This window comes from Lutra lutra, chromosome 11, assembly GCF_902655055.1.
Source record: "Lutra lutra chromosome 11, mLutLut1.2, whole genome shotgun sequence".
Classification (NCBI taxonomy): domain Eukaryota; kingdom Metazoa; phylum Chordata; class Mammalia; order Carnivora; family Mustelidae; genus Lutra; species Lutra lutra.
The window spans coordinates 12,743,351-13,895,961 of NC_062288.1; the positions used below are offsets into that span (position 1 = coordinate 12,743,351).

General features: G+C 39.5%; 3 protein-coding genes and 1 pseudogene across 14 annotated transcripts; 1 reads left to right on the plus strand and 3 right to left on the minus strand.

Moving 5' to 3' along the window:
- Window positions 1-149,403: 149,403 nt before the first annotated feature.
- On the minus strand, window positions 149,404-951,735 carry SUGCT (succinyl-CoA:glutarate-CoA transferase). Of its 11 annotated transcripts, XR_007121423.1 has the most exons (15): window positions 951,550-951,734; window positions 924,732-924,783; window positions 923,474-923,547; window positions 916,036-916,121; window positions 915,460-915,510; window positions 909,016-909,136; window positions 836,958-837,049; window positions 797,904-798,047; window positions 744,528-744,623; window positions 613,575-613,646; window positions 607,036-607,133; window positions 552,562-552,664; window positions 267,791-267,854; window positions 262,038-262,103; window positions 150,750-150,831 (listed from the first exon to the last, which is right to left on the minus strand). XR_007121423.1 is itself a non-coding variant. In XM_047694501.1 (14 exons), the coding sequence occupies exons 1-14, from the start codon at window positions 951,647-951,649 to the stop codon at window positions 150,668-150,670; spliced, it is 1,317 nt and encodes a 438-aa protein (XP_047550457.1). In that variant the 5' UTR covers window positions 951,650-951,734; the 3' UTR covers window positions 149,404-150,667. The 11 variants fall into 11 exon arrangements, 10 of the variants coding, with proteins under 10 accessions (XP_047550457.1, XP_047550460.1, XP_047550458.1 ...); XM_047694501.1 differs by lacking the exon at window positions 262,038-262,103 and having other exon boundaries at window positions 149,404-150,831; XM_047694504.1 differs by lacking the exons at window positions 262,038-262,103; window positions 797,904-798,047 and having other exon boundaries at window positions 149,404-150,831; window positions 951,550-951,735.
- LOC125081251 (E3 ubiquitin-protein ligase RNF13-like) lies at window positions 693,287-693,904 on the minus strand (annotated as a pseudogene).
- A 117-nt stretch (window positions 951,736-951,852) lies between the features above and the next one.
- MPLKIP (M-phase specific PLK1 interacting protein) lies at window positions 951,853-953,970 on the plus strand. The gene is made up of 2 exons (XM_047694511.1): window positions 951,853-952,486; window positions 953,449-953,970. The coding sequence occupies exons 1-2, from the start codon at window positions 952,148-952,150 to the stop codon at window positions 953,647-953,649; spliced, it is 540 nt and encodes a 179-aa protein (XP_047550467.1). The 5' UTR covers window positions 951,853-952,147; the 3' UTR covers window positions 953,650-953,970.
- A 36,138-nt stretch (window positions 953,971-990,108) lies between these two features.
- On the minus strand, window positions 990,109-1,114,090 carry CDK13 (cyclin dependent kinase 13). Of its 2 annotated transcripts, none has more exons than XM_047695534.1 (14): window positions 1,112,877-1,114,090; window positions 1,085,405-1,086,046; window positions 1,078,142-1,078,312; window positions 1,076,586-1,076,725; window positions 1,074,950-1,075,120; window positions 1,036,154-1,036,343; window positions 1,034,891-1,034,947; window positions 1,013,466-1,013,567; window positions 1,013,295-1,013,372; window positions 1,003,533-1,003,649; window positions 1,002,839-1,002,970; window positions 996,328-996,533; window positions 993,798-994,070; window positions 990,109-993,164 (listed from the first exon to the last, which is right to left on the minus strand). In XM_047695534.1, exons 1-14 carry the CDS (start codon window positions 1,114,088-1,114,090, stop codon window positions 992,314-992,316), a joined length of 4,344 nt encoding a protein of 1,447 aa, XP_047551490.1. In that variant the 3' UTR covers window positions 990,109-992,313. The 2 variants fall into 2 exon arrangements, with proteins under 2 accessions (XP_047551490.1, XP_047551489.1); XM_047695533.1 differs by having other exon boundaries at window positions 993,798-994,250.
- Between the last annotated feature and the right edge of the window lie 38,521 nt (window positions 1,114,091-1,152,611).

The window sequence follows — 1,152,611 nt, forward strand, 5'->3', positions numbered from 1 at the left end:
TAGCTGGCACTATAAATCTGATTGTCACTCTGTGCGTGTGACAGGCTGGAGACTTGCTTCTTTTTCTACTCTTTACTGAGCCCTGGCTAGAGCAAGCTTCTTGCTGCTTGCCAGGTTGGTCCCGGTGGTTTTCCTAGGAAAGTGTTTTCACAGAGGGAGTAAGCAGCCTCAATTCAAGCACCAGGCCTTGTGGAGTCAAAGTCCAGGCTTTCTGTCCACATGTGAGTGTTAGTACTTCAGCCCATCAACCGTAAGACACTTATCTAAGTCTGAATCACCCCGCTATCCTATCAGGCTGCTGCTAAGTTAGCCGTGCGCTGACCAGGAGTTCACTCTTCATTCCTGACAACTGGAGATTCCTTCTATTTACTTTTCCCCTCAGATATGTTTTATAGACTGCTGCATTGGTATAACTCATCCAGAATTTCTATGTTGTGGCAAGAGGTCCAATAGTTCAGGGCTCCACATTGCTGGAACCACTCAGAGCTTTACTTTCTGTGCAAGAAATCACCACTCAGGGAAAAATATCACCAATCTATAATTACTTTTATGGAAGTTTATTAAAATACTGAATTTCCTCAATGAATAAAACTCGGAAATATGTATATAAATGTATTAGAATGGTATCTACTCCTCCAAGTAAGAAAACTGCTTTCCATCACATCAGTCAGTGTTTACCTTCTGTGTCTCGGTCATGGCCGCATTGTTCTAAATCTGTGTTTTAATAATGAAACTTTTCAAAATTAACATATGGAACTGCATTTTTGTTAAACTATTTACTTCTCATTTCTTGTTTGCAGGTTTCATTTAATATTATCCTTCATTGCAGCTACCATACTTTGTAGAAAATGCGTTCTCTTCCAGAGCCAAGGAAATGTAAAACAAAAATGACACACACACATGTCCCAAAAGTATCCATCTGTTCACTCACCCTTCTGGAATTTAGGAATTTTTTCATATACTAGTATGGAGACTTTTCCCCTTTAAGGCTTTATATCTGATATTTTGTGGGACCTGGTAAATCCATAACATAGCATGAGATAAGTTCCAGGGAGTAAGATAACATTTGTTATTTACAATTCATTCAATCCCCTTGACAATTGAGTGTTATTTTCACTTTAAGAGAAATGGTAAAATGAATGGGAATGAAAATTAAGTGCTGGGAGTTGGCAAAATAGGACCTTTATGTTGGTGAATATTGAACACAGGGAAAATGACAAGTGACAGCCAGCTAGGAATTATATTTCATGGGAAGGTACTTCATAGCCAAATATAGACAGAGGGGATTACTGCTCTTGAAATACTGTTTTGGGATATTTCTTAAGATTTTTTTTTTTTCAAATTGTTTGTTTTCCCTATAGCCAAAGCCCCAGAAAACCCATAGTAGTCCTGCTCCTTGCACCGTTCAAGACTGGAGCTCTTGTGGAGAACACCCCTCATACCCACCCAGGAGGAAGTTGTATTTACTGAATCAACTAATTACAGCTTTTGCTGAGGTTGGGAGGTCAGGAGAAGCATGAATGCAACATTCTCAGAACAAAAGCATGAGGTTGGAAAATTTGATCTGCTGAATATGTTTTCCCAACCCAAATATAAGTAGGCAGTCTATCTAAGGCTAATATAAATAATTGTGCCTTTGGTGTATCTTCTATCTCCTAATCATAAAAACTATGAAAACAATACAAAAGCAGGTACTAATACATGAACAGGACCGGAATAGGAATGAAGTGAAGCACCATCTTGAGAACTGGAAAATAATTTTGTCCTTTGAGAGTTACATTAGAAATCGACCCACAGGGGATCAGGATCAGGAGAACAAAGCCACTTTAATATAGTAGAACTGATGGTTCTGATATATCTATGGCAAGGGCATGCATGGTTGACATGTAAGTTGATGTAAATTTGGCAATTCATTGCTAAAGCTTGAAGCATGGATCTAAACCTTGATCCAGCCAAAAGACATATCTAAGGATATATGAAGTAATCTTATCAGTATTGTCTATATGGAAAAATTTTTTAAAATAACCCAAGTTCAATGAGGTTGGTTAAATAATTGTCAGTAATTGTTAATAATTATTTATAACTGTTAATAATTGCAAAGCAATTTACAGAATAGTTCACACAACACAGGAAATGCATCAGTTAGCCTTTACTTTCGTCTACCACTGCTTCTCCAGACTTTATCAGGTAGATGGAATTCCTCTAGAAACAGGGATCCATATATTTTGTTTCATTTTTTAAAATCATTCTTAGCATGTAATTCTCCAAACTTAGAACTTGTTTTTAGGAGAAAACATCTCTATTTATCTAACTTGGGCCTTCTGGAGGTAGATGGTCTAGAAGGGCTGGTGGTTCCTTATGCCTCCCTCCTGCCATGCTCAATTTCCTCACCTTTCCCCCATTTTCCTATTTTATGAACTGTGGCTCTAACTTTTTCAGGGTTTCAGTGGGGGAGGAGAGAGGTAAGAGAGGTAAAAGTTTTTTGAATGGTTCTTTAATGGAAGGGACCATGCTCTTGGGGTCTGGCTGGAGGTTGAAGCTTTCTTTCTTTGCTGGGCCCTTCACTGAACTTCTGGGAGCTCTCCACTGGATTCATTTGACTGCATTTTCCATGACTTTGCACGTGTTCCTTAAAATTAGTCACCATCCTCATAGCAGCCCACCAGACAAAGAGTCTGTAAGTCCCAGGATGTTCAGGAAATCCTCTTGGGCTGCACTGAAGATGGCGCCACCAGTTCTTGCTGTCTGTGAGGCCACATCTGGCCCATGGGAAGCACCCACCTACCTTTCCCCCTGAAGGCAGGCAGACCCAGCCTAGTTCAAGTAGCTCATCTCAGCTTTTAAGTTTTCTAAGCAGAAGTTGGTCATCGATCTACTAGGTCTCCGCAACTAAGGAGAACACATATCAAATCAATTATGAGTGGTCCTTGAAGCTTCTCTCTCCTTTTTTTTTTTTTTTTGTTTAAGATTTTATTTATTTATTTGTGAGAAAAAGAAAGCACAAGCAGGGGGAGTGGAGACAGAAGAAGAAGTAGGACTCAGTCCCAGGACTCTGGGATCACGACCTGAGCCAAAGGCAGACACCTAACCAACTGAGCCACCCCGGTGTCCCAAAGCTTCTCTATTTTAAACAACAACTGGAGGTGAAGTGGAAAGCATCCTACTCCCCATCTCCTAGTTGGAATGGGGGTTCTTACATCCCACTAACTGCTCTATTCAGTGAAATCTTTCTAAAACCTTTCCTAATCTCTATTTCTGCTTTTATATCCTTGATGTGAGGGAGAGTCCTAAGAACCAGGAAACGAATCTTTTAACATCTCCTTTGAAATTCCTACCACGTGGGATATATTGTTTTCAACTTCCTTTGTCTTTGCCACGTATTGCATCTCTATATCTTCATGGAAACTACATGCCACGTAGGGGGACATGAATGGCCTTTATCCAGTAACTCCCTAATTTTTGATCAAGACAGTGTCAAAGCTTTGGAGGAGACTTTGTGTATAGAAAGGGAATTCCTGAAGTTAAATTTGTGGGCAAGGTCTTATACATCTGAATTCCTGTGCCAGAAAAAAATAAAAAAGTGAAGGATACGATTCCTCCTTGCAAGAGGGAAAAAGCAAAAACACAAGGATAAGGGGGGAGAAAGTGCATGGCTAAGTAACATGGCTTCAAAAAAATTCATAGAAAAAGGATGTCTACTATTTAAATGTAATAGTCTTTATATCCTGAAGTGAAGAGGGCTACACATCAAAAAATCCTCATATGGATGATTTGTTGTTACTGTCGAGTCAAAGAAAGAACCTGATTTCCACATTTGGGTCTATGGCCAGAACAAAATAAAGCAACAGCTGTAGGCTGAACAGTAGAGAATGGAATTTAGAAGAAACAGGAAGTCGGAGTCACAGGTGATCATTAGAATGTGAGATTCTGGGAAGTTGCCAGAATCCTGAGAAGAGCAATGAAATGAAGGACCAAGGCATCTTATCTAGATAATAAGGAGAAGAGAGACCCATTTGACATCTGGCTTATACATATGAGTATACATATTAAAATGTCTGGAAGATGTTAACTGTGGTTATTGCTAGATGGTGGGATTACAAGAAATCATTATTTTCTTTCTTTCTTTTTTTTTTTTTTGCTAATATGTGTTTCTTAGGTTTTATACCATGTTTTTGTAATTAGAAAAAAAGCAAATACAAGTTTAACGGAAAAGCAAAAGAAAAAAATATGAATCCAAATCAGGTGAGTTAAAGAGACAGAAATCTACAGGCTGTACCTTGGCAAGTTCATCCTAGCTATAATGTGCTATCCTGCTAGGTATTATATTCTAAAATGTAAAACAATAGATTTCTATTTTGTTTTATATGTGTTTCAGTCTCCAAAATTAATTAATATGTGTTTACTCTGAATGTGCTTACCAAAAAATAAAAATAAACAATAAATTTCCACCCCTCCACGTTGATCAGAAATACAGGCCTTGGAGGGGATGTGCTAGTGCCCTATCTCCTCCTGGAAAAGGACTTGGGTCAGGAAAGTGTATTTCCCCAGAAGGGGTAGGGGGAGAACAATAAAAAGCTTTCACCTCTTCACTCTGGTTTTTAAAAAATCAAAGATGATACCCAGGTAATATAGTAGTAAGAGGTTGGGCTCTGGAATCTGCCTGCCTGGATTAGAATCGTGGCATTGCCACTTACTAACCAGGAACATGTTTCCTAACCAGTCTCATTTATAAAATGAGGGTCATTAGAGGACCTTCCTCATGGGTTACTATGAACATTAGGTATGCTAATATGTGCAAAGCACTTGCCACAGTGCTCAGAACATACTGATGATCACTCAATGTCAGCTCTAAGGACTGGTACTAAGTCGTGTAGCTCTGCTGTCATATAAATCCCCATCTGGCATCCCACTCCCTCCTAACTTGTTTCCTTTGTGGGACCTCACTTGTTGACCACTGGGAACCAGTTTTACTCCTTCTTGTCCAAGATGGGGGTTCTTGATTTATTGAAAGTCTTTAGGGTCAGCCTTTGGAGTCAAGACTGAGCTGCCAGGTCACCCAGATATCTTGCACTATTTTGCAGTATTTCTGCAGAGGTAACCCCCTGTTGTGGACTATAAAATTCCTGATATGGGACCTTTGATGGACTGTTTGGCTTGGAAGAGATCAGGGATGAAGGAGAGGATCTTAGGCATTCTTAAAATCCAAGAAAGCTAGGTTCTTTGAGAGCTGCTTCTGAGATGCCTGCATGTATTTCAATCTCTTCTGTCACCAAAAGTGTGCCTCTGAATGCATATGTAGATATTGTTTACTGTTGATAACCTGTTTTTTTTCTACATACTCTGCATTTTGTTTAAATAATAAAGTCCATGGAGGACAAGGGGAGATGGAGAGGAGAAGGGAGTTGAGGGAAATTGGAAGGGGAGGTGAACCATGAGAGACTATGGACTCTGAAAAACGATCTGAGAATTTTGAAGGGGTGGGGGGTGGGAGGTTGGGGGCACCAGGTGGTGGGTATTGTAGAGGGCACGGATTGCATGGCGCACTGGGTGTGGTGCAAAAATAATGAATACTGTTATGCTGAAAAAAATAAAAAAAAAATTAAAAAAAAAAATAATAATAAAGTCCAAAGTCAAATAAATTAAAAAAAATTTTTTTTTCCTAGCCTGGCCACAGAGAGGACTACATAGATAGGCTAAATTTGTCATTAACTCTGCTGGACAAATTCCCCAAGTGGGAATTTTTATTGGCCCATTTTAATGTGGAAGTTCAAGTTCAGATAAAATAACTTACCTGAAAGAACTAGGAAAAAGGGCTACTTTTTCCCTCTAACTTCAAGATATTTTTTTAAATATCTTTTTATAATTTTTTAAAATAAGGCTGGAAAAATACACTTTCTTCCTCACCTCTTCTCTGTGAATGGGGGGAAGAAACCAAAAAATATTTAATTTAGCACCTTTGAGTGTTACATTATCTAGAATATGTCTGAAGACTCATTAGCTCCACATGAGGTTAATGGCTGGGAGGCAAGAAAGGAAAAAAGAAAAATGAAAACAAAAGAAAATAAGGATTCAGGTCAAGGAAGTTTGGGAAATGTTGGATTAAACCAAATGAGATAAATTTATTTACTGTAGGAGTTCTCAGACTCTTCTACATTCCTATGTAGGTCTCCAGAATTGTCTTATGGAGTACTATATTTCTCAGAGTAATCTGGAAGAGTTCTACTCTATTCCCATTTGGTGGAAACTTTCAAGTATATTTGATAGACTGTACAAAACATTTTGGAATGACACGGGAAGGGAGCAAAAATATAATGGCAGTGAGTTTTCAAAGAAGCTGTTGATGTTAATAATAGAGTTAGTGTTATGAAAAGTCTGAAAGTGGTGATCCAGTGAAAACCGGGTGAGAAGCTTCCTGGATCTTGTGTGTGTGTGTGTGTGTGTGTGTGTGTGTGTGTGTGTGTGTGTGTGCATGTATATCTAAGGATGTACATGTCTATTTTTAACACAAGAACATAATAGCTTTTCGTTTTTTCATTGTTTATCATCATGTTTTGACTCATGTTCTTAGAAGAGCTTGCAGCATGTTATTAAAAAGGTGACAGAAGCTGGTTCTTGAGGAAAGATCCCTGTGAGATGAGGCAAGATAGAAGCAGCAGATACAAGGGGGAAAAAAGAGTGTAAGCGAAAGTAGTGACTTCTCAGTAGACAAAGTTTTTTTGTCTTGTTTTGTTTTGTTTTTCCTCATGGCTGTTGTGGGAAAACAGGAGTAGTAGAGGTTTTTTGGCACACGCTTAAAAAAAACTTAAAAGTTTTTATTTTAAAAAATATTTTAGATTTATAGAGAAGTTTTGAAGAAAATACAGAACATTTCCATGTGCCCCAGACCCAGTTTCCACTATTATTAGCATCTTATACTAATATGGTACATTTGTCACAATTAATCAACAAATATCCATATCTGTGCATTATTATTAATGGGAGTCCATACTATAGTCATATTTCCTTGGTTTTCATTTACTGTCCTTTTTCTGTTCTGGGATCCCAGCCAGGATAGCACATTACATTTACTTATCCTATCTCCTTGGGTTCCTTCCTCTTGGCTATGGTAGTTCCTCAGACTTTTCTTGTTTTTTGATGATTTTGACAGTTTTGAGGAGTACTTATTAGGCATTCTGTAGAATATTCTTCAACTGGGGTTTGTGTGGTGTTTTCTCATGATTAGATGGGGCTTATGGGTTTGAGGAGGTAAACCGCAGAGATAAAAGTGCCATTCTCCTCACATCTTTAAAGCTGCCAAGTAGATAATGGCAAACTGTGGAAATCACTATATGTTCACCAAAACCTATTTCTGTCTTTGCCTAAGCACATAGTTACATAGTTATATTTCTTAGCCTCCCTTAAAGTTAGTGAGGCCATGAAGCTGGTTTCTGGATAACAGAATTCTTAAGCTTTGCTCACAACAAACCCCATGGATTTTCCACATTATTTTTTCATTCTTCACCCTCTGGTCAAAGGCAAAGACTCCAGTGGAGAAACTGAGACCCTAGGAAATGGTAGAGGTGCCAAGGACAGGTCCTGGCTCCCTGAATGACCCTGTGGAGCACAGCCCTAAGTGGCCTACAGTGCACTGTGATATGAATGATAAATTAACTTTGTTATGTGAAACCACTGAGGTTTAGAGATTCAAAGTGAATCCTTCCCTGAGTAACACAGAGGTGATCAGGATGAAACTCTCAGCCAGTCACAAATGGTGAAGAATCGGTCTACAAGGGAGACTGCCTATCCCTTTGACAATCTGGCCAGTTAGGGTGTTTTCAAAGAGAGCCAATCTTATGAGTATCTCTTCCTTTCAGCAATTCCTTCCAGGCCAGAGACCTCCCAGAAACACTAGACCTTCAACACCATTTGTGAGGTGATGTTCCAACTGAAAGCAGAAACCATGCTGATAAGGGGTCGTTCCTGAGCTTGTCCCTCTTGGCAGACCCCCACCCCTACTTCCACACACATGCAGTGCCTGGCCTAGGGACATTTTGTGTCGTGAATGTTGGCATTCAAAAGAGAAAGCAGGAAAAGTGTTTGGGGGACAATATGACACCGGATTTTGGGGTTAAAGCAGACAAATCTAGAAATAAATTCACTCCAAATGTGCTTTTTCCATATTGTGTTCACTCTTGAGTCTGCCATGTCTCAGCGAGTTCATTGTCTGAAAGGCTCCGCCTGCCCCCGCCCCCACCCCGACAGTCTTGTTACCTCAGTGCAGTTGAACAGAAATGACCTGGTGCCAGTGTCACCTGAAGGATGGGACACTGAAACACCCATTTATTTCTACATAGCCCAAATCTGGGTGATAGTAAGAGTCATCTGGGGAGCATTGAAAAATATGGAAATGGCAGGGAGGGTGCCTGGATGGCAGATTCGGTTAAGTGCCTGCCTCTTGATTTTGGTTCAGGTTGTGACCACAGGATCACAGTCCTACATTGGGGTCTGCACTCAGCAGACTCTGCCTCATATTCTCTTCCCTCTCCCTCTGCCCCTCCCGCTCATGCTCTCTCTTTCAAAGATTCTGACTCACAGGTCTAAAATGAAGCCTGAGAATCTCTATTTTTTTCAATGTTTCAGGAGGTAATGATCAGCCAAGTTTGAAAACCTCTGTTCACAACCACTTTCAGTAATAGTCTGACACACTAATTAGTAATACACTAATTTATTTCACTGAATCAATTGCTTAAAATTAAGCAATTTAATGTGTGTGTACATATACACACACCATCAAATCAATGCGAGGTAAAAAGTCTGTTCACTCCACTATTAATCCATCTTTCTCTCTCTCTTTTTTTTTAACTTATGAGAGCCTCTTGTCTGAGCAACACCTCTGTTCCACTGTCCCTTCTCTCACCCCTGACTCCTTCAATGACCATCAGACTACCGGGAAGAAAAAGTCTTCTCAAGGATAATGGTTCACATCAATATCTCCTGCCTACAATTTTATTTAATTTCTCTTTTAATTTAAAAAAAGCTCAGGCTACAGCAATGCTTCTCTTTTTGTTTTTGAAACATCACAATTCTAAATACTTCATTGAGAAACAAATGGATTACCAGCATCCATTATACATGGAATAATTGTCCGCGATAAACTTTCATTTGATCGTCTTCAGTTTCTCCAACCTGCTCCTACAGATGCTGTAGACGCATTTCTCTAATGTATTCTATCTGGAATTCAGAAAGTTTAGTTTTCTTAGGGGTTCTGTGTTGCTATACAACTCTCCCTAGTTTCATTTTTCCTTGTTTAAATAACCACCTCTTTAGTAATGAGTTCAAACTGATTGCTAGGATTAATGTCAAGTTTGGTACTTTCCCCTTCAGTGATTATCAGCTCCAGCCTGGCAAACCCCTACGTCCTCTCAGTTCCCCAAAAGAAACTGGAATTTGCTAGGAGAGGTTGGGGTTCTTTTACAGTTTTCAGATCCCTCTTATCATTATTTATTAGGGTTTTTCGATATGGAAATTATTGCTAAGTGACTGAAAAGGTGAAAATAAAAGATCCCTTCTCACTTATTAAATATGATGTGAGACTAGGGGAAGGATGTATGAGTGTATTAATAAAAATACCTAAATTTGATGTTTATTTAAAAAAGAGAGAGAGAGAGAGTAATATATGTAATGATCAAACTTTTATTAAGGAGTCCCTGGAAGTTTTATCAGAATATTTGTCATACCAAATAACTCCATTTCCCAGTCACATACACATACATACACACATGTACTCAAATAGGCCACTTTAAAGAAATTTTTGCAATAATTAGATTCACACAAAATTGCAAAGACCATATAGGTAGGGTCGCACATACCCTTCATCCAGTTCGCTCCAATGGTTTTGTCTTCTGTAACTATAGTACAGTATTAAGACTGGGATATAGACCTAGTACATATAATATGTTACACACATTTTGAAAAATATGAATGAATGAATGAAAATAAAAAATCTTATCTGCTTATCCACAGAAAGCTTCCTTCTCAGAAGCCAAACTGACTCACTGACTTTCACTGAATCAGCATCAAGTCACAACTGCTTTGTTGTGTCAACCCAAGTTGATAGATTCAGTCAAGTGTTTTGGTTTGTCTTTGAATTGAATTGGGTTATAGTTACCCAAAGAAAAAAAAAAACCCTGAATGGAAAAAATGATTCAGAAAACAAGAAAAAAGAGGGGTGCCTGGGTCACTCAGTTGGTTAAGTGTCCAACTCTTGATTTTGGCTCAGGTCATGATCACAGGGTCGTGAGAAAGAGTTCCACCCTGGGCGTGGAGCCTGCTTAAGATTCTCTCTTTTTCCCCCTCACTCTTTGCCCCTCCCCTCCAAGAAAAAAGGAAAAATTATCAAGCTAATTTCAGATAAAGTATGTTTCAGTTATCTGTGCTATGAAATAAACTCAGAATGTAGTAACTTTAAAAAAAAATCCTTTTTATTTTGCTCACCAATCTACAATTTGGGCAGGGTTTAGTTAGTAGAGACAGTTTCTCTCTGCTCCACTGTATCACTCCATATCAGCTGGGAAGGCTCAAAGGCCAGCAGTTTCCTGTGGCCTCTACTTGGCTGGAAGGCTTAGGGCAGAGTGGGGGGGGTGGTCTTGGATATCTGAACGCCCCTTCAGCCACAACTGTATTTCCCTACTCTGCAGGAAAAACTCGTAGAGCTGGGAGTTGGGACACTTGGCTTCTCAGGCCTCTGTGTCACTCGGAGATGTGCTCTCTCCCCAGGATGCCTCCAACAGACAGCTTTAGGGAAGCTGGACTTCTTATATGTCAGCTCAGGGCTCCCAGAGAGAGAAACTGAGGGAGACAGAGAGAGCGCACAGCTATATATGCTTTATGGCCTAGCCTTGGAAGTCGTGCAGCCTCACATCCGCAATATTTTATTCATTGCAGCCAGTCACAAAGGCCTACGCAATTTCATGGAGAGGGTATTTAGACCTACCTTTTGGTGGAAAAAGAGTGTTTTAGAAGAGCATGGAAAACCAGAAATATTGTTATGAGAGATCAGGAATATAAATTAGTGAAAACAATCTAAAATTAATGTTTTCCCTTTTTAAGCAGCTAAATATGCCATGATCAAAATGTTATCAAGTTAGCTACTTGAAATTCTGTTAGAATATTTGCCCTCCTAAATTGGCTCAACACTGCACACACACATACACACACACACGCATACACATCATATACACATATAATACCTATACATACACACGCACATACAAATATATACACATACATGATTTTTTATTATCCTTTTATCTATGTCCTCAGCCAAAGCTTCTTTCTCAGAAGTCTGAACTGACTCACTGGCTATCAATGAATCCAACATCAAGACACAACAGTCCCCAATGTGGATGCAGGCTGGTGGGTTCAGCCAAATTGTTTTTCATTCGTCTATGAACTGGGTTATGGGTCCCAAGAGAAGGAACTGAAATCATCAAACTAATTTCACTTGATGTACTAAGAAGAACACAGTACCACATGAAAGAGCTTAGTGATTAGTTTACCAAGCCATCTCGCTCTATGTAAATGACCTGTGATAAATGACTGGTCAGCCAAAGGAGCAGAAATCGTGTATTATTTCCGCAGTTTGAAGTGAAATGCCATTTGCATTTATCATTGTTCTGAAACAGCACAGTAGATTGTGTGGGACAAAACTTTCTGCACACATAAGTAACTCTTCGAAAAAAAAAAAGTAATGTAAGCTTTTATCAGAGGTTCTTCACTTGGATTATCAGTGGTAACTTACAGGTGGTGCCATTGTGCAGGCAACTGTGTACCGAACACAGAAATTTACAAGAATTCTCAATGTGGAAATACTTAAATAAGGTCAAGCTCTCTTGCCTTTCATTTAGAATTTTTATTATAGATCCTGAGAGTCAAAAACTACACCCTCAGCTCTAGTTTGATATGTCTCCTTTGATATGATATGTTTTGCATTCTTTTGGTTTATTTTTCATTTTTCTTTTAGTTTCTCTGGATATAAGATTAGTGTAATTGAATGAATAGGTGGCAGTCTCCTCACCTAAAACTTACATGAATCTTAGGGCAACCCTGTCCAGAGAGAATGGAAGTAACTACAACATAAATGAGGCCATTCAATATGATATTTCTTACAAATCAATATTACCTAGTGAATTCACCATTGAGGGCCTCAGATAACTGTTATTTATCATTTTTTGAGCACTTGCTATGTGCAGGTGGCGTGCTGACAACTTTGGTAATATCGTCTTTCTGATAATGACAAATTTCTGTGCAGCTGCTGTTGTTATTCCTGTATTACAGGTAAAGAGACCAACACTCCTGGAAACTGAGTAACTTGACCAGGATCACAGAGTAGTGGAGTTAAGTTGAACCTAGATCCATCAGACATGAATGCTCCCCTAAGCCATTATAGTGCACCGCCCTTTACAGAGACTAAAAAACTCCAACAAGAAAGAAAGAAAGAGAGAGAGAGAGGAAGGAAGGAAAGAAAAACGCAGTAAGGAGTTTGAAAGGTGAAAAGTGACTAGAAGAAGCAGAGTAGAATGTGAGCTAATTAAGTCTGGAACCTCATGAGGGGTATAAGTAAATACTTCAGAGTGAGAGAAAGTTCATTGGGGGCTAATGAGGGAGGGTCCCTGGTCCCTGGAAAGAGTCTGGTTCCTGGAAATTTCCACACTTGAGAAACTGCCAACCGAATGGTGAATGATTATGATTCACACACACTCGATTGGGCTTCCTCAGTTATTGGTTGACCTGGGGCTGCACTCAAGAAAGATACGAGAGTGGAACTGAAGTGAAACAGGGAAAAGAACATAAAATATAATTTATGAAAGGAACTGGGTGTAATTCGGAGGAAAGACAGTGGTTTCAGAGTTACACTGTAAAGGAAAAAAATGAGCTGGTTTGGGGTTGGAACAGCAGAAGTGCTCCCACTAATGTCTTCCCGGCGCCTCCTGTGTGTACACAAATGTGCATCTGTGAGTTTGTCTTCCGGGTGGGCTATATGTGGGTGGGTCTACCCTGTCCAGGTTCAGCTGGCAAGGTGGGGGACTACTTACATTGTTTCTGTCCCGTGGGATTAGGATTCTCTCACTTTATTATTTATTATTTTTTATTTATTTATTATTTATTTATTATTTTATTATTTATTATTTATTATTTATTATTTATTCACCTCATTTTATCTTATCTGGTTTGCTTTAAACCCTCTGACACCATGCTTTGCAAACTTTAATGTGCTTATGAATCACTTGGGAAATAGTGTTAAAGTGCAGATTCTTCTCTAGTAAGTCTGGGTTGAGGCCTGAGTTTCTGTACTTCTAACAAGCCCCTAGCAGCTGTGGGTGCCCTAGTTGGGGAACAACACTTTGAGTCAAGGGGTTCTAAAAAATAATATCCTCCCAGCATGAGAGAATGAGGATGATTTCTTTCTCCCAAGAAAACACTTCTGCTTTGTCACTACACTTCATTTTCTGTATGTTCTAACTTGTGGCTAAGGCTGAGGACAGGATGGACAGCAGGTGCCACACCAAATCCCAGGCCTGTTCCCAGGCCTGTTTCTCCCCATCCCCTCCTCCCTTTGCCTGACTCCATCTGGATGGCTGGCTTTCCTTCCTCTCCAGAGGGAATTCTACTGAAACAGCTGCTTCCTCCTCATGTGTATCCACCAGTGTTCTTATAGAACGCTTAGAATCTAGAGCTTGGAATGGAGCATGAGAAATCAGCTGCTCTAGGCTTCCACCCTCAGTAAGTAGATCTCTAAACCATTCAGAAGGAGAGAGGGGCCCATTTTCCTCACCTGACCCACCATCCTTTCTTTTGTATTTTTTTCACTGTTCAAATTTTCAAGCATCAGCATGGGCCTGGTTCAGTTCGAGACTCAGTCACCAAGACCATTTTTGGATTAATTTGGTTCCAGGTCAAACATTCCAATTTCACACATTTATCCCATGATTTCCTAATGCTATCAAATGACACATCGTTTTATTTTTTTTTCCTTTTGTTTTTCTCTTTCAACTAATTTATTTAATGGGTCCAAAATGGGTGATTAGACCATAAAAACATGTGGTATCCTAATTGGATTTTGAAAATGTGTAAACATGGCCCTCCAGTGGCTTCCTATTACCATCTGGACGAAATAGAAACTTCTGACCATTGATTCCAACTCTCCTCTGCCTACCCCACCCTGGTGCCCCTCTCATTTGTTACTTCTCTTCTCTCTGGTCTCTCTGCTCCAATGTGTCTGGGCTTGGTCTTTTTCAGAACCCTTTCCTTAAGGTCTGCATTAAGGCTTCTGCCTGAACTGGTCTACAGACGAGAAACAAGATCTCGCTGTTCATTTTCTACACATTTCAGAAGGGTTTACAGATGGGAGTTCAAGATCTATTCCTTTAGGAATATTTTCAAAATTAACCCCATCCATTCTTTGGTACACTGTGGTCCTTCGTTTACTTCAGTGCCTTCCAGTTATTTTGGAAAAGCATTGTGTTTTCCTTATGTATTCTTATGTGGCTCACTGAGTCATTAAGGGACAGTGACGGCGTGTTTCTTTTGGGTTGGGTACTAATCTGGGTACTGCAGAGCACAGTGAATAAGCAGGCAAGGTTCTTAATAGCAAAAGAGTTTACGTACAGGTTTGGGAAGGTGGATAGTGAGCAGTAAACAAATAAAGGAACCATAATTTCAGATGGTGAGGAAGTACTTACTACTGGATGTTCTGAGACTACAGAGCAGGGAGTCTGCTTCCTTTTGGTCTGAACTCTCTCTCTGAATCCATAGATGTGCACATCAAAGTTTGCATGTGGACGAAACATGTTGAGCACATCTCAAGGGAAAGATCTTCTTGAGATGGGTTATGTCTGAGAAAATATCACTGAGGAGACTGGTGATCAATTTCATTGGTGAGAAGGTGTCTCTCTTTAGTCTTTAGCGTAGCCAAGTTTTAGAAACTTCAATGTCTCATTAGTTTCTCAAACTTAATTGGACTCATCTGGGGCACTTGTTTCAGATGTAGACCCAGATGTTCCAGTGCAATTGACCCTTGGACTGTATAATAAAACACTGCAACACTTGAAGTGATAATCAGAACACTGAGATGGATGGATGAATGAATGGATGGGAGATAGGGAGGAAGAGTGGCCAGAAGGAAGGATGGATACATGAATGGACCCAAAGATTTTTAGGCTATAAATTAGTAGCCAGATTCACAAGAGGATTTTAAGCAAGTGGGCATATAATACAACATAGGTCTATGACTCTAACTGTGTGCTGTGGCCCTGAGACTATGCTTTGAGAAGATAAGCTCGGTTCCATCTCCTTCCTCTAATTTTCATGAAGCAAATGCTTATTCTTTGAGCTCTAGGTATAAAAATCATTTTGAGAATGAATAATTAAAATAGACTGTGTTAAATGTAATCTTTCATTCAATTGTCCACCAAAATAGTTACATTTTTAGAATCACGTATTTCCTGAATAAGTCACTTTTACCAATTTTGCTGTCAGAACAAGATATTTAATACCACTGGAGATAAAGATAGCCCTCAGGAAGCCTCAAGATCCTCAAGAAACCATACTGCACTGGGACCAGACACTACTACCCCTCAGGGTGGCTGAGAGGCAATAGGACAGTCCCACTTTTGCTAGGAACCATCATACCAGGCTCTCCATAGCCTGGAAAAGATGTCAGGAGAGGTGAGGTGCTTAGCACGGGCCTTGTGGGAATTGCAATGCATGTTCTAACCCCCTAACTGAGAAGCAGGGGAAAGTGTGTTTCCCCTTTTGAAATGAATTGAGGAGGTTCTTAGAGAGTCATTCATAATGACTGAGGCATCCACCATAAGGAGAAACTGACCTCATATTCTCTACCTGGAGGCTTCCAGAGCTTCCAAAGTTGGCAGACCCTCCTGCAACATGTCTCCATGGAGGAATAGGTGCCAGAATTCTGGGGGGAGCCCAATGTGTGCCCCTGAGATATGGCACAGGCATACAGAATTATGCAATCTGTGACCCTCTTGTAGCCTAGAAATTTCTGAAGACATTAGAACTTGGAAGGACTGCTGCAAAAATGCCTGAGAAGGTCAGGGTGATCTCCAAACCACCTAGCTGTTTGTTTTTTTGTTTGTTTGTTTTTTCCCCATCCATGGGTGATGTGAAAAGGGGCCCCAGCCTTTCATTGGCTCCAACTAAAGAAGTTCAAACATTAGTGGAGGAGCTGGAGCCATGATTTTCCTCTAGTAGCCACCAAGTAAAGAGCTGGAATGGCCACACAGGACTGATGGCGGACAAGGCTGCTTTGGGGAGAGTGGGACCAGCTCAAAAACACACATATGCCACCTATGTGACACCAGTAGTAGTAGACAGAACCAGGAAGAATGACAACAATGTCCGAAGGTTCCTCCCTCCCGAGGGCAAGTGGACATTTGAGGAGGGATTTCTCTGGGCCCCTAGCCCTCCTTCAGGCTGCCTGAGGAGCTGGGTCTAGAGGAGGGAGGGGACAGTATTGATCCAGAGCCAGATCTTGCCCCCCACCCTCTTTGTAAGCAGCCAGAGTCACAGATCTAGCTGTAAATTGGATATGCAATTAAGGGTTTAAATTAAGCCACACTAAGTTTTAATTACCAAATGTGACCAGGAAGTTATGGAATACGCCCAAGATTTTGTTAAAGGAAAAGAAAATAGTGGATTCTACAGAGCACAATTGAACACAGAAACTTTAAAAAACACATACAACTATTTCATTTTTCTTTGGATTTCAGTTGCAATTCCTTCAAGATCCCATTGTCATAAAAGTCTTTACTTCAAGTAATTTTTGTTCTCTCATGGTCAAATAATCCAAGAATGTTAATTTCCCATTTTATTTTCTTACTTTTTGCATATTTCCAGGGTTACATAATGTAGTTTCACCCATTGATCACCCCACATTAAATCTTTCATCAAAAGTTCAAAGTCAAGTATTTGGTTATTTGCAAGAGAATCTATCTGGCATTGAAGACTAGGTCTCCAGAGTGAGGGGATTAGATGATGTGCCAAAGCATTGCATCCGGTTCCCTGGGTGATCTCCTAAGGCATGCACACAGCAGGAACAATACTCCAGCCAGACTCAGAGAGGAGCACATGAGTTCCCATTCGGAACACATGCTTGAGACTACCCTTGTTTGTATTTAGCCTCTCTTGTATATACATAGCTTTACTCTGGATTAAGGGGGCCTTGACTTAATGTAAAAATGCCTTTGGAAAAGCCTGTTCCACAGAGGCAATCTCAACAGATCAAACAGGATTGTGCAGCCTGATCAGTGCAGTAACAGTAAGTCAAGTTAGTGTACAAGTCAAGGAAGGAGACCCATTATTTTGATATCATGACTCTTGAGCCCAAACCTTTGTTTTCTTGTTACCAAAGCTAAAACAAAGAAAATGCATTTTAAAATAAAATAGCATTTATGTTTCTGCTCTTTAATTTTAAAAATAAATTATGAATCTCTAAGCCTAGTATTTTTCCTTATCAAAATGAAAAATTCTTTCTGGAGCCTCCCTCAGGCCCCTCTCCTTCAAATTTATATCAGTACATAACTAATAAAGATGTATGTTATAATAGATCACTTCAGTGGATATTTATGTAGCTTTCAGAAATCACTTCACAATCTTAAAATAGTTATTCTTCAATCAGCCAAGGTATTCATTCAATCAATAAATGCCATTCCATGTGATCATTGCTGTGACTGCCAAACTATGCAATCTTAAAATGTGGGGCGGGGGGGGGGGGAGGGTTAAAGAACAAGAGGGGTGAATATCCAGGACAGGACTAAGTATTTTATGGCAGGAAGCCTTTCAGGTAGACTGGCCAGATTCCACATAAGTCCATTCATATCTGGAAGTCTTTATCATTGTCTCAAGCCTGGAAATCAATGGCCATCATCCCTGGAGAGTCTGAAACCTGAAACAACCATATTTCTTTAAGCACCTTTGCAAAAGTGCTTAATTTTCCATGAGAACTCACCGTTTTGACCTGGCTCCTTGAATTCAAGGAAAGGGTGGAAAGTCGAGTCCAATAAACGGATAACATTCAGGAACTTCAAACTTCATTATTTCTGATGGCAACCCAAAGCTTTTTCCATTGTAAAAAAAGGGGAAAAAAAGGTGAGGTATTTTGCGTTCAAGTAGCTCTTTCAAAGAGGGGAATGAGAGCACGCAGCCTTCTTTACCCTGGTGAGAGCCTCATATTCTATATCTTGTGTCTTTGTTTTGAGTCCAGCCTCTGGTTGAGGGTCAGCTAAGGAAAGACAGAATGAGGTTCAAATTCTTTAATTAGTTTTGTCAGTGATTCTCTATGGTTGGCAATAAAAGAAATACTTTCTGGGAGATCAGGTTCTCCTCCTGGAACTTTGGATAGGATAAAGCCCTTGAAAGGCCAAGATCATTTTCAGCCCATTGTTCTAGCCTGTCTCTGAACTGAGCTTTTTGCTAAAGAGCTTTAGAGCCAAAATTTTTATGTCATCTCCACAATCATGGCCCAGGGCACTGACAAGAATGTCTCTTCCAGATACTAACGCAGAGATCTGCCTGCCATTTTAGAAGGGCTTCATAAAACAGTGTACTCTGTGAGCCAGCCAATTAGGAGAAAAAGATTTTTTGTTTGAGAATATTGTGAATGAACACTGCAGTCTGGGATACACATTTCCTGGAATGCTCAGAAGCCGAGTCCTCCAAAGATAAAGTACTTATGAAAGGATGAAGGCAGCTCATGAAGGATGCTGAAACTTGTTTAGAAATCAATATTGGAGGGGAGGGGAGAAAAAAAAAAAACAACTTTCATAGATTCATCTTTGAGATGGCCATACCCTTTCACACGAGCAAGTTCTATTCTCTAGTCTCTACACAGGATTATTTTGGGCTGAGCACGTCGCAGTAACCTTAAAAATAAGTTACTGCGGGGCACCTGGGTGGCTCAGTTGTGAAGTGTCTGCCTTTGGCTCAGGTCATGATCCCAGAGTCCTGCGATCTAGCCCCCCATCCGGTTCCCTGCTGGGCAGGAAGCCTGCTTTTCCCTCTCCTGCTCCCCCTGCTTGTGTCCCTCTCTCACTGTGTCTCTTTCTGTCAAATAAATAAATAAAAATAAAATCTTTAAAAAAAAATGTTACTGCATTGATATGGTCATGTGCCAAAACAGAAATTCTTCATATGAAATAGGATAAAAATATGATTTCAGCTCCATCTCAGAAACAGGACAGTGCAAACTCAGGCAGAATCCACAAAGGAGAAGTGACCATGTCTTTCCAGCTTATGGAGCAGCTGGAGCATGTCTAAAAGGGACCACACCCGCTGCCTCCTCAGTGAGTCATCACCCTCCTCCTTCCTTGGGGAATACCAGCCTTAACTTCCTGACAGAGGACAGGGTTTTCTATGGAGGCACCTTTTTTCTCCCCTCTGTGTAAGGTCATAAAGGAGGGAGAAGATATCAAATCTTAAACACTGATATATAAATTCACAAATGTTTCTCATGGGTAATCTCATTTTCCTCTATAGGTCTATATATCTAACCCAGATCACATATCAGTTCAGAAAGAAACATTTGCTTTGTGAAGTTACCAAATTTCCTCCTTCGAACTTGACTGTCAGGGAAAAAAATAATAATAATAATAATTCCTTGTGAGTATCACTTATTTCAGATGCCAGATAACTCTCAAAACCATCTTGCATCCTTATCATGTTCATCAAATAAGAAACTCAAACATCATGACAGAAAAAAGACCAAAGAGAGAACATAGAAAGTAGCTATTTGTTTGCCACTTTTTGAGCAAATGCTCATCTATATCTGTTTCCTCCAGTGAAGATACACATTTTGTACTAAAATTCAGGGCCATGTCCACTGATGTCATCCAATAGCACCACCATATTTCGGAAGCTTTCTTCCCAGTACAAGGAAGCAGCCACTTGCCTTAATGGGAAGAATATTAAGATATAAATGATTTATTTTCACGTTACACACATAGTCTGTAGAATACTCGACTATATGGTGACTTTTCCATACTATCATCTGGCTCTCAATTCAACAACAGGGCAAATGTTCCCAGAGAGCAGTGAGGATGGGAGTTGCCCCTCATCGATGGCGCCTGATGGCTGTCCTCCTCCACACCCTGCCTGTGGGCAACTTGTTATATCTGACCCAGTGGCATTTGTGACTTTGCCCACAATGTCACCAGTGGCTGATGTTTGCACCTCAGACTGACCAGTTGGCTCCCAACACCCCAGTTCTTCAGCAGAGTTTGAAGTTTCTGTGCTGGGTCTTTAAATTATTTCTCCTGCCCGTCCTGCTTAGGATTGCTTGAAAAATAGCAAATAAAAACAATAAGCCTGTCTTAACTTTGCCAAAAAAAAAAAAAAAATTGCCTGGGACTTTTCAGAAGCCACATTCAATTTGTGAATAAATGAAACGGATCTTCTGGACCAACCATGACAATAAGCACTGGCCTGCATGTTCAGGGCCTTCAAGAAGTTGAGGCAATGGGCCTAATGAGAAGCAGTTGGCGAATCTAATGAGAATCAGACAGAAGGCCTAATGAGACATTTAACATGCTCTGCCTCTCCCTTCTTTTTTGTTCCGTTTTCATGGGAATCTGTGTTTGGGGAGCTCAGTTGCACTGGCTACAAGCACATACATATGGCCTTAGTGGGGCAATCCAGGAAACAATACCAAGACTTGAACATGGCCGGGGTTAGGAAGGGTGGAACTCAGAAAATGTACCCAAGGGCCATGATAATGTGGTGAGGTGGGTTTTTAGTTTACTTACATTTTCATTGCATCTGTGCCCTTTTCAGAATATTATGTAGTCATAGAGCTATTGCTGATGATACAATAGACAGACAGAGATTTCCATCGCATTACATCACTGCTCTGAGGGAAACAAAGATAAGGAAAGTATGCTGTGCTGTTCTGTGGCTGACTGCTGCCATTCAAAAAGAAACGACTGGAATGCAGGTGCTGCCCCAACGAGGATACCTGGCATAGTCTCCTTCTGAGGCAACATTCCTTGAACACTAGGTGTTTTCATTTGTTGTCCTTGGATGGAGCCGCCCACGAGAGAGATAGCTATCAAATTATAGGCTGGGCTGGGTGGAAGCTGGGGGCAGGAACACAGACCTTACTTAGTTACAGCACTGCATCTCAATTACCTGTGCAGGAGGTACTAAAAGGAAAGATGTGTATGTCCGTGCCCACTCTATGAGATTCCGTCTGACCTATGGATTTAACAGTCTTGGAGCATAGCCTGATTTAGAGAAAGTAGGCAAGATTCCTGTCTTATTTAGCATGCAAGCATAAGAAATTTGCATTGGCTTTTGTTGCTGGCCTATCAATAACAGTTTCTTTGGATATACATACTCTTTGTTTTATTTGCTTGCCCAGATGGATGCTTTAAATGCAGCTCTCCCTGTCTCTGTCCATTTATTTATTTATTTATGACAACTCTTCGTTTTGGTTGTCAAGGTCCAGCTTCTGCTTGCGCACCTGTATCAGAATTAAAGACCCAAAGGTGAATGAAACAGGCTTGCTCTTTAGTGGCGCCACCTAGTGGTTTCCCTTGGCAACACAGCTCTTGGCCATCAAATCTGATCCGATTACCTGTAGGTTGGTGGGGGAAGGATAGGGCAGGAGTGCACCAACATTTTAAGTTCCGGGTGCTAGTCTCAGAATTCACACATGTCAGCTTTTTTACACCTTACAAAATTTCTCTGGAGTAAATTTCTAAATGCTGTTATTCATATTAGCTAAAATTTACTGAATGATTCCGTTAGGCAGAACACTGCTAGATGCTTTGTACACCGTTGGCTTGTTTTTCCTAGTAATAATGCTACGAGGTGCAAAGTATGTGGTCCTTTGAGCCTAACTGCTAGGATCTGTAATGTGCTCTAGCCACTGCTTACTGTGTGACCTTGAACAAACTACTTAATCTGTCTGTGCTTCAGTTTCCTTACTTATGATAGCACATACATCATAAAGTAGGCACTTGTGAAGTGCTTTAAAAAGTATCTGACACATCTGTATCTTTGGGGTAAATACCCAGTAGTGCAATTGCAGGGTCATAGGGAAGCTCTATTTTTAATTTCTTGAGGAATCTCCACATTGTTCTCCAAAGTGGCTGCACCAACTTGCATTCCCACCAACAGTGTAAGAGGGTTCCCCTTTCTCCACATCCTCTCCAACACATGTTGTTTCCTGTCTTGCTAATTTTGGCCATTCTAACTGGTGTAAGATGGTATCTCAATGTGGTTTTGATTTGAATCTCCCTGATGGCTAGTGATGATGAACATTTTTTCATGTGTCTGATAGCCATTTGTATGTCTTCATTGGAGAAGTGTCTGTTCATATCTTCTGCCCATTTTTTGATATGATTATCTGTTTTGTGTGTGTTGAGTTTGAGGAGTTCTTTTTTTTTTTTTAGATTTTTATTTATTTATTTGATAGAGAGAGATCACAAGTAGGCAGAGAGCAGGCAGAGAAAGAGGGGGAAGCAGGCTCCCTCCTGAGCGGAGAACTTGATGTTGAGCTCAATCCCAGGACCCTGAGATCATGACCTGAGCCAAAGGCAGAAGTTTAACCCACTGAACCACCCAAGTGCCCCTGAGGAGTTCTTTATAGATCCTGGATATCAACCTTTTGTCTGTACTGTCATTTGCAAATATCTTCTCCCATTCCGTGGGTTGCCTCTTTGTTTTGTTGACTGTTTCCTTTGCTGTGCAGAAGCTTTTGATCTTGATGAAGTCCCAAAAGTTCATTTTCGCTTTTGTTTCCTTTGCCTTTGGAGATATATCTTGAAAGAAGTTGCTGTGGCTGATATCGAAGAGGTTACTGCCTATGTTCTCCTCTAGGATTCTGATGGACTCCTGTCTCACATTAAGGTCTTTTATCCATTTCGAGTTTATCTTTGTGTACAGTATAAGAGAATGGTCGAGTTTCATTCTTCTACATATAGCTGTCCAGTTTTCCCAGCATCATTTATTGAAGAGACTGTCTTTTTTCCACTGTATATTTTTTCTTGTTCTGTCGAAGATTATTTGACCATAGAGTTGAGGATCCATATGTTTATAGCAGCAATGGCCACGGTCGCCAAATTGTGGAAAGAACCAAGATGCCCTTCAACGGACAAATGGATAAGGAAGATGTGGTCCATATACACTATGGAGTATTATGCCTCTATCAGAAAGGATGAATACCCAACCTTTGTAGCAACATGGACGCGACTGGAAGAGATTATGCTAAGTGAAATAAGTCAAGCAGAGAGAGTCAATTATCATATGGTTTCACTTATTTGTGGAGCATAACAAATAACCTGGAGGACATAGGGAGATGGAGAGGAGAAGGGAGTGGAGGGACATTGGAAGGGGAGGTGAACCATGAGAGACTATGGACTCTGAAAAACAACCTGAGGGTCTTGAAGGGGCGGGGGGTGGGAGGTCGGGGGAACAAGGTGGTGGGTATTAGGGAGGGCATGTATTGCATGGAGCACTGGGTGTGGTACAAAAACAATGAATACTGTTACGCTGAAAAGAAATTTAAAAAATGACTATTAAAAGTTATTTTAAAAAAGAAAGGAGGAGTTATAATAATTTTATTGGAAATAAGTAAATATCTTCACTTTGAACTGCTAATCTTGATCATTTGATAATAAAGAATGAAGTAATGTTTAAAAAAAGTATCTGACACAAAGTAAGCATTCAATATATGCTAGCTAGTATTATTAATAATAATAGAAGCCTTGGGTCCTGTCCCATTGCAGCTAAACACTGGTGGACCAAAAACCCCATTATACAGACTGGTCTCAAATTTCATGTCCGAAATCTGAAATAGACACCCAATAGTACCAGGCAGCTCTATAAATATCTCCCTTTCATGTTCACTTTTAAACTCCCCAAACAACTATTTTCTACCTGTTTATCTTCATATTTTCTACACCAAGGCTACTCTTACCCTCAGCTGTTACCTCATTATTGAGGTAACAATTATTGAGAAAACACGCAAGTAGGTAGGAGATTTTCATCTCTCCTCCACCATATTTGCTGACCACCAGTTCTCTGCCCTCTGCCTTTTGCTAAGGGATGAAGTTCCCATTCTCATCAAATGGTAAGTGTTCCAATTACACACCTGGATCTCAAGCCCTCTTGTCTTTTCAAAGACTTGGCTCCAGTCTTTGCTAACTCATCACATTCTCCCTTTCTTCTGGATCACTACCATCAGCATCCAAATAGGCAACCTTAAAATAATCCCACTTTGAGGCTACACTCCCTCCAATTAATATCCCTTTCTCTGTTTCCCATTGTTCTAAGTAGAATGAAGAAAATCATATCCCAATAAGTCCTCTATTTCTACCACTGTGTCTGTCTTTGTGAAAGTCACCCATGACCTCTATGCCACCACCAAATCTATTGGCAGCCTCTCTCTGCTCTCTTTACTTCTCAGCAAGGTTTAATTCATCTTTTCTGAGTTGCTGTGACACCACACTCTCGTGCTTTCCCTCTTCCCTCACTTGTCTCCTCTTGTTGACCTTTAAAGTGCCCACTCAAATGTGCCATCCTACCCCTCTTTTGTTCTGTGTGTCTTTAATTCAGAAAATTCATCTACCCCCCACCACTTTAAGTTTACCTATATAAAAATTAAAAAGAGATATCCCTTAGCCCTGGCCTTTTCCTGAAACTCCAGACTCCGATACCTACTCCTGACTTAGCATTTCCATGTGGATATATAATAGGCACCTCAAACTGCCACAACAATAATTTTGATGACATACTCAAACATATTTCTATTTCATTTTTTTTCTTCTTAGTATGTAACATGACTCTTCACCTCGTTGGTCCTGTCAGAAGTCCTAGAGCCTCTGATGAGGAGCCTTTGATACTTCTTTCCATTCCCTAAACTTAAAAATATATTTAACCTCTATCCATTACTCTCCATGTGGATATTTCCCACCAGCAAGAGCCCCATCATTTCTCCCCTGGCTGAAATGTGTCTCCTAACTGACTATCCTGATCCTATCTCCCACATCTACAATCCATTAGCCACACAGCAGCTAGAGCCATTACCTGAAAATATAAATCACATCACACTACGTCTGTTCCTTAAATCCACTGATGGTTTCCTTTTTCGTTGTAATTAAATCCAAATTTCTCACCTTAACAAAACACAATATAGTGTAGTGTCTTGAAGAAAAATAATCATGAAGCTTTTCCTTAATTCTGAGTGTTCTCCACTATCTTTCCAACGAATTCATTTTTTTAACCTAAGCTAGCAGAGTCTAACTTAGTTATTTACAGTAGAAGATCTGTCATTATATAACCTAAGAAAATTATTCTGTTTAATGTCAGGCTTTTTGCAAGAAAATGTTTGGGAAATGGATAGATTATGGACATATCAACCTGACTGCAAACTCCTTCCATCCCAAACCAATAGGTTGTGTGTGTGTGTGTGTGTGTGTGTGTGTGTGAAGTATAATTAGAAATACATATGTACCCACAAACATAGTGACTTAATAAGAACTTGTTGAGTTGCTTTAAATTGACTTATAATTTTTCTGTGAACTCTGCCTGCTCCCAAATCTCAGAGACAAAACAAAGCACTCCTAAATTATTCTGGAAAGGAAAAGAACTGGCAAAGTAAAACCCTTTGTTATAAGACTATTAGGAAGGAATCAATGAAGATAAAAGTTCTAGAAATGCATACCTGAATGTCCTACTATTGCCCTGATCCTGGAAGATTTGCTCCCTAGAGTAAATTTGGGGAAGGAACTTCAGGAAGCAAAAATAGCAGCTTTCTACTATTTGTATTTGTTTTCGTTTAACAAGCACTTATAAATGACTAACTGGGTGCAAGGCACCACTCTAATTGCTTTATAATCACTGTCATATAACCTACAGTCTCCTCAATGAATATGAAGTATCAAATACTTTTGCTAACCTCTGCTACCCTACCTTCTCAAGGTGGATGCTCTTCAAAGACCAAAAGAAATGTGAGCACAGAATTTTTGAATTTGTAACTCCAATGTAGCAGGTATGAAATACCTGAAAAATGAAAAAAAAAATAAAACTTAAGTTATATTGCCAAGGGTTGATATACTATTTAATCTTCTCAATGGTGGTTGGTCTTCCTTCAGGAAAACATGAGGAATACTTTAAAAAGAAAAATAAATGAAAACTGAGCAACAGGAGAGCTTGTCTTTCAGGCAGCCCCTTCACCCTGAAAGATATTGCTGGGGAGGAAAAAAACTTTTCTCCACTATTTAATAATCTTCTGGCTGATCTGAGACTTAAATTGACATGAGACAGATTAACAGAAGAGAACCAGATGTAATTACATATGTAAAGGGAATCCATGTATATATGAGAGATTCCAAAGATAGTCAGGCAAAATGAGGTATATCTGTCATTCTGCACCAATGAGAAGGGGGTAGGGGTCCTGGGCTTCACAGAGAGGGGAGACAATTCATGGGAGGAATGGAAAGAATAAATGTTCAGTAAACAAATATTTGCTGAGCCACTCAGAAACATAGGACTTTTTATCAAACTGGCTTTGCTAGTTTCTTCCCTGTCTCCCATACCTCATTCATATTAATACTCTAGTTATCTGTGGTGATAACTCCCTTCCTGGAATAGGTCTTCTATCTAAATTCTTTTTTTTTTAAGATTTTATTTATTTATTTGACAGACAGAGATCACAAGTAGGCAGAGAGGCAGGCAGAGAGAGAGGGGGAAGCAGGCTCACCGCTGAGCAGAGAGCCTGACTTGTTCTCAATCCCAGGACCCTGGGATCATGACCTGAGCTGAAGGTAGAGGCTTTAACCCACTGAGCCACCCAGGTGCCCCTAAATTCTTTTTTTGTTTGTTTGTTTTTGTTTTTGTTTTAATTTAATTTAATTTTTTTCCGGTGTTCCAAAATTCATTGTTTATGCACCACATCCAGTGCTCCCTTCTTTTAGTCAGTTACCAGGGCAGGTAAAAACAAAAGCTTCTTAAGTCTTCTGGGTTTTGTTTGTTTGTTTGTTGTTTTTGTTTTTCAGAATAATCAGCCTGAAATAATCCACATGTCAAAGAGACACATTTTGGGATGGCAAATTCTGCTTCCCTGTAATGTTTTCCCACCTAGGTTTATGAAGGCCAATCTACAGACTTTTTCCAAATAAAGTTAAAAGTATGTTATTTCAGCAGGTCACAGCACAGGAATGCCTGTCCTCCCACATTCTGTTTATACACAAGATATGTTACATTTGCATTGGGTATATATTTATATATGCAAGTGCCTAGCAAAGCTTAAATTAGCTGTTAGAAAAACATAAATGTGATCCTTTTGTAGTTCTTATTTTTCTCACAAATGGCTCTTATAGTGAAATTCCAGGTTGAAGTATCATTTGAAGCTGTGCTAAAGAGAGATCACCTAAGCTTTTGCGAAATCCACTATCATTAGGAACACAATGGACAAGACTCACTCTGACCTGGAAGAAGCTAATGGAGAGAAAATTGTTGGAAGACTTTCTAGAAGATGCCAATACTCAAGCTGTACCTGGATCGAATAAATAATCAGAATCTCTGGGATTGTACCTGGCTATCAGCTTTTCTGAAAGTTTCTAGGTGATGCTAATATGCAGCCAGAATTCATAAAAGAAACATTACTAAGGATACTAGGTCTACCTACATCTCCAAATAAGATGACCAGGCCTTTGTGTCTGTAGGATGCTATACAGTTGTTATCTCTTCCAGATAATCTTATTCCTCTCTGACTTTATTCTGAGACAATTTTTTTAATTTCACAGTAATCATGTACTCAACTCACCAAACCTAATTTCAAAGTCATTGAGGAATCAAATCTTCATTGAAAAAGCTTCTTAGAACTGTAAAAAGGCCACTGAGAGTTCCCAAGACTGGATCCTGAGCTCCTCTGAGAGATGCTCTCACAGTACTGGTCCTATCTAGAAGTAGTGGTCCTACTTCACCAAGACAACAGAGCAGCATCACTAGAGGAAGGACAGTCTAAACCATTGCCAAGACAAGAAATAAAACCAGGTCAAGGGGATCAATGGCAAGAGCTGATTTGAGGAGAAAGTGAAGCTAAATTGTGAAGCTAAGTGAAGCTAATCTCAAACTGATTTGAGGAGAAAGTGAAGTTAATAATTTCCATTGAACAAAGACATCTTGAGTACCTATTGTGTTCCAAGTATTGGACCAGGCATTGTAGGTACAATCCTACCTTGTGGGATCTGAGAATTTAAAGAAGATATGTCATCAAATAATTTAAAAATTACATGGAAAGTTATGAGCAGAGTGAGAAAGGACATTTGTCCCAAACTGGTGTATTTGAGAAGATTTCTAAAACATAACCTTACAAGTCTTGAGAAGTAAATGTTAGTGAAGCAAGTTAGGAATGACTGGGAAGTGGGTAAGCAAGGGCGAAGGCACAAGCACCTTTGACACAGCAGAGGTGTGTGTGGAAGGTGGTGTTGGGTGGTTTATAAACAGTCTGGTATGACCAAAGATGAGAATGTGAGGCAGGAAAGAGCAAGGTCAGATTCATATGGTAGGTTCATGGTGTTGCCTGCAGTGTGGAGAATGGGTTTGAGAGTGGGTTTGAGGTAGAGAATATGGCTGAGGAGGGTGAGCCAAAGATGACTGCAGTGGTCTAGGTGAGTGATGGTAGGGCCAGCGCCAGGGCAGTAGCAGTAGAGGTGGATTTGAATGGGCAGGAAGTAAAATCAGCAGGACTCAAGACTGATTGGATGTGTGGGATGAGGGAGAGAGAGAGCTGACTATAAACAAAGAAAGTCGGACATTGTGAGAATGTTACCCTCAGGACATAGAGTTTGAAATAGGTGGGGACAGACAGTTTAAGATAGAGTTCATGAACCTCATGAGGATTTGGAGTGCCAGCTTTTAATAGAATATAAGCTGTGTGGTTCAGGTACGGCACAGCCTTGAGTTATTAAATTGGATTGCACATCTGTAGAAAGTGCTACAGAAATACCTTGTCTGTCTTCTCCACCTTCATTCTGTATTTTACTTATCACATTGACAGTTGGGATTAGTACTTTCCTAATTCAATTGTTTTTGTAAATCCCCATTCATTTGATGATTGATTACAGGTGTCTATAAACTGAGAAATGACAGAGTAAGCTTGGCCTCCCTTTGCTCCTTCCCTCAGTAACCAGAGGCCTGGAAAGTCTTGGGGCTGCCTCGGGAACAGTGACACACGCTAAATGAGGAGCTGAAGGAAGGTGGAACATTTAAATTAACCTTCAGTGGAAACCCCAACCCACTTGTTATGGTCATTCTTGGCATAAAAGGCCTCTCATGTTGGCTAAAATCCAGAAACACAAAAATGGTAAAATAGCAGGACAGAAAGTTGGCATAGACCCTGTAGTGATTTCCCTGTCCCACTGACTCCCCTGCCTTGGAATTCTGTCTAGACTTGGCTTCAAGGCACATTCTTTCAGACTTTGGTAGGCAGAGGTGTCCGAGTTTTGCAATGTATACATGATTTAAAAAGAACTAAGAACAGGCTCTCAACAAACCACTGCTTTCTAAAGGTCAAATCTCACTGCTCCAAGTGTGACCGGGAAACACAAATATATTCCAGATCACTCAACCCACAGGTGCAGAGGCTTGCTGCAAATTTCATGTGCAGACTTGCGGGGCCCTTTCTCTGAGTCTCCAGATGCACATGGAATGTTTTATGTACAGGAAGACAGAGGCTACACAGGGACAGCTGGGTTTTGGAGAAAAAAGTATGGACATGTAGTTAATTCTACCACAAATCCCCATATTCAAGCCACCAACATAGGAAGGAGAAAGGAAGCATCCAGGGGGATTTCATCCACATACTCATTCCAAAAATTTTGAGTGCTTACTATATGTCAAACATTTTCCAATGATATTTTCCTGCCTGTGACAAAATTTCTCACACTAGAGAAATATGTTTCTTGCCACTCAGAAATCACAGTGCCATTCAGGGAGTTAGAATATTTGCATACCATTTGCCCTGATTTATGGTATCACTAGGAAAGTGATCTGATGACTTTTCTTTTATCTTACTATCCTAGTCGCTTTTCATAAATGCCCTGGGGAGAAAGATACCTTGAGAAGTGCTTTTCACAAAGGAAGCCATCTGCCTGAAGGAGACTGAGAAATGTTTGACTTGAAATGAAATTGTTGGTCCCTCTTGTGCTCAATGGTTATATTGCCAGGAGGGTGTTGCCTTGGAGAGCCATAGGTTTTCAAATTCTCCACAAATAGAAATACAGAAAAATTTATCCGATGAGCATAGTGATGATGATTAAAGTAGGCTAATAAAAATATTGAAGGAGATAAGAAGAATGGGGGGGAAGCATAAGAATAATCTAAAACTGTAAGGGAAGGGTTCAGAGACATTGATATCACAATGTCATTCTTTCAGAGATATTTATTGAGCACCTATTATTTTCAGACTGTGCTACATGCTGAGTATACAATAGTAAACAAAGAAAATAGTAAACAAAGAAATAGCAAACAAAGAAACTATATGGTAGTTTCATGAAACTACCATATAGTGTCGAAGAGAGATAACTGAAAAAAAATATAGGTATATAGGATGCCAAGTGCTGAGATAAACAAGGAAGGAAGAGAGATGCAATGTGTATATATGCATTGGGTGGGTATTAATTTTCTTAATAGGTGTCAGAGGAAGACACACCTAGAAGAAAACATTTGAGCAGAATCTAATGGCAAAATGGAAGAGTGATTCTTTGGACAGAGTTGATTCTTTGACTTGCTCATCTTTTCTATTCCAGCCCCGTATCCTCAGTTTCATTACCTATCAGAATCATATTGTTCATGAAGTCTAAAACAACATCTTCTGATTATTAGACCATGCAAACTAAGACACAAGAGTTTATAACCAGTCTATTTTCTGTGCTTTCCTCTGGCCAGGTCCCAGATCCTCTGCTATGTATGCCAGGTAGTTTCTGAGTTATTCATGCTTCTTCCAAAAACATCAAGAAACCAATCCAGAGCATGTGCTCCAATCTCTTCAGCATAAGAGTATAGGATTTGTTAATTCAGATCAAGGAGTTAGAAAAGAATATTCGGGAGTTGGAAGCCTTCCAGAATGTATATAACTGTTTGGTGGAGGAGAAGTATGGATACTTTCTCTGTTCTTTTCCCTCCTTACATTGGATTCTTGGGGTATTCTCATTCTACTATCAACAACATGGAAGAAACTAACTCCATCCTCTTATTCAAATGTGCTTTATTAAAGCAGTAAGAGCTCTTTAGCTTCAAGCTAAATGCACACTACACACCTTCAAGGGGCCACCTAGTCCATCATTTGGAGTCTTGCTTTGGCTGGCTCTGTCCTGACCTTGGAGGCAAGGATGACCAGCCATGTACCAGCATGGTACATGATAGATTTCCTGAGCAGCTTGTGCACCTTTCTCTATGTTTTGCCCCTTCCTTGGGTATATTTAGGTCCCACCTAATGGGTTTTTAAAGTCTTAGCCATAATTTTACAGTTGGACAATTGGGTAGCTAAGTTGCCTTAGAACTCATGTCCCTATAATTATTCACAACTATATAAAGTTCTATTTGTTTTTCAAAGTTCTTCCATCTATTTTCTTACTTGTTCCTCATGATAAGGTTGTTAGAAAGCTTGTGCTATTTGATACCTCCATTTTACGGGTGAAAAATATGAGTCTCAGGGAGATTGAGTAGCTTGTCCAAGAATCTAAGCAGGTAACTTCAGAGCTCTGAAGGCAGTTAGTTCTTCTGAGTCTGAATCTATTGCTCTTCAATTACATCTCAAGTGTGCAGAACCCTGATACTGGATTCTGGCCACATGTAAAATTCTTGCCGATGGGATGCAAGTCCCCTTCTTACCTACCTTCTACCCAAAGTGTAATTTGATCTCCCTGTACTCATGAAGGAAACTGCAGATGAAGCTGTTTCCTGTGCTGTGAGATGTGAACATCCAACAATGGTGAGAATTGATGACACTGAGAACCTTTCATTTCCTACCTTCCCTCCCTAGAAGCCCTCCACCCAGGCTTTGGCCGTGATTCTATGAGTGCTTTCTGACTTATGAGCTCAGCTCCATTTGTAAAGGAGTTTCCAATTAAGCTACACAGGATAAACAGAGGTTATGGGACATCCCCTTTGCCTGCCATAATAAAGCCTTTTCCTCTATGTAGTAACAAACAGAGCACACAGAACATTGAACACATCCAGAACTGACATTGAATGGATAGGAGAGAGGGCTTCTAGGGAATGTAAGTAAGGATAATGAGGTCCATCCTAATTTGTGTTCTAGAACTTTGCTTCCCAAGTTGTCTGCAAACCAACTGATCAGTATCACCAAGAGGAGGGGGCTAGTTAGAAACACAGAAACTCAGGCCTCATCTTAGTCCTTTCAATGGATAGTCTTCATTTGAACAAGATCCCCAGGGCCAGACTTCTAGTCACATCCCCTCTGTCTCCCTGTCTCGCTTTCTCCCCACTCCTCTGTATTGTTGTGTCTGGTGTTTCACAACACCCCAATCTCACGATACTCATGTTCTTCAATATATTCCTTAAATTCTCACCAGTTGTAGTTATGGTTTTCCCTCCACCATACTGGCACTGAAACTGAGGTTCAGAGAGTAAGACTGCCACTAAGTATCGCTGCATCTTATTATGACCAGAACTATTCTATACAAGTCCTCTGTGGCCCACTCTTTTGGGGGAAGGCTTTCCAGAACAGGGGAAAGGCAATTCTAACCCATCCTGGAGGCTCACAGAAGGGAGACTTCCTTGGGCAGTTCTGGGCTTCCCTCTATGGTCACAAAATGGCTATGGGGACTTCAAGCTTCACAATCCAAACACCATCCAGAAGAGAAGAAGGCTCTTCCGATCGGTCTATTTGTCCTGGCATCTGTTATTGGTCCAAGTTGTTTCATTCCCATTCTTCTACTGATCACAGGGGCTGAAGGTAGAAACTCTGGCAAAGTTAAACCAATTTGGGTATACTTCTAGAGCTGTGAGTGGGGTATTTCCACCCAATCACATGGCTAAACAGGAGGAAGTAAATTATCTTCCCCCGCCCTCTGTACCCCACCCCACAATATCCAGGATACAAGAGGTGAAATGAGAAAGTATAGCTCAGAGGAAACAAACCTTTACACCACTACAAAAGTTAAGACTGTGCTTAACTTAAATGTAAGAAATACAGCTATGGACAAGATCCTACATCAACTGGGAAAAAAATCAAGTCACAAAACAAAATTAGCATTTTCTATGTCTTTTTAAAAAATTATTTCTCTGTAATAGGGTACATAAAAGAATGCTAAAAAATAATAGGCTATGAGAGAATTTTATTCTTTTTTTTTTTAAGATTTTATTTATTTATTTATTTATCTATCTATTTGACAGAGAGAGACATAGCGAGAGAGGAAACACAAGTAGGGGGAATGGGAAAGGGAGAACAGGCTTTCCAAGGACAGGGAGCCCAATGCAGGGCTCAATCCCAGGACCCTGGGATCAAGACCTGACCTGAAGGCACATGCTTAATGACTGAGCCATCCAGGTGGCCGGAGAGTTTTACTCTTGATGCTTTTCTCAATATTTTGGTTTATCTCTTCAACAAACATATATTACATAGACTACATATTTAAAACATAGTTTTAAACATACACTTTTTTCTTTTAGCATCATTATTATCCTAAATGTCAATATTCAGATTTTAAGATCTATTCAGTTCTACAGCATTAAGATGAATTTTGTTGAAACACCTCTTAATGGTATTATTATTTCAGTAGCTCATGCCATTCTATAAGAGATCCCCTCTAGAAAAGTAGGTCTTCCCTAAGAAAAGCAAAACCCAGGGGGTGTGGGGGGGGCTCAGTTGGTTGCGTGTGAGAATCTCGATTTCATCTCAGGTCGTGATCTTAGGGTCTAGGGATCAGGCTCCATGCTGCGAGGGTAACACCTCAAGTTTCTCTCTCTGCCCCTCCCCCCTACTCATATATGAACACCCTGTCTCTCAAAGAATGAATGAACGAATGAACAAATGAATGAATAAGAAAAGTGAAACACAGAACTTAGTAGCACTAAAAGGAGAATCTTCTCATGGGAAGGGGTCATGAGGCAATAAGCCCACTATCCTTTTCCTGGGGGTTGCCTTACCCACCATTCTGTGGCCTTTAATACTTCTGCACACATTCAAAATAAATATTTTCACCTTTGCATACCTGCAAAACATGTTGGACTTTTTACAAATAAAATTTAAAAAATTACTAATGAATGAGGAATTACACAAAATGAATAAACTTAAAGTACAATGATTCTATTGCAAATGCCATGGTCTTTGAGGAATATAGATGGGAGCTCACACAAATGAAACCATCTAGAAACAAGAGGACTGCATCCTACCTCCTAGATCCATCTCCACTTTCTCCAAGATTCCTTTTCTCCTTTTTTAATTGAAATATTATTGACATACATTTGTTTCATGTGTATAGCATAGTGATTCAACAGTTGTGTACATTGCAGACTAATCACCACAATAAATCTAGTAACCGTCATCATACAAAGTTAATGCAATGCTGCTGATTGTAATTCCCATGATGTCTGTTACATCCCCAAGACTTAATTATTTTATAAATGGAAGTTTGTACTCCTTGATCCCCTTCACCCATTTCACACACCCCAACCCCCCTCCTTTTTGGAAAGCCTGGTTTTTATTTGTTTTGTTTCTTATATTCCATTTATAAGTGAAATTATGTGATATTTATTTTTCTCTGTCTGATTTATTTCACTTAGCATAATACCAGTGGATATAGCTTGACTTTTATAGAAAGAGATCTATCTATGTTTTTCAAATTAGTGTTTTTGTTTTCTGTGGATAGGTCTCCAGAAATAAAATTGCTGGATCATGAGGTAATTCTATTTTTAATTTTTTTTTGAGAAGCCTCCATAATGTTTTCCATACAGGTTGCACCAATTTACATTCCTATAAAAGTGCACAGGTTTCCCTTTTTTCTACATCCACACCAACAATTTTCTTATCTTTTTTATATTAGCCATTCTGACAGGTGTTAGGTGATCTCTCATTGTGGTTTTGATTTGTGTTTCCTTGATACTAATGACGTTGAGCATCTTTTCATATGCCTGTTGGCCATCTGTGTGTCTTCTTGGGGAAACTCCCTGACTGTGTCCATTTTTAAATCAGATTTTTTTTTCATTGAGTCATATGAGTTCTTTATATATTTTGGATATTGACCCTTTATCTGATATATGATATGCAAATATCTTCTTCCATTCAGTATCTTGCCTTTTTATTTTGTTGGTGGTTTCCTTCACTATGGAGAACTTTTTAGTTTGATGTAGTCCCATGTGTTTATTTTGCCCTTTTGTTTGCTTTGTGGATCTTAGCTTTGGAGTCAGAGAAAAGAAAACAATTATAATGCTGATGTCAAGGAATTTACTACCTATGTCTTTTAGGAGTTTTATGATTTCATGTCTTACATTCAAGTCTTTAATTCTTTTTGAGTTAATTTTTGTATATGTAGTTTTTATTACATACATGACATATGGACCAGTTTCATTCTTCTTTTGCATGTGGCTGTCAAGTTCTTCAAACACCATTTATTTAAGAAACTGTCTTTTCCCCATTGTATATTCTTGCCTGCTTTGTCAAATATTAATTGATCAAATAAGCACGGGTTTATTTCTGGGCTCTCTGTTGTGTTCCATTAATCTATGTGTTTATTTTTGTACCAGTACCATACTGTTTTGATCACTATAGCTTTGTAATATATCTTGAAATCTGTGATTGTGATACCTCCAACTTTGTTCTCTCTCAAGATTGCTTTCGGTATTTGGGGTCTTTGTGGTTCTAAACAAATTTTTGGATTATTTGTTCTAGTTCTGTGATAAATATTATTGGTATTTTCATAGGGATTGTGTTAAATCTTTAGAATGATTTAAGCAGTATGGACATTTCAACTTCATTAATTCTTCCAACCGATGAGCCTGGTACATCTGTTCATTTGTTTGTGTCCTCTTCAGTTTCTTTCATCAGTGTTTTATAGTTTTCAGGATACAGGTCTTTCACCTCCCTAGTTAAGTTTATTCCTAAGTATTTTATTCTTTTTGGCGCAATTGTAAATGGCATTGTTTTCTTAATTTTTCCGTCTGCTGCTGCATTATTAATGTATAGAAATGCAACAGATTTCTGTATATTAACTTTGTATGCTGCAACTTTACTGGATTCATTTATTACTTCTAATAGTTTTTTGGTGGACTCTTTAGGGTTTTCTATGCATAGTATCATGTCCTCGGAAAATTCTGAGAGTTTTACTTCTTCCTTACTACTTTGGATGTCTTTTATTTCTTTTTCTTGTCTGATTGTTGTGGCTAAGACTTCTAGTACTATGCTGAGTGACAGTGTCAAGAATGGACATCTTTGTCTTGTTTCTGATCTTAGAGGAAGTGTGGTCAGTTTTTCACCATTGAGTATGATTACCTACAAATTTATCATATATATCCTTTATTATGTTGAAGTATGTTGCCTCTAAAGCCACTTTGTTGAGAGTTTTCATCATTAATGGATGACAAATTCTGTCAAATGTTTTTTCTCCATCTTACTGAGATGATCATATAATTTCTATCCCATCACATTGATTTGTGGTGTTGAACCATACTTGCATCCCTGGAATAAATTCCACTTGATCTTGGTGAATGACCCTTTTAATGTACTGTTGAATGCTGTTTGCTAATATTTTGATGAGGATTTTTGCATCAGGGATATCGGCCTGTAGTTCATCAGGGATATTGGCCTGTAGTTTTCTTTTTTGTCATATCTTTGTCTTGTTTAGGTATCAGGGTATTGCTGGCCTTGTAGAATGTGTTTGGCAGCTTTCTTTTCTCTCATATTTTTTGGAATAGTTTGAGAAAAATTAGTATTAACTCTTTTCTAAATGTTTCGTAGAATTCACCTATGAATCTCTCTGATTCTGAACTTTTATTTCTTGGAGGTTTTTTTGTTTACTAATTCAATTTCATCACTAGTAATTAGTCAGTTCAGTTTTTAAATTTTATCTTGATTTGGTTTTAGAAGATGGTATGTTTCTAGGAATTTATCCACTTTTTTCCTTTTTTCTTTTTCTTTTTCTTTTTTTTTTATTTTTCCCGCGTTCCAAGATTCACTGTTTATGCACCACACCCAGTGCTCCATGCAGTACGTGCCCTCCTTAATACCCACCACCAGGCTCACCTAACACCCACTCCCCTCCCCTCCAAAACCCTCAGTTTGTTTCTCAGAGTGCATAGCCTCTCATGGTTCGTCTCCTCCTCCAATTTTCCTATTCCATTTTTTTTCTAAATTGTCCATAAGCATATCGTAGTTTGTAGTAGTGTCTTATGATCCTTGGTTCTGTGGTGTTATTACTTCTCCTCTCTCATTTCTAATTTTATTTATTAGGTTTCTCTCTTTTTCTTAATGAGTCTGGCAAAAGTTTTATCAGTTTTGTTTATCTTTTCAAAAAAAAAACAGCTCTTGGGACGCCTGGGTGATGGTTGATAGTCCAACTCTCTTTTTTTTTTTTTTAAGATTTTATTTATTTGACCAAGAGAGAGAGCACAAGCAGGTGAAGTAGCAGGCAGACGGAGAGAAGAAGCAGGCTCTCTGCTGAGCAAGAAACCCAGTGTGGTACTCAATCCCAGGGACCCTGGGACCATGACCTGAGCCAAAGGCAGGCACTTAACTGACCAAACCATCCAGGCGCCCCAACTGTCCAACTCATAATTTTAGCTCAGGTCATGATCTCAGGGTTGTAAGATTGAGCCCCATGCTGGGCTCCACACACAGTGGGGAGTGTACTTGGAATTCTCTCTCTCCCTCTCCCCCTCCCCACTGTGCTCTCTCTCTCTCTCTCTCTCTCTCACACTCTCTCAAATAAATAAATCTTTAAAAAAAAAAAAAGCCAGCTCTTGGTTTTATTGATCTTTTCTACTATTTTATCAGTCTCTATTTTTTGCTCTGATCTTTATTTTCTTCCTTCTACTAACTTTAGGCTTTGTTTTTTTGTTTTTTACTTCTTTTTCTAGATTCTTCAGGGATAGGGTTAGATTGTTTGAGATTTTTCTTACTTCTTGAGTCCTATACTGCTATAAATTTCCTTTTTAGAACTGCTTTGTCTGTATCTCAAAAATTTTGGACTGTGGTGTTTCTATTTTCATTTGCCTTAATGTATTTTTTTTTAATTTACTCTTTGATTTCTTCATTGATCCATTGGTTGTTTAATAGCATGTTGTTTAGCCTTCATGTCTTTGTGGTTTTTTTTTTTTTTTTTTCAGGTTTTCTTGTAATTGACTTCTAGTTTCATACCCTTATGGTTGGAAAAGATATTTGATATTATTTCAATCTTCTTAAATTTATTGAGACTCATTTTGTGGCATGATATGTGACTTATCCTGGAGAATGTTCCATGCATACTTGGAAAGAATGTGTATTCTGTTGTTTTCAGATGGAATGTTCTGTGTGTGTCTAAGTTCATCCAGTCTAATGTGTTGTTCAAAGACACTGTTTCCATGTTGATTTTCTGCCTGGATGCCTCTATATATTGAGACAAGTAGGGAGTTATATTCTCCTACTATTATTGTATTAGTGTCAACTCCTTTGTAACAGATATTAAACATCTGTTAATATTTCTTTTATGGATTTAGGTGCTGCAATCTTAGGTGCATAGGTATTTATAATTTTTATATCCTTTTGTTGGATTGATATCTTTATCATTATGTAATGCCCTTCTGTGTCTCTATAACTATCTTTGTTTTAAAGTCTGTTTTGTCTGAAATAAGTATTGCTACCCCAACTTTATTTTCATTTCCTTTTGCATGGAATATTTTTTTTCCATTCTTTTACTTTAAGTCTGCATGTATATTTAGGTTTAAGATGAGGGTCTTCAGACAATATATAGATGGGTCTATTTTTTGTTTCCACTCTATCACCCCATTTTTTTTTCTCCCAAAGATTTTTATTTATTTATTTATTTATTTGACAGACAGAGATTTCAAGTACGTGAAGAGGCAGGCAGAGAGAGAGAGAGAGGAGGAAGCAGGCTTCCCGCTGAGCAGAGAGCCTGATGTGGGGCTCGATTCCAGGACCCTGGGACCATGACCTGAGCCAAAGGCAGAGGCTTTAACCCACTGAGCCACCCAGGTGCACCATCACCCCATTTTTTTGGATTAAAACATTTAGACTGTTTACATTTAAGATAATTATTGATAGGTATGTACTTATTGCCACTTTGTTAATTGTTTTCTGGTTGTTTTTTGTTTCTTCTCTGTTCCTTTCTTCTCCTTTCTCTTTGCTTATGATTGATAACTTTCTTTATTATAGGTTTCTGGTTTGTGGTTACCATGACATTTATATATAACATCCTAAATATACAGCAGTGTATATTAAGTTAATGACACTTAAATTTGAACATATTTTAAAAGAACTTCATTTGAACTCCCCCCTTCATGTTTTATATATATGTATGTTTTCATATTTTATATCTCTTTATTTTGGAGTCCCTTTAATTTTTTATATATGATTGATTTTACTATTTTTGTCTTTTAACCTTTATACTAGTTGTATAAGTATTTGCTCTACTGCATTTATCATATGCTTGCTTTACTCATAAAATTGTTTCCTTTCAAAATTTCTTGCTGCTAATTTCGTCCTTGTCCATTAAAAGAAATTCCTTTGAATTTTTTTGTAAGACTAGTTTAGTAGTGATGAATTCCTTTAACCTTTGTTTGTCTGGGAAACTCTTTATCTCTCCTTTAATTCTGAATGACACCTTACTGGGCAGAGTATTCTTAGTTGGAAATTTTTTTCTTTTAGTACATTGGGTATGTTATGCCACTTTCTTCTGGCCTGCAGTTTCTGGTTGAAAAATCCACAGACCGCACTATGGTGCTGCCCTTGTATATAATAATTTTGTTTCCCTCTCTCTCTCTTTCTTCCTCCTTTTAAGAATCTCTCTTTATCATTAACTTATGACATTTTAATAATAATGTGCCTTGGTGTGGGTCTCTGGATTTCCTGGACCTGGATTTCTGTTTCCTTCCCCTGATTAATGAAGTTTTCAGTCAATATTTTTTCAGATAAGTTTCCTGCACATTTCTCACTCTTCTGGGATCCCTATCATGGGAATGTTATCCTACTTGATGTTGTCCTATAGGTATTTTAAGGTATTTTCTTTAAATTTTATCTTCGTTTTCTTCTTTGTCTGGATGAGTTCCATTGCTTCATCTTCCAGCTCACTGAGTTGTTCTTCTGTTTCTTCCAATTTGCTGGTGAACCCTTCTAGTAAATTTTTCAGTTCAGATATTATATTCTTCAGCTCTGTCAGTTCTGTTTTTTACTTTCTTATATTTTCTATCTCTTTGTTAAAATTCTCACTATGTTCATGCATTCTCCTCCCTAGTTTGATGAGCATCTTTTTGACCATTACTTTGAAGTCTTTTGGTAGATTACTTATCTCCATATCATTAGAGTCTTTTTCTGAGGCTTTGTTGGTCTTTTGTTTGGAACATATTCCTCTGTGTTCTCTATTTGCGTGATTCTGTGTTTGTTTCTATGTATTATGTGAAAAAGCTGTCTCTCCCAATATTGAAGGAATGGCCTTATATAAGAGATGACCCATGGGGCCCAGGATCACAATCCTTATAGTCACCAGAGCCAGATGCTCCAGGGATGTCCCCTGTGTGGACTGCATGTGCTAGCCAGCTTTGGCAGGGCTGTGGCTTTAGGTGTGGGGGTGGGCCGGGGCACTTGCCCAGCTGTGGCACAGCCATAGCACCAAGGAGGAAGGGTGGGGTCCTTGCCCAGCCAGTTGTGGTGCAGCTGAGCTGTAGAGGGCTGAGGCTAACCCACCCATGCTAACAGGTTAGAGGAAGATTGCTAAAATGTCATCTTTTAATACTGGGATTGGCAAGATGTAGTGGAATTGCAAAAAACAGTGCTCACCAGTTCTTCCATCCCTGGAGAGAATCCCAACAGGTCCGTGACTCTCTAGCCATCATTTTAAGATTAGTAAGTAGGTCTATTTCACATGTACTCTAGATCATTTTCAAATAGCTTGTTTGGCACTGTTCTCCGGGTGAGTCTCTGTAACCCTTTATGGGTAGGTTCTACATTCCCTACAGTTCTATGTTTCTCTTGAACATAATTCCTGTTTGTTTTATGTTTAGGGGGATTTTTTTCTCCGTTGCAGGACTTAAGAGTTGGAGAGCTATCTTTAAAAAAAGGTGGGGGGCGGGGCACCTGGGTGGCTCAGTGGGTTAAAGTCTCTGCCTTTGGCTCTGGTCATGATCCCAGGGTCCTGGGATTGAGCCCCACCTCGGTCTCTCTACTCAGCAGGGAACCTGCTTCCTCCTCTCTCTCTCTCTCTCTGCCTGCCTCTCTGCCTGCCTCTCTGCCTACTTGTGATCTCTGTCTGTCAAATAAATAAATAAAATCTTTAAAAAAAAAAGAAAAAAAGAGTTGGAGTCAGGCCTGCAGTGCCTGGATGGCTCAATAAGTTAAGTAGCCAACTCTTGGTTTCTGCTCAGGTAATGATTTTGGGGTCTTGAGATCAAGCCCCATGTTGGGCTCTGCACTCAGAGTCTGCTTGTCCCTTTCCCTCCCCCTCTGCTCCTCTCCCCATGCATGCTTTCTCTCTCTCTCTCAAATCAATAAATAAAATCTTTAAAAAAAAAAACGATTTGGGGGTCCTGATGTGGGAAATAATCCCTCACTCCTCATGGAACAGTTCCATATTTTTGACATTTCTCCCAATAGTTGTTGCCACACCTGGGGTAGGGTTTTTGGTGAGAGTGCTTCTTTGACTCTCCTATCTCAATCTGGTCCTTTTATTCTTTATTATGGATATGCTGGTCATTTAGTTTTCAGGACTTTTTAGAGGTAAGTATTCCCTATGTATCTGTAGATTTGTTTTGTCTGTGGGAGAAGGTGAGTTCAGGAACTCCCCACAGGGCCTTCTTCAATCACCCTCTTCCTATTATGATTTTGAGATATAGATAAATAGAGAGAGAGAGAGAGCTTTTACAATGTATTAATCAATCTCTTGATTATAAGAATGGCCTCTACGTAGACCCCGGATTGTCAACCAAAGTATTTATTTTATTTATACTGGCTTCTCTTTGGGAATAATAAATAAAAAGTAAAATCATGATTCCAGTTCTAAGAAGCTTACCTTTTCTAGTGGGAATACCCAACAAATGCCTGGAATTCATGTTAGAAAACCAAGAAAGAAATGTGCAAAAGCTCTCCATTTATCATTTGGCTCATGGTTGGATGGTCTACCTTCTTTACCACTGCTTCCTCAAATCATAGGTGACCCTTATAAGCCAGCTGTAATGGGTGTCTCTTCCAAGAATCCTTCTCTGATCCCCTCTCCAATATCCTAAAATTCCTTTTCTTCTCATCTCCCCAGCATATACTCTGTTTCCCCTGGGGAACATTTCACAATTTAATACAATGATTCTTCACTGGGTTAAATAATTCTTAACTGGGCTATGCTTCCCTCCAAGAAGCATAAAATAATACCAACAAAATAATACATATCCTTCATTGAGAATTTATAAGCTGGACATTATAATACATCCTTTCATAGTAATTCATTTAGTGATAGTAATTATGAGTTTCAAAATGATTATGTAATTAATCAAAATCACACAAGTAGTAGAAGTCCTCACATTTTAACCCATGTGTTTTATTTCATAGGCCCTGCTTTGAATTACTGATGACTTTTAATAATTTTCAAACTATTTCCCATAACCTCCCCTCCTCCCATTCCAAAGAAGTTACATACTTCCCAGATGCCAAGGTGAAATAATATTGAGAACCACTTTTTGATCCTATTTATCTGCCTCATCTCTCCTACTGGATTTGTTACTCCCATAAGAAAGAAACTATATTTTCTTTATCTATCTGCTGTCTCCCCCATATAACATCAGTATGGGTCTTAGAACAGTGTCTTGCTTCTATCATTTCTTTTTTTTTTTAATTTTTTAAATTTATTTTCAGCGTAACAGTATTCATTGTTTTTGCACCACACCCAGTGCTCCATGCAATCCGAGCCCTCTCTAATACCCACCACCTGGTTCCCCCAACCTCCCACCCCCTGCCCCTTCAAACCCCTCAGACTGTTTTTCAGAGTCCATAGTCTCTCATGGTTCACCTCCCCTTCCAATTTCCCTCAACTCCCTTCTCCTCTCCATCTCCCCTTGTCCTCCATGCTATTTGTTATGTTCCACAAATAAGTGAAACCATATGATAATTGACTCTCTCTGCTTGACTTATTTCACTCAGCATAATCTCTTCCAGTCCCATCCATGTTGCTACAAAAGTTGGGTATTCATCCTTTCTGATGGAGGCATAATACTCCATAGTGTATATGGACCACATCTTCCTTATCCATTCGTCCGTTGAAGGGCGGTATTTTTCAAAGATCTGGAGCAAATAATCCAAAAATTTGTATGGAATCAGAAGAGACCCCGAATCGCTAAGGAAATGTTGAAAAACAAAAATAAAACTGGGGGTATCATGTTACCTGATTTTAAGCTTTACTACAAAGCTGTGATCACCAAGACAGCATGGTACTGGCATAAAAACAGACACATAGACCAGTGGAACAGAGTAGAGAGCCCAGATATGGACCCTCAACTCTATGGTCAATTAATCTTCAACAAAACAGGAAAAAATATACAGTGGAAAAAAGACAGTCTCTTCAATAAATGGTGCCTGGAAAACTGGACAGCTATATGTAGAAGAATGAAACTTGACCATTCTCTTACACCATACACAAAGATAAACTCGAAATGGATAAAAGACCTCAACGTGAGACAGGAATCCATCAGAATCCTAGAGGAGAACATAGGCAGTAACCTCTTCGATATCAGCCACAGCAACTTCTTTCAAGATATGTCTCCAAAGGCAAAGGAAACAAAAGCAAAAATGAACTTTTGGGACTTCATCAAAATCAAAAGCTTCTGCACAGCAAAGTAAACAGTCAACAAAACAAAGAGGAAACCCACGGAATGGGAGAAGATATTTGCTTCTATCATTTCTTTATGAATATTTAAATAACATTTTTTTAAAGATTTTATTTATTTATTTGACAGACAGAGATCACAAGTAGGCAGAGAGGCAGGCAGAGAGAGAAGAGGAAGCAGGCTCCCTACTGAGCAGAGAGCCCAATGCGGGGCTCGATCCGAAGACCCTGGGATCATGACCTGAGCCGAAGGCAGAGGCTTTAACCCACTGGGCCACCCAGGTGCCCCTAAATAACATTTTTGAATAAAAAATACAAAATAAACAGATTATGTAAGTGAAAATAATATAAGATACAAGTGATGACATTTTTAGGTGAAGGGGTTTCCTGGAGGAGGTGACATTTTTCATTTCTTTTGTCTGTGAGGACCTTGTGTTAGCAGAGGTGAAGGTGAAAGACAGTCTAGTTTAGGAGAATTGTATAATGGTCTGAAGTAAAACATTCCTTGATGCTGATGAGAAATGACAATGTTGATAGATTATCTACAACCATGGAACAGATGAGCAAGAAAGTTTAATTCTGGGAATTTCTGTTTTCCATCCCAGGGATGGTTCCTTGGGCCATTATCACTTCAGTGGATGAAGGTACTTGCTACTTGCTAAAAATAAGCTACTAATGTTTTCCTTAGAATTACAGCACACGTCAGAAGAGACTAATAGCCCAATGCTGTACTGTTTTCTTTTCATTTCAGTTGGCCTCAAACAAATAAACCTGATAAATATTATCAGAGTCACATATGCTCATTAAGGGTTATAGTCAGTGGCTATGTTTGTTTTACTGTGTAATAGATGATGAAACCATGGTGATGAGTGGACTAAGCTGGGATGGTTTTCGTATTTTCCCATCTTAGCACTGGAGACTTGCTCATTGTTTTGTTTTGTTTTTTTTTCACTGCCTGGTCTTAGAAATAGAACAGCTTACTAAAACACTTACTCATTTTGACATGTCTTAAAGCAGTGCACATTCACATCTTCTGATTTAGTTCAATGGTACATGGTAGATGTTCAAAAGTCGTTCTTAAGTACAACATGGAATGTTAAGCAAGCACTTTTAGTGGCTAAACAACTAGTGGGAAAGCTTTCAAATAAGAAAGAGTATTGTTTAATAACTTATTAACTCACTGTAATTGAAGATTTTGTTGGTAATTATCTTATGAATTAGTGAACAAAATTTGATGCTCTATAAAACTTACAAAAGTCAAGGTACACTGTGCTGGCCTACTGCCTTTTTTTTTTTTTTTTTTTCTTTTAAGGCTTTAGGCCAGTAAAAGAAAATAAGCACTGTAATTATTTCCTAATGAAAATACTACACATTTTCATATCAGATCTTCATGGCTTTCATATTTTCAAAAGACTATGAAAAAATAATGAATCTACCCACATTTCTGTAAATTCCTATCAAAACAGTAAAATTTTACCTGTTATTTGACTATCTGTAAGGGCTCATTTGCCTTTCTTGCTCTAATCCATCCCTCTGTCAACAGAGAGAATACAATCTGGTCACATCACCTTCCATGTAAAAACCTTCGGTGGTACCCTATTAACATGATCCAAACACCTTCACCTGATATATATGACTGTTCACATCATGGCCTATTTCAGCTCCTTTTTAAATTCTTCTTTCACTCAGCTATTACTCCCCTCTTATGCAACTCTCAATCACCCAAACTTCCTATGACCTGACACTTGCAGGCTTTTCTTTCAAGTCTTCAAATACCCTCCCCCTTATCTTCTGGGTAAAATTGTTTTCATTATGACTCCACTCAAATATAACTTCTTCTGAGATTTTTCTTCCAACTTACCCCCTAACATCTAGTAATTCCCTTTTCCGTGCTCCGACAGTACATTCTCCAGGCATTCATAACGTGACATTTCCATCACCCTGCATGTTCATTATTTGATTTAATGTCTACCTCCTCTTGTGCTGAGAATGTTGTTTTTTGGGGGTTTTTTGGGTTTTTTTGCAGGTAAAATCTCAACACTGATACAATATTTACCCCAAGCAGGTGCTTCATAAATGTCCATTTATAACACAACTGAAAAAATGAATTGCAAGCCGCTCCTCCAGAAGAAGGAACACACCCAGAGCTCATGATTTTTAATACCCTCTTGCTAGCTGCAGTTTCAGACAGGAGTTGCAGACTGAAGCCAGTGATATGGCTCTGCAAAAGTGTCCAAGTAGCTTTTAGTTTCTCGTTAAAACCACATATACCCAAGGGAATATCAGGAGTGATTACTTGAACCACCCCTCACTTTGTCCGCATAAAAATGGTGAACATAAATGCTTTCTCCTTTGAAAGTTTCTTTGAGTCTGCTGAGATGTGTTCATTTAGAAGAACAAAGGGTGATTAGCCTGTCACCAGCCAGACAGCAGGAATTGTATGTTTGACAGCCACTTCCACAGGGATACAGGCCTGCGTTTAGTTTCCAAACAGATTTCAGGGAACTGACTTGGCAGGGGAAGTACAGTCTTTCAGGGAAAGCTGCACAAGACCAAAGAAAACAGCCTTACACCTGATAGCAATAATGGTTCCACCAACATCTTCTAAATCTGCTCTGTAGTTATATACTTAATGTCATTTTAAAATGGTAGCCATGAGTATAGTTATTGAAATACAGAGTGATACAGATGCAAGGAGCCTTAGAGGTTGTTTTGTTAATACCCTTTCTTATGCAGATGTGGATGTAAGGGCTAAAAAACAAGTCCTATTGGTGTAACCTATTTGGGATACAGGGAACATTTTTAAGATAATGCATAGAGGTGGTGTTGTGATAGAGTGGACAGGACATCAGTTCTAGATCAGATAAGTCCTGGGTTATAGCTTATTACCTCTATGGCCACAGGGAAGTTACTTAACCTCTTCAACTGTTTCTTCAACTGCAAAAAAAAAAAAAAAAAAAAATAGACTTCTATCTTTGTTAGAGGTTGTGATAAGGATTAGAGATTCTACATATGGAACATCTAGCCCAGTGCCTGAAAAAATAGAAGTCCTCAAAAACTGTTGGGTATTATTATTGTAGTGGGAAGCATGTTTGAGGTAGACTTGTCATTTGAGGATACAATTTCCAAATGTTCTTAATATTTGGAAAGAAGCCTGGGAGGAGTAAGGCTCACCTTCCACTACAGCAGGAGAGTACACACCTGGTTAAGCTCAGCCAATCAGAACTTCTTGCCTGGGGCTCTGAATCTGAAACTGACTGCTACACTGATACCACACCCTTCCCAGTCTCTTGCTCTGCCTGCATTCTGCCAGAGGATTAGAGTGATAGTCTCCCTTAGTTCATATATGTGCTCTGAGCCTTGCATTTCAGGGAGCTCTCTGATATCCTCCAGCAAATTTCTTATTTGTTTAGGTTTAATAAACTTGATTTCTACTATTTCTGAGTAGTTAAGATGCTCATTATGTAATTCTAATAGAGACAGAGAAATCCTTTCCGATGTACTCACAGTCCATTGTTAACACACTTTGCACTATATCACTTCCTCAGTAAGAACCACAGCTTAATTTCCTATGCTCATGGTGAAAGAGTAGTCTATAGAGATCATGAATTGTGGATGAACCACAAAGTTTAATTCACAAGATTAAGCAAATATATACACAAACCTGGGCTTGAGAGGCATTTCTATCTACTGTGAGTTTAGGGACCTGAACTAAATGGCAGCAAAGTACTGCCAGAGAGTAGAAGCCCAGAAAATTCAGGCTCACCAAGTTAACATCAGTTACAAAAGAAATGGTCATCAAGGGCAACATGATTTTGTATTCAGTAACCAGTGACTTTTTGATGTTTTTATGTTAGAGGGAAATATATGACAAATGTGTTGGCTCTAGAATGAATAAAGGTGCTTGGGGGCCTCAGTCGTTAAGTGTCTGCCGTCAGCTCAGGTCATGATCCAGGGTCCTGGGATCGAGTCCCACATCAGACTCCCCGCTTGGTGGGAAACCTACTTCTCCCTCTCCCACTCCCCCTGCTGTGTTCCCTCTCTGTTTCTCTCTTTGTCAAATAAATAAATAATATCTTAAAAAAAATAAAAATAAAAACAGCTCCTTAAGTCATCAAGAGGGTGAGGGAAGAGAAGGTACTACAGTACAGAATTAAGTCAGAAGCAAGTAGGCAGTACTGTTATGTTTGAGGGTAGCAAGGGGATCATGAGCTTAGCAACAATCAACAAGGTGGGGGTGAGGACGTGTTGGACAACAAGCATCAATCAAAGCAGAAAACTGCCCTTAACCTCCTTCTAAAGGAATACAATATACAACTAGTGGAATATAAGAGGGATAAAATGCTAACAGAAGCTCAAATCGTGCAATAACATTAAAGCACATTCACATAAATTTAATAAAACAAGAAAAAAGGAAATAGTGAATCAGTTGCTTGTGCAGAGTTCTGTCATGGTGGTAGTTCTTAACATTTTGTGTACATTATCTGTGGCTCTTGTTAAAAAATACAGATCCTTGGACCTCTTGCCCAATAGGTGCTACTATAATGCTTGAAATACAAAATGCTTGAAATGCCAGAGATGTGTATATTTAACTGGTTTGAAGGTGTTTCTAACATAGGTAACTTTACTCAGTATATTAAAAGAGTCCACTAAGGTTTTTTAGTTTTAATAGGTGTAATGCCAGGTTATGTTGTCCTAGAACAATAGACTTGAGACTAAGACATTTGACATTACAGTATTATGAATAATCAGGAGTGAACTGAACTCATTTATGAAAATTCTAACTTCCTAGGTAGACTTGTCACCTGATGATGTAGACAACCGAGTGATAAGAATAGCCATCATGCACTGAGCCCTCACTGTAGGCCAGATGCTGCTAAGTGCTCTAGATACATTAAATAGTCTACTCTTTAAAGTGATTCTATGAGGTTGATTTTATTACCATCCCCATTTTATGGATAAGAAACTGATCAACAGAAAGAATGAGAATCTTGGGTATGACTTGGCCATGAGGCATCCAGACATTTGGTTAATGGTTATTCTGGGTGTGTCTGGATGAAATGAACCTTGGGGCGCCTGGGTGGCTCAGTGGGTTAAAGCCTCTGCCTTCTGCTCAGGTCATGATCTCAGGGTCCTGGGATGGAGCCCTGCATTGGGCTCTCTGCTCAGCAGGGAGCCTGCTTCCTCCTCTCTCTCTGCCTGCCTCTCTGCCTACTTGTGATCTCTATCTGACAAATAAATAAAATCTTTAAAAAAAAAAAGAAATGAACCTTTAAATTAGTAGACAGGGTGATGCAGATTACCTTTTTGAATGTGGGTGGACCTCATCCAATCAATTGATGTGAATACAACAAAAAAAGTTAGTAAGAGAGAATTTTGCCTACCTGACTGCTTGAGCTAAGATATTGACTTTTCCTGGCCTTGGACTGGAACTTGCAACCTTGGCTTGCTTGGTTCTCAGGTCATTGGAGTCAGATTTGACCTTCCACCATCAAGCCTCATTTCCTGGGTTGCCAGCTTGCTGAGTGCTGATCTTGGGACCCCAGACTCCAGAACTGTGAGAAAATTAAATTTCTGTTGTTTAAGCTACTATGGCATTTTGTTATGGCAACCTCATAGACTAAGCAAGATAGATTTTGGTACTGAGAAGTAGATGCTGCTGTAATAAATCCCTAATATGTGGAAGTGGTTTTGGAACTGAATGATGGGTAGAGGCTGAAAGAGTTTTGAGGTACATGCTAGACATGTGGACATTAAGGGCATTTCTGGTGAGGTCACAGACAGAAATGAAGAACATGTTATTGGAAACTGAAAGAAAAATGATCCTTATTGTAAAGTGGCAAAGCGCTTGACCAAACTGTGTTTGTTTTCACGTTTTGTGGAAGGTAGAACTTGCAAGTGATGAAATTATTTACTGAGGAGATTTCTAAGCAAAGTGTTGGAGTGGTTTATTTCCTTCTGACCTCTCAAAGTAAAAAGAGAGAGTAAATTGAAGAAACAATTCTAAGCACCAAGGAACCAGAACTTGAAAGTTTGGAGAATTCTCAGTCTTACTGGAAAAAAAAAAATGAGAAAGCTTCTTTTGAAGAGAACACTAAGAGTGTGGCTGAACAACCATTTGATAGGAGATTCTGAATTCTACTTAAACTTATCTACTACCTCAATGGAAAGAATAAAGATGAGATTATATCAGCTGCCAGTTTGAGTTAAGCGGGGGCAGAAAAGATGGGACAGAAAGAAGGAACACTGTTGGATTTGGAGTTTTACAAAATGGGACACTGCCCTGTCTTTCAAGCAATGGGAAGAGGTACTCCAAAGGTAATTCAGAGATTGTTATAACTGCCTCTCCCACTCCCACCATAGGCCTGGGAGATAAGGCTGAGCCCGGAGGTATGATATTGCCACCTCAGTGGGCCTGGAGGGCAAAGCATCAAATCAAAGAGGCTTATTCTCAAGATTTACAATTTAATGGAACTGGCCTTGTTAGATTTTAACTTGCTTGGGACCCATCACCCCTCCCTTTTTTTCTGATTCCTCCCTTTTGGAATAGGAATTATCTATTTTCTGCTTGTCCCAAAATTGTATTTTGGTAGCACATAACTTGTCTGGTTTCACCCATTCACACTGAGAAGAATTTTGCCTCAAGATGAATCATACCTAGAGTCTCATCCATATCTGATATAGATGATATTTAGATGAGACTTTGGACTTTAGAGTTGGAACAAGTTGACTTTGGGGGATTTGGGGGTGGAGTGAATGTAGTTTGCACATGAGAAAAATATTATCTTGAGAGTCCAGGGGCAGAATCCTATGGACTAAATGTGTCCCTCCAAAATTCCTGTGTTAAACATAAACCCCAGTGTTATGGTAATCAGAGACAAGGACTTTGGGAGAGAATTAGGGTTAGATAAATTCATGAGGGAGGGGACTTCATTTTGAGATTAGTACACTTATCAGAAGAGATATCTGACTATACTTTGGGTGATCACACTTCCGGCTCTCTCTCGCCCTCTCTCTTCCATGTGAGGACACACAGAGAATGCAGTCAGCTATTTCAGAAGGAAAAACCTCTCCAGAACCCAGTCATGCTGGCACCCTGATTGCACACTTCCAGCCTCCACAACTATAAGAAGTAAGTTTCTGTTGTTTACCGTATATTGTTGGCCAGTCTATGGTATTTTAATATGACAGCCCAAGCAGACGGACACATAACTAGGAAATAGTAATGTTGGGATTTGAACCCATAAGTCTAATTTGAGGACTTTCCCCACGACTCTATTACACTTTCAATAAAATGTTTGTCCCTAAAAGATCTCTAGACAGTTAGCTTTATCCTTAAAATATGTTTCAGTCTTTCACAATCCCCTGACACCAATGGGATAGATAAAAATAGGACTTGACTGAAGTTTCCAGGTGCTTGGATTTATTCTTCATTCTTAAAATGTCTTTGAGCGGAGGGACAGAAATTTCTCCATTCCTCCCTTCATGAAGATGTTTAGACAGGCCACCAAGGGAAGGAGCAACTGAATCTCTCATTTCTACATGACTTGACCATATCATCAATACCAATGTTGAAGTTTCACCAGATGCAGCCTGGCCCCTGAAGGGCTTCACAGCCACAGCATCTCCTGAGGGCCCATTAATGACCCACACTCCAAGCAGCTCATTAGACCACTGTGTGCTGACCTTCTGTGGTCTGGTAAAAATGGAGCACTTGATAAAAACACAAACATATTTTTAGTACCGACATAGGTACTAAAGGTAAATGCAACAGCATTTCTGGTCTTTAGCTTGACACATACAATGTATCAAGTTCACAGGTAGTTGAGATCAGGTTTGATTCTTGGTAAAGAGTTACTGATTGGTTATAGAGTAGAGTGACACGAATCACGCTTTTTTCACATGAGTGGGAGGAAGGGTCCCAAGGATGTTTGCTTATGGATATCTTAGAGCTTGATTATGGGAAATGCTAATGGTGGATAGTTGGAAGAAAGGCTGGCAGGGACAAGGGACCCCACCCTAAGAGGAAACCACCCTTAAGAGGATTTTACACCACCCTGGAAGGAGCTCTCCACCCTTTCCCACATGTGATAGATGACAAAACTTGATTGGATGACAGGAGCATAGAAGGTTAATCATATTAAAACAGTCCACCCACAAGCCCATAAAAACCCCTAGACTTAGAACTCCAGTTTGGCAAACCTCTCAGGTCCCCAACCTCTTTGGGAGCTTTGTACTCTAATCTTACTATAGCTCAATAAACTTTGCTGACTACTGCTCTATCTCTTCATTCTTTGAAGAAGCATGACCAAGGACATGCAGAGACTCGAGGAACAATTCCTATAACACTAAGAGGGAAACCCAAGCTAAGAAGCTCCCCTTGTAGATGTGGGGTTTAGTATTTTGTGGAAACATAGGCAGAGGGCCATGATGAATAAAGCATGGGGACAAGAGACCCTTAATGTGTGGAGTCCACTACACGTACACTTATCCCCAGTCAAGGAGGTTCATCATAGAGCTACACAAGACAGATAACACAACATACTACAACTAGAGCTATCAACCGTGCAATCTTCATGAATCCCAAACCAAAGCATGACATCATTGTCCTGCTTAAAGCCTTTCAATACCTCCCACTACATGAAGAAAACATTGAAAAACCCTGACCTGACCTGCAGTGATTGTCTTGTGCACATTCCATTACCCTAATCTAATGCCTTCTCTTCTTTTCTAGCTTCTTTCCCTCATACCAGTCTCCCCTTGGTTCCTGGATTATGTCTGTCATTTTTTGCCCTGTAGCCTTGACATGGGAAGGGCTTCTTTCAGACAATACTGCTCATCCTCTTGACCTTGGCTTAGTCTTACCCTTCTTGGTATTATTACTTCTCCAACCCAAGTCTCACTCCCTGGTTTGATGTTGTTTTTGCTCTCATAACTTCCTTAGAACTCATACTTATGAAATTGCTTTGTCTGTCATCCACCTAGACGAGGCCCATGAGAACTGGGACCATGTCTGTGTTCCACCACCTTATATGTGCCTAGAATTTGGGAGGTATTTATTAAGTATTTGTTGAATGAATGAATGAGTTTCAAGTCTTTGTGACAAGTGCTGAGCTGTCCCTGTCCATGCCAAGATGTTGCAGTTGCCTAATGCAGAAGTCAAAGGATCCTGGAGAACTAGCACTGCCTGACTTGCCCTGTGGCCAACCTCTTTGTGACACTTTGGCAAAGATAAAGATGAAGGGTATTGCCACCAAGGCCATAGCATGTATCTCTGTGAGGGTAGAGGGGGTGCACCTAGAGGCTGATTACAAGCCTGCACTTCACATGTACCCCCCCTCAGCTGCTTCAGTCCACAGAAGGATGCTTTCTGGTTGGTCTGCCAAGAGCAGGGAGCCTTGGATAATTCACACAAAGATGCAGTAGGGGCTATCCAGGACCCTGTAAATAATTCAATAGAGTACAGACCTCCAAGCCGGTGATGACCAGAAAGAATTTGAGTCTCAGGCCTTACACATCATGTAAACCTGAGCCAACCCATTGGACCTCTGAGGCAGCCTTTGGATCATAGAAGGGAATTAGCCATAGCCAACGCTACAGCCTCCCTCAAGAACAGGAATCAGTGGCACTTAGACAATATCTGCCTAAGAAGGGATGTACTGGTCACTTTAATGCAGTTTGACTTTAATTTGGAGGGAAAAGCAAACACCAGGGGAACCAGAAAAATAAGGCAAAGCAGAATAACCTTGTCCCTTTTCTTTATCAAAACCAGCATTCCCATGGGAAAGAGTGGCTTCCATTTCTGGTCAGAGCAGCAGCTTTATAAGTTTATGTCCACTTCCTTCCCTGTTAGTCCCATGCAGACTGTCACCAAAGAATCCCTTGAGAAATGCTGAAGCCCTAATTCTTTCATTCTCCTTTTCCCACGAAATGCAGATAGACCTGAGTAAAATGAGATAGCACATGCAAGTTGTTTTATGAATTTGTAGACTCATGACAGACTTTAAGTAATCTGCCCTAAGGGAAAACTAAGTGGATGGAGAAATTGAAGACGATATTGCCATTCTCTTTAGTAGAAGGATCCCTGTCCTGTCCCTTTAATTTTATAGCTAGCATACTGTGGAAGTCAGATCAGTAGCTCCCTATTACAGATGGTCTATTGCATTTGCTATTGACATTACAACCTGTTCCCTTTTCTCTCCCTTCCAGCAGCAGCCAGAACATTGACCAAACGCTCTTGGAAGAAGAAACACATTCAATGCCATTAGTCTGTGGTCGCATGTGTGTTCAGGCCTCCAACTCGCACACACTCTATCCTGACAAGTACAGAAGGTGAAAACATTGCTAGACAGTCTGTTTCTAAGAGGTATCAACCTGTTGCTGAAAGATTTATCATCAGGGAACTGTGAGGTAGGAGAAAGCCTTTACTTGAACCAAAATTGGTCATTCAGAGTTCATACTGTAACTTGATCATTTATTTATATTTTATGCACCTTCCATCAAGGAGAAGAGAGGATGCATGTGGGACCATTACCTCACTGAATGTGATGTGGTCAAGTGACTATCTCATTGGACAGTGTTATAGAGACTCCATTGTGCAACTCATGTGAATATTTCTTTTAACCCTTTGGGTTCTGTGTGATCTCCAGTGAGCAGGGCAAAGTGAGGTTTTGTCTTCTCTATTCACCATCCACTCCAGATGGGATCATGGAATATGGCTACTGCTCCCAGCAGACACGTATCCCATACACATACTTATCTCCCACTACCCACTCATGAAAAAGAATATGGCTGGGGATAGGTGACAAGAGGCCTGGAAAAATCTAAGAGTGGACTATAGCAAAGAAGACTCTTGTAAATATTAATTGCCTGTGTTCATGAGATGTTCAGTGATATGACACATATCAATGACCAGAAAAAGAAGTGATATCTTGGCACTGTTCTAAAAATCAAAGTAACACCTATGTACACAAGGCTTTACCCCTGCCAGAAAGTGCTTATTCAATTTACTCACTTAATCTATAATTTATCTATTCTTCACAGATAAAGTAATGGAAGTCTAAGGGATGATTTGCCCAAAATCTTAGCCCAGGACTGGGATTCAAAACCACCTCCTTAGACCAGAGGTCTATTCTCCAAGGTCTCCAAAACCACTTCTAAAGATCAGATATATGAACCAACATTTGAACTACCCGACCCTTACCCTCAGCCAGCAGACCCATAGTCATGATTGGTTCACATATGAAGGGGCACCTGATGATCTTGGGTTGGCCATTCAGACTGGAACAAGGTAACACAGACATGAGCCTCTATGGAGCTAAGTTAAGTAGAGACATAAGAGGAAAGCCCATAACCTCTTGTTGCTGAACTCATAGAATTTACTTTTCTTTCTACCTCTCTAAGACTTATTTGGGGTTCTCAAAATCTTCCCTTTCTTACTTAAGATAATATGGAAGATATGTGATGTTGGTTCATTCAACACACATTCTCAGTCAAGTTCTTCCTTGCCTTTCTCTTGTCTTTGCATGTAAGGGTGGCTATACAATACATTTCTGGCCAAGGAGACAAAGGCACAATTCTTGGGCTTGATTATGGGCTCAAAAATAAAAAAGGAGAGATGTGCCTTTCCCATTTCTTGCTGACTGGAAAGCAGATGTTATGCCTGAAAGGGCAGAAGCCATCTGGAAAACACTTTTTTAAAAAAGGCCAAAAAACTACAGAGCTAAAAGATCACTGAATTGGGCTATCAGCCCTGAACAGTCTACCTCTAGACTTTGTAACATATATAAAAAGAAAGTACAGCTATTGGTTTAAGCCTCTGTGAGTTGAGTATTCTGATATTTCCAAACAGAAGATGCAGCTTCTTAAGCTTAGAACTAGTAGAATATTGCACTTCTTTGAGGGATATGAAATTGATTTAAATGATAATATCTCATCTGTGATGGGGGAACCTAAGAAAGCCATCTATACAGAGAGATCCAGAGGACTACACTGTACATGTAAGAAGGACAGTCCTTGATATGCCCACTTCTAAAGCTTACATCCTTTACAGATTGGAACTGGATGAAGGTATCCTGGTCAGGCTTTTTTAGGTTATTTGAAGGAAAATGTATAGGAAACCTTGGGTAAAGATGGTTATTGCAAAGATAGAAGAAATGTGGAATAATCTGGAATATTGACCGGACACCATAGTAGTTCAGGTTCCATTTATTACTAATCATCCACTTACTAATTATGCAACAGATGTTTATGGACCCCAATAATAATGCCAAGTACACATATTCCATGGTAAATATGATTTATCTGCTTTCAGAAAACTGTAATATGGATCTCAAGGCACATGATTCAGTAAGCATTTCTATAAAGTTGATGAACGTCTGGATAATTGTGCATTGCATAAGTTTCACAGAAAAATGAAAAGTAGCTCAGCATAACTAAGAACAAATAATAATAATATTCTGCCCTGTTGTTGTTCACCTAGCATTTATGCTTTCCCAAGAAAAGATCTGAGAGGACTGGGCTGAGATACTGCTCTTGGACACATTTGACAGGTCATCTCAAAAGGTGATTGGATTTCCTCCTGCCCAGTCATAGTGGCTGTTGCTGGAGTGTTTTTATGACTGTGTTACTCTGCTTAGGCTGCAATGACAAAATACCACAGACCATGTGGCTTCCACAACAGAAATGTATTTTCTCACAGTTTTGAAGTCTAGAAGTCCCAGGTCAGGGTCTGGCATGGTTGGTTGCTGGTGAGAACTCCCTTTCTGGATTGCAGACAGCTGCCTCCTTGCTATATTTTCACACAGTGGAAAGAGAAAGCTTGGATGACTTTCTTCTTTTAAAGGTACCAGTCCTATCAGATTCAGGCCCCAAATTTAGGACCTCATTTAACATTCATCACCTCCTCTCAGGCCCCATCTCCAAATGCAGTCACACTGGGGGTGAAGGGTTGCAATATATGAATTTTGGAGAGGGGAGGGACACAAACTTCTATCCATAAGAATGCCTGATTCTGCCTGCCTGGAGAATACTCTTTATGAGCCCTACCACATGATCAAGAAGAAAATCAGGGACATTTTCTTTCTAACTTAGCTCTTTAAACACTGTGGATTTTCCATTAAACATTCTAGTAGAATGGGATGTGCTTCCCTGGCATGGGGACAAAAATAGTACACCTGGGAGGTATAGTAGTCAGGATCTCCCTCTGCAGAAGCCCAGCTCATTCACTTCAAGGAGACACTGTATCTGGCCAACAGGTAATCCATTTCAACTGATCAGTTTCCAGTGCCAGGAAACCCATGGGGGAACCAAGGAGAGCCACTACTGGGGGATAAAAGATGGGGTTAGGTGGGATATAAAATAGGTGGGATATAAAATGCTGCTTGGGATCTTTACTTGGGTCTCAACACACATAAGTAAAAACAGGGATTTTTTGGGTGACTCTCATATTGAGGTCAGGGTCAGATATTTGCATTCTCATTTAACAGAAAAAGAGAATACACCAAAGTCATAGGAAGAGCTTATGATAAAACAGAGTTTTCCCTGCCTAAAACCACTGGACCCAGCCACTGTCAAGATCCATGCATGGCAGTCCTGTCCTATGGGAGACCTTGATCTAAGGACAAATCTTTCCTATTTTTTTTAACCCTCTGATGGTTCAGTCTTACTTCTAACAGTGTTAGCTACTGCTCAAGGGTCCTCTCCCAAAGTTTTCCTATGTCTTAAAGACAACATACCTGAAAAAAAGAGGCTGAAACTTTCAACATCAAAATTCAGATTGGCATAAGCCAAGAGCCCCCAGGGAAGGATATTAAAAAAGTCAGAATTGCATGTTTCCACATCTGTTTTCAATGAAACTTATGTCAAATAATTGTATCCTTTGACAAAAGAAATCCAAAGAATTACTTAGTTTTTTCAGAATGTGTTAAAATGTCATTAAAATTCACCTACTAACACACAGATACAACATTCCACCTGTCCGTAGTGTTAGATCAAATAAGAAGATGGGGCCTGGGCCTCCTGAATAGGAAGAGACTTGACTTGCAGCAGAAGGGGAGAGACGATGCTATGCTTACTAGCATTTCTGTTTCCCACCAACCTGGGTCATGTGATCTGTTTTTAGCTGGACACCAAACAGAAAATGGCTCTGCTACAATACCCTAGATGTTAATGCAAAAGAGACATATCCCTGGAAAAGAACACCAACATGGGTCTGAGTCCTCAAATGAGAGAAGTCATTCCTGCTAGCAAGTCAACAATAGTCATTTTACAGAACACAATTGAGAAAGCAAACGTACAAGAGTAAGTTTCTAAAAGATGATTTGTTAACATGTATGGAAAGTCTGTAACAGTGCAAACACTTTGGTTAAGTGATTTCAGTCCTTGGAATTTACCCAAAGGTTATTTAAACATGTATAGGCAAAATATGTATTCTTAGGAGAGAGCCCTTCCGGGTTCTCTTGTGTTCCTACACATCTTGCTGTGTATGCCAAGAAGGCAACATCTATACCATTCTACCCAGGGCATTTCTCAGGCTTATGCTTAAGTCAGGTGACCTTAAAGAATAAGGTCACATCTCCTGGGGCAAAAGGCAGGCTTTCTTACTGCTTACAGAGAAGCAAATTCCCTAAACTTGATGTGTGTAGAGTTTCCATCTGGGCCCATGGAATCGCTGCTGCGACTTTTGGGGGCCAGGAGAACCAGTGCACAAGCTGATGCCCAGAAATTTTGTGTTTGTGCCAGCATCTATAACATAGTACTTGGCTTGTTTCTGAGCTGGCAAGTAGGACAAAGTCAATCCCAAACCTGAAACTTAAAGCAGCACTGTTTAGTAAAAATAATGACACTAAATGGCCTCTAAAGAGAATTGATTAATTATAGTATAAACATGCAAAAAATATGGTCCAGACATTTAAAACTACTTCAGTTTGTATCTTTGTTGACATGGAGATAATATAACAGTATATTTTTGAGTAAAGAAAAGTGGGTAACTAAGAAATATGCATAGAAGATCCACCTTTATATAAAGCATAGAAGATCCACCTTTATATAAACATATATTTCAGGGGCGCCTGGGTGGCTCAGTGGGTTAAGCCACTGCCTTCGGCTCAGGTCATGATCCCAGGTCCTGGGTTCAAGCCCCACATCGGGCTTTCTGCTCAGCAGGGAGCCTGATTCCTCCTCTCTCTCTGCCTGCCTCTCTGCCTACTTGTGATTTCTCTCTGTCAAATAAATAAATAAAATCTTTAAAAAAAAAATAAACATATATTTCAGTCATGCATAAAATTTCTGGATGATTCCATACAAAAATTTCTCTAGATGATAGACTTAATGAGTTTTATTTTCTCATCTGTATGGTGTATTTCCTGTTGTGAACATGAGTTATTTGTGTAACAAAATAATATTAATTGAAAGAAAAGAATTGCTAGACAAAAAATGTGATAAAATATTTGTTCTTTTTTTTTTTTAATATGTGGGGTTTTTTTATATTTTTATTTATTTATTTGACAGAGAGAGAGAGATCACAAGTAGGCAGAGAGGCAGGCAGGGAGAGAAAGGAGGAAGCAGGCTCCCTGCTGAGCAGAGAGCCCGATGCGGGACTCGATCCCAGGACCCTGAGATCATGACCTGAGCCGAAGGCAGAGGATTAACCCACTGAGCCACCCAGGCGCCCAAAATATTTGTTCTTGAAACAGACTATGAACAAGTAATATGCAAATACAGAGGAAAAATGCATATAGAAATAAAGCTCAACTTCTCAAACTCAGCACGCAAAGAAACAAATAATCCAGTGAAGAAATGGGCAGAAGACATGAACAGGCACTGCAACAAAAAAGACCTACAAATGGCCATGACAAACACATGAAAAAGTGTTCCACATCACTTGCCATCAGGGAAATACAAATCAAAACCATAATGAGACACTACTTTACACCAGTCAGAATGGCTAAAATTAACAAGAGAGGGAACAACAAATGTTAGTGAGGATGTGGAAAAAGGGGAACCATCTTACACTGTTGGTGGAAACGCAAGCTGGTACAGCCACTCTGGAAAATAGCATGGAGGTTCCTCAGGATGTTAAAAACAGAGCTACCCTACTAGGGCAATTCCCAACTAGTGCACTACCCTACTAGTGCAAAAATAGTGCAACCCAGCAATTGCACTACATGTATTTACCCCAAAGATACAGATGTAGTGAAAAGGAGTATATGCATCCCAATGTTCATAGCAGCAATGTCCACAGTAACCAAACTGTGGAAGGAGCCAGGATATCCTTCAAAGGATGAATGGGTAAAGATGTGGTTCATATATACAACAGAATATTATGTAGCTGTCAGAAAGGATGAATATCTACCATTTACACTGACATGGTTGGAACTGGAGGGTATTATGATAAATGAAATAAGTCAATCATGAGAAACACAGTTATCATATGCTTTCACTCATATGTGGAGTATAAGGAATAGTGCAGGGGACCCAAGGGTAGGGAGGGAAAACTGAATAGGAAGAAATCAGAGAGGAATACAAACCATAGGAGAGACTTAACTCTAGTAAACAAACTGAGGTTTGTGGAAAGGGAGGTGGGTGGGGTGATGGGGTAAGTGGGTGATGGTTATTAAAGAGGGCACGTGATATACTCAACTAATAAATCATTGACCATTATATCAAAAACTAATGATGATACCTTAGCTAATTAAATTTAAATTAAAAAAAGAAGACTGTGTGAACCAAAAAAAAAAAAAAAAAAAAGGAAATAAGGCATAAGGCTCCTGATAGGACATAGCTCTTCATGTGGTACAGATAATAAACCACAGAGCCTGAAAGAGGAGGAGAAATAATGGAAAAGTCCCTTATTAGACACTATCCACTTAGAACATCAGAGATGATGTTTTTTAAATATTTTTAAAAAATATTTTAAAAATCTACCTAAGTATGCTTAATGTTTTAATGGATATTGAGACAATCCATCTTAGCTATTGTGAGTAATATTGCAATCAACATGGGATTGGAGACATCTTGTCAATATCCTGTTTTCATTTCCTTTGGCTAAATCCCCAGAAGTAGGGTTGCTCAGTCATATGGTAGTTCTTATTTTAATTTTTGGAGGAAACTCCATACTGTTTTCCATGGTGGTTTTACCAATTTATGTTCCTTCCAGCAGTGCATGAGGGTTATCTTTTTTCCACATCCTCACCAACACCTGTTATCTCTTATATTTTTGATAACCATTCTAAAAAGTGTGAGGTGATATCTCATTATGGTTTTGATTTGCATTTCCCTGATGATTAGTGATTTGAGCACCTTTTCATGTACCTGTTGATTGTCAGTCTTCTTTGGAAAAATGTCTATTCAGTTCCTCTGCCCATTTTTAATTTGGATTATTTAGGGTTTTTCTCTCAAGTTGTATGTGTTCTTATAGCTTTTGATAATATTTTGGATATTAACCCCTTATCAGATAATGTGATTTGCAAATATTCTCTCCCATTCTGGCGGTTGCCTTTTCATTTTGTTGACAATTTCCTTTGTTGTACAGAGGCTTTGATGCTTATGGCCTCATTATTTACAATAACTAAGATATGGAAAGAAACTGAGTGTCTATCAGTGGATAAATGGATAAAGAAGATGTAGTATAGGTATACAATGGAGTATTATTCAACAGTGTGAAAGGAAATCCTGCTAGTTGAGACAACATGGATAGACTTTGAGGGCATCATACGAAGTAAAATAAACCAGACAGAGAAAGACAGATACTTCATGGTATCAATCACATATGGAATCTTGAAAAAAAAAAAAAAAAAGAGGGAAGAAAAGAAAAAAAGTTAAAAGAAACAGAGATTAGAGAGTAAAAAAGTTGTTGCCAGGGGCTTAGGGTGAGGGTGGGGGAAATATGGGGAGGTTGGTAAAAGAGCACAGATATTTAGCTGTAAGATGAATAAGGTCTAAGGATTAATGTAAAATGATGAATACAGTTGATAACTCTGTATTGTATAATTGAAAATATCTTACACTTTTATATATTGATTACACCTCAACAAAGCTAAAATTTCACAAAAAGACAATTTGTCATATCTATGAGTTATACCATAATTTATACCAGAAGTCTGAGGCTGGCCTTCAATCTCACTGTTTCATCTCTACATATATGCTTTTCGAATCTCTTAGGTCCCTCCCTTCCAGTTCATCTCACTGCTCTGGCCTGAATCTCGGTCTTCTCCATCATTTTCCTGGATATCTCCATAATCTTTGAACTGGTTTGTCTCTATTTCACATCTCTCTGGACTATCTGTAACTACTGACATGTGATTAAAACAACACATCCTTTGCCTCAAAGGCTTCCATGCCTCCCAAATACCAATAAAATGGTCTGGCAGGCCAGGCCCACAGTAATTAGCACCAGCTGTCTCACCACACTTCCTTCTTATCCTCTGTGCCCAGCTCTCCAGACTCATTTTTTGGGGTAAGAAGCCCCTTCCTTACAGAATGCCTCACTCCAACCCTGTCAGGCAAATGCTTGTTTCAGGATTCTGCTTTTGCAGGAATTGTGTCATAACCACATCCCCAAGTTGAATTCCCTCCTTGGAGTCTCAAATAGATCACATGCAAATTAATCAAAGTGTTTACCATCCTTTGCCTTTATTTTTTCATGCCATTCTTTCCCATTGACTTGTGAGCTCTTTGAGGGAAGGAGTAGATCTTAATTATTTAATTAAGATCTTAATTAATTTAATTAACTTAACTTAATTATCAACATCTAGGCCTATTCTTGACACAAAAGAGAGTATCTATGCATAAACTTAAAAATGCAGTTAAAACGTAAGAGTCTGAGTTCGGTCATACCCAGAAAACCTTTATTCTGAAAGATCCAAGTTAAGAACCCCTACTGACAGACTCTGAATGCGTTGCTATCAATACTTTGTTGCCCCAAAAGGAATAAAATGGATGATTCTCACTTGCAAAGAATGTTGCTTTGGAAACAGGTGTTTCTGTCTGCCACAGGGCGGCCCCTCTGCTGCCATTGGAGAGAGAACACCTTGGGAATGTCCACATCCCTGGAAGGAGAGCCAGTAGGAAGAACTTACACTGTAATAGCATATGCTGTGTGCTTTATAAGATAGTCATAGGGAACTGAATGTCCTAAATACTCTAAGCTTTTTCCCTATAATTTATTAAGAAAAACATTCAAGAACAGAAACAAATATGAACTTGGGAAAATCAAAGCAGTTGTAGAAAAAGCAAATAAAATCCTTAGACATGACTGATCTCATAGGATGCGGAACTGAATCTTGATATCAGGTTTCTATATTCCATTTATTTGCTTTTAAAGATTTTATTTATTCATTTGTAAGAAAGAGAGAGAGATCATGAACAGGGGTAGGGGCAGAAGGAGAAGCAGGCTCCCTGCTTAGTAGGGAGCCTGATGTGGGGCTGGATCCCAGGACTCCAGGATCATGACCTGAGCCGAAGGCAGATGCTTAACCAACTGAGGCACCCAGGCACTCTCTGTATCCCACTTAAAATGTCTCACTTGGAATAGGACTCTAAAAGATAGATCAAATGTAAACTCAGAATTTTCTGTACTTCTGTATGATCCTTATGTTAAGCAGGGCATAATTAAGTTTTTCCCACAAGGTCAAAATGTCGAGACAGACGCTGTAACATGATAGGATTTGATAAGCCATTTCTAATATGAAGATTTTTGCCAAGAAATGCTCTGGAACAATCAGTGACAGTGGAGTTTACAGCTATCTTTTAAATTGCAAGCAGGACAAGCCATCCTGTCATTAAAGCTTCTTTCTTCTCCCTCCCAATACTTGGCACCCTGAGTTGGCCTCACTCAGTTGGCTAGAGAAGGAGCTAGAATAAAAGCATAACTTAGGGTCTTCTGGAAGGTACTGGGTCTTGGGAGCTCACCCAGCATCCACATAGCTAGAAGCAGGACTTCTGGACACTTCATATCACAGGGGCTCAAGAGGAAGGCTCTGAACTGGGCTAAGCCTATAGGTAAGAGCAGCCAACACTCAGAACAAGAGTCACCATGTATCCTGCAGTAAGTCTACCCCAGACCTCCACAAATGTAGCAACAGTTTTCTTGTTGCTTGAGGCTTTGCTTCAGAGAATTCTTTTGCTCCTCTTGTTTTTTTTTTCTTTTTTTTTTTCAACAATTTATACATTACTCAGTGCTCATCAAGATAAGTATACTCTCTTTACCTATTTCACCAATCCCCCCACCCCACCTCCCCTCTAGCAACCACCAGTTTGTTCTCTGTATTTGAGAGTCTGGTTCCTTTGTTCGGCTCTTTTCCTTTATTTTATTGTTGTTGTTCTTTTGTTTCTTAAATTTCACATATGATTAAAATCATATGGTATTTGTCTTTCTCTGACTTAGTTCGCTTATCATTATACCCTCTAGCTTCTTCGATATTGCTGCAGATGGCAAGATCTCATTCTTTCTTATGGCTGGGTAATGTTTCTTTTTATTTTTTAAAATAATTTATTTATTTACTTATGAGAGAGAGAGAGAGAATGAGTGGTGGGGAACACCAAAGGGAGAGAGGGAGAAGCAGACTTCTTGCTGAACAGGGAGCCTGATGTGGGACTCTATCCCAGGACCCTGGGATCACAACCTGAGCCAAAGGCAGATCCTTAACCAACTGAGCCACCCAGGGGCACCTTATATATTATATATTATATATTTATATATTATATATTTCATTATATATATAATATATGTGTTATATATATTTTATATATAATGTTATATATATATTATATATAATATATATATATATATCTCACATCTTCTTTATCCATTTAACCATTTACTTTATCCATTTAACCAAAGATTAACCAAATTTAATCTTTATCCATTTAATTTAAATGGATAACTTCTTTATCCATTTAACTTTATCGTAACATCTTTATCCATTTAACTATCTGTGGACACTTGGGATTCTTCCATATCCTGTACACGGTAAACAATAGTGTAATAAACATAAAGGTATATATATCTTTTTGCAATTCATGGTTTCATTTTCTTTGGACAAATACCCAGTAGTGGGTTTACTGGATCATATGATATTTTCATTTTTAATTTTTTGAGGAAACTCCGTACTGTTTTCCACAGTGAGTGGCCAAACCAATTTTTATTCCCAACAAGAGTGCATGAGGGTTAATTTTTCTCTACATCCTTGCCAACACTTTTTATTTCTTGTATTTTTTTTATTTAGCCATTCTGAAAGATGTAAGATGGTATCTTATTGTAGTTTTGATTTGCATTTCCCTGATGATTAGTGATGTTGAGCATCTTTTCATGTATCTGTTGGCCATAAGTATGTCCTCTTTAGAAAAATGTCTATGCAGGTCCTCTGTCCATTTTTTAGTCAGATTATTTGGGGACTTTTGGTGTTGAGTTACAAAAGTTCTTTACATATTTTGGATATTAACCCCTTATTGAATATAAAATTTACAGGTATCTCTCCCATTCATAGGTTTCTTTTGATTATTCCTTCTTGGCTATTTAATCATTAAGCCCTATGTCATCTTCATACCCTTAGGCAACCCAGACTTTTTGTCTTGTGATCAGTATTACTTCTTTCCTGACAGTCCCAAGAGAAATTTGTTGTCTTATATGATGTCTCTTCTGGCACCAGAAGCTGACTTCCACCTCTGAACTGGTTGGATCAAGGTTGGAAACTAATGTGTGGACACCACACTACATAAGTTATTCTGTTCCCCAGAGCTAGAACCATCCACCAAATTATATATACATTGGAAGCATAATCAACTGATCATGATTTACTGTGCCCAACCCAGGTCTAAGTTTAACCCTGATAATAAGATGAGGCTATCTTAAAACAGTTCTCACAGCTGACTAAGCAAATACAGTTCTATTATTTGAAGTCTTGGATAATGGTTCAGTTTGTGACTTAGTCTATGGGTATTGTAAATGATTTGTTGGAAGAAAAAAGGGGGGTTATTTCATAAATATTTCAGAGATGTCTAGATGCCTCATTTCATTCTTTCTGGTTTTACAGAAGTATATAAATAAGATTTAAATATATGGACAAAGGAAGGAATTTATAGAATGGTAGAATGAGTATGCTTTTCATTTGGAAATTTCCTTAGGTTCATGAAAGAAGAAAAGAAAAATGGGTGGGTTACATAGAAGCTCATTAAATATCATCTGTTATTAAAATTATGCCCTACAGGGGTACCTGGGTGGCTCAGTCATTAAGCGTCTGCCTTTGGCTCAGGTCATGATCCCAGCGTCCTGGGATCAGGCCCCGCATCAGGCTCCCCGCTTGGTGCAAAACCTGCTTCTTCCTCTCCCATTCCCCCTGCCTGTGTTCTGTGTGTGTGTGTGTGTCTGTGTGTTGGTGTCTGTGTGTGTGTGTCTGCCAAATAAATAAAATCTTTAAAAATAAATAAATAAATAGGGGGAGGAGTCAAGATGGCGGAGAAGTAGCAGGCTGAGACTACTTCGGGTAGCGGGAGATCAGCTGAATAGCTTATCTAAAGATTGCAAACACCTACAAATCCAACGGGAGATTGAAGAGAAGAAGAACAGCAATTCTAGAAACAGAAAATCAACCACTATCTGAAAGGTAGGACTGGCAGAAAAGTGAATCCAAAGCGACGGGAAGATAGACTGTGGGGGGAGGGGCCGGCTCCCTGCGAGCGGCGGAGCAACGGAGCAAAATCAGGACTTTTAAAAGTCTGTTCCGCTGAGGGACATCGCTCCAGAGGCTTAACTGGGGTGAAGCCCAGGCGGGGTCAGCGCGGCCTAAGGTCCCGCAGGGTCGCAGAAGGATCGGGGGTGTCTGAGTGTCGCAGAGCTTACCGGTATTAGAACGGGGAAGCCGGCTACAGAGACAGAGCCGAGGAGTGACTCTCAGCTCGGGGTTGCCTTGAACCGGTCGCAGGCGCGGTCAGCTCGGAGCGCGGCCAGAGGCCAGGGTGACGGGAGTCATTGGGCGCTGTTCTCTGAGGGCGCACTGAGGAGTGGGGCCCCGGGCTCTCGGCTCCTCCGGGCCGGAGACTGGGAGGCCGCCATCTTCATTCCCGTCCTCCGGAACTCTACGGAAAGCGCTCAGGGAACAAAAGCTCCCGAAAGCAAACCCGAGCGGATGACTCAGCGCGGCCCGGGTAAGGGCGGTGCAACTCCGCCTGGGGCAAAGACGCTTGAGAATAACTACAACAGGTCCCTCCCCCAGAAGATCAACGGGAAACCCAGCAAGGACTAAGTTCACCTACCAAGGAGTGCAGTTTCAATACCAAGGAGAGCGGCAGAATTCCAGAGGAGAAGAAAGCAAAGCACGGAACTCATGGCTTTCTCCCCATGATTTTTTAGCCTTGCAGTTAATTTAATTTTTTTTTCTTTTTCAATTTTTTTTTCTTTTTCTCTTCTTCTGCTAAATTTTTTTAAATTTTACCGTTTTCTTTTTAAACGTTTTTTTAAATAGTTTTTCTAATATATATATATTTTTTTCCTCTTTTTATATTTTTTCTTTATCGGCTTTCTTTTTTTAAATAGTTTCTTTTTTTTTTTTCTTTTTGAACCCCTTTTTATCCCCTTTCTCCCCCCTCACGATTTGGAATCTCTTCTGATTTGGCTAAAGCATATTTTCCTGGGGTTGTTGCCACCCTTTTAGTATTTTACTTGCTCCTTCATAAACTCTTATCTGGACAAAATGACAAGGCGGAAAAATTCACAACAAAAAAAAGAACAAGAGGCAGTACCAAAGGCTAGGGACCTAATCAATACAGACATTGGTAATATGTCAGATATAGAGTTCAGAATGACGATTCTCAAGGTTCTAGCCGGGCTCGAAAAAGGCATGGAAGATATTAAAGCAACCCTCTCGGGAGATATAAAAGCCCTTTCTGGAGAAATAAAAGAACTAAAATCTAACCAAGTTGAAATCAAAAAAGCTATTAATGAGGTGCAATCAAAAATGGAGGCTCTCACTGCTAGGATAAATGAGGCAGAAGAAAGAATTAGCGATATAGAAGACCAAATGACAGAGAATAAAGAAGCTGAGCAAAAGAGGGACAAACAGCTACTGGACCACGAGGGGAGAATTCGAGAGATAAGTGACACCATAAGACGAAACAACATTAGAATAATTGGGATTCAGGAAGAAGAGGAAACAGAGAGGGGAGCAGAAGGTATATTGGAGAGAATTATTGGAGAGAATTTCCCCAATATGGCAAAGGGAACAAGCATCAAAATTCAAGAGGTTCAGAGAACCCCCCTCAAAATCAATAAGAATAGGTCCACACCCCGTCACTTAATAGTAAAATTTACAAGTCTTAGTGACAAAGAAAAGATCCTGAAAGCAGCCCGGGAAAAGAAGTCTGTAACGTACAATGGTAAAAATATTAGATTGGCAACAGACTTATCCACAGAGACCTGGCAGGCCAGAAAGAGCTGGCATGATATATTCAGAGTACTAAATGAGAAAAACATGCAGCCAAGAATACTATATCCAGCTAGGCTATCATTGAAAATAGGAGGAGAGATTAAAAGCTTCCAGGACAAACAAAAACTGAAAGAATTTGCAAATACCAAACCAGCTCTACAGGAAATATTGAAAGGGGTCCTCTAAGCAAAGAGAGACCGTAAAAGTAGTAGATCAGAAAGAAACAGAGACAATATACAATAACAGTCACCTTACAGGCAATACAATGGCACTAAATTCATATCTCTCAATACTTACCCTGAATGTTAATGGGCTAAATGCCCCAATCAAAAGACACAGGGTATCAGAATGGATAAAAAAACAAAATCCATCTATATGTTGCCTACAAGAAACTCATCTTAAACCCGAAGACATCTCCAGGTTTAAAGTGAGGGGGTGGAAAAGAATTTACCATGCTAATGGACATCAGAAGAAAGCAGGAGTGGCAATCCTTATATCAGATCAATTAGATTTTAAGCCAAAGACTATAATAAGAGATGAGGAAAGACACTATATCATACTCAAAGGAACTGTCCAACAAGAAGATCTAACAATTTTAAATATCTATGCCCCTAACGTGGGAGCAGCCAACTATATAAACCAATTAATAACAAAATCAAAGAAACACATCGACAAGAATACAATAATAGTAGGGGATTTTAACACTCCCCTCACTGAAATGGACAGATCATCCAAGCAAAAGATCAACAAGGAAATCAAGGCCTTAAATGACACACTGGACCAGATGGACATCACAGATATATTCAGAACATTTCATCCCAAAGCAACAGAATACACATTCTTCTCTAGTGCACATGGAACATTCTCCAGAATAGATCACATTCTTGGTCCTAAGTCAAGTCTCAACCGGTATCAAAAGATTGGGATCATTCCCTGCATATTTTCAGACCACAATGCTCTAAAGCTAGAACTCAATAACAAGAGGAAATTTGGAAAGAACCCAAATACATGGAGACTAAACAGCATCCTTCTAAAGAATGAATGGGTAAACCAGGAAATTAAAGAAGAATTGAAAAAATTCATGGAAACAAATGATAATGAAAACACAACGGTTCAGAATCTGTGGGACACAACAAAGGCAGTCCTGAGAGGAAAATATGTAGCAGTACAAGCCTTTCTCAAGAAACAAGAAAGGTCTCAGGTACACAACCTAACCCTACACCTAAAGGAGCTGGAGAAAGAACAAGAAAGAAACCCTAAACCCAGCAGGAGAAGAGAAATCATAAAGATTAGAGCAGAAATCAATGAAATAGAAACCAAAAAAACAATAGAACAAATCAACGAAACTAGGAGCTGGTTCTTTGAAAGAATTAATATGATTGATAAACCCCTGGCCAGACTTATCAAAAAGAAAAGAGAAAGGACCCAAATAAATAAAATCATGAATGAAAGAGGAGAGATCACAACGACCACCAAAGAAATACAGACAATTATAAGAACATACTATGAGCAACTCTACGCCAACAAATTTGACAATCTGGAAGAAATGGATGCATTCCTAGAGACATATAAACTACCACAACTGAACCAGGAAGAAATAGAAAGCCTGAACAGACCCATAACCAGTAAGGAGTATGAAACAGTCATCAAAAATCTCCAAACAAACAAAAGCCCAGGGCCAGATGGCTTCCCGGGGGAATTCTACCAAACATTTAAAGAAGAACTAATTCCTATTCTCCTGAAACTGTTCCAAAAAATAGAAATAGAAGGAAAACTTCCAAACTCATTTTATGAGGCCAGCATCACCTTGATCCCAAAACCAGACAAGGATCCCAACAAAAAAGAGAACTACAGACCAATATCCTTGATGAACACAGATGCAAAAATTCTCGCCAAAATACTAGCCAATAGGATTCAACAGTACATTAAAAGGATTATTCACCACGACCAAGTGGGATTTATTCCAGGGCTGCGAGGTTGGTTCAACATCCGCAAATCAATCAATGTGATACAACACATTAATAAAAGAAAGAACAAGAACCATATGATACTCTCCATAGATGCTGAAAAAGCATTTGACAAAGTACAGCATCCCTTCCTGATCAAAACTCTCCAAAGTGTAGGGATAGACGGCTCATACCTCAATATCATCAAAGCCATCTATGAAAAACCCACCGCAAATATCATTCTCAATGGAGAAAAACTGAAAGCTTTTCCGCTAAGGTCAGGAACACGGCAGGGATGTCCGTTATCACCACTGCTATTCAACATAGTACTAGAAGTCCTAGCCTCAGCAATCAGACAACAAAAGGAAATTAAAGGCATCCAAATCGGCAAAGAAGTAGTCAAACTATCACTCTTCGCAGATGATATGATACTATATGTGGAAAACCCAAAAGACTCCACTCCAAAACTGCTAGAACTTGTACAGGAATTCAGTAAAGGGTCAGGATATAAAATCAATGCACAGAAATCAGTTGCATTTCTCTACACCAACAACAAGACAGAAGAAAGAGAAATTAAGGAGTCCATCCCATTTACAATTGCACCCAAAACTATAAGATACCTAGGAATAAACCTAACCAAAGAGACTAAGAATCTATACACAGAAAAGTATAAAGTACTCATGAAAGAAATTGAGGAAGACACAAAGAAATGGAAAAATGTTCCATGCTCCTGGATTGGAAGAACAAATATTGTGAAAATGTCTATGCTACCTAACGCAATCTACACATTTAATGCAATTCCTATCAAAGTACCATCCATTTTTTTCAAAGAAATGGAACAAATAATCCTAAAATTTATATGGAACCAGAAAAGACCTCGAATAGCCAAAGGAATATTGAAAAAGAAAGCCAAAGTTGGTGGCATCACAATTCCGGACTTCAAGCTCTATTACAAAGCTGTCATCATTAAGACAGCATGGTACTGGCACAAAAACAGACACATAGATCAATGGAACAGAATAGAGAGCCCAGAAATGGACCATCAACTCTATGGTCAACTCATCTTCGACAAAGCAGGAAAGAATGTCCAATGGAAAAAAGACAGCCTCTTCAATAAATGGTGTTGGGAAAATTGGACAGCCACATGCAGAAAAATGAAATTGGATCATTTCCTTACACCACACACGAAAATAGACTCAAAATGGATGAAGGATCTCAATGTGAGAAAGGAATCCATCAAAATCCTCGAGGAGAACACAGGCAGCAACCTCTTCGACATCAGCAGCAGCAACATCTTCCTAGGAACATCACCAAAGGCAAGGGAAGCAAGGGCAAAAATGAACTTTTGGGATTTTATCAAGATCAAAAGCTTTTGCACAGCAAAGGAAACAGTGAACAAAACCAAAAGACAACTGACGGAATGGGAGAAGATATTTGCAAATGACATATCAGATAAAGGGCTAGTGTCCAAAATCTATAAAGAACTTAGCAAACTCAACACCCAAAGAACAAATAATCCAATCAAGAAATGGGCAGAGGACATGAACAGACATTTCTGCAAAGAAGACATCCAGATGGCCAACAGACACATGAAAAAGTGCTCCATATCACTCGGCATCAGGGAAATACAAATCAAAACCACCATGAGATATCACCTCACACCAGTCAGAATGGCTAAAATTAACAAGTCAGGAAATGACTGATGCTGTCGAGGATGTGGAGAAAGGGGAACCCTCCTACACTGTTGGTGGGAATGCAAGCTGGTGCAACCACTCTGGAAAACAGCATGGAGGTTCCTCAAAATGTTGAAAATAGAACTACCCTATGACCCTGCAATTGCACTGCTGGGTATTTACCCTAAAGATACAAACGTAGTGATCCGAAGGGGCACGTGCACCCGAATGTTTATAGCAGCAATGTCTACAATAGCCAAACTATGGAAAGAACCTAGATGTCCATCTACAGACGAATGGATAAAGAAGATGTGGTATATATACACAATGGAATACTATGCAGCCATCAAAAGAAATGAAATCTTGCCATTTGCGACAACGTGGATGGAACTAGAGGGCATCATGCTTAGCGAAATAAGTCAATCAGAGAAAGACAACTATCATATGATCTCCCTGATATGAGGGAGAGGAGATGCAACATGGGGGGTTGAGGGGGTAGGAGAAGAGTAAATGAAACAAGATGGGATTGGGAGGGAGACAAACCATAAGTGACTCTTAATCTCACAAAACAAACTGAGGGTCGATGGGGTAGGGGGTTGGGAGAGGGGTGTGGGGTTATGGATATTGGGGAGGGTATGTGCTATGGTGAGTGCTGTGAAGTGTGTAAACCTGGCAATTCGCAGACCTGTACCCCTGGGGATAAAAATATATGTTTATAAAGCTGTAAAAAAAAAAAAAAAAAGAAAGGATGAATACCCAAGTTTTTTAGCAACATGGACGGGACTGGAAGAGATTATGCTGAGTGAAATAAGTCAAGCAGAGAGAGTCAATTATCATATGGTTTTACTTATTTGTGGAGCATAACAAATAGCATGGAGGACAAGGGGAGATGGAGAGGAGAAGGGAGTTGAGGGAAATTGGAAGGGGAGGTGAACCATGAGAGACTATGGACTCTGAAAAACGATCTGAGAATTTTGAAGGGGTGGGGGGTGGGAGGTTGGGGGAACCAGGTGGTGGGTATTGTAGAGGGCACGGATTGCATGGAGCACTGGGTGTGGTGCAAAAATAATGAATACTGTTATGCTGAAAAAATAAAAAAACTAAAATAAATAAATAAATATATAAATAAAATTTGCCCTACAGATTGTAAATATTCATCATGTTTAGTTTTTCTTCATTGTTTTCAGTATTAGGCTCTATATTAGGGAAGAAATAGTGAAAGAGTGACTTTTTGTGGTTATTGTATGCATTTCTATATGAGAAATCACTGTTTTATTTCCAGAAATTCCCAAAATTTGAAAAAGGACATTCAAAGCTACATAGTCAGAATTTAAACAAGTACCTCATCAACATCATTTTGATTGAGGGTGGGAGTGTGTGAGATTGGGAAATGGGAAGGAGGTTATTTTATTTTAATTACTTGGGTGTGGGAGGATCTGGTTATCAGTTTCCTATGAAATGCACTCTGTGCTGAGGGGTTCTGTGCTCGTCTCAGTCATTAAATGACTGAGATTCTGTGATTCTCTCATAACTTACACATGAACTTAGTGACTTACAATAACACTTCATGATCCAATCTCAACTTGCTCTTTTCCAGCTGTAACAAGGATAACATCCCTGCCCCCAGGAGCCTAGCAGCACCTTTCCCACGCCAGTGAGATTGTAGACTGGCCCATTCAGAAGCAGCAGCTATTGGGCAGTACAGGATTCTGTAGTAATGGGAGAGAAAGCACAGGGCATGTTAGTTCTCACCCCATCTGGGCAACAAAAGGGATCTTCTGAGTAATTCCTAGGTTGTGCTTTGTAGATACTGAATCCAGAGAAGGATGTATTTGGTCATGGCCAGGGTCATGTGCTGATAATCATCAAATTTACAAAAGATGGAAGAAGTGTGGTGGATGCACATGTATATCTCTCCGAGTAGGGGACAGGGAGCTAACTTAAACATCTCTGGCCTGGTGAAACAAACTCTGGGACAGTCACATGCTTCCTCTCCAAGTTCTTTCAACCAAACTATGTGTCTTTTCCAACATGGCAAACTACTGCTCTATGTTAAGGCAAGATTTTAAACACCCCTCAATAGAGTGTTAACTTCTGAAGAGGCAAAAGACGACAATCCATAACCAGAAAGGAAATATTGCTATCATAGGATCACTAATATATGTTTAGAGGATGATGCAAAACAGGTTTGTTTATTAGTTTTCGATTCTCCCATTATTGTAGAATCTTTCCCTTGAGTCCTCTCTTTCCTGGCCTCTCTTCATAGTATTTATGTCCTGCTTCCCTCCACCCAGAACCCTGGTTCCCAACCAGTTGTCCCATTTAGCTTCACCACCTCTGGAAACTATGTCGAATCTATAGAGTCTTATTTATCCTTAGAAGTAGCTTTAGGTTCTCCATAATTAAAATACACATGGCAAAACTTTGATAATATTATTCACTTCTTATTGCATAGCCTTGATCTTCTGTGCAAAAACAACCTGATCTCCATTCTTTGATTAATCTAAAAAGGAAAGATACTGACTGAGAGATGGATGGAGAAAAAAAAGAAAAGAGTTGTGGGGGAAAGACAACAGGTCTTTGTCTTGTGGTATTTGGAATCAGACCATTACCATGACTAAATTCTCACAATGTTTTGGATTTTCAACCAACTGTCTTGTTTCAGTCAATAGTATCTACAAATTAGTGAAGTTCAGCTAATGTAAATAACTTTCGTTTTTATTTGCCATTACCCATTTTTTTTTTAAGATTTTATTTATTTGTCAGAAAGAGAGAGAGAGAAAGCACACAAGCAGGCAGAGAGGCAGGCAGAGGTGGAGAGAGAGGCAGGCTCCCTGCTGAGCAAGGAGCCCGACGCAGGATTCGATCCCAGGACCCTGGGATCATGACCCGAGCTGAAGGCAGCGGCTTAACCCACTGAGCCACCCAGGCGTCCCTCCATTACCCATTTTTAAATGAAGGATTCGATCTCTGGTAGTAGCTGTGTAGGTTGATTATCAGTTTTTTCCAAAGGGGGCTCAAATATCTTTCAGAAATAGAATTGACAAATTCTTGGAACTTCAGAAATAGAATTGACAAATTCTTGGAACTGAAACTAACAAAAACACAAAAGTATTTATTTTGTTCATTTGTTTTAGTGTGAATATATAATACTTTAAAAGAAACACCATATGCAACCCAATTAATATGATTCATAGAGTTGTCGTTAGAAATTAGCCAATAATCATGCTGAAGTGAAACAATTTTTATTTTAAAAATTACCAAATGTTGTTCTTTTTTCCTGTTATTATTTACTCTCTGCCTCTTTTCTCAGATTAATTGATGGTGGTAGAACTAAAACAAATGAATTAAAGAAGCAAGAAAAGAAAAAGAAAAGAAGGGAGGATGATAAAAGAGTGTAAATACACAGGCTATATAAGGTTACACAGTTGAAAACATCATTAAATTTGGTTCTAAGGCCTCTGGCAGCCAAAGCAAAACAAGGGAGATATGGACCATTACACTGTTCTTATTATTAGATAAGAAGAAACACACGAGTTCCTCAGAAAAGCAAATATATTTTTCTTGTATTAATTTCTCAAGGAAATCACACTGATGGGACCTCATACAGGAAACACTGAGTGATGTCACACACAATATTCAACTGGAGTTCTTCAGGCAAGTACCCCACACAGAGCACCCCTTAAAAATCAAGGGCACAAAATTAAAATGCAAATTTAGGCAAATTTTAAGTCCAAATATGAAACTTTCTGTGAGTCCAGCTCGACTGGCAGCATGAATGGAGTACTTAACTTTTAGACAACTCTTTGGTGGAGGCTGGTAAAAGACAGTTTCAATGTTGCCTTTAAGCCATGCAAGGCCAGTGGTGTGATGAAATGGTTGAATGCAGATCAATTATTCCCAGCCAGAGAGACTCAGCCACAACACAAGGATGTATCACAACCAAGCTACAGCTTAGCAGTGGTTACATTCTTTTTTTTTTATTTTTATTTTTTATAAACATATATTTTTATCCCCAGGGGTACAGGTCTGCGAATCGCCAGGTTTACACACTTCACAGCACTCACCATAACACATACCTCCCCAATATCCATAACCCCACCCCCCCTCTCCCAACCCCCCTCCCCCCATCAACCCTCAAGTTTGTTTTGTGAGATTAAGAGTCACTTATGGTTTGTCTCCCTCCCAATCCCATCTTGTTTCATTTATTCTTCTCCTACCCCCTTAACCCCCCATGTTGCATCTCCTCTCCCTCATATCAGGGAGATCATATGATAGTTGTCTTTCTCCGATTGACTTATTTCGCTAAGCATGATAAGCAGTGGTTACGTTCTTCATTGATGGCTCTCCCTCCTCCCCTCAGACCTGTTTGCTTCTTTTTTTTTTTTTAATTTTTAATTTTATTTTTTATTTTTACCTGGAGGTAAATACAGGCACAAATTCTAACAAAAAGTTATTTAGCATATAAAGAATTGAAAATACATCTTCTGCAAACAAAGAAGACTATACACTTGGGGGGGGCCTACGCAGCTGGGATCATTCCCATGGAGTTGCACAGACTGAGACTGGAGCAGCTCTAGGGGACAAAGCATCCTCACTCAGTGCTGCAAACAATTGACTGTTTCCATAATGTGAGTTTTGTGATGTGGTGTGACTAGGTCCCATCCAGAGGAAGCCAAGTGCCAATGGCATTTGAGGCCCTTTCTTAGACTGTGCTTTCCTGAACTCTTCTCCAGAATCTGGGTCTCAGAACCAGCCCTCTTCCTGATCAGCACAGTCAACATAGATGTCCCTACAAAGATTGAATGTACTTCTGTTTTCAGGATATAATGTAACATTTAAAATTAAGTTTAAATTGTAGCAAGTTCCTTTCTGTTTCCTCTCATATACTGTCCTTTTTACGTCAATGGGGTTCTCTTTCTACACAGAAAGACCCTCCTGACCAGGAACTAGATGGACAAGGTTCATGGTTATTCAAACACAGAGAGACAAATCTTTTTCAATTTATAAATGATTCATTGGAAGGAAATACAGATGTCCTTCTTGAGAGGAGGTTAATAAGACATTTTAATATCAGGACACCTGGGTGGCTCAGTTAGTTAAGTATCTGCCTTCAGCTTAGGTCATGATCCCAGGATCTTGGGATCGAGTCCCATGTTGGGCTCCTTGCTCAAGAGGGAGCCTGCTTGTCCCTCTGCCTACTGTTCCCCCTGCTTGTGCTCTCTCTCTCTCTCTCTCTCATAAATAAGTAAATAAACAAATAAAATCTTTAAAAAAAAACCATTTCGGTACCTTCAAAGCTACAAAGAATACTGTAAAGAAAACTTTTCCGAAAACTCCTAATACCATTTGTTCAATTCAGTATTCAGTGGGCTGAGAGACATCACTTCAAGAATTAAAGTGAAGGAAAAACAGTTGTTCTTGACAAGTCCAAGATAGCCTTCCTGATGATGGTCCTAATCAGGCTAGATGAATAAGTCAGCCTCATGCAAATGCATAATCTAAATTTGCATTTGACATCTTTTCAAAGGATCAAAATATGGAATAATATAAAATGTTGCTATGTTTGACCTATTTTTAACATATCTTGATGATTTGGAACTGTTTCTAGATCATCTAGATGTGTAAGCCCTGCCAGAATGAAAAGAATAAGTACACGCTGATAGTTGCATGTAACAAAGTGAATAGGATATAAATGTATGTAATTATAACTGAAGTACTGATTATGTAGGTAATATTTCTCCATATTTATCCCATAGAGGGCCACTTAACATTATTAAATTTTGAATGCAAATAAGTTTGGAAAGAAGTATTTCATTTCATTTAACATAGCTCTTCTTAAGAAGAACAATGTGAAAATATTCTTCCTAGTACAAATTGGCTCCAGGTAAGGCATGAAAACATATCCTGCTGTTCAGGTTTCTGGAGAAAATTATTTTCATTCCTAAAAGCAGAAACAAAATTGATGTTAAAAAGCTATCTAACTGGAGTCTAATATCCAAGCAGACAATGCATTAGTTGCATTGGGAAGAGTAAAAATCAGCGAACATCTTTATCTCTTTGGAAAGCGGATTTGGGGTAGGATATGTTCTTGTCCAGTGAGCTGAGGAGCTTGGTGACAGTCTCCACTTGGGCAGCCAACAATACTTTTACATCTGCCAAAAATACTCTCTTACTTCTGGGTACAAAAACCAAAATATTTGAAAATAAAATAAACATCATACATGCATGTGGGAATAATTCACATAATATTTAGGTAAATTTTGAAATGGTATAACTCAGAAGAGAAAACTTATTAAAGCACAGGCTGGAGCTGTACTGCTTCCTTATTAACTGAAATTCTCAGGAAAGGTACAGTCGATGCTTAAAATATAGTCTTTTTGGTTTGGTCAGCTTCTTTGCCCTTATCCTAAGGGCAAGGTACTAGAAAAACACTCATCTCCAGATGATACACCTGGAAACCAGCCTAAAAGAGAGATACATAGATTTGAAAATAAACAGACTGAGGCTGATTAGGATAGAAAAGTTTCCAGAAACTGATCCACCACACTCCTATCTAACAAGCATATTGAATTCTGCTGTATTCCTTATCAAAAGTCAACCTAGAGCCATTGTGTGATCAGTCCAGGAAAGGCCAAATAACCCACCTATTTCCCATTGAATTGCATACTATTTTCATGACATTGATGAGGACTTTTCAACTTAGAATTCTTTACTAGTACTGCCAGTGTGCTGCCTGTCTAGCCAAAACTGACTATTTTATTGAGTTCATTGTTGTTATTACTGTTGTGTATGACTTATCTTTAAAGGGATCCCTTTAGTAGGAGTTGGGAATCTTGGGGAGCAGTCTATTGAACTATTGATATCGCTCAATCTGAAACATATAGAGACACAGATTGTCCAGTTGAGGAAGAGGGGCAACAACCACCCTACCTCTGTTCTATCTTGGGTTTTTATTGCATTTGAAATAATTACAGAAAAACTGTGTTTTTCTGAGTTCTTCCCTCCCTCTTCAGCAATAAGAGGTGGAAGATAAAGTCCAACCTAGCAGAAGTCAAGGCCAGGGAGTGGAGTGACTGATAACAAAGAAGAAAAGAAACAGGTTGAGAGTTCTGGAAGCATCACAGAGTTTTCAAATATGGAGTCTTTGGTTATACTCCCTCATCCTTTTTGGAGGGCTGAGTCGGTTTTGTGTGTGAACCCATCTGCCTCAGAGCTTTCACTCAGAGAGTGCCAATATGCATATAGGAAGTTCAACCTTCAAAAGACAATTAACTTGGACTTGGTAAACTTTACTGCAGTTTGAAACCATTCAAGGTTATTCAAGTCTTTCTAAATGTATTGAATTCACTATATAATTTAAAGGGACCTGCTATGGGTGGGGAAGGGGAGAATTCACATCCAGTTACTGTCAACCATGATAGTGGCTCATAATCTCATCTGTGTTACACAACATTTTCCCCCTTCTTAAGAGAGTATCCTAATTTTTTAAGAATAAACATTTGACTTCAAAAGTCCTTATGGTAATACTTTTCAGATATGTCTGTTCAGATAAGTTGTCATATCACCAGTAATATGTGGAGTTGCTGTTGAACACTCACTGCAACACACACACACACACACACACACACACACACACATATATGTTTGTGGACTGATGCATTGAAGTTCTGGAAGAGAAGTAATATGCTGGTGTGCTAGGCTATATTACAAGAAATATAAAATGACATGTGATACCAAATATTTTATTTTGAAAAAAAAAAAAGAATATCTGAGGCATGAGAAAATTTGGAAGAAGAACAAGTGAAAAAAGACACTTCAAACTTTACCAAATTGATGTGTAATATATGTGTAATATTTCTCTTTAAAAGTATATTTTTAGTGCCACTAAGGTGCATGTGTCTAAATTTCCAACATCTTTTAGATTCATGGGACATTTGAAAGTTTTTACAGTATTTGGAATACTTATATATTGTGCAAAACCTACTCTGGTTTCAAATGTTCTTGTCTGGACTTGGAAGCAAAATGGAGGATCCTTCTAATGGCACTAATGGGACTCTCTTTACAAATACTGTTGTCATTTATGTTCAACGACTGCTGCAAGAATAAACCTGTGTGGGAATGAAAGACTTGACATGAACATAAGATCTATATTTGTCAAATCTCAGCTTCCAAAGTAATTGCAGAGACCACTATGAGAAACAACTTTGAAGCCCAGAGTTCAAACGATGTGCTATGCCCTTTTGTGGGTAGTTGTTTTTTTCCACTTCACAAGGGGCTCAGAATCTAACAGTCATCATTGGCAGTTGGACAATGCAGCATCAAAGGTTTCTGAGGAGCAGGGTTATTGCCAGATTTGACACTAAATCTGGTTGTGGGTTACATTCCAGTGCAAGTGACATGAATCATGGAATGATGGAGAAAGTCATCTATTAAATGTTGTTTTAGTGATCTGTCTTGCAGCCATTTTGGAATACAATCATGGGTGGCAAATTTTTTTTAAAAAAAGATAGCTGTGCTGGTATTTTCCATTTGGCATTCAGCTACTTGTGCAATAGCAATAACACAGTACATGAGAACCTCCAAGACATCCATGAAGTTTCTTTGTAGAAGCAAACCAGCCTAAGCGTATGTCTTGTGTTTTCCAAACACATAATGAAAGAGCATTAGTCATTTATTTGCTGTCTTCAAAATGGCAATGGGGGCTTTACTAGCTAAATGAGAGATGCAGTCATGTTGCATGGTGAATAGAATAAAGGCTCAAGCATTCTTGCTGATACTCTATGATTTCACCAAGAAACTGCTGACTTAGTTTGAGGCTCTGAACAAGCAATAAGTGAAGGCTAAGGCAGAGTTGTAAACTGCCTACTTGGGCATTGACAACATCCCTCAAGACATACAGAGAGGTCTTTGGCAAAAAGTGGTAAGCAGCCATTTAAGAAAGTCTTTCCGGTAATTAGTGGACCATTAAGCTAATTCAACAGAAAATTCAATGTCCACACATGACAAAGAATACAGGCTTTATATAATTAGTTTAGGAAAGTCATTAACAACATCAGAAACAATAACCAAAAAATAGCAACAATAACAAATTCTGTGGAGGGGGTAGAATTTGATTTCCAGGGTTGCTGCATTATATTATTTAAAAAGTCTAATTTTCAACAAAAAATATGAGACATGCAAAGAAATAAAGTATGGCTCATCCACAGGAATAGAAGTAGTCAATGGATCTTGTGAGGAAGCCCAGACATTGAACTTACTAGAAAAAGTCTTTATTATTTTTTTAATTTTATTTATTTTTTTTAATTTCTTTTCAGTGTTCCAGAATTCATTATTTAGGCACCACATCCAGTGCTCCATTGTGCCCTCCACAATACCCATCACCAGGCTCACCCAACCTCCCAACTCCCTCCCTTCCAAAACCCTCAGTTAGTTCCTCAGAGTCCACAGTTTCTCATGGTTCTTCTCCCCTTCCAATTTCCCCCAACTCCCTTCTCTTCTCCATCTCCCCATGTCCTCTGTGTTATTCCCTATGCTCCACAAATAAGCAAAACCATATGATAATTGACTCTCTCTGCTTGACTTATTTCACTCAGCATAATCTCTTCCAGTCCCGTCCATGTTGATACAAAAGTTGGGTATTCATCTTTTCTGATGGAAGCATAGTACTCCATAGTATATATGGACCAGATCTTCTTTATCCATTCATCTGTTGAAGGGCATCTTGGTTCTTTCCACAGTTTGGCAACTGTGGCCATTGCTGCTATGAATACTGGGGTACCGATCATCCTTCTTTTCACTACATCTGTATCTTTGGGGTAAATACCCAGTAGTGCAATTGCAGGATCATAGGGAAGCTCTATTTTTAATTTCTTAAGGAATCTCCACACTGTTTTCCAAAGTGGCTGCACCCACTTGCATTCCCACCAACAGTGTAAGAGGACTCCCCTTTCTCCAAATCCTCTCCAACACATGTTGTTTACTGTCTTGTTAATATTGGCCATTCTAACTGGGGTAAGGTGATAGATATCTCAATATGGTTTTGATTTAAATCTCCCTGATGGCTAGAAAAAGGCTTTAAATAAGATAATTTAAACATGCCCTTAAACTAAAGGAAACCATGACTAAAAAAATAAAAGTACGAGAATATAATATATATATATATATATATATATATATATATATATATATATAAAATCAATTGTAGAATATCAATGAAGATAGAAATTATAAAAATAACCAAATAGAAATTCTGGAATTGAAAAGTACAGTAATTGAGAGATACCTGGGTGACTCAGTGGGTTAAAGTCTCTGCCTTCAGCTCAGGTCATGATCCTAGGGTCCTGGGATCAAGCCCTGCATCAGGTTATCTGTTCAGTAGGGAGCCTGCTTACCCCTCTCTCTGTCTCTGTCTGCCTCTCTGTCTACTTGTGATCTCTGTCTGTCAAATAAATAAATAAAATCTTAAAAAAAAAGAGAAGTAATTGAAAGGAAAAAATTACTAGAAGGGAGCAGCAGCAATTTGAGCCAGTAACAGGAAGAATTAGCAAGCTTGAAGATAGTCTAGCTGAGATATCAAATCTGAAGGACAGAAAGAAGAAAAAATGAAGAGTCTATGGGATACCATCAAGAATACAAACATATGTATAAGGGGAGTCTCAGAAGGAGAGAAGTGTAAGAATGGGACAGAAAGAATGTTTGAAGATATAACGTATGAAAACTTTCCAAATTTGATGCAAAATATTAATCTACTTATCCAAGAAATTACAAGTAGGATAAATTCAGATATCCTCATCAAAACACACCATAATCAAACTGATGAAAGACAAAGACAAAAAGGGGATCTTGAAAGCAGCAAGAGAGAAGCAATTAAACTTATACTAGGAATAATCATCAATAATATTAATACTAATTTCTCTTAAAAAGCATGAAGACCAGAAGATATTCTGATAACATTCACAAAGTACAGAAAAAAATGAGAATTCTATATCTAGCAGATTGTTCTTAAAAATAAGATTAAAGAAGAAATGAAGACATTTCCAGATAAACTAAGCTGAGAGAATGTGTCACAAGCAAAGCTGTCCTACAAGAGCTATTAAATAGAACTCTTTAGGTTGAAATAAAAGGGCACTACAGAATAAGTCAAATCCCCATGAAGAAATAAAGAATGCTAATAAGGGTAAGCACATAGGTGAATATAAAAGATAACACAAATGTATTTTTTATTTATAACACTTTTTTTTGTTCTTTCTGATTTAGGAGAAAATTACATAAAAAATCATAAGTATTTATGGTCATATGATATGTATAGATTTAATTTTATGAAAATAATAAAATGATGGGGGAAGAAGGAAAGTTTCGTATATTACTTGAATTCACAGGTATTTATCCAAATGAGACTGTTAAAAATTAAAATGCTGGGGCGCCTGGGTGGCTCAGTGGGTTAAGCCGCTGCCTTCGGCTCAGGTCATGATCTCAGGGTCCTGGGATCGAGTCCCGCATCGGGCTCTCTGCTCAGCAGGGAGCCTGCTCCCTCCTCTCTCTCCACCTGCCTCTCTCTCTACTTGTGATCTCTCTGTCAAATAAATAAATAAAATCTTTAAAAAAAAAAAATTAAAATGCTAATTGTAATCCCCAGGGCAACTACTGAGACAATAACTAAAATAAATAGTAAAAGAAATGACAAGGGAATTAAAGTGATATATAAGATAATGTTTAATAAAAAAGAAGGAATTAATGAAGGAATAGAGAAACAAAAAAGATATTAGATGTATAAAAACAATAAGCAAAACAGCAGATGCAACTTATTGGCAATTATATTAAATGTAAAATGATTAATCCAGTCAAATAGCAAATATTTGGGGGAAAAAAGTCCAGCTAAATGCTATAACAAAAACTTTAGTTTTATGACACAAATTGAATGAAAGGAAAAGGGTAGAAAAAAGATATACTAACCAAACAATAATCACAGGAGAGCTATAATAGATATCCTAATAACAGAAAAAAATAAACTCTAAGAAAAAAATTGCTAGTAGAAACAAAGAATGAAATTTTATAATAATAAAAGGGTTAATTTATGAAGAAGGCATAACAATTATAAACATATGTTTACCTAATGTCAGAGATCTGACATATGAAGGAAAAAGTGACAGAAATGACAGGAAAAATATACAATTCAACACTAATGATTGGAGATTTTAACAGCTCTTTCAATGATGGATAGAACAACTACAAAGAATAATGAGAAAATAGAAGATTTTGCAACCCTATAAACTGACTAGATCAACAGACATCCATACACCCCACCTAATAACAGACTACTCCTAATATGCACCTAATAAGAATGCATATTATTCTCAAGTGTACATAAAGAATTCTCCAAGATAGATGATTTTAAGCCGTAAAAGTAGTATCAAAAATGTAAAATAATTGAAATTGTACAAAAGTTTAATGTTCCAAAAATGATATGAAATTAGAAATCAATAACAATTTGGAAAATGTATAAATACATGGAAATCAAACTTAAGTGATCAATAGGTCAAAAAAGAAATCACAAAGGGAATTAGAAAATACTTTGAGATGAATGGGGGCACGTGGGTAGCTCACTTAAGTGTCTCACTTTTGATTTCAGTTCAGGTCATGATCTCAGGGTCATGAAATAGAGTCCCACTTGGACTGGGTGTGGAGCCTGCTCAAGATTATCACTCTCTGACTCTCCCTGTCCCCTCCTGCTCCTGCACACACACGCTCTCTCTAAAAAATAACAAAAACAGAAACAAACAAACAAAAAAAGGAAAGAATTTGAGATGAATGAAACCAAAATATAGTCTTCCAGTTTTGGAATGAATAAATCACAAGAATAAAAGGCACAGCATACGGAATACAGTCAATGATATTGTAACAGTGTTGAATGGTGACAGATGGTAGCTACACTTGCGGTGAGCATAACATAACATATAGAGAAACTGAATCACTCTGTTATATACCTGAAACTAATGTAGAACTGTGTCAATTATACTCAAATCTTTTAAATACATGTCAAATTATATGAGGTGCAGCTAAAGCAGTATAGAAGGGAAATTTATGGCTCAAATACATATATTGAAAAGAAAGAAAGTCTCACATTAATAACCTGAGGTTTTATCTTAAGAAACTAGGAAAAGAAGAGCAAACTAAGCTAAAGCAGGAAGGAGAAAAAATAATGAAGTTTAGTAACTAAATAAATGAAATAGAGAACAGAAGAACATTACAGCAAACCAACAAAACCAAAAGTTGGTTCTTTGAAAAAGATCAGCAATTATGATAAACCTTTAGCTAGAGCTCAAATTATTTAAATCAGGAGTGAAGGAAGGCACATTAATACTGACCTTAGAGAAATAAAAAAGGATTTTAAGGGAACACTATAAACAATTGTATGCTAACATTTAAGATAGCCTACATGAAATGAACAAATTCCTAAAAAGATACAAACTATCAAAACTGAGTCAAGAAGAAGGAAAATCTGACTATACCTACAGAAAATTAGGAGATTGAAAAGTTAATAAAAATTTACCACAAAGAAAAGCTCAGACACAAATTACTTTGGTGGTGAATTCTATCAATCAATCAATCAATATTAGCAATACTTCACAAACTCTTTGAAAAAAATAGAAAACAAGAAAACATTTAACAACTTAGTCTATGAAGCCAGCATTCCTGTTTCCAAATTCACGCAGACATCACAAGAAAGGAAAGTGACACACAAGTAGTGTCCCTTATAAAAGTAGATATAAAAATCTCAAACATGTCTTGAAAGAAATCCTGTGGCCGATGTTGAAGAGGTTACTGCCTAGGTTCTCCTCTAGGATTTTGATAGGTTCCTGCCTCATGTTGAGGTCTTTTATCCATGTCGAGTTTATCTTTGGGTATGGTGTAAGAAAATGGTTGAGATTCACTCTTCTACACATAACTGTCCAATTTTCCCAGCACTGTTTATTGAAGAGACTGTCCTTTTTCCACTATATATTTTTTCCTGCTTTTGTCAAAGATTATTTGACCATAGATTTGTGGGTCCATATCAGGACTCTCTACTCTGTTCCACTGGTCTATGTGTCTGTTTTTGTGCCAGTACCATGCTGTCTTGATCATCACAGCTTTGTAGGAAAGCTTGAAATCAGGCAACATGATACCCCCAGTTCTGTTTTTCTTGTTCAACATTTCCTTAGCAATTCGGGGTCTCTTCTGGTGCCATACAAATTTTAGGATTGTTTCAGCACTTTGAAAAATGACAGTAGAATTTTGATCGGGATGGCACTGAAAGTATAGATGGCTCTAGGCAGTATAGACATTTTAACAATGTTTATTCTTCCGATCCATGAGCATGGCATTCTTTTCATCTTTTCGTGTCTTCTTCAATTTCTTTTATGAGTGTTCTGTAGTTCCTCAAGTACAGATCCTCTTTGGTTAGGTTTATTCCCAGGTATCTTATGGTTCTTTGTGCTATAGTAAATGGAATTGATTCTCTAATTTCCCTTTCTATGTTTTCATTGTTAGTGTATAAGAAAGCAACTGATTTCTGTGCATTGATTTTGTATCCTGCCACATTACTGAATTGCTGTACAAGTTCTAGTAGTTTGGGGGTGGAGTCTTTTGGATTTTCCATATAAATTATCAGGTCATCTGCAAAGAGAGAGAGTTTGACTTCTTCTTTGCCAATTTGAATACCTTTTGTGGAGCGTAAGGAATGATATGGAGGACATTAGGAGAAGGAAAGGAAAAGTGAATTGGGGGAAATTGGAAGGGGAGATGAACCATGAGAGACTGTGGACTCTGAGAAACAAACAGGGTTTTGGAGGGAAGGGTGTGGGGGGTTCAATGAGCCTGGTGGTGGGTATTATGGAGGGCATGTACTGCATGGAGCACTGGGTGTGGTGCATAAACAATGAATCTTGGAACACCAAAATAAAATTAAATTAAAAAAATCTCAAACAAAATATCAGTAACCCCATTGCAGCAACATGTAGAATTAATCATACATCGTGACCAAGTAGAATTTATCCCAAGAATATAAGGTTGGTTAAACATACAGAATTTAATCCATGTACTATATCATCTGAATAAAATAAAGGACAAAAAAATATGATCACTTCAATAGTAAAAGCATTTGACAAAATCCAGTATCTTCTATGATACTTCTATCTTTTCTATGAAAAAAATCACAAGACTGGAAGCTTTCCTGATAATTTTAGGATTAAGAAAGTGTGTCTGCTTTTACCCCTTCTATTCTACATTGTACTGGAGATTCTAGAGAAGGAAGTTAGGGATGCAAAATAAATAAAAGGCAGCTAGGTTGTAAAGGTAGAAGCAAAACTATTTCTATTTGCTATTTTTTGTCTATTTTTTGTCTATTTTGTCTATGTCTATTTTGCATAGACATCCTGTGGAATCCACACATACAAAAAATGGACTAGTGCTAATAAGCAAGTGCAGCAAGTTTGCAGGACACAAGATCATATGCAAAATTAATTGTATTTCTGTACATTATTTTCCCGTCACAAAACATGTTTCTCACATAGAGTCTGCACAAGATCTTTTCATCCACAAAGCCTAAACAATTACACTTTCAGGCACTGTAGTGTACACTCAAGTAGGCAAGAGTCCCAGAAGCTCTATTAAAATTAATCAGTCTTCACTACTTGACATTGAGCTCAAACCAATATTTGTTTTTGATGGAAAGAAAAACAAACAAAACCAAACCAGAGTGAATTAACCTGTTCGGGCTGCCGTAACAAAATATCATAGACCGTGCACCTTAAACTAAGCAATTTCCCACGCTTCTAAATGCTGCAAAATTCATGATCAAGGTGCCAGCTGATTCATTTCCCGGAGAGAGCTCTCTTCCTGGCTTATAGGTGGTCACCTTCTCACTGTGTCTTCACACAGTAGAGAAAACCATTATGCTTTCTTGGGTCTATTCTTTTAAGAGCACTAATCTCATCATGAGGGCTCTACCCTCTGACCTCATCTAACTCTATCTCCCACATGCCCCCTCTCCAAATGTCATCAGGGCCCCAATACATGAATCTGGGGGTGGGGTCACTAACATTCAGTCCTCAACACAGAAAAAAGGACTTCAATCTAGAAAATGTCTGATTACCTTTACCCAAAGTTTTCATTTTTTTTTTTTCTTTATCACCCTTCAGGTTTCCATCAGCATTTTCAGGAAATCACCTGATCTAGTATTCACGAAGAGCCCATTTCTCCTTGAGGGAAGGAATTTTGTGCATGTTTGGTTAAGTAACCCCAAACAAACAGTCCAAGACAAAGGCAATATTACTCAGTTCTGAAGAGCTCTTTTCTATGTTTCCCATTATAAACTAAGAAATAAAAGGCTCAGGATTCTGTCATTGAAGTATTGAGTAATATGCATCGCCCTGTTTGGAAAATATCAAACTGTATTTGATAGTATTTACTCAGCATCAGTAGTATTCAATTAACAGAATGAGCAGTGGAGTGAAAAATTTCAAGCAACATTTCGTCAAATGTTCATTTTATTAGGCTTGACTGTTAGGCTCCTTGAATTTTGTACATCAAGTAAAATACCAAAGTTGCCCTGTAAAGATGCTGTTTTAGAGGTGATAAGAAACAGTCCACTTTCCTTATCTTGACCTCTGGTTTGGCTACTTCCTCCTCTCTACTCTGAACTGGAGGTTCTCAAGTCTTTTGGAAAGTACAAGCCCAGAAGAACTGTCCTTTGCTAAGAAGTGAATCTGGGAACTCTGAGGGGCTTTGCAGAATAGAGACTGGTAATGGTTAGCATAAATGGTGCTAAGATCACAAAAAGTTGGAAACATGCTATGGTTTGTCACGATAATTATCCCTGGGAAGTAATATATGTGCAGATTAGTGAGGGAGACTAATGCACTCCGATTGCATTCTACTGTGCATACTAAAGACCAAGTCAGAGAAGACTCATTCCTTTCCCTGAAAGGACTCAAATTGAAGGTGTCATGCAGAAACCAGTCTTTACATGTAGGGAATGCCATGCAGGTTCATGCTATGGGAAGCCATTCTCAATGTGAATGTTGGCATTCAGTTATTATCAGAAAGCTTTAAAAAGTCCAAAAAGAGTAAAAAGTCAAGATTCACTCAAGAAAAAGTAGAATTATTCTTTTTTTTTTTTTAAGATTTTATTTATTTGTCAGAGAGAGAGGGAGAGAGAGCAAGCACAGGCAGACAGAATGGCAGGCAGAGGCAGAGGGAGAAGCAGGCTCCTGCTGAGCAAGGAGCCCGATGCGGGACTCAATCCCAGGACGCTGGAATCATGACCTGAGCCGAAGGCAGCTGCTTAACCAACTGAGCCACCCAGGCGTCCCAAAAGTAGAATTATTCTAAGAGAAAAATCAAGGGCTCTCGTTTATATCCCAGAGACATGCTAAGCTTTGGGAACTGTGGCCTGCTACAGTTCTCTTCCTTCTGAAACACAGACCACAAAGAATTCTGGGCATAGACATTAAACTTAGTGAAACTTACACCAGGAGCCATGTACACGAATCTTCATACCAGTGTGATATCCGTGTGACTGGACAATGGATAAATAAAGCATGACATTACAGTAGCACACTATATTTTGATAAAAATAATTGTATTATAGTTGTACACAAGAACTTGAAAGCATCTTAAAATGTGAGTGAAGAAAAAAGTTCACCTTTACTGGAGTATTGATGATACAAAATTAATAATTAACAGGCACCACCCTCTATGTTTCCTTCCTCGGTTCTCACCATCTAAATCGATTGTTCATTTCTTAGGCATGTGGACTGTTTTATGCAAGGCCTTATATTCGAGCTCTGTTGAAGTGTGCCCTGTAATGGGTACCTAGATAAAGCAGAGAGCTGAGGTCCTTCGACCCCTGGCTAATCCTGGTTAATCCTCCTGTTTACTGGGCAACCATCTTATACAGTTTAAACACAGAAAACTTAAAGAACTAAGCTACCTTAGTTAAAGGCCAAACAAGAAAGTTCATTCCCAACAGGGAAAAATCTCCATTCATGGTTCAGAGGAATCAAAGACTGTGGCCTCAAGAATGACTCACCTGACATTGAAGGCATGAAGTATGGTAGAGAGACAAGGACTCACTTAGAGGAAGTAACTCAGAATGGGGTCTGCAACACCATGGATGCAGGCAATGATGGGCTGGAGAAAACTGCAGATTTAGAGAACAGATGGGTCCTCCTGGAGAACTTGGACCAACCAATCCTTGTATCTTGGAGGAGGGCAGATTGAAGGACCTGTATATTTTTAACCAAACTAGAAATTATGGCAACTATTTTCTACCCCTTTAAAATAAAAATGCCAGCTTCATTTGTACTAATGATTATCATATAATTATTGCATGATAACTCTCTGGCTAAGGGTAAATGTGTAAATGTGCTCTGAATGAATGAATGGTACAAAAATGCAGTTAGTTATTATTAATGACCAAACTAATATCATAATTTGAGCTAGACTTCTTATGACCTTGATTTTCTGATCCTCAAAGGGCATTTTTTCCCACCAAATATCACATGTAATATCTTCAACATACAGAGCAGACAATTCTGTGATATCCTCTGGTAGTCACTTTTTGCCAAGCAAGTATGGTTTTTAAAACCAGGTAAGGGTCTGGGTTATGAGTTCCTAGATGAAAACCCCACAGGATGCACACTTTGAATGGAACATTATTTATCTCTTTCCTCTCCTTTTTCTCACTTAGAGGCTAAGGGATCTCCTGAAACTCCTATCATAGAGACTCCAACTGAATCTTGAATGTGTTTGCCATTACGTCTACCTCCTGACCCTAGCTCAGCTTTCTAACCTTCTCAGAAACACATATGCAATGTCCTTGCACCAGAGGGCCCACTCTGGTTCTGTCTGATCGACAAGAGCTGGGCACTTTCAAGACAGCTCAGGGGCCAAATATCCCACTGGTAATTATTCATGTTGTGCCTGCTTATGTAATGCAGCCAAAGAGCAGTAAATACCACTAGGCACAGAGGGGGAAAGTAGAGGCCCATAAAGAAACTTGTTTGGGGCAAGTCAATTACTTGTGACATTTACTGCAAGGTAAATTCCAATTACCATTATTATGAAGTTGCTAACTCCAATTTGAGGTAAGAGCCAAGGGCACCTATTTATTAACTCAAAGCTCACTAGGCATGTCCTTGAATACTGTTCATTTTTAGATGAAATGAAATATACTGGTGGTTTTTTTCCCAGAGAAAAGATAGCCATGGTGAACCTACATACTCAGTGAGGAGAGCCAGTGTTTTGTTGCTTCCTTTCAAGCATGCTTGTGATTTTAGTTTTGCCTGCTGTCTTGGACTCCTTGGCAGGGACCAAGAGCCCTGCCCCGTGACTCAGGTTCTGACTGCTGAGGCATGAACTCTAAGATGGGTTGAAAGAGCCACCTGATGGAGAACAAAGGTGGGTTTTTTTGTGGTGTGTTTTTGTTTTTGTTTTTGTTTTTGTTTTCCCCAGAGGTGCCCAAGTCTTAGCAGGCACAATCAAAGGGACAAAGGGTTTACCCACCACTCTTCCTAACAATGTCTTCTTTTGTGAATCAGGGCTGGGCTCTCGTGCTCCTCCCCCAGGGAAACCAGGTGGGATGTCTTCTCCCCTGGTCAGTTCTACAGAAACACTGGAGTATGTGGCAATCATTTCACTAAGTCCAAAAGGGGTCCCTGGGAGTTCAATTCACAGTCCAATTCAGAGAAACACTTAGACCTTTATCGTCCATGAGCCTTTCACCCCTTAAAATCCTGACCAAAACTTCAAGTGTCTCCCTTCACAGGTATGGGTAACCCTGAGGAAACAGTTCCAATGTTCCAAGAAAAAAGATTTTTTTCTTCTTAACTTATCTGAGCTAATATAGGAATACCTTGAATCTTCTTTGAATCTGCATATTAACTGACTCTAATATGATTTATATTAATATTTTGGATATATGTAACTTTTCCAAATGGGAATGAAAAAGATGATAATATCCTGTTGTGATGTTCTGAATAAGTGTCTGGGCCTGCCACCTCCTTATTGTGGCATCGTCCTTTTCTGCAGAGAGTCTTCCCTCGCATAATAATCGCCCACACAGGCGCGCACACACACACAATCCTTCAAAGCACAATGGACAACCTCACTTTGCAGCTGGAACCCCTGAGACACAGGAGAATACAACTACCACTCCCAGAAGATTGTCATTTTGGAAGCAGCAAATGCCTCCGCAGCTGTCTGGGAAGTGTGAAGGCATTTGCTGGTGCCACTCCTGACTGGGCCCTTCTCCACTGGGTATGGTGGCCATTGTTGGTGAAAGGTTGCTGCCCACACGAAACCTGGTCTCTCAAACCCCCCAGCCTCTCCTTGAGACCTTAAACCTGAGCCCTGTCAAGCCTCAGAACAACTGTTCACCCCAGCTAAAGGCTCCACCTACCTTTGCCTCTCTTTAGCTCCACCGATATTCTGTTTCAGAAACCTTGTAAATCCCCTTCACCAGGACTTTTCTACCCAGACAATTTTCAACAACTTGGAACTTCAAAAACCCAGATTCAGGGACCTGAGTCTCCGCGCTTTTAGGAGGTCCCTGTAGTCCATGTGCAAATTTACCCACCACTCTTCCTAACATCTTCTTTTGTGAAAAATAAATAAATATTTCACCTTGCCAACATTGTTAAAGGGAGTCTTACAACATTACTATTTTCTGTATATGTTAGCACATTTCCATCTATCTCTCTAGAGAACTGGCAAATGCGAAGGTGTCAGTAATGCCCAACCTGCATGGGATACATGGACACAGAGGCTGGATCCAAGGTCACTCAACCCAGGGCCATTACCCTGGGGGTCAACACCAACCTATCTACTTCTAGCCTGGGTTTTTTGCTCAAGGGGGGGCTCGGGATAAGGGTGCAACAGGACTACAATTCAGTAACCATGCAAATAAACGTGCTTTGCATTTCTTTTTTTTTTTTTTTTTTACATTTATTTACTTACTTACTTACTTATTTATGAGAGAGAATGAGAGAGCACAAGCAGGGGGGAATGGCAGACAGAGGGAGAGAGAAAAACAGACTCCCCACTGAGCAGGGAGCCCGACCTAGGGCTGGAGCCCAACCTGCGTCTTGATCCCAGGACTCTGGAATCATGACCTGAACCAAAGGCAGCCACTTAAGAGACTGAGCCACCCAGGGCCCCCCCTCTTTTTTTAATTGTCTTTCAAGGCTTTCAGATAACAAAGGTACTAAGTACTTAGGTCTTAAAGCCACTCAACTTTCATTTACCTTGGCCACATCCTCTCACATGACTTCTCCATTTGTCTCTGATAACATCTAAAAAGAAATTATCCTTTCTCTTTCATCTGGGAATCCAGGGACATCCTGAAACCAAATAAGATTTGCCAATTAATAATCTGAGGTGATATTTTCTTGCAATGCAAGAATGGTAGAGGAGAAAGAAAAAACCAAACCAACCAACCAACCAACCAGCTAATTAAGAACAAGAAAAGGAAAACACAGTTCATATTTAAGGATCTGACAGAAGCACCTGCAAACAGGAAGTTGCTGCCAGGTGGGCTGAGAGTGTGACCTTCCAGTCATTCCTAGAGGAAAAGTCCTATCCTCTCCTTCAGCCCTTTCTGTTTGGCAATATCAGCAGGTACAGGGCAGGAGTCAATAAATGTGGAACTTTCCAAGGCTTTTCATGACATTCTGGTTAACTTCATTCATAGTTACCATTTGTCCTGCACATGGAGTATTTTTCTCACAGATAATGCCAAATCAAAGAAAGAAATATTTGTCATGGCATGCTATATGCCAGATATGGGCACTTAGGAAATAAGAATGACCAACACACCATTACTTCTCCAGAGAAAATAACTGCTAGACATATAAATATTTTCAATACTAGGTCACAGTGGATGAATTCTAGAATGTATAGGAGACTGAGCATACACAGGGAACTTTAACCCAGCAGAAGAGGTGGAAGAAGGTAGTCAAGAAGACTTCCTAGAGAAGGTGCTCCTAGGATGAGTTATGAAGAACAAAGAGGGGATTCTGGAAGAAAAACTATGGATGAAGAGCAGGAGTGAAATAATTGAAATAAGTGTTCTGGGAATTAGAGGTGATGCTAGAACAATAGGTCCAAAGGAACAAATAATGGGAGATGAACTCAGAAAGTCAGGGGAAACCAGGTTATGGAGGGCCTGAATTCATGCATAGGTGTAGGACTTTGTGAGGTACACAACAGGGAGTCACTGAAAAGTTTTGCACAAGGGAGTGAGGAACCATCTAGCAATAATCTGAAAAATGAATTTGGGGGAATGGATGGCATAGAAGGAAAAAACTGGGACAAGAAGACATGCCAATCAGTTATTAAAATATTTATGGCTAAGAGATCATAAAAATTGAATTAAAACCCTCTCGGGATGAGGTTATTTGTGAGGTAAAATTTATAGGACTTTCTGAGCGATTAAATGGAAAATGGGAGACATAGGATTCAAAAGTAACTTCCAGGTATCTGACTGGAGTGATTCAGTTGGCAACTGCACTGATAAATAACATGGAGGATACAGGAGGAAGGTTACTTGGAGAAAAATAGGAGTGTTAGGTGGGTTGAGTTTGAAGTGGCTATGAGGCATCCAGGTGGGGATATCTAGTAGGCGTTGGGTGGGCATATGAGTATGGAGCTTGAAGAGAGGTCATGGTTACAGAAATAAACGTGTGAGTCATCTATACCTAAAAGGTGGCTAAACGTATGTGATTCAATGAGCTCATTCAGGAATGAGGAGAGAGGAAAGACAAAACTCTGGAAAATCCCAACAGTTAAAATGGGTGGCTCTTCATTCCTATGAAGTAAATCAGAATGTTTAGGATAACCTTTTTCCCATCACCGCTTTGGAGGGGATTTTTTTACTTGTTCAGAGTCCCCTGAGGCACCAGATCTTTTGGCCAATGACAAACACTGGAATCAAACAATAGCATAAGAACTTAAGCATTACCTATCCTTGTGAATTTTAGACTCTAAGGGATTCTGGCTGCTTCAGTGTTTCAATACCAAGAAAAGAACCACTAAGAATGAAATTTCAGGCATAAACAAAGATTTTTGAAGCCAGGTTGGACCTCATGGAGTTCATTCTTCTTTTGTCCATTCCCGTCCCATCTTTTTATTCCAATCATCTTCACCCAGGATTCTGGTCTCAGTGGGTACTACTCATTTCACCCTGCAGATTAGCTAGAATAAGATTAGCCCGAATAAGTGAAAATGAATAAGTAAAAATGTCTCTAAAACAAGTAAATCATCCCCATGCTAATTTGGGCCTTGTGGTTTTGGTAGGTTAATAGAGTTTCCATACTTTCCCCTTTCTCACTAAAGATTTCAGGGGACAGGGTATGTGGCAAAGACTTTTTCCCCACCAGTTTCATTCTCCTTTCTTCAGCTCATGGCTAGACATTTCCCACTTCCCCTTACAACCATTGCCTGACTAATTTCTCTCCAATGGAAAGAATTTCTGTTTCTCAGTAATAGGATAAGTGCTCTCTACATCCCTGAAATCCTTCCTTTAGTGGCTGTCATCTTTGTAGTACCCAGAGCAATATGAAATAATGGTTGTGGTTAAAAAAAAACATTTGCCACTCAGGCAGCAACCATGTGTGCCCCATGTGGGTAATCATTCTCTTTGTCATGTAGGAAACCTAACAAGAGGTGCTTGGCTGTGATATGAAAGTAAGTTTGCTCCATATTCTAGTATCTTCTGATATGATTCCTACCTTCTTGATTTGGTTTGCATTAAGTTTGATTGGTAGAGAATAAACTTTTCCAACCCTGAAAATATCAGATCACCTAATGCACAACATTTTTTTAAATTTAATTTAATTTTTTCAGTGTTTCAAGATTCATTGTTTATGCACCACACCCAGGACTCCATGCAGTACATGCCCTCCTTGCTTATTCTACAGTTTTCATGTAAAAGGGCAACTTTCAACAAAATTGTAGTTTTCTTCCTCTGATTTCAAATATGCCAACTTTAACATATGCTTATTTAATTCTGCTGGGACTTTTATTATCTCCTTTAAGAGTCCACAAAAAGTGGTTCACGTGTTCCAATATCGTGAATTTCTCCTACCAAATTCCCTGCTGTAGCAGCGTTTGCAGGCATGTGGTCTAAGGTCTAACATATAGCAGTTTGGGACATGACTACACTGATGAGTAAATTGACTCACTGAGTTCTAAGCTGTAAATAGGAGTTCTCAATGCCTTCCTCTCTATTCCCTCAGCTTAGCATTTTCATAATTTAGGGTTAATGACTGTACACACTCCTGGTAATGATTTGTGCATAAGTCAAGATCCTATCTGTGCTTGATTTCCTAAATATGAGGTATCAAGCACAGATGCTAATTGACTCACAAAACTTGAGAGCCCAGTAGAAGACCTGATTTTGCATGTGACTTTAAAAAACAAAATGAGAGTCCTTGTCCCAGTAGTTAGAAGCCTTGTCCAATGATGATGTTAATCACTGTGGCAAAGGGGAAGCAACTTGCTCTTTGGGTCAAGTACTACACTCTTGGGATGAGAATGGAACCCCACACAGACATCCATGACTGAAAGAGGAAGAGAGGAGAATCCTTAGAGAAAAATTAGATATGTAGGAAAAACAATGTTGCCTGAGCAAACTCAAGCAAAACCAACACCAACAACAAAACACTGAAAAAAGAAATCTCTCTTGAACAGATCTTTTAGTCTGTTTTTCAAATGCCATATTTTTGTACGAGTGTGGATTATTATTAAGCAAATATTTATTTCTTCCTCTTTCCTCCATGAGTGAAGTTTGTCTTCCTGACCTACTCACTGGTGCTGTTTAGCCATATGATTGTCTATGGCCGATGGAATGTTAGTGGACATGACATGAGGAGGCCTTACATGTGTTTGTGTGTTTTGACTTGGCTCTTGTGCCTTGAATCTGCCATAGGAAGCGCATGCTGCAGTTAGAGCTGCCCCATCAGCCTGCATCCCAGAACGGACACACATACAGCAGATCTGAATCCAGTCCACAACCTCGAGCTAGGCCATTCTAGATGATGATTCTAGATGAGTCCGTTCTAGATGAACTGCAGGCACACTGCATAACTATAAAAGAAGAAATGCTTGTGTCGTAAGCTCCTGAGCTTTGAGATTGTCATGCAGCATTATTTTGGCAAGTTATCAAGACATTTTTTTGCCATAGATGCTCCAGAATTTCCTTCTTAAAGCAGAATTTCTTTCTAAATGCAGGAATACAGAACAAAGGAAATTATCTTTAGGTTGCATTTCCAGAGCAAGGACATTGTTTTTATTCAGAAAGTAGGTTTACTTTGGGTGAGCTAATATAGATCTGGGGGATGGTGGGATGTCGTCAGTTCTAAGAAGTCCCCTTTTCCACTCTAACATTTCTGTCCCAGCATGTGTTATTAAATCAATCGTTGGTGGATGGTCGTTTCTCCATTTCCTCGTCCTGCTCCCCCCCAGGTCACGTGTCCTTTAAAGACCAACTAAGTGGGTCTCACAGTCCAGCCATTCAGAAGTCCAGAGGCACACGCAGGGTTTGGCCGGACTGGAGCTGATGATGGTTGTGCTCACTGACTGGTGTGTTAAGTGTCTAAACAGCATTAGTAAACATAGAGAGAGTATGAATTAACTGAGTGAAGCAAAGCAGTATTCGGTTGGGAAAACGAAACAGAATTCCATGCTGCGGTACCGGTGAAGTCAGCTTTTTTTTGGATATGCCTAATTGCCTGAATGCATAGTTTTTCAGAACCCAGATTACTGTATCATGCAGTAACGAAGCAATTATTTTTTATTTGGAAATTGTTCAAAACAGTTATCAAATGACCATCTTGACAGTTTAAAAAAAAAAAAAAACACAACTGCAAGCATGGTCCCATCCAGCATGGGAAACCACACAACATAAAACGATGATGAAAAAAAACAAAAACAAAAAAAAAAAAACAAAAAAACTTAGTTGTTGCCTTGTGAGTGCTGGCAATTGTCAACCAAAACAAAAGTTTAGCTTCAGTTTATCAGATATTAAGCTGCTCTGTCTGATTGCAGTTAGTCAACAGTTTCAGCTGCTGAGGTTTTCCCACGGAACGATATTATAATTGGTTGGATAATTGGGGGTTGTGTTCCTGACCAAGGACTCAGCAAGAAATAAATCATAGATATAACACAACAATGTGTCATGCAAGCAAGATACAACAACCATAAACCTCCCAAATCATTTGAATTAGTAAAATTATGATCCCAGTGCCATAAAATGGGCAAGAATTCACCAATAATACATAAAATACAAGCCTAATGCATCATAAATTTAGCCAATCTAAAACTAATAGAAAAATAGCTATTGTAAACATTGAGTTAAGACTTTTGTAGGATGATGTGTATGGCCCTAAGTCTTCAAGAAAAGAAAAGCAAGCTGTCACAGTAAATTTAACTGATGCATTCTTTATTTCTCAATAAATTTCAGTGCTGTAAATATGTCAAATAAAAGCCAATATTGTTTCTTGAAATGCAAGACCTTGGGGAAGGATGTTTAGGACAAAACACCACTAGCTCTTAAATTCAAATTGTCGACATTTCCATCTATCTCCATATATAATTAGCTGGCACCTGTGTGAACACGCACACATACACCCATACCCGCCCTCCTGGATGAGTCATAAAATAATTCCTCCAGTGTCCATCCCTGAACATAAGGATGTGAGAAGCAACACCAAGAGGACTCTTTTTCATGGTCCCTTCAGGCTGGTGGTTCTTAACTAAACCTAGTTTTTCTTGACATTTGGGACACCAAACACTGGATAGTAGAGACCAAGGATGCTGAGTCCTACCATGCACAGGAGAGCCCCCTACAAGAAGTTATCTAGCTGTAAATGTCAATAGTGCTGAAGTTGAAAGTACTTTACACAAAAATTTGTACTATAGAAGAAAAGATATGGATTCAGCCATTCAGCTTACCTGGATAATTCTTGATCGATCGTCTATTTTATTGCTCAACAAAAAGTGCTTCTTATCAGCAGCCCTACCGGAGTTAATCTGCAAGGAAAGCAAGAGATTTGATTGTTTTGTTCATCACTGTGATCTCAGTCTACTGCCTGGCACATTTGTGTGCTTTGGTGAATATTTGTTAAATAAATGAATAAGTGGACGGAAAGAGGAAGAAAGAAAGAAGGAGAGGAGGCAGGAAGGAAGTGGATGGTGCTAGAGCTAAAGTTTGCTTGATTTCAGTGAACTTGCTTTCCTTTCATTTACTGTCTTCCAGAAAAACAATAGACATGGGTTCAGCTAATATTTACTATTTACCAAATACTATTATTAATAACTTCTTATATTGAATGTATCATATTAATGGTAATTAGAGGACTCAGAGTATTAGTAACAATCACTATGCAATTGTTTTCGTAGTGGCTCACAAGTAGAAGATTGCAAAATAGTGTCGTTGACTTTCAGTGTTGATGGCACTCAGTTTGGAAGATGATTTTCAAAAAAGGAATGACAACATCTAAATAACCTAGGACTTCGTTAAAGGTTTCAGTGGGCTGTATTGTTTGTTTGGGCATTTGTATCATTTTACTTTGTCTATTGTTTATTTTCTTTGGTCTCCTGGCCTTTTCCCACCCCTAAGCAATATCCTGAGATGAAAGAGTCACCAGTGGCTACTTTGAGGGAAGTGTTCAGGAGGAATGGAAAGTCATGCCTGCTGACCGTGGTCCCAGGGAAGAGGTTGGGAGGAGGAGGGGCCACAAACATATATATGAATAAAGCCCAGACTTACTTTTAGCAGTCTGTTATCAGAGTCCATAAATCTCCTGTCTTTCCTTAAATCACAATCCAGTGTCAGCAAGGTCTGTTTCACAAACAAACAAACAAACAAAACCCTGATTTTTCCTAGAGCCTATTATAATTTCTACATGTCAAAGTTAATCATTAAATAAATGCAAATTAATAAATGTAGTTGACATCTATCATGCACTATGGACTCTACTGGGTGTTTGGACATAGATAAAGTATGCTTTTTGCTCTCCAAGAAAGGAAACATGGGATTAACATCAATATTAAGCCCCACTCAATAGGTGGCAGAGTAGATGAGGAAATAGGAAGCCAAATGCAGCAGAGGCTGACTGAATTTGCCAAATTCACCAAAACTGGCTTCAGTTGGATAGGGCAGTAAAACCCTTGGTTGGCATTAGGCACACAGACAGCCATCCTTGCTTCTCATCACTTCTAAATGTCATTATGTCACCTCTAGGTTTGCACTCCAACCACACTATAAACACAGATCAACTGTCAAGTTTACATCTCATTATAAAAATGGCCCACATTCTTCTAGGCATCTATAGACCGGCATCTCAATGTCTCATAAACCCTACATATGATAGGTTAATCATTTTCCACAGATAACAAACACCAACTTAAGTTTATAATTCTGGCTATTCTCCATTAAATGTTAATTTTCTCAGGCTGGGCATTTGGGCATATTTATTGTATTTTGACCTAACATTCATCATCCTTGGTCTTAATCACCTTCCTACAGCTTGATACACATTTCTTAAGCCTATGATCGCTTCATGTCTCAAAGCTTTGTCTACTCAATGGGCTCTTCACAGAATTTTCCCTTGAGGGCAATAGGACTTGGAGAAGCACTTTCCCTGTGGAGCATGAAAAACAAACAACAAAGCAAACAAAACAGAACTGAAAAAATCCCACCTCCATTCAACTTAATAATGCATTGGATTGGATTGCAATTTTCCAACTCTGGATGCGCTCCCTCTTGTCACCAGCTTCTAACAAGGAAAATGAAAAGTGAGTTCACCTGTCGGACCCTGACTCAAGGAGTCAGCTGGTAATGTGAGCACATCCCTGGAAGATCCTCTGGGAGGACCGCTGTCTAACCAAGTTGCTGTTTTTAGACTCAGACATGCTGGCTCTAAAAGCGACCACTCTGTAGGTATTTCATAAAAACAAACTTAGTCTTCAGAAAAACCATCCTGATAAAGCCACTAGATGAGTCAAAACTCCCTCATAACCTTGGAGCCAGCCTGTCTGGAAAGTGCCAGAATAACCAGAGAAGTGGTCTCATTGATCTCTCGTGATATATCTGGAAGCAGATCTGGAAGCAAGTAGGGATGAGAAAACAGAATTCCAGATGAAGTTCTACCGAAAGAAAAAGCCAAGCAAAGGCAACCATTAGCAAAGACCTTTTTAAGGATACCTTTCCCTCTTATGCTTTCCCCCCTGTGACATCACAAGGAAGACAGCAGCCCACACCTCGGTGACCAGCTCTAACTGTCATAAAATAAACCAACACTCAGCCAGAAAGCCCTGGCTGGTGACCCACAAGCAGGAGCTGAGTGACCCTGGATGACGTGTCCCCCCCGCCTCCCCGTGGTGCGGGATTGTAAGTCAATGTAGGCACATGCTGTACGAGCCACACTCAAAAACCCAACCAGTGCTGTGGGATTGTTCCCAAGTGATCTACTGCTTTCAAGCCCTCGGCCTGCCTTGGAGGAGCTCCGGCCCAGGTGACCTGAGCAGGAAATGTTGACTTTGGAAATGGCTGGGGCTGTATTTCTGCCACAACAGATGATTAGGTCGGCACTCTCTTGTACTTAATAAAATTTTATTGCAGTGCTTGCTGTATATGTTCATTTTAGCAAAAGAAATGGGACTAAAGGAGAGAAAACCAAGAATGACCACCCAGAGAGAGTTCTGTGGGCATTTTAAAGTATCCCATTCCAAAGATTTTCTTCTGGATATGAGGTATCCTTGCATATTCTTCAAAAATGGAACCATAGTATCAATATTTAATTTTAAAAACATAAATATAATATATATCCAGAAAAATGCACATATAAATGTCCAACTCATAAACATCCCTATTATGTTGTAAATTCTTCTTTCTTTAATAATTCACTGTGACCATCTAAAGCTACAAATAGTCCGCTTTGTTTTAATAGCTACTTGATATTTAATTGTAGGGATCTTCTAAAATTAACTTAGCTGATCCCTTTATTACACATCACAATGAAAATTTTGGTAGCTATACTGCTACTAAGTATTTTTTAATGTTTTTTTTAATTTTTATTTTTTAATTTCTTTTCAGTGTTCCAGCATTCATTGTTTAGGCACAGTGCTCCATGCAATACGTGCCCTCTACAATACCCATCACCAGGCTCACCCAACCTCCCACTCCCCCTCCCCTCCAAAACCCTCAGTTAGTTCCTCAGAGTCCACAGTCTCTCATGATTCATCTCCCCCTCCAATTTCCCCCAACGCACTTCTCTCCATCTCCCAGTGTCCTCTGTGTTATTCCTTATGCTCCACAAATAAGTGAAACCATATGATAATTGACTCTCTCTGCTTGACTTATTTCACTCAGCATAATCTTCTTGTCCTGTCCATGTTGATTCAAAAGTTGGGTATTCATCCTTTCTGATGGAGGCATCATACTTCATAGTATGTATGGACCACATCTTTATCCATTTGTCCGTTGAAGGGCGTCTTGGTTCTTTCCACAGTTTGGCAACTGTGGCCATTGCTGCTATGAACATTGTTCTTTAAATTAAGCTGTAGGAGTTTCTAGAGGAAGAGAAAAAAAGTGCTGTGTCAAAAGAAGTCAGGTTTTGATACCATTGGGCAAAATGGTCTCCAAGTTAGCTCTAATGTCTTTCTTTCCTCATACTATGTCCAACATTATGAAGTATTTCTGTAAGAATCGATGCTAATTTGATAGAACAAAGTGTTATTTTATTAATGTTTTAATTTGTAATTCTTTGAAACTTATGTGTTAAGTGAGTTTCGTGGTGATGCCTTTCCCATTTTCCTAGTTGGTTGAGTGTGAGTTTTTTTCTTACTGATTTGTACAAATATGTAATTTTAAAAATAGAGTAGTTACTTTTGAACATTTTGAAAATATAAAGTAATGGAACTAGCTCTCTATTTACTGGAGTTAGGAATGAAAATGTAAAGATCAACCCTCCCTCATAAGATAAATAATTAACAAACTTCTCTTGTTTTACTATTTCAATTTTGGTGAGGATGATGTCAGACTTTTATCTTAGATTATAGCTGTAAAAGGCAGTGTGTCTCATGCATTGTCAACACACTCTCCTTATCCCTACACACTTCAGAGTCAGAGATCCCATCCATAAATAACATGGTGGTGAAGTGACTGGGCTGTGATGAGAATCAAATCTGGATCCCAGTTCTCTCTGCGACCTACTGGCCATGTGCCATTGGGCAATATAATACAGACTTCATCTCAGTTTCAGTTTTTTCAGCTGTGAAATGGGAAAAGCAATAACGCCTACTTCATAGGGTCTTTTGTGAGCATTAGATGAAGCAACACATATAAAAATAATAAGAGCTACATGTTCACTACATTTAGGCACTGCTTTACGAGCATAATGCCTGACATAGAATGATCGCTTAATAAGTGTTGGCTCTATTAAACTATTATTATTACACCTGTTCTTCATGGACTCTAACAATTAGAATGAGGAATTCAGAGCCCAGGGAGGTACAAGCCAGATTAGGCACCACCCCTTATGGTGAGGTTGATTTCTGTCTGGGAATGCAACGTATAACACGATAGTAGGGTAGGCTAAGTTGGGATGCAGACACTGCACTTCTGAGCTGAGACAGTGTTTAATCATAATTGTGTTCACGAGAACTGCATGAAGCCAGGAAACTCATGATCATGAGTCAGAAAGCAAGCCCCCACCCTCACAAGTCTATACATACATGTGTACCCTCACGTACTCCAACCTCCACTCCTGCCCCACACTCATACTCAGGACAGATATTTCTCCTAAGGAATAGATCCTTACTTCTAGTTTTCTACCCAGATCTCAAGCTTGTCCTATAATAAGAACAAAGAAACAGCCAGATAAGCCCATAGCTCCTGGCACCAGCACCTCCATGATGGAAGAAAGAGAACCATCATGAGTCTATAAGAGACTACTGATGCTTGAAGGCATAGTTCTCTCTCTGGGAATATTTTGTTACTTGGTCTGTCAACTCTAAATTATATAGCAGCTTTTAAATTTGACTTCCACCTATTTCTTAGGTAGCAATCCATGTGCTTCTTTTATTCTCTCCCCTTTTCCTCCTTCCAGATTTTTAGATGTGTCATTATACTTTGTCAGAATAATAAAAATTATGCTATTTTTCTATCTTTGTCTCACATTAATTTTAGACTTAGATCTACAATTAATATATCCAAGGCTCACTGCTAGTCCTTCTGCCAAAGCTTCCCCAGACCCCTCTGATTTAAAGGAAGCTTCTCTCTTTGCGCAGCCCTCAGGAAGGGCTTGGAGTCCAGGAGGGCATGAGTTGTACATATTCAAAGCTGGTGAAGGATAGCTTGGCTGGTATAATGCTTCGATCACATTCTTGAATTTCTTGAAATTGTTCTCCACTAAGATTTTGTTTATTATTGAGGAGTTTGATGTAAAACCTAATTCCTTAATTTGCCTTAATGGCCAGAGGACTTTTAAATTTACCTTTACAGTATAACAGTTTCATTGGTATATGTCTCAGAGTTCACTGTTTCATAATTTCTCAGACATATGGTAGGCTCTTCCAACCTATGGATTCAGGCCTTTATTTTTTTTTTTTTTTCAAGAAAGTTTCCTTGAATTAGAATTTTCTTTTTAGGTCTTATTCACTGTTATTGTTTTTATTTTGTTTTTGTTTTTACCTCCCCTGGGACTTCAACTAGGTAATGCTAACTCTTCTTTACTGGTCTTCTTTATTTGTCACATGTTTCTGATTCTTTTTACTTGCTTTTTTAAATTGTGTTTTCATTCCCTTGGCTCTTTTCCCTTCCTCTGTTTAATGCCCCTTATTATATTTTTAGTCAAATCTATTTTCCTTGGGGTGCCTTGAAAAAAAAATTTTTTTTGGAGTTATTATTCTTTTCTTAAGTTTCTTTCCTGAGCTTGATTTCTTTGCATTTCACATTGTCCTGATTTTTATTCCTTTTTGTTCTGAGTTTTTAAATTTCAGTTTCAAGGAGTTCTTCATATCTACAAATGCTCATTTACAGATGTTTAATTCAGGTTGGGGTATTAACCATTCCCTTTGGCTTTGTGATTTTATTTTGGAGCAAAAAAGGCTTCCTCATGAGCTGAAATGTTTTATTTCTTTTTAGGTTTACTTCTTATAGTAACTGTGTTCAGGTGTTGCCTGTCATTTTCTATTAGTTTTAAAATGTCTTGGTTTCCTATCAGCAGTAATAGACTCTGTGCAGGCAGGAATGGCTTGTTAGGTTCCTTAATTTGAGAGGCCCCTCTTAGGGTGATGGTGTGAAGTGCAGTTTCTTCGATAGGTGACATTTTGGAGGTTGCAAGAGGGGTTCCTCTGACTGCTGACATGGTGGTTCACTTTTATTTCTGTAATGCCTTTACTTTTCACCTTTTACTACTCAACCTCTAAAGCCTCCTTCTGCTCCCAAATTGCCCATTTCTCCTGGAAGTGGGGCTTTCCTAAGGTGGCCATGTCTGCCCCCTACAGTTCTCACACCACCTTCCTTCCTTAATTTCTTCAAACACAAGTAGACTCACTTACCAGATCTCAGACCTGGTCTCAATATTTCCTCACTCAGGGTGCACCCCCCCCCTTTCTGAGTGTTGTTCTGTATCCATGTAAGACTGTATCTGGTTGAATAATGTCTCCTCCAAATTCATGTCCATTCAGATCCCATCAGTGGGGCCATATTTAGAAATAGGGTCTTTGCAGATGTAATCTAGTTAAGATGGAGTTATGCCTGATTAGAGTGGGACCTAACTACAATGGCCTGGTGTTCTTATAATGAGAGGGAGATTTGGAGGAGAGACACAGACACACACAGAAAGAAGCAGCTCATAAAAACACATGGAGAAAACGGCCAACCATGTGACCATAGAGCCAGGGATTGGAGTGGTGAGGTTACTAGCCATGGAATGCCAAGGACTGCTGGCAAACACCAGAACAGGAGAGAAAGACATTGAACAGATTCTCTCTTAGAATCTCCAGAAGGAATTAAATCAGTTTGATTTTAGACTTCTAGTCTCTAGAACTATGAGAGAACAAATTTATGTTGCTTTGAGCCACCTAGATTGTGGTAATTTGTTACAGACGCCCTAGGAAACTAACACAGCCACCAACACTAGCCATCACTGCCCTCCCCTTTTTGCCTGTGTAGCATTCACCTAAGGCTCGATGTCAGTATTGGCTCCAGAGCCAACTCCTCTAGTTTGGGTGCTTCTTTCCCTCTTACACACAAACTGAAATCTGTAGTGATCTCACTCTCTCAGTATACTATTAAGTGTGGGCTATGAATGATTTTATTTATATTCCTTTTTCTTTTTTCTTTTTTTTTTTTTTTTGACAGAGAGATCACAAGCAGGCAGAGAGGCAGGCAGAGAGAGAGGAGGAAGCAGGCTCCCCGAGAGATCAGAGAGCCCGATGCGGGGCTCGATCCCAGGACTCCGAGATCATGACCTGAGCCGAAGGCAGCGGCTTAACCCACTGAGCCACCCAGGCGCCCCTATATTCCTTTTTAACCTGCATGTTTTTGGAGGATGTGTGGAGAAATTCAGATCTAGGAATCTGCTATCCTACAGGCAATGTGACTTACCTTTAACCAAATCAGGTGAGAGATGGATGTCCTGGTATATAGTGAGGACCCTGGTTCTCAAACTGAACACAACATCAGAATTATCTTAGATTCTTGAACACTATTTCCCAAAATTTCTATTCTGTAATTCCAGGCCAGGAACCAGGATCTTCCCTGAAATAATCTTCCCTAATATTTCCAATGTAGTTGATACCTGTGGGTTATCATATATGAGCAATGTAAGACAGGATTTTTTCCATTTGTGGAATCTGAGTTTTGAAGAAAGCAAAGAAATAAATAAGAAATTTAGAGAAATGTACTCAGTGAATCATAAATGACACATGTGCTCAAATAAGCATTAATGACACATAGATTCAGATAGTTACATTAAGCTAATTTCTTTAATTTCTGTATTTCATACAAGATGTAATCCATACTCTCAAGATGTTAACTAATCAAAAAGTTCCCTGCCTTGGACTCATGTACTGATCAACCAGCTTTTTGTTCCCACAAGAGCCAAGAAACGTCATCCTCCTGGTGGAGTATATTTTTTTTCCATTCAAAGCCACTCCTTGCCAGGCTCCTTGCAACTCCAACTCTCTCATTCAGAGGGCATATCTTAAAGTTCATTCTCTCAGCAAACATATTCTCCCTTCAGGGTACTGGTAGTGAGAATTAGATCAATTTCCTGTCCTCTTTGGAGAATAACAGCAGCACTTCATAGAGTAATGCTTAGATGGGTTGGCTGAATGGGTTTGACATGGACATGATCTGAGACCTTTCTGAAAATGAAACTAAATGATAAAAAAGCTTGAAAATGAAAGAATTGAGTAGAAAGCATTCCATAGAAGCCTTTCAAAAATGTTCATTTTCATCAATCTGATCCACCATGTCTCATTAATTTTTAATCCTTTCCAGAAGTAATGCCCTATTTGTTGGTCACGTTAAGGACAAATTATGCAGAAACCTAAGTATAAGGGCTATATAAATATAGCCCTATGTAAATATAAAACTTTTAAAAGAGGGGCACCTGGGTGGCTCAGTGGGTTAAAGCCTCTGCCTTCAGCTCAGGTCATGATCTCAGGGTCCTGGGATCGAGCCCCACATCATGCTCTCTGCCTGGTGGGGAGCCTGCTTCCTCCTCTCTCTCTGCCTGCCTCTCTGCCTACTTGTGATCTCTGTCTGTCAAATAAATAGATAAAATCTTAAAATAATTTTTTTGAAAAAAAAACTGTTAAAAGAAAATATAGGAGAAAAGGTCCACAGCATGGAAGATGGCAATAATTTCTTGGGTATGACATCAAAATTATAGGCCACAAAAGAAAAAAAAATAGATAAATTGGATTTAATCAAAATTAAAAACTTGTGAACCATGAGAGACTATGGACTCTGAAAAACAATCTGAGGAGTTTGAAGGGGCGGGGGTGGGAGGTTGGGGGAACCAGGTGGTGGGTATTAGAGAGGGCACGGATTGCATGGAGCACTGGGTGTGGTGCAAAAACAATGAATACTGTTATGCTGACAATAAATTAAAAAAAAAAAACTTGTGCACCAAAGGACACCCCCAACAGAGTGAAAAAATAACCCATGTTATGGAAGAAAGTATTTGCAAATGACATTCTGATAAACGATTAGTATCCAGATTATAGAAAGAACCTCTACAACTCAACCATAAAAACACAAACAACCTGATTTTAAAAATGAGCAAAAGACTTAAATAGACATTTTCCCAAAGAAGACATACAGATGGCCAACAGGTACATGAAAAAAAAAAAAAGTTGTAATTACATAAGGTGATGAGTGTGTTAACTAAACTTATTGTGGTAATCATTTTGCAATATATGTCTGGATCAAATCAACATGTTGCACATCTTAAACTTACACAGTGTTATATGTCAATTATATCTCAATAAAGCCAGAAAAAAACTCTAACTGATACAGATCTAAACTTATCTCTGCCCTTTTTCATTCCCCTCAATCATGTGTGGAGAAATTCCGATCTAGGCACCTGCTAATATCCTACAAGCAATGTGATTCATTTTTAACCAAAACGAGTGAATGATAGAGCTTTGTTTTTGGTGCACAGTAGGAATTTTTATTATTTTCTTTAGAAATTGTATAGCTGTTCATAAATAGCAATTCATGGGCAGAAAGGACCCATTTAAGAAAATCAAAGTCCCATTTTTGCTTTCGGATGAGCAAACATAGACTGAAACATATCTCTTTCTTGCTGAAAGCCAGAAAAGTAGACAACAAACCACAATATTTAAATATCTAGCTGAGTCCTAAGATGAAATATATGGTAGTTTGTCTGACTCTGGACTGCTATATGCAAAAGAATAACAGTTCTTACCTGAGTATTGTGTAATTGTCACTTGCATTAATATCTCCAACTAGTCTATGACACCCAAGCACCCGTTTTGTTCTTGACTCTGTGTTTTTAGAGTTAAGAGAAGTCCATTTCAAACTTCCTATGCCAAATGAAAATGCATCAGGTTATATAACTAAGAAGTCTGGTCCAGATGTTCCACCACTCCCTTCTCCTTGTTTTTCTTCTTGTCTCTCTCTCTCTCTCTTTTTCTTCACCTTTCATTTAAACCTATTCATGTCTCCCTCTCTTCTGCATGTATTATTACTCTCTTCTGCTTCATATAGTCTTTTCTCACATGCTGGGGAAATATCTACAAGCTCCCTTCTGCCGTGTGCAGTGACATGTTCTCATATTCCAGGGGTAAGGATGTGGACTTCTTTGGGAGGCCCTTATGTGGCCTCCCACAAATGGGTGTAAGTGTCTCATTGAAAAGATTTGGAGACTGACAGACGAATAGGTTTGCGGGGTCGAAATAAAGAGTTCATTCTGGGCGATGCTACATTCAGAATGGCAATGAATCATTCAAATGGAGGTGTCAGGGAGGGAAATACCTCTCAGTCTGAAGTTTATTGGAGATTTATACAGTTATCAGTGTGAGAGTTACCATAAAGAAAGGCTCTCATCTTTTTAATGTCCTCAATTTTTTCGTATCTGTTCTTTCTGTTTAATTTTCAACATTTGGGGGAGGAGTACAGCATATATACTGCATATAATATATCATAATATATAATATGTACATGCTTAAAATTTTAATGTTAATATTTTGATATTTTTCAAATCCAGTTGTCCAAGATAATTCATATTACATGATCTTTTACATTTTAAATTGTCTATATTTATGGTTAAGATATTTAGTCCTTCTAAATATGTATATTTTTGTCTTTAACCTTTGCTTTTTGGATTAGGCTTGCTGAAAGAAAATGTTAAATAAAATCATACATGCTTCAATCCAATGATTCTACCTTTATCCCTTTTTTTAAAGTGATGATATCTTCATCAGTCATTTAATATTGCCTGGCTCTACTTTAATTACATTTGTTTAATTACAAATTTTAAAACATATAAATTTAAAAATTTTAAGTTCAAGTTTAGATACAGTTATTAATATCTTTGTTTAGTAATCAAGATGATGAAAGGCTGTAAAGAAAAATAAAAATAAATAAAATAAAAATACCATAATCTACTGGCTGAAGTGATAAAGCTAAAATGTTTTAATCATCTTATATTAACCCTAGACATTGTTATTACCAAAGAGGAGAAGATGAAGTTAAACATGTGCTTCAAGAAAGGGATTCATAAACCCCAATCCTCTACCTGAAGACAAGAGTGTATGTCTTCAACTTCCAAAAATTTTTGTATTGTGGCACAATATACATAACATAATACCTACCATAAATAATGAATCTTGGAACACTGAAAAAAAATAAAATAATATATTTTTTTTAAGATTTTATTTATTAATTTGACAGGCAGAGATCACAAGTAGGCAGAGAGGCAGGCAGAGAGAGAGGAGGAAGCAGGCTCCCCGCTGAGCAGAGAGCCCGATGCGGGGCTCAATCCCAGGACCCTGGGATCATGACCTGAGCTGAAGGCAGAGGCTTTAACCCACTGAGCCACCCAGGCGCCCCTAAAATAATTTTTTTTTAAATGAGGAATGAATATAAAACTTTAATATTTAAAAAAACTACCATTTTTAACCATTTTTAAGTGGATAGTTCAGTGCATTTTCATTATTGTGCAACCATCACCACCATCCATCTTCAGAATTTTTATCTTCCCAAACTAGAACTCTGTACCCCTTAAAGAGTAACTCCCCTTTTACCCTTTTCTCCAACCCTTGGCTACTACCATCCTACTTTCTGTCTCTGAATTGGACTATTCTATATATCTCATATAAGTAGAATATCATGCAATAGCAAATAATTTTTTTAATTGCAAGGTAATTATTCTAATTTTAGTATTGTTAACCAAGCAAATTATATCCCCCAAACTATAGGATTAATCCATTATAGGTATATACAAAGACCTCATGGTTTTGCAATGGAATCAAAGTCTTGGTCTGATGGAGAGTTGCCGCCATCAGACAAATACAAAGCCCCCTTATTTATCCTATTTAGCTGAACCCTAAAAGTCTCACTGGCATTATGGGTCCTGCCTATATATTTTGTGTGTTTCTGATGGTGCAAACTCAGTCATAAAAATATCTACAGTACTTGCTTTAAAAGTACTTGCTGCCACTTAACTGTAAACAGACTTGTAATTTGGCTGTAAAAATTCATGACTTGCTGAAAGGGGCTGTAATAAAGTCATAATGATCTCTGGCACAAACACCGTCGGGGAGGCCAAGGATGGTTGGCTGGCCACAAAAGATGGTATGTATGATGTAAGCTGGGCGAAGCTTGGGCCATGGCCATCCGGTGTTGCCTCCAGAGAGGTTCATCTTTCCTGTGATCTTCAGTGTCCAACTATGTTAAATGCTGATGGGTTTATGGTTTATTAACCAAGTGATCCAACATCAATCTCAGCTTTGTTGGGGGTATAGAGATACCCTTCAAGATACTCAAGTCCTGAACAATAGTAATCTTTGTTTTGGCAGAAAAATATGGGATAATATTTGTAAATGAAGGCTAGAGATAGAGACCATTTCATGCTTAAAACAATTCTCATTGAGAGTCTAGTGTCCCATCTTTTACACTGCATGTGACAAAAGTTCTCCTTTCGCCAGGAATTGCTGGAGGAAGGTTTAGCCAAGTGAGGAAGAGGTTGTTTTTATTCATTCTGAGGTGGGGGATGTATAATCAAAAGGGGGACCCCTCAGGACCAGAAGTGTCTGCTATCACTAGGCTTGTTTTCTGCGGAAGGGTTTTCCAAAGGTGACCCTATAAGCTCAGTATTGATCCTTTGACTCAACAGACCAGAGTCTGAGCAAAGCTATGATCTCACAGAGCCCACCACGCCCTCTGCATTGAGAACTATCACTCAGTGACACTAATTCTGGCTGAAGCTCACTTCAATTTGCCTCTCATTCCAGACCCTAAGCTGCCCTTCACAGGAGGAGAATTTGACTAAACAAAATGGCTACCCCACCTTGGCATTGCCACAGAACAGGCCCCAGGGTAATGGAAAGTACTTTGATTGGAGTCAGGAGACCTCTACTTGGGGAAAGAATTTTATCTTAGTGGCTTGCATCCTCCTTTATAATATGATTTAACTCATTTTCTGAGGTTTTTTTTCTAGCTTTAACAGTTCTGATTTTTGTGAGGGAGCATATCTCTTGGAGCCCTTAGTTCTCTACCCATTCACAAAGACAAGGCCAGAGAGGGACTGGATACAAGAGTACCTTTCTTTCAGTCAGGGCCTTTGCTTAGACTTGGAGAGGAAGAGAGAACCTAGAGGCCTACATGAAAATGTCATTTAATTTGAGATTTTATTAAAATTAAATCATTCTAAAAAATACAAGGAGCTGACTTAAAACATGCTCTTTTATTAATCTTCTGTGGTTTTGTCTTTTTTTTTTTTGAAAAAGAGAAAGTATATTAAATGTAAACATATCATTCTGACCACAAGTTTGTCTATAATGTCTAGATTCACAAGAAATCCTGGCCCAAACACTGATCTCATGAAAAGAAAACACATTCTTATTTCCTTGCAAAACCACCCCTGCACAGTAAATGCTGGCTGTTGGAGTTGAAGGTGACTCTGTGCCTTGGTATGTGCTACAGAGTCTGGGGCCCATGTGAGAACATGAATAAATCTTGATGGGGTAGGATGATGACACTTCACTGTATGCCAGGCCCTCCTCACTTCCCCACTCATCTGCCTGAATTAGGCTTGATGTATTTTACCTTAGCCCTTATACCACTCTACAAAATGACCAGTGAAGAGATGCCTGGGTGGCTTAGTCGGTTATGGCTGCCTTCAGCTCAGGTCATGATCCCAGGACCCTAGGATTGAGTCCCACATCTGGCTCCCTGTTCTGTAGGGATTCTGCTTCTCCATCTCCCTCTGCCTGCAACTCTGCCTACTTGTGCTCTCTCTTTGTCAAATAAATAAATAAAATCCTAAAAAATAATAATAATAACCAGTGAATCCCTACTACGTTATGAAACTGATTCTGTGACTCTATAATTTTAAAAATATCCAGAACTTTGCTCGTAAGTGCCAAGACTTGTAAGAAACCAAGGCATCTTCCTTCAGAAGGTAAATGCACGTATAAACTGTCATACAACCAGACAAGGGAATATTATTTGGTGCTAAAAAGAAATGAGGTATAGAGCCATGAAAGGACATGGAGGAAACTTAAATGAATATTACTAAGTGAAAAGAGCCAATCTGAAAAGCTACGTAGTGTGTGATTTATAACTATATAACATTCTGGGAAAGGCAAAATTATGGAGACAGGGAAAAAACATCGGAGGCTGCCAAGATTTGGGGTGTGGGGGAGAGATGAATAGGTGGAACGCAGAAGATTTTCAGGGTATTGAAAATCCTTGGTGTGATACCATAATGATGGAGCTATATCATTACACGGGTGTCCAAACCTATAGAATGGACACCACCAAGAGTGAACCATAATGTGAACTAGGACTTTGGGTGATAGATGTGTCACTGTAGGCTCATCAATGGTAAAAATGTACCCCTCTGGTGCAAGATATTGATATTGGCAGGGACTTTGCATGTGTGGGAGCAGGGGTATATGGAAACTTGCTGTGTCTTCTCCTCAATTTCACTGTGAACTTAAAACTGCTTTAAAAGGTGATCTTAATAAAATTTTTAAAAATCCAACAACCTTTCACCTTTAGCATTTCTGCACTATTTTAAGTGATTTTTAAGGCTGTAACCTAACTTATTCCCATCAGAATCAGATTTCTTTTGCTCCTCCCTGTACTTATTTTTCAATTCTGTTTCCTGATTCATGGCCCGGCATCCCTGCTTTGATACCTATGTGCCAAGAAAACCCTGTGGTTAATGTGGATGTGGAGAATATACTTTAATCTTCTGTTCGAAGATGACCATAAATCAAGGCAGAATGCAAACCCTGTCCAGCAGGACCTGAGCTACCAAAACACCTCGGGGTGACCCTGTAAATGGAGGCACACCAACTGCACGATCTAGAACTCTGAGGCAATGGTTGCTGAACAACCTGTCTTATGGAGATTTGTGGAATTAAGTTATCCTCATGAAAAGGAGACTGCGGGCCAGGCTCCTGGACAATTACTGGTAAGCTGAAACAAACAGCATAAAGAGCTTTGCCTGGCCAAAGACGTAGCCAAAGGATCTTGTTGAGGAAGCAGGAGACTTAGGACAAACTGGAGAGTGTTAACCTTCTTCCTCACTAGCCCTCTCCCTGAGTCACTTTTTCATTGTCCCCTCTGTGGTCATTAGTCTCTAAGGAACATGGGTGACTCTCCTAAACCTGAGTAACCAAGTTCTGCTTAGAGCTGGAAGTTGTCTGGAATATTTACTCTGCAATGGACTTAAAGCCAAGTAGGTAGGAATCACAAGATGAAGCACCAAAAGAGTCTGCTCAGACAAGACACCCTCCCGCATCCCCACTCCTCCCACACACACACACCCACACACCCATCCTAACTTTACTTCTTTATGCTTAATGGGCCTGGACTTACTATTATATTATATTATATTATATTATATTATATTATATTATATTCTTTTTTTCTATTTATCTGTCTTTGCTCTTATTTATCTTACATTTTGAATTACATGTGCTTTCCAAAAATCACCTAGAATCCTTTGAGAAAAAATAATGTACAGATCAATCACTTCATAAATGAAAAACTAATGAGGAGTTATTTTTCTCCCTCACTCCAGCCAGAGGTTCTCACTCCAGTCTGTCCCTAAAGTTCCCTGTGGAAACATGGCTTCTCTGCTGTCTTATGGTTTCTTTCTTTCTTTCTTTCTTTCTTTCTTTCTTTCTTTCTTTCTTTTTTTTTTAAGATTTTTACTTATTTATTAAACACAGAGAGAGAGAGAGAGAGCATACAAGCAGGGAGAACAATAGGTAGAGGGAGAGGGAGAGGCAGACCTTCCACCAAGCAGCGTGGCCTGACACGGGGCTCAATCCCAGGACCCCGGGATCACGACCTGAGCCAAAGGCAGAAGCTTAACTGACTGAGACACCCAGGCATCCCTGTCTTGTGGTTTCTTAAACACAGGTAGCTTCCTGAGAGTGTTTGTGCTTCTTGTGGACAAGGACCCTCCTGCTTTCAGCACACTTCTCAGTGTCCATTGGCACCCACCCAGCCAAGGCCTGGACCTGGAACATACCATCAATAACCAAACAAGCACTACTGTTTCAGCCAGCCAAATTTGTGGAATGACCTCTGGAGATCACTAGGGGTGAAAACTAGTGTTCTTTCTACATCTACTATGCCCACAGAGTGTAAGTAATAGTTGTTGAGTGACTGAGTGAAGGTCTTTGAGGAAAGTGGTAGTGAATGAGAGACACCAGCACAAGGTCACTTTCCCTGGAGAACGCTGGTGTTCCTGGGGGTTCTCTGGATCACTGCGGGGCTGGTTAAGTGTGGGATTCCTGAGCCCCATGAGGCCTGATGCAGAAACCCCTGGGCTGAGTTCAGAGTCTGCAGGTTTAACAAGCTGTCTAGCTAATTCTGAGCCAGGTTTTCCCAGCAACGCTAGTGAAGGATAAAGAGCAGCCTGGAGGGCATGGCCCTCCTTGGAAAAAGCCACATCCACCCCTAAGCTTGATGCCCTCAGGGCCTGGCAGGAGGCAGGGAGTGACAGCAACACCACAGCCAACGCCCAGTGTGAGCTTGGATCAGTCACTTCCTCTTCACAGTTGTAAGATGAGCAAAACAACTGTGCACATTAACCTAACACAGAACATATAAGGCAGGACATGTAGAAAAATTTAGTAAAGATTTTATTCATGAAAACCAAATTTTTCCTTTGCTATGAAAACATATTAGTGAACCCTAGGAACAAAGTAGAATTATAGACTCTAATTTCAGTTATGAGAGTACACTCATCAGTGGTCTTCACCACCTGATGTTTGCACAGATCCAAATTCTTAGTCTTGGAATCAATGAGAGGCTGAGTTCTTAAGACAGAGGGCCTGAGATGTCCCAGCTCCACCTGTCCCTTGCTTCAGGAGCCTCTGCAAGCTAGTACATCTCTCAGGGACTTCAGTTTTTGGGCCTACAAATGGAGGCGAGAAACTCAACCCTTCTGGAAAGAGAGGGAGAGGCAAATACAGTATAAGGAACAGAGGTGACTGTGGCATAGAAGAAAAGCAAGTAAGTGATCAGCCTCCTCAAGAGGCTGTGAGTCCCTCCAGATGGAGTCCTCGCCTGGCCCCCTAGGGCCTACAAAATGTGGGAACCAAGTAGGAGCTCAGGCAGATTTAACTGGCTGCAATTGATAGGCAATAGGCCAGTGTTTCCTAGGCACAATCTCACTTAATCCACATGGCTAGTTCACCTACAGACAAGGAAACGTGAAGAGCTTTGTAATCAGTCCAGTGTCGCAGAATGTCACCCTGAACTCAGACTTCCAGCCACAAGCTCATGGGGTGCATAGAGGGCCCAGAGGAAGAAAAGCTGGGGCTTGGAGATGCCTTCATGGAGCCCAGGGTCTTTGCTGGGCCTGGAAGGACAGCAATGTTCCAGACTAGCAGAGACGGGAGGGTACTGAAGAAGAAGCGGGAGCCAGCATTCCAGAGCTGCAAATCACAGGCTGTCCTGTGCAGGCTCCTTCCACTGCTTTGTGGTGGAGGCTTGGCGACAGCCCCACACCCAAGGTGGCCGTGGTGCCTGTGCAACAGAGATTTTCTGCCTGGGGGTAACCTCGGCTTGCCCACTGCTGTGGAAGTGCTCCACCCCTACCCTAGGGCTGGGCGCCCTGCATCTTCAGACCAGCTGAATCTCTCCCAGGGCCCCAGCGCTGTGTGATGATGCAGTGCGCGGTGCATCAGGACCCGGTGGCTACTTAGAGACTCAATTTCCTGACCTTTCAGCTTTACGTCACCCTCCTTAATGACATTTCAATGTTGAGGGGGTTTCTGGGATTTTTTTCCCCCTCTTTAAATTAAATATACAGTATGTGTTTTGTGTTTAATTTCCTTAAGAAAAAAAGTATATTATAAAAGTGAAATGGTAAAAGGAAAAAAAAAAAAAAAAAAAAAAAAAGGAGAGAGAGAGAGAGAGAAGGGAGTCATGGCAGTTTATAAAAACTATATTGTGTGCTCCAGGGACTGGGGTGCCTTACTGGAGCCTCTTCCTTCTCCTGGGAATACTCATAATGTGGGCTTATGAATTGTGCTTGTTGCTGTGTTTTTCCTTACAATCTTTTCTCTCCTTTTCAGCGTGCGCTGTGGTACCTCCTGAGTCGTTTGTCTTTTTATGTGTTTCTCAGAGGTGTGTTGCTGACACAATAGCCTCGAGCCAGCAGGCTCTGGAGCCACTGCTGTTCCCTGGCGTAATTACCTCCACAGGGTGTATTTATAGCAACAGTGGTGCCACGGGGTGGGGGAGGGTGGGGAATGAAGGGTCCAGCCTCCCACGGGTACACCTGGTGGCCTCCACAGAAAACCTCTGTTGCCAAGGTGGTGAAGGGTGGTGGGAGGCTGGTCTGTTAGCAGACAGCAGCCTGCACCATACGCCTGTCAGCATGATAAGGACACCAGGTGTTCTAACCCCCTCTCCTCCCACATCAGGAGTGCCCAGCCCCAGGGTGGGGGCTGCAAGCAGAGGCCACTGTGGAGTCCCATGGATCATGGGGCAGTACTTAGCTTTGGGCCACTTCCCCAGCCACTCCACTTTTAGGCAATTCCTTGTGGAAGTTCTGATGTGGTTTTATTTGAAGTTTGTCCCTGATTGGAGCAACTCCCCACTCCCATCAAAGGAACCATCTCACGGACCCATGAGAGCTCAGTTTATCCCCCTGCACATGCACACCCTCCCAATTCACTCTCCTCCTTCCACCTCTCAAAATCCTCAGGCCATGCTGGAAGCCCTCGCCTCACTGACAGCTCCTGGGGTCCAACTGCAATGGTCCCCCAGGGGGGATCTCTGCTTCTGGGAGACACAACCCACTCTTGCCAGCCATCAGAGTGGTCATTCTGCAGCACAACTTTGCTCCTATCCCTGGTTAGAGCACTTTTGTGGTTCTTCCACCTCCTAGGAGATTAAAAAAATATATATACGTTAACACACCACTCAAGGGCCTGCACACTCTGAACCTTATTTACATTCCAGCTGCTCCCCTGCTCCTCTATTATCTGCCATGTAGCAGCCACATGGACCTTTTATTCATTCAGAGACTGATTAAGTATTTATTGAGCAACTATTAGGTGCCAGGAACGCTGTCAATGCTGAATGAGAGATGAAAAATAACTACCCCATGAAACTTGCATTCTGCAGGAGAAAAGGGGCATAAGAGCAAACACAAAAATCCTATGGCCACTTGGGGTTCACAGGGCTGTTTTGTATGGGGTGTGGGGCCAGTACTCTGGGCTGGTGACCTTTGAGCAGAGGCCTGACAGGTAAGCACCTGGGACAGGATCCAAGGAAGTAGCATCCATGCAGGGCCGAGAAGTAGATGTGGGCAGGGAAGCTGGCATGGTCAGAGCTGGGGTGGGAGTGTTCAGATTTCTTCTCCTCATTGTGGAAAGCTATGGAAGGGTTGGAAGCAAGTGGATTATAATGTCCTCTTCATGAATTCCTTTTATTATTATTAAATGAACTTCTTTGTTCCTGGTAATACTCTTTCACAAATTCACTTTGATTTATATTAATATAGCCGCTGTGACTTCCTTCAGTTTGTGTTACACAGTTTATTTTTTCATCCTTTTACTTTTCACCTGTCTGTATCTTTATAATTAAAGTGGATTTCTTGGAGGTTGCCTACAGTTGGTCTTTTTTTTGTTTGGTCAGATAATCTGTCTTTTAAATGGGGTGTTTGGGCTATTTACATCTAATGTGGTTATTGGTATAATTTGATGTAAATTTACCATCTTGCTTATTGTTTGTTTTTTCTTTGTCTCCATCTGTTCTTTGCTTTTTCCCCCTTTCTCTGTGTCTTCTTTCCAATGAGTATTTTTTGTTGTTCCATTTTTGTCTCCTTGTTGGCTTATTAGTAATAAATCTTTGCTGTGTTTTTTTCCAGTTTTATTGAGGAATAATTGACATATATCACTGTATAAATTTAATACATACAACATGATGGTCTGATTTACAAATACTATGAAATGATTGCCGCAATAGTTTCAACTAATATCCATCTTCTCAGGTAGATACAATTTAAAAAAAAGGAAAAAAATGTGATGAGAACTATCAGGATGACTCACTTATAAGCTTTCCTGTTTATCACACCGCAGTGCTAGCTAGATTATGTCTCTGGTGCTCGTGTCCCTCGTGGTGGGCAGTTCGCACCTTCATTCACCTTCCTCCAGCCCTCCGCCCCCACCTGCAGCCTCAGGTAACAACCAGTCTGTTCCCTTGCTCCAAATTTGGGGGTTTCGTTTGTTTTGTTTTGTTTAGATCCTTTGTCTTTTTCTGTCTGATTTGTTGTACTTAGCATCATGACTTCAAGACCCATCCTTGTTGTGGCAAATGATAGGATTTCCTGGTTTTCCATGGCTGAATCCTATTCCGTTGTATGGATATACCAAAACTTTTCTCTCCATTGACCTCTCAATCAACAGTTAGGCTGTTTGAAGTTCACCTTTTTTGCTTAGCGACAACAGGGTGATGGCAGAATCGACTTCGTGTGCATGCGGATTTCACAAGGGGTGGTGAAGGGGGCTGGGGTGGGAGGGCCTGACCTTGTGTTGTGTTTCCCATTTTGAAGATAGGGAAGGTGTGTGGTTAGCCAGAACAAAGGCCTCCAGGAGCCTCTTTAGTCGGGATTCAGGAGGTGAGAGGTGAAGCATGAGCTTCCCAGGGTCCTTCTCCAAGTCCACCTCGAGGTTAGCACTGCTCCAAGGCCCCTCTCCTCCCATTGAAGAGGTGGCCCCACAAAGTGCATGGTGCTCAAGTTTTGAAAGTAGCTGTCCCCCAGGGAGCCCTGCAGGCCACATACTTCCAGACTGCTCAGCTTAGCTAGAAGCCCCAGATGGATGCCCCCCTACTTCCTAGATGTCTCCCTGGAGCCACGGTGGCCAGCCAACCCACCAGTCTTCCAGAGCCCCATTCCCACTGCCACCGCCGGGATCCATCCTGCCAGTCTGGCCCATGGAGCTGCCTCAGGGCACAGCTTAACTCCTGGATCCCCTGCTTCATCCATCAGCGTCATGCTCCAGCACGCTGGCATTTTCCTGCAGCCTTTGTGTCAAAATAAAATCAGTCAAATAAAACATAATCATGCAGCATCAGGCCACAGGCTGTTTGTCTCAGCCTAACTGATTCTGACAGCTCAGTGAGGAGATCTGCCGAGCCGCCCAGTAAGCCATGGCTGGGGCCAGGGTTCCTGAAATGGAAGTGGACACTGCCGCGCCCTAGCTGCATTCGAGCACTCCAACCCACACGGGGGCCGGGCACCTGGGCTCTGTCCAGCCTTCCTGCTTGGCACCTCTCCCCAGCCCTCTCCAGCTGCAGCTGAGGCAGGGAGCAGTGTCTGTCTGCCAGTTTCTAAGCTCTCCACACCAAGGTGAGAATGCCCAAGGGCACCCAACCCACCTAAGGGTTCCTGCTTAGCTGTCTGTGTTAGAGATCCTGTGACACAGCTTCCACAAAACCAACATCCCTGCTCTAAAGCACGAAGCTAAGAATGGAATTCCTTGTTGCTTCCTATGCAAAGCAAACTTGCTGGGATTCTCTACTCTGACACCCACAGGTTGAGTGTATCTCTACTCTCCTGGTTCCACCTCTGTGGAGAGCCATTTCCAAATATTCCCAGAGTCTCTCAACCCATGTTGTGGGCAGAGGAGGAGACAGAGGCTGCTGTGGGTGAAGAGAAGCCCTGGGTTGCAGCCCCACAGGAGTCCCTGCTGACCCGTGTGGCTGCCTCGTCCCGATGCTCAGTTCTTCAACTGCAGAATAGGGGTGCAGATGTGTAAGGAGCACCGTGAGGCAGAAGGGGCATCTACTTTGGAACCAGACAGGCCTGGTTTTCAACTCCCCACTCTGTCACTTGGGGATCAGATAAGGTGCTGTGTGGACACTGCTTAGCACCTGTCTGTCCATGCAGTCCTGGGGGGGACCAGGCCCTACTGAGCAGGGCCTCCTTGTTTCCAAGTGTCCCATGTCTCCATGTCTTCATGCCATAGTCCCAGCTCGAGCACTGCTTCTTTCCATGTCCTCTGCTGACTCCACCTCCTCCTGCCCAACACCAAAGCTTCAGGGAATCATGAGTGAGCCCCAGAACCCCATCCTTTTCCTCTCCCTCAGGCATCTCAACCCCCTCTTCTTGAGTCTCCAGCCTCACCCATCCTGGAAGGCCAGCAGGGCATTCCTGAGAAATAAACACCCCCTTGAGACTCTGTTCGCGTTTCTCTGAAACAGAACTCCTAATTCTCCCTGCCAAAGAGGTTCCTCATCCCCAAATATTTCATTTCCCCTGATAGTTCCACTCTTTCCCTGAGGACTCAAGCCAGAGACTGAAGACGTTCTCAATTCTACCCTTCCTGTCTTCATGACTCCGACTCTTCTAAGTGGTTCTTGAACTCCACGGTCCTATATCTAAACCAAACTCGAATGGAGACTTGTGTCTGTGACCCCAAACCCCTCTTAACAATCCAGATCACTACCACCTTCTGCTCCCAGAGCTTCCTCGCTGGCTGCCAGCTTCCAGTCCTGCTCCTCACCCCCCCACCAAATACACTCTTCAAGTAAGTGTGCTCTTTCTCACTCACAAATCGGATCAGGTCCCTCAGTGCCTTAATCCCCCCCCCCAATAAATGCCCATTATACATAGAATTAAATTCAAACCCTTCTCCAGGACTCGGGATGTTCTTTACCATCCGGCCAGCTTTGCCCAGCACTTCATCCCACGCCACTGTCCCTACCGCCACTGAGTATGTCCGAGTCACACAGGGACATTGGTCCTCTTTCCCTCCTCGAGGTCCTTGCAGGAACAATTCCTTTGGCCTAGAACTTTCTCCCATTTTCTGTTTATAGGGCTTTTATCCAACATAGGTCTCTGGCATGAGGAACGGAAGTAAGGGATCTCACGGGTATAGCTCAAAGCTGTCAGTTGGTCTGGATTCCTGAGGTGGAAACAGACCTGAAATATGCTGGGATGTCTATGGCATATCACAACGGGTATCTCTAAATTCCCTTGCCTCTTGGAGTTCATAATTTTGGGATTTGCCTACTTAGCAGGGTTGGAGAATGGACCACCAAGGAGTCATCCCACTATGGACAAGCTTCTTAGTATGTTGGTCAAGCCTGCCAACATGTCCACCCATCTCAGTTTTCCATTCATTACTTCACCCCCCACACCTCACATTTGGATCCATGATGCCCCCATTGCCTGAAGAATCTACCTTCCCCAGCTCTCTGTTCATTTTCTAGCCATACCACTTCTTCAGCCACTATGGGTGGCACCTTTTCCTTGGAGGCCCAGATGGAATGCTGGCTTGGGAGAATCTGAAACCCAGGTGGTCCTTCCAACTGGAACGTAGCATTGCTCCTTGGGGCTCCACGGTGCGGAATTTACCTCCCACTGATGGTGCCTCGCACATCCTGTCGTGGACTGAGTATCAGCCTGTCAGGCACAGTGCTAAGCAATTTATAAGCCTCATCTAACATTTCTAGCATGGGATCTATGAGGGAGGTACCACGAATTTCCCCATCTTACCCAAGGGGATGCTGAGGCTCAGAAAATGAATTGGCACCCTCTCTGTCACCATTCAAGCCCACTTCTGTCCAGCTGCATCAGGCATTGTCTCAGGTGTGGCACTATTTCACCTTATTTCCAAGCATGCTTGTCTCTCCATGGCCTTTGAGAGTCGTCTTCATATGCTGTTGATCTCCACAGCATATGAGACACTGATACATTCTGGAAAATGCACTGTTAATAGGGTGGTTTCTCATTCTGCTTCCGTAAGGTCTCCTAAAGGGGGGGAAAAAAAGGTGAGGGTCTTTCTACATTAGCCTTAGCATTCTGTTATAATGAGAAAAAGTCAGGAAATTGATATCTAAATGTTCCCAACACCAACATTAGCTTAAATTCTCATCCACACCCTTGGTCTAGGAGGGCCACACCAAGACAAGTCAGCCTGCCCTTTGGAGCTCACTCATTAGAAAAGGGAAGTGTTTATGTGGCCTCAGCTCTGGGATGATATAATGATTGCCTTTCCTCCCAGCAGGTCTCACCCTGTCTCAGGAAGACGTCAGGGGTCAGCACAAGGCCAGACTCTGAGTTGATGAGTCACTCTGGGAGAAGGCCAATCACAGGATGAAGGTTGGCTCCAGGGGACTGGCAAAAGGAAATGGTACCTTTCCCTTGGAGGAATGAGGTTGAATCTGACCTCAGTCTGATGCATGAAAAAACACCTGGCCTGTCTGGTTGGGAATCCAGGAGTCGAGGACGGAGTCCCCAGAGAGGAATACTCAAAGGTCAGTCTCTACCCAGAGTTTTTAGGAAATGCTCATTGCCAGATCTCTGAGGGGCTCAGGTAAGGCAGGTATCAGGAATATGGACCCTTTTATTTGTCAGTCTAGTTCCATTAAATGTAGGCAGAGTGGTGGGAACATGTACTTGAGAGAAAGAAATAGAGGGGTGAGGCCCTAAAAGGGGTGAGACCAATAAACCTTGGCTCCTCTCCAAGCTAGCATATCTGCTGTGGCACCCGTGGAGGACCACTGAATCCTGTGGTGAAAAGCTGGAGACTACATGTGTTACTGCCCCCTCTTTACCACATTTCACCACGAGTGTTACCACCATTGCCGCCTCTCTCCACAGCCTTCACCTCCTCTGTCCCCAATCACCTCCACTAGCTACCCTCTAATGTCATAGCATTACTTGGAAGGTACCATTCTAGGAGCTTGGTGTTTCCTTTTCATTTCAATTTTTTAAAGATTTTATTTACTTATTTGACAGAGGGAGGCACAGTGAGAGGGGGAACCCATGAAGGGGGAGTGGGAAGGGAAGAAGCAGGCTTCCTGCTGAGCAGGGAGCCCAATGCTGGGCTTGATCCCAGGATCTGATGCTTAACAACTGAGCTACCCAGGTGTCCCTACAGGAGCTGTTTTCTTTCTTTTTTTTTTTTTTTTAAGATTTTTATTTATTTATTTGACACAGAGAGAGAGAGAGATCACAAGTAGGCAGAGAGAGAGAGAGGAGGAAGCAGACTCCCCGCCAAGCAGAGAGCCCGATGCGGGGCTCGATCCCAGGACCCTGAGACCATGACCTGAGCCGAAGGCAGAGGCTTTAACCCACTGAGCCACCCAGGCGCCCCCAGGAGCTGTTTTCTCTAGTAATGAGGAAACCAAGGTTTAGAGAGATCAGGCAATCTGACCAAGATACATGTCTTATAAGTGGCAAAGTTGGAATGGTCACCCAGCAAGTTTAACACCAAGACTGTACTCTTGACCACTGTGCCAGATGGAAGATTCCTTTTGGGGAAGAACAGAAGAGTTCAGATGAACAAACAAATAATAAAGCAAAGACCAATCCTATTCCATTCCCTGACAGCCCCTTCTCTCTCTGTCTGCTCATGCAGGTGTTCAATGACACCATGGTACTCTCTAGAATCATGGGATGATTATATACTTTTTCTCCCTTGGGGCCATGGCTTTCTTTTTCATTTCTACCAAAAAATAGGTGGCTGCCATGTCTCTTCTATTCTAAATCATCATGGCCATTCTTGCCTTCCCAGCAGGTCACTGTGACCTCTGCTTGAAAATTTCTTTCTTTTCCAAAATCTCCCTAGCATCTATCACAGCAGGAGATGCAGGCCAAATCTTAACATGTGAGGACTGAACCAAACCCAGGACCAACTGCCAGCCTCACAGCACCCTGAGATCAGGACACGCAGTCCAGGGAAGGTCCATCCCTCGAAGAATCCCAGGCATGTGTTCCCTCACCAGAAGGTTGGAGGCAAGGGCAACACAGGTGAGTCGGGTAAGTCAAGGAGCCTAGAATGTCACCTTCAGTTATGAACTATAAAGAGTTAAGGCCCAAGCAGACCCATCAGGGAGCTAAACATCTGTTGAAGGTTCTGGAGTCTTTTCTCCATCTGTGCCAACAACTAAGGAGTGGATCATCCAGGTAGCCATCTCCTGTTGCTGGGTTGGAAAATTTTCCAGGGGATGCTTCAAACCTAAGCATCTTGGAATGAGCCAGTCGCAGTAAAAGAACCAAATGTCAGAAAAGCTGAACATAAATCTTGCCTAGAATAGGGATTTCTTGATGGTCAGGGGTTTTTTGTTGTTTTTGTTTTTGTTTTTGTTTTTGTTTTGTTTTGTGTTTTTTTGTTTTGTTTTGTTTTGTTTGTTTTTTGGGTTTTTTTTTTGTTTGTTTTGTTTTGTTTTGTTTTGTTTTGTTTTGTTTGCATTAGGCTTACAAAACAGGGAATGTGAAAGGAAAGCCCAGCCTGATTTTATGAGCCATGATCATAGCACTTCTCTTTCTGGAACAAATGTGCAGTTGCAGAGTTTTTCTGTTATTTAAGCTCCTGGAAACTGAATTGACTAGAGACCCTGTCTGTGGCTGCAGGTCCAGGGGTGTTAAACCACACTCCATGTTACAGGATCCATTCAAGGCATTTGCATTTTGCAATACAGGTAAGTACATCCTGGGAGGCCCCACGCTTAACTTCCCCGAAGGCTAATCTTATACTGGTTATAACAACTGTAACAGCTAACTTTTAGGGAGACCTTTCTCTTCCTTAAGCATTTTACATGCATAATCTCACTAATCCTCAGGATGATCCTAGGAGATAAATATTATCCTTATTTTATAGATAAAACTGACCCAGAATTGTTTTGAAGCTTTCCTGAATTCACACAGAATGTATGTCAGGACAAAGATGTGACCTTAAGGCTGCTGGGCTCTAGAGCCCTTACCACTAACTTCTGTGTAATGATACCTATGGGTCCAAGAAAATGCACTGAGTCCCAGTGGAATTGCTGCTTCCACAACCTCTAACCCTCAAGGTCTTCAAAGTCAACATGAACTTGACTACAGGAATGAATTGTAGCCAGGATACTGGGGCCAATTCACCAAATTATCAGAAGCAGGCTGCTTTTATGGGACTATATACCTGGGAAAATATACAGGGGAAAGGTCTCCACCTTGTGCAGCTCATGAGCTGGACTGATACATAATGAACAAGCCTGGATTATTAAAAAGAAAGCATAGTGAGGCCTGGTGAACTGACCACAACAGTGTAAGTCAGGAGCACCGAGTTCCGTTTGCCTCAGTGGAATCTCTTGCTTTCAAATAGGCAGGACGACTGAGCCATGAAGAGGAGAATCTGAGTGAACTGTGAAGATAATTCTTTACCAAACCCTGGGCATTCTGTTGCCAGAACCAAGGGCTAAGGCAGCAAAAGAGCTCTATGAGAAAAGAAGAAGTAAATCAAACTGATCCATGTATTCTAGAAGTGTAAACAAGGGAAAGGTAGACGTGGGTCCAATTTTTTGAGTCCCCACCTCACACCAAATCATTCTAAGAAATGCCAAGGACAAATGACTGATTCTAGAATACATGAAATAAGATGAACACCATTCTGATCACCCTTTTTTCTTGTTTTTAAAACTGGACTGAGGAATCAATGACCTACTCTATTGTTCTGTTTAAGCAACTAAATTTATACACTTTCTAAAAGACCTATGTTTACCCACAGCATCTTTATTATTTTAAGTCAATTTTAACCCAAATTCAATGGGAAGCAAACTTCACAAGCGCTTAATGCGAGCATCACTCTAAAGGCCTTTGTTGTTGTTCTAACACTGAGCACATCTATGCTTTTCTTCTGTTAGTGACATGGGGCATCCAGAGAACTTACATGCACACACATGCCCTTGATGTGTGCTACTAATAGTACAAATTCTACAGTGATCATTGGGTATTGCCTTCCACAGGGGAAAAGAGGATAAATTTGTACCAGCAGCTAAGTGGTGACGATGGTCCTCTCTGTAACCTGACTGTAAAGAAATCCAATCAGCTGATAATAGACACCATAATAGACACGGCCCCATGCATCACAGAACAACTGGGTCATTTTGACTGCTTCCAAATAGCAGTAAATAGAGCTTTATGTAAAATTGTTTATACCGGCCAGACTTCAAGAACTTAAACTGTAGTGTTTAATATGTCATAACCTTCATAAATTAAAGAATTTTCCCTCTATAATTTTCAGCCTGATGGGTCATCATCTGATGCCTAGAGGGTAACAGGAGACCTTCTTGCTTGTGGCAGGATTAGTGAGTTGCTTTCATGTCTACAAGAACATTTCAGAACTTCCAAGACCATCCAAAAGGAAACTTGGAAAAAAGCAAAGGTGTGAGAACAGGACACTTTCTCAGGGATTTAGACAATTAGAGCTGATGTTGATTTACTTAGCAAACCAAGTGACCCTCTTTGTCTGCTGGCTTTTAAAAATACATTTTTTTCTACACTGGTCTTAATGTTACCCTAGATTAGGCTGCTTCCCCCAGGCTTCCCATTCAGTTTTTCCTGCTGCTCCTTCTGCAGTTGGCTTTCCCTGAGGAGGGAGTGAGGACCTCAGAATAAACACAATTCTTCTATCAGCAAGGTTTCCTCTTGACTTTCTACAGGACCACCCTATGCGGTAGAAGCCAGTGTCAACATCCAGATGGGGAAGGATGTCACCGCACTTGAGGTCTGAGGTAATCTCCCATCCTGCTGCTTTACTTGGCATAACTAGTCACTTCATCCCTCATGTTAAGAAAAGGCCCAACAATGTCCTCATTTATATCAGGACATGGGGCCACCTGCATGTCCTAGCTGAAGCAAGAGAAGGAGCATTTGATATGTGATAACCAAGTGGCTGTCATTCAGATGATCCACACTCCTAAGTCCCATAAACTTGTGCCTGAGTCACAAGAGAAGAAGCAGTGGGTTCAACTTTAGAGGCTGTTTCAATAAAATCTCTGGAAATCATTGCGTGCCCAAGAGCATTGTTTTTCTGTTCATGTGATGAAATGAAACATAAATATGGAGAGGAATTCTCCCTACTTCAAAGAAATTCAGAGAATATAGCAAAGATGTGTACTTCAGTAGTGGCAGGTTATGGTTTCAAAGCAGCCAAGTCTTTGGGTGATGGGTCATGAGAAGAGGTTAGTGATGGATGTCTCCATGTTTCTGAGAACAGGGAGCACATGTTATCCCATAAAACATGGGGATAGTTCCAGGTACTTTAGAGGATACAAAAGGTCCTATAGTGAAGGATGGGGAGAAGATAAGGATCAAGGTTATGTTTTTTATGCCCTTTTTTTTGCAATTCTTTTTTTTTATGTTATGTTATTCACCATACAGTACCTCTTTAGTTTTTGATGTAGTGTTCCATGATTCATTGTTTGCATATAACACCCAGTGCTCTATGCAGTATGTGCCCTCCTTAATATCCATCACCAGGCTCACCCATCCCCCACCCTCCTCCCTTCTAAACCCCTCAGTTTGTTTCCCAGAGCCCATAGTCTCTCGTGGTTTTTCTCCCCCTCCAATTTCCCCCACCCCTTCATTTTTCCCTTCCTTCTAATGTCCTCCATGCTATTCCTTATGTTCCACAAATAATTGAAACCATATTATAATTGACTTTCTCTGCTTCACTTAGCATAATCCCCTCCAGTCCCAACCACATTGATGCAAAAGTTGGGTATTCATCCTTTGGTGCCTGAGTAATATTCAATTGTATATATGGACCACACCTTCTTTATCCATTCGTCTGTTGAAGATCTTGGCTCTTTCTATAGTTTGGCTATTGAGGCCATTGCTGCTATGAACATTACAGTGCACATGGCCCTTCTTTTCACTACATCTATATCTTTGGGGTAAATACCCATAGTGCAATTTCCAGTTCATAGGATAGCTGGATTTTTTTAAATTTTTTGAGGGACCTCCACACTATTTTCCAAAGTGGCTGTACCAACTTGCATTCCCCCCAACAGTGCAAGAGGGTTCCCCTTTCTCTGCAACCTCTCCAACATTTGTTGTTTCTTGCCTTGTCAATTTTTGCCATTCTAACTTGTATAAGGGGGTATCTCAATGTGGTTTAGATTTGAATTTCCCTGATGGCTAATGATGATGAACATTTTTTCATGTGTCTGTTAACCATTTGTATGTCTTCTTTTAAGAAGTGTCTGTTCATGTCTTCTGCCCATTTTTTTTACTTGATTATTTGTGTTTTGGGTGTTGAGTTTGAGAAGTTCTTTATAGATCTTGGATACTAGCCCTTTTCTGTAGTGTCATTTGAAAATATCTTCTTCCGGGACGCCTGGGTGGCTCAGTTGGTTAAGCAGCTGCCTTCGGCTCAGGTCATGATCCCAGCGTCCTGGGATCAAGTCCCACATTGGGCTTCTTGCTCGGCAGGGAGCCTGCTTCTCCCTCTGCCTCTGTCTGCCAGTGCTCACTCGCTCTTGCTCCCTCTCTCACTCTGACAAATAAATAAATAAAATCTTTAAAAAAAAAAAACCATAAAGAAAATATCTTCTTCCATTCCATGGGTTGCCTCTTTGTTTTATTATTTTATTGCTGTGAAGAGGTTTTATCTTGATGAAGCCCCAAAAGTTCATTTTCACTTTTGTTTCCCTTGCCTTTGGAGACATGTCTTGAAAGAAGTTGCTGTGGCTGATGTCAAAGAGGTTGCTGTCTATGTTCTCCTCTAGGATTTTGTTGGATTCTTGTTTCACATTGAGGTCTTTCATCCATTTTGAGTTTATCTTTGTGTATGGTATAAGAGAATGGTCAAGTGTCATTCTTCTGTATATAGCTGTCCAATTTTCCCAGCACTATTTATTGAAGATACTTTTTTCCATTGGATATTTTTTCTTGCTTTGTTGAAGATTATTTGACCATAGAGTTAAGAATCCATCTGGGCTCTCTATTCTGTTACACTGGTCTATGTGTCTGTTTTTGTGCCAGTACCATGATGTCTTGGTGATCACAGCTTTGTAATATAACTTGAAATCAGACAACATGATGCCCCTGGCTTTGTTTTTCTTTTTCAACATTTCCTTGGTGATTTGGGGTCTTTCTGATTCCATACAAATTTTAGGATTGTTTGTTCCAACACTTTGAAAAATGCCATTGGTATTTTGATTAGGATGGCATTGAAAGTATAGATTGCACTGGGCAGCATAGACATTTTGACAATGTTTATTTTTTTTATCACAACTTTATATCAAATATTGGTATGAGGAACATATACATGTACAACTTGGCATAATAATAATTTGGTATGGCTTCTAAGGACTGAAGGCTTGATGGTCATTCTCCCTCTACCTTACAAGAAGTTGTTTCTCAGAGGGCATGGCCTCATCGTAATCCACCTTCTTTGAGGCCAGAGGGAGAATTTAACTGGTTACCTTTGCACACTCCCAAAAGAACTTCCGCCAGCTGTCCTTCTTTGTCCTGTCTTGAAACATGGGTTCAGCACAGGTCACTGAATCATAAACTATTAAAGCTAAAAGGTACCCAAGAGATCCTCTGGCTCAGTGATTTCTGAACTGTCTTAAATAAAATTTTTTTCAAATAAAATTTTATTCAGGCCCCAAAATAGAAAATAAATTTGGTAGCTATGATTCAATATGACAGTTTCATCAGAACTTTTTATTATTCTTACCTAATAAATAAAGATGGATTGAATTAGGGAAAAATTCATCATTTTGCAGTCACTAATGAGACAATGGGTCCAGGCAATAATCATGAATGAAGGCTGGAACCCTAAGATGAAAGGTTGATAGGAGATTTTTAAAATCTTTAATGGAAGGATCCGGCTGATACCGACTGAGCTTATTTACCAAATAGCATTAGTGAAAATGGGTTAATCAACTGTTGTATGGCTTCAGAGGTGCAACAGGAAGTACCTATGAAAAGTACTTAAGAGACCTTGAGACCTTAAAAAATATCAAACTCGTATCCGTTCAATATTCTACGTTTCAATACCAGTGTCCAGGACATAAAAGAACAAATCAAACAATACCATGAGGAAGCAATCAGCCATATTCAGAACATGGAACTGTCTACAGAACAAATGGCCTAGTTTCTCTAATTGATCAAAGGCAGGGGCAGTGGATTTTATTGTTGCCCAATTATTCATTCCCCCTTCCTGCAAGAGGAAGGATTATTCATTTGTAATGGATCATACATTTGTGCCTACTGCCTTTTGGATGGCCATTCTCCCAGTGGAACTGTGTACACTCCTGTCCCATTGATACCAGTTGGGCTTCATGACTTTGCCTCATGGTGAGTAAGTGAGACTGGGCCACATCTAAGAAAGCTTTGCCGACCATCCTGTCACTGGCTTTGTTGCCCTTTTACGTCTGTGGCAAGAACATCCTGACACAAATTGCCGGGTCCCAGCAAAAAAGACACGTGGAAAGGAACTGAACCACTGCCAAACTTCAGACAATGTGCAACAGGAGCCAGAAATAAGAACTTTTATTAACATTTTTTAATACCACTGAGATTTGGGCGTCATCTGTTACCCCAGCAAAACTGGCAAATTTAATATAAACCTCCTCCCATCCCAAAACACACACACACACACACACACACACACACACACACACATAAGAACTGTTACAAAAGAAAAGAAACTTAAGCAATGTGATTTTTGAAGACATGCCGTGGACCATGATAATGAATCACAGTTCAAACAATTCAAACTTAAAATGTCACTTTTGAGATAATTGAAACAATTTGGATAATGTCTGTGTATTATGTTATATGAAGGAGGTATTGTCAGTTTTGTCAGGTGTAAGCATGCTCATATACACATACTTTCTCAGAGATGTAATGTGAGTTATGTATGGGTCAAATGAGAGGATGCCTGAATTTTTTTCTGAATATTCCAACAAAAGAGAATAAAAGGGTGGATAAGGGTCATAAAATATTGATAACTGTTGAAGCTGGACTTTAAGCATGGGGAGGTTGGCTATACTATTATCTCTAAATTTATGTATGTTTTTAAATCTTCCTTATAAATAATCTATAAATTATAGCAAATAAACTAAAAGGCATTAACAAACAATGACAAACAGGAAAAAATGGGAGTCACCAGCAGACAAGAAAATCCCAAAATTTCTGGAAGGTGCAGTGTTTGGATGAAGGGTAATTTAGAAAGTAAGATTGAGAAAGCTTCATTCTTGTGTGTTTGTGTGTGTGTGTGTGTGTGTGTGTGTGGTGTGTGTGTATGTATGTGTGTTGGGGGTCTGCAGGGAGGACAGTGTCCTTAAGAAGAGTGTTAACTGCCCTGTAGAACACAGCACAGAACTGACAACAATGGGTTTAAGTGAAAGTCTGTATAACCAGCCGTTGACGTTATGACATCCTCCATCCACCCATCTACACACAGAAGATGCCCAATAAAGTGTTTGCTATCCAGGAAAAAAATGGAAAACTTCTTTTCTTTTTTTAAAATAAAACAAAACAATATCTGTCTGGGAAAACTAGGACAGCTGATATGCACATTGACACTCAAAAGCAAAGCACTCCCCAAACTGGCATTTTAATGCAATGGTCAGCTCCCCACATGTTCACCTTGAAGGGACTCTTACCTGACAATCAGCCCCACCCACAGAGGAACACCACCCAGGTACCCATTGCTCCATTGCTGAATGTGCATGCACTTCTAAGGACATCTGCAGCATGACAGAGCAGAGTAGAGGAAAAATAACACTAGAGAAAACAGAAATAATTAGGAAACAGAGGATAATATTTTAGAGAAGGGGAAAACTTTTAATTAATATTCTCAGAGGGATTTGAAACAAGATGGCATCCAGAAAACCAGAATAGGATTCTACAAAAAAAGGAAAAGGAAAAATCAAAGCTAAAGTACTGATAGGAATTAAAATTAGGTCCCAGCCTCCACTATGTCCCACCCAAATAAAGAAGAAAAGATAAAAGACAATTCAGGCCCTACCAGAAGAGAAGAACCTGAGATAATTTCCATCCCTGGGAAGGTGAGGCAGGGATTAGGGGCACACAGAAGAGGAGTGAACGGATTAGGCAAGGGGAGGGGCAGTGCATACCAGAGCTTTGTTTCAACTGTCAGTTTTCCAACATGCCTGATTTGGCCATCATGCATTTCCAGAATATATGACCCTCACATGTGCAGAAACAATTTGATGTGATGAGAATGTTTTAGAAATGTAAAACCAAAGATGATTTAGCATCCTAAGAGGCAAATCCTCAAGTATCTAATAACTCACTCGGGCTTTTATTTCCAGAACCAAAAATCTCAAAGTTTAGCCTCTATACTGTCAGCACTTGGTGTGCAAAGGTTAAGGTTCCAAGAACAAACAAACAAACAAAACACCGAATTTCTCTCATAGTAAAGACAATTCCCTAGAAAAGTTCCTGTCATTTTAATTCCAAAAGTTTGTGAGTTTTGGATGAGTGTTATGTTTGAAGTTTTTGTAGAAAGAAAAGCTTTGCATATTAAGAACTTTAACTCACACACATGCTCTACTCACTGAGTATACATCAGTGCCTCCAAGTACATTATTGAAAATCCACAAAATATCTCAAAATCACCTTTGCACAGTCTATGTCTAAAAATGCTTATCAAAGCATGTAGAATCCATATGGTAATGATTTAGAGGAAGCTATCCACTGATGAACGTGATTTCTAGTAAACATACATAGACATAGACATATATTTGGTTAAAACATAAGAGATATTTTTAGGAGGCTCTTGTGAAATTGTTTATTACATTTTATCTAAAGACCATTTAAAGTTTTGATGGGGCCTGGGTGGCTCAGTTGGTTAAGTGTCCAGCTCTGGATTTTGGCTCAGGTCATGATCTCAAGGCCCTGGGATTGAGCCCCACATTGGGCTCCCCATTCAGGATGGAGTCTTCTTGTCATTCTCCCTCTGCCCACTCTGCCCCCTCTCCCCCACCTCACCTCCCCTGCTTGCTCATGTATACACACTCTTTCGCTGAAATAAATAAATAAATCTTTTTCTTAAAAAGATCACTTAAAGTTTTGATTACAAGCCATAATCCAAGAGAAACTTTGTCTGAAAACATCCTTTGGCAAAAGGAGGCTTCAAGTGGGTTAAAGTGATCAATACACAAAAGGAAGATATTTCTTCAAAAAGTCCTAAGTAAATTTCAACATTAAATGCTTTTGAACTTCATCCAGGTTCTCAGTAAAAAAGCAAGGACATCCATGTATATATTGAAGAAGAGAAAAGTTATTATGAATTCTGGGGAAGGGCATTGTCCCTTCTGGGGAAGGGAAGGAAGAAAAGAAAAGAAAAAAAGAAAAGAGAAAGAAAGAAAGAAAAAAAGAAAGAAAGAAAGAAAGAAAGAAAGAAAGAAAGAAAGAAAGAAAGAAAGAAAGAAAGAAAGAATGGATGGATGGGAGAAAGGGTGGGAGGGAGGAAGGGAGGAAGGAATAAATGGCTAATCCCAGGGAAAATTCAAACCCTGATAATGTGGAAGCCTGGAATGGCTCCAGGTGACACATGCTCCCCCAGGAGCAGCAGTGGCATAGTGTCTGTTCACAGTGAGAACTGTGATGCTGAGAAGCATTTGTTAAGTTGGACAGCTCTAGAAAGGACACACACACACACACATACTCATTCAGCACAATGACTCGCCAACCCACCCCAGAGGGCCTTACCATCCCAGAGTACCAACTCTACCTTCCACGAGCCTGAGACAATGCATGTGGAGTTAGGAGAGGAACCTCTGATTTATGGTAGTGAAGCTTCCCTTCCTTCTGAAATGCAGCTCTGACCCACTAGAGGGAAAGAAGCCAAATTAAACACTTTCTGAACATAGACTTCTAAATTAAGGGGGCCATTAGCTCTTTAGTCATGTCTTCAACTTGGTAAAGACACATAATCCCCTTTCCTCTAATATGTTAGAAAAGACTTTCTAGAAACTTCAACATGCCCTGTACGTTTCCTAGAATTATCCTGCTTGGTTTCTTCCCCATGGAGTAAGTTGACAGACAGCTTGACGCCAGCATACTGTTTAAGAGTGTGGGGTCCAAGAGCTCCTGCGTGGCTCAGTGGCTCGAGGCCTCTGCCTTCAGCTCAGGTCACGATCTCAGGGTCCTGGAATCGAGCCCCACATCAGGCTCTCTGCTCAGCAGGGAGGCTGCTTCCCTTCCTCTCTGCCTGCCTCTCTGCCTGCTTGTGATCTCTCTCTGTCAAATAAATAAATAAGGTATTAAAAAAAAAAAAAGAGTGTGGGCTCCTGAGTACAAATAACAGCTCCAATGCCTAAGTGTCCCATGCCCTTAGGAAAGTCACTTAACACAATCTAATCCTTACTGTCCTTCCCTAAGAAATAGAGATGAAAATGGTGTCAACCCTACAGAGCTACTATGAGGATTAATTGAAATAATCCCTGTAAAGTTGATATTCCCCTACCCAGAGGTATTGTGGCTGCAAACAACAAAATCACCAACTCAAACTGGCTAAAACAATAAGTAAATGTGTGTTACATATGAGCTGAAATCGAGAAGAGCACACTTCCTGTACAAAATGATTGACAACTTGATGTACTGTCCAAAACCTAGGTTCTTTCCCTCTCTCATAGTCTACTCCTGGCATGGGTTTATCTCAAAGCTGTGTCTTCTCTTGGTCACCTTGTGGCTTCCTGTGGCAACTAGGACTACATTATTTCTCATTTATGTTCAATAAGAAAGGGCAAGGCAAATTTTCCAGAAGCTTTCCAGTAGACTTCTCTCATCCCATTGACCAGAATTGGGTCACAAGCCCATTCTAAAATTATCACTGCAGGTAGAATAGGATCACCAGGACTGGCATAGACTCACTTGTGGAGGAGAAATGGACATAAGGGAAGATCGTTAAAATACCCAGTAAGGATGACCTCTTACTAACATTATTGTCCATACTATGTTACCCTTTATAGTCTTATAGGAAGTTTTCCCAAAGATGCAACCAGCTAGAGCTTCAACAACCTTGAAATTGCAAATGGATTTTTTTTTTTCTTGTGCCACTTCAGATTTCTTTCTAGTGTCTGTCCAGAGGAGTACTTAAGAAGAATTCCAGGGTTCCATTTATGGAAGGGAAAGGTAAAATCACCAGTTGTAGGAATTAACCATAGGTGCAAGGTGCAAGGTATGTCTTCTTCAATGCCATGGGTAGAACTGAACAATTAGATTCTCTTTCTCTCTGCCACTTTTTAAACCTTAGGCCACACAGAACTATCTTGAGCATCCCTTTAAGCCTTCCAGACTAAAACCAAGGGTGCATTTTCATCACTGAACAATGAGTTTGACAGAATAATTGGTCTTCCAGATTTCTGAGAACATGAGCTTTCTCAACAGACCAATTCAACAACCATTTACTGAGCACATTCTCATTTTCCTCTTTTGTGTCAGGTGCTTAGCAGAATATAAGGGGAATGTAAGACATCAACTCTATCCTTAAGAAACTTCCAATCTATCTCTGAAAATAAAGCATGTGGGTAGTAAAGGGTTAAATAGTAGACCAAGACAACCTAGAATTCATGGCCTGAGAAAATTGCTACAGCCATTTTAATTGGCCATGACTAAAGTGACCAACGAGAATCCCCTAATTAGCGGCAACACTGGCATGTGGGCTCAGCGCAAATCTGTAATAAGGACAGATACTTTCCATGGAGCAGGCAGACAGGTGGCCTCACTGGTTTTCATACCTAGCATCAGTTTCTCCTATGTGTTAGCTCTCACCATGAGCATGACCTTGTATAGACACATCTTCTTCCTGAGGGGGATCAGTCTTAAAGCCTGAAGAGATGGTAGGTTGCTAGGGCTCCCAAAGTGTGGAATGGCTTCCCAAGGCTCCATCTTCCAACTACCCTGAGGGCTCACATGCAAACATGATTGACTGGATCTAAGTGGTTCTGTACCCTTGGCCTTAAAGAAGATATTATGTAGAGAATATATTGTTTGTTACCAACATTTACATGATTGCCATACCAAAGCTGTGTGTTTATAACTCGTGTGGAGCTGCTAAGCCTGATAAAAATGTATAGAGTAATAATAATAATACCTTTGACTCGCCACCAGACACTTAATCCCTAGCACTGTGTAGGCAGGAAGGAACATGCTATGAAACTAGGAGGAAATGTTCTTGGTTTATACGGTATTTATAATCTGGGTAAACTAATACAAAATAGATACGTGGAACAAAATGTATAATGCAACATTCAAGACTCTGATCTCTGGTCCAGGTTCTCACTGACTCACAGTCAGATTGCCGCAGTCAGTCCCCTTGTCTCCAGTTCCTGGATTGCCTCGTGCTCTGTCATCGCTACCAGGGCTACCTTCCCAATGTTTAGCATTGGGCAAGTCCCTGCCTTGTTGGAAAATCTACAATGGCTTCCCAGCACCTATAGAAAAACCGGCCTCTTGACTTTCAAGGCCTCCAATATACTCTAAAATCTGCTCTTCTCCAGTCTTCCAATGCACTGCCAAAAGAAAAGGCTTCTTTACTGTTTTCTCTTTCCAAATGAGAGGTGACCTCCCTGCCTCCATGGCCTGCTCACCTGTGCATACAACACTCTTCCTGCCTCCAGTTATTTAAATATCACTTTTGTTTGAAGATTAAAATTTATTTCCTACATAATTACTTTCTTTTTTTTTTTAAGATTTTTTTTTTATTTATTTATTTGACAGAGAGAGATCACAAGTAGATGGAGAGGCAGGCAGAGAGAAAGAGAGGGAAGCAGGATATCCGCTGAGCAGAGAACCCGATGTGGGACTCGATCCCAGGACCCCGAGATCATGACCTGAGCCGAAGGCAGCGGCTTAACCCACTGAGCCACCCAGGCGCCCACATAATTACTTTCTTAAACACACCAGATTACAGAGATCATTCTCTCCTCAGAACTCCTATAGCACTGGCATTCATATGTAGGACCACGAGTTACTCTGCATCAAGTTTATATACATGTCCTGTCTTCCCAGTTCAATTTCCAGTTCCTTGATGTCAAACACCTTGTTCCCACCCTCTCTACTTGCCCAAAGCTTCACATACACAACCTTCAATGATGCTGCAGAGAGCAAAATAAAACTAGGCATAAGCATTGAGGAGACTAAAAGAGTAATCAGTTATCATCTAGAATGGACTAAAATGAATTTTAAAAGGCTTCATAGACAGGGGACCTTTTTTTAAAGATTTTATTTATTTATTTGACAGACAGAGATCACAAGCAGGCAGAGAGGCAGGCGGGGGTGAGGGGGTTGTGGGGAGCAGCCTCACCGCTGAGCAGAGAACCTGATGCGGGGCTCAATCCCAGGACCCTGGGATCATGACCTGAGCCGAAGGCAGAGGCTTTAACCCACTGAGCCACCCAGGTGCCCCAACAGGGGATTTTTTAAACTGGAATTGGAAGAAAGGACAAAAATGACAGAAATGTCAAGAAAGAGAGGAAGCAAGATGGATGAGGGTTAAAATGGTGACTGTGGATATGGAAAGGAATGGGTGGATCCGGGAGCCTGGCCATGTTCTGATAGTTGAGTAAAATCAACAAACTGGTACAAAAGTCTGGATGCCAGATGCCCTTCCCTTTGCATATCTTCTAGGTGCAACTTGCGTAGCTCTATAGAGTTGACAAGTAGGGCCAAGAAAAAGTCGTCATCTAGGCTTAAGTTCTATCTTATGACCTTTAAATGTTCTTCTTCCATTCAATTCTTTGAAATATCATTTCCTTTGGCGAAGTAACTTTTTCCAGTGGGAGCTTGTCAGTGAGTTTTTTGGTCCTTACTTTAACCTTGTCAGAACAATTGGACAGAATTGCAAGTGTAGGTTAATGCTTTATACACGTGCTTATTCGCCTCATGTCCTCAAAAGTTCAATGTTATAGGGAAGACCCTATCACATCCAGACCTGCAGGATTTCAGAGATGTGGGGGGAATTACTGGGCATGTACTAATCAGGGGCTCAGCTGGGTTCTGCTGAAGTTATGACTGAGATCTGATCCACTAGCCCTGCCCTGAGACCCTCAATGCTCCTCCAGAGAGATATCCATAGAGTGCATATGTCAAAGAGACAGGAGGATGTGCCAAAGATTGTGTGGATATTTCCCCTTCCTATTTGTTAACTTTGTAAACATTCTACTTCCCTATCATTCTGGATTACCAGCTACCCAATAGGGGCACTCCTAATTCCTCATTTAAATTGCCTTTCTCCTTTAAATAGTATTGTTCAAACCTGTCTATCACTTTGTCGATACTATGTACATCCCCAGAATGACCCTAAATGAAAGAAGCATAGAATGGAAGAATTTAAAACAGGGATCTCAGTAATTATCTCATCAAAGTCCCTAACTCTACAGAGTAAATTACAACCCAGAAGGGGAATGTGGCCTGGCCACTGTCACTTGGGCATGTTATAGTTCTTTGATTATATTAAGGACTAAAACTGTTCTGACAATTTGATTTATGTCTTTAATGTAACCATAGCTATGAAAAACAACTAACAAGTTCCCACCATTAACTAGAATATTTTGCTCTGCCCCCTTTAAAAACACACTTATGACAGGAAGTCAAAATAGATTTTGCATTTCCATAGAAAAATTGTAGGCTTCATCTGGGGATTATATGATGCTTCAATAAACCCACCTCCCTTCTCCCTTAAACTTATGTAATGTAGGAGGAAAGGACATAGAGGTGACAATCAGGCACCTGCTCTTCTGTCTCAGGGACCAGCTTCCTCTAGAATAGGATTTTTTGTACTAGCACTGTTGACATTTTAGGCTGAATAATTCTTTGTTGTGGGGGGTATCCTGTGTATACCTCATGTTTCTCGGCATCTCTGGCCTCTACTTACTAGATGCCAGTAGCAAACTTTTCTCCCTGCTGCTCCAGTTATGAAAACCAAAACATTTCTAGACACTGTCAGATGTCCCATGGGAGATAAATGGCTCCCTCTCCTTTAGAACCACTGGGTCTAAACACACTGTGGATATGGTTATTCTGAGGAGTCCTGTCAGAGATTTCTTACCAGTGGTTGTATTCCATTCCCCTACTCCACCAACTCTACCATTACTGCTGTAATTTCCACCTCGGAGGCCAACACTGTCCCTTATTGTTCATAATTGCCCTACCCCAACAAAACAGCACAGGTGTATCACACTTAGCAAAGAGTGGATATAACTGATTAAAAAAATACAACATTAAGGGTCAAAACTGAAAGTTGTATATAAAAATAACTTTTTGTCATAATCCAATGGAGAACTATATTATTTATCTAATGCTGTGTAACAAATTGCCCCAAATTGAAGCTAACTTCATCTATTAAAAATAAAGCTATGAACCATGAGAGACTGTGGACTCTGAGAAACAAACTGAGGGTTTTGGAGGGGACAGGGGTGGGAGATTGGGTGAGCCTGGTGGTGGGTATTATGGAGGGCACATATTGCATGGAGTACTGGGTGTGGTGCATAAACAATGAATTCTGGAACAATGAAAAGAAATTTTTAAAAAAAAAGTAAATTCTGCAGTTAAAAAAAAAAAGCTAAAACAACAGCTACCTATTATTTCACACAGTTTCTGAGGGGCAGGAATCTGGGAGTAGCTCTGCTGCATGGCTCTTAGATATCAATAAGCTGCTGACTGGGACTACAGACATTAGGCTATATTGAGGCTGGACAATCTGCTTCCATGTTACTCATGTGGCTCTGAGCAGACCCCAGCTTCTCAATGGCTTTTGGCCAGAGGCTTCAGTTCCTAGTTCTGTGAGCCTCTGCACAGAGCTGCTCATTCCATGGCAACTGGCTTCCCCCAGAGTGAGGGGTGAGATGGAAAGACAGAGGAAGAAGGAGAAAGGGAGAACAGAAGCTTCCTTTTCACCTCTTCTATATGCCATTGTTTCCACAGACCAGCCTTGGTACAATGTGAGAAGGGCCAGCACAAAGGTCTGAAGCAGGGTGAGGCCCATTGGGGGCCATCTTAGAAGCTGCCTACCATGGAAATCCCCCAATAACCTAAAACTGTCCTAAGTTTAACCTCTTCCCAGATCAGAAACATGACAATTTCTGACATATGTGTCCTCAGTTTCACCTGAAGATGGGAAGGGATTTGTATCTTGTCAGAACAATGACCCCAAGGCACTACATAATCAAAGTAATTCAAACTACTTCATTCCTCAAGTGACAATAGTAAGCCTATTCGGGTGAGAAGAACTTTCAACAAAAGCAGATTTTCGATTGCCCTCTTTCAATAGATAAAGTAATTAATAACGCATAACATATTACTTTCTATTTCAGTTAGCCAAAATTCCATGAAAACTATTCATCAGCCTCTCTTTATCAAATATGTATTAAGATCCTTCCCTGAGTTAGACATTTACTTATGTATTGCTATATAACAAACCACCTCAAAAGAGTGGATTAAAACAACATCAATTTATAGGATCAGAAATTGGGGTAAGGTTCAGCTGGGCAGTTCTGCTCCGTGTGGCACTGGATGGGGTTGCTTACCCAGTGTATTCATGTGGTTGCAGAGGTGGGTAGGAGGTCCACAGAAGTTTCACTCCTGTGCCTGGTGTCTTTGTGCTCCCTCAAGTTCCCACCACCACCACCCCCCTTTCGGAAGATAATGGCCATAAGCTTCCACAGGGGATAATGGTAAGACTTCATTCATGGTGGTTGATTTCTAAGAGCAAAAGATGAAGATGCTACACCTTTTCAAGGCTTCACCTAGAAATGGCATAGTGTCATTCCCACCTCATTTAATTGGTCAAAGTGAGTCACTTTTGGAAAATATAGCCTTTTGGGAAGTTCTCTCATGTCTTCAAATCTTTGGTCTAATGCCTTTGACCTCTAGACCTAGATTCAAAGGATTTATATGATTAGGTCAGGCCCACCTAGGTAATCTTTCTATCCTCAGGTCAACTGATTTGGGGCCTTAATTATAGCTGCAAAACCTTTCCATAGTGGCACTTAGATTAGTATTTGAATGAATAACTGGGAGAGAGTGTTTACAACAGGGACTACAAATCCTTGGGACCCTTTTAGAATTCTCCCTGCCAAAATGAGATAGCTGGAAAAATTTGAGCATTTGTAGATTAATTAATAGTACCATATCAGTGCTAATTTTCTGCCCTAGATATTGTACACTGGTTATATAAAATGTTAACATTAGCAGAAACTGGGTAAACAGTATGTGGGAACTCGATGTATTATTTTTGGAAGTTTTTGTAAATCTAAAATTATTTAAAATAAAAAAGTTTAACAACAACAACAACAAAAAAAGCAAGTCACCAGACTAGCCCAGATTCCAGGAAAAGGGAAATAAAGTGTATCTCTTCATAGGAACAGAGGCATGTGCATATAGGAAAGGAGTAATTGATGATGAACATCTTTGCAGATCACCTATTATAAGCACCATGAGTAATGAAAATAATGAATATGACCAGTTCCTTTCTCAGAGAACATGTAATCTGGTGGGTGAGAGAATGTCTATCCAACAGATATTTACTGTGGATCCCCTACAGAGTAATCATTGTGATAATCCCTGTAGATACAATAGTGATGAAGGTACCCACATGGATATCATAGTTTAATGGGAGAGAGCAATCAGTGACCAGTAATTATAACTCAGAGGTGATAACTGTTATGGTCAGGTAAATACAGAGGACTGAGATGGCAAACAAGATGCACAGATCACTTCCAGCTGCAGAGATCAGAAGAAGTTTCATTCACGGTTCGAGAGACAAACATCGAGCTGTATTTCCCTTTCCCCTCTACTCTTATGCACTGAAAATGCTCCAAAACAAAAGAAGTTATCTTCATGGTTCACTGCTGTATCTTCTCAGTTGGGGCAATGAATTTTTCATGGAATTTACTGACTGAGTAGTTTTTTACACAATTGAATATTTTCCTACTAATATAACTTTTAACTCCTGCTAGGGTCATCACTATCATCCTAGAATCTCTCCTACTTCCTTTTTTCTTTTTTTTTTTTTTTTTTTTTTTTTTTGTCCCAGAAGACTCTGAAATGGAACTGGAAATGGGTGTCACTCAGTTTCCAATCACCACTGATAAGCCAAGGCTTATTTACACTGGAATTTCTCTTTGGGTTTCAACAGTCTGCTGGCTAGCCTGAGCGATGCTCCTTTAAAATCCAAGAGCTCTACCTTCTCTCATTGTTCTCAGCAGTGGTCTTTGGGAAAGCTGCTTTGACCTACCTCATCAGCCAACTTTATGACTCCACTTCACCTTTCAAAAGAACAAAAAATAGAAGCTTGTATCTGTAAATTTACACCCAGAAAAAGTTGCTGGGGTGAGGAAAACATCTTAAGGTCCTATTTTGTAGAAGTATATCTTCTCAGGATTTGTAACACATGAGAAACTATAGTAATCTCCCTTAGGTGGCAACCTGAGAAGACTTTTGTCAGGGTTTTGTTGACAGTGTCTGAACTCAGCTGATTCTCTTAGGATCCTTGTTAGTTTTAGATCATTTGCAAAGGTTGAAAAGATTTGGACTAGGGTCATTTTGCTTCTGATGTGTTTGTCCTTCACCCCTTTGGAGATTATAAAAGTTCAGGGCCCATAGCTTTAGGGACCTGATTCCAGGGTAGTATCATGGTAATAACAGTAGGTATCACTCAGTCCCACTGAATATGGTAGATTAGAGGATATGTTCTTCAGGAGCACCTGTCAGGCCCTCCCAGGCATGTTTTTTAAGTGAGTTGGTACATATAAGTCTCCTACCTAGAACATGCTTACTAAATGTTACTAGCATCATATTTAACCCCAGTCACAGAGCTCATGAACAGATCTGCCAGCATTTCTAAACAATTGCTGGTACATATCCTAAGATATAAAAAAGAATGCAATAAGAGTTCTTATTTTACAGGGATGAATAGAATAACTGTTTCCATTTTGTACAGAAAATTAAAGATAAATCTGACTAGTGGCTGAGTCTTCTTCCTTCATCAACTGGGCCTATTCTAGATCTGAGTGCTCATGCTGTTGAGTTAATAAACCTTCCCCCAGAAGTGCACTATGCAGATACCCACCATACTCACCTCATGTTACTGGGGTCACAAGAGAGTAGCTGTACAAAGCATTGTGCTTCCATTCCTGTCATCTCTCCATGGGTTTGTCACTGAGTTCAGCTAATTGAGCACTGCCTTGGCTTGCACACTGAGCCCATATCCCTTCACTTAAGTTGTCCCAGAAAGTAAAGTTGGAGAACCAGACACCATGTTTGAGATTCAGAAGATGGGAAACATGGACCCAGAAGTGGAACCCCCAGTGATTGGGTATTTCCAACTCTGTCATGTTTTTAAGAATGGGACACTAGTTTGCTCTTATCTCAGAACTTTGCACTGTTTAGCAAATCAAACTGAGAAGATTCTAATCATTGGGCACTGTTTCCAGAGGTGACCTGTGGGGGTCATTGAATTTCTCTTCTGCCCTCTAGTCTATGTGGATGCTACTGCAAGCATGTTTGGCTGTATATATGAGCAATACTAGCTGGGGAAATATATCTCTTTCTTCTACCCCCAGAAATAGTGATTCTTTAACAGTCTCCCCAAAATGAATGCTACAAATTTCTTGACCCTCTCCAAAGGAAGAACACAATAATGTTCATTAATAGTATATTTCAAAGCTTCTGTCAAGAACAGCCAGGGAGTTCTCTGCAAAAATCTGAAAACATAAATCCAAGACCCTCAGGGTGAATGTGTGTTACACATGTTGCCATGTCTCATACCAAGAGAGGCTATGGAAATCTGAGTTTTTCCTTGGGAATCATAAAGGGGTAAAGGGGCAGAAAGACAGATATTTTCCAATGGCAGTTTCACGTTATTTTCTTTTACCATCTCAGTTGTGTATTCTGAAGCCCGGTGTCTTGATTCATGGTGAGCACGTGTGCAGCTCTGGGCAGGAGGAAAGGGTGCAGGTAATGGGATGAGGAGCAGGAAAACATTGTTGTTCTCATCTGTGTGGTCAGAAGCCAAAGAAACCAATTTGAGTTGAACAGACTGTCATGTGGTTAATTTGCAAAGAAAAAGAAAGGGCAAGGGAGGTGGGGGGAGGGGGGAGGAGAGGTATGTCAAAGTGTTCTTCATCCTATTGAAAGAAGAAAGCAAAGTTTGCTGTGAGGATCCACTCACTCTGTTTAACAGATGGCAAAACCAAGGTAAGGAAGAAGGCAGCATTCCCTTGGACTAAAATGCCAAGGTACAAACTACTCATCACCAACCGAGGACTGAGCAAGCCCATTGTTTCTAGAAAGAGCAAGAAACTAAGGCTAAAGCCTAGTTGCTAGAACAGAATCACTGACTGTCATGCCCTCCCTCCCCTTCCTCTGCTGAAGGCTCAATAACTACAACAGTAGGATTCTGACTAACACAAAGGCTGAACTCTGCTCTGTATTATATTTTATTTATTTTAGTTTTTTCTCAGGACTGAGGACATGGGACAGAGGGTTAGTAAGCCTGAGGGCTTGCTCACAGCCCAGAGTAGCATTTGGATTTCTCTTTCATTTCCTTCCTTAGTTTCAGGGAAAAAAAGGGAGCAGCCAGTTATTTGAGAGCCGCCCCCACCAGAGATTAATTCAGAATTGCTATTGGAGGTAAAGTCACAGTCAGAATTATCACAAGTTTACCTTCCAAATCACTGAGCTAGTCCTATTTTTCTGAAGGTCTGTTGCAGGTTTGAGGATATAGGCTTGTGTAACAGGGATCTAGAACTCAGCAGAAAGAGGGAGAAAGGATATTATTACTGGTGGGGAAAAAAGGAAGGACTGGAGCTTCAAATAATGAGAAAAAAGAAAGGTAGGAAAGGTGGGGGGGAGAAAGAAAAAAAATAGAGTTACAAGGTATCAATTGATCACTTTGAAAGTAGTAATTTTTCTGTCACTTTGGACACTCAAATAAAGACAGAACAGCCTCTGTACTAGTTTCCTACTGGTGCTATAACAAAATATCACACATTTAGTGGCTTCAAATGACACAAATGTATTGCCTTGTGGTTCTAGAGATCAGAAGTCCAACATGAGTCAAAAACCAGTCTCACTGGACTAAGGATCAAGTAGGGATGTGTTCCTCCTGGAAGCTCGAAGGGAAAGTCCCTTTTTCTTGCCCTTTTTCATCTTCTAGAATATCCCTACACTCCTTCATTAATTTCCATTTCAAATCCAGCAACAGTTTTTGAAGTCTTTCTTACATCACATCTCTCTGACATTACCTCTTTTCCACATTTGAAGGACCCCTGTGATTACACAGAGCCCGCCAGGATAATCTAAGATAAGCTCCCCATTTCAAGGTCAGTTGATTAACAACCTTTATTCTCTCTTGCCTGGGACAGTGATATACTCACGGGTTCTGGGAATTAGGAAGCAGGTATCTTTGGTGGGCCATTATACTACCTACCACAGCCTCTCATTAAGAATGTTGCAAAGAGACAGGAGACTGGGCAGGCCCTTTAATGTAAAGCTCTTAAGGAATAGGGGAAAAGAGCTATTTCTTGAGAAAAATTTTAAGGTGGATGAAATCTGTTTCCCAGGTAGTGTTTGAGCTCCTTCTAGAGCTCACCTTCCCTCTTGGCATCTACAGGTCAGGCTGGGTTCAGACTGCTATGGGTTCACCAGGGTCTCTAAAACAAATGCAACCTTGGGTTTGTCTGACCTGGGCATGCTTTCTCTTTTCATTTTCTGCTAATCCAATTTTCATATTCCAACTTTCATTTTTTTTCAAAACTCTCCCTTTTTTGTGCTTCCCTCCCCAATATATGGAATAAATATGAGTGTGATGTATTTGCGTTCATTTGTCTATAATGCTTCTAGAGTGATGCTGGAAGACTTGTTTTTGGGTGTTGGGGTATATGTGTCTTTTGGAGTTGCTTATAGCCCACTAACCCCACCACATAAATGTGTCCTGCACACAGACAGCCTGGTTTAAAAGTTCAGGGTCATTTGTGTTCAGAAGATAGCTTGGTATGTCTATATAGAGAAACTATTTAAGTATCTTATGAGAGTAACAATTTATAAAACATTCAACTCTGGTGTTGCTATACTAGAATTGCAAGAAGGAACACAACTTTGTCCTGATATCTGGGAAAACTTCTACACACCAATAGGAGAGCCTCTTGTGATGTGGTTTTTTTGTTTGTTTGTTTGTTTTGTTTTGTTTTTCTTAACTGCTGTTTGGAATGGAAGTATGTATTTTTTTTAACTTTTTCATCTTCCCTATCAAATGATGACTATACCTGTCCTAGTACCTCAAAATAAAGAAGGAAAAGATGTGAGCTTGGTATTTTGGCCTCATAAGGATCATTGATACTACAGTGTTCAAGGTGAACAACAATTTTTTTAAGACCCACTACATCTTAAGAACTCATCAATTATAAGGGCTGACTATAGCAGATAGTTTCCCATAAATAGAGGCAAATGTAAGAAGAATCTCATAATCTCAGGAACAAGCTTGAATATGAACAGCCCAGGGTCAGGGTATAGAGGGTGAGTCATGTGCCTTTTTTCCCACTCATCTCGTTTTCCAGTTGAGAATCTATGGTGAGCAGTCAGAGGAGAGGTAGATCTAGAGAGTCTGTCCATCTCCAGGCTGGCATTCTTTCTCAGAGTCCTGAGGATGAAGGCAGCACTAAGCCATATGGGAAAGTGATAGGCAAGACATACATTTACAAAACTTTTCAAGCAGACATGTTACTGTCATGGGATGAAAGAGATAGAGGTGAAATATCAAATTTAGGTGACCCAGAAGTAGAGTGAATTTCCCTGAAAAAGGCTGAAAACAGGGGTCACGAAGTCTTCATGCAAAACTCCCCAGTATGGGGCTACATGGGTAAGGTAGCCTAATGACCTCATATGAAATAGCCCATGAGACCTGCTGTTCTTTTAAAATCAAGATTGGGGCGCCTGGGTGGCTTAGTGGGTTAAGCCGCTGCCTTCGGCTCAGGTCATGATCTCAGGGTCCTGGGATCGAGTCCCGCATCAGGCTCTCTGCTCGGCAAGAAGCCTGCTTCCCTCTTTCTCTCTCTCTGCCTGCCTCTCCGTCTACTTGTGATCTCTCTCTGTCAAATAAATAATAATAAAAATAAAATCTTTAAAAAAAAATCAAGATTGTACTTCCAACTCCTAGTAGATGGATCAAAGACATAGGACTAGTTCACGTAGCTGGACTAGTCACACACTAGTCACACATACTTGGTCGATGTTCATTTCTCTTCTTCTAGAGAAGCGTTCAGAATATCAGAGTGCATGCTGGAAAATGCCATTTCCAGCATTTAACCAGATTAACCAGAAAATCATGGCAGCAAAAAGTTTAAGGACAAAATCAAGAGAAGGAAGACTAGTTGCTTATGGACACACCCTCAGTTGCATAATGATTAACCCACTAAGTTTCGAAGAATTTTCTAAGTCAACCTCAGACACAAACCTGCCAGAAGGCAGGCCCTGACACACACTGAACTTGAGCATATGGTCTCTTAGTGGTGTGCTCAGCTGTGGGAATGTGTAAGAAAAAAGGCCCTGATAATTAAAACAGCACATTTGTTTATAAGCATAACTTGATCTGGACATATTGCTAGCAATTTTAGCCAGCGCATTGTTTCTTTCAGGACTAATTATCGATCTGAACGTGAAATACATTCTAAATTATTTCTTTCACTAAGTCAGGAGAGTAAATGCTTTCTGTTGGGTGATGAATAGGTTCAAAGTTTTCTTGGGTCATTCTGAATTGTGTAGGTGGAAATCTGGATACAGGATGACACTGGAGACAGTCACCAGTGGTAACTCTTTTTCAGTCTTGAAGGATTTCAAGGTTTTAAAGGTATTTTGTGACCCTGAATGATCAGTATCATCCCACACAAGGCTACCCAGATATTTAGGGTGATTGCTCACTAATCAAGTAATCTGCATTTCAAGATATCTACTTGGACCCATAGGAGGAATGATGAATCTGGTTTTCAAGATCATGTGACTTTGCCAATTCTGTCATCTCGCCTTTTGCCATTTTCATCCCTGATTGTATAGACATGGAGGAATTTCATTTAGATGCCTGACCTGAAGCGAATGTCTCCAAATATGTATCTAGCCTTTGGGGGAAAAGCACTGCAGAAGGCTTTACCCTTGTGGGATGAAAGTCTAACTTGTGGAATCACAGCAGGAGTGCTTCAGAATTAAATGTCCCCAAAGAGCAAAGCAGGGGGAAAATAGCTCTTCCAAGAATTAGTAGGCATTCTTCTAAAAAGTCCCATGAGACCTTGTGAGAAGACACATTTCCTATTTATTGGCAATCCTTGATTCTAGAAATATATGGGGCTCACGGCATGGACAAATGGCTCAAATCATCCTCATCAAAAAAGAACACTAAAGGAAAACCAGCTCTAAATCACAGTTTGAAAGATAAACACCTCTAACTTAAGTTTCAATTGCCACGTGGTAGGACATGAGACAGCTGCAAACTGTGTGACTAATGGTTATGACTTCAGATCATGTTGGGATATTGATCAGGAGGTCACGTGATGCCTTGGTCTATACCTGGGCTTGGGGGACTGGCAGCCTGAGTGACAGTTTATCCTGGAACATAGAGTCAAAACAGTTGCCACCTTCTGGACAGAAAACGTTTTCTAGGCTTTAAGTTCTCTGATGAATACCTTAATATTTAAATGCAAATACTTAATACTAAGGCATGATATATTCTTCTCCAGTGAGTGCTCAGATTACAAGGGAATGGTTTCCCTTCATTCCCCTATTATTTAAACATTATTCAATACATTTGACACTCATTTAAAAACCTATTGCATTTGTACTTGGCTCAAATTAAGGTGCTGATTAAAGAGCCGCTCTTTACCCCCTAATGCAGATAGATCCATGCACCTCAACATACAACGATGGAAATTGATTTTCTGCCACATATCATAAAATAATCAGGGAAATACAACATAAAGCAAATATTTACCCCCATGGGGAAAACGAAGCCCAGTTTTCCTAATGGACATCAGCAAAATCCACGGTTTAAATTACAGATTAACAAAGGACTCATGAGCTCAAAATTAAGTTATTCTGTTTAAAATCAATCACTGAAACTGTCATTCTGCTTATTGCTTTGACTTCCTAACAAAGGTTTAAATGAAGACTTTATGTGCAAGTAGAGAACGTCAAGAGATCTGCTCTTTTTCAGACCTGCGTGGGCTGGAGGAGCAAACGTTTAGGCTATTAATGTAATTAGAATGAGGAATGTATTTTTCCAGGAAAAAAAAAATCTTTCCAAAAAAAAAAAAATCCACAAATCCACAATTAATCTATTATCTGCAGTGGGGGAGAGAACAGTAAGGAGTAGAAGGTGGGGTACAAAAGCCCTAGATGCACTGATACCAGAGCCATTCTGGGAGCGCCAGGCAGGAAATCTGGAATTACTCTAACTTTTCTTTGCAGAGGCAGTGACCAGAACTGGAGAAAAGGGTCCAGAAAGACGACTGGCTTCTCTAGTGAAGTATATTCTGATTGTGGTGTTAAGAGCATTTTCGGTCATTCGGCTTCATGTTGGGTCACCACTCCAGCACCGAGCAGCTCCCCAATGGCCCTGTCGTCGTATCCAAGGACCTCCTTCAGGATGTGTGTGGTGTGCTGCCCAAGCAGGGGGGGCGGCCTGGCCTCTGACATCTGGAACTTACTGTATCGCACAGCTGGGCCTGTCAAAAAGAGAGGAAATCAGGAAGCCTGTTAATGACTAACCCTAGGAAAATCATTACCCAAGCAGCCTGGGGTGTTTTCAATGAATGCCAAAAATATCACTGCCAGTTTCAAAATGGTGGCACATTTTGGAAAGAAATCTATTTCTACATGAAGTTCTCTTGACTCGGACTCATCCAGCTGTGCAGTGGTCACCTGACCTGCCCATGTGGGAATGGGGGATGGGGGACATGTATGTGCCTGGTGTATGCCAGTCCCACGCATAAGTGGCCAGTACTGTCACCAAGACTCTCAGAGGTTGCTCACTCAACTGGGTTGACTCTCTGCATCCAAAATAACAAGGACCACAGGTACACGTTGTCTCTCTCCGAATCTGGAAATCTGACCCCAGGTGAAGGTAATCCAGACATTTATTATTCAGTGTCTCCTATATAGACTGTAAGGTTTACTTCAGCAGGCTGCAGATCAACTAAACCACCACCAGGCCCTGTTGAAGCCTTTTGGTGGCAGAAGAGGTATTGGGTGCAAGTTTCCCTGTCAGAGATCTGGGTTTGCAGGTGCCGTGCAAGGAGGAGGGGATATTTATTGGCAGCTGTTGGCAGAGCACTGAGCCACTGTACATGGAGTAACTCAGACAGGACTCTCAACAACTACTGGAAATGGATTTTATGATCCTGATTTTTCACCGTATGGACGCGAAAGCCCCAAAAGCTCAAGTTCTGCTCAAGGTCACATGGCAAATAGCTACTGGCACCGGGACTCCAGTCCACATTCATTGGCACAGTCTGGCACTGAGGGCCATGAACTATGTGTAAGCTCAGGGGCCTGCTCTTCCTTTCCCACTCTTCCACAGAGAAGCTGGCCAGACACTGGGAAGGACAGTGTTTCAGTAGATTTTTACCTTTGCTGCCTCACTCAATAAATGGTATTTATGTTGGCTGTTCTTCACCTCTCATTTGATTAGGCTTCGGGAAAACAAATTATATAGTCACCAGAAGACTACAAAACAGTGCATTTTATGTCATAAAAATGCTTCCAGCCTGCTCTTGATTTGGGGTGCAAAGCGCATGTGGGTAACACAAGGTCAGTGAGGAGAGCAGCAAATGTGCTTCAAGCTCTTCAGAGAATCCCATTAATAAAAGGGTACTGTGGTTGAAGCCACTGTTGGTGATAGAGAGAGAGGACACAGACCTCCCCAGACCATCAAGCCACACTTTTGCGTGACACACACCATCCAGTACAGACAAATGGCAACTTTCAACAGATGGCCAAATGTTTGCTTCTTTCTTCTCCTTGCCCTTTTTATTACTGTCTTTTTAAATCATTTTTATTTATTTTTTTTCAGTGTTCCACAATTCATTGTTTAGGCACCACACCCAGTGCTCCATGCAATACATGCCCTCCATAATACCCACCACCAGGTTCACCCAACCTCCCATCCCCCAACCCTCCAAAACCCTCAGATTGTTTTTCAGAGTTCACAGTCTCTCATGGTTTGTCTCCCCCTCCAAATTCCCCCTACTCCCTTCTCCTCTCCATCTCCCCATGTCCTCCATGTTATTCGTTATGTTCCAGAAATAAGTGAAACCATATGATAATTGACTCTCTCTGCTTGACTTATTTCACTCAGCATAATCTCTTCCATTCCTGTCCATGTTGATACAAAAGTTGGGTATTCATCCTTTCTGATGGAGGCATATTACTCCATAGTATATATGGACCACATCTTCTTTATCCATTCATCCATTGAAGGGCATCTTGGTTCTTTCCAGTTTGGCAACTATGGCCATTGCTGCTATGAACATTGGGATACAGATGGTCCTTCTTTTCACTACATCTGTATCTTTGGGGTAAATACCCAGTAGTGCAATTGCAGGATCACAAGGAAGCTCTATTTTCAATTTCTTAAGGAATCTCCACACTGTCTTCCAAAGTGGCTGCACCAACTTGCATTCCCACCAACAGTGTAAGAGGGTTCCCCTTTCTCCAAATCCTCTCCAACACATGTTGTTTCCTGTCTTATTGATTTTGGCCATTCTAACTGGTGTAAGGTGTTATCTCAATGTGGTTTTGATTTCAATCTCCCTAATGGCTAGTGATTATGAACATTTTTTCATGTGTCTATTAGCCATTTGTATATCTTCATTGGAGAAGTGTCTGTTCCTGCCTTCTGCCCATTTCTTGACATGATTATCTGTTTTGTGTGTGTGGAGTTTGAGGAGTTCTTTATAGATCTTGGATATCAGCCCTTTGTCTGTATTGTCATTTGTGAATATCTTCTCCCATTCCATGGGTTGCCTATTTGTTTTGTTGGCTGTTTCCTTTGCTGTGCAGAAGCTTTCGATCTTGACGAAGTCCCCAAAATTCATTTTCACTTTTGTTTCCTTTGCCTTTGGAGACATATTTTGAAAGAAGTTGCAGTGGCCGATGTCGAAGAGGTTACTGCCTATGTTCTCCTCTAGGATTCTGATGGATTCCTGTCTCACGTTGAGGTCTTTTACCCATTTCGAGTTTATCTTTGTGTATGGTGTAAGAAAATGGTCAAGTTTCATTCTTCTACACATAGCTGTCCAATTTTCCCAGCACTCTTTATTGAAGAGACTGTCTTTTTTCCACTGTATATTTTTTCCTGCTTTGTCAAAGATTATTTTATCATAGTTGAGGGTCCATATCTGGCTCTCTACTCTGTTCCATTGATCTATGTGTTTGTTTTTATGCCAGTACCATGCTGTCTTGGTACTGCTTTTTAGTAAAGCTTTGAAATCAGGCAATGTGATGCCCCCAGTTTTGTTTTTCTTTTTCAACATTTCCTTAGCAATTCGGGGTCTCTTCTGATTCCATACAAATTTTAGGATTGTTTGCTCCAGCTCTTTGAAAAATGCCAGTGTCTTAAATTGTACTTTTTACTGAAGTAGAGTTGACACATGATATTACATTAGGTTCAGGCATACAACACAGTGATTTAACTAGTTTACCCATTATGCTGTGCTTGCCAAAAGTGTAGCCAACATCTGCCACCACACACACATGGTACCACTGACTACATTTCCAATACCCCCTGACTCGTTCACTCCATAACCAGAAGCCCATACAACCCACTGCCCTTCACCCATCTTGCCCATCCTCCCCCTTCCCTCTGGCAACCACCAGTCTGTTCTCGGTATTTATGAGTCTGTCTCTGCTTTTTGTTTGTTTATTCATTTGTTTCATTTTAGAATCTACATGGAAGCTCACACTTTCTTCTAAAGGCTCCAGTGTAAACTGTTTCCTCACAGGTCGGTCTCTTTTCAGTCAAGGGTCAAGGGGAGGCAGGATCCACTACGTTCATGAAGAGGCTGATAATGTTTGTTTTTTTTTTTTTGTTTTGTTTTGTTTTTTAATTTTTTTATTTTTTTCAGCATAACAGTATTCATTATTTTTGCACCACACCCAGTGCTCCATGCAATCCGTGCCCTCTACAATACCCACCACCTGGTGCCCCCAACCTCCCACCCCCCACCCCTTCAAAATTCTCAGATCGTTTTTCAGAGTCCATAGTCTCTCATGGTTCACCTCCCCTTCCAATTGCCCTCAACTCCCTTCTCCTCTCCATCTCCCCTTGTCCTCCATGCTATTTGTTATGCTCCACAAATAAGTGAAACCATATGATAATTGACTCTCTCTGCTTGACTTATTTCACTCAGCATAATCTCTTCCAGTCCCGTCCATGTTGCTACAAAACTTGGGGATTCATCCTTTCTTTCTTTTTTTTTTTTTTTTTTTACAGCTTTATAAACATATATTTTTATCCCCAGGGGTACAGGTCTGCGAATCGCCAGGTTTACACACTTCACAACACTCACCATAGCACATACCCTCCCTGATATCCATAACCCCATCCCCTCTCCCAACCCCCTCCCCCCATCAACCCTCAGTTTCTTTTGTGAGATTAAGAGTCACTTATGGTTTGTCTCCCTCCCAATCCCATCTTGTTTCATTTACTCTTCTCCTACCCCCTCGACCCCCCATGTTGCATCTCCTCTCCCTCATATCAGGGAGATCATATGATAGTTGTCTTTCTCCGATTGACTTATTTCACTAAGCATGATACCCTCTAGTTCCATTCACGTCGTCGCAAATGGCAAGATTTCATTTCTTTTGATGGCTGTATAGTATTCCATTGTGTATATATACCACATCTTCTTTATCCATTCGTCTGTAGATGGACATCTAGGTTCTTTCCATAGTTTGGCTATTGTAGACATTGCTGCTATAAACATTCGGGTGCACGTGCCCCTTCGGATCACTATGTTTGTATCTTTAGGGTAAATACCCAGCAGTGCAATTGCTGGGTCATAAGGTAGTTCTATTTTCAACATTTTGAGGAACCTCCATGCTGTTTTCCAGAGTGGTTGCACCAGCTTGCATTCCCACCAACAGTGTAGGAGGGTTCCCCTTTCTCCGCATCCTCGCCAGCATCTGTCATTTCCTGACTTGTTCATTTTAGCCATTCTGACTGGTGTGAGGTGATATCTCATGGTGGTTTTGATTTGTATTTCCCTGATGCCGAGTGATATGGAGCACTTTTTCATGTGTCTGTTGGCCATCTGGATGTCTTCTTTGCAGAAATGTCTGTTCATGTCCTCTGCCCATTTCTTGATTGGATTCTTTGTTCTTTGGGTGTTGAGTTTGCTAAGTTCTTTATAGATTTTGGACACTAGCCCTTTATCTGATATGTCATTTGCAAATATCTTCTCCCATTCTGTCAGTTGTCTTTTGGTTTTGTTCACTGTTTCCTTTGCTGTGCAAAAGCTTTTGATCTTGATAAAATCCCAATAGTTCATTTTTGCCCTTGCTTCCCTTGCCTTTGGTGATGTTCCTAGGAAGATGTTGCTGCGGCTGAGGTCGAAGAGGTTGCTGCCTGTGTTCTCCTCAGGGATTTTGATGGATTCCTTTCTCACATTGAGATCCTTCATCCATTTTGAGTCTATTTTCGTGTGTGGTGTAAGGAAATGATCCAATTTCATTTTTCTGCATGTGGCTGTCCAATTTTCCCAACACCATTTATTGAAGAGGCTGTCTTTGTTCCATTGGACATTCTTTCCTGCTTTGTCGAAGATGAGTTGACCATAGAGTTGAGGGTCCATTTCTGGGCTCTCTATTCTGTTCCATTGATCTATGTGTCTGTTTTTGTGCCAGTACCATGCTGTCTTGATGATGACAGCTTTGTAATAGAGCTTGAAGTCCGGAATTGTGATGCCACCAACTTTGGCTTTCTTTTTCGATATTCCTTTGGCTATTCGAGGTCTTTTCTGGTTCCATATGAATTTTAGGATTATTTGTTCCATTTCTTTGAAAAAAATGGATGGTACTTTGATAGGAATTGCATTAAATGTGTAGATTACTTTAGGTAGCATAGACATTTTCACAATATTTATTCTTCCAATCCAGGAGCATGGAACATTTTTCCATTTCTTTGTGTCTTCCTCAATTTCTTTCATGAGTACTTTATAGTTTTCTGAGTATAGATACTTAGTCTCTTTGGTTAGGTTTATTCCTAGGTATCTTATAGTTTTGGGTGCAATTGTAAATGGGATGGACTCCTTAATTTCTCTTTCTTCTGTCTTGTTGTTGGTGTAGAGAAATGCAACTGATTTCTGTGCATTGATTTTATATCCTGACACTTTACTGAATTCCTGTACAAGTTCTAGCAGTTTTGGAGTGGAGTCTTTTGGGTTTTCCACATAGAGTATCATATCATCTGCAAAGAGTGATAGTTTGACTTCTTCTTTGCCAATTTGGATGCCTTTAATTTCCTTTTGTTGTCTGATTGCTGAGGCTAGGACTTCTAGTACTATGTTGAATAGCAGTGGTGATAACGGACATCCCTGCCGTGTTCCTGACCTTAGCGGAAAAGCTTTCAGTTTTTCTCCATTGAGAATGATATTTGCGGTGGGTTTTTCATAGATGGCTTTGATGATATTGAGGTATGTGCCGTCTATCCCTACACTTTGGAGAGTTTTGATCAGGAAGGGATGCTGTACTTTGTCAAATGCTTTTTCAGCATCTATGGAGAGTATCATATGGTTCTTGTTCTTTCTTTTATTAATGTGTTGTATCACATTGATTGATTTGCGGATGTTGAACCAACCTTGCAGCCCTGGAATAAATCCCACTTGGTCGTGGTGAATAATCCTTTTAATGTACTGTTGAATCCTATTGGCTAGTATTTTGGCGAGAATTTTTGCATCTGTGTTCATCAAGGATATTGGTCTGTAGTTCTCTTTTTTGTTGGGATCCTTGTCTGGTTTTGGGATCAAGGTGATGCTGGCCTCATAAAATGAGTTTGGAAGTTTCCTTCTATTGCTATTTTTTGGAACAGTTTCAGGAGAATAGGAATTAGTTCTTCTTTAAATGTTTGGTAGAATTCCCTCGGGAAGCCGTCTGGCCCTGGGCTTTTGTTTGTTTGGAGATTTTTGATGACTGTTTCAATCTCCTTACTGGTTATGGGTCTGTTCAGGCTTTCTATTTCTTCCTGGTTCAGTTGTGGTAGTTTATATGTCTCTAGGAATGCATCCATTTCTTCCAGATTGTCAAATTTGTTGGCGTAGAGTTGCTCATAGTATGTTCTTATAATTGTCTGTATTTCTTTGGTGTTCGTTGTGATCTCTCCTCTTTCATTCATGATTTTATTTATTTGGGTCCTCTCTCTTTTCTTTTTGATAAGTCTGGCCAGGGGTTTATCAATCTTATTAATTCTTTCAAAGAACCAGCTCCTCGTTTCATTGATTTGTTCTATTGTTTTTTTGGTTTCTATTTCATTGATTTCTGCTCTGATCTTTATGATTTCTCTTCTTCTGCTGGGTTTAGGGTTTCTTTCTTGTTCTTTCTCCAGCTCCTTTAGGTGTAGGGTTAGGCTGTGTACCTGAGACCTTTCTTGTTTCTTGAGAAAGGCTTGTACCGCTATATATTTTCCTCTCAGGACTGCCTTTGTTGTGTCCCACATATTCTGAACTGTTGTGTTTTCATTATCATTTGTTTCCATAAATTTTTTCAATTCTTCTTTGATTTCCTGGTTGACCCATTCATTCTTTAGAAGGATGCTGTTTAGTCTCCATGTATTTGGGTTCTTTCCAAATTTCCTCTTGTTATTGAGTTCTAGCTTTAGAGCATTGTGGTCTGAAAATATGCAGGGAATGATCCCAATCTTTTGATACCGGTTGAGACTTGATTTAGGACCAAGAATGTGATCTATTCTGGAGAATGTTCCATGTGCACAAGAGAAGAATGTGTATTCTGTTGCTTTGGGATGAAATGTTCTGAATATATCTGTGATGTCCATCTGGTCCAGTGTGTCATTTAAGGCCTTGATTTCCTTGTTGATCTTTTGCTTGGATGATCTGTCCATTTCAGTGAGGGGAGTGTTAAAATCCCCTACTATTATTGTATTCTTGTCGATGTGTTTCTTTGATTTTGTTATTAATTGGTTTATATAGTTGGCTGCTCCCACGTTAGGGGCATAGATATTTAAAATTGTTAGATCTTCTTGTTGGACAGTTCCTTTGAGTATGATAGAGTGTCCTTCCTCATCTCTTATTATAGTCTTTGGCTTAAAATCTAATTGATCTGATATAAGGATTGCCACTCCTGCTTTCTTCTGATGTCCATTAGCATGGTAAATTCTTTTCCACCCCCTCACTTTAAACCTGGAGGTGTCTTTGGGTGTAAGATGAGTTTCTTGTAGGCAACATATAGATGGTTTTTGTTTTTTTATCCATTCTGATACCCTGTGTCTTTTGATTGGGGCATTTAGCCCATTAACATTCAGGGTAAGTATTGAGAGATATGAATTTAGTGCCATTGTATTGCCTGTAAGGTGACTGTTATTGTTTATTGTCTCTGTTTCTTTCTGATCTACTACTTTTAGGGTCTCTCTTTGCTTAGAGGACCCCTTTCAATATTTCCTGTAGAGCTGGTTTGGTATTTGCAAATTCTTTCAGTTTTTGTTTGTCCTGGAAGCTTTTAATCTCTCCGTCTATTTTCAATGATAGCCTAGCTGGATATAGTATTTTTGGCTGCATGTTTTTCTCATTTAGTACTCTGAATATATCATGCCAGCTCTTTCTGGCCTGCCAGGTCTCTGTGGATAAGTCTGCTGCCAATCTAATAATTTTACCATTTTACGTTACAGACTTCTTTTCCCGGGCTGCTTTCAGGATCTTTTCTTTGTCACTAAGACTTGTCAATTTTACTATTAGGTGACGGGGTGTAGACCTATTCTTATTGATTTTGAGGGGGGTTCTCTGAACCTCCTGGATTTTGATGCTTGTTCCCTTTGCCATATTGGGGAAATTCTCTCCAATAATTCTCTCCAATATACCTTCTGCTCCCCTCTCTGTTTCCTCTTCTTCTGGAATCCCAATTATTCTAATGTTGTTTCGTCTTATGGTGTCATTTATCTCTTGAATTCTCCCCTCGTGGTCCAGTAGCTGTTTGTCCCTCTTTTGCTCAGCTTCTTTATTCTCTGTCATTTGGTCTTCTATATCGCTAATTCTTTCTTCTGCCTCATTTATCCTAGCAGTGAGAGCCTCCATTTTTGATTGCACCTCATTAATAGCTTTTTTGATTTCAACTTGGTTAGATTTTAGTTCTTTTATTTCTCCAGAAAGGGCTTTTATATCTCCCGAGAGGGTTGCTTTAATATCTTCCATGCCTTTTTCGAGCCCGGCTAGAACCTTGAGAATCATCATTCTGAACTCTATATCTGACATATTACCAATGTCTGTATTGATTAGGTCCTTAGCCTTTGGTATTGCCTCTTGTTCTTTTTTTTGTTGTGAATTTTTCCGCCTTGTCATTTTGTCCAGATAAGAGTTTATGAAGGAGCAAGTAAAATACTAAAAGGGTGGCAACAACCCCAGGAAAATATGCTTTAGCCAAATCAGAAGAGATCCTGAATTGTGAGGGGGGAGAAAGGGGATAAAAAGGGGTTCAGAAAGAAAGAAAAAAAAAACTATTAAAAAAAAGAAAGCCGATAAAGAAAAAATATAAAAAGAGGAAAAAATATATATATATTAGATAAACTATTTAAAAAACGTTAAAAAAAGAAAACGGTAAAAGTTAAAAAAAATTTAGCAGAAGAAGAGAAAAAGAAAAAAAAAATTGAAAAAGAAAAAAAAATTAAATTAACTGCAAGGCTAAAAAATCATGGGGAGAAAGCCATGAGTTCCGTGCTTTGCTTTCTACTCCTCTGGAATTCCGCCGTTCTCCTTGGTAGGTGAACTAGGTCCTGGCTGGGTTTCCCGTAGATCTTCTGGGGGAGGGGCCCGTTGTAGTGATTCTCAAGCGTCTTTGCCCCAGGCGGAGTTGCACCGCCCTTACCCGGGGCCAGGCTGAGTAATCCGCTCGGGTTCGCTTTTGGGAGCTTTTGTTCCCTGAGTGCTTTCCGTAGAGTCCGGAGGACGGGAATAAAGATGGCGGCCTCCCGGTGTCCGGCCCGGAGGAGCCGAGAGCCCGGGGCCCCACTCCTCAGTGCGCCCTCAGAGAACAGCGCCAAATGACTCCCGTCACCCTGGCCTCCGGCCGCGCTCCGAGCTGACTGAGCCTGCGACCGGTTCAGGGCAACCCTGAGCTGAGAGTCACTCCTCGGCTCTGTCTCTGCAGCCGGCTTCCCCGTTCTAATACCGGTAAGCTCTGCGACACTCAGACACCCCCGATCCTTCTGCGACCCTGCGGGACCTGAGCCCGCGCTTACCCCGCCTGGGCTTCACCCCAGTTAAGCCTCTGGAGCGATGTCCCTCAGCGGAACAGACTTTTAAAAGTCCTGATTTTGCTCCGTTGCTCCGCCGCTCGCCGGGAGCCGGCCCCTCCCCCCGCGGTCTATCTTCCCGTCGCTTTGGATTCACTTCTCCGCCAGTCCTACCTTGCAGAAAGTGGTTGATTTTCTGTTTCTGGAATTGCTGTTCTTCTTCTCTTCAATCTCCCGTTGGATTTGTAGGTGTTTGCAATCTTTAGATAAGCTATTTAGCTGATCTCCCGCTACCCGAAGTAGTCTCAGCCTGCTACTTCTCCGCCATCTTGACTCCTCCACCGAGGCTGATAATGTTTTGGGGATGTGATCCTTATTCACTGTTCTCCAAGTCTGTTCCAATTTTGACATTAATTAAAACAGTTTTAACCTAAAACGTTTTTCAAAAGAAGGATGCTGCTGAATGAATCAATGTCATGTGACTTCTTCCTACCTGAATCACCTGGAGTGAGACTCCCAGGTGCAAAGAGTCACTTGACTACACCAAGAATCTGGGCTGGACAATGCAGCTGGGATAATGCGGGTGGTCCCAGCATGGCAGCTGCCATTTTGTCAGAACTTAGGATGTGCCAGCCAGTGAATCATCATGTCTGAGAAACCCTCACAACCGACCTGGACTGACACTGGAGGTCACGGAGGCTTCGGGTACAAGGGTTAGAGTGAAGGTTCAGGTTAGGGAATGAGAATAACCTGCCCAACATCACACAGTAGGAAGTAAGAATTAGTTCCCAAGTTTGTTGGGTGCAAGAACGTAGGTTTTTTAAACAAATAATAATTTTTGAGATGAAGTTCACATGACAGAAAATGAACCATTTAAAAGAGAACAGGGGCACCTGGGTGGTTCAGTGGGTTAAAGCCTCTGCCTTCGGCTCAGGTCAGGATCTCAGGGTCCTGGAATTGAGCCCCACATCGGGCTGTCTGCTCGGCAGTTATCCTGCTTCCCCGCGCGCCTCTCTGCCTGCCTCTCTGCCTACTTGGGATCTCTGTCTGTCAAATAAATAAATAAAATCTTTAAAAGTGAGCAATTCAGTGGCATTTCATAGTCTCTGTGCTGTGCAATGACCACCTCTTTGTAAGAGTTGGGAGACATTTCCATCACTCCAAAGTCAGACTCTCTATCCCTCTATCAGTCTCCCTCAACTCGGCCCTCCCGTGAACCATTGGCAACAACCACGAACTTCCTTTCTGTCTCTGGAGTCATCTATTCTGGATCATTTATATGACTGCATATAAATGGAATCATACTTATGTGACCTTCTGTGTCTGGCTTCTTTCACATAGCATAATGTTTGAGATCCATCCACCTAGCAGCATGGATCAGTACTAAGAACCTGGACTTTGAGCCTCCATGCAGTGAGGGTAAGAGGGAATCTTCGGGTATAACCACACTACTTGTGTTACTCCCACTAAACACTATATTTTCATAGTACCTTCTAGATCTACCCCAAAGACTCTGCTACCAGTCCAGATGAGAGGGATTTAACATTCTGTGCAAAAAATTCCCATTTTTTCATAAAGATTTCATTTATTCACTTGTCAGAGAAAGAGAAAGAGCATAAGCAGGGGGAATGATAGACAGAGGGACAAGCAATCTCCCTAAAGATCAGGGAGCCCGATGAAAGACTCAGTCCCAGGACTCCAGGATCATGACCTGAGCCAAAGGTAGACCCTTAACTGACTGAGTCACCTAGGTGTCTCACAAAAAAGTCTTAATTCAGAATGGTATTACTAACTACCATTGACGAGAATGGTATTATTAAAGAACTAGGATGGTATTGTTTGTTTTTTAGACTTGTTAGCATTAAGGCACTTGGGAAAATACTGTATATTTGGAAAGTTTATGTTTCTTTAAACAATTGTATGTTATTAAGGAAGCCATATCACAGTTTAATAAATTGTATATAATAAATTGTATATATTTATTATACATTAATATATATAATTTAATAAATTGTATATATGCTTTCCCATAAACCCCTTTAGAAACCAGGTATTTTGCATATGGTTGAGTTCAGAAAGATTCTGAAGTTGGGGTTCATTCATGTAATTTAAGATCAAAGTATGGAGTATATACATGTACTGTACTTGAAATTTTCAAATTGTAATTTTTATACATTTTTAAAATATTATTTTGCCATGTGGGTTATTAACCCCCAAAATAAAATAAATGTAAATTTATAGTTAAAATAAACAAAATTTATAGTCTCTTATATATATGCATGCAATGGGACAAATAAAGGTGATATCCAAATCCCAGAGAAAGCTAAGTTCTCATGAGTCCATAGAAATCTCCTGTTCTTGCAGTCCTGTGCAATAATCCTATGTACCAGGGACATCCCTCCCAGTGTAGGCTTTGCACACAAGGAATAAAGGCCTTTAAAATGCATTTGTCTCAAGAAGTACAAAACGTTTGTTCATGTTCAAAATGTTGTTCTATGTTCACATATGCTTTCAAACACTTGCAAGCTGTGTGATCTTGAGAATTCTTAAAGTCCCTGAGCCTCAGTCTATACATTTCTAAGACAAGGTTGACAATACATACCAAGGTTGGTTTGAGCATCTGAGTAATATAATATGGATGATATTCAATATCAGCAATAATCAAAGAAATACATGTGAAGATAATAATAAGGTAAAATTTTGTTTATAAAATTATCAAATCTTGTGGCTATTTTGGTTTGTTTTTAAGAGGTCAGTGACTGGTAGGAGTGCAAGTTGGTACTGTCCTCCTGGCAGGAATTTTGTCAACTAAATATGAAGAGTTTTAAAAGTGTTCCCACACTTGAATGGAGAAATTCTGTTTTAAAAATGTTCTTCAATGGCTTTAATCAGGATGTTCACAAATTCCATAGTCCAGGATCTATACAAATTTCAAAATATGCTCAATACTCTTAATACCTATCTGCTTCCCACACAGTTTTCTAACTTCTAGGTTGTAAGGGTTCTTTGTGTGTTATTCTGTACATTAAAAAAATAAAACAAACTTTAAGTTCCCGAAATTACTTTGTTAGGAATAGTGTTTACCAACACATTCCTTCATATACTGTGCCCATAGGTCTATCTCCTGCCCCTACCTTCCAGATGAAAAGGTCACATAGCTGTCATATTGAAAATATATTTGGAAAATATGTCCAACACTTAAGCACTGGTTATATAAATTACAGTGCATTTAAATGAAGGCAACCTGTATGTACAGTAATTTCAAGCTGTATTTTGGGTGGCTTTGAACACAAACCATTCTTTCCTGAAATGCCACAGACATAAAAACTTAGAAACTAACACATATAAAACTTTATGAGTGAAGAGAATGGGTGGTAACATCACTAATAAATGAGATATTTCAACAAATTTAAGAATGACATGGACAGGATAATGCCAATATGTTAAAAGAGGTAGAGGAAGATGAAGCCCAGTATATTCTACAAGGTGACTGAGAGGAAGGGGGTGTTAATAGTCCATTTCACTCCCAAGAGGTTCTAATCTTAAAATCAGTGATTATGAGAGGAACAGGTCTTAGAAGAGAAGTAGGACAGAAAGCAGAGAGATTGTGTCAGTTTAGAATAACTTACTAGTTTGTACTAGCAACTAGAAGAAAAATGAAGCTTGCTTTCAATTTTCTTTATGAAAATGGTATTAAGCCTACAATTGCATATCCACACAAATGATTAATCAAATATGAAGACATGTTCAAACTTTCAAAGATTAAGTAAGTTTACCAAGTAAGTTACTTGATGTTAAATCCAGTAAAACATGGGAGTAAATAATAGAAAAATAAAATTTTGGTACACGGTGGGAACCAACCAGGGAGTGCAGGGAAGGAAGACCTCAAGATCATAACTCAGAACTGGACAGTCAATAAGGTAGAAATGGAAAAGGAATGGAAACTCTAGAAAAAAAAAAAAAAGAAAATCTGTGTAAAAAAATGAAGATCCAAATATGAGGCAATTTATAGCATGGCAAGATCTTAAGTGGCTGATGGAATATAAACAAAAAAACTCCAGTTGATTTGATGCCCAGATCATTCGAGTAGGGCATATTACTTGTTCATCTTCTATAACAGAACTAAGCATGGTGTATTACATCATCTTTTTAGTTGTCTGTATCTCCTATGAGGGCAGGAAAATGGCAATTGTGTTTGCTCATGTGCCCTCTATGCTTTTCACTGTGTTACAAAATGAAGATAATGGTAACCATCCTTTCTTAAAGATCTATGATTAGTGTAGATTGTGTTTTTTATTTGCATTATCTCATTGGACTTTTCAACTTATAAGATAGAGACCATTGTAACTCTCCCCCCCCCTCTTTTTTTTAAAGAGAGAGAGAGAGCACACATGGGTGAGGTGGATTGGGGGAGGAGAGGTAGTGGGAGAGAAAATGTTTTTTTTTTTAATCATTTTTTTAATTTATTTTCAACATAACAGTATTCATTGTTTTTGTACCACACCCAGTGCTCCATGCAATCCATGCCCTCTCTAATACCCACCACCTGGTTCCCCCAACCTCCCACCCCCCAACCTCTTCAAACCCTTCAGATTGTTTTTCAGAGTCCATAGTCTCTCATTGTTCACCTCCCCTTCCAATTTCCCCCAACTCCCTTCTCCTAACTCCCCATGTCCTCCATGCTATTTGTTATATTCCACAAATAAGTGAACCATATGATAATTGACTCTCTCTGCTTGACTTATTTCACTCAGCATAATCTCTTCCAGTCCCGTCCATGTTGCTACAAAAGTTGGGTATTCATCCTTTCTGATGGAGGCATAATACTCCATAGTGTACATGGACCACATCTTCCTTATCCATTCGTCTGTTGAAGGGCATCTTGGTTCTTTCCACAGTTTGGCAACCGTGGCCATTACTGCTATAAACATTGGGGTACAGATGGCCCTTCTTTTCACTACATCTTTATCTTTGGGGTAAATACCCAGTAGTGCAATTGCAGGGTCATAGGGAAGTTCTATTTTTAATTTCTTGAGGAATCTCCACACTGTTCTCCAAAGAGGCTACACCAACTTGCATTCCCACCAACAGTGTAAGAGGGTTCCCCTTTCTCCACATCCCCTCCAACACATGTTGTTTCCTGTCTTGCTAATTTTGGCCATTCTAACTGGTGTAAGGTGTTATCTCAATGTGGTTTTAATTTGAATCTCCCTGATGGCTAGTGATGATGAACATTTTTTCATGTGTCTGATAGCCATTTGTATGTCTTCATTGGAGAAGTGTCTGTTCATATCTTTTGCCCATTTTTTGATATGATTATCTGTTTTGTGTGTGTTGAGTTTGAGGAGTTCTTTATAGATCCTGGATATTAATCTTTTGTCTGTACTGTCATTTGCAAATATCTTCTCCCATTCCGTGGGTTGCCTCTTTGTTTTGTTGACTGTTTCCTTTGGTCTTGGATCGGAAGAATAAACATTGTTAAAATGTCTATACTGCCTAGAGCAATCTATACTTTATATGCCATTCCAATCAAAATTCCACCAGTATTCTTCAAAGAGCTGGAGCAAATAATCCAAAATTTGTATGGAACCAGAAGAGACCCCGAATCACTAAGGAAATGTTGAAAAACAACAATGAAACTGGGGGCATCACGTTACCTGATTTCAAGCTTTACTACAAAGCTGTGATCACCAAGACAGCATGGTACTGGCATAAAAACAGACACATAGACCAGTGGAACAGAGTAGAGAGCCCAGATATGGACCCTCAACTATGATCAAATAATCTTTGACAAAGCAGGAAAAAATATACAGTGGAAAAAAGACAGTCTCTTCAATAAATGGTGCTGGGAAAATTGGGCAGCTCTATGTAGAAGAATGAAACTCGACCATTCTCTTACACCATACACAAAGATAAACTCAAAATGGATAAAAGACCTCAACGTGAGACAGGAATCCATCAGAATCCTAGAGGAGAACATAGGCAGTAATCTCTTCGATATCAGCCACAGCAACTTCTTTGAAGATATGTCTCCAAAGGCAAAGGAAACAAAAGCCAAAATAAACTTTTGGGACTTCATCAAAATCAAAAGCTTCTGCACAGCAAGGGAGAGAAAATCTTAATCTGGCTCCACACCCAGCATAGAGCCCAATGTGGGGCCTGATCTACAACTCTGAAATCATGACCTGAGCTAAAATCAAGAGTGGGAGGCTTAACTGACTGAGCCACCCAGCCTCCCCCACAAAGCATAATAACTCTCATTTTTATGGATCAGAAAACTGAGGTCCTCTAATTTTTTTATTCCCTCCCCCACAATTACTTTTTCATTCAAAGGTAAAAACAAAGAATAAAATAAGTTTTAAATTTAAAAAAAAATCTGTAGGTCACAGGTGAACTCTTTACTTGTAAGGGATGATTCACTAAGGTGTTTAAGAGATTCCAAATACTTGTGTTAGTTATCATAGCAGGTTCTGAAGGGGAGGCCTCCGTGGTTATCTAGTTCACTGCAATCCCCTAAGATAAGAAAGAGGCAGGAGAACTGAGGTGCTAGAATGTCTCTCCAGCTAACTGCCCCCTCAAAGGAGGGGGCCCATTCCACAAATGAGCTAGTTACTGACAAAAACACACTATCCTTAAAGTAGGTTAAAACAAGTCTGAGCATTGAGTATGAGAATAGAGCTGTTTAAAAATTTGATATATTTTAAAGATAATAGACTTTACTGCCCAGCAATTACAAGTATCCAAACAGGTATTTTTCTATGCAACTTATTGTGAGGTGATCAGTGTTAAATATCCATTTTCATCATGTCTCCATTCATGTCTTCTTGACCTTCTTCATTTTTCCTTCCAACTGCATGCTTTGAGGTAAGAAAAAAGTTTAACAATTATAGTTATGGACTTGAATATTCATCTGCATCTACCTATACTCTTTTTATCACAGCCACCCTCTGAGAAGTTTCTGGAAAACATCAGAACGACCTTCATTCATCTTCACCTCAAAGGCTCTGTTGCACCTGGAAGAGCCCAGCAACTGGCCCGCGGGTGCAGCCGCCGGGAGGGCTTGGCCGATGGTGCTTCATGCAGCCTCCTCCTTCGGCGGCCGCGTTGAAAAGAAAGCACAGCTTCTTCCACTAGGCATTTTAACTGAGGTCCTTTAAAGGGTTAGTTGGTTTGTTTAAGGTTATCCAGCTAAAAAAATACTTGCACTAGGACAAGATCTCCTGTACATCAGGTTCCAAGGTCCATGGTCCATGCTCTGTCATTTCACATAAATTTGTTGAACTAAAGATAGCTAACAGTTAAAGATTGTTGAATATATATCATTTATGTCATTTTAATTAATTAATTTAGCCTCTAATTAACTCAACATATAATTTTCTAACATCTATTCTTGCTCCAGGATCTTGGCTCTATGACCTAGATATGTATTAGCCAACATACCTGGTCCCTACTCTGGTAGAATTTATATTTTGATTTGGGAGACAGACCATAAACAAGTCAACGCATAAATAGTTAAAAATTTTATAGAAATTATAAAATTATTTAAAATCTAGCTGGAAAGAGGAGAACATCATAGGCAGAGTGGGGAGAAGCCAGGGTGCCAGGAAAGGACTGTTCTAGACAGCATGCGTTATAAGGCCAAACTGATTAGATGATTCCTAGGCTGAGTTCTAAACTGATCTATCCGTACCACTAGTGGAGGAAAGAAGATTGCAGGCAGCATGAACAGGTTTGTTGTTCAAGAAACTCAAAAAAGACCCAATGTGGCTAGAACAGAATTTAGTAGAAGTGAGGTTCTAAATGCAGTTGGAGGGAGAGACAGAGTAGAGCATGCACAGGAATTTAGAAGTTATGGTAGTGATGGGGCACCTGGGTGGCTGAGCTGTTTAAGGGTATTATTCCCGGTTTCAGCTCACGTCATCTCAGGGTGGTGAGGTCAGCTTCTCATCCAGGCCCTCCACACAGCATGGGGTCTACTTGAAATTTTCTCTATTTCTCTTGCTCTCCTTCTGTCACCCCCCAACTTGGGCTCGCTCGCTCTCTCTCTCTCTTTCTCAAATAAATAAGTAAAATCTTTTTTTTAAAGTTACAGTAGTGAAGTTGGATCTTATTCTGGGTTCCATGGAGTTTTGAGAGCAGTAACAGCACACTCCCGTTGCTAGGCAGAGAATGAAGCTGTTCAAGGCTGCTGTGGGTAGATCAAAAAAGGTGGTGGTGGCCCAGACTAGGATTGGTGCCTGGAGAGTTTGAGAAAAGTGGATATGTTTGAGAGCTATGCCGGTGATAGAATGACAGGATTTGTTGATGGATTACATGGACCAGGGTAGCTGTGAAAGGAAAGAAATGGATCAAAGGAGAAACCTGTGTTTCTGGGTTGAAAACTGGTGGGGCCATTTGCCACATAGGAAGACTGAATGAATTGTATATGGACAGGTTTTGGTGAAAGCAGAAGTCAAATTCTCTTTTGGACATGCTGTTTGAGGTTCCTATGAAACACCAAGGGCAGAGGACATGTGAGCCTTTAGCTACGCAAGTCTGGAATTCAGGGACAATTTTGGGCCAGGACATATAAATGTAGAAGTCACTTACCATCTGAACATCCATATTCCTAAACACTATATTTTCATGGCAACTGTATTTATTCCAACATCCTTGATGCAGAAGATTTTCTTTTAAATATTGTATTCATTTATTTGAGAGAGAACAAAAATGAAAAAGAGCATGAGATGGGGTGGGGGGCAAAGGGAGAGGGAGAAGCAGACTCCCTGCTAAGCAGGGAGCCCCATTTGGGGCTCAATCCCAGGACCCTGAGATCATGACCTGAGTGGATGGCAGACGCTTAACCAAATGAGCTACCCAGATGCCCTGATGCTGAGGATTTAAATCAGTTGTTTAGGCAGTCTTCTCTCTACTATCTAAGCTCTATATCAATATCTACTGTGTCAAAATGTTTTGTATCCACAAGAAGCAAAATAAATGAATAAGAAGTTGATCTCCATAGCTGGTAATTTTGGAGAGAAATGCATTCCTTTAAAAGAGAGTCCATATTCTTGGCCTTAAACAGACAAATTCCCATTGACTTGACAGCTGAAAATAGGGCATTTTTTATTTTATTTAAAAATTTTTTTAAAGATTTTATTTATTCATTTGTCAGAGAGAGAAAGCACAAGCAGGCAGCAGGGAGGAGAAGCAGGCTTCCCACTGAGCAGGGAGCCCGATGCGAGACTCCATCACAGGACTCTGGGATCATAACCTGAGCTGAAGGCAGAAGCAAATGACTGAGCCATCTAGGCACCCTGGACATTTTTATTTTGGAAAAAACCATGAACATTGTGCCCACAGAAAGGGGCACAGGGAGGGAAACTGAGTCATAGCCACTAAGGGATAAACTAAGGTGGGGAAGTCTTTCTTCTGCTTTAATAAAGTCAATCAAACTAGAAAACACTGAAACACGTGCCCACTGCAGCAATTCACTTGTTACCAAATCCAGAACTGCAGGCGCTGTCCTTTTGAAAAAAAACCACCTAGTCTAACAACTAGAGGTCAAGGCCCTATCCTCAAGTATCCTCATGCCCCTCACCACGAAGGGTGCGGGTGGCATAGCTTCTAGGCTTGCCCACCTCTAACTGAAGACCGTGCGTGAAATGCCCAGGGAATCCCCTGGTTCCCTCAGGGATGGATAGTCTATAGGATTCTAGAAAAATTCTAGGATTCTTGTACTTCAACTTCTGTGTATGCCCATTCCTGAGAGGCAGAATTGATAAACTGCATAAAAATCGAGAGTTCAAGAGCTGGTGGGCCATCACAATGCAAAGGCAGGTAAGAAGGAGTCCTATCACAGTCTGTAACTCATACATGGGAACATCTGAAATCAGGACTTAGTGAGTCCTTGCTGTAAACCAGGCCTGGGGCTGAGTGCTTTCTGGTTGTTCCCTAATTCAGTCCTCACAATGACCTTAGGCACTTTTAAAATATTCATTAATGCATTTTATTCCATTATCACAGAAGAGCAGCATGGAACTCCAAGAGGTTATGAAATGTGTGTAAGGACATACAACAGATGTCCACATAGATGTGTTGACTTTGTAGCTACTGGATTTGAGAAACAATACATCAAGGTAATTAAGAGTGTGGGTTCTGGAACCAGAGCATGTGGCTTCCCATCCCAGCTCTACCTCCTTGAGTCTTCGACAAATCTACCAGAGCCTCAGTCTCTTTCTCTGTAAAATAGGAATGATAATGGCATCTACCCTATCAGGTTGTGAGGACTTAGGAGAAAATTCTTAGAAAAGTACCAAGTACACAGTGAGCCCTTAATACATGCTAGCTGCCACCATTTTCTTTCCCTTCTGCTGTGGTGCTTGCCTTTGCAACCTAGATTCCTCAGCAGAGCCTGAGGCACCTGCCAATTTCAGACATGGGCCTCCCGGGACCCTAACAGCTTAGCTATGTTTCAGATTCATGACAGCAAGTGGGGGATCAAAGTTTTAACTTTTATTTTATTATATTTTATTTACTAATTTGAGAGAGAGAGCAACAGAGAGAGAGCACAAGCAAGGGGAGAGGCAGAGCGAGAGGTGGGGAAGCAGACTCCCCACTGAGTTGGGAACCCAACATGGGGCTTGATTCCAGGACCTGGGATCGTGACCTGAACTGAAGGCAGATCCTTAACCATCTGAGCCACCCAGGTGCCCCCAAAGTTTTAACTTATAAAAATCCCTCACAGTCAAGGATATAAGTATTTAAAAGAAAAGGAAGAAAGGAATCAACCATTTCTTAAGCACATATTACATAATGAGCACTTTCCAAATGTTTATTTAGTTCATTCCCTAATACAACCCTTGGAAATAGGTATTTTCCCCTCTTCCTACAAATAGCAAAAGGCAGGCTAAGGGAGGTTAGATTACCCACGTCACACATCTGATAAGTATACACTTACTGGTTGTTGTTTTTTTTTTTTTAAGATTTTATATATTTATTTGACAGACAGAGATCACAAGTAGGCAGAGAGGCAGGCAGAGAGAGAGGAGGAAGCAGGCTCCTCGCTGAGCAGAGAGCACAATGCAGGGCTCGATCATAGTCTGAGCCAAAGGCAGAGGCTTAACCCACTGAGTCACCCAGGCGCCCCTACAATTACTGTTTTCAAAAGCATCAGAACCTACACCAGAGATCAATTTTATACTCCCTTAGATTTTAACGAGTTTGAAAACATGGACCTTATTTTAGTTATTTAACAAATACTATGTGCTAGGCACTATTTTATGGGATTTAGACATTTGATTCTTTCAGCTCTTAAGATAATGCCAGAATCTACAATTATCATTACTGTTTTATAAATGGGGAAACTGAGAGGCATAGAAGGGAAGTCACTTGCTCAGGGTCACAGAGTTAGTAAGAAGAGCCAGGATTCATACACAGTCTCACTCCAAAGCCCCAGTCTTTGCCAATGGGCTAAACTGTTTCCCAGGGGAAAAGGAAAGAGCAAAAGAAGAGGGGATTTTTTTTTTCTTAAGATTTTATTTATTTATTTGAGAGAGAGAGGGAGCCCAAGAGCACAAGCAAGAGGGAGGGGGCAGAGGCAGAGGGAGAAACAGACTCCCCTCTGGGCAGGGAGCCTGATGCAGGGCTCGATTCCAGGACCCCAGGATCATGACCTGAGCAGAAGGCAGAAGCTTACCCAACTGAGCCACAGAAACGCCCAAGTAGAGGAGATTGTCTAAGTTTGAAACCAAACTCAGAGGTCTTGGAGTAGAACATGCCAAGAACAACTTTACAGAGGAGGAGTCAAGATGGTGGAGAAGTAGCAGCTGAGACTACTTCAGGTAGCGGGAGATCAGCTAAATAGCTTATCTAAAGATTGCAAACACCTACAAATCCAACGGGAGATTGAAGAGAAGAAGAACAGCAATTCTAGAAACAGAAAATCAACCACTATCTGAAAGGTAGGACTGGCGGAGAAGTGAATCCAAAGCGACGGGAAGATAGATCGCGGGGGGGAGGGGCCAGCTCCCGGTGAGCGGAGGAGCAACGGAGCACAAAATCAGGACTTTTATTTTTTTTTAAAGATTTTATTTATTTATTTGACAGACAGAGATCACAGGTAGACAGAGAGGCAGGCAGAGAGAGAGAGGGAAGCAGGCTCCCTGCTGAGCAGAGAGCCCGATGTGGGACTCGATCCCAGGACCCTGAGATCATGACCTGAGCCGAAGGCAGCGGCTTAACCCACTGAGCCACCCAGGCGCCCCAAAATCAGGACTTTTAAAAGTCTGTTCCACTGAGGGACATCCTCCAGAGGCTTAACTGGGGTGAAGCCCAGGCGGGGTCAGTGCAGCCTCAGGTCCCGCAGGGTCACAGAAGGATCGGGGGTGTCTGAGTGTCGCAGAGCTTACCGGTATTAGAATGGGGAAGCCGGCTACAGAGACAGAGCCGAGGAGTGACTCTCAGCTAGGGGTTGCCTTGAACCGGTCGCAGGCTCGGTCAGCTCGGAGCGCGGCCAGAGGCCAGGGTGACAGGAGTCATTGGGCGCTGTTCTCTGAGGGCACACTGAGGAGTGGGGCCCCAGGCTCTCGGCTCCTCCGGGCCAGAGACCGGGAGGCCGCCATCTTCATTCCCGCCCTCCGGAACTCTACGGAAAGCGCTCAGGGAACAAAAGCTCCCGAAAGCAAACCCGAGCGGATTACTCAGCCCGGCCCGGGTAAGGGCAGTGCAACTCCGCCTGGGGCAAAGACGCTTGAGAATCACTACAACAGGCTCCTCCCCCAGAAGATCAAAGAGAAACCCAGCCAGGACCAAGTTCACCTACCAAGGAATGCAGTTTTAATACCAAGGAGAGTGGCGGAATTCCAGAGGAGAAGAAAGCAAAGCATGGAACTCATGGCTTTCTCCCCATGATTTTTTAGCCTTGCAGTTAATTTAATTTTTTTTCTTTTTTAATTTTTTTTTCTTTTTCTCTTCTTCTGCTAATTTTTTTAACTTTTACCGTTTTATTTTTTAACGTTTTTTAAATAGTTTATCTAATATATATATATATTTTTTTTTCCTCTTTTTATATTTTTTCTTTATCAGCTTTCTTTTTTTAATAGTTTCTTTCTTTTTTTTTTTTTTTCTTTCTGAACCCCTTTTTATCCCCTTTCTCCCCGCTCACAATTTGGGATCTCTTCTGATTTGGCTAAAGCATATTTTCCTGGGGTTGTTGCCACCCTTTTAGTATTTTACTTGCTCCTTCATATACTCTTATCTGGACAAAATGACAAGGCGGAAAAATTCACAACAAAAAAAAGAACAAGAAGCAGTATCAAAGGCTAGGGACCTAATCAATACAGACATTGGTAATATGTCAGATATAGAGTTCAGAATGACGATTCTCAAGGTTCTAGCCGGGCTCGAAAAAGGCATGTAAGATATTAAAGCAACCCTCTCGGGAGATATAAAAGCCCTTTCTGGAGAAATAAAAGAACTAAAATCTAACCAAGTTGAAATCAAAAAAGCTATTAATGAGGTGCAATCAAAAATGGAGGCTCTCACTGCTTGGATAAATGAGGCAGAAGAAAGAATTAGCGATATAGAAGACCAAATGACAGAGAATAAAGAAGCTGAGCAAAAGAGGGACAAACAGCTACTGGACCACGAGGGGAGAATTCGAGAGATAAATGACACCATAAGACGAAACAACATTAGAATAATTGGGATTCCAGAAGAAGAGGAAACAGAGAGGGGAGCAGAAGGTATATTGGAGAGAATTATTGGAGAGAATTTCCCCAATATGGCAAAGGGAACAAGCATCAAAATTCAGGAGGTTCAGAGAACCCCCCTCAAAATCAATAAGAATAGGTCCACACCCTGTCACCTAATAGTAAAATTGACAAGTCTTAGTGACAAAGAAAAGATCCTGAAAGCAGCCCAGGAAAAGAAGTCTGTAATGTACAATGGTAAAAATATTAGATTGGCAGCAGACTTATCCACAGAGACCTGGCAGGCCAGAAAGAGCTGGCATGATATATTCAGAGTACTAAATGAGAAAAACATGCAGCCAAGAATACTATATCCAGCTAGGCTATCATTGAAAATAGAAGGAGAGATTAAAAGCTTCCAGGACAAACAAAAACTGAAAGAATTTGCAAACACCAAACCAGCTCTACAGGAAATATTGAAAGGGGTCCTCTAAGCAAAGAGAGACCCTAAAAGTAGTAGATCAGAAAGAAACAGAGACAATATACAATAACAGTCACCTTACAGGCAATACAATGGCACTAAATTCATATCTCTCAATACTTACCCTGAATGTTAATGGGCTAAATGCCCCAATCAAGAGACACAGGGTATCAGAATGGATAAAAAAACAAAACCCATCTATATGTTGCCTACAAGAAACTCATCTTAAACCCGAAGACACCTCCAGGTTTAAAGTGAGGGGGTGGAAAAGAATTTACCATGCTAATGGACATCAGAAGAAAGCAGGAGTGGCAATCCTTATATCAGATCAATTAGATTTTAAGCCAAAGACTATAATAAGAGATGAGGAAGGACACTATATCATACTCAAAGGAACTGTCCAACAAGAAGATCTAACAATTTTAAATATCTATGCCCCTAACGTGGGAGCAGCCAACTATATAAACCAATTAATAACAAAATCAAAGAAACACATCGACAAGAATACAATAATAGTAGGGGATTTTAACACTCCCCTCACTGAAATGGACAGATCATCCAAGCAAAAGATCAACAAGGAAATCAAGGCCTTAAATGACACACTGGACCAGATGGACATCACAGATATATTCAGAACATTTCATCCCAAAGCAACAGAATACACATTCTTCTCTTGTGCACATGGAACATTCTCCAGAATAGATCACATTCTTGGTCCTAAATCAAGTCTCAACCGGTATCAAAAGATTGGGATCATTCCCTGCATATTTTCAGACCACAATGCTCTAAAGCTAGAACTCAATAACAAGAGGAAATTTGGAAAGAACCCAAATACATGGAGACTAAACAGCATCCTTCTAAAGAATGAATGGGTCAACCAGGAAATTAAAGAAGAATTGAAAAAATTTATGGAAACAAATGATAATGAAAACACAACGGTTCAGAATCTGTGGGACACAACAAAGGCAGTCCTGAGAGGAAAATATATAGCGGTACAAGCCTTTCTCAAGAAACAAGAAAGGTCTCAGGTACACAACCTAACCCTACACCTAAAGAAGCTGGAGAAAGAACAAGAAAGAAACCCTAAACCCAGCAGGAGAAGAGAAATCATAAAGATCAGAGCAGAAATCAATGAAGTAGAAACCAAAAAAACAATAGAACAAATCAACGAAACGAGGAGCTGGTTCTTTGAAAGAATTAATAAGATTGATAAACCCCTGGCCAGACTTATCAAAAAGAAAAGAGAAAGGACCCAAATAAATAAAATCATGAATGAAAGAGGAGAGATCACAACGAACACCAAAGAAATACAGACAATTATAAGAACATACTATGAGCAACTCTACGCCAACAAATTTGACAATCTGGAAGAAATGGATGCATTCCTAGAGACATATAAACTACCACAACTGAACCAGGAAGAAATGGAAAGCCTGAACAGACCCATAACCAGTAAGGAGATTGAAACAGTCATCAAAATCTCCAAACAAACAAAAGCCCAGGGCCAGACGGCTTCCCGGGGGAATTCTACCAAACATTTAAAGAAGAACTAATTCCTATTCTCCTGAAACTGTTCCAAAAAATAGCAATAGAAGGAAAACTTCCAAACTCATTTTATGAGGCCAGCATCACCTTGATCCCAAAACCAGACAAGGATCCCAACAAAAAAGAGAACTACAGACCAATATCCTTGATGAACACAGATGCAAAAATTCTCGCCAAAATACTAGCCAATAGGATTCAACAGTACATTAAAAGGATTATTCACCACGACCAAGTGGGATTTATTCCAGGGCTGCAAGGTTGGTTCAACATCCGCAAATCAATCAATGTGATACAACACATTAATAAAAGAAAGAACAAGAACCATATGATACTCTCCATAGATGCTGAAAAAGCATTTGACAAAGTACAGCATTCCTTCCTGATCAAAACTCTCCAAAGTGTAGGGATAGATGGCACATACCTCAATATTATCAAAGCCATCTATGAAAAACCCACCACAAATATCATTCTCAATGGAGAAAAACTGAAAGCTTTTCCGCTAAGGTCAGGAACACGGCAGGGATGTCCGTTATCACCACTGCTATTCAACATAGTACTAGAAGTCCTAGCCTCAGCAATCAGACAACAAAAGGAAATTAAAGGCATCCAAATTGGCAAAGAAGAAGTCAAACTATCACTCTTTGCAGATGATATGATACTATATGTGGAAAACCCAAAAGACTCCACTCCAAAACTGCTAGAACTTGTACAGGAATTCAGTAAAGTGTCAGGATATAAAATCAATGCACAGAAATCAGTTGCATTTCTCTACATCAACAACAAGACAGAAGAAAGAGAAATTAAGGAGTCCATCCCATTTATAATTGCACCCAAAACTATAAGATACCTAGGAATAAACCTAACCAAAGAGACTAAGAATCTATACTCAGAAAACTATAAAGTACTCAGGAAAGAAATTGAGGAAGACACAAAGAAATGGAAAAATGTTCCATGCTCCTGGATTGGAAGAATAAATATTGTGAAAATGTCTATGCTACCTAAAGCAATCTACACATTTAATGCAATTCCTATCAAAGTACCATCCATTTTTTTCAAAGAAATGGAACAAATCATCCTAAAATTTATATGGAACCAGAAAAGACCTCGAATAGCCAAAGGAATATTGAAAAAGAAAGCCAAAGTTGGTGGCATCACAATTCCGGACTTGAAGCTCTATTACAAAGCTGTCATCATCAAGACTGCATGGTACTGGCACAAAAACAGACACATAGATCAATGGAACAGAATAGAGAGCCCAGAAATAGACCCTCAACTCTATGGTCAACTCATCTTCGACAAAGCAGGAAAGAATGTCCACTGGAAAAAAGACAGCCTCTTCAATAAATGGTGTTGGGAAAATTGGACAGCCACATGCAGAAAAATGAAATTGGATCATTTCCTTACACCACACACGAAAATAGACTCAAAATGGATGAAGGATCTCAATGTGAGAAAGGAATCCATCAAAATCCCTGAGGAGAACACAGGCAGCAACCTCTTCGACCTCAGCCGCAGCAACATCTTCCTAGGAACATCACCAAAGGCAAGGGAAGCAAGGGCAAAAATGAACTATTGGGATTTATCAAGATCAAAAGCTTTTGCACAGCAAAGGAAACAGTGAACAAAACCAAAAGACAACTGACAGAATGGGAGAAGATATTTGCAAATGACATATCAGATAAAGGGCTAGTGTCCAAAATCTATAAAGAACTTAGCAAACTCAACACCCAAAGAACAAAGAATCCAATCAAGAAATGGGCAGAGGACATGAACAGACATTTCTGCAAAGAAGACATCCAGATGGCCAACAGACACATGAAAAAGTGCTCCATATCACTCGGCATCAGGGAAATACAAATCAAAACCACCATGAGATATCACCTCACACCAGTCAGAATGGCTAAAATGAACAAGTCAGGAAATGACAGATGCTGGCGAGGATGCGGAGAAAGGGGAACCCTCCTACACTGTTGGTGGGAATGCAAGCTGGTGCAACCACTCTGGAAAACAGCATGGAGGTTCCTCAAAATGTTGAAAATAGAACTACCCTATGACCCAGCAATTGCACTGTTGGGTATTTACCCTAAAGATACAAACGTAGTGATCCGAAGGGGCACGTGCACCCGAATGTTTATAGCAGCAATGTCTACAATAGCCAAACTATGGAAAGAACCTAGATGTCCATCTACAGATGAATGGATAAAGAAGATGTGATATATATACACAATCGAATACTATGCAGCCATCAAAAGAAATGAAATCTTGCCATTTGCGACGACGTGGATGGAACTAGAGGGTATCATGCTTAGTGAAATAAGTCAATCGGAGAAAGACAACTATCATATGATCTCCCTGATATGAGGGAGAGGAGATGCAACATGGGGGGTTGAGGGGGTAGGAGAAGAGTAAATGAAACAAGATGGGATTGGGAGGGAGACAAACCATAAGTGACTCTTAATCTCACAAAACAAACTGAGGGTTGATGGGGGGAGGGGGATTGGGGGGGGTGGGGTTATGGATATTGGGGAGGGTATGTGCTATGGTGAGTGCTGTGAAGTGTGTAAACCTGGCAATTCACAGACCTGTACCCCTGGGGATAAAAATATATGTTTATAGATTAAAAAAAAAAATTCTAAATAAAACACTAACCCCCCCCCCAAAAAATAAAAAAAAAATAATAAAATATAAATAAATAAATAAGTAGATAGATGATAGATAGATAGATAGATAGATAGATAAAATCTTTAGGAAAAAAAAAAAGAACAACTTTACATTTCATCTTCTGACCAGTCTGTTGTCTCCGTCTTTCTAGATTATAGTCCTACCAGATAACTTATGCAATATGTATTCATTACTGCTTCATCTTTTTAAATCCATTTGTTATATGGCACTTATTTCCTTGTAGGAATCCCTGGGATCACAGCAGCATCAGTACATTCCCAATTTCCCAGGTTCCTGAGTCAGGCAATGTACTCCAAAGCTTTTCCCTCTACCCACCCCAAAAGGAACGAAGCCTTCCCTGTGCTCCCTGTGGAAAGTTATCTGGTTCAAGGCACTGGGAGGGCCAGTTCCTGGTGTGCCAGAGAATTCCTCAGACAAGCCCTGTAGTGTTTTCCATCTGTGGTTTGAGGCCCTTCAGTAACAAGACCCTGACTATTTTGTCTCATCTCCTTTTAGAAAACTTCCATGATTCTCTCAGGCTAAAAAGGGAATCTACCCAATCTATGCAAACATCCCAAGCTCTTCTAACTATATACAGCATTCAAGCTACATTTCTATAATCCAGACCAACTTAATAATGTAAACAGTTGCAGGAAACAGAGGTAGCCAAAAACATGTGGGAAACCATAATGAATATTCAAGTAATGGGAACATAATATCACATCATCATGAGGGAAGGGACCTAAACAGTCCTTTTTTCCAGAACTCCATGCACCTCCCGTCTTGATGATGCATTTCTAAAGCCATGAGACAATCCATTGCTCAACCTCACAGCAAACTGGCCAATGATCAACACTAAGGGTTAAATTAATTAACACAGCTGGCCCATCTGATCAGAATGGGAGCAAGAATGAAGAAAATTAAAACTAAGTGTGTGGATCTTTTCTTTTCTTGTCTCAATGCCTGATACGGGTGTCAACTTTTAAAAATACCAAGAATACTTAAAAGCAAACATCTGTTTTATAATATATGAAATGCTATATCAAACATTTTTATTTTGACTTCTTTGGCCCATTACTAAGATACATGCTGTAGATACCATTTAATCTTCAAGGCTTAGTAGTGTAATAAGAAGCCAAACTTCATTTTGCTGAAAATAATGATAGCTCCAGTACCAAGTTATTTCACAATTTCCCCTCCAGTGCTTGAACTCATCATCATAACAATAACAATATTTTTTATATGGCGCCTCTCAGCCATAGCATCCAAGCGCCAAATGGAGCCACACAGTTAGAACACATTAAGCCCATTAGATGTGAGATAAAAACAGATAAAGCCATTTAAACTTGCATGGGCAGTGGGAAAAAGCCACAGAGAGTCAAAAATGGCTTTGGACCTCTTTAATAGAAGAACTCAATCTGGCTCTCTGCTTTTGTGGTCAGGCATCCCAGAAACTCAAGGCAAACATGTGGTATATACCACCAGCGTGGAAGGATCACCCTGGTCTCTTCCAGAATTTACAGGCACCATTTGTCATTACTGCTGCAACACATTTTAATTCATTATTCTGTGACTCAATAAAGAAGTCCTTAAGAGCCATTACCTGGAAGGTGAAAGTATATTTTCAATAATGTCTATGGCCCTGTGGTAGTCATCAGTGCGGTCCCTTCGATCTCCAGGTCTCACCGTCCCAGAGCACACTGATGTTAGATGAGGTCACCTAACTGTGAACAGAAGGACTGGTTTGCCACCTCCAGGCCAGAACACTCAATCGCTGATTTAAGACCCTCTATGTCTCTCTGATGGAGTGACCTGGCAGTGTGAGATGGTGACCGCTCCATGAGGCCGGGGCCCCTCAACCCATGATGCAGACTTCCGTGAGCAAAAGATACATTTGTGTGGTCACGTGCTGATGTTATTTGGGGATTGTTTGTTACTACGGCATAACCTAGCCTATGAAGGCCAATTACATGCCTCAACGTTAATACAGAGATCTGCTTGCTGGGGCCAAAGGAGGGACTCTTTCACCCAGCCCCTCAGCACCCCTTTAAAAAGCATTCAGTTTGGAGAGTCCAAACACTTTGAAGCTCTCATCTTGGTGCAGAGCCAATTATGACCACTGGAATGATGATAACAGCTATTATATATTGAGTACTTACATGTGTAGGGCATTTGGTGGAATGCTTTCTATATATTACCTTGTTTGATAGACTAAATGACTTTAAAAAGTCAGATTATTATTACACCCTTTTATCAACAAGGGAAGTGGGGTTAAGTAATGTTATCAAAATTACACAGCCAGTCAACTAAGGAATTTCGTTACTACTTAGGCTGGTTAAATACAAAGTGCATGCTCGTTAACACTAGGATGTATTTCCTCCCTGCATAATGTGGAAGAAAATCTGTTCTCATATCAGTGGATGAATAAATACCATTCTTTGGCAGATGGTGTTATAAAGCAGTACTGTATTATAAATACTTATATATTTCATGATTGCTAATCCATTAAGGCATTTGTCTTTCATTTGAAAAAGAAACAGGGCAACTTGTTTTTGATTTATCTATCGTGTTCCAACCCACTGAAATGTCATAGTAGATTATCCATTTCCTGCTGGAAAAATATATGGCCCATAAGGAAATGCTATTCATATTCATTAGCAAACATGCCATCTCTCCTCAGAGCGCACTACCCAAACTTGAGGCTGAGGTCTCTGAAAAATGCTGGACTGGAGGAAGGGCTCCCCTGAACGCTTCTTTCTAACATTTGGGTTTGCTTCTAATTATTTTCAACACTTCTGAAAATGCTGAAAAGGGTGAAGAAACACCTTGCTGACAATGTACTCTTTGCCAGAATAATCAATTCTCCCACTTCTTTGCCTTCTAAAATTCAAGTATCCAATACAAGCTCCTTGGGTGCATTCCCAGGATTTTGTTTGGTTAGACTTCACCATGGAAAACAAAATTGGTTCAGCTGAAATCTGTAGCCAGAACATTTTCAGCTTCATAGACCTTCAAAGTAGTGACCTTCTCCTCACCTCCTCTGCCTCTGTGCTCCATTAAGGAAAATACCGGAAGAAGTTTCCAGTCAGAGAAGCCAGATTGCATTTCGATTCAGTTTTGAGGGGAGGAACTGAGCAGAGCTGGAGCAGGTGGTTATTTGTGGCTCTTGCTACAGATGAGCTTTGAAAAGCTCTTCTGGAAGCCTCTGAAGGTCTTTTAAAATTTAATAAAATTTTTCTGTGCTTCTTAACCTCTGTCTTAAAGGAATCAGCCTTCTATTTGCCATCTTCTTCCTGGCTTTCCCAAGAGTGCCTGAGATCACATAAACCACAGTCATAGCCCAAGAAAATAGACGATCAAGAAAAACAGGTCCCCAAACTTGCCACTGGGAAAATGTGTTAACTAACTTAGTTTTTCCCTTTCACTTCACGTCTGAGGTCCAGAGGGAAATATTTTAGAAAACATTTCCCCTCTATGCCCCTATTTCTGTTTCAGCGGGATCATCCTCTCAATGACAGAGCCTTCATCCCCAGCCTTGCCTTTGAACTTGCTATTCCAGTGGCGTTACCTCTGAAATGTCTCTCGCACATTCCCACACTTCTCATCTTTCGGGCCACCTCCTTGGGCCAAAGCATTCTGAAATAGGAGGACATCTTGCTTAATCTTTATTCCCAGCTGCTCTATCCAGCTAAACTGCATTCATTCTCGCCTGGACCGGACACTGTGCCGGTCCCTTTGCTGACCCGGAATGCATCCCAGCATGGCAGTCCTCAAGCCCATGTTATTCTGCAAGCTCTGCTCAAGCTAACATGAGTCAAGTCATCCTTTCTACTCGGGGTTCAAAGAAACCTCTCTTGTCTGATATCCTATAACATTTGATCTGCTTTACCTCAATGGTATATCTTGGTCTCTAATTGTATTGCCTCTTGAGATCATTCTTGAGACCAGAATTAATGTTCTGCTCATCTTGTATCCCTCATAGCACCTACCACATGGTAAGTGTTCAGTAAATAACTGAAGGATTAGACAAAAAAAAAGCCACCTAACTAGAATCTTAGATTAGGAAACAAGACCGCTAGAAATCTATGATATATAGAAGTAAAGAAACATTAGGGCTTGTTCATATGGTGTATAAATGGAGTCATCCTGATTCTTCTTTCTCTTACACTCCATATCCAACTCATCAGCAAATCCTATTGGCTCTACTTCCGGACATATACAGAATCCAACTTCTTTTTTACAAATATCCTGGTCTTAGCCACCATCACCTCTTGCCTGGATTTCTGTGGGAGCTTCCTATCACGACTCCCTGCCTGCCTGCTTCCCCCACAATATAGTCTCACTAAGGCAGCTGGAGTTACCTTTTAAAAACCTAAGTCACATCTCATCACTCCTCTGCTCAAAATTCTGCAAAGCTTCCCTAGTTTCACTCTTGACAATGGGCTTTGGGGTTCTACATAATCCACCTGCCTCCCCACTAAGCTACCCTTGACTTCCCTTCCTGCCCTCTGCACCCCTACTCACCTCGCAAGTGGCTTCCTGCTCTTCACCAAGACTGCTCACCCTTAGGGGGTTTGTTCCAGCTGACCTCCCTTTTGGAACATTTTTCTTTCTAATATTTACACTAATTGTTCCCTTAAATCCTTTACTTCTTTGCTCCATGAGTTCTGCCCTAACTACTACATTTAACATTTCCACCTGTCATTCTGACCCTACCACTTCCAATCTCCTTTCCTCTTTTACTTTCTCTTTTTTCCATTGTACTTTTCACGTATGTCTACAACATGTTTTTCATGTTGTTTGTCTCCCTCTGCTAGAACGTAAACTTCTCAATGGCAGGGAGCACTGTATGTTTTCCTCAAAAGGTATTTGCTGAAAGTGAGTGAATGATTTCATTCAACTAAGCTTTGAATTCAGTTCTCAGACTTCTTAAACAATGAAACTCAAAATGTTCGTTGCCTCAGACCTCAAGATTCTGGCAAAATAAATCTTGCCGAACAGACTCTAAAGCAAGGTAAAAAACCCTGTTGTTGGCTATGAGCTAAAATAGCTACACACGAACAGAAAATTGTTAAATGCAATGAGTTTGTCCTTACCACATCTGGCTTATCCAACTGTATAACTTAAACTTACACTACCCATGAGGACAGACACCTGTAACATTCCAAAGACGCAACATTCCAACAGCTGTGCAGAATCGTGGGGTATCAAGATTCATTTCATAGATTGGATAAAAACAAGTGTTCAGGAGGATTTTTAAGCTCCACGAGGGCAGGAATCATATCTGTTTTGTTTGCACTGTATGTCCAGAAGCCAATAAATTGGGATGCTCAACACGTATTTGTTGAATGAATGTATGCGTGAAGAAAAAGGACCCCTATATTTTCAGAAATAAACAAGGCAGTGAAAGGTAATTTTGCTGTTCATGCAATGAAAGGTTTTACCATCTGGATGTTGGTACAATGATATCAAATTTTACCTTAATTTAATTTACTTAGAAGTTAATTTTTTATTTTGACAATAATATGTAGAACTCTATGAACAATGTAAAATAGCTCACGAAAACATTGTCAGACTTAAAAAATGTTTATTCCTTCTTGGAAGAACATAAGGTCTTTGGATTTTTAATGACTATTTGTTTCTCTATTTGGAAAACATAAGTCTCAGTTTTATTTATATGAGACTATAATTTTTACAATTGCACATTAATTTAATTTTGTTTCCCATGTTTCTTTGCTAGTGGGTGTTGTAAATCTCACATAATAATAATGCACGCCTGTTGTGATATACAAACATTTTCCTACTTATTGATTCTTCCCTTTTCCCACATTCTCCTTGTTAGGTATATAGATTTGTGCTTACAAAATGCCCTGCTGACTCTCTTGCACATTAATTCTGTGGTTATGCTTTCCTAGTACCTTTTGAATTATTTAAATGTATTTAACACATAAGATTAAAAAGGCTATTAAATATCTGAAGTGTTGTTTTCATTTTCACAGTTACATTGTAAATTGGAAGATGGTCATTTACTTTTTTCATATGTTAGTTAAATGCATGGGTAATATTCTCTTCCCATATAAAGCTCTTTGCACAGCTTATAAGAACACAAACTTGGTTCTCATCTTCCGCTAAGGGTAGAGTTGGCTGTTGTCTCTGAAATGCGTGAGGATATCCTCAATCCATGCTGAGTGGACATTCTTTCCACATTGGAATTTCATTAATTTTGCCTGAGTAATAATCCAGCTTAAGCAAATGAAAAATACGAAACATCATTTCTTACAAATAAATAAAACTAGACCAGAGATGTCTTGTAAATCCATAAGAAAACTTAACAATATACAGAAGTGGATTTTAAATAGTAAATCAGTTCTTTGCCTACAAAGGGTACTCTTTCTGTCTTTCAGCATGCTTATTTTTAGGAACATTTGAAACATTTCCTGTGTAATCATAATTAAGACAATAATTTGTTCAAGGATTTGTCTTTAACAAGATAGCACAAAGATAAACCTCAAAATGACCATATAAACATTTAAATGATCATACAGCCAAAGTTAATGAAAACCAAATTTAAAATGTTACTATTCTTAAATCTCTAAATTCACAAGGTCCATAAAACAAAAGACCTGGTCCCCAATTATAGATTATCCCAAGTTAGAAAGTTTTTGATGAACAGTGATTCAGGGATAATTTGTCAAATGTAAATTTCTTAACAAAAATAAGTAAATAAGAAGAACTTTAAGTAGAAGTTTCTACATGACATTTTGAATCATGTAAAAGAAAAAGGGTATGTATTATAACAATAATGTGTTGTAAATTAAGAGTCCTCTCTGGATAAAACTTTCTCTGAAAGTTTTTGTACCTTAAAATTACATGACAATGTATAAAACAGTTTATGTGAGGAAAGTGACTATTTTTGTACACTATAAAAGGATCTGGTAGTTGGCACACTATAAAAAGAGTGTTATAAAGTCAAAAACATCCAAACACATGATATATATTTTAAGGATAACCACAATTTTGTTTCCTATGAAACAGAACATTTAAGAAACATCCAAGTGACCACTCTGGAGTGAGTCCGGTTGCCCCGCCCAGTGGTATGATAGTGAATGTGCAGTAAACCCCATAGAGCATATTAGAAAATCTTGGACATCTTCTTGGGCAAAACCCAGAGAGGAGCATTCCCAAATTCTTGTATTCTTTAAAAAAGACAATTTGCTTTTTTTTTCTTCACCCTTTATTGGTGAGAGCCATCTTACTAAAGATGAAGCAAATGCCTTAGATGTTTGTCAAAGTGTGACTAAAGGGCTTTCTACCTCAGTTTTCTAGCCTGACAAGTCAATGTTATGTCTTGCTAGGCCTGGCCTTACACTCACCAAATCAGGACCTTTGGTAGTAGGGCTAGTCATCTGCATTTGAGTATGAACATCAGAAGTTTTTTGAATCACTAAGTTGGAAAAGTCCTGCCACTCCCAAGCTATGTGGATTTGTTGTCAAATATTTTAGACTCTTTTAGCCTCAGAGGCTTCATTTAGAACATAAGGGTGATAACCATATCCAGTTCATACACTACTTTGGAAAATTAAATTTAAAAATGCCTGCCAAGTACTTAACCAAGAACCCAGCATGTATTAAGCACTTGAGAATTGTTAATTCTTCTCGTTCTTCTTATTATAATTAACTGTAGGATTTTAGGGGTAAGAGCTAATAGAATTGAATTCCAGCTTCATGATAATCAACAGTGATTCAAACTCATGCGTAGGATCTAGTCTGAACTTTGTGCACAGAGACTCTGAAATGAGGCTATTTATTTTACCATTAGAAAATATGAAAGCTTAATAAAGCATTACATAAAAAAAATACCTTGGACTTCCAGTTCTGGCCAAGATGAAGTAACCCTATTTCTCTCAAGTTATCCCTGTTCCAACTAAAAAACTTTGGACATGAGGCAGCAAAAATCATAGGAAAATTCTGAGAAGTTGAAACAAAAAGATGACTGCCAAGGGATCTTGGAACTTGAGGAATTCCACTGAGGAGAGTTTTCTGGGTTTCCTTGTTACCTCCTATACATCCTAGATAGGGCACAACAGAAGCCTCTCCAACCTGAGACAAAATAAATGGCAAGAAAAGCTTGTTCCTCCAAGCCAAAGAACCAGGAAAGGGTGGCCTAACTGAACCATAAACCTTTCTGTCAATTTCTGCCATACTCTGGGCAAACACCAATGCAAGACCTCTCTACCACTATTGCCTGGTGGTTTCCGTGTAGCCAAGCCAAGAGCTGGTCTTCTAGCCTATCACTCCAACCCCACCCTCACGGAAGCAGGCAGTGGCACTCTGATTTTCCAGCCCTGGGGAGTCAGCAGGACCAAAACAGAGAGCAAATACTTCATTCCCCATTCAACAGAAAAGTTGTATTCCAATTACCCTGTCAAGATAGTGTCATTGAGGTCGGGGTGCCTGGGTGGCTCAGTGGGTTAAGCTGCTGCCTTTGGCTCAGGTCATGATCTCAGGGTCCTGGGATCAAGTCCCGCATCGGGCTCTCTGCTCAGCAGGGAGCCTGCTTCCCTCTCTCTCTCTCTCTCTCTCTCTCTCTGTCTGCCTCTCTGTCTACTTGTGATTTCTCTCTGTCAAATAAATAAATACAATATTAAAAAAAAAAAAAGATAGTGTCATGGTCACCTAACAGTGAGCTGAGTGTGTTTGGGGAGCCCAGTAGGAAGCGGAACATAAAGACCACCTAGCCTTCATGCTCCACTCTAAGAGGAGGGTTGTTTGCTTTAAAAAAAAAAAGGGGGGGAGAGAGAGAGTGATAGAGATGGAAAAGGATGCAGAGACTCATAACATAATATCCAAAATGCCCTGCATACAATGGAAATTCATCCATCATAGCAATAACCAGGAAAATAACAACCTGAATGAGAAAAGACAATCAACAGATGCCAATCTCAAGATAAATCAGTTGTTGAAATTATCTGACAGGATTATAAAGCAGACACACAAATGCTTCATAAATAAAACAAATGAAAAATATAAAATCTTAGCATAAAATAGAAGAAATAGAAATTATTAAAAAGAAACAAATGGGAATTATACAACTGAAAAGCATAATAACTAAAATTTTAATTAACTGATGTGTTCAACAGCACAGTAGAGATGACAAAGTCGATGAACATGAGGACCAATCAATAGAATTTAGCAGTCTAACAACAGAGAGAAAGTAGACTGAAAAAAATAGTTGTGCAGAGAATTAGGACAATAACAAAAGAGGTAACATTTCTATCACTGGAGTCTCAGATGAAGAAAGGGAAAAAGTGGGACTTTCTGAAAAAATATTCGAAAAAGTAATGGCCCAAAACTTCAGAAAATTTTGTGGAAGACATAAATATACTGGTGTAAGAATTTTAACAAACTCCAAATAGAATGAGCCCATGGAAATTTATGCCAAGACACATCATAATTAAACTTCTGAAAACAAAACACAAAGAAAAAATCTTGAAAGCAGTCAGAGAAAAACATCAGCTTACTTATGAGGGACAACAGTACAAATGATAAGAGATTTCCTGTCAGAAACCATGTAGGGCAGAAGGAAGTGGAACTTTTTAAAAATTACTGAACTGACTGCACCTCCCAGGCGCCCCTTCAAAGATTTTATTTATTTGTCAGAGAAAGAGAGAGAGAGAATGGCAGACAGAGGGAGAAGCAGGAATCACCAAACTGTGGAAAGAGCCAAAATGCCCTTCAAGAGATTAGTGGATAAAGATGTGGTCCATATATACCATGGAATATTACTCAGTCATCAAAAGGGATGAGTACCCAACTTCTGTATCAACATGGATGGGACCAGAGGAGATTATGCTGAGTGAAATAAGTCAAGCAGAGAAAGTCAATTATCATATGCTTTCACTTACTTGTGGAACATGAAGAATAACACGGAGGACATTAGGAGAAGGAAAGGAAAGGTGAATTGGAGGAGGTAGGAGGGAGAGACAAACTATGAGAGACCACAGACTGTAAGAAACAAACAGGGTTGTGGAGGGGAGGGGGTGGGGGGATGCGTGAGCCTGATGGTGGGTTTTAAAGAGGGCACCTATTACATAGAACACGGGTGCAGTACCTAAACAATGAATCATGGAACATCGAAAAAATAAAATAAAATTTAAAAATAAATAAAATAAATAAATAAATAAATGAAATTACTGAAAGGAAAGAATGGTCAGTTCTGAATTCTATATCTGGCAAAAATATCCTTCAGGAATGAAGAAGAAATCAAGATATTTCAGACAAAGGAAGACTAAAAGAATTTCTTGATACCAAACCTACCCTCATAAACAGAAAATTCTCTAAACAGAAAAGAAATTGTAAAACAAGAAAATTCTGAGCTTCAGAAAGAAAAGAACATAATAAAGGGTGAAAATAAAGTTAAATATAATAGGCTATCCTTCTTGTGAGTTTTAAAATCATATTTGATGATTGAAGGAAAAATTATAATACCATCTGATGATGTGCTCAATGTATGTTAGAGGAAGGCAGTTCAAGATGGTTGCACAGGAAGATCCTGAATTCTCCTCTTACTATGGACAAAACAAACTTACCACATATGGAATAATTTCCTAGGAAAAAGTCCTGAAAACTAAATGAACAGCACATCCACAACAAATGCTAGAAAAGCCTCTCTCACCCTTGGTAGAGACATTCCACCAAAAATCCTATTCCAGGCATGTCAACACACAATCAGCAGGGATTTCAAAAATATGGAAGTTTTCCTTGAGGAACAAGGGGCTTGTCCTCCATATAAGGCACCCCGATTCCTGGGTCCTCCACTGAAGAGATGAGCCCCCAAAATGTTTGGCTTTTTAAAACACTGGGAAGTGCATCCATGAGAACCATATAATTGTAGGGAGTGGAGAATCTGCTCCTCTAGAATTCACAAAAGACCCCCTCACTTTGGGACCCAGCGCAAAGGAAGTAATTTCAAAAATGTCTATGTATATGTAAAGACCTACTTAATGATTTTAAACTGATTGCTGAAGAGACAGGAACCTGTTAGGACTCTCACTGGGGACTCTCACCATTTCTGCTACCTTATTCTATCTTGCTAATTTGGGCACAGGCAAATGTATTGGCAAGATCCCTCTAACCTGTTAGCAGTGCTTGACATGCCTCACCCCCCACTCTGTAGCCACACACCAACAGCCAGGCAAGCACCTCAGCCTTCCAACCCATGCCACAGCCACACCAGAGCCAGCCAGGTGAGCACCCTGCCCACCACCCTTGCTGTAGCTGCAGACCTGTCATGGCCAGTGGACAATGTGCAGCCTATACAAGGATGTACACCTTGAGTGTTTGGCTCTAGTGCCAAGGGACGATTGCATTTGTGGCTCCCACAGGTCATCTCCTACACAAGGCCACTCCCCCAAAAAGTAAAAAAAAAAAAAAAAAAAAAGCACTGGAAGAAGTACCTCTTTAATCTCATACATAGAAATAAACACGGAAAATCAGGAAAAATGAGGAGACAGAGAAATATTTTCCTAATGAAAAAAAAATAAGACAAACCTTTAGAAAAAGCCATTAGGGAAATAGAGAGAGTTAACCAACCTGATAAAAACTTTCACATAACAGTTATAAAAATGATCCCCGGGGATTGCCTGGGTGACTCAGTCGGTTGGGTCTCCAGCTTTTGGTTTTGGTTTATGTCATGATCTCATGGGTCTTGAGATCGAGCTCTGTGTTGGGCTCCACACTCTGCAGGGAATCTGCCTGGGGATTATCTCTGTCCCTCTGTCTCTGCCCCTCCCACTCCACTCTCTCTCAAATAAGTAAGTCTTTTTTAAAAAATGCTCACTGAACTTAGGAGAAAAATGGTTAAACATAGTGATAATTACAACAAAGAGATAGAATCACACAGAGCTGAAAAACAACAACTGAACTGAAAAATACACTTGAGGGGTTACACAGCAGACTGGATGAAGCAGAAGAATGAAATAGTGAGCTGGAGGACAAAGTAATGGAACTCACCCAGACAGAGTAGCAAAAAGAAAAAAAGAACTTTTAAAAGTGAAGATAACTTGAGGACTTATAAGACAACAGTGAGCAGAATAATATCCACATTATAGGAGTCCTAGAAGAAGAGAGAGAAAGAAAGGGGCAGAAAACTTTTTAAAATAAATAATGGCTGACAACTTCCCTAACCTGGGAAAGGAAACAGACATCCAGATCCAAGAAGCCCAGAGGGTTTCAAACAAGAAGAATCCAGAGTTCCACACCAGGATGCATTATAATTAAAATGTCAAAAGTTAAAGATAAAGAAAGAGTCATAAAAGCAGCAAGAGAAGAACAACTTTTTATGTACAGGGGAAAACCAATAGGCTACAGCAAAATTTTTGGCAGAAAATTTTCAGGCCAGAAGAGAGTGGCATGACATATTCAAAGTGCTGAAAGGAAAAAACGCCAAAAAAACTCCAAACCTAGGTTATCATTCAGAATAGAAGAAATGATACAGTTTTTAAGATGAGCAAAAGCTAAAGGAGTTCATCACCAACAAACTGACCTTTGAGAATGTTAAAGGGACTTTTTTAAGTTAAAAAGAATGGCACTAACTAATAGCAAGAAACATATGAAAGTAAAAATCTCACTAGAAAAAAATATATAATAAAAGTAGGGATTAATCACTTATACACCAAGTACAAGAATCAAAAAACAAAAGTAGTAAAATTAACTAAAAATTCAATAATTAGTTAAAGGATACATAAAATAAAAAGATGTAAGATGTGACATCAAAAACATAAAATGGGGGGAGTAGTAAAAATGTATAGTTTTTGAATGTGTTGAAATTTAAGTTCCTACCAATTTAAAAGAGACTTTTATATGTAATTTATCTGAATCTCACAGTAACCACAAAGTAAAAACTTAACTTACAGTAAATACACACAAAAAGAGAAAGAAATCTAAGCATAACAGTAAAGAAAATTATCAAATCAGAAGGAAAGAGAGAAAGAAAAGAAGGAACAAAGAGAAACTACAAAAACAATAAAAAACAATTAATAAAATAGTAATAAATACATAAATATCAATAATTACTTTAAATATAAATGGACTAAATTCTCCAAATGACTGAATGGAGTAAAAAAAGACTATATGTTCATATATACGCTCTCTATAAGATTCATTTGAGAAGTAAGTAGACACAGAATTAAAATGAAATGATAAAAAAAGATATTCCATGAAATGGAAATGAAAAGAAAGCTGGTGAAGCTGTCCTCATCTGATACAAAGTAGATTTCATAACAAAATCTGTAATACAGGACAATATGTAAAGAAATGGAGTCAATCCAGCAAGAAGATATAACATTTATCAATATATATTATATATACAAACAGACTTAAAGGAAAAAGTTGGTGACAATACACTAATAATAGGGGACTATAATACCCCCCACCTTGCATCAATGGATAGATTATCCAGACAGAATATCAATAAGGGAACATCAGGGGGGGCCTAGATGGCTCAGTCAGTTAAGCATTCGACTCTTGATTTAGGCATAGGATCATGAGATTGAGCCCCACCTCAGACTCCACAGTGGGGGGTGGAGCCTGCTTAAGATTCTCTCCCTCTCTCACTGATCTTCCTTTTTCCCTCTCTAAAAATGTTAAAAATAAAAAAAGTATGGAGACATCAAGCCTTCAACAATATATTAGACCAGATGAACTTATGAATATATACAGAACACTGCACTTCAAAGCAGCAGAATATACCCTTCTCAAGTACGCATAGAACATTCTCCAGAGGAGATCACACTTAGGCCACTAAACAAGTCTCAATAAATTCGAGAAGATTAAAATCACATCAAGCATCTTTTCTAAATATAATGGTATGAAACTAGGAATTAATTTTGTAAGAAAACTGAAAAAAAATGTGGAGATTAAACAATATGCTACTGAACAACCAATGGGTCATTGAAGAAATCAAAGTGGAAATTAAAAATGTGGAAATAAATGGAAATGGAAATATGACATATCAAAATCTATGGGATGCAGCAAAAGTGATTACTACAGGCCTACCTCAAGAAACAAGAAAATCTCAAACAATCTGAGTTTACAGTTATAGGAACTAGAAAAAGGAGAAGAAATGAAACTCAAAGTTAATAAAGGGAAGGAAATAATAAAGATCAGAACAGAATTAAGTGAAATAGTAAAATGACAATAGAAAAGATCAATGAAATTCAGAGCTATTTCTTTGAAAAGATAAACAAAATTGATATAACTTAAGCTAGGTTCACCAAGAGTGAAAAAGAGAAGACTCAAATAAATAAAATAAGAAATGAAAGAGAAGTTAACAACTAATACCACAAAAATACAAAGGACATAAGAGACTATTATGAACAATTCTATGTCAACAAATTGGACAACCTAGAAGTGGATAAATTCCCAGAAATATACAATCTTCCAAGACTGAATCCTGAAGAAATAGAAAATTGATTGATTACTAGTAAGGAGACTGAATCACTAATCAAAAAGCTCCAAACAAATAAAAGTCCAGGACCAGATGGCTTCACAGGTGAATTTCATGAAACATTTAAAGAGTTAAGGCCTATTCTTCTCAAACTCTTCCAAAATATTAAAGAGGAGTGAATGCTTCCAAACTCACTTATAAGGCTAACATTACCCTGATGTCAAAAGCAGATGGAGGAAAGTACAAGAAAAGAAAAGTACAGGTCAATATTCCTGATGAACACTGATGCAAAAATCCTCAACAAAATACTAGCAAAATTTAACAATACCTTAAAAGGATCGGAGATAAATCCCACCTGGTCATGAAGGATAATCATTTTAATATACTGTTGGATCCTATTAGCTACGATCTTGTTGAGAATTTTGGCATCATCAGGGATTTGGTCGGTGATTCTCCTTCTTGATGGGGTCTTCACTTGGTTTTGGGATCAAGGTAATGCTGGCCTCATAGAAGGAGTTTGGAAGTTTTCCTTATGTTTCTGTTTCTTGAAACAGCTTCAGGAGAATAGGTATTATTTCTTCTTTGGATGTTTGGTAGAATTCCCCAGGGAATCCATCAGGCCCTGGACTCTTGTTTTTTTGGATAAAACTCATCCATTCTCTTACACCATACACAAAGATAAACTCAAAATGGATGAAAGACCTCAATATGAGACAGGAATCCATCAAAATCCTAGAGGAGAACATAGGCAGCAACCTTTTCAACATCAGCCACAGCAATTTCTTTCAAAAGCCATCTCCAAAGACAAGGGAAACAAAAGTGAAAATGAACTTTTGGGACTTCAGCAAGATAAAAATCTTCTGCACAGCAAAGGAAATAGTCAACAAAACAAAAAAATAACCCATGGAATGGGAGAAGATATTTGCAAATGACACTACAGATAAAAGGGCTGGTATCCAAGATCTTTAAAGAACTTCCCAAAGTCAACACCCAAAAAACAAATGATCAAGTCAAAAAATGGACAGAAGACACAAACAGACACGTCTCAAAAGAATGCCTACACATGAAAAAATGTTCATCAGCATCAGCCATTAGGGAAATTAAAATCAAAACCACATTGAGATACCACCCTACACCAGTTAGAATGGCAAAAATTGACAAGACAAGAAGCAACAAGTGTTGGAGAGGTTGTGGAGAAAGGAGAACCCTCTTACATTGTTGGTGGGAATGCAAGTCATTATAGCCACTTTGGAAAACAAAGTGTGGAGTTTCCTCAAAAAGTTAAAAATAGAGCTATACTATGACCCAGCAATTGCACTATGGGTATTTACCCCAAAGATACAGATGGAGTGAAAAGAAGGGCCACATGCACCCCAATGTCCATAGCAACAATGTCCACAATAGCCAAATTGTGGAAAGAGCTTAGATGTCCTTCAATAGATAAAGGGATAAAGAAGACGTGGTCCATATATAACAATGGAATATCACTCAGCCATCAGAAAGGATGAATACCCAAATTTTGCATCAACTTTGATGAGACCGGAGGAGATTATGCCAAGTGAAATAAGAGAATCAAACAGAGAAAGTTAATTATCAAATGGTTTCACTTATTTGTGGAACATAAGGAATAGCATGGAGGACATTAGAAGAAAGGCAAAAATGAAGGGGGGAGAATCGGAGGGGGAGATGAACCATGAGCGACTATGGACTCTGGGAAATAAATTGAGGGTTTAAGTGGGTAGGGGGCTGGAGGGTTGGATGAGCCTAGTGATGAGTATTGAGGAGGGCACATATTGCATGGAGCACTGGGTATTATGTGCAAACAATGAATCATGGAACACTACCTCAAAAGGTAATGATGTACTATATGATGACTAACATAACATAATAAAAAATTATTTAAAAAATTAAAAAAATTGAAAGGATCATACACCATGATCAAGTGGGATTTACTCCACAGATGCAAGAACGGATCTATGCCTGCAAGTTAATCACTGTGATACACTACATAAACAAAATGAGGGACAAAAAATCATATGATCATTTCAATAGATATAGAAAAATCCATATGGTTTCACTGGAGAATTTTACCATTTAAAGAATTAACTCAAAGTTTACACAATCATTTCCAGAATATAGAAAATTAAGGTATATATCTAAACTCACTTTATGAGATTAGTATTATTCTGAGTTCAAAACTAGACAAAGACAGTACATAGAAGGAAAACTAGAGATTAATGTCTCATGAATTTTAATCAAAAAGATTCCCAACATATTAGCAAACTAAATGTGTAAAAAAAAAAAGTATACTCCATGACCAAGTAGGATCTAGTTCATTTATGCAAGAACTGGTTTGACATTTGAAAATTAATTAATTCAATCTGCCATATCAGTAGGCTGAAAAAGAAAAATCGTGATCATATCAATTGATGTAGAAAAATAACTAGTCAAAATCCAACATCTATTGTGAAAAATATTCTCAGCAAATCAGGAATAAAAGGTACTTCCTTAACTTAATAAAAAGCATTTACAAAACCAATAGTTGCCATCATACCTAATGGCAAAAGATTGACCACTTTTCTTTAAGATTAGGAACAAGGCAAGGATGTCTACTCTTACCATTCTTACTCAGCAATAAGTACAGTAAGCTCTAGCCCCTATAATAAGACAAGAAAAAGAAATGAAAGGCATATGAGTTAGAAAGAAATTAACATTTCCCTCTGCAGATGACATAAATATGTGAAAAAAATCCCAAATAATCTACAAACAAAATAACAAACACCTTTTGGTAAGGTTGACTTGCTAGAAGTGACTTCAGCATGGTTGTGGAGTACAAGTTAAAAATACAAAAAGTAATCATATTTCTAGATACTAACAAGGAAAATGTGGAAACTGATTACAAACAACACTATTTCTAATTCCTGTAAAGAAAATGAACAAATGTTATACAAAATAAGTATTCTGAAAATGACAAAATGCTAATGAAAGAACTCATCGAAGAACTAAGTAAACAGAGATATACTGTGTTAATGATTGGAAGAGTCAGTGTGTTTGGCAAAGGTGAAAATCAGTTAAACAGAGTAAAGAGCTTTTCAACAAGGGGTGCGGCACAAATTGACTACCCCTAGGTAATCTAACCTCATGCTATGTTGCACACCCTATAAAAAACTTATTCAAAAGGGATCATATAAATAAGTGTAAAATGTAAAACTATACAACTCAGAATAAAAACTTGGAGAAAAATTTTGGGGGCTGAGGATCCATAAAAGGAAAAATGGATAAATTGGGTTTTATTAAAATTAAAGACATTTTTTTAAAGATTTTATTTATTTATTTGACAGAGAGAGATCACAAGTAGGCAGAGAGGCAGGCAGAGAGAGAGAGGGAAGCAGACTCCCTGCTGAGCAGAGAGCCCGATGCGGGGCTCGATCCCAGGACTCTGAGATCATGACCTGAGCCGAAGGCAGCGGCTTAACCCACTGAGCCACCCAGGCGCCCCATAAAGACATTTTTTCAGTGAAAGACCGTGTTAAAATAATTTTTTAAAGATTTTATTTATTTATTTGTCAGAGAGAGACAGACAGAGAGCACAAGCAGGGGGAGCGGCAGGTAGAGGGAGAAGCAGCTTCCCCACTGACCAAAGAGCCTAATGCAGGACCGTATTATAATTATACAAGGTATTATCATCGGGGAACTGGGTGAAGGAATTATTTCTTATGATTGCATATAAATCTGTAGCTATCTCAAAATAAAAAGTTTTGAAAAACCCGTAAAAAGACCAAAAGAAACAAAAGCAATACCTTCCATTTGATTAAATTTTTTTCACTACAAATCATTCCATAATGAACAACTCATCTCAAGAAAATGGACGACATTAATAATTTCTTTTTTTTTTTAAGATTTTATTTATTTATTTGACAGAGAGAGATCACAAGTAGACAAGAGAGGCAGGCAGAGAGAGAGAGAGGGAAGCAGGCTCCCTGCTGAGCAGAGAGCCCGATGCGGGACTCGATCCCAGGACCCTGAGATCATGACCTGAGCCGAAGGCAGCGGCTTAACCCACTGAGCCACCCAGGCGCCCAATAATTTCCTCCAAATAGAAGTACTGAGTATTTTCCTAAATTAACTGGATGGATCCTTGAAATTGGGGTATTGTTTTAGGGAAGGGATTTTCCTGGAGGGCTTAATAATGGGTTAAGAAGATTTGCATCAAACCAAAAATAAACTTTGCCTCAACTCCAAAATGATGTTTGTATTTTTTAAAGTTTTGAAACCAAATGAGAAAATACAATACAACCATCAAATATGTTCTGCCAAATTGTTGGCAAACCTTGGGGGACTGCCTACCATGTCACTCAAATCAGTTTACAGTGAGCTGAGTGTAGCAAATCCTAGTCCTTTTGAAGAACACCGTTTCTGGAGAACTTGGAAGAGATCATGAGTGCTGCCAAAACGAAGGCTCTGGAAGAACTTAATTTCTGCAATCAGTATTTCAACATGAAAGGAATGGGTGGAAGGTGCTCTGAAGCAGATATCACTTGATAAGAAAAACTTAAAGAATCTGGATATGGAACGTAGGAAATAGCTGGAAAGGATTTTAAAAAGAAAGAGTTCACATTTAGTAATCTGGATATTAGATTTTAATCCTTTTACTCATTTTCTTTTAAGTGTTTAGGTGAATCTGGAAGGGGCAAAAAACCAAATACCAAAGCTGTTAGCAAGGTGAAATGGAAAAGAAAGGCAATACGTTGACCTACACTGCCCAGGACCATAACCACCAGTCCCATGTGGGCATTTAAATTAAAATTAAAGTTGACTAAAATTAAAATCCAGCTCCTCAGCTGGAGTAGCAAATTTCCAGTTCTCATTAACTCTATGCAGCCAGCGACTATCATTCTGGACCGTACAGAAAACATTTCCATTATCTCAATAAAGTATTGAGTAGCTGCAATCCAGACGATTAAGGAAAATTCTACAAAGTTTCAGAACTTTTTTTTTTTAATTTAAAAAAGACACACTTTTATAATTTGGCAGCTCCATAGAAGTGTTCCCATGGCAGCCTTAAAGGGTGGGGTTGGAAAGGGTCCTAACATCATCACGTCAAAACAGTGGTCACCTGCTTGAATCTTTCTGGTGGTCCAAGTCTGTGTTTGAACACATCCTTTCCTGTGGCAAGTAATGATTATTTCCTTAATTCTTTTTTAGGGCAAAATAAATATTCCTATACTTTGAAACTGTTTTATGACTTTAGGTCTTTCATTATTCTCACAGTTCACTCCTGGATACAATTCTGTATTCCAATGTACCCAGCTCTCTAATCAAATAGCTGTGCATGTTAAGATGCTCAAGACATAAAAGTGCCAAACTTAAAAGTGCATGTTTCAGGTGCTCAGAGTATAAAAGATTTATCTTTTCCTTTGTTCTAGACATTATGTCTCTATTTCTACCAACTGAAATTACAAGGTGTCTTTTTAGTAACCCCACCAATCAATTTATTTGTAATGAGTCCTCAGTCAAATAAAACCTTGATTAACGTGTCCCACAGCTGCAACTAATGGACATATTTTGTGTCTTATTTCTACTAACTTGTCCATGAAGTGGATCACCAATATCCTTTTCAGTATTTCAGGTGGCAAATTCATTAACACTGTTTGTTTTGTGTTGGATGCAAATGCATGACCTTCTACATCTTTCCCAGTATAAGTATTAAAATATTGACAAGAGAAATCAAGGATGTTTTCCAAGTCCTTGGAAAATTCTCATGACCATTTACCTCCAGCCCAATAATCGTGAAAGTGTGGATAACACCATTCTCAAGTCAGTCCAGCCATAATAATATTCAGCACATGCTTCTCCGTTTTACCTACAAAGACATACCTGGTCATCTAGATTTTATTGAATTTCCTACAACATATTTCATATTCCCTAGAAGACTAAAAGCAGATACTGAAATCTTCAAGTTTAAGATGATGGAGGAAGGCTTTTACAATACAAAGAAGAAGAAGGAGGAGGAGGAGGAGGAGGAGAAGGAAAAGAAAGAAAGGAAGGAAGGAAGGAAGGAAGGAAGGAAGGAAGGAAGGAAGAAAGGAAGAAAGAAAGAAAAAGAAAAAAAAGAAAAAGAAAAAGAAAAACTAATTCATCAGCCCCGGAGAACTAAAGATGCACTTAGTCTCTTGTCATGGCCAAATGGGCAACTCGAGAATTTTATATTAAAGCAGTGCTGAGGTCCTTTCTAATGATTCTGATTTTCGTACAATAATAAAGGTGCTGAATTCTAATGAGTTTGATATTTCCCACAGACCTATACCTCTGGTACAGAACTATTGGAACTAGCTTTGGGAGAGAAGCACTCAGCATTCTAAATGCTGCCTATACCACTGTCCAGCTGGGATGTTTTAGAACCAAATCTTACACTGAGTCATCAGTCCAGAGACAAATAGAGGAAAACTTGCAGTGTCTGTTCTCAAAGCAGGTGGCTATACAGTAATGATGTAGCAGGTGCCAGGATCCTGAAAGGCAAGGTTCTAGAGAAACACTGTAGGACATAATTGTTTTTAATGTCTCTCCAACTTGAAAATGGTTTGTGTCCATGGCTTCTGTTTTCAAATGTGCAATATGGTCTGGGACCTTAAAACAGAGAATCTGACATATTAACTAGTAAGTTTATGAACACGTGTTGAAATGGCAAAGCACTAAACAGGTTGACTTCCCCTGCAGAAAACAGACATTTAAAAGGAGTCAGTCAAGTCAATGCTTCCTCTCCACATAGGAACGTAATGTCCCAGACTGGGGAGAAATAATTCAGCAAGTAAGGGAAAAAAATGTTTTCCAAATAGAGACCTCTCCTTGGGTTGTTAATGTCCCCTCGTCACACGCAGGGTGCTGGAATATAGCCCATCTCATCTCAAAGTCCTACATGTGGGGTTTGGATAAAGATTTTGTTTTTCCCTCCAGAAATCTACATCTAAAAGGTGATCAATTTTGATTAGGCTTTAAAAAAGAATTATTGATTAGATTCTCTCCCAGAAGGACAACAAGAGAAAGAAAGGGGCTCCTTTAAATTCTTCTGAAGGGAGAACACGAAGCCACACAGAGTGCTAAGTTGCATGGTTTGAGGGGATAGAGGTGAACAGACATGGAGTACGAGGGGGAGGCAGTTCTCAGCCTGGAACAAAATGGGTGTCTGGGTTGAAATCTCCATCTTTAGATAATTCTCAGTTGCCAGAGGTGTTTAAAAAAATAAACAAACAACAGTGGATAGATGCAAGTTTTTTAATATGTCCCTCTCTCAGTGGTTTTGTACCAAACAATATTAATTTTTGGAGAGCACTTGGCCTATTATGTAATGCTAAGCTTAATACTAATATAGCATGGAATGGGCTATAGAAGCGTTTTCCTAATTATATCCTCATAGATGGTCATTGTGATCCTGAGATGGGATTTTTCCCACTTAGCATGAAAGGAAAATAAGGCTCTGAGATATCACATGTTGCCTAGAGTTCTCAGTTAAGGAAGCAAGTACTGGGGCCTCCTGGTTCCTGTTCTGGGTAATTTCACGACTGGGCGTGGCCACCGGCTCATCCATATTCTCCAAAGACGTCAGGATGCACAGGGGGAGCAGCCACACATCTGCACTTGCTGCCCCTTCTGAATGGTGACTGCCTCGCTGTTGCTAATGTCTTGTTGTTACTCTGCTTCCTCTGATCCCTGTACTACATCACAGAAGACTCTCCCACATGCACGGGGCCTGGAAACTGGTGCCACTCCTACCTCCAGGTTCTAAGCACAGGTTCCTGCCAAAGGATCTCCTGCTCTAGGAGCCCTCTTTCGCTCTTTCCTCCTTCAGATGCCCAGCACCTTCTACTACCTGAGGCCAACAACCATCCCTGTAGACTTTCAGCTGCAGTGGGGCACACGGCAAGGAGACTCTCACACAGAGACAGGAGCATGAGATGAATAATGGGAGCAGAAGTGTTCTTGGTGTCCCCAGTTGGAACTCAAATCCCATTTTTCCACAGAATCCATGTGACTGATGTTGACTGGCTAGTGAGCTTCAATAATTTTTGGAATACCTAGTAATGACTTGATTAGACACTGACATTATTCAGGGCTTCATGGAGGACCCCGAGACCCTATTCATCATCGATAATATTGTTTCCACGGGAAAATGTGTTTCAGGTTGCCTACGACAGTCCTCCAAAGAAATTCGAGCAAACAAACCCATTTGCGAGTTGGGCACCATCTGCCTTCTAGCACTGGATGTTCTCCCACTCGCTCTCTTCGACCTAACCTGTTTTCTCATGGCCAACTTCTGGGTGGCCAGTGAGAACGATTGCTCCTCTGAGACCACAGCCGGCGTAAGCAATGAGAAGGGGGTGAAAGTTCTAGGGAAATAGGGAGGGAGTGAGAAGAAGGAAGGAGACAGAGTTGGAATCATTCATGAGAAGGCAGGGATCAGGAAGCCTGTGCCGTGGACAGGCTCCAGGGAAGGAAGCCTTTTAAGGGAATTAAAATGGAACTTGGAGGCAAACAGGATGGCTCTCTTTAAGAGAGCACAAGCTGGAGAAAAGGCAGAGCTGGGCACATTCTGTCACCGAGGCAAAGTGGCAATTTTAAGCTAAGTATTTAAACTCTCAGAAAGTTCAGTTTCCTGATCTCTAGAATGGAGATATTGTTGACTTTGGAGGGTGTTTGTGAAGGTGAAACTTATTCTTCTCATGTGATCCACACCATCCCCGGCAGCACAGACCACACTGTTGAATGTCGTTCCTCCTGGCTCTTCTCCTTTGAGAGCCTCAGTTTGGTATGGGGGAAAGACCGGAGCAAAGAGGTAGGGGTTTGAGTTCCAGCCTAGAATCGGCACGAGTGAGAGCCTGTGCACATTCTCCAAGGGTCGATTGCCTGGGCTGTTCAGATGGGACCTCCTCAGAGAGCTTTGGTGGGTACTAAATGAGTTAATGTGTGTGTGAATGCTGGGACCAGCTGATGCTCGAGAGGTATTATTAATTTAGGATTTCAGCAGGTGTGTGTTGAGTGCCCACTATGGGTCAGGCTGTGTTCTAGAAGAATGAATCCAGGCAAGGAGAAGGAAAGCGATAGGGCTGTTATGTTCACTAGGGTGACGAGATCTGACCAGAGACCTGAGTGACAAGAAGAAGGCAGAGAGCCATGAAACTAGCTAGGTAAAGAGGGCTCCAGGCACAGGTAAGAGCAGGATTAAAAGCCAGGCTATTGGAGCTTGTCTGAGCCTCACTGAGAACCTGGAAGAAGGCCCTTGATGGTCTTTGTGACTGTGGTGGAGGGAGCAGAGACAGGATGGCACGGGAGGGACAGGTGGCGCACAATGTGTACTCCACAGACCACAGAGAGGCCTTTCTATGGAGTCCTAGTGCCCTGGAAAGGTTTTATAGAATCCATACGGAAAAGGGACTGTGGTGCATGGATCACGGAAGGTGAAGGGGGCAAGCGAGGGTGGCTCCTTGATCAGTGGTACAGGACCCATGGCGCTGGGGCCAGGGTGGGAGTGGTGAGGCTGAGATGCATCCTGAGGGAAGGTGCATTTTGAAATTAGAGCCAGTAAGACTTGCTTATGTGTGGGCTGTGGAGAGCAACAGAAAGAAGGGAGCTGAGAACAAATCAGTGTGGCTGTTTTTACTCCAAAGGAGACTGAAATTCACTGTGGGAGAAATAGTCTTGGGGAGTCGGGTTCACCTTGGAGCAGGTTGGGTTGGATGTGCCCTTGGGAGTCTGTGTGACATAAGGTAGGTCCTGGGGTGCAGAAGGACATGGGCCTGGGATACATGCTATGGAGGCCTCAGCAGGCATGCTTCTTACAGGACGGACTAAGGAGTTACTTGCAAGACGCATCTGTGACTGAGAGGTGGGACCAGATGCAGCATCTGGGGAGTGAGAGTAGAGAAGCACGAAACCTCCACCCAACCGGGGCAGCACTGTGAAGGTCGGCGGGGACATGCTCTGAGAGTGGAGGCTGAGAGGGCATGTCCTTAGGCAGAAGAGGTGCTTTCTAACCCAAAGTCTGCATGTTTCCCTTCATTATGGCTTCTGCGTCCTTCTAAGTAATTAGGAAATGTTTCAAACGCACTGAATACTGAAACGAAAATAACGTGCACTCCACCCAACTTTGTGATTTGTGACATTTTGCCACTTTGCTATATTCATTTTAAATACAACTGAAGTCTCACCCCACCCCCCTTCCTTCCCTCCCAGCAGCTTTAGTGAGCTAATGAGAACAGCACCCAGCAAATGCAACGCTCTCAATGAAGCCAGGCACTGTGGTCGTGGTGGATGTGGCTGTTATTGTTATCATGCTGACACATATCCTCATGCATTTTCTAGCTTGTATTACATAAGTGGATCTTCATGACGGTGAACAGTACAGTTTTCTACCTTTTTAAAAAAATTAACATAGATGGCTAATTGTCATACTGTATTTTCCTGGACCTGGCTTTTTTCACTCAACATTTGTGTTTTCAAAATGTCGTATTTTTTCTCTTTCGAGTCTGACACAGCATGGAAAGTAAGAGTAATGGGGGAGCAAAGAGACTCTCTTTTCTCTGCAAAAAGAGAAAGGTGGGGGTGCTTGGAAGTCCCGGCATACACACCTGCTCTCCAGCCCCCTCTCTATCCCATCCCCCTTTAGCCTGGCTGCTTGCCTGTGCCGCTAGGGCAAAGGAAGGCCGGGATCACTCAGTGTTGTAGCAATATTAAACGCTAGCTTCGCAGACCATCTGGTCTGATAGCCCCCAGCTCGTTCCACTGCATGGGCTCCAACAAGGAGCTGAAAGTGGGTGACAAGTCCTCACCCTCAAGGAGTTTAGAACTCCGGGCAGCCTCATTTTATTAATGAACTGACAGACACATTCACTTCTATGACCAAAGTCAAAAGTCAACATAGACGCGATACTTGCTGGTAACTGTTATTTTCCTGCTCTCTTGTAGCCCAACTACCTATTTTATTTTTATTTCAGAGCCTTAACAGAAGAGGCAATGTTTGGATTTAAGCTCCAAAGAGATGAAAGAGGGTAGACAGAGGGCACATTCCACATAAGGATCCAGGCGTGAATTTCAAAGTGGCAATTTGACCAATGTCCTCATGGAGCTTAACTGGGAGGACAGGACTGGTTTTCAAAACCCGGCTGCCAGGGGATGGCAGAATGGCAATCTCTGGGCTTGAGGTATCGAAGAAGGCCACCATGAGACCAGCTGGCCTATGTGGTGGGTGGCTTTCCATGGGCTGTGGGGTGGGAAGTGTTGTTACAGCTCTTGTGAAGCTTAAGTTCTGTGGCTTTTTCCCTTCTGCCAGCCTTGCTCAGGACCCAAAGAGAGATGGTTGGTGCCCAGCATGGGCAAAACCTTGCATCTCAAGTCCCTTGGCCACGGCCATGGCGAGGAAGGGACATCAGGCCCGAAGCTTCGGACCTGAACCCGCTCTGGAGGGGGAATGGCCCTTGAGGTGAGTAAAAGAGCCAAGGTCTCTGCCTAATCTTTCCCTGGAATGAAGCACTTTTCACATTTCAGGTGGTTTTAGAAGAGCCCGGGCTGGGGGGTAGGGGGCGGTCCCACGTGAGAATCAGCTTGAAGCTAGGAAGCAGATAAGTGACACTTTGGCCTCGAAGTCGAGGCAACCTCTTTGCTCCCGCACCACCCCCTCCCCCAACGCACCACTTCAGGCTTCTCTCCCCAGAGCTGATGCTCTGAACTTGAAGCAGCAGGTGCCTGAGTCCTGAGGAATTTCTCCACCTAGGAATGTCTCTCCGAGCAGGACAGCACCTTCCACCCACACACCCTGTCACCTCTGATCCTTTGCCATTTGCATTTGTGGGTTTCCACTGGACCCTGTGCTCAGGTTCACTCCAGAATCTGCTTTTGTGTCTTTCTTTCCTGTGCTTCCCTTTCCCCACCCAACTGTCCTTTCTTCTAAGGCCCCAGCTCCCAGAGCATCTTCCTTCATGTGTATGGAGGAGGGAAGATTCCTTTTCATTCATCTGGATTTTTTTTTAACCATGCATGACACAAAGATTTGAGGTAAAAGGAGCCCAAGAAAAATAAGATAGGAAAATCTAGTGGGTTTGGAGGCGAAGGAGAGCAAACTTGCATCCCGCTTTCCCTAACCTCAGACATGCTTCGTTTCTTGGCCAGGTTCTCCGTTGCTTGCCACAATGCTCTTATTTTGTGCTCTAAGGGACAGGCGAAGGCTCTTTCCTGCTCAGCAGATGGTTAATACTTAAAAGAAATACCCTTCCTTTGTCTAGCAATGCACTTGTGGAAAGACAGGGCTTCCGGAGGGCCAAGCACTGGAAACCCAGGGCCAGTTTTTCCAAAGACTAATGCCTCAAGAGCGGTTCCAAAACAACCTAAGTCAGAAACAAACAAACAAACACACAAACACACAAACACACACAGGGTGGCTCTTTGGCTTGAGTTGTGTACTTTCTGAAAACTGTTTCTCTAGCCTACAGCAAGCCTGGGCTTTGCGGGTGAGGCCCAGAGGTGTAGCTTCTTCACCCAATGCTTGCAAAATGTTTATAGTGAACTCAAATACCTTCCACAGATCATGCTGATTCTCCATCTGATTTCTCCACCAGCTGTTCTCTGCCTGATGCATTGTGCAGATTTCTTTCTGGTGTAGTGGATATTCCCTAGTTACCCACCATAATGCTCGGTCTTACAGGTGTATGGCATGTTTGTAATGCTTGTTCATACACTCCCACGGAAAAAAATCATAAAATACAATCTGATGTGTAATTTTCCTGAATACTAAATACTTTGCCCTAAACTTTTAAGATAGTGTATCAGTTGAAGGATGCCAGGAATTACTTCACCTCTTATATATGTACCTGTTATAGATTATGTTCACTTTCAAATTAATTTCAAAGCCAGCTGTGATTTTTGCTAAAAGTAAACCTTGATGGTATTGGTTTAGCAACTACCCTTTAAAAGTTAAAGAGACAATTAGTTGTATCATCTGAGGAATTTAAAATACAGTGTTTGGATTGTTTATTATGGTTTTACATTTTGAGCTTAAATCTCCTTAATCACATTGTCTATAATGTTTAATAAAGTCTTAGGGGGAAAGGAATATACTGCTGGAACTTTTGAGTGTTTATTTTTTCCTTACTTTCCTACTGTAATCATTTAGTTATCTCTACAACGATGTTGAACTAGAAAGGTAGGTTCCCATGCCACAGGGACTTACAGGAAGTTCAAGCTGGGAATGACAGGACCTATGTAATCCAAATCCCAGAAGACAGCCCCGTTAGCTGCCACAGTTGTCTATTTTGACCCATCAGACCGTGGGATGGATGGGGCACCTGCTAGCTACCTAATGAGGTGAGTCAACTCTGACCGAGCTGGGAAGAAGTCTCTCCTTCAGAGTGAACACTTCTGAGGCCACACTCCATTTTCCCTTCCTCATGTGGAGAGTTAGTACTTTAAAAGAGGGATTTTTCTTTTTCTCTTTTCCCTTTCTTGCATGTAATTGACACAGTAATTCATATAAAAGAGAGATGGAGAGGAAGGAAGGATGGAAGGAAGGAAGGAAGGAAGGAGAAGAAAGAAAGAAAGAAAGAAAGAAAGAAAGAAAGAAAGAAAGAAAGAAAGGAAGGAAGGAAGGAGAGAGAAAGAAAGAAAAAAGAGAGAAAGAAAGAAAGAGAGAAATAATGGAAAGGAAGGAAGGAGAGAAAAGAACAGAAAAGAGAAGAAGGAAGGCAGGGAGGGAGGGAGGCAGGCATCTTCTTTAGCCTATGACATACACTTCAAGTTAGGTTTCCTCAGAAAATCTGAAACCTCAGAAATGAGAGAGATGTAAATAATAAGTACACAGATTCAAAGTCTTCTAAGTAATGCTGAAAACAAGGCAGCCAGTGTTCCAACAAGGGCAAGACCTCACTTGTTGTATGCTTTTTAGGATTCTTATCACTGTCAATTTTAATTTGATGAAAGTACTACCACATGTCAGAGACAATGCCATATGTTCACCAAAAAACAATTTATTTTCCTTCTGGGCATACAGGAAGACTACATTTCCCAGTTTCTTTTGCAATTAGTTTTGGGCCGTGAGTCCTGGATTCCATCCAGTGAGATGCAAGCAACGTTTCGTATGCCACCTCCAGGCCTGGCTGCAGCCTCTCTCCTCCTACCCAATCTGCAACACCTCTCTGCCCCTTATTCCATATCCCTGGGACCACAGAATGGTGGCATCACAGCAGAAAGCTTGTGCGTGCCTGAAGACTGTGTGAGATGATGTCCCCTTCCCTGCGACCCTATTGTACTGTGACAGGGGCAAACAAGAATTAATTATTTGAGATTCAGGGGCTGCTTGTTATAGTGGCTAGCATTACTGACTCCCACTAATCTGCACCATATTAAATCACAGCTGCTCTCTCTTGATTACTTCCTGCCTCACCCAGAGGTTGTAAGGTTCCTAATATTATAAGGTAAACATTAAGAAAATATTTCATCTACACAAGTGCTCCTTCTGTCTCCTGACGTGCTGTTTCACCCCTTCATCCCTGCTTCCCCAACACACACACACACACACACACACACACACACACACACACACCTTTCCCTTTACCAGCCCCTTTTTTGGTTTTGAAATGGCAAGCAGGCCTGTCAGTGAAGACCCCTTGGGCTTTAAGGACATCAATCAGCTTCATAGCTACACGTAAAGTTCTTTCCTTCGGGAACATTTTTTGAGCATGGAATATATTTTGTTCTCTCCAGTCACAGAGTGAAGTCAAGGATATAGCTAGCTGCTTGTCATAAGCCTAAATGAATAAAAAGGAGAAATTTTATACCCACTGCTGTCTGTCACTTTCTCTTTTGAGCATCCACTCCACCTCAATTGGGGCATTAATCTAGCAACTACCTGGTGGTCACCACTAACGCATGAAATTTTAGGAAAGGGACTCACGCTTATTTCCTTTCTATCCTGAGTATTTGGCACCTACTAGGTGCTCAAAAAACGTTGGCTATTGCTTAGTGATAAGATTATAAACCAGGAAACGAATCGGCTTTGACTCTATCAAGAGGAATTAGGGCAATTTCATGGGACAGGGACAGCAGTCTGGCCTCTCTCTTCATCCATGGTTATTTGAATCCCAGATATGATACTTAAAGGAAATGAAATGTTAAATAGAAATACCACCTTTGAATCCACCGTCACATAACTTATTTTTTCCCTTGTCTCAAACGAAGAAGGAGGAAGAGAAGAGAGAGGTAAAAGAAAAGGAAAGCTTGTTGGGAGAGCCATTTTCCTTTCAAAGCAGAAAAAAGAGGTCTCAAATGCTTACAAAATCTGCCCCTTACAACTCTTATTTATAGTAAGCAGTGTAGCAGAGTTTGGTGGAGGAAATGGAAAAAGTACCAGAGCAAAACTTGCATTTGCTAAGTACAAATGTAAAACTACAGTTTCCACCTTCATTTTCCAGTGTTAATTTTTGAAATCCCCATAGTAGGAAATCCACTTGAAATATGTTTGCCTTTGGATCTATTTTTAAATGAACACATCTTAGTGCTTCTGGTATATGTATGTACTAGAGACAGTCTTAACCTAAGACATTAAGAGAGGAGCCTGGGGGCAATTTATCAATGACAGAGCCCAACACCAGAAGAGAAATTGTAATGGCTTTTTAACAAAGGTTCTATTTTTAAGACCTAATTGGCTTATCCACTGGGATTATTTCTGGTATTAAAATTTTTTTAAAGGGATTGTTCCAAGAAATTCAGACAGGATGTATGGTAAAAATCACCACTAAGGTGATACAATAGCAGTAAATATTTATTAATGCAAAATAAAAAGCCCTAGATATCTGGGGACTTGCCTGCTATGGTAGTGACTTAGAGAGACATCACAAACAAGGCCTGCTTTTGTCTTTCTAATTGCAGCCAGAGAAATAAATGCAACCTCTAGACTTATCAGAACATCTAATAGGACCCATAACGTGTCCCTTAGGGATTTGGTCAAACTCTTGTCTACTGATTCTTTACTTTCTTTGACCTTCCCACTCTTCTTTTCTTATTCTGTTGGTCTTTCTCGCTGCTCACGCATGGTATTCCTTCATTTTCTTCATGTTCTCACTGTCATTTTAGTCCTTCTCCATCTCTCTCTCAGAATTTCTCCACACCCACAATATCAGAAACCCAATGACAAGTGTAGATATGGATAAACTGAATGATGGTGCTCTGCCAGATTCCTTCCAGCTCTTTAGAGACTCCAACCTATCAGACTTCCTCTCCTGTGCATATATACCCTATGTTTTTCTCTCTTTCTTCTATTACTATGTATATGTAGGTAGAAGTATCTTCTATCTTATAAGACAATCATGTCTTGGAAGCAAAGGTCCTATTAGCTCTGGTACTATACCTCTTAATCTACCTTCCCTCAAAGACTCATCTGAATTCACTGTCTGTACTAGCTTGCCTTCCATTTATCCTCAAACTACTAAAATTCAAATCCTGGCTTCCATCTCCACCACTCCATTGAAACTGCTCTTCCTGGGATGCCAAGATTTCCACATTATCCATGTCCATGGTCATAAAGAATAAGCTTTAAAGCAGGAAGCATCTTTCAGGACTACTTGTGGGGGAAAGAAGTCCTTGGTGGTTCCTTATGAAGACGTAATCATGGTTTGGGTGCCATATTGCCTTGCCTCCCTGACTACAGCTGATTGCATCCAGAGGTTAGGAACATATAAGTAACCCAAGACTTTCACACTCTATAGACTATGAGGTCTTTCTCCATTTATAAAAATGGGGATGAATTAGACCAGTTGGATTTTCTCCTTGAAAGGCCAGTAGAGATAGTACATGGTTGTGGAGCCAAAGCATGCAGACCTCCATAGACAAACAGAGAGTTAGGGCTGATGGCAGGAAGACTGAAGAAGGATCATGGTGCCTCCTCTGTGTTCTTGTAGTACCTTCAGGAGGCAACAAGTTATCCTGATTTGCAAGAGTTGTGTTATATCCTGAACAAACTTCTGCTTTCTAAACTGTATTGGAAAACTCTACAGGAATACAGTTCCTCTTCTCCACAAACCTGGATGCATGAATAGGGTTCTTATGTCCTTCATTTTCTGTGTGTACTTGCCATAAAGCCACTGTTGCTTAAGAAACCTTGAATGAACATATGCTTTGCTAGCAAAAAGCCTACATGAGCACTAGAGACACCTAACAATCATCTTATTTTTGTGCTTAGGTGATAGAAGTCTTCTTGGTATTCCTCCTATTTATGTGGCTATCTCTTTTCTTTCTTTCTCACCATCTCTGTGTGCTTCTGCACACAATGGGGTTGCTGAAGAATGCCCTTAACAACCTCCTCAGCTTTAAAACTGCTGTTTGTATGAGCCATTGACTCAAACGGAAGGATCTGTATAAGAACTTGAGGAACCAAATGTTGGTATTTGATTGAGCTTATCCTTTAATTGAGCATATCATAGGTTCTGCTGATGAGATGAAACCCAGTTATTTTTTTTTTGTTTCATGTGTGTGTGTGTGTGTGTGTGTGTGTAAGAGAGAGAGGGAGAGAGAAAGAGAATACATGTGCACATACAAATGTGTGTGTTTATATATATATAAAATATAGTGTCACCATTGCTCATTTTAATTTGCTCAAACTAAGGGAAAAAAATATTAGCATATATGGTAGAAAATAATAGATTTATGTAAATTTTACACTCAGAAGGAAAATTAGAGATGGAAAAAATAATATGAGCTAAAATTTATTTAGCACTCAAAATACTCAGGCACTAGTAAGCACTTTATCAACACTATCTTTTAAAGATCTTTATAACAACCTTGTTGGTAGGTAAGAAAACTGAGGCTCTGAGGTAGTTTAGTCACCATGGCAGGTGACAGAACCAGGATTTAAAATCAGGTATATTCATTTTCAAAATCATTTAATAGTAATAATATTGCCTATCAAATTTACTTCACAAAGTTCAACATGCTCAGTTTCCAAATAAGAATACTGAGTCCCAGAGGTGTGAAACAGCTTTTCCAAGGACACATAGTTGGTCAGGAATAGAGTTAGGACTAGGCAGGAATTACCATGGAGCATCGTCACTTGTCATTGAAATATATGACTCCTAAAGACAGATATCAGTGAATAAGAAAGACAGGTCTAGGAGGTGAGCAAAGTCAAGTCATATGCTTTCCTCTTTGCTTGGCTTTGGGATGGCCTGCATTCTGTTTCTTATAAAAGCTCCAAGAGACAACAATTACATTATGGGAAGGAAAACAGTCTGTTTGAATGACACATAGAAGAGATATTTTTGCATAAAAGCAAGGAATTGGGCCACTTATAGCCTCTTAAAGATCAAAAGGCCCTTGCAGGAATGTTATTCCTCACCACCAGTTTCTTATCCCAACCCACAGCTGACTGACTTCCTTATTAGGTTGGACAATGGAAGGGCAAAGAATTTGAATCAAAGAGGCTTTGTGAAACTGCAGAAGAGTAAGGTTTAGGGAATGGAGTCAATGTCCTCAGGGAGCATGGCTGGAAGTAGACCACGGTCTGGAAGTAGACCTTGGGCAGTGAGGGAGGAGATGTGTCCAAGCACAGAGATGCCTCTGTGCAGATAATCCAGACTTGGCTGAACACAGTTTTTACAAATCGAAGTCTTCTTAGTTTTCCAGATGGCCATTCCCACTTGTTCAGACTGTCTGGGCCCCTGGGGCTGGATATCTGATGTCCTCTATCAGCTGGTGATGTCCGAGGCCAGTCTTCAGATGCACCTGGGAATCAACCAGCTCTCTCAGGCCTGGAATTCCTCTGTGATTTGAGCCCCAGTGCTGCCTTCACCTACTCCAGTGCATCTCTTGCTGACAAACACGGTTTGCTGAGACAAATTAGTTTGCAGTTGCTAGGGACATGTAGTCAGACAGCTCTTCCATCACAATTCAAACTACCCCCAAGTAAGACTCATCAGACTACTGAGTTTCTGTCTGGCTGTCCAACTTCTTCCTATAGACTCTTCCTCAAGGGCCCATAGTCCTTTCCTAATTTTCACCTTATTGACTGTTTTAGTTACATGGCCTGGTCCTTGAGCAATTTGCTTGTTTCTGCTAAGTGGAGTAATGTCCTCCAGACTCTACCTGCCTTGGCAACCTGACCTCCCCTTCCTCAATAATCATGGTTTATTGAAGATCTATCACGTAAGGCCTAACATCAAGATCTCTGATTCTATAGCATTATGCATCAAATCATATCCTTATTCTTTGGAGATGAATATAGGATTGGCCTATGGCTTGTCAATGATCTTCTCCAACTCATGAGCTTATACAGAAGTGAAGTTACCATAATAGCAGATAAGCTACTGCTGTTTCTATTGTCAACATTACTGATGAGCATCTTCTGGGTGATGGGCATTGCGCTAAATGCTTCACATATATGAACACACTTAATCTTTACAACTGTAAGAGATGGGTAGTAGATATCTTTCTTACTTCCTTTCTCTAGATGAAGAAATTGACATATACAGAATCAAAGCCAGAGATTGCTGACTGCTGGGCCATGGCACCACATGGTGAATAGGTTATGAGTAATCTAATAATCTCACTCCTTAAGGCACCTGCACCAGTCTGTCCCCTGCCTCAAGTGGCCCCATTTATTTACTCCAGGGTTCTTAACTCAGCATTTGTACAAATATTATCACTTTTCACTGATTCCGTGACATTAAAAATGGTTTGGTTAAGTGGTGGAGCCACTCTGAGTTCAAATCTGTGGAAATCAGAACCTGATCTCAAGGTAAATGTTCATAATGATGTTTTCCCTAACAAAACCAATAAAAGGGGAGGGAGCAACAAAACCAAGCTACAATTCTCCAAGGGTGGGCATTAAAAAGCAACATTAATGAGAGCCACCAGAGTTTCTCTAATTTTATAAAGTTTAGAAAACAGAGTAACAGCGATGAGCAAAGAGGAAAATCAGGTTGAAGAGTGAAGTTACAGTGATGATGGTTTAGAAGAGAAGGCTGTGGCTGTCTTGAATGGAATCTCAAGTCTTCAAAGAAGTCCCCAGGAGGAAATTACTCTGAACGTTCATACAAGTATGGACAGGATAAAGTAGATTTAAAGCAGGATGGATTTGGGGTTGAACATCTGCAACTTTTGACCATAAGTTTGATGAAATGTACTGGCTACTCAGGACCACCTGGAACCCTTTGAGAACAAAACTTCAGCAGTGTGGAAGGGTTCAGACACCCCCCTTCTTAAAAGCTGGAATTTGGTTTAAAATATCTAGTTGTAGGTACTTGTAAACTTGAAAAATTTTTAACCTTTTAGTTTTCTTTTACAGACAAAAGATCTTATTAAACTTAATGATTTTCACTTGGATGCTTGATATTTGAGGGTCTGGAAGTATATCTATCCATTGCTTCTAGGAGTTTCCCCAAGTGCTTTCCAAGATGCATGCACTACTTAAGGAGCCTTTTCTTCTCACTGCTGTATTTGTGGTGTTTGTCTCTGAGGCTTCTTAGATGACGTGTCACACACGCATAATGATCTTAGACTGAGGCAAAATAACACCCTCATTTCAAGCTCCTCCAATAGCTTGATAACACACGTGGAATCATTTAATATGTCCAAAAGCAAAGCACTAACATTTTTATATTAAGAAGTAGCCCAAAGGAGTATGTACTCTTTTCACAAGGACATAAAACAAACGACAACTGCCATTAAATCAACTATTCAGAAGAAATATTGATTTCTGACCCTGGAGGCATTAACAATTTCCTAGGATGGGTTCACATTTGGATGGTACCAAAGTGATGGCACCCCAAATGGTTTGCAAGAACTTGAACTTTGGAGGAAAGCTTTGAGAAGGCTCAAGGCCATCTTTGAGTCTTTTCTATACCCTCATGGCCATACAGCTTGCACACACACCCCTCTCCACATGAAAGCAAGTCATCCTGCTTTGAGGTGTTGTCAGCTCATGGGTTGTCAGCTTGGCTTGAAGTGGAGAACCCCAAACACATTTGGGCTTCCAGGCAGTGAATCAGCAAATGATTTTGTTTCTAACGAAACTGAAGGAAGAAAACTGTTCATGTCTGGTTTGGTGAATGAGTTATTCAGAAGCAGTGAGTTCACCACTTTTGGCATCCAGGAATTGATGAAGGCCCATATAAATAGTAAACAATGCTTTTTTGGCTTTACACCCCAACTCAAACAGTATGTTACATGCAGCCAGCCAGACTCTGTCCTTGGACACACCCAGATGACTCCCACTGTAGTCAATGAAAACTATGAGAGAATTTCAGGGGAGTAAAGCAGGATGTGGGGGGGGGGGGGTCTCTGCATGAAGGTCTGATGACAGCATTTGAGCCCAGAGTCTGGCTCAATGAGTTGGATTCATATGCCTTTAAATACCATGCCTTCTTTCTCTGCACTATGTGAACTAGCAGGCATGGGAAAACTGATCCAGGAGCCAGTGAGTCCGAAAACTGTTCAACTGTCTGAAGTCATACTATAAAAAGACACAGTCATTTTACTTCTGATGTGTGCTTTCGTGTAGACATATCAAGCTGACCACAAATAAAAGTGAAAACAGATCCAGAATAAGTACAGCAAACAATGGAAAACAAATGGATCCTGGAGTTCAGATGAAAAAGACTGGTTTTGCATGCGCCCATGTTCTGCTGCTTTTTCCCCCTAAAAATGTTTTCTGAACATTTCTAGCATTATTAGTGGAATTAAATTATTCCACATGGGTGCAAAATCCATCCCATGGTGCCAACATTTGTTTTCTGTGCTCAAAAGCTGGGAGAGACACAGTGAACTTCTACAGCAATGGCACTGATCTTTTATTATGGCAATTTGGACTCACTGTTCACCCATGGGAAGGTGGGCAGCATTCAGAACATATAAATAACAAGGACTCTGTCCTTGAGAGCCTTCTCATGTTTTCTAACAGATGCCTATACTTAAGATATCCAGTCCCTGAATCACCTGCTATATTGCTTACACTGAATAAATGTTTCTTGTCGAGAAGAGCGAATGGCCTAGACAGTGATAATCCTAAAAGGAAAGTGGACATCAGGGATGTAGAAATGGATGCAGGGAGAGGTGCAGCATCTCCTCGATTCCTTCTGTTAAAGCTCACATTATCTAAGATGTCCTTATTAAGCATCTAGTATGTGCCAAGTACTTTTCTAGGTGCTACAGAGATAGCAGTTGATAAGAATGCCAACTCTCTGCTCTCATGCTGCTGGTGTTCTATCTGGAGTGAAGAAAATCAGTACACCAATATTTCCCTGTTCATTTATGCACTTGCTTAAATTGTTGTTAAGCACCTGCTCTCTAGTTTTATGTCCAATGTTATATTTACGCACAAGGTGTATGATGCTGCCAATATTCGTAAGCGTTGGGAAGACAGGAAGAAGTCTCCTCGCTTTTCTCTCTGGGGCAGTGATCAGTTCCTAGGTGATTATGATCAGCATATTGGAAACAATGAAAAAAACACCACTGACTCACAATCCCATGCTCCATTCTGTCACCCTACTCTGATGGACTGCTTTTCATGTGGAAAGTGAATGAACTTTGTATTGCGTAGCTGATCTTTCTGGATGATGGATTTAAAAAGTAATATAAATCACTCTTTTCCTCTTCTTCCAAAAGCAAACGTAATTCAGTGTACCACCCTTCCCACTATGGATTGTAACAATATGTTTTCTACTCTTGAATAAAAATAGCATTTGAATATATACTAAATACAATAGCTCAAATGTGCTAGAAATGGTTTTTAATTTTCTATATGATTTTCTTCAGAACCACTATTTGATTTCTTTAGCTTATCCAAATAATCCATCCCTAGTTGCATGATCATTTGTGTAACTCTCTTTATAGTTGTCAAAATCAGTAACAAGAGTGTATACTATTTTTAATGGTTCAAAAATATTTTATTTTGGAAGATGGACTCTTGTTTCCTTCTGGAGGATGGAATAAGAAGCCACAGTGTGGGGGAAGGGAGGACCACAGCAAATACAATGATTTTCTTAAGATTTAAATGGTACTACATCAAAAACTAATGATGTACCATACAGTGACTAACATAAAATAATAAAATTTTAAAAGTTTTTTAAAAAGATTGAAATGACAATGTTTTTTTGAGGTTTAAAGGCAGATAGTTAAGGACACGGTCTTTGGGGTCAGAAAAAAAACAAAACTGGCTTGACTCCTGCTACACACTAATTGTATGATTTTAAACATAGGTGAGACTCTCTAAGATCAATCTTTCCATCAGTAAAATGGGAACATTTTACTTATAAAGCTGTTGTGACAATAAAATGGAACAATAGCTATAAATGCTTTAATGCAAGATCTGGCATAGCTGTGAGTACTCTATAAATGGTCATTTTTTTTATTATTACTATCATTGTAATTGTATTTTACTGTGACATGTCATGAAGCCACATGGAGAATCTTGCTTGATCTTGACCATGAGCAGCAAGGAGAAGAAGAAAAGGAATGAATTATAATTTTAAAAAGTTTTGTTTTCCAAAACAAATTATGATGAAAATAAAAGTCCGTATTTTATTCTATTTCATTATTGTTAGCTAGTTGGAATAGGTAAATATAGATTTTTTTTGAAGAAACATGTAAACAATTCCCAATTTCTCATAATCAGGGAATAAAAGCATAATGGAATCATAAGTACTCTTTAAATTTCAATCAAATTTCTTATTGTATTTAACACAAAGTAGAACAAAAAGGTAAATAAAATCCAGTCATTTATATATATCTTCTGGTGCAAGACAGGCTAAATTCTAAAGAATAGGAAGGGGGGTGGTTATGCTTAATATCCCCACTTTCAGTTCCAAATGTGCAAGAGGTTGGCTCTCCCATGTTGTGATTTCTACCAGCTATCCATGAAAAGTGTTGTTACTCAAGGGACAGAAGAAATGGGCGGTGGTTTTCTGGTTGGGTACATTACATGAGCCTGGTTAAGTGCATGGCTTCTGTACATCCCCATTTGATGGGAATTGAGTGATCCTTTCTGCTCCCCATCAAGCTCACTGCTCACGACTTGCAATCACCAGGACTCACCAGGAAAGGTGTTTACAAGGCTTTAAAGATGACAAAGGGAAACTTGTAAGGATTTTATAGTCTGAACGGAAAACCTCATCCATAATGAAGGAAAAGAGGGATCAGAATAGATAGTAAATACAGCCCCAGCAATAGAAGGAGACTTTTGACGTTTTAAAATGTTGTTTTGGTGATGATCAAATTGAAAAGGCAGAAAGGAAACCATATGAAAGTAAGCAACTGTGTGTGTGTGTGTGTGTATGTGTGTGTGTGTGTGTGTGTGTGTGTGTGAGAGAGAGAGAGAGAGAGAGAACGCCAGCTGACACCACTGAGGAAATTTCCATAGGGGATAGAAAAAAATCCCTTCATCCATTCTCTATAACCCTGCCTCTCACAGCATATCTTCAAGTCATTTGTCTGGTCTAGTTTGAAATGACTAAGTGATGCGGCTTCCAAAATGTTCCCAGCGAGACCATTCCACAGTCTACAAAATTTCACTGTTTCCTCTTATTTAGCTTAATTTTATTCCACTTCAATTCACTGTTTCTATCCAATGGGGGTGGGGGAGTTTGTCTGTTCTTTAAATTCATGTCATAGGAAACAGTTTCTGTTTTCTTTTCACTTTAATGATTGGGTTGAATCATCTGTAGCTGTGCCTAACATTGGCTTGAAGGGATACAAGACGATATGCAGATTGTTTTCTTCTTCAAGAGAGCTAGATGGGCTGGTTAGTGGGGACAAACACTCATCCAGTAAAATTGCAAGTGTATTTTTAGTTGTATCAACCCTGGCCCACGGGGGCCTTAAGCACATCTGATGAGCCACAGATGACCTTTAGGGTTGTTTTTTTTTTTTTTTCTCCCATTCTTATGTCCAATGCCTATAGGCAGGAGTTCAAAGTTCAGCCCTATTTGAAATGTCCCATAAGCTTTTATTTCTAAATTGACTTCCTCAGAGGAGTACACTGCCATCTGCTGTACCTTCCAGAAGAAGGGGCATCATCTTAAAAAAAATCAAGTCTTCATGTTCATGGTTAAGAGCTTTAAGATCATGGTCTATCTCACTATTGCCAGCGTCTCCAAAGCCCTCCTTCATTCCCCGGGCGAAACCTGGCCATGAAGGTGAACTTGAGTCCTGCAGAGCTCCTTACATGGCACACATCCATAAGATAGGAGAGATGTTCAGGCTAAAATTTTAGTATCTTTCTATCCTCTTTGAAATAATCCCAAGACTGTGGGAACAGGGCACAAATCTCTCACAAATCTGAAATATTTCTCAGACACCCTCAAGATGCTTTGAATTATTTGGGAGTGCTTACATTCATGTAGCTCCAAGGCTTGATGGATCAGAAATTTCTGTAGGTGAGGGCAAAATTAATAAATGCCTCAGGTGATTTGCATGCATGATAAAGAGTATGAAAGGTTTTGATCATTGGGGCTCTATCCAAGAGAGGGTTCACAGATTTTTACTATGCTTCCCCTTCCTCTTATACATTGTCTTCCCCTTTCAGCTATCTGTACTTAGAATGGAAAGTCACTCCATATAAACGAGCTGATCTGGCTCACATGAACCAGACTGTCTACCACCACCGTGTTGACTGCTCTTGATCAGGTTAACAAGGTGTTCCAACCTGAAGCCAGCCACCACTTACTGGGGTTTGTGACCCCACCCAAGCCCCCTGTCTCGGTTTCTTCAAACCTCAAACAGTAGTAATCCTAGCACCTCCCCCACCCCCGGGCTCCATAATTGTGGACAGTGGACATTTAGGACCCTGTAGCTCCAACTTCAGGGCACAATCTAGAAGCTTCTGTATATCCTGTCCACCTTCCTGGGTAGAAAAAAAAAAATGAAGGAAGTAGAGAAACTTGGATCTATGGTTAGCACCAGAGAAAAAAAATAGAAAAATAGAAAAATTGGTCTCTGTGGTATTCATCATGATCAGCAAAGACCTCAAAAGGCCACAGTACAACTCCTCTGCCTATCTGTGCCCCAGGTTATACGCACTCTCATCGCCCAGGGCAGGGACGGTCAGCGAGAGGACCCCAGAGCCCCGTGGCACCCATCCTTCTTTGAAGAGAATGGAGTAAGTCCTGTCTTTTGGCTGGCTGGGCAAGTATGAATCTGGACATTCATGACAATGAATCTTGAATGTCAGAAATGAAAACAAACGTCTGCCCAGAGCACAATGTCATTTTCCAGGCCCGTGGTTCCTGGAGCCACCACAGTACTTGTACTACAAAAGGATTTTCCTTTGCACAAAAAGATTCTGCATAAAACCTTGCTGATTCTCAGGAAGGTAGCCCTTCCAAAATTTGTTACCTGGCTCTGTCAGTGACAGGTTTGTTACGGTAATGACTTTCTCGCGGCAGGTACTCAGCATTGTGCTTGTTTCACTAATTCCCCTCACCGCATTTTCCAGCCTAGTGCCAACCGGAAGACTTCTCCATGCCAGGTTTTCTGAAGATTAATAAGTTGACCGCCATAATCCTTACTGCTTCAACTGACAAATTTACTAAGTGACAGGCTGCGAAGCCCGGGTTCCCTAATGGAATTGCTTTTTGTTTTGTTCTGCTTTTATTTGTTTGTTCATTAGTTTTTTGTCTTCAACAAGTTGTACAGAGTAGCACTTCTGAGACATGGTCAAGTGCTATAAACCTAATCCTTAACAATTTCCCCCTCTGCCCAAATAACTTCAATATTTTTTGAATGGTAAAGTGTTTCACATGTCAAGCATCAACCAACCAACACTTGTCTACCCCTTGCTCTGTCTTTTCTTCTGGTTGTTTGGGTAATTTTCTTAAAAACAAACAAACAAACAAAAACTTCTGTCAATTTTTCCAAGAAAATATACAGGATGCTTTTAGTATGCTTTCTTTAGAAGATTTCAAATGTAGTATGTTATTCCTAACCAAAACTATCAATATTTTTCAATAACCTTGATGTTAGTGCTTTTTTTTTAAAGGTTTGATTTGAACATTTAGATAAATAAGAGGACCAGTTCTAGGGGATCTAAAAGGCCTCATGGTACACAAGAGGGTTGGCTCAAGATGCCCTTCATGGGAAAGGCAGCTCTGGTAGACTTTTAAATGTGTTTAAAGATGTGTGTGCATTATATGATAATAAAAAAAAATTAAAAATTTATATTAAAAAAAAGATAAAAAAAGATGTGTGGGGGACACCTGGGTGGCTCTGTGGGTTAAGCTTCTGCCTTCGGCTCAGGTCAGGATCCTAGGGTCCTGGGAGCGAGCCCCATATTGGGCTCTCTGCTCAGCAGAGTGCATGCTTGCCCCACCCCCCCACCTATCTCTCTGCCTATTTGTGATCTCTCTCTCTGTCAAATAAATAAATAAAAATCTTTTCAAAAATAAAAAAAAAAAAAAGAAAAGAAAGATGTGTGAGGGCCCAGGACCTACTCTGCCTTGAAGGAATCCCTATGCCCAGAGGGGCTGTGGGTTTCCTCAGCCCAGAGTATTTGGCCTCTACCAAAGCAAAGAAATCCATCCATGGAGTCTACTGCTATCTTCCTATGATCCTATGATCTATAAGGATTTATAATGGTACAACGTACTGTAACTCATAATTAGGAACGACGAGTTATTATGTATTTGTGAACCTAACATTCTGGGGTAGAGCCCATCTAACAAAAATGACTTTAAAAAAACAAAAAATAAAGAAATCAACATTTATTTGTTAAATGGTAATTATGTCGGCCAGTATTTGGGGATCTTAGGTATTTTACTTCCTTGGATCATTGTGATAATTATGCAAGCTAGGTATCATTTCCTGTGCTTTAAGGTAAGGATTATGTTGTTCAGAAAATTTAAGTAGCATGCACAAGGCATAAAGAACACAGAGAAAATAAGTGGTGGCATTTGAAACTTAAAACATTAAAGAAAACATGATATTTTTATTTAAAATCCAAGATACCAACATACTTTGAAATACTAGCCACTAGCAAGAGGCTATATTATATGCTAAAACTGGTTAAAACTTCACCTCTTATTTTGATTAAAGCTATGTCAGCAAGCAATGACTCCTGACTTTATCTCTTATTACTGTTAACAACCATTTCCTATGTCTTTTCTATATCTTGATGTTCTAACTCAGCAATCCTAAACAGATCTTTTTATTTTACTTATATTGAATCAGGTATACAGTTCTCGAAGTATCTTACAAAAAGGAGTACACCACTTTTTTTAAAAATACAACAGAATTTATCAAAGGGGCCAGGATAATTTCTTTGTCATAATTAATTGATTTTACACAATCATTCATTGAACATATACATTTATGGACCCAGGTCTCAAGAAAGGGGCTGGGGATAAAAGATAAGTAAAATATGGGTCTACACTCAAGAAGGTCCCTGGGTAAAGGGGGAGACATAGTAGAAATTATTATAACACATTTTGATAGATCCTAGAAAATGTACCTGCATAGAGGTGTAAATTGGTTTGGAGAACGTGCGTGGCTGGAGATTCCATCAGAGTTGCTGATGCCTGAATTCTGAAGGAGGAATTAGGGATGTCTTGGTGAACATGATGGGGGTGCACACATCGAGCTCAGGAGCGTAATGTAGCAATATGTCTAAGTGGCTTACACATATGGTGTGAGTTTGGGAGTGGACCAAGGCAACGAAGATGGATGGGGTCCCAGTTGTGAGGTCTTCATAGTCCAGGAATTTAAGTTCTGACCTCAATACAAATCCCACGCATGGTACAGATTTAATACTGAGAAGCTCAGAACCCTAAAAATACCCACCCCTCACATTATCCCTTCTAAGCAAAGCAGTCCCTGGTCATTCTTTCTGGATTCCATGCCTTTTATCATGTGACCCCACAAGCTTGACAATGATAAGCCAGGCTGAGAATCAGTGTCTTACCCAAATATTGGACATGAGAAGGTCTACTGGCCCATAAGGTAGATAGGATAGGGAATTTAGGAATGGAGAAGAAGCAATACATATAAAAGTGGGTAAGAGCATATATGACTTAGAATGGAGGGCTCTGTTGACTGAACAGATGTGAATGAGGGAGAAGAATCACCTTAGAGAGGACTGCTAAGTTTCCAGCTATAATGACTGATAGGGCTGACAATTCAGGGAGTAAACACAAGAGAGGAAGAGATTTCAGAAGATAGACAGAGAGACCTTGAGTTAGGAAATTGAAATAAAAGAGCTATGTATTGTGAAGAGAGTAGTCATGTTTTCTAAATGAAAATTTGATTTCTAATTGCTCAATAGGCAGTATTTTTGTGGGAAAATGAGGCAGGTATCCCAACTTGTGTTATCACTACAACTATGAAGCGCTGTGTTCTTAAGTTAAATACTGAGGTCAAAGGTCAGTTTTATGGTGAAAAGATCAATTCCTGGTATGCTACTTCATAAATATTAACCTAAAATGCATGGTATTAAACCTTATATCACCTACTCTTCTCTCCATCCTATTAGACATGTAAAAAGTCATCATAAGACTTAAAAGAGCTCCTCTGGATACCCTAGAGAACACAAATTGAGGAAAGTTGGCCATGCCCAATAGAAAACGCTTTTTCAGAAATGTCCTAATCCTCTTACTATTTTGTGCATATCCCAATTAACCCTGACTCTACCCTGCCTTGTTCCTTGGACATTCAGCTTCCAGGCTGCCCTTGGCTTGTCTCCAGGGACCAGCCTCTGGCTCATCTATTGCTGACATCCTCTCACTGCCACCCTTGGGTTGTGCCCAAACTACTGGGGTGACCAGTTGGCTCCAGACTTCAAGTGATTTAGATTCACTGCATAAAGTCAAACCCTTTCTCTAAAATGGTGAAGATATAAAAAAGAATATAATCTTAGTGATATGGTGACAGATAGTGACCATACTTAAAGGTGTGAGCATTGAATAATGTGTAGAATTGACAAATCATGATGTTGTACACCAGAAACTAATATAACATTGTGTGTTAACTATGCTTCAATAATAACAATTTTTTTTTTAAAGATATGACCTATAGCTATACCTGCTGTAGGAGGCGCTATAGCTTAGCAATTAAGGCCAGGGGTATGGTGTCAGAAACAAAACAAAACAAAACAAAACAAAACAAAACAACTGGGTTCAAATTCCTGATCTGCCATTTCTAATGTAAGATCTTGAACAGATTACGTTAGTTTGTTCCTTCCCTAAGCCTCACTTGTAACAAGGATGATAACAGACTCTCCCTCCTAGCTTTGAGGGACAAATAAAATACAGTATGTGCACAGTAATGAACTTGGTATCTGACAGAGGGTAAAAGCTCCATGTTACTTCTTCTCTTTCTCTTCCACTTTCTTTATTATGAATTCTCCATAATATTATTTTTGCTAGTGCAAATGCTGTCAATTTGCCATCTTATAAAGCATCATCTCAGAAATGCTTAGCTCACAGCTTAGCCTTCAATTAGAAGTTCTTGCCTTAAAGTATCTATATAAAGTTCTTGCCTATAAAATATCTATAATGTTCTCATCCTCTTTGAATACCTTTGTATATCCACTTGTTTTCAGGGATTTATGACTAAATGGGACACCAACACTTGGATTCCAAACCCAGTATTCACCCTTGCTGTCCTATTTCAATGTTAGTAGATGTCATGAACTGACTCTTTAGAGGACTCAAGGCACTGGTTGTTTTTTTTTTTTTTTTTTTCCCTCTGAAAGGTATTTGTTGTACACAGAAAGAGAAAAGGAAATTCTAAAGGAAAAGAACTTTGAGGTCTAGGATCCAAAGGGGTTTGTTATAAACAACTGAGAGTGTTAAAAAAAAAAAAAGAAAAGAAAAGAAGAAGAAGAAACATCTAGAAGAGGTCAAAAAAGTACCTCGACAGAACCCTTTTCATTTATATTGTTTCAAGTAAAATATCACATATTCAAAATGTTCCTATTAATTTTCATATGCTGCCCTCACTCAGTGTGTTTGACTATTTCCCTTCATAATGTTTTGGCACAAAAATGTAAATAACATTGTGCTTCACCTTCCCAAGTCCTCACAGTCCATTTTCTGGGCAATAGTGGGAAGAATACACTAACAGTCAGAAACTGTGCACATTCTGCTGGTTGAAATCCAAAAGTAGTTTTTTAAAAAGTTTTCTGTCACAACTTGTTCTTGGGAGTTTGTTCCCTGCCAACTAAAAACTATGATTTTTTTCGGGAGAGTACAAACCCTCTTAAATATCAGACAAGATGACTATGTCACTGCATTGATTTGGATGGAAGCCCCATGAAAACGCTGATTTTCTATGTCAGGTCAAGATCTGGAACCTTTGCTTTTCTACTTCAGATTTTATTTTCCTTGAAGAACTTCTGGAGCTTTCCTATTTAACTGCTTTTGGGAGAGAAGCCAACTTTCCTTTCATTTAGTGAAAGAAGACCGGCTCCAAATGCATTTCAATTTGAGGATGGGGTACTACTGGAAATAGTGTCACAAGGAGCTATTTACAAAATGTTTCATTGTGATGATAAAGAGGAAGGGAGAGTTAGAAGAACCATGTTCTAGTCTTGGCTCTCCTGTTAACTACTTCTATGTTCTTAGGGAAGCCATTTTTAGCTCTATGCCAGCTTTCCTCAAGTGCGCCTCAGGGAAGTGCTGTGTTATCCCACCCTCAGAGATGCACAACATAATATACACACCGCACAAGTTTTTCAGTCAGGAAATCTGTCACTTTGTTTAAACCAATGTTTCTCAAGCTTATTTGACCACGTAAATACAAAATTCATGTTCTATGGAAATCACTTTGGGAAACACTACACCAGGTATACATTTACTCATCAGGAAAAAAAGATGAGGGTATTAGAAAAACATATATGAAGATTCCTGTAAAATTTTGTACTGCTTGATTGCTAAAAAATGTCTGTGGTATGAAAGGAGAATTGGAGAATGAAAAAAATTTCTTAATTTCATTTTAGAGAGAACATGAAACTTCTGTTTATGGAAATATGGTGGAGTAACTATCATGGAAAAACCCTCTTGACCTGAGACATTTTAAAAAGTTAGGATATATTTTGTAAATGTTTTAAATGTATGGCTGTGTTAACGAGAAAGTAAAAGAAATCCTTGCATGGTGGTGAGGGGTTGGGGTTGGGGTTAGAGAGGGAGGACCCAACAGAGACAGAAATCATAAAAAGTTAATTAAGTAAGTTCTGAAGTAAGCAGGTGCCCCAAGAGCATCTACCAGTGCTTATTAACCTAAAGCTGTGGGAAAACAGAAGACATAGCCTATGGGTTATACCAGGTAAAAAGTCATATTTGAGACCCCCAAAGTAAAGTTGAGATGTTACCTCCCCGCTAAAAAAAAAAAAATGTGAGACCTCAGTGAAATGGCAAACTGGAAATAAAATCCACCTTGCATGGCAGAATGGCAAGAAAAATTCTGCCTCACTCTGATTCTGATGAAGACTGACAAAATAATTTCCTTGAGAATGTACAACCACATATATAGTCTTCATACAGGTTTGGAGCTTGGATTCACCCCATTTTGAAAATCACAAAAACTATAAGGAGAACTGTATTCTAAAAAGCCATCAGTGTGAAAGTGTCATAGATGTCTACCAGAAACCAACACAAAGGAATATGCTGTCAATCTAGGCGTGAAAATTTCTGACAAAGTTCCAACAAACATAACACATAAAACATAACGTACCTGGCAATAAGTCACCATAAACTAGACAGAGCAAAACAAAGGAAGAAAGAATCAGATATTCAAATATTTCAGATATTAGATTATCAGATCCAGCATATTAATAGATTTAAAGAAATCAAAGGAAAGGGTGCCTGGGTGGCTCAGTCATTAAGCGTCTGTCTTTGGCTCAGGTCATGATCCCAGGGTCCTGGGATCGAGTCCCGCATCAGGCTCCCTGCTCAGCAGGAAGTCTGCTTTCCCTCTCCCACTCCCCCTGCTTGTGTTCCTGCTCTCACTGTCTCTCTCTGACAAATAAATAAAATTAAAAAAAAAAAAAGAAATAAAAGGAATAATCAAAGTTGTAAGGAAAAAATAAAAGCCTATTAGGATAATCAGAAATATCTGGAAACATAGCTTCTAGAAGTAAAAAATAAAATCATTAAAATAAAAACTCAATGGAAAGACTAAACATTATCAGACACAGCTAAAGAGGCATTTAGTCAATTGCAAAATAGAACCGAAGATACTACTCAGCATGCAATAAAAGGAACAAGGAGTTGAAAAATGTGAAAGAGAAGTGAAAAGATGTGAAAAAATCAAGTGGCAAGGTTTAACACATACCCAACTGGAATTCCAGATGGAGAAAATAGAGCATTCACATTTGAGGAATTTTCTGGGGTCAATGAAAGACATGACTTCTCAGATTCAGGAAGCCTACCAAATTCCAAGTAAGAGAATAAAAACATCAATAAATCTATAACCAGACACATTTCAGGAAATTAGGGAAAAGAGATAAAAGTTCAGGAGAAAATTTTCAACTAAGCAACAGAGAGAGAAAGGAAAAATATCTCTCACAAGGAACATACAGCTGACATCCCAACAGCAAACATGAAGCCAGAGGTGTGGATGTGACCAGTGCTTGCGAATGGCCTCGTTAATATTCTGTAATTATGGGAACAAGGTAAAAGGAATCAGAATCTGACCAATTAAAATGAATAGCTAGAGAAAGGGTACCATATGGTAAGGGCAGAGCCATCACTAATCATTCCTGAACTGAAGTCTGCAGGGGAGGGAGCAGGGAGCCGTGCTGCCTATCTACCACATCTCAGATGCCACTGCCCTTTCTCATGTTTGTTGTCTCATGTCCCCTCCCTCCACCTCTCCTACAAATTCAGAAATGTGCGCTATGGTTGCTCAACCAGGAATTCCATCTAGGGCCAAATTTATGAGTAGAGTGCAGGCAAATCTAGCAACTCCCTAAATCTAATTATGGCTTTTAAAAAATCAGTTAAAAGAAAGCACATCTGAATGTCGTATGGAAATAGAGTCTAAAGCAGTGGTTCCCAAACACGGCTCTGCATTAGAACCATCTGGGAGTTTCTTAAAATGTGAATAGCTGTACTATATCTGATCCACTGAATCAGCATCTCAAACACAGGAATTTATACTTGAACAAAAAGCTCTCTAGGTGATTTTGATACAGTGACAAGTTTGGGAACTTTCAGTCTAAGAGAATCCCAGCTAGTTTCTAGTCTTGTGCTTCAAAGACCCAGAACCTGGTTCTTATCAGCTCTCAGTCCTGTGAAAGTTGATCCACTCAAAACTCAAAATCAAACTACCTTGGAGACTGAAACAGATACCAGAATGCCACTCCTTACTGTATGTAACTGCCATGTGAAGCACAGATATTCATGTTTCATGATTGGCCCATCTCCACCTATAGTCAACTGTACGTAGATATAATTACAAGAAGAGACTTCAACAATTTACATGGGCTATCATTATCACATGTACCAGAGAGCTACATTCAGGCTAGTATATCCCATCAGCACATTTTCTTCATGGGAATTAGAAGGTTGCTGATGAATATGGAATCAGAACAAGGGGCACTAGATAAATGAAAATCCCTTGAAACAGCCTTCCCACCAAAGCGATGGCTTTCAACAAGGCTGGAACATGCAAGTGTGTTGACAACAACCAGCCCCATGGGTGAGGTCGTCTGCCTCAGTAGCCGTCCGATGATGGGGCTGATGGTACTTGGTTGGGACCGGGATGAGCACAGATGACACTTAGCTAACCACCCGAGCCCTGCTTCAGATTAAAACATTTTTTAATATACACTGTTCCTTTCTATTCTGAGACACGAGCACATGTTCACATTTCTAAAGTCAAGATGTGTCTTAAGACAGATGTATAGATTTAATATGACTTTTTAAAAAAAATTAATTCAGAGCAGCTCCAGCCGTCGGATACAAACTCTTCTTTCCATTATAATTGCAAAATTTCTGTGGTGGTGCCTTGTATTTACCCAGTTTATCTTAGGTCAGCCCTCAAGTAATCAGGTATGGCCAGAGGGGCAGGATCAACATGGTCCTGATCTCCATGTGTCGGGGAGGAGGTTCCCTAGGAGGAAAAAAAAAAAAAAAAGAAGAAGAAGAAAGACTAGGAAAACAAAAGAGGGAAAGAAGATAGAAGTTTGTGAGGCCAAACAGTTGCTGTATTCATAGTATTCTTGATTAATTTCAAAGGGAGCGTCTTTTAGAAACAAACCAATTCATTAAAATAGCATGTTTATAAGAGCAGGGTGGCAGCCCAGGTGAGATCTTAAATATATTTTTGGATTGTTTTAACAGTAAGAATTTGGACGGGAGATAAGGCAAAATGTAAATCCAGGAATAATATTTCCATTTTTTATTCATTCCTGCCTTTATTAAACATTGGCCTTGATTGCAAAAACTGCCAACCTTTTACTGTTTGTTTACATGGGACCTATGGAAACAGCATTAAGCAATTTATTCCTTCAAACTACCATCTTGCTCTTAAAATTCTAACGTGCAACACTATGGTCGTTTTTTCAAGTCTACCAAGTTGACCTCGTTAGCAAGCCTTACAGAACTCTGATCCCTAAAGTAAATCCTGAAAACTCAGATCAGTTAGAAGCCTGGTTAGGCAAAACAGGGAATTCAAGCAGTCTCTGATTTTTAATTATTTTGTTTTCGTCTTCAAGCAAAATTATTCGTCTGTATCCCATAGACAGTAAAGAGTTACAGAGATACAGATTACAGTAAATGGTTATTTGATGAAGACTAACTTATGTTTTGCTCATTTTAATCCAGTGGTCTTACCTTGATCATAACAACTTTTATTTTCTTAATTGAAAAGGAAAAAGATATGGTCTAAGTAAACAACAAATGCATTTTATGTCAAATATTATTAATGTCTGATAAATGAAGTTTATGAATTTTGTAAAAGAAAAGGTCTTTGTTTGGCTTTTGAACAATCTTTAGTAAAATAGCTTTCTCTGCTCTCTTGACATCTGTTAGCTCCTCCATATCCTGGAAACATTAAGTGTATTATGCCTTCAGCTGGAAGCAAATAAGAACAAATCTCAGCCACCTCATTTTATAAATCCTTTCAATCATTTGTAATATTCTTTGACTAGCAAATAAAAGGACTGCATCAAAAAAGCAATTTAACTCATTGCTTACAGATGGAAATAATGAACATCGGTCATTGTCTAAGGACAGAGTAAAATCCTATATCTAAAACAGATCTCACTCAAATATTTATTCATCCCTCTATAATTTAAAGGGTGTTTCTAAAAAACACACCAATAATACCTCGAATTTCTATTTTCCCCAGGTAAAGTGATCAGAGTTTCAAGATTACGTGTATGTAAGGAAGCATGTTGGTGACATAGTATTCTTGGATTATTTCGCTATTGCATTGAAATTAATTTTATTTGCCTGTGAATAATTTCAACAGACCAACATTTTATTCTCTATTCCATTTATTCATTGGAATTGTTCTCTAAATCTGAATTAGACCTTCAAAGAAAAGATATTTTGATAAAAGTCTCCTCTTTGTACATTGGTGCACTACCAAGTGTTTGGTTTCTCATATAAGCATATATCTAAATGTTGTACCACAGCAGTGACAATCCAGTGATGGAGAAATTATTATTTTTTATCACATTCTATCTGCCTCATATATGTACAGATAAATCTTAATTCAAAGGCAGTCTTTGAGGTGAGCCACTTCAGACCTTGAAAGTTCACCTCTGGCATTTACTAGTCAAGGGAACTCAGACACTTTTCCTAATTGTCTTTACTTATTTGTTAAATGTGGGCCTCACACTCTTCGCATTGGGTTTCATGAGAATTGGATGAGTTGATGATTACAAAACCCAGTACAGAGGTTTGAAAACAAAGTAAGTACACAATAAAAATTAGCTTCTTTCTCAGACAATTACCACATGATCTCTCTGATATGAGGAATTTGAGAGGCAGGGTGGGGGGTTGTGGAGGAAGGGAGGGAAAAATGAAACAAGATGGGACCAGGGAGGGAGACAAACCATAAGAGACTCTTAATCTCAGGAAACAAACTGAGGGCTGCTGGAGGAGAGGGGAAGGATATGGTGGCTGGGTGAGGGATACTGGGGAGGGTATGTGCCATGGTGAGTGCTGTGAAGTGTGTTAAGACTGAGAATTCACAGATGGGTATCCCCGAAATAAATAACAGATTATATGCTAATTTAAAAAATTAAAAAATTAGTTCCTTTCTCTACTTTAATCCATAGAACTATAATATAAAATAGACTTTTTCTCAGGGAGCCTAGGTCATATAGTCTGTTAAAGATCCCAACTCCTAGTTTCAGCTTAGATCACAATCTCGGGCTCTTGAGATCAAACCCTGAGCCCGGCTCTGTGCTTAGAGGGGAGTCTGTTTAAAGAGTCTCTCCCTCTGCCCCTCCTCCTACTCATTCTCTCTCTCCCTCTTTTTCTCTTTCTCTCTCTCAAAGAAAGAAATAAATAAATATTAAAACAAAAACAAAAACTTTCCTGGTTCTTGGTATGAAGAGTGTTTGACAGTTATACCCTAGACATCTTGGGTATATTATGAATCTCTAGATCATATTTCTATCTGTTTTATAGGACTCCTCTGACTCTGTGCTGGCAGGGGGAAGCGGGGGCTAATTCATTTCTCCAAGGTGATGGTGGAAACCCAGTGTCTCCATTCCATCCCCACCGATACCCTATGCTGGTGGGATGTGTGTGTGGGGGGGTGCTCCTCCTCAATACTGCTGGGCAAGACAGGAGTTTGGGTTCCCCACTAATCCTCTGCTGATACTAACCGGGCTCACAAGGAGAGGAGTGCTTGGTTATACGTACTCACATGGCTTCGACTGACCCAGCAGGTGGAGTGGGTGGCTTGCCATCACTGAAAAGTGCTGCAAGTCTTGGGCTTTCCACTCAGCTGCCCCTGGTACCACTCAGCATGGATGGGGACACGTGCCTTGTTACCCCTGGGTGGGAGGCAGAGCAGAAGTCCATTCTCCCCAAGGGTCTCTACTTCCATCATGGCGGTGATTCTCATTCCTGCCAGGGAGAAATGAAAGTCCAGGCTACCCACCTGGCTTTCTCTGATGGCCCCCAAGTGTGAGTGTGGGTTGAGTGGGGCTCTCATCTCAGTGAAGCAAGGGCAAAAGTCTAGACTCCCTACTTCGTCTTTGCCTACAGAGGCAGAGTGGGGAGGCAGGGTTTGCCTGTGGTGTTTGAGGGAAGTAGGGAGGTTATTCTCTAAAAGACTTCTGTCATTCTAGCTTACATATTTCCTGGCCCTTTGGCAAGAGAAAACAGGAATTTCTTGGAGCTTCTTTTTGTTTGTTTTTTTGGTTTTTGGTCTTGGGATTCTTGGTTAGGCTTCTCTAATTCCCAACTGTGATAATGTGAGGGGAAAAGAAAACAAACCCAAGGAACTCAGGGCCATGTCAGTCCCTGAGTGCCACGATCCCTAGCTGGTTTGACTTATTGTCTCCATCTTTAAGAGTCTGTTTATGTTTATCTTTAATATCTATTTTTTTTCTCTCAGATCTTGACTCATCAAGTCCTTGCTGCCTTAGGTATCCCAGAACCTAAACCCAAACCCAGCAAAACAGTGCAGGTTCCAAGTCACTACGGATCCTGTGTGTCAAAAAATGGTACTGTCCTCAGTGAGGGAAAGCTAAGGAGTGCATTGGTCCCACTTCCCTACTTCTCTTTGGGACTTGGTCTCTAAAGTCCTAGCTCTCTTGATAATTCCTCAGGACTTTCAAACAGATCTTTAAATATTGTCCTGTTTTTCTTATTGTTCTTGCTGGGAGGGTTGGTGTGCTAAACGCTAGTCTCCGCATTACCAACAATGGAACTCTCAGATCTTTCCTACTGGTGTTTAGACAGCATTGTCCCTGGCATTCTCATCTTTTGTACCTGCCCCAGGCTTACAAATGAATTCCAACAATGGAGGCCATACAGTCAGGACAGATTCCATTTGTAAAGTTTAATGGGAACTGAATCAAAAGTTTACCAATAGATGATTAAGTATTTCCATGGCTGATATTCAGGTTGTGTTCACTGGTATAGCCATATTGGCTACTAAAATATTGATTTATTAACTACTAAATAATTGTTGTCCTCCTTTCCCTGTGCCCCACCCTGGGATCCCACTGAAATTTCTAATGATCCAAAATATAAAGGGCTGGGGTGCCTGGGGGGCTCATTCAGTTAGGCCTTCGGCTCAGGTCATGATTGCAGGGTCCTAGGATCAAGCCCCGTGCTGGGCTCTCTCCTCAGTTGGGAGGCTGCTTCTCCCTCTCTCTCTGCCTGCCTCTCCCCCTGCTTGTGCTCTCTCTCTCTCAAATAATAAATAAAGTGCTTAAAAATATGTATATAAAGGGCTAACAACTGGTCAGGACGACGTCCATGGCTGGCATCCTATCATTTTTGGTAAGGGCCTGAGCTTAGCTATCATTAAATACTTTGAACACCACTCCTGTGTACACCTGAGCAATGTATATCCAAGTTTGTTTTTTCTTTTATTATAGGAATTAATCTTAGTTTCCTCTTTCTTATTTCCATAGAGAATTGTTTGGCCATGGTTCTTTCATTCATTTGGGTGATAGGCAACAATATAATAAGCAAAAATATTCAGAATTGTTTCTGCTAATGAGCCCTATTTTGATTTCCAGTCTATGAATATCTTTATCTTTTATTAACATAATTAAAATCAGACATAATTACCAGGTTAAGCCAGATAACTTCTGATAAGGCTAACCTCACTGCTGGGATAATTTTCTTTTACTATTCAAAAATGTTACGCTGAATAGATGAAACTAAGAACACTCTCCAATGCATCTTACAGAAAATAATCATTGCAGAGTCATTAATAGTGGCCATCTTTATTTTTCTATTATTCACGTAAACATTTACTCCTTATTAACTGTGGTCTCAGTATTATTGCCATTATGCTTGTCTGAGATAATGTGCTCAAATTTCACAAGAACACATGAGAATATTATGTTTTATGTTTACCACCAGCCTTAATCACTTATTCACTTATAATTCACTTATTTACTTCTACAGGGAGATTCAGGGCATTAATTAAGCTAGCTTATTCTTCTTTTAACTAAATTGCAAACCGAAGCCTAATTAATGATTTTGCTAAATTGCCATGCAGTGGCAAAATCTCCACTTCCTCATATTTTTTCACTCAGAAACCGACCAATTGAGAGGATACTGCATGCAATTTTTTTAATGCCTTAACTCTTTTTGCCCTCATATGTTACTTTGGAAATGGTGCTGCATGCTACAAGGGGAAGGAAAAGCATTATAGGTACATTACTGTTTCCAGCCATTGTGACCAAGGCTTTGGAGGCTGGGATCTACCTCGAGGGCCTGGTGAATGACTGAGGCCCAAGAAATCTCAATATCTAACTTACGCTGTTTAACTAGGACTAAGCTCCTTTTAAAGGGATAGGCGTGGCTCACATATCTGTAGTTACTTGAATGGGTGGATTACTAGAGTCGGGAAGCCTGCCAGATGGTCAGAATTTATTTCGTATTGAGCTAATGTAATCATGGTTCCTACCCATAAAGAACTACTGAAAAACAGGTAGTCAGAACAGCTCAGTGTGAGAATAGCTTTCTTCAAGAACAGACAATCCAGCAGTTTATGTTTCCTTATATAAAAACAATTTTATATACATTCTGTATACATTCTGGTTCACTTTCTCAATTTTGTATACATTCTGGTTCACTTTATGTATGTGTGTGTATTATTTTCTTTCTTTCTTTCTTTCTTTCTTTCTTTCTTTCTTTCTTTCTTTCTTTCTTACTTTTTTTCTTTAAGTAGGCTCCATGCCCAACATGGGGCTTGAACTCAAAACCCTGAGATTGAGAAACACCTTTTCTACTGACTAAGCCAGCCAGGCACCCCTGGTTCAGTTTACAAGGCAATTTTCATGTTAAAATTTACAGAAAAAATGCAGAATTTTTAAATGTTAGGGTGTCCAAAGGAGAATAGTGGTGGTAGGGATCAGGAGACTACAACCATCCATGGTTGTACAACCAGCTATGGGCCGTGATCAGAAATGTGAATGTCCCCTTATAAGTGGTCTCTCCACGGATATTTGTTATCAAGATGTTATATGCAATAGTACCTTGCATTTGTGGATCCTATAGATAGATATACCTAGGGATAGATGTAGATGTGGCGATAAGTAAAGTTTTATTTGTTTTGAAGGGAGGAAGTATAATTAAGTGACTTGCTCAAGGTAACAAAACAGGGAAGTAGAAAAGTTGGATTCTAACTCTTAGCTCAATGTCCTTCGCATCTGGCCACCATCTAAGTCGTAGTTGCATATACTCTGTGTCTAATACAGGCACATCCTAAAGATATTGTGGGTTCAGCTTCAGACCATCACAATAAAGAGAGTCAGATGAATTTTCTGGTTTCCCAGTGCATGTAAAAGTTATTGTTTATGCTACACTGTAGTCCATTAAGAGCGCAGAAACATTATGTCTAAAAAGAAGTATATACCTTCATTAAAAATACTTGCTGGGGCGCCTAGGTGCTTCAGTCAGTTAAGCATCTGCCTTCAGCTCAAGTCATGGTCTCAGGGTCCTGGGATCCAGCCCTGCATTGGGCTCTCTGCTCAGCAAGGAGCCTGCCCCTACCCCCCACCGCCTGCCTCTCTGCCTACCTGTGATCTCTCTGTCAAATAAATAAATAAAATCTTTTAAAAAATACTTTATTGCCAACAAATGCTAACCAACATCTGAACTTTCAGTGAGTTGTAATCATGGGTCACAGATCACCATAATAAATGTATTAATAATTGTGAAAAACTTCAAAATATTGAGAGAATCATCCAAATGTGACAGAGACACAAAGTGAGAAATGCTGTTAGAAAAACGGTACTGACTGACTTGCTTGAAGCAGGGTTGCTACAAACCTTTAATTTGCAAGAAACACAGAAGCAGAGTAACGCACGGCCCAGTAAAAGGAGGTATGCCTGTAATGCTGCATAAAACAATTATCAAGGCATTTTGAAGTCATTTTAGCATTGGGCTTATAATTGCTTTAAATTTACTTGCTTCCCCAGTCCCTACAGAAAAGATAGAATAGACAGAGGTCAAAGAAGGGGCATTCTCTGGCCCAAGAGACCCAGGAATTAACAGGGTATTAATAAGGGATTAGTCTATGAGAGCTCCTCCCAGAAGCAAGGGAATCTGGTCTTCTGCATGTAATCCTGCTAATGTGGGATTTTCATGCTATAAAAGTGTTAGAAATTGTTATAAGAAGACAATGGTCGGCGCAGTTCTGAATGGCTCACTTGAAACACTGAAAATAAGAATGAAAAGAATGCTGTCCACCCTGCCCAAGGGAGACACCATCAGAGGAGCTCAGGTCTCCAATAACAACAAAGATCCGCTGCTGAGTGGAACAGAAATAATCTTTCACAGAGTTTTGAGATCACTCTCCTCCTATGACCACTCTAACCCACGTGCTTCTACTTGCACGTGGCCATCTTGCAAAATCCAACTTGCCATCCGATGCTTTCAAACCCAGAAGGTACTATTGGCAAGGACAGAAATATTGAAACACGGTGAAAGGCTTTTCCCCCACACTGACTTAGTACAGATTCATTCGACAAGCATTGGTTGAGTTACACGTCCATGCTCAGTACTCAGGAATCAAAAATGATAAAGATAACCACTGTCCTTTACAAGCTCAGAATCTAATTGGCTTTCTGGTACGAATTAGTTTTACATGAATTTAAAGTGCATGAATCAACTATTTGAAGAAGCAATAATAATTTTGATATAAAAATCAAAAAATCTCCTGGGTGAGTAAATCATAGGGATCCAGTTGGAGTAATGGCGAAATCTCTGATAAGTTCCAAGGTGAGAGCAAATCTAGTATCCCAGCCTATATCAGCAAACCCACATCAACACCAGTGCATTTTCTCAGTATTTCACCATTCATTTCCTTTCATAAGTCATAGTTAGGGACTTTCAGAGTTGAGCACCAGACCAAGAATCTACTGGGAAGAGACATCTGGAAAAACACCCCTCTTCAAATTCAAATTCCTCTTGAATTTAGCTCCCTTTTCAAGTTTCCGCCCCTGATTCTTATTCCCCTCTAGGTGACCCCCACTGCCTCTCCTGTTAGCATCTTGAAACAGACACAAACAAATCGGTTTTGTTCATTAGTTTCAACTGAAACCTTCAGAAGTTTCCTCTAGTAAATATTCAAAAACAAAAGGGAAATAACGAGTATATTACATCTACAGGCAAGCTAATTAGGACAAGTTTTCTGACCTGTCATAGCTGGTTAGCTTATAGGATTCCCTGAAAAGGGGGTGGCTACCCTCTAGATCTACCTGGTAACTCTATGAGCATGGCAGGCTGATGTCCCCTTCCTAGCACCAGCTGGACCCCACATGGCAAGTTTCAGAATGTTGTCTCCACCCAGCATTATTAGCAAAAGACACAAGTTCCATTTCGATTCTGGCTGAAAGGGAGAAAGCCATGCTCAGGATGAATCTTCCTCGGCACAGGGTCAGCTGAAGCCCAGTATCTTACACATTATATCCGTATAACACTCATCTAGGTGGAGTTAGCCTCTCATTCATTCCTGTTGACTCTGATCCCTGCAAATGAATAGCAGGGAAGGCAAAGGCAACCGAAAGCCAGAAAAGTTACCACAGGAGCAGAGGAATCTCCCGAGTGTGTTGGGAATCCTTGTGATAGAGCAAATCTTCCTGATCAGTAACTGTGCTCATCTGTTCTCCAGTTACTTTTGCTAAACAAAAACACTGACAACTTCATGAATTGGATTTAATCTGGAAAAGGGCAAGGAATGAGGCCCATGACATTACTTTCAACTTTGACAGCAATGACCTTTTTTCTGGATTCTCTTGTTATTTTCAGACTCAGTGAATCTGTGCCATCCAGATACAGGCTGCCCTCAAACTTTTCTAGACCATCCTTCATCTTGGAATCGAAGGCAATGATCTAAATTTGGTGGCTACAGGAGTAATTCTGCAGGAAGTTTTGTTTGAAATCTTTGGTTAGGAAGAAAAGGAAACTGACAAAGCCCATGTATTTACCACTTAATTTCCAGATATGATAGGCCACTGGTGCCCATATCTGAAACGTTTGCACACACTTGCTTATTAGACAGTCTAAAAGTAATAGCAAAGGAAACATGGGTGATGCAAGGATGAGAAAACTGGAGAATCAGAAGCTTACCCATGTGTTGTCAGGATCATTTAAAACGTGTGGATATAAAAACAATAAGGACATATAGAACACAATGTGACTTGCATAATGGGAAAAAAATAACGAACATACTTAAAACTTTCTAGGAAAAACAATATTCTATTTATTTATACTGTACTCCTAAAAAATAAGGTACCTGTCTTCTCTCCTTGTTTTTCTGGAAATATTTTTTTCTAAATATTAAAGTCACACAGTAAAAAATTTAGAAAAATATTAAATAAGATAAAGAAGATAAAAAGCACCCGTAATTGGGGCGCCTGGGTGGCTCAGTGGGTTAAAGCCTCTGCCTTCAGCTCAGGTCATGACCCAGGGTCCTGGATTGAGCCTGCCTCCCCCTCTCTCTCTGCCTGCCTCTCTGCCTACTTGTGATCTCTGTCTGTCAAATAAATAAATAAAATCTTTAAAAAAAAAAATCACCCATAATCTTACCACCCAGAAAGATATTCTTAACATCACAAAACCAACATTAATATTTTGATGGATTTCCTTCCAGACATTTTTTTTTAGGAGGCACAAACTTCATTATATCAATTATGCTAAAGCTTGAATATTACAAAACAATGTAAAAGTTGGGTTTTAAACAAACAGCCAGCTCTAATATCTTGATAGGAGAGAGGATGGAAACAAAGAGCTAACTACCTTTTGGCGTTAAAAAGTCAGCCAAGGATGTCCTCTTACCCAAGAGGCTGGTAGCATTGCTAATTCAGTGGTATATAAACCATTGCTAACCCTTTCCTGTAAGTCCCATTCGGCCCATGTTACCCTTTTCGGTGACCCAATCAGCAAAGGACCTCTGAACTTTCAAAGAAGTCCGCTTATTCTCAAAAACAACAAATTCTTCTTTCTGTTTTGATCTGAAGTCACATAACTTACTGGCATGCCTCTCAAAACATGCTGTAACTTCCACACACCATTATTTAAAAATATACATACACACGTGTGTATATACATATGTGTGCATATATCCAAGTATATTATATGTCTGTGTATGTGAATTTCTAGGTAACACATATGTATACGTGCATACGTATATGGAAGGATACAGGTATATAACTCCTGTAGTGGGGCATTTTTCCAGAATTTGGCTCTCAGCCCTTACTTATCCCCAGGGCTGGTAGGGGAGCTGAAGCATTGTTGTTGTTTTTGTTGTTGTTTTCCCTGAGCCTAAAGTTTCAATTGTTATTTACATTTTATTATGATTTACATGGTTATCCTTCTATTTAGGAGAAAAGGTTACTATCCCTGCTGATGTCCTTTTAAATTCCAAGGGAATGCAAGATGGAAAGTACTGTCAGAGGCCCAAGGCTAAGAACACGCAGATAATCAGAAAGCCCCAGGCTAACTATCTTGGGTGTATATAAACAACACTGCTACAACACGTAACTGAAGAGAAACAGCCAGCTGATGCGGGCTTCAAGGAGAAGACTCTAACTGTACGCAGAGGAGAAAAACCAAAATGAGCTCTCTTCAAAAGCCCGTGTGATACCAAAAACAAGGAACAAAGTCATCGACAAGAGGAACCCAATGCTTGAAGAATGCAGAAAGATAAAATCAGTGACATTGTCCTTATTCTTTCCTTTGCTGAACTCCGTCATTGGAAATATTTCCTTTCTTCCATTTTGAAGATTTATGATGCAATTCCTTATGTTTTCAGGGGTTTCAAGCTGGCCCCTAAAAACTGCATCCTCAAAATATTTAGAATTTTTCAATGTTGGTGTTTTAAAATTTTTTAAAGACAAGAAAATTAAAAAAAAAAAAAAAGAAAGAAAGAAAAGAAAAAAGAAAAAGAAAAAGAAAAAACCCACACTAGGAACTCCAAGTCCTGCCAATTTTTCCTTCCTGCCAAGTCCTATTAGTATAAATGAACGGTTTATTTTAAGAAATGCCTGATAAATTACTCTACACAATCAGTAATGAGGGTACTGTCAGCAAAGGAGAATCATTTCCAAAATTTACTTGGCATTAAGGAACTAACGCCTTCTAAGCTCAAACTGGGTTATGTGGCCCTCGCCTCCATGGATTCCATAAATCTCTCCCTTCTCAGAGGACACAGGGATCGGCCAGTATGTGTAGCTGCTGAGGTTTCTCTGTCGGCTCACCGTTTTCAAAAACGGCAACAGAACATGGTCATTTGCAAACTTTCCTGGTCAACAGTTTGTACCACTCTGCCCAGAGTTCCTTTGCATCTTGGGCTCACACAAAAATATTAAAGACTATAAAGACCTCAGGTTGTTATAGTACAATCGAAAAACCAGGGCCAGGACCAAACAGAAAACAGCGGGATATAAAAAACGAAAAGGTCAAGGTATTTCCCATTTGTCTTGTGACATAAACATTCACTGGGTACCCGACCCATATCCAATGTGACTTTGGAGAAACACAACCTTAGCAACGTGGAGGCCTGCAAGTCACTCCGCAAACATAAAAGCAAAGGAGGGCAACACATTACCACTTCTTCCAGAAAAAAAGGAAGAAGGAGAAAAAAATGCATAATTTAAAGGATCTGTGGGTTACAAAAACCATGACAGCTGCAGTCCAGTAACGGAAGACGAGACTTCTCCTCAGTGGCTTCTCCACGGTGACACCGGGGCTGCGTCCGCCCACGGACATACTCGGTGTGTCAAATCCCTTATACTTTTATTAATGAAAATCTGGAGCCAGGATCCGACACGAGGTGGATCTCCTGAAACGCTAATGGAAAATGCCCTTGTCTTCGAGTTTTATTTTCCTAAAGGGAGAAATGGGTGGATGTTCTGTTTGATTAATTGTGGCAGCAAACCCCTGCAAAGCTGTGGGGAGGTGGGGAGGAAGAGTTTAAAACTTGGAGTCTGTTATTTGTAAAGCTTTTCTGTGCTCTTCAGAGCAATAGCATTATAAAAGTTAATGTGCAAATAAAATAAACAAATACCTCTCGTCCTTGCCCACCCATGCACCCTGGAGACTGGCTCCCCTCAATTTTCCTGCGCCCACTTATAAATCCCCAGTGATGGGCTTCTCTGACTTGGGGGGTTAAGACTATAATCGAGCCACCTGGTCTGAAAGACTACCACTTACCCTTGTTAGCAGTGTCTGTATAATGTTTGTGGTGACCCTGCACTGAAATCTTGTTAGGCCTCCAAGTGGGAGACCAAAGTGTTTCACACAATTTATACTACTCATATTTTGTATTTAATATGTTTAAACACTAGGATCGGAGTTCAGCGTTTAATGCAATGCGGTCTGTACACAAGCTGACTAAGTTACAGATGAGCAGAAGAGATGTTGCATACTTCCTGCAATCTTATAGCAAGGGGACAGATACCAGCGCTTCTTAGGAAATATTTATAAGTTCCAAGCATTCTTAGCATCATTAACAAGCAAACTTCATAATGGTCATCAGCGGTCCTCAAGGGTAATGGATTCCCATTTTGCAGATGAGGAAAAAAGACCTGGAAAGGGATCCGGTGAAATTTTCCAGGTCGAGGACGAAGAGAGAGACAAAGCAGGGAAAGACCCCACAGGATCTCAGACCCTCGAGCTATCCTGCCTGATCTTCTTCTCCAAGGCACTGCCAGAATGTACTTGGCCTCCTCTACAAGGCTGGGAGAGGGAGTGTCGGTCAAGGTCCGTGCTAATATTTCTTGGGTGGCTGGAAGCAAAGGGCGGGATACAAGGCCTCTCATCATGGATTTGTACTTGGTAAAAGCCATCCACAAAGTGAGAGTAAAGTAAAGAGAGTAAAGAAAATCTCCTTATACAAAAGCTCTCACCCTCATCACACCTACCAAGAGGAAGTACAGTTCTAAAGAATGTTTTATTTCAAGGTTTTCAGGTCTGATCCCAAGTTGGTGCTAACATCATATTTCATTAATTGGAAATGTCAGGGCCAGAACAGTATAAGCTTTATATCAAGTGGGTGCACATTAGTGGCCCAGCTTCCTCGACCTCCCAGCCCGCGATGCAGTCTGATGAATTTCTGATCACTTGCAGAGTACAGAGCACAAAAATAAGAACACTTTCTTTGCAGCCTCACCTCACCTCTGGGTGACAGAGCTCTCCTAGGTCATGAAATTATGAAGTAACCCAATGACAATAATTACAGGAAAAAAGAATGCTTCTGGAATGAACCAATCTCAGCCAGAAAAAGAAGATGTGAAGATGGATACAAATTCCACAGGCGGCAAATGCCGTAGTTAAATTTCTAAATGTAATACTCAACCTATTGTCAGCTTTGGAAGGGGCTCCTGCCTTGTTCCACTAATGCCCACGTACATCCCGCTGATTCCTGTGATTCTAATGCCAGGCTTGGTCATTAACTTCTCAGCCCTCCAACAGGGCTGGAAGCACGTACACCGAAGGGGAGAAGGGCAGCTGCGATGCCGACAATCTCGCTCTGCAACCTCTGGCCATAGCCGCGGAAGCTCAAGGACAGCTAACCCTGAGGGGACATGATCGATGGGCTGGTTTGGGAAGAGAAGCTGTGCCCAGAGCCAGGACGTGAAGTCACCGAGCTAGTTCGCTGGAACCTCGAGAGCTAACCGAGAAGCAGGCATCGCCGGAATGGCCACTGCGGGCCAGCCGGGTGTGGAATTCATGAGACTGGAGTGACTCCGAGTGCTCAGAGGAACCCGGGTGGAAAATCAGGAGCGAGAGGCAGGAGCATGACGACTCTGAGACACCGAGCTAGAAAGGCAGTGTGGTTTAGCGTCTAGAAGCCCTTCTGAAGCTGGTCATTCAGTTTCTCCATGCACAAACTTGCAATAAATCCTCTTTCATGTGAGGCAACTTAAGTGCGTGTCTGTTTCTTGTAACCAAAAGAGCCTTGAGAAGAACAAAGGCCCCCGAGGAAATGATTAAAGACCTTGTTGGGTAGTCCAACCATCACAATGTGCCACCCCAGGCACACGCAACTCTCTCCAAACCCACAGCAATGTCAGGGCTCCTGGAAGAGAGCACCCCGAGGGCAGCTCCTGGCAGATTAGAGCACTTGGGAGTGATTTGGTCATTCTTCCTCCAAAATTAAAATCAAGTATAGCCAGAATTTTCTATTACTTGCACTTAGATTAAAACGTGACCCAAAAAAGGGAGCTGATTAAGAAAGAAAGAAAGAAAGAAAGAAAGAAAGAAAGAAAGAAAGAAACCCCACCAAGGAAATAGAAATAGAACTATGGCTATTCAGTTTGTCTGTGATGTCTTTTTGCTCTAACATTCAACGTTAAAGGAATGTGTTAGCTTACTACTCCTTGCAAGGAGTTCATCCCAGTGTTCATGGAAAAGACGAGAGTTCGTCTCATGCATGCCTCCGGATCGTATCTTGGTGTTCAAGCTAAGGAGAAAAAAGTAAATGGGAACCATCCCTAGAGACTCAGATCTGGGTCAAGGCACAAGAAATTTCATCAGTGTTTGGTGACCATGACTCCGAATAATCTCTACAGGTTAAGTATAGTATTTTTACTGTCTATGGAAGGGGAGCAAATTCTCTCTCCCCCTTGCCTCTGATCATGGGATTTTTAATTCAGAACTTTACTTCTTCACAAAGTATTTTTCATAGAGGGGGTCCATTACACTCTCCTAGAGCATGTAAGAATTTCAGGGCTTTCTCTGTGGTTCGGCATTTCACTACAAAATATCTTTTCAGAGGCGCCTGGGTAGCTCACTCCTTAAGCTTCTGCCTTTGGCTCATGTCATGATCCCAGAGTCCTGGGATCTAGCCCCACATCGGGCTCTCTCCTAGGCAGGAAGCCTGCTTCCCTCTCTCTCTCTGCTTGTGTTCCCTCTCTTGCTGTGTCTCTCTCTGTCAAATAAATAAATAAAATCTTTTTTAAAAAATATATCTTGGGGCACCTGGGTGGCTCAGTGGGTTAAGCCGCTGCCTTCAGCTCAGGTCATGATCTCAGGGTCCTGGAATCGAGCCCTGCATCGGGCCCTCTACTCAGCAGAGAGCCTGCTTCCCTCTCACTTTCTCTGCCTGCCTCTCTGCCTACTTGTGATCTCTCTCTGTCAAATAAATAAATAAAATCTTAAAAAAAAAAAAAAAATATATATATATATATATATATATATATATATATATATATATATTCTCCCTGAAGAGAAAAGTCTTTGTTTGCCTTGGTGTTTATTACATGGGGCACTGTTCCATGGATGGCAAATTGATTTTATCCTGCAGGCCAGCTCCAAATGATTGTTGGAGCCCTGTGCCAAGAAGAGTTCTTGAAAGCCAAGTGGCCCCTACGCTTGGTGGTAAAGGGCCCAGAATTGATTAGCAATGTCTGCCACAGGCATGGGAAGGGAGAGAGCCAGGACGCTAAGCACTGGCCCGCTTCACTTCATAGCTGTAATATATAAGCCAGGGTTTCATCTAGCACACTGCTGTTTTGAGACTAGCACAAAACTATTCAGCTTCAAATATCCCTTTTAGATAGAGATGTTGACACTGAAAATGAAAATAATATATAGAAAATAACACTGATACAAAATTTGTTGCCTCCAGGTTTTTAGAGAATAACAGTAACTAATTAATAACTGAAACTTCCCAAAGAAGTTTTCTCAGTATGGGAAGTAAAATCTTTCTCAGGATGGGAAAGAACCATGTGCCAGTCAAAAAGAAAACTATAAAAGTAAAAAAAAACAAACAAACAAAAAAAAAAACAGTGATGATATAATAAACTGGAGGTCTGATTCTTTTTTTTTTTTTAAGATTCTTTTTATTTATTCATTCGACAGAGAGAGATCACAGGTAGACAGAGCGGCAGGCAGAGAGAGAGGAAGGGAAGCAGGTTCCCCGCTGAGCGGAGAGCCCAATGCGGGGCTCGATCCCCAGACCCTGAGATCATGACCTGAGCCGAAGGCCGAGGCTTTAACCCATTGAGCCACCCAGGCTCCTCTGGGGGTCTGATTCTTAAAAAAAAAAACTCAAAAATCCTTCTGAGGATCTAATCTAGATAAGGCTGGATTCTCCATTCAGAACATGGCTTCTCTGTGTTTCTTTAGGTTGTTAGGAAACTGAGTCGGAGTGAAAAAGGAAAACTGGTTCCAAGGCCCTGAAGAGAATCAATAGCCAACTCTGGGCAAAGAGAATAAAGGAGCAGCTTCAGAGCTGACTCTCTGTGGCCATCAGACACCGGGACTCCCCAGCTAGCTTTCCCAGTAACGGCAGGGAGGGCCCCTTGGAGCACCTTCCTGCAGAGGGCAATATGGCCCACAGGGAGTTTGGCCAAGGCTCCTCCTAGTCAGGGCTCAGGGGAGTGGTCAGGAGATTAGCTGACACAGAAGGACAAGACATCTCAACTGGACAGACTTTAGAAACTTTGGAAACAGGAAAGGCCAGGCTCTAATTGAAGAAACTGAACCACTTCTGAAAGCCTCATCTGTGCTCCAAACACGTAGGGAGCGCCTGCCTCGGATCCCACATGCAGACGGGATTTTATGTCGCTGCTTCTTTAAAGGAATTTGGAGGACTGCATCTATATTATTTATACTTCCACGAGTGAGATAAAAAGCAGAAATAATCCACTCACTTTACGCTTAAGCTGGAGACAGTTTGACATCTTAAGTTTGCACTCTGAAAGGCATGAAGTGGGGCACTGGGTGGCTCAGTCGGTTAAGTGTTTGCCTTCGGTTCCTGTCATGATCCCAGGGTCCTGGGATCGAGTCCCACATCAGGCTCCCTGCTCAGCGGGGAGTCTGCTTCTCCCTCTCCCTCTGCCTCTCCTCCAACCACTCGCGCCTGCCAGCTCAAATAAGTATTTCTTTTAAAAAATTAAAAATAATAAAAGGCATAAAATGCATCCATCTAAAATCAGATGAGATTCTCCTCTCTGGCGAAGTAAAGGAAAAGAAAGTGCATGATTTTAGAATCCAGCTCACATCAGTTGGAACGTGGGTCCTGTCTCTTAGCAGCTGTGTGACCTTACATCAATCCGAACTCTGGTTTTCCAAAGCAGGCAAAATAGTATTCACCTTGCAAGATGGCCCTGAATCCAGTATCTGACAGTCAGCCCTCAGCGCATAGCAACTACTAGTTTAAAGATACACCTCCTAGCATTGTTCACTGTCGATGCCAGTGGAAGCTTACTTTTCCAAAAGAGAGAAGTGGGACACCACGCCGTGCCAGAGACCTCAGATGTAAGTTGGTGGCTGGGTCCAGAAATAAAATACATCTACTTGTAAGTCAGGGTATGTCAGGGCACCAAACCCACCCCACTCATTAGGAGCAGAGCTTGCTGAGATGTGCTGGGATCCTTAAGACCACCTCCTTTGAGTACAAGCTACGTTGATGCAGATGGGAAAGTAGGTTTATCTTTTAAAACCTTCAGAAACATTCAGGTAACTCTTCTAGAAGTTTGTTTTTGTTATTTGGCTTGTTTCTTTGCTTTTTTGTTTTTGTTTTGTTATCCCTTCTGTGCAGAAACAACCCCCAGTGATACAATTGTATGTATAGTAATATAGTATGCAATCGTATTGTATAGTAATAGGCAGTTACCAAAAAATAAGTATTAAATACTACTGCAAAATATATATTTTCCAATAATAAGCATTTGGCCCACTTCAAGGTTTTTCTGTTGTTGTTTTAAATTTTTTTTTAAATGTGAATCATTTTAATAACTTTTCCCCTAAATGTTCCTAATGGAAGAGCATTAATGGCCACAACAACTCATTATATCTTGACGTTCAGAATAAATTTGTGAGATTTGCCAAAATGCCTTAGTTATTTTATTTCACAATTGCAGTATTTGAGGGGTAGATTGAAAATATGTAACTTGTGGAGAAAGCCAACCTAAAATCAAAACCCAGAAGTCTTTCCAAGTCTTTATAATAATCTGTATACAAATATCATCAGCACCAGAAATAACTCTGTTGGGAAATATAATTGCATGCAGGCAAGATACAGTGTCTTTGGCCTCCAGGTTCTACTTGAGCTTCTAAAAACCAAAATGTAGCAAAGAATCCATAGGATCAACTCTCTTCCCACGTCCACAATGGATAACAAGAAAATGACAGATTAATTTCTTGGGACACTGGTGTCTGAGAATTTTTCAGGGTCAATTTTTAGCATCGATTCCTAAAAGGAGAGTAACAGACACATAAATATTATTGTACTCATTGAGCTCCCTTCACGTAAATTAGAGCAAATCGTGGTTTTAGTTTCTGAAGGCGCTCTTTTGGAAATAATAACCTTGGCCTTCCACTAGTTAAGTTAAATCTACTTCATAAAATTGTTTTCTAACCTTTGATAAAAGGGAAGGAGGACTGATTTCTAAAACTCTGAAATAATCAGCAGCTTTCCACAATTTTGTTGAGTCTCAAATTAGGGGGGGGGGAAGCAGAACAAAAGAAAGATTTAGTTTCCCAGATAAATTTAGCAGCATTGTGGAATCCTAAAATCTGATGTAGTACACTTGCCCTCCCTAAAAGTTGTTCAACACATTTCTGTACAAAACAGATTTATAGCATCCATTTTCACTCTGATTTCCTGTTTCTCTGTCCATTCACCAAGCGAGTATTTGGAAGCCTAAAATGGCTATGTGGTGTGTTTTAAGGGTTGACCTAGGAAGTGAGCACCCCTCTGGGAGCAATTTGATTGGTTAATACTAGTTCTGAGCCCAGTATGTGAATCTTTATGACTGCACAGCTTCAGGAATGAATTACTTGACCTCAACTTTCTCCATAGGGGTGCACACCTTAATTTTCCACACTAATTTTCAAATAGAATTACAAAAACACTTTCCTTATCTAGAGGTCAACTATTCGACAAACCCCACTCCTTGGAACACAGACAAAAAGCAAGCAAGAAAGTATCTGTGCAGCCAAAAGTGATGTCACAAAAACCCATACATTTTCCCCATCGGAGAGTGGCTGATCAGTGAGAGCAAAGTTACCTTGATTTCATTAACAATTCTGATCACTACACTGATGTTGGTTTTTTCGAGCCTACATAGCAGATGAGAAGAAACAAATCACGAGGGAGACAGAGGGACTAACAGAGGCAATAAACCTAGAACAATATGACATAGAAGATACTTATTCAAAAATTATAGGAAATGGGGCGCCTGGGTGGCTCAGTGGGTTAAGCCGCTGCCTTCGGCTCAGGTCGTGATCTCAGAGTCCTGGGATCGAGCCCCGCATCGGGCTCTCTGCTCAGCAGGGAGCCTGCTTCCTCCTCTCTCTGCCTGCCTCTCTGCCTGCTTGTGATCTCTCTGTCAAATGAATAAATAAAATCTTTAAAAAAAAATAAAAAATAAAATAAAAAAAACAAAAATTATAGGAAAAGCACAAGCAATCCCATATGCCTCCACAGTCCATGAGGACATCACTTATTATATAAAAGAAAGAATAATGAACATTTCTAATGATTATGAAAACAGACAATGTTTCATTTTCTTCCATCCACATAAATTAAGATAGCCAGATAGGTATTTAAGTCATTTTATAAGGTTCCATCAAATAAGGAAAACATTTCTAAAGGATTAGCACTTGAAGGGTAAGCTCTGTGACCCACCTACCACCGATCCACTGACCAACCAATCAATCCATAGACCACAGTCACCTTCACAGAACAACACATTCCCTCAGAAGAAAACATCTGTAAATACCAAACACCAAATTAGCGCCAGGAGATCCAATCATTCAGTTTGAAAAAGAGTGTATACTCAGCACTGGATGATCTTACTAAATCTAAAGAAATGATTTGGACCTCAAACATGGAAATGTCCCCCCCACCTTTTTTTTTTTCCTTCTTTAAACCAGAAGCACATTCTCCTCCAGAGAAAGGCTTTAGTCCATAACCCACGGGAGCTTGACCCAAGTTGCAAGGGTTGAAGGAAGGCTAATATTCAGCAGGTGGTAACAGGAATATGGGAGCCAGAGCAAGAAACTGAGCTTTCCAGGAGAATGAGTTGCTCTCCTTTCCTGCTCTTCCATGCTTAGGTGTGGAAAGCAAAGGAGAATAAAGAAGTGTGGGAGAGCACATGCTGCTGGGGTTGGAGGGGCAGGCTCTAAGTTGGCTGACTCGGGATGTGAGACAGGAAGGCTGGGTAACCACACAGGCAACAGGCACAGAAGAAGACAGTTCCAAGCACATTGGAAGCTATGTTCACCCTCATTTTAAGGAGCAGGGTGAAAAACAGCATGTTCATTAACTGTCCTCTAACCCATTCTTGAGGTAGACGGTAGTGGGAAAATCTGAGCTGGTATCCCTTAGAATACTCTGAAGAAATGTTCTCCCCAGTCCCCAGGGTCACTCCTTCATTCTCTCTGTTCCCTTCAGTTGTAGCTATGGCAACACATTACTACCTTTGGTATGGTCTCTCTTCCTTATTGGATTACCTACTTCTAAGAGCAGGGTCATCTCCCTAACTTGAGACCTTGAACTAAATCACATATGCTGAGTCCCTCCTGCCATAGAAGGTAACATTCATGTGTCCCAGGGACTATTTTTGGCCTATCACAGCAAGGAATCAGGGAAAAATTCCAGATTACAAAATGGGAAATTAGAATTTTGATTCTCACCCAGTCACTCGCTTTAAAACCGCATCAGCCAATTCCCTACTCTACCCGTAAACACAACATTCCTGCAAAGCGCCCACCCACTGTCTACTTCCACAGAATTCTCAGGAGGCTTGCCATCTTGCCAGGGAGATCAACTACCCCCACCCCTGTCACATGGAAGAAAATCTGTCCTTATTTTGAGCCCAGTAGCTTTCCCTATAGCATCCATTGTTCTTAGCTTGGTCCTACGAAGGCATATGCCTCTGTAAGTAGCCACGGGATCCGAGACTTCTTGTGTGCATGCCCCGTGCAGGACATGATTTCAAGATCCCCACCCTGATGATTGCTCTCTCCTCGAAGGACAATTCGTCACACCCACCTTCCCCATCAAGATACATCGCACAGCAGTCTGACGGTGCAGGGTGCTGATGTGTGTTGGGATGCCTGATTAGGTGTTTCCATTTAAAAAGGCATACACATATTAGATGCATCATGAAAGGGTCAGCAGCAGCATCGACCACAACATGAAGGCATCTGGATTGCAATATGGTAAATACATTATTTTGAAAGTAAATCCAGCATGGGCTTCACAGCCAATATTCTTTTGAAGAGCACCATTTGTGGTGTTGTTCATGTTGATCATACCTGCTTCCTAGAAATGGTGATAGAAAAGACAGGTGGGTGGCTCTGTGAGGTCTTTAAAACATGTCGGCTGTTGTCATCTAGCTGTCCCAATAAACGGAACAGATTCCTGCTGGCCAAAAGGTAACTCCCACAAAGTGGCCTAGAGAAGGTGAAAAATCCTGATGGTGTTCACAGAGACCGAGAGTCTGTGGGGCCAACAGGGACCCTAGAAAATTCCTAAAGAGTTGTCTGGGAAGGGGAGCAGCCTAGATTCCTACAAACCGACTGCCATGATCCTTCCAGGAGCAGCTGTGCAGAATTCTGAGAAACAGGCTGTTAAGCAGCTTGAAGCCATTGCCTCAGGACTCTCATCTGCTGAACAGAGAGGAAAAAGCCCAAACTTGAGTTGGGAAACACTCCCTGGGCAATATTCAGCTTGGCTCTCCGCCCCCTTGATACTCTTTCCTTATTTCTGTGGAGCCTGCGAGCCTGGGATCCTTCCTCACAGGACTGGACTCAGAAGACAGAGCGCTGGTCCAGGGCTCACTGCACGCCTCACACCCAGTCGTGTGCTTTACCTTGCCCCGAAACCAACGCCTGCCTTTCAGTTAAGTTTTGAGAAGTAGGTTCTGCCTTTGTCCTGAGACTCAGTTCTAGCCTTAAAACTACCCTGGCTGCCTTGTCCTTCCAGGATTTGGAAAAATCAATGATGCGGTCTTGCTCTTGCCTTTTTCTCTCTTACATCAGGAGTTAAGTTCTTCTCCTAAATACCAGTCCTTGCTAAGCAGAAGGATTTACCTGAGGGCCACTGCTCAGGTTTCTGTGGTGTTCCTTGAGCCTACAATCTCAGTGTGTGTTTTATCCACTGCCTTTCAGGGCACCTTGTCATCTCTTGGTAACTATGACATCATGCTTACCAGTTATCATGCCCCACTTGATGGGTTGCCATTCTCTCCATGGCCAGTAGGCAGGTTGTCCCCCGCCATCCCTCTGACCCATACCAGCATATCTTTCCTGTTGTGAGTTTTCACCTAACTAGGCTACTCCTTCCTGCTAGGGGAATAACGCTGCCACTCCCAGTATTGTAACACCCAGGGAATCCCATGAGTCATGCTTTGGACTAATGCTATTTTGAAAAATACCCCATTAAGATAGTTTTTGAAGTGCTAAAGCTTCGAAATACCATCCAGTTTTCTTTTATATCACATGACTTCTGTTCTATAGCATACCCTTTGTGTATGAAGTATAAGAGGAGGGTTTTTTCCAAGCACAGGAATTAATAATAGAAAGGTCTATGAAGAGACCACCTATGTTATTAAGAAGAAAAAAAAATTAGGAGATTAATTCCTATTAGTCTATTGGGTTTTAGTCTTGTGGTTTAGGTAAGCTTTAATGTTTGTTTGTTTGTTTAAATACAGATTTAGAGGTCTTAAGTCACTGGAACATTTTCAAAAGCACCTAATAAGTAAATAGGCCAGACAATATGTGTCTAAACAATTTTTACGTTAGATGTAGAAATATTGCTGTTGCGTAATCATCATCATAAGAACGAGGTCTCCTTATGTATGGACCCCGGTTTCTATGCCAACACTACGACCTATAATCCATCACCTCCATTTTATGTTGTAAAATTTCCCATGGCACATACACAGTAATAGCAATTACTGACATTTACCTAATGTAATAGTTGGCAGGACATTTGAAAATATGTCACACAAACACATAAACACATCAAGGTGCATATAAGGCCAGAAGGATAGTACTGGGATGATTATATCAAACGTACGTGTTTCTGGTCAAGTCTAAAACTGGTTCCTTTTCAACTCACCCAGAAATTCTCTATATTTACCTTACTAGAGTGTTGCAGGGAAAAATTAATTCAAAGGCTTAATTATCACTAACATGCAAAGATTTACATTTTTTATTAGAAAACAAAAATAAATTGCCATTGGGATTTGCAGGAATTTGAATTTGGGGGAGAAAGAAATAAGCATAATACCCACACGTAAAAATGTAAAGTTGAATTTTCTCGTAACACCAGAACGGACACTGGGATCTGTGTACGTACGATATATAGTGCTTCTTTCTATACTTTTCTGGGGGTCATGGTTTCAACCTAATCACACAGGAATTCAAGAATAAAAAGTTATAACAGAATTCTGCTCCATTTAAATGGAAGAGAGCTGAAATAAACATTTTTCCTTTCCCACCTCACATGAAGGGTTAAATGTTGACATTTCTTTTTCTATAGTGAAGAACTTAATAAGAGTAAAGAAGAGCAGTCCAAAGAGAATAATATCCATGCCTGAAAACGTAGGGGGCTGATGTGATATTCAAGGAACACACAGGAAGCCGCCATCTTGGTGGCGTCTCAGAGAAGTTGTGCTGGTTGACTAGAGGGGAAGGTTTAAGCCATTTAAGCCATTTCAAAACTGTTCCAATATGAGTATTTCCTCCATTTTTTTTTCCACTCATAAAGCCAACCCTGTCCCCCACCCTGGCTTGCCTTCCTTTGGTTTTCTTGGTCATGACCTCCTACTCCCTCTTAAATAAAAGCAAAGGATACAAATGATAAAGACTGGTCCAATTTGATTTTTGTATTGGTTTGGAAACCTATCCAATTCTCTGATTTTTCTTTTGGCTCAAATACCCAAAGAGAGGACGTGAAGGTCTGAAAGTAAGTTCGGTTACTTTCTATTTCAAGGGAAGCACACAATTTTTGTTTTCTTTTTTAAAACAACATGCTGCTAACAACATTTGTACCGGACTCTGGATCCCAGGCCGGGCATCCGGGGATGACTGAATGCAGGAGCCCAGGAAGGTGCTTCCAGCAAAGTTTGTTTCTGTTTTGTTTTGTTTTTTTAAGGAAAAAAAAAAATCTATTTCCACAGAAAATATCATGGTATTTCAACTGGAATGGCAACCTCTGGTTTGGAATTCCTATAGTTTTAATTTGATTTAAGACCAAATGTGTTTAAGTGACAGCTCTTTTTTTTTTTTCCCCTTCCTTGTCTTACCAAAAATTTTCACAATTTAAGATACAGAAAAACAAACCAGCAAGAAAAGTATCTGTAATTCACTACAAATGAACTGCTGACTCTAAAATGCCAAGCATGGAGGAAGCGTGACTTTTGCTTTCTGAGGCCTGAGGGACCCCATGGCTACACAGGGACAAAGGAGCTGAGAACACCATGCTGATGATATCTTGAGCTGCCCTGCACACAAAGGACCCTTAAGTGGTAGTTAAGAGAGAATGGAGAGTTCTCTCCTTGGAAGGAGCATGCTTTGGCCTGTTGTGGCGAGCCGGGTGTGTCCCAGCTGCACTCCTGTTACTGTCCAGGAAATACGTGGTTCTCCTTAGACACTAGGTGGCAGAGGCAGGAAACGGGACTGGGGTTACCTTGATCGGGAGTGTTGACAGGGAAGATGCCTTGGCCAAGTTTAATAGGGTAAAACAGCTCCAGTGAAGCTTAGTTTAAAAAAAAAAAAATGTAATCTTTAAGATTATATTGTTTTGTTTCTAGAGTCTACCCCATCCCACTGCCTTGAATTATTCCAGAAGAATTGTTTAAGACCCTCCTATCAGATCTGGTTTTCCCATCAGTACTAATATACCATTTATGTGGGGTTTTTTTAAGGAAAGAAGAAAGCATTATAAAGAAAGCCAAACAAGATGATATATAACTTTTCTGCTAAGGTCTTGCCATGGAACCGAATTCCTGAGATTTGAAATGTGCTTCATGGATGTAAAAGACATAAGTAGTCGGTCCTGATGGTGAAAAGAGGTGAATGAGAGAATGGTCACCCTGAGGGGCTGTTGGTCTCAGATGTCCTATAAATAGGAATGTGAAATTACGTTTGTTTTTTTTTTTTTTCAATGTATATCCCTCTATTCAGGAAGAATACTCCTTCCTCAGTGGTAAGCTGAGATAAGGTATTTGAGAGAACGGTTAGAATTTGAGTTGCCGCTTGCATGCTTACAATTTGGGAACTTCCTACTGAAATAGAAAGTGTATCTAAGTGCAGACTTCCTATATTTCCTGTAAAACTCAGGAATGCAGGGTGATACTTAGGGGGGAGCCTTTTCTCCGTCTTCTCCTGGAGTCGGCTGGGATGATCTCCCCCTGCTGTGTGTATACCATTGGGCAGTGGAAAGGAAGGCTTTACCGAGGCCTGCTATTGTAACAGCTGGTGGCTTTGGCATTTTCATATAAACATAAAAGTCGGAGAGGAATTTCTCCTTTATAATTGGCCCCATTTCCCCCTTCCTGGGACATTCCACAATGCCACCAGCAATGAAGTGCTCAGAAAGGAGGAATCATTTCTGTTTATGTGAAAATAGATCCGGACTCCGTGAGGCCAGGGAAGAAATAACAGAAGTCTTCAAAGACCACAGAGAGAAGTCATAATCCAATCTGGATGCTGTTTTGGAGATCTGATGGAGCTCCACGCACCAACTCTGATTGCTGGGGGAGCTGGAGCCAACCGTCCTCTCCTCCAGCCCCGTCCAGTTCTGCACTGAGTGTGGGCAACACTCTTGGTGACCACGTGCTCTCAAACACAAGCAGCCCATTTCGCTCTCACGAGTGCTTCACAGACACTAAGTCATTGGTCTAAAGCGTATAAAAGCGATGATCAAAAATGCATTCAGGAGGCAGCAGAACATCGCAATAAAAGGACAGCGATTTTTTTTTTTTTTTCTTTTTTAGGAACTCACGCTGGAAGGCAAATTCTGGGTCGGTAATGGACTGCTCATGTGACTTTGGTCAGGTTCTTTAATTGGACTGAGGCTCAGTTTGCTCATCTGTCAAATGGGGATACTAAAGACTCCCTGAGGTGTCGATGTGATAGAGACGATCTGTATAAGGCACCTTGTGCATAATCATATTCCTTGCGGGCTAGTTTTACCAGGTGTCCCCAAAAGTAACTATTCGTATTCTGTTTTACATTACAAGCTGTATCTCCCCACACAGTGTAACTAGGGTTCTTACCACCAAGAATATTACTGTATAATTCAGCTTAAAGGAAAACATGTCTAGAGGCCGGAAGAGACCCTACGTGTTGCTACCAGCCCATAAGACCCAGGGGCCAATCAAATATTTTTCTCTGTTCTTCAATGTCTGCTCCTCAGGAACATGAAAACGTACACATTCGTTCTAAAGGAAGAAACTCTGCTGGCACCAGGATATTCTAAAAGAGAAAAGTGTCAGCCCGAACCTCTTTCCAGATAACTCCACCGAATTCCCGTGTGATGGCAGTCAGATCACCCTTCCTGGTAAATACTGTTTCTCTAACAGACTTCAGTTCAAGCTTCCCTTTTGTGCTTCAAGCCTGTTTCTTCTCATTTACCACATTAGGCAATTAATTGGGTTTTTATAGGCAGCTATAGTGTACCCCACTGTCATCGCTACTCACTCATACATCTTCAATTCTCCACATCTTGCCACTTCAATTCTACCCCTTAATCACCTCATCATCTTTGTCACATTTAAAAATTTTCCTTCCACCTAATCAACTCCATTTTCCCTGCTAGTGTACGAACAATTTTGCAGAATCCTCCTCATGCAGCTTTACCGAGGAGCAGGGAAGAGAATGTGTTTCTCCTTAAGTGATTTCTTTCGATCCCAGGATAGTTTCTGCTCCTAGTGCAAGAGCATCACCGTGTGAGCTGTTCCTGAGCTGCACTCCGGCTTCACCCTCAATCCATGCCCAGGGCCTTTCGCTGCTGAATGTGGCTCTCGTTGGTGGGGGCTGAGCCAGCATCGAGGGAAGGTGCCCTCCCACACACTACATGCTCCTGGCTGCCCTCAGACCCCCATGGCTCTGCTCCTGGCTCACCCTCTCCTGCCCAATGTTTCCGGATGTTCAACCTTCACAAAAGGAAAAACAAAAAACAAAAACAAAAGCAGAAAAAAACCTTCTAATGCCTCAGGACACTTGGTCCCTTGAGCTAAGAAACAAGAGAAGATTCTAGCCCTCGGTGGATGGTCAGTTTTCTTATCTGGCTTCCCCTCCCTTTGCTAGTGTAAACCAGCCAACTTCTCCAGTAAAGGAACATTCCAACCTGTCCCATTGCAGCTGCAGGGGACACATGTTTCTAGTGGGATGGCCCACAAAATGCTTTTCCATGGGATCCTAGCAGGAGCTTTGAGGGCGAAAAACAAGGTCCCTTGTTTTCCTAACGTAAGGAAACACAGCATTTAATATCTCCCTCTCAGAGGCTCCAAACATATCTTAGAATGTTAACAGTTCTGAGAAACGTGGAGGTAAAGGACATTCATTGACCTTTGTTTAACCCAGGTTGTCCAAAGTTGTTTGACAAGAGTCGTTTCTTGGTGGGACGATTATTAGGACCTCAAGAAACACGGTGTCCGCAGAGTATATTCTGGAAACGCTGCATGGCGTCTCTAATCTCCCCCTCAACAAACTGTTACTTTCTCATCTGGGATCCCTGAGTTATTATTTTCACCCGCACCTTCTGTCGGAGAACAATGCTATTCGGGGCGGATGCTTTCACGATGCAGGGTCTCCACTGACTCTACGCACAACACACGTATCTGAGAGCTCCTAGTTGGAAGATGAATAGAGAGGCTGCTTTTGGCCTAAGTCACACATCTGGCAGCAGCGACAGACCGGGGGGCTTCCTGGTCCCCACTGCATGTCTTTAATTGGTCACCATCGAATGCCCCATTAGACTGAGTTCCTTGTCAGCCTGTGCTTGGCACCGAGTAGATATTGGCTAAATGTTCGTCAAGCAGAAAAATGACCCGTGTTACCGGATATACTAGAGAAATATTCATGATTATTTCTACTGTTAATGTTTGACAGGTAAGTAGTAATATGGAGAGTTTTAGTTCCCCCTCAAGAGTCACTGCTCCTGCATATACTGTTAAGAGTTTATTAATGATCTATAATGCTCTTCCACTCACGCCTGTGTGCAGAGCCTTGGCCCATATTAATAGTTAATGACCGTAAGTCACAGGTTTGATTTTGGATTACAGATGAGATAGGTCGGTGAGACAGACAAGGAAGAGGGTCTATACCTCCGGCTGTGACCTGCAGAGCCAGGTTTTGAACTCAGGTCTCACTGGCTAAGCCGATATGCGCTCCACACAGATATACCACCTGGACACAGGAAAACACCTTAGAAGTTAGCTGCATTTTTTTAGTAATCATGTTTTTGTCGTGACAAAATATTGAGAACATAAAACCTACCAAACAGTTCTGTGGCATTAAGGACAGTCACACGGTTGCCCAACCATTACCACTATCCATTTCCAGAACCTTCTCATCTTCCACAACTGAGACTTTGTACGGATTAAACAGGGATTCCCCAACTCTCCCTCGGCTGGCTACTAGAAACCACCCTTGCACTCTCTGTTTCTATGAACTTAACTACGCTAGGTACTTCATGTAAGTGGCATCTTACAAAATTTGTCAGTGTTAACATTTAAATTCTTGCTCTAGAAAGAGTATCAACCACTCACTGGAACAACAATGAAAAATCATCTTAACTTTCTTATACCAACACCACATTTTTGCAGTTAATTAGTGTTACTCAAAAGGAATCGGGCTCTAACTTTAAAACAAAATCAGTCCTCTGTGAGAAAGAGGAAATTTGCCCACACAGGGCATGGTCAGATCCCAGGAAAGATGGCAAATCTGGGTAAGTCTGGGTGGCAGTTTAAGATATGGGTCTTTTGATGATTGAAATCTTCATATATGTCCCAAACATGTCTCTTTTTTCCCTTTTCAAACTGCTTTTCTGTTAATGTGTGAAAACAGTACAACTTGAGGAAAATGTAATCCACATGTTTTGGTGCATTTACACTTGCATGCTCTTGAGAATATCAAAATGGCCTAACAATATATTTTCCAATAGCTTTTTTTGTCTTTCATAGAAACACAGTTATAGCCTTGGTTAAAAACAAACAAACAAAAATAGAACAAACACACACACACACACACAAACACAAAACCTTAATCCCCAAAGGAAAGAGACTCAATCAAAGTTCAAATTCTTAAAATTTAAGCATTCTTTAAATAAATTGCCAAGCTGCTCTTTAAATAAAACATTAAAGATACACATTAAGTGGCCTTCAGATTAAGGACTAGAGTTGTAAAGTAAAAACTCTGTGGTTGGCCAAACTTAGGAGTTGGTAGTAACCAGAGAAAAGAGGACAGAGTTCAGGGATACCCAGACGTGGGTTCCCATTGGCCCCGTGACACTCAGCAAGTATTGGAAACAGCAAGTGTTTCCAATAATAATAACGAATGGCTTACTGAATTGTCCTGGAGATTAAACAACTGTGTCTATAAAGTGCTCATATCTCCACCATATATAGAGAAGGACTTGACAGATGTTCACTTGTACTCCCTCGTTTCAAATTTGAATGTTCCACCACAATGAGGCCATTAAAATCTCTTCACAAACATATATTTGCACATAGTACAGTGACCTCCATTTTATCCTTTACATTGAAAGGATGGAAAGTTCATTGGGAAAGAAGACAAGGCAAGGTGAGTTACTTGAGATCTGATGCAGACTTGGAGGGCCAGTCACAAAGAGAATGTAGGTTCGGTCTTTGAGGGGTTCGTGGGGATATACTGAGGACGTTCTTTAAATCTATGGACAGTTGTGTTTCCCTAGCTTGTTGGTACTTTACCATGCAAACAGCTAAAATCACTAAAATATCTTGTGTTAACTTTTTTCTTGCATTTTTAAGTTAATTAAAATTTGATTTTGCTTAATTGTTTGAAAGCACATGGCTTCTTATGATAAACTGGAGAGCAGGGTTCCTGAGAGCACTTTCAACAGACACAGGGTTCTGAGTAGCCCCCACAACAGTCCCATGGCCGCTCTGCCTTCTCTGATGTTCTCATGGAGGACAAGCTGGGGAAGTTTTTCAAGGTCCCTTACCTCTTCCCCCTCCATGCAGGGTCCTCATCTTACTCAGAGGAGGAACGCAGATACACACTCACTGCTAATTCCATGGCAGATAACAATGCAACAACACAGAAATATGGTTCCAGAGAAGCTGACATATAATGACACACACGAGATAGCATTCACTCTTGCCGAGAAAGACAAAAGCAATGAACTCACAGACCCAGGTGAAAGCCAAACAAATCCTTATCACTTGGAGGCAATGTGATAAATGAGATATTGCAACATGACCTATGGGTGGCGTTAAGATGGCTGGAGGTTCTTGTTTAGCCCTTTACTACCATTGCTTCACCTCCAACCCTTCCCGTTAATATCAACAGAGCACTACATGCCCGGTCCAAATGAAACGATAATCCTCTTAACAAAAAGATGGCTAACTCCATTGATATTTTCTCTGGCTAAGTCTTCTCTCTCTCTCTTTTTTTTTTTTTTTAAGATTTGTAAAAATTTACTTGTTTATTTGTCAGAGAGAGAGAGCTCAGCAGGCAGAGCAGGGAGGGGGAGAAGCAGAGCCCCCACTGAGCAGGGAGCCCTTTTGTGGGACTCGATCCCAGGACCCTGGGATCACAACCTGAGATGAAGGCAAATGCTTAACCGATTGAGCCACTCAGGTGTCCCTCTGGCTAAGTCTACTTAACAGGAGTATATCTTGACATCTTAAGGAACCATATTTATTTATTTACTTATTTATTTATTTGAGAGAGACAGAGATAGTGCGAGTCCAGGGTGAGGATGAAGGGAGAGAGAGAGAATCTTATGCAGGCTTCTTGCCCAGTGCGGAGCTGCACGCAGGGCTCGATCTCGGGACCCTGAGATCATGACCTGAGCCGAAAGCAAAAGTCACTTAATGGACTAAACCACCCATGCTCCCTAAGGCAGCATAGTTAAAGAAAACAATTCTCACATGGGATTCAGCACAACTGATATCTCTTCATGGACCAAAGACTTTCTACCTGCTAATGCTAGAGGAGAGCAAAGCCATCCCTCTTCCAGAGAGGACCAATCATGAATAAACCCAGAAATGAAGGCAAGCAAGTCACTCTCAGCTGAAGCCCACTTGGAGGCAAAATGCTGTCACCTCTTGATTACCCAAGGTAAGTCCATAACATGGAAGTCCAAACTGAAAGATCATTCTAACCCTTTTGTGCTCTGATTTTACTTCTCCAGCCAGTGTGCGTGCCTAATTATGTTTAAATAATGTAGTCTCTAAAACCTTATCTTAAAGTCAGTATTTACATTTGACCCAGAAAAAGACTTCTCTGGGTGCCCAGTGACCATTGGTTACAGCTGCAACAGCAAGGACTCAAGCGTGAATCCCAGAAAGTGTCCACCCACCTTTCAGAACAAGCTAAGAAAAAAATGCTTGACCATCATTGAGGCTTCCCCTCTTCTGTGGCTTTCTGTTTTTGTTTTTATTTTGTTTTGTTCTGCTTTCTAGATTTTGGTTCAACATGCAGTGGTCTTCTCAGACGATTTCAAACACCTCTCCCCTCAAAAGGATCATTCCGCATAGGGTTACATCAGAGAAAGCACCTCAAGCAATGTGTACATCCAATTAGAGATTCACCTGGAAAAATTCGTCAGCTACATATCGCTTTCTAAGAGTGAAAACAACGCTGCATCCCAGAACTTTATTGATAACTTAGGACTGCCTTGCAACAAGAGTTTCTCGTCTGTTAGACAGATTCACTTATCTTAGCGTCGAGATTGATGAGGACATGCTGAAGAGGAACAACTGAGATCTTGGCCACTTTCCCAGTCCCAACTAACAGGAACATGAATTCCCTGAGCATGAAAGCCCAGCTCTCACGAAATATTTCTTCCTCGTGGCACAGATAAGCATAGTTGATGGAGATCCCTAAGTCATATCAGCGACAGTAACTTGGCTCCTAGGGCTTCTCCAGTTCCTGATGGAACGACATTCCTGGAGATGCGATTCACCCCCCGCCCCTGCTTCCTCCCTGCTCTCCTAGGAAGGGAAGTCACTGTGCTATTCATTTCTCACTAAAGGATAACAATGTCTACGACCCTGCCTCATTGTAATGGGACTGCCAGAGAAGGCTGCAGGCACTCAATGTCAAATCATCCGGGAATACACTGATTTATTTAACTCTCAGTACATTGCTGTGGGTTAAGGGTTTAATAAAGTTGAACATAATGGAGGACTTTGGGAAGTACCATGGCTAGTCTATTTGAAAATTCATTTCCCTGGCAGCTTTCTCTCATTCTGTTGACAGACTGTAGAACCTTGCTTTCATCTCTTTCCTCTCTTTACAGCTTAACCTGGTCCCTGAAGGAGTATGCTCTTTCTAGAAGATAGATTGAGCACTACACACAACATGAAAACTTTACACACTCTTCCTGTTGTCATCTGAAAGATTTTTCTACCTGGAAGGAATAACTTATCTCACCTTTCATTCTCAGACTGGCTTTACATAGAATTCCTTAGGAGGACCAACATTTTTTAAGCTTTATGGAGGGATATAAGCTGAAGCTTGGGTTCCTCTTAATTTTTCTTTCTCCCTGGTGACATCTGTGACAGCTTTCCCCATTGCTGTTAACCGTAATAGAAATTTAACTGCACTTTGAGGATATGTGATTTCAGAGACACAACCTGATTTTCTGTCTGAAGGAGAAAAGAGCTAAAAGCATCAAGGCAGCATGAAGGCTTAGCAAACAGAGAATGGGGACCACGTGAGGGACGAAGTGGTCACTCCATATAATGTATGTACTCCAAACTGGAAACAAACTAAAGAAGTAAAATAAATATCTTTCAGATAACTTCCACAGGTAACCAGTCTGTTGATAAAAGAATGCATACTGCTAAAAATGGTCACAAATCATGTTTTTAATTATTTTCCCCAATAGTTTTTCATTCTTTTTTTTTTTTTTTTTTTTTTTTTAGTTTTTCATTCTAATCAACATCTAGAAAATGTCTATCAAGTGCTTAGTGGTGCTTGTTTGACTTAAACGGATATAGTATCTTTGTCCTCCAGAAGCTTTACAAAAGATGTTCACCATTTATAAAGCCTTGCAAAACATTCAGAAATAAAAAATATATATATGTCAGGTAATAAAATAAAGCACCACATTCAACTTTGGAAAAATTCACTGTCAAAGCCAGACCTCCATCATCCAGGAAGTCGGCGACTCCTTCCGGCACCAAACACCAGCTAGCTAAACGTTGTTTGCAGGTTCCAAATAGGAATATTAAAATACTACGGGGAAAAGATTGAACAAAAGTTTTATTGGAAAGAGCTTAGAGCTGCTTGCTGAAAAACACAGACCAGGGTACCAGCAGGCAAGGGTTATTCAATTTCAAGTCATTTCGCATGCACAGAAGACGGCTTCCCTTTCACACTCACCACGAAAATACTTCCCAGGAATGCTGCAGGAATGGGCAACGGCGATGCACGGTCACAGGGAAGTCGCTGGGAAAAGGTTACAGTGAGAAACTTAAGAGTTACCCATCAAACTCTATTTCAGTGACATCCTTTGAAGTTTGGAACTCAAAACCAAGGCGGTTTGGCACCTACAGAGTACATGGAAGGACAGCGTGTTCCTCCCTGGCTAAAAGGCCAATGGGCAGCAGAATTACAAGAAGAAGATGCAAATGGCGAAGGGCTCAGTGGAAACTGGCAGTCCTCTGGAATATAATAACTAATGGGAGGTCTTTCCGCTCGAGTCACAAATAAGGCGAATGTTTCTATAACGGCCAGTCTCTGGTTGACGAAACTCTGTGTTATGAACTGGAATGTACCTTTTAACTTGGTAATTAATGAACTCCAATTGCCATCGCTTTCACAGTTTAAACGTCAGGATGCTAGGAGCTTTGCAAAAACTTTTCAACTGAGTGAGAAGGCTTTTTGGAATTGCTAAAAGCCATCCGTGAGGACATCTGCCAAACCAGATCGCGGCTCTTACCCGAGCTCCTCTTCCAAGACCCTTCTCCTCTGGGGAGTAGGGACCTCAGACAGCTCAGCACACATCCCCTTTCCATGTTAATTTGGTTTTAGTTTGGGCATCAGCTCCGTGTTAGGTCATACTCTTCTGGCCTCCACCTGCCTCTCCAGGGTGACTGAGGGTGAGCCTGACCCCTCCTGGTTTCTCCCTGGGAGCCCGTCCTCAGCTCCTCTGTGCACCAACACAGCCTCCTCACCACCCCTGCAGCCCACACCACACTGGCCTAAAGCACAGCTGCCCATTGCGGGTGTGTCTGTTTACACTTCATTTCTCAGGGAAGCCTTCTGTGAGGCCACACCCCGGGGGAGGTCTCCCTGGTCCATACTCTCCCCCGCTACGGCATATAGTTCTCCATGGAAACTGTCATCCCCTTGCCCCTATCTATTGTTCACACTGCCCTCCCTCGTGAAGAGTAGCCCCGCGAGCCCCACAAGCGGCATCACCAGAGCTCCATCTAGCATAGGGAAGACAACGCTGAGGTTGTGTGTTTGAGGTTTGACTACTCAACTCAGTACTCAAATTACATAAGTTAATCAGGAGCAAATTAGTAGTACATTGTGCCCACTATGTGGATACTTCTGTCCCTAAACTAACTAATAGTGGCCCGCCGCCCTCCGGGGCACTCTAGAACACCAGAATACTTAAGCCTGGCAAAGAGAGACATCACACCTTTTCTCATTTACGCCCTCACCACTAGTGATTACTTCCTCTTAGTCTCTCTCCACCTTGAACTGTCAAATAGGCTTTAAAGTTCAAAGGAGAGAGTAGTTTAATGAACAGCATATGAAATAAAGAACAATAGTATTAGCCTGACAACAGCTCACAGAGACAATGTATGAGCATTAACTAGTTTGCATGCTTTATCAAGGAAATGCATATGCAGAAATGAAATTTCTTCTTAAATTATTTCCTATTCATTGGAAGTAGTGAGAAACAATATGAAAAGGGAGGATGTAGCAATAGAGATAAATTAATAAAGCACATAGTTTAGGTCATACTACTCGCTTTATTTTAATATTGGTAATGATAACAAATATCAGAACAATGTAGTAATGTAAGTAATTCCAAAAGGAATTTTGAAGAGGTTAATAATTTCCCATCCCTGTTCATAGTATATTAAACATTGATTGATCAGTAGTAGCTTGAAGGTAGTAGCTTAAAGGTATGAATCAATTAGCAGTCTCCTAGGTGAACGAGCTCTAAACTGAGAATCCAAGGGAATGGTGTGCATTTACACAACTTGGAAAAACAGTGCCATAAATATTTTATAAGAATTACTGCTGTTCTTCAAGAGACAAGTTTCCAGAAATGACCAAGGTAGAAAACATTTCAGGCAGATCAGTGCAACGTATGGAAAATTCAGTAAAGTTCGCAGGAAGTTCATTAATAACATAGGGAATATAAGTAAATAAATATAAATAAACATAGGAAACAGAAATAAAACTACTTATTTTTAATAAGTAGTTTAAAGTAACATTAAAGTAGTTTTAAGTAACATTTTACAGTATTATAAAGTAATATTTTACAGTAAAAATCCTGTAAAATAAAGATGTATATATATATATAGATGTGTGTGTGTGTGTGTGTGTGTGTATATATATAGAACTACATTTAATGAATTCAAAAATATGTCTCCACTAGCTAACTAGAACACAATGTAGCATAATATCACTTTTAACTCCACTCTGGGCTTCCCGTTTTGGCAGATTCGCCTCATTGAGGCACTGCAGGAGAACCAGTTATTTCTACAGCATTCATGAGGTCTCCAATGGGGACATCCCTTACAAAGAAAGGCAGAATAATCATAGGTAAATACCTATGTAAATACCTAGGTAAATACCAGTGAGGGGGGAAATCCACAGGAAAAAAAAATAATTATTTACTGATAAATCCGCTTTGCATTTAGTATCTCTTACCCTATATGCATGGCCTCTTGATAGGATACAGGGAATTAGGAGACAGAATAGCAACTGATTCATGTCCATAAGCAGAATTGTCTCTCCCTTTGCTGGGGAGCCCAATGTGCCAGCAGCTCTCAAAAGACGCTCAGATGCTAATTCCAAAAATAACCTAAACATATCCATGTCACCTGAAATCTGAGACTTGGTATAGTGACAGTTCTATAAAACTTCTATAAAAGGAATATAAGTCAGTAAAGCAGATACATCAAAAATATGCTTAAGCTCAATAGATATTAAAGAGGTGGAATTTTCCAAAGGGAAATAAAGGTAACGATAACACATAAAAAAGAGATAGCTGTAGATCTGAGAATTTTATTGCGATAAATTGAATTTTGGGCCCCAGTTTTTGCCCTTTCTTGTGCCCATGTTTTCTTTCAGGTAGCTTTGTTTTTTCTCTTAAAAAGAGAGAAAGATTTCCCCACTCCTTGGAACACAACCTACAACTTGGTTTGGCCAACAGAATGTGGACGGAAGGGTCTGTTGGCTACACACGGTGGTTTCTGTTTGCCTCCTTGCTCTTTGGCCATTGCCACAAGAACGTGAGCAACACGTGGGGCAGAGCTGAGTCCATCTCACAGAGACACCTGGCCAGACCTGCACCTAGAAGCAAAGCCGCCCAACCAAGTGTGGCCTTGGCTGACTGTGCTCCCCCTCGTGTACGTGCATGGAATGAAGAAATGCTTCTGTCCGGATGGTACTCAGATTTGGTGGTTTTCTGTTACACAGCACTATTCTGACAATAGCTAAGTGATACACTTACACATTAAAATGAGAAAAAGGGTACGCCTTTCCCTTAGGAATCTGGAAAAATATTTCTCTCTTCCCGAGATTGTTCGCTCTTTTACCAGGAAATCAGCAAATTCACATCTGATTGATCTAGAGAGTTACATCCAATGAGTTCCTTCAAGGTTGGCCACTGACTCACTTTCCTCCTTCCTATACTAACAATCATATTAACGTTCAAATGTTTACCCTTTCCTCTCATGTGCTGGGGATATTAATGACTGTGACCTCATCTGTAAACTTGTAGAATTAAATTACACCAGTGGTTCTTGAATGTCCTTTGGGTCCCAGGGTTCCAAGCAGGTGTCTGGAGGAGACAGCATGACGGAAGCAGAGGAGGAAAAAGCTAAATGGTTGAAGTGCTAACGTCTCCATCAGCAAAACTCTGTTTTAATCTATCTTGGATATTGAGAACATTGAGATTTTACTTGGAAAATTAGTTCCTCTGCTTAAAAAGTAAAATTAAGAACCACTCGACAAAATGTTTTTTAATGTCTCCTCACACTGAAAACACTGTGCTGAGGAGTTTTGTTTTGGCCACTTCCATCTCTTCATCACAACCGCCATGAACCCTAACTTAAGGTATGATCACCTCAACTCCCATCACAACTTCCTGACGTACTCCCTGCGATAAGTTATAAATTATGCCATTTCATTCCCCTGCATCAAATGAAAGTAAAACCACAACTGGTGGGGCCTCGGGCTCGGCCTTTCTGCAGTCTGACTTCCTGGCTCTTACCTCACCTGCCCATGTTGGCTTAAACACACCCAGCTCTTTCCCCCTCAGAGTCTTCTCCCATGCTGGTGCCTCTGTTTGGAACACTCTTCCCCTACTCTTCCCATGTCGACTTTTTATTACCCTACAGTTTTCCATTGCTAAGCCACCGGGCTTTCACGGATCACTCAAACAAATGCAGGTCCCGTCTGCCTCCATTATTCTCCATGACAACATGGAAGTTGCGCCCTCTTCTTTGCACTCACCATGACTTGCACTTATAGGAGCATTTGCTGGCTACTTTTATTATTTGACTTTCCATTGAGTATGAGCTCCATTATTTTTGCATTCCCACGACCCAAAGCCTTGCCTGGCATATGTATATGCTCAATCACATGACTGAATAAGTGACTTCCTTAGCTTTTATCAACAGGCCTTTTTTTTCATTACCACCTGCCTACGCTGTATAGTATTTCCCTGTTAACACGTGGTCCCAGTCTCTGATGTGCTCACACCTGATCGCTCTCTTAGTTACCTTCCTTAATTCATGTATGGTGTTCCTTCTACCCCTGCATGTCAGAATTTTCCCTTTCAACTTGCTTTATTCACCATACCTCCCTCTTCTTATCCTTTTGGCACTGATGGCCACGATCGGATCTGCTCTAGAACATTATTACCAAGCTAATCCTGTATCTTAAAATTAGATTATACTTGGAATGAACTTAACCATAACAGTTATTCAATAAATGTGATCCGATAGAAGTAAATGCTCTATGCTATTTGTCTGAGGTGAGTGAGGGCTTTGGGGAATGCCCAAATTTCAAGCATCGTAACCAGCATATAGTTTCAAGTAAACAATGACTGAAGTCCTAACTAATTTCATTATCCTTTGTCAGAAGAAGAGACAGAAATAAGTGTCTGGTTTGTGTATATTCTAGGAAATAGGGACCCGATGGACAAGAATATGGTGTGTCTTCCCAGTGGTGCCCCGAGCAGAGATAGCAGATCTGAAGAATGGTAACATTATGATCATTAGAGGAGTGAAGTCTGTGGGGGGCGGTAGGTTGGTCATGAGCTCTCACGACACTCTGGATGCTCTGAGAGTAGGCAAGAGGCTTCTGGCTTCCGGAAAGAGAATTCTCCCAGAAGTGAAAAAGTTGGCATCTTGGCTTAGACCAAAATGTCTTAGTGAGTTTGTTTGGTATGAGTCAAGTTAGAAAAATTCAGTGTATCCTGAGTGAAGTGAAAACATTTAGTTTCCTTATCTACAAAGCTGAGAACCACACTGTAAACCACAGTTCAAAAGGAAAGGTCCCTGGCCTCAGACATCGGTAGACAACAACTCCATGGTGCCCAGCTTCCGCCCTCATTTGTGAGAGGTGCCGTCTCTATGGTTGTCTATCTTTGGCAATTAGATGATGTACTTTTGTGAGCAAATGATTACACAAAATGGAGTCAGATAATATGAGCATTTCGGGTCACCAAGGCAATCGGACGTTCGCTCGAGCGGAGACACAATTCTGTAGCTTCAGCATATGCTCGTGGGTGTGACGTAACTAGGGTTTCCCTTTTATCCAAACGAAGAAGTTGGATAACATCTCGACAAGCTGGGGGGGTCACCAACTCTCTGCAGTAATCAGCACAGGGAAAATTTCAGGAAGGAAGGGATTAAGGAAAATGACAAAAATTTTCAAACCTGGCACTGATATCTTCCCCACGGTTGGATGCTTCAACTCCATGATGAGGCCATTGTGTAACACCTTTAAATGTAAAAACAGACAGGAGAATAAATTATAAAATAAAACTATTTAGTCTCAAGGAGTTCGAAAAGCCTCCTATTTGGCCCATTGAAGAAAAGATATTGCAAAACATAGAGATGTTTGGAATTTTAATTTGGAAGTAAATGTTTTATTTTATTTTTTTAAGATTTTTTATTTATTTATTTGACAGATGGAGATCACACGTAGGCAGAGAAGTAGGCAAAGAGAGACGGAAGCAGACTCCCCGCTGAGCAGAGAGCCTGCTGTGGGGCTCGATCCCAGGACCCTGGGATCATGACCTGAGCCGAAGGCAGAGGCTTTAACTCACTGAGCCACCCAGGCGTCCCTGGAAGTAAATATTTTAAATAACAATATTTCTGTCCTCTATTAAACCAAGTGAAGCCAAAAAGAATTAGAAGATTCCAGGACTAACAAACTGCATTTTTTAATAAAGTCTTCCCATTCTTCAAAATGTTATTCGCTCCTAAGTATAGGGTATGATTCCCCCCCCCACTTTCATCTATGTTTGATCCTCTAAATAATAAAGTTTGGCCTCTTCCTGCATTACCTCACTGCAGGACATGGCCAAAGTCAACTGCAGAAGGACAGAATGCAAGGAGAACCAGGACCTGGAAAAGAGCAGCCCATGGGGATGGTATATGTGTTCCCACCAATGTATTCAGTGGAAGGTGTGGGGAGACAGACCAGTTTGAAAGGCGAACCAGAACTAGAAGGCCCAGTGGCTGCTGGGAGTGGACAGATTCAGGGCTGCTCTTATCAGAGCCAGGAGCCCCGAGTGGACTCAGGTCAGACACTTGAGCAGGAGACAGAAACCAGACATGTTTTCAGTGGTAACAAGACCATAACGATCAGACTAGATCTCAGAACGATGAGTCAGTAGGAGCTGGCAAGGAGAAAACTGAGGAAAACAACAACAGCAACAACAGAGACCCCATCCTAGAGGGCTGGTTAGACTCCCATGCACGGTGACCAGGATCAAGAACACGAGGCAGACTTGACCTCAGGGTTAAGACACAAGGCCAGTTACTAGGCCAGGGACATTCTATCAGGACCAGAGAAACAGAAATGTGACTTGATGTTGAATTGCTTGATCACTGGAACAGAGCTACCTAAATTCTTGGCTTTCATTTTTCCTACGGGGTAGGTAGGAATCCAGAATGTGGCAGGGATCAAGCGTCCTCCAACTGTGGGTGGAGGATGAGATGGGGACATGGAACTTGATTCTAGAACCTGAAATCTGAATTATGGGAGGCAAAAATGTTTGGTCAAACACAAACGAAAATGCTACAAAAGTTGTTTTCCTTTGTTTATTTTATTTTTTTTTTAACAACTGGAGGCTACCTGGGTATACTGTCTCAAAGAACCCCCAAATTCAATTTACTATTCCTATTACTGAATGTTCACTGAGACTGAATTGATTTCACCTGTACTGCCTACCAAATGGAGAGCTTCTCTCTTCCCATTCTGTGCAGGGATCTAAGGGGCAGAAGGGATTGAGTGGCACAGTAAACTTACGGACCAGGCTTTCATGCTAATATCCCAAACAGCCGCATGTTGTGATGGTTCTACAGGATTTTGAGCTTCAGGTAAAAACAACATGTGCATATCCATACCCTCATCATAGTCTTTTCACACAGAGTTAAAAGAGCATGGAATTAAAAACAAATAAACAAACAAACAAAAACTAACTAACAAAAATGATTTCTCATTTGGACAACCCAGGGGAAAGAGGTCAAAATTCTTGGGCTCTCTCCAAGTCGGGGGAGCTTTTTGGTCATGTTACGGAATAAGCCAGTAAGACAACCTTGCAGGTGACATTTTAAGGTTATAAGTATGACCCTGCTGTGTCTCAATATTCTGGGGCACCACTGTTTTCTTTGGGAACGGTCACCACCTTTGGGGCAATGCTCTTTAAACAACCCCGTCAACCCCCCCTCAGCGAGGGTGATGCCACACCATATGGAGATCCTTTCTAGGGATGCCTTGCCTCTCTTTTGGAATCACCAGCTTTGCACCCAGGAGCTGGCCAGAGAAAATTCTTGCCAGTGTTAGAACTGAGCTATAATTTAACTCTGGTGTGGCTCGTTCTCAGCACCCGCCCAGCACAGCCTCCTCCTATGTGGGTGTGGGGGCTAAATGCCAAGGCGAGGTGCTAAATCTCAGTTCTACTGAGGACAGGAACAAAAATACCAAGCTAAATTTCACTCGAAACAATTATCTGCACACTGAATCATTCTTCTCTTCTCCTATCTGTTGCCCTCCTGACTACCTCTTCGTAATAACACTGCAGTGCTACTCACAAAAGACAAAAGTGAGTGTTCTTTAGCTAAATATAACTTAACTGATACTGTTGAAATTAATTAACGCTGAATTCTAATCGTGGTGGAAACGTTAAGTGTCAAACGTGAAAGGGTAGTTGGTAAAGGTCAAGGGACATACATCAAAGTTTTGTGCAAGCAAAACCTCGCAGTTGATTGAAGTGTCTTGGGGAAGCAGCTTAAAGAAGGTACTTCCTTCGGCCCTCCCCTCATTACTGTCTGTATATGATCTTCCCGACAGGAAACTTTGTAATCCAGCCTCATCACTTCCCTTGCATCGAAAATCACTCAGTTTCAGGCAGAAATATAAATCGTTCCCATGCTTGGCACAGGAAGTTAACTGCAGCTTTTAATTTGCTATAGCGTTTGTACAGTTAGGAAATAAATGGGCTAGCCTGCGCCCCCATCTTCAGAAAGCACGGACCAATTCCCCTGCTGGGTCACTAGCCACTTTTATGGAAAACCGTGAGTCAATACAATTCCATAGGCTTCCTTCATGAATCAGGTCAGATGATCTCGGGGAACAATTGAAGCCGGAGCCCTGCTGTCCCTGGAAACCCTGCCTAATGACTCGGAATCTTGGAAAACTCTCCAGCCTTGTTTGTGGGGCGAGTCCTGCTCTGTTTAGTAACATATTCGAGAATCTCAGAACCCAGGCAGTCTGTCTGAATTTCAGCATAAATTTCTCCTCCTGCACTTCAAGCGTATTGTCTCCCCCTAACTTCATTGGAAACGCAGGACCTTGGCATGCACCAGCATTCGGATAACATTTCCTTGGCAATGGTGACGAAATGTTCCCCGTTCCTTTTCTCACCAGGGCTCAACACCCTAAACCCTTATTACCTTAACCTAGAAATTCAGATTGAAAGTGTTTCATTTTCTGACCACTCACAATGGAATGGGGACCTCAGCTCTAGAGGCCTCCGATACCATTTTCTCTTAAGGCAATATCATGGCTGGAACCCCTCAGCCTGGCTTTTTGGAGCATTTGGGGTACACATTTAGTTATTTTTAAATGAGGCAAAGAACCTTCCCCAGAACTTTGCCCTGAATGTTGTCCTTCTTTTCCTTATTTTATCCTCCCTAGATCTCTTATGGTGGGGTAGCTCTTCTAAATTTCATTTTTTCTCTTTATAATTGCAAAAGCCTATTCCTGACAAGAATAGAAGTGTAGCGAGTGCACCAATCTCTTTAGCAAAGTATCAGGCCAATTTAAAATAAGGTTTTTCTTTCTTCTTCAAGAGTTTCACAGATTGACAGCCTAATGACAGAGTCAAATGGTAATGTATTAATGATGGCGGTGGGGGGAAGGGTAAAATGTATACCTTAAAGTGATGTGGGAAATAAAAGTTTAAGTGAAAGTAGGAAAGTCTTTTGAATAGTCCTATAGCAGGAGTGGCAGACCCCGTCTGTAATACAGCACTAACAAGAAAAGAAATGTAAAAAATCAAAGAGCAATACCCACTCTATAGGTGGTGAAAATCTCTAAGGAAAGCCAGAGCTCTGGGTCAAGAGTAGAAGTAGCAAAACATACACAAAGGATAAGAGACAGACTGCCGGCATTAAGTGACATACACGAATGGTATGTGTAAAGATATTGAAAATCAATATAATCCCACCAATGACATTAACCGTGTTGTGCAATAGCGACCTGACCTACCCCCCAACTTTGAACAGAGACGTGACCTATTCATTCCACTGAACAAACATCACAGAGCACCTATATATTAGACAATAGGATGGGGCTGGCAGTAAAAAGATGAATGAACTTGCATTCAAAGTGCCTGTAATTAGAAGGGAGGGTTGGGAATAAGAGACCTGAGCCAATTTTTACAGCGGTTTAAGCTCCACGTGAAGGAGCAAAATCCAATAAGTAATAAGTAAGTGACTTTGTCTACCTTGGGAAGAAGCTGCAGGGCCTAGTAAAAGGCACTGCACAAAGACAGTATCAAAATAAAATGCCAGGTTAGCAATCGCAAGGATAAGTAGAATACCAACAGTTATTGCCCACAAAACTCCTTAAGGGTCAGGCATTGTGTTACGAGGTAAAGAGCTGTCTCCGTCCCAATCGTCTGATTAAGTAGACCAGGTAGGAATTACTCTCATCTGCATTTCTCCTGATAGGTGATGGAAGCCTAAAGAGGTCGAGAACTTGCTCAAGGTTCGCAGTTAATAAATGGTTGACTCTGGATTATAATTAAGGTATGTCTGACCCTAACCTCTTAGCCAGTTGGAGACTCAGTAAAAGAAAAAAAAAAAAAAAGTCAAGCATAATTTGATTTACCATTAAAATAACTAGCTGATGTGGTCAATTCTGTAAAACAAATTAGTCAATTTGCTGGGGAAAGAAAATCAGCCAAACGGATTGCTTGGCATCATGTAGCCCAATTAGTTAATAAACTGAGCTGCTCCCTTCCTGGGAGCCAAGGCTACCACAGATACAGAGGCTCTGAAAAGAGGAAGGATTTTGGCCCTAGCCTGGCTCAGATTTTGAAGGGGACAGACCCAGCAGGTAACCTTGGGCAAGGCACTTACATACTCTGAGGCTCAAAACCCTCCTCAATAAGAAGGTAGCAATAATATCTCTTTCTCAGGAGTTCGTAAGGATTAAGTAAGATATGAGTATAAAACGGCGAGCATAGCACCTTGGACAGAGTAAACTCACAATTAATGGCAACTAATTATCATTATCATTAGACTGGGTTCAAACTCTGTCTCCACCAAGGACAAGCTGTAGGGCTTTAAGATGCATTCATTCATGTGACAAAAATAAACACATTAACAGTAATGATTAATAATCAATAATAATCATTAAATGCATATTAATGTTCCAGGCATTATTAAGTGCTGAGAAAAAAAAAAAAAAACTAAGTCGCAGAACAAGCAAGGCCTTTACCCTCCAGAAGCTTACGTCTTATAAGGCATATTTTTTACTTAAATAGTATCCACCAGACTGCTATTTTTACTTAAAAATATCTGTTTAGTTCCCTGCTTTATCCCCAGTGCCTTGAACATTACCTGGGACTATCTGATAGATGCTAAATAATATTTTATTGGGTTTAACAAACTACATTTATTTATTCATTTATTTAATTAACTAATTGATTAAATTGAATTAACTAAGTAGCAAGTGGTTCCTTTTGGTTTCTTCATTTAGTGGAGGGTGTTGTCTCTTTTAAAATTTTAATAAATCCCTAGATTTCTCTAGACATGAAAATGTTTTACTGGCTTCCCAAAATATCCTCATTTGTAGGAACTTAGTTATCAAGTTCCAATGTCGCCTTGCCACAATTCCCTCAGCTTCCTAAAGTTTTCCAAGTATCTGGAATCTGCCCTAGGTATAGTGATCCTATCCAAAAACACTGCAGAGGCCAAGAGGAGAAGCTCCTTGAGGACCATGGTCATTAAGAGTGAAGAAAAGCCAGAAAGGGGGATGCGGAAATTCAACAGAAACAGTTGGCATATGCCTTATACATGTGAAGTGAATCTACTGCACTTGAAGAAAATAATGATAGTATTCTTCCTCATTGGGAAAATTCAGAAAACTATTCCCAAAACAGGCATGGGTATCTTAGAAAGCAACAAAGTATTCCAATGATCTCATTCATTCCATGGTCCTTTATCACTCAGTCATTCCTGTAGCTTGAGAGGAGAACAGCTGTGGTAAAGTTTCAATAACTGAAGGCATAACATACAATTAATATGCTGAAAGTTAATTCAACTCTCCTGAGAAAAAAATGCAAAAGTAACACACAATTCATGAAAAAAATGAACAAGTAAATCCCTAACTTAGATCATGGAGAGTGGATTTAAGTGCTGACACTTTTTTTTTTTTTAAAGATTTTATTTTTATTTATTTGACACAGAGAGATCACAAGTAGACAGAGAGGCAGGCAGAGAGAGAGAGAGAGGGAAGCAGGCTCCCTGCTGAGCAGAGAGCCCGATGCGGGCCTCGATCCCAGGACCCTGAGATCATGACCTGAGCCGAAGGCAGCGGCTTAACCCACTGAGCCACCCAGGCGCCCAAGTGCTGACACTTTCTTTTGTCTTACTCGTTTTGAAACAATTTGCTATCACTAAACTTACTCTGGTGTTAATGCACATGACACAGCCTTTCCCCCTCCTTTTTCTAATGAAAAACACAAATATTAGTCTTTCAAAGAGGTATTCTAACATGTATGTATAGTTTAATGAGAACATGTAAAAACTTAAGAACATTACCCAAGTGTTTCCAGCACCGAGTTTGTCCCAATTCCTCCCTCTTCTATTCCCAAATAATCATCTCCTGATTTTTTAAAATTATCCTTCCTTTTTTCATTCTTATATCCTATATGTTTATGTCTCTAAGAATTTAGTGCCTGTTTTCACCCATTTATAAGATTTATATCAATGAAATCATGTGTATGTATTCTTCTCTGATTTGCTTTTTCTCTTTAACCTGGTTTTTGAGACTCGTCCATTTTGAAGTAATTATGGCCACTAATGTAAATTATGTCATTATATAGATATATCATAATTTATTAATTCATTCTGCTTTTACATTGCTTTCAGTTATTTTGCTACAACAAACACTGCTGTCATACTAACATCTCTTCAGGCAACAATGACTCTAGGGCACAAACCTAGACACCAGGTACATGTACCTTTAATATTAGTTAACAGCATTCCTACCAGCCCCGCATCGGGCTCTCTGCTCAGCAGGAGGCCTGCTTCTGTTCTTCTCTCTCTCTGCCTTCTTGTGATCTCTGTCTGTCAAATAAATAAATAAAATCTTAAAAAAAAATAGGCAAAGGCATAAACAGACATGTTGCCCAAGGAGATACATAGATGGCAAATTAGCACATGGGAAGACACTTAATATCATTACCCATGAAGGAGATATAAACTGAAAGCATAATGACACAATACCAATGGCTAAAGTTTTAAAAAGGGACACCAAACATTAGCAAACAGAAACGGGATCACTCACACAATTCTGTGGAGAATGTCAGACAAAAATCTGCATATAACAAATAACATGGAGGACATAGGGAGATGGAGAGAAGGGAGTTGAGGGAAATTGGAAGGGGAGATGAACCATGAGACACTATGGACTCTGAAAAACAATCTGAGGGTTTAGAAGGGGCGGGGGGTGGAAGGTTGGGGGAGGCCTGGTGGTGGGTATTATGGAGGGCACGTATTGCATGGAGCACTGGGTGTGGTGCCTAAACAATGAATACTGTTAAGCTGAAAAGAAATAACAAATAAAAATAAATTTTAAAAAATCTGCATATGAACATTCTTAGCACCTTTATTTGTAATCGCCCAACACTGTGAACAGCAGAGAGGTCTTTCAACCTGTGGATCATGAAGCTAACTGCGATACAGCATAGAATGGAATACTCCACACTGGAAATAAGAAGAAACAAGCCATTGATTCACACCACAGCCTGGATGAATGTTGATGGAATTGTGCTGAGTGTAAAGAGCCAATCCCCAAAGATTACATAGTGTATGGTTGATTCCATTTACACAGCATTCTCAAAGTGATGAAATTCCAGAAACAGGCAATGGATTCTGGGAGAGAGTTCAGGAAAGATGGCAGCTGAATGGTTTTCAGGGCAGTAGGAGGGATTTCATGATGGAGCTGTCAGTATCTTGACTGTATCCATGTTATTACCCTGGTTTTTCTGATGCAAGATAGTTTGGCAAGATGTTACCATCATCGACCTGGGTAAAGGCCACCCAGGATCCCTGTACTAGTTCTTACAACTACATGAAAATCTATAATTATCTTAAAAATAAAATTTAATATTTTTTTTAAATTTTGGTCTTCCATATTTTGCTTTTGGAAAAAACTGGAATTGAATTTCGCATATGACGTGGGAAGGGATTCAATTTCACTTTTCCCCCAGAGCAATTTGGAGCAGTCTCCTTCCTTTCCTCATGAATCTGTAATACCAGCTCTGGGGTAGATCACTTCTGTACATGTTGGGGCTGCTCCTGGGCTCTCTGTTCTGTCCCGTAGGTACATTTGTCTACCCCGTGGCCAATACCACACTGACCAAATCCCTCTCTTTCATCACACGGATCAGTGTTTCATTTGGCAAGATCCCCACCACACCCCTGCCTTGTTCTTTGTCTTCAGGGGTTCTTGGACCTTTACTCTTCTCTATAAATTTTAAAGTCAGCCTTTTAGGTTCAAGGAAAACCCTACTGGGCAGAAATAAATTACTACAATATTATCTTACTACCCATTAAATGTTTACTTTAATAATTTCAATTTATTTAAGTCATTTTTAATATGTTTTATAAAGTGTTAGCATTTTTCATAATGGCTTTGCTCATTTTTCATTAGATTTGTCCCTTATAAAAGCAGTCCATGTTAGCTGCCAAGGTGAAATGGATCTTTTTTTTTTTAAAGTTGCTGCTTATTGCTATTATATAGGAATAAAATTTACTATAAAATTATATCTGGCAAACAGTCTTATTAATAACTCGTTTGTAGATTCTTTTGGTTTTCTATAAAATTAATGATATCATCTCTGAATAAGTATAGTTTTGTTTTTCTGTTCCAAATCATACCTTTTATTCTGTTTTCTTATATTATATCATTGGCTAGGACTACCAGTATATTGATAGTGTTAGCAAAAAACATTTTTATCTTGTTCTCAATTTTAAAGGAAATATACTTAATGTTTTATCATTATTTTTGCACCAAAGCATTGTAGGCACATTGTATTAGGCTACAGAATATATTCCTAGTTTGTTGAGAACTTTTATCATAGATATTGCCTTATATCAGTTCTTTTTATCCATTTATTAAAAGAATCACATTATTTTCCTCCATTAATCTGTTGACATGATGAATTTATTTTCTAATACTGAATCAATCTTACATTTCAAGAAAAAAATAAGTTTTGAATTTTATCTGCTAATGCTTTAACATTTTTTTGAATCTAGCTCGTGAATGAGAATGGCATGCAATTTTCCTTTCTTGTATTGCTCTTGAGTCTTAGAAACAAGAGTAATTCTTACTTCATAATGTGAGCTAGAGTAAACCCTTTTTTTCCTATTTTCTGAAAGCATTTGTGTAAGATTGGAATATCTGGTCCTGGTGGAAACTCATGGGTATACTCTCTCTTTGGGATTGGTGTTTTGTTAGTGAGAAGATTTTTCATTACCAGTTTATTCTTTGATTCAATATAGGAAACTTTAGATATTCTTTTTTTTTTTCTTGAGCAAGTTTCAATAATGCATATTTTCTGAGAGTTTAACTACATTAACTTTTCAAATTTGTTGTCCTAAAATTATTCATTACTAATCATATAATTTTAGACTTATTGCATCTTTTCAGTGAATTGAACTTTTATTATTATGGGGTAGACTTCTGTAGTAATGCATTTTGTTTTAAAGTCTGAACTAACATTATTAAAGCTACATGAGCTTCATTTTGGTTTGGTTTGTCTTCATGTATCATTTTGTGCCTTTACAATAAATCTTTCTAAGTTTTATGTTTTAGGCAAGTCTCTTGAAAATAGAAAATCACGGGACTTAGCCAGTCTTTGAACTGGAAGATTTAGTACATTTACATGGGAATCAGGATTATTAATAAATTTGAATTTATTTCTAGCACCTTAATATTTAGGGCTTTCTTTTTATCACACTTATGAAAAAGAATCTCATCTTGCCTTGTTTGGGATTAGTTGAGATTGTTTTCCCACACTCCATTTTCCCCATATTTACTGGTTTGGAAGATACACACCTATGCTTTTCTTTTCCCCTACAAATTTTAACATGCCCATTTAAATTAATAAAATACAAATCTGGTTAATAGCTACCCAGTTATCCCCATGCTAATTTATAATCCAGATATTCCCAAACTTTTTCTGCTCCCTGTGTCTGTAATGTCTCAGTAATTTCTTCACAGTGCCCCAAGGCAAAAAGAAGAATCTTTGGTTTTATTAACTAATTTCATTTTGTTTATTAAATAATTAGGTCAAAACAACTTATCATGTATTTATATCCTAACAACTTGGGAGCTATCTGAAAAAAGTAATAGATTTAAATTGAAGGAAGAAATAATAATTTTGTTTCATTCTCCAAAAACCACAATTATTTTCTTGTACCACATGTGCACTTGTTAGGCACTACACAACTTCTCAAATCTTGGAATAAAATTATACATTTCCGCCCTTATTTCTTGTTAAGTATGTATTTTCTTCTGGTATTCGGGTTTTTTTTTTTTTCATAGAAATATCCATTGGAAAACTCAGTTTCATACAGATAAGATGGAATTGAAAGGAGCATAATGAATTCAATATGGAAACTGTGAACAGCTTTGAGCTAGCATTCCATGCTGCATCCAAGAGATGTTGCTCTGTCTCCCTAGAAATTTAGAGTAACTTCTGGTTCCCTTGTGTGTTCACTAGGATGCTGTGGGTGCTTCAATAAATAGCTTGGGAACAACAGTTCAACGTTCTTGTTGCTCTATATTTGAGTTCCTTTTTTTTTTGTAATTCAAAACTTAGACAATATCAATACCATTTTTCATAGTCAAGGATTTTTAGCTTACCATATTTTGGGCTCACTTTTTTTTTTTATTGTAGACTTTCCTTAACTAGTTGTATTCCCTCTACTATGAGATGTTCTTTAGAATTTCCTTAGTTCTCTGTTCATAATAAATCCTCTTTGTTTTTATCCTCTTAGAAGTTACTTAATTTGCCCCCATTCTGAAAGATGCCTCTACCAGTTATACACTCCTAAGCTGATGGTTATTTTCTGTTGGCGCATTGATGATATTCTTCCACAGTCTAGTGATCTTCATTGTTGCTTTTAAGCTAACGGTCATGCCTGTGTAGGTAATCTGGCTGATTAAAGACCCTCCCTCTGTTTTTGGTTTTCCAGCATCAGTCTCAGCCTCACTTGCTTTTTATGAAAGCTCTGCAATTTTTTTGTAACCTATTTTGTCTTTAGTACTTCATGACCCCGAGGAATTAGGTCTTTACAAGCTCTGTAAAAATTCCCAATCACATTCAAACATTGTCTCTACCAATTCTCTTTAGTGTCTCCTGGAACTCCAATTAGATGTATATTAGACATACATTAGCTATGCTTTGAACTTGATCACTCTATAGGATTCTGCATGCCATACATTTGCTCCCTCTGTCTCTCTGGGTGAATCTAATTAATTTAGTCACATCTATGTATCAGATCACAAATCCTCTCTTATGCTCCCTCTCCTCTGCTATTTAATTTGTCCGTCATGCATTTGTGCTTTATCCAAAGATGATTGCATTTGCTTCTTCCAAGCCAGTGTTCAGGGGCAATACCAACATTAAATTAAATTTTATGCTTGTATATTTTGGGTCGCCCAATGGGATTAATTCTTGCCTTATATGCAGAACAGTAGGTTTGTGGCTAAGACATTCATGAAAGATTTTCTCTTTCTATCTTTCCTCCAAGAGCCAAAGTCAAAACAGGCTAGACTCCCAACTCTTCCCCTCTTCATTCAGGGAAGGGTTTGGCATTTATTTGTTTTGTTTTATTTTTCACCTAGTTCACCCATGGAAAAGGCTGACTTTGGGATGTCCAAATTTTATTCAGAAGTCCAATGTCTCTTCTAGCATGTGCTTCAGGATTTTGGTTTTAGCCCCATTTGTTAAGGTCTCTCAAGTCCAAGTTCTAAGCCAGTAGGTCTTAGTCAGTGTTGGTCCAGTGCTTGCTGCTCTGCTTGTGTGTTTTCTAGCGACTTTTGTGCCAGCAGGATTTCTCAGGTCACACAATCCTCCACATTGACAGAAACAGAGGTCGTCTGCTGTCATCCATCCTCTGGATGTCACTATGTGATATTCCTCTGGATGTCTTCTCTAAGGTACATTTTTCAGGCTTCATTTGGTGCTCCAATTTTCCCAAGATTAATTAGCCCCAAGAAGAAGAAAAATAACAACTAGTAAATGGAAGAGAAAATACAACAGAATCCAGTGACATACAAAGGTGATTTATGAACTTGACAGTCAGTATATTAGAAGTCTGGACTTAGATCTTTAACTCAGTCCTCCTTGGCAATGGGGACTTGAATGAAATTATCCCAGAACCCGTCGCTACAAACTTGGGTGGAGTTTGAGAAAGCATTTGTTCCCCTCCAGGCCTGTGAAAGGAGCCATTCCCAGAGGTCATCTGCAGGGTGGTTGTGTGTTCTGTCTTCATGTAGCAAGAACCAAATCCTTTGTTCTTAGGAACCTCCCAATTTTCCAGTGGGAAAATTGAGTTTTGACTAGTTCTAGAAACAGATCAGGAGGTTTTAATGGTTTTGTTTTGTTTTGTTTTTCGTTTGTTTGTTTTTTGAGAGAGAGAGAGAGAGCACACATGAGCATGAGCAGGGTTTGGGGGTGGTTGGGCAAAGCGAGAGGGAGAAGCAGACTCCACACTGAGCAGGAAGCCAGAGAGCCGGAAGCGAAAGCGGGGCTTGATCTCAGGACTCTGAGATCAGGACCTGAGGGGAAGGCAGAAGCTTAAGCAACTGAGCCACCCAGATGCTTCAGGTCAGGAGGTTTGAAATGTGTCATCTCTCTTAATCAATACAGTCCTCTTCTTCCTGGACACCCTGAAGATATTAGGCAAAGATTTGGAGGCACAGCCTAAGGTGCATAATCTGATCTAATTTGTTTAATGAATAGTTCTTGACTGTTTCCAGCAGCCGTGGAAATCATCCTATTTCTTTTTTTCTTTTCTTCTTTTTTTTTTTTGTTGTTGTTTGTTAAAGATTTTATTTATTTGACAGGGAGAGAGACACAGTGAGAGAGGGAACACAAGTAGGGGGAGTGGGAGAGGGAGAAGCAGGCTTCCCACTGAGCAGGGGGCCCAATGCGGGACTCCATCCCAGGACCCTAGGATCATGACCTGAGCCAAAGGCAGATGCCTAATGACTGGGCCGCCTAGGCGCCCCAGAAATCATCCTATTTCTTATCAAGATTCATCTGGTGGTCAAGAAATCATCACTTAAATGTGAATCGTGCCAACCGCTCTACTCTTTCAGAGACCAAAGTAACAACTGAGTGTGACAAGGAAAAAAGTCAGTTGGGTAAAAATATAGCACAGCAACAAAAAATTTTACGTGGACTCTCTGAGTGGGCACAGTGTTCTAAGTGATGTGTCAGGGTTCAACAGCCCAGTCAGCGTGAATGTAAAGAATGGAAGGGGTGAGTGTGAGAGCTTAGCACCTGCCTACCATCCACGGGGCGATCTGCAATGCCTTGGCTCATGTTATCCATACAGAAGCCCAGAGACGTGGGTGGGATTATTTCCATTTTATAGATGAAGAAGCAGACTTGGAGAGGTAAAATGACTTTAATCCCATTAACAGGCAGAAAAAAAGTGCCTTCCTCATGCTTCTCTGCCAGCAAAGCATATATTTTTTTCCACCACATTATGCCGTCTCTTAAGTGTTCAATACCTTTTCCCACTATAATAAGATTCTCGTGTTCTTGACCTGAGTGCAACACAGATTTAAAGAGAAAGAATCACTGGGGACACCAAATATTCCAAATGATTGCCACCAGCCATTTGTCATTTCTTCTGTTGGCTCGAGAGCTGCCTGGGAGCTCAGATACAGTGAGACACAAGCAGTATTTTATGGAGGGCTTCCTTTCTGTCTCTTTGATGGTAGTGTGTTGTAAACTCTATGGAGATCAACTCTCCTCTGGGAGCTAATTACAATAAGGCATCTCTTTATTCGCTGCAGTAAAGCGTTTCCTTACGAAGGCCACAGGAATAGGAAGGACAGAGGGACATAACAAAGCATCGACATCTGATTCCTTAAGAATTTCTTCTTGAATGAAGTCATGCATGCCAAATATGTCTGACTCGTTATCACTCTCGATACAGTATGATATCGGTTTAACCCGGAAAGATTGCCAACATCAGGAAACCACAGAAGAAATGGTGTTGAGGCACACACGCGATAATCTGAACAACCATGGAGCAGAACAGCAGTTGATAAATGGGATGATTACTCAGTCCTGTGCCATGAGGAAGCAATAGCATTTGTATACTTTAGGTCGGCCATTCTAGAGAACTATAACCACCCAAGAGGCAATCCAGTGGCGGTCGTGTGGCCATGGACAGATCGTGGACACCGCCCACCATCTCTCCTCTTGCACCTGATTCATCAGTCACAGGATTTGCTCTGATTCAGAACAGAACAGAATCATAATGACAATTAGCATGTTTCTAAGACAAAAGCACTTAAGATGGTGGTTGGAAAAAAATGAATAAACTCTGTGTTTTCATTTTACATTTTGGTTTGGTTTTCAGAGGAATATGTCAGAGGCAGATGCCAGTTTGCTTTGAGGCAAGAGATAAGGAGAAGTATTTTAGGAAGGAGTCTGTATGACGAGGGGTGGGTGAGATAACATCGATAAGTGGGGGGGGGGGGTCACTGATAACTTTGTGGACAAGTGACCCTTTGGCTATGCCAGAAGATTTTATCAGTCAGAAATGGGTGAGTCATATATATGTGATTGTGGCTTGAATTCTTTGGATATGGGGGGGTGAGGGAGAGAAGGGGAGGGAAAGTGATACAAAGAAACCAGAAGAGAGACGACGTGCACCCAGTTGAGAGTTGGGCCTGAGCTCCCTTCAGACACATTCATTTTCCCAGCTGACTTTTTGCATCCGGTGGCTCATAGATGTGATCAAATTGCCTCATAGATACATTTGTCAGTCTGGATAGTCATAGTAGTGTCACATCTCAATGGAGCAGCCGGGAACGTGATTCTTGCCTCTGGTTTGCTTCCTGGAGTATCATGGAAAACATTGGCTTCTGAATTCTAGCTGTGTGATCTGTCTTCCTATTCCTATTCCTATTCCTTCCTATTCCTACCATGCTGTATCTTTTGGACCTGATACCACTATTCTGATTGGGACATTTCGCTTCTTTTCACAATGAAGATTTTCCTTTAGACCTGAGCCCTGTGGTCAAACACACACCTTGTTTAGCTTAGTCCTTGAATCAACCATTATACTGTACGTAGTAAGGTTGAATAATGGCCTCCCAGGGATATCAAGCCCTAATGACCAGAATTTACAAACATGGCCTTATTTGGGAAAAAAGAGTCATTGCAGATGTGATTCAGTTAAGAATTCTAAAGTGCTAAGATCACCCTGGATTATCTGAGTGGGCCAGAGATGCCATCACAAGTGTCCTGATAAAAGACAAGCAAGAGAAGTTAATACCAACACCCCGAAGGGGAGGTGACAGTGTCACCAGAGAGAGGCTGAGGGTGGAGTGAGGTGGCTATAAACCAAGGACCACCCGGAGCCACCAGAAGCTGGGAGAGGCAAGGAAGGTTCTCTCCTCAAGCTGTCAGAGGGAGTAGGGTCCTGCCAACAGCTTGATTTTGGATTTCCAGCCTCGAGAATTGACAGAGCATAAATATCTGTTATTTAAGCCTTCCAGTTCATGGTCATGTGACAGCATCCTGGGAGGCACTGGTCTACCTCTTCCGTTCCATCCAGATAGAGCCTCAGAAGCTAGAATTCTGTTTCATTCATGTACCCCTATTTAAGCAACATCTCCTGCCCCCCCAAAACTGCCTGCCACATTTTATAAATCCAAATGAGATTCAGAGGTCCTACATAAAGGAGACAGCCATGTTTTGAGCAGTGTACAGACTTCGATCAACCAGCTGGCATCTTACTGAAGTTCTTTTTATGAAGGAATATTCTTTTCCAATCCTACTTCGCACTCTTTTGGAACTAGCTTTGCCATTTTCATTGATAACCTGGTAAACACTTAAAACCATATACTGTTTTCCCGTCAAATTTTTCTTTTTTATTTTTTTAATTGTGTTATGTTAGTCACCATACAGTACATCATTAGTTTTTGAGGTAGTGTTCCATGATTTCATTGTGTATAACACCCAGTGCTCCATGCAATCTGTGCCCTCCTCAATACCCATTACAAGGCTCACCAATCCTCCCATCCCCCTCCCTTCTAAAACGCTCCATTTGTTTCCCAGGGTCCATAGTCTCTCATGGTTCATCTCCCCCTCCAATATCTCCCCCTTCAATTTTCCTTTCTCCTAATGTCCTGCATGCTATTCCTTACGCTCCACAGGTAAGTGAAACCATATAATAATTGACTTTTTCTGTTTGACTTATTTCACTCAGCATAATCTCCTCCAGTCCCATCCATGTTGATGCAAAAGTTGGGTATTCATCCTTTCTGATGGAGGAGTAATATTCCACTGTGTATATACACCCCAGTGTTAATAGCAGCAATGTCCACAGTAGCCAAAATATGGAAAGGGCCAAGATGTCCTTCAACAAACTAACAGATAAAGAAGATGTGGTCCATGTACCCATCAAATGTTTCTGGCTTCCACTTCATTGATTTGTTGATGCACAGGACCTGAGTTCAGGTTCAAGGACGGCTAAACGGTTGTGTGTACCATGTAAACAAAGGTGTACATCATCCTCGCTATTTGGGTTCCCTGGCAGCACACAGTTATTTTCTGAGGACTCCTGAATCTTGACCTTCCCAAGTTCTCCCTTAATGTAGGAAGGCATGCTTTTAAAATGACCTGTATTTCCCTATAACATCAGAGTCCTCAGAAACTGCGATAAGGAAATGATGAACATCTGACCGGTATTTCAGAAGACCTTGACCTTGTCTGAAAACCACAGTGACTAGAGGTAGGAACACTGACCCATCTCGGCGCTGCCACAAACCAGGCTACGAACTTGGACAAAGTTTTTTCACCTCTCTGGACTTCAACCTGTTTAAACTTCAACTTGTTAAAAACTAGGCTAATGGGATCTACCTCATCACCTTGTTAAGAGAATCAGATGAATTAAACTATGTTTACCTGAATGCCCTGAAAGACTCTCAAGTTCACTGGGGTCCAAATCAAACTCATGGTCATCCAACCTCGAACCTGTTCCTTTGAATCCCCACCTGCTGAGCCCATGTCTCCTAATCAGGAAGTCTCCTGGACTTTTGCCCCAATTTTATGCCTGGCCTCTCTTCTAGTCAAGTTAAATTCATGACCAAGTTCTATCACTTCTCAAATATGCTTTTTTTTTCCAAAGACAGGCCATAAATCAGGACTTCAGAACCACCTGCCTGGACCACTAAAAAGTCTCTGAATGGGTCTCCCCATGGACCTCATGCATCACCACCAACACAAACCATCTGAACTGAGTCTCGAGACTCCAGATCTGACCACGTGCTCCCCTGTTCTACATTCTTCCACAGCCCCTCTGCTTAGCAGAGCCTGAGTCAAACAGCATTCTCTGGCTTGCACAATATTTTATCATCACCACCACTTTCGATCTTACTGGCCAAGATGAAGACTAAGGAGATTTTACATATACATCTGGATTTATGAATTTTCATGAAAAGCAAAAGGGTCTGGAAAGCCCGGATCTAACCTATGTGAGCTGAGAGGCTACTGTTGTTTTCAGCTGTGGCATATGCTTTCCTGTTTCTGCCACTCCAGCTTACCTGGTCTGATTACCTGCCTGTAACCTACAGGTGAATTCATAGCATAAAGTCTAAAGACGTCCTTAACCGTCACATGTCACCAAAATGTAGTGTGAACATTTCCAGGTTCTTGAACATCACATTCCTTCAATCCACCTTGGCTTTTAACATGCTTCCACATCCAACACACACATGGACCGATGTTTTCTTCTTTGCACACATGTATCCTATAAGACTATTTACATGGAATTACTTGTGTCACCTTTTTTCACCAGCCCAGAACAACTCTGTGCTTCTTCTTCTAATCCTATGCTATTAAATCATGTACCACATTGGTTTCTAATTACCCGTGGACATACTATCAAGTTCCCAAGGAAAGGCACCACCAACTCCTTTCATACCCCTGCACCTGGTATAGATAGATGTTACTAAGTGTTGATTAAAAATTTTTTAAATAAAAAAATAATAATAATATGTGGAGGTGCTCATCCACTACTTGGTACATAGAAAGCACTCAATAAATTTTATTTGAACTGGAGTAAACAATATTAGGCATCATAAACTACAGTTTAATATGAATGCTCTCCATGTGGGATCCTAGCAAGAGAGAAAATCACGGCGTGGCACTAAGGGTACAGGCTCCGGAATATATTTTCTGTGTTCAACGTCTAGCTCTTCTGCTTGCCAACTGCTCGGTGTTTGGTAAGTATCTTTTCTAAGTTAGTTTGATAACCTGCAAATGGAAATTCTAACAGCATCTGCTTCAAAGGTTACTGAGATGCTTAAATAAGATATTAATAAAGCCCTGAACAGCTTTGGGCACCCAGTTATCATTAGTACATTTAGCTGTAATTATTGTTATTGTTTTGTTATACAAAGACTTCTTTTCATCAAGAAATCTCCCTTTTACAACACATCCACAAACTCGACCTACAGAAGAGCATTCTCATGAGAGAGCCGCATTTGAAATCTCACCTTCTACTTGTATGAGGTAAAAATTATATATATTTAAGGAAGTCGAGAAGCCCTTTTTTTGCCCTTCAGAAAAGTCTTTTCCTAAAGCTACAGTTTAGTCCTAAACAAATATACTTTATTGGAGAGAAGTCATCCTAGTTAAGTTAAATCAAGCAATAAGATATGCCTAAGACAACAATTAAACATCAGATTTTAATTACGACATTTCTAAATATGTATATTCTTAAATAAGGCACATCTTCCAAGAGTGAAAGCAGACACATAATCTTTACCTCAAAGGCAAGGCTCTAAATTTATATAACTTTTTGAGAAGGATGTGTGTGTGTGTGTGTGTGTGTGTGTGTATTTATATATGTATATATAAATATACATAGAACTTTGTAAATAGTAATAGTATATAAACATACGTGATTAATAATTATACTATATATGCATATAACCTTAAATATGTACCTTTGACCAAGTAATTCTAGAGAATTTTCCACTTAAAAAGGAAAAAGACTCATTCACAACAAGGTTCATCTCCACATATTTGTAGCATTATCAAATTGGTAGTAACTTCAGTGTCCAAAAATACAATAATAAATAACTAACAATACGAATGCATGACTGAACCCTCAAGAGCCATTAAAATGACGTTCACAAAGTTATTTGACAATGCAGGCAAGTCAATAATTCAAGATACAGGGGTGCCTGGGGCTCACCAAGATCTCATGGGTTGTGACACTGAGCCCAATGCTCAGCGGCAAGTCTGCTTGAGATTGTCTCCCTCTGCCCCTCCCCCTACTCAACTGCATCCTCTCTCTCTTAAAAAAAAATCCATAAATCTTGAAAAAAAGTTCAAGATACCAATCTGTATGAAAAAAGATAATCCCAAATACAAAAAAAGAAAAAAAAAAAGATGGTAGGAAACACACCTCACTTGTTTTGGTAGGTAGGCTTCTAGAACCACAGGGTTCCTAGGGTAGGCCAAATCCTCTCTCTGCCTAGAGTCGCTAAGTACCTCATCAGAGCATTCAGAACCAGCCAAAAAGTTTCTGTCACATGGAGAGCGACACTGTTTGTCAAGAAGCAAAGTGTGAAGAGCTGAGCTCTAACGTGAACAGGATGACTAATTTGGAAGAAGCCTCGGAAGGACTTCTTGCTGGGCCTCGGCACCGCTATCAGACACGAAGACACAACTGGATATTCTCGGTGGAATGGTCAACATTGGTCCGGAATGTCGTGGGTGATGAGATACGATGACTGTGGCCCTTGGGACTCGCGTGATGCAAAGCGCTTCCGAGAGAGGGAATGTTCAGTGGGTTACAGTCTACTGCTGAAGATGAGGAGGCATGGTTGGTGAATAGTTCCCCCAAACCCTGCAGCTTTTCTAGCCCCTGAGACTAGAGAGCCAACCACTGTGACTGGGAAACGCAGAAGTGAACTTGTATCTCTTGGACGGGCTAAAGAATAACTTCCAGGGGACATCGATAATAGATTTCCTCTTAAAGAAATCATGACATCTTTGTATAAAGCATTAAAAATGCACTTGCAGAAGGCAAAAAAGCAATCTTGAAGGTCACGAAATCCTTGCATAGAGAAAAAGTTACTGCCTTAGCTAACAGCGCACAAGGAGTCACTAACAAGAACACGGTACCATTCCTGCTAATATATTATTCAGTATCTGACAGCCCACAGGGGCCTCACCTGTTTCTCCAAACACAATAAACATAGTCAGTGCAGCCTTTCAATCACACACACTGCTCTGTCTCGAGAGCCTTGCTTAAGTACCTCATTCATCTTTCGCCTGCCACACAAATGCTGTGCCTTGTTTATGTATCAGCCTTGGTTTTCTTAGTGCACAGCCCTTTGGCACTTATCCCTCCCTTGATAATCCAGCTTGTTCCTGGCATAGAGATGCCTGCCCCAATGGCACCTGCATACTCAGTTACAGTGTGTGCCTTTGGGGTGGAGGGGGACACCCCCATTGCTGATGCCCTCCAAGATCAAACCCCAGTGACTCAGCTCCTTGATTACCACACTGGTGTTAAGCTTCCCCTTGTCCTTCACCTTGCCCCACATGTCATCTCTCTCTGTGAGTTACTATCTCAGAATAGAAGAGAAAACATCTTCAGTGTATTTAGGGACATTTGAGAGTTAAGTGCCTTGAGCATACAGATTAGTGTATATTAGCTTATAACTGCAACATTTAAGGAATGTTTACTGTGTGCCAAGCATTTTCTATGGATGATTTCCTTTCATGGTCTATTAGCCCCATTTTACAAACAAAGAAACTGAGGCACAGAGTCAATGTAATTTGCCAAGGTGGCCCCACAAGTTTAAATGGCAGGGCTGGGGGGCCTGGGTGGCTCAGTGGGTTAAAGCCTCTGCCTTCAGCTCGGGTCGTGATCCCAGGGTCCTGGGATTGAGCCCCACATCGGGCTCTCTGCTCAGCAGGGAGTCTGCTTCCCCCTCTCTCTCTGCCTGCTTGTGATCTCTGTCAAATAAATAAATAAAATCTTTTAAAAATAAATAAATAAATAGATAAATGGCAGAGCTGGGGGGTGCCAGAGCAACCGCCATTCTTAACTGTCGTCCTGATTACAAACTTAGCAATTATTCTTTTTTTTTTTTACATTTATTTATTTATTTATTTGAGAGAGAGATAGAGAGTGCCAGCAGTGGGGAGGATCAGAGAGAGAGGGAGAGAAAGAATCCCAAGCTGACTCTGCACTGAGCATAGAGACCGAAGGCAAGCTGCATCTCACCACCCTGAGATCATGAGCCAAAACCAAGGGTTGGACCCTTAACTGACTGAGTCATAAAGTTAGCTATTATTCTTCATGAAATATTGCTTTCGGTAAAGTCCCACATTCTCTTTACTCCCTCTGGTGGGTTCCTTGTCTAAAATAAATAAATATATATATATATATATATATATATATATACACACACACACACACACACACACACACACACACATATATATGCGTATGTATATGTATGTATATATACGCATATATATGTGTGTGTGTATGTATATATATGTGTGTGTGTGTGTGTGTGTGTGTGTGTGTATCCTCCTGAATCAAGGCTGTCTAAGGATTTAAAGCAGGAGAAATCAGGCAATATTCAATTTCTACATAGAAAGAGTTTGGGACTGGAGACAATTGTAAGAACTAGACTTGGATCAAGTCTGCTGAGAATTTATGGGAGGCATAAATAATTAATATAGGATTAAAAAGATCATCTCTAGGAGGGAGCATGTGAGCCGAACACAAGAACAGAAAGTTCTAGTGAATTCCAGTAGTTAAAGGAGAGTGATAAGAAAGAAAAAAACAAAATGGGAAGGCTTGGAAAGGCTTGGGCAGGGGGGAAGAGAGCATAGGTATCTACCTCCCAGCATCCTTTATGACCCTCAGTGTCCACCTGCTTTAGCAGCCAGAGGTCCCTTCCATGGTGGCTCAGTAGATGTTTAAAAGGATTTTCCTTTTGTTTTTTCAAACCTTAAATAAATTAAGTTTGTTTAAGTTGTATCTGCTTCCATTTTTTTAGATAAAGGATATAGGGTTGATTCCAATAGAGACTTGGCTCTTGTGCATATGAGATAAACATACGTATATGCTGTATGTATAAATGTGTATATACATTTCTGTAGAACATATCACATATGCAATAAGTGCATATATTACACATATAATACATATTCAGTGGCGTTGAACCAACTTCAGAGGAGAGGTCGGTCAACCACTGGCTGTACTTGGATCTGGGATTCCAGGCCACCGGGATCTCTCAAATGGAGAGAGCAGTGAACAGCTGTGCTGGCCAGACACAGCAAGGGTCAGAGGTAGCAACATTGAGCTCCAGTATCCTCACACTTGCTGGTGCCCCCAGGTGAAGGAATCCCTCTTGTGTTTCGTGTTCTCAGATTAAGAAAATGAAGCGGTTAATCAGGAGTTGATTCTTGGCTTCAGTGTAGAGTTCAGTCGAGCACTTCAGCGAGCTCACGGCAGACCCTGGCCCTCGGCATAAATATCTTTCCACTTTCTTCTCGTGGTGTCTGGTCTTTTTCTTACGTTAACTTTATTGTTCTGTTTCACGCGTGTTTTGTTACAGTGCCTAGAATCCTGTTAGGAAGTCGACAGGAAATATATAAATGTGGATGCATTTGTGGACGCAGCAGCAGCTGCTGAGTGTTTCTCAAGCGGTGGGCACTGGGGTGGGAGGGACTAAGATCCCCTCTCGCGAACATGCCGACAGGCAACACAGACGGACAACCACAGTGGGTAGTGGGTGAAGGGCTCTGCATCCTCAATATGGGTCTGAATTAATGGGATGTTGTCTGTAAGTAACTGTGTCCTAGAAAGTCATAGTTTTTTATGGCCAAGAAGTTCCTCTTAAAAACCAAATCAGTCAGATAGGGGACCTGGGTGGCTCAGCCGGTGAGGTATCTGCCTTCAGCTCAGCTCATGATCCCAGGGTCCTGGGATGGAGTCCAGCATCTTATCTCCTCACTCAATGGGGAGTCTGCTTCTCCCTCTGACTGCCGCTTCCCCTGCTTGAGCTCTCTCTCTCTCTCTCTCTCCCTCTGACAAATAAAATTAAAATTTTAAAACAAAACAGAACAACAAAATTAGGCAGAGATTTCCTGTGGTTTTATGATTTAACTGGAAGTCAGAATCTGAAGTAGGAGTCCATTACTGGGAATGAGGATCAGAAACTGCTCCTGTTAAATCAAAATAACCCCCATTCATTCAGAGAACCATGACTTTGAGGAAATGGGACATCCCAGAAGGTATAGGCCCACTTGTCCAATGAGCACTTGAGGTATCTGCGCTTTTATTATCTTTCTGCAAATAGAACAAAAGCAAAAGAAAAAGCAACAGCTCCTATGGCTACATCTGCTGGGAAGGGGAGAGACACCATCCAGCCCACCTACCTCCCACTAAATTTGGAGATCTTGTATCCAGTGCTAGGTGAGCATCCGAGGTCCAGTCTCATAGCAATACAGCCATGCGCTTAGGAAGTGGCAGGACCCCCAGTTTCCCCGTCATTCTGCAGAAGCATTTTCTTATTTCAGTTATCTAGAAGTTCCACTAGCCCTCTAAGAAGTTCATAGAAAACTCTGCCAGTTTGCTTTCTGTATTTGGACCCCAAGCTAGCTGATCTTGGAAGCAAATCACTTACACAGCACTATTGGTAGATTGGTGTCAGATGGCAAACATTACTTGAAAGTACAGATGTTGTTTATGATGTATACAGCTTATAAATAACTTTATCAGATTGAAGGATACCGTCCTGATGTGCCACATGGACATTTTACTGACCAAAAAAAGAGTCTTATTGTCTGTGTGTGGGGATTGGGGGGGAAAATACTTCACTTCAAAGGGGCACATTAAAAAGATGTGCTAGGAAAAGCCAAATAGGAACAGAGTAATTGAGCTTGGGGAACAAATGTATATGTATTGAACAGTATATGGAAACGTATTTTACTCCTTTGGACTTCAAGAGTTATTTACTGATTGCTTCTGTTTTCAAACTAAAAGAAAATCTCTTTTACACACGTGGGATGTTTAACAATTTATCAGCTATGTCTTCCGGACACATCCCTGCAGGGGCTTTACCAACCCATAGCTCCAAGTAATGAGCTTCTAAACTACTGATTTATTTATATATGCCACGTATCCTTCTAAGAAGTCTAAACCCTGAAGAACAAAACTTACAAAAGATAATATGTGGCTACACTTCTTCAAAAATTACCTCATGGCAGGGGCAGGGGAGTGCACCCAAGTGGTTCAGTCAGTTAAGAGTCGGACTCTCGGGGCGCCTGGGTGGCTCAGTGGGTTAAGCCGCTGCCTTCGGCTCAGGTCATGATCGCAGGTCCTGGGTTCGAGCCCCACATAGGGCTTTCTGCTCAGCAGGGAGCCTGCTTCCTCCTCTCTCTCTGCCTGCCTCTATGCTTACTTGTGATTTCTCTCTGTCAAATAAATAAATAAAATCTTTAAAAAAAAAAAAAAAGAGTCGGACTCTCCATTTTTGCTCAGGTCATGACCTCAGGGTCTTGAGATCAAACCCAGTGCTGGGCTCTATGCTCAGCAGGGAGTCTGCTGGAGATTCTCCCTCTCCCTCCCCCTCTGCTTCTCCCCCCACTCTGACTTGCTCTTCCTCTCTCTCTCTTTCTCTTTCTCAAATAAATGAATAAATAAATAAATAAATAAATAAATAAAATCTTTACAAGAAACAAAAAAACTACCTTTCGGCAAGATTTACTTATGTTACGTTTGGCAAGACTTATGTGGGAATTATTCATCTATTCCCTATGCTGGTTTTTTTTGTTGGTTTTTTTTTTTTTTTTTTTTTTTTCAAATCTCAGGCTACACTCAAATATGGGGGCTCAACAGACTAGATTTTACTCAAATGCATTGTCTTCCATATGAGGGAAACTAGTTACTATATTATTTGTCTGAATGGATCCAGTTAAATTAATGTAGACTTCCAGGTGTGAGCTTTTTTGGACCAAAAAGCCAAGCATCTTCCAGAACGCCTGCTTTTCTGTATCTTTGTTGGCATGACGGACCACGGATGAGCAACACTTCTGCAACGTGTACAAGACTATGGAAACGCACACTACTTTGATTTTACAGTTTCTTTCCTCTCTGAGCGAGTAAACTTCAGGATGTGGACTTTCTAGATTAAATTACCTGTTTAACCAGTTTCCCAAATGATAGATGTGAAGTGTAAACCTCGCAGGGATGTGTGATCCATCTCAGGTTGCCCGGGGGAGGCTTTTGCAAAACTACGAGGATCTGGGGTAGTCCTGTTTCACTTCGTGTCTCGAGTGTCTGTATTTGGACCCGCTGGTTTAAGTAAGGCTAACGCCAAAACCTCTTAGAAACAGACACCAGCTGTCTATCTGCGCTCATCTGCCCGGAGTCTTCCACATTCCACTCCGACTGTTCTCGAATCCACACTCAGGAGTTCTGGAAGGTTCAACATGGTATGGAGATTTGCGTTCAATTTTTCTTTAACTTCTATTCATCTCATTCACCGGATCAAGGAATCAGTGAATACAACAGTAAGTCTTGCCCAGGAGCCCCTGCCTGACAGTTTGGGAAGCACGGAGAGTGAGTCACCGAGTCACAGAGTCATGAGAGGGACATTCTGCATACAGTTTTATCTCCTCAAGGGTTACCTCCTGGAACAGAGCCCTCATCGAGGTGTAGGTACAAAATAAAAGGTTAGCCCCTGAATCTGACTTAATTTTGTCCTAAAGCTAATTCCTCGTAAGGAGAAACATTGGCCTTGGCAGGAGAATTCAGCGTAGTCTGTGTTCCAGGCTCATCAGCTGCACACAAGGGGTGAAAATCCCATGCATGGGTTTCTGGGGAAGAGAACACTCTCTGGCCTTCAGCAAACCACCCAGCCCAGGATCCCAGAGCATCTGTACTCCAACTGAACAGATCCAGAGAGCAGCCCTTCCAATCCCTCCCCTGGAAGGTCCTCTTTGGAGAGGACCACAAGCATCTTCAGAAAATGCAGATTCGCCAGACATCCTTGAGGGTCACTGTATCTAGAGCAGATAAACAGTGCAGTTTGGGAATGTTCATTCCATCTTCTTGCCTGTGCTGATGCCAAAACAACCAGTGGAAAAGCGAAAAATTCATTTTCATGCTACTGGTTTGACTGCTTTTTGGAATTGACTATATTTGGTCTAAAACCGACTGTTTTCTCATTGAACGAGCCAACATTCCCAAGGAGCATTTAAATGAGCTATATCGTCACAGCATGGGAATGGCTGAGCACTGCACCAAGGTCTATTTTCACTTGATTATATGTGTATTTATTATACAAAAATAGAGCAAAACGATGACTCTGCCAAGAGACTCTCCTACATTGTAGTATAAGAGCGAGCTAGGATTTCTTTAAATTGAAGATCTGCATGCTTGTTTTGTTTTCACAGCTGTCAAGCCTTTTTTTTTATGTTAAAAATTTCCCCCCAATTGGTTGTTATTCATTGTGCTTATTATTTAGGAGAATTTACCGGTAGCAAAGTGTGCCTGTTGGTAACGGTGGCAAGAGGCAGTTCTCTATTCTGTCAATCTGTGGTGGATTAAACTGTTCAGAGAAAATAAAAACTGACTGGGAAAACAGCCCCAAACATGACCAGCTTGCCTCCTATTTCAACAGATAGGTTTTCTTTACTGTCACAGCCTTCTGTAAGACCTGCTCTCATCCAGGACCAGAATATAGATGTGGCGCGAAGAGCCCTCACGGAAGGGCAGCCTTGAAGTGCTTCCAACTCCAGAAGGAAGTCTCGTTGGGAATCCTGTTCTGTAATGTAAACCGAGATTTCCAAACCTACCATTTCTCCGCTGACCGTATACGCGTGGAGGAACAGAGACAGGAGAAACTCTATCCCCATTCTAGCAACTAACCACCAGAGGACACCCCCAGAGGCCGAGAATGTCCAGGTTATAGGAACGGAATGAAGCCACTTAAGAAAATGGTCAATTATGGAATGTTCTGTGTGTAAGTCTGTCCGTTAATTAAGCAGTGGACTGAAATTACTAATGGATTTCATAATGGCCCCCAACCAGCTGCCAGTTGGCTGTAGCTTGGTGACAGATGGTAGTGACTGATGTGGACTAGATCTGACCCAGAGATAGTCCATCATTTATTAAATTGCAGGCCCAAATAAAATTCCACGCATTGCAACATTTCACCCTCCTGTCTCCCAGGGAGATACACTGATCGCATTCCTGATATGCCACCCCCCTTGCAGACAGCAAACTATCTGAAGGCCTTAAATACAACACACAGTGAAGAAAGCCCGCAGTATCTCTTAGGGGATGAAAAACAAAAAAAAAACCAGAAGGAGGGCCACTTGAGTGCGGGACGGCATACATGGGAGCTCCATTCCTGCTCATCCAGTTCTGTCCCCTCCCCGCCTATTCAAAATCCAGGGGTGCTCATTCACACCACAACTGACAGGTCGTGACTGTCTGGTTTCTGCTTTCATCCATCAGCACGTCCTCAGAGGGAAGCGAGCTGCCACAGACCGGCTCCAGAGCCTGGCTGCTTGGGGCTTTTGCATAAACAAGTCATTGAAGTGGGCAAATCAAAAGCCCCAATTACTGTCACCAGACTCACTGTTGGAGTATTTGGGAAAATTAACCTTAGCTGTGTTTTTGAGAGATAAGGCTCATAAAGACCAGGGGAGGGAAAAATCCCACTGTTATCACCGCAGGTACAACCTAGAGAGACATTTGATAGAGGAAATACAGCTCTGTCTTAAAATCTTTTATGTAACGTGGTAGAGTTTCCCTCATGTTGTCAGAATGTCATGTAGCTTTCTGCCCCAGGTCAAAGACAATACGTAAAGGTGTGTTTGAATAAGAGATACATGCATCCGAGAAGAAAAACAGGACAGAGAGAGGTGGCATTTGGTCATAGGAAGGTTATTATGTTACCTATTTCAAAGAGGAAGAGTACTGCTCTTGACAGAGTTCATATTTAAACATTACACTAATCTTTTTTATTTTGTTAAAAAAAAAAAAAAAACTTCTTGTTTGAGCTGGAAGGAGTCTGGGTAATACTATAGCCTTCTCACACATGGCCCACTGGAAGGCCCCAAACAGTAGAGAGGCCCTTAGGGATTTGGGGGAAGCCCACAGAGGCTATGAATAAAATTTCTTTGTCATCTCATGCTTACCTTAAAACCGTATTTAGATTTTGCACTTGACTCCATGACATACTTATTTTTCTGTAAATTAAAAAAAATGATGCTTGGGTGCCTGAGTGGCTCAGTCAGTTAAGCCTCTGCCTTCGGATCAGGTCATGATCCCAGAGTACTGGGATCGAGTCCCATGTCAGGCTCCCTGATGAGCAGGAAGCCTGATTGTCCCTCTCCCTCTGCCCCTCCCCTTTGCTCATTCTCAATCTCTCTCTTTCAAAATAAATAAATAAAATTTGAAAAATATAAAAGAAATGATGCTTACTGTTGCTCCATTATAGACAACGAATGCTCCAAGAGGGTGTGCCGTGTTTTATCCTGGGGCTTTGTGAATTCCTGCCATAGCGCCCTGCACCTCTGGGTATCGCTACGGCCAAACTGGCAAATACAGATCTCACCCAAATTGCTCTGTTGATGGATCAGAATACTGAAGCCCAGAGAGTGTGCAACTTTACCAAGTCACATGACTCTAACATCACGTGCGATTAGGGGACTTGCCCAAGGTCATAGGGAGCTGGAATTTAAGTGTCTGATGGTCCCATGGAGTCACGTGTGCTGGGGCTGGCCTGGACATGGTGCCTGAGCCTGCGTGTCCTCGTGCTGGTTCTCCACACCTTTCTGTCTCATTTGGCTTTGCTGCCTCCAGAGTCACCTAGCCCACCAGGCTCTCTTATTCATCCCAAATCTCCCTCCATGTTCTCATTCTGCTCTTGAATTTTCTGTCGTGGGCTTTGGAAACTCCCTGCCTGACCCAGTTCCGGTGGGCTTGAGCTGCTCCAGGGGGCAGGCTACACTGTGTAGGTTGCCAAGGGGACCCAAGGGGGAAAAGCAAGTGGAACCAAAAGCTTCTGAGGGAGATGAGACTCGAGACTGAAGAAACTGATCTACTGCAAACACCAGACACCTAGAGTAGCGAGAAAGTTAAATGAGAAGGAGGAGGAGGAGAAAAAGAAAGAGAAAGAAGAGGAAGAGGAAAAAGAAGAAGATGAAGATGAAGAAGGAGGAGGAGGAGAAGAGGGAGAAGGGGAAGGGGAAAAAGGAGGAGGTGGGCTCGGAGGAGGAGAGGATGAAGCTCACAGCCGAGAACAGAACAGGAAATGGATCCGGATATGGAGGACCAAAGATCAGGCGAGAGAAAGAGGGACCGGATCATTTCAGAGAGAAGAGCATGAGTGAAGGCCCATGGCCAGAAGGCGGGCTAATCCGATGTCCTAAAGGAAGTGCTGCTTGGAGCAGGGGAGAGTGGGAAGCAGTCACAGGGAAAGACGAGGTATGGAAGCTGGCCAGTGCCAGATCACACGTAAGCTGTGCTGGGGACTAGGACTTTATCTTAAGGACAACGGAGAGATGCTGGAAAGCTTAAGCATGCAATGACTCGATGAAATCCCCCCTCTAGGAATGTTGCTCAGGAAGTCTCCACATCAGTCTCCATAACTGAAGGAGCCGTATTCAATTGCCTCTTCCAAGTGGCCTCCTTTCCTATCTGCAGGTTTTTAGAAAATTTTATATTATGTAGTCTTTGGGAAGAAAGACTATAAATAAATATTTTTGCAGTCTCTAATATTATAAGAATTTGTTCCCAGAGTTTGTGGCAATAGTGTGGACACTGGCTCGGACACAAGTATGTGGAATCCATTTCAATAAGTATTATTTAAAATACTCAAAGTTCCTTCACTGAAAAAAAAAAAATGCCACTGCAGAATCACTTAAAAATGTTTACGTATATACCTAAATCTCCAGGCTGCTGATGGCAATTTTAAATGGAAAGCCATAGGCTGTTTCTCTTCCTTTTTATTGGACTATTATTAACCAGTCATAAAGCCTAGCAGTTCATTTATCAGAGAAAAAAATGTACAAATGTTTGACGGATGAAGTCTAGAGCCATAATGTTATGACTTTATTTGAATTACATTATATGGACAAAGCATGCCACTCCATCCGCCTCAAATTACTGCCCTGTTACCTAGGGTAACAGTCAGATATTTTCCTCGTTACTTAATAATACCAGATCTCAAATAAGTATCACAACATGAAAAACAGATGTTAAAATGTGACAGTCAAGGTCGGGTTACACCGAATACTTGTTAATTTTTAAGTGCCTGGTTACTTCTCAAGAATCGTTTCTAAAATTTTTCACAAGGTTTTGTTGAATTTGGTTGCAGGGGTTAGCGTCTGAAGACACACATGAGACACAAATAGGAACTTGACTTGTTATTAATCAAAGTAGCAATAAACAGGGAGAAACTAGTTTTTATACAAAATGCTCATTACTTGGCATGAAATATGATTTTACACAAATGACTAAAGTCAAGGGCCCAGTTTATATTCTTTCTCAATGATTTTCATTTGTATTCTCCCCTTCGTGCATCCAATAGTCTTTTTACATCTATTAAAGGCAGATTTTCATTTCAAATAGCAAATAACTTTTCATTATTGTGCTAGTATAGATTATATTTTTAAAAAACCAAAATAGATGAATAAAACAAAAAAAAAATAAAAGTTTGTTATGGTACCACCCTCCGCAGTCATTTTTCATATAAATTTAGTTCCAGGGGCGCCTGTGTGGCTCAGTGGGTTAAAGCCTCTGCCTTCAGCTCAGGTCATTATCCCAGGGTCCTGAGATCAGGCCCCGCATCGGCCTCTCTGCTCGGAGGGGAGCCTGCTGCCCCCCTCTCTCTCTGCCTGCCTCTCTGCCTACTTGTGATCTCTGTCTGTCAAATAAAAAATCTTAATTTTTTTTTTTTTATTTAAAAAGTAAAAATAAAAAAAAATAAATTTAGTTCCAGGTTTTTTCTCTGTATATTCATATACATAATATACATTACATCTATAGATGTTTTCTTAGAGAAACAGTCAAAACATGCAGTGAAGATCTTTTCATTTTTTAATCTTCACTTTTTTCATTCAATTAAGCATCACTTTTAAATTAAATTTTAAATTAAATATTCAATAAAGCATCATTTTTAAATATGACAGAAGACAGTGCCCTTGATACGACATATGCTATAATGTGTTGCAGAAACTAATCACTGATTTCTGAACATTTAAGTGATTCAATGTCTTGGTTTTATAAATGTTATGGCAGTGAACAAATATGTAGTTTAATCTTTCTACACATTCTTGATGATTTCCTCAGCACAAATTCCAAGAAGTAAAATTCATGGGTCAAAAGGATGTGTGTTTCAGAAATCTTGGTACATAACTGCTAAATTACATCCAGAAAGATTGTACTAAGTTATATTCCCATTGGAGGTGAGCAGATGATGTATTTCTGTCATTTTTTTCCTAGTTTGCTACCATACTTCCTTGATCCCAAGAAGCACATTTCCCCCACATTTTAACATCCTTAAAATCAATTCATGCTTCCCAGTTGACAGCATATCATATTTTAACTGGCGGTTTGTTATTTTTCCCATTCTCAGTGACATTGATAATAAAGTGATGTATCATATAATCAATGTCTTAAATGCCATAAAATATGGTATTTGCCTTTATATTATGTAGCTATGTTTATAGACACACAAAGGATTTTAGTTTTTTTTTTTGTTTTTGTTTTTTTTTAAGATTATATTTATTTATTTGACAGAGAGAGAGAGATCACAAGCAGGCAGGGAGGCAGGCAGAGACAGGAGAAAGCAGGCTCTCCGCAGAGCAGAGAGCCCGATGCGGGGCTTGATCCCAGGATGCTGGGTTCCTGACCTGAGCTGAAGGCAGAGGCTTGAACCCACTGAACCACCCAGACGCCCCAGGATTTTAGTTTTTAGATAGTCAAATGGTTTCTTCATTAATTGTCATGTTCATGATTTCTCTAATTTTATGAAAAAAACATTCACCTATGTTTCCTCCTGTATTATACTTTACGCTTAATTCTTTAATAAACTTGAAAATTACTTTTTCACAAATGAATACACCAATTACCCTAATACTCATTGAGCAATTCTTTTTGCTCATATATCATGTTTAATCTGAGTAAACATTAGTAACCCCAATTAAATAATTGGGTCCATAGAACAAGCATTTAATAGATTTCCATTGATTGATGAATTCCATTTGTAGGAACAATTTGTAGACTTTGGTCTAAGTTAAGGTTTTGGTGTCACAGTTCAGCCCTTCTGAAGGGATTCTAGATTTAGGGGTGAAAGGCCATTCTGGCTTCCTGACGTATCCCTGTTTCAGCCACGTAACATACAAGAGGACCCAGCAAACTGAAAACCAGTGTTTTTCATTGCTGGTGACCATCGTTCTGGCCTGCTGGAAGCAGGGAGGCAGGGTGACGAAGGAGGCAGGCCGGAGAGCCTCTGCTTTCAGTTCTCAACCAAACTTCACAGGAATTTATTGAGCGCCCACTGGGGCTCAAGTCAGGAACACCTCCCCCACCCAGCTCAGCCACTGAGCCCATAAGCTCATCTTCTACAATGTCCACATCCAGTCAGTGTGGCCAACTCCCACATGCTGAGCAGCTGCTCTGCGCCTCGTGCCGACGAGATGGGGACAAAAACACGTCTAACCTCAGAGAACCAGCCAGCGGAGGAAAAAAGACAGGTCGATTGTGGGGAAGGGCCATCGAATCCAATCCTCGGATTAGTGTGTCCAGTGGGAGAGCAGTAAGAGAACAAAGGGGACAGTGGTTCGAGGGGAAGGGAGGAGGACAGAAACCCACGTGAAAGAGGTCTGTGAAGAATCCAGGGGATCCGAAGACCGGCAGCCCATCCGGGGGAGGAAATGGCAAGCAGATCTGTGGGCTTGGGCACCAAAATGGCAGTGAGTGTGTCCAGTGACAAGGTGGGGAGACTGAACAATAGTCTGGTAGGGACCGCGTAAGGAGGAGGAATTAGCACTTGACAACTGGTGGACCCTGGAGAGGTAGAGACAGGACATCGGGGCAGATCGCTCATTCAGTAGCTTGTACGTTTGGTAACATGCCTATGCCCAGCCTCGAGATAGCAAACACAGGACATGGGACAGAGGGAAAGTCCGTTCACATGAGTAGAGTGTGAGCTGCTGCCAGTGGGCAAAGCCCAGTGCATATGGCAGCTCACAGCTGAACACTTACGAGTCTGGAGCTCATTGGAGACTCAGTCACATCCAACTGCCAGTCACTTGCTTTCCTGCATGAGAGCACGCTCGCTGGGAAATGAGAGTGGAGCTCTTTCACTTGTTTGAGTTGTGGGAACTAAGGAGAGTTCATCTGGGAGCATGCCATAGAGTGACCTTCCTTTCATGGTGCAAAGACACAGGAGCTGGGGATGCCAGGAAATGGGAGAAGGGGCTTCAAGAAGTCCAAACGTTGTTTGCGATTCACAGATTAGGTCACAGTGGTGAGAATTCCCCATCCCACCATCAACACCTCCGTTGTGTTTGCTGCTCAAGAATGATACTCAAGGATGACCTATCTGCGCTAGGTTGGTCTGTTTTCAAAACAAACAAACAGAAAAGGGAATTTATTTTTAAAATACTTCCCCAGTAGAATCAAAAGGGTGATTTTCACCATCCAAGTCATACCCTTGAAATTCTTCTTTTCCAGACAATCTGAACCCCTGGCAGGTGGAAGGAGGAAACATTTTCACAACTCACTTGGTGTACAGACCCGCGACTCGCATCCCGATTTCTGGGATGGGAATAAACACCAGCGTGAATTAGATTTTTCTACCACTAAACCAGTGTCAGAAGTAACACTACCCAGGACGGGAGTTCAGGCGGATAAACTCCTTTCCTGAAAGGAGGAAAAGATGGGTGGGGCCTGTGCAAGTATTAAGTCTTTCAGACACACAGTATTTTTATGCACTGTCCTGTGTTGTCTGACTTGTAAAAATTCAAAGAGTTTCCCACCTCCTCCAGGGTTTTACCAACGGCTTTAAACACGCCCAGAGTTAAATTTGCTTCTGAGAACAAGTGTTTGTGTTAATGTGACTTAATTGATAACAGCCCATGCGAACCGTATTATTTAAGACCTATGCATTACTAAATAGTTTCATTAAATAATGGAGAAGAACTTTAAAAAGAAAAACAAAGAAACGCCACACAAGCACATGGTTTTCATTTGGGCAGTAAGGGCTGGAGAGAGCCTCTGCTCAGAGGTCGACTTCATGGCTTCAGGCAAAACTGGGAGATTAAGTAGAAACTCCAGCAAAACCATAGCTCTCGGTTTTAGAGACACTGAACTCAGTATATGACAAATCTCAGGGAATCTTTAGACTTTTTTGGAGGGGAGGTGGAGGGAGTAGTTGTGTTTCTTTTGTTTTCTGTTTTGTTTTCAATAATTAAGGTCAGCTAAATAGTATCACCGTGAAAAGCGACACGAAGTTTAGAATATTTCTTAACAACTTGGGATCGTTTTCTGAGTGACAAAAGTGAGGTAGATACCAAACGACATCCCCTGATGTGGTCACCGTGCCTCCTTTCAAAGAGGGAAGAGAATATGAGGGAAGGTATAAAACAAGGTGTCCTGGGCTGGGGGTGGGGGCAGGGGTTGGAGAAGGCGGGGGCTGGAGTCTGAAAGAACAATGCCTACAATTCCACACACAACAGATACTTCCCAGACAAATACTCTGAGGGACCCCTGCTGGATGCCCACGTCCAGAGGAAGAGTTACCAGCGCTACAGGATATTAAAGTAGAATCATCACTACCTCTGTTTCGGTTAAACACAAAAGGCCCAAAGTTTTAACACAAAATAACAGGTGGCTGTGGGTCTAGACCACCTTTGTAGGACTTACAAGAAATGGAGAAAATTGGTTTGTAACCCTTCACTCCATCTCCACCTCGTGCATGTGGAAATGTCAGAGCACGGAAGCATTTATCAGAATTAACAGACTCCGGCCATGTAAGAATCCTGCCTCCCACAGGCTTAATAAGAGCAGCTTGAGGAAGACATTTAAGAAAGGACGGGAGGGGGCACTCGGGTGGCTCAGTCAGTTCAGTGTCTGCCTTCAGCTCAGGTCTTGATCTAGGGGTCGAGCCCCGCATCAGGCTCCCTGCTCAGCAGAGACTCTGCTTCTCCCTCTGCCTCTCCCCCATCATGCGCCCATTCTCTCTATTGCTCTCTGTCAAATAAATAAACAAAATCTTGGGAAGGAAGGAAGGAAAGAAGGAGAAACAGAGGGAGGGAGGGAGACAGGCAAGAAGGGAGGAAGGGAGGGAGGGACCCAGAGGTTTATCCCACCAGCAGGGTGGGAATTGGGGGCTGAGGAGCATAGGTAGGGGAGGGGGACAACTGAGAAAACAGAAAGGAAGCCTACTATGTACGCCTCCTCTGCCCCCCACTGCAGACTTTTTTTTTTTAAGATTTAGTTTATTTATTTAAAAGAAAGAGGAAGCGAGAGAGAGCATGAGCAGGGGCAGAAGGAGAGGCAGACTCCCCACTGAACAGGGAGCCTGATGTGGGACTCGATCCCAGGATCCTGAGATCATGACCAGAGCTGAAGGCAGAGGCTTTAACGACGGAGCCCCACAGACACCGCTCCCCCTCCCCCAACACTGCAGACTTCTGAATTGAAGTGGGCCTGGGCTGGGGGTGGGGGTGGGGGAGAATAAGAGTATCATTTTAAAATAAGTTCAGACATTGTATGATCCCGCTGGAACGGACATATGAATTACATCTGAGCTGAATCTCATCATTGAAAGTGATGTGCCTGGGTGGCTCAGTGGGTTAGGGCCTCTCTGCCTTTGGCTCAGGACATGTTCCCAGGGTCCTGGGATCGAGCCCCACAACCGGCTTTCTGCTCAGTGGGGAGCCTACTTCCCCCTCTCTCTCTGCCTGCCTCTCTGCCTACTTGTGATCTCTATCTGTCAAATAAATAAATAAAATCTTAAAAAAAAAAGAAAGAAAGAAAGTGATGTGGGAAAATTCTGTTATCAACTCCCTGCAAAAGTTATAGGATCTTCCCAAGACCCAGCAGCAAGAAAATCCAAAGGTGTAAAACAAATGAAGGATCGTCAGCATCCCCTAAAATCTGCTCTAAGTTGAACTGTAGGGAGAGGTGAGGCTTTCCTATGCCAAGGGCCCCACAGGGGAACCATCTCTCCTGCTCAGAGACTCCGTCCTTCTCTGCAGCGGTCAGAGGCTCAGCGTTGAAACATTTGATCCAATGCCCTTCTTTGCAAGGATAGCCTACAAGTAGTGGTTCTAACAAAGATAAGAAAAGAAACAAATATACTTGTACTTTCTATGGTCGGTATTTCTTTAGAAGTAAGGGTTGCATACTCAACCCAAGTTTTGTACAATCTTAAACTATTTTTCTCCACAGAGGCGATTGGTAGTTTCCCTTCTACGCCGCATCATGCTGTGGGAGGGTAGGTGCAACATCTTAACAGAAATTATGGGGGCATATCAAGTTACTTATACCATATAATGTGACATATACACTGCTTTCCAGCTTTGCCTAATGAAACGGAATAGACTTTATTTGGCTAGAAAAATACAGCTGATCTATTCTTATAAAATTCCTTGAGGTTAAAAGGAGGTAAGTTTTATTTTTGATCAGATCTCACTAACCTCCTTTTCTGTTACTAGGCCTCCTTTAACAAATAGCATATCCTGAAAGTTAGAAGATTGTAATCTGGCCATCAGTATAAAAATAATTGGAATACTCACGGATTCATTATTGAAAATACCTGTTTACCAGCCAAGGAACTCTAGTCTATGTAATTGTGATGGACTGAATGCCCATGGACTGAATGTGGCCCCCCACTCACCCGCCAAAATTCATAGGTTGAAATCCTAACCACCAATATGACGGTATTTGGAGGTGGGGCCTTTGGGATGGAAGGGGGTCTTGAGGGTGGAGCCCTCTTGAACGGATTAGTGCCTTTATAAGTCGAGCACAGCTTCCTGTCTCAGCGCCCTCTGCCAGGTGAGGATATAGTGAGAGGAAGGTTCTGTAGACCTGAGGCAGGCCTCACCAGACACCAGGTTGCCCAGCACCTTCACCTTGGACTCCCACCCTCCAGGACTATGAGAAAGCCATGTCTGTCGTTCAAGTCGCCCACTTGATGGCATTTCTGTCATGGCGGCCTGAACTGACGGAGACAGTAACGTAAAGGGCAGCAAAGTCAAGGCCAGCTCTTCCTTTATGCCTGGGCCAGATCGGGTGGGCTCACTGGGGCTCAGTTTCCTCGTTTTCGAGGCAGGCCTCCCTGACAGCTCCACAGTCAGGACTCAGGACAGAACAAGTAAGGACACAAAGCAAGCATGACCTGTGTAGCCTGCAGACCTGTTCCATACATGTCAGGGGATGAGTCACTCCAGGGAAGACAAGGATGGGAGACCGGACATTGTGCTCAGAGAGTTCACAAGCTTACGATCTAGTGGGGACACACAGAGACATTTCAGCAGGGATTCAAATGTCCAGATAAAGACACTTCACAGAACAGTGTCGATTCAACAAGTTGGCCCAGAGAGTCAGAGCTAGGATTCCACAGGAGGCCGGGAACCACAGGGGCGATGGGTTTCCAGAGGATGGTGTACGGAGCTTCGGGAGAGGTCTGGGTAGGAAAAGAGGAATCAGTGTGGCTCCATTAGAAGATTTCACAACAAAATCTTGGTGCAGTTTCTCTGCTAAAGACAGAAGCTGAGTCTGTGTTTCCGGGAAGAGGAAACATTTCACCCTCTCCGGGTCACCACAGTGCCCTCCATTAGCATTTCTTACACACTCTGGCCTTCACTTACCAGTGTTCCCTGAATGGCCCTAGTAGGCTATTTGGGATTCTAATCTCCGAACTAGAAGTTTCACCAACTTGGTTAAATAGCGACCCTAACCTAAGTGAACATCGGCCCACTTGGGCAACCACAAATTATGCCCCACTCCTTTCCTTACCCATTCCACTGGCAAGAACCCTTCTTCTAATATCTCAAGGGTTGCATTCCACACTCTAAGCACAGAAAGATGACAGGCAAACCTGGAGTTTATTTTAGATGGCATCTTTTCAGGTCAAAAACTCTTAAGAGGAAATTTTTTAAAATTAAGATCCCAGGAGGAAAAAAATCAAATAATAATAAAACCTCCGATGAGCATTCAGGCTGATCTTTCAATAAACTGATGATGATTTGCAACTTGTCCACTCAAATAAAATTACCTAGTTTTAGCACCTCTTTTTTTTTTTTTTCCTGGACTACTTTTTAATGTCACTAAAGGGATTTTTTTGTTTTTGATTTTGTTCTTTTTTTTCTCTTTTTCCTTAAGCATGATTTTAGAAATCTCTCTCAATCTCTCTCATACACACATGCACGTGCACGCACACACACACACACAAACACACACACACACACACACACACACAAACGCTAATCTCTAAAACTATTCCTTTTAAGCAAGATCTAGAAAATTGAGATTGGAGTAGGAATGGGGTAGAAGAAAACCTCCAAAGACTCTGAGGTAAAACGTTGAAGGCCTCACTCCCTCAAGTCCCCTCTGCTCATCAGCTCCAGAATAGAGGCTGGGACATATCTACTCATCAGCTATGAGGTAGATCCTAAGTAATTTGTTCCTAAGACCTGGAGAATAAAAATGCACAGATAGCTGGTTTCCATGTAAATAAAAGCAAACTGGAAGATATGTTTGCAGTCAAGTATTTCTGCCCCACATTCTACAACACTTTCTGGAATGGGAAAGAAGTGGCCCTTCTTACAGCAAACATACAGAGTATTTTGTAACACTGGGGGAGATGATAGTTTTAAGAAGGAATGAAAAGCTGAACAGAGGAACAGTATCTAAAATCTATCTCTTAGAAAGTTTGCTGAGTGTGGCATGGCATCTCCTACCCCTTCCTCAAGAGACTTTCAGTAAAGACCTCTATCACTTCCAGTGCTTTTTGGAGTAAGATTTGTGTTTCTTTTATCTGAGAGTGACTTTAAGAGAATCTTTAAACTGATACCATCTTTAAAAAAACAAAAATAAAAACAAAAACCACCTTTTTAAAGTTGTTCACCTGACCCCTGACTAGCATTAGCACCACCTGGGAACTTGTTAGGATAAACCTTTGGGCCCTACCCCAGACCTATGTCAGAAATTCTGAGACTGGAACCCAGCAATATGGATTTCAAGGCCCCCTCCAAGTGAGTCCCATGCTTTCTGAGTTTGAGAACTGTCCCTTGTGGGGAATAGTCACTACTGAGAAACCATCTGTGGTAGAGGTTGCTGATGTCTACCCTTGCAGGCCCCTTGACCATCTAGTGCACCCAACTGTGGGCTGCTTTGAGTAAGACAACTGAGGATTAACTCCCATGGCCTTCTCCAGATTCATCCTTGACTGACAGAATAAGGAGAGATGCCTGGGAAGCCACCCACCGGCCACCTCAGCCTGGGGGACCCAATGACTGGCTGGAATAAGGTTGTTAAGCTTAGACCCTGAAGGGAAGGGCCGCTCTGCCCTGTGAGCCTTGTGCATCAAGCCAAGGTTAGACTTGACCTAACACCACATCCTTGGGGATTCCTTCTCCTTCCCTATCTCGCTCTCCTCACTCCCATCCAGGTTTTTCCTAAAGGCTGTTCCCTCGTTAAATCAGTGCACCTAAATCCCTTTCATACTTTCTCCTTCTAAGGAACGAGACTATGACACTGTTAATAGTTGGGACATATCTGCAGAAATGATTGCAAAGCTTTTCTTAGAGCAACGATGGGTTCGGGAATAGTTACTGTTTGGTGAGGAAAAGAGTTCCCCAAAATGGGAATGCCCACAGGAGTCTTCTCAAAAGTGTATCAGACCCTACTCTGCATTTCAGGAAGGCGAAAATAAAGGTTGAACACTGATGGGCTAGATGACGTCTACTGACCATTCAAATTCTGAAATGTATACGTCATGACAATCCCTAGTAGTGACTATTATACAATTTTATTTATGTTCAATTTTATGAAAAGAAAGGACGAGAAGTCCCAAGAGGGGAAGATATTGATGTTCACTAACATAAAACAATTCATTCGACAAATGTTTGTTGAGCTCCTAAGTGCCAGGCCCTGGGGCTTGCACAGTAAACTTTACAAGCAAAGTCTCCATCCTCAGGGAGCTTCCATCCTGATGAGGGAAACAGGCAATAAACAGACGAATATGTGTAATCCGATATTCAAGAGTGAGAAATATTATGAAGAAAAGTAAAGCAGAGGGAGGGGGTAGAGAGTGATAATGGGGCGGGGGAGGGGAGCTCACTGAGGAGGTGATATTTGAGCAGACACTTAATAGCAGTGAGCAAAGTCATGAGAATTTCTAGCATTCTAGACAGAAAAAAATCCAAGTATAAAGACCCTGGGAAAGGGCTTGGTTAGTGAGGGGGCCAGGGGTAGGAGATGAGTTCAGAAGGTACCGGGGCCCTGCCCGTGTAGGGGCTGGTAGGTCATAGCGCACACAGGACCTGATGGGAAGCCCACAGGGGTTCTGAGCAGGCAGTTGCATGATTGGATTTATGTTTTAAAAGTCTATCCTTATAGAGAAGAGACTGTAGGTGGGGCAAGAGAATCAAAGACCACAGATAAGAAGATCCTGCCACAGACGAGGCAAGAATGAGATGGAGCTATATAAGGGCTTCCTGGGAATCTTGTTTATCTACTCATTGACTTTATATATATATATACATATATATGTATATATATAATATATATATTTATAAAATATAATATATATTTATAATTATATATAATATATAATAAATATAAATATGTATTATTTTATATCAGTCATATTATATTTATATATAAATTTTAATATATAATATCTATATATATAAATTCTATATTTATATATATAGATATTATATATTAAAATTTATATATATATATATATTTTTTTTTTAGAGCAAGAAAGACAGAGCATGAGCATGTTGAGGGGGAGGAAGCTGACTCCCGGCTGACTGAGCAGAGATCCTGACATGGGACTTGATCCCAGGATCCCAAGATCATGACCTGAGCCAAAGGCAGACACCTAACTGACTGAGCCCCTCGGACACCCCCTACTCACTGACTTTAATCCAGTGAGAGCTCCAGGGGCCCTAGGCTATGTGCATATTCTATGCAACTCTCCTTCCCCCTGGGCTTTATCACAACCTACAGTGGGAAGAAAGGATTTATGAAAGCACTGATTCTCCGAAACGCAGACCGCTTTAGGTATAGACATCATCACTGCACAGAGTACCAAGGAAGAGCTTCAATCCTGGATCCCCGCTTTGACACTAGTACTACTAAGTTTCGTGAAATAGCTTCCTGCTTCCCGTTATTTTATATGGTACTATGCAGATCTGGGAAGTTTTACTGAGAATAAGTTCCGTTCTCTAAAGCCACAATGTAAGGAGCATTTTTTTTTCCATTTCATTGTATTCAAAGTGTATAAATAACGCTGTTAAACAATACCATAAAAGAAGACATTTGATATCATCTATGCTAACAACAAAAAATTTCTACTTCGTTTTTTCACTCCCAATAAAATCTATTATTTGCTAAAATTTTATTGTAAGTTTTTAAATGCACGGAAAAAAGATTTCAATTACAATTTATAACCCAAGCAAGTTTTAACATAGGAAGCCAATTCTGTCAAAAGGAACAAAACTCCACCAGAGCTTACTCTGAAACAATTTTTAAGGCCTCACTCCACAGAGATTTCTAATACCCCTTTTCCAAGTGGAATTCAATTTTCCCATTTGTAAGTTTGCCGATGTTGGTGGCTGCAGCGTGTGTGCCTGTGGTCAGACAGTTTAGGGAAAATGGGAAGAATGAAGGTGCTGGTTTTAAAATTAAGCCTGAATCTTTCACGTGCCTGAAGGATCGTGTCCAAAAGAAATTGCTCTCCTTGGGACCAAAGGTACTATCTCACCGTTCAAAATTCAAAGGGCCAGAAGTTTATGCATACCTTCCCCATGATTTGTTTCCCAGATCTGGCTTTCTACAAGAACTTCCTTCAGGAAAACACACACTTTTCCTCCCTCGCAGCCCAATTTCCTGTAGGAGCGCCTCTTTCGAAAATGGCAATGACAGCATTCTTGTGTTTTCTGGTGAGTGCAAAACACCTTTTCAAACAAAGTGGGGATGAAGCGGAGAAAGGAGAGGAAAGAAATGTTCTCCTTTCCCCCCAAACTGCCCCTCCTTATTTAAAAAAAATAGTAGCTGTTGCGGTATTTTCAGAGCTTACACTGGGACTTCCCATCTATGCCCCTCATTTAAAGGCAGATGTTTCCTTAGTGTTAGATGTGAATTTACATAACCTGGGTCACTAGAAAAGTTTAGGTCTACCCCAAGCAATTATGGGATACCCAGGGCTGCTGTTGGAGCATGCTAACACAGAAGTACTCTTGAGTTTCAAGGTGACAGTGAGGGTAGGAAATGCTCTACATCAGAGCTGTGAGATGAGGGTAGGAAATGCTCTACATCAGAGCTGTGAGATGACCGCAGTCTTCGTGATAACTCCATTAAGGAACACGTCTGTTCTTCGGCCCGAAGTGAGGGTCTTTGGGCCTGTGTCCCCAAGATGAAGAAGGGGTTGGGGGGGCAGCTGAGTTACACAGCCTTGCTTCCTGGACATGAAATTATCATACAAAAGTCCTGTAGACTCTTGGCAATGCTGTGGTTTCCTCTAGATTAAGACTTAGCAAGGTCCCTAGAGACAGCTTCCCATTGGAGGTGGTCTTGGGATCAAGGCTAGTAGTCCCTACACCAGAGAAGCCTCTAGAAAGAAGCTGAGTGGACGTTAATGCCAAAAGAAGCCACCGCCATGAGAATACCACTCATAAAGGAAAGAAGATGTTCCACTTACTGATCGCTATACACTGATTTGTGTCTTCCCTAAATTCGAATGTCGGAACCAATCTCCAGTGTGATGGCATTTGGAGGTACAGCCTTTGGGAGGTGATTATGTCATGGAAGTGGAGCCCTCATGAATGGGATTCATGCCCTTAGAGAAGAGGCCCGGAGAGTTCCTCTCCCTTTCTGGCCTGAGGACACAGCAACAAGAAGGCAGCCTGTGAACAAGAAGTGGGCTCTCGCCAGACACTGAATCTGTCAGCACCTTGATCTTGGACTTCTGAGCTGCCAGAACCATGAAAAACTAATTTCTGTTGCTTATGAGCCACCCAGTTTATAGTATTTTTTTTTTTTAATCACGGCCTCAACAGACTGAAACATTGGTCATCAACTTTGTACTCAAATCTTAAACAATGACCACATTTCCTCAATTGTAAGACTCTATCATACTGACTTTTCAAGAGAGACTAAGAAATACCATCGTGCTTGAAGGCACACACTAATGTAAATAATGATAATATATTTGCCATCGAATAAAAGATATATTATATTATTAGAAATAATAATGACTATAAAAATACTCAACTATGTCGAGCCCTTCCTAGGCTGTGCATTTTTATGTATTACCTCATTTAACCCTCATAAAAACCAAGGCCCTCTGAGATAGATATAATCCTCCTCATTTTTTAGATGAGGAGACTAAAGCTGAAGACAAAGTAAGAAAATTTAGAGAACTGATTGGACTTGGAGTTTTGTGACTCTGATCCCACACCCAAGGCCCTCCGAGTTTTTGAGATGTGGTATCCTGGAAGGGAGCCCCCAGTGGGTATAGCTTTCCCAATTGTCCCAGTGAGACCCAGGGATAAATTTCCAGGAAAAAAGGCCAACAGTATAATTAAGTGGCCCAAGCCCCTGATGTAAGCTCTATTATTTCTGAAGGCATAACAATGAAATCCCACCACTGCCAAGACCCAGTTTTTAGAAGGTAATGTGGCCTAGCTGGAAGGCGCAATGGCTCTGAGGCCTGAGGATGTGGGGTTCGTGATCACGTACGAGGAACCAAAGAGCAAAATTTCTAATCAGTGTCAACACGATGGTTTGTGAGATAAACAGTGCTGGGAAAATCGGAAATCAGAAGATCGCGTCCTTACTTCTCATACATCACGATGAATTCCAGACGAACCAAGAAAGTTTGAAAATGAAAGCACGAAGATCTTTGCGGTAATGGAATAGTGCTGTATCTTGATGGCAGTGATCATTACATGCACCTACATCTGTGATAAAATGGCTTAGAAGGAGGCACACACACATTGCACCGCTGACAGTTTCCTGATTTTGATAGTGTACTATAATTATGTAAGACATAACCATTGGGGGGAACTGGGTGAAGGGCACACAAGACTTCTCTACTATTTTTGCCACTTCCCGTGAACCTATAATCATGTCAAAATAAAAAGTAAAAATAAAATTTAAAAATAATCATAAAAGAGATCGACTGTAGTATGACAGAATAGCTGAACTCGGCATGGCCAAGGAAGAATCCAATGTTTAAAAAAAAAATTGGTCAATTTAACCACCTATACATGAAAAATTTTCTAATGTCCAAAAATATAAAATTGAAAGGCAGGTACTCAGATGTTTTCTACATATATGACAAATGAAAGTTTAGTTAATTTAGTGTCATTTACATCCTGGTTAAAAATGTGGACTCTGGTTGAAAGAACCAGAATCCTTAGATTAAAAGTCATGGCTCTATCACATGATAGCACGTGACTTTGAGAAAGTTACCCTCGCTTTACCATCTGTGAGATGGGGATGGTGGCTTCCACAAGGAGATGGTGGGAGGATTAAAAGAGTTAATAATCAAATAATATCTGTAACATAGTAACATGTGCTGTATTAGCTGATTTCATTGTCATTCTTATAATTGTTACTATTCGATACCAAAAAAGGTAAATCCTTCTGTGATGCCAGACTCTCAGCTACTCAGGATCTGGCCAGGATAAACTCATTCTCAATAACTCTGGACAGACTGGCCTGATATAAATATATCCTCACACTGAGTTGGGCTGGGACATTTATCCTGACAGCTGATGATCTGTAGTAAGCAACACTTTGCCTTCGTGGTCACCATGAGCCAGAATTCTTTGCTCTCCTCAACACATCTACTTCTGCAGTTATCCATGCCGCCTCCCACCTAATGGTGCTTCAAGTCCACTATAACTGGGTAATGGGATGTTCCTGACAGCCCCTTGTGCTGGTATCCGGGCATCATCCCCCATGGAATACCTCTGTTAACCCTCACAGAGTCCTTGTTGGGTAGATATGACTCTCCCTACTTAGTGAAGAGAGGGTAACACAGAGAAGTCAGTGACTGCCCAGGATCACACGACCAGCAAAAAGTAGCAACAAATCTCAAAACCACTTCTTCTGAATCAAAAACATGGATATTTCAAGAGTGATGGGACCCCCTAGGACCCACATTAGAAGCACCATGTCTAAGCTAAGATTCCCAGTAAGGATTGACGGGGCTTCCCATTTTTCTAGCATGGGCTTTTGGACAACTTTGTTGACTCTTGATGGGCTTTACTTTTTTCTTCCTGATTCTTGTCAGTGCTCCAAATAGGAGTACTTAGCACGCAAGTCTCGTCCTGGCAAGTCAACTGCTCCGATAGGAAGGCCACACTCGATGTGGGAGCACGTGTTGCTTTCTGTGTTCTGTAAGATGCTTTAGAGCTCTGTCTCCCCAAACAGATGGGAGCCTCATAGAATACAGAGACCACATGCTGTCATTATCTGTATCCACTCAAAACAACTAGTACGGTGGACTATAACTTCAGATTGTTGGCCTCCTGGAACAATGCTCAAAAAGGCAGACTTGGTCCAGGTTTCTGTTTGAGAAGCTTTTCTGTATATGACTGACCCCCTGGTTTATGAGTCCAGAGACCTGAATTATCAGTCACCCTAGTCCCCAGGAAGAGAAAGGGTATTTGCTCTTTTGCTAGCCCTTGGAGCTAAGAATGGAATTCTCAATAAAATCACCAGTGTGATCTTGGGCAAGTGATTAAACTCTACCAGATCTCTTTCCCCATATTATGAAAGGAATTTATCACTTTTCAAGAAATCTACTCTGCAAAGTAGCACCTCCATCCTTCCAGTCTCCAAAGGCGTTTGAGGATTTGTAGAGAGATAGGGCAAGGTGGGAAGAGGAGAGGGCTCAACACGCACATCTGGGCCTGGGCCACAACCAGCACTCTTGGAGAAGACAGCCAGACACAGGTATGCATACACATTCATTCTCTCTCCCTCTGTGTCTCCGTCTCTGTCTCTCTCTCTCTCTGCGCCCCCACCCACACACAATGCATACTTCTCTTATTATAATACTCTGTGTAGATATTACTTCAACATTTTTCCTTGGAATCACAGAAGGAGAGGGCAAGAATGGAAGAATGGCTTCGTTACGCCTACAGAAGAAAAACTGCCTCTAGCCAAAATCTTCTTGTACACCGTGTGGGCTGACTTGAAAGTGGCATGGTTTTTGACTGTAACATGTTCCATGTTTAGCTCTGGTTTATAGGTGAGGGCCCCACAGGATGAGAAACTAGCCCAGGAAAAGGCATTTCAGTGACCTTTTACGGGGTTGGAAATCCCACACGGGGGCCTGCAGCACGTTAATAAGAACAGCTTGTTCCACAATTCTCTCAACCCTGAAAACATGGAGCGCTCATGTTGACAGATTCCCACGAAAGAAAGTCACTTTACAGTAGGTCGAACCCGAGGGCAAAGAAGGTTAAATTGAGGTAGACTCAGTGCCTTTAAAATACACATAAATCCAATAGACCAACAGCAGAGGCTCCAGATCCAATGCTGAACACAGGGGGTGGGGGGAGGAACAGGCAGACAAATGCCCGAAGCCTGAAAAGCCGAGAAGGTAACTTGCAGCTTCCAGAGGTAATGAACAATGATTTCACGTGGTTTTCTCCACTTTGATGTTTGCACGGAAAAGTCACATGAAATTGCGTGTTCTCCACGCTATTATTTCCCTCATCTGAAACAGTGCCAAGCTGCTTTCGCATTAGGAAAACTAAGTCCACAGAATCAACAGTTAGAAACTGGATTTTAAATTTCTTCTAAGCTCGTTCTACAGCCTGCCTGCCCGTCCAGGGACATGGTAAAGACACGAAAGAAAGCTGGTCACTGCTAATTCTCTCTCTACCGCCTCCTAGACAATCTGAGGGAGACCAGGCTCGGGCTTCTGGTGGTGCCAAGGGTTATTTCGGGAAGCTCGCGCTTGGCTGGGTTTCCATTAAGGGCTGACGACAAAGACAGAGTGAGAAACACATCCCGTGGTCCTGTAACCCAGGCGGGGCTCCCACTAATAGGAGTCTCTTACGCATTTCTTGCTCATGGCCTTGACAAGCCTGGGTCCGTGAAGAAGGGACCCAATAGGGACCCAGAGGCACACCAGACACTCCACGCCTGAGGCTCAAGTTTTTAGGACCTGCCTCCCCTTCACTTCTGGTCTGGCTCCATGCAGCACCTGAACTCCCCCACCTCGGTTTCCTCCACTAAACGGTAGGGGCCAGGCCCCCCTTACCTATGGCACAGAACTTAGTGGCGTCTTACCAAGATGGCAGATCCCGTCGCGTTTTCACAATTGCTCTAGACATTCTCAACAGTGAACATGCACTAGCTACCAAACACAGCCTGTGGGAGGCAATCTGGTGGAAAGGAGAGCTGAGAGTCCCCTCCCCTCAGTGGCCAAGGGGCCTGTGGGCTATGAATAATTCCTTTCATCACTATAGGTATCTCTCTATTTCCTTTAAAACATTCTGTCCTTTTCCAGGTAATCCTCTGTCAATTACCATGCCTAGAGCCAACATACGATCACTGTTCCTCAGGACGTCTGTCTTTTAAAAGAAGGCCAGGGTTGGTCTGAGGAGAAGCCAGCCTGTCCTGCGGAGGCAGCCTGGTGCCCTCGGGCCGCCGCCACTGGTCACAGGCGGCCCACGCAGGCTGGGCCCCGGGGTGCCAGTGGGGTAGATGAGCTCAGCTTTCAGAAGCGGCTGGATTGGCTGGGACGGGGGTGCCCCGCCACACTCACTTCCTAGAGCACAAGTTCAGCCAAAGCCACATTAAAAGATGGTTGCTTCACGTTGGCAGAACTTCTCAGGAGGCACCAAATGAGGGTGTGTGGGAGGGGGAGTGGGCAACCGTGTCATAAAATGACGAAGCCGAGCGAGCGTTTCCTGTCCTCGCATTTAAAATCTCCGATGGGGGTGGGAGGCAGCCTCAGAGGCCCGGGGCTTTCCTGGAGAGACTATAAAAGGAAGGAATGATAAAAGGAGCCAGGGGTTCAGCAGGCTACTACCAGCAGAACCAAAGAGGGGAGAGAAGGTTCCCTCTCGGCCCCACCCTGGCTTGTCAGAGGAGGCTCCTTTGCTGCAGGAAGCTTTTCAGAGGGGGTGTGGGGTGTGGGTTTGTTTCTGGGGTCGCTCTTTTATCCTCAGTGAGTGGCTGCAGGTCTCAGACCTCGTCTTCTCATGCTCCCACCCTACAAAGATTGAAGAAGTTAAAGGGGAGTCTGTTTTGTACATCCCACACTCCTTGTGGTCTCCACCAAAATGTGTTACCTGATATGTCACCTGGCTATCCGAATGCTTGCTGCTTGAAATCGGGACAAGAATGGAGTTGGACAGGGGCCATAACTTAGATAGAAAACCACTGACACAGCTACATAGTTTTCTTTCTCGGGATTGCTGGGACAAGGGAAAGCCATGGAGCCTTCTCTCTGACGCCTGTCAGTTTTCAGTCTCTCGTGTCGTGACCACTTAAATCCTTCAGTGTCAGAGCCCGCGCAGGCAGGGCCTGAAAGACCCATCCCCTAAGAAAAAGAGAAGTTCCCCTGAGTGTTTTCAGCATCTGCAGTCCTGGGATGAGACCAGCCACGTGAGAGCAGGCCCACGGAGCTGATGTCTGAGCACGGTGCAGTTTAAAACGTGGCGAGTAAGGCGGTCTTTCGAGAGCTGCCACGCATCTTCAGAGCCCCGGGAATTGTATTTGACTCACGATGTTCAGAATTCTTCACCCACACTCATCAGTGTCATCATCTCCCTTGTCCTTGTTCTACCCTCCTCTAGAAATCCAGAGACACTCGCAGCTGCCTACAGCAATCACAGAGTTCCCAATAAAGTGAAGTCCAACGAAAATTTAAAAAGAAGACAAGTTTCAGAAAGTCTCTGAGTGTTCGTTGCTCTGGGGTTCAATCAGAGTAACCCAGGTTCCAATTCTGATCCTGTTAACAATTAAATAATGAAATACACCCTTGACCGATTTCAAGTTCTTTAACATTAGGTAATTCTTTTGACCTTCATAACAAACCTCTGATGGAGAAGGGGAAACTTCGTCATCCCTAATTTGCCGATGAGCAAGCCAAGCCTGATCTGCGTAACCTGCCAAAGGTCACATTCCTGTATCAGCCAAGCCACTGTCAGTGCGTCCTTCCTGCTCAGTGACCACGCCATGTGGCCTGAGCTCCCGTCTCCCCAAGTCGCGGCCTTCTTACCTGAACACACATACCTACGCCCTCTCCACCTCTCCGTGGTAAGCTCCTCTCCATTACTCGTTACTCATCTCAGTGTCCCTCAAAGCCAGAAACTCCACTGAGAGTAAGGAGCGTGTGAGGCCCATCTCTGCTGGCCTGAGGACTCAGCACTGCACCCATCTTGCATAAATTGCAAGTTAAACCAAACTGAATCAATCTGATAAAATTGCAAGACAGGTAAATCGTGTGCATTGTCTTTCCTCCTGCAACTGCTCGTTCTCAACCTTGACTCCTGCCAGTTGGAGCCTCTATGCCCAGGTCATTCAAACCCATAAACCGCATGATTGACAGGAACTTAAAATGCTGTATATCCCTGCAGGGAACACTTGAATCCAGTGGCTGTGGCTCTATTTGATTTCAGGCACAGGCAGCAAGTCTGGGGTGACTTAGGAGTGTCGAGGCCTTCCTTGCAGGCCAGAAATCCCATTTAGAACTTGCTGGAACTTCAGCTGGTACCGAAGTCACAGGCGTTCACAGTCACCCAACCTTTGGTTTTCCTCACCTATGAGTTGAAAAGTATGAGTCATAAACTGTTGGAAGTATTTTTAACTCACCAATTATTTGGATAGTAAAATGGAACATTTCAACCCTAACTGAATGCTAAGGACAACCTTAGCCACCAATTAGACAGAGTTGACTTTGAAATCGAAGAAGAAATCCACAAGAAAAGAGCAAGCTCTTTAAAAAGAAGATGCTGATATCCCGACAGGTATAACTCAAAGCACCGGTGAGCCTTCCACGCAAATAACCAAGGGCCATGGCTGCTTGCTCTTTATGGGGACGACGTGAGGAGGCCCAGCCCTGAAGGAGACTGCATCTCGAGCACCCCTCAGCTCTGACCTTGCACTTCACTGACAGATGGACACGTGCAAAAATGTCTGCACTCCATCCCTGAAGATTCCGGAGACAGATCAGGGGTGAGGCCAGCCCCCTGGCCTCAGCCTTTGCTGTTTACCCTCTGAAACCCTTAGTGCTTCCCCAGCCATCTCCTCCCTGCGGTCCCCTCGAACAGCCTCGGTCAGGCCACTTGAACCTGCATGACTCATCTCATGGACACGGCCCTCCCTCTCCAGTGGCCCCAAAGCCCTAATGCACCCTGCCCCTGCCATGCAAACCCCCAGCCCTTCAAGACACAGCTCACACGACCTGGGAAGCCTTGACTGACCTCCAGGTTGAGTTAGCATCCCTTCTTCCTCTGTTTTCCCCAAATCCTGAACATACGTCCAGCACAACGTTAATGACACCAAAGAGTAATTCCTGTTCATGTCTCTACTTGTGCCCTCAGCAGTCCAGCAAACATCTGGCACACAGGAGAACTGAAGAAAGAACGTGCTGGCTGAATGACTAATGGAATGATTCTACAGCAATAAGATGGCACGGTCCTAGCCATCACCTCGGACCACCAGGAAGAAATGGCCCAACGTTCTCCAAGATGTTCCTCAGTGCCTAACATGGCACCTGGTGCAGGTTACCAGTTAGCCGAATGACACCGAACCACGTAATTCTTCCCCTGACCAATCTTTGTTCATTCAGCCATCATGTATTTTTTTAAAAAGATTTTATTTATTTATTTATTTATTTACTTGAGAGACAGACAGAAATTGTGACAGAGAGCATCATGGAGAGGAGAGGCATAAGCAGGCTCCTCACCAAGCAGAAAGCCTAATGCGGGGCTTGATCCCAGGACCCTGGGATGGTGATCTGAGCTGAAGGCAGACGTTTGACCGACTGAGCCACCTAGGGGTCCCCAGCCATCATGTCTGGACTGTCTACTACATACAAGCATTCACCAGGCACTGTGGAAGAAATACCAGCCAAACCGAGGGTCCAGAGGGGTCTGGAGTCAAGACAAGCAATAGATTTATAAACAGGGGAAAATCATCCAGGTTTGAGGGAGCCAGCAGCTGCTCTTTGTAGGGGAAATAGGCAAGATTTAGCCAAGGAGATGAGTGTGGAGGCATTATCTTAACCGATGCGTGCACAAATATATATATTTTTTTTACCCTGTTTAGCCGTGTGTGTGTGTGTGTGTGTGCATGCCTGAGTGTGTTTTGGATCTGTGCTACTACAATCCACAAACTACGCTGGCACAAACATGTATGCAAATGCTAATTACACACCAATTACACACTATCATCTAAAACTCCCCTTGGTTACTTTCTGCTGACACAACATCCTCTCGCACGTCTCTCCCATTTTAGCTTTTCTTTGGATGACAGTGGTTTTAACATTCCGCAGACCCTGGCTGTCTTACCATACCTGAAAAGCTTCCTCTCCCAAGCCCTGTTAATCGCTCATGTTTATTACCTTTTTTTTCAGCCACAGTCATTGTGAACAGTAGCATGTTTTCCCCCACGGTAATAAATATTCATGTGTTTATGAAGAATAAGAAAATATTGCTGAGCGTGACGAGTTGATGTCAACAGTCAGGAGTGAATGAAACACAACATTAAATCTAGTAGCATTCCCAAATCTTCCTGGAGGCTTCATTGTTTCAGACAGGAGGCAGAAGCTCTGGAGGTTGGAGGTTTTGATAATGACTACAGGATGGGAAGAAAAACAGAAGATACAATTGGCTAGTCCCAGCTCTGCATGTCATTTCTGTCTCACAACAGCGCATGGGTAAGAAGCCTTTTCACATCATCTGATTTATCCCTTGGTCACTGGGATGGTCTGTGAGTCCAAACCAGAAATAGAGCCTGGGTGGTGTTAAGCAGAGCCCCACTAGGAAATAAGGGGTTGCCTATAATGGGGACTCCGGGTTTGAACTCCTATTTGTGACCACAGAAACCCACTTGAACGTAACTCCTGACTCAGCGACAGCTACTGTAATGACCCAAGTGTAAATTTTGTTTTCCACTGTTCCCATCTGATGATGCCTAAGAAGCAGTGCAAAGTTACCTTCAGAGTGATTTGAAACACTACTTGCTTCCACGGTGCATGTGCTAACGTGGGAGCAACTCAGAGATTAGCATGGTTCCTGTGCAAGGATGGCATGCAAATGTGAAAGTGTTCTATATTAAAAAAAGAAGAAGAGGAAGAAGAAGAAGAAGAAGAAGAAGAAGAAGAAGAAGAAGGAGAAGAAGAAGGAGAAGGAGAAGGAGAAGGAGAAGGAGAAGGAGAAGGAGAAGGAGAAGGAGAAGGAGAAGGAGAAGGAGAAGGAGAAGGAGAAGAAGAAGAAGTAGTGGTGGAAGAGGAAGAGGAAGGAGAAGGAGAAGGAGAAGAAGAAGAAGAAGAAGAAGAAGAAGAAGAAGAAGAAGAAGAAGAAGAAGAAGAAGACGGCTTTGAAATATTAACAGGTATTTATTTGCTGGTCCTGGGTGCATGCAGTTAAGCATACAGTGCACTAAGCAAATGCCCCTTAGACATACAGTATCAGACAGAGAAGAGAAAAGAAAGGGGACAGTTGAGGGCACTCGTGTTATCAGACGGTAGACCAACAGTTTATACTCAGGAGGGCGCTAGAGTCCCAGCTCTGCCTTAAGAAAGCTGCTCGACCTCTCCAGGCATTCTTTTTTTTTTTTTTTTAAAGATTTTATTTATTTATTTCACAGACAGAAATCACAAGTAGGCAGAGAGGCAGGCACAGAGAGAGGGTGAGGCAGGCTCCCTGCCAAGCAGAGAACCCGATGCGGGGCTCGATCCCAGGACCCTGGGATCATGACCTGAGCCGAAGGCAGAGGCTTTAACCCACTGAGCCACCCAGGCGCCCCCTCTCCAGGCATTCTTAACTGGGGTAATTTGTATGGGCTATTTGAGAGCAGATGGCAATTTCACACCTCGCCCCTCCCAGCAGTACCTTGTAAGTACTCATCTTGCGCCCAATGCTGACTTCCATCTTTCCTGAAACCAAGACTTATGCGCTGGTCGCCACAAATGTAGGTGATTTTCAAGCCAAAGCCACTAAAAGACCAGGTGACCCAGGGGCAATCTAAACCCCCCAAAAGGTCACTCGGCATGCGGTCCAGAATCATCCTGCCACTTTTTGAAGTGAGGTGTTAATTTTATCTTAGAAAGTGCAGCACCATTTCCTAGGCAGTGACACCTTCTAAAAGGAGCACTAATGGCCACACATGGCAAACATCATTTAATGTCTCCTTTGTTTTATTTGTTTAACGAGACCAAAAGAGGACACATTCCTATCTTGCTCATTGACTTCAGCAAGGGCAGGGTTCTGTTTAGAGACCAGGAAGAACAATGTGGAAATTGTTCACTAACAATGTGAATCGTTTTCAGACTATCCCCAGAAAATCTGGGATAAGTTAGGTGGAAGAGAGATAGATGACAGTATGTGGAAAACTTTATTTATGAATGTTAATAAAATTTCTATTGCAAAGGAAATACTAGAGACAAAACTGAAAAGCCCTACATTGAGAATGCAGCTGATTCCAGCCTGACTCTGAGATGCAAACAAGCCAAAGACCGATTCATTAAGTGCCAAGTTCAAGGGAGGGATGGCAGGCTAGAGCCACAGCTGGGGAAGTTCCCCTCCTCAGGGTTTTACCAAGAGCCAGCTCACATGCTTTGCAAACCAGGATAGATATGTGAGGGCGAACCTGACATCCTTGCTGAGTCTTCTCAGTGTCCGCTTTTTGCCGCATGGAAACAAGCTTGTAAGTTTTGGGCAAAAGGTAATCTTCCTCATTCACACTTGGGACCTTTGACAGAAATTTTCAAAATGGAAAACAAACATGGCAGCCCGTCAAAATCAAGATCATAATGTTCACAACATCTGGAGATCGCTTTTGAGGACCATGGCCGATAAAACCAGAATGGGCGGGGACTGCTATGAATAGGCACCCTCAAGAAGCATCTAGGTATGGGTTGGTTACACCTACACCGTGCAAAACGACATCCTTCATTTGTTTGAGCTTGGGAATGTTTTCCAAAAGTGTGGGGAAAACACAGCAGGGCAGAGTTTCTGTGAGGGCTTGATACGCTGCTGACTTCTATCTTCCACAGGTCAGAAGGAAATTGCTTTAAAACAGTGATGGAAGGGCGTACTACTCCTCGGATCTCTCCAGATCACGGAAAGAGGAAATATCTTACCTACATATAGCAACTAGGATTTGTGAGGAAGTAGCAGTTAAAGGGTCATCAAGGTAAGAGGAAGATTTTGAAATTCTACCACTAAGGAGTATGCGGGACTTTGGGCTCCAGTAAAAAGCCAGGCTCTCTAAAAGCTGGCTCATCTTTATTCCGTGATAATATTTTCCAGGATATTTGCCCAAATGCTTTAATACTCATTGAGAGTCAGCATAACACGGGAACCAAACAGTGTGACTTCTACAAGTCCAAAGGTCTGGGGTCAAATCCCAGCTCTGATGCTGTGTGACTTTGGGAAACTTATTTAACCTCTCAGATCCTCAGCTCCCTCATCTGTTAAGTGGGCATCATAATGGTACCTGCCTTACAGGGTCATCGTATCAAACGTTAAATGAGTGAATGCTTGCGAAGTATTTTGAAGGAACAGTGCCCGGAGTATTTTAAGCTCTCCATCAATTCTGGCTTTCCTCATCTAACTGCATCCTCACACAGACCGTGTGAAGCAAGTACTATCCATCATTCTCGTCTCACAGATGGGAAAGTGACGATTTGATAGGTAAATTCACTTGCTCAAGAACAGACAGCTCAGAAGTAGTGAAGCCAGTACTTGAAATAACCTGTTCTCAGGCCAAAGCCAAGCTCCGCTATATAACGTGTTTGGGAATAGGACCGTGGAGAGGAAGGCGTGGTCTTTGCTACTAAAGGAAATAGCTGTCAGGGCCAAATTCAGGAAAATTCCTAGTCCGGGAAGTAACTCTCCATGACTGTCTAGGCGGTATCCTTAACTCCCTTCCTCTCTCCAAAGCACTTAGAAAAGGGGGTAAAGGGACATGATGACAAAGATGACCACTGGCAAAACCCTTCTGCCCTTAGTTTAGTCAGGTCACTTTCTTAACACTTAGCGCAAAGGGTAAATATTTGAAAGTCCTTCTCTTCCCTCTGTCCCAACAGCCTTCCCAAGAACGTGCATCTCTCATCATCACCGGATCTGCCATTGGTAGAATTTTGCTGCCTGACTGAATTTCCATTGCTTTCTGGGTGAACACAAAGAGGCCTAGCAAGTTCTCAAAGAACTTTAAAAGGCAGGTCAATGTCAGTGCCTGAGCCTTATCTGCACCTGTCTTTCCTCTAGAACGCTCCCTCCTCTGCCACTATCCCTACCAAAATTGTCCACAGCATAAATTTCATGTCTCCGTTTTTCTCATCCAGTTTCCCCTCAATGCAGGTTCCCATCCTCTCAGTACACGTTCAAAGACACTTTTTCTGCATTTTCAGTGACTGAACCATAGAAGCACATAAAGCAGGACCTTCAAGCTTCCCAATGTTTGTTGTTGCTGTTTTTTCGAGAGCTCAAATACCTTCTTCTTTCCCTGTCCTGCCCCATGACGGTGTGCCCCGTTAGCCTGAAAAACTCCTACCCCTCCTCTAAGGGGAAGACAAGCGCCACACTCCATTGCAGATTTCCCAGCCCACATAGACATCCGTGTCTCCTTGCAAGGCAACATTTTTACCTTCTTCACATTCTTTAGTTTCTTATGAGCCTATCACAGTTGGCACACTGTGTCGTGATCTTTCTCTGTTCAGCACCTAATACAGTCTTGAGATGTAATAGCCACTCGGCAGGGTTTACTGAGAAAAAAACCATTAAAAGGTGACCGCGGTAGGTGAGGCAGAGCGTAGGAGAGGTGTAGTGAGAACGAGTAGGATTTTTGATATCAGATGGATCTACATTCAAATTCTTGTCCTGTCACCTCCTAGCTATATGACCATAAGCAAGACCCTATAAACAAACCTGTTTCTTCATCTGTGAAACAGACAGTATTGTTACAAGACGTAAATGAGAAAGGAAAGTAAACATCTTTGCTATGTGGCACACATTTGACAAACTTTTGTGTCTCTCTTAAATTTTGCACACATTTTCTTCTCTTTATATTCTTCCACTTCTCCTCAACCCACACACTATTTCTTCTTATGACAGAGGAATGTAGCTGTTGAAAGTTTGGCTAAAAGGGAATTATAATGACAGGTTTTAGGAGAATCCCTCTGAGCAGTGCCTAAGCGGGGAAGGTAACCACTTGATTGAATACCACAAACCTGATAGCAAATGTGGCCTTAGTGTGGAGACAGATGTAGGATTTTTTTTTTTTATGATTTTACTGATTTAGTTGAGGGGGGAGCATGAGAGAGGGGAGGGGCAAAGGGAGAAGGAGAAGCAGACTCCCTGCTGAGCAGGGAGCCCAATACAGTGCTCTATCCTAGGACCTTAGGATCATGACCAGAGCCGAAGGCAGATGCTTAACTGACTGAGCCACCAAGGCACCCCTAGGTGTTGGATCGTAAACCAGTGGACGTTAATATTTCTGGGCCCACTGACAAAGTCATCACCATTATGGAGTAGATATAGCAGGCTATCTTGGTTTGGCTCCATTAAAATTTTAATATATATAACATGATTTTTCTGGTCCCACTCTCACCAGAAAGCTGGGCCTGCCTTCTGGGGAGAATTACAGATCATGCTGATTTGACTCTTTCCAGACCCCTATGGCTGTGATATTTCACAATCAGGAAACAGCATGGCTTCTGACTATGATCTGCCCATCAGAAGAAAACTTCTGGTCTTATTTCAGTAAGTTGCTCAAGTAAATTAATCAGTTTTCTGGAGCCTACCACAAAACTCATATACATTTTATCTTACATGAGACAATATGCATCGACCTAAACACAAACATAATTTCTGGCATCCTCGAGGAGAAGTTCAGGTCACTCCAAGATGTCATTTAGCTTTGTTTTCTCCCCTGTTCCTATAGATTTCTTTGGTATTCTTTGAGATCCTCAGTTCTCTAACAGAAAGCAGTTCCAATCTCAGTTTTTCCTATGCTCTCCCTCCTCTTCTGTCTCCAAGAAAAAAATCAGAAACCCAAATGCAAAAGGTATATTTGATCTTGATGGACTATTACTTTTGCCGTTGGAGGAGAAACAGACCTTGTCAGTGATTTTTGGCCGCAATCTTTAAGTCCTGAAGATTCCAGCTTAAACATTTGTATGGATGAATCTCTCTTATTAATTCATCGATGTGACTCACAGTAAGACCTAAGAAAATGTAGCTTTTCAGTAACTAATATGTAATATAATTAGTCATGGGGAAGAAGTCAGCACTTAAGAACAATGATATCTGATTTGTAAAGTATATTTAAAGGAGACTGGAGAGAAAATCTAAGGCCTAAAACATTTTCTTGCTTTAAACTCTCTTTTGAACAGAAGTCAGCTCACATCACAAAAATGTTCTTGTTCATACATATAATGATACTGTAAATACAAGTTTTAAAAAGAGCTTTAAGGCAACAGTCGCAGACAACCAAATTGTAACCATTATGTTTACCATCTTGGCCCATATCCCAAGCTCCACATGTTTTGGGCATTTTTTTTTAACTCAACAATAAGGGCCAAACTATGAAGATTACCTTTTGTTGCTATTCCAAATGCATAAGAGAACAAATCCATTTATCTAAATATGAATTTGAAACTCTTTGGAGTGTGGTAACCATATGTATCAATCCTCAGAAAGTAAAAGCAAAATATTAACTTCCCTTTCTGTTGGAACACTTTAGATTTCTGACATGAGGAACTGATCCTATTAGTGGTAATTTACAGTGGCTACTTATTGCTTAAATGTGGAAAATCCACGGGGGTAGACCAAGGGATTAAGGAAGAGAGTAGCCTGAGTAAAATAATATGCACAGCTAATCCTCCTCATTCACTCTGTATCGTGCTCGTCCATCCAACTCCCTACCCACTGCCTCACCTTCCAGTCCATCCACAGCACCCCAGCTACTCAATTAAATGAGAAATGTCTGGCAGAGTTTGCTACGAGAGTGTGAGTTGCAGCAAACAGACTTGGTCTATTTATAAGAAATGATCCTTCTGCCATGGTTTCCTATCATTCATACCAAGATTCCAAGAAGTTCCCCTGCCTTTATTCTATGATGTCTTTCACACAGAGAAGGAAGGAATCATGGATCAAGGGGAAGTTTTGTCTTTATGGGGACCCAGCAAACCTGCAGCCGAAAGGCTCCGTCTAAAATCAGAGGATGGTTGTTCCATTAAGGTTATTAAATTATTTCATGAGTAAGTTTCTCATAATAATCTTTCTTTTTATTTTTTTATTAACATAGAATGATTATGTTTCAGGGGTATAGGTCTGTGATTCATCAGTCTTACACAATTCACAGCGCTCACCACAGCGAATACCCTCCACAGTTTCCATCGCTCAGCCACCCTCATAATACTCTTCCTTAACCTTTGAAGGTGACATTCTAAACAAACTATACTGCTCTTTCTTTGCTTGAAAATCCATGATTTTTGTGTGTGTGAATGCAGACATAAAAAGATAAGAAATACTGCCTTCCTGTTATTTTTATTTTCCCCAGAATTTGGAGACCCATCACTTGCCATGGACTGGACATTCCAGATCTCTAGAACAATGAGATGTCTGCTCCAGCAAAGTCTGCATTTTTGATTACTCGATAGGCTTAAAATGAGTAAACACAGAGAGAGAAATGCCGGGTGGTGGGAACTGGAATACAGAACAATCAGTTTGTGGCTTTCTGAGAAAGTTTTGCTTACAGTAAGTTTTAAAGAAATGTAAAGTTGGATCTTTTGCCTCACAGAATTAAGTAAATTTCTTCCTTTCCTTCCTTCAGTGACAAACTGTACAAGGAGGAGACAAGGTATAAAACTCCCACTTTGGTCCCACAGTCCCATAAATTTAGCCTTTAAGTAAATCCATTCCATTTCAGAATTCCACAGGGGGACCTTAGAATGTTTACTTTCCCCCAAATTTATTGAAAATATGAATATAGAATTTAAATACTTCATCTCATCCACAAATATGCCCATTTTGATTTAAGGTAAATGTATTTTTATCATATAAATTATTATATGACAATATGATACATCATATATATTACATATAAATTACTATATGTTATCTATATTACATATAAAATATTTATACATTATTTTTAACTAAAAAAGAATAAAATTTCATTATAGTAAATTCAGAAAATGCAGAAAAATTTTTATAAGGTTTTATTTCTTTATTTTTGAGAGAGCAAGCACACCCACAAGCAGCAGGGAGGGGCAGGGGAGAATTAGACTCCCCACTGAGCAGGGAGTTTAATGCGGGGCTTGAACCCAGGATGCCGGCATCATGACCTGAGCCGAAGGCAGATGCTTAACCAACTGAGCCACCCAAGAGGCCCCAGAAAATTTTTTTAAAGGAGAAAATTTACCCATAATCTCCTTCCCAAACACAATTAGTATTAGCATTTCAGTATAATTTTTCTTCCAAAATTTTTTTATTTTGTGTATTAATGTTACTACAATTGTGTTCAAAGTACACTAGAAATTTTGTCTCTGAAATATTATATACTTTTTAATGGTTTGATGATAATCTATTATTTAGATATAACTGCTTTGGGGCTTTGGAAATTGTTTTTAACTTTTTATTATTAATGGTATCTTGGGGACAAACATAATTTCAAGATAAATAAAAGTGCCATTACTGGAATAAGGGAAGAATGACTAGGCTTAATAAAGTGAAGAAGATGTAAAATATGGTAGTTGTTTAGATTCATTGCTTATAAACCTGAAATACAGAAAAATAAAGGAAAACAAAAAAAATTATAAATAAATAAATATATAAAAGTGCCATAGCAACTACCCCAGTATTTGGGAACAATACCTGGTGTTCAAGGTATTGGGACAAACTGGAACTCAGAAGCACCATGGCTAGTAGACCTTGAAGCAGCTCACTTTGGATCTTTGGCAACAGAGACCTCTTTGGACTCTGCAGTTCCAACTGGAATTGTGATAAGAGAGGGAGATTGGGTTGCTAATGGCATCCATATTGTCACATGGACATGAGGAAGAAGGTTAAATTTAAGACTCATCATGCCATGGGAGGCCAAAGGTCTATACTTACATAGCACTAATATTTACTCACTATAGCACTAAGAATACTACTATGATTTGATAATACCTGCCAGGTAGGTCTTAACATCTTGAATGTTCAATAAATGTTATTAAAGGATGAATAGCTCCATATTATCAAATCACTTCCTTGGTAAACAAGTTCATGGAAAAAAATATCTGTTATGTCCAAAACATATCTGGAGCCAAAATTAATATTCAATGCAGGGAACCAAACAATTAAGTAAAAGTCTGCATGGCAATCATGAAATTCCCTAGCCTCCTTCCCCAACTTGACTCCTAGGACACAGATGACCAGGCTTAAACCCCACAGGCAGAGATTTGTAGGATTTCTTTCTAGAGAATTAAACAGACCAAGAGAATAGATGTGCAGATGCTGACATTTGGGGTCCCTCATGGAAAGGGCTTCTTATCAGCCTGCATTCAAGAAGCAATCAGTCCACAAACCCTGCCTTCACCTACAAGCTTCCAGCTAGCCTTTTAGTGTCACCTTCTTCAATATGAATAGACCCAACGCTATCTTTCTATGTGCTAAGCATCATTCAAAGCATATTTTCATTTTTTACACAAATTTGTTCATCTATTCCTTTACGTATAGTATTGTTTTGCACATACAAATACATATAAATGTATTTAATAAATATAATGTACTTAATCATCATAATGACCCTATAGGGTAAGTACCATTATTGTTCCCATTTCTCAGTAAGGAAACTGAGATACCTAAAGATGAAATAACCTGCTCGAGGTGACAAGCATCAAAGTGGTATGACCAGTTTCACAATCTTTTACTTTGGAACCAGAGCCCATGCTTCTAATCTCTACATTATTTCTAATGCCTTGAAATAAATGTAGAGACAAAGGCAAACAGGGAAAAGAGAAACAATGGAAACAGGTAACCAGGGGCCAAAAGAAAAGTGTAAATCAACTATAACACACTTATTCAATTTACTCATTGCACCCACTTAAAACAAAACTAAACAAAGCACCAGGATGCTCTCTTATTCAGAGAACAAAAGAATATGAGAATAGAAGATTTAATAGGTGAGTTATAAAATAGAATTATAGAAGCAAAAGACAAAAACAGAAAATTGGAGAGTTTTCTCTAAATCTATCTAGATCTATCTAGAAAAGACAAAGTAAGCTGTGACTATGAAATTAGCAAAGAAATAATACAAGAAAACCTCCAGATTAAATGAGCCCATGAATATCCAATCAGCATAATAAATGATAAGAGTCATATTAAGGCACACAACTGGTAAACATTCAGCCACCAAATATAACAAAGAGTGTCCTAAATGTTTCAAGGGAGGAAAGTAAAAATGAAGAAGATAAAGGAATGGCATTAGGCATCTCAACAGTGACTCTGAAAGACAGAAGACAATGAGTGGCACCTAACCAAGTATTCACCAAAGGTGAAAACAAAATAAAAAGCCTTTCCCACATGTAAAGTCTCAACAAAATTATGTCCTTTGTGTCTTTTTTCTGATAGGAAGACAGGGTTCTAGAAAATAGCCCCAAACTGGTGATGCAGATGACATCAAGAAGTCATCTGATGGTAGAACTAGAGAGAATTAATCCAAATCAGAGCAATCAGAGGGATCTCTTTAGATCAATACTCACTGATAATCATCTGTTTTCTTGTTGTTATTGTTGTTCACCTTACAGTGGAGTTTAGCAACTCCAATGGAGAATTTAAGTTTGAATTACTGCTATAAACACAGAAAACTAAGAAATGGATAAATAGGACAGCTGTTAAATTCAGGAAAATGTAGGGGCTCCTGGATAGCTCAGTCAGTTAAGTGGCTAGCTCCTGATCATGATCTCAGGGTCCTGGGTTAGAGCCCGGTCGAGTTTCCTCTCCCTATGCCACTTACCCCACTCACATGTGCACTCTCTCTCTCTCTCTCAAATGAATAAATAAATCTTTGAAAAAAATTTAAAAAGTAAAATATACTCATAAAACAGTATGTGTCTCAACTGTGAGAAATATTTATTTCCTCAGAGTAATGCAAACACTGGCTATGGATTTAACCAAAAACAGTCACCAATTATGTTGGAAAAGGATGAGGTGAAAAACAGGTTGTGAGTTGTGTGGGAAATGATTCCAGAGAGCTAAATCTTCATTGTCTACAGGACAGAATAAATATATATCTACAATCTCAGGAAGTTAGGAGATAGGACTATGTTATTTAGAAATGTGGAGGTAATTAGTTGAAGAAACAACACTTAGAGTTTCAGAAAAAGAAAATCTGGAAAAGAAGATGGTGAGGCAAGAGGATGTTGCTTTTCACTGTAAACCTATGAGTTCTACTTGTTTCTTCAAAGCACATGTATGTATTATTTTGATAAAATGATGTTTTTTAATTATGAGGAAGAACTTTAAAAGGGTGGATTAGAGTCTCAGAACTGGCCTCCAAGTAAAATCTCATGCTTTGGCATTTCTATCCCCTAGCCACACAGAGACTGTTAGGTCTCCAGACATGACATGTCCTATTTCCTGTAATCTGTGATGTTACCTTAGATCAGAAAAATACAGATGTAATTAAGGTTATAAATCTTGATATGAGAAGATTATCCTGGATTATCTGGTGGTCCAATTCAATCACATGAGACCTTAGGAGTGGAAAACCTTTACTGGCTGCAGCAGGAGAGACACAACATAAGAGGGCACAACCCACCCTTGTTGACTTTGAAGGTGAAGAAAGAGGGCCATGAGCCAAGAAAGGCAGCAGAAGAGTTCTCAGCCAATAATCAGTAAGAAAATGTGGACCTCGATCTTACAACCATAAGGAACTGAATTCTGCAAACAACCAGGATGGACAAGGAAATGGATTGTCCCAAAAGTCTCCACAGAGGGATGAAGACTACGGACATCTTGGTTTTAGCTTGGTGAGAACCATGCCAGAATTCTGACCTACACAATTTTTTGATGATATAGTTGTGTTGTTTTATGCCACTACCTCTGTGGTAATCTGTCATGGCAACAACAGAAAAACCAACATACTGCCAGTTCCTAAACCAACTCACACGCTTACTACTTCTGGGAGAATCTGAGTCAAGTCTGAGAGTGTATGTGGACACTCAATAGGCTTAATAAACCCATAAACTTGGGGTGCCTGGTGGCTCAATGGGTTAAGCCTCTGCCTTCGGCTCAGGTCATGGTCTCAGGGTCCTGGGATCGAGACCCACATTGGGCTCTCTGCTCAGCAGGGTGCCTGCTTCCCTTCCTCTCTCTCTCTGCCTGCCTCTCTGCCTACTTGTGATCTCTGTCAAATAACTAAATAAAATCTTAAAAAAAATAAAAAATAATAAACCCATAAACTTAAAATTCACCAGAAAGGTCATCTTATCTTCTCAATACAAGTGACTTGGGTCACCTGTGAGTCAAGCAGAGAACCCACCTGGGGTTCTGATCAAACACTGATCAGTACTTTTGAGCATGGCCAAAGGTCTGAAGGTTCCCACCATGGAGAAGGAAGCTTCAAACATCCAAAATTCTTCCATATTCTCCTATTAGAGCCATTCTTATCAAGTGTATCCAAGCCAGTGGGATGTGTTTATGATGGAATACAAATATTTGTAAACACCCAAGTTAAAAGCAGAGTATCTCACTTCACAATAGGGCACTGCAAAAAGAAGAAGGCAGTCTTGAGCACAGGTGAGCATTTGGTGACCTGCTCCAACAGCAGTCTCTGTAGCAACATCAGCAAAAGTTGCAGAGCTAACTCATATTTAACTAAAGGCACAAACTATCTCTAACTTCAACCTGAGAGTGAGCAAATGAAGACAATAGCTCTGATCTTTTTTTTTTCTTGTTGTAAACTTCTTTTTAAATTGAGATATAATTATCGTATAACACTGTTTACGTTAGGGTGTACAACATTCTGCCTTCCTACATTTATATATTGCAATACCATAGTGTTAACACCTCCATTATGTCACATAATTACTGTTTCTTTTTGTGGTGAAACTTCAAGATCCATTCTCTTTGCAACTTTGAAGTATATAATACAGTATTATTGATGCAATGCTGTGCATTAGACCACCAAAACATATTTATCTTCTAACTGTAAGTTTGTACCCTTTGATGCGTAACTCCTCAGTTCTGCCACTGACCCCTACCCCAACCCCTGGTAACCACCATTCTATTCTATGCTGTTTCTATGAGTTCATCTTTTCCAGATTCCATATATATGGGATATCATACAGTACTTGTCTGACCTCTCAATATAATGCCCTCATGGTCCATCCATGTTGTCACAAATGACAGGATTCCCTTCTTTTTCATGGCTGAGTAATATTCCATTTCAGTAATAGTCCTGAGGCTGTATGTATGTATCACATGTCTTGATTATTGTAAATAATGCTGAGATAAACATGGAGTGCAGATATCTTCTTGATATCCTCTTTTCATTTGCTTTGGATAAATAACCAGAAGTGGAATTGCTGGATCATATGGTTGCTCTGTTTTTAACTTGTCGAGCAACTTCCATATTGTTTTCCACAGTGGCTGCACCAATTTACATACCCATCCAACAGTGCAGCAGAATCCCCTTTTCTCCATATCCTTGCCAACATTTGTTAATTCTTGTCTTCTTGGTGATAGCCATCCATCCTAACAGGTGTGAGGTAACATGATCATTTCCATTTCCCTATTGATTGTAATGTTAATTTTTCATGATTTTTTTCTTACTACATTAAAGCCTTATAAAATTTACACAGAATAATTGGGAAATTGTTTTTATCATAATTTCTACTCAGAAAAGTCTAGGTTTCTTTAAGCAGGAAAGGCATCAAATTTAAAATTTTAGAAGAGTAAATTACTTATATAAAGCAAGGGAAATAAACTGACAAACTACAAAATACAAAAAGAAACCCTATTTCCAGTATAGACATGCCACAAGGTCCAAAACCCTTTAAGAATAGCAGTAATATAAATGGAAATGATCCTTTCAACTCTTGCACTACGGACATTCTTCAAATCCTTTCCTTTTGGAAACATCAGACTAGAATAAGAAGAATATAACTTATGTCCTCATTTGCAAATCAACAAAGAATAAAGACTATTTTCAAGCTACATAAAAACAAATAAGATATGAAATTCTCTCCTTCCCCCTGGGGAGAGTAAGAGGATTCATTTTTGTCTTTTGCCTCGGCTTTCTATGTAATGTCCTCAAGGTCCCTGGTACTTAAAGTGTATATACAAAGGGGGATTAGGATGTTTTGAGATTAATGTCCCAAAGGAAGTCTTCAGTTGACCTGTGCTGTACAGAAACTGTAAGTTCTGCTTAATTTAAAGAAAATTCGGGGCACCTGGGTGGCTCAGTGGGTTAAGCCTCTGCCTTCGACTCAGGTCATGGACTCAGGGTCCTGGATCGAGCCCCGCATCAGGCTCTCTGCTCAGCAGGGAGCTTGCTTCCCCTCTCCCTCTGCCTGCCTCTCTGCCTACTTGTGACCTCTCTCTCTGTCAAATAAATAAATAAAATCTTTAAAAAAAAAAGTCATGGGCTTTCCTAATGGAAGTGTGGAGGTTATCTGATGTTGAAATGGGTCATGGTAATGAACTGAACATAGTGATTCATCTTGTTGCTCATTACTATCTCTAGAGTCTCACTTACTACACTACTACTTAATAGATCCCCATCTCCAGCTAGCATGACCATGGCTACACTGGTCACACATCCCAGATTTGGATCTGGAAACTATGATCACCATAACCAAAGAGTGTATAGAAAATGTAGAGAGTTAGGAGATTTCTAATCATAAATGATGTCAAGATTCCCTCCAGATTGGAACTTTACCAATGTGAAATAGAGATTTTTTTTTTCCCTATAAAGCTTCATGAAACAAGGAACATCCCTGGGTGGAGGGTGGGGGATATAATTACCTTTGACAATAGAATGTACCCTGGGACTTTCAAGGCAAAACTGTTAGGTCTTTTATTTTTCTTTTACTTCTTTTGTGGGTGTGCAATCCTTTCTTAAACATTTGGTCTACATATGTATAGACCTGTGATTTTAAATGGCCTAATGAGCTTCAGACGGACTTCTAAGTAACCCTCATGAATAAGCCAAAGAGAGAGTCTCAGATGCTAACATTTATTGTACTAAGAATTTTTTTTTATTTGCTGATTTTTCCCCTTTTAAAAAGTTAACACTTATTGAACATAATAGATTCTGAATTTTTTGCAGGTGTTAAACAGCTGACTTTAATTTTTTAAAGAACCAAATCCATCTATTACCAAACAACAACAACAAAAAATTAGCTCTATTAAGTTAGGTTATTTTGACAGTAAATCCTTCCTCTCTATTCTGTCCCAGAAAAAAAAGGTTATATTTCTCTGTAAAAATAAACTCTCTGTGAAGGGAAAGACATGACCTCATGAGGACTTGGTCCTTAAAAAGCCAAGGGGTCCAAAATGTGGTATTACATTTTTTTTCCCTAGACCTTTAATTTAGGATAGAGGAACATATATTAGCAATACTGGCTTAAAAATGAAATAGCATATCTTTCTATCATGGCATAAAATGCTATGGTATGGCAAGTGGCTCTAAGTTAAGGCATTCTCTAGACTGGATATGAAATTCCCATCATGGGGGAATACTGGAGTGAGTAAGAGGGGATCCATCACAGGATAGTAAATGAGACTGGAAAAGGGGAGGGGTAATTTAACAAAAGCAAGCAAATTTAATTCATGAGGGTTTTGGTCTTGGACTCAGGACTCTATCCTAACATCTGGGCTTTTTTCTTATATATTTTCCAGTGTTATCACTATTTTATCAACTTGTTATTTTCTGTTGTCCATGCCAGACAAAGTGGCCACTGCTTCCAGCCACCAAAACAGGGCCCAAAGCAACAAAACAGTAGCAAGTAGAAAAGCACCTACAGGACGACTCACTGTTATTAATAAAAGATCTTGATTTCACTGAAGGACTAAGATGGCCCAGTTGTGTGCAGTGGGCTGAAGCCTTGTCCAGATTTCCAGTGAGTGGTGTTACGAGATTGTAGCCTTCTTTAAAATACTCCAGGATAGATACTGATGTATCTATGCATATTAGTTTTTATTGATATCCTTGGGCTGGTCATCTGCACTAATCAGGGGTACACATTCCAGAGTTGGTGAACTAGCATGGGAAAAATCTTAATCAAAAAGCCAGCTCCAAATAGAGTCACCACAAGATAGTCTTCAGCAATCTTCAAAACTGATTAACACCAGGGGCTTTGCTCATTAATGGATTGAATATTAGAAATATTCTTTTTTTAATTTTTTTTTTTGAGAGAGAGAACATGAGTGTGGTAGCAGGGGGATGGAGGGGCTAAGAGAGAGGGGAGGGCCCAAGAGAGAGGGGAGGGACAGAATCCCAAAGCAGGCTTCACACACAGTGCAGAGCCTGACATGGAGCTGGATCTCACAACCCTTAGATGGTAACCCAAGCCTAAACCAAGAGACACCAAGTGAACCACCCAGATGCCCCTAGAAATATTCTTTAATCATGATATTAGTAGCAAAATATGTGATAGAAATATGGTAGGGGCATTTCTACCTTCTCATAAATGACATTTGGGAATCTGGTAAGCCCAAAAGCCTGTACCTTTCAGAATGATGGCCTAGGCTCCCTGACGAAGTCTTGTATCCAGCCTCTGATTTGAACAATTGTTGGTCACCACTATCTGGAGCTCTAGGAAGCTACGAAAACCAACCAGAAAGGACCTAAAGGTTATGAATAAGCAAGTTGGCTAAGGTTCCTTTGCAATCAAGAGACTTTCCTAAAAACTTGGGGCAAGTAAACCAAATTGGTTGTTAATGGGAGGTTAATTGAACCAAATTGCCTATATTTTCTTCCTACAAGAAAACAGTATCTGTCTTAAAAGTCCAAAGTTGTATTCAAAATTTCATAGTTCCTTGCCCCTAGGTCTCATATACCATGTGAACTGCTCACCCCTGGAAAAACAATTCATACCAACCACTCTGTGTTACTGTAGTGGAATTTTTTTTCAGTGCGTTTACTCAGAAAGGGAAAGCCAGAGTTGCCATGCATGCCTTATTTGTGGATTGTTTTCCTTCTTTTGATGACTGGCAGTTCAGTAGGATTTTTCTGGTGAAGTGAGGAGGTATGGGTAATTATCTCTTGACAGCTAAATGTAACTCTAGATCAAGCCTCTTTACTTCACACATTCATTCATTCCTGCTCACAGATCAGGAGGAGAGAAAACTGTAAAAATGTCACCGTGGCTGCCAAGAAAACACTCTGAGGCAAAAGATAAAATAGGAGCAATAGCTTAGATCTTTGCTGCTGTGGTAGCCAGTTTCCAAATGGCAACCAATTATCCTTACTTTCTAGTACTCTTGCATTTGTGCGGCCTCCTCCTATTTGGAAGAAGGCTGACTTGCATGATCAATAGAATACTACAGAAGTCCTAGTATGAGAACTCCAGGAATAAGTCATAAAAAGGACCAGAGCTTATGCTTTGATCTCTTGAACACTTTGCTCTGTGGGAAGCCAGTTGCTGTGCTCCTTGGAGAGGAACTAAAGCCAGCCACCAAGAGCCAGCCCCAACTTGCCAGCCATGACTGTGGGTCATGTTGGAACAGGAGTTGCTTAAAAATGAAATAGCATATCTTTCTATCATGGCATAAAATGCCATGCATCCCCGGTCAAGCCTTCAGATGACTGCGGACCCCGGTCAAGCCTGCATCCCCGGTCAAGCCTTCAGATGACTGTGGACAAGGTCAACTTGCGACTATAAACGACAAGGCAAAACCACCCAGCTAAGGTGTTCCTGAATTCCTGACCTACAGGGACTGTGAAAGAAAATATGCCACTTATTTTGTTTAAAGTCACTATATTTGGGGGCCATCTGTTATATAGCAAGCAATAGGGAGCTAACTGCCTACAGCATTTTCAACTCCATTCTCTTTTGAAAGTCTCCTATCATAGAGGTTTTAAAAAGCAAGATACTGATTCTTATTAGCTTCTCTTGTAGCTAGAAGTGGTCATGGAAACTGTTCTGACCAACGAGACCAAAGGGGTAGTCTACTAAGGGAGATTTCTTGGAAAAGGAAGAGGTACAAGCAGATAGTTCCCTCACACAGCTCCTTCCCCTTAAGTTTCTGCTTTGAATATATGATGTCTGGAGCTGAGACAGCTGTCTAATGGCGGGATGCAGCAAAGGAGCACGCAGTAAACAGAAGAGAGGTTCGGTCCCCAACAACACCGTTGGTTAGGTGAAGGAGTGCCAGCTACATCCTCCCACCGTGGAAAGTGACTAATATAAACCCAATTGTTGGGCCACTATTAGTTGGGGTTTCTATTATTTACAGCTGACAGCATTCCTCACTAATGCAGATTTTGGAACCAAGAGGGAGTGCTTTACATTACAGACCCTAAAATGTAGAATTGGCTGAGGAGAGAGGTAAGACAGGCTATGAAGTTCAGCTATCTCTGGAAAGAGGATTACTCTGGTCATGCAGTGAGGACGCAGCTGTTTCAGCTGTTGCCTGCTGGGATACAGACTATGTATTGAAACAAAAAAATGTTATGTTAGGGGAAAATGCAGAAAAACTGGTTGCGATAGCCTTTTCTCCAGACACCTTTCTTGGCTGTCTCAGAATGTTTAGGAAATTCACATAGGGAGGTAAAGGACTTTGGTGGACACCTCAGGGCATGGCAGGTCAAAGAGGATACATACACACCAAGTAGTCACTCTGAATGCTTTGGGTTTGTACATGTGGTTTCCCATAACAATTGTGTGAAACTAAGTAGGCAACTTCAAAGCATAAAAGATTTTTCTCCTTCTGTCTTTCCTCTTCTTTGATAAATAACAAGCAAGAAAACTTTTGTAGATTCAGATATATGCTTTTCCCAGTTAGCCCACACACGGGAAATAACAGATGGCAGGTCTACGACCTCATGAAACATGTTTATTTCACTCTTTGTCCTATGATAGAATAGAAAGGTAGTTGTAACCACATATCAAGCCTGTAGAGGCTTTAAGGCACATTATACACATTACTTTATGTAATCTTCACAACAACAGTCCCTTTGCCAAAGGAGAAAACTGAGAATGCTTACAAAGGAAGCCCAGCCTCGTTTGGCTACAGAGCTTTTACTCATATCATCATGTTGTAATGCCTCTGAATGTTTCTGTTAATTATTTATTGAGAATATTCCTCAGTGTTGTCTGCTTTCCTGATGGGACTGGCCTCCACCTCCTCACTGGTGTCCCTGGATCTCCTCCAATCTGGCTGCAGCCAAAGACATCCTTCTCAAGTCTATACTTGTTCATGTTTATACATTATTGTTTAAAGACTTAAGTCAAAACTCCCTGACGTGACACCTCAGAGCTCTGTGTCACTCACCCACTCCCTGCCCGCCAGCCTCAGCTCCCGGCATCCCCCCATGTCTTGACACCTCTTTCTATCTCCTAGCTCTCCCAGCTCATCTCATGTCCTCCTGCTTCCTTATGCTTTCAGAGCCATCTTTGCTTTCTGTCCCAGACTGCCCCCTCTGCCTGAGCACTTTCTCTAACTGTTTTGGCCTGGCGACCTCCCACACGTCTTTCATCTCAGACATCCCTTTTCAAGCACCTTGTGCTACTATAAATTTCAGTCTTCACTGTCTTGTCTTTGTCTCTCTCTTGGCTTGATTCTGTAGGTAATTTTCGTCCTTGTGCTCCCCGTGTTCAATACATGTTCAGTTTATTTCTTTAAAAAATGTCTGCATGCTCATTTAAATCAAAATTAAAATAAAGATAAAATCAAGATACAAGATACAAAATTAAAATAAAATAAAATCAAGATACAAACTATTCTAAAGAGCTGATAATTTCTAATGAACAAAAGTGAAACGGCGTTCTGTCCATTAATTTATATCACAACTAGCACCAAATTATCACAGTAAAAGTTTGTTGGCACACTGCACGCTACCCACATTTATGTAATTATAGGCAGTATTCTGCTAGTTTCACAGACTCAACAAAGAACCCAAGCGCCTGGTCTAACTAAACTTGCACATTTAATTACTCATTCTCCTCATAAAATACACCCATTTTCTACACATGTGAATGATGTGTATTTTGTACATATATAAGATGATGAGTAATTATATATTAGAACATTCTATATCTACATCTATAATTAAATATAATTATTTAACAGAACAGATTCCCTTTCAACTTTAGAGTGTTGTCAGTCTAGTTAATGTCCTTTACCACACCTTGACTCTCTAAGTAGACTAAGATTCACTCAAAAATTGCTTTCCTATGGGGCGCCTGGGTGGCTCAGTGGATTAAGCCACTGCCTTCGGCTCAGGTCATGATCTCAGGGTCTTGGGATCGAGTCCCGCATCGGGCTCTCTGCTGGGCAGGGAGCCTGCTTCTCTCTCTCTCTGCCTGCCTCTCTGTCTGCTTGTGATCTCTCTCTCTGTCAAATAAAAAAAAAAAAAATGAAAAGGCCTTTATTAAAAGCAACAATAAAACATTAAAAAAAAATTGCTTTCCTAATATTTACACCCACCTCCTCCTCCTAATCTATGGATGAGGGAACTTCTCATCTTTCTTTACTAAATCGCTGATTTGATTTTCTATAGTTCTTTACTATCACCAGTTAGATTCTTCTTTTTTAATTTTTTTATAAACATATAATGTATTTTTAACCCAAGGGGTACAGGTCTGTGAATAGCCAGGTTTACACACTTCACAGCACTCACCACAGCACATACCCTCCCCAGTGTCCATAACCCTCGCCCCTCCCTCCCTCCCTCCCCCCAGCAACCCTCAGTTTGTTTTGTGAGATTAAGAGTCACTTATGGTTTGTCTCCCTCCCGATCCCATCTTGTTTCATTTATTCTTTTCCTCCTCCCCAAACCCCCCATGTTGCATCTCCACTTCCTAATATCAGGGAGATCATATCATAGTTGTCTTTCTCCGATTGACTTATTTCACTAAGCATGATACCCTCTAGTTCCATCCACGTCGTTGCAAATGGCAAGATTTCATTTCTTTTGATGGCTGCATAGTATTCCATTGTGTATATATACCACATCTTCTTTATCCATTCATCTGTTGATAGACATCTAGGTTCTTTCCATAGTTTGGCTATTGTAGACATTGCTGCTATAAACATTCAGGTGCACGTGACCCTTCAGATCACTGCATTTGTATCTTTAGGGTAAATACCCAGTAGTGCTATTGCTGGGTCATAGGGTAGTTCTATTTTCAACTTTTTGAGGAACCTAAAATGCTGTTTTCCAGAGTGCTTGCACCACCTTGCATTCCCACCAACAGTGTAGGAGGGTTCCCCTTTCTCCGCATCCTCGCCAGCATCTGTCATTTCCTGACTTGTTCATTTTAGCCATTCTGAGTGGTGTGAGGTGATATCTCATTGTGGTTTTTATTTGTATTTCCCTGATGCCAAGTGATATGGAGCACTTTCTCATGTGTCTGTTGGCCATCTGGATGTCTTCTTTGCAGAAATGTCTGTTCATGTCCTCTGCCCATTTCTTGATTGGATTCTTTGTTCTTTGGGTGTTGAGTTTGCTAAGTTCTTTATAGATTTTGGACACTAGCCTTTATCTGATATGTCCTTTGCAAATATCTTCTCCCATTCTGTCAGTTGTCTTTTGGTTTTATTAACTGTTTCCTTTGCTGTGCAAAAGCTTTTGATCTTGATGAAGTCCCAATAGTTTATTTTTGGTCTTGCTTCCCTTGCCTTTGGCGATGTTCCTAGGAAGAAGTTGTTGCGGCTGAGGTCAAAGAGGTTGCTGCCTGTGCTCTTCTCAAGGATTTTGGTGGATTCCTTTCTCACATTGAGGTCCTTCATCCATTTTGAGTCTATTTTCCTGTGTGGTGTAAGGAAATGGTCCAAATTCATTTTTCTGCATGTGGCTGTCCAATTTTCCCAACACCATTTGTTGAAGAGGCTGTCTTTTTTCCATTGGACATTCTTTCCTGCTTTGTCAAAGATTAGTTGACCATAGAGTTGAGGGTCTATTTCTGGACTCTCTATTCTGTTCCGTTGATCTATGTGTCTGTTTTTGTGCCAGTATGATACTGTCTTGATGATGACAGCTTTGTAATAGAGTTTGAAGTCCGGAATTGTGATGCCACAAACTTTGACTTTCTTTTTCAATATTTCTTTGGCTATTCGAGGTCTTTTCTGGTTCCATATAAATTTTAGGATTATTTGTTCCATTTCTTTGAAAAAAATGGGTGGGATTTTGATAGGGATTGCATTAACCAATTAGATTCTAATAGTGCTACATACCTAATTTTTTTTTTTTTTTTTTTTTGCAGACTCTCCCTATATCAACTGCCTTCTCTTAAAAAAAAAGCAAAACACAAGCTGGTGCAACCACTCTGGAAAACAGCATGGAGGTTCCTCAAAATGTTGAAAATAGAACTACCATATGACCCAGCAATTGCACTGCTGGGTATTTACCCTAAAGATACAAACGTAGTGATCCGAAGGGGCACGTGCACCCGAATGTTTATAGCAGCAATGTCTACAATAGCCAAACTATGGAAAGAACCTAGATGTCCATCAACAGACGAATGGATAAAGAAGATGTGGTATATATACGCAATGGAATACTATGCAGCCATCAAAAGAAATGAAATCTTGCCATTTGCAACGACGTGGATGGAACTAGAGGGTATCATGCTTAGCGAAATAAGTCAATCGGAGAAAGACAACTATCATATGATCTCCCTGATATGAGGGAGAGGAGATGCAACATGGGGGGTTAAGGGGGTAGGAGAAGAATAAATGTAACAAGATGGGATTGGGAGGGAGACAAACCATAAGTGACTCTTAATCTCACAAAACAAACTGAGGGTTGATGGGGGGAGGGGGGTTGGGAGAGGGGGGGTGGGGTTATGGATATTGGGGAGGGTATGTGCTATGGTGAGTGCTGTGAAGTGTGTAAACCTGGCGATTCGCAGATAAAAATATATGTTTATAAAAAATAAAATTTAAAAAAAAAAAGCAGAACAAAAACAAAATCTATCTGGATCTCCCCTTATCTATTTTTAAACTATAGTCATTTTTCTAATTTTCTAGTTTATCTTTAGGGTTGTTTTTTTTTTTTTTTAATTTTTAATTTCTCATTGCATGAAACTGCCCTTTTCCAGAAGTTAAAGCATGCATGTGGAGGCCACAGATTTTTTTTTCCTTCTATGGTTGATGGAATTCCTCTAGTGGCTATCGGATGGCTCACTATTGTCATTCTTTTCATAACTGTAAAAGTTCCTATGTCTTCATAAGTCTTTCAGTAGAAAGTTAAGAAAGAGCACATTATGAAATGTGAATATGATGCCATTCTGAACCAATAATCCCTGCCTGCCCTTCAAAGGACTTCTTCTGTCTCAGCTGGCACAAACCAGCTGAATTTCTTGGGAGTGAAGTGTCAGATTAAGCAACAGGCTGTAATAGGGAGCTTGCACTACAAGGTACATGAAGTTTCCATAGACTACAACCTGTGGTAAAAGTCTCTGTTCCATGCAGTTACTCCCTACAGAAAATTCATTCTTTCAGGAAGAAAAACCATTTAGTACTGCAGTGACGAACTTGTTCTTTCAGAAAAAGAAAGAACAGTCTCACATTTTTTTTTAAGATTTTATTTATTTATTTGACAGACAGAGATCACAAGTAGGCAGAGAGGCAGGCAGAGAGAGTGGAGGAAGCAGGCTCCCTGCTGAGCAGAGAGCCTGACACGGGGCTGGATTCCAGAACCCTGGGATCATGACCTGACCCACTGAGCCACCCAGGCGCCCCCAGTCTCACATTTTAAGGCTTTTGTATTTATTTCCTTAATAATTCAGTTTAGTCTTCAATCTACTCTCCCTCTTCACCTTAATTTTATTTTACTTTTTTTTTTTAAGATTTTATTTATTTATTTGACAGAGAGAGACCACAAGTAGACAGAGAGGCAGGCAGAGAGAGAGAGGAGGAAGCAGGCTCCCCGCTGAGCGGAGAGCCCGATGCGGGACTCGATCCCAGGACCCCGAAATCATGACCTGAGCCGAAGGCAGCGGCTTAACCCACTGAGCCACCCAGGCGCCCCTTCACCTTAATTTTAGAACTTTAAAATGTCTAAAATCTGGACTTGGTTTTCATTGTTTTTCTTGTTGTTGTGGTTGTATGTTGTTTTAAATGACTTTGGCAGGAAATGAGTTTGGGGTGTAGAAGAGGCTTCTAGATATTTGCAGTATCTTTTAAGGTAGCAAAAACTGCTTGTAAATTTGAGGGAGGGATTATTTCTCCCCCATAAGACAGCAAATTCACAATGCATGCAAATTTTGGCCATGAAACTTAAAACTGGCTCCAAAACACAGGTAATTTGGTCTCAAAGATTGGTTATACAACAACAACAGGAAAAATGTGATACCTATGATTCCTTTATATTTATTAAGTGATAGGTGACTATAAAAGAAGTTTATGAATCACAAATCCTCCATTTGTATGTTTTATTTCAGTCACAGACATTTTATAGGTGGTTATATAATATTCTTCGGCTTTACATAGTGCCCTTAAATAGAATCACAAAATTCCTTACTGAGAGCTTCATTCATAAGTAAAAAAGAGAAAAAAAGAGCTTTGATGCAAGGTTTAAATAGAGGAAGTGACTCAGTGATTCAGGAGGAGTGTTGGCAAAAATGGAATAGCATCCAAGAAGAAACTAAATTGTAAAAGGGCATAGGAGGTTCAGACTCAGAGGTTCAGAGCAGCAGGACCCACAGGTAGTATCTGAGAAATTTTCAAGCAAATATTTGGATACAGAAGCATTCAAATCTATATTCATATTTGGAAAACATGCCACTCTACAGGAAATCAAATCAGCGATTTAGGGGATAGAGATTGAAAGTTCTCTCATTACATAGAGGAAAGAGACAAACAAATGAAGCAATGTTAGAAAGAAAATAGCAGATATGGAGGACAGAGATTCCCAAGTGTTCATGGTGATGGTTACACAGCTGTATACCTTTGTCAAAACTCATCAAACTATACACATTAAAAAAATGCATTTTAGGGGTGCCTGGATGGTGCAGTCAATAGAGCATGCAAGTCTTGATCTCAGTGCCATGAGTTTGAGCCCCATGTTGGGCATGGAGATTACTTTTAAAAAATGGATTTTACTGTATTGTAAATTACCTAAAGTTTAGTTTTATTAGAATTTTGATTTTGAGATAATTGTTCATTTGCATGCAATTCTAAGAAATAATATGCAGAGATCCTAGGTACTTCTCACCCAATTTTCTCCAATGGTAACATCTTGGAAAACTATAGTACAGTATCACAACCAGGATACTGACACTGATACAGTCAAGATACATTCACTCACCACATTTCCATAACCACAAGGATCCCTGTTGTTACCCTTTGATACCCACACACACTTCATTCCTGTCCCCACCTTTTCCTTAAACCCAGGCAACCATCAATCTGGTGTCTATTTCTATAAATTTTGTCATTTCAAGTATATACATTTAAAAGAAATGATAAAATATGTAAATTTCTGGGATTGGCTTTTTCATTCATCACAAGTCCCTGGAAATCAATAAAGGTTATTATATGCATCACAGGTTTGTTGCTTTTTTAAAAATGTGACAAAAACACATAACATGAAATTTATCATCTTAACCATTTTAAGTATAGTAGAGTTAACTATATGTACATTGTGCAAAAGTCTCTAATAGAACTTTTCCATCTTGCAAAACAAAAATCCTATGTTCATTGAACAGCTCCACATTCCCCATCCCCACCCCAGCTCCTAGTAACCACCACTCTACTTTCTCCACATCCTCACCAAAACTTGTTATCAAGATGTCTTTCTTTCTCTCCTCTCTTCTCTTCTCTTTTCTCTTCTCTTCACTTCACTTCTCTTCTCTTCCTCTTCTTCTTCCTCTTCCTTCCTTTCTCTTTCTTTTTTGATAGTAGCCATCCTAAAGGGTGTGAAATGATATCTGATTGTGGTTTTGATTTGCATTTCCCTGATGACTACTTATGTTGAGCATCTTTTCATATGCATTTGTATATGCATATGTACATGTTTAAATGACCATTTGTAATCTTCTTTGAAGAAATGTCTGTTCAAGTCCACTGCCCATTTAATCAGGTTATTTTTGTTGTTGTTTTTGTTGAGTTGTAGGAGTTATTTTAATATTGTGAATAATAGGCCCTTATCAGATACATGATTTGTAAATATTTTCTCCCATTCCTTAGGTTGCTTTTCTATTGTGTTTATTGTTTCTTTTGCTATGCGGAAATTCTCAAGTTTGATGTAGTCTTATTTGCCTATGTTTGCTTTTGTTGATTGTGCTTTTGGTGTCATATCCAAGAAATTATTGCCAAGTCCAACTTGGTGAAGCCTTCTCCCTATGCTTTACTAGTTCATTCTTCTTTATTGCTGGGTAATAGTCCATGGTATGGGTATACTAGTTTGTTTATTCATTCATCCTTGGGCTGTTTCCAGTTTGGGATTATTGAAAATAAAGCTGTTATAAACATTCAAATACAGATTTTTATATGAAAATAACTTTTAATTTACCTGGGATAAATGCCCACAAGTAGAATTATGGGGTCATGTGGTAGTTGAATATTCAGTTTTTAAGAAACTGTTAAACTTTTCCAGAGTAACCATACCATTTTTATTCCAATCAGTAAGGTACAAGTGGTCCAGCTTCTCCATGTCCTCAACCAGCATTTGGCATCATTACTATTTTTTATTATTATTACCTGATAAGTAATAGTATATCATTGTGGCTTTATTTTGCATTCCCCTAATGGGGAATGAAATATCTGTTAATGTCTTTTGCCCATTTTCTAATCAGATTTTTTTTTTTTTTACTGTGGTATTAAGCCTTTTTTTTTTTTTTTTGCTTTTCTAATTTTTTTCCATTTTTTTATTATTATGTTCAATTAGCCAATAGATAGTACATCATTTTGCTTTTAAACTAGGAATGCTAGTCCTTTGCCAGATAATGTAGATTAGAAATATTTTCTCTCCTCTGTATCTTGTCTTTTATCTACCTAGTAGACTACTCATGGAGTAAAGTTCTCAGTTTTAATGAAATTCAACTTATCATTTTCTTCTTTTGTGAATTGTGCTTTTGCATTAAGTCTAATAATTTTCTACCAAGTCCTAGATCCCAAAAGATGTTTTCCTGTTTTTTGAAGGTTCTATATTTTCATGTTTTAAATTCAAGTTTGTGAAAAATTTTGAGTTAATTTTTGTATGAGGTGTGAGTCTTACACTTAGGTTTATTTTGTTTTTTGCTCATGGGTGTCCTATTTCTCCAGCACAATTTGTTGAAAAGGCTGTCTTTCTTCTGTTGAATTGCTTTTGTACCTTTGTCAAAAATAAGGTAGGCATATCTGTGGGAGTCTCTTTCTGGGTTCTGTCTTCCCTTCCATTGATCTACATGTTTAGCTGCTCTCCTATTCCACAGTCTTGATTACTATAGCTATGTAAGTCTTGGACCTGCCTAGAATTTAGGTGTAGGATAAAATTTGGAATAAGCTTGTCTGTATCTTGCTGAAATTTTTCTAAGAATTCCATTAAACCTGTATTATCAATATGACAAGTGACATAGTCCCTATGTTGAGTATTCCAATCCACAGACACGGCATGTCTCTGCATTTATTTAAATCTTCTTTTATTTCCTTCATCAGCATTTTGTGTTTTAGAATACCAGTCCTATACACATAATTATTTCACTTTTATTTTTCAGAGAATATAAATGATACTGTATTTTAAGTTTGTTGTCCTGTCCACATGTTCATTCTCAGTATATAAAGTGAAATTGAGCTTGGTATGGTTAACATGGATCCTGATATCTTGCTGAACTCATTCATTAGTTCTAAGCATTTTCTGTAGATTTTTGAGGATATTCTGTATAATCAGTTATGTCATCTGCAAACAAAGACCATGTTATTTTCTTCCTTTCCAATGTGTATGCCTTTTATTTCCTTTTATTGTCTCATTGCAGGGGCTAGAACTTCCAGAATTTTGCAAATGCTCTTTATCAAGTTGATGAAATTCTCCTCTATTCCTATTTTTTAAAGTTTCTTCATAAATGGGTTTTAAATAAATATATCTTAAGTGCTTTTCCTTCATTGGTTGATATGATAATGTCATGGGTCTTCTTTAGCCTATTAGCATAGTGAATCTATGGTAACCAATTGATTGGAAGACTCAACACTGGAAACATGTCGATTCTCCCAATTTGATAAATAGGTTTCACACAATTCCTACTGTAATCCCAGCAGGACATAGACACCTTTTGATTTCTAAATACTATACCTAGCATCTCTGCAATAAACTCCACTTCGTCATAACATATAATTCTTCTTACATATTGCCAGATTCTGTTTACTAATTTTTATTTAAGATTTTTGCTTCTACATTCATGAAGGATATTGGTCTGGGGTTTTCTTTTCTGTACTGTTTTCTCTGGTTTTGATATGAAGGTAACATTATCTTCACAAAATGAACTAAATAAAATGTGTTCTAATCTCTAAAATTAATTTCTGGAAGAGATTACATGGAATTGATATTAATTCTTTTTTTAATATTTCTTTGGGGGGGTTTAAAATTATGACTTAAATTTTCTTAATTGTTATAAGGCTGTTCAAATTATTTATTTGATTATTTAAGTAAGATGTTGCTGCGGCTGACGTCGAAGAGGTTGCTGCCTGTGTTCTCCTCGAGGATTTTGATGGATTCCTTTCTCACATTGAGATCCTTCATCCATTTTGAGTCTATTTTCGTGTGTGGTGTAAGGAAATGATCCAATTTCATTTTTCTGCATGTGGCTGTCCAATTTTCCCAACACCATTTATTGAAGAGGCTGTCTTTGTTCCATTGGACATTCTTTCCTGCTTTGTCGAAGATGAGTTGACCATAGAGTTGAGGGTCCATTTCTGGGCTCTCTATTCTGTTCCATTGATCTATGTGTCTGTTTTTGTGCCAGTACCATGCTGTCTTGATGATGACAGCTTTGTAATAGAGCTTGAAGTCCGGAATTGTGATGCCACCAACTTTGGCTTTCTTTTTCAATATTCCTTTGGCTATTCGAGGTCTTTTCTGGTTCCATATAAATTTTAGGATTATTTGTTCCATTTCTTTGAAAAAAATGGATGGTACTTTGATAGGAATTGCATTAAATGTGTAGATTGCTTTAGGTAGCATAGACATTTTCACAATATTTATTCTTCCAATCCAGGAGCATGGAACATTTTTCCATTTCTTTGTGTCTTCCTCAATTTCTTTCCTGAGTACTTTATAGTTTTCTGAGTATAGATTCTTAGTCTCTTTGGTTAGGTTTATTCCTAGGTATCTTATAGTTTTGGGTGCAATTGTAAATGGGATGGACTCCTTAATTTCTCTTTCTTCTGTCTTGTTGTTGGTGTAGAGAAATGCAACTGATTTCTGTGCATTGATTTTATATCCTGACACTTTACTGAATTCCTGTACAAGTTCTAGCAGATTATTTAAGTATTTCATATTGGGTGAGTTGTGGTTGTTAGTGTTTTCTGCAGAAGTGACCCATTTACTCTAAATTGTTGAGTTTATGTGCATACAGTCATTCTTTATTTTATTATCCTTTGGATATAATACCCCCTGTTTCATCACTGACCTTGGTCATTTGTCTTCTTCTTCTCCTTTTTTTAATCTTTGTTAGTCTTTGTAGAGGTCTGTCAATTTTTTTTTATTTAAATTCAGTTAATTAACAGATAGCGTATTAGTTTTAGACATAGAGCACTACGCATACAGTGCATAGTTTTAGAGGTAGGGTTTAGTGATTCATCAGTTTTATATAACACCCAGTGCTCATTACATCCCGTGCCCTCCTCAATGTCCATCACCCAGTTACCCCATCAATTTTATCAATCTTTTCAAAGAACCAGTTCCTTGTTTCATTGATTTTTCTCTATTGGCTTTTCTATTTTTAGTTTCATTGATTTCTGCTCTTATATTTATTAATTCCTTCCTTCCATTTGCATTTGTTTTATTTTGCTCTTTTTCTAGTTTCCTGTGGTGGGAAGGTAACCTTATTGAGCTGAGACTTCCTCTTTTCTGAGATTCGCATTTAGTGCTAAAAATCTCCCTCTCCTTGCTGCTTTAGCGGTGTCCTGCAAATTTTGATATGCTGTACTTTCATTCTGTTCAGTTAGCTTTGTTTCTCTGTTTGACCTCCCTTAATTCTCTTTTACCCACGAATTATTGATGTGTGTTGTTTTGTTTCCCAATTTTTGGAGATTTTTATATTACCTTTCTGCTACTGATTTCTAGTTCAATTCACTGTGGCCAGAGTACACTCTATGATTTTTACTTTTTTAAATTGGTTGAGGTGCTTCCTGTGGCCCAGGGAATGATATACATTGGTATATGTTCTGTGGACACCTGGGAAAAATATGTATTCTGCTGTTGCTGGACATCAGCTGATGGTTATTGAGTTCTTCTATTTCCTTGCTGATGTTCTCTCCAGTTGTTCTCTTGTTGTTGAGACAGGAGTGTTGAAATCTCCAACTATAATTATGAATTTGAGAATTTCCCTTTGAGTCTATCAGTTTTGATTTGCACATTTTTCATTCTGTTGTCTGCTGCATACACATGTAGAATTTGCTCTTTTCTTGGTATATTTACACCTCTGTCTTTATATAATATCCAGCTTTCCTCTGGTAATTAGCTTAGCTCTGAAGTCTACCTTACCAGATATTAATATAGTCAATCTCATTGTCTTTTGATTGATGTTTCATGATCTTTTTCCATCCTTTTACTTTCAACCTACCAATTTCATTGAATTTGAAGTAAGTTTCTTATAGATTGTATACAGGTGAGTCTTTAATTCACTCTGCTAATCTTTGTCTTTTAATTGGTATATGTAGACCACTTACCTATAATATAGTTTTTTTTATGTTTTAGAACTTAAGTCTGCCATTTTGTGTTTTCTGTTTCTCTTGATTTTTTTTCTTTTTCCTGCCATCCTCTGGGTTACTCAAATACTTTTAAAAATTCCATTGTACTTTAGGTATCATATTTTCAAACTGTGTACCTCTGTACAGCTTTTTAAATGACTGCTCTAGATATTATATTTACATATTTTATAGCTGTCCACTGCTATCACCATTTTACCAGTTTACTTTTTTATCAGTTTAAATGGAGTGTGGAAACCTTACCTCCTTTTACATGTTTATCCTCCCTTGTTTATAATTGTCTTGAATAGTTCCCTGACATACATTTAGAACTACATCAGTGTCTGATTTTTGCTTCAATCTTCAAATATGATTTTAAAAAATTCGAGAGAAGGAAAGTCTATTGTAATTACCCATATTTTTACTCATCGTGTTCTTTCTTCCATCCTTATGTTCCAAGATTCCTTCTTTTATCCTTTTCTTTCTATTTAGAGTTTCCTTTAGACATTCTTTTAGTCTGCTAGTGACAAATTCCCTTTGTTTTCTTTCATCCGAGAATGTCTTCATCTTCATTTTTTCCCTTCATTCCTGAAGCATAGTTTTGCTGTTTATAAGGTTCTAGGTTGACAATTCCTTTCTTTCTGTGCTTGAATCATATTGTGCTACTTCTTTCTTGGCTTCCATGATGTCTGATGAGAAATCTGCTGGTATTTGAATTGTTTTTCCTCTATAGGTAAGGTGTCATTTTTCTCTGGCTTCTTTAAAAAAATTTTTCTGTCTTTAGTTTTTAGAAGTTCTCAGAATTATGATGTGCTTTGGCATGGATTTCTTTGTTTGTTTTTCTTCAGGATTTGCTCAGCTTCCCAAATCTCTACATTTATATCTCTTGCCAAATTTTGGAAGTTTTTAGTCATTATTTCTTCCAGTACTTTTTCAGCCCCACCCTTATGATTTTATCTCTCTGGGACACCAGTAACAGGAGTGTTAGATCCCACAGGTCCCAGATGCTCTGTTCTTTTTTCCCAGTCTATTTTCTCTCTGTTGTTCATATGAGGGAATTTCTATTGTTCTATCTTGAAGTGTACTGATTCATTTTTCTTTCCCCTCTGCTCTGATATTGAATCCATTTGTTGAGTATTGGGGTTTTGACAGGTTTTTTTTATTATTATGTTTTTCATTTGTTCTTCTTTGTATCATCTATTTCTTTGCTGAGACATTCTATTTCTTAGACTTTTTTTGTTCTCGTTTGTTTCAAGCATATTTATAATTGTTAGTTTAAATATTTTAACTATGACTGCTTTAAAATATTTGTTAGATAATTCCGGTATCTCTATTGTCTCAGTTTTGGCACCCATTTATTGTCGTTTTTCATTAAATTTGAGGTATTCCCAGTTCTTAGTATGACGAGTGATTGAAACCTGCACAGTTTAATATTATGTAATGAGACTCTGGATCTCATTTAAACCTTCTATTTTAGCTGACTTTATTTAACTCTGATTCAGCAGAGCCACCTTCCTTCCTTCCTATTTACTGTATTTATGTATTTATTGGCACATGGAGAATTAAAATGAACAATTTAAACAAAGAGATTTTATGTAACACACCACACACACACTCTGTGAAAGCCCAGCATTTTAGAGGAGAATGGCCAAACTTTTAGCTTTAGAGGTTAGTTTCATTTGGTCTAAGCCATTCAGAGTGGCTGCTCTGCCCTCATCATCATTATATATCTGGGAATGGGCACACAAACCAGGCTCAAACCTTAAGTACCCAGTGTTCCCTGGGCCTTAGCTATAGTTCAAGGACAAGCAATGTCACAATTAGGCCCATTCAAGCAAAAGCAAAGCATCCTCCATCTCTGGAGAGGTCTGAGGAAGCCTGCAGCCCTAACTGAAGTCAGAAGAAGCTGTTGACATTGAAGGAAGTCATCTGAGGACAAATCAAACATGGAGAGCAGAGAATCAAAGTCAAAACCCTGATTCATCACACTGAGAGCCCACACTATGCAGGACTTTTCAGTTACTTAAGTCAATAAATTGGTAGTTCTTATCCCTGGCTGCCCCTTAGATTCTTCTGGGAAGGCTACCGACACTTGAAACCCATCTCAGAGAGTCTTACTTATGTGTTCTGAGTTGTGCCTCTGACAGCCGTTATTTTTTAAAAGCTCTCCAGGTGATTCTGATGTGCCGCAAGTGTTCTGAACCACTTCAACCAAGCCTCTTTGTTGCTGATGACTATTTAAGTTAGAGTTTTCCTTACTTGCTCTTGAAAGCATTCTAACTCCATGTCTCCAAAGTGCATAAAACTCCATGTTTAAATGTGCATAAAAATCAATTGGTTATTTCATTAAAATGCAGATTCTGATTCACTGGTCTATAGTGGGAATTAGTTTGCTAGGGCTGCTGTAACAAAATACTACAGGCTGGGTGGCTTATACAAAAGAAATGTGTTCAAAATCCTGAAGTCGATATGTCCAAGATCAAGGCATTTGCAGTGCTGGTTTCTTCTGAAGGCTCTAAGACAAGGGTCTATCCCAAGCCTTTCTCCTGAGTTTGTGGATGGCACCTTCCCTCAATTCAAATTTCCAAATTCCTGTCCAAATTTCCCCTTTTAATAAGGACACAGTCATACTGGATTGGAGCCTACTATAATGACCTTATCTTAACTTGATAACTTCTGTAAAGACTATATTTCCAAAGGACATATCACTGGGGATTAGGCCTTTATATATAAATTTGGGTGAGACAAACCAGGGGGGAGATTATTAATAATGTGAATTTCCAACAAACCTCCAGGCGACGCTCATACTCCTAGTCCGTGGATCACACTTTGAATAGCAAGGTTTCACTGATATGTTTCCTATGCATTAGACCCTCCTATTCTAGATGAATGACCTTAAATTACCTAAGGGATAACCAACTGGTGGGCAGAGTGCTAGAAATGGGTTACCGGTCATGGCTATGGTATGGATTAATTTAAGAACATGTGTACAAGAGACCACCCTGCTCACAGAGGACCTCCAAGAGAGACTAAGGGGTAGGGTACTTTAAATAACTAAGCACACATATACATTACACCAAAAAGTCATAAATAATTTTCTCTTGCTGGTCTTAAAAGTAACACTTTTACAAAATTGTCTTTTTCATATTAATTTTCTAAATTTTATACTTATGTATTACAAGCAGGAAAAGAGAAAAATGTTGTTTTTCGAAGAATTATCCTTAATTAAAAGTTAAACAAACAAAAGCAATAAAATTAAACAATCTTATTTATCTTCATAAAAGAAGGCAATAATTCTTTACTGCCATATAGAGATATACTAGTACACTAATGTTTTGCCATTATTTGGACATTAAGCTAAATTTTTATTAATGTCATTTAAAGTAGTAAAACCTTCCTGTATTCAATATATGAAAACCAAGACTACTGCCCATTTGAGATTTTGGGTCATAAATTTGAAATGAGTCCAGTCAGTAAAGTTGTGCTTTTTTTTTCTACTAGCAATGTTCAGCTGCACAGATACATGTGTGGCATAAGTAGATAGTTGGAGTTAACTAGACTTGTGGTTTTGCCAGTCAAGTACAAAAAGACAGAGGAGGAAGGAATACAAGTTTTCAAGTGCTGAGCAGTGGAATCCAGGGCAGTAGGCAGAGAAGTTAGGGCACCAGGAGAATGATGAGTAGTTGAAGAGACACAGCTAGATTAGTAAGAGAGCTCTTCTTAGAAAGGGAGAACCAGAGGAAGCCAGTTGGAAATATAGGAGGTGACATTCATTCTGGGTTGCTTTTATCAAATCAAGTTTTCTGAGGTGGCACATCTGTCAGTGATGAAACATTGCAGGTATGACTGCAGGAAGTTGTTAGCACGCAGTGGTACAGAAGATCATGGACGTCAAAGGGGTCAAGAGAACCACTGTGTGGGGGTATTGTCCAAGTTACCTGCTTGGATGTGGAAACTGCCAAAAGGAAGGGTGGTCAAAAGTGAGATAAGCCCCCAGTTGCTGACATCTGACATCATCATTAGCTAAGATGCCAGGAGCCTGAGAGAGGACAACAGGAAGGGCCAAGGGTAGAAAAGTCTGACGACATGCATGTCAAAAAGCAAAGAAGGCACGACAGTTCAGAAGCAGAAAATAGAGAAAGGGATCCCCACCTGGCCTTGTAGCCCTGAGATCTTTGCAGCGGGAAGTCCACACGGCCGTCTTGGGAGAGGGCTGCTTGGAGAGGCAGTGGGCTCGGGAGGCGGCCAGGCTGGGTTATAGTTAGAGCAAGAAAGTGACTGGAACTTTCCAAGTAAAGGGGGTGGGTATATGGAAGTGGAAGGGGATCATCATGGGGAGGTTTGGAACATGAGAGAGTGGGGCATGGCAAAGGGGATGTGACTGGGGTGGTCCCAAAGCACAAGGGGACAAGGGACAAGGCAGGTGGGGAGCCCCAAAGGGAACTAGGATGTGGGGACCACTGGGACTGATCTTGAGTCTGCGCACTGAGTGACTGGAAAGCTGGGGGAGGCCTGTGGTTGCTAGGCAACGTGGGGCCATCCCTCCTGGGAGGGGCTTGCTCCCTGAGCATGTGTCCTGTGTGTCATGCCTCACATGTGTGTCACATTACATTTGTGATGCCATCCTTGGACTGTGATGACTGGCTATCCAGCAAAGGTTCAAACTCCCCTTTCTCGATGTAGGCAGCTTCCCAACCAAATGGCTACATATTCCAGCCAGACATCTCCTCCACCCTCCCCCTGTGATGTCAGGTGGAGGCACGAGTCAAATGTAAGGAAGTTCTGGTCAGTGAGACCTGAACAGGGATGTGAATGCCCACTTCAGGCCTGGACCGCAAACCCTTGCCATGCTTTCTGTCTTGGCGCTTTCACTGGCTGGATGTCAAGGTCAGGGTGACACAGAAGGCCTCAGATTGAATATGACAGAGCTTCTCTTGGCCTGAATGACTATACAGAGCAACTCTCCTGGTTAGGAGGCCTTATGTGAGGAAAATACAAATTATCTTGAATAAGCCAATTAAATTTGCAGGGTTTATATATTACCCAGCTAATACTATTTTAACTAATATGTATCTATCATGTATCTCATAATTAGAGCCAGAACCCTTCTCCCAAAATGACTAAAATGTAATTTAGTAGTTACACCCACCAAGCATTACTTGGTGAGTTACTTCATAAGTAGTACAGTGTGTCAAAGCAGAAAGAGCAGAGTGGTGGGGCCCCTCACCCAAAGCCAAAAAAAAAAAAAAGATAAATAATGAGAAGTTATGGACATGTTGATTAATTTGATGGTGGGTATCCTTTCACAACATTGATGTACAGCAAATCATCACGTGGTACCCTTCAGATACATTACAACTTCATGGGTCAATCATACCTCAAAAGAAAGGTCTAGAAAAAAAATGGATTTGAAGAAGAAAAGAAATGAAAAGAAGATATCTCCCTGTGCTATTCTTCCTGTCTGACCCCAATAGATAAAGATCTAAGTCTTGAAGAAGATGGAAAGAAGGTAGGACATATATCCCTCCACTCTGAAGGAGATGTCCAGCCTTTGGTAGAAAAAGAGAGGACTTTAAAATGAGTATGGTATTAGACCAATATTTGTCCTGATATTAACATAACTAGAAATTTATGGTGTCACACCAATGTTATAGTAGCTAGGAAAGTAGGGGAGGGGTCCGACATTACTGAATTGAAAACAGTAATTGGTAAACATCAAGGCCATTTCATGTCTCTGCCTCAGTGAGTTGAGACCCCTCAGTATAGAGGTTATACTACATGGAGTCATTCTGATGTATTAATATTTAGAGGTTGACGATTGAAATGATACACAGAAGGAATACTGAGAAGTCAGAGGTAGAAATGAATGGGTTAACGGAAGGCCCAACACATATTGATAGAGGGACAGTGTGTTTGACTGTCATTTGGGGCTTCAGTTTTTAACAGTGGTACTGTTGGGTCATTGATCACCATACTTGGTGTTCACAGACCAAGCATTTCAGCCCAGCTCCATCACATAGTGCTACAGGAGCTTCCCAAGTCCTTTATCTCCTTTGACTTTGGGTTCTTCTCCTTCAAAATGAGGATCATGAAATGCATTTGAAGAGATTACTCAGGAAATGTTGCAGGGCCCAAATGGACCCTTGTTACAGAATGTGCTCTCCCAAAAGACTCTAGAAGCAGAATCTGATAACGATAAATTATAAGGATTGGTAGGCTAGGTTCTATTCTGACCTCATTGTCAACATCAAATACAACACGGGTAAGGTACCCACACACCCATACCATGAGCAAATTACACCTGGGCTGACAACCACGAATGAAATAATTCCCTCCTGACTCACCAAAGAGGGGGAGGGGAGGAAGTATGACACATATATACATACATACACGAAATCTATAACAGTTATGTACGTATAACTGTCTTCATGGAAACTTGATTTATAGCTTTAAAGAAAAAAAATAGCCTTAAAACCATGTAACCCCTAATGTATCCTTTCCCTAAAGCCATAAACACACCTCCAGTCATCCTGTCCAACAAAAATATACCACAGCAGGTAGAGTCACCAAAAAAGTAAATGGTTTCAATATTTTCATTCATTTCAGTCTATTCCCTCAACAAAAACTTCAAACTGCAGGTGCACGCAGCATACTTCTGCCATGACAAGAGCACTGTATCTTTGTAACCGGGACTTCACCTAATGATGTGTGAACTGAATGCTAAGTGCAGCAAAATGACTCCAAGCCAAGAAAGCCCCAGTCGAGGGTCTTGCCTGGGAGAGGGGCTACGCCATAGGAACACACCAGACCGGGGTTGGACCTTTGGTCCTGGGGAGATCATCCTCCCTTCCTTCCCTTCAACTTCTAATGTTTCGAGAAGAGTGTGTGAATTAAATTGGAATTTTCAGGCTGAAGACATTCCTCACGTTGGGGTCCAAATTTGATTTCAGTCTGGAAACCAGCAAATGAGTTTGAGAGACGAGTCATTTTCAGGGAAGGTCAGGCCAGTCAAAGCAAAACGTGAACCAATTATTGCAGGGAAATGGTTTCACATCTGGAATTGGTTATATGTGGAACAGAAGGAAGAGTTTTCTTAGGACAGTTGGTTTAATTACATTTTTAAAAACAAGAAAGAGTAACCTAGGATTTCCAGCTAATCTCAAATGCAAACAGGCCACCGCTAGATAATGACTATGTTTGCTTCTTATTTCAACCAGAATCGTGAGGACTATATCCGTAAGGGGTTTCTATCAGTTGTTGGTCAGCTAAAGCCAATTTTTGAGTGCCCCTTTGAGCTGCACATTTTGTCTATAAGTCTGTGTGTTTGGGTCAGATCTAGGTGTTCAGATGTCTTATCTCTTTAAAAGAAAAGACGCTGAGAGAGAAGCATGGTTTTGGCATCCGAATGACCTAGATTTTAATTTACTAGCTGTGTGACTTTGGGGATGTTACTTAATCTTTCTTTATCTTTTTCTTATCTGGGAAATGGGAATAATTCTTATCTGGATGAGATCTGTGTTCTGATTATTATATTAAATTACATAGCATATATAAAACAACAATTTTGAGACTGTGAGGCTATAGAAGGTAATCCCCAAATGTTAAATCTCTTGACTCTCTTCTTTGTTAGCTTATTTTTCCTGAAAGCAATACGTTTTTGGCAAATACGAGGAGACAGGAAGCTGTATGTATGTACCCTGCAACCTAAAACGTCAGCAGGATAGCACAAGAGAGTATAAGAAATTAAAACATACTAATGGATTTGAAAGTTAAAGGACTCCCTGAAATATACACCCTGATATATTTTTGAGATGGTAGCAAATTGTACCTTTATGGTTTCACCACTGCCCCCTCTGCTTCCCCCAAAATAGTCAACAGTAGCATATTAAAGTTATCTCAATTCACCAAAATCAGGACAGTCAAAGGCCCTGGGGTTAGAGTCCATCCTGGGTCAGAGGGTGTCATCTCCTTTGTAACCAATCTCTCTAGCAGTTACCTATGAACAAGTTTATCAACTGACACTCTGGCCAGAGTGTAGGAGCGAATTCTGCCTTGTGATGAAGAAGTTCCGTGTAGCTAAGCATGATGCTGAAAGCAACAGTTCACTCCCGAGGAGCAGGTTATGACCTTTGAAATGAAATTCAGCCAAAGCGTTTATATCACATTAACACCAGTAAATGGAAAAGAGAGAGAGGGAGGATCTAATTATATTTGCTAAGGCATCGTGGCATTGGTGGGTTTTATTGCCTTTCCCTTAAGTTCTTCTGAGGTCTGTAATGTATTTCATAAAATTAATAGTAATATAGCATCCTTTCCATTTCCCCACTCGAGACCCAGTGAGGGAGTCCACCTCCGACGATGTGTCAGGGACCGAGAGGGCCGAGCGCTGTTGCTGGAACTGTGCGGATCAGGGTGACATGGAAAGATGGTTTCAAAAACACCAGATGCCACAGACACGAAGTGGTGGAACAATGCATCAGAATTACCGAAAGAAAAGAAGAGTTGTTTGTCCACATTTTTAAACCCTTAAGGACAGTTTTCAGGCCCTTCCTTGGTCTGGGTCTTTGTGTGTGTGAAACACAAAATGCAGGACCAGGAGAGTCGATGTTGAAATGGCACACAACTCAAGGGATCCGCTCGATGGAGCTGAGCTTTTCGCTCTCGTTACACTCGTTCTGTTTATAAACACTCCAGCGATATGAATAATAAGAAGCCAAGCACAGGCCTTTGTCATCCCTCCATGATCTTTCTGGTTCTGGAGGGCTCAGGAGGAGGTGTTGAGTTTCTGTGTGCTAAAGCTTGTCAAGGGCACATCAAAATGCAATAATGAAATCAACTACCAGACAGATTGGATGGCAGATTTTGGCAGCTAACAAGGAGCTTTCTTGTTATAGGATGTGCAAACTTGTGGATTGCACTGCAATTAGAATTTTTTTTTTTTTTGCCTGAGCTCTTCTTATACTTTAATTCTCATAAGTGACAACAGCAAAAGACTACTTCTCACTCCCTAACGTACTCTATCCATCTCCTTGTTGCTAAAGTAACTCGTGTCTTAATTTAACATCGAATTTTCCAAAAATCAGATCAATGCTATTCAGTGTTTTTGAGCTCCTGATACTTCAAGGAAAAGTTGGTGATAGATGACTTAAAACTAATTCTCTTGCCTTTTTTTTTTTTTTCAGTGTGTGCAAAATATCCTTTTGGTACTTTTTGTAATTGTTGTTGTTGTGGTTTTAACCATATGTCTCCAGTAGGAAAGCAAGATCTTTGTTTCTTAACAGCTGATGTGTACTTGCTACTGTGTCACACAGGAGTCCGTAATACTGCTAGCGACAACTAAATCATTTCCACAAAAACTAATTTTAGCATCCAGGAAGGGAAAAACAACACTACTTCTGTGCTACTTAATAGCTGAGTGGTATGTGAAACCACCCAGTGAACCAGGTCAAACTGTTTTTCAGAGGTTAAAGGTGAGACACCCACAGGGGTAAATGGTTTCCTCAGGGATTTACAGCTTAACTGCGCCAACACCAGCATAAGCCTCCATGCAGCTGACCAGGCAACTCCAAGAATATTCTGGTTTTTTAAACTATAAACAACCCTAGAAAGGAGTGAAGTGGGAACTGAAAGGAAGAGGAAGAGGATGGGGTGATTGGATTCAGATTTTTAAAGGCACTTGGGGAATGTCCGTTTATGAGTTGGCTACCCTCCTTGCTTCCAGTAGGAGGGTGGGCATACCTGACAGTCACACAGTGGGTGTCACAAGCACTAAAATCACAATGCAGCTTATGATTTTTTTTACAAGATTAGAGGTTTTCATTTTAATCAAAACAACAATGAAACCTCAAAAATTGAATTGTAAATCCTTAAGCAACAAGAGGACCTAAACAGAGGAACTAGCCCCCATATTTATCACTCTTTATTTTACTGGGAACAAGAAGAAACGTACTTAAACACCCAAGATTTCTTTGAATCTGAAATCATTTTTTAATGCATTCAATGTGTACTTGACATTTTGCATTGGATAGATCAGACAATACCGGTCTGTATCAGGCCAGACAATGGGTATCAGGTTCTGGGGATACAAATAAACTAGAAAGCTTCTCTACTGAACCACAGCCAGGTAAAAGTGATAAAGAGAGAGAGGTACTGAGATCAGCTCATGCCTGGGGCCTGATGGTGGCACAAAAATGGAATTATCAAGTCCCCTCTTCATGGAGATGAAGCCAGAGCTGTCTTGATCAAGCATGTTCAGGACAAACTGGGAAGAAAGGACAACACAGGCAGAGGGAAGGCCACTAGTTCAAGCACAGAAGGTTGGAATCCAGTGTGAGGGCTGAGGCTGGAGATTTAGGCAGATGCAAGATTTTGCAGATTGAAGATTCCATGACAAGAAGTTTGGATAGGAAGGACATTCGGGGCTCTGAGAAGGGAGTGATGTAATCTATGCCTTTTACAAAGATCTTTAAGCAGGATTGCTGCAAACAGATTGGAGAGGATAAGTATTATTCTATCTATACATATTTTTCTTTTAAAACAATGTTTGATAACAGCCCCCAGGGCAATTCCCCCAACTTCCTTTTTCTGTGTCCATGAAGACTCAGAAAAAGTAAAATACACTGAAAACCAATATCAATAATGTCTGAATCTAGAAAAATGAACAATAAGTAGAAGACAAGTGGAGCCAGGCTACCTAATGTCTCTCCAAGGCTCTATTTGCAGCAAAAAGCCAAAAAGTCATTGCATTACTATATATATATATATATATATATATATATATATATATAAAACTATAATAAGGAGAAGGTTCTAGAGATATAGCATGATCCATTTTGGAACACCAATATAGACACAACCCCGGGATCACAAATGTTAAAGTTTTTGATGTTATTTAATCAATTTGTCGAAGTCGGGTTAGGAGAGAGTTGTTCCTTCAATAGGGTAGAGATGCAGTATAGTTTAAGCCTGTTGTATAACAGGACACAAATATATAAACCTGCCTCCATGTGCAAAACCAAGAAAGTAATTCAGTCTCAGGGTATATAAAGGTCAATCTAATCTTATTTATTGAAAGATAGTGAGTCTGGACCCTTGTTTGAAGTTGAGTAAAAAGAAAACTGACATGGAGGAAATAATTTGCAGAAAAAAGAGAAAAAAAATAGCATTCAGCAGATAGGGTTGAATAAAATATTTTGTAATATTATTTAAGGACTGAGGAGAATTTCAAGAAAATGTTTTGTTTTCCTCAATGAAGGACAAGAAGACAAGGTAACTATGAATAGGAACAAACGATCTTGATGAAGTAAAAAATAAAAGGAGGAGTTAAAAGGGTGAGGATAAAATGAAGAACCAATGACAAGGACATGAAAACCATACTATTAGAATTAACGTCTTTACGATCTATATTGAAGTTAGGGCAGAACCAATGATACCAAAACTCAAAGCCATCATGGTGGGCATAGAAGTTTTCTTACAACAAAGGAAAACCTAAAGCAGGAAGAAGGAAATGAGACCTTCAGATGATGAAAATCGTGAAGCCAACTTGGGTCTGAAAGTGGTTTCTGAAGAAAAGAATGAAATAAAAGAAAACCAGCAGTAATCAAAGATATAAGAGGAAAAACTTCCTTAGGAGGAAGAAACACCTGTGTAAGCAGACTGCAGTGGTCAACAGCTTATAGTTCACAGAAAAAGCAGTGAAAAAGTGCAGGCCTAGGCATATCCCAAAGTACAAAATTAAGTGAAAGAAATTCCCAAGTTCGAGAATACAAAGCAACCAATTTTGATCCCTCTTAACAATATTCTTTGCAACATTACAGAGAAAATGACAATGAAGGAACATCTAATTCATTCTGAAATTCAGTTAAAGCACATCCACGGCTAATCATTTCTGCCTGAAACAGATTGTCTAAGAGGTGGCAGAACCTTTCCCCAGAAGCACGTGCCCAGCAGTAGTCCAAACAGTATCAGCTGCCTCTAAAAGACCTCAGGTGATTCAAACCTTCACACCAGAAGTATGATGTTAAAATGTTATCACATGAGCGGAGAGCTGGAACCAGGATGTGGTAGGCAGCCTCTGAGATGGCCTCCCGTGATCCCCATCTCCTGGTACTCATGCTCTTGTGTAACCCCTCTCCTTGAGAGTGGATCGAATTTAGTTATCCTCTTATAGCAGATGGAATGTGCCAGAGGTAACAGAATGTTTCATTCAGGATTAGGTCACAAAAAGAATGAGGGTCCTGCTTTGAGCCCTCTCATTCTCCCCCCTCACCCCGGAATCTCCTGCTGCCATGGTGTCACCTGCCCAGTTGAGAGGCCTACATGGCAAGGAACTGAAAGAGGCCCCCCACCAAGGACCTGTGAGGAACTGGGGCCTCCAGTCCAACAACTCGTGAGGAAATGAACCCTGCCAACAACCCTGCCTAGTTGAGGCCTCAGATGGGAACGCACGCCTGGACCGTGTAGTGGAGTGCAATCTCACAAAAGACCTGATCCAGAGGCATCCAATTAAACCAGGCCAACTCCTGACACAAAAACTCTGAGATAATAATGTTTGCTGTTTTCACTCACTAACGTGCTGGATAATTGGTTACACAGCACTAGATAACCAATATATAATATATTAACAGTGAGTAAAAAATAAGGGGATAGAACATAATTCTTTGACTGGCTTCTGGATCACTTGGTGTTCTGGGATTTCTACCATATGGACTATCTTTAAATAACTGAAAATCAGTGTTGGTCTTGAGATGGGAGTCACCTGTGATCCGAGCAAGCACTAGCTACATGTGCTGAATCCCACCAAGTCTGTGATCATGGGTTACACAGACTTAGAAATCAGCTAATCAATTAATTCATCCATCAATCTATCTTTTTTATTATTATGTTATGTTAGTCACCATACAGTACATCGTTAGTTTTTGATGTAGTGTTCCAAGATTCATTGTTTATATATAACACCCAGGGTTCCATGCAATAGGTGCCCTCCTTAATACCCACCATCGGGCCAACCATGCCCGTACCCCCCTCCCCTCCAAAACCCTTGGTTTCTTGCCCGTAGTCCATAGTCTCTCATGGTCCGTCTCCCCCTCCAATTTCCTCCCCTCACTTTTCCCCTCCTTCTCCTAATGTCCTTCATGCTATTCTTTATGTTCCACAAACAAGTGAAACCATATGTTAATTGACTTTCTCTGCTTGCCTTTTTAAGTTTTTATTTAAATTTCAATCAATCTATCTTTAATACCAAAGTAAAATCTCCAAAATATCTCAAAATAAAAGAGATCATTAACATAGATTGCCATAATCTATTAAGATTTAGGCCTAAAGCCCCAGAATTTATTTGGAAGGCCTGATAGTACGGTGGGAGGGAACACAGCTCCAGAAGTAGCAGACCCTGTTGGAGCACTGGGCCAACCAAGTTAGCATAGTAATCTCGGGCAAGTTCCACAATCTTCCAATGCTTCAGTCTCCTCATCTGTGAAGCAGAGATATGCTATTGCATGAAACATTAGCACATAGCATAATACCTACTCAGGAAATGTGAGGTGCTGTCACTGTATTTTAAGAGCTGAAAGTGGAAATGAAGGAAAAAGTAAATTTGCTCCACTCCCCATCTCAAGTATAGCCAACTCAGATACTGCTGTTTCAATCTTCATTCTGACAATCAAAAAAAAACACAAGACAAATAACGGTTTGAAGAGTATAAAGGTAAGAAAATAGATATTTTTCAAAACAATGGAAAAGCATAAGCAAATAAAAAGACCCCCCCAAAAGAGTAATAGAAGGAAGCATATATAAAAGAATCAAATGAATCAAAGATATTAGACTAAATTATATCAACGGTAGAAACAAAGGAAAATGTTTTTTTAAAGAAAAATCTTTCTCAAATTTAGTCAAAAAACATATTACTATTATATTAGTTGGTCCTAGGGTTTCTATGACAAATTGCCACAGACTGGGGAGCTAAAAACAAGGAAAACGTATTCCCTCCCAGTTCTGGAGGTCAGCAAGGTGTCGGCCGGTGTGCACTTGCTCTGGATGCTCTAGGGACGGGTGTTGCATGTCTCGTTCTAACTGCTGGTGCTCGCCCACAGGCTGCAGCCTTCCTTCAGAGGCAGCTGCCTCTGTCCCTCCGCACGCACCTTCTCTGGGCATGCACGACTCTTCTTCTAGATCTCTCCCTCCTGACAAGGACACCAGTCATAAGACTTAGGACCAACGCCCACCAGGATGAGTTATCCTAACTCAGTCACATCTGCGAAGACCCTATTTCTGAATGAGGTCACATTCACAGGTCCCAGGGTTTAGGACTTCAACCTGTCTCTCGTGGCACACAATTCAATCCATCACAGCGATGTACCACGTCCAAAAGGACACCTACATGATATCCAGAAGAAATTTACGTAGGTGACAAGAAACAAATTAGCATGCATCTATGTAATCCAATATTTAAAACCACTAAAAATCAGATGTGGAAGATTAATTCCTATGTGAGGAAATGGTAGTGATAGGCTATCAAGTCAAAATATGAAAATATAAATAGATAAGTAGGTAAAAAGATGTAATGGCATCAAATAATCTATGTAAAAATATGCAAAGAAAAAAGTCTCCCAGAAAACACACTAAAATATTGATAGTGCTTAACACTGGCTGACAGGACTAAAGGAGATTTTTATTAGCATCTTTATAACTGCAGTCCTATCAACATTTTCTTACAGTTAGAATTTTTTTTAGACTCTCATAGTCTTTGTCTGCTTTATAACAGTAAATGTCATGTGTATGTCCCATACGCACCTTCTGACAGTTGGGGATATACTGGTGTTTGGTTTTTGAAGGAATTCCGTAAAGCACAAGGCATGTGTGGGATTGAGATGGTTTTAAGTTTACAAGTAACATATTAGTTAAGATCACATACCAATAACCCAGGTTTACAGTCAAGATCTGTTCCTTCCTGGCTGCATGAGTGGGTATGAGACCTACCTAACCTCTGTGTGTTTCACTGTCCTGATCTGTAAGCTGGAATATAATAGGGCTGGCCTCACACTATTGTTTTGGCGAGGTTTTTGCTTACATATTCAACAGAACCGATGGGTCAACTGTTTTTACCTACAATTTGACCAACAATGTCATATGGTGTATGAGATGGGAATTTCAGGTACCAACAATGCCATATGGTGTATTAATATTAGTAGTATTAGTAGGAATAGAAGTAGTGGTAGTAATAACATAGCTTCTAAATTTCCACATGTATATTCTGACTCAGTGCATTGCCCTGAAAGGCAGTATGATGACTTCAACTGTACACAAGGCACAGAGGTCCCGGTGATGCAAATGAGGGCTGGCTGGTTCCTTCCCCTCCCCTACCGAATACATAGGCAAGAATGATATATCTGCACATATTTTTTAATATCCTTCAAATGCCTTGATCTGGTAACATTATAGACTTGCAGTTACCTGCCCAGCCCCCAGTGAAATAGGCCACAGGGGATGCTGAGGGCTCTGCTACTAGTAGTTCCCATCTGTTTCTGTCTTGCCCCATCAAGCTTCAGGGGTTCAAGGTCTGTGGCCTTCGTGTGCACCCAGCACAGCCTGTTGACCCCTGGGCGTTGTGCTCAGAGCCCTCTCCCCAAGAGCACAGCAGTCTGGGAGTCACCCAATTTCTGAGTTGGCTTCACCTCCCACTCACCCAGACCCATGCAGAGTTGGATGACTCAGGCACGGGACAAACAGCTATTGAATACCAGGACCAGTACTAGATGCTGAATAAAATAGCACCCGCCCTCCTGGAGCGTAGTGAATTAAAGCACTAAACAGATATAGAACTATACATTGTAATAAGCAGCATGAAAGAACTAAGAGGGTGCAAAGATGGGGGGGAACAGAAAGAGGTGAACTAGTCAGACTGGGTAGTCAGGGGAGGACTCTTTGAAGAGGTAACAATGTATTCAAAACCCAAACCAAAATGACCCAGATATTTCTTGCCAGGCTTCTAGAACCACAGTCTGCCTCCTCTGATGCAAATCTGGCCTGTCGTGGACCACGCACCTGTGTTCTACCAGGCACTCCATCTATTTTAAATGAATCTTAGTGAAAGGCACTGTATCTCCAAGGAAGATAAATCCCAGTGTTTTGGGGAAGCGAGGGTGAGAAAAATCACAGGACAGAGCGCCTCTGCATTCCACCGCGTATGCTCAAGTACAGGAACTGAGGAGCGTACAAGAAAGACAGGCCTGAGAGCATTTCCCTCATGTCCACATTGCCTCTGGCCCTTGTTGCACAGCCGGTCCTCCCCCAGCACACAGCACCCCGGGAGAGAGGAAAGTGCCATGTCAATGGCACCCGGCCCTGGGGTTCTTCTAGAACTGTTCTCTCACCTGTCCTCCAGATCAGACGCTCCCTGTTCTTGCTACGCAACCCCTAGGGGTGGGGGTGGAGGATGGGGAAGGCATTATAGGCAGAGCAGCCAAGAGAAAGGAAGGCACCCCGTTGAGCCACAGCCTGGGCAGAAGCCGCCAGCAGTTCGGGTATGTGCTGGACAGTAAGGCCGGGGCGGACGAAGAGGTGGAAAAGAGTAGGAGACGGAGCACGTCTGTGCGGAGAACAGCGGCACCTGCCGCAATGAATGACATGCTGACTCGGTCAGCGGGATGACAGGACCCAGGCCATGGGAGTGGAGCACGAGCAGGGGGCAGGAACGGGAGAAGGGCGGCAAGCGCATTTTGAAATGTATCATGCCAGAAGCCCCTGAGAAAAGTTGAGACAGAAAACACAGCGTCAGTGCAACTAGGGAAAGGCATAGGGTCCGCCTTCCCCCTGAACCCAGGGGCAGGGATGAGCCCAGACCCACAAAACAGTCTGGGGACAAGGGCCACAGAGCCTGCCCAGGAGAGAAATGCAGAGACAGAGCAACAACGGGGGCTTTCTCCTGGAGCTGCAAACTTCACGCCAGACTGCGAGCTTCCTGCCAGCTTGCAGGTGACAGGCACCTCGGTTTGCCCGGAATAAGACAGGCGGTGGGGCGAGAAGACATATACGAGGACAGATGATTCATCCAGACATGGAAGGCACCGTCACACAGGCCAAGAGAGCCAGAGGGGGGCTGTTGTGTATACGGGGGAAACTGAGGGTTGATGGCCAGGGAACGAGGATTTAGCTGCTGGAATTTCTCCAAGGAAACTTCCTCCATCTCCCAGACCTCTAGTTCCAGAACTCACAAAGAAGTGGATGCAAGAGTCACACAGGGATCCATCTATCAGCTTTATTGCTGGTAAAGCTGGCTCAGAGAGTGCGGCTAGTGCTGAGGTCCCGTTGAGGCTCCCTACTTCCCTACACCCATGCCAAACAGCAGGTTTTCCCGAGGCAGAGGGACCGCCTGCCCTGTCTGATTCCCCCCAGGAGGAAAGAGCATGCCTGGCCTGCAGGCCCACTGGCCTTACAGAAAGAAAACCCAGCAGGGCACTGAGCCACACACAGTCAGTTCCTTTCCCCAGATTTGGCAAAGAAATCTCCTTCTCCTTCAGGAAGGGGCAGAAAGAAAGGCTGAAAGCCCTTCCCAGTATCTCCAGAAGGACAGATGTTTCTATTTTATGGGCCTCCAAAGGGATGCCTGGAAAAGGAAGGAAATCATTCTCTTTGCACTGTACTGGTGTACATCATCAAGATTTTACATTTTTATATTTATGGGAAAAATTCTAATTTCCCAATGAGCTATAAGACCTGACGATCATTTGTTCCAGGGGCCTTCAATGTGTTTTGTTTTGTTTTGTTTTCAGTTGTCGAAGTCACTCTTCGGATATAAAATACAGGAGACAGAGCCATTCTACCCAAAAGGAGCGAAAGGTAAGAGGTGTGGAAAGCCCGGGCAGGGACCCACAGGGACACCCTCCCTTCCTCAGCAACCACCCGAAGGCAACTCAGAGGAAGCCAAGGTGATGTTTCTTAGTTACTAAGAAAATTGCAAAGCCAAATTGTGCAGCTGAGTCACTGGTGACAATGGGGGCTACTGGAACCATCACGGAAATCCTCACCTTGAGAGGGGCTTAAGGGCAGCACAGAAAGTTTCGACTCACTTGCAAGTGACCTAAGTTAACACTGGTCTCCTTTTTCGACTGCCATACACCCCATCTAGTCATGCCCCCAGGTCTTAGAGGCGGCTGCACGTAGCCGAGGAGTTCACACTGAAAAGTATCACCAAGAAAAGTGTTGAATACCCTTTATTGCCATTGTTGCTGATGCAGATCTTTATGAAAGGGTAAATAATGATCATATGGTTCAACCAGGAGGAAAACGGATAAAGTCCCAGAGCTGCCCAGCTGCCCTCCAACACTAGAATCTGAACATGGTGTCTTGCTGTCTGTCCTATCCAAAAGGGATCGAAAACAAGGAAAATCCTGTGTTGTCCCAACAGACATTTGGTAGTTAGAACCTCCTGCCCTCACTAGAGGCCTGGTCTTCCCTAAGAAAGGGGTGGAGAGGAGGATGTTCTTAAGATAGAAGGATAAAGCTGATTTGGCAGGGCGCCTGGGTGGCTCAGTCTTTAAGCCTCTGCCTTCGGCTCAGGTCATGATCCCAGGGTCCTGGGATCGACCCCCGCATGGGGCTCCCTGCTCATCAGGAACCCTGCTTCTCCCTCTCCCACTTGCTCTCTTGTTGTCTCTTTCTCTATATATCAAATAAATAAATAAAAATCTTTAAAAAAAAAACCGATTTGGCTACTAAAGATAGCATTAGTTTGAATCGCTGAAATCAAATGAAATGGAAACATTGAATTGTACGTTTTTTGTTTGTTTTTTTTTTATAAATCATAAGTGGCCAAGTATTGGCTTGCTTACATGTTTCGACTTCCATTCCAATGGCTTGGTCCCCAACCGACTTGGACCTTCCAGTATGCTAGGTAACAGGCTTTGGTCCATGTTTCTCCCTGATTCTGTTTCTTGGCTTACGACGGGGACCAGAAATGGTGGGGTGGTCTTCGACTTTAGGTTACGGATGTTCTACCAAGGACGACCGAGGACATCATAGGCATTACCTCCTGCTGTCCTCTCCCTAACCCTGGTTACTATCTGTCCCCTCATCCCTCCTACCCTGGTTACTATCTGTCCCCTCATCCCTCCTACCCTCAGTTCATGTCCACACACACCCAGTGGCCACTCTGAGGCCACCGCCTGATTTCCTAACTGCTGAATGCTTACAGTGCAGAACCACTTTCACCACTGTCAGAGGCCACAGGAGAGCCAGGAACCAGAGTTGAGTACCTTGGCATCTGATCACTTACCTTTCCCAAGAACACTACTGAAAGTATGTAGGAACGTACCTATTTCTATTCTCCCTCTCATAATCACATCCAGGGTATAACCCCTACAAAGCATATGCACAATTTTAAAAGGCCACTCCGTGGGTGTCGGGGGCAATCACATCATCACATGTTGGCAAGCCAGAATATCACTATTACTAAACTCACTTTACAAAACAAAGTGGGGGTGAAACCAGGGGAAGGGGAATTCGAACATCAAACAGGACTTATGGGCTTATCCTCGTGGTGCTGCATTACAGGCTGACCTTCGCAGGCTAGAAATTGGGTTACATCAACAAACCTTTCACTTTAAAGTGTGAGATGAAAGAGTGCCTCCCCTCATATTCTGCAGCCCGCCTGGCTCAGGTTTAAAGAAAGTATGCAGCCAGGTACCCGTGTCACATTTCAATCTGTGATACTGACAAGGATGCGAAAACCCCTGCCTTTGAAACTGAGCCTTCCATATGCGGAACAAACACCTGAGGCACACTCCACTGTGAAGAGCTAAAGGAGAGGGAAGGGGAGATGATAAAGGGGAAAGCTCCGCATGTGGAACGTTTCTGAATGCTCCTGCCACGGGGCCGTAACTCAAGTCCGCTAGAGCGGTGCTTATTTTGGGTAACTGACATTGGTTTGTTTGGTTTTCCTCAATATCAAGGCTTACTTGCCTTGTCACGATTCCAAAAAGCCAGTGATGTGTTGCCAAAGGAAGGAAAATTACTTATTTAACAGCACTGGTCTTTCTTAAGATCAATTCAGTGATAGTCCCCTCCAACGCCATCCACCTAATAGCACTCTCTTGTCATTTATTTATTTAGTGGAGCCAGTTTCCCTGGTGTCGCCCAGTGAAGAGCGCAAATATTAGAGGCAAGCTTCGTTCGCACTCTGCAAATGATCTTCCTATTTTTTTCCACATTATTTCCAAAGCACAATATCTCTGTCCTGTACTTTGAGCTTTTAATCTTGCATTTTTGACCTAGAAGTTTAACAGGTACCAAGCCTTATAGCTGTTCCTCTGGTTTAATCAATAGGTAGGCATACAGGAAACAGAATGAAGACAGAGGATTTCTCAACAAGGTCCTCAAATTCTGCACAGCCGAGTGACATCATAAAAGGCATTCGAATCCCTTGTAAATGGGGAGAAAAGGCCATCTGCTAATATCCAATGATGCAAAAAGAAACCTCCAATTTGGGGACACGAAAATCCCCTGATATTTTTTAAAGCCTTGAAAACATCTCCAGCCCAGGTCCTTCGTTGGCATCTAGCCAGGTCCTGGTCCCCTTTACCAGGAACAGAACCCCAGGATGCATTACCCTTCCTAATTCTTTATAGTCTGCTTCATTTGGCAAAGGACCCAAACCTAACCACAACAGTTAAAAAGAAAGGCTTACATTCTACTCTAAAATATACAAATCATGAAATGTATACAACTAACAAAAACAGTTTCAGTACTATTTGATGAGAGGAATTTTGTGTGGCTTTTTTTTTTTCTTTCTTTTTTGGTAATTCGGCATTCCAGTAATGTGAAACCACTGTTTAAGATAGAAAATCATTTTTCAATCTCAGGAAACATCGTTTACTAGCTGCCAAAAGTCGATCCATATAATAAGAACTATTTGCTAATGCTGAACACCTGCACTTCTACAGATAGACTCTAAGGACAGCTGTAGCCATGCCTTTGAGTCTACTGACACAGCAGTCAAGCGCAAACACAACATTTTAGATAGGAATGCTTGCTGGGGGGGAAAAGAAGAAGAAGGAGAAGGAGGAGGAAAAGGAGAAGAAGAAGGAAGAATAAGAAAAAGAAGAAGAAGGAGAAAAAGAAGAAATGCTTGCCTGCAGAAGGGCAAGGCACACATCCACACTAAATCTAGTGTATCTCTCGGTAGACACTGAAGTCATTAGATATTTAAAAAAGCAAACAAAATACATCTAGGATAAGGATCCCAGCTGCTAGAAGCTTACATCTTGAGGTGGTAGGATACACAAATCAAGACATACTAAAGGTATAAACATATATCATGCTTATGGAAGCCATGTGTAAATATTTATTTCACTTCCTATGGTTAGTTTTTGCTTTTTTGGTTTCATTGTTTGATTTCCTGACTTACTAGGCTTAATGGAAAAGGACAGCCCCCGGAAGTTTGAATGGAAACTTCACGAAGAAGATGCAAGCATTGTTTTATAATCTTCTGAAATGAATAATTTCTAGCAAGCATCTCAAGGATGGTTTGCACATTCTCACCTACGTTTTCAAACATAGTGATGCTGGAATCTTCGTAGCTTCTTCAATAAAACAAATACCAGAGAAAGGTGACTTTAATGTTATTATTACAAATAATAGAAAGCATTTATTGAGCAACTGCTAAGAGCCAGAAAGTGAACTCCTTTACAAACACTGTCTTTAATTCTTAATATCTTTATAAAGCAAGTTCTATTACCCTAATTTTATAGGCAAAGAAAAAAAAAGGCTGAAAATCAGAATAATTCACACGACTGGCTCAAGTTAGAAATCTGCTAAGTAAATGATAGACCTAGAATTCAAATTCAAGGTCATCTGATTTGAGACACTGCAGTCTTTTCCCTATATTATGTTTCCTCCTTGCCAACATCTAGTTAGCAATGACTTTTTGCCAGGCACCGTACAGGGAATGCACAAGTTAGTGGCATAGATGTGGTCCTGCCCTAGCGGTTCACAATTTAGCCAGGAGGACAGACATACAAGGAGTACTAATAAGTGAAATGTGGGTTATTAGCAGGCAGTCCAGCATGCTAGGGACCACACACTGGACCTAGCCAGATGGTACAAATTCTGCAGGCTGCACAAAAAGCTACAGAAAAATACCTACTGAGTCATCACATTCATCTCCCTAAAACCGTAAGTCATCCCACTGCTCACCCAATTCAATCTCAGTATCTTGATGTTTCCACTTAAATGGATATCATCCAATCAGTGTCCCTTGCTTGACTGAGATTTCCGAGGGGCCAAATAGAATAATAAGAGCCGAGGTACTGGAAGGACACTTAAACACAAACAAAAGAATAATTGACTTTCTTTCCTTGGATTTCAAGTCTTTATCATGCCCTCCTCTCTGTCACATCCTCTGTGTGTCCTAATGCTATCCCTGAAGCCATCCATTATTCCCTCTCCCCACCCAACAGTGCCCCCTTCATTTGCATTACACGGCCTCAAGGTCCTTCTGCATCCCTACGCTATCCCTCCAGTACGGCCCGCCCCTTCTCCCTTCCCCACTGCTGACCTCTGCAGCATCTCCACATACCAGGAATCAACATGCCCCACAGGCGGGTAGGACAAAGTGGTTTCATTCTCAGTACCTTTGTCCTTTCCTCCCATATGTTAAGCAGAAAAGTGAGAAATTTTCTGGAAGCACTCTAATGCAGCTTTCACCACTTTGAGACATGTGCTCAGTCATTCTGGACTGGAGATTTTTCAAAAGCAGACCCAAGCAAGGTGCCAAGATGAACTCAAAGTGCCCAATGAGCCAGAACTCTTTAACATCCTCATGACGGATGATGACATGGAGTGATCCCGTCATAGCTCCACCTACTCCCCTCCACCCAGAAAGCCTTTATGAACACAAATCAGAGTGATAGTATTAAAGGGAAAACCCTGAATTTGATCTAATTTATTTTTAATAAGTTCTTCTAAAATTTCATTTAACTTGTAGTAGGCAATTATCGAGGTTTATAATACATCTCACAATCAAGTCACTGTGCTACTAAACCCGCCACCAAAAATAACCACAAGACAATGGCCAGTTACCTTGCCTTCTAAAGGCAACTGACCCTTACTTTTAGAGTAAAGCATTGTTAACTAAAATAGGGATCCATGTGAGACTTTTTTATGACCCATTATCTTAAGTCATGCATAGGTCTGATAAAATTAACCACGTATGTGCAAACATTTACCCTGTGGTACTTTCTGGACAATTCAAGCAGTATCACCACAAATAAAAATGATGCTATCAAATATTTCCAGATACCCCATAGAAGTGAGAATACAATACCAAGCCCAAAGCTTTCCATCCACATTGGCTAACTTTGTTAAGTTTTGTGTCGACTAAACCTCTCCTTTTAAAGACTGTTTTAACCATTTTATCACATTCTCAAAGGAGTACATTTGTGCTGTTACCATAATAATCAATTAGTTAGTTGGGGATGTTATCACTACTAGAAAACTAAGAAACCACAGAGGTAAATATATTAGAATACTTGTGGGGATTGTCAGTCAGTAGCCAAACATGAAGACAACAGACTCTGGGATTCCTACAGAAAGAGAAGCCATCATGCTGAAATATAGGTAGCCAACTTTCTAAGGCTGGTAAGCCGTGTTTGGTGACAGTTTTCTGACTGAGTTCTGATGTTAAAGAATTAGTAAAAATATACCAGGAAGACACTGCTATTCACAGGAGTGGTCCAGGGCCTAATGCTGTATAAAACGATCCCAGGGCTGAGTGCCCAATGTTCAAAATTCAACACTTCTACCTTTCCCAGACACCGGTTCCTATGACACAGCCACACTCATCCCTAATACCAGACACTGAATTCCAATGTCTTCATGGAGGCACGAGGCATGACAAGAATGCAAAGGTCCTGTGGCTGATGTTCGCTAGGTAGTCAGTGTTAACACGCTTCTCACCAGTCCCTGTGTAACCCCGTGAGGCATTGAGGATTATGTGGTTTTTCCTTCCCTTGATGGAAAGAAAGAGGAAGCTAGGTTTAGAAGTTGAAAATCTCCATTATAACTTTCCTTTCACAGTGAGTTTTCCCTAGAGTGGTACGAAATTCTGAGTGCATCAAACAGAAATGGAAAACGTGTGCTTCATCAGTCATCTCATTTATGAACAGGAGCTCCCCAGTTGGGTGGTTCACTGAATAAAATAGCTTACTCCAAATTTGTCTGGAACTTGAGGCCCCAAGAGCATGAAGCCAGCAAAAGTCACCACTCCTTTCATTAGTAATATTCACCTCTGTCTTCTTGAAATCCCTGCCAGCCAAGGGAGGAGTGAGGAGTCCACACCTTTAAGAAGACTTGGATCCTCAACTCTATGGTCAAATAATCTTCGACAAAGCAGGAAAAAATATACAGTGGAAAAAAGACAGTCTCTTCAGTAAATAGTGCTGGGAAAATTGGACAGCTATGTATAGAAGAATGAAACCCAACCATTCTCTTACACCAAACACAAAGATAAACTCGAAATGGATAAAAGACCTCAATGTGTGGCAGAAATCTATCAAAATCCTAGAGAAGAACATAGGCAGTAACCTCTTCGAAATCGGTCACAGCAACTTCTTTCAAGACACATCTCCAATGGCAAAGGAAACAAACGCGAAAATGAACTTTTGGGACTTCATCAAGAACAAAACCTTCTGCACAGCAAAGGAAACAGTCAATAAAATAAAAAGGCAACCCATGGAATGGGAGAAGATAGTCGCAAATGACACTACAGACAAAGGGCTGATATCCAAGATCTATAAAGAACACCTCAAACTCAACACACACAAAACAAATAATCACATCAAAAAATGGGCAGAAGACATGAACAGACATTTCTCCAAAGAAGACATACAAATGGCTAAAAGACACATGTAAAAATGTCCATCATCATTAGCCATCAAAACCACATTGAGATACCACCTTACACCAGTTAGAATGGCCCAAATCAACAAGACAGTAAACAACAAGTATTGGAGAGGATTTGGAGAAAGGGGAACCCTCTTACACTGTTGGTGGGAATGCAAGTGGGTGCAGGCACTTTGGAAAAGAGTGTGGAGGTTCCTTAAGAAATTAAAAATAGAGCTACCCTATGACCCTACAATTGCACTACTGGGTATTTACCCCAAAGATACAGATGTAGTGAAAAGAAGAGCTGTATGCCCCCTAATGTTCATAGCAGCAATGGCCACAGTCACCAAACTGTGGAAAGAAACAAGATGCCCTTCAACAGATGAATGGATAAAGATCATATGGTCCATATATACAATGGAGTATTATGCCTCCATCAGAAAGGATGAATATCCAACTTTTGTATCAACATGGACGGGACTGGAGATTATGCTGAGTGAAATAAGTCAAGTAGAGAGAGTCAGTTATCATATGGTTTCACTTACTTGTGGACCATAAGGAATAACACAGAGGACATTGGGAGATGGAGAGAAGTGAATTGGGGGAAATCGGAGGGGGAGATGAACCATGAGAGACTGTGGACTCTAAGAAACAAACTGAGAGTTTTGGAGGGGAGGGGGGTAGGGGTTTGGGTGAGCCCGGTGGTGGGTATTAAGGAGGGCACATATTGCATAGAGCACTGGGTGTGGTACATAAACAATGAATTTTGGATCACTGAAAAATAAAATAAAATTTAAAATAAAAAGAATACTTTGGGGACATATATGTACTCAGGGGAATATTTAAAATACTTTAAGACCAAAATAGTCAGGCACTGATTCATTCAAACATAGACTATGTGTTGCAGTTGTGGTTGTTATGGTGGTAAAATATACATAACCTAAAATTTACCTTTTAACCATTTTAAGTGTATAATCCAGTGACATTAAGTACATTCACAATATCAAGCAACCATCACCATCATCTGTTTCCAGAACTTTTTCCTTCCCCCAGATGCTCTGTACATGTTAAACAATAGCTCCCCATTCCCCTTCCCTCCCAGCTCCTGGTAACCTCTGCTGTGAATTTGACTTCTCTGTGTACTCCCTGGAAGGACCATAGTGGTTCTAATTCTGTAATTCTTTGATACTCTTGCTTATCAAAAGATGAGTCTAATTTTTCTGCCCTTGGTACACCTGGGTGGCTCAGTTGGTTAAACATATGCCTTTAGAAGATGACCTTCATGATCCCAGGGTCCTGGGATTGAGTCCCACATCAGGCTCCCTGCTCAGTGGGGAGCAGGTTTCTCCCCTTCCCTCTGCTTGCCTGTGCCTCTGCTTTCTCTCTCTCTCTCTCTCTAACAAATAAATAAATAAAATCTTGTTTTTAAAAAGTCACTTAATTTCTCTTCCTTGTAATTTACTTCTAATTAATAAGATGAGGTAAAAGTGGGCCCTGAATAACTTTAAACCTTGGTCAAAAAAAGCTACAGCTTTCCCCTGGTTTCCTCTCTTCTCCCACCCTGAGAACCCAGGCACCAGAGTCTGAGGGAGCCGGGCAGCCACATGGAAAGGTCAAATGTAGCTATTCTGGCCACAGCCCCAACAGAAGTCCCAGCCAGTGGCCAGCATCAACGATCAGACATGGGAACGAGCCTCCAGGTAAGGGCAGCCCCCAACTTTGGAGCCACTGCACTGATGCAAGTGAAACAGAGAGGAGCTGGCCTCATTGAGCCCTCCCATGTTTGTTCCTATTGTGAACAAGATAAATGCTGTAATTGCTTTATGTCATGAAATTCTGAGGTAGTTTGTTATGCGGCAATTGATCACCAAAATAATAACCATTATTTGGTTATATATATGTCAGTGCCAGCCAGTACCTGGTCAGTGGTCAGTACCTGGTCAGTGGTCAGTACCTGGTCAGTGGTCAGTGCCGGCCAGTACCTCACATAGGAGTCTGTCAGCTGAATACAAGACCTTTACATATCTCATAAATCATGATCATAGATCGTAGATCAAGAAAAAAAATCAGAAACCCATTCCAGGGAATCTAGAGGACATAATAACTTAGACAAAAGTTATGGCAAGAAGAGATCAACAGCCTTGAGTCGAACAGTGTTACCTGAGTATCTGCATAATAGCTAGTAATAGCTAGTAACAGTCATACCTTAGGAGTGAATATTCTTACCTGTACAATGAATTAGTCACAGGAACAAAAGGCACGGCATAGGGAATACACTTAATGGTACTGTAATAGCATCATATGGTGACAGATGGGAGCTGTGCTTGTAAGAATAGCATAACACAGAAGCTGAATCACTATGTTGTACACTTGAAACTAATGGAACATTGTGTGTCAACTCTACTCCAAAACTAGGAAGATACAAAATACTATTGATGGGGATGCCTGGGTGGCTCAATCGGTTAAGCAGCTGCCTTTGGCTCAGGTCATGATCCTGGGGTCCTGGGATCAAGCCCCACATCAGGCTCCCTGCTCAGCGGCGGTCCTGCTTCTCCCTTTGCCTACCTTGCCTGCTTAGAGAAGGTATTTGTCACTCTGACAAATAAATAAAATCTTTTAAAAATATCTATTATTCATGGATACATGTAACACTGGCAAAACCAAAGTGTGCTCTCTGGTAAGAAAACAAAATTCAAATTTTGGCTATTTTAATTGCTTGCCACTTCACTTAATAAGTATTGGTGAGAAAAACAGGTTAATAGGTGAGGTGTTCTGGTAACAGTAAGCCTAAAGGAGAAAAACTAAGGTTTCAAAATATTCCCTTCAGTTAAAGCTTCAGTAAATCGTGTCTGTGGATAGATTTTTGTTGTCTTGTGTTCATTTACACTGATTGCTGCTCTATGTTTTTTCTGGTTGAGAACTCCAGTTCTAGAAAATTCTCAGCTGTTATCATCTGTTAACATCTTTTCTTCATTCTGTCCTTCTGGAACTCCTTTTAGAAATATATTTCAATGTCTCAATTCATCCTCTAACTCTTCTCTTATATTTTTCATATTTTTTTTTCAACATTCTGTGTCACTTATTCAGTTCTAATTCCATTTCATTAACTATAGCTTCAACTTTGTCCAATCTATTCTTTATCTTCTTTATTAGTTTTTTTTCAATTTTTAATCTATATGAAAAATTCACTTGCAAGATTTCTCATAGGTTCTTAGCTGCATTCATCCATACTACTTTCAAAAAAAATTTTTTTATTCACAATCTCTTATTACAGTTCAATTTGGATATGAGGTCCTTTTTCTATTCTTTCAAAGATTTATAAAATACTGTTACTGAAATCGTTTGACAAATGTTTGATTAATTCTAAATCCTTAAGTGTAATTCCCCCCAAAGTCTTAGATGTCCACATACAATTTTTTTTAAGTATTAAAAATTTTAATTGAAATATAGTTGACCTACAATATTACATTAGTTTCAGGTGTACAACATAGTGATTTGACAATTATATACATTATGAAATGCTCACCATGATAACTGTCATTACCATCTGTCACTACACAAAGTTAATATAATATTATTGACTAGATTCCCCATGCTGTACTTTTCATCCAGGTAAATTATTTATTTTATAACTCAAAGTCTGTTCTTTTTAATCTCCTTCACCTATTTTGCTTATCCCCTGCCCCTCCCTTCTCCTCTGGCAACTATCAATTTGTTCTCCATTTTTATCCACATGTGTTCTTGGGTCAGGCTTGTGAGCTCTTCTTGCCCAGGATATTTTATTTGCTTTGTTTCTTTGTTTTTATCTCTTCCTACACTCATCTCCACAGAGTGGACAGTTCCACAACTGGCTCAGCCTGACCCCAGAATCCACAGCTCAGAACAAGATCTTAAACTAGCAGTTTGGGTCCCTGCCCAATGGGGAGCCCACAGTCACTGTGGTAACAGATGGAGACATTATTGGAAAATCCACTGGAATAAATGAGCCTCTCCTTATCAGGTCATTCTAACATAGCCCCTGACATCAGAGAGGGCCTGGGCCCCTATGGCTCACACAGTGGGTACATTTAGTCCCTCATGTGGCCTGGATCGTTAACCCTGCTCCCACTTTCCAGTCTCAGAGCCCTTTGTACTTCAGCTCGCTCCTCCCTGCCGTGTGGACTTTCATTCTCTTTCTGGTCATTTTTTATTTTCAATTCTGCTTTAGTAGTGACACTCTCTATTTTTGCAAAGTTCTTTTTTTTTTTTAATTTTCTATGTCCCAAATGGGTGGGGAGGTACATTCATGTGTACTCACTCTGTCGTCTCGGATGCAGAAAAAACTTGGAATAAAATTAATTCTTATCCTTGATTTTGCATGAAAATCTCAATGATTTTCATAGTTAAAAATTTCATCTTTATCATGACAAAGAGGAGGTAAATTAAGTCTGCCACCACAGAAGATAACATATTTACTATAGTAAAGAACTGAGAAGAATACTAGGAAACAAGTGCTGTAGGTAATGCAGATTTCTGATGAATATCTGATTCAGGGCTGGTACTATCAAAAGAATATAACTTCCAAATATGTGTGCATATTTATGTGAAAGCAGAAGATATGCAGAAAATCACAGGTTACATTCCTCACAGTGGAAACAAACCCTTTGTAGATCTCCATAACTCCACAGAGGAGACTTTATATCTTTTGAATTATTGAATCTTACTCTAGCTGAGTGAGAGCTGGTTCTCTAGCTCTTCTAATTTTCAAAGACAACTTCTGATTGCCTGATTTTGCACCAAGCACCTGCTAAAAGGTATCATTTTTTGCTGAAGATGAAGATGTTCATCAACAGATGAACAGATTTTTTAAAAATGTGAGATTATCTATCTAGCTATCTAAAGAAAATGTGAGAAAAAATGTATGTGTGTGTGTGTGTATATATATATTTTTTAAAATTATTTATTTATAATGGGAAACTATTCAGCCATAAAAAAGAAGGAAATCCAATCTTTTGTGACAATAGAGATGGACCCTGAGAGCATTATGCTAAGTGAGGTAAGTCAGACAGAAAGACTACTAGCTGTCTGATCTCACTTATTTGTAGAATCTAAAACATCAAAATCCTAGAAACATATTAGACTTCTGGTTAGCAGAAGCAGGGGGTAAGAGGAGGAGGAATTAGATGAAGGGGCTCAAAAGGTACAAACTTCCAGCTGTAACATAAATACGTCCTAGAGATGTAATATAAAACATGATGACTATAGTTAACAATATTTTTTGTATATTTGAAAGTTGTTAAGAGTAGGTCTTAAAAGTTCTCATCACAAGGACAAACACTGCAACTATGTGACATGATGGGAGTTAGCTAAACTTACTGTGGTAACAATTTCATAATTTATACTCATATCAAATCATTATGTTGTACACTTTAAACTTATACAATATTATATGGCAATTATATCTCAATAACACTGGAAAAAATGCCACACTTTTAGTATTTTATTCTCCTGTTCATATATTCTTATCTGGATAAAATGACAAGGTGGAAAAACTCACCACAAAAAAAAAAAAAAAAAAAGGCAGTACCAATGGCTAGGGACCTAATCAATACAGACATTGGTAATATATCAGAACTAGAGTTCAGAATGACAATTATCAAGGTGATAGCTGGGCTTGAAAAAGGCATGGAAGATATTAGAGAATCACTTTCTGGAGAAATAAAATCCCTTTCTGGAGAAATAAAAGAACTAAAATCTAACCAAGTTGAAATAAAGAAAGTTATTATTGAGGTGCAATTAAAGGCGGAGGTTCTTACTGCTAGGATAAAAAAGGCAGAAGAGAGAATTAGTGATATAGAAGACCAAATGATAGAGAACAAGGAAGGTGAGCAAAAGAGAGACAAACAACTACTGGACCATAAGGGGAGAATTTGAGAGATAAGTGATAGCATAAAATGAAACAATATTAAAATAATTCGGATCCCAGGGGTGCCTGGGTGGCTCAGTGGGTTAAAGCCTCTGCCTTCAGCTCAGGTCATGATCTCAGGATCTTGGGATTGATCCCCATGTCGGGCTCTCTGCTCAGCAGGGAGCCTGCTTCCTCCTCTCTCTCTGCCTGCCTCTCTGCCTACTTGTGATCTCTCTCTCTCTGTCAAATAAATAAATAAAATCCTTTAAAAATAAATAAATAAAATAATTTGGATCCCAGAAGAAGAAGAAAGAGAGCGGGGAGCAGGAGGTATATTGGAGAAAATTATACTATAGAATTTCCCTAATATGGCAAAAGGAACAAGCATCAAAATCCAGGAAGCAAAGAGAATTACCCTCAAAGTCAATAAAAATCGGTCCATACGGGGTCATCTAATAGTAAAACTTACAAGTCTTAGTGACAAAGAGAAAATCCTGAAAGCAGCTCAGGACAAGTAGTCTGTAACATACAATGGTAGAAATATTAGATTGGCAGCAGACTTATCCACAAAGACCTGGCAGGCCAGAAAAAACTGGCATGATATATTCAGAGCACTAAACGAGAAAAATATGCAGCCAAGAATACTATATCCAGCTAGGCTGTCATTGAAAATAGAAGGAGAGATAAAAAGCTTCCAGGACAAACAAAAATTAAAAGAATGTGCAAACACCAAACCATCCCTACAGGAAATATTGAAAGGGGTCCTCTAAGCAAAGAGAGAGCCTAAAACTAGCAGAACAGAAAGGAACAGAGACAATATATAGTAAGTCACCTTACAGGCAATACAATGCCATTAAATTCATATCTTTCAATAGTTACCCTGAGTAAATGGGCAAAATGCCCCAATCAAAAGACACAGGGTATCAAAATGGATTAAAAAAGAGAGAGAGAGAGAGAGAGAGACCCATTGATATGCTGTCTACAAGAAACTCATTTTAGACCCAAAGACACCTCCAGATTTCAAGTGAGGGGGTGGAAAACAATTTACCATGCTAATGGACATCAAAAGAAAGCTGGGGTGGCAATCTTTATATCAGATCAATTAGATTTTAAGCCAAAGACTATAATAAGAGATGAGGAAGGACACTATCTATTATACTTACAGGGTCCGTCTAACAAGAATATCTAACAGTTTTAAATAGCTATGCCCCTAACATGGGAGCAGCCAATTCTATAAAACAATTAATAACAAAATCAAAGAAACACATTGACAATAATACAATTATAGTAGGGGACTTTAACACCCCCCTCACTGAAATGGACAGATCATCCAAGCAAAAGATCAACAAGGAAATAAAGGCATTAAATGAAACACTGGGCCAGATGGACATCACAGATATATTCAGAACATTCCATTCCAAAGCAACAGAATACACATTCTTCTCTAGTGCACATGGAACATTCTCCAGAATAGATCACATCCTGGGTCACAAATCAGGTCTCAACCAGTACCAAAACACTGGGATCATTCCTTGCATATTTTCAGACCACTATGCTCCGAAGCTAGAACTCAATCACAAGAGGAAAGTTAGAACTCACATACATGGAGGCTAAAGAGAATCCTACTAAAGAATGAATGGGTCAACCAGGAAATTAAAGACGAATTTAACAAATTCATGGAAATAAATGAAAACGAAAACACAACTGTTCAAAATCTTTGGGACACAGCAAAGGCGGTACTGAGAGGAAAGTAGATAAGGGTGGAAGCCTTTCCCAAGAAACAAGAAAGGTCTCAAATACACAACCTAATCCTCTACCTAAAGGAGCTGGAAAAAGAACAGCAAGGAAAGCCTAAACCCAGCAGGAGAAGAGAAATAATAAAGATAGAACAGAAGTCAATGAAATAGAAACCAAAATAACAATAGAACAACTCAGCAAAACTAGGAGCTGGTTTTTTGAAAGAGTTAATAAGATTGATAAACCCCTGGCGAGACTTATCAAAAAGAAAAGAGAAAGTACCCAAATTAATAAAATCATGAATGAAGGAGGAGAGATCACAACCAACACCAAAGAAATACAAACAATTATAAGAACATATTATGTGCAAACTATACGCCAGAAAATTTGACAATGTGGAAGAAATGGATGCATTCCTAGAGACGTATAAACTACCAAGGCTGAACCAGGAAGAAATAGAAAACCTGAATAGATCCATAACCAGTAAGGAGATTGAAGAAGTCATCAAAAATCTCCCAAACAAACAAGAGCCCAAGGCCAAATGGCTTCCTGGGGGAATTCTACCAAACATTTAAAGAATTAATACATATTCTCCTGAAATTGTTCCAAAAAATAGAAATGGAAGGAAAACTTCCAAACTCATTTTATGAGGCCAGCATTATCTTGATCCCAAAACCAGACAAAGACTCCATCAAAAAGGAAAATTACGGACCAATATTCTTGATGCAAAAAGTCTCACCAAAATACTAGCCAATAGGATCCAACAGTACATGAAAAGGATTATTCACCACAACCAGGTGGGATGTATTCCTGGGTGGCAAGGTTGGTTCAACATCCACAAATCAATCAATGTGATATAATACATTAATAAAAGAAAGGACAAGAACCATATGATACTCACAATAGATGCTGAAAAAGCATTTTACAAAGTACAGCATCCTTTCTTGATCAAAACTCTTCAAAGGGGGGGGCCTGGGTGGTTCAGTGGGTTAAGCCTCTGCCTTCGGCTCAGGTCATGATCTCAGGGTCTTGGGATTGAGCCCCATGTTGGGCTCTCTGCTCAGCAGGGAGCCTGCTTCCTCCTCTCTCTCTGACTACCTCTCTGCCTACTTGTGATCTCTCTCTCTCTCTGTGTCAAATAAATAAAATAAAATCTTAAAAAAAAAACTCTTCAAAGTGTAGGGATAGGGGGTACATACCTCAATATCATCAAAGCCATCTATGAAAAACCCACAGCAATTATCATTCTCAATGGGGAAAAACTGAGAGCTTTTCTGCTAAGGTCAGGAACACAGCAGAGATATCCATTATCGCCACTGCTATTCATCATAGTACTAGAAGTACTAGCCTTGGCAATCAGACAACAAAAAGAAATAAAAGGCATCTGAATTGGGAAAGAAGTCAAACTCTCACTCTTCACAGATGATATGATACTTTATGTGTAAAACATAAAAGACTCCACCCCAAAACTGCTAGAACTCATACAGGAATTTAATAAAGTGTCAGGATATGAAATCAATGCACAGAAATCAGTTGCATTTCTGTACATCAACAGCAAGACATAAGAAAGAGAAATTAAGGAGTCAATCCAATTTACAACTGCACCCAACACCATAAGATACCTAGGAAAAACCTAACCAAAGAGGCAAAGAATCTGTACTCAGGAAACTATAAAGTACTCATGAAAAAAATTGAGGAAGACACAAAGAAATGGAAAAATGTTCCATGCTCATGAATTGGAAGAACAAATATTATGAAAATGGCTATGCTACCTAAAGCAACTTACACATTTAATGCAATCCCTATCAAAATACCATCCATTTTTTTCAAAGAAATGGAACAAATAATCCTAAAATTTATATGGAACCAATAAAGACCCCGAATATCCAGAGGAGTGTTGAAGAAGAAAGCCAGAGTTGGTGGCATCACAATTCCAGACTTTAAGCTCTATTACAAAGCTGTTATCATCAAGACAGTATGGTACTGGCACAAAAACAGACACATAGATCAATGGAACAGAATAGAGAGCCCAGAAATAGACCCTCAACTCTATGGTCAGCTAATCTTCGGCAAAAAAGGAAAGAATGTCCAATGAAAAAAAGACAGTCTCTTCAACAAATGGTGTTGGGAAAATTGGACAGCCACATGCAGAAGAATGAAACTGGACCATTTCCTTACACCACACATGAAAATAGACTCAAAATGGATGAAAGGCCTCAATGTGAGACAGGAATCCATCAAAATCCTTGAGGAGAACACAGGCAGAAACCCCTTCAACCTAAGCCATGCAACTTCTTCCTAGAAACATCGCCAAAGGCAAGGGAAGCAAGGATAAAAATGAATGATTGGGACTTCATCAAGATCAAAAGTTTTTGCACAGCAAATGAAACAGTCAACAAAACCAAAAGAAAACTGACAGAATGGGAAAAGATATTTGCAAATGACATATCAGATAAAGGGCTATCCAAAATCCATAAAGAACTTACCAAACTCAACACCCAAAGAACAAATAATCCAATCAAGAAATGGGCAGAAGACATGAACAGACATTTCTGCAAAGAAGACATCCAGATGGCCAACAGACACATGAAAAAGTGCTCCACGTCACCTGGCATCAGGGAAATACAAATCAAAACCACAGTGAGATACCACCTCACACCAGTCAGAATGGCTAAAATTAACAAGTCAAGAAACAACAGATGTTGGTGAGGATGTGGAGGAGGGGAACCCTCCTACACTGTTGGTGAGAATGCAAGCTGGTGCAGCCACTCTGGCAAACAGTATGGGGGTTCCTCAAAAAGTTGAAAATAGAGCTACCCTATGACCCAGAAATCGCACTACCGTGTATTTACCCTAAAGACACAAATGTATGGATCTGAAGGGGCATGTGCACCCAAATTTTTATAGCAGTAATGCCCACAATAGCCAAATTATGGAAAGAACCTAGATGTCCATCAACAGATGAATGGATAAAGAAGATGTGGTCCATATACACAATGGAATACTACACAGCCACCAAAAGAAATAAAATCTTGCCATTTTCAACAATGTAGATGAAACTAGAGAGTATTATGCTGAGTGAAATAAGTCAATCAGAGAAAGACAATTATCATATGATCTGTGTGATATGAGGAATTTGAGAGGCAGGGTGGGGGTTTGAGGGGTAGGAAAGAAAAAAATGAAACAAGGAGGGATCGTGAGGGAGAAAAACCATAAGAGACTTTTAACCTCACAAAACAAACTGAGGTTTGCTGGGGGATGGGGGGGTAAGGAGACGGTGGTTGGGTTATGGACATTGGGAAGGGTATGTGCTATGGTGAATGCTACGAAATGTGTAAGCCTGATGTTTCACAGACCTGTACCCCTGGGGCAAATAATACATTATTTGTTAATAAAAATAATTTTTAAAAAACTGGAAAAAACTTTTAAAGGCTTTTGTTGTGATACTATATGACCAAGATTGGAGCAAAACTTCCATCCTAGGAAGAAAACAATCTCAAACATGAATGGATCATCCTGAGTGTCTAGTTGGGCCAAATTCATGCCACACATATTACACAAGACACTATTTCAGGCTGTGGAGATGCTGTGGGAAAGGAGGCCTTCGTCCACAGAGCTGGCATTCCAGTAAAACAGAAAGGACTCTGGGCCTGGGAGCATCTCCAGGGTAAAGTCAGAGTGCAAAGAAACAATCTAGTAACTTCAAAAACAAGCTGGGATAAAAGTCAAAGGTGAATGCAGATGTGGGGGATGACTCCAGGTTCAAATTTGTGCAGCAACGAAGTAGACCTTTATTTCCCTGAGAAGGCGGGCGGGATGGGGGGGGGCATTCTCAATAATCAAGGGAATCTCAACTCCATGGTCTTCTCTCTATGTCTGTCATACTCCATGTAGGCTTTTGAGATGGAACTGGTCTTATGTCTCAGGAGAGATGGTCATCTACAGGAAGTATCTGATCAGAGAAATCTGTGCTGTTCCCTTCCTGATTACGACCCCTACCACAGTTATCCTGATCCAATCCAGGCACAGGGTTTCAGATCACAAAATGGCTCTTTTGACACCTTGTGGGGCATCTGTTGATTTAGGTTTCCAATGTTGAAAAACAAGCTCTTGAATGCTAAATTTGTAAAACTAAACTTAAACATTTGGTGGCAGGAACAACGAAGGTCCCATTGTAATCTTAACTCTCGTCTGGGTGCATATTAGATTCAAAATCTATAACCATACACACAAAGCCAAAGTTAGGAAGACGTAAATCAAGAGTCTATGTTGAAGGCCAATCAGTTTCTTATTAGGGTCCTGGGATCGAGTCCCACATCAGGCTCCTTGCTCAGTAGGGAGTCTGCTACTTCCTCTGCCTGCCCCTGCTTCTGCTCTCTCTCTGACAAATAAATAAATAAAATCTAGAAAGAAAGAAAGAAAGAAAGAAAGAAAGAAAGAAAGAAAGAAAGAAAAGAAAGAAGGAGGAAAGAAAAAGGAAGGCAGGCAGGCAGGCAAGAGAAAACAGAACCATCCACAGTAAGGCTATGCAACACATCTTTATGATACGCTACTGCTGATAACAAATACTGTTTGCTGTTTTCATCCGGTTGTTCTCTTCTATCATCCTAGGACACAGCGATGTGGAGACAAGAGCCAGTGGAGTGAAAGAAGAAAACTTGGGACCTGGTGTGAATGTCCCATGAAGCACCTACTACATGACCTGGGTCAAATTACACAGCCACTCCAAGCTTCAACCTTCAAATCTATAAAACAGAGATATTAATAACTATCTCATAGGATTTTCATATAGAACAAATGAGATTCTTTCTGTCTCTCTCTGCATACACACACACACACACAGTCGCACACATAGTCACTGGTTAACCAATTCCCATTCTGTTAGCTCAGAATCCTGTGTGTACTTGAGCATAAGAAACTCTATAAGTAGTTGTTATAAATTTACCCTCTCTATTAAACTGAGAGCTCACTGGGGACAGAACATGTATCTTATTATCTTTCAGTCACAAGGGTTTGGAAAGTTCTTGGCATAGAGTAGGTACTTGAAAACATGTTCTTTTCCGTCTCCGCTTTTCTAACTTTCACTGTTCAAGTCACAAGGGCCCCTGTCTCCATTGGAGAAAGGAAGCGAGAACAAGAGAAAGACGGCACCCAAGTCCCCATGTTACGAGTGTGCATGTGCGAAATCCTTTTCCCACAAATGATGTGACAATCAGAGGTCTGCTATTTCTAGTGTCTACTTGTCCTTGTTTTGTGCTCACTCTTTCCTAAGAAATAGTATCGCGGTTCTCAGAGACTGGGTCAAGCAGCTATGAATGGATAGAAGGCATCTTAGTGTGAATGGAAGAAGCAGGAGAGAAACGAGGAAAAAATCTACTTCCCCGTTTCCCAGGAGCCAACAGAGAGGCAGAGAGGAGCCTCTTCCTTCCATGGGACTTGGTAGGCGGCTAGTATCTGAGGATTCTGGGTTTGGGGGAAGGAACAGTGTCTGGAGGAGCAGGTGGAATGAGGGGGGGTGGGGTGGCAGAGAAGCGGGTTCCTGAAGGCACAGATATAGGAAGTGTCAACACGCACAGAGTTGAGGACTAAGCTGGCTGGTTGACAGGGGAGGTAAGGGGCATTCCCTGCCTAAGTGTAGGCTTTCTTTAATCAAAAAGACAGGAAGTCAGGGATGCCTGGGTGTCTCAGTCGGTTAAGCCTCGTGATCCTGGGTCCTGGACGGACCTGCTCAACAGGGAGCCTGCTTCTCCCTCTCCCTCTGCCGCTCCCGCTGCTTGTGCTCACTCACTCGTCCTCTCTCTCAAATAAATAAATAAAGGCTTTAAAAAAAAAAAAAAGTTGGTGGGGGGAGGAAGTCCAAAGTCAGGAGAAATATACAAGCAGGTTGCCTCCAAAAACTTTCTTCTCCGGAAGTGCTGGTTTTTCCTCCTCACCCCACCCCCCACTGAAATTGACCTCAAAAACAGAGATGTTTCTTCGCAAACTATTGCTTTCCTTTCTAACTCTGCAGTTCACAAATGGAGCTCTGCCTTATGGATTGACAGATCTTTTAAAGGGTCATAAACATTTTCGTCCCTTGATATTTAATGTGTCATTCAAATTTTATATTTAGTTAGAATATATAATTCAGATTCACAAGATTGACAGTTCACGATACATAATCTGACGGATGGGGCCATCTTTAACGCTGATCACTGATTTTTTAAAAATACCTTTCCTGGCTCATTCTCAAATAACTCCATTCTCAAATTAGTTATTAACAGACTCTGGCCTCAAATGATACACTCTCCCTTTCAAGGTCCTTCGGAATCGACCCCCACCTCCTCTGACACTCCTACCTCCTATTCCAGCCACACAGGATTAGTGGAGGTAGGCAAAGATCATCTTTTTTTTCTCTTTTCTCTTTTTTTTTTTTTTTTTTTAAGTAGGCCCCATGCCCAATGTGGGGCTTGAACTCACGACTCTGAGATTGAGTCATATGCCCTACTGACTGAACCAGCCAGGCACCAGCCCACAGACATCATCTTGACAGCTATAACTTGAAAGTCCCTCTGCTTCTTGTGCCTCTGGCAAATTGAGTGTACCTCTAAGGCTATCCTCAAAGGTCTTTGGAAGCTCTGTGAGGCTCTCCCTGACTATTCTAATGATGCTTAGGAAGAGAGAATTTTCTCTATGCTCTTGATTTATTACTTATTCTCTAGATGAGAGACTTTCTGATTTCAAATGATGGGGCTATAATGTTTAGATAATACATATCCTGAGGGGTGATACACAAGTGTTTTTTTTCTGGATAAATACATCATTCATTGATTTAAACTACAAAAATCATGCATAGTAAGTGCCAGGCTGCGTGTCTTGCTGGGTTTAGGCAAAAGAGGAAAAAGGCCTAGCTCTTCATCTTATGGCTAGCACGGTTTCATAGAAGATGAGTAAACAGATGAGAGAATGGAAAATCATAATATGAGGAGGCAAATACTATGACAGAGAAAAGCAAAAGGAGCTACATAATGATATGGAAGGAATGAGTCCCAAGCAGAGAGGCCAGAAAGAAAGAGAAAGTAGCTTGAGCCACAGAGTCCTCAGGGTGAGGACACCAGGGGCGGAGGGGGCAGTGGCTGGGCTCCCATTTCTCTGGGACATGGGTGGAGCACACACTCTGATGATGGGAGGCTGTGCAGTTGAACACCGTGCAGGCAGAGAGAGGACAGAGCTGACCATAGGGGAGCAAGATGGGGGCTTTGGGTCTTGTTCTGAAAAACTGACAGCAGGTGACCCCCTCTTCTGTATACCTGGGGGCTATAAGGTGGTGATGGGAAGGGGGAGACCTCTTAGGGCAGTGATTAAGACATGTGAGAAATGATGAAGGCCTAAGGAAGGCAGTGGCACCAAGAGCGAAGACGAGAGGGCCAATCCAAAGGAGCTACTTTCAGAGTTCTCTCTGTCAAACTTAATACCAGGTTGGATGTGGGGGGGAAGAGACGCCAGGTTTGTTTCTGACTGGGAGAGCCTGCTACTGCCGAACCAGAGGAGGAAGAGCAAATTCAGGGGGTGAGAAAAGGAAAGGTCTGAGGTTAGTTGGGACATGTTTAAGATCTTGGGCTGGGGGACATCCAAGGAAGAATTTCCAGATGACTGAGGACTATATGTATCTGGAATATAGTAGAGATAATTTGATTAAAGACAAGAATATTGGAAAAGCCAGCATGTACATGGTAGCTGAGTTCTATTTATAAGCAAAAAGGATAGATAGAATAAGAAGTAGGTCTTCTTAGCAATGACTAATCTATTAAGAGGTATTCAGAAACCAAAACCCTACATTTTTTCTTGCCAATGAATTCCCAAGCTCTACCCCTCACCCTCAAGGTCCCATCACAAATTCCCCAAGCAAATACAAGCTCAGACCTCAAGAACAAAGACAAGGTCAAAGCATGGGCTTTACCACTGTACCACTTCACCACTGTACTTTCATCACTATGGAAAGTGCCCCGGTGAGTGAGGCTGGACCACCCATGCTCTAAGGCCAGGGGCAGAGAGAAAGGATCTACAATGTTTCAAGTAGGCTGAGAAGGTTGTTTAGTCCATTTGCCCTAAACTGAAACACAGGTCTCCAATGGCAAGGAAAAGTATGTCGAAGGTAAAGTAGACTGAAGTAAATAAGAGGACAAAGTAGAACAAACAAAGTAGGACAAAATAAGAGGACAAAATTCCCATGATCTACAGTAGAAACCGTCTAACCCAGGCACCAAGGAATTCTCGGGATAAGGTATTTCCCTGGCAGTAATGGCTCTAAATCCACATTACTCCCAGTCTCATGGGAGGAAGAGAGGGACTGTATAAGGGTAATAATCAAGAGATACATATAGAGAGAATCCCCTGCACCTGGATCTAATAAATGTTATTACCCTTGACCCGTTTCATCACCCCTCTTCCTTGGGGATGAAGTTAGGAGTTAGAGGTTATAAAGACTTGCCGAGAGCTCCCCAATGAACCCAAAAGGCCAAGAACAGGACCCTGATACAAACTAAATTTTAGGGACCAACAAAATAAGAGGAACGTTTACAGAGGTCCATGAGAAGGAAGGGGTAGAGGGAAAAACCAGAAGGGGGTGTGTGCCTCCGGAAGTGATGGGAGGACAGAATTTAGGAAGGGCAAGTGGTCAAGAGTGCAAAACGGGATTGGGTATGCCTAGAAGGGTCATAAATGGCCTCCGTGGAAAAGGTTTGCAGCAGAGGCACGCAGGATCAGGAACAGTGGCGTGCAGGAATTCACGCGATCGGCAGATACTCTAAGATCTGCATGGTTTAGAGCAGGAGCTGAGAATTCTACTTTCACATGACAGCGAGCCAGCAGTCCTTGGAACTGGCTAATGGCCAAGTTATAACAGAATTCTCAGCTAAGTAAGAAGGTACCTCAATAACATGGTCTTTGCTTAGTTAGTGCCCAGATGGCTCACTTGAGTTTCTGACCACCAGATGGTGAAGTATCACAAGTGCTCTACTTTCCGATGAGCTGTGAACCTATACATTCTCCTTTCCTGCTCACCAGTTGGACAAATGTGGGTTAGTATTTCTCTTGGAACTGTAGCTGAATAAACTTTTTATCTTAAATCTCATTCTAAACAAAGATGGGGAGATAAAAGAATGCCCCCACCTCCCTGCATAGGACCTCAAATTTAACATGTCCAAAACCGAACTCGCACACATACACACGCACCAGCAAAGAGGCAGAAAGAGATGGAGAAAGAACAAATTACGCCATCTGGTATTAGATTAAAATAAAACACCTATACTAAAATTATATTAATGAATTTTGCTGGATGATTTGAATACTAGATTCGAGTCCTGGCTGTGTCGCTTACCGGCTACGGATTGTTGGCAAATTACTTAATCTCTCTGTTTCTGTTTCCTTTTTGGTAAAATGGGATGATAATTATGATAGCTAACTCACAGAATTTTAAGAATTTAAATATAAGAACACATCTAGCATGGTTCGTGGTACACAGTCAGGGCTCAGCAAATGCTATCTACTATGATTATTACGATGCTTTAGAATCTGCCAGGGTTTCTAGTTGACCATTATGACTGTCAATAGCCATGACAGCCTATGTACCGGGTCAAGGTCATTTGCACTAATAGAACACACACTCGCAGAGACATCCATACATATGCATATACATAACAAGAACGCTTCTCCAAACAGGCAGTCTCCACATTATGAAGAGCGTCAATCTAAAAATATATTGATAAGAATGTTTTTTGATCTTGGAAATGTTTTTTCCCCTCACAGAAACAATGACTATAATAAAGTATTCGCAGAATTCTAGGACCCAAATTAACTTTTAAATGATGACACTTCTGAAAATATAATAAAATGAAGTGAAAACATTCAAGCTGCAAGGGAATTAGCAGATGCTGGGAATATATTGGTCCAAGATCTATTCTAGCTCCCTTCTAGTTAGCGAGAGATTGGAGAGTTAAAATTTGGGGGAGGGGAGACACAACTCCAAGACACTCTTGTAACTAGGGTTTCAGGCAAGACTTAGTTTCCACCAATCAGAGGATCTTCCATGAAATTTTGATGTCAAATAGTAAGTCACATGGAGAGAGAAGCAGAGTGTGGAGCATTCCCCCCCACTTTCTGCCAGAGACTGTGTTGTTCCTGAATTAGGCTCTTCCTGGCTAAGCAGTCACTGCTGCTTTCCTAGGGCAGCAGGGGAAGCAGAACTTTGGTAGCAATAGCTTCTTTATCATCAGTTTCCTGCAGAGTCAGTGGCAGCCTTGGAGAAAGACAGTGAAAAGGTTCTGTAATCGCTTCCCCGAGCAAGCAGAGTAAATAGAGTCCTGGACAGGAATCCAAGCACAGCTTAGGCAAATCAGACTTACTGAGATCCCTGCATAACAGCGATCTATGCTAATTATCCCTGCAGCTCCTTCTTCCACTTCAGAGCCCATGGAAACCCAACAATATTTATAAAACAACTTTTTATAAAGAACCACATGGGATTGGGCAGAGGGAGGAAAAGGCAGAAGAACAAAGAGGTATTTCAGAGATAGAAAAGGAGCAGAAGCAGCTAGGTGCGTGTACTGATTGTAACACAGCTGATTGAAAGACAGGCACTTTCTGTACAGAAATACTCAAGAAGATCAGGTGATGGGGATTATACAGTTCATCATGATGAACACTGAGTAATGTATATAATCATTGAATCACTATATTGTGCACCTGAAACTAACCTAACACTGGAATTAAAACCCCGGAATCAAGATTAAAAAAAATGTTAAAAAAAAAAAAAAGATTCTTTATTGGGGCAGCGGGATGGCTAAGTTGGTTGAACATCTGCTTTTGGCTCAGGTCATGATTTCAAGGTCCTGGGATCGAGCTCCGCATCAGGCTCTCTGCTTGGCCTCTCTGCCTGCCTGTGATCTCTCCCTCTCTCTCTCTCTCTCTGTCAAATAAATAAATAAAATCTTAAAAAATAAAAAGAGACGCTTTTAAAACGTCAAGATCCTTGGATTCCATCCGAGTTAACTCAATCAGAACCTACAGAGGGTGGCACGTAGGGATCTGGGAGTCATGCTGGGGAGTGAGGTTGGAGAACCAGTATAATAAGTGGTCATAAACAGAGAGCAAGTTTCAAGCTTTTTACTACTATTCACTTCCCGAGATAATTTAGAACCTGAAGGGAGAATGAACACGTTACCTCAGACACGGGTCTCCTTTTAGCTTGTAGTTACTGATGTTGAGCCCAAGCAGGATGGGCTGCCAGATGACATCTCCGCATTGAAGATGACAGGCCCCCTCGGGTGTGCCCTTCCCAGCCAGAGGGCCTGATGCCCTTGTCCCACCTGAGGGGGAACCACCAATGTCAAGTGAAATTCAGTGGCTGAGTCCAATGACTAAATCCCATCTGCCTGATCAGTGGTTCCAGACAAGTACGGTGTAGATAGGTAGTTTGTGCTCACAGTTATTGAGAGAAAATCACTCAGATCCTCAGCTGCTGCGGTGAACACCTTGCATTTGAATGAGCCTGTTTTAAATAACAAACATTTACAGTAAATTTGGAAATAGAATCACTCAGAACAGTAAATGTCGATCATGTAAAAACCCCAAATGGTCCGTGAACCACTATATTCAAATGAATGCAGGCCACACGTTTCCATGTTTGAAAACCACGCTCACCCTTTCATTGGCCTGCACCTTCGCGCAGTCCAGGCCCCAACAAAGGCAGCTTCACCTCTTGGGGTGCCCAACCACTCCCCGCTTTTTGTCTACCTGCCTTTCGGTCTTCACCAAAAGTAGGAGCTTAGATCACAGGCCTTATTTTTATTTTTTTTAATAAGAAAAAGGCTTATAAAAAGTTACGGAAAACTGAAAAAATAGAACAAGATCATATAGCACCTTCCTTCAACTTTTTTTTTTAAGATTTTATTTATTTATTTGACAGAAAGAGATCACAAGTAGGCAGAGAGGAAGGCAGAGAGAGAGGGAGAAGCAGGCTCGCCACCCAGCAGGGAGCCAGATGGCGGGCTCGATCCCAGGACCCTAGTACCAGGACCTGAGCTGAAGGCAGACGCTTAACCGACTGAGCCACCCAGGCAACCCCTTCCTTCAACTTTCAGTGTTGAAATCACTCGGTATTTTGAGCAAAAACTGAGTGCATATGCCGAGATGAGAATTTCAACTCGAAATATAAAAGGAAACAGACTCATATTTCTTGAGCATTTTCTGCGGGTCAAGCACTTCCATAGGGAAGGAGGCAGGACCGTGCACATGACACAGAAATGGAAGCTACCAGAAGATGAGCAACTTGTCATGGGACACACAAGATGTAAAGCCAGGATTTAGACCCATGGCTGTCTGGACCCTTTCCCCATGAGCTCTGTCATTATTGTTTAAAAAAAAAAAAAAGTTTACTTAGCACATTTCATTTAGAGATACAGATATCTAAATATACAGTTAACATGACTTGCAGATAAGCTCAGTTCTTCGCCGTGTACTGGAAAAAGCACATATTCCCAGAAGGGAGCCGAAAATAGTTGCATCCCTCAGAGTCTCTCAGAAGGCAGGAAAAAGACACGGAGTCTGAGGAACTTTCCGTGGGGAGCAAGGGACGCCAGAAGGTGGACTGAAGCATTCAGAAGAAAGTATTCTTTTGACCGCTAGGAGGCTGAACAGCGTCTTCCTGTACAGTTCAGAGTGCGGAATGTCAGCGCAGGGCCCCAGGCAGGCTGCCCTACTTCCTAACCGTGAACTTGGGCCCAGGGGCTTCACGTTGGTCACTAGCCAAAAGGAAACAGAAATATGTACTTCGTACAGTGTGAGATTTCAAGTAGATGAAAAAGGTGAGGTGCTTAGCACAGTGCCTGAGTCTGAGTGTCCGATTAATCATTGATAACTCCATATTAATGGCTCAGGAAAAAGACAAATTGTTTTCCCGCCCTTCACGCAGGCCCCCGATTCTTCTTCAGTAAGGGCTGAAGTCAGCCTCCGGTCTGGACTGCTCATTGGCCGGTTCCATTCCTCCAACAGGGCTACCCCGTGTTCATGGAGCGGGGAGGAACCCTTTCATTGGCTTGCACCACAGTTTCTCTGCAGAGAAAACGATCTTTGTCTACAAAAATACCCTAATGCTTGCTCCTTGAGATAGAAAAGGTGAGGTTCTGGGAGACCTGGTGAAAGAGAGCCATGGAAGGAAAACCTGGCTGAGGAAATGTAGGATTTTGAGTTGAGGGATGGCAAGGAGGAGAAAGAGGAGGAAGAGGGAGAGGGAGGGGGAGGAGAAGAAGGGGGAGGAAAGAGGAGTACGGGGAGAGGAAAGGGGAGGAGCCCGGGGGAGAGGGTAAGGAAGAGAGAGTGAGAAGGCCTGGGCCTGCTGCGCACAGGAATGCAGTCAATTAGGAATTCCTGGTGGCAAAGTGACTTCACATGGTTTAAGAACGAGGCTGCTTTAATATTCCACTTAAATGTTTTGCTGGGACATAAGCCCTCCCCTGTGGCCTGCAGGTCTTCGTTATGGAACAGTTCCTCGTGGGAGTGAACTGCGAAGGAAGTGGGGGAGGGGGGCAAGTTAAGGAAAAAGGCTTGAGCTCCCCTCTAGGTCAACAAGGAACAGGGAGGAAAAGGCAGCTGTGGGAGGTAAGACTCAGTGAGGTCAAGAGTTTAACCAGGAAGCACTGCCCATGAAAACAGTTTCGAGAATGTGCAGCAGTCTGGGAGATGGCATTGGAACCTTGCGGGAGATAGGAAAGGGGGGCTAGAGACAATTTTATTTAAATTTCAAAGGACAGGGCAGCCTCAGAGACAAGGGGTGACCTCAGCTACCATCTGAGTTACACTAGCACTTCCAGATGGGGGGAGGGGGGAGGAGATAAGACTGCGCTGTGATAAGTGGGATGGTAGAAAGTAGTCCTTTTCAAAGCTTGTTTGTATTTAACAGAGAAACTCTTCAAAAGAAACATGACTTGGAAGTCCATTGTGAAAACAGATAAAAGAATATCTATTCAGCTTGGTGTGTGCACATGCGTGTGTGTGTATGTGTGTCTGTGGGAGAGAGAGAGAGAGAGGAGAAGGGGGGACAGAGCCCCATCTATCTGCTTCCTCCACTGTCAACTTTCCTGTCCACCTTAGAGCAGCTCTTGTGACAGGGTGGGGAGGGTGGGGGAGGGGAGAGGTGGAAGGCTCCCAACCCAGTTTTAAGGCCACATATAACAGTGCATCTGCCTATTTTTCAAAGACGGAGCACATTCAGGAATACCCGGCTGGCTCAAGTCCGTTGACCATGTGACTCTTGATCTCGGGGTCGTGAGTTCAACCCCCATGTTGGGCACAGAACCTACTTAATAAATAAATAAACAAGAAATAAGGAAATACACAAGAGGATCATATTAGTTATGCACACAAGGTCTCCAATCAGATTGCCTTTACTCATTGAGTCTAGGCAAATTCTCTTAACCCTTTTTTTGCTCTTCATATATGTGTATAAAACACCTCACAGGATTATTGGTATCACGAAATGCAGTTGTTACATGTCAAGTACTGTGAGAAGACTTAGCACAGAGTAAATAACGTTAACTATTATTGTTACTTTAATATACTTCCTTGGTAATGAAATAATGTGTAGATATTAGATAATCAAGTAATTTCCAGGTTGGCAGTTACCCCAAAGAGGTCTTGCTGGAGAGGGAAAGAGGATGGGCCACAGCAGAAGGAAGCTACTGGGGAGAAACATCAGGGTTGGTGGGGGGCTCTGGGGGAGCCTCAGACTGAGAGGAGAGTGATGGGCAGGGGAAGGAAGGTTCTCCAACCCAGAAAAGAAACCACTATTACCATTCCAAGTCAGAGGGCATCTGAGTGAAAACACACAACTAAGTTAGTCCACTCACGGGGGATCTCAAATCTGTTGGACTGATTTCCTTCAAACCACATGCTGACTCTTTTTTTAGTATTTTGGTCCAAGGACCTTTAGTTATCATTGGCAGAATTGAGGTGACTAAAACATCCCAACCCAGTGCGCAGAAGGGTATGGTATCCTAAGGCAGGAGGCAGAGCAAGATACCAGCAAAAAAGAAATACTCACAATTCTACTGTTCCAGCTGTATTCTCAAAGGAGAGCCATTATCAGGAATTTCAAAGTTCCCTACAAAACATCATTTTCTCTTCTGCCACCCTGCAAAACTCTATATTACCCACTGGAGTATGTGTGTGTGTATGTGTGTGTGTTCCCAAAACTTAAAAGACCCCTATTATCAGGGAAAATGATCTTCTAACAGAGTCCAAATGCTGAAATAGTGCATAGTTTCTACCAGAAAAAAAAAAATTCTTGGAATTGTATCACTTTTAATAAAATTTATTAACTTAATCATTTTCTATAAAAGGAGATGTTAAAAAGTAGAGGGAGTATAAAAATGATTTGTGGAGGCTCATAAAGCAATAAATTGTCCTTTGTAGAATGCAGGGGATGAGAGGGAAACTCAGCTCGCTTGTCCGTACAGTGGCCACGTGAAATCCAGGGCGGAGTCCAGTTCCCCAGAACCCGCACTGTTCCAAGGCTGCCTGGGCAATTGTGTCTTATGGGGTATGCATCTGGGGACAAAGTTTGGCATCCTGGGGCAAGCTGAAATAGAGGAGCATGGCTGACACATTTTTGGAAAGAAAAATAAGAAAGTAGTTTCTAAGACTTGGGAAGAGAGCCACAGTAAGACTCAGGAGTCCCTGGCATGGGGAAGCGGGCAAAGGGAGAAAGAGAGTTAAAAGCCTGAAGGATAATGAAGTGTAGCCTTCCCTTGTGGAACCAAGGAGTGGTTCCATATGTCTTTATTGGCAGGGAGGTTTCTAGAAAATCCTGTTATCAAGCATCAGAGAGTTTGGACAGAGATCAAATGAATTGCCCAAGGTCACACACTGTGTCAGGGCAGACCCAGAGTTAGAACTCATAGCCCTGAAGTTTCTAGTCTATTGCTTGGCTCCTTAAACCACAAATGCTTGTCAAGGAAGAAGTCTCCCTAGAGCTGAGGCAACACAGCTGGAGAGTATTAACCCCAAGGTTTCAAACAGACAAGATTTCACCGGATCACAGATCTGTAACCTTTTTCAGTGGATACACAGGGAAAGCTGGCGCACAAAGGAAGACTGGGCAGGGATGACGGAGGAAACAGGGAGGTTAAAGTAGGTGACCGGATCTCCCCATCCAACAAACCATCACCCTCAACACACACACACACACACACACACACGCACGCGCGCGCGCGCACACAAACAACTGGCTGATAAATTCAAAAATACTTGTCTGCAAGAAGAATCATTGTTTTAGAATAAGTCACTGGGGTGTGTGTCTGTGTCTGTGTGTGTCTGTGTGTCTGTGTGCATTTTCCTTAAACCCAGAAAAAAGACTTCAACTAGATCAGTAATTAGATATGATTAATTAGAAGATGAACAAAACAAAGTGAAACAAAACAGGAGGGTAGTGAAGTCTAAGATCATTGAAGAAAGTACTTTCTATCTTCTGAATGATTTTATACTCCTGGGTTTGCAACCTTTCTTATCCATTAACTCCATTGAGAACGTGATTAAAGCTGTGGTCCTCCCCCCCCCCCCCCCCGGAAATTGCTTATGGACCCATCCAAAATTTAGAATTAAAAATTCAGGACTTCCAAAATTGGAAGTCAAAGGACCCCTTGTATGAGCAGCCTTGTTGTAAGCGGCTCTGCAGTGCTCAGAGGAAGGTATGAATGGTGTTGACTGGTCCACAGCTTCTAAAAACCTGTTCATAAGCCAGCTGCCTCATGACCACATAGGATACTTGTAAAAAATACAGACATCTGAGTATATCTTCCAGATCCTAAAGAATCTAAATTTGGAGATCTATAAAGGTGGGGCAGGTACCAAGGAACTAGCATTTTAACAAATGTCCCAGATGATTTAGACACACAGTCAGATTTGGGAACCACTGCCTTGGACAACTGCTTGGTGATGGCTGTTAACTACTTGGAAACCAAATGTGATCAAGGTAAACAAAAGTTGGGAGAGGAGGATGTAAGAATAGTGACATATTTTCCAATCCCGATTTGGGACCAATGGTCTAACAATGGCAAAAAATATTTGACATCTGGCCCATCCTAGGAAATCTGGGACATATGGTCATTGTGATATAAGATGAAAAATGTCTGAGAAATCACTGCTTTAAAGATAAGATGACCAGATGGTCTACATTAAGATGGAAAGTTCCATCATTTCATTTCACATCCTGCATCTCTGATTTTCTCTTGCTTGTTACCTTCTCCTCAAGCTATTCAACCACCCTTCTTCCTTTTATCTCCAAATTTCTCCAACTGCTCCATATGTCAGGAAACCTCACTCTAGCCCCTTCTGAACAGCCTAAGGGCTGGCTCACTAGCCAAGACCAGCCTCCACTGCTCTGTAGGCAAAGGTTCTAGAGAATTAACCTAGCTCCTTCTCCTTAGGTACCTATGTCCACCCACTCCACCCTTGAGCCTCTGTCCTCTCAAACTACAGGCCGGGGAGCAAAATGTAGCTTAGCATCTCCAGCTGATGCTCAGAGGATCCACACTAGCCCATTTTTTGTCCCTGATCCATACAAGGAGAAAGAAAGGGAAAAAAACAAAGTAACAAACATGGAAAAACTCCCTGTTCAACAGCGTTCTTTCTATCGCATTCCCTGGGCTATCATTGCTGACTTCCTTGTGTATCTTCAATTTCTTGCTTTCCATTTATTTCTCCACTTGCTCGGGTAATAAACAGAATAGCAAACATGTATATAATATGTATTACATATATAAATAAGTAAATATGATAAAAACGTCTAAGAAGATAGAATGAATAAAAACACGCAATAAATTGTTGGTGCTTACTTCTAGAACTGTTTTACTGTTTCAGAATAGCAAAAGGAAACAGACTGCAAAATACAAAACATACTCCTCACTATACTTACCATAGTGGTCTGCCATATGATGTATACTGAAAATAGATGCTGAATTAAATCAAAAAGTTTAAAGACTGATAAGAGAAAGAGCTCATGGAGGCTCTGTCCACCCAAAAATACAAGTTTCGCCCAGTATTTTGCAATCTTGCTCCTCTTGTTACTTAGCTAACAGTGAGTGAGGCAACCCTGTAAATTAATACCAGAGATCTATTTATGTTTGAAATCCTTATTTTTATCGTTAATGTCATTAGCATAACCGTTAATGAAGTCCCACGTCATCTAAGTTATCTCGCATAAATTTTTTCAAAAATTTTGTGAAGTAGGTACTAGCCCCCCACACCCTACAGAGATGGAATATAGGCTCAGAGAGGTCAAATATCTTGAGCAAAGGCACATAAATTGAATGCGTCCAACCAGGGTTGCACTGGTAAATGTTTACCAACCAGCTCTTTGGGGTCAGGGAAGAGTTCTGTAATATCTGCTGGTTCCCATGATATAAATACTCCCAGTAAGGGATCTCAGGCTGCCAAGGAGATGTCATGGAGCACAGAGCTGGGAAGGGGATGGGCACGGTGACAACTGAGCTGTGGCATGGGCTCCCATACACAACTGTCTGAATCCCAGCCAGCATTATTCAGAGAGTGGAATAGTCATCCACTACACCATTCCTGTGATCCTATGAGTATGGAAATTGGACACTGGCCATGTCTCTCTCCTGATGCTACCAAACAATTTGTAGGAGTCGGATTCTTTTTTCATTTATTGAAAAGGTAAAACATAGAGGAAGGGCACCCAATTATTCAGTTGTTACTGTGTAAGATTAGAATCAAAAGTGAAAACTCTTGAAGCAACTGGGTGGCTCAGTAGGTTAAGCATCTGCCTTCAGCTGAGGTCATGATCTCGGGGTCCTGGGATCGAGACCCACATCAGGCTCCCCGCGCAGTGGGGAGCCTGCTTCTTCCTCTCACTCTCCCGCTCCCCCGGCTCTTGCTTTCTCTCACTCTCTCTTGCTCTCTGTCAAATAAATAAATAAAATCTTTAAAAGAAAAAGTGAAAACTCTTTGTGGACAACTTTGAAAGCTGAATTGGAAGTAATATAGCAAAAAAAAAAATCATATAAAGTATGACAAGTCTACTGATGGGAAATATCATTCTTTTGACACGGGGCCAAATTTCTTCATTTAAGATTTTGTTTTTCTTCAAAACCAAATGTTTTAATCCAATAAAGTCAAGTCACACTACTTAGTCCTCAACTATAACATCAGGGTTTTTCCTCTTCTCTTCTTTCACCTGTATCCCACATTGACTAAAATCATTCAAATGTCTTTGAGTTGTTACTCTCCAAAATACTCTAAAATTCATCTATTAAAGTTACACATCAAGCCAATGTCTTCAATACCTGTCTACCTCATGACTATTAATGAAAGGAAAGGGAGAAAAGCATCTCTCCTTTCTGAAAGATGAGACTATGGCGTCCATAAGTGCCAATGCCCAAGAAGAAGAGAGCTGATTAGAGTAAAGGTAGGTTGCCAACATTGACTTTAAAACCAATCATTAGGGACATCTGGTGGTTCAGTCACTTGAGTGTCTGCCTTCGGCTCAGGTCATGATTCAGGGTCCTGGGATCAAGCCCGTTGTCAGGCTCCCTGCTCAGTGGGGAAACTGCTTCTTCCTCAACTCTGACTCTACCCCTCCCCCCATTCGTGGTCACTCTCACTTTCTCTCTCTTTCTCAAAATAAATAAATTAAATACTTTTTAAAAATTAGAATACAAGAAGCCTGGCAGTATCTCCAACATATGGGTTCCTATAGAAGCCGACATTCTCGTAGGCCTTTATAAATAACAGAAATTCATCTCTGAAAGGATGTGTGGAAAGCATCCCCAAAAGCTACCTAACCAATGTGGGATTCCCATGGTATCCCTGGCCAGAATGGGAGGGGTGGTGGAAGTAGCAGAGGTTGGGGGCATGGGGGGGGGGGATCTGCCTCCACCTGCCACCACCATAGAGAGAAAACTCGCCATCTCTGGGACACAGTTTAGCATTGGACGGCTCCATTTCCAAGGGTGTCCATCTTTGCTCAGTGAAGAGGTCTAAGTTCAGACCACTGATCCTAATTATGCCTCCCAGAAGACAGACATGGCAACAGAAAGCATGTAAGATTTTAAAACACAAGAATCAGACTTCAATTCTGATGTCGTCCCCGTTAGGTTGAGACCAAATCATTTAGACTCCAAGCCTCAGTTTCTCCATCTGCAAAACACTGATAAAAATAGCTACTGAAGAGGTGGGGGGGTGGGAGGTTGGGAGAACCAGGTGGTGGGTATTAGAGAGGGCACGGATTGCATGGAGCACTGGGTGTGGTTCAAAAACAATGAATACTGTTATGCTGAAAATAAATTTAAAAAATGATTTAAAAAAAAATAGCTACCTAGAAAGAGTATGAAGATCCAATGGCATAATGATGTAAAGTGCTTTATAAACTGTAAGTCACTATACAATGAATACATGACATGAACTCAACAATCACTTCTTACTATGTCTATTTGACAGTCCCTAACTTATTTAAAAATAGCTACCAAGTGCCACCAAGGGTTTTTTATTTTGTTTTTGTTTTGGTGTGGTGGGGGAAGGAAGCAGATTTCAAAACAGAATGAATCATGACATACTACTATCTAGCTCTCTCTTCCTAAGTGCTCCAGTTTGTTAATGATTACAAAGTTATTGGCTCATTATAATTCTGAGAGAGCATATGCCTACCACTTCAATAATCCCCCTGGTCACAGCAGAGGTCTGGTTAGATTCTGAAGTATTTTGGTAGTAAAGCTAAAGCATTTCCTGTTGGATTAGACTTGGAGAGTGAGAGAAAGAGTCAAGTGTTGTTTCAAGATTTCCGGCCTGGGCAGTAGAAGCATGGAGCCACCATGCTTCAAGAAAGATGAAAACAACTTTGGGTAGAGCAGGTCTAGCGGGAAGATCAGTTAAGTTTGAGATGTTTATTAGACATCTAAGAGGAAATGTCAAGTAATACTCTAACGAAATAGGAACAAAAAGACCAAAAGGAAAGACATCGGTGGCATATAATGTTGAAACCAGTTCAAGGGTCCTTTGAAAATAATTCTTGGGATGTTAGCTTTGCAACGGGTCTAGAAAACAACTGGTCAAAATTAAAACACGGAAATCTCCAAGAATGGTTCTAGCAAAAGAAAGAAATGGATTACAAGCAATACAGAACGTGATTACAGAGCAGAGGTATAATAAAGTAGAAATACATTTGTTGTCTTAAGTATATAAAAGGCAACAAAATAAAGGAAGAAAAATATTATTTGAGATAATCTACAGAATAATTATGAAAAACCTGAAGTATGACATGATTTTCAAAAATTGGTAAAACGTAAGAAATAAGAATTTACTTGGCTTTTTTTTTTAAAGTAGCACAGGAGGCTTATCACTGAAAGAAAGAATGTACAGTCATTGTTTTCCACTAGAAATATGTATGTAGTTATTGGTTTTCAATATTCAGAATCACCTTATAGGCAATGGTCTAAAGTAAACAAAATTTCTGAGATGTTTTGATTTAAATCTTCTCAGACTTGAAAACTTAACTCTTCAGCACCACTAAGGGTTATTTTTATATACAGTATCCTTAGTAAGGATCCACAGTGACTTGTTTTAAGTAGCTAAGTTTCCTTTTTTCCTTGAAAAGGTCAGTATTCACTGACCTATTATTTCTTCCCTATTATTATTAAATAATTTTTTGAAAAGAAATCCAACCAGCTAAATTTATATCAGCACTTTACTGGACCTCTGAGCTCTTTTACTGTGAGAATCAAAACTCCCTCTTTTAAAAATATGTCAAAAGCACGCATTTCATGGGCAAACTTCAGATAGCATAAAAGTATAAAGCTTCAAGCCCAATAGAAACCTTGGAGGAGATCTTATTCAAAGCCTGGGACTAGATGGCCTCCCGATGCTTTCATCTACCCTTGATCGTCCAAGAGCATTCATTAAGCCCCTGGATGACAAAGGTGTTCAGCTAGACATTAAAATGGCGCTCATCCGCCTTTCAAAGACATAACCCCCGTCTTTAGAATGAGTCCTTCTAAATAGTAAGAAGTAGAGGCAAATGTCTTTGGCATGTTTTTTCTCAGACATTAAACAAGAAGTAAAACAAAGGTGAAAAATGAAGTTTGAGTTAAAAAGAAAAGACATAATACTTACTTGCCTTATAGCATGGTACGAAAAACAGTCATAACTATTCCTGACCTTTAATCCACTAAGGATATCTTTTTCATATGTGAACTGGAAACTTTATTGAGTATCTGGATTCATTTATATGCAAATGGAAAAAATCTAGACATTGCCAGGACAACCAAACTTAAGCAAATAAATATCCTGATAAATATGCTGTCCTCAAGGCCACACCATTTGGAATTGAACGCCTCATAAGGTTTAAGCTCTGCTCAGGGTGCGAGGTAGAAAAGGGGGTCACACCCCACTTCTACGGAAGAGCCTTGCTCGGGGACCATCAGGGCCCTTAGCCCACTGCCACCTTCTGGTTCTTCCCTCTTCCTACTAATCCCACAGTTACATAGTCTGTCACACGCTGGAAATGGACTACTTATTCCCAAAATACTTTTCTTTTTCTCCGAAGATAACTAGATTTGAACTCCCATTCCTTCATTAACCAGCTCTTGGATCTCACGCAAATCACCTGAACCTCAGCTTTGATATTCTCAATTTTATCGTACCTAGTTCTTGGGTTTCTTTGGGGGAAAAAAAAAAAAAAGGAAGATCATATATATAAATATGTAAACGTATTGTGTAGTGTCTGGTACATCGTAGGCATTCAGTAAGTATTATTATATTTTTGACATTTTAGATCCTGGAATCAAAGTATACAAAAGAGGCCTTGGAGGGAAAGGGAACTATTCCTGTTTCCAAGAGTTAATTAAGTGCATTAATTAAGTCCTAATGACGTATTAAACACTTTAAATGGTGGGCGACTTTCAAGACTGAGAGCAGACTCATATATATAATAACAACAACAACAATTTGATTTACTTTCTGTGCAAAGAAGAGGACTCATACTTCACATTTGAAAGGTTGTCACAGACAACGAATAGGGTAAAGCCGAAGCAGGAAGAAAGATTTTTTAAATTTTTAAAATAAAGCATATAGTTGTCCTTACTATCTACAGCAAACAGAAAACTGTTTGCATTTGCTCCAGTTAACATTTGCCTGTTCCCTAACAATCTAGGAGCCACAGAGCCTGCCCGCTCATCTCTAAGGAACCTCAGAGGTCCTGTCTTCTCTCCCACCTTTCCTTTGAACAGATGGAAGTCAAAGCTAGGTGATGTTCATGCCGTGGACAGGCATCGGGTAGCTGTTCTGTATCAGGCTCTGTGCCTATTGGGATCTGGACTCAACAAGGTCACCAAGACCTTTTGATTTTCTGCCTTATTATCATCTTATTTTCATGAGAGCAACCAGTGAATGTCTTCCCTCCTAAGAATTAAAGGGCATAAATTAAAATAGGACAATAGATCATCCCATTTGCGATTCTGGCATTGGCAAATTCTGGAAAAATGGATTCCTGGGTCATTGGGGCAGTCCAGAAATATTTTTGTTTCAATCTCCCTTATAAAAAATGATCAGTGGTTGGTTAATCTATATTGCACTGTCTTGCACCTGTAGAAGAGGGAGGAGGAGGAGGAAGAAATGCAACAACATCTCTGATGGCTGAGGGGCCTGTGGTACCTGAGACCCAGGTGTCTCTCCACACTCTGCAGGTAGTTATGAATCCGACTGGATTAACTTGCTGGTGGATTCAGGATTTGGTAGAGAATCAGAGTGTGTTTTTAAATGAGTTCTGTCATTTTCCTCTTTTTCTTCAGTCTCATGTTGGGGGGAAAACACTCTAGTGAGTTCTGAATTCAAGATTTCCATATTTTTAATGCACTGTGGTAGGACATTTTTACTGCTTCAAATATAATAATAGCACAGGTACCGTTAAGCTCTGGCACCTTTCCCTAACTAAACCCCCCTATAAAAATGATGGCCATATAAATCAGCGTTTCTCAGAACGTGGTCCTCCAACTCTAAGACGCTGCAAGAAATAAAGATGACACAGAGAAATAAACACATTTTAGGAGCATCTCCTCTGAGAGACTGACGAGTACGCGGGGCTGGCAAAGTCCCTAGAAAGCCCAGCAGAGAAGAAGCCCAGCTGTGCTGTACAGGCAAGCCAGTGGGTCCCAAACTAATGTACAACAGCCCATGCAGAGCACCTAGGAACATCCTGCGAACTGCCATTGTAAACCAACTGGGGAGGCAGGCTGTTAGCCACATGGGAGTGTGTTGTCTTCTCGAACGCGGAACTCAACGAAATGAGAAGAGAGCAAGAAAAATGAAGCAACATCCCTCAGAGTCGACCGGATAATGCAGTGGGTTTTGAAACAAGTGCTGCCTTGGGCTTGTTTATGGTTCTTTATTTATCATTTTCCCCCTTCCCAGAACTAGTCCCTGAAGGAAACTTTAGGCTTTCAGAGAACAAGGACTGTAAAAAAAATAAATTAAAAAAAATCTTGGGCGTATGAATAAGCACAGATAAAACCTTCAAAACCCAACAGCAACAACCTAAAAATTAATAGAAATCAGAAGTGTAAGCTCCAGCCTTCACTACTGTGCTGTTTAGAAAGGCTGGGTGCACAGTCAGACGGGAAGGGAACACAAACGTGGCTGCTGACTGTCGCAGGAAGGCTGTGCCACCCGGCTTACTGCCCAAGAATAAAGGCATCGAGGGGTGCCTGGGTGGCTCAGTGGGTTAAGCCTCTGCCTTCGGCTCAGGTTATGATCCCAGGGTCCTGGGACTGAGCCCCACATCGGGTTTTCTGCTCAGCAGGGAGCCTGCTTCCTCTTCTCTCTCTGCCTGCTTCTCTGCCTACTTGTGATCTCCATCTGTCAAATAAATAAATAAAATCTTTAAAAATATATATAAAGTTCTATTAAAAAAAACTTATTAAAAAATAATAAAGGCATCGAAAGTGGGGAAGAAGCCATGTCACAAAGTCATTGTATATACTCTTTGTCTCTCCCCACTGTCCCTCTCTACCCTTCTTCTATCTCAGCTCTGGAAAATAGTCATGACTGAGGCTAAGTGAATTCTGACTCCCCACACAATCTGAGAATAAACTGTCCAAACACGGTTTCTAAGTGCCCAACATCAATGTAGCAGTGTGGATCATTCGGGCATTTTCAGACTGTGCCCCCCACTGGCTACTCCAGCCTCACGGTGTTCCCCCTCAGCCCTCTTCTAACAGCCCGCTCTCTGACTTTCAGAGCCTGCGATAGCTTATTAAAAGTATTCATTGAATTGGGCTCCCAGGATTGAATCTGTGGCTTTAAAATTCAAAGTACACTTGTGAAATGCAAGTGTAAGTTCATTTCTAATAACCATAATAATGTTAACTAATCTGATTCAAATGCTACCATACTCCAGGAACTACAGTAAGAGCTTTAGATAGGTTTTTCTCATTTAATCTTCATGGCCACCCTGCGAGATAGAATTATCCCCATTGTAGAGATAAGAAACCCAAGGCCCAGAGAGTTTCTGTCAACTTCCCAAGGTTGCACAGCTATCAAGGGATAGAGATAATCTTTCCGTGTAGACAGGCTGACTCCAGATCCTGTCCTCTGACTCCTGATACCTTGTTGACTCTCATTAGTAAAAGAAAAGCTTCACTTCTGCTTGGCTATCAGTGCAGGTAAAAACAAAAGTATAATGCAGAGATGTCCTAATTTTTCTTGCTTGCCTGGTGGTTGAGCCTGGGCTCGGGAGCGTGATAGCCTCAGCTCAAAGCCCCGCTCTGCCTCTAACCAGCTGCGTGTCTGGGAGCAAGTGAATAACCTCAGCTCCTTCATCTGTAATGTAAGGATAATAACTAGAATTTATTGAGCACTTATCTATTAAATAATTTTAATATTAAAATACTTAGTTCTACAAAGTAGGTAGTCATTATCTTTAATGATTAAATATTTTAATGCAGGTAAAGAACTTTGAACAATGCCTGATAAGGTGTGTCAGTAAATGTCAGCTATCAGACATGATGCACATTCCCTCAAATTTTGCAACACGTCACTATGACATCAATCATCATCCTAACAGCATCATAGGGATGCTGCTACAAGTCCGTGGCATGTGATTTTTAAAGGGGGGGTTAGTCTAGTTCCAGCAGTACTTTCCTGCAACTTTAGTTCCAGCAGTACTTTCCTGCAATGTAAATGTATAAAATATTAACAATAACAAGAGACTAAGGAGACAGCTCTGTGATAGTGGTTTAAAAGCAGCAGCCCTCCGCACCTGGGTGGCTCCAGTCCCTTAAAGCCTCTGCCTTCAGCTCAGGTTGTGATCCCAGGGTCCTAGGATCGAGCCCTCCCACCCCACTGGGATCCCCGCTCCGCAGGGAACCTGCTTCTCTCTCTGCCTTTGCACCTCTCTCTGTCTCTCTGTCTCTCATGAATAAATAAATAAAGTCTTTTAAAAACATAAAAATAAAATCAGTAGCTCCAATCAGAAAATGAACTTTACTATTTATTAGCTATGTGACTTCAGGCAAGTGGCTACTTTACTCAGTTTCCTCACTTCTAAAATGAAGATAAAAATAATGTTTGCCTTCTAGGATTGTGATGCTTAAACAAGATAATACAGGTAAGGTACTTAGAGAAAGGCTGGGCAGATAATCCAAAAAATCAGCTCTATATAATAGTAATACAATTCTGCTACCTAACTCAGTATATCGTGTAATTTTGTTTCCCTCACAGAAGCACTGCCCCAAGAGAAACAATGGAGCACCTGTGATGTAGGGAATATAGCTTCTGATCTCAACGAAAACCAGCGCTCCAGGTGAAGACCCAAGAACTCCATTTCCTAAAGTTTGCACAAGGACACCTAGGATGTTGGCGTCCTCTTGGTGATCATCTCGCCATTGGCAACCTAACATGGAAAACTTCTTAGGGTGTTATTTTTAAGTCATTACCAACCATCAGGATACAGCATAGGGACATAAATGGCATTCTAAAGAAAACTGTGGCACCTGGGTTGCTCAGTCGGTTAAGCATCTGCCTTTGGGCCAGGGTCCTGGGATCGAGGCCTGAGTTGGGCTCCCTGCTCAGTGGAGAGCCTGCTTCTCCCTGTTTGTGCTCTCTCTCTCTCTCTGTGTGTCAAATAAATTAATAAAATCTTTTTTAAAACTACTAAAAAATAAAGAAAACTGAATTTACTGATGTTAACTTGTCCTACTTGAACAGGAGAATAACTGTTTACAGATTCACGACCTAATTGCCTTTTCATTTTCTGTGTTGGAAAAGGAACTGCACCTCAAAGCATACGGTCATTCTGGAGTTTTATTACTAAATCTTATGTATCCTGACTATAAAAATGGATGCGAGAGCCAGGAAATGTACAGCAAACACCCATGAAAGTGCCCGCTTGTACTAGTCACAGTGGGAAGTCGAGCCTCAATGTGCGGGAACCAACCATGCTCAGGAGAAATGTCTGAAATGATTGTCCTTCCCCAAAGTCTACTTCCTTTCCCAGCCTCCCCAGCCTCCCCAGCCTGGGTTCTGGGTCCGAGGAGGAGTGTCGATTCAGAGGGGAACTCTGACTTGCATTCCGTGGCCTTGAGAATTACCATAATTAATCGTAAACTGACTTGGGGCAACAAGGAGGCTCTAGGCTAGAATCTGAAGTCATGAGCACGAATAAATCCCCTCGGAGCAAAGTAGAGCCACATATAACAAGCTGTTAAAAAATCAGGATTATTGTTTAAACCTGCACTCTAACCCCAAGAGCAGTCCAGAATCATGGGGATTTTCTGGTCTCTTCTAAGAATGCCCCCTTTCCAAACACTCAATTTGGGGTTTGCATTTTCCAAAAGGGACCAGATGAGGTGTAAGCTGACCCATGTTTTTCTTACCCTTCACAGTCAAATGTCTGGCTCACTGGGGAGCTAGATCTCTTCTAACAAAAGGTTGAACTAGATTTTTTTTTTCCTTATGCATATATCTATTTATTATGTTAATATGCCTTCCTCAACAAAATTTATGAGATAACTAGTAAAAAAACAAATTCTAAAAATCAGGCCCAAGAAAAATAAGACCCAAGCTAAAGATCACAGGTGAATATAATTGGGTCACAGGTTCAATTTTAAGCTTCCTGATGGTCAGACCAAATAAAGAAAAGGTCTCTAAAATGGAGGTAAAGGGACTGAAGATATGCAGCCAGATTTAAATGATTACTTCAGAATTACAGGTCAGACTATTTCAACGAATGTGTAACTACTGAAAACTCACAGATGCACGCTAGGAAAAGGTTTCCTTCACTCGTGTCTCTTTCAGAGGAATATCCTGCAGCCCTTCCCAGGAGAAAGGCCTCTAGACTCTAGAAGGAATGTCTCTACAAACTTCAGTTTTTAAACTATGGTCAAGGTTCCTATTTTAATCCAAGGAAATGGATTATGACCAAGTGAAGGCCCTTCTATTCCACTAACACATTCTCGTTTTTGCTAAAAGTGAAACAAAAACAAAGCAAAACGACAATCCTCCCAGTTTTGATATGTGGACTCACCAGGAATTGAGAAAGAGATCAGGTCTCCTTCGCAGGTCCTATGTACTATGCATAGCAAAAGCTCAGTAAAAGGGCTGGGTCAAATTAGCCCCAATTCCTCAAGTATAATCATAAGCCACAGCCTTTGTTCTCATGCGATTTATTAAGCATTTTAAGTGCAATTTTAGAAGTACTCATATATAAATAAACCAAAGCTAAGAAAGTTTATAAAAGACAAAAATCACAATAGCGTGTGTATGATAAGAAGAAGGGAAGTAATTTAACACGCAGTGGGAAACTACCCGGAATATACCATCCGGGTCTCTGGTACACATGTATATTATCTAATTAAATCCCCCAGAATAATCCTATCTGGTAGATGCTACCAGCATCATTGTTTTGCAAATGAAGAAACCAAGGCTCAAAGAGATTCAAAAATTCACTCAAGATCAGAGCCAACAGGAGTATTCTCGCCATAAATACACAGTTGCGAAGCTTATGTTATTCCCAATATACATCAGAAGAACTCTCTCATAGGAGGGCACGTGATAGGAGGCCCATTTGCTAAGTGTGGAAACCGAAAAATAAAAAGTCAAGCTGTCTTTCTAGTGTATGTGAGAGCCAGAACTAGAACTTGGAACTTTCCTACTAGATCACAGTCAGTACGATCTTAAAGACAAGAAATCTGGAAGAGCAGTTTCATTGATAGAAAGTCCATGACATTCTGAAGACAGAGCTTAAGTTAATAAATAAAAATAATGTATTTTTCTCTTTCTTTCTTTTTTTCACCCAGTTTGGCTCATTGGTAAGTAGACTTTGTAAGTTCATTTGTGAATTCAACTATTGTACTAGAAGTACAAAGGGATATAATTGAGATAAACTAAAAACATAATAAATGGACTAAAAATATACCATTTTCACAGGGGAAACCACAATTTTCTAGGCTGTGTTCCCTGGAGCTAGAGAATATACTTCTAATGAGCTTTGAGTAATCACATAAATTGAAAACCTAACCTTGTAATGCCTGATAGTGATCTAAACTACTTAGCTATGTTTTGTATTATACCACAAAACAGTGGTTTGTTCACGAAATGTAACAAAATATCTTGTGTTACTCATACTTTGGCTTTAGGCTTACATGTGTTGAAACCATAATCCCCAACGTATTTCAGAGTATGTTTGGACAACCAAAGTTACTCTATGAAAATGACCCAAAAGGAAAACCCTATTCCATTAAAAACATAAATTGCTAAGAGTTAAATGTTTAAGTATTGCCTAGAGTGTATAAAGAAGATTTAAAATCTAGTGCTCATTTTTCCCACTTAAAATAAAACAAAACAAAAAAATATAAAAAGGGACATTCAGGAACCATACAGGAAAGTTGTAAATTAGCTATATCCTGATCTACTTCATATCTGTTGCATTATGTCATGCAGAAGAAACCAGATACTACAGCCCAACAAAGAAAAGGGCCGTTTGATACCCAGAGTTTCAGACGCAGAAAGAGGCTACCCTGGTGGGTAAACATAGACTTGTCAAGAGTACTGTCAAGGCGATGTCAGGGGTTCCCACTAGACGTCACAGTTTGGAGAAGCTCAAGCCCAAATACCTGAAGCCAATCTTGGGAATGCTTAGGGACACCATTTCGTTGGAAAATTCTCCAAAAACTACGATAGTTAAGACTGTAAGCGGTGGAATCAGATGGAAACTACATTGGAATACCAATTCTGTCATTCACTAGGTCCACGATTCTAGGAAAATCCCTTCACCTTCTTCCTTCACAGGGTTGGGAGGATTAAATGAGATGGTATCTGTAAAATACTTAGCAAATCTCCCCGGCACCTGGTGAGTACTAACAAGTTTAACTACAGTTATTATCGTTATTTATTATTGTTACTTTATGAATAATCATTGGGCCCTGAGTACCTAATACAGTGCCCCTAAATATTAAGGGACAAATAAATGTCTGCTACCTAAATTGAGCTTTGGGGCTAGTGGTTGGATATATTATGTTGACCCATTTAATTATAAAGGAAAACTTTTAAGTACCAGTGTTCAAACTCCGGGAAATATTGGTCATCAAATAAGACTGGAAATAATAAGTTAAACAAAATCAGTATTTTCTTTCCTGCAGAACTTCTCAGAGCCTTTAATGCGACCAGGTGAATTATGACTCTCCCAAAGAGACAGAAGATGCAGCCTGCAGTGCTTCTTAAATTCACTGTTCCGTTTCCTCGTCTATAAAACATACGATTTTACCACATGATCTCTAAATTCCTTCCCTCCTCACTAAGAGGTTAGAATCCTAGCCATTTTTCAGAACTAGTTATGCATATGAATAGAGATTGAAATGAATGTTGATCCCCGAGATCAGAACAAATTAGATCTTTTTCCATTTTCCCACTGCAAAGCCCACCTGAAAAGAACTGAATCTTTGATGCTTTATCACGTATATAACTTAATTCCGGCTTTAACTTGCACAGATCAAGTTCATCAAGATTTAAGTCATTTCTGATTTAATATGACTTTTTGAGAACATGCATTAGATGCGAAAGATCACGGGCTCCATAATGAGGACTCAATCACGTAGGGGCACAATTTTTTAAACTTACTTTTAAATAGGTTTCTCATCAAAATAAAATGTTACCCAAATCCACATACTCGACAACATTTAATATTTAAAAAGCAGGTAATAGGGGCGCCTCGGTGGTCAGTGGGTTAAAGCCTCTGGCTTCGGCTCAGGTCCTGGAATCAAGCCCCGCATCGGGCTCTCTGCTTGGCGAGGACCCTACTTCCCCTCCTCTCTCTCTGCCTGCCTCTATTCCTACTTGTGATCTCTGTCTGTCAAATAAATAAATAAAATCTTAAAAAAATACATAAAAAGCAGGTAATGAAATTGCTACCTAACTCGATTAAGTGAAAGAGGCATGTGAGACATTGCATTTTTGCTTCTCTCCCCGTCTACACAGACTTCTTAGACACTCACACTGATTCCCACTACCCAGGTGAGCCACATCCCCTCTCTTTCCTGCTACTTAGGCCATATCCTTACAGGCAGTCACCTCAAATTCAACATGCCCCAAGTTGAAGGGCTCACTCCGGTTCCACTGAATCTTTTTCTGCCCAGCCTGGTATCATCCACCAGCCAAGCTGCCTTCATTTCTCCATCTTCCTCACCCAGGTCCAACTGTTAAGCAAAGTCTGGTGAAACCTTTTCCCAGGAGCTCCACTCTCATTTTCTTTTCTTTTATACTCCAACGGTTTCTTAAATAGCCCCCTGTTGATAATACTCTAATGTTTCCCCGTCCTCTATCCATCTTCTACCTTCCTGAGATAGTTCCACAATGAAAAGCAGTCTTTCTGCCTCCGTGTTACAAACTTTCCATGTGTCCCCATCGCCGGCTGTACGATCCAATCTGCTCAGCATGCTGCAGCCCTTTCTTTCTTAAAACCTATTTATGCTGCAAGTGTAAAAGCCCCCCTTTGTAGACTGAGCATCTTGAAAGTCTAGGTGTTTCTTCTTTCTCTCCTAGGGCTCAACACCCGCCTGCAGAGTGCCCGATACAGAGTGAGTGCCCGTTCATGTTTGTTAAATGACCAAAGGAATAATGCACGGCGGTGGGCCTGGGTGGCTCAGTGGGTTAAGTCTCTGCCTTCAGCTCAGGTCATGATCTCGGGGTCCTGGGAGTGAGCCCCGCATCGGGCTCTCTGCTCAGTGGGGAGCCTGCTTCCCCCTCTCTCTCTCTGCCTGCCTTTCTGCCTACTTGTGATCTCTCTCTGTCAAATAAATAAATAAAATATTTTTTTAAAAAAACAATGCACAGAACTCAAATACAATTTTAGGCCCTGATATTGGAATATTAACGTTTAAAAGAGCTAAGTTAAACATAAGGGAAAGCATTCATATGGGCCAAAATCTACCACTCTCCCCCTAATATGACATGCTAAGCAGAAAATGTGAGTAAGTTATTCTTCCCGTGATTCTATTTACTCTGAGCACAAAGACACACTTTGATATACTGTGCCATTGTACTCAATGCCATTACAACATGATTAAAGCCACATTCAGCACAGGGAGGAAATGGGTGAGTACGAAGTTGACCAGGATGGAACATAAAATGAGTTTTTGTTTGTTTGCTCAGATTAGACTTAAAATTACCCTTTAAAAACTCCAGTCTCTGTTTTCAGGACCATCATCTTACACCAGCAAAGCATCACCTCTGAGAAGAAAATCTGCCCCCCGTGTTAGCAAAAGCTTGAAATTCTCCCACCAGGTGGGCAGCCGCATGTGTTGCTCTGCCCAGCAGAGGGCGCGCGGCCCCCAACACCTCGCCAGCCCGGTAGAACCGGGGTGAAGCTGTTCATAAACCCAAGCCTCCAAATCCGGGTCAGTGCGCTGACCTCCTGTCCTTGCCTGCTCCCTGGCGCTCTGTTCTCTTCTTCCCACTCACAATGAGGTGTCAGTGAACTTGCAGCTCTCAGGCACACCGGGTTTGGAGCAAACGGGAGAGGGCAAAGGGGAGGCTGTTCACTTAGATGTGTGATGACTTCTTGGAAAAGAAAACTTTAACTCACTCTTCCTTAGCCGGACAGCTACAGAAAAGCATCCTCAGCTGGTTGTAGCACACACTCTGATTCCTTCCTGCTAAGGGTGAGAAAGGGAACAGAGAGGCGGTTTTTAAATTGCCCCTCCCCCCAACTTGAAAAAAGTATTTTCTGCTCTTGGCGATTTGGTTTAGATGGCTGAGGCATCAGAAGTGCAACACAAAGGTCATCAGGCTAGTAAAAGGCTGAGAGGGGGGTAAACTCCTTTCCCTAAATAGGGAGTCACGTTTTAAGAGGCTTAACTAGTAGAAGAGAAGAAAGAATATCATATACTCTCAGATTCTAGAGACAAATGCTTCCGTCGTTAAGAGTAAGGGCCGCTGATCTAGAAAGGCAAGATAAAAAATAAACCGAACAGGGGCTCCTGGGTGGCTCAGAGGGTTAGGCCTCTGCCTTCGGCTCGGGTCATGGTCTCAGGGTCTTGGGATCGAGCTCCCTGCCGAGCAGAGAGCCTGTTTCTCCCTCTCTCTCTGCCTGCTTGTGATCTCTCTCTCTCTGTCAAATGAATAAATAAAATCTTTAAAAAAAAATAAAAAATAAAAATAAATAAACTGAACAGGGCACCTGGGCGGCTCGGGGGGTTAAAGCCTCTGCCTTCAGCTCAGGTCATGATCCCAGGGTCCTGGGATCGAGCCCCACATCGGGCTCTCTGCTCAGCAGGGAGCCTGCTTCCCCCTCCACTCTCTCTGCCTGCCTCTCTGCCTACTTGTGATCTCTGTCTGTCAAATAAATAAATAATCTTTTAGAAAATAAATAAATAAATAAACTGAACAGATCTCAAGAAGCTCACAAGGAACCCCACAGCGATTCCATTGAGGAGAACAAAGGGACATCTCAGTCCTTATGGGGAGATGGTTCATCTGCTCTGTTAACACCAAAACCTAGCTGGGAGGGAGCACATAGCAAGGGCCTCTTGTTAATATGCAGAAAGAGTTTTCAAAAAATTGTCTTTTTCCTTCAAAATACACTTCAGGCAGTCATGAGAGGTCTACAGAGAATTTTACTCCTTGCAGCTGGCTCGGGAAGCAGGATGGGGAATGACTGTTGGAAGCCCACAGGCGCTCCTGACCGGGAACAGAGCGCAGAGCTGGGGAGAAGTGAAAGACAAGCTTGTTGTAGCTCATGGCAAGTCGTACTATATGGTACGATTTTATCCCGATGCCAGAAGAAACCACTGCAGAGGTTTAAACAGGGAGTGCCATGGTCAGATTTGCATGTCGGGAAGATCACTCTAGAAATAGAAGACAGTGGGCCGAGGTTATGCATATCAAATACGAAATGTTAAATTAAATTTCATGCTTGCTAATTCTGATAAGGCCTAGCAAGAGCATACATTAATTTCCAAAAACCGGGACATACCCAGTAAGAATGGGGAGAGTCTTCCTAGACCCGAGGCCCCATTTTTGCAGACCACAGGCCTAGAGCCAGCTGAACTCAGAATAAAATCTCAAGTGACCTACCTTACAACACTACTTTCCAGTTAGAAAAGTAGTATTTATTAGACAGGAGCTTCGTTTAATTTCACAAATACTTACAGAGTCGCTAGTAGGTTAAACCACCATGCTGGACTCTGCTGGTAACTCTGAGATTAACAGAACGCAACCTCTGTCTTCTAGAAACCCATAGACTCCTTCACATCTAGTAGAGAGGAAAACACTTTTTTATGGGGTATCTTAAAGCAAATAAACATACCAATGAAAGCACTTTTTGTGCATTTGTATGCATTCCTAAGTATCTAAGGCCTCTTAGTCTCTAACACCCAATTCTCCAAGTAAGGACATTTAGTTTGAATTTAGAAAAATCAAATTTAAATCAATATTTTTTCCTATATTCTTAACTTGTATTTCTCCTACAAGCAGAGGCTAGATATTAAAAAAAAAAAAAAAGTTAACACCAAACTAGAGAATGACTGTAAGTGAAAAATGTACCTAGTTCCTCTTAAAATTTATATTCCCAAGGTCAGATGAGAGTCTTTTGTTCCCTCAGACCCATTTATGCTTAAAATGGCTATGCCAGCCCAACTGCTCCCAATCCCACCATTCCTGCGAGTCTGAGAGAAGCAGCCACCCAGGGCCTTGGGGAGATCCCTGTCATTTTCAGGAAGAGAGTGGGCAAATTCTAAGAACATCAGTTCTGGCAAAAAGGATGATGGGGCTACTATCAATAATGGCTAGTATGAGGTTGCTAATCCCTGGAAGGGGGGGCAGAGTGCACCCAGAAGTAATTGACATAGATGACAAAAAGAACTGAAGAGGTCAGAAAGGAAGGGTATTGGCTAGTATGTTCTCACGCAGGCGAGAGGACTTCCTACTGCTTCAGTAACTCTACTTTTTGGGTTGGTTTGTCTGTCCCCATGCCCGGAGTCAGCATAGAACCATAGCTGAGGCTAGACCTACAGTCTGACCCTGTGTTACAGCAGACAGGATTAGGCAACAAAGGAAATCTATTCCACTCAGCACAGTCGAGCTGAGATTAGTACGAACCGCGTTTGAAATCCTAAGTATTGTTACATGTAGAGGCCTTCAAAATAATGACATAAATTAACATTTTCGTTTCCGTGCAAAATTGAAATCATATGTCTATAAAAGGCCAAAGGAACTATTTCTAATTAGGTATGCTAGAAGCTTTAAAATGAAAACTTCCAGGCAGAGGGCAATTCTGGATTTTCCAATACACATTGAATTTGGCCACTGGAACATTTAGATCTGATTTTGTGTGATATTTTCTCGGCGTGGGCTTTCTACAGCAGAGCTGCTATCATCCAGCGCCGGAAGTGGGAAGAGAGAGATACTGTGATTGTCCACATCATGGAATTTCGTGTTAATGAACCACAATGCGAAGCCAGGGTACTGTGTGGTTCACATAATTGTTTCCGCTGACATACTCGAAAGCTTCAGAAAATTTTTCTCAGGGGTATTAGTTTGTCACCGAAATCCTTCACGTGATTTTGTGGCAAAGTGTGCCGGGTGGTTAGGGACCTAAGGGGAGCCTGGGATCTGCAGGCCCATGATCTCTTCCTTTGGTTCCTGATCAGATGGGCCTGGAGCATCACATGAACACAACAGGACAGAAGATAAACTCAAATAACGAGGAATAGCCAGCATGTACATTCAGATGCCACACACTGCATGTTTCTGACTTGTACCATTATTACCTGGAAGCTATTTGTTTCCTTTTGTACCATCTAGGCGGGGATCTGTTTGTTTTTCCTCTAACCTGAGTAGTTCTGTGTTTCTTGGAAACCTGGGACCTGAAAAACATAATCCCCTACTCCTCCTTCTTTCTGGAATGGGCACCAGATTCAGAGATGTGCATGTATGTTGCTATTGGAACGACAGAGGTCCATGTTCCAGAAAAATATTGGAACAGGATACAGAACACAGGTACCCAAAAATGTAGTTGAACACCACCCATAACAGCAAAGAAAGATGGTTTCAAAACAAAACGAAGCTGTCTTCAATTAGAAAATCCTGTGTCCCATGCTCAGCCCATGGGTATATCTACTTCCTTTACACACAACAAATGCCCATCAATTGAATCTAATCCACAAGTTAGGAAAAACATCTCTGCCTTAACTCTTTAGAAATTCTGAATGTGTATGTCCCCATGATCAAGAAAAGAAAAGCAGTTTACTTTGATTTTAACCAATTCCACTTTTCCCCAAAGTATTTGATGCTTGATTTTTTTTTTTTTTTAAGTAGCCTCCATGCTGGGCATGGAGCCCAACAGGGCTTGAACTCAAAACCCTGAGATTAAGGGGTGCCTGGGTGGCTCAGGGGGTTAAGCCTCCACCTTCGGCTCAGGTCATGATCTCAGGGTCCTGGATCGAGCCCCGCATCGGGCTCTCTGCTCAGCAGGGAAGCCTGCTTCCCCCTCTCTCTCCGCCTGCCTCTCTGCCTACTTGTGATCTCTCTCTCGTTCTGTCAAATAAATAAATAAAAATCTTAAAACAAACAAACAAACCCTGAGATCAAGACCTGAGCTGAGATGAAGAATGGGATGCTTAAGGGACTGAGCCACCCAGGCGCCCCTGAAGCTTGATTTTTCAAATCACATAGGAAGTCAAGCACCAAGTATCTTGTGTCTCCTGCCAGAATGAAAGGAACAAGGATTGTTACGAATTCGTTCCCTAAACTTCTGTAAAAGCTCTGGAGAGTAGGCTGATACACAGAGGTTCCGTGATAAAGCTTGTGACACTTGCAAAATTAATACCTTGGATGATACTCTGCAAATGATAACCCACCCCTTCATCCAGCAACAAAGACGGGCTGGATTCTGGTGAAGACATTCTTCAGCATGTCCTCTTTGGTTTGGTTAAAAAAGACTTGCACGAGGTAACTTTTAGATGGGCGGAATCCAGCTTGAATCCAGATGGGGGTTTGCACACACCTGACCAGTGGGTGGCTAAAAACTCTTGCTATCATGCTTTCATTGTTGGAATTTTTTGCTTTTATTTGCTTGGAGGACAGGTTCTTGAAAATGAATGGTAAAACGGTTTTGTGTACACATCCAGGAAGAGACCATGACAGAACCCAGTATGGCTTCCCCACATACGCAGGGACCCCAGCACCACAGGGACATGCTGAGTTTGAATAGCCCTGCTGCCTGCTCTCTTCCTGCAGATTCCAGGATTCCTAGAGTGGAACCTGGTGGCCACATAAGCCGTTACCCCTAACTTACCCTGGGGTTTGGAGACCAGCAAGGGCATCTGCGGCTGAAGTAGAGAAACATGAAGAGGGCGACTAGAAACCAGGAATTATGCTAGTGAGTGGACATGGTATTTCAGTTTTTTATGTATTATCCACAAGCTGGTAAGCCTAGGGAAACTTGGTTTAGAAATTAAAAAAAAAAAAAAACAGTGGATTTAAAGTTTGTTTCTAGAAAGAGTAAGAGATTCTGAAGAAAATCTAATAGGCAGTTTGACGGGGGGAAGATTAAAAAAAAAGCATTGTAATCAATAATGTTACTCAGATGACTCAGAATCGCAGCCACACAGGAAATCTCATAAAACAAACCCCTCCAGAGGAGGGCTGAACAGCCTCCTGAGGGACCAGCTTTGGTGCCGACGTTAATGTAACCCCAAAGCAAAGGCAAGTAAACCAGGGCAATTTCATCTAACCTCCCACGCTTCATTTCCTCGACTTTAAATAAAGACATTCCGAACCCTCCAATTTATAGTCGACAATCTAATTTCCTAATTAATGGGAATGCACAAGCCACCCGCAACCTTCTCGAAGTGACCCCCCCCCCCCACAAGGACAACATGGCAAGCCCAGCTCAAGCACCAGCTTCTGAGGCTTCCCCAAAAGGATTGGTTTCAACCTCCCCTTCTTGCAATCTGACCACAAAGCATCGCTGCTTCCTGCGGCTTCTCAAATAAGCCGCAGAAACTAGAGATGGCATTTTATTCAGAAGGAAGGGAGGAGGAAGGTGAGCCACATTTCGGCTTCGCTCACAAGTCCATCTCTGCCGCCGCCAACACGTTCAGAATTGTGGATAGAAAAAATATATCTATGGTCTCGGAGGTGATGGAGACGATCTTTTTAGGAATCGCTATTCCTTGTCAGTATGTTGAAAATCCAGTGTGCTCCCTCTTTCCGAGTCGGTTGAAAGAGAACACTCTGGATCCTAGAAGTCATGTATCCCACGTGAGAAGTGTGGAAATCAGCAGCCTGTTTACAAAGACGGCTGTGTTTGGGATGGCGGCATCATTCACTGGTCGAAGTTATCATCTTCCATCACCTGCTTTTCCATGTGATTTTCCAAGCCATATCCTACAGTTATTTCTCACTCACTACGTGTCCCCAGAAACTCCTTTCAGATGTATTTCTCATGAGATCCACACCCGCTCCAACCACCTGGGATTCACCATTTCCGTAACACTTTCCTGTCTATCTAAACAGATGCTCTGACCATGGGGCCTTTCTACAGTTTTCTATCAGGAAAAAAAATCATATACTTTGAGACTCAAATTAATGACCACTTCTATGAGGCCTCGCTCCAATCACCCTTCACCAGAGTTTCTGGCTCTATAATAAATACATAGCCTGGGCGCCTGGGTGGCTCAGTGGGTTGGGCCTCTGCCTTCGGCTCAGGTCATGATCTCAGGGTCCTGGGATCGAGGCCCGCATCGGGCTCTCTGCTCAGCAGGGAGCCTGCTTCCCTCTCTCTCTCTCTCTGCCTGCCTCACCGTCTACTTGTGATCTCTCTCTGTCAAATAAACAAGTAAAATCTTTAAAAAAAATTAAAAAAAATAAAAAATAAAAAATACATAGCCTGATGTGTACTTGAATTCATTGTGTATGTGTACATCTTGCCACGCAAGGATCAAGGCATTGATTTCCTCTACACTGGTGGCCAAGATGACTGGAATCTCCCTGGTGAGTTATGCCTCTAACTATGATCTACTGACAGACTAGAGCATCAAGAGCTCAGGTCTGGAAAGAGACCAGCTCTGCCCCATACTTAGGAGAGAGGGGTGGTTCAGTATAGCGAGCTGTGGCCCACTTCTCCTTTCACAACACTCTACTTGGGTGACAGCTCAGGATGTAGATGTGGATCAAAGCAGCTAATGTCTTGGCATGTGGCACCCCTCGGACCTAAGTGGGGATCTGGACCAGCAAGAATATTATCACCCTAGAGAACAAAAAAGCGACTCTGTGGGACACTGTGGGCACACTACAGGCAGACATGCAGATAAGGCAGCAGTGGACTAATAAGACTTTAAAGTCCTTTGGATGACCTTTTTGGGTAAAATAAGGTGGGCACAAATTGATGGAGAAGGCAGATGATAGTCTTGGAATGTCCCAAAGGGTAGCTGGAAAAAGAAGAGAAATATTATCTGTGTCCATCAGGATAGGCTAGGTGATGCTACAGGAACAATCCCAAATCCCAATGGTTTCAAACAACAAAGACTCCTTTTTCTCACATGCTACATAATTACTTCGGGTCAGTAGTAGACTCTGCTCCTTTTAATCACTCAGGGACCCAGGCTGAGGAGAAGCTGCCATCTCAAGCATGCATCAGTCCACCACGGCCAGGAGGATGAGAGCGGGGTAGGGTCTCAGGCTCGATGCTAAATGCTTTGGCTTGGAAATGACATACACTCTCTGTTCACAACACATTGGCCAGATCGAGTCGCACAGGCCCATCTCGCTGTCAGAGAGCCAAGAAGTGCAGTCCTACCATGTTGCCAGAAGGCAGAAAGCTGGAAATATTTGGTAAACAGCACTGATGACTACCACATGACCTTATTTGTACCCCAAGCTTGTAAAGTAGATCACAGTCGTTACAATAAATTGAATGATATTTTAGTGAAATAGGTTTTCCTGTTGATTTAGTTTCAATGAATAAAATGCACATTGTTCATAGATGTTGAGAGTCTCTGCATCTGGTTTGAAAGATTCTAGAAAAATCTATTGGAACCTCCCAATCTCATGCACAGTTAGACCTGTAAGAACTTTCACTAAGGAAGCCTGTTCAGACTGGCTCCCGTTGTTTGATTAAAACACTGGAAAAATTAATCTAGTTATCAACAATCAGATTTTTGGCAGTTAAGAATTTCCTTTTAAAGGAAGCAAAGTAAAAAAAAAAATAAAAATAAAGGAAGCAAAGTCTGACGGAAAACAAAAGTTGATTAGAATGGCAAAAATCTACAAAATAGAAGTTCCTCATCTTCCACCTCCCTGCTGCTTAATCTCAGAGTCTCAGAAGTTTATGTGCTTCAGTGTTTCTACCCAGATACAGATACATTATTTCATCCGGTTATGCGATAGCCATTCAACATCCACTGGTACAGGCACTCGGCTGGACTTCATTCATAATTTCATTGGCAATACAGACCAAGAGAAAAGAGGCATGATCCCTGACCTCATGAATCTTATAACCTAATTATCAGTAGTGATCAAAATCACTTGGCTCTAAATAACAGAATGTAGGGCGCCTGGGTGGCTCAGTGGGTTAAGCCACTGCCTTCGGCTCAGGTCATGATCTCAGGGTCCTGGGATCGAGTCCCGCATTGGGCTCTCTGCTCGGCAGGGAGCCTGCTTCCCTCTCTCTCTCTCTCTGTCTACTTGTGATCTCTCTCTCTGTCAAATAAATAAATAAAATCTTTAAAAAATAAATAAATAAATAAATAAATAACAGAATGTAGTAACACATGACAGCCTCCTATGAAAATTACTCAGACTTTCACTGATGTATTAAATTCACGGGAATAGGGCGCCTGGGTGGCTCGGTGGGTTAAGCCTCTGCCTTCGGCTCAGTTCGTGATCTCAGGATCCTGGGATCGAGTCCCGCATAGGGCTCTCTGCTCAGCAGGGAGCCTGCTTCCCGCCCCCCCCCACTGCCCCCTCTGCCTGCCTCTCTGCCTACTTGTGATCTCTTCCTGTGTGTCAAATAAATAAATATTTTTTTAAAAATGCACTGGAATAGAAGCCCCTAAAGGGAGGTAATAGGAAAAATAAATGATGGGGAAGATGGGAAAACAAGAGGCAAATGGACACTTTAGCACTTTAGTAGAGCAACTGAGAGATCTTCATCCAACCCCGACCCCTGGACCTCCGGCGTGCAATGAAACATACATCCACATAAAAGGTACGTGAAGTCAAACGGGTCAGTGTGGGGCCCGTTCATGGACTGAAGCTTCATGTCTTCTTGACTAGCTCATAGGGCCTGTAAGCGTTCTCCTTTGACTTCCTAGGTATTCAACTTAGAATAATTTGTCCGTGTTTGAAAGACTCCAATTTCCTAAATGACGTCCAAAGATTTACACAGCAGTAGCAGCACACCACATTATCAAAATGTTCCCTATATCTTTGCTAAAGCAGTTCTAGAATTTTCTCTGTGCCTCTGCGGTCCTTTTAATATTGGTGGTACCAACGTGTCTTCCAAGGACTTGGTGTACTCCCAATGTCTATTGTAGTTTTATTTTTTAGTTATTTTTATTGGAAGGAGTGAGTAAACTATTAAAATACAAAGGATCTTTTGAAAGCTACAGAGAAAATGTGCAAAAAGCAATGAAAAGGGTAAGAAATGGTTTCTAAATTAAACCGTTTGTTTTATTATTAACAATAACAATAAAGTAAGTCACACGGCCCATAAGTCCTCCCAGATGAGACATCTGCAGGATTCTCGGGTCTAAAAAGAACCTTAGCTTATAAACATGTCAGTCATGTTCTGAATAAAATGAAGATTTCACACTACATGGGAATGTGACTATTTGCCCTTCAACATGTCCAAGATTTAGTGTTATTTTAAGATGATTTTCCTTCCAATTATTTGTCCTATTTAGGGCACTTTTTTCCATCAACTTCAGGCTGGGGAAAGGTACCAGTAACTGCTTTTGATGAATATAAATTGTTTAAGTGACTAAATTTAAGATCATAAGCTACCAGCTACTGGTACAGATTCTAAATCCTACCCAGCTCACGGGTGTGAATAGGCTATGTTTTATACACACACACACACATACACATATTTTTTTTAAGATTTTATTTGAGAAAGAGAGAGCACCAGCAGCAGAGAGGGAGAAGCAGGCTCCCGCTGAGCAGGGAGCCCTACATGGGGCTCGATCCCAGGACCTTGAGGTTATGATCTGAGCTGAAGGCAGCTGCTTCACCAACTGAACCACCAAGGTGCCCCTAGGCTCTGTTACGTTTTGAACTTTGTTAGCAAACACCATCTCCATATTTTGGTTACCACATTTCAGTTTTAATGAGTTATGTCTGCTGAGTGATCCTGAGGCAGAGGGTGGTGCTAGCTCTAGCTAGTTCTAGCTAGTTCCTCAGGTTACATAGAAAATTCACTGTACTCTTCTTTTCCATGGCAGAAAGAGAGAGAGAGAGAGAGAGAGAGGGAGGGAGGGAGGGAGGGAAGAAGCAAAAGGAAGGAGTGTATCTAGTAGCTCATGGAGATACGCAACATAAAGGCAACTGTTGAAAGTTCCTGAAGTTTCTCCTTTTCCAAGTCTCTGTCCAAGAAGTCATATGAGTCCTCGTCCTCTGTCTCTAATGTGTTGTCAGTCTTACCAACTTCAACTTGCCAATGAACCACTCCCAGCTTTCTATGAAATGCCTTTCAAGGTTCACCAGTTTTACGCCATTTGCTTCTCTGCCCAAGGCATTAACACTCATCATATTATAGCAGAAATCAAAGCAGCACAATACATTTCCTGAAGCGTCCACAGAGGGAACAGGGGAATGGAAAGAATGCGGCCTTTCGCGCCGTACAGATCCATCACTTTGCAGCATTATGACCTAGGCCGAATAATTTCCTCTTTGAGGAGCCCATTTTCACCAGCCATCATGTGGAGGGGGACAGTGTCATCAGAAAGTCATGGTAGACGGCATCGAGGTAAGATATTTAAAGCTATTTCTTCTATACGATATGAAGTGTATGGAAAACATTCTTTTTCCAAATGTCTGACAAAAAAAAAATCCTTTTTTTCACTATCAAGGCAGAAGGCAAATCCAAAGCGAGAATGATTCGGTGATAACACAGAAAGATGAAAGCGTCAATTAACTACTCCGAGGAGAAAGGATGCCATCTTCATTCTAAAGGTGCCATCTTCGTCCTAAACCCAGCAGAGTGGCCTGCAGGCTGGAGAGGGGGGCTGGGGAAGCCCCAAGCAGATGAGACTTTGGGGTTCTTGCCCTACTTCCACCAAAGCAGCTGTCCTCTGCCCTGTTTCTTCCTGACCGAATATAAGGGTGAAATTAGGAAATGCACCAATGATGGCCTAGTTAACCATTTTCTTGTTGGTGCCACACACCGGGCTCTAGTCCTATGAAGGAAAAAGGCGTTTCCCCAGAAAAGGACAGCTGTTCTCACTGTGAGTAAGCCTGGGAAAGTTTGAGTAGGGCAGGCACATCTGGGGCCAAGGTTTGGCCCCGATTCCCAGGCTGGAGGCTGAGTGGTTTAGGTGGCAGAGGACAAGCTATCCCCGCCCTGTAGGGGAAGCTGAGTGAGGTCGCTGCTGGCCTAGAAAGGGTCTGGGCTGGGTCTGGACTTAGGCTGCTTCCAAGAGTCACACACTGGGCTGTATTCTCCCTCTGTCACCCCCTACCCCAGGCGATGACAGGTGTGTCTCATAGGAAGTGACGTGGTGAGTTCTGATGGAATTGTATCCACATTTAGAGAAAAGTAGTAGTACAAGGTCCTTCTTTGGAAACCAAAATATGGAGTGTCATTGTCACTGGACAAAGGCACCTCGCCTACCATGCTCTCCCGAGGCAACCATCTGGTGACTTCAAGAGCCTGAGCTAGACAAACAGGGGACAGGGAGAAGGAGGTACTGATTCTTGGGCAGGCATGAGGCAGAAACAGAAAAAAATAATAATAAATTAACACGTCTATGGCATTATATGTGCCAAGCACTAAGTGCTTTACAATTATTTACTCATTTGATCCTAACCAGAACTCTATTAGGTAGATATCCTGATTGTACAAAGAAGGAAACTGAGGCACAAGGAGGTTAAGTCACCTACCCCAAGTGGGGTAATTAAACTGTTGAAGAGCATTTTGAGATAGGCTAGTTCTCAGCCATTTGGCAAGGAGAGGTTCCTGACATAACAACTGGGTATGAAAAGGAAGTATGATCACATATTATAATTTCACTAGAGGTGACATTTTGCACGACATTTTATTTGAAAAAAATAGTTCTGAGGTTTTTTAATTCAAAAACTTCCCATTAAAGATTTTTTTCTTGCTACTATTCTAGAATGTTGTTTTCAAACTTCCTTGCCCATGAACCCCTCAGACAGGCCAGACTCTCAGGGTGACGAGACTCTCGGGGTGACGTGACTCTCGGGGTGACGTTTCTGGCCATTCCCCTTTGCCAATGCCTGTTTTCCAGTCATCATCAAAATCCACTTCCAGGCCTGAAATCAGCATCTGGGGATAATACACTTTAACTGTTCCTACCTCTCTGATGCTGGCTGCTGGGTTCCAGGGAGGGTCTGTGTTTGGAGAGGCAGGGGAGAGAATGAGTCAAACCAAGAGAGGCTCCTGCTTGGATCTCTTGAACCCTGGACTTGAGCAGGGCAAAGCTGGGGCCTTCAGCTACTTCCCTGGTCCCTCTTCCAAGGTGACATCAGTCTCTATGGCCCTGAACAGCTAACAGTTCCAAGAGCCTTCTGCCTTCTCACCTGGCCATGTCCTCTTCCTCTTCCTGTCACTTAGTCATTTTGTGTCTGGTCCACAGCTATGCTTTTCCCATTGGCTCTGATCTAGATTGATCACCTGGCTCTTATTTGTGACCTTAATTCCAAGCAGGATATTTCAATTAGCTCTTTGGAGAGCTTTCTGATGTAAATACAAATGGAAAAATCACTGTTTATAACTGAGAAATGTGTGCAACAGATTTGCACTAAGTGCATCTCTGCCCTTTAGTCGCCATTCCCAACACCCAACAATGAGGAATAGCCATAAGTTGAGCTGAAGAACATCCTTACCTCCTTCATATGTGGGAAACACTAGCAAATGACTACTACCTTGCACGGGTTCTCTCTCTCTCTCTCTGTCTTTGGTACACATCAAAATAGCTCTGTTAAAACCATATTGAAAATGTTGCCTAACTCAAGGTCAGTGCCTCATCAGCAGAACCCGAATGTAGAATCTAAAATCAAATAGAAAAGCCCCAGGTGTGACTTTCCTTCTAAGTTTACTACACGTTTTCCAAATATGACCCCAGGCCCCACTCCATCTGTATCTCCCTAAGTTAGTAGCCCCACATTTTAGGGTGTAAACAGACCCTACCTTCTTATTTCCACTGTTTCTCTGCTGCAAATCCTATGCCCACCATTCCTCTGCCCAACGCCTGCAGACTCGGTCAACATGAGCTGATACACTCTCTTCCAGACAACCAGTGACTGTAAGACCTCACATCGTCAAGCCTGCAGATTGATCATTTTTTTATGAGTCTCTGCTGCAATGACAGAAATGACAGGACCAGATCCCTATCTTTTGGTTCATAGTTACCAGTAGCTAAATTGGTCCAGTTCATGAGTACAGCAATGAGCAATTTATGAAAAAAGAAAGTGACTTTAATGAAAATGAAAATCAAACCCAAATTTTCAACAAGTGTTTACATCTGTCCTTCAACATTACCAGAGATTTGTCTTCCAATGTAAATTTGATACCTCTTGCCACACAGCAAAATAATTCTGTCCTTTTGCGGTTTTACTCTATTTTGTGAAAAGAAATAACTAGAAATGGATAGAAAAGGCAAAAAACTATATCTAAAATGTTTTAAATCTAGTAGAAAATCTAAAAAAGAAGCCATGAAATCGACAAAGTTACTGTTTGTTTCTTTGATTTTAAGTTTTCATGTTCTGTCTAAAAAATTTTGTCATGGAGATAGTACTATCACCCTAACATAATTAAGAGTCAACAAGTTCTCTGATCCTGCTTATATGTGTCTCTGTCCTCCTATATATCTTTAAAATGAAATTACAAGGAGAAAAATAAAGGGGGTAAGTATGAAAATGGTGCCTAGGATCATAGTGGTAAGGATACACACACATACACACACACGCATGCACATGGGTATATTATATACTTAAATAATCTACAAGATTACTAAACAAAGTGATGAGCCCCTGTGACACCAATTACTGAGTTTGTATCGGTTCAAGAAGCACTTTTATTTACATTATTTTAATTATATCTCTTTGAAATTTTATTATATGTAGATGCACATAATTACATATTTATCTGTACCACAACAGAAACATTTCCTAGCTATCAAAAATATCAGATGTCAGCTTTCTCTGCAAAATGTATGCATTATACCACTCAGAATTCTAGGAAAAACAAATACATGACTGAAAGATAAAAATCAAAGAAAAAAAATAACATTCGTTCAGGGCTTTGTAGCCAACAAAGTGTTTTCATATTCAACACCTCAAATTCCACATGAGTAAATGGAATTATTAAAAAAAATATATCCTGTAATTTATACTTTCCCTAAGAAGACTATTGTAAGATTAACCAGGATTATTGAAGGATTATTATATATGATGTTAATAAAGCCTGAAGCTGGAGGAATGCTTAAAGCAGAAAACTAAGAAAAATGCTTAAATCATAATCATTAATTAATCTTGCTTACAGTTCTTTATTAAGATTAATCACTTTTTAAGCATAAAACCCTACCCATTAGAAATGTGATCATGGGAAACTTATTTAACTACTCTTTATGTCAATTACAAAATGATTTCTTCAGTTGTAAAACAGAGATAACCCCTTATCTGCTCACAGACAACAGACTGCGCCGTATAATATTTTGACATCCCCTCTACCTAAATATTTAACGTATCCATGGTTTTATGAACACACAACGACATGAATGAAGACAAAGTCATGTAAGCCTTTTAGATAATCAATTGTGCTTGACAGCTTTCTTGGAAACATAAAAAGAGGAAATCAGTATCTACAAAAAATATCCATTATACTATTGTCTCATATAAGTGACTTGTTGTAAAAACAAGAATTTCATTATGTATTGGGTGGGAAATTTTAAAGCAAGCTTTCAAAGGGGCTCATGACCTCATGTGGTAGTTATTCTTCACTTAAACAAAATAAAAAGAAAATGGAATAAATCATATGACATCTTACCATTCAAGTTTAATTAAAATATATTTTCCTCTTCCAACCCCAGCCTCTTTCCCATGGCCAATGGCAAATAAACACCAAGTTGAATAAACGTTTACTGTGTCAATTCATGTTAAATATAAATTTAATGGCTTTAGATGCACACACACACACACACACACACACACACACCTCTTTTAAGAGTCATAAATTCCTACACCACTTTTCTGCTTTTTGTATGTGTAGACACACATACACACACATACACATATAATAAATATGAAGATATATTTAGACACAAAAAATTAGAATTATTTATTTTTCAAAATAGCTGAGTTCGAGTAACCAACCATATTCCCACCTGCCTTTGTGAAAATAAACTTGGATCTATTTGTAAGTCTTTCTTTCTTTTTCAGTCAAGCTTTTTGAAGTACAATTCACATACAGTGAAATTCACCCTTTCTGGTTCGGGTTTCTGTGAGCTTGACAAATGCAGGGTCAGGTAACCATTTCTAACAATCAAAATGTAGAATATTTCATCATGTCCCCAAATTTCTCATTTTTCTACAGTCAATCCCTGCACTTCATCCTAGCTGATGGCAGTCACTGATTTGTTTCCTGCGCCAGCAATTTTACTTTTTCTACAATGTCACATAAACCGAATCATACAGTATGTAGTGTTTTGTATTTGGCTTTTTCCATTGAGCCTAATACATTAGAGACTCATCCATATTGTTACATTTATCTGTAATTCTGCAACTGTTTATACTGCTAAGGAATATTCCGCTGGTTGGGTACATCACACTATTTGTTGATCTATTTACCTGATGAAGGACATTTGGGCTATTTTCTACTTGTCAGTCTTTCTTAACATGTCAAAGCATGAGGCATTATAGGATGGTAGTTAAGAGCCTAGGATTTTGAGCTAGACAGACCTTAGTTCAAATCCAAGGTCTGCCATCTATTAATATGTTCTCTTAGGCAAATTACTTGTATTTTCTGAGTCATAATACTGCTGTCAAGATTAAATTAGTATGTGATTTGTAGTATTAATTAATGGCTGCCGTTACTGTTATCTCTAATTCTCAATGTGTCTGATTCTCTGCCTTACTTCTAGTCTTCAAACTGATCCCAAACATAACATCTTCAGTCACCTTCAATTCAAGCATTCACCATATCCTTTCACTTAAAATACATCACCCCTTCTCTCTGCTTCCCATCCTCAAGGCCCAACTTCATCTTCCCCTATGAGGAAGGCCACACACATCCCAAACCATAGTCCCCATTTAACTTTCCACCCTCCACATTCCTACAGTGCACATTATCCAATCTGGCCGCAACTACCCACATGTGGCTTTTCAATTTTAAATGAATTGTAGATTAAAAAATCAGGCATAGTCATCACATTTCAAGTGCGTAATTTGAAAATGTGGCTAGTGGCTGCCATATTGGACAACGAAGACTCAGGCATGCCTCGTTTTATTTCACTTTACTTCTTTGTGCTTTGCAGATTCTGAGTCGTTCATAAATTGAAGGTTTGTGGCAATCTAAACTGAGCAAGACTCTCAGTGCCATTTTTCTAACAGCATTTACTCTCTTGGTGTCTCTGTCTCACTTCAGTAATTCTTGCAATATTTCAAACTTTTTCATTATCATTGTACTTGTTATGGTGATCTGTAATCAGCAATCTTTGATGTTCCTATCATCATCATTTTGGGGCATCATGAACTTAATAATAAATGTGTGTGTTCTGACTGCTTCACCAACCAGCTCTTCCTGCATTCCCCCGCTTTTAACCTTTTCCCTGAGACACAAAAATATTCAAATTAATCCAATTAAAAACCCTACAATGGCCTCTAAGGGTTCAAGGGAAGAGTTGCAGCCCTCTCACTTTAAATCAAAAGCTAAAAATGATTAAGTGTAGTGAGGAAATCATGTCAAAAGCCAAAATGGGCCAAAAGCTAGCCCTTTTGTGCCAAAAAGTTAGCCAAGTTATAGATACAAAGGAAAAGTTCTTGAAGGAAATTAAAAATGCTACTCCAGTGAACACATGAATGATGAGAAAGCGGAACAGTCTTATGGCTGATATGGAGAGAGTTCTAGTGGTCTGGATAGAAGATCAAACCAGCCACAACATTCCCTTAAGCCAAAGCCTAATCCAGAGCAAAGCCCTGACTCTCTCTTCAACTCTGTGAAGGCTGAGAGAGGAGGAAAGCTGCAGAAGAAAGGTTTGAAGCTAGCGAGCTGGGTTCATGTGGTTTAAGGAAAGAAGCCATCTTCCATAACATGAAAGTGCAAGGTAAACAGCAAGTGCTGATGGAGAAGATGCAGCAAGTTCTCCAGAAGATCCAGCTGAGATACTAAGTGATGGTGGCTACACTAAACAACAGATTTTCAGTGTAGACAAAATAGCTGTCTACTGGAAGGAGATGCCATCTATGACTCCCATAGCTGGAGAGAAATCCATGCCTGGCTTCAAAGTTGCAAAGGACAGGCTGGCTCTTAAGGGACTGATGCAGCTGCCAACTTTAAGTGGAAGCCACTGCTCATTTATCATCCTGAAAATCCTAGGGACCTTAAGATTTATACTAAATCTATGCTACCTGTGCTCTACAAATGGAACAACAAAGCCGGGATAGCAGCACATCTGTTTACAACATGGTTAACTAAATATTTTAAGCCCACTGCTGAGACCCACTACTCAAAATAAAAAAATAAAATAAAATAAAAAGATAAAGGAAAAGAAATCCTTTCAAAATAGGATGGCTCATTGACAAAACACCTGGTCACCTGAGGGTCCTGACGAAGATGGACAGTGAAATTAATGTAGAACATCCACTCCACAGCCCAAAAACCAAGAAGTAATTTTGACTTTCAAATCTTATCATTTAAAAATACACTTTATAAGGCTAAAGCTGCCATAGTGATTCCTCTGATGAATCTGGACCAAATACATTGAAGACTTTCTGGAAAAGATTCACTTTCTACACACCATTAAGAAAACGTGTGTTTTGTGGGAAGAGGTCAAAGTATCCACATTAACAGGAGTTTGGAAGAAGCTGATTTCAATCCTCATGAATGGATTGGAGGAATCTTGAGGAGCTCAAGACTCTGGGGGAGGAAGTAAGTGCCGATGGGGGAGAAACAGCAGAACTGGGATTAAAAGTGGAGCCTGGAGATGGGACTGCATTGCTGCAATGTCATGGTAGAACTTTAATGAAGGAGGACTTGCTTCTGATGGAGGAACAAAGAAAGTGGTTTCTTGAGATGAAATCTACTTCTGGTAAAGATGCTGTGACGGCTATGGAAATCATAACAAAGGATTTAGAATACCACATCAACTTAGTTGGGAAACCAGCAGTGAGGTCTGAGAGGCCAGACTGCAATCCTGCTTCAGGTCTACTGTGGGTAAAACGCTATCAAACAGCATTGCCTGCTGCAGAGAAATTGTTCTGGAAAAGAAGAGTCAAGTGATGCGGCAAAGTTCACTGTTGTCTTATTTTAAGAAACTGCCACAGCCAGCCCAGCCTTCAGCAACCACCAGCAGCAAACAATGATACAGCATCTTTTAGGTGATGCTGAGCCACCTGGAAGATAAAAGCTAAAGGAATTTAAAAGAAGAAATGATTACCAAGGTCTGACTGGCAAAGAAGTGGGTCATTGAAAATGTAGGACAAAAATGAAAAAGAGTATTCCAAGGTATGTACAAAGTAGGCAGAACCCTGTCTTATACTTTTCTACATTCCCTCCAGAGCATCGGGCACTGCACTATATCCCATGAGGGGGTCATCACTAACACACTGAGACATGGGGGAACCCAAAGATCTGGAACAGGATTAAATGTAGTCACATGACAGAGGGTGGTGTGTGAGGGACAGCCACAGAAAGAGCAGCCAAAAACCAGATGCTCAAAGCAGAACAAACTCAGGGCAGATTGGCAAAGGTGTGCGTAGAGCAAATCCAGAGGTACAGGCTAAGAAGCAAAGTCAGGTCAAGTTGAAAAAAATGAATAGATGAAAAGAGAACAGGCAATCAAAGTGATACTGAGATAAACACAGCAGGAAGGTGGTGTCCAAAGATTAGCACAGTCCGGCCAGAAATAATTCATCGCCTGAGAGACTGAAGGAGGAGAGAATGGGTACCCATGCAGGAGGCCAGGCTGGGGAATGCAGTCAGTTTGGAAATGCTGTCCCAGCTACCTTTTATCCCTGATAGTTCCAGATGAGATGGTTTGTCTCCTGTCTCAGATGCTCAAAGGACATATGGAAGTCATACAAATCTTTTGGATAGCTATGTTTACTGGCTAATGGCAAGACAGCTGAAGCCTTTATTATTAATATTTTTTGAAGCATAAAGGTAAAAGTTTGAAAAAAAAAAAAAAAACCTCTATTGAAATGTAGGGTAAGAAGTAACATCCTTAAGTTTATTGGCTTTCTCCGAGGCCCTCACTGCCCCAATGGTATCCCTCCATTTTCACGTGGCCTTCTTGGGCTCATATTTGGGTTGAGCGACTTGCTCGAGAAGCCGGTCCCAGAGACATAGATAGCTTCCGCTGCTTGTTGGTTCCACCACATGTGTTTTGCCAAAAGATCTCGAGTCACAAAACAGTGTTCTTCCCAGCTTGTCTGCAGTGAACTGAGTATCAATGAAAATGTAAACTTTCTAAAGTCCAGACCTTGGATGAGAATCAAATGTGTTTGGAGGAAAAGGCAACACAACAACAATGAAGCTTGCCAGCAGTAGCCCAGTCCCTTCTGAGGGATCTGCCTTAAAGGGAGACTGTAAGTCTCAAGACCCAATCCAGATACGACATCACCCACTCCTTGGGCACAAGGCCAAGACTTACTGTCTGAAACCACAAGGCTCCTATAATCTTCAGAGTTTCTAGAATAACCACACTTGGCCCAAGTCTGTGATGAACAGGAAGCTCATTAAGAATTCCCCACTATGCCCACGACAATCTCTTACCACAAGAAGCTACCTACAACAGTGGGAACCGGTGCCCCTATCCTTCTAATCACATCTCCTTGGGCAGCAATCTGGGACTCCGTGGGGGCTCTTTTTAAAGGCAAACACTGAAAAAATAAAATTAAAATTAAAAAAAGAAAATCATAAAAAATAAATAAAAGGCAAACCATCGAGGTCAGTTTGGATATTATTAAAGGATTAATTCATGGCATTATCATTGGCAATGCCCTTGCAGTAGAAGACCCTGGTAATCTAGTTTCCCACTTACACAGGAATGTCAGAAGTTCCTCCCGAGAGCATGAAGAATTCCCAGATTATCCTGGGAAGCCAGAATATTACCTCAGGTTCAGAGGACTAGAATGGCAGGAGGAAAGTATCCAGCATAAATAACATGCCACAGACTCAGGGACCTATAAAGGGAATACCAGATTTAGATCAAGAGCCACATCAGGGGCGCCTGGGTGGCTCAGTGGGTTAAGCCGCTGCCTTTGGTTCAGGTCATGATCTCAGGGTCCTGGGATCGAGTCCCGCATCGGGCTCTTTGCTCAGCGGGGAGCCTGCTTCCCTCTCTCCCTCTCCGCCTGCCTCTTTGTCTACTTGTGATCTCTCTCTGTCAAATAAATAAATAAAATCTTTAAAAAAAAAAAAAAGAGCCACATCAGAATCCCAGCTCTCTCCCCTTCCAGCCAGGTGACCTTAGTGAAACCCTCTATTTGTCTTGTCATCAGTATACTCGTCTGTAAAATGGGACAGCACATTCCTTAACTGCTTTGGTGGGGTGTTGTGATAATCCAGGGAGATAACGGCTGGGAAAACTTTGTAATCTGCATATCGCTATGCACACGGGAGCTATTATTTGGTCTTCTTCCCTAAAATACTGTGCCTTGGAACTCACTTAGCCTGGGGTTTTCCAACTGCACTTCTAAAAGAACATTTTTGGAGCTACTCAAATGAAGACTTACACAAATACGAGTATCTGTTTTCTGCTTCTTTTTCTCTGATCCAAGGAACTTGCTTCCTTTCACAGATTTAGCTCTTTATGTCATTAACTAAATTTAAATCATGCCTAAAGACTTACTTGTTTGGCAGCACAGTTTCATATCCTGTTTGGTTTAATTTTTAAAATTCTTTTGTAAAGCACTCCAAGATGTTTGCATGAAGATCACTCAACAAACGGAAGCTTCTCTTGAATACACACACAAGGACACACCCACATCAATGGGAAGAAACATAATACAGACTTTTGTTAACATGGTAAAACAAGTATACAGGAAACAGTTCCTAAAATTACATTCGCTACCACACTGTATGGCCATTTCTTGGCAGAGAGATCCTTAACCCCCTCAAGACCAAGTGGGAAAGCTACTGTGGTCTTCTAGAATCCGAGTCCACCAACTCACAGAGTAGATTTAAGGATACGCTGCAACATAGACCCGGTATTTTCCATGAAGCCGGCATCCTGGCAAGAGAGAATTCCCTAGCGTCTCACCATTTATCAAGAGACTAAACATCAGATCCTGAGCTGTGTTACATAAGCACAATACCCTCATTGTTAGCAGCTGCTTATTGGTCACCATTGCACAACTTGACCAGGTGCACGGCGGGAGAGAGCTCTATCTTTACACAGGGAGTCAGGGGAGATGGGCTCCGGACTTGTTTGCTGATGGTAAAACCCTGATTCTAAGCCATCAGGATTATTATAGTCCGTAAGGTACTTGCCAATTTACGCATATGTGGTAGAAATTAAGGCATGCTGCAGATACAAAAAGAGCCACTGGTTTAATTTAGAAACAGGTTTTTTGGGTTTTGGGGTTTTTTTGGTTTTTGTTTTTGGGGTTTTTTTGTTTTTTGGTTTTTTTGGTTTTTTTGTACGTTGAAGAATTGACGTAGAGCTGAACTGTCTGGATATGAAGGTGAAAACACTGACTCAATGTCACTAAAGATCATCAGACAATTCTGATGAGGAAGCTCTGTTTTGAAAGATTTACTTTGAATTAACCACGGCAAGAATATTTGACCTTTAATGATCTCTTCAAGAGAAACATGTAATGCTAAAATGAGCTTATTAGAAGAACCAAGGAAAGATCTCTCCATGTGGGACAACAGAGTTTTTTTCAAAGAGCACAAAAAAATCTATCTCCTTCTACATTCAAGAAAAAAAATCTCTTTCACTTTAACCATTAAAGTTCAGACTTTTATATTGTCTTATAGGAATTCAAGGGCTATTTTTTTTTTTTACCTTTGAGCTTTACTGAGTTTTAAGTTTTTTAAAACAGATCTATCTTTACTGATGTAGCTGGCCATTCAATGAATTTGTGGTTTTAGAAAGCTTCAGATAACCAGCTAACTGTTTTTTAAGGGTATTATGTTGTAAAGCAAGTTACTGAGCTGCCAATTTTTGTATTCCACAAAACTGTATTTGCATAGTGAGTCCATTTTTTGTTCTTGAGTTGGTTTAATTTTTAAGGAAGGTGTGCCTCAATGTAACATAGAGCTGACCTAAGTTTCTTTGTAAAAAAAAAAAAAAAAAACAAAAAAGACAGTATCTAGGAAATAATATCAGCATTATTATTATTAAAAATGCCAATATTGATATTATTAGACCATTGTTTTCCTAACATTTTAGGATATAGAGCTAATATATACTGAGCCTGGGCTCTGTGACAGGCACAGAGCTGAGGGTTCACTCAACACAAGAGCGACTACTAGTTTCCCGGATGTATCGATAACGAATTAAGGCAAAGTGGCTGGAGAAAGCTGGAGTCATGTGACGCTGGAGTACTTACTCTCACACAGCAACCTAATTTTGTGTTTGCAGCAGGAACTGTCAGAGGAGAGGCAGGTCTTCAGTAAAAGTCTTCTGTAAACAAATTATACCTCAAAGTTTGAACCATAGTGTATCTTCAGGGTAGATCAAAAATTAATGTCTATCAAAAAAGCACTATCAAATACCAAATGATGAATAAAGTTTATAGCACTTTCAGGAATGAAAAACAAACTTTAGACCCTATACCTTGATTAGAATTCTTTAGCAGCAAATAGTGACTAAACTTTAGTTCTGGTTGTGAAACACAATAATGGAATTCAAATGCGTCATTGTTGGAATAGTACTCGGCCATAAAAAGGAATGAAACCTTGCCATTTGCAATGACGTGGGTAGAGCTAGACAGTGTCATGCTAAGCAAAATAAGTCCATCAGAGAAAGACAAATGCCATATGATTTCACTCATGTGTGGAATTTAAGAAACAAAACAAATGAGCACGGGGAAAAAAAACAGAGTGGCAAACCAAGAAACAGACTCTTAACTATAGAGAACAGACTGACGGTCACCAGAGGGGAGGTGGGTGGGGGAATGTGTTAAAAAGGTGACGGGGTAAGGAGGACACGGGTTGTGATGAGCACCAGGTGTCGGAGGGAAGTGCTGAACCACTAAATTACACACCTGAAACTAATAGTACACTGTATGTTAACTAACTGGCATTTAAATAAAAACTAAAAAAAAAACACCATTTTTTTAAAAACTTTAAAAAATATATCATTGTTGAGAGACACCAAGACCACCACACAATTTGTCAATACATCTTCATTAGGAAACAACATATTGATTACAGCAGTGAAGTGCACACTTCATAATCCTTCCAGTGAGGACATTTTGAAGGGGATGACTCTAGCTTCAAACCCAAATACAGGTGTAGCTTTATAGTCTATACTGACCCTGTTTTCCATGTGAAGAAAATGAGGATGTTTTTATGTTTGGTCATTGTTTCTAGAAGCAATCTCTCCCAGTAGCTTTTCCCTCCATCCTTGTAAGACTTGGTATATGTCCGTCCAGGTTTGGACTTCATAATGGGATCTTCTAGAGAGCGTGCATGTCCCTGTTTCAGACTCCCAGTACTGAAGTATAATGAAGGAAGATTATGTTTCCTGAAGTTCTGTTTCCCCAGATTATTCATGTGCGCATCAACTTCTGTGCGCATCAGTTTCCTGTCTTTAGTTTCATGGACAAGTCTTTACAAACATGAGGTGATTTGCGACTCTTTGAGACTTTCTCCACTCATTTTGAGGTGCCCTTTTCCTTCCCAAGCTATAAATGGCAGGCTGAGCAGAACCTCCCTAAATTAGACCCTATTTGTACTACATCTTGCAGGAATTATTCAAATATTCTAGCCTGTGGGTGTTCCAATTTCTTATTTCCTGTGCAAGTACAGTCTTTTACTTGATATGTATCAGGAAAAAGATTATACACACACATACACACACATCTTTGGGGGGGTAGGGTATTAAATGTGTGGGATAAAAATCACAACTTTGAAACAAAAATAAAGCAATCTTTTTTAGGCTTCCTCCACGATTACGATATTTAAGGGGGGAAATTAATTTCCATATCTTTCTCCAAAAATGCAATAAAAACTAAAATAAGTTACTGTCCCTCTTCTTCCTTTAGTTTAGAAAGGAAAACAAAATATGTCATGTTGAAGATTTTATGGAAACCCTGAAATGTGAAGTACTCGTCAGCTGGCTAACTCCTCCTAAGCTTAAATGTCACGGAGCTGCCCCAACTCCCATATAAGTTGTATTCCCCACATCAGTTTCTCATAGCCCATTTTCATTTAAGTAAGACCACACCTGTCATAATAGAGTTTTTAATGCCCAGCCTCCTCCACTTAATTGCAAATTTCTAAAAATGTTAACTGTTATATACCCAGTGCCACCACAGTAGCTGGGCATGTGATACATACTTAAGAAATAATGTGTTGAATTAATAATTGAATAAGCATTAAAACAGACAACAGGCTTTTTTTAAGGAAGCTGTTTAAAGAAATACAATACAGTGTCATAAAATGCTTGCACTCTCCTTTGCTAGTACAAATATATTTTCACACAAATGTACGATCAAAAATTAATCAAAAAATGTCACGTACCTTCCTCTTGACCTATCGCATTTGAATGCCTTTGCTTTGTGGAGTCACTGGGAGACTAATTTGCTTACTTAACTCTAAACAAAGTACAGGGCAGGGCTCCACACCCTGCCTTTGACAGAGTGGCTTGGGTATTTGGCCCACATAGCGATTTAAAAGACAATATAACTAGGCAGAGGTTATGCCTGGACAAGGTACATGTCTTCTAGCATTTTTAAAATAAACTTTCTTCACTGAAAACATAAATATTTCAAATGCTTATAGGACACATTTTCTTAAGTAAAATATTCACTAGCTTTTGGGAAAATGAGTTCATCAACTCATTTAGATAGATAGACATATAAATACTATATACATCATATAGTATGTATAGAATATATATAATACATAGACAGAGTAAATACTGTAAAAAACTGTGTATGGGAAAATATTTCTTATTCCCCCTCATGCATCAATCAACCAATGGATTTCTGTCTAAAGTCTGCATTGCAAACACAAAGCTTTAGATTAAGCTTTTTAATGGCCTCATAATTAAAGACATAATAAATCTAGATAAAGCTAGTCAAAGTTGATGTTTGTTTCCTTATAGTGTCTAGACTGGCTATGAGGATTGTTTCCAATGGATGAATAAACTGCTCTCCAAGTACCCCTTTTATCTATAATAAATCTGACCAGATAGGTGAATTCTCTCAGAAGGAAGGCAGCATGAAGAAATTCCAAGTCTACCACATCCCTGAACTATCCTGCTCCAGGGCAGGCAGGACCCCCTCAAAGATCAGTAAAGGGACTACTCACTTGGGCCTCACCCAAGGTACATTAGCTACAGTCTCCTAGACTTGGCAAATGTGTTCACTTGGCCTGAGTGCTCCACTCAGTTCTGACCTCCCTGAATAAGCTCCCCCTTCCCTGAAACTTCTCCTGTCAAGATTTAGTCACTGTCTCCTGATTAAACTCTCTAGAATCTAGACGCGCCATGTGCTAAAGCACACCCACACCATTTATGTCTGTTTCCATAAAAATGGATGAGCATGCACTTGTTTATGTGTTTTCTCTGTGTGTGTTCTTGGGCCCTCTCATGTGTCTGTCCAGCTGAACTGAAGGACTACAGAGTACTTCCTGCAGCCCAGCCACAGCAGGATGGCTCGGCTGTGGTCTCAGACCACCGGGAGGATCTCATTGAAGACCCACTGTGTGGGAGAAGCATCTCACAGCTCCTCAAGAGCACTAAGCTACGAGGGAAGGCAGAGGAAATCCGAGCCCCCAAAAACCATGACTCAGGTTGTTAGAAGGTAGGGTTGAAATGTCATTTCAGTTTCTATAAATCACTGAGCCTATTTAATGGTGCAAATGTGTTGCTGATAGTTACAATGAAAAGATGGGATGCTAGTAACAGTCTTTAAGTGGTGAGATGTTTCCTTTTATCATTTACTTTTCTCTATTATTCTAATAGAATAATATAAAATGTAAAAAAAAAAAAAAAAAAAAAAAACAGAACAAAACCCAGTAATCCACTAGACTGCGAGTTCTATGAAGGCAGAGAGCACTACTCTTTTCATCTATTGTTAGTACTGTACTGTCCTTAGGGCCTAACATAGTGCTTAGCACATTGCTGGCATGAATTAATATTTATTAAGTGCTTACATGTTCTAGATTCTGCTCTGAGATCTGGGGATACAGCAACCAACAAGACAAAACCCTTGCTTTCATGGAGCTTGCATTCTATGTGGGGGGAGGAGGCAGGAAACAAATAAATGGAGAATTAAATAAAGAAGAAAATATGAGAAAATGGTAAGTGCTATTGGGAAGTGTCCTGGTGAGGGGTTGAGGAGCTAATTTGAATTAAGGCACTAGGAGGGGTCTAACTCACTAAACGACTAGAGCCAGCCATTAGATCACAATACCTGTCCTCTGTGGTTGCCCATGAGGACCACTGGGGGAGTTAAGGAATCAGAGACTCTGATTTCACCAGGATTAGGTGGTGGGGCCTGGGCACTGGTATATTTAAATGTTCCCAAGCCAATTCTAATGGACAGCCAGGAATGAGAACCACTCAAGAGAAAGTACATTCCAGCCAAGAAACTGCTTAGTACAAAAGTCTTCATATAGGAGTGAGGCTTATAACGACAGCAATGACTAATAAACCTCTGATTAGAATCATCTAGAGGACTTTAAACTTAAAGATGCCATTAGCACACCCTAAACCCAATAAATACAGCAGACCGTGGAGCAGTGAGGGCCAAGAATCGGTGTTCTAGAAGACTCTGTAGAACACGGCAATAGACAACTGTGTTCCACGTAAGGTGACCAATTGTCCTGGTTTGCCCAGGACTGCGGGGTTTCCAGGGACATTGGCCTTCAGTGCTAAAACTGGAGCTGTCCTTGGAAAACTAGTTAGAGAAGCGGTTCTCAAAGACTGGTCCTAGGGAATCAGAAATGCTGGTGGGGGGAATATCTGTGTTTTAAGAGACCCTCCCCATGATTTTGATGCAGGCTAAAATTTGAGAGCCACTATGATAAAGCAAAAGAAAACCACGTCTACAATAGAGATAAGGTTAGAGAAGTAGACACTGGTTAGAAAAGGAGGGAAAGGGGCGCCTGGGTGGCTCAGTGGGTTAAGCCGCTGCCTTCGGCTCAGGTCATGATCTCAGAGTCCTGAGATCGAGCCCCGCATCGGGCTCTCTGCTTGGCAGGGAGCCTGCTTCCTCCTTTCTCTCTCTGCCTGCCTCTCTGCCTACTTGTGATCAATCTGTCAAATAAATAAATAAAATCTTTAAAAAAAAAAAGAAAAAGAAAAGGAGGGAAGGAAGAAAGGAAAGAAAGAAGGATGGATCTCACCCAGATATATTTTCATAATGCCTCTAGTTGGGAAAAATATTAGAGTCTCTTCAAATTTTATGAACACATAAGCTGGTGGAAAGCTGTCCAGATATAAAACACATGTTTATGGTTTTTAAACAATCAGAAACAAACAAAAAAAGTCAACATAAGGCTCAAACTACTGTGAAACTCCTCAGAATAAAGAACCTTATTAATATAATGCCAAACTACTCACAGTCAAAAAATATGTACTTGTTATCTTCTTCTCAAAGAATTAAAAAAAAAGTGACAAATGCTCTGCCTTGTCATCAAGACTGCCTTTGTACTAGAAATAGAGGGGCTTAGTCCACTTCTCTTCCCTCCATTCCCAAATCCACTCCAATCCAAGCATCTGTCTTGAGCCAAGCAGGTGGCGAAGCCAGCAGGCAGTCAAACAGGACCTAAGGGATGTCATATTAGAGATATATGAAAGGGACTGCTCTCCTGTGGACCTTCTTGCTTCCCTGGTGACCAAGCAAGGAGAGTCTCTGGACTTGGTTCTGAAAAGCTGGGCCTACTGGTGTCCTTGGAACCCAAGATACTGAGTAATACTGAACAGGTAGGGTGCATGTTCTCCATTGAGGCTGACAGATGGCGTGGGAACCAAAGAACGGAGAGAATTTCTGGTGTTTGGACATAAAGCTCACCATCTGCTTGTTACTTCATTGAGATCAGAGACAACCTGCCCACTACCATTCCCTAGGATCACAACTGCTTATGGAATCCTAACCAGAGGATTTAAAAAACACAACCAAAAACCACCAAAATTTTAAACTAAAAAATTTGCTATAAAAACTGAAAGAGAAGTTGGTCTCTGTCAAGAGTCAAATTAATTAGCCTAGAAAATCAAAGAGAAAACATGCCAAAAGATGGAAATCATGAGAAAAAGAAAAATCAACTATGGATAAATCTAGAAGCCCTTAACATCCAAACAGTGGGAACCCTGGGAGGTAGAAAAGAGGAACTAATAGAGGAAAAATAAGCATCAAATGAATTTAAAAAAAAAAAAAAAACTTCCAAGGGGAAGAAAGACTTAAAAGAGTCCACTGAGTTGCAACTCAAAGAACTTGTACTCATTATTAGGCCAGAAAAAAACCTTGTATCTTGAGATATGCAAATATTTAGGTAACAAACAACCCACAGGCCCAACTATAAAAAAAACACTCAAAAAACAAATCTGAAACAACAAATATGAACAGAAGCCTTAAGAAAAGATTAAGAAAGGAGGAAACATTAATGAGAAATACACACACATACACATGTATGTTATCTGTATATAATTAAACCTAGGTCAGACTGTCTACAAATGTATTAATTGGATGCTAAATAAGGACTCCTGAGATGAAAAGAGATATACCATGAGAGAAAATTTAATAAACCCCAAAACTTAAAACATTACATTATCTCAGTACAACCTAGAAGTTTGCTAAAAATATGGGGGGAGAGGAATAGACAGTAAAAATTTTCTGTAGGTTTCAATTCATCTCCCTGGAGGAATAGAGTATATTGCTAAGAGAAACTCTGATATCTTGATTCCTTGTGATAATTTAAAAATATTTATGATACTGTGAGTACTAGAAAGTGAAGACAACCACTAGTGGAATAGAAAACTAATTTAGAAAAGGGAATAAAGTAAATAAGTTACAGCAATAGAAAATTGGTATAAATTTTTCGAAAAAGGAAATAAATACTGAATATAAAAAAAATGGGGGGAAAAACCACTAAGTATATCAGTGGTAAAATAAATGTGAATGGGCATATTCTCCCATTTAAAGAGTGACAGACTAGATTTTTAAAAATTAAAACCAAGTAATAAAGATTTAATATAAACAAATAAGTGAAAAGATAGGCAACTGCAAATAAAAGGAAGGTAGAAGAACTAATATTAGTATCAAAAATGAGAAATTTGAGGACAAAGCACTAAAAAGCTCAAGAGATAGGTAATGAAAAAGGCATAATTTATTTTTTAAAATATATAAATACCAATCATGAATCTGAATATAAGAAACCATAACAAAACTAAATATTTAAACCAAAAACCAAAAACAAATAAACACAAAATTGTTGGATCTGTGAGAGAAGCATAAAACTCCTCTAGAAAACTTATAGGCTTACCGGCATGAAGAACCAGAAGTCCAAACTCGAGGAAATTCCAGCCACTGGAAAGAGAAGGGGGAATCCCAGAAAGGAGAGAGGCCAAAAGGGAAGTCTACAAACTCTGCCCAAACAATGATGACCCTGGACTGTTCCTATAGCGCTGAGAGCTAAGACTAAGAAGAACTGAACCAAGAATTGAAATTCAAAGGGGAGAGATTTTGTAGTTTGAGTCCAGCAAAGTTTAGAGTCTGCTTAGAAAACCAGGACTCTTCAGAGGAGTATACCAAAATACAGAATCTCTACAACAGATCATTCATAATGACCAGAAAACAAGCCAGATATACTCAATATGCACTTCCTCCTTTCCAAAACACACTCAGGAAAATAAAACATTTTCAAGAGAAAAATTAAACAATGGAAATGACTAGATACTAAAATTTATATTCTGAGATGTTTCCATCCTATCTTTCTTCCTTGTCTCCTTTATTCAGGGTAGACCTGCATTGAATTTGGACAGCTTTCCCAGCCTTTCCCAGCTCCCTCTCCATTTTTCTCTCACCGGTGTTTCCTCTACTAAAATCCTTGCTAGTTCAATCTCATCTTGGTGTCTGTTTCTCTGAGGACCCAGTTATACAACTGGTCTGAGAAATCTAAAAGTCCAAACAAATGGTCTAGCAATGATTCTCAAACTTGCAGGTCATGTTAGATCATAGATTGCTGAGCCACACCCAAGGGATTTTGACACTAACCCTGCATATCTAACAAGTTTCCAGGTGATCCTGATACTGCTTGTCTGGGGCCACAATTTGAGAACCACTGGTTCATTTCCAAATGTGATCGTATGGTTTCCAAGCTGTGTCCTGGGAAAATCTGATGCTTGAGGGTCAGCTATAAGAGGAAAGGTGATGCTTAGGAGGCAGGGGTCCAGAGCCTCTCCCCAACTTCAACCAAAGCAGCTCTGTTGTTACCAGTTTTATATATTGATATGCAGTTGATAAAAGAGTTCAAGTGATGAGAAATATATTTGAAAACAATGGCTCTAAACAAAATGCAACCAAGCTTTTTCCTGTAAAGTGAGGACAATGCTGATGATGCCCTCTTTCTGGTCTGGCTGACCACCTGGACCAGAATGCCCAGTAGCTACTTTGAACAGCCTTCCCCTACAACCTTATTCTAACTTTCACATACTAGGTCTACAATAACACTCAGGTCTCTAAGAGCCTTCTGATTTCCGAAATTCACACGTTCTCTGTTCTCAACAAACTGAAGAGTTGTTTTTTGTCTGTTTGTTTGTTACACTTTTGGTAGGCTGAAACAGCTTTCTTAGAAGTTTATAAACCGTTTTGAAAAAGCACTTTCCTCTGGTGAGTGCAGACCCCTTTCCCTCCATTCTCTCTTGCCTTTCTAAAAACTTCCACCCATATTTGACAGCAGCAAGGCAGAAAATGAACTAGATCAAACCACCGAAAGCTGTGAAGCTCCAGCTAACATTCAGTCTTCAACCTTCGGAGAAACACTTCTCCTTCCTTGTAATCCTTTTAAACACATTCCTGTTCGGCCACTAGAGCTGAGTTGTTCCAAACGCTTAGCAAACTTTATGAGCCTCATTTGTTGTTGTTGTTGTTGTTGTTGTTAATCTTATGAATAAAGGACCCATCTTTTACTCTTCAGTACAAAGAGACAAATGCCAAATAAGAGCAACAATGACTAAGGAAAGGTTGATTTATCACAGTTCTGCAAACAGGCCTCCCTTCTACAACACAAGACCACCGTTACACGGGATGTACTTACTCAGGTGCAGGTAATTCAGTGTGAGGAAAACTTAAGAGATTTTTAACTTCTCTTCCTCTTTACCATTCTATCTATGTCTACTTAAAGAATCCATAGGACTTCTGAGATTAAAAGATTTAAAAAAAGGAGTTGAAGTTTCTGTTTGATGTGAATTAGAAGTTCTGACAAAAAATTTAGTGGGAGAACTTTGAGACAAAGTCTACATTTCTTTTTTTATTTTAAAGATTTAACTTATTTATGAGAGAGCGAGCGAGAGAGAGAGAAAGATTGAGGCTGGGAGAATCAGAGGGTGAGGGACAGGCAGACTCTGCACTGAGCATGGAGCCTAACGTGGGGCTTGATCTCATAACACTGAGGTCATGACCAGAGCCGAATCCAAGAGTCAGATGTTCAACCAACTGAGCCACCCAGGCATCCCCAAATTCTACATTTGAATCAACCAGTAATTTAAATTTTATCCCCTTTTCCATGACTCTCAGATAATTAAGAGCTATCTTCCAGGGGTCAGAATACTAAAGTTGTTCCTAGTTAAAATACACACACACACACACACACACACACACACACACACACACATATATATATATATATATATATATATATATATATATATATGGTGAGAAATTACACCAGACAAGGTATAAATAGAAATAAAGGCAATAATAGCAAAGAAAACACTGAGGGAGGCTTAGTCCCCTTCATTCAAAAGTGTAAGATTTTCAACCTTTTGACATTGGTGGTAGTGACTTTTGAAAAAATACACACAAGGCAGATAATGCAATGAATTTTTCTCCAAATTTCCAAAATTTCTCTCAACTTCCCTCCCCAAAGCCACTCTTTCATCGTATTGAAGTCTAGGCATACTAAAGAAAGTGCCAAATGAGATAAGAATGGATGTAAAGTAAAAAAAAAAAAAAACACTTGAGGACTTGTTCCAATTGTTTGGATTTGGATTAATTTTAGATTAAGCCACTAAATGGACCCTGGGCAAGATGTATAGTCTCTGCAATGCAGTTTCCATAGCTATACACTGAGTATGACAACTTACCTCCTGTGATTGCTGTAAGGGTTTCATCGGGATGTCCATAGGAGCAACTCTTATGGTTATTTGTAACAGTAAGTGCTCAATAAATGTCAGTTAACTGAAGGTAAAGGTTGATGCACCAACAATTTGTGAGACTAAACTAATAGGACCCCCTTTGAGACAATATAAGTTTTGAGAAACAAAATGTGAAATGAAGGTTAAAAGGGTTTTAAATTATATAGAGGTTTGTTCTGAAAAGAATTCCACTTTCTATATTGTGGAAGTGAGGATAAAAAGAATTAAGTGAATGAATAAATACCTCGGTATGAGACGATGTAAAAAGCGTTATTGTCACATATACGAATGGTTGCTAGAGCACAGCTGGAGGGCGGTGGGGGATGGGGGTAGTTGTCCAGGGAAGGTTTCACTCTGCACAGACTCACAGAGGACTAGAGTCTTGGTTATCAGGGGAAGTACATCAGACAGATGAGGTGAGAGGAGGCAGAGGGAGCAGCAAGTTTACCAGACAAACAGAAATTCAAGGTGTTCACATAACATGTGACTTCAGGATCACATAATTTCACAAGCTCATCATGAAAAACAAGAAAAAGGAAGCGTCATTGGTGAATAAAACTGGCCCTTGCCTAGCAGAGAATTTTAAGTGGAGAAAAATGAGAGAAGTGAGATATATTGAATAAAGCTATCAAATCATGTGGTCAAGGGGCACCTGGGTGGCTCAGTGGGTTAAGCTCTGCCTTTGGGTCAGGTCATGATCTCAGGGTCCTGGGATCGAGCCCCACATCGGGCTCTCTGATCAGCGGGGAGCCTGCTTCCTCCTCTCTGCCTGCCTCTCTGCCTACTTGTGATCTCTGCCTGTCAAATAAATAAATAAAATCTTTTTTAAAAAAATCATGTGTTCAAGAGGGAAGAGCACAAGAGTCCAACAGACTGGTCCAGTCCAGCTCCACCAGCCACCACCTGAGTGATCTTGGGGAAATCTCTTCAAACCTTGAGCCTCGGTTTTCTCATCTCCAAAACCCAACCTGGCTTACCAGATCGTTAAGGTGTCTGTCATCTCTAAAGAGCCTAGGAGACAATGAATCGAAGCTCTGCTTCTATATACCTGTTCATAAAACACATCAATAAAGTATCTAGTGCTTATTTTTAAAAAAGAAACCCACTTTTTTAAAAACTCCCTTCACACTAAAATAACTGTCTATACATAAATCTTATGTGTGTACATATACATACGTATATAAGTGTGGGTATGTGTGTGTGTGTGTGTGTGTGCACGCCTGTGTGTGTTATTACAGTTTATTACTTAGGGGAAACGTAAACTGGATTAAGTCACACCTGGTTAAGGTGGAAGGGGAGGGAGAGAAGGGAAGGAAAAGGAGTTTGAAATGTCTGCAGAGCTCATTAGTGCCCCAATACCAAATGATTCAAGGACATCTTTGGCTTCGGTTCAAACAGTTGTTCTGTTCTGAGTAACACGACGACAATCGGAGAAGCCACAGCTGGACTCTGGAAAATCTTGCCTGATTCTTCTGTTATAAAAGTAACAAATCTGCTGTATAGCTTGTGGACCACAGGACCATTTCAGAATGAATCCTGTCAAAGTCAGAGACCCAGAGGAGCTGCTCTATGCAGTTTCTGGTTTAAAAAAAAAAAAAGTGACTTGTTTTTAAGTTGCTTCAGTATGAGGAAAGGCTGAGCAAGCAATTTGGAGAGGTCACAGCTCGAGATGAAAGAAAAAGTGAACGTCTGCGCTCACATGTTGTGATGGGACACATTTTTTTCTTCCTCTCATCTTCCTCAGACCTGGATTCCACAGCGAACTCTCCACACAATTCCAAGGACGGATCTCTTCATCAACATGCATCACTTCCCCACATGGCTTATGTCCTGTTTCTTCTTCTTCCACAGAATTTCATGCCACCCCAAGTGCTACCAACGACACCATTTTATTTAGAAATAAGGAGATGCATCAGGTCTGTCTCAGACACACTCTCCATTCTTCATTAATCCCAGCATCTAAAGCCAGTGGGGACTTCACACACCATCAATTTAGCTGCTTACTCTTAAGGAAGAGTTAATACTTTAAACGTACAGTAACATGATGAGATTAAAATCATAAATTTCTTCCAGAAGTTGTTTAAGTTTCTCCCCAGATGCCTTTTTCACCCACTGCTCTTCAAACTAAGAATAATCCCCATTAAGTTAAGGCACAGATTAATTCAATAAATAATTCCCGTTACTTCAGGGGTTGTTCTAACACCAGAGTAACCTGCCGTCCTTGCACGGTCCTCCAGCCCACCTCTTCACATCTCCTTCCCTGACCCCCACGAAGCTCTCCAGAATCATCTGACCACTGATGAATGGACCCTGGGCCACATGAGAGCCAGTGATGCCAAAATATTTCTAGGGATGGATTTATTTCTCTCCAAATATAGATGATAAGCCATATGGAATTTCTTTCTTGGGGGAGGCAAAAGAAATATTTTCCTTGCTGCCAAACCAATTTTATCCCTCCTTCCCCCACCATCCCGCATCCTGAATTTTTACAGGCAATTTTCGACACGAAAATTTGCATGCACAGTGTAAATTGTCGGGAGCTTTCCTCCTGGAAAGCCAATTTCGTATTATACACCTTCCAACAAACTGACCACATCCTGACCAAAGCTAAGCACTGTGTAATGCTAAGCAGACCTGAGCCTGCAGGAAATAAGATGCCACATTCGGGACAGATGTCAGCCCTTGTCTAGCACCCCGCCTTCCACTCATCCCTCCCTGCAATTAGCCAGGCGTGAGATCTGGAGGTAAGTGGACAGCTTCTCATCCCAAAAGCAAAGGGAAAAAGCCACTTGATGACTGTTTTGCAAATATTTTGCTGAGGTTGACCACTGTCTGAAACTATTTGATTTCTGTGTAAGTGCTTCTTACTAACCCTTTTCTCATGAGACAGCTGAAGACCATCTTAGACATTCTTACATAATCCCAGAGAATTCTAGAACACCATACATTCACACTTTATTTTTAAGGAACCGATGCCTGACAAAAGCTTTTTTGAAGACAGAAAAGCAGCTGAGTGCTAACTCCTGATACATTTAGCAAAATCGAGGTCAGATTCAAGCCAACAGATTTTACTCATGTATGCATTCATTCAAGAAACATTTTCTTGAGCATCTAATCTGCTCAAAATGCTGGGGCCAATGCTTCAGTGATATGAAAAGAGAAGAGACAGCTTCTCCCCTCAAAAAGTTAATAGTGTCATGGGGCGCCTGGGTGGCTCAGTGGGTTAAGCCGCTGCCTTCGGCTCAGGTCATGATCCCAGGTCCTGGGTTCGAGCCCCGAATCGGCCTTTCTGCTCAGCAGGGAGCCTGCTTCCTCCTCTCTCTCTGCCTGTCTCTCTGCTTGTGATCTCTGTCTGTCAAATAAATAAATAAAATCTTTAAAAAAAAAAAAAGTTAATAGCGTCATAGCGTGTGTCTGGGCACAACTGCTCACTCCTCTGCTCAAAAGTTTAGAGTCTAGAGTTTTGAACTAGGAAAATAACAACATACATCCCCCAAGGGCAGAAATCGTTAGGCTGTCGTGTGTGCGTGAGTGTGCAGTCTCATGATGCGTTTTGTAGTCAGATGAAGAAAAATGTAAGCGGAGAGATGATTTATAATTAAATATTGATCCTCATTTGGATACTTAGATTCTCAACACTTTAATTTTTTAGTTTCTCTTAGTCGATAGGAGGGCATCGGGGGTGCAGCTATTTAAAGAAGTAGCTAACACTTCCAGATGATTAAGATGTGGCAAGCTTAACTATGGTAAGCACAACAAAATGCAATTAATGTGTAGAGGTCTTTTATTACAGGCTGCAAGGACACTCGGGGGTGTTCTGATCAGTAGTCAGCTTCTACAGAAGCGAACACTGAGGTCTAGAAGAAAGTGGCCCCGTGATAAAGGCTTACTGATTTTGCCCGGAGCAAACTGTCTCTGCCTGAGATTCATGGCTCTGTCACTCCTACCTTCGACATCGTTCTAATTAGTTTGGTTATTTGATCCTTCGACCCAATAGAAAGCAAATTAGAAAGAAAGAAGATGAAGTTCCTGGCATTGGATGCAGTCATGGCTGCAAACTCCAAGAATTAATATCTAGAAATGAAGACACTAGAGGAAAAGAACTTCTGAAGCGTTACAAGATAAAAACGGCGCATGCGTCTGACGACGTACAGGAGCCTGGTGGCCTGCAAGCTGAGGGCGATAACTCCACACTTTCCACTTACTGCCCCGCAAGGCTGAACTGTGCAGCAGTCTGTCTTTCTCACGCAATTACTCAGTCCCTTCTCCAACTCCTCCTCCTCCTCCTCCTCCTCCTCCTCCTCCTCCTCCTCCTCCTCCTCCTCCTCCTCCTCCTCACTGAGCTCTAACCACACAGCTCTTGGGTTCTGCAAACTTGCCAAGTTCTTTCCCACCTTAGGGCTGTCTCTGCTTCAAACCCTTTCCTTCCCCGGCTTCATGGGGCCATGTCCTTTCTTCAAGATGAGGTTTATACGGGCAACCGTTACTGGGTGGGCACCAGGCAAATATTTGTTGAATAAGTAAATGGAAGAATAAATATCTGAAATGTTAATTCTGTGTCTTTCTTAAAAAGCTATCTCTAGTGTATTCTAGCTCAAAAGAAAAGAGTGAAATACACACAACTGTATGTCTACCGATGATGTTTAAAATGAGTCAGTCTTAAGAATAAAAACAGCAGAGGGTGGCTCAGTCATTAAGCGTCTGCCTTCAGCTCGGGTCATGATCCCAGAGTCCTGGGATCGAGTCCCACATCAGGATCCCCGCTCAGTAAGGAGTCTGCTTCTCCCTCTGCCTGCTGCTCTCTTTCTCCCTGACAAATAAATAGATAAAATCTTATAAGTAAATAAGTAAAGAAACAAACAAATAAAAACAGTAGCAACTTCAGGTAACCAGAAGAATTCTTATTTTCTGAAATACAATCACCACTGAGCTATTACCCAAATGCAGTCATTTCTCTTGAAAACCACATTTTCCTTACTATACACAAGAGAGGTTTGATAACAATGTGGCTACACAGCCTTCATTTTCGTGGAAGAAAGCTACATATCATCAACTCTGGAGGCCATACTTCACATTTTGGTGGGAGAAAGACCATCTACATTTCTGGCTATTACCTTTTCCGATTAATTAAATGAAAGACAATATCAGCTTATTCACTTGGGTTAGGACTCGAGGTCTAATAAGATTAAAAGCTTCTTAAGGCAATTATATTGTTCAGAACAGACCACAGGTCTCTCAAAGGGATCAGATGGTCTGATTGTTTTGCCTAATGTAACTTTCAACTACCCACATATTAATTCCAAGTTCATTTTTATGATCTTTTTGACATTCAGATAATTGAGATTTTTTAACAGTAAAAATTCAAGGCCACATTTTTATCTTCTCAATGATTCGTTAATCCAAAGTTGCTCAGTTCACAAGTCAAAAGAAGATTCCTCTCCGCCCCAGCTGTGCCAATTCAACCTGGGACGGGAAACACGGAATTTTGACACCCTGATGAGCTACCGAGATTTCATGATGGAAATGAAGCTGACAGCTCTGTCAGGGCTGTGAGAAGCAGAAGCAGATCCAGCTCATTCCTGCAGAGATGTGCTGGCTCTCCAGAGCCGAAGATAATCAAAGCAAATTTGGTGGGTAAAATGAGCTGATATAAGTCAAAGACACACAGGAAGAGATATTAAGCAAAAGGATGACATTCACACCCTACTGATCTGATGACTGCTGCCTTCACAAAAGGTTCAGCAACCACTGGGGGAAGGGGAGGCACCTCTCCTGAGGATTCAGCTGTTCCTTACACCCTCCCCCTTCCAGCCCCCTAATCTCATCTCCCTCGTTTGGTCAGGTCATGGAGTTACAGGTCCTTGGTAGGATATATGTTCTACGATGAAACTTCTCATGATCCCAAGTCCCATTCATCCCATAAATTAAATACCTGAATTTTCCAAAGTCATCTTGGGCCGATGTGTACATTCTCTGCCACCTTTCAAACAACCCTTCCAGGTAGATGTTATTATTTACGTCTTGCAGATGAGAAAGACGGAGACTCAAAGAGAAAATTCGCCTAGCCAAGATCAGACAGCTAGCCTATAGTAGTGCCGGGATCGAAACCCACACCCTTCAGAATGATACTATTCTCTTGACTTCCACTGTTGCAGATAGAACCCCCATTCTCACTGAGGAAGTTATTGAGTGTTTACTGCTAAAGGAAGACATTTTTCTTTTATAAAATGGAATTTCAAGAAAACATCCACAAACACATTCTATAATCTTGACATCAATAAATACTAACTTCACCTGAGACAATGTTCTGGGTTTCCCAAGAGGCCTACAAGGTCACTTTCCAGCCCATGTGTGAACAAGACACACCTCCGGTTTACACTCTGCAGAGGTGACGAGGTGATGAGCAATGCTGCCCCCCAGCCTAAAGGAATTTGGAAGCTCTGTCTCAGGAAAGCAGACAGCCTCTGGTAGCTGAGACGCAAATTCTACGCACAGTGGTTTTTACAGCAATCACTGAACTAGATGGTTACGTTCTGTAAGTTTTGTTCAAGAAAACTCTTTAAGGTATGGAGAGATTCCTTTATAAAAAACTTTATTGGTTTCTAGTTTTGGAGTATGTACTTGTTTTTATCCCCTGACCTTGAGGGGGGTGTTGTGGGGGGAGGCATGCACACGTGTGTGGCTGATAAGTAGATAAATGTTCTTATTACTAATATGTCATACTTACTGTGAACTCGGATGATGAATTTAAAAAGTAACAATACATGGGGAGTTAGGGGAAGGTATTTGGGGGAAATTGGAAGGGGAGGTGAACAATGAGAGACTATGGACTCTGAAAAACAATCTGAAGGGTTTGAAGAGGTGGGGGGTGGGAGGTTGGGGGAACCAGGTGGTGGGTATTAGAGAGGGCACGGATTGCATGGAGCACCGGGTGTGGTACAAAAACAATGAATACTGTTATGCTGAAAATAAATAATTAAAAAAATGATTAAAAAATAAATAAATAATAAAAAGTAACAATACAAAAATCACTATTTGATTAACTTTCCAATAAATTAAATGCTATTTAATCTGTCTGTTAAATGCTATTTAATGCTATTAAATCTGTCCGCTATACCCTTTATCTGGTGAAATAAAAGAAATGCAAGATTTAGGTTCTTGGTCTACCACTTTCCCTCTCGGAGATTCTGTCGTCGTTTGCAAAGTAGAGAATGGCTAAGACACCTACTTCAGAAAGTTACGTGGAGACTCAAATAAAGTCATTCGGGTGAAGACTTTTTGTAAGGGATGCCTGGGTGACTCAGTTGGTTAACTGACTGCCTTCTGCTGAGGTCATGATCCCAGGATCCTGGGATCAAGTCCCACACTGGGCTCCTTGCTCAGCAGGGAGCCTGCTTCTCTCTCTGCCTCTGCCTGCCACTCTGCCTGCTTGTGCTCTCTATCTCTCTGACAAATAAATAAATAAATAAGATTTTTTTTTTAAAAAGACTTTTTGTAAATGACAATGCCTAATAGACCCTCTTATTAATTAGCCAGAGTCTTATCTAACTCAGAATCTATCTTTTTATACCATCATAAGAGATTCCACTTGGCAACAGTCTCTGTAGCTTCAGAAGGTCATGGTGTTGCTGGATTTGATGTTTCCTTTTGACATTATTAAATTTAGGGATATCTTTTTCCCCAGGAGTTACCAAGGTCACAATTCTGGTCTGGTTGTGGCGGCTGCCCTGCTCCTCCCAAGGTGGGAAGTTGACCTTGTGGGATGTTAGAATGAGGGCCAAGCAAGAAGAGATGTGGGAATGGCTTTGAAAGCAAGACAGACTTAAACTAGACTGATGTCCCCTGGGTCACTTCCGGAAGAGCCAGCATGTTAAGATCAGTTGGAGGCCTGAGGACCAGGAAGAGGAAGCATGATGTCCATATTTAAATGCCCAGGAGGGGGGAGGAAAACCCTCCTCATGTTGCATTAATATTTTCAGTGACTTTTCAGATAATATGCAGGCCTATAACGATTACAGTGTGGTTAGGAAATGAACAGTAATGAACAGTGTTGAATCATTTCATCTTCTAAGAAAAAAATCAAGAACAAAGTCTAATGATTATCCCTAGCAAGTAAAATATTGCAGACCACAAAATGGTTTGCCATTCTAATCCATTTCAAGCATAAACAAACACATTCTTGCATGCACACACACCCCTACACGGAAACCATGGTCAGAAGCCGAAAGAGTTAATTTAGACCTTGGAGAAAACCCACTTTAAGCACTGGTTCAAAAGCTCTTAAATAGCAGAAAAATCAATACACTTTTATCAGACTTCAGTGTTTATAGAAGCAATACAAAACAGGATTTTGTTAAATGTATATATTATGCCAGATCAAACTATAAGTTAAAACATCTGTGTCCAAGTTAATCTCAGATACAGCATGGAGATTATTTGAATTGTGTGTTTCCTTTTGTGACCTTTTTAGATGTGGCTTGGGAGGGGATAGGAGGGGGAATAATTTTCTTAAGCTTTTAGTTGCCTGCAACGGTGCCAACAGTTGAACACAACAGCAATATTTTTTTTAAGTCACCCAGATGAATAACAAAAAAATAAAGAAAACCTTTTAGTAATTTCAAAATAGTGTTGTATAGAGAATCTTAAAAAATAAATTATAGACACATAAATATAGGTATGTGGATCTAAGGCTGCTATAGGCTATCCATGACATAAAATTTTCAATTAAAACCACGTTTATGACCAATAATCACATTCTGAAAAGGCAGACACAACTTGCTAGTGGATATACTACTTCCCCGATGAAATGAACCTTAAAACACAAGCAAATATGATGTACTTGGTTTAACATGCACCGATGTTTTTAACACAATAAAGTCTTACAGAAAATGTCTTATAGAAAGTTCTGAGTTCCTGTTTAGAGGAGACAAGAAAACAAGAATTGAAGTTGATGGAAGCTTTCTTTTTTTAGATCTGTTTTTAAGGGATCAGACATCTGTAAATCAAATCCATTTTGATTGAAACAATAAATTTGAGTCAATTCTGAAATTTCATTTCAAAAGTGTAAGAGAGAAATTCATGGGACCCCTCAAAGTAAATGACAGGCCCGGTCTCTGAAATATGTCAGGAACACATTAACACCATGTAAAAATAACAGCAGAGCCAAACCAAAGTCACAACGGCCAAATGTCCTGAAAACGAGGCTCTAGGAAAGGAACTTGTGGATCTAATATTAGTTGTGTCTTTGGTAAGTGACTGGGACTTCTGATTTAATTCCCTTAACAAGTATTTTTGGTGCAGTCATGCTCTTCCTTCTTTGTTTAGCCGATTATGTGCTGGTGAGGAGACAAGAATTCGAGATTAATAAGACGGAATTATAGATGCTCCAAGCGGAGCAGTCATCCAACAATCTACAGATATTTGCTGTTTGTCGTTTGTATATTATGCCCACACTCTGTTCTAGGTGCCAGAAACATAACCATGAACACAGTATAAAAAAATGAGCTCATGGCATTTACGTTCTAGTGGAGAGAAAGGCCACACACGCACACATACACACACACACACACACAGTACATATCTATATCTAAGGCCAGGCGTTGATGAGTAATATAATGAAAATGAAGCCAGGAAAGGGAACAGAGAATAAAGGAAGAGCACCATGTCAGGTAAAACCTCTGTTGAGGTGACATTTGAGCAGAGCCCTGAATAAGGAAGGGAGCCCCGTGGTTGTCTGTAGAAAAGCATCCCACAAAGACAGAATAGCAAACACAGCAGTAACAGACTAGGCCCAGAAATGTATCCACCATTACATCAGGCCTTTGTTCCTTTCATCAAAACCATGTTCCCTTCAACCTTTCAGAATATACCACAGCAATATCGCAACTTAGTCACATAAGTCATCAGTGTGTATCAAGAATTAGTTGATTCTGCCCAGTGTGACTACAAGCAGAGAGCAGGCTTCATTAGCCTCTGGATAACAAAGAGATCTAGGGAACAAACGCTGTGTCTTAGATTCTTAACAGTGATTGAGTAATAATAAAGAACTGGGAGAACACTATGGAATGGGGAAGTAAGAAGACAGTAACAAGGAATCCTGCCTATTTTTCAACTGCCCAAAGGCCAGTCCTGATAATGATACCTGCCCATATTCACAACGTGTTTCCAGTGCCCACCCTACTTCTGCAGGATCCAGGGCTTCCGGTCAAAGGGCATGGTTATCCAGCCCACATTATCATTCTTCCCAGGGCACAGGAAGTTGGATGTGGTTCCACTTCTAAGAGAATACAGTTAGTAAATGCCTTTTATCTAGACCAGACTAATACTGGGCCCTTTGGAGGTTGGAAAATTATCTTCATTCCTAATATACTAAAAGACTGTTCTTAATTAATAAATGTCTCCTAGAGTGTCCTATTCAATAGCAGAAAGGAAAACTAATTATTAAAAAGATCTGAGTCCTTTCATCCTTGGGTACGGGAAGTTAGGACCAGCCCCTCCTATGACAGGCCATGTTAACAAGAACCACTGGCCCAGGGCTGAGTAATAATAAGCCTTTTTTATGTTATAAAATTATCTTCATTCTCAGATGTTAAATCAGAGTCTAAAGGAACGGATAAATCTCTAGCAAGAAAAAAAACTGTAATTCCAATTAATGACTTGAGGTAAGTAAACAGAATAAACATTAATTCTTACATATACAACAATTTCAAGTGCATTCCTTTCCCCCATCATACTTACATTAGTATTATTTTTAATTTTATTTTTTATAAACATATATTTTTATCCCCAGGGGTACACGTCTGCGAATCGCCAGGTTTACACACTTCACAGCACTCACCATAGCACATACTCTCCCCAATATCCATAACCCCACCCCCCCTCTCTCAACCCCCCTCCCTGCATCAACCCTCAGTTTGTTTTGTGAGATTAAGAGTCACTTATGGTTTGTCTCCCTCCCAATCCCATCTTGTTACATTTATCCTTCTCCTACCCCCTTAACCCCCCATATTGCATCTCCTCTCCCTCATATCAGGGAGATCATATGATAGTTGTCTTTCTCCGATTGACTTATTTCGCTAAGCATGATACCCTCTAGTTCCATCCACGTCGTCGCAAATGGCAAGATTTCATTTCTTTTGATGGCTGCATAGTATTCCATTGTGTATATATACCACTTCTTCTTTATCCATTCGTCTGTTGATGGACATCTAGGTTCTTTCCATAGTTTGGCTATTGTAGACATTGCTGCTATAAACATTCGGGTGCACGTGCCCCTTCGGATCACTACGTTTGTATCTTTAGGGTAAATACCCAGCAGTGCAATTGCTGGGTCATAGGGTAGTTCTATTTTCAACATTTTGAGGAACCTCCATGCTGTTTTCCAGAGTGGTTGCACCAGCTTGCATTCCCACCAACAGTGTAGGAGGGTTCCCCTTTCTCCGCATCCTCGCCAGCATCTGTCATTTCCTGACTTGTTCATTTTAGCCATTCTGACTGGGGTGAGGTGATATCTCACTGTGGTTTTGATTTGTATTTCCCTGATGCCGAGTGATATGGAGCACTTTTTCATGTGTCTGTTGGCCATCTGGATGTCTTCTTTGCAGAAATGTCTGTTCATGTCCTCTGCCCATTTCTTGATTGGATTCTTTGTTCTTTGGGTGTTGAGTTTGCTAAGTTCTTTATAGATTTTGGACACTAGCCCTTTATCTGATATGTCATTTGCAAATATCTTCTCCCATTCTGTCAGTTGTCTTTTGGTTTTGTTCACTGTTTCCTTTGCTGTGCAAAAGCTTTTGATCTTGATAAAATCCCAATAGTTCATTTTTGCCCTTGCTTCCCTTGCCTTTGGTGATGTTCCTAGGAAGATGTTGCTGCGGCTGAGGTCGAAGAGGTTGCTGCCTGTGTTCTCCTCGAGGATTTTGATGGATTCCTTTCTCACATTGAGATCCTTCATCCATTTTGAGTCTATTTTCGTGTGTGGTGTAAGGAAATGATCCAATTTCATTTTTCTGCATGTGGCTGTCCAATTTTCCCAACACCATTTATTGAAGAGGCTGTCTTTTTTCCATTGGACATTCTTTCCTGCTTTGTCGAAGATGAGTTGACCATAGAGTTGAGGGTCTATTTCTGGGCTCTCTATTCTGTTCCATTGATCTATGCGGTACATTAGTATTATTTTATTTTAAAATAATTTTTAGGTGATGACTAAAGTCATACAGACTTATTGTTTGAAACTTTGCCTATTTTTAACAAGTAAATTGCCTACAATTCAACAACTCAGATCTAAGAAAGATTAATATTTTGATATGTTTCCTTCCTTTCAGTTATTTCATATATAAACATATACACACACTCATATTATAGAAGAATCCTGTCTCACAGGCAAATATTCTGATTCAGTAAATCTGGTTAGGCCTGGGTTCAATGAGTTTCCTTGCAAACGTGTGTGATGTAGATAGATTGTCATTACCAAAATGGTGATGTTTTTGATGCTGGATTTTCTGAATCAATCCAATAACTTGGGGGCTCGCAAACTGTAGCCCTGCAGGTCAAATCCAGCTGCCACCTGTTTTTATAAATAAAGTTTTATTAGAACACACCACACCTATTGGTGTATTAACCATAGCTGCTCTTTTCTACAATGACAGCGTTCAGTTGCAAGAGTGACTGCGACACAGACTGTTAAGTCCTGCAAAGCCTGAAGTTGGTACATTCTGGCCAGCCCCTTACAGAGGAAGTGTGTGGACCACGCCTTCCCCCACCATCAACCTCCCAGAAGAAAAATACAATACATGTGTCCAACTACCCCCTCCTCCATATTTCTTTTGCCTTGGTTAGGTTTTTCACTGCCATAGTCTGAGTTTCCAAACCAGCATGTCCTTATTGAATTATTAGAGGCTTAGGGACACACTATAGTTTTCTTTCACTTTTTGCTTTATGTACCCTCAGCTGCAAGGTGGTGTTCTCAAGGTGCTGAGGGGTAAGAGAGATAGTAGGTAAAGGCAGTCTAATGGAAACAGTTCTGATTTGGGGAACAATGTAGAGAAGCTTCTCAAGTATACCTACAGTCCTACTGTGACTACCCACCAGAAGCTGTCCTTTCAGATCACGCTATAAAGTAATTGCCAGTTCCTTAATTATCAAAATGGATTCCCTAGAGGGAGTACTGCTTCCATTTAGAATGCAGAAAGCCACAAGAGGGTCTTCCCCTAACAAGGAGAAAGGGCTGAATAATTTACCACCATGACTTCTCTTGAGCACACCCTCGAGCTTAAAGAAGCAGGGCAACCAGGGGAACCAAAGTTCAAAGGGATCAGCCCTCTGGGAAGAGGTGGGACACAAAAAATATTTCACCTGTGGCAGAGTGTGGGAAGAAGAGATGACTGCCATAAATGCTATTAAAAAGCAAAGACCTAAAGTTTTTTTGTTTTGTTTTGTTTTTTAAAAGATTTTATTTATTTATTTGTCAGAGAGAGAGAGGGAGAGAGAGCGAGCACAGGCAGACAGAATGGCAGGCAGAGGCAGAGGGAGAAGCAGGCTCCCTGCCAAGCAAGGAGTCTGATGTGGGACTCGATCCCAGGACGCTGGGATCATGACCTGGGCCGAAGGCATCTGCTCAACCAACTGAGCCACCCAGGCGTCCCAAGACCTAAAGTTTTTAACAAATTCTTCAAGTCTGACCATCAGGGAGCATGACAGGATAACTGGAAGGTGCAGGAAAGAGGTCCACACACTAGCAAGCTCTGTTCCATGGGTACACACAGGACAGGAGGCTGGAGAGAGCCCCTTCAGTGCACATGCAAGCAAGTGTGCTCAGCTGCTACTAGGAGACAAGAATTAATCCCACTCACTTGCCTGGACCCTCCTCTAATCATTGGAAGAAAAGCCCAAACGACAACAGGGAGGCAGAAAACGTTCAGCTATCCAAGCCAAGGCAAAGATCCACGCCACCTACACATTCCACAGGAACCGTGAACTCAACATGTCCAAATTAGAACTCGTTTCCTTCCACTCAAAACCTCTACTAACCACGATGTCCTCAGTAAGTACAACCACAAACTTTGGAGTTCAGCATGACTCCTTCTCTCTGGCCTTCATTCCTTCAGGTGAAATCATGTCTTCCTAAATCTCTCTCAGATCTAAAAAAGGGCAGCATTTTTTTAAAGATTTTTTTTTTATCCATTTATTTGAGAGAGAGAGCACGCATACACGGTGGGGAGGGGCAGAGGAAGAGAGAGAAGCAGACTCCCCACTAAGCAGGGAGCCTGCAGCAGGGCTTTGATCCTGGACCCTGAGATCATGACCTGAGCCAAAGGCAGATGCTTAACCGACTGAGCCACCCATGTATCCCAATTAGGAGAGCCTTTTAATTCCACTGTTAGGATTCACTTCCAGGGCATTCAGCCCCTTCCCCTCTGTCTCATACAAGTGATCGGTATCCGTCCCTTCTTAAAATTTCAGAATCTCTCCACATCCACACTCCTCAGCATGGTGGAAAAACACACTCACCTACCTTTCAAATGCTTTCCCCCACCCCCAGGCCCACCCTGAACCCTCTGCTCCAGTCATCACATGGTCACCAACAACGGGCAAACTTTTACACTTCAGTACCATATGAATCGGGCACTCCTCCTGCAAGATCCTTTCCTGACCCTTCTATCTGGTAAGCCTGCATTTGCTTTGATGCTTAAGCATTGACTCCAATTTCCCTCAGCCCCTTAGCCCCAGTGTGCTGCCCATTATTTGCCCACTAAACTGTGATCCCCTGAGATGAGAGCTATCGATCCACTATGTGCTATTCCCAACAGAAACCCCAGACCCTAGCACAATGGGTGGCACATAGTAGATGTTCAATTTGTTTATTGACTAAATGTTAAGGCAGAAATGAAGACATGGACATGACAACCTCAGATGCAATAAACCATTGAAGGTTAATGATCAGTGCTACCTTATGGGAGGCAACCCAGCTGTCCAGGGTTGAAATACAAACTTCTGCTCCTGTTTAAGAGCTCTGAAGGAGATTTTGGGAAAACGGAGCTCAATTTTCCCATTCCACTTAGAGAAGAGAACACCTAAATAAAGTTGGTTTATTTTTTATTTTTTTAAATGATGGTTTTTGCCACTCCAGGCTTTGGTAAGGTAGATGCCTTCATTGAGGCGCTGCGAGAATTCTGTAGCAAGCCGCTTTTACTTACCTAGGTTGAAAGGCTGGTATCTAAGCCTACCCATTCATGAGTAATTTCTGAAGGGTATGTGTTCAGTGATAGCACTCCTAAATGAATCCAAACACAGGCGATGCTTTAAGGAAAGAACAATGTGGTGATAATCACCATTTAATTTCAAGTGTTGCATATTTGTTTCAACAAATTTCAAAACATTTCCCAAGGGATTTTAAAGAAAGTCACCAAGTATGTTTAACAAAACAACATATGGAATGCTAATTTTGTTGTGATGCTACACTCTAATACAGCAAGAAACAGATTTTTCATAAAATCAGCAGATTTGCAAACACTAATTAAGAAACATTGAAAACTATCAAGGTCAATTTAAAAATCCATTTGAAAACAAATATTCCTAGTCTTGTTAGTTGTAGTAATTTCCCACTAGGGATTTGCTGCACATCAACAAACTTCCACCAACCAAGTCTTGCAGTAAAGGTAAATAAATAAAGGTCTACTTTCGATTTTCGATACCAAGCCGAACAAGTGTGGTTTGGAAGTTTGGATGGAAATAACCAATCTGTCTCTATTGGTATAAGCTCTACTCAGGAATCGAAGATCTTTGGGGTACAGGATTTCTACTTAAGATATATCACTCCTGAGAGACTTTCCAGGAGTTCAGTGCTTGCCATAAGGGAGCACGCTGTGATGCTGTTAACTTTGTGAGAATAATTCTCTCCTTGTGTGGAGAGAGCAAGGAACCCCCAGAAATTAGTTTGACAACCAAAACCTTAATGAATGCTGCCCTCTGCCCTGTCTGTGCCCATTGTTTTTCCTGCTTCTCTGTCCTTTGGGCATGTCACTGACATAGAAGTACACATAGCTGCCCCTGTATGTATTATGTGCACATGGATATATATGTGTGCATATGTGTATGTGTGTGTGTGTGTCCCTTTCCAAACACTCAGAGTTTCGACCAGTAAGTATTGACTAAGTACTCACTAGGTCAACCTAGCTACATACTCAGGGGTACTCATCTGTCATCAAAATTAATTCCATGCGAGGGAGGAGTCAAGATGGCGGAGAAGTACCAAGCTGAGACTACTTCAGGTAGCGGGAGATCAGCTAAATAGCTTATCTAAAGATTGCAAACACCTACAAATCCAACGGGAGATTGAAGAGAAGAAGAACAACAATTCCAGAAACAGAAAATCAACCACTTTCTGCAAGGTAGGACTGGCGGAGAAGTGAATCCAAAGCGACGGGAAGATAGACCGCGGGGAGAGGGGCCGGCTCCCGGCGAGCGGCGGAGCAACGGAGCAAAATCAGGACTTTTAAAAGTCTGTTCCGCTGAGGGACATCGCTCCAGAGGCTTAACTGGGGTGAAGCCCAGGCGGGGTCAGCGCGGCCTCAGGTCCCGCAGGGTCGCAGAAGGATCAGGGGTGTCTGAGTGTCGCAGAGCTACCCGGTATTAGAACAGGGAAGCCGGCTACAGAGACAGAGCCGAGGAGTGACTCTCAGCTCGGGGTTACCGTGAACCGGTCGCAGGCTCGGTCAGCTCAGAGTGCGGCCGGAGGCCAGGGTGACGGGAGTCATTGGGCGCTGTTCTCTGAGGGCGCACTGAGGAGTGGGGCCCCGGGCTCTCGGCTCCTCCGGGCCGGACACCGGGAGGCCGCCATCTTCATTCCCGCCCTCCGGACTCTACGAAAGCGCTCAGGGAACAAAAGCTCCCAAAAGCAAACCCAGCAAACCCGAGCGGATTACTCAGCCTGGCCCCGGGTAAGGGCGGTGCAACTCCGCCTGGGGCAAAGACACTTGAGAATCACTACAACAGGCCCCTCTCCCAGAAGATCAACGAGAAACCCAGCCAGGACCAAGTTCACCTACCAAGGAGTGCAGTTTCAATACCAAGGAGACCGCTGGAATTCCAGAGGAGAAGAAAGCAAAGCATGGAACTCATAGCTTTCTCCCCATGATTCTTTAGCCTTGCAGTTAATTTAATTTTTTTTCTTTTTCAATTTTTTTGTCTTCTTCTGCTAAATTTTTTAACTTTTACCGTTTTCTTTTTTTAATGTTTTTTAAATAGCTTACCTAATATATATATTTTTTTCCTTTTTATATTTTTTATCAGCTTACTTTTTTTAATAGTTTCTTTTTTTTTTCCTACTTCTGAACCCCTTTTTATCCCCTTTCTCCCCCCTCACGATTTGGGATCTCTTCTGATTTGGCTAAAGCATATTTTCCTGGGGTTGTTGCCACCCTTTTAGTATTTTACTTGCTCCTTCATATACTCTTATCTGGACAAAATGACAAGGCGAAAAAATTCACCACAAAAAAAAGAACAAGAAGCAGTACCAAAGGCTAGGGACCTAATCAATACAGACATTGGTAATATGTCAGATATAGAGTTCAGAATGACGATTCTCAAGGTTCTAGCTGGGCTTGAAAAAGGCATGGAAGATATTAAAGCAACCCTCTCGGGAGATATAAAAGCCCTTTCTGGAGAAATAAAAGAACTAAAATCTAACCAAGTTGAAATCAAAAAAGCTATTAATGAGGTGCAATCAAAAATGGAGGCTCTCACTGCTAGGATAAATGAGGCAGAAGAAAGAATTAGCGTTATAGAAGACCAAATGACAGAGAATAAAGAAGCTGAGCAAAAGAGGGACAAACAGCTACTGGACCACAAGGGGAGAATTCGAGAGATAAGTGACACCATAAGACGAAACAACATTAGAATAATTGGGATTCCAGAAGAAGAAGAAACGGAGAGGGGAGCAGAAGGTATAGTGGAGAGAATTATTGGAGAGAATTTCCCCAATATAGCAAAGGGAACAAGCATCAAAATCCAGGAGGTTCAGAGAACCCCCCTCAAAATCAATAAGAATAGATCCACACCCCGTCACCTAATAGTAAAATTTACAAGTCTTAGTGACAAAGAAAAGATCCTGAAAGCAGCCCCGGAAAAGAAGTCTGTAACATACAATGGTAAAAATATTAGATTGGCAGCAGACTTATCCACAGAGACCTGGCAGGCCAGAAAGAGCTGGCATGATATATTCAGAGTACTAAATGAGAAAAAACATGCAACCAAGAATACTATATCCAGCTAGGCTATCATTGAAAATAGAAGGAGAGATTAAAAGCTTCCAGGACAAACAAAAACTGAAAGAATTTGCAAATACCAAACCAGCTCTACAGGAAATATTGAAAGGGGTCCTCTAAGCAAAGAGAGACCCTAAAAGTAGTAGATCAGAAAGAAACAGAGACAATATACAATAACAGTCACCTTACAGGCAATACAATGGCACTAAATTCATATCTCTCAATACTTACCCTGAATGTTAATGGGCTAAATGCCCCAATCAAGAGACAAAGGGTATCAGAATGGATAAAAAAACAAAACCCATCTATATGTTGCCTACAAGAAACTCATCTTAAACCCGAAGACACCTCCAGGTTTAAAGTGAGGGGGTGGAAAAGAATTTACCATGCTAATGGACATCAGAAGAAAGCAGGAATGGCAATCCTTATAGCAGATCAATTAGATTTTAAGCCAAAGACTACAATAAGAGATGAGGAAGGACACTATATCATACTCAAAAGAACTGTCCAAAAAGAAGATCTAACAATTTTAAATATCTATGCCCCTAACGTGGGAGCAGCCAACTACATAAACCAATTAATAACAAAATCAAAGAAACACATCGACAAGAATACAATAATAGTAGGGGATTTTAACACTCCCCTCACTGAAATGGACAGATTATCCAAGCAAAAGATCACCAAGGAAATCAAGGCCTTAAATGACACACTGGACCAGATGGACATCACAGATATATTCAGAACATTTCATCCCAAAGCAACAGAATACACATTCTTCTCTAGTGCACATGGAACATTCTCCAGAATAGATCACATTCTTGGTCCTAAATCAAGTCTCAACCGGTATCAAAAGATTGGGATCATTCCCTGCATATTTTCAGACCACAATGCTCTAAAGCTAGAACTCAATAACAAGAGGAAATTTGGAAAGAACCCAAATACATGGAGACTAAACAGCATCCTTCTAAAGAATGAATGGGTCAACCAGGAAATTAAAGAAGAATTGAAAAAATTTATGGAAACAACTGATAATGAAAACACAACGGTTCAGAATCTGTGGGACACAACAAAGGCAGTCCTGAGAGGAAAATATATAGCGGTACAAGCCTTTCTCAAGAAACAAGAAAGATCTCAGGTACACAACCTAACCCTACACCTAAAGGAGCTGGAGAAAGAACAAAAAAGAAACCCTAAACCCAGCAGGAGAAGAGAAATCATAAAGATCAGAGCAGAAATCAATGAAGTAGAAACCAAAAAAACAGTAGAACAAATCAACAAAACTAGGAGCTGGTTCTTTGAAAGAATTAATAAGATTGATAAACCCCTGGCCAGACTTATCAAAAAGAAAAGAGAAAGGACCCAAATAAATAAAATCATGAATGAAAGAGGAGAGATCACAACGAACACCAAAGAAATACAGACAATTATTGAACATACTATGAGCAACTCTACGCCAACAAATTTGACAATCTGGAAGAAATGGATGCATTCCTAGAGACATATAAACTACCACAACTGAACCAGGAAGAAATGGAAAGCCTGAACAGACCCATAACCAGTAAGGAGATTGAAACAGTCATCAAAAATCTCCAAACAAACAAAGGCCCAGGGTCAGATGGCTTCCCGGGGGAATTCTACCAAACATTTAAAAAAGAACTAATTCCTATTCTCCTGAAACTGTTCCAAAAAATAGAAATAGAAGGAAAACTTCCAAACTCATTTTATGAGGCCAGCATCACCTTGATCCCAAAACCAGACAAGGATCCCATCAAAAAAGAGAACTACAGACCAATATCCTTGATGAACACAGATGCAAAAATTCTCACCAAAATACTAGCCAATAGGATTCAACAGTACATTAAAAGGATGATTCACCACGACCAAGTGGGATTTATTCCAGGGCTGCAAGGTTGGTTCAACATCCGCAAATCAATCAATGTGATACAACACATTAATAAAAGAAAGAACAAGAACCATATGATACTCTCCATAGATGCTGAAAAAGCATTTGACAAAATACAGCATCCCTTCCTGATCAAAACTCTTCAAAGTGTAGGGATAGACGGCACATACGTCAATATTATCAAAGCCATCTATGAAAAACCCACCGCAAATATCATTCTCAATGGAGAAAAACTGAAAGCTTTTCCGCTAAGGTCAGGAACACGGCAGGGATGTCCGTTTTCACCACTGCTATTCAACATAGTACTAGAAGTCCTAGCCTCAGCAATCAGACAACAAAAGGAAATTAAAGGCATCCAAATCTGCAAAGAAGAAGTCAAACTATCACTCTTCGCAGATGATATGATTCTCTATGTGGAAAACCCAAAAGACTCCACTCCAAAACTGCTAGAACTTGTACAGGAATTCAGTAAAGTGTCAGGATATAAAATCAATGCACAGAAATCAGTTGCATTTCTCTACACCAACAACAAGACAGAAGAAAGAGAAATCAAGGAGTCCATCCCATTTACAATTGCACCCAAAACTATAAGATACCTAGGAATAAACCTAACCAAAGAGACTAAGAATCTGTACACAGAAAACTATAAAGTACTCATGAAAGAAATTGAGGAAGACACAAAGAAATGGAAAAATGTTCCATGCTCCTGGATTGGAAGAATAAATATTGTGAAAATGTCTATGCTACCTAAAGCAATCTACACATTCAATGCAATTCCTATCAAAGTACCATCCATTTTTTTCAAAGAAATGGAACAAATAATCCTAAAATTTATATGGAACCAGAAAAGACCTCGAATAGCCAAAGCAATATTGAAAAAGAAAGCCAAAGTTTGTGGCATCACAATTCTGGACTTCAAGCTCTATTACAAAGCTGTCATCATCAAGACAGCATGGTACTGGCACAAAAACAGACACATAGATCAATGGAACAGAATAGAGAGCCCAGAAATAGACCCTCAACTCTATGGTCAACTCATCTTCGACAAAGCAGGAAAGAATGTCCAATGGAAAAAAGACAGCCTCTTCAATAAATGGTGTTGGGAAAATTGGACAGCCACATGCAGAAAAATGAAATTGGATCATTTCCTTACACCACACACGAAAATAGACTCAAAATGGATGAAGGATCTCAATGTGAGAAAGGAATCCATCAAAATCCTCGAGGAGAACACAGGCAGCAACCTCTTCGACCTCAGCCGCAGCAACATCTTCCTAGGAACATCACCAAAGGCAAGGGAAGCAAGGGCAAAAATGAACTATTGGGATTTTATCAAGATCAAAAGCTTTTGCACAGCAAAGGAAACAGTGAACAAAACCAAAAGACAACTGACAGAATGGGAGAAGATATTTGCAAATGACATATCAGATAAAGGGCTAGTGTCCAAAATCTATAAAGAACTTAGCAAACTCAACACCCAAAGAACAAAGAATCCAATCAAGAAATGGGCAGAGGACATGAACAGACATTTCTGCAAAGAAGACATCCAGATGGCCAACAGACACATGAAAAAGTGCTCCATATCACTCAGCATCAGGGAAATACAAATCAAAACCACAGTGAGATATCACCTCACCCCAGTCAGAATGGCTAAAATGAACAAGTCAGGAAATGACAGATGCTGGCGAGGATGCGGAGAAAGGGGAACCCTCCTACACTGTTGGTGGGAATGCAAGCTGGTGCAACCACTCTGGAAAACAGCATGGAGGTTCCTCAAAATGTTGAAAATAGAACTACCCTATGACCCAGCAATTGCACTGCTGGGTATTTACCCTAAAGATACAAACGTAGTGATCCGAAGGGGCACGTGCACCCGAATGTTTATAGCAGCAATGTCTACAATAGCCAAACTATGGAAAGAACCTAGATGTCCATCAACAGACGAATGGATAAAGAAGAAGTGGTATATATACACAATGGAATACTATGCAGCCATCAAAAGAAATGAAATCTTGCCATTTGCGACGACGTGGATGGAACTAGAGGGTATCATGCTTAGCGAAATAAGTCAATCGGAGAAAGACAACTATCATATGATCTCCCTGATATGAGGGAGAGGAGATGCAATATGGGGGGTTAAGGGGGTAGGAGATGAATAAATGTAATAAGATGGGATTGGGAGGGAGACAAACCATAAGTGACTCTTAATCTCACAAAACAAACTGAGGGTTGATGGGAGAAGGGGGGTTGGGGGGCATGGGTTTATGGATATTGGGGAGGGTATGTGCTATGGTGAGTGCTGTGAAGTGTGTAAACCTGGCGATTCGCAGACGTGTACCCCTGGGGATAAAAATATATGTTTATAAAAAATAAAATTTAAAAAAAAATTAATTCCATGCACAGCGGATGAACAGTTGTATTATATTTATAGTCTCTGACAGCAGATCCACCAGTAACACGCCTCAAGATGTTTTAAACAGGCTAATTTACAACAAACTCCCCTTTCGCCTAAGAACCCTAGACCAATGACAAAAAAGGAGCTGATTTGAATCCAAGGAGCAAAGATAACACTATTTTATTGCATATTCAACTCTTCTGTGTTAAATAGTTCAACATATTACTATTTTGTCTTGTCTTATTCCAGAACGGGCTTAGAGTAGTTTTGTTTGGAATAAGCGTGAAACTGGCTGAATTTGGGAAAGTTACTATTAACTGGAATTTGGCCTTTAGTTCCTATTGTATCCCTTTTGATGAAATTGGAAGCAGGATAATATATATTTGAGTGGGTCAGTCCTCTGTCCCACAGACCCCCAACACTGGACTGGCCAGAGGATGGCTAAAAAGTCTTAAAATAAAGAAGCAAAAGTTGTATGAAGCGAAGACAAAGATATACCAGAGTAAATGTCATGATTATTTGAACTTGTCTACTGATTCCTTGAGGAATGCTATCTCGTGAACAAATGAACTTCTTCTCCTTACCTCTTTCATTTCACTTCACTATTTATAATAAAAATGAGGAGGATCTGAGATGATGGGGTGGGAAGAACAATCTTGGCCAAAAAGAGACTATTAGACTTAATTTAATCTTATGTCTAGGGTTTTTATTATAGATACAAACAGCACAGCAACTAAGACACCAAACATGGGAAATTTTAAAACATTATTTATTGCTAAGTCTAAAACACTCAAACATCACAGCACAGTGATTGCCAAATCTAAATTAGAGTCTGTGGGATTTTTAAAAGTTTCTCTTCAGGGGAACGTTTCAGCTCTACGGAGAGGTGTGATACGTAAGAAGATGGAGCATCTGGCTGGAGACCAATTTGCCTATGAGCCCAAACCAAGTGGACCCATATGGACAGCTTTTATAAAATCATAAACGGTAAAGCTGAAGAAAACGCTAGGCTCAGACTGCTTTCACAGCACTCATGGGGTTATAACAAATTCTGACTAAACCTAAGGAATTTTCAAATAATCTATTTTTTATTTATTCATGTTTATCCACAGTGGTTTTTCTTTTCATTTCTCTGCTTTTATTTGGATGTTTAAAAATTCACGGCTACTCAAGCATTTTGTTTAAATACCACAGACAAGTCACTCGTCTTTCCTTCGTGAAGGAGAAAAGAAACGTTAACGAGACAGATAATCAAAGTCCCCAAAACAGACAGGAAAGACTAGAACTAATGCATTTTCTTTTTAAAATATGCATAACATAAAATAAACCATCTAACCATTTCCGAGTACACAACTGCATTAAGTACATACATAATATTACACAATCATCACAACTATCTATTTCCAAAATGTTTTTATCATCTTAAACAGCAGCTTAGTATCAATAAAACAATAACCCCCTACTTTCATTCCTCCCCCAGTAAACTCTCCTCTACTTTCTGTCTCTATGAATTTGCCTGTTCTAGATACCTCATGTAAGTGAAATCATTAGTATCTGTCCTTTTGTGTCTGGTTTATTTAACCTAGCATAATGTTTTTGAAGTTCAGCCATGTTGTGATTGTATCAGAATTTCATTCCTTTGGCTGAATTATATTCCATTATATGGAATTATAATATAGAATTATATTCCATTGTATATAATATTTTGTTCATACATTCATCTGTAATGGACACTTGAGTTGTTTCCATCTTACAGCTATGGTGAATAATGCTGCTGTAATCATTGGTATACAAGTATCTTTTTAAGTGTTTGCTTTCATTTCTTTGGGATATGTTTCTACTAGTGGAATTACTGGACCATATGGTAATTCCATGTTTAACTTTTTTTTCTTTCCACCCCCCAACACCTATGTCAGCCGTACCCCTCCTCACCTCGCCTCTGGCAATCATCAGTTTGTTGTTTATAGTTAAGTCTGTTTCTTGGTTTGTCTTTTTTTTTCTTCGTTGCTTGCTTGTTCTGTTTCTTAAGTTCCACAAATGAGTGAGACCATGTGGTACTTGTCTTTCACTGACTGACTTATTTCACTTAGCATTATACTCTCTAGCTCTATCCACATCATTGCAAATGGCAAGATTTCATTATTTTTCATGGCTGAATAATATTCCATTATATATGCATATATGTATATAATATATATATCACCTCTCTCTATATATGCATACCACCTCTTCTTTACCCATTCATCAATCAAAGGACATCTGAGCTGCTTTTTAGCTATTATAAATAAAGTTGCAATAAAGATGGGGTGTATGTATCACTTTAAATTAGTGTTTTTGCATTTTTGGGGCACTCAGTAGTGTAATTACTGGATGGTAGGGTGGCTCTATTTTTAAATTTTTGAGGAACCTCCATACTGTTTTCCACTGTGGTTACACCAGTTTGCATTCCCACCAACAGTGCAAGAGGGTTCCTTTTTCTCCACATCCTTACCAACACTTGTTTTTTGTGTTTTTTATTTTAGCCATTCTGACAGGCGTGAGGTGATGTCTCATAGTTGTTTTGATTTGCATTTCCCTGATAATAAGTGATGTTGAGCATCTTTTCAGGTGTCTGTTGCCATCTATATGTTTTCTTTGAGAAATGTCTGTTCATGTCTTCTGCCCATTTTTTAATTAGATTTTTGGTTTTTTAGGTGTTGAGTTGTAATGTTCTTTATATGTTTTGGATACTAACCCTTTATCAGATTAGTCATTGCAAAATCTTCTCCCATTCCATAGGTTGCCTTTTAGTTTTGTTAACTGTTTCTTTTACTGTGCAGAAGCTTTTTAATTTTTTTAATTTCTTTTCAGTGTAACAGAATTCATTGTTTATGCACCACACCCAGTGCTCCATGTAATAAGGGCCCTCTATAAGCTTTTTATTTTGATATAATTTTTTGTTTATTTTTGCTTTTCTTTCCCTAGCCTCCAGAGATACATCTAGAAAAATGTTGCCACAGCCTATACCAGAGAAATTACTGCCTGTGCTCTCTTCTAGGATTTTTATGGTTTCTGGTCTCAGGTTTAGGTCTTAGCTCCACTTTGAGTTTATTTTAGTGTTTGGTGTGAGAAAGTGGTCCAGTTTCATTCTTTTAATGTGACTGTCCAGTTTTCCCAACACCATTTGTTGAAGAGGCTATCTCTTTCCCATTGTATATGCATTCTTCCTTTGTTGAAGATTCGTTGACTCACTGATCTTATAATTGTGGGTTTATTACTCAGTTTTCAATTCTATTTCATGAATCCATGTGTCTGTTTTTATGCCAGAACCATACCATTTTAATTACTACTACTTTGTAATATAACTTGAAATCTGAAATTGCGATTTTTGTTTTTTCTTATACAAGATTGCCTGGGCTATTCGAGGTTTTTTTTGTGGTTCCATACAATTTTAGGATTGTTTGTTCTGGTTCTGTGAAAAATGCTGTTGGTATCTTGATAGGGATTGCATTAAATCTGTAGATTGCTTTGGGTAGTGTAGACATTTTAATAACATTTGGTCTTCTAACCCATGAGCATGGAAGGTCTTTTCATTGCTTTGTCTTGAATTTTTTCTTCAGTGTTTTATAGTTTTCAGAGTACATGTCTCTCACCTCTTTGGTTAAGTTTATTCCTAGATATATTCTTGTTTTCGGTGCAATTATAAATGAGATTATCCATGTTTAACTGCTTGAAAAGCTGCTAACTGTTTTCCACAGCAGTCATACTATTTTACATTCCCACATTGCATAAGGGTTTCACTTTCTCCATATGTTTACCAACACTTGTTATTTTCTGTTTTGTTTGTTTATACTAGCCATCCTAATGGGTGTGAAGTGGTATTTCACTGTGGTTTTGATTTACATTTCCCTAATGACTAATGATGATGAGCATATTTTCATATGTTTATCGACCATTTATATATCTTCTCCAGAGAAACGTCTATTCAAGTCCTTTGCCCATTTTTTAAACTGGATTGTTTGTTGTTGAGTAGTAGGAGTTCTTTATATACTCTGGATGTTAATCCCTTATCAGATAGGTGATTTTTTAAATATGTTCTCCCCATCTCTGGGTTGTTGATGTATAAAGGTTTTTAATTTTAATGAAGTCAATTTCATCTTTTTTTTTTCTTTTGCTGTCCATACTTTTGGAATCATATCCAAAAAAATCACTGCCAAATCCAAAGTCATGGAGATTTTTTCCTGTTTTGTTTTGTTTTCAACCAGTATTATAGTATTAGGTTGCACATTTTAGGATTTTGATCCATTTTGAATTAATTTTTGTATATGGTATAAGTTTTTTGTGTGTGGATATCCAAAACTTTGGTTGAAGAGACCCCTCCCAGACATCTTGGGACCTCTGTTGAAAAACAAATGATCATATAACCGAGGGTTTTCATTGCCTTTATGAGGGATAGCCATGAAATGCCTGTCCTTATACTGGTACCACACTGTTTTGATTACTATAGCTTTATAATAAGTTTTGAGAACGGGAAGCCTGAGTCCTCCAACTTCATCCTTTTTCAAAATTATTTTGGCTATTCAGAGTCCCTTTAGTACTTTTATTTCTTTAAAAAAAAAAAAGCCTTTGGGATTTTGATGGGAATTACACTGAATCCATAGGTCAATTTGGGTAGTACTATCATCTACATATTGCCTTCTTATCATTGAACATAATATGTCTTTGAATTACTGATGCTTTCTTTAATTTCTGAAAGAAATGAAAATGCACTTATTTTTTAATTTGTTTTTACAAACACTTAACTGACATTTACCCTATTCTAAATGCCTTGCAAGTATTAATTTTTTAATCCTCTTAACACCCCCATAAAGAACTATTTTAACTCTGTTTTATGGATAAAGAAACTTAAACACAAAGAGGTTAAATAACTTGCCTAAGGTCACAGAGCTCATTAAGTGGCAGAACTGGGATTTGAATCCAGGCAGTGCAGCTCTAGAGCCCAAGCTCCAACTATGATGTTATATTCCTTTTCAAGCACTCATTCCTTAGGCATTTACACAATGCCTGCCAGTTCCCCAGAAGCAGGCCCTGAGACAAGAGCTCATGCATGTATCAGTGATTTATTCAGGAAGTGCTCCTAGGAGCAACCCATTAAGGGAGTCAGGACAGGATAGGGAAGGAGAAGATGACAAACAAGAGTTTGATTCCAGGTCAGGTCCCTGTCTCAGCCTGATCTGGTGAGAGCTGTGGAGTGTGTGTGTGTCCACCTCAAGGAAAGGATTTTTGTGCTACAGTACTAGCTACAAGTCACTCTGCTGGGGGTGTGAACTTTCAGAAAAGTTCTGAGGTAAGCGTCTGAGGTAAGTGTCTGAGGTAAGCGGCTCAAGTAGCTCAAGGTTAGTCCTCTAGAGAAAGAAAGAACTTCAGGTTGGTAGGAACAAAGCATACAGAAGCTAGAGGATAGATAAACAGGGGTGGTAAATCTCCAAAGAGATCAAGGAGATGTGGGCAGAGCCTAGCAACAGAACCTTGTGTGTGTAAAGCACTATAGAAAACACTTGAAGAACTGAGATAAATGAGACTAATACATTTGCCTTCAAGTAGCAAAGTCAACACATGCCTACTTTATAGAGTGTAGATGGTGGTAATTACTATGAGGGGCAAATACATTGCTAAGAAATTGGAGAGAACAACTGTTTTATGCCCTGGTTGAGGGACTCATAAAAGATCACTAAAGAGGGGGCACCTGGGTGGCTCAGTGGGTTAAGCCTCTGCCTTCAGCTCAGGTCATGATCTCAGGGTCCTGAGATCAAGCCCCACATTAGGCTCTCCGCTCAGCATGGAGCCTGCTTCCCCCTCTCTCTCTGCCTGCCTCTCTGCCTAATTGTGATCTCTCTCTCTCTGTCAAATAAATAACTAAAATCTTGAAAAAAAAAAAAAAGATCACTAAAGAAGTGGCGTTCAACCTGAGTGTTACAAATGGCAAGCTCTGGAGAGAGCCCTCAAGGTCAATCAAACTACAGAGCAACCCCACAGAGGAATGACAGCACAGTGCACCTTCACGATCAGGCAATGTTCATCAACACTGTACCACCGAATATAACGAGCTCCCCAAAAAACTGTTTCGAAATGCAAAATCTCAGCCCCCACCCCAGACCTACCTGAATCAGACACTCAGCAATGGAGTCCAACATTCTATTTCAGTAAGCCATGCAGGTGACTCTAAAGCATGGCCAAGGTGGTGGGACACGTTCTACCACCACCTCGACTTCTGCCCCATGGAAGCTCCCCTGAGCTGCAGGTGCACTAGGTTGTCACTGACTCTGCTGCCTGCCCACCACCACACTCCCCTACTCCCTCTCTTCACCCCTGTCTATCTATCCTCTAGCTGAAGAATAATAGCACAGGATAAAAGTGGATCTTGAACTAGAAGAAGGGATAGCCATAACGGAGAGCAGCCTTTTGGGACCTACAAGCTCGAAGCTCAGCTATTGCAGAAACATGAGGTCAATTCAATGAAAAAAAAAAATGACAGTGTGGTGCAAAAATAATGAATACTGTTATGCTGAAAAAATAAAAAAATTAATTAAAAAAAATGACAGAGGAATAATTTTGCTGATCAGAGGGAAGGGTGTGGACCACCATGGGGGCCATTCCCCCTCTCCGTCTCCAGGGAGTTCTAAAAGTTCTTACTCCTCCTCCTTCCTTGGGGTCTGGGGCAGCTCCAGCAGCTCACAATACTCAGAAAATGACAGGCTAACAGTTCATGCCAATAGATGAGGTCTGGCAGCACCACCATAGTTTGAAATTGCAAATCAAACACTATATGAAATTTCACATAATTCTTATAAACAAACAGCTTAGAAATGACCATAAATATACAACATATAAAAGTATGGGGGTGCCTAGGAGGCTCAGTTGGTAAGCATCTGACTCAATTTTGGATCAAGTCATGATCTCAGGGTCATGAGATTGAGGCTACCTCAAAGGGAGAGATTATTTTTCTGCCTCTCCCACCCTTCCTCTCCCCCCATAAAATAATAATAATATATAAAATTATGTTTTAGGAAAGAATAGCATAGTTTAGTGGGACAGGATATGCAGAAAGGAGTCTTGGAAATATGGTTTTGGGGATAGGCATCCTAGGTGAGGATGAGGAACCATTAGGCCGGGCCATGAAATGAATAGAGCCTGAGCTTTAGTAAGTGTCTCTGACAAGATATGCAAAAAGACTTACAGAGAAAAGATCCCGGAAGAAGGGAAACCTCTTAGGAGGCTCAGAAGTAGAACTGCGGAAAAGTAGAAAAAAACATAGAAAATTCTAGAGATAAAATTGGCAAATACTTAACTAAGGAATGACAAGGAAACGTTTTTCTGCAGACTGAAGATATCAATTAAGGTGAAACAACTCCTCTACAAACGTCTGATTTTTTTTTTTTTTCTGAAATGGAAAATTCATTCTTACCCACAGAACAACAGTCATTAAAACTATCCCCACAGAGAAGCTACTGAACTCTCACAGTTACCATCGAAGCGTTCTTGAAATGCGGACAAGCTGAATGACTCCAGGTGTCCTTAAGACACACGCATGCGATCACACTTTTGGCTTAAGCCTGCAAATACATTCCCTTCCTCAGAAAGTCTGCAGGTTATAAAACAAAATGCTAATTGGCATGTCACTAAATTCTTTAGATCAGTTGTTAGAACAGGTTTAGAAAACCACTCGCCCTCAGAGTCAGACATTGCCTTACTATCAGCCCATCGTAAGGAAGTTAACATCTGCATAGCTGTTACAATTAAATAAAAATAGCAAATATTTGATGAGTGCTTACTATGTGCCAGGCTCTATGCTCTTTATATGTCTTATGTCTTTTTTTTTTTTTCTGAGACACAGAGGATTAAATGAATTGTCTGACATTACACAGCTTTTAAGAAACAAAGCCAGGATATAAATCCATATATGCCAACTCCAGGGCCAGCATTCAAAGCACTAAAGCCATGTCTCTCCATACATTACAGCTTTTAATTTTTTTTTTAAAGATTTTTATTTATTTATTTGACAGAGAGAGAGATCACAAGTAGACGGAGAGGAAGGCAAAGAGAGAGAGGGAGAGAGGGAAGCAGGCTTCTTGCTGAGCAGAGAGCCCGATGTGGGACTCGATCCCAGGACCCTGAGATCATGACCTGAGCCGAATGCAGCGGCTTAACCCACTGAGCCACCCAGGCGCCCCTACAGCTTTTAATTTAATCCTTGTAAAAACCCTCTGTGGTATTCATTAGTGTCACCATTTTACAGGTGCAGAGCATGAGACCCAGAGAAGGTAAGCATCCAGTTCACCAAGAATCACCTGCAAGACCTAACCCGAGTTGTCTGAGTCCCGGGGCCACGTTGACTCACTACCTGGGATGGTGCATACTGACTGGGATCAGCCTCAGCATTTCCAAAACATACCGGCATTTTTGAGAAAGGAAGCAGAGTATTTGAAATGCAGCCCAGCCGACAGCAGTGACGGTATGTACAAGATCAAGTGTGCGTGCCCATGAGTGCATGCACACGTACACACACGTGCACAAACATGGCAGCTTAGTAAAGGTGACAGGACCGTGGCAGCATCTACACTTCCGCTCTCCACTACCAGTTAATGGTACATCAATCTGTGTGCATGTAGGTAGATACACGGAGCTAGAGATTATGTAGATAGTAATATAGAGATACCCGTTTTCAGAAAGGGACGAGAATAGTCATGTGGACTAGCTGGGATGTCTGGGAATCCAGGGAGGAATTATCATCTGTTATAAAATATAATCAAACATATTGATAAAGAAAACACTAAACACTTATGACGGCATTAAGCAAGAGCTGCATTATTCAGTCTCGACTTTCCAGGCCTACTGCATGTGATGCATGATCGCAGAGGCAGCGTCCATCTAGAGAACAAGTCTAGAAATTTTGCTAACTGAAACTTGTGTTATTTTTCTAAAAGAATGACTCCTTTCATTCAACTCCCAGTCATTCCCTAATTTTAGGCTATATCCCCAGCCCAGGTCTCTCTTTCTTTAAGGAACCAATATTCATCTTGAAGAGAGGAAGTATATAGCACGACTTAAGTAAACTCAGAAACACTGCAAGGTTTTTTTGTTTGTTTTTTTAAACCTGGAACACAAGCCCAAAGGTAATTATTACCTGTCTGATCACTTCCTTAAATTAGAGTTGCCGTTATGAATATTGTTTGTCAGAATTGTTTTAAACAAAATGCATTCCTGAAGTAAACTACCTTCTACTCACAACCCAAGCAGAGATCATTCACCACCACCCTTCAGGAGAACGGCTAGAACCATCTCAATCCCCGAATATGGAAGGACAGATGTGAGCTCAGCCAGGTACAGATGTTGCAATCACGGCCACTGCTTCATATAAACAGAAATCAGTATGTCCCAAATCCCGTGATGAGGTCAGGAAATCTCAAATCCCTGAACCAATTGATTAATATGACTCTGATGGCTTCAGGAAACAAAGCGAGGCGGGTGCTTGGAAGCGGCCTTGTGAGAAAGGCTGTACTTAAACATAATTTGCCCTTTTCCTTCCGTACCTTTGGGGAAAGTGTGATGGGGGACGTTGCCCTGATCGCAGCCTCTGTGTTGGGGCCCAAGTTCTAGGTTATCATATATGCAGCCGTCTTGCACTTTGATCTTGGTCATGCTGACAAGGAAAATGAGAGGAGCTAGCCGGGCAGGCCCCCAGAGCATGATCGTCGTGGCAGAGGACACGGAGTTGAGCAGTTCCATGTGCCCTGGCCAGCTCGCTCCAGCCCCCATGTGATCTATCCGTGGTCTGAGCGCAGGTGCAGGGACGCCAGGCCTGCCCGGTGCAGTCCTGGACAGTAACTAACTGATTGGAAGCATCGGGCAACTTATGAGAAGGCATACAACACAAAAGTCGGTCAGGAAATGGTTACAAATTAGAAAAAGAAAGAGAAATTGAGGGCAGAGGGGCCTCTTATGCCACAGTAATAAAAGCAACTTCCTCTTCACCCTAATTTCGGAACCACAGAGTCGAATTCTCTCCATATGAAATTCCTTACAAGTCGCAGGCTGCCCTGAACCAACGCCTGTGTCCCTTTCAACGTACTCACAGTGGAGTCAGCAGAGAAACAGATGTTACCGTTTTGCTATCACGCTGTCAAGGGAAAGTGTCGACTTGACATGGGAAACAGCAACCCATGACCTCTGGAGAACAACTCTCAAGCATTTCATAGATGCTTCTGTTGTCTGGACAACGTGGATCCCTGAAATTTGGGCAAGCTCTCCAAGATCGCATAGCTCAAGTCGAACGACTCCGATAAACTCTGTAACTGAGCTGAAAGTGGCATGCCACGGCTTGCAAACCAGGTGGGATGCCAGCCTGAGAGGGCGGCTGGGTTCCAGCCTTTCTGCAGTTCTCAGGCTGGCTAACTGAGGCCCCCACCCCTCATCCTCTGCAGAGCCCCTTCCTGGGCTGGGTCAGAATAACTTACATTCGTATCTGGGCTTTCAGGATTACTTCCCCTGTCTGTCTCAGGGCACCCATTCGACCTCACTGTAATCACCATCACGGTAATCACCATAATCACCGTAATCCTCCCATCCCTATGCATGTTTGTCCCTCCGACCAGACTGACTTCTTGCGGATGGACAGAGAGTGTGCCTCCTACTGCTTCATGTCCATGGAACCTAGCACATACCACATTCCACTGCTATGCGTTTTGTGAACAAATAAATATACTTCAGTCTGGGCTGTCAATATTTATCACAACCTAGCACAGTATATATTTATTTCTCTTTCTGACTTACACTGTATACTTCCTCATGAACTCACTGAACCACTTCCTTGTATAAAATAAAATAAAATAATAAAATGTGTTTTAAAGTTCTATGCAAGCAAAGGTTGACCATATTTACAGAGATGATAGCATTCAGCCTGGAAGTTGATTCTCTCCCTCTGAAGAGATAGTATATTCTGAGGGAAAATAAATAAAAGTTTATATTCAGCAGAAACCAGTTGTCTTTTAGACCAGAAAGCAGCTTTCAACAGAAAGGCCAGAACCTTCAGGAGGATTTAACCAAAGCAGATAGGGGGAGGGGAAGAGAGGGGAGTTGTGGAGGGAAAACAGGAGAACAAGGAAGTTGTAATCCATAACAACAAAAGTGGCCTGAGAGTGGGTCGGAGGGGCACCCACCAGCCAGAGAGCATGCCCACTTGAATGGAGGGGACCTGAGAAGGGCTTGGTGAGCACCAAGTCACAGATGATGAAAGGCATGGAGCAGGCTGCCAAAGAAGGAGAAAAACCGCAGAAGAGAAAAAGGAAACAGGCAAAATGAGTAAAAGGGAAAGCAGCAAGAAGGGAAAGGGCCCCCATAAGACATCCTGGCCAGGAGAACTCTGGGAATATAGTAGGTTCTGAGGACTGAGGTGAAACGTATGTGGACCTTGCAAGACATCGAGAGCCCCTTGCAGGACAGAAAAGAGAGTGTGAGAGTAACAGGACAGAGAAAGAGCCATGGCTGTTCTGGTGAGAGAGAGCTTCCCCTGTAAATGGAGCCCAAGGGCCAAGAAGAAGTATAGTGGTATATCTGTATTTGTTTGTGATGTTCATACCATCATTTCATACATTTAGTTAATGTTTTTGCCACAGTGTATGATTACACGCTGCTCAGATAAATCTGTGTTGGTTTTAAGTCTCAGGAGAAGCCCCCGTAAGGACATTGTTATAACATGTGAGCTGTAGCCATTCTTCACCCAAGCAGGAATGGACAGTTCTTGATTGGCTCCGCCTCTCTTCCTGCCTTCCTGTCAAAACAGAAGAATCTGTCCACGAGAGGAAACGCAAACTCATAAAAGACTAAGTATTGAAGAGAAGATGAAATCTGGACTGCTAGAGATCAGAAAAACTGAGTACCACCAGCACCACCTATGACAATACAAACATAGCCTCTTAGAGAGATCCGACAGATAGCAGAAGGGAAGATGAAAGGTGCTAATACCTCATAAAAGCACTGGAAGATCCAAAGTCACAGATAAAATCCAAGACAGCTTTTTGTGTTCTTTTTTTTGGAGGGGGGGTTGGGGAGGAAGGAGAAAAAGAATCTTAAGCAGATTCCACACCCAGTGCAGAGCCCAACCCGGGGTCCATCTGAGCCTGAGATCATGAGATCCTGAGATCATGACCTGAGCCGAAATCAAGAGTTGGTCACTTAACCGAGCCAACCAAGCCCCCCAAGATAGTTTAAATTCTATTAAAATCGTGCACCCAAATGTTTATAGCAGCAATGTCCACAATAGCCACAATAGAAAAGCTATGAAAAGAACCTAGATGTCCGTCAATGGATGAATGGATAAGAAGATGTGGTATACATGTGTATATATATATATATATATATATATATATACACACACACACACACACAATGGAATACTATGCAGCCATCAAAAGAAACAAAATCCTGCCATTTGCGACGACGTGGATGGAACTAGAGGGTATCATGCTTAGCGAAATAAGTCAATCGGAGAAAGACAACTATCATATGATCTCCCTGATATGAGGAAGTGGAGAGGCAACGTGGGGGGTTGGGGGGTAGGAAAAGAATAAATGAAACAAGATGGGATCAGGAGGGAGACAAACCATAAGAGACTCTTAATCTCACAAAACAAACTGAGGGTTGCTGGGAGGAGAGGGGTAGGGAGAGGGTGGTAGGGTTATGGACATTGGAGAGGGTATGTGCTATGGTGAGCGCTGTGAAGTGTGTAAACCTGGCGATTCATAGACCTTTACCCCGGGGCTAAAAATACATTATATGTTTATAAAAAATTTTTTTAATTATAAAAAAAAATCTCTTTATCAGGTGGTAGAGCCACTATTATAAGTAACAATTCATGATTATGGATAGTCAACCTGAACTTTAGTTTGTACACTCCCAATGGTTCTCTTACCTCCAGTGTCTAGCCTTTGCAAGTTATCTTTTTTGACAAAGTCAGAATATTAACCTAAGAAATAAACCCAATCATGTCATTCTCTGCTTAAAATCTTGTCCCAGAGTTGCCTTCCAGTACCTAGAGAATGAATTCTAAACTGCTTCGAGTGACACTGAATAGTCCTGAGTCAGATCACGCTTCCATTTTTGTTTCTTCAATCATTTTCCTCCTCCCTCATCTTTTTTTCCCCACTACACTAGACCCTTTAACATTCTAGGAATAAGTATGTTCAGATATTTATACTGTGTCTTCATTCTATCCCTAACACTCATAATTCACTTTCCACTACTCACACACCAAATCCTACTTCTCTCTCAAGTCCCTGCTCCCATGTTTTTACCCAATGACTCCTTCCTTAATCCTCTTAGTCAAAGTAATTATCCCTGCTTATATATTTGAATTATGTTAATGCCTAATTACATCACCTTGGGAAACTGACATACTAGAGAGTTGTATGTGTCCAAATCTCCAACTGGATTCAGGCAGAGTCTTACAATCTAGGTGTTTTCCTCCCAAAGTTTCAGCCTACCCTTACCTTACATTTATTTTTTTTTTAAGATTTTTATTTATTTGACAGAGAGATACAGAGGGAGCACAAGTAGAGCAGGAGGCAGAGGGAGAAGGAGAAAAGCAGGCTCTCCGCTGAGCAGGGAGCCCAACGTGGGACTCAATCTCAGCACCCTGGGAACATGACTTGAGCTGAAGCCAGATGCTTAACCGACTGAGCCACCCAGGCATCCTACACTTACATTTCTTTAATGCTTGTTCTAATTTCATGTTCAATTTAAACTTAGGGACTATTCCAAGGCCTATCAATATTTATTCATAATTACCAGAAAAGAGTTCTATAATTAGAATGCAATATTTTCTATCCATAATTTATTTAATCAAGTCTATAGAAAGTCTACATCATAAGACCAAATGTCAAATAAAAATCCAAACAATAAAGTAACAGTGAATGTCATATTCACAAAGGGCAACCTTCGTGCCATTCGTTAAATGGAATAATTTCTTCATGGAACATCATACCAGGGCAAGCACAAGAGTGTCTAGAATAATTTTTAACCTATTATATGTGACCTAGGTTGTTTGCTATATCTTTAGATGTAGAAACAGTCTCTTGTGCTACATGGCACTCTCAGACATGACCACGGCAATATTCTACACAAAATCCTCAATAATATGTGTCAACCAATGGGAAGATTGAGAAACTCACTATTCACATTTAAGTGGTGAGTGATCAAATTTTCAAAGCTGTAGGAACTCTGTAAAATTGTTTCTTTAGGTGGTAGACTACTGAACTAAGAATAGTCTAACAACCCACAGTATGTTTCATGAACAATTCAAATTAATTATGTGATTATTTGCTTATATCTTTATATGAAAATATAAAATATGATTCTTCCCTTCAAGAACTTCATAGCTTCTCTGGAGGACTAAAATAACACACATGAAAAAGTAAAGAATACACGACAATGTAAACCCAAGTTCACTAAATTAAAAGATTTGTTTTAGAAAGTTGAAGAAAACACAGGATGAGAAGGTGAAAATGAGGCAAAATGGTTTTAGAGTTGCTGTAATCGGAAAATAAAAATTCACCTGTGTTTTTTTTATAAGATAATTAGACATGTATGCAAGGCTGCATGTCCAAAGTGGTGTCTCAGCATAAAATGGAAATTATCTTGGTATCCAATCTTGAATTAGTTAACAGATTATGGGATATTCATAAAGCGAATACTGTGAAAAAATGAAAAATATTCCTTTCATAGGTATATGGGTGTGTAAACGAAAAATGATAGCACTGAGAATGAGTATCATATATAAATTTTATATGACTACATACAGAAAAGTCTAAAAGGCTATATAGAGTTTACCTCTTCCTCTTGAATTAAGGAAAACATGTATTTCCTTCTTTTGCTTATCTCTATTATCTGCATTTTTAATGTAAACATGTATTTATTTTATAACAGAAATAAGCCCTAAAAGACTTTTGTAGTGCCTCGGAGCAATTTGGCACTAAAGAAAGCCTTTCCTTCCCTTCTCTCTGTGTCCAAGAAATGATAGAATAAGATTAAGTCCAAGAAAGAGTATTGAAATGAATAAAAAGTTTGGCTAAATAGAAAAAAAAAAGGGGCAAGAAGAAGACATAGCCATTATATGCTCTTAAGGAAAGTATGATGGTTAGTTTGATGCATCAACTTTACTGGGCCATGATGTTCCCAGATATTTGGTCAAAGATTAACGGACATGTGTCTGTGAGGATATTTTTGGATGATACCAACCTTTGGATCTATAGACTAAATAAGGCAGATCACCCTCCCTAATGCGGTGGCCATCATCCAGTCAACCGAAGGTCTGAAGAGAACAAAGATGCTGGGAGCTTCACCCGTCTGTGAGCTGGAGTTGGGACACTGGTCTTCTCCTGCCCTCAGGCTGGAACTTAACCATTGGCTCTCCTGGTCCTTGGACCTGCAGACTCCACCCAGAACTACAGCACACCTCCACCTACGGGTACGTGTGACCCGCACGTTCATACCGGAACCACACCACACCTCCCCCCATGGGTATATGAGTCCCACATGCTCCCACCAGAACCATACCCCACCTCCTTCCAGGGGTACCTACATCTATCTCCTACTGGTTCTGTTTCTCTGGAGAATCCTAATACAGAAGGGATTCTTGAAAAGAACAGGACTTACAGAAGGTTCATCTTATATTGGTATGGAGGACAGACTGCAGTGGGCAGAGGCTCAGAATCCAGCCAGAATTCTTCAGAATTCCAAAATCGTTCAGAAATGGGGCAAAAATAATGAGGGGAGGGCCTGGCGTGGAGCCAGTGGGAGAGGACAGCTCTAGTGCTCTGAGTATCAACAGGGCTGAGTTCTAACTCCAGCGGAATTATTCTGCCCTGGGGTAAGTCAGTCACTTACCCCTCTCTCAGCCTCTGCTTCTTCATCTATAAAATGAGTTGTTACCAGAAACCCTCCAGGGTCCTTTTCTGTTCTATAAATCTGAGCTTCCTATTATCAATAGAAAACAATACTCAGATGCTTTTACTCACACTGTGGATACACTGGCTTCACTTTGTTCTTACACTACACTGAATATCCATCCCATCAGTGCTCCATAAATAATACATTAAGCAAGCTCTTGTGGACATGATGGTTTAATTGTAAGGCCTGAAAATGCCCTGCCTTTTGGCCAAGTCTTTGCAATATCAATTACTTTATTAACTTAGCAAACATATAAAGGAAAACTGGCCATGTCGTTTTGAAACAGGCCCTTTTTAATCTAATTCTCTTTCTTAATCATGGAAAAAGCCAATTTATGTGAATAACACATTTCATATCAGATAATTTATTTATAATGAAACATTAAGTAATTTCAGCACTTGATACAATTTGAGGATATTGTATGGGGGTTAAGCGAGGTTCTAGTAAAGCAGATGATCGTGCCAGTTTGATATGTGGGCATTCCTTTCCCATAGGTCTGTTATCTACGATGTTTACCTCTACCTCAGTCCAAGCCAGCGTAGGAAGAGAGAGCCTTGTTAACTTCATTCCAACTAGAAATCTCATGTCAGATAAGAAGGAAGTCATCTGCCAGCCAATGAAGAGGACAGCCTCAGAAGAAACCAAACCTCGATCTCTGACTTCTAGTCTCTAGAACTATGAGAAAATAAATATATCTTGTTTGTCACACACACACACAAAAAGATCTCATGTCAAAGTTAAGAGTACTGTACTCAACGATTAACTTCCTGGATGTTGAAATTCATGGGATCCATATTATATATGATTCTGGTTTTATAGGTACAGATGGTTAAGCCCATCTGATCAAAGTAAGGCAACTTACAAACAAATCACGAGGCCACAGAAGACGTAATAAACCCACAGAGAAGGGATTGCCTCAACCACACTCACCAACGCCATCTTTACCCCAATCAAACTGTTCTCTGGGTATTGCTCCCGTCAGAAGTTGGAAAGAACATAGCCCCGATCCTTCTGTGGCTAGCGTACTTACTTATTCTCTGCATGCCTGTAAAAGTCAATAGAATAAGAGCAAGAAGAAAAAGGGGAGCGCGCTACCTCTTTTCAGCCTGCTGTCTGATCTCTTAGAACCTGGACACACGGACCAGGCTTACTTTCATAAAACTCGTTTCCTTTCCCTGTCTTGGGTTCTTCTTACAATTAAACCTGGATCTAACAGCATTTAATGTCCTGAAGCGTTCAGGTAAGACAACATTTTACATCATATTTTATTTCTGGTCTTGGCAGAAAACTTGGAATTAGCTATTAAGTCCAGATTTCTCATCTGGTCATCTCCAGGAAAAAGTACAATAGAGAAAGAAAGAAAGAGCCAGACCTTGACCAACAGGAACTCTATGAAAAGTATTCGACTTGTGCTCCAGTAGGAAAGAAAACAGGGAGGCTCAACGTTTCCATTAAACAAGAACTTCTTCCAGTGGAGGGGCTCCACGGTAAGCCTTTGGTTGACTTCGATCCAGGAATACTGAATGTGTCATGATTCCTTTCAACTCCACCTCCTCTGTCCATGCCATTAATTGAGGTTTATGAGATCTAACCTATTATTTCTAAAGAGGGAGGAAAAAAAAAAAGAATTTGTTCCCAAAATATCTGGTTCCCCCTCCCCACCTGCCTTCATTTATAAAACAAGCCATCTAAATCTCTCAGGCTATTTTTCCACAGGCTTGTTTATAATGTGGTAATGATTATGCTAATACCAGCTGGGACTACATCGATGTGGACAAGTTGTGTGAGTGTGTCGGGGTGGGGGAGGGCTACATAAGTGCACTCTTCAATAAAATTATAGTACATGTGTAGCCCTTTTTCCATATTTACTAGTTTGTTGTAAGCTCCTTCTCAAATGGGAAATAGACCATGTCTCCTTTGCAGAGGGATAGTTATTGAATAACGAAGACCATGTGTTCAGCTACGTCTTATTCATTGGAGTGCTGTGCAGCAATTTTCTAAACCAAATTAATAACAGTGACCTAAACTTATTTCCCCAGCGAAAATTTCTGGCTACTAACGGTGTCAGCGTGCGCACCTCACTGTCCCCAAGAGCACAGGTCATCGCTGTGCAACCAAGTGCATGATGGCATCCGAGCAAGGAGAATGCAGCGTTCACGGTATGCAAGAGAAAACAGACACCCTCTAATTAAATGATATTGTTTACACAAGCAATAGGGTATTACCTCACTTTCCCTACAAAAGAGAAGAGAATGTGAAATTTCAGGAAAGACAGATAGCTATTCAATGTGCAGCTTGTCACCACAGTCAGCTTCAGCGTAATAAAACGCACATGGAAAATCCCTTGCAGCGAGCCCGCTGGGTAGCAGATTCTTCCTCCGTCTGGGTCGGAGGGTGTGTATGTCTCCGAAGGAAATGATACCTCTCCTTTCCTCACACACCCACTTGCTGCACAGACAACTTCAAATAGTGTTTCTGAGATGCGTCTGCTGGATGCCTGGGGCACCGAGGCAAAGGAGCTGGCAGCGAGCCTCCCATGTGGCTGGGGAAGAAGAAAGTAGCTCCTCCCTACGGATCGAGAAAATGTCCATCCCTGGGACACCTAAGCAGGGGAGAGAACCTGGTGTGTATGGAAACTGCCCTTTTTCATCCTTACCCACCACCCCTCCCCCCCCTCCCGGGGGGGGCAGCGCTCAAGTAAATTGCAAACAAAGACGATACATTCTGGTAGCAAACTCATCGCCAAAAGGATTTTTTTCTAATTTTTCCACAACTTTATGACAAACGGCGGTACCTCCTCAGCAAGTATGCTTTTTGCCACATCAGTCTAAGGGCATTTCTCTGCGGCCACACTTGGAAACAAATAGTGTCCTTTATCTCGGCAAAACTTCCAATGGCTGTTACCAGTTATAGAGGCTTTGTAACACGCTCATATTTCAAATATGGTATTTCTGTTCCCAGCCCAATACATAGACATATATGCTTATTATTAAAACGCACTCTATAAAATCCCTACTGGGGGGGGGGGGGACTTTAGTTCCATATGGAGGTTACAGCTAAAACATTCTAGTCAGTCCACAACCCGTTAGCTCTCTCCACGCAAAAATTCTTTCTGGTGTTTCTGATAGAAACTTAAGAAGCTAATTAGAATTCACACGCGAAAAATCTCTTTAACAGTTGGAATCAGAAGTAGTAAGAGTTAATCATCCCGTCCAGCAGATAAACTTTTGCAGGTTTCCATCTGAAAGTCATAACATAACCTTTCATTCTGTGTGTCATTGGTACAGAAGGTTTTTCAAGGCAGAGTTCTTCAGCTTGTAAGATGCTAAACAGATGTACTGTAGAGTCTTCCAGGTCTAAACTACGAAGAGTCTGTTTTCAGTCTGTGTTGAATCGTTCATTTGTTTTATTCCTTTATCAAGATCTTCAGGTTCGGGGATTTCTTTTGTTAGGATGATCGGGTTCTTCTTCTTGTTTTGTAAGCCATGTATTTGCTTAGAACCAGACCTTAACATATATTCTTTTGGAACAAAATGAGGAGTATTTAATTTAAATGTTGCCATTGAGAAGTGTATTTTCGGCAGGAAAAATCTCTGCTTCCTATAGCAGGTGCTGGGAGCTCAATCCCAGATGTTTTGATGTGTAAATAGCAAAGAAAGAATTTGAGAAATGGGTGTGGATGCAAGAAAGAGGAAGGCATAAATAAAAACCAGACCTGCTGAAACTTCAGTTCACTTGGGTCTGTCACTAAAAGCCCTTTCTAAACACGTTGGCTTTTGTTTTCCATTGGCGGGCTTCTATACCTCAGTTTCTCATGTTGCAAATGCCGCTTCCCGAAACATGGAAACTGTCATAGCAATTGGCCTGAATGTTTATTTGGCCATTCATTTCCAACAAACCAAATTCTATTCCTCTTTTGACCTGAATGATCTGTCTTGCATTCGAGTTCAGTAAGCTGAGACTCCAAACTCTACCATATAGACGGGGCCATTTCTCCCATCTTTATGGCAGAGAAGCTTGGAGTTTAATGAAGGCAGCGTGATAAACAGCGTGATAAACAGCATGATAAAGCTTAAACCTGTCTTTGTAGTCAAAAAGGGCTAGTTTCGCCCCTTTTGTGCTTACCCACTTGTTACTTGGAGGGATTTCGGAATGCACAGCTCCAACAGGGTTAAAAGGGTGCCTATAAATGTTTTGTCCTTATTTAGCTTGATGTTGGCAGAGCCCCTCCATCATGTCAATGAGAGACACATGAGCAGAAAGGCCTTTAAAATATAGGCAGAACTTCATAATATGGGCAGCTTCCTTCTCGAATATCCTTTTGCTATCAAACTAATCAGTAGTAAGGGATAATTAAAGCCATACCCAGCATAGGGCTGAGTTTGGGCTACTTTAACCAATTCACTACCAGGCCCTTCCGCATCTAAACTGACAGAGGACTTCCTCGAAAGCGAGTCGAGCGTGGGGGTGAAGGGCATAGGCTTTTTGTCACGAATCTAGCAATCACAGGATGTGTGGCTGGAAAGGGACCTACCTCGTTAAGACATAGTTGCCCCATCAGGGAGGTGAATAATGAAGACTGATGATGGTCAGGAGTAGACTATGGATGTCACGTGGCCATCATGGAGATTAATTAGATAAGGTGCATGAAGGACTCAGCACCAAGCCTGACACTTGGTGCCAAATGTCGGCTGTTATTACTGTGCCCCAGTCTTACCCTATGCACCAACCAGAGTGAGCCCTTCCCTCCTTGCTGAACCCTGATGCCCGGGCACTGCACTGCAAAGCAGTTGCTGGCCTTATTTTCTCCAGAAGGCTCTTCTCATATAACCTGGTATCTATCCCCCGGACTAGCTTCTCATCTTCCCTAACCTCTGTCCAATTTTTGCCATCCTTTAGGATATAAGTCAAATGCCACTTTTCTATGAAGTATGTCCTCGACACTTCAGGTTGTAGCATCCTGCCCCCTTGAATCTCGATGTTTGTTTTCCCTGTTGTAGAGCATTGAATTCAACACGCTCCTTGTTGAATGTCATGTTGTGAAGACGGGCTAATGGATCTTCCCTATGTTGTATTTCTTTTCCCTTTTACTCCCTATTCCCATTTCCATTCTCCTTTTCCACAAAAACCCATTCTAATATATTAAATATATATGTTTTTATGAAGCATTGTTGGAAAATATGTACTATTTTTAGGCACGCATACTAATTTACTGAAATGGATACCATGATAAATTTTATTCTTCATCTTTTATTGTTCCATGCTGTTCTGTGATCCTTCCATGTTGCTACCGGTACTGTGATCTGTTGCATAATACTGCATGATGTGGGGTACCTGGGCGGCTCAATCGGTTAAGCATTTGCCTTTGACTCAGGTCATGATCCCAGGGTCCTGGGATCAAGCCCCATATCAGACTCCCTGCTCAGCGGGGAGTCTGCTTCTCCCTCTCCCTCTTTCCCCCCTGCTTATTCTCTCTCTCTCTCTCAAATAAATAATTTTTTTAAATCTTTAAAAAAAATACTCCCTGATATGCACTGCCCACATTTCACCTACACTTTTGACAATATTCTCCTGGTCACCAGAAATGATTATCTTCATACATGACCTCTTATGGACCTGTTTGGGAATTTTATTGGCATATATACTGAACAGAAGAATTGCAAGGTCACAAGAAATTAAGTAATGCCAAACTGTCCTCCAGAATGTCTGCATGGGTACATACTCTCCCAAAAGTGCATGTTAGCCACGATACACCCATATCTCTGCCAACACTTGGCTCTCTCCAGTTTCCTAAGTTTTGCTACTTTACTCAGTGTAAACATCATTGTTTTTATTTGCACCTCTCTGCTTACTAATGCATTTATTTTTCATGGTTCTACTTTTCTTGGGCAGTGAGCTTACACAACCTGGAGATTTTTTCAACCAAAATATTTGCTTGTTTCTCTTTGCTCACTGCAAGATCACAAATTCCCTTCAGGTGGGTTTTTTTGGATTCGTTTTTTGCTCATTTTTGCTGTCATTACAGTGCCTACCACAGCACCTGAGAGACAAAATATGTACACAAAACCAAACTGAAAGCATGGAAATATGAGTGGATAGAAAAAGTCACAGAAAAAAATGAGTGCTTTGAATTTTAAAATAAGTTGCATATGGTTCACCTTCTTGCTAAACCATGATTTTCCTGAATGCCCAAGGGAAAAAAGACAGTCTTCAACAAATGGTGTCGGGAAAATTGGACAGCCACACGCAGAAGAATGAAACTGGACCATTTCCTTACACCACACACAAAAATAGACTCTAAATGGATGAAAGACCTCAATGTGAGACAGGAATCCATCAAATCCTTGAGGAGAACACAGGCAGAAACTCCTTCAGCCTCAGCCATGCAAATTCTTCCTAGAAACATCCCCAAAGGCAAGGGAAGCAAGGGTAAAAGCGAACTATTGAGACTTCATCAAGATCAAAAGCTTTTGCACAGCAAAGGAAACAGTGAACAAAACCAAAAGAAAACTGACAGAATGGGAGAAGATATTTGCAAATGACATATCAGATAAAGGGCTAGTATCCAAAATTTATAAAGAACTTATCAAAATGAACACCCAAAGAACAAAGAATGCAATCGAATGGGCAGAAGACATGAACAGACATTTCTGCAAAGAAGATAACCAAATGGCCAACAGACACATGAAAAAGTGCTCCACATCACTCGGCATCAGGGAAATACAAATCAAAACCATAGTGAGATACCACTTCACACCAGTCAGAATGGCTAAAATTAACAAGTTAGGAAACGACAGATGTTGGTGAGGATGTGGAGGAAAGGGAATCCTCCTATACTGTTGGTGGGAATGCAAGCTGGTGCAGCTACTCTGGAAAACAGTGTGAAGGTTCCTCAAAAAGTTGAAAATAGAGATACCCCATGACCCAGCCAATGCACTAGTGGGTATTTACCCTAAAGATACAAATGTAGTGATCTGAAGGGGCACATGCACCCGAATGTTTATACCAGCAATGTCCACAATAGCCAAACTACAGAAAGAACCTAGATGTCCATCAGGAGATGAATGGATAAAGAAGATGTGGTGTAAATATATACAGTGGAATACTACACAGCCATCAAAAAGACAGAAATCTTGCCATTTGCAATGACGTGGATGGAAGTAGAGGGTATTATGCTAAGCAAAATAAGTCAATCAGAGAAAGACAATTACCATATGATCTCTCTGATATGAGGAATTTGAGAGGCAGGGTGGGGGGTCGTCGGGGGTAGGGAGGGGAAAAAATGAAACAAGATGGGACCAGGGAGGGAGTCAAACCATAAGAGACTCTTAATCTCAGGAAACAAACTGAGGGTTTCTGGGGGATAGGGGGTGGAGGGATAGGGTGGCTGGGTGATGGACATTGGGGAGGGTTATGTGCTGTGGTAAATTTTGTGAATTGTGTAAGACTGATGATTCACACACCTGTACCCCTGAAGCAAATAATGCATTATATGTTAATATAAATAAATAAATAAATAAATAAATAAATAAATAAATAAATACTATCATTTTCCTTCGCTAACTGAACTGAGAATGCCAGCAGCAGGAGAGGAGGGGAAGAAGGTGCCAAATTCTAAAGTGGGGATTCTATGGTGACATGTACTAGTCAGAGTGCAAGCACGTTCTCTCCACTACTCACTTGAAGGACCTAATGGATGTCAGGCTGGAAGCTTTCTCTTGATAAGTCCCAAAGCCCTGCTCTTAAACACAGGTATGAAGACTGGTTAAGAAGAATGTCCTGTGTGCCGACAGGAGTATATCCTAGGGAGTAAGTCGGCATTTACCCAGTCACCAGCACAGACAGCTCGACTTTCTAGAACTTCTCTGATAAGGACAGAGTAACAGTGGTCTCCCACTTCCTTCACAAAGACTTGGCTGTATATCATGAGAGCTGCCAAGCCACACATTCTAGTGATCAAAACGAGGTCGCTCGAGTCCAACGGACCTGGTTAGAATTTTGACTGCCACATACCAACTATGTCACTTTTTTTTTCTTCTTCTGACACCAGTTTTGTCATCTGCAAAAAGTGGACCATAATGCTGGCTTTATAGGACTGCTTTAATAACCAAATGAAATAATGGTATAGTGCTTGACAATTGGTGGCTATTTTATAATGCCTATTATTTTTTTCTCAGCCCATTCTACGTTATCAAGATTAAAGCAATAGATGAAAGTATGCTGCGAATGCATGAAGTAAGTATTGGAAAGAAATGTCTCTATCTATGAGAAATTATTTGGTGGGAGGTTTTCCTTGCAAAATTGAATTGCAGGCACTATAGTGGGGAAAAGATACTATTTTCGGAAAGAAAGATTTGGTTCTAGTTTGAGCCCCAATTATACCACCTCCTTGCTGTGTAAGTTCAGGCAATTTAGTCTCTTGACCTCAAACCAGGATGCAGACCACCGTCGATAGAGAAAGAATTATCCACACCACAGAGATGCTGCAAAAATTGGATCTTATAATGAATGTGAAAGCACTTTGCAACTTACAAAATAGCATAAAATATGTTAATATAATTTCCAAAGTCTGACAGCACCTTAGTTTTTACTGGCATTTAGTTAGTGCTAAAACAATAACCTATTCTATGATTTAAAATGTCAGAAGCATTTATCCAGGGATGAAGTAATGTTGGGAAATCCTTTTGCTTTTACCTTACCATTGAAAGATGTTCAACTTTCACTCGGTACTTTGTAAATGAGAAGATTCTACCTAACATTTGAGACAAAAGACAAGGAACCACCTTTTCCCTAACTTGAGAAGGACTAACAAGAAAAATGTCTCTCTTACAGTGTCAGTGAAGAAGTTTGCTTGTCTAGACCAATGGCTCATTTTATGAAAATGGTGATGCTTGTAAGTGATCTTGATTCCTTTCTTTCTGCTGGCTGCCAGAAATCTCAGACCAAAAGTCGAGCTCACTTCTGAATGTGCTGGACAATAAACAGCATTTTGGATTTTGTCTTCTCAACCCTTCCAAGGCATATTTAATTATTTGTACACATATTTTTCTTTGCCCGGGTTTTCCTACTTGCTCTTTTATCTTCTTGAGGAAGAAAGTTAAGTAAGGAAAAGGACAATCTCGATGACTAGGGAAGAGTGAGTTTTGGGCTTTACTTTAAAGTTTTTGACAGGAGAGCGCCATCTTTTATCTGTGTGTCTGCCTCCTGCCCCTGGGCAGTCCCAGAGCATCTCATTCAGTCTTCACCTGCACACCTACTTTATAGGGTCAGCGGTGTGAGTGTAAGGAGGGAGGGGGGCGTCTTACGTGCTCCATCTTTACTCAAGAAAATGTCTCAGTGAAATTTCAATGTTTGCTTCTTATCATTCCTTCGTGCTGTCAACATTGAGCCTTAAACTTTGGATTTTTTTTTTTCCAGAGAAACATTTCTTGAAAAACTTACCTAGCTTACCAGCTTTCATATTCTAGTCTTTAATATTCTAAAGTACCTTAAAAGCCAAACATGCCTTGTCTACATGCAACACTTATGTAACAATGGTGTTTATTTTGTTTTATATAGCTTCACCATCCGCTCTAATAAAAAAAAAAATTTTAAAAGCCTGGGGAACAAAACTGTAATCTTATCTGGTTCAGTATGTATTAGGAAGGAGGGGAGAGGATTATTTGGACTTCAAAGATCAAATCATAGGTCTTGCCTTCACTTTTCACTGTAGGCCATACACAAGCTTTAAACCTTTTATATTGCTTAATATCTTCTATGCCAGGACATTTATTTGGTAAGTGGTAATAATCCTAACATTTGCATCCTTCGAACTGCTTTTTCACAGGATTTCAAAATCCAAGCATTACAAATTATTAATGCTAAGGGGACGAATAGGTGGTGATGTCAAAAAATATCAATGCTAAATGATACAAAAATAATAATAGTTATCACCACCATTAAGCATAGTAATAAAACTGAACTACCAAAACACAATATGGCCTGCTTCACTATGGATATAATTTCTTACTAGATTTTTTTATAAGGCAACACCAACAATCAAATTAAGTTGATCATCTACAGATGAATGCCACTGAGATTATAAAAGGGTTAAAGGAAATCAAGTAAAGAAAGAGTGTTCTGTAGATATCCCCGGTTATTATTCTAACAACAACAAAGGAGTAGAGAAATTCAAATAGATGTAATGGGGCGCACTAAAATGACTCATATTGATTAATTATATAAAATGTGTATATGATATTTTCTAAACATCCCCAAATAGAAACTCCCTTGCTCATGTTGTAGTCAGTCTAAAACTAGCCTTATGCTACTGTGTTTTGACTGTTTCTTTTTAATGTCTGGGCATATTAAATTCTCATCACCTGACGGTTGTCTATCCATACTAAACATTATTAGGAAAAGTGCTTAATAGTCATTGGGATGACATTAAGTTCAAAATCTTTACGATCTCTGTCAAGAGATCGTAAATATAAAGGGAACAAATATAAAGGGAACACCACAGTAAAGGTTTGATGATGCTTTATTCAGAGCTGTATGACCACAACAATTATTGCTCATACAAGCACATATGATTTAGTCTACACCTGCATTGAAGATTCTAATGCATATTTCTGTTTTCTGCTGTTTAAATTACTCTCTGTTAACACCAGAGCTGCACATGGGATGTATTCAGAATTATACTGAAGTAATTAGTGACTACTTGGTTAGTAAAGATGAAGATGAAGCTTTCAGGATTAATGAAAAAAGCCTAAAAAATACTCAAGTAATCCATAGGGGAAACAGAGTCATGATAAGTTTAATTGTGGGTTTTATAGTTTTACCCAAAATATGAATAATAGCTTAAAAATTTTTTTTTCTATTACTTTCATGGGAAGGCAAAAATTTCCCATCAGATTCACTGGCCCATATTGATATGAAATACAGCTTTTCAGACCCTGGGCGCATAGGTCTGTCACACTCCTTACACAAAAGGGAAATGTTTCCTTCCCAAAGAGAAATACACAGGCTTGATGGTGCTGTGGTGTGAAATCGCCAGAGTAAAGAAGAGGCTCCTTTCTCAAAAACTGTAGAAAGACCAACACCTGACGATATTATTTGAACCCCAAAATGCAGCCAGTCTTGACCCCAGGAGCACCTCCCAGACTTTGGCAATGATGTGAATTTCTAATTTCATTCTTTTCTCTTTAATCCACTTTGAATTAGATTTTGGTCACTAACCAATTAGAGAGTCTAAGATGTTGGTACTCATTTTTTTAGGTTTTGTGGTTTATTTCCTATTGTTCTGTCAGATGTGTTGTAGAGCATAACTTAGACCTTAGAATTTTCTGCTGCTAATTAGCTTGAAAACTAGATAATCTTCATTGAAATGCATAAAGTAAAGCTAACCAGGCACATAAAAGAGCCTAAGACACTCTCCTTTAAAAGAAAATTATCCAGTTTCTTTCTTCTCTGCGGCTGAGAAACACATCCTTCTCCCAGCTCCCACAGTAGCACCCATGTGGTAACTAGTGATTTACATGTCTGTAAACTCCTGAGGGACTAGAACCGGGTCTTTCATCTCTGTATCCCCAGAGCCTAACCAAGTCCTGAATGTATGGCTTGCCTTCGGGAAATACTTATTAAGTTAATGGGTCTCAGCATCTCACAGCTAAGTACTTGACTGGCTCTGGCTGGCCAGCTCACCTCCGGTCTGAGAACAGCCATCCGAAAGTTTCCATCCTAATGTGCCTCACAATTGCCTTGTCTTCCCCTGTTACGATTCACAAATCATGATGCCTTCACCAGAACTGAGGAAATGAACAAAGCCATGTACTCCCTCTACTTCTTGTTTTTCACCTTCACACCACCCATCTCCCCCTTCTTCCTGCCAGTCTCGGGGCATACAGTGCCTATCTCCCTGGTTCTCTTTCTTCTCCCTTCCCATGTCTTGGATGTTCAAGATCTTGCTCCACTTGCTCTGTTCCTTCTTTCTCTAGAACATGCAACATTTTCCTCTCTCGTGGTAGTGCCTTCTGGGAAGTGTGCAAGGCTCCCCCATCCTTGATCCAATGTCTCTCTTTAATCATCCCTTTGACCTTCCACTCACTGCCAAGCTCCTGAAAAGATCAATCCAACTGGTTCACTCACTCCTAGGAACACCTAAACCTATGCTACCGGGGCTCTGCCTCTTCATTCCACAGAAACCTCTCTGCATAAACAACTCCTGTCAAGTACTTGTACAACTTGACAAACTTAGAAGTCAATGTTAAGTCACTGATGTGGGATTCCTATGAGCTTTAGTTACCTCGGCAATGGTGTCAAGATGAAAGTCTGTGTTATAATATTTCATTAAAATGGGGAAGTCAAGCCATAATGTCAATGGCAAAAAGATGAAACACCTGAAATATTTTATTGACGTAGATCTGCCATCAACGTATTCATTGACGACAGTGCTGTATTTAACCTGGATTCTGCATAGTGTGAGGTAATAAAAACAAGTGATACTGTAAGCACACAATTATCTCTATAATATAAAATTTTTAAAACAGATCTCAATATCTTTTAAAACATCTCAATACTTAGATAAATGATAATTAGGATATTACATTTAAATTGATAGACATCTGTCCTGCCATCAAAAATCTATAGAGAAGAGTGACTCACAAAATACTAAAAATATTCATAAGTCATACAAATAATTATATTTAAAATAGTTGCAGTTTTGGAATGAATCCCTTTGTGATCAACTGTCACCCATAAATTATAAAAACATGTTAAGAAAAACAGAGAGTAGGCGAAACTTATGGTTGAAAACATCTTATTTCTTAAAAACATGTTTACCATTAAGATGGCATAAATAATTTTTCAACTGTGACTGAAGGTTTTCGGAAATTACTGCAAATCAGAATGAAAGATAAAGAAAATTGTTTTAACTTAAGAATTAAGTCTTTGATTCTTACAGACTTGCCTAAATTCCATATAAAAGCACTGGTATAAAAAGGACCAAATTCATATCGAATACTGTTAATGAGATTTAATGTCCTTCAGTCTCTTCAGTAATATTAGAGGGGACAACAGGTCTACCACAGAAGACAGCATCTATTTGTATCAGATACATGCAATTGACATCAGAAACCAGATGAAAGGGAGACAGTAGAAAACAGTGGATCATCTTACATTAAGTTGTTTTTCAATTGTACCAATTCAAAATTATTTTCCAAAACGTTTAAACCAAGTCTAGTATCATGTCATTGACACATGTAGACATTTTGCTACAAAATATAAGTGTATCTACTCTGTCCTGTATGTCTTTCAGATTTAGAAGTGATAAAGTTCTCCGAGGAGATGGCAACTAAAGAATTGCAAACCGTTCCCAATACTAGCAATTCTTTGTACACATCAGCAAAAGGATTGGCCATTTTTTTCAAAATATCAACAAGTAGAGATTAATAATGTGCAAGAAGCTACATACTTTTTAAAACAATGTTGGACCTGCACTATAGTGCATTATTAGGTGTGATTGAAACATTCCAAAAGCTATGAGAACATTGGATGTTGTAGAAAATGATTTTTCAATCAAAAAGGTGGCTGATATATCAAAGGGTCTGGTGACATTCTGCTGCAAATCTGAATTTACAATGGGCTCAAAATTTCTTCATCGTATGCTGAGTTAGAAGACTTCTTTCTAAAAAGGTTAAACAGAATCATAGACATTTTCTTATCTTCAAAATAGATTTGCAAAAGGGTGGAATTCATATAAAAAAAATCCTCCAAACATGTAAAGATCAACAAAACCTTCTCAGATAAGACTACAGCTTTTTGAGTTACATATTTCTCCATAGCTCTCCTAAAAAAAGATAAATATTGATATTTAGTTACTATTCTGAAATATGTACTGCTTAATTGGATGCAATATTATCCAACTTAAATTTACCTTTTGAGACCAGTAATTTGGGCAAAATAAAAGAGCTACTCTTTAAAAGAAATAACACTTAAATAATTGAGGATATGCAAACACCCTACAGATGATTACAAACATGATTCCCAAATTTTAATTTTATCAATAACATAAAATGAAATTTTGTTTTGTTTTGTTTTGTTTGTTTAGTTTTTTATGGTTGAATTACCTTTACATACTCAGGCTTTTAATTTAATACAAACTTCATAATAATGTACCCCGCATTTCATGGCTGCTGCATGGTATATTACTTTAGCTTACAGTTATTATAACAACTCATATTCTACTCTGAATTATCTGAAAAAGTCTTGGAGGTTAAAAGGGGGATTTATCAAGAGATTTAGTAGCCTGTCACAAATTTTGAAAAGCAGGAATTGTTAATCAACTCAACTGAACTTAAAGACCACCGTTCTATGCATTTATATGAGCAGAGAGATGGATGATGTGGGATTGATTTAGTTTCATCATAATTAAAATTCTGTTATAATTCACATATTAAACATTCATTATAGGTCCATAAGCTTTACTGCTGTGGAACAACGTTGATACTATTGTTTGGATGAGATAATGGGATCGGTATGTTGCTCTATGAAAATCACTCAATATGTAAAAAATTAAAACCTTATTTTGTCAAATACTAATACAAAATGTTTTCTGAAACCTCTTGCCTGTTTAGGATCAAATCTGGAGAATTCAATACTACAAATTTAAAAGTAATCTGAGGCCACCACTCCCCCAACACGCACACATCCACACATACACACTCAGTCTGGGGTGGCACACTTAAAATGGTTCTTAATCTTTCCTGATTTATTTGGTCCCTTTGAGAACATAAAGGAATCTTATAGTTCCTTCCCTCCATTTCAGATGTATCATATACACACCTACCCTTGGCTAAAGCCTAACATAGGCTCTCTCCTAGGGAGAATGGGCCCCAGGTTAGCCAATTTTCCCTTCAAAAAGGTTGATTTTCCCTCTGTGGTCCCCAAAGGATGATAAGACATGGGTTAGTTTTGTTTTGGCTTGCTTTGTTTCATTGCAAGAGTTCTAAAATAAATTCTTCTTTTAAAGATTTTATCACAGAGAGATAGACAAGAGCGAGCACACACATGAGCAGGGAGTGGGGTGGTGCAGAGGGAGAAGCAGACTCCCCACTGTGCAGGGAGCCTGATGAAGGACTCGATCCCAGGACCCTGGAATCATGATCTGAGTCAAAGGCAGACACTTAACCAACTGAGCCACCCAAGCGCCCTAAAATAAATTCTTATAATGTTTCTGCTATGGTAAAGTCACTCTAAAACATCAAACCATTTGGTAGGGTTGGCTCCTTATTCCTGAAGAAACCATGCATTGATTTTATAAAAATTTTATAAAATTTTATAAAAATCCACCTTCCAGTCTGCTCCATCCCTTAGCTCCCTCGGCTATGTGGTATTCTCTCTCAGGCTTCTGGACAGGTGGCTATTCAGAAAGACTGAGCTAAAGACAGTTCCATACACGTGGCAGAAACATATTTTTTAAATGCTCATGCTCAGTACAGACTGTGAGGTGACTAGGAACTTCTTGCCCATTCCAATATGAGCAAAAACCACATTATTATTATTATTAGTAGTAGTAGTAGTATAACTAGTATTAATGCATTTTTCACTAATTTAATTTTCTAAATAGCATTGTTCACAACCACAAAGCAATTTTAATTTAATACTTTCTCACATTTTATAGCCGATTAAATCTTTAAAAGCAGATGAGGTCATTAAGAGACTAAAAAAAAAAAATCCAATAAACTCCTCTGCCATAGCACTGAATTTGTGGTCAGAAGACCCCCATCTCTGCTGCTCACTGTGTAGCCATAAGCATGTCTAAGCTCTCCAAGTCTGTTTCTTCATCTGTAAAGCAGACACACCACCACCTACCGGACAGCGTTTTAATGGGGTTTAACCTAGGTGGTTCATGATCTGACTTCCCTCCTAATTTTCAGTCCTTAGACTGGAGTATCCTTATATTTTCTCAACATGCATCTTATGTTCTGGTCACACCAAACTCCTCGAGGTTCTCTAAAGGTGTCACTTTCATTCTACCCTTTTGGTTTGAAAACCTTCTTCTTCTGTTTGGATAATATGGATTAATTCACTAGCACTCAAGGAACCCTTCCCTGACCATCTCCAAGTTGAATCAGTTCATCCTCTAGGCCCCAAGATTGACCTACACAAATGTAATATTTACCTGTTTATTGGTGCAACGCCCTGACCACACTCTACATTCCTCAAGTTCCTACACTATGTCTTCCATCTCTTTCATCTCATCATTGGTTCCTAGTATACCCCTAACCCACAGTGCGGGCAGGGAAGCGAGGAGGAACTGGATGGACGATTCAATGAATGTACAACATGCAGGAAAGCATCGGACTTGGTTATTTGTGATACAGTATGGATTCAGATTCAGTTAGCACAATCTGAAGTTTAGAAATGATACAGCCTATGCTTGCCACGCTATCCCTTCGGTCTTGCCATTTAAACTTCTGAACAAAAACCGCTAGGGTTCCTGAGAAGTTTTCTAAAGGAAATGAAAATCACCATGAAATGAACCCCACATATGGTCAGCACACTCTGTTAAGAATGTTTTATCTTGTTTGTATTAAGTTAGCATCAAGGTCTTTCAAGCTTACAAATCCCATGAAACAGGAAAACTGACATACAAGACGTCAATATACCACAAAGCCAATGGTAAGCACGATTTTCTCAAGTTTCAGTATGGTCACTGAATTCAATTGCCTAGCAGTAGAATTTGAAGGGCTATGCACATCTCCTGCTATTGGTCCATATGCTTCTTCCTTAAAAAACCCAAATCTTCATGCCAAAATGTACATTTTATGTTTCAAATAGCAGTAATGGCAGAGAAAGAGAACTGATTCCAAATAGTCATTTTTCTGTAGCTAAAAATTACAGACCAGCTCCTCCCAACTTGATATGTTATAATTAGAACTGTTCAAAAGGGACAAGAATAGCAATAAATCAAGAAATAAACCCTAAGAGTCAATCACAGTACTTTATAACTATACAAACACATGCATCACTGAGGTTTCTGAGCTAAGGAACTATTTGACGAAAGAGGCTTCTGAAACGTACAGGACAGAATTTAAAGGAGAGCCATTTGTTAAAAACCCTCCCAACAGTGGGACTCTGGGTACATGCGGTCCATCGTGGGGCTGAATGAGCTATGTTTACATTGCCACATTTTCAGGCCTTGGGAAGCACTACCTTTCACGTACTTTTAAACACAGAATCATGATCTTGACTAATACTCTGTGCTGGGGTGAAATTTCTGTTGTAAATTCACCTACTTTACCTTCTATCTCTGATAATGTTTTCCTTTTAGGTCTCATTCTCATAACACAACAAACAAACAAAAAAATCTTTTAACTTGACCATTAAAAGGAAGACTTCTTTTTAAGGAAGTCTTAAAAGGAAGACTTCTTAAGACAGTGTTGTCTGTGTCAAGAGGAGCATTCTGGTTCCCCTCTGCCCTCACTGAGACATCCCGTGATCTGCCGTCTGCTGGGACATCTCTGCTGGTGAGACTCATTTCTTTGTCCCAGATTTTTAGTGTCCATCTGGCACCCGCTGCAATGACCATGAAGATTGCCACTGTGGCTGGCAGTGAGATCCCTGCATCCCGCATCCTCCTCTGGTTCACTGGTCCTCCGAGAAAGGGGATAGTAGAGAGGGAATAAGGAAGAAGACTTCAGCTGCTTTCTCTGCTGGACATTTTGCCACGACGAAGGAAGGGTCTGCAACCTTCCCAGGCTTTCCCCCAAGTAACAGGGAGTACTGACTTTCAATGTTCTCTAATTCAGACAGATTTATTAATATTTAATTCTCCCCTCCCAGTTTCTAGATCCCACCGGAAGGCCACAGGATGCAGAAGTGATGGTATCCTGGGGATACCTGGGTGACTCAGTTGGTTAACTGCTGCCTTCTGCTCAGGTCATGATCCCAGGGTCCTGGGATCGAGTCCTACACTGGGATCCTTGCTCGGCGGGAAGCCTGCTTCTCCCTCTACCCCTGCCTGCCACACCCCTGCTTGTACGCTCACTCTCTCTCTCTGACAAATAAATAAATAAAACTTTAAAAAAAAAAGTGAAAAAGAAGTGAAGATACTCTGTCCCCTTTCTCAACCTACTTCCCTTTCAGGGACTCCCTCCAGCACTTGGACATTTGCTCCTTTCCATGTTGTGGGAACATCACTGCTCTGCTCTGCTCCTCAATCCTGCCTCCACCTTTTGATTTATAAGAAAATCACTATGTATTACCCCTCTTTTTTTTTTCCTTCTCGAGAAAGAATGGCTTTTGTCAACAAAAGGTGCTTACTTCAAGACCACAATCTTGCTATCAATGTGACAAATTCTATTTGAAAGTTCAAAGTCAAATTATGACTCTCCTGTAGGGCTTTCCTTCCCAAGAAGTAATGGATGTTATTGATTTAATGAGATGGAAGAACCAAGGTTCAAGTAGGAACTTGGGAAAAGAAATCTGATACATCTGATACAATGTGCCTCTCAAGTCCAAATATATATATTATATATAATATAAATATATTCAGAAGAATTCATTTCTGTGAAGTGATATTTAACTTGAACCATTTGTAATGGTTCAATGGAATTAACAAATTATGTTTTTTATACAAACTTTTCACTCATCAAAGAAAACAGAGCAGAAATAAAAACCACAGATCTCACTAAGCAAAAGAATCTGAAATCTACTGGCCTAAAAGAATTTCCCATTGTTAGTGTACGGAGCAATTACTGTAATAGAATATGGTTTCTAATTTGCAGAGATAGAACTCAAGACCAAAATATCACTTATTCAATTTTCATCAAGATGGGTCTGCATTTATAATACTTGAGTCATTTTAAGTCTCTACTATTCCCAAATGATACCCCAAATAGCAATTTACAGGGAGGTTAGTTGTCACAATCTTCCTTCTCGGGGGGAAATAACTGATCACACCAGGAAGTCCAACCAAAGTAAATAAGAAAAGCTAACGTGGACTGAGTCTGCTATTATGTGCCAGGAACCGCTCTAAGGGCATTACTGGTGTTAATTTTATTTAACCTTGGCCATAATGGATCTAGGTAGGTATGCCCATTTTGAGTTGACAAATTAGGAAACGGAGGCACAGGAAGGCAAGTAAGTTTCCTCAACACCACTCAAAGGCTAACCAGTAGAGAGATTTGAACTCTGGCAAACCCACCACCACATCTTTACATCTCACCATGACACTGGCACCGCCGCACAGGTGAGTGAAACGCGAGGGCACTGAATGTGAGGTGTAAGAAAAGAACCAGGCGCCAAGGGCTCTTCTGTCTTTATAAAGACAAAAGAAGGGACCGACGTCCCATGTTTAGTGTCGGCATACCTAATAACTCCCAGAACCATATGTTTCAAATGACCCGATCACTGGGTCTTTCGTTTCTGATCACTTGACATTTTTAAGCATGAATCATCTAATGAAAAAATTACAGGGCTTTCTTTTGAACACATTGTTTATTTGTCACCAAGCGATCTCAGATATACTTTAAACAAATTCCTTCTCTAAAGGAAAGACTACATACCCTCATGAATGGCATAATCCAAAAATAGAAATTATTTAAAACAGCTCTCACACCTTTTCTAAATTTCCTACATTGTGAAATGACAGCAGTGTCTCCCTTTCAACACTGCCTTTTAGTCAATGTAAAAAGAAATAAACCATCCCCACATGCTCATATTTGGTGTTTACTTTTCCGTCAGTCATCTAAAATGGGACGCAGGAAAAGGGATGTGTCTGTCTCTGTTAGAAAGAGAAGAAAAGTGAAGGAAAGAAAATCTAATGCAACAAGAGAGTTGCCAGATTTGGAACTGATTGAAAGAGTTTCGTGTCACCAAACATTTTTCAAAGACCGATCAATCCGCAACTCTTTTTATAAACCAACCTGTAATGACTGGTGTTTCCACACATTTTCTTCACACAGTTGCTTCCCAGTTTGGCAGTGCCTTTAATCTGAAAACGAATTTCAAACTTTAGATGATCACACAGAACCTTTTTGGCATCATGGAAAAGAATATTTAGATCATAAAGACTTAAAGGAATGTAAGCTCGAGTTCCAAGTAGTTTAAACTTTCATTACAGAGATGCCGAAAGCCACATTGCTCGGCTTACACGAGGATGTTTATAAGCGATGCCATTTGTAACTCTGACTAATTAAATGAGAAATTAAAAGGATGTGAAGAAGAAAAGCAGGGATTAAAATTGATATTAAGTGAAACATATAAATTCTACAGGATAGCAAATACCAACACAGAACCGAGCATCACCGTGTGATGGTTCCTATTCACATCTTCTGGCGTCAAGGGAAAACCACCTTGGAGAAACCAACAAATCCTTAAAATAACAGAAAAGTGCCAGCACTAACAGTGGTATACTTAGTAATCCCTGGGAAAATTCAAAGAAAGGAAAGTAATGAAATTTGTCACCTGCTGACTGGTTTCTGCTGCTTCAGAAAACAAAGAGCACATCAGATCAGGGTTCAGAATGTACAGCCAGAAAAGAACAGAATTCCTAACGGCAAAGTAACTGACTCCACTATGAATACAAACCACATTACCCTCATCCCAGCCCCCAAACCACTGGTTCTCAAAAACTCAGTGCCCGACCAGCCACAGGAACATCTTCTGGGAACTGGCTAGAGATACAAATTCTCAGGCTCCACCTAAGACCAGCTGAATCAAAACCCTGGGGATAAGGCTTGGTAATCCATGTTTTCATAAACCCTAAAGATTATCTTCATGTACACTGAAGTTTGAGATCCACGGCCTTAAATCATGTCACAACATGATCAATACAAGGAAGAGATGCCCTTGAATCTTAACAGTTGTAACAGGCAGGAGTTCTCGATGCTTACTCTGAGCAAAGCTCTGCGTGACATATTACTTACAGTCACTCATTTAACCTTTTTGTCAACCTTGTAGCTGCTATATCCACACCACTTACTAGCTCAACAGGGCACAGTGAAATGGAGTTCCCAAGAAAAGACAGTGTTCTTAGGAGAACAGTGGGTTTCTTGAATGTAGATATACTGAGAAAATAAACAGAGGAATGAAGAGAGGATTTTCATGCACCTCTGAAGCAATTTTTACTGACAAAAACCTTCCTGAAATTTTGAGATTTCTTTGGAAAAGCAAACAGGTCAAGGTCTAGCTTTTTCATGAATCAACTCCTTGAACTGATTCCATTCCAATAGCCTTCATTCTGGTCCAGAATGAGATGTGGACTGGGGCCAGCTACCCGGACGCACTGAGTAGTGTTGGTGGTAAGTAGGATGGCAGGTACCAGCACATTCCATCCCTGCGGCCAACCCTCCACCCTTAGGAAAGGAATGGATATTCTTAGCACTGGGGGACAGAAAATATAAAATAATTCACTTCTGATCATTTGATATTTTTAAGCATGAATCATCTGATGAAAAAAATTAGATGAAGATAAAGATGATGTGTGTTTAAATGACAGCTAAAAATCAGGAAAAAAAACTAACAGCCTCTTTTTATCCCCTTACATAGTTCTACTACCTCATGTAGTGACTTGGCTTGAAACCTTGAGGTCTTTTTGAGCATTCCTTTCTCCTCATTCTCTCATCCAAGAAACCACCAAAGCCTAAAATCATATTGTTCAAACTCTCGTATATGTCACTTTCTTTCCATTCCCATCTCCCTTACTTTACCTCAGGCCCTTATGATCTTGTTCTGGATGACCACAATGGCATCTGCACCTCCTTCTCATATTTATCATGGAGACCAGCCTCAAAGTCACTTTTATCACGATACTTCCTTGCTCAAACCCCATCAGAAATACTCCCTTAGTGACAAGATAAAGTCCAAACTCCCCAAACATAAATGTGAACATCTTGACAGCCTGATTCCAGCTTTATCTCCAGCGGTCTCCTCAAGTGAATCCTAAACTCGAATCACCATTCCAAAATCATCATCTCCAAAGCATGTCATGGATGTTCCAGCAAATCTTCATCCCTCCCCACAGCTTCAGACAAAAGATAATGGATGTGAAATGCAAAGTGAAAACAGGCATTAAGGCACAGAATAAATTAATGTCTGTTTACTCTTCGGGATGTGATTACAGATTAGTGCTTCCAATTTCTTTATTCCACCATATTGAATTTATAACTGTTAGGAGAAAATAGTAAGTGTCTAGAAGTTTAACATGGGTCTTTGGTTAGCTTATACAGCAGCATTTGGCTTAAATATCAAACCTGAGCTTTCAGATGCTAGAGATAAAACCATTTATAATGGAAGAAAGCTTCTGCTCCAGAGGCTCACATCCATGACGTAAAGCAAATACCCAACTCCCTCCTTCCTCTCTCTACAGAAGCACCACCACAGCCAAGGTTCCTGGGATTTGACCAAATTCATTGCTGGAAGAATAGGGATTCCTATTTTTCCCTTAGGAAATAACCATCCAACTACCGAAACCAATCAACTGAGTCCTTCAACTCTATTTAAAAAACTAACAAGAATCACCAACATTTAAGTGAAACCAACAGAGTGATAAAAATGTTCCAGGGATGTCTGGGGGGCTCATTTAAGCATCCAACTTGTGACTTCAGCTCAGGTCATGATCTCAGAGTTGTGGGATTAAGACCTACATTGGGCTCTGCACTCACTGTGGAGCCTGCCTGAGATTCTCTCTCTCTCCCTCTGCCCCATGCCTCCATGCTCTCTCTCTCAAATAAATGAATAAATCTTTTTTAAAAAGGATTCCAAAAAGAATTAATCCCTAAAAAGTAAGAATTTCTGAAAGAAATAAAAAGAACTTTTAAATGGATTATAATTATTATAATCAACAAGACTAAAGAAAATACTGCCTTCTTTTAAAAAAACAGTTGAAAAGAAAGACTAGAAGAAAGAGGAGGAAGAGAAGGAAGGAAAGAATCAGCATTTTTGGAAATTAAAAACAATGTGCCTGATATAAAACATATAAACAGATGAATAAATAGTAAAGTGGATATGCATATGAGAAAAATTTCAATTAGTGATTTGGAAGATCATAAGAAGTCTCCCACAGTAGAATAAAAGGGACAAAAAATAGGTCTTGGCAAAAACACTAAGAAAAAAAAAAAAAACATACGGAATCAAGCATGTAGTGTAAGAAACAAAATTAGCATTCTCTACCAACAGTGTGATGTCCAGCAAAACATTTAGGAAATTATTAAAATACATATGAGTTTACTAAGCCAGATGGAAACAATATCAACATAAAAATCAGTAGCTATCTCACACGCTAACAATCACAAATTAGAAGACGAAGCCCATAAAGATTTCATTCAGAATTCAAGCAACACTCACATAATAACTAAGAATAAAGATAAAGTAAATGTGCAAAAGATATTTTTAGAATAACTGTCAATCTTAACAAGGACATATAATAAGGCTTAAATCCTAGAAAAACACCATGTTCCTTAGAAAGATTTGATATTGTAAAAGTGAATTTGCCCCAAATTAATTTATAAATTAAAGAAAATCCCTCATCCTTCTAAAATCTATGTAAAATAGATTCATGAAATGAGCAAGGTCATTTTTAAAAAAGAAGAAAATCTGGCCTGACATACTATATGAATAGGATAACTAAAAATCAGCAAGAAACTAATCCAGAGATATATAGACTGGACTGTAAACAGAATAGAGAATCCAGAAAAATATCCCTACACATATGACATTTATCATGATAATGGCTCTATCTCAAACCAGCAGGAAACGGAAGACTTAACAACAATCAATGCCATTGGGATAAATGGCTTTTTACCTGGTTTAAAACGAAAAATAACAAAATTATTTTAGAATCTTATATCATAGACCAAAATTCTTGGTATAATAAAGAGCTAAAAACAAAGCTATAGGGGAGTCTGTGTGGCTCAGTGGGTTAAGCCTCTGCCTTCGGCTCAGGTCATGATCTCAGGGTCCTGGGTTCAAGCCCCACATCGGGCTCTCTGCTCGGCAGGGAGCCTGCTTCCCCGCTCTCTGCCTACTTGTGATCTCTCTCTCTCTCTGTCAAATAAATAAATAAAGTCTTTAAAGAAAAACAGCTATAAAAATGTCAAAGAAATAGCAAATACAGATATTTTAATAACTTTTTTTTTAAAGATTTTAAAGACAGTAGTAGTAGACACAAGTAGGCAGAGAGGCAGGCAGAGAGAGAGGAAGGGAAGCAGTCTCCCTGCTGAGCAGAGAGCCCGATGTGGGGCTTGATCTCAGGACCTTGGGATCATGACCTGAGCCAGAGGCAGAGGCTTTAACCCACTGAACCACCCGGGCGCCCCAGATATTTTAATAACTTTGAGAGGGCAGGTCTTCTTACAGAAGACACAAAGTTCAGGTGCCATAAAAGAAAAAAACTGACTTATTTGACCACATTAAAAACTAAAATGTCCTGTTTGGTAAAATAAATAAATAAATAAGTTCTTTTTGAAAAGCATCACTCAGGGGAACAAGATTACCGTTTATAAATAGAAAAGGGGTTAAAATCCGTAATATACAAAAGTAAGGGCTTCTTAAAATCTAATAGATATTTAACAGTTAAGATGAATCAACCTAAAAAATTCCCATTCTCAGTTTTTTCTTTTTTTTTTTAAGATTTTATTTATTTATTCAACAGAGAAAGAGAGAGGTCACAAGTAGGCAGAGAAGCAGGCAGAGAGAGGGGGAAGCAGGCTCCCTGCTGTGCAGAGAGCCTGATGCAGGGCTCGATCCCAGGACCCTGAGATCATGACCTGAGCTGAAGGCAGCGGCTTAACCCACTGAGCCACCCAGGTGCCCCCCATTCTCAGTTTTAATCTAGGAAATGAAAGTACTAGTGCTAACATGAAATGCAAATGTCACTTCTTTTTGAATCAGATTAGTAAAAAGAAAGCAGCAGGAACCAGTAACATCTAGTATGGGCAATGATGTGAGAATAGAGCATTCTCCATTCAGTTTTGACTGGTGTATAAATCAGCACAGCCTTTTGGGAAGCATTTTGGTAGTTTTTACTGAACTTTAAATTGTGCTTACCTGCTCAACCAGAAATCATACTTCAAGGAATTTATTCTAGAAAAACTTGCACATTGTCTTACTCTGTGCATCTAAACATTTCAAGTCACGTACGTGCCATTTAAAAAAATGTGTTATTCCCACATACCAATATGTATTCTTTGACAATAGTTAGATATTTAAATAATTCATCATTTGTATAACATATATAAATAAGGGTTTTAAAACAAATTCTTTAAAGATAATTTCTTTCAAAATACTGACCACATTGCCCACCATTGCATACCCTTAACCACTGCATACTAAATATTTACATGGAAATTCTCTGTCTCCATTTTAAGGTACAATGTGCAACTTTACTGTGTCCATTGAGTCAAAAATGGTTCTCTGCTGAAGACCAGTGCAGTAGGTAAAAAAATAACCCCTCAAAGGTGTCCACAGCCTAATCTCCAGAAACTGTCAATGTGTTATTGTACACAGCAATAAGGTCCTTCTAAGTATAATTAAATCAAGGCGTTTGAGATGTGGTAATTATCCTGGGAAATCTGGCTGGGCCCAGTACAATCACAAGAGTCCTTAAAAGAGTAAAGTGGAGGTAGAAGAATCTGTTTCAAAGTGATGGATAGTAGGAGAAAGACTCAAATGTCCACTGCTGGCTTTAAAAGATGGAAGGAAGCCATGAGCGAAAGAACATGCACGGTTTCTAGAAGCTGGAAAAGGCAAGGAAGTGAGTTCTCCCCCACAGCTCCCATAGGAATTTCACCCTGCAGACATTTTGACTTTTAGCCCAGTGAGACTTATTTCAGATTTCAGACCTCCAGAATTATAATAAATTTGTATTGTTTTAAGCGGTTATGTAAAAAAAAATTGTTTTAGCAATAACTGAAAACTAATACAATCAGACACTGTATCAGGTGATACAAACACTAACACATGCTCTTGCCTTTGAGATCACAGCCCTTCCAGTGGAGGAAATAGATACAAATTATAATTCTTCAGATAGATATTAAATGTCAATTTATAAGACTCTCTGATTCTTTTTAATTATGTATAATTTCATTATACCTGCTGATACACTATCACTTTAGAACTCCTCAGATGCCTGCACGATTATATAAAATTGACCTTGGTGGTTGGATATTATTGGCTGAGAGTAAATAAACTTACAACTTTGTCCTAAATATCTCAGTCTTTGCTATTAGGGCATTCTTCGTGTCTTCCTGAATTCTGTAGGTAATGTTATAAAATTATTTATTATTAAAATAGGGATAAAAGGGACACTCAATTTCTATATTTCACTGTCAGCTTCACTTAAGAGTTTGGCAGACATTCATTATAATACATTATTGAGCATTTATGCATAAAACATAGTTTATGTAGTAGACTTTTGAATCCTGAAATTTTTAGAAAGTAAGCAAAATGTTTGCGTCAGTTGGAACTTCCGAAATGGATTTTAACAAATAAACTACGTGGGAATTTCCCACTGGGGAAGAGAATTGCTGGCACTGCCTACAGGTGTTAGGGCCTCACTTACAACAGCCCTTGAATCCCTGGTGGGCAGAGACAGGAAATGATTTGTGAATATGCAAGTGGGAAGAAGTGTGTTAGCTTGTCATCTGCAGGGCTGCCCCTACAGCGCCTGTGAGTAGATCTCCTCATCAGCCAGAACTAAGAGGAAAATAGGACAACTCAGTCGAGTTACTCCCTCGATGGAAAATTTCAAATATTTATGAGATGTTTTCCCTTGTGGCATATTTTACATTTCCTACACAAAATTTTCTCCAAATTAAAGTGCTTTTATGAGACTTCTGGTATCAGTCAGGGTCAAGTCAAGAGGCCGAAATCTGGGGCACCTGGGTGGCTCAGTGGGTTCAAGCCTCTGCCTTCAGCTCGGGTCATGATTTCAGGGTCCTGGGATCGAGCCCCGCATTGGGCTCTTTGCTCAGCGGGGAGCCTGCTTCCCCCTCCCCGCCTCTCTGCCTGCTTCTCTGCCTACTTGTGATCTCTGTCTGTCAAATAAATAAATAAAATCTTTGAAAAAAAAAAAAGAGGCAGAAATCACACCATTTCTCTTTTCAGAGATAACGGAATAAAAAGCATTCCCCCTAAAGTTGGTAACTGAACTGATAAAAAGAGAACTCTACGATATTACGAAGGTAGTGGCTATAAGAAGAACTTAGCACTCCCAGGACTAGGGGAAACAATAGAAAATGCTAGAATTATTAAACTTGGGCCCTTATAGGAGCTGTGGAGTTAAAACTCAGATCTCCTAGAAGGTGCTGGCCTGGGAGAGATGGTTTCTCTGAGACAGGACATTTAAGTGAATTCTGTAAGTGTCAGAAAACTTCAAATTGAGCTCAGCTGCCGCCTCCTGAAAAGTCTGCTGCGTGGGCGGGGATGGGGGGCTGTTGCCAACGTGATGAGCATAGGAACCCCAAATGAGCTGGAATCCATGGGAAGAAAGCAGAAAAACAGGCAAGAGAATGTCTTTTTGTCCCCTTCCCACCTTGGTGACTCCCTCTAGTGCCTCCCCTGTGCACAATTCAAACAGGAAGTCAGAGGGCGAAGCAGCAATGTGGTTTCCAGTCCCAACTCCAACATCACAGAGCAGAGCACAAAAGCATGGATGTGCCCCTGAGAAACAGCTCAGCAGTTGGTTCAGCCCTTCCACGATGCACGTCCACCAATACGCTTTCCTATAAACAGCAACAGCACAGCTGTGTGCACGTAACAAGATGCAAATGAATTTGTATTAGTACAAATGATGTCATATTAGTATAAACGAAGACACCCTCCCTTCAAAAATCAATGGAGACAAAAATCTCAACAATCTCGGTATCTATCCCTATGCAATTCTACTCTCCAAATTTGGCCACGGTCCCATCTGCATTTTCTCTTACCTAACTACTAATTGGAGAATCATCTCAAGAAAGCTATACAATACAAAGAGGAAAATACACAAACTGCTTTGCTATTTATGCAACTGGTCACAAGGCTGTCACTGATGTTTACAACTTCCTTCTTTCGCTGTCTGTCCCAAGCTTTCTCTATCCTCAGCCAAAAGTTTAGTAAGTCTGTGTTCTTACCTGGTGAGGCAACCCAAACCTTCACTCCTGATGTGTCTGAATCCGGTTTTGTTGTAACTTCTATTATTTGATTTGGAGCCACTAAGTCGAGGCTCCCAAGAAAATGTGCTGGGTTTCAGACACGGTCCTCCGTGGCCTCATGGAATGGTTACCAACCCCTTTTTCCCTTGGTAATCAGGATCGATTACTCCAGCCAGCAGTAACCACCTGTGTTACTTGTTGCTCTAGTGGCATTTAAATCCCTAACAAGTCAGGTGGCTGCCTCATCTTCAATTCAATGAATCGGTACTGTGTCACCTGGCAGAGGCCTTCTTTCCTTATGAAGTGCGGCTACCAAACCCCCAGAGCTTAAAGTTGTAGAGGGAGAAGCCAAAATGCTGAGAATGGGCTTTCAGACATTATCATTCATGGAGCCATTCCTAACTCCTTGATTTCCTGAGCCATGTATTTTGGCCACAGGGGAGACCGCAACCAGACATTGGACTCCGATTCAAAGCGTAACTGCATCCTGGAAGACAGCACCCATCCTACCAGCTATGGTCTCCATTCCACTCATCCACTGGGAAAGCTGCTTTTGAGTGATGAGACAAGGGGTAAGACAAGTTAACTTCACAGGCTGGAGCCAATGGCTGGACAAAGTTGTACAGAAATACCACGATCACAGATAATACATTCTGCAAATCCATGGATGGCGGTCCTGGCAGAAGCATTAGGGGCAGGGAAGGCAAATCAGCATCAGGATTACCTATCAGTATTGGCGGGGAAATCGTGCCCCCTCATGATGGCATGGGTCCCAAGTAATCAACCCACCATGTGGTGGTCTCTGCTATTGGAAGGGTAGGCACAAAACAAGACACAACCCTTGGGGAGTAGTAATCTATGTTGTTGAGCCCCTCCACAGCCTCTATCCCTGTGCCATGGCTATGCTGTGCATGGGCCCATTGAGCAGGGACTGCGGTGGCTGAGAAAAGAGGCTTACTGACATCCATTAAAACAATGTGTCATTTTGTTTGCTTGAGAGGCGCTAATGAGCATGAACATGGGACACAATTATCTTCACACACTACACCTATGCAGGGGAGGGAGGCGATAGGTTATAAATAAGAACATTTGAAGCCTAGAGAGGTTCGGCAATTTCAAGGAAGTTGAACTTGCCCCAAGTCACAGAAGAGAAACCAAAAGAGCAAGAACTCTCCCCCAAATCTGTTTGATTCTAGACTACACAATCTCTCACTATTCTAGTGTCTCTAAAAGAAGCAAGAACAGGAACCAGAAATGCAACTGAAACAGAGAAAGGACATGATTACATTATCAATAAGGCTTAAAACAAAAACAAAACCCTAGTTTTTAAAAGTGAGGCTCTTGGGGCACGTGGATGGCTCAGTCGGTTAAGCGGCTGCCTTCAGCTCAGATCACGATCTCAGGGTCCTGGGATTGAGCCTCGTGTTGGGCCCCCTGCTCAGTGGGGAGCCTGCTTCTCCCTCTCCTTTTGCCCCTCCCCATGCTTATGCTCGCTCTCTCAAATAAATAAATAAAATCTTAAAAAAAAAACAAAAGTTTGGGGTGCCTGGGTGGCTCAGTCGATTAAGCATCTGCCTTCAGCTCGGGTCGTGATCTCAGGGTCTTGGGATCAAATCCCTCATTGGGCTCCCTGCTCAGCAGGAAGCCTGCTTCTCCCTCTCCCTCTGCCCTTCCCCCTGCTTATGTTCTCTCTCTCTATATATATATATATATAAAATAAGTAAATAAAATAGATTTAAAAATTTTAAAAGCTAAAAAATTAAAATTAAAAAACAAAAGTGAGACTCCTCACCAAGGTCAGTGTTGCAAAGAACTGAACAGACAAGGCAAGAGGTTAAAATAGACTAATAGAAAATCATTTATCATCTTTTAGCTGAGACATGGAGATAGTAACCAAATATCACTGGGGCCTACCAGGAAGTTGCAAGGTCATCAAAGGACAAGGAGGGGACAGCAGTGGGTGGCAATAAACAGAAGACCAGAAAGGGCTGACCAAAGAGAGAGGAGGTAAGGTAATGTCACTGAAGGTCATGTTAATGTCACACGTGTATGAAAGAAGTATGCAGAGACTGGAAGAGCAAAGCCAAAGTTACATCCAGTATATTCTCCAAGTTCCCAAATAAAGGAGAATTTATAATGGTATCTACTTCTAGAACCACTTAGATTATTTAAAAAAACGTGAATTCACCCAGCAACAGTGAGCAGTACATTGGACACAGTCAAAAACAGGAATTAATAGTGATGGTAGTAGTAATTATAGCAAAGCTTGCATTTCTTGAGGCTGTACGTGTACCCATACTGTGCGATACAGTATTCACGCGATCTCATCTTGCTATCACAAGCCTACAATGGCCAATATTATAGTCACCATTTTACAACTAAGGACACTAAGGGTTAGAGATAGGTAATTCATCCAGGGTTACATAATTAGTGACAGAGACAGTTACCACTGTCTGCTTCCAAAGGCCATGTGCTAGACTAGTGGAGGAGAAAGGGAGGGAGGGAAGGCCAGAGGGAAGGAGGGAACCTGACAGGGAGGGAGGGAAGGAAGAACAGTCGGTGTAAACAAGAGAAGTAAGTCCTTGCAATTAAACAGTTCAGTTAGTAATGGCAATACTTCTTGATCTTAAAGACTCTTGAACAATAAGTTCATATGCACCCCATTTAAATGTAGACAAAGGGAAACAAAAATTTGGCCTTGACCCTGACCACTCCCCATCCTACTTACATCTATCCTATTTTCCATAATCTAGGTTTTTTTCCCCCTGTGTTCCTCATTGCCTGGCAATTCCGGGTGTTTTAAATCCTATTTAAGACACTCTGGCAACAAAATTATTTACAACCTTTTGGATTGAGATCTTGTTTCAGAACCAAAATATTTTAACTTGTACCTGCCAATCTGAATGACTCTAAGAGAACAAGTCGCTTATAAGTTTTTCCATCCCTTCTCCAACCATCGACCATGCGGCAGTAAATGCCTTCGCCCGAGGATTCTACAGCCCTGCATCAGTGTGCCTGCCAACGGATAAGGGAAACATGAAACCGATGATTCAAGTTACTATACCTGGGATCCATCTGTCCACAAACCGTAAGTATTAGAGAAGCGAGAGCGTACATGGAGTGGCAAATCCCTCACCTCGAATTTTGTGTGTTCAGGCCACAAATTGGTTCTTTTCTTCTTTCTATTGAGCAAATGACTTGAATGTTTTAAGTTTCAGGTTTTGAAACTTGAGGTTTGTAGCATTTTCTTAAAAATATGCTAATATTTAGCCAAAGTCCTTCATATTTGTTATTTTCTTTGATCTCAGGATAACCTTAGGAGATCAATATTACTACCATTTCACAAGAAGCTGAGGTTTACTAGCACTCAAGATTATGGGACCGAAAACAAGATTTTCTCACCCAAATGTCTTCTAAACCATGAAAGCCCCTAGAAAATTTAACCTCAAAAGCCTCCAGAATTTCTTCAAATGGTCTCATCTTTAGCCTTTCTAATTATACTTGAAGTTATATATTGAAAAATTAGGGATATTCTAGCATTTTAAAGATATCATGTGCTTTTTAATGCTTTGGTTATATTCCATATGTCTAAGAAACTTGCTATTTGTACCTTCTACATACAAATTGGGTACCAACCCTTATTTGGACCTTTCTTTTCCTTTAACTCAATGTAAAAATTCCTTATTATCTCCTTTGGTTATTCTCTCTGTCTGTATTAAGTAAGCCTGTTTCCTACAATTTATTCCCATAGTTTTCCAAACTTTAAAATTAGAAGCTATCAGAGCTTCCTCTTTTTTATTTATTTTTTTTAAAGATTTTATTTATTTATTTATTTGACAGAGAGAGATCACAAGTAGACGGAGAGGCAGGCAGAGAGAGAGAGAGGGGGAAGCAGGCTCCCTGCTGAGCAGAAAGCCCGATGCGGGACTCGATCCCAGGACCCTGAGATCATGACCTGAGCCGAAGGCAGTGGCTTAACCCACTGAGCCACCCAGGCGCCCAATTTATTTATTTTTTTAATTTTATTTATTTATTTGACAGAGATCACAAGTAGGCAGAGAAACAGGCAGAGAGAGAGGAGGAAGCAGGCTCCCTGCCGAGCAGAGAGCCCGATGTGGGGCTCGATCCAAGGACCCTGGGATCATGACCTGAGCCAAAGGCAGAGGCTTTAACCCACTGAGCCACCCAGGCTCCCCAGAGCTTCCTCTTTTTAAAGGTGGTCCAAATTCCAAACTATCAGATGATACGAGTCACAGTACCTGGAATTAATAAGTTGTTGAATGAGGTTTTCAACAAAGTTGAAGTTTGCTGGACCCCTTTACAAATTATCCTAATTCTGCCCTAGAGTTCCCTCAAATTCACACTGATTCTGTCTTGGCAATATAAAATTCCCCTGCTAGAAAGAAAACCCACTTGTATTCTTAAACAGAAATAATCCCTGTTTGTCTACTATTATAAGCTAATGAAACTCCTCAATAGCTTGTCTTTTCTTTCTGACTTGCATCATCATAGTACTTTTTATTACAAATTCTACTCCTCTGGTAGTCTGTTCCAGAGATTTAATTCAGATATATGCTGTCAAGATTTTTCTTACTCTTCTTTTCTCAGCTCAAAAAATTTTTTGTATCTACTATACATAAAGCATCTTGTGAAATCATTTTTTTTAAAGATTTTATTTACTTATTTTGGAAGCAAGAGAAAGCTCAGGGAAGGGGCAGAAGGTAAGGGAGAGAATCTCAAGCAGACTCCCCGCTGAGCTAGGAGCCTGAATGGGGGCTGGATCTCATAAGCCTGAGGTCATGACCTGAGCCAAAATCAAAAGTAGGATGCCTGACCAACTGAGCCACCCAGGCACCTGAGACCTCAAAATTCAGTGTTGTTTCACTGTATTTTTTGTCTAATTATTACAATTATTTATTTTGCAACAATTTTGAACATAGAGAAGAGTTAAAAGAAAAAAAAAACAGGAAGAGTTCTTACTACTCTTTACCTAGCTTTGCTTTATTTGAATTTTACTAGATTTTCTCCTAATGTCGTTTCTCTATACAAGGATCTAATTCGGGATTACATCATCATCATCATCACCGGTGATGGTACCAGGCTGCAGAGTTAAAGTGTGTCTGCCAGTTTTCTCTTCTGTAAAGTTATTATTCTTCCTATCATTGCTCATAAATATTTGGGAGAGGATGGTGACATTCTGAAAATACTCTGCTCCTTATTAAACATTCCCCCACCAATGTAAGCATTCAGTGGTGGATTTTGCCCACTGTAGTTACTATTGTGATGTTCTAACAGTGGTTTTCTATTTCCTTCATTCTTCTACATGCATTAACTGAAATATTTCTGCAAGAAAGACTTGTCTCTTCATCTCACATATTCATGTATTTAATCAGTCATTAGTGTGAACAAATAAATAGTTTTGTTATTTGAGATGTAATACAAATACTTTGGGGTTTTACGCTCTTGCTTGAATCATTTCTTATTCCATTTGTTCTAACTCGGGCCATTGGAAGTTTTTTGAGGTTAGCTCCTATATCCTCCTGGTGTGTCCCTATACTTTTTGTTTTAGTACTCCCATATTTTCTGGCATCACCTGGTGTCCAGGCTTACCTTGAATTTTCCTCCACAAGCTCTGGAATCAACTATTACTTCAAGAAGCTCTGATACTCGGGCGCCTGGGTGGCTCAGTGGGTTAAGCCACTGCCTTTGGCTCAGGTCATGATCTCGGAGTCCTGGGATCGAGTCCCGCATCGGGCTCTCTGCTCAGCAGGGAGCCTGCTTCCTCCTGTCTCTCTGCCTGCCTCTCTGCCTGCTTGTGATCTCTCTCTGTCAAATAAATAAATAAAATCTTTAAAAAAAAAAAAAAAAGAAGCTCTGATACTATTTAGTAAGAGGATAATATTAAAAAGCAAGATCTGGGAGTTATGTATGTTCATGATTACTATGGAAACACTGCTCCTAGGAACCTCACACGTATGAATACCTTTTAATGCACACACGTATATCTGTATTTATTTATCTGTATATATTTTAAGCACACACACACACACACACACACACACACACACACACACACACACGGTTGATATTGATATCTCTGACTCCAATCTAGCACCACACGGCTCATTCTATTATTACTGTGTTTATTTCTAAATGCTTTGACAACAAAAGAAATCTGGCTTTCATTATCTACAGTAGATCCGCCCATCTGTTCAATCCTATTATACATGTAAAGTAGTTTCAGAATTGCTAACCCATGCCCACTTGAAAAACAAAGTTACCAACCATAATGTGTGTCATCATTTTTGTCTTTAGCCTTACAGTATCCAGTCAAAACTCTGGTTTCCAAAGTCACTTAGGTCAGCTCCTTTCTTCCCTATTTCTCTCAGTGTGGTTTATCATTCATGAGTCACAGTCAAGATCGTGCATCTTTGGTCTTCTTGACATCCTGGTTGATTTTTTTTATTAATTTACATACTCTTCATACTATCGAGTGGTATAAATTTCTGTATTGACCACCATAGTACCACACAGAACAGTGCAATCACCCCCAAAATTCCTGTGTGCTGCCCCTTTGTAATCAACCTCTCCCTCAGCTCTTGACCACTATCAATCATTAATCTGTTTTCCAACTCTGTATTTTTGCCTTTTTGGGAATGCTATATAAATGTAATTACATAATATACAGTCTTTTGTTCCTGGCTGCCTTCATATAGCAAAATGAACTTAAAATTTACCTGATGTGTGTGTGTGGTAGGGGTAGGGGTGGGGGGGGGTTGGCAACTTCCAGAATGATAACATGAGTAGCTCCTCAATGAAACAATCATAGCTGGTAAAAATCATTATTAAGAACAACTATTTAAAGTTTCTGTGAATTATCCTAAGGATATAGAGCAAAGGAAGAAGTATTTATTCAATACAATCTACTAAATATCAGTAAGAAGAGCAAAAATCTGTGGCATTTGGGCCACAACCCACTCTCTCCACAAATCACCCCTCTCTTAGGCACCCCTGAGATCAGCAGGATAGAAGTCCTACTCCCAGTGGTGCCTCCAAGAACAAAGGGCTCCCCATCCACCCTGCCCCCAGCCAAGGACAGTATCTCTCCAGAAGGTGCAGGTCAACAGTATTTCTCATTACCAACCCTCCCCTACATCCACACCCACCCCGAGCTCACTACTGCAAAGTCACTACTTCAGACAAGAAATGTTAGAGGTATGGGGCTGTCTTCCTCTGCCTAACTCTGACTCATTGAGGCTTTACCCCAGGTATAACAGGCCAAGAATACTGAGATCCCAGTTACTTTTGTCCCATCTTGCTCATAGAACAGAGATTCCATACTGGGAAAGGCAAACAAAAACAAAATGAGAAGCTACCAATCCCACCAAGTGCCCTGCTTATAAAGCAGGGGTATCATTCTGAGAATCTACCACCGTCCCTGCCTACAGCTCCAGAACAGTGCCTCAGAGACTTTGCCCACAGAGAGAAGGAAGCAATAAGAATGGAAAGATCAAGAATTCCCCCAAAGGAATTGAATGTATTTGGAAAGAGTATGGAGAAGTTGAGGACTAAGGATGCTCTCAAAAACATCAACAGATGAGTGGATAAAGAAGATGTGAGATAGATTTAGATGTGTGTGTGTGTGTGTGTGTGTGTGTGTGTGTGTGTAGGAATATTATGTGGCCATCAGAAAAAAAAACACCTGAAATCTTGCCATTTGCAATGACATAGATGGAACTAGAGGGTATTTAAGCTAAGCAAAATAAGTCAATCAGAAAAAGACAATTATCATATAATCTCACTGATATGAGGAATTTGAGAAATAAGACAGGATCATAGGGGAAGGAGGGAAAAATGAAACAAGACAAAAACAGAGAGGGAGACAAACCATAAGAAACTCTTAATCTCAGGAAACAAACTAAGGGTTGCTGGAGGGGAGAAGGGTGGGAGGGTTGGGATGGCTGGGTGATGGACATTGGGGAGGATATGTGCTATGCTAAGTGCTGTGAATCATGTAAAACTGATGAATCACAGACCTGTACCCCTAAAACAAATAATACATTATATGTTAATTTAAAAAATAATGAAGATTTGCTGGTAGGCAATTAATAGGAGAATAGTAGCTGTATGAAAGGAAAACAAAAGTTAACTGGAGGCCAGCTTATTTATCAGAGAGAACCAAAGAAAGGAAAAACTAAATAGACCTATTCTTGTAGTCAGAACAAACCACAAAGACAGGCCTCAGAAAACTATCCCCACAAAGGGGAACCAATTTAGTTGGATCAGACTATGGGGCTATTCATGCCCAGAAGCATTGCTAAACACAACACAGAAAAACCTGGCAATCAATGGGGCCTAACATCCAGATATGATATCAATCAAGGCAGACAATTTAACAGAGAGATTAGGGAAAGTCAAACAGAGCTCTGCTAAAACCACTGTAATCCTATGCTGAGAATACGCATGCCTGAGGTGACACCTTCTGAATATAAACATCAGAGGGTTCAAACTCTAAAGGGGCAGGGGGAGGAGGGATTTCCCTGAATCAGACCAGAAAAGTCATTAAACAAATAAACAAGAAATAACAACAAGCATTGCAGAGGGGTCACGAGAGAATATGTACCCCAAATTGCTTGCAATACATTATTTAAAATGTCCAGCTTTCAAAAAAAAAAAAAAAATGATGACACATTCAAAGAAACATGAAAATGTGACTCACACACAAGAAAGAGTAGGCAATAAATACGACTTCTGAGAGTATCCAGATGTCAGACCTAATGGATAAAGACTTCAAAATAGCCTTATAAGTATGATCGGAAAACTAAAGGAAACCATGTCTAATGAATTACAGGAAAGAATGATGAAAAGGTCTTGCCAAATAGAAAATATCAATAATGGGAAAGAAATTATTTTTAAAGGACCAAATGAAACTTCTGGAGCTGAAAAATACAATAATTAAAACAAAATATTCACTAGAGGGGCTGAAAAGTAAATTTGAAGTAGAAGAAGAAAGAATGAGTGAACCTGAAGATAAATTGATAAGAGATTATACAATCTGAAAAACAGACAGAAAAAAGAATGAAAAAAATAAAGACTCAGAAAAATGTGATACCATTAAATACAACAACAGAGGCATAATAAATGTACCAGGGAAGAGGGAAGAAAGGAGCACTAAAATATTTAAATAAAAAGTGGCTAAACATTTCCCAAATTTGATGAAACATTAATCTACACATCTAAGAAGCTCAGTGAGCTCCCACTAGGATCAACTTAAAAAAATCCACACCCAGACATATCTTAATCAAAATGTTGAGAACCAAAAACAAAAAGGAAATCTTGAAATCAAGAGGAAAACAACTTGGAACAAAAAGGGAACACCAGTAAGACTGGCAGGTGATTTATCATAAAAAACATGCACGCCAGAAGGCAGGGGTAATTATATTGAAAAGTTTTGAAATTTTTTGAAAAAAAAATCAATTAAGAATCTTACATACATACATCTCACAAAATTATTTGTCAAATAATTATTTTTCAAACAGTTTTTCAAAAATGTAAATGAGTTAACTGGGGTGCCTGGGTGGTGCAGTCAGTTAAGCTTCTGACTCTTGGTTTTGGCTCAGGTCATCATCTCAAGTTCCCTGCTCAGCAAGGAGTTGGCTTGAGATTCTCTCTCTCCCTCTTCCTTTGCCCCTCCCCCTGTCTAGAATAAATAAATAAAGGTAAATGAACTAAAGATATGCCCAGATAAACAAAAACTGAGGGAATGGGTTGCTAATAGACTTTATAAGACATATTAAAGGAAGTTCTTCTAGTCCATATGGAAAAAACCAGTAAAGGCAAATATCAAATATAAAAGATATAATAAATATATATTTCTTCTGTCTCCTCTTAACTAAATACGAGAGAAACCCTATTAAACATATGTATATATGAGACCAACTCCTTATATTGTTCTTAACTCATTATATGAGGCCAGTATTACCCTGAAACAAAAACCAAACAAGATGTAAGAAAATTACATGCATACATATATACTTTTATGAAAATAGAAAAAAAAAATCCTCTGTGGAAAGAACCAAGATGCCCTTCAACGGACGAATGGATAAGGGAGATGTGGTCCATATACATTATGGAATATGATGCCTCCATCAGAAAGGATGAATACCCAACTTTTGTAGCAACATGGACGGGACTGGAAGAGATTATGCTGAGTGAAATAAGTCAAGCAGAGAGAATCAATTATCATATGGTTTCACTTATTTGTGGAGCATAACAAATAGCATGGAGGACATGGGGAGTTAGGAGAAGGCAGTTGGGGGAAATTGGAAGGGGAGGTGAACAATGAGAGACTATGGACTCTGAAAAACAATCTGAAGGGTTTGAAGAGGTGGGGGAGTGGGAGGTTGGGGGAACCAGGTGGTGGGTATTAGAGAAGGCACGGACTGCATGGAGCACTGGGTGTGGTACAAAAACAATGAATACTGTTATGCTGAAAATAAATTTTAAAAAATGATTAAAAAAAATCCTCAACAAATTACTAGCAAACCAAATATAGCAACACATAAAATGGATTATACACCATGACTGATTCAAATTTATATCAGGTATGCAAGTTTGGTTTGACATCTGAAAATCAATTACAGTAATACACCATATCAGTAAAAAAAAGACAAAAAGTAAAGATCATTTCAATAGATATAGTAAAGCAACACTCTTTTCTGATAAAAGCATTCAACAAACAATAAATTTGAAGTAACTTCTTCAATCCTGAATAAAGGCACCTATAAAAAGACCACAGCAAAAGTTATACTTAATGGTGAGAAATTGAATGTTTTGCTCCTTAGATCAGGAACAAGGCAAGCATGTCTGCTCTTGCTACTTCTATTCCATATACTGGGGTTCTACCTAAGGAATTCAGGCAAAAATTGGAAGTCATCCAGATTATGTAGGAAGATAGCATGACCTTATAATCAGAAAATTTCCAAAGAATCCACATTGCCCCCTAAAAATGAATTCAGCATGACTGAAGGAAATCCACATCGCCCCCTAAAAATGAATTCAGCATGACTGAAGGAAAAATCTATTTTATTTCCATGCAGTATTAATTAAAAATATAAAACTAAAATGGAGAAATCAATCCATTTATAATATCATCAAAAAGTAAAATTCTCAAGCACAAAATTGGCCAGAGGAGTACAAGACTTGCACACTGAAACTACAAAATACATTTTGCAGTAAATTAAAGATGAAATAAATGGAAAGACAGTATCTTCAGGATCAGAAGACAATACTGCTAAAATGGCAATATTACCAAATTGATCTGCAAACTCAACACAATTTCTATCAAAATCCCAACTAACTAATGAGCAGAAACTGACAAGCTACTCCTAAAATTTATGTGGAAATGCAAGGGGGAAAATATCTTGAAAATGAAAAACAAATTTGGGGTACTCACTCTTCATTGCAAACCTATGACAAAGCCACAGTTCCAGACAGTGTGGTACTAGCAAAAGAACAGACACACAGATTAATGGAACAGATATACACCCTTACGTTTACTATGAATTGATTTTCAACAAGGGTGCCAGAAAATTCAATGCAGGAAAGAACGGTCTTTCAATAATTGGTGGTAGGCCACTGGTTATTTTTATATAAAAGGAAAAAGGTAGACTCCTACCTCACACCATATGCAAAACTAACTCATGGAGTTAATTAAACTAAATGGATTAGAGACCTAAATGTAAAAAAATAAAACTATAAAACTGTTAGAAGAAAACATAATCATAAATCTTTATATCTTTGGATCAAGCAATGGTTTCTTGGATACAACATCAAAAACACAAGCAACACAAGAAAAAAAGAGATAAATGAGACTTCATGAAAATTAAAAGCATCTGTGCTTCAGAGACCATGAAGAAAATATAAAGACATCCTACGGGTTAGAAGAAAATATTTGCAAGTCATATATGTGATTAGGGACTTGTATCCAGAAGACACAAAGAACTTTTATAACTCAATAATAATAATGGACAAATAACCCAATTGAAAAATGGGCAAAACATTTGAATACACATTTATCCAAAGTAGGCATGCAAATGGCCAATAATCACTTTAGAATATTTTTTACATCATTTCATTAGTGAAATGCAAATGAAAACTGTAGAGAGACACTACTTCATACCCACTACTATGGATATGAAAGGAAGAAAGGAAAGAAAAAAGTAAAGGAGTAAAGGAGGGAGGGAGAGGGAGAAAGAAAGAAGGAGGAGGAAGGCAGGAAGCCAGGAAGGAAGAGGGAAAGAAAGAAAAAAAAGAATGAAAGAAAGGCAGAGAGAGAGGGAGGGAGGGAGGAATAAAGGAAAAAAGAAAGAGGAAGGAAGGAAGAGAGAGACAGAGGGAGGGAGGGAGAGAGGGAGGGAGGGAGGAAGAGGGGGGAGGTAGGGAGGGAGAAAGAGAGAGAGAGAGAGGAAGGAAGAAAGGAAATATGGGAGGGAAGGAGAGAGGGAGGGAGGAAGGAAAAAAGGAAGGAAAGAAGATAAGTGTTGGCAAGGACATGAAGAAATTGAAACCTTCATGCATTGTTTGTGGGATTGTAAAACAGGGCAGCTACTTTGGAAAACAGTTTAGCAGTTCCTCAAGAAGTTAAACATGGAGTTATTGAGTCTCCTGGCCACATATGCAATATAACACACTATATTAAAACATATGTCTACACAAAGCCTGTACTTGAATTTCCATAAAAGCACGATTCATAATAAACAGCATGTGGATATAAACCAAATCCCCATCAACTGAGGAATGCAAGAGTAAAATGTGGTGCATCTATACAAAGGAACATTATTCAGCCATACAAAGGAATGGAGTACATACTATCACGTGGGAGACCATTGAAAACATTACACTACGGAACCACTCACATACACATGTTGAATGATTCTATTTATATGTAATGCACAGACAGGCAAATCCATAAAAACAGAAAGTATATTAGTGGTGACAGGAAGATAAGAAGAGGGTAAAATGGAGAGGAAATGCTAGTGGGCTTCTTTAAGGGGTTATACAAATATTCTGCAATTAGATAGCGGTGATAGAATGCACAGTGCTGTGCATGTGCTGAAAACCATGGGTTACATACTTTAAAAGGGTAATTTTCCAGTATATGAATAACTTCTCAATAAAGCTCCTAGTTTTTTAAGAGGTCGCACACTGTACAGTTGCATTTATTTAACATCTCTTGAAATGACAAAATTATAGAGATGGAAGGAAAATTCATGGTTGCCGTGCATTAGGAATGGGCCAGTGGTTGATGTGACTCGAAAGAGGCAGCAGAAGGAAGATCACTGTGGTTGTGGAACAGTTCTGTGCCTGGATTGTGGTCATGGTTACAGTGCTCTACACATTCATGTAATAAAACAGCATGCACTATATATACACACATTTTACTGACGTCAGATTCCTGGTTTTGCTGTTACACTATAATTATGTAAGTAAGATGTAATCATCAAGGGAAGCAAGTGAGGAGTCCGCAGGACCTCTCTGTATCATCTTTGGAACTCCCTGCGAATCTAAGTCTTTCTAAATAAAAAGTGAATACAGTATTTTAAAAACCTTCAATGGTCTTTGAATCCAATCTTTGTCAATAATGTCTTAATGATTAACCCGCTTCTCAATGAGTTCCTGAATCCCGAAAAAGACACCATGGCAGATAAATATAACATATTACAGACTTTGAGGCATAAATATATCTCTCGTTACAAAACAGTTATTTGGTACTCCTGTTTATTGGTTAGTCTCCTACTTGCTTAGAGTCAACCTCGTACTGGGCTTCTTTCTCGCTGGTGCTTAGCACAGGGCTTTACACTTTGCACACAGCTGACCCTCATGAACTATTTGACTATGAATGAGCTGTGATCTTTAGGTCTCAGCAAACAGCTGCGGTACCACCATTTCACTACTGTGAAGCATCGTCTAAAGGCATCAGGGAACTCTAATTAGGGCATCTTCCTTCTTGCTTATTTAAAGATTCTCTAGAGCGGTTTTGGGTTCACAGCAAAACTAAAAGGAAGGTCCAAAGAGTTTCCATTTCTCCCCATCCCCCACACACGCATAACCCATTATCAACATTTGCCACCAATTACATCTTTACAAATAAAGAATCAACAATGACACATCGCAATAACCCAAAGCATCTTCTTTTCCACATATAAATTTCTCAGTCTCTGAAAAAATATAGTCCTTTCACTGTACTTCTATAGTTTGCAGGAATATACTTCTCTGAGCTTAAAGACCATGCAATTGCCACTATTTGTATGAGAATTTCATAACTTAGGTAAGCCCTAGTGGTATTTGTAAACTTGTTTGAGATAAGAGTCACTTAACAACAACAACAACAAAAATCCACTTTTTCAATGACATAATGATACAATGTCTTTGTGTGCCTTGGGTCAGAGGATCCCAGAGGATAGAACAGCATCTTAATACCTAGTCTACTACGTGCTCCTGCATACAGGTGTCCTGGCTTCTCCCAACTGCAGTGACAATTTGAGGATAAGGAAGATAGATCTCCATGGGACTAGGAAGAATTGTATCCTGGAGAAAGCTCTTTAAAACAAATTTGACCATCCGAGATGGCTAGGAACAAGGTTAAATGAGATCTGTCAGTCCAGTTGCAACACAGTAATACCACTCCCCAAGATGCCCACACATGTCTATAATTAATTTAAAGTAGCCAATTTCCTGTAACCTGGAGAGTACTTCTTCACAATGCTCACACACTGGTCATCCATAGCTGGACTATTACCAGAACTGGAGTGTAGGAGAGGTTCAGGGCCAGAGTTCCGGCTGACAGGCTATAACACGAAGAATGAGAAGCTTCTACTAGCTCTTACCATGCGTGTTTTAGGGTAGGCTCTGTCAAATACAGCTTGGACTTGAGGAATTCTATCTTCTGTCCCGAATTTCTGCCATGAAGCTGAAGAACTCTACATACGTCATGGATGGTTGTATGCAGGCACACGTAAACCTGCCTGCGACCCAGGACCACCAGCACGCTCGTAGGAGTTCATCGGCTCCACTTCCAGTAGCCGGCATCACACCGCGTGGGCTGCCATTTTGGATATAGATCCAACCCTTCAGCGCGGCATATAAGTGTTCCATGAACTGACTCTCGGGTTCCCCGTTTTCATCTCCTACCCTAGCTCCTCCACACACCATGCTCCAGCCATAATCCGCTGTGTGAGCTTCTCACACCTGCCCTCCCCCAGGCAGTCCCACATCGCCCCCTTCATTGCTGGGTTAATGCTTCCGCCTGAAGTACTTTCCCACCCACCACTGCATTTTCCAGAAAACATCTAGTCATCTTTAAAAGAAAAAGAATCAATTATAAGTGCCTTCATTTGAAGTTCTTCACATGCATTACCTCATTGAAGTTTTGTTGTTGTTGTTGTTGTTTAATTAATGGAACAGAAATGATTCAAACCTCCATTTTACAGAGGAGGAAGCTGAGGCACAGGAAGGTTGGTTGGTGCCCATAGTCACTCCATGAGGAAGTGGCAGAGCCCGAATAAAAGCCAGTTCTGTCCAACTATAAAGACCATGTTCATAAACAACACTCTCCTCCCTCCAAAGCATTCTGTGCTTCTACCATAGAATCCTGGGGGAATCTTCTAAAAATCCAGATATCCTTTAACTCTATACTAACCTGTGTTATCAAAATCCTGCTGCTAGAACCTGCAGGATTTCTATTTTGAAAAAGTTCCCCAGGTGACGGATGCCTACCCTGTTTGAGAATCACCACCTGACGATATAAAAGGGCTTACAACAACTATTGAAACTTCCACATACCACGAAGAAATTGGACAGCGTCTGAAACCAATTTTGAAAATTTAACCATTTTTCATAAAAGTTAAATGAGACATATCTATTTTGCAAAAATGAGAATCTGTAGAGAAGTATTTCCAAGAGTAACTGCATTCTGGTAACATTTTAATTACATTTTATAAATTAGCAAAAATCTGTTTTGTAAAGAAAAATGAATTTAAATTATCTTTCATTTAAATTTTTGACAAGGAATCAACTACAATTGGGTGGAGAAGATCTGAACATTTGATTGAGTGTGTGGCTGTCTTAGTGGTCCTCAGGCATCAGAAATAAAATCTCAGCTATGGTGCAGAAATATCAGCAATCCTTCAGGCTTCAACTACTCAGTGTTTTATGTCTCTGAAACAGCAAAGGGAGAATTGTTATAATCGGTCCATTTGAAATGTGAGAGAACACAAACAATGGCATAGAACAGTCCTCTGACATTTCAATAAGCATCGTTTTAAAGTGAAAGAAATCTGAGGGAAGGGCAATGAAATTTGAAATTTTACTTTGCATGTTTAGAGAGGACTTCCCCTTTGCCCCTTTCCACTTTAATTTTTTTTTAATGCAATCCCTATTGTTTTTGTAGCTAGACAATGTGAGGTATTTGAAATCAGATTTTTTTGTGTGTGGGTTTTTTTTTTTTAACTTTTTATTTGGAAATAAATTTAGACTTACAGAAAAGTTACAAAGCACAGTCCTCAAATACCACTCCACCCAGCTTCTACCATTAACAGCTTTCCTAACCACCATAAAATTATCAAAACCAAACATTGTACATGGGTACTCTCTTTCTTACTGAGAAACTGTGTGAATTTTGACGAGGATCACACTGGCCCTTCTCTATAGACCAGGAGACAATCCAGAATCCCATATACTGCATCTAACTGCCATACCTTTTTTAGCTTTCTCCCATCTGGGACAGTTCCTCAGCCTCTATCTCTGGTAAAATTACGCATTTGGGGCAAGAAGGTGATGTTATGATCATTTCAAAGGACTCATGATGCTGATAGACCTTTTTTTTTCTTGGTCAAAGAAAGAGAAACAACTAGGGGAAGCAGCAGGCAGAGGGAGAGGGAGAAGCAGACTCCCGGCTGAGCAGGGAGCCTGATGCCAATGCAGGACTCGATCACAGACACCAGCCGAAGGCAAATGCCTAGTTGACTGAGCCACCCAGGCATCCCAATGCTGATAGATCTTATTACTGGGGATACTAACTTTGGTCACTTGGCTAAAACTGGTATCGGTAAGACTCCTTCAGGGTAAAAATTGTTTTTCCTTTGTGACGGAAAATATGGAGGGATCCTTTGAGAGTCTACAAATACCTCTTTTTCACTGTAATTTTAGCCTCCACCAGTGGTTCTTTCCTGCAACAGTTTTTACTGGGATGTTTACCTAAAGGTAATTTTCAATTTCCCCCATTCCTTCTACATTTACTAATTGGGATCCTACAATCTGGCCAGCTCTTTCCATTCTTCAGTATTTGTTTATTGATTCAATTATTTATACTAGGATGGATTCATGGATATTCTATGGATTAAGATTCATTACTATAATTATATTCCATTTATTTTTGTTACTTAGATTGTCCCACTCTGACCCCTGGGAACTCTTTGAAGTTGGTTCTTTTGTACTTCTTCCACATTCCCATCATTTTGTGAGTACCCCCTCACTGTCATCACATAATGAGTTATACTTTATTTGCTGTGAAAAACTGGGTGAATGCTTTAAGATTTAGTACTCAAAAACGAGAAAATATACTTTTTTCCTCAGTCTCCCTGACCATTGCTGGCTCTGACACTTTATTCCTCTTTCTGAAAATTCTGTTTTCCCTCATTTGCCAGAGAACAGGGAAGAAGTACTAGATACACGTCAAATGCCTGACACAGAAAATTGACATTTATGGAAAGTAGCTTAAGGAAAAGCTAACGATTCATTCCTACAGTCCGAAGATTTTCCCTTTAGCAGAAAACCCCTTATTTTAATTTAAAAAAATAAACAAAACCCCATATACAAAGCATTCAAAAGCAATAGTGTATTAGTATATTAGTACAAATACAATGTTCAAAACTGTAACATTTAACTTACCCTACAACCAGTATAAAAATCGGGTTTCTGTATGATAGTTCCAGTTATTTAATGACCTTTTCCATTCAATTTATTTCTATATTTTGTTTTGATTACCCATTTCAGGAAAAGCCTCATTCGCATGACAAAGTAGCTACAAAGTATATGAGCGCTTCTACCTAACATGTTAGGGCTCTCTCCAAGGAAAATTATTCAGGAACTCTTCTAAAAATAGTAAGAAATTTTGCTTTAATGTTGAAACACTCAGGTTCTGGGTACTACAGAGAAATCAGTATACTCCACGCTATCTCCGGCTGAATGTGGCTAAAAACCTCGACAGAATACATGCATCGGCTATTTGAGGATTCAAAAGTAAACAGCAGCAGATGGATTGGGGAAGAACAGAATTCAAATACCACCATAGAAGCAGTAAGTTTACCAATTTTTTTACTGCTGTATCCCCTGGTCTGAACTCGTTACATAGGAAACAAAGAAGTGAGCGCCGGGACTTTGCTATAGACTGAATGTTTGTGCCCATCCCCCATGCCCCCCCTCCCAATTCATTATGCTGAAATCTAGTCCACAAATGGGTGATATTTGGAGGCGGGATCCTGGGGGGGGGGGGACCAAGTCAGGAGGGTGGAGCCCTCAGGAATGGGATTAACATCCTCATAAAGGACGGGGCGCCTCGGTGGCTCAGTGTGTTAAGCCGCTGCCTTCGGCTCAGGTCATGATCTCAGGGTCCTGGGATCGAGCCCCGCATCGGGCTCGATCTCAGGGTCCTGGGATCGAGCCCCGCATCGGGCTCTCTGCTCAGCGGGAAGCCTGCTTCCTCCTCTCTCTCTGCCTGCCTCTCTGCCTGCTTGTGATCTCTGTCTGTCAAATAAATAAATAAATAAAATCTTTAAAAAAAAAAAATCCTCATAAAGGAGACCTCAGAGAGCTCCCTCATCCCTTCCACCAGGAGAGGACAAAGCATAAAATCAGCAGGGTATGAACCAGGAAGTGGATCCTCACTAGACGCCAAATATGTCAGCATCTTGAACTTGGACTTTACCGCCTCCAGAAATGTTACAAGTAAGTTTCCGTTGTTTATTAGCAATACAGTCTATGGTATTTTTGTTATAGCAGCCCGAATGGATTAGCATAGATGTAAACAGGAAAAGCACAGGGAGAAGCCTTTTAGTTCTGGTTCAAAGAATGGGAAAGGGAATGCACACTCAAGAAGAGTGTGGAAACCCCCCATTTTTTCCCTTTCTTTTATCTATTCTCCTACCCCCCCCCCCCAGCTCTCAGAAAATGCTGTGGTGACAGGGTAGCAGCAGCTTTGACGAGCAAGACCATGGGAATCAGCAAAAGCCAAAATCCCAAGAGAAGGGAACATCCCTTGAGGTTTGATGGAACTGTAGTTATGATGGCTTTAGTTATGCTCTTCTCCTGTTCACTTTCACAATGGCAGCTGTCTTTGGGACCAAAACGAGGCTCCCCAGGAAGCTGGAAATGACCAAGGAGATCCTGAGAGAACTTGGGAATATGATTGCATTACATGACTTATGAACGCCTGGACACATGCCTACATCAAGTTCAACAAATCACACTTTGAGAACTGAATTAATAGATACAATGCCACCCAGAACCCAGACTGGCTATGAGGTGGTATATACACACCCCCACATTTGGATAGCTCTTCAAAAGGTTAGAAAATTGAACTGACATTAGGACCTTTTCCCTCAAAGGCTAAGCAGAACTAAGTCTGAACACAATCACCTTGAAAGGATCGATGTCATGTGAAAAGGAGAGGGTAAGACAATTGAATAAATGACAAGGTCTCAGCGATCTAAGGGACAACAACAAGAATCTATGAATATTCTATTCGTCCTGTTTACAACTTCACTTTGTAGGTCTACATTGTGCTTGTAATTAGGGGCACAAATACCAATAAACCAAAGGAACCAGCGTTAAGGGAGTATATGCGATATCCTACTCTTTCATAAAACTCAAGACCTAACTCTCCATGCTCATCCCCATGCAACCACTTAAATCCTCCCAACACTAATTTGTTCTTGGAAAATGAATTTCTAACCTCTTATGGTATCTTTTGTTTTTATTTTGAGATATAATTTATATAACATAAAATTCATCCTCTTAAAGTGCGTTAAATATATTCTCGTTTGTGCAACCATCACCACTATCTAATTCCAGAACATTTTCATCACCCCAGAAGGAAACCCCATACTCCTTAGCAACCATTCCCCTACCCCCTCCTTCCCTCAGTCCCTGGAAACCACTAAAGTACTTTCTGTCTCTCTGAATGGGTTTTATCTATTCTGGACATTCCATATAAATGGAGTCATACAAAAGATGGCCTTTTATGTGTATCTCCCTTCACTTAGCGTGTTTCCAACGGCCATTCATGCTGCAGCATATATCAGTACTTTATACCCTTTTATGGATGAATAATATTCCATTGCATAGATATACCACATTTGATTATCCATTCATCTGCTGATGAAAATTTATGCTGTTTGTGTCCTTTCAGATATACGAATAAAGCTTCCATGAACATATGCGTGCACATTTTGAACAAACATATTTTTCCAATTCTTATACCTAGGACTAAAATCGCTGGGTCCAATGATAACTGCATTTTTAACGTTTTGAAGAACTGCCTAACTATTTTCCAAAGAAGCTACACCATTTCATATTGTCACCAGTACTGTGCGAGGGTTCCAATTAATCTATACACTTAACAGCTGTTACTGTCTTTTTTCATTACAGTCCCCCAGTTGCATCACACTATAATTTTGATTTATATCTCCCTAATAATTTATGAACTGAGCATCTTACCATGCACTCAATGACCATTTGTATATCTTCTTTGGAAAAGTGTCTATTTAAATCCCTTATCCATTTTTAATTATGTTACTTGTCCTTTCATTGTTGAGTTGTAGAAATTCCTTATATATTCTGGATACTAAATACTTATGGTATCTTTCATTGTAACTTGTAAGAGTTCCCAATCACTGAATACTCACTGAGTCCAATCACTTCTTTTTTTTTTATGCAATAAATTTTTTTTAATTTTTTTTAATTTTATAAACATATATTTTTATCCCCAGGGGTACAGGTCTGCGAATCGCCAGGTTTACACACTTCACAGCACTCACCATAGCACATACCCTCCCCAATATCCATAACCCCACCCCCCTCTCCCAACCCCCTCCCCCCATCATTTCCTTACACCAATCACTTCTTTTTAGTGTGGCTTTTATCTCTTATTTTCCAGACCCACCATAATCATTGTAGTTCAGGCTTTTAACACCTGAAGCATAGATGAATCATTCAGCAACACAATCTTCTAATTGATCTATTGGCAAAAGCTTTCTAGATCTTCTTTCCTGTGTTTTTTTTTTAATTTCTTTTCAGTGTACCAGAATTCATTGTTTATGTACCACGCCCAGTGCTCCATGCAATACGTGCCCTCCATAATACCCACCACCAGGCTCACCCAACTTCCCACCCACCACCACTTCAAAACCCTCATTGTTTTTCAGAGTCCATAGTCTCTCATGGTTCACCTCCCCCTCTAATTTCCCTCAACTCCCTTCTCCTCTCCATCTCCCCATGTCCTCCGTGTTATTTCTTATGCTTCACAAATAAGTGAAACCATATGATAATTGAATCTCTCTCCTTGACTTATTTCACTCAGCATAATCTCTTCCAGTCCCATCCATGTTGCTACAAAAGTTGGGTATTCATCCTTTCTGATGGAGGCATAATACTCCATTTTATATATGGACCATATCTTCCTTATCCATTCGTCCGTTGAAGGGCATCTTGGTTCTTTCCACAGTTTGATGACTGTGGCCATTGCTGCTATGAACACTGGGGTACAGATGGCCCTTCTTTTCACTACATCAGATCACTGGGGTAAATACCCAGTAGTGCCATTGCAGGGTCATAGGGAAGCTCTATTTTTAATTTCTTAAGGAATCTCCACACTGTTTTCCAAAGTGGCTGCACGCACTTACATTCCCACCAACAGTGTAAGAGGGTTCCCCTTTCTCCACATCCTCTCCAACACACGTTGTTTCCTGTCTTGTTAATTTTGGCCGTTCTAACTGGTGTAAGGTGGTATCTCAATGTGGTTTTGATTTGAATCTCCCTGATGGCTAGTGATGATGAACATTTTTTCATGTGTCTGTTAGCCATTTGTATGTCTTCATTGGAGAAGTGTCTTTTCATGTCTTCTGCCCATTTTTTGACATGATTATCTGTTTTGTGTGTGTTGAGTTTGAGTTCATTTTTTTTAAATTTTTTTAAAAAAATAAAGATTTAAAATAAAGATTTTATTTATTTACCTGACAGACAGAGATCACAAGTAGGCAGAGAGGCAGGCCAAGAGGAGGGTGTGGGGGCAGCAGACTCCCTGCTGAGCAGAGAGCCCAATGCAGGGCCTGATCCCAGGACCCTGAGATCATGACCTGAGCCGAAGGCAGAGGCCAACCCACTGAGCCACCCAGGCACCCTGAGAAGTTCTTTATAGATCCCGGATATCAGCCTTTTGACTGTACTGTCATTTGCAAATATCTTCTCCCATTCCGTGGGTTGTCTCTTTGTTTTGTTGACTATTTCCTTTGCTGTGCAGAAACTTTTGATCTTGATGAAGTCCCAAAAGTTCGTTTTCACTTTTGTTTCCTTTGCCTTTGGAGACATATCTTGAAAGAAGTTGCTGTGGCTGATATGGAAGAGGTTACTGCCTATGTTCTCCTCTAGGATTCTGATGGATTCCTGTCTCACGATGAGGTTTTTTTTTTTTTTTTTAATTTTTTTATTTTTTCAGCATAACAGTATTCATTATTTTTGCACCACACCCAGTGCTCCATGCAATCCGTGCCCTCTACAATACCCACCACCTGGTGCCCCCAACCTCCCACCCCCCACCCCTTCAAAATTCTCAGATCATTTTTCAGAGTCCATAGTCTCTCATGGTTCACCTCCCCTGTCATCATAAACGATGAGGTTTTTTATCCATTTCGAGTTGATCTTTGTGTATGGTGTAAGAGAATGGTCGAGTTTCATTTTTCTACATATAGCTGTCCAATTTTCCCAGCACCATTTATTGAAGAGACTGTCTTTTTTCCACTGTATATTTTTTCCTCCTGTGGTTTTAAAAGTACCCATCAAGGGACGACTGGATGGCTCAGTCAGTTAAGCATCTGCCTTCGGCTCAGATCATGATACCAGCGTCCTGAAGTCCAGTCCCTCATCGGGCTCCCTGCTCAGTGAGGCACCTGCTTCTCCCTTTGCTTGCCTCTTGCTCTGCCTGCTGCTCCCCCTGCTTGTGCTCATGCTCTCTCTCTGACAAATAAATAAGGAAAATCTTTAAAAAACAAAAAGTACCCATCAAATCATCTTGCACTTAGCATCCAAATTAATATTTCCTACATATGAAGTTCTTGATTAAACAGCCTTGTTAAAAAATTCTTCACTTTTAACCAATGCCTATGTTAGGCCGACAGTCTTAAAGAATTTTAGGAGTTGATAATATTTCAGAATTTAGGCACATGGTTACTGCCCCTTTTTCTTGTGGCATGAGTGGAAGGCAGTACAGAGAAGCAGGTAGAAGAAGCAATCACATTAAAAATAACTCCCTACACACAGGATCTGGTTTAGAAATTCATTTGTATTGCAGAAATGGTCTCTAAAGTTTTTATTTGAAAGAGAAAGAAACAAAGTGATGCTTTAAGAGCCTAGAGGGGAAGGGTAGATGAGGTAATGCTGAGCTGATAGGAAGTCAGAGGCAAAGAAAGGAGAGGAAACAGAGACTGATAAAGGATGAGGACTCTAGGGGTTCCTGGGTGTCTCAGATGGTAAAGTATCTGCCTTTGGCTCAGGTCTTGATATCAGCTTACTGGGATCAAGCCTGACATCTGGCTCCCTGCTCAGCGAGGAGCCTGCTTCTTCACCCCGTCCTGCTCCCCCTGCTTGTGCTCTCTCTCTCTCTTTCTCTCTCTGTCAAATAAGAAAAATAAATAGATCTTTGAGAGAAAAAAAAAAAAAAAAGAAAGGATGAGGGCCCTAAGTGCATAGTGGGTGAGTGAGGGGCACACAAAGTGTCGGTAACAGAAAGGGAGGTGCATCAGGGAAGGTGAGGGGACATAGACGATACTTAGTACTATATATATATATATATATATATATATATATATATATATATATATATGATATATAAGAGGCCATTTTTGATTCCAACACTTAGCCCACACGGAAAAATCCAAATCCATCAGAGTAATATTTGAGGTGCTCCACGACTAGGACCCAAGTTACACTTCCAACGTCATCTTCTACCATCCCCTATAATGATTCTCAAAATACAGTTTGTACCAGAATAATTCTGGGAAATCTACATAAGCCAATTCTTGAATCTTATCCAAAGACATTAAAAACCACTGGGCTTGGTTAGCTCCAGAAATATGAATTTTAACAAGGCCCCTGGATGATTCTAAGCCAGGTGTTCTTTTGGAGAACACTGTAAAAACACTACCATAAAACTTTTACATTTGTCTTTCAAAAGGAACAGTAAAGGGGAGACCATACCTAGCAAGGTGAGGACAAGGAGACCAAGAAGCCCAGCAGAGCACAGTCATACCTTCTTAAAGGTACAAGTGTAAGTGGAAGGAGGGTGAGGACAAAGAACAAAGTAAAAGAAATTAGCACATGGATATTCTGACAAGACAAAGAACTTCAGGATGTCCCGAAAAGGCAAGGTGGAATGCAAGCGGGTAGGACTTCTCAAATGATGGAGTAAACTGCTCAGCAGACCCTTTTCTCAATGACATAGCAAGTTAGCATGTGGAAATTAATGTTAAATATAATTTTAAATCCCTGGAAATTATTGTGAGGGCATACAGCAGATGAAGAAATATTCTCTCAAGAAAACCTACTGAGTCTTAGAAAGAAGTGAGAATCTGGCACTGGAGCCATGGCTCACTCCGCTGATATGCCCTCTCCATCACCACCACCAAGCTCCAGAATTCCATGTGATGAAAGCTTTAACCCAGCACTCTACTCCAAGCAAGTGAGGCCAAGATAATGGGAGCTTGCTCTCTGCCAAACTCTCACTCTGGGATTACAGTTGTATCCCATTCGGGACAGGTGACTGTATCTCTGACTTCCCTTAGATTTCCTGAAGCTATATTCCAGGCAGGCATAGCTGGGAGGACATAGTAGGTCATCAAAATAAAGAGCTCCCCAGCTCTCCCTGAAGCCACTGGCTTTTTTTGATAAGAGGATGGAAATTCCACGCCTAGTGACCTGGCGGGGGGGGGGGGGGGGGGTTGTTGAAAACAATAGGGATCTTTGTGGAGAGCAATCAAAAGAAAGCTGGTAGCTCCAGAACAGGAGCAAAACAGCAGAGAATCACCAAAAATTTAAAAGAGAGAACCAGGGAAAGAGACCTTTGGGGAAAGCCTTTGTGGGATCACAAGCAACTCTTCACGGTAAGGAAGGGGTGCATGCATCCCAGGCTGTGCCCACTAGGAGCAATCAGAGCCAGATGTGGAGACAGATCTGAAAGCATTCACCACGCTGCACCCTGACCCATCAAAAAATCAAAAGCCTCACTGGCATGGGCTCAATCTACCAAACACTGACTTAAGTATGGTATTCTGACCCAGGAGTAATGTCTAGGAAGCTATGCTTAAAAATCAAATCTCACTTAAATTTGGAAGTCTGGGCAACTGAGTGCCCAAGGTTGTGCTCTCACAGTAGCAAATCACAGAGGGAATCCCCAAGCTATTAGTCCCTGAAAGGAGGGAGGGAAAAAATTCCCTTTACTGTGACAGCAGCTTCCAAGTCACACACACAACCAACTACAAAGGATAAGAATCTAACTGGCTAAAATGGCCTTCACCCAATAAGTGGCTTATGCCAACTCAGGAGAGACCCGTGGGTAAAAGATAAAAGCAGGTGGAAACCATCCGAGCTGGGACCTCAGTGGTTAAGAGTGTTGCAGGGAAAATGGACTTCACAGAATTGGTGCAGCCAAGTCACTGCTCTTTGACCTGTTAAGAGACAGACAAAACAGTTCCTGGGGTCGAAGCAGATCTAATATGTCCAGATATCAACAAAGAATTATGAGACATGCAAAGAAACAGTAAAGTGTGACCACTACACAGAAGGAAAATGCTGGCAATAGAAACCACCTCTGAAGAGGCCCAGATGGTGGACTTAGCAAGAAAAAACTTCAAAGCAGCTATTATAAATATGTTCAAAGAACAAAAGGAAGCCATGCTTAAAGAATTAAAGGAAGATATGAGGACAATGTCTCATCAAAGATATCATATCAATAGAGACAGAAATATTCCAATTATTAAAAGGAACCAAATGGGAATTCTGCAGTCAAGGATAACTGAGATGGGGGCACCTGGGTGACTCAGTGGTTTAAGCCTCTGCCTTCAGCTCAGGTCATGGTCTCAAGGTCCTGGGATCGAGCCCCACATCGGGCTCTCCGCTTGGCGGGGAGCCTGCTTCCCCCTCTCTCTCTGCCTACTGTGACCTCTCTCTCTCTCTCTCTGTCAAATAAATAAATAATCTTTAAAAAAAAAAAAGAATAACTGAGATGAAAAATTCACTGGAGGGGCTCGACCCTGTATGTGAATTGTCAGAAGAAAGAATCAGCAAATTTAAAGATAGATGAATAGAGATTATGCAATCTGAAGAGAGGGAAAAAATGAAGAAAAGAACAGAGCCATAGAGAAGTGTGAAATACCATTAAAAGCACCAACGTACACACAAATGGCCGAACCAGAAGGACATTTGAGGAAGAAAGGAACAATATCAAAGAAATAATGGCTTAAAACTTTGCAGATTTCATGAAAAACATAATTCTATACATTCAAGTTCAGTGAACTGTAAGTATGATAAATGCTAAGAGACTCACACACACCCACAAACATAAACTTACAATATTGAAAGACAAAGAGGAAACCCTTAAAGGAGCAAAAGCAAAATGACAGACAACATACAAGGGAGCTGAATAAGATTAACGTACAATGTCTCATCAGACATCATGGAAGTCAGAAGGGAACATATTAAGACTGTTAGAAGTAAAAAACTGTCAAACAAGAATATTGTATCCAGCAAAGCTATCTTTCACAAATGAAAGCATACTCAAGATAATCCCAGTTATACCAAAACAGGGAATCTGTTGGTAGCCAACTTATTATAATAAATATCAAGGAAAGTTCTTCAGGCTAAAAGTAAATGATACCACATAGCACTATGAATCCACCACAGATAAACAGAATAACAGTAAAATAATCACACAGGCAATTATAAAAATGATATAATTACATATTTTTCCTTTCTCCTCTTGGCTGATTTAAAAAGCTATTGCAGTATACAATCTGTATATAAGTGTAGTGTTGGGCCTAGAACATATAAATGTAATGTATTTAACAATAATTGCACAAAGGGAGTGGATAAGGGCAAAAATGTGTACTGGATTGAGGAAAGGACATCAGATCCAACTCAAATCTTTAACTCAAATCCATATGTAGAAATTAGGGAAAAAAGATAAAATGAAAAGATTAATATAAAAATTCTATAAATATGTATTTGCTCTCATTTCTTTTATCAGCTGTCCTGAAATATTTAATATAACATATTATTTAGAGTAATAATTATAATGGTGTATTGCTGAGTTTATAATATATATAGATGTGAGAGAGAAGAGTAAAGTTTCCATATTTCACTGTAAAAAAACAGTATAAAACTGAAGACCATCTTCCCACCCTTCTTAATTCTGGCAAACATCAGATTGTTCTCTATATATAGGTCTGATTTTGCTTTTCGTTCACAAACATTTATTCATTTGCTTTGTTTTGTTTTTAGATTTGTTTGTTTTTAGATTTCACAGAAAGGTGGAATCACATGGTATTCGTCTTTCTCCAGGACCCTCTAGGTCAATCCATCTTGTAGCAAATGGCAAGCTCTCATACTTTTTATGGCTGGTAATATTCCTGTGTGTGTGTGTGTGTGTGTGTGTGACCTTCTTTATCCATTCATCTATTGATGGACACTTGGGTTGCTTCTCATATCTTAGTTATTATAAATAATGCTTAAACAAACATAGAGGTGCAATATTTCTTTGAATTAGTGTTTTCACTTTCTTTGGGTAAGTACCCCATAGTGGAATTATGGGTGAAAGGTAGTGGGAGATACAGGCTTTCAGTTATGGAATGAATAAGCCACGAGAATAAAAGATGCAGCATAGGGAATATAGTCAATGGTATCGTAATAGTGTTGTATGTGATAGATGGTGGCTATACTTGTGAGCACAGCATAATCTATAAAGTTGCTGAATCACTATGTTGTACACCTGAAACTAATGTAACATTGTGTGTTAACTGTACTCAAAAAGAAGCTGAAGTCAATAAAGTTGAAGCTGAAGTCTGATAAAGTTAAGGTATATATTATAGGCCCTAAAGAAATCAGTTTAAAAAAAAAACAAAACTCAAAATGTCATTGAAAGTTATGACAGAAATTAAAATATTATACTATAAAATATCTACTTAATACAAAAGAAGACAATGAAAGGAACCAAGGACTAAAAAAGACATGAGACACATAGAAAACAAAAAGAAAAATGTCAGGTGTAAATCCAACCATATCAATAGTACCTAAGTATGAATGGTTTAAACAATTCAATCAAAAGGCGTACATTTTCAGAGTGAATTAAAAAAAACAGGATCCAACTATATACTGTCTACATAAAAGACACTTTATATTCAAACATGCAAATAGGTTGAAAATAAAAGGATAAAAAAGATGTACAATGAAAACAACTATCATAACAGAGAATGCAGGTCAGTGGGTTAAGTCTCTGCCTTCAGCTCAGGTCATGTTCCCAGGGTCCTGGGATAGAATCCTGCCTGCTTCTCTCACTCTCTCTGCCTGCCACTCTGCCTGCTTGTGCTTGCTTGCGCTCTCTCTCTCTCTCTCTGACAAATAAATAAAATCACTTTTTTAAGTATTTTTTAAGACTTTATTTATTTGACAGAGAGAAATCATGAGTAGGCAGAGAGGCAGGCAGAGAAAAAGGGGGAAGCAGGCTTCCGTTGAGTGGAAATCCACAGATTTTTAAAGATTTTATTTATTTATTTGAGAGAGAGATTGAGATCAGAAGTAGGCAGAGAGGCAGGCAGAGAGAGAGAGAGAGAGAGAGGGAAGCAGGCTCCCCGCTGAGCAGAGAGCCTGATGTGGGGCTCGATCCCAAGACCCTGAGATCATGACCTGAGCTGAAGACAGAGGCTTAAACCACTGAGCCACCCAGGCGCCCCTAAATAAATAAAATCTTAAAAGAGAGAGAGAGAGAGAGAATGCAGTGGCTATACTAACAGCAGAAAACCGATATTAAAACAAAAAAAATCTAACTAGAAATAAAGAATCTTCTCTTTCTTAAGATGATAAAGGGATAATTCTTAAAGATGGTATAACAGGGGTAAGCATATATGCGTGTAGGAACAGAGGTCGAAATATATGAAGCAGAAACTGACTGAAAGGAGGGACAGACAATTCCTGAATAATGGCCTGAGATTTCAACACCCAACTTTCAATAATGTGTATAGCAACTCGGCAGAAGATGAAAAAGGAAATGTAAGAATTAAACAATGGTAAAAACAAACAAACAAGACCTAACAGACATCTCTAGCATATTCAAAAGAATACACATTCTTAAGAACACAGAGAACATTCTGCAGAACTAATCCCATGCTGGGACATAACATAAGCCTCAGTAAATCTAAAGGAGCTGAAATCAGTTAAAGTATGTTTTTTCAAACACAAGGAATGAAATCAGAAATCAGTATTAGAAAGTTTGAGAAATACATACAAATGTGGAAATAAATAAAAACACTTTTAAATAACCAAAGTTCTGAAATTAACCCTTACATTAATGGCTAATTGATTTTGAACAATAGTGCCAAGAAAATTCAATGGGAAAATATTAGTCTTTTTACAAATGATACTAAAGCAACTGGATATATCCATATGCAAAACAGTGAAGTTAGACTTCACACCTTACAGGATACTCACACACACACACACACACACACATTCTCTCTCTCTCTCTCTCTCTCTCTCTCTCAAAATGGATCATAGACCTGAATGTAAGATGTAGAAACTATAAAACTCTTAGAAAATATGGGAGTAAATATTCATGTCCTTAGATCAGCAATGGTTTTTTAGTACAACACCTAAAGCACAGGTAATCAAAGTAAAAGAGACAAACTGAGAATTCAGGCTCCATTTTTAACTGCTGAGTTCTTACAGAATATAGAACTCCATTTCAAGGTCTCTGTAGGCTTTGAATACACCATTTTGTACCTCTTTCTCCTTCATCATTAATCATTTTAGAAAAGTTCTTCAAACATCAGTGGTGTTCGGTCCCTGTCAATCACTGCTCATGTTCAGCACTACCAATAATACAACTAAAATACTTTTTAATGTAATAACTACAATAAAATGATAATGAAAAATGTTTTCATTTGAATAAATCTGTGAAATCATAACCTTAATATTGGCTGTAAGAGAGAGGGAACACATATGGAGAGAAAAAAGGAAATTTTCAGATATTCTCGGGTCACAATAATTTCAAAATCACTGAACAGTAGAAGTGGAAACCCTCCATTAAATTCCTCTTAATCACTGAGATGGAACTTATGAGTAATATGACAAACTGACTACAAAAAGGCTTTAAAGGGATAAAGAGTTCTTTGGTAAGTTGGGAGATCAGGCTTCCAGTTCCGGAATGAATAAATCATAGGAATAAAAGGTGCAGAGTAGGGCATATAGTCAGTGGTATTATAATCGTGCTTGGGTGATTACGACATTTTGCAACCCTTTGTCAGGTTTTAAACTTTTATCAATTCATTAAATAGGATTCCTTATGCCTATTACTTCTCACTGCTCAAACACCGACATTTCTGTGTAACTCTTCTGTGACACTGGACACAATTTACCTTAAACTGGACTGGAGGACCTCCTTGAATGCTTCATAGCTTTGTCTTTGCTGATTCACTGTTTTCCATCACACTCTCCCCTTGCCAAATACCTAATACAAGACTATGCGTATAGTAAGGATACATAACATAGTCTTGTACAGAGAGAGACAGAGAGGGAGGAAGGGAGAGAGAGAGAGAGGGCAAGCACGTGACAGCCATCAATTACTATTTACTAAATGAATGAATGTCTGACTGAGTGAATAGCGATTACATTCTCCTTTGCCCTGAACCACGTCTCTCACATTTTCACAAAAAGATCAAAAGAAGGCTTTTTTCTTTAACATAAATTCTACAGTCTTATTTCCATCAACATCAATCAAGTAATGTCCAAGGCATTCCAGTTGGCTAGCTAAGTATATTTGTGTTATAGTTCAAAGAAACTGGTGCCTCCAAATTTCTTAGCTATATTCAAAAAAATGAATGTAAACGCCAGTAATGTTGTGCTACGCCCTTAGTTTTTATTTGACATTTCAGTGGGTTTCCTCTTACGTAGTAAGAGATGAGGTTTCTTGCATTAGGATTCTTCTAAACTCACAAAATAAAATATTACTCCCCAATACTTTGTGTTTTAATATAAAATTGAAGGTTTAAACTCTCCATTTTTATTTCATTTAATCCCTTAAAATTCTTAAACCTAAAGCACATTATTTCTTCAAAAATTTAAAGTATTATCCCCAGATATCATAAGACAAACACATACATAATATATCTGAATTTACTCACCACCTAAAGTACATCGTGTATGTTTAGAGATACATACAAAATTTTTTTTTTTTTTACTCCTTTGTCTACCAGGGATTATTTCCAAACATATTGTTTTGTCTAGATCTTCATCAACTGTTTTCCAGTTGCAGGGAACACTGCATGTATGTGTGTTTCCCAACAGTGTAAGCACTGTGTGAGCACATAATTATGCTTGAGGTGTGTAAGCCCGCCAGGACTACACAACCACATTTCAATAAATATTAGCTAATGTCATGGAGAAGGCAATCTTTAAAACGCATCAACAACGTGTGGGTGTGGGTGTGTCTGTGTGTGTGCCTGCACACACGTGCAGAAGCACGTGCACGCGTGAGTGTAGAAAGGGCTTAAAAAACAGCTTTGTATTTTGGGGTGATTCTGACACTTACTATATGAATTTTGAAGGAATTTTTTTCCAGATGCTCAGATAGTTTGCCAGAATGTGCTAAAAAACCAAATTGCCTGGAGAATATGAGCTAGCCTAGAGATTAATAAAACCTCCAACTTCACAGGCTTCCACAAATGATGATATGAAAACAACAGATAATTTGAAGCTATCAAATATTTCAATACTTTGCTCTGTTTGCTTCTATGACATATTTATCCCATACGAAAGATTTGCTAAAGGAGTTGTAATGGCCTTCTGGGACAGGAAGAAGGTTTCTGTAGAAAATGTTAAATTAATTTTGATGGTGATACAAAGTTAAGGAAGGGTTGTTAAGGGATGGCTTGCTGCCACGGGGTGGGGTTTTGTTTTGGTATCCTTTTAGAGCCTGCAGGTGTTTGGCACTGGCTAAAATCAGGGCCAGCTGTGATATTTCAGTTCTGATACTTCCCTCCCAATAGTTCTCAGAAGTAATGCTTCGGGGTGATGTCTTACACCTGATGGATTCAACTTGTGTGGTAGAAATGTGAAGACTGTTAAATAACACCAGTTTGGCGACACCCGTTGCCCTCTCTTCCCCACCCATGGGTCATGGCATCAAGGAGGAAAAAAACAAAAAAAAACAAAACATTAATCAGAGATTCAGTCATTCATATCTATGTATATTTTAATTGCGCAGTTCAGTCGAAGAATACACTTAGAATCACCAGATACACGGTCTTAAGCAAAATACAAAAAACAGGATCACACAATCTCTTTTGATTCTCATGGTAGATAATGATGCTGTTAACTGCTCTCATTGGTGGGATCCATACCTATTTTCGTAGGAATCTGAATAGTTTCTATTAAAAGCTGCATTTTCTTTTAAGTTTGTTTGGGTTGGAAAACCTCAAACCACAATGCATTTCATGCACATGTTCCCCAGGGTATGTTAAATAGGACCATACTGAGGTCATCTAGCAAGTTTTTTAAACTTTTTAAGAATTCCTTTAATGTACTGCACAATCTTGGCCTGGTTAAAAAAAGATATTTTAAGAGAGCACTTAAAAAATGACTCTTAAAATCTACATGCAGATAATCAATATTACTCAGTTCTACAGAATACACAGAATTTTCCACAGATAATTTATCACCGAGGGAGAAAAGCAATAAAACTACCACTAAAAAGCTTTTAGATCAAAATTTCTCTAAGCTCTCAGTAAATACAGACCAAAACCCGCACAGTATTCTTGACTGACTTAACAGTGGACGCTTGGAAGATCCTTCCAACCTTTCAGCATCTGCAGCAGATAATCAGAGGCTCAAAGGTAGACAACCTCTCATCTATCCAAGAAAAAAAATAAATAAATCATCTGCTCCTTCAGCTGAGCCAAAAAATCAAGTTTCCCCAGAACATGAGGCCATGATGAAATTATTTAGGTTAGAAATAGTTTCTACCATCACGTACATTTTTGTTGCCGAGGGAACCCAAACCACAGATGAAAGGCGAACGGCCCACTGGATAAGCAGGCCCCCAGAAAATCCTCTCTTGCACTTGGATGCTTCTGATTGTTTGTTTTTTTTTTTTTTCTTTTTGGTTAGACATAGCCCTCTTCACTTCATCAAAGCCCCACTGCCGGCGCCATGTTCCAGGCCCTGTACTTCACCCAAATCAATTTCCAGTTGAGGGAGCAGCTTGGCTGCGGCAGCGCATGCGCGCGGGGAGCCAGCCACCGGCCAGCCGCGGGGTCCCACGTCTGAGCGCGAGTGGCCGGTTTGCATGCACCCGGAGCCAAGAAGCTCTGCAGCTCATGGGGGAAAAACAAGGGAGGACACCTTAAACGGAAATGACACTTATTACGGAAAACAAAAAATAAGAGGGCTTGCAGCAATCAGGAATGATGAAGGGCTGAGGAGTTCTTGGCACAGAGTGCAAGGATGCTTTTTTTTTTTTTTTTTTTTTTTTTTTTAAAGAATATTACAGCTTGATTTGTAAGCCAGGGATCCCCGGCCCCACTGCCACACTGAATTTGTTTGTAGCCACGAAACAAAGGTGTTTTTTAAACAAAAACATAACCTTTAGCAAAGGTTTTGCTTTTTTATTTAACCAAAATATTACAGTAAATAAGGGTACGATCATAACCGGAGCTAATACCGGGTCTTGCACCTTTACCTCTGGCAAACCCTGCTGCCCTTGATAAACATTATCTCACGTAACAGGACAGTAGAGAGAAAAGATCCTATTACACCACTTTACAGTTGAGAAAACCGAAGCCCAGTAAGTTTATAAAACTGCCCAACAGCTAGGACTCCAGGGTCTTAACCATTATGTAGCGTTTTTCAACACAAGTTTTCCAAATAAAGGCTATACAAAGAGGTTGTCACCCCCACCACTGGGAGCACAATAGCCCCTCCGTCATTTGGAAAACCTATACTTGGTAAGTTAACCAACTCATTCATTCACTGATTCATACATCAATAGCATTTACTCTCTATCTGCCATCTAAGTCGATTTTAAATTTATTTTTTCAGAAAGGAAGAGAATTACTAAAGTCATGCTAAATCCCTAGCACTTGGTACATAAGTACAATAAAGGTTTGGCAAAAACATAACTCCCTGATTTTTTTGCATTTTTACATTCCTTCCAATATTCAAAATGATAAGGGGTTCTTTTTAAAAGAGCCAAGTGTCCTTACCTCTTGGGCCAAACAGTTCTACACACAATTGCCAGAGTCATCCGTGTTAATTTTTAAAATGTAACAATACTACATTGCTCTCTAGTCTTTCTAAAACTCCAGATAAGTTTTATGTGCACGTTTGGTATTTTAAATTGCAAAGAATGAGATTATATATTAAAGAGACCAACTCTACTCTTGGAGCTTGGGTACAACTGTCAGTAATTATCACTGGATGATTAAGAATTTTTGATATTAGAATGGTAACAGTTAGAATCTACTTTTTGGTGGATAAGAAGGCAATTTTCAGGGGCACCTGGGTGGCTCAGTGGGTTAAGCCTCTGCCTTCGGCTCAAGTCATGATCCCAGGGTCTTGGGATCGAGCCCTTTATCGGGCTCTCTGCTCAGCAGGGAGCCTGCTTCCTCCTCTCTCTCTACTTGCCTCTCTGCCTACCTGTGATCTCTGTCAGATAAGTAAATAAAATCTTTAAAAAAAAAAAAAAAAAGAAGGCAATTTTCAGAGACTCCTGGGGTAGTAGCAAAAGTCAGTATCCCGGCTGAGGTAACAGCAATCTTTTCCATTTGAAAAATGAAGTGCTAAAAATATGCCATAGACCAATATTAGAAACTACTGCGGGTCCAAGAGTTGCCATAGGACGATTAAAGTAATGAACCGAACTACAAGGGAAAAGTGGGAATGAAAATCCTACTATCCTATATTCAATCTGAAGCAGCCCATAAGGTGAACAACTTGAAGGGTGGAACCTTGGTTCCTTGTTCATCAAAACCTAGACAATAGGCAATGTTAGAAGATACCCAGAGACTTTTAAAATAACGTTCTTTACCTTGGTGTCTTTGTGCTTGAAGAAACACAGGTTGAATGATGGAAATGCGGATGATAAAACTCTCAGCAATGAACTCTAGAGAAAGGTGCCCTCAAACCGAGTTAAACGCCAAATCTTACACAGCTGGTACCACTTTTCAGCAGGAAAATAATAGTAAAACCCACCCCTTCCCCCACAACAACTTAGAGCCAAAGCTTGGCCTCATTTGAAGCTACAATGTGAGAAAACTGGTCCTCTGGGTCTGGTACATTTCAGAGCATGCGCACTGCAGCCTCGGGGCAAGGAGGCATCGATCTCCAGACATTAACCCGCTGATGCAGCAAGGACCTGGTCACATAAACTCACTATGTATCCAGCGTATCCAGTGGGCCCCCTTATCTCAAATACTTATCGGCCATTGTTTTATTCCGCACAAAGCCTTGCCACATTCAGGATCTTGGCAGGAAGAAAACACAAAGCAGAATTTCTGAATCCATTCATTTTTTTTCTCCAGTAAATATTGTCAACATTGAATTAAATACATGTCAATTCTCCTTGCAGCAGATACTCATGTATTAGATAGGTACCAAAGTTAAAGAGTTAGGTCAGTTTTCAACAAAGTTCTCCTCCCTTAGAAAAATCATCTTCCATTTTCAGTACTTCATTTCAAAGAAAAATCGGTTACAATATGAAGAATCTTTTCAGGCCTATAATTTTGAAGAGTTGGAAGCTGCTAAGATATATGAATAATCATAGTGAAAACTTCGTAGAAAAATGGGGTTCCTCTACCTTTTGGGATTAATATTCGACTCAGAAACAGTAAATTGCTTGCAGTTATACTGATTAAAGTAATAAATCAAAAAATTTTGATAGCATCTAAAAATAATAATTTGAACAATGTTACAGAAAAAAAACTCATTTTTTTCAGGTGATCCTTATTCCTGGGGCCCAAGAAGAAGTCTATAAGAATTGTACAGTACAAACCTCTATTTGAAGTATGATTGATTCTTCATAAATAATGTACTTTATTAATCAAAATATATAAAAGCCTCCCATTTGCAAAGTTAACTCTGACTTGCTTTGGACACTTTAAGATAGCCATCTGGTGAGATGTGGGCTCTAACTAAAAACTATACAAACTATATAACAACTATAAAAGCTGTCATACGTCCTTCTACACAGAATGTTCTCTGACGGCCTGAGCCCAATCTCTCAATTGTCTCCATTTCCGATTTTTCAGGAGAAACAAATGTCCTGAACTCTCAAACTTTATGTAGTGACTGCTGCAGAAATACATTAGATCTGATGGGTGTGACTGTAGACAGCCCATTCTAAATTGATTCTTTTTACTTCAGACTCACAATCTAATGCCACCATCAAAAATCACATTATGTGGGTCTCCTGGGTGGCTCAGTTGGTTAAGCAACTGCCCTCTGCTCAGGTCATGATCCTGGAGTCTGGGATCGAGTCCCACATGAGGCTCTCTGATCGCCAGAGAGTGTTTCTCCCACTGTTCTCTCTCCTCTCGTGCTCTCTCTCTCATTCTCTCTCTCAAATAAATAAATAAAATATTTTTTAAAAAAATCACATTATGTGACGGAAGCCCATGACCAATGGCTCACATATATTTATGTGAATCAAACTGGATAAAGAAAGAGAGGCAATGTCTTGTGTTTTCAACTGCCATGTACTAAAAAGTTCAAAAACCAAACCTGGGGTTCTGCAAATACGTTCTTCATGTCGTTGATTGGGCCATACGCAACCCCGCTGCCTTCGAAGAGGTATAACCACTTGCTGGTCATTTCTTCTTCAAACCTAGGAACAGACCCAAAAAAGAGGCATTTTTTACAAAGAATGTAACACAACATTTTTTCTCATATGGCCCTCTTTTGAAGCAACCAGTAATGACAAGAATATGTTCCTTGGGTTTTCTTTGTTCCTAGTTTTGAGGATGTTGCCTAATAGAAACAACTTGACTTGCCCAGGAGTGTTTAAAATAGCCACCCAGCTCCCATTGTTGGAAGGTCTACCATTAGAGATATAATCCCTCCTATTTCTGTCCCTGTGTGCTTTCTGACAGAGGATCCCTTGCAGAAGACACAGATTGTGTGGGGAATGGTTTTAACTGAGCTTAAATTGCTGTGGTATTGGGGCGCCTGGGTGGCTCAGTGGGTTAGGCCTCTGCCTTCGGCTCAGGTCATGATCTCGGGGTCTTGGGATCGAGCCCCGCGTTGGGCTCTCTGCTCAGCTGGGAGCTTGCTTCCCCCTCTCTCTCTGCCTGCCTCTCTGTCTGCTTGTGATCTCTCTCTCTGTCAAATAAATAAATAAAATCTTTAAAAAAAAATTGCTGTGGTATTGAGCACTTTATAAATACAATAATATAATTGCAATTGGGAGGGGATGTCATTGTGCAAAGTGTTTTTTAGGTCTCAGGCATAGTAGTACATCAGTTTAAGGTAAATTTCTCAAAACAAAAACAAATGTAGTTGTTTTAAAAGAAAGCTATATGTTTGGGGTGCCTGGGTTGCTCAGTCAGTTAAGCGTCCAATTCTTGATTTCAGTTCAAGTCATGATCTCAAGGTCCTAGGATCAAGCCCCGCACTGGGCCCTCCACTCAGGAAGGAGTCTGCTCTCACTCTCCCTCTCTCTCTCTCTCTCTCTCTCTCTCTCTCAAATAGATAGTCTTTAATTTAAAAAAGAGAAATATATATGTTCTACCTCCATTATATTTAAAATATACCAGAATTAACAGCTGCAACACAACTTTAGCTACTTATTTGCACTACTACTTACTAATCAGAACAAATCCAGGCATCTGAAGACGGATATATACCTGTTTAGACAGCAACACTCAAATCCAGCCAAGTCCTTTTCCTCTGTTTTGTTTTTTCTGTAATTTACATTAGACTTCACAGATAAAAAGCTTATCTGAGTGACTTTGTTTTCTCCCTTAGGTCTCAAGGAAAGGGGACCTAATTCATTGATGAGATTCACCGTTTTATATCTCCTCTTGTTAAGACAGTGGAACAGAAGTAAAATCTTGGATCCTCAAAGACAACTCAACAGTCATAATTTGTAATATACGAAGAATATAGAATCACTAATTTTTAAAATAGCAAACATTTCTAGTTAAGTAATTATCTAGGTGAAAAGAGATTTTTTTAGAAACATTAGGTAAAATAGACTATTGGCAGCAAGCAGAAGGCTTATGGGCGGGCAAGTGGAAATATAGTAGAAATAGTATTCACGGACTTCACTCAGCAATCTTAGACATAACTAGAATTAATCTTAGGTTTGCAGATGCCACGGGAAATTATAATGGAGAATGCACTATTTCTTCCACCGTTTACAACAAGGGTGGAAACAATATCAGTACTTAGAGGACACTTTTCTAATCTCACCATTTTGATGAATAAAGATTTTCCATTGTCCATTTTAATTACAGGCGGTAATGTTAACTATGCCTACTTAGTACATAATCAAATACTTCACCTCTACATACTGAAAAGCATTCTCTTATGGGAACACCACCATGCAAGATGAAATGTCTTATATTAATCGATTCTTCACAACCTTATTTTTTTTTTAAAGGACTGTTAAAATCATCTCCTGGCCAAGTCTTCCTAAGACATATATATCACCAGAATGATATATGCTGAAAGAATAAAAGAGATACTTTGAACCTGGAGCCCTTTCAATCTGGGTGTCAATCATTTAAGTTTCCATAAGCAGAGCATTATCGTGGCTAACCTGATAAATTTTCAAGACAAGTGAATTTATCACCACCGGACTCACCCAAGTGGCCTCAAAGATCTGCACAGAAAATGCGTGTCAAGATCCCAACAAACCCATAGCTGCCGGCCTGCCAACAGAAAACTCAGGGGAATAGTTGAAGTTTTAGTATTTATATAAGCTTTTCACCACTGGGCAAGAGAGGGGGATTTATTTCATGTTATGGAAAACAACGGATGCACTTTGGAAATGAGACTGGGGAGCGAGACAGTGTCTGGAGCTACAGTGGTGACCACTGTTTGCGGATGTGCGTGGGCGTGGGCGTGGAAGTGTTCATAAATGCCTTCAACTCCAGCGGCCAGAGACAGAACATTGCAGCATTCTGCTGCTCCCAGAGGACACATCCATCATTTTCTTCTGAAATCTATCTCTTGATCTAAATCTGATGTGGAATCTTTTCCTTTATCTATACGAAAAAGCTGAAAGCGCATGTTTTTATTAACCACAAAATTGCTGCTTAAAAAAAAAATGGAAAGAGCTGTTCTAAATCACTTAGGGCAAAACAGTACTGAGGATAAGACAGGAAGGGTGTCCTTCCATGCAGTGTAGGAAGCCTCAAAGCTTCGGCCTCCTCTGGGCAGTTACTTGGAAAACTCTTAAAACAAGTCAGACTTCATTGTGAACTTGCTAAATCAACCCATATATTCAATTTTAGATTTTTGCTGAATTCACTTCCTGTCAAGTGACTCATTTAGGAAGATGTAACATTAGTACGTAAAGATGGACCTGAGTTTAAATTTCTTAGCATCAAAATGTTGCTTAAAGAACAAACAAAAAACTTCTCTTTAGAGAATGGATTAAAGCTGCAGCCAAATCCAAGACAAGAGAGAAACTAAGAGATAGAGGCTGTGAAGGTAGAGTTGGAAATAATTCTAACATTAATGATTACTAAATGCTGGTTACCATGTCTTGTAGCTTTTCTCCTCACGAGCACATTGTAAGGGAAGTATTATTCTCATATGACCAAGAAGAAATTCAGGTTCCGAGAAATTAACTCGCTGAAATTCATAAAGCTTCCCCCCCTTCACCATACTTTTTTGAGGCATGACAGGCCAATAAAAATGTATATATTTACTTTGTACAGCATAGTTTTTTAGAGTGCAGTGCAGTGCAGTGATTCAATACAATACACATCATGAAATGATTACCACAATCAAATTAATTTACACATCCTTTACCTCATGGTTACCATTTGTGTGTGTGTGTGTGTGTGCGTGCGTGTGTGTGTGTGTGCGTGTGTGTGTGTGTGCGTGTGTGTGTGTGGTAACATTTAAGATCTACTTAAGAACATTTAAGTGTGAAATATGGCATTACCTCCAGTGACTGATTCTCAGAATTTTTTCATCTTATAACTGAAAGCTGGTACCCTTTGCTCAGTTTCTCACCATTTCCCCCACACCCTAGCGCTGGACAACCACCATTCAACAGTCCGGTTCTGTGAGTTTGACTTTTTAGAGTCCACACATCAGTGAGATCCATGCAGTATTTGTATTTCTGTATCTGGCCTATTTCACTTAGCACTTCCATCCTCTATAGCTCAAGATACATCTCCTTACACTAATACTCATTCATTCCTGATGCTTTATGCAAGAGTTTGTTCTGTTCCAGACATGGGGATTACAAAAATAAAAACGTCCCTGTTTTCAAAGATCATACAGTCTAACGGAGAACACCGCTAAGGAAATTGATGATTTTCGGTGCAAGACGCCGGGACAAAGATGAGTGTCCAGCCTACAGCTGAAGTACCGAAGCAGGAGACACGAACTGGGCCTGGGGAGTCAGGAAAGAGTTCAAAAGCCAGGTGACATTTGAGCCAACTGGTTGAGGGATGAGTTAGCATTTTCCATGTGGAAGATGGAAAGAAGGGTTTTCCAGAGAGAGCAATGTGTACAAAGACCCAACCTGGAAAAATTCTGAAATCTCCTGTGCCCTGAGTGGCAAAGGATAAAATGGGAAAAGAAGGTTAGAACAAGAGTGCAAGGCATCTTGTCTGCTATGCTAAGAATATTGCTTTGCCACTGGCCATGAGACACCCAGAGAGGTCTTTCAGTGGGGGGCTGACATAATTGGTGTTAATACAGGGAATGGAAGAATCCAGATGAGACAACAGGCAAAAAAACTTGACAGGAGGCAACAGACTCTCTCCCTCTGATGCATCTTTAAATCTCCCCTTCTATCAATATCTTCCATGTTATTGTCAATAATAAACAAGTCTTGGGGGCACCTGGGTGGCTCAGTCAGTTAAGCATCTGCCTTCCACTCAGGTCATGATCCCGGGGTCCCAAAACTGAGCTCCACATTGGGCTCTCTGTTTGCTGGGGACTCTGCTTCTCCTTCTGCCATTTACCCTGCTCATTCTCTCTTTATCTCAAATAAATAAATAAAATCTTTCAAATAATAATAACAATTTTTCATTAAAAAAAGTTTTCTGGACATTCTTAGCTCTTTTGTTCCTATCCTATTTTCCATTTCCAGTCTGCCATGACTGCCTGAGGCTCTGAAATCTGACTTGTACACCAACACCTTTTCTTACCCGATCACCAAGGGTCTTCAGGGACCATTCCCCAATATTCTTTTCATAGTCCTCATCCTCTATGTTCTCTGTGCATTTGATCCTGTTGACTATCCTATCTTTATATCCTACGCTATTGTACTTATTGGATTTTTAATACCTCTGTGGCCATTTCTGTTTCTTTTATTAATTATTTTACCTTTTTCTTCCAGTCTCAATTTCCTTTGTTCTCTTTTACTCATCTCAGTAACCCTGTCACCTCCATGCAGATGATACCCAAATCTATTTTCAGCCCTAACCTTCCCCAAGTCCCTCTTCCTAGCTACCATGGGGTACTTCTACTTAGATCCACTATCACCCCCATAAATAACGACATGCCATAGATGACTAAGACTTCCATTTTCCCCATAAACCTTGTATTTCTCCCTTGCCTGAATTCACACTCTTGGCTAAATTGGGAATTCTTGGGACGCTTGGGTGGCTCAGTTGGTTGGACGACTGCCTTCGGCTCGGGTCATGATCCCGGAGTCCCGGGATCGAGTCCCACATCGGGCTCCCAGCTCCATGGGGAGTCTGCTTCTCCCTTTGACCTTCTCCTTGCTCATGCTCTCTCTCACTGTCTCTCTCTCAAATTAATAAATAAAATCTTTAAAAAAAATTGGGAATTCTTTCTTTTCATCACCTCCTGTAATTTACACATCATTGGCCTATAGAATCAACTTTTCAACAGTTAAGTTTTATTTATCTAGTCCCACTGTTGCTACCACAATTCAAGTCCCTTGATTCTTCACACTTGGACTATAGCAACAGTTGATTAAAACTTATTGCCTCCCAAGGGAAACAAGGGCAAAAATGAGCTATTGGGACTTCATCAAGATAAAAAGATTTGCAAAGCAAAGGAAACAGTCGACAAACCAAAGACAACCTACAGAATGGGAAAAGATTATTTGCAAAGGACATATCAGAAAAAGGGCTAGTATCCAAAATCTATAAAGAACTTATCAAACTCAACACCCAAAGAATAATCCATTCAAGAAATGGACGGAATACATGAATAGACATTTTTCCAAAGAAGACATCCAGATGGCCAACAGACACATAAAAAGATGCTCAAAATCACTCAGCATCAGGGAAATACAAATCAAAACTACAATGAGATACCACTTCACACCAGTCAGAATGGCTAAAGTTAACAAGTCAGGAAACAACAGATGTTGACGAGGATGCGGAGGAAGGAGAACTGTTGGTGGGAATGCAAGCTGGTGCAGCCACTCAGGAAAACAGCATGGAGGTTCCTCAAAAAGTTAAAAATAGAGATACCCTATGACCCAGGAATTGCATTATTAAGTATTTACCCCAAAGATACAAATGTAGTGATCCAAAGGAGCACCTGCATCCCAATGTTTATAGCAGCAATGTCCACAATAGTCAATATGGAAAGAGCCCAGATGTCCATCAACAGATGAATGGATAAAGAAGATGTGGTATGTATATACAATGGAAATCTATGCAGCCATCAAAAAATGAAATATTGCCATTTGCAATGACATGGATACAACTAGAGGATATTATGCTTAGCGAAATAAGTCAATCAGAGAAAGACAATTATTATATCCTCTCACTAATATGTGGAATTTAAGAAACAAAACAGAGTAGCATAGAGAAAGGAAGAGTAAAATAAAATAATACAAAATCAGAGAGAGAGACAAACCAAGAGATGCTTTTAATCATAGGAAACAAACTGAAGGTTACTGGAGGGGAAGGGAATGGGAGATGGGGTAACTGAGTGATGGGCATTAAGGAGGGCATGTGATATAACGAGCACTGGGTTATAAGTTATAGGTATAAGGTATAAGTTATATAAGGTTATAAGTTATACACAACAGATGAATCACTGAACTCTACCTCTGAAACTAATAATATACTATATGTTAATTAAGGGAATGTAAATAAAATTAAATTAAAAAAATAAAACTTATTGCCTCCAATTTTCCTCCTTTCAGTAAAATGAATTTTAGTTATGTCTCAAATCTGTCCAACTGTCTCTTTCCCAAGGATAACTATCTTCTTTCATACTAGAGAGACAGACTGTTTCCTCGCTGCTATACACCCATAACTTAGAAGACAGTTGGCACTCAGTACTTGCTGAAGGAATATACAACTAATTGGTCAGAATTAGAGGGTCTCAGTCATATTTCCTTGAATTAGTGGGGTGCAAAATCTTCCTGAGACTAGGTTTATTTAGACATTGTGGCTAGGAGAAGGAAGACAATTTGACAGTCTTCATTTTAAATTAATATCACAGTATCTTCTCTTTTCCTTCTTTTCTTTTCTTTCTTCTTCCAACCAGTCTCTAAATTCTTCATGTCTTATCAAAAATAAATTTCAAGTTCCCAAGAACTAACTTACAAACATAATATTTCAATGTAGGGACTATGTTATCCAGAAAATTATAAGATCTTAGAAACTCTAAAGACCTTAAAAATTATCTATTGTTTAGGGCACTTGGGTGGCTCAGTCTATTATGCACCTGACTCCTGGTTTCAGTTCAGGTCCTGATCACATGGCTCAGCCTAGCATTGGTTTCCGTGTTCAGTGGGAGTCTGGTTGGATATTCTCTCCCTCTGTCCCTTCCCCCACTCGTGCACTCTGTCTCTCTCTCTCTCAAATCAATAAATAAATCTTTAAAAAATTATTATTTTCTGTGTTCTACAAAACCATCTTATTATGTGCATTGAAAATATTTCTAATAATAAGGAGCATACTGGCAGCTCACTTACTCTAAGTATTCAAACACAGGAAGTGTGCTACAGTACAAAAGGCAGGAGATGTAGATAAATCTGGGTTTGAGTCACAGCCCCAGCACCTCCCACCTATATGACCTTAATAAAAATATCAGTTAATAACATTCACAATTTTGCAAATCAAAGCTTAATTCTCACAACAATCCTGTGAGATAGGTATCATTATTATGCTCATTTGAAACATGAGTAAACCAAGGGTTAAGAGAGTTTAAGTAACCTTTTTAAGTCACATCAACATTAACTAGTCAAGCTGGAAGTCTATCTTGGGTTCCAAGCCCAAGTGTTAAGCATCACTTTCTACTGCTTGATTCTAGGTAGCAAAATCCAGGAGAACAGACCAGACAAAGCTCTGTGAGTTATGTGCTGCCAAAGGCCAGTCCCACAGAGGGCTGAAAAAGGAGTGGTTGAAACCTAGCCTCTTGACTTTAGTCTTAACTGAGAATACTTTATGTACCAGACACCACAAGGAATACTTTACACATATTATTTCTAGTTATCATGATCCTGTAAGATGAGTTTTATGATTTTTGATGACTAAAGAAATTAAGGCATAGAAAAGTCAAGTAGGGAGGTATATGTAAGAGAAAGCTACCAGCTCAAATCTATCAGCTGGTAGGATCTTGAACTGGTCTTTCTCTATGCTCGTTCAATAGGGTAGACCGACTAGAAGTCAGCATCAACCCAGTTAAGTCCAGCACACAGTGCCACCCTTATCATGGCAAATCAGAGCTGGGGGACAGAAGGAAGTTAACCCTGTACCGAGTGAGTCGCCTAGGCTTCAATATTCCCAATTCCTTTCCCACTGACCATTGATCAATTCTATGGTCCTATAATGTCTCATAATATTGACCACCATATTCCAATCTGATCTTTTTAAGAATCTTATGAGAAAGGACAAGTTATCCCTATTTCGAAGATGAAAAAATTAGAGCATAATTGAGACTCATACTTCAGTCTTTGTATCCCAGGCTCAGAGCTCATCTCACTATGCACTGCTGCCATTTATGAAAGATAATCAACAAACAAATCAATAAATGAAATGTATTTCCTAACCTCACCTAGCTTTGTGATGTTGGGTAAATTTTTTAACTTCTCCGAGCTCCAATTTTCTCATCCAATGTAAGAAAATTATAGTTGTAGATTGCTTAACACAGCACCAGCATATAGGGAGTACACAATAACTGCTATTTCACTTAGTAGTAGTGTCACTCACACTAAAAATAAATACAATAATAAAATATGTCTAAAATTGCAAATCCAGGGAAGGAATTTTAACAATTCATATAGCAGACCTTATTTATTGCTGATCAACTCTCAAGATATTCTAGGGTTATAAAAGTATAAGCATACACATGTCAAATCATTATGATGTGCACCTAAAACTAATATAATGTTATACATCAATTACAGTTAACCCTTAAACAGCATTGGTTTAAACTCTGTGGGCCCACTTATACACAAATTTTTTTCAGTAAATACAATACGGTAAAAGTATTTTCTATTCCTTATGTTTTTCTTTTTTTTAAAGATTTTTTTTATTTATTTGACAAAGAGACACAGTGAGAGAGGGAAGCAAAGGAAGTGGGAGAAGGAGAAGCAGGCTCCCTGCTGAGCAAAGAGCCCAATGTGGGGCTCGATCCCAGGACCCTGGGATCATGACCTGAGCTGAAGGCAGATGCTTAATGACTGAGCCTCCCAGGTGTCACTCATTATGATTTTCTTAATAACATTTTCTTTTCTCTAGCTTACTTTATTGTAAGAATACAGTATATAATATATATAGCATGCAAAATGCGTTAATGAACTGTTTACATTATGAGTAAGGTTTCTAGTCAACAGTAGGCTATTACTAGTTAAATTTTGGGTTAGTCAAAAGTTATACACCGATTTTCAACTGTGTGGGGGTCTGGCACCACTGACTGCCACATTGTTCAATGGTCAACTATATATCTCAGTCAAAAATTATTTTTTTAATTTGAAGATAAAAAGTCAAAGTCTCTGGGACTTCTAAAATGTATATACTTGCTACTCATTATTTCTTTTTCTAGAAAATACCAGTGTTTTTATACTGAAGCTTCTTGGGGATTGGTGATGACACCAGTATCAGGAATCTCCATTGGTCTTCACTACACATGGAAATCCCAGAGTAGCTAGTGACAATGCAGAAATTTCAGTCTAAGCAAGGAGTAATAAAGCAAACACATTTCACCAGGCTAGCAACCTGGAGAGTTGAAATAGTTTAAGGAGGTACCAACATCAATATAGTTTGTAGAGAAGCCACAGAGGTTAAATCTTATCTTTTTTTTTGTCTCATCCTGTGGTTTAGAGGAAGTCCAAAGTCTCAATTCCTGTTGGTGATAATGCCTACTGGGAATCATGCTATGTCCTTAACTAGATAAGGTCCCATTTCCCTAAGAGATCCTTAGGCGCCCCGGGACAAAATCTGGTGATTTAAAAGTCAGTGACAGCTTGCAGAGGAGAAGGGAGTTGAGGGAAATTGGAAGGGGACGTGAACCATGAGAGACTATGGACTCTGAAAAACGATCTGAGAATTTTGAAGGGGTGGAGGGTGGGAGGTTGGGGGCACCAGGTGGTGGGTATTGTAGAGGGCACGGATTGCATGGAGCGCTGGGTGTGGTGCAAAAATAATGAATACTGTTATGCTGAAAAAATAAAAAAACTAAAAAAAAAAAAAATCTCCAGTCCACAAGCATATTTTGCATTGGTAGATCTCGTATGAATAAAGTATTTATTAAATTAAAAAAAAAAAGTCAGTGACAGCAACTTGGAGCCTTTGCCCTTTATCCTTACCACCCACTAGACTTTGTGAGATGCTCAAAGACACTTCCTTCCATGATTTTCAGAGTTTCTTGAGCAGAGAATATGACAAGAATTGTGGCAAAAGTAAAATCATATCCTTCTTGGTTTCATGAATCTTTCCCCACTTTTGGGTCAGAACAGAAAAGTATTTCAAGGATAAAGTATATACACAGACTCTGTGACAAGACTTTAAATCTCTGAATCCCCTCAATCATTCCTCCACATAAAAATTCAGGACTCAAAAATGTAAGTTATTTTGGGGTTCTAGTTAGTTGTATTTTCAGAGAGGTTTTATATGAAAATCCAAATGTAACTTAACTAACATTGAAATACAACTTTGTGTTGTAAAAGCAATCTTCAATGCACACAATGATTTATTCATATAATTGGAAATATGAATCAATTTGCAAAAAAGTTCACATTTTTGCATAAGTAGAAAAGTATACCTGGTCTTGTTATATACTGTTTCTACGGTAGAATTGTAGATTTGCCAACCATGATTTTCTGGAAATAAATTTCAATATTTATATACCCAGAACCCACACTCTTTTAAAATTTGTATACATCAGTTCCAGCCCCTTATATAAATAAATACAAATACATTTGTGGGTTTCCCCTAAGGGTGACTCTCCAGAATAGTGGAGACAAACTTCTCTTCACATGCCACCTTCTTGATTTACGAAAGACTGTGCCTTTAAACTCCAAGTAATTTTGAAAAAAAAAAAGAAAGAAAGAAAGAAAGTGAAATAAATATCTTGCAGAGCCTTAACAAAAACAATGGAGAATTGCAAAATACATTACACTGGAAGACAGTAAAAACTGAATATAACTTTGTAAAGATATGCTGTCCTCATAACATAAAAGTTTTTGGAAGAGTTTATTTCAATATTATAGCAATGTTTCCCTAAGATTTTTAAAAGAGAATTCAGGAATATTATCCACTAGAGTTAGTCCTTAAATTTTTTTTTTTTAAAGATTTTAATTTACTTGAGAGACAGCGGTCACAAGTAGGAAGAGAGGCAGGCAGAGAGAGAGGAGGAAGCAGGCTCCCTGCTGAGCAGAGCCTGATGCGGGCTCGATCCCAGGATCCTGGGATCATGACCCGAGCTGAAGGCAGAGGCTTTAACCCACTGAGCCACCCAGGTGCCCCAGTTCTTAAATTATTAAGTTTATTTTTTATTTTACTCTTGTAAAATATTTCAAACATACCAAAAAGTGCATGAAAACTATGAAAGAGAAAACTATTAAAAAGAAAATAATACAGGGGCGCCTGGGTGGCTCAGTGGGTTAAGCCGCTGCCTTCGGCTCAGGTCATGATCTCAGGGTCCTAGGATCGAGTCCCGCATCGGGCTCTCTGCTCGGCAGGGAGCCTGCTTCCCTCTCTCTCTCTCTCTCTGCCTGCCTCTCTGTCTACTTGTGATCTCTCTCTGTCAAATAAATAAATAAAATCTTTAAAAAAAAAAAAGAAAATAATACAAATACTTAAGTCCCGTCACCCACCCACATCATAAGAATCTTAACATTTTAGCATATTTGCTTCACATCTTTAAGGAACAAAATGTTACCAACACAGGTGAAGCCCCTTCTGTACCTCTCCTTTACCTTATTGTCCTTTTTCTTCTCTTCAAAAGAAACACTGTCCTATTACATATGTGTATATATCTGTTTGGATTAATCCATGAGAGACACAAGGTATCATGTGGGTTTTTAAACTTAATACCGGAACTTGCTTTCTTATTGAACATTTTAATTTTAAGATCTATCTGTGTTCATACATAAGGATTTGGCTCAAGTGTTTTATCCACTGGGCACATTCCAGTGTGAATATTTCACAGCTTACCTTTCCTCCTGCTTGTGGTCTATCATTGTTTCAGTCTCTTACTGCTACTCACAATGCTTCAATGGAACCTCACACTTTTCTCTGTCTATTCCAACAGGACTGATTCCCTAAGGTATATATGAAGAAGCAGAATTGCTGAGTCGTAAGGTAGACACATCATCAGCTGCATTAGATATTCCCAGACTCTTCTCCAAAGAGATTGGTGCCGATTTTCCGTGCTCCATAGTCTCATCAACTTTTGTAATCACACTAAAGTGTTGTCAATCTTGTAGAGGTAAAATGGTATCTCATGATTAGTTTAAATTAAGTTGCATTTCTCGCAGCTGGAGAAATTAAACATCTATTCACCACCTTAAAGGTTATTAGATGGGTTTTCTTTTTCTTTTCTTTCCTCTTTGTATTTTTTGCACATTTCTCAGTTGGATCATTTTTCTTTTTTTTACTGGTTTATGCACTTTCAATTTCTTCTAGATTACAGCTTGTCTTTTAGCCTTATTTACCTTTCCATACAGAAGCTGTTAATTTTAATGCAGACAAGTCATGATTCTTGTCCTGTAAGATTTTTGCTTTTCATGTTGTTCATATTACGAAGTAATATCTAACTTGTTAAGCTTGTCATGAGGAATTAAATGGAAGGTGTATGTAACAGTGCATGGTACAAGTCAGTGCTACATATGTCACATTAAATAGATAAAACTACACTTACATTATTGAAAAGGCAAACTGTTGGCAAGGAGGGGGAAGAAACTAGAAGTTTTGGAAACAAAAATTTGGTACAGGGCTACATTTCATAAATGTATAGCCTACAGATAATGTCTCTTTGGACAAATCTGAGCAAACCCAAATCAAAGCAATGGGATTCTATAAGATCCGGGCTGAAGTCTACAAAGCAGTAACTATAAACAGGCCTGTGACACTTCTATAACCCACAGAGGAACAGCTGGAATTAGTTGGTCGGCGTTTCTACCGTAAACAGAACCACTGATTTAATATTTCCTGTAATCTTCTCAGACCTTATTTCCTCTTAGGAATTTATCTCTACTATTTCTGATAAATTACGGTTAAAGTTATCCTTTTCTCCCTCTAGCATTCACTAGCTCTCTCCTTCGTCTGAATGACAAGCTACAGGCCCTACAGAAGATGGAGTGAAAGCCCATCCGGGGTACCCGGTCAGCGCCTTCCAGTACAGGGCCACTCAGAACCTTTCCTACTTGCTCTTAAACACATCAAGACACTTACTAGGCTGAGTAGCCACTATTTCTTAAGTTACCACGAATTATCACCACATTCACAGTTCAGATCCATACAAATGATCATTCACAGTTCAGAAACATACTCTGTTTTGTACAGATTTTCAATGAAGTGCGGGTCATATGTTAAAACAGTTTGACCAGCATTTGCTGTGACTGTCCATACAGCCCAAGCAGCATCATTGCAAACATGATATAAGGAAGTTGCCCTCATTGCCAAGATCCAGTAATACCTTACACCAGGGCTTCTCACACTAAGAAGTAAGCCTCTTGAATTGAGATCTCTTTGTGAAGAACCACTAGTACAGCAATATGCAGTTTCTATTGAAAAAATATTTAAATATCAACAGACACAAAAGAAGAAATAGAATCAATGATAACCTTAGTATGCAGAAATAATCTTAGCTTATACATATTCTTTAGCATTTTTGCATGAATATACATTTTAAGAAATAAAAAGGGATCATACAGGTTTTTTCTTTTTTACTGTATTAAAATATACATAAGGGGCACCTGGGAGGCTCAGTGGTTTAAAGCCTCTGCCTTCAGCTCAGGTCAAGATCCCGGGGTTTTGGGATTGAACCCCGAGTCGGGCTCTCTGCTCAGTGGGAAGCCTGCTTCCCCCAGCTCCCGCCTGCCTCTCTGCCTACTTGTGATCTCTCTTGCTCTGTCAAATAATAAATAAAATCTTTTAAAAAAATAAATAAATAAAATGAAATACACATGAAATTTACCATCTCAACCATTTTTAAAAGTTATTTATTTATTTATTTATTTGGGAGAGAGTGAGCATGAAAGAGATTACAGAGGGAGAGGGAGAAGCAGACTCCCCGCTGAGTAGGGACCCTGATGTAGGGCTCCATCCCAGGACCCTAAGATCATGACCTGAGCCAAAAAGGCAGACACTTAAATGACTGAGCCATGCAGGTGCCCCCCACCCCCGTCTTGACTATTTTTAATTTACAGTTCAATGGCATTAAATACATTCACAGTGTTCTGCAGCAGCCATCACCACCATTCATTCCTATAACTCCTTGTTCTTATAAAACTGAAACTCTATACCTATTAAACACTAACTTCCCATCTCTTCTCCTCTCCAGGCCCTGGCAAGCACCATTCTACTTTCTGTCTCTATGATTTTGACTACTCTAAGTATCTCATATAAATGGAATCACACAGTACATGTCTTTTTGTGGCTAGCTTGTCTCACTTAGCGTAATGTCTTCAAGGTTCACCCACGTCAAGAATATTGCAGAATTTCCTTCCTTGTTAAGACTAACTAGAAGTTACAAAACATTTCTGAAAGACATTAAAGACTTAAATAAATGGAAACATGTCCCAGGTTCGTGGATTAGAAGACTTAGTATAGTTAAAATATCAATATTAATTCAAAGCAAACAATAGAGTCAGTGCATTTCCTATTGCAATAGGAACCTGTAGAAATAGAAAAACCCATCCTAAAATTCATATGGAATCTCAAGTGACCCCAAATAGCCAAAACAAAAGAGAAGACTCACACTTCCTGATTTCAAAACTTATTAAAAAGCTGCAGTAATCAAAACAGTGTGCTTTTTGTATAAAGATAGACATAGAGATTAATAGAAGAGACAGCCTAGAAATAAACCCTCACATTTACAATCAGGTGATTTCTCCCATCCAAGTACTTCTGATAGGGTGCCAAGACCATTCAAGGGAGGAAAGGACAGTTTTCTTGCAGATAGTGTAGGGAAAACTGTATATCCAGATGCAAAAGAATGAAGTTGACCTTATGTAACATCATATACAAAAATTAACTGAAAATAGATCATGGACCTAAATGTAAGACCTAAAACAATAAAATTCTTGGAAGAACTCATAGGCCAAAAGCTTCACAATATTGAATTTGCCAATGATCTCTTGGATAGGACACCAAAGTTATGGGTAACAAAAAAAAAAAAAATAGACAAATTGGGCTTCATGAAAATTTTATGAATTTGTACATCAAAAGACACATTCATAAAGTAAAAAGGCAATGCACAGAATGGGGGAAATATTTGCAAATCATTTATCTGATATAGGATTAATATCCAGAATATACAGAGAACTCCAAAAACTCAACAACAAAACCACACAATTAAATATGGTCCAAAGGACTCGAACAGACATTTCTCCAAAGCACATGAAAAGATGATCATCATTAATCATTAAGCGAAATGCACATCAAAACCACAAAGAAAAGTCACTTCACACTCGTTAGTATAGTTACTATCAAAAAAATAAATAAATAAAAATTAAAAAATAAATAAAACATAAAACAGAACCACAAGCATTAGCAAGGATATGGAGAGACTGGAACACTCATGGGCTATAGGTAGAAATGTAAAATGATACAGCCACCTAGAAAACCATATGGATATCCCTCAAAAAATTAAAAATAGAATTGCCATGTGACCTAGCAATTCCACCTGAGTGTATACACAAAAGGAGTGAAAGTGGGGTCTCAAAGATGTATTTGGACATGTGTGTTTAAAGCAGCATTATTCACAGTAATTAAAATGTGGAAGCAACCCAAGTGTCCATGGATGAATAAATGGTTCACAACGTTTTGCAACCATTTGAAATCTGGCAATCATATGTCCAATGGTCAAGGAAGAGTTACCTACTACGGCATTTGGATATTTGTGTTATTTTCCTAAGGTGTGTGAATATTGCTTCAATAAACATCCTTGCAGCTAAATCTCTGTACATGACCTTTTTTCCTCAGGATTCATTCCTAGAAATGAAAAAATTTTAAATGTGCATAATTTCAGAACATTTTTATATTTCATTCACTGAACAGGTATTTACTGAGTTCCTACTAACTGCTAGGAAGTGTCTAGGGTCATAGGAGTGAACAAAACACAAAATTCTCATCTTCTCGAAGCTTGCCTAGGAAAGAGAATAAATGAATGAAATCCATATTACTTGTGGAAGTGCTATGAAGAAAAGTAAAGCAGAAAATAAACCCTTTCCATGAGTGCTTGCATCATTAATAGGATGACTTAAGAAAGTCCCAATGAAAAGAATAAATGCTGTTAAATGCATCGTATGGACAGTTTCTCTTACAAAAACTCAGAAACTTGGTATTATTTTTATCATTTGACTTGCTTTTTCCCAATTTGATAAGCCAAGGGGGGGGGAAGCATTTTGCTAATTACTAACACTGTTGATTACTTGTGTATCTTGACTTACAAAATGTCTGATAATATTCTTTCAACAATTTTCTACTGGGTTTTCCTCTTTCTCATTAATGTGTGGAAGGTTTTTTTTTTTTTTTTTAAATTTTTTTATTTTTTTCAGCATAACAGTATTCATTATTTTTGCACCACACCCAGTGCTCCATGCAATCCGTGCCCTCTACAATACCCACCACCTGGTGCCCCCAACCTCCCACCCCCCACCCCTTCAAAATTCTCAGATCGTTTTTCAGAGTCCATAGTCTCTCATGGTTCACCTCCCCTTCCAATTTCCATCAACTCCCTTCTCCTCTCCATCTCCCCTTGTCCTCCATGCTATTTGTTATGCTAATGTGTGGAAGGTTTTGATAGGTTTTGTATTTACCTTTACCTTTTATTTATGGTGGTTTTTACTGTACGGAATTTTTAGAATAATTCTGATTCTCAAGGACATAGGTTATAATAGAATTAGAAGAACCCATAATTACTCATTTGTGTTATCCTATATCACATACACAATAATCTCAGAATAACTATTTTAATCTTACCACAAATATGATTTAAAAAAATTTTTTTGACTCTGTGGCCCAATTCTACCCCCGTGTTTAATGTTCTGTATCTATGTATCTACACAGTCAGAATACACTACCACTGTTCAGACTCTCCCTTCCATTTTCATTTGGTTATATTATATGTATTTCACATATATAAATGAGGCTTGCCACCAGTCTTTAGGTTAATATCTCTACAGTCAATTTTGTTATCTGAAGCTCAATCTTTAGTAGATTACTGAATTCTTGCATAATTACTAAAAATTTGTATCCTTTTTTACCTTAAGGTCAGGTTTAGTACATATGAATATTCTTAGTTTTCTTTCTTTGAGTATCTTTAAAATGTTATGCCCCGCCCCCCCCTTTTTGGCACATTGCTCCTGGGAAAAAAAAAGGCTGATAATATAAATTCTTTCCCTTATAAATTCTATGTTCTTTTTGCCTAAAGACTTGAAGGTATTTTTTTTTCCTTTAAATTCCAATAATTTGGGCGCCTGGGTGGCTCAGTGGGTTAAGCCGCTGCCTTCGGCTCAGGTCATGATCTCAGGGTCCTGGGATCGAGTCCCGCATCGGGCTCTCTGCTCAGCAGGAAGCCTGCTTCCCTTCCTCTCTCTGCCTGCCTCTCTGCCTACTTGTGATCTCTGTCTGTCAAATAAATAAATAAAATCTTTAAAAAAAATAAATAAATAAATTCCAATAATTTTACTATGTCTTAGTGTTGTTTTTTAGAGTCAATACTCTTGGGTACATGGTAAGCTATTCCAATATATAGCTTCAAATCATTTCTTTTAACCCCAGGAAATATTCTTCAATTACAGTGACTATCTTAAAAGTCTGCGAACAGATATTATTATGTTCTTACATATTAAAATGTCTTTTATGAATTAAACAACCTCTCGCTTAGGCTACCAAATATGTGAGGAAACCACATAAAGAAAGGAAGGAAATGGACACAAAATTCAGTGTAGCTGCTCCTTTTTCCCAGGAGGCAACAGGAAGAGGACATTGGTTAGTAACACACAGGTGGACTCACATTCTGGTTTTTGAACGGGTACTACTTTTGCGGGCATTCATTGATTATTTTGCTTTAACATTTAAATCAATATTAACCTATTTTTTAATGTTTTTTTTAAGATTTTATTTATTTATTTATTTGACACGGGGTGGGGGGGGTGGCAGACAGAAAGGGAGAAGGTTCCCCCTGAGCAGGGAGCCCCATGTGGGGCTCCATCCTAGGACCCCAAGACCATGACCTGAGCTGAAGACAGACACTTAACTGAGTCACACAGGAGCCCCTTACCTATATTGTTTAAAATGTCTTTTGTGACATGATGTACATTAGTTTGTATTTCCATACTTTATAAACACCCTATTGTTTCTGTATTTGTTTTATTCCCCTTTGTTAGTTTCATACCTTGGAGACTCCTGTAGGTCATGTGTTAAGTTTTTTTCCCCCCACCATTTTCAACATTTGGTGCTTTCCTCAAATTCTTGTTTGAAATATATTTTTCCACTGCTTTTCAATTTTTACAACTTTCTTTATTTTCATGAAGAATTATCTGTGTTGATTCCCCCTTGTGTTCCTTCTAATTTAATCTTGATTTTTTTTCTTTTGTACCTAATATTTTCCTGAGTTCTTTCGCTTAATTTCTGTGTGTTTCAAATTCAAAGTCAAGTTATTCTTTCATATTTTCTATCATTATTAGTGTCTTTTACTTCATTTTTATCTGTTGTATGGGTATGTCTTTATGGCATATTTTTATTACCTACAGGAATATGATTCTACTTATTTTCTTTTTTAAATTTTATAAAAAGTCTGTATAGGATTTGAGTCTCAACACTTTTCTGTTACTTTCAGTTTTTTACCTAAAATTCGTTTCCCTGAACTACTTGAAGAATTCCATCTTCAGGCGCCTGGGTGGCTCAGGTGGTTAAGCCACTGCCTTCGGCTCAGACCGTGATCCCAGAGTCCCGGGATCGAGTCCCGCATCCAGCTCTGCGGGGAGTCTGCTTCTCCCTCTGACCCTCTCCTCTCTTGTGCTCTCTCTCACTCACTCTCTCCCTCTCTCTCAAATAAATAAATAAAATCTTCAAAAAAAAAAAAGAATTCCATCTTCAGTATTTTTGTGCAGTATTAAAAAAAATATATAGGGTAGCCTGGTTTCCAAAACTTCCTGGCTCTGTCCTCCCCTCTTTTATCTGTATGTTCTGTCCTTGTCGCTCAGGTCCATATCCTGCTCAATTTTTATTTCACTCCCTGCAGTTTTTCAGCGTGCAGTCCTCTCCTGGAGGGTGATTTTCAACACTTCAGAGCAGCTATCCTGTCCCAGTTTCTTCAGAGCTTATCAGGAACCCCCTGCACTCAGCTCCTATTTCCGTTGCTGTCCTCAGAACTGCTCTTCCCATTCTGAAGAAAACCTCTAGGTTATCCTGGACTCACACTCAAGTCTATGAGAGAGGCCCCAGTGCTACCTTCTATTATTTCCCTTACAGATAGAGGCTGCTATTATTTAGGTCCCATGGTTTTTGGTGGAGGTTCTTTGGGATTCAAGAAGATTCCTTGTCCTCTTGTTGTAAATGTTTTCCATGTTTTTTTCTCATTTTGTTCCAGTAGCTCAGTTTTTATGTGGAGATTTGGGAGATCCAAAGACAAGGCTGCCACCACAATGTCCCCAGAAATTCAAAGGTGTTATTTTTTAAGAAATTTGGAGACACTTCCCTATAGATTACAAGTCAGCTGCCATTCTGAGCTGCAAAGAAACTCATTTATGATCCAATTTTTATTATTTTTCCTGGCCAAGTTCAACCTCTTATCACCAAACTGGGAGTCATCTTTTCATTGTTTGCTACTAGTCCTGAGCAGGACTCAAACATAGAATGCAGGTGATTAATGATGTCTACCTCTTCTACTCACTTAAAATACACATTCAGTGCATCAGCATCATATCGAACACACTCTAAATCCAGGTATATGGTAATGGAAAACAATACACCATAGAACGCAAGCCTGCAAGTGCTCCTTAATTTTCTTGTTTCAAAACACTGTTTTTTTTAATGCATTTCTACTGAATTTGATTTACACTCACTAAACAAAAGATATTTTAAGATGAAGTATGAAATTCTACTAAGGAAAGGGCACATTATTTTGTTACTATACACAACACATTGACATGAAAATGATATGAAGGAAAAGAGTTATAGGATAGAGAATGCTATTTTTTTATTCCAAAGAATCCCAGAGGTAGAATGAGTTCTACTGACAATGTCCTCCAAACCTCAGAACCTGGAAGCCTGGTCACCCCACCTGCTTTTCCATGTCAATAGAGCAGGAGGTACTCTGCCAGGGAAGACAGTACTTTCCAAAGGAACCCACTTCACATTTGGAAATCTCTGAGCAAGAATTCTAACTTCCCAATCTTTCTGCTCCTTTCTTTTTCTTCCTAGCTCCACCCATCCTGGTCTCCTTTCCCAGACAGAGAGCCTCAGATTCCTTCCAGATGAGAACCAATGCTGTAAATGGTAGAACACAACTGTTCACATCTATCCTAGAATCTGGCTCTGGAAACGTCTTCCCATTTATCCTTGTTGAGTCCCGAGGAGCCTCACACCATGTTCCTCTCCACATCAGTCATTTAATATTTTAAAACAGCGGATCATGGCCTTCCGTCATGTCCTCTCTTCTCTAAGCTAAACACCCTAACATCCTTTACCTCTGCCTCAACTTGGCACATATAAAGAATTTAAACAATTTGTAGCCTACCCATCAGTAGAGAAAAACATTTTATTCACAGGGAAAAGATGAAAATAAATCATCACAGAAAAACATGCTCAGTCCCACTTGTAATTTAAGAAATGCAAGTTAAATGATTTGAGGTATCATTATACACTGTAGGAAATGGGAAAAAAGTATGGTTACATATTACTGAGGTCCTACAAATTAACTCAGATTTTCTTGAAAACAATCTGTTAAGAAGTAATAAGAACTATAAATCTGTTCATGCAGTTTGAATGATTCCATTTGTACAGTGATATTCAAATCAAAAGCTTCTAATGCAGTAAAAAAGTAAAAATATCCTAAATGCCTAGAAAACAGCAAAATGCCTTTGTATACTACAGAATATTTATACAACAGGTTAGTACATAAGCAATTTAAAGTAAATATATAGCCAATATACACTAAATACTTTATACAATATACACAAAAATACTTTAGGAAATGTAAAAACAGAACTCACAATTGTATGTGCATATAATTATATCTAATTATGTATATACATTAACAAAACTCCACAAAACAATTTGGCAAGATATAAATAGCCCTAACTCTTCATCGTATTCTCTTTTTCTTCAAAATTTCTCAAATCCTTAAAAGAAATCAAGATGATTAAAGCAGTCTCATGGCTTTGAGAAGAATATGGGGATCCCCACTAACCTATGGAGCAGGAAAAGGCCTGGCTCATTTTCTGTTGTATCCTTATACCAGAACAGAGCCTGCCATTTGAAAGCTGACCTTTCTATAGCATATTCTATCTGCCAGCCTCTGTTCTAAGCTCTTCACATGGATTACACATTTAATACAACAAGCCTGTAACATAAATACTATTATCGTCCCCATTTGATAGATGAGGAACCCGAGGCAGTGAGGGGTTTAAGTGACTTGGCAAAGTCACAGTCAGTCAAAGATCCAGGATGAGAACACAGAGAGTATGAGCTCTCTGCATTTACTCTCTCTGGAAGCTGAGAAAGGCAACTGACCTAGGAAACTCCTTTTCCACTGTGGCCCTGTGCCAAGTGCTCTCATACATTATCTCACTAAATCATAGGAGCAATGTTGCAAGGATGCATTATTACTGTTCGTTCATTAACGTGAAGAAAGTGGGTTTGTTCACTTGCTGTGGAATCTTGGAAAAGTCACCCCAAGACACAAAAATGATGCTTCGCAGAGTAGGAGCTCAACATATTTGTTGAATGCGGGTTGAAAATAACTTTTAAATACTTAGAAAAAGAATGAATGCTGGAATACTGAAAAGAAATAAGTAAAATAAAATGAAATGAAATGAAAAAAAAAAAAAAAAGAAGAACAACAACAACAACAAGTTGTAAGACTTAGCAGCCAAGGGATGCCTGGGTAACTCAGCCGGTTAAGCATCTGCCTTCAGCTCGGGTCATGATCCCAGGGCCCTGGGATCGAGTCCTGCACTGGGCTCATTGTTCAGCAGGGAGCCTGCTTCCCCTTCTGCTTGCCATTCCCTGTGCTTGTGATCTCTCTCTGTCTCTCTCTGACAAATAAATAAATAAAATCTTAAAAAAAAAAAAAAGACTTAGCAGCCAACATGGTTTTCTTAGAGGCAAATAACACCAAGCCGATCTATTTTCTTTTTTGATTGGGTTCTAGACAGGTATGTGAGAGAAATACTGTGGCAGTGATCCTGGATTCCACCAAAGCTACTCACAGGGTCATTAAAAATATCATTTATGGATAAGATGGAGAAATGTAGTTTGCATAATGACCTAATGGGTAAATTTGAAGCCAGGCAACCATACACCCAGAGAGTTCGGTTTCAATCCTGGGGAGTAAGGGTGGTTTCTGTTGAAATGAAACGAGCATCGGGATGATGTCATATTGATTAGGTTTGTGCATAACAAGACATTGGTAGAGACAGCAATCAAGTTGGCTTAAACAGAGCCAATTTTGTCTTACACAAAATTAATAGAAAATGTATTGAAGTCCAAAAATAATAAATGCTCAGAGAAACAGGGCTTACGGGTAGCCTGAGTTGTTTTCTTTTTTTTTAAAGGTGATTTGTGGTTACTCAATGCATGTCAACATGCCACAGAGCTGCCAAACAAGAGTGAAAGCTCAGACAGCAACAGAACTCCTACCCCAAACACATTAACTATCACTCCACGATACCACTGCCTGGCCTGTACCCAGGGCCTGCCGTATGCCAGGCATTGTGCTGAGAGCTTTACCTGTGTGCACTCACTCACTCAATGCTTTCCACAATTCTAGAGGTAAGGATTATTATTACCATCCCGCAAAATCTAGACTATCAAAGTCACACAGTTTGCCTAATCTCTTACAATTAATAGGACAGGACAAGTGTTGAAATCTGAGCAGTCTAATTCCAGCTTCGGCTTCTGTTAACCACAATTCTATTAGGCCTTTCTAGTCCTCTTGACATGCATGGCTGTGGGGGACGTGGATGCCGCAGGCCATGTGCCCTTGACCAGCATGAGTTCAGCTACAGCTTAAGAGAGTTCCAGCCTGCTGATGGCTTCCTGTCTCAAATTCCTGCCCCTTTTCCTTCTATGTGGACTCTCTCCAGCAGGACAGGAATTTGCCAGGCCACACCTGCAGGGGCAATCCTCAAGCAGTTGGGAAATGAGATGGTGGTTAAAGGACCAGTATCCCCATTCTCTGGTGAGATGATTCTGAAGCGTGATCTACACTGTTTTCAATGTTCTCAGCAGGACTGAGCCCCAGCTGCCCTCAAGGGCAACCTACTCTTTAATGCACCCTTCTCTGTCCTATTTTCCTCTTGTTTATTTGTGTTTCATGAGATCATTTCCCTAATAAACTACCTGTACCCAAGTCCTTGCATTAGGACCTGCTTTGGGAGAAACCCAACTAAGATACCACCCTGTGCTACTTCTGAATCACTCTGAAATCTTCCACTAACTTCAAGTAATTAAGTAATTACTTAATTTAATTTCTCTAAGAATTTAAGTAATTTGTCTTTTTAATTATATCATGGATAGCTCTGCCATTCATTATATGTGCTTTGATTGTTTTATGTTATAAGCTAAACTAGAGCATGTCTTGGGGGAATATTAAAGGGGTTAGCATGAATTTCTCTTAGGTCACCAATAAACCCAATAGTAGCTTTGGGGAAAGGAAAATAGCAAAATAATGGAAGACGTATATGAGACTGGAATTCTGAACTTAATCACTGTAACTCAAGTGAAATGTAGGTCTTCGCCTACCTTATCACCCACCAGTGGACTCTCAGTACCAAATTACAGAATGCCTCATTATCAGAAACATTTCTGAAAGGCATGAGTTCTGGAAATCATTTTCTTTTTGGATAAACTCAAAGGGAGTTAGGAGGACTCAGAAAAAAATAAACCAACCTGGGTTGGCAAACTGGAAAACCAAATCATGCCACCATTTGTAGATCGCAATTCCACTCTTCTAACTCCAGGAGTACTCCTCCACCCCCCAGGAGTACTTTTAGAAGGCAATGAAGTGTGACTGATAAATCAGTAATGCTCTGGGGCTGCTATCTTATAGAATGAACAATGCAGACTTCAAAACAGCTTGAGAATGGGAAAAACAAAGGCCACTTGGGAAAGTGTCCTAAATGTGATCTTACTTTGTAGCTATTTTTTTATTCTCCTGGAAAATAATATTTTAATAATTACATGTTGTCTTTTACTGCTATTGCTGCATGGAAAAAAATAAGGTCACACTATCATAAAATTATTGACATTTCTCTAATATACAGCTTTTGCATGTACATGTTGCTTTAAGATGCTTCATACGGTTACTGTTACAACAAATATGTAAGTTTTATTGAACAACACCATAAACAACCACAAAAAGCATGCATAAATTGTTAGGAGATTCTGCTATTTATGGCAGAATTCATTGGTGAACTGTGTTTCATCAAAATATTCCTTCCCCCACTGAAAAATGAAAAGTTTTGTAGCACACAAACAAAAGACATGGTACTTTTTCTTCTTACCCAATTTTACACTTTCCCTCCTATAAGTCAAAGCGAAGGATATATACAACTTTCTCGGGAAATTTATAAGGAAGAAAACTACATGTGAAAACAAGTAAAATGTATAGGACAGTATCATAAAAATTTAGCTACTTATCTAGATTAACATTAAGGTTAGAAAAAAATCAAAACTATCTTTGATTTTTATATTTATACCAAGTCAAATTAAGAACATGAACTAATGACAGGAGGCATTTCCTTAAATAGCATTAAATTCTTACCTTTATTTTGACCTCTACGTTCCATGCTAATCTTAGCCCTCAATGACCAAATGCTTATAATAAAATTGTTGGTATGTTTACCAACTAGGTCAGAGCACAGAATTTATTTTTTAGTTTTATTTTTGGTGTTATGTTGTTTGTGCTCTTAAAATGGGTGAAACTGTAATTTTCTCCAGAGATGACCATGGTTAATATTAGCTAACACTCTTCATTTGGTGCCTTTCCTTTGTTGTTAATATGGTTCATAATTTTCCTTTTTAAATTAATATTATATAATAAGCATTTCTCTTCCTATAAAAAAATTATCATTAAATTTAATTTTTGGTGAATGCACAATATTCTAAAGTAAGTACTTACCTATCACCCTAATGTTAGATGTTTATGTGCTTTGCATATTTCATTATTGTGAACAACTCTGCAAGTGTCTTTATCTTGATTTCTCTAAAGACATTTGCTAGAATGTAAAGGACGATTATTCTAAAATAGAATAATTAAGTCACTAAGACTAGCCACTTCAATGCTCTATACACCCACTGTCCAATTACTTTCTCCTCAGCATGGTATGAGCTTTAGTATCTTACCGTGTGTTAAAACACATCAATTATTATTTATGTTTAATAAATACTTGAATGACTAAAAAAAACATATTTGTGCCATCTTTATTTACATATATTTAATTACTAGTAAAACCAAATGCTTTTTCATACATTAATTTGACATTAGGATTTCAGCTTTTATGAGTTATTTCAGGTTAAGATGCTGAGGTTCTTGTGGGGTTTCTTTTTTTCCCTAATCTATTTGAATGTTCTCTTTGTAAAATAAGTACCATTATCTGTTTGTTGGAAGTATTTTCCCCACTTCATTTTTCTTTAAATTTATTTATGGTGTTAACACTAGAGCCGTTCTAATATACAGCAGGAACTGTCATCGCTAATACTTTTTAAAAATTCATTTAGTCTACTTACTCTTGAAGACAAATCTTAGAATTTGCTAAATTCCAAAATTAACCCTTTGTTAATTTTGACAAAATTTGTCAGATTTTGTTGAACTATTAATAATGGGAAAAAGTGACATCTTTATAATACTCAGTTTTCTTAGCAGTAAGTTTTTATAGTTTTTTCCCATGTAACTCCCATCCATACCTCATTAACCTTTTCCCTAGGTATTTTGTATTTGGGTTGCTGCTGCTAACCATGTATGGAATCTCTCCTCCATTTTTTGATGATAGAGAAAAGTACTATTTCCTGTACATTGCTTTTGTATTTGATCGCATGCTTAACTCTATTGTTAAGTTGCAAATTCTTCTTTTAAAGTATTATTCAATTCTTCTAAAGTATTATTCCTTTAATATAATATGCAAATCATTTTTGATACTTTTTTCATCTGACAAGTATATAATCATTTTAGTGAACAGTCTGTATTTATTAGTGTGTATTCAGATACCGATTTTATTTTCTCTCCCAACTTTCAACCCATTCTCTGGATCTGGTATTTTCCAAACCCTGGATAAAATCCCGGAAAGATCCTGTAGGGTTTCCAATCTGTCTTAGGTAATGAACACACAGTCCTCTCATTCTGGTGTTAAAATAATCCAATTCAGTCCAAGAACTACATAACTCTACTCTACTGCAATATAACAGTAACAGTCAGAACCCCTGTGCAAATTCACTTCTAGGTTTCCTAGAACTTCCTGAGATAAGCTCTACTTAATTATAGAGTTTACTCTTTTAATATTTTTAATATTCTATCTGACATTATTTCAGTATCCAGTTTCCTAAATTATATTAGATTATATATCCTAGTTTCCAAACTGTGTTCCGAGGCATGCTAACACCCCTTGCTTGATATGTTAATAGGAGTTGGGGCTAGTGGAGTAGAAAGGAGAAAAAAAGTTTCTCTGGCCACATTAGTTTGGAAATCACTGCTTGCTACGTTTCTCCCTAGAGATTCATAATAGACATCAGCATATTAACATTGTAAGGAATTCTCCCCAAAAAAATAAAATATTTGTATTCATTTTAAATGTTGGCCAGCCTTGGGTCTCATTTAGACGAATAAAATGTAATAGAAGAGACATTATGCACATTCTAGACTCCAGACCTCAAGAAGTCTTGTTCTTCTGCCCTTCAGCAGTCTTCAAAGAGCACTCTCTTTGAGTCTTAGAGAGACTAAGCAAGTCTCTCTAGCCTGAAGCATTAAAAAGATGAAGAGAACCAAGTGATTCCATGTAGCCCATAGCCAGCACCAGCCAGACAAGTGAGTAAGGCCATTTTGGACTTTCTAGCCCAAATAACCCACTAGCTGAAATCAACCACTTAAGTGGGCCCCCAAATCCAGCAAAACCACCGAGGCAACTTCAGAATCATAATAAATCATTGTAGTTTTAAAACAGGGGCTCAAAAACTCAAAAATGTCAGAAAACTATAAAGTACTCATGAAAAAAATTGAGGAAGACACAAAGAAATGGAAAAATGTTCCATGCTCCTGGATTGGAAGAATAAATATTGTGAAAATGTCTATGCTACCTAAAGCAATCTACACATTTAATGCAATTCCTATCAAAGTACCATCCATTTTTTTCAAAGAAATGGAACAAATAATCCTAAAATTTATATGGAACCAGAAAAGATCTCGAATAGCCAAAGGAATATTGAAAAAAAAAGCCAAAGTTGGTGGCATCACAATTCCGGACTTCAAGCTCTATTACAAAGCTGTCATCATCAAGACAGCATGGTACTGGCACAAAAACAGACCCATAGATCAATGGAACAGAATAGAGAGCCCAGAAATAGACCCTCAACTCTATGGTCAACTCATCTTCGACAAAGCAGGAAAGAATGTCCAATGGAAAAAAGACAGCCTCTTCAATAAATGGTGTTGGGAAAATTGGACAGCCACATGCAGAAAAATGAAATTGGACCATGTCCTTACACCACACACGAAAATAGACTCAAAATGGATGAAGGACCTCAATGTGAGAAAGGAATCCATCAAAATCCTTGAGGAGAGCACAGGAAGAAACCTCTTCGACCTCAGCCGCAGCCACATCTTCCTAGGAACATCGCCAAAGGCAAGGGAAGCAAGGGCAAAAATGAACTATTGGGATTTTATCAAGATCAAAAGCTTTTGCACAGCAAAGGAAACAGTTAACAAAACCAAAAGACAACTGACAGAATGGGAGAAGATATTTGCAAACGACATATCAGATAAAGGGCTAGTGTCCAAAATCTATAAAGAACTTAGCAAACTCAACACCCAAAGAAGAAATAATCCAATCAAGAAATGGGCAGAAGACATGAGCAGACATTTCTGCAAAGAAGACATCCAGATGGCCAACAGACACATGAAAAAGTGCTCCACATCACTCGGCATCAGGGAAATACAAATCAAAACCACCATGAGATATCACCTCACACCAGTCAGAATGGCTAAAATGAACAAGTCAGGAAATGACAGATGCTGGCGAGGATGCGGAGAAAGGGGAACCCTCCTACACTGTTGGTGGGAATGCAAGCTGGTGCAACCACTCTGGAAAACAGCATGGAGGTTCCTCAAAATGCTGAAAATAGAACTACCCTATGACCCAGCAATTGCACTCTTGGGTATTTACTCTAAAGATACAAACGTAGTGATCCGAAGGGGCACGTGCACCCGAATGTTTATAGCAGCAATGTCTACAATAGCCAAACTATGGAAAGAACCTAGATGTCCATCAACAGACGAATGGATAAAGAAGTTGTGGTATATATACACAATGGAATACTATGCAGCCATCAAAAGAAATGAAATCTTGCCATTTGCGACGACGTGGATGGAACTAGAGGGTATCATGCTTAGCGAAGTAAGTCAATCAGAGAAAGACAACTATCATATGATCTCCCTGATATGAGGAAGTGGAGATGCAACATGGGGGATTAAGGGGGTAAGAGAAGAATAAATGATACATTGGGAGGGAGACAAACCATAAGTGACTCTTAATCTCACAAAACAAACTGAGGGTTGCTGGGGGGAGGGGGGTTGGGGAAGGGGGGTGGGGTTATGGACATTGGGGAGGGTATGTGCTATGGTGAGTGCTGTGAAGTGTGTAAACCTGGAGATTCACAGACCTGTACCCCTGGGGATAAAAATATATTATATGTTTATAAAAAATTTAAAAAAAAAAACCTTAAAAATGTGACCTATGGGCCGTATTTAGTTCACCTGTTTTTATACAACCCTCAAACTAAAAATGGATTTTAGAAGTGACATCACCAAAATGCAACATACATCATTCCTGACTTTGTTACCCCTCACAGGAACAGCCAGCAACTATTTAAGAACAAGACACCACTGAGAGAATCCTAGAACAGGGGGTTGAGGCTGAAGCACCCCCAGGCCCCACACAGATCAAGACAGACTACATTAGAAGACTAAGACAAGTGGCTACACCTGACCACACTGCTCCTTACGCAGGCCAGTATAGCACCACGGACAGAGGTCTTCCCTGAGCCTATGTTTCCCCCAGGGAGAAAAAGAACCCAGGGGAACAACCAGACCCCTCCCCAGCATTGTGGGTCACTTTGCAGGAACCCCTACTCTGACCTCAGACCACAGGGATTATAGGGGAGTCTTGAGAAGCAACCACTGGGGATCTGATTGTGAAGGAGAAAAGGGGAAGGGCTTACAACAACCCGGGCATACTTGTACTGCCTGAGTAGTAATCCCAACCAGTGGTTTTGCTCATCTGCACAACCAAATCAGGGGCACAGTCTGACCAGGGAACTTAGTGGAGTGTAGATCTGCCTGATTTGGATCCTCAAACAAGGAATTTTGCAGGCCCTGGAGCCCAGTTTGCTCAGGCCCAGGCAAGTTGCTGAATCACAGCGCCACCCTCCTGGAGAGTGTCTTCCAGCCCCATCTGACCAGAAAGGCTGAACGACAACTGCTGCTACCCGGGCTGCCCAGTGGTGCTCAAGCTGAAAAATAAGCAGGCAGAGCTAATCTCCCCCAGAACAGAGCTAGTATGGGCATGAAATCATCCCAGGCTAAATACAAGCAAAAGAATAATTCATAGCCAAGGCTGATGGTAGCTCCCAGGCTCATGCAATAAGATGGCCTGTCTGAGAAAATGAGAGTAGCCAGGAACAGCCCCTCCCTCCACCACCCATGCAAGGAAGCTGAGACAGAGCCTTCCCAACTATGAGGAGTGTCTTTCAGGCCCATCTGACCAGAAGGGCCAGTAACAACTCCTGGAAGTTGTGTAGCCCAGTGGCACTTGAGTGGGAAGGTGGGCTGGCAGAGCCTATAGTTTGCAGAACAAAGCCTGTAGCTTTGTTTGGTCAAGGATCTTAGGGGCAGTGTGGCTTGAGTTAAGAAAACAAAGTGCTTTACCAGCTTTAGAGCTGCATCTCCTACTATACCCCGGCAGGACTCTAATTCAAAGTCCCCCTTACCACTGAATACAGTGTTCAGCCTGTCCATCCAGGGAACCTAACCAAAACACCCAGGAAGCTACAGAGGTCATTCAACAGCTCTACATAGAGTGGCTCTTGAACAGACAACACAGCCTGTGGCTTCCCCATCTGCAAAGCAAAACCACTGGCCTCACCTGACCGGGGAATTCAGTGCATAGTCTAGCCTGATTTGGGTCCCCAAGTAATGAGCTATACAGGCCCACTGGGTCGCATCTTGCTGCCTTGCCAGGGCAGGGAGGCTAAACCATAGCTGCAACTACTAATGAAAACAGTACCCAGTCCCTACCATCCAGTAAGCCTGCCAGAGAATCCAGGCAAACATGCACCTATCTTAAAAGACTCACTTGGACAGAGAACCAAGCCGGAAGTCCTATGCAACTGTCCTCAGGCATTACCACAGCACCCCATCCCCATCCTCACAGCTTAAACAGGTGCTTTGCCCAAAAGTAAATCATAAATCAAAACAGTCCCCACCTGCCCAAGGACATTCCTGGGAGACACACCCAGAAACCCAAACCGACTGGTAAAGAACTGTCTCTGCCAAAACAAACCTGTTAAGTCTGGAAGAAGAGCCTGATTACTCAAATGCAGAGATTCCAACATAAGGAATCAAGGATCAAAAACAGGTAAATATGACATCAGCAAAGGAAAGCAATAAAGCTTTAATAGCTGATTTTAAAAATATGGAGATCTATGAACTGACAATGACTTCAAAATAATTAGGATTAGTGAACTATAAGAACACACAGACAACTAAATGAAATTAGGAAAATAATGCATAAGCAAAATAAGAAGTCTATAAGAAAACAGCAGCCATCAAAAAAATAATAATTAAACAAACAGAAATCTCATAGTTCAAAAACACAATAACTTAACTGAAGAATGCAACAGAGCTTCAAAAGGAAACTTGACCAGCATAAGAAAGAATCAGTGACCTGGAGGATAGGATATTGGAAATTATCCAGTCAGAGGCACGAAAAGAAAAAAGAATGAAAATCAGTGAAGAAAAACTACAGGAATTACAGGACACAATGGAAAGAGATGATATTTGCATTATGGGAAATCTAGAAGGAGAAAAGAAGAAGAGACAGAAAGTATATTTAAAGCAAAAATAGCTGAAAATGCCCCGAACCTGAGAAAAGAAAAGGACATTCAGATCAATGACCCCCCCAAAGGACCCCAAACTGATTGATCACACATAGGGCTACATTGAGACACATTATAATTAAGTTGTCAAAAGTCAAAGATAAAGGAAGAATTTTAAGAGCAACAAAAGTAAAGAGAGAAGTTACACACAAGGGAACCCCCATAAGGCCATCAGCAAATTTCTTAACAGAAAGTTTTTAAGCCAGCAAGAATGGGATGACATATTTAAAATACTGAAATAAATAGCTGTCAGCTAAGAATATAGGTATAGACCTGTCAAAGCTGTCCTTCAGAGACAAGGAGGGATAAAGACTTTCCCAAACAAATAAAAGCTGAGGGAGTTCATTATCACCAGATCTGCCTTACAAGAAATACTGAAGGGATTCCTTAGAGTAGAAGTAAAAGAATGATAATTAGCATCATAAAGACATAAAAGGTAGCTATATCTCACTGATAACAGTAAATGTGTAGTTAGATTCTGCAATATGCTGAGTAGTGCATTATTCACTTACAACTCTGATATGAAAAATTTTTTTAAATGAGCATAGTAAAAATAATTACAATATTAGTTGCACAGTATTTAAAACATGTAAATTTTTTTTAAAGATTTTATTTATTTATTTGACAGAGAGATCACAAGCAGGCAGAGAGGCAGGCAGAGAGAGAGGAGGAAGCAGGCTCCCTGCTGAGCAGAGAGCCTGATGCGGGGCTCGATCCCAGGACCCTGAGATCAGGACCTGAGCCGAAGGCAGCGGCTTAACCCACTGAGCCACCCAGGTGCCCCTAAAACATGTAAATTTTAAAAGCAATAGCCAAAAATGTGAGAGGAAGGAGCAATAAAAGTATAAAGTTCATGAATTCTATTGAAGTTGGTTGTCATCAGTTTAAAACAGAGTTTTAAAAAATTAAGACATTTTAGGGGTGTCTGGGTGGCTCAGTTAAGCATCTGCCTACAGCTCAGATCATTATCCCACAGTCCTGGGATCCAGCCCATGTCAGGCTCCCTGCTTGTCCCTTTCCCTCTGCCTGCCTCTACCCCTGCTTGTGTTCTCTCTCTCTATCAAATAAGTAAATAAATTCTTAAAAAAAAAAAAAAGAAGTAAGACATTTCATGTAAGCCTTGTGGTAACCACAAAGGAAAATCCTGTAGTCATTTTAAAAAATAACACAATAAAGAACTCAGAGCATACTGATACAAAAACATCCGAAACACATAGAGACAAAGACAGCAGGATAAGAAACAAGAAACAATAGATCTCCAGAAACAACCAGAAAGTAATCAACAAAAGACAAATGTTAAGTCCTTATTTACTTATCAATATCTACTTTAAATGTAAACAGATTAAATTCTCCAATTAAAAGACATAGAATGGCTAAATGGATTTAAAAAAAAAAAGATCCAACAACATGCTGTCTAGAAGTGACTCAGTTTAGCCTTAAGGACACACATAGACTGAGAGCAAAGGGATGGGAAAAGACATTTCAAGCAAATGGTAACCAAAAAAAAAAAAAAAAAAAAAAAAAAAGCAGGGTTAGCTATATTTATATCAGACAAAATAGATTTTAAATTAAAAATAGGAAAAGGATTATTTCTTCTTTGGGTGTTGAGTTTGCTAAGTTCTTTATAGATTTTGGACACTAGCCCTTTATCTGATATGTCCTTTGCAAATATCTTCTCCCATTCTGTCAGTTGTCTTTTGGTTTTGTTCACTGTTTCCTTTGCTGTGCAAAAGCTTTTGATCTTGATAAAATCCCAATAGTTCATTTTTGCCCTTGCTTCCCTTGCCTTTGGCGATGTTCCTAGGAAGATGTGGCTGCGGCTGAGGTCGAAGAGGTTTCTTCCTGTGCTCTCCTCAAGGATTTTGATGGATTCCTTTCTCACATTGAGGTCCTTCATCCATTTTGAGTCTATTTTCGTGTGTGGTGTAAGGACATGGTCCAATTTCATTTTTCTGCATGTGGCTGTCCAATTTTCCCAACACCATTTATTGAAGAGGCTGTCTTTTTTCCATTGGACATTCTTTCCTGCTTTGTCGAAGATGAGTTGACCATAGAGTTGAGGGTCTATTTCTGGGCTCTCTATTCTGTTCCATTGATCTATGTGTCTGTTTTTGTGCCAGTACCATGCTGTCTTGATGATGACAGCTTTGTAATAGAGTTTGAAGTCCGGAATTGTGATGCCACCAACTTTGGCTTTCTTTTTCATTATTCCAATCAAGAAATGGGCAGAGGACATGAACAGACATTTCTGCAAAGAAGACATCCACATGGCCAACAGACACATGAAAAAGTGCTCCACATCACTCGGCATCAGGGAAATACAAATCAAAACCACAATGAGATATCACCTCACACCAGTCAGAATGGCTAAAATGAACAAGTCAGGAAATGACATGCTGGCGAGGATGCGGAGAAAGGGGAACCCTCCTACACTGTTGGTGGGAATGCAAGCTGGTACAACCACTCTGGAAAACAGCATGGAGGTTCCTCAAAATGCTGAAAATAGAACTACCCTATGACCCAGCAATTGCACTCCTGGGTATTTACCCTAAAGATACAAACGTAGTGATCCGAAGGGGCACGTGCACCCGAATGTTTATAGCAGCAATGTCTACAATAGCCAAACTATGGAAAGAACCTAGATGTCCATCAACAGACGAATGGATAAAGAAGATGTGGTATATATACACAATGGAATACTATGCAGCCATCAAAAGAAATGAAATCTTGCCATTTGCGACGATGTGGATGGAACTAGAGGGTATCATGCTTAGCGAAGTAAGTCAATCAGAGAAAGACAACTATCATATGATCTCCCTGATATGAGGAAGTGGAGATGCAACATGGGGGGTTAAGGGGGTAGGAGAAGAGTAAATGAAACAAGATGGAATTGGGAGGGAGACAAACCATAAGTGACTCTTAATCTCACAAAACAAACTGAGGGTTGATGGGGGGAGGGGGATTGGAAGGAGGGTGGGATTATGGACACTGGGGAGGGTATGTGCTATAGTGAGTGCTGTGAAGTGTGTAAACCTGGTGATTCACAGACCTGTACCCCTGGGGATAAAAATATATTATATGTTTATAAAAAATAAAATTAATAAAAATTAAAAAAAAATAGGAAAAGGAGACAAACAGAGTCATTATATGATGCTAAGGGGGCCAATCCATCAAGAAAGCATAACAGTTGTAAATATATGTGCACCCAACACTGGAGCACTTGAACATATAAAGTGAAAACTAACACAGCTAAAATGAGAAATAAACAGTAATACAATAATAGTTGAAGACTTTAATACATCAATTTTGACAACAGATAGATCACCCAGATAGAGAATTAATAAGGAAACAGTAGATTTGAATAACACTATAAACCAAACAGACCCAAAAGGTATATAGAGAACAGTCTATACAACAGCAGAATACATTTCTTCTCAAGTGCACATGGAACATATTCTAGATTAGGATATATGTTGGGCCAAAAAACAAGTCTTAGCAAATTCAAACTATAACAAGTATCTTCTCTGACCACAATGGCATTAAACTAGAAATCAATGACAAGAAAAAAACTGGAAATTCATGAATACATGGAAATTAAACAACACTCTCCTGAACAACCACTGGATCAATGAAAAAATTAAAGTGGAAACAAAGTTTCTTGAGAGAAACAATATGTAAACACAACATATCAGAACTTGTCGGATGCAGCAAAAGCAATTCTAAAAGGGAAATTCATAGCAGTTAAGGTCTACATAGGAAGCAAGAAAGATCCCAAATAAACAACCTAATCATATGCCCTAAGGAACTAGAAAAAGAAGAATAAACTGAGACAAACATAAGCAGAAGAAAGGAAATAATAAGAATCGAAGCAGAAATAAGTGATAGAGAGAAGTGAAAAGCGTTAGAAAAGATTAACCAAACTCAGAATTGGTTCTTTGAAAAGATAATGAACATTTTTTCATGTGTCTGATAACCATTTGTATGTCTTCATTGGAGAAGTGTCTGTTCATATCTTCTGCCCATTTTTTGATATGATTATCTGTTTTGTGTGTGTTGAGTTTGAGGAGTTCTTTATAGATCCTGGATATCAATCTTTTGTCTGTACTGTCATTTGCAAATATCTTCTCTCATTCCGTGGGTTGCCTCTTTGTTTTCTTGACTGTTTCCTTTGCTGTGCAGAAGCTTTTGATTTTGATGAAGTCCCAAAAGTTTATTTTGGCTTTTGTTTCCTTTGCCTTTGGAGACATATCTTGAAAGAAGTTGCTGTGGTTGATATCGAAGAGATTACTGCCTATGTTCTCCTCTAGGATTCTGATGGATTCCTGTCTCATGTTGAGGTCTTTTATCCATTTTGAGTTGATCTTTGTGTATGGTGTAAGAGAATGGTCGAGTTTCATTCTTCTACATATAGCTGCCCAGTTTTCCCAGCACCATTTATTGAAGAGAGTGTCTTTTTTCCACTGTATATTTTTACCTGTTTTGTCGAAGATTAACTGACTGTTTTTATTAACTGTGTTTATTAACTGTTTTATTAACTGTGTCTGTTTTTATGCCAGTACCATGCTGTCTTGGTGATCACAGCTTTGTAGTAAAGCTTGAAATCAGGTAACGTGATGCCCCCAGTTTTATTTTTGTTTTTCAACATTTCCTTAGTGATTCGGGGTCTCTTCTGGTTCCATACAAATTTTTGGATTATTTGCTCCAGCTCTTTGAAGAATACTGGTGGAATTTTGATTGGAATGGCATTAAAAGTATAGATTGCTCTAGGCAGTATAGACATTTTAACAATGTTTATTCTTCTGATCCAAGAACAAAACTGACAAACCCTAAGTTAAGATAACCAACTTAAAAAAGAGAAAGAACTCAAACCAACAAAATTATAGGTGAAAAAGTAAACTTTACAACTAACACCACGAAAGTTCAAAGGACCATAAGAGGCTACTATGGATACCAATAAACTGGACAATCTTGATGAGAAAATTCTGAAAAATATATAAGTTATCAAGACTGAATCATGAAGAAATATAAAATCTGAATAGGCAAATTATTAATACAGAGACTGAATCAGTAACCAAAAATGTCCCAACACAGAAAAGTCCAGGACAAGATGTTTTATCAAATATTTAAAGAATTAACATCAATCCTTCTCAAACTCATTGAAAAAAATCAAAGAGGAGGAACACTCCCAAAGTCATTTTATGAGACCAGCTTTATCCTGATACCAAAACCAGAAAAAAAATTTTTTTCTGTGAAAGAAAACTACAGACCAATAGCCCTGATAAAAATAGATGCAAACATTCTCAACAAAATATCAGCAAACTGATGTCATCAGCACACTAAAAGGATCACATGTCATGATCAAGTGGGATTTTTCCCTGGGATGGAAGGATGGTTCAATATATGCAAATCAACCAATGTGATACATTACATTGATAGAATGAAAGAAAATAATCATATGATCATCTCATTAGATGCAGAAAAAGCATTTGAAAAAATCAACACCCATTCATGGTAAAAAACTCTTAACAAATTAGGCATAGAAGGAACATATCAACATGGTAAATACCAAATAGTACAAGCTCATAGCTAACATCATACTCCATGATGAAATGTAAAAGCTTCCTTTCTAAGATCAGGAACAAAACAAGGGTGACCAGTCTCACCACTCTTATTCAACATCATACTAGAAATCCTAACTAGGTCAATCAGGCAAGAAAAATAAATAAAATTTCAGAAATGGGAAAGAAATAAAATCTTCTCTATTTACACTTTCACATGATAATATATACAGAAAATCCTAAATGCTCAACCAAACCCTGCCAGGTCTAATTAATGAATGTAGAGAAGCTGAAGTTTACAAAATTAACATCTAAAAATCAGTAGTGTTTCTATACACAAACAACTAATTTCTGAAAAATAAATAAATAAATCCCATGTATAATAGCATCAAAACCAATAAAAAATACTTAGGAATAAATTTAACTATGGTGTTGAAGGACCTCTACTCTGAAAACAACAAGACATTGATGAAAGACAGTAAAAAAGACACAAATAAACAGAAAGATATCCCATGTTCAAGGATTGGAAGAATTAATATTGTTAAAGTGTCTATACTACCAAACCTATTTATAGATTCAGTGCAACCCATATCAATAGTCCAATGGCATTTTTTACAGCAGTAGAAAAAACACTCTGAAAATTTATATGAAACCACAAAAGACTCCAAGTAGCCCAAGAACTCCAAAGGAGAAAAAGAACAAACCAGAAGGTATCACACTTAATGATTTTAAGCTACACTATAAAGCTATTGTCGTCAAAACAATATGGTACTGGAATAAAAACAGACAAAAAGGTCAATGCAACAGAATCAAGAATCTAGATATAAACCCAACCAGCATATACAGTCAGTTAACATTTGACAAAGGAATCAGGAATACTCAATGGAGAAAAGACAATCTTTTCAACAAATGGCACTGGGATAATTAAATATTCACACATAAAATAATAAAAATGGACCTATATCTTATACCACTCACAAAAATTAACTCAAAATGGATGAAAGACTTAAATGTAAGACCTGAAAGCATGAAAATCCTAGAAGAAAACATAAGAATAAAGTTCTTTCATATGGGTTTTGGTAATGGTTTTTTGGATACCACATTTAAAGCACAAGCAAATGGACAAAATAAAAAATAAACAAGGAGGATTACGTTAAACTAAAAGTCTTTATAGAGCAAAAGAAACCATCAACAAAATGAAAATGCAACCTACAAAATGGGAAAAAATATTTGTAAACCATATCGCTGTTAAGGGGTTAATATCCAAAATATAAAAGGAACTCATACAACTTAATAGTGAACCATGCCCCCCCACAAAATAACCCAATTAAAAAATGGGAGAAAACCCTGAATAGACATTACCCCCAGGAAAAGATACAAAAGATCAATAGGTACATAAAAAGATGTGCAAAACCACTAGTTATTAGGAAAATGCAAGTTAAAAACCACAATGAGATTATGTCCCACCCATTAAAATGGTCATCAAAAAGTCAAGAGATAACCAATGCTGTTACAGATGTAGAGAAAAGGGAACCTTGTGCACTGTTGGTAGGAGTGTAAATTGGTACAGTCACTATGGAAAACAGTATGAAGGACCCTCAAAAAATTAAAAATAGAACTACCACATATGATCCAGCAATTCCACTTGTAGGAATAGATCCAAAGGAAATGAAAACATTAACTCAAAAAAAAAAAAAAAAAAGATATCTACACCCCATGTTCATAGCAGCATTATTTATAATAGCCAAGATGTGAAAACAACCTAAGTGTCCATCAATGAGTGAATGGATAAAGTTGTTTTATACATGTCAGTGAATGTGTTATATGACACAAATGTGAACATATATTATTTATCATTAATTAATATCACTAATTATTAATATTAGTCTTTACTTATTGTATAACATACACTATAATAATATGATTAGTTATTATAATTTAAATATTAAATTTATTATTATCCCCATGTACATGAATATGTGAATAAATATTATTCAGTCATAAAAAATGAGGAAGTCCTACCATTCGTGACATCCTGGATGGACCTTGAAGGCATTATGCTAAGTGAAATAAGTCTGACAGAGAAAGATAAATACTGTGTGATCTCACTTATATGTGGAATCTAAAAAAAATATATCAAAGTCATGAAAAAGACATCAGACTTGTGATCACCAGAGGTGGAGGGTAGGAGAGGGGGAAATGGAGAAAGGTGGTCAGAAAATACAAACTGCCAGTCAAGAGATAAGTAAGTACTAGGGATATAATGTACACCATGATGACTATAGCTAACACTGATGTATGACATATAGGAACACTAATAGAGTAAATCCTATGAGTTCTCATTAAAAAATGGATTTAATATTTTTAAATGGTCATTAGAAATAAAAAGAAGAACTCCTAACTCATAAAACTGTATGAAATTCAGCTTCTGGGGCACCTGGCTGGCTCAGTCAGGTAGGCATCTGCCTTCATCTCAGGTCATGAGCCCAGGGTCCTGGGATCGAGCCCCATATTGGGCTCCCTGCTCAGCAAGGAGCCTGCTTCTCCCTTTCCGTTTCCCTCTGCCCCTCCTCATGTTCTCTTACACTCTCTCTCTCAAATAAATAAATACAAAATCTCAAAAAAAAAAAAGAAAGAAAGAAAGAAAGAAATTCAGCTTCCAGTATCTATGAATAAAGCTTTAGTGGAATACAGTCATGCTTGTTCACTGAAGTCTTGTCCATGGTTACTATCTCACTGCGCTGGTAGAGTTAAGCAGCTGTGGTACAGATCATTTAGTCCCCAAAGCCAAAAATATTTACTATCTAGCCCTTTATAGAAACAGTTTGTGGACTCGTTTTAAAGCGTTAAGTTTTAGGATGGTTTGCCTACCACAAGAGGTAACTAAGATTTTAAAATTTTAATCCTATTTAAAAAAATTTTATTTATACACTATGCTTTATAGGTTTATCTATGCTTATATTTCTAAATTTATCACTACTTTTTAAAATATTTCATTGTAGTTGACTTTTCTTTGTTGAAACTTACTAAGATTTTTTTCTCTGTAACCTGGTCTAGAACCAGTGTTTGTAAGTGTTCCATAGACACCAGAAAAGACCGTGCTCTCTGTTAGCTGGGTATGCAATATGACATTCAATATACTAAATAAGTCCTCTTTTCCTTTTTAAAATCTGTTTTAGAAAAGAGCATGTTAATTAATATAAAAACAATTATGTTTCTCACAATTTCTAACTTTCTATTAGTTCTTTCTATATTTTAGAGTATATTTCTATATCCTGACATGTTTAAAAATAGCTTGGAACAATCAATTACTCTTATTTCGCAGATATAGTATATATCAGTGACCACCAGAGAGGGTCAACCCCGGGGCCATGAAGATCCAGGCCAGCACTCTGATTTTCCCTTTTTTGTTTCCCTTCATTAAATTGAACAGAGTACTGAGACTTAAATAAACTCAGACATTCCAATGTCTGGATTTTTCTTTCCAAAGTTAGCAAATGAGATAAAGAAAAACAATTCACAATAGAGGGAAGAAAAATCATTAAGAATGGAAAATGTAAATTTTTTAAATTCAGAGATTAAAAGTTGTGTGTGTGTCTGCATGTGTGTTTGTAAATGTGGGGTGTGGAATGCACAGTTATTTTCTTTTCCTGGCCAGTATTATCCTTAAGAGAACATTTATACTCAGAGAAAAGAGGAAAAAGCCACTATTCTGTGAGTACTATGGAAAAGGCATTGATAATCAGATTTCCAATGTGAGCCTCACCAAAGAGCTGTGTGTTATTGGCCAAAACATGTGCAACCGGAAGTAAGGTAGGTTTAGTCTGACATAGGGGAACAGTGAGCAGCTTGCCAGGACTACTGTGGACTGTCCAGGTGAAGGCGGTCAGGAGCAGCTGGTCACCAGGGAAATGGTCCGGGATGCTGGACAGCTGGTGGAAATCAAGGCTCAGCAGGGATGTCAGCTGTCAGCACTGGGGGAGAGGTGGAGTCAGCTCTTACTAGAAACATCAGTTAATGTAAGATCAAAGACCAGAGGAAGGCCTACGCTAGAGCTCCAAAGCTCAGAGGAGATAAGAACAGAATGTAAGCAGGGGCAAAGTATTGTTGCCGAACAGAACTCAGTCTGTGCCGAAGACAGGCAGGAAATCAATCGGGCAGGGCAGGGATGAGTCTGGAGTCTGAGGAGCAAACCAGAGTGTCAAGAGACTGAATCAAACTCCAAATTCTCTGTCCAATTCGAAAGTCAAGAGCAAAACAGGGTCAGCCAGAAAAGTCTGGAGAACTGTGCCTACATCCTCCCAAAAGGAAGGCCTTCTGAATTAGCTTTGAGTCTCCCACCAGATTGCACGGAGCCTCTAGCCATGATGCTGTTAAATTCTAGTTCTTACTCTTAGGAAGGGTTAAGTCCGACAGTGTCTGAAGCTCTATCCAGCTCCCCAAGTGTTTAGGACTCTAACATTCTATAAATCCAAAACTATACATTAAGTTCCAATGGAGAAATGAGCATATTAAATGTTTTATCCAGGGAAACGGAGTTTACTGGACTCCCTCCCACCACCATTGCCCCCTTCCCCCTCCCAGCTGCCCCAGCACATACATATAAATATCCCACCACTACCATCTAATTCTTTCTACTAAAAGGCAGCCTGGAATGGTTTATGGCCCTCCTGGAAAGAAAAAAAAAAAAAATGGGGGAGCAGGGAGGAGGGAGATGACATTCCATTTCATCCTGACTCACTTAAAGACATCACTTGATTCTCAGTCACAAAGAATTCTCTTAACAGGGTGGAAAGCTCCCTGGTCACGAGGAGCTTGTTTGGAGTTGCAGTAGTTCCCCTCGCATCCTGTAAGCCAAAAGGATACATTCCAGGGCTGTGTTTCTTTCATTATTTTTCCCTCCAGGCTGATTTTATAGTAACAACACATAGCCACTTAAACCTATCTCCAAAGAACCAACATCCAGAAAATGTACCACATAAAATATAGACATTTTACAAGGAACCATCTATTAGCTGATAATGGCCGAGCTGCCATGGAGTATATAAAAAAACAAATGTGACCCTCACGGAAACATCAGATCCATTTATCCCAATCAGCCCTCTGCAGTGAATGCCAGATAAACCTACAAGAATGGGATTCAAAGCATTATAAGAGGTCAGGAGGGAGGTTGCAATAAACTAAACATGTAGGTTGAGGATATACATAAATCACATGCAATGCAGTCTCATAAGATACTAATAGAAGTCAAGGGGGGGTGTGGTGGGGGGGAGTTGGCGGGGGGAGGCTGGCAGGAAGATTTTAAAGTGTGATCATTATGGGAAAGAGAATATTAGACCAACCAGAGTTTCGGAGGGAGCAAACAGTAAGTTTCTCTCTATATATTAAAAACATGCAGACATAGGAGAGTCAATGGTTGCCAGGTTTAGAGAGGGGAGGAATGAATCAGAGTTAAAAGAGACTTCCCCAGCCTCCCAGCCCTGGCCGAAGCATCAGCAGGGGGAACGGGATCCCTAGGGCTCCTGACTGTGACCGCTCTCCACCTTTCCCTCTGCTCTTTGCCTCCCTTGGGCAGTCTGAGCTTTAATGATTTCTCTGCTTTCTCCACGTTTCTCTGAGGAGGAAGTCTGAGAAAACTTACTTACGCTAAGGAATAAGAGTGCTCAGGGGGGAGTCCGCTGGAGATTCTCTCCCTCTCCCTCAGCCCCTCCCCCCACTTGCTAAAATAAATCTTTAAAAAAAAAAATCTATACTTGCCTAACCCCTGAAATCAGCAAACTATGTATAAGGAAGTGTTATATTCCGTGGAATAGAGGTCCCTTCCAGCCCTTCTAAATTCTATCATATAGGTGGGCACTGATAAAATCCTCCCTTGTTCTCTAAGCAAACCACTTATTCAATGAAGCCTCTGTGCAAATAAGGGAAAGGAAGGTGATACATAATATCCATTTGTAAATTCGCGTTAAAACAATTCAAACTGTAAAAGATAGGATAAGGCTAGGAAGCTAGAGCCAGGAAAGGAAGACAGGAGAAGCACTAAAATAGGGATTTAAGAAGCAGGGAAGAGGAAGGAGTTAATGATAGCTGCTAGAAATTAAATATACAGTAGAGTTGACCCTTAGACATCACAGAGGCTGGGGTACGTGGTGGGCTCAGTGGGTTAAGCATCTGCCTTCACCTCAGGTCATGATCCCAGGACCCTGGGATCAAGCTCCGCATCAGGCTCCCTGCTCAGCGGGGGAGACTCACTCTTTGGCTCTCTTCCTTTGCCCCTCTGCCCACTGGTTACTCTCTCTTTCTCAATCTTAAATAAATAAATAAATAAACAAACAAACACAAACGAATGAACAGCACAGAGGTTAGGGGCACCAACCCCTTACACAGTTGAAAATTTGTGTGTAACTTTTGACTTCCCTAAAATTTAACCACTAACAACCTACAGTAGACCAGAAGCCTCACTGATAAGATGAAGAGTCAATTAATACATATTCTGTATGTTACAATGTGTTACATACTGCATTCTTACAAGAAAGTAAGCTAGAGAAAAGAAAACGTTATTAGGAAAATCACAAGAAAGAGAAAGTACATTTACATTCCTGTCCTGTATTTACCAGGAAAAAAATGCATGCAAACCTGTGCAGTTCAAACCCGTTTTGCTCAAGGGTCAACTATAGCTTCATTTTCTAGTAAGAATAAAAATTAAGGAAATTACAGATATGGTTTAGCAGAAAATTAAATTCAACAGCTTTCAGGAAGACCAAAAATATCCACTAAAACTTTGAAAAACTTAACCATAAAAATGACACAGGGGAACCCATGGGTATATTTTACTTCCCAGTTCAAAGGCCCTGGCTGAAGCTTTTCATACAGGCTATTAACACTGCATAGCAACTAAGGAACACAAAATGTTTCATTCTTTATGAGGGTACGGCCACAAATGCAAGGAATAATTTAAGTGGAGTGTTCACAAGTTCCAAATTCATTGCCCACACTGAGAAACAAGTGTCTCTTGAAAGGGAATAGGCTATGAGCCATTAAGGTCCACTTTTGGTTTAAAAAAACAAAGCAGTATTAATAGCCTTTATTAAGAATGCTGTACAAAGTTAAATGTATCCCAAGTCTTGTGAGCTATGTTTAATATTTCAAAAGGGTTTAACAGAAATCATTTATTTAGCTGCAACAAGGCCACACAGGCCAACTACATAATATCATGCTTTCCCGTTGCTGGAATTAAATCAATATAATAATACTCGTTATATCATTCGAACCAGGATTTGACTGGCAGTTCCTCAGAACTTTACTAAATAAAAACTGTGGAACTCACGAACTCTTTACAGCTAGGGAGAGAAACATTTCTCAAAACTAGGGGATTCAATCCTTTTTATGAAAAAAGATACAGGAGAAATTTGGCGGTAAAAAAAAAAAATGGAGAACTGTAATTTAGGATGTTGAGGGATTGAGATTTCCCTAAAATAGAATGAGTTCTGCTGTGTGCTGAGTGTTGTGAAGCTGCTTTCATGTGCGTTCTGGATTTTAATTCTCAGGATGATGCAGGAATTGTTATGCACATCGTATACATAAGAGGACCTGAGGCTCAGAGGAATCAGAGCACAAGCTCAAGGCCACAGAGTTAGTCAGTGGAAGGCTCTTGCCTCACATTCAGTCCTTCACTGACTCCAATTCACTAACTAAAAGAACATTTCTTTTTTTATTAATATTTTATTTATTTATTTGACAGAGAGACACCGAGAGAGAGAACACAAGCAGGGGGAGTGGGAGAGGGGGAAGCAGGCTTCCCACTGAGCAGAGAGCCCAATTCGGGGCTCAATCCCAGGACCCTGGGATCACGACCTGAGCCGAAGGCAGAGGCTTAATGACTGAGTCACCCAGGCACCCCAAGAACATTTCTTTTCTGAGTGCTGGAAACCCAAAGAGACATTAGAAATAAAAATTAAAAAATCAAAAAAGATATCGTCTCTTATGGTGTGTCAGTGTAGATTCATCAATTGCAACAGATGTCCCTCTCTGGTGGGGCAGATGGGGGCGGGGGTCACATGGAAACGCTCTGTACCTTCCTCTCAATAGTGCTGTGAACCTAAACTGGCTCTAAAAACACAGCCTTTAAATAAGAAATTAAGAAATTTCAAGATTATCTAAGAGATTTAGAAATTGACTGCCTTGTCAAGGAGGACAACAGATGATAGTTGAGGACAGCAGATGCTTGGACGCAGCGGTGTGAGGGGGCTGCTTACAACAGACAAGTGAGGCAGGAAAAGCTCTGAATTTTGAGCTCATTTTTTTTAAAGATTTTATTTATTTATTTGACAGAAAGAGGGAGAGATCACAAGCAGGCAGAGCAGCAGGCAGAGAAGGGGGGAAGCAGGCTCTCTGCTGAGCAGAGAGCCTGATGTGGGGCTCCATCTCAGGACCCTGAGATCATGACCTGAGCTGAAGGCAGAGGCTTTAAACCACTGAGCCACCCAGGCACCCAAATTGTGAGCTCATTTTGAAGGTAGCAGCCAGGGAGACAAAGAAATTACATCCTCTAGTGAAAAGCAATGAGCAGATGGGAAGACACAGAGGGTTAAAACACCAGGTCACATTATAAGGAGGTGCAGCAAGGTGGGAGGTGATTACATGTGGCAAGGTAAATAGTGTAGGGGCGCCTGGGTGGCGCAGTCCAATTCTTGGTTTTGGCTCAGGTCATGATCTCAAGGTCGTGGGATTGACCGCTCAGTGTGGAGTTGGCTTGAGACTCTCTCTCTCTTTCTCCCTCTGTCCCTCTGCCTCACCTCTTTAAAATGAATAAATAAATCTTAAAAAAAAGAGCGGGGGGGAGGGCCTGGGTGGCTCAGTGGGTTAAAGCCTCTGCCTTTGGCTCGTATCATTATCCAAGGGTTCTGGGACCAAGCCCCACATTAGGTTCTCTGCTCAGCAGAGAGACTGCTTCCTCCTCTCTCTCTCTCTCTCTCTGCCTACTTGTGATCTCTGTCTGTCAAATAAATAAATAAAATCTAAAAAAAAAAAAAAAGGTAAATAGTTTAACCTTTCTCCTCAAAGTGTGGAGACTCCAGAGCAGAAGGACCAAATTTGCCTAAATGGTACCAAGATGTCAGTTTTTAAAAATTAACATCATCTTGGGGCGCCTGGGTGGCTCAGTGGGTTAAAGCCTCTGCCTTCGGCTCAGGTCATTATCTCAGGGTCCTGGGATCGAGCCCCGCGTCGGGCTTTCTGCTCAGCAGGGAGCCTGTTTCCTCCTCTCTCTCTGCCTGCCTCTCTGCCTACTTGTGATCTGTCAATTAAATAAATATAATCTTTAAAAAAAATTTAACATCATCTTTAGGCACCTCTGACATTACAGTCCTTTTCTCAACAGCAAAAAAAGGCTCCAGGTCCAGCTCTCCAATATTCTGAACAAGCCAATTAAAAATAATTTGACACCAAGTTTTGGAAGTGATCAGTTAAGATGCAGCTCAGTGATAAACTTTGAGTTCAACAAATATTTGTTTAGCACTTCCGTTTAGAGGGCTTTGAACTATAGCATTTAATTTCACAGCATTTTCATACAGTAAACTCTGAAAATAAGTAAATATTCAATTACATACCAGAAGCTTAAGAAAAATCAGATCATTCAGAATCAAAAATATTATTTCACCTAAGTAACTGCCACAGCATTTTAAAAGGAAAATTTATCTTACACTGTTAATTTTTACTTATATCCTCTTAGTGTAACCAACTTTTTTAAAAAAAGATTTTATTTATTTATTTGACAGAGATCACAAGTAGGCAGAAAGGCAGGCAGAGAGAGAGGAGAGAGGAGGAAGCAGGCTCCCTGCTGAGCAGAGAGCCCGATGTGGGGCTCAATCCCAGGACCCTGGGATCATGACCTGAGCCAAAGGCAGAGGCTTTAATCCACTGAGCCACCCAGGCTCAGGTTACACCCACTCAGGTTACACCCAGTGTAACCAACTTTTTAATAATTGGCATTCACTTGCTGAACACATGTAGCATTTTTCAAAAAGCAATCTAAAAGTTGTCATCAGTTTCTTTCTAAGCTACTTTATTTTATATGTCATTTATATATGACTTATTGTGTTTTTTCCCTAGGAAATACACTCTGTCCAATATTTCCTCCTTTGTGGTACCTTTTTTCCTTTACTTAACTTCTCTTTGTCCTTTAAGACTCTTCTGAGGTGGCACCACCTCCAGGAAGCCTTCCTTGACTTGCCCACATTGAGGTAGCTGCCCTTTCTCTATGCTCTCGGCACCCTATATGTTTACCGTGGCACTTAGCACACACTACTTAAACCACTGCTTTACTTGTTTATTTTCCTAATTAGATCATGAACTCCTCAGGAGCCCAGATCTCTCCCTCCATCCCTATAGCTGCAGGACAAGTGCACATGGTCAGTGGCCAGTAATGGTTGAAGAAAGGAAGGGAGAGAAAGAAAACGAATTGTATGTCTATTTTCTCCATCATTTCTCGCTTCCTTCCTCCTCATTCCACGTCTTCCTATTATTTTTCCCCAACTCCCAACACTACATCTTCATCCTTCTCTTCTTGGTTTCAACGCACACCAGATTTTCAATCTCTCCCTTGAGGTCCTTACGTCTGCAAAACTGCGATCCAGGGCGTGAGTAGCACAGGCTTAGGAGACGCTGCTCCTTGGCATTGCAAAGAAGGGGCTTGTTTTAATGGGCCCTGGATTAGTCTCTATTCTATCTCTTTGGTGTTCTAGCTGGGGACTTTTAACATGCTTCAGCTTTGCATAGTTTTCAGCCTTCGCAGCTGGGTAAACAGACTTTCTGCAACACCCTGGATAAAATGGCAAGCTCAAGGGAAAAGTCTTCACCTTTAAATTTAAAAAAATAATAAAAATAAAAAACCTTGTTCATGGCCATGGTTGGGGAATAGCAACACCTGAGAGCACCTGAGGGGAACTGTGTGTGTGCTGGCTGTGGACAACCAAGCTGATGACAAAAACATGCGGCTGCCTTCCTGAATGAGCCCAGCGGCTCTCAGAGAGGAGCATCGGACTGCACTTAGCAAGAATAACAGAAAAGTGAGGTAAGTGACTGACACTTCTGGTAGGCTGTCCAACAAAGTCTATAGATTTTATAGGAGAACACCAAGCCAACTATAGTTAACAGTGCTGTATATTTGAAGGTTGCTAAGAGAGTACATTTTAAAACTTCTCATCACAAGAAAAAGAAATGTGTAACTATGTGAGGTGAGGGATGTTACGTGATGGTGATGACCATTTTGCAATATATACAAATATCAAATCATTATGTTGTACATCTTAAATTATACAATGTCGTATGTCAAGTATGTCTCAATAAAACTGGAAAAAAATGTGTCTTCAGGGGCACCTGGGTGGCTCAGTCGGTTAAGCATCTGCCTTTGGCTCAGGTCATGATCTCAGGGTCCTCGGATCGAGCCCCGCATTGGGTTCTCTGCTCTGCGGGGAGCCTTCTTGCCCCTTTCCCTCTGTTCGCTCTACCTCTCTCTCTCAAATAAATAAAATCTTTTTAAAAAAATGTCTTCAGGCTAAATAGAAAATAGTGGTTGCTGAGAAACAAACTCACCTTATGATGAAAATAATTCCTTTATTTCACAAGCTTAAGAAAGTACTTTATTATAAAGTCTATCATAACTTTTACAACATGATTTTCTGGCCACCTCCCCTCTCTCTCTCTAGACCTTCTTACCTGCCCCACCAATCTCCTCCTTAACCCTTCTGCCATCCACTCCCTTTCCCTGAACCCAACTCTCTCTCTCTCTCTCTCTGGACCCACCTCCCCCACTCTTCCTTTGAATCACTGAGCTCCAGGCTCATTGTCCTCCTTGCTACTCCTTAAACTCCCACCCACGCACCGGCTGCCTAAAAAGCTTCTCCCAGTTATCTGCAGGCCCTTTCCCTCACCTCCTCCAAGACTCTGCTCAAATGTCACTTTATCAGAGAGGCCCTCCCTGACCAGCTTAAATGTAACAGCCAGTCTCACAAACAACTTTTGCCACTTCTCATTTTCCTTCCCTGCATTATTTGTCACCAGCTTAGTTTGTCTCATTTATTTTTCTATTCCCGGTGCTCAGTAAATATTGATTGAGTAAATAAATAAAGACAGTAACATTTCAGGTAGCACTTTAGGGAGGCAATAGGACATATGGAAAAGAAACGTAGCCTTTTGAATTCTAACTATTCACTACATGTGGAACCTTGAAACTAACCTCCCTACGCTACAGAATATTCATCAGTAAAGCGGGAATAACAACGCTCCTCTGGTAAGTCAAGGCACCTAATAAATGCTGGTTCCTCCCCTTCCTTTCTCCCTGCCTCCTTTCTGCAGCTGGACGTCAGTGTGTCTGTGATTCACAGGTCCTGAGACAGCTGTCCAGTGAAAGGAACAGTGTGTTCCACACACGTGGAACAGCACCACCCGCAGAAGGTAAAGCAGATCCTGTGTGGGTTGGATAAAGGGTAGGCTGGTGCTGAGTCTGTGGGCAAGGAGGACTTCTTTTCTGAAAGTGTTGTCTTCTGGCCGGGACCCCAAATAGAGACGTCTGAGGATGGTTTCCTGAAACTGTAGGACGGACCCAGAAGCACGACTGTGTTCAGGATAATAATAAGTCTGGGAAGCATTCCAGACAGAGAACAAAAGACACAGAATGGGAGTGCGGCCCTGGCAGGGCCTTTAGGCTGAGAAAAAGGTGGAAAGAAAAGATCATGTCAGGCTGTGGAAGACCATGATGTCAGACTAAAAAGACCAGATTTAATCCAATAATCAAGAGCCACTAAACATTTTGAATATTTCATAGAAAACATGGAATCATCTCGTGAAACGATACACGTTTGCACTTTCACGGAGGATTCTGAATTCTAAATGCCGAGCACTGAAGAGTACTGATGAATCCGGTGACGTTTGCTCAGGAAAACGAATGACAGGGCTGTAGATGGGAACGAATCGCATCCTAATCTCCCCTGCTCATCACTGTTGGATCCACCAGGCAGAAGAGACTTGAGCTGGCAGAGAGGGAAGAACAGCAGACCCCAGGAGAGCACCAAAAACCATCAACACACTGGCACCGGAGAGCAGGAAAGCCATCTTCTGGGTAGCACAGGCTCCCTGTGGTCTGCATTTGAACAGCAGGACCCAGGGCAGTGTGACTTCCCCTCTAACTTTCCTCTCTTCAGGCTACCCCTCGTCTCTACCATGGGATTCGATTCCTTATTCCTTGTTACATCCTAATTAAGACATAAGAACCTGAAGGGTTCCAAAATGATGAAATTTCCACTCCTATGTCTAGAACAGGAGAAAGAAAAAGGCAACAAATTACTTAATTCACCCCAAAGAGAGAAAATAGAAGTTAATGTGTTACAGATGCCACTAGAAGTCTCTCCACAGTGGAATTCTAGGACAGAAGTTAGCCAGGAATAAACGTTTCACGGCCTCGGACACCAAAAACTTAACTTTGTGGTTCCTGAAGTTATAAAAGGGCCAGCATCTAAAGAACAAGATGACACTTGTATCTGCCGAGGTTTGGGATTTTTCTTGGGTCCACTCTTCTCACAGCATGGATGTGATTTATTTAGACTATCAAAGAGCTTTTGATAAGGCTCTCACAAATGCCTATTATTAAAACTGGATAACCATGGTGTGAAAGGAAAAAGTCCTATCAGTGAATTAAATGGATTAAAAACTGCTGGAGAGGCAAAGAGGCAAGAAGCAGAAATAAATGGTCAATTCTCATGTGGGGAAAGGTTAATGATCAAGGGCTCTTAGGCTCTGTGGGGGAATCAGACTGATACTTCACCAACGACTAGGACAGGGGAGCCGCATCCCGAGTTCTCCGAGCATCAGCCCCACACAGAGCCCCCATTGATCAAAGAGTCTGGGGCACAAGGAAGAGATGCAAGCAGTCCGGGGAAGGGTAAATAGGTAAGGAACGTTGTTGATCTACCCAGAGATGCCCCAAACCCAGGCGGACAGAAATAAAATTACAGTAGCAGAATTTTATTGTCTCAGAACTTTGAAACACACTATGGAGAAAGACAAGGGCTCTTTCAAAAGACAAGACCTGATATTGGAACAAAAGTACTTCATTTATGGGCATGATGAGGGGGAAAAAATGTTCCACGCTGAAGAACAGTTCATGTGAGCATTTAGATCTGCAAAAAAAAAGCAATGCCTATTCTATACGGAGAAGTTTAGACATACACAAAAGTGAAACAGGTAGGAAAGATTAGAATTAGCACCTTTTTTTTTCTTTTTCAACATTTCCTTAGCAATTCGGGGTCTCTTCTGGTTCCATACAAATTTTAGGATTGTTTGCTCCAGCTCTTTGGAAAATGCCTGTGGAATTTTGATCAGTATGGCACTGAAAGTATAGATGGCTCTGGGCAGTATAGACATTTTAACAATGTTTATTATTCCCATCCATGAGCATGGAATGGTCTTCTATCTTTTTTGTCTTCTTCAATTTCTTTCATTAGTGTTCTGTAGTTCCTCGAGTACAGATCCTTTACCTCTTGGTTAGGTTTATTCCCAGGTATCTTACGGTTCTTGGTGCTATAGTAAATGGAATCAATTCTCTAATTTCCCTTTCTATATTTTCATTGTTAGTGTGTAAGAAAGCAACTGATTTCTGTACATTGATTTTGTATCCTGCCACATTACTGAATTGCTATATGAGTTCTAGTAGTTTGGGGGTGGAGTCTTGGGTTTTCCATAGAAAGCATCATGTCATCTGTGAAGAGAGAGAGTTTGACTTCTTCTTTGCCAATTTGAATACCTTTTATTTCTTTTTGTTGTCTGATTGCCATTGCTAGGACTTCTAATACTATGTTGAACAAGTGTGGTGAGAGTGGGCATCCTTGTCGTGTTCCTGATCTCAAAGGGAAGGCTTTCAGCTTTTCCCCATTGAGGATGATATTTGCTGTGGGTTTCTCATAGATAGATTTTATGAAGTTCAGGAATGTTCCCTCTATCCCTATACTTTGAATTGTTTTAATCAGAAATGGATGCTGTATCTTGTCAAATGTTTTTTCTGCATCAGTTGAGGGGACCTGATTTCAAGCTTGACTACAAAGCTGTGATCACCAAGACAGCATGGTACTAGCACAAAAACAGACACATAGACCAGTGGAACAGAGTAGAGAGCCCAGATATGGACCCGCAACTTTATGGTCAAATAATCTTCAACAAAGCAGGAAAAAATATACAGTGGAAAAAATAACTTCCATAAATGGTGCTGGGAAAATTGGACAGCTATGCATAGAAGAATGAAACTCGACCATTCTCTTATACCATACACAAAGATAAACTCGAAACGGATAAAAGACCTCAACGTGAGACAGGAATCTATCAAAATCCTAGAGGAGAACATAGGCAGTAACCTCTTTGGCATTGGCCACAGCAACTTCTTTCAAGATATGTCTCAAAGGCAAAGGAAACAAAAGTGAAAATGAACTTTTGGGACTTCATCAAGATCAAAAGCTTCTGCACAGCAAAGTAAACAGTCAATAAGACAAAGAGGCAACCCATGGAATGGGAGAATATATTTGCAAACGACACCACAAAGGGCTGATATCTAAGATCTGTAAAGAACTCCTCAAACTCAACACACACAAAACAAATAATCACGTCAAAAAATGGGCAGAAGTCATGAACAGACACTTCTCCAAAGGAGACATACAAATGGCTAACAGACACATGAAAAAATGTTCATCATCATTAGCCATCAGGGAGATTCAAATCAAAACCACATTGAGATACCACCTTACACCAATTAGAATGGCCAAAGTTAACAAGACAGTAAACCACGTGTGGTGGAGAGGTTGTGGATCAAGGGGAACCCTCTTATACTGTTGGTGAGAATGCAAGTTGGTGCAGCCACTTTGGAAAACAGTGTGGAGATTCCTTTAGAAATTAAAAATAGAGCTTCCCTATGACCCTGCAATTGCACTACTGGGTATTTACCCCAAAGATACTGATGTAGTGAAAAAAAGGCCCATCTGTACCCCAATGTTCACAATGTGGCAATGGCCACAGTCACCAAACTGTGGAAAGAACCAAGATGCCCTTCAACGGACAAATGGATAAAGAAGATATGGTCCATATATACAATGGAGTATTATGCCTCCATCAGAAAGGATGAATATCCAACTTTTGTATCAACATGGACGGGAATGGAGGAGATTATGCTGAATGAAATAAGTCAAGCAGAGAAAGTCAATTATCACATGATTTCACTTACTTGTGGAACATAAGGAATAACACGGAGGACAATGGGAGATAGAGAGGAGAAGTGAGTTGGGGGAAATCAGAGCGGGAGACAAGCCATGAAAGACTGTGGACTCTGAGAAACAAACTGAGGGTTTTGGAGGGGAGGAAGGTGGGGGATGGGTGAGCCTGGTGGTGGGTATTAAAGAGGGCACGTATTACATGGAGCACTGGGTGTGGTGCATAGACAATGAATTCTAGAACACTGAAAAGAAGTAAAATAAAATGAAAAAGAAGGACATATTAAAAATCACAATGAATTTTGGAAGACTGAAACAAAAATTAAATGAAATAAAATAAAATAATATTAAAGAAAAGAATTAGCACCTTTTTCTGAGAGAAAGTCGAAAAATTTGATGCAGGTTTTAACAAAAGCATAACATGTCATGTATGGAATAATCTGGAAATCAAATACTCTCACTGATTAACATTAATCCCTTGTGACCCATAACTCAATCTGGCATTTTCAAAACATCATCATGACAGACTTCCCAAGAGAACTTTCGACTTAACCTTTCTTTGTCTCAGTTTCTTCATCTGTAAAATGGGAATAGAATTTACCTCACAGGATAACTGTAAGGATTAAATGGATGGTCTATGTAGAGCATTTAAAGGTAAAAAAAAAATGTTAAATTATTTTTATTAGTATTGTTGTTATTAGTATTTACAATAGACTAAACCCAAACACTTACACATGCTATAGAGATCTATTTCAAGCCATTGTGGTTTTCTTATCGATATCATTCTTATGAGTCAGTACTCATTAAGACACGTAAAGTACTTTCAAGTAAAGAACAGAAAACATAGCTTTGAAAGATCTTTCCACTAACCCATTCTGCGAAATGGAAGAGAATTATAAGTTAATCAAAAAAGGCAAAAAAGAGCATACACATAAATACTCACACAGACACAAATTAGGCAAATGCTAAGGACACATTCATTCCTAAATGTACCAAGAGTAGATCCAAGCTTACCGTGCAGACAGTATTTTGATAAGTTCTTTTCTATTCTGTACACGAAGGTGGTTAGTTTTATACTTGGAGTCATCAATCAGTGCGGGCAAATTCAAGATCTAAAAAGGAAAAATAATTTTAATGCATAATTCACAATTTTTCACGTACCTGCCTGTGAGTGTTCCAGGCTTACCAACATGCTCCCCGGGATCATTCCTCGCTGACCTTTACGCTTCCAGACAAAGGCAAATGGAGCAACAAAGGAACAGAGATGGAAGGATCATGCAATCAGGGCAGGTGATGCTGTGACTGAGTTTGTCATTTATGAGAAGTTTTGGCTACATTTAGGTATGTGCCTACAGATGGGAGCAGAGATCAAAAGTTATCAGATCCCCACAATAAGTCTTGTCTAGAGAGAGTAGGTACAGAGATACAAAACCTGATAGAACTGACCTAGTTCTGAGAGCCAATATCATAACTACATGTCCGCACTTCCATGAAGCCCATAATCAACATACATCTTGTAGGTATGTCCACTTATTTGTTCCACACGTAAATAAAATAACATTATTCGTCCCAGAAGCCCTATCTGGGATGTTGTACAAGGTGCTAAAATAAAGGAAAAGCATATACATTTGCCCCAAATGTTCGCCATTAAAACAATGTCAAATTAAAAGATATTCTTCCTATAGAAGTGTCACTATTTTTCTTTACTATATCTCCCTGAAGGAATAACAAATAGAAATGCTTTTATATACTTCCTCTTTTGCTCCTCCTCAATAAAGGGAAAATCTATCTTGCAAGTCCCTTTGGACATCTTGCAATTTTAACAAGACCATAATGAAAGTACCAAGTGGATTTGGAATGGAAAAGAAGTTTTATAAAGAATGTGTGGAGGCAGTGTTTGGCAGTCATGTTGGAAAGTCAGAAAGAGCATTTATGGGCTTGGGGCAGGCCATGGGGCCAACAGAAAGCTTCACTACCTTGAGTAAAGTATTTGCTTGAAATATAAACATTTTATGGTTTCATTTGTTTCCCATAGTTTAAATACAATCAATCCATTAATCATCTCACAAAGGACAGAGAAGTGAAGAAGTTTCCCTGGAGTAAAGAGAGCATCTCCACTGTGTCATTTCTCTTTCGTGGGCTCCACTTACTCGTTTCCTTGAGGAATAATAAAGACAGCATTACTCCCCCAGATTTTAAAAAGCAACACCACATAGAGCGCCTTTCCTAAAAACCTCCGTGTCACCACAGCTGATTTCATGATTTCAGAAGCAGCCGCCAAGCTTGTGCGGGAATGGAAACCCGCCCTCCCCTCTCTAGGAGTGAATAAGTCATTTCCCGAAGAAGCAAGTGCCTTCCCCAAATCACAGGTTAAGCCTGCAAATCTGGCCTCACCCAGAAATAGTGTAAGCTGCATAAAAACCTGCTCAGTCATTGTACTCAGTGGTAACCAGGCCCTCAGATGCTGTTCTCTGAATCTGACTCCTAAAACCTCTTTTCTCTGAGCAAGTTGGTCTGAAACAGTGGGTCAAGGTAATTACGGTTCTGTCCTCAGCCATGCTGCCTTTCAGTGTTTCTAGAGAGACTGCTTCCAGTGCTGTGATCACAACCAGCCCTTACGGGCTTGAGGAAGCATCGCCTGGGCGGAATGAAGCAATGTCAGCGAAAGTGCCTGATATACTGAGCAGCAAATACATGTGAAGTAGTCCAACGAGGTACTATTTCCCCCCAAAGAAATAATGAAGTGTGGGCTTGTTGAAGAAGGACAGGAAAAAGGGAGGAAGGGAAGGAGAGGGAGAATGTCTTTAATGAAACTTCATTTTCTATGAACGTTTCTACTGGACATAGAGTTCTGGGTGGACCGTTTGGTGCCAGTTGGCTCTGGGCTCCCAGTTTCTGATAAAAAGTCTGCAGTCAGCTGAGGCCGTGTTCCCCCAACAAGGTAACCTATTACTTTCCTCCGGGTGCTTTCAAAACCTTTTCCTTGGTCCTTCATTTTCAGTGGGAAGACTTGGGTGTGTTTAGGCATGGATTTACTTGGGTTTATCTTATTTGGGGTTTGCTGAAATTGTGAAATCTGTAGGTTTTTATCTTTTACCAAGTTTGGGAAGTTTTCAGCAACTATGTCTTCAAATATTTCCTCAGCATGTACTCTTCATCTTCTCCTCCTGGGATTACAATGATATCAATGTTAGATTTTTCGTTACTATCCTGAAGGCTCCTGAAGATCTGTTCTTTCTTTCTTCCATTTCTTGGGGGAGGGGACCATCTTTTTTTTCTCTCTCTCTCTGTTGTTTCAGATTGAATAATTTCTATTTACCTATTCTAAGTTCCTTGGCTTAGTTCTGTTGTGTTATTGGGCTCATCCAGTGAGGGGTTTCTTTTTTTTATTTGGTGGTCATATTGTTTGGTTCTCCAGTTTCTAGTTGGTTCTTCTTCCTATCTTCTCTTTCTCTGCTGGACATTTCTCCTTTCCCATTTATTTCAACAGTGTCTGTGATGCCTGTTGGAGCATTTTTATAATAGCTGCTTTAAAGTCTTTGTAAGTTAATTCCAACATCTGTGTCCTCTTGGCATTGGCATTTATTGACTGTCTTTTCTCATGCAAGCTCTGGTTCTTCATATGCTGAGTAATTTTGGATTGTATCCTGGATGTTTTAAATATTATATTATGGGCCTCTGGGTCTTGTTTAAATCCTACAGCAACATTTTATTGTTATTGTTTTTAGCAAGCAACTGATCTGGTTAGGTCCAGGCCACAAGCCCCAACCCGCCTTCTGTGTGCTTTGGTTCTTGTGTTAGTTCAGTTCTCAAAGCCCCTGCGATGCTGTTTGAGTCCGTCCTGCGTGTGTCCCACTTAATGGTCAGGCTGCCTCCTGAGCAGTATTCTGTGTGTTAACTTGGTTCACAACTTCTTTGGTGGGCTGGTTTAGATCAGATCAGTGTACATGCAGCTTAGGGCTGAGAGCAGAAGTTCACAAACACCTTCAAAGCTCACTTTCCAAAGCTCATCCCTCTCAGCAGGCTCCCTCCAGTTCCCTGGGGCTCCCCTATAGTTAGCCTACTTCCCTGCATACTTCCAGGGTGGAGGCCAAGCGGTGGGAGGACAGAGGAAAAAGCCAAAGATTCCTCCCTCTTTTGAGGGGTAGATGCAGGATTTCCACACTATCTCTGCTATTAGAGCTCACTTTTGTGCTCCTCACTCCAGAAACAAAGGGCATCTCCTAGGACTCAGCTCTGTTTCCTAGTGCCCATTTCCATGTTTTCAGCTCCACTTATCCACGTAAGGAAATCATTGTAGAGAAAGCTGGTAAACTTAATTCTGGTTTGGAAGGGTTTTTTGTTTGTTTGTTTTTGTTTTTTAAGGTTTTATTTATTTATTTGAGAGAGAGAGAGAGGAAGGGAGAGCACAGAGGGAGAGGGAGAGGCAGAGGAAGAAGCAGACTCCTCGCTGAGCAGGGAGCCTGATGCGGGGCTTGATGCTGGGGCCCTGGGATCATGACCTGAGCTGAAGACAGACGCTTAACTGACTAAGCCCCCCAGGAGCACTAGAGGTATTTTATTTTTTTTCAGAGGTACTTTAAATTCTGGCGTTCTTCCCCGGTTTACCTACCACTACTTACTTTTCAGCATCCTCTTAGAGTCGGTCCATACATTCTATCCAGGTTTTATCATTATATTCAGTGGAAGAGACAGGGAGAAGTGTGCTTACTCTATCTTATCCAGAACCAAAATCTCCAAACCTAATTTTTATAGAGGCCATTTACAAAGCACATTCTGTGAGCCAGGACTGGACTGAGTATTTTACTTATCCAATCTAACTCTTACAAAACTCCAAAAGTTATATATTAGGAGAGTTATATATCATAATCTTCATTTGACTGTGAGAACACAGATGCTTGGCCAAGATTAAGTGTCTCACCAGAGGTCACCCGACTAGTGTCAAGACTCATGGTATGCCTTAGAAGTCTGCTATCACATTCTCAGACCACCCACTCCAGCATCAACAACAATGCTTACTCGAACTGGAGTTTCCTGTATCCCACCTCAGACATGCTACGTCAAAATTTTGGGGAATGAAGCTCAAGGAGATTCCCTCTGCATGCTAAAGTTGAGGACCAACGCACATTCCCCGCAATACAAGAAACTTTCAGTCTAAATGACTTTTAAAAGGATGTCCATGTACTTCAAATAGGAATACCCATTAGTATTGGCATCAATCAGCTTAAAATAACTTACATATGCTCATATTCCCTACTCTTCTGTATCATGTTAAGAGACATAAAATAGGATTTGTTCTAAGCCAAGGTTCACTTTATATGCAGAAAGATTTTCTGAACGCCAAGCCTTGAACCCACTGCTCTTGTTCTCACTCTAATTCCTGACAATAAGAGCTCCTTAAAAGGACCCATCCCCAAGAAGCATTAGTCAGCCAGTATTTCAAATTCCATTTTGGAAAGAGAATAGACCTAAGTAAATTCTACGCATTCATCACAGACAATACTGCTATATTTCTCCCTAGGAGATAGAGCTGCCCTATCTTTCACTATTTATTTTGCAAAAGAACCATTGAGGGGCTTACTATAAAAAACTGGGGACCTCATCTTCTACAAGGCCAGTTTGAATGGCAAGCCCCTCAGTAATAGATAAATCTGAATAAAAAATACTTAGGAGAAACCCACTATATATGGAAAAAGGAAACAGGCCATTTTTCTTAGGTTAAAAGGTTTTTAGGGCAAGTTTACATGTAAGGATATATAAAGTCAATCAGTTTGCAAGGTTTGCTCAAGATGCCTAGGAAGTGATGGAAATAACATTAAAATCCTCTACTCATAAAACTTTTCTTGAGTATCTCAAAGAATTTGATAGATATTGTCTTAAGGGCTCATAACAGGGATTATCATTCATAACTCACATATGGAAAAGCAAGGTCAAGTATGCCATTCTCAAAGGCCCTCTGATGGTCTCCTTTTAAACAAACGTATCATAACACACCATCACAATAAGTCATATTTTAGTACTCAAACTTATGGCAAATATTCCGCTTTGAAACAAAAATCTTTTTCAAAAAACGTTCTTATGGATATTTATGAGGAAGTTCAAAAGTTTCAAACTGATCAGCAGTAATGAATCAAAAATAAAAAGAATTCAGTACAGTTATTTTCAACAGTGAAGAATATGTCAACCAGTAATTTCTCCCCCCCCCCCACCCCTTTCTGGAGAGAGAAAACTCCAAAACATATGGCCCAGGAAGAAAATCTGTACTCATTTATAGCAATGAACTGGCTTTTACATCTTTGCAGCTAGAGTACGCAAATGACTTCACAGGCAACGGCTTCCGTATGTTTCATATTTTTAACATTGACCGTTCATAATAAAGATTCTTTGATCCTAGATCAAATGTTTGAATCCATTTTCTCTCCGCTTACTCAGAGTCACCGTTATGAAAGCTCCCCTCTTTCCCACCTCAGATGTTCCAGCCCTTCCTGCAATAGGAACTGTCTCCATTTGTCACCTTCTCCGCGGTACTTCCCACCCCTTTGCTGTGGTTTTCCGCTGTGCTCATTAACCTCTCGCACAAAAGAGCCACAGTGATAAATAATTTTTGTACATAAGAAGTTAATGACAATAAAGAAGGTTCCCCTAAGGAATTCACAGGCATCTTTAATGAACCTGAAAGGTCACAGTGAGTGGTTATCTATGATTAATTAGTACAAGAAAATAAACTCCCCATCAGAAAAACATCCTCAACAGGTACGACTTCTCCCTACCTGTAAGAGAAATTAAAACGAAAACTTAAATATAGATATTTAAAGCTAGATTATATTTCTGGGGTTAGAACTGGAAAAAGTGAACAGGAACCTAAAGACTTAAATTTTTTAAAAAATCTAGGTTAGTAGTAAAAACATCAAATAAAAAAATAATCAAAGCGATGCCAAAAACTTAAAATCTTCAACATAAAATTATCCTTAATGACTCCAAGGCCTTTTTTAAAAATCTTGTTGAGGAACAACATTTTTAATATAGTCTTAACTGCTAAAACTTAAAACATGAACTCTGCAGAAGGGTACTCATTAAACAAAGGCTAATTTGAAAAAAAAATGTTTAGTTTTCTAGTGGCTAAAACAATAATTTGGTATTACATTGTATTTGGGCTTAATTAGGTCTCACATTGTTAACAAAGAAAAGAAGAAAAAAGGGGAAAGCAAAAAGAAAAAATATCCTGATGTTAAAAATGCCTTTAAAATGAATTCTTTTTCTTTCCCTTTCCTCATTGGACTAAGAGTCAAGGTCATGTTGGTATTATACACTATGGTTCATTTCAAAATACAGCCAGATACCTCAAAAAAAAAAAAAATACAGTCAGTATGCTAATTCAGACCACGTCCTTAGCATTTGGAGTATAAAAATGGCACAGGGTAGGGGAGAAAGTAGGAGTCTCGAGCTAGCTATAGACCAAAGGACAGTGTTCTAGGTGAAACTGAACTTTCCTGGCTCTGGACAAAACAAGTCATTGCATAGATCATTGGCCCATCCCACTGATTACTGATTACCTTGCACACAGTAGCAAACTGCCGGTTGTTTCCTGCTCCAACCACAAGATATCCATCCTTGGTTTTAAAAGCCTAAAATAAATAAATGAATACATAAATATATAATTTTATATATTGAAAATACCACAGAAGTTAGCTTCCATTTCTTAAACTTCTACACAGAAAGCATGCTCTAAATCAACATTATTAATAAAAACCATATCAATTAATGAGTGTATTTTGCTTTTATATATGCATAGTTAATTTTTATGTGGCATTTTCAAAGCACTCTCCAGCTCTTCCACTAACTGTTGTAACATGGGTGGGGGTAGGGAACTTAGAAAAATAAAGAAAATTCTAAACTAAACTAAAATAGTTTTGTTGTAATACATAACACAAAATTCTATATTCATTACTGTATGGATTGTTTGGCTATTCCAAAGTTTTGTGCTTTGTTTGTTTCCATTTTTCCTTGGAGGGCAAAGAGCAAGAGGGTACATAGCTTTCAACGAAGTGTAAGAAGAATGGAGGGAAGAAAGGAAGGAAGGAAGGAGGGAGGGAGGGAGGTACATAAGCTGAGAGATTTCATCTTTGAAGATCTCAAATGTAAACTCTTGGACATCATCACTCTTCTGTAAGTGAAAATTGGCACATGTGGATCTGTGTACCTCATGTGGTTTTATGTACCTGAAAAATGTTTGTCGCTTCTAGGAGACATATTCCTTAGAGCAGCAAAAAGAATATAAATAATTGATATTCCCACCTCCCAGAGCCCTAGACACTCTGGAGAACTCCCTTCTCCACATTTGATCACGGTGCTGGCTGGAGGAACCAACCTTTACCCTCAGAAGGCCTCGTCCCCATTTTTCCTTAAGTAAATGAGTTTCTTTAGTTTCCTTCCTTTTTACATAAAAATTGTTCTATATTTTCACCTAGTTTTTCTTACACTTACTGCTGCCTCTGAGAAAGATGACCTCTATCTTCCTTGCCAGGGCTTGCTCCTATGCTAACCCTGGTCCCACCTTCACTCACATCCTTCAGAACCCTGCTGTCATCTTTAATCTCTTCATTCCCACTGAGTCCTTTTTCTCTGCCTACAATTAGGCTCAGGCCTACACTAAAAATATTAACAGCAGGAAAACAAAATTTCCATCAGTCCTGACATGCTTCTCAAACTATCTTGAAATTTTCTTCCTTCTCTCCAACTCTAAAAGATACAAAATTTCTACCTGCCTATACTTCTTCACCAATACCATATTCTGATGCCCTTTGTCATCAGGATTCTTACCCCATCACTACACTGACACTATACCTTCTTGACCCCGCTGTATTATTTGGTACTGTTAACCATCCCTTCCTTCAGGAATCTATCTTATTTCTAGGCTCCAACTGGGTTCATCTCCAATCTCTCTGACCTGTATTCCACATGCCCCCTTTTCATGATTTTCTTCTTAGCCTTCAGCATTCCTTAAGGATCTGCATGGGGTCTTCCACTACACTTGCTTCTAATGGTAGCCACTACGCACATGTGGCTATTGAATATAATTAAACTAAAATTAAATTAGCCATTCACAAAAAAAACACGTATTGTGATTGCATTTGTATGAAATGTCCAAAATAGGCAAATCCACAGAGACAGAAAGCCTAGCGGTCACCCATGGCTGAGAACATTGGGAGAATTTGGGGAGTAACTACCACTGAGTACTTGGTTTCTTGTGGGCGTGATGAAAATGTTCCACAACTGTGGTAATGGTGGAACAACTCTGTGAATACACCAAAAATCACCGAACTGTCCACTTCAAATAGCCGGATTATAGGATATGTGAATTATATCTCAATAGAGATGTTATTAGGAAAAATTAAAGTAACAGTTCAGCTCAACAGATGCACTGGCTACAAGTCAAGCATTCCATAGCTACGTGCGGCTGGTAGCTGCCACATCAGCACAGATAGACAGCATTCCTGTCATTGCTCAAAGTCCTGCAGTGGGGTGCTGGGAGACCCAAGCTGGTAGTTTGTAGGTTTTCTTTTTATTCTACCTACCAGGCCTAACCTGATATCTAAAGAGTGTCAGGCAATGAATAAGTGTTTGTAAAATGTAATGAATCTCTCAGATAACTGCTCCCATGTAATAGGATTGTGGCTAAAATGAATCTCAAGCAAAACACTGTAATGGGGTTTATTCTATTTACATTTTTGCTTGCTTTGGTAATGAACGCTACTCAAAAGATAACACATGAACTATTTTAAATGATTATTTTCCTGGTTCACAGGGTAAAAGCAAAGGTAGTGTTATAAATAATGCATTAGTGTTTCTCAAACCACAGAAAGGGAATTTGCAGTGGACCTGTGAGAGAGGGGCAAAGGATTTTGAGCAGAGATGTCTCAACAATGTAGTTGACAGCGTGAAGGTACACACGTTGTCTGTTTGCTTGGGTGCTTTGTTTTGCTTTGTTTTGTTTTGTTTTGCAGGGAAAAACTAAGTCAGGGAGTGGGTAAATAATGTGAAGTAAAAATGTGTGTTACCAAGAATAATGTGAAAAAAGATTTTCAAAAATTTTAGATTTGTGACATGATATTCAGCAAGTTTACGTTTTGGGAGATGCTCATTTCCTTTTAATTAATGCAGAAGTGTTTCTTCCTTAAGCCTTAACTATAGGGGCGCCTGGGTGGCTCAGTGGGTTAAGCCGCTGCCTTCGGCTCAGGTCATGGTCTCAGGGTCCTGGGATCGAGTCCCGCGTCGGGCTCTCTGCTCAGCAGGGAGCCTGCTTCCCTTCCCCTCTCTCTGCCTGCCTCTCTGTCTACTTGTGATCTCTCTCTCTGTCAAATAAATAAATAAAATCTTTAAAAAAAAAAAAAAGCCTTAACTATACCATGAAATATTTCTTTATCAATATACAATTTGCAAAATTTCGAGCACAGAGAACTAGTTAATGATCATAGGAAAATGAAGACTGATTAGTAGCTGAGCCACCAAACACAATTAAAGGTCACCAAATAGATTTGTAAGGATGAAGGTAAAATTGAGCTCTTGAAATACTTATTTGTTCCCTGTTACTATTGCTACAGTGTATATTTAATAAATATATTTTAAGTAAAAACTTAAAACAATACTATTGGCTGAAGACTAAATAATTATGTCCGCCCAAGTTTCACATGTTAAAACCCTAATCTCAGTATGATGGTATTATGAGTGTGGTAATTAATAAAGGGAAATCTCACTAAATTGAAGTCAGGAGGCTAGAAGGAAAAGTCATACCACTCGGTGTCAATTACAAGAAGAACTGTCAGTTACAGACCCCAACAGAAGAATCATCAATAGGAAAGAAGGATCGATTACAGACCCCACAGGAAAAGATGTACATTTGACCCCTGAACCACACCAATGCCCCGAAACACAGTTGAAAATCCATGTATAACTTTTGACTCCCCAAAACATAACTACTGATAGCCTACTGTTGACCATAAGCCTTACCAATACCATCAATAGTCAGCTAACATATTTTGAATCTTAGAGGTATTATATACCCATATTCTTCTAGTAAAGAAAGTTAGAGAAAAGAAAATGATAAGAAAGTCATAAGGAAGAGAAAATACATTTATAGTATTGCACTGTACTTATTGAAAAATTTCCAAGTATAAATGAACCGGTGCAGTTCAAACCCATGTTGTTCAAAGGCCACGTGTCCACTAAATCCTCTACACGAAATCAACTGCGCCTGCAGCTCAGCAAATGAGAAACCATCATCACCCTGAACTCTTGCTTTCCTCTGATGGTCTTTCATTCAAAACAAATCCTCCCAACTTCCTCCTTCATCTCCATAAAATAACATTCCTCCTCCTCTTTGTTTGGACTTGCTTTGTTTTTGCCATAGCTTGTAGGTCCTGAGTCGCAGTTATCTGTTATTCCCAAATAAACCTATTTTCGCTTTAAAAATAATGGCCAAGTTTATTTTTAAGATTAGCAGAAGCAAGAACATGGCCATCTGCGAATCACAAAGTAGGCCCTCACCAGATACCAAATCTGCCTCTGCTGGGGTCCTGGATTTCCCAGCCTGGAGCACCATGAGAAATAAATGTCTGTTGTTTAAGCCACCTAGACTACCGTATTCTGTAATAGCAGCCTGAGGATTAAGAAATTGGTACTGAGAAGTGGGGTGCTGCTGTAACAAACACCTAAAAATGTTCAAGTAATTTAGAACCAGGCAATGGGTAGAGGCTGGGAGAGATCTCAGGTACATGCTAGAGAAAGTCTACACTGCTGTGAAGAGCCTATTCTGAGCCGTTGAGAGCTCAAAGAGAAAAGAGGAGAGCTATAGAGAAAGTCTCTATCTTCATAGAGAATACCTAAGGAATGCTGAACAAAATGTTTAGAAATATGGACAGGAAAGGCCACTGTGATGAGGTCTGATGCAAATAAGGACCATGTGGTTGGAAACTGGAGGAAAGGCAATCCTTGTTATAAAGCAGCAAAGAACTTTGCTGAATTGTGTTCATGCTTCAGTTTTTTGTGGCAGGTAGAACTTTGCAAGTGATGAAATTAAGTATTTAGCCGAAGATATTTCTTTTTTTTTTTTTAAGTTTTTTTTTTTTTTTTTTTTTTGACAGAGAGATCACAAGCAGGCAGAGAGGCAGGCAGAGAGAGAGGAGGAAGCAGGCTCCCCGAGAGAGCAGAGAGCCCGATGCGGGGCTCGATCCCAGGACTCCAAGATCATGACCTGAGCCGAAGGCAGCGGCTTAACCCACTGAGCCACCCAGGCGCCCCTAGCCGAAGATATTTCTAATCAAAATGTTGAAGGTGCAACCTGGGTCCTTCTGACTGCTTATAGTACAATGTGAAAAAAGAGATTACTTAAAGACAGAATTGTTCTGGAAAAGGGAAGCAGAAATTGAAAATCTGGAAAATTCCCAATCTATCCATATTGTAAAAAATGAGAAAGCATGGTCAGAAGAAAACACCAACGGTGTGGCCAGGTGACTGACTGATTGTCCTTCAGTAGGTAAGTGGATAAATAAACATCCAGACAATGGAATATTATTCCACGCTAAAAAGAAATGAGTTATCAAGACATGAAAGACACAGAGGAACCTTAAATGCATATCACTAAATTAAGGAAGCCAGGCTCAGAAGACTGCATATTGTATGATCCCAACTATATGACATTCTGAAAAAGGCAAAACTATGGGTACAGTAAAAGGATCAATGGTTGCCAGGGACTGGGAACAGGAAGAGATAAGTAGGTAGAACACAGAGGAATTTTAGGGCAGTGAAAATACTCTGCATGATACTATGATGATGCCTACATGTTATTATACATTTGTCCAAATCCACAGAGTGTACAACACCAATTTGTGTGTTGTGGACTCTAATGTCAACTGCAGACTTTGACTATAGTATGTCAGTGTAGTTACAGAAGTTATAACAAACATAGCACTCTGGTAAGGGATGTTGATAATGTGGGGAGGTTGTGCACATATAGGGAAGGAGGTATACGGAAAATCTTTGTATCTCCTCTTAAATTTCTTTCCCAACCTAAAACTGCTCTAAAAACTAAAGTTTATGTTTTTTTTTTTAAAAGGAAAGCAGAAAAAAAAAAAAAAAAGGACAGCAGGAATCATCCTTGTCATGATGATGATATTCTGTATCTTGATTGAATCCGTATCAGTATCCTGAGTGACACTGCACTATAGTTTCATACAGTCTGAAAATGGAGTGAACTGGGTAATGGGTACACAAGAGCTATCTCTATTATTTCTTAAAATACATGTGAATCTACTGTTACTTCAAAAAAAATTGGGTTTAACTTTTTTAAGTCATCATGTATTCGATTAGGGCCCTGACAACAGAGATGGAAAAAAATAGAATCAAGAAATATTTAGAGCAGCATTATTTACAGTAGCCAAATTATGGAAGCAGCCCAAGTGTCCACCAATTGATGAATGGGTAAAGAAGATATAGTATACACACACATACACACACACAATGGTTATTCAGCCATAAAAAAGAATCAAATCTTGTCATTCATAATGACATGGAAGGAGCTACAGAGTATCATGCTAAGTGAAATAAGTCAGTCAGAGAAATACAAATCCCATATGATTTCATTTATATGTGGAATTAAAAAAAAAAAAACAACAAATGAGCCAAGGGAAAAAAGAGAGAAAGACAAAACAAAAAACAGACTCTTAATTATAGAGAACAAACTAATGGTCACCAGAGAGGAGGTGGATGCAAGTCTGAACTGTAGAGAGAACTTGAGAGTGGTTTATTATAATCTATAACCGAAGCCATCACACAGATGAAGTCATTTAGGAAGAGTTCAACAGTTGAATAGGAAAAAAGGGGGGAGCCAAGGGATGAGTCTGAAGGTCAGCCCCATCTCAAGTCCAAGCAGAAGAGGAGTTAGCCACAGGAGTAAGAGGAGGACCAAAGAATGCCCACAAGGTGGTCTTTCCTTCCCTCAACAAATGCTGTTCCTATATCACAATGTGGACCGAATGAACTTTGAAGTGAATCAGGGACTAAGTAACAGTTAGGGGGATGGGGAGAGCACATGCAAACATCTGTTTGATAAATCTGGTTGTGAAGGAAAAGAATCAACAACACGCAGAGAACACAGACTGAGCACATGCAGGTGCCATGTTGGTGTGGTTGTAGGAAGATGGGCGAGTTCCCACTGAATGCTTCTACTTTCCTATGAAATAAGGAGTGAGGTCACCAACTGAGAGTAGGGTTGGGACACATGAAACTGGAAGTCTGAAAAGAGTGGATAAGTTCTGATGTCCCACTGAAGAGTGGAACAGCCGAGTGACAAGATACACGTAGTTGTGTTAGAAGCCCCACTGAGTGATAGTCTCCAACATCTCTCAGTCACAGACATAGAATACATGGATATTAGCATTTACTGGGGTATTGTCAGATGAAAATAACAAAAAGGTAAAAGGTGCAGGAAAATTGGAAAACTGGCCATAATGTTACTGGGTGATGGGCCATGGACTAACTAGATATGGAAAAAGGTGGTGAAGATGGGAGGAGGTTATAGAGAGGGCAAAGGGAAAGATGTCAGTGGATAAGAAATCCTCATGAAGTCAAAGAACAGTCATGAAGGAAATGCTTGAACATCCAAGGTGGAAAAATAGGAGACCATGGATGGTCACCGTGTAAAATACTTGATTCGGTTCTTGTTGAGATGAAGCAGATCCAGTGGGGTGTAAGAGCCACAGTATAAGATCCATAGACTCATTGCCAAAGAGTAGGGACTCAATAGAGAGCATTATTATTAAACAATTACTAATATACTGCATCTACCTAAAAGGAACTTCCGACTGTGCTCTAAGCCCTTAGATCCTGACTCTTGGGCCTTCATCTATCTCCAAACACTCCTCTCTTTCTCCTTATTACCTTAGTTGTCTCCCTCTCCATACTGAGCAAGTGACAACATGCCATACACACACATTGCTAGCAGGCTTTCCATCACAGGGGGAATTCGCATCAAAAGCACCTAATTGGGCTATGAACTCTCATGGCTGGTGTATTTCTCATATAAGGAATTCAGGCCTCAGGAGAAAAGAAGCCACTGCTTCTGCATGAAATGCTGAGGGAGAGGGCAACAGGGACCAGTGTTTACAGCTTTAAAAGGACGAGGCCAAACCCAAGCCATTCCTCTTGGATTTATTATTCCTGGGAAAAGAAATGCTCCTGGCTGGGGGTTGTGCTGATTCAAGGGTGACAAGTGTCACTGGTAGGGGAGATCACACAGAAACTTCACAGTTTTCTTCACATTCTAGTCACGACATACTTTCCTCTCTTGGGGAAGGAGGTGTTTCTCAGACTGAGAAAAATACTGATGGGTCAAGGGATTAGCCATCCCAAGGAAACTGCATGACTTACAAGCAATCTGGGAAATATAAAGACAGAGTCAGAGTTCAGTTCCTCTGGTTAGAGCAGTTTCAGGTATAAAAGGGACCCCATTGAGAGACTGAAGGGTGGCCATGTAAGATACAGGAGTAGAGAACACTGAGCAGACATGAAGACAGAGAAATAAGATGGTCAAACTGGAATTCCCATTGCTCTTGGAATTTTCTTTTTTTTTTTTTTTAAGATTTTATTTATTTATTTGACAGAGATCACAAGTAGACGGAGAGGAAGGCAGAGAGAGAGAGAGAGAGGGAAGCAGGCTTCTTGCTGAGCAGAGAGCCCGATGTGGGACTCGATCCCAGGACCCTGAGATCATGACCTGAGCCGAAGGCAGCGGCTTAACCCACTGAGCCACCCAGGCGCCCCGATCTTGGAATTTTCTATTGCTTCCTAGATGTTCTGCTTTCCCAGCTTCCAGGCATGCTAACCTGGATGGATGATCTCTTAATTATTGAACTGCCTATAATTAAAACCACAGAAATACCTCCAGAAGTTCTACAGCAACTCAATATATCAGATGGTCAAGAGGAAAATGAAAAAAAAAAAAAAGGTAAAACTGAAACTTTCTGTGTCACCCTCTTAAGCTATCATATTGATGCATCAGTATTTCCTCTGGTCTAAATAAAGTACACAATGAGTAGTGCATCTACTTCAAAAACAAGAGCAAAAACTCCTGGGCCTCCTGGGGCTACCTACGTCTTAACAAAATTTTCTTCCACAAAAGGTAACTGTTGCTAAATGACTTCATCATCCACTGGAAAAAGACATTCCCTGAAGTTTAACTCACTGCCATGAGAATGTTTTCTGGAATGTCAAGCAGTTACTGACTTTGGGTCTGTGCTAGTACATCGTGACAAATATAGAGCACTATTTCCTACCACAAACAGTTCAGTTCACCTTATGGTGCCGAAGCTGGCTGAGCCAGATGGCAACGAGGCACAAACCCACTTACAACTCAAGAACAGTGTCCTCCACGGGATGGGACCCTGCAACAACTAGGTAAGTAAGGCCGGGAGTCCTTCATCTCGCCTACTATTTGGCTTTGTCTGGACATCCTCCATCATCATGAATAAGCCCCTTTGAAGACTTATTTCTAAATACAAACCCTGGCCTTGAATTTTAGAATAGCCTTGAGAAAGACATGATGTGGCGATTTCCTGCAACCCCAGATCCAGGCCGGGATTTTCCAATTCCACGGGAAATCTAACTGTTCAAAAACATACTTGAGGTTCTTCAAATCGATTCAATCTCACTAAAATCAAACAGATCTACGGTCTTCAATCACCCAGTTTCTGACACTGGATATGGAGACAGTGGCAAGGAAGAAAATGGAAACTGTCTTAATGTTTCTATATTCTTCACAAACTGTCAATGGGTGTTGTTTTTCTTACAAAATAAGTCCTTTGTCATGAAAGCCTGCTGTCATCATAAAAGATGCAGTCATCATGCATCTTGGACACAATGGAATATGGCACATGGTGCTATTTTTACTGGAAGGTATGGGCCAGAAACTGATTTTGATGATCCTGAATTGATTTCACTATAAAGAATGGTAAGTCAGATTATTTGAAATACCCTACCAAAAGTGCCTACCATTTAACGGCAAGCGACAGAAATCTTAGACCAGTCCATATTGATTTTTCAGGAGCACTTCAAGGCAAAAATTCCTTGACTGTATTAATTTTTTTTTTTTTTTAAGAGAGAGCGAGTAGCAGGGAATGGCAGGGAGGGAGAGAGAATCTCAAGTAGACTCCATGCTCAGTACAGAGCCCAATGTGGAGCTCAATCTCACAACCCTGAAGTCATGACTTGAGCCAAAAATCAAGAGTTTGGAGGCTTAACTGACTGAGCCACCCAGGCACCCCTGTGTTAAGCATTTTTAAAGTGTTCTCTGCATGTTACAGTAATCACAGTCCCATACTAGTTATACCTCAAACATATTACAGCAATCCCATAACCAGGCCCATACTAGTTACAGACTATCCATGAAAATATTATTTCTGACAGCAAGACTACACTAATCTCAGACCAGTTCAAAGCATTTACAGACCAGAACTTTATTCAAGATGTCACTTTCAAACAAAAAAATCAAGCTAGAAAAGGATATTAACTATAACTAAAATAAGAATATTCTAAAAAAAATAAAAATTAAAATAAAATAAGAATATTCTAATGTGGATCATAGAGTGGCTTGCCAACAAGGTTTTCCAAACATAGCTTAATTCCATTATATTTCAGTATTTTTCAGTGACAAAACATAGGACATCCACAGTAGGAACAGAGTTGGGGTAAGGCTCTGCCATTAGACCTAACCTCTAGACCTAAAGAGGCACTAGGTACAAGTCCAGTGACAGAAGAATTTTCAGCCCAGAGTCGGGAAGGTTTGAATAACATGGCTCAGGAAAGCAGTCAGCAAAATAAAGTATGGAGGTACAGGTAGGGGACAGGGCGAGAAATTCTGACCGAATAATTCTTGAAAGTCCTACTGCAGGCAGTTGGCCACTGAGATGTACAGACAGAAGTTACAGGGTCCCACTGATAGGAAAGAGGCTCAAAGTCTTTCCTCCAAATTCCTGCACAAGAAATTGTGAAGACAAGGCAAAAAGTAGAGGGACAGGAACCAGGCAGTTAAATAGATGAGGAACTCAGAGTCGGAGACAAAAGCAGAAGCCTGAGCCTTTGAACAAAGACATATGAAGCAATGAGAGTGACCCGTGAAGGTCTGGTGGGAAGATAAGAATGTAGAGCCCGCTGTAGTTACACCTAACATCCAGGACAATATCTGGCATGACAGGTGCTTCGTACATTTTGTTAAATCAAGGCCAATGTATTAATGCTAGATCACAGCAAACTAGGCAATTCGGGAGCTGTTACTATAGAGAAGGCATGGTGGCAAAACTGGACATCATGCAGTAGAAGAGATGAGGAAGTGTCAATGACTCAAAGACAGGCATGTACTGAGAATGGCAAATATACTAAGCATGGATTTCCACAAGCTTCCTTCCTCACTGATGATTGCCTAAATTTAAAGGTGAAGATTATGTTTAAGGGGCGTTGGAGAATATAGGTCCTATAGTTGGAACAATGTGGGACTTAGTCTCCCTAATTAAGGGCTTCTCCTTCTTTCCATGGCCAAAATTTAGCCCATGTACAATGTCCCTTTTCAGAGGCCATTTAGTTGGCTGAACAATCTTCCCTTATCTCCCTAATACTCATAGGCAAGGTTTTCTCAACCCATCATGATATTTGGAGGCAAGGAAGCTGCTATCCTGTAAAATATGAAGAGAATTCTCCTAGCATCTCCCATTGGGCAAGGATCCATTCATACTGCCACTACCTCCAGCCACCAATTCCATCATCATCACCCCAATGCAGTATCCAAGACAGAGGTTTTTATGGAACTCTGGTACTCCATCTTGAAGCATATAGGATCACCCTTAGTACTCTTTCCATCAGACCCTCCAACAAACTGAGCCACCCAGGCGTCCCTCATCAGACCCTCCAGAGAGCTGCTACCAAGTAACTGGATGTGAACTGGAATTGAAATTTATTTTCCACCCAGTATAAAATGGTTCCTGTACTGAGGCTTGGAATCAAACTCTACAGATTCTCAAAACATCTTTGACTTGGCCAAAAATCATGGGAAGCTACTGAGGTTACACAGTGGAGAATAAGCACTTTAGTAAGGCCCTGCTAACTCACAGGAAGAGGTAAGATGCAGTCCTCATGGGATAATCAAGTATCTAAAACAAGTCAACTCAAGGGTCAGAAAAAGGGCAGGGGAAAGCTCTGTCTTAAATATCTGTAAACATTTCTAAGGAAAGTGATAGAAAAGGTGGTAGGCTACAAATTCAGATTTTTCTGAGACTGCCATATTTCAGGGTCTGGACTGGTCCCATACTACTTCTCCAGGTGATCAGGACCTGGGAGCCTAACTCAGGGCATCTAACGTGTATGTGAGATTAAGGTAGACACCAAGGTGATGAATTACCACTGTAGAGTGAGAAAGAACCATAGTAGAAGCCAGAATCTTGGAAGACTAAATGTTCCATAAATTATCTCCCTGGGAAACTAATAATCAGAAGGCAAAATTACTTCTTGTCTCAAGTCTTCATGCATCTGGATACTGAGTCAAGCCTGAATCTGTCAATGGAAAGGTCAGTAGAGTCTTCTGTGTGTGGCTACAAGAAACAGGGGGAAATAAGACTTCTCATTCAACAGAAGGAGTCAGGCTGGATTACTAGAGAAAGAGATCTCAAAATGCTCCCCAACCATTTACATTTCATGAAATTCTCACAAAAGAAGAAACAATGCACTCTGAATATTATTCTATACATTCCTGTTCTAATCACTGGTGACCCCAAAAAGTTGGACTCACATGGGCACATACACCATGACTGAGGTCATGGGAGTGTTATGCAAAGTTCTTTTGCATCAAAATTTAGACCAACTAGGAGGCTGTCCCTTCCAAAGTAACTTAACAGCACAGCATTCTTACAAACAACCTGAGAAGAATTTTCAGTAAGTCCTTCCAGTAGGTCAGAAGATGAAGAAAGCAATAATTCCTTAGTGGTCTCCATAAGCACTTAAAGAGAAGATATTTGGTACTTCTGTGCATCTCTGTCAACATTAACAGGTCATATTAGCTAAAAAGTCAAAGGTAGCAGGAGATTCTGTTTTATTTTAGAGTTTATCTATATGAATAACTGTTACATTTTAGTTCCTATGGGATTCACGTTCTGTAAATGAAGGTGGAAACTTATTCTGCATAAGAATTTTTATGCATAATAAAAGAATGTGCTGGAAATAATTTACCCATTCCCTGTGTCTTCAAACAATACAGTCCTTCATCTCAATGGCATTAAATATGTTTAATTTCCACTCCATTCCAAACCCCACTTGAAGAAGCAGCTCCACACTTCATGTGGCTGACCATTCCTCATCCCTGGTTGACTAGAATAGTGTGGATACCAATCCCAAGCCAGCTAATGGATTCACTGGACAGGAATCAATTACACTAACTTGAGAATTCAAACGTCATGTTCAGGTAGGAATGAGATGGCCACAGTAGGCTTAAGTAAGTAAGTAAGAAAGACTCAGAAAGGCCACAACGGAGACAAAAGACGAGATTACACAAAAGAAACAGATACGGACCACGTAACTGCTCCCTGTCTGATTGTATCCTGATTCTCATGAAACCAGACTATGCTTTTGGTTCTGAAAAATCTCTATAGCCTTACAGTAACCACTCGCCCTTATCTGCCTCATCTCTATTTATCAGAATTAGTTTGACTGAATTTCTGTTTGTTAGATCCAAAAAAGACTTAATCGTAGATTTCCTAAACTGTGCTATATGATGGAAATTCAGGATCAATATACAACTGGAGTTCTCTTGCTAGAAGAGTTTTGGGAAGCAGCAAATGAGAAGGTTAGGTCTATATCTTATGGACTCGATGTCTATTTGCCTAGCACAGGACAAAAACAACAACAACAACAACAACTAGAGATTAACTAGAGATTTAAAACTGGTATTTCCCAAAACTAACTCCACAAAACACTGTTCCAGAAAGTGTTAATGACAATGAGTGTGATCTTTCATTTTCTTTAGGGTTAGTTTCACAAATTAACTGAATTACTTAAGGTCTGATTTAATATACCCCCTAATGAATAAACTCTGCTGGCAATTGTATACAAGTCCTTAAATAAAGTCTTTGACTATATGTCAAAAGAAAAATGCTATAACTTAGTTTATCTAAATCCATATTTTCCACCCAATAATCTCAGCTTTTTTTAAGATGATAGCTAATTTTTTAGATAAAGTAGTTGTTTTTTTTTTAATGACCTTGAAATCTTGTAAATCCAGTGTTCTGAGAAGAGAGTGACATTTGCAAAGACCAGATAGTTTAAATTCTTCAGGAACCTCTCTAAATGTTACAAAATTAAAATTCAGGTGACCACACCTATCATGATAAGCACTGAGTTACATATAGAATTGTTGAATTGTTCTGTTTTACACCTGAAACTAATACAACACTCCATGGTAATTAAACCTCACTAAAATAAATAATAAAATAAAATTTAGTTTCTAGTTATCTACATTATGTATAATAGATTATTTTGCTTATCAGGTAGTAGTCTCTCTCTGCTTCCATTTCCGTACCATTCACTTCTTCCTTCCATCCCTGGGATTGTGCTGTCCCAGAGCAACAGCAAAACTACTCTCAAATGACATCCTAATATGTTTTTCTCAAAGTCCTCACCTTTCTTTATCTCCTTGTCCCCAAACCTCCCATTTTACTGTAGGGAGAAATGAAACAATCTTACTTCCTCCAGACTCCAACTCCTCCCACTCTCTGGGATTTCCTGACCTTTCCTCCTCACTGACCTCTCTTCCTCCTCCTTATCCTTTGGCTCTGTGAACTCACTCTCAGAGATTCAACCATAACTTCTATAGGAATTCTCATTCTAATACTGAACCACCTCTAAGCTCTTGTACTAAATTAATCAAAGTTGGTAATCAAAACTCAACTACTTAACTACCATCTAAACCAGAAAAGGAATAACTTGGGAAACTGAACCAAGGAAACAGCCTCATAAAGCTGGGACACATAAAGGGCTATTCCACCAGTAAAGTATAAATGAGAATGATCCATTCATAAGAAAAGGGAAAAAAGAAAGAAAAAACTCCCCTGAATAATCCTAATCATGGCTTTTCCTTAGAGAGGGTCAAATTTATCCATAAGAGCATAGATTGCAAAAGCCAAAAAATTAGCAAAAAACAGGTCCCTGTTTTCATTGCCTTTGGGTACTATGCAAGAAGCAAATACAAATCCTACTTAGAAGGAAACCCTCAACCCAAATTAAAGAGGATTTTCACTGAGATAGTCCAGTTGTATTTGAGCCTATAATCCAACATTATACAATGTACATGGAAATGAGTTACCATGAGCCAGAGTTGAAAGCAACAATGAAAAGCAGAATAGAATCACGAGATCTTAAAATAATGGTATTTCTAGAAATAGAGTATAAAATAAGCATGGTTAAGACTTTTTTAATGGAGTATAGATTCAAGCGCATGAGAAAAGTGTAAGTTACTCCTAAGAAAGGTACATTTTTAAAAGAACAGAGTATCACTTTTAAAAGTAACAGCATTATCAAAATTTAAAACTCAGTAGACAGGAAATAAGAATTCTTGCCTGAAATAGACATTTGGAAAAATAAGCTAGATAGAATTAAGCAGAAAGAAGATATGGAAATTTTAAAGTGATATTAAGAGACAAGGAGGTTAAAATGAAAATATCCAATTACAGTTATAGATGGAAAGACCATAGAAAATTCGGGAAACATAGTATATAAAAGATGATGCCTGATAAATATCCAGAATTAATTAATTCTATAAATTCGGTGAATCCCAAGTGGGACACACAAAAAGAAATGGACAACTAGATAAACCATAGTAAAACCGAAGAATACCAAAGCCAAACGAGGCATGTTAAAATCATCCAAATAGAAAGGGCAGAATACCTGTAAAGCATGTCATTTGTACAAGTAGCAAAAACCTCAATAGCAATGATAGAAGTCAGATGATAAAACTGAGATATAACTCTAAACAAAGAATTTTATACATTAAAATATTCTTAAAGAATGACCTTAAAATAAACTCATATTCAGACTAGCAAAATCTGAGAGTTTATCACCAACAGATCCTCACTGTAGTGGTTTCTAAAAAATATGCTTTAGGAAGAAATTGAATCTAGAAGGAATGAGATACAAAAAGGAATGGTGAGGGAAAAAAAACACAAAATCGGGGCACCTGGGTCACTCAGTCACTGGGCATCAGACTTTGGCTCAGTTCATGATCCCAGTGCCCTGGGATCAAGCCCCGAATCGGGCTCCCTGCTCCACGGGGAGCCTGATACTTCCCCTCCCACTCCACCTGCTTGTGTTCCCTCTCTTGCTGTGTCTCTCTCTGTCAATAAATAAAAACTTTAAAACACACACACACACACACACACACACACACACACACTACACACACACACACACAAAATATATATGAGTTAATCTAAAACACTAATATGAAAAAAGAAGAAGGGGGATGGAAGAAGAGGGGGAGGAGTAATCATGGTAGTGGTGGTCGTGGCAGTGGTGGCAATATGGCAGCAATGGAAATGAGTCCCCGAGATCTCCTTAAAGAGAGAACCTGATGTGAGGTGACATCAGCAAAATGCAGAAGAGGAAGGCCCAGGCCCTTCCCACCTGGAAACACTGACTCAATAACAAAACATAGATCAATATCCTTTCTGATAAATCCAGAAAATGGTTAAAAGCCTGGTGTACCCCAACTGAGTATGAACCAAACCATATCAAAGCCAGTAGGAAAATCTGTGGCACTCACTTGCCATAGTCCCTCCCTGCCCCAGCTCAGTGAGGCATTATTGAGCAAAAACTCCCCAGCTGCTGACTTTTCCTTGGGAAAGGAAAGAAAAGGAAAAAAAAAAAAAAAAGGATGGCCAATATGCAGACTTTCTGAAGGGCTACTTGAGGAACTGGGTTTTGCCTTGCTTGAATCTAAGTGCTAACAAGAAGGGATGTTAGGTTGTGGGCTGCTGAGAACAAGAGGGTGTGGACTAGCACACACTCTCTCACCATAGTCCCTCTCCCTGGTTCACTGTAGAAAAAGTGAAAGAAAACTCCCAAGTCCTGGCTTCTCCTTGGGGAGGGAAAGAGTTGGGGAATGTGTATAATTTTCCATATTTTCAGGGGGATGCCCAAGGGACGAGTTTCTGTTGTGCAAGTCTCAGAACACTTATAAGGACACAGCATACTTTAGATGCCTTAGGGTTGCAGACTAAAAAAGAGACTTGGGTGGCATGCTACAATTTCAGAGGAACCACAGTATAACACACAGAGTGTTGTACAGCGAGGGGGCCTCTCTCTCAAGGGCAGGGAGAGAGGAGGGGCATGTACGTTCAATATTCTGGCACCTCAGAGGCTGCTCAAGGGACTAGTTCCTGTCACTACAGTCTCAGAGCACTGATTTGACACAACATACACTAGATACCTGGGGCTGGAGCCCAGCGTGGGGGTGGGGGTGAGATGCCAAGGGGAGGTGGAATGAGGATAAAGGTTGCTGGGAATTTGTGTCACTTCCAGAGAAACTGCAGTAATGCAGACAGACACCAGAGGGAGCAAAAGATTATGGGCTCCTGAAAAACAAAACTGGCAAATCCCTCTAATTGTAAATTTACACAAACCAGTCCAGATAATATACATCCACCAAAAAGGTTTGAGGAACCCCCAGGATATCTAGCCAGGATAACTGGTAACAGTATTTCCCTGTACAAAGCCAGAGCATAAAAACTGGAAAGGTGGCTGTTTTTTCAAGTACATGTGTACTTGTGAACAAGGTACACGAAGAAACAGGGACATATCGGTCCAATCAAAGAAACAAAATTAATCTACAGAACTGATCCTAAAAAAATGGGTATGTATGAGTTGCCTGATAAAAACTTCTAAATGGCCATTATAGAGATGCTCAATTAGCTCAGGGAAATTATGTTTGAACAAAATGAGACTAACATCAAAAGTAAAGAAAATATTAAAAAGAACCAAATTCTTCCATTGTATATATGGACCACATCTTTTTTTACCCATTCGTTTGCTGAAGGGCATCTCAGCTCCTTCCACAGTTTGGCTATTGTGCACACTGCTGCTATGAACATTGAGGTGCATGTGCTCCTTCTTTTCACTACATCTGTATGTTTGGGATAAATACCCAGTAGTGCATCTGCTGGTCATAGGGTGCCTCTATTTTTAACTTTTTGAGGAACCTCCACACTGTTTTCAAAAGTGGCTGCACCAACTTGCATTCCCACCTTTGGAGCTAAAGAATACAATAACTGAACTGAAAAAGAAAGAATTTATGTTCACTAAATTGAACAACAGCAGACTTGATCAAATCGAAGAAAGAATCATTGAACTCAAAGATAGGTCATTTTAAATTATTCATTCAGAAAAAAAAAAAGAAAAAAGAATGAAGAAAGCATAAGGAACTTATGAGACATAATCACGCAGACAAATATACAATTTTAAGTATCCCAAGAAGGAGAATAGAGAAAGGATCAGAAGGGCTATTCAGAAAAATAGCTAAAACTTCCAAAATCTGGGAGAAGAAATGGATATCCAGATTCAAGAAGTCACTCCTCCCCAGAAATCCAACTAGAATAAATGTAAAGCACTCAACACCAAGGAGCACCTGGGTGGCTCCTTCAGTTAAGTGTCTGCTTTCAGCTCAGGTCATGATCCCAGTGTCCTGGGATTGAGCCCGGCATCAGGCTCCCTGCTCAGTGGGAAATCTGCTTCTCCTTCTTCCTCTCTGCGCACACTCTCTCCCTCAAGTAAATAAATAAATCTTCAAAAAAAAAAAAAGTCCACACTAAAATACATTATAATTAAAATGTCCAAAGTCAAAAATAAAGAGAATGTCGAAAGCAGGAAAAAAAGGGAGGGGGGGGCAACTCATCACACACAAAGAGGCTCCCATAAGACTATGAGCAAGATTTATTTATTTATTTATTTATGTGAGCAAGATTTCTTTTTTTTTTAAGATTTTATTTATTTATTTGACACAGAGAGAGAGAGAGATCACAAATAGGCAGAGAGGCAGGCAGAGAGAGGAGGAAGCAGGCTCACTGCTGAGCAGAGAGCCCAATGCGGGGTTCGATTCCAGGACCCTGAGATCATGACCTGAGCCAAAGGCAGAGGCTTAACCCACTGAGCCACCCAGGTGCCCCTGTGAGCAAGATTTCTTAACAGAAGGTCATATATTAAGATTAAGTGGGATTTATTCCAAGGATGCAAGGATGTTTCAACATCCACAAATCAATCAACACTGATACAGCCCATTAACGAAATGAAAGATTTAAAAAAAAATACATGATCAGCTCAATATATACAGAAAAAAACATTTGACAAAATTCAATGTGTATTTATGAGAAAAAAAATCTCTCAACAAAGTATCTATAGAGGAAATGTACCTTAATTTAATACAGACTATATATGACCAACCCTAGTTAATATCATACTCAATGGTGAGAAGCAGAAAGCTTTTCCTCTAAGATCAGGAACAAGGCAAGGATGCCCACACTCTTCTCACTTTTATTCAACATAGTATTGAAACTCATAGCCAGGAAAATTAGGCAAGAAAAAGAAATAAAAGGCATCCAAAATAGAAAGGAAGAATTAAAACTGTCACTATTTGCAAATTACATGATACCGTATGTAAAAAATCTTAGAGACATCATCAAAAAAAACCATTAGAGTTAATAAATGAATTCAGTAAAGTTGCCAGATACGAATTTAATATGCAAAAGTCTGTGTATATATACACCACTAATGAACTATTAAAATAGAAATCAAGGAAAATAGAATCAAATTGCATCAAATTGCATCAAATAGGATAAAATATCTAGGAATCAATTTAATTGAGGAGGCCAAAGACCTGTACTCTGAAAACCATAAGGCACTGATGGAAGAAACAGAAGACATAAAGAAGTGGAAAGATATTCTGTGTTCACACAATGGAAGAATTAATATGTTAAAATGTCTATACTGCCCAAAGTAATATACAGATTCAATGCAATCCCTCTAAAATCTAATGGCATTTTCCACAGAACCAGAAAAATTAATCTTAAAATTTAGATGAAACCATAAGAGACTCCAAATAGCCAAAGAAATCTTGAGAAAGAAGAACAAAGCTGGAAGTATCAGCTCCCTGGTTTCAAACTATACTGCAAAGAAACAGTAATCAAAACAGTATGGTATTGGCATCAGAACAGACATATAGATCAGTGTAACAGAATAAAGAGACCAGAAATGAACCCAACCATGTATTGTCAATTTATGAAAAAGGAGACAAGAATATACCATGGGGAAAGGACAGTCTCTTCAATAAATAATGATGGGAAAACCTACATGCAAAAGAATGAAACTGGACCACTTCCTTATACCACATACAAGAATTAACTTAAAATGGATTACTTCAACATAAGACCAGAAACCATAGAACTCCCAGAAGAAAACAAATAGTAAGTTCCGTGATAACCATCTCAGCACTGGGTTTGTTTGTTTGTTTGGTTTTGCTTCTGTTGCCCTCACCTTTGGAGTCAAATAAAACAAACTAAACTGAGTAACTAAAAGCTCTGCACAGTGAAAGAAATCATTAACAAAAAGATAATCTACTGAATGAGAGAAGATATTTGCAAATCATATATCTCATAAGGGGCAAATATCCCAAATATATAAAGAATTCATACTACTCAAAGCAGGAAAAGAAACAATCCAATTAAAAAACGAGAAGACATGAATAGACATCTTTCCAAAGAAGATGTACAATGGCCAACAGACACATTAAAAGATGCTCAGGGCGCCTGAGTGGCTCAGTTAGTTGTGTCTGACTCTTGATTTCAGCTCAGGTCTTGATATTAGTAGGCTCAGAATATAGAGCCTATGATAGATAGATAGATAGATAGATACATACATACATACATACATATATACATACATACATACATACGACTCAGTATCACCAATCAACGGGGAAATGCCAATCAAATCCACTATATCCCTTCACACCTCTCAGAATGGCTAGTATCAAAGAGAAGAAATAACAAGTGCTAGCAACGATGTGGAGAAAAGGGAATTTTCATGCACCTTCAGTGAGAGTGTAAACTGGGGCAGCCACTATGTAAAACAGAATGGAATTTCCTCAAAAAAATTAAAACTAGAATGACCATATGATCCAGAAATTCCAATTTGGGGTATTTATGTGAAGAAAATAAAAACATAAAAATAAACAAATGTACTATAAGTATAACATAAATAAATAAAAATAAAAACACTAATAATTCAAAAAGATCCGTGTAAACTTATGCTCATTATAGCATTATTTACAGTAGCAAAGATAAGGAAGGAACTGTTTCCATGGATAGATGAATGGGTAAAGATCTGTTGCGCACATACATACACACACACACACACACACACACACACACACACTGCAATACTACTTAGCCACAAAAAAAGAATGAAATCGTGCCATTTGCAACAGCAGGGATGGACCTTGAGGGTATTATGCTCAATGAAATAAGGAAGGAGAAAGACAAATACCACTTGATTTTATTTACAAGTAGAATCTAAACAAACAAACAAAACAAAACCCAGACTCATAGGTACAGAGAATAGAGTGGTGGTTGCCAGAGGAGGTGAGCATTCTGGGGGCAGGTGGGGAGGGGTTGAATTGGGTGAAGAGGATCAAGGGGTCCAAACTGCTACTTATAAAACAAGTAGGTCATGGGGATGTAATGTACATAGGGAATACAGTCAATAATATGGTATTAACTTTGTATGACAGATGGTAACTAGACTCAGTGTGCTGGTCAGTTTGTAATGTTTACAAATGTCAAATCACTACACTATACTCATGAAAGGAACATAAAATTGTCAATCATACTTCAATTTTTAAAAAGACAAAAAACAATTAAAATGGCAATAACAAGTCCTTACCTATCAGTAGTTACTTTAAGCATAAACAGATTAAGCCCTTCCAATCAAGGACACAGAGCGGCTGAATGAATAATAAAACAAGATCCAATTATACAGTATGGACAAGAGACTCCCATTAGACTTGGGTCCACACATGGGCTGGAAGGGAAAGGATGGAAAAGCTATTCCATGCAAATGGTCACCAAAACAGTGGTGGATATATTGGTATCAGACAAACATAGATTTTGAGTCAAAAAATTTCAAACATGACCCCCCCCCCAAAAAAAAGGATATTATATAATGGCAAAAGGGTAATTCACCAGGAAGATAAAACAGAAATATACATGCCCCTAACCTCAGAGCACCCAAATGAATGGAGCAAACACTGACAAAACTGAAGGGAGAAACCGACAGCAACACAATAATAGTAGGAAATGTCAATGCCCTGATACCTGCAATGCGTGGGACGTATTGAAGATCAGTAAGGAACAGAGGACTTGAACTAACAAGTAATTGATGATGGGGTTCAGGTAAAACTCAAGATTCAACAACAATAACATATATATAGGGACTATGGGTAGAGTTTCATCATTGCACATGGTATCTGAGAAGGCAGCGAGAGAAACAAAGTTTTGAAAAGTAACTACTGAAAGATAAGATATAGAAACAAGAGTAGAAGGTGTCCACACTCCCGAAGGGGAACCTGCATGGAGTAAAATCAGACAGAGCTGAGTCTGAATCTCAATTCCACCAACTTATTAACAGCGTGACTCTAGACAAATCACAGAGCCTCAGTGACCTCTTCTGTAAAATAAAAATAACATCCACCTTCTAGAACACTGTGCAGATTGTCTTGGGCCATTTGGGCTGCTAGAACAAAATGCCACAAATCAGCGGGCTTATAAAATTGGTTTCTTACAGTTCTGGAGGCTGGAAGTTTGAGATCAGGTGCCAGCCTGGTGAAGTGAAGGCCCTCACAAACTTCTTGTATCTTCTTCACCCAGTGGAAGACACAAGGGAGCTCTCTTGGTCTCTTTTCTGTGGACACCAGTCTCATTCACAAGGGCGCCACCTAATGACCAGAGGCCCCCTCCTAATACTCTCACCTCAGAGATTAAGTTTCAACACTTGACTTTTGGGAGGAGGGGTGCAATTCAGACCATAGCAAGTATCCTTATTATCATCGCCTGTTAGCTATCTATCAAATAAACCCCAAATCCTTAAGGGCACCAGGAACATCCCATAGTTTAATCCAAGCCCACCCGTTCAATCTCACCCCTCACCACTCCTACACCTATATTGTATGATTTGCTCGAAATTCATAATGTATCATTCTCTGAAGAAAAAACATGTCTTCCTACTTCCATGCCTTCTACTCATACCTCAGCACCCACTACTTCCATAAACCTTCACTGATCATAAGTCCACATATTCTCCAGTATTCTAATACTTTAAGAGCCTGAGATCCAATTCCAGAATTCCCACAAGGTGGTTGTCCTGTGTGTGCAGTAATACTTACAGTGATGCAGAAGTCAGTACCAGCCCAAGTCATGAAGTCCTTACACAGGTATTTCTGACCACTAACAGAGGTGACTTTATTTTTTAACCCAAATCAGTCTTTTTGTGGCTTGTTCTTCCTTCAGATAGTTTTTAACCGTAGGACACATCTAATATCACTGTACATGAAAGCCTTTCAAATATCTACAGGATCAGAACGAGTAAGAGTGAGGGCCAGGGGTTTCGATTTTTATAAAACATTCCTGGTATTGCTTTAAGCCCTCTAAACCTTGAGATCCTCCTTTCTAATTTACTCCTCTTAATGTTTTGCTCCAGAATTGATCGCAGGACCCAACTATCCTGGCTTCAATCCTATAACCCAGTTCTAAGGTTTTAACTATTCTCTTTTATCCCTCTAAGTCTTTAAGCTCTTTGAAGTAAGAGATGATTTCTCATTTATCAGTACCCTTGCCCCTGCGCGTAGTGTAACTCCTTGTACAATAATACAGCATCACAGGTTGAAAGACTGTTTTAATTGCCTCCTCGTCACCCCATTAGAGACGGAGGGATTCCCTGCGCTAGGATTAAGGGATGGTCAAGCACAGCATAACTAAAACTGGGCACAAAAGAACAACAATTTGTTTGTCACTTGTACCCACGGCCTCAGGGAGGAGGGCAGTGCACACCACACAGGGTCACATGGGGGGCTGTGGCGGGGGGGCGGTGCACTCAGGAACAGAGTGAATGACCAGGGGCTCAGGGAAGCAGGCTTTGCGGGATCAAGAGTGAAGAGTGCCCTCTAGTTCCCACAGAACCACGTGATTGGCTCCTTTGGATAATTCCACGAGCTGGCAGAAAACTACCCAGGAATCAACAGGAGCTGTGCCTGGTCTGTTTGATAGGGAGAGCTGATCAGCTAGAGGACTTTATTCATGGGAGCAGAGTCAGAAAGGAACTTGCAATTAGGCTATTCCAGGCTCTCCTGGCTACAGATGTCAAAGCAACACATCGCAGTAATAGTAGGTCTGATACCAATAGGGCTTTTTTTTTTCCACTTTAATTTCAGCATTTTAAAGATGTCATCAAATTATCTCCTGGCTTCCACAGATTCTGTTTAAAAATCAATCATGATGGGGCGCCTGGGTGGCTCAGTGGGTTAAGCCTTGGCCTTCAGCTCAGGTCATGATCTCAGGGTCCTGAGATGGAGCCCCGCATCGGGTTCTCTGCTCAGCGGGGAGCCTGCTTCCCCCTTCTCTCTCTCTGCCTGCCTCTCTGCCTACTTGTGATCTCTCTCTCTCTGCCAAATAAATAAATAAAATCTTAAAAAAAAAAATCAGTCATTATTCTTTATGTTGCTCCTTCACAGATGATCTTTTTCCCCCTACTCTGGCTTCATTTAGTCAATGAAGATTCATAAGATTCTGATGTCCTGAAGTTTTTAGTTACCTGAGATTCTTGAATCAAGGGCTTGAGAGCTTTCATCAGTTTAGGAAAATTCCCACATAATTTCTCCAAACATTGCTTAATCCCCTTCTCTAGCCCTTCCTTCTGGGATAAAATTACACATACGTCTGAGTGTTTGCACACGATCTGTACCTTATACTTTCTTCTGCTTATTCTTTTCTTCTTCCTATTCTTTTTCCTTTTTTAAATTTTTTTAAATTTTTTTATAATGTTAAGTAAGTCTAATTTTATTATTAATATATAATGTATGCTTTGTTTCAGGGGTACAGGTGTGTGATTCATTAGTCTTACACAACACCCAGCACTCAACACAACACATACCCTCCCCAATGTCCATCCCCCAGCTACCTCATCCCTGCACCCCACCCCCCCAGCAACCTTCAGTTTGTTTCCTGAGATTAAGTCTGTTATGGTTCGTCTCCCTCTCTGGTTTCATCTTGTTTGTTTTTTTCCTTTCTTCCCTTATGATCCTCTGCCTTGTGTCTTAAATTCCACATATCAGTGAGGTCATATGATAATCGTCTTTCTCTGATTGACTTATTTCACTTAGCATAATACCCTCTGGTTCCATCCACATCGTCGCAAATGGCAAGGTTTCATTTTTGATGGCTTCATAATATTCCTGTGTGTGTGTGTATGTGTGTGCACGTGCACACATGCGTGAGGGCACATGTGCATGCGTGTACCCACATCATCTTTATCCATTCATCTGTTGATGGATGTCTGAGCTCTTCCCATAGTTTGGCTATTGTGGTTATCTTTTTTTAAGATTTTATTTTTTTGAGAGAGAGAGAGAGAACAAATGGGGGAGGGGCGGATGGAGAAGCAGACTTCCTGCAGAGCAGGTAGCCTAACCAGGGACTTGATCCCAGGACCTTGGGATCATGACCTGAGCTGAAGGTATGAACACTTAACTCACTGAGCCACCCAGGTTCCCCTTTTTTCTATCTTGAATTTCAGTCTGGATTTTTTTTTTTTTTACTAACTTATCTATGAATTCACCAATTCTGTCTTGCTGTGTGCAGTCTGTGATAAAATCCATCTAATGAGTTCTAATTTCAGATATGTTTTGGTATTCTCCAATGTCCATTTAATTCAGCTTACATTTCTGTGGAAATAGCCTATCTTTTTAATTATCATTATGTAGTCCATCTTTTTTTAACATGTTAACCATGACTAATAAAACCGAATAAAAATTTAAAAATCCACACATCTGGATCATCTCTGTGTCTGTTGCAATTGATGATTTTATCTTATTAGTGATTTTTTTTTCCCAGCTTTTTCACATCTCCAAATTTTCAGTCATGGGTTAAACATTATAAAGGATATATGGCTAAGTTTTCTGACTGATGTTAACTTTTATAAAATTCCAGGATGTTTGTATTAAGTTTTGTTATGGCAAACATTTTGAATTACCTGAGAGCTTGTCATGAATTGGTTTTAGCCTTCGTTAGGGTTGGTCTGTTTCAGTATTTTCCTTACTCATAGACCTTGGTCTTTATTCAGAGGGTGTGGTCTTTCCAGGTTCTCAAAATATTGGCAAGGCCTACTTTTAGTGGAGCACGTTGCAATTTATAAAGAATTTTCATGTACGTTGTTTTATTTAATCAAACAGGTTCTCCTACTAAGAGAACTAAAAGAGAGTATTCTACATGTACAACAAAAACATCCAAAAGTTCTCCAAATTTGCTAGGCTATTCCTTGTCCCAGGACTATTTATTCAAGCCACCATCATTCATTCATCCAATACATATTTATTATGCACCTACTGTATCTCCTGAGCACCATATTAGGCACTGGGAATACAAACTCAAATAATATACTTCCAAGAAGTCTAATGTAAAAGCTTTCATCTTCAGAAGAAAGGAAAAAATGTGAGGGCTAATAAAAAATTAAATGTCTTCTGTCTTATTTGTTTCAGCATTTTCTTTTTATGGTAGTTTGTTGGCTTGAATTTGCAATGCTTATGTCTACATTCTAAGAAAAATCTGCAAAGAGCTAATGTACAAATAAATGGTTCTTATTCACTGTAAATTTATTTATGTATCTTTTGTACATCTTTAGTGCACAGGTTCTGCATGTAGTATGCCCGCATCATTTCCTTACTCGAGGTACTTCAGGCTGCACAGATTTGCCATAAGGGTCTATGATGAATAGACAGAAATTAAGCCATAGAAACAGCTAAGACAAACCACATATCTTCAGGTCTTGGGATACATCAGAAATTTGTGGTTGGGACAAATTTGTTGCTGACATTTTTGAGATTGAGTTGGATTGTTATATGGCTTTATCAAAACCTGGAGCAGCATTTTAGAGACTAAACCCTACACAGAGCTGTAACCAGTCAGCACAGCACTGACAACTCATTTTGCAGCTGCAGCAAGAAAGAAAGAAACACACAAAAAATAGACATATTAGAAAATGCCATATCTAAAAGAAGAGATCTACTAGTTACCAGCCATTTTTAAAGTAAACGATTATAAGAGATATTAACCTGACATTATTTAGAAGTCATCTTTCTACGGGCACCTGGGTGGCTCAGTGGGTTAAGCCTCGCCTTCAGCTCAGGTCATGATCTCAGGGTCCTGGGATCAAGCCCGACATTGGGCTCTCTGCTCAGCAGGGAGCCTGCTTCCCCCCACCCCCACCTGCCTCTGCCTACTTGTGATCTCTCTCTCTCTGCCAGATAAATGAATAAAATCTTTTTTAAAAAGAAGTTATCTTTCTAAAACAATGGAGGAGGAAAGTCCCCCAGTGCTCTTTGAGTCTTCGAATAAGAACACTGAAATGTGTCTGAGACTCAGAGTCTCTTGAGTCAGATATATCCAGGTCAGTGGTATAACTTGGAAGGCATCACATTCCAGAGGTTTTAGTCTCCAAGAATACTGATTATCCACGTTGTTGCTCAGCTCAGGGAAAAGGTTAATTTCTCTACTAAGTACCCCTTTTATCTGTTCAGACTAGAATGCTATCCTAAACCGTGGCTGACTTTGTTAGGACCTGAAAACATGGTAGGTAAGTTCCCGAAGTACCTTCTCAAGGGGTAGAATTCATGTCCCTATAACATCTTCTACCACGGATAGACTGAGTACTTGGACTTGTAGTGATAGTTACTGTTTACTAAGCAGTTCCTATACCTGCCAGACACTATGTTAACCTCACTTAGTCAATTACAATGGTTTGATTACCAGCACACTTTACTGTTGAGAAAACCAAAGTATTGAAAGGCAAGTGGCTACCTCAAGTTATTGATTAGTAGAGCCTTCCTGAAGCTTAGTATTCTTGCTTTTCTGACCTTGAATCTACCACCACACTACCTAGATACCTACCTGGTGCTTGACTTTTTGATTCAACCTGACATCCTTAGGTCATCTGAACACACCTGGGATCGCAATATCCTTCACAAATGGGGGATTGCTCCCTCCGGGTAATTTCACAGGGACCAGCCTCCGCCACCAGGTGGGGGTCTCCAGCACCAGCCTCCCCTAACCGTTTGCTTCAGCTATACGCTGCAAGTCACAGAGCTGATGTTCACTTTTTAGGATCCCAAAACCACCTGTCCTACGTTTACAAAAGCTTCATTTTGTCTGAATCCCTATGTCATTTGTCCTCCCTAAATGTTCTGGCTTAGAGACAAGAGACCAGGATTGTGTTATTAACTTACTATATTAGCCTTAGGCAAGTCAGTTAAACTTGCCAGGTCATACTTTCCTCGCATAAATTTAGGGTGTTGAGCTGGTCCCTTCCAGCTATAAAAATCTGTGATTTTAAGATCAAACACAAAATTCTGATAGGAGGATTGTAATAAAATAGTGAAAAAGAAAGAAAATGGTCTGGTCTAGAAGATCTTGCTTATTTTAAAGCAAGTGTTTGGGGCTATTTTATATATGTTTATACACACTTAGAGACATTTAAAATGAGGACATTTTATAAGGTAAGAAACAAGAAAGCCCTCACACATGATATTTAAAATGTGGCTCCAGAGTTCACAACACCCTCATCATGTATAAATAGAACATAGCATTTACAACCACTTACTCTATAATATACTTCTTTTGGCTGAGAGGTAATGTTCAACTACATGAGTTTCTCAGAACACTGACCTTTGTTCTTTATGTTGTTGAATAAAGTAATGCTGTTTTGTAAAGACTTAGTGTCCTTAGGCACTCAATCTAATTATTACTGTGTTTTTTGTAAGTAATTATAATGGCTCCATTCACGGAGCACCCACTATTGGGTGTGACTCCATGCTTGGTAATTTACATACATAATCTCATTCTTCCAAAAGACTGCCAAATATTATTATGCCATATTACTCAGAAGAAAATCAGGCCTCAGAGAATTCAGTAGCTTAGCTGAACACCATTAAATAAGAAACCAAGATGAGAGCCCAACTCTGTCGAGCTCTGCTCTGCCATTCTGCCTCAAAATAACTCAAAATAAATCTGCTCGTTATTTAAATAATAATGATAGTAAAATTTATTGAGTCCTTATTGTGCAATAATCCTCATAAGCCTCCCAGCAACATTACAGCTAGGCACTATTATTATCTCCAGTTTACAGGTATGGAAACTAGATCAAAGAGAAGGTAAGCAACTTGTCCAGGGGTTATGCAGTGAAAAAAAGAACAATGCTTTCAAACCCCTTCCTGCAAAGTGCCTACCGTGTAGGAAAGTTCTAAAGGAAAAGTACTCAAGTTTCTTCTCAAGTTTTACAAATTGACAGTTAGGATGATTAGACTGACAAGACAATGATTACAGAGTCTCAACTCTGTCTTGACAATTGCTTCCATTCCCCACACTTTAGTTTCCTTCTTTTCTTTTCTTTTTTTTCTTAGATTTTATTTATTCATATGAGAGAGATTCCAAGCATGAGTAGGCAGAGGGAGAAGCAGGCCTCCCACTGAGCAGGGAGCCAGCCGCGGGGCTCGACCCCAGGACCTGGAGATCATGACCTGAGCTGAAGGTAGATGCTCAACCATCTGAGCCACCCAGGAACCCCCATGGTACCCTTCTTTATGGAAAGTATGTGAGGCGAGTTTCTGTGCCTTTTCCAGTGAAGTCAAAGACGATGATGGTGGTGATGATGACAATGATATTTTTAAAATGATTATTATATACTCAATGATTCCTATCATTTGACACATTACTCCACCATGGCAGAATACATATTAAAATTTAAACATCCAGACACCTAGGTGGCTCAGTCAGTGGAGTCAGTCTCCATCACTTGGTTTCGGCTCAGGTCGTGATCTCAGCTCATGAGATCAATGGAGCCCCACGTTGGTGTTGGGCTCCATGCTCCGCAGGGAGTCTGATTCTCTCCTTTCCCCTCCGCTCCTCCCCACGCTTGCTTGCACACCTTCTCTCTCTGTATATAAAACAAATAAATAAATCTTTAAAAATTAAATAAAATTCAAACACCAAAAAACATTTATTAGAGAAAGTGTAACTGATCACTCTGAAATCCTAAGGCTTGTTTTTTTCTTGAAATTATTGAAAATTGAGTATAAACACTCTGTTCAGCCTACAGAGAAAAACATAAGAAATATTTTGTCAAAGAAAGAAGAAAAACTTCAAAATGGGGAGCATAAATAATATATGGCCAGTTGTTAAAAATATGTTTTAAGTATCATAAAGTTTATGATAAACCTTAATTCCAAATAAACCCCTTGATGTTGTAAACATACACTGTGCTAGAGTGTTTAAAAATACATACACAGAATCAAATTCTCCATTGCAACATTAATTTTCCATTACCTTTTCAATAGCATCCTATGAAAACATACACATATAGAAGATGGATACTTTATGACAGCAAAACATTGGAGCCAGTGTAATGAGGTTTATGTCAGTGTTTCCATTTAAGCTACTTTTTTTCAGTAGTTAATGACCGCACATAAAAATGCAATTAAGCGAAATCTGGCATCTGTGTTCTCAGTAACATTTTTTAAAAGTGGGGGGAGAAATGCAACTGGTGATCACTTGGAGGAAGATTTTTTCAATTATTTTTGAGGAACAGGTACTGTAAAGGAAAGTTAAATAAAAGCTTTTGACAATTAGATTTATAATATATTTTGGAAGTTTTTGCCAAATAAATTAAATCCCTTTTCCCATAAAATAATCTGTGATTTCAGACACTTTGACATGTACTATTTTCCCAGATATGACATGCATCAGCAGTGACATTAGTGTTTTTCTACAGTCCCTTCTCATAGGATTTGGGAGTCCAGGTAGTCCTAGAAAGGTGGTCTAACAAAGAGTAATAATGGAATTAAAAGTGAAATGAGACTCAACTTAGAATTATACCCTTGAAAACTGTTGACAAGAGTTGGGAAGTCACATCAGTGTCAGCTCTGCCGCTGGCTACTCTGTGTGAGCCAGACAAAGTATCTAATGTCTCTGTACCACATTTTTAATCTGATAGTAATAATAGTGCGTGTCGCATAGGACCCACTCATTCAAAAACTTGAGCACCTACTGGGGCAAACCGTTATAAGCCATACTTCCTGGGACTTCCTTTATTAAACTACAGTAGAAGGTATTCTTAAATCACGGAAAACTGTTCAAAATGAAGAAATGCTTAGTGATGACGTGTTTTAAAAAGGGTGTTTGTTTTGGCAACTGGTCAGTTCTCTTAGACGGCAGGATGAAGAGCAGCAAACCATTTCAAATCATATTAATTACCTGGCTGTGGAAGAACATCTGCCTGGTTTAAATGCGATAAATTCACAAAACCACCCGCAAGCGGGCAATGTTTAATTCAACAGATATTCGCTGAGCCTCTCCTTTATTTATGGCGAGTACCAAAGATCACATCCAATATGGACTGGCTGGAATATCTTGAAAAGGGTAAGATTTTCACTCAGAGGAAGAGAAAAGAATGCATTCTAGGTAGAAGAAAAAAACATTCACTAAAGAACACACAAAATAGCCAAGAATATGTTTAGTTGTCACAAAAGGTTCAAAGATAGTGGAAAAAATGAGTCTGGACAAGGTGTAAGCCAAATTGTGAAGAGCCCAAGAAAGTGTTTACACAGGATCCAATGAAAGATGTGTTGACAGTTTTTCCAAAGGATTCAATGAAATAATACATATGGTAACTTTTAGCATAGTGCCTGCCACATACTAACTACTAAAACTACTAGCCAATCAATTAATTATTTATTTATAATTTAATTACACCCCATTCTAACCACTAACAAAATAATACCAACATAAACAAAGAAGCCCACACTTGCTCCCACCATATCACATGCTTATTATAAATTTAAGACTAATTTAGAAAAGCATTTAAATCCATTTTAATTGGTTCCACAGACTTCTAGGAATCAGATTTTTTTTTAAGATTTTATTTATTTATTTGACAGAGATCACAAGTAGGCAAAGAGGCCAGCAGAGAGAAGAGGAAGCAGGCTCACCGCTGAGCAGAGAGCCTGATGTGGGGCTCGATCCCAGGACCCTGGGATCATGACTGAGCCGAAGGCAGAGGCTTTAACCCACTGAGCCACCCAGGCACCCCTAGGAATCAGACTTTTTAAACAAGTTACAAATAGTTCCTTCAGTCACCTAGACCTGGTCTTGATCTGGGAGCAAATGACACAAAGTGGCAGATATTGGAATTCACCAAAATATGGTCAATATTTTAATATCTATAGAAAAGAGCTGGGGGAAGATAAAGAGCTCAAAGCTGGGAGAACAGAGCCCTTTTCTGACAACTGTTCATATAACCCTAACGGCTCAGGGTTAATGGACAGTGTTAGGGATGGTGACAACTACTAGCCTTGGGGAATTCTCAAGGAGGCACTTCCTGACATCCTTAGAGAGAGGTGTCGTACCTACTGTGTGGATCACCACTACGTTCAGTGCTTGGCACACAGTAGGTAATTGGTAAGATGACAAAACAAATCAACAGAGGCACATGGAATCAGGGCCAACCATCCTTTCAGACCAGAGGGCAGTAGGAATCCTAGGTTTGGATTCTGGGAAAAGAAGCTAGAGCCTGGTCTGGTCAGGACTAGGAGGAAGGTGTCACTCGCCCTACAACCTCTCAGTGCAAATGTTGATGATACAAAAGGTGAGGTATTGAGGAGAAAACAAAGGAAAAGAGAGCAACAGATCTCTAGGAACTGGACAATAAGATAGAAACTCAAGAAATTAGATATAAGTGGAAAGCAGAAGTCAGAAACTAGAAAAATCCCCAGAGCTGCAGAGGGTAGCTTCTAAAAGTCTTGGAAGGGTGCCAGGGGGTCTCAGGAATCAGTTAAGAGGCATCTATTACAACTCTCTTACCTGGCTGGATGAGACAGACTTTAAAGACACAAAGATGTGAGAAGGTCAAGAAGGGGACTCAGTAAGAACATGAACAATGGCATTTGATGAGAACCAAAGTTCTTGAAGGAGATGCCGAAAACACAGTTGGAAAAATGGGTTGGAGCCTTTGACAGCATCCATGTTACCAAAGCCAGATTTTAATTGATAAAACCTTCGAGCACCTCTGCAAAGTTTGTGAGCAGGGGAGACTCGATCAAAGCTCTGTTTCCAGGTTCAAGAAAGTCCACATCAGAAAAAAGAAGGGAGAAGGTCAAGTTTGTATAGGAGTCCAGGCAAACAAAACTGAGTCACCAAGTCAGGGTTGTGTCCTTGGAAATGGAGATGCAAATCCCAGCAGCACAGACATCCAGGTACAGAAGCAACCTCTTAGCACTTAGAAACTTCAAAGAAATGTGCACACATAACCTTCCTAAAAAGCAACTACGTAAGGGGATCTGAATCCTGCCTACCTTTGTACCCCATCACAAGTCTCAAGAAACTTTCTCCGCACAAGTAGCAGTAACGCACCCCACACAGTTACCTACCCACGGAACCTCACAGAATGCTACTCCTTGTCACCAGAATGTCCTCTCCCCACCTTCTTTATTCTCGTGCCTCAAAATTCACCTCAGCCTCTGATGTTCCCACAGTTCTCTGACCTCCCACAGTCTGTGTCCTCCCCAGCAGCCTTCCACTGTCTGCCTCGGTCCATGCCCCATGCGAGGTGCTGATTCACCTTTCTGCTCTCCCTCCTGGAGCTTGTAATCCATCGGAAGGAAAAGAATTGAACACACAGACTAGAAGCACAGGCTTCTTTTCTGCAGTTTACCACCCACATAACATCCTCGGGCCCCTCTCTCTTCTGCCAAATGCATGTAATCCCTATGTCACAGGACGAATGCAAAACACGAGAGACAGACAGCAGCTGGAAACAGATTAAAACAGAAGCATTGACTCTGTCAGCTCTTTCCTTGGCACTTCTGCTGTGTTGCAGATGGAACAACGAAGCCGACCTGGCTACTTGCCCAAGGTAACCACCAAAGTCGAGGACTAGAACCAGACTTTCTATCAAGCTCTCTAATCTCCCAACCTCCTTCCATGCAGTCAGGTCTCTTGGCAGTGGACCTCCCCAACAGCGGACGAGGACCATACATCCACAGAGAGATACCAAGCTCCTGAATCAATGGGCCATTTCTTCCCACAGATATCAGACAAGAAAAAAATGTGAAGAGGGAGCAACAGAAGTACAAACTGAACTCAGTGTATCATTGTGGCCAGAATAAAAAAAGAAAAAAAAAAATGGGGGAGAGAAGCTTTTTACTGATTAATAATTAGAACTCTCCTCCTTTTCCTTCTAATTCAAGCCAAAAATTTATTTCCCCCCCTTTGGTAATGAATCAAGTGATTCATGAGTATATTGGGGAATCTGTCTAGGTTTGGAGTTGGCTAGCAATATACAAAAGTGGATGTGGTTAATTAAGTAAAAGGAAAAAAGAAATGAATGCCTGCTATCAGATCTCTATTTGCACTCCTTTTTAGTAACTGTGTCATCAGCCAAAGAAATTCAATCAATAAAACCCAGGAAAAACTATCCATTTGCAGAATCCACTTACAATACATAAACATGAGCCAGGCCTTTTTCTCCATGCAGCGGGATCACACTGCCCCACAAACGAACACATTCCTTTATGATTCCACTGCATTTCATTACACCAAAAAACTTAGTTAACATACTTTACACTGATGTTCTTCTTTACAATTACATCTCTTGCCATAGTAACTTGCAAATATATTTACAGCATTATGCTGTAGGCAGGGAGGAAGAAAAAACATAAAGCATTCTTTCAGGACCCTAATGAATCTTAAAATTGATTATAAATACATTACAGTTTATGGATTCTGATGCTTAACAAGGCATTTTAATTTCTTTTTCACTGTTCCAAAATTAAGTTGCCCAATATGCAGAGGATAAATGGGAAAATGTCACTTCCTCTATTCTACAAATGAGAAAAACTAAAAATGATGATGCTTTTCACTTAAAGAACTCTTGGTAACTGACACATTATCCAAATAATGTTGTCACTGACTATCCAGACCCCGCCCCATAATGTGCCCATTTATAACTCTGCACCCTAAGTGGCTTAGTCCTTCCTCTACCATGGAACCCCTCTCCAGCCATGGTTCCTGGGAGTTAGGAAATGTCACCGGAGCAGTGGCAGCCCATCGACAGGCCAGTCAGTGGCCTCCTCCTGACCAAAACTTTGGACTGGTCCCATCTCATTATTCTCCCAAACTTCTGACACTGGGAAAAGGAGATGCTGGGTCATTAGATGTGACGCTCGTAGAAAAATATAATATGAAAGTGACTGAGGGACATGGCAAGGCAATGATACATGTGTCCCAAAATAAAGAAGAAGCAAAAACGATACTGAGTCCCTGGGAAGGAAGCCAGTCATTGGGAGATCATGGTATTATCCAAGGAGAAGCAGAGCGGGCCAAGAGACCAGATCCTAGAGAAGACACAGTTCCTGAGATTTCCAATCTGTGAGTCCTCACAACGAACGTCTTTTGATTTAGTGCATCTCTGCCTGCAGTTAGAAACATGGTGATTTCTAACATAGTATTTATTGGATAATTGGTATGGCTATTTCAGAATTAAGGAAAAGAAACAATTTCACAAAATGTAGAATTCAGAAATATAACAGAAAGGAAGGTTTCTCCTCTTCAAACATCAAAAGAAATACACAACTTATGGGTTATATTCACACACAAAAATACATGTTTGTCTGAAACCAGCTGAAATGTGAAGCCTGGGGCTCATATGAAATAGAAATTCTTATCAGGGGGTGCCTGGGTGTCTCAGTTGGTTAAGCGACTGCTTTTGGCCCAGGTCATGATCCCAGGGTCCTGGGATCAAGCCTCATGTTGGGCTCCTTGCTCAGTGGGGAGCCTGCTTCTCCCTCTCCCTCTACCTGCTACTCTGCCTGCCTGTGCTCTCTTTCTCTCTGTCAAATGAATGAAATTAATTAAAAAGAAAAAGAAATGCTTATCCGATGTATTGCTTTTTCTATGTTGCATAATAAATTACTACAAATTTATTGGCTTAAAATGGAACCGATTTATTATTTCCATTTCTATATGGCAAATTTGGGTATAGCTCAGCTGGGTTCTCTGCTCGGGGTCCCAACAGCTGAAATCCAGGATATGTTCCCATGGGAGGCTAACCTAGGAAAGCATTCCCTTCCAAGCTCCCTTAGTTGGCTGATTCATTTCCTTGTGGTTGGAGGACTGAGGTCCTCAGCTGCTAGCAGCCATACCTCTACAAAAGGAGTTCACAATATGGCTGTTTGCTTCTTTATAGCCATCAGGAGACTGTCTCTCACCCTAGTCCATGAAGACAGAGTCATATACTGCAACAGAACCATAGCAATGACTATCCCATCACCTTCCAAATGTTCTGTGGACTAGAAGCAAGTTCCACCCGTTTTCTAGAGGAGGGAATTAGACAAGAGCATGGGGCCACCAAGTTTCATCTCCTAACTGGTTCTGCTACTTCAGACAATTACTATCAATGAGTACTGTGCTTCTCCCTTTTCTGTTTGCAAAATAAGCGACTCAAAATTCTTCTACCTTGGAAATTTCTTCAGAAAATTCGGAAGAAATATTAGCTCAACATCCCCTTCAACATATGTTGTTTCCTGTCTTGCTAATTTTGGCCATTCTAAGTGGTGTAAGGTGGTATCTCAATGTAGTTTTAATTTGAATCTCCCTGATGGCTAGTGATGATGAACATTTTTTCATGTGTCTTTTAGCCATTTGTATGTCTTCATTGGAGAAGTGTCTGTTCATATCTTCTGCCCATTTTTTGATATGATTGTCTGTTTTGTGTGTGTTGAGTCTGAGGAATTCTTTATAGATCCTGGATATCAACCTTTTGTCTGTACTGTCATTTGCAAATATCTTCTCCCATTCCATGGGTTGCCTCTTAGTTTTGTTGACTGTTTCCTTTGCTGTGCAGAAGCTTTTGATCTTGATGAAGTCCCAAAAGTTCATTTTCGCTTTTGTTTCCTTTGCTCTTGGAGACATATCTTGAAAGATGTTGCTGTGGCAACAGGTTACTGCCTATATTCTCCTCTAGGATTCTGATGGATTCCTGTCTCACGTTGAGGTCTTTTATCCATTTTGAGTTTATTTTTGTGTATGGTGTAAGAGAATGGTCGAGTTTCATTCTTCTACATATAGCTGTCCAGTTTTCCCAGCACCATTTATTGAAGAGACTGTCTTTTTTCCACTGTATATTTTTTCCTGTTTTGTCGAAGATTATTTGACCATAGAGGTGAGGGTCCAGATCTGGGCTCTCTACTCTGTTCCACTGGTCTGTGTGTCTGTTTTTATGTCAGTACCATGCTGTCTTGGTGACCACAGCTTTGTAGTAAAGCTTGAAAGGGGATGTGGAGAAAGGGGAACCCTCTTGCACTGTTGGTGGGAATGCAAGTTGGTGCAGCCACTTTGAAGAACAGTGTGGAGATTCCTCAAGAAATTAAAAATAGAGCTTCCCTATGACCCTGCAATTGCACTACTGGGTATTTACCCTAAAGATATAGATGTAGTGAAAAGAATGGCCATCTGTACCCCAATGTTTATAGCAGCAATGGCCATGGTCGCCAAACTGTGGAAAGAACCAAGATGCCCTTCAACGGACGAATGGATAAGGGAGATGTGGTCCATATATACTATGGAGTATTATGCCTCCATCAGAAAGGATGAATACCCAACTTTTGTAGCAACATGGACGGGACTGGAAGAGATTATGCTGAGTGAAATAAGTCAAGCAGAGAGAGTCAATTATCATATGGTTTCACTGATTTGTGGAGCATAACAAATAGCATGGAGGACAAGGGGAGTTAGAGAGGAGAAGGGAGTTGAGGGAAATTGGAAGGGGAGGTGAACCATGAGAGACTATGGACTCTGAAAAACAATCTGAGGGTTTTGAAGGGTTGGGGGGTGGGAGGTTGGGGGAACCAGGTGGTGGGTATTAGAGAGGGCACGGATTGCAAGGAGCACTGGGTGTGGTGCAAAAACAAGGAATACTGTTATGCTGAAAGTAAATTTAAAAAATTAAAAAAATAATAAAAAAATAAAATGAAAAAAAAAAAGAAATATTAGCTCAAAATGCAAAATCCCACACAGACACCCTGTAGTGTAAGAGCTGAAGGTAATCTTTGCTTGACGAGGCACCTATTTCAAAGAGGCATCCACTTCAAACAGGGGTTTTGTTTTGTTTTGTTTTGTTTTAAAGTAGGCTCCCCACCGGCATGGAGCCCAATGCAGGACTTGAACTCATGACCCTGCGGTCAAAGACCTGAGCTGAGATCAAGAGTCAGATGCCTCACCAACTGAGCCACGCTGATGCCCCAAACAGGACTTTCTTGAATAAACACATTGCAAGCAATGTTTATCACACAAGACTAAGAGTCAGGCCACCACCACCAACAACCCCCCAAGGCACCTTTCTTTTAGAGATGTTGGTTGATTTCTAAATTTGGCCACCCCTCTTTTCTCGTTCCCACACTTTAAATTCTCACTCTTAGATTTTAAATTCACCAATAAAGAGTGAGGTGGCAAAACCCCAGGCCTCCATCCCCAAACCTACTAAAAGAAGAAAGCCCAGCCCACCCACTCTTGTTCTCTCTCTCTCTACCTGTGATCCCACTGTGGCCCCAGGGATGCTGTGTAATTTCTAGGTCTTATAAGTGATATTAGTGATAAACCTTTAATTGTCCAATGTTGCTTGATGGTGTTGCTGAAGGGTGTCTTGCAATCCTATAAGAACCAAAAGGGATGGACCAGCCACAACACTGGTTATTAATAGGCTGAAACAGCACAAAACACACCCTCACTTGCCAAAATCAATACAGATTACCAAACTGCAAAAATGTTCTTACGAAATTAACACTTTTAAAGGAAATAAAAATAACTTTAAAGAGAACAAATCCCATAATCCCAAGGCAAAACTGATGAACATTCTACATAATATTTTCCACTCATCATCCAGAAAGATGACAGATAGATAGATGATAGATAGATAGATACAGATTCATGTATTTATGTTTATACAGTGGTTGTCATAGCACAGAAACAAATGAGATAAGCTTTTCCCAATATGGTCTATTAGGTTTCAGTGCCTAAAAATTCCAGCAAGTTGATTCATCATAATGTAAAATACCATGCTCCATTAGAGATCAGATTTGCTATTAGGTATTGACATAAATAAAATTCCTCAGGAACAATTTGTAAAAAGTGGGAATTTTGAGCCAAGATATAAAATCAGTACATGTTTCTTGAAAAGCACTGCCAAGCAGTTTTCAAAAAGTAGCTTACCAAGCACCTGGGTGGCTCCGTCGGTTAAGCATCTACCCTCCGCTCAGGTTGTGATCCCAGGGTCCTAGGATCAAGCCCTGTGTCGGGCTCCCTGCTCAGGAGGGAGTCTGCTTCTCTCTCTCCTCTAGTTTGTACTCTCTCTCACTATCTCTGTCACTATCTGTCTCTTTCTCTCTCTCAAATAAATTAAATCTTTCACAATTAATTAATTAATTAAAAAGTAAATTACCTAGTTATATAAGGCCAAGGCCATGTGAAACTATTTAACTTCATTAAAACATCAAGTATGAGCTATTTTTTGTGAATTTAAAGGTTGCAAAATGAAAGCTTTTGTTTTAAGTCACATTAGTTTAATCACTAGTAAGGCTGAAATAGCCTATCTGTATTTATGTATAGGTTGTATTTTTATTAATGTAAATTATGTTCTTGATCATTTTTCTATTGATGTATTTCTTTTCAATCCATAAGAGCTCATTATGGGTCATAAAATGAAGTTAATTTTACCTAGCAATTTCTTTTTCAAAATGCATTCTATACTAACGTATTTTATAAATCAATATATTTATGCTTTTTAAAAAATGATAGAAATAGACTAAAATTAAAAGAAAAACAAGTGCTGTTCAAGTGCAAACACAGAGAAAGCAGGAGTAGTAATATGAATCTTTGATGAGGCAGAATTTAAGTTAGAAGGATTAAACATGACAGAGAAAGGCATTATACAATAATACAAAACATGATTTATATAAGGAAGATTCAATTTCAAAAACATATAACTTAAAAGTTAAATAACAAGTATGTTAAATAAACAAAGCAAAGCAAATCAGAAGTAAAATAAACAAAACAAAATAAATAAAAACTAATAGAAATGCAAGGAGAAATTCAAAAACAACATAATCAGAGAGACATATTAATCTTTCAAAATACCACAGAGCTAGTACATTAGAAATATGTAACCACATAGAAAAATTAAATAATATAATCAATAGAAAAATTGAATAATACAATCAGAAAACAAGACATTATAAAAATGCATAATATACAATTTCACATACTATAACTGGAGAACATTTTATTTCTTAATGTCCACAGAACATTTTTTTAAAAAAATCACATACTTGAACACACATACACACAATGCTTAAAAATTTCAAAACCCAACAAATTCTATGGGCCACTTCTGATTATAAACCAGTAAGTCAGAAAAACATAATAAAGTTAATAAAAATAAACCTCTTTGGAAATTGATAATTATTTTCCTAAGTAATCCCTAGATCAGAAAATCAATGAAAACTGTAATTACTAATTATCTATAAGACAATGAAAAAGAGATTAGTTAATATCAAAACCTCTGGGTTTATACTGTATCTTACAGAAAAATGTACAGCCTCAAATATTATTATTAAAAAATAAAAACTGGGGATGTCTGGGTGACTCAGTCGCTTAAGCCTCCAACTTCTGATTTCAGCTCAAGTCATGATCTCAGGGTCCTGAGATGGAACCCCAGGCTGGGCATGGAGTCTACTTAAAATTCTCTCTCTCGGGGTGTAAGAGAGGTGATTTTCTCACCTCAGTGAGGTGGCTCAGTGGGTTGGGCCTCTGCCTTTGGCCTGGGTCGTGATCTCGGGGTCCTGGGACCGAGCCCCACGTCGGGCTCTCTGCTTGGAGGGGAGCCTGCTTCCCTCTCTCTCTCTGCCTGCCTCTCTGCCTGCTTGTGATCTCTCTCTTGGTCAAATAAATAAATAAAAAATCTTAAAAAAAAAAAAGAAAGACTCTCCCTCTCCCTTTGCCCATCCCCCGTGCACATACTAATGCATGTGCACTCATGCTTTTTTTCTAAAAAAAAAAAAATAATAACAGAAAATGAATAAATAAAAACTGAAAATAAAGGAAACAAGTATACATTTTAAATATTTAAAAAGAAGCTACAAAACAAACCAAAAGAAAATAGAGTACAGAAATTAACAAAGGAAAAAGCTGATGAAATATATAATGGAAAAATAACAGAAAAAAATAAAAAATTTCGGGGTGCCTGAGTGGCTCAGTGGGTTAAGCCTCTGCCTTCGGCTCAGGTCATGATCTCAGGGTCCTGGGATAGAGCCCTGAATCAGGCTCTCTGCTTAGCGGAGAGCCCGCTTCCCCCTCTTTCTCTGCCTGCTGCTCTGCCTACCTGTGCTCTGTCTCTCTCTCTGTCAAATTAATAAATAAAATCTTAAAAAATAATAATAAAAAATAAAAAATTGACTCTTTGCTAAGACCAAAAAAATACATGAATTCTCACAAGTCTGATAAAGAAGAAAAGATGAATAGTTAACGTAGACAAAAAGAAATTAAAACAGAGACATAACAGATATAGAGGAAATTAGAAAAAAAGTTTTAAAATATTATATGCAATTCTAAGTACATATGTGAAAGCCTAATATAAATGGTTAATTTTCTAGAAAAATATAAACTACCAAAACTAATGAAACAAGTAGTAAAACCTGAACAAACCACTAATGATGAAGATTATGAAGGCAATTATCATAATTTTAAAACTAATTATTTTTAAAGGTACTAGGCCCAGTTAGATTTACAACTGAACTCTTTCCAGCATTTTCCTTTTAGTCTAAATTTTAGGCAGCTAATATACAGTACAATATTGGTTTTTGGAGTAGAATTCAGTGATTCATCACTTACATACAACACTCAGTACTCATCGCAAGTACCCTCCTTAATGCCCACCACCCATCTAGCCCATCCCCCAGCCACCTCCCTCCACCAACCCTCAGTTTGTTCTCTATCGTTAAGAGTCTCTTATGGCTTGTCTCCCTCTTTCCCTTTTTTCTTTTCCCACTTCCCATATGTTCATCTGTTTTCTTTCCTAAATTCCATATATGAATAAGATCATATGGTACTTGTCTTTTTCTGATTTATTTCCCTTAGCATTATGCACTCTAGCTCCAACCATGTCATTGTAAATGGCAAGATTTCATTCTTTTTGATGGTTGAGTAATATTCCATTATACATATATACCACTTCTTCTTTATCCATTCATCAGTCAGTGGACATCTGGCCTCTCTCCTTAGTTCAGCTCCCTCCATATTGTTGATAATGCTGCTATAAACATCAGGGTGCAGGTACCTCTTCAAATCTGTATTTTTGTATCCTTTGGATAAATACCTAGTAATGCAATTGCTGGACAGGGTAGTTCTATTTTTAACATTTTGAGGAACCTCTATACTGTTCTTCAGAGTGGCTGTAACAGTTTGCATTCCCACAAACAGGACTCAAATTCCAATGTTATTTAAATTATCCTTAATCAAATCTATCAATACTTGCAATAGTTCAAAAGAATGATACATTCTTCAAATGTACATTTGAAGATATATCTACAACTATGATCAAAGAGGGAACCCAAAAGAGATCAAGAAATATAACAAAAGAATTGCATCCAAACTTAAAAAAAAATTCATATTTATGTATGATTCTATAAATGGTACTAAAAGTCACTTTATAAAATTCAGCAATAATTTCTACTAAGAGTCCAAAGAAAAATTGAAAGGAAATAAATAAAGATTATGTAAAAAGATAAACATTATTAAAGTCAGGATGAACCTTTATCACAATTATTAGCCAAAATTGAGTTTTGAGATTCTAATATATGAAGACAATATATCTAGAAAATTAGACCTGGAAAATTCAAGATCCTAAAAAGAAAGCTGCTGCAATTTATAAAGTAATTTGATAAGGTGAGGTATGTCATATGCAAAACTAACATTTTATGTCTAACAAACATAAGAAATTAAAATAAGAAAACAAAATTGTTACCCAGAATTGCTATTCACTATTCACAATAGTGAAAAAGACAATGAGGTATTAAATTCGATTCTCAAATACAAAATAAGATTTTAATAAGTCAAGAGGCAAACCATGTCCTTGAAAAGGAAGATTTGATGCCAAAATACTATAAATATATGCCCTCCCAATGCTTATACATTGAAAGCATGTATGTTTCATTTCTTCATTTCTTCTGGATTCAAGCAATCCAGTTAGAATCATAATCACTTTGATGAGGTTAAAATAATTTTTAATATTCATGTGGAAGAATAAATGTGTAAGAAGAGAAAAAATAAATGAGTAAGTTGAAGACTTGCCAACCATCTACTAACACTATAACATCATCTTAGTCAAACAAGAAATAAACAAATAATTCAGTAGAATGAAAGAGAATCAGCAGTAGGTTCCAATGTATATAAGAATTTAATATGACAGAGATAAAAAATTAGTCAAAACATTGTCAACACTAGCTACCCATCTATAAGTAAATTAAGTTGGACATTCCTTCCCATCATATAAAGAACCATATTTCCTATGGAGTAAAGATACAAATGTAAAAATAAGATAAAAATGGAATAAAATTTAAGAAAATAAATTTTCAGAAATCTTTTAATCAAGGCCTTTTTAATCAAAGGTAGAAAGCCCAAAAGTTCTAGAAGAAAAGTCAGACATATTTGACTAGATATTGACTAGATTAAAAACAGAGTCAAAGATGAAAGTTGGAATGGGAAAATAACAATATAAAAAGAATTCCTACATATTGATAAAGAAAAATATTAAAACAATAAAAAATATAGTATAAATAGGAAACTTAAATATACAATATTATATATTAATATGGCATTGCTGGGCACCTGAGTGGCTCAGTGGATTAAGCCACCGTCTTTGGCTCAGTTCATGATCTCAGGGTCCTGGGATTGAGTCCCGCATCAGGCTCTCTGCTCAGCAGGGAGCCTGCTTCCCCCCCTCCTTCTCTCTCTCTGCCTGCCTTTCTGCCTACTTGTGATCTCTGTCAAATAAATAAATAAAATCTTTTATCTTTTTTTAATTTTTTTTTTATTTGACAGAGAGAGATCAAGTAGGCAGAGAGGCAGGCAGAGAAAGAGAAAGGGAAGCAGGCTCCCTGCTGGGCAGAGAGCCCGATGTGGGGCTCGATTCCAAGACCCCGGGATCATGACCCGAGCCGAAGGCAGAGTTTTAACCCACTGAGCCACCCCGGCGCCCCAATAAATAAAATCTTTTAAAAAATGATAATAAAAGGACATTCATTCTTCTTCAATTTCTTACCCATTAGGGTTGGCAAAAATTTTAAAGAGTGGTAATACCCAGTATTAGAAAAAAGTAGAGGTAGGACAAGAGAACTCATGTTTACTGTTCATAAAAATGTGAATTGCTTCTTTGTTCCCTTAGTTATAGCAATGCCACTCCTGATAACCTATCCAATGTATCTAATAGGCATAGTTTATTCATACTTAAAGGAATGTTTATTACAGCATTAATTACTGCGGCAAAAAAAATGGAAACAGTATATTGTCCATCAATGGGGAAAAAAGTCATGTTATACCAAGCCATGAAAAATTATGCAACTCTTTTAAAAGAAGATCTTGAAAATGAAATTCCACAATAAGTATTATTACTAGATAAGTATTACTGCCTTTTCTTTATATTTTTCAATATAATAAAAATAAAATTCAGTGCTGTGATTTATACTTATTAATGACATGCAAATGTTTTTTTCATGTTGTTATGAGCCATTTGTATTTTCTTTTGTATGACTTATCTCAATATTGCTCATTTTTCTATTAGGATTTCTGTATTTTCCTTATTATTTGGCAAAAATCCTTTACATATAAGCACTTATTCCTCAAACATCAAATCATGTTATAAATATTTTTATTTACCATATAATAGTGTATATGGAGTGAACCTTCTCTCATACAGACATTATACATTTTCAAATAGTTAAATCTATCAGTAATATAATTTGTCCTTGTATTGGACTTAAAATGTATATCGCCACCCAAAGAGTATATAAATGCTTTCCCATATTTTCTTTCAGTACTCATTGAGTTTTAATTTTTTTACATGTAAATCTTTAATCCATCTGGAGTTTATTTTGGTGGATAAAGTGAGTTGGGAATCTGACTCTACTATTGAAATAGGGGTTTTACCTGAAACAGCAGGCAGGATCTCCAGGAAGGAGGTCAGACATAGCCAAACAGTACGTTTGAGGGGAAGCCAGGAGAAGAAGAAAGTAGCTATGCAAAGCTGGCCTACAGAACTCCAATTTCCTTACATATAGAGAAGAAACCACACAGAGAGAGAACTTCCCTGCTTGGGTGTCCCATGTCTCCAACTTCTACCAGATTGCTGGGTCACTAATATAAATTTACCCCATAAAGCCATTCCACTGTAGAGCTTAGGGAAGAATCCTTATATTATGCAAGAGAATATTGTGAAAGGACCCCCCCCCCGCAAAATCCATTCATGCTATTTGTTGGTAAATACATAGCCAGAATACATCTTTTTTATTAAAGAATGTATCAATATAAAGATGAAATAATACCCATAAAGATGTTATGAAAGAAAGAAATACAACATGTAAGAGGTACTGCATATTTTAATGTAAATATGACAGGATACATAAGTAAATTTTAAAAACCATTTATTTATGCTCTCAAGTAAGTTAAAGAAAACATTCTGGACTTCCAAACAAAAAGAGTAAAGGTGGGGCGCCTGGGTGGCTCAGTGGGTTAAAGCCTCTGCCTTCGGCTCAGGTCATGATCCCAGGGTCCTGGGATCGAGCCCCGCATCGGGCTCTCTGCTCTGCAGGGAGCCTGCTTCCTCCTCCTCTCTCTCTCTGCCTGCCTCTCTGCCTACTTGTGATCTCTCTCTGTCAAATAAATAAATAAAATCTTAAAAAAAAAAAAAAAGAGTAAAGGTGAACTAAGGAAAAACCCTTATAGGAAAAGAAAATCTACAGAGCAAAGGGAGAAAGATTTAATAGAATTTAAAATCACACTAAAACTAAAACTTGTAAAGGTCAGCATCTGTACTGCAAAAAATCTAATAAGTCATCAGAAGAACACTTTTAAACTTAGCCAAGACTGAACAAGAAAGGGACAAAATATTAAAATGATCCAAAAATGATAAAAAGTATAGAAGATATAAAATGGAGATTCTGCATAAAAATAATGTATTTTACTAAAGAAGAAATCTAAACAAATGAAAAAAAAATCTAATACTGCATGATAAATCTCTCTTAAATAAGAACAGTTGTTGTTTAATCTTCTCTTGGAAGAAGAAAGAAAGAACATGCACTAGCTACTTTTACAAACTACAATTCCTCCGGGCAATAATAAGACTATTGTCTTGGTCAGCACATTCAGCCACCAAAAATTCCTAGTTCCTAATTAAACCCTGTCTACCTAACAGGATAGAATAAATGCACCTATAAGAATTTAGTGTTCCATTTGTGAGTCGAACCTTGTAGGAAATAAGTCAATGAGAGGAGAGTGGCTTCTGATGTGAGTCATAAGGACTATGGACAACTAGGAGCGTCTCTGGTCTAAGAGACAAGATGTGGGGGGGAACACTATAAAAGGAATTATCAGCGATGAAATCCTACTGGCGCCTTCTGACTTCTGTTCTCATTTCCATCATATTTGCCATCAGCAATGCCCAACCAGAAAGGAGCATTTCAGCAGATGATCAGGGTTACTAAGTAAGATGATGGGTTACAGGGGGCAGGAAGAATGCCCTACCACATTTTTTGTCCAACCACACTCAATAAATTTCCCTTTTTTACATGCCTGATTCATTGGCTTATGTCAGTGAATTAGTGAGGAGTGAGATGAGCCATTTTGCCAAGTCTATATTCTTTCTTCCACTTAATCAGAGCTTTTTCATAAAAAATAAATTACTGGGGCGCCTGGGTGGCTCAGTGGGTTAAAGCCTCTGCCTTCAGCTCAGGTCATGATCTCAGGGTCCTGGGATCAAGCCCCGCATCGGGCTCTCTGCTCAGCAGGAAGCCTGCTTCCTCCTCTCTCTCTCTGTCTGCCTCTCTGTCCACTTGTGATTTCTGTCTGTCAAAAAATAAATAAAATCTTTAAAAAAAATAAATTAATTAAAAAATAAAAAATAAATAAATTACTGAGTTGAATAAAAAATTGAAATCTGCTGACCAAAAGCCTTCACTCTACACAGGATACAACTAATTAGACCTATAAAAACCCTGCTGAATATTTCTCAAAGATAAATCGTCCTTAAGTATTTTTTAAATGGTAGACTGGGAATTAAGGAGGGCACAGATTGCTTGGAGCACTGGGTGTTATACACAAACAATGAATTATGGAACACTACATCAAAAACTAATGATGTACTGTATGATGACTAATATAACATAACTAAATAAATAAATAAATAAATAAATGGTAGATTGGTCTAGATCACTTCTTCACAATATGACATATGGAATAAAATAGCTGTTAATGGGGAAAGACTGCTTAAGAATTCTATAGCCAGGGCGCCTGTGTGGCTCAGTCATTGGGTGTCTGCCTTCGGCTCAGGTCATGATCCCAAGTCCTAGGATCCAGCCCTGCTTTGGGTTCCCTGCTCGGCAGGAGGCCTGCTTCTCCCTCTCCCACTGTTGGTGTTCCCTCTCTCTCTGTATCTGTGTCAAATAATAAATAAAATCTTTAAAAAAATAGAATTCTATAGCCATACAAATTGTCACTCACTTATAAAGACAACAGAAATATATTATCCAATATGCAAAGGCTTATAAAATATGCCAGCTATGTAAAACAGAGGAGAAATAAAATCTTTGATGCATATTTCAGTCACAAACAGGTTAAATAAGACAAAAACCCCATGGGTATGCAAATTGAGCTAAGAAAGAAATGCGGATGAGTATTGCCATCACTTAATCTCATAATTATACCTATATAGCTACTAAAATATAAATATTAAACAGTGTAATAATGATTGAAAGAAATGATACATAAACTAAAAAAATAAGTAGTAACTGAAGAAAGTAAGTAGTAACTGAGATGAAAACTGAGATGAAAAAGTAAGAAAATATGCAAACAAATCTGGAAGTTGTAAGGGGAAGAAGATCAAAAGGTACAAATTCCTTTGACTCATATCAAGAGAAACAATCAATACGGGTTTTTTTCTTAAGAAGGGTAATTAGAAAAATGTAGTTTCAAGTAAGTTTTTTAACACAAAATAATTTTTAGTAAAAATTAAAGCAAATATATATTCTCCAAATTCTTCCTTGAAAGAAGAAGAGAGCAATACAGCAAGGTCTCAGAAGACACAAAACAAAGGGAACAACAGAAAATTGTTTTTTTTTTTTAATTCAAATCATATAAGTCAAGAAGCAGAACCAAATATATTAGTGATATATGAATAAGCATTTATTTTAAAACTGTATTTTAAAAGACCTATCTAAACCAAAATTATTCCTAAAGGTTTAAAGTATATATAAGGATAAAAATGATAATAGCAAATACTGATAGTATATAGAAAGCTCTAGGCACTATCACAGGCATTTTACACATACTTACTGACTGAACTCCCACACCCCCATTTTACAGATGGTATAAAACTGAGGTACAAGGTGGTTAATTAACAGGCCTGAGGTCAAGCAGTAGTAAGTGGCATCCCCAGGACCAAACCCCAGGGGTCTGGCCCCAGAGCCCATGACAGTCACAATCCTGCCACCTGACAGAGAGACAGGGGTGTGACTCAATGCAACCGCTGCAGAGAACTGTCACGTCTCTCTGTGACCTTCATTGCTGGACCAAGTCATACCAAAGAAGTAAAATAATGTCACACAAGCAAACAAAAATTGTAGAATTCAGGACAAAAAAATATGAAAGCAAATTTAAAAAAACAATTAAAAATAACTAGAGGAATGAGGGGAAGTGAATATCATACAGCTCAAGATGTGACTTAGAGCTCATTAGAAATAATAAAAATAAAATAATAATAAAAATAAAAGAAATAATTAAAATAATAATAAACATAAAAATAAAATAAAAGATTCTAGTGACATAGCCAGTCATGAGCCATATTATCATAAGCACTTACTTACTAGCTGGCAAATATAATGGGAAAAGATCCTACCCACTACAGTTCCCAAAACATGTCAGATATCCAGGAATAGACAAGAAAAAAAGCATATGACTTAACATGAAAAAAATCTGCAAACCCTGGCTGAGGGGTATACTATAAGAGTTGATTCGTGTCATGTTCCTGGATGAGATGATTTAATTACAGTTAGAACTCCAGCCAAATTAATTTTTTATACTTAAAGCAATTCCAATCAAATTGGAAAAAAATGTTTTTAACTTGACATTTTGACTCAAAATTTCTCTCCAAGTATACACAGATAATAAGAAGCAAGAAAATACTGAAAAAGAATAATGTTAGAAAACTTATAAAAGTTTTAGCATCTGGGTGGCTAGGTTAAGGGTCTGTCTGCCTTTGGCTCAGGTCATGATCCAAGGTCCTGGGATCCAGCCCTGCATCCGGCTCCCTGCGTCATCGGGGAGCCTGCTTCTCCCTCTCCCTCCACCGCTCCCCCACTGCTCATGCCTCTCTCTCTCACTCTCTCTTTCTCTCTCAAATAAATAAAATCATCTTTAAAAAAAAAAGTATAAGTCTGAATCTGTTTTAAAGCTAAAATAATGATAATAGACTTTAACTGGGAGACAATGGAACAGAACATGAAGTCCAGAACTGCGTGAGCCTGGGTGTGTGTGTTCATAGAATGAGTTTGTATCACTTCAGGGTTAAGTTAACAAGTGGTTATAAGTTAATGAGATAACCATTTGAGGGAAATCCATAAAAATATGAACTGGACTTAGGTAGTAAAATTACAAATGATTTTCATCTTGTTGTGTTTCCATTTGTTTTGTCTTTCCTTAGCACTTTGATATTTTCCGGAGCTCTCCAAATTCCCAGCATGGAGAAGGTTTTAATTGTATAATTAGAAAAACCTCATGAATGTTATTTTAATGGTGTGGATTCAATCAGAGTTGTAATTAGAATAGAAAAATATGTTGTTTTAATCCTATAAACTTGAGATTCCTTCCACAGTGAAAGGCAACTGAGGGGCACAAACGGCTTTGGTAACAAACTATAACCCAGATGATGTGTGAAAGAGAAAAGGGGTAAAAATCGCCTCAGTGAGCTGGGCACCGCCCTGGAAAAGCAGGGCTTGGGGAGAGGCTGCAGGTCAGAAAGATGTTTGGTGAGACCTCCTTCTGTGGGTAGGAAGGGCTGGCCGCCAGGAGGGATCGAGAAATCAGAGAAGGTCCATTCTTCTCAATTGGCAGAGGCCTGTTTCTAATACCATTTCTCAAACCAAAACCGTCTAATGTGAGTGACTATTTTTTCTAAATTACTATGAATGTAGACGAGAATCTCTAGAAAAAATCACTAAAGAATATGTTCTCCATAGTGGCTCCAACATACATGAGGAATAGAATATAGAGCCATAAACCAGCATCAAACACTGGTGTGAACACAGATACGCTGAACACTGGAAATCAGGAGGGCCTGTCCCTTAAAAGAAGGAAGATGACTAGAAGGAATACTCTAGGAATATTGCCATTTTTTCCAAAAAGGTACCACCTTTAATTTACCTATTAAATTTTCTGACATAATGACCACCAAAAGACCATAAAAAGGTACAGTTGGTTTGAATGTCTTGGAAAAGCTTGCTGGCATCAAAATCAAGAAGTTACTAATATCCTTCCAAGGGAAATAGGTAAAACAGGACTAAAGAAAACATTTGAACTCAGGGGGAGGTTAGTGAGTTCATAGTAATAGAAAACTACCCCAGCCTCACTGGGGACTGAATCAGATGGTTCTTATTTCAGAGAATGTGTCCTGTTTTAAGCTAAGATAGTCTAGTTTAGATTGAATATAAATGAAAATACTCTTCTAGTCTATATTGCCAAATCTGTGTGCATTGAGAAATAAATTGGGGGGGGTATATTAAAAAAAACGGTACTCCTATTACATATACCCCTTAAAAAGTCTTCTAAAAGCTCAGACTTGCCAAATCCTTTTGCTGAGGACTGCCAAAATTGAATGAGGAAAGATCAAAAGCAAAGCATTGTCCATGGCGTTTACTCTTCAATACTTACAGACTGAGCTCAATGTAATTCTTTTTTTTTTTTTTTTGGCAGGATCCTCCTAAGTTCTGAAGCTATTTCTATCCTTTTACAACTTAAATTGGACTACTTTCAAACATATATATCTGAGGAGAAATAATGATATTCATTTTGTTTTTTAATTTTTGCCACGGTAGTAGTACACACAAATTGGATGTCTTTACCAACTTCATCAAAAGAGCTACAATTAGGTGAACATGTTGACCTTAATTTCACATAATATTCTGACAAATGCTTTCTGACTTTTATTTAGTTTTAATGAAACAAAATAACTGGAATTGCTCGTAGATTTAAAAGCCATTTCATCCAGCTCTTGAAACACTGCATAGCTACGTCTATTATATTTTTATATGGGGAGCCAAGTTAAGTCAGGGGAAAAATGTGTCTTCAATCAACACACAGGTGTTGACACCAAAAGTTAATTTTATGACAACAAAACCCATTGCAAGTATTTCTCTAGTATGTATATGAATCCTCATTTTCATTCATATTTTCTGTTTTCTTTGTTGTCGTTTTTTTAAAAAGACCTTGAAACTATTTTTTCTGCCCCAAAACTGTATTTAACAATCTCACATGGGGCACCTGGGTGGCTCAGTGGGTTAAAGCCTCTGCCTTCGGCTCAGGTCATGATCCCAGGATCCTGGGATCAAGCCCCATATCGGGCTCTCTGCCCAGCAGGGAGCCTGCTTCCTTTCCATTCTCTCTCTACCTGCCTCTCTGCCTACTTGTGATCTTTGTCTGTCAAATAAATAAAATATTAAAAAAAAAAGGTTCTCACATACATATCTGAAGCCTATTGAAATACAAAATGTATTTAAGTTTTATTTTTGTTAAGCTGAACTTCATTTAAACATGTTTTTAAATCAAGAACCTAGGCTATCATTATATTTCCCAGCTTTCTGTTTACATGTATAAATTAAAGCTTAGCAAAAATAGCAAATAAAAAGAGAAGGACCTTTTGTTTCTACTCCCAATCCAAATGATCATTGTAAAACTCAGAATTCTCTAAGCTGTCAATGACTATGAAAAAGCAATATTATTTACTCTTTATGACTAAGTTACAACTTTCTGAATAAAAGAGATTTGTATAAGTCAGCTCAGAACTGGAACTACCCCTAATCAGATTAGCTCTCCAACACAAATAAGCTGCTTCACTTTCCTAACAGCATCACGATTAAAATCTGCTCTGACAGCATTACAGGATTTCTGAAATTGAAAGGGACATTTCCTTATTGTGAAAAATGCTAAGCTTATAAAATATTTTCTATAATAAGAAACACTGATATTATAAGACGCTAAGTCAAATGTGCTTTGTCATAAAATAAAATATAAGACATCACATATTCCAATGCTAACTTTAAAGCAGTAAACATATTATCTTAATGATAATGAAAAAAAGAAAAGACATTCTCTTCATTACAGAAATGGGGAAATTGAGGTCCATAGTCATGTAACCTCTTTTGTCCAACATACTAACAGTTAAAACAGTTTCCCTCCACACTTCCTACCTCTTCAAAACCAGCATCAAACACAGGTGTGAATGAGGTCACTGTGTCCTCACTGAACGGGACTCTCTTACTCTTTCCAGCCACGTGACTAGAGATCAATAAACTAATGCCACAGCCTTGCCCCAACAGTCCAGGAGGGGCCTGGATATTTCAATCCTGGTCTCTGAGGGATCTGCTGAGGGGCTCCCGTCTTCGATTTCCTAGGCAGCTTGCCGGAAGGTCCTGAGGTTTAGGTGTGGGTTTTGGTGTTAGGTGGTGAAGAGGGCCTAGAAATTAAACCACCATACCCCAGCTCGGAATACCAGGGAGCTTTGCTGTGGTGTTTCAAGCCAAAGCCCGGCGAATTGCATCAAGACACTAGAATTAAGAACAGGAACCACTTAGTCCCAGCACTACTCCATGAGGAGTACAGACCTAGCAAAGCATTGGCCTAAAGAATATTTTTCTCTTCAAGAACTATGTTACCAAAATGCCAGACCATTAGGAACTCCTCTATGTAAAGACACAAGTGCAACTAGGCACCTCTCCAAAGAATGTCTTCCTCAAACCAAGGAAGTAAAGGACAACAGAGATCATGACCACAGTACACACTCTTGTGCAAGGTGTCAGGGGACTTGCCTAGCTTCCTAGTTAGTAAAGCCGATGCCACTTTCCCTGTTACAATCGTGGAGCCGTAACTCTGCAAGGAACCTCCTCAGTTCTAATTCATCTCACTAATGAGAAAACTCAAGCCTGGTGAAATTCAGCAACTTGCCCAAGGTCTTTCGGCCAGAACAAAGCTTCCTGAGATGCAGGCAGGGGCCCTCCTGATGCACAGAGCAGTGTTCCTGTGTCTGCTTCTGTTTCTAAATGACCCGCACCCATGCACTTTGTGTTAGGTCCCTGCAGGAAGCCAGTACTGTTCCTGTCTTGATCCCTGCCTTATCTCCTTTTCCTGCGTCACTGAAAACCTGAAAAAGAAAACCCACACAGGAAGAAAGAAAGAAAGAAAGAAAGAAAGAAAGAAAGAAAGAAAGAAAGAAAGAAAGAAAGAAAGAAAGAAAGGAAGGAAGAAAAAGAAAGAAAGAAAGGAAGGAAGAAAAAGAAAGAAAGAAAGAAAGAAAGAAAGAAAGAAAGAAAGAAAGAAAGAAAGAAAGAAAGAAAGAAAAAGTGAGCAGAGAGAGAATAGAAGAGAAGACAAGACAAGAGAAGGGAAGAGGAGAGGAGAGGAGAGGAGAGGCCAGGCCAGGCCAAGAACTGGAATGAAGATTCCAACAAGATTGATGACATTTCATCGGCCAGCGAGCCAGTCATAAAGAATCACCAGGAGCAGATGCTGCTTCCAAAATTAATCTTCAAAGAGATTAAAAAGGCATGTTCACACTGTAAACTCAACCTGTTTGCCATATAGACAAAGAAAACACAAAAACATGCTTGCCATCAAACTGCATCAAATTAGTTCCATTCTCCTATGAAGAAACTGAGTAGAAATAAGTTATGAATCATCTGAGTACTTCAAAGCCAGAGACAAGGACAGTCTCAGACCGAGATTCAACATTTGAGCTACTCTGACCTGTGTTCCGGTCACAGAACATGTTCGGGTTATGAAAACATTTCTTGTGAATTTTACATGGATCCTCCATTTTTATGCCTGTATAACTTTCCTCAACATACTAACAGTTAAAAATACAGTTATTAGTCCATCTTTGCAAACGCTATTCCCTTCAGGCTTCCAGTCCTTCTAGCAAAAGCCTGTGTTCCTAAAAGCGTTCTCATGTTTTTAATACATAAGACAAATCAATTGTAAGATAAATCATACTCAAGTGTGTGATGAATAAAACCCTACCCAGCCTCCTTGAGCACGACAAGTCTTGTTCTATGAATTAGTGAGCAAATCTTGCATGGGACTCTTTATTTATTGACAGAAGCATTTGTATATTGTTTGGCTTCTCTACGTCCTTATTTTTGTGCTTCGTGGGCAGCTAAGGTCCTTGCTTTTTTGTATAAAACCTAATAAAACTATGGGAAATGAGAGCAAAAAGAAAACCATTGTGTTTAACATAGTTTAAAGTTATCTACTCCCCAAAGACAAAAGATGGAAAATGGAAAAATATGTGTAAGAATGAACATAGGACACGAGGAATAAGGTCACAGCTTGAAATGTAGTAACACAGACACCAAGACCAGATACTGCCTTCCCGTACAGGATCCTGTACTGAGCTCCCTCAAACCTATTGGCAATGAAGTGAAGTGCAACACAAATTTTCCAATAAAAAGTCTCTGGTGTTCTCACCTAAATCCACGGAAGACAGTAGTCCTCATCACTAAAACCACACATCAATCAGCAAGCTGGCAACGCTTTCTCTGGACAGTCCAAAGCTTAAGCCGTTTGGAGACTGAACTTCCTCTCACCCTAAAAAGGGTGGGTCCACCCCAATCGGGAGGAAGCAACAGGAGAGGACTTTCTAAAAGTTGAGAGGAAAGAAAGAAAGAGATTGAGAGAGATAGACTTTATTTCCAAAACCATTTAGTGTAGCGCTTCGTCAACTACGAATAGGAACCCCCATCCCCACATATTTAAGCCAAAAATAGAAAAGTCAGATAGACTTTCAAAAGTGGATTTTTGGGAAAGAACAGAAAAAAGATGGATGAGAATAAAGAGTCCCTGTAGAACAAAGAAAAACCTCACCGTCTCTGTGATAGTATGTTGTTAATGGGCTTTACTTCCCTATCTTATCATGGATTTTGCTCCATGGAAGGTTATAAAAAGAAAAAAGAAAATGTCTGCTTCTTCCACCACAAGCTGCCCTTCATAATGAAGCAGCTGGTATTCAGGCCATAGGATGTCAGAAAGCACAGTAAAAGAGGACAGCTTGACTTTGTCCACCAGCCATGAACTGCACTCCTATAACCTTCTCCATTCACTCATCTTAAAAATGAACACCAGGGACACCTGGGTGGCTCAGTTGGTTAAGCAGCTGCCTTCAGCTCAGGTCATGATCCCAGCGTTCTGGGATCGAGTCCCGCATCGGGCTCCTTGCTCGTCGGGGAACCTGCTTCTCCCTCTGCCTCTGCCTGCCATTCTGTCTGCCTGTGCTCGCTCTCTCTCCCTCGCTCTCTCTGACAAATAAATAAATAAAATCTTTAAAAAAAAAAAATGAACACCAAACATGAAACTGTGGAAAGAGCCAAGATGCCCTTCAACGGACGAATGGATAAAGAAGATGTGGTCCATATATACTATGGAGTATTATACCTCCATCAGAAAGGATGAATACCCCACTTTTGTATCAACATGGACGGGAATGGAGGAGATTATGCTGAATGAAATAAGTCAAGCAGAGAGAGTCAATTATCATATGGTTTCACTTACTTGGGGAGCATAAGGAATAACACAGAGGTCATTGGGAGATGGAGGGGAGAAGTGAGTTGGGGGAAATCGGAGGGGGAGACAAACCATGAGAGACTGTGGATGCTGAGAGACAAACTGAGGATTTTGGATGGGAGGGGGAAAGGGGAGGGGTGAGCCTGCTGGTGGGTATTGAGGAGGGCACGTATTGCATGGAGCACTGGGTGTGGTGCATAAACAATGAATTCTGGAACACTGAAAAAATAAAATTAAATTTAAAAAAATGAACACAGATCACAACAGATCATCTCTAATGCCTCAACCAGCTCAAAAGAAAGACGGAGAGGATCGTAGATGCTCAGGAGCACGGGTTCTGGAACCACCCTCCCGAACAGTGTGAGCTCAGGGTAATACACCTTATTTTCTTCCACAAGATTTCATTTCTTCATTAGAAAAAGGCTGGGGGGCGGGGGTAGATAATAGCACTTATTTCGTAGATTGGGCATAAGGCACAAAGAAGAGAATCCACAGAAAACACTTAGAACAGTACAAAGACACAGTAAATGCTCAATAAATATCAGCCATTATTGTTATGCATGCTCACTGAATGTGTTTTTCATGAGGCGATTCAGAATGTTTGGTTTAAAAAAAATTGTTGTAATGAAAAATATTGAAGGGAGCAACCTGGAGCATTTCTGAAAGATTCTCGGAAAGAAATGCGATCACGGTTAAGGACAGAGGAACCCTAGCGAAACTAGAGCACTCTAAGATTTGGAGCCAGTCTTCCTTAGGGATCCTTCTTTATTCAAATAGTATCTATTCACCAGGTTGCTTTCTCATCTTGATTTATAGCTCTTGTTATTTCTGGTCTTATGTAAACTTCCCTTCTAGGAAGAAGGATTTGCTATTTTAAGTTATTAAACTCGTTTCTAGCTAAAATCAGAATTTGGTCACTGTGAACACGTTTTCCCTAGGGCTTAATCACTCCTTACATTAACTGAATAGCCAAGTCCAAGACTGCAAAATGGAAGTACAAACCCCAAAGAACACAGAGTCCTTAACCTACCTTTCTAGAACGCTCACAAGTTTAACTGACTCTTCTCTGCTTGGCCCCTAAGAGTGTGCTGCCTAAATTCACAGCCTCTCACATTCTGTTCCATTCTGTCATCTCATCCCATCTGCAGTGCCCACCACGTCTACTCCACAGGGTTGCAGAGCCCCCAGGGGGCAGAGATTTCGTCTACATCATCTCAGGGTCTGGCCCTGCTGCCACCTGATATATCCTGTGTTGATCCTGTGTTGTCATATCATGATTTCTTAGGTTTAATGTAATAAAAGCCTAAGAAGATTTTTTAACCAGTTGGTAATGAGGGAAAATTCTTCTTTTTACGACCAGAGACTGCAATATTTATTTATTATTTTTTAAAGATTTTATTTAATTATTTGAGAGAGCATGAGCAGCGGGAAGAGGGAAAGGGAGAAACAGACTTGCCACTGAGCAGGGAGCTCAACGTGGGGCTTGATCCCAGCACCCTGGAATCATGGCCTGAGCCAAAGGCAGACGCTTAACAGACTGAGCCACCCAGGCATCCCAAGACTGCAACTTTTAAAAAAGTATATCTGAGGCTAATCCAGAAGGAAAAAGCATTGGCCAATTACCTTTCCTTAATCTCAGAAGTTAAGAAGAATAATTTAGCATTGACAAGAAAGAGGTGAATCACAGATATATTAACATTAAGATGGAAAAAAATGGTACAAAATAAAAACATTTTCACAACTTCAGAGATGAATTAGGCAGCTTTTTTTTTATGATTACTTGCATCAGCGAGTTGTCTCAGGCTCTGTTCAAACCCATCCAACTACAGGTGTGGCGAGCTTTGCCACCTCATACTCCACCACTTTTTTGGGGGTACAGGCTCATACTCTACCTGTGGGAATTGGGCTGAAGGGGGTGTGATTATCCAAGGACACTAAAAGGTGGGCTGTCACTTAGGTGAGCAGGGTAGGAAGGAAGCCAAATGTGGAGGCACAAAAATACATCACATCATTGAAAGTCAATGGAAGTCATTCTGGCAGGGGGTGAGGACCCCACCAAAGGCCAATGAGAAGAGCAGCTCATCACATGCTTGCCACAAGGGAGGCAGTAACAAGTTCTTACTCAGATGGAGACTCAAGTTGGCTCCCAAGAGGTTCCCATCACAGTGGACACTGGGCAACCTCTAGAAACTAACTCTGCTCCTATTCATGACCCCTGATTAAGAGCCCTATTTTCTCCTCCTACCCCGCTCTCTCCTTCCTGCCCCACCAAGGAATCTTATCTAGTCTTGGTGATGAGAAGCCCTGTTCTGCCTCATCGTGTATAATGGTCAGTTGTCATAACTTTAGTCTGTCACCCAGCTTCCCACGCTTCTTTCTTGTGGCAACGGGATATCCATTTTTTTCAGAGGAACCACCCCTCTTCCATTGTCAGTTTATGCACTTGGGTAAAACTGACTCTACTTGAGAATCAGAGTAAGATCATGAATTAAAATAAGTTCATCTTCTTACACAGACTCTGTCAGAAAAGAGAGGAAGAGGGAACACTTCCCAACTTATCTTATGAGGCCAGGATTACTCTGATACCAGAATCAGATAAAGATATTACACAAAATAATTCAACAAACCAATATCACTCAAGAACATGGACATAAAAATTAAGTGCACACACAATTGAATTCAGCAACATACACAACTTATCAAGGTGACATCCATTAACGTAATTCACATATTAACAGGATAAAGAAGAACATCCATATAATCCTCTCCAGTGATGCAGAAAAGGCATTTAACAAAACTCAACACCAATTCATGATTTTTTTAAATTCTTAGCAAACTAGGAATGGAAGAGGAATTCCTCAATCTGGTAGATGAAATCTATATAAATCCTAAAACTAACATTGTATTGTATGGTAAAACACTAAACCATTCTTCTCTAATATCAGGAAAAAGCTGGAATACCTGTTCTTACTCTTTCTATGCAACATTGTACTGGAGGACCTAGTCAGAGCAATAAATCAAGAAAAAAGACACAACTGGCATATAGATTAGAAAGCAGAAAGTCAAACGAGCTAGTGTGTTCATTTCACTGTCATGGCCTCTCTTTGGAGATGGACACAAGTCAGGCCAGTGAGGACTGAATTTGAGTAAGAACTGTCTTTTCTGTTGTGCTATCTTTTCTTGTGGTGAACAGACTCTCGAGTCTCTGGGGGTACATTTCGAAGTCTGAGAATAGAGCTACTGCATTAAGTGTGGGGCCTGAAAATGACCTAGGGACATTGAACCATGAATCACACTGGTTTGAGAGGAATTCTATCTCTGGACTGTTCAGCTATATGAAATAATAAATTCCTTTCTTAGCTTAAGGCAGTATAGGTTATCATTTAAGAATCTTTTTTTTTTTCCTAGTATCTTCTTTCATACCTTTAATCCCCACAGGGTTAGACTTTTGAATTCTTTTCCTGCTGTTTTTTCTTTTTTCTACCCCAAAGGCTGACTCTAAATCTACCTTGCATGGGTAAAATAACATATAAATTAGTATATAAGGATATTATCCTGTCACATGTGTGAAAAATAAATGTAATATGGTGAAATTTTTTTTTAATCTCTAACTGGTGAATCAAAGCCAATCCTCCGTAAACCTCTTCCAAAGGCTGACAACGTAGATTCATCTGTGATGCTTCTAGATTCACTTCCCTCACTGCAACAACAGCGAAATGCCAACCAGACATGGCAGATTTGTGCAGTGTAGATATATAAAACATATATTTAATTATACTGACTATGGCCAAATTCAACAGGAGATATGAGAAGTATATAGTACACATTGCATTTTCAAGCATGAAGGCTCAAAACAATTACTTTTCTCCACAACCCCAGGCCATCCCTTTATAAGTCCATCCTTGGTTCATTGCACAAATTTTTCCTAGACACCTATAAAAATCCTTCTCCAAAATGTTGCTAACTAAGCCACATTTTTCCCCTCTCTGATTGCCCTACACTTGTTTTATCTACAGCTACTGTCATTATAACATAATTTCCTTATTGTTGTCTTTTAAAGTACACTGTACACGGAGCCCAAAACAGGGCTTAAACTCACGACCCTGAGATTGAGATCTGAGCTGAGATCAAGAGTCAGATGCTTAACTGACTGCGCCACCTAGGCACTCCATCACATTATTAATATAAAGATTGAACCTCACAATTGAAGGTTCTTTTCTAAGACGTCAGCTCTACTTGGTCAGAATGTCTTAGGATGGGCTAACCCGAAAGAAGACCTTATCTGCTGTGTGATCACGGGCAGCACAAGTTAGGGAGACATAAACATGAGATCAGGAAGGTAGAGGAGCCAATAAAAAAATGGTGTGGCCAGCTGAGACTCAAGCCCACTGGGGCCCTTCTTGCAAACCACAGACAATCTACCTTAGAACTGTCTCAGGGAAGAGATAAGATGGAATTTCTCACTGGTTGAGGGTTGCCCATGGAGGCAGGAACTCCCTGGCATTTCTGAGCTAGCCTATGTGGGTTAAGCAAGCAACTATGACATGGAAGTAAGCCCTCGGGCAGAGAAACAGAGGCACAAATGCTTGAGACAGGAAACTGGCCATGACCACACTGGAGGAAAATGTAGAAGTAGATGTAAGCAGCATGGAGTGAGGCATCAACAGCATTGGTTACATGGCTAAACACATTTCAAGCCGTCTCACGACCGTGACCTTCTTTCTCCTACTCATTGTCTCATGGATCTCTACAGTCTCCTCGTGCCTCTTCATTCACCTACTTCACATATCATCATATGTCTACTTCTAACATAGACACGATTCCCATATTAAATTAATCTACTCCCTTTTGATCAATATTATCCAAAAGACAAAAGAAACTTATGCTTGATATAACCTGTCCTTTTTCTGACCAGTCTGTCCTTAGGCTCCTCAAGAACAATCTTCTTGAGGAAACAGGAGCATTAACTTTCAAGAGTTTCAGGAATAAAGAAGACGTAGTCCCCACTCTCCAGCTGCCTAGCAGAGGGAAGAAATCAAGGTCACAAATAACTAAACCATAAGGCAGAATGAGCTAAGTGCCATAAGAGAGGTACATACAAAGTGCTTTGAGGGCTCAACGGAGATAAATATCACATCCAGTTGGCAGGATCGGGAAGGATATGTGAATGAGGGGGCTTGTGAGCTCAGCTTTGAAGGATGGATGGGATTTTGTCAGTAAAAGGTGGCTAGAGGGCTTTCTAAATATAGAGAATATTATAAGCAAAGCTCCAACCACAGAAAAATGCACACTCCTCTGAGGAACAGTCTGGTTTGGCCGAAGCATAATGTACACATCACAGAGGTGTGCTGGGGAATAAGGCTGGGAAAGACCACTCTGCATGCATTTTTAACCATTTCAGTAATTTATCACCAGAGCTTTCAAATCCTCAAAGCAGCATGACATTAATGCCTCCAGTGGTAAGGTCAATCATCTGCATATTATTTTTTTAATACCAGGTTAGTGTTCACATTGTAAAATGTCTACAATATCAAACTTGCTGAAAGGAAATGTAGGAAGTCAGAGGGGGTCATTCCCTGATGATCATGTAAGGATGGCATAAAAGTTAAAGAGTCTGATCTTTTTTTTTTTTTTTTTAAATCTCGGTTTGTCCAAATATGGCTGAAAGAAAGAAGGGATGGCCACTGTCTTATTAAATAGTTGGAATGAGGTAATAAAAAAAAAAGATGAATGAACAAAATAAGTCAAGGCTTAATATTCTCTTCAACAGGTGTCCAAGTCTACACATATATGTGAGTTTGAAAGGAAATTAGCCAAAGTAAATAATGTGGGAAAATCAATGTTAAACACATTTGTATGCATGTGGTTTTTCTCCACATCCTGGGGGAGTTAACATTTTAGTCTCACTACAGTTCCCTTATTAATCTTACTCTTACCAGAGTCAAATGGGAAGTAAATCTGCTGAAGTGTAATAACCGAAGCTAAAATGAAATTGTTTCTTTCTTATAGAACAAATACTTCACCCCGAAGACTGTTTTGGATCATCCTAACAGTTGTTTTTTCCCACCCACAAATACACAGCATTAGCCCAACTCATAAACACACAGTAGCATGAGCTCGCCTGCATCATAATCCGTCCCTACTTTTCAGAGCCTCCCCATGTTGGAGTTGTGATAAAAGATGTTTTGATTCCCACTTTAATGTTCTTTCCAATTTACCTGAAATGAGTCTTAGTAGGAAGTACTATTTGCTAAATAATTCACTTTTTGAATCTCTGCAATGCAAAAAAGTGAGGGTCACTTCTTTGGGTAATGGCCTCACTATGAGTGTAGAGGCTAATCTGTGATTTCCATGATTTTCCTCCCACAAGACTAGGCTAAGATGACCTCTGATATGCTCTTGAGTGTAGTCTTCTCGAGTCTCAAAAAAGTTCTTGTTAGAGGCTGTTAAATAAGTTCAAGGTGTTTCTTACAGAAAAGTTTGGTTCTGCATCCAGGGACCACAGTATGCCTGTTCTATGGGAAGACAGAACCTCTATATATGCTAGAATAGAAATTAAAGTCCTTGTTTTCAAAGAAGAATGTTAACCTTCCACTTTAAAGTTCTAAGACTTAAAGCAAGACTATCTGAATTGTTAAGCAATTCAGAACACCCAGATGACATCTTCTTGCCACAGCGTTCTCCTCAAATGCTCTCGAGCTTTCATTAAAAGGTCAGTGAGACAACTAGATGAAGAAGGTGTCCTATTTTCTGAGCTGGTGGGGAAAGGAAGTAGGATGGCCTGGAGCATATGAATGATTATCAGATGTGAGTCTGTATATAACCCACTTGAGAATTTTGTTAAAATGCAGATTACGAGGGGCACCTGGATGGCTCAGTGGGTTAAAGCCTCTGCCTTCGGCTCAGGTCATGATCCCAGGGTCCTGGGATCAAGCCCCACATCAGGCTCTCTGCTCAGTGGGGAGCCTGCTTCCTCCTCTCTCTCTGCCTGCCTCTCTGCCTACTTGTGATCTCTCTCTCTGTCAAATAAATAAAATAAATAAAATCATTTTTAAAAATGCAGATTATGATTCAGAAAACCTGGGTCGAGGCTCAAAATTCTACATTTCTAACCACCTTCCACGTGATGCCTATGTTAGTTTGGGACCACACTTTGAGCAGCAAGGGTGTAAAGCAGGAGTCAGCAAACTGCAGCCCATACCATATGGCCCATGAGATAATGCTCTTTATATTTTTAAATGGCAGGTGGAGGGGGAGTGGGTATTAAAAGAACATTATTTTGTGACATGTGAAAATTATACAAAATTCACATTTCAGTGTCCATAAGCAAAGTTGTACTGGAACACAGCCAAGCTAGCTTATTTAAGTATTATCTATGGCTTCTGTTGAGCTATGACAGAGCTGAGTAGTTGCAAAGGGAACTATAGAGCCCATGAACTACTTACTATGTGGCCCTTTCCAGGAAACATTTGCTGACCAATGGTCTAACGCAGTGGTTCTCAACCCTGGCCACATGGTCACATCACCTGCAGAGCTTTAAAAAATATTGGTGACCATGTACCACCCAAAATCAGTTTGAATCCAGAAGCTAAGAGGGTGACAATGGTGTCATTATTTCTTTAAAGCTCTCCCAGTGACTCCTATTAGCACTCATGTTTGAAAACCACTGGTCTAAAGGAAAAACCTCCTTCGAACCCATGTCTCAGCACATATAAATAAGGTCACCAAAGTCAAAGCTCAAAGTCCAGGTCAAGAGCTCACAGCTTGTTCCTGCATGACCATCTGCATTGTGGTCACTAGGAGCTAAGACATAATACCAAGCACAAGTCTTTGGGTTTGTTGTTGCTGTTCTGAACTCCAGCACTTCAAGACTAGTAACAAAGCTTTGCCACTTTCTATATTTCTCACCACATTCATTTTCAAGACCTGTCATGGCTTCCTTCTTCCTCCAGATGGCTGAAACCAGCAAGCTGTATTATCACTAGACTAACACACATGACCTGTGAGTGATCTACAAGTACACCCATCTTTATTTCTCTCCTTCCTTCCTCCAGGAAAGGAATGGCCTGTAATCCCACATCAGATCCCCATCTCTTTAATCCAGCCCTAGGACCTCACTTGGGGCCTGCACTTTGGTCATAGCTTCTCCTGTGTCTTTAACCTCTCCCTCTCAGTGGCCTCGTCTCGCACAGCCTAGAAACCTGCTAAATTCTATTCCCTCCCTTGGAAAAAAAAAAAAACTACATGTACAAGAACATTACACATGTACACACATACATACACACATAGAGAGAGACACATACACACATTCACGTTTAGTACTACACAATCCTATCAACCAAAATACTCAAAAGAAAACTCCTAACTTGCCGTCTCAATTGCCAACCTAATGTTTATATCTAAAACCAGTGTGACATGATTTCTGTCAACACCACTGCACTAGATCTCTTCTTGCAAAAGTCGCTGGTTGTCTCCATTGTCTCATTCAGTGGACGTTTTTCAGCTCTTGTAACACCTCTCTACAGCACTGCACAGCCGTTTATCACTTTCCTGAAACTCTGCTTCTCTGATGCCACTGGTTCATCATATCTCTGATTATTCTTATTCTGTCTCCTTAGTCGGCTCCCCTTCATTCACCCAACCCAAGTGCCCCATAGCCCATCAATAGCTCACTATTCTCACATGCACCATGATCTTGATCACTCAAATAGTTGCAGCTACCAAAAATGCTTATGATTCCTAACCCTGTCTCTACCTCAAATCCCTGCCCACAATATCAGACTCATTTAGTCAATTTCTGTTGGCTGTTACCACTTGGCTGTATCAACCCAACATGAACTCATTGTACCTTCTGCCTAATCCTCCTCCTCTATTTTTCTCAGTCTTAACTGGTGACTCTACAATCCACTGAGTTATATAGGCTGGAAATCTGTCACTTACTGTTTATCCCTTTATCTCCCTCATCACCCAGAGCTAAGAGCGATTAAATACTGCAAATTTGTATCTAAATACATCCTAAATGGATCCTCTAGCACCACTGACCAAATCAAAAGTCTTCATCATCTTCACACAGAAGACGGAAACTGGTCTCCCCACCTCCTGATTTGTCTATGAAAACCATCTCCTCACCCGTTTAAGAGTGATTTACTTAAAACACAAATACAGCCATGCCAGTTATATGCCTGAAACCTATCAGTAACTCTCTATCCTATAAGAACATGCTTAAGCTCTTCAACACAGATTTCTCCACAATTTGGACCTGACCTCACTGGCATCGTTCCCGGTCTCATTTAATACTCTCAGTATACTGCAAGTAACAGTGATAAGTTCTCCTATTTGCAGAATGTTCTACCTGGAATTCCTTTCCTTCCCCACCCCTCTCAAATTCTCCCTATCCCCTCCAGAAACACCCTAAGTTCATTATGTACTTTAAGACTAAAGCCTCCCAGGTTTGGTGAAGTGTCTACTTCTGTATGTCCATAATGGCCTGTGCACTTCTAGCTCATTCATATCATAATGCAGTAGTTGAGGAAACTGGCTAATGACAGAGGTCTGGGATTCAAAAACCACTGCTCCACCATTTGTCAACATTCTGAGAAAATCATGTAACCTCTTTAATTCCTCAGTTCTTTTATGTGTACCATGGGGATCATATTTACCTTATTGCTTTGTCATTAGGAATTAATGAGATGGAGTGCTTAGGATATAACCTGGCACCGAGTATAGACCCAACAAAGTAAATTTTAGTTATTATCAGAATTTTAGTTATTATCAATGTTTGCTGTTGATTTTAAAGCCAAAACACAAAACTTGATGCATGTGTTCCGTAGTCAAAAGTCTTACCCTTTGCAAAGGAATCTACAAAATATTTTTACACTTTAATCTACTTAAGTTAATCTTAATAGTGGTCACAAATATCTCTTCCTTACAAAAAGAAATTATCTTGAAACATATTAAAACAATAACAAGAGGGAAGTCTGATAATGACTTGTCGACAAAAAGACAGGGAAGCATGGTTTTTCTCATTGATAAATGAACATCTCAAACATATTTTTAAAGTTCTTAATTTGTAAAAATATGACACTAAGAACCATGGGGGACTTTTTAATAGAGAAAAAACGATCTCTTATAACTAAATCATTATCCACACCCAAAATAATAGGAGATCCTGCTTTTATTTTACTTCAGAGCATGATGTGAAAATATAAAACGTGAATTTCTATAAGAACATCTGCTAATTTTTAAAATGTGAAAATGTTCTGACTTGTGTTTTTCCAGTGATTTGTATTTAAACTAATTTCAATTCCAAAACCAGAATTCTCTCATTATAGTATAAGCCTGTTATAATTACCCTAAGGAAAATAAAATGTAACTTATTACCAACGTGCCCACTAGCCTGCTTCATTAAATGCCTATCATTACAGCATATTTTTCAGTGGTGTGTAAGGGGGACTCAAACAAATATATTCCAGATGCAAACTCTATGTTACTCAACAGACTGAATCAGATTCATTTTTTTTTTTTTTCACTCTTAACCTTGGGACAGTTCTGATTAGATTTCTACTTCATTTTTCTACTTGCAGTTGAAAAGTGGGTGCAGGCACGTAGAAACCAAAACTCACAGAGGCTTTGATGATACAGTGGGCCCAAGCCACTCTGCTCCTCCCAGATGCAAAGAGAATGTTTCCTTCTGTACTTGTAACCAGCACCCACTCATCCACTCACAGCCTGTGTTTCCTTGGGCAAGAAGAAAACTCCTTCAGCCTCATTTCCTTTTCTGTGAAATGGGGATAATAATTCCTATCTCAGGAAGTTTCAGGGAGCATGAATGAGACAGCACAAAGACATAAAGGACTTAGCATAGGGCCAGGACCCCTAGACATGATCCCTTACACAGCACTTACTGAGGGCCAGGCAGTGTTCTGGGTACTTGATATACCTTACTTCCTTTAAGCTTTACCAGCCCCATGGGCTAGGTACCTATTATCATCCTCCTTTAGCAGATGACAAGCCATCTGTAAACCTCTGTTCTGATTCTTTCACAAGACAACAGGACCAGATAAATGGGACTACCACTAACCACTCCAAAGGGTTTGGCAAGAAAAACGAATCCTAAAGCCCTAAGGCAATCATCGCATGGAACAAATTAACTTCTCTCTTATCAAACTAGAAAGTAACATCCCCAGGAGAATTGTAAATGATAGCAGTTCAAACAGTTCCCTGCATTCTGTTGTTCAGTTGAAAAACTCCAATGAGGGCCACCTGGGTGGCTCAGTTGGTTAAGCGGCTGCCTTTGCCTCGGGTCATAATCCCAGGGTCCTGGGATCGAGCCCCCATATCGGGCTCCCTGCTCAGTGGGGAGTCTGCTTCTCCTTCTCCCACCCCCTCTGCTTGTGTTCCCTCTCTCGCTGTCTCTCTCTCTGTCAAATAAATAAATAAAATCTTTATAAGTAAATAAATAGATAAAAAATAAAATGGATAAAAATTTTTAAAAAATAGGGGCGCCTGGGTGGTTCAGTGGGATAAGCCTCTGCCTTCGGCTCAGGTCATGGTCTCCGGGTCCTGGGATCGAGCCCCGCATCGGGCTCTCTGCTCGGTGGGGAGCCTGCTTCCTCCTCTCTCTCTGCCTGCCTCTCTGCCTACTTGTGATCTCTGTCTGTCAAACAAATAAATAAAATCTTTTAAAAATAAATAAATAAATAAATAAATAAATAAATAAATAATCATTTTTAAAAAAACAACTCCAATGGAAAAAAGTACATATGCCCTCAACCCTACCCAATTATTCTCTGTGCCTCAGCTTAACCCACAGCCATGGTCCTATTTACCCAAGTTATGGAGCTCTGATTCCCTGTGATGAAGAAATCAGACCAGATAGATAGGTTGGGAACATTTGTTTTCTTTCTTTTTTTTTTATTAACATATAATGTATTATTAGCCCCAGGGGTACAGGTCTGTGAATCACCAGGTTTACAACACTTCACAGCACTCATCATAGCACATACCCTCCCTAGTGTCCATAACCCAAGGGAACATTTGTTTTCGAGGGATGTGATATAAAAATCCATAGTTGGGTATAGGCTGGGATAACTCATTGAGATTTTTTTTTTTATTTCTTTTCAGCATAACAGTATTCATTGTTTTTGCACCACACCCAGTGCTCCATGCAATACTTGCCCTCCCCAATACCCACCACCTGGTTCCCCAACCTCCCACCCCCACCCCTTCAAAACCCTCAGGTTGTTTTTCAGTGTCCATAGTCTCTCATGGTTCACCTCCCCTTCCAATGTCCCTCAACTCCCTTCTCCTCTCCATCTCCCCATGTTCTCCATGTTATTTGTTATGCTCCACAAATAAGTGAAACCATATGATAATTGACTCTCTCTGTTTGACTTATTTCACTCAGCATAATCTCTTCCAGTCCCGTCCATGTTGATACAAAAGTTGGGTATTCATCCTTTCTGATGGAGGCATAATATTCCATAGTGTATATGGACCACATCTTCCTTATCCATTTGTCCGCTGAAGGGCATCTCAGTTCTTTCCACAGTTTGGCGACCGTGGCCATTGCTGCTATAAACATTGGGGTACAGATGGCCCTTCTTTTCACTATATCTGTATCTTTGGGGCAAATACCCAGTAGTGCAATTGCAGGGTCATAGGGAAGCTCTATTTTTAATTTCTTGAGGAATCTCCACACTGTTCTCCAAAGTGGCTGCACCAACTTGCATTCCCACCAACAGTGTAAGAGGGTTCCCCTTTCTCCACATCCTCTCCAACACACGTTGTTTCCTGTCTTGCTAATTTTGGCCATTCTAACTGGTGTAAGGTGGTATCTCAATGTGGTTTTAATTTGAATCTCCCTAATGGCTAGTGATGATGAACATTTTTTCATGTGTCTGATAGGCATTTGTATGTCTTCATTGGAGAAGTGTCTGTTCATATCTTCTGCCCATTTTTTGATATGATTATCAGTTTTGTGTGTGACTGGTGGCATCACGTTACCTGATTTCAAGCTTTACTACAAAGCTGTGATCACCAAGACAGCATGGTACTGGCATAAAAACAGACACATAGACCAGTGGAACAGATTAGAGAGTCCAGATATGGACCCTCAACTCTATGGTCAAATAATCTTCGACAGAGCAGAAAAAAATATCCAGTGGAAAAAAGACAGTCTCTTCAACAAATGGTGCTGGGAAAATTGGACAGCTATGCGTAGAAGAATGAAACTCGACCATTCTCTTACACTGTACACAAAGATAAACTCAAAATGGATAAAAGACCTCAGTGTGAGACAGGAATCCATCAGAATCCTAGAGGAGAACATAGGCAGTAACCTCTTCGATATCAGCCACAGCAACTTCTTTCAAGATATGTCTCCAAAGGCAACAAGGAAACAAAAGCGAAAATGAACTTTGGGGACTTCATCAAGATCAAAACTTCTGCACAGCAAAGTAAACAGTCAACAAAACAAAGCGGCAACCCACGGAATGGGAGAAGATATTTGCAAATGACAGTACAGACAAAATGTTGATATCCAGGATCTATAAAGAACTCATTGAGATTTTAACTAGCTTTTTGGTTTTACTATTGTTGAATGATGCAAAAGACTGAAACAACATTTGGTAGTTTGCATTTTTGATTTGGCCTTCTTACGCTCCAATTCTACCTTCTAAGAATGAATAACCAGACCTTCTGCACTCCTTTGCCACAGTGTGGGCTGCAGGGCTGAGGCAGAAGTTGCCTAAAGAGAACGTCCTTTTCTTTGCCAGAGTTTTCCAAAAGCCTTGTGCTACAGAAACAGCAACAATAAAAGCTAATGCATTCTGTGTGAGAGTCACAGAAAAAGGTGGGGACAAGCGTGGCACAAGCAGCAAGGGGAATTAAGAAGATTGTCCCAAGCTTGATGAAGGGCTGGAGGTCTATGGGATCTTCAGTAAAGGGATCTCAGGTCTCCCCCTTCCAGAGTTCCAGGAAAGAGGTTAGGTCTCCACAGGAAACACTAGCGAGGTGGCCACACAGGACTCCATTCAGAGCACCTGAGACCCCTGGGTCCCCCACATATTGGGCGATGCAGTAGCCACAACACCATCAGATCCCAAAGGATTGGCTGGTGAGGTGAAAGTCACACATTAGGGGGCTCCACTAAGGGACTCTGGAAAGGCAGGGAAGGCTTTTGTTGGTGCTGTTGTTGTTGCTGTTGTCGTTGTCAAAAAGAGTGAGAGTTAAGGATGCCAAAAACATCTTACGGTGCACAGGACAGTTCGACACCACAAAAACTTTTCCACCCAAAATGCCAGTAACACTGAGTTGAGAGAAACTGGTGGACAATGGGTATCAAACTGGAAACTAATTTGGACTAAAAGACCAAGGATCACCCTTGAACACTGTTCTGTGCAACACCCCCAGGAACCAGACGCCAGAACTTTGTGAGCGAGAGAGGGAGTGCCCTTATGACTGAAATGGAATTCCCTTCAAGCTAGTGGGATGGGAGTTGAGAGTTGGATTTAGGTTTATTTACAAGAAATAATGTACTATATGTTAGCTAATTGAACACAATTTTTAAAAATTTTTAAAAATTAAAATTAAAGGGGTGCCTGGTGGCTCAGTTGGTTGGACATCTGCCTTTGGCTCAGCTCATGATCCTGGGGTCCTGGGTTCAAGTCACATATCAGGTTCCCTGCTCCCTGTTCGGCAGGGATCCTGCTTCTCCTTCTCCCTCCGCACCTCCCCCCTGCTCATGTTCTCTCTCTAGCCCTCAAATAAATAAAACTTTAAAAAATAAAATAATTAAATAATTAAATTAAATTTAAATAAAGAAATAAATAGCGTGGCATTTCTTACAAACACTGGAGCTTACTAAGAAGACTGATATGCCCTATAGCTATTTCATTTTTAAGAGAATAGTATCAAGGCCTTTCTGAAAGCATGATCAGCTCCAATCCTATCTTCTGAACGCTCTTTTGTACGCTATTTTGTACTGTAACAGTTCTGAAAATGGCTTTCTAGATTGCATCTATATCTAAATGCAGTGAAGAACCAAACCATGTTCCTGTCCCTAAGAGAATACCCCGTATTTCTTTATTATGAATTTCTTGTGAAAATGGCCACAGTCATTATATTTTTAACATTTTATTTTTAAGCTATTTTATTTATAATCAATAAAATCTGGTTAAGCATCTGTATATGCATCCATCCCACCTAACAATTGTTACATGTCATAAGAAGATTGGCAAGAAAGGACTTGGGCAATGCTTTATAAAGTGACACAAATTATTAGTTTCATGAGAAATGTCCACACATCACCTTAAAAGCTGTAAACAGCCACGTGCATTTAAAAAAAAATAAGATCAGAAAGAGACATGAAGCATTTTCAACTTTGTAGAAAAATAAATTCGAGGAAAGAAATAAAACACTTTTGATGTAGCATCTTCTCTAAAAGTGAAAAAAAAATATTATATGGTAGAATTAATATTTAGACCTTTACTAAAAACTTCGAGGGGTCAACACAGGTTGCTTGCCCAAGGACAGTAATCAGTGAAGGTGGGATCCATATACTACATGTAGGTTAACGCACTGGTTGGATTCCATTCTCTTAACAAGCACTGTATCTTTGTAAAAAAGATGTCGCTCATTGAACACTCAGTATGCTTCAGATATTCATCTCCTAAAGTCTGACTAAGAGGTAGATCTAATTTTCCCCCATTTACAGCTGGAGAATCTGAGGGCAGTGACATTAAGTAGCTTACAGAAGGTCACCCAGAAAGTAAGTACTGACTGAAATCCAGCCAGGACAGTGGGACTCCAAGGCCATGCAACCAGCCATGAGTCCTCCTTCTCTCTTTACCCCTCATACAGTGAGGAAATTTCATGCATTTCAGAATATGGATTTTTTTTTCCTAGTGGCCATTAATGACTCTGGCACTGACAACTCAAATATGAGCTAATAGGACTACTTTCAATTTCCTTAAAATGTTACGATCATTGAAAAGAGCCCTGGCTTTATCTTCCATACCTCCCAGTACCCCTCCTCTATCATTAACACTGATCACACTGTGTTTTTAATTACTTGGTTTAACATGCCAGACATAAGACCCTTGAGGATACTCAACACCTGATCACAGTGCCTGGCACATAGTAATCTCTCAGTAAACCTTTGGTGAATGAACAATTGAGGGAGCCAGGGCAGCCTTGTAAGTTAAAGGACGCATGGTGTAGCCATAACACCTGGCTCAGTAAGACTCCATCGTCAACTGCTGGATCATGATTGACTTGGAGTGACGCAGTGGTCCAAAGAGATGAAGGACTGAAACTCCACCTAACTACATAGCCCTTGAAAACTCTTCACAGGAGAACTCATGGCTCTCTCCCTAACCTAGACATGAAACTCTCATACCTGGTTTTCCCCACATCTCCTACAGCACACTTAACTCCTATTCTTAAATTGTATGGATTCATCTTTGTATCGCCAGCACCCCTTAGAGCAACTACGCATTCAATCTTTCTTTATCTTCTACCCAGTGCCCTTAGCATTGACCTACAGTTATGATTTATTTATGCCCCTTTTTAATAATGGTTCTCCTTTACCTTAGTATTTATCCACAATCAAGTCTCATGTTCCAAATTTATTTCTATCTTTCCCTTGACCCGTTTTAGTATCATCTAACAAGAACTACCTGCTGATGTCCTGACAACCTTCTTCTTTGCTCACGCAGTTCATTTTGCACCAAATGCCCTTCATTTTCATGCTTGAGCCCAGCTCAATTATCATTCCCTCCAGGAAGCCTTCACAGACTCATCCCAAATGGATGTAACTCTTTCCTCATCTCAATTCCCATATTTTCTGTATTTTTCTGTTGACATGTATAATTTTACTCTATAAATTCAGATATTGTTTTATGTTCCCTACTAGATGATAAGCTCCCTAAAGGCAAATGCTACCTATTATTTGCTTCTGTATCTTTCACAGCAAGTAGCACAGACTCTTCCACACAGTGGTGCTTTCTAAGTTGAGTAAATAAATGAATGAACAAGAAGTTAAGTGCATCTTTGTTCTGTTATTCTTAGGTCTTGAACCTGGCTTACTAGAAAAGACATTGATCATAAATCATACATCCTCGTTCAGTTTTTCTCAGAAGTAGCTATGAATCTTAGGTAAGTCACTTAACCTCCCTGGGTTCTAGTTTTCTTGTCTGAAAAAGAACATGAACTAGAGCTGCTCTCTCAGGCCAAAATGAACATGTCAATATATTATATAGTATAAAATATGTAAAAAAAAATTCCAAGCAGAGGAAATATGACTCTCCTTACCCTTTGCCTAGTAATTCTCAGTGTTTTTTTCAGAGCTCAACTCATCATCACTTCCACAGAGAAATTTCCCTGATGACCATGACTACATCAAATCTCCCCACATAATGCTCTCACAGTGCTATAAATCTCCATTCTGCAGGACTTAAGATACTGATGATTTCTACTCATTTCTGTATTATTTAATTAAAGTCTATCCCCATGTATCCCCTCTATATTCAATAAAATGAATAAATGAGTGTAATCTATCTTAGAATATGAGATCTTACAAAGATAAAGTATTTTTTTTCAGTAGTTGCCTTTGTAACTTATATAACCATGTATATTTCAGCACTTAAATAATTTTCAAAGATATGGACAAAAGCTAGGTGATCACAACTTCAAAGAGTTAATGTAATTTTCAAACCATCCAATTTGTCATTTTATCAAAGGTTATATATTCAAAGAATATGGTCTCAGACATTTCTAAGCATGAAACCTAAATTAAATTCTCTTGTTTTATTTCAGCTTTTTGCTATTTTCATCTGTATTTTTCTCTACTTAAAATAAATGTATCTATAAAACAACTCATTACATGTGTTTCCTTGGATCATTAGGTAAAAATACCAATTTAGAGATTCTATGTATGATATAGAAAGCAAACCCCTTATTATAAGCAGAGAAAAAACCAAAAATGTTTCTTTGTAAACAGCCACAATTTAATATTTGATTTTTAAATCAAAAAATAAAAATTAATCAGATTTAGTTAAGTGAAATATCAATGAAGTCACTGACATAAATCATGTAAGTCATAAATGCTACCTTTTATGTGAATAATAAGGAAAGACTACAACTTGTCTTAAGAATACAGCTAATCAAAGCAGTAGGAAATAAACTTTGAAATACTCAACTTGATATGAACATTTGAAACTTATTGGTTTATCTCATGAATATATCTGAATTAACACAAATATAGTAGATTCAATAAGCTGTAACACTTTATTCCTCACTACACTCCCATAAGCCATTTTGTTGGCACTATTATTATGAGTTAAAGGTATGATCTTAGACACAAAGCCAAAGCTTTGTATCTTCTTTCACATGCTTCTTTCTAAACACTTGGGGAGTATTCTTTTCCATAAAATGGAGAACCTGACTGAAACTAGTAACCCATGACCTCTTCCTATCCAATAAAGTGGATTGGCCATGCCAAATCCTTGAGAGTGATGTTCTCTCAAAGGACAACACAAGATGAGCTAAGCTCACTTCCTTCTGCATTAAAATAGCTCTTCATTTTTTAAATTATAAATATATGAAGAGTACAAACATGTGAAGAGTAAACCTACAAGCAATAAAATTCTATTCCTGATAACATAATTCTGAGAGTCACTAGATTATGTAAGATCCTGAAAAACTTATTCAGTCTATCAGAAAAGCCACATGCCCATAAAACTCTTAAAGCAGGCTGCCCAGGGACATATGAAAATAAATATATGACAGGGCAGTGCTTATATTTAAAATATCTTAGGTGTTTTGGAAAAATAATACCACCATGATTAAATAAGAGTCCATGTCTTCATTATCGGACTCAAGAAATTTCTAGAGTTATACAGACCCCTCCTTTGAAGGTAGGAGCTACATTTACTCCAGGTCTATGTAATCAGCTGCACTTGCATGATGCATTGCATGTTTAAGTTCAGTTCATCATCTCTTCTAAAATAACTGTCCAGGGGCACCTGGGTGTCTCAGTCAGTTAAGCATCTTGGTTTCAGCTCAGGTCATGATCACTGGGTCCTGGGATGAAGCCCTGCATCAGGCTCTATGCTCAGGGGGGGTCTGCTTCTCTCTCTCTCCCTCTGCCTCTGCCCTTCCCCTCAGATGTGTGCTCTTTCTCTCTCTCTAAAATGAGTAAATAAATCTTTAAAAATAAAATAACTGTCTATTTTAAATGTATTATTTAAGATAAATTTAAACACAAATGATTAGCGTTAAAAAAAAAAAAGACCACTCATTGTTTTCTTCCTTAACCAAAACCATTTTTCCAGATGTTATGTTGTTATCTGGTTTGGTGGAATTTTTGTGTGTCTGTTTGTGATTTTTTAATAATTAGGATATCTGGTACAGTGAGAGAGACAGGGGAATGACATATTATGGACTTGCCAATATAATCCTTAATGTATTAAGTTTCATTACATCCACACTAGAACAGCACCACTGGGTCTAGGGAGTCTCCTGAGACAAGGAAATAACTTCATCACACCGATTTAGAAATTACTGAATTTTATCATTTTTTCTGAACAATGAATCAATAAATTTAGGGGTTTCTTTGGGGAGGGGGTTGTTTGTTTTGTTTTTTACAAAAGCAAAACTGGTAATGCTTTGTAGATTTTTTTTTAAAGGAACTGGAGTTTAAAAGAACATAAAATTGTGAAGATGATATATTCACATTTTGATATTTTATCCATGTGAACAAAAGAAAACATGCTATAAGACTTGGGCAAACAAATCTAAGTAATACAACTGCCTTATAACCTTCTTGCACAAAAATACCATTTAAATATTATCAAGAGTTTCTCATTACTCCTATTATTAGTACTACTACTACTAGTATTTCTACTTCTATTATTTATGTATTATATATCCAAACACATTCAGGGTCATAAAAACCTGAAGCATAAAACTATTATAAGATTGAGGTGACTCTTGAAGAATCTAATAACTTGTATTTAAAGAGCTAAAACAAAATGGATTCTATGTCTTATTTTTCTTGATGCGTCCCACTAGACTCCTCCTACTGAGAAGAAATATTAGTACATCCTGCATGGAGATAGCACAAACAAGTGTGACTGCATAAGCAATGGGCCTTATTAACGAACTACAACTAGAAAGAAAGGCCTACACACTTACTTTTTTAAAACCAAAATTCTCATTTGACAGACATTTACTATTTATTTTAAAGTAATTACTTCTGAATCATCTCAAATAGTCCGTACAAAGAAGAAACTGAATCACTAAACCTCTACACCCATAATCTAACAAAATAGAGACAAAAAGGAAAAAAAGAACAAAAATGTGTGAGCAGCAGTCAAATGGAGGACACCACAAGTTTTGATAAGGGCCGTCAGAGACAAGAGACTGAAGATTTAGGATATCAACATTCAGCTCCTTTCATTATTGTCAAGAAGCACTGCAGAGATGAGAGAAACTGAATCCAGAAAATTCCAAAAATTCCAACTGGTATCCCCCAATCAGAAATGAAGTAGAATCTTGGGGATGAGATGCAACCTAAAGAAAAGGCCAGTAGGATTGTGGGGGGATGGGGCAGGGTGGGGGGAAAGGCCAGTAATGCCTCTCCAACACAACGCATCTTGTCCCTCCAGAGGTAAACCATAAAATACAACTCAAAGGATGCGCCATTTGGCTATTCCCTGTTTAGGAGGCAGGCCACACACTCTTCATTACCTCAATAAAGAAACAGAAAATGGTATTTACATAAAGGAAAGAGAAAGAAAAAAGAAATCATGCTAAAACAATAGTGAAGTCATGAGGCAAAACTGCTGTGAAGTTCTTTCCCCTCCATCCTTCAAACACGCTTCACCCAAGGAGCGCCTGGGTGGCTCAGTCTGTTAAGCGTCTGACTCTTGATTTCAGCTCAGGCATGATCCCAGGGTCCTGGGATCACCCACATCGGGCTCCTTGCTCAGCGGAAATCCTGCTTGAGGATTCTCTCTCTCCCTGTCCCTCTGCCACTCCTCTTGGCTTGTGCACTCGCACTTTCTCTCTCTCTCTCTCTCTCTCAAAAAAATGAATAAATAAAAACTTAAAGAAACAAAACAAAACAGGGCCCCCTGGGTGGCTCAGTCATTAAGCATTTGCCTTCAGCTCAGGTCATGATCCCAACGTCTTGGGATCCAGCCCTGCCATCAGGATTTCCACTCAGCAAGGAGCCTGCTTCATCCTCTCCCACTCCCCCTACTTGTGTTCCCTCTCTCGCTGTCTCCCTCTGTCAAATAAATAAATAAATAATCTTTTTTTAAAAAAACCACACTTGAGGCGCCTGGATGGCTCAGTGGGTTAAGCCTCTGCCTTCAGCTCAGGTCATGGTCTCAGGGTCCTGGGATCGAGCCCCGCATAGGGCTCTCTGCTTGGCAGGGAGCCTGCTTCCCCCCACTCTCTGCCTGCCTCTCTGCCTACTTGTGATCTCTCTCTCTCTCTCTCTCTGTCAAATAAATAATAATAAATAAAAAATCTTTTAAAAAAATTTTAAAAAAATAATAAAAAACCACACTTTATTCAAAAACAACATGTTGGAGTCACATTAAAATAAACAAATGAAGGAAGGAAGGAAGGAAGGAAAGAAGGAAGACTAAAGACCCCCAAAATCCTCTCCCCCACCTAACAATAAAATCATTGGCAAAAATGGTCGAAAACAACTTTTTCAAGACTCTGAAAAAAAACTTTTTCAGGACTCTGAAAAATAACCGAAGGCTTACGGCAATCCAGAGAGCATTTATTTCGGAAAAACACCTAAATCACAGTAAGAACAGTGAGCTTTATGGCATTTTAACTTGACCTGTTCCCATCCCCCAGCTCCCAGGTACACAGGAGCCTTGAAAATCAATAGTCTGCTAGAGAGTCAATTATCATATGGTTTCACTTATTTGTGGAGCATAACAAATAGTATGGAGGACAAGGGGAGATGGAGAGGAGAAGGGAGTTGAGGGAAATTGGAAGGGGAGGTGAACCATGAGAGACTATGGACTCTGAAAAACGATCTGAGAATTTTGAAGGGGTGGGGGGTGGGAGGTTGGGGGCACCAGGTGGTGGGTATTGTGGAGGGCACGGATTGCATGGAGCACTGGGTGTGGTGCAAAAATAATGAATACTGTTATGCTGAAAAAATAAAAAAATTTTAAAAAAAAAGTTAAAAAAAAAATAGTCTGATATCACAGTGAAAACCAGGAGTCTCGCAGCCACTAGAGGATACAGAACTTCCAATGTCTCATTACCAGATAATTGTCAGTATTTGACCTACCTGGAAGACCCCATTTTGAACACTTTTTTATTAACTTTTTTAAAATTTTAATTCCAATATAGTTAACATACAGTGTTGTATTAGTTTCAGGTGGACAAGAGAGTGATTCAAGAACTGCATACATTACGCAGTGCTCATCATGACAAGCGCACCATTTATGGAAGGCTTCTTTTCACCTGACTCTGACTTGGAGTTCCCTCAGTGTGAACAGCCTTGTCTCCAGATGCATTTGTTAGATGTTTAAGCATCACTGCAGTGGTTAACAATTGGGACAAACAAAAGACTAAGCAAAAAGCCTATCAAGGGAAATCTGGGGAATGAAAGAAATGTCCATAAGGAGCTTTGAAAAGCATCAAAATATTCCTGAAATCTAAAAGGTCCATTGACAGGTATGGGGCTGTTCGCTTTACCAGGGCTGTGCACATGCTCAGAAAAGAGCTGAGAAGACCCTTGTTCTCAGCTGTGACTGACCTTGAAGCTCTGAGCAAGCAGGAAGTGAAGCAGAAGGCAGAGTTGTCAACTGCCTGGCTGAGTGTGAAAGATATACGTCCCAGCACACATAGGGAGACCCTCGGCAGAAACTGGGAAACTTATTGGTTCCAGGCATTTATGCAAATCTCTGTCCAATCATTAACTGATCACCCCGCTAACAGAGGTCACACACAATGAAGAATACAGACTTTACAGATTTAGCTCAGAAAAATCATTAGGCTAACAGCAACAACAAACCCTGAAGAGAGAGAAGAATCTGATTTCCAGATTTGCCACATAATATTTTTTTTCAAGTCCTCAGACTATTCTTTATTTACATTTTAACATGAAAACTTTCATATATGGAGAAGAGTATATGATTGAAGAAAGTATATGATTCCCATATATCCACTACCTAGAATCTACAATTAACGTTACACTGCATTTTTATCACATACCCATCCATCCCTCTATCGACCCATCAATACATCTCTTTTTCTCTTCATTCTTTTACAGTGCACTTCAAAGTAGGTTGCAGATCATCAGTATCTGTCCCTCCACTTTAGCAGATGTATAATTACTTAGAGTTTAACATTTTTTTTAGTTTTTCTTTTCCTTAGGTAAAATTTCTATACAACGAAATGCACAAAATTTAAGTATACAGAAACTTGTGAAACCTAAATCCCTCTCAAGATACAGAACACAACTCACCCCCCAAAAGGTCCCTCATACTCTTCTCAGTAAATCTCTCACCCTTTCCTAGCCCCACAGAAGCAATCACTGCTCTGATTTTTCTACCCAGATTATCTTTACCTTTTCCAGACTCAACCATATAAATTGACTCCTACAATATGTACTCCCTTATGTAAGGCTCCTCTCATTCAATACAAGGATTTTTAGAACCATCCATACTATTTTTTAAAATATATTTAACATTAATTTACTACTTAATGAAAACGACTATCAAGATGAGACAGATAGATGTTCACTATGAGAAACAAGGGGATTAAGTAGTATTCCAAACGAAGACTAAATTCTAGGACTAAGATGATGTGGCACCTTTTCTCATATGTGAATTTGTCTTTCAGGGAATTAGCTGATACTTTCCCAATAAAGACAGATGGAATGTCCATTTTATTTAGCACATCAATGTAATTGGATCCAATGCTAATGAGGTCATCAGAGTCAACATTGTGAACTATGGCTGCTTTGTATCCTGTTCTCTGTGAATTTAAAACCTTTACATCAAAAGTACAATCAAGTCTTCTAATCAACACAATTAGAAAGCACCAGATGAATTGTCTTTCAGTGGTGGAGCCATTATAGGTTCACAGGCATTTTCTGGTTTTGAGTTAATCAAAAAACCATTTAAACCTTCAGCTGGGAGTCTATAACCAAATCTTGCTGGGAGGTCATCAAATGTCTGAGATACATTTTCAAAATTATATGCTAAAATGTCTGTTTCTACAGGTTGTAGGTGTAAGAATGCAAAGAGATGGACAGTCAAGATGGTATAGACTTGTGTGGCTGATAGCATGCATATCACTGTGAAGAGCAGCATCTCACTATAAAATCACCAGACTAGCTGATGGGGTGAGGATGAAATGCCATCTCCTCTGCACAGTGTCTGGGCTGAGATCCACATGGATGAGACCAAGACCCACCAATGCCTTAAGTACAGTTCCAGTCACATTGTTAGAGATGCAAGCAGCTAGAAGGTTGAGAGAAAGAACCCAGTCACCAACCCGGGAGCCATGCTGACATCAGCACTCTGGGCCTGATGTGCATCATCCCCAAGACATAGCAAAAGTCAAACCTGCCACATAATATTATATTAAATGTGTGACTTTTAACAACAACAAAAATGTGAAATATGCAAAGAAACAAAATGTATGGCCATTAACGTGGAAAAAAGCAATCTACAGAAACTGTTCCTGAAGAAGGCCAATAATTGGACTTACTGGACAGACTTGATTAGTTTCCTCTGACTGCCGTAACAAGTTATCATGAACTTGGTGGGTTTAACCAACGTAAATTTATTCTCATATGGTTCTGGGGATCAGAAGCCTGAAATGGAGGTGCAGGCATCACCACATTCCATCCAGAGTCTCTAGGGAAGATTTCTTTCCTTGTCTCTTCCACCTTCTGATGATTGCCAGCACTACTTGGCTTAAGGCTCTATCACTCCAATCCCTGCTTCCATCTTCACATTACTTTCTCCTATTTTGTGTATCTCAAAATTCCCTCTCCCTATCTCTTATAAGGATGCATCCAATTACATTTAGAGCCAACTCAGGTAATCCAAGATAATCTTCCACCTCTCAAGATCTGTAACTTAATCACATATTTTCCCATAAATTACTCTTCTGCCATGAAAACCAGGCTTCAAGGTTTAGGACATGAATATATCATCAAAGCCAACATTTAGCCCACTATAAAAATTTTAAACCAGCTATTTAAGATATCTTCAAGGAATGAAAGGAAACCATGTCTTCTGAACTAAAGTATGAAAGCAATGTCTTACCAAATAATACCAATAAAGAAACTGAAATTATAAAAAGAACAAAATAGAAATTTCAAAGTTGAAATGGAATACTATGCAGACATCAAAAAAATGAAATCTTGCCATTTGCAAAGCTGTGGATGGAACTAGAGGGTATTATGCTAAATGAAATAAGTCAATCAGAGAAAGACAACTATCATACCATCTCTCTGATATGAGGAATTTAAGAGGCAGGATAGGGAGTCATGGGGGGTAGGGAGGGAAAAAATGAAACAAGATGGGATCTGGGAGGGAGACAAACCATAAGAGACTCCTAATCTCAGGAAACAAACTGAGGGATGCAGGGGGATGTGGGGGAGGCTGGGTTATGGACATTGGGAGGGTATGTGCTACAGTGGGTGCTGTGAATTGTGTAAGACTGATGATTCACAGAACTGTACCCCTGAAGCAAATAATACATTACATGTTAATTTTAAAAATAATAAAATAAAATTTAAAAAGAAATTTTGAAGTTGAAAAGTACAATGATATAAATTAAAAATGCACTTAGTAGTGCTCAAAAGCAAATCTGAACTGACAGCAGAAAGCAAAATTGAAGATAGGTCAATTCAGATTACCCAGTCAGAGTAGCAGAAAGAGAAAAAAAATTAAAAAAAAAATTAAAAACACTCAGAGACCTGTGGAACATAATCAAGTGTACCAATAGGACACAATGGGAATCCAGAAGGAAAAAGGAGGGGGAGAAGAGAGAGAAAGACGAGATGAAGAAGAGGAAAAAAAGAGAGAGAGAGAGAGAAAACAAAACAAAACAAAACAAAACAAATTCAAGGAATTAGTAGCCAAAACATCCTATCTTTGATGAAAATATTAAAAAAAAAAAAAACTATACATCCAAGAAGCTCTATGAACTCCAAGTTGGATAAATCAAGAGTTCCACATGTAGACATATCATAATCAAACAATCAAAAGATAAAGATAAAGAAAGAATCTTGAAAGAAGCAAAAGAAGAGACTGATAACAGAGAAGCGAGCCTAAACACAATTAACAGTTGACTTTTCATAAGAAACCATGGGGGCCAGAAGACAGTGGGATAACTTATTTATAGTGCTAAAAGAAAGTAAAATGTCAACCAAGAATTCTGTATTGGGCAAAACTACACTTCAAATATTAAGGACAAATTAAGATTTTTAAAATGGTCCTCTCAATTGATGCAGAAAAAGCATTTAACAAGATTCAGCATCCGTTCCTGATTAGTACGATTCAAAGTATAGGGATAGAGGGGAACATTCCTCAACTTCATAAAAATCTATCTATGAAAAACCCACAGCGATTATCATCCTCAATGGGGAAAAGCTGACAGCCTTCCCTTTGAGATCAGGAACAAGGATGTCCATTCCTGCCACTGTTGTTCATCATAGTGCTAGAAGTCCTAGCAACAGCAATCAGACAACAAAAAGAAATAAAAGGTATTCAAATTGGCAAAGAAGCAGTCAAACTCTCTCTTCACAGATGACATAATGCTTTCTATGGAAAACCCAAATGACTCCACCCACAAACTACTAGAATTCATATAGCAATTCAGTAATGTGGCAGGATACAAAATCAATGTACAGAAATCAGTTCCTTACTTATACACTAACAATGAAAATACAGAAAGGGAAATTAGAGCATTGATTTCATTTACTATAGCACCAAGAACCATAAGATAGCTGGGAATAAACCTAACCAAAGAGGTAAAGGATCTGTACTCGAAGAACTACAGAACACTCATAAAAGAAATTGAAGAAGACACAAAAAGATGAAAGAGAATTCCATGCTCATGGATTGGAAGAATAAACATTGTTAAAATGTCTATACTGCTTAGAGCCATCTATACTTTCAATGCCATTCCAATCAAAATTCCACCAGTGTTTTTCAAAGAGCTGCAGCAAACAATCCTAAAGTTTGTATGGAACCAGAAGAGACCCTAAATTGCTAAGGAAATGTTGAAAAAGAAAAACAAAACTGGGGGCACCACATTGCCTGACTTCAAGCTTTACTACAAAGCTGTGATCACCAAGACAGCATCGTACTGCCACAAAAACAGATACATAGACCAGTGGAACAGAGTAGAGAGCCCAGATATGGACCCACAACTCAGTGATCAAATATCTTTGACAAAGTAGGAAAAAATATACAGTGGAAAAAAAACATTCTCTTCAATAAATGGTGCTGGGAAAATTGGACAGCTATGTGTAGAAGAATGAAACTCGACCATTCTCTTATACCACACACAAAGATAAACTCAAAATGGATAAAAGATCTCAACTTGAGGCAGGGATCTATCAAAATCCTAGAGGAGAACATAGGCAATATGTTAGTTTTTAGGCAATTCTTAGTTTTAGGATCTTAAAGATTATCAGAAACCTGTATGTGTCCAAAGGCCTTTCCATGGATCTCCTTGAAGCTGAGACAGTTGTAACAGGATCAGAGTAAAATGGTGACCATGAAGACCATTCAGAGGGTCACCATTCAAGCACTAGGGAGCGTTCATAATACAGTTGACAAGAAAAAGTTTCTGTGACCCACAACATTTCAATGACAAGGACAGCTCATGATCTTCTACTAGGACCTGTCAAAACTTAGGGATTTTGTATAGTTTCTGGAGCAGTTCTAGCATTCACCCACACAATCTAACCTAACGACGATTTATCATCAGTTATTTGACAAGGCTTCCCTTGTAATTCGTCATACCGAGTAAGCCTACTCAAGACTTCATTTAGAAGCTGAATTTTGGGAAGTTTGTCAAAAATAAGATTCAACTTAAGTAACGTAAGACCTGATCAAGAAAAAACATAACTTTTTCGGAGCCTCTTCAACATCAGCCACAGCAACTTCTACCAAGACATTTCTCCCAAGGCAAAGGAAACAAAAGCGAAAATGAACTTTTGGGACTTCATCAAGATCAAAAGCCTCTGCACAGCAAAGGAAACAGTCAACAAAACAAAGAGGCAACCCATGGAATGGGAGAAGATATTCGCAAATGACACTACAGACAAAGGGCTGATAGCCAAGATCTATAAAGAACTCAAACTCAACACACACAAAACAGATAATCATGTCAAAAAATGGGCAGAAGACATGAATAGACACTTCTCCAAAGAAGACATACAAATGGCTAACAGACACATGAAAAAATGTTCATCATCATTAGCCATCAGGGAGATTCAAATCAAAACCACATTGAGATACCACCTTACACCAGTTAGAATGGCCAAAATTAACAAGACAGGAAACAACAAGTGGAGAAAGGGGAACCCTCTTACACTGTTGGTGGGAATGCAAGTTGGTGCAGCCACTTTGGAGAACAGCATGGAGATTCCTTAAGAAATTAAAAATAGAGCTACCCTATGACCCTGCAATTGTACTACTGGGTATTTGCCTCCAAGATACAGATGTAGTGAAAAGAAGGGCTATCTGTGTGCCAATGTTCATAGCAGCAATGGCCACAGTTGCCAAACTGTGGAAAGAACCAAGATGCCCTTCAACGGACGAATGGATAAAGAAGATATGGTCCATATATACAATGGACTATTATGCCTCCATCAGAAAGGACAAATACCCAACTTTTGTATCAACATGGACAGGACTGGCTGAGTGAAATAAGCCAAGCAGAGAGAGTCAATTATCATATGGTTTCACTTATTTGTGGAGCATAACAAATAGCATGGAGGACAAGGGGAGATGGAGAGGAGAAGGGAGTTGAGGGAAATTGGAAGGGGAGGTGAACCATGAGAGACTATGGACTCTGAAAAACGATCTGAGAATTTTGAAGGGGTGGGGGGTGGGAGGTTGGGGGCACCAGGTGGTGGGTATTGTAGAGGGCACGGATTGCATGGAGCACTGGGTGTGGTGCAAAAATAATGAATACTGTTATGCTGAAAAAAATAAAAAAATTAAAAAAAAAAGTGTACTAGTAACATCAGCCAATGTTCAGAGCAACACTCAGGACCTTACCTCACTTAGCATGATTCCTTTTGCAAGTTCAGAAGACAGCTTTGTGACCCTTTCTCCATTAGTGCTGTCCCAAGAAATAGGACCCACCTCAATTAAGCTTGAAATTTCAGGACCTCCTTTCCAAGAACTCAGCCTCATAGACCACAATATAATTCTTACTCACTTGGATGTGGACAACTCATCCAAACTAGATTTCACGGAAGAGGCAGGGGCAGTTGGGGATGTAGAGGGAAAAACAGCATCGATAATCTGGTCCTTAACAACTTCCTGCTGAAGTGCCCTGGATAAAAACCTATGCTCAGGCCAGATGAATTGTACTCTACCTTCACCTTCATCTTTTCTTCCATGTTCTTGTTCATATGACTCATTCCACTCAGGACTGCGCATTCAAAGAACATCAGAGTCTGAGCAGATATTATAAGTGAGTGCAGTTCAATGGGAGAGTAGTGGAGACGGAGACAAACAGGAAATGCTTAGGTAGAAACGTAAGGCATTCAAATCCAGACTTTAAAAAAAAAGAAAACACCAGACTAGTCATAGCAAACTCATCTGCAGGCTGAATCCACTTAATGGATCACTCATGCAGTGTGTGACATCCCTAGTTCCACACATCTAGATTTTGCCTTTTCTTTAAGGCTTTCAGGTCTTGTCTTTCCCATAACATTGTGTGCTGGCCCCCCTGAACTAACACTTTGCCTCTGTCTCCACTTGAAGGAAAGAAATGTAAAGAATATGGAGCCAGAAGACTTGAGTTAAACTCACTTGCTCACCTGTAATTGAAGGCAGTATCTCTGACTCTCAGTTTCCTCATTGTAAGGTAAGATAACAACACCTACATCAGGTGGTCACTTTGACGGCTGAATCAGAAAATACAAGCAATTGGGGCGCCTGGGTGGCTCAATGGGTTAAGCCGCTGCCTTCGGCTCAGGTCATGATCTCAGGGTCCTGGGATCGAGCCCCGCATCGGGCTCTCTGCTCAGCAGGGAGCCTGCTTCCTCCTCTCTCTCTGCCTGCCTCTCTGCCTGCTTGTGATCTCTCTCTGTCAAATAAATAAATAAAATCTTTAAAAAAAAAGAAAATACAAGAAAATATCACTATATAAATATTAATTCAAACTGTAATTGTTGATCTTCCTCATCCTCGACTTAGAAATAGCTTTTGCTCAGGGCTAAATTGATTAATATCCCACTTTCCTGAGTCTTTTCCTATATAAACTTGCCCAGGAAAGTACCCAGCATATTTGATCAGTGTTCTGTCTTATGGTTTATACAGTAGCAGTGTGCCTCTTTAATACGGTGCAATGTAACTCAGAGGCTTCAAGTCTTACTTCACAGCAAAACATATTTTTTTTTAATTTACCAGTACATTTTTGTATTTGACCAGATACAAAAGGGGGCCTAGGTATACGTGCCAATAAACAGCAGACATATAAAGAAAAAATTAATATAGCTATTTTGTACCTACCTATGTGAACTCTTTATGATAATGAATTCAATTTGCATATACTTTTTATCTACAGAATATTTGAAACATCCTCACAGATTTCTATTACTGCTGTCATTGACTCATTCCTATTAAAACCAGTTATCTTGTCAAAACCCCTGAAAATACTTTCCAAAAGTGATTTGCCACAAACAGGATGAGTCAATCACAGGTAAATCACTTGTCTCTCTCCACTGTGACTTAGAAAAATAAATTTGCATTCAACTTCCAACATCAAGGACAATCAGAAATACACATCCACGGACACTCAGTATCTTCCTGATTTAAATATGAGTACTTCTTTGTATTTTATTCCTTCTTCAAGAATACATATTCATCCAATGAACAATTCTCACATTAGAAATTAATATCTGCAGATTGTGAGGGTATTATTAACTTAAAAGTTATTTTAAAATCTTAGACTGCTGTTCAGGGATAAAATCTATAAACTTTAGGGTTACCTTTCACTGATCTAAATTTGGTATAAATCCTACTCTATCATGGCGAAGTGGAAAACCACAGAATTAAATACCTGTTATTTCTAGAATCATTTAACTTCTGCATACAAAGTAAAAGGAGACAAAAATGGGATTTTCTAACTTCAAATCACATCATCTAGGAATTCATACTATCACAGTTTTATTCCTTTGTGTTTCACTGATAGTATTTTCAACTATGAATTCTCTGAAACTGTTTAGTAATAATTACTGCTAAGACATACAATTAATCCACATGATATAATTTTTACATATAGTATAAATTTTTACTCTTAGAGTTGGCTTTTGCAAACTAATAATCCTCTCTCTATATAAATTTGTGCTACAACTTATTTTTATGAAGAATCAATACGGATTTGATATTATGAATTCCTAGAGGACAGCATACCTAGCTTACTTGCATTGAATCTTTTACAATTATTTGATTCATGATGTATCTGCTCCTTAGAGTCACGTTTATTGCAGTGTTTTATAACAAATAGTACCTTTTCTTGTAAATAAACATTCTTCATGGAATAGTCTTTTTTCTTAGAAAGCATTCCCTGTGATCTTTGATTTTATCTTTCAAAGTTTATATAGATGTTGGTTTAGTGACCTGAATAATTTTACAGATTTTTTTCTATTGATATCAAAACTTAATTCTATTAAGAATGAAAATAACATTTGAATGGTGTTTTCCAGCTGAGAAAAATCTATATCCATCAGGAATATATATGCACCAGGAAAATCAGAAGAAGCAAAACTGTGAAAGATATCCCTATAAGAATGGTAAATAACATAGGAAGAGCTCAAAAGAAAAGTGTTTAAGATCAGCTAGGGCGGGACGCCTGGGTGGCTCAGTTGGTTAAGCAGCTGCCTTCGGCTCAGGTCATGATCCCAGCGTCCTGGGATCGAGTCCCACATTGGGCTCCTTGCTTGGCTGGGAGCCTGCTTCTCCCTCTGCCTCTGCCTGCCATTCTGTCCGTCTGTGCTCGCTCTCTCTCCCTCTCTCTCTCTGACAAATAAATAAAAAAAAAAAAAAAATCTTAAAAAAAAAAAAAAAAGATCAGCTAGGGCACCTTTTTTAAAAAAAAATTAGATTCATGCATTTGGTGTGGAATTAAGAGAAAAATATAAAAAGAGTTACCCATTCAGTATGTTTCAACAGCCAGTTTTATTAATCAATTGCACAGTGCTTTGTGAACATTAATTAACTAAAGATGTAAGGTCTATGATCTTCAGTACATTTTGTAATGGCCTCAATCGGTCTTCAAAATGCCAGATGACTAATAAGAAGAAGCAGACACCTGACAGATGATGTTACAAAAACTGTCTCCATGTGAATCCACCAGCTCTTCAACTCTAATTCCATTGCTGGACTTATAAGAAAACAGGAAGTGTCAGAAAAATAAAATTCAAAAACAAAACTTAAAAAAAAAAAAACCTTAAGCCAGTAAGACCATGTCAAAAACACACACACAACCCTGGATCTCATTTGAAGCATGTTACACAATCCTGATTTTTCTTTTTTTTTGAAAAACACATTGTACTCCTCAACCTATACTATTTTTAACACACACATATATACACCCCCAAGCAAATAATTATGTTTCCTGTTTATTTAAAAGAATTATAAAGAATTTCCTGTGAACATGATTTTTAAATTAGGGAGGAGAAAATCAAAAGATTCTTTTCTTCCCATACCTCAGGAAATGAAATGGAAGCTTTGTTAATAATCTTTCTGAATATCAGTACAATGCTGAATGTTACTCCGAGCAGTGATGATTATGGTACTAAGGAAACAATACCAAGTCTTTCACGACTGAAAATATCTTCTAAAAATATTAAACTTAGTGAATCTCTGGTGCGTAGCTAAGATTTCTTAGTAATGTTTTTAAGCAATGTGTAATATTTTGTCAAGTTCTCAAACATACTCAGCAGAAGAAGAGAAAACAAAATATAATGAATTCATTATCTACATTTTTTTAAACTACTTTAGAAACTTGAAGTGCCTAGGAAATCATGTTTTGCCTTCCTCTGACTGCACACCTCCATTCCTGAAGGTTAATAACTGACTTTTTTTGTACAATAACCTTTCTTAGTCTTTCCTCACTGGCATCACTGCCTACTGTCTGTATGCTCACAAGCTGTAGGAGAAATCAAAATAACAAATCAAACAAAGCGCTGAATGCAAAGCATAAAATAAGTGTTCCCCAGCTCATCCTGCCCTGTATCTAACTTCGGGAGTGACGAAAAGTAACCAAGCAACATTACTGAGTACTTATATAGCAATAAACTGTTTTCAAGCAATTGAAAGAGAGAGAGAGAGAATGCAAATTCAATAAGTCACAGCTGAGAACTTAGTCAAAATGGATTCTTCTTTTCTGGCATTTACGAATGTTCGTAATGATGAAACAATTAGCATAAAAGAAACATTTATGGCCTTCTGAGTTGGGACTATCTAGCTCTATGCCATTTTACAAAAGTCTCTGGACAAGTCATGTCACTTCTCTGAGCATCAGTTTATTCATCTGTAAAATAATAATAATAATAATAATAATAATAATAAATGTTGCACAATGTTACTAGGAGTTACTTAAGATGACGTGTTTCACACAGGGCAGGTACTCAATAAATTAGCACTGAGCTTATTATTTGTTGGTTTAAATCATGTTGTGTTCACGTTTTTGCACAGATGCAAATTATAACTGAGGTGCTTTATAAAAACACTGTTTTCTTATTAAAAAGTAATATACACAAATTGTACAAATGTTTAGAAAACACTGAGAAGCAAAAGAAAAAATGAAAATTACCCCAAATCTTACAACTGAGATAACCACCGTTAACCTTTAGGTATATCTTCACGTCCCTGCATTCTCTCTCTCTCCCTTTCTCATTCTACATTCTACGCTCGTCCTAAGCATGGTGAAAAGAACCCCTACAGATGAGGATTCCGATGTGCAGTTCTTCCTGTAGCCCCAGCCACATATAGAGCAATCAACTTCATACAGAGAGGCTTAACAATTACCCCTCTGGGGGAAAATCAGTCTTGATCCTTCAGGTCGGGCAAAGTGAGAACAATATACAGGCAGGGAGGAGCAGGTAGAGTTCAGAGAACCCCACCAATCTCCCATGAAGAGGAATTTACATTTCGAAAAGGTCTCCAGATGAATTTGAAAATTGGCAAATTGGGGGATCCATACATTATAGGAAAATGGATTTTCTTCAATTTTATTATTGCCTAATTCTGAGCAGTGGTAAATCAGAATCGATATTAATGTCAGCTATGGATATGTAGCCAATGAGCATACTCTGTCCTTCGAGTCTGAACTTCAGACGACAGCAGAAGATGATAAGTTAATGCCATCATCCTATCAGTTCAGCGGAAGAGAAGCATCCAGCGAAGAGAGAGTAAGACAGAACACGGAGCTCAGAACACAAGCAGTCAAAGACAATGGACCCATTCGCTTACTTATTCATTCATTTCTTTCAAGACGATATACACTGTGAACCTATTATGTGCCAAACAACATGCTCTGTGAGGGGAATACAAGAATAAGCCAAACAGATCCAGCCCTTGCCCTTACTGAATTTATGACCCATTAAGACAGATAGTGAACATTACACAAATAATCACAAAAAACAACACATACATATAAAGTCTTACAAAGGGAGATCTGACTCGGTAGGCAAGGGCCGGAAGAACGTGGTCAGGAAAGACTTCCTGAGAAGGTGACTACATGACTAGTGGGAGTTTATGAGGCCAAGAAAGGAGGCCAGAGCATGTTCCAGGGAGATGGAAAATGTCAGGAAGAAAGACTTGGAGATGGAAAGAAGAGTCACTCATGTGAAGAAATGAGCAGGCAGTGTACATGGAGTGCAGTGAAGATGGAAGAAAATGGTGGGAGATGAACAAGGGCAGGGAAGCAAGGAAAGATCATGCGAGCCAGGAAGGCCAAGTTTAGAACTGGGTCTTCAATGCTTGTGAGGCAAGAGTGAAAGCGGGGAAAATGAGAAGCTACAGTATTCTGAGGGATGATGGGGGGGCACAGCAGTGATGGAGGTAACTGGATATAACAGGAGAGATCTGAGAGACACTGAAAATAAATATCCTTACCTTAGTTAAATCTTATTATCTTAATTTCCATTATATTTATTCTTACTCTTACCTTCCTATTTATGGCAAATGACATTGGGTTTCATTGTATGGAAGTAAAACAGTTTGGGGTTTTGTTTTGTTTTTGAAAAAGAGAGCGCATATAGGGTGGGGGGAGGGCAGAGGGAGAGAGATAGGATCTTAAGCAGACTCTACACACAGTGCAGAGCCTGTCACAGGGCTCACACTCACCAGCCTGAGATCATAGACTTGTGCCCAAATCAAGAGTCAGATGTTTAACAAACTGAGCCACCCAGGTACCTCAATAGTTTTTTTTTTTTAAATAAGGGATTTTTTTGTGTGTGTGTTTTTTAGTGAATTGATATACTTTTAGTAAATATCTCAATGCCAGCAGTTGTTTTTTTTTTTAATGGGTTGGGTTTTTTTGGTTTGTTTTTTGGTGATTGCATTTCACTTTGTAATTTTTAAAATAGAACTGTTTTCATATACTATTAGATTAAGTCACATTTTACAAATAAAATGACTAAATGCAAATTCTTATCCTATCACGTAGGTCAAAACTATATTTTTTTGTGGAATTAGATAGTAGTAAGTTATACAAACTTGTGAATATACTAAAAAAACAGTGAACCGTACATTTTTAAAGGATTAATTTTATAGTATGAATTATATCTCAATTTTTAAAAAACTATATTATTGCTTCCAGACCTAAGCTTCCACTCTCAACTTTCCCTCTGTGTTGGATATAATCATTAATACTTACAGCTATATAGTACTACAGCGTAAAAAGATACACACACACACACACACACACACACACACACACACACACACTGAAGACAGATACATGCATGAATGTCTTTGCTAAGCTCCCTTCTCTAGCAGCAGACTTAGTACCCAAGTGTTCAACCAGAGCAGCCATTTTCATCCTACACATCCCAGCAGGGCTACTTTAGTTGGCAGTGTGGGAGACCTTGGAGGATTACGATGATTGATCAGTTGATCGGTTGTTTGGTTATTCTTTGAATTCGATCATCTGAATCAAGCACATATGAAGCAGCTACACCTAATGACCCTGAAGAGTATTGTTTCCCTGGACTCTTGAGTCAGCCCACCTGTCTTAGTTTCCTTTCTGACCTGACTCTTAAGTGTCACGGTCCTCCATGTTCTTTACCGGGATCTCTTCTCCCTCTAAGCTAGAGCTTCTCAAACCTTGACCCAGGTGACCCTGGATCAGTAAAGTCAGAATGTCTAGGGACAGGTCTCAGGCATCAGAATTTTTTTTAAAGTTCCCCAAAGGATTCCAGTGTACAGTCAGGAAAGAAAACTACTGTTCTTGATTCCCTCCCTAGATAATCTCATCCATTCAGTCACTTTAATTAGCATCTTTACACCAAAGACTCACAAATCTGTTATCTCCAGTTTTCAATACCTTTACTATTCAAATAAAAACAACACTAAACAACAAAATAAAATTTTACTTTTTAAGATAACATAAAATTCAAAAGCATGCTGAAGTTTAAGTAACTTCTTTCTAAATTATTCTAATTTTCTCTCTCTTTTTTGAGGTGTGAGGTGCCTGTACTTTGCTGGTATCTCAAAAAATTGACTAAAATGTCTGCTGGGAAATCAGACAAATGCTAGAATTTTCCTTTCCTTTCCTAAGTTTCCTTTCCTAAATTGCAGATGTTGGGGTGGAGAGGATCTCCAACTGAAAATCCCATAAGAAAAAGAAAAAAATCAATGTGTCTAAAAAAGAACCCATCATTTCCTCATTTCCACAGATAAAACCTGCTCTTCCTCTCATGTTTCCTATCTCAAAGAATGGCCACCCAGCAAAAAAACATGGGAATCATGATTAAACCCTCTATCTTTCATATATCCTCACCTTCAATTAGAAACCAAGTAATATCACTTCTAACTCTTTAACAGGTCTTGTAGCTGTTTGCTTTCTCTCCATCCCCTTAACCGCCATTTCCTCTCACCTGGAGTACAGCAACAGCCTCTTGACTGGTCTTCTTACCCACAATCTTTACTCATTCTGCACTCCCAACAAAATTGTATTTCTAAACACAAATGCCTTTGTGTACATAAAACCTTTCAGAGGCTCCTTCCTGCCCCCAGGATAGTGTTCACATTTCATAACATGGTTTATGAGGCTCATACAAATCTCTCCAGATGCTTTCACCGCTCCCTCTGCTGCTAGCCCAATGCCCCCATCACTGCTTCAGCCGGCTTCAGATTTTCTCTTCTGGGAAATTTCTAGTCTCCCAAAACCAAGTTAGGTGCCCCTTTCACTCACGCCCATAACATCATGCCCTTACTCTGTTACCGCATCAATCACTAACTTGATTGTCTTCCTAACTACAAATGAGCTCCTTAGGAGCAGAGACAATGTCTTATTCTTCATTGTCACCCAGTGCCTGGCGCACTGTAGGTGCTCAGCACTGTGGAAATAAGCAATTAATTAGCTAATTAATTAATTAATTATAACCCTTAGTATCCCTTCCCACAGATCTCAACAAAACTTGCTCTAATCCTCTTCAAGAAAAGTTAGAATACAGGGAAAACAGTAGTTAAAAAAAATCTTGCACACACATGTACAGCAGACCCAGGGGCTACCCTGTGGATATTAAAAGGCTGTAGTTCATTTATCCAACATTTGTAAGTAGTTACTGTTTAACTCTGCCCATAATGACCTTGTATTATGCAGTGTCAACAGTCACCTAGTCATCTCATATTAAGAAATATTAAAGTATGATATCTGTCATTTAATATAAATAATAGCTACCATTACCATTCTCCAAGCACTGTGCTCAGCAGTGGACACATATTGTCTTATTTAATCTCCATAATCAAGCACTAAAGTAGATCATATTACAACTTGTCAGAGGAATAAACCAAGGCTCAGTCAGGGGAAGCACCTTGCCTACAGAACAGTTAGGTTTTGAAAAAGCCCGTATACCAACCCTTCTCTTATACACAGAAAAAAAAAAAAAATGAACAGGAAACTTGTACTTACATAGCCATGTCACGTTTAATCTTGCTCTAGTAACAGAACATCAAGTTAAGGCTGTGGGATGGATACAATAGTGCATATCCGTGGAACACAGCCCCATGCCAGGGCTGAAGAGTTGACTGAGTTCTTTACTTGCATGTGATCTAAAAGAGTGTGATCTAAAAGACAACTTTGGCTAGCAGTCACAGTTACCTGTATCCTGGAGTCAAACCACACTCCTTAAAGCACACATTAATTGGTGAGGGGAATTTTATTTAAATACACTAGCATATTAAGTAGCTAAAATACACTTGAGTACACCCTCCTAGAAAATGCAATTAGCTACTACCTTCTTTGGCTTAAAATTCTTCCCTTGTTGAAAACTCTTCATTTTCTCTACATAACTTGGTTTAATTGAAATGTAACTGACATGCAACATATTAGCTCAGGTGTGCAACATAATGATTCCACATTTGTAAACATTGTGAAATGATCACGACCGCAAGTCTAGTTACCATCCCACACTGTACAAAATTACAAAACAATTTCTGTGTGTGTGCTGAGAGGGTTTTTTTTTTTAGATTTTTTTATTTATTTATTTGACAGAGATCAAAAGTAGGCAGAGAGGCAGGCAGAGAGAGAGAGAGAGGAGGAAGCAGGCTCCCTGTAGAGCAGAGAGCCCGATGTGGGGCTCGATCCCAGGACCCTGGGATCATGACCTGAGCTGAAGGCAGAGGCTTTAACCCACTGAGCCACCCAGGTGCCCCTGCTGAGAGTTTTTAAGATTCACTTTCTTCGCAACTTTCAACCTACAATACAGTATTGTTGACTATAGCCATCGTGCTATACATTACAGCCCCATAACTTCTTTATAACTGGAAATTTGTACCTTTTGACTCCAACAATTTCATCCATCCCTCACACTCTTCCGTCTGGCAGCCACCAATCTATTCTTTTTATCTATGAGTTATGTTTTGCTTTATTTGTTAATTTTTGTCTTTTTAGATTCCATATATAAATGAAATCATATGGTATGTGTCCTTCTCCATCTGACTTATTTCACTTAGCATAATATTCTCAAGGTCTGGCCACATTATCACACATAGCAACATTTCATTCTCTTTTATAGCTAAGTAACATTCCTGTGTGTGTGTGTGTGTGTGTGTGTGTGAGTGTGTGTGTGTCCATATCTTCTTTGTCCATTTATCCGTCAGTGGACACTTAGGTTGGTTTCCATACCTTAGCTATTGTAAATAATGCTTCAATAAATACCAGGTGTATATAACTTTTCAAACTACTGTTTTTGTTTTCTTCAGGTAAATACCCAGGATAGAATTGCTGGATCATATGGTAGTTCTATTTTTAATTTTTTTTAAGAACTTCCATACTGTTTTCCATAGTGGCTGCACCAATTTACATTCACCAACAATGAATATGGGTTCCTTTTTCTCCATACCCTCACCAACATTTGTTGTAGCTTGTGTTTTTGAAAATAGCCATTCTGATGGGTGTGAGGTAGTATCTCATGGTGGTTTTGTTTTGCATTTCCCTGATGATTGGGGATGTGGAGCATCTTTTCATGTGTCTGCTGGCCATCTGGGTGTCTTCTTTGGAAAAATGTCTATTCAGGTCCTCCACCCATTTTTTTAATTGGACCATTTGGGGGTTTTTGGTATTGAGCTATATGAGTTCTTTATATATTTTAGATGTTAACCCCTTAACAGATATATGATTTGCAAATATCATCTCCATTCAGTAGGCTGATTTTTTATTTTGTTGGTGGTTCCCTTCACTGTACAGAAGGATTTTAGTTTGACATAGTTGCATTTATTTAGTTTGGCTTGTTGTCACTTCCTTTGTAGTCAGATCCAAAACAGTATCACCAAGAGCAATGTCAAGGAGCTTACCACCTATGTTTTCTTCTAGGAGTTTTATGGTTTCTGGTCTTAACAGTCAAGTCTTTAATCCATTTTGAGTTAATTTGTGTGTGTGGTGTAAGACAGTGGTCCAGTTACATTCTTTGGCATGTAGCTGTCCAGTTTTCCCAGAACCATCTTCTGAAGAAACTGTCCTTTCCCCATTGTCTATTCTTGGCTCCTTTGTCATAAATTAATTGACTATATATGCTTGGGTTTATTTCTGGTCTCTTTATTCTGTCCCATTGATCTCTATGTCTACTTTTATGACAATACCACAGCATTTTGATTACTATACTTCATAATATTGTTTTTATAGACTTTGTAATCAATCAAAGAGTGTAATACCTCCAGCTCTGTCTTCTTTCTCATGGTTGTTTTGACTATTCAGGATATTTTGTGAGTCCATATAAATTTTAGGATCAAAAAAAAATTTTTAGGATCGTTTGTTCTAGTTCTGTGTAAAATGTCAATGGAAATTTGATAGAGTCTGCATAACACTTTTGAGGGATTTAATGATAATACCTAATGGTAAAGAGTCTTATAGACTCTTTTGCTTAACTGCTATCCCTCCTTCACACCTGAATTACCTGATCCCATATATGTATATGATACATAATAAATTGTTCATTCATTTCATTCATCCAACAGACTTACCATAGGCTATATTTTATATGCCAAAAATAGTCTATCATTAACTTACTCAAAAAACACTTACTCAGCATCTACTGCTAGATATTTAATGCTAAACAAGATAGTCAGTTTCTCCTAATATATTATTCCTAATTTATTCCTAATTTATAATTTTTTTAAGAGTTTACTTATTTATTTACTTGTTTGTCAGAGAGAGAGAGAAAGCGAGCGCACAAGCAGGCAGAGCAGCAGGCAGAAGTGGAGAGGGAAGCAGGCTCCCTGCTGAGCAAGGGGCCAGATGTGGGACTTGATCCCAGGACCCTGGGATCATGACCTGGGCCGAAGGCAGCGGCTTAACCAACTGAGCCACCCAGGCATCCCTATATGCCAAGTCTTATGCAGTGGCTGCACCAGTGTCTCTAAGATTCTGAGTGACTCATGATAATCAGTATAATTTCCGCCCATTTTTGTTCAATCCATAAACTAAGAATTATCTTTACATATTTAAATGGTTTTTAAAAAGCAAAAGAAAAATAATATTTTATAATAGCTAAAAATTATATGAAATTCCACTTTCAGGATTCATAAATAAAATTTTTATTAGAACACACTCATCTGTTCACATCTACGGCTGCCCTTACACTACAAAATTCAAGTGGTGGTGACAATGATCCCACGTGGCACTCTCACTCTCATGGCTTTGCACACTTGCCTGGCACACTACAAATCACAGTGATGAAGCTGTAACTCAACAGCATTTCAAATATATTACCTTGCCACAATATTTTATGACCAATGCATATCCATCATGTCAAAACAAGAGGAGAAATGTGCCATATTTTAAGCACACACTGGAACATGGACAATTTTTTTATTAAATTAGATAAGGAAGTATTTTGTTTATCATTCAGTGATATCCGATCCATGCAAAAAGAATACAACAGACATGATTAAGTGCTCATCACAGTATTCCAACTCCTAGGAAAAGCAGTGGTCAGAAAAATCATAAAATTCAAAACAGAATAACTCATCACAGAATTTCTTCACAAAAGTATAAAATAATAAAAATGAGACTGCAACCACAGTCAGTTTCTGAGTGGCTCACGTGTTAGCCAAGCAACGAAAGCCTTTTACCAATGGTGAGCTAATTAAATTGTGTTTGATTGCAGCAGCTGGAGCAATGTGTCCAAAGAAAATAAACTTGTTTAGGATTATTAGTCTTTTGGTAAGAACAGTTGTTCAAAGAGTTGAAGACATTGGGAGCAATATCAATAGTCAACTGAAAAATGAGGCAAATTATTTTGAGTGGTTTTCCTTGGCTTTGATGAATTGACAGATGTTATGGATACTTCTCAGTTGTTCTTCATAAAAAGAGTCAATTTTGCTGATTTTGAAGTGACTGAAAACTTAGCCTCTATGAATAGGCTGCATGGCACAACTACAAACAAGAATATTTCCAAACAAGTTGAAAAAGCATTAATTTAATACAACTTAAGCTATTAAGTGGAATCTGCTAGGATGTGTTACAACTTAGGGTGGTAAAAATTATGTGTGGAGTAAAAGAGACTTAGTTGGCCAAGCTGGCTGAGCTTTGTAAAAATGCCGGGTGTTTAAAGCCAAGGGCTTAATCATTGTATTATTGATAGCAGGTACAACTGAGGAAAACATTTCAATCTATCAAATGACATTCGACCTGCAGTGTTAATGGTGATTTTCATTTGCTCTGATAGCCTTAACCATTATTAGTCTCATGCAGTTTTCTCAAAAATAGAAGCTGAGGGGCGCCTGGGTGGCTCAGTGGGTTAAGCCTCTGCCTTCAGCTCAGGTCATAATCTCGGGGTCCTGGGATCAAGCCCCGCATTGGGCTCTCTGCTCAGCAGGGAGCCTGCCTCCCCACTGCTCTCTCTCTGCCTGCTTCTCTGCCTACTTGTGATTTCTGTCTGTCAAATAAATAAATAAAATTAAAAAAAAATAGAAGCTGAATAGGGGCGCCTGGGTGGCTTAGTCAATTAGGCAACTGCCTTGAATTTGGCTCAGATCTTGATCTCAGGGTTGTGAGACTGAGCCGCACATTGGGCTCCATGCTCAACATGGAGTCTGCTTGAGATTCTCTACCTCTCCCTTCCTCTCTGCCCTTCCCACATGCTTGCACTCACCCTGTCTCTCTAAGTAAATTTAAAAAATCTTTAAAAAAAATAGAAGCTGAATAGCCTGACCCACTCTCCCACACAGCAGTACTATGACTTAACAATGGTCAAGTCTGACTATGGTTTTTTTTAAGCTGAGGGTCAAGAATGAGTCTTTTCTGAATAAGAAGAACCACCCTCAACCACTATAAATGAACACTGAATAGCTTTGGAAATGAGATTTTCCTGCAGAACTGATAATGCTTCTTAATGAATTCAACCCAAAATTATAAGGCAAAACGAACTAACATGCAAAACTTTTATGGTGATAAAGTCATTCGTTGACAACTAATGTTTGAATCACAAGTACCGTCAGCCCGCTTTCTGTATTTTCCATTCTGGCAAAAGTTAAAACAAAAAGTGAGAGTCCCGTTCCACACAAACTTTCAGTGGATATGTTTTCAGAGAGCAAACTACAGCAGTGTTTTTCAGACTTCCAGGCAATCACAAAGGACATTTCCATAATTCAAAATCCATTTAACTGTGCAATTAAGGACCTTCCACCTGACTTTCAATTTTAGGTGATTAATGTGCAATATCACAACATATAAAAGAAGAGTACTGGGAGAAAAATCTACTAAATTCTATAAATGCGGTCCAGGCAAAGAATATGCTCGATTAAAATCAGCTGCTGGTGGGTTGACATCACTACTTGGCAGCACATTTCTCTGTGAACAAAAAACATTTCAAAGATGAAATACGTAAATTCTTACTACAGATCAACATTAAGGGAAAAACATTTGCAACCAATTCTGGTGATAGAGAGCACTAACTCTGTACCCCTAATTAAATATAAATATTACCCCCCAAACTCCATTCTTTTCATTAGCAAATCTATTTTATCCAAAAAATATACTTAATTATTTTATTTCTTATTTAACCGATCAAAATTTTGTGAAAATTTGTTTTCTCTCTTAGTATATAAGTTCTCACAGAATACCCTCAATTTTGCCTCTTGGCTTGCAAAGCCTAAATTACTATGTAGTCCTTTACCAAAAAAGTTTGCCCAACCCCTGCTCTAAAGGGTTGGCAGTGGGGCACCTGGATGGCTCAACCAGTTAGGCATTGAACTACTGATTTCAGCTCAGCTCATGATCTCAGGGTCATGAGATCAATTCCTGCATCAGGTTAGGCACTGGGTGTGGATTCTGCTTAAAATTCTCCCTCTTGCCCCTCCCAACTCTCTCTCTCTCTCTCTCTCTTTCTCTAAGAGAAAAGAAAAAAGCATGGTGGTAAAATGGAACATGTCATAGTCTTCAAGGAGCATAAACTGTTAATTCCCCAAAGTAGAATAGGTTACAAAAATATTTTTAAAAAGTTATCATAGATTATGATTGATATAAATCAAAAAGTCTTTAAGTAAGTATAACCTTGTCTGAAAAAGGAACAAAGTACAACATACCTCCTAAAACTCTTACCAAAACATCTGACACAAATTATCACATCAGGAATGATGATGAAGAAAGAATCTATGAAGAGACTGGACTCCCTCTGGGACCCACAACCTCCACCAAGATGCTTCGTGTCCCTTGATGAGAATCCAGGGAAGTAACAAGGATGAGGTCAGCAGGATCAGTGGCCTGGAAATTAGATTCCTCCTTATTTATCTGGGCACCATGCAAATCTCTCCATGCAACTTAATGGAGAGTTTAAGCAACAAAGTAATGACTGAGATACAATTTCCAAAGATGGGTTATAAGTTCACAGCCAAATCTGAGTCAACGTAAAAAAAAAAAAAAATGCATACGTATTTGTGGACACGAGTCATAGTTGTACATGGCATGGCCAACTTCCTAACCATGTGAGGACAGAATGGAACAAATTATACAAAGTATTTAGCTAAGTGCCTGGGACCAAAGATACTGGCTATTATTAATATTTATCCAGCCACATCTGTTACTACTCTCTTTTCACATTCCTTGCCTCCTGTGCTCCTTGTTATTCCTGAGTTGCCAACTTTTGCACTTCTGTGCATCAGCACATAATGTTCCTTTTCCCTGAAATCGCCACTTCCGCCTTATCTCCTGACTATTTTACTTTGTCCAACCTCCATCCATTCTCAGTGGGCTCTGTCCTGCTCAGTATTCTTGACACTGACTGTATGGTGCAGGGCCCAGTTCCCTTGCCAGCTGACTTTTAATTAGATTTGACCAATGGGAGGCACTAATGGGAAGAGGAAGAGACGGAGGGATTTCTTAGCAGCTCCCTCCCAGCTTAGGCACTGTGTATCTCTGGAAGTAGCCTGTTGCCTCCACTACTGCATCTTCAACCAGAAGGCCCATCCTCCAGAGCTTCAGCTCACACTGGGCTCTGGGACCTCTGTTTCCCTCTTGTCCCTTTGACCATGTAAAGAGGTAATAGTTTCCCACTCTGTGTGCCTCGCCATCCTTTCTTTCCCTTCTGCCTACCCTGTCACATGCAGTACCCGGATTTAAGCTATCAGGCCTGGATTTACTTCCTGCTGACCTCTTGCTGATAAATCTGCCTAGCAAATTCTTATTCAGCCTTCTACATTCAGCCTGAATGGATGCACTTCTATGAAACACTATTCAGCAACACTTTTCCTGAGGACTCTCTTGTTGATGTTCCTCTCATACTTTCTTCACCATATTGTGATTGGTTTTACTTGTCCCCAACAGAATATCAGCTCCTTAAGAAACAGAGTCATATCTTGCTCACTGATTAATCTCTGGCACCTTAATAGTGTGGAAGAAGAGAGGGAGGAGACGAAGAAAAACTATAAACATCTTCATTTACTCTTAGGTGGGGAGCAAGGCAGAGGAAGTTGGAAAATCGCCTAAAATGATGGCCTATTATTTTTTTTGTGTGACTATTTTTTTTTATAAACATATAATATATTTTTATCCCCAGGGGTACAGGTCTGTGAATCGCCAGGTTTACACACTTCACAGCACTCACCATAGCACATACCCTCCCCAGTGTCCATAACCCCACCCCCCCTCCCAACCCCCCTCCCCCCATCAACCCTCAGTTTGTTTTGTGAGACTGAGTCACTTATCGTTTGTCTCCCTCCCAATCCCATCTTGTTTCATTTACTCTTCTCCTACCCCCTTAACCCCCCATGTTGCATCTCCTCTCCCTCATATCAGGGAGATCATATGATAGTTGTCTTTCTCCGATTTGACTTATTTCGCTAAGCATGATACCCTCTAGTTCATGATGGCCTATTATTAATAGGGTTCCCTACCCCCACTGTTTTCCTCAATGTAGCAGGTTTTCCTTAAAATACTTTCTCAGACAATTTGTTTCTTAAAACAAATAGCATAAAAATGAAAACACAAAATAGTGATAATCATCAAAAGAGCTACAAAACGAACCTGAGACAAACCCAGAATCTTCAATTTTATCAGAAGTGACTGAAGTGGGGGGAAAAAGGAGAGAGAGAAGGAGAGAGAGATGGGGGGAAAAGGTTCAGACACATTCATGTTTGATATTGATGAAGATGATGGCTGTCATATTTCTCATATGTAAGATGTTATAATATTAAGACTAATTAATGTAAAAATCTCAAATTTTATATCATATGTGGTAAAAAAAAAAATCCAACTCCATCAGATAAAACAGCATAATAGAATCTTGAAATGACTAGGCTATCAAGGCAGAAAAACTGATATTAGTTTGGCCTAAAAATTGATTTTATTGGGGCACCAGAGTGGCTCAGTAGGTTGACAATCAATTTCAGCTCAGGTCATGATCTCAAGGTCATGGATCAAGCCCTGCATCGGGCTCTGCACTGAGCATGGAATCCGCTGGAGATTCTCTCCCTCTCCCTTCCCCTGCTCAAACTCATGCTCTCTTTCTCACTCTCTCTCAAATAAATAAATAAAATATTTTTTAAAAATTGATTTTATCTTGACTACAAGAGTTATTTACTACAAAAATAAATATCTAAGCCCAATTTCAGAAAACTGAGTTTTTTGTTTGAGATGTTTTTGTTTTACCCATTTGTCACATACCCTTCATCCTCAATGTATACACAAATCACCTGGGTATCAAGGTACAATGTAGACTCTCATTCATTAGGTCTGAGATGGACCCTGAGATTCTGCATTTCTGTCAAGCTCCCTGGTGAGACCTATTTATCCAAGTGGTCTGTTAGGGACTTTGAGTAGTTCGATTCTCTGTTCCTGCTCTTGTGATTTCACTTTATTTTTTAATTTTATTATTATTATTATTACTACGTGATTTTTCTCAAGTTTTAGCTGCATTAGAATTACCTGGAGGCTTGAGAAAACACAGATTCTTGTTGTATCTTGACTCTGATGGTAGGACACATAAAGTTTCATTTAACTAAACACATGCTCCAATGTACGTTAAACTGCTAAAAATGGATCTCTATATTATTTCTCCCAATTGCATGTGAATCTACAATTATCTCATAACAAAAAGTTAATGCACACACACACACACACACACACAGATTGCAATGCCCTAACCCAGAGTTTCTGATTCAACAGACCTGAGATGTGGCCTGAAAATTTACATTTCTAACAAATTCCCAGGTGATGCAGCAAGTTTGGGGACCATATTCTGAGAACCGCTGATGTCAAAAAGAAAACCATTATTTGGCTACAGATTAGAATCACCTGCGGAGCTTTTTAATAACTCTTAATATTCAGTCCCACCGCAGAACAATTAAGCAGTCACTTCTGGGGGTGAAATTTGAGTACTAATATTTTCTAAAAAGCTTCTCAGACAATTCTAATGTAAAGTCAAGAACCACTAGTCTAGAATTAAAATCTCTATTTGTTCAATCATAATCCACCTTACATCATTTAAGAAAGATGTACGAGATTAGCAAATTTTCCAAAGACTAAAAAAATGAAGTCAGAAAACAAAAGTTGGCAAAGCTGTCATTAAATAGAACTATGCTTTTAGCCCAAAATCTAAATGTGAGATCAGGCAGTCATTAAAGACGGCTTATAAATGTTTTGTTGACAAAATTAAGCCTTATTTGTTCTGGAGATTTTCTAAAAACAGCCTTGGGACTCTGATCACAGTTGTTACCTAACTCACAAGGGTGTGTTATGAATTAATGAGATAATGCTAGTAAAGGCTTGTAGAATCTTGGAAGGATAGTGGAAGAAAATACACACTATTATTAGAATATTATATTGAATTCCAAAATAAATCTAGTAATACATTCAAAGAAATTGGAACATAACTGGTTTATTTTCAAAAAGGGGGAAATAAATATTAAAATATTTTCATGGGAAATCATAAAAATTTGACAAAAGGGAATCAATCCTTGTCTGGATGGAATATACTTTCTGGATGGAACATACTTTTTCAGCACAAAAACATCAAGGTCACCAAAAAAAATTATTAAATGTAATACCTAAGCATAACATTTTATACATTAAACACAGAAACAAAGCTAAGAGACAAGCAAGGAAAAAAGCAGTTGCAACAACTGCAAAATGGGAGGGGTATTGCCCATGGGAGTGGCCGGCCAGTGAGAGGACCGACGGCGTGACAGTCGAAAATCACAGTCAGTTCAGTATGTACTTAATAGCTGAGAAAAAACATTCAAAATCATTAATATAACAAAACAACACAGTTATGAGTATGTTTCACCTATCAAATAAGCAAAGATTTTTTAAACAATGTGTAACTTATGAAAAGTGTAAAGTATTATCCATTACTCTTCCCATACCTCCATTTGAATGGATATATTATTATACACATGAAATGATTGTTATAATATATAAATATATTTTGTTATAATACATGATATATATAAGTATAATATATATAAACTATGTATATGTATATATATATATATATATGTGTATATATATATATATATATATTTAGAGAAAGAGAGAGACAGCCCCCACATGTCAGAGGGAGAGGGGGAGGGGCAGAGGGAGAGAAAGAATCTGAAGCAGCCTCCATGCCCAGCCGGGAGCCCAATGGGGGAGCTGAATCTCATGACCCTGAGATCATAACCTGGGCAGAAATCAGGAGTCCTACACTTAACCAACTGAGCTACCCAATGAAATGGTTTTTGAAATAAGGAAAAGAACACAACAAGGATAAAAGGTACTGGAACAGAAATGTTGAAGATTTTCCACTAGGTATACTCTAAACAAACCAAAATAAATGAAATCATCAGGGATCCACTGATAACTCACAGAAGTAGAAATCAACATTGACAAAAATGCAAAAAGACCTTGTTAGAGCAACAAGATAATACAAGTGGTGGGAGCAAACACCACAGCCTCCATTCTGCAACTGAGAAAAGGCAATATTTGAAAGCAGAGCTCTGGGAGGATTTTGTGCACTGACAATACCAAATAGAAAGCAGAATACCAAGGGCTAGACTCAAATATTTCTGACAGAAGATTCAGTTTATACTTGGAAAAAAAGACTATTATAATGTCAGATACAGAAAGTCAGTTGCTGAGCTCAAATCAACATTCTGGAACAAAAAAGTGACTTCACTCCCCTGATGCCTTTTGAATTTTTATCAGTGAGTATTTCACACTAAGATTTAAAAGAAGCCTTCAGAACAGCAACCAAATAGTGACGAGCACTAAAGAGAAGCGAAGCCACCTACTTTGTTTGTCAGCAAACACCAGACAACACAGATGAGAACTCACTCAGTGAGGATTATATAGAAGAGAGATGGAGAAGTCCTATCAAATAGGCTACAACGTAGGGGCATTTGGGTGGCATAGTCAGTTGGGCGTGGGACTCATGGTTTTGGCTCTGGTTGTGATCTTGGGGTTAGGGGATCAAGCCCCACAAAGGAATCCAAACTTGGTGTAGAGCTTGCCTGGGATCTCTCCCTCTCTCCCTCCACCCCTCCTGCTGGCATGCTCTCTCTTTCTGAAACAAATAAATAAGTCTTTTTTAAAGATATTCTACGACATAGAAGAAAAAGAACATAGAACTCCAGAAACATGAAAATACAAAAATTTCAAAATTATTTATGCACATGCTTTATTCACTCAACGAAACTCAAGGAAATGTGGTCCCTTGGAGATAAGCAATAAGCCGTAAGATTTTGAGACAATAGCATGAGCTGAGAGAAAAAATTAGAGTAGAGGCAATAAGAATACTATGACAAAAATATATTAAAAGCAAAAAGCAAATTTCAGCACTGCAGAGACTGGAGTAAGTCATGTGGGAGAAAAACCTCAAAAGTTCTTCCAGAATGAAGAATAGAAAGAACAAGAATGAAAGTGAGGAGACATAGTAAGTATGGAGGACAGACAGACACCTGATATAGATAATCTGGTATTTCTAAAGAAGAGATAAAAAGATAATGGGAGTATGCCTTCCTAATTAAAAAAAGACAGGTTTGTAAATTAAAAGCCAAAAAAAAAAAAAAATACTAAATGAAGATCGACCTAAAAACATCCTACCGCAAATTCCAATTCCCAGGGGGAAAAACCCCACCATTCTGATAAATCAAAGATGAGATTCGTTTTCATAAAAATAACTAAAACTAAACTTGAGTACTTGAAATAAGAACAATAACCAAACACCCAAAATTAGAACAAAGACCCGGTGACAAATAAAGGCAATTGATAAAATCATAAGGAAACATTATATAATTGAGAGAAGTGATCACAAAGTAAGTGAACAGCTGAAGAGACAAGAAACTACTATGAACTAAAAATTATTCCCCCAAAAAAAGTCCTATAGTCAGAGATTTTAGGAAAGTTTTTCATCAAACATTCTAAGAAAAGCTATCTCTCCTATTACATAAAGGTCGCCTTCAAAGTTGCTTAGAGACTAGCTCCTACATGTTCTTACTACAAAAAACAGAATATAATTATATGATGTAATCAAGGTGTTAGTTAACGCTATGGTGGTAATCATGTTGCAATGTAGAAATGTATCAAATCGATGTGTTGTATGCCTTAAACTTACACAATGTTGTACGTCAGTTAAATCCTAACAATAAAAAAAATTTAAAGAAAGAAGTTCAAAGCTTCATAAAACTGGAGAACTGCCTACTTTGGTCCCCAAATCTAGCACTGCCCTCAAACTACAACCTGAAACATAATAAAGAAAACTTAAGACTCAACACTTAGAAAAATAGATGTAAACATTTTAAGTAAAATGCTACCAAATCAGATCAGCAGCATATAAAAGTAAAATAAACTATTACTGAATATAATTGGCCCCAGAAAATTTTGAATAACTCAATATTAAGAAATCTGTTACACTGGGTGCCTGGGTGGCTCAGTCAGTTGAGTGGCTGCCTTCGGCTCAGGTCATGATCGAGCCCCACATCAAGCTCCCTGATGATCAGGAAGGTTGCTTCTCCCTCTCCCTCTGCTACTCCCCCTACTTGTGCTATCTCTCTGTCAAATAAATAAATAAAATCTTTTAAATTTTTTAAAAAAAGAAACCTATTACACTAATGCATTAATCAGTAAGTGAAAGGGAAAATTCCTGTCCAACAACTTTTATGTTCAGTGCAATTCCGAAGAACACTTGAAAGGAATTTTTAAATTGAAAAAAGCTTTTGGGGCACCTGGGTGGCTCAGTGGGTTAAGCTTCTGCCTTCAGCTCAGGTCATGATCTCAGGGCACTGGGATAGAGCCCCGCGCACACATCAGGCTCTCTGTTCAGCAGGGAGCCTGCTTCCCCCTCTCTCTCTCTGCCTGCCTCTCTGCTGACTTGTGATCTCTGTCTGTCAAATAAGTAAAAATAAAAATCTTTTAAAAAAAACTTTTTACCTATTTTGAAAGAAATCATCAACAAAAAATCTAAGTAAGTGATGAAAATGAATACAAGGGGCAGATGATCACCAAAGAATATCAGGGCATATTACAGAGTCCCAACGTGACACAGGTTTGAGAGGAGACATCAGTAGAATCAACAGAATCAACACAATTTAATATGTGATAAAATTAACACTTTAAACAGTGGACAAAGATTGGATTATTTAAGTATTCTGGAATAATTAGCATATTATTAAGAGGAATCCACTGTAAAATTTACTTCATATTATATAGCAAAATAAATTGCAGGTGAATTTAAAATCCAAAAAATGGGAAAACAAAATTATGGAAGTCATTTTAAGAATTACTCCAAAACCCATAGACTGGTGGATTTGATCCCATTAAAAAAACAAACTATCCTGTATAAATAAAACCACCACATACAAAATTCACATGTGAATAAGAAAAATACTGCAACTATATATCAGAAGATTAATACCTTCAACACATATGTTCTACAAATCAATAGGAAAAAGATTAAATCCATAAATGGTTAATGTAACAAAAAGTGCAAAAAGGCTTACTAACCAATAACCAACAGAAAAATGATAGTGTAGGTGGAGGAAGCAGAACATAGAAACCTCTAGGGTTGGGCTAGAACACAAGACAAGGAGCAGATGTTGATGATGGCTGGGGAGAGAGTGACAAGATACTAAGAATTTGAAATGGGAACAAGATAGATCCCTTCTGTGACATGTTGAGGAGTTTACATTTAAACTCAAGTGAAAAAAATGTACTGTTGATGCTTTTCAATGTTGTAAGTGACAATAATCAAACATAATAATCAAATCTACAAAAATGCTAGGAAAACCAAGTGGGTAATTTCCTCTTCTAAAAATCTTTGATAGTTCTATATATGCCTATTCATCACATCATCATTCTTAACCCATGTGACACCTAAAAACCATGTTTTTGAAAGATACATAATGATATGGCAGATGCTCAGGATAAAGGAAAATGGAAGATAGACATGCCCATATATATGCTTATGTGTGTGCACATATACACACATGTGTACACAGATATACACACATATATGTACATGCACACCTATGCACACCAATATATACATCTCTCCAGCCTCTCCAAATAAACACACAAACACATATACATAAACACATGTACACACACATTAAAAAAAGAGAAAGAAGTGACTAGAAAAAAACGCACACAAATTTCAGTAGTAGTTATCTCTTGGATGGTGGATTTCAGCCAATGTTTTCCTTTTTACATACTCAATATTTATTCTCTATAAAAATTAATGTTTGGTTATTCTGGGTATCTCAAAACTTCATTTGCCATCACGCAGCTCAACTCAATATATATACAAATAAATAAAAATATTATTTCCATAAGTATTTTTTATCCAGTCAATTTCAATTGTTAAATTATAGAATTTCATTGTTTTTGTTACTATTTCCAGTGCTTCCTGATTAACTTTATAATTTACTGAACATTTCTTTCTTGGCAATAATGATGTTTCACATGTAAATTTAGAAACAGTCAAGCTTATATTAGAGGATAATCTATAATCAGAGCCATAGACGGTCAAGAGAAGACAGAAATTCAACTGTAAGCAGGACAAACTCTCGACTCCACTTAACACATATAATATATGACAGGTATATACACATTTGTACATATATACATGCACATGTATCGTACGTATGTACACATAACCTATGACATAACAAGCAAGTCAAGAGTCCATCCAATCCATTTTTCTATGTATAACAGCATCACTAGTATTTATAGTCTCTTCACTGATTTGTGGGTATTTTTAACCAGTGTTCATAAAAATGATCACCTCCTCATATGCATTATGCTTACGCAATCCAAAAAGGATTTCTATAGGCAAAACTAAATGAGAAAAATCCAGATCTTAAGAGAAATCAATTTATTGTTTTATATAAAATAAAATGTTTCTACAAAATACCTAAGCATAAAAAAATCATGTAATTATTATTAATCCTGGTGGATAGTTTGTCCTGGGATCTTAATAAATATTAAATATTAAATGGGGGTACAATGAATAAAGTCAAAGATGACGAGATAGTTCTAAGCACAGAAAATGTAGGCGATAGTTAGAAACATGAATGATCTTCAAGCAAGTACCCAAGACCAGAACCAGCCAAGAATGCAAAAATTAGCTGTCAAAAACAGACTTAGAATAGCCACAGTAAAATCATAAATGACTACTCAAGAAATCTAGAACTTTAAGGATATTTCATAAATCAATAGATTTCATCTGTATTTATACATAATGATGTATATATGTGCGTGTGTGTGTGTACATATATGTGCAGATAAGATACATGAACATATATGCACATAGGTGTCTACAAAGGTATTTATGTGTGTATACCTGTTTTTAAATTTATAAAATTCTAAGTATAGCCTGCAAGGTAGATGTTATTTACTATCATTTTTGTAGTTGAGAACCTGAAGCACAGAGAAGTTATATAACTTTCTCACGTAACCAGAAAATTGTGTAACCTGAATTCAAGCCTAGATAATGTGGCTACACAGTCTGTGCTTTCATTCACTACCCTATAGTTATTTTCCCCATGTTAGGAATGAAAAGAAGAAAGCAATAATAGGTACAACAGAGGTGTGTGTGGTTTTTTAAAATTATCGGAGAATATACTTAACTTTATGAGAAGAAATTAGAACACTTAGATTACAGGAACAAATTTATAGAAAAAAATGTAACTGAGAAAACTGACTTAAAAAGAAATAGAAAATCCATATATAAGTTGTTAATCTTTTTTAAAAAGCTGTAGTTTAAAATCTATCCATCCAAAAACTACAAGGCCCATTTGGCCTAATAGACCGTTTCTACAAAACTTTCAATATATAGATAATTCTAATCTAGAGAACGGCAAAGGGATGGATATTTTCTCTCTCATTTCATGAAATTTACATAAAAAACAAACAAGAACAACATGAAAAAAGAAAGTTCTATGCCAGCTTACTTATAATGTAAAATAGATGTAAAACTCAGAAAAATAAATCTATAAAGGTGTAAAAATGGTATGTTATACTCATTGGTTTTCCTGGGAATGCAAAAAATTATGTAATATTAGAAAATCTATTTATATAATTCAGGCAAAGTTGAAGATATACATACCTATAGCCCAACAATTCTACTCTCAGGTCTAGGGTCCAGAGAACTTCAGATATATGAACAACAAAAATCTAAGAAATGCTTACATTTTACAGTAAATGTAAAAAATGGGAAATCAATCTAAACATCATAACAGGTAAATGTTAAATACTGTGCCATTCCATTGAATGGAATAATGTAGGGCCTGGAAATGAATGTATTAGAACTGTATGTGCTAATGCAGATAAAACATAAAATGAAAGATAAAAAGGCAATTTTCAAAATGATATATCAGCACCTAAAATAGTATTATGTATTCTTACATAGTAAAGCGCGCCTGGGTGGCTCAGTGGGTTGAGACTTTGGCTCAGGTCACGATCTCAGGGTCCTGGGATCGAGCCCCCTGTCAGGCTCTCTGCTTGGCAGGAAGCCTGCTTCCCCCTCTCTCTCTGCCTGCCTCTCTGCCTACTTGTGATCTCATCTGTCAAATAAATAAAATCTAAAAAAAAAGATATATGTACATACAAGGCTAAAAGTATTCATGATACTGATAATACCAGATTTAGGACAGTATTCATTCCTGTATGGGGAAGGAAGGGATCAGGAGGTCTCCCTCATGCATCCATCAATCCACACCTAGTACGCACACAGGCTTTGAATGCTCAAGCCTCTTCTCCCCATTCTCCCTCTTACTTACCAAGCTTCTACCCAGGCTTCAAGATTTAAATCAAACTTCATATCCTATACAAAGCCTTTTCTGACTCTTCTGGACTCCCACAGTTCTTGGTAAAACCCCAATTAAAGCACTAATCACAAAATTCATTTGTATCAAAGTCCTGTCTTCCCCACTCTGGTTCCTTCTATGAACTCTGGAGGGTCTCACTTTAAAGAAATTCAATTCAATTCAGCAAGTCTCTAGTAGGAATCAAGCACTATATTCTTAATCCTTGGCTGAGGGCTATGTTGCTAAACATATTACATGCTTCCTGCCTTTAAAAAGACTATATTTACCAAAAAAAATTTTTTCGAGACAAAACTTAATATACATAAAGCTATTAGAGATGCTGCCCATCAAACATACTGGGTAGAGGAAAGAACAATTTTGGAAGATCATGATGGAAACGAAATTTAAGCTGGAACTGAGAAAGAAGGGTCCAAGGGGTATAGAGAGTGATACTGATGGGATCTTTGGAGACACTTCCAATTTTTTTCCTAAGATTTAATTATTTATTTGAGAGATAGAGTAAATGCATGAGCGGGGGCTGGGGCAGAGGGAGAGGGAAAGAGAGAATCCTCAAGCAGACTCCCTGCTGAGCACGGACACCCAACTCAGAGCCCTGAGATGATGACCTGAGCAACAACGGAGGTGGCCACTCAACCGAGTCACCCAGGTGCCCTGAAGACACTTTAAAGAAAGGGCAGCAAACTTTTTCTACAAATGGCCCACTGCAAATATTTTCAGCTTTGCAGGGAGTACAGTCTCTGTCACAACTCCTCTGTTATAGCACAGGAGCAGCTATAAATAATACATAGTCAAATGACCACATCTGAGACTCAATAAAACTTTATTGATGAACACTGAAATTTAAATTGCACATAATGTTCACATGTTATGAAATATCCACGTGTTCATGTGTTACATAATATTTACCTGATTTGTCTTAACCATTTAAAAATGTAAAAACTATTCTTAGCTCACAAACCACATTAAATCAGGTACAGGTTGGATTTGACCCATGGGCCATAGTCTGTCAGCCCCCGCTCTACAGGACTGCCAGTTGCAACACAGGAAATGGACTAAATCAACCTGAAGATAGGATAAGTACTAGGAGCTGATAATGAATGCTAAACAGTGGAAGGTCAAGATGGTCGTGCCTATGAAGAGCTTATAAATATCAAAATGAAACCTACACACTAATAAATAATGCAAACAAAAATATCAATAAGGCAATGTTTTGTGAACTCACATGTGTGGAGACACATCTCAAGCTGGCAATTTAAGTTTATAATTTCCCAAGTTTTAGGAAGTAAGAAAGAAAAGAAAGTGCAAGTATTGAACCAGAATGTATCTCACCACAGTTGCATGGGGGCTAAAAGAGGCATTTGGAGTAGCAATTATTCACCCTTCTGGAACAGTCCTGAGATTTACGTGGAAGGTGGGGAGGAAAAGGAGATCAGACTTCCTACTAACATTAATGTTTATATGGTGGGAAGAAAAGGATATAGTTTCAAGTATGAGGATCAGCCCAAGAGATTCTGCTCTTGATAAATTTTGTAAAATACCACCATCTCTGTAGGTATCTATGGTTTCTTTTCCTTTTTCTTTTTTCCTAAAAGATTCTATGACTGAAACACCAGGCATAGTTTCAAAGAGATTTCTGATTCCTTGGCTTTAGGAAAAATCTGGATTTAAGTCCCAAGCTTGTCTCATTTGCTGTCACCTTGCCCAGAAACATTCTGTGAGGTGGCCTGCTGGTCATTAATATAGATAAATATCATGAGTTCCTAGTCCACAAATCATATTTTGCAAGTAATTTCATCAGGTCCCCCACTCCCGAGACTGTGCATTCAATAGTTGCCATCGACCATGGTTCAGGGAAATGTTACATATGTTTAATTTGGTCCCTGTAACAATCTTTTGGGACTGTATCAGGAGTTGAAACCAGGTTATTTCTCATGTTTCTTTCTAAGATAGGAGAGTCAAAACCAAAACAATGCACAGACACAGAGGTTTTACTTCACATAGGATCCTCCAACATGCGGCCTGCTCAGAAGGATGAAATGACAGTGGTGCCAAATTCCCTTCCCAGCTCCTAAAGGAAAGCAGGTTTCTAGATCATTCGGAGCCCACAATTTTACAAGTTGAGTCTGGTTTCTCCCTAAATAGGGAGCACTTCTCACAGTACTGGAGCTGCCTTGCCACCTTCTTCTCCATTTACACAATCTTTCAAAAGCTTGATCCTGCTGATTTTTAATTTCACTGGCCAAAAGAGCTCAGGCTTGCACCCTCCAAAATTTCATTGTGTACTTCCTCTTCCATATTATCTATAAGCACATTTACTAAAGAGGACCAGCAGAAATCCCTGGAGGGGCCTCCCTGTTTACACATCTCCATCAACAGCAGGCTCACACATCCTCCTTCCGTTTCCTCCATTCATACCTCCAGGTGACAAAATTGTCCTCCTAATACCATGGCAACACGATTTGGAATAGCTTTGTTGTAAAACTTGTAACTGACTCCTTGAAAGTCCAAACAAATTACATTTGTTGTTCTTTTCCTGGTGCTTCTGTGCCTCCTCCAACCATTCAGATACGTTCTAGAAAACTGAATGTTTTTCTCCATTCATTACACTAAGTGGTCAATGATCCTACAATTTTTGGAGTTTACCAGTATGAATGAGACACCAGCAGATGTTCACCAGGTTTCTAGCTCAGAATGGAAAAAAGAGTGGAATTCACGAATAGTGAAAAACAAGTGCAATAGGTTACCTTACACGTGGACCATTTATTCCCTTCTTCAGGCCCTTATAACAGATGCCACAAAGTTTCAGCAATTTACTTATATTTGGCACGCCAAGCAGGTAGAACATCCGGTTCCCTTACCGCCATTTGATCTAATACTACATCTCTCACCTCTTTGCTTCAAAAGACATGATGACAGTGGAAATTTCTATGTTTCAACAAAGACCAAAGCAAAGAAATCATTGAGGCTCCAGATCTCCTTTCTTCCCCGTGAGCACATCTTTCGCGCCCTGATCATCAAGCAGTCCCATTGATTCCCCAGTGCACCTTCTGCCTTTCATGTACACAAAAGCTTTTATTTCTGGATGACAGTACTTTTTGTGCTGTTTCTTCCATTCCTTTACAGTCTGACTTATTTACACCTGACCTGTCACACTTGGAGGCCTTCCCTGTTCTCACTTGAACAATTTTTTGCCTCCCTCCCCCCCACACACCCGTAACTTTTTCTTCTTTTACACTTTATGAGATGGATGCAAAAGTTTTTATGTGAGCTCCTAATCTTTGGTATGTGGCATATTTTCCTGCACTTCCATTAATGTGTTTAAAGCATTTCCAGGTTTCCTACAAGTTACAGACTTTTTAAAATATTACTTTCAATGTTAACTTCATGCACACATTGATTTGATCATAGTTCCATTCTCTAAAACTAAATAATAATGTGACAGGATTTTTTTTTTTTTTGCCTTTACTCCCCTTCAGAAGGCTGAATGTAATTGAGTTGTGAGCATTATTACAAGAGTCACAGATAATTTCCTGCCCCAATCCCTGTCTAATCTTAGGCCCAAATCCAGTATAATTCCATTCCTTCCTTAATTCCAAAACTTCTTGCCTGAAGAAACATGTGAAATCTTCCAGTTTCAGGATATGGTTTCCCTGATAACTATTATTTGGTCTAATTTTCCAGTGTTATCAATAGAATTTCAATATCCTGACCCTAATCGGTTGGTCTTTGGTGTGAACTCTTAACCAGGGCCCAGGGATGGGTTCTAGGAGGTCTGAGAAACTCCGGAGATCATAGGCAAAACCATGTATGTCTATGGGAATGTGTACTTTTCCGAGAAAGAATACCATAGTTTATACCAGTTTCTCTCAGGAATTATGAAACAAACAAAAAAGTTTAAGAGTCACCCGTCCACAGTGTCCCTAAACATATTATTATTGAGCATGAATTTCTCATCCACAGAGAATTTATTTCTCCAGCAGTATTGTGTACATGTTTATTTACTGTTTTTATTATATCTATTCTGTTCTCATTATTTCTGTATATAAAATGCTATAATCCTATCATTTCATCCATCCCTAATATTCCCATAGATCTCCTAAACCTACAGTACCAGTTTCTCCAATTTTTACCAGTTTTCTCCTTCTACCAAGCCCAAGGGAGGGGGGAAATGGAATTGGGATCCTTACTTGCTACCAATCACTCTATCAACTCTTTTTTATACTTCTAGAGTTTATAGATTCAGTATGCATTTAAATACTTGAGGCTTTGCCTTTTCTACAAAACTGTCCATTTTCTGTTTATATGAAGAGAGAGTTTTGCCATCCCATCTTCATCCAACACACCACAGAATGCCCTTCTCCTCACACTCCTCCCTCCTCACCCCACTAGCATCATCCTAGCAAGGTCTGTGTCAAACTGGGTCTCATGCTTCCTCTGCACTTATCAACTTTCTCCCAATTTTTAGGTTAAATGCTAAACTGGCACTTAACAGATTTGCTACACACAGAGCTCATTTTCTGGCCCCCCACATTAACACAACACCTCAATGCACCATTATATTTGCTGAACAAACCTCAGATTCTTTTGCAATCTAGACAGTAACACCATTATAAGTTTTGTGCCCTACCCCCCTCTTCTTTGAACTGGACTGAACTTACTGATTTGACTCCTTGCAATGGAGACAAGAATGATATGGCAGGGAAGAAAAGAATGTTCTGTGCCCTTTTTAAGGTTTTTTTGAGAAGGAATTTTAAACAATTACCAAAAATATATATTAAAATGAACTACGTAAAAAAACTCCAATACAGATTCCAAAAGTCTAGCAAAAAAGTGAGAGTATATTTTTAAGAATGCATCATGCTCACAATTCTTAATATTTTCAATCGTCTTCTACTTGAGGCAGCACACTCATACAGTTACTGTTCCATCAAAATCTCCATTGTTCTTCAGCAAGAGGATATTATCCAATGAAACCCTAGGGTGGCTTACAATGCAATGGCAAAGACCCTTACAAGGATGTTCTCAGGATGAAAGATCTCCTCATACTTCCGCATGGCAGCCTATGGAGGCTTCTGCTACCCAGGTCACGTTCTAGTGACCGCACGGTCTAGAGGTCCTCCCGGACCACATGGGTCACTCCATAGCAGATAAGATTTTAAAAAAGAGCAGGTAAGCTGTAACGTATGTTGCAGAAATTCATGGAGATTTGGTATCTGCATCTCAGAGGTTTTGGGGGTCTTTTGTTTGGTTGGTTGGTTGTTTGTTTTCTCTGTTAGAAACGACAATTATATTGGCAAACAGGATCCTGGCCCAGCCTGTCATGCGGATGTACTGACTATCCTAACAATGCTCCCAATTCTGCCGAACTCAATCACCGTTTACGACACTGAGGGCAAGTTCACTGAGCATTGCAGTGTAGGCTGTGTAGGAAAGCTTTCTGTCCTTGCTGCAGTCCTAGTATCCACATCCTCCCCACCACTCTCCTACCCTAGTGATCTGCTCCGCACCAACCCACCACCTCATTACACACACACACACACACACACACACACTCGTCCGCCAGGCAGAGGAAAGGAAGACTCCTCCTTGACTTGGAGCTGTCCTCTGGTAGAGACCAAGTATAGAAACGGGAGCTCCTGCTACAGATGGTGGATGTGAGAGATGGGGATAAGCCACAGGCGTGGGGTCTGTGGGATGGGCACAGTAATGATGATAAAAGCTACCATCAGCTAAATATGAATGTCCCAGACTCTACGCCACATACTTCAGATGCACCGTCTTGCTGATTTGTCACCACCACCCACGGAGGCAGGAAATATTATCCTGATTTTACAAATGAAACTGAGGCTCAGTGAAAGGAAGCAGTTTGCCCAAGGTCTGACTCCAAAGCCCATGCTTTTAAATAATACATCTAAAGTCTGCTGCCGTATCTGGCAGCCTCTGACGTCTCAGCAGCAACAATTAAAAAGATGGGAGGGAAGGAAATTCAACAGTAAAGGGGATGATGGTGGAAAACCCTATCCCTGCAGAAGTAGAAATTTGGACCGTGGCTAGGAATGGGAATGAGCATTTTTGGCTTGTTTTCCATAATTTCAATACTGCTTTAAAAAATTAAATTGGTTTTCAGTAAAATGCTTGAAACGCTTCCTTCTGCTCTCTGTCATTAAGAATCACATCATAATAAATGACATTGCAAAAAGGACTCTAAAGCTTAGAAGTAAATACTACAGCTTCCTTAACTATTTTGAACAAAAGAAAAATGTTGTTTAAGCTAAAACCATATTGTTTTCACATCAATAAGAACATGTACTTGACTGAAATCAATCAAATTAAACATTCTGCATTTATATGGTGATATTATAAATTAACTGCCCCTCCCACAGACCAAGAAGAGGAAACATACGCTCACCAAACACACCCAAGCATGCACACACACACACACACACACCTGCTACTTTATGAGTTGTTTGCTACCCTTGTTAACTGAAACAGATGAAAAACCACATCAGACTCAGAGGGAGGAGAGTTTTGCAAGGGTTTGATTTATTTCAAGAACTAACTTTTCTCAAGCTGGGCATCCGGGGGAAAAAAAAAAAAAGAGTATTCTAAAGCATAGTCCTTAACCTTTTCACCCCCTTTCCTAATACGCAGACCTAACCAGTTGTTAGCAGGACTTGTCCTAGGGGCCTCATATGTCTTTGCAAGTATATCATCTCCCTATGGATTTTACTCTACAGTAAAACTTACCCATAAATGTCCCTTATATTCATCTTCATGGCTGGAACTAACGCCCTACAAGATTACACTCGGGACATTTCTTTCTAAGCAGAAGTGAACTCGATCTTTTTTGTAAAACCACCCTGGAGACACCCAAAGAATTCAGAAAGGTCCGCACTTCCTCCCACAATCACGCAGAGATGGATGCTAATTTCAAGATACAGCCTTGCCTCCTTTCTGCTCTCAATCACTTCTACGGAAATCAAACCTTTACACATTTGCTCTGCATCACTGTGCTGAGCAGGCCGGGATGCTGTTCTCTCCATCAGCCAGTCAGTCCGAGCAACTGCAGCATAGTCTGTGCTAAGGTTATATAATGACAGAACTGGCCCAAGCAACAGGGGGCTTGAAGGAGGGAGAGGAAAGGCATGAGTGCTAATAAAATGAAAATCATCCCCAGGAATCACTCTTCAGGACTTTGAACCAAAAAAAAAAAAAAAAAGGTAGTTTTACCTTAAATAATCAATGTAGAATATCAGTAGCTCTAAGGATAGGGAGGAAATCACCTAATAATATGCTCATTATTCACATATTTTTTTTCAAGTCCCCACTGAAAAGTGCCATCCCATTAGCAGGTTACAAGAGTGACATCTAGTGGACTCTTACACAATGACCAAAAGGATTTCACATGGACTTGAGACCAGGGCTTCTCAAAATCTAACATGATATCGAAATCACCGGAGGATCTTGTTAAGCAGCAGATTCTGGTTCAGTAGAATACACTAGAAACTATTATTTCTAACAAGCCACAGGTAACCATGGACCTTTTGTGGCAGGACCTAGAACATTTCGTACCTGCTTTTACCCTCAGGAGAGAAAAGAGGGAAGGGACATTTGAGAACTGTTTCCAGGATAAAATTAGGCCAAATGAATTAACATGAGTTTTTTAAGTTCCTAGTTCACTAGCCCAACTCAGCATGCACACTTACGAGCTCCTGCCTGCACAGAGGCCCAACACCCGTACTCCTCGTCTGAGTGCCAGGGACCAAACTAAGAAGGAAAAGACCTTCCTTCACAATCACATTTATTTATGACATGAGTTGCTCAAGTCTCCAACACAGGATCACTTCAGAACTTAACATCTTGCAAGTTTTCCTTTACTGTTATTATTTTATTTACCCAATATTGAATTATAATATAAAAGTAATTTGTACCGGGAGCGCCTGGGTGGCTCAGTGGCTTAAGTCTCTGCCTTTGGCTCAGGTCATGGTCTCAGGGTCCTCAGATCGAGCCCCGCATCGGGCTCTCTGCTCAGCGGGGAGCCTGCTTCCCCACCCCACCCCGTCTGCCTCTCTGTCCACTTGTGATCTCTCTCTCTCTGTCAAATAAATAAATAATCTTTTTTTTTTAAAGGTAATTTGTACCATATCAGAACTCAGTTCTTTTTCCCAGATGCCCTGCACCTGAGCAGGAAGCTGTCGGGGTATTGTCTAAGCGCCAAGCACAGCTACTCAGAATTTCAGCAATATTTGCCCTGGATACCCCAAGAACAGAACAGGATGTGTGACTACATCCAAATCCAGCCGTTTCCAGAATCTAGTCCTATGTGATTTATCTGAGCCAGAGAACCTTGACCTCCACGCATAGCCTCCAGGCGAGACCCTTGGCTGAAGGTCGGGTGTGAGGTCCTCCACAGAGCGGCTCTGCCAGGCCCCACTCGGACTCCTGCCAGGGCCCCCACCTCAGCGACAGTAGACCCTGTCTTTGGTTCGAGGTCACAGTTCGAGAAGCCATCACCATCTACGAAAAATCAGTCTCTCTTTCCCCAAACACACACACACACACACACAAACGTGTACAAAACCCACATTCTAGTCCAGTAAAATCATTTAGGACAAGTAGGTTGATCTAAGATGATCATTTCTTAAGCAGTGGAATTCCTATTTCAAACAAACACAAAAGTGTTTTGGCAGAAATGAACCTGGAATAGTTGGAGATCTGCCCACTTGATTTCTCCCCAGGCTGCCCCTTGCCCCACACCCCTGAATACTTTTCTTCATGCCCCAAACACTCCTTTCCACTCTAAATCCCACCCCCAGCTACCACCCAGTTTGAATCAGAAACGATGGCTCTCACAATAGCTAAAACCATCCCAAACTCCCTTATCACTCAAGGACAATATTGTTTTCATTACCCAGATGGAGCTAGAGATACCTGTCTCACTATAACTTGATTTAGTTATGATTCTAACAGTTTTAGCATCTGCAATCAAAGGATTTATTCAAAAGATGTACAACCTGATTTCCTTACAGAAATTTGCTTTTAAGTCATAATTAAGGATCTCTGTGATGAGTAAACAACAGAACTGTTTATATCTCTTCAATTACTCTTGGCAGTCCTAAAGGGGAAAATAGGTAGAGGAAAATGTCACATAATTCTTCCTCAAAAGGGGGATGAAGATAGAAAACGAAATTCATCATGCCCGTTTCAGTAAGTAGCACTGCATCGCTTGCCTGCATAGTTGGGAGCCCCTGCCTCGGTTAGAATTTCAGTTACGGCACTTACATGGGACCTGGGGCAAGTCAGTCATCTCTATCCTCACTCTCCTCATCTGAATAGAGGACAGAAGCAATACCCATTTCATGCAGCTGTTGTGAAGACTGAATTAAGATATGTAAGGTAGTTAGTAACTGTCATCATTCAATAAATGTTACCTCTAATGATTATTACAATTATTAATATAATATTATTAGGAATAGTGACTATTAATGTTCTTCTTTACCTGAATATTCACAATGGTGTTTGATTCTCTTGGATCATTTTAGCAAAATTTTTTTAGGTATTTATTATGCCTTTTTTTTAATTCAAGTGTAATTAACCTACAATGTTATATTAGTTTCAGGTACAGAATGTAACAACTCAACAATTCTATAAGTTTCTCCCCATTGTCAAGGTGAGTGAACTCTTAATCCCCTTAAACTCTAAAGAGTTTAAGTGAACTCTTTTTTTTTTTTTAAAGATTTTTATTTATTTGACAGATCACAAGTAGGCAGAGAGGCAGGCAGAGAGAGAGAGGAGGAGGAGGCAGGCTCCCTGCTGAGCAGAGAGCCCGATGTGAGGCTCGATCCCAGGACCCTGGGATCATGACCTGAGCCGAAGGCAGAGGCTTTAACCACTGAGCCACCCAGGCGCCCCTGAGTTTAAGTGAACTCTTAAACCTATACCCACACCCACCGCCCCTCTGGCAACCACCAGTGTGTTCCCTGTATTTAAGAGTCTGGTTTTTTTTCTTTGTCTTTCTTTCTTTGTTTGTGTTTTGTTTCTTAAATTTCACATATGAGCGAAATTATACGGTATTTGTCTTTCTCTGACTTATTTCACTTAACATTATACCCTCTAGGTCACCCACATCATCACAAATGGCAAGATTTCATTCCTTTTTTATGGCTGAGTAATATTCCAGTGTGTGTGTGTGTGTGTGTGTGTGTGCGCGCGCGCACGCGCGCGTGCGCACGCGCGTGTGTGTGTATATATACAGCACATCTTCTTTATCCAGTTATCAATGGTTGGGCACTTGAGTTGCTTCCATATCTTGGTTATTGTAAATAATGTGCAATAAACATATGGATACATATATCTTTCTAAATTAGTGTTTTCATTGTATTTGGGAACTACTGGATCATATGGTAATTTTATTTTTAATTTTTGGAGGAACCTCCATTCTGTTTTCAAAAGTGGCTGCACCAACTGGCATTCCCACCATCAAATTTTAGTGAAAATTGAGAGGCATAAACAACAAACAGTGCCATCAATTCTGCATATATGTTGAGAATACTGAGAATGCAAGAGAAGCTAATAAGATCCTAAATGAATTTCAGATATATTCCTTAGCGAACAGTGCCTATCCTTGTGTCTCTTTCTATTTTATCTCTTGGTGAAATGCATTTTAAAAATATATATATTTGGGGCACCTGGGTGGCTCAGTCATTAAGCGTCTGCCTTCACCTCTAGTCATGATCCCAAGGCCCTGCTTGGCAGGAGGCCTGCTTCTCCCTCTCCCACTCCCCCTGCTTATGTTCCTTCTCTCACTCTGTCTCTCTCTGTCAAATAAATAAAATCTCATATATATATATATATATATATATATATATATATATATATCAATTGGAGGCAATTCTGATTTTTAAAAATTATATTAGTTTTTGAACAGTCATAACTATGTTTATTCTTTGTGCAATATGATCTCCTTAAACATCACACTGTGTAATTTATTTTAAATTTGAGAATTTTATTTTAAATCAAGGTAAGCTGAACTTCGTCTCAGGAGAGGCCCAGAGGGTGGCAGCCGGTACGCCAGCAGCTGGCCTGTTTGCCATTTTTTTATCTGCCTGTCGGACTACCCAATTCTCTATATTCTCAGGACTGTGCGCCAAAGTCCTGGACACTTGGCTTCAAAGTAACCAGAACCTTCAAATTAAAAAAAAAAAAATTGTTTTGTTTTAACAAGAATCCAAAATTCAGAAGGACCTGAGGCACACATAAGCTTTTTTTCTTAATTTTTAATTTCTTTTCAGCGTAACAGTATTCCTTGTTTTTGCACCACACCCAGTGCTCCATGCAATCCGTGCCCTCTCCAATACCCACCACCTGGCTCCCCCAACCTCCCATCCCCTCCTTCAAAACCCTCAGATTGTTTTTTCAGAGTCCATAGTCTCTCATGGTTCACCTCCCCTTCCAATTTCCCTTAACTCCCTTCTCCTCATAAGCTTTAGAGCAAATATTCAACAGCTACCTTGCCAAAAGCTTTAGAACAAAGGGGATGGGAGAAATTCCGACAATTCCTGCCTTACTTTAAAAAAAAAAAATTCTTTGGAATATTCTAAGGTGTCAGTACTGAGTAATCCAGAAAATCCCAGTTTTCAGAAACCTGTGAGATGTAGCCTAATGTCTTCCCTATCACCAAAAGCACTTCTGTTCCAAGTGAATCTCTAGGCATTTTTAACAGGGTAGAGATTATCAAAGTTCACTGCACTTCAATGTTACAAGAACAGATGCTTAAAATACTCTATAGTTCTCTCCCTTTTTAAGACTGCAGGACAAATCAGCACAATGTTTGGTTCTCAAAGGGAGATATATCTTTTATAGAGGTAGGTTCCCATATTGTGGGCTTCTCAGAGATTACTTTGGAAAATCATTTTTGTCATGCTTCATTTTGTTAACCATGAATTTAGACTAAATCTCAATTAACTAGAAAATTCAGTAAACTAGAAGCCCTATTCCCTTTGACACAAGTAGGTGACATTGCTACATACGATTCTCCTCAAACTCTGTTTGTTTTAAGAAGTTGGTAGAAGAGTTCTCAGCACAAGGAGATTTTTTTTCCTTTTTTCTTTTACTCCCTCTCTCTTTTATTTATTTATTTATTTTTTGGGTAAATATAAGAAAAGATGTCTGTTAGCTGAATTATTGTAGTAATCATTTCACAATATATGTAAATCAAACCATCACACCGTATGCCTTAAACTTAAACAGTGATGTATATCAATTGTTTCTCAATAAAACTGTGGGGGAAAAGAATGCTACATTTCAGTAATGATTCAACTCAACTCAACTATAATTTCTTTAAAAGGTGATCTAAGAACAGTTTTTTAAAACAAACAAAGAAAAATACCACAGCATGTGGTATTCTCTCCTTTCCATTTGGAAAGAAAGAGAGAGAGAGAGAGAGAAAGAAGAAAGAAAGAAAGAAAGAAAGAAAGAAAGAAAGAAAGAAAGAAAGAAAGAAAGAAAGAAAGAAAGAAAGAAAGAGAGAAAGAAAGAGAGAGAGAGAGAAAGTAGAAATTCTCTTAAGAAAGAAATCCATCTGTGTATCTTTATTCTTTATTTACTCTGCCTCTTAGCTGCCACGGGTAGTCTTCACAGAGATTATTTTGTAGCTTCCTAGAAACTATTTTACAAAGTTAGAATCATTAGGTCAACTACAGAAATAATAATAGGAGCCACTTTCCACTGAATTCTTACAAGAGTCAGGTATGGCACAAAACACCTAGCGTACACCGTATCGTTTAATTCATTCAAAAAACATGGAAACAACTGTCATTATTGACCTTTCTGCATAGGAAGCAGCTAACACAAGGGATATTAAAAGACTTGTCCGAGATTTCAGAGTCAGTGAGTGGCAGAGCACACATCCTAACGGATGACCTGGAAGGCTTAGAGTCCTGGTGCTGATTCCAAAGCTCAAGTTCCCCCAGCTGTGCCTGCTGTCGGGCTTCTCAATGTCTTGAAATCAAGGGCCCAGTTCTTCCTCATCCGGAAGACTTCAGGAACTAAACCACTGCCTGCTTCACAGGGGACCCAAGAAATTGTTGCTTAACTGAAGAAGCAAAAGTCATTTTGAAAGCATAAATTGAAAACGTGGTAGGCAGAAACCTACAATTAACTGACCCCATAGGTCAAAATTTGAACATACTTCAAAGTCACTTATTGGGTTTGATACCTACTAGAGTTATGATAAGCAGGCCCTTTGTCAAAGAGATGATGGAAACGATTAAAAGAATTCTACCATCTATCAAAGAAACTAAAAGACAGGCATCCACAATGTATCAAGCACCAAAAGACTACTTTGGATATAGAAGAAAAGGAAACAAGCTCTGAAATATTAAAACCACGGTTCTGATCCAGGTTCTTTGGCTTTCTACCTATAGCCATAGCAAAGTTTCTTTCTCTCTCTTTGGTCTCCCTTTCATCAATATAAAATAGGAAAAAAAAATTATGTATATTATTATACATATATATAATATTATATATACATACATAAAATGGTTACAGAATGTATGTTCAATGAAAGCCTGCATGATTATTTTTACTGTTATTACCAATGCATCAATTAAATTAAAGATGTGATACAATCATATGCCTGTTAAAATCATACTTCCAAACTTCAGTGAATGCTTTAGTGTAACTATGGTTAAAAAAAAAAAAAGTCATGAAAGAAGAGGCACATGTATATCATTTACATTTTCACTTTTTGAAAAATCCTTAACATGGGTTAAAAAAAAGATTCCCAAGGTTACCTAATCTGTTATGATTTAACAGCATTTTAACGTTTCTAAGGAATGATAGCAAAGTGCTGCATCTCTTCAAACTTGGAATTTACTGCCTGTCTGAGTCTCTGCTTGTGCCAAATTAAATATACAGTATAATGTCCATACCAGAAATAACATAGCACAGCTTCCTGCTCTATTCCTTGGTTGAATGAGCCCAAACTGAGGAAAGGGAGACATGATTTTATTTAATCATCTGAATAATTGTATTCTTCAATTTCTTGAATTAGAAGGTACTCCAGAGCAGGGGGAAAAAAAGCTTTAAAAGAAATTGTCACATGAATTATCAGACCATTTAAAGGAAAAATTCTTTTTGAAGGCATTACCTTTGAAAGGCTCAAGAAAAAGTATATAAAGAGTCATGTTAATGAACTGCTCAGAAAGTCAACTTCCCCTAGCTACTCCGCAGCACTCAGACTGCTGAGGACTGAGGACTCCAACGTCTCTTGGCCTATGAGGTCCATGTAAACTGGAGACTAATGATTCTTCCCAGTAGGTACCAGCCAAACCGCTTTTGAGGAACTGGGTAATAGAAGAGCATGGAGAAATGGGATGGTAGATGGAAAAAGGTGCCCTGGGGGTTTAAGGAAGGTTGCTGGGTTTTTTTAAGGTGAAGGACATGGTCATATCATTATCCACTGATAGCAATGCGGGTATTAGAGGAGATAAAGTGCAGGAGCGATGCCTTTAGGTAGAGAAAATGTGGAAAGGGACAAGTCATTCATTGTGATGGGAAGGAATGAAGAGAACACACAAGTAGGGGTTTGGGGGGTATGGCAGAGGAAAGAGGAGATAGTTCTCTTCCGATTGTATCTATTTTCAGTGAAATAAGAAACCATCTTTGGCTAAGGAAGAGGAGGGGGGTGGGAAAGATCTGAGGAGAGAGAAGAAGTGAAATAGTCATCCCAGAGGAAATAAATGTATAGGTAGTGTGCCAGGACTGTGGGTAAGGCTGAGGGCCCACTTGAGAAAGATGGCCACGAGCTGGGAGTGAGGCTGTAAACGTGGTAGCTATGCTTTTCTCCAGCCATACGCTACAAATGAAGTTTAATTGGCAGTTTAATCGGATTTTGCCAGCTGAATACAAAGGAGACAGCATCGTCACCAATAATAATAAAGTCTCATCGGGAACCTTATTACTCACAGCGCAGCATCCGTATCACTGGGAATCAGGCAAAGCATCTTCATAAGATGTCTATTTAGAGACTCGGATGCATGTGAAAGTCTTAGAAATACCTGAGTGGTGGCCCAGTGAAAACAAGAAAAGTCATTAAGGATGTCACTGGGATGATCTAAGGGATTGTAAAGGCACCAAGATTGCTGGCAGAAGAAATGACTGGGTCAAAGGAAGAGATGCACAGAGCCATATGCGAATGACTGTCCAGGTGGTCATAAGATGACCTGGAAGGCTTGGAGTCCTGCTGGCGACTGAAGCAAATGTCTGAAGGATGATGGGATTGATGTTCTTTTAAGGGAAGGAGGTAGTTGAGGTTGTCTCATCCAGACTAGTCTCTTTAGCAGGTTATAGCGATCACGAGGGCGATTCTGTTGCTGAAGAAGCTGTGGTTTGACGAGGAGCACACAGAACCCCGTGAGCTCTCCCAAGACCTGCTGCAGACAGTAGAGACTGGGACAGAGATGGTCTTATCAGAAACAGAGAGAGCTGAGCAGGCTTCCATTAGATCCACATGCCAGCACTCTCCTTAGGGCACAGAAGCAGTATGTTGTTAAGCATTTAGCATAAAGGTGGCCACCCAAAGATCTGTGCTTGCATTAGCAAGCACAGTAATTCTGTTTAAGAGTAGAGAAATCCATTGATCTCAAAGAGAAGCAGAAAAGAAAAAAGGAGAGAAGGAGGAACAGAAACAACGGGGAGATTCATATGCTCTTCAGGATAATGAAACTCCCGAGTAGCAGCCCCAGCATATGGTGAAGAGAGGTGAAGCCTCCTATCCGAGACTGTACAAGTTTTTTCTATAAAGATCTCCCCCATTTTCTTTGAAAATATACAGTATAGTTTCCTCTCTTCGTGAGTCTATTTGTGAATGGATCTTCATCGAGACTGGAGAGAGGCTGAGGTTTCGGGAGGATCATGAGCCCCCAAAGCAGAGGAGGACATGCAAACACAGGGTGCTGGGATGTTGAAGAAATTTGAGAGAGAGTTTTGGATAAACGCAGGTTATGAAATTAGGGGGATTATGATGTTAATCCTATACATAAAGAGCATCGGCCCCACTGATTACTATCTTACACAATAAAACACATTCTTTTTGAAGACGGGCCAACTGCTTTCTCTGCACTCTCCTATCTCATCCCCCACAACCCTCCTGTCATTATCAATATAACTGAATGGCTAAGAAACATTCTGGGGTGCCTGGGTGGCTCAGTGGGTTAACCCTCTGACTTTGGTTCAGGTCATGATCTCAGGGTCCCCCTCAGAGCCCCACATTGGGCTCCCTGCTCAGTGGGGAATCTGCTTCTCCCTCAGCCTCTCTCTCTCAAATAAATAAGATCATATATATATAGAGAGAGAGAGACGTGAACATTATGTAATTTTTATCCCTTGGGCTATGTGTTTCTCAAGGGCAAGGCCTAATGGTAATGGAAACAAAGGAAGCACTGAAATCTACAAGTTCTTTTTAAAAATCTGAATTCTCGCAGAGCACCTGGGTGGCTCAGCTGGTCAAGTAACCAACTCTTGATTTCAGCTCAGGTCATGATCTCAGGGTTGTGAGACTGAGTTCCAAGTTGGGCTCCGCACTCAACATAAAGTCAGTTTGTCCCTCTCCCTCCCCCTCCTTGTTCTCTCTCTCTCTCTTCACGCCACCCCTTCTCTAAAATCAATCAATCAATCTAAAAATCTGAAAAGCATCCATCAATATATTCAACAAGTAGCAAAATGACTATCTCAATGCTGTCTACTTTTGTTTCGCTTACTCATTTTTAAAAAGTTGGCAAAGAATAGGGAGGAAAGAACACAAGTGGATAATCAACCTGAGAAGTTAAAAATTACATGTATGTAAAATAAAACACAAATCAAGGATCACTACTTTTCAGAAATTTATATTCATGCATTCGAGGTCTGTGATATTTCAGATGGGGTTCAACAAGAATTCAGGAGAGTGAGCGGGATACCCAACTAATTCCTGAGACCATCGGGGTCCTCCATTATAGACTTTCAGCTCAAAACGCAGACAACTCAAATTAGATGCAAAGCTATAATTATTATAGGAAACTGAATTATAATTATCCTGGCACTCACCCATAAAAATATTTCCCAAATCTATTTTAAATATTAAAAACAGACCAAGGTCTAGAAGCATATCTAGGATCCATCTTAGTATGCTAGTTTCATTCAAGCTGAATTTGCATTTGTTCCTTAATCACAGTGCTGAACCAGTCCTCCACCAAGAGGAAACAAATTAATTCTGAGTTCCTGAGTTAATTCTGAGATCCTAGTAGATCTTCTCTTATTTCTTACAGATAATAAAGCTGCAATCAACTAGATCCAATAAGCACAATATCCACTTTATGTGACTGGGACAATTCAAGCAAGAAAAGTATAGTTCTGTCTTTACAGAATACACACACACACACACACACACACACACACACGTACATACACAGAGTTTCCCGTATCTTTTGCCTACCATAATAAAAGCCGAGGATTCTAAATTTCTTTTTAACTCACAGTAAAATAGTTGAGACCACACCCAAGATGCCAGAGCTCTCAGTACAAACACTCAGGAGGGACAGCAGAGGTCTATACCAAACTCTTTTAACAGACGTTCTTTAAAAAAAAAAAAAAAACCTATAAACCTTATACTAGAACACAGTGAACACCTCCCACGTGAGTGATGTGGAATTATACTCTAAAGATTTCCAAGTCAAACACATTTTCTCCACACACCAAAAACTGAAGACTGAACTTCCGTTATTAGCAATGAATTCCTATGTGTTCCAACATTTCCCTCTGCTAAAATGCCTGTGAGAGGGACTTCCATCATCAACAATGAGGATCAGTTAGTTGATGCAACCCGATAGCTAGGAGCAGGTCTGAGGGAGACGATGTGGGTTGGAGTACAAGAAGGCACTGGAATCATAGCACTCTCTGGTCAAAGGCAGCAGATCTAAAAGATAACTCAACAAGGAGGAAGATCAGAGTTGGGATCCACCTACTCAATTCAGGTATCAAATTTGCTATCTGAGAAGGGAGAAGGCTAAAATTGCTGATCTCTAAAAGGTGCAAAATTGCCACTTTCGTGACACATGGTAGGCCTGGCTAAAAGAGTATAAGGCTCCGAAGTAGAGAACCAAAAAGTCACTAATGCTGGTCATAAAAGCACTGCTCAAGAAAAGAGGGCAGGCACTAAGGAAAATGTTCTACAACCGTAGCTATGTCAAAGGGCAGCTCTGCAGGGAAATCACAGTAACGCCTTAGGTGTAAAGAGACCATAAATAGAAACAGAGAAAAATTCTAGACTCACATTGGGTCACTGAATTGCTCAAATTTGCATTAAAAGAAATGGGAAAGAAACTAGTTTAGCTGAAGGAAATAATGTTCTTAAGACTAAAAGGATGATTAGCAGTGTTGATGCATTTGCTGGAAAATGCAAAATCCTGGCTTTGATGTGTTCCATCAAGAGCACGTGCTCCGAAATGGCCACAGTAAAATTTACCCCTTCATTCAATGGATATTAATACAGTGCCTGGTATGTGCTTCTGGTGGAAGCGAGAAAGGATACAGTGATGAAAAAGACACCTCTACTCTCAAACCTCCAACATCTGACAGAGGACATAACAAACAGCGGGACACACTACAACTGAGTCAAGCAAAGGTTAGGGGTTTGGAGGAAGAGTTAGAGTTTTTGTCCTCATTTTTATTTGTGAAGGATCACAGTTCCCTCACATATTCATTCACACTAGCCAACGTCAAGAATTTCTAAGGACAAGTTTAGACACTTAATGAAGAACAGCAGTTCCCAAACCATCTGCTTTGCTCTGAAAATAAAGATCCGTCACACGCAAATTTTCATTTTACTCCAACCCTGTGAGAATATTATTGTCAGCTGGGGTAGGTAACATTTGGTTTATAATTGACATGGTGAACAAACCATGCTTTATAAAATGGCTACAATCAGTGCTTCTTTGGGGCGAAAAAAAAAAATAAACCATCATATGAGGCCAAAAGTCACTCACTTTCAGCAAGTTCCTTTGATCCATTTAAGTGTCCTGTTACTAATCTTCTGACGAAGAAATGTGCAAAACACAGAATTTAAAATGAACAACAGGACCTTGTTACAGTCAGACAAAGATATATAACAGAATATCCTGAAAAGATTTTTTTTTCTTACAAAAGGAAATAATCTCCCAAACTCATATCATACAAAACTGCAGATCAGAGCAGCCCAACCCTGTGCTGTGTGTATCAGTCCTACCTGGTAAGGAACGATACTGCCGTGAGCCGTGCCCCAACGTTTTGCTTCCTTTTGGCCAATGAGATAATTAGCAGCTACCTGGGTCAAACATGCCACCTGCCAGGAAAAAAAAAAAAAAAGTAGTTTATCCACAATCATAAGCAGAAGGTTATACTATGAAAGTTCTCATTTGCAACTTCATGTCATTGCAAAAAAAGAGAGAGAAGCAACTCCAAGCAGATCAGAAAATATATAGGCATCACCATACAAAGAAAGGAAGAGCAGTATTACATTATCGCATGAGACTAAATATGAACAGCACTCGGCGCTCGAAAAGATCACCTGAAGACAGAGGTCGACCCAATAGATAAAACCCTGGGCCAGCCTTTAGCGTTAAGACCACAGCAAAATACATCGGCAACTGGTACGTTCCTCTCCCCTCTTCACCCACGTCCTTTTACTTTCTGTCAAGATGACAAAAAAAAAGCCTGTGTCATCACTGAGCAGCTGAACCAGTCATGAGCCATATTCCTCTAAGTTTCTCATTTCGTGACAAAAATAGCAATAATAAACCTCTATTTTGTTTAAGTCCGTTCAGTCAAGTTTTCTGTAGCCAGCTGCCCAAAGCATCCTTAATGGACACACAGGGTCCAAATTATTTGACTTGTGAAAATTCCTCAGCGAATCATCCTCATTTACACAAAAAGTGCTCTCCCTCCCTCAACTTAGTCCTAAACCCATAGCCTCATTATTATAATTATTTCAGTTTTCAAAAGCCCTAGACCTATTAAAGGGGTCATCCAAAGCCTTAAGTTCAACCTCTGACTCCCGCAGTATTTCATACACATCGCTTAAAAACCTACAACCCTCCAATTCCAGATGAGGAGAACAGGAAGAGAATGAACTCGATTCCCAGTGACCTGCCACAAGGAGCTTATGTTCCCATGAACACCCATGACACTAAGGGCCCCAAACTATGAAAGACAAACTGAATAACAACCTTCCATAGTTTCCAGGAAAAAAAAAAAGCTTCTGGCCTCATAACATAATCATGATATACCATGGGCTCATTTTTCCCATCCTAGATCATCAGATGTGACGTGGCTCCCAAGCCAGCAAGTCAAACAGATCCCAAACTGAGTTCGGCTGCTGGAACAACTCCAGGGATGGTTTTTTAGGGCTTGCGGAGGCAACCTGTGATTGGTCTCTACCTGGCCCAGCAGCTTGCCTCCCACACAGCCTATCTCCATAGGGCTCAGCCTGCACGAATCTCCTTAGAGCAGCAGACATTCTCCTTTACTTTATTCTTGGGATTTACACTCATTTTATGTTCATTTACTGCTCTGTTGAAATTGGAACTGCCTTATGGCAGCTGGTTCGGCTGTACTGCCCAGGTGGCAAAACTAATAAACTTTGAGTCATCCACTTCTGGACCTCCATCTGGTCTCGGGCATTTGAACCATGGAGCATTCCAGGGCTGCCTGGGGCTGCCTAGTGCTAATCGCCATTTCACAGATCACTTCTGTGTCTTTCAAAATGGAAAATCAAATCAACGTTTTGTAGTAAAAAATGCACTGGATGGGAAGTCCAGTTTCACGGTTTTTCATTTCTGTCAACTCTAAGTAGTTGTACAACTGTCGGTATTTAATTGAACTATGTCGACCTTCAGACACATTCTCTATAAATTCTTGGGCATTTGACCAAAAGGGATGGTTTTCAATCTTTTTTTTTTTTTTAAAGCAGAACTCCTGTATCAAACCGAATTAATGCATGAAATCCTAATATGTGAGCAGGTTAATACCCACAGTGTTCTGGTTGAAGCAGAAGCAGGCCTCCAATGTCACAATGTCACCCTGGGCAGCATAAACACAGAACACAATTTGCAAAATAGTAAATGGTCTTATATTTGCTTCTTTTTTTTTTTTTTTAAAGATTTTTTTTTTTTTTTTTATTTGACAGAGAGAAATCACAAGTAGGCAGAGAGGCAGGCAGAGAGAGAGGAGGAAGCAGGCTCCCTGCTGAGCAGAAAGCCCGATGTGGGGCTCGAACCCAGGACCTGGGATCATGACCTGAGCCGAAGGCAGCGGCTTAACCCACTGAGCCACCCAGGCGCCCCCTTATATTTGCTTCTAAGGTCTACACCTCTGACTATTATTCTTCTTAATAGTCTGGCAGATAATAGAGATGCAAGTATAGTCATTTTCCCATAAAAGCTCTTCTTGAAATTGGGGAGATTTTCTCAAGTCTGAGGTTTTTCTAGAAGAAAGGTTTTTCTTTGATCTACCTCTGTTGGGAGTGGGAGTCGGGGCTGTTCCTTTCGAAATAAATTCTGGTGCTACTGGGGGCCAATGAGTCACATTAATAAAGGTAATACTTTACAAGCAAAGAATCATAAGAGGCTTGGTATCTCTACTTTTTTAATTTCAAAGTCAGCTGATAGGCAATAGACCAACATCAGCATAGCTGCAAGTGGACTGGGGCGCCTGGGTGGCTCAGCTGGTTAAGCATCTGCCTTCCTCAGATGATGATCCCGAGGTCCTGGAATTGAGCCCCACATCAGGCTCCCTGCTCAGTGGGAAGTCCACTTCTCCCTTCCCTCTGCCCACCACCCCCTCCTGTGCATGCTCTCTCTCTCTCTCAAATAAATAGAAAAAATCTTTAAAAAAAAAAAAAAAAAGAAGTAGGACTGACTGGATGATCACAGGTTAACCTGTGAATCCTAGACTAATCTGAGATGCTTGACAGGAGTAGGTATGGGCTGGATTCTGGGCTGGAGATCAGCCTGACTGCCTCATTTCGGGTCCACGACCTCTTTCTTTCTTCTCAATTTTGACTTCTGTGTTTCTGACCCTACCTTGCTAAGCTGTATCTTTGACAACTATTTCATAAAAGTAGCCCTATTCAGAGTAAGTTTGAATGGACAGTCAACACTCATCTCATAGGCTGTTTCTAAATGGGATGCCCTAACAATTTCCTCCACACAGTGGTAACTCATGAAAACAAAAAGTATTTCAGAACCAGCAGGCTCCCACTGGTTAGATAAGGTTTTTAAGCCATGGCCACTCAAAAACAAAGTATGATTCGTCAGTACTCAGAGGCAAATCTGGGGGGGAAGGAATTCTATTTAAAAAAAAAAAAGAGAGAGAGCAACAGGGCTAAACTTAGCAACCCAGTGTTTAAAAGGGGCATTGCAAATCTGAGAGTAATCTACTATTACAATGAAATATTTTAAGGGAGAAGAAGGGGGAGAAAGTCAACAGTTATGACGTGATTCTGTATGAAAAATCAGGCTTCCTGGCAATTAATGACAAATTTTCCACAAATCAAAAGAATGCGGGATGTGACTTTTAGGTTAATAACTACATACTGTATATCCATTCTAAATATTGCATTAGATCATTACTTTCATCTCCTAAACTTAGGCTCATTATTTCATCATGTGGATGCTATATAATTTACTCAGAATGTTGCCTTTATATGGTTTCATCTAAACAAAAAGGCCAACTTTGGTTTAATAATAATCATTCTGACAGCAAAACTCTTATTTTAGATAACATAGTGGGTCCTGGTATTCTGTGTGTCTAACCAGAAAACCCATGGATGGTCAACGTGGATCTCAAAGGGCACAGCCCCAAAAGACATGAGGAAGAATACACCCAATTATTTCCCAAAGCAGCCCCATGCTCTCTGCCACCCCATGGCTCACTTCTAGCAAATGAGGATCAAGCTGCAATAATAGAACCTTTCGTCTCCAAAAGGACAACCACGTATGACGGGTAAAGAGGGGAAAACAATACTCGAACTCTGGTCCATGACATCATTACTGGTGGATGTTTCCCTCCTGCTCCCTTGCATATTCTGGCCTCCAAGTGAGCTGCGCTGAACACAAGTCACGCTTTGCTTCTGCACCTGCCCATCTCTCCATCTACTCTTACACCACCATTTCCATTAAGTCCCCCTCATCACCAAAGCAAAACACTATTTTCCTTGCCTCTGAACAAACACAACATCTTAATCTACCTATTCAGGCTGCACTCTCACAGTCTACCCTGTATTACAACTACACTTACAAGATGGCAAGTTAAGAAGACCTAGATCAGTGGTTCCTTTTTTTTTTTTTTTTTTTTTTTGACAGACAGAGATCACAAGTAGGCAGAGCAGCAGGCAGAGAGAGAGAGAGAGAGGGAGAAGCAGGCTCCCTGCTGAGCAGAGAGCCCGATATGGGGCTCAATCCCAGGACCCTGAGATCATGACCTGAGTCGAAGGCAGAGGCTTAACACACTGAGCCACCCAGGTGCCCCATATCAGTGGTTCCTAAATCTAGTTGTGCATTATAATCACCTACAGAATTCCTCGATCTCGCCCCAGGCCTACTGAATCTGACTCTCCAGGGATGGAGCCTGGGGGAAAAAAAATAACTAATACATCATTCACTGCACACCAGATCTGAGAACCAAAACCTCAGGAAAATCTAGCCAAACCCCTTAATATTAGACAAGGATAAAGAAAGAAACAGAGAAGGAAATAACTTATCTGAGGTCACAGAGCTTGCTAATGATAGTGCTTTAAACCACTCCAACTACAGTGTCCTCCTCCATGCTCCAATATTACTCATAGCTGATCCTATCCCTCCTTTTAAATTGGAACTATTCCAAGGTAGGAACTGCGTACTGCAAATCCTTCATACGTTCTCAGAGGACCTAATGTAGAGTTTCTACAGTAATTTTTTTAACACACAAATGAAAATAGTAATTACTAGTTTCTTTATTCAACAAATATGGAGTGCTGCTTTGTAGAAGGTATGGTGTTAGGTACTGGGTACGGAACAGTAAATGGAAAGATGCAGTCCTGCCGCCTTTGTACTTAAGAATAGTGGAGAAGACAACTAAACAGTTACAGGAACTGCCATGGGGAAAAGTTTAAAAACAAAAAGAGGGGCACCTGGGTGGCTCAGTGGGTTAAGCCGCTGCCTTCGGCTCAGGTCATGATCTCGGAGTCCTGGGATCGAGCCCCGCATCGGGCTCTCTGCTCAGCGGGGAGCCTGCTTCCCTTCCTCTCTCTCTCTGCCTGCCTCTCTGCCTGCTTGTGATCTCTCTGTCAAATAAATAAACAAAATCTTAAAAAAAAAAAAATAAAAAATAAATAAATAAAAACAAAAAGAATAACATATGTGAAAGCCGTAAGGCAAGAGAGTGGCATACAGGAAAGAATACAAAAAACAGAAAAGGAAAAAAAAAAATCTGAAAGTACCCCCAATGTAACTAAAGCATGACAAGAAAAAGATGGGAAATGAAATTGGAGAGATTGACAGATCATGCCACCTCCTGCAGGTCATGAGTAAGGAAGGACTCATTCTCTGCACACCTTTTAGAATGATTATTTTGGTTTTTAAAGTCATCTCTATACCCAACATGGGGCTCAAATTTACAATCCTGAGATCAAAAGATGCATGCTCCAATGACTGAGCCAGCCATGTGCCCCTCACCATGATCACTTTAAAATCAAGGACTATAGCACATCATCCTTCTATTTAAAAGTCACAGGGCTTCCCACTGAATTTGCAATTAAATCCAAAGAATGGACTGAATAGAGACAAGAGAGAAAAGGGACCAGTTATGGAAATTGTGCAGGTCCAGGCATAAGCTGATGATAGCTCAGACTAGGTTGGTGGCAGTGGAAACAGAAAAATTAGTGGGTTTAAGATACATGTTAGGGACAGACTGGACAGAACATGTTTCTGCCTGAATATCTGGGTAAGCTCTGAAGGCCTCAACAGAAATAAGGAAGTCAGAGAGAGGAACGAGGTGAAGGGAAAGAAAATAAGAATCCATATTTGCATATGTTGAATTGGAGATGTCTGTGAGACAGTCATTTGGGCTGGAGTCGTCAGCATATAGAAAGTATTTAAAGTCATTCCCTAAGGGAAAAATACAGAGAAAGGAGAAGAAGAAATCAGAAATAAGATAAAACAAAAGAACGTAAGCCTCCATGTCAAAAACAGCCCTTCCTCTAATCATAGTTACCGCCAATGATGCAAGTACAAACTACCAGTGCCAATATACCCCCAAATGGGGTAAGTTAAATAAACTGCAATATCCATATGTAATACCAGACAAAGTAGGCACTTCAAATGATACAACAGAAGAACATAGTCCCATGTGGGGAAACGTTTACAATTTTTTCCAACTTTTATTTTAGAACAGGTGTAGATTTACAGAAAACTTACCAAGATGGTAAAGAGTTCCCATATACTCCACACCCAGTTCCCCTATTACTTTTATTTTTTTTCTCAGCTTGGCTGTATTTTCCATTTTTTTTTTAATTTTAGTTGACACAATGTTACATTAATTTCAGGTGTGCCACATGCCGATTCAACTTCTCCATACTTATGCTGTGCTCACCACAAGTGTAGCTACCATCTGCCACCAGACAACGCTACTACAGAACGACGGACTGTACTCCCTACTGCGCCTTTCATCTCCGTGACTTATTTATCCCAATTCCCCTATTATTAACATCTTACCTCAGTGTGATCTGAATTTTACAATTAAAGAGCCAACACTGATGCATTATTATTAAAGTCCATATGTTCAGATTTCCTTAGTTTTTAATGTTCTTTTCAGTTCGCAGATCCCATTCAGCATACCTATCACATTATATTTAGTCATTGTCTCCTTAGGCTACTCTTGACTGTAACAGTTCCTTCCTTCTGATGACTTTGACAGTTTTGAGAAGTACAGTTCAGATATTTTTGGAGGATGTTCCTCAAGGGGGATTTTCTGATATGTTTTTCTCATAATTAGAAAATTATGGGTTTCAATTTATGGGGCGTGTGGATTTGGGGAAGAAAACCCATAAGCATAAAGTGCCATTTTCATCATATTATATCCAAGTTACAAACAATGGATAGGACTTATCACCATTGGTGTTGACCTTGATCACCTGCCTGAAATGGTGGCTATCAGCTGTCTTCACTGCAAAATCATTCTTTTTACTTCTCCCCCTTTCCACACTGTACTCTTTGGAAGGAAGTCACCAAGCACAGCCCACACTTAAGGAGTGAGGAGTTGTGTTCCTCCTTCTTGAGAATGAACTGTCCCCATAAATGATTAGAATTCTGCCCAGGAACTTTGTCTCTTCTCCCCTATTCATTTATTCAATTATTTATTTATATCGGCCCAGAGCCATGGTATTTATTTTATACTTTGGGTTATAATCCAATACTACTTAATTTTGTTGATCAAATCATTTCATTCTGACCACTGGAAGCTCTTTTCAGTTGGCGCCTGTGTCCCTCTGACACACAACCCATCATTGTGAGGATTTTTTTGTTTTTAGCACTTCCTTTTGTGGCACTACAAAATGTTCCAGGCTTGTATTTATTTATTTTTAAGATTTATTTCTTTGAGAGAGACAGCACAAGTGGGGTGGAAGGGAAGAGGGCAAGGGAGAAAAGAATCTCAACCAGGCTCCCCGCTGAGCACAGAGCCAGATGCGGGACTCAATATCACAACCCTGATCTGAGCTGAAACCAAGAGTCAGAGGCTCAACCGACTGAGCCACCCAAGCTCCCCGAGGCTCATCTGTAGATGTCATGTTCCAGTCTTACAGGAAAGCATAAAAAAGAAGAGGGGTCACAAGATAAAGAAAGGGAATGTTTATCTTATTTTTATTTTATAAATGTTACTTACTTTAGTGTCAACCAGCACCTCATTCATTCATTCACTTATTCAAAAATCTCAGTATCGGAGGAGCAAGATGGCAGAGAAGTAGAAGACCTAAATATCACCAGGTCCCAGGAGTTCAGCTAGGTAGTTATCAAACCATTCTGAACACCTACAAACTTAACAGGAGAGAGAAGAGAAGAAGAACAGCAATTCTAGGAACGAAAATCGACCACGTTCTGGAAGGTAGGATGTGCAGAGAAGTGAATCTGAGGCAACATTCAGGGAGACAGACTGCGCAGGGAGGGGCCGGCTCCTGGCAAGTGGTAGAGCAGCAGACCACAAAATCGGAACGTTAAGAAGTCTGCTCCACTGACAGACATCGCTCCAGCAGTTAAGTGGGAAGTGGAGCCCTCGCAGGGACAGTGTAGTCTCAGGACCAGCAGGGTCACAAAAAGACCAGGGGTATCTGAGTGTGTCAGAGCTCCCAGCTATTGGAGTGGGGAAGAAGGCTACAGAGGCAGAGCCAAGGAGAGGGCTCTCAGCTCAGTATTACCTTAAAACATGATCCAAGGCACAGTCAGGCCACTGCTCTTTGGGCAGGGACCCAACAAGTAGCAGATCCAGGGAGACTCACCTTCCTCCTCTGGGAGGAGTGGCTCAGGAATCAGTTGGGTTTGGAGCTCCAAATGGGGCCGTGCACCAGAGACAGAAACACTCAGTCACAGGACAGGTGAGCATGGAGTATGGCTGGAGACCACAGAGACAGGAGGGATTGACTGCTTTTCTCTGAGGGTACACTGAAGAGTGGGGCCCTAAGCTCTTGGCTCCTATGGGCTGCAGATTGGGAGCCCTTCATTTTCATTCCCGTCCTCCAAAGCTGTCCAGAAAATGTTCAGGGAACAGAAGCTCCCGAGACCAAAACCAAGCAGATTACTCAGCCTGACCCCTGGCAAGGGTGGTGCAATTCCACCTCAGGCAAAGACATTTGAGAATCATTACAACAGGCCCCTTCCCCAGAAGGTCAGCAAGAACATCTGGCCGAGACCAAGTTCACCCACCAATGAGAACTGTGGAACTCAAAAGGTAAGAGAAAACAACACATAGAATTCATGGCTTTTTCCCATGATCCTTTAGTCTTTCAAAGTTAAATTTTTTTTAATTTTATTTTTTTCTTATTCTACTTTTTAATTTTTTTCATAATTCCTATTTTATCATTTTTAAACTATTTTATCTAATCAACACCTTTCTAAAATCATTTTAATTTTTATTGTTATCATCACATTTTATCCCTTCATTGTATTTAACCTTATTTTTTGTATACATATGGGTTATTTTTTTCATTAAAATTTCAGGATATAATTTCTTCTAATAAATCAAAATATACCCTAATTTTAGCACATGGCTTTGTTCTAGTCTCCATCCTGATCACATTCTTTCCTCTTTCCAACCAACTTCTTATCTTATCAATTCCTTTTTAAGAATCTTTTTTAATTTTCATCTTTATAGTCATATTCCATCCCTTCATTGTGTTTTCCCTTATTTTTCTATAAATGTAAGTTTTTCTTTCTTTAAAATTTTGGGAGGTAGTTTCTTTTACAGACCAAAATACACCCAAAATCAAGTGTGTGGCTCTGTTCTATTCACCAGTTTAATAAATATATATATGTGTATTTTTTTTTTCTTTTTTACCCCTGCCGACCCCAGCTTCAGATCTCTTCTGATTTGGTTAGTGTATATCTTTCTGGGGTTGTTGCTAACCTCTTAGTATTTTGTTCTCTTATTTATCTAAATTATCTGGATAAAATGACAAGGTGGAAAAACTCATCACAAAATAAGTAAATAAATAAAAGAACAAGCAGCAGTACTGATGGCTAGGGACCTAATCAGTAGGGACATTAGTAAGATGTCAGAATTAGACTTCAGAATGACGATTATCAAGGTGGTAGCTGGGCTTGAAAAAAGCATGGAAGATATTATAGAGTCCCTTTCTGAAAAAATAAAATCCCTTTCTGGAGAAAAAGAAGAACTAAAATCTAACCAAGTTGAAATAAGAAGAGTTATTAATGAGGTGCAATAAAAAATGGAGGCTCTTACTGCTAGGTTAAATGAGGCAGAAGAGAGAATAAGTGATATAGAAGACCAAATGATAGAACTACCCTATGACCCAGCAATTGCACTGCTGGGTATTTACCCTAAAGATACAAACGTAGTGATCCGAAGGGGCACATGCACCCGAATGTTTATAGCAGCAATGTCTACAATAGCCAAACTATGGAAAGAACCTAGATGTCCATCTACAGACGAATGGATAAAGAAGATGTGGTATATATACACAATGGAATACTATGCAGCCATCAAAAGAAATGAAATCTTGCCATTTGCGACGACATGGATGGAACTAGAGGGTATCATGCTTAGTGAAATAAGTCAATCGGAGAAAGACAACTATCATATGATCTCCCTGATATGAGGGAGAGGAGATGCAACATGGGGGGTTGAGGGGGTAGGAGAAGAGTAAATGAAACAAGATGGGATTGGGAGGGAGACAAACCATAAGTGACTCTTAATCTCACAAAACAAACTGAGGGTTGATGGGGGGAGGGGGTTGGGAGAGGGGGTGGGGTTATGGATATTGGGGAGGGTATGTGCTATGGTGAGTGTTGTGAAGTGTGTAAACCTGGCGATTCGCAGACCTGTACCCATGGGGATAAAAATATATGTTTATAAAGCTGTAAAAAAAAAAAAAAAAAGAGAGAGAAAGAAAGGATGAATACCCAAGTTTTGTAGCAACATGGACGGGACTGGAAGAGATGATGCTGAGTGAAATAAGTCAAGCAGAGAGAGTCAATTATCATATGGTTTCACTTATTTGTGGAGCATAACAAATAGCATGGAGGACAAGGGGAGATGGAGAGGAGAAGGGAGTTGAGGGAAATTGGAAGGGGAGGTGAACCATGAGAGACTATGGACTCTGAAAAACGATCTGAGAATTTTGAAGGGGTGGGGGGTGGGAGGTTGGGGGCACCAGGTGGTGGGTATTATAGAGGGCACAGATTGCATGGAGCACTGGGTGTGGTGCAAAAATAATGAATACTGTTATGCTGAAAAAATAAAAAAAATTAAAAAAAAATTTAAAAAAAAAAAAAAAAAAAAAAAAGAAGACCAAATGATAGAGAATAAAGAAGCTGAGCAAAAGAGAGACAAACAACTACTGGACCACGAGGAAGAATTTGACAGATAAGTGATACAATAAGACAAAACAATATTATTGGGATCCCAAAAGAAGAAGAAAGAGAGAGGGGGGCAGAAGGTATATTGGAGCAAACTATAGCACAGAATTTCCCTAATGTGGTGAAGGGAACAAGCATCAAAATCCAGGAGGCACAGAGAACGCCCCTCAAAATCAATAAAAATAGGTTACTGCCCTGACATCTAATAGTAAAACTTACAAGTCTCAGTGACAAAGAGAAAATACTGAAAGCCGTTTGAGATAAGAGGTCTGTAACATACAATGGTAGAAATATTAGGCTGGTAGCAGACTTCTCCACAGAGACCTGGCAGGCCAGAAAGGACTGGCATGACATATTCAGAAAACAAAGCAAGAAAAAATATGCAGCCAAGAATACTATATCCAGCTAGGCTGTCATTGAAAATAGAAAGAGAGATAAAAAGCTTCCAGGACAAACGAAAACTAAAAGAATTTGTGAACACCAAACCAGCCCTACAGGAAATACTGAAAGGGTCCTCTAAGCAGAGAGCCTAAAATTACCAGATTAAAAAGGAAAAGAGACAATATACAGTAATAGTCACCTTACCGGCAGTACAATGGCACTAAATTCATATCTTTCAGTAGTTACCCTGAATGTAAACGGGCTACATGTCCCACTCAAAAGATACAGGATATCAGAATGGATAAAAAAAAAAATACACATCAATATGCTGTCTATAAGAAACTCATTTTAGACCCAAAGACATCTCCAGATTTCAAGTGAGGGGGTGGAAAACAATTTACCATGCTAAAGGACATCAAACGAAAACTGGGGTGGCAATCTTTATATCAGATAAATTAGATTTTAAGCCAAAGACTATAATAAGAGATGAGGAAGGACACTATACCATACTTAAAGGGTCTGTCCAACAAGAAGATCTAAAAATTTTAAATAGCTATGCCCCTAACATGGGAGCAGCCAATTCTATAAACCAATTAATAACAAAATCAAAGAAACACATCGACAATAATACAATAATAGTAGGGGACGTTAACACCTCCTCCTACTGAAATGAGCAGATCATCTAAACAAAAGATCGACAAGGAAATAAAGGCTTTAAATGACACACTGGATCAGACTGACATCACAGATATATTCAGAACATTCCATCCCAAATCAACAGAAGACACATTCTTCTCTAGTGCACATGGAACATTCTCCAGAATAGATCACATTCTGGGTCATATATCCGGTCTCAAATGGTACCGAAAGATTAGGATCATTCCCTGCATATTTTCAGACCACAATACTCTGAAAATAGAAATCAATCACAACAGGAAAGTTGGAAAGAACTCAAATACATTGAAGCTAAAGAGCATCCTACTAAAGAATGAATGGGTCAACCAGGAAATTAAAGAAGAATTGAAAAAATTCAAGGAAAAAATGAAAATGAAAACACAACTGTTCAAAGCCTAAGGGACACAGCAAAGGCAGTCCTGAGAGGAAAGTCTATAGCAATACAACCCTTTCTCAAGAAACAAGAAAGTTCTCAAGTATGCAATGTAATCCTACAATTAAAGGAGCTAGAGGAAGAACAGCAAAGTAAGCCTAAACCCAGCAGGAGAAGAGAAATCATAAAGAGCAGAAATCAAGGAAAGAGAAACCAAAAGGACAAATCAATGAAACTAAAAGCTGGTTCATTGAAAAAATTAATAAGATTGATAAACACCTGGCCAGACTTATCAAAAAGAAAAGAGAAAGGACCCAAATAAAGAAAATATGAATGAAAGAGGAGAGATCACAACCAACACCAAAGAAATGCAAACAATTATAAGAACATATTATGAGCAACTATACACCAGAAAAGGTGACAATCTGGAAGAAATGGATACATTCCTAGAGATATATAATCTACCAAAACTGAACCAGGAGAAATAGAAGACCTGAACAGACCCATAACCAGTGAGGAGATTGAAGCAGTCATCAAAAATGTCCCAACAAACAAGACTCAGGGACAGGTGGCTTTCCAGGTGAATTCTACCAAACATTTAAAGAAGAATTAATACCTATTCTCTTGAACTGTTCCAAAAGATAGAAATGGAGGAAAACTTCCAGACTCATTTTATGAGGCCAGCATGATCTTGATCCCAAAACCATACAAAGACCCCATAAAAAAGGAAAATTACAGACCAATATCCTTGATGAACACAGATGCAAAAATTCTCACCAAAATACTAGCCAATAGGATCCAACAGTACATGAAAAGGATTATTCACTGCGACCAAGTGGGATTTTATTCCTGGACTGCAAGGTTGGTTCAACATCCACAAATCAATCAATGTGATACAATACATTAATAAAAGAAAGAACAAGAACCATATGATACTCTCAATAGATGCTGAAAAAGCATCTGACAAAGTGCAGCATCCCTTCTTGATCAAAATTCTTCACAGTGTAGGCATGGAGAGAACATACCTCAATATCATCAAAGCCATCTATGAGAAACCCAAGTGAATATCATTCTCAGTGGGGAAAAACTGAGAGCTTTTCCTCTAAGGTCAGGAACACAGCAGGGATGTCCACTATCACCACTGCTATTCAACATAGTACTAGAGGTCCTAGCCTCAGCAATCAGACAACAAAAAGAAATAAAGGGCATCCAAATCAACAAAGAAGAAGTCAAACTCTCACCCTTTGCAGACGATATGATACTTTATGTGGAAAACCCAGAAGACTCTACTCCAAAACCGCTAGAACTCAGAAATGTGTCAGGATATATATAAATCAATGCACAGAAATCAGTTGCATTTCTATACATCAACAACAGCACAGAAGAAAGAGAAATTAAGGAGTCGATCCCATTTACAATTGCACCCAAAACCATAAGATACTTAGGAACAAACCTAGCCAAAGAGGCAAAGAATCTGTACTCAGAAACCTATAAAGTCTGAAAGAAAATGAGGAAGACATAAAGAAATGGAAAAATGTCCTATGCTCATGGATGGGAAGAACAAATATTGTGAAAACGTCTATGCTACCTAAGCAATCTACACGTTTAATGGAATCCTTATCAAAATACCACCAATTTTTATCAAAGAAATGGAACAAATAATCCTAAATTGATATGGAACCGGAAAAGACCCCCAAATAGCCAGATGAATGTTGAAAAAGAAAACCAAAGTTGGTGGCATCACAATTCCAGACTTAAAGCTCTATTAAAAAGCTCTAATCATCAAGACAATAGGATACTGGCACAAAATCAGACACATAGATCAATGGAACAGGATAGAGAGCCCAGAAATGGACCCTCAACTCTATGGTCAACTACTCTTCGACAAAGCAAGAAAGAATGTCCAATGGAAAAAAAGACAATCTCCTCAACAAATGGTGTTGGGAAAATTGGACAGCCACATGCAGAAGAATGAAACTGAACTATTTCCTTACGCTGCACAAAAAAACAGACTCAAAATGGATGAAAGACCTCAATGTGGGACAGGAATCCATCAAAATCCTTGAAGAGAACACAGGCAGCTACCTCTTTGACCTCAGCTACACCAACTTCTTCCTAGAAACATCGCCAAAGGCAAGGGAAGCAAGGACAAAAATGAACTACTGGGACTTCATCATGATCAAAAGCTTTTGCACAGCAAAGGAAACAGTCAACAAAACCAAAAGACAGAATGGGAGAAGATATTTGCAAATGACATATCAGATAAAGGGCTAGTATCCAAAATCTATAAAGAACATATCAAACTCGACACCCAAAGAACAAAGAATCCAATCAAGAAATGGGCAGAAGACATGAATAGACGTTCTGGCAAAGAAGACATCCAAATGGCCAACAGACACATGAAAAAGTGCTCCACATCACTCGGCATCGGGGAAATACAAATCAAAACCACAGTGAGATACCATCTCACACCAGTCAGAATGGCTAAAATTAACAGTTCAGGAAATAACAGATGTTGGCAAGGAAGCAGAGAAAGGGGAAACACTCCTACACTGTTGGTGGGAATGCAAGCTGGTGCAGCCACTCTGGAAAACAGTATGGAGGTTCCTCAAAAACTTGAAAATAGAGCTACCCTATGACCCAGCAATCACACTACTGGGTATTTACCCTAAAGATACAAAATGTAGGGGAATGTGCACTCGAATGTTTATAGCAGCATTGTCCACAATAGCCAAACTATTTAAAGAACCTAGATAAGAACCTAGATGTCCATCAACAGATGAATGGAAATACACACACACACACACACACACACACACACACACACACAGTGGAATACTATGCAGCCATCAAAAAAGAAATTTTGCCATTGACAATGAAGTGGATGGAACTAGAGGGTATAATTCTAAGTGAAATAATTCAATCAGAGAAAGACAATTATCATATGGTCTCTCTGATACAAGGTATTTGAGAGGCAGGGCAGAGGGTCGTGGCAGGTAGGGAGGGAAAAAATGAAAGAAGATGGGATCGGGAGGGAGACAAACCATAAGCGACTCTTAATCTCTAGAAACAAAGAGGGTTACGGGTCGGGGGGTAGGGAGAGGGTAGCTGGGTTATGGACATTGGGGAGGGTATGTGTTATGGTGAGTGCTATTAATTGCGTAAGCCTGATGATTCACAGACCTGTACCCCTGGAGCAAATAATATATCATATGTTAATAAAAAATAAAATTAAATAAATAAATAAAGATTTTATTAAGATCTCAATATCATACCTACCTTGTGCAGAAACTGTTCGAGGCACAGGGGATACAGCCATGAACCAGACAGACAGGGTTGCGCTCTCACAAAGCTTACGTTCCAGGGTAAGGTACATTCAGGAATAAACAAACACGAAAATATCAAGAAATGATAAGAGGGCTTTTCTAGAATAGCAGGTTAGTAAAAGCCTCTTGGAAGATGTTACACTTCACCTGAGACCTGTAGAAAGCATTTGAAAAATCTAGGGCAATGTTTCTAGGCAACAACATCAATTAAGAGACTTTACTGCAGTAAAAATTTATTGTATTTCAGAACAGAAAGCAGGTCATTGTTGCTGGAACATGGTAAGGAGAAGAGGCAGTAGTACAAGACAGGGCTAAGGAAACACGCAGGTGCCAGATCATGTAGGTGCTGCAGGCTTGGGTAAGCATCTGGGATATGGAAGCAATTGATTTATAGGAACTGGATCAGCTGGCTGTTACCTGGAATGTATTACATAGAAGGGGCGATGAATGAAGCCAAATTGTCTCACATGAGTTTGGTACTACAGCCTCCATTTTACAGATGGGAAAACTAAGCCTAGGGAGATTCAGTGTCTCACCTAGATCAAACAGCGAGCTGCTGAATGGCGAAACTATGACTGACACACAGGTCACTCTACTCTCCAACCCATCCCTACATGAACTCACCTCCTCTCTCTCATCGCGACTCCCACTCCCTCTCACCCTCGTAGTGCCTGGTTTCACGTTCTACATCCTTCATCATATCCTTGGCTTCACACTCTATATTCACTGCATGGGCCCCCAAATCACTCAAGTGGACTGGAATCCCTACACAGTCACTCAGTTGTCCTCTATATCTGCTTAGAAAGCACGTCATTAACTGAATCAGTCATTCTTCCTTTCTTCTGCTCAACTTCATTCATTCACTAACTATAAAACGTCTTCTGGGGAAAATACATTTAAAAAGAAATGAAGGGGCCAGCATCCATAGAGAATACACCTTTTACGACTTATCCTCCCATCAGAAAGAACTGTTAAGATTTTGACATCTTTTTCATCCTAACACCATTACTTTACATTTCAAAATTTCTTAGGCAATTGAATCTGCCACACTTTGTCCCTCACAGCTTAAAGTAAATGGAGTCCTGCAGAATCATTAGGGCTGAGGAAGAAAGACATGCAGGCATTGAGAAGGTATTGAGGCTGTCCCATATTGAAAATAAAGAATAAGGGGCGCCTGGGTGGCTCAGTGGGTTAAGCCTCTGCCTTCGGCTCAGGTCATGATCTCAGGGTCCTGGGATCGAGTCCCACATCGGGCTCTCTGCTCAGCAGGAAGCCTGCTTCCCTCTCTCTCTCTCTCTCTGCCTGCCTCTCCGTCTACTTGTGATCTCTCTCTGTCAAATAAATAAATAAAATCTTTAAAAAAAAAAAAAAAGAATAAGAATTCTACCTATTCATACCACATTTACCACGTTAAGCTGGCCACGATCCTGAACAAGTTTTACAGGACTGTTCTACCTTGTTAAAGAAAAATCTGTCATTAAACCTCCCTTTCTAGCAGGAAAACCTCTACAGATAAACATGACCTTAATTATTACATAATACTTATGATTCAAAGATTTCTGCTTTGCAGCAACCATGTCTTGGCTTCTATTCCAAAGTAATTAGAAATAAACTTCAACCTATAAACATTTTACCTATAAACACTGAAAAAAAAAAACAGTAGAGCTGCTATGTAATTTTAAAATCTCTACTTTTATTTGTTTAGCAAAGGAAGAACATATTATCAAATCCTTTTCTTCATGGCAATTTTTTAACTTAATGAAACATACACATTTCACATTCCTCTAAACTATCATTAATCGTAGTCAAATCATATTGAGGTTTATTTTATGTACTGAACTCAGAAGAAAAAAATACTTGCATTATACTCAGAATAATTTTGCCAATCCATCTGAATCAAAATCAGACAGGAAGAAACTGGATATCAAATGCCAGAAGGTAAGACCAGACAACACAGAGAGACAGAATTTCAAAAGCATATTTAGGATAATACATCAAACATATTTCTTACCATTAACTACTGACCCAGTCAATCATTTCACTCAGAAAGTGGTTATAAATAACTAAAAGAAAAAAAAATGTGATGAGTAAGTGAAAATATAGAAAAGTAGCATTTAATGACCTAGTTTACTTATTTAGTCCCGTGATGTCTTCAGTTTCAAATGTTTTCTTCAAATATGTTTTTGCATTTTAAATAACTTCATTCTTTAAAATATTTGTATTTGGGGTACCTGGGTGCCTCAGTCAGTGAAGTGTCCGACTCGGTTTCGCTCAGGTCATGACCTCAGGGCCCTGGGATCAAGCCCCACCTTGGGCTCTGCACTCAGGGAGTCTGCTGGAGATTCTCCCTCTACCTCTCTGCTCCCGACTCATACACATTCTCTCTCTTTCTCTCACAAATAAATAAATAAATCTTTAAAATATTTGTTTTTAGGGGCACCTGGGTGGCTCAGTGGGTTAAAGCCTCTGTCTTCGGCTCAGGTCATGCATGATTCCAGGGTCCTGGGATGGAGCCCCGCATTGAGCTCTCTGCTCACCAGGGAGCCTGCTCCACTCCCCCACCCCGCCTGCCTCTCTGCCTGCTGTGATCTCTGTCTATTTAATAAATAAATAAAATACTAAAATATTTGTTTTTAAAAAGAAATGAATATACAAACAAAAAGCAAAATCAAACCTACAAATACAGAGAACAAACCAAGGGTCACCAGAGAGAGGGGGTATGGGCGGTGGGCAAAATGAGTGAAGGGGAATGGGAGATACAGGCTTCCAGCTGTGGAATGAGGAAGTCACAGGAATAGAAGGCACAGCATAGTCAATGATTATGGTGACAGATGGTAGCTACACTTGTGTTGAGCACAGGCTAAGTACAGAGAAGTTGAATCACTTGCTGTACACCTGAAACCAATATAATATTGTATGTCAACTATACTCAAATTTTTTTTTAATTTCTGTTTGAATACAGTGTTCTGCAACACTAGTTTTAAAAAGAAGTTATGAGAAATCAAAGTTGCTTTTGTTTATTGCTTCCTTCATGCATTCAGCACAAATATTTAATAAGCCCTTATTATATGCAGAGCACTCTGTGAGGCGCAGTCAGAGATCCCAAAGTCGACAAAAGAGGGTTTTCTGTCTCAAGAAAGTTAAAATCTATAATTTGAAAATAGAACTAATCAGTTCCACAAGAGACTTTTAAAACAATATCAAATTGAGATAAAAAATGACATTTGAGCTGACCCTTTGATAAAGGGAATGTAGTCATGTAAAAACAGCGAAAAGGGCCTTCCACGTGAAAGATATACTGTAGGCAAAGTCACGGCAGAGATGGAAAAGTATTGGTTCTGAATGAATGAATGAACAAATGAATGAATGAATGAATGAAAAATAAAAACTGAAACAGGGCATTAGATTGGATGAACAGGAAGGAGATCATAATGATCATTAAGATGCAATACAGTAAAGCAGTAAAAACAAAAGCAAGATTAAAGGGAGCTGAGGAATGAATGAAAAGAACACAGGAGCCACAGGAGTACTTTTGAGGCTTGTGTAAAGGAAAAGAGAAGGGGGGTGGCCTGGGTGGCTCAGTGGGTTAAAGCCTCTGCCTTCAGTTCGGGTCATGATCTCAGGGTCCTGGGATCAAGTCCTGCATCGGGCTCTCTACTCAGCAGGGAGCCTGCTTGCCTCTCTCTCTCTGTCTGCCTACTTGTGATCTCTCTTTCTGTCAAATATATAAATAAAATCTTAAAAAAAAAAAAAAGGAAAAGAGAAGGGAAGGAGAGAGAGTGGACCGCAGCTCACACATGTTAAGCAAGAAGATAAAGGTTTTATTTTGGAAGATAAAAAAAAAAAAAAAAACCCTAAAGTGCATTTAATTATGCAAGCAAAAGGGATAATTGAAGGTGTGGAGTCTTAAGCAAGATAGACAAGGATAAGAAAGGAAGTACGAGTGAAGGGGTTATGATTAAAATATCATCTCTCAGTGCCGTCTACCCTAAATAATGGCTAAGCTGCAGTCATTTCCTCTTCTGGCTCCGTCCATTAGGATGCAGGCTTCATGAGGGAAAGGACTGATGTGATTTGTTTCTCTCCCCAACAGCAGAAACACTGCCTGAGAGATACCGTAGGCCCTCAGTAATTACTGAACTCCTAAAAAAATGAATAAATGACACAGTTTTCCTCTAATTTGGGACCTCTCCCAAATTAGAATCTTTTTAAGATTCTTAAATTTATAATTTTATAATTTATTTAAGATTTTAAGATTTTAGAGAGGTGGGGGCGTATGGAGAGGAAGAGGGAGCAGGAGAAAGTGAAAAAGAAAAATTGGATGCAATCCCCACAGAACAGCAGAATAGTAGAAAACATCTTCACAGGATGTGAAGAACAGGTTGAGATTTGCCTCTTTGTCCCTCTCAATGCTAACTCTGCCCACGGGAGTCACACACAACAAGTCCATTCTCTCTTTTACCATGTACCAAGTGGATAAGCAGAGAGGCCCAGCTACAGAGCCACGTCAGGGCCCGAGGCCTCATCTTCAGGGTAAAGTAAACAACAAAAGTGGCCCAGAGAGAAAAAGGGAATCTTTAGGAGTCAAGACCTCACTGGGCGAAAAGTGAGTAGATGATGCTTGTGACTTACGAATGGGTGGAAAGAGGAAACTACAACTCTTCCCTTAAGTCAGAATTAGCCTGGGGTGGGAGAGAGGTGAGTCTGTAACAAGGGTACTGATAGGTCCTAGGAGGGAATTCAGAGGCTAAGAAGTTGACTAAAGGCCGACTCCCACTGACCTGATTGATGTCCCTCAGTGTTCCACAGAGCCTAGGACACCTGGGTGGCTCAGTCGGTTAAGTGTCTGCCTCTGGCTCAGGTCATGATCTTGGGTCCTGGGATCGAGCCCCTTCACCAGTCTTTCTGATCAGCAGGGGAATCTGCTTCTTCCTCTCCCTCTGCCCCTCCCACCCCACCACTCCCCACTCATGCTCTCTCTTTAACACTCACTCTTTCAAAGAAATAAATACAATCTTTTAAAAAAAGAGAAATTAAGGAATCGATCCCATCTACAACTGCACCAAAAACTATAAGATACCTAGGAATAAACCTAACTAAAGACATGAAAGACCTGTATTCTAAGAAGTATAAAACACTGATGAAAGAAACTGAACATGACACAAAGAAATGGAAAGCCATTGGAAGAAGAAATATTGTTAAAATGTATATACACATTTTTTTTTAAAGATTTTATTTATTTGTCAGAGAGAGAGAGGAGAGCGAGCGAGCACAGGCAGACAGAATGGCAGGCAGAGGCAGAGGGAGAAGCAGGCTCCCCGCCAAGCAAGGAGCCCGATGTGGGACTCGATCCCAGGACTCTGGGATCATGACCTGAGCCGAAGGCAGCTGCTTAACCAACTGAGCCACCCAGGCGTCCCGTATATACACATTTTAAGCAATACACAGATTTAATGCAATTCCTATCAAAATATCAGCAGCATTTTTCACAGAGCTACAACAGCCCTACCATTTGCATGGAAACACAAAAGACCCTGATAGCCAAAACAACCTTGAAAAAGAAAAGCAAAGCTGGAGGCATCACAATTCTGGAGTTCAACGTGTATTAGAAAGCTGGATGGCGCTGGCACAAAAACAGACACACAGATCAATGGAACAGAATAGAAAACCCAGAAATGAACCCACAACTATACAATTAATCTTGGACAAAGCAAGAAAGAATATCCGATGGGAAAAAGACAGTCTCTTCAACAGATAACAGTGTTGGGAAAACTGAAACAACAAGCAAAAGAATGGAAGTGGACCACTTTCTTATACCACACACAAAAATAAATTCAAAATGGGTTAAAGCCCTAAATATGAGGCCTGAACCATAAGATTCCCTAGAGAACACAGGCAGTAACCTCTTTGACAACAGCTGTAACAACTGCTTTCTAGGTATGTCTCCTGAGTCAAGGGAATCAAAATAAAAAATAAACTATTAGATCTACATTAAAATAAAAAGCTTCTGCACAGCGAAGGAAACAATCAACAAAACTAAAAGGCAACTGTGGAATGGGAGAAGATATTCACAAATGATGCATCTGATAAAGGCTTAGGATCCAAAACATATAAGAACGTATCAAACTCAACACCCAAAATACAAATAATTCCATTTTTAAAATAGGCAGAAGATATGAACAGACATTTTTCCAAAGAAGACAGAGGCCAACGGACACATGAAAAGATGCTCAACATCACTGATAATCAGGGAAATGCAAATCAGAACTACGAGACATCACCTCACACCTGTCAGAATATCAACAACACAAGCTACAAGTGAGGTTGGTGAGGATGTGGAGAAAGGAGAACCCTCCTGCACTGTTGGTGGGAATGCAAACTGGTGCAGCCACTCTGGAAAACAGTATAGAAGTTTCCATCCAACAGCTGGACTACTCGGTATCTACCCAAAGAGCACACAAAAATGGTAATTAGAGGGGATACACATATCCCGATGTTTATAGCAGCATTATCTACAATAGTCAAATTATGGAAGCAGCCCAAGTCCTGTCAACTGATGAATGGATAAAGAAAATGTGGTACACACACACACACACACACACACACACAGGTGCGTGTGGATACACATGCTGGAACGTTACTCAGCCAAAGAAAAGAACGCAATCTTGCCATTTGTAGTAACAGAGATGGAGCTAGAGAGTGTAATGCAAAGTGAAATAAGTCAGTCTGAGAAAGACAAATACCACAGGATTTCACTCATATGTGGAATTTAAGAAACAAAACAATGAGCAAAGGGGACAAAAAGAGAGAAAGAGAGGAGCAAACCAAGAAACAGACTCTTAACTATAGAGAACAGACTGATGGGGGCCAGAGGAGAGGCGGGCAGGGGGATGGGGGACATAGGTGATGGGGACGAAGGCATGTGCGATGAGCACAGGCTGTTGTGTGGAAGTGCTGAATCACTATACTCTACACCTGAAACCAATATTACACTATATGTTAACGAGCTGGAATTTAAATTAAAAAGCTAATTAATTAATTAAAGTTAAGCTCAGAGAGACATGCTGCCACTGGCCTTGATCACCCAGTCTGCGTGAGCCCGGCAGCCACAGGAACACTATTCTGCCAACAACCTGAAAGGGCCTGGGAGAGGACTCTGAGCCCCAAGTGAGAGCCACAGACCTGCAGACACCTTGACTGTGGGCTTTTAAGACCTGAGCACATGATCTAGCCTTTCCTGGACTCTTCTCCCACAGAAACTACGAGATGATAACTTTGTGTTATTTCAAGCCACATTCACGTTAATTTACTAGGTGGCAATAGAGAATTAATACAAGGCTGAAGCCATCGAAGTAGAGGACTACGCTGGGTACGGAGAGGAAAAGCAGAGGACAAGGACACAGCAGTGGAGTCACCCAAGGAGGGGACAAAAAAAGAATAGAACTGTAAGGAATCTAAGGGTAGTAAGTAGAACAGAAAGTTGTGGTGTTTGGAGGCTAAAGGAGAAGCAAGTTAGAAGGAATCGTGCTGAACATGTGTCAGATAGCCAAGGAAGGTCAAGAAGGAGGACAGTGAGAATCCCGGACTCAACAAAAAGGAATTAGCCTTCAAAGGCAGTATGTGTCGGAAGAGTGACGGGAGGGGGTATCATAATGCAAAGGATTAAGAAAAGTGGGTAGAAGGCAGAAAACTCAAATACAAATAATATGTTAAGTTTGGCAGTAAGAGGGGGAAAGAGACAGAACAATAGCTGGAATGTGAGCCAAATTACCAAAAATGGTGTCAAGTGAAGACTGTGCATGAGGTTACCTTTTCCAGGGTATATGGACTTTAATAGAAAACTAATGAAGACACAAAAGCCTTAGAGCTAAAGGAATGAATCTCTCTTAGTGGAATTTCAGGCATTTCCCCCAAGTTCATGGGAGAAGGATTTTCTCATTGAGTCACTTTCCTAAAACCTTTAAGTCGCAGAGCTCTGTAAAACAACCCTGCACACAACAACTTATCAGCTAAGCTCTGACATGAGAACAGAAACGAACGTGCACACTCTGCCTACATCTGATCCATCACACTGATGAAAATCCAAGACTGTAAAGGTGATTCAGATGATGATTTTTGCCCAGCCCTGTCGCGTGGCACTGCTCTCCAGGCTTCTGTGGAACAGTTCCCAGAACAACAGACTCACCAGCATGCAGCACCTGATTAAGTTCTTCAGCGATGACTCTCCTTAAAGCGTCCTCGTGGGAGTTCAAGGGAAAGCGCAAAGCCCGGCGTGAATTAGGACAAGAAATCATGTCAGTGACCAAATGATTCAGCAGGTAAAATATGTGTTATGTCATTACACTTCAAGCAAAAACGCATGCCAGGAAGGCCTGCTGTGTTAGTTAACAAAACCAACTCGGTGATTAAGAAACAACAACAACAAACTCTAAGAACACCAAGAGAGAAAAAACAACACATTCAACACATTCAACACATTCATAATTTTATATACTAACTCCGTTTACTCGAAAACTTTAATCTTGTATTTAACATTTCATGGTTTCATTTGGCAAATATTTCTTGAGTGACTATGCTACAGGCAGCGGGCTGGTGCTGGGAACACAGAAGTGAGAGAGAAGGATTCTCTGCCCTCAGGGGACACGGAATCTAGTGAGAAGGCCTGTTAAACACATGAAGCTTCGTGAGGACTTTGGGAGCAGCGATCTGACTGGAAGCAGGTCTGGGGGTAGGGGGGCAGCAATGTGACCGGAAGCAGGCCTCGGGGACTGGTCTCGAAGTTGACTTTGGATGATAAGCACATTCTTTTCACACTTCCCTGCCCCCTCCTGCCACCAACACACAAAATGCTTTTGGCAAATGCATCTGCCACGTTATAGCCATCTTTACGAATTTGAGAGTCACCTCCCTGGAACAGAAATGAGGAGAATACACTGCCACCTATACAATCTCTTCTCTGTTCTTACGAACCTCTCTCCAGAGAGCAAAATCAAGGAAACTGATTTCAGAGCTTCGCTAACTTTCATCACAGTCAGAACTCATCAACAACAGGCCTCATGGCACAGGCTGGATGGGTTTTAAGATCTAAGCTGCCAATTGTGGACATGTTTGGACTTTTCAACATCACCTCTAAAAGACCTCAAAGGTACACCGACATAATCGGCCTTTGATGATACACTGTATCATATATCCATATTCTCATATGCCCCTCATTTGGGGCATTTGCATATGATCTGCATTCTAACATATCCACAAATCTGTTTTTATATGCTGGAAGACTGTAACATGATAGAACCCGTAAGGAGCCACTCTGCTTTGTTGTGTCAATTCTCATATTCCTCAGACAATGATCATTCTTAGCCACATCCGCCACCTACTCCTTAACCACAATTGAAGGGCGAGACAGTTCTGAAGAGGGCAGAGTCTTTGAATCTTTCTGACATCCTCAACAGTCTGGTGGAAAGAAATTTGGATCCTGAGTCTCGGTCTCAGCTTGGCTCCTCACAACAAAGTTCTGAACTCTGACTCAAGTTTGCAAAACATAACCAAATTTCTCACAGCTCTTGTTTGTATGATTTCAGAAGAACGTGGTAAAAGCACTTTGGACATACTCAAAAGGAAGAATCGTGAAAAATTACCCTTTAAAAAAACCTGTTGTACACACCAATACAGACCAAACAGCTAACACGGGGTTTACGATGTAACAATTTAGTAATTTCTATGAGTTAGATTGGTGCTTTCCATCCTTCATGGATACCAATAATCCATCTAGGAAAAACAATTCCCACAGATGGCAAAATAGGTTAATCAGCTTTAGAAATTCCAAGTATATTGATTGTTTTTATTAATGAAAGAAATTCCTGAACTGCAAATCTTTTGAAGTTTTATAAATATTAAACACACATTAAAACACTCTTGGTCCTTCTGGACCATAGAGGAAGGGAGAGAAATCTAAAGGGGGAGAAATCAGAGAGGGAAGGAGATGAACCATGAGAGACTATGGATCCCGGGAACCAATCTGAAGGTTTCAGAAGGGTGAAGAGTGGGGGGCGCGGGGGGTGTGGGGGGTGGGGGGGAGGGGGTAACAGGGTGATGGGTATTGAGGAGGTTATGATGTGATGAGCACTGGGTGTTATACTTAACTAATGAGTCACTGAACACTACATCAAAAACTATGTACTATACAGTGGCTAACTGAACAATTGAACATAAATTTTTAAAAATTAATAAAAAAAAAAAAAAAGAATCTACAAGCCAATTCCTTGCATGGAATTAGATGGAATCTACAAGCCAACTCCTTGGATGGAATTCGTTCCTAAACCCCAAGGATTACTGGCTACCACCAGAAGCTGAGGAGAGTCAAGGAAGGATTCTACCAGAAAGCATGACCCTGCTGACATCTGAATTTTAGACTTTTGGTATCCAGAACTGTAAGAGAATAAACTTCTGTTGTTTTAAGCTTAAAAAAACAAAAATAAAAATAAAAATAATTAAAAATAAAACACTGTTGGTTCAGGAAAATACCAGTGGAACTGCTAATTAAAAATCAACATTTTCACCTGAAATGAATTATATTCATTCATAACACTGTAGGTTAATTATACTGGAATTAAATTTTTTTAAATCAATGTTTGAATCAAACCATTTGACTCAAACCATTGATTAAATCTGCAGTTAGACTATAAAGTTGCAAAAAATGATTTCTGATAAGATTTCTAAGACATGTTACCAGCGATTCATCGCCAGGGGCTGCAAACTGGCAGTTCATGATCATGATTCAGTTCACGACTATATTGTCTGGGCTCTGTAGTATTTCCAAAATTGAAAAGTTTTATATAAAAATTCAAATTTCTTACTTCAAAAAATTGGGAATCTGGCCACACTGGGCAATGGTATGGTAAAACTGTTAATACCTCCTCCAGACATGTTCAGTCACAATCTCAATAGAGGCTTAAAATTAGCTATGTGGAAAAATGTACACAAATGAGAATTGTCAAATGCTACAAATCACAGCTCTTTTCTTCCTGAAGAAAGCACAAGCATATGCCACATTTGGGACCGCAATCTCACATGGCAGCAAATGCTGGAGCGAGTGGTGACAATGCCCTCCTTAGCCCAACTCCACCACCATTGCCTACTGTTTCTCTGGCTCAGTTCACTCATCTTAATGACCTCTCTGACATATTTAGTATTTAACTTTGCAACTCCTGGTTTACAGTCATACTCTTTTCAAAATAATATTTAGATGGAAAAAAAAAAAAAACCTCTCAGATGATAACAAAGGGAAAAAATTTTTAAAAAGCCTAAACCACTATGCTTGCTTGATAGTTCAAAACAAAGACCAGGCTTAAATGGAATACTGTTGGACAAACTGAAATACCATCTTTAGATTCCTTCTTCTCTCTTTTCTAATCATGGTGTTATTGAGGCAAACAAGAACACTGTGATGATTTTTAGGTCATAAATGGAATAGCTGGCAAAAATAGATAGTTTTGAAATGATAAGAGCATTGTTTAGTTGTATACTCCCAGAAACAAAAAATGAAAAACCGAGAATTTTTATTTCTGAGGGAAAAGATCATCACTGCTTCGTAAAACTATGAAGCCTTTCAGTTTGTCTGCAGACAAATGGCTATTTGACAGAAATTTTGAAAACCTGGGAAGAAAAAATCCGACACAAGACAAACCTCTGATTAAATGACTCTCGATAAGAATGTCTGAACATGAAATCAGATATGATAGTGGTCAGGAAAACTCCCTTTCATGTCACATCATGTGGGTTCACACACAGATGACTGTTGCTTAGCCTCCCCTAATACATAGGTCTGTGCTACCAAACACAATAATGCTTTCATTTATCCCTCCTTTCCCTTGGGGCATAAGCATCAGAGTCTCACCCACCAGAAGAAAAGCATTTTTCCAGAAACCACTACCACAGTCCCAAGAACAAAGACAGAGGACAAAATGTGGGAAAGAACACAGACCAATGGAAGTTCCTAAAACAGTTCCCACTGTTGGGTTTTGTATTTCTGGATACTGTCCTAGCAATAATCACTATCAGCATAAGGAAGGGGCAATGCGGGCATTTGTCAAGAGACTCACCTCAATGCACCACTTTTAAAATTCGATCTCCTCTCCACTACTTCCCACTAAACTTGTTTTCAGTTTCAGACCTACTGTAGCATAATCACTGGCCTTTTCTCTTTTTTTGAGATGTCCCAAAATAGCAAGTATTTGGAATTCTATCCTAGCCCCCAAATTATAATAAGCTCAATTTTACTTTAACAACAAATCAAGGATAGTAAAGCAATAGGAAAAAAGGAAAGAAATAGAAAGGAAGGAAAGGTCGGAGGGGTAGAGGGCAAGAGCAAAGAAAGGTCACAAGCGTGTTTTGAGGTAACATGAGAGAAAGGGACCAAGATTTAAAAAAAAGAAGAAGAAGAAGAAGAAGAAGAAGATGGAAAGCAACAGATTGCTCAGTATAAATTTTGAGCTGGGGTAGAATCCAAATATTATTACTGATTGCCATGAAAAACATTTTGCTTCTGATTTCCTACATCAGATCCCATACATGGGACATTCTCCAGTATACATGGGAAAGAAAGCTCAGGAAATGAAAAGGAGTTTGTTGATAGTGCCAAAAACAAAAACAAAGCAAAACAGTAACAAAAAGAGCACGAATTTTACCTATATTCAGTAGTTTGTACTAACTGTACTAATAAATGTGGAGCTTTGTTTTAGTATATTTTCATTGATTTAATGCTAAAGGCCCGGGCCTCAGTTACCACAAGATTAACAGAGTTCTTTTGTTTTCTTTTTATTTTTAATTCCAGTATAGTTAACGCGCAGTGTTGTATTAGTTTCAGGTGTATAGAGTTCTTTCAGTAAAAGAACTCACGGTGAGCTCGAGTATTTCTACTCAAAATTCTGAGGTTTATACTGCAGCTAACTGGGAAGGAAGTTATTTCCTGGACTTAGAACAAGTGATCTCAGCCCTCTGCCTAGCTTAAGCTCCCTCCAGCCTCCGCGGGTCTCACCTGCATAATGGCAATAAGCAATATGTCATCAGTGTTTTTAGTTTAATTTTGGCTGAGGCATTGTAGCATGCACATTCCCTAACTTAAAAAAAAAAAAAAAAAGGCAGTAGCAAAAAATGACTTTTACTTTTTAATGTTTATATTCCAATCAACTGCAAGACTTAATCAAAAGTAAAGGCTCTGGGTAAAATATCAGTCTCTGCTGCAACTAGGATGCTCCAACATGAGGACATGCAAAGCTAAGGAAGGCCGTGATAAGGTGAGAGTGTGCAGAAGAGGGGTCGAGGATAATGATAATATAATAATAAAAGTTAACATTTATTTAGTGCCGCCTATGTAACAGGCTCTGTGGTAAGCACTTGATGTACATTAATGCATTTTAATCTTCGCAGCCACTGCAGGAGACAAACACTTGTTAGCCCATTTCCTAGATGAGAACACTGAGGCTGAGAGCCATTTTACGACTTGCCCAAGGCCTTAGAGACTTAGTAGCTCATTGAGGAGTCAAATCTCAACACTCTGACTGGAGAGTCCATGCTCCGAACCACTACTTCATAGTCTAAATAGGAAGGTTACCAGCTGGAGAGAGGTTAATTCAACAATGAGTCGAAAATTAAGTTCTTAAAAAAAAAAAAAAAAAAAAACTGAGATTTTACCTTATAAGGAAAAAAAAATACATTTTTGCCTTCAGATTAAAATGTTTCACCTAACAATTTTAATACGTATTTGGCAACAAGTAACAAGTGCAATTACAAACATTAGAAATGCATATAAAAAACCAGAAAGATGGGAGCACAAGATTTCAACCACCAGAGTGGATCTCTAGTGCAGTTCCTGAGCCCACAGCGCCATCCAGTGATAAGGTAGGTGAAGCACGTGTCCATCGTCTTCTGCAGGTTAACCATAATCTTTTCGATAACTAATCCAGACTTTTCACACAAAAGAGGCAACCTACATGAGTAATACCTATCTTTTAATTTACTATAACTTTTGCCAAATGGCCCTTACATTTAAATTTCGCCCCTATTCATTTCCGAATTAAACATAATACAACTTTGACAAGAACAACCCAAACTATTAAACTGAGGGGTAAGAAAGTTTGCTGGTAATGTATCAGAGTACTTCATTTTCCTCAAGAATTCATTCAAACTATCGATTAATAGCATCCATCACTCAGTGACGTTACAATACTGTCACCATAGGGAGTACTTCGGTGCTTTTTAATAAAAGTTTTCAGGGGCACCTGGGTGGCTCAGTGGGTTAAGCCTCTGCCTTCGGCTCAGGTCATGATCTCAGGGTCCTAGGATTGAGTCCCACATCAGACTCTCTGGTCAGCAGGGAGCCTGCTTCCCCCTCTCTCTCTGCCTGCCTCTCTGCCTACTTGTGATCTCTGTATGTCAAATAAATAAATAAAATCTTTAAAAAAATAAACTTTTCAATTCATGGATAGTGGAGCTCAAAAAAGTAGTCAGTGATGAGGGCTGAATCATCCACTCCAAAGAGCAACACAAATTGTGGGGAGGCCCCCCTCAGCAGGACCTGCGCTGTGGACCTCCACAATGACGCAGATGTAGCACCAGGTGGTGGAAGAGAGACAGAGGAGTAGGGAGAGGAGCTGAGCAAGCTCCAAACAAGGCAAAATGTATCGACAGACCGACACAGATAATTATTTAAAAAAAAAAAAAATTTCTCACACTGGGAATGTTTACCATATGACTTAACTGAATTCTAAGGTTTTGTTGTCATCAAAAACCATAATATTACATAGCAGGTTATATCTTAAGACAAAATAATTATATATGTCCCTGGAAGACATTCAAGAAAAATTCATTCATGAGTTCTTTTCATAAAACCTTTTTTTTCCTGAAATATTCACCACTTTTCATAGTAGTTATTGCTAAAGAGTGGAATTTCAAAAAAAACTTTCACTTACTAAGTTACACATTTGTATATTTTTAACATTCTTTTTTTATGAACATGCATTTCTTTTGTTGAAAGTGCAGAAAAAGTCCTGTGCTCACTCTATTACGGTCATCAGGAAGAAACACTAAGACATCTGTCTCTCTCCTCTACGTATCCCTTGTACATTTCAATCATCATGCAGTTGAGATTTTCACATACACTTCTAAAACTCAGCTTTTTGCTTAAAATAACAAAGAACGACTTACAAACCCAATTATTTTGTCAAGTATATTTCCCAGTTACCAGCTAAGCCAGCTTTTTAAATTCTCTCATTTTTAAAATGCCACGATTGATAACACGCCTATGGGTGTAAATGTGATTTAAAAGACAAGTATGTGAACTCTGGTCGCCAGTATGTGAGAAGTGGAGTCTGACTTGAGGTTCATGTCTGTGGTCCCTGGAATGTCCCTCTCTCCAGCTGGTTTCCTTTAAATCAAGGGTTCAGGAGGAAGAAGAGTTCCCACACTCCTAGAGACTGCAAGTCACACTGTCAGTCAGCTGCTCATTTTCAGCTGATCCACATTGTCCTTGCCTAAAGTTGTGGTCAATTTACCTTACAGTCAGAAAACTGAGGTTCCTTCTAAGCCCCTCTATGTTCTTTTAGTTCCCTGTCTAGCTAAACATCCTGTGGAAGTTTGTAGAATGAAGAGCTGAAGTACAGTGATGCCTACAACTAAACCCACAGGCCAGCCAAAAATGTTACATCAGGTACGACTTGAGTTTTGGTTAAAAAATTATTTGGCGGTGGGGCATCTGGGTGGCTTAGTCCTTTCAGCATCCAGCTCTGGGTTTCCGCTAAGATCAGGACCCCAAGGTTATGAGATTGAGCCCAGTCTCAGGGCCCTGCACTCAGCACAGAGTCTGTTTGAGATGCTCTCCCTTTCCCTCTCTCTCCCCCTCTGCCTCTCTCCCTGCTCCTGCGTGCATTTGCTCCCTCTCTCTCTTATATAAATAAAATCTTTTTTAAAAAACTAATCTGGGGAGGGGCGCCTGGGTGGCTCCGTGGGTTAAAGCCTCTGCCTTCGGCTCGGGTCATGATCCCAGGGTCCCGGGATCGAGCCCGGAGTCGGGCTCTCTGCTCAGCGAGGAGCCTGCATCCCCCTCTCTCTCTCTGCCTACTTGTGATCTCTGTCTGTCAAATAAGTAAATAAAATCTTCAAAAAAAAATTTATCTTGGGAATTTTAATGCCACTTAATTTTAAGAGTATCAAGATGGTACATGGCAGAGATAGACCATGCAGGTTTATGCTAACACACACCTTCTTTTAAAATTGTGACCCACGGGTCTAGTGCATCAGAGTCACCTGGGATGCTACATCGAAATGCAGGCTCCTGGGCCACCTGGGTGCCTCAGTCTGTTAAGTGTCTGTCTTCCACTCTGGTCATGATCCCAGGGTCTTGGGATTGAGTCCCACACCTGGGTCCTTGCTCAGTGGGGAGCCTGCTTCTCCCTCTGCCTGCCATGCCCCTACTTGTGTGCCCCTTCTCTGTTTCTCTCTCTCCCTCTGACAAATAAATGAATAAAATCTTAAAAACAAAACAAAACAAAACCAAAAAAAGGGCAGGCTCCTGAGTCCTGCCCCAGCATGAGGCCTGGGAGGAGTCTGTTTGGGTTTTTCATTTGTTTGTTTGTTTGTTTGTTTTAATCTCCCCCAGAACCATGACACAGCCATTAGAATGGCCAAAATCCAGAACGCCAACAATGCCAAATGCTCGCAAGGATGTGGAGTAACAAGAACTCTCATTCGTTGCTAGTGGGAATGCAAAATGGTGAACAGCCATGACTAAAGACAGCTTAAGGGCACCTGGGTGGCTCAGTCGTTAAGCAGGTGCCTTCAGCTCAGGGCATGATCCCAGAGTCCTGGGATCGAGCCCCACATCGGGTTCCTTGCTCAGTAAGCAGCCTGCTTCCCCTCCCACTGCTTCTGCTTGTGTTCCCTCTCTCGCTGTCTCTCTTTCTCTCTCAAATAAATAAATAAAATCTTTTTTAAAATGTTTTAATAATAAATTAATTAAAATTTAAATTTAAAAAGACAGCTTAGTGGTTTCTTACAAAACTAAATATGCTCTCACCATACAATGCAACAATAGCACTCTGCATTATTTACCCAAAAGAGTTAAAAACTCACATCACTCAAAACCTCTATGTGGATGTTTATAACAGGTTTATTCATAATTCCCAAACCTTATAATTGCCAAAACTTCAATTATTCATAGTTATCAAAGCTGTAGTATATCCTGTCAATGGAATATCATCCAGCATAAAAAAGAAATGAGCTGTCAAGCCACAAAAAGACATGAAGGAACCTCAAATGCATATCACTAAGTGAAAGAAGCCAATCCAAAAAGGTTACATACTGTATGATTCCAATTATATGACACACGGAAAAGGCAAAACGAGAGATAGTAAAATGATCAGCAGTAGGCAAACACAGGGGATTTTAGGGTAGTGAAAATACTCTGTATATTATAATGACGGATATGTCATTATACTTTTATCTAAATCCACAGAATGTACAACACCAAGAATGAGCCCTAAGTTAAACTTTGGGTGATTATGATGTGTCAGTGTAGGTTCATCCTTGGTTAAAAAAAAATGTACCCTTCTAGACAGTGATGTTGATTACAGTGTAGGAGCAGGGAATAGATGAGAAATAGCTCTACTTTCCTTGCAATTTTGTTGTAAACCTAAAACTACACTTTAAAGAAAAAGTTCCTTTATGATTTCCATACATCCTAAGTTGGGGAATCCACAGATTGTGGAGTACAAGTTGTCAAGCTCTGATGTACATTAGAATCATCTAGAGCACTTTTAAAAAATCCCAATGCCCGGTCATATCCCTTACCAATTATTGGTATCTCTGGGGGTGAGACACAGGCAACACTTTCTGAAATTTCCAAGTGATCCCAAGTTGCAGCCCAGTTTGAGCACTGGTTATAACGGTACAAGTCGGGGACCAAAGTCAGTACTGCTTGGTACCTAGGCATGCTCAACTTCAAGTTTTTAACAATAACAACAAGAAAAAATGTTTAATACCCACTTAGTCATGGTGGCAACAAATAAAACCTAACACACTGCCATTAAGAAAAATTAAGTATGGTTTAAACATGGAAAAATACTTATTACCAATATGACAACATACAAAGAAGGGGGGGGCGCTGAGTTTTTCAACGATTTGAGTCAAACAAAAAGGAAACTTATTAAGTCCAACCTTCATGCACAGAAACCTTATGCTCTGAATATTGTAAATCAGTTTCATTACATAATATGATGGAGGAAGTGACAAATGAACATTTTTTCATACTGTTACAAATCAATCTGCAACAGTTTGGGGATATTTGTAAGATGCTGAAGCAGAATGTGTATCAAAACAAACTAAATATTCAATTCTGCACGAATGTCAGAGAAATAAAACGATTTCTCGGGTCAAATCTTTTTTCTGTGGTTGAAAACACTTGACAGATCCACTTGGTTTTCCCTCAGTGGCTTACAAGACACTACATTATTAAACTTGAGACAATATATCCAAATACAGTGGAACACTACAGTCCCAGAATTTAGAGAGCATAGTTCTACCCAAAGAAGTACAAATTTCAGACTCACACTGGGCCTACAGATTGAACAGAACACAAAAGCGTAATGTATTCATTTTACTATCGTGGCCTGGCTTGAGTTCAATAAAATCAAAAACATAAAGAATTCCAGAACTATTTGGTGGAAAGGAAGTCATCATTTCAGAAAAGACTCAATGGTTTACATGATGTCAAATCACGCTTTAAGTTTCTGCAGCTTCCTTTAGAGGAAACCTCAGAATGCATTTGTATTATCTTCTATCCTCTAAGTGTGGTTCAGTTTCACAAAGAATTGATTGAACTGAAAACAAACTATCCCACCAAGAGGACACAGTGTTCCTGGAATTTTAGAGATAAATATATGGATTCCAGAGCTACTCTGAAATTTCTGGCAATTGTCTCTCAGCCATGTTCTTTAAGTCCTCTGCCCTTGTGAATATTCATCTAAAATGCAACATCGCTGAAACTAAAAATGAGTGCCATAATCGGCGATGCAAAGCTTAAGTCAGAATTGACATGGACCTTAACTTGCACAGACCATGAATTCTTTAATACCAACAAAAATTTATATAAAAAAAAAAAAAACGAACTTTCTGCTACTTTCTGCCACAGCTACTCGTGCCTGCTCAGGTAGTGAATTAATTTCCCGTTGCTGCTGTTACAGATGACCCCAAATGTAAAGGCTCAGAACAACCTAAACTTGTTATCTTACAGTCCTGGAGGTCAGAAGTCTAAAATCACTGTCACTGGGCAGATGAGGCTTGTTCTTTCTGGAGGCTCTCTGATGAGAATCTGTTTCCTTTCCCCTCAAGAGATTCCAGAGGCCATCTACATTCCTTCTGTGTGTGGTCTCTTTCCTCACACAACTCTACCTTCCTGCTATCACGGTTGTATCTCAAACTACTGACTCTGATCTTCCTGCCTCCCTCTTATAAGGACCTTTGTAAGTACACAGGATAATCTCCCCATCTCAAACTCCTAGCTTCATCACATCCACAACGTTCCTTTTACCATGTAAGGTAAAATATTCACAGGTTCTGGAATGAGGACATTGACATCTCTCAAGGCCATTATCCAGTCTACCACAGACGGTAACAGTGAAGGAGCAGATGGTTAAACAGTTTTCCCTTTCAACACAAGTGGGCAAAGATTTCTTTTACTAGAATTTCTAATACTAGAATTTCAATACATCTACCCATTCTCCTGCATTCTAAGACTATTCTGCCCATTGCAAAAGCCACTAGCCTCATGTGACCACGGAGCCCTTGATGAGGATATTCCAAATTAAGATGTGCTATAAATATAAAGCACTTCTCAAACGTGAAAGACTTGGTACAGAAAAAAAATGTAAAACACCTCCTTCTTAATTTTATATCAATTTCACATTTGAAATAAAAATACCTTGGGTATATCTTGTTAAATGGAATAATTAAAATCATAATTAATTTTGAAATTAATGATAATTAAAATAATTAAAATTAATTTCATTGGTTTCTTTTCACTTTTTTTATTGCGGCTATTAGAACAATATAAATTACATATGTAGGGAAGTAGTACTTCTTTGATGGTTAATTTTATGTGTCAATTTGAATGGACTAAGGGATGCCCAGATAATCAAGTAAAACTTTATTTCTGGTATTTCTAGAGAAAATTAGCTCTTAAACAAAGAGCAAATGAAGATCTCCTCACCAATTCAAGTGGGCATCTGTTGACTCAGTCCATCATCCAAACTGCTTGAGCTGGAACGTCCACCTACTCTTGCCCCTGGACATCAGCGCTACTGGTCCTTAGACATTCAGACATGGACTGAATTAAATTATTGGCATTCCTATATCATATATATGTATACATATGTGTGTATATATATGTATATATACATATACATATATGTATAGAAGCAGACCTATAGTGTGTGTGTGTGTGTGTGTATATACACACACATATGTATGTATATATATGTATACACACACACACACACACACACACACACTATAGGTCTGCTTCTCTAGCGAACCCTGGTCAGTACAACTTCCAAAATGAAAACACTGGAAAAATTCTCAAGATCAACTTTTTCAGAACCTGGAAATTAAGCAAATCCTTGGAACAAATGAAAAATAAGTATTCAAAAACAATGACTGAATATATGTAAGAACAGTAAGCTTTATGATGTCTTAATTTGCCATAATTCCATCCATCTCAACCAGCTCTGAGGCAACTTTGAAAACCAACAGCCTACAGGCAGCCTAGAAGCCACAGAAGTAAGCAGAATGAGTTTGAAGCTTATGAAAAAGAAAATTGTCACTATTTAACCTGTCTGGGAGTGCCCTGGAAAAGTCCCATTTTCCGGGTTGCTTTAATTTGACCTGCCTCAGAGCTTTCTCAGTACACAAAGCCCTATCCTGAGGATATTTGTGAAAAACAATCAGCAATAATTGTTTCACATTAGAGCTAGCTGAGGTGGCAATACCGATTAGAACAAACAAGAGGCTACCCAAAAACTTAAAAAGAAACACGGGGGTAAACAGATGTCCATAGGGAATGTTGAAAAGCTCCAGCATATTCCCTGGGAATCTGGAAGGCCACATGCATGTGCAAGGCCATGCCCATGAACAAGAAAGAGTTGAAAAGGCCTAATGTTTCACTTACAGCCAAACTTCAGGTTCTCCACAAACATGAAGTGAAGGCAAAAGTAGACTTATGAACCCTAACCCAACACACACAGTGCAAAAGCTAACATATATTGGTTCAAGGCAGTTAGGAAATTCTCTGCCGACCTTCAACAGTCTAACCCTACTACTTCTCAGACAACGGAAGATCTTTGGCCAGGTCAGCTCCCTGGTGTGGCCTGAAGGTTTGAGGGTTTGAAGGTTTGAGACCAGACTCCCCATGCCTGTGGGGGCTAAGGACTCTTCTTTCCTCTCCCACTCTATCCCCCTGAGGCCTCCATTCCCAACATGTGATGATGCACTTGGCAGTGGAAGCTTGTCCAAGGTAAATCCACACACATTTTGAACTCAGATGGGACCCTTTCCTGATCCTGGCTGACTCTCAGCTGCCTTACTTCTTGTAGGTCCCCCTTTATACCTTTGTTCCTGCAGATCCACCCACCATCTCAATCTACAGGCAAAATACATCCCTACACGTCTGGAGTGAATCCAACAATTCCATATAGAAATGATGATTCAACAAGAATTCCAGCACATACCATCAGAGTATACCCCTCCCCCTAAATCCCATTGACCTGGCCACCAAGGAATTTCACTCAAATCGCCTACCAGTATATTAATATAATACCATTAATATAACATAATATATATAATAATACTGGTCTGTAACTGCACAGAACCCCCGATGGATCAACAAGTTTAGGTAGGGATAGCCTGCCCCCACCCCCATCCAGCATGAGGCAACTACTGAAGATGAGACCTCCACCCAAATGCCAAAAATCTGTCTTTGTCAGGGGAATGTAGAGGCCACTTATAGGAAACAGGCTTGAGGAATGGAAACCTGAGTAAGGTAAAAGGGCCCACAGTGACCACCAGGCTGGAAGCAAACAGGCTCATTAGGTGACCCACCTTAAAAAAACCATAAGCCCGAGCTGACCAGTGTGTTATTTACAATCAGGTGTAAATACCAAAAAAGGAAAATTCCGTATGTTTCCATACCTCCTTACTTCCCCTCTGAACTATCACCCCCATCGTGGCCACCTGGCAAATAGTCCCTGCTTTGCTGTCCTCCCTGCTGCTCCCTTGCAATGTATTCAATAAACTTCTATCTCAAAAAAAAAAAAAAGACAAGAAAGAAATTTTCTGCCTAATCAGCAGTTGACCGCTAAGCTAAGTGAACACAGACTTCAGTGGCTACACAAGACAAAGGATAAAGACTTTATAGAATTCACTTGGTAAAGTCATTTAAAAAACAACAAACCCTCGGGAACAGGAGAAATTCAAACTCCACAGTTTCTACATTCTATTCTTTAAAATATCCAGTTTTTAATAACAACAAAATTATGAGACATGTAAAGAAATGGGAAAGTATGGCCATGTGCAGGTTTAAAAAAAAAAAAAAGTCAATAGAAACTGTCTCTGAGGAAGTTCCAGTGTTATACTTTCTAGACAAAGACTTTAAATCAGCTACTATAATTATATACAAAGATTGAAAGAACCCTATCTGAAGAAGAAAAGAGTAAGAATGACTATAAGAGTGGAGTCCAGAGGAGAGGAAAGAATACAGTGGAAAAATAAATACTTGAAAAAGTAATGGCCAAAAACTTCCCAAATTTGATGGAAAACATTAATCTACACATCCAAGAAGCTCAACAAAAGCCAATCAAGATCCAAAGAAATCCAAATCTAGATAGGTCAGAAACAAACTGTCAAAAGATGGAAACAAAGAATCTTGAAAGTAGCAAGATTTCTTACCTCATTTCTCACTAAAAATCACAGATGCCACAGGATAACATTCATTGTGCTATGGAAAGGGAGAATGGCAACCAAGAATTCTATTTCTGGCAAATAAGCAATCTTTCAAAAATAAAGGAGTAATTAAAAAATTCCTAAATAAACAAAAAAAAAAAAGGAAAGAATTTGTTGCTAGCAAACCTGCCCCACAAGAAATACAAAGTGAGTCCTGCAGACAGAAATGAAAAAAAAAAAAACAAAAAACAAAAAACAAAACTACCCCTAGATAGTAACACAAATCCACACAAAGAAATAAAGAGCACAAGTAGAGATAGCTAAAACAAGTAGGCATAAAAGATAGTATAAACATATTTTGTCTATAAATCTTTCCTCTCCTACCTGATTTAAAAGAGAACTGAATAGAGCCTATATTGGTAAATCTGTGTTGATGAGCATACAATGTATAAAGATGTAATATGTATGAATAATAGTGCAAAGAAGAGGGAAGGAAACAAAGCTATATTAGAGCAAAGTTTTTATAGAATATTCAAATGAAGTTGGTATTAATCCAAAATAGATTGTTTTAGATTAAGATGTTAATTGTAATTCCTAGGAAATCACTAATAACAAAACAAAACAAATATATGTGTGTGTGTGTGTATATATATATATATATATATATATATCATATATATTAAGGGAATTACAATAGTATACTAGAAAATATGTATTTAGCAAAAAAAAAGGTATTAATGAAGGAACAAAGAAACAAAAAAGACATAAGATATATTAAAAAACAATAGCAAATGTCAAGTAAAAAAAAACAGAGACTGGCAGAAGGCATAAAAAAATCGATTCAACTATATTCTGTCTAGAAGAGACATACTTTAGATTCAAAACCACAAAGAGGTCAAACTAAAAAGATGAAAGAAGATATACCATGAGTCATAGGCTAAATAGTGATTCCTCAAAAATTCATGCATTGAAGTCCTAAGCTTCGTACCTCAGAATGTGATCACATTTGGCGTAGTGCCTGGATGGCTCAATCAAGGAGTCTGTCTGAGATTCTCTTTCCCTCCCCCTTCCTCCCTCCTCCCCCAACTTGTGCTCTCTTGCACTTTCTCTCTAAACAAATAAATAAATAAATCTTAAAAAAATAAATAAGAATGTGACCATATTTGGGACAGGGTCTTTTAAGAGGCAGTTAAGTTAAAACGAGATCACTAGGATGTGCCCTAATCCAATATAACTGATTTCTTTATATAAAGAGAAAAACTGAACACAGATGTGCAAAAAAAGATGATGTGAAAACAGAGATAAACATGACCATCCACCAGCCAAAAGAAAGGCCTGAAACAGATCCTTCCCTCATGGCCCTCAGAAGAAATCAACCCTTACAACGCCTGCACCTCAGAGTTCAACCTTCCAGAATTATGAGAAAATAAATCTCTAATGTTAGAGCAACCCATATATAGTATTTTATTATGATAGCCCAAGGGAATAATACATGATGAAAATGGTAGCAAAAAACAGATAAAATAGACTTTAAGACCAAAAAATTGTTACTAGAGACAAATTAATTCATTTTATAACAATAATATTTACCAAGGAGATGTAACGATTATAAACATATATGAACTTAAAGTACTTAAAGACCTGAAGCAAAAACTGAGAGAACTGAAAGAAGAAAGAGACAGTCCAACAGTAACAGATGGAGACTTAAATATCTCACTTTCAGTAATGGATAGAATGACTAGGCGGAAAATCAACAGAGAAATAGAAGGGTAGAAATGCCAATCAAAACCACTTTACACTAATTACTTTACAGTAGCTGAAGTAAAACAGAATAGCAAGCAGTAGCAAAGACCTGGAAAAATTAGATATTTCATAAATTGCTCGTGAGAATGCTGCTTTTTTAGGGGAAAAAATGACAGGTCCTCAAAATATTAAACATAACATTACCAATAAACAAACTGGTTCTAATAGTCATCTATAGAACACCCCATAAGAGCAGCAGAACACACCTCTCAGGTACACCAGGAACATTCTCCAAGAGAGATCATTCATTAGGCCCAAAACAAGCCTTGGTACATTTAAACAGACTGAAATTCACACAAAGAATGTTCTCTAGGTGTGCCTAGGTGGCTCATTTGGTTAAGCATCTGACTTCAGCTCAGGTCATGATCTTGGGGTCCTGGGATCGAGCCCCACATCAGCTCCACATTCCGCATGGAGTCGGCTTGTCCTTCTCCCTTGGTCCCTCCCCCAACTCAAGTTCTCTCTCTCTCTCAAATAAATAAATAAAATCTTAAAAAAAAATGTTCTCCAACTACAATGGAATGAAGTGAGAAATTAATAACAGAAGGGTATTTGGGAAATTCACAAATGAGTGGAAATTAAACAACACATTCCTAAAAACCAATGGATCAAAGAAGAAATCACAAAAGGAAATTAGAAAGCAATTTGAGATAATGGAAAAGGAAAACACAACATACCAGAACTTATGAGATGAAGGTAAAACAGTTCTTAGAGGGTAATTTACAGCTGAAACTGACAATATTTAAAAATAAAAGATCTCAAATCAATAACTTAACATTCCACCACAAGATACCAAAAAAAACAAGAGCAAACTAAACCCAAAATTAGCAAAAGGAAGGAAATAATAAAGAGCAGAAATAAATAAAATAGAATGGACAACACCAATAGAGAAAACCAATGAAATCTAAAGTTAGTTTGTTGGAAAGATCAACAAAATTAACAAATCTTAAGGGAGACTGAAGAGAGAAAAAAAAAGAGAAAAGACTCAAGTTACTAAAATCGGGAATAAAAGAGTGAGCACATCTACTCACAGAAGTAAAAAGGATTATATGAAAATGCTACGAACAATAATATGTCAATAAATTAAGTAACCTAAATAAAACGACAAGCTCCTACAAAGACACAAATTACTGAAACTGACAAATGATAGAAAAACTACATAAACTTAGAACAAATAGATTAAATTAGTACTCATAAAACTCATAAAAAATCCAGGCTTTTTTAGCTTTTCTGATGAATTCTACCAAAGAACTAAAAAACAGAATTCTAAAAAATGCTAATTCTTCACAAACTCTTCCAAAACTAAGAGAGAAGGGAACAACTCATTCTTGAGATATACCTGATACAAAAAACATCCAGAAGAAGAAAATTACAGATCAATTCTCCTTTTGAATAGACCCCAAAATCTTTAACCATATACTAGCAAACAGAATACAGCAACTATACACAAGATTAGACATGCCCAAGTGAGATTTTTCCCAGGATTGCAAAACTCGTTCAATATACCAAAATCAATGTAAGCCAATCAATATCAAATAACATATTAACAGGATAAGTGATGCGAGCCAAATCATGATCTTAATAGTTGCAGAAATAGCATTTGCCAAAATCTAACACCTTTGTGATTAAAAAAAAAAAAAATTCAGCAAACCAAGAATAAGAGGAAATTCCTCAACTTGATAAAGAGCATCGGGGCGCCTGGGTGGCTCAGTGGGTTAAAGCTTCTGCCTTCAGCTCAGGTCATGATTCCAGGGTCCTGGGATTGAGCCCTGCATCGGGCTCTCTGCTCAGCGAGGAGCCTGCTTCCTCCTCTCTCTGCCTGCCTCTCCACCTACTTGTGATCTCTGTCTGTGAAATAAATAAAACCTTAAAAAAAAAAAAAAAAAGATAAAGAGCATCAGTGAAAACAGCACAACTCACCTCACACATACTGGCAATGCTCTGCTCTGAAATGAAGAAAAAGAAAAGGTTGCCTGCTCTTGCTACTTCTATTCAACATTGTACTTGGGTTCTTTCTACCCAGGGAAATTAGGCAAGAAAAAGAAGTAAGAGGCATCCATTTTGAAAAGGAAAAAGTAAAACTATCTTTATGCACAGATGATGCGGTCTTCTATATGGAAAATCCTACAGTATCCACTAAAATACACTTAGAACTAGAAAAATGAGCCCAGCAAGGTTGCAAGATATGAGATCAATATGCAGTCATGTTAAGCTCTATTGCTCAGTGCTGATCACTGTGCTTATTAAAATCATTCTCCCAAAAGAGAAGTTAAGATTTATTATCTTTGTCTACCCCTTGGAATAGCTAAAACATATTCCCAAACATCCCAATTTGCCATAACACTGTATTCCTAGCATTGGACATTTAAATATGTAAGTCCATAAATAAATTAATGAATACTGGGAGGGCCTTATACACTTGAGAGTAAAAGTACAGCAGTCTCTGCATCCAGACTGAGTTCAGGTTCTAGCTCGACGACTCAGTGAATGGCTGAGGCTATTCTGCACCTCTGTTTCCTCCTAAGTAAAATGGGAAACAAAAGAGCCATTGAGGAAATAAACTAGGTTATATATGCAAGGTGCTTAGAACAGTGTCTAGTATAAAGTAAACATTATACAAGTTTTACTATGTTATTAAAGACATTCTCAATAATTCAACTTTTCGAGAATACAAGAAGCCTACATAATACAGTGTCTACTAGTAGGTCGGCAAGTTGAATGGCACTTTCCCAATGCCGCACCTTGGCAGGCACTGTTGTTAATAATCACAACTGTCCTGTCTCAGTCTTCTCAGTACTGGCCTCCAGTCAGCCCAAGTGGCAGAGAAGATTAAAGCTGTTGGCAGTCCTTGTTTTTACTGTCATCCCACCAAAACAGCATCAGAACTCAACCCTTACCCTGTAGGCTTGACCTAGTCCCCTCCAATAAATTCCTTCCCCGCTAAAACCAGATTCTGTTACTGACTCCTAACTTCTAATGGGCCTACTAACTATAGATTACTGGGTTATTATTTAAATGTCACAACCCATGTTTATTCTTCAGATGATTATTAATAAATAGCCAGATTTAGTGCCAGTGTCAACTTCAAGGGATGTCTTTCAGTCAAGTACATCAACCTTTTGTCAGTTCCTAGAGCATGCCAAGTCTTGTCCTGCTACAGGCCTTTGCATTTATTGTTCCCTCTCTCAGGAATGATCTTGCCCTCCTCGCTAACAGAAATGCCCCTGTTATCTTTATTACACTGCTTATTTCCTTCTGCAAATGCATCACTTATTACTTGTTTTTTATCTATATCTTCAGTGACAATGTAAATTTGATATAGCAGGGAACTTGCTGGCTTATCATGTATTGTATACTCTGCCACACAGTAGATGAGAAACAGGGATGGATGGATGGATGGATGGATGGACGGATAGATGGATGAATAATGGGTAGATGACAAATAGATTATTAGTGAGGATTCAACTTCACTTTTTACTGCCAAAAGGGAGTATCAATAGGTTAAAAAAGAGAGAGATGTGAATAAGAACATTTAAGGTGAAACTATATTTGGTATATGGCATTTACCATAACAGAAAGGAAAATTAAAGCATTTTAGAGGATTTTCTATGAAAATGGTTGAAACCAAAGTAGTTGCCTTTTAGCCTTCAGTCATGTAGAAAATGAAATCAACCAGAATATCCAAATTGCTAAGTGCTTTAGTTAATCAAGATCTTACTGCATATTGCTGGTATATAATGACCCTAGGCTACAAAACAAAACAAAAAAAAACTTAAAAATTATATATTGCTGGTATGTAATGACTCTAAGTCTAAAAAAAAATTCACCATTATTCTTCATATACATTCTGTAAAGAGTTAAAGTGATTTTCCTAGAAATTAAATCTCAGCCACCATGCTTGATGCTAGTGGTTTACTTATCCTTTAGCTACAATGATGAAATAATAATTGGGGCCAAATAGACAAGTTCCAGTAGGAATCAGCTGGTCCATAACTGATGGCAGGTATAGAGCCACCATTAATTAGCCAACACAGAAGGATATGATTACAACTTTTTTTTTAAAGATTTTATTTATTTATTTGACAGAGATCACAAGTAAGCAGAGAGGCAGGCGGGTGGGTGGGGTGGTGTCAGGAAGCAGGCTCCCCACTGAGCAGAGAGCTGGATGTGGGGCTTGATCCAAGGACCCTGAGATCATGACCTGAGCCAAAGACAGAGGCTTAACCCACTGAGCCACCCAGATGCCCCTGATTACATTTTATTCTACATAAAATTTTCCAATCCTAAAAAGTACAAGGATGAAGGTAGGATCAGCTCACTTAGCAACAAAAACAAATTGTTCCAACTCTGGTAACAGAGAGAATAAAGATGATTCTAATACTGTTAGACCCACCTTTAGGAACAGTCCACTAAATTCATTATTCTACAAGATTCTGCAAAGACAAAATCTAAATTTGGTGAATATTTGTCAACACCAATGGATCTTTCTCCTCAACTCTTTTATATCTTGATCCTAATTATGTTTCTATTTTTCAGAACTTTTTGAAAAGCATCAAATTATTTTAAAGTATCTAATAAGAGAATTAAATTGGATCACAATGAAACTTGTCTTGGTTTATTCTGTTCTCCTTTGAAATATTCTCCCACTAGTAATTATCAATTATTACAAATTAAAAGCTCCAGTTTCCCTCACCGTGGTCCATGTCATATAAATATATTCAATGCCAATGACTATAACTAACGATTTCAGTTATACAAAACCAGAGCATCCTCCCAACACACAGTTCACTAGATTTTCTTAAAAATATAAAAAATTTTTAAAAAGCAAACCATGTTTATATTATAGCCAACTTGTATTCAATCCAACCAATAGTATAAAATAATAACATAAAAAAACAGATTATCCATATGGTTTCACTTATTTGTGGAGCATAACAAATAGCATGGAGGACAAGGGGAGATGGAGAGGAGAAGGGAGTTGAGGGAAATTGGAAGGGGAGGTGAACCATGAGAGACTATGGACTCTGAAAAACGATCTGAGAATTTTGAAGGGGTGGGGGGTGGGAGGTTGGGGGCACCAGGTGGTGGGTATTGTAGAGGGCACGGATTGCATGGAGCACTGGGTGTGGTGCAAAAATAATGAATACTGTTATGCTGAAAAAATAAAAAAATAAAAAAAATTAAAAAAAACAGATTATCTAAAATTCTCATTTTCCTTGGAAGTCATCTGATTTTTCACTCTTGTGTGTGTCTTTACCTACCTAATTAGTTATCTTGATATCAGAAATGTTAATATTTATTTGTACCCCTCAAACTTTAATAAACAATAGGAGAGGACTTAGGGAGAATGCCACTTAAGAATGGAAACCAGATACACATTAAAAATTGGCCTCAAGTAAGGAAGGATGATCAGGCTTACATAGGCCTTCATGGAAGAAATGCATCAGGCTTGTCAAAAAAGGGAGGTTCAAATGTAAACTCACAGTTCTCTGACTTCTTAAGCTTTCTGATATGAGCTCCTCATTTTTCCTCTCCCTGCTCCATGCTATCAACTTCCTTGGTCATAGGCTGCTGCTTCTCTCCCTTCCCATCCTCTGTTCACCCTTCAGCAAGATCTCAACTTCCAACCTCCAATTCTTTCCTGGATACGTAATGTCCTTCCTCACAAATTCAGCACATTTACAGACTATTCTTTTTTTTTTTTAAGATTTTATTTATTTGACAGAGAAAGAGAGACAGCAAGAGCAGGAACACAAGCAGGGGGAGTGGGAGAAGGAGAAGCAGGCTTCCCGCCCAGCAGGGAGCCTGATGCAGACCTCAATCCCAGGACCCTGAGATCATGACCTGAGCCCAAGGCAGATGCTTACTGACTGAGTCACCCAGGCATCCCTTACAGGCTATTTTTAAGGGAATTCTTCCAGAGCTGACTTCTCAGGCCTCCTGCTCACCATACTTCAGAGATACACAGAATGTTTTAATTTTAATTTCAAAGTGAGAAAAAATTAACACAATAATAATTAATACATAGTAATGAATTATATTCATCTTTATACCAATGAAGCTATAGTTCTTAGTATTTTTATGGAGGAAAGGACCCACAAAGGTAAAATCGTCTAAGGCCCACAGAATCAAAATGGGCCCTGAATTCCAAGTCAACCCAGTGTTACATTCTTTCCCACTCAAAACTGGTCCTTTCTAGCCTCATGGGTACAACCCAGACCAGAAATGACTGTATGAGAATTTATTTCAAAACCTGATTTATGGTAACGGTAGCATAACTTACTAACTGTACTAGAAATTATTATATGGTCCCTTAAAACTGGGTGAATGTTATGACACACAAAACATACTTCACTAGGGTGCCTGGGTGGCTCAGTCAGTTAAGCGTCTGCCTTCAGCTCAGGTCGTGATCTCGGGGTCCTGGGATCGAGTCCCGCATCAGGTTCCCTGTTCAGTGGCTCCCTCTCCCTCTGCCCCTCACCCCACTAATGCTCTATCACTCTCCCTCTCTCTCTCTCTTTCACATATACTTTTTTAAAAAATACACCTCACTAAAGCTGTTTTGGGTTTTTTTTTCTTAGTTTTTTATTTTTTATTAACATAAAATGTATTACTAGCCCCAGGGGCACAGGTCTGTGAATCGCCAGATTTACACACTTCACAGTACTCATCATAGCACTAGAGCTGTTTTTTAAAAAGATACAGAATTAAAAAAGAAAAGAAGAAACACAGGTATCTAAAGACAGAAAAAGATGAATTTCAGATTACAATACTTTTTTGAAATTCAGAAATTTATCCAGAGAGGTGTGCTACAATAATGACAGCTGAAATTTTACCTACTCTAAATATGAACAGTGTTACAAACACGGAGAAGGAATAATGACATCAAAAATGCCAAAACATTCTATATGTGAAAATAATTATGCAAGGTTGGTGCTAAAAAGATTCATTGTCATAGTAATTAGGGAAGCCTGGTTGCAATTAAGTACAGGAAGGATATTAAAACTTCCAAAAGATATTTCTGCAAGCCACAACAGAAGAATAAGAGCAACAGAGTAATTGGAACCACATCCAAACCCACTTCCTTGTTATTTACCAATATCATCTGAAGAATACAGTTTAGATGCTGACGTTAGACAATCTTCAGTTGACAACTTTAAATCATATTAAGACTAAAAAAAAAAAATCAAAGAATTTTATGACAAGGGTTAAAAGTTCATAGCCTTGGAACTATGAAAAATTTGGTGCCCACTTGTAAACCACATCCCGGCCACTGTCGTGTCTCTACAATGAAATGGTTTTGTTGTGGTCGAGGCAATCAACTCTGAGTTAATAATTAGCTACTATTCAAATCAAGTGTAATTTGCGTAATTGTATACCAGCTCACTTCTAAGAGAAGGAGCACAAAATTTCATTTTTAGCAACTGATATCGAATGTTACAATCATTCGTTTGTCATCCTATGTAATGCAATCAAAATGAGTAGAGAAGTATGTTTTTTTACCCACGGCATGAAATCACCGTCATTTTCCAGGCAGCTGAAATTAAGTTCAAATGTTATCTGCTCAATGCAGGTGAACATTTATATAAAAAAAGAAAATGAACACATTTTTTAAAAGGTGAAGTTTCCTATTATACTACTTTGAAAAGTACCTAGAAATAGTGCTTCGCATTTACATAAAGCAAAGTTTAATCATTCTGTGGTTTGGTATATGGATCTAGAATCTATAAATGTTATGTTAAATTGAAAGACTGAGTAAAGTTAGTCAAGATTTCTCTATTATGAAAAGCTACAATAATTATGATAATAAAATCATTATGTCAATAGCCACCTTTTTAATTTCAGCACATTTCTAACACTGCAAAATATTTTCTCAATAACCTAATAAAATTAATGCAAGTCATTGGAATACTTTCTAATTTACGCAGAATTTTTCACATCCTTTAGTGCACTAGATTCTCAAAACAACAACTCAGTATTGTTAATATAATGTTGATTGGCCCCCAACACTATTTCCCCTGCCTCTGGCCAAAAAATAACCTTACCATTCTTTGGGGGAATCACATTTCCCCCATTACAGTCATATTGTTTGGGTAGAGTGAACCCCATCCCTGGTACCTAGAACGGCTTAAGACAAACAGCATATTTTTCAGTCCTCATTAATTGGTTCAGGAATGGTCACTTAAGCCAGTGAAATATATGGTCTTGTTTTCTGGGGTTCTATGAAAAAGGTCTTCCTTTTTCTTCCATGGAAACTGCTAAAAGATTCTGTAAGTTTCCCTCATGGTACACTGCTTCAACTATAGCTCCATGTAATGAAAGATGGAGAAAAGGGGACTTGGAAAAGGCAGCGCAGAATAGGAGGGAAAACAGGGAAGTAAAGAAAGACAAGAGGGAAAAAGAGAAAAGAGATGCCCAAGACTGCAGCGGCACATGAGATGAGAAGAAAAGAAGTTACAGAGAAAAGAAATAGGGTAGAGGCAAAACGAGATGAATAGAGCTTGGGCAGGAGTGGGAGAAGAGAATGAAAATGGTCTTATCGCCCACCACCTTGCACTTCAGACTAGCTTCAACATAAACTATTATCTGTACCACTGCCCTTGAAAACTTAGCACTGTTCCCAGCTCAGAAGCTATTCTGGTTGTGGCAACCATAGCATGTCTCCAAGGAGACACAGTCTTTGGTTGAAAAGATCGTCACCGAGGGAACTGCTAGATAAAAAACCAGAGGCCTTGAGAGGTTAAAAACCACATTCCTAAGCATGACATGTGAGGCCCTTAATACTCTTGGCCCAACTGTGTTCTAAAACTCTCTCCTACATAGAACCATGCATCACCTCCAGATCTCCATTAGGACAAGACCATCTCTACTACTAAGCCTTGAACAGACGTGTCACCTCCCACTCTAACGGAGCTACCACAGCGCCTGGGACACAGTGAGTCCTCAGCTGACAAGAGCTCATAAAAAACCCACTCCAAATGTTCTCTTTCTCAAAATTCCCATATCTCAACAGAAACACTTGTCCATCAGGTTAAATTCCATGATCGTTATCTCTCCCTGCATCTGAACATGATTAGATAATGATCCAGACAGGTCCACTTTGTCACACTGTCTTACTCTGACTCTTGGAATGCAACGTGGGCACAGGAGGGGCCGGCCTTGTTACATGTACCCTTTCCACTGAGTGATCTTTTCTTTTCCTCTGTCTTTTACAAAATTTGCCTTCTCCCCTGGAGCTTCACCACAGGAAAGCTAGCTCTTGCCTGTCCCTCGGTGCCAAAGCTTTTGTCTTTATTGTGTAGGGGAAAGAGAAACCAAAATTCTTGCTGTGACTCTGTTGGTCAAGCAGATCAACATCTCCCAGCTTCAGTTTCTTTCCAAGTAAAATAGGAATAAAAAGTCCTGCCCCATACACCTGGGTGCAGTGGAGCATTGAACTCTTGGTTTCAGCTCAGATCATGATCTTGGGGTTGTGAGATGGAGTCCAGACTTGCACTCAGCATGGAGTCTCCATGGGATTCTTTTCCCTCTTCCTCCCACTCTGCCCTTCACCCCTCTCTCACTCTTGTGTTCTCTCTCAAATAAATAAATAAAATCTTTTAAAAAAATTCCTGCCCTACCTACCTCAAGTGATTCTTATGAAGATCATATAAAACATTAGATCTGAAAATCCATGGCTTTAAAATAAGACTTAATTGATTTTTATTGTTAAAAGGTAATGACAATAGCCAAGATATGGAAACAATCTAAGTGTTCATCAATGGATGAATGGATAGGGACGCCTGGGTGGCTCAGTTGGTTAAGTGGCTGCCTTCGACTCAGGTCATGATCCCAGGGTCTTGGGATCGAGTCCCACATCAGGCTCCTTGCTCAACGGGAGCCTGCATCTCCCTCTGCCTGCTCTGCCTGCTGCTCTCCCTGCTTGTGCTCTCTCCCTCTCTCTGACAATTAGATAAATAAAATCTAAAAAAAAAAAAAGGATGAATGGATTAAAAAAAAAAGTTGTACATATATACACACACAATGGAATGTTATTCAGGAATCAAAAAAAGAAGGAAATCCTGCCATTTGTAACAACACGGATGGACCTTGAGGGCATTATGCTAAGTAAAAGAAGCCAGTCAGAGAAATACAATCTTGCTTATATGTGGAATCTAGAAGAAATTTTTTTTTACTTAAAAAAAAAAAAACTGATCTCATAGATACAGAGAACAGATCGGTGGTTGCAAGAGGCAAAGGGCTGGTAAAATAGGTGAAGGGAGTCAGATGGTATAAATTTCCAGTTATAAAATAAGTAAGTCACAGGGATGTAACGTACAGCATGGTGACTATAGCTAATAATACTGTGGGAAAAAGAGACCGCAACTATGTATCAGGATGGATGTTAACCAAACTTACTGTGGTGATCATTTTGCAATATATACAAATATTAAATCATCATATTGTATAACTGAAACTAATATAATGGTTAATGTCAGTTTTACCTCGATTTTAAAAAGGTAGTTAATGAGTCTAAAACACACTAATAACTTTAGCAACCTTGGACTGGATCGGCTACAGCAAATGGGCTAAATCCCTCCTACCGAGTTTGCTAAAAGCAAATCATCTCATCATTAGTTGTTTATCAAGTGCTTATCCTAATCTATGGTTTTCTACGTTTTTCTAACCTTCCTATCAAACCTAGGGGCCATGAGACATACCCACTGTAACAGTGGGTGTCCTATTGATCTCAAAAGATTGGAAGAGCCCGCTATTTGATGAGCACTGGGCTGGGCTTTGAGGATACCACTGTAAGCAGAAACAAACATTATTCCTGCATTCATAGGACTTACAGGCTCAGGGGACAACATGAGCAACAAACACACATACATACCCAAAATGACTGGAAAGCAGTGTACGTAGGTATGCATGAGTTTGCACTTCCTGTACCCTCACTTTGAAACAGCCCTACTGGTGATATCAAACCCCCTCTTCCACTCCCATCCCCAGGGAACCACAAACCTCCACACCATGAATCACTGTGCTAGGTGCTGGAAGAGAATTAAATTCTACCATACACTACAAGAGAATTTCTTCCAAAGCTAATTAATCATTGACATGTAAGTAAAGCAGACTAGGTAAAGATCAGGAGATTTAAATAGAGTCCCAGGGCACCTGGGTGGCTCAGTGGGTTAAAGCCTCTGCCTTCAGCTCAGGTCATGATCCCAGGGTCCTGGGATCGAGCCCCGCATCGGGCTCTCTGCTTGGCCAGGAGCCTGCTTCTCACCTGTCTCTCTGCCTACTTGTGATTTCTGTCTGTCAAATAAATTAATAAAATTTTTTTAAAAATAAATAAATAAATAAAATAAATAGGGTCCCAAATCCAGGACCAGCCACATAATTTGCAAGTACTGGTGCAAAGTGAAAAAAATGTAGGGTCTGTCGTTCAAAATAATTAAGAATCTCATGGCAATGATAACAGAGTATTTAAACTAAGCCTAGGACCCTCTGTGACTGCACAGGTCAAACCCCCTGAAGGCTTCCTGGCTTCCAACATTATTGAATGTGTAACTTGTAGCCAGTTAACTTACCCTGCCTCAGGTTCCTTACAGATATAAAATTAGAGGAAAGAGGAAAAGGCTTTCAGCTTCTTTCCATAACCAACATCTGTGTTTCTCTATTTAGAAGGCAGTTCATTCATTTGGAGAGAATTATTTTACCCTTTTATATAACCATTAAAATGCTCACTGTGACTCAAAGCTAATGTTGAAACCCCATATGTAGTATTTTACCTTCAACCATTTTGATGTTTTTTCTAACCTCTAGACAACTCCTTAATTTTGTCTATGAGAACAAATCTCCAAGCAGATTTCCAAGTTTACTAGTCTCCCTTGTATGCCATTTAAATCTGAAATTCCTAACTGAGGTTTCCATCTATAAAGTAATTTTTCCCATAGTAAAATATCTCCTTACATAAATTTGGTATTTTCTTTTTTTCTATTCCTGAAAATTTATCAGTTCTGAATAGGCATCTAGGTCTGCTCCAATAAAAAGGAGACAAAATGTCAATCTTAGAGTTAGTCAGCCTTTTAATTCCACCAGGTTAGTTTTTAGCATGACATAACTGATAACTCTCTAAACCAGGGATTCTAACCTGGAGTCCATGGAAAGAATTCTGGGAAGTAATTAATTTGAATGGAAAAAAAAATTATATCTCTAAGTCCATCCAATTTCTAACAAAATTTAGCATTTTCTTCAATTATGAATGTAGGCAACAAATTCCAGGAGTGTTAGTAGTTCCTATGGCTTGATTACCAATAAACTATCCATATTTTCATATCATATTCTAGATATTGCAAATATCTTAAAACATCATTTATGTTCAACATTACCTCAAAATTGCAATAGTTACGATAATAGATCATATGGTTTAATGTATTAGTAAAAAACCACATGTGTTATTACAACACAAAACTGGCTTTTATATAGAAATAACCATATTTTAATATAACTGGCTCCCTTGTAATGATAAGTATATCATTTTATGCATCTAAAAACAAAATTCTGAAAAAAGGTCCATAGCCTTCACCAGACTATTCAAAGGGCCCATAGTACATAAAAGGTGAAGAAATCCTGGTCAAAAGAAGTTACAGAGCTCATGTGATAATAAAATAGAACCAAATGTACTCTTTTCTCACAAATAGTAATAGACCCATTTTAATATAGTCTTTAAAACTCTAATTCAATGGCAATGTCTACATATAACAAAATATTCATGGTCTGTTTATTTTAACTTAACAATAATTAAGTATACCAAAATTGAACAGCTTTTGCTGTTGTTGTTTGTGGTTTTTTTCCTGGTTTGTTTTTTATTTTTCTTTTTGCAGATGGGATTTTTGACTATAGGATTCAATATGAAAGAGTATAACCCAGACATATGCCTACACCACAATCTCAAATGTTCTTTGGATTGGTACCTGAGATGACAGTAGGTTACAATCAATGAACAGTCCTTTCCCTGTTTTGTATCTTTGTATCAATCCAGCCATAATGGCTCCATATGCATACAGGCCAGTAGCGAGATCAGTCATGGCCACTCCCGGACGAACTGGGTCTCCATCCTGGGTTGGGGAAAGAAAATCAGAGAAAATTGAAAATTGAAACCCTCATATGATTTCTCAAATATTCTAAGAGAAAACAGAAGAAAGAATTGTAGATGACATGTGCATGCACACACACAAAAGGAATATACCAAGCTGCTACAGTGGATATCTGCTACTGGTAAGAATATATTTCTATTTACTGTATCTCTCACTCCATGTCCTACAGACCAAACCAAACCAAATAAAATAAAATAGAATATTTTAAATATGCCTGAAGTTCCTTCTTAATATATTTTACCTAGTTTAACAGAAAAAAATAAATAATTGAATTTGAATTTAAATAAGGAAATTCATTGGAAATGAAAGAAAGGTTTGGTTTTGCTTTGTTTTTGTTTCTTGTTGGGTAGGAGGCTCTCCCAAGAAAAAAGAAGGCAGAAGACCTGGTCTACTCTCCTTATAAGCATGTTAGCTACTGACAAATATACCAATGGTATTAGCTTTAAAAAAAAAAAAATGTACTCATCCATAGAAGGCTTTTAGCAGAATACACCTTGTTTTAGAACCATTATGGTAAACAAACCTAGAATCTATAGGTTTATAAGAGACATCACCTATGCAATTATCGGAGTACAAAATGGAATATTTCACAGCCTATAATGTTCCCTATTGTACAAGGTAACCCATGTACATCATTAGAGATCATATCTACTGCTCCGGGATGGAGAGTTTTGTCTACCATGGGAAGAAGGAATCTAGGGGCCTCTCTCAATGTCCAGGACCTCTGTCTGCTTTTCCTGTGACTTTCAGTTCCTTGTATCCTTAAAATTACAAGTAAAGCTTAATAGTGATTAACATCTTCAAATAAAAGTCAGTCTGATTTGACAATGTAAAGATACTAGATATGTATGTAAAGATATGTAAAGATACTAGAATAGTGCCTGGCAAACAATAAGTCTCCTATAAAAATCAGCTAACACTATCATTAACATTATTATCACTCATTGTTATATCATAGAGTTTCTATTTTGCATTACCTTGAATTCTGTTAATCCTTTCATCACACAGAATATGTAAAAAAAAAAAAAAGCCTATATTTCATCTGGTTGATGCACTCATTCAATCACCTCCTTATTCATTAATTCCAGCTGCTATTCAATCATTTTCAGAAGGTAGTTTTTCCTTTCCTGCAATCCATACACGAACTATGTCAATCATCTTACAAGAGTGCTAAATAATGTTAAAATCAAGTAAATGAGAATATTTAATAACTAAACTTTTTCTCTGCTCTTCAACACAATTTCAATGAAGATATAGCAATGAAAATTGGAAACCTCAAGCTGTTTCCTACCCATTATGATTGGAAAAACTTGTAGTGGCTTGAATCAGTAAATTTAAAATTAAATTTGTCATTGGGATTTAAGATTATTTATAGTGTTAAAAGTGAGAGAAAAGTGCAAATTTGTTTATAGACACATTTTCTTGCTATAAAATGAATAAACTCATATTTTATCTGCTCTACTTCTCAGACCAATAGGAATAAATTAGATAATAAATCCTTTATCTTATATTTAAACTTCCTGAAAAGGGGAGGTTGTACCTGCTTAATATTCCAAAAACATCATTATCCAGAATAACAGTATGAGATTATAAGTATTAAACAAACATTAACTCGTCAATATATCAGAGACAACATTATCACCGTTAAAGGTGATAAAATTATTTGTATCAAATAATTTTAGTGAAACACCAACTTACTAACATACTTAGATTCAAAGTATGAATCAGGTTTACTAACATACTTTAGATTCAAAGATACAAATCGGCTGAAAATATGAAAGCATGGGGAAAAAAATATGTCATGCAAACAATAGCCATAAGAATGTTGGAGTGGCTATACTAATATCAGACCAAAGAGATATTAAAACAAACCAAAAAAATGTCACAAGAGAAAATGGGACCATTGCATTAGGAAGATATAACAAGTATAAACATATATGCATCCAACAACAGAGCTTCCAAAAAACAAAAAGCAAAAAGTGACTGATTTGAAAGGAGAAACAGACACTTCAGGGATAATAGGTTTCAAAACTCAAATATGAATAGTGAATAGAACAATTAGATAGGAAATCAAGAAACAAAGAAAAGATTTGAACACCATAAACCAAATATATTTAATATTTAGAAAACATACCCAACAACAAAATGTTGGATTCTTCTCAAGTGCACATGGAAAATTCTCTAGGACAGACAATACCATAGGCCATAAGACAAACTAAAATAAATTTAAAAGTAGTGAGTTCATACAAAATATGTTCTCAAATAATAACTGAATGAACTTAACATCACTAACAGAGGCATAATTTGGAAAACCAAAAATATGTGGATGGTAAACAACATAATTCCAAAGCATTAATAAGTAACAAACAAAATCATATAAGAAATTAGAAAATACTTCAAGATGAATAAGAGGCATCCATATTGGTAAAGAAGTTAAAATGTTGCTATTTGTGAACAACATGATACTATACACAGAAAGTCCTAGACTCTACCAAAAAACTACTAGGAGCAATAAATGAATTCAGTAAAGTTGCAGGATACAAAATTAATACCCAGAAATCAGTAGCATTCTATATACTAATAACAAAATAGTAGAAAGAGAAATTAGAACACAACCTCATTTGCAATTGCACCAAAAAGAATAAAATACATAGGAATAAACTCAAAGAGATGAAAGACCTGTACTTTGAAAACTATAAAACACTGATGAAAGAAATTGAAGAAGAAACAAATGGAAAGATATTTCATGCTCATGGATTAGATGAACTAAGAATATTAAAATGTGCATACTACCCAAAGCAATCTACAGATTCAATGTGATCCCTATCAAAATACCAATAGTGGGGTTTTTTAACAAAAATAGAACAAATTATCCTAAAATTTATATGGAACCACAAAAAATTTCAAATAGTCAAGGAAATCTTGAGAAATAAAAACAAAACTGGAGGTATCACAACCCCAGATTTCAAGTTATACTGAAAAGCTAGAATAATAAGGGCACCTGGGTGACTCAGTCAGTGCCTGCCTTCAGCTCAGGTAATGATCCTAGAGTCCCAGGATTGAGTCCCACATTGGGCTCCCTGCTCAGCAGGGAATCTGCTTCTCCCTCTGTCCCTCACCTCACTTGTGCTCTCGTTCTCCCTCTCACAAATAAATAAATAAAATCTTAAAAAATAAAGTTGTAGCAACCAAAACAGTTTGGTACTGGCAAAAAAAAAAAAAAGAGAGAGAGAGAGAGAGAAATAGACACATAAATCAATAGAACAGAATAGAGACCCCAGAAATGAAACCACACATATATGATCAATTAATATATTACAGAGGAGTCAGGAATATACAATGGAGAAAAGATAGTCTCTTCAATAAGTGGTGCTGGAAAACTAAACTGCTGCATGTAAAAGAATGAAACTGGATGACTTTCTAATACCATACACAAAAATAAACTCAAAATAGATTAAAGACACAAATGTGAGCCCTGAAACCATAAAATTCTAGGCACTAATTTCTCTAACATCAACTGCAGCAAAATTTTTCTATGTATGTCTCCTAAGGCAAGGGAAACAAAAGCAAAAATAAACTACTGGGACTACATCAAAATAAAAAGCTTTTGCACAGTAAAAGAAACCACCAACAAAACAAAAAGGCAACCTAATGAATGGGAGAAGATATTTACAAATTCAAAAAGATATATACACCACTATATTTATTGCAGCATTAGTTAAAATAGCCAAGATATGGAAGCAACCTAAGTGTCCATTAGGAGACAAATGGATAAGGAAGAGGTGGTATGTATGTACATGTGTATGTACACATACACACACACATGCACAGATATGCTGAAATACTACAAAGTCATAAAAAAGAATGAGACTGTGCCATTTGAGACAACATGGTTGGACCTAGAGGGTATTACGCTAAATGTAATAAGTCAAACAGAAAGACAAACACTATATGATTTCCCTTATATGTGGAATCTAAAAAAATAAAACTAATGAATTAACAAACAAAAAGCAGAATCAGACTTAAAAATACAGTGAACAAACTAATGGTTGCTAGAGAGACGGGAGGTGGGGGATGGGCAAAATGGATGAAATATATAGGCTTCCAGTTATGGAATAAATTAGTCATAGGAATAAAAGACACAGCATAAGGAATATGACAAATCATAGCTACACCTGGGTGAATATAGCATAATGTATAAACACGTGGAATCACTATGATGTACACCTGAAATTTATGTAACAGTGTATATCAACTATACTCAAGTAAAAAAAAAAATTTTTTAAAGAAAATGTTTCAAGACAAATGAAAATAAAGGTACAACATACCCAAATTTATGAGATGGAGCTAAAGCAGTATTTGAGGGCAATTTATAGCTGTACATACCTATATTTTAAAAGAAGAAATATTTCAAATCAATAACTTAGCATTCCTCCTTTAGACATTGGAAAAAGAAAAGCAAACAAAATTCAAAGCAAGTGAAAAGAAGGAAGTAATACAGGGTAGAGCAGGAAATAATGAATAAAGAATAGTAGTCCAATGGAGAAAAATCAACAACAAAAAAAGTTGGCTCCCTGAAAAGATCAACAGAAGTTGACAAATTCAGTACCTGAATCTTTTTTTTTTAAGATTTTATTTATTTATTTATTTATTTGAGAGCGAGGGGGTGAGAACATGAGCAAGGAGGAGTGGTAGAGGGAGAAGCAGACTCTCCACTCAGCAGGGAGCCTGATGCAGGACTTGATCCCAGGACCCAGGGATAATGACCTGAGCTGAAGTCAGATGCTTAACTGAGCCACCCAGCTGCCCCTGTAGCTGAACTTTTAGAAAAAAGTAAAAATAAATCTAACTAGCAAATAAATAGAAAAACTGAATAGATACGACAATTAGAGAAACTGAATTTGTAATCAAAAAGCTTTCAAAGAAATTCAAAAAGTCCTGGAAAATTCCACCAAGCATTTTTTAAAGTTTTGATTTAAATTCTAGTTAGTTATCATACTGTGTAGTATTAGTTTCAGGTGTACAATATAGTGATTCAATGCTTCCATACATCACCAGGTGCTCATCACAGGAAATGCAGTCCTTAATCTCCATCACCTATTTAACCTGTCTCTCCCCACCGACCTATCCCTTGGTAACCATCAGTTTGTTCTCTATAGTTAAGAGTCTATTTCTTAAAAAAAAAAAAAAAAAAGAGTCTATTTCTTGGTTTGCTTCTCTTTTTTCCCCTTTGTCCATTCATTTTGCTTCTTAAATTCCACATATGAGTAAAATCATACATCTACCAAGCATTTAAAGAATTAATGTTAATTCTTTGCAAATGCTTCCAAAAACCCAAAGAGGAAAGAACACTTCTCAACCTTTTCTGCATGGCCAGTAATATACTAAGGTCAAGCCACACAAAGACATGACAAGAAAATAAAACTATACAGGCCAATATGTCTTATAAGTGTGAACACAAACAAATTCTCAACAAAACACTAGCAAATTGAATCTGGCAATATACAAAAGGATTATACATCATGAGTAACTGGGATCAATTTTCTCAGGAACAAGGTTGATTTAACATTTGAAAATCAATCAATGTAACAATCAAATCATTAAAATAAAGGACAAATGCAAAACGATCATCTCGACAGATGCAGATAAAGCATTTGATAAAATTCAACACCCTTAATGATGAAATATTCAACACACTAGGTAGAAAAGTGAACTTCTTCAATCCCACAGAGGACATATGTGAAGAAAAACAAAGGTCACATCATAAGTAACTGTGAAAAATTGAATGCTTTCCCCCCTAATATCAGGAAAAAGAGAAGGAAGCCTGTTCTCATCACTTCAATTCAACATCGCACTGGAAATTTTAGCCAGTGCAATTAGGAAAGAAAAAGAAATATAAGGAATCTGGACTGAAAGAAAGAAGTAAAACTATGTTAGCAGATGGCATTATCCTATATGTAGTAAATTCTTAGGAATCTACTAAAAAATTCTCAGAACTAATGAATGAGTTCAGCAAGTTTGCAAGATACATGGCAATATATAAAAGTCAACTGTCTTATCACAGTAACAATAAACAAATTAAAAATGATAAGAAAACAATTCTATTTATAATATCATTAAAGGAATAAAATACTTAGGAATAAATTTAACAAAAGAAGTACAAACTTATATCTTGAAAACTATTGAACACTGCTGAAAGAATTAAAGAAGACCTAAATAAATGGAAAGATATCCCACTGTCATGAATCAGAAGACTTTATATTGTTAATATGGCAATACTCCTCAAATTGATCTACAGATTCAATGCAATTTCATCTACTAAAATCATAGGTCGCTTTTATTTTTTTTTAAAGATTTTATTTATTTATTTGTCAGAGAGAGGGAGAGAGAGCAAGCACAGGCAGACAGAATGGCAGGCAGAGGCAGAGGGAGAAGCAGGCTCCCTGATGAGCAAGGAGCCCGATGCGGGACTTGATCCCAGGACGCCGGGACCATGACCTGAGCCGAAGGCAGCTGCCCAACCAACTGAGCCACCCAGGCATCCCATAGGTCGCTTTTATTGTAGAAATAAAATCCAATTCTAAAATCCATATGGAAATATGAGGAAAATAGTTAAAACAATATAGAAAAAGAATAAAGTTGGAAGACTCAGACTTCCCAATTTCAAAATATACTGAATAAAATAGATATACAGACCAAGGAAATTCTCAGGTTTACTTTCAATTCCTTTTTGACAAACATACCAAGATAACTCAGTGGGGAAAGAATAGTCTTTTCAAAAAATGGTGATCAAAAGAGTGAAGTTAGAGCTCCTCCTTACACCATATACAAAAATTAACTTTAAATGGATCTTAGACCTAGACATTAGAGCTGAAACTATAAAGCAGAAGAAAATATAGAAGTAAACTCTCATGATCTTAAATTTGGCAATGATCTCCTAGCTATGACACCAATAGCAACAAAAGGAAAAAAAAAGATAAATGGAACATGTTCAAAATTTAAAACATATGTGTTTCAAAGAAAACCATCAAGAAAATGAATAGACAACTTAAAAGTTTTTTCAAGTCACATATCCGATAAGGAACTTATAACTAGAATTTATAAAGAAAATCAGTAATTTACATCTCAAATAATAATAAGGGAAATAACCCATTTTTTTAAATGGGCAAAGGATCTGAATAGACATTTCTCCAAGAAGATGCACAAATGGCCTTTAGCACAGGAAAAGACACCCAGCTTCCCGAGCCATCAGAGAAATGCAAATGAAAACCACAATGAGCTTACAACCCAACAATAAAAAGACAACCCAATTTTAAAATGAGCAGAGTGTTGACACGCTTTCAAAAAAAAAAGATATACAAATAGCCAATAAGCACATGAAAAGATGCTCAACATCATTAGCCATCAGGGAAATGCAAATGAAAACCACAATGAGCTTACAACCCAACAACAAAAAGACAGCCCAATTTAAAAATGAACAGAGGGTTTGCACACACACTTCTCCAAAAAAGTCATATAAATAACCAATGAGTACATGAAAAGGTGCTCAAGATCATCAATCATCAGAGAAATGCAAATCAAAACCACAATGAGATACCACATCACACATATTAGAAGGGCTGTCATGAAAAAGAGAGATAATAGTGAGTGTCAGCAAGGATGTGGAAAAATGAAAATTCTTAAACACTGCTGGTGGGATTGGAAATGCTATGCTCACTGTGGAAAACAGTCTGGCCATTCCTTAAAGAGTTAAACATACAGTTACTATATGACCCAGCAATTCTTCTGGGTAGGATTCTTCTGGTAGGATGAAAGCCTACGTCCTCACAAAAAAACTGATACACAAATTTTCATAGCAGCATTATTCGTCATGGCCAAAGAGTGGAAGGAACCCAAATGTCCATCAACCAATAAATAAATGAAGTGTGGGATAGCCATACAATGGGATATGTTAGGCAATGAAAAGAAATAAAGTACTGATACATACTGACTTTATTCTAAGTGACAGAAGCCAGTCTCAAAAGGGCACACTGTTAGGTCCCCAAAAATGGGTCCGTGATTAAAGGAGCGAGACTGATACAAGGTCAAGCAAAGCTTTATTTCACGCCAAGCATCAAGAATCAAACTGACCAGCCAGGGCCACGCCTCTTACAGAGAGGGCGACCTCTCTCTGTTTCACAGACTAGCTTTTAAGGGCAAAGGCCATGTGGTTGGGCCTGGCCACGCACAGGTGGCCAATGAAATTGTAACACACAGAGAAAGCTGCACAGTCATGCTAGGTCACACATAAGTGACCAACTGAATTATAATTTACCCTATAGTAGACATTTGAACCAGCCTATCACCATGGTCAGAATTGGTGCCCAAAAGGTGCCAAAGGGCTGGGCCCATACCCCTTGGTAACTAGGGAGACAGTATGCATCCCCCCACTGATCAGATGTCTCCACCTGGCCTACCCACCCTTGTATTTGGGCTTTGTTACCTGGAGCTGGTTTCTGGGACTTGTTTTTGAGTAAGTCCCTTGGGGGAGGGGGGGGCAAGGACAGTTTAAGGGTTAAACAACAAGGTTATTGTTTAACCTGGATGGAAGCCTCCGGCTAAATAGGTCCTTACACACACATTATAGGAAATGTCCAGAAAAGGCCAATCCATAGAGACAAAAAGTAGAGCCAGGGACTGAGAGGAAGTGGAACAGGAAGTGCTGCTAATGAGTTTGGGGTTCCTTTTTAGAGAGATGAAGATGTTTTAAATTGATTGTGGTGATAGCTACACAATTCTGTGAATATAAAAACCTCTATGAATATAAAGCCATTGAATTGTACACTTTAAATGAGTGAATTATATGGTACATGAATTACATGTCCATAAAACTGTTTTAATTTTCTAAACATCATTATAATGATGATAATAAAACAAAACCAAAAAAAATTAGAAATGAAGTTTTTTTTTAAGATTTTATTTATTTATTTGACAGACAGAGATCACAAGTAGGAAGAGAGGCAGACAGAGTGCGGGGGAAGCAGGCTCCCCATTGAGCAGAGAGCCCGATGTGGGGCTCCAACCCAGGACCCTGAGATCATGACCTGAGCCGAAGGCAGAGGGTTTAACCCACTGAGCCACCCAGGCGCCCCTAGAAATGAAGTTTTGAAAAAGTCTTTTTAAAGGCCTGCTAAGGAACACATATTTAGTGGAAACTCTAGAAGTTACATTTCATCCAAAGCTGTTTGGTAACAATAACTAGATGTACCACTCAGGGATGCCTGGGTGGCTCAGTCGGTTAAGCCCCTGCCTTCTGCTCAGGTCATGATCCCTGGGATGGAATCCTGCGAGTCCTGCAATGGGCTCCTTGCTCAGTGGGGAGCCTGCTTCTCCCTTTGTCTGTCAATCCCACTGCTTGTGTGCTCTTTCTCTCTCAAATAAATAAAATCTTTTAAATAAATAAATACATAATATCTTTTTAAAAATTAAGTCTTCTCAATTACTCACTTTTCATATTCATTCATGTATTTCTGCAGTTTCACTGTTACCAGTATTGTTTTCTTAAACTCTCTCATCCCCATTCATTCATGCATTTCAAAAGTAAAACCTAAACATTAATTTTAAAAAAAAAAAAAAAACCTCACGTGCACCCAAATGTTTATAGCAGCAATGTCCACAATAGTCAAACTATGGAAAGAACATAGATGTCCATCAACAGATGAATGGATAAAAAAGATGTGGTATATATCTACAATGGAACACTATGCAGCCATCAAAAGAAATGAAATCTTGCCATTTGCAACGATGTGGATGGAACTAAAGGGTATTTTGCTGAGTGAAATAAGTCAATCAGAGAAAGACGATTATCATCTTATCTCTCTGATATGAGGAATTTGAGGGGCAGGGTGGAGAGTTTGAGGGTTAGGGAAGGAAAAAAATGAAACAAGATGGGATTGGGAGGGAGACAAACCATAAGAGACTCTTAATTTCACAAAACAAACTGAGGGTTGTTGGGGGGAGGAGGGGTATGGAGAGGGTGGTTGGGTTGTGGACATTGGGGAGGGTGTGTGATATGGTGAGTGCTGTGAGATGTGAAAGCCTGACAATTCATAGACCTGTACCCCTGAGGTAATAATACATTATATGTTAACAAAAATAATTAAAAATTTTTTAAATAAATAAAAATTTAAAAAACTAGTGAAATCCAAATAAAGTAGTTAATAGTACTGCACCAATTTTAATTTCTTAGTTCTGATCATTATACTACGGTTTCATAAAGAGTTAACATTACAAAATTGTAAAAGGTGTGGGCTCAAGGATATAGGGTATAGATAAGGGTATTGTTAAAGCATATAGGAATTTAGGTCATCACGGTGACCTAAATTATAAAATTAAGAATTTTTAAAAGATTATTTCTCATACATGATTTAAGACTGTATAATATTTTCACTCATTTCTCCATATCTATCCCACTACTTTCAGAGCTTACCAAATAGATTTTTTAAAGGAAGGAAGGGTGGAAGAAAGAAAAATTATGTTTTTCTAAGTTATTACTTAAAACCTTATTTTGCTAAAAAAAATATGTAAGAAACTATAAATCAATTCTGGCACATGTTCAATAAAGTGGCATGAATTTGAAGTCACGCATTTTTCTTTTTAGTTATGTTACTCAAACTAATAACTTCACAAAACAACAAAATTGTGAAAACTTTTTTTTAAGTAGTTGGCTTCATTTCCAAAATTAAAAAAATATATATCCTTAAATGTATCTGTCTAGATGTCATATTTTTATTTCATACTCAGTCATTCACTATACTAATGTAATTTACAGAAAATTTTGTTTCTACTTTGTGCCCCATGAATTTTTTAGTGACCTATTTTCTGAAATATGAATTCTTCCACCATTTACTCACCATGTAATCTGTGGAAAGTTCTTAGCCTTTCTACTTTTTTCCCAATTGTCAAAGGTAGGTAATGATAAAATCTACCTCACCAGTAGGTATGAGAATTTAATAAGAAAATGTGTATAAAAGCACTTTATGTACAAATGTGACTTTTTTTTTAAGATTTTATTTATTTATTTGAGAGTGAGAGAGTGAGAGAGAGCATGAGAGGGGAGAAGGTCAGAGGGAGAAGCAAACTTCCCACGGTGCTGGGAGCCCGATGTGGGACTCGATCCTGGGACTCCGGGATCATGACCTGAGCCAAAGGCAGTCGCTTAACCAACTGAGCCACCCAGGCACCCCACAAATGTGACTTTTTATGAGATACTTGGTGTCAGTGGACCCATCAGAAACCCATCTGATGGAGACCCATCAGAAACATTTAGCAATAGTCCAAGGGAGAGAGCCAAAGCGAACCTCAATTAAGGAAGAGACCACACATTGACTCCAGAGATACTTAGAAATTTGAATTCTTAGACTTTGAGTATGAATTGGGTGAAAAGAGAGGTTAAAATTAAATTAATTTGGAAAAACAATTGACAGGAAATTGCTTCTTAATATGAGAGTAGTATTTTGATTATGAAAACCACTGTAAGTAAGATTTACAGCTCCAACTAGTAGGAAAGTATCATTAGTACAAAGGGCAACATGGAGAACAAAAAAATGGTATATTCAGAACAAATAAGTATTTTAGTGCACAAGAATGCGGTCACTATAGTCACGGCCTTCCATTTCATAGGTGCAGACTATGGAATCACACAGTATCTGAACCTACTGCTCTAAACACACACTATACCTCAAACCACTTATTAAAGCTAAAAATATGCTTATATTGACATCCACACACAAATTTCTACGAAGCAATACTTCCCTTACAGGAAGGAAACTCCAAGTAATGGCTAAAACACTGAACTCAGAGCTGCAGATCCAACTCCTAGGTGCCTTCACTTTCCCACCTAAAAAGAGGCAAAACAAAATCTACCAGTACGTGCCTTACTGACACTACAGAGGCCTCCAGCCTAAATCACATCTTTTTAGAAGTTGAAAGGATCTAATAGTTCAGTCCTCTTATCAGTGAAGATAGAAAAGCAGGAAAGTATATAGTTGTGAAGAGATCAATCCCTGGTACTTACTAGCAGTGTTCCCACTGTAATACATTAAATCCAGGCTCTCAGGGGTGGACAGTACAAACAAGACAAAAATCTTCAGACATTTCACCTAGAGACTGGAACAGGAAGTTCATTTTCTTCATCAAAAATCGAAAGATTCGGGGCGCCTGGGTGGCTCAGTGGGTTAAGCCTCTGCCTTCGGCTCAGGTCATGATCTCAGGGTCCTGGGATCAAGCCCCGCATCAGGCTCTCTGCTCAGTGGAGCTCCTGCTTCCACCTCTCTCTCTACCTGCCTCTCTGCCCACTTGTGATCTCTATCAAATAAATAAATAAAATCTTTAAAAAAAAAAAAAAGAAAGACTCGAAGTCCCAACCCATCCATCATCCACACATCTCCATTTCAACCTTGACAAAGCACAAGTCAGAAGCCAAAACCACAACAAACCGGAACCCCAGAAAGAGGGAAGAAAAAGAGAAATTGAGAGGACAAGAGAAAAAAGATCAGAGAGTCCATATCAAACAGGCAGCTCAAGGGAAAATGAAACAAACCAATTTGTGCCATTCTCCAGCTGCTAGTGAACACTTCACTACCTATTATGAATTTCTTTCTGGGAATAAATTAAACTGTTTGTACTTCTAAACATTAAAAGTATAACTTAGAGGTATTAAATCTACAGAATATAACATTCTATAGTGCACTTTAAAACCAGGATCTAACTCTTTGCACAATCAGAAGTAAGCAATCCCTGCTATGGACAAGGAACTGAGGAACAGCTAGGTTAATTAAATACTGTAAGATGTTACAATCATTTAGTAGTTGAGTCAGGCTGAGACCCCAAATCAAGTGACCTTGAGCTCACCGCCTCTACCATATTACCGCATTCAACTGTCTTCCTTAAGGATTCATTACCAGGTCTAGATTCTTAACTATCTTGTATTTGGTAAGCCAGTAAGGAGCTCCCTGCAGGTCTCCTGAATTTCTACAGTGTTATATAAAATGTCATGCTTTTCAAGATACTTCAACATATGCTGTTACATTTAGCTCTCAACAGTAATTCTATAAGTACCAATATTATCTCCATTTTACAGATTATGAAGGAAGGATTCAGATGACACATGAGCTTGTCAGGATCATAGAGAGCAAATGGTACAACTAGAACTAGAGCTCACCAACTCTGACCCTAAAGCTTCTGTTCTTTTTGCTGCCATCTTGCCTCTGTACATTTTTCAATACCTAGTATCTTTCCTCTTCAGATGATCACTAGAGAGCAAAAATTTTAAAGAGGTGAGGTGATTTGTCATTCCTACAACTGCAGTTAAGAAGTCATCAGTCCTGATGCGGATGGTTTGTTCAAAGCAATTCAAGTGAGTTGCACACAATCTAATGCACTTAACCAAGAAAAACGATTTTACCAATGTGAAAAATGTAAACCAGACATTTTTCAAAAAATTAGAAAAATCCACTCATTGGGAGCCCACCAAATTAAAAAGTAGACAAAATTACAAATTTCCAAAATGTTTAACATACCAATTACAATATTTTCTTATCCAGCGATTAAATACCATCTAAATCATTTTGAGCTAACTCCCACAGTGAGATGCCCAAAATATCACCCCGCCTGGCTGTCCTCTGAAGTTTAAATAGGGTAAGACTGGGAGAAAACGTAATGGATGGTTAGGGAATTGTGATATTTTAAGAGGTGGACTAAGAAATAATTTGGAAATTTTTTTTTACTTCTTTCCATGTTGTTCTTCAAGAATAGTTTCTGTATTATAGCTTTCTGTGATGCATCAACAAGAAGCAAAAACAAATCTAAAAGTCAGTTTCTTTTTTATATTAAGTTTTTTTATTTTAATTCCAGTATACTTGACATACAATGTCATATTAGTTTCAGATGCACAAGGTAGTGATTCAATTATTCTTTATAATATAAAGAATATTATAAAGAATATTTATTCTTTAATAATTATAAAATTTATTTTATAAATTTTATATTATAAAATGATATACAATGGTAATCATTTGTATATCATGGTAAGTATACTCTCAATCCCCTTCACCTACTTCACCCATCCCCCCACCCGCCTCCCTCTGATAAGCTTTATTTTAAACGAGTACCCGAAGTTAAAGTTTTTTCTCAACAAGAACTTTTTTTACTTGAAGCATACTTAGAATACATGGTTCTAAAAGATTCATATAAAACATCCCATCCAAGAGGGGCGCCTGGGTGGCTCAGTGGGTTAATAAGCCTCTGCCTTCGGCTCAGGTCATGATCTCAGGGTCCTGGGATCGAGTCCCGCATCGGGCTCTCTGCTTGGCAGGGAGCCTGCTTTCTCCTCTCTCTCTCTCTCTGTCTGCCTCTCTGCCTACTTGTGATCTCTCTCTGTCAAATAAATAAATAAAATATTTAAAAAAAAAATCCCATCCAAGAAAAACAGAATACACATTTTCTTTACGTACACAGGGAAGAAACCCCTGACCAAATCACATAAAAAGAGACATAACAAATACAAATTTAAGAAGACTAAAAGTCAATGTTTCTAACTTCTGAGACAAAATAACATTCATATCCACTAAGATCTGCATATAATCAATCCTACATTTAAAAAACCTCCTCTGAACACAGCCTCACATTGTATTTCAGCAAGTTGCTCAAGACCACCCCAGACCTTAGTCAGGAATAGTCTACAGCTGGTACGATTTAAGTAAGCCATACCTAGAAGCAACAAAACAGATGAACTCTTGAGGGCTTTTCCTATTCTGTGATTTTACCTACTTCATTTAATTTCACCTCCCATCAATAAATGATGTCTCAAAGACCCAAACTATGAACTTTGAACGCAATTACTTTTGATGGAAGAATCTTTCTACATCAGTACCATAAGTTATCCAATACGATTCTTCCTGAACCCTCCATATGCAAAGAATTGCTAGAATAAGCCAAATAAAAACATGAAATAATCTGATGAAAACGATTATTTTAGTGTTATTTAGTCATGACAAAAGTTAGACAGAATATGTATAGAACCAGTGTTGGTACATAATGAGAAACCATCAGCCCATAAAGAAAAATTTACCCTTCTGGTGTCTATGGCAGTGTATTTGCTTTATCCAAAAGGATTATCAAGTCCTTAGGATTCAAGGTTTAAAAGGTGAAGAATAAACAGTGAAAACATATCATTTTACCTGCTCAATATTGCTACTGAATGTGTCAAGAGATAACTGCTCTGTTCCTCTCATCCTGGTTCCTTCTTTGATAATTAGGTTAATAACAACACTAACAGTAGAGAAGGTTTATATTGAGATCATTAAAGCTTAGTCCACAACCAATTTTTACCACAGACAATGCCATGAAAAGATCAATTAAATCTACAGAAAGTCCATCGTTACTAATAGATTTCCCTATAAAGTGGGAAGATCACACCTACATCCCACCGCTCTTCACGTAGCATTGTGGCACGTTCAAAGACTGGAGATTATATTTCCCAGAAATGGCTGCAATATCTCCCATCCCATATGCCCTTCTGGTAGTACCTTGCCACTTCCTGATCCGTGAATCTGGGTGGGCTTATGACATGATGAGAAGCAATAAAATACTACGGAAGGGTTAGAGCATGACTTCCATGACTACGTCACCAAACATACAGGTAATGGTGCCTTTGCCTGGCTCACTGGAACATTTGTGCGAGCAGAGCCTGGAGCCCCCATGCAAATATTCCGGGTAGAGAAGCTCTGAGATTACAAGAGAGAGATGCCTGGCAGCCCCACGCTGCTCCGGCCCCCACTGTCTCTGCTTTACTACAATTGCTTGAGAAACCTCAAGCCAGAACCACCCAGCTAAGCCCTTCCCAATTTCCTGACCCATGGAAACTATGAGAGTTAATAAAATAATTGTTCCTGTTTTAAGTCATTAAGTTTGAGGGTGACTTACTACATAGTAATTGTTAGCAGAACAGAAATCTGGGCTTACAACTGGCCAAGAAGGAAACTGGCACACACTGTGAAAGGATACCTAGGAAACACCAGGATCCCAGCAGCAGTCTTGATCCTCTTCTGTGGTGACAGTCCCTCAACCTCCCTTACCTATCAGGAGAGGAATTATGATTTACTAACACAAGTGTGAGCTTTATTAAAAATCCAAAATTCTTTTCTCCAGTGACTATGACTCCAAGCCCAGTATTTAATACTTGTGCACTTGTTTATCCTCAGCCTATAAAGGGAAACACTACTTCCAGCATTTGACTAAAATCGCATTTGACTCTACTAAAAGGTATTGTTTTTTACAGACTTCATTCCTCCTAATATGTTAGATTTTTTTCATGCCAAAAATGCAGGTGTCTATTCCTCTTTGAACTTGTAGTAAAAGACAGAAAATTAAACTTCCTTCTCAAAAATTAATGTGGAAACTATTTCTCAGTTACCACCAAAGAGGGTTATAGTGCCTGACAGCAAGTAAGAGGGACAGTAATGGGTAAAAAGAATGTGGTTCAGAACTAAGACTAACTGACCTAAATCTTATTTCCTCAAAGATGCCTACTGCCCTTTAGGGACCCCTTTAAACTCCTCCTTTATAGTGCTACCCTTTGACAGGTATATTTCTTAATCTTCCAACAGTGATGCTTATCCCCCTCTCCTTAAAGATCTCCAGAGGAAGAAGAACCATTGTTGAGTACCTAGGACATACTAGGCATGTGCCAGATAGGGAAACAGAGCCAGCATTATCTCCCAAGTGCTTGCCTACACCTGATCTTATGTAGATAAAAATGTCAGGGTGCAGAATGTACACGTGATCTACCCAGCAGTCCAATCTCCTCGGGGAGAGGCTAACTTAGAATTTAAGCTCTCATTAACTTTCCACCAACATTCTCTATGGTTCAAAAGGTAGAGGGCACCTGGGTGGCTCAGTTGGTTGAGTGACTGTCTTCAGCTCACGTCGTGATCCTGGAGCCCCGGATCGAGTCCAGCATTGGGTTCCCTGCTCAGCAGGGGGTCTGCTTCTCCCTCTGACCTTCCCTCTCTCATGCTCGCTCTCTCTTATTCCCTCTCTCTAAAACAAATAAATAAAATCTTAAAGGTAATTCAAGACACTCTGCATCTTCCTTCCTTTTTTTTTTAACACTTTTTTTTTAAAGACTTTATTTATTTATTTGACAGAGATCACAAGTAGGCACAGAGGCAGGCAGAGAGAGAAGAGGAAGCAGGCTCCCCACTGAGCAGACAGCCCGATGCGGGGCTCGATCCCAGGACCCTGGGATCATGACCTGAGCCGAAGGCAGAGGCTTTAACCCACTGAGCCACCCAGGTGCCCCCGCATCTTCCTTCTTACAGTATATAATTACAGTATGAATCAAACACGAGATCTTTGACTGGTCAATCTTTCCCACAAAACAGCTTAAAAAAATATGTTGCTGAGTTTCCAAAATGAAACAGTAAATAAAGATTCCTAAAGCTGTGAAAACTCTCAAAGGGGCACCAGGTCTAACATGCTACCCTTTGACAGGTATATTTCTTAATCTTCCAACAGTGATGCTTATCCCCTTCTCCTTAAAGATCTCCAGAGGAAGGAGAACCATTGTTGAGTATCTAGTACATACCAGGCATGTGCCAGAAAGGGGAACAGAGCCAGCATTATCTCCCAAGTGCTTGCTTACACATTATCTCATTTAATCTGAGGACATCTTTCAGGACATCCTTTAATATTCTCATTTTTACAAATAAAAAAAAATGGGGTTCAGAGATATTACATGTGACTAGGATTCCTGTCTCAAAACCCAGTATCTTTCCACCCCACAATGCCAGAAGAAAATGCATGACCTGTTTCTTTAGGCACTGCACTGTTCAACACCCAAATGGTCAGAAAGCTTCATTCAGCTAACTCAAATCTCTTCTTTGATGTGAGCTCACGTTTTCCTATTCATTATTCTATGAACAATGAAAATAACTATTCCACATTCTCTCCTCAAACACGGACAAAAAGAGAAGTCAATTCATTTCTTTACCCTATTTACAGTAAAGAAATCCAGTCCCTATGGGATTTCATTGAGAAAAAAACAAAACAAAACAATAAAACACTATTTTATATCCCTGGGATAATTTTGGCCATTCTTTTTTCAGGATCTTCCCTTATTATAAACTTTTTCAAAGCACGATGACTCAAAATAAACACAAATCGCTATAAAGTAACCATTTACTAAGACAGAAAAAAAAGGGGGAGGGGAAAGATCTTTCCATTATGATTCAAAGAACAAAAACATTAGAAAGAAACTTGTTTAAATACTTTTTAATCTTTACCTCAGACTGTACATTTTTTTCAAATATTTTTACCATATTTTTTCCAAACAATCACAACCCCAAAATTCTCTTATTCACATTTTCTGAGAATGAGATGTTTATATGAAGTGATCTACCCAATTGGAAAGATTCTCTTTTTATTTTTATGTCTCTTAAAGAACTTTACAAGAAACTCAAATGTCATAAAGGTTGCTATATTTTATCAACCTCTTATTATCAAATGAAAGCTGAATCCTTCCTGGAACAAAGAGAGATTCCAAATTCATATGTTGTAAATGCTCAGTGAGTACCAACTATGCATAAGATCTGTATTGTACCCTAGGATACAAGAGTAAGTGTCCTTGCGACACTTTCCCTGAATTATGCCCCTTATATTCTAAAGACAGAGATAGACACACAATTAACAGCATAATGAAAATTATTTAGGGACATAGAGAAAGAAGTGGCAAGTTTTGCCTAAAAAAAGGCTAAGAAAGTAACTAAAGGATGAACAAAAGTCCTGGATATCTAGAGGCACCACTGGCATTTTGGAGGAAGAATTTTAGATTCGTGAGCCCATCCCAAATATTAAGGATGTTTACCCATCCCAACCCCAAGCACTAAAATGTTAATAACAACCCAAATACCTCACATGTCATTTTAAAACTCCCCTGGGGTAGGGGTGAGGACTACTACCCCAAATGAAAACCATTGCTAGAGCACAGGATACCTCAAGCTCAGAACCAACATTGTAAACAAACCATCATCCTACTTCTTCTCAGTTGTGGATGGTAGCAGGGGAAATGGAGTAAAAGAAAGGTGAATGACTAAATGAATAAGAAGATGGGTTTAAAAGATTACAAGATAATATGGTCAAGGAGTTTGTGGTGTGGAAGACGCAGAGAATACAGCCCAAAATACAACCTTCATATAGAAAATAGAATATAAAACATGAACGTATAAATTGGTTTATCAAACTGTCACTGAGTAAACATAACTAGCCACTGAGTAAGACTATAGTGTGGTTTCACCTATAATTCACGTGATGCTTCTACCATCACTTTACAACTCTACAACCACCATTTTAAAATTACGTCTTCTCTATTTTGCAGAGGAAGAAACTTAATGCAGACAACATTTCTAATGGTACACTGAATGACAGACTAGGATGAACATTCAAACCCAGATTTCTAATTCTTGACACCATGCAATGAAGGTGTTAAACAGGTCATTAATGGAGATGTTAAAACTGTTCAAGGTAATGACAGGAACTGGACTGGACACGACAACCGTGAAAGTCAAGTTCCTGGATGGCAGAAGAGAGACAAGACCAGGATGACTGAAGCTGGAAGCATGGGAAACAGAGTTTGTGCAGAGATTTTAGAAGTGGAGTGAGTGTTGGCCTACATTGTAGCACCACAGACTAGAAGGAGGGTGGACAGCAAGAAGACTGGGACACCACCCTGAGCTTGAAGTTTATAGAAGGTGTAATAGCAAGAATGAGCATCCTCCAATGAGAGGAATTTGGAAAAAAAAAAAAAGTGACTATTACCCATATATAATACAAATGATATTTCAAAACAATTATCCCAATCTATAATCCCTTTCTATACTGGTATTAAATGTCTTTTTTGTCCTACAACATTTAAACAAACTGTTTATATTTACTTCAGTCTTTCCTCCTGGTTAAAAAAAAAAGTTTATTTTTTTTAACATTTTTTTGGGATGTTTCCAACTTGTTGACATTTCTCTGGCATTTCTGGTGTTTACAAATCAACTCAGTATTATAATTCCAGGAGTACCAGTACTATATATAGATAAACTATAATAATCTTCTTGCTCTGCAATGTGAAACAAGAGTGGATAGAGCTCAAAATGACATTGACAATATCAAAACAATCAACATAAATAAATAATTCAGTTAAGTAAAATGTTAAATAAAAATAATGTATTCAAATTCAGATTGTATCTACTAGACAGTTTAGAAAGTTGGTAACAATAATAGCCTCTATAACAAGAACTACTGACCATTAAGAATCCTTACTCCCAAACAGACTAGGTGCTTAGACTTCCTCACCCCAAAAAGGGTAATACACATGCACCCTCACTCCTCAGTCTAGGTAATCCCAACATACAGTTTTTTAGATGAGATAATCTTAGACTGATGGTCAAAAGGAAAGGTCAAGGGAAAATGAGATTATGAATAAGAGAAAATATACAAACCTACAGATTATAAGCAGACTATTCATCCTGTTTCTTTTTTGATTCTTTCATGGAATGAAGCAAAAAAAAAAAAATCATATCTTGGGGTCCCTGGGTGGCTCAGTCAAGCATCTGGCCCTTGATATGGACTCAGGTCATGATCTCAGCATTGTGAGATGGAGCCTATTTAAGATTCTCTCTCTTGGGGGGCACCTGGGTGGCTCAGTCTGTTAAGCTTCTGCCTTCAGCTCATGATCCCAAGGGCCTGGGATAGAGTCCCACATCAGGCTCCCAAGGAGCCTGCTTCTCCTTCTGTCTACCTCCATCTCTCTCTCCCTTTCTCTGACAAATAAATAAATTAAATCTTAAAAAAAAGAAAAAAACAAAAAAAGATTATCTCTCTTCTTCCCCCTGTGCCCTCCCCCCTCTAAAAATATAAAATTAATTAATTAATCACATCTTATCTAAACCTCCTATTGTTCTTTCCCACTGCAATTTATGGATAAGTTCAAATTGAAGGACATCCCTATTACTACTCTCTTTCAAAGTTTAAAGCAAATATTTGGTTTTTATCCTATGAAAACTAAAGTATCATTAAACATACATTTATTAAATTTTTGAAAAAGGAGTTTAAGTCAAGCAGAGAGAGTCAATTATCATATGGTTTCACTTATTTGTGGAACATAACAAATAGCATGGAGGACATGGGGAGTTAGGAGAAGGGAGCTGGGGGAAATTGGAAGGGGAGGTGAACAATGAGAGACTATGGACTCTGAAAAACAATCTGAAGGGTTTGAAGAGGTGGGGGTGGTGGGAGGTTGGGGGAACCAGGTGGTGGGTATTAGAGAGGGCACGGATTGCATGGAGCACTGGGTGTGGTACAAAAACAATGAATACTATTATGCTCAAAATAAATTTAAAAAATATATATTGAGGAAATCTGAAAAAAAAAGGAGTTTTCTAGAAAAAAGAACAGGTATGTTTTTAAAAGCATCTGAGTTACAGAAAAGGGAACAGTGATAGAGAATAAATTCAACATATTAAACTATAGGAAACTGCACGACTTTTCATACTATAAAGAAATTTTTAGCAAGCATTAGATATTTCAGAATAAGACATAATCCTTCCAAAACAAAATGCTTTCTCTGAAAGAAAACACTTATCTTAAATAGATGAGTCCTTTCCTCCCCCAAAGAACTATAGTTCATTTCTTGAAAAACTGGGATTGTGTGAGTTATATGCATGCATGTGTGTGAAATCACTTATTTGAAATCTGTTTTAGAGGAATTTGAGAATTTTTGCATTCTTTCGTTAATTTCACAGATGACCCTGTCTTTCTTTGTGTTTGGTTCCATTTACGGGTCAAATGTAAGAAAAACGAACCAAAACTACATTGTCAAATACATTCTATGGAATTACAGCTAAAATATCAAATAAGCTTCAATAATAAATATCAGTAGTGTTGGGGCGCCTGGGTGGCTCAGTGGGTTAAGCCTCTGCCTTTGGCTCAGGTCATGATCTCAAGGTCCTGGGATCAAGCCCCGCATTGGGCTCTCTGCACAGCGAGGAGCCTGCTTCCCCCTCTCTCTCTGTCTGCCTCTCTGCCTACTTGTGATTTCTCTCTGTGTCAAATAAATAAAATCTTAAAAATGAATAAATAGATTATGCTGAGTGAAATAAGTCAAGCAGAGAGAGTCAATTATCATATGGTTTCACTTATTTGTGGAGCATAACAAATAGCATGGAGGACAAGGGGAGATGGAGAGGAGAAGGGAGTTGAGGGAAATTGGAAGGGGAGGTGAACCATGAGAAACTATGGACTCTGAAAAACGATCTGAGAATTTTGAAGGGGTGGGGGGTGGGAGGTTGGGGGCACCAGGTGGTGGGTATTGTAGAGGGCACGGATTGCATGGAGCACTGGGTGTGGTGCAAAAATAATGAATACTGTTATGCTGAAAAAATAAAAAATTAAAAAAAAAATGAATAAATAAATAAATAAATATAAATAAATAAATAAATATCAGTAGTGTTAATGTGAGTCACTCTATGAGGGGCCTAGGTGGCTCAGTCAGTTAAGCATCCAACTCTTGATTTAAGCTCAGGTAATGATCTCAGGGTCATGATCTCAAGGTCATGAGATCAAGCCCTGGGTTGTTCAGCTCCATGCTTAGCAAGGCATTTACTTGAGATTCTCTCTCTTTCCCTCTCCCTCTACCCCTTCTTCCACTCACAGTCTCTTGAGCTCTCTAAAATAAATAAACAACACTTCAGAAATTAAATAATAGGGGCGCATGGGTGGCTCAGTCTGTTTAAGCATCTGCCTTCCGCTAGGGTCATGATCCCAGCATCCTGGGACCAAAGCCCTGCAGTGGGCTCCCTGCTCAGTGGGGAATCTGCATCTCCCTCCCACTGCTCTTGTGCTCTTGCTCGCTCTCTCTCTCTCTCCCTCTCAGATAAATAAATAAAATCTTTTAAAAAAATTTTTTAGGGACGCCTGGGTGGCTCAGTTGGTTAAGCAGCTGCCTTCAGCTCAGGTCATGATCCCAGCGTCCTGGGATCGAGTCCCACATCGGGCTCCTTGCTCTGCAGGGAGTCTGCTTCTCCCTCTGCCTCTGTCTGCCATTCTGTCTGCCTGTGCTCACTCGCTCTCCCTCTCTCTCTCTCTGACAAATAAATAAAATCTTTTAAAAAAAATTTTTTAATAAATTAATAAATAAATAAATCCAATTCTACTTAAACTAATTAAAGTAAATTGGATAGTCAGTAAGTCAATCAACAAATCAGCTACACACAAGGGAAAAAATACAGAATGACTTCTTTTCTCTAAATTTATTGGCAGTGTCACTGAACTGACTTAGGATCTAGTTGTTTTAATGCATGTAAATGTATATCTACATCCGGTCAACCAATATTTGAGTGCCCACTATGTTCCATGCACTGTCATAGATTTGGGCAGTAAAGTAACATGACCCTGATCTCACAGAGCTTATATTTTAAAGGTGAAAACAGACAGTAAATGATAAACTGGTAAGAATGAAATATAATTTCACACATGATGGGAAGTGCTATGAAGCAAAATAAAGGAGGATAAGGCATTGGAAAGTAATTGGAAATCTTAGGGAAATGGGTAGACAAGCTAAAAGGGTTGTTGCCCTTTCGGGATTGAACTCTACTTAATAGGACATTAATTCAAGTATTCCGTTTACTGAGCACATGTTCTTATTTAGGCACAAAATCGGTGTAATCTTAATGACAACCATGACAAACAGGTACATTACTGCCATTTTACAGATGAAGAAATGGAGGTTCATAGCAGCTTGTCTAAAGTTACTTACATAAGAAAGAGCAAAGCCTGCATCAAACTCTCTGTGACTCCCAAGTCCATGCTCTTTGCCCTGTAACACACAACTGCTCTGATACGGATCAAAATGGCGTCACTGTTTCCAAATTACAGTTCCTTACCACAGTTACGACATTCATTAGCTTTCATAAGTTTTCATAAATCAAATCCTTCTGATACACTATATTTCTGAGAGATGTTAGGAAATGAGAGGAATGATATGTCTTAATTCTAAAAATTCAGTACTTTGAGAATTATTATTTATAACTTTTGTAGTAATAATATTTGAAAATTCTTACTAACATTTGCTATGTCTCAAAAAACATCTTCCTGGGACCCTGGGTGGCTCAGTGGGTTAAAGCCTCTGCCTTCGGCTCAGGTCATGATCCCAGGGTCCTGGGATCGAGACCCGCATCGGGCTCTCTGCTCAGCGGGGAGCCTGCTTCCTCCTCTCTCTCTCTGCCTGCCTCTCTGCTGACTTGTAATCTCTGTCAAATAAATAAATAAATAAATAAATAAATAAATAAATAAATATCTTCCATTTTTCTGGATGCTATCCCAAAACATTTATTATAATAAAACTACAGATTGGGGAAAACTTATGTGGTAACGCTGAATGGCAGAGGCCATGAAAAGATGAAAAGAGCCAAAGACTGAGATGCACCCATGAGGTACAGCCTCTCCCTTCTCCTTCCTTGCCCACACAGTATTAAGGAAAGATAGGTTGTTTGACCAAATCCTGAGAATCCAGATGAAAAATCTCTAAGAGGAAAGAAGCACAATGAAAGGGAAAACAAAAACAAAAACTCTGAGAAAAATTTAAAAATATATCATTATAGGAGGGGTGCCTGGGTGGCTCAGCTGGTTAAGCACTGGACTTGGTGGGTTTCAGCTCGGGTCATGATCTCAGGGTTGTGATACCAAGCCCCGTGGCAGATTAACCAAATTAACCCAAAGTCTGCTTGAGATTCTTTCTCCATCCTTCTCCCTCTCCTTCTGCTCCTCCCTCCTCACCCCTCCCCCAACCCCCAGCTTGTGCTCTCACACTCTGTCTCTCTCTCAAATAAATAAAATCTTCAAAAATAATAATAATAACCCAAAATAATACTAACCTTAAAGGAGAAAGTCTAAGGCCCAGAACCAAGGCAAAAAGTGCCACCAGGATCCTTGTCCATACATATGGGAGTTCCATTCACCCTTAGCTGGCTGAAGCTGACCTAGCACAGTGCACTCGTTGGGGTCTAAGAAAAACAGCAACACTAAACCCCAGGAAAGGTTGCAGTCCTGCAAGACTTGGCCTCATCCCACACCTTTTCTTCACCCTTGACCCATTCCTCAAGCAGCTCCAAGTTGGGGAAGTGACTGTTGCAGCCCAGATCTTCAGGACTATGGAACTTGACTTGGCTTAGGGCTGGTAATAGAGATAGGATAAGTGAGTAAAAGTACTAAAGTATAAATACTAACTAAACTTCGACTAAGTAAAACTACTCATCAGCAAAAATTGGGAAATGACGAAAGGGAGATAGAGGGAAGAAATGTAAGAGTGCTAATAACTATTCATAGCACGAAATCAACACATAATGTTTAAAATTGAACATGAAGGTAGTTAACAAAGCATGAAATCGCTCCAGCGTCATTTTAAAGGTTTTCATCATCTCTTGTCTCAACCTTGAAAGGATCTGTTACAAACAATTATTTTTGTAAAGAAACATTTAGCTAAATTTGAGCAATGCCTTCCATTTCACTTCAGTTTATTGCTCCCCTTTAAATTCAACTAAGTTTAATACTTATTTGCCTTAAATTAACAAGAATATTATAATCAAGATATATTATGATCATGTTATGAAATTATTTCCCGTCATCATGCCCTGTGACTATGTCCACTTATGAAGCATAAACAGATGTCTGGAATGACGCTCACCAGATATTACTACTAGTAACTTCTGAGTGGTAAAATTAGGATAATTTGTTGTTTTCTTATCCATCATTTCCTGCATTGCTTAACTTCTTTTTTAAAATTTTTATTTAAATTCCAGTTAGTTAACATACAGTGTATTATTAGTTTCAGGTGTACAATAGGTTGATCAAACACTTACATATGACACCAAGGGCTCATCACAAGCAACCTCCTTAATCTCCACTATCTATTCAACATATCCCTCCCTCCCACCTCTGGTAACCATAATTTTGTTCTCCACAGTTAAGTGTCTGTTTCTTGGATTGGCTCTCTCTCTCTTCTTCCCACTTTGTTCATTTCTTTAATTTCTTAAATTCCACATATAAGTGACATCATATGGTATTTGCCTTCCTCTGACTAACTTTTTTCACTTAGCATTTACTCTCTAGCTCATCCATGTTATTGCAAATGGCAAGATTCCATCCCTTTTTATGACAGAGTAATATTCCACTATATCTATATATACTGGAATATATATATATATATATGTATATATATATACTCATCAGCAAAAATTGGGAAATGACGAAAGGGAGATAGAGGGAAGAAATGTAAGAGTGCTAATAACTATTCATAGCACGAAATCAACACATAATGTTTAAAATTGAACATGAAGGTAGTTAACAAAGCACTATAGATATAGTGGAATATATATATATATATATATATATATATATACCACCTCTTCTTTACCCATTCATCCATCAATGAACACTTGGGCTGTATCCATAGTTTGGCTATTATAGATGATATTGCTATAAATGTTGGGGTCTATGCACCCCTTTGAGGTAGTACTTTTGTACTTTTTTTTCCCCTTTGGGTAAATACCTAGTAGTGCAATTGCTGGATGGTAGGGTAGTTCTATTTCTAAATTCTTGAGGAAACTCCCTACTGTTTTCCAGAGTGGCTGCACCAGTTTGCAATCTCACCAACAGTGCAAGAGGGTTCATCTTCCTCCACATCCTCAACGGTATTTGTTGTTCCTTGCGTTTTTCATTTTAACCTTTCTGACAGGTGTGAGGTGATGTCTCATTGTAGTTTTAATTTGCATTTCCCTGATGATCAGTGATGGTGAGACTCTTTCCATGTGTCTGTTGGCCATCTAGATGTCTTCTTTGGAAAAAATGTCTATTCGTGTCTTCTGCCCACTTCTTAACTAGATTATTTGGTTTTGGGGGGTGTTGGGTTTTATAGGTTCTTTGTAGATTTTGAATACTAACCTTTTATTGGATATATCATTTACAAAAATCTTCTCCCACTCCAAAGGTTGCCTTTTAGTTTTGTTGGATTGTTTCCATCACTGTGCAGAACGTTTTATCTTGATGGAGGCTCAACAGTTCATTCCCCTTGCCTCCGAAGACATACCTAAAATGAAGCTGCTATGCCTGATGTCAAAGAGGTAACTGCCTGTGTTCTCTTCTAGGATTTTTATGGTTTCAGACCTCACATTTAAGGCTTTGATTCATTTTGAATTTATTTTTGTGTATGGTGTAAGAAAGTGGTCTGGTTTCATTCTTTTGCATGTGGCTATCCAGTTTTCCCAGCACTAACTGTTGAAGACGTGGTCTTTTTTCCATTGGATATTCTTTCCTGTTTTGTCCAAGATTAATTGACCATATAACTGTGGGTGCATTTCTAGGTTTTCTATTCTGTTCCATTGATCTATGTGTCTGTTTTTGTGCCAGCACTATCCTGTTTTGATCACTAGAGCTTTGTAATACAGGCTGAAATCTGGAATTGTGATGCCTTGAGCTTTGCTTTTCTTTTTCAAGGTTGCTTTGGCTATTCGGGGTCTTTTGTGACTCCATACAAATTTTAGGATTGTTTGTTCTAGCTTTGTGGAAAATGCTGTTGATTTTTTTATAGGGATTGCATAAAATGTGTAGATTGCTTTGGGTAGTATACACATTTTAACAATATTTGTTCTTCTGATCCACAGGCATGGAATGCTCTTCCATTTCTTTGAGTCATCTTGAATTTCTTTCATCAGTATTCTATAGTTTTCAGAGTATGGGTCTTCCACCTCTTTGGTTAGATTTATCCCTAGGTATCTTACTGTTTTGGGTGTAGTAAATGGGATTGATATCTTAATTTCTCTTTGTGCTGCTTTAATATTGGTATATAGAAATGCAGATTCTGTATCCTGCAAATTTACTGAATTCATATATCAGCTCCAGCAAATTTTGGGGGGATCCTTTTGGGTTTTCTAGGTATAGTATCACGTCATCCTGCAAAGAGTGGAAGTTTTAGTTCTTCCTTGCCAATCTGGATGCCTTTTCTTTTTGTTGCCTGATTGCTGTGCCAGTGCTATGCTAAGTAACAGGGCTGAAAGTTGGACATCCCTGTCTTTCTCCTGACTGCAGAGGAAAAGCTCAGTTTTTCCCTTTTGAGGATGATATTAGCTGAGTGTATTTCATATATGGTCTTTATTATGCTAAGGTATGTTCCCTCTAAAACAACTTTGATGAGGATCTTTAGTATGAATGGATGTTGTACTTTGTCAACTGTTTTTTCTGCATCTATTGAATTGATCATGCCAAATGATTCTTTTAACGTATTGTTGGATTCAATTTGCTAGTATTTTATTGAGTATTTTGGCATCCCTGTTCATCCGGGATACTAGCCTGTAGTTCTCTTTTTTTAGTGCAGTCTTTATCTGGTTTTGGTATCTGGGTAATGCTGGCCTCACATAATGAGTTTGGAAATTTTCCTTCCTTTTCTATTTTTTAGAATAGTCTGAGAAGAATAAATACTAACTCTTCTTTCTTTCCTTTTTTTTTTTTTTTATTTTAGTGAAAGAACTTGTAAGCAGAAGAAGGGAGGGGGAGAGGGAGAAAGAGAATCTTAACCAGGGTCCACACTCAGTGCAGAGCCTGACAACAGGGCTCAATCTCACAAGATTAGATCATGATCTGAGCTAAAATCAAGAGTTGGACACTTAGCCAACTAAGCCACCAGGTACCCCACTAACTCTTCTTTAAATGTTTGGTAGAATTTGCCTGTGAAACTATCTGGGTTTTTGTTTGTTTGTAGTCTTCTGATGACTGACTCAATTTCTTTGTTGTTTATCAGTCTGTTCAAGTTTTCTGTTTCTTCCTGTTTCAGTTTTGGTAGTTTATATGTTTCCAGAAGTTTGTCCTTTTCTTCAAGGTTGCCTAATTTGTTGGCATATAGTTTTCATAATATTCTCTTATAATTGTTTGTATTTCTGCAGTGTTCATTGTTATTTCTCCTTTTGCATTTGTGATTTTATTTATTTGGGTCATTTTCTTTTTGATAAGTCTAGTTAGAGGTTTATCAATTTTATTGATTTTTCTTTTCTTTTTTAATTTTTTTATTTTTTTTCTTTTCAGCATAACAGAATTCATTGTTTTTGCACCACACCCAGTGCTCCATGCAATCCGTGCCCTCTCTAATACCCACCACCTGGTTCCCCCAACCTCCCACCCCCCGCCACTTCAAACCCCTCAGATTGTTTTTCAGAGTCCATAGTCTCTCATGGTTCACTTCCCCTTCCAATTTCCCCCAACTCCCTTCTCCTAACTCCCCATGTCCTCCATGCTATTTGTTATGCTCCACAAATCAGTGACACCATATGATAATTGACTCTCTCTGCTTGACTTATTTCACTGAGCATAATCTCTTCCAGTCCCGTCCATGTTGCTACAAAAGTTGGGTATTCATCCTTTCTGATGGAGGCATAATACTCCATAGTGTATATGGACCACATCTTCCTTACCCATTCGTCCGTTGAAGGGCATCTTGGTTCTTTCCACAGTTTGGCGACCATGGCCATTGCTGCTATAAACATTGGGGTACAGATGGCCCTTCTTTTCACTACATCTGTATCTTTGGGGTAAATACCCAGTAGTGCAATTGCAGGGTTATAGGGAAGCTTTACTTTTAATTTCTTGAGGAATCTCCACACTGTTCTCCAAAGTGGCTGCACCAACTTGCATCCCCACCAACAGTGCAAGAGGGTTCCCCTTTCTCCACATCCCCTCCAACACATGTTGTTTCCTGTTTTGCTAATTTGGATTTTTCAATGCTGCTGGTTTAATTGATCTGTTCTGTTTTTTTTTATTTAATTTTATTTTTTTCAGTGTTCAAGATTCATTGTTTATGCACCATACCCAGTGCTCCATGCAATACATGCCCTCCTTAATATCCACCATCAGGATCACCTAACCCCCCACCTCCCTCCCCTCCAAAACCCTCAGTTCATTTCTCAGAGTCCACAATCTCTTATGGTTCATCTCCCCCCTCAAATTTCCCCCAATTCACTTTTCCTTCCCTGCTCCTAATGTGCTCCATGTTATTCCTTATGCTCCACAAGTAAGTGAAACCATATGAAAATTGACTCTCTCTGCTTGACTTATTTCACTCAGCATAATCTCTTCCAGTCTTGTCCATGTTGATACAAAAGTTGGGTATTCATCCTTTCTGATGGAGGCATAATATTCCATTGTATATATGGACCATATCTTCTTTATCCATTCATCTGTTGAAGGGCATCTTGGCTCTATCCACAGTTTGGCGATTATGGCCATTGCTGCTATGAACATTGGGGTACATATGGCCCTTCTTCTATCGACATCAGCCACATCAACCTCTTTCAAGGCATGTCTCCAAAGGCAAAGGAAACAAAAGCGAAAATGAACTTTTGGGACTTCATCAAGATCAAAAGCCTCTGCACAGCAAAGGAAACAGTCAACAAAACAAAGAGGCAACCCATGGAATGGGAGAAGATATTCGCAAATGACACTACAGACAAAGGGCTGATAGCCAAGATCTATAAAGAACTCCTCAAACTCAACACACACAAAACAGATAATCATGTCAAAAAATGGGCAGAAGAAATGAACAGACACTTCTCCAAAGAAGACATACAAATGGCTAACAGACACATGAAAAAATGTTCATCATCATTAGCCATCAGGGAGATTCAAATCAAAACCACATTGAGATACCACCTTACACCAGTTAGAATGGCCAAAATCAACAAGACAGGAAACAACAAGTGTTGGAGAGGATGTGGAGAAAGGGGAACCCTCTTACACTGTTGGTGGGAATGCAAGTTGGCACAGCCACTTTGGAAAACAATGTGCTCTTTTTTTTTTTCTTAAAGATTTTATTTATTTATTTGTTTGAGAGAGAAAGCATGTGAGAGAGCACAAGGAGAGGGAGCAGCAGAGGGAGAGGGAGAAGTAGGGAGCCTGATGTGGGGCTCAATCCCAGGACCCCTTCCATATGGAAAGGCATATGTTTAACCAACTCAGCCACCCAGGCACCCCTGTTCTTTTTTTTTTTCTTTTCAGTTTCCTTATCATTTATTTATGGTCTGATTTTTATTACTTCCTTCCTCTTGCTGGCTTTAGGTTTTATTCGTTGTTCTTTTTCTACTCCTTTTGGTGTAAGGTTTGGTTGAATTTGAGCGATTTTTCTTGCTTCTTGAGGTAGGCCTGTATTTCTATATACTTCCTTCTTAAGACCACTTTTGCTGCATCCCAAAGGTTTGGGATCATTGTGTTTTCAGTTTCATTTGTTTCCATGTATTTTTAATTTCTTCTTCATTTCCCTAGTTGACCCATTCATTGTTTAGTAGCATGTTATTTAACCTCCATGTCTTTGGGTCTTTCCAGATTTTTTTTCTCATGGTTGACTTCTAGTTTCATAGCACTGTGGTCAGAAGAGACGCATGGTATGACTTCAATCTTTTTGTATTTGTTGAGGACTATTTTGTGACATAATATGTGATATATTCTGGGGAACGCCTGTGTATCCGTGAAAAGAATGTATGTTCTGTTGTTTTATGATGGAATGTTCTCAATAAATCTGTTATGTCCATCTGGTCCAGTGTGTCATTCAAACCCACTGTTTCCTTGTTTACATTGTTTAGATGATCTAGCCACTGGTGTAAGTGGGGTGTTAAAGTCCCCTACTATTATTGTGTTATCATCAATTAGTTCCTTTATGCTTGTAATTAATTGTTTTATATACTTGGGTGCTTCCATGTTGGGTATATAAATATTTACAATTGTTATATCTTCTTGTCAGATTGTTCCCTTTATGATCATATAATGCCCTTCTTTGTCTCTTTTTACAGTTTCTGTTTTAAAGACTAGTTTGTCTGATATAAGCATTGCCACTATGGCTTTGTTTTGATATCCATTTTCATGATAAATGTTTCTTCATTCCCTTACTGTCAATCTGCAGGTATCTTAAGATCTAAAATGAGTCTCTTATAGGTAGCATAAAGATAGGTCTTGTTTTTTATATCCATTCTGACACCCAATGTCTTTCGATTGGACCACTTAAACCATTTACATTCAAAGTAATTATTGATAGATATGCATTTATTGTCATTTTATTACTTGCTTTTTCATTGTTTCTGGAGATTTTCTCTAATCCTTTCTTGTCCTTGCCACATTTGAACTCTTTTTTGCCCTCAGAGAGTCCCCTTTAATATTTCTTGAAGGGCTGTTTTAGTGGTCACAAACTAACCTTTTATAATGAGTATTTCTTATTTATAAAATCAATTACTTTAATTTAAAATAAAATATAAATAAAACTTACAAGTTACTTCACCATTAACTCTGACTAATCAATGATCAGCTATGTTTAAGCAGTGTCACCTTACAACGGTACATGAATTAAGGCCAAGTTGATTATTTAATATGGACTATTTAACTTCTTTTTTTTAAAGATTTTGTTTATTTATTCAACAGAGATCACAAGTAGGCAGAGTGGCAGGCAGAGAGAGAGAGAGAGGGAAGCAGGCTCCCTGCTGAGCAGAGAGCCAGGTGCGGGGCTTGATCCCAGGACCCTGAGATCATGACCTGAGCCGAAGGCAGAAGTTTAAGCCACTGAGCCACCCAGGCACCCCTAACTTCTTTTATTAATATATTAATATTCATAATTAATGAATAAGATTAAGATCAAGGAAACATATTATTCTGACATGAGTCATAAAATAAGAAAATATACTTGATGAACCTAAGAACTCACAATCCTTGTAAGAGTTAATGAGTACAAACTAATGCACTAGGCACTAGTGTTATAAAAATAATGTCGAGAAGCATACATTTTAACCAATGATCAAATACAGTAGAATTTTTTAAAAGGAAAGTGTGTGTTTATGTGTGTGGGTTTAAGAGGAGCCATATCTCTAGTTATAAGCATATTTTGTTTTAATGCAATTAGCTTTACTGCACTTCACAAATATTGTATTTTTTATAAATTGAAGGTTTGTGGCAACCCTACATCAAGGAAGTCTGTCCGCACCATTTTTCCAATAGCATTTGCTATGTCTCTGTGTCACTTTTTGGTAATTCTCACAATATTCCAAAAGTTTTCATTATCTATTTGTTCTGGTGATCTGTGATCAGTAATATCTGAGGCTACTACTAGAGCATGGAGATGTGATTGAATTCTTGCAATCTCATGATAAAACTTTAACAGACAAAGAGTTGCTTCTGATGTGTGAGCAAAAAAGTGGAATCTACTCCTGATGACAATGCTGTGAAGACTGCTGAAATGACTAAAATAGATTTAGAATATGACATAAACTTAGCTGATAAAACAATGGCATTGTTTGAGAGGACTGACTCTCAAACTATGAACTCTGGTAAAATGCTATCAAGCAGCATCACTTGCTGAGAAAGAGTTCATGAAAGAAAGAGTAATCAATGCAGCAAACTCTGTTGTCTTAGTTTAAGAAACTGTCAATGGGGAAAACTATACCCATATAGTCAATACATCATTGTTCATCAATTGACGAGTATAACTTTCTTAATGTTTAATGACTTATTACTTAGAATACATATTACATATTTATCAGTCATTTACTTTCCACAATCTCATACTCCTTGATTTCCTTCCCAAGCCCTCTCCAAATTCCTTATGCATTAAAAAAAAATGAGATAGCCAGACAGATAGATAGATACTTGTTTTGAGTAATAACTGGTTAGCACTGAGCCATGCATATGAAAAAATACTTTATTTGAAGAAGAAGATCATAATATATAGACCTTAATACATCATTAACTTCTGTTAGAGACTATCAAAGAATATCTGCTACCTCCTTTTTTTTTTAAGATTTTATTTATTTGACAGAGAGAGATCACAAGTAGACAGAGAGGCAGGCAGAGAGAGAGAGAGAGAGGGAAGCAGGCTCCCTGCCGAGCAGAGAGCCTGATGCGGGACTCGATCCCAGGACCTTGAGATCATGACCTGAGCCGAAGGCAGCGGCTCAACCCACTGAGCCACCCAGGTGCCCCTGCTACCTCCTTTAATGCAAAGGGGTTTTCAATAACACCTCTCATAGTGTTTCTAAGAGTTACCCACAAACCATCTTCAGAAGCATTTGAAGCCATCATTAAATATGCATTACTTGGGGCGCCTGGGTGGCTCAGTGGGTTAAGCCGCTGCCTTCGGCTCAGGTCATGATCCCAGAGTCCTGGGATCGAGTCCCGCATCGGGCTCGCTGCTCAGCAGGAAGCCTGCTTCCCTTCCTCTCTCTCTGCCTGCCTCTCTGCCTACTTGTGATCTCTCTCTGTCAAATAAATAAATAAAATCTTTAAAAAAAAAAATATGCATTACTTATTTGGGTTAAAGCCCACAAGAGTGGAGCTGAGAAATCTGCAGATATACCCAGCCCTGGCTGATTATTTTGTGTAGCATCTTGCATTATACACAACTGTGTGCTTTTATGTCTTATAAAAGATATTTTATTTGCATATTACCGTATCTTGAAGAGAAAGTTTGTATCATTTCCAGATGCACTTCACTAAAACACAGAGAAGCTATATATGCTCAAGATCAATTAGCACAATGCCAGGTATGCATTTACTCCTTCATTCAACATGAATTTGTCAAGTGCTGACTAAGTTCCAGACTGGTCTAGGCATAAAGATACAGCAGCGACCAAGCAAAGACTCTTACGAGGCGTATACTCTCCTGGGGAGAAGTTTAGACAGCCAGTAAGCATTACACAAGAGTAATTAGGTAAAGCCACGCCCCCAGACTCTTAATTGAGTGCTTTCTCATGCCACCAAATGATTGGTTCACTAACTGTAATGCATCGTATCATGTAGCATGCATAAGCAGATGCAAATACAATAAAAATCAGGATTCATTCTGCAGGCAGTATGGAGAGTGGATCGAGGCATCAGAGTATAAGGAGTAGAGCAAACATGAGTTCAAAGTCTGCCCTCAGCACTTTATATACCAAGGCTGCAACCTGAACAAGTTATCTAAGCTTTTAAGATTTAGTTACAGAATTTATCAACACCTATCAATACCAATTTATCAATAGCCCTGGAAGGATCAGTGTGAGGATCAAGCATGGGTCTAGCAGAATGTAGGCCAGCGTTACTGGTTCTCTCTTTCTCCAAATCAAATGTGAATCTCATCTGACTATACCACTGCATACCTAACCTGAAAGGCTAGATTAGTCATTAGTCATTAGTTTGCTTAAATTTCATCATAAAGACTGCTTTCACAAATCTGATCATATATTATATACTTAGATGATGTTCTTCTGGGATTAAAAAAAAAGGCAATATTATCCCATTATAAAAAAAAACATGCATTTTGAGAGTTTTTTTTATCAAAATACTACTCTATACTGTGGGACTATCACTCATTTTCTAGGCAGAATATGTTAGATCATCAGGGGCGCCTGGGTGGCTCAGAGGGTTGAGCCTCTGCCTTCGGGTCATGGTCTCAGGGTCCTGGGATCGAGTCCCGCATCGGGCTCTCTGCTCAGTGGGAAGCCTGCTTTCCCCCTTTCTCTCTGCCTTCCTCTCTGCCTACTTGTGATCTCTCTCTCTCTGTCAAATAAATAAATAAAATCTTAAAAAAAAAAGAATATATTAGATCATCGCTAATAAAAATGTGTATGTATACTAATGCGTCATCTTTTCTTACCAAAATATTGAGTAATATAATAAGTCCCTAAACAGTAAGTCCAGTTCCCACATCCTACCTCTCCAACCTAATTTTCTCCCTTCTTTGCAGGCTCACAACAACCCAGTGACACTGGCATTCCTTGACTCCTCAAACCTACCAGACTCCCCAGCAGTTAAACACCATGCATGGCGAGGTGTTCACCAGCCTGGTGAACCTCTGTTCACCAGCCTAATGCCTAACTGGGTCCCACCTTAAACATCTGGTTCTCAGAGAAGCCCTCTCTGACCCTCCATCCTGGCGAGGTCAGGCTGCACCGTACAGGGCGATATGGTGAAGCCTCCGGATAACGATAAATGATAGAGAAGCCTGGGTTCCCATCAGTCATCTAACAAAATGGAGTTATGCTACGGCACAAATACACAGCTGTGCAGGTCGATAAAATTTCACAAGCAGCACGATATAACAATAATGCACCTGTGATGTTAACCAGGGCTTTCAGAAGTGACCCCTCCTCTGCCATGATGCAGAATGCGTTGCTGATAACAGGGAGTTCTATTTTTTTTTTTTTTGACATATAATGTATCATTTGCCCCAGGGGTACAGGTCTATGAATCATCAGTCTTAAACAATTCACAGCACTCACCACAGCACATACCCTCCCCAGTGTCCATCACCCAGCGACCCTATCCCTCCCCCGACCCCCAGCAGCCTTCAGTTTGTTTCCTGAGATTAAGAGTCTCTTATGGTTTGTCTAACGGGGAGTTCTATTAAGGGCAACTCCTGACATGACCCAATTCTCCTCATTTCTGCTTTTATCCCTGATTGTTAGACTGCATTTTGCAGAGAACTTTGTAAGTATGTTAATGGTCTGAGGCACACTGTGACATATGTTAATAGTATATCAAGCCCTTTTTCAGGATTCTTTTTATTTGTGTCTACTGTTTATTTTCTGTTAATGTTTGTTTTCTCCACTTAAGGATTGTGCCTACCCCATCGCCCGCTGTATCGCCAGTGCCTGCCAGTTCCCAGCATACAGGAGTATGGGCAATGACCAGTCACTGGATCGATGATTTAAGACATAAGGGTGTGTCCATGTGGAAGAAACATGGTGTACGGAAGTTCAGTTTACTTAACACATGTAAAGTCTATAAAATAGTGCTGGGTTCCTAGTGAGCACTCAGTCAACGCTCTCATCATCTACCGAGTAGCACAATGGAAGAGAGAGGGTCTGTGAGAGAGAGGGCCTGACAAATGACAAGGCTGAGCATGTGCTGTGTGGTTAACCCTGTCAGAGCAGGGCTTCATGCAGTAAAGGAACCACAGTAACCCTTCCCAACAGGGGGTTCTGAGTTAATTCATTTTAACATGTGAATGTGCAACTTTAACAGCCCAAGATCTTTTCACATATTCATGGCTCAGTTCAGCACTTTCAACAATCCTGTCTTATACACATAAGCACTTCTGTGGGATAGAGCAAAGAAAGAGATCCATGCTCTATTCTCTCAGCGGATGGAAAGAAATCCGGTATCCTTAAATATTTTAAGGAAAGGTCATACATTTTTTTCCTAGACTTATGAAAATGAAACAGACAATGAAATACAAATACCTATATCTCAGGTCACTGAAATCCCACCAGCTGCTTTAAAATTAATAAAAAGAAGTTAAAACTCGAGGTCACTCTGCCTCTGCTCATCCCAGAAGTGCAACTGTGTTCCCTAAAGAAATCACTGATGCAAGCGATTCAGGGAAGTAACACCTAAGTGGAAAAAGGTACCAGTCCAAGCTGTTTTGAAAATGGATGCCTTTCATTATTTTTATTTATTAGGCTCTCATACTTTCCTTTAACTTTCATGCCATTCTTACTGTTTTCTCAAAGAGTCCATTTTCTAAGAGTCTTCCATCTAAGATAACACATTTTAGCCATCTGTATACTTTCTAGGAAATTTCTAACCTATTATCAAAAAAGAGGGATTGCTATAAAATCAAATAATTCCCCCACTGTCAGAACCTAATGTATGCAACAATTAGACACAACTCCCCCTAAGGCCTTAAGTAACAAATTTTAACATACATAACCACTTATTAATATTGCAGAGGGAAAAAGAGACCCTCCGCTGAGTACATATGCCACATGAAGGTACTCTGACGGAAATGGGCATCTGCCATCTGGTCTAGTCAACTATTCCACTTCACAGAAAGAGTATTTGTAAGCCACACCCAGGGCCTATACCAAGCTTGAATAATTAAATACAAATGCAAAATTATAATACAAAAACAGATCAAGTGTTCATCAATTGGTCTGTTGCTTCTTGCTAAAAAAAAAAAAAAAAAAAATTATTATTTTCCAGAGCTACCCTACAACCCAGCAATTGCACTACTGGGTATTTACCCTAAGGATACAAATGTAGTGATCCGAAGGGGCACTTGCACCCAAATGTTTTCAGCAGCAATGTCCACAATAGCCAAACAATGGAAAGAGCCTAGATGTCCGTCAACAGATGAATGGATAAAGAAGATGTGGTATATATATATATATATATATACACACAATGGAATACTATGCAGCCATCAAAAAAGAAATCTTGCCTTTTGCAATGAAGTGAATGGAACTAGAGGGTATTATGCTTAAGCGAAATAAGTCAATCAGAGAAAGACAATTATCATATAATCTCTCTGATACAAGGAATTTGAGAGGCAGGGCAGGGCGTTGTGGGGGGGAAGGGAGAGAAAAATGAAACAAGATGGGACCAGGGAGGAAGACAAACTCAAACCATAAGAGACTCTCAATCTGAGGAAACAAACTTAAGGCTGCTGGGGGTGGGGGGAGGGATAGGGTGGCTGGGTGATGGACACTGGGGAGGGTATGTGCTATGGTGAGTGCTGTGAATTGTGTAAGACTGATGATTCAGAGACCTGTACCCCCGAAACAAATAGTACATTATATGTTAATAAAAAAAATTGTTATTCTTCCATGGAGCCGCATTGACATTTAACCTCAAGTACATTTGTAATAAACACTTCCATTTTCAATAAGATTTCACTTTCCCTAGTTTCTTTCTAAAATTAACTCAAATTTAAGCTTATAGTTAGTGAATAAGAAAATCCCTTTGGAATAAACAGGGGGGAAATTTATGAATATTCTAAAGAATGATACCTACCTCAGGCCCTGTGATATGCATCAGACCAGAAATAGCAGAGGCAACAGCATCATAACCAGCTCGCTGAGACAGTGGGCCTGTCTGGCCATACCCTAAAATGAGAAGAATGGACATAGTCAACAGCATCATGCAAGGAGAGCAAGAGTACAATGACATGTTTGTAGCCAGAAATCCTGAGCAATTTATTACTATGAGATCGATAGTACCCCTTGAAAAGGAAGCAAAAAAAATTATTCATGATCTTATATCCCAAAACGTTGCAAACTGGTAACTTGAGGGCAAGATCCCACTGCATAAATGTTCTGTCTGGCCTGAAGAGGGTCCTGAAATGTTTTCATTTAATTTCCAACATTTTAAAAAAGCAGGAGATAGCACATAAAATGCAAATTTCTTGAAAAATCAGAAAATAGTTCAAAACTAGGCCCACACAACAACCAATTAGAGTTAATAACAGCTCTTCCCTTTATACAGGGAAACAAATTCTCCAATTTGCCATTCCTCCGCGACTCTTACTCCTTAATGCCTGAGCCTGATTCACTTATTTAATCTTGCCTCCCAGCTCCATTCATATATGCTACTCTTGTTCTATACAAAACAGTAACAAAGTAAAATAAAATAGTGTTTCTCTGGATTCTGTTTACATTTTTCGTGTGTGTGTGTGTGTGTGTGTGTGTGTATACATATATATATAAATGACGACTAAAAATTATTTCTAAAGATTTTATTTATTTATTTATTTATTTGACAGAAAGAGAGAGAGAGAGAGAGAGCATGAGCAGGGGACGGAGGGAGGAGCAAGGAGAGAGGAGAATCAGGCTCCCCGCTGAGCAGCGAGCCCAATGCAGAACTAGCTCCCAGGACCCTGGGATCATGACCTGAGCTGAAGGCAGATACTGAATCAACTGAGCCACCCAGGTGTCCCAGCTAAAATTTTTTATCATAAACAATATGATTACATAACCTAACAGTGCTTTTTAAGATTACAAAAAGAAAGTGAAGATATTACTTTTTCTTTTCTCTTTCCTTTTTTTTGGGGGGCCCTCAGCAAAAATCAAAAGAACACAAGAGTTTCTCCTGCTCTCTTCCAGTCCTGGCACTTACTGTTGAATGGAAAAGATTATTTCAGGTGCTACATGTATCTGTCTCCATATCCTATGGTATCAACCAGAGAGAGGACACATGAAATAGCCATCAGCTATTAGCTAAAATGTCCTGCATACCTCACTTTAGAAAGATCAAAAAGAGGTACCTCGGGGCCTTTGCTTGCTTCTACAGGCAGCTGGAATGCTCTCCCTCCATTTCACGCCATATATCCACACACCTCACACTCTCTCACATCCTCCAAATCTGCACTCAAACATCTCCTTACCAGAAAGACCTTCCCCAGAGAACACTTGTAAAAGAGCACTCTCACTTCTCACTTTGAATCCCCCTTACATTTGTCTCTGTAGCACTTATTACAAGATATATAATACAGCTATGTGTTTATTGATTTATTTTCTGTCTCCTCTCCTACCAAAATCTGTGCTCCAGAACTTTTTTTCTATTTGATTCACTGCTGTAGTCACAGCATCTAGAGAAGAATTTAATAACACTCACTGATAAAAATGAATGAATGAATGAATACTTGTCATATAAAACAATTTTAATAAAACAATCTATAAATTAATAAAAAAAAACTAAAGAAGTTTTTGTTTTGTTTTGTTTTTTACCAAAATGGCAATATGGGAGCTTTCTGGATTGTCCCTCTCCCACAGACACGACAAATGTACAGAGCCACGTGGAGAAATTCCCTCTGAGAGAAATCCAGAACTATTTGTTTGACTCCTATGCATTGGTGATAGAGAAAATACCCACATCTAAATGGGTGTTTAAACCCCACTCCAGGCACAACACCATATATTCAGGAGGGAACCCCCAACTCATAGCTTCTCCTCAAGGAGTGAAGGGTTTGGACCACATGTTTTGGCCCCAACTTTAAAGGCTCCCACATGAGGAGCAAGCCCCGAAGTACCTAGCTGTAAGACCAAGCAGAGCTTACATTCACGAGTCCCTTTGGACCATAACAAACAGAAAAAGAAGGTGTTGACAGGCACAGGAGCACTAACCACAGCTATCTTTCTAGGGATCAGCACAGAGGGATCAGGCAAAACCATCCATCTCCCAGTCTTTCCCTGCAAAGGGTCTCACTGCATACTTTACAAGCTGCTACCTGAGGATTTGGACTATAATTAACATATATCTAGGTGCTCACTGCAATCCCTCCTGGAACCCAAAAGAGCTAGTGGGTCACACTCATGCTCACTCCAATATGAGGTAAGCAGTGTCTCTCGGGAAAGAGCTTCTACACATGTCTGGCACATCAGCCTTTGCACCTACTGCCCAAGGGATGGGCCCCCAGATCACCTGGCTCTGACAGCCAATGGGTTTTGCAGGCACAGGGCTATACCAGACAAAGAAGCAGTTTTTAAACAGGCTCAGGAGCAAACTCCATGGCTATACATCCCAGCTCAGTGCAGAAGGAGAAGGCACAAACACCTGTCTCTCACCAGGTGTTTCACCTATCTCCCCAGAAGGGTTTGACTGCATACTTTCCCAGCTGTTGTCTGAGGTCCAGCCTCTAATCAACATGCATCTAGGTGCCAACTGCTATCATTCCCCTGGGGACACAGATGGATCTTAGCACACCCCCAACCACGAGGAGCCACAAAGAACAAAGGCAATCATAAAGATCTGAGGGAACCTGGCACTCAGACCAGACTGATTGATGAGAGTCATCTCCTACACAAGACCAGTCTCAAGACTGAGAAAGGTGGCTGTTTTAGCTAATATATAGAAACCAACATAAAGAATCAAAGAAAGTGAAGAAAGAGGAATATGTTCCAAACAAGAGAAAAAGGTAAATTTCCAGAAACTGATCTGACAGAAATAGAAATAAGTTATTTATCTGATAGAGAGCTCAAAATAACATAAAGATGCTCACCAAGATCATAAGAGTGATGTATGAACAAAGTGACAATTTCAACAAAGAGAGAGAATATCAAAAAGTGCTACAGAAATGACAGAGCTGAAGAATACAATAACTAAAGTGAAAAACTTGATGGAGACACTCAACCACAGACTAGATCAACGGGAAGAAAAGAACAAGTTAGAAGATAGGCAATGGAATACACCTAATCAGAGAAGCAAAGAGGAAAAAGAGTGAAGATAGCTTAAGGGACTTATGGGACATCATCAAAAAGAAAAATATTCACATTAAAGAGATCCCAGAAGAAGAAGAGAGAGAGAGAGGAAGAGGTAAAAGCGAATTTAAAGAAATGCCTCAAAACTGTCCTTATCTGAAAGAAAAAACAAGATGTCCAGATTCAGGTAGCCCAAGAAGTACCAAATAAGGTGAATCTAAAGAGATTCATATGCAGACACATTATAATTAAATTGTCAAAGGTGACAAAGAAAGCCAGCAAAAGAAAAGCAACTTGTTACATACAAGAAAATTGTCATAAGTCTATCAGTGGATTTTACAAAAACCATGTAGGCCAGAAGGGAGTGAATAAGATATTCAAAGTGCTGAAATAAAAAATATTGCCAGCCAAAGACACTCTCTCTAAGAGTTATCCTTCCAAATCAAAGAAGAGATAAAGAATTTTCCAGACGAACAAAAGCTGGAGGACTTCGTCACCACTAGACCAGCTTTACAAGATATGTTAAAAGGAGTCCTTCAGGATGAAATGAAAGAGTGCTAATTAGTTACATTAAAACATGGCAAGGTATAAAACTCACCAGAAAAGGTAAATATATAGTTAAATTCAGAATACTCTAATGTTGTAGTGGTGGTAGGTAAGTCACTTCTATAACTGTAATATAAAAGTTAAAAGACAAAAAAAAAAGTTAAAAGACCAAAGTATTAAGAATTCCCATAATCACAGTAATTTCCTAATGGATACATTAAAAAATGTAAATTATGAGATCAAAACCTTAAAATGTCAGGGGAGAATGTAAAAGTTCAGAAGTTTTCCATACAACCCAAGTTAGGTTGTTATCAGCTTAAAATAGACTGTTATATGGGCACTTGAGTGGCATAGTCAGTTGAGTGTCCAACTCTTGATTTCAGCTCAGGTTGTGATCTCAGAGTCATGAAATCAAGCCCCACATCAGGCTCCATGCTCAGCGATAGTCTGCTTAGGACTCTCCCTCCCTTCCCCTCTGCTCCTGTGTGCTCTCTCTCAAAAATAAATAAATAAATAAATAAATAAATAAATAAATATTTTTTTAAAAAGTAAAAGTAAAATAGACTATTATAACTGTAAGATGTTTTACATAAGCCTCACGATAGTACAAAGCAAAAACCTACAGCAGACACACAAAAGAGAAAGAAATCTAAGCATAGCACCACAGAAAATCATCAAATCATAAAAGAAAACAAAAGAGGAAGAAACAGCAGTTACAAAACAACCAGAAAACAATTAACAAAATGACACAGTAAGGTCCACACTGATCAATAATTACTTTAATGCAAATGCACTAAATTCTTCAATCAAAAGACATATAATAGCTAAACGGATTTCTTTTTAAAAAAAGACCCAACTAGGAGGAGTCAAGATGGCGGAGAAGTAGCAGGCTGAGACTACTTCGGGTAGCGGGAGATCAGCTAAATAGCTTATCTAAAGATTGCAAACACCTACAAATCCAACGGGAGATTGAAGAGAAGAAGAACAGCAATTCCAGAAACAGAAAATCAACCACTTTCTGCAAGGTAGGACTGGCGGAGAAGTGAATCCAAAGCGACGGGAAGATAGACCGCGGGGGGAGGGGCCGGGCTCCCGGCGAGCGGCGGAGCAACGGAGCAAAATCAGGACTTTTAAAGTCTGTTCCACTGAGGGACATCGCTCCAGAGGCTTAACTGGGGTGAAGCCCAGGCGGGGTAAGCGCGGCCTCAGGTCCCGCAGGGTCGCAGAAGGATCGGGGGTGTCTGAGTGTCGCAGAGCTTACCGGTATTAGAACGGGGAAGCCGGCTGCAGAGACAGAGCCGAGGAGTGACTTTCAGCTCCGGGTTGCCTTGAACCGGTCGCAGGCTCGGTCGGCTCGGAGCGCGGCCGGAGGCCAGGGTGACGGGAGTCATTTGGCGCTGTTCTCTGAGGGCGCACTGAGGAGTGGGGCCCCGGGCTCTCGGCTCCTCCGGGCCAGAGACCGGGAGGCCGCCATCTTTATTCCCGTCCTCCGGACTCTACGGAAAGCGCTCAGGGAACAAAAGCTCCCGAAAGCGAACCCGAGCGGATGACTCACCGCGGCCCCGGGTAAGGGCGGTGCAACTCCGCCTGGGGCAAAGACGCTTGAGAATCACTACAACGGGCCCCTCCCCCAGAAGATCTACGGGAAACCCAGCCAGGACCAAGTTCACCTACCAAGGAGAACGGCGGAATTCCAGAGGAGAAGAAAGCAAAGCACGGAACTCATGGCTTTCTCCCCATGATTTTTTAGCCTTGCAGTTAATTTAATTTTTTTTTTCTTTTTCAATTTTTTTTCTTTTTCTCTTCTTCTGCTATTTTTTTTTTTAACTTTTACCGTTTTCTTTTTTTAACGTTTTTTAAATAGTTTATCTAATATATATATTTTTTTTTCCTCTTTTTATATTTTTTCTTTATCGGCTTTCTTTTTTTTAATAGTTTTTTTTTTTCTTTCTTTCTGAACCCCTTTTTATCCCCTTTCTCCCCCCTCACAATTCAGGATCTCTTCTGATTTGGCTAAAGCATATTTTCCTGGGGTTGTTGCCACCCTTTTAGTATTTTACTTGCTCCTTCATAAACTCTTATCTGGACAAAATGACCAAGGCGGAAAAATTCACAACAAAAAAAAGAACAAGAGGCAATACCAAAGGCTAGGGACCTAATCAATACAGACATTGGTAATATGTCAGATATAGAGTTCAGAATGACGATTCTCAAGGTTCTAGCCGGGCTTGAAAAAGGCATGGAAGATATTAAAGCAACCCTCTCGGGAGATATAAAAGCCCTTTCTGGAGAAATAAAAGAACTAAAATCTAACCAAGTTGAAATCAAAAAAGCTATTAATGAGGTGCAATCAAAAATGGAGGCTCTCACTGCTAGGATAAATGAGGCAGAAGAAAGAATTAGCGATATAGAAGACCAAATGACAGAGAATAAAGAAGCTGAGCAAAAGAGGGACAAAGAGCTACTGGACCATGAGGGGAGAATTCGAGAGATAAGTGACACCATAAGACGAAACAACATTAGAATAATTGGGATTCCAGAAGAAGAGGAAACAGAGAGGGGAGCAGAAGGTATATTGGAGAGAATTATTGGAGAGAATTTCCCCAATATGGCAAAGGGAACAAGCATCAAATCCAGGAGGTTCAGAGAACCCCCCTCAAAATCAATAAGAATAGGTCTACACCCCGTCACCTAATAGTAAAATTGACAAGTCTAGTGACAAAGAAAAGATCCTGAAAGCAGCCCGGGAAAAGAAGTCTGTAACGTACAATGGTAAAAATATTAGATTGGCAGCAGACTTATCCACAGAGACCTGGCAGGCCAGAAAGAGCTGGCATGATATATTCAGAGTACTAAATGAGAAAAACATGCAGCCAAGAATACTATATCCAGCTAGGCTATCATTGAAAATAGACGGAGAGATTAAAAGCTTCCAGGACAAACAAAAACTGAAAGAATTTGCAAATACCAAACCAGCTCTACAGGAAATATTGAAAGGGGTCCTCTAAGCAAAGAGAGACCCTCAAGTAGTAGATCAGAAAGAAACAGAGACAATATACAATAACAGTCACCTTACAGGCAATACAATGGCACTAAATTCATATCTCTCAATACTTACCCTGAATGTTAATGGGCTAAATGCCCCAATCAAAAGACACAGGGTATCAGAATGGATAAAAAAACAAAAACCATCTATATGTTGCCTACAAGAAACTCATCTTACACCTGAAGACACCTCCAGGTTTAAAGTGAGGGGGGTGGAAAAGAATTTACCATGCTAATGGACATCAGAAGAAAGCAGGAGTGGCAATCCTTATATCAGATCAATTAGATTTTAAGCCAAAGATTATAATAAGAGATGAGGAAGGACACTATATCATACTCAAAGGAACTGTCCAACAAGAAGATCTAACAATTATAAATATCTATGCCCCTAACGTGGGAGCAGCCAACTATATAAACCAATTAATAACAAAATCAAAGAAACACATCGACAAGAATACAATAATAGTAGGGGATTTTAACACTCCCCTCACCAACACCATAATTCCTATCAAAGTACCATCCATTTTTTTCAAAGAAATGGAACAAATAATCCTAAAATTTATATGGAACCAGAAAAGACCTCGAATAGCCAAAGCAACATTGAAAAAGAAAGCCAAAGTTGGTGGCATCACAATTCCGGACTTCCAGCTCTATTACAAAGCTGTCATCATCAAGACAGCATGGTACTGGCACAAAAACAGACACATAGATCAATGGAACAGAATAGAGAGCCCAGAAATGGACCCTCAACTCTATGGTCAACTCATCTTCGACAAAGCAGGAAAGAATGTCCAATGGAACAAAGACAGCCTCTTCAATAAATGGTGTTGGGAAAGTTGGACAGCCACATGCAGAAAAATGAAATAGGATCATTTCCTTACACCACACACGAAAATAGACTCAAAATGGATGAAGGATCTCAATGTGAGAAAGGAATCCATCAAAATCCTCGAGGAGAACACAGGCAGCAACCTCTTCGACGTCAGCCGCAGCAACATCTTCCTAGGAACATCACCAAAGGCAAGGGAAGCAAGGGCAAAAATGAACTTTTGGGATTTTATCAAGATCAAAAGCTTTTGCACAGCAAAGGAAACAGTTAAAAAACCAAAAGACAACTGACAGAATGGGAGAAGATATTTGCAAATGACATATCAGATAAAGGGCTAGTGTCCAAATCTATAAAGAACTTAGCAAACTCAACACCCAAAGAACAAATAATCCAATCAAGAAATGGGCAGAGGACATGAACAGACATTTCTGCAAAGAAGACATCCAGATGGCCAACAGACACATGAAAAGTGCTCCATATCACTCGGCATCAGGGAAATACAAATCAAAACCACCATGAGATATCACCTCACACCAGTCAGAATGGCTAAAATTAACAAGTCAGGAAATGACAGATGCTGGCGAGGATGCGGAGAAAGGGGAACCCTCCTACACTGTTGGTGGGAATGCAAGCTGGTGCAACCACTCTGGAAAACAGCATGGAGGTTCCTCAAAAGGTTGAAAATAGAACTACCCTATGACCCTGCAATTGCACTGCTGGGTATTTACCCTAAAGATACAACATAGTGATCCGAAGGGGCACATGCACCCGAATGTTTATAGCAGCAATGTCTACAATAGCCAAACTATGGAAAGAACCTAGATGTCCATCTACAGATGAATGGATAAAGAAGATGTGGTATACATACACAATGGAATACTATGCAGCCATCAAAAGAAATGAAATCTTGCCATTTGCGACGACGTGGATGGAACTAGAGGGTATCATGCTTAGCGAAATAAGTCAATCGGAGAAAGACAACTATCATATGATCTCCCTGATATGAGGGAGAGGAGATGCAACATGGGGGGTCGAGGGGGTAGGAGAAGAGTAAATGAACAAGATGGGATTGGGAGGGAGACAAACCATAAGTGACTCTTAATCTCACAAAACAAACTGAGGGTTGATGGGGGGAGGGGGTTGGGAGAGGGGGTGGGGTTATGGATATCGGGGAGGGTATGTGCTATGGTGAGTGTTGTGAAGTGTTTTAAACCTGGCGATTCGCAGACCTGTACCCCTGGGGATAAAAATATATGTTTATAAAGCTGTAAAAAAAAAAAAAAGAAAGAAAGAAAGAAAGGATGAATCCCCAAGTTTTGTAGCAACATGGACGGGACTGGAAGAGATTATGCTGAGTGAAATAAGTCAAGCAGAGAGAGTCAATTATCATATGGTTTCACTTATTTGTGGAGCATAACAAATAGCATGGAGGACAAGGGGAGATGGAGAGGAGAAGGGAGTTGAGGGAAATTGGAAGGGGAGGTGAACCATGAGAGACTATGGACTCTGAAAAACGATCTGAGAATTTTGAAGGGGTGGGGGGTGGGAGGTTGGGGGCACCAGGTGGTGGGTATTGTAGAGGGCACAGATTGCATGGAGCACTGGATGTGGTGCAAAAATAATGAATACTGTTATGCTGAAAAAAATAAAAAATTAAAAAAAAAAGACCCAACTACATGCTGCCTGCAAGAGATTTATTTAAGCTTCAAGTACAGAGACTGAAAATGAAGGGATAGAAAAAATATTCTATGCAAATGAAACCAAAAGAAAGCAGGGGTATACTTATATCAAGTAAAATAGACTTTCAGCCAAAGACTCCAATCAGAGACAAAGAAGGGCATTACATAATGATAAAAAAGTTAATCCAATGAGAAGATATAACATTTGTAAATATTTATGAACCTAACATAGAAGCAACTAAATATTTAAAGCAAATATTAACAGACATGCAGGGAGAAATAGACAGCAATACAGTAACAATAGGGTTGACTACCCTACTCTCAACAATGGATAGATAATAAAGAAAGAAAATCAATACGAAACCATTGCACTTAAACTACACATTAAACCAGATAGATTTAACAGACATTTATAGAACAGTCCATCCAACAGCAGCAAAATACAAATTTTGCTCAAGCATACACCTGAAAGCTTCTCCAGGATAGATCGTATGTTACACTGCAAAACTAGTCTTAATTAATTTAAGAAGATTGAAACCTTCTCAAGCACTTTTTCTAATCATGAAGGTATTAAACTAGAAATCAATTATAAGAAGAAAGTTGGAAAATTCACAAATACATGGAGATTAAAAAACATGCTCCTGAAGGAAAAAAAAATGGGTCAAAGAGGAAATCAAAAGATAAACCAAAAAAATATCTTGAGACAAATGAAAATGAAAATACAACTTAATAAAACTTGTAAGATATAGTAAAAGCCATTCTAAGAGGGAAGTATACAGTGAAAAATGCCTACACTGAGAAAAAAGAAAGACCTCAAACAACCTAATTTTGCACTTCAAGGAACTAGAAAAAAGGAGAACAAACTAAGGCCAAAGTTACCAGATGGAAGGAAATAACAAAAATCAGTACAGGTAAATATGAAAAACTAAGAAAACAATTTTTAGCTAGATAATTAAGAAAAAAGAGACAAAACTCAAGTAAGAAAAATCAGAAATGAAAGACAAATTACAATTGATACCACAGAAATACAAAGGATATAAAAGACTATTATGAACAATTATACAACAACAAACCAGACAACCTGTAATAAATGGATAAATTCCTACATATGACCTACCAGGAATGATTCATGAAGAATTATAAAATCTGAACCAACCAATTACTAATAAGGAGATTGTATCAATAATCAAAAACAACCTAAAGTGCAAAAGTCCAAGACCAAATGGCTTCACTGGTGAATTCTACTATAAATATCTAAAGAGGAATTAATATCAAACCTTCTCAAATACTTCCCAAAAATAGAAGAGGAGGGAATGCTACTAAAGTCATTTTACAAGGTCAGCATTACCCTGAAACCAAAACCAACTAGGACACTATAAGAAAAGAAAATTACAGGTCAATAACCCCAATGATACAAAAGTCCTCAGCAAAAATTAGCAAACCAAATTCAATAGAACATTTTTTTAAGATTTTATTTATTTATTTGACAGATAGATCACAAGTAGGCAGAGAGGCAGGCAAAAAGAGGAAAGGAAGCAGGCTCCCCGCCGAGCAGAGAGCCCAACACGGGGCTCAATCCCAGGACCCTGGGATCATGACCCGAGCGGAAGGCAGAGGCTTTAACCCACTGAGCTACCCAGGCGCCCCTCAATAGAACATTAATACATCATGACCAAGTGGGATTTATTCCAGGAATGAAAGGATGGTTCACATCCACAAATCAATCAATGTGATATATCACATCAATAAAGTAAAGGATAAAAATCATATGACCATCTCAATAGATACAAATAAAGCATCTGACAAAATTCAACAACCATTTCTAATAAAAGCTCTGAACAAATTGACTATGGAGGGAATGTAGCACAACATAATAAAGGCCATATATGCCAAACCCAGAGCTAACACCATATGAAATGGTGAAAAGCCAAAAGCTTTTCCTCTAAAATCAGGAACAAAACAATAGTACCTACTCTCACACCACTTCTATTCAACATAGTATTGGAAGACCTACCCAAAGCAATTAAGCAAGGAAAAGAAATAAAATGCATTCAAATCAGAAAGGAAGAAGTAAAACTGTTTTTGAATGATGTGATCTTACATAGAGAAAACCCTAAGGAGTCCATCAAAAAACTGTGAGACAAATTTAGTAAAATGTCAGAATACAAAATCATTATGCAAAAATCTGTTGCATCTGAGGTGCCTCAGGGGTTCAGTCGGTAGGCTCCAACTCTTGGTTTCGCTCGGGTCATGATCTCCAAGTTGTGATCAAGCTCCATTTTGGGGCTTTGTGCTCAGGGGTAAAGTCTGCCTGAGATTTTCTCTTTCCCTCTGCCCCTCCCCCATTCATATCTCTTTTGTTCTCTCCCTCCCTCACTCAAATAAATACATAAATTTTTTTTAAAGATTTATTTATTTATTTATTTGTTAGAGAGAGAGCGAACAAGCACAGGCAGACAGAGAGGTAGGCAGAGGCAGAGGGAGAAGCAGGCTCCCTGCTGAGCAAGGAGCCCGATGTGGGACTCGATCCCAGAATACCGGGATCATGACCTGAGCTGAAGGCAGCCGCCCAACCAACTGAGCCACCCAGGCGTCCCAATACATAAAATTTTTAAAATCTGTTGCATTTCTATATACCAACAACAAATCATATGAAAGAAAAGTGAAGAAAGCAATCCCATTTACAGTAGTACCAAAAATAATAAAATACTGGGGGACTTGAATGGCTCAGATAGTTAAGCATTTGCCTTCAGCTCAGGTCATGATCTTCAGGTCCTAGGATTGAGCCGCACATCAGCCTCCCAGTTCAGCAGCGAGTCTGTTTCTCCCTCTCCCTCTCCCCATACTTGTGCTCTCTCTGTCTCTCAAGTGAATAAATAAAATCTCTAAAAAATACATGTGTAATATATTAACCAAAAAGATAAAAGATCTATACACTGAAGATTATAAATAAACACTGATGGAAGAAACTGAAGACACATTAAATGGAAAGATAACTCATGCTCTTGGACTAGAAAAATTAACACTGTTAAAACATCAACACTACCCAAAGCCATCTACAGATTCAACATAATTTCTATCAAAATCCCAATGGCACTTTTTATGGAATTGGAAAAATAATCCTAAAATTTATATGAAACCACAAAAGACCCCAAATAGCCAAAGCTAATGTAAGGAAAAGAACAAAGCTGGAGACATCACACTTCCTGATTTCAAAATATATTACAAAGCTACAGTAATCAAAACAGTATGTGGTACTGGCATAAAAACAGACAAATGGACCAATGGAACAAAATACAGAGCCCAAAACTAAACCCATGCATATATGGTCAACTAATCTTTGACAAGAGTACCAAGAACACAGAATGGTAATGGATAGTCTGTCCAATAAATGGTGCTGAAAAAAAAAGATATGTACATGCAAAAAAAAATTGAAATAGATCCCTATCTTACACTATACACAAAAATCAACTCAAAATGGTTTAAAGACTTAAATATAATATCTGAAATCATAAAATTTCTAGAAGAAAACATAAAGATAAAGCTCCTTCACACTGACCTTGGCAATAATTTTTGGATATGACACCAAAACCATAGGCAAAAATAGACAAATGGAATTATATTAAACTAAAAAGACTTTTGTGAAGCAAAGGGAACAATCAGAAATTAAAAGGCAACCTACAGAATGGGAGAAAGTATTTGCAAACCATGTTTCTGATAAAGGGTTAATATCCAAAATTTATATGAAACTCATACAACCAAGTAGCACCAAAAAATCAAATAATCTGATTTAAAAATGGGCAAACAGAACCTGAATAGATATTTTTCCAAAGAAGACATAACAAAAGACCAACAGTTACATGAAAAGATGCTCAACTTCACTAATCATCAGGGAAATGCAAATCAAACTCACAGTGAGATATTACCACATCCTTGTTAGGATAGCTATTATCAAAAAGACAAGAGCTAACAAATATTGGCAAGGTCATGGAAAAAAGGGAACTCCTCAGCAATATTGATAAGAATGTAAATTGGTGTAGCTATTACAGAAAACATTATGAAAATTCCTCAATAAAACAAATTTAAAATGGAACTATCCTATGATCCAGCGATCCCATTTCTGGGTACATATATCCAAATAAAATAAAATCAGTGCCTCCATAAGGTATCTGAACTCCTATATTCACTGTAGCATTATTCACAATAGCAAAGATACAGAAACATGCTGTGCACTTTAAATATACACAATTTTGTCAATTTTTCTGATGTGGCTTGGGAATAAAGAAAAAATATAGATATGTAAAATAAAATCCCCAGATAAAATTATCACTTAACATTAAGAAATTAAAGTAGTTCAAGATTAAATTATATTTATCATTAATGATGACAGAAAAGATATCACAACATGTATCTCCTTTATGCATTATTATGGAAAGTTTCACACATAAAGTAGAGAGAATCATACAATAAATCCATCAGCAACTTCCATAATTATTTATTCAGACAGTCTTCTTTCCACTACATTTATTTTTCAGTTAAAACTATTATATGACTCAGAGGTCCAAGATGGCGGAGGAATAGAAGATCTGAATTTCGTCTGTTCCCAGGAATTCAGCTAGATAGTTATCAAACCATTCTGAACATGTACAAACTCAATAGGAGATCAAAGAAAAGAATAGCAGCAATTATATGAACAGAAAAATGACCACTTTCTGGAAGGTAAGACATACTTTGAGTGAATCTGGGGCAATATATGGGAAGACAGACTGTGAGGGGGAGGGAGACTCCATCAGCCGGCTCCTGTCAAGCAACAGAGCAGTGGAGCACAAAATTGGAACTTTCAGAAGTCTGCTCCACTGAGGGACATCACTCCAGTGGCTAATCAGGGGTGGAACCCTTGCTGGAACAGTGTTGTCTCAGGACTCTAGGGGTCACAGAAAGGGGGGCCCGAGTGTGGCAGAGCTCCCAGTTTTGGAGCAGAGAAGCCAGTCACAACCAGTGAGCAGAGGAGTGGGTTGCCAGCTCAGGGTTGCCATAAACTATGATCTGCAGCACCACTGGACCACTAGTCTTTGAGCAGGGACCCAAAAAGTGGCAGATCTGGGGAGACTCCCCTTCCTCCCCCTGGGAGGAGGAGCACAGGAGCACACCACAGGATCCCACCTCAGGAATGTGCTAGAATTGGAGACTCCAAATGGGATCTTGAGCCTAAGAGAAATTCTCGGTCACAGGCCAGGTGAGTAGAGAGTGTAGCCGGAGACCAGGGAGACAGGAATGATTCACTGTTTTTCCCTGAGGGCTTACTGAGGAGAGGGGCCAAGCACTCAGCTCAGAGACTGGGAGGCAGCCATTTTCTTTTTCTTTTCTTTTTTTTTTTTTTCAGCATAACAGTATTCCTTGTTTTTGCACCACACCCAGTGCTCCATGCAATCCGTGCCCTCTCTAATACCCACCACCTGGTTCCCCCAACCTCCCACCTCCCACCACTTCAAACCCCTCAGATTGTTTTTCAGAGTCCATAGTCTCTCATGGTTCACCTCCCCTTCCATTCATTCTCATCCTCTAAAGCTGCACAGAAAGCCTTCAGAGAACAAAAGCCACATATAGCTAACCAGAGCAGATTACTTAGCCTGGTCCCTCACAGTGCAACTCCACCTGGGGAAAAGACACCTGAGAATTAATGCAACAGGCCCCTCCCCCAGGAGATCAACAAGAACATCCAGTCAAGACCAAGTTTACTGATCAATGAGAACTGCAAATCTCCAGCCATAGCGGAATACAGCACATAGAATTCATGGGGTTTTTCCCCATGATTCTTTAGTCTTTCAAAGTTAATTTTTTTCATTTTCTATTTCTTTTTCTTTAATTTTTCTCTCCTTTTTTTTAAGATTGTATTTATTTATTTGAGAGAGAGAGAGAATGAGATAGAGAGAGAGCATGAGAGGGGGGAGGTCAGAGGGAGAAGCAGACTCCCTGCTGAGCAAGGAGTCTGATGCAGGACCTGATCCCAGGACTCCAGGATCATGACCTGAACCAAAAGCAGTTGCTTAACCAACTGAGCCACCCAGGTGCCCCTTTTCTTTCCTTTTTCAACCAACTTTTTATTAATTCCTTTTTTAAAATCTTTTTTTAAAAATGTTCATTTTTACAGTCATATTCTATCCCTTCATTGTATTTAACTTTATTTGTGTGTGTGTATATATATATTTTTTTTTCTTCCTTTCTTTAAAATTTTGGGATGCAGATTCATATAACAGACCAAAATATACCCTAAATCTAGTGTATGGCTTTGTTCTAGTAACCTGCCTGATCACATTCTCTCATTATTTTTTAATCTTTCTCCTTTCTTTTTTCAATCAACTTCTTATCAATTCCTTTTTTAAAAAACTTTTTTAATTTTCATTTTTATAGTCATAGTCATCCCTTCATCATATTTACCCTCATTTTTGTATATATGTAAGTTTTCCTTTCTTTAAAATTTTGGGTGACAGTTTCTTCTAATAGACCAAAATACATGCACAGTCTAGTGTGTGGCTCTGTTCTATTCACCAACCTGATCATATTCTTTTTCCCCACCCCCACCTCAAGTTTCAGGTCTTCTCTGATTAATTTAGCAAATATTTTTCTGGGGTCAATGTTACCCTTTTAGCATTTTGTTCTCTCATTCATCTATTCTTCTCTCAACAAAATGACAACATGTAAAAACTCACCTCAAAAAAATAGAAAAAAATAGAAAAAGAGGTAGTACCAATTGCCAGAGACCTAATCAATATGGACATTAGTAAGATGTTGGAACTAGAGTTCAAAATAACTATTATAAAGATGCTAGCTGGGCTTGAAAAAAAGCACAGAATATACTAGAAAATCCCTTTCTGGAGAACGAAAATCTAACTAAGTTGAAATCAAAAAGTCTTTTAATGAGGTGCAATAAAAAATGGAGGCTCTTACTGTTAGGATAAATGAGGCAGAAGAGAGCATTAGTGACACAGACCACATGATGGAGAAAAAAAGAAGCTGAGAAATGGAGAGATAAACAAGTATTGGATCACGAGGGGAGAATTCAAGAGATAAGTGTTCTCATAAAGCAAAATAATATTAGCATAATTAGGATTCCAGAAAAAGAAGAGAGAGGGGTAGGAGTTATACTGGAGCAAATTATAGCAGAGAACTTCCCTAATTTGCAGAAGGAAACAGCATCAAAATCCAGGAGGCACAGAGAACCCCCCTCAAAATCAATAAAAATGGGCAAATACCCTGACATCTAATAGTAAAACTTACAAATCTCAGAGACAAAAAGAAAATCCTAAAAGCAACTTGGGACAAGAGGTCTGTAACCTACAATGATAAAAACATTAGATTGGCAGCAGACCTATCCACAGAGACCTGGCAGGCCAGAAAGGACTGGCATGATATATTCAGGGTACTAAACAAGAAAAATATGCAGCCAAGAATGCTATATCCAGCTAGGCTACCACTGAAAATAGAAGGAGAGATAAAAAGCTTCCAAGACAAACAAAAACTAAAAGAATTTGCAATCACCAAACCAGCCCTACAGGAAATATTGAAAGGGTTGCTCTAAGCAAAGAGAAAGCCTAAAAGTAACATAGCCAGAAAGGAATAGAGACAATACACAGTAACAGTCACCTTACAGGCAATACAATGGCACGAAATTCATATCTTCCAATAGTTATCCTGAATGTAAATGGGCTAAATGCCCCAATCAAAAGACATAAGGTATCAGGCTGGATAAACAAAAACAAAAACAAAACAAGACCCATCGATATGCTGTCTGCAAGAGACTCGTTTTAGACCCAAAGACACCCCATATTTAAAGTGAGGGGGTAGAAAACCATTTACCTACACTGTTGGTGGGAATGCAAGCTGGTGCAGCCACTCTGGAAAACAGGATGAGGTTCCTCAAAAAGTTGAAAATAGAGTTACCCTACAACCCAGCAATAGCACTACCGGGTATATACCCCAAAGATACAGATGTAGTGAAAAGAAGGGGGCACCTGAACCCCAATATTTATAGCATCAATGTCCATAATAGCTAACCTATGGAAAGAGCCTAGATGTCCGTTGACAGATGAATGGATAAAGAAGATGCGATGTGTATGTATATACAATGGAATATTACATGACCATCAAAAAATGAAATCTTGCCATTTGCAATGATGTGGATGGAAATAGAGGGTATTATGCTAAGCAAAATAAGTCAGAGAAAGACAATTATCATATGATCTCACTGATATGTGGAATTTGAGAAACAAGGCAGAGGATCATGGGGGATGAGACGAAAAAATGAAATGGGATGAAACCAGAGAGGGAGACAAACCATAACAGACTCAGTCTCAGGAAACAAACTGAGGGTTGCTGGAGCGGAGGGAGGTGGGAGGGGTGGGGTGGCTGGGTGATGGACATTAGGGAGGGTATGTGCTGTGGTGAGTACTGTGAATTATGTAAGACTGATGAATCACAGACCTGTACCCCTGAAACAAATAATACATTTTATGTTAATAAAAAATTTTTTAATTTTTTATTAAAAATCTTTCTAAAAAACTATTATATGAAGAACAAAGTAAAACCATAAAAAAAAAGTCTTGATTCAGGTAAAAACCAGTCATACAAAATCCTACTCTCTGTCATATTTGTATTCCAATTTCAAAAAAAAAAAAAAATCTGTAAACTCTGAACTGTTACTTTTTAAATCTTTAGATAAGCATAAATGGGATACCTAGGGAACATAATGGGAAACAATATTAAGGCAACATTCTCTATGCAAAAATACAGATATTAATATCAAGAATTAGGAGTGAGGGGCGCCTGGGTGCCTAAGTGGGTTAAAGCCTCTGCCTTCGGCTCAGGTCATGATCCCAGGGTGCTGCGATCGAGCCCCGCATCGGGCTCTCTGCTCAGCAGGGAGCCTGCTTCCTCCTCTCTCTCTCTCTGCCTGCCTCTCTGCCTACTTGTGATCTCTGTCTGTCAAATAAATAAATAAAATCTTGAAAAAAAAAAGAATTAGGAATGAATTTACATTCCAGAGCATGTAGTTTACAACTATAAAGGGCACCCTACACCAGGCTTCCAGTATTCCACAAAATAGTTTTTTTTTTTAATTTTTATTTTTTTCAGCATAACAGTATTCATTATTTTTGCACCACACCCAGTGCTCCATGCAATCCGTGCCCTCTACAATACCCACCACCTGGTGCCCCCAACCTCCCACCCCCCACCCCTTCAAAATTCTCAGATCGTTTTTCAGAGTCCATAGTCTCTCATGGTTCACCTCCCCTTCCAATTTCCCTCAACTCCCTTCTCCTCTCCATCTCCCCTTGTCCTCCACAAAATAGTTTTTAACACAACGGTATCACCAGCATTAAACTGGCCCCCTGGAGCAGAGATAAGCTCCACCATAAGATAGGAACGCTGGGTTCCGTGAACCACCTGTTATCTCAACAGGAAGTCAAGAGAAGGAATTAAGTTTCAGTCCACTCTCAGTGAGGAAAAAACTCAGGTGCTCAGGAATCTGGGCCAGGAGCCCAAATCCCTCAAATGGGACAAATCGAGGACCCTCACCATGAGCACAACTCTAAAGGGAGTCTTCTAAATAAAGGCCTGCAGGAAAATATGCTCAGAAAAACAAACAACTTGCTAAATAAAAGTTTACCATAATAGAGGCCTTGTGATACAAATTCTTTTGTTCAGTTTACAACAAAGAGGAGGCATAAATACCTCATTACTTTAAATTACAACTTCCAAATACTTCTTTTATATATATTTTTTAAAGATTTTTATTTATTTATTTGAGATAGAGAGTGAGAGAGAGCATGAGAGGGGAGAAGGTCAGAGAAAAAAGCAACCAGACTCCCCACGGAGCTGGGAGCCCGACGTGGGGCTCAATCCCAGAACTCTGGGATCACGACCTGAGCCGAAGGCAGTTGTTTAACCAACTGAGCCACCCAGGTGCCCCCAAGTACTTCTTTTAAAGAGAAACAGGGGCACCTGAGTGGCTGAGTCAGTTAAGGATCCAACTCTTGATTTTGCTCAGGTCATAATCTCAGGATGCTCAGATAGAGCCAGGCATCAGGCTCTGCATTGGGCGTGGAGCCTGCTTAAGATTCTATCTCTCCGGGTTCCTGGGTGGCTCAGTGGGTTGAAGCCTCTGCCTTCGGCTCAGGTCATGATCTCAGGGTCCTGGGATCAAGCCCTGCATTGGACTCTCTGCTCAGCCAGGAGACTGCTTCCCTCCCTCTCTCTCTGCCTGCTTCTCTGCCTACTTGTGATCTCTGTCTGTCAAATAAATAAATAAAATATTTAAAAAAAAAAAAAGATTCTATCTCTCCCTCTGCCCTTCCCTGCAACTCAAGTGTGCACATACTCTCTATCTCTCTCAAAAATAATTTAATTTTTTAAAAATAAAGAGAAATATAGTCATTCTTATGGAGGTAGTATGGCATAGTAAATAAGGATGAGTTTCAGGATTGAAAAAGCCTGGATTCAAATTATCCCTGTGTAAACTACTAAATCTTCAACAATTTATCTGATTTCCCTGGTCCTCCATGTCCTCATCTGTAAAATGGCAATATTCACATTTATCACATAGATTTCTTATGGGGATTCTATTTGATAAGACAGCATAACCAAAGCACATTTTACATTGAGAGCTAAATACACTTCATTAATAAATATGCATTAATTAATATACTAATAACATAGTAGCTTACCCTTTCCACAACATACTGAGAATAACAAAAAGAAGGTTGCCTTTGGGGTTATGGACATTGGGGAGGGTATGTGCTATGGTGAGTGCTGTGAAGTGTGTAAACCTGGTGAAGTGTGTAAACCTGGTGTCCTGGGGTTATGGACATTGGGGAGGGTATGTGCTATGGTGAGTGCTGTGAAGTGTGTAAACCTGGTGTACCCCTGGGGATAAAAATATATTATATGTTTATAAAAAATAAAAAATAAAAAAAAGAAGGTTGCCTTAAGGTATGTTGAATTGATAAGAATAAATATTCAAAGCACTGTAATTATTTTGTTAAAAACATTAAAATTGGAAGTTTTTGTACTTGGAAACTTGCATTTGTTCATTTTAGAGAAGAAGCTAACAATAATATATATATATATAATTATATATGTGGTATATATATAATATACACACACACACATATATATAATACACACACACACACACACACACATACTGATGAGGGATAGAAGTAGAAAAATGTCCATCTTTAGCCTGGAAGGATGACCTACAGCCTGCAGTTTCTATAAAGATCAAATATGTGCTGGTTGCCACATTCTTTTCTTTTTTTTTTTTTAAAGATTTTTATTTATTTATTTGACAGACAGAGATCACAATAGGCAGAGAGGCAGGCAGAGAGAGAGGAGGAAGCAGGCTCCCTGCTGAGCAGAGAGCCCGATTCGGGGCTCGATCCCAGGACCCTGGGATCATGACCTGAGCCGAAGGCAGAGGCTTTAACCCACTGAGCCACCCAGGCGCCCCTGGTTGCCACATTCTTAAAGGGTCTCATGACTGCCTACACATCTCACTGGCAGTTTGTATCAAAATGAATGATAAGTACCAGAGAAATCTTGCGAAACTATTTTATAAGTAGAAATTCTAAGAAGACATTTATGATCTAATACTCCCTGCACATCCCCTCCCCCTTGAACACTAAGCATATAACCACCAGCTTCATACAGCAAAAAGTGCAGCTCTTTTTGCCCATGGGTCCTCTCCCCGTGCTACTTAAATAAACTTACTAAGTTGCACCATACAACCTCCCAAGAATTCTTTCTTGACCATTGTACTTGACCATCCTGCAACAGTATTAGTCAAAAATCGTTCCACCTTTTCATCTTACACTTAACCTTAACTATTTGAATATTGACTATTGGGACAACCACCAAATATCTCTGACAATAAATAGAAAGTTTTAAAGCAGGGAACTGATATTATCAAATGGTATTTCGTAAAGCTTACTCTGTTGGCAATGTGAAGAGTGATTTATTAATAATTTAATAAAGAGCTGGAAAAAAATGGTAAGCACGGGATCCGGGTACTTCTTTTTAATTTTATTCTAGCTTTACAATTCCAAAACCAGCATGATCAAAATCCAGATTAAAGAGAAAATATCTAAGCATGTCAGTTCTATTGTATGTTCAAGTAATGGGGTGAGGAAAATTAAGGAGGTTATGAAAAATCAGAGAGGAACACTATACATACATTCATTATTTCCCTCCCTTTCTCCTCTCTCTATCAATCTATCTCTTCTCTCTCTCTTCCCTCCCACCCCCTTACTCATTCATTTTAAGGAGCAACCCCGCCATCTTGTGGCTTTTATGAACATTGACTATAAAGCAAAACTTGCATTCCTAGACGTACAAGCCAAACTGTGAGGAAAAGAAACTAAAGGGAAAAGATTTCTTCTTTTAATATTTGCCCTGAATACCAGATGATCTGGCCTTCCCGCTCCTGGCTTCACTCACCTTTCTTCTTAATCGTGTCTAACTGTGTTTTCTTTTTCTTCTTAACTCTGAGTGCTTAGAAAGCAGGAACTCCCACTGGTGCTTTTGCTTTCTATGACTCCTATGACACCTCCCACAGTGCTCAACACACTATCAAAGGTTAACTTTCTGACGGCCAAACAGGCCTTTGACAAACTGGCGGGAGAAGCTATGAACTTTCCCCAGAAGAAAATAACTGAACATATTTCAAATCCCATTCATGCAGCCCTGGTGAAGAGGCAGGTCAAGGGCCCTCAGCAAGCAAATCCCTGCTTGTCTCTGTCCACGCCAGGCCCACAGCACCTCCATGATCAGCGTAACTCTCCTGAGGCGGATCAGTTCAAGGACAGCTGTGAGGCTTCCAAGCAACTGAGAGCTCCCGCCTGGGGATTTGGCTTGATCATAAAAAAGAAAAGAGGGAACAAAATAAAGCATCGCTCACAGCCTCTATCATTAGCCTCCTGCTTCTGGTCTCCCTCCCTCATGCTCGCCTCTTGAGATCATAGTGATCTCCCGAAAATCTAAATCAGAGTGTCCTATTGTCCTGCCTAGTGCTTTCTACGGGCTTTCCAAGTCACCCAGAGTAAATCCAAACTCCATATCCTTGTGTCTTAGTCATTTTCTGCTCTCTGGCCTAATCTCATCAATTTTCCCACTGCCCTCTATCGTGGGTCCTACTGGTCTTCTTGCTGTTCTCTGAATACACCCATAGCTTCCTTATTTCCATCCTGGAGACTGTGCACGACCTAGAATGGTCTTTCTTCCAATCTTCACATGGCTGGCTACTACTGATTATGTGATCCTGAACACACCTTCCCTGACCACCCAATCCAACAGAGGCTTCTAAGAACTCCTTAGCATTTTATCATATTTTCATTCTCTCTAAAGTAGCTATCACTATCTGATATTTAACTTTTCAGATGAATATATATATGTCTCTCCTCTAGAATGTTAGCTGTGATAGGGGTGTATGTTCTCTGTGATATCTTCAGCACCTAGAATAAGGTCTACCAGTATCTCAGTAAATGTGTATTAACAGATGAATGAATATTAATAAATAAGCTAGGGAAAATGAAATAACACTTATCTTCTACTGGCTAAAAAACAAAGATGAAACTGTACTTCCTCTAGTAATACCTGAATTAACCTGGTTGGGGCTTGGGCAGAAGAACCATATGGGAAGGTCCAGGCAACTAAATTCCCCAGGTTCAACTGCCAACATTCCCCAGGAGTCCATACATCTTTGGTCCCCTCTCATCTTCCCCAGTCATTTTCTCTAATGACTTTCATCCTTACCGCAGCTCCAAACAAGATACTGGCAACCCCCTATCTAGAATAATAATGACTATGTATCAGGTCATTACATATTAGACACTGGTATATGTTTGTCCACAAGATCATTTAATTCACATAAAAACCTTACCAGTTAGGTACCATTTATCGCCCTTTTTACAGCTATAAAATCTGAAGCTTAGAAAGGTTGAGTGGCTTATCCAAGGCCCCATGGATAGGAAGTGCAGAGCTAAGATTTTAACCCAAGTCTGAATCCCTATATATCTAGAGGTGTTTGCTTGTGTGTGTACAGACACCCCCACCAAAAAAATCCAAGGTACCACAAGTTAAAGATACCCTAATCAGAAAGTATCATTCCACCTCAGTCACCCCCACAGGCCATCGATCCAGACTGCTCCCTCTCCCACATTCACGTCACTGACACACACATCTGCACACCCACACATCTGCTCAACCCAGAAACCGAAGAGGCATCCTGGACTCTTTTCTCTCAGCTCCTGCCCATATCCAGCTGGTCACAAATTCCTTCAGCTCCTGCCCATATCCAATCAGTCACAAAGCACCAGTTCAGGTAGTAATGGGCTGAAAGGTTGAATCAAGAAGTAGGCAGTAAGCAAGATTAATCCCAGGGTTACAAGGACCTTATACGTAGCTATCAGGAGAGGATACTGGGGTGGCCCCCTCTGAGGTTCATTCTTTTCCAGCAGCTGTCGGATAAATTTTCAATTGCTTTCTCTGACATGCCACAGTGATGGCCTGTTTGTGTCACCAAATCAACAGTCTCTGAAAGTTTGTCATAAATGCTGAGGTCACTGGCGGCGAGATCCATGTCCCTCAATATCCTAACTCTCAAATCCATCTAACCCCTCATGTCTTGGGAGAGCTTCCTTACTGGTCCCCCGTCTCAGTTTATTGTTCACATGGCTACAGATATGTAATTGTTCACATGGCTACAAATATGTAATTATGATCAATTCATTTCCTTTATTAAATTCTTATTAAATTGCCCTACAGGATAAAAATTCCTTAATATGACAGACTGAGTCTTTTGTGACCTGGCCCCTAACTACTCCATATATCTTGTCTCCTGTCACTCCTCCAAAGCAACTCATACTTGGTATAGCTGTTTTCCAATTATTCAAGGCTTTTTCATTCCTCTGGGCCTCTGTATGTACCCCACCCACCTCCCCCATCTGTCTAGTAAAGATACTCTTCCTCAAGATACAGACTTAGTTGATAATGGGCTAGTAAGGACAATAAAGAAGGAGGTTTCAAAGAGGACTACTATCTATCCTGTTAATGAACCCAAAAACAAAACAGAAGTGTGATGGACTCTGAAAAACAATCTGAAGGGTTTGAAGAGGTGGGGGGGTGGGAGGTTGGGGGAACCAGGTGGTGGGTATTGTAGAGGGCACGGACTGCATGGAGCACTGGGTGTGGTACAAAAACAATGAATACTGTTATGCTGAAAATAAATTTAAAAAAAATGAAAAAAAAAAAAAGCTAATACCATGCTATTCACTAGATAGGTAATATGACTATTTCAGCAATTACAGAAACTCCAGCAATAGATTATTTACCTGAAAGAAGATCAGAAGGCAATAAAATATTTTACAATAAATAAAGTATCCTTCAAAATACATATAAATACAGTTGACTTTGGACAGCACAAGTTTGAACCACGCAGGTCCATCTAGATGCAGATTTTTTCTAATATAGCACAGTACTGTAAATATATTTTCTCTTCCTTATGATTTTCTTAATAAAACTTTCTTTTTTCTAACTTGCTTTAAGAATACAGTACATAATATATATGAACATATGAAATATGTGCTCATTGATTGTTTAAGTTATTGGAAAGGTTTCCAGTCAACAGTAGGCTAGTAGTAGTTAAGTTTGGGGGTCCAAAAGTTTTATACAGAGTTTCAACTGCATGAATTTCAACACCTCTAACCCCCACATTTTCAAGATCCACTGAATCTGGACTTCGTTTCTTTCTTTGCTCATTTTCTCGTGTATAAAGTGTTTCTGAATCTATAATGATAGATTATGAACTACTAATGGATTTTATTTTTTTAAAGATTTTATTTATTTACTTGACAGAGGTCACAAGTAGGCAAAGAGGCAGGTAGAGAGAGAGAGGGAGGGAAGCAGGCTCCCCACTAAGCAGACAGCCCAATGTGGGGCTCGATCCCAGGGCCCTGTGATCATGACCCAAGCCGAAGGCAGAGGCTTAACCCACTGAGCCACCCAGGCGCCCCTGGATTTTTTTTTTTTTATATATATATATATATTTTTTTTATCTGTCCCCTGGGAAGGTCTAGAGCCAGAAACTAACCCAGTGGCAATGAGCATTCCTCCATCCAGACTGCGGTCTCTAAACGCCATTTCCTACAAAAAGGAACTAGGATTACATGGAGAAATTGTTGATTCCAGGATGGGGCAGGAAACATACAAAATCCACCTAGAATATCTTGTTATACCAGAAATCAAGGAAGCTATCAAAGACTACTGGTCATGTCAAAAAAATGCAGAACCCACACCTGAAAAGGCCCACAATAGCCAAAAATGAAATCATTTTGAGTATGAATAAAAATAATAGCTTCAATGGACTGAAACACATCAAATATGTTAGATTCTGAAAAGCCATATGATATTTTTTTAAGTCATCAGTCACCCTTGGAGGATAAGAGGAAATAATTTCATTATTAAGACAACTAAATAAAGGGAAAGAATTTACATGCATCTTGCCTTTATTAATCCAAGCTAATCACATAGTTGATGAGAGGCTATCCTTTTATATAAATTTTCCAACCAACGTATGAGGAACCAATGGCAGAATTAGGATGTTATCATTTTCTAATTTCTAATGAATTAATAGATCTTGGCAATCATCATCAATGGCTACTAACATCACAAAGAGAGCAAGAGCCAGCCTTTATCTGCCTCCTAGTGGAACTACACATCACCTTCTATGAAATTTTTTTTTTTTTAAGATTTTATTTGTTTGACAGAGAAAGAGATAGCCAGAGAGGGAATACAAACAGGAGAAGTGAGAGAGGGAGAAGCAGGCTCCCTGGGGCTCGATCCCAGGACCTTGGGATCATAACCTGAGCTGAACGCAGATGCTTAATGACTGAGCGACCCAGGCATCCCGTATGAAGTAGTCTTAACAACAACAACAACAAAAAATCAAACCAAAATCTGAGCAAGTCTACAGATGTCAATTTTTAAAGAACAACAACAACAAAATTAAACAAATGGGAATATAATCAGCAAATCCAAACAATTCAACCGACAAACTTATTTTTTAAGCAAATAAATTACAAGAAAAGAGAGACTGAGGAGAAACTATATAAATTAAAGATTTAAGACACGTCAATCAGTTGCAGGGTGCCTGAGCGGCTCAGTCAGTTAAACATCCGCCTTCGGCTCAGGTCATGTTCTCAGGGTCCTGGGCTCAGTGTCCTCACCCCACAACAGGCACCCTGCTCAACTGAGAGTCTGCTTTCTCCCTCCCGCTATCCCTCCTGCCCCAACTCGTGTGCCCTCAATCTCTCAAATAAATAAATAAAATTTTTTTTAAAAAAAGAAAGAAACATAACAATCTGTTGCAATGACTAGACTTCATTTGGATCCCAATTCAAAATAACAAACTGTAAAGTGAAAGTGGGAGAGAATTCGGACAATGTGAACACCAACTGCATACTTAATGATATTAAGGAATTATACTCATTTTTTATATTTTAATCATTTTTTTATTTATTTTCAGCATAACAGTATTCATTGTTTTTTGTACCACACCCAGTGCTCCATGCAGTCCATGCCCTCCACAATACCCACCACCCGGTTCCCCCAACCTCTCACCCCCCCCACCTCTTCAAACCCTTCAGATTGTTTCTCAGAGTCCATAGTCTCTCATTGTTTACCTCCCCTCCCAATTTCCCCCAACGGCCTTCTCCTAACTCCCCATGTCCTCCATGCTATTTTTTTATTTACATGTATTAGGAGTTGCTGCTTTAAAAAGAGTCCTTTTCTTTTGGATATATTCTGCAATATTTAGAAATGAGATGATATAAAATCTGAGATTTGCTTTTAAATAATCAGGAGAAGGAGAATATGTGGGATTATAGACAAAATAAGATTGGCCATGAGATGATTGTACATGTACCTCAAGAACCATTATACTACTCTCTCTACTTTCATGTAACTACATTAAATGTCAAAAAGTAAATTTTTAATGATATGAAAATTTTACTGTGTACATCTTAAAGTACACCAAGGAATATTAAAGCTGAATGGGTCTGGGGCAAAAATTCCTGCTTTACAGACGTGAAAACTGAGGACTACAGAGGTCAAGTAACTTGTCCATGGTCATAAAGCCAATCATTAGCAAACCTAGAACAAACACTCAAGATTTCAGTTTCCCTACCAGGTTCTCCTTCATCTGAATAGGAGAGTTTTATTCCTTTGAAGAATCTTCTGAGCCACTTTCTATTTCATACAATTGATTCAAGAATAATAGTTAACATGTACAGAGCACATGCTGTGTGCTGGGAACTGTGCTGGTGCTTTGTGCCATTTCATCACAGCCTCACAAAAAGTACATGAGGCACTTTAATTACTATTGAGGAAAATGCAATTATGAGAGACTGAGTGCCTCCCCCAAGGTCACATAGCTACTCACCATGAATCTGTAAGTCATCATCAAACTGTGGACCCTCATTACTGTGCAACTACTTTTACAAAATATCTCCATGAGTATCAGTAGTTCATACATTGTTCCAAGACCAAAAATGTGATATAGTAATCATTAGGTCTGCTGTCTCAATAACCTTTGAAATTAGACCCCTCACGCAGCAAAACTGGTTGGCTAATTATACAGCACCTAAAGCATTTAAAATATAATACTAACAAGCATATGTTCCCAGTGAGAAAGGGTAAATAAACTTGTGAGTTAAGCAGTATTATGCAGCAAAAGCATACTAAGAAAATACAAAATTTTAAAAAAAGCTTACACTGGGGTGCCTGGGTGGGTCAGTGGGTTACGCCTCTGCCTTCGGCTCAGGTCATGATCTCAGGGTCCTGGGATCGAGCTCCGCATTGGGCTCTCTGCTCATGGGGGAGCCTGCTTTCCCCTCTCTTTCTGCCTACCTCTCTGCCTACTTGTGATCTCTCTTTCTCTGTCAAATAAATAAATAGAATATTTTTTAAAAGTTTCTTTACACTGATGATACCTGTGTTTATCACAGAATTACCACTTTGTTTCATAATATCCAATTTGATGATGTTAATATATACATGTCTGTTTAAGAATTGTTCCTTAGACTTATCAAACTCAACACCCAAAGAACAAATAATCAATCAAGAGATGGGCAGAGGACATGAACAGACATTTCTGCAAAGAAGACATCCAGATGGCCAACAGACACATGAAAAAGTGCTCCACATCACTCGGCATCAGGGAAATGCAAATCAAAACCACAATGAGATACCACCTCACACCAGTCAGAATGGCTAAAATTAACAAGTCAGGAAATGACAGATGCTGGCAAGGATGCGGAGAAAGGGGAACCCTCCTACACTGTTGGTGGGAATGCAAGCTGGTGCAACCACTTTGTAAAACAGCATGGAGGTTCCTCAAAAAGTTGAAAATAGAGCTACCCTATGACCCAGCAATTGCACTACTGGGTATTTACCCTAAAGAAACAAATGTAGTGATCCGAAGGGGCACATGCACCCAAATGTTTACAGCAGCAATGTCCACAATAGCCAAACTAAGGAAAGAACCTAGATGTCCATCAACAGATGAATGGATAAAGAAGATGTGGTATATATACACAATGGAATACTATGCAGCCATCAAAAGAAATGAAATCTTGCCATTTGCAATGACGTGGTTGGAACTAGAGGGTATTATGCTTAGCGAAATAAGTCAATCGGAGAAAGACAATTATCATATGATCTCCCCGATATGAGGAAGTGGAGATGCAACATAGGGGGTTTGGGGGGGTAGAAAAAGAATAGATGAAACAAGATGGGATCGGGAGGGAGACAAACCATAAGAGACTCTTAATCTCACAAAACAAACTGAGGGTTCCTGGAGGGAGGGGTTAGGGAGAGTGTGGTGGGGTTATGGACGTTGGGGAGGGTATGTGCTATGGTGAGTGCTGTGAAGTGTGTAAACCTGGCGATTCACAGACCTGTACTCCTGGGGCTAATAATACATTATATGTTTATTAAAAAAAATAAAAAATTAAACAAACAAAAAAAAAGAACTGTTCCTTAGGCATAGGTTTTATTTTTCCCAACTAGTTAACATAACAATAAGCACACAGTAAGCACTTAACGTAAACATTTGACACCTGACTGGTGCATATTTTTGATTTTTACAGTATTTCACACATGCCTATGATATTCTTCACATAAACGATCAAAATAAATGTTTTTACAGGACTGACAGGAGTTAGGAATAATTGGATATCAAGATACTGTCTTATCTATAATATACACAATGTTTTTATGGAAAAGTAATTAAAACTTTTTAATACCTCCATCATGAAACTGGAATCTACAATTTCAAAGACTTTCAGGATCACGTCAACTCATCCTGTTAAACGTGACTTTAACTACACTGCAATCATGGACACACACACATACACACACACACACACAAACCAATTATCCTAAATCCCAGAAGACTTATTCAACACTACTATAAACCAAACTTATATAAAGAAAATAAATTGCAAAATTTGTTCTCAAATAAGAATTCAAATATAAGGATGCCTCAGTGGCTCAGTGGGTTAAATATCTGTCTTCAGATCAGGTCATGATCCTAGGGTCCTGGGACTGAGTCTTGCATCAGGCTCCCTGCTCAGCAGGGAGCTTCTTCCTCAGCCTGCTGCTCTCCCTGCTTGCCCTCGCATGCTCTCTCTCTCTCTCTCTCTCTCTCTCGCTCTCTGACAAATAAATAAATAATATCCTTAAAAAAAAAGAATTTAAAAAAAGAACTCAATTTTCATGGGCTGTATTCTAAAGAAATTATATTAGCAGTTATATCTATATCCCAAAAGTCAACATTTTCTATAAGACAAAAGCAGCTCATATTCTGATAAATAACCCCATAAAATCATTAAAGAATAACAGAATTACCATTGCTATGTATTTTTCATTTTCAGGTACAAAATCAAATTTTAAATGTCAGAAACATAAAACATACTCTGTGAGTAGAAAAGAAAATAAAAATTCAGCCAGACTCTCACATAAAACCAATTCCCTATAGCTAGATTCCCACACCCCAAATAGCAGCACTACGTCAGACTGTGAAAGAACATTCTAGGCAAAGAACATAAAAATGTTCAGTACTGACCTCTTTTGAGAGACTAAACACCATCTCAAATCAAATCCAGATAAGTGGATAACTCAACTAAGTAACAAATTAAGAAGAATCACCTTTAGCCTTCTTTCATTGCCAAGAGAAAAATATTCAGTTAAGTGCAGTCTACATCTTTATTTAATAGAGATCAATGAAACAACAGCATAACAGTAATCCAAGGAAGAAAGATATTAAATAAAATCCAGTTATCCTTGAACTGGCCAAAGTTGGGAGCAATTAAAGTCTTTCCAAAACTGCAGACTTCTGGGTAAGCAATGTTTCCTAAACGAGGAAATATGTAGTATTATATATGTGTAAACAACAAATCCAAAACCAGGAAAATAACAAGAAATCAGGACAAAGAGTATATAACATGTAATGGCACTGGTGAAAATCTTCATTTGTAGAATAAACTGAAGGAAGCTTCTAAAAAGTTTGCACTTGAGAGCACATCTAGTGCTCAGACCTTGGTTTTTAAATACCATTCTCTGCTCCATGGAACCAGGGCTCCTTGGAGAATGCTTGATTCCAGGACTAGGACAGGGGAGGAAGAGTGACATAAAACAGGATAAACCTAGAACATCTCATGCCAAAAATTTAGGAAGTGCTCAAAAAATGGTGAGAATATATCAAAAGGACACAAGGGACACCCTGAAGTTATTCCCACTGGCCAAATCTGGGGTAATCCGCACTGAAATAAATAATGATAATAAAGGATTGGAACCGATCGAATAAAACATGAATCCAACACTGATAGAAAGGAAAAGGAAAGCTCTTCCCTTTTGTAAAAAGGGACACTTATAAAAAGTTACACTTGTAAAAAGTTACTCTTATTGGGTTTATAAAAACTGTAGAAAGATGATAGATGATAGAGGCAGTAAGAAGGTTAGAGCAAAAGTATTTTTATATCCTAGTTCACGGAATAATAAGCAATAAGTAATGAGTTCTTTTTGTTTCTATTTCCTTAATTATCTCTTTTTAGTAATGAGTTCTAACACATACCTGAACACCATTTAACTTGCCCCAGGCTTGAGGAAGAAGAGGAAGATAAACAGGAAGAGGAGGGGAAGGCAGCAGCATAGAAGGAGGCATAGCTACCATTTCCTGAACATTTCCTTGTAATAACCCTATACTAACACTTATAATAACCCTAAAATTTAAAGATGAGAAAATTTCACTAGGAAAGGGTAAGTAACTTATCCAAAGCCACATAAGCCGTAAGTGACAGAGCCAACATTTCAACCCATCCACTGTATGGGGGACAACACCCTGCTCTCTTTGCCATGCTTTGATTCGAGCAGTTCCAGCTTTCTCTGCATTAGGCTTCTATATAAGTATTTGAAGAAAAGGCCAAATAACTTTAAAACACTATATTACACTATCCTCCCTCATAATGTTCCTAGATACCTCCCTGAAGCTGCAATGACAGTATCATTGTGAAGACACAAGACCAAGGCTATAAAGCGGTCAGGATGAGCTAAGCCCAGGCAAAACTTCAGGAAGGAAAAGAACACCCACCACGGTGCTCAAACCCAAAGCAGGAACCTGGATAGTCCTTTCATTTCTAGTAAATCAGTTACAACACTTTATTCCACTAATATTGATTTGATAAGTGTCTACTGAATATCTATATGTGTGTATGATACTTGCAAGAAAATCAGTAGCATTTAAGAAAAATGTTACCATTGGAAAACCATTGGTGTCCAATAATGACAGAATCCAACCCAATGTAGCTTCCCCTTTTGCTAAGTACAGTTTCTGGTGCACCCATGGTTGGGCATATGCTAGAAGGGGTGGGAGTAGAGGAAAATGAGAGCAATATGGAATATCTTACTTAACTGGCACTATCATGTTGATCTAGGCTTGGCAGAGGTTAAAAGCCTACTGTTTTCACAGAGTACTTTAATGGCTTCTTCAAACACTCCCCCACTCCATCAGTGTGGGTTTCTCACCTCCAGGGTCTCTTTACACTGGAGAATCTCTCTCTTTTCCAGCTAATCATATATGTTCCCTCCTCAGCACCAGACATCATCAGCACACCACCAGCTTCCTTCTGCCCTCTTGGACAGGATCTAAAGCAGTCACACGGTGTTTTTCTCTTTCTCACTCTGATCCACAGGAAGTATTGGCAAGACCACAGTGGCTCCCAAACCGCAGCTCTCCAGACATCCTCTGTCTCCCTAAATATCTCAGGCATGAATCACTATCAATCCACTTATCTACCAAGCTCAAGGGAACAAACACCAAATCCTCCCAGAGGTCCCATCTAAGGTCCTTTCCTTTGGTTTAAGATTGTAAATTAGCAGAACTATTTCTTTTGAAACTGCAAGTGTTGGATTAAAAATTTTTTAATTTAAAAATGATCATGGAAATGCACCAAAATCATATACAGTTATCTCAGGGTGGTAGCATAGTAACTCATAATTATTTTCTTTTTTATAGTCCTCTATTTTCAGAATTTCCCACAATAAACATTTGTCCCTGTTGTGACTGACAAAAAGCAGTAACAAATATTTTAACTAAAGAAAAACATAGATAATGTAAATATCTGGTTTATTCTACAATTAGATGTTCCATGAACAAGAGTTTCAAAGCATACTTCCCAATATTAAAGGAAAACTGCTTTTTTTTTTCCTAACTGCATGGCAAATGTCAAGAAGAAATCTAACAATACTCATCTACGGTATCTCCACTAATGATAAAGACATTGACTCAAAAAAAGAAAAAAAATTACAAGTTATTGTATTCCCTCTATAAAACTGGTTTTATGTCAATAAATGTATCTTCCTCATTGTTTGAATTAAACTCACATCAAGATGAATTACATTTTGGGGGCACCTGGGTGGCTGTCGGCTAATTATCTGCCTTTGGCTCAGGTCATGATCCCAGGGTCCTGGGATCGAGCCCCACATCGGCCTCCTTGCTCAGCAAGAGTCTGCTTCTCCCTCTCCCACTCCCCCTGCTTGTACTCTCTCTCTCTCTGTCAAATAAATAAAGTCTTTAAAAAAAAAAAAGATGAATTACATTTCCTTTCAAGTATCCAAACAAGGGCAAAGAAAGATGATTCCAAACATTTTGTGTCAGGGACAGTCCAACCAGGTTCAACATTTTACTGCGGATAAGCCAAAAATAAATAATTTCGAATTTGCCACGCTAGAATAAGAAACTAAGGTGAGGCTAACATTATTTTGTAGGAAATAAGTATTTCTATTTATTTATGGAACTGTGCCAGGAATAGAAAACTTCTCAAATTATATGAGAAATCACTGCATAAAACGTATTCTCTGTTGCAGCCCTCAGTTAAATATCCTTGATGAAGTGATTACAGACTTTCAGATTTTGTCATTTCCACATGCAACTTCCATTAAGCAGCTCGTTCCTCCATCATCACTCAGGGACTATCACCGCCTGATGGTCTGATAGCCTAAAAGTACTTGGTAACAGACTTATCACAAAGTTGGGAACCAATGCCAAGCTTCCTCCTGATACAGTCAAGTTCCAAAGCCAGCTTTATGTTTTTAATTAATACTATCTTTGCACCAGATGTAAATAAACATCTGGAGCACTCTGGGAATATCATTAGAGCCAGATGAAGTATCAGGGTTCTTCTGACTTCTGAGTTAACATGGCAGGAGACAGCCAGGCCAATATGCTTTCTCTCAACATCCCATCAAAATACCTAGAGAAATATAGTAAAGATCAAAACCTGGGGGTGGGGGGCAGGGATGGAGCCCAGTGGAGGTGGGGTAGGAAGAAAGAAAAAAACTTCGAAGGGAAGATAACATCACCAACAATGTCAGGTGCAGACTTTCCAAAGCACATTCTCGAGCAATACATCACATGCATACTATTCTGAACCAGAACCATACAGGCCACCTTCAAACAAAGAGGGGGAAAGAAAGTTTTTTTCCCCCACATGTTCCTATGCTAACAAAAACCAGCCAGAGATTAGGGTAGACTTCCTTATCTTTACAAGGTCCTAATTAAGTAATTGATACTTTTTATGAGACAGTGAACAGAAAATTAAGAATTCTAAGGAAAATAGTTTGGTCAAAGGCATTTCTTTTTAATAAGGTCCCTTTTAATTTCTACATTGTTATTATCTGCAGTGGTTTCTTTCAGTCCTTTGCAGATAAGAACTTTTTAATTTTTTGCTTTTGTTTTATTGTGTCTGCTTGATGTTTGCTTCAAGCATGCAAACAGCAGTCACCACCCCCTACAACCAGCATAACTGGTGTAGAAAGGCTGACCCAAGGAAAATCTCTACAGACATGGCCTGGTCCCTGCCTCTCAAAGAGACAAGGTGACCTGATGTTTATAATTGTGATGACTAATCATCCAGTGACAATAAATGAGTGATATCCAATTATAAACATTTTTTTTTTCTCATTTGGAGCATTGGAAGCCAGGTTTCCTCTGTTCTGGAATAGAAAAATTACTACCACAAAGTACTAATAGCATAGTAACATAGTTCCCTGAACAGTAAAATAAGCATCTCTTGGGCGCCTGGGTGGCTCAGTGGGTTAAGCCGCTGCCTTCGGCTCGGGTCATGATCTCAGGGTCCTGGGATCGAGTCCCACGTCGGGCTCTCTGCTCAGCGGGAGGCCTGCTTCCCTCTCTCTCTCTCTCTCTGCCTTCCTCTCCGTCTACTTGTGATCTCTCTCTGTCAGATAAATAAATAAAATCTTAAAAAAAAAAAAATAAGCATCTCTTGCTTTCATCCCTTTCCTTTAAATTGTGTGAACTGTCCTCTTGGAATGAAACTCCCTAACCATGCAGGACCTACTCGAGGGACACTAGTGACAGTTTTTCAAGGCCATCTATTTCCAGAAGGATTACAACATAGCAAGTGACTCTGTCCACAAATGCAAGATTTTCCAAGAGTACCCTGGCACAGTCAGTAATTCTAGAATCCATAAACTGCATAAAAACAGAAGATTTCCAGAACCAGAATTTGGGCCCACCATCAGTTCCATTCACTTTTCTGTTTCTATAACCATTCAAATTCCAACAAATTCCTAGTACAAAACAGAGGAGAAACTGCATAAGGATTGTAGACGAGCAGGATACCGGGATGCTTTGATACTGAAGCAAAAGCACTGTGAGCAGGAGTGAAGACAAGAGTAACTCTGGAAGCAACACAGAGTTGGGAATTTGGCTGGGGATGGAGTAGGAGGGGACTTCACGCGATATCTGTGGCCCTAGCTTCATCATAGGATCAGGCTACAAAAGCAAGAGACTAAAAACCACAGCGCAGCAAACCTCTAGCTAATTTCAGATATGGATTCCATGAATAATCAGCCATGCGACCTAGTGTTGAGAGAGGGGAGGCACCAGCAACCTAGTGGAGAGAACAGAAGAGAACACTCCACCAGCAACATCCTTGCACATGGCCTCCCCAGGGGCCCGTCATCCTTCTCCCCTCCTTACAGAAAGAGGGTACAGATAAATTACAATACCCTTCTGAGGCGGGTTTAGCCAGTTTGTCCCTTTATGCTTCCTTTTTTATTTAAGTACAATTGACATGCAATGTTATATTAGTTTCAGATGTATAACAGAGTGATTTAACAATTCTGTACATTATTCAGTGGTCACTAGGGTAAGTGTAGTCACCATCTGTCACCATGCAACGTAATTACAGAATTATTGACGATGTTCTCTATACTGTACTTTTCATTCCAGTGAGTTATGTACTTTATAACTGCAAGTTTGTACCTCTGAATCCTTTTTTATCTGTTTTGTCCATCCCCCACCCACCTCCCTTCATGCTTTCTTGCAAGCTATCTGTATGTCTGCACCAAGAAAAGAAAATGAAAAAAATTTTTAAAGTTTTATTTCCCAAAACAAGTAAAAGAAGTAGAACAGGGCTTTCCTATGAGGAAAATTATAAGTAAATTTCAGTTTTGATCCAATATCTCTCTCCTACTAAAGAAAATTAGAGCCAGCTCTTCCTAAAAGATCTGGCCTGTGGGTTGCAGTCACCTACCTCTACTTACGAATGAAGAAACAGCCATTCCAAAATCCAGAGCCATTCAAAATATAAAAGTTCCAAACCCTCAGCTTATTCTAAATATTATCTGCATTTGATAAGAAATAAATGACACACAAAACTCTTAGACCAGTTCCTGTTTGTTGGTATCCTAAAAGTTCTGAATCATTATAGCTAAAAATACCAACACATGATATAGCCCAGGAAAAGGGAGACATCACTAATTTTGATTGACTCTAAAATATCTGCCCATGCTAGAAATTTTGGGGATCTTTTTCAGTCCTTTACCTCATTCCCCACATCATCAAGGCCTATCAATTTGACACGTGGGTTACCTCCTAGATTACACATTCCCTCATCTCCATACAGCCTTTCCACTTTAAGTCTCAGTGTAGACCCAAGATACGCCTCATGAAGAACGCCACTGTAACCCCAACCTCGGCTTCCAGTCCACAGTTCTGACGCACAAAGAGGCACTAATCAAAACCCTATTTTAAAATGTCCAGTGGGTTTCCAGGCACAGATAGTGAGCTCTGCCCATTCTAACAGAAATAACCAAAGAACTACAAAAAAGGAGGAAATCTGTAATGTGGCTTCCAAATTATCAGGAACTTCTATTACACACAACTCAAATGGGATTAGTTTGAACACAGGTCTAGAGTGTAGATATGTAGCTCACCCCCCTAAGCTTCCTCTCCTCACAGGAAGGCAACAGTAGAGAGTATGTAGTGGTAAAGGCAGAACAGCGAGACTGCCTGGTTCAAAGTCTGGCTCCACTGCTTACTAGCAGGGTAATGCCGGACAAGTCACTAAACCAGCAGGGTGATCCTGGATGAGTCAATGAACTGACAGGGGGATCCTGGACGAGTCAATGAACTGGCAGGGGGATCCTGGACAAGTCACTGAACTGGCAGGGCAATCAGGGAGCAGTCATTGAACCGGCAGGGTGATCCTAGACAAATGACTGAACTGGCAGGGTGATCCTGGACCAGTGTCTGAACTGACAGGGTGATCCCGGACAAGTCAATGAACCAGCAAGGGCATCCTGGACCAGTCACTGAACTGGCAGGGCGATCCTGGACAAGTCACTGAACCTGTAGGGGTGATCCTGGACCAGTCACTGAACCAGCAGGGCAACCCTGGTAACTTACCCTCACTGTGACTCAGTTCTCTCTCTTAATACATATAAAGTGACAAACAGTACCTAAAATTCTTTATGTTCAATAATTACTATTATTATCCTACTACCATGTAAAGTCCATGAAGGCAGGGATTTTTCTGTTTTGTTCATTGCTGAGTTCCCAGGGATAGAAAGGCCTGGAAGGAGAAAGAAGGGTTATGGGAAAATGTTTGCACCACACCAGTCAGTGTTTTCTCCACAGATTTGTCTCAGAATGAACTTCTCAGAAGGAGAAGGCAATACCTTAGTGGTCAATAACAAAATGGTGCTGTTTGGTTCAAACAATGCTGTTTCATGTTCTCAGTAGGCCACTTAGTACATGGATTCAGCCTCAAAGATTTGTAAAAATGGAGTTAATGCCTATCCACCTCACTGGGCTATCTTGAGGATTTGGTGAGATGATGTATATTTAAAAAAAAAAAAAAAAGCACTTAGTTGCAGAACTAAGGCAAGGAAAATAAAAATGAACTTGTCCTGATGCCAGAAACTGACATTAAAAAGAGGCGGAGAAAAGCTAGAAGAGGGGGAGAGACAGGTAGGGAGAAAGAGAGAGAGCAAAAGAAAGGAAAAGATGGAGACAGACACAGAATCCAACCTAAAAGTGCAACCGATGGCCAAAGCGGGAGAAACTTTCACAGTTTTATTTTATTTTATTTTATTTTATTTTATTTTATTTTATTTTATTTTATTTGAGACAGAGAAAAAGGGAGAGTACACAGGGGAGGGGCAAAGGGAGAGGGAGAAGCAGGCTCCCCACTGAGCAGGGAACCCACTGTGGGGCTACATCCCAGGACCTCAGGATCATGACCTGAGCCAAAGGCCGACACTTAACCAACCAAGCCACCCAGGTGCCCCACGCTGGAGAAATTTAAGCAACAAAATAAATAACAATAGCAACTGATTATAACCAAATGAGTAAGACATATATGCATGAGTCCATGCTGATATGAGTGAGTAAACAAATAAATGAGGACGAATGGACAAATCATCCTTTCAGAATAATTACAAGTATCTGTAGATACTGCCCACCCCCAGAAGGTACAGCTTCATTCCCCTCAACTTGAAAGTAGGATGAGCTTAGTGACCAGAATGCAGTACAGAAAGGGAAAAGCAGTGAATCTACAGTAGAGAAAGCTGGCAGACCCAACTCTAACCAGGAGATCAAAGTTAACATGATCAGTGATGGACCATGTTGCTATTGGTTACCCCCAACATGATACCATGAGAAGGGCATTTCACCTCTGCGCTATTCTTCCCAAAAAGCCCATCACCTCAGTTTAAGCATAAGAAAACATCAGATACGGGGCACCTGGGTGGCTCGGTGGGTTAAAGCCTCTGCCTTCGGCTCAGGTCATGATCTCAGGGTCCTGGAATCGAGACCCACATCAGGCTCTCTGCTCAGCAGGGAGCCTGCTTCCCTCTCTCTCTTTCTGCCTGCTTCTCTGCCTACTTGTGATCTCAATCTCTCTCTCAAATAAATAAATAAAATCTTAAAAAAAAAAAAAAAGAAAACATCGGATAAACCCAAAGTAATGGACGTTCTATGAAACATCTAACAAGCACTCTTTGAAAGTGTCAAGGACATAAAAATAAGGGAAGCTTGAGGAACTGTTACAGGTTGGAGAAATTTAAGGGAACATAGTAACTATATGCAATGGAATATCCTGGAATGGATTCTGGGACAGAAAAAGACACTGTGGAAAAATTGGTAAAATCTAAATAAAGAGTGGGGTTTAACATATGATATCAGTGTTAATTTCTTAATTTTGACAAATGTATCCTTGTTATAGGAGATGTTAACATTAGAAAAAGGCAAAGAGCATATACAAACTCTCTGCACTATCTTTGCTCCTTTCCTGTCCATCTAAAATTATGCCAAAATACAAATTTTTTAGGAACTTATCATCCTTACCAACAGCACCAATAAGTGTTAGAAAATAAACAGAGCATCTAAGATGGAGAGAAGAAAGGGCAGGGGCCTAGTGGTCTAGAACAGATAGGCTCCAGCTTGGGCAGGGTCCCAAGCAACAGACTTAGGGGACAGTAACAGCCACAGAAAGGGCAACAGGCCTGGAAAGTTTCAGGCAGTACTCAGGTTATATGTGACAAAAAGCACTGTCCTCCCTCCTGTCCTCCTTCCACTGCTACCTCCACTGACTTTGAAGCCAGGTCCTTAACCCTGGCTGCACATTTTAATTACCTGGTGAACATCTGCAAAAAGTATGAGCCAGGCCTCACCCTGCCCTCTCTGAGATTCTGGCTGAATGGGGTGGAGCCTGGCATCAGCATTTTTTAAATGATTTCAGGTGATGCTACTGTGTAGCCAGGGTTAAGAAATGCTCTCTTAGAGGAAAAGTACCTTAATCAGGACCCACTAACAAAGGGATGCTGATGCCACACATGTAAGTACTCCTGGAAATTGTTAGAAATGTTGGAGGAAAGAAAGCCATAGAAAACAAAGAAAAGAGCTGGCATGGAATTGGAAATATACATAATTTAGGGGGTAAGTGCTTTCAAAACAATAAGAAGGGGCAAAGCGACAGCAGGGATGGGAGAAGTGGAAAGAGAGTTACTTCGGCTCTCTCTTAGGGATCACATTTACCTGAGTCCTGAATGAAGAAACAAGAACCTCCATTAGAAGAACTGGATAAAGAAAATCCAGGCATAAATGTCATGCACAAAAGTCCCGCACTAAGAATTAGCCTGGAAATTTGAAGGACAAGAAAAACACGAGAGTGACAGGGGTTCGGTGAGCACGGTAGCCTAGGATATACTATAAGATGAGGTCATAGATAGAGGCATGGTCCTACAGGCCATAATGAGAGGCTTAGATCCTACTCCACCTGCGTGAGGAGGGGTTCTGAGGGAGCCACCGGAGGGTAGAAAGCAGGAGAGTAACATGATCTGCTTTGCAGTCATTCTGGCTCGTTAGAGGAGAACACGGCAGTAGAAGCAGAGACAACCAGGACACTGCCCCAACCCTCTGGGCCGAAACGAGGTAGCCTGGACAGTCTGAAAACCTGAATCTGCCTTTGTTTATCTGAAAGCCTATCGGATAAATGCACCACTGCTAAATCAAAAAAAAAGAAAAAAAAATCCCTGAACTAAAAAGCATTTCAATTCAAGGTCAAACCAGCCCTATAAGAGATCTAATCATCTTCTAAGGATTTAGGACTTTATTATAACAAGGCCTAGAGCAGAGGTTAATGTTTTGTTTTTTTGGGGTTTTTTTATTTGACAGAGAGAGAGAGATCACAAGTAGGCAGAGAGGCAGGCAGAGAGAGAGAGGGGAGGAAGCAGGCTCCCTGCGGAGCAGAGAGCCCGATGCGGGGCTCGATCCCAGGACCCTGGGATCATGACCTGAGCCGAAGGCAGAGGCTTTAACCCACTGAGCCACCCAGGCGCCCCAGAGGTTAATGTTTTTCAAACCAAAGACGGCAGCAGAGGGTTGGCAAATATTCTCATAGATAAGTGTTTTCTTAGAGAATTTTGAATTTTCTATTTTCAATTCAGTAATAACCTTCCCCCAAAATAATTAACAGCAACATAGCCTAATCAGCTAATTGACAACTTCATAACTAAGCACTAACCCAGAATTTCAATGCATGCATTAGTGTGTTTACAGCCAAGTTTGTTCCTAATGAAATCCAAATATCATGGTGTGTGGATCTGCAGTAATTTCAAAGAAGGAAAGCGCTGAGAGAATGGCATCATGTATAACTGCGGTAAGTACCCTATTCCTTTGGGGAGCGGAGGAACAACACAGATCTTAACTTTGTACTGACTTGCAGCAGTGCAACAGCAAGCAAATGGAGACACAAAACCACAAAGGAGTTTTACTATCACTAATTCCAAGAAGAAGTGCTAGAGATATTTAATGCAAATGTCAATAATGCCTCATTGCTAACCTCGAGTTTGCTGTAATGCAATTTTCATTTCATATAAGTTATACACATATTTAGTTTATTAAGTTAAATAGTATTACAAGATTTATAACAAGAAAAAAAACCATAATCTTCCTTCTCACACTTCCCTAGGCTCGAATCCCACTACCCACAATTATTCCCAACTCTTTTAGCTAGATAACATTGATCTTGAGTTTATTCTATATAGTAACATAATAGTGATTTATGCCACAAATATAAAAAGTAAAACTTTAAAACTTTTAGAAAACAATATAGGACAATTTCTTAAGTATTTACCTTAATAGTTTTAAAAATGATATCCATATTACTATTTCTAGAATTTCAACTTCAGACATTAAATATTAGCTTTCAACTATGGAAGATTTTGCGATCTTACATCATGTCCCAGATAAAATCATATAGTCAATTTTGGTATTTATCTTAGTATGGCCATGAAAATATTGTTGGGGTGCCTGGGAGGCTCTGTCCATAAAGCATGTGACTCTAAATCTCAGGGTCATGAGTTCGAGCCCCACATTGGGTGTGGAGCCTACCTAAAATAAAAAATACAAAAAAAAAAAAAAATAAAGAAAAGAAAATATTGTCTACTTCTGAGTCACATTATCTTTCTTTTTGTCTACTTTTCAGTGTGCTTAGTTTTTTTACATACCTAATACTAAATCTTTCCCCACTACCCTTCCAATAGAACTGAACTTCCTATCTGATGACCAAACACATGAGGCAATCTCTAAGTTCCACTTTTTTTTTTAATTGGAGTCCTGTGTCCTCCTATCCAGCCTGGGCCAGATGTTCTTCAGACCTGCTCCAAAGCCTGCTTTCTAGGGCTTTCCTACACCTAGCTCTACGCTGTTGAATCTCTTGTTTCCCAAAACCCAGGTCTTCCTTCACTACTATTGAATTATCAATTAATTATATTATTATTCCCTTATTTTGCTGGAAAACATCCTTCAGTAACTTCCAGAGAAAGAATGCAAAGAAGTAAAACTTCTGAATTTGAGTAAAAATTACACATCTGAAAACCTTTACTCTACTCTTATACTTGATTTGTCTGGGTGTAGAATTCAAGGGTAAATACCATTTTGGAAGGAGCAAGATGGCAGAGGAGTAGGAGACTGAGATATCATCAGGTCCCAGGAGTTCAGCTAGATAGTTATCAAACCATTCTGAACAGCTAAAAACTCAACAGGAGAGAGAAGAAAAGAAGAATAGCAATTCTAGGAACAGAAAATCGACAACTTTCTGGAAGGTAGGACATGTGGAGAAGTGAATCTGAAGTGACAAGAAGATAGACCGCCAGGGGAGGGGCCAGCTCCTGGCAAGTGAGAGAGCAGCGGAGCAAAAAATTGCAAATTTAGAAGTCTGCTCCACTGAGGGACGTCGCTCCAGAAGCTAAGTGTGAGGGCAGAGCCCTCACAGGGACAGTGTGGTCTCAGGACGCACCAGAGGTGTCTGAATGTGTCAGAGCTCCCAGGTATTGAAGCAGGGAAGCTGGCTGCAGAGATGGAGCCAAGAAGGGGCTCTCAGTTCAGATTACCATAAATCATGATCCAAGGCCCAGTCAGGCCACTGCTCTTTGAGCAAAGACCCCACAAGCACCAGATCTGGGGAGATCCCCTCCGTACTCCTCCAGGAGGAGTGGTGCAGGAGCACACAGCAAGAATCTGCTGGGTTTGAAGACTCCAAATGGGCTCATGTGCCAGAGATAGAAATGCTCAGTCACAGGCCGGATGAGCTCAGAGTGTGGCCAGAGACCAGGGAGATAGGAGGGATTGACAGTTTTCCTCTGAGGGCACAATGAGGAGTGAGGCCCCGAGATCTCGGCTGCTCTGGGTCAGAGATTGGGAGGCTGCCATTTTCATTCCCATCTTCGAAACTGTACGGAAAGCATTCAAGGAACAAAAGCTACCAAGAGCCAACCTGAGCAGATTTCTTAGCCTGGTCCTCAGGCAAGGGTGGTGCAATTCCGCCTCAGACAAAGATATTTGAGAATCACTGCAACAGGCCCCTCCCCCAGAAGATCAGCAAGAACATCCAGCCAAGGGGTGCCTGGGTGACTCAGTGGGTTAAGCCGCTGCCTTTGGCTCAGGTCATGATCTCAGGGTCCTGGGATTGAGTCTTGCATCGGGCTCTCTGCTCAGCAGGGAGCCTGCTTCCCTCTCTCTCTCTCTCTGCCTGTCTCTCTGCCTACTTGTGATCTCTGTCAAATAAATAAATAAATAATCTTAAAAAAAAAAAAAAAAAGAACATCCAGCCAAGACCACATTCACCGATCAATAAGAACTGTGGAACTCCAGAGCCAGGAGACCATGAAGGTTGAATTTGACAGGTAAGTGATATAATAAGACGAAACAATATGAGAATAATTGGGATACCAGAAGAAGAAGGAGAGAGAGAGGGGCGGAAAGTATGTTGGAGCAAATTATAGCATAGAATTTCCCTCATTTGGCAAAGGGAACAAGCATCAAAATCCAGGAAGCACAGAGAACTTTGAAAGGGGTCCTCTAAGTAAAGAGAGAGACTAAAACTACCAAAAAGGAAAAGAGACAATATACGGAAACAGTCACCTTACAGGCAATACAATGGCACTAAATTCATATCTTTCAATAGTTATCCTGAATGTAAATGAGCTAAATGCCCCAATCAAAAGACACAAGGTATCAGAATGGATAAAAAAACAAAACCCATCAATATGCTATCTACAAGAAACTCATTTTAGACCCAAAGACTCCTCCAGATTTCAAATGAGGTGGGGAAAACAATTTGCCATGCTAATGGACATCAAAAGAAAGCTGGGGTGGCAACCCTTATATCAGATAAATTAGATTTTAAGCCAAAGACTACAATAAGAGATGAGGAAAGATACTATATCATACTTAAAGGGTCTGTCCAACAAGAATATCTAAAAATTTTAAATAGCTATGCCCCTAACATGGGAGCAGCAAATTCTATAAACCAATTAATAACAAAATCAAAGAAACACATCGACAATAATACAATAATAGTAGGGGACTTTAACACCCCCCCCTTACTGAAATGGACAGATCATCTAAGCAAAAGATCAACAAGGAAATAAAGGCATTAAATGACACACTGGACCAGATGGACATCACAGACATGTTTAGAACATTCCACCCCAAAACAACAGAACACACATTCTTCTCTAGTGCACATGGAACATTCTCCAGAATAGATCACATCCTGGATCACAAATCAGGTCTCAAATGGTACCAAAAATTGGGATCATTCCCTGCATATTTTCAGACCACAATGCTCTGATAATAGAACTGAATCACAACAGGAAAGTTGGAAAAAACTCAAATACATGGAAGCTAAAGAGCATCCTACTAAAGAATGAATGGGTCAACCAGGAAATTAAAGAAGAATTGAAAAAATTCAAGGAAAAAATGAAAATGAAAACACAACTGTTCAAAACCTATGGGACACAGCAAAGGCAGTCCTGAGAGGAGAGTCTATAGCAATACAAGCCTTTCTTAAGAAACAAGAAAGATCTCAAGGACACAACCTAACCCTACACCTAAAGGAGGTGGAGAGAGAATTGCAAAGAAAGCCAAAACCCAGCAGGAGAACAGAGATAATACAGATCAGAGGAGAAATCAATGGAATAGAAACCAAAAGAACAGTAGAACAAATCAATGAAACTGGGAGCTGGTTCTTGGAAAGAATTAAGAAGATTGATAAACCCCTGGCCAGACTTACCAAAAAGAAATGAGAAAAGACCCAAATTAATAAAATCATGAATGAAAGAGAAGAGATCACAACCAACACTATAGAAATACAAACAATTATAAGAACGTGTTATGAGCAACTATACACCAGCAAATTTGACAATCTGGAAAAAATGGGTGCATTCCTAGAGACATATAAACTACCAAAACAGAACCAGGAGAAATAGAAGACCTGAACAGGCCCATAACCAGTAAGGAGATTGAAGCAGTCATCAAAAATCTCCCAAAAAACAAGAGCCCAGGGCCAGATGGCTTTCCAGAGGAATTCTACCAAACATTTAAAGAAGAATTAATACCTATTCTCCTGAAACTGTTCCAAAAAATAGAAATGGAAGGAAACTTCCCAACTCATTTTATGAGGCCAGCATGACCTTGATCCCAAAACCAAAGACCCCATCAAAAAGGAGAATTACAGGGGCGCCTGGGTGGCTCAGTGGGTTAAAGCCTCTGCCTTCGGCTCAGGTCATGATCCCAGGGTCTTGAGATCGACCCCCGCATCGGGCTCTCTGCTCCACAGGGAGCCTGCTTCCTCCTCTCTCTGCCTGCCTCTCTGCCTACTTGTGATCTCTGTCTGTCAAATAAATAAATAAAATCTTTTAAAAATAAAAATAAAAATAAATAAAAAGGAGAATTACAGACCAATATCCTTGATGAACACAGATGCAAAAATTCTCACCAAAATACTAGCCAATAGGATCCAACAGTACATGAAAAGGATTATTCACCACGACCAAATGGGATTTGTTCCTGGGCTGCAAGGTTGGTTCAACATCCACAAATCAATCAATGTGATACAACACATTAATAAAAGAAAGAACAAGAGCCATATGATACTCTCAATAGATGCTGAAAAAGCATTTGACAAAGTACAACATCCTTTCTTGATCAAAACTCTTCACAGTGTAGGCATAGAGGGTACATACCTCAATATCATTAAAGCCATCTCTGAAAAACCCAAGTGAATATCATTCTCAGTGGGGAAAAACTGAGAGCTTTTCCCCTAAGGTCAGGAACACAGCAGGGATGTCCACTATCACCACTGCTATTCAACATAGTACTAGAAGTCCTAGCCTCAGCAATCAGACAACAAAAAGAAATAAAGGAAATCCAAATCAACAAAGAAGAAATTAAACTCTCACTCTTTGCAGACAATATGATACTATACGTGGAAAACCCAAAAGACTCCACTCCAAATCTGCTAGAACTCATATAGGAATTCAGTAAAGTATCAGGATATAAAATCAATGCACAGAAATCAATTGCATCAACAACCTATACATCAACAACAACACAGAAGAAAGAAAAACTAAGGAGTCAATCCCATTTACAATTGCACCTCAAACCATAAGATACCTAGGATAAACCTAAACAAAGAGGCAAAGAATCTGTATTCAGAAAACTAAAAAGTCCTCATGAAAGAAATTGAGGAAGACACAAAGAAATGGAAAAACGTCCCATGCTCATGGATGGGAAGAACAAATATTGTGAAAATGTCTATGCTACCTAAAACAATCTACATGTTTAATGGAATCCTTATCAAAATACCACCAATTTTTATCAAAGAAATGGAACAAATAATCCTAAAATTGATATGGAACCAGAAAAGACCCCCAAATAGCCAGATGAATGTTGAAAAAGAAAACCAAAGTTGGTGGCATCACAATTCCAGACTTAAAGCTCTATTACAAAGCTGTCATCATCAAGACAGCATGGTACTGGCACAAAAACAGACACATAGATCAATGGAACAGAATAGAGAGCCCAGAAATGGACCCTCAACTCTATGGTCAACTCATCTTCGACAAAGCAGGAAAGAATGTCCGATGGGAAAAAAGACAGTCTCTTCAATAAATGGTGTTGGGAAAATTGGACAGCCAACATGCAGAAGAAGGGAACTGAACTATTTTCTTACACCACACACAAAAATAGACTCAAAATGGATGAAAGACCTCAATGTGAGACAGGAATCCATCAAAATCCTTGAGGACAACACAGGGAGCAACCTCTTCGACCTCAGCCACAACAACTTCTTCCTAGAAACATCGCCAAAGGCAAGGGAAGCAAGGGGAAAAATGAACTACTGGGACTTCATCATGATCAAAAGCTTTTGCACAGCAAACGAAACAGTCAACAAAACCAAAAGACAACTGACAGAATGGGAGAAGATATTTGCAAATGACATATCAGATAAAGGGCTAGTATCCAAAATCTATAAAGAACTTACAAACTCAACACCCAAAGAACAAAGAATCCAATCAAGAAATGGGTAGAAGATATGAACAGATATTTCTGCAAAGAAGATATCCAAATGGCCAACAGACACATGAAAAAGTGCTCCACATCACTTGGCATCAGGGAAATACAAATCAAAACCACAGTGAGATACCACCTCACACCAGTCGGAATGGCTAAAATTAACATGTCAGAAAATGACAGGTGTTGACAAGGATGCAGATAAAGGGGAACCCTCCTACACTGTTTGTGGGAATGCAAGCTGGTGTAACCACTCTGGAAAACAGTATGGAGGATCCTCAAAAAGTTGAAAATGGAGCTACCCTACGGCCCAGCAATCACACTACTGGGTATTTACCCTAAAGATACAAAATGTAGGGGAATGTGCACATTCCCCTACATTTTGTATCTTTAGGGTAAATACCCAGTAGTGTGGGTATTATATAGTGTGGGTATTATATAGTGTGGGTACAAATCTATCGTTTGTAAACACTCGAATGTTTATAGCAGCAATGTCCACAATGGCCAAACTATGTAAAGAACCGAGATGTCCATCAACAGATGAATGTATAAGGAGATGTGGTGTGTATACACACACACACACACACACACACACACACACACACACATACATACACACAATGGAATACTATGCAAACATCAAAAGAAAAAAATCTTGCCATTTGCAATGACATGGATGGAACTAGAGGGTATCACGCCAAGCGAAATAAGTCAGTCAGAGAAAGGCAATTATCATATGGTCTCTCTGATGTGAGGAATTTGAGAGGCAGGGCAGAGGGTCGTGGGGGGTAGGGAGGGAAACAATGAAACAAGATGGGATCAGGAGGGAGACAAACCATAAGAGACTCTTAATCTCATGAAACAAACTGAGGGTTCTGGAGGGTAGGGGAGGAGAGTTAGTGTGGCTGGGTTATGGACATTGGGGAGGGTATGTGCTATAGTGAGTGCTATGAAATGTGTAAGTCTGATGACTCACAGACCTGTACCCCTGGGGCAAATAATAAATTATATGTTAATAAAAAAAAATACCATTCTGCCTTAAAATTTAGAAGGTTTCTTTCCAGTAGATCAGGATAAGTAATTATATTATCAAATCTTCCAAATTGTTAATGACTTTTTTGGGTCTACTTGTCCCATGAATTACTGAAAAAGATGTATTAAAATCTCCAACTCTAGGGGTGTCTAGATGGCTCAGTTGGTTAATGGTTTGTCTTCAGGGTTGCCTGGGTGGCTCAGTCGGTTAAGCCGCTGCCTTCAGCTCAGGTCATGATCCCAGGGTCCTGGGATCAAGTCCCACATCGGGCTCCTTGCTCAGCAGGGAGCGTGCTTCTCTCTCTGCCTGCCACTCTGCCTGCTTCTACTTTCTCTCTCTCCCTCTGACAAATAAATAAATAAATAAAACCTTAAAAAAATAAAAAAGGGTCTGTCTTCAGGCCCCGTCCCAGGATCAAGCCCCACACTGAGCCTGCGCCAGGCTCCCTGCTCAGGTTTCCCTGTCCCTCTGCCCCTCACCCTGCTTATGCTCTCTTACTCTCATTCTCTCAAATAAATAAAATCTTAAAATAAAAATCTTCAACTGTAACTGTGAGTTTATGTTTTTCTTTATAGTTTAGTCAATTCTTATGTATTATGAGGCCATATTATTTGTGGTATGTATCTTTAGAACCGCCTAACTTCTCATGAATTTATCATTACAAACCATGTGAATCGTAAGGCATGAATCCTTATCAGGTACCCTTTCTTTTGTTTAAAAATGCTTTCTGCTTTAAAATCTATCGTTTAGTATTAACATAGCTTCACCAACTCTTTTTTTTTTTAAGATTTTATTTATTTGACAGAGATCACAAGTCGACAGAGAGGCAGGCAGAGAGAGAGAGGAAGGGAAGCAGGCTCCCCGCTGAGCAGAGAGCCCAACGCGGGGCTCGATCCCAGGACCCCGAGACCATGACCTGAGCCGAAGGCAGAGGCTTTAACCCACTGAGCCACCCAGGCGCCCCCCAACTTTTTTTTAATGTTTACATGCTACATTGTTTTCCAGCTTTTTGTTCTCAACTTTTCTGAATTATTTTGTCTTAAATGTGTCTCATAAGTGGAGCACCGGCTGGCTCAGTAAGGCATATGACTCTTGATCTTAGGGTGGAGAGTTCAAGCCCCACCTTAGAGCCTACTTTAAAAAAATAAGAAAAAAAAATTTAAAGGTATGTCCCATAAGCAATATTTAGTTAAAGTGTGGTTTGTTTGTTTTTTGGTTTTTTTTTTTAATCTAGTCTGACAATCCTTGATATTGACTGGTAATGTTAATCTATTTATATTTAAAGGATTGTAGGGCAGCACCAGATCCAAGACAGTGGCCAACCAGAGGCTGATGAAGGAGGTAGAAGAAATCCGCAAAGGTAGAATGAAAAACTTGGGTCACATCCAAGTGGATGAAGCTACTGCATTACCTTGGCAATGACTTACTGTTCCTGACAAGTCTCCATCAATAAGGGGGCTCTTGTCATGGGAATCAACTTTCCAACAGAGCATCCATTCAAACCACCAAACATCACTTGAAAGAAAGATCACCAGAACAATGACGAGGGGGGCAGGTCTGCCCAGTATTGAGCGCTAAAAACTGGAAGCCAGCAACCAAAACCCACCAAGAAACCCAGTCCCTCCTAGCGCTGGTGAACGACCCCCAGCCGCAGCACCCACTGCGGGCTGGCCTTGCTGAAGAATAAGGACCGCGAAAACTTCGTAAGAACACTGTAGACTCTACAAAGCAATACGGGACGAGACCGACTCCAGCGAGTGTGCGCGGGGACCCCCCCCCCCCCCATCACATCCGTGCACGCAGACACCCCGCAAAGCAGGACTCTGGGAAACTGACGCGCACCGCCGTCTGGCGTTGGCTCCGGGCAGTTACTCAGTTTCTACTCGTGTTAATCAAAAGTGGTTTAAGTAACCTGTCAAGAAAGGATTAAAAATTGAAGATGCTCTAGTTCTGCTTTCTTTGTTTTAAATAAAAAATCACTTCTTCAATCTACTTTAAAAGAATGGTGTTTCTTTTCTTGTCCAAACTGATCCAGATCTTCAATTTACATTCAGCCCTAAAGGTTAAAAAATGGAGGGCGGGTAGTGTACAGTTCCCTTTCTTCCCCCGCGCTTGCAAACTCCCACTTTCTTGCATTTGGCGTATCTTTCACCCATTGGCTTCCCCAGGCCCTTCTCTGGCTCCTCCACTCCTGTGTGCGCTGCCCCCCTGTGGGAGACGTGCAAATTGTCCTTAATTCCTTCAAAACACAGATCAGATTGTATCACTTCTCTGCTCAAAAATCCGCCATGGGCTTGGCATCTCAGAGTAAAAGCCAAAGTCCTTAAAGCTGCCCACAGGGCCCCATGGGATCCAATCCCCAACCCCCTCTCTAACCTAAACTTCATTAATTGTCCACTCACTCACTCGGATCCAGCCCCATATACTGCTCAAGTTTCCTTGAACCTGCTTAGAATGTTCTTGTTCAAGATACGAGTTTATATATGCATTCTTTCACTTCATTCAGGCCATTGCTCCAATGCCACCCCCTCATCTATGGGGCCTTACGTAATCCCCTTTTCTCCACTGATGGTTTTCAAAGATGACTTGAGTTTTTTGAACTTATCATAACAGTTAAGAAACCTAGATACCTGAATGACTGCATGAGAAAAGACCCCACTGACACAACTGACACAACAGTGACATCAGAAAAAAATTAACTTCTAGCATATAAAGTCATTGAGAATTTGGAGTTATTATAGCAATATTCTATTTTAAAAAGTTGAGGTAATTTATTAGTGTTAAGGATTGAGTCTTGGCACCAGACTCAATCCTTAACACTAATAAATTTTGGACAAGACTCTAGGCCTCTGCTTCATCACTAAAATAAAAATAATTAGTACACCACATTAATTTTTATGAAGACCAAATGAGGTAATGCATGTAAAGCTTTGACCACAGAGAAAGATTCAATAAATAGAAGCTATTATTAGTCAGTCAAGGTAGGATTCTTGAAATCAAGGAAGTACATGGGTGATGGTTAATTTACGTATCCATCTGACTGGGCGAAGGGATGCCCAGCTAGTCAGTAAAACATTTCTGGGTGTGTCTGTGAGGGTGTCTCAGGAAGAGAAGAGCATTTGAATCAGTGGTCTGAGTGAGTAAAGATCACCCTCTCCAATGTGAATTAACATCATCCAATCTACTGAGAGCCTAAATAGAACAAAAAGGTGGAGGAAAGACACATTTTCTCTCTCTCTTTCTCTTTCTCTCTCTCTCACTCTGCTTGAGCTAAATCGTCTGTTTTTTCCTGCCCTCCGATATCAGCAGTGCTGGTTCTCAGACTTCTTCAGACCAGGATTTACACCATGGCCCCTCCCCACCCCATACTGAGGCCTTTGGGTTTGGACTGAATCACACCACCGGCTTTCCTGGCTCTCCGTTTTCAGAGGGTGGATCCTGGGACTCCTCAGCCTCCATAACTTCAGGAGTCAATTCCTATAATAAATCTCCTCATATATATTGGTATCGATAGATATAGATACCCTATTATCTATCTAGATTATTCTATGTCTCCGGAGAACCCTGATTTATACAACACGTTAACTGGCATTTGACAGCAAATACGTCTGCTGAATTGAGAATACAGAACTGGGGACAGCCCAGGGGTATGGTACTTAAGGAAATAAGGGAAAATATGAACAAGTATTTGAATTTGATGAGGACATATTTAGGGATGGGAAAGGATTTTCAGCAGAAAGTTGGGCAGTAACAATTTAAAGGTCATTCAGTCAGCAAAGTCATTTGCCTTTCTATATAGCAAAATGAAAGGCTGACTTTAAAATGGTATATACAGTTTAAATGTTGCATTATCCAGTCTCTAAAATTGTATATAATATTGACACATTTTTTTGCATTTCAGGAAACACATGTATTATCAAAGCCTTCTCAACACTTTCTGCCCTCAAAACAACCATCCAAACTCTCATCCCTCCCTTAACCTAAAAACTCTTGAAAAACTGACAGCTTTTTATTTTATCACCTCCTATTCCCTCCTAAACACCCTTATAATTTGGCTTCTTCTCCCAGAAGTCTAGTGAATTGTTCTTTCAGGATTAACAATAACCTTTCAATTCTTTAATTTAGCCTCTTAATTGCTTAATGGCTTTTTTTCCAGTCCATATCCTATTTGGATCAATAATGACCCCAATGAACACCTGTTTGAATTATTTCTTTTTCTTCCGATCCAGGAGCATGGTATGGTCTTCCATCTTTCTGTGTCTTCTTCCATTTCTTTCATGAGTGTTCTGGAGTTCCTTGAGTACAGATCCTTTACCTCTTTGGTTAGGATTATCCCCAGCTATCTTAAGGTTCTTGGTGCTATAGTAAATGGAATCGATTCTCTAATTTCCCTTTCTGTATTTTCATTGTTAGTGTATAAGAAAGCCACTGATTTCTGTACATTGACTTTGTATCCTGGCACCTTACTGAATTGCTGTATGAGTTCTAGTAGTTTGGGGGTGGAGTCTTTTGGGTTTTCCATATAAAGAATCATGTCATCTGCGAAGAGAGAGAGTTTGACTTCTTCATTGCCAATTTGGATACCTTTTATTTCTCTTTGTTTTCTGATTGCTGTTGCTAGGACTTCTAATACTATGTTGAACAAGAGTGGTGAGAGTGGGCATCCTTGTCGTGTTCCTGATCTCAACGGGAAGGCTGCAAGCTTCTTCCCATTGAGGATGATATTTGCTGTGGGTCTTTCATAGATAGATTTTATGAAGTTCAGGAATGTTCCCTCTATTTCTTTTTTTTTTTAAGAGTTCATTTATTTTTTTAAATATTTTATTTATTTATTTGACAAAGAGAGAGAGAGAGCGCACAAGCAAGGGAAGCAGCAGGCAGGAGAAGCAGACTCCCCCACTGAGCAGACAGCCCAAAGTGGGGCTCAATCCCAGGACCCTGGGATCATGCCCTGAGCCAAAGGCAGACGATTTTTTTTTAAGATTTTATTTATTTATTTGACAGAGATCACAAGTAGGCAGAGAGACAGGCAGAGAGAGAGAGGGGGAAGCAGCTCCCCGCTGAGCAGAGAGCCCGATGCGGGGCTCGATCCCAGGACCCTGAGATCATGACCTGAGCTGAAGGCAAGAGGCTTAACCCACTGAGCCACCCAGGCGCCCCAAGGCAGACGAAATTTATTTTAGAGAGAGAAAGAGAGAGCACGAATTGCGGGGGGGGGGGGGGGGGGGGGGCAGAAGGAGAAGAACAAGCAGATTCCATGCTGAGCGTGGGACTTGATCCCGTAACTCTGATATGACCTGAGCCAAAATCAAGAGTCACATGTTTAACTGAGTGAACCACCCAGGCACCTGTTTGAATTACTTCTGCATTACAGATATCGTGCTAGTATTGGGAGTGCAAAGGAAAAAAGACATACTAGTGCTATCAAGGTGATCGCAGACTTATACTTGAAGGGAGAAGGAAGTCAGCTAAAGAATTACATTATACTGGGGAGCTCGGGGAGCTCAGTTGGTAGGGCATCTGCCTTTGCCTCAGGTCGTGATCCCAGAGTCCTGGGATCGAGCCCCACATTGGGTTCCCTGCTCAACGGGGAGCCTGCTTCTCCCTCTCCCTCTGTTGCTTCCCCTACGTGTACTCTTTCTCCCTCTCTCTCTGTCAAATAAATAAAGAAAATATTTTAAAAATTCAAGAGTTACATTATATTGCGTGGCATAGAGCAGATACAACACTTATTTTGCTGAATGAATGAATGAATGAATGGGTGGACGCATGCATGCCTGCATGTTTAGATGAATAAATACAATCTAATAAATGTTAAAATCAAAAGACTATAAAAAGGGCTATGAACTTACAAGTCAAAAATGTCCTCTGCATAGTATCTGACCCTGATCATTTTATCTTCCCCTTGAAATTCTCTCTTCCCGTGCCCCCCAATATTGAACTTATTTTCATTTCTCATTTCTCCCAGATCCCAGAATGGCTCAAGCTAGGCAATTTGAAATCATTTCAATTCCCTTCTTTCTCCTTTCTTTTGGTCACTCAGTGCATGTGGTGCTAAATCCTTCTCTGATCCACCCGCTCTACTCTACCCACTGCTTCTGTTTTCTCCCATTATTTTACTGAAATTCGTGAACTACTATCAGGATATGCTCTGGTTAAATGCAATTCTCTACTTGCACTTAATTATCCTCCTAAAATGGATTTGACCAGGGCATTTCCCTGCTTAAAATCTCTGATGATTTCCTATTACTAACAGGATAGAGACTGAGCTTGAAAATCTGGCATAGGAAGTCCTCTGTGGCCTCAATTTACTTTTCAAGCTTCATCTTCCACCTCACGCTCTATCCACCCAGGCCTCTGCACTGCTCTTTGAACACGCCTTGTCAGTTGTGTCTCAGTTCCTCTGCCGAACTGTCTAAAATGTCTTCTACCTCCATTCCCTGCCTAGGGGGGAAAAAAATCGTATTTCAAAAGTCAACTTAATTTTTAAATTAAATTGTATTTTAAAAGTCAACTTAACACCTCCTGTGTTAAGACTTCCCTAGCACCCCACAACCACCACAGCATTAGTCAGCCTGCTGGCTGCCCCTGTGTCTTACTAATCTTTATGATCCTGGTACCTATCAAAGTATCTGTAGAGGCCACTTTTGCGCCAACAGGCTTGAGCGATGGAATGTAGAAAGGGCCCACAGGGACCACCTGGCTGAATACAGGCAGGCCCATAAGACGACCACCTCATAATATCCATAGGCCCTGAGTACCCAATGGTCTACTTACAACTAGGCACAGTTCCCAAAAGGGGGAAGATTCCATATGTCACCATACTCCCTCATCTTCCGCCTTTAAAAACAGCCCCACGCACTGCCTCGCAGCAGACAGTGTCTCTCCTCTGCTAAGTTGCCCACTGCTCCCCTTGAAGTGTATTCTATAAACTTCTATCTCCTTTGTTCTCCCTCTGGTGAACCCTTTCACTGCCGCACCACCAGCTTCCACCCGATCACTGCCCCACTTTTGGGGGGCCCCCATCCGATCGAGACACCCCATTTATTCACCACAGTATCTGCATAAGTACATATTTCTTAAATGGATGGCTATTCCGTCACGTCAGTATAGGTCCCACAAGTTCTTTTTTTTTTTTTCTTAACATTTGTATTCTTTTTAATTTTGGCTCCTATAACAAAGCAAAAATAACCGCATCTTAATACTTTATACAGTGAAGTGAGCACAGAAAGCAGCCCTGAGCCACAGATTCTGGGAAATATTAGAATGTGAGGATTAGTACAGTTAGTTCAGTCTCTGCCCTGAGACATGGTAGCAGGAGAGCAGCTTGGAGTCAGTTTTGAGCATCACTGTCCACATGCCAGAGCAGAGGGTATGTGGAAGGGGAATGTCTGGAGGACTGTGGAGGAGCAGGAGTAGAAGACTCAGAGTAACATTGCACGTGAAGATTGTATCACTTTTACGGATCCATTTGCACTTTTATTGAATCCTTATAATACCATTGCTGGGGGAGGCACCAGCATCAATGTTCCTGTATTACAGCCAGAAAATAGAAATTAAAAGAGATTAAAAACTTGACAGAAGTTATACAGCCATAACGGTAGAACTAGGAATTCACCCCAGGTCGCCCAACCCCTGAGCCTTTGTTCTCCATTATGAAAAAGAGTTCCAAGTACGACTAGTATTATATCCCCTATAAAATTCATGTAACATAACCTGAAACATATTTAATGACTTAATCTTTAATATCTCCGTAACAATTTACAAATCTGAAGGAACGTTCATGAATTACATTTCAGATTTACCTCCATTTTAGAGATGAGAACTTTTAAGATCAGATCAACGTAATGACTTCCCCAGGGTCAGAAGACAATCTCATACAAGTCTCATAAATCCTCGTTGAGAGCTTTTTTGGATGACACTGCCTGGTGTCTTTTATAATTGATAAGCAATTAATATAATTACAAGATCTGCCTATATGTAATTATGCCAATTATGTGCTATTTTATGTGATAATACATAATAGATATTTAGCACAGCGCCTAACACATAATAAATACTCAATAAATCTTAGATATTATTTTAGATAGCCAAGCCAAATGTAAATATCTTCCTGATTTCGTTTCTTATTACATCTGTAATTACTTTTGTTACAGAGAATTATTCCCATTCTTGGGAATGTAGGCACAGGACTTAGATTCCCGGCTTTCACATCATAATGCATTTTCTATCTTAAAGACCCTCAGAGTTTTGACTCAAAAGGGAGCAAACGGGAATAAGTAAATAAAATAAAAGGAAAAGGGTGGGTTTTCTCCTCTCCATCCTGTGGTGTCATCCTGCCATCCAAGACACGCATACCAAATACTCTAGATCTGGGGCCTGCAAATTCTGCCAAGCACCAGACAGTAAATATTTTGGGCTTTGTGAGTTGGGGTGGGAGGATGTTCTCCGATGAACTACTCAACTCTGCTGTTGCAACACAAAAATAGCCATAGATAATATATAAACACATGGGCATGGCTGTGTTCCTATAAAACTTTATGTTCAAAAATGGCAGGCCCCTCCTCTTGTAACTGAACTGGGGAACTGCAAAGAATCCAGTGAAATGCTGGGAGTGCAGTGGCAGGCGGAACAAGAGGGAAACACATTCCAAAAGGTGCCTCTCCACACCTATGTCTCACAAGGTGAGATTCTTCCTGTGACTTATCCCTCTTTCCCAACCCTTATTTTTCACCTGAAAAGTATTTGGGCCACACGGTTAATAATTCTATGCCTTTCACATTAGCTCTGGTTGTTTTTAAGACTGCATAACTCACGACAGTCAAAAAGACAGACCAAACAGCTTACGTCTGTAATCCCCAAGGCCTCCGGGTGTCCTAAGAAACAATTCAAGTCCAAAGGGCAGATCAGACCGGAAATGATGGAGGAATAGAGGACACAGGCATACAGTATTCCATTCAAAGAAGGAAAGACACACAGAAGCACTGAAGATAAACACTGAAGACTTTTGCTGATAAATGATCCTGAGCACCTTCAACCAAACACCGGCAGGTAGAAGGTCTAAATGAGGGTTATCTGTGTGGACAGGATGTACAGCTTAGGAGAATCACTGCACCCATATGCTGGGTTAGAAACAGAACTGAGAGTACATAAGCCCAAGCACACGAGACACCACAGTACAGGAAGAGAAGACTCAAAATATAAGGGTAGTAAAGAGAACACATAAAATTCTGGGTGTATCTAACTGAGATAAAGGTAGATCCCCACTATCATTTTGGCTTTCCTTGGAGAGCTGTGAGAAACAAGATTGAAATTTCTGGCTGGAGTAGAAGAAATGTACCCTCCTAGAAATATATGGGACCAGTCGCCTGGGTGGCTCACTGAGTTAAGCCTCTGCCTCTGGCTCAGTTCATGATCTCAGGGTCCTGGGATCGAGCCCCACTCTTTGCTTGGCAGGGAGCCTGCTTCCTTCTCTCTCTCTGCCTTCCTCTCTGCCTACTTGTGATCTCTGTCTGCCAAATAAATGAATAAAATCTTTTCTAAAATAAATACATAAACAAATATTTGGGACCATAAAATTTCATTTGTCAGATTGACAACACTTAAGCATTTCTATCTTTCTTTCGAAGTTAAGACCAGCAATTCTGATCAATTATAATGCATGATTGTAACTATTTATCCTAGCAGGCAATTCTTCTCTCCAGAAAGTATTCATTTAAATGAATAAATATTTGCCTCAACCCTTTGAGTATTTCCTAGACAATGTTAGGAATGATAAATTATTTACAACGGAATGATAAATATAGGGTGAAAAGCAAAAAGAATCTAAAGGCATAGAAGTACTATTATGGAATAGGATTTTGACCCCCCAAAAATGGAATGTTGATCAGTATTTAGTATTAAGCAAACATACAAGTATATTCTAATATATACGCTAATCCCATCAGACTGAAAAGAAACAAAAAAGAAAAATCCTTGAAATAAAGGGTTTTTAATTTACACCCATAAGAATCAGTTTATTCCTGAACAAAGGAACGTTTTATACTTAGTCATCAAGTACCTGTATCTGCATACCACTATTCCAGATACAGCAAGACATATTCCTGTGGCTGTGACATAATAACTAGAATTTTTCCCATAGTCTACCTTGTAGTTTAAACTCTTTTTTTACTTAAATGTTTTCTTTTATTCTATTTTTTCATGCTAATTTTTACGTTTTCAATGGTGATAAAGCACACACAACATAAAATTCACCATTTTAACCAGGCTCAAGTGTACAGTGCGGGAGTGTTGATGTTGTGCAACCATTACCACCGACTGGGTCCTAAACTTTTCATCTTCCCAAACTGAACCTTTGCACTTCCCCGCTTTCCCCTCCCCCCAAGCCCCCAGAATGACCCTTCTACTTCCTCTCTCTATGAATCAGGAGGCTGTAAACGGGATGTAAGTATTTGTCCTTTTGTGTCAGGCTTATTTCACGTATCATAACATCTTCAGGGTTCATCCACATTGTGGCACGTGTCAGAATTTCCCTTCCTTTTAAGCTGAATGTTATCCCATTGAATGTACATACTACAGTTTTTTCATCCACCCGCGCCTTCGTTAATGGACACTGGGGTTGCTTCCAACTTCCGGCCATTCTGAATAATGCTGCTTCGATGAACACACACGTGCAAACACCTGTTCAAGCCTCGGGTTTCCATTCTTTTGCATATATACTCAGAAGTCGAATTGCTGGCTCATGTGTTAATTCTGTTCAAATCTTTGAGGGACCTCCATCGTGGGTTACATACCCCACCAACAGTGCACAAGGGTTCCAATTATATAACCTATAACCTCACCAACAATTAATTTTGTGTAGCCACCCTAATCGGTATGAGGTGCTATCTCATTTTGGTCTTTATTTGAACTTCCCAAACAATTAATACTGTCGAGCATCTTCTCATGTGCTCGTTGGCATTTGTATATCCTCTTTGGAGAAATATCTATTCAGGTCCTTTGCCCATTTTTTAATTGGCATGTTTGTTAGACTAGTTTTTATTATACCCAAATATGTTTGCCAAATTTTTTAATGCTGGTATTTTTTCACTTGATAAACTTTTGTGGGTTTTACATTGTTTACAAAACAGAATCACTGATTCTGCAATCTGATAGTTTATCAACATCTCTGATCTTTTAGGATTGCGTGACTATGACTTAACTCCACATACTTTTAAGCTCTGTGATGAAAAATACTGTAGTTCAAGTAAAGGACTGAAAGTTGTAGCAGTGCACTAATGCTGGCTAGGAAGACCATCGACAGAATGGAAAAAGTATTATTAGCACTCATGAAATTTATGCTATCTAAATTTTATCTAACATTTATTTTTTGCATCCTTTTAAGTATAACATTTCTTCTTATCTAGCATTACTTCTTTAAATTTATGGATTTATTTCCCAGGCCTAATACCATAAAGGGAAATGATTCAGTTCGATGACAGGGTTTTGGGATGAGGGCTAAGTCTTGACATGTGTTATCTGGCATGATCCATAAATCATCTGATTTGTGAAGATTTTGAAATAATTACTACTTTAACATGAACTAATGTTGTCATCTTTTTCCCTCCTGCTGGTCTCGAGTTCCCAAGGAGTTCCTTGAATTGGGAACTATCATCCATATATTAGAAATCAGAGACCAAAGGTGAAGCCAACTGACTCTAGATTTATACCATATTGCTAGGCCGAGCCGATTTCTTTGCTTCTGGAATTACAAAGCATTCAGAAAACAGCTCAACCTCCTTCTCAAGTCTTGAGCTCCTCTTTTATTGATCAATAGTATATGAAAAATAAAAGTAACTGAGGACTGAAGTAGGTCAAACATACATTCATGTATAAAATTGTGTGATGAAATAGTACTCAGTGCATATCCATAAATACAGAATGCTTTTAAAAAAGCAGAACTCTTTTAAGAAGAGCAATTTCGTCTCTTTTAACGTAATGGGAAGTCATTTTGTTCATGTTCCAGTCCAGTAGATTCCCTTAATTTCACAGTTTCATGAAGAGTTCCCAAGGGAAACTATCATAATGTTCCTTTTATCCAGTAACAACTCCGTATCAGCCTTAAAGCAGTATTTGCTAATGGGAAAAGATCTTTATTTAGAAATTGTGTATATGGAAAAACTTGACCTTTACACTTGTGTTTAAATATTTGAGAATGCCTATGAAGTCAGTCAAGACACTTTATCATCAAATATTATCCTTTTATACTTAAAAAATTTTAAGACCGATATCTCAGGTTTGTCAAAATTTGAGTTAAAGAATGTTCAAATGGAACTCCCTTGTCTCTGTTCATCTGAGGCGTCAAACCCAAAAACAATGCTAGAAGTGCCAGAATGCCAGTGTGGATGATGCTAAAATATCATGAAACCAGTTTTGCTGCCCTTAGCTTATCATCCATTTGAAGGTATGCAAGAAAAGGTAGGGAGGCAAATAAGACCTTTAGCAAGGGCTTCCTTAGAAAGAGTTGTTGGCATGCTGTGCATTTCACCCTGCCACAGGGGAGGGGCAAATTGTTTCCCCCTTACTTCAAGCCAGTTGAAGGAGACTTCAAAAAAAAAAAAAAAAAAAAAAAAAAAAAAAAAAAGCATCTGTGATCTTGGCCTGTGTTCTGAGAACTTGAAATTACCTAAGGACTTGACTTGTTGCCTAAAAACATACCAAAAGCAAGATGTTATGGTTTCTTCGGTTAAATGCAGCAAAAGTAACAGGTTTGGAAATAAATTGCACTACCCCCAATGATAGAAACGGATGGTATGCCCTATGAGCCAAGTGGCCCATCAGAAGAGCAGAACTAGCTTGTTTAAAAGGAATTCTACCCATAAGGTTAAGCAGAAACTTTATTCTGATGCCTATAGGAACATGTGTGTACACATAGTCTATGTATAGAGGACTGTGTACAGAGGACCACAAAAAGACAGGGGCTGAAGGGGAAGAACTACAGTCCAAAGGTCTCAGGATCCTACAAAGCTCCCCACAAGACAAAGAACCACCAAATGAGTTTCAGGTATACAGAAGTCTCCAATGCAAGGCTCCAACTACACCTGTCAATCAAAGGCTTTTGTGTACCCTAATGGGATACTCACTTCCCTTTCCCTAAGAGAGCCTGACTCTGAAGGAATTACACACAGCAGCTAGCAACAGGGAAGAGAAGAATCATGGAAGAATGAAGAAACTATCACCTTCCAACACACACATACTCTTTCCCTCTCTCTCTCTCTCTCTCCTCTCTCTCCCCTTCCACCTCTCTCTTTCTCTCCCCAGGCTCCCAAAAAGGCAGGCCCAAGTTGGGGAAAGGGAAAAGTCATAAACTGCACAAGAGTCTGAAGTTATGGTTTTAGATTGGGCTGGACTTTTTAATACTTTAAATGAAACAACCAGGAAAAAAACATAGGACTTGTCTGGGATTTCATCCATGAAAAATGAAAATGAGTCAAGGATACAGGTTGCAGAGGTAGGGTGGGAGAGAATAAAGTTTCTGCATCTACTCCACTGAGTCCAACTCGTACAACACATCTGTTATATGTGTAAGGGTAAAAAGAAGTATTTAAAGATAAAGAGGTTATTCCCTTTGGGGATAAAATAAAGGCATAAAGTCACTTTCTGGAGTCAGTCCATGTCTACAGACAAAATATAATCTCAGTCCCTAGCTTTATGGGCCGTGTTTTGAAATCTTGTATTTATGTGTTAAGTTTCCCTTCCCCAGCAGAGATGGTGTCATTATTTGTTTAAATAATGAGTTTGGTATGAAATGGTAAATAAGTCAAACCACACTTTTGCTGGGGATCACTGACTATAAAGTTGGACAGATGGCCACAATACTCTGGATTTCTGGAGAAAAGAAAAACATTTCCGGAGAGAATAGGGTGCGACCAAGACATTCATAATTCAGACCAGTAGTTTCCAGTTATTTTGACTATAAGGATTCCTTTCAATGTCATATCCATACTGACTATTTATTCAGTCTAGAAATGATGCTTACTGCCATGTGAATGTCATGTGCCCTAAACTGGACAACAATCTTCAGAGGTTAAAAAAAAAAACCTTGCCCATTGTTATCCCACACACCTTAATTCTTTCTCTTCTTTCCTTCCTTCCCTTCTTTCTTCCAACCTTCTCTCCCTCCATCCGTTCCTCCTGCCTTTCCTTCCTTCCTTCTTTTTCTCCCCTTCAACATGTTTATGGGTTTACAGTGCAGGCAGACATCTAGATATTCTTTTTTTTTTAAGATTTTATTTATTTATTTGACAGAGATCACAAGTAGGCAGAGAGGCGGGGGGGGGGGGGGGAGACAGGGAAGCAGAGAGCTGAGCAGAGAGCCTGATGCAGGGCTCAATCCCAGGACCCTGAGATCATGACCTGAACCCAAGGCAGAGGCTTAACCCACTGAGCCACCCAGGCACCCCAGTAATTCTTCTTTAAGAGATGAGGTTATGTGGTGAATATGCAGAAAATGATGAGAATAGATACACACACATACAGACCAGCTCACTCCCTAAGAATCCAAGTGCAGCAATGTTCTGTTTTGTATCGTCCTTGCCATGATATGAATGTTGGATGCAGTCACTGGATGGTTTGCCATGGCCATTTGGGCTCACCGTTTTCTGCTACTGACGCTGAAACACTATGGAGGCATGGGGATTTCTTCAGTAATCTAAGGAAATTTTATCTTAATCACTACTCTCTGGAATATGAACCTTCTTTCAATGTCCAGTGGTTTCTTTTTTTTTTTTTTTTCATTTTTTTAGGGAGCTTTATGAAAACATCATTTATACAGCATTAAATACATCCATTGAAAGTCCATAAATCAACATACAGAGTTTTACAAACATCACCACAATCTAAAAACTTTCCTCATGCTTCTTTGCAGTTAATCCCCCAAGCCCATCTCCAGCCTTAGGCAACCACTGATCTTCTTTCCAGCTTATAAGTTTGTCTTTTCTTAGACATTTCATATAAATGGAATCAGACTAGCCTTTTGCATCTGTACTGTTTCATACAGTTTGATGTTTCTGAGGTTCATCCATCTAGTAGTATGAAGCAGGACCACACTCCCTTTGATGGCCAAGTAGGTCATGCTCTTGCCATCAAATGTCTAAAGTCACTGCCAAAGCCAAAGGTCATGCAGCTTTTCTCCTATGTCCTTCTTTCGTGCGCTAATATGCTTAGCATAGATTTTGAAAGTTGACTCGACCTAAATTCCTGGGATGAATCCGACTCGATTGTGATGTATTATGATTTTATATACTGCTGGATCCAATTTGTCCCTATTTTGTTGAGAATTTTTACTTCCATGTTCATGAGAGATATTGGTCATTGGTTTTCTTTTATTGGAATGTCTCTAGTTTGGAATCAGGGTGCTTCTGGCCTCATAAAATGAATTTGGAAGGATTCCCTCCTTTTCTTTTTTCTGGAAGACATTGTGTAGAATTGGTAGTATTTCTTACTCAATGTTTGGTGAGATTCACCAGTGAAACCATCTGGGCCTAAAGTTTTTTCTGAAAAGTTTTCGACTAAAAATGTAATTTCTCTAATAGGTATAGCACAATTCACATTATTCTGGAGTAAGTTTTGGTACGTTGTGTCTTCTAAGGATTTATTCTATTCTATTTCATCTCGGTTTTTGAATTCACGGGCATGGGGTTATTTGCAATACTCTGTTGATATCTTTTAATGTCTTTGTTGTCAGAAGTGATGACCCTTCTTTCATTCCCGATATGAGTTAACTTTGTATCTTTGTATCTTTTTATCTTGGTCAGCATGACTAGAAGTTTGTCAGTTTTTTGTTTTTTGTTTTTAGCATACTGACACACATTACATTAGTTTCAGGTGTACAATGTAAGTAATTCAACTCTCTATACATTGTTACACTCACAAATATAGCTACATTCTATCACTCTGTAATACTATTACATTATTGATTATATTCCCTGTGCGGTGCCTCTTATTCTCATGACTTATTCATTCCATTACTGGAAGCCAGTACCTCCCACTCCCCTTCACCTATTTGGCCCACCCCTTCCCCACCCCTGGCAAATATCAGTTTGTTCTCTGTATTTCTAGGTCTGATTCTGCTTTTTGTTTTTTATTCATTCGTTTTGTTTCTTAGCTTCCACATATGAGTAAAATCAAATGGTATTTGTCTTTCTCTGACTTATTTCACTTAGCATAATGCTCTAGGTCCATTCAATATCACAAATGCCAGACCTCATCCTTTTTTATGGTTGCATAATTCCATGTCCAATGTTATTAATGAAAGTCCTTCAGCAGGTTAGTCAGTATTTGATTCCTACCTATTTTAAAGATTATTTTTAATGTAATCTGGATCATATCCCTCTACGGCTGAAATCCTTCCCTGTATGCCATAGCATTTTCACCCCTACACAGTGTCTTCTCAAGCATTCTGATTGTTTTTGGTATTTCAGGCACATTGGCTTTCTCGTAGGCTTTTAAAGGACTTTAGATCCTTCCTACCTCAGGACCTTTGCACATGATATTTTTGCTGCCTGAAATGCTCCTCCCTTTGATCTTCAAATGGCTGGTTCCTTCTCCTGTTTTAGGTCTTTAAATGATAACTCCCCAGAAAGGGCTTTTCTGACACTATGCATCCCCTCCTCTATGAATCTCTGTCATAGTACTAACACAATTTATTAGTACTTGCCATATGATTTTTTTAACTTCTTTATAAAATGTCTCTAACACTAGGCTGTAAGCTCCTAAAGGCAGAAATCATGTCTGTATTGTTCATCCCATACACTCAATGAGCCGGGAAATACAGAAGCTCATGAAATATGTGTTAGAGTGGGAGAAGGGAGACAGAGAAAGGGGGGGAGGGAAGGTGAGAGGGAATTACTTGGGTATTTCTGGATCTTTTGCTATGCTGAACATAAAAAGGTACACAGAATAATATAACAAATATGCATGTGTATTTGGCAAATATAGTTGAAGTCCCGTGTATGTCCCTACCCTGTCCCATATCCCTCCCTCCCCACTCCCCAGGGGTAATCATTCTCTTAAATTTAGTATTTTTCATCACCATGTATGTCTTTATATTTTAACCACACTTAAGTGAATTACTAAAAAATATATACAATTTTTATTATCTTAACTCTACTTAAACAGTATCATCCTGTGTATCGCTATTTGTAACTTGCTTTCTTCACTGAATTTTATGTTTGGAAAATTCATCTAACTGAATTCATGTTGTTCCAGCTTACTCTTTCCATTGGTTAATGGTATCCCATTCATTATATTACACATTTAGCCATTCTCCTACTGAAATATACTTCATCTCATATTTTCACCTTTTTGCTATTACAAACAATGCTGCTATGAACATTCTTCATGTCCCCTCATGCACATGTTTGAGACTTTCTATAGGGATGTACCTAAAAGTGAAAACTGGAGATCATAGGGTAGATTTGTGTACAATCTCAAAACAACTTGCCAAATTACTCCCAACATGGATATCATTTTCCAACATGGGTATGTGTCCTCCAGCAATGTTCACAGATTCCTTTGTCTGGTAGAGTCAGGTTTTTAAATGTCTGTCAATCTCTTAGGTGTGAAGTGGAATACTATTCTTGTTTTAATTTGCATTTTTCTTTTTTTATTTAAATTTTAGTTAGTTAACATACAGTGTAATTTGCATGTTTCTAAAAACTACTGAGCCTGAGTAACTTTCTATGGCCATTCAGGTTTCCTTTTCTGGAGCTCGGCCCATTTGTCTGTTGAACTGTTTCTCTTTTCTTCTATTGGGTTTAAAGAAAATTTTTAAGATATTCTGGTTATTAATCCTTTGTCAGTTATCTTCCAGGGTCTGTGACTCATCTGCTTGCTTTTTTATAGTGGCTTTTGAGGCACAAAAGTTTTTCACTTTAATAAGTAGTCAAGTTTATCAGTCTCTTCCTTTGTAGTTCATACTTTTCGTATGTTGTCTACAAAATTCTTCCCTGCCCTAAGGTCATAAAGACATTGTCCTATATTGTTTTCTAAAAGTTTTAAAGTTTTACTTTTTATATTTAGGGCATAAATCAACATTATGTTACTATATAGAATAAACTCAAGATCAAGTTTATCTTTTCCCGTAAGGATAACAAATGTTCTACCATCAATTATTGCATATTCTACCCTTTAATGATCTGGAGTATAAGCCCTAAAAAAAAAACATGTTTCCATATATATTCCAGCATGTTTCTGAGCTCTCTATTCTGTTCCATAGATGTATTTCTTATCCTCATACTAATACCACACTATATTATTACTCCAAGTTGTATCAGTCTTTTTATCTAACAAGGCAAATCTGCCCACCAGGTTCTTTCTTAAAACTGTCTTAGCTATTCTTAGCTCATAAGTAGAGCTCTCAGATTTTTTTCTACTTAAAACTAAAGAATGGGTCTAACTCTCTTAAAATATTCTCTCTGATAATGAGTTCTGAGGTCCCTCTTGAGGACCTATCCTCAAGCAGAATCCTGTAATCTGTCCATACAAGGACAGAGATTAAGAAAATGCCATTGGGGAATTCACAAAAATCAAAAAGGTACTTGGCAAAGCCCTTTCCCAACCCCCCAAAAAATTATTAAAGGGCAGACACAATGTTCCTACCACAAAATTAGTCTGGTCAATAATATAAGGCAATGTTTATCCTTCTAGGAAAAAAGAGCAATGAAGTTAATAAGAAGAAAAAAAGTAAATATTTTTAAATGTGGTAGAGAGGATTTTTACTGCTAACTTTTTATAATTAATAACATGCTCAGAAGAAACAAAGGAAAGAGGGTACAACTTAAAATTAAAGTGCCATGGAGAATATCATTATACTGAAAGTATAAAGAGGTAGAGAATGGTCAGTTTAAAAAACAAAACTTCTTTAAGAATATAAATATGCCCTTTCAGAGATTTTCTTTACCCACTGGTACAGAGGACACATGAGTTTTCTCAAATTTAAAAGTAATTCCTAGTGAATGATAGCTTTTTAAACACTGCCCCCTAATGTTCATACTCCGAAATGGTAAGAGGACCTTGCTAACAAAAATAATCCGGTTCTTCCTCCCTTGTGATCAGTCGAGCATTTTTGTCCTGCAGACCAGATTTCACAGACTGAGGCAATCTCAACCACACAACTGTCAGAGTGCATTAAAATAAATCTCCCAGCCATTCTAAGATTACTCTCATCAGCAGTAAGGCCAACATGTGAGTGAGAACAGACTATTTGGGCTTGGACAGCACTGACAGAACAGCAATGCCACTGGGAAACATCAGGGAAGTCTAGGATCCCAATCATAACATGTGCAACTTTAGACTGATCTAATCAGTCTTATTTTTAAAAAAATATCAAAAACAAACACTGATTACCAAGAATATCAAACTTTTACAAAAGAGATGGCCTTTACTTTATATACACACAGATTCATGACTCATAAACGACCTCCGCTTCCAAAGACTCCGTTGACATTTAGACTCCCTGACGAGTAAATATGATTAGCAACAAATGAAAGAGAAGACCAAGACTATATTCTTCTCAAGTCAAGCTGTTCAGTGTCTTGTCATCACTTGACAATGTAAGTTATAACAATGTAACATACAACAATGATAGACATCTAAATATGGAAAGCACAGAGGCACTTAATATTTAGTCAAGAGGCCTGAATTGTAAAGCCATCTGCCATGAAATAGCCGTGTGACTGGAGGTCTCGTGGCATTCCGGACCTCTTTCCTTATCAGGAAATAAAGGAGAATGAACTGTATGGGTGTTTTTCTCATGATTGTCAGGAGATGGGGATGTAGAGGATTACAGAATTATGGAAGGTGCTTGTTCAGACTGTAAGTGCCTCTCCCCATCACCCCCTTATTCCCCCATCCCTATCACCGAAAAGCATATCAAATCTGCACTCTCCCCATAGCTGAGAATCTCCACATTATACAATCTATCTCCAGGGCCCTTCGACACACTAAAATGTGAACACGGATCTGAGAGCTGGAAGAAAATGCAGAGATCCTCTAACCACAAGCCAAGACCCAGAAGAACTGCTGGCTTTAACTGTAGTTAGTTATAGATGTGAAACTTTGGGAACTGTGAGGCTTCCCAAGTGGAGTAGCTTTTCTTTTTTTTAGATGTTATGTATTTATTTGAGGGACAGTGAAGGAGCAGGGGAAGGGGCAGAGGGAGAGAAGAAGCAGACTCCCTGCCGAGTGGGAAGCCGGCAGCCCAACCTGGGGCTCCATCCAAGGACCCTGATATCATTACCTGAGATGAGTTAGATGCTTAACCGACTGAGCCACCCAGGTGCCCCCCCAAGTGGATGAGCACTTTTGTTTGGCTCGGGGATGTGATAAAATACATTATTATTCCTAATCTTTACCCCTCTTGGAATCCATGCCTTGCCATGTGACTCTGTAGATCCTGCCACAAGAGTAAAACATATTTCACTATGCAGTGGTATTGGGCTTAGTCGAGTGACTCGCCTTGACCAAAGGAATGCAAGCCAATGGGATGTAGCTAATGTTTTAAATGTGCTTGTGAGGTGAGGCTCATTCTCCTGTACTCTTGCCTTTCATTATGAGGAAAACATGCCTTTGGTGGCCACTGGTCCAAGGAGTGTGAAAGACAGGTACAGCACAGCAGACCCCCAACCCCTGAAACTTGGAGCCAAATCTAACCAGTCTGGATCAGCTGAATCTCAGCCAATGCAAATTCATGGGAATGAGAAATAAATATTCACCGTCATTGAAGATGGTTTATTTGCAAGTTATGTAGCATTTTATAATAACAAGGTAATGTGAAGATAATATTTTACCTATTTTAGTAATTTAGACCTCCACATTTCCAATAGACTGTGAAATTTTAAGGAAAAACCTTTCCCTCTTTCTGACACATATAAATATTGATATTCAGACACAAAGACTGAAGTATGATTACATATCTATAAAATAGTACATTTAAGAAAGAGTCAGAGTTAGTGGCAAAGAGTCATCTACTATTTACAGACGCTGGCTCTCCTGTTGATTCGGTAGGGAAGTTAACAATCATCCCCTCTAAAATAATATCGACCAAACATTGCAGTTATAGCTTAATCTACATTTAAAAAGCACCACATAATTATACTGTGAAAAGCATCATTTATACTAAAGTAATATGTCATAGTCAAAGCATTATTATATCTCAATTAACCTGAATGCATAGAAATGGGAGTATTTTGGTAATTATTACTTTATGACTAATAAAGAAACATTTTTAATCCTATCGCTCCTCAACTACCCCCACCACTCCTACCCTAATTCAAGCTGCCAGTATCTCTGGCCTGGAGTAGTTTAATAGCTTCACAATTGTTCTTCCACTTGTAACATTGTCCTCTACTGTCTGTTGTCAACATGGTAGCTAAAGTGATCCTTTTATGGTGGGGGGGGGCTTTTCTCCCCAGTGTTCCAAGATTCATTGTTTATGTACCACACCCAGTGCTCCATGCAATACGTCCCCTCCTTAATACCCACCACCAGGCTCACCCAAGCCCCTACCCCTCTCCCCTCCAAAACCCTCAGTTTTTGTTTCTCAGGACGTTAGGAGAAGGAAAGGAAAAGAAAAGTGATACTTTTAAAAATACATCAGATCACGTGGATGGAACTAGAGGGTATTATGCTAAGCAAAATAAGTCAATCAGAGAAAAACAAGTATCATATGATCTCACTGATACATGGAATTTGAGAAAAAAGGCAGAGGATCATGGGGGAATAGAGGAAAAAAATGAAATGAGACAAAACCAGAGAGGAAGATAAACCATAATAGACTTAATCTCAGGAAACAAACTGAGGGTTGCTGGAGTGAAGGGCGGTGGGAGGGATGGGGTGGCTGGGGGATGGACATTAGGGAGGGTATGTGCCATGGTGAGTGCTGTGAATTGTGTAAGACTGATGATTCACAGACCTGTACCCCTGAAACAGATAATCCATTATATGTTAATAAATAAATAAATAAACAGGTGAAATTTTTAAAAAATAAAAAAATATAAATACGTCAGATTATTATCATTCTTCTGTTCAAAATACTCCATTACCTTACAAACTTATTCAAAGTAAAAGTCAAATTCCTTAAGAGGTGCCAACAAGCACCTTGCTAACCAATACCTTCCTGTTTTTCTTACTGTTACATTCCCCTTGTTCCCTGCTTCAGCCATCCTCGATGGTCCTCAAACATGCCCCCCACATTCCTGTCTCAGGTCCTTTGCACCTGCTGTTTCCCCTTCCTGAAGCCATCATTGCCAATATCTGTATGATTCACTCCTTTACTTCATCCAGGTCTCTGCTCAAATGTCAATTTATCGAGGGAGACTTCTCTCTCTTTTTTGTTTTTTTTTTTAGCATTTTATTTACTCATTTGAGAGAGAGAGAGAGAGTGAAAGCATGAGTGGGTGTGGGGGGATGGGGAGGAGAGGCACAGGGAGAGAGAAAAGCAGGCTCCCTGCTGAGCATGGAGCTCACTGTGGGGCTCAATCCTAGGACCCCAGGATCATGACCTGAGCGAAATGCAGACTCTTCACCAACTGAACCACCCGGGCACCCCCAGGGGAGCTTTCACTTATCTCCAAGTATAAAACAGCTCCTCCTCACCCCATCCCTCTTGCCCTACTTTATTTCTCTTTAGCCCTTATCATTAATAGGCTCAATTACAAAAAAATAAAAAACTTAAAGAATATGTTTATTTATTTACTATCTATCTCCTTAACCTATAACATAAGGCAAACCTCCATGTATTATCCACGGCCACATCCCAGAACCTTAGAATACTGCCCGGCAAATCACATGCCTGCAGTAAATATTTGGTAGATGAATGAAGAGTGAAAATTCTATAATTTTTTCTGATAAAAACTATTAATGTAACTAAGAATTTTCACAGCCACTTTTCTATATTACCTCCCTAATTAATAGATAAGTGCTTAAAAATAGATTAAATTAACTCAAATAATAACCTTTTTTCCTTGGACCTAACACATACACACACACAAACACCCACAACATTCCCCAGCTAAACAATCTGGAAGACTTTACTGAACTCTTTTCCTTCACCTGGCTTAACACCTTTGAATAAATTAAGGGGATATGTTGATTTCCTGCACTACCCTAAAGCCAATTAATATTTCACCTACAATTCTATGTATGAATTAATAACAGTATTTTGTAAATGTCTGTAAAATATCAATAGAAAAATTTGCAAAAACAAACAAACAAAACTACAGGCGTACAATTCAAGAATACAAACAGCCAATAAATACATGAAAAATCTTCATTTCGGTTACCTATCATGATTAATTAGAGAGCGAGGGCTAGGGAGAACAAAATCACTTCAAGAAAACCAATACAAGCAAGAGGTTTCTTACAGGAACAAGGAAAGCCAACTAACTAGAAAATCTATTCACTGACAAGAGTGTGGGATCAAAATACCTGTGATGGAACAGTAGATGATGTGAGGGGCAATCTTGTCTATATCTTCATATCCAAGGCCCATAGCAGACAGCCTGCCAGGGACGTAGTTTTCCACAAATACATCACAAACAGCTGCAAGCTGAGGAAGGAGGGGAAGATGAGTCAGACTTCTTAAGGGACTTCCAACCTTTGAACAAACCCCCACATGACACAATTTGGATTTTAGTAAACACAGTTGATCCTCACATTGTAATAGTCCAGAAAAATGACAGGAAAAGTAGAATTACAAAGTAGAATTAAATGAATATAAAGGCACCAGTGGGTCAACTACTATGAGATATTATAGACAATAAGACAATGGCCACTAAAATATTCAGCAAATAGCATGGTGTTAAGGGGATATGCTTACATTAAATGTAAGAAATATCTAGGTTACATGGTCCTAATATAGTCTCAAGTAGCTTAGATAGAAAAGTTAAAATACATGTACAAAAATATATGAAAAACAGGGCCGCCTGGTCATTAAGTCATTAAGCGGCTTCCTTTGGCTCAGGTCAGGATCCCAGGGTCGTGGGGTCGAGTCCCGCATCGGTCTCCCTGATTGGAGGGAAGCCTGATTCTCCCTCTCCTACTACCCCTGCTTGTGTTCCCTCTCCCGCTGTCTCTCTGTCTCTAATAAGTAAATAGAAAAACCTTTAAATAAATATATATTTATCTTATTATATATTATTTTATTTTATTATATATTTTATATTATTAATATATTATATATTTTATATATATTTAATTATATATTTATATAATACATATATATAAATATGTAAATAAATAAAAATATATGAAAAACATCTTAAATCCTGTAGAAGAAACTAGATACAATGTCTTTGCTATTCTCCATCCTTACTATGTAATATTCCTCATTACAACCTGCACATATGGGCACTTAATACATATAAATGTGATTCAGAAATCCTTTTATACTTTTCAGATGTTTCCTTTCCAAAAAGTTCTAAATGTATTTAATTAACCATAAGAAAAAAAAACTATTAAACGGTAACCCCGTGTAGGCACTCCTGCCGGCAGAAAAGGACACAAACTACATCAAACACATATAGGTTTCTACATGGATCAGCTCTCGTTGCATACATTCTGCACAGTGCGTTATGTCGTACCTTACGCAAAGGGCATTTAATGAATTATTTTTAATTTTAAAAAACCCTGTGTGGGTATTTCAAGAAGTTAAACATAGAATTACCCTATGACCCAGCAATACCACTCCTAGGTATATACTCAAAAGAACCAAAAACAGAGACTCGAACAGGTACTTGTATGCAAATGTTCATAGCACCGTGACTCACAATAGCCAAAAGGTGGAAATAATCCAAGTGCCCATCAATGGACAAATGTACCCATAAAGCAGAATATTATTCAGCCATTAAATAAAGAACGAAGTTCTGATACATGGTACAACATGGACAAACCTTGAAAACATTATGCTCAGTGAAATTAACCAGACACAAAAGTATAAAACTTGTATGATTTCACTTATATAAAATATTCAGAATAGGCAAATCCATAGAGACACAAAGTAGATGAGAGTTTATCAGGGGCTGGAGGGAGAGGGAAGTGGAGAGCTATTGCTTAACAGGTACAGTTTCTGTCTGGGGTGATGAAACCTTTTAGAAACAGATAGCAGTAGTGATTCACATGAATGTAACTAATGCCACTGAATTGTACACTTAAAAATGGTTAAAACGGAAATTTTTATGTTCTATATATTCTACCACAACAAAAAACATTTTAACTGTGTAGACTATTTGTATTTTCAGACTTTGTGGAACTCTAAATCACATCTCAATATACATTAAGTATCCAGATGGACCACAAATAAATTCACTGTTTGAGTAAGACAAAAAAATAAATAAAACAAATAAGTTATGCTAATAAAAAAGTATTAAAAATATTATAAAATACTCAAAATAAGCAGATTAAAAAACAACATACATTACATTATCTCGTGTTTTGGGGCAAAATGAGTATACAAGGGTATAAAGAGATTTGACATGATATAGTAAAATATTAATTTTTTTCCATGAACATGTATTAGTATTTGTATAACATGACAAAGATTCTTTTACTAACAAGAGCTGTGCTCAGAGCACCAGGCAGTCTGGCTCTATCACATTATTAAAAAAATATGGAACAGGTGAGTTTAAGAGCTACACATTTCTTTTTTTTTTTATTTAAGATTTTATTTATTTATTTGACAGAGAGAGGAAAAGAGCAGGCAGAGAGGCAGGCAGAAAGAGAGGGGGAAGCAGGCTCCCCGCCAGAGCAGAGATCTTTTTTTTTTTTTTAAGATTTTATTTATTTATTTGTCAAAGAGAGAGAGAGAGTGAGCACAGGCAGACAGAGGGGCAGGCAGAGGCAGAAGGAGAAGCAGGCTCCCTGCCGAGCAAGGAGCCTGACGTGGGACTCGATCCTAGGATGCTGGGATCATGACCTGAGCCGAAGGCAGCTGCTTAACCAACTGAGCCACCCAGGTGTCCCCAGAGCAGAGATCTTGACACGGGGCTCAACCCCAAGACCCAGAGATCATGATCCGAGCCAAAGGCAGAGGCTCAACCCACTGAGCTACCCAGGTGCCCCGAGCTACACATTTCTACTCATAAAGATGCACAGTAGTTTTTAAGCTTACCCAAGAACTGAGTATGTGTGCATTCTAATATTTATAAAGAACTATCCCAAAAAAGTATATAGTGCAGAAATTTTTCTTTTCTCCATTTTATAAATATTTATTTTAAAGATGTCTTAGCCACTTGCTAGATATTGATTCTTCGTTGCTCTGTCATTCAACTTATTCTCTCCTTCTCTGTTTCAGGATATTCAGCCATTTCAAGATCATGTATGTTTCCTAAAGCTTCAGCTAATCATTCATAAAAATTCTAACACAAAAATGTTAAAATATGGGGCGCCTGGGTGGCTCAGGCAGTTAAGCATCTAACTTCGGCTCAGGTCACAGCCTCCAGGGCCTGGAATGGAGCCTGCATTGGGCTTCCTGCTTCGCAAGGAGTCTGCTTCTCTTTCTCTCTCTCTCTCTCCCTCTGCTCCTCCCCCACCGCTCACTCTCTCTCACTCTCTCTCTCTCTCAATTAAATAAATAAAATCTTTAAAAAAAAAAAAGGGTGCTAAAATCATAACATCAGAAAACTCCCTCTGAGTTACACTGCTCCCCACTCTAACTACAAGTGTTATGTATGACAATTGCTTCAAAGGAGCCCAGCTATTTACTGGCATTTCCCAAATACAATAATCTACTAAGAAATAAAGTGAGAGGACTGGTTTCCAGTTTTACTGCTGATCACCTCTTCCTCATCTAAGCGCTCACAAATCACCTAAAAAACTATCCTAGAATCTGGCCCAGAATAAAAAGCAAGCACAATTTTGTATGAGTTAGAGAAGCTACTATCTTTTTCTTTCTAAAACAGAAGAAAGAAAATCCTCCTTCTAGCCAAAGAGTAAATAAGAACTAAAATTAAGTTGAAATACAGAGTATCTAATTCTGACTCTTTGTTATACGTAATTTAAGAACACAGTGGAGATCAGAAATAGAAAGGAAAGTGATGATAATAATTTAACCACATTGCTAAAGAAATCATAAAATAATTTTTTAAGTGTTATATCAAAGAATATGCTTATTGGCAGGAAAAGTATTCTGAAAGATTTCAGCACAAAGTTTCCTATCTTCCACTTTAAGATAGTTCACGAGGCGTCTGGGTGGCTCAGTTAGTTCAGCATCAGACTCTTCATTATGGCTCAGGTCATGATCTCAGAGTCATGATCAAGCCCCACACTGGGCTCCGTGCTCAGTGCAGAGTGTGCTTGAGATTCTCTCTCCCTCTTCCCCTGCCCCTCTCCCTGCTCACACTCTTTAAATAAATAAATAAATAAATCTTAGAAAAATAAAATATATAAAATAGTTTTAAAATACACACACAAACACACACATAGGCATACATATGTAAATAAGCAAATACAGCAATATATTAACATTATTACATCTAGGCATAGGGTTGAAGAAAGTTCACTATACTCTCTTTCAGCTATTTTGTACATCTGAATTTCACGTAAGAAAATAAAATCCAGGGGCTCCTGGGTGGCTCAGAGGATTAAGCCTCTGCCTTCAGCTCAGGTCATGGTCCCAAGGACCCTGGGTTCAAGCCCCGCATCAGGCTCTCTGCTCAGCGGGGAGCCTGATTCTCCCTCTCTCTGCCTGCTGCTCTGCCTACTTGTGATCTCTCTCTCTGTCAAACAAATAAATAAAATCTTTAAAAAAAAAATAAGAAAGAAAGAAAGAAAGAAAGAAAGAAAGAGAAAGAAAGAGAAAGAAAGAAAGAAAGAAAGAAAGAAAGAAAGAAAGAAAGAAAGAAAGAAAGAAAGAAAGAAAGGAAATAAAATCCATGACATTGCTCTTTGGAACATATCATGTGCACACAATATGGATATTGTGACTGTCAACTAGTTAACATAGAGAATTATTTGAAATATAAATGATATGTCAGAAAGTTAATAAATCATATTGTTATGAAAATACTGGGCTCTACATAGATTTTCTAAGCAGAGTTTTGTTTTTTGCTCAAGCTGTTCCTAGTTAGCCTAGTAGACAAAGGAGTCCTAATTTTTGAAGCTCTCATGTATCCAGCTGATTGCTTTGTATGCTACTTTGGAACTGTTTCCATAAACTAAACTCAGTATATTAGCAATCATAGCCACCATGGTCTGAATAAAGAGGTTGTTTTGCTACTCTTAAGCTGAAAGAGGAATCGATGCCAGAAAGCTTAAAAAGACTAGGCAAAAAATAATTTTTTCCCTAGGCAATAAGATATATAACATGCTAAAAGCTAAAAACATGGAACTAGCTAAAAGCAACAGACATCAATAATGTCCCCAATACAATTTATTTAAGTTTAATATGACTTGAAATGTACTTTACTATTATCAATCAGACACGAAGAGAAATCAAGCTCATAATGAAAGTTAATTCAGGGGCGCCTGGGCATCTGCCTTCAGCTCAGGTCATGATCCCATAGTCCTGGGATCAAGCCCCGCATCAGGCTCCCTTCTTAGTGGGAAGCCTCCTTCTCCCTCTCCCACCCCCCTTGCCTGTGTTCCCTCTCTCGCTGTCTCTATCTCTGTCAAATAAATTTAAAAATTTTTTAATTATAGGGGCGCCTCGGTGGCTCAGTCATTAGGCATCTGCCTTTGGCTCGGGTCATGATCCCAGGGTCCTGGGATCAAGCCCCGCATCAGGTTCCCTGCTTGGTGGGAGGTCTGCTGCTTCCTCTCCCACTCCCCCTGCTTCTGTTCCCAATCTGTCAAAAAAATAAATAAAATCCTTAAAAAAAATTTTTTTAATTATTAAAAAAAAAAGAAAAAGAAAGTTAATTCAAGGTAGAATGTAAATGTAATTCAAAGTAGAATAGTAAAAGACTGGCAAGATCCAAGGACAGCAAGAAGGAAGTCCTGGAGATTTGTTTACTTTGGTCAGAATCATACATGCAGTCCTAAAATACTCAAAAGCACACTTACGCACTAGTAGCAGGAGTTATGAATTCCACCTATTGAGAAGTTCTAATGAAACAGCAAAGTATTTGCTCAATCAAATCTGAATCCTTGACTACTTAGGATAAAATATCAGAATGCTCTGAAATAGAAGCAAAGAGTCAGGAACTGTGACCACTGAAGATGATACTGAGAGACAGAACAGAAAGAGGAGACTTAAGGCAAGAACAATCTTTAAGGCAAGAAAATCTTAAAAAAAAAAAAAAAGCTGACATCACCTACCTGAAGTCACGTAAGCTAATAAGTAAAGAAAGAAGGATTAGAACCTCCGCAGTGGAGAACTAGGGTGCACCAAACCAGTACCCAATCTTGCCCCTCAAGCAAAGATGCTGAAATCAGCTCTGGACATATTAGCCATCTGAATAAAGGTTAGAAAAGCTTGGGCTCTCCAGTGATGGGACCCCCATCACCGGGTTCAAACCTCAGCTCTTCCCTTTACAAGCTATGTCCTCTTCGGAGCATCCCCTGAGCCCATGAGACTTACTGCCCTCCCATGAAAATGAGGATTCTAATACCCACTTACAAGTCAAATCCTGAGGATCTGAGGGAATAATATATGGAAAGTGTCCAAGCCTAAGAGTGATGCAGAGTAGGCATTCAGTCAACAGTAGATAGTATTATGACTGAAAACTTTCACAGGGTAGAGAAATATTATACAAAACATATAAGAAATTAGAAAGCAAATTTCACTTACAATAAATGTAAAGTTAAATTCTTAAATGGCGTTTACAGGAAAATTAGCGATTGCCAATGAAATAAAGTTTTAAAACACTTTAACTCATGTTCAAATCCCCAGTTACAACCCAGGCGGTAAGATATCTTCCATAGAGCATACTGTACCTCTTTGATGATTTTCACCCCTTTGGGATCCTTGATATTAACAGCTATACTCTAAAAATTAAAATATATATATTAAAATAATAAAAAGGTTTTCATATTACTGACAGTTCAATAAGGAAGCCATTCATATCATATGTTCTCCTGTTAAAGTGTATTTTCCTCATGAAGAAGCATTTGAATTATCGTTACTGATTTTTATCTGCAATGGAGATATATTAGGATGATAGCAAGGATTCTAGTAAAATTTTTTCAAATAATAATACCAAGTGTTATGCAATTAGCAATCTCTGAAAGAATAAAATGTAAAGAATCAAATGATTTCTCTCTTTAATAAAATTATTCCATTATAAACCATTATAAATTCTCATGAAATAAGTTAGTAGAGAAGGAAAATTAGTAAAAAGCTCTCTTGTTTCTATTTTGTAACTAGTGAATGAATAAAATTTCACCTTCTTTTAAGTACTAATTATATATACAAGAAAAGGACAGAAATGAATGAGCCAAGGTAATATCAAAAGTTTTGTTATTACAAAAGAATTATATTTAAAAAAACAAAGAAAGAAATTATATTCTTACTTTTTTATTTCGATTAACACTGAGGAAATAAGTACTTTCTGTCCCCACAAAAGGTGGCCCCCAAGTTCGTGTATCATCACCAGCTCCTGAAAATAACAGTATGAGCTATTAATTTTTAACTCTTAAACATTATGAGACATCCAAACCAACATTCACCCATCATATACATTCACAGATGCCTACACAAAATCACCTCAATTCAGTGGAATTAAGCAATCTCCAGGGGCCTTAAGAACATGTTGCAACTCTCCAAACTCCACCTTATTCACTAAGTCCTACCGTCTCATCTCTCACTGGAATCCATCCTGAAAGTCAATATCCAGAAAGAAATATCCTTTTAGCAGTCTTCAGATTTAATAAATGGCAAATTTAAAAGAAAGAAACCTACTTTCAGTTTTTGGCAAGCAAAAAGTAAAAATCTTTGGCAGTTTAGGTCAAAAAGTAAAAAGCTTTGGTAGTTTAGTTCAGCTCTTTCTGTGTTTCTTGGCATTAAATGTGCAAAGAAATGCTGAGTCTGTGAAAGATTTTTGTTAAATAATTAAACCAGAATAATGGTAAGCGAGATTTTATAATAAAATGGCATCATAAATAAATAAATAAATCTTTAAGTTTCTGTGAAATCCCAGAAATAAACCCAAGCATACGTGGTCAGTTAATATATGACAAGGGAACCAAGAGCTCTCGATGAAGAAAAGACAGTCTTTTCAACAAATGGTTATAGGATAATTGGATACTCACATGTAAAAGAATGAAACTGAACCCGTAGCTTACACCTTTCATCACTCACAGAAATTAACTCAAAAAGGATTAAAGATTTAAACATAAGACCTAAAGCCATAAAACCCCTAGAAGAAAACATAGGAACAAAGTTCCTTGACATGGGTCTTGGTGATGATTCTTTCGGATTTGATACCAAAAGCACAAGCAATAAAATCAAAAATAAACAAGTGGAACTCCATCAAGCTGAAAACCTTCTGCACAGCAAAGGAAACCATCAACAAAGTGAAAAGACAACCTATAGAATGGGAAAAAATATTTGCAAACCATATAGCTGATAACAGATTAATACCCAAACATATAGAGAACTCACACGACTCAAATAAAAAAACAAATAACCCAATCAAAAAATGGGCAAAGGACCCAAAGAGATATTTCTCCAAAGAAGACAGACAAAAGGCCATCAGGTACAGAAAAAGAAGCTTGACATCACTAGTCATTAGGGAAATGCAAATTAAAACCACAGTGATATAATCATCTCACACCTGTTAGAATGGCCATCAACAAAAAGACAAGAGATAACAAATGCCGTTGAGGATATGGAGAAAGGGGACCCCTCCTGCACTGCTGGTAGGAATGTAAGTTGGTACAGCCACTGTGGAAAACAGTATGAAGGATCCTGAAAAAATTAAAAAGAGAACTATGATATGATCCAGCAATTCTACTTCTAGGAATATAGCCAAAGGAAACAAAAACACTAACTCAGGGCACCTGGGTGGCTCAGTGGGTTAAGCCTCTGCTTTCAGCTCAGGTCATGATCTCAGGGTCCTGGGATCGAGTCCCACATCGGGCTCTCTGCTCCGCAGGGAGCCTGTTTCCTCCTCTCTCTCTCTCTCTCTCTCTGCTTGCCTCTCTGTCCACTTGTGATCTCTCTCTGTCAAATAAATAATAAAAATCTTAAAAAAATAAAAAAACACTAACTCAAAAAGATATGCAACCTTATGTTCATAGCAGCATTATTCACAATAGCCAAGTCTGGAAACACCTGTGCCCATTGATGCATGCATCCATCAATAAAGTTGTAGTATATATATACAACAGAATACTATTAAGCCATAAAAAATAAGGAAATCCTACCATTTGTGACAACATGGATGGACTTTGAAAGCATTATGTTAAATGAGATAAGTCAGACAAAGACAAATATTGTACAATCTCACTTATATGTGGAATTTAAAAAAAAAAAAAAAAAAAACAAATGAACTCACAGAACAAGAGATCAGACTTGTGGTTACCAGAGGTGGAGGGTGCAGGCGGAGGGAACTGGAGGAAGGTGGTCAAAAGGTGTAACATATAACATTGCTATATGTTATATAGAAAATTTGTTAAGAAAGCAAATACTAATATATCTCATCATAAGAAGAATTTTTTTTCCTTTTTTCTTTTCTTCTGTCTTTCCCTTTATCATATCTCCATGAGAGGACAGATGTTAGCTGAACCTACTGTGGTAATAATGTGGTAACGATGTACGTAAATCAAACCATCATGCCATGTGCCTGAAACTTATACAATGATGTATGTTGATTATTTCTCAATACAATTAGGAAAAAATTTGTGTTATAGCAACAAATCATGAGAGGCAAAATAAGTTACTGAACAGCAGATTCATTTAATTTCCAATTGTATTCTAGAATAATACTTTAGTCACCTAGGTCTTGCTTCAAAGGAGAAGTTTAAAATCATCAAAATCTATGGTATTTTTTTCTGGACATCTACTTCAAGTCATATGTTTGTGTTAGATTCTGTAACTATAGAGTTACAGAAAAATTTTCCTTAGCAAAAAAAGCAACTGACAATGTAGACAGAACTCAGAAAATCCATCAATGATTAAATGGCACAAAATAGTATCATTTAAAAATCTCATAATATAAGGCCTGATTAAATATTGGTATCAGAAACTAGTCATTATGAGGTGCCTGGATGGCTCAATCGTTAAGTGTCTGCCTTTCACTCGGGTCACGATCCCAGGGTCCTGGGATGGACCCCAGCTTCGGACTCCTTGCTTGGTGGGGAGCCTGCTTCTCCCTCTCCCAGCCCCCTGCTTGTGTTCCTCTCTCACTGTGTCTCTCTCTGTGTCAAATAAATAAATAAATAAAAATCTTTTTAAAAAAGAAACTAATCACTATATAAATAATTACAATTAAAAACTGGCCCCCAAGAAGAGACTATTTGTGAATATGGGTTAGATTTAAAATTCTAATAATCTAAATAATATAATTAATCTAAATAATATAATTAACCTATTAGCCCATTAAACTTTACCACTAAAACTGATCAGGAAAAGCAGATATAACCTTTTGGAAAGCAAAACACAGGCCAAAGAATAGACTCATTTATTAAAAAAATAAAAATAATAACAACAACTTCCCAAGAGAAAAAACAGAACACAGGCCAGAGGAGAAAAGAACCATTAGTTCCAGGGGTACCTGGGTGGCTCAGTCCATTAAGCGTCTACCTTTGGCTCAGGTCATGATCCCAGGGTCCTGGGATCGAACCCCGTGTCCTGTCAGACTCCCTGCTCAGCTGAGAGTCTGCTTCTCCCTCTCCCTTCCTACCCTCCCCCACTCGTGCACTCCCACTCTCTCTCTCAAATAAGTAAATAAATAAATAAGATCTGAACAAAAAAAGAAGACACATTATCTCTAACTGGAGATGAACCAATAACAAAACAAAGAAATCATGGTAAGCATCAAATGGAATAGCATGCTCAAAATAAAAGGGGAAAAAGTGAACTATACGATCCCAGAAAGGCACTCTTCCAGGAATAAACCAGTAAGAGGCTTCACGGCAGTGTGAATCTGGATCTTCAGGATCAGACGGGACCTCTCGGAGTAAAGAGAAAGTCCAGCCACTTCTACTCTCCTGAAGCTTTCAATACACTAATTTTCTTAAAATAAAGTAACGTCAAGGTAGGGCTAAAATTAGGTAATTTTACATGTTTACATTCATCTCTCAAAGTGGAAATAATGTCAGGAATCTTAATTGGAGGCCTACATGGTTTTCCTACCCAGGGCTTTAGAGAGGATCAGTGGCCCCTGGAAAGAATCAGCATGGACAAGAAATAAAGGCTAAAGGTCACCAACTGGGAAAACTGACAGTTGAAAGATGTTTTATTGGACCCACACAAAATTTAAAGTTTTTAATTAGCTGCCATGATTTCAAAGTCTGGAGATCTCATATAAAATTTCAGACTGCTTTTCTTTTTTTTTTTTAAAGATTTTATTTATTTATTTGACAGACAGAGATCACAAGTAGGCAGAGAGAGAGGAAAGCAGGCTCCCTGCTGAGCAGAGAGCCCGATATGGGGCTCGATCCCAGGACTCTGGGATCACAACCCGAGCTGAAGGCAGAGGCTTTAGCCCACTGAGCCACCCAGGTGCCCCCCAGACCGCTTTTCTTAAAAGATATTTTGACACATTCAATCCATTCAGCAAATATTTATTGAGCACCTACTACGTCACAGACAGTACTCCAGGCAGAGTAGAAACAGCAGTGAACAAAGGACCGCACACACCTCTGCCCTCATATTCCTGCCTAAGGAATCATTTGCTGCCCTCCCTAGTCCACGTTGCCCAGCTAAGTAACTACAGAAAGAAGAGAAAGAAAATCTATGGGCTCTTTGATTACAAAAGTAAGAATAGTCTAAGTCCCAAATCAGAAAGCTATAACCTGGGTGGCTCAGTCGGTTAAGTGTCTGCTTCAGCTCAGGTCGTGATCCCAGGGTCCCGGGATTGAGCTCTGCATCAGCTCCCTGCTCAATGGGGACTCTGCTTCTCCCTCTCCCTCTGCCTCTCCCCCTGCTATGCTCGCTCACTCTCAAATAAATAAAAAATTTTTTTTAAAAAGGAAGGAGGGAAGGAAAGAAGGAAGCAAGCAAGCAAGCGGGAAGGAAGGAGTAGAGGAGTGGCCTGAGAAAAGACTAATTCTCTCCTGAACTTTGAAAATCCTGCCAAATTACTCTTCCTCAGATCTGTGTTGAATAACTATCTCAAAACCCGAAACAGTTAAACACATAATAGGAACATTAAAATGTATCATGCGGGGCGCCTGGGTGGCTCAGTTGTTAAGCGGCTGCCTTCAGCTCAGGTCATGATCCTGGGGTCCTGGGATCCAGCCCTGCATTGGGCTCTCTGCTCAGCGGGGAGCCTGCTTCCCTTCCTCTCCCACTCCCCCTGCTTGTGTTCTCTCTCTCTCTCTCCTCTCTCACTCTGTATCAAATAAATAAATAAAATCTTTTAAAATTAATTAATTAATTAATTAAATAAAATGCATCACACAGAAGGATTAAGGGAAAGAGACCAATCAGGAAAAAAACAATGAACAACGACCTACTAGGAACAAAGCTCAATCCCAAGTGTATGGCTATGGGATGTAAAGGCCTAGACAAAGGAAGGTACTCCCTACTGAAGAAAGGAAAACATACAAAGGAGAAATAAGGCCTACATAAAGAGGGAACAATGATCTCTAAAATTAATATAAACATAAACATTTAGATTAGTGATCAACTGAAATAGCAAGAGAAAGTAGACCTGATGCTCCGTCTAGGATGGGAAGACCCAATGGCTGAAAGGAGAAAGTGCCGTGGTATTGAATTTGCATAATAACATGGAAATCAAAGTTTTATGAAACCTGGAAAAGACAAAAAGGGTATTCAACCAGAAAGCAAACATTATTCAGCATGCATCCCACAACAACCAAATGTGATGAACATCAGTGACCAGGTAAATGAAGCTTTCGTTACATCTGGAAAGCAGGTTTCACCAGACTCTTCCACCATCCGGAGCCTGATAAACACAGGGTCAAATAAATACGATATAATAATAACAGAGTATTCCCCATGCTGATCAGAGAATCTTCTGCTGATTGCTTTGGCCTCCTAAGAAATCTAATAAGCAGAAAGTTGAATCTTCTACACCATGTCTTCTACTTTATAGTGTTTAATCACTTCTGGGAAATTAATAAGGTGATGTAATTATAAACTAGTCTTTTATGAGTCTTGCAGATATACTCATACTATTAAGGCTAGGCCATTTTCACTAATTTGGTAATTCTGTTCCAATCCATAAGGATCCAACTTGAAGAATAAATAATAGGGCGCCTGGGTGGCTCTGTGGGTTAAGCCGCTGCCTTCGGCTCAGGTCATGATCTCAGGGTCCTGGGATCGAGTCCCACATCAGGCTCTCTGCTCAGCGGGGAGCCTGCTTCCCTCTCTCTCTCTGCCTGCCTCTCTGTCTACTTGTGATCTCTGTCTGTCAAATAAATAAATAAAATCTTTAAAAAAAAAAAAGAATAAATAATAATGCTAAGTTTTGAAACCTTCCAAAACGAGCTCCTTATAGGATGATACGGAGGACATGGAGAAGAGGGACTCTGCCCTTTAAGTGCTTGTAGGAGAGAAAAAGCATACAATAATTTCTTTCAATAGTAAGTACTGAAATAACTTTCAATAATAGCATGAGCTAAACACCCAAATACTAAGAAGGCACCAAATAAAAGTGAGAATTGTGTACACCGAATAGATTTATTTGGTGGACCAAGAGGAAAGGAAAAATGGGAAAGATGTGATGAAAAACAAACCCAAAGAACTGATCTCAGTTTCAGTGTTCCTCTCTCAAAATGCTTACAATTATAAAATGAGAAAATGTTTCTTTTATTAAAAACAGAAAAGAATGACTTATATTGGAGTATCTGGGTTCCTTTTGGAAGGACACAGATTCCTTTTCCTTCTCCTCTTCCTGCGTGTCCTGCTTCTTCCATTTTACCCTCCCCTCCTCCTGGCCTTCCCTCCATCCCCCAGCAAGGAAGGGTGGTCAGGCCAGCTCTAAAGTCAGTCTCAATGGTAGGCTTGTGGGGGGCTAAGGAGGGCCGGACCAGGGTGAGTGCGTGGATATTCCTGATCAGCTGTGTGACTTTGGACAAACTGCTTTATGTCTCTGTTTCTCTGTGTTTATAATCTTAGAATAATACAGGGTCAGCCCATAAGGTTGTAGCAGAGATTAAATAAATTAATACAGGCCTCGTGTTAAGACCTGTGCCTGTCACTGCAAGTCTAGCATCACTGTCACTGCATGGTGCATCTCAGTCTCTACTGGAGGTTTTCAGGTATGTGTGAAGGGCCTGGCTAAAGCCTTAAAACCTGGCACTTATAAAAAGTAAGAGGAGGGACACCTGGTAGCTCAGTCGTGAAGCGTCTGCCTTCGGCTCAGGTCATGATCCCAGTATCCTGGGATCGAGCCCGGCATCGGGCTCCCCACTTGGTGGGAAGGCTGCTTCTCCCTCTCCCACTCCCCTCCCCCTGCTTGTGTTTCTCTCTTGCTGTGTCTCTCTGTTAAATAAATAAAATATTTTTTTAAAAATGAGTAAGAAGAAATCACTAGTATAGGTTCAGAGGAAAGTAAGGAATGGAGAGGAAAAAAAATAATCATTTCATTTTAATTCTCCCGTCATCCCACATACAGACATATAGTTATTTTTTTAAAAAACAGCTAAAAACTGTAGTAGTTTGGGGCGCTTGGCTGGCTCTGTTGCAGGAGCATGTGACTTTTGATCTCAGGGTTAGGAGTTCAAGCCCCACGTTGGGTGGAGATTACTTAAAAATAAAATCTTTAAAAAAGAAAAACTTGTATTAGTTTCTATGTTTTAAAGAGAGCAATAGCTTTACCTGGTCTTTCCACTTTTATAACTTCTGCTCCAAGATCTCCTAAATTCATAGTAGCAAAAGGTCCCGCCAGTACTCTACAATATTAACAATGATAAATAATTACCACCTTGCAGATTTTTATATTAATTCTTAATAGCTCACTAACATAGATAAACTCATATAATTATAGTAAGAATTAAAATTATTAAAACTGTTCAAAAATAGCAATTTGGCACTATGTATTCAGAGCTTTAAAATGTATATTCCCAGGGCACGTGGGAGCTCAGTTTTAAGCATCTGCCTTTGGCTCAGGTCATGATCCCAGAGTCCTGAGATTGAGCCTCGCATTGGGCTCCATGCTCGGTGGGAAGCCTGCTTCTCCCTCTCCCACTCTCCCTGCTTGTGTTCCTTCTCTCACTGTGTCTCTGTCAAATAAATAAATAAAAACTTTAAAAAGAAAAAAAAAAGTATATTCCCGTGGGGTGCCTGGGTGACGCAGTTAAGCATCTGCCTTCAGCTCAGGTCATGATATTGGGGTCATGAGCTCAGGGTCCTGGGATCGAGCCCCTCAGTGGGAAGCCTGCTCTTCCTTCTGCCCCTCCTCCATCATGAGCACCCGCGCTCTCTCTCAAATAAATAAATAAAATCTTTCAAAAAAAGTATATTCCCATTGATTCAGAAATTCCACTTCCAGAATTCTATGCTAAGGAAGAAATTCTAAGATTTCCTGAGGCAAGGATTTATGAAAAAGGAAACTTAATTTGTAATTGTGAAATATTAGGGGAAGAGTAATTTTATGACAACTATATAATAAAGTATCATCTCACATTTTTCTGGAATTTTGAATGACACAGAAAAACACTCAAAATACAACATTTCTTTTAAATGTGGGCAAAACTGTAATTTCAATTTTTTTAAAGATTTTATTTTTTGAGAGAGAGAGCATGAGCAAGGGTAGGGGCAGAGGGAGAGGGAGAAGCAGCTGAGCAACTGAGCCAAAGGCAGATGCTCAACCGGCTGAGCCACCCAGATGCCCCCAAGACTATAATTTAAATATGGTTCCAATTTTTGTTTTTAAAAGTTATATATAAATATGCAGATTGGAAAAAATGCACAAATATACTTATTGCTCTTAGAATTATGAAATATAAAAAATTTTCTTTTTTGTTTTCCTTTCTAAAACTTTGATAGTAAGCAATATAATTCAAAAAATAAATGTATTTTTTTTTGAAAGAAGGGAAAACTTCAATCACCAAAACACAGAAAAACCAATACAAACCTTGTTAGATCCAGAATTTTTACACCCTCCAAGGGCTTCATATTGTCAGTATCTGGCAAAACACAGAAAATATTTTAAGAGTATTGATTACTAATTTTCAGGAGGAAGAATGCAGAATTCTTCGTATTGTGTTTTAAGTAATCTGTATCACTACCAAAAACATATGTTTTCCTTCACAATATTTCTGCTTTCTATGTAACACAGAAACCTTGACCTGATTCAGTGAAGTCAACCTGTAAAAATTACAAGGGCTGATACACAGTTAATGAAGTCCACAGTTTGTCTAATGAAAAATAATAATAATAATGAATAATTATTATAATAATGAAAAATAAAAATACTAGGGGAGGAACATCCGGCTGAACACAAAGGATTTTTAGGGCACTATGCTAATATGCTAATGAATAGCACTACATCAAAAACTAATGACATGCTATATGTTGGCTAACTGAACATAATATATATATATTATATATAATATATATATATATATATATATATATGATGTAACAAACTGAAACAAACATACCACTCTGGTGGGAGGATACTGATAAGGGGGGATGTGTGATCGCAAGGGACATATGGGAATTCTCTGTACCTTCCTCTCAATTCTGCTGTAAACCTGAAACTGCTGTAAAAAATAATAATAATAAAAAAGTCTTAAAAAATAAATAAATACTGAACTAAACAACAAAAAAGGAACAACAAAGACCTCCACATACCTGTTCCATATTAAGACAGGGAGACAATATGAATTTTTTAAAAGTTTATTAAACAATTTAATAAACAGAAGTTTATTAAATAATCAAATGTGTATGTCCTTTTTCTCTTCACCCACCAGCTATAAAAATAAGTAGATAGGTCAACAATTCTATCACTAATTCACTAAAAACATTTAACATCAACATTAAATCACAACGTTAAATTCTTGCCAAATGGTTTACAAAGTTTATATCATAATGAGTGATACCAAGCTGAATTATTGGGAGAAAATGATGAACTACTGGTTCAGTACATTTTTAAATCAGACTATTTTTTTAGAGCAGTTTTAGATTTGGGCAGTACAACTGAGCAGAAAGTACCAAGAATTCCCACGTACCTCTTTTCCCACAAATGCACAACCTCCCCCACTTTGAACATCCCTCACCAGAGAGACACATTTGTTACAGCTGATGAAGATACACTGAAGGGCCCCTATCACTTAATTTACAGTTCACTCTTGGTCTTGTACGTTTTATGGACTTAGATGAACACATAATGGAATGTACCAAACATTATTATACACAGAATCGTTTCACTGCCCTAAAAGTCCTCTGTGCTCTGACTACTCATCCATTCCTCCCCTCAAAACTCCAGAACCCAATCTTTTTACTGTATCCACAATTTGCCTTTTCCAGAACATGATATAGTTGGAATCATACAGCATGTAGCCTTTTCAGATTGGCTTCTTCATGTGTTTAAGTTTCCTCTATGGCTCAACAGATCATTTCTTTTCAGTGCTGAATAATACTCCGTTACCTTAATACTACCAGTTTATTTATCCATCCACCTACTAAAGGACACCTTCATTGTTTTCAAGGTTTGACAGTTAGGAAGTAAGTTGCTAAAATGTTGTGTGCACATTTCTGTGTGGACTTAAGTTTTCTTTTTTTTTTTTTTAATTTTTTCTTTTCAGCGTAACAGTATTCATTGTTTTTGCACCACACCCAGTGCTCCATGCAATCCGTGCCCTCTCCAATACCCACCACCTGGTTCCCCCCACCCCCCCCCCCCCCCCCCCCGCCCCTTCAAAACCCTCAGATTGTTTTTCAGAGTCCATAGTCTCTCATGGCTCACCTCCCCTTCCAATTTCCCTCAACTCCCTTCTCCTCTCCATCTCCCCTTGTCCTCCATGCTATTTGTTATGCTCCACAAATAAGTGAGACCATATGATAATTGACTCTCTCTGCTTGACTTATTTCACTCAGCATAATCTCTTCTAGTCCCGTCCATGTTGCTTCTTAAGTTTTCAACTCATTTGGGTAACTATCAAGGAGTACCGATTACTGAATAGTATGGTGAGAGTATGTTAGTTTTCCACTCCATCTTCCAAAGGAGCTGTACCATGTGGCATTCCCACCAGCAATGAATGAGAATTCCTTAATTCAACACAATTTTTAAAAAAATCTCAGTGCAGCTCCATCACCAGTGGAAGTTACAGGAGTCACACATTTACACATACACCATTACAGTCTTGAGAAGTATCACAGTGGCACAATCATTCTTAGCTAGGAGGGTCCCCAGGCCACACTGCTCTAGGAAGAAATAAGCAAAGGGCATTTTGTCCTTGAAACCAGCCAATGTATTCTTTTACAATAAAAAATTGCTATCGCAGCAGTAGGAAATATGTGAAGTCTATGTGACTGGTGCATTATTTTTTGGAAACACACGTATGTAGGAAACTAAATTATACGCAGAAGATAAACTGATGAGCAGAGGATCAGAAAAAGGGAAGTAACTACAACAATGTTCAATGTGGTAACTGTTACAGCAGTGGCCTCCATGAATCACATTTCCAGATATCCACACACTTGTACATTCTCCTTCCATGCTGACTCTGGGCTTGGACAACTGCCTTGCTTTAAGCCAAGGGAACATTACACAGTAGGGCTTGACTTTTTGGAACACTTCCACCTTCAGATGAAAAAGCAGAGGACGAAAGAACAAATGGAGAGAGGCTTAGCCATCCCAGTCTGTAGCTGTCCCAGGTGAGGTCCAGACCTGTGGGTGAAGCCATCTTAAAACACTCAGATCCAGGGGGCGCCTTGGGTGGCTCAGTGGGTTAAAGCCTCTGCCTTTGGCTCAGGTCATGATCTCAGGGTCCTGGGATCGAGCCCCACATTGGGCTCTCTGCTCTTCGGGGAGCCTGCTTCCTCCTCTCTCTCTGCCTACCTCTTTGTCTGCCTGTGATCTCTATCTGTTAAATAAATAAATAAAATCTTAAAAAAAAAAAAAAAAAAAAAAAACACTCAGATCCAGCCAGGTGAGTGAGTTCAGGTGAGTCTAGCAGGACACTCACAGAACTCTGAGAAAAAATAAGCCACTGTTGTTCTAAGCCGTTCAGTTTTGAAGTGGTCTGTTGTAGAGAAATAGATAAACAGATACAATGGCTATGGCTGAGCAGTCCTTTCAGAATGTAAAACATATGTCATGCCCCTGCTCGAAATCCTCTAATGGTTTTTTACCAAACTTAGAATGAAACCCAGCATCTTCCCAAAGCCGCGGATGCTGCTTGCTCTAGCCCTCTGCTACCTCTCCGGCCATGACCCCATCCCTCCCGCCCAGGCTTCCCCAGCTATATTGGCCTTCTTGCAGTTCCTTGAACAGACTGAGCATATTTCTGTTTTAGGGCCTATGGCAGAAACAGAGCTGGACCACCAAGATTCCCCTTCAAAGAAAGGAATTTCTGCCCAACCTACAAGAAGCATGGTCAACTTACAGCTCCAGCATTGGTTTCCTCAAGGTCCACCTTTCCTCACTCAGCTGAGAGCACCCTGTTCTCAGAACAGTCCCTGGTCAAATGACTGAGCAAAGGTGGGCAGAAAGGCCTGTTCATTTCCTCCACCCACTGCAGCTCTCCTTGGTGTACTGAATTTGACAGGTGCATGCAAGTCTGATGGCTCATCTGCCCAATCCTATTTCTTTCCTTTCCCTTTCATGGGTGTTACTCACCAATAAATCCTTTGTCCTTCCAACTCTGTCTCAACATCTGCTTTCTGGAGAACCCGAGATGTGACAGGACCTTTGCACCTGCTATTCTCTGTCTTGGAACTTTTTCCTCTACACATTTGCATGTTTTGCTTACTTCACTCAAATTTCTGCTCAAACACCGCACTCTCAGAGAAACCTTGCCTGATCATCCGATCTCAAACAGCACCCCTCTGGATCTCAGTATGCTTTAGTTTTCTTTATAACACCTACCATTACTTCACATTACCTGATATGTTTATTTATTGTACTGTATTTTCCACTAGAACATAACCTCAGTGAAGGCAGGACTTGTCTGTCTTGTATCTCCTGCCAGAACAGTGGCTGGCATACAGTAGGCATTCATTAAGAATTAGCTGAAGGGTCACACGGGGAAGCGGTGAGGGAGGGAGGAAGAACTCATATACTTAATAATTCATATGATCATTGCAATGGACTGAATGTTTGTGTCCCCCCAAAACTCGTAAGTTGAAATACTAGCCCCTGAAGTTATAATATTAGGAAGTGGGACCTTTAAGGGTGGAACCATCATGAGTGGAATTAGTACCCTTATACAATGAGCCCCAAAGAACTTCCTTGCCCCCCTTCCACCATGTGAGGACATAGCAAGGAGTAAGCAGCCCCCAACCCGGAAGAGAATTTCACCAGAATCCAACCATGCTGGCACTCTGATCTCACATTTCTAGCCTCCAGAACCATAAGAAACAAATTTCTATTGTATATAAGTCTGTGATATTCTATTATAGCAGCCCAAAGTTACTAAGATCATTAAAAGAGACCAGAATCTTCAAAGTCAGATAGCAGATTTTTCTCTATCCTATAGAGAGCTTGAATATGGTGGGAAAAGACACAGTTAGGGGCACCTGAGTGGCTCAGTTGGTTAAGCATCCAACTCTTGATTTCAGCTCACATCATGATCTCAGGGTGGTGAGATCAAGCCCCACGTCAGGCTCTGTGCTCAGTGGGAAGTAGGCTTGAGATTCTCTCTCTCTTTGCCCCTCACCCTGCCCTTGTGTTCTCTCTCTCTCAAATAAATAAGTAAATCTTTAAAAAAAAAAAAAAAGACACAGTTAAAGACATAGTGAAAATGCTCTGCCAAAGAACTCAGTGGGCATTTGGAGATAAAGGTAAGCAGCCTGAATGGAAAGGAAAATCAGACAGAGAGAGGAAGCTGAGGAAAAATGACAGAAGAAAAACTACCTAGGAAAAATTTCCATTAACAAGACAGCTCAAAGACCTTTTATTTAATATATTACAAGAGTTAGTATTAGATTTTACATAGTATGTGGTACCTAACCAAAATTACCAAATTAATTCAGTAAAGCCTAGCACAAACCCAAATACCTTATATGAGTGGTTCTTGGGAAGATTTTTAAGAGGAGGGTGAGTTGGAGCTGTGGCAGAGTGAGTAGAATAGGTACACAAGGTAGGACATGAGTAAAAGCTCCCATTCAACAACCTTTGTCCCTACTATGTGCTAATCATTCTATGAAGATACAACATGAGAGGCATCATATCCCTTCCTCCTCCTATTTCATGATCAACCGGGGAAAACTGAAAGATACAATTACTATTATGATTAAGAGTATCACCCTAGGTTCAAATTGTTACTCTATTTAGTACTTATGACCTTGTTCTACCTTGATTTCCCTATTTGTAAAACTGGGAAAATACTGGGGCCTATCTCAGAAGGATACTAAAAAATTAAATGAAACCTTGCCTTACAAGCATTTAGCCATGGTGCTCAATAAATGTCAATTCATGTCAGTATCATTTCTTCCTTCTCCCCAAACTTGTCTTGTGTTTCTTGAATCAGTAAATGGCACCCCTACCCACTTGGTTACCCAAGTCAAAAACCCAAACAAAATTCTTCAACCCTCTCTCTTTGTGCACCCCTTAAATTTAATAAAGAACCACTCATTGCATGGTCTTTCTCAAAAATATCTCTTGGCTCGCTTCTCTTCTCTCATCCCCACTGCCACCATTGTAGCTCACATCACCATCAACCCTCTCCTGAGTTACTCTAAAAACCTACTAAATCTTCTGCCAGGCTTCAACCTTGGCTCTCTTCAAAACAACATCCATAGGGGCACCTGGGTAGCTCAGTCGGATAAGCATACAACTCTTGATCTCAGCTCAGGTCTTGATCTCAGGGCCATGAGTTCACACCCCTTGCTGGACTCCACACTGAGCGTGGAGCCTACATTAAAAAGAGAAGAGAAGGGGCGCCTGGGTGGCTCAGTGGGTTAAAGCCTCTGCCTTCGGCTCAGGTCATGATCCCGGGGTCCTGGGATCGAGCCCCGCATCGGGCTCTCTGCTCAGTGGGGAAGCCTGCTTCCCTTCCCCTCTCTCTCTCCCTGCCTCTCTGCCTAATTGTGATCTCTGTCAAATAAGTAAATAAAAAATCTTTAAAAAAAAAAAAAAAGAGGGGGGGGGAGGAGGAACAGAAGAGAAAGAAGAGAACACAAGAAAGAAAAGGAAAAGAAAAGGCACCCTCCATAATGCTGCCAGAATTATTTTTCAAAATGCAAATTGGCCCAATCTTTTCAACCATATCTGTTTCTCATTCCTCTCTTCCTTGTCTCAGTTAATGGCATCATCAACTGCTCTAAGATAGAATTTAGAACCTTCCCAGGCACGTCTTCTTCCTCACTCCCCACGTTCAATCAGTCATCAATTTTCTGTTAAATCTGCTTGATTCTTCCCCAGTTCCCTGGTACTGCCTCTGCTCAGGCCTTCATCATTTCTTGTCCCAACTACCTGCAAAAGCATCTTAACCTATTTCTGCCTAACCTCCGTCCCCACCAATCCATTCTCAACACTGCTTCCAGAGTAATCTTCCAAAATGAAGAACCCATTATGCCACTTTCTTGTTCATTCACACATTCACTCATGGTCCTTTCCCTCATGAAGGTGAGAGTCTATTTTCCTCCTAAAACTGCAAACGAGACTATTGTTCATGGTTTCACCCCTGTCTACCTTTTCAATTTCAATCTGCAAAAAAAGAAATGTCTTGGGCGCCTGGGTGGCTCAGTGGGTTAAGCTGCTGCCTTCGGCTCAGGTCATGATCTCAGTGTCCTGGGATCGAGTCCCACATCGGGCTCTTTGCTCAGCAGGGAGCCTGCTTCCCTCTCTCTCTCTCTCTCTCTCTCTCTCTGCCTGCCTCTCCATCTACTTGTGATCTCTCTCTGTCAAATAAATAAATAAAAATCTTTAAAAAAAAAAAAAAGAAAGAAAGAAATGTCTTACCACTCATACTTCTTTCAAATCGCTCACATTTCCAGGCTGCTGTATGTGCTCTTTCCTCTGACTCTAATAATCCTCTGCGCTGTCTCACCTACGCAAGTCCTTCCATCTTTCCTAAGTAAACATCCTTAGAAGGCATTCCTGCTCATGACAGCATCCTGAGCAAGTCTCTGTCAATAGCACTCTTCTGAATTATGACTTACTAGTCAGCCTTAACCAGATGATAAAGTCTTGAGAAAAGAGACTTTCATTCTGTATTTCCAATATCAAACACTAGCACTTGAAAAGTAGTAAGAACTCAATAAATATTTATGGAAGGAAAGACAGGACTGAATGGAAGAAAAAATGTCCTCACATTTTGCCACAATGTATTAGTAGACTGGCATAATGGAACACTGTAAAAAATATTATGTAGGCCCACTGCAGCAATGATAAGTAGGGCTTCTTGGTGCCCCTGATGGATGCTGCAGTGTTTTATAACCTGATCTCAGAAGCAACATATTATCACTTCTGCCATATGCGATTAGTCACACAGGCCAATTGGTGCAGAGTTAGGGAGTGTTCACGCAAGGGGGTATGAGGAAAAAAGGATCATTACAGCCATCTTGGAAACTGGGCAATACACTCAAAGTGGTTTTAGTTTGCATTTCCATGATGACAAGTGATGTTGAGCACATTTTCATATGCTTATTTGCCATTATCATGTCTTTTTTTTACTAAACATCTACTTGAAACTTTTGTCCGTTTTTAATTCAGTTCCCTTAATGAGTGTACACACCATGACTTCAAGCACCCTTACCATCCTTGTCACTCAACACACTGCAACATAAATATCAAGCTTTTTGGAGAGGGCTGTCTGTTTTGTCCCCTACAAAATTAAGTTGCTTAACTTCAAATTCATTGCTACCCAACAACAATCTCTTCCCAAAACAGCTACTGCAAATTCTCTCCACTCGATAAGCCTCCAAATCCCTTTCTTCTCTAGCTTTCATGTCAAATGAGCTTACTGGAAAATTATTCTTTGGGGAAGAATTTTATCAACCCAAGAGAAAATAATGAAAAATACTGATAGTAGTCATTCATACATAAAAGTCCAGCCATATTATCCTTTATTGAAATTTGTCAGTCAAGAAGACTTACTTTAGTGTGCTAGCCCTGTCATAACAAAATACCATAGACTAAGGGCCTTAAACAACAGAAATTATTTTGTCACAGTTCTAGAGTCTAGAAGTCTAAGATCAAGATATTAGGAAGTTTCTTTTCTCCTGAAGCCTCTTACCTTCATTTGCAGATTACCACCTCCTTGCTGCCTCTCCACTTGGTCATCCCTCTGTGGAGTACATCCCTGATATCTCTCCTAACCTCCTCCTATAAAGGCACAAGTTATGGGCACCTGGGTGGCTCAGTCGGTTAAGCCTCTGCCTTCGGCTCAGGTCATGATCCTAAAGCCACAGGACTGAGACTTGCATCAGGCTCCCAGTTCAGTAGGGAATGGGCTTCCCTCTGAACTTCCCCCCTCTTCTGCTTTCTCTCTCACTCACTCACTCTTGCTCAAATAAATACAATCTTAAAAAATATATGTTTAAAAAAAAAAGACACCAATCAGCAAAGGCCCACCAGAATTATCTGCAGTGTCGTTTGATGACCCACCATCTGCTAAAGCAGCTATTGACTGGTTTGATGGTAAAGAATTCTCTGGGAATCCTATCAAGGTCTCATCTGCTACTCGGCGAGCAGACTTCAATTGGGGCGGTGGCAATGGTCGTGGAGGCCAAGGGCGAGGAGGACCTCACAGGAATATTACTCCGCCTTGAAAAAAGATGCAGTCATGCCTTTTGCAACAACATGGATAAACCTACAGGCTATCATGCTAAGTGAAATAAATCAGACAGAAAGACCAATCACGTAAGATGTCACCCACAGGTGAAATCTAAAAAATCAATACAAATGAATAAACAAACCAAAAGCAGAACCAGATCTATAAACACAAACTGATAGTTGCCAGAGGGGAGAGGGGCAGGAGGATGGCAAAATGGGTAAAGGGGAGTTGGAGATACAGGCTTCCAGTTACAGAATGAATAAGTCATGGGAATTAAAGGCACACCCTAGAGAATGTAGTCAGTGATACTACACTATACGATACTATACTACACTATACTATAATAGCATTGCATGGTGACAGACTTGTGATGATGTACAGATTTGTCAAATCATTGTATTGTATACCTGAAACTAATGCAACATTCTATATCAACTACACTAAAATTCAAAAAACTAACTAATTTGGGGCGCCTGGGTGGCTCAGTGGGTTGGGCCTCTGCCTTCGGCTCAGGTCATGATCCCAGGATCCTGGGATCAAGCCCCGCATCAGGCTCTCTGCTCAGCAGGGAGCCTGCTTCCCCTTCTCTCTCTGCCTGCCTCTCTGCCTACTTCTGATCTCTCTCTCTGTGTCAAATAAATAACTAAAATCTTTGAAAAAAAATTAACTAATTTAATTAAATTAATACAAATAAAAAGACACACACCAAGAATGAATAATTCATGGGAATGAAAGGTACAGCATAGGAAATATGGTAAATGGTGTTGTAATAGCATTGTATGATGACAGACAGTAGCTACACTTGTGGTGAATATAGCATAATACATAGAGTTGTCACACCATGATATTATACACCTGAAACTAACGTAACATTGTGTTTCAACTATACTTCAATAAAAAAAAAATTTAAAAATAACAAAGTGCTAAAAATTTTCAATGTAAGAATCTGGAACATTACAATCTTTTTTTTTCCCTGCCAAAAGAAGATATGAAAACTTTCTAGGGAGAAAAAAGCATATAGAAAGGACTGGCTAGCAGAATGTCATTGAACTTCTCAATAGTACTGAAAACTGAAACATTAAAATGGAACAAAAACCTTAAAATTCTGGGAGGAAAATTTATTTTTCTTTTAAATCTAAACCCAGTCAAGCCATGAGTCTTGTGTGAGGATAAAAAAAGAATATATTTTTAAAAAAAGAAAGAAAGGAAGAAAGAAAGAAAGAAAAAGAATATATTTAATCAAACAGATTTTCAAAAACTTTGCCTTCCTATCCTTTCTTGGGAAAATGATTTCTAGAGGATATGCTCCACCAAAAATACAATAAGAAATAAGATATGGTGTCAGAAAATGTAGGATCTTAAAGGAGAAGAAAGATGAAAGGAATACTCAGGATGATAGTAAAGAAAATACTAACACGGGGTGCCTGGGTGGCTCAGTGGGTTAAGCCGCTGCCTTCGGCTTGGGTCATGATCTCAGGGTCCTGGGATCGAGTCCCGCATCGGGCTCTCTGCTCAGTGGGGAGCCTGCTTCCCTCTCTCTCTCTCTCTCTGCCTACTTGTTATCTCTCTCTGTCAAATAAATAAATAAAATAAAATCTTTTAAGAAAAAAGAAAATACTAACACAATAGCTGAAATATTTACACTTATGGTACAGTTGGAAACGAATTAAGGAAAGATATTGAGAAAGTAAATAAAGAAGCCAAATATTAACAGAAGGGAAAAACAAAAAGGTGTGTGGGGAAGCAATGTAATAAAAAAATCCTAACAATGTAAGTACTGAACTGGTCTAGCAAAATTTACCATTTGGTAAGATGGAAAGTGTATGCGTAATTGCTGGAATGACGGTAAGATAAAGCTAGTCTTTATCCTACAGATAACGCCTAAAAACAAAATCAAGAAGTAGCATCATAATCACCTTAGTTAGAGATCTGGAGGTAAAAACCAAAAGAAATAGCTGAGAGAACTGAAATTTGTTATCTCTGGAAAAAGGAAAGGGGCAGAGAGACGTAAGAGGCTACTGTTTTTCATAATTAACCTTCCAGATTTGAAGTACATGTAAAACCTTGATTTTCAAAAATTAAAAAACAAGTAAGTTATGTTAAACTGATGAGCAACAGGTGAAGTATCATTTTTGCTGGGATACCCCTGCAGTGTTTTGACAAATACTGTCACTGTGAAGCCTTCCCTGATTAATTATTCACACACGCGGCTGCAGCTTCAGAGGAAAATCACAGGTCATTCTCATTACTCGCAGATTCTATATTAGAGAATCCAACTACTCGCTAACTCCAAGACCAATACTGCACGGCTTCTGCACTCATTCCAGGACATGCACAGAAGGCAGAAGAATTTCAGTCGCTTGATGTACATGTTCCCATCTGAAGTCAAAGTAGGCAACGCACTGGCCTTCTTGCTTCAGGTCTCACACTGTAAGCAAGTGTCCTTTATGTGGTGTATTTAGTGTCACATTTTCACATTTCTGTGCTTGTTTTGGTGATCTCACCATTTAAAATGGCCCCCAAGGGGTGCGTGGATGGCTCAGTCAGTTAAGCATCTGCCTTCAGCTCAGGTCTTGATCTCAGGGTCCTGGGATTGAGTCCTCCACCGGTTCCCTGCTCAGTGGAGAGCCTGCTTCTCCCTCTGTCCCCACCCTGCTCAGGCTCTGTCTCGCTCTCTCAAATAAATAAATAAAATCTTCAAAAAAAAAAAAAGGTCCCCAAGAGTAGTGGCGGAAGTGCTGTCTGGTGTTCCTAAGTGCAAGAAGACTATGATCAGCCTTTTTTTTTAAGATTTTATTTATTTATTTGTCAGAGAGAGAGAGATCACAAGCAGGGAGAGTGGAAGAAGGAGAAGCAGGCTCCTGTTGAGCAGGACCCCAAGATCATGACCCGAGCTGAAGGCAGTCGCCCAACAAACTGAGCCACCCAGGTAACCCCCCCTTTTTTTTTTAAGATTTTATTTATTTATTTGACAGAGAGAGATCACAAGCAGGCAGAGAGGCAGGCAGAGAGAGAGGAGGAAGCAGGCTCCCTGCCGAGCAGAGAGCCCGATGCGGGACTCGATCCCAGGACTCCGAGATCATGACCTGAGCCGAAGGCAGCGGCCCAACCCACTGAGCCACCCAGGCGCCCCAATAACCCCCCCGTTTTTAAGATTTCATTTATTCATTCAAGGAGAGAGAGACAAGAGAGAGCATAAGCTGGTGGAGGGCCAGAGAGAAAGGGAGAAATAGACTCCCAGCTGAGCAGGGACCCTAACACAGGGACTCTATCCCAAGACCCCAGGATCATGACCTGAGCTGAAGGCAGACGCTTAACTGACTGAGCCACCCAGGTGCCCCATGGAGAAAATATGTTAGTTGAGCTTTGTTCAGACATGACTATAACTATAGAAATTATAATGCTATGCACCAAGTTCAAAGTTAATGAAACATCAATATATATTAAATAAGGTGAGTTTAAACAATAACACACACTTAACAACATTATGTGTATTTATCAGTGGTCAAAAAGTGTGACCAAAGACTGGCAGGAACTTAATCCTCTATTTCCCCTAGGAGCAATGGTTCAGTATTCACTAACTAGGTGTTCATTTTATAGAATATAACTACCTCTAATAACAAGAATTATCTGTATCAAAGAGGCAAGAAAAAGATTAGTGCTAGCTCAACAAGGAAGCCCTTGACCAGCCCTGGGAAGCATTGAAACAAAATTGAATACCATCATCAAACATAGTTCGGAAGGGTGGGCAACAGGGAGAGGAAAAGTAAAGGTTTGATAAATTGATTCTAAAATTCATCTTGATGAGTATATGATCAAGAATAGCCCAGAATTTTTTGTGGAAGGAAGAATATTTAGCCTACAAAGTTAAAAAAAAAAAAGTAAAATTTTTAAAATATGATATTAACATCTAAAACCAATGAAGAGAGAAACAGCCATACAAAGAAATGAAAACTTGTTACATAATGCAGAGAAAATCTCAAATCAATGGGAAAAGGATAAATTACTTAAGAAACAGTATTGGGAAAACTGATTATCCATATAGAAAAAGAGGATATACGACCTACACATAATCCTATTAAGTTCTAAGATCTAAATACAAATTAAATTTTAAGTAAATGAAACCATTAAAACACTGGAAGAAGATGAAAGAAATATGTGACAGTTTTAGGTTGAGGAAAGCTCTTCTCTACCCCCCAAAATTTTGAAATTAAATCATCAAAGTTGATAATTTTGGCTACATAAAATTTTAAACTCAATACAGTGAAAGACACCATGATTAAACTTAAAAGATAAGTAACAGACTCGAAGGATAGAAAACTTGCAATATATGTAAAAAACAAAAGGTTTCTACAATATATAAAATAATATTAGAAATCAGTGAGAAAGAGGGGCACCTGGGTGGCTCAGTTGGTTAAGTGTCTGCTTCAGTTCAGGTCATGATCCCAGGGTGCAGGATAGAGTCCCACATCTCTCTCTTTCTCTCTCCCCTTCTGACAAATAAATAAATAAAATCTTTTTTAAAAATTATATTTAAAAAATCACTAAGAAAGAAAGCCCAATGGAAAAATACGAAACATATATGAACAGTCAATTCATAGATAAATAAAAATTTCCAGTATACTACCAAAAAACGTTTATACCAATTTCATTTACAAGCAGAAGATGAAACTTTAAACAATAAGAATTTTTTTTCTTACCACATTGGCAAACATTCATAAATTAATACCCAGTATTGGCAAGGGTGTGGTGAAATGGGCACTTTCATACACTGTAGAATGTAAATCACTAATGACTCTGTACTACAGCAATTTAACACTTCCCATAAAAATTGTAAATGTTAAAATCCTTTGACTAGGTTCTCCTGTTGATGGAATATAATTCACAAAAAGATTCCACAAGTATGCCTAGACATACGTAAGAAAACGTTCACTGCAGAACTTGTCTTGATTTTCTGCTGTACTGCAGATGTCTTTCAATCAGCATTGTTACAAATAATTCACATATAATAAATTATACAATTAATTAAGTTTTGCACCTGACTGGCTCAGTGGGCAGAGCATGTAACTCTTGCTCTCAGAGTCTTGAGTTCATGAGTCCAAGTCCCACATTGGGGATAGAGATTACTTAAGACCAAAAATTTAAAAAATATATATTAGTAACAATTACTTCAGTTTTGACAGATACATACACCAGTGAAGTCACCTCCACAATCAAGAAACAGAACTTTTCATCACCTGAAAGTCTCCTCCAGTCCTTTGCAAACTATCTTACCCTCCAATCCCAGCCTTAGGAAACTATAGATCTGCTTCCTGTTACTACAATTTAGTTTGCATTTTCTAGAATTTTATGTAAATGAAATCATTTAGTAGGGATTCTTTTGTGTTTGGCTTCTTCCATAAAGTATAATAATTTTAGATTCATTCATGTTGTTGCATTTTTTTTAAAGACTTTATTTATTCCTTGGAGAGAGGGAGAGACAGGACAAGCCGGGGGAGGGGCAGATGAAATCAAGAGTTGGCTGCTTAACTGATTAAGCCACCCAGGTGCCCCTGTTGTTGCATTTTTATAAGTGAGTAGTATTCTACTATATTTGTTATCCATTCAACTATTGATGGACATTGAGTTGTTTCCATTTTTAGGCTACAGTAAATCAAGCTGCTATGAACATTCATGTACAAGTCTTTGTGTGAAAATGCTTTAATTTCTCTTGAGTAAATACGTGGTGGAATGGCTGAGTAATGCGGTAAGTGTATCTTTAACTTTCTAAGAAACTGCCAAACAGATCTCCCAAGTGTTGTACAACAGAGCATGAGAGTTCTAGATGCTCCACGTCCTCACAACACTGGGAATTGTTATTCTTTTTAATGTTAGTCATTCTAATGGGTAGATAATATTTCTTATTGTGGTTTTAATTTGCATTTCCCTGATGAATAATGTTGAACATCTTTTCATGTAATAATTGGTCATTCATATACCTTCTTTTGTGAATTGCCCCTCTAAGTTTAATACTGAAGAAAAATATTAAAAGCAATACAAAAATCCAACAAGAGGTGAAATGTTAAATAAGCACTGGTGCATTGTTACAATATACTCTCAAGAAGAAAAATGAGACAGATTTATATATCCTGACATGAAAAGTTGACCCAAGATACATTTCTAAGTTAAAAAATGAAATCAAATTATAGAATAGGATGTAGAATATAATCCTATTTTGTTAATATATAAATACATATATTTAAATATATAGTAACATTAAGAATGTATATTGGTAGGGGCACCTGGGTCACTCAGTCAGTTAAGCAAACCAACTCTTGATTTCGGCTCAGGTCATGATCTCAGAGTCATGATAGAGGACCAGTGTGGAGCCTGCTTAAGATTCTCTCTCTCCCTCTCCCTCTCCCTCCCCTACCCGTGGTTCATGCATATGTGAGCTCACTCTCTCTCTCTCCCTAAATAAAATAATAATAATAAATGTTGGTAGTTGTAGGAGCATTCATAAAATTCTATCAGTGGTTAAATCTTGGGGAAAGAATTTATTGAGAACTTTTACCAGCTAAATTATATATTTCTATAATTTTCCTTACTGTGATTATGTTCCTAATCAGCAAAAAGAAGACAAAAAGCAAAAAATGAAAACATAAAGAATCAACAAAATTAGAAAAATACTTTCAACAATAAAAAACATAAAAAGACCTCAGATATGAGAAGATATTTTGACATTAGGAATGAATATACAAGTAATTCTTCTTGTTGCGTAGATCTCCAAAAGTACTGGTCATCTGTACTCAGATCTCTTTTTAGGACCCCTGTTTTATTTGAAATGATGCATAAAATTCATTTAGGGGTCTCTTCATCCCATACATCTCATTTCATTATAAATCTACTAAGAGAAGTCTACATTTCACTACCCATGCCATCTCACAGCCATAATAAATTAGTAAAACTTTGTTTAGTGAAGCAAAAACTTTTAAACTGAACTCATTTCACATCAGGCAATAGAATTTTACTTGTATTATTTGAGAAGACAGATAATACAAGTAAATAATACAAGATAACTACCAGATAGAACTTCCAGAGCACACTGAAGTCAAATGAAATGAGTTTTACACCGTGAAGAGCGTGAATGCTGGACACTGACTGGATTCGATTTTCTGCCCCAGGACTTACCCCCCCCCACTGGCCTTCAAGATAACTTCACTTCTCTGAACTTGTTTCCTCATTTGAAACACCTAAATCATAGAGTTTGCAAGGATTAAATTAGATGTTGTATATAAAGTGTTCAGCACACTTTTTGGCATATGGTAACTGCCTACTAAAAGTTTCCTTTTGTCATTATTATCACTATCATACGTGTATTACATACAGTCACACCACCTATTAAAGTAAATAACTTAGGGGCGCCTGGGTGGCTCAGTGGGTTAAACCGCTGCCTTTGGCTCAGGTCATGATCCCAGGTCCTGGGTTCGAGCCCCGCATCGGGCTTTCTGCTCAGCAGGGAGCCTGCTTCCTCCTCTCTCTCTGCCTGCCTCTCTGCTTACTTGTGATTTCTCTCTGTCAAATAAATAAATAAAATCTTAAAAAAAAAAATAAAGTAAATAACTTATTCCAAATGTTAAAACAAGAAAAGTAAAACACGGGGTGCCCCGGCTGCTCAGTGGTTTGGGCCTATGCCTTCAGCTCGGGTCATGATCTCAGGGTCACGGGATCGAGCCCCGCATCAGGCTCTCTGCTCAGCGGGGAGCCTGCTTCACCCTCTCTCTCTCTGCCTGCCTCTCTGCCTATTTGTGATCTCTGTCAAATGAATGAATACAATCTTTGTAAAAAAAAAAAAAAAAAGGAAAAGAAAAGAAAAACACATGATTGTTTGAAGAAACAGAAATAAACATGACTCTCAATACCCTATACTTAAGAAGGATATCTACACACCCATATTTTGCCAGTTTGTGAAAGACAAGAATAAGCTGGATGGGAATAAAGGGTGATTATAAGAGGAAAAACAGTGGGAAAGGGCATCAGTTGTTAATTTGTTGTGATCTACTGAGCAGCTTGTATACCGCTCTATCTTATTTAGTCTCTAGGAGGAAAAGCTATTATAAGGATACAGCTGAGCAATCATGCAAAGAAGTATAACTATAATGAAGGCGCCATCAATTCTATGCTTGCCAGAGCTGCTTCTAAGTCTCGCCTGGTATTTGGCCCTAAGGTTTCCAGGACACAAACAAACTTGAGCAGCACTAGAGTAGACATTGACAGATGCCCACCTAAGTGGCTCATCTGTGTGACAGCAATCATGGCATCCCTCTCCACTGTACTAGCCAACATTAAAAAAAAAAACAAGTCATAAAACAAACTGATCAAATATTATGGCAAATAGAACATGTAATATTCACTAAAAAGATTTTTTAATTTGATATTTTACAGAGAACTTAACTACCAGAACTTAGGAGTTAGAAAGCAGGAGATGGACAGCTTCTCAAGGTACGTTCTCTAAATCTGCTGAAGCTTTATTTAGGATAGTTAGCAGGATGTTTTCTCTCTAGCATGGGTGGAAGTCTTGGAAAAAAGCTCTGTTCTAACAGTATAGTTTGACAGGTAACTGTAGGAGTTTAGAGTACTTTAAAAATTAGTATCCACTGGAAGACATTCCGAGGAAAGTAGAATTTCGGAGCTGCAAAAAGGTGGAGTGGGAGTGATGCTCAAGTTGCAAGGCAATCACACAGAGACCACCAGAGAGTAGTTAGGTGGGTAATTACTTACAATAATTTATAGCTGACATCCTATTTCTTTTTTTTTTTAAAGATTTTATTTATTTATTTGACAGAGAGAAACCACAAGTAAGCAGAGAGGCAGGCAGAGAGAGAGGAGGAAGCAGGCTCCCTGCTGAGCAGAAAGCCCAATGTGGGGCTCGAACCCAGGACCTGGGATCATGACCTGAGCCAAAGGCAGCGGCTTAACCCACTGAGCCACCCAGGCGCCCCTGACATCCTATTTCTTAACAATTGTCCTTCACCCATAAGAACTCCGCTATTACTGTGGGATTTGCAATCAAACAGGTTTTGGAACTGTTGGATGCCTCTATTTTAAGGAAAACTTGAGGAGTTTATAGGAAGAATGATGTAAAAAGATCAGAAAGGGGGCTTTTGAGTCATGAGTAAACCACGCATAACCAAAATACAAGTCAGTGCCAATCCAAAATCCCTCTGTTCTTCCACACTTCCCAGCTTTCTCTTGCAGTTAGATTGGGGTCCAATACCTGGGGTCTGGCCAATGACATGAACAGGCACAAGTAACAAAAGCCATTTTAGGCCCGACCCTTAAAAATACCGCATGAAATCCTCCGGGCTTCTCTTCTCACACTACAGTGACCTTGGAGGCTGCAAGTTACAAAGAGTGAAGTTAGACATCCAAAAAAGATGTTTTTATTGTATTAAGCCACGAAGATCATGGGCTAATTTGTACTACAGCACAACCAAGCCTACCACGGCTACTAGAGATCCCAGCATTGGAGGAGAAAAATGGTAGCCTCTAGGCAATGTCACAGCATCAAAGCTAACAACTGATAAGTCCATTTCAGGGGAATTGTTTTACTGTCCCTTGAGATACGGGGAGACTTTCTACGAGATACATGAATCATTTTAAAGAAATCAATTTCTAGGTTTTCAACTTTCATACATATTCTTGCCTAAAATTAATCAGCCTACAACTAAGCCTTCTTTCACAACCCTTCTGCCCACTAGGCTAAAGAAAAGCATATTCCCCACACATCTCAGATCTTACTCTCACTTTAGTTATTATAAAATGTATTTTAAGTGATAAAAATTTTTAAATATCTGGGGCGCCTGGGTGGCTCAGTGGGTTAAAGCCTCTGCCTTCCGCTCGGGTCATGGTCCCAGGGTCCTGGGATCGAGCCCCGCGTCGGGCTCTCTGCTCAGCGGGGAGCCTGCTTCTCCCCTCTCTCTCTCTGCCTGCCTCTCTGCCTACTTGTGATCTCTGTCTGTCAAATAAATAAATAAAATCTTTAAAAAAAAATGTTTAATATCAACTTATATGCAAGGGATTGTTTTTTTCAGTCCTTTAGGAGATGGACCACTACTATAGATTGGTATGTGGAAAGGTGGAACACTACCAATTTATAGACCACGTAAATCAATTTAGCGTTATAGAATTTATAACCAAGTCAGAAAGCCAGAGGGGGGAAAAAAAAAGAGTCAATGTTCAGGACTCATTAACGGGCCATCCTGAAGTTAACTACTCAGATGATCCAAGTGGCTGATCCAGGAACTAGTGGAGCAAATGGATAGTTACTAACTACTGACTATGAGTGCTCACAACCCCCAGGGGTTCCTTGAACTCAACGTTGGTGGTGTGGCTGTCCTCTGCAAGACTAACCAAACGTAAGTTCTTTGCACAAATTAGAAAAAGGCATCTCCTTCTAGAGAACTGGCAAAACAGGGCTCCCTCTAGGTTGTTCGTGAAACACTATCATTATGTGTTGATGGTGTTGAGGGAAATTATAATTTAATCACAGCAAAGAAGAAAATGTGTGTGCAAGGAGGCGGGAGGGGGGATGTTGCCGTGTTAGACTGTGAATAGGATGAGCTCTCTTTTGACACACAAAAAGGTATTGAGTCCTATTTTACAAAACACTGCAAATATTTAACTAAGAGGAATAGAGGGGAAGGGAAGGCATAGGAAGGCACAGCCTGGAAGAAGTGTGTGGGGTGGACATACATGTGTTTGAAAAAGAATATGTTTTACAATTTGATTTGTTTTTCGTTTTTTAAAGATTTTATTTATTTGACAGATAGAGATCACAAGTAGGCAGAGAGGCAGGCAGAGAGAGAGGAGGAAGCAGGCCCCCTGCCAAGCAGAGAGCCCCATATGGGGCTCGATCCCAGCTGGGACCATGACCTGAGCCGAAGGCAGAGGCTTTAACCCACTGAGCCACCCAGGCGCCCCTGATTTGTTTTTAACAGCTCCCAGTGGGTAATTCTGAAGAGCAGAAGAGAGGTCTAGAGAGAATTTAGGGTGCTTCCGTGTGAGCGTCTATGAAACCCTCCCAGAAACTTCTCTTCAAGTAGTAGAGATAAAAATTATTCTTCAAGACTTTAGTTTTGGGGGATGGAAAAGGGAAAGCAAAGAGCATGTTTGCAAGTACAGAGGCAGGCCTAGCATGTGTTCATGTTACAAAATCTTCAATACTGTTAATACCAATTATCAAATTGTCCATATATACTGGCACCAGCAGTATACGAAAATGGTATATATTCTCCATCATCTTCCATGACCCTGGATATGATCTCTTGGTTTTGTGGGATTTTTTTTTTTTTACTTGTTTGTTGCAAATTTGACAGTTAAAAATTTGCATGTCACTGTCATTTTAATTTGCATTTAATGACTTCTGAAATCAAATTCTGAAAGTTTTTCATATTTGCTCTTATAAATTATTCTCTTCTTCTTCTTCTCTTATAAATTATTCTTATAAATTCTCTTGTAAATTATCTTGCCCCATATTGCTAAGGCGCATTTATCTTATTACTGATTTGTATGGATTCTTTCTGAAGAAAGAATATTAACTTTTTATCATTCACATTTTGTGAAAATAACTCTTCCCTATCTCTAGTTTGCTTTCTGACTTCTATTGGAATTTCGCTTTCAAAAAAATCATTTTACTTTCCACCTCTGGTACTGTATCAGGATTCCTCAAGACTATCCACAATTCCGGGTTACCTGAGTGGCTCAGTCTTAAGCGTCTGCCTTCAGGCCAAGATGGCAGAGTCCTGAGATACAGCCCAGCATCAAGGCTCCCTGCCCAGTGGCAGCCTGCTTTCTCCCTCTCCCATTCCCCCTGCTTGTGTTCCCGCTCTTGCTGTGTCTCTGTCAAATAAATAAATAAAATCTTTAAAAATTAAAAAAAAAAAAAAAAGGACTACCCACACTTCCAGCGATTTACTAAAAGGATTCACAGGACTCAGCATACAGTTGTATTCGTGACTAAGATTTATTGCAGCAAAATGATATATGACAGGATCAGCAAGGGACAGTCTGGAAAGACAGGCACAGTCTGGAAAAATCCATGCACAGGCTTCTTATGTTCTCTTCCTTCTGTGAAGGGCCACACCAAGCAGCTTCTTTCTTCAGAAACAAACAAACAAAAAGGCAACATGTCCAATGCTTCTGCTCAGGGAAATCTTATTACAAACTCAGAATCTAAGGTTTTTACTGAGCGCTATTCACATAGACATGCTCTGCTTCCCAGTCTTTCCAGACTCAGAGGAAAAGCAGATTCACCATAAATCACAAGGACTGTACAAACCATCTAGCACCCTTATTAATTAGGAAGGAGTTCAAGTCCCAAGTTTCCAGATGCCATCCAAGGGCTAAACTTCTAAGATGGTCCTTCTAAAGACAGCAGCCTGAGGGCTGCCAGGGTGGCTTAGGCGGTTAAGTGTCCAACTCTTGATTTTGGCTCAGGTCATGATCTCAGAGTCCTAAGATGGAGTCCTGCATCAAGTTCCATGATGGGCCTGGAGACTGCTTGAGACTCTCTCTCTCCCTCTATCCTTCCCACTTTCTCTCTCAAAAAATAAATATGTTAACTCTTCTGCACAGGTACCATGTTTTCCCAAACCTAGATCACCTAAATGCTCATGTATAGGTGGGTTTCCCATTTAAAAAGCTTCTATTTTATTTAAACACTAAAACTATCTAAGGCTTATTTTTTTCTATTTAAATATTAAAAGTTGCTTCTTGGATAAGCAATTAATATTTTTTCTTGCTTTCTATTTTCTTAAACACTTCAGGTTACCTACAAAATGTCTGTATTTTTATAATTGGAAAAATACAAAAATACAACTTCCGGTGAAAATAAAATTTCATTTTCTAATTTCAAAATAAAAATTTGTGTCTCGAAAACAATAATTATACTCTTAGATTCTCCTTCATATTGAATTTTCATTTTCATCAATTTTATTCGCAATGAAATTAATAAATAATTAAATTAATTAATTAAATAAAAAAATAAAATTTTCATCAATTTTATTCACAATGAAAATTTTTATAAGCGTGAGTTAATGCTTTAACACCTGTGTTACACCTGAGTAAAGAATATTACTCTGTAGAGCGTCTGCCTTCAGCTCAGGTTATGATCCTGGGATCCTGGGATCCTGGGATTCTGGGATCAAGCCCCTATGGTGGGCTCCCTGCTCAGTGGGGAGACTGCTTCTCCTCCTGCTTCGCTTGGGCTCACTCTGGCTCTGTCTGTTAAATAAATAAAATCTTTACAAATATATATTTAAGGGCCCCCTGGGTGGCTCAAGTTGTTAAGTATCTGCCTTCGGGTCAGGTCATAATCCCAGGGTACTGGGATAAACTTCACATCTGTTCCATGCTTAGCAGGGGGCTTGCTTCTCCCTCTCCCAATCCCCCTGCTTACGTTCCCTCTCTCACTGTCTCTCTCCCTCTCTGTGTCAAATAAATAATTATTTAAAATATATATGTATTTTTTAAAAAAGAATATTAGTCTACAAATAAGTAATTGTGTAAAAAAACAGTTCACCCATGCGTGACTACCACAGACAATGCATACATGCTTAGAGTTGAAAAGATGATCATCAGTGAAATCTGGCTCTCAGAGACTCCGGAGAACAAGATGCTTCTAATACTTGCTTTATCATTGAAAATATTATATTGGGGGCGCCTGGGTGGCTCAGTGGGTTAAGCCGCTGCCTTGGGCTCAGGTCATGATCCTAGGTCCTGGGTTCAAGCCCCACATCGGGCTTTCTGCTCAGCAGGGAGCCTGCTTCCTCCTCTCTCTCTGCCTGCCTCTCTGCCTACTTGTGATTTCTCTCTGTCAAATAAATAAATAAAATCTTAAAAAAAAAAAAAAAGAAAATATTATATTGGTGATAGTTAAGTGATCCACTGTGGTCAGTATAGACCTAACTCTATAAATGACTGAATTAATCACATCCCAGAGATACACCGACGTTTTTACTACTGGAAGTCTTTAACATGAAACAGCTAATAACAGGACCTCTATAAGAAAAATGGAAATAATCTGAAAGTTTCAGGAAATACCAAGGTAAATATTATATTCTAAGTATACATATAAACATTTCTATACATGTAAATTATTAAATATACTCTCCTATAAAACAAAATGTCTTATATCAAAAACATGTTTTTAATATTTACATGTATGCATTTTTTAGCCTGAGAGTAAACACAAGGTTCTGGAGTAAAGATCAGAGTTATTATTACTTACACCAAAAAATGTATACCACTTTTCCCACACCTAATATGTCACAGGCATCCTATAGCGAGCGAGTTGGTTAGGCCTGTATCTACAGGGGTTGAATCATAGGAAAGGGCCCCAAAACTATCATAGTTGCCCAACTGCTACTTTCCCAGAGAAAAGCAGAAAAAAAGCTAATCATCCTAATGTAAGCAAATGCTCCTTAGAAGAGGGAAGGTCTCAGAGTTCTTACCCTTTGGAATGTAAATAAATGTCTCCTGAGGGAAGATTAACTTCTCAATCTTGATTGTGTCTCAGGCTCTGAGTTTTATAACCCTTTGAAAAAAAAAAAAACAAACTTCCTGGGCATTCTCTAACAATCTAATCTCTTAACAATCTTTTAACTTCTAAGTCTTGCCCTTTAACCCAAGTCTAGTTTTCTAGGCTTACAAAGCTGTGACCATACAAAAACATGAAAATATACACTTCCTGATTAATACACAGTAAAATGAACCAAAACATTTATATTTGCAGCCCTTGTTAATATTTGACACCTCCTAAAATATTGGCTTTCATACCATTTCTGGAGAGCCCTAGGGAATTCCTCGGAGTTGCCCCAGAAGCCTCTTTTGAGGGGGGCATTTAGAGGTGCAGAGTGAGCAGAGCTCTGAAGAAATCCTCTTGGCAGGGGGGGTACCCACCAAAAAATCCTGGGCAACCTAAATAAAAATCCTGTCTTATAGAAACAGACATGGTTTCATTTATGTTTACACTTAAATTTTCTTGGTGTGGTGCTCTTATTTGCATTAATGTGAAACCTAATGAAACACAGAACACCACAAAGTTAATCAATTATTTCTGGGGCTCCAGATATAGTTCACAGGTACTCAGAAAGTTCTTGATGTTCTGCTTGTTGATGTCCTATGTATACAAGGCCACTTGAAAAAAAGTACCTAAACACTAGTAGTGTCTTCCATTTCTTCCTGTTTTCTATTACTGATCCTCCCTAAACAGTGCTGTAATTCTCTTTTGGGGGGAAACCAAAACCTCTGTTGCTCACAAAAATAAGAGGTTCCCTTTTCACAGGACTCAGAGTTCAAGGAGCAGCCACTGTACTCTCATATCCACCACCCCAGTTCCTCACTTTTCTACTTCCAGGTAACCCAACATAAAACTTCCTCCCCCTCCCTTCGCCTCTCTTCCCCTGCACTCACCACCATACAAATAAACTGAAGACAAATAGATGCGTCAGCCCCACCAGTTCGGGCGCCCAGATTGCAATTCCCACGCTGACACATGGGAAGATTCTAGCGACATTTATAAAAATTCAATATTAAGGTTATACATGCTAGTCTCTAAATCTAAAATAATACGCTATACAGCACTTCCAAAATTTTACAATGTTTCTCTATTGCACTTTTTTTTTTAAGATTTTCTTTATTTATTTGAGAGAGAGAAAGCAGAAGCAGGAGGAGCAGCGAAAGGAGAGGGAGAAGCAGGCTTCCCACTGAGCAGGGAGCTTGATGGTGGGTTTGATTCCAGGACCTTGGAATCATAACCTGACCCTAAAGCAGATGCTTAACTGACTGAGCCACCCAGGCACTCCTAACTATTGCATTTTTCAAAGGCTAGACTGGGTGGCTCAGTCGACTAGGCATCTGCCTTCAGTTTAGGTCACAATCCTAGGGTCCTGGATGGTGCCCTGTGTCAGGCTCCCTGATCAGTAGGGAGTCTGTTGCTCCCTCTGACCCTCCCCCCAGCTCAGGCTTCTGGTAGCGCCCGCACAGACACGCGTGCACTCCCTCTCTCTCAAATAAATAAAAAAAAATCTTTAAAAAAAGAAAAGGACAGACTTATTGTCAATTCATATATCTTTACTTAGGGGTAAAAATGTCTCCTGGGATTCAAGAAACCTGAGTGCTGGTTGCACCTTTGCTTGTTATGTGAACTTAAGCTAGTAACTTAACTTCTTTTGGCCTATTTCTCATCTCTAAAAGGGCAAATTGCCTATTCTCAGAAGTGATCCAAGTAGGATTTGGAGTTTTCATATAATTATTAACTCTCCTGGGACGCCTGGGTGGCTCAGACAGTTGGCGTCTTACTTGGCTCAGGCCTTGATCTCAGGGTCCTGGGATAGAGCCCTGCACCAGGCTCCCTAATCAGTGGGGAATTTGCTTCTCCCTCTGACTGTCCCCCACTGTTGTGTTTTCTCTCTCACTCTCTCTCTCAAATAAATAAAATCTTAAAAAAAAAAAGAAGAAGAAGAATTAACTCTCAATACTCATATATCCCTGCAAACCTGATGAAGGGTACACTGTTATGTATAATCTACCTGTCAAAAATTCTGCACTGTACTTCTTTCCTTCCTCCATTTCTAATGGAAGTTCCTGTGTGCAGAAGACAGCAAGATATCACTACAGGAAAGAACATTCTAGAAGTGTAGGCCAAGCAAAAAGACAACATACCATATTTTAATCAATTCTGCAAATCAGTTGCCAGTTATTAAAAAAAAAATTAACAAAGGTAATTTTGGTCCCCATCGCCTTCATTTTCTGCCCTCTCTACCCAAAAAAGATGGGTTAGTGATATGAAAGGTAAGACAAGTGAGAATCACTGAACCATAATGATGTGACGGACCCCATGGTTCATTCAATAAATATTTGAGTGCCCAATTACCAGGCATTAAGCTAAGCACCAAGACAACGCCCAAAGGCTAAATTTTTGGGCGATATAGAGAAATACATACTGAAGTGGATCATCTGGGGTCCTCACGCCCTATAATGCTTCACTAAGCCTTGAAGGCATTATCCTGACTTGACTGATTCTATAACTGTGTCAAAAGGGGAAATTAGGTGAACAGAATTCCCTCAGCATAACCGAAAGCCATTTGTGTCTCCACTCCTCGAGGAGGATGCAAGCTGAGAACACATCACACTTCAGCGGGCCTTGTCCCCGAGCACGTGTCACAGAGACAGCGAGGAGCGGCTCCCCGCCACCCCCTGGGCTGTGATCTCAGGAGTCCCAAAGTTCTTCAGGATTCTGTTTCCCACAAGCTGATTCCACGAGTCACACGGGACCATCGTTCCCAAACTCCGAGGGAGTAAACAAAGTTCTATAAAACTTATATAACTTTCATCTCTAAATAAAATTCTGGGACAGGTGTCTGGTACCAAAGCGTGTTTTATTAGACATCAGGTGTCATGCTTGGATTAGCACATTTGTCTTTATAACCAAAAGTCTGTGAAACGGTCAAGATTTTCAGAGCTTTGGTCAAAGTGTGCTCGTCGAAAATCAGCATCCGAGCGCCGGAGCCACCTCCCTCCCCCGCCTCCGAGTAACAAGAACAAGGAAGGAGTAAAGTCCGACATTAGTTACCACGGCCTCTCCCCCCGTCCCGCAGAGCTGTACTCGGAAATCCTTTCTGAAAGGCGGCCGGGGTGCACCTTCTCAAAGTGAGTTAAACTCGGGACATGAGGCAGGGTAGGGGTAAGGGGCAGAAGCGAGCCCAGGACGACCGCGCTGGGGCGCGACCTCTCCGCCCCCGGCCCGGACGCCGAGCAGGGTGACCACGGGGCGGGCGAGGTGCGGGGCCAGGCCGGCCGCGGGGCCACCGAGCGAGGGCCCCGAGAGGCGGGAAAGGCCAGAGGGTGGGCTGTGGGGGCAGGAGACGCTTCGGGAAAGCGCGGGCGCTCGCCCCACGGCGCCACCGGAGGAGGAGACCGGGGCCGGAGTCCCCTTCGCCGCCCGGACCGCGTCTCGGAGGGTACCTGACTGCGGGCGGCCGGTCCACAAACCCCTCCCGCCGCCCGGGCCGATGAGGAGGCCGGTTCTCCGCAGAGCCACGACCCTCGCCAGCGTCGCCAGCATCGCGCGCCTCTCAGATAGCCTAGGTCCCGGCGTGAGCAGAGTGCAGCGCGCGCGCCGCCCGCGGCCCGCGCCACAGGGGGCGCCCGTGAGCAAATCAGGCCCCGCCCTCCTCCCGCCTAGTGGGCGGGGCCTCGCCCGGCAGTGCTTGCGCGGTTAGTGCTTTCCGGGCGGTGCCTTCCAGTTCGTGCAGTGGTTCGCTTAGTCGGTTCTGAGCAGGCAGCGCAAGACCATAAATGCCTTTGCTGGAGCTGAGTGTTCGGCTTTTGTCCTTTTTCTTTCTCTTGCCTTTATTTAAATCTGCTTGATCTCTACCCAATTCAGTAACCCACTTCCACTGTGCGCCTGCCAGAACCTTTGTGAGGCCGGAACCAATATGCTGTGCCTCGATGGCGGCCGGAGGACTGTTTTGTCAAGGACCACCAAGTCTGTGAGAAGGGTTGGTCGGGACAGTTCCGGCGGGAGAAGGCGGCAGTGAGGTCTTCGTCTTCGTCTCCTGAGATGCACCGACAGAATTTTCGACCCCCGACTCCTCCCTACCCCGGCGCGGGTGTAGGAGGTTGGGGTAGCGGGAGCAGCTTCCGGGGTACCCCGGGCGGAGGCGGACCGCGGCCGCCCTCCCCTCGGGACGGGTACGGGAGTCCGCACCACACGCCGCCGTACGGGCCCCGGTCTAGGCCCTACGGGAGCAGCCACTCTCCGCGACACGGCGGCAGCTTCCCGGGGGGCCGATTCGGGTCTCCGTCCCCTGGCGGCTACCCTGGCTCCTACTCCAAGTCCCCCGCGGGGTCCCAGCAGCAATTCGGCTACTCCCCAGGGCAGCAGCAGACCCACCCCCAGGTAATAATAGCCAGCGTTTGCCGAGCTCTTACTGTATGGCAGGCATGGTACTAATAATAATCCCTTTACATGGATTATTTTGTCTGATCCTCTATGAGGTGAGATACTATTGTTGGCCCTGTTTTGCAGATGAGTAAACTGAGGCTGAGAGAGAAGTTAAGTAACTTACTGTAGGTGACCTTAGGTAGCAGAGCTGTACTTTCTGTTTCTAGAGCCCTCCCGCTTTGAACTAGTACACTGCCGTTCCTACGCACATTTCCCTAATTCCTATCCTTGCCTGCGATCGTGCCGGTTCGTCTGAGTAAATTACTCTCCGAGGGGTAAAACGAATGAATTCCCAGCGTAGAGCTCTCTGGGTTATAGGGTTAAAGACTGGTGCCATTTTCCCACTACTGGCACACTTTTTTGGCGTGGGCGGGGTGGGAGGGAGAAGGTGGTGGGGAGGGGAGCTTCAGACTACGCTGGCTTCTGCTCCAAGTCGGTGATTTGTGGAAGTTTCCCGTTCCTCTCCGTGAACACAGGAGACCGAGGGAGTATTTCTGGTGTGCCTAGGATTCGTGTGATTTAAAATTTAAACGGTTTTCTGCTTTCCGTGGTGCTAAACCAACCCCACCCCTTTTGAGTCTGGAGCTAAGTAGATAAAATTTCATAGGATGGAATTTTGAAGCCGCAGGGTTAAAGCACAGTTATTTCATCACCAGTTCTGCAGAGTTACTACATTAGAAATCAAAAAGCATTTGAGCTGACAAATGGAATTACTAATAAACGAGTATGTCAAATTGGCTTAAATCCTTTTACAAACAAAAACACTAGATTAAAGGAAGAATGGACTTTGCAGTTGAACATGCTTGGGTTCAAAATAACTTTTAACTAGCAGTGTGATCCCCACTAGCTTTTTTAAAAAAAAAAGTGCCAATTATCTCTACAAAACATTTTTTTAACTGATGATTTTTTTTCTAAAGGGTTCTCCAAGGACATCTACACCATTTGGATCAGGGCGTGGTAGAGAAAAAAGAATGTCTAATGAGTTGGAAAATTATTTCAAGCCTTCAATGCTTGAAGACCCTTGGGCTGGCCTAGAACCAGTATCTGTAGTGGATATTAACCAACAATACAGCAATACTCAAACATTCACAGGCAAAAAAGGAAGATACTTTTGTTAACATTTCTGAAATTCACCCGGAAGCTTCATGTGTCAGGAACATCTTGGACAAAACTTTTACTCCTGTAATTAAGTTGAACCCTAAGATGGTGACTTTGAATAATTAGTTGAGTCTTCTTGGTATTTTTCATCTTATCAAGTATTGTTGAGATTAGAGAAGACATACAGTAGAGTAATTTGCAATATTTAGCTCTTTGGAAGTGCCTACCACATTTTAGAAGATTCACAGTTTCCAAATATTTAACGTTCATGGTTATATAATGGACATTTGTCTTTCAATGGTTTTCCAATGTTTTAAAATAAAACATTTTGTCTTTCTAGATATATTGTGGTTTTGTCATATGCTAAAGAAGTAGAATTATTAAAATGTTGCCTGTAATCACTTGCTTAGCATTCATAGGTAAATATTTTGAATATACTACTTTTGAAAATGAAATAAACCATCCTTAGAGATACAGACAGTTCTGTATTTGTTCACAGGGAAAGAGGGTGAATGAAGAGAACAGAAAAGAATTCTATTCATATTTATTATAACCATTGTTCTTTGTGCATATTTTATGTAATGCTTTTGTAAATGCATTGAAACTTGAAAGTCACAGAAACCCACTTAAAGGGTATTTATACTTTTTATATTCATTTAACTGGAAAAGGCAATGATAGATCATAGCTAGATTAAAGTGTTCTGTATCTGAATTTCTCAACATCTCTCAATATTTTGGAGTCCTTTTCTCTTGAGCCAAGGAAGATGGGTACCAGCATTCTGAAATCACTTCCTTTGTGAAGAGAACATCTCCCAACACTGTCCATCCCAAGAAAGACAGATTTGTCCTACCTGGATCATGTTTCTGTATTCCTGAACCAATAATGGCCCAAGCAATGAGGCCTAATTAGCTTGAGCTATGAACCTCCCCTATAATGAGACAGGGCTCCACTAGGCCTGCGTGGATTAGAAAAGTGGTTTTCCAAAGGAAGGGATGCTACACATGTATACCTAAATTAACTATTTCTTCCCAAATATTTTAACAAAACTAAGTCTTCTAACATTCAGACTTTTTAGATATTTTGATATCACAACATGATGAAGATAAAGCTAGTTAAAATTCTCTTTAAACATTCCCAAAAAGAAACCTCTAAAAATGAAATGGTCACACAACCTGTTTGAGCCATACTCAGTTTCTTACCTCTTGGGTCTCAGAGGCAAAGAAGAAAAGGAGAGGGAAAGAGTTTAGACTAAATAGAAGCTCCACGACAGCCAGGACTATTTGTACCAATTAAAAGCTGGATGAGTTATTTAACTTCTCTATGCCTCAATTTTTTCATATGTAAAATGAAAATAGTACCCATGTCATAGAGGTGTTGTGTTTGAGGATTAAAAGGGTTTATATGTGTGCAACTCTTAGGCCAGAGCCTGGCACATAGTAAGCACTCAATAAATGGTAGCTATTACTTTCTCATTCACCCCTATAGAGCCTCAGCTGCTAGAATGATGTCTGGGGAAATAGTAGGTGCTTAATAAATATTTGGTGAATGAATGCAAGCATTCTGATTATAACTGCTGTATTGCTCTGCCTTGTCTCCTGTTATAAAAGGAATAGTAAATTAGTAATTTTCCCCAGTATTTTAAAGGAAATGTCTTTATTCTCTAATGTCTTTCCCAAATGATTTGAGGTCATGAAGTGTGATGAAAATTAGAGCAAATGGAATACTTTTGTAAACCTTTTAATGAATTTTATAGGTAAGAAATACTATCTTTAGGAAATGGCATTTGGAAATAATTATTAAACCACCTCTTAGAGATCACTGGGTTATTGGCAAAGATGAAAAAGGAAGTCAGAAAGGATTTTGTGCCATTGTATTCATTGTATTCATAGCGTATTTGGAAGATACACAAATTGTAACAGTTCTAATGGTTTACGTGCATTTTATTTCACTGTAAGTATAATATTAAATATTTAGTTAAATGTAAAATTTCTTTTTTGCTAAGTCACCAACATCCACTTCAGAGCCAAGCTTTTCTGACTTTCCTGAGAGAAACTTTTGTCCTCAGGAAAGGTGCATTACTGTTTGGCTCTAGTTGGTAGTGTATTCAGTTAACAAAATTCTTGCGACATTGATAATTTGGTTTGTTTCTATTATTAGTCTATCTTTGTTTAGCTGAATCAAAGAATTGATCATTCTTTAAAATGAAAAATAATTGTTTTTTAGTATTCCAAAATACACATGTTTACCTCCATAGAAATGCTATATAACTTAGAAAATTTTTCAGCTAAGTATGCATCTTAAATATTCAGGTAACTCAAGAACGGAAGTTGGGTCTTCAAACAAGGGTATGTGTACTTCTGGGAGTCTTCAACCTTCTAAGGGAAATGCAGGCATAGAAAACATTCCAGATCCCCACTTCCCATATATATACTCTTTGTTAAAATGATCTGTCTAAAGAACATTTCCATGTTCAATGGATTATGCCAGTTCTTTTTACCTTCTGCCTTTTCATTGTCACCCTCTCCCACTTTACATAATAAAACTGTGGCAAGCTTGTGTTTTATAAAATAACCCTAACAATATTTCAGGTCCCACATAGTCTTATAGAACTTGCACTACCCCATCAAGATGTGGAGTTACAGCCCTTCCCTTTCAACCTGCTCCAGACAGACCTTTCTGACTGCCCAATTTAAGAAAGTATGGTAGAAGTTAGTTTTCATTATTAGTGAAGTGTGGTCTTAGAAATGGGTTTATTGGCCCATGTGGAGATGTTCAGAATTCAGATGTGTTGTCAAGTAGGAAATAGTATAATGACAGATGACAGTTTTTGTTTAATGGCCTTGACTTTTTTGTTTCCTGACTTCAAAAAACCATTTTTCCTGTGGGTGAAAGTAAAGCAGAGAACAAGAACATAACATGAAGGTAAAGTTACCTTATTTTTAGGCAACAAATGATTAGATTATTTGCCTCATCTATTTTAGAATATTCAAAATTGGTGCAAAAGCATGATGGGTTTTGGTGAATGCTGTTAAGCAAGCTATTTTCACCATTCTCCATAACAGTAAAGAGCCCGATAAATATGTCTCAAACCTGTCTCAGTAGCATAATTAGCATGGTTTCAAGGAGGAAGAAGTTAGAAGTTCCATGTTTATTTCTGATATGCTAATACTAGATTTTCCAGTGAAAAGATCCCGTATCAAAGGTAAGTTCATGATTGTATATTTTTCAGATTCTTAGAAACATTTTTATTAACCTTTGCCAGTTCATTATCAGATTCTGTAAATCCATATTAATTTTTTTACCTAGCTCAGCTGTCTTCTTTATTTCCTATTTCTTCATTCTTAACATGTATTTAGGTTTAAGTTAACATACACATTTTTTTTTAAGATTTTATTTATTTGACAGAGATCACAAGTAGGCAGAGAGGCAGGCAGAGAGAGAGGGAGAAGCAGGTTCCCCACTGAGCAGAGAGCCCGATGTAGGGCTTGATCCCAGGACCCTGGGATCATGACGTGAGCCGAAGGCAGAGGCTTTAACCCGCTGAGCCACCCAGGCACCCCCCATGTTAAGATAAACATATTATGGGTTTTGTTGTAAATAAGACATAAAATAGTCATCAGTATACCTTGCATGTTTCCAGAACTTGCTAGTGATTCATTATCTTTTTTGCTCCTAATTTCCATGATCTAATGTTTCATCTAATCTGAGACACTATTGTATGACTCACTATTACATACCACCTAGTAAAAACACGGCCCAGTAAATTATGATATGCCATCAATTTAAGATGCATCCCAATTTCAAAAATGTTCAGATGTGTGTCTTAGTTTGATAAGATACTGCAAACAAAAATCATAAAAGCAGAACATAAACTCAGGTGTAGGTAAATGGAATAAATATTCCCAAAATATGTACTAGGACATAGTGCATTTAATTTTAGAAAATAAGTTTAGTTTTAATTAATTCTTCCTTTTCAGATATATATTTATATACATCCTAATTTCTATTAAAAAACATGATTGTTTTTCAGACGTAAAATTTCTAATCTATATAGAGTTATCCTTAAGAAATCTATGCAATTTCCAGTTTTGTAGAGGGTGTTTTTTACTCAGTTGTGTCTTAATTTTATGCTCTATCAGCAAGATGATTAAGTGAAAAAGTTACAGATAAGTCTTACTAAACATCTTTGGTTAACTTTCCAAAGAATTAAGAAGGAGAATGGCTTGAACAACAAGGTCTTTAGTGAGAGTGGTTTTCAATTTTTTGCTTTCAAAATTGAAGAAACCTCAATCAGATTGTCAATTAAAATTATTAAAAATAATTTGATGACAACTCAGTTTATAATTTTGGCATATAACTTAAAAGGAGTCCAGGAATTGAATAGCCTCACTATAACAATTCTTTCTGTCCCTTTTTACTATATACATGTGTTTTCTCAGCGTTTATACCTCTACATAAAAAGTAACAAAATTGATGTCTTATTCTAGCAATGGCTGGAATTTATCCATGAGTATGAGAAAATGCAGCACCATCCATCTCATTGAGATATATTTCCAATAAAACTTGTTTTGTGTTTTTAATTTATAAAAATTAATATATTTTTTATCATTTGAATAATAATGATAATCCACACAATGTTCAACACTTGGAGCTTTATAGTTGTTGGAAATGTATTTCTTTAATTTCTAAAAATATTTTTTATTTCAGTAAATATGTATTTCATGTATTTTGGGACAGATGTATAATAGAGTATCAGTAAAAGACTTTGAAGCAATACACTATTGCAATGAGATAAAATTACATAGGAGAGTACAATGGAGATACAAATTGGGAATAAAATAGCATAAAATTTCTGTTAACTGTTTTAAGGAGTGATAGTGAATATCAAATTGCTGTGATTCATTGATTTCAGCTGGATATCTTTGTAATGTACTAGATTTAGCTTAAAATTTCCATATTACAGAAACTTCCTTTACAGTTTTCAAGATTAGGTAAAAATATTTTTATATTGACTTGACCATGTAGAAGAGGGTATATTACTTTTCAAAATATTTTAGAGAATATATGACCAAAAATTTTAAAGGTCTCCAGCAGAGAAGGAAGAAAGGAAATACAATACAGTAAACTATAAATCCAAAAGAAAGCAGAGAAGGAAGAAAAAATAAAACTGACAGTAGTAAGTCCAGATATATCACAATGAATCTAAGAAAAATAAAAATTCATTTTAAAGAAACATCAGATTGGATTAGGAAAATGGAATCCATCTATTTGCTTGTTTTACAAAGATACATCTAAAATAAAGAGTTATAAGGGCCTCTGGGTGGCTGTCACTTAACCGACTCATGGTTTTCGCTCAGGTCATGATCTCAGGGTCATGAAATCAAGCTACCACATCACACCCCATGCTGGCATGGATCCTGCTTAAGATTCTATCCCTTCCCCCCAAAATGTGCTCTCTCTCTCTCAAAAAAGAAAAAAAAATGTAAAATGAAAGATTATAAAATGAAGGGTTATAAAAAGATTCAAATTCACAGTGGGAATTCAGCACAGCTCTACCAGGCATGGATATAGCAAGCAGATGTGGAATTTGTAAGGATAGAGAAATGGTGCACAAAACAGAGATTGTGGATATTATATGTATATTTTTTCAAGTACACACAGCATATAATAACTTCTATAAATGTTCTAAATCACCAAGAGTCTGCAAATTTCAAAGATTCGATTGATATCCAGACCATGTTTTCTGACCAAAATGTTTGATGAATTTAAAAACAAAAAGTACCCTCCATCAAAGAATAAATAAGTCCGTTACACAGAAGACGAACTATGATGAATGTTAAGAAAGCAAAAGCCAAAAAAAAAAAAAAAAAAAAGAAAGCAAAAGCCTATTTGGATAAACTAAACAAAAATTGGTTGGGGAGGGAATATATAATATTAACATTTGGTATAACATCAGAAACTCTGCAAAAAAAAAAAAATGACTACAGTAGGAAAACAATAGTGATGGAATCACCAAGAAGGATAATGCAATAGTGAAATGAAATAAATCTTCATTATTGCATCACCCTTCATTTTTTTATTGCATTGTCCAGGTCATGCATCATATTTCAAGAAGGTATAAAGTCTAGAGAACACTATCCATTACATGGATAAGTTTTTAAGCTTTTAAAAGTTTTTAAGCTTTCATTGAGCACAGTTAGGAATTTGTCATTTTTTATTTTGCATTCATACGGCAAAGAAAAAATTAACAGGTTTTTCATGATTGTTAGACAAATGAGCACTCTGGGTTCTAACCCTAACTATAAATTTTCAGTTGACACTATCCTAGAAAATTTTTTTCAAATTCAGGAATCAATGAATGAACATACATTTCTAAGGACAAAAGGAAATACATCATCTAGTTAGTCATCCAAAAGAAAGAACTTCATCACACAATACTATGTCATAAGAACATCTCTTGGGTTTGTTTATCAAAATTTATATGATGAGTTTGTAAGACAAACTTTAAAGGCAGGTGCATATTCAAGTTGATTGAAATGAAGTAAATGATATAAAAGTGAGAAATCTATTGGACTGACCATTCTAATTGGTGTTTACACATCTAAAAGTGAAAATGTTTTGCAATTATGAAGCACAGAAGATGGCCATCCTCTTCAAAAATGTGACATCAGAGTTTAAACTATATTGCATTTTGAAGATTCAAGTGTAAGAAGAACCAAAAGGAATACTAATTCAGAGCCCATTAGAGATATTCTTGGAATTTGGCGTCAAGATTTATGCATTGAATATGTTCTAAGCTTTGGAACAATTAAGGAATGTCCATTGCATTCGAGGTACATTACCCAATATCTCATATATTAGTACCATGAAAACCAGGGAAATAAAAACTGGATTTGCTATGTTTATACTTTTATTCTAATTTCTAGTAAAGTTGTATCTCACTGTATATTCTGTACATTTTGCTGAACTTAAAATACTTCTAAAATTAAAAGGGTCTTTTGGACCCAGATGACAAATGACATTTATCTTTTTTCTGAAGATTAAGATGAAGAAATTACATTGCTACTGACAGAGGGTTTGAAAGTCACTCAAACATAGTATAACCAAAGCGTTTGAAAAACAGATGAAATGAGTAATTTTTTAGAAAGGGCCATGATCAAAATTGACTCAAACAGAATAGGAAGCCAGAATAAACCAATAGCCGTGAAAGATACTGAGTTGATAAACATTCTCCCCATGAATGGACACCAGACTTACCAAGTCTTCATGGGACACATTAATGCCTGTATCACGAAAACTTACTTAAAAAAAAAAGGAGAAGAAAAAGTATCGAACACAGCGTACAATCTTCATAATAACTTGATCTCAGTCCTGGCCAAGGACTATAAATGGAAACTGTAGTCTTTAACTTACGAACATAGTCGTTAAAAATCTTAAATAAGGTCACAATTCAGCAATTACCCAACAAGAGAAAAGTGAAGAAAAAACTAATAGGGTGTATATCAGGATTGCAGTAATGCTTTGGCATCTGAAATTCTGTTTCTGTTACACCTGATTGAAGGAGAAGATCTATACTAATAACGCACTAACGAAGACAAAGCATTCCTTAAAATTACACAAAAGTCTTTGAGAAGTGGGAACTCCGAAAGAGACCTGAGGTATGAGAGTTGTAAAGGAAGAGAAGAAACTAATCCTATTGCAGATGACATCTGCGTACAACTGCAAGGGAGGCAAACTTTTGAATTAACTGCTCTGAATCCAAGAACAATATAGAATTACAGCATTACACCATCAAAGATGACAGGTAAAAATGGCACCTCCTCTATAGCAAGCTGCAATCAATCTTGTAGGGGAAACTACAGAGAAAACTGCAAAGCATTTTTGAAGAACTTTTTAGAAAACCTGAGTAAATGGAAAGTTTATTCATGGATGGAAAGACAGTATTGTAAATTTGTCCATCCTTAAATTATAAATTAAATCCAATAAAAATCTCAATCCTTACAGACCTTGCAAAATGATCCAGATAGTTATATGGAAGAGGAAGTGGTCAAGATTAGTCCTAGTAATGTTGAAAAATGTAAGCAGACTTGCTCTACCAGATAAAGAAGCATGTAAACATAATGACTGGTTGGCGCAGGAATAAATAGACTAATGACACAAAAAGAGACCTCAGAAACTCACACATTTATAGAAACTTGATATATGGTTAAGATAGCATTGGAATTCACTGGGGAAGGGACAGACAAGTGCTAACAAGTCAAAATATTTAGGCTTACAAAAAAGGTAAAAGTGGTTCCTTATGCCATTCAAAAGCAAATTTTCAAGTAGAATGAAGACCCAAATGTGAGCAGTAAAAATAAAAATAAACGGAAGAAAACATGGGCAGCAGCATTTTTTTATGAACTGGTAATAAGGAAGGATTTTTTTTTTTTTTTTAAAGATTTTATTTATTAGGGAGAGAGCAAGCCCACAAGCCGAGGGAAGAGAAAGGCTCTACGCTGAGCAGGAAGCGGGTCTCGGGCCTCCATCCCAGGACCCCAGGATCATGACGTGAGCTGAAGGCGGACGCTTAATAATTGAGCCACCCAGGCATCCCCAGGGAAGGATTTCTTAGAGCAAATAGGGAAACCATATAAAATGTTGACAAACTTGACTGTTAAAAACTCAACAAATGGCATTATAAACAAAGTTAAAAGATGGGATTTTTTCTCGCTAAAATAAATAGCTAAACAAAATCTTAAAAGGGGACACAGCGGGTGCGTGGGTGGCTCAGCTGATTAAGCGTCTGCTCTTGGTTTCAGCGCAGGTCCTGATCTCTGTCATGAGAACAAGTGCCACATGGGGTTCTATGCTCAGCACAGAATCTGCCCGAGATTCTTTCCAACCCCTCTACTTCCCCTGCTCTCTCTCACTCTCTAAAATAAAAATCTTTTTTAAAAATTGGATTTTTAGGGGCGCCTGGGTGGCTCAGTGGGTTAAGCCTCTGCCTTCCACTCAGGTCATGATCCCAGGGTGCTGGGATCGAGCCCCGCATCGGGCTCTCTGCTCAGCGGGGAGCCTGCTTCCTCCTCTCTCTCTGCCTGCCTCTCTGTCTACTTGTGATCTCTCTCTCTCTGTCCAATAAATAAATTTAAAAAAATTGGATTTTTACAACACACCTGACAAATTATATCAGAATATATAACAAATTCCTTCAATTCAGTGAAAAAGTCAAGCAACTCAATGAGCCAAGAAGACAATTATAGAAGAGCAAATCCATATGAACAATAAGTACATGAGTCCCTAGTAATTACAAGACTATAAACTGAAGTCACAGTGAACTATCACATTGTGCTTTTATGGCAACACAAAGTGTCAGAACATCCAATATAAGTTCCCACAAGAAGTATAATAAGGTAGAACCACTTGGGAGAGCATTTGGCAAGACAGCAAAGCTGGAGATGCTCAATAAACCTGAAACCCAGCAAAACCACATCTAGCTATTGTGGAACAAAATTAGATTATAAGTGTTAGTGTAATTCAGACTTGTCTAAAATTGTAGCTGCAATCATTAGCAACAAATCAGAAAAGGTTATAGTAGGAAAGCTTTCTGAGACCGAAAAGTACTTTGGAGAATGCAAATATGTTTAGAAAAGTTTTTTTAAAAGAATATTTGCATACCAGTTATAAATTCTAAGGTAAATGTTAAGTGTTTACTCAGAAGCCCAAAGACATTGCTGTAATCTTAGATTTGCACTTACTGTTGTCCTCCAAGGATTATTACATATCAACATGAGGTTATAGAAAAGTAAACTATTAAAAATACTTCTGCATAAAATTTATGTTTACTTAAGTTGTTATAGGTGAATTGGCTCACAAACTTTGTATAATAACCTGCTGACCATGATCTCATTGTTTTTACAATGAACTCAACATAAAAATATATTTAACTCTCTTACTGAATAAAGTATCTGAAAACCGCCCTGAGGAAATTATTTTTAGAAATAAATTAGAGAATTAAAATATGAACTGTTTTCTTCTGCAGTATAAAATATGAACTGTTTTCTTCTGCAGTATGTAACCTAGATAAATACTTGAGCTTGTATTTTTGCAGAGATACATTCAAGAATGTTCTTTGCAGTGATGTTTGTCAGATCAAAAGATTGGCAATAATCTAAATGACCATCAATAGGAAAAAAGATTACTTAAGTAGGTTGTAAATTTGCAAAATGTAATAGAATTCAGCAGTCAAGTTAATTAGAGCTATATGACACAATATTAATGAATCCAAAATAATTTTATGGGGGCGCCTGGCTGGCTCAGTTGTTATGTGTCTGCCTTTTGCTCAGGTCATGATCCCAGGGCCCTGGGATCAAGCCCCGAATCAGGGTCCCTACTCAGTGGGAAGCCTGCCTCTCCCTCTCCCTCTCCCACTCCCCCTCCTGTGTTCCCTCTCTCACTGTCTCTCTCTCTGTGTCAAATAAATAAATCTTTTTAAGAATAGTAATAATTTTATGCAAAGAAAAGAAATAGGTAGTGATAGTCTTTACATGAAAATTTAAAAGTCTGCCAAACTAAAGTAGTATAAAAGCATGAATAAAAGTAAGAAATACTCTTCATGATAGTAACAGTTTTGGGGTAGGGGGATTTAGGCTTCAAATGAATTTGGGTGGATGGATAGATGAGTATATTACAAGCTATCAAAATTTGGAAAATATTAAGATTTATTAAGACTGACTATGGTGTATATATGTTTATTTTCCTCATTTCTTCAAAGTATTTCATAATAAAAAATTCATTTTGACCTCTTAACTCATTCTGTAATGCCAGAATCACCCAAATAAAAAAACAGACAGATTGCAAGATAGGAATACTGTACACCATTATCTCATGAACATAGATGCCAAAATCATCAGCAAAATATTAGCAAATTGAATCTAACAGATATTAAAAGAGTCATATACTGTGAACAAGTGGGGTTCCAGGTATGCAAGTCTGATTCAGTGTTCAAAAATCAATGTAATTCATCATATTAACAAGCTAAAGAAGAAAAATCAGATGATCTTATCAATATATGCAGAAAGAGTATTCGACAAAATCCAGCACCCATTCATGATGAGAACTTTCAGCAAACTAGGAATAGAAAGGAACTTTCTCAATTTGAGAAAGAATATCTACAAAAATCTACAGCTAGTACCATACTTATGAGAGAAGTAAGTTGCTTTTTTTTTTTTTAAGATTTTATTTATTTGACAAAGAGCGAGAAAGGGAACACAAACGGGGAAGTGGGAGAAGGAGAAGCAGGCTCCGTGCTGAGCAGGGAGCCCCATGCAGGGCTCTATCCCAGGACCCTGGGACCCTGGGATCATGAAGAGCCGAAAGCAGATGCTTAGGGACTGAGCCACCCAGTCACCCCGAGAGAAAATAAGTTTCAGCGAAGATCAGGAACAAGGCAAGGATGTCCCCTCACATCATGGCTTTTCAGTGTACTGGAAGTCCCCCAAAAAAAGGAAATTAAAGGTATACAAATTGAGAAGAAATTAAACCCTATTTACAAGTGACACTATTGTGTGTGTAGAAAATCACAATTAAGAAACAACTGAAGTAAGCAATTACAAAAGGCTTGCAGTATACAAAGTTAATATCAAAGTTAATTCCTTTCTTATTTACAGCAACGAACGATTAAAATTTGAACCAAAAAATCCACTGGGGTGGGGCGCCTCAGTGGCACAGTCGGTTGAGCAGTCAGCTCTGGTTTCAACTCAGATTATGATCTCAGGGTCGTGAGATTGAGCCCCAGGTCAGGCTCCACACTAAGTCTGCTTGGGACTCCCTCACCCTTTGTCTACCCACCTCCACCCCCTGCTCCTTCTCTCCGTCTCTCTCTCTCTCTCTCTAAATAAATAAATCTTTTTTTTAAAATCCGAAATGCCCTACGTTAGCACCTAACAAACAAAAAAACCTCAAGTATAAATCCAACAAAATACATGCAAGATATCTATGAGGAACACTACAATACTGATAAAAAGCAAAGTAAGTGGAGCTCTGCCATGTGCACAGGAAAACAAAATGATGTCATGATGTCAGTTCTTCCCAGGTCGATGTATAGATTCAATCCGATCCCAATCAAAATCCTGAAGTAATTTTGCAAATACAAATCAATTCTAAAGCTTAATTGAATTTCATAGGCAAAAGACAATTGTAAAGGTTAATTATACAAGCAAAATAGCCAACAAATATTGAAGAAGAACATAGCTGGAGAACTGGCACTATCAGACTTCAAGACTTCCTACAAAGCTGCAGTAACCAGCACCATGTGGTATTGGCGGAGGAGCAGACAGCCAGGTCAGTGGAGCAGAGTACAGTCAGCAGAAACAGACCAGCACAAATATACTCAACTGATCTTTGATAAAGGACCAAAGGCAATTCAGTGGAGAAAGGACAGTCTTTCAGCAAATGGCACTAGAAAAACTGGAAATCTGCAGACCATAAAAAGTAAATCTGGAAGTACACCTTTCAAAAAACATTAACTCAATCAATCATAGACCTACATGTAAAACAAACCTATAAAAAGAAGATAACAGAAAATCTAGGTAACCTTGGCTGTGGTGATGACTTTTTTAAATACACTAAAAGCATGATCCATAAAAGAAAAAGTAAGTTAAACTTCATTAATATTGAAAATTTCCCTTCAGGACAGTGTTCAGAGAATGAAAAATCAAGCCATGGATGGGGAAAAACATTTGTGAAACAGTGAGATACTGTTACAATGGTTAATCCAATGGCTGAAATCCAAAACACTGAAGACTAAATGTTTACAAGGCCTTAGAGCAACAGGAACCTTCAGGCATTGCCAGGGAGAATGCAGAATGGGGGCAATTTCTTAAAAAACTAGATGATCTCATACCAAATGATCCAGCAATCACGTTCCTTGGTATTTACAAAAATGAGTTGAAAACATGTCCACACAAAAACCTGCATATCCGTATTTATAACAGTTTTATTCATAATTGCCAAAACGTGGAAACAATCCCTTACCCTTCAATAGGTTACAAACTTTGGTACATCCATACACTGAAGTTACCGAGCAATAAAAAGAAATGAGTTACCAAGTCACGAGAAGTCATGAGAAAATTTAGAAGCATATTACTAATGGAAAGAAGTCAGTCTGAAAAGCCTGACACCCTATCGTTCCACCGATGTGCCATTCTGGAAAAAGCAAGACTGTGAAGACCGTTAAAAAGACAAGTGGTCATCGAATTTGGAAGGGGTTGGTGGGTGGAGGGAGGCATGAGTAGCTGAAGCACGGGATGTTTAGGGCTGTGGAGCTATTGTGTTACTCTGTATGGTGCTGTTAATGGTGGATACGTGTCAGTATATACTGACCCACACCCACAGCATGTACAGCACAAAGAGTGAATTCTAATCTATGACCTTATATGTTAAATAATGTGTTGATAACGGCTCATCAGCTATAAAATATGTACCACACTAATGCAAGACGTTAATAGCAGGGGAAATGGTCAAGGGAGAATGAAGGTATATATGGGAACTTTCTGTGTTTTCAACTCATTTTTCTGTAAACCTAAAGTGAGAAAAATAAAGTCTGTTAATTTAATTTTTTTTTTAACTTGGACTTCAGTGTGGAAACGAGTTGATAGATTCTCGAAGACCATTTAGTAAGCCACCAAGTTAATCAGGGTCAGAGATGGTCATGCATTGCATTAAAATAGCAACAGTGGAGCTGGAAATGGATGGATTCCAGGAATAAGGAGGTTTATGGTTTTAGTCCTACAGCTTCTGTGTGAGAGAGGTATTATTTCTTGTTTTTCTCTCAGTCCTATTACCTTATATATAATCTGTGTTAAATATTTGTAAATGCATAGAATTGTCACTGGACCACCTTAACTCTGTATACCTTTAAATATACATTTGTGAAAATAATTCGACACAAAGTAGTTTTCAAAAACATGGATATAGTAAATACTTCAATGGGCCCTCAACTTTCCTTCACCTTCCATTGGTAGAAAGCTGTTTTGCTTTTTTAAATGCTCTGACTCCTTTGGACCCAGTTTCTGAATCAAAATCTGGTTTTGCCAATTAGATACACTTGCCCAAGATTTGGGAAGCAGAAGTAAGTCGAGTCCGTATTCAGCATTTTCTGGCTCTTGCCACGGGTTAGAAAGATTGTGGTTTTCCTGAGAAGATTCCAGGGTTCATTTGCCAGCCTTCTAGGTGCCTCCAGCTTCTTGATCTAATTCCCTAGTACCTGGATGCAGTTGTCTTCCTGTTAATCTGGATGCAGTTGCTGCTGGTGGTATCTCCAGTTCTAGTCTTCCCTCAGTGCAGGAACCTCCCTAAGGACGACTTCTCTATTTGCAGACAGCCTTCCAGGGGCCCAGCTTAGATCCTGCTCCTTCGGGTGTTCCGGTGGTGTTATAAGAACCTTCCCACATGGACGCTTGGGTGGCTCAGTTGGTTAAGCAACTGCGTTTGGCTCAGGTCATGATCCTGGAGTCCTGGGATGAAGTCCCGCAGTGGGCTGCCTGCTCAGCAGGGAGTCTGCTTCTCCCTCTGACGCTCTCCCGTCTCTCTCTCAAATAAATAAATAAAATCTTAAAAAAAAAAGGGGGGGGCGCCTGGGTGGCTCAGTGGGTTAAGCCGCTGCCTTCGGCTCAGGTCATGATCTCAGGGTCCTGGGATCGAGCCCCGCATCGGGCTCTCTGCTCAGCAGGGAGCCTGCTTCCTCCTCTCTCTCTGCCTGCCTCTCTGCCTGCTTGTGCTCTCTCTCTCTGTCAAATAAATAAATAAATAAAAATCTTAAAAAAAAAAAAAGGAACCTTCCCACTTAATAAATATAATGTATTTTGTTTCAGCCTTAAACTCTGATTGGTTAGCTGTAACAATCCATAGAGATACTAACAGTAAAGTTCTGCTGTTATCTGGAAATCCCTCTTTGTTTTTGTAATGGGGAATAAGGAATGAGAAGAGAATAGATAGATGATCCTGTGAGGCTGAAATTGTTGCATCCAGACCAGCAGACCAACTTTCATTACCTCACCAGTATCAGTGAGCGTCTGGGCCATCTATATTATCCAAATCCTGATAGGTCACTAACTTTTTTAGTAGTTAAGATTTGTTAAAGAAAGCACCAAAAACCAGTGCCCATGAGGCTAGAGTAAGAAGAGTCAAAGGAAGCTGTCAAAATTTTATTTTTCTTTAGTGACCATATCATCTGAAATAAATACACTTGGTTGAGTTTCATGTCTAGCACTCAAATTTCTTTTTTTTTTAATTTGAAACAATTTAACATAGAGCATATTATTAGTTTCAGAGGTAGAATTTAGTAATTCATCAGTTGCATATAATACCTCATTATATCAAATGCCCTCAATGCCCATCACCCTGGTACCTCATTTCCCACCCACCTCCCCTCCAGCAACCCTTGTTTCCTATAGTTGAGAGTCTCTTATGGTTTTTCTCCATCTCTGATTTCATCTTATTTTTTCTTTCCCTTCCCCTATGTTCATCTGTTTTGTTTCTTAAATTCCACATATGAGCAAAATCATATGGTGTTTGTCTTTCTCTGACTGACTTATTCCAATAAGCATAATATCTTTAGTTCTATCCACATCGTTGCAAATGGCAAGATTTTGTTCTTTACGGCTGAGTAATATTCCATTGTATATATTTATACACCACATCTTCTTTATCCATTCATCTGCCAGCGGACATCTGGGTTCCCTCCATATTTTGGCTATTGTGGACATTGCTGCTATAAACATTTGGGGTGCATACACCCCTCCAGATCACTATGTTTGTATCCTTTGTATAAATACCTAGTATCTAGTATTCAAATTTCATTTCTTCTATTTCATTTTGTAATTAGGGTAAGCTTTCCCCATAAGAAAGTATCAGCATGCTTTTCATTTGTTTTGATTTTATCAAATGGCCTTTAAACATACTAGATCTGTAATTTGATGCTCCTCAAGCAACATTTAAATAAATACTGGATATTACCATTCCCTTTGGTCTTTTATATTATTATTAATCCCTTGAAAATCAGAATCTCTACTGCTTCTTGTAGAACAGTGAGCTCTGTTACTGAAGCATCTTCAACATTCAGCTATGAGAGAGAGCAAGAGGAGGAGCCATTTCTCTTGACATCTTTTTCTGACCTACTTTTACACATGACAGAAACAGAGAATTTTTTTTTAGTTTAATTTTATTTTTTCAGTGTTCCGGGATTCATTGTTTATGCACCACACCCAGTGCTCCCTGCAATGTGTGCTCTCCTCAATACCCACCACCAGGCTCACCCAAACCCCATCCCCTTCCCCTCCAAAACACTCAGTTTCTTTCTCTGAGTCCATAGTCTCTCATGGTTTGTCTCCCCCTCCGATTTCCCCCACTTCACTTTTCCTTTCTTCTCCTAATGTAGAGAAACTAATCGCTTTCTAAGTTTGTACGAAATGCCTGATGCAGAAATGCAATGATGCCAGGTTTTCCCATTTCTCAAATGACCCCGAGAATCTGAACTTTTTTACAAAAACCCTCCCAGTTTCAAATTAATTAAGTGTTTAAACATTTTATGTAAAAGAAAACCACCTATAAGCTAAATCCCAACCTTGGCTCATCAGTTTATGACCTTTGTTCTAAGCAATTAGCAGAGAAGTGTATACATGTTATCCCTTAGTAAATGCTTTTTTTTTTAAAGATTTTATTTTATTTATTTGACAGAGAACACAAGTAGGCAGAGAGGCAGGCAGAGTGAGAGAGGAGGAAGCAGGCTCCCTGCTGAGCAGAGAGCCCGATGCGGGGCTCTATCCCAGGACCCTGGGATCATGACCTGAGCCGAAGGCAGAGGCTTAACCCACTGAGCCACCCAGGCGCCCCCTTAGTAAATGCTTTTAATGTCAGTAAATGCTGGGTCAGGGATTGGGGGGCGGGTCCACTTTTAAGCTAGGATTAGAATCTATTATATAACTTTTCTGAATAATTCCCAAATATGTAGAATGTCGTTGGTTGACGTTCTACATGTTACAACCAGTTTTGTAATTCAACGAAGTTTAATGGATGATTGTGATTTTTTTTCTTTAATGTAATTAACATCACTATACAATGCCTATAGAACGTGTGATGAAATTCCTGTTGAAAGATAATACTGTATTATGAATCCTGAATTTAAAACGATGACAAATTTAATCTCAAACTTTGGGACTATGTACTATGCTATAATCATTTTAAATTCATAACCCTCAAAAATGAATTGGACCAAAAATCAAAACTATAAGGAATAGATGTTAACAAAATAAAAGTTTGCACATTGCTAGAGTTTTCTCTCAAAAGCCACATGTTTTCATGCCTACACAAAGTTCTGTACATTGTCATGAGCTAAGTGTTTATCACTTTCAGCTATATGGCATTTATTAAGGAAAAAGTTTTAGTGTCTCAGTCTATGCCTTGAATTGGTTCAATTACCTAACTGAACAAGGCAAATTAAAATAGGTTGAGCTATTGTTTTGTTTTGTTTTCTTTATCATGGATACTTTGTAGGACAGCAGTTCTGGTTAATGTTTGCTACTTCTGATGATAGAAATAACATACATTCCTTATGAAAAATCCCAACAATTCAGGATTGTATAAAGTAGGATGTGAAAGTCTTGTGACCCCAGCCCAGTTAGTGGATTAAATCTCTCCAAAGATTTTATATGCACAAGTACATTTTAATAGGTATCATACTAGATGCACAGGTTAGTATTAACCCACTATAGTTAGATATTTTGGTACTGGATTCAAATTGCAAGGTTCGGGAAATCCCACTTAAATTGACCCACACAGCAAATGTACTTTATTGACCAAGTCCAAGACTGGCTGGATAGAGGAGCTTGGATAATGTTATCACTTCCTGGGTTTGATCCCTTTGGCTGGTGGTTCTGCTCTTTCCTGTCTTGGTTCCATGTTCCAGCAGACTTGCTTCATGATAGTAAGGCTGATACAAACCCTAGCAACCCCAGTGGAGAGGAGAGATCCTACCTTCTTTTTTTTTTTTTTTTAAAGATTTTATTTATTTATTTGACAGAGAGATCACAAGCAGGCAGAGAGGCAGGCAGAGAGAGAGGAGGAAGCAGGCTCCCCGCTGAGCAGAGAGCCCGACGTGGGGCTCGATCCCAGGACTCTGAGATCATGACCTGAGCCGAAGGCAGCGGCCTAACCCACTGAGCCACCCAGGCGCCCTGAGATCCTACCTTCTTAACAGTCTCACGAGAGTCTTGGAATTGAGTCTCCCAGGCATTGACTGAGGGCCGTGCCCATCCCTGAAGGTCACGTGACTCAGAGAATGTGGTGTGAATCTGTAGGTCATGCTTGGGGCACCCGCCACCCGCAGAGGCAGAGGCAAGTTAGTGTTTCTCCTAATCATGAGGACTGAGAGCAAAGGAATGCGTAGCTTCCCAATAGAAAGGATATTCTTGACAAAGGGAAAATCAATGCTAAGTAAGAAAAGACACCCCATCTGTCGGCAGCCCAGTTTTCATATATAGGTTTCTTTATACATACACTGTTTTTGTATTATATTTCTAATGTTTACAGAAAAGTTGCAAGGATAGGAGAGAGAGTTCCCTGATAGCTTCCACACAACTTTCCCTGATGCTAATAACATCTTACATAACCACAGTTCATTTGTCAAGACTAAGAATACTAAGTGGCAGGCTTTGGATTTCATCAGGCTTCCATTACTGATGTCTTCTCTAGGATCCAGTCCAGGATTCACTGCAATCAGCTTTCATACACTTTTTTAAATAGTCACACCTGATAAAATGTAGCTACCGTATATGTCAAAACACATATTTTTACAGGAACAACTCTGTCTCGTTATTCATTCATACCGAAGTTCAAAAAATCCCCAGATGATCTGTATTTCTCTTTTCGGGTTTGATACAGTACAACTCCTTCTGGCAAAGTGTGACTGAATCACAAACTCAACTAGTTCACCACACTCAGTATTGCAGTGGTGGCAAGGAGACAGGTTATTTGCAGTTAGAAGGAGGAAGGGAGGAAATGAAGAAGGAGGACAGAAAGAAGGAACCAAGGAGGGAGGGAGGAAGGAAGAGAAAGAGGAGGAGGAAGAGAGGAAGGATGGGTTCCATTAGGATGGGAAAGAAATGAAAACACACATATACCCTAATTGAAAAGAACAGCAAAGTGTATCTGGACAGTAAAGTGAGATTTTTCATCAGCTGTGCTTCTTTCTGAATCTCTTGTCTCTGGCATATGGTAATATCTGAGATGAACTTGGCGGCTTTTTCCTTTAGGGGACCGGGGCTTATTCCTACCAAGCGTGCTGTCTTTCTTAGACTGACTGACTTAACTTCATGTCATTTTATTGTCTTATTCGAAGTCGTTACAATTGTACTTCCAGTGAAGGGTTTCCTTTTTACATATAAAGTCAGTATTTGTTCACTGGATATGGAGTTTGTACGGTGTGCCAGACGCATTTCTAGAGGCTGGAAGTAGAGAACACAGCCAACCAACCAAACTAGTGTCTTCAGAGTTTATATGGGGAAAATTGATAACGCAGGAGAGAGGGGTGAGCTGGATTTCCTGGTTTGGGAAGAAGAGATTTTCTGGGAGTCCCGATGCTTTATGCATGGTAACAGGAAAGGAGTTAAAGAAATGGGGGCGATTCCTGAAAGGTGGAGGTGATGTGGGAGGAACTTTGGAATTTCTCATCTCTGTATCTGTAAGATAGGGAACAGCATCGTCAACTGAAAGTGACAATGGGAGAATGTTATGGGCTCAGTTGTGTCTCCTCAAGATCCCGATGTTGGACTCCTAACCTCTAGTTCCTAGAATGTCACTGTATCTGGAGATTCGTCTTTACAGAGGTGATTGCGTCACCTCTGAGGCTGTCATTGTGGCCCTAATCATATGACTTGTGTCCAGATAAGAGGAAATTTGGGCGCTCGGTCAGGACACGTGGGCACACGCAGAAGGAAGACCGTGTGAATACGCGGCAAGAAGGCAGCGTTGGCAGCTCCAGCAACTTCCTCCTGGAAGTACTGGGGGTTTGCAGAGAGAGGGCAGGTGTGCGAAATGATCACGTGGAAGGACTAGAGAATCATGCCATCCTTCATCGAATCTAAAATGCCGTTCACTGAAAGACACACCAATATTTTAGGAACCACAGGAAAGGGAAACCCTGCCAGTTACAGCGTGGCATGTCCTGGTGGCACATTCCGGAGATACATAGTGTGAAGATGGGTGCATTCTAGAACCGATTATGTGGCAGGATAGCCTCATGGGTCCACAGAGAGACGTGATCCTGAAGGAAGGTGAAACTGGTCAGCACAGTTTGTTTTTCCATCTATGTTCTGCTGCAACGCATGTGGACATAGAGTGGATTTAAACAGTGTTTCTGGGACGCCTGGGTGGCTCAGTCGGTTGGGCATCTGCCTTTGGCTCAGGTCATGATCCCAGGGTCCTGGGATCAAGTCCCACGTTGGGCTCCCTGCTCAGCGGGGAGCCTGGTTCTCCCTCTCCCTCTCCCTCTGCCTGCTGCTCCCCCTGCTTGTGCTCACACACACACTCTCTCTCTGACAAATACATAAAATTTTAAAAATAGTGTTTCTGCAGCATGGATCTAAATAGAGTTCGTTTTTGCAAATGAGTACAGGAAAGCAAGGGGTGCCCAAGGCAGCTGAAGAGGTAGATGTGAAGCTGGTAGCCAGAGCCCCAGGAAGAGGGGGAGTGAGCTGCAACTTAGGAGGGGTGCAGTGCAAGCAGTATGCTGGAAGCGGAGATTTGTGGAAGGATTGCTTTACCGGTGTTGATAAAGCCCAGTGTCTGACAAGGGTACGAGCCGCGAGATGAGGTGGAGGATAAGACCGTTGGAGAAGTGGCCAAGAAACGAGCCAAGACTTGCATGATCATCCGCATGTGGAAATCAAGATAGAAAGAGGCAAGAGTGAGTGAGCCAGGAATTAAAACTCTCCGAGAGTGCATAGGGGATGGAGTGCGGCGGGGAGGGGAGGGCGAAAAGGGAAGGATGACTCGGAGGCCAGTAAAATAACCGGGACAGGAGTGAGGGAGTGAAACAGTTGATGACAGCAGAGTGGAGAGCATGTCGCTCTGAGGAGGCAGCAAGGGCCGTCGGAAACGGAAGTGAAGGTCGAGAAGGAAACCTACCTAGATCCCAGGCCCGGTGAGAAGGCGGCAGGGGCAATCGGGGTCCTTAGGGAGGAGCCACGCGTCCGTCAAAGCAGGAAGGCCCAGGAACGCTATGACACCTGAACACACCAAGGAGGGTGTTCTCGGGTCCCAGTTATATCCCTTAGACTTGGCGGTAGCTTTTAGCCTCCAGTGTTCACGGCGACGGTCTGACGGCAGGCTGAGTCTTCTCCAGACGGTCTCTTCTGTTACTAATTCAACATAAATAAACTTAAAGTCACAATAAAATTTAAAATTCTGAGATACTACTTTGATGTATTTCACGTGTGACTCTTTGACCGCAGGTCTTGCGCCGGCCGCCTCAATGAGAAGCCTCCTGCCTCTTCCAGCTCTGGGAAATTTTCTTCTACTACTTTTTTGCTTACTTTCTCCTCTCCGTTCGCTCTGTTCTCCCCTTTTGGAGTTTCTCTCAGATGACTAGCAGGCGATCGTTATCTATGTCCCTACTCAATTTTTTATACTTCTCTTCGTTTAAATGCCTTGTGGCGAATGTTGGGAAGGACGGTCCCCAGCACTTCTGTCAGGGTCACTGATTTGACCTTCAGCTGTGGATATTTGGTTCCACAGCTCCGCCACTTTTTTGTTTGTTTGCAGGCATGTTTTTAATACCCAAGAACTCCAATTCTTACTTTTGTCAGTCTTTTTTTTTTTTAAGATTTTATTTATTTATTTGACAGAGAGATCACAAGTAGGCAGAGAGGCAGGCAGAGAGAGAGAGAAGGGGAAGCAGGCTCCCCGCTGAGCAGAGAGCCCAATGTGGGGCTCGATCCCAGGACCCTGAGATCATGACCTGAGCCAAAGGCAGAGGCTTAACCCACTGAGCCACCCAGGCGCCCCTCTTTTTTTTTTTTTTTTAAAAAACCTTATTTATTTGAGAGAGACAAAGCACAAGCAGGGGGAGGGGCAAGGGAGGAGCAGGTTCCCCGCTGAGCTGGGAGCTTGATGTGGGACTCGCTCCCAGGACCCCAGAAGGCAGATGCTTAACCGCCTGAGCCACCAGGGCACCTGCCTTTTCCTTTTTTAAATAAATGCTTAACGAGAAATGACTCTCCAACGTTCTTTTAACTTTGTAACCTCATTGCTCCTTTCAGGAGTTGAACTGGCAATGTATATGTAGCTCAGTTCTGGCGAATGAGATGTAATTTTCAAGAGGAGATCCTTCTTCTCCAGAGCTTTGTTGATGATACAGGAACAGCCACAACAGTCTTGCGACCCCACTGAAGATGAAACCAAGGCACAGAGAAGGGCAGAACCAAGAAAGCTGCAAGGAAGCAAAGAAGGAGCCTGACACCGGGGCTGAAGCTTAACCTTTTCTGGATTTCAGTGAAAAAATACATTTCCCTGTTGCCTTTGAGCTGGAGTTTCTATTCTGTGCAACCAAAACGTGCGGACCTGGTAGAGAATATGGTTAAAGGAAGTGGGGTGCTTCCAGGAGCACTTCCTGAAGTGTATATAATTAGCAAGGTGAAGGAGCTAGAAAATCGGACAACGTGACCCCCAGTCCCAGATTTGGACGACCTTGCATTTGGCTACGTTGTTACCTTATACGTTGGGACACTCGTGGTGCACCTACAGAAACGTAGTGTTAGCAAAATGGTAGGAAGAAATATTAGGAGGTTGGACTATGTTGGCTATTTCTTGTAGCCCACGAGAAAGAGCTACGTCCCGCCGAAGGTGACCTACCTGAGAGCAGAAATCCTTCCTACATATAGCCTGTGATCGAAGTCAAGACCACGGGCCTTGAAAAGCTGAAGACTCTGCCCCAGGAGGTGGAAGACAAAGGAGGAGATAAGACTGAGAAAAAAAGATAAACTTTACTCTGCCTTTCTCAGAACTGTGGGACCATGAATCATTCCTTCCTACCCAAGGCTGTTGTTTCATATCGCCTCAAGGCCAGATGTCGTGAAGGAGAAAGTCAGAGAGATGAAGAGATTACAAAAATGAAGCCTGGAATGAACACGGTCTCATTCTCACATGGCTTCATCTGAAATATTACATCACAAATGACCAAAAAAAAAAAGGCGATTCAATTGGTATCCTTTTAGAAACAGTACAGTTGCAATTATGATGAGTTTTGTTGACTATAAATTTAATACATTTATTCTCATAGCTTTCATAATCATTAGAGATGGGGTACCAGGCAAACTTTCTTCCCTGTTATAAAATCCTCCTCATTTCCACCCCACCATTGTAAGTGGTAGTGGCTCTGAGCTTGGAATTTCTCTGAAAATTTTCACCCTGTGGTCTCCCTCTTTGTTTTCATTGTATTCTATTCAAATTTTTCCAATTTCATTTGGTTTCTATCTTCCAAGAATTTCTAAAAACTTCTGGGACACAGAGGCCTGTGTTCCAATGCTGTTACTGAATTGTAAAAACATACATTTTAGGAGGAGAGTGTGCTCAATGTGCGAATCTCTCTCTGCACTGATTTCTTCAAGAAACTGTTTTTCTGTGGCCTTTAAAATAAGTGCTTCTATGTGGACTCTGGAGCGAGACTGACTGTTAGGGACCGAATGTTTGGGTCCCCACGGCCCTCCACCTGGCAAATTCATAAACTGAAGCCCTAACCCCCTGTTGTAGCTAAATATGGAGTAAGGAAGTAGTTAAGGTTAAATGAGATCATTAGAGTGGCCCCTGGTCCATGAGGATTAGTGTCCTTACAAGAATAGAATGCCAGAGAGCTTTCGGCCTTGCACTCTCCCCCCCGCACCGCCCCGCCTCCCCACACACTCAGAGAAAGGGAAAAGGTGGCCATCTCCAAGTCAGAAGAGAGCTTTTACCAGAAAAAGAACCCTGCTGGATCTTTGTCTGGGACTTCCAGCCTCCAGACTGGGAGAAGCAAATTCCCATTTAAAATGTCAGCCCCCCGCCTGTGGTAGTCTCTTAAGGCCAGTTCAAACCCCAGCCCTGCCTGCAATGGATTATGTGACTGTGGGCAATTTGTTTAATGTTTCTTCACCAGTATGATCTTCTATAAATGTACTATGACTAGTATCCAGCTCCTAAGACTTATTAGGATTAAATAAGTTAATATTTAGAAAGGGCTTCGGACAGTGCTTAACACAGTAAACACCAGAGTGTTGGTTAAAGAATTAATTACAGCAAATGCAGTCCTAATCTCATGAGTAGTGTCTCTAGATAAAAAGCTGAAGGCATACCAGTAAAATGTTAGTTAAGGCCATTCTGCAAACTGTCAAGAAGATGTTATAAATGTTCTGAATTCCACTTGAATCTGAGGATACCACTTTCCAGTGACTACAAGAAGTGACCTTCTTCCTAAATGTGATGAAGTACTGTTAGTGCTTTGTGTTTCGTTCAGTCACAACAGATCTCTTGTTTTCTACAAGCTTTGCTTTCTCAATCTTTCACATTTAGGCCTATGATCTATCTCAAATTAACTTTTGAATATGATAGGATATAGGACTCAAGCGTCATTCTCCCCACACACACACACATGGATACTAATTACAATAGCAACATTTACTAAAAAGAATATTTTATCCGGGCACCTGGGTGCCTCAGTGGGTTAAAGCCTCTGCCTTCGGCTCAGGTCATGATCTCAGGGTCCTGGGAGCGAGGCCCATGTTGGGCTTTCTGCTCAGTGGGGAGCCTGCTTCCTCCCCTCTCTCTCTTGCCTGCCTCTCTGCCTACTTGTGATCTCTCTTAAATAAATAAAATCTTTTTTAAAAAGGTGATTTTATCTCTTTGAATTACACGAAAGTGAATGTGTATGTGGGTGGTTATTTCTGGACTTGCATTCTGTTCCATTGGTCCCTGTCTACCCCTGTGTCAATCCCGTTAAAAGCTGTTACTTTACGTTAAACATTGAAGAGTAAATTCTTCAACTTTGCTCTTCAAGGTCCATCCTTGTTCCTTTCCCACTTGCCCTTAAATTTTAATGTCGATGTGTCAATTCTCTCTCTCTCCTCTTCCTCTCTCTCTCTCTCTCTCTCTCTCTCTCTCTCTCTCTCTCGTGCGCGCGTGCACACACACACACACACACACACACACACCTCTGCTGGGATTGGGGTTGCATTGAATCTACACATAGCCCAGTACGAGTAAAATTGGCATAACAACACTGAGGCTTCCGATCTGTGAGCTTAATGTATTCATATCCGTGAGCTAGCTCATTCTCTTTCTTTCTCTCCATTACTTTCAGGTCTCCTTTAACTTCTCTTGGCAATGTTTTGTAGTTGTTTTTTGTTGTTGTTGTTTTTAAAGATTTATTTATTTATTTGAGAGAGAGTAAGCGAGAGAGAGAGAGAGAGAACGAGTTGGGAGGAGAAGCAAAGGAAGACGGAGAAGCAGACTCCCCACTGAGCAGGGAGCCTGATGCCGGGCTCCATCCCAGGACCCTGGGATCATGACCTGAGTCGAAGGCAGATGCTTAATTGAGCCACCCAGGCACCCTGTTTTGTAGTTTTTAGCATAGAAATAAATATACTATCTTTCGTAGGATTTATTCCTAAATATTGGTTTTTTAATGTTAATGTTAGTGATGTTTAAGGAATTTCAGTTTTCCAACTGTACTATTATATATAGATACAATTGATTTTTGCATTTTGATCTTTTATTCAGTTTCCCTGCTAAATTACCTTTTTCTGGTTTCTTTTGTATTTTCTGTCTGCAAATAAAGACATATTTGTTTCTTTTTTCCCAAACTTTCCGTTTTCTCCCTTGTCTTCCGGTTCCAACTTGTAGTAAAATATTGACCAGCGGCAGCGATAACATTCTTGTCTTGTCTGGACCTCAGGGAGGAAGGGTCTGCTATTTCTCCATTAGGTATGATAGCGAAAGGTTTTAAATAGTTACCCTTTATCAAATTAAGGAAGTTCCCTTCTATTTCTGAATTTTTGTCATAAATCTTCATACTTTCTGCATTTACTGAGATGATGATACAGTTTTTCTTATCATGTGAATGTGGTAAATTGCATTGATTTAGGAATTTTAACCTAGCCTTGCATTTCTGGAGTAAACTCCACTTGGTCATCATGCCTCCATCATTGTTTGTTGTTGTTGTTGTTTCAATATGGATTTTCTAACATTTTGTTAGGGATGTTCAATGAGAGATATTGGCTTGCTATTTTCTTGTAAAGTCCACGTCAGGTTTGGGTTGTCAGGATTATGCAGAACTCCTAATATGAGTTGGTTCACATCCCTTATCTAATTTCTAAGAGTTAGGCAGAAGAATTCATCAGCAAAGCATTCTGAGCCTGCAGTTATATTTGTTTTGTTTTGGGGGGAAACGTTTCTTTCTTTTTTTTTTTTTTTAAAGATTTTATTTATTTATTTGACAGACAGAGATCACAAGCAGGCAGAGAGACAGGGAGAGAGAGAGGAGGAGGAAGCAGGCTCCCCGCTGAGCAGAGAGCCTGATGCGGGACTCGATCCCAGGACCCCGAGATCATGACCTGAGCCTAAGGCAGCGGCTTAACCCACTGAGCCACCCAGGCGCCCGGGGGAAACGTTTCTAATTATAGGTTCAATTCCTGTCATAGGAATAAGACTTTTCAATCTCTTCTTCTGTTAGTCTGAAGTTGTATTCGTCTGTTTCATCAAATTTATCCAATTTATTGGAACAAAGTTGTTGATAAGAGTTTATACTGTCTGGCTCCCTTATTACACAGCTTAAGGACAGGCAAAACTAACCCAAGGTGACAGAAGCTCCTTAGGAGTACTGCTTGGGAAGGAGCATGACCTTCTAGTGGGATAGAAATGTTGTCTATCTTGATCCGGGTGGTGGCTACATCGGTATAAACTTATAGAAAAAAGCCTTAGATTCTCTTACTGTTACGTTAATGTATCCATGTTATATTTACATAAAAGTTTAAATGTGAAGTTAAAAGTCAAACTGTCCTGTGACTCTGATGCCCACCTGGGGCTGAAGCTTTTGTATGCAAGTGGGGCCCGAGGCAGCCAATCTGAACGCTGAGGGAGACCGCGATCTCCAAAGTGAGTGGTTCCAGTGCAGGAAGACTTAGACCATTTCCTTGTAGTAAACACAGAACTAGCCCACTCTTAACCTCCTCCAGTGCAAATAGAGAAAAAAGTCATTTCTCTAAATCTGAAGGTAGTAAATGTTAGTGTTTAAAGGAAAAAGAGTGCACGAATTAACACACAGTTCTCCGTTAATCTCTTCCTTCTGATGTTTAAGAAGAGACCAAACAGGGCGCCTGGTGGCTCAGTTGGTTGAGCAACTGCCTTGGGCTCAGGTCATGATCCTGCTCGGCGGGGAGTCTGCTTCTCCTGCTGACCTCTCTACTCTCATGCTCTCTCTCTCTCAAATAAATAAATAAAATCTTTAACAAATAAAATAGAAAATAAAATTAAAAAAAAAATAAGAGACCAGACAGGAGATACTTCAAGAGTTTTTATATTCTGTGGAAAGCCTCAAGGGTGAATGTTATTATTTGTTGACTGAGCTTGGTATCCTCCAACTTAAAATTTATCTTATTACAAAAAGATATTAAGAGGGGCGCCTGGGTGGCTCAGTCGGTTAAACATCTGACTTCAGCTCAGGTCATGATCTCAGGGTCCTGGGATCGAGCCTCACATCCGGCTCCCTGCTCAGCGGAAAGCCTGATTCTCCCTCTCTCTCTGCCTGCTTGTGCACGCTGTATCTCTCTGTCAAATAAATAAAATCTTAAAAAAAAAAAAAAGATATTGGGACACCTGGGTGGCTCAGTTGGTTAAGCGGCTGCCTTCAGCTTAGGTCATGATCCCAGGGTCCTGGAATTGAGTCCCGCACTGGGCTCCCTCCTCAGCGGGGAACCTGCTTCTCCCTCTACCTCCTCTGCCTGCTGTTCCCCCTGCTTCTGCTCTCTCTCTGATAAATAAAATCTTAAAAAAAAAAAAAAGATATTAAGATAAAAAGCAAGCATGAATGAGGAAGCAAAATTTGCCCTTCCCCACTCCCACCCAATCTGTCAATAACAAGACCAGATATTCATGAAGCCCTTACCATATTCCAGGCACTATCGAGTTACTTAACCCATAACACTTTAGTATCGTACCCATTTCACAAATGTAAAAACTGAGGATAAGAGTTTCAAAAACTTCTCTAAGATTATACAAAACAAAATATGGTAAAGCCAGAATTTGATGCTGCCTTAGGAGCCTGCCTTTTAAACCACTGTGCTATATAATAACCCACAATCAGTTTTAGGTTTCAAAATATTTTTCTATACACTATATATAGACATATTTCTTTAATCAAATGGAATCTTACTATACTTTTTATCCATAACAATATTCCCCAAGAGATGGATGTTTATAGGATATTCATGCTTATTACTTTGTAAATAATGAGATTATTTATAACAGATTCTCAGAAATGGAATTGCTGTCAAAGTGCATTTTCCCTTCCTCAGGATTTTTAAATTTTTGTTATTCAGAACCTCAAAAATGTGTATCTTATTTCTTAAATTTATTTTTTTAAAGATTTTATTTATTTATTTGACAGAGATCACAAGTAGGCAGAGAGGAAGAGACAGAGAGAGGGAGAAGCAGGCTCCCTGCTGAGCAGAGAGCCCTATGCGGGGCTCGATCCCAGGACCCTGAGACCATGACCTGAGCCGAAGGCAGAGGCCTAACCCACTGAGCCACCCAGGGCCCCCAAAATGTGTATTTTAAACATTTTCTCTTTTTGACTTTAATATCTGTACTTGTATATATAACCAATTGTCCCAGCAAACTTAATGTCTGGTAGAGCAAGTCCAAATTCTTGTTTTTTTTTTCCCAAATTACCTTGGCTATTCTTGGCCCTCTCTTCTTCTGTATAAATGTTTCTAGCAACTTTCTCAAATCGTGTATTAATGCTATTAACTTTCCTATAGATTCTCTTTGGTGTCCTATGTGGACAGTCATATAGTCTGCCATTAAGAACTTTTTCTTCCCTTCCAAACCTACTTTTCTCTTCCTTTCTCTCTCTCCCCCCAGCTCTTTCGTAACTGTGTAACAAAGACCTGCCACGAAATGTTGAATACCAAGTAGTAACTAATAATGGGTATCTTCGTCCCTTCCTGATCTTAAAACGAGCGTGTCTAACATTCTGTGCCAATATGTTCCATGTGGCTTTAGGTTTAGGTCATGATTATAATAGTTATGTAACAGAACTGAAACATCATTATTTTTTTAAGTGAGTCTAAAATCATGAATTTTACTTCCAAAAATACAGAAGGAAATAAGAGGGCTAGGATATGGGGAAAGTGGGCAAATTTCTTTTTTATTTGGTGATGGTCTACAGCAACTCTTTTATACCTGAGGTCAGTCATTCAAAAAATGGGCTTACATATGTCTTCCAAACATTTAAAGCTAAACAGGAACATTACAAATCAACAGAAGGTCCCCAAACACGAATTTTATTTTTTTTTTATTTTTATTTTTTAAAAGATTTTATTTATTTATTTGACAGAGAGAGAGATCACAAGTAGGCAGAGAGGCAGGCAGAGAGAGAGAGAGAGAGGGAAGCAGGCTCCCCCGCTGAGCAGAGAGCCCGATGCGGGGCTCGATCCCAGGACCCTGAGATCATGACCTGAGCCGAAGGCAGCGGCTTAACCCACTGAGCCACCCAGGCGCCCCAAACACGAATTTTAAAGAGAGAGAAAAGGAAAGTTAGTAGAAGGTTAAAAACAAAGCCGGCAAGGTAACACTGAAAAAAGGAGAGTATAAAATAAACGGACAAAAGACTAGGTAAGTTTGATAATATTAAAACTGGACCTAGTAGAATTAAAGGTTTAAAAAACTTGAATAAATGGAATAAAGATTATGAATCTGTGAACCTGTGAGTCCTGAATGTAGCACAGACTATGTAAGACAAAGAGGATTAGGCGTATAAGGAAAAATACGTAAGAGCAGTGTGAGAATTTACATTTCTCCTTGAGAGAAGTAGAGTGTAGATGGTAAGGATCTAGAGACTCTCAGCACTATTCAATTAATAACATTGACCTAATTGTTACATGACACATTGTTTCAAAGGACATACCCTGTACCAGAGAACCAGGAAATATTTACAAAATGTGTTTGCTTAGCACGCTAAAAAGAAATCCTTAATAAATTCTCAAAAAGCAGCCTGTGTGCACTGGCTATACGTAATAGAAGCTCTAAGTTAGTAACAACAACAACAACAAAAAGGTAAAAAAAATAAAAAATGCAGCCAGCCACCTGGAAACTGAAACACACTATCCTAAATAATCCTTGGATCGAACGAGCAATCAAATTTGCAGCCACCAAATATTTAGAAAACAATAATGAAAACACACCATTCTCAACCTATGGGATGGAGCCATAGGAGTGAAATACTAAGAACTAGATATCATAAGATCAGAAACAAGAATGCTCATTATCATATTCAATCAACTGAAAGTTGTTAAAACCATCAGAGAATTCCTAACAGTAACATGGTTTTAGAATTGGAGAAAGGAAAACAAGTGTATCAGTCAGTAATGGATCCTCAAGAGGTAGGAATAAGTAAGGGAAGTAGAAGAAAGGAATCAAAGTCAAAATGCTGAAATAAATGAGAAAATGAGGAAGAGATCATTCTTCTCTGGTGGTGAGAGAAAGAATGGAAGGACAAAGGTTGCCAGGCTAAGAGAAGACACAAAAATGATACATTATAATATAGATAATATTATAATGTTATAATGATCAAGATATTATAATAGATAATAAATGTATTTACAACACTGAGATTATTAAGTGCAACTATATGCTAAAAACATTTTACTTTTTAAAAGATTTCATTTATTTATTTGAGAGAGAGAGAAGGAGGGGCAGAGGGAGGGAAAGGGACAAGCAGACTCCCCACTAGTGTGGAGCCAACAAGGGGAGGCAAAGGTAGGGGTTGACAGGGAGATCTATCCCAGGACCAGGAAATCATGACCAGAGCTGAAGTCGGATACTTAACCAACTGAGCCACCCAGGTATCCCAATGGTAAAAACATTTTATTATTTATTTATTTATTTTTAAAGATTTTATTTATTTGACAGAGAGAGAGAGAGAGAGAGAGAGAGCAAGTGAGATCACAAGCAGGGGGAGCAGCAGGCAGAGGGAAAGGGAGAAGCAGTCTTCATGTGGAGCAGGGAGCCCAATGCAGGGTTCAACGTAGGTCTCAATCCCAGGATCCTGGGATCATGACCTGAGCTGAAGACAGCCGCTCAACCGACTTGAGTCACCCAGGCACCCCAGGAAAACATTTTAAATATAAGGTAGACCACACGATGAATTTCCAGAAAAGGGTAAAGTACCAAGATGTACTTAAGAAACAGAACTCTGAACAGAGCAAGAACATGAGGAAGTAAAAAAACTGAAAAAATCACCTTGCAGAAGAGTCAATGTCAATAAACAGATAATTCTCACAATATATAAACTATTCTAAATCAAGCATGAGATAGTTTCCCAGTTTATTCTGTAAAGCTATCAAAACCTGTTAATCAAAACCAGACTTGTCTCTTATGCATAAATACGAAATTCTAAATACAGGGTTAGTCAATAGAATACAGCAGCATTTTATTTTTTTTTTATTTTTTATTTTTTTTTTTAAGATTTTATTTATTTGTCAGAGAGAGAGGGAGAGAGAGCGAGCACAGGCGGACAGAATGGCAGGCAGAGCCAGAGGGAGAAGCAGGCTCCCCGCCAAGCAAGGACCCCGATGTGGGACTCGATCCCAGGACGCTGGGATCATGACCTGAGCCGAAGGCAGCTGCCTAACCAACTGAGCCACCCAGGCGTCCCTACAGCAGCATTTTAAATGAGCGGCTCAATATTAGATTCTACTAACATAGTTTGTTTCTATTATCAGTAGCTCAAAGGAGAAAATCTATATAACGGTAGACATTGAAAAGTCATTTGAAAAAAATTTAATGTCTTCATGCATAATGGGCTTCATGCATAGTCTTAATATTCAATTTCTAATCTGTACTTAAAATTATACACAGGAGTGAAATACTAAAAACTGGATATTCATAAAATCAGAAACAGGAATGCTCATTATCATATCCAATCAACTGAAAATTATTAAAAATCATAATAAAAGTTAATGTGGCCAGGGGCCCCTGGGTGGCTCAGTGGATTAAGCCTCTGCCTTCAGCTCAGGTCAAGATCTCAGGGTCCTGGGATGGAGCCCCGTATGGGGTTCTCTGCTCAGCAGGGAGCCTTCCCCCTCTCTTTTTCTGCCTGCCTCTCTGCCTGCTTGTGATCTCTCTCTCTCTCTGTGTCAAATAAATAAATAAATAAAATCTTTAAAAAAAAAAAAAAGTTAATGTGGCCAGTGTTTTAAAAACCCACATGACACCTTTCTGATTTATGGAGTGCCCAGTTTAAAATATTACTGTACTTATAAGAGTCAACAAAATTTCTAAAGTCAACAAAAATATTTTTTGGAGACTTATTAAAAAAAAAAGCAACATGTCAGAACTATGGTAAAGAAAATTTTGGAACTTTTAAGGAGGAACATGCAAAGAAACCCAATTCTGTGCTCTCAACAGAAAGACTTCTAAGTACATTAAATTTAAACACTTAATGTTTCCAGTTACGATCCTAAGAGGATACCATTGGAAAAGTGATCAAAATGATTCTGATAGTCACAGGGAAAAATAAACAGGCCAGAATAGAAACCTTTGAAAAAGGGACACTTAAGTTCCCTCCTACAACAGTATTACTGTCTGCAATGTACTACCCATTGTTCTAAGAATTGAAAATACAGTGATAAAAACACTACAATGTCAGATGCATAATTTATAAAGATATGATCCAAGCACACTTGTAACAAAAGAAACCAGGGTGTAATGTAACGGAAAGCCCAGAAACAGACCCCAAAAATACATAGATGGTATTTACAAACTAGGACTAGGATGTACGGTTCACCAAGGCTGTTCGTATAATTTACATATGTCTTCCAAACATTTAAAGCCAAACAGGAACATTACAAATCAACAGAAGGCCCCCAAAGAAAGCAACAAAGTTGGACCCTTACCTCACAACATCTAATCGATTAAATTCTAAAATGGTTTAGCACTAAAGGGCGAGAGTAGGAAGCCAGAGAAGTAAAACAAAACTTGTGTGAAAATTAAAATCATCTTGGAGAAAGCTTTTCTAAGGAGAAACCATAGGAACAGAGTAGAACTGACTACATATATATGTAACTGTTAAATTTTCCTACATCAAAACACACCATACAGTATTTTTAAAGTTATAGTTTCCATTAAGGCTCTCTTTCTTATACAAAGAGCTCTTCAAAGAGACAGAGATAAACACCTAAAAATTAAACATGTGAAGAGTTAATAAAAGAAAAGATACCTGGCTGACATGAAATAATAATGAATTTCATTAGCCATCAAAGAAATACAAATTAAGATGATCTATCACCCGCCCAAATGGCAGCTTTAAAAGTTTTAACAGAGTTAAAGGAAGAGTGATAGGAATGAATGCAAAACTTACAGACCTTTCCTGGGCAATTTGGGTTCAGCAGAGGTTTAGAAGGACACTCCTTGCACCAGCAATGCCAAGGAAATCATGGGTATTGTGTATTTATGCAGATTTTTAGCACACTGTCATTTTTAACAGAAAAGTTAGAAATAGTTTGTGTCCAGCAATGAGGAAATTTTAGGTTATGGTTCTTCTATAAAGGAATAATTGACAACCATCAAAAAGAAGGTAGAATGTAACTATTGACAGAGAAGGATGTTCACAATGTATTATTAAGTGAAAAACCTAAACCACAAACTTATGGGCAATACAAACCCATTTGTTGTAAGAAGAGTAGATACTCATTTATATACATCCAAAAAGGCTAAATATTAATGGTTATGACTGGATGTGTTCCTACATTTTCGGATGTGAACCAGGCTAAAAAGGGAAAAATAAGTGTTCTTACCCAACTGAGCCGCCCAGGCGCCCTGGGAATTCAGTGTTCTGGGTTTTAAGCTTTGTCCCTACAACATGGCACAATGGATAACAAGTTCCTCTTTGTCAGACGAGATTGTTCCTGAAAGTCTGTTCTGGGTATAAGCAAGAATAAAACAAGCTAAAAATGGCCTGGAATTCTTATGGCAGTTTATTTACAGACTATCATATACAGCCTTTTTTTTTTTTTTTTTAAACAAATGGCTTATATTAAACACATCAGATTTCACAGTTACAAGACTTTACTAAAAGTTCTTGCAAGAAAGCACAACACCTTTACAACAAACTAACTGTAAAAAAAAAAAATCGAAGGATGATTCATTTACAGGGCCTCATTCTGAATGCAATTAGAACTAAAAATTCTTTTTTAATAGGACATTTGACATGGTGAAAGGAGTAAGACCCATAAAACTTGTTAGTCTACATAATTCAAAGGACAAGTTTTTTTCCATTATGATCAATATTCTGTTTTCTCCATCTTCAACTGGATCACTCGATAGTTTATTAATTTGTTCTTAATAGCTTTTATTTTTAATTAAACTAAAAACACTTTTAAGAAATTACCTGAAGAGGCTTTGGTAAATGAGAAACTGTTGCTCTCTCCTAACACTGCTGGAAATTAAATTAAAAATTTAATTGAAAGAATTTAAAAGCAATGTTTGCAGAGGACTGCTGATTTTCCTCCTACAAACGGAAAACAGATTTAAATGAAAGATTTTGTCTTACTACCGAATTGTCATATTTTAAATAACTACTGTCTTAAAAAAAAAAAAAAAAAAAGAGGAACCTCCTTTTTAAAACCTAGCCATTCTGCTATAGGCTTCTAGTTTTCTATTTCTCTATTTTTTGTTTTTAAAGTTGACTTTTTGAAGCCATTTGTGTTAAACTCATTGTTCAGTTTATAAATTTAATTATTTTAGACACTGGTAACTATTTTAAGTCCATTTTCTTGTTAAAAAGTTAAGTGTTTCCTGCAGAATTTAGATAAGGCTTAGAGGGACAGCCCAGGCAACCCATCTCTGAACCTTTTTCTTAGCTATATAAAGCGAGGGGACGTATCGTATGATACTAGATTATTAGAACATACGTTTCAGACTTTAAAAGTACCCAAACCGGTATCCCTGAGGATCAGTAGATCTCCATTCAGAACTTGTATTTCAGGTTTACTTTAAAAAAAAAAGAAAGAAAGAAAAAAGGACCTATGGTGGAAAGTGGCGTAAGATTGGACTGTGCTCCCAGCAAACACAGCAAAACTTTTGACTCACAAGTTCCTGTGAGTAGTTTGGAAGCATTTAACCCATTTCACCTTCCACCTTTCTTAAGAAATCCTGATCTTTTCTGCAGACTGGCTTTTTACAAACTGGCCAGATGCAAGTTAAAATTTGTTTTCAGGAGAGAGTTTCCAGTTCTATTTCTTTCTGGAATGTTATTTCTCTATTCCAATTTGACTGTAAAATTTCACGCTCACACTGTCATCTCTTACATTCACTTACGTATAATTTAGATACAGCTGAGTAGCCTGTCAGCCCACCACAAGTATGACTTAATGCCCTTCGCGGTTACTGACATACCAAGTACTCGACTGTACTGACGCGTCCCAAGTACTTGGCACTGGGCAGGCGCTGACTGTATGTTCACTGACAGAACGAAGCCCTGAATCACAGCTAGAGCATTATCCTAATTCACATTCCCCCAAACCATTTTCATCAATCACCCCTTACAATGAGTCTCTGAAAATTTCATGGGTGACCACAAGTCTCCAACAGATAGGAGACCTGAGTTGCATACAGGAACTTCCTGGGTCAGGAAACACAAAAGGGGACTTCACAGGGGAGACAGTAAAATGTCTTGTTTTGGTAGGTCAGCCTTCTGAGCCTTCAACTTTCAACTTTATAGTTGCCATCTGACTTACCTGTGTCTGTCCCCAAAACTTAAGTAATGTATTATGTTCCTGAGATTTCACTCAGGAATACTCAGGGATTACGGTAATTATAATTTGGAATTAGTGACTTCCATCCCTGTTCTTTTTAGGAAACCAAATTTGCTCAAGTATTCAATGGTACGGAAGGGATGCATGAAGATTTTTACTACCGTATTTCATCGATTCCTCTGTAGACTAACATCTCTGAATTTGGGAAGTGTCTTCTAATTCATGCATCTTAGCACTGTGTCGTCGTTTAACTGGCAACAGTTTTTTTCTAAGTGGTACGTAAAATATTGGTATGTCTCACAATTAACGATGTCTTAGGGTAATATTAGAAGCTGTAGTTCAAATTTCCAATTTCAATCAACAGTTTCCCTGTCCTCCCAGCCACTCACCCAACATAAATACATAACTGAAATGTTGGAAGAACTATCCAAACACAGTTCAATTTTATATAAAATATTTAATTTTTAAAACACAGGCTATTCATGTCACATAAATATCTTCAATTTTAGGTTAGCTGCTATGGTCAGCAGAATTATCGAGTGTGACTATTAAGAATAACTTAGATACTGTCACTTATAGGAAAGTCTAAAGCGCTAAGACTCACCATATTAAAATTTCAGATACTTGAATACTGTAGCTATTTTGCTAAATTTCAAAATATTTCTTCACTTCCTGCAATATAGTTTTATTATAAGTTGTTAGTACGCAATATTCAAATAAAAGCAAAATAATTTTTCTTCCATTCATTTCTTTCTCCCCAACAAAAAAAAAGTTCCATCGAAAAAATAAAATGATCAACTGACATCAACTCATTTTATAGCAGTAAAATGGTAAAATATCCACTTTAAAATATCCTTACTGTCACCAAACTATAATGTTTCCCATATACTGTTTTGAAATGAAGGGTCACAAGTCAGATAGAGGGTGTGGGGGTAAGAAGACTGAGTTTAGAACTGGAGCAATTTCCATTCTAAAACAGTTCAATTTACAATTCCAATCAAAAAGTAAGTTACCAGGAGAACAGTTAAAACAAAATGGCTAATTGGCACGACTCTCATTTCCAGAGTTTATTTTTCCATTTAGTGATAACGGAAACACTGGTTCTTCACCTTTGGTTCCTTTCGAGAATTATTATAATTCTGTGTGCGCGTGAGCGTGCACAAAAAGTTAGTTAGACTTGACACCATTACGGCTTACATAAGGGTTAGTCTGTCATTCTTTGTTGCTTTTAAAAAAAGAAAAAAATGTTAAAAATGAACTAAAGTTGCTCTAAGTCTGGCAGAAGTCGTAATAAACCTCACGGAAGGTAAGAGAAGGGAAGATAAGAGGTTTCCTCTCACTACTTTTTCTTTTTAGCATCAGTAAATTCAATCTAGGCAATGTTTCTGGTTAACAAACTGAACAGTTAATTTTTTCTTAAAATGCAATTACATAACTTAAGATATATGATGTTTACCACCCTCCCCCCCCCCATAAACTTTAACAGAATCAGGGAAATTCTGTTTCTGAAGCCTTGCGTCTACACTACTGCCTTCCAATGACCCATGACAAAAGGAAACAGGGACAGTATGGCAGCCCGGAAAAAAATGGTACTCGGAAATTCTCATTTAGCTATTACTTTCAACCACTTAAATGACATAACTTTGTAGAACTTCTTGGAAGTAACGAGGTCCTGACTGGAGTTCTAGTCCCTTTCTTTGCTCTCACTCTCCTATCAAGACGAGGTGATAGTGGAAGGTAACACAGCCCAACGACAGGCAGGAAAGAAGAAAATGGGACAGGCAGAGGGAATGGATCTAGCAGGAACTGACAGGCAGCCCCGAAAACACTGGAGAGCTCCCTGCCTCTTCAATACAGTGTATTGATTCCCTTTAGACAAATGGGTGTAAAGGTTAACTGCTTTTTCAGACCTTAAGCTTACATGTTAAGGCACTTACTTACCCTCCCCACCCCATATTTTTCATATAAAACCCACTATTTCATTTGAATGCATTTTGCTCGGCTATGATAATCTGCAAAATAAAACAAAAATAACGTTGACCATTTTTTTTTTTTTTATAAAACTGTTGCATCAAGAGAAAGGTTGTGTTTTATTTTCTGAAGTGAGCACAAAGTACACCTTTCACAATAACACTGAAAGCAGGTGCAAAGACTGACAGTGACCTTTGACTAAAGGTAGCTTTGTAAAAAGAAAATACCAAATAAATCAGTGCCCTTTCTGATTGTTGTAAAACTGAGGGGGGCGAGGTGGGGGTTGGTTGGTTGTTACATAAAAGTTGGTCCAAACTTACAAAAAAAGCACAAATGTGCATAGTTCAGAAGATCTGCAAGAGGGCCATAAAAGACTCTTATGTCCCTAAGATTAGCATCCACTTAAAACCGCAAGAATACAAAATAAAACTGTTAACTAGAATTTGTGAAGATGTACAATCAACAGATCTAGTTTTTAGAACAGCATGAATTTAAGCAAAGGTTTTTTTTTTTCTTTTTTTTTTTTAACTATTGTATGCAAGACCCTTTTCCACATAAAAATAAAGCTGTTGTTGAATTAATATTATTCAAGTCTCTTGGATTGCTGCCTTAAACTGCAGCTAGAAAAGTCTTTCCAGATAAAAATGATGTGCCTGAGGAAAAACAGATACTCAGTATGGTAACCCTCTGCCTCGACCTCTGCCAGCTGGTGTGCTAATGTGTCCCCTGTATCCTTGTGAATATCCAGGTCCTTGGGCAGGAGAAGTCCAGGTCTGCCCGTGCATGAGGCCGGGGCCGCCCGGGTTTTCCTGTAAGTTACCGCCATAGTTGTAGTTGTGCATCTTTGCTGGCAAAGGATGAGTACTCTCTGGCCCTGCGGGAGGGTCACTGCTGTTGGCCAGGACCGCAATGGGGCCATGGCTATATTCAAACCTGTGGTCCTTGTCTCCACTAAACAACATGGGACCGGTATTGAGGTAAATGTCTCCATATCCAGCTACTGAACTGGGAAATGACTCGGAAAAGGCTGAAGGCTGAGGCGGACCACCAGAATGAGATGAAGCAGTACTGTAGTTATCCAAAGACTGAATATCCGAGTTTCCAATGAAGCTCCGTCGTTCCAGTGTTGGAGCGGAGCTACCTCCCAGCCCATCACTGCTAACGTAGGGAGCGGAAGAGAAAGAGGAGGATCCAAAATTGTCCTTGTAGTCGGAAGTGGGTACGTAAGTGTCTCCTGCCTGGTAATCAATACCACTTTCTCTTTTGGGGTCATCCTGGGGCTGATGCTGGGCGAGCAGCTGTAACAGGGCAGCTTTCACTCCAGCGTGAGGGTCAGTTAACGCAGAGCTAGTGGTGGGAACATGCTGGTTTTCTGTCCGATAATCCAGATCTTCTTCGGTGACTGGTGGTGGTTCAGGGGGCTCAGGAGGTCGCTGATCAGGAGGCAGAATACGAGGCCGGTCTGGTTCTGGTGTGAGCTCCAACATCCTCATATCTTGATGCTGAATGAGGTCATCTTGCCCTAAGTGACGCAAAGCAAAAAAAGAGAGTTAAAAGTTATCATGGAAAACTAGAAGTTCCAAACAGACCATGTTTCCTATGGGTGGTTGTAATGAACATTAGAAGTTCCATCTCTGGAGAAAGGAAAAAAAAAAAAAAAGAGAGGAAGGAAGGAAAGAAGGAAAAAAGGAAGGGAAGGGAAGGGAAAGCAAAAGAAGGAAAAAGGGATGGAAGTACTAATTTGCGGGCTACCACTTAAGTCTATGGTGACTGAAAAATCTAATTGCATTTGACTTCTCAAAGGTATCTCACATCTACCTATTTATCGCTTGAAGAACAAAAGCTCCTATACACAGAGTCTCTGCCTTGGTCAGTATTGTCTTGTAGTTGGAGTAAAGACTATTTCTCAACTACAGGTCTACATGAGAAAACTCTATGGCATTCATAATGAGCCACGTCACACGTGGAGAATTTGTTAAAGAAGCTGCTCCTAGAAATAAACGACTAAGGAGACAACCTATCACCGGTGACCTGGGATTTCTCCGAACCCATCCGCCGGCGATGCCACCGGACACTCCGCGTCACCGCTGCCCCCCAACACCACGCACACGGCGCGGGTGGCGGCGTGTTAGAGGTCGGCCATCTGCACACTCACCGGACGCCGGGGTGCTAGGTTCTGGAGGTGGCCTGAGTTGTAACGACGCTTCATGTCCTGATCCATTTTCCCTCTCTTCTAGCAGCACATCCTTCTGCTTTGACTGCTGGGCCTTTATTAACTGAGTCAGCAGAACCGCAAACGCGCTCTGCACGGCCGCCTGCGCAGCGTCGGTCTCCACTTTAGGCTGCACGCTCTGAGAAGAAGGCTGAATTCCTCCCAGCGGTTTCGAAGACTCCTGCTGTGGTGTGGATGGATCTGTCTGTTTTTCACCTGTTGCCAAAATTCCAGCAGGAAGGTTTATTTTATTTAGCTGCTGTTGAGTCTCAGAGTTTACCTTAATGTTCAACACTCGGACAAAATCAGCCATATTAACACTTGTTTTAGACTGCAGTAGGTTTAGGAGAATTGCCAATTCACTGTGGTTTAACTGCTGTCCAGGGCCTGTTTTTACTAAAGACAAAATGTGTATTAATTAGCATTGCCGTAATTCATAGCACACCCCGCCCCCCAAAATGGCCCTGTGTGACCATATTCAAATGTACATTTGTGGGACACAGTTTAAGAAACGCTGTGAAAAAGGCATCTCAGTCTAGTTCTAATTTCATGGACGTTTAAGATGGAACTGCTCTGAAGTTAAAACAACTGAAACTGTGGCCCATTCTTCAAGGGGAAATACTTCAAAAAGGAAATATGAGACTATGGCTGGAAGCCCATCCCCTACAGAGAAGCAGGAACCAGGAAAGCGGAGGAGGAGGACACCTACAGAGTCCGCGTTCTCTAAGCATTTCACGTCCTTTACTTCTCACCACAACCTTAAAGCCATGATCCGTTATTAGTATGCGCTGCCCCCTTTTTTTTTAACTGAAGAAACTGACCTCCCGGACATTAACTCACATGCCCGAAGTCACACACTCTAAGTGGCTGAGTTGAGGTGAGAACGTGGGTGCTCTGATTCCAGACTCGGAGCTCTACTCACTGTACTGCTCGTCTAAAACAATGCTTTTTATATCTAAGGACTGCACCTTATTTTTGCAGTAAATTCACACTGGGATGTTGTAGACTCTTTCATAAATGTATTTTATTCAAATTACCATTTTTTAAGTTAACTCACTTTGGGAAGTTCGGACCTCCTACAGAAACATGCTTATGATGTGGACACAAGAGGGTTTTAGCTCAGCACCAGCAAAACACTTGTTTTTCTAGAATTTTCCATTTAGACTTGTGATGGTTACACAGGTTCTTGTGCAAGCCTCTGTGAGTCACATGGAACAAGGCTCAAGGGTATATACTACTATGGAAGCTCAGTGATAACTACATCGATAAGCAATTTCTCTAAGAATAAAAGGCAAATAGGAAAGAGACTTCAAGAAGATGAAACACTGATGATTAAGGCTATCCTTTTATTTTCTCTATATATCTTGAGATACTTTTATTACTTCTTAGTTATTTTTAGGTTAACTTGAAACAAACTTTTGCAAATTCTTCTCGTGACCTGCAGGCATTAATAAGTAAGGAGCCAAGCTTGTTTGCTGTGGCGCTAAGAACCAGTTCCCCTCATTCTCCAGTTCATGTCTCTTCAGAGGTTCTGTAATGATGCTCTCTCCTCTACAGAAAGGGCATTTTCTTATTTTAAGACAGCTGATGACGACAAAAATGGAGCACAGAGGATTAATTTCTATTTCACAAAACCAGAATTCTCACTTAACAGTGACAGTTATAAAAAGGGGCGGGGGGGACAAAAAATGAAACGCTGACCAACAAGTAACAACTGGTTTTGGTTTGTAATGTAACATGTATCAGCGCGTTAATGTAGTCTGACCAAGGTCAAGTATAAGCTTGCAGCTTACATGGGAAAGCATTAAAGGTAATCTTTCTCAGGCTTTCTCAGCTAATCTACTCTATATTTATACTCCACCACCAAAAGTTGAATCCGATCAGATCTGTTTTCATCAACCAACTGACCTTTAAAACTAAATGACAGAATGAGTTTAATAAGATTTCCAACCACACTGAAAAGGTTTCATTCTCAGGAAGAAGCTGACTCTTCGAACAACTGAGTCAGAAGAAGAAATCTGTTTCCCCCAAAAAGCCTTCTTCATCACACATCAAGTCCTTTCTGGCACAACAGGAGAGTCCAATCTTTGAGATTCTAGAATATAATGGGACGTATATTAAGAGTGATTTGTGGACATCATAAACCATATAAAAGAGCTTCTTTTAGGAATTTGGCTGTTTCCCTGCATCTGTCTACGACTTCCCGCACTAGGGCAGGCAGGAAGTCAGGAAACCTGACCGCTCACGGATCGCTCACGGATCGCTCTCTGCCGAGTCCACCTTAACCCACGGTGGCTTCCTACTGCGGCACCGGGGGGCAGTGCGGCATCTGCGCAGGCAATTCCCAGGGAAGTGTCGAGTGCGGGGAATAGACCTGAATGTTTCGGCCACAGATGCTTACACTAGAGCAGTCTCATTGCCGTGAGGCCAGAGCAAGGGAAGAACACCGACCGCCGCGCAAAGCACTACTGACCAGGTGCGAGACTCGAGTTGGCCTGAGGTTTCAGCTGCGAAGATGGCAGCGCGCCCTGCGGGGTGCTGGCCCTGCTGTCGTCGAAGCCGAGAGACAAGTCCTTCCTGGGGGCTTTCACTGTGGACACATCATCAGTCATGCCCATCTGCTTCTGTCGTCTTCGCTTCTTACTCCACAGCTCATGACAATCTTGCCATAAAGGAAGGCTGGAAAAAAAAGTATCCAATTGTGTGCAATGTTACTTCTTAACAACACCCCAAAACTGCTAACAGTCACTACAGAGCTGCTCCCCAACCCCCATCCCGCCAGTCGTTCCTGAAGACTGCAGACACATGCTGTGTGACTCCTCAGTAAAAATCAGCCTTGACGCCCGCCCCCCAACTTCAGGGCTTCACCTCTACAGCCAGACTATTTTTCTGTGACTTCTGAATAATCAGTAAATAATCATTTAGTAAAACTATGTACGAAGAACACAAGTTCATAAAAGTATGTTACTATCATCCTTGGTGCAACCTTTTAAAGCCAGTTCTTCTCACAGTCCACCACACATTGAACAAGACATGGGAAAAAAGGGAAAAAAATGCCATTTGCAGAAAATGGAAACAGGATTAAAAAGTAGTAAAAGCTAGGAAATAACGTCTGTGAAAAACTTCCTAGTAAAAGCGTCTTACTTTTTTAATGCCCTCTTATTTACTTCCATAATGAAGTGCTCTACAATTAAACTATGCTACAGAGAAGTTTCAAAAATAGGTAATCCAGGCTCATGACTACCCATCAACAAAGAGTTCTGAAAAACTAGCAACTATCAAAATTAGCCACAATTCTGAAACAATTCTGCCTTAATGTGATTTCATAAAACTGACAACACTATAGAGTAACTTTTGCTTAAAGACATAAATGTTTGATTTATAAGTTGATTTCTTCTTATCCTAATAAAAATTCCAATGGGAAGTTACTATTATATCTATTTTAAAGATGAGAAAATTGAGGCTTGGAAAGGTTAATAAACTTGCCCAGAATAACTACAAATGTCCTTACACAGCCCCAACCTGGTCACAGATCTGCCATCTTTAACCTGGATATGTTTCCCTCTAGGGATGCTCTCCAAGGGGTACACCTGAAACTGCTGTAAAATAATTCGCATCTCTCTTTGTCCTCTTTCCTGACTTCGATCCTTGAGAGTGGCCTGCACAGCAAGTTCGTTCACACCTCTTCCAGTTACTCTCACCTCAAGTTATAAAGTAAGGGCATATGCAACAATATGGTCCAATCTTAGCAATATAATATTAAGTAAAAAAAAGTCATTCCCAAAAGATTACAAACAGCATGACACCCTTTTAATAAATTTTTAATAAAATTAAAAACAACTAAAATTTTTAAATATAACTTTTTATGAATACATAGAGATGGCAACAAAAGTATATACAAAAGAAAACAGGGATGATGGTTACCTCAGGTGGAGGGAGGCAAGGGGATAGGTCGTAGGGCAGGGGGTGGGGAGAGGGGATGATATGACTAACGGAGGTTATAGTCAAGGTTCTAGCTTTTATTTGGTAGGTTCATGGCTGCTTATTAAAATCATTTAAAATAACTAAGTAACTAAAAGAAAAAAAAGAGAGCCATGCATGGACCAATGATGAGTGACACAAGGATTATGATTAAACCAAGTCTATGCACCTGAGGTCCAAAAACAAAACAAAGGCATACCTCTCAGCCATCTTACTATGGTGCATTGCCTCAGCGTGTAAAAACCTCCTGGAGTAACAAACAAAGGTACAATTTGAAATATTGATATTGGGAAGCTTTAAGGCATCATAAACCCGCCGAAGACTTTCCTTTCTGTGCGCTGTGCGTGTGTATGTATCTTAAGATGTGTGGCCTTAGTCCCTGGTGGGATATTCTGAATTCAGATACACAGCGGAGTAGGGAAACTGGAGTGACTTCACTTCCAGGCTCTTGCGGCAAAGCCCCATGAGAGGAAAGCAAGCAAAGAACTCCACTAACAAGGGCTTTGGTTCCCTCCCACAGTTTAAAGCTAAGAGCTTCCTCTATGGATTATCTCAGCACTCATCTCTAGGAAAGATAAGCAATACCCGACAAACAGCTGAAACGTACAGGTTAGTGACGCTGACTCTGGATTCACCGGCAATGTTTTCCAGGATGACCAAATTGTTATTTGCTTTTCTGAAGGTTCAAATACTGGCTCAGCCACTTACTTATTGTGTCTCATCAGGCAAGTAACTTGACCTCTGTGCCTCAGTTTCCTTATCTTTAAAAATGAGATTAGCAATACAATCTACCTTATGGGGTAGAGGTAATACATGTTAACATACGCAGGCGCTGGACAGTGCCTCTCACACAGCAGGCACTATATTCATGTCTGATGCCATTTACCACCATTCAACACGACAGCTGAAAACTACTTTAATCAAATCACATCATGAAATATTTATTCCAATTACGGTTGATCACATTTTATCTTAGAAATTGTTCGGTGCTTTTTACTTGCTGTTAAGAAAAAAGAAAATTATACGCTAGCTGTCACTCTAATTCACTTTTTAGCAGTAAATGCCTTCTTTTCGTTAAATCAGAAAAATATTACACCACGTCTCATACAACTAATGTAGTTGATTTGGTTTTTTAATACCCCATTCTCATTTGATTATTCCACAAAAATGACACAAGTTTACCACATACACAGAGCTCCCAAAGGAATACCACGCCAATGCTTTTCTTCACAGTCCTCACCTCACAGATAACTCATCATTTTAACTACCTATTACATATTACAAAATAATGAGATGCTTATATAACTCTTAATTTATATATTAAATCGATAGCATTATAATTTCAACCTGACTGCGTTAGTGACATATCCCTAATTTATTACTGGGTTACAGCCTGTTCACCAAAATGTGTATTAACATCCTTATTTTTAATGGAGAAATGCAGTCAGTTGTGTTCTGATAAAAATTAAGTGAATTTAGGCGATGTGTTTGACAATATGAAAAGCGTTTCCAATTAGGTTACGTGGCAAGCGTTTCCCATTAATGGGATGTATCTACAGTTCCAAGGTTTCCACAAAAACATGTAATAAGAAAAACAATCTAACATACGAGACCGGCCAAGTTGTACTGACATTACATGTTGACTTCCTAAACTTTTCTACATATACTAGATGAAACAAGCACTAATAAAAGAAAAAGTACCAAGTGTAAAAAGTCATTTAGGGGCACCTGGATGACTCAGTTGGTTAAGCGACCAACTCTTGACTTAGGCTCAGGTAATGATCTCAGGGTTGAGAGATTTGAGCCCCATGTTCGGGACTACACTGGGTGTGGAGCCTGCCTAAGATTCTCTCTCCCGGGTGCCTGGGTGGCTCAGCTGGTTAAACGACTGCCTTTGGCTCCAGGTCATGATCCCCAGGTCTGGGATTTCTCTCTCACAAATAAACAAAAATCTTTAATAAAAAAAATTCTCTCTCTCCCTCTTCCTCTGCCCCTCCCCAGCCCCCTACCCCTGGTTCATGTGCCCTCCTCTAAAAAAAAACAAAAAAAAACAAAACAAGAAGTCATTTAATAAGTATTGGTAAAGCTTCTTTAGCTTACTTTCTCAAATTTTGAATAAAAATGATTAATTACTGGATTTAAAAAAAAGTCTCTTCAAGTCACGTGGTTTCCAATTCTTTACTATCAAGAAAATTATGAGAAAGAATCCTGAAGTTGACATCTGAAAGATCATTATAATAATTTCTGATGACAGGGGCGCCTGGGTGGCTCAGTGGGTTAGGCCTCTGCCTTCAGCTCAGGTCATGGTCTCAGGGTCCTGGGATCGAGCCCCGCATCGGGCTCTCTGCTCAGCGGGGAGCCTGCTTTCTCCTCTCTCAGCCTACCTCTCTGCCTACTTGTGAGCTCTGTCCAATAAATAAATAAAATCTTTAAAAAAAAAAAATCTCTGATGACAAATCACTATGTGATTTTTGCAAGCCATGTGGAAGAAATGCAAAGAATTCAGCGACAAAACTATGACAAGAGTCCATCTGTTCGTGAAGGCTTATTTACAAGGGTACTTATAAAAATAAAAAATGAAATTATAATTAATGTGGGACTTTGTCATTCTAGAATAAGGAGTATTAACTGATAGATATTAAAACTACATGGGGGGGATCATAGCCCTACTATTTCATTAGGTTGCATCACCAACCAAATTTACATATACATACATACACACACACACACACACACACACACACATATATATATTCATTTTTTATTTTTTAAGTAGGCTCCACACCCAGCATGGAGCCCAACATGGCTTAAACTCATGACCCAGAGATCAAGACCTGAGCTAAGATCAAAGAGTTGGACACTTGACTGACTGAGCCACCCAGGCACCCCTTTCTTCCCTTTTTTTTTAAAAAAAATTTTAATTGAAGTAGAGTTAACATATAACATTATATTAGTTTCAGGGGTACAACATAGTGATTCAACAATTTTCTTTCCATTTTTAAACTTAAATACATACTAGTAATATCTGCAAAGATCATTTGATCAAGAAGAAAAAAAAAGGCTTTGTATTTTCTAAATGACTCTTGGTGAATATCAAAATGCTAAGATATTTTGATCCCGCTGGACACATTTACAAGAGTGATGTAACTGCCCATTTGAAAATGTCAACACTCACCATACACTGAAATTTATATCTTTTGCAACTATTCCAACTCTTGATTAAAAAAAGTTTATACACCAATTAAAAAATGTGCTCAATATAGCTTTTACCAGAATTCTTTCCTGTGGACCAATTAAACCAAGAGATCAACTTAGTATTTCCTTGGGAGAAAAATGACCTTATATTCCTCTTGACAGGATAAAGCAAGAAGCTCACCTCACTACCTCAGTAGTATTCCTGAAACATACACAAGGATACTCTAATTCTGATCACAAGAAAGCAACCAGAGCTAGATTATAGAATGTTTTACAAAACAGGTAGCTTCAACTCTTCAAAAATGTCAATGTCATAAAGGCCCTACCCAAAGAGTAATTAAATAAAGACTGAAGAGACACTGCAACTAAATGAAATGTGTGAGCTTTGAATGAATTCTTCATCCAAGACAAAAAAACCCCAAAAAACCCAAAATCCAGACTATAAAGGAAATTACTGGGCCAACTGGAGGAATCTGAATATGGACTATCTACTAGATACTGCAATGTTAAATTTCTTACGCTTTATAATCGTACTGTAGTTATAAAGTCCTAGTTCTTACAGAAACACAGCAAATTCATGCTAAGTGTGTCACTCTCACAATATAATAGTTCAGGAAAAAAGGCTTATTATATATAGTGATAAAGCAGATGTCAGTAACTACTGAATCTACATGAAGGGTATACAAATGCTCATTGTACTATTCTTCCTGTTTTTCTGTAGAGGTGAAATGTTTCCAAATCAAAAGTTGAAAAGAATTCTTCTTTGAAGGAAGAAGAGTCAAAGTTTCAACAGAATGATTCAGATCCTTCAACATTCAAATGATAGATCCTTTTTGTCTTTCAAACCATCCAATAATGGCAATTCATATATAGTTCAATAAAAACTTAATAAAGCTGAATATGAAGGTCTTAGAAAACATAATAAGCCCAATCTAAGTGATAAGTGGAAGAGCCAGGATTTGGAACTCCAAAGCCCACATTTGTTCATTCATAATATGCTAATTTTATTACATGGAAACATTTTATTGTAGAAATAGGCTTGCTTTTTTATCAATTTTTAAAGTTATCCCTACAAAGTTTCTAGAGCCTATCAAAAAGAACCAAATGGACCGCTTTAGGTCCTCCCCTCCCCCCCAAATAAATCTAGAGAAATTATAGGAGCCACGAGGGAATGAAGGTTCAATAACCCAGCTACTGTGACTCCCAAACTCTATACATTTTCTCTCAATCATATGATAAATTCATTCTATACTGGCTTTTGTTACTAACGCTCTTAGGATTTCCTATTGGCTAGTCTGCCAAGGAGCATTCCAGAACTGCTCTTTCTTCCTGAACTCGCTGGCTCCACCCTGAACTAGATTTGTATTCTTGGGCAAGTTTCTTAACCTCTTTGAGCCTGCTTCCTCCTCTGTCGAACAGTGACAATAATAATAATACCCACCTGATAGGAGGGAATACAAGAAAAATGCTTAGCAGAGCACTCAAATTTTTAACCATAGGAACTAGCAGCAGGATGCACGCTAGGTCTGGTGAAGCAGTACCACAATAATACTGGCGGCAGGAATATTAGGGTTGAAATCTAGTAAAATTAGAAAGAGGAAGGCTGCTTTTGCTAATCCCGGTTAGCTGAACATGAAACAAGGTTCTGCCTTCTAGATGTACGAATTATGTGTGTTACTACTACTCTATTTCTTTTGATTCATGCTATTTCTTTTGACTTAACTAATCATGGAAGAGCTTCTGATTGTTTTATAGCGATGCTATTAAAACTGGCCAGATGGGATCTAACGTAATGAAAAGCCACTTACTCTGGTGGAGGCATTTTTGAGGGTTCCACGTCCCGCAGGAACTCGCACTGGAGCGCCTGTTCTGCGGTGCAGCGCTTACTGGGATCCAAGGCGAGCATGTAATCAAACAAGTCTAGTGCGGCTGCAGGAATACTGGCAGGAGAGGACGACAGAAGTCATGCATGGTCTCTGACACAAGCTTAGTGTTTCTTTAAGCTGACATTTCATAACATGTTTGCTCTACTTTATTCCAATAAATTCCGAATTTTCCTTTGAAGAAACAGTCATCTTCACATAATTTTTTAAACTACTATTCTAAATAATTTGGAATTTGGCCAACAATGGTGTATCTTATTACTGTTGGAAATTTGCGATTATGCCGTAAATTAAGAACTGAATAGAACAGTTTCCTATAACAAAATAAAAACCTGAGCTCAAATAACATGAAAGTTGCTTCATTAAATGGTGTTCCAGTTCTGTCATGTAAGCTCCAAAGGAAACACACACCCCTAAATCACTGATACCATAATGACAATGAGATGGTAATTTGCATGTAGCAAAGGGAAACTCAAAAGTTAAGGTCATAGAAGAACTGTGATAGGTCTACCTTGGGTCAATAGAGGACAGAGTGACATTTAGAATTCTTAAGAAATAACTAAAAAAAAAAAGAAAAAAAATTCAATGCGATATGGACACTTAAGCATCCCCTTCTTACAAAACAAATTCTTCTCTTAACTTTCGACGATACTGCTTCTTTGGTTTCATGGTGTTGAAATATGGTAGTTTGATTACATCGGGCCACACTGCAGGACATGGACTCCCACATATACGGCTAAACAACACACAAAAAGAGGTACATCAATATAAACTCCACAGAAGAAAAAAATACAGACAACTGCTATATAAAAATCCCCTCATCCTTTGACACAGAAAAGTTGGAGTCTTGATACAATATGTAAGAAATTTCATCAAATATTTTAGCATCCCAACTTAATTACTTGTTTTAAGGAATCAATTTATTTTCAGTGGATATTTCTAACACTCCAAACATTCCAATTCCTAAAAAGAAAACCTTCACATTTGCAAAATCAAGTCTTAAAACACAGGTAACACTCCAAATATGCCGACCATATCTTGAACCAAGATGAAAAATTTTATGCCAATAAATTAAGGAACCAGAGTGTAGGTTTATGTCTTTCTCTGGTCTTATAGGTACCTGTCATTACTTCTGTGAGAACCACGGAAACAAATTTCCTACACCCAGGAAGGGAACTATACTGTCATGTCTGCTGCTGCATTCCATCAACAGGAGGACCCTCAAAGTAACACTCTTGAAACACAGAAGTTCTTCAGCTTAAGTAATGCCACTGATTTCAAGGTATTGAGAAATTTTAACTGCTTTACTCTGTGCTTATCTGTAGCTTGAAAGCCCTATTTTTGTACTAAGCCCCTGTTACAATAATGTGTAGAGGTAACTCCAGCTGGTAAGCATTTAAAAATTCACTCGCCAATACGTAGATGAAAAATTTGTTAAATATGGTTAACTTGCATATACCAAACCTCAAAAATAAATGTACATTGAACATAAAATCCTCAGCTGATCTTCACATGTGAAGAGGAAGTGTCCATGCATCACCAACTAAAAATAAAAATGTTCTGTACGTAATAAATATAAATGCACCAGTGTGCATAAACAAGGGATGACTAACGTTGTCCAGCCATCCTTTAGCTGAGCTGTAGAACGCTATCTCAGAAACACATATTTACATAAGACAACTGCTCATCTTTTTTAAGCTATGTCCCTAAAATGTACTTTTTTGGTTTCAACAGGGTTTACGATTTTTGGAAACACAAGCTTCTAAGAAGGTAGTAAGAGCCTATTCTTTGCACAGGGCCAGTCTCTTCTTCCTCCCAACTGGATTTTTACAACCTACTCAAAAATACAGTGGCTCCCTTAGGAAACAAGGCTGACCCTGGGTCTCAATCTGCCTTCCAATCCCCAATTCATCTCTCCCCACTGCCCAATTACACTCTTCCATGTCCGTGATCAAATTCTCTCTCCCTAGATTCTAACTAGTGGAGAATCTTTCCATTGCTCAAGATTCAGATCAAAGGTAATCCATTCAGTGCAGTCTTCTGTATCCCCATGGCCACTCAGAAGGGTCCCTTCGCATTCTACTTGCTTCTTTGGACACTTTTTCGTATTTCATGCTGCTTTGGATCTTGGTTGACCTGCCCGTCTCGCTCACCAAAGTGAACCGTGTCTCTCACTGTTTTGTGTACTTCTCCAAGTAAGTATATAAATATAATAATACCTGGCAGACTGATGTGTTATTACAGAAGTAGGAAGTTCACTGCAATTTTTAAGAATGAAGGATACTTTCAACTGCAGAAATACAGGAACATGCACTCAAGATACGGAAAAGGTGCGGAATTTTGGCTACAGCTCCAAGGATAAGCAAGCAACAAACAGGTCAAAAGTAAGTAAGGGAAATGTTCCTGGCAAACAGAAGTGCACAGACAGAGTCATGAAGTAGTCAAGGACAGACATGTGGGAAGAAGACAAAGGAAACAGGTGGAACTTGGGGCTCAGGGAGGGTTAGCTGAGAGCACATATAGGAGCCACACAGTGTTTTAAAAGGCAATTTGCCTAACTCTAATGAAGACAGACTTTGAAAACAAACTTTAAAACTGAATCCTGTCTGTGATACTGGTCAAACTGCATTGCTGAAGAATCTGTTTCTTCTTTTGTAAAAGAGGTTCATTTCCCTTCAAAGCTGTGGGATTAAATGAGCTGGCATCTGGACTGTTCAAAAGCCCTTCGATAAAAGTAAGTTTCATTACCTCTTAGCTAAAGAGCTTCAATTATTTTACTCTGTGTTGTGGGAAGATAGCTGAGTGGTTATCTAGCTGGTAGTTAGCACACAGGACGGAACAGACCCACTGAGGCAGGGAAACTTACTAGGAACTAGGGAAGCAGACAGGACAGCAATTGATGGTAATTGCATATTAGCAAAAACTAGCCTGATGGCCAGCCAGTTATCTCAAAATCACTTACCGAAGAGGTCTTGAGATGTATCATACACTAAACCCGCAAATACCTGAGGTCTATTTTGGGAATCTATTCTGATCTATGTACTCTGGTATCAATACCATATGGTAGCTTTTAATTTTTGTAAGGCCAACAGGACAAAGCCTTCTATAATCCATTCCTCTAATTAAGTCTCCTCAGCATTTTCCTAGGATGAACCTAGCATCAATGCTGTCACACTCCAAAAGTAAGAGCATCTGTTTGGATTCAACTGCTGCTCTGAATTTATAGATTAATTTAGAAAGGACTGCTATCTTCAGAAGGCTTAACACTTCTATCCCAGAAATACCCCATTTTTCTATTTCCCTCAGTTTTATATTTACATTTCTTCAATTAGATCTTATATATTGCTTTTTATCAGGTTTTTTTGGGGCGTTTTTGAATGTATTCTTATTCCTACTATACAGCCTAAGCAGTAAATAGAGGAGTTTTGTTATAGAAGACATCTTACATATGACATACAAAGTTTTAGATAGCCATCTGAGATCCTATGGCTCCTACCATAGTTTTAACAGTTTCTTTGAGGCTTTCCAGGTTTACAATCTTACCACCTATAATCATTTCTTCTCTATTTTTTCAAACATGGATACTTCTTTTTCCTGATATGGTATGATATGTGGCAATTTCTAAACAATGTTACAATGCTAATGATGCCACACAATATTGGGTAGTTTTGTTTGGTTTCTAACTTTAATGGGAGTACTCCCTCTCATTGTTTACAAATGGGAAGGATGATGACTTTTGTTTTGAGAAAAACAACACATAATAAAGATAATCACAGCCACACACACAAACTCACACATATATCCTGTTAAGAATTCATTTATTCCTTTTTACTGTGGGCTTTATTTTTGTGACTTTTAAATTTTATTTTATTTTTTTAAGATTTTTATTTATTCACTTGACAGAGAGAGATCACAAGTAGACAGAGAGGCAGGCAGAGAGAGAGAGAGAGGGAAGCAGGCTCCCTGCTGAGCAGAGAGCCCGATGTGGGACTCGATCCCAGGACCCTGAGATCATGACCTGAGCCGAAGGCAGCGGATTAACCCACTGAGCCACCCAGGCGCCCCATGACTTTTAAATTTTAAAAGATACATCAGTTTTGTTAGTTTCATTTTTAGAAACTATTATAATCATCATCTGCATTTTTCCCCCATGAATAACTAATGTCATGAATCATACTAAGAGCATTCTTAATACCCACACTTACATTCAATAGAGGAATACTTCCTGGCCTTAGTAAAATACTATATTTTAGTGTAATGCTGTATCCTACTTGTTCATTTAGATGTTGTACATCAATATTCCTATGTGAGATTGGTATACAGGAGTTCTCAAAAATAGGGTTCAGACTCTTCGGGTGAAAGGTGTTACTAATACATTATTTGCCTTTTCCAGTGTGTTGATTTTGCACTGATGGTACAAAGCCAATGGTGGAGAATGACCAGCACCTTAGCAAGATTCAAGGCAGTGGCACCAAACTATCAGGCAGTAAATACTCTTCACTACTATACCATCTCCTGGGGTGGGGGAGAGACACACCACATGCCACTTAAGAATGTACTTGTTGAAGTGGTAAAAAATCATTAATGTTATTAAACCCTGACACTATTTGGAACAGTATATATCTTCTTTATATTCTCAATGATGAAAGAGAAAATACTCATAAGCACTTCTGCTGCTCTAGAAATTCTGATAGCTATCCTGAGAAGCATTTGTGCAATTATTTGAGCTGCAAGCTGAAGTAGCCGTGTGTTTTTCATGGACGGTCATTTTTACCTATATGAACAAGTAACACACTATGGTCACTCAGACTTGGGTGTCTGCCAGACATTTTCTCACATGTGAACGAGTCCGCTTGTTACTTCAAGAACAATGATTGCAGTATTTATGTTCAATTATAAAATCCAAGCTTTCAAGAGAAAATTAGAATTGCTAGGAAGCTTACGTCTATGCCATAGACTTGACAGCTTCACAGTAAATATCTACGGGCTTTTCTGATGAGATTAGTGGTGATAACCAAAATTATATAAAGAAATGTTACATTTAGAGGATCTGCTGAAATAGGGGACCCACTATTTTCCTTATTACCAGTGTTACAAAATCATCACAGATCCAGAGTGCAAGACAGACTAATGCATTTTAATATATTAGAATACAAAATATCCCTTCATATGTTTTCAGACTGTGTATTACAACTAACCTATAAGAAATTACCACTTATTTAGTGTAATTTCAAAGAAGAATATACACAATGACCTGAAAAGACGACCGAAAACAGCAAGCATATCACAGAGAGGGAATCCAGATGTTATTCTATTAAGCCAGACATTTCTTTTAATGTCTTTTTATGTAAAAGATATGTAAAATATCTTTTTATGTAAAAATGTAAAACAGTGCTACTCATTTCACCAACATTTATTTTAGTTTGGAAAATACAGACGTTTTATAATTAAGCAATGTTAACATACTGTTTTAAAATAGGTATTTTTACTTTCTCAGTTTTAATTTCTAGTATGATAAATATCAATAGGTATAACTAGCATAAACAAAGCTCCTGGGATCTTTCATAATTTTTAGCAGTGCAGAGAAATTCTTAGTACAAAAAGTAGCAATTTATAGGATTTTTTATGATATTGTTCTATGAAGACACACATGCTTCATTTTTAAAAATCTGGGAGCTTCCCTTCTTTACCTATATTCTAGAACAATCAAAGTCTAAGCCTTTAAAGTTATAAAAATCTCACCTGTGTGACCATCTAGATCTCAGGCTTTGTTGTGTATAGGGCCGGGGGAAGGGAGGGGAGATCAGACAGAAGAAGGGTTCTTTTCATTCCAATCTAATTTTTTCCATGATTGTAATTTTTAAAAAAAATTTCATAAGCAATGTATACTGTGTGATATAAAGGTTCTTTCTGGCTGCTAGAAGGCTTAGGATTATAAGTGCGACCCTTATGTTAAAAACATTTTTTTGCCTTTATTCATCCCATCTTGTCATCACTTGTTTTTCATTTTCTTTTGCTATCACTTTTTTTTTCCAAGATTTTATTTGTTTGTTTATTTGACACAGAGAGAGTGAGGGAGAGAAAGACAGAAAGCAAGCACAAGCAGAGGGAATGGCAAGCAGGGGAAAAGCAGGCTCTCTGCTGAGCAAGGAGCCCGGATGCGGGGCTCAAGCCCAGGACCCTGGGACCATGACCTGAGCTTAAGGCAGACACTTACTGACTGAGCCACCCAGGAGCTTTTTGCCATCACTCTTTTTTTTTTTTTTTTTTTAAAGATTTTATTTATTTATTTATTTATTCATTCATTCATTCTTTCATTCATTCATTCATTTGACAGAGAAAGATACAGCGAGAGAGGGAACACAAGCAAGGGGAGTGGAAGAGGGAGAGTCAGGTTTCCTGCTGGGCAGGGAGCCTGATGGCAGGGCTCGATCCCAGGACTCTGGGATCATGACCCCAGCCGTAGGCAGACGCTTAACGACTGAGCCACCCAGGTGCCCCTGCCATCACTTTTAAACCCCCTCTATTTCTATCACAAAACTTCTGTACTTTGCCTAAAATAGTGTTTGGAACAAGCTAAGTACAAATAACTTGATCACTGCTGTGTGAAACATTTTAAGATAGATTCTGATTAGTATTCCCACCTTTCATTAGTTCATACATATTTTTGTGCCATGCAGACTAGAAGTCATCATTCCTGGGGCTTTAGATTGGGGATATATCCCAGCATTACTGCAGGTAAAGTGAGGGGAGGAAATATGTAGGAAACTTACATTTATTGGACTCCTGTAACCCTAAGAATACGATTAGTCCTGTTTTACTTGTGAAGAAACAAACTGAGAGCACTGTGGAACTTACCCTAAGTCCCAAGGGCAGGAAGCAGCTGAGCTGGCATTAGAACCCAGGTCTGTAAGATTCCAAAGCCCACCCTTTCAATTAATACACTGCTGCCTCCTTCCTAACAGGGAGAAAACTGTTTCTTTTGTCAGAAACTTAACTTTTTCCTTCATGTTTTAAAAATACTTAATGCCACAGAATCAAAATTGCAGCACTTTTATATTATTATTAATATTTGGTATTTTACCAACAAAAACATGCTGAAATATATAAATTGGAATGTAAAATAGTCCTCTTCGCAGCCCTCTCACAAATCCATGCTCACATAACAACTCCAGACTCCTCTGATGTGTTTGTTTTACCTAGATGGGAGCAAACCAAACACAGCCTTCTATCGAGGGGCTCATCATGAAACGATGTTGCTTTCCTGTGTCAGCATTCCCAGGCCTACCATTTCCTTTTTTATATCTATACAGTATATCACCAAGTGGATGGATTGAGCTTTCTTTTTTCTATATAGTTCACTAACTGACTTAACATGTTCATAAAATAATCCAAGTACACTCATGCCTCAGGATGGTTATTACTTTGTTGTTCCCTAACTTCACTCAAATGATACCTCTGGGAGAAACTCCCGGATTCTCTCTGTAACACTGCCTCCTATAATTTTCTATCTCCTTACCCTTATAAGCACCTGATGTATTTTATTAATTTGTCTTGTCTCTCCCAATTAGAAACCGGAAGAAGTTGTGTGCTAGTTACTAGGCACTGAGGATACAACCCCCACCCTTCATTGTATCCTCAGTGCCCCAGAACGGGCACACAACCAGAAACCAATGGATACTTGTTCGATTAATCCCCCTTGACTTGAAATGACTTCTGTATCATATTCGGAGGTCCATATAAACTTGCTTTACTTCAGGACTTTCCCTGTACTGCCACCACTTCATCTATGTATCTTGTGGTAAAATGGTTTTAGTTGCTATAATTTTAACATACAATATGCCAAATTTTCCTTCTTTTTAAGAATTTTTCTGGTTATTTTAATGTTTATCTGGAGGGAGACTATCATTTGAAATCTGCATTAGGACTATAATGTTTATACAGCTTGAACTGTAATATTTAAAGAAGTTAAGGTTTCCAACCAAAAATGAGATATGCCATTCCCAATAGTTACATTAAATCTACTTTACAATTTTCAGTGAGACATTATAGTTTTCAATATCCCTGGAGTATATATGGTGGTGCTTTTGTTAAAGGCATCTTCTTCCTCATGTACATTTCTAACTGGTTATTACTGGTACATATTTTTAAGAAGCTATTGCTTTTAGTATGTATGTATTCGTATGTTATATTAGGATACTGTGTTCATAAGTTTACACACAATATACACAAGCACATATTTTCTCAACACTTGTCATTTTATTAGACTCTTTTACTTAAGGTGTTTCAGGTAATTTCCTTGCAGGCTGCCTGTATGCAATGCTCATATACAAATTATGACAATACTGCCTTCATCCTGCCACTCTTTATACCTCTTACTGGGTCACTTACCAGTTAACTAGTTAGTACTTCTAAAACACTCCTAAAATAATGATACTAGAAGACGCTTTCTATCATTCTTGTCTTACATCTTCTAGTATTTCACCACTAAATATTATTCTGGCTATTAGTCTACAATACATATTTTCACCATGTTAAAGAAATACACTTTTACACTTAGTTTGTATTCTAGCAAATGCTTATTCAACACCTACTAAGAAAAACATATTACCTTATTTCTATTAAAGTGGTGAATTATAATAATGGATGTCCTAAAACTGCAACATTTGTATATTCTTTGAATGACTCCTACTTGACTCAGCAAGTTGATTTTTAATGAAAAGCTAGATATGACTGGCTAATCTTTCCTTCAGAATTTTTGGATTAATATTCTATAGAAAATTTTCAGGATGTTTTTGTCAATTACTGATGTATATGTGTCATACTAACCTAAAGCTTCAGGAAGTCTTAATTCCTACATGATGTAGCGAATTAGTTAAAATTTAGCTACTAAGGTAGAACTGTCTAAATTCAAATCTCGATTTTGCTGCTTGCTAGTTATATGACCCTAGACAAATTCTTCACTTTCTAAGGTTCCATTTTCTTAATTATAAAAAGTAAATGGAAGGCTGTATGAAGCTTAACTGAGGCTAATTCAAGTGAAATTCTTAGAAAAATGCTTGCATCATGTATAAATAAAAGTTAGGATCATTAATAGAAGCCCTAGTATCCAAAGAATCAGGACCACTGCCTTAGTAAGTGAAAAAATGGGTAAGAGGGAATCATGAAAAAAAAAAAAAAAAAAAAAGAAAAAAAAAAAAGAAAGAAACACAGATACATAATTTAAATATTTTATTGTAACTGAAAAATTTAAAATATACATTCTCCAATTTTCTGACACAGGGCAAGGCCTCTCTTTGAACAGAGGATTTGTTGAATGGGACTCTGCATTAGCTTTCCTGAACAAACCACATTATCAAGGATTTAAAGCAATTTGAGTACTAAATTCTTCTAAATTTTTATGACTTACCTTTCTAACTTAAAGTAACTTGCCTCCCACCCAGTTAATCTGATAGCAACTTTGTTAAGTCTTTGCAAGCACCGCATCTGTGTATGTTTAAAGGACACACATATAATAATAAAAAGTTGGTATACAAAATTGGAAACAACCATCTCTTAGTCATTATACTTCAAAGGGGAGGATAAATACATAGTCTTACTAGAGAGTAGTAGTCTACCAGCTGCAACCATTCAGCGTGTCATGTTATCATGCTACTGTTACTTACAGAGGGACTGGAGAGCATCAATTAATCCAATAAGTCTGTTGAAGGGAAGGTTCATAGTATATTGGTATCTGTGCCTCATACCAATATCTTTCCTATAAGTTCTCATCCATATTTTGAGACACACACAAAACTTAGAAGTTGCAAATTGACATTATTAAATATGAAAGCCAAAGCTCTTTTTTAAAAAATAAAAGAATTACTTTAAAACATTACATGAAGAGAAAGGTGATTATGTATGTCCTTATGACTTAGGCACTACAATAGACTCCAAATAACGAAGACTGACACCTGTAGGTATATACACGTGTTTCCATGTATAAACATTCACATATAAACATGTATGCATATGTGTATATAAAACAGTTTGTCTTTACAGTATCCCCAAAACACTAATTCTTCCATCCTGTCATACTAAAAAAAAATTTATCTACCATTTATTCTCTCCTTCCTCATATTTATTTACTCTTTCTTCCTGGTCTTATTTTTTGGGCCCCCCACCCTTTCATTTAATTGCAGAAAGATTTAGGGACTTTGAGATCTTTAATTTTACTAGATCAAGTATCAAGAAGTACCCACATTCTAGTTTCTCCTCCATGTAGCAATCATTAGCCTTCAAGAAAACCATGCTGTTCTCCTAAAGACACAAACTTGAAAGACTTTAAACTTCCTATGAAGTATTACACACCCCCCAACAAATATTACAATCATGAGCTTACCTTATTAACTCTAGCTGTGCAAGTTCTTGATTTGCTTGAAATATAGGTTTTTTTGTGAAGAGTTCACCAAGGATACAGCTAGAGGAAAAAAATATGCATCATTATAAAATGATATGATTTTACTTTACTACCAAAAATTTCAAGTAAACTAAGCCAGTCAGCCTATCTTACCCACAGCTCCACACATCAATAGCAGGTGTGTATCTTTCTTCTCCCAACAGCAGTTCAGGTGGACGGTACCATAAAGTGATGACCTTGTTAGTATATGGCCGACTAAAAAACACAGAAAGCACTCTTTTGAGTTAATATCTGTTAATAAAAGAGATTCTCTTAAGAAATATTATTTTGGCTCATCAAAGCAATCCTACAATCCTAACTAAAACCAATTTCATCTGCCTACTAAATTCAGACATGCTATTACATCTGACATATGTGATCAAAAAATACATTTGAGAGCAACACGATTAACTGAAAATTTCCTTTTAAGGTCCCAACTGTTCAGTTCTGTTTTTCCTTTCCATAACTTTATTTTTTTTTTAAAGATTTTATTTATTTATTTGACAGAGAGAAATCACAAGTAGGCAGAGAGGCAGGCAGAGAGAGAAGAGGAAGCAGACTCCCTGCTGAGCAGAAAGCCCGATGTGGGGCTTGAACCCAGGACCTGGGATCATGACCTGAGTGGAAGGCAGCGGCTTAACCCACTGAGCCACCCAGGCGCCCCCCCTTTCCATAACTTTAAAGGGGATTAACTGACTTAAAGGAAGTTGATTGATTTTGACCAAATCTGGCAAATTACTAATGTGTGGCAAGATATAGTACAAATTGGAATCACCTAATAAAAATTTTCACTTGGGCATATTTTTGACAATATTTCACCGACTGCAACTCCACTTCAGTATGCACATACAAAGTACATAAATGTAGACTGTAGTCGTTGAGGTCTATTCTGCAAAGTACCACTGGTAATAGGTATGAGACTTTATCAAGATGATTTCTTTTGTCACCGCCTGAAAGAGAGGATAGACACATACTGCTACCTCTTTATTTGCCAGTGGGGCTTATCTGGTGGACCAAGTAGGCTGTAAGGAACGGAACTGAGATACTTCTGTAAAAGGCTTGCCTGCAGAGTCACTCATGCCAGGGATGAACACAATGCAGCTGTTTGAAAAGCCACTAGACTGTTGTGAGGAAGATTCATTGGCTGATCTTAAGCCAGCCACAAGAGGGGCAGGGGCCTGTTGGGGCTCTGTCCAGGGACAAAGGTGCTGCCAGGCACCACTGTTGCACCTTCCCTCTACTCTGATAGCACTGGTGGTGCACTCCCACCCTGCACTCTCCTATGGCCCCACTAAAGCTGGCAGGTGCACCCCAGTCCTGTATTCTCCCCCAGCTGCACTAAAGCTGTTGGTCACACACACTCCACAAAGGAGATGCTCCCTGATCACCTGGCTCTGGTGGCCAGGGGGACCTGCATTTCTGGGTCCCATGAGAAAGTAATAATCAAACAGTTCTTGGCAGGCTACCATGCCCAGGGCATTACACAGACTGAAATACACCCCTAGTCTTTCTGGGCAGAAGACCTACTTAGATGTCCTGGAGCTTCAGCCTAAGGGGCAGACTTCAGGTTTGCCACACATCTGAAGTCTGCAGAGGTGTACTCAGGGAAAGTAGGGCAGGAGACACCTTGCATTCTCTACTGACCTCATTACTGGTACCTCTCAGAAAGGAGCTTTTTACTCATCTTATGCTCTGACTTTTCCAACTGTAGTCCAAGGGATATCTCCAGATTAACCTGGTCTGCAGGCCAGAAGATTTACAATCATGGTCCCATATGACTATATATATTTGCATACATTAAAAGCTGCTGCCTGAGGTCTGGCTTCCAATCAGCCTGAATCTAGGTGCTGACTGAGAAGCCAGCCTTTGCAACACTGACGGGTCTTGGAACATCCTCCATAGTTGGTTCCTATCAAATATAAATCAGACTGCTTAGACAAACACAAAGGTTTGAGAAACAGATGAGCTAGAGCAAGGCTGAAAGATAAAGATCATCTCCTATACAAGCCCACTCCTTCAAGACTAGAAGAGATAGCTGTTTTCCCTAAACATAGAAATAACCACAATCAAGCAAAAAGAGGAAACAGAAAAAATATGTCCAAATGAAAGAAAAAGGTAAAACTTCAGAAGAAGAAAGAAAAAAATAAAACTAATGAAACAGAGATAACTAATTTACCTGATAGACTAAAAATGGTTATAAGGATGTTCACCAAACTTGGGGAAAAAAACAATTATCAATGAACAAAAATAGATAGAAAATGTAAGAAATTATCAAAGAGAAGTCATAAAGCTGAAGAAGACAGTAACTGATCTGGGCAGGGGGGAAGAAACTAGAGGGATTCAATAGCAGACTACATTAAGCAGGAGCAAAGCAGTGATAGAGCAGTGGGATTCAAACGAGCAGAGAAGCAAAAAGAAAGAAGAAATTAAACTGAAAATTGCTTAAGGAACCTATGGAACAACACCAAGCAGAATCACATCCATATTATATGGGTACCAGAGGAGAAGAGAGAGACAAGTGGACAGAAAAGTTATTTGAAGAAACAGTGGCTGCAAACTTCCCTAACGTGGAAAAACAAATATCCAGATCCAGGAAGCCCAAAAGAGCCTATAAAAATGAATTCCAAAAGATCTACACCAAGACACAGTATAAATAAAATGTCAAAAGTAAAAGATAAAGAGATAATCTAAAAAGCAGCAAGAGGAAAACAACTTTTACATACAAAGGACCTCCCCTCCCCCAGGTCTGCATAAGACTCTCAGCAGATTTTTCAGCAGGAACTTTGCACACCAGAAGAAAGTACACATTGTATTCAAAGTGCTGAGAGGAAAAAACTCCCAAACAAAAATACTCTACCCAGCAAGGTTATCATTCAGAATTAAAGGAGAGATAAAGTTTTCCAGACAAGAAAAAGCTAAATAATTTCATCATCTAATCTGGCTTTACAAGAAATGTTAAAGGGAATTCTTTAAGCTGAAAAGAAACTTTCTTTACTAATTAATAACTTTACTAATTAATAACAAGAAAACATGTAAGTATAAATCTCACTGGTAAAGACAGACTAATGGCAGTGGATTAAATCACATAAAGCTACTATTAAGGTTAAAAGACATAATTAGTAAAAAGAACTGTAATTACAATAATCAGTTAAGGGATATACAAAGGAAAAAGATGTAAAATGTGACATCAAAAACATAAAATGCCAGGATAAGTAAAAATGTAGAGTTCTAGAATGCATTCAAACTTAAGCTGCTATCAGGATGCCTGGTTGAGGGTCCAACTCTTGGTTTCAGCTCAGGTCAATGGAGTCCTGCACCAGGCTCCAAACTAAGCAAAGTCTGCTTGAGATTCTCTCTCCCTCTGTCCCTCCCTCTGCTCCAATGCATGCTCTCTCTAAAACAAGGATATCTTTAAAAACAAAAACAAAAACCTTAAATTGCCATCAACTTAAAATAGATTGCTATATATAGGCTGTTATGTGTGAGCTCATGATAACCACAAAGCAAACATCTGTAAGAGATGCACAAAGATAATAAAAAAAGAATGTAAGCATAACACTAAAGAAAACCACCAAACCACAAAGGAAGAGAGCAAGAAGGGAAGAAAGGAACTAAAACCCAGCCAGAAAACAATGAACAAAATGGTAATAAGTACAGATCTATTAATAATTACTTTAATAGAAACGGATTAAATTCTCCAACCAAAAGACAGAGAGTGGCTGAATAAATAAGACAAACGAACAAACAAACAAAAAAACAAGATCCTTCTATCTGCAACCTACAAGAGACTTGCTTCAGATCTAAGAATGCACACAGCCTGAAAGAGATAGAAAAAGACGGTTCATGCAAATGGAAACCAAAAGAAAGCAGGGGTAGCTTTACTTATATCAGACAAAATAGATTTTAAAACCAAGAGTGTAATAAGAGACTCTTATTAGTGGGAAGAGGGATGCCTGGGTGGCTCATTGGTTAAGCATCTGGCTATGACTCAGGTCAGGATTCCAGGGTCCTGGGATTGAGCCCTACATTGCACGCCTTGCTCAGTGGGAAGTCTGCTTCTCCCCGGCACCCCCATGCTCGCGTGCTCTATCTCAAATAAAATAAATAAAATCTTAAAAAAAAAAAAAGAGAGAGAGAGAGCGAGTGAGACAAAGAAGACCTTTATGATGATAAAGGGGTCAATCCAACAAAAGGCTATAACATTTCTTTACTTTTTTTTTAAAATTTTTTACTTATTTATTTATTTGATAGAGAGAGAGAGAGTGAGAGAGCATGAGAGAGAGAGAGCGAGCATGAGAGGAGGAAGGTCAGAGGGAGAAGCAGACCCTCTGCTCAGCCGGGAGTCTGATGGAGGACTCAATCTCAGGACTCCAGGATCATGACCTGAGCTGAATACAGTTGCTCAACCAAATGAGCCATCCAGGCGCCCAGATTTAACATTTCTAAATGCTTAAGCACTCAAGATAGGAGCACCTAGATAACGTAAATATTAACAGACCTAATAGGAGAAATGGACAGCAATACAATAATACAGGGGACTTAATACCCCACTTCCACCAATGAACAGATCATGTGGACAAAAAACAGCAATAAGGCAACATCAGCTTTAAGCAACCAATTAGATCATATGGTTGTATAAAGATATATACAGAATACTCCATCCAAAAGCAGCAGAATATTCATTCTTCTCAAGTGCATATGGACATTCTCCAAGATAAATTACGTTAGGCCACAAAACAAGTCTCAATATATTTGAGAAGCTGAAATCACATTAAGCATCTTTTTCAATCACAATGGTATGAAAGTAGAAGTGAATGGAAAAAAACTGGGAAATAAATCACAAATACACAGAGATTAAACAATATACTAAATACTAAACAACCAATGGGTCAATAAGGAAATCAAAGGAGAAATAAGTAAAAACCTCAAAACAAATGAAAATGGAAAATGCAACTTACCAAAATCTATGGGATGCAGCAAAAGCAGTTCTAACAGGGAAGTTCAAAGCGATAGAGGCCTACCTCAAAAAAACAAGATCTCAAATAAACAATCTAACTTTACACCTAACGGAACTAAAAAAAGAAGAACAAGCAAAACCCAAAGGTATTAGAAAGAAGGAAATAACAAAGAGCAGAAATAAATGAATCAGAGACTAGTAAAACAACAGAAAAGATCAATGACACCATGAGCTGGTTCAATGAAAAAAGAACAACAACAACAACAACAAAAAAAAACAAAAACAAAGGCAACAAACTTTTAACTAGACTCAAGGAAAAAAGAGAAAAGGGTCAAATAAAAATTCCTAGAAACATATAATCTTCCAAGACTGAATCATGAAGAAAAATAAAATCCGAACAGACCGATTACTAGTAAGGAAAATGAATGAGTAATCAAAAACCTCCCAACAAACAGGTCCAGGACCAGACAGACAGCTTCACTGATGAATTCTACCAAACATTTAAAGAAGATTTAATGCCTATCCTTCCCAAACTCTTCCAAAAATTGATGAGGAGAGAACACTTCCAAACTCATTTTATAAGGACAGCATTACCCTCATAACAAAACCAAAGACATCACAAAAAACAAAATTACGGTCCGGTATCCCTGATGAATACAGATACAAAAATCCCTGACAATGATGCTCACTCTATCCATTCTATTTGTCATAGTATTGAAAAATCCTAGCCAGAGCAATTAGTTAATAAAAAGAAATAAAAAGGCACTAAAACTGAAAAAGTAGTAGTAAAACTGTCACTATTTGTGGATGATATGATTTTATATATATATAGAAAACCTAAAGACTTCACCAAAATACTGTTAAAAGTAATAAATTCTGTAAAATTTCAGGATATGAAATCAACCATACACTAACAATAAAGTATGAGAAAGAGAAATTAAGAAGGCAATCCCATTTATAACTGCATCAAAAAAAAAACAAACCTAGAAGTTTAACCAAGAAGATTAAAGACCTATACACTGAAAACCATAAAGACACTGATGAAAGAAACCAAAGTCATAAATAAATGGAAAGATGTTCCATGCTCGTGGATTGGAAAAATTAATATCATTAAAATGTCTACACGACCCAGAGCAATCTATTGATTCAACGAAATTCCTATCAAAATCCCAATGGCATTTTTTTTATTATTATGTTCAGTTAGCCACTCTACATATACATTACTGGTTTTTGACCAAAGGCATTTTTCACAAAAATAATGCAAACTACCCCCAAATTTATACAGAACCCAAAAAACACTCCAAATAGCCATGGAGGCACCACACTCCCTAATTTCAAACAAATTTACAAAGCTACAGTAATCAAAACATTACAGTATTGGAATAAAAACAGACACATAGATCAATGGAACTGAATAGAGAGCCCAGATATACACCCATGAATAGACGGTCAAGTAATTTATGATAAAGGAGGCAAGAATATACACTGGGGAGGGGCGCCTGGGTGGCTCAGTGGGTTAAGTGTCTGCCTTCGGCTCAGGTCAGGATCCTAGGCTCCTGGGATTGAGTCCTGCATTGCGCGTCTTGCTTGCCAAAGAGCCTGCTTCTCCCTCGACCTGCTGCTCCCATTACTTGTGCTCTCTTTCTCTGACAAGTAAATAAATAAAATCTTTAAAAAATAATATATACTGGGGAAAGAACAATCTCTTAAATATCAACGGTACTGGGAAAACTGAATAGCCACATGCAAAAGAATAAAAGTGGACTACTATCTTACGTCATACACAAAATTTAAATTGAAATAGATTAGAGACTTGAATGTTAACACCTGAAACTATAAAACTTCTAAAAGAAAACACAGGCAACAAGCTCCCTGACATCAGGTGTTTGTTTGTTTGGATCTGATTCCATAAGCAAAGGCAACAAAGGCAAAAATAAGTTGGGACTACATCAAACTAAAAAGCTCTTGCACAGCAAAGGAAACCATCAACAGAAGAAAAGACAACCTACTGAATGGAAGAATATCTGCAAATCATTTATCTCCTAAGAGGTTAATATCCAAAATATATAAAGAACTCATACAACCAAACAGCAAAACAACCCCCCAAAATCTGATTAAATTATGGGCAAAGGATGCAAAGAAACATTTTTCCAAAGATGACACACACATGGCCAAAAGGCATATAAGATGCTCAACTTCACTATTCATGAGGGAAATGAAAACCACAATGGGATCACTTTACACCTGTAAGAACGGCTGTTATCAAAAGGACACGAAATAATAAGACTACCAAGCATGTAAAGAAGGAACCCTTGTGCACTGTTGGTGGGAATGTAAACTGCTATAGTCACTATGGAAAACAGTATGGAGGTTTCTTCAAAAATTAAAAATGGAAATCCCATATGACCCAGCAATCCTACTTCTGTGTATTTATTCAAAGAAAATGGAAACACTAATGGAAATACTAATCTGTACTTCCATGTTCACTGCAGCATTATTTATAATAGTCAAGATACGGGATAACCTAAGTGTCTATAGGTGGATGAATGGATAAAAAAGATGTGGTACACATAGCTGTCCCCCTTTACCCATAAGGGATACCATCTAAAACCCCCCATGGATGCCTAAAACCACAAATAGTACTGAACCCTATATATACTATGTTTTTTGCTAATCCATACATAACTATAATAAACCTTAATTTATCAATTAGATACAATAAGAGATTAGCAACAATAACAGAACATTTATAATACATACAGTAATGAAACTTGTGAATATGGTCTCTCTCTCCCTCAAATTATCTTATTGTACTGTACTCATCCTTCTTGTGATGATGTAAGATAATAAAATGCCTATGTGAGGAGATGAAGTGAGGTGAATGATGTGTAGGCACTGTGATGTAGCATTAGGCTACTATTGACCTTCTGATGATACATCAGAAGGATCATCTGCTTCTGGACTGGGGTTAATCGCAGTAATCTGAATCTGGGAAACACAAAACCCAGACAGGGAGATTACACATATACAATGGAATACTATTCAGCCATAAAAGACAATGAAATCTTGGTATTTATGACAACATGCATGGCCCAAAGAAGGTATTATACTAAGTGGATGGAAAAAGACAAATACCATATGATCTCATTTATATATGAAATCTAAAAATCAAACAAATAATAAAAAACTCATGGATATAAAGAACAGAAAGGTGGTTGCCAGGAGGAGGGAGAGCAAAGTGGATGAAGGGGGTTCAGGAGGCACAGACTCTTCATTGTGAAATGAACAGGTCATAGGGATGTGGTGTGAGAATGGTGATTACAGTCAATGGTACTGTAGTACATATTTAAAGGTTGCCAGGAGAGTGGATCTTGAAAGTTCTTGTCACAAGAATAAAAGAGAAATTTTTCTTTTGTAACTTTTTATAGTGACAAATGATGACTAGACTTATTGTGGTCATTTCACAGTGTATACAACTGCCAAATCATTACATTCTGAGATTAATGTTTTTTTTTTTTAAGATTTTATTTAAAAATCTTTATTATAGGGGTTCCTGGGGTGGCTCAGTCAGTTAAGCATCTGCCTTTGGCTCAGGTCATGATACTGGGGTCCTGAGATCCAACACCACATCCCGCTCCCTGCTGAGCAGGGAGCCTACTTCTCTCTTTCCTCCCTGCTCGTGTTCGCTCTCTTGCTATCTCTGTCTCTCCTTCAAATAAATAAATAAAATCTTTTAAAAATAAATAAAGATTTATTATTTTAATTTTTAAAATAAGATTTTACTTATTTGACAGAGAGACAAAGATCACAGGCAGGCAGAGTGCCAGGCAGAGGGAGAGAGAGAAGCAGGCTCTCTGCTGAGCAGGGAGCCTGACGTGGGGCTTGATTCCGGGACCCTGGGATTGTGACCCAGCAGAAGGCAATGCTTAACTGACTGAGCCACCCAGGCAACCCTAAAGATTTATTATCATTTATTTATCTGAGAGAGAGGCAGGTGGCAGAAGCAGAGCCCCAGAGCAGCACAGGCTCTGAGCTGAGTGTGGAGCCCAACGTGGGGCTCAGTCTGATGACTCTGAGATCATGACCATCAAAGGTCAGACGCTCAACCAACTGATCCACCCAGGTGCCCCACTAATATGGCGCTGTATGTCAATTATACCTTGATCAAAAAAAGTTCACCTGTTTATGCCTTAACTCCTTTCAAATTTGAAATCCCCTCCCTATTTTTCTCATTTAATCCTACACCTCCTTCAAGACATAGTGAAAGACCAATCTCTGTAAATTCTAATCTCTATTATCAACAGATTTAATTTCACGTTCTTATTTTTTAAATCATACTTAAGACTCTATTCTATTTTAGGTTTTCGATCTTTCCCAGAAGACAAAAAACCCAGGTGCCATTTTTTGATATGACCCCCATAGACAAAGCCCAGAACAACATACTTTAATGTATATGGCCTTTAGAGGTGTCCGGATGGCTCAGACGGTTAAGTGTCTGCCTTTGGCTCAGGTCATGATCTCTGGGGTTCTGGGACCGAGCCCCACATTAGGCTCCATGCTCAATGGGGAGTCTGCTTCTCCCTCTGCTCACGCTCTATCAGTCTCAAATGAATAAATAAAATCTTTTTAAAAAATATATGTGGCCTTTTTTTTTTTAAAGATTTTATTTATTTATTTGACAGAGAGAGAGATCACAAGTAGGCAGAGAGGCAGGCAGAGAGAGAGGAGGAAGCAGGCTCCCTGCTGAGCAGAGAGCCCGATGCGGGGGCTCGATTCCAGGACTCTGGGATCATGACCTGAGCCGAAGGCAGAGGCTTAACCACTGAGCCACCCAGGCGCCCCTATATGTGGCCTTTTAAGTTTAGTTGACATACATGCATTTGCTGGGTGGGAGAACAAAGTTTGTGAAAATTCTAATTACCAGTTTTCAAAAAACATTTCAAGGATCTGTAAGCATATGAAACCTATGGTCTTGTTAACTCAAGTGTAACTGAATATCTATGGTCTCAAGAAAATGTTTAAATTAATATAAATCCTTATGTAAACAGTGAATACTTTATCTTTTTGTTTGAGTGTTTTAATATATATATATATATATATATATATTTTTTTTTTAAAGATTTTATTTATTTATTTGACAGAGAGATCATAAGCAGGCAGAGAGGCAGGCAGAGAGAGAGGAGGAAGCAGGCTCCCTGCCGAGCAGAGAGCCTGATGCGGGACTCAATCCCAGGACTCCGAGATCATGACCTGAGCCGAAGGCAGCGGCTTAACCCACTGAGCCACCCAGGCGCCCCTTAAAATATATTTTTAAAAGTAAAAATATGTTGAATTATATAGAGAAATCATACAAATTAAAGTTATTAAATTTTATTGAAAAGAATATCTAAAATATTATTTTATAAACTATGTATTAAGTTCTAGCATTTAGAACATAGTTATCTTTAGCAGCTAAAATTAAGACTAGTTTAATTTTTTTAACTCTTCTATCAAATTCAGAAGTGAAAATATTTAGTGCATTATCGAAAACGATAGGGGCGCCTGCTAGCTCAGTCAGTTAAGTGGCTGCCTTCGGCTCAGGTCATGATCCCAATGTCCTGGGATCGAGCCCCACATCGGGCTCCCTGCTCAGTGGAGAGCCTGCTTCTCCCTTCTCCCTCTGCCTGCCCCTCTGCCTACTTATGCTCTATCTCTGTCAAATAAATAAATAAAATCTTTAAAGAAATGATTAAACACAAAACTAGATGAAATATACTTCTAAGTATATGGCGAAAGTATTTCATGTATACCAATTAATGGCTTTTTCAAGTTTTTCTAAATTCTTAGTTTCTGCCACAAGAACTAGGTAAAGTCAGAAAAAGCATTCAACTGTAAAATATGACATAGAAAGTTCAATTTCATTTATTCGTTTAAAGATTTATTTATTTATTTGACAGAGAGAGAGAGAGAGAGAGAGCACGCACACACAAGCAGGGGAAGCAGGAGGGAGAGGGGGAGGGAGAAGCAGGCTCTACATCCCCCACCCCCGGCCCCGCCCCGAGCCGGGAACCCACTGCGGGGTTCCATCCCAGGACTCCTAGGATTGTGACCTGAGCCAAAGGCAGACGTTTAACCAACTGAGCCACCCAGGCACACCAGAGGTTCAATTTTAAAACCCAAATATCTCAAAACTGTGGAGATGCTTTCATTTGTAAAATGAGTAAAATATTCAGACTGATACATACTTTCAATAAAACAAAGTACCATCACTGAATTTTCAATGTATTTTTCTTTACATCCAATGACGTATCAACAGAGATCAAAGACAGATCTCAAAACTCTGCCCTTAGATAATCCCAGGAATTCAAAAGATGGGTGGATCAGGGGATATGAGAAATAGTTACGGTCTTCCTTACCTTCACCCCCAACAAACAAAAGTACCACCATAAGGGTGTGTTCCCCAGGCTGGCAGATGGCTGAGCCTGCCATTTGGTCTAAACAGATAAAAGGCAAAAAGCAAATGCTCAGAGGAAGATCTTAGGCCCTTGAGGTACTTGGGACGTTCTGGATAATTAAAATACACAAACCAGAGCTGCTAATCTTAAAGAACCTTACAAGAAATAAAAAGAGAATTATATTAAAGGAAATACCAGAAGTGCTCTAAATGCTTCATTTTTTTCAACATATGTAATGGTCTATACTTCTTTTAGACTATAATATTTTTAAGAAAAACATGGGAGAGCATTCAGCTAACAAAATTTATCATATGCACAAATGCCATGTCTTCCCTCCGAATCTACTGCAGAAACACCTACCAAACCTACAAAAGAAATCTGGGGTCTGATTTTAACACCCATGCTTCAGAAGTCAAAAATCTTCTGTCATCTTTGATTCTCTTTGCTTCAAACCTCGCATCTGATGTATCAACAACTTCCATCATTTCTACATCCAAATAGATCCTAAATCCAACAATTTTCCACAATTTCAGAAAGTGTACGCCAAGCTTATCTTTTGGTCTGAGCCACCAGTATCTTTTCATTGTACTAGTTTCTCTGCCGTACCTATCCCTAGCCTGCCTTCTCCATTTTTTTTAAGGTGTTTTTTTTTTTTTTTTTAATTTAAAGCATAGAACAAGCTCATATTACTGTAACTACATAACATTTAAACTTTACCTCAGTGGGTAAGACCATATTCCCGAGTGTCTCATTTCCTATTTTTACACCGGGCAAATGTTTAGCCCTTAAACTTTCCCAGTCTATTCCCAAGCTCTGCAGCTGCTGAGCTCCTTCTACTTGCGATGTCCGTGGCCTGTGCCTTCATTAAGTTATCCCATTGTCATCACTCAGGTTGGTCCTAGCTCAATTTTACTTCATCAAAGGTCTGCACTAACCACCTTACCTAGAAGTCACCCACATGCCCGGAGTGTTCTTATAGTCACTATTTTATTTGCTTTGTGGCGCTTACGTATTTTGAATCCTTTATTGCACAGGTTCGCCGCCTACCTTCTTTCACCACCTTGTAAATGCGCTCAGAGGCCAATCAGTCCGTCACAGCTGTAGTTCTAATACTTAACCTGTAGGCCTGACCTCGGTTGGGGGTAGGCACAAGGTCATAAGCACTTACTGATATTTTTAATCAACTGACCTGCGCCATAAATGTTATAGAACACATTTTTCCCCTATCTTTTGATATTTTCCATGAAAAGTAACTCTGAAAGTTCTGTATTATAACACTGGTACAGAGAAACCAAAGTAATTTTTTTCCCAACTGAAATCCTCTTACAATCACTTTTCTGTTTTTACTACTCATGTAAATTTAGAAGTCCTGTAAGTACCCGTATCTAAACACATCCAAAAGGACATTTACCACTTTTTGCTACCCACTTGCTGCCTGTTTCCTGCTTCAGGAAACATCATCATCACTTCCGGCAGAGACTACTACCTGTCTCCCAAAATCTGTTCTTTTCTTCAATGGTAGCTGCAAACCTACACTATATTTCCATCCTCCCTGTAGCTGGGTGTGATCACATGACCAAGTTCTCACCAATGGAACGTGAATGTGGGTGGTAAGTGCCATTTCTAGGTCTGGCTCCTAACACCCCTACCTCCTTTTTTATAGTTTCTGGCTGACAAGAGGTGGTATACCTTGAAAGGCATATGAAGACGGCCGATCTTCCAACTTGGACCCCCGAATGACTGTATGAAGTCGATACCCCCTGATCTAATGATAATGAGATGGTTAAATACTCTCAATTGTCTACTGAGGTAAGCAACAACCACTCCTGATCCTTAAGTGAGAACCACATATAAATTTCATATTCTTTATGCCACTGAATTTTGAGGTTTTGTTTGTTGTAAAAGCTTAGCTTACCCTAACAAACTATGTAGTCAGTTGCTTAAGCAGAAATCTTACAGTAGGGGTACAAGCTGGGATGCGTTTAACAATACATATTCAACCATCAAGTTCTACCAATTTTATATCTTATGATCTAATTCATCTTTCTAACATCTATGCCCATTCCTGCCTAGGCTTACTGAAACAGCTTTCTAACGGACTGCCCTTGTTTCCATACTTACAAGGCCAATCCACTTTTCAAAATAAAGTCAAAGTGATAGCATAAAATGTCAGTACCTTATACCTTTCACACACACTGCTGCCTCCTAGAGCACACGCACACAAGGCCCAGAAAAATACCTGTTACTTGGTTCTTGCTTCAACCACAATGAGCATCAGTTCCCTTTGAAGGTTGAGCAAATGTTCATTTTCTACAGCTAGGAGAAAAAGCCAGGGAGACAGCACAGCCGACAGGAAAACTTTCAAGAAGACAGTGCTGCTATAATTATGTTTTAAATGTTTGAGATAGGCATTTTTTAAATAAACATTTTATTTTTTTTTTTTAAAGATTTTATTTATTTATGTGACAGAGAGAGATCACAAGCAGGCAGAGAAGCAGGCGGAGGCGGCGGGGCGGGGGGGCGGGGAGGTGCGGGGGAAGCAGGCTCCCCGCTGAGCAGAGACGATGCGGGGGCTCCATCCCAGGACCCTGGGATCACGACCTGAGCCGAAGGCAAGAGGCTTAAACCCACTGAGCCACTAGGCGCCCCTTAAATAAACATTTTAAATAAGCTTTTTAATAAACTAGTTTATAATAAACTTTTAGAAGTTAACATTGACAAAAGATACTGAAAATGATGGTTTTATTGTCAAGAAAAAAACACATGATTTATTCAAGAATTTTGCAAAACAGGTATCCTGCCTCACTTTCCACCTTAGTGTTAGATGAGAAGGAAGCAAACACTGAGAAAGCATACAGACAGAAAAAGACATTAATCATAAAAGCAAATTCCAAGGTAGATGGAGTTAGCAAATAAAGCCAATTTCAAATCACCTAATTCACTAATTTAAATGATTAACAAACAAGTATTAATGAAAATATTCTATGTTACGATCATGAAACTGTTTTTACAAACATAATGATGAAAATAAAAATAACTGAAACTATGTTCTGAAACTAGGTTGTTTGGGGCAACTGGGTGGCTCAGTCATTAAGCGTCTGCCTTCGGCTCAGGTCATGATCCCAGAATCCTGGGATAGGCTCTCTGCTCAGTGGGAAGCCTGCTTCTCCTTTCCCCACTCCTCCTGCCTGTATTCCCTTTCTCTCTGTCTCTCTCTTTCTGGGTCAAATAAAGAAACAAAATCTTGGAAAAATAAAAAAACAGTAAGTTTAAATCTCAAGAAAACGAAAGTACTGTTGTAATATGAAAACAGATCACCCAAAATTAGACAAATAAGTGAAAACCCAAAATCCCTAAAAACAAACCTGTCAAATTTGGTTACTAAGTTTAGCTACACATTATCAACATCCTAAAGATGGTCTTATTTAGATCACAAAAATGCAACTGATGTGACACCTCATATATGATACTTTATTTTTCTTTCATGGATTTTTAAAAAAAATTACATTCTTGATATCTCTGCCCAGTATTTCCATAAAAAGTGAATTTATAACTATGAAAAAAGAAACAGGAATGAAAAACAAAGAGGTTCTTAGATGGTACAGAATAAATACACTTTAAAGAAGACAACCTGAGTTCCTGGGTGGCTCAGTTGGTTGAGGGTCTGACTCTTGGTTTTGACTCAGGTTATGATCTCCAGGTCCTGGGACTGAGCCCCGCATCAGGCTCCCCAATCACTGGGGAGTCTGCTTGAGATTCTCTCTCTCCCTCTCCCCTTCCTCTTGCTTGTGCAGTCTAAAATAAGTCTTTTAAAAGAAAGAAAGCCTAGGCGCCTGGATGGCTCAGTGGGTTAGACCTCCACCTTTGGCTCAGGTCATGATCTCAGGGTCCTGGGATCAAGTTCCGCATCGGGCCCTCTGCTCAGTGGGGAGCCTGCTTCCCCCTCCACCCCACCCTGCCTCTCTGCCTACTTGTGATCTCTCTCTGTCAAATAAGTAAATAAAATCTAAAAAAAAGCCAAAAAATGGAAAATAAACCACCCCATTTACTCCCATAATTAAGTTAAATTCCCAAGTAATAAATTCCATAACCTGGCAAAACAGACACACATGCAATCCCTCTGGCATTAAATTTAAAAAAACCAAACAGTAATTCCAATAAGCTATTATTCTTAGTAAAAACTAAACTCTGTAAGGATCCAGAAATACTGGTATCAACAGTAAATATTCTGAATTTTAATTTCTACTGAATATCTTCACAATTTTTTAGAAGAAAGCAGACCCATCTCTTTTCTGCTAGGGGGAAAAAAACCCCAACACTCTGAAAACAACAAAAAGAATACTCCCTTTGTTTTGTTATGTTAAAACTTCTACCTTAATATGGTCAACAAGGTATTAAAATGTAAGTCATCAGGCTTGTATGTAATAAAACTTCCATGTGAAATCTCAGGTTATTTAAAATATCTGATGCTATCAAAATACTTCTCAGTTACATCTTTCTCATTTGGTACTTAAGGAGCTTTACAGGAGATTCAGAAATGGAAATATCATACAACTTGCTGGAAAACTAAATGAGTATCCTTCAATGGGCAAAAATAAAATATATTATTTGAAGGCCAAGAAAATAGAGACAATAAAATTCAGCAACTGTTTGTTTTGACAACTGTAAAAACCTGCCATCAGCCTAATGGTACCTCCAAAGCAGACTCTAGATGCCCCTAGAATTCAGCACTTAGAAGATACTTTTACAAGTGGGAAATTTAAAAAGAACATACTTTTAGGAAATCAAGGTTAGATCCAGAGTCTTACCGAAGCAGCACTCCAGTATAATGAAAATAAAAGGCTTTCTGTCAAAAGATTTTACCTCTACCACTAATTAGATGATCTTGAAAATATACTGAAATTTTGTAAATTTCATTATAGTTTCATTATATTTAAAGTGTACATAAGAATGATATCTACACCACCTGTTTCAGAAAAACTGCTGCTTTTGCTTAAAATAATTCTTGTGAAAGGGGACTATATATAATAAACTACCATGCACAAATGCTAGTTAAGTTTGTTCCTTTTTTATAAACAACAAGTATTTATGAAACTCTGAGCTCGGTACTGTACTTAGCACCAAAAGATGGCTGGCAGAAAGAGTCAACCACCAACACGGTTGGAGCTGTTTAAAACCTTAATTAAGAGTCTGGTGGTAATAGAAATTATAATAATACACTTTAAGTACTATGTAAATTAATGAAAAATGTATTCGGGACACATAAAGGAAGACGTGCCCAACGCTGACTACAGGAATCAGGGTAAATTTTTCCGGAGTGGTAGTGACTAAACTGAAGCAAAAAACCAAATTTGTCAGATTGAGATAATGCAGAGTCTAACTCCATATAAAAGTTAAGAACTTATGCAGATTCAGAGAGGCATTTAACTTGTTTAGGGAATAACAAATAATTCAAGGGTTGCTTGGTGGGGGGGGAGGAGGGAGCAGCAGGCAGGGGACAGTAGGAAGAATGACGTAAGAAAATAATGTTAGGGAAAAAGACCAGAAGCACAAAAACCAATGTAATTCTATTTACAGTGGTCTACAGGAGACATATCTATATGTGAGAGTGACTGGGTATCTTCAACTAAAAGAGGAAATAACGGAAAAGGAGCAGACTTGTTTCTGGGGAATGTGAAGACAGGCTATGTAACAAGATGTTTAACTTACAGTACCTACACCACCTGGGTGGAGCTGTCCAGTAAATACATAGGTTTAGAGATCAAAAGAAAGATGAAGTCTTGAAGTTGAGATTCGTAAATCTTCAGCATTAATGGAATGGATCAAATTTCCCCTACGTGAAGAGGGGGCACACCATACCCTAGAGAGTTAAATTGCCTTTCCCATTTTATATGCTCAAAAATGTAAGCTATTCCATTAGGGCCAAAGGAAGTACAATTTAATCTTGATCTTATGATTAGGTCAGCAATCTAAATGAGATTTCTATTCCTAAAGCTTGTTTAGTCACATTAGTCACATTATTTACTATTATTATTTTTTTTTTTTTAGATTTTATTTATTTATTTGACAGAGAGAAATCACAAGTAAGCAGAGAGGCAGGCAGAGAGAGAGGAGGAAGCAGGCTCCCCGCTGAGCAGAAAGCCCGACGCGGGGCTCGATCCCAGGACCTGGGATCATGACCTGAGCCGAAGGCAGCGGCTCAACCCACTGAGCCACCCAGGCGCCCCACATTATTTACTATTATTAATATGTTATTAATGACCTTATTACTATGGTTCTAATAACTGGCCCAGAAGATCCTCTGAATTATCTACAGTCCCCAAGGCTCCCCACACTAACTGATATCAGGAGGGTCCTCCAGATCAGAATGACCTTCTCTTGGATCAGAACTGATCAAGCAATTACTGTGAATGTGTTTTGAACTTTAGGGTAAAAAACATAAACATTTAAAATATGGTCCCTGTTTTTAAATCGACTAGAATTCTAGCTTGAGTGTAAAGACAAGAACACAAGTAATAAGTCCTGGATATAATTTCATCTAGTCCTTGGATAAGGTAATACTTTCTCCCTCTTCCACTCATACCTATATATAGCCTTCCTATATATAGGAAAAGTTTAGTTTTGCTTTTAATGGCAATTTTATGAAAAGCCACTAGGTGGTGATATTGCCTTAAAAATGTTCAAGAAACTTATTTTGATCTCAGTAACTTGTAGAACTGCAAGAGATGTTTTCTAATACCCTTTAAATAAAGATTTTAGAGATTTTAAATCCTTCATCTTATAGTTGAGAATGATAAGATAGCGATTAAGTGACTTGCCAAAGATTCCACAACTGCTTAAATAAAGGGCAATGACAGGACTAGAGCCAAAGTCTCCCTGATTGAGCCCTAAGGGTGTTATGTTCCTTTCATTAAAAAATGAGCTAAGTTCTAATTTATTCTCTAGAAAATGAAATTATCTTCAGTTTATGTGGAAAGCACGTATATACTCATATGGGATGGTCACATAAAGAGAAAAAGATCCTGTAATTTGGAAAAGCACTGGAGCAATGACTTGGTAAAATAAAAACTCAGAAATGGGTTATATATTACTGTGGCTAAAAGTTTCAGGAAAAGTTGATTTTAAAATAGCTACTGAAAAAAAATGAACAGGTATAAAGAAATGGGCAAACACCTCTGCTCTCCAGTTCTGTATTTTCCAAGGCCAGATGGGATAGTGTATAAATACTGATAAACAAAATAAGAAAATGATTATTAAAGTTTAAAGAAATAATTTTCCCCCTAATTTTAACCCAGTGGCTCTCTTTTCTTCCACTTAGCATACATGACAGAGGAGATCCACATGGGTCGCACCACCCCCGATCCTGAATTCCTAAGTATGGACTATCACACTCCATCCAGTTCTCAAGTTCAAAAAAATATCTGAAATCAAATAAGTGAGGATGTAGTTAAGCTATTACAGTAGTTAGCTGAAATGTGTTCTGCTTGGGAACAAACAAAAAACACTGCAATAATTTCTTGAACACTTCAGTTACTCTATCTGTAATAGCTAATTACATAGAAAATACTTCAAAGTGACTTAACATTTGGATGGGTGTTATTACGATAAAGGCTTATTACCCTTCTTCCTGCTTATAAGGACAAAGAAATATGAATGAAAAGTCATTTGTCACGTTTATTTCAAGAAATATCTAGAAAAGTTGGGACAATATTAAATCTGCTAAAGGCAGTATGGCAAAAATTGGTATGTTATTAAGATTTACTAGAACAATGCATGTATTTTTAAAGTCATTCCTTTAAAATTAAGCCTACTTCTCTAATTTTAAAGAATTATTCAAATCAAAAATCAAAAAGAAAAGTTTTAAGGGAATATATATAAGCCCCTAAAAGACAGGATATTTGCTTACAAAACAAAATAATACACCCAAATTTTTAGCTTACGAATTTGGGTAAGCAGGAAAATTTAGTATATATTACCTGAAGATGCAAATTTTAAATTTTCTACTTTAGTAAGCTCAAAATTCCTGTTTTAATTCAGGAGAGCAATGGGGATCATGGCTCAATGAACATATCACACCCTTGGCACTCCACTGAAACTCAACATTCCATTTTTTAAAAAGGTAAAGTAAACAGGGAAATGGGAGTCTAATACATAAAATTTGACTTTACAGTCAGTTATCCTGGAATGTATCTAATATCTGAATAAATATCAGCAAAAAAGGAATCTATAAGATGAAAACAGTAATTTAGCTCTTCTCCATCTCCACTGAAACCTATCGTGAAAACAAGAAGGGATTTACATTCAAGAATGACAAAACATATACCTGTATTAAGGATGATCTAAACTACAGTGAAATCTCAATTAACCAGCTACGCAAATAGAATCCTTAATTAAGCAAAATTCCCCCCACCCCAAAGAACAGTCATTGAAATTTGGTTATTCAAATATACAAATACACATCAAGAGAAGTTTTCAATTAAGTGCATATTTGACCAGTCTGTTTTTTCCTTCAATTTCTACCAAGAAGTATTATTATATAAGATGGAAAACAAAACAAAAAACAACCTGATAGCTGGAAACTTGAAATTACACACTCTTGATTCTGTCAACAAATATTTTCTGATCTTTAAATTCACTCAACCCTTCCTAGGTCTCAGTTTTCTCAAATACAAAATGAGGGTTACAGCTTTTGTGCTTTAAAACAGTTTTTTTTAAATTAATATATAACGTATTATCTGTTTCAGGGGTACAGGTCTGTGAATCATCAGTCTTACACAATTCACAGCGCTCACTATAGCACATACCCTCCCCAATGTCCATCACGAAGCCACCTAAAGAGTGTTAAACTTAAACAAGCAAACAAACAAAAAACCCACAATGGTTTCTTTAAAAAAAGTATTAATTAAAAGTGTAGCAAGTAAAACAAATAAAAGTGGAAAACTCTGGCTAAAGGAAGTATAGGGGACTGGAACCCTGTCCAAAACAACTGTCTACACCACAGTTTTCTGAAGGGTTTAATGAATTCTAATGGATCTTAAACACACCATTTAAAAACCTCTCAACACTAAATAATGAAAATAATTTTCAGAATGAGATGATGACACGGCAAGATTCAAAAATAAACAAATTTTCACTGTAAAAAATTCAAACATGAATATTTTACCAACTAACCAGAAACTGGCCAACATTCAGTGAAAGTAAACACCTACTTCTAAGAATTCCAATTAACTGATGCATCACTGCATTAAATTATGGTTACACTGAAGAAACTACAGAATTGACAAACATAAAGTACTTCAGAATATGTAAGTGAAAATAAAGAAACAGTACTGTTTGACAGGAAAGAAATGGGCCACACTAGAGATATATTAAACCCAATCAGGTCTGCAATATATTTACATAAAATCCATTATATATCACAGAAGTATTTTATTTTGAAATTCCATATCAGTTCTTTTGTTTTTTAAAGATTTTATTTTTAACTAGCCTCTATATCCAACGTGGGGCTCGAACTTACAACTCCAAGACCAAGAGCTGCATGCTCTACGGACCGAGCCAGCCAAGTAACCCCGTATTAGTTCTAATAAGGGAAGTCATATTTCACCACCACTATGTCCAAAGGAGCCAAAGGAATATACATCCTAACTGCAGCCACAGAAGCTCCATAAAGGAGAGTTATGCAATGGAAATTCTTCGCAATAGTTTGTCTAAGTAAAAGGCTCTAATGAGATTAAAACAAATATAACTGTAGATAAAAGTATAGTTTTAAAAAAACAGAAGTCCATAATAATAACTAAAAGTGTGTACATTTAAACATGCATTAAAAAAAGCATATATTAAGATTTTTCACCAAACACAAAAATCATAAACATCTTAATATCTGAGTCTACATTAGAAATTTAAGTATGAGTTTTTTAGAAAGAAATTATATTTACCTCTAAATGCCAAAAACCAATTATTTTCAAATTGAGATAAATGCATGAAATTGCAATTAAAATAGTCAATCCAATATGGTACAAAATTATATTATTTCACATATTTAACAACGAAAAGTAAATTTCCCTTTTCTTAAAAAAAATAAAGTATTAATAAGGTATTCTTAAAACTGGTCTCTATTGTCTTTAATAGTCACTTGAAAGTACTCTTACCTTTCTTCTGAGCTATATAATCGAGCAAGTCCAAAATCTGCAAGTTTTATTTGCCCTCTGGTAGAAGACAAAATGAACAAAAAGCATTAGTCTACTCTGAAATCAGACATATTTGTATCCATTCATTGATATCTAATTGTACACATTCATATTCTATTCCTAAAACTAATAAAAAATATGTAAACTTTAACTTTGATCACACAGCAGTACCCTAAGTCCTAAAAGAAAAGGCAAATAGATAAACTCACAACAAAGTAAAAAAGTAGTACTTCTCCTTTGGTGATTTCAGCTACTATTATTCTATCTAGAACCACCACCACCACCACTATTTTTATTGTACTAGTATTAACAGTATTTTAGTACTACCTAGTTCCTATTTAGAAAAGTATATGACAAGGAAAATAAACGGAGATAATTTCTGCTTAGTAATTAGACATATTACTTGTTCAATTCAAATCAATAATGCATAAGACTAAACCACATTATTTTAAATCTATGTTTAGTTTTCCAGTTCTTAGAGGGACTAGGTACATAAAATCCTTTCGCACACTGAAGTCGAACTAGGCATGCCTCACTTAAACTAACAAGTAACACCAACTATAACAGAATTACCAGAGCTCAGGTTATGTTGTCAGTAAAATGTTTTTAACATACACTTTAAACATCCATTTATGCAGGGGCACCTGGGTGGCTCAGTCGATTAAGTGTCCAACTCTTGATTTTGGCTCAGGTCATGATCTCAGGGTCATGAGATTGAGCCCCCTGTCCGGCTCTATACTGGGTGTGGAGACTGCTTAAGATTCTCTCTCACTCCCTCTGTCCCCCCACCCTCCACTTGCACTTTCTTTTTGGGGAAAAAAAAAAAAAAAATCAACTTATGCATATGTGTGTGTATACACACGTCAGAAAAGCTCTTTTTAAAACTGTGAAACTGGTGTAAAAACAATTTCTAAATAAAAAATTCTTAGATCTATTCTTAACCTAAAGCTGAAATCACATTATTAATTACTAGAATATCCATTCACATTATTTGGAAGAATAGCAAATGATAAATTCAATTAAGTATTATTTTATGTACATTAAAAACTATCATTGGAAATTAATTAAAGTATATTTAACACAAGTCCAGATATACCTCAAGCAGTAATATTGATTATATTGAAACAGTTTGAGCAATAAAATAAATTTAAGTCTTTTTAACAGAATCAAGGCATATATTATACAACACTGATTTTAAACACATATATCAAACTCACATCATACCTATTATTTAGAAGAATATTTGAACATTTAATATCTCTATGCAAAAAGTTCTTCTTATGACAATAATCCAGACCTTCCATGAGCTGTCTCATGAATGACTTTATGTGATTTTCATTAAAATGAACCAAGCCTGATTCCAGTAGTCCCATCAGATCATGGTCCATATATTCAAACACCAGATAAAATGCACCTAAGAAAAAGAATAATTAATTCACTAAAGTTTTTATTCTTATAACTTTTCTATAGGTTCAAAATTTTTAAAAATTAAATGCTGTGGAGAAAATTATTCCTTGAAAAGAAGTCCTACTTTGTCACTTCAATAACATTCATCTTTCTCTCTGAATTTAATATCAATAAATGCATTTCAAGGAAACATCTAACTCAGTTTTCTTCTTTTGAAGAAGAAAACTGTTAAAATATCAAATCAACTCTACAATGCATAGTTTCTGGGTGGTGATTAATGTAAAATAAATTATTAACTGTTTTATATATTGAACAAACTGTCTCTCAGCAGAAGTTGAGTAAAATCAGTGTAGTTCATCAAAGAAAATTTTTAAAGTGTAAAAACAATTGTGTTTAATTAAAAAAAAAAAAAAAAAAAAAAAAAACTCTGGGCCCAGTTGGGACTTTAGATGATTTCTATTAAGCCTTCAAAACACATATAACTTCATTCTGTTTATACAGCTCCAGAGCATTTGAAAGCACACAAACTGCAACTGTATTTTATAAGACCAGCTTAATCTTGCTACCCAAACCTAAAATTGCACATAGTACATACACAACAATCGAGATTCAAAAATCCTAACTGAAGCTCATACAAACTGAAACCAAAGCTGTATCTAAAAATATTCCAATCAGACTAAGTTTAATTTATCAATTCAAGAATGGAAAAACTAACAAAATTCAACATAGCTATCAAAGAAAAAAGCTATTTATAGGCCAAAAAAAGTCATCTGAAGAAAGCTAACAATCAGTTCCTAATTAAAAACAAACATCTCACTCACAGTAAACTTAGAATGATTCTTAAAAGTTGGGGATCAAGAAGTATACTTGTGATGAGCACTGGGTGTTATATACAAGTGTTCAATCACTAAATTCCACACCTGAAACTAACACTTGAAACACTTGTATGTTAACTAACTGTAATTTAAAAATTGTTTTTTAAGTTTATATTGGTACCTCTCTCAAATCAACAACCAAGTCTTATTGAACAGTAAAATGCCAGTAAAACATGACAAAAACATTCATTACTAGTAACTGCTCTAAAAGTTTAGTAAGCAAAATTATTGTTAGTAAATAAAATTAAAGACAACGTATAAACACTGAAATAGAGAAAAATATAATTATTGATAAAGATGACTATTTTCCTTGAAATCCAACAGAATAAAGAGAGTACCTGGGTTAAAGAAAATCATATATAAAAAGCAAAAAACTTCATCTATGCAATTAACAACTCATTAGAAAATAAAATTTAAATGAACTCCACAAAAGGAAAAAAAATTACTACAAAGGATTAGGAATAAACTTTAACAAGAACTATACAAATTCATTAAATTCAGAACTGTAAAATTCTATATTTTAAAACAATTTCAATAAGAAAATCAAGGATTTGCTTCTATTTTCTTTTGCTGAGAGGATACTTCACAAAATAATTCTAAAGTTCACCTTAAACAAGAACCAAAGTACCAGCTAAAATGTTTCTGAAAATTAACCTACCAGAGATTAATATAATCTGTAGGGACAAATATGAAAGTATAACACGATATATACCAGAAAACAGAGCCTAAATATACATCTAATAATTATGAAAGCAACCATCAGTGAAAATAAAGAGGCAAACTGGTAATGGGACGAATGTGTGACACCTTAGGAAGATGGGGAGTTATAACAAAGACAAAACAAAACCCCATTAAAAACCAAGAAATTTTACTAAATAAAAATTTAGAATAAAACATATATAAGTAAACAATATGGAAGAGAGGGAAAGGTAAATGATAAACCAGAGAAACACATTTGCTACAAAATGGGTTAATATCCTTAATATAAGACAAAGTCTTAAAAATCAGTACAAAAGAAGATCAATCCCACAAGAGAAAATGAGAAATAAAATGAACTGTCAACGTGCAAATGATATTTTTGTACAAAATACATGAAAACCTGTTTAATCCCACTATTAACCAAAATATACAAAGTAATATAATACTTTTAACTAAAGGGAAAAGATTTCAAAAAGAAAGACAATAAATACACAGTAGTAACAAATACTGTGAGGTAAACAGATAATGTTATAGAGTGCTAGTAAATCAGAAGATTTATAAAATTAGGCAATATACATGAAAGCTTTAAAAATTACATATCCTTTTACAGAGCAAGTACATTAATAGATATTTAGCATAAGGAAATAAAGATTGCAAAGATTTAGCTATAAGCATGTTCACTAAAAGCAATGCAGAATTAAATATTTAAAAGCAAAACAATAAGCAAACAAAAAACAAAAAACCTGGTTATTATGGTACATCTACACCATACCATGCACTTTGAAAATCACTGTAGAGGTATAATGTTAATATGGAAATGTGTTATTGATATTGAGTTAAAGTAAGTAGATTATAAAATAATAGTTACTTGATAGATCTATCTTTGATGGCATTAAATAACGAGAAAGTATTTAGAGTCTACACAGAGCAACAAAGCCACACCAGCTATTGAATACTTCAAATGTGGTCAGACCAATGTTCTGGAAGTGTGACGTACACACTAGATTTCAAAGACTTCCTAAAAAAAAAGAATATAAAATACCTCAATAACTGTTGTATTGATTATACTGATCTACTAGATATACTGGATTAAGTAAAAATACCTGAATTAGCAACTGATTTTTTAAAATGCGGCTAAGAGATTATTTTAAAATAAAACAGAATGGCTTGCATTCTATTTCTATTAGAACTGCATTAGAGGTATAAGAACTGATATAGGAGAGCTAAAATTCTCTCTCTATGCAGATAACATGATCTTTTGTTCCCCAAAAAAGATATAAATATTCAATGAAAAAATTATTAAAAACAGTATCACAATTTAGAAAAACAGCAGAAAATATACCGTAGTCATTAACATAACTACCAATTAAAAGACAAAAAGGAAGACACCATTTCTAGTAAGAGATTTTTTAACTTAGAAATGTACCAAATCCTTCAAAGATAAACTAAGAAGACAGAAAACTTTACACAAAAAAATGCATAAATTCTTAGGAAGGCTCAACCTGATAAAAGATGTCAAAAATTTCCCCTAAATAATTTATAAATTAAACACAAGCCCAATTTCTACTTATTTATTTAAGGTTTTATCTATTTATTCAAAAAAAAAAAAAAAAAAAAAAGGAGAGAGAGAGAAACTCTAGCAGGGAGAGGGGCAGAGAAAGGGAGAGCGAGCGAATCTCAAGCAGACTCTGCGCTGAGTGCAGAGCCCCAAGCAGGGCTTGCTCAATCTCACGACCCCAAGATCATGACTTGAGCTGAAACCAAGAGTCAGATACTTAACTAACAAAGCCCCCCAGGTGCCCCCACAGCTCAATTTTTAAAAATACAGTTTTTTTTCCCTAAAATTAAACATGAAGTCGATGTAATAACCACATAGAAAAATAAAGAAAGAAGAAGAGCAATGAAAACACCTAAAAGAGAAAAGGGGATCTAGGCATGAGGCTCTACCAGATATTAAGGTCTATAACTAAGAAGTGTAATATTGCTAAGTGAACATGAAATGAGACAAATCCAGAAATATGTCCAAGCATGTATAGAACTTTAATATAAAGACGGCATATCAAGTCAATGGGACGAAAGATGGACTTGTTAACTAGCAATATTTGAGGAACTGAATAGGCAGAAACAGATAAAACTGATCTGTTTCTCACAACATATACCAGCATAAAAAAGCACATGAACCAGTGCTAAATATTAAAAAATAAAGTCATGAAAACATTTTTTAAAAAACATGAATTTGGGGGCACCTGGGTGGCTCAGTGGGTTAGACCTCTGCCTTCAGCTCAGGTCATGATCTCAGGATCCTGGGATCGAGTTCCACATTGGGCTCCCTGCTCAGCAGGGAGCCTGCTTCCCGTCCCCCCGCCTGCCTCTCTACCTACTTGTGATCCCTCAGTCATATAAATAAATAAAATCTTAAAAAAAGAAAAACACACACACACACACATGAATTTCTTCATAGCCCCAGAGCAAGGAAAACTTTCCTAACTATGAATCAAATCAAGCAAAAATAAGAGGAAAACACTTCAATAATGTGACTAGGTAAAAATAAAAATCTAATGGGGCGCGCCTGAGTGGCTCAGTGGGTTAAGCCTCTGCCTTCGGCTCAGGTCACTATCTCAGGGTCCTGGGATGGAGCCCCGCATCAGGCTGTCTGTTCAGCGGGGAGCCTGCTTCCTCCCCTCTCTCTGCCTGCCTCTCTGCCCACTTGTGATCTCGGTCTGTCAAATAAGTAAATAAAATCTTATAAAAAAAAATCTAATGCATGGCTAAAAACACTACAAATTTAGCAGACTAAAGCAAACTGGCAAATATTCATTTGAAACTTATATTCCAGATAACTTAATAATATCCATCATAAAAAGTCCCTGTAAGTTGGAAAGAAGAAGATTAACAACCTTACAGAAAAGTGGGCAAAAGAAGATAGAAAACTCATGGGATGGTGGGGGGAGGGGAGCAGGAAAGGACAGTAAACTGCCATCAAATCAATGGAAAGATGCTTAACCTTACGCATAAAAAATTTATTTTTCAAACTGAAACTTCACCACAATAACAAACTGACAATAATCCGAAAGAATGATACAAGACTCTACTGCAGAAGCTGTGAGAAACCCTCATACACTGCGAGGAATTTGGCAATGTGAAGTTTAACCTCATTTAGCATTTCCCTTTGACTTAAGCCCAATTCTAGGAACCTGTCCCAAAATTCACTGACAAAAATACAAAATGATGCAGGCACAGAGCTATTCAATGCACCATTCTTTTTTTTTAATTTTTTTTATTTTTAAAGATTTTTATTTATTTATTTATTTGACAGAGAGAGAGATCACAAGTAGACAGAGAGGCAGGCAGAGAGAGAGAGAGAGAGTGAGAGAGGGAAGCAGGCTCCCTGCCGAGCAGAGAGCCCGATGTGGGACTCGATCCCAGGACCCCGAGATCATGACCTGAGCTGAAGGCAGCGGCCCAACCCACTGAGCCACCCAGGCTCCCTCTTTTTTTTTTTTTTTTAAAGATTTTATTTATTTATTTGAGAGAGTGAGAGAGCGACAGCACCAGCAGGGAGAGGGGGATAAGCAGACTCCCCACTGAGCAGGGAGCCCGAACAGAGCTGAATCCCAGGACCCTGGGATTTCGACCCCAGCTGAAGGCAGACGCTTAACCAGCTGAGCCACCCAGGCGCCCCCAGCATTACTTCTAGTAATAACATACTGAAAACAATGCAAATGTCTATCAGTAGGAGACTGACTGAATACACGGGCACATCCTCACAGTGGAGTACTGTACAGCCATAAAAAGGGATGACGACAATCTCTACTGAAACAGGGAGTAATCTTCAGGATACACAATACAGCATTTATTATTATGCTGCTTTTATATACAGAGGGGAGGGTGAATATATAGGAAAGGAACTAAAATGATGAACTGAAACTTTTCAAAAATAAAACCCAGTTGCCCATAGGTAAGGGAGAGAACAAAAACAAGAGAAATGAAGTGGGACTATTCTGCATGTGGCCTATTATAAAGTTTTGAGTTTGGAATCATGTAATATTTTACATGATTAATATATATCATTAAATCAAAAGGGTAAAAAAATAAATGCCTAAAAATTGGAAACAGATGAACCTAAATGTGTATCAAACTGGCTGCACATGGTCTATATCATAGTATTTTGACTAACCATCCCCAGGGGGGTATATTCTAAGTATAAAAAGAAACACTAAGAAATCTAGAACTTTATTCGGTAGTCTTTTTAGTAATTAATATTAATATTGTTATCTTAAAATTATCTTATGTATATTGTAGGTCTACATTAATATCTTGGAATCAAGATTTTTAGTATAAAATAAAGACAAGTTTAAGATAAAAAAAACAGAAACCCTGTTCTTTTAAATTAAAATAATCTATGGTAGGGGTGGCTGTTTGGCTCAGTCAATAGAGCGTGCGACTCTGGATCTCAGGGTCATGAGTCCAAGCCCATGTTGTATGTGGAGCCTACTTAAAATAAAAAGTAAGTAAGAGTTTCTCTTAAAAAAAAAAAAAAAATCTATAGTAGCAGGCCACTAAGATGGCCCCAATGCTTCTTATCTCCCAGTATCTATGCCCTCACACAGTGATTTAAGGACAGTCTGTGTGACCAACAAAGTATTGCAGAAGTGATGTCACTGGGTACCAAGGCAAGGTCACATAAATATTGCAGGCTCCATTTTACTTTCTTGGATTAATATGCCCTGGGAAAAGCCAGCCACCAGGCTGTCAAGATAGTCAAACAACTCTGCTGAAAGGCCCATGTGAGGAACTGAGACATCCCACCAGTAATGGAACTACAACCTGCCAGCCATGTGAGGAAGTTGATTCTCCAACTCAGTCAAGCCTTCTTGTGACTACAGCCCTGATCAACGTCTCATGGCAAACTCATGAGAGAACTTGAGCCAAACAAAACTGCCCAGTCAAGATGCTCCCAAATCCCTGCCCACAGAAACCACAAGAGATAATGGCTTCCAGCATCATCTCTGAAGTATAACTGCCAAACAACTGGATTGTATCTAAAGAAGCTTCTAGCTCTAATTACTGCTCATAGGAAATATGCGAGTTAGAACAAGCTAAAAACACTAAAAGGAAGCATTTAGCCAAATCCAAAATGTGGCCTATGCCTCAATGAATAAGTGGAATGAAACGTCAAAAAAGCAAGAGAAGATACTACAGATTCTAGGAGACCTAAAATGATAAGCAACCACATATAATAAAGATCTTGTTTGCATCCATATTCAAACAAAGCTCCTATAAAAAATATAGGATAACTGGGTAAATGTAAACATTGACTGTTAGATAATATTATAAAACTGTCTATTTTGTTAGGTATAATGCCTCTTTCTCTTTTAACATAAACATAATTTCATTATTATAGACAGCTGATTATCAAGTATTTATGTTCACAATATGATGCCTGGGAATTACTTAAAAATAGTCAAGAAAATAAAAACAAGTAGGGAGAGATAAAACAAGACTAATAAAATGTGGTAACAGTAAAATGTGAGAAATGGTGATACTGGGGTTCAGGATCACATTTTCTTTATTTTAAGCATGTTTGAGTACTTCAATAATACTGTTTCATTTTTATTTTTTTTTAAAGATTTTATTTATTTACAGACAGAGGTCACAAGTAGGCAGAGAGGCAGGCAGAGAGAGAGGAAGCAGGCTCCCCACTGAAAGACAGCCTGATGCAGGGCTCCATCCCAGGACCCTGAGATCGTGACCTGAGCTGAAGGCAGAGGCTTTAACCCACTGAGCCACTCAGGTGCCCCAATAATATTGTTCTAAATGTCCAAAACAAAAATGAATAAAAATTTTAACAGGCTTTCAAATTATCCTGAATTAATCGATATATTGTCCCCATATTTTAACTTTGGTTTTATTTTTATCAAAGTTTATATTTATATAGTTTTAGGCAATGTTTCAAAGTCAATATTTCCAATTATTTCAAATGTTTCAAACTGTGTCATGTAATCAATTTAGTAGGTCACAACCCACATTTTAATTTTTATTTATATTTAAAGATTTTATTTTTTATTTTTTAAGATTTTATTTATTTGACAGAGAGAGAGAGGTCACAAGTAGGCAGAGAGGCAGGCAGAGAGAGGGGGAAGTAGGCTCCCTGCTGAGCAGAGAGCCCGATGTGGGCCTCTATCCCAGGACCCTGAGATCATGACCTAAGCCAAAAGCAGAGGCTTAACCCAAAGAGCCACCCAGGCACCCTAAAGATTTTATTTTTAAGTAGTTTGTACATATGACATGGGGCCCAAACCCACAATCCCAAGATCAAGAGTTGCACGATCTACTGACTGAGCCAGCCAGGCATCTCACAACCTGCCTTTTTTTTTTTTTTTAAAGATTTTATTTATTTATTTATTTGACAGAGAGAGAGAGAGCGAGAGCGAGAGAGAGGGAACACAATCAGGAAGAGAATGGGAGGGAGACGCAGGCTTCCCGCTAAGCAGGGAGCCCAATGCGGGGCTTGACCCCAGGACCCCAGGATCAAGACCTGAGCCGAAGGCAGATGCTTAATGCCTGAACCACCCAGGTGTCCCAACAACCTGCGTTTTTTAAAAAGCTCATTCTATTGCATATTATTTTTCCTTATATTATATTTAAACAATAAAATCATATGTTGGGGCACCTGGGTGGCTCAGTGGGTTAAAGCCTCTGCCTTCGGCTCAGATCATGATCCCAGGGTCCTGGGATCAAGCCTCGCATCGGGCTCTCTGCTCAGTGGGGAGCCTGCTTCCTCCTCTCTCTCTGACTGCCTCTCTGCCTACTTGTGATCTCTCTCTGTCCAATAAATAAATAAAATTTAAAAAATAATAATAAAATAAAATCATATGTTATAGTATTTTTATAATACAGCATGCCAAGTAAACTTTTATTTTAGTAGGAACTTATATACATACATAGAATTAGAAAAATGTCCAATATCAAAATTCTAAGAGCAGTTTATCTCTGTGTGAGCAGATGGGTGGTTTTTACTTTCCTGTTATGCTGCCATTTTCTGACTTTTCTACGAGGAACACAAACAGTGATTTTTAAATATATTAACAACTACATCTAATATGCAGTTTGATAAGGAAAAAATAAACAACCGAACTGAAAGAAATGGCAATGTCATAAAGAATGCACATAGGAAATCAAAATGATAAACATATGTAAGATGCTCCATACCTCACTAGTAATCAGGAAAGTACAGTTTCACCTATCAGACTGACAACATCCAGGGATTTCCGGATGAAACTCATACACCACAACTTTTTGGCAAAATAATCTGATCACCTATTAATTAAAAATACAAATGTCTGTTGACTTAGCTATCCCACATTTGGGGATAAACCAAAGGAAATAATAACACCAGTATGCATGTATACATGTATAAGACTATTTCTAGCACTACTGTTTGTAATGGAAAAAACAATGGGAAAAATTGAACGCTCATGAAGAAATGGGTTGAATAAATCTGTATATCCAGAGTGTGACACGTTATACAGCTATGTGAAAAAATTTTATCACCTAGAGATATGCTGTATTCTTTAGTAAGAAAAGTAAAATACAGGACACCTGGGTGGCTTATTCGTTACATGTCTGCCTTTGGTTCAGGTCATGATCCCAGAGTCCTGGGATTGAGTCCCACCACTGGGTTCTGCTCAGCGGGGAGTGTGCTTCTCTCTCTCTCTCTCTCTCTCTAGCTCTCACTCTCTCACAAATAAATAAAATCTTAAAAAAAAAAAGGAAGGAAGGAAGGAAGGAAGGAAGGAAGGAAGAAAGAAAGAAAGAAAGAAAGAAAGAAAGAAAGAGAAAAGTAAAATACAGAGTAAAAAAAAAAAAAAATTAGCGGGGGCGCCTGGGGTGGCTCATTTGGTTAAGTCTCTGCCTTTGGCTCGGGTCATGATCCCAGTGTCCTGGATCGAGTCCCACATCGGGTTCCTTGTCCAGCAGGGAGCCTGCTTCTCTCTCTGCCGCTGCCTGCCTGTGCTCACTCGCTCTCTGACAAATAAATAAATAAAATCTTTAAAAAATAAAATAAAATAAAATCAGTAACCTAAGGCACCCACACCTCAAGAAAAAGGGCAAATTAAAGTCAAAGTAAGCAGGAGAGAAATAATAAAAATTAGAAGCTAATTCTTTGAAACGGTCAAATAAAATTAGTAAACCTCTAGCCAGGTTAATTAGGGGAAAAAAAACAGAGAAGGTGCAAATTAATATTAAAAATGAAAGAGAAGACATCACTATTTCTCTGAAAAACATTTAAAGGATAGTAGAGCAACAAATGATCAACTCTATGCCCACAAATTCAATAATGTAGATGAAATGGACCAGTATCTTAAAAGACACAATATACCAAAAGTCACACAAGGAAAAACAATCTAAATAGGCCTATACCTTTTTTTTTTAAAGATTTTATTTTTAAGTAATCTCTACACCAAATGTGGGGCTTGAACCCACAACCCTAAGATCAAGGGTTGCACACTCGGGGTGCTTGAGTGGCTTTTGTTAAACATCAGCCTTTGGCTCAGATCATGATCCCAGGGTCCTGGGATCAAGTCCCAAGTCAGGTCCTTGCTCAGTGGGGAGCGTGTTTTCTCCCTCTCCCTTTGCTCCCCCTTCCCCCAACTCCTGATCACTCACTCACTCACTCTGCTTGCTGTCTCTTACTCTCAAATAAATAAATAAAATCTTAAAAAAAAAAAAGTTGCATGCTCTACCAGCGAAGTCAGCCAGGCACCCTTAAATAGGCCTATATTTATTAAAGACCTTCCAAGACCAAAAGCACCAGGCCCAGATGGGTTTACTGAATTTTACTAACAATTTAAGAAAGAAATATCAATTCTCTACAATCTCTTCCAGAAAATACAGATGGACAGATTGCTTCCTAACTCATTTTACAAAGCCAGCTTCACTTCAATACCAAAACCAAAGTCATCACAGGAAAGAAAAACCACAGACCAGTTATCTCTCATGAACATAGACATAAAAATCTCACAAGGGCACCTGGGTAGCGGCTCAGTTGGTTGAGTGTCTGCCTTCAGCTCAGGTCATGATCCCACAGTCCTGGGATCAAGTCCCTTGGGCTCCCTGCTCTGTGAGGAGTCTACTTCTCTCACTGCCCCCACCCCAAAATCATTCTCCCGATCTCTCTCAGAGAAATTAAGTTAAAAAAAAAAAAAAAAATCCTCACCAAATTTAAGCAAATCGAATCCAACAATATGTGAAAAAATATATACACCATGACCATGTGGAATTTAGTTCAGATATGCAAGCCGGGTTCATCATTCAAAAATCAATCACTGTAACCATGACATCAAAGCTAACAAAAAAAAATTAATATGATCATAGCAAGAGAGGCAGGAATAACATCTGACCAAATTCAGCACTCATCCTTGATTTAAAAGAACCAAAACTCAACAAACCAAAAATAGAGAACTTCTATGAAAGAGTATCTATAAAACCTAGAGCTACCAACATAGTTAATGGTGAGAGATCTCCCACCAAGAAAGAACAAGCCAAGAATAGCCCCTTATCACTTTTATTTGCTGTCGTACTGTAAGACCTAGCTAATGCAGTGAGACAAGAGAAGGAAATAAAAGGTATACACTATTAGAAAGGAAAAAATAAAATGTCTTTGCTCACAAATTACATGACCGTATACGCAGAAAATCCCAAAGAGTCACCAAAAAAAGTCCTGGAACTAATAAGCAATTATAACAAGGTTGCAAGATATAAAAGTGATGTACAAGGTTAGCGCCTTTCCTATATACCAGCTATGAACGGAGATTTTCAATTAAAAACATTATACAATTCACATTAGGAACAAAAATAATTAAATACTTAAGTTATAAATCTAATAAAATATGTACATGATCTACATAAGAAAAACTATAAACCTCAATGTAAGACACAAAAATCTAAATCAATAGAGATATTCCATGTACATGCACGGAAGACACAAGATTGTCAAGATGTCATTTCTTCACAGTCACATCTATGCATTTATCACAATCCCAATTAAATCCTAGCAGGTTGTTTTATGAATACTGACAAAGTAATTCTACAGTTCATAGGGAGAGGCATTTCTGATAAAGGACTGCTATACAACGTGTACAAAAAAGTCATTAAACTCAACAATAAAAAACAGACCAATTAAAAAATGGGCAAAAAATGTGAACAGATACTTCATCAAGAAAAAGGAAAAAACCCAAAAAAAGAAAAAAGAAAAAGAAAACCCCCACACACAGATGGCACATAAGCATATGAAAAGATTCTCAACATCATATCTCATTAAAGAATGGTAAACTGAAACAACAATGGGTTCCATACATACCTATTACAAAGGCCAAAATCCAAAACACTGACAACACCAAATGCTTGTGAGGATACGGAACAACAAAACTCTCATTCATTTCTTGTGGAAACACAAAATCATGCAGCTAACTTCTGAAGAGAGTTTGAGGAGGAGCTAAAATAGCAGCGGAGTAGGAGGACCCTAGGCTGGTCTTGTCGGTGAAACACAAAGAGGTAATGATCAAGTCATCCTAAGTACCCCAGAAATACGCCTAAAGACTGACAGAACAAACTCTACAACTAAACGGAGAAAAGAAGCCTCGTCGAAGGGGGCAGGAAGGGCAGAGGTGTGGTTTGGGGGACAAAGGGATCATGACTGTTGTGGAGGAAGGAGACCCTTGGTTGAGGAAATGAGAGAAAGAGAGAGACATACAGAGACAGAGCAAGCAAGAGAGTCAGAGGAGCACAGAGGGGAACCTACAGGGAAAACATTTCCCCAAAGTCATTTGCTGGGAAAAAGAGGGGGTGAGTTTTGTTGAGTTCTTTCAGCCAGCGGGGCTTCAAGCCTAGAGCCCTGAGGGTGCTGTCCGGCTCCTAGAGAGAAGGCAGGCAAACACCCCGGAGGCAGAGGGCATGGGAAAAGCCATCTGAAGAGAGATTTGCCCTTCCTGGAGGAGCTGGAGAGGTAGTATTCCTGGAGAGCCCTCAGTGGACACACAGAAGAGGGCTGGCGCCATTTCTCTCCCCTCCCTTCAGCAGAAACACAGATGCACCAGCCGGAGACGGCACTGAGACAACAGAGGCTACCTCACTTGCTTCCAACAAACCCCACTTCCCTGCACTCTGGTGAGACTGTCTTTCCAGGTGAAGCTCACCTCAGCCCCAGCACAGACCCAGAAGACCAGCACAGACCCCTGCCCCCAGCATATCCCTGAAGGCTGGAATCTGAGAAGTCAGCAGGCTCGACTGGGATAGAACCCACAGGGCAACTGCGCTGCTCCTGGTCAGGAGGAAGGCCAGCAAGCCAGGGACATATGGCCTGGAAAGAGCAACCTGGAAGAGCCCTGGGACACATGAGGGGGAGATGATTTGTTCTTCTCAGAGAACCTTCCTCAGAAGCCGACTGCTCTCCAGGGACAATGGGGGTGGCCAGTGCCATTTTCCTCCATGACCACAGAGTCACCTGAGGTGGTAAGCAGCACAGCAAGAACGTGAGCCGCTTAACTTGCTGATGCCAAGTCCCACACTCTGGCGCTCTGGCCCTGCTGTCCTTCTCCGTCAAGCTTGCCTCAGTCCCAGAGTAGCAGGCCCCCTGCCCAGAAGAGCAGCACAAGCACCCGCACATACAGCATCCCAACTAGAGAGTTCTGCAGGGCTGCAATTCTAGCCAAGTAGCGTCAGGTCCCATTTCACAAGCAGAGCAGAGCACACCTAGTGCAAACTTGCCACATTCCAGCCAGAGACCAAACACTGTCCAGAGCCGGCCAGGAGAGCCTCTGCCGATGACCAGCCTAAAGCCTAGAGCAGCCAAACCCCAGCAGCAGAGTGCATGCGGCGCACGCACAGACACCTGCTCAAGTGCCAGACACCAGGCACTGCGTACCCTCTGCTTCATAAAGCCATTGCTCTCCAAAGTGGGGAAACAAATGAACTTTTCTTGCACCCAGAAGGCAGAGACTCAGACAAAATGCCAAGACAGAAGAATTCATCCCAAATTAAAGAACGAGAGAAAGCCATGGCCAGAGATCTAAGGGAGACAGTAACACACCTAATGGAGAACTTAAAGCAACAATCCTAAGGATACTTGCTGGGATGAAGAAAAGAACTTCAGGGAAGCCCTTACCACAGAGGTAAGAGTTTTAAAAAAAAATCAGTCAGAAATGAAAAATGCAGTAACTGAGACAGTAAACGCTTGATGCAATGAACATGAGAATGGAAGGAACAGATCTCTCCACAGACACGTGGCAGGCCAGAAAGGAGTGGCATGATCTATTCAACGTCCTGAACGGGAAGAAAATTCTGATCACAAATGGTAAGATTTCATTTTTTTGATGGCTGAGGAATACTCCATAATCTGTATATCCATACACACACACACAATATGCACACCACATCTTCTTAGCCATTCGTCTGTCGATGGATATTTGGGCTCTTTCCATAGTTCAGCTATTGGGGACGATGCTGCTCTGAACACTGGGGTGCACGTGCCCCTTCTAATCTCTGTGTATCCTTTGGGTAAATAAATACCTAGCGGTGCAGCTGCTGGCTCATCGGGTAGCTCAGTTTTTCACTTTGGGAGGAAACTCCATGCTGTTTTCTGGACAAATGTGGATATTAAGAAACAAAAGAGAGGATCATAGGGGAGTGGAGGGAAAAATAAAACAAGATGAAATCAGAGATGAAGACAAACCATAAGAGAATTTCCACTATAGGAAAGAAACAAGGGTTGCTGGAGGGAAATGGGTGGGAGATGAGATAACTGAGCGATGGAAATCAAGGAGGGCACTCGATATGATGAGCACTGGGTGCTATACCCAACTGATGAATCACTGAACTCCACCTATGAAACTAATAATATATGTTAATTCACTGAATTAAAAAAAAAAAAAGAATGGAAAAAAATCTGCATCCAAGAAGACTCTATCTAGGAAGGACACCATTCAGAATCGGAGGAGAGATCAAGAGTTTCCCAGACAAACAAGCACTAACAGAGTTTGTGACTACTAAACCAGATTGTAATTATTAGTGTCAAGTGGTGTTCCTGTGAGATGTCATTTCCCAGGCTTTTTTGGGTGGTAATTATTTCACAGGATGACATCATTTTTTTGTTTTGTAGAATCTATTTAGTTTTCTGTTACCTAATGAATTTTCTTCTCTCTCTTGAAAAAAAAAAAAAAAAGACAGTTTGAAAGTTTTTCACAAAACCAAATATACTCTTACTACATGATCCAGCAATCGTTGGATTAATACCAATCCTTGGTATTTAATCAAAGAAACTGAAAACTTGGATTCAAACAGAAACATGCATGTGAATGTTTACAGCAGCTTTACTCCTAATTATTCAAAACTTGGAAACAACCAGTATGTCCTTCAGCAGATGAATGGAAAAATAAATGTAGTACAACCATACAATGGAATTTTAATTATCATTAAAAAGGAAGTGAGGTGTGAAACTATGAAAAATACATGGAGCAAACTTAAATGTAGACTACTAAGTGAAAGCAGACAATCTGAAAAGGCTACATACCATATGTTTCCAATTATAATGATGTTCTGGAAAAGGTAAAACTATGGAGACAGTAAAAAAAAATTAGTATTTGCCAGAGTTTCAAAAGGTGGCTATGAACAGGTGGAACACAAGGGTAAATTTTTAAGACACCGAGAGTATTCTGTGCATGGGGATGTTAGATTCTCTGTGCCTGCGAAATTTTCTGTGCCTCTTTGTCTCTCTTTCTCTGTGTCTCTAACAGTCTCTCTCAGACTACCAAAACTTGAATTCCCTGTATCCCTGCTTCACTGACTCTCTCTCGATTTATACATTTAAATATACTTTTCTATTATTTCTATTTCCATTTTTTTAAATGTTTTATTTTTATTTATTTGACAGAGAGAGATCACAAGTAGGCAGAGAGGCAAACAGAGAGAGAGAGAGAGAGAGAGGAGGAGGCAGGCTCCCTACTGAGCAGAGAGCCCGATGCGGGACTCGATCCCAGAACCCTGAGATCATGACCTGAGTGGAAGGCAGAGGCTTAACCTGCTGAGCCACCCAGGCACCCCTCTATTTCCATTTTTAAGCACAAAGCGTCTTGAAGGATATGTAACATGCTATCAACCCTGGATTGGGAAGTAGCAAGAAAAAAAAAGGGAAATTTTTTCTTTATATATATTTATATTATTTCAATGATTAGGATAAAATCATTTTTACTTTTATGCTTATTACAGAACTTTATTTTCAAAAAAATATTTAAAAAATAGGGCTGCCTGGGTGGCTCAGCCGTTGAGCGTCTGCCTCCGGCTTGGGTCATGATCTCAGGGTCCTGGGATCGAGCCCCACATCGGGCTCCCTGCTCCACGGGAGGCCCGCTTCTCCCTCTTCACTCCCCCCGCTTATGTTCCCTCTTTTGCTGTGTGTCTCTCTCTCTGTCAAATAAATAAATAAAATCTTTAAAAAAATAAAGAATTTATAGTTACAAGACCTTGAATACAAGAGATTTTAAATTCAGTAAAAGCTAATCACAATAAGCTCTACACTCAAAGGCAAAGCAATAAAATGCAATAAGAAGAACAAATAAATTGGGGGGACTAAATTATACTTTCCTTGCACTTCTGATCCCTTTCACTGAATAGATAGTTGAGTCATTGCTGTTCATAGTAATTAGATTAAATCCTTAAATGTCTGCCACAACAGATCTGGAATAACCCTCTATAAGAAGTCAAGAATCTGAGGCCTGAGGCCTGGGAATCACAACTTGACCTGAATTATAATTGGCAGAAACCCTCTGATCAATCCCAGAACAACCCTGTGCTACTAGGGCATTCTAAGACCACAGGCTATTTTAAGATGGACCTCCCTAATCCATACCTACAAGCCAATGCACACTGACCTGAACAAAAAAGACAATTTATCAATCTTCTAAACATTCTTTGTTTCAGGTACAGAATGAAACAGAGCTCACAAAGTCAGATGGCAGAAGTCTAAGTTCCCTATCTACCCCTCAGGGCTAGCTCTACACGCAGAACCTAGACTGTCATTAAGGTGATGGTTGTAGCAACAGCTCCTTCTTGCTCTCAGGCAAGAGGACCCCACTCTATGCATGAAATCTCAGGACTAAGTCTCAATCTCATGGACAGGAAAACCTTACTGTAACTGGCCAGTGACGTGCCCCTAAGGAGCTGGGAGTGGAGTTAGCTCTACAGCTACATGAATAGGTAAAAGGTGGAGCCTCAAAAACAAAAAGCCCACGGCTGTTACAGGAAATTAGGCATTAAGAAGTAGGGTAAACTGGTGGTAGGAGACACCAAAACATGTCAAATACAGTATCAACCCCAAAGTAAAGCCAATATCAAGCTATATCCTAGAACTATGTTGTCCATTCAAAGGCCTCAGTCACGAGTGCCTATGGTGCAACTGAAACATGGCTAGACTCAATGAGACGAGATGTACCATGGATTTTGAAGATGGTACAAAAACATGTAAAATATTTCAGTAAATTTTAAATACTCATTACATGTTGAAATGATAGTACTTGAGGAAATTTTATTTTTATTTATTTTTATAGATAATATATTTCAGATTTTAAATAAAATACTTATAAAATATTAATATATTATGTAATATATTAATATTATTTAATTTTTATTTTATTTTATTTTAGAGAGAATGTGTATGGGAGAGGAGGAGAGGATCTTTTTTTTAAGAAGATTTATCTAGGGGCGCCTCGGTGGCTCAGTGTGTTAAAGCCTCTGCCTTCGGCTCAGGTCATGATTCCAGGGTCCTAGGATCGAGCCCCGCATCGGGCTCTCTGCATAGCAGCGAGCCTGCTTCCTCCTCTCTCTCCTCCGCCTGCCTCTCTGCCTACTTGTGATCTGTCAAATAAATAAATAAAATCTTAAAAAAAAAAAGATTTATCTATCTATTTATTTAATTTATTTATAAGAGAGTGAGAGTATCTACAAGTGGGTGAAGGGTGAAGGAGTTGGGGGTGGAGAGAGAGAGAGAGACAGAGGCAGATACTGACTCCTCGCTGAGAGTAGAGCCTGACAGTAGGCTGGATCCCATGACCCTGAGATCATCACCTGAGCTAAAATCAAGAGTTCAGGCTTAACCGACTGAGCCACCAAGGCACATGCACCTTGGGGTGTTTTAGATAAAGTATTATTTTAAATAACTGGTGGGGCACTTCGGGGTCTGGAGATCCAGCCCACGCCCCACTCCCTACTGGACATGGAGCCTGCTTAAGATTCTCTCCCTCTCCCTCTGTTCCTCCCCTGCCCAGCTCATTACGCTCTCGCTCTCTCTCTCTCTCTCAAAAAATCACATCTAGCACAATTTATAAAAATGTTTAAAAATTCTTACACAGTAAGATTATTCCTAATAGGGAAAACTATTCAAGAAAGAATGTGAAAGACCAATCTACTTTCAATTATCCATTCTAGAAATCATCTACATTAACTTAGATTCTACCTGTTCAAGGCTAATAAATCAGTAATGCCTAGAAGTAAACAAAAGGAACAGAAATAGTAAATATGAATGAGAAACTACAAGTTTCCATTTGTAAATCATAATTTATTTTTTAGTTACATATTTTATGTAAGCTCTTTATATGATCTCAATCATTTTATAATTTTACCTGAGACATTTTTCAATAAAACAGTCAACAGAAGTTTATTGTTTAGAAGTACAAAGATGAAAAAAAAAAAGAAGTACAAAGATGACTAAGAGTTGCTGACATCAAGAGCCTAATAAGGTAGCACTGCAGACATTAAGTAAATAAAGTAACACTACAATACTTCAATTGCTAGGCCTAAAATGCAGCTGGTATCCTGATTAGGGAATCAAGAAGAAACATTTTAAGTTGGGCTTAAAATTAGGGCTAGGAGCAAGCAGGGTGATGGGTACAGGAGGCACGCTCAGTTTGAGAAATGCTTGAGAAATGTCAATACGGAGATATCAACTGAATATCCTGTAACTATCTGGAGCTCAGGTGTAGAAATATTTTTACAAGGTAATTGCACAGAGTCAGTGATAGTAACAACCTTAGCCAACAAGAGTATCTGGGAATAAGAGAGAAGACCACCAAGGACATAACCCCGAGGAACACCAACATTTAAGGATAAGGCAAAGAAAGGGCCAACAATTAAGACTATGAAGCCACAAAGAAAAGCAAATCTGACTAGAATTTTTCATACAAGCCAAGAAGACACTCAAGAAGCAAATCAACGTAATAAATGTTGCCCACATAAAGAAAAAAATGAAAAATTACCACTGGCTGGCAAGAGATCTTTAGTGACCTTATCTTAATAAAGTGGTAGAAAAATTCAGACCCACTTTGTGAATGAAAAAGGAAGTACAGACAGCAATTGCTGATTACTCTTTCCAAAAGTGTGGCAACAAAGAAAAGGAACAAGACAGAGTAATGGAGTCATAGTAGACTCCTATCAGAAAAAGATTTTTTGTTTTGTTCAAGATAGAAGAGATCTAAGTTTAGTGCTAAAAGAAAGGAGCCGAAGAGGGAAATGGATGAAATGCAGAAGAAATAACAGGTAACCAAGATGCTAGGAACGTGAAGGAATCAGCTTTTCTATGAAGACTTGAAGAAGGAGCTAAGGGTTATCTAAGGAGCCTTGAAGTCCTAGTAATATAAACCAAAACCTAGGGAGGAAGAAAACCCTTACACTTCAGTGATTTTTCTCAAGCAAGTTTAGTATCAAAAAAGTGATCAAGGGGCGCCTGGGTGGCTTCAGTGGGTTACACCTCATGATCTCAGGGTCCTAGAATTGAGCCGCACATCGGGCTCTCTGCTCAGCAGGGAGCCTGCTTTCCCCCTCTCTCTGCCTGCCTTTCTACCTACTTGTAATCACTCTCCCTGTCAAATAAATAAAATCTTTTTAAAAGAAAAGTGATTGGGGCGCCTGGGTGGCTCAGTGAGTTAAAGCCTCTGCCTTCGGCTCAGGTCATGATCCCAGGGTCCTGGGATCGAGCCCCACATCGGGCTCTCTGCTCTGCAGGGACCCTGCTTCCTCCTCTCTCTCTCTCTCTGCCTGCCTCTCTGCCTACTTGTGATCTCTGTCTGTCAAATAAATAAATAAAATCTTTAAAAAAAATAAAGTGATTAAGGTTGAAGGTTAGGGCAGACAGGTAGGACAGAAGGACAAATATCAAGAGGTAGGAGTTGACTGGCAAAAGTCATTAATTATGACTCCAAGTATCTTTACTTTCTGAAAATGTACAATCAAAAATAAAGTATAAGTTGTATAACATCAGAAATAATCGGGGAAGAAAAGTTTATGGAGATGATTTAACAGTTCTGACTATAAAACTAAGGACTGCAAGAAGTGCATTGTTTTCTTTCTTTTTTAAAAGATTTAATTTATTTATTTGACAGAGAGATAGAGAGCACAAATAGGCAGAGCAGCAGACAGAGAGAAAGGGAGAAGCAGGCTCTCCGCTGAGCAGGGAGCCCGATTCAGGGCTCAATCCCAGGACGCTGGGATCATGACCTGAGCCACAAAGGCAGCCGTTTAACTAACACGCACCCAGGCATCCAAAGTGCATTTATCTGGATTTGGCCCGAAGCTTCCAACTCTGAAAACCTGAGAGCTCCTGGCTCATCACCTGAGGTTCTCCATTCCTCATTTCAAGCCTCCAAGGCCACTACCAGTGACAGTGAGCTGGGTTAGGAAACACGCACCCACCATGTGAAAGTAACAGAACCAGAAAGAGGAGAAATCCATTTAATGCCACAACTGGGAATGGGAGGAAACAGGTGTGTACCTGGCCTCAATATCTGTATTCCTAATAACTTTCCCCACAGGTATACTGTGATACAACACAGTTAGATTTTCCCACATCCTACTAAAATCAAACAAACTGAAATGACTATCTGCTTGAAAAGAAGTATTTCTAGTTACTATTTTTCATATATCAGGTATTGTGTACATCGGAAAGTGGTTCTGACCTTTCCTGGGAATATCTCATTTCCTTGTCTCTTCCTCACAGATTTTTTATGAGGATTAAATGAAATCTTTAAAAACTGCTTAGGATAGTGCCTTGCCCACAGTAAGCATCATTATCATCATTATTTTACTAAATAAAACACTACTTCATCTTTCAAATATGTTAAATTAATTTTCTGAATAATTTTCAAAAAAATATATTTGGCTCTACTTTTTTTTTTTAAGTAGGCTTCAGCCCAGCATGGAGCCCAAGGGCAGGGGGCTTGAACTCACAACCCTGAGATCAAGACCTGAGCAGACTAAGCTACCCAGGCACCCCTTCACTTTACCTTTTTAGTGATGTTTTCATATTTTTTTTAAAATCTACCTCAAAAAGAATTGTCTAGCATTCACACAGTCAAAATTATCATTTCTGAAGACTAGCACATCAACTGCTCTTGGGATTTTCAGATTAACTTAATTTATAACTTTATCATTTGTAACTTCCCAGTACGCTTAATCTTTCCTAAAGTTGCCTTGCTTTTTAAAAATGTTATCTACAACCTGTTTTACCTACTGCTATATTATCACCCCCTTAAAAGTATCTTTGTTATGTTTAAGCAACTTCTATTTACCTTAATCATGAGTGCTCCATTAAACTAACATCGTTTTTTTAAAAGATCTTATTTATTTATTTGACAGAGAGAGAGATCACAAGTAGGCAGAGAGGCAGGCGGTGTGGGGGTGGGGAGGAAGCAGGCTCCGAGCTGAGCAGAGAGCCCAATGCGGGGCTCTATCCCAGGACCCTGGGATCATGACCTGAGCCGAAAGCAGAGGTTTAACCCACTGAGCCACCCAGGCGCCCCTAAACTGCCATCATTTAAAGCAGCTTCTGCTGTGAGAGTTGGGTGGACAGTGAGAAGTCTGTGCGACCTCAATTACATTCTGGGACAAATATAATCACAAAGCATTTTAGGGAGAGCATGCCGGTCTAGGCTTTCTTATGCAACTGAATATGCTGGGAGAAAGGGAACAGCTTTAAAATAAAGAGTAAAAGCGTGTAGACGTATCAGTGAAGGGAATCCAGGCTGGCCAAGTGGCTGCAGCAGAAATAACATGAGGTGGTATAAGAATCTGAACTTGTGGAATTTTAAAGTTTACTGGTTCTATTAAGTCTAGAACATACTATAAAATTCCAATTCACTTTCAGAAAACTTATTATAACCAGAAACAAATAACCAAAAAAAAGAGAAGTGCAAAACTCATTCAATTCCTTTACCCCAAATATCTGTAATAATGGACAAATCTTACAATTACACAGCATTTGTTAGAAAAATCCCACTATACACAAAAATGACCCCAAATCCCCAAATTAAAAGTCTGGTACCTGAAAAACTTAAGAGTGAAATGAACATAAACCCTACTGAACAAGCCCAGTGATAAAAGCAGCAGCAGTCAGGAAATAATTACTACATTCACTAAAATAAAACACGGAAGTCAGAACATTAAGAGGATATCAATGCAACTTTCCATATCCTAAATTAAAAACAGTCAGTAATTCCATTAACTTTATGACTCAGCATTTTGGCTGCCAATTCCCACCTGTCCTAGAGACATAGAGTAACTTAAACAGAAAAAAGTTTGAGTAACTTTTACTTGCATGGCAGAGTAGGTATTTCTTGATCTTCTATTATATTGCAATGTCTTCAGGTATCATGTGAGGCCAAGAACCAGCTTCTGTCTGACTCAGCTATCTCCCTCCCTCCTAACAAATCCCGAGTACCGAAAGTGGTACTTTTCTTAAGTTTCTTTTCTTTTAATCATATTCTAATTCCAGCACATTTTATGGTGTAAGTTTTTTTGTTTTTTTTTTTTAAGATTCTTATTTATTTGAGAGAGAGAGAGAGAATGCATGGGGGGAAGGGCAGGAGAGGGAGAAGCAAGCTCCCTGCTGAGCAGGGAGCCCAACGCAGGCTCAAAGCAGGGCTTGACGCCAGGACTCCAGGATTATGACCTGAGCTGAAGGCAAGCACTTAACTGAGCCGCCCAGGCACCCCTAAGTAGATTCTTAATAACCCTCCTGCGTGGGGAAGTGGTTCACAAATTTGCAGGCACAGCAAAGATTTAGGCCCACTGAGGCACTGAGGAAGGCCCCTAAGAGAGAGCCCTTCATGGACTTTAGAAAGCCATGGGAAGGGCGCCTGGGTGGCTCAGTGGGTTAAGCCGCTGCCTTCGGCTCAGGTCATGATCTCGGGGTCCTGGGATCGAGTCCCGCATCGGGCTCTCTGCTCAGCAGGGAGCCTGCTTCCCTCTCTCTCTCTCTCTCTCTCTGCCCGCCTCTCCGTCTACTTGTGATCTCTATCTGTCAAATAAATAAATAAAATCTTTAAAAAAAAAAAAAAAAAAAAAAAAAGAAAGCCATGGGAAGCCAGGCTTCCCCCTTACTAGATAGGAACAATCAATCGCCTCTTCCCACTATCCTACAGTGAGAATGAAACAGACACTGTGGACTTTGATGACATCCCTAAGCCACTACTGAATCAACTAACCCTGCCTGTGCTATCCCTGGACCACTGCTTATGCAAGCTAATACATTCCCATGGGATTTAAACCATTTCAACTGAACTTCCTGTCACTCTGCTAAAATCACTCTGATACAGTGTGATGGTTAATTTGATGTGTTACCTTGACTAGGCTACACTGACCAGTGTGAAGGTATTTTTAGATGAGATTAACACCCAAATCGGTAGACTCTGAGGACAGATTACTCTCAACAATGTGGGCAGACTTTATCCAATCAGCTGAAGGCCTCAAAAGACTGAGGTCCTTTAAAGAAATTCTGCCTTTAGAATGCCTTTGAACTCAAGACTGCAACACACACTCCTGCCAGAATTTCCAGCTTACTAGCCACTCTCACAAATGTCAGACTTGCCAGCCTCAACAATTCTATGACCCAGTTTCTTAAAATAAATCTCTATATGTGCATATATTCTACTGGTTTCATTTTTGAAGCAATAAACTCAATAGTTTTCCTTGAGCTTATTATATTTTAACAGAACAAAAATGTTTTAAAGTTTTAATGTGTTAATTAACAATAATAAATTAGAAGGTACACTTTAAGTAGTTTTCATATGGGTAAGCTCCTCTGAGACTATGGCTACAACTAAGACACCCATCACCCTCAAAAGGTTTCCCTGTGCTCCTGGAGTATACTTTTAATACAGAAAATGTATTAAACTTTATATGTTCCTTTGTAAACTTTTTCCAGTTCATAATATATAAAGTGAACAATTTTCCTTATCTTGAACTTTTACACAATTTTAATGGCTACACAGTACTCCACAGTAATAATATGCCATAGTCCTGTTCAATAATCCTCTGTTGTTAGATATTTACATTATTTCTAACATTTTAGTATTGTAAGTCATACTATGAAGAACATTCTCATAGCTATATTTGTGTGAAGTCATGACTACTTCCTTCTATATTTCTAATAATGAACTGCTAAGTTAAAGAACACGTTACATTTTAAGAAATAATTATTATAATATCAACATTAAATACTTACACATTTAGTGTGTGCCATGTACCGTACATGCCCTTACTCTACGAAAACTTTACCAATTTTCACTCTCAGGCACTACATGAATTTACCTATGATCTCATACACTGACAATTTAAAAAAAAAAAATCCTTATCCTTCCCCAAATAAATCTGAACATAATTCCAGTCAAATCTCCATTGTTAAGTTTTCACACTTCATAAACATCTAAAATGCATAAAATAAGCAAGTGGAATATGGGAGGAGACCTTTATCTAACAGTAATTAAAATGTAGTATGAGGCTGCAGTAATTAAAACAATGTGTGCTAACAGGACATGCAAAAGGATCTATAGAACAGGAGAGCCCAGAACATGTTCAAATTTTATATAGGATAGACATGACAGAATAGCATAAGAAATTTAGATATCTAAATATTTTTAAAAACTTAAAGAGAGGGGGCACCTGGGTAGCTCAGTTATTAAGCATCTGCTTTCGGCTCGGGTCATGATCCTGGGGTCCTGGGATCGAGCCCCTTATCAGGCTCCCTGCTTGGCAGGAAGCCTGCTTCTCCCTTTCCCACTTCCCCCGCTTGTATTCCCTCTCTCGCTGTCTCTCTCTCTCTCTCTGTCAAACAAATAAATAAAATCTTTTAAAAAAACCCCAAAACAAAAACAGAAATTTTTTAAAAATCAGAGAAAATAGAACTACTCTACAATCCAGCAATTACACTACTAGGTTTTGATCCCTAAGACAAAAATAACTCAAAGGGATACATGCACCCTGATGTTTGTAGCAGCATTATCTACAATAGCCAAATTATGGAAACAGCCCAAGGGTCCATCGACAGATGAATAAAGATGTGATTTTATATATATATAGTAATACTCAGCCATAAAAAGGAATGAAATCTTGCCATTTGCAACAACACAGATGGAGCTAGAGTATTATGCTAAGCGAAGTAAGTCAGAGAAAGACAAGTCCATATGATTTCACTCATACGTGGAATTTAAGAAACAAAACAACTAAACAAAGGGAAAAAAGAGAGAGAGGGAGAGAGAGGCGCAAACCAAGAGTCTTTATGGAGAACAAACTGATGGTTACTAGAGAGAAGAGGTTACGGGGAGGTGGTAATTGGGTGTTGGGAATTAAGGAGCACACTTGTGATGAGCACTAGGTACTGTAGGGAAGTAGTGAATCACTATATTGTACACCTGAAAGTAGTATTACACTGTATGTTAACTAACTGGAATTTAAATTAAAAATTTTAAAAATTGTTTTAATACCTGAAAATTAATCAATTAAAAAACTAAAAAACATTCTTATACCTTTCCAGAGGGTTGAGCCTTCCTGAGCATGAGATAAATCACCTTCCCTCAAAAAAATCCCCCAAAACTGACAGACATGACCACATACAAGTTTCAGAATAACAAAGAACAGAGAAAAACAAAGTTAAGGGCAAACAATGGAAATGGGAAAAATTATCTATATGTGAAATACACAAAACATTTATATTTTCATAAACCTTTCCTGTGAGTAGCCAATGCCAAAGAAACAGGCAATTCACAGAAGAAATGGCAAAAAAACATGAAAAATCTTGAGCCTTTGTTTACTGCTCTAATGGCAATGATGCCCTAAACGGTGCTCTGCTACTTCCACTCCTCACCAGCCCCCCTGCAGAATTCAAGTGCAGAATTTTTTCTCTTTATTAATGGCCACGGTATTCTCAATGTCGGATCACCTGCTTCTTCACTTCCCCCCCTACTCTCCATTTCAAACTGATACCACGGCCTCTGCACTTGGCATCTGTCTTACATGCCCTGTTGCTGAGTTTCATTCTTATGACTTCCTTTTCTAGGCCTGGGTTTGATCTGACTGAGGATCTCACTTTTTTAACTTCTGGTAGGTTAACTAGTCAGTTAAAGCTAGTCATATGTGACAAGTTTTACACTCTTCTTTTTTTTTTTTTTAAAGATTTTATTTATTTATTTATTTGACAGAGAGACAAAGTGATCACAAGTAGGCAGAGAGACAGGCAGAGGGGGAAGGGTAGGCAGGCTCCCACCAAGCAGAGAGCCCGATGCGGGGCTCAATCCCAGGACCCCGAGATCATGACCTGAACCGAAGGCAGAGGCTTAACCCACTGAGCCACCCAGGCACCCCAAGTTTTACACTCTTCTTGACAACTTTTACTATTAGTAATTAGAGACTACTTTGAAGCTTTCAGAAAAAAAGTTTCTTTTTCTTAATTTCTGGGTCTGCTCTCCACCTAATAAAATTTCACTAGAGGACTAAAACTAAAATATTTAGTTCTCCCAAACCTCCATCTTCTCTGCTCAATTATAAACAATTATTGTATTAACTGATCTATTTCTGCCCTCACAATCAATAGACTACTAAACTATAACAAATGCAAACCTGACTGCTTACTGTCTCCAATATTTTTAAGTGCTTCATATGCATATAATATAACACACTTATGGAATTAGGCATTATTACTCCATTTCCCGGATGAGGAAACCAAAACGTACATAACTGATGGAAGAAGCATGGATTCAAAGTACACTTCTAACCATTACACACATTTCTCATCACTACTACCTTATAACATGTGCCCTGAAAGAACATACTTCTTGTAAAGGATATATTGCCAAGAGAAAGGCACTCCCCACTTTTCATGCCCATCTACTCCTTCCCAACATTCCCACAGATTTCTTGTCCCTTAAACTCTACAATCCTTTTGCCATAAATCATCTCCTGGTGGGCACCTACATTCTGATTTTTCCATATTCTTAAAACTCTAAATTTCAGGGGTGCTGAACTGGCTCAGCAGAATTCACAACTCTTGATTTCAGGGCCGTGAGTTCAAGCCCCACCTTGGACGTAGAGCTTACTTAATTAAAAAAACAAATAAATGAAAGTAAACTATAAATTTCAACACAAGATGCTAACTCTGTATTTAAGATTTTACATTTTTTCCTTTAAAAAGTTACATGCTGGGGTGCCTGGGTGGCTCAGTGGGTTAAAGCCTCTGCTTCGGGCTCAGGTCATGATCTCGGGGTCCTGGGATCTAGCCCCACATCGGGCTCTCTGCTCAGCAGGGAGCCTGCTTCCTCCTCCCTCTCTCTGCCTGCCTCTCTGACTACTTGTGATCTCTGTCGAATAAATAGAATCTTTAAAAAAAAAAAAAAAGTTACATGCTATATTACATACTTTCCTATATCTTTTAACTAATCATGCAAAATTTACAATAATTTAAGGTTCATTTGGTTATTCTGGAACAGACTACAATCTGTTTTATAAATATTTTCCTCCTCAATTCAACTCAAACACTTACTGAACACTACCATGAGAAACAGGAGAGGAAGGAAACCAGACACCTGGATAGTTTTTATATAAATCCCTCCAGAGACAAATGTATTACTTACTATGTGATAAATATATTCAAAATCAATTAAGAAAAACACTAACACTAGAAATGCACTCACTTTAAAAAAATAGACAAAGGACATAAAAATAAGCAATATATGGATAAAGATATATAAATGGCCTGTAAGCGCAGGAAACTGTCTAACCTCTATAGTAATAAAAATAATTATTAAAAAGATAGGATACCATTTTTTACCTAACCAAATTGTCAAAGATCTACAAAATCATTGTTCCGAGCTATTTTTTCTGAAAAAAGTAAAAAATATTTTGGTGTCCTGGCGTTGTATTTAAGGTCAAGCACCATTTTTGGTCCTAGGCTTCCTTTCCAGCCTCCTCTTCCATACTGACACTTACTCCTCTCAGCTTACACGGTATTTTCATCAAAACCAAGAATCTGGGGAAGCTCTCTGGGCTTCTGTCTTAAATAACAGATTTATTGAGATCTAATTCATATACCATACATTCACCCGTTTGAAGTATACAATTCAATTGGTTTTAATGTTTTCACAGAGCTGCGCAACCATCTCTACAATGAATCGCCTCAAAAAGAACCTCATACCCATTAGCAGTCACTCCTCTTTTTCAGCCCCTCCCCAAGCCTCGGGCAACCACCACTCTATTTTTTTCTACATATTTGTCTATTTTATATAAATAGAATAATACAAGTCCTTTTTAAACTAGCTTCTTCCACTTAGCATATTGTTTTTAAGGTTCATCCATGTTATAACATTTATCAGTTCTTCATTTCTTCTTTTAAAAAATTCTTTAAAATTGTGGAGATATATATATATATCAAGCACGGTACCTATTTTGAAGTGTACAGTTCAGTGGTATTAAGCTCATTCACACTGTATGCAACCAATCACACCATCATTTCCAAAACAGTTTTCATCTTGCAAAACTGAAATTCTGTATCTGGCAAACAATAACTGCCCATTTTGCACTGCCCACCTCTACTCCCAGGTAACCACCATTCTACTTTCTCTAGAAAGTAGTTTCTCTATAAATTTGGCTACCTTAGGTTCTTCCCATAAGTAAAATCATCCTGTATTTCTCCTTTTGTGACTGGCTTATTTTAATTATTAGCATAATGTCCTCAAGATCCAGCCATATTGTAGCTGTGTCAGAATTACCTTCCCTCTTACGACTGAGTAATATTTCACTGCATGCATATACCACATTTTGCTCATCTATTCACCCATCTGAGGACATCTGGGTTGCTTCCACGTTTTGGATACTCTGAATAATGCTATGACCATAAGGTACAAATATCTCTTCAAGATGCGGCTTTCAGTTCTTTTGAGTACATATAAGCCAGAAACGCTGCCTTATATGGGAATCTTACTTTTAGCTTTTTGAGGGATCACTGTATCATTTTCCACAGCAGTTTTACCATTATTCATTCCTACTGGCAAAAAAAAAAGGGGGGGGGCTCTAATTTCTCCACATCTTTGACATCACCTGTTATTTTCTGTTGTTCTTATTTTTGTTCTTTCGGCAACAGCCATTTTAATGGGTACGAAGTGGTAACTCATTGTTGTTTTAATCTGCATTTCCCTAATGCTATGTTGAATGTCTTTCATATACTTAAAATACATTCAAGTCCCTTGCTCTTTTGTGTTGAGTTGTAGTTCTTAGACTGAATACGAAACCTTATCAGATATGTGATTAGCAAATATTTTCTCTTATCTCATGAGTTGATTTTTTACTCTCTTGATTATGTCCTTTGATGCACAAAAAATTTTATTTTGGGGGAGGGGGAGGCACCTGGCTGGCTTAGTTGGCAGAGCATGTGGACTTTTGATCTCAGGGTCATGGCTTTGAGCCGCAAGTTACATTTGGTGTAGAGTTTAAAGGTTTGTTTGTTTGTTTGTTTGTTTAGTTTTCATGTAATCCAATTTTTTGTTTGTTTGGGTTTGTTGCCTGTGATTTTGATGTTAAGAAATGGCTGCCAAACCCAAGGTAGTGAAGCTCCCCCATATGTAAGAGTATTCTTGTTTTAGCTCATATATTTAGGTCTTTGATCCATTTTGCATTTGTTGCTTTTTTTTTCAACATGCTGTTAGTTAAATGTCCAACTTCATTGTTTCACATAAGGATATCCAATTTTCCCAATACCATTTGTTGAGAAAACTGCCTTTTCCCATTAGCACCCTTGTCAAAAATCATTTGACCATATACATCAGGGTTTCATTTTGAGGTCTCAATTCTGTTCCATTGGTGTATACATGTATTACTGTCATTAATAACAATCTGACTACTGCAGCTCAGTAATAAGTTTTGAAATTAGGAATTTGAAACCTCCAACTTCATTCTTTTCCAAGATTGCTTTGGTTATAAGGGGGTCCTCTGAAATTCCATATGACTTTCAGGGTGAATTTTTCCATTTCTGCAACAACCATTGTTGGGATTTTCATTAGAATTCAATTAAATCTTTACATTACTTTGGGTAGTATTGACATCTTAACAATATTAAGTCTTCTAATCCAGGAACACACATGTCTTTAATTTATGGTGTCTTTAACTTCTTTAAGCAATATTCTGTAATTTTCAATGCACAAGTCTTTCATCTCCTTGGTTTATTTTTTCATATTTTATTCTTTTTGATGCTATTGGAAATGAACTTATTTTCTTCATGTCCTTTTCGGATTTTTTGCTGTTACAATACAGAAACTCACATCTTTTGCACATTGATTTTGTACCCTTCCATTTGCTAAGTCCACTTATTAATTCAACATTTAGCGTCGTAGAATCTTTAGGGATTTCTACATTAAGATTATATTATCTACAGACAAAGATAATTTTATTTCTTCCTTTCCAATTTTGATGACTTTATTTCTTTTTCTTGCTTAATTGCTCTGATTAGGACTTCCAGCACTAGGCTGAATAGAAGTGACAAAGGTGAGTATCCTTGTCTAAATCCTTGATTTAGAAGAAAAGCTTTCCATCTTTCAGCAGTGAGTATGATGTTGCCTGTGAAATTTCCATAGATGGGACTTTTTTTTTTATTTTATTTTTTTAAAGATTTTATTTATTTGACAGATAGAGATCACAAGTAGGCAGAGAGGCAGGCAGAGAGAGAGGAGGAAGCAGGCTCCCCGCTGAGCAGAAAGCCTGATGCGGGGTTCGATCCCAGGACCCTGGGATCATGACCTGAGCCGAAGGCAGAGGTTTTAACCCACTGGACCACCCAGGCGCCCCCATAAATGGGACTTTAATATGTTGATACAGTTTCCTTCTTTGTTGCGTGTTATTAAAATGAAAGAATGCAGAACTCTGTCAAATGTTTTTCCTGTATCTATTGAGATGATGGTGTGAATTTTTTCCTTCATTCTGTTGAAGCAATGTATTATTACACGTACTGATAATCATATGTTAACTATCTTAGCATTCCAGGAATAAATCTCATTTGGTCATAGTACATAATCCTCTTAAATATGCTGCAGAATCAAGTTTGCTAGTGTTTTCTGAGGATTTCTGCATAAATATTCATCAGAAATACTGGTCTATAGTTTTCTTTTCTTGTCATGTCTTGGCCTGGGTTTGTTATCAGGGTAATGCTGTCCTCAGAGAATGAGTTTCAAAGTGTTTCTCCATGCTCAATTTTTTGGAAGAGTCTGGAGAGGATTGGTGTTAATTCTTCTTTAAATGACTGGTAGAATTCACCTGTGAAAGCATCTGGTTCTGGGCTTTTTAGTTGTGACTGCTGGAAGTTTTTGCTACAGATTCATTCCCTTACAGTTATAGGTCTGTTCAGATTTTCTATTTCTTCATAATTCTTCGTAAGTTGCACATTTCCATGAATTTTTCCATTTCACCCAGGTTATCAAATTTGTTGGTGTAAATTCTTCATTCCCTTTTATGGCATAATGATACTGCACTGTATGGATATACCAGATTTTATTTATTCATCAACTGATTGACATTTGAGTTGTTTGTATTTTTTGGCTATTATGAATTATCCTGCTATGAACATTAGTATACAGTTTTCTGTGTGGACATATGCTTTTATTTCTCCTGGATATATCCTGAAGAGTAGGAGTTCTAGGTCTCATGATAACTCTATGTTTACTATTTTTTTTTAAGATTTTATTTATTTATTTGACAGATAGAGATCACAAGTAGGCAGAGAGGCAGGCAGAGAGAGAGAGGAGGAAGCAGGCTCCCTGCTGAGCAGAGAGCCCGATGTGGGGCTCGATCCCAGGACCCTGGGATCATGACCTGAGCCAAAGGCAGAGGCTTTAACCCACTGAGCCACCCAGGCGCCCCGATGTTTACTATTTAAAAAAAAACGCCAGATTTTCTTCCAAGATGGTTGTACCATGTTACAACCCTATCAGTAGTATATGAGTCTCCCACCAGTAAGTAATGTTTTAATCTTCCAATCTCCGTATCTTTCCCAACACTTAATATCTACCCTTTTTCTTACGGCCATCCTATTGTGCACTGAAGTGGAATCTCACTGTAATTCTGATTTGCATTTCCTTGATAGCCATGATACTGAACATCTGTTCAGGTGCTTACTGGTCATTTGCATTTCTTCTTTGGAAAAATGTTGATTCAGGTCTTTTGTACACTTTTTAAACAGGTTGTCTTTTTATTATTTGGTTTTAAGAATTCTTTATGTATTCTAGATATAAGTTCCTTATCAGATAGACACTTTACAAATATTTTCTCCCATTCTGTAAATTGTTTTTTCACTTCTTTAGTAATATCCACTGGAGCACAAAGGTTTCTAATTTTGATGAAGTTCAATATATCTACTTTTTCCTTTATTACTTTTGCTTTTGGTGTCTTAAGAAGGCTTTAGCTAATCCCAAGGTCATGAAGATTTACTCCTATATTTTCTTCTAAAGAGTTTTAAGGTTTTAGCTCTTATATTTAAGTCACCTATTTATTTTGAGTTAATTATTATGTATGATGTGAGGAAGAGGCCCAATGTCATTCTTTTGCATATGGAGATCCACCTGAGCCAGCAATGATTACTGAAATGTTGTTCTTTACCACTAAACTGTCCTGGTATCCTCACTGAATATCAGTTCACCACCAAAAATGTTAGTATTTTATTTCTAGACTTCCAAATCTATTCTCCTGATCTTATGTTTATCCTAAAGCCAGTACTATACAGTCTTGATCACTCTAGTTTTGTGGTTAAGATCTGAAATCAGGAAGTATGAGTTCTTCTGTTTAAAGGTATTGCTTAACTGTTTTACCACTCTTGAATTTCCACATAGATTTTAAAATCAGCTTGTCAGTTTCTGAAAAGAAGCCAGCTGGGATTTCGAAGAAACTGAAATGAATATACAGATCAATTTGCCATCTTAATAATATGGAATTTGTAGGACCCATGCACAGAGACTGTCTTTCCACTTACTTAGCTTTTCTTTAATTTTTTTCAATGACATTCTGTAATTTTCAAGGTATAGGACCTTAGATTTTTTTGTTGATTTATTCCTAGATACTTTATTCCTTTTAAGGCTATTACAAATTGAACTGTTTTCTTTCTTTCTTCCTTTCTTTTTTTTAAAGACTTTATTTATTTACTTGACAGAGACAGGGAACATAAGTCGGGGGGTTGGGGGGAGAGGGAGAAGCAGGCTTCCCACTGAACTGAGAGCCTGACGCAGGGCTCGATCCCAGGACCCTGGGATCATGAACTGAGCCAAAGGCAGATGCTTAATGGCTGAGCCACCCAGGTGTCCCTGTACTGTTTTCTTAATTTCAATTTGGAGTCTTCATTGTTAGTGTACAAAACTACAACAGATTTTTCAGTACTGATCTTGTATTGTTCCGTTCTGATGAACTCATTTATTAATTCTAAGAGTTTCTTAATGGATTCTATAGAATTCTCTATAAAGTGTGTATATACACACACGTGTACCACAAACACATTAGAGATAGTTACTTCCTCCTTTCCAATCTTATTATCTCCTATTTAGTTTTCTTGCCTAATTGCCCTGGCAATGCTGAACAGAAATGGTGAGAGCAGACATCCTTGTTTTTTACAGATGCCCTTTATCAGGTTGAGACAGTTCCCTTCTATTCCTAGTTTGTTCTATTCCTGCCTTATAAATTGGCACAACCTTTCTGTAAAACAACTTGGTGATATGTGTCAAGAAATTTCAAAGTTCAAATCCTAGTAATCCTACTTATATTAATTTACTTAGGGAATAATCAGATGGAGTAAGAGTTTTATGTACAAAGACATTAGAATGGAAGGATATCGGGCTCCACTGTCTAACAGAACTGTCTATAACATGCGATAAAGGCAGGGGAGTACCATGTGGGAATCACAGATTATGAAAGAGTAACATTGAGACTTTTTCTCTCAACCATACAGTGACATTTTGCCACACACATTTACTATAGAATATTTTTTTCCTGATTTTTAGGAAAATTCCAAATCAGAATTCCCTCTTCAAATACTAATATTGAAAGCATCACAGCTTAAGTTAATTTCAACATAGCAATTATTGACACTGGTTTTTGGTTATCCAGGATATCATGTTAATTTTAAGTACCAAAATACTATTTTGTTGAAATGATAGCAGTATTTGTTTGGGTTTTTTTTTTAAACTGAACACTAAATATTCACATCTTGAGATGGAGATCAATGACTACAGATTTATTTTATACTCCATATAGCTGCAAAACAAAGTCTTCTCTAACCAGAGAATTATAAACTGCTTTAAATTTTTTTTAAGATTTATTTATTTATTTGAGAGAGCAAGCATGTGAGCCTGAGTCGGGGAAGGAGCAGAGGGAAAGAATCTCAAGCAGACTCCCGACAGCATGGAGCCTGACATGGGGCTTGATCTCACAATCCTGAGACCATGACCTGAGCACAAATCAAGTGGACGCTCAACCCACTGAGCCACTCACATGTCCCAAATTGCTTTAATTTTTTAAATTGAGTATAATTACATTCATTCAGAAAGTATCTTTCTATAAATTCATAATCCTCAGTGGGAGCAAGAAAATAAAAAAAAGCAAAGCTTCCACTACCAAATAGTTCACACCCTAGTTCAAATATTTGATAAACAGTGAAATATGAACACTAGAGGACTAAAATTAATACCATAATTGCATCTCACTCTCTTGATATTTGAAGATCAACTAAAAATCTACAGGTACAGGAAATGTTTCCTTTGAAACAAAAGCTCTCCCTTGCAAATAATAAAAAGATTGAAAAACAGACAGAAAGATATAAAGATCTCCTCGGTTATTAAAAAAATGGGACAGTCTTAAAATAAAGAATATTGGGAAAAAACTAAAAATTAGTTTACCTTCCTCCATTCCCCCAGATGATTTCAGAAAAAGCTCATTCAGCATCTCTAAGATCTTGCACAAAAATCCACCTCTGAATTACTGATACTACTTAACCCCGCTTTCTTAAGGATGATTTCCTTTTTAAAACAAAATAGTATTGGGGAGCCTGGGTGGCTCAGTGGGTTAAAGCCTCTGCCTTCGGCTCAGGTCATGATCCCAGGGTCTTGGGATCAAGCCCCGCATCGGGCTTTCTGCTTGGCGGGGAGCCTGCTTCCTCCTCTCTCTGCCTGTCTTTCTGCCTACTTGTGATCTCCATCTGTCAAATAAATAAATTTAAGAAAAAAAATTTTAAACAAAATAGTATTTTATTTTCAACTTCTCAATTTTTTTGTAATTTTTTTTCATCTTTAAGTAGAGCCAAGTTTTTAAAAAACTCTTTATGGTGTTATTTAGTCAAATACTTGTGTTATAATAATGCAAATATTTATATTTTTATATTAGCAAATTTACTTGTTATGTGTGTTGTTTAAAATTTTCATATTTAAATTAGTTTAAGTATTTGGTTTTACTTTTTTTTAGTCTTATGAATTTTTTTTTTTTTAAGATTTTATTTATTTATTTGACAGAGATCACAAGTAGGCAGAGAAGCAGGCAGAGAGAGATAGGAGGAAGCAGACTCTCCGCTGAGCAGAGAGCCCGATGCGGGGCTCGATCCCAGGACCCTGGGATCATGACCTGAGCCGAAGGCAGAGGCTTTAACCCACTGAGCCACCCAGGCGCCCCTAGTCTTATGAATTTTAATATGAACTATTAAAGTTCCCATACTGTCCTTCTGCTCCAGGGTAGCAATCACAATTAGTATAATGGTACAGAGCTAGATTAGAACCCAAGGACTTCAAATCTAGTTCCCTTTTCACCAAATCAGGCTGTCTCATCATGGTTCCCATCAAAATTAAGATTCATCAAAAAAGGATTGTGTTATCTCATACTTATTAGAATGTCTGTTATCAAAAAGTCAAGAAATAACAATTGTTGGTGAGGATGTAGAGAACAGGGCACTGTTGGTAGGAATGTAAATTGGTATAGCCATTATGGAAAACAGTATCGAGGTTCCTCAAAAAATTAAAAATAGAAGTGCTATATGATCCAACAACTCCACTTCTGGTTATTTATCCAAAAGAAAACTCTAACTCAAAAAGATATATGCACCCACCACGTTCACTGCAGCATTACTCAAAATAGCCAAGACATGGAAGCAACCTAAATGTCTATCAAAAGATGAATGAGTAAAGAAAATGTATTATAAATATACAATGGAATATTCAGTCATAAAATAAAAGGAACTCTTGACATTTGCAAGAGCATGAATGGACCTTGAGGGCTCTGTACTAAGAAGTCAAATAGAGAAAGACAAATATCGTATGATCTCACTTATATGCAAAACCCAAAACAAAAAACAAGAATTTAAAAAAAATATATATATATAGATACAGAGAACAGACTGGTGGCTACCAGAGGCAGGAAATAGGAGGTAGCAAAATGGGCAAAAGGGGTCAAAAGGTATAAATTTCCAATAATAAAATAAATAAGTCATGAGGATGTAATACACAGTATGGTTACTATAGTTAAAAATACTGTATCGATAGCTGAAAGTTACTAAGAAAGATCTTAGAAGTTCTCATCACACACACACACAAAAAATGTTCTATGTGTACACACACACAAAAATCCAGAATGTTAACTGGATTTATTGCAGTGCTCATTTCACAATATATGTAATATTAAATCCTTATGTTAAATATTATATATATTATATGTTAATATAATCCTTATATTAGTTAAAACTAATATAATGTCAATTATATCTCAATAATTTTGAAAGAGAATTTTATGCTGACATAAATTATATCCCATGATTATATCCCCGACATACTGTACTATATTTAACTAATACTTGGCATCTGAATGTAACTTCTCGTGTAGTAAAACACTTTTTCTTATTTATCATGATTCCAATAATTATGAACAGGATTATGGTGGGGGGAAAAGATGATGAGGAAGCAAATATATGAAATTCTATGATTTGTAAAATACAGTGCTAGGCATTGTGGGGGAGACAAAACAAAACAAAAAACAAAGTACTCAAGGGAATTTATAATATAGTAAGGAAAATAACTTATAGCCATAAATATAATACAAGGAAAACTATGAATACTTTTATGTTCAAAGATAACAGTCTTTTAAAAAGTCATTTAAAGTATGGACAGGATATAATAACTAGAGCTGACTTACACATCCAGCAATCAGTTATTCATAGTATCTTCTTCCATGGCCTAACCAGTGAGCTAACCAGTAAGGGTTCTAATAATGAATAAAACAGATATGATTCCCATCCTCATGTGGAGAAAACAAGTAACAAATCAGTTATTTGGAAAAGTTATGAAGAAAAAAATAAGCCTTTTAAGTTGCACGTGTCTACATAAAATAGAAAGTGGTCCAGTTAGGCCTCACTGATAAATAAAGTAACATTCAGAGACCCAGAGGATGAGAAGTCAGCCTTCCAAATGGGGTGTGCACATGTGTGTGTGCATGCATGCGTGCGTGTATACGCATGAGTGTTGGGGGTGAAGCGTAAGCCCAGAAAGCTGCACATGTAAAGACTTCTAAGACAGAGAAGCACATTGGCATATTTGACAACTCAAAGCACCCATATGACTGAAGCTTGGTGGAAAACCAGAAAAACGGCAGAGATGAGGGTAAAGAAATAGGCAGGGGCATGATCCTAAAGATCAAAGAAGGAGGAGGTAAGAGCTCTCAGAAGAGCTAAGAACTTGCTAATAAGGTTGCACTACTCATAAGCAAAGTCATGAATTCCAGACATTGCAGCACAAGTCACACCTTTCTACTACATAAAGGAATAAAAAAAATAAGGTGAAAAGTACAAACTGGATTACAAATCAAACTAAGGAATATGGGTATTATCACGGACAAAAACTAATGGAAAGGACCCCAATTAAAAAGACGATTCTAATTATCTTCACAGTACATACAGAATACTGACAAAAGAAGTTCCTTTCTACAAAATTACCATGTATTATGTCAATCATTTTGATAATGTTCCCTAGAAGAGTAAGTGTGGGTGTGTGCACACACATATGCATCTGTGTAAGTTGGGGATGGGAGGGGGCTAAATACCGTGTTCAATCAAAACGTACCTATTTTACTCTTTCTCTTTGAAAACTACAGATTATAATTGAGTCAACTTGGTTCCGACATCTTACTCTGAAGTTCCAAAACCTAGCAGAAGTAGAACCTTTTACTCACCATATCCCTTATAATAACTACTTTAATAATCATGCTAATTTCTTCTTAGCTTTTCTACTAAATATCAAGCATATGCCACTATAGTTTATTAAAGTCAATTTCAGATAAGATTTTGGCCTCCACACCTTCAGAAATAACATGTTTACCATAAAGTTTCCTTATATGTTAAGGCATGATATTAAAAAATGTAAGGTAAATATATTCTGTACTACTATAAATTATTTTTCAACAACTAAAAAAAGCAGACTAAAAATTATGCATTCATGTTAAAAAAAACTACTACTATTGACAAATACACTTTTTTGTTTACTAAGGTGACTCAAAAACTATTAAAGTAAATTAATTCTTCAGCTCAACCACATTTAAAATTAGAGTATGACATTAATGCAATAGTTTTATGTACCCAGTAATTACTCAACCGATCAATACCTATGACAAAATCTCCAAGTTAGCAACATCATGCATATGCTGAACTGGTTATGTAAATATATATGCATACCTTTATCCTTCTTAAAATCCAAAGCATCTTCTTTATCAGTCACTATTTCCTTCATATTGATAATACTCTGGTGGGTAAGCTGCCGGAGAATTTTAATTTCTCGAATTGCTGTAATTGGAAAGCCTTCCTTTTCATTATCTAGACGTACTTTCTTTAGGGCTACCATTTCTCCTATAAAAATTAAGTAAGATCAAGTTACTAGATGATAAAACAAAATGACATTTTTCTTAATTTTAACTTTATTTTAATTCATAATACCTGTTCCTACCTCTTGAAATTACAATGTTCATAGTACAAGAAATTAAGTCTCTGGTTAGATAGAATTATAAAATATTTACCCAAATTGTGGAATACTATACGACTGTTAAAAAGGATGGGGTAGGTACATAAGTACTGTTATTTTGTGCTCTCCGAGATATATTAAGTAAAAAAAGCAGATGATGTGATGAACAGTAAATGTATTACACTACTAATTTTAAAAAGTGAAGGAGGGGAGGATAAATTTACCCAATATGCTTATACATGCATAAAATCTCTGAACAGAGAAGGTTTTGTACATTGTGAAGGTGAGAAAATAAGCTCAGACATATTAACTTGTACAAGGCTTCCCAGCTGCCTAGTAGTGAAACTGGGATTCAAAATCTGAATCAGCTATCTCAAAAGTATTTCTGCTCTTCCCACTTCACTAAATGGCTTCACAATTCAGATATCAATGAGTTCTGATCAGGTAAGATCTAACTATTAAATAGAACACACAAACACATATCCCATTATAAGAAAAAATTCACTATCATTCCACTTCTTTGGAGAAAAAAGGAATTCTGTACTTAAATATTTTCCAAAAGGACATTTATAACATTTATGCTTTTAATTATCAAAACTTCCTTGATTCTTTTTGACAGAAGTCTAAAATGTAGGATTCCTTGTTTAATAAACAGCTTCTAGAAGTTATAATTTAATCTTTTTGATAATACAGAATCATTATAAATATTATTACTCTATGCTATAATTGCCCTCCAGAGTTTTCTTATACTAAATGGCTTCAAATAACTCTGCTATTTTAATCTACTGGTTTATTTTAACAAGGAATTATAAGTAAAGATTAAGTACAGGCTCTACCCATTACCTCCTAAAATACATAGCCTCTAACATAGTTACTTTTTTACTCTGCTGCAAAAACTTTTAAAACTTTCTCTCAGGTTCCTGATTATGTTCTAGAAGATTAGGCTGCTAAATCTAGCCTCCAAACAAAGGGTAACTTCAAAAGAAGAATATTTTGGGTAAAATAAAAAGTGTTACATAAGACTTAATACAACAAAATTTACTACTAAGTTGGTCAAGATACTTTTGTTCCCTGATTACTAATAACATAAGAATTTATTCACAATTAAAGAAATCAAAATCCTATCATACTACACATCACAAATGCTAAAAAACTTTAAAAATATTTACATACCCATTTACAGGTATTCATACCTTACGTTAAGCGCACATATAAAACAAAAAAGATTAAACAAAAGCATAATAAATTCAAATTTAACTTAAAAAAAAAAAAACTTCAAATTACACATTTGAAGAGAAAAATAAATAAGTACATTCAATAGATCTAGAGATCCACAGCAGCTGACACACTTACCAGTGTCTTTATCCCGGGCCTTGTAAACTTGTCCATAGGTACCTTCTCCAATAATTCCAATGATATCAAATTTATCCACGCAGCGCTTTCCCCAGTCAATATCTTTTTCTTTGATTTCACCATAGCGAGGCCCACATATTCTATCAAATATAGTTCTGGAGTTTTTATATGCAATCAAGCAAGCTGAATAAACTGTTTAATACTTAATACCCACCCTCCCCCAATCTTAAATCCTTTATTTCCCCCCACCCTCGAACATTTTTGATCATGTAAGACAAGTAACACTGTAATTTGCTATTATAAATTATCATGAAAGTCAAGGCATCATTTCTCCATACCAGCTCTTCTTCTATAGACGAACAAGCTGAGAAAAAGAAGTAAAGCTTGTATGAAGAACTTTCAAAAATATAATGCAATTTTCAATGAATGGATAAAACCAACACTAATACAAAGAGTCAACGTTCTCTAACCAACTTCCAGAAGTTTTTCTTTTCATCCATTATATATATATATGTATCACTCATTTTCCAAGAAACAAGTTTGATAATGAATATTACCAAAAAATCTAACTATAAAGCTTATTGACAAATTTAAACTTATGGCTCGATGAAATTACCTTAAAAATGAAAACACAAGAAGGATTTTTAGTCCAAGAAAGTACAAAAGTATTACTATAATCAACTCTCAGTAATCCACCCTGTGTATGTGTGTCTGTGTATGTGTCATATATATATATATATATGTGTATATATATATGGCAAATATTTGACATTCTTAAAAAAAATAGGTAATTTTGTAGTCTCTCAATATTCTGGTATGTAACAGAAACTCACTAAAGGAATAAAGCTACAAAACTCAGAATTTTAAAAGCTTTCTAGTTTTCTACTCTATACTAGGAAATCACATCATACTCTCGCTAGGCACCTGAACGGCAATTCTAAAATCAGATCTAACTCAAGTTCTTACTCACACTTTCCCTTGATTAAGTAGAAAAAAAAAAAAAAAAAAAAGAATCAGTGTTCTCCCCCTTTAACTGATAAACAGGTTTCAAGGGAAAGAGTTGGTTCTAGGCACTTACTTGAAGCTAATTTAGGATACAGATTTCAAACCTTCTTCCACTCCACCTCTTGCAGAATGAAAAATACATTTAGTTAGGGGAGCAAATGGAGCTAAAAAGCAAAGGAAAACACAGCAGCTTGCCCATTACTAATTTTGTTTGGGCTCACTGAATGCTGACTTCCATCTTCTCCAATTTTAGTGTTTTGTATTATTTAAATATCTTAATTATAGAAATTATCTTTAACATATAATAACCCAAGAAATTAATACATTACAAACTGTGAGAGAAAATTAAATCTGGTTTTATTAGTCATTTTGAATAGGGATGCAGGGAATTATGAAATTTTTTTAGAACTCTAGAATTTATTCATATACTTAAGTTTAAAGAATAAATACACTTTTTATTATTTTAAATCTTAATTTTTTGTTTTATGATTTTATGATGACCCAGAATCATTTCTGGCCAATGTAAGAGCAGGCGGAAAGCAAGCACATACTTAGGCCTCCTTTTACTATGTAACTGTGTTGCTGTTTTCTTTTCCTCTGGACTCTTTGAGAGATCATCTCCTCCTGGTAGCTCTGGGGGCAGTGGTAAATCAGCAAGTAAACATCGGAGTTTCTTCTCTACTTCTTTTTTAACCGCTTTTACTGAAATATTTCCTCGTAAGCTAAAAGAGAAAGGAGTCACACAAATAAAACCCAAACATCTGAGAAATAAAAGTGCAGCCACATCTCACACTTAAATAGCAATGGCAAAATACTAAACTAAGTTTCTTTACTTTCCAGTTAAAATAATGTACTATATTCAATTACAAAATAAAAAATTGGGGGGGTAAAAATGATACAGAATTAGAGAAAAACTAAGGAAATCTGAACAAGGTGTGAAGTTTAGTTACGATAATGTACTGATATGTGTTCACTGATTGTAACAAAGGTACCGTTCTAATATAAGATGTTAATAATGAAGAAACTAACTAGAGGGTATATGGGGACTTTCTGTAGTACCATAATGTTTATGCAAATGTAGCACTGTTCAAAAAAAAAAGTATACTTTTAAAGATGATACAGAATTACTACAAAATTGTAAATTAATACTAAAAAAGTCAACTTGCCATGCTTCACAGAAAAATTGAATAGTTTTGTGATTGCGTTTTGTTTGATACTATTAGAGAGACATAAAGAGGTTTTCTAAGAAATAACACTACATGCTATTATTTATCTTGCCCATTTAAATAACCACAACTAGTCTAGCTTTGCCCCTTTATAGGGTTAATTTTCTTAAACTAGACAATAATTCTTTGAAAATTTTTTAAGGTTCTAGCTTACTGATGTTACAGGTAAAAATTTAAGTTGTTAGTTCTGTACTTTTTTGAATGCATAAAATATATCTTAACTAGGTAATTTGAGTAAACTAAACCTCCCAGTTACTAAAAAAATCTCTTTAATAATAAGATATTTCTTGAAAGAGAATCTTATGATAGTAGAATTTGGACTTCCCACAGTTTCATATCAGTTATGAGTCCCAAAATGAAAAAGTTTAATGAGACTATACTACTGGGGTCACAAATTACCAATACATTAGCGAAGTAAATCATTTTAACTTCTCTTATTCATTTTGAACATTAATATTGTTGTACAAATGCATGATTTAATACCATCTGATAAAAACCATTTACCAATAACTATAACAAAATCGTGCCTTTTCTTCATAACCTTGTGTTACTCACTAGAACTTTTTTTTTTTTTAAGATCTCATTTATTTATTTGAGAGAGAGAAAGGAGGAAAGAGAGAGAGAGTGCGCACGCACTCGTGTCAGAGAATGACTAAGCAGGGGCGGGGCATTGGGAGAGGGAGAGAGAGAACCCAGAGCACACTCCGCACTGAACATGGACCCCACTGAGGGTTGGATCCTACCACCCGAGATAATGACCTGAGCCAAAATAAAGACTCAGAGGCTTAATTGACTGAGCCACCCAGGCACTCCAGAAGTTCTTTAACAGAGAAAATATGCTCAAAAGGAAATTGGTTTGTAGTTTTATTTTTATAGTAATGGTATGGGAGCACGTGGGTGGCTGAGTGGGTTAAGCAACTTTTTATTTACTTGACAGAGAGAGATCACAAGTAGACGGAGAGGCAGGCAGAGAGGGAGAGGGAAGCAGGCTCCCTGCTGAGCAGAGAGCCTGATGTGGGACTCGATCCCAGGACCCTGAAATCATGACCTGAGCCGGAGGCAGCGGCTTAACCCACTGAGCCACCCAGGCGCCCCAAGCAACTGACTCTTAATCTTAACTGACTCAGGTCATGATCTCAGGGTAGTGAGACTGAGCCATGAGGCTCCATGCTTAGCAGGGAGCTTGTGCAAGATTTTCCCTCTCCCTCTGCCCTGCCCTACCCCACCCAATGCTGTGCCAAGTGTCCCCTCTCTCTCTCTCTCTCTCTCTCTCTCTCCCTCAAAAATAAATAAATAAATAATAGTATCACACAGCCCACTTTTCAGTACTAATGTTTTGTCCATTTGCACATTGCTTTCATGCTTCTATGTGCTAGGTATTAGGTAAGGCACTGGTGTTTAACAGCAAAGACAATAACAAACACATTAAGATAGAACTCCTCTCAGGGACGCCTGGGTGGCTCAGTTGGTTAAGCAGCTGCCTTCTGCTCGGGTCATGATCCCAGCGTCCTGGGATCGAGTCCCACATCGGGTCCTTGCTTGGCAGGGAGCCTGCTTCTCCCTCTGCCTCTGCCTGCCATTCTGTCTGCCTGTGCTCGCTCGTTCTCCTCTCTCTCTGACAAATAAATAAAAAAAAAAATCTTAAAAAAAAAAAAAGAAAGATAGAACTCCTCTCAGAAAGGGGCTTGGACGGTCATTGGGAGAACACAGTCAAATAAGCAGCAGGATAAAGTACTACACAAAGGGCTTCCTAGAGTAATGCAGCTGAAGGGTAGCTAAATCAGGATTGAAAGAGAGTAAAAGCTTCCTTCTAAAAAAGATACCACATGAACTGTACCTGAAAATAAACCTATCTCTAATAACTTACTTAGAAAACTATAGTTTCTTACTTGTAAGGTTTTAGTCAAAAATTCTCATTAGGCTGAATATTCAAATGAACATTTCTAGAGGGAAAAACTAAAAATCTTAATTTTACTTATAATTTAAAATTTAAGAGACTGCCTATATTGATATATATTATTACATGAACTACCAAAGTCAGCAAGGCTTCCAGACTTCAGAGAAATGAAATACTAACTTTCCAAGAATAACACTATGTGATTAAAAATATCATTATTTTAACTGAGTACTTGTAATAAACAAATAGGGAGTGTGATTTTAATTTTTTTATTTTTTAAAGATTATTTATTTATTTATTTGACAGACAGAGGTCACAAGTAGGCAGAGAGGCAGGAAGAGACAGAGAGAGAGGGAAGCAGACTCCCTGCCAAGCAGAGAGCCCGATTCAGGACTTGATCCCAGGACCCTGGGACCATGACCTGAGCCGAAGGCAGAGGCTTTAACCCACTGAGCCACCCAGGTGCCCCAGGAGTGTGATTTTTAAAAGTTCCCACGTGTTCTAGCAACAAAAACAATAAAGTACCTCAACAAGAAATATACAAGATCAATAGAAGAAAATTAAAAGATAGGGCTGATGAACATAAAACCGGATCTGAATGAACAGAAAGAAACCATGTTTTTGTATGGAAAATTGTAATATGGTAAAGCCATCAGTCTCCAAATTAATCTACGTTTGGTCGAGTCCCAAACAATTTAAAGTAACTTGACAAGCAGACTGACTATAAAATCTGTCAAGAATAAAGGCAAAAAATCTGCCAAAAAACTTCTGAAAAAGAGTAATTAAGTGCAATTTGCCCTGTCATGTGGTCAACCCTATTTTAAAAGATCACAAACCAGAAGCCCAAGATTGGATGAAGTCAAGGAATATGTATTATGGTCTACCCAATGTTTTATAAAAAACTATGAATTAAATTGCCAATATTTTTAAATCAGAAGATTCAGATTTCAGGCTTCCTTAAAAAAAAAAGTATCAAAAGCTCTAGCAACACTGGGCCCCAATTTATGTGGGCTTCAGCAACACTGAAGCGGAGACTGAATGGCAGAGCTATTCGCTAATTAGTAATTCATTCCACCCCTTCACTTTTGTATTAGCTGCCTACCCCTACAGCAGAAACTCAAATCTGAGAACCAATGTATCATGCCTAAAGAAGTTAAAACAAAGAAGTACTGGCAAAGAAATAATAAAACATGTTAATAGAAAATAGTCCAGAAACACAGGTATCCATAATAATTTTTATATATGGCACCACAAATTATGGATTTTTCAGTAAATGTTGTTAGAAACAACTGGATCTTATCAGTCTACATGGGAGATGGGGGAGAGCATCTTTCTTCTTCATGTAATAAACAAAAAAGAAAATTTGTGTGACTTGACTTAATCTTTTTAACTTTATAAACCCGTAAGATATAAAGAAAAAATTATTAGATCCGACTATATTTAAAAATGAAAAAAAAAAAAGAAAATAGCCAAAACCAAAACAAATAAATGTCAAAGACAAGCAAAAAGACTCTGATAAGCAAAGATCAAGATCCTAACGTAAGGAGCACCTACAACTCAGTTAGAAAAAGGAAAACATGTTAAGGAAAAGTTAGCATGAGATATGAACAAGTAGTTCTGGAAAAAATAAATACCCAACAAGTATTCAGAAAGTTGCTATATTTCAATAATCAGAAAAATGCAAAATTAAATAATTCTATATTTTAAGGACTAATAAATTGGTAACAGTCTTATTAAAGTACAATTTGGCGGCGGGGGTGCCTAGGTGGCTGAGTTGGTTAAGGGCTGCCTTCAGCTCCCAGGGTCCTGAGAGCAAGCCCCACATTGGGCTCCCTTCTCAGTGGGGTGTCTGCTTCTCCCTCTCCCTATGCCCATCCACCCCCTGCTTTCTCTCAAGTAAATAAAATCTTTAAAAAATAATAAAAATTTAAAAATAAGTGTATATACTTTAACCTGGTAATGATCCTATAAAAATTGCTCTCATACACATAAAATATTAATATAGAGTTTGGTAACAAAAAATTATAAATCTACGTATCCCTTAATCAATAGCTGGATAGTAAATAAGAGCATGATTTATCCATTTTTTTCTAAGATTTTATTTATTTATTTGACAGAGAAAGAAATCACAAGTAGGCAAAGCAGCAGGCAGGGGGGCTCGATGCCAGGACCCTGAGATCATGACCGGAGCCGAACGCAGAGGCTTAACCCACGGAGCCACTCAGGCACTCCATGATTTATCCATTCTTATAGATAGGAATATTAAACCTATCTATATATCGACACGGAAAGGTCTCTAATACATTAATGAAAAAAACAAGTCAAGGAGTATTATGCATAATATGATCCTAATTTTTTTTTATATTGTATTTATTTATTTGACAGAGAGACACAGCGAGAGAGGGAACACAAGCAGGGGGAGTGAGAGAGGGAGAAGCAGGCTCCCCACCAAGCAGGGAGCCCGATGCGGGGGGCTCGATCCCAGAACCCTGGGATCATGACCCGAGTCGAAGGCAGACGCTTAACGACTGAGCCACCCAGGTGCCCCTGATCCTAATTTTTTAAAAAAATCAATTTATTATACGAAAGCATACAGTTTAACAGTCTACCTTGTGATTTTCAGAGAATAATAAATTCCAGGTCTGGAAGAGAAGCAAAGTTCAAAGTAAGCCTAAAAGATATTACCTGGCCAGAAAGTACTCAAAAATAAATAGGTCATGTCAAAAGGACAAATAAGTCAGCTTAAAGGAGTTCCCACTGACATTTAGAGCATCAAAAAGAAGAGTGACTAGTGTTGAACTGACCTTTGGCCACACAAATTAGTAGTAGTATCCATGTACTGTATTCATGAAATATACAGACACCTTCAAAGAAAGAAGAGCAGTCATGCAATAGAAGAGAAAAGCAGAAGAGACAGAGAAGAAGGTGGGTCAAAATATTCTTTTAGGGGCGCCTCAGTGGCTTATTCGTTAGGCATCTGCCTTCGGCTCAGGCCATGATCCCACGGTCCTGGGATCAAGCCCCATATCGGGCTCCCTGCTAGGGAGAAAGCCTGCTTCTCCCTCTCCCACGCCCCCTGCTTGTGTTCCCTCTCTCGCTGTCTCTCTCTGTCAAATAAATAAGTAAAATCTTTTTTAAAAAATTTTTAATGATAAGCATGACATCTACCATCACCCCATTAAAAACAGATGCACGAAGAATACCCTCCTTAAGCACTCACTTGCATATATGTTGAGTTCTTGAAGAAACCACCAGTAAAAATTTACTTCCAAAGCATATATGAAGAATAAAGTAGAAAACGAGTCTCACTGGCCCAGAATTACTGAATTTTTTTTTCCTTAAGATTTTATTTGTTTATTTAAGATAGAGAGAGCACAAATGGCAGGGGGTGGGGAGCTGGCAGGAAGGGACAAGCAGACTCCCACCAAGTGGGGTGCCTGATTCGGGCTCAATCCCAGGACCCCAAGATCATGACCTGAGCCAGAGTCAGATGTTTGACTGAGCCACCCAGGCACCCTCAGAATTACTGGATTCTTCGCAACTGGGTTATTCGCTCACTAATGAAGTGACTCAGTTCTGTATTCATGCCTCCCTGTGATGGAGAGCCCATTCCTGGACTCATCCAAATTATAAATCACTACTCTGTTATGAACTTTCAGTGTTCCTAGAGAACAGTCGAACCTGTAAATACCATAATTAGAGTGATATAATTGGTGAATACCTGATTATATTGAACGAGATCTCTTGGCAACATTTTTGATTATAGAAAAAAGACATCACAGAGGGCATAAAACACAGGAATTATGATTTCTTTTTTGTTTTAAATTATAAAATTTTTGTAATGCCAGCCAAAATGAGCACTTGAAAGACCTACCCACACAACATTTTCATCCACTTTTCAAATTCTATAAAGATGTCAGCTAGGAGAACTGCTCACATAGCTGTTTTTTAACAGAAAATGAGGGGAGAACAGCTTTATTTCTCCATAAAAATAAAAATGAAAATGAAAAATGTTAAGTGGTATAACAGACAGATATTACACAGCAGTATAATGCTTCTATCCTAGCATACATTTCAGAGATATTCTTAGAACTGCATTTATCTTACACTCAACTCACTCTTATCTTCATCTCTAAAAAATAAAAATGTTTCAAAATTTAAAAAAACCTCACACCCCCAATATTCACATAGAAATTTATAAACACGTTAAAGGAAAACAAACACATTATGGGTTTCCTGCAACATATAATTAATCTCCAAACTGCAAAAGAATCGAAAGGGTCAAGGAAAGTCTAAAAAACTATAAACTCATAATGCTACCCAGAGTGATAAATTTATAAGACGCTGAAGAAACCTAGAAATAACCAGGTGTATACCTGCTTCATACCACCCAGGGTAGAGTCTCTCATAAACTGTCACGTTTCTGACAATGTCATTAAGGAACACTAAGCTAAAGAAAACACACTATGCGCATTTCCAATTCCCAAGCTGAAATATACGTTGTATCCCAAGGCAACAGTAAATTCTTCCTGGAATTCTTAAACTATAATTCTGTCACAAGCAATGTGCTTCATTTATAATAAAGACAACTTATGACTTTTTTATATAACCTTTCTATCTGGGGGGGTCAGACAGCTTCTCACTTCAAACTTTTCTTTCAACTGCTGGTGACAACACTCTCTGGCACTTACCTGTCAGTGTCCTTATCTTCAGGCAGCATGGGAGGCAAAGGTAACGGTGGTAATGTAGAGGTCACTAAAGCCACATGGTGCTCCTTCTCCTTGGCTCCTAAGCTTGGTGTAAGTGGTTTGGTTTTCTCTTTAAGAGATACTGGTTCGTCCTTTGTAGCAGCAGATTTACTCTCCTTCCCAACTACAACTGCTTTCTTGGTGGCTTTATCTACAACCAAGTTATTGTCCACCTTTGTTACCTGAAGAGGTGGCTTTGTTTTTGCCTTGTCATTTTTTAAAGTTCCACCGCTTGAGGGAGAAGGTGCATGTTCAGTTTTCAGTTTCTTCACATCCTTCACATGGTTGGTTTGTGACGCACTGGCCCCGGTCTCGGCGCTCCCCTTCGTAGGTGTAGAAGTGTTAGAAGCTTTGGCAGCTTTGGCAGCGGCCTCAGCAGCCTTCGCCGCCTCTGCAGCCCTCGCTGCCTCTGCAGCCCGGGCTTTTTTATTCTTGTTCAACTCGGCTGCCAGGCTACTCTTCAGAGTTAGTGTGCTAGGAGAAATGCTAGAATGACGACTTCTGGATCTAGACAATCTGTGCCTGCTACGAGATCTTGAATGCCTAGATGAATATGGGCTTCTGCTTCGGGATTTGGCAGAACGTCTGGTGGAAAATAATGAAGATATAGTCAGTAATTCAGAAGAGGTGAGTTCTAAATTTATAAAAACTGCGAACTAAAGCCTGTGAAATCAAACAAATTTATTTAATTTCAAAATCATAATGTATTTTGATTATATTGATCTTGGTCTAGCCTATGAATGCTCAAAGGTGAGACTGGATGAAAGGAGATCTCTGTGAGAAGAAATACTGTAAGGTTAGGAGAAAAAGTTTGACAAGACATCCCTGCTGTCTTGGAAAACAGATGTATACAACAAGGACACAGCAATGGTGGCAACAGCAGGGTCAAGTCTGACCAATCATTCAACAGGGAGACCATCTCTACACCTGAAAAGCATCCTTGCCCACAAGTTCAGAAGTCAGCAGTGCTCTGTCCAAAGCAAGAGTGAAAAAGATAAATGCCTATCATGAAAGAGTAAATACAGTCTCTAAATTTTGGAAACTATTTAATACTGATTGTGTAATTACTTCCCAAAAATTATTGGAAAACACAAAACCTATCATATATTTAGAAGTACGGTGGCAACTAAAATTCCTGTAAAACAAATGCAGCACAGCATCCCATGAAAGGAAGCTGAAGTTTTCAAATCAATAGCTTATCAAAACTAAAAAATACTCACCAGACAAAGGCACTATGATAGCACTTTCACATGTCTGCCACGTCTCATTTTAATTGCTCACATCAACCCCAGTGAAGTATCTACAGTTTACAGATTAGAAATTTATTCTAAAATACCATGTAACCTAAAATCAATCCCATACTTATCAGTAAATGTACTGGTAATTATCTTACTACCACTACCCTCTTCCTCCAATACTCTTCTGCCCAACTCTGTGCCTAAGAAGGCTAATCTTAACAGACACATCTTCTGGGTTTCAGTGCTACCTGTCACTGGTAGGTCAGAAGGTAGAAAAATGCTGGGTTATTTTTTCCCAGCACTCTCCCTCCTTTTGGTCACATTTTCTGACAGAAGTTCTGTCACCCAACCATCATGGCTCCTGTCAGGCACCCCTTTCTCCACAGCTCTCCCCAGGCTCTAATAACACTGTATTTTCCCTGTCCCTTGAAGCTTCCTGCTGTAACTTATAAAAAAACATCCCTTGTGGGTTCCCTTAATCCACCCCTACCTCTGCAGTCCTTCACTGAAGTCTCTTAAACCATCTCAGTTAGTTCGTTTCCTTCTAGAACCTTGCCTGATTTGGTTGTATGCCGTCTTAAACCCAGACCTTCTGACTGGAAAGTAGGTAGGTCAACACAATACACAAATTAATACACTGTGGAGGAGATAGCTCCTGCTGACATTTTGTAGAAGTTACATGGAGAGGGTAAATAAAGGCAACAAAACTCCTAAAAACCCATAATTAAAATGGGCAGAGAGAAAAAGGAAGGACTGGAAATCTTGTTTATATTTGACATTAACAGAGCATGGAAGAAAATACTGAGAAACATTCTACAATTCTAGTATGAAAACGAAATGATATTTAGGTTTAAGATAAACCCAAATACAAACTGAACTTCGCCCTCATTTTTTCAAAAAGATTTCAAAATGTACTAAGGGCTAATTACTCTTCAGCACTGAGGTACTTTATACATAGTATTTATGTAACGTTATTTTAGATTAATGGAAACACTTTAGAAAACATTCAAATCTAACACTTGCTTATCATTAAATATTCATTAAAATTACCAATGAGCTTACAAGTATTTGTGGAAATGCAAGGAAATGTTTTGTTAAATAGACAACTTTAGTATAAGAACCAAAAATGTCATAATATGAAATACTCAGCCACATTTTTTATTTTTTCTCCCTTCGGACCCTTAGACCTCAAAACAAGTCTGACCATGCTTCTAGAGCAGCAGAAAGGTAGAGCAGGAGGAGAGCAAAGAGACTATCATTTCATCAGAGGTAATAGCACCAGAACTTTTGTTAAATTAACTTTCCTACACTAACACGATTCTGGTCACCAAATTCATACAGACACATAAATTATATTTAACTGAGAGATTTATGGCCACTAAGTTTCACCTAAGAAAAGAGAGACAAATATATCAGGTAAAATCCCAACATAATTACCACCTTTGGCCTATTAAATTATTTTTTACTGGAGAGAATCTGGATAAGCATTATCAGCAAAGACTTAAAAAACATACCATACCCTCCATTCCTCTCCAATTTCTCTGTTTCTCTTTAAAAGTTCCTTAACTTTTTAACTTCATGGCCTAGTAAACATGCATTCTTTCACAAAGTGCATATTTACTAATAAATGTCAATGATGTATTTAATGTTCGTAACATGTTTTGGGAACCCAAAATTAAATATAATCACAAAATCCAAATTTAGGTCATTTTTACTAATGACCTAACTTCAGCCATATAAAGTTAGGAAGGTAAGAAAGTGCATCTCTGAGACTATATAATGAATTACATCATGAAGTTTAGTAAAAGAACTGAAATGGATGGTAGACTACAAGTCCTCTTTTTTTTTTTTTAAGATTTTATTTATTTGACACAGATGGAAGGCATGAGCAAGAGTGGGGAGAGAGAGAGGGAGAGGGACAAGCAGACTCTGCACTGAGCACAGAGCCCAACTTGGGGCTCAATCTCACAACCCCAGATCATGACCTGAGCCAAAACCAAGAGTCAATTGCTTAACCAACTGAGCCATCCAGACGCCCTGCAAGTCCTTCTTTTAAAGATAAGATTTTTCTTCTTTCTAAAAAAGGTTTTTTTCTAATTATTTCTATACTACAGAATCTGCAATGAATATGTATTAGCTGTTTGTCTGTTATTAATGGGGTTTTTTTAAGCTTTTTTTTGTTTTAAGATTGTATTTATTTGTGAAAGAGAGAGATCGCACAAGAAGAGGGAGCAATAGGCAGAGGGAGGATCAGGCTCCCCACTGAGCAGGGAGCTTGATATGAGACTTGATCCCAGGACGCTGGGATCATGACCTGAGCTGAAGGCAGACACTCAACCGACTTTGCCACCCAGGCGTCCCAATGTTTTCAAGAGATGACAGTATCTCTTCAGGAAGAGAACTTTCTATGTTTCTAAGGTTTCCAAATTGATGTAACACAAAGCAGAACCACAATAGAAACTCAGTATCCTGAAACTCAACTGGTTAGTGTTCACTGTTAATTAGGTTAGTGTTCCTTAGAAAGGAGAGCATAGTGTACTATTCACTCAACTGTATCACACAATCTCTCCAAGAGTTCAGGTCTTCTGAAATGGTGCATAATTAGCAAACACTGATTCTTAATAATTTTACTATAATAAGATCTAATCCCTTATTATATAAAACAACACTGAACGGTGCTATCCAAAAGGACTTTCTGGGGATGCCTCAGTCGGTGGCTCATTCGGTTAAGCCGCTGCCTTTGGCTTGGGTCATGATCCCAGAATCCTGGGATCAAGTCCCACATCCGTCTCCTTGGTCTGCAGGAAGCCTGCTTTTCTCTCTGCCTCTGCCTGCCACTCTGCCTGCTTGTGAGCGCATGCGCTCGCTCACTCTCTCGTTCTCTCTCCTCTCTCTGACAAATAAATAAATAAAATCTTAAAAAAAAACACACAACTTTCTGAAATAATAGGGTTCTATACATGTTCTGTCTGATACAGTAGCCACTATTTTCAACATTTTTTAAGCCTAATCTTTCTACTCTGCTTATTTCTTTTCTTTCTAGTATGGGAATTTAGTATATGATAAAGAGTATTTTAATTTTGTTTTGAGAAAGAGAGAGAGAACGAGCACACATGCCAGGGGGAAGGGGAGGAGAGGAGAGGGAAAGAGAAAATCTTAAGCAGGCTCCAAGCCCAGTGTGAGCCCTTGAGCTGAAATCAAAAGTCAGACACCCAAAGGACTGAGGCCATCCAGGCACCCCTAACCTGCTTCTTTTACATGCTAATAGCAGTTGTACCCATTTGAAAAACTTGTTGATTACCCTCCCCAAAGGGATATAAAAACCACTTCCCATCAACAAAATGAAGGATAAAAATCACATAATCACAAAAGCGTTTAACAAAATTCAGCATCCTTTCATGATAAAAACTAAACAAACTGAGTACAGAAAGAATATACTTCAACATAATAAAGGCCATTTAAGACAAGCCCACAGCTAACACTGTATGCTCAATGATGAAAAGCTGAAAGCTTTATGTCTAAGATCAGGAACAGAACAATACCCACTCTTACCACTTTTACCCAACATAATACTGGAAGGCCTAACCTGAGCAATTAGGCAAAATAAATAAATAAATGATTTTTTTTTTAAAAAAGATTATTTATTTGACAGAGAGAGAGACACAGGGAATACAAGCAGGGGGAGTGGGAGAGGTAGAAGCAGACTCCCCCCCACCAAGCAGGGAGCCCAATGCGGGGCTTGATCCCAGGATCCTAGAATCATGACCCAAGCCAAAGGCAGATGCTTAACTGCCTGAACCACCCAGGTGTCCCCCAAAATCTTCTTTTTATTTTATTTTATTTTTCTTAAAGATTTTATTTATTTATTTGACAGAGATCACAAGTAGGCAGAGAGGCAGGCAGAGAGAGAGGAGGAAGCAGGCTCCCTGCTGAGCAGAGAGCCCGATGTGGGGCTTGATACCAGGACTCTGGGATCATGACCTGAGCCGAAGGCAGAGGCTTAACCCACTGAGCCACCTAGGCGCTCCCCAAAATCTTCTTTTTAAAACATAAGAAACTGCAGCACACCTAGGTGGCTCAGTCGGTTAAGTGTCAAACTCTTGATTTTACCTCAGGTCGTGATCTCAGGGTCCTGGGACTGAGCCCTGCAACAACTCCTCTATCCGTGGGGAGTCTGCCTGAGGATTTCTCTCCCTCTCCCCCCTCAGGGGGTGTGTGTGCGTGTGCACATGCTCTCTCCCTCTAAAATAAATAAATAAATCTTTAAAAAAGAAAAAAAAAGCATCAAAATCAGAAAGAGGTAAAATTTTCTGTTTGTAGAAAACCCTTCCAAAGATACCACTAGAAGGATGTTAGAACTAATAAACAAATTCAATAAAGTTGCAGGATATAAAATCAACAGTTGACCCGGGAACAATGCAGGAGTTAGGAGAGCCCGAGGCCTCCTGTACAGTTGAAAATCCACCTTTAACTTTTGACTCCCCAAAAACTTTTAACTACCAATAGCCTTCTGTTGACCTGATCCCTTAGCAGTAACATAAACAGTCAGTTAATTTATATTTTGTATATTATATGCATTATATACTGTATTCTTTTAAAAAAGCTATTAAAAAGAAAATGTTATTTAAAAAATCATAAAGAAGGGTGCCTGGGTGGCTCAGCTGGTTAAGTGACTGCCTTAGCTCAGGTCATGATACTGAAGTCCCAGGATCAAGTCCAGCATCAGGCTCCCTGCTTAGCAGAGTTTGCTTCTCCCTCTGACCCTCCCCCTTCTCGTGCTCTCTTTCTCTAATAAATAAAATCTTAAAAATAAATAAATAAATAAGTAAGTAAGTAAATAATCATAAAAAAGAAGAAATACATTTACAGTACTATTTATGGAAAAAAAAAATTCCATGGGGTGCCTGGGTGGCTCAGTGGATTAAAGCCTCTGCTTTGGCTCAGGTCATGATCTCAGGGTCCTGGGATGGAGCCCAGCATCGGGCTCTCTGCTCAGCAGGGAGCATGCTTCCTCCTCTCTTTCTGCCTGCCTCTCTGCCTACTTGTGATCTCTGTCAAATAAATAAATAAAATCTAAAAAAGAAAAAAAGAAAAAAAATTCCATGTATAAGTGGGCCCACACTGTTCAAACCTGTGTTCTTCAAGGGTCAATTGTATTTTTTTTTTCTTTTAAGATTTTATTTATTCGACAGAGATCACAAGTAGGCAGAGAGGCAGGCAGAGAGAGAGGGGGAAGCAGGCTCCCCGCTGAGCAGAGAGCCCGATGAGGCGCTTGATCCCAGGACCCTGAGACCATGACCTGAGCCGAAGGCAGAGGCTTAACCCACTGAGCCACCCAGGTGCCCCAATTGTGTTTCTACAGACTAACAACAAACTGCTGAAAAGAGAAAGAAAATAAATTCATTTATAAACAGCATCAAAATGAATAAAATACTTAGGAATAAATTTAATCAAGTAAGTGAAAGAAACAGATTAAAGAAATTGAAGAAGGCACAAATAAATGGAAAGATATTCAGGGCTAATGAAATGTAAGAATTAGTATTGTTAACACGTCCATACTATACAAAACCATCTACAGAGTCTATGCAATCCCTATTAAATTTCCAATGGCATTTTTCACAGAAACAGAAACCACCACCCTAAAATTCATATGGAACCACAAAGACCCAGAACAGCCAAAGCAATTGTGAAAGAAAAGCAAATTTCGAGACATCACACTTCCTGATTTCAAGCTGTATTACAAAGCTATAGGCCATAGTAATCAAAATAGTATGGTACTGGCATTGGGGGGGGGGGGACAAATCAATGAAACACAGTAAAGGGCCCAGAAATAAATCCACATATATATGGCCAATTAATTTTCAACAAAAGAGGCAAGAATATACAATGGGGAAAAGACACTCTCTTCATAAACGGTGTTGGGAAAACTGGATAGCCACATGCAAAAAAAAAATAAAGAAAGAAAAGAAATTGGACCCCTATCTTACACCAAACACAAAAATCAACTCAAAATGGATTAAAGACTTAAACTTAAGACCTGAAACCATAAAACTCCTAGAAGAAAACACAGGGGATAAGCTCCTTGACTTGGGTTTTGGCAATGGTTTTCATATTTGACACCAAAAACAAAACAAAGCAAAAATAAAAGAATAGGACTATGTTAAACTAAAAAACTATGCTCTGCAAAGGAAACCATCAATAAAATGAAAAGGCAAGCTATGAATGGGAGAAAATATTTGCAAAACACAAATCTAGTAAGTAGTTAACATTCAAAATATCCAAGGAACTCATGTAACTCAAACAGGGAAAACAAAACAAAACAAAACACCCAATTAAAAAGTGGACAAAGGACCTGAACAGATATTTTTGCAAAGAAGACATCCAAACAGCTAACAAGTATCTGAAAAGGCACCCAATATCACTAATCATCAGTGAAATGAAATCCAAAACTACAAAGATATCACCATACCCGCTAGGATATCTATCATCAAAAAGATAAGCAATAACAAATGCTGGTGAGGATGTAGAGAAAAAAGAACCCTTGTACACTGCTGGTGAGAATGTAAACTAATACAGCACTATGAAAAATAATATTGAGAGATTACTCTAGAAGTTAAAAAGAGAACTACGAAGTGATCCAGATATCCCACTTCTGAGTATATAAGCCAAAGGAAATGAAAGTATTAGCTCAAAGAGATACCTGTACTCTCCTGTTCACTGCGGCACTATTCACAATAGCAAGGTACAAAAACAACCCAAGTGTCCATCAACAGATGAATGGATAAACAAAATGTGGTGTGTATACATGGCTGTGTAATGGAATACAATACAGGCTTTAAAAAGGAAGGAAATTCTGCCATTTAGAACAACACAAATAAGCCTAAAAAGCTTTATGCCATGTGAAATAAGCCAGAGAAAGACAAATATGGCACTGTATCACTTATGTATGGAATCTTATAAAAGTCAAACTCACAAAATAAAGGGTGATTTCCAGGAGCTGAGAGGGAGGGGAAAAAAGGAGAAGCTGGTAAAAGGATACAAACTTTCAGTTAGAAGATTAATGAGGTATGAGGATCTAATGTGTAACATGACGACTACAGTTGATAATACTGCATAACTGAAATTAAAAAAAAAAAAAGAACTCTAGCCACACAAAAAAATAAATGTATGAGATGATGGATGTATTACTTGATTATGGGAATCCTTTCACAATATATACATGTATCAAATCATCAAAGTGATACTTTAAATATATTAATTTTGTCAATTATATCTCTTTTTTTTAAAAATTTATTTATTTGGGAACAGGAGAGCATGGGGGGAAGGGGCAGAAGCAAAAACTTGGGCTCCATCAAGGGCCCTGAAATCATGACCTGGGCCCCTGAGGCAAAGGCAGACACCCAACCAATGAGCCACTCAGGTGTCCCTAATTTTGTCAATTATATCTTAATAAAACCAGGAAAAAAATGCCTTCTAAACTGAGAAACAGTAAAGTAGTAGCAATTTTTCAAAAGCCTTTCCCAATCATCCCTCTTGTTACGTTCTCAATCAAAATTCTAAATATTCGTATGTAATTTGCCATATACTGGTATTAGCAGCTCAGTTAACTTTTTTTTTTTCATTTTTTTCAATTAACTATTAACAGTACCATGGCAGCCTCTTAAATTCCTCTCCCTGCTTTAGATATTCCTTCACCCTAGCTAATCCATACTTACTGCAAAATGAACACCTTCCTTTAAGATCTATTCCTTGCAATTCTGTATTTCACCACTATCCTCCACCCATTTACCCAGGCTAGAAATCTTCCCAGATTCCTGATGCCCATACCACATCCCATCAATCCCATCAACTGTCTCGCTTTATCAGTTCTAACTCTACATTCCCGTACACCCACACTTCTAAGCATGTTTCCTACTACTGCTGTAACAAATTATCACAGACATAATGGTTTAGCCACACCAATTTATTATCTTACAGTTCTTGAGGACTGAAATTCCAAAATCAGTCTCATTGGGCTAAAATCAACAACACCAGGGCTTCTTTTCTTCTGCAGTTTCTTGGGAAAATATGTTTCCTTGCCTTTTTCAGCTTCGAAAGGTCCATGCCTTGGCTCTCAGTCCAACAATCTGACCTCTGCTTCCTTTATCACATTTCCTCTTCCTCTGATTCTATTCTCTCATGGCCTTTTCTGACTCTGCTGACCCTCTTGCTTCTTTTTATAAAGATCCTTGTGATTACAAGGCACCCACCTGTACAATTCAGGATAATCTCTTCATCTCAAAATTCCTATTTTAATCAGACCTACAAAGTCTCTTTTGTCACGTAGGTAACATACTAACAGTTTCACAGGGACATCTTTGGGTGGGCCACAATTTCTAATTATTTCTCAAGGTCCCTGTTCTGTTTCAGACCTCATTATCTCCCCTCAGGCTTACCTTATCATCTTAAAAATCTTCCTATCTAGTCTCTCTCTGCTCCAATTATTTCTACAGACACTATAGCTGAACTAATCTTCACTGTTCAGTGAATATTACATGTCCCAAATTCACTCTTTCCTTCTCTTTTTAGTAGCTATTCCAAATCTTCACAAACTGTTCCAAACCTTTCTACCCGTCTTCAAGTTAACAATTTCCAAAGTACTTCTATTTTGCAGAAAAACAAAACAAAACACAAAAATTATTAGGCATGTCTCCTGCCTACAAGCTTAATCTGTATCTCTATCTACCTTACATTTTACCTGAGCTCAGAACAGAGATACTCCTCTTCCTACCCAAGGCTAACTCCTGTACAATGCTAGCAATGTCCTATCTCGAGATCTTACTTCAAAGAGGGTTGGCCACAAATCTGCAGCTTCGGCCTCATCTGGGAGTTTGTCAGAAATGCTGTATTTTAGGCCCCAACCCAGATCTTCCGATTCAGAATCTGCATTTTAGTAAGATCTCCACTAAAGTTTGAGATGCACTATGCTAGGCTCCTCTATGACTTGTGACTTCCACTCTTTGCTATTCATTGACTATTTCCCCTCAAGGATTAAATAATTCAAGTCTCTTAAGATCTTTTAAAACAGATAAAAAAAAAAAACAAGCAAATAATGGCACTCTGATATTTTATCTTTTTCCTCTCCTTCCAATTACAGCCAAATTCTCCTACACACACACCCCCACGTAGCCCTCAAACCACAGTAACTTGGCTTGTATCCTCACCAAAATTACTAAGGTGACCAATCTTTGGGTGGGTGGGGGGGAATAGCAATGCCTGTGATGACAATGCTGACCACACCCCTAAAAACACTTGCTAACCACTTTTACTCTTCTTTTTCCTGATTACTTTCTAACTTCTATGGCTATTTCTCAGTGCTCTCTTAAGATCCCTCTTCTTCACTAAGTTCATCCACCCACAAGAGTCTAATTATGCTATGAATGATTTAAATTATCACGTAAAAGTTGATTACCCCACCAAGTCATCCTCCCTGCTCCCAATTATCCTACATGCATGCAACTTCAACACAGTCCAGATAAAACGATTAAATCCAAAATCCACCCCTTTTCTTCTTACAGATACCCTATTCACAGGCAATGGCAGATTCTAAATTTCTGAAATAGCAAAGATCCAGAAATCATCCTATACCCCACATGGTCCTTTTCCTTTCTTCTTCCACATCCAACTGATCTCCAAGTCCAGCCAATTTTATATCTTAAGCATCTCAACAGTTTCCCAGGCTCTTTGTCCCCAAAGCTATTCTTTCTCATTAGGTCCTGTATCATCTCTGACCTGGCCCAGTCCAACAGTCTCTCTCCGGGTTTCCCACCTCACATCTCTATCCTTTCCAATTTCCTTTCCCTACCACCACCCGAATCTTTCGGTTCCCCCTCTACAAAGCTCTTGACAGTCTTGCACTACATACAAAGACCTTGTGCAGCCAACCCAAAACATACAAAGTCAGGCATAGAAAGCTGTTCTCACATTCCTCTCTTCACCTCTTATATCCGGCTAAGTACAGGGATACTTACCACATCACTTTCAAGCCTTCCCTCATTATGCCAGAGAGCTGGAAATATTCCTCGTCCTATGATCCTACTACTTTGTTCATACCTCATTAGAATAATAATTAGGTAATCTGTCTTCCCCAACTAGACTGAGATCACTGTACCTCCTCCACAGCCCTAACTAGCACAAACCTGGCAAAAGCGGATGCTAGATAAATATTTGTAGAATCAGGGGCACCTGGGTGGCTCAGTGGGTTAAGCCTCTGCCTTCGGCTCAGGTCATGATCTCAGGGGTGCTGGGATCGAGCCCTGCATCGGGCTCTCTGCTCAGCAGGGAGCCTGCTTCCCCCTCTCGCTCTTGGCTTACCTCTCTACCTACTTGTGATCTCTCTCTGTGTCAAATAAATAAATAAAATCTTAAAAAAAAATTTGTAGGTACACTGGTGAGAATATTTCTACTGAACAGAATTCACTTTCCTTAGCCTAATATTAAGGTACTGCATGATCTTCCTGGTTCTATCGAGTTCTGATTCTGCCTAATACTACCATGTCTTTACTCCCACAGACTGAGAATATTCTCTTTCCACCATCTTCTACCGAAGTCCCATCCATCTTCCAAGAATGTAGCTCAAGAGTTCTTACTTATTCACAAAGCCTCATCAACTCCAAGAAGGCTCTCCCTTTCTGTGAACTCCCACTGGGCTTTATCTGCATCTTAAGATCTTAACCATTCATAACTTTGTATTTTAGATATTTACCACACTATTAGACTATATGCTCTTTGTGGCGCAGAAACTAGGTCTAATTCATTTTTTTATCACTCCACAGCCCTTAGCATACCACACAGATGGTAGTCTTTTACTGAGTAAACAAACATACAATAAACCTCACAGTTTACAAAACACTTTTATAGACATTTTTCATTTGACTTGTTCTTCATAGCAACCAAGGTATACAGAAAGGAGATGAGGGAACTAAGAAGAGAGTTAAGAAATTTATTTAGAGTTCAAGAGCTATAAAGAGATAGAGTCAATATGAAGACCACATCTTCCAATTCAAAGCCAGGCACTATATTTTTGTTACCACATCAGACTACATCCTTCCCCTCCATTTATTTAATTCTCATTGTCCTTAAGGATCAACTTGAAGTCCCACCTCCTCTATAATCTCCTCATTTGCTAAAATTACATAATGCTTGTGACACATTGCTTTGTATTTTAAAAACATAAATTGGATTATGCCGTACCTTTGCCTAAAACTCTCCAATAGCTTCTCAATCCATTCAGAATAAAAATAAAAATCTTTATTGTGATCTGAAAGACCCAAACCACCTCTCATCTCTATTACACCCTCCTTCACTCACTATGATCTACAAACACTAACCTCTTTTCTGGTTCTTCAAAAAGTTATGCTTCTTTCCTGACTTGATGTCTTAGCAATACTGTTTTCTCTTCCTGGGATGCTTAAACCACATAGCTGCTCTTTCTTATCATTCAGGGCTCTATTTATCACCCTTATAGGGAGGCTCTCCCACATCAGAAAGATAAATGGGCATATCATATACCCCTCTCCTCCCACCACTGTCATGTTCATCACTATATCCCCAGAACTATGTCTGGTGTGGAATAATCAAAAGGTATTTATTGAATTGATGAATAAAAGAACAAAGAACATGTTTATCAACTACTTTCCTAAATGCTGCCCACAAGCAGAATGCTTTCTGTCACTGCTATCCAGCTAATTAACTAATTAACTAATAGGCACAGGTCCACTGATAAAATTCTATTTAAACTAAGATTTAGAAGACAGAATAACCCTTAGCTAATTAGTTTCTTCATATAAACATTGAGATGACTTTATTATTTTTATTAACAACCAAACCTTTTGCATCCATTATCCCACAGGGATTTAGTAAGTGAAACCAGTTTTTCTATTGTAAAACTATCTTTATTTCTTATTTTTAGTAGCTACAGGGTCCTCTTAATTAAAAAAAATAATAGTCACAGAAGAAATACAAATGGCCAGTGAAGAAAGGTAAATGCTCCCTTCTCTATTATAACCAGAAAAGGCAAAATAAAAGGAGCCATCCATCAGAATAGCATCCATCAGAATGGCAAAAAAATGGAATTTTGAAAATATCAATTATTCAAAAAATACAAAGAAATTGCCACTTATATAAATTATCAGAAGGAATATAAAATTGCACAGACTTTTATATCTATCCAATGCTTTTGATTTGCAACTTCACCTATAAGAACACATCTGACAAAAACACTTACATATGTGTCAAAAAGTTACTACAGATATTCTTAAAAGGATTGGCTGTAATAAAGAAAAAATGAAAAAATAGTACCCAGCAACTGATAGTTAAATAAAGCCTGAAACATTTTATGCAATACTGGAGTTCTATGTAGCCATTTGAAAAGACCTTCAAATCCTACTGCTAAACAAAAGAAGCATGTAAAAAACAATTACGGTATGGTAACATTCTTAATGTTTATGTGTATGTACTTAAGTTTGAATATAAGCATATACACAGGAAGAAGCCATACAACAGCTACTGACATGGTAATATATTTGAAAAGGACATAAAGGGTAGCTTTCACATCTTGCTATGTATGCTTCTGTACTGTTTTCAAGCATCTTGTATATAATTTTTAAATACAGAGCATGGATTTTAAAAAAGGTAACAATTTCAGTGTAGAGAATTGAGAAATACAGAAAAGTTTAAAAATAAACACTAACAGAACTTGCCAATGGTTCTCTTGTAGCCTTTATGCCCTTGATTGCTATTCTGTTATTCCCAAATAAATCCACTTTTGCTAGTAAAAATAAATAAAATTTAAAAATTAAAAAAACAAAAACAAAACAAAACAAAACAAAATCCACCAACAGGGCTCCTGGCTGGCTCAATCAATAGAGCATACAACTCTTGATCTTGGGGTCATGAGTTCAAGCACCATGTTGGACACAGAGATTGCTTTAACAAACAAACAACAAACAATACTCAAAACTTATCAAAAAAAAAAAATAAACACCAACAGGAAAGTTTAAAGATGGACACCAGAAATTACATCAAACTAGAATGTATGGTACAAAGAAACCCTGTCACTTTTTTAATAAAAATAAAAAAGCTTACTCCAGTACACCAATTACTTAACCTTAAAAAAATTAAATTTGGAAAATCATGAGTACTTAAGTAGCACTAATTTAAAAAATACTGTAAACATTAATGCATATACTTTTCATAATAAAAATGTTTCTTCATGCATATTGAGGAAATCAATACAGCTAACCATTACACATACTACAAAATAGGAATCTTCCTCTTTTTCTAGACCCTAGGACAAAAATAAATAATTACACCAGTTCATGTATTAGGGACAACCAAAGCATCCACAATTTTTTTCGATACCAAAAATTAGACCCTGATGGAAACAATTTTAAACAAAAATAAAAGTAGGCATTTATAATAAATTCACAGCCAACATCATTTTGTAGAAAAAAAGACTAAAATGCTTTCCCTATGGGATCAGGATCAGAACAAGGAAATCTAATTTTGCCACCTCTAATCAACACTGTACTTGAGATTCTAGACATTGCAATTAGGCAAGAAAAATAAATAAAAGGAATCCAGACTGGGGGGGAAGGGGGAGTAAAACTATTTGCAGAGGACAATCTTGTACACAGAAAATCCTAAGAAATCTACTAAAAACTATTAGAACTAATAAACAAGTTAGCAAGGCGGCAGGATATGTGATCAATGTAGAAAAATCTACTACAGTTCCATACACTAAGCAATAGACAATTAAATGAAATTACAAAAACAAATCCCATTTCAATAGCCTTAAAATGTAAACATACAAATAAATCTCAAAAAACTTCAAGGACTATACCTGAAAACTTCAAATTACCAATGAAAATATTGAGGGAATATAAATAAATGGAAAGACATTTCATATTGACATATTTGATGACTTAACATTAAGATAGCAATACTCCCAAATGATCTCCAAATTTAGTCCAATTCCAATGAAAATCCAAGCTGCCTTTTTGCACAATTTGGGAGGCTGTTCCTAAAATTCATGTGGATATGCAAAGAACCCTTCTCCTCCTAAGAAAGTGTATAAGATCAAAGCAATGTAAAAGAATGAAGCTGAAAGACTTGCACTGCTTGATTTCAAAAACTACCGCAAAATTAGAAAAAATCAGGACTGTATGATACTGGCATAGGACAGACATGTAAATCAATGGACTAGAACTGACAGTCCAGAAACAAGCCCTCACATTTATGGTCAATGCATTTTCAAAAAGGATGCCAATACAATTCAATAGAGAAAGAAAATTTTTTTTAACAATGATGTTGGCACAAATGGCTTTCCACGCAAGAGAACGTAGTTGGGCCACTTTCTCTCACCATCCACAAAAACTAACTCAAAATAGATCAAAGACTAAACTAAAACTAAAACTATAAAACTCTTTGAAGAAAATATAGGAATAGAGTTTTGTGATGTTCATTTAGGCAAAGTCTTCTTAGATATGACATCAAATCAAAAGCAATGAAAGAAAAAATAAACTGGACTTCATCAAAATTAAAAACTGTGCATTAATGGATGGCAACAGTGATATAATGGGAAAAATTTTTGCAAATCATGTATCTGTACCATAATTTAATTGCTCCCCAATTCACTGTACTTGGGTTGTTCCCAGGTTTGTTTTTTGTTCTTTTTTTTTTTTTCTTAAACTAGGTTGGCATCATTTCTCCCATTTTACAAATAAAAAGACCAGAGCTCAAAAAGGATAAATAAAGTGATTAATAGTGTTCTGCAATGAAAGCACCAGAATTAGTACCTAAATCCACATCTGTATAATTTCTAGTCTTTGCTTTTTCCTTTATGGTAGGTATTTACCCAGTCAACCCAAGAGAGAAGATCTGCCAACTAGATAAGAATCTTCTGGTTGTTCTGTTAACACTTGATCCTAGAAATTCTTTCCTTCTTTTTTTCTTCTTATGGTCCACACGGACTCAAAAGCTAAGTTCTTGCCCAAAGTTTACACTATTAGAATGACCTAAGTGGTTACAAGTAAGTTATACCTAGGGAAGAGTCCTTTTTTTTTTCCCCACTAAATTAAAACGGACTCTCCCAAATACAAGAGTTCTTCTTTCTAGAAGAAATGTCACAGGTATATTAGTACCCAAAATATATAAAGAACTCTAGAGACTCAATGAGAAGCCCCAATTTTTTTAAAAAAGATTTTATTTATTTGACAGAGAGAGAGAGAGAGAAAGAAAGAGACAGCAGGAGAGAGAACACAAGCAAGGGGAGTGGGAGAGAGAGAAACAGACTTCCCACTGAGCAGGGAACCCAAAGCGGGCCTCAATCCCAGGACCCTGGGATCATGACCTGAGCCAAAGGCAGACACTCAATGAATGAGCCATCCAGGCACCGCCCCCCATTTTTTAAAATAGGTGAAGGATTTGAATAAACATTTTCCCAAAAAAGACATATAAATGGCCAATAAACATATGAAAAGATGTTCAGTATCAGTCACTTAGGAAAATGCAAATCAAAAGTACAAGGAGATATCAGAATACCATTTTAAAAACTTGTCAAGATATGTGAAACAATTGTCAAGGACATGGTGAAACTGAAACCTTCATATATTGCTGGTTGGAATATAAAAGCGATGCAGACACTGAGGAAAACAGGTTGGTGGGGCACCAGGATGGCTCAGTCATTAAGGGTCTACCTTCAGTTCAGGTCATGATCCCAGGGTCACTGGGCTCCCTGCTCAGAGAGGAGCCTGCTTCTCCCTCTCCCACTCCCCCTATTTGTGTTCCCTCTCTGGCTGTCTCTCTCTGTCCAATAAAATCTTTAAAAAAAGAAAAGAAAAGAGTTTGGTTAATTCCTTAAAATGTTAAAACACAGAATTACCATATGACCCAGAAATTCCACTCCTAGACATATGCCCAAAAGAAATAAAAACATATCTCATGAAAAAAAAAAAAAAAAAATCTCACGCAAAAACTAAACACAAGCGTTCGAGGAAGTATAATTCGTAATAGTCAAAAACTGAAAACAACTGAAATGTCCATCAACTGAAAATAAAATGTGGAATATTCATACAATGGCATACTATTTTGCCACAAAAAAAATAACCGATGACACATGCTACAACACAGATGAACCTTAAAAACAGTATGCTTAAATGAATTTAGTCAGCCATAAAAAAACATGAATATGATCCTATTTATATGAAATGTCCAAAATGGGCAAATCCATGAGATAAAAAGTGAATTGGTGGTTGCTAGAGGTGAGAATGGGGACTGACTACTAACAGGCATGGAGTTTCTTTTTGAGATGATTAAAATGTTCTAAAATTAGTGGTAATGGCAGCGCAACTCTGAATATACTAAAGGCCACTGACTGTACTAGTTAAAATTGGAGTAAATTGCATGGTAGGTGAATTATATCTCAAAAAATGTTATTTTAAAAACCAGAAAAATTAAATAACATAAAACTGAAATGTTTGTGCTTATTTCCTTTAGTTCCTTATGAAACACTAAAAGTTGAGAAAATAAGAGTCATGACTGACTTTTTGCGGATTTTCTCAGGCAAACAAGTTCTAGTCCACTGAGCACATGAACTGTACTTGTCTTCATGTTTCACTGAACCATGTCCTGATATGTGTTTTTGAAGAGAGAAAAAGGAAAGATGGTAAGAAGTAGAGGGAAGGCTTAATAGTTGATCTGCACAAAGGCACATTCTTTTGATTGGTCCAGCTCTAGTTATGACAAATTTATACTTAAGCCAATATTAGACCCTATTAATATCAGAAGGATTTTTTTTTCAAAGTGTAAGGTGCTGGATATTTTCTTACACAAATCAATTTTGTAACATTTGTTGGGTATCTATTTCCTATCACATGCTGTGGTAAGTGCTTAAGAGACATTAAGATTAAAAAAGAACCCCATGGGACTTACAATCCAGCGGCTGAAGCAAAAAATAAATATTATGTAAATTCTCGTCAAACTACAAAAGCCAGAAGCAGAATAAGTCAAAGAACTAAAAAGGGAAAAAGAAGTCCATGTAGAATTCCATACCCAGCAAAAATATCTTTCAAAATGGAGACTTTTTCAGACAAATAAAATGGCAGAGCTACATTATAAGAAATGTTGAAAGCCAGTTCTCTCAGTAGAGGAAAATACATCAAACTTTGGATCTACATAAAGGAATGAGAAGTGTCTGAAAAGATAGAAATTAAAGCAGATATAAATTATTTTTCTCATTTTTTTCATGTCTAATTAACATACATAAGTCATATATATATACAGAAATAAGACATATGACAAGAATGGCACATAAAAGGAGAAAAATGTAACCATGCTCTTATCATATTATATTACACAAAAAGACAGACTGTGATAAATTAAAGATGCATATTATAAAACCAAAAACAAAATCTTTGTGACCATGAGTTAGGCTTAGTTTTGGGGTGGCAAAAAAATACATGACTCATAAAAGAAAAAAATTGCTACACTGGACTTCATCAAATTCTGCTCTTCAAAATTATGTGAAGGAAGGCAAGCCAGAGAATGAGAAGAACCATCTGCAAAGTATTTGTATATACATATATATATATATATATATATATATGTATATGTATATATGTATATATACATATATGTGTGTGTATATATATATATATATATATATTTGTGTGTATACACACACACACACATATACACTAATGTGACGGAGACAGCAGAGTAGCAGTTGCCAAGGACCACAGGTAGAGTAGGGGACAAACCACAAAGGGGCCACAGGAAACTTTTTGGGATAATTAAATGTTTTTTATCATGACTGTGGTGGTGGTTACACAAGTACATCTATTTGTCAAAATCCATTTAGATGTATATTTAAAATTGGTAAATTATACCTTAATAAAATTGTTTTAATGAACAGATGAAGCATGTCCAATATCTGGGGGGGGGGCAACCAACTCAAATTAATGCGAGTCTGAATATGAGAAATCACTTCTGGATGAAATTAATGAAGACGACACCTCAACTATGACTGGAAGAATGGCCAAGTAGGATTAGCCTGTTGAAGGAAGGGCATAAACTAAAGTGTAGGGAACCTGTAATTCCATGTTTTCAAAATAGTAAGGAGTCCAGTTTGTACTGTGATCAGCATATTTACTGAGAAATAAGGGAAGTTTGGGTCTGTCTCAGGTAAGGAATTCTTACCCAGTTCAAGAATTTGAACTGACATTTGAAGAATCTGAACTGGTAATATTCACATTACAGTAAGTGTTCATATTCATATTCATATATTCATATTACAGTAAGTGCCCAGTTCAAGAATTTGATTCTGTAAGTATGTAAGTATGATTCTGTATGTATGTAAGTAAGTATGTTTTAGAGAAAAATGAAGGACTCAAAATGGCATTTTAAGATTAATATGAATGCAGAAAACAGGAGAGGCTTGAAGAGGAAAAACCCAAAGTAATCAGATCCAACAATAAACATAAACAAAGGGGTTTCAAACCAAGTAAGAGTAGATAAAGACCACTACAAAAGGACAAACAGAACAAGCAATTCACAAGAACTGGGGAAAGAGAAGAGGTTAAGTATTACTAAAGTTTTGGCACTGAGTGCCTGGGAGCAACTACTGTAACTTAAGATACATGAACATAGACATATGTCAACAGTTCTTTTTTTTTTTTTTAAGATTTATTTACTTACAACAGAGGAAGATAGCAAGAGAGGGAACACAAGTATGGGAGAGCTGGAGAGGGAGAAGCAGGCTCCCCGCTGATGCTAAGCAGGGAGCCCGATACGGGTCTTGATCCCAGGACACTGGCATCATGACCTGAGCAGATGCTTAACAACGGAGCCACTGAGGTACCCCCCAAGTCAACAGTTCTTAAAACAAAACACTTTGAGGTGCCTGGGTGGCTCAGTCAGTTAAGCATCTGCTTTTGGCTCAGGTCATAATCTGAGGGTCCTGCAACTGAACCCTGCATCAGGCTCCCTGCTTAGCAGGGAGTCTGCTTCTCCCTCTCACTTTGTGCCAACTCTCCCCTTCTCAGGTAAATAAATGTGTAAAAAAAAAAAAAAAAAAAAAAATCTTTAAAAACAAAAGAAACCAAAACATTACATAAACAATGTTAAAGAACAAAAGATAAATTCATGAAAAATACTTGTTATGCCACAAGACAGTTAATATCTCTAACATAGAGAAAGCTCTTATAAATTAGTAACAGAAATGAATCAAGAAATTAAAACATTCAATAAACAGATTAAAATAAATTCAGTCTAATTAAATAAATGCAACTGGAAAAATAGCGTACCTGACAACTCTAAGTGATGATGGAACTGAGGAAATGAGCATTGGCACATTGTTGGGAAACAAAAATTGGTAAAAGCCTTCTGAAGGGCAAAATGACACAGTATCAAAATTACAAATGTGTATACCATTTTTGACCCAACAATTTTACCGCCAAGAAATCCAACATATAAGGAGATAAGGGGACAAATGTGCACACCAACTATTTGCAACAGATACATACACATCTCAAAAATTTTGAAAATAAAAAACTAGGAGTCTAACAAAATGGACTTGGCCAAACAGATTACAGCACATCCATACTACAAAATACCAGACGCCAACAAGAACATAGTACAGAGCATGGCATATAAAGTAGCATTGTAATATGTTCCTATAATTCCTAAGATTTACATAAAATCTTTTGTCCCAATGCATACATGCAGAGGAAAATCTAGGAAGAATGTTATTTAAAACTTCAAAAATGATCATCTCAGGTGGTTGGATTCAGTACGACTTTTAATCTCTCACTCTTCTGTACTAACTGAAAACTTCCACCTTGAGCCTGTAGTATCTTTGTGAACAGGTGAAAAATAATGAAGAGCAGTATCAGAAAAAGAAATGACTCCAAGAAAGGTGAAATAATTAATTTAATGTTAGATAAGTTTGGAGAGTCAATAAAATATCTCAATGAAAGTGCCCCATGCAAGTGAAAACGCAGAAGAGTGGGGAGACTGCAGCCCATTAACTACTTTCGGTTTTCAGTTCCTCTCACTACCTTTTTCATTTCCATTTTATAAATCCTAGTTTTTTTTTTAAAGATTATTTTTTTTTAAGATTTTATTTATTTATTTGACAGAGAGAAATCACAAGTAAGCAGAGAGGCAGGGAGAGAGAGAGGAGGAAGCAGGCTCCCTGCTGAGCAGAAAGCCCGATGTGGGGCTTGAACCCAGGACCTGGGATCATGACCTGAGCCGAAGGCAGCGGCCCAACCCACTGAGCCACCCAGGCGCCCCTAAATCCTAGTTTTTAAACCAGCAAAGGGAAAAAAAGAAAAAGGGGGGGCAAACCAAGAAAGAGACTCTTTACAGAGAACATGGTTACCAGAGGTGGGGGGGGAGTCAGGGAAAGGATTAAATAGGTGATGCAGATTGAGCGCCCTTGTTGTGATGAGAGCCTGGTGTTGTAGGGAACCATTAAATCACTATCCTGTACACCTGAAACAATATTACACTGTATGTTAACGAATTGGAATTTAAATAAAAACTAAAAAAATGAATAAAATAAATTCTAGTTTTTAATCCTCCAATCTACATTTATTTTGTTTCCAAAATATACTAAGAAAACTAGATTCTCTCACAATTTAGACGTGTGGAAATTCAAGGAACAAAAAAAATCACTACAAACAAGTAATATTTCCGACTCTAGCCTGATACTTTTGCTTCTAACATCCACTCTAAAGTTTACAAATATCTACCTGTAAAACAAAGCCAAGCAAAAACAACAACAATAAAAATTTAAGTGCTATTCATAGAAAAAGCAGAGAATAAGAGATCAAAATTATCTAAAATATGAATATTAATATTAATTTCAACTGATTTTTGAGAAATAGCTATAATTTTTCAGAGAGTAAATATAGTTTGGCATACGGTTTGTTCAGAAAATCTTCACGAAGAAAACATATCACTTATCTTGATTAGTACAGCAGAATGCAAATACAAACACTAGGTCTGAATTTATTCTATTCACACTAGAAGTGACTCCTAGCATCCTCAACTCATTCCAGTAAAGCAGCAGCTGGAAAGAGAAGGTTCTTAAATTCTCTCCTTACCAATCACTTCACCTATCCTAAAGTATATGTGAACCAAAACAGCAAGTAAGTTCAGAGATACAACTGCAATCTGTGCAAAGTTGGTTTGCATTAATCTGTGGAGAAAAATGCTATTTAAACTGATTCACCACTAGTAAACACACATTAAAATTTGTCCTCCAGGAGCTTACAGTCTAGTAGAGAAAATACAAATGTAGCCAGCCAAGTAATCAGAATATTAAATAGAATTTTTTAAAGCTCTATAACAAAGATAAAGCAAAGTGCCATAGGAATGTAAGAATGAACTTTTTCTACATGAATGGAGCAAGATCTCGGGATGGTTGAATTGGAGCTGGGTTTTGAATGCAAAGCCTGAAGCAGAGAAGAGGGGGGAAAGGGCATTTCAAGGTAAAAGAACAGCAAGAGTAAAACTACAGAGAAATAAAAGTGCCTCTAAAAATAGAATTCTGATAGAATGGGGCCAGTTCATAAAAGGCATTACCTGACAACACACTGGAAAGTCTGGACTGTGGAAGTGACGCAATCTGACCAAGACCTTAAGAAAATTCTCCTTTAAAAGAATGAATTGGGAAGAAAGGAATTGACGAACAGCAAAGAAAAGAATGGTAACAGAAAGTCTGATTAAAAACAAAGGCCTAAACTGAGTTGCTGAAAATGGAAATGGGATAAATATTAGTGTTAGAACAAATAAATGATAAAGACTGTGCAGATGTAAATGCTGGGTAAAGTTTGGTCAGAGAAGGAACAAAACACAAGGCCATGTTGAGAATGAAATAAGTGATTACAGATTTGGAGACTTAAGACTTCACCTAAATTTCCATTCCTTCTGAGTGTTTCTGCATTTATTCTAGTATCCTACATATCTGACATTTTTAAAAAACATTTTAAGCATAACATTCACCTAAGGATACTCATGATTTAGTTCTATTAAGTACAAATCAAATCAGCAGCATTTTATGAGTTAATAGGACCTTTTTTCCTTATTCTGAAATGTCTTCATTTTATATATTTCTGCACACAGTTTTTAGGACAATTACATTAAATAAACCATGACAGAGGTACCCCATACCATACACAAGTAAGTACTAGTAACTTCACTAATTTACACCTACCGGTCCACCCATCTTTAGACTCCCAGGTCGCTATACTACTCCATAATGGAGGCTTCTGCTGCTTCTCAGTGGAAAAGAATCTCACAGAATCTCCGTTAAGTTAATAAACAGAACCAATTAAAAAAATAAATAAATAAATAAATAAATAAACAGAACCAATTAACAGTATATATAACAATTTAGTGTCCTGTTTGTAACTGATCTGACTAGAGTGACTTCAGATCAAGATATCCCACTGCAAAAACAAACAAACAAACAAAAAACAAAAACCTGTCAATAACTAAATATAATTAAAGTCTTCAAGGACATGTTTTTAGACTCATACTCATAAAAGCTACAAGTTAATGAACCAAAAGAATCTCTAGAAGAATTTGTTTTTTACAATTCTAAAAATGCTGCAAAAAACGGTCATGTAAAAGAAATTGATACATAAATACCCAAACAGGAGATGAATTTTAGCAAAACAGATCACTACTTGAAGGGGTCAGCTCCCTTGAATGCCATGACAGTATCAATATCTAGTATCAAGAGCACATCACTTCAGGGGCGCCTGAGTGGCTCAGTGGGTTGGACCTCTGCTTTCCGCTCAGGTCAGGATTTCAGGGTCCTGGGATTGAGCCCCACATCGGGTTCTCCGCTCAGCAGGGAGCCTGCTTCCCCCGCCCCCTCTGCCTACTTGTGATTTCACTCTCTCTGTAAAATGAATAAAATAAAATCTTTAAAAAAAAAAAAAAAAGCACATGTCACTTCAGTCAGCCCAGGGTTTGAATCCAAGCTGACTTCGGAACAAATCACTTCTATTTTTTGGAGCTTCAGTTTCCCCATCTATCAGTAGAAATGTAGGAGGTGAATGTATGTTGTTAAGTATTTATCAATGCCTGGCACATGGTAAGACCCAAATGTCAGTACCATTCCCTCCCTTCAAAAACAGCTCTACTACACTCTCACATGACAGGAACTAAATAAGACCAAGAAAAATCTTCATACTATGGTTTGAATACTATTTTCAATGTGCATGCATCTCCTTAAAATATCTATGCTGACAAGTCATTAATACATAAGGTCCGTGTGGGCTGGTAAAAGATCATACTGCTCTTTCTTATAGCATAACACATGGTCTCTATTAAATACTTATACAATCCAGGCCCACAATATTTCATAGGCTCAGTAAACTCCATCATCCCTTCATTTACCCATTCAACAATTATTAAGCAATGACTTCTGCCAAATACTATGCTGAACACTAGGGATACAATGGTGGGTTAAGACAGGATAGCTGCCTTCAGAGCTCAAAATCCAGCAGACTATTCATCAAATAACACAGGCCACTTAAGACATTGCTAAATTCTTAGAGTAAAACTTTTTGCACTAAACTGGACAAATGAGTTCAATTAACTGTTCCTAAACAGTAATAACACACTTGCTGTATTTAAAAATTTTTAATTTTTCCAATCAGCTATGTTAGGTGTAAATTCTGGGCCCTAAATTTTAAGCAGGACAGCTGACAAACAGATATAATGTGAAAAATCTGAAAACCATACCTCATGACAAATGAAGTTTTTGGACCCAAGAAGGAAAGACTCAGAAGACTTGCAAGTGTCTTACATTTTTAAAAAGTAGTAAGTAGCACACAGTTGAGTTTGCTCTGGTTAAACTTGAAGCAATGGATAGAAAGTTATACGGAAGGAGATTTCGGTTTCAATGTGAAGGGTTCTAATAATTCAAACTATTCAATAATAATTCAACCACATTACATTTCCATAATAATCTATAGTATTTCTATACTATACAAAACATAAATTTTCACTTAATCCTTGAAATCATCCAAAAAAACGCCACAAGTATTTCCCTGTTACAGTTTAGGAAACTGAGTCTCTAAGGGAGGGTCTTGCTAAGATACTGGGGCAAAGCAGTCCAGTCTAGAACTCTCAAGTCCCAAATCTAATGGAAGAGGCTGTCTCAAAGTAATGTCTTTCCATGTCTAGATGTATTTAGGCACACAACAAATGGACAGCTGTCTGGAATGTTGGCCGAGATACTCTTAAGCTTTGTCCAAATCCAATCCTTTAGAAATACCGGTGGTAAGTATAAAAACCATGAAAAGATTCAGCAATGAATGGTCCTCTAGAATGCAATCTTCATGAAGGCAAGGACCTCAGCTTCCTTCATTAATCTATTCCAGGCCCTGGAACAGTAACTAGCATATGATGTGCTGAGTAAATATTTGCTAAATACAAATAATACTAATCATACATGACACTACTCCACGATATATATAAAATACCTGCGACTATTAAGGGCAGGACCTTGCTGAAGTATCCAGCAACTAAAAATTCAAATAAACACAAACCTAATTTCTTAAAATTGCATCAAACACTCAAAACTGCTATCTAAAGTCCTGAGACTTAACCTAATCAGTTTTCAAAAACAATGTTAATTGCAAAAAACAAACAAAACAATAAAAAAATGCAAACTTCTGGCAAATCTAAAATATTTTAAAAGTAAAATGCAAGGAGTGATATAAAGATATAAAGGCTAAATTTGGTGACCTGAGTTATCAGTGTTGATAGACCTTTCCTTAAAGCATCTACTAGCATTTTAAGTGTACTGAACATTGTAAGAATGAAGAGATTTGTACAGCTGCTTTCATTTAAGGACAAACTCACAACCAGATCTCTATTTGCATCCCATCTTGACAAATATTTACTAGGCTGACACTTCAAAGAGATCCGGTAATTTTACAGGTACATGCACTGAGATTCAACGTAACGTCTACTCAGAAGTACTTGCATCCACTTGGCATTACTGAAAACTAAGACCAACAGGAAAAACACAACCAGCGAAAAGTCATTTTTTAATATTCTATACACTAAACTATAAGAATTTTCAGACAGCTCAAGAAATAGAACCTCCAAAATATTCAAAAGTTATTTTTAATTAATTTTGCTTAACAGGTATGCATAGATCAATGCTCATACTTTTCCTGAAGAACAGAATTATATAACAAGGTATAACAACTACATAAAAGATTTACTCCAATTTTGCTAGGTTAAATTATACCTTTTAAAGATTTCTGAACAATGATCGTGATATTTAAAAATATAGCTAACTTTAAAGTAAATGTAAGTAGTAATTTAATATAATAGTAAACAGTGTAATACTGTAACGGCGAACAAGACCATTCACTTGGTTACACCAATTAATTATACGTTATTAGCAACTGGGTGTCATCACAAACCAACAGTGAAACCACAATCTTGTCATTTTTTTTAACACTTAAAAAACCATTCCACACAAGAATATCACAAAATGAGCATCTTCCTTAAGAATTTAGAACTGTAAGTTTCCACATAAGCTTTTTTCACATATTAAAAGAATAAACTCTAGAGAAAGGCTGCTTTTTCCATCGCTGTATTCATCAGCTGCAACATTTGCAATCCACATCTAACTCTGACATCAGCGAGTGATTCCGAGTCTCCTCCACAATATGTGGGTCCGTCCCTAAATCTCCAAAGATGAAACCTCTTCAGAGAGCTTTCCAAAATTATGACAAATTAAACCACCTCTAGGTTTTCCCAAAGAAACTGCTGGAAATGCAAAGAGCAGTTGAGAGAAACCCCGTTAATATGTTAATGCAACAAGTTTAAAAAAAACTCTGGGAACTCTTTCTGCGAAATGTTCCCTGGCACAGCGAGGAGAACAACTCTGCTGGACCTGTTGCTTTGTCCCTTCACCCCACTAAAAGGTGTCCTAGGCGCGCGAAAACGCTTCTCCCTACTTGAACCCGGCCTGAAGTTGGTTTTCTAGCGCCGGTGGCCGACTTGGGCGGCTCGGAAAAGGCCAATTACCACTTCGCCAGCCTCCCGGGGAACAGGTCGGCGCAGCAAAGGACGAACGCCCGGGGGGGCGGACTCACCTGATCACGGGGCTGTAGGGGCTCCGGGAGCGGCGCCAGCTGCTGCTGCTGTACGGGCTGGGGGACACGTCGCCGCCCCGCTCGTAGGAGCTGTGGCGGCTGTAGCTGGGGGAGCGGCGGCGGCTGTAGGGGCTCGGGGAGCGCGGCAGCCGCCGAGAGTACGGGCTGCTGCCACCTCCTGCCGGGCTGGGGGACTTTCGGCTCCTCAGGCTCTGCGAGGCCCTGTGGGACACCGGGCTGTCGTCCCGACCTCCCAGCGGGCTCAGGGACCGCTGCCGCCGCCTGTAGGCCTTGGGCTCGCTCTTGTCCTCCCGGTAGGCCTTGGGCGGCTCCTTGTAGGCCGAAGGCGGCTCCTTGGACGACTTAGTCCGGCTCCGGTGGGCCTTCAAGTCTCGATCTTTGCGGCTGCTGCTGCTGCTAGACGTGGCCGAGGCGCTTTTCCGGCGGCCGCCGCTGCTGCTGCTGCTGCCGCTCTTGGCGGCCTCGGCCCGCTCCTCGCCGCTGTGGCTGTGGCGGCTGCGGGACTTGGAGGCGTCGCTGCCGCCGCGCTGCCCATCCCGCCGCCGGTGCTCGCGGTGGCGCTCCTTGCTGCGGCCGCTGCTGCTGCGGCGGTCCCGGCGGGGCCTGCGCTCCGACCCCTCCCCGCGCCGCTGGGTGCCGGAGGAGGAGGCCGGACTCCCGCCGCTGCCCCCCGTTCCCCCGGCAGCCGTCGCCGCCGTTGCCGCGCTGGCCCCCCCCAGCAGCAGCCCCTGCTCGGACTGGGAGCTCACATCCTCGTATTCCACCAGCGGGGTCACACCCCCGCCGCTACTAGCACCGCCACCGCCGTCCTGCTGCGGCTGGGGCAGCGAGAAGACCCGACGCTTCTCCGCCTCCTGCCCGGCGCGGGGCCCGCGGCGCCGCTTCTGCCGCCCTCCTGCGCGCCTCTTGCCTCTCGCCAGCCGCTTGACCTCCAGAGGGGGGCCCGGGCTGAAGCAAGAGGAGGAGGCCGCGGCGGCGGCGGCTGCGGCGGCGGCCGTGCCGGGAGCAGCCAGGAAGAGCAGAGGCGGCGGGGGCGGCGGCGGTTGCAGGAGCTGCGGCTGCAGGAGCGGCAACAGCAGCGGCGGCTGCTGAGGGGACAGGAATCGCCTCCGCTTGCGGCGTTCCTCCAACTTCTTCTCCGCCCAGCTCAGGCCCCCGCCTCCCCCCAGCGCCGTGTCCGAGCTGCTCGGCATCGCCTAGAGCCCGCCGCAGAGCGCGGCGCGGGTGCGGCCTCCTCCCGGGTCAGATCCTGGCCATCTCCCCCGCCGGAAACGGGAACTGCTGCGGCGGCGGAGGGACACCGAGCGCCAGGTCCGGCCAGAAGACACGCCACGATAATCCGGGTCAGGACTCGGGTCCCTGGGTTCCAGGTCACAGTCGGGTATGCAGCGGCCTCCGGGCCTGAGGGAAGCAGGAATCCGGGTGGCAGAGCTCGCGATCGTGCTCGTCGTCCTATCCTCAGCAGCAAAAACACCAGATGCGCCGGGCGCTGACCTGCGGGGGAGTCCGGAGTCCTCCAAGTGCCCCCGGGGGTGGGGGAGCGGCCTCGGCCGCGCTCTCGGCTCGGGCAGCGCAACGCGGAAGTACCACCTTCGTCTCCGCTTCACTCCATCGCGCCCTGACGTTGGGTGCGAGTTCAGGGGAGGGGAGTGGGCGAGACAACAACACGCCTCCGCCGCCGCCGCCTCCTCCGCGTCGACGTCGTCCTCCTGTGGTGGCGGCGACACACGGCGGGTGCCTCGGAAGTGGCCTGGGCCTGACAACAACTCCCGGCCTACGGCCTCGCGCACTCTGCCGCCCGCAGGGACGGGCGGCGGGGCGGGGCGAGGCGGGGGCGACCGGGCTGCGGCTCACGGTTGGGGCAGCGAGTGTGCGGGGCTGGGCGGGGGGCTGTTTCCGGGGAGATAGGGGCGGGGAGGGGGAAGTTTCTGAGCCTGTGGCGGTGGGTACGGGCCCTGACTTTCTTCTTCCTTCGCCGCCGCCGCGAACAGAGGTGGCGGAGCTCCCCTTTCCTCCGCTCCCCCCCCTCCACGAGGAGGCTCCTGGTGTGCGCGGCCGGCCCCGGCTCGCTCCTCCCCTTCCCTCTCCGATCCTCGTCAAGGAGGAGGGAGGGCGACGGGACTTGCTGGTTGGGCCCTAACCTCCACAACCCCTCCTTCTCGCCTCGCTCTTTCGGCCTTTCCCCTCGGCCCTGACGCAAGGCCGGGGGCGCGCACGCACGTCACGCTCCGAGAAAGCCGAAGGTGAGTGGTGTTGGGGCAAAGGAGGCGGGAACAAAGTTGCCGCGCACCGGCGTGCTCGCTCCCGCCAGAGACGGGCGCGCGGACCGGAAGTGGCGTAATGTAGAAACGGCTCCACTTCCGGTGAGGGTGGGACTACGTGTGAACCAGGGTTAAAGAAAGGAGAGGGAGGATTCCTGTACGCCTACTGCTGTCGCTTGAGTCTCTCGCAGTGATGGCACGCGGGTCGTGCATGTTGGGTCCAACGTGGAGTTGCACCGCCCGCCCGTTGAAAGGTCAGGGCAACAGCAAGAGTTTGGGGACTCAATAATTCAGTTAGGGGCCTTCTGGACTGGGTAGTCACCCCATCATTGTGCCCTTAGCCAGACCCTGGGGAGAAAAGAGGGCACCCCGCAAAAGAAGGTGGCATTGGTCAAACTGTCTTACCTACGCCCAAGTTTGAGGCCCCATCTTAGCGTAAAAACACACTTGGGTATCACAGTCTTGAGCATTAGTAACACTGAAATTCACTTAAAACAAAAAAAAAGCCTTAACGTTAATTCAGGGAGTAAATGAAACGTCAAAAGGGACTACTGGAAATCCCAGAATTATTACAGCTGCTTGAAGTCAAAATATTTGTTCAAATCAGGTCTGCCCTCTCAGCACTTCACCCACTTTCTCCTTAATATCTAAACCTGTGGAAGCGCCGAATGTAGTCATTCAGTGTCTTCACATCAAATTTATTGCCTTACCAAGCTTGCCATTCAGTGTCTTCACATCAAATTTATTGCCTTACCAAGCTTGCCTTTCAGTGATAGACTGGGATCAGAGGATAATTGGCTCTTATTTTCTTTTTAAGATTTTATTTATTTTTTTTATTAAAGATTGATTGATTATTTATTTATTTATTTATTTATTTGACAGACAGAGACCACAAGTAGGCAGAGAGGCACTTTTAAGTACTTTTAAGTAATTTCTACACCCAACATGGGGCTCAAACTTAGTACAGGGAGATCTGGAGGAGTCCAGTGCATTACCAACTGAACCAGCCAGGTGGCTTTCATGTGCTTGAAAAGAAAGGCTAAGGAGTCCACTCAGGGACTACATATAGCAACCCCTTTGCAGGTTTATTTTTTCAGATCATCAGTTGGTTCTTAGTTCCTAAACACTTGGTATCCATCCATCATTCATGCCCTAGTGTAAATATTTTTAATTGGCTTGACATCCACTAACACTGTATTTCAGACTGGACTAATCTAAGCCGAAAATCAGACTAAAGTGAAAGAATGAATACAAAGCGTGTGTGTTTGCTGAAGGATAAAGGGGGAGGCAAAGCATTGCCCAGGAAAGTGGACCTGGGTGGGCCACACAGTGGGGCCTAGTGTGTAGCCAGCAGGAAGTGGTAAGGGCATTGAGAAACTGAATAGAAAAGTAAGGGGCAGGGTGCCTTAAACTAATTTCTCCTTGGTAGTATTGCTGAGTGGAGGTCTTATAGCCTGCTAGTGACCAGTTAGCAGGTGGTTTTTTCCAAAAAATAGGATTAACTACTATCATTGTACTTTGAAAAGCCTGGAGTAACAGAAGAGGAAAGCAGAATAAGAGGTTGATTTAGCAGGTTCTCAAATCTGTAACCAATTTCACTTGAGAATGTCATCTATACTTGCGGAAAAACAAAAAACAACCTTGACCCATAATAAGTGGGCAGCTTACAGGCCAGGTTGCAAACAGAAAAAATGTACTAAAATATATATATATATATATATTTTAAAGGTTTTAATTATTTATTTTACAGAGATCACAAGTAGTCAGAGAGGCAGGCGGGGGGGGGGGGGGGAAGCAGGCTCCCTGCTGAGCAGAGAGCCCCATGCGGGGCTGGATCCCAGGACCCTGAGATCATGACCTGAGCCGAAGGCAGATGCCTAACGAACGAGCCACCCAGGTGCCCCCTAAAATATTTTTAGTAAGGTTTTGCTGCCTACATGTTCTGCAGAGATTCTGTCTTGGAAAGAATGGAAAGGAGGAAGAAATGAAAAATTATGAGCTTCTCAAAGATACCTGCCTGCATACATTGAAATACTAATAATCGAGTTCAAACTAAAAAAAAAAAAAAGAGAGAGAGAAAGAGAAAGACCTGTAAGTTAGAAGCTATCTGTTTCTTTTTTTTTTTTAAGATTTTATTTATTTATTTGATAAACAGAGATCACAAGTAGGCAGAGAGGCAGGCAGAGAGAGAAAGAGGAGGAAGCAGGCTCCCCGCTAAGCAGAGAGCCCAATGTGATCTCAATGGGATCATGACCTGAGCTGAAGGCAGAGGCTTTAGCCCACTGGGCCACCCAGGTGCCCCAGAAGCCATCTGTTCCTTAAGCATGTCTACTTGTCTTCATATAAAAAGATTAGAAATTGCCCTTTGGAATTATATTTTAGTATCTCACTGTTTGTGTGTTATAACTTATTGCCTCCTGATTTAAAAAAAAAAAGCAGGTAGTAAATTTGTTTTATTTATCTAACGGTCATATCATTACCATATCAGCTGTTCTTAAAGTGTGGCTTGAGACTAAAACCTATTCAGTGACCCATGCAGTCAAATCTATTTTCATAATTAAAAAACATGATTTGTTTTTATCACTCTTATCTCCTGAATTTACAGTGGAGTTTTCCAGACACAACATGACATCATCATTCGTATGGCTAATGGAATGTGTGCTTGTGTGTTCTTATGTTTTCTAGAATGTTCTACAGTATTAGGTTTCTCAAATGTGTAAACATTTGGAATATCTGAATGACTCAATAAACTAATGGATGATTTTACAAAATCTTGAGTAAAACGTTCATTCAAAGTGCAAGACTGACCAGCAAGCTTTGATATAACAGTACAGAAAATTCATTGATACGATTTCAGATTCCACTTTACAACTAACCTTTAAAAAACTACTGTGGAGTTTTGGTGTAGTATAAAAGAATAACCACAGAAAGGCTATTAAAATATTCCCTCATTTCCAAGGACCTATCTCAGTTCATATATTTTCACCAACACAACATATTGCAACAAATTGCAACAAAAGAATCAGTTTCAGTTCTATTAAACTAGTCAGTAAGGAGATTTGCCAAAATATTAATCCTCTCGTTCCTATTTTATTTGTTAAGATAGTTAAATGTTCGCTGTGTTAATATATGATGGGGTTATTGTTATTTTGCATGAATACTTTCAAATACTTTCCACTTTTATTTATAATTTCAGTAAATATAACTCATGTAAATGAAACTCTTTGTGGTCCTCAAAAATTTTGTAAGAGTATAAGGGGATCTTCAGACCAAAACCTTTGAGAAATAGTATACAAAATCATTAAAATTCTGACTCCCTGCTTTGTGCTTCTAATGATTTCTGCAATGTCTTTCAACACTGTTCCTCCTCTGGAGAATTTGGCTGTTTAACTTTCAATTAGGTTTTTCTCCACCTTGGAAAAAAATCAAGCTCTCTTATGTCAGTCCACTATTCTTTATCATAAGGAAGATTATCAACATATTATTGTTAGAAAAGCTGAAACAATGGAAATTTTCAATTCAAAAATAAAAACATGGCTATAATTTACTGAGCACTTGCTCTGTATCAGGCTCTGTACTAAATGCTTTATTTTCTCATTTAATCCTCTCATCAGTACCTACAAGTAGGGTGACCATAGTTCTGGGCTTATGCCACTTGTTCAAGCATAATAGTTAATCCCATCACATTAAAATTTTCCAGTTTGGACATAAATTATCCTATCATCCCACTTATAAAAATTATTATCCACAGTTTATATATGAGGAAACCGAGGCATTGATAGATTAAATGTACATTGCTAGTAAATATAGCTCTGGGATCCTAACCCAAATCCATCTAGCTTTATAGTCCAGTCTTTTAAGAATTACAAGATGTTCCTGGGGCACCTTGGTGGCTCAGTTGGTTAAGCGTCTGACTCTTGATTTTGGCTTAGGTCATGATCTCATGGGTTGTGGGACTGGGCTCCTCCCTGGGCATGGAGTCTGCTTGGGATTCTCTCTCTCCCTCTACCTTGGCTCCTCCCTCTCTTAAAAAAAAATTTACAAGATGGTTCACAGTGTTATCAGTCCTGAGACTTATACTGAACACAGCTATAGTAATAAGCTCCCCAGTACAAAATAGTATAACACAAAATTTATGATAAAATTTTAAGATCAATTTCACTAGTAAAACTCAGAAATAAAAGATGTGCCTCTCCCATGCTCATCTTTCACACAGTTCAGAGCCCATACTGGCTATCAGTCCTTTGGAGAAGAGCAATGCTGCCTCTGTGTGTGGCGATTTGGGGGTTGGGGGGCGGGTGATGAGGAAAAGAGTTCTTCCTGGTTCAATAAAGCTGAAGGGTACTTATTTATAGAACAGGAATGGTGGACTGAACTACTAGAGACCTTCCTGATATGGATTCTCCCTGATCATAAGTAGCAGAACACTGGTTTTGAAGGGGGTATAAATATGCCTGGTGAAAAACTACATCTCCCAGCACTCCTTGCAGATGAAGGACATAAACGTATTATGCAGTTCTGGCCAATGAAATGTGAGTGGAAGTTATAGGATAAGGCTTCTGTAAATGCTTCTTAAAATGGAAGGCAAATTTAAGTGCCCTGTGTCTTTTGCCCTTCACCCTTACTTTTCTTTACATCTGGAATTCAAATGCAATACTGGAGTTTGAGCAGCCGTCTTGTGACTACAAAGAAACAAACATGTGCTAAGAATTACTAGGTGAAGGAAGGCCAGAGGGACCTGTCTCCCTGAGGGCATTGTGCATGTGTCAAACCAACCCTGGACAAAAAAGACATAAAGCTGGCAATATGTTTAAGCCACTGCTTTTTCCAATTTTATTACAGCCAAACTAAATTCTTTTTTTTTTTTTTTAATTTTTTTATTTTTTTCAGCATAACAGTATTCATTATTTTTGCACCACACCCAGTGCTCCATGCAATCCGTGCCCTCTACAATACCCACCACCTGGTGCCCCCAACCTCCCACCCCCCACCCCTTCAAAATTCTCAGATCGTTTTTCAGAGTCCATAGTCTCTCATGGTTCACCTCCCCTTCCAATTTCCCTCAACTCCCTTCTCCTCTCCATCTCCAAACTAAATTCTTAAATATCGCAGTGTGACCCATGTTCATTCCACTTCCATGATGGATATCATAAATTAACGACAGCACTCCTTCCTGCACATTCTAAATATAGCCTCAGACTCCATCTCAGAATAAGTGCCTGAAACCCACACAGGAGCAGATCAGCTACATTGCCCAGCAGCTTGGGCTTGAGAAGAACAAGGTCCAAGTGTGGTTCTGTGGCCCTCACCAGAAGGGCAAACAATTTAGCAGTGACTCTTCAGGATGAAAGGATTTTGAGGCTGCAGGTCTCCTATCTCAGGGGCACCAGTATCCTTTTCTGTAGTACCAGGGCCTCATTTTGGTACCCCAGGATAAGTCCCTCACTCCACTTGGCTGAACTCCTTGATGCCTTTCCCTGAGGGTAAATCCTTTCCCTGTGTGTCCCTCACCACTCTGGGCTCCCCCATGCCTTCAAACTGAGGTGCCTGCCCCTTCCCAGGATTTGAGAAAGAAGAGAAGGGAGAGCTATGGGAGAAGAACCCTGGTGTTTATACCATGGCTTTTGGAATTAAATTCTTCATTCACTAAGGAAGGAACTAGGAACACAATGGGTGTGGGGACAAAAAGTTTGGGGAATTGGTTGGAGGGAAAGTCAAGTTCAGTGATGCTCTTGATGTTAAGCCATCCATCACTCACCACTTTGTTCTTAAAGAAGCCTGGGATAGAGAGAGAAAGGTAATGTATTTCAGAATAAGGTAATATTTGTGATAAATTTTAAGGTGAATTTCGCTAGTAAAACTCTGAAGTAATAGGGGCGCCTGGGTGGCTCAGTGGGTTGAAGCTTCTGCTTTCAGCTCAGGTCATGATCCCAGGGTCCTGGGATCAAGCCCCATATCCAGCTCTCTGCTCAGCATGGAGCCTGTTTCCTCCTCTCTCTCTCTGCCTGCCTCTCTGCCTACTTGTGGTCTGTGTCTGTCAGATAAATAAATAAAATCTTTAAAAAAAAAAAAACTCTGAAGTAATAGATGTGCTGCTCCCACACTCATGTCTCACATGGTTCAGAGACCCACTACCAGCAGGTCAGAGATACCAGCAATTAAACCATGTTTCATGCCTGTCCTGGAGCAACTTTTGTAATGATTTGGGGATGAAAAGATGCTCAATATTATTCGCGATTAGGGAAATTCAGATAAAAACCATAATGAGATACCACTTCGAACACAAGGATGGCTTTTATAATCAATAGACAAGTTTTGTTGAAAAATGTGAAGAAAATGGAACGCTCATCCTTTGCTAGCAAGAATGTAAAAATGGTACAGCTGCTTTGGCAAACAGTTTGGCAGTTCCTCAAAACGTTAAACAGAATTTCAATGTGATCCAGCAATTGTACCCCTAACCTGTGAGTTGTGAAAACATATCTCCATGGAAAAACTTGTACATAAATGTTTATAGCAGCATAATTCATAATAGCCAAAAAGTAGAAAGAGCCCAAATGTCCATCAATAGATGAATGGAAAAACAAAAATGTGACATAGTCATACAAATATAATATTTGTCGGCAATAAAAAGGAACAGATTTCTGATGCATAGCTAGGAATTTCTAGTGGAAATCAGGGGATTGTAGAGCTGGAAAGAATTTTTAAAGTTGAACTCAATCCCCCCCATACTCTCTTTATTGATAAAAACTGAAATTTACACAAATGAAATGTCTTGTTTAAGGTCCTACTGCTACTTTGTATTAGAAATCCAGGGTTTTTTGGTCTCCCAAGCAGTACTCTTTTTACATGAGACATTTTCAAACTCACTAGTGGTACTCAAAGACATTCCAAGGGGCATATGTGCTGGGAAAGTTCTGAGAAATTAGCGGTCAGATCCTCAACTTCATACCTTTAAAATTGATCTGCTTGAGAATGTTCTCACGGTCAAAGGTCTCTTGCAGGTTCTTCTCATTCCACTTTACAAAACAAAGATAACACCCCTCATTCTGTAATCCTAGGGACTCACTGCCCAAAAGCGTAAGAACAAAGACAAAGCAAGCCACAAATCAAAACACTAGTGTGAGGAAGGCTTTTTAGATAAAGACAACCTGTCTAATTATAGTAGTCGGTAATATATTTCTATGGACACAAGAATGAATAGGGGGCATATGAACTAATGTCTAAAAATGATTAATCCAGGGGCGTCTGGGTGGCTCAGTGGGTTAAAGCCTCTGCCTTCAGCTCCAGGTCATGATCCCGGGGTCCTGGGATCCAGCCCCGCATTGGGCTCTCTGCTCGTCAGGGAGCCTGCTTCCTCCTCTCTCCCTCTCTGCCTGCCTCTCTGCCTGCTTGTGATTTCTGTCTGTCAAATAAATAAGATCTTAAAAAAAAAAAGATTAATCCAAACATGAAATACTTTTGCTGTTTTGATCAATTGTATATTACTGATCGTCAAAATTTTGCTTCACACTAAAAGAAACATTCTAACCCTCATAAATTTCTACTTCTATACATACTTTTATAGCAGTGTGTTAAGGTGATCAATTAAAAACTTTAAAACAAAACTGTAAGTATATTACATTAGGACAAAATTATGTGAGAGAAGTTGAATGAAAATATAAATTCAAAGAAAAAGGAACATTGTAAAATTCTGCCTGTTGAAGACTGATACAGTTTCTCTAAAAGAATGATAGTGGGGGCTGGGGCCTGGCTGGCTCAGTTGGTAAAGCCCGCAACACTTGATCTTGGGGTTGTAAATACCAGCCCCACCTTGGGTATAGAAATTACTTAAAAAGAAAATCCGACAAAATAAACAAACAGAAGAATGATAGTGGGTATCAAATAGCTATCATTTGAGAGTCTTTTAGATACACAGAAAGTAATCTAATAGTTTTATTTTTAAATATTCATATTTATAGGGGCGCATGGGTGGCTCAGTCAATTGGGACTCAAATGAGTCCCACTTGAGACTCTGACTTCTAGTTTTAGCTCAGGTCGTGATCTCAGGGTCCTGAGATCAAGCTGCAGGTCGGACTCCGTGCTCAGAGGGGATTCTGCACGAGGTCCTCTTTCTCCCTCTCCCTCTACCTCTCCCCCAGCTCTCTCTCTCTCTCTCAAATAAATAAATAAATCTTAAAAACATCAATGTTAACATAATACACAGAAAATTGCCTCCTTTGCAAATATTTAATTTTAATTTATAACGAAAGAACAATGTTAATTTTAAAACGTGCAAAGGTATATAAAGGGTTTCAAAATTATTTTAGGAAGTACAAGCAGAAAAACCTGAAGGCTACTGTTTCAATCCCCTATAGTATATTGATGACTCATAAAAATCCATTACCATTGTAGAAGAAAATCCTCAAACCATCTGCTAATTTTTAACGCATTAATATCATTTCTACACATAAAAGAAAGCACAATATTACTTTCCTTAAAAAAAAAAAAGTCTGGAAATAACAGAGATTTTTGCTTCCACCCCTAAATTTTGCAACATTTTCTTACACAATATTCTCAGGCACTGAGGCAGCAGGTTGCTGTATAATAAGATTTCTGTTTAAAACCCTTCTTAAGGGACGCCTGGGTGGCTCAGTTGGTTGGACAACTGCCTTCGGCTCAGGTCATGATCCCGGGGTACCGGGATTGAGTCCCACATCGGGCTCCCAGCTCCATGGGGAGTCTGCTTCTCCCTCTGACCTTCTCCTCGCTCATGCTCTCTCTCACTGTCTCTCTCTCAAATAAATAAATAAAATCTTTAAAAAAATAAAAAATAAAACCCTTCTTAAAATGGACTGCTTGTGTGAGAAGGTGCTAACACTTTCATGGGATTCATATTATTTTGCATGATCTGATTGCTCCATATTTATGTTGTTATCTCTGTGCAAACTCTGCACTTCAGTCACATACAACTTCTTTTCAGCTCTTTGAAAGTCCTGTACCTTTCTCAACTCTGGGCCTTCTCATGGGCTGTCCCTTCTATTTGGAATACTCACCCCAACTCCTACCTCTCAAGTATGTCTGATTTTTACATATCTAAATTTCAGTTTAGATATCCCCTGAAGCTTTCTCTGACACCCCCTGCCACTGCCACCACAAAGGTTGAGTTAAATGCCCCTTCTTTGTGTTCCTGACGAATAGTGTCCTTCTCCACCAAGCTTGTACTACAATCATCTCTTTCTTCTTTTATATCCTCCGGTAGACTGTAGGATCCAAGATAGTAGGGACAGTGTCTACTTTACTCACCATCCTATTAAGGCCCACTCTACGTATGGTACCTAGGTGCTTAATGGACAATGGGAGAATTAATGAATGGCTGGGTTGATTTTTCTGACTTGTCAATTAAAATAACGCCACTGTAAGTTAACAGCTACTCTAAAAATCTCAAGTTAAAAAGGAATTTATTGGAGACACGTAAAGGACTCACGAATTGACAAGAAGCTGTAACACCAGGGCTTGAAAAGCTAAAGACCCAGATAAGTCCAGACGGCAGGAAAGCTGGAAAACGTTAGCAGGACTAGCTGAGGAAGGACATGACCACTTCTGTTGTAGGGCACTGCTGTTTGGCGGTAATCTCCCCAATGCTGTGAATTAAATCTCATCCCCTCTTGATCCTTGCGTCATTGGCTCAAGATTCAAATTCCTGAAAAAAGGGATCATTGATTGGCTAAAGCTCATGCGCCCATGGAGGCTGCTAGGGGATATGGCCCCTTCCACTTCCAGAATGGGAAGGAGGGCCTGCCTGTCAATAAGACAGTAGGGGAATTCCCACAAACAGGAAGCAGGGATGGTTACGGTGCGGCCGAGCAAGTCCAGCTGTCCATTACAGCTGTCTAGAACTAAAGCAAATTATGTGTTCCCATACACAGCAGTTTGTTTTGGTACCATGTGTGTATTTGGGGCCTCTAGAATAGCTTAAAAAGTAATCAAACGCAAGAATTGAGCGTGATGTTTTCAGAGAAACATAATCTTCATTCTGTCGTCAAATGGAATATTCAGTAATTCAGATGTGTTTATGCTAGAAGTTTTACTTAATGAAGAGCTCAGTTAAGGACAGAAAGAGAAATTACAAAATAGACACTTAAAACATCAACTGAAAAGAACTTCAAGTCTTTGGGTTGCATTACAGATAGGTTATTTCCTGCTACATTCTCGATTGTAGCATACGGTTCTCCCTTTCTGTGGAAATAGGCATCAGCCTAGAAATCCAAAGGACTCTGAAAATCACTCAACAAAGTTAAAAGTGTCAGTCTGAATTTTGAGGAAAACTTGCAGTTAATATTTACTGAGAACCAACAAGAGTTCACGCTCATAAACAAGATGAAGAGTTTTTCTCAGATATGGAAGAAACGAACCATCTAAGAAAAAAAAGTTTAGCATAAACCTGAAGAACCAGGGATGGAGAAGAAGTATATGTCCACACAAAAACCTGCACAATCAGCGTCTACAGAAGCTTTATTCATAATTTCCAAAATTTGGAAGCGACTGAGATATCCTTCATAAGTGAATGGGCAAACCATCTGCGGTACATCCATACAATAGAACGTTACTCAACAATGAAAAAAATTGATCTATCAAGCCATAAAAGACATATAGGAAACTCAGGTGCATACCACTTAGTGAAAGAATCCGGTTTGAAAAAGCTGCTTAAGGGCACCTGGGTGGCTCTGTCTGTTAAGCATCTGCCTTCAGCTCAGGTCATGATCTCCGGGATCCTGGGACGGAGCCCCACGTCGGGGTCTCTGCTCAGTAGGGAGTCTGCTTCTCCCTCTCCGTTGGTGTGCTCTCTCTTCCCCAGTAAATAAACAACCTTAAAGGAAGAAAGAAAAGGCTACCTACTATAGGATTCTAACTATATGACATTCTGGGAAAGACAAAACTAGAGATAGTAAAAAGATCAGAGGTTCCGGAGCACTTGGGTGGCTCAGTCGTTAAGCATCTGCCTTCAGCTCAGGTCATGATCCCAGGGTCCTGGGATCGAGCCCCACATCAGGCTCCCTGCTCAGTGGGAAGTCTGCTTCTCCCTCTCCCACTCTGCCTGCTTGTATTCCCTCTCTTGCTGTCTCTCTCTCTCTGTGTCGAATAAATAAAATCTTAAAAAAAAAGATCAGAGGTTCTTAGGGGAGAGTGAGATGTACAAAAGTGGAGAAAGGAATATTTTTAAGGAAGTGAATTGTTGGGATGCCTGGGTGGCTCAGTTGGTTAAGCATTTGCCTTCGGCTCGGGTCATGATCCCTGGTCCTGGAATCAAGTCCCGCATCAGGCTCCTTGCTCAGTGGGGAGCCTGCTTGTCCCTCTGCCTGCTGCTCCCCCTGCTTCCTGCTTGTGTTCATGCACACTGTCTCGCTCTCTCTGACAAATAAATAAATAAAATCCTAAAAAATAAACTATTAAAAAAAGGAAGTGAACTGTATGATACTGTAAAGGTTGGTACGTGTCATTATACATTCATCAAAATCCATACACATGTACAACACAAAGAGTGAACCCAATGTAAACCATGAACTTCAGTTAATAATAATGAATCCACACTGACTCACTAATTGTAATGAAAATACCATTGTATGGTAATGAAATACCATTGTTGTAATGAAAATGTTAATAGAAGAAACTAAAGGGTGAGGAGTATATGGGAACTCTCCATCTTGCTCAATTTTTCTGCTAAAAAAAAGAACTGCTCAAAAAAATAAAGTCTATTACTTTTTTTAAAAAGAGAGAGGCACATGCAAGTGTAACTTTGAAATACTATAAATGTCTTAGCTATGTCTATCATAGTATATATCATCCTAATAAAAATTGATCGGTGTTTTCTTCACAAGTGGCAGGTGAAAACATGCTGAGGAATAAAAATGAAGTAAAGGGACATAGACACACAAGAAAGTATTTACTGACAGGGTTAGCCAGCCGCCAAGATGAACCCCAATGATCCTCACATCCCTTTTATTGCGGTTTTAAACCCCTAAATTTTGCAGTATTTGTTATGCAACAATAGATAACTAATACAATGCCTATCAACGAGGATTAAATCAATGGATCCACATCACAAAGCAAAAATCCTAAGAACACATGAACAACTCTGGAATTGTAGGGTATAGGAAGTATTACGGAGGGAAAGAAATCGGGGAGGCAGAATCAGAATGATCTCAAGGAGTCTAGGGAACAGACCAGCTGTGAAAGAGAATAGTTGCCAGCCAGGTGATTACACCTGGAGGTTGGGGAGGAGAATTCCTTTCTAAAGAACTGCCGAGAGAGAGAATTAGGGTTGCTAGGAAGGAGTTGGTACAGTAGAGAAAACCTCCTCCTTCTGGCATGTGTGAAGTTTCCATCACAAAAACCAACCCTTGACCTGTACTCTCAAGGGAGTCCTATCAATTGAGAATCTCCTTCTTTGTGTACAAATCATCCAGTCTTACTGTTGTCTCTTTAAAAAAAAAATGAAATCAATTGATACAGTGGCAAATGTATAAGGCATGTAACCACCAAAGAATAAATATTCTTCATTCACAAAAACAAAAAGTTTCCTCCTGCCCCTTTGCAATCAATTTCCACTGCTACCAGCACCCCTCACGAGTTATCATGTTCTATAATTTCAGATGAATTGTATCCTAAAGTATGCAGTACTGGCTTCTCTTGCTGAATGTAATGTTTTTGAGATTTATCATGTTGTAGCTTTTTATCAGAACTCCTTTCTTCCTATTGCTGAGCATTACTCCATTGTAATGACATACCACATTGTTTATCCATTCCAGGATGGACGTTCAAGTTGTTTCCAGTGGATAGCCATTATGTATAAAACTATTACATTCACATATCCACAATTAGAGTCTCATATAGAATGGTTTCACAGCCCTAAAAAAATCTCTGGTGATTCACCTATTTAACCCTCTCCTGTTCCCCTCAAGCCTCTGGCCACTCACTGATCTTTTTAACATAGCTATAATTTACCTTTTCCATAAGGTAATTATACAGTGTCATTATACACTGTCATTATACAGTGGTCTTTTCAGACAGGCATCTTTCACTTAGCATTATGTACTGAAGATTCGTTCATGTCTTTTTGTGGTTTGATAACTAATTTCTTTTTATTGCTGAAAAATATTTCAGTGTATGACTGTGCCACAATTTGCTTATCTATTCACCTATTAAAGGGTATCTTTGTTGCCGATTTTGAGTGATTATGAATAAAGCTGAGATAATGGTTTTTGTGGATATCTGTGTAAAGATGATTTTTCAAATCAATTGAGTAAAAACCTCAGAGTGCAACTGCTGGATCATCTAATACTATTATGTCTAAACTATATTTAGCTTTGTAAGAAACTGCCAAAATGTTTGTACCGTTTTCCATTTCCACCGGCAATGAATGAGAAATTCTGTTCTCCACATGCTCACCAGCAACAGGTATTGTCAGTTTTTGGATTTTAGCAATTCTAACAAGTACATAGTAATATCTCATTGTTGTTTTAATTTGAAGACCCCTATGTCAAATGCTATTGAGCGTTTTTCAGATATTTAGTTGCCATCTGTGTATCTTCTTTGATGTGTGTGGGGAGTTTTTTGTTTTGTTTTGTTTTTCAGATCTGGTGCACCTTTTTACAATTTGGGTTGTTTTTTGTTGAGCTTCAAGCATTCTTTGTATGTTTTTCATACAAGTCTTTTATCAGATATGTGTTTTCCAAATATTTTTCTGCCTGTCTGAGGCTTGATTTTGATTGTCTTTCCAGTACAGATGTTTTTAATTTTTATGAAGTACAACTTACCAAATTTTTCTTTCATAGGTCATGCTCTTGGTGTATCTAAAAATTCACCACCAAACCCAAGGTCAAATGTATTTTCTCCTGTGTTCCAACCGGAAGTTTTATAGTTTTGCAGTTTAAGATTTGATCAGTGATTGATTTTTAATTTTCATGAAAGGTATATAAAATGCTTTTTATACTTCATTTTCTTCAGTTTACTGCTAATATTTGAATTAGAGCTGATTTTTATATATTGGCCTGCTATTCTTTTAGCTTGCTAAATTCACATTTTAGTTCTATTCTTTGTAGAGTCTTTAGGATTTTATACACATATGATTATACTATCATTAATAAACATTTTACTTCTTCCTTTTCAGTCTGTGTTGCTTTTTATTGCCTTTAAAAAATGTTTTTGATAAGTTTAGACCTCTAGTGTTGAGTAGAAGTGGTAAGAGCCAAATCCTTACCTTGTTCCTGGTCTTAGGGAAAGAACATTCAGTCTTTCACTATTAAGTTGTAACATTAGGTGTGTATTTTTCACAGATATCCTTTATACATTGGATGAAGCTCCATGTTAATCCTGAGTTGCTACGTGTTTTTATCATTAATGAGTGCAAATGTTTTCATGAATGAGTGTCTCAATGTTTTTCTGCATCTATTGACAGAACAATGTGCTTTTTGTCATTAGTTTCACTAACATAGTGAAATAGACTGAGATAATCGTATAGTTTTTCTTTTTTAGTCTCTTAATATGGTAAGCCAACCTTGCATTCCTTGAATAAACCCTGCTTGGTCAGCATACATTATCATTTTTATATATTGTTATTTGACTTGTTAGTATTTTCTTAAGGATTTTTGCACTTAAGTAAATGAGGATATTGGTCTATAAACTTTTTTTTTTCATGTCTTTTTAGGTTTTGGTATATACACCAGCTTCTTTTTTTAAGATTTTATTTATTTGGTAGAGAGAGAGAGAACACAAGCAGGGGGGATGGGAGAGGGAGAAGCAGGCCTGGGATCATGACCTGACTGAGACACCCAGGCATGCCCACACTAGCTTCTTAAAATGAGGGGAATTAATCCCTCATTCTCCATTCTGGGAACTTGTATAATTTTTTTCCTTAAATGTTTGATAGAATTGACTAGGGAAGCCATCTGGAACTAGAGCTTTTTTTGTGGGAAGTTTTTGAATTACAAATTCAATTTCTTTAATAGTAATTAAGTCTTATGCCAATTTTTGTTATTTTTGTCCTCCAAGGAATTTGTCCATTTCATCTGAGTTATAGGATTTATTTTCATTAAATTCTTCTTCGTATCATGTTATTATCTTTCAGTGTGTCTTGTGGTCTCCCCCCATCAACCCTGTTACTTTTAATTTATGCTGTCTCTACTTTGTTGTCTGTTTAGCTAGTAGCTAAATTTAGCTAGTAGCTATTATTTTTATTGATATGTTACAAAGAGCCAGCTTTTGGTTATTCATATTTGTTTATCCATTTTCTATTTCATTGATTTCTACTCCTTACTATTTCTTTCCTTATACTTACCTTGGATTTAATTTACTCCTTTTTTACTAACTTCTTTTTTTTTTTTAAAGATTTTATTTATTTATTTATTTGACAGACAGAGATCACAAGTAGGCAGAGAGGCAGGCAGAGAGAGAGAGGAAGGGAAGCAGGCTCCCTGCGGAGCAGAGAGCCCAATGCGGGAGCTCGATCCCAGGACCCTGGGAGCATGACCTGAGCTGAAGGCAGCGGCTTTAACCCACTGAGCCACCCAGGCGCCCCTTTTACTAACTTCTTGAGATGAAACATGGATTATTATTATTTTTTTAAAGATTTTTATTTATTTAAGAGAGAGCTGTATGTGTATGAGAGAGAGAGAGCAGGAACTGGGTGAAGGGCAGGCTGTGCACTGAGCAGAGAGCCTGATGCGGGGTTCGATCCTGGGACTCTGAGGTCATGACCTGAGCCAAAGGCAGACACTCAACTGCCTGAGCCACCCAGGAGCCCCTGAAACATGGATTATTGATTTCAGACCTCATTTTTAAAAAATACAAGCATTAAAAACTATACATTTCCCCCAGGCTCTGTTTTAGCTGCATCCCACAGATTTTGATATGTTGTGGTTTTGTTATCAGTTGGTTCAAAACATTTGAAAATTCCTTTTGTGATTTCTTTTTTAATCCATAAATTAATGACAAATGTGTTGATTACCCAGATAAATTAGACTCTACTCATATATCTTTTGGCTATCTATTATGGTCAGAGGACCTACTTGCTATGATTTCAGTACATCTAAATTTATCAAAACTTGTTTTATGGTGCAGTATATGGCCTATTTTAGTGATTACTCTAAGTCAGTTAGAAAGAATGTGTATTCTTTGGTTGTTCGGCATAATGTTCTGTGATAAGGAGAAAGCATTCTGTAAATATCCGTGGGTCAATGTGGCTTAGAAGTCTTGTATATTCTTACAGATTCCCTACTTAATCTATCAATTACTGAGCTGAGTGGAATCTTCCCACTGCAATTGAAGATTGTTCTGTGTCTCCTTTAATTCTATCAGTTTGTGCCTCATGTATTTTGAAATGTGTTATTAGCTGCATATACATTTAGAAATCTTTATATTTGGCATATTCATTGTTCTGATGTTTATTTCTTTTCTTACTAGAGCCATTCCAGCTCTCTCATGATTATTCTTTGCATGTTTTGTCTTTTTCTATCCTTTTAACCTATACGTGTCTTTACATTTAAAGCAAGTTTCTTAAAAAAAAAAAAAAGCAAGTCTCTTGTTTACATTTAATATAAGTATTATATATATTATATGTAGATAGATATAGCATCTATTTGGGTCTTGCTTTTTTAAAAAAAAATCCAGTTCAACAATCCCTACTTTTTAATTAGAGTATTCTATTTCAAGTATTCCATTTTATCTCCATTATTTACTTGTTAACTGTACCTCTTTTGTGTATGTGTGTGTCCCTTGCTCTACATCTTGCAATATGCACTTTAGCCTTAGCAGAAGCTACTTCAAATAATATTATACTACTTCAAGTTTAGTGTAAGAACCTTACCACAAGGGGCACCTGAGTGGCTCAGTCATTTAAGCATCCAACTCTTGATTTTGGCTCAGGTCATGATCTCAGGGTCCTGGGACTGAGCCCCACCTGGGCTCTGTGCTCTGTGTGGAGTCTGCTTGTCCCTCTCCTGGGTCCTTACCTGCTGCCCCCACTCCTGCATGCGCATGCCCTCTCTCTCTTAAATAACTTAAGTTATTTAAGTTATCTCTCTCTCTCTCAAATAACTAAAACCTTTTTAAAAAAAAAAAGAACCTTACCACAATATACTTCCGTTTCCCCCTTCTATCCTTTGTACTTTCTTTGTCAAGATTTTAATTCTATATATATATATATATATATATATATATATATATATATATATTACAGAATGCAAATTGTTTCTTTTGTTGTGAACAATCATCAGTCTTTTTTTTTTAAGATTTTATTTATTTATTCATGAGACACAGAGAGAGATAGAGGGGCAGAGGCAGGGGGAGATGCAGACCCCCTGCAGAGCAGGTAGCCTGATGTGGGACTCATTCCCAGGACCCCAGGATCATGACCTGAGCCAAAGGCAGATGCTTAACCATCTGAGCCACTCAGGTGCCCAACAATCAACATTCTTAAAAGAAATTAAAATAAAATAAGGATTTGTTATAATTACCCTTATTTTTATCATTTATGAAGCTTGTCACTCCTTTGTGTAGATCCAAGAGTATTTGATATCATTTCCTTCAGCCTGAAGAATATTATTCAACCTTTCTTGTAGTACAGGTCAGTGAAAAACAAATTCATTTAGCTTTGTTTGTCTGGAAGTTTTGATTTTTTTCTTTATTCTGAAAGGCACTTTTTTAAAATATAAAATTCTAGATTGACAGTCTTTTCCTTTCATCATTTTGAAAATTATTTCACCATCTTCTGCCTTACACAGTTTCTAGTGAGCAGTCTGTGATAATTTTTCTTTTTTTTCTGGCTTCTTTAAAAGTGTTCTCTTTGGGGTGCCTGGGTGGCTCAGTTGGTTAAGTGTCTTACTCATGAGTTCTGTTCAGGTCATGATCTCATGGGTCATGGGATATGGAGCCCAATGTCAGGCTCCACTCTCAGCACAGGGTTTGCTTGTCCTTCTCCCTTTGCTCCTCCCCCTGCTCTTTCCCTCTCTCTCTCAAATAAATAAATAAAATCTTTAAAAAAAAAGAAAGAAAGAAACATTGGCTCATTTTTCTCCTGGTTAGGGGTCATATTTTTACCTTCTTCACTTGTCTAGGGATTTTTAACTGTGAATATTATGATGTTGAATATTTGAGTTTTGTTGTATTCTTTTGATGAATGTTAAATTTGCTTGGCAGGCAATTTAGTTACTTGAGGATCAGCTTAATTATTTCGAGACCTAGTTTAAAGCTTTGTTCAGGGACACCTGGGTGGCTCAGTTGGTTAAGTGTGTTTTCAGTGCAGGTCATGCTCCGGGGGTCCTGGGATCAAGTCCTGAAGAGCTCCTTGCTCAATAGGGAGGCTGCTTCTTCTCCCTCTGCCACTTCCCCTGCTTGTGCGCGCTCTCTCTCTGACAAATAAATAAATAAAATCTTTTTTAAAAAAGATAAAGCTTTGTTCAGGCAGATCTAAAGTAGCTTTTACTCTGGGGCGCTGGAGTAGCTCGGTTGGTTGAGTGACTCTTGGTTTCGGCTCAGGTCATGATCTCAGGACTGTGGGATCAAGGATTGTCTGCTTGAGGAATGTCTCCCTCTTCCCCTCCCCTCACTTGTGCTCTTTCTCTCTCTCTCTCTCTCTCTCCCAAATAAATAAATAAATAAATCTTTAAAAAAAATAAAGTTGCTTTTATTCTAAATGCTTATTTAGCCCCTCTACAAGACATAACCCTTCTTGGTTCTCTATTGAATGCCTCAGGTTTTTTATGTTTTCTTCACATGGTTAGGAGGTGATAGTGTCTCTGAGCCCTGTTTGAGCTGCAGGATTGTTTCGCTCATAGCTCCCAGGTTGTGTTCTTTGCTCAGAACATGTATAGTTTCACCTTACCTCATTTCAGATTACTATTCTGTCAAATAATAAGGGAATCCCCAGGCAAATTTTTGGATCTCTTTCTCTGCATCTCTCCCTCCCCTTTGATATTCTGCTCCTACCAACTGCAGCCATCCCAGCCTCCCCAAGTCCTTATCTCTGGCTCCTCAACTCAGTGACATTGTCTAGCAATGTCTGGGTTTCTGGAGACTAGAAATTGAAGATCAAGATGTCAGTAGTGTTGGTTCCCTCTGAGGGTTGTTACATAGAATCTTTTCCATGCCTCTCCCCTAGTTTCTGCTGGTTTTCTGGCAATCTTTGGCATTCCTTGGCTTCTGCTGCATCACCCCAATCTCTGCATCCCCCCTGTGGGTATGTCTGTCTCCAAATTTCCCCTTTCTAAGGCCATCAGTCATACTGGATTAGGGACCCACCCTACTTCAGTATGATCTCATCTTAACTAATCATATCTGCAATCAGCCTATTTCCAAATAAGGTCACTGTTCTGAGGTACTGAGGATTAGAACTTTGGCATATGAATTGGGGGGGGGGCACAATTCAAAGCCTAACAATAATTAAGGTGCTTCTGGCAAAATCTTGAGATGGGAAGGGAAAGGAAGAGAGAGGGAAAAGTGGAAAAAATCTAATATCTTGGTCTTACAGAACAAGAAGGGAGCTTTGAGATACTGACAAAAGCTTATGAAACATGGAATAGGAGTTCTGGTTTATTATTTAAAAGTTATAAAAGGGGGGCATCTGGCTAGCTCAGCCAGTAGAGCATGCAACTCTTGATCTCAGGGTCGTGAGTTCAAGCCCCACATTGGTCATGGAGCCTATGGACCCAATAGATAGATAATAGAAAGATAGATAATAGAAAGAGATAGATAGATAATAGAAAGATAATAGATAGATAGATAGATAATAGAAAGATAAAAGTTATAAAGGTAAACAATAGCACAGTTAGCACATAGCTATTTATGGGAGCAAAGCAGGTAACGGAAATGAGAAATAGGGCTCATGTATTGGTGCAAGTGTTTGCCTCATAGATGTGATGAGAATTTTGGTGTACTCGTATGTGCTTGCCCCACTACTAGGTGCTTGCCCCACTTGGAGAGTTCAGCCACTGGACCAGCTTTGGTCAGTTCTTAGGACAGGATCATATATGCCATATATTGGGTTCATGCCTCTCTAGCCCCATCCCTATCACATTCATCCTTCTGGGACATCAAAATGTGGTCTAACTTGGAAATAGTGACTTTGCAGATATAACTAGTTAAGGTGAAGTAGAATCAGGGTGGGCCCTAAATCCAATAGCTGGTATCCTCACAAGAAGGGGAGATTTGGACAAGGAGACCCAGACCCAGAAAGAGGACAGCCACACGAAGACTCAGGCAGAAATTTGATAACTCCTACCAACCAAGGAATTGGCAACCACCAGAAGCTCGGGAAGCGTCAAAGAAGGATTCTTTCCTAGAGCTTTCAGAGAGATTATGGCCCATGCCAACACCCTGATTCCAGACTTCAAGCTTCCAGAATGGTGAGAGAATAAATTTCTGTTGTTTTAAGCACCTAGTTTGTGATGCTTTGATACAACCGTCCTAGGAAACTAAAACATACCCCATCTGACTTTTTGTGAGAAGCTAAACATTTTGATTTTTTTTTTTTTTTTTTTTTTTTTTGGACAGACAGAAAGCACAAACAGGGGGAGCTGCAGAAGGAGAAGCAGACTCCCTGCTGAGCAGGGAGCCTGATGCTGGGCTCAATCCCAGGACCCTGGGGTCAGGACCTGAGCGGAAACCAAGAGTTGGCCGCTCAACTGACTGAGCCACCCAGGCGCCCCATTCAGATTTCATTTTTGAATCACCTAAGAAAACCCTTGGAGGTACCATCTGTGTTTCATGGAGGTATTCTGTGCCCTTCAAAGAGGGAGTATAGATCCCTAGTTATACAACAAACAAAAACAAGTTAACCAAAAACAAAACAATGACTAATGATTTTAAACGACCAATCAAAGGAGCCAAACCATCGCGACTGCACAAGGGGAAAATCATCTCTAGAACAATACCCAGCTTGTCTTGAAATTCTTGTTTCTATAAAAACCTATGAACATATTCTCAGTATAGATTTACATGAAGTTCACAAATTGAATTTATAGAGTTAGGTAGTTATTTGAGATCTCTGAGTTGCTTCTAAGAACATTAGGAAATTAAAATTATATTAAACATGAGAAACAGGTGTATTATATGTCACTTTCTTCCCTCTGAAACACTGCAGGAAAACTGGGCCAATAAGCCAGAATATGTCCCTCAATCTGTTCACAGTAGTCCCAAAGGTCCTTACACAAAGGCAAATCTGCTTAAGCCTTCCCCCAACCTAAATCCTTTACTGAATCTCCATTGCCTCCATGACAGTTAAGGTCTTTCGTGATCTGACCTCTGCTCTGCCTTTCTGGCCTCATCTCCAAGCTCTCCACCCAGTCCTAACAGTGGGGATTGCTGGTCCTTGGATCTGAGCTCCTGGGCATGCATAGTTCCTTCCCTCTCAATCCTCTTTCCTATGCCTAACTCCTACTTGTCCATGAAAGTCCAAGTTAGGTCTGCCCCCTCCTCCAAGAAGGGGCCTTCTTCATCCCTCCACAGCTGGGTTGTATGCTATCCTGGGCATTTCCATAGGATCTTACTGGATAATTCATCGTAGCTTGGTGTGTTCACCACCTCTCTCCTGACCTTAATTTCACTAGTGGACTTGTCACCTTATGACCATAACAGTTGAGCTTAATGAGGAAGTTTCTTCTTTTGTTTCTAAATAATGGCTTTAGTTCTTAGCTCACGTATGAAAACAGATCTCAAGCCAGATGAATAATTCGACCCCTGCCTGTCCTGCCGGATCTGACCCTCAGATCCCTTCACTTCCAGTTGTCCTCTTCCCACTCCCCACGGGAGGTGTCCCAGTTTAATACCAGAATTATAAAAATTCAAAGAGGAAAAAAAAATAATAGTCAAAAAAGAAAAAGAAAGAGGACTGTTTTCTCATAGTATAATGCATTCCTAATCAACTCACTTAACTTTCCTTTTGAATGATTTGAATGTAAGTATCCTAGAGGCTTGAATCATGTCCTGTTGTGAGCATATTGCATTAAATGGGAGAAGATCACTAAATATTTGCTGCTGATGACGATCTTTCAAACGACCTGATTTCCATCAATCTCTGGATTTACTAGCAGAAACACTCCATGAGGAGTGGTTTTTAAATTTTTTTGGTTTTTGTTTTTTTTTTCCACAAAATTTTAATGGAGAATGACAGAATTCATGAAAGTTAAACAGCTTATGGGGCACCTGGGTGGCTCAGTGGGTTAAGCCTCTGCCATCAGCTCAGGTCATGATCTCAGGGTCCTGGGATCGAGCCCCACATCGGGCTCTCTGCTCAGCGGGGAGCCTGCTTCCCCCTCTCTCTCTGTCTGCCTCTCTGTCTACTTATGATCACTCTCTCTCTGTCAAATAAATAAATAAAATCTTTTTTATTAATTATTTTTATTAACATATAAGGTATTATTTGCCCAGGGGTACAGGTCTGTGAATCATCAGGCTTACACAATTCACAGCACTCACCATAGCACATACCCTCTCCAATGTCCATAACACAACCACCCTTTCCATACCCTCCTTCCCCCAGCAACCCTCTGTTTTGTGAGATTAAGAATTTCTTATGGTTTGTCTCCCTCCCAATCCCATCTTGTTTCATTTATTCCTTCCCTGCCCTCCCACCCCCCTACTCTGCCTCTCAAATTCCTCATATCAGGGAGATTGTATGATAATTGTCTTTCTCTGGTTGACTTATTTCGCTCAGCATAATACCCTCTAGTTCTATCCACATCGTTGCAAATGGCAAGATTTAAATAAAAAAAATCTTTAAAAAAAAGTTAAACAGTTTGCCCCATTTTACAAAAAAGTTATATGACAGATGATAAGAATCTATCAGTTTAGATCCAGGTAGAACCAGAAATTCTGCAGGATTTTTTTTTTTCCTGATGATTTTTTGGTATTTGCTCTGAAAATAAGCCAGATGTATGAAGGTCTTTGATTTACACACAATTCTCAAAAAAAAAAAAGAAAACTCAAACTGCCCATCTTTCAGAAAAGGCAGAATTGGCCTAAACCTGAGAAAAATTTTCAGTCCTACACCATTGACTTTCCTCAAAAGTGCTCTCCAAACATTTCCTGCTCCGTTCTCTTTTCCTGCGGAGAGTCACATCAGAGTCCAAAGAGAAATTTTATATCGTCGGTAAAAGTTAACTGTCATTTTTGCATGTTGGTTAACCCAACAGCGCTATGAACAGCAGCTACCCTGCATAAGCACCCTGCTAAGAACATTCACAGACAATAGCTCATTCATTTTTCAGAACACTCCTGGGATTTAGGGATTCTTATTCTTATTCTTATTATCCCTACTTCTCAAATGTAGAAATGTGAGATCAAAGAAACAATGCCCTTTTCTCAACGTCACACACCCAGCAAGGAGCACAACCTTAAGTGACATTTGTAAATGCTGGATAAAGGAGAGGAGAAGAAATGAGAATTAGACCAGAGAGAACGAATAGTTCTGAAACATTTTTTCACAGCTGTGTGTGAAATGACAGCCTACTGATGCCCCGTGAGATAATGTGAAGTCAAAGCCCACGTGTTTTTATCCCTTGACCATCAACAGGGAAAGACAAACAGATAATTACTGTGGAAAGCCCAGGACCGATTTTTGTTTTGTTTTGTTTTAATCAAGTCTTTTTTGCTATCAGAATTGATGACAAAGATTTGTTGAGCCCTACTTCCATCTCTTTCCGCAGAAGGTTGACCTGAATTTTGCTTCTATAGCATTCCACTATCCCACCATATGGCATCATTGAGACTCTTATCTATCATGAGAAACAGCCTTGGGGATAGTTATGTGGGTCTCCACCTCTGTAGTAACCCACCCACCCCACCCCCCAGCTCCCCACAAAGCTGATTCGTTATCATCGTATCTCAACGTAGTGACTATCGTTGTACCTTTTGGCTCTGCCACCCCCTTCTGGTCTAGGGCAAGGGGAGTAAGTTTGGAGACACAGAATCCTCATTTGTCTCTCTCATGATGAGGAGCCCCTAGGTGTCCAGGACGCCTGACTCGGTCGGATATTTGGATGGCCTTCTCATCCCTTCCGGCAATAGCTTCTCAGGGCAGGAACATGAGTTGACAGGTGCCAGCTTCTGCTTCCCTCGGCTTATGAAGTCGGTACAAAGTACAGACGTCTTCAGTTACGAAAGGGCTCCTCTCTGCTGGGCGCCTCAGGGAACCCGCAGGATTCTTTAAGGGCTCTGATGAGCTCTGTCTCAGTAAAGTCGCTCCCATATTGCTTTTCTCAGAGAGTTTGAAGGCTGGAAAGCAGCAGCCCTATTTTTAAGAGAGTCTTGACTTCGCTCTGGATTTACCTGAAGTGCAAAGACATGAAACCCTTTGTAGCTTTTGTCATTACTGCCTTTTACCCAGAGCAGTCTGGAGGATTTTTTTTCTTTCTTTCTTTTTCTTTTTTCTTTTTTTCCTTTTTTTTTTTTTTTTTTTTTTTTTGCATAACCTTCCCTCTGGTTTGCTTTCCTTTGGAACTAAGGTCTGCAAGAGGTTTGCTGTAGTGGGAGCTGTGCGACTGAGGCTCTGGCCATCTGAGAGGCAGCTGGGTCCCAGGGATTAGAGGTCACGACAGCCGAGCCGGTCACTTGGCAGGAGGAAACACAAAGGTAGGTCTTGACAAGTTGGAGTGCGTGTGATCTCACGGATGCCTGCTCCCTTGCTGTGCTCGCCTGACAAATGAGACTGGCTCCCCTGAAAATTGCTTGGAACACTGAGTCTTCTATTTGACGTTACAACAGATCGCTGCAGTGCAACAGAAAGAAATGAATTCAAAACAAATGCTTTCTGGAGTCCTTCTAAAACTATACAGGCAAACTGCTTCAAGGCATATTTTACTTCGTTAAAATCGATTACGAAATTGTAGGATCACAGGTTGCCCCCCCAACATTTTACCCTTATCACACCTGCACCTGGGTACAGCTTTTAACTCACTTTTATGCTGGAATCTTTCTCTTGAAGAGTTTTGAAATCCAGTCCCTTGAAGAACTCTCAAGGGGAACTGGAATATCGTGGCAGGATTAAGGCTGAGTCAGACGTACTCTGATTCTGCATTAATCAGTATTTTCATCTACTCTCTCTCACCCTCCATTTTCATTCTTGCAATATGACAAGAATGACAGCTTCCTCACCTACTGTTACAAAGTTCTTGTGATGATACCGGGTGACATGTATGAACGATGGGAGCCAGTGTGTGACGTAAGTCACGATGTTACCCATCGTGTAGAGGAGAGTACTAAGGTTCGAAGTGCCAGGTGACATCCATAAGGTCCCTTACAAGGTCCCGAACTGATTTTATGCACTACCCCAGACCTCAGGTCAGGCTTCCTCTGACCCCGTACCCCAGCCTTGGCCTCTTGCTCAATGGGCTCACTCGATCCAACATCCCAGCTGACTCAGACTCCCCCAGGCCGAGGGGCTGGCTTTAGCCTGACCTCCCTTATACTGGCTCATGAAACAGCAGTAGCTTCAGCACCCAGGTCCAAAAGGACCCACCGACTGGCTCCTCCCACCACTCGCAGATTAGATGAAGCTGGGCGCCATTTTCCCCACCCAACTCATAGCAGGAGATGGCAAGGGGCCAGTAGATGAGTGCATTTCCCTTCTTCCCCAGAATGGGCTGTCCCCACATTCGACAGTGCTGCATGGCACCACCAGAGACATCCCGTGTGGCCAAGCTATCAGTGTGTTTGTTGGTGAAGCTGCGACAGCTCAGTTATCCACCACATTATGAGTGCGTCCCCCACTTCCCTTTTTCTTTCCATCACTCTTTTTTGCCCTAGGATTGCACCCCTCCAATAAAGCAGTTGCTATGATCCTACTCGAGACCTATACTGTCCAATTCACCAGCCGCTAGCCTCATGTGGCTATTCGAAGGTAAGTCAATTAAAATTAAATAAAATTTAAAAACTCAGGGTCTCCATCATGCTAGTCACATGTCAGGAGTGGGACAGATAGAATATTTCTATCATTGCAGAACATTCCATTGAAGTATAACCAATAGTTCACACAGAATTTCTATTTTGAGCAGTTCCTTTCATGACAGGCACCTTCTATCTTTCCAACTTCCTCTAGTAACCTCACTTAATTACCCTGTGACCTGCATTTGGACCCATAGATATGGGTCCTGCATTCTCTCACTGCTTTCCTCCTTTTTGTGTGTCCTCACCAACCCCCTTACCATGCTTTTTAAGATTTTATTGATTTATTTGAGAGAGAGCACAAGCACAAGAGGGAGGAGGGAGAAGCAGACTTCCCACTGAGTGAGGAGCCCCACGAAGGGTTTGGTCCCAGAACCCTGGGACCAAGACCTGAGCCGAAGGCAGACGCTAAATAGACTGAGCCACCCAGGTGCCCCAATCCCCCCTTCACACCCTGCTTAAATGTCATGATATGTCACTTTATTCTTAATTTCCTTGCTCCTCCCTTTCCCATAATCTCCTGATGCAGGATATCTTTTATTTGCCCCTCTAGATCCATGATCATAGACAGATCCAGACATAGACGGTCTACAGTCTTCAATGAACCCCTCGTTCTCTGGATTCCATTGGGGCTCAGCCCTTAGCAAACCCAGAAGGAGACCAAAGGCAGGGATGGCTGCATCCCTCTTTGGAAGGACTCAGCTCAGGAAAGGCCTTCAACTCCTCCATTTCACAAACAAACAAACAAACAAACAACTATGACCCAAACTGCCCATCACAAACTGGGTGTTATATATTCCATCAAACGTCAAAATAAGACATGCACAGCAGATCTCTTATAAAATAAAAGAGGTGTGCTCAGTCTCAGAAGCAGGTCTGGAAGACAAGTCACCTGTATAAGCAGGTGGCACAGACTCCCAAGCTATGGCTCCTGCTGCTTTGTTGCCTCTTTCTCAGCCTCCATCAGGGCCCTGTGAGCAGTTCCCTGTGGCCAGTTAATAGAGGAAAAAAAAAATAAGCTAGACTTATTGCTGGATCTACCCATTACACCATCACCGCTGGAAGTGGGTGGCTGCCACCCTAACACTCTGCTCAAGGGTGGCCCAGAAAGACAATGGTAGAGGGGAATCCCTAGAGGCCACATCTCACTGTCCATTTCACATGGAAGAAGAGGCAGCCGGACCTGCAGAACTATAGTGATACGTGGATAGGAACTCTATCAGTCAGGGACTTGGAACGGTTGATTTTGGAAAATCGGTGGCAAGATCTCAGCGCTTTTGCCAGTTCCACCAGCTTTTGGATTCTTGGGACACCCTTATCCACCACCATCAAATCCCATACAGCAATTGCATAAGACTAGGAAGGGCATTTTATGGCAAAAGAAGTGGAGCAATGAGCTCACCGTCTATGAACTTCGCTGTCGTGCCACATGCCACATGACATGGAAGCAGTTGGTGTGACAGAACAGTGGAACGACCTGCTGAAGGCTGCGTCCTGACACCAGCTGGGAGACATCACCCTGTGAGGTTGGGCTGCTGATCGATGAATTAAGGTATACTTTTAACCAGTAACTAATATATGGTGTCTTCTTTTTTCCTAACCAGAATACACAGGCCCGGGAACCAAGGGTTGGAGCTGGAAGTGGTCTCTCTCATTATTGAAAAATATTTGCTCTTTGTCCCTGTGATCTTCGTCTCTGGGGGTTTAAAGATCCTGGTGCCCAACGGAGCAAATCAAAGAATGGGGCTATTGTGCTGACCGGGATCATTGATCCCGATGAGCAGAGAGAAATTGGGTTGCTGCTCCATGAGGATATGTCAGAGAATGCTGTGAATGTCACAGAGGATTTGCCAGGTGCCTCCTAGTACTCAATTGTCCAATTGTCCTTGTCAAGGGGAAGTGGTAGCCACAGAATAAAACCAGACCATGAAGGACTCAAATCCCATAAGAATGAAGGTTTGAGTCCCTCCTGCCCGCAAAAGAACTCCATCCAGCTCAGGCACTCTCAGAGGATAAGAGAAACATGAAGTGAATATGGAAGAGGACGGATATGATCACCACCTACTTAGACCTCACATACAGTCACAGAAGCAGGGATGGTAATAGCTACATTTCATATTAATTAGTTATCTTCCACACCCTTATCCTAACCATCTGATATGAAGAACACTGGTGTTAGCCAATATTTCAGTTTCAGATGGAACCGTGACTGAACAGACATTTTCCCAAAACATGGAATTTGAAGGACTTTGAGTATCTCCTGTAATAGGAAGACAGATTTTCACCTGGGCTAAGAGCAAGAGTTAATGTTGAATGCTCAGTATATTTTGTTCACCTCTCCAGATCCAGTCTCCATTCTCCTCTCCCCTGCTCTGTGCTCTAAGAAGCCTCTTATGGAAAGCTTTGTGGAAAATGTGGAAGGCTCCCTTATCTTCTGTTCCTGACTAAGTTCAAATTATGAGGAACACCTACAGGGAGACTAGAGGGAGGGAGAAGAGTGAAGTTGAAATGTTTATTTCCAGGCTCCCTCTCTGGGGCGTTGCTGCCTGGTGGCTGTTTTAGTTAGATATCAAAAAACTGACTGACTGGAGCATCTGGGTGGCTCGCTCAGTTAAGCATCTGCCTGCCTTCAGCTCAGGTCATGATTCCAGGATACTGGGGTTGAGCCCCATGTCAGGCTGCTCAGTGGGGAGTCTGCTTCTTACTCTCCCTCAAGTAAATATTTTATTAAACAAACAAACAAACAAACAAACCTGACTGGGGTGCCTGGGTGGCTCAGTGGGTTAAAGCCTCTGCTTTCAGCTTGAGTCATGATCCCAGAGTCCAGGGATGGAGCCCCACATCGGGCTCTCCACTCAGCAGGGAGCCTGCTTACCCCTGCTTTCTCTTTCTGCCTGCCTCTCTGCCCACTTGCGATCTCTGTCAAATAAATAAATAAAGTCTTAAAAAAAAACAAAACAAAACAAAACCTGACTGACTTAAGTGATCCTGGGTGGCTCCATCAGTTAAGAGTCAGACTCTTGGTTTCACCTCAGGTCATGATCTCAGTGTGGTGAGATTGAGCCCCGCATTGGACTGTACTCAGTGGGGAGTCAGCTTGAGATTCTCTCCCTTCTCCCCACTCACGCTCTCTCTCTCTCAAATAAATAAATGCTTAAAAAAACCACAACTGACTGACACAGAACCATCACCATTTTATTGTTTCCCATGATTCTGTGAACTGACCAAATTTTCCACTGAATGATTCTTCCACTGGTCTCACAAGTCCACTGGTCTCACAAAGCTGCAGTCACATGGTGGTTGGAATGCTCAATATGTCTTTGCTCTCATGTCAGGTGGGGACAGCAGGAAGGTTGAGCCCAGCTGGGGTTCTGAGAAGGTAAGTCTTCTCTCTCTCCCCAAGCAGTCATGAGCCCCTTTCTGTACGGCTCACCACAAGCTCTTTCCCCGTGGTCTCTCCAGCAGAGTAGCTGGACCTGGTGACTCAAGACTCCCAAAATTGCAAGGACAAAAGCTAACAGGCTTTCCCAAGTTTCAAGGCCTGGAACTAGTAGAGGGTCACTTCCGTCATCTTCTGAGTAGTTCCTTTATTAAGCCAATCTAAAATAATCCCAATTTGCTGTGTCATCTATTTCCCATCGGGACCTGGGAAGTTCCTACTTCACATGACTCTGTACTCTGTCCATGCCTGCACCAGGTAGAACTGAGCTGCCTTGGTGAAAATCAATTGACTGTACATATACAGCTCTATTTCTGAAGTCTCCATTCTGTCGCAATGATCGATATGTCTACCCCTACACCCCTACCACATGGTCTTCCCTCTTGAAGCTTGGTACTAAGTACTGAAGTCAGCTAGTATAAGTCCTCCAATTTTGTTCTCTTTTTCAAACATGTTTTGAATATTCTATATTGTATGCATTTCTGGATAAATTTTAGAATCATCTTGGCACTTTCTGCAGAAGAGCTTATTGGGATTTTTATCAGAATTGCATTGAATCTATAGATCAATTTGGCAACAACTGACATTTAACAAAATTGAGTGTTACAATTCATGAGCATGGTACACTTTTTTTTGTAAGTTGCATACTTCATGAGTCTTTATCGCTTAATTTTTCAGTGTGTATTTCCCAAGAATAAGAATATTCTCTTGTAGTTCCATAATACCACTATCAGCTTCAGTAAATTTAACATAGATACTTTTACCTTATCCATTGTCTATATTCCAATTTTTCCAAGTGACCCCACAATGTCCTTTATAACATTATTTCCTCTAGTACCGATTCCAGACCAGGATCACATATCCTATTAGTTGTCATGTGTCTTTAGTCTCCTTTAATCTGGAACTGTTCATCATTAGCTTTTGTCTTTTATGACATTAATATTTTTGGAGAATATACCCCCCTTTCTTCCCTTTCATAGTCCCTCTTTTTAAAGAATGTTATTTTATTTTATTTTTTTTAAGATTTTTATTTATTTATTTGACAGAGAGAGATCACAAGCAGGCAGAGAGGCAGGTAGAGAGAGAGGAGGAAGCAGGCTCCCTGCCGAGCAGAGAGCCCAATGCGGGGCTCGATCCCAGGACCCTGAGATCATGACCTGAGCCGAAGGCAGCGGCTTAACCCACTGAGCCACCCAGGTGCCCCTAAAGAATGTTATTTTAGTGTGAAACAACAGTACTGCTGAATTCCCATATCTAGTTTTTTAAAAAGGGGGATGCAATTAAAGGCAATTTTTGTAATAATTTTTACTTCTCAGAACAGGGAAGTCCACTTTAACAAATAATGTAGAGATCCCTTTTGTATAATTGAGTTGTTTCCTCTACTTACACATTGAACAGAATAAGCATTGCTGGTTGGATTACACAGACGTACATATTTTACACACAAGTATATGTGTACCGTGACAGAGACCGAAAGGGCTTCTTCACACCTGGTTCTCCTCTCCTTTCTAGGCCTCAGGAGAAACTGTACTCCCTGGCTGTTCTTGACAGTGAAATGTGAACTTCTGGATGAAGATGTTTAAGAGCTAGTGTGTTATCTCCATGTACTCTTTCGCCGGTCATGGTGACCGTGGAAGCCCCCGAAGGCAGCACTTCTACATAGAAGAAGCATGGGTTCTTGACTCACCAGGTGGAAGACAGCTTTGGCTCACCTGCATCAAATTTTGTGCTGGTGAGAAATAAACTTTTTAATGTGTGCTAAGTCACTGAGATTTCAGGGTTTGTTGCTATATCCTATCCTATCCTATCCATCCTATCCTATCCTATCCTATCCTATCCTATCCATCCTATCCTATCCTATCCTATCCATCCTATCCTATCCATCCTATCCATCCTATCCTATCCTATCCTATCCTATCCATCCTATCCTATCCTATCCATCCTATCCTATCCATCCTATCCATCCTATCCTATCCTATCCTATCCATCCTATCCTATCCTATCCATCCTATCCTATCCTATCCATCCTATCCATCCTATCCTATCCTATCCATCCTATCTATCCTATCCTATCCTATCCTATCCATCCTATCCTATCCTATCCTATCCTATCCATCCTATCCTATCCTATCCTATCCATCCTATCCTATCCTATCCTATCCTATCCATCCTATCCATCCTATCCATCCTATCCTATCCTATCCTATCCTATCCATCCTATCCTATCCTATCCATCCTATCCTATCCTATCCTAATATAATTATGTACCAGTTATTTGTGTTAGGAAAGAGAACTGAAGAATAGCTGATTCCTAAAACGTCCTTTTCAAGTTGCGTTACCCCCGTGTCAGACAGTTAAGGAAAAGTCGATCTTCAACCATCAAAAACAATATACGAAAAGATCCTAGGGTTATAAGGAAAGGAAAAAAATGGTTAAGTATGAGACATCTTTCCTGCTTTGGAGATGTATCATGTTTTAAGTTGCAGATGTCAGAAAGTCTAAATCAAATTGGATTGAAAATAAGAAAATGCATTACCTCGCATCACTAAAAGTCTCTGCTAGGGTAAGGAGTGCTCCGGGATTGGTCAGTTCAACAGCTCTGTGTGCAGTCAAGGACCTGGATTCTTTCCATCCTTCTCTTCTGAAGTCCTTGGTGTTGGCTGCGTCCTCATGCCTGTCATAAGACATCAGCAGCAATACTTGTTTCCACATTCTCACAAGATTGTCAGGTAGAATGGGGCTGACTTCTCTTATAGCTGCCCCTCAGGATTGAGGGAAGTTTCTCCAGAAGCCTCCTCCTGGACTTCTCTTTGTGTCTCATTGGCCAGAACGGAGTCTCAGGCTCGTTCATAGCTACTCATTAACAAGGTGCAGCGTGATCATCTGTGGAAGACTTGGGTCTGTTCTTAGAACTGGGAGTATTGGGACCACAAGGAGGGAGATAGCCTTAAAAACAACACCTGGGTGCTGTTAGGAAGGAAGGAGCCTGGCTATAGGCTGGATGCAAGCTGACTCTGTGCTGCACAGTAGGAATGACCCACGAGGCTCCCTCCTGGCCATCTCTAAGATGTACTTTATCGGTCATGAAGAAAACAATTGGAGAACTCCTGGTCGTGTTGCTTCCCCCTTTATGGTGCTCAATTTTAGATCGTGCAAAGCGTATCTGATTAGGCCATTCGTAGACTAACAGATGAATCAGAATGTGGAGGATTGTATGTAGTTATTTTACGAACAATAGTGGAAATCAGATGACTATATCAGGTGGTATGTTTTGGTTCTAAATTCGAATGTAGAAACATGACTTAAACCATTTAACAAGAAGGAAATTTATTATCTAATGTGGCGATTATAAACTGACCCTGATACAGCTGTTCAATGATGCCTTCATTCCAGGCTTTGTTCCATCCCTCTGTACTGACTTCATCTCCAGGTTCGTGGCAGAAAACTTTCCATGTTTCCCTACGTCATATTCTTCTTTAATATATATATGTTTTGTAAGATTTTATTTATTTATTTGAGAGAGAGCGAGCAACAGAGATAGCAACAGAGAACACAAGAGGAGAGGGAGAAGCAGGCTCCCCACTGAGCCGGGAGCCTGATGCCAGGCTCGATCCCAGGACCCTGAGATCACAACCTGAGCCAAAGGCAGCCGCTTAACCGACTGAGCCACCCAGGCGCCCCTCCATACGTCAAATTCTGAAATGGCAATGTCCAGATGATAACGGGGGGAAGCGTCTGTTCCCATGGATGGAGGAACATTTCTCAGAGCCTCTTCCATCCAGCGGGATTCTCCCCACATCTCACTAACCCAGTTTTGGTCACAAGCCCATCCATGCAGCAAACACTAGCAAGGAGTATAGAATCTGACAATTGGTTTATGTTAATCACCTGGAGTCAAGTGGATGTTTGGAGCCAACTTTATAACTGGGATGCTAAAGCCAAAATGAGGCATACAGTTTATGTAGGAGACGAAAGAGGAGGACTAGAAACAACACATGGTGAAGACCAAGGTTCCTGAGATAGTCTGGGAATAGAAGAAAGATGTCACTTGTCTCCTTACTCTCTCAGGTTTGCAGAGGACTCTGGCCACAACCCTACAAGGAACAGGAGAAGACCACAATTTATCGCAGCTATGTCCCTAACAAAGTCACCTGGAGCAAGGATGCCATCCATCCATCCATTCATTCATTCAACATTTATTGAGCATGGGATAAATGCTAAGGATAAAAATTCATGATTTGTGGTCCCTTCCCTCGAGGATCACATACTCTGGTGTTCAGAAGTGTTTTCACAGACTGTTCTAACAACTATCAACAGGTGTTGAACTGGGTCCCATGGCAGAGATAATGAGGTGAGGGGGGAGGGATTCACAGGCTAGAACCGTAGGTACCTGAGCTAAACATTGAACATGAGTAAGACTCTGCCAGACAAACAAGGGTAGGCTAGAGCGTTGGAGGCAAAGGGAACAGCATGTGTGGAGACACTGGGGCACCGAGGATGTGGCGGGACAGTGGAACGTGAAGACGTTCAGCATGTCTGGTGAGTCAGGCTTGTCAGAGTTAAGATCGTTAAAGCAGGACTGGCACCGAAAGGTCTCATAACCAGAAGACTGGGATCCTCAGGCAGTAAGGAGCCCCTGAGGGAGTTTAAGGAGGAGCATGACCTAGTCCGGCTTGGGTCTTCCAGAAATTACTCTGGCCAGAGATTGCAGGGATGAAGCCCAAATCAAGCAAAAGGTTTAAGGAGGTGAATTCAGTGGGTGGCAGAGTGGCATCCCACTAGATTAGGCAAGGCTGGGCAAACGCTGTGTGTCAGGGGCCACACCAGATGACTGGACCACATTTTGTCTCAGAGACAGCAGCAATGACTCAACCCAGTTTACATGTAGCTATGGACCCAGGGGCGCCAGATTTGCCAGTTAAAAAATAAAAACAAAAGCCCCAAAACACTTTCTGTGAAATCTCCCAACATTTATACTTTGGTAACCACCATCAGCAGCAACAAGACTAAGCAGGCAAAAAAAACAATTGGTCAGCTGAAGTCTAATGGTATTTACCAGTTTGGGACCTTGGGACCTGAAAACCTCAAGGGCCTCTTTCAGCTCTAACCATATATGATTCCATAATATCCCAGGAGTGTACGTGCTACACTGTCATTGGTCCTTCATGGTAAGCCATTCACGTGGATGACAGTCTTTGGTACTGCTTGAACAAGCCTACCCAGGGATCTCCAGGGTTAGTGTTCGCCCACTGATATTGTCATTCATTCATTCATTCATTCATTCAACAAGCCTTTGTATAGTGCTGATTATACACAAAGCATTGTTAAACTGAGATAGAGAGATAAAAGAAAGAAATGGACCTGGGGGCTCGTGGAGGAGAAACTGGAATTTCCTTATATGAAGGAGAAATTGGTCATTTCTCATGTGTTGCCTCCCCCAGCAGGTTTTAGAGGAGAGGAGTGGGTGGATGTGCAACCCAGCCCAGGGGCTCAGTGTCCACCCTTTCTAAGGTGAGCAAACTTGTCCGTCGTGGGTCCCCTGGATACTCAGGATCCAACTGCTTCCTCTTCCACCTGAAAAAAAGACAAATGAAAATAAAGGAAAGAAAAATAAAATATAAAGAAAAAAAATAAGGAAAGGAAAGGAAACTGCTGCTTGATTCCTGTGGTTGTTCTAAGACGATGGTAGCAGGTGACATTTGTTAAAGAAGGGTAAAAGAAAAAAAAAAGAATAAATATGGAAATGAAGGGCATAGAAAAATGTGTTTTGGATGGTAGCTTTGTGTGGAATGTGTAGAACATTCTAGAAGAAAGCACACATACGGATACTGACATCTGAATTCTATCTCATTTCTACCATCAACAGAAAAGGAGCGTGAGAAGAAATGAAGTTTGAAACAAAGAAAGGTAAAATACCGTGCCACTAAAGCAAAGGAAAACAACATTTGCCATTTTAAACTCATTTTAAACCATTTTCATGTAACCGTTTTCACAAAAATGACCATTTTATAAGAATCACAAAGGTTTAAAAAATCATAATTCCCAATGGTGTTTGTATAATACAGAACAGTGTCAAAATCTTTAAAGATTGTATTAGTACCAATTGATCCAAAGGAAGTCATTTAGCGTGTATAAAGATTTGACTGTAAGGATGATTGTCTTAACACAACTTTCAGAAACTGGAAAATAATTCAATAACTCGCAATAGGGAATCGGTTAAAGAAATGGCACAAATTGTCACTACCTAGTCATTAAGCATGACTCATTTATTCTCACAGAAAGCTGTCCCAGGGGGCGCATGTGTGGCTCAGTTGGTTAAGCATCTGCCTTTGGCTTGGGTGATGATTCCGGGGTCCTGGGATCGAGTCCCGTGTCAGGCTCCCTGCTGGCCTGCGAGCTTGCTTTTCCTTCTCCCTCTGCCGCTCCCCCTGCTTGTGCTCTCTAGCTCTCTCTGTCAGATAAATAAATAGAATCAGAAAGAAAGAGTTAAAGAAAGAAAGAGAGAGAAAGGAAGGAAGGAAAGAAGAAAGGAAGCAAGCTGTCCCAAAGAAGCATATTTTGGCTTATCTAAGAAAGAAACTTCTGACAGCTAGACTTGTGCATGGAGCCATCGGGGGCATTCCAGCAAGGCTCCCTAGCAAGAGCTGTCATGTGTCACACAGCTCCGTGGGCAATAGGATAGGGCTGGTCAAGGGCAAGAATTAGAAAGAACCAGATGGATCATGTACCCTAGGGAAGTGGTTAGGCCCCAAGTGGTCAGTGACAGTAGGGACCATCAGAGAAATACCACAGTCTCAGATCAGCAGGGGTTGACCCACTTGACATAATTTTAAACCCTCTTGTAGCCAAATCTGAAAAGGACAAATAAGCAACTGAAATTAGTTTTAATAATATATTTTATCCAAGCCAGGAATCCAGAATATCATTGTTGCAACATGCAATCAGTATGTATGTATGATTACTCATGAGAATTTCACATTCTTGCAAGGTCTCCAGAATCTGGTGTGCGTTTCACAATTTCATGCACATTCTGCTTGAGACACATTCCAAGGTCTCAATGGCCACATGTGGCTTGTGACTACTGTGTTGCTCTAGCATCTGAGATGTGGGCATCAGCGCTCGTGATATGAGTGACCAGACTAAGTGAACAGTTAGGCTGTTTTGTTCTCTGCCTCATTTGTAAGCCTTGCCGGGCAAGGAAGAACTTGGGTTAGAGGAGAAGTATAGCTGAAAACAGGTCCAAGGCTGACAGCTGCAGATGTCTAAGATAATATCCCCTGAGTGAGTACGTGCAGAAGAGACTGCTGTCCTGGGAAAGAAGCCCGGCTTTGTCCTTCCTGACACCGAGTCCCTGAGCCTAGGGTGGGTGTCAGGCTCCTGTTTCTAACAGAAACAGCAGATGCTCAATGTCAAAGTATTCCTGTCAGTGTCAAGCGCACAAAGTCAGTGCCATACCTCCCAGGGACAGAAAGAGAGACATAGACACAAATAGAGACCAAAGGTGCCTCAGCTGAGCAAAGCTATCAAAACACCACCCAGTTGTCTTGGGAGGTAGCTTTGCTTTGCTGAAATGTGCATGGTTCTGCGTCCATGTATATTTCAGATTACTTCTGCTTTTGTAACCTCTTCATCCCTGACACTTCACCGTAACATACAACTTCAAGTTGCTCAGCCAAGCGTCTTGCTGCCACCTCAGACTCACTAACATGATGAAGGGAACGAGGGGTCCAGGAGAGAGCAGGAACATTTACTCTGACAGGAGCCAGGAGATCCAGGCTTGTGCAGCCTGGATGGGGCTCAGATCTAAGAAGGTACAATCCTGTTGGCAGCAAGGTGGGAAGGTGGCAGCCAAAATGTGCACATTTGGTATGTGGACAGAGAACATCAGGACAATGAGTCACAAATCAATGAATCAATTCCTAAACCTTGGCTTGCCCAATGATCACTTCGGGGTCTGGTTTAAAATGCTTCTTATCTCTACCTTCAGAGATTCTTTGTTTGTTTGTTTTTGTTTTTGTTTTTTTGTTTTAGAGAGAGAACATGAGCGAGGAGGGCAGAGGGAAGAGGGAGAGAAAATCCCAAGCAGGCTCTGTGATGACCACG

Excerpts from the sequence above, each read along its gene's own strand:
- SUGCT (XM_047694501.1), bottom strand. The coding sequence starts at position 951,649 with ATGCTGGCGACGCTGGCGAGGGTCGTGGCTCTGCGGAGAACCGGCCTC. Across the intron at positions 915,511-916,035 it reads GTGTTAATCGAAATAAAAAA|AGTATAGCTGTTAATATCAA; the intron begins GTAAGAATATAA and ends TTTAATTTTTAG. Across the intron at positions 552,665-607,035 it reads ATCAAAATACTGTCTGCACG|GTTTGAAGAAGAAATGACCA; the intron begins GTAAGCTTGGAT and ends GTCTGTTCCTAG.
- MPLKIP (XM_047694511.1), top strand. The coding sequence starts at position 952,148 with ATGCACCGACAGAATTTTCGACCCCCGACTCCTCCCTACCCCGGCGCG. Across the intron at positions 952,487-953,448 it reads AGCAGCAGACCCACCCCCAG|GGTTCTCCAAGGACATCTAC; the intron begins GTAATAATAGCC and ends TTTTTTCTAAAG.
- CDK13 (XM_047695533.1), bottom strand. The coding sequence starts at position 1,114,090 with ATGCCGAGCAGCTCGGACACGGCGCTGGGGGGAGGCGGGGGCCTGAGC. Across the intron at positions 1,036,344-1,074,949 it reads GGATTTTAAGAAGGATAAAG|GTGCATTTTATCTGGTGTTT; the intron begins GTATGCATATAT and ends TCTTTTTCTTAG. Across the intron at positions 1,002,971-1,003,532 it reads TTAAGAGAAGAATTTGTTTT|TATTCCTGCAGCCGCACTAG; the intron begins GTAAGAAGGGGA and ends CTCTCCTGCCAG.